Below are 860,178 nucleotides of genomic sequence, written 5' to 3'. Positions count from 1 at the left end.
GAAAGATCTTTCTTGGGAGGAAAGAAAATCATCCTCAAAACCCACACTGCATTTCATAGCTCTGTGGAGAGGAAGAAGAGAGCACATGGGCAGCCCTCCCCACCACCTGCATGAGACTAATGCTAAGTGATCCCACAGAAGACCCTGGTAAGGTAACAGCACCTCCCAGGCCATGAAAAAAGCTCTGGATTTTTCTTTCTGTTTGCTGCGTTTGCCTCCCAGAATGTGTCACTGGATTCACCTTTGTTGATGTGATTTTCCCCTCCAAAGGAAGGGGAGAGAAGCCCAGACCCCAACATCCTCACACCTGGCTCTGGTTCCTGGTTGGAGCCCTGGAATTGATGATGTGCCAAGTGACAAGGGTCTGACTTCAGTCTGGGTGTCAGATGGGGAGGGGTGGCTCCTGAAGGCAGGTCTGGGGCAGGGCTCAGCTGTCAGCATCATGAAGGGTAGGATGGGAAGCACAGACATGACCATGGGCAAACAGAGGTGTTGGACTCAGTGATGCTCAGGTGAAGGGATGGAGCAGATCCCTGAGAGCTAGGGAAGCATCTCAGCATGGCTCTCATGGCTTTTGTGGCTGTAGCATCTTATCTTCAAAGAGAAATATAAAGATTTTGGTATCTTGCATCGGTCCTGGGAGCTGTGCACGTGCTTCAGGAGCAGCAGCTCTCCGTCTCATTTCTATCCCTGCTTCTGATTTACTCTGTCACCTCAGGCAAATCATTTAACCCTGGCTTCAACCTATTTTACGGGGATGTTGCAAGGCTTAATTAGGGCTTGTAAAAGGTCTTGAGTTCCTGAGAGGTGCCTGCTGGATTAGAGTGATTAATCACATGTTGATGGGAGAGATATTGCGGGGGTAAATCCAAGCAGTCAACAATAGGGCAGATGATATTTTTCCCTGGGGGAATAAGACAAGGGGGTTGTGAAAGCGTGTACATATCAGGTTTATTAATTCTGGATATCAAGCTGTTGAAACTGTAGAGAGGCTCTGTGGTCAAAACCACAGAAATCTGACTGTATGGTTGAGATAAAGACATTCTGCATTTCCACAAAAATCAATCAAAGGCACATAAATTAGGGTGTTTCCCCCCCAGACTTCAAAGCCACAAAGGCGAACAAATTGCAAAACTTCAAGTTTTGGAAATAAATGTTTGGCACTCGCTCTGAACACCACCGGAAAACAGCTGGAATCACCTTGTTAGTATTCATTGCTGTGGTGCCAAAGGGGAGATTATTCAGAGAAGCAGAAGGAGGGGAAGAAAAACCCCCCACATTTGCTGAACTTCGTGCAGTTTTTCGCATGACTGCCCAATTGCCTCTCCATATAGGAGAGGAGGGGGAAAAATGCCAGGCTTTATACAGCGATTTTCAGGGTGACCCAGTTCTCTTTGCAGAAGAAACAGAGAGGGAACAGCCGCCTGCTGAACTCTGATTTTTGGTTGATTTTTTTGGCCCGGTTCTTTTCTGCTCCAGCTTCATCTCCCTCAATAGGCTGCTCCCTAATTTGCAGCAGCCCGATGAAAAGGAGCTGGGGCTTGGGAAGCAAAGCAGGCGAAGGCTGAGCAGCCTTTGGTGGGCTCAGAGTGCTGTGTGTGACAAAGGGGGGACCCCTGTGCTGGGTGTGCACAGATTTCACAGATTTGCCTTTGAATAGCGGCGAGAGCTCTCCAAGGAGCGGGGTGACTGCGAGGAATGCAGCGAGCCCTGGCTCCGGCAATCCGGGGTGATTTCATCCTCTTTTCAGAGACACAGCATAAATCAGAGCTGTTTTGTAGAGTGCTTGGCTTGCCACTTCTTTTATTTTTTATTTTTTTTTAATTTTTTTTTTTTCCTGGGGGAACATCCAGTATCCATGTGCTATGGGAAGGATGCTGCAGGGGACAGGGGCTGGCTGTGCCCTCTCGGTGTGCAGCTCAGTGAAAACTGGATTTTTATTCTTCCAGGGACCAAACAGAGCCAGCCAAAACCAGAGATTATCATCACTAAGGAATCCTGCCTGGGGAGCTCCCACCAACCAAGAGAGCAGTTAGTTTGGGATATTTTAAAGCTTTTTTTTTTTTATGGCAAGGCAGTTTTAGTTGAGCTAAATGAAGCTTATTGCAGTGGGGAATTCAGCGTGCACATGCTTAAAAAATCTTTAAAGATTGGATATTTAACTCCAGCAAATAATCAAGTCCCAGGAACAATTTAGATGAGTAATATATTAAAAACAGGCTTACACAGATCCAAGAAAAACGTTGGAGGATCCATAGGGGTCATTGTTATGCACCGCAGGCTTAAATATATTGACTTTTACAACTGCAAATGGATGGTTGCAGAGTGGTTTCCACCGAGAGCAGTTTCAGTTGTGATAACTCATACAAAAGTGAAATTCAGTCTTGTGCTCGGAGCCGCATGAGGTCTAGGAACTGAGTGAACTTAATCTTTATCTCTCTCCAAACATTACATCTCTTTAATCCTTGAGGCATGCCATTCCTGGAGGATCCTGCATAAAGGATGCAATAGAGCAGGGCAGGAATCAGGCTTGTTATTTATGGAAAAAATCTGAAATTAGAGAAAACACGTTCTGAAATTACAGGAAAAGAAAACATTTTCCAGAGGGGAAGAAAATCTCAAACCCAAAAATAAACTGATTTTTTTTTTTCACCAATAAAAGTTTTTTTTTTCCTTCTCTAAGATTACATCATTGTATTGCAAATGAGAGAGAAGGATGAAATCTGCCAGCCAGTGCTATGTCAACCCTTCCGTTGCAGGAAAATCAGAATGCATTTTGTGAAGGGGGCTTCTTTTTGATGTAAGTTTTGTGAAGCTAATAGATTTTTCTAGAATATTATCCTTTTTCTGGGGAAAAAACCACCAAAGCAGTAAAATAACAACCAAACAACTTTCTTTTGGAAAATGTGCCAACCACTCTGCTAAACCCAAAACATTTATGGAAGTCTGAGGTTTAAAAGTGCATAGATAAGAAATATTTAATGGACATGGGTAAGATGTGGCCATAAATACTCAGACTTCTCTGTGGCACTGTGAGTTGTTATTCTGGACTACTCAAAAAGATGTAACAGTGAAATCAGCTGTCCTGGCAATGCTTTGGGATCACTGGGGTTTCCTGGCTGGGATTGGTGCCTGAACCAAGACACACTGTTTGCATGCAGCATGTGCACAGAGCTATCCCATCCACTGAGAAGTGCTGGTTTGCACTTGTCAGAATTGTACAAAACTCTTGAATGCTACTGAGATGAGTTGAATTAATTTTTAATCAAATTTATGCTCTCGTGCCAATAAAAAAACAGTTGATGGAGCTGGGTTTCCATTGGCACCAAGACCTAAACACTCAGCAAATAAACCAGCATGGGGGCTGTAATCAGCCTGGGAGGAACAGTCCTGGCACAGCCAAATCCCCCAGGAGTGTTGAATAGCTGCATTTCTGTAATGCTTCCTCCTATGACGTGGTGTGACAGCAGATATTTCCTCCCTGAAGATGAATTTGTCACCAACAAAACCAGGAGAGGTGGCAGTGGCAGAAGCAGGGCTTGTAACCACCATCAGCAGCAAGGTATTTATCAGGAACCCAGGCATCTGAAGGGAAATATTTTGTTTTATTCCAAAAAGACTCGTTTCTGGTCCATTGGAGGAGCTATGCTATTTGTTAATTAGGGAATTGGGAGCTGGGGGTCCATGGGTTGTAATCCTTGGCTGAGTGAAGCAGTGTGTTCATTACAGCTGTCACTCATCTCCCTCCTCTCTCATTTTCCTGATCTGTAAATTGAGGTTAATACCCTCTGTACACCAAGGGTGCAAGGAGGATTAATCAGAGGGCATCCAGAGCACTGCAGCCTTTTCCTTGGGTGGTGGCTGGAGCTCCTGGAGAAACTGAAATGTCTCACTGCGAAATTCTGTTTTCCATTGAGAGCCTGAATGGGGGCACTTCAGTTCTGAATTGTTGAAGTGTTACTGTTTTCACCTCAAAATTACCAAAATATGGAGCAATTGTTTCTGGCACAAGGAGGATGGGAGGAAAAACTGACCTTTGAAAAGTGTTTAATAGATTTACCTGAGAAGGGGAGCGCGGGGATTTTTTTTGGTTGAAAAAAAATCCCAACTCAAACACCCTGAATACTTGGCAGCTGCATAATCATGACTTTAATAGAGCCCTCGGTTTTCCTGTTACAATAAACGAGGTCTGCTCTGCATTAGAAACAAAGCAAAGGGGAAGCAAACAAACCCAAACCCCAGCCCTCGTGGCAGTCCAGGGAAACGGGGTCACTATTGGGCACATCTCAAAACCTGTCCAGGAACTGAGTGTTCTCCAGCCGGCTGCATTTACCCACCAGCCTCTTGTTGGGCTACATTAGCAAACAAAACAAACTGGGCTGACAGTTTGTGCTGCACTGAAAGCACCACTCCCAATGGCTTTTCCAATCCCAGGGATGGAGCAGGCAGCTTAACTACTTATTTACTCGAGCCTGCTCACCCAGAAAAGACCCAACCTGATGGATGGCCCTGACCTCCCTGCTCTGCATGGCCACCAGCCAGACTGCCACTTGGGTGTCTCCAGCAAGCCTCCCATCTGGCAAGAGTCCAGCCTATATTTTGCTGCCTACCAGGGTAAGAAATACTACACCTCCCCGAATGGGTGAACCCGAAGTCACGCGCGGGTTAAAGACAAGCATAAGTTATCTGGACTTACAGCCATGAAACCATTCTCTGGAGGAAAGGGTAAATAAACAAATCATTTATTAGCAAGTTAAATTGTTTTTTCTTTGAAATGCAAAAATGTGCTCTCTGGTGAGTTATGTTTTTAGCTTCACCCTTCGATCTCACCAGGCGTGTCAGGAGCAAAGCTGCTTTCAAGTCGCCCATCCAGCTGGTTCTCTGCAGGGCAGAGTAGGGGTGGTTAATCACTCAGGACACCACTGGATTGGGGAAATTCAGCCATTGGCCAGCAGGATATGGCTGAAGTTATGGGGCAGCACCAGTAAAGACACCCCAGTGTCCTGCAGCTGGGGTTTTGCTGCAGGGAGGATGATCTTGGGTACCACCAAGGAGGGTGGGGAGGGTGCTCACACAGAGGTAATGAGGGAGCAAGGGAACAGCTCTGTGGCACCTGTGGGCATGAGATGTGTCTGGAGAAGCTGCTGGTTTTTCCTGTGGTGCCCATTCCCCTGGGAATAGGGGTCTGCCATGGGAAGTAGGCTCTGCTCCCTGCTCTGGTGCAGGCTCTGGAGAGGGGAAGGTGTCAGAGCTGGGATGTGATGTGACGCCCCTCCTGCACAAACCACACACCATGGGGACATCTCCCACACACAGCCTCATTCAGCTGTTTCTATTGGTGCTGTTTCATTTTCCCCACTTAGGAGAAGGGGCAAGGCCAATAGCCCACCCTGCAGAACCCCTGGCTTGGTGGGCAGCACATCCTTCCTCCAGAAAGGAGATGGAGCTCCCAGGGTCACCTTCTCTCACACTGCCATGCCCAGGGGACGTTAATTATTCCATCCATCCCCAGGAAGCTTCTGTGTCACAACTCAGCTCACAGTGAGCAGAGGTTCACATCCAGCAGTTCTTGGATTCACTCTGGATGTATTTTTTCAGGGCTGATCCCTGGGCTGGGGGAGCTCACACAGGTAGGAGATGCCTCTGCACCTCTGACCCTGGGTGCTGCCAGCTGGGAAATCGGGCTGAATTCCTGCAGTTTGTGCTCTGCCCTGGCTGTCAGTGATGCTGGAGAAGGACCCTGCTCGCTGCTGCCCCACGGGACTGTGCTGATGAGTCAGGGAGGAAAAGCAGCGATTTTGTGTGCTGAGGAGGAAAATTAAGTGGGGAGATGAAAGTGAGAAGGAAAGCCAGGGGAGAAATCATTACTGGGTCATGTCAGCTTAGCAGATGAAAACTCCTAATTCCTTCAGGAGGGTGCAGGTCAGGGACAAACCTCCCACTTTCCTCACCTTCAGAAATGACTTTCAAGCCCATAAAGTGTCTTAGAAAAGCCAGCTCAGCACAGGATCAAACTGCTGCTGCTGAGGACACAGGCAAGTCACAAATCACTCATATCACCACGAGCAGGTCATTTGTGATGGAAGTAAATATTTTTTCATGTTGCTGTAAATAAATTAGACTCGCTACCACAAAAATGTTATTTCCTCTCATTTCTGGTGCACCAGCCAAATGAACCCACGGACACACAAGCCCAGCACAAACACCTTCCTCCTGCTGGTTGGAAGAGTTAAGGTACTCATAAAACACTTGGGTTTTTGGAATAAACTTTCATGTAAGAGACACAAATCCAAGCAAACAGATAAGTGTAGAGCCCTTGCCATGGCTCTGGAGCTCCAAAGAAGCTGTTGGCTGGACTGAGCCAGCTGTGATTTATAGAAGTGTTTTCAGGATCTCATCATCAAGTATGTCCTAAAAACTGCCTTCTCCCCAAAGTCTGGTCTCTAGAAACCAGATTCCTGACATTCCTCATATTGTCCAGCTCAGACCTGTGGTACAAACAGCATTTTTGTAAGGCTGTTTGAAAAGTGAGCTGTGGTTGTTATTGGACTCTCTCGCTATCTTATTTAGACTTTTCTTCTTTCTCTACTGTTATTATTTATGAGCACGAAGCTGGGGCTGCTGTTTGGAGAGGGATTGTTCCTTGAGTAAAATTGTGGGTTTCAGTGGACTGCAGCTTCTGAGAGAACACTTTGAGTCAATAAATGTGCTACCACAATTCCATAACTATCCACATGAGGACTAAAATCAGCTGAGGAAAAAACCCAAACAAATTTGTTATTTTTGCTGTGACTACTTGAACCTGCAGGGTGAGATAAAAAACACACCTTGCTGTCTGATTTAAACACCACTGATTTATTTTTAGCCCTGTGGCCAGTGTGGGAGCCTGTGGCTGAAGCAGAAACAGGGATGCAGTGGCTGGATAAAGTCTCCTGGGCTGCTAAATTCTTTGTCTGCCAGTTTAAATACCAGTGCCAGGCAGCAGCTCAGAGCTCCAGCATGGGATAATGGGGAAAAATGGGAAAAGTGGGATTGGCATCAACAGATTCATGTTCAAATCCTAAATCTGAGAATCATGAAGTGCATGGAACTGGAAGCTTTTGCTTTGGGGGGAATGGGAAGGCAACCTTTCCCTTAGTGCTGGCATCTTCCTATTGTTGACCCAATTTCTCCTGACCTGACCCATGTGAGGCCACATTTCACCTTGTGGTGTTTGTCTTCCCTTTCCTGTGACCTGAGCAGGGCAAAAGCAGCCCCAGCAAGCACAGGACTTGCTCCTGAGAAGGACTGTGTGTGCTCAGAGCTGGCTCTGAGCAGGAGGGGTGATTGTCCTGCTTGGGGAACCTTGGTGTTTGCAGAGGGGGAGAGTGAACCAGCACTCGTGCCACTGAGGTCACAGCCTTGGGAAAAGGTTTCTTGCTGTTTCCAGGCTTAAAGACAATCCCTGCCATGAGCTCTGAGGGGATTTGCCTTGCCTCATGCCTGCTTTGGAAGGCAATGAGGGCCCAAAAGTGCAGAAACAGCTGAGGATCTTGTAAAGGGTGAGGTGCATGAAACTGCAAATCCTGGGAAAATAAGGGATTGTTTCAGATGAACACAGGCCATTTAATATTGATTAAAGTCTCTGATGGCACCCAAACCTTCCTCATGGGACTGAAGGGTGGAACTAGGAGGAAGGGAGTCCTGTACTGCACACAAGGTGGAGCACACCACGGTGGACTTTTCTATCCAATATTTGTCTCCAGCCTCTGCTGCTTCTTGGAAATTGTGTTCTATCATCTTGTTTTCTATCATCCAGGCTGATGCCCCACAGAATGCACAGTCCTGAGTCCCAGGCTTGCTGGGGTTTGGCTGAAGCCTGCACATGGCAGCATTTCTGCATCCCCAGCTGGAACGATGCAGAGGCCAAAATATCAGTGCTGGGGTTCCAAATGAACTGCTGAGGAATTTTCTGGATTTCAGGCACTCTAATCCATGGACCTCTACTTGAACCTCAGAGCCACTCTGAGCATGGGACTCTGAAGCTCTCCAGAAGAGCCAGCACTGCAGCCAGAGCAGTCTGGGCTGTGTCTCCATTTCTCAGCATCAACTGAAATGGAAAGGCCACAAAGACATTATCATTTATAAAAAGACAGAAACAAACACTTGCATTTGGGAAAGCAAATGTCACATCATTGATCTAAAACTGAGTTGTTTACAATGAAGAGGGGTTGATATTTAATGGAAGGTTAACTCTTTTTTTTTTTTTTTTTGGGTGCCTAAAATTACCAGACTTTGCATAAAATATGGTTCTGATTAAGAAACATCTGACTTAACAAAAGCAAAGTCAAAGTTAATATGTGCACAGTTTTGTATTAGCCTGCCTTTAATTTTGAAGTAAAACTCTAATGACTACAGTAAATTTGCTCATTTGTGAAACAGATAGGAAATGCAATACACTGAAGAGATTAAGGCAAGAAAAACAATCTTTTTTTCTACAATTCAGACGAGCCATGCTGCTGCCCAGTCCTCTGAACTGCTTCCTCTAGGCTCTCTCAGAAACAGGGACGTGGATTTTTCGAGGATACCTAAACTTCCACATCACAGAGGAAAAAATTCAGGATACAAAGAGAGATTTGAGCATTTTCCTGGGCAGAATAATGTTTTAGTGGAGACAGAATGTGTGAAATTGGGCCTTGCTGCAAAGGGAGAAGACAAGTGGGGGGGAAAGAAAAGAAACCTAAACTCTGCAGGTTTTTTGAGAGTGAGCCACCACGAGCCCAGAGAGGGCAGGGTTGACTCTGTGAGTCCTGTTTTGGGCATCCAGAGATGGATCACAGGGCAAGATCTCATCCTGCAGGAGCACAGAGCAGCAGCCAGAGCCCCCAAATGCAGGGTGAAGGAGGGGGGTGGGAAAGCTTTGCTGGAGGAATGTTAGGAAGGGAATGGGTGCTGTGAGCACTGAATCTCAGTGCCAGCAGGCAGCAGGGTCCCTTTTCTGTCCCTCCAGTGCCACCCTGCTCACACTGCTCTGCCATGTGCCACCCCAGCATCTGCTGCTGCCCAAACAGAGCTCACCCCAGGCCCACCAAAACCACAATCTGAAACAAAAACTTACTTTCTTCCAAAACAAATAATGCAAATGTCACTCTTTTTCTGACAGGACATCTTCCATGACCCATTCCATCCCTTCCAAACCAACATCCCAGTGGGATTGTCCCACGCTGGGGTGGCTGGGGATGGGACCTGAGCTCAGGACTCGAGGCAGGGGATGGCCACTTTGCTTTCCAGCCAGGTTTTTATTTCAGGCAGGAGGGAGTGCTGGATCTCAGTGATGGGAAGAGCTGCTGGGTCCCTCTGGAAGGCTCTGCTTTTGGCCCTGATGAGCCCTGTGGTGGCTCTGAAGGTGACAGGGAGGGTCTGAGGGGACTGGGGGTGTTTGGGGAGGGAGCACCCCCGGCAGACCCCAGCCCTGGCAAGGAGCTCAGGTTATCTAAAGAGCACATCAATCTCTCAGCCTGCACAAGGGATTCATAACATACAAACAGTGCTGCTTTGTGGGGCTGCAGTAAATTTTATTATAACTTCCTTCCACTTGATAAGCACTTCCATGGGGACAGAGGTGGGCAGAGCTGCTCCCCTCCCATCCCATAGGGCAGCCCCAGGGTCTGGGAGGGCTCCAGCACCCTGGGCCCTTCACCACCAGCTGCAAGCCATGAAAAAGAGTTTTTGTTTTGTTTTGGTTTGTTTTCTGTGACTGGATGGAGCCTCTCACCCCCACTGGCTGACCCGAGGTTGCATCTTGCACACCTGCTGTTTAAAAGTCCCATAAAATCTCATCATCCCAAACCCAACATCCCCACACCACAAGAACAAAGCAAGAAACAACCCTCCTTGCAGGAAAGCCATGGAGAAAACCCATAACTGCTCGAGTTTGGGGTTTGGAATGCAATGAGAACCATTGCTGCTCTCACTCTCCTGAAGATTCACATGTTCTCCAAATATTTACAGAGAAACCTGTGCTTGTGGATGTGGAATGCTGCTTTTCCCCTCTTCTGTTCTTCTGTTCTGTTTTTCCCTTAATGTTGTGCATGACAGTGTGTGGCAGCCCAGAGCAGGAATGGGATGAATGCAGCACTGCTGCTTGGTTTTTCTCCTAGCAGGAATGTAATTTTGTGTTGTTTTTCATCACTTTTATCAAGTGGTTTATCTCCTGATGGAAGGAGGGTGGGAATCCCTGCCCTGCTCCCCAGTTTCTGGTGCTGGGCTGCACAGGAAACTTGGTTTTTGGGGTGATTTACACATACACATGATTTAGAGTTTAACTCATAAAATCCTAGAATGGTTTTGGTCAGAAGGGACCTTAAAGATCTTGTTCCAAACCCCCTCCCAAGGTGCCAAAATAATCAACCAAACCATGGATAGGATGTGTCATCAAGCTCTTTGCTTTGGTTTGTTGTCTTTTCCCCAACATTATTTATAAATATTTATAAATAATTTAATAAAGCATTATTTATAAATAATTATTTCTAGGTTTTCATGTGCCACACGAGGGATGGGAGCAAGGTGAAAGTCAGACAACAGGAGAAGGTAGCTGCTAGGAAAAGAGACCCAAACCCAGAAATTTGGTTTTGCCACGGGAAAAGTCACTTGTGCACATAGTGGGGGATGTTCTTGCTTTTGGGGAGACCACAGGACAGATTTGAGCCAAGTCAGAGTTTGGAGATGACCCTGAGCAGGCACCCAGGACAGACACAGCCCTGCACCTCCCCTGAACACAGAGCAGCCCAGCAGGAACATTTCCCCCTTTTTTTGAGCAGGTTTCTCACTGAGCTGTGTGCAGATGTCCAGTCCTGGCTGGCACAGTGCCACGGGGGATGCACTGCAATAAACCTGGATTTTATGGAAGGGAAAACCTCTGGAGGAACCAAGCTTTGAACCATTCAGTCTGTGACTGTGCAAGGCTGGCAGGGAAAGCTGTGAATGAAAACTTGTGGGACCCAGGGTGAGCCAGTTAATCTAGATGGGTTTCCTTATTTTTCTTTCCTCATAGGCATTGAGTGTAGGTTGAATTTTATCCTGACAGCCAAATGCTGGGCTGCCTGTGTGTGCCCACACTTCTGAGCTCTGGGAAATCTGAGCTGGGAATGGAAAAACTGCAGAGCAGCAAAGCATTTTTGCTATTCCTAGAGCAAATCCACTGTCCACTCTCATATTTATCAGCAAAAGGGAGGATTTCAGGGTGCTGGGACTGATATTTTCCAAACTGAGCTTCCCAATAATTCTGTTTTATTTTATTTTATTTTATTTTATTTTATTTTATTTTATTTTATTTTATTTTATTTTATTTTATTTTATTTTCTCTTTCTTTTTTTTTTTCTTTTTATTATTCTTATTTTTTTCCTTTTTTTTTAACGGAGGTTGATTAAGTGTAAAAGAAATTTGGAATTTAAAAAAATCTTTCCATCCCAGCCTCCTCAGAGATCTTATATATCAAAGAAAAATGAGTGGAATAGGAAGAGAGGATGTTGTGAGGATGGTGACAAGGTCAGGAAAACGGCAAACAGACGTGTGGGATGCACACCTGGGATAAAGGACTTGAAATAAAAAGTAGGGGAGGATTAGGAGTTATCTGGAGATGTAAATTTAGGGTAGAATCCCCATGTTTACAACAAGAAGAAAATATAGGGGGTGATAATGGAATCACAGAATGGTTTGTGCTGGAAGGGACCTTAAAGATCCCTTGTTCCAACCTCCCTGCCCCAGGCAGCACCTTCCACCAGATCTGGGATTTCTTGCTTCCATATAAGAGGAGTTATGGATGCTCAGACTAAAAAATTTGGCAAAAGGAATTTTTATCACAGTCCAAGACACAAATACATTTCAGGGAAAAAGAGGAACATTGCTGATTTTTTTTAAAAAAGTAATAATTTCCCAGAAAATATGGGGAGTTTTCAGTAACTTTTCTAAATGCTTTTGTGAAAGCTTCAAAAATTTTTGTGGGTTTTTATCCTGCCATGCTAATCTTCACCCAGCTTAAGAGACACCAGCATTTTTGATGGAACTCCCACTCAAGCATGTTTGCAGGAAGTCAACCCATGAAAAACTATTACAAAGAAAAATTCCTTGGGCAGTTCTATGCATGGAATTACTCAAAACCCCACCGCAAAATATTGAAAAATCTGCTGAAATTTGGGGGAAAAAAAATAGAGTCTGAAGGATCATGGAGAAATGAAAGCATGAAGAAAGGACTGCCAGCCAAAAAGATTTGTATCATAATACATTCTGACACATAATAAAGAAAATAAATGAAAAAAAGTCACTGGATCCATTTTCTGCACATCCACATGGAAATTCATCTCTTCTTTTGGGATTTGTTTTTGTTCTCCATGTTCTGCTGGGGCTCTTGTCGACATGGCCAGGGGACAAAGTCTTCTCCAAGGAGAAGTGCAGGTCCCACGAGGCCATGGGGATGGGCAGGACAAGATCAGGGAGTTTTCCCAGCAGGGATGGGATGGAAAAGTCTCTGAGTGTGAGGAATGCACGACCTGCCCCCAGCTCTTAGCCAACACATCCCCCCACTCTGGGGTTTGAAATGAAACCTCTTCACCTTTGTGCTGGGTTTTCTGCACTCTTTTATATTGCACTGCATCGCTCAGATCAAAACCAGAGCAGAGAAAATTCTCCTTGGCCCATTCTCTTTTCTTCTCTTTTATGACTCTGTGTGAATTTCAAAGCGCTTCAGGATTAGGCAGAGGTAAAACCAAAAGGTGCTCACAGCCTTCATCTAAAACGGATTCATTTCTGTCACCAAAGTACGTTAAAAATATAAATAAATAAAACACAAACTAGATCCAGGCAGGACATATGGATGTGAGGGTTGAACCCTGGGTGATTGTGGTGTATCCTGAGTGTGTGAGACACACGCGATGCTGAACAAAATGTGATTTTTCACACAATGTTTGTATGCTTACATGGAACTTGTGAAACATTAAAGTTACTCTTCTAAGACAAAATACTCCAGGCAAATCTTCACACAGGCCTGTATTCACTGGACATCCTGATTATCTGCTCTGCAAAGCTGCCTTGTGCAGGACAAAAATAACAAATGGAAACCCTTGCAAGGGCTGCACATCTCTATTTTGTTGGATTAGCACTCCTACCTGGAAGCATCCAAGTTTGGTGTGTCTTTAGAACCAGGGGCTTTGGAATCATAGAATATTTTAAGTTTAAGGATTGCCAAGCCCAACTCCATCAAGCCTCAGCAGGAGCAACCATTGTCCTTGAGCCATTGGAAAACAACCAGGAATTCTGCTTTTAGCCAGTGTCACAGCCTGAGCTGCAGCCAGCAGTGTTTGTGCCAGAAAAGCCTGGAAAGCAATTCCAAATATACATTTTACCACTGAAATGCCAAAAAGATTGGGGAAAATTGAAAAGGGTGAAAAAAAAAATAATTTAATTATATTTTACCAAAATGTCTGAAATTTGAGTAGTGATTCAAAACCCCAGGTAGTGCCAACCATGCTAATGAGTTGTGACAATTAACCATGCCAAGTTATGTCTCTGCCAACACACTCACCTTTTTTATTCACCAGTAACTCCAGCTCAGGGCTCTTCCAAGGCTGGGTCTGCCTGGAACACAGAATTTCAGAATTTGCTCCTCCTCTTTTCTGACCCAGAGGCTGCTCATGTCTGCTCACAATATTCAGCAGAACATTTTTCTGGGATGTTCAGATGCTGGTTTTGTGCCTTTCTAAATTTTTGGGGTGTTATCTCCTGTGATTTTTTTTTTTTTAATTTTTTTTTTTATGATTGTGGCAGCGTGTTCTGCCAGGCATTCTGGAGCATGGACTCCTTTCTTCAGAGCCTTTGGAGGGATGTGTGGAGATGGGAACTGAGCCCCAAGTGCAGTGTGAGGCTCAGGTGTGAGGAGAGAACCTTGGTTTTGGAAAGCCCTGGCACAGCCTGGTCTCTTTGGACAGACCTGGTGGTTTGGACACTCCAGCAACATCCACATGCAAAGATTTTTCTTGATTCACAATGTTGAAACTAAAAACCACTTGGCTTTAAACTTTAAGCCTCTGCCTGCATTCCCCTGAGAACGAGCGTTTCTGGCAAACTCTAAGTTCTTAAATATCACTTCTCCAATTACATTCTCACAGGTTAGTATTTATGCAGGCCTGGCTTTTCCAATCCACGGAGCTGGTACTGGGCTGAGCCTTAATGCATTACAGGTGGCTGGTGGTGCTTTGGGCTCTCTGGCCAAACTGGTTCCAGATGGCCACACAGTATGAGTAATAACATCAGCTCATTAAGTTGCAAGGTTTCAACTACAATCACAGAATTATCAATGAAATAAAAGCTAACGGCGTATCAGCTGCACTCTAAGCCATAAATAGGATTTACAGCGAAACAAAAACCTTTTTTGAACCCAGATCTCTCATCGTTTCAAAGCTGGGTGTCCACAGAATGGGTTTATTCACTAGCAAAAAAGCAAAAACAAAAAAATCTGCCCCACCCTCTCCAAAATGTATTCCTGAAAGCTACTGCTCTGCTGCCCTGGGAGCTTCTGATTTTGGAAAAGCCTTGGATTGGGGTCACTGGGAATGTAAAGCAGCATTTATCTGTGATGCCTTAGAACACAAGTGGAATGAGCCTAATTCTCAGATCAGAGATAAGCATCAGGAAGCCTCATTACCTCGAGTTTTAATCACGGTTGCAAATGTTTTTCTTTGTGCAAATGGCAGTCTGTGTGTGTTGTGTGGCTCCTGCAGGGTGTACAGGTGGCTCCTGCTACTCCATAGCCTGTGGCAGCAGTGGGTTGTTGGTCTGGATGTCTTCCCTGCTCGGAATCACCATGGGAAAACATTTCCTGGAGCTGCCAGAGTGTCTGGGGTGCTCCAGGTCCCTGATCTTGGCTATCAAAGGAGGGGTTTTGCATCACAAAAATGTAAAAATAATAGAAAAATACACGTAAATTAAGTCATGCCTCTTTGAAATTTCCAGTCCCAGGGCTAAGCAGGAGGTGTCAGTACACAAATTCAGCAGCTGCAGTAATCCTTTTGTAAATTCTTAATCCTTTTGTAAATTCTCCTGGCTTCTCTGACTTTTGGTTCTCCTGTCACCCATTCCAGGCACTTCAGAGCCTGGTCAGCCTCACAGAGGGGAATCACAGGGAGGGCTCACACTCCCTCCTGCTCTTTCTTGCATTCTGCTAAATCTGACCCCACTGCCAGGAAATCGGGACTTCACTAATAGTAAAAACCTAAATGACTTAAAGAAGCAAAAAACCCCAACAAATAAACATTAGGTACGGTGTCATGTGGCTTGGAGAAAGGTATCTTGCATGTTGAGGTATAAGTGATGCCAGAATTCTAAACAGGGGATGTTTCCAGCAGAACCACAAGGTGTTCTGTGCTCCTCCACAGCAGCCACCACACAACCAGTGTTGGAAACAGGAGGGGATCTTCCCTGCAGCTTTTAGCAGGCTGCTTAAAGCCTTGTGAATTTTGTGTTCCACAGGTTTGTGGGAAGCCTGAAGAAGCTTTGTATGATCTTGGTTTGGTCCTAGAGGTCCTGGTTCTGTTTAAAGCATTGATTTAATCCCCTGAGTCATGCTGACAACAAGCAACAATCTGCTTTGCTATTCTCCATGTGGATAAGAGTCAAAATCACTCCCTTGGTAATTACAGATGTTTTCTTTAGATTTATCCTACCTGCTCAGCCTCCCCAGCTGTGTTACAAGTGGAAGTAAAAGTCCATCTCCTTCTCCTCCTGTTTCCAGCAGCAGGATCATGTATGAGTCAGTTCAAGCATTTTGGTGTTAGGGAAGGTGAGTACATCTAGTTTGGGATTTAATTATCAACATTTGGGATTTAATTATCAACAGACCTGATGCTGTAGGTAGTTCTCTGTCCATCCTGCAGTTCTGATGCAGATGTGCAGTGTCACTGCTTCCAGATGCTGACAGCCCTTTCAGAGCCCTGGGCACCAGCCCAAGCAGGGATTTGGTACTGAGGAATTCTGGCACCAGCTGCGTTTCCAGAGATGTGCACACTGAGGAAATTATTGTGTGTGAGTGTGATGCAGAGACACCACTGCAGGCTGAGCTTAAGCTCCTGGGCAGGCACAGTATTGATCAAAAGTCAGGACTGTGAGAAAGCATGGACAAAGCTACGTGGTGACACAGTGGGATGGGTTTTCTCTGTCTCAGGCCACTCTTTTCCTTTGTGTTTTTAGAATTATAGACCTCCAACCTCAATACCCCACAAGGAGCAGGTTTTCAGCAAGGTTCCTGGTGTTACTGTGAGTTTTGGGGGTGCTTTAAACACACATAGTTTGGGTGATGCAATGGTGATGTCTCAGCAGGGTCATCCTGCCTGGATTTAGACCTACAAACAGGATTGATGGAGAGAGCAGAAAGTCACTCAGGGGCCCTAAACTTGGGGCTTGGTGCTGGATGTGCTGAGCTGGGACTTGCCTGGCACCAGTGTTAAACAGGGCACAAACCCATGTCCAGGCAGGGCTTGGTAGCATGAATCTCCATCCTGTTTTTTGGGTTGTTTTTGGGGGTGTTGAGGGTAGGATGTGCCCTAACAGAGGAATAACAATGAATTTATATTCATATAAACATGAATTTATATTCAGCCACATCTGTGAGAGCAGGATCTCTCTGTGGCTTTTTGGGAGAGAGATTTCCACCCCACCCCTCCTACCAAAGCACACCACAGGGTCCTGCAAATCCTCAGGAGACGTGATTGCCTCTCCTGCAGGGTCAGCATCCCAGTTTGGGTCTTTGCTCTGCATAACCAAGGTCTGTGGGTCCAGGTGGGTGATGTCCAGCCTGTTCCTCTGGTGTCTGCTTGCTGTGAATGTGGGCACAGAGCTGGGTCCTGCTGTGGAGCTGGGGGCAGAGCTCACATGCCAAGCAGTGATGCTAAAGGGAGCCTTGTGTGCAACATGAGGAATGCCAGACCTACCCTCTGTCTCCAGGGCTGTCTCCCCAGCCAGGCTCTGGATCTTATTTGGATACAGAGAGATTTATAAGGCATTCTCTTAATTAGGGGCCCCTGTTTTGACTGAGAGAGGATGGGGAATGAGGAGACCTAACAGGGGCAAGGGTAAACAGTGGCCTGAAAGGGGAGGCTGGGGGACCTGTGGCGTGTGCTGTAAAGAAGTGGGGGCAATAAAACACACCAATAAAAATGATGTGTACGTCTGCAGCCTCATCTAGGAAGGGGGAACAACAGCTTGTCGCTTCTCAGGGCAAACAAAAGAAACCCCTCCATGTGAAAGCAATTATTGGAAACACATGGCAGAGGTGGACAGGGCAGGCAAATCCAAAAGCCATGTGATATTGCACAGAAGAGCAAGGCTCATGTGAAGCCTGGGAGCTCATATATTTCACAAGCCACAAAGCACAGAGAGTTTGGCCTCCTCCAAAAGCTGCAACTGGGAAGGCTCCTCTTATTTTGGCCTTGAGGTCTGTGGACAGATGGCTGAAGTTTGGGAAGAGGTGCTGGGATGAGCAGTTGGCATGCTGCTGGGGGGAGCTGGAGCTCTGCTTGGCTTTGCTGTGGCCTTTATTGAATTTGCAGCTGGTCAGTGGCACAGCAGCACTGCACTGGGGTGCAGGGAGAGGCACAGCTGTGTGCTGCTGAGCCAGCTCTGCTTTTGTTTGATTTCAAGCATGGACTTGTGATCATCACCTTTAAGTTTTCCACCAGTGTAGTGGCAGGATGATTTTCACCCAGAAATTTTGCAACCGTGCTTGCATGAAGAGCAAACAGCATCAGGGTTAACAGCTGGACATGATGGTCTTGGAGATCTTTGGCAGTCCTAATGATTCTGGGGTTCCACAAGGACTGTGGTGTGATCTAGGTGTTCCTGAGCTGCTTTTACATGCCCTGCTGCTCTGAAGGCCACAGCAGGCTGGAACCCAAGGTGTTATCCAGCTCCTGTGCAGAACTGGAATGCTTTCCACCATACAATGCCCTGAAGTTACAGAGGGATTCTCTTTGGTGAGACCCAGACCAGCTCAGCTGAGAACATTTGCTCTTGGCAACTTCTCTGAACCACTTTTATGAGCTGCTTCACATCCACTTGCAAAGAACGTGCTGTGAACTCCAGGCATGTTTCATTCAGTGTCTCCACTGCTCCAGTGCCAGGTCAGGCACTTTTCTGATATGTGCCAAAGCTCCAGTCTGCCCAACAGTGACCCCAGTCAGGCTAAATACACAAGCTGCTGCTTCCAATGCCTCATGTTTTCCCCAGGCTGTGTGGAGAAGCACCTTGTAGAAGATAAAATTATTCCCTTTGGCTTTCCCATTTTAGCCCAGGCTGCAATCCCTACAGATCGTTGCACTTTGTTTCCCCAGAAGTAACCAGACAACTTTCTTCTCTTTAGTCTTAATAGTAGGAGCAAAGATTGGGAGAAAGTGAGTTTTTAAATTGCAAATACCCTCCCTGTGCCAGTTTGTTGTCAAGCCTGGGACAGCTCTGGGCTGCTGTCGATGCTTGGCATCCACTGTAGAACAAGTGATTTGTTTGTAGCCTTGCAGTCTGAGGTTGGACTGGGAAAAAAGAGCTTCTAAAAGGGGCTTTAAGCCTTGTGTGAAGGCTGCTTCATTTCTGATGGACAACTTCAGGTTTCTTCAGGTTGGATGTGAAAGGAGCAGCTCTGGCTGTGAAATGCATCACTCCTGCGTGTGCTGTCAGCTACAGAAAGTGATCCTGCCTTGTAAGAAACAACAGAGAGGAAATGAAGTTCCCTTAACTCCTGAATATGCCACGCTCATGAATGTTAACATGATTGTGGGGTTGTTTTTCCACTGAGCAAGCAGATGTTTTAGTGCTCTGAGGATCACCTTTGCTGCAAAGGGTGGTGCTTACACCTCTGAGGGCAGTGGAGTGTTCAGGCTCAGTAAACATGTTCTGCTCCATCTCACTGAGCACTGAAAGCACAAACTGCTCTTGGGTTTCACTGCAGAAGGGGCAGCTTTGCCAGTATAAAGAAGAACTTGTTCAGGGGCTGCTTTCATCTCTGTGCATTATCAGAGCTACTAAAATAAGGAAAGAGCCCTTTAAGCCTCATTGGACAGTGACACTAAAAATACCCCACCAGCTCTCTCAATCCCAAGCCCCAAACAACTGAAAAACAAAAGCCAGCCCCAAACCCTAAGCCCTGGAAAACCCTGTGGTATCCATCACTGCCATGTATAATCACAGTTAGAAACCCAAATGAAGTCTGCAGCCTGTCAGCCCTGCAGACAGATTTGGTGGTGATATGAGCAAAGCCAACATTTAAAAATGACTGAATTCTCATTATAAAGATACATGATCCTCCTTCTCATTGAGAACAGTTGGGCTTTGCTTCCAGTGGAGAGCCAAGCCATTTATTTTATAGCTCCATTGTATGCTGCACTGGGAATTGTTCCTGCAGATAGAGGTTTCTAGCATGCTTTTCCTATGTACTTTGTTCCACATGCACTGTGCCCTTTGCACATGCTGAGGGCTCTCCCATGAATTACACTTTGCCTGATTTGGTTGGATGGCTTTCCTACATTTGTGTCCTATAAATTGGCATGGCAATGTATTTATTTTGGTAATCAACCAGTTCTTTGTAAATCTGTGAGCTTAATCCTCCAAGAGAGGGAAATAAAATGCTCAGCCTTTTTTTTTCCCTAACAATGAAGATAAATACCTTTATTTTCATAACTTTTGGACATCTTTTTTTTCGTGGCATCCACCCAAATCATGAGGTCCTCACTCAGGCAAGAACAAGCAGATGTCATTAAGTTCCTCACCAGGCTTGTTAGGGCATGGAAAAACTTAACATGGTCTCATGGTTTTGCCATCGAGCAAGAATTCAGTTCAACTGGGCTAAGCTTTTGCTTCTGCCTTATATTTCCAATGTGACCTCGTTTGACCCTGTCTCTGTACATCTGCTCCCCCAAAATCTCCTGCTGTTGAGCTTATAAATCTCCTTGGTTCAGAGGCGCTCTTGCTGTGGGTCGGTTCGTGCAGGAATTTCAGCCGTGAGGCGTCGCAGAGGCAGAGCAGACACTGGAGCAGCAACTTTAGGCTCTGCCTGAGGTCTAGGAATGACCCTGCCCTGCTCCAAGGTGATGGGATGTGAGCCAGGAGTCACCAGAGCTTTTTGATGCTCGGCTATACCCAAAATAATAGACATCAGCTCTCACCTTGTTAGCGCAGCAGTCAGATTTGGACGCGGTGGTTGTGGTGCTCCTTGCACTGAAGGTGACAGCCCAAGGAACAAGGATGGCTGTTGTGGGATTTGTCCTCCTTTTCTGGCAGCCCATCCCTTCCCAGGGAGTCCAACACCATCCTTCATCTGCTGATCATTAGTGCTTTGGTCACCTCGTGGTCAGGCTGTGCAAGCGTCCAGGTTTCATTGCCTGGAGGTGCTGGAAAGATCTCCCTGCAGGATTTTAAATAACACTGGGAACAGAAGCATTAGGGCTGAGTGGGTGAGACTGTGGCTGAGCAGGTGGTGGGGTAAGGACAGAGTGACACTCTGGGGGCAGCTGGCACAGGGAGGCACAGGTTGGCTCAGGGGGCTCATCTCAGGAGGGTGGCACAGCACATCACTCCTGACCAGCCTGGTGAGAATCTCCACCTGCTTCCTCCTCCTCATCTTCCCCCAGCTGGAGGGAAAGCTTCAGGGCCAGGGAGGGGGACAGCACAGCCCTGCTCTGGAGATGGAAATGTGCTGGATTGCAGCCTGGCACAGCTTCCCCAGCCCACGCACACAACCACGTTTGTGATTCTAACACTGCAAACTTTCACTTGGGAAGAGTCCTCGGGCCTGTCAAGGGTTTGTTGGACTGAAGGAAGGGGGAGTGTGCTCTGCAGGATGGGACCAGGAGGATAAAATCCAAAGTCTGGGTGCACAAGAGTCCTTGCCTTGGCCTTGGCTGTGCTGAGAGCTGTGGGATTATGGCAGGGCAAGTGGGCTGCAGCCTTTTCAGTCCTTCCTTCTCCCTGGCCTGGCTGAAGGTGTTCATCAGACCCAAATGCCTCCCTGACCTCCTAAGGTGTCATCAGATAAATGGAAAAAACCAAATCCTTGAAGACATGAACCATGGCCACCATCCCCTTGGCTGTAGCTCGTATTTTGGGGGGAAGCAAAATTCACATCCCAGTAAATCCCATCTATTTCTCTGTCTCTTTACAGTAACCACTTCTCCTAAAATGCCCTTTTGTGATTTTTTTTTTTAGATTAGAGCAAAATTTAAATGTTTATAGAAATGTTTATAGGAAACAGAAATTTCCTAAGTTACTCTGTTTCCATAGCCAAAAAATCCTTTTTACAATAAGCAATGATAATGATCCATTTTGGTTTTTTTCCCATACCAGCCTTTACAGTGAAAGCAATATGCTGACCATAAATCTTCAAGTTGGTTAATTCCTGTGAAATTCTGCCAGCAGAATCAAATCATTTTACCACCCCATGTCAAATTAATGGTTGGGTGTCAACCTGTGTCACTTCCTGCTTAAAAAATGACTGTGCCATTAAGAGAATTTTATTTATGCTTTCCTGCCTGATGATCAAAAATAGTAAAATGCAACAGTGAGGGTGGGGAGGAATCAATTTCATAGATAGCATTACCACCACATCCCTTTGGAGCAAGCCCTTGGTGATGCCCACACAGCAGGACTTGGGTGCCCTCCCTGCATGTTTGGCTCTGTTTTCCATTTTATGACTGGTTGCCATGGGAGGAGAATTGGGATTCAAGGCCCTAAAATCAGCTCTGGTCCTTCTTCAGTAGATTTCTTGAGTGGATGAGATGGGTGGGATGTGGCCCTTTTGTAATTAGTTGTCTAAAATTCTTCTTTCTAACCCATATTTAGATATGGCAAAGGCCAGAAAGAAAAGACCAGGATGTTTTCTGGATTAAATTCCCAAAGATTGAAGGAATAATTTCTGTAGTCTCGTGCCACTGGTCTTGTATGTGTTCATGTCTGAGAAATTGCTTGGTCTTGGAAGTTGGTGGCACCTTGATGGAATGCCAACTATAATCTATTAGTTTAATTGATTGTTAGTTGCTAATAACTTGGGTTTTTGTGGCTAATTGCTTTATGGTGACACCTGAAATGTACAGAGACCATGAAGGAGTGCATGGACAGTCTGGAAGCTGAGTCTTTGGTCCAAGTTTTGGAACAAAACACAAAGAAATCCTCTATCACTGTTTGGGTAGAACAGAAGGAGCAAACCAAACAAGAAACTGCTCTGTCCTGTGATTTTTGGTGTTGTAATGTCCTTGTGAGAAATGCTCCATCAATAACTGGTGACCTGTTCTGCAAAGGGACAAAGAACCAGGTGAGATTGTCCCACTGGGAGGTTTATTGTTTAGAAGGCAAAGATCCTCAACAGGGCAGCTCAGAGAGTGGATTCACCTCCCTGCTGCCCCCCTCCAGCCCCTGCAGGAGATAAAAGAGCAGCTGCCAAGCTCACCAAACCCCTGCAATGACCATCAGGGATCAGCTCACCCCTGGCCCTCCGTCAGTGCCCACATTCAAGGCAATCCTTTGGCTGGAATCCCCAGGGATTGCAGAGCATGGGTGAGGTGCAGCCCCAAAGGCCAGGTGAGGACATTGGGATGGGCAGCATGAAAGACAATTCTCCTTCTGAGTCAGCTCTCAGCTCCTCCTGCACTGCCAGGACTGTTTCTCTTGCTGCCCTGGCTGTAGCTGCTCTCTCTGAGCACAAATATTTCCACTGTATATTTTGGGAAGAACTGGAACGTTCCACTCAGTCTTCCAAAATCTGAGTATCATTTCTTATGGCCCTCCCTAACACCTAGAGTCGGTTCTGGACACACTGCAGATTATTTTTATCCATCCTAAGCTGTCACAGTACACCCAGTTTTGCAGTTGTGTCCACCCCAGTGAGATGTCCCAAGAGATGTAACAGGGATGGTCCTTACCCTTGAAGTCTCTCCTGTCCCAGGATCAGCTGGGCTTGAATCAAAAGGGAAACAATCAATGCACATCACATCATCCAGAAATTAAATAATAATAAAGAAATAATATTTAATTAATTAAATAATGGTGCCTCCTGTAGCTCTTCTTTTACCACTTCTGAATCTCTTTACAAAAAACCCAAACTCTGTGGAGGAATGGAACAGAGTCAGAACATAAACAGGGTTTTTATCTGGGGAGCAGGACTGGGACACCTTGCCTGCCCTCACAATCAGACTCATTTAATCTCATTTGGGTAGGACAGCACAACTTCTCTGTTGTTTTCTCCACTCCATCTCTTGTCTCCCAGGTCTGCAGTCCCCTGAGAATTCAAGATGTGATTTCATCACAGCTGTAGGCCACGAGTCCTGAGAGGTAACTGTGCTCTGCTTGCATGATCCCATCCACAGAGCTAGAAAGAGGAGAAATAAATAGGGAGGACGTGGTGCCTTATGGTGCAGAATGGTCTGATCCATACTCCAACATCCTCTGTGCTTTTTTTGTAAAGACCTAGGCTGATAACAGGAGAGATTTCTGATGTGCAAGACCCCAGCTGGCAACAAAACCCCACAGAGCTCCTGGCCCACTCCCCACAGTGATATGGGGGAGAGAAACAGAATGGTGAGAACTCATGGGCTAAAATAAAGGTGGTTTAATAGGCAAAGCAAAAGTCATGTGTGCAAGCAAACCAAATCAAGCAATTCATTCCTATGGGCAGGAAAGTGCTCAGGAATCCCCAGGAAAAAAGGGTTTCATTATGTGTAACAGTGACTTGGGATGACAAACAACAATCACTCCAAATATTCTGTCTTCTGTTTTCAGCACAAATCAAAAACACAGCCCCACACCAGCTACCATGAACAAAATTAACTCTACCCCAGCCAAAACCAGCACAACACTTCTTGCAAACTGTGAATCAATCATTCAGCCAGGGGACCTTTACCATGCCTAGAATTTCCTGTGGCTTGTTTTGATTTACTCCACGAACCTCTCCAGCCCAGCTGGTCCAAGATGCAGGAGCCTTTGAGCCAAGCAATTTCCAACCAGTGGCCATGAGGTGCTAATGTCCCTTTGCCACAGGGTCCAAGCTCACACAGGAGCCACAGCTGCAGGGTATGGGCACCTGAAAGCACTGGCAGGACAGAAAAAGAAAATAATTCAGATGCACGACCACAGGGATAAAATTTTGTTAAAGAATATTTATATATTAATACTAGTCCCTCTGATAAAGAAACTATTAAGCTGCTTAAAAAGAAGCTCCTCACCTATTGCTCTATCTTCCTACACAAGGGTTTATTTTGTCACCAGGATAAATAAAGTCATGTAGTGAGAACCCTTTGGCACCTGCTCGCACGTTTGCATCTGGGAAGAAAATGTTTCTGAGCACTCTCTTTCCCTGTGTGCAGTCAGTTCACAGAGCCAAGCAGAGTTTATAGGGCTCACTTCTCCTGCTTGCTCTTGGAGCAATCTCTTTCCAAGCCAGCAAGTGTCAGGATGGTTGGAGGGAGTGGAGCCTGACCAACCATTCCTGGCGGCATTCCCCAAAAATCAAAGTGCGACAAAGCATTCAGGAGGACTCCTAATTATGTTACAAGGTGTGAGGAACTTGGAACCATAATATTGAGACTGCTATAGAGAAGATTATGGTGCCTCAAATTTTCCAGTGTGGCGGGCTTATAAAAAGTAAGCTTTTTATTTTATAATGTTTTTATATTATAATTATATTTTAACTCTCACTTTCAGATACATAAAAAGCTGTAATGTTCTGTAACCTTGCTGAACTGGAAAATCTGATGCATGCCCATTTGGTGATGATGACAGTTTGATGCATGGATTTTTTGGGGTTGGTCAAATGCCCTTGTCAAAATTCCATAATTGCATCTCACCCTTATGTAGGTTTTTACACTCAGTCCCATCAAAGTCTTATTCAAGACCTTAAAATAGCATTTAACTTATTCACAGAGGTTGTGTCAGTCTTACTGAGTTGATTCACCCAAGCTCACAGTAATAATAACAGTAATAAATGATTCTTAACAGCATCATTGTGTTGTTTCTGATTGCTCCCCCTGGGATGTTACAAAGGAAGCTGGAATCACTCTGCTTTAGAGATAAAACACACCCAGCTACCTGGGGGGATGTTAATTAGACTTTGGGCATCCATATTTTAATCTTCTTGCTTTTATCGTTTTCCTACACGTGAAACGTTTAAAAAAACTGGAAGTAAATGAGATAAACATCTGCTCCACGTTGGAATCATCCATCCAGCCCATAATTCAGCATGTGGCTGGGTTTCAGTGGTGAATGTGGCTCTGAAAAGGGCAGACAAAAATAGCATCATCCTCCCAGGGAGTCAGGCCAGGCTGCTGGTGGGTGTTAATCAGTGTCTCCTCTCCAGCTCTGCCTGCTCAAGGTGTGGTTCATCTTCACCAAACCTTACTGGCCTGCTTTGAGATGTTCCAAGCTGATTTTCCAGCTCATTTCTCCCATCCAAGTAGGTCTCACTGTGGGGTTTCTCCCGAAGGAGCCAAACAATTCATGGATTAATTCTCATCTCTCTGATCCAAGCTTGGTGATGCATCAAGTGCAAGTGGGCACACACAGGGCAGCAAAACGAGGTGCTGAGCTGCAGGCTCAGAGTGCACCCCTGGATGGTGCCAGTGGAGGAGTTAATGTCCCCTTACTGTCCCTCCTGGGTGGTGAAGTGTTTTCTGTGCACCCTTTTCCTAAAATCAGCTTTGAAGGTACCCCTGAGCACAACGCTTCCCAGGGATGCCCCAGTGTGCCCAGTTTGTGGTACAGTGGTGCTGGTGACCATGAGCAGTGCTCAGGTGACATTTCACCAAAAAATGGGACTGCTTTTCCTGTATGAGAAGCTCACAGTGGTCCCTTCTGGGTTTGAAATCCGAGAGGTACCTGCATTTGGCAAGGGCTTGCAGGAATGGAAAAGCAGCCCCTCTGCCTGGAGCAGACTTCAGAAGCTCCAGCACTGGCTGGAGAATGGGGCCAGGTGGGATTTACCCCTTGCTCTTGCCAATGTGGAACCTGGCAGGGCTGATCCTCTTGGACACAAATTCCTCCCCCTCTCCTCTGGTGGGAGCAGGGAGCCAGAGAGCAGCAGCTCTCCAAGGCATCTGTTACCCCAGGGCCACTTGCACTGCCTGCTGTGAAAAGCTGTAAATTACACACCAATAACTGCATGGAAATGGCTGGGCAAATATTTTGAAAGACAGGAGAAACTTTGTAGAAACCACTGCTTTGTGAGTCACTTGTGGATGGAAAAAGGTGAACCCAAAAATCTCCCTGGCAGATTTGCTGGACATTATCCATCCTCACAGCACTGCTCCTCCTTCTCTTCCCCCCTTTCTTATCTCCTTTCCCTTTTGCACTTGCTATTCAAAACCTGATGAAACCATAGTTTCCAAATTGATTTTTTTTTCCCTTTCCAAATTTCTACTGTCAATAAACACTTCAAAGGTAGAGAGAACTTGCATGCCAACTTCTAGCCTTGAGCTGACTTTTACAGCTCTGTAATAAACCCCTTTAAAAAAATGTTTATAATGGCCATAGCACTTGAGTATTGCAGTGCTTTCTGTCACCCCCATAATGTTAAGTGCCAATAAATCACCTGCACTGTCGTGGTGCCCTGTATTTATTTACAAAGCTGTTAGAGCTGTTGGGTTTATTGGCCAAGTGAACAAAAGCTGAGATTCTTCATTCTGTGGATTTCTTGGGAATTTTGGGGGGTTTCCTTTGCTCAGGAGAGTAGATAAATGCCACCTAAACTTCCAGCTGGCCTCCTGTACCTGAGGTATGTAATGCTGCTATTTTTGGAGGTGCTTCACAGGGGATCAAGCCCAGCTCAGAGGCGAGGGGGTGCAGTGGTGGCTTGGCAGACAAAGCCTTGTGCATCGCCCAACCTGTGCTGGAGCTGAGCCTGCAGACAAAAATAGTTAGAGGGGAGGCACCAGCCTGCACTGAGATGTGGGACATGATGGAAAGGGCTTTTTTCTCTTTGCAGGAGCTGCTCAGAAGCCTCCCTGCCCCTGCTCATGGCAGAAGGGGATTTCTGGGCTCTGATTTCCTGGCCCGTGTTAGCCTGGGCAGGGCACAGAGTTCAATTACAGTAATTTCACTATTATAAGGTGCACCTGATTATAAGCTGCAGGTTACAATACAGGGTGTGATAAAAGGTATCTGTTCTATCACCATCTGTTGAGGGTGGGGGCAGTGATCCTTATCTCCACGGGAGATATTCTGCTAATGGGCCATCCATTGAAACCAGGCAGGGCATTGTTCTTTATCTTTTCACAACCCATCCTTCCTCCAGCCAGTCATTTTCTGCTCATGGCCATTGAGTCCCACTGTGGCACTGATAAAATTACTGCATCCCACTGGGAGTTGCTCCAGCCAGGGGGAAGAGCCCAACATTTCTTACCAAGATAAAAACAGAGGTTTTGGGACACTAAGGGAGCCCTTTCTCCACTGGACTCCAGAGGAAAACCGGATTTCTCCACATCCCCACTGGAGCTCCGGAGGGAAACTGCACCTTGTACAGGAGCACTGCTCCAGCTGAGCCACGTCTGTCACTGCAGGAGGATGCAGCCACCATGGGATGGGACTGCTGCCAACACCCTGCCTGACGGGTGTCAGGTTGTACTCTGACTGTGTCAGGGTTTGGGGTTTGTTCTTTGTAGTGCTGTATTTCTATTTTAATTTCCCTAGTAAAGAACTGTTATTCCTAATTCCCATATTTTTGCCTGAAAGTCCCTTGATTTCAAAATGATAATAATTTGGAGGGAGGGGGTTTACATTCTCCATTTCAAAGAGAAGTTCCTGCCTTTCTCAGCAGACACCTGTCCTCCAAACTAAAACAGCAACTTTTCATTCTTTGTCCATATATCAGCCACACCTGATTATAAGCTGCACTCTGGGTTCAGACCAAAATTTTAGTCAAAATGGTGGGGCTTATAATCGTGAAATTACTTTACCACTCAGTTCTGACCCAACTTTGGTCTCTCAGGGTGTTGTACTGGGGTTTACAGACTCCACCATCCCCCTTTTGCAAAGAACATTTTTTACTTTTTACTCTGTTGAGTCTTCCCCAAATTTCACTCACTGATAAGCAGAAGTATTAAAACCACAAACCCATAAAATAAAGCTTCTTTTTCACTCTTGTTTCCTGCATGTTTCCATCTCTGCACTACAGATTTCTGAAGACAACTCCTTACTAATGATGGAGGATGAAGAGGAGCAGAATTAGAGATTGCACTGTGAGCATGGACACATGCTCTTGATTTGAAATTAATGCATGAAAACTAAACTGTTTTCTCCAAAAGAGTAAACATAGTAAATTTTCCAACTGTGTCAATAACCCCAGGACAGAACAGATTTTGAGGCAGCAATGGATCATATACGAAAACAAGGTTTAGCTGTTGGAAATTAAAAGTTAATATTAGAAGTAGAAGGGCAATCAGCCCCAAAAGCCACCTGCCTCCTCTTAGAGTGTGTTTTGAAGATCCTTCCTGCATACTGTGTTAGGAGCTGCTGCCTTTGAGTGTATCACCTGGTTGGAATTTTTCACGGAGCTTGAATTTATTAGAAAACAGCCCCAGTCAAGCAGAACTGTGCAAATTAAATTGGATTTACATGACAAGGTGGAGCCCAAGCACGGCAGCTAGGAAATGCCTGAGAAGCAAAAGACAAACCAGAGGGGATCAGGGAGGAAGGCTGCTCTGTGTAAACAGTGTTTAAAAAAAAAATAAAGGAAAAAATGTTTGACAAATAGTGCAATAAAATTAAAATTCCCGCTTCGGCTGCCCTGGGGGTTTCAAAAGGAGACACTGAGAGAGACTTGGACACTAGAGGAAATAAACAGATTTGAGCATCTAATAAGTGGGAGGCTGGAATATTATTGTAGGATAAAGTGTTCTGAGCTGACCCAGAACATGTTCCTGTTGTGAGGAGGGTGAGCACTTGATCTTCAACCCCAGTGAAGCCTGGAGGACTCAGTCCACTGCCTTCAATAAGCTTTGGGAGAAGCCTGACTTCATTGTAGGCTTTAGAAACCTCATGTTTTCTTCCCTGTCGGCTCCCACTGCTGCCCATTATCTTATCAAAACATGGTTTCTTCATCAGTAATGCGTAGGTTTCATCTGAATCTGTAAAAACTGAATTGTTTCCATCTGCCAGATATTTCACTGGGGAGACCCTCCGCTTTGGGAATGTCATTACTGCCCAAAATAATCTTCTCCAAGTCATAATGTAAACTCAAAGTTATTGCAATTTATTAGCAATCACGATTTGCCAGGAAAATAGAATCAAGAGAGCATCAGGGAAAGTAACTCGATTGCAAAATGAACGTGCCCTCTGCTGCAGTCTGAGCCCATTAACATCGACTTTCCAAACCCAGAGAGTGATTTCCTCCTGTGCCTGTGCTGTAAGGCAGTGCAGCATGTTTTCTCCTGAAGGAAGCAACAGGATTTTGTTGAATATGTGGAAGGGAATTGTTTTTCTGGTTTGTTACTTAAAGCTGATCCTTACTGTCAACATTTGCGATGAGTAAACCTCATGAAATAACACGGCTAAAGGTTTCATCTGGTGCCACTGTGGTTTGCAGGGCTGAATTGGAGAGACATGGCTGTGGCCAGGGACCAACCTGGCTGCTCTGGACTGCATGGTGCTGCTCTTAAAAATGAAGGGATCTGCTCCCAGAGATAGTGAGCTGCCATGGGCAGAGCTTGGGAGGAAATGTGGTGGAAGGAAAGTCATGAAAGAAGTGCTCAAGGTGCCATTTCCTGCTGGAGCAGCTCAGCTTATGAGAAATCCTCCCTCTTGCATCCCACTGTTTGGAGTGTGGATTTGGGAGGGCGAGAAAAGGCTCTTTATTAGCAGCACAGTGATTCCCCTGATCCCGGTGGGCTCGTGGCTGGGATTTCCTCCAGCTGAGCGCTGATGTGAGCGGCTTCCCAGCCTGTTTGTGCAGAAATCTCAGCGTGCAGCAGGTGCAAGGGGGGGCTGTGGTGTGGGGCCACAGCTCACAGAGGGCAGTGCTGTGTCCCTTCAGGTGGAGGTGGCCTTTGGAGCTGCTGAGGTCCTTCAGCGCTGGCCAGGGGTGTCCCCAGGACTGTCCCATGCAATGGACAGGCTTGGCCTTGCTCTGGTGCTCATGAGCACTCAATCCCAGGTGATACCAAAGGAATTTTGGAGGGCCCAGTATGTGGGATCATGTCAGATATCTGGGAGTGGCTCTGTAGCCACACTGGGAGGTGTCAGCAGAGCTGTCAGCTTGGCTCTGTCTAAAATTCCCCTATCCACCCCCGTGCAAAGAACAACCCCTGGCTGATGTCAGCACCATAAACAGCCATAAACTGTTTGTCCCTTATGGCACTCATTTCTCTGTCAGGGACACCCTGTCTCGTGTGGCATTGGCATTTCTGAGTCACTTGCCTGGTGTGAAGCTGCAGTTGTGGGTGAGAGGATCAGAGGGGAAGGATGGAGCAGGCAGGTCTCAAACAGGGGGTTTGGGGTCCGGGAAGCACCAGAATCATCAGTCCCTGGGAGCCTGGGCTGTGCTCTGGGCTGGTGATGGTGGATGCAGACTGGGTGTGGGACACTGCATTCCCTGGCCATCATCACACCAGATGGAAACAGAGCACAGCCTCACCCTGCAAAGCCCACTCAGAGACGTCAGTGCCTCTATTTTGGTAGGAGAATAAAAATCTGAAAGCACCCCACCCCTTGTGAGTTTGCCTGGTGGGTTTTGTGCCCACCCTCCCTGAGCTTGCCTTAGCACCAAAACCTGTGACCATCACCGTGCCTTCCAACTCTGCAGCAGCAGTGCAGGAATCACAGGGCACTTTGGACATGGGAGGAGCAATTTGGGAGCCTTAGCCTGGAGCAGATTGCATCCTTACAGCTCTTACACTGTGGTGAGCAGCAGCTCACTCCTGGAGCATCCACATATCCTCAGGGAATATGAGAGCTGTCAAGATTTGCTTCAATGTGGATTAAAGCTGGGTTTCAACAGATCTTTTCCTTCCTTTTTTTATTTTTTTCTCTCTCTTTTTTTTTTTAACCTTCCTGGGGAAAAAAAAAACCCAAACAAACTGTAAATTTTTGTTCCGCTGTCTTTGAATTTAATGGCAGGTTTTTTCCCATTAATTTCAGTGAGGTTGCAGGTATTTGTATGTGTTTCCACCAGCCAGTGCCCAAATGTAACAGCTGAGCTAGCCTGAAAAAAAAAAGAAGTGTTTCTTACAGAGAAAAGGAAAATGGAGTTCTGCTGGAACAGCTTTTGTTTGGCAGTGGCTGGAAAAGGTTGTTCTGGGACTGATTTAAAGAGCACTGGGTAAACTTATGCACATGCCCTGAGGGCAGCCGTAAGTTTAGCGATGAAATCGTCTGCATGTTTTACACAGCTCTGCTCAGGGACTGGGGGAGAGGCAGCAGTGCTGGAGGAGCACAGAGATGTCATTGCTGAGGGGACAGGATGCTCCAGGGGCAGCAAACACAAGTCCTGTGGTACCTGAGGGGTGCAGGATGAAGCATCAGTGCAAGGCACAGTCCTGACCCCATCCCAGTGCCCTGGTGGGAGATGCATTCCCTCCCCAGCCAGTGCCAGGGACAGCAGCTCCCCCTCTGCACGTGCTTCTGATTTGCAAAATTTCTGTGCTGATTTTCGGTGCAGAAGGAAGCAGGGCTTGGAAGAGGTGGTGGCTGCTTTTTCGTGATGCTGTGCTTGATGTGGCTGCCTTCCTCGCTGGAGTTTTGCATGTGTGTGTGTGTGTGTGTGTGTGTGTGACATAAGTGGCCTTAAAAATACAGGGGATTGGATGGGTGGAAAAGGAGAATGGAAACCATCTTTTATTGAACTAGATACCATAATAATCCTGGCAGAGAACTAAGGGAGAGCTCCAGAGATGAATTTTTATTTTTTTTTTTTCTGCCATACATTTGTTTTCAGTATAACCAGGAGAGGAGAGACCTTCCCACTTGCTGAGCAGCAGCCATGCCCTGGGGGACTTGGTTATAACTAATTCCAGAACAGGGTGTCCCTTTTGGGGTCTCTGTGTGCTTTGCACATAAAACTTGCACCCCGCCTCTAGGACTGACATTAAAAAACGGAAAACGAACTCCAAAGGCCGGACTGGTGAATGGGGCTCTTTGTTCTGGGACATTGTCACCCAAGAGTGAGCCCTACAGGGAGATTTATAGCAAGATTCCAAGCTGCTAATGAGGGAAGGCTCCTCTCAGCAGTCAGGTGGCAAAGCACAGCAGCACAGCAGCCCATGCTCAGGGCAGAGGGAGATAAGGTTGGCTGTACAAACAAGCCCCTGGGTATGTGCATGAAAATTTGCGTATTGATGTGTCTGTTTGCTGCTTAGAGGGCTGCTGCAGATGAGGGAAGGTGCTTTGTCAAAGCCCCTGGGCTTGGCCATGGGCTCCTGGGGTTTGGCCATCTCTGGAGCAATCCTTGGGTTTCTGGATGTGGCTCTAGTTTGCAGTGGCTTGTTGAGGTCTCTGAAGAGCCCCTGTGTCACTGAGGGCTGTGTGACTGCAGCACTGTACAGCTCTGCTCTCTTTGCTGCCATGGTCACAATCCATGAAATCTCAGCTTCTTTCATCCCCAAACCATCTGGATATTTCACTCACAGCCAGAGCTGCCTGAATCAAAGAGGGAGCACCCCATGGTTCCAGCAGGGTGTTGGTGTGAGGAAGGACCCCTGACCCTGCAGAACCTCCTGGAAAGAGTCAAAGCCTGGCAGGACTCCAAGCAATGAAGGGCAGAGTTGAGGTGGAGATAAGGAGCCACACTGGCTGAGCTAAGGTGAGATATCAAGGTGAGATAAGGCCAAGGTCAGGCTTCTCTGTGCAACAGTTATCCTCTGCAAGCAGGTGAGGCTGGCACCTCAGCTTGCTCCTCTGCTCCATCTGTGAATAGCTACCCTGCAGTGAGAATGGTTGTTATCTCTGTTGGAGTGACTGGGATCAGCCATCCTGGCTGATTTCTCGATGGAGAGAAAACTTTGTCTTGCTTAAGATCAGGCAGGAAGGCTGTAAAGCTGCTGGGATGTGAGACCACGTTCTTGCTTCAGTCTAGTTCCAAACAGGCTTCACTCTCTGGAAGAGTTTTCTTACATTTTGTTAGTTCTCTAGCCTGCAGGAAGGCAGGTTTATGGCTTGTGCTCACCCTACAGTGCTTACAGTGCTAACGAATTTGAGTGGTTAATCAATTTAGTGCAAATTCTTCAAAGTTAAAAAGAACCAACCCAAACCATACATATATATAAAAAACCATCCAATTTCTGCTTACTCCTTGCAGAATGTTTTCTGTCCTGTCAGTCTAAACACTGGGAAGTATTCTAAACAGATGTAGACCATCAGTTTCTATAAACATGGTAATTGCTTGGCACCACCAGTGCTTACATGGAAAGATGCAGATTGCCAGGATCTGCACAGACAGCAGCCACACGCTTTCTGCTGCGCCCAGAAACACAGTTTACATCCCATCAGAGGCCTGGAACCTCCCTCCTGTAGAACTCACTTCAGCTTGGAGCCTGGCACCAGCCAAGGGCTGCTATCCCTGCAGCTTTATTTAGCTCCAGGCTGCAGCCTCAGCCACTTCAGCATCCTGGCAGGGTTTGGTAACAGGATTTTGATTCTGGCCCAAAAGTTCTTTGTTCTCATTACCCTGCTGCAGAATTGCACCTCGAGATGCTCAGGGTGAAAATATGTGAATATGTGCTCACATTCAGACATTCCCCAGCTTTCCAGGAACTCATCCTGGTGAAGCTGATGTCCATGGGGCTGTCCCTGGGAAGCAGAGGAGGTGTGGTCCTCAACTTGCCCTCTCGTAAAGATGATGAATTGAGCTGGAGGGGGCAGAGGGTGGAAGGAAGGGATGGATAATATCCCCTCTAATAAATCTAGTGCAGCAATTAAGATCGCCTTTAAAAATGTGTGTTATCAGCACAAAGAGAAATACAGACAGCGGCCAAGGGCTGCTCTGTGTCTGTAACAAACAGGATGGACTCATCATTTAGCCAGGGACTGCTGACCAAACCCATGGCTCTCCAGGACTGGGTGAACAGCTCTCCCCAGTCCATCTTTCATCCTGAAGTCATGTGCAGCCCAGTCCTTTTCATTCCATATTTGCCTGCAATAAGATGGGGGGTGGTTTGGCTGCATCCTGCAGTGTTTTTGTTGTTGATGATTCTTTCCATTAGGATTGGACTCCTCTGCACTGCAGACAGTGGCAGCAAGTTGCCTGAAGGTGTAAAGCCATCCAGGGCTTTGCCCTGCATCATTCCTGCCTCCAGACAGCCCCATGTGCATTCTCCTCCTGTTAAGAAATACTAAGTGGCAACAAAAAATGAGATTTTGCTGATAGCATATGTTCAAAACACAGGCTCATTTCTTAATATGCTTTGGCTCCAGCCTCTAGCTGAGAAGCCAGATTGCTAAAGCACCAGAAGTGTGGATAAATGTACAGTCGGGGCATTGCGTAATTTTGCCTCAGTGTGACACACAGAGAAAGCTGTGAATATCACCACAGACCAGGGAAAGCAACTGCTGCCCTCCTGGAACAAACCTTTCAGGTCACTCTTCTCTCTGCTATTAATTCTTGGTCAGTTTAGTGTTGGGACAGGTGTTGTCCAGGTTTTGAAGCACAAATGAGGAATTTCCCCCTCCATGGAGGGATAGAGGACAGAGTACCAGGAAAGTATTCATCTCCAGAAGGTGATGACACCTGCAGGTGTCTCTTTAAGCTGTCTAAGTCTTTAAGTCTCTAAGTCAGTTTAGCTGCCTGGCTAAACTGCTCAACAGCTCCTCTACACAAGGAAGAGACAAAGGTTACTCCTTAAGGCTCTTCCCTGCACAGGAGGTTAATTGCTGCTCTATACTCACTTAAATAAATATCTCTGCAGAGATTATAAAGAGATCAAAGGCAGACCAGCCACCTAATTCACTTGCTTATATGATTAAAGTTTTCTGGGGCAAATGTTCTTTTTCCTTTGCTCCCAGTGACAAAGGTTTCTAGGGCATCTGATGAGCACCTCCATGGTGCAAGGAACAGGTTTCTCCAGCAATAAAAAAGGGGCCCCTTTCCCCAAGAGCACTAAACTTTGCCCAGAAAGCTTCCAAGTCTCTGCAAGGAAACCTAAAGCTGGAGCAAAAGGTTGGAGTTTATGGAAGTGGTTTGTGGTTGTGGTTAAAAGAGTTTGCTCTTCCATCTGCGCACAAGGGTCTTTTTCTAGGAATTTTTGTTCATGTCACTAGGAATTCAGCCCAAAATAGACTCATTGGGACAGAGAAGAAGTGAGAGCATGGCTCAAGAGTCAGAAATGCACAGAACTTGGCCTGAAACAGAGTTTTGTACTCTCTGAGAAGGGCATAATCTGATGTCAAGCTTTCCCCAAGAGTCATGCTCCTAAATGGGAAGGAGCCCAAAATGATCACATGCTGAGTGCCTGTTCAGAGACAAGTGGCTCTCACTGCCAAACAAACTGGAGGAGAGGGCTGCTCTTGAAAAATTCACTGCTTGCCCACGTGCTGATCCTCCTCTGGAGAGCAGGCATTTCTCAATCCCAGCCAGGCTCTTCTCAAAACCAGCATTCCAGGAGTCACCATCTCCATCTGCACTGGGGTCAGGAGCTCAGCAGTCCCTTCCCTTTCAACCAAGGCGGGTGTCAGCAAATCTCTCTGGAATTTTCTCAAGGTGGCTCCTGGAAGGAGGTCAACAGGGAAAAAGAAACCTGTCCTGAGTTTGACTGCTTTGACTTTGGCCTGAGCATTCCACTGGGTTTGGGGTAACATAAGAACCAGGAACATGGGAAAAATGGTATCTCTCCTGTTCTTTTACTGCACTTGGTGGGTTTTAGAATATAAAGACTGTCCTCTCTCCAAATGAAGCATAACTGGAATTTCTTACTCCAGAAGTTAAACTGAATTCTTGGTCGAAAAAGTCCTCGGAAGAAAACGCTGTAAAGTTTCAAGTCCTTGCCTCTGTGTCTGAAGTTACATATTTCTAAAGAAATGCAGATTTTGTCCTTTAGGTAGCAGGCCAGGGTAAATTCTGTAAGCTGCAATTATTCAGCAAACACATCAACAGGCAGTGACCCCTCCAGGGCAGACCTGAATTTCTCAGATTAGCCATATTTGGCTATGAGACTCTTCCATGGTCCAGCAGGAGCCAGAGATCAGAGATCTTCTACTGGGATGTGAGAACCATCTGACCCAGTATCTCAACAGTTACATAACACTTCAAAATTAGGAAAACAAGATAATTCATCCCTTCCTGCCTCTTTTGAAGGAAGGATTAATGAGTTTATGAGGATGTGACCTGACTTTCTTCTAAACTAATTTGCCTATTCCCCTCAGTGAGAGTGGCCCACCAGCCAGAGCAGCAGGGATCCCTCATTTCAGCATCATCAGAACTTGAGACACTCCACATTATGACCCGAATCCCAAGACTGGCCTCTGCCACACTGTAGGCTGGGGTCCAAACATCAATAGCAACTACTTAGGAAAGGCTTATTCCAAAATATGGTTTAGGAATGCCTGCAGTGTTTTCACCCTGGGAGACAAGGACCAGAGCACATTCCCAGCTGCTGTTCTTCTGCACATTCCCAGCTCCTTGGAAGCCAGCTGCTGAGCCCTGTGCAGCCTACCTGGGAGCTGGCTGGGCTGGATTTGAAGCCTTTCTCGAATCAAACTCGCCACCCTTGTACAGCAAAACAACACCAAAAATTTCTCCAATGGTGATGCAGAAATCAAGTTCTGGCAACAATTCCCACTTAGTATTTCCACCTGAAGAAGAAAAGGAAAGTAAAACAAAGCAGCAGAAGTTGCTGTCTGTGGGGCTTTCAGGGTTACAAAGTCTCTTACCTGGTGCTGCAAGGCTCACACCTTGGGAAGAATGAGCTCTTTCAGGCACTGGCATTTTGTTGCAAGTGTTGGTGGCCGAGCCCTTCTGTTCAGTGAGGGCTCTTGATCCACGACTCCCTCACCATCCCCACTAGCCCACAGTGCAACAAGGGCTCCTTTGACATCATTTGGAACTCAGCTGGAGCAGGGCTGGGCAAAGTCTTTCCCTTCAGATGGGAGGAGGAAAGGTGTTTATGGGAACGCCTGGGTGCTCATGGGCATCTCCAGTCTGCTGGGAAGTCACCAAGCAGTCAAGTCAATTATTTTTAATGAACTGGGCCAAAGCTGATTGTGTTATTTTGTAACATATTAGTTTGGAAAGCAGTGAAATTATTTGGCATCTTTCCCTGGCCATCACAGGGACCCCTTTGTGCTTCCCTTTTCCCCACTTTTCTCTCATGTGTATAGCTGGCTCCCACATCTCCACTTGCTGACGCTGATTGATTGCATTAATATCACTGTAAATATTACATAATCTCCGCTTACAATGCTAGAAGGAACTGATGAGTTTTACTCTGCCAAGAATTTTCAGGCTGGAAAATAATAATGAAAAAAATAATCTCAAAAAATAAAATCTCTCTTGATCTTTCCCCCCCATTTTTTTTTTTTTTTTGCCATGTGCATTTGCTCTTGGCCTCATTGGTTGCACACCAAGACAAGGCTGTATGAGCTGTTTGTGGCCTTTGCTTCAAGGGGACGGTGAAAATGAAGTCACAGCATCACAGTAAACTGTGCCTGGCCTCAGGAGAGGTGATGGGGACAGGGGATCTTGGAAGATGACTTATGGAAAAAATAGCTTTCAGAAAATAGGATTCAGCTGAGGTAAGGAGGATGAGGATGCACAGGGAGATCTATATCCTGGTACTATAGGCCAGTGGAAATAGGGATTGTTGGAGTGTTTGTTGGAATCTTCTCTCCATTAGTGGGTGATTTAAGCAATTTGAGCTCACCCTCTTTAAGATTCTGAGACATTGCCTGGGGAGGCTGCACTGCTGCTAGCAGGGATGGAGGGGAGGCTCCTCTGCCTTCCAAGGAGCTGAGGATGGTCCTTCCCACCCTGCTCAGGTAGGAGGGAGAGCAGGTGTGACTCCTCCCTCTCCAGCCCCAGCCCAGGGTTGTTTGACCCCACATATAACACATCCTCCATCCCCACCCTGGTCCAGGCCAGCTCTGTTTCTTTTCTCTGTCTCCCAGCCGGAGACAATTGCATATCAAGTTGCGTTCTGAAGCAGGAGAGCTCTTCCCAGACTCGGCAGAAAATCCATTTATCATATCAGCCTTACACTAGCCAAAGTATCAGAGATAAAAATTATCTTGGAAATCTAAACACAGATTCTAATCTAAGGTACAGCAGCATCTGTTTCCCATTTCTTTTTACGACCCGCAAGGTTCGAGCGGCATCACTCCCGCGGTGAGATATTTGGGAAAGCAGAGGTCTGCGCTTCCCAGAACTCCAGCTCCCAGTGCTGCTGGCTGCTCATCTCCCAGGGCTCATCTGCATGGGAATAGCTGATTACTCAGCGTGTCCAGAGCACAGGCAGGCTCCCCGGGCAGCCTGAGCTCAGGGTTATGCTGACTCCAGCAGCACCAGCGCTGCGCTTGGACTCCTTTCAGGAGGCAGCTCAGGGGTGTTTGTCAGAGGTATTTGCATCACCAGCCTGCCAGACTCCACTGGTCCAAACTGGCTGGGGAGAAGCACTGATGTGGATACACAGAGCCATGGTTTCAGGCTCCTTTTCTAACAGAGCTTTTTTCTGAGCTGTGCTTTGGGGATGAGGAGCTCCACTTGTGTTGCTGCCAGAAGTGACTCAAACCTGCCACTGCTTCTCACCCCACAAGCCAAATCCTGCATTGTTGTGTGTGTAGGGCAGCTTTTGGTTTTAGCCATGGGCAGGCCACTTGAATCAGTGTGATTCAGCCAGGTTGTAATGCAAACTTTTACCTCAGGGAATTTTTTCAGGGCAGCCAAGCCTCAGGGACATCCATGACCCAACTGGGCACTATCAGACCTTGATGTTATCAATATCTATCAGTATCTGAAGGGAGGGTGCCAGGAGGAAGGACCAGGCTCTGCCCTGTGGTGCTCAGCAATAGGACAAGAGGAAATGGGCAGAAATGGATGCACAGGGACAGGAGGAAGAACTTTGTTGTGCACTGACTGAGCACTGGGACATATTGCCCAGGGAGGACGTGGAGTCCCCCTCACAGGACACATTCCAGAACCCCCTGGACACAATTCTGTGCTGTGTGCTCTGGGATGACCCTGCCTGAGCAGGGAGCTTGCACTGGGTGACCCCACTGTGGTCCTTCCCCACCTGACCCATTCCCTGACCAACCTCACCTTGGACTTCTCTTGGTCCCCACTTGAGCTCAGCCCATCCTGAGCTGCATCACAGGCTTGCCTGCCCTCTGCCCTGCTGCTGTGCTGCTGCTTGGTTTTCCTGGCTTTTCCTTTAGGGAGCAGCCCTGCTCTTGTGCTTCTCCCCGACGCCAGCACGCTTGCTGTGGTGTGCAGTGCCTTGGGCATGTGCTGTGAACTCAGCCTTGCCCCGCCACGCAGAGACAAGTATGCAGCTCTGCAAACTACTGTTTGCCTCTGGAGACAAATTATGGCATGCTGCAATAGCTGAGGAATAGCATAAGAGGAGTATGCAATGAATCATGATGCATATGCACACGAGGGGAAAAGTTCAACCTTCTGTTTGCCATTATCTGACTCTTGAAAGCTGAACTGCTCAATCCTTGCATTTTCTGTGTGGAGTTTATTTCTGTGGCATTTCCTAAGTCTTTCTGTCTGTCTCAAGGCAGGGGAAAGAGAGTGTGTCCCTCTGCAGAACATTGCATTTGTGCAGGCTTGCAAATAAAAATCAAATCAAAACTAAAATCGGATAAGAAACATGTAGTGTGTAACTCTAGATCTCTGTATTTGTGGAGTTGAACCCTTTTCCTCAGCTTGCCCAGCTGTGCTGTGCCTGAAGGCTCGTGTGCTGCTGCACATTCTGGCTGGGGTGGAAAAGGCTGCAGGCACAGGGAGTTTGGAAAACTATTGTGGTTGCAGGAGGACATGTGCCCTGATGTGCCAGTGGTGTTTAAAAAAAAAAAATGTTTTGATTAGAGTCAGAGATGTCATGTTTTCTCCCTATATCAGTTGAAATGGGTTTTCTCTGACAGGGACAGAGAAAGTGAAGAGAGGAGATAGTTCCTCTCCACCAATGTACTCAAAGCTGACTTCACATCTCAAGGCTCCTGTTTTTCCCTAACAGTGACAGCAAGAGGTCCCCAGTTGAGCTCAGCCCAGGCTGAGCTGCTGGATTGTCTGCCTTTTGCCCTGTTCCTGGGCTGCTGCTTGGTTTTCCTGGCTTTTCCATTAGGGAGCAGCCCTGCTCTCCCTGACCAATCTCCCAAACTTCTTCAGTCTCCCCCACTCCATGGGGTATTTGGCTCTGGGCTTTTCAGGGCAGCCTGAAATCCCCCAGATTTCTATGGCAATATAGGAAAACACGTCTTTAATTCATTTCATGACCACTATGCATAAGTAGTCCCAAAGAATTGTGGTACCCAGGATGAGATACAAATCAGGGATTTGTTAGTCTCTGCTCAATATGTCAGATTCTGTCAAACTTCCAAATTGCATAGTGGATATTTGTCCTTCCACAGGCAAATGTTTAATGCAAAGAGCAGGCCAAGAGGTTTCCAATCATCTCTTAATCATCTATGAGCACCCACATGGGAGAGGATTTTTTTGGGGGGAAAACAAAAGCATCTCCTTAATCTAGCGGAAAAACGAGATCCTAAAATAATGAGGAAACAGAAGCTAAACACATTTAGAGTGGTGACAAGACGTGGGTTTTCAAGAATGACACTAATTATGCATTGAAACCCATTAACTTGGTGACTGGAAGAGTCTGCATTCCTTCCTTCCTCCCCTTGGCTGCCAGAACTGCTCTGAAGTGCAGCTGAGCCATGCAGTGCTGCCACTCCTGCTGCCCCTGACCTGGGACAGGAAGTGTGGGAATGCCTTACAATGGTTGTAAACTCACCCTGCTCCACAACCTGGAGCCTTAACCCCGAAACCTTAACCCTGAAACCTTAACCCTGAAGTCTAAGGATGCCCTTTGCTACTTGAGAAGTAATTTAGGTTCAATTTCTTGGGCACCAACACATTGCTGGGATTAGGACCAGAGGAACCAGGCACCTCATTCCATCCCAGATCCCATTCCTGGCCCTCCTTGCTCTGCTCCACACAGCTTGGGTGAGTTGGTTTAGTCATAGCTCTGTGCATGTCCTAGAGAAGCACATGTGGCTCATGTGTCTAAAATACAACTTGGGTTACTTAGCAATGAGAGCAGTTAAATGAACAAATTCACTGGAACCCGACCTGCCAAATGAACCTCACCAAAATGCACTTGTGATGTTTGCATCAATCTGATTTTTTCTGGAGAGTCTCTCAGGGAAAAAAAAACCCAACAAAATGAAACCATCTCCCTCAGTGATATTAATTAATCACAGTGATATTTGCTTTCTTATTGTGTTCTCAAGCTGGCAGTGCAGTTACCAAACTTAGAATATTGTGCCATATCTTATATTTTTATTTAAAAAACCAGCTGTGACTGTCTGATCTGGCTGCACACAGCAGGGAAAGGTCATTCTGGAGAACTGGCTCTGGGACCAAGCACTGTTTGGATATTAACAGACCTCAAACAGTTTGGGATCAGAGATACTGGATAGGATTTTGCACAGTATCTGATACAACAGAGCCTAGACCTCAAAGTGTTCCCAAAACACAGGCATGAGGGTTGTCTGTATGGGTTAATCCTGCCTGTCCATGCACTGGAGGAAATACTGCAGCATTCCCCCTGTGTCCACCCCCTCAGGAGCTGGAGGAGAATTTAGGTCAAAGTACAGAGAACTGTATTACAGTATTAGCACTTATTATCCTGTTTGATTCTATTAAGGGAAACCTGCAGTGAGGAATGAGAATGGAGTTGGCCCTTTCCACAAGTGCTTTAACAGCTGGTGGCCCAAGAGCTGTTTTGATGAAATAAATCACCCTGGTGGAAAAATCTCAAAAGCCGCAGACTGTGGAAAGTTGACCAGATCTTTACTGGCAATATTTAGGGATGCTCTAAACAATGAGACAGTTGTTTTCCTATTGCTTTCAGTACAGTGCCTGGAAAAACATGATATCCCTGAAGCTTGCCTGCCCTGAAAGCTTTGGGATGCGTGGCACTGCTCAACCTGACTGCAGGATTCCTGGAGGGGCTCCTGTGCTTGTAAAGATTTTTAATGGATCCAATAATTAGCTGGATTGCCTTGACCTCAGTTGGAGACAGCAGGATAGGCAGGGTAGGAGGCTTTTTTTCCTGGAGCTTGGCTTATTCCTGCAAGCATCCTCCATGATCCTGCACCTGCTGTGAATTCCTAGGGAAAAAAAAGGGGAAAAAAAAGGGTTGTTGCAATGCACAGCCTCTGCCATAAAACCTGTGAAAAGTAAATATAGAGGGAGGGCTGAAAGAGCCCCTCAGATCCCAGTGGAGAGACTCCAGCTCCCTTTGTGCCTGTGGCAGGATCCCCCCTTGGAGCTGTCTGGCCTCTGGATGGCATCACAGGGAGGCAAATCCAGAGTTTCCATCTGCTAACGCTATTTTGGATTACAACTCGAAGGAGATGTGCTGGAAAAAGCATCTCCTGGGGCAGACAGAGGCTTTGCCTGCTCCAACTGGAGAGAAGAGCTGGGCAGAGTCTCCCCACACACAGGACAGGTCACCTTGTCAAAACCAGATCTGATGTTCACCTTCTGCTCCTGGGAAGGTCATCAGTGCAGCCTGCAGGGCTGGGTGTCCTGTCAGAGGCTGGGACTAAGGACAGGCAAAAAAAAAATAATCAGATCTAAGAAGCTGAGCTTAAAAATCCTCCTGCAGCAGCAAAAGGAGGTTAAGGTGTACAAGAAAGGAGACCTTTCCTGTCTGCTTGTTGCTGGTGGCTGCTTCTGATGAGGCTTGACCTTTTCACAAATTCCTGAGCGCTGCAGAGGAGCTTAGTGCTGGCCTAAGTGGTGAGGAGGTAGAATAGAAATAATCTGCCAAATGCAATCTGCCAGACTCTATCTAACAAAGCCTTTTCCTTTAATTGGAGTTTGTGGAAGTGGTAATGCTAGTTTAAATACAAGGTGCAGGGGTTGCTGGTTGGGTCCTCTCCTCCAGGCAGGGTCTCAGAGAGCTTTTTGGGTTTGGGTCACCCAGGTTTGGGTCACCCTGGTTTGGGGTCACCCTGGTTTGGGGTCACCCAGGTTTGGGGTCACCCAGGTTTGGGTCACCTTCCTGCTGCTGCTCCTATCAGTGCTTCCCATAAAGCTCTGATGGGTGAGAGCCACCAGTCTCCCTGCTCATTTTCCTAAAATGACCTCCCAAGACTTTGGGCTTTTCACAATCAGCCCAACACCGAACTCTCCTCACATTTTCCTTCCCTACCCCGTTGTTTCTCCTGTTTACACTCATGTCCCATTTACACCTTTTAATGACACAAAGGATCAATCTCATGTTTATACAGCAGCTTTTGGCCACAGTTCCTTTGTTGTGGGTAAAGCAGAGAGCCTTTACTGAGATTCATTCCACCTTATGGAAGAGAAGCACGAAAATAAGTTATTATAGTCAGAAAGTCCTGTTTACAGAGAAAAAATAGAGTAACCCTGGCATGTAATGCAGTAACTGTGGGCTGTGGGAGAAAAGATGCAATTGTTGTCTGTGCTAAACACAAATCTAAACATGATCACAAGTAATTAGCTATTTAATAGGTGACTAAAGTAAATACTGCAATTAAAAATCCTATTAGAAATAATATTTAAAAAAAGAAACCTCGCAAGAAATGCAGCTTTGTCCTGGTCTGCCAGTCAACAAAATCAACAAACCATTACGAAAAAAATAAAAAATGTCCGTGCATGCCCAAATCAGTGAAACACATAGTAATTACTTGGCACATTTTATCTTCAAAGCCCTCTGCTTGAGCTGAGTAATTAATCCTCCCAACACCTCGGTGCGGTATGTGCAGCAGGCAGCGGCAAAAAGCAAGTTTGTCTTGCAGCCAGGTACAAATACCTTGTTGTGGGGCTCATTCTTGATAGAGGAAATGCCACTGTAAAGTCAACAGCAGGGAGTGGAGGTGGTTATCTCCTCAATGGTTCTCACTGTGAGCCACTGCTGCTTTGTCTGGGGAGGGACTGGGGCTGTCCTTGGGTTCCCCAGAACATTCCAGCTCCTCCTTCACACCTGTGTCTGAACCCCCGGTGCTACCCTGCTCAGGGTGATCTGAAAACCCCTCCCAGCACAGGTTTGGGGCTGCTGAGCTGAACTTAATGATTTTTAGTTTAATTCGTTGTTTCAGGGCAGAGGGAAAAGGGAGCTCCCCCTTCCCTGCTCCAGCAGAATTTGGGGAGGGCAGGTGAGATGTGCATGATAAAACCTGTGGTGTTCTGAGCCCACTTTTGTGCTCTCTACCAAACAAAAGACAGTTTTCTGCTCTGATTCTTCTGCCTCTCACTCTGTGTATGCCATAAAGCCAAAAAGGTGGGGAAAAGATAAATACAAGCAGTAGATCAGAGTGGAATTATGTGGGGGAAGGAGAGGTGAGAATGCAGTGCCAGAGCAGGAAAAACTCCCATTAACATCAAGCTGTGCCATAAACACATCTGAGCTCTGGGAGTGCCAGCAGAAATAAAATACAGAGAGAAATCAAAGATGGTACCATCAGCTCCATCCATCTCCTGCAAAGTGCAGCAGAAAGCTGTGTGGAGCTTGGCAGGTGCCACATGGAGCAAACCTTCCCACCTGGGAATGACTAATCCCACCCTGGCTGCCATTGAGAGACCATTTGCAGCAGTGGCTATTTGGGCACTGAGCAAAATCAACTTTCCCACAAAGGGGGTTGAGCTACAAATGGAAAAATACCCGTGCAGGGATTAATTCTGGTGTGGGAAGGAAGGAGCTTCTGCCAAGTGAAAAAAGGAGCTGCTTTCCCTTTGATCAGAGGGGCACCTGGGCAGCAAGGAGGAAAATGGAGGTTTATGGATGGAGGAAAGCACAGGTTTCTGGATATGAAGCTGGCAGAGAAGAGCGTTTTCACCAAAACTGAGATTTTTGTAGTTGTAGTTGCAGGTGTGCTGGTGTGTACGTGGAAGGAGAGAAGGAGAACATTGTGTACATCAGGTACAGGTCAGGATGTGAACACTAAAATATGGCTCCTCCTCCCTTCAAGGAAGGTCCACTCCCTCCCTTTTTTTATTTTTATTTTTTTTAATTTTTTTTTTCCTTTTCTCTGGGCTCCTCTGCCTCTCAGCTCTCAGAGGAACCCCATACCTGTCTTTATCCCCCAGCCTGCTGCTGATCAGGGTAAATGATGTTCTCTAGGATGAATCCCCAAGAATAGGTACTCATCAGCATTGTTAGCCTGGCCATCTCCCTGTGGATTTTGCATTTTTCTAGGAATTTAAACGAAAACAAAGGAGGCAGAGTTCAGAATCATGAAGGGCTTTAGTAACACGTGGAACATTTCCCAAACCCTCACGTCGTGCAGGCATAAGTCATGCAGTGTTTTCCATGTGCTCACAAGTCCTATCTCAAACCCAGAGTAAACTGCCAAGTTATTTCCCTGCAGGACACGCTCTGTGGCTGCATCAGCTGGGTCATCAGGAGAGCCCAGCCCTGCAAAACAGCATCTAAACCCATGCTGGGGCTTAGACAAGGAGCTCCAGCACGTGCTTTAGGATTACGTGCTCTCCTGATTTATAAATAATTCCCACAGCTCTGATTAGAGGCATGGGATGAGGCTGGTCTCTGTGCTGAGATATATTGACTTGTCTCTTGGAGGTTTCCAGGGAATGTCACCTTTCCAGCTCTCTCCTTTTGTGCCTTTAGGATGTCAGGCTTGGCTGGAAGAGCTGTGTAGGTGACTCCTACTGTGTGGAAAAACTCCTACTAACAAACACCAAACTGTTTAACTGACATCAAATGCCTGCTTATTTCTGTTCTTCCCAAGTAATTTTATTTCTGCTCTTCCCAAGTAATTTTATTTCTGTTCTTCCCAAATAATTCACTGCTCATAGGGCATCTTGCTGTGTTATTTCTTCAGTGTCTCTTCTTCAAGAGAAAAATCTGCTTTGCCATACCAGTTGCTTCTGAAAGAACACAAAGAATGTGAAGAGCAGGGACTCTTAGGACCCATCCTTTCCAGAAGGTGATGGATTCCATGGCTCATCCAGGAGCTGCTGGATGCCCACTGGCAGCCCAGCCCCCAGGATGCCCAGGAGAAAAGGGGATCCAAACTGGATCAAAGACATCAGCAAATACCCTTGTGCTTCTCAGCATTTTTCAGAGCAAATGTCCCAAGCACATGACTTTCCTCTCTGCCTTCCAGGGAGTGGGAAGCAGCATTCCCAGACTGCACACATGACTTTCCCCTGTTTATCCCACAGTGTCTCTGGGATTAGACCCCTCTGCCATCCATCATCCATTCAGAGATACACATTTCACTAATGGCCACAGTGTAAATATTTACAGTAAACAGTTCTACCAGCTGACTTTTAGTAGCCACTGTGCATATGGAACTGCATAAACAGGAAGGACGATTATAGGGATGGAAAAATTGGCACAGGAAGGAAGAAAAGAAGAAACTACAATGCTGAAGTCCTACAGCATTAATTAATATAATAATTTATTAGAAATGACCCTTCTCTTCTGAAGACCTATAATGCAGGCAATACAATCACATAGAATTATTTGGCCCCACAAAATAATTTACAGCACTGAAATTATCTGATGTAATCTTTTTGACCCAAATTATTAGTCAGGATGTGGGGTCTCAAGGTTTTTTTTTTTCACTAGAAGTAGATATTAATGATGGCCTCAAGTATTTCTTTAACACAATCCTGTTTATTTCAAAGCCTGGGCAAAATCCTTGTTCCCTGAACTCATTAGGAATTAAATAGCAGGAGGCAGTTTCCTTGGGCAGTGGTCCAACTCCCCTTTTCCAGGCAGCACTCAACCCAAAAAACTCACTTCATCAGTCTCATTTCGAGGTCATGCTTCATGTGCTTCTTCAGTTATCCTTGACTCTTTCAGCTGCCTTCTCTCCTCGCTACTGTGATATTTCTCATGATGTTTTTACTACCTAGTTCTTCCCTTTTCTCCTGGTGCCTTTCCTTTCCCACCCTCCCCTTCCCTCCAGAAAAGACCCAAAAATCCTTTACTCCTTTAAAAAAAATTCAAATCCTCAGCACTAGCTAACTCATACTTCAGGCAGTGGATCCTAAAGTTTTGGGCACTAATTCTCCCCTCACCTCCCACAAAATAGCTATTGCTTCCATTTATTCTCATCAAAAAGTGACTATTTGGCATCTCTCTCCCACCTGAAAATGACTTTGTATCTTCAGTCATTGTTGCTTCCCAGATTCCTGTGATTTTATATTTTATTTTATTTTATTTTATTTTATTTTATTTTATTTTATTTTATTTTATTTTATTTTATTTATGTTTATTTTATTATATTTATGTTTATTTTATTTTATTTTATTTTATTCATGTTTGTTTTATTTTATTTTGTTAATGTTTATTTTATTATGTTTATTTTATTTTATTTTATTTTATTCATGTTTGTTTTATTTTATTTTAATTTATTTCATTTCATTTCATTTCATTTTATTAATTTTTATTTTATTTTATTTTATTTTATTTTATTATTCATGTTTCTTTTATTCATGTTTATTTTATTATGTTTATATTTATTTAATTATTTTATTTTATTTTATTTTATTTTATTTTATTTTATTTTATTTTATTTTATTTTATTTTATTTTATTTTATTTATCCTTGTTTTCTTTTTTTCCTTGTCTCCACAAGAATCTTCCTGAGGGAGAGACAGAATTTGTTCTGGTCTATTAGCCAGGCTTTCCCTCTGGGTGGGGTTTTGCTTTTACTTTCCCCTCGAGCTGGTAAATCCCTGTCACCATGTCACACACAAGAGTGACAAATTCCTGTGCAGCTTTGCCTGTGGGTTCACACACTTTGGACCTCAGTAGGAAGAAATATTGGCTCCCATTCCCCCCTCTGCCAGAATAACTCTTCCTTTCCCTGTGTTTGTTTAACTAATCTGTGCTAAGGCCACCTGCTCTTCGAAAGGCAGCAGCACCATGAGAAAATAACAAAATGCTTCAATATTTCAGTGGGGATCAAGGTTCCATGGCTTTTTTTGAGCATGGCAGCAGGGTATTTGCAAGGCTAATTTCAGCTACTCAAAGCATTCCAGCAGCTTTTTAAAGGGGGGGATCTGTGAACCCGAACTGAGCGAGGCTTAAACTCGGGTTTATCCATCCCAGGTGCCAGGAGCACTCAGAGCCACGCTCTGTGTCCCTGCCTTGGAGCTGCTCCATCCTGCAGCAGGAGGAGGATATTGTTTGACTTGGAGCCAGGCAGATGGCTGACAAAATAATGTGACCAAATTAAGATGGATGAAAAGTGGGGACATGGGAGGGGAGAAAAGTGAATTTCTTTTCCTCCTGTGGAAAATCCAAGCAGGCCAATACCTGCTGCAGTCCAGGTGGCACTCATTTCCCTCATTTACCTTCTTGGGAAGACTGGGATTTTAATTTTATTTCATTTATTTTCTTTTTACGATTTTCTTGAAGCTTTTTTTTTTCTTCATCTGTGTTTTGATTTTCTTTAGAACCACATGTCTTCCTGCTACATGGAAAAGAATGAGTAAGCCATCACCTCCACTTCCTAAAACACTTTTACCACTGATTTTTCCTTTTTTTTAAATTTAATGTATTTTTGAAAACCTGCTGTTGCCTTAAGAACAAAAAAAAAAAAAAAAGAAAGAAAAAAAAGAAAAAAAGAAAAAATAGCATAACCAAAAAGAAGTAGTAAAAGAATTAAGAATTGTAATAACTCTGTGTGAAAAATGTAGGAAAATCCTGCTAGCTCCCTGCAGGTGCTCCTTGGAGGAACATCACAGGTGAATCATGGCAGCAGAGGGAAATGAGTGTCATTTCCCAGTGAGTTCCTTCAGAAATTCTTCAGAATTTCCTCAGAAATTTGGACTCCTTATCCTAGGAAAGGATGGACTTCTCCAGCTCTGGTGGGTTCATATTCCATGGGACACCAAGTGCACACAACCACAAAATGTAATCAATTAATGATCAGATCATTAAATAATTTCAGTCCAAGGCCTGCTGCCAAGGCAAACACCGTGGAGATTGTGTTGTCATAAACTGCTGGACAAACTGTGAAAAGAAAGACTTTTCCTGACACAGAGGAAAGGTGGAAATATCTAAAGAGAGCAGGAGGGGCAATGTCATCATGAAGAATTTGAAGCTAAAACAAAAAAACAGGAATATACCCCCTGAGCCAGCACTGCTCTAAAATATATGTAATTTTAAACTCATGAAATGCAGCCATTAAATCACATATGCTAATTGTGTGCTTAAAATGAGGCCTATGTGTGAGTCCCTTGCTAGGCTGGAGGTTAGGTGGAGCACAGATATAAATGGTGTTGTACTCTTGGTGTGTCACATGGAGTGAAAAAGAAAAGAAATAAAAAAGGAAAGAGGTGAGAAGATGTGAATCAAGGAAGAAAATTCCTGTTTTGATAGCTAGCACAAGGATGAGGCCAGAAATATCACATCAGAAAGAGGGAGATGCTTGGAACAATTGGATCAGGTAACCTTGAAGGAACCACCAAAGATGAGGTTGCTGTCCTGGTGAAAGGAAACCTGATGTTCTTAAAAGACATGGCTGGAATTGAGACAGCTCCTTTTGTTTTCATAGCTTTCATTCACTTCTTCCTTTCCTAAAAAAAAAAACAAACACCCAAAAGAACAAAAAAACAGGAGATCTACCTTTGTTTAGGAGCTCCTGGAGTCCCAGCACTGCTGCTCTGTTACTGCAAAAGGAATCCCCCACCTCAAGTGGCAACTTCAAGGTCTCTGGAGAATGCACCACATTGTCTGGCTGGAAAACCCCTGCCCATTGAATGAGTGCTTTGGTTTCTTATAATCTTATCAATAATTCTGTTCACAAAGATTGCCAACCGAAAAATTCTTTTGTGGGTCTGATCCAAAGTTCAGGTAAAGTCAATGAAAGAATTCCTCAGGCACTCTCCATGTGGAGCCATATTTTGACCTGTCTTTCTAAAGCTTGCAGGGAAAGAGAACTGCTCAATTTGTCTAGTTGCTCTTTAACAAATGGTTTTAGTGTTTTTAAAATTCTGCCTTTGGGATGTTCATGCATCACTGAACACCGTTAAAATAGAATTTGACATTGGTATTCACAGCAATGCTAAGAAAACTGCCTTTCTTTATAGGAAGGAAAAAACCTAACCCTAAAAGGAACATTAAACACATAAATAACATGAAACATGCCTGTTTCCACAATAATTTCAATGATTCATTTATTTGTTTTTAGTCCAGGGCTTTTAAGATAAAGATTCATCATATGAATTATTTTTTTAGGTAATGCACACCATAAACATTTTATTTCCCCCCTCCCTCAAGATCCTTTCCTTTTTTTTTTTCCTGTGCAAAGCAAGATTTTTCCAAACTTTTGGTGAATAAGTGATGACGACGGGAAGTTCTCTAATCTTTTGCCATTTACAAGTGAGTCCACGTGGAGCTTTTGGATGGAAAGTTGCAGCAGAAGGTTCCAAGAGCTGCAGGGCTCTCTAGCTCCAAGCTGGGCTGAGTGTATGGAGATGTATCCCAGGCAGCAAAATCCAACTTTTCCAGAGCAAATTTTAAAGACGTGTGGATGTGGCACTTGGGGACATGGGTTAGTGGTGGACTTGGCAGTGCTGGGCTAGCAGTTGGACTCAATGATCTCAGAGATCTTTTCCAAACTAAATGATGCTCTGATTCTGTTCTTTTTTCTCATCCTTGCCCTCTAATGAGCCGTGGCAGCCTTTTCTTGCCTGCACATACCCGTGTAGCCAGAGTCCTCTGGGATAGGTAGGGAAGGATTTGGCTGCTGTAGGGCTGTCACAGGATCATTCTGCTCTGAGCCTGGGGACCATGCTCTGGTATTCCCTTTTCCCATACCCAGAGGTGTTTGTTTGGAGGGAGTGTAAAATTTGCATTTCTGCACCCCAGACTTTAGTCGCAGGATTAACTCTTCCTGCTCCTCCCTTACAGAGAAGTTGTGTCATCTGGACAGGGCTTAGGGGTGAGGAGTGAGTCTGTCCATGACTTCTGGTGATTTAACAGGGTGGTTTATTCCATTCCTACGTAATGTTTTGAGGCATGGCCCTTGGGAGTCAACAGGAATATTTCCAGCTGGTTTCCATTAACTAAATATAAAATGGAGTTGCAGCTTCAGAGGCATTTAACTATGGAAAAACTCCAATAATCACAAACCCCAGGACACCAAACCCTACAGATCACGGCCCTGGCTGGTGGGTGACTCTGACTTGTAGAGCACTCTCCTCTCTCAGGGTCAAGGCCAAGCCTTGGAAGGACCAACTTGATCTCAGTTTAGCAAGTACAGGGTCAAGAGCAAACCCCTTCACCTTTGCTAAAGCTCCCTCCCTAAACACACCAAGAAATTAAACATGGCATTTTTACCAAGGTTAAAACATTGCTCCGAAATATATATAAAACATGCTCTCAAATAAATATAACATGAGATGTAGTGAGAATAAACATATATATGTATATATATATGTGTGTGTATAAAAACATGAGATATATTAGGAATATTAGGGACATGTGCTTGTGGTGGTCTTCTCCAAATTCCACATGCTTCCTGCAAGGGGAAGTTGTTTCAGGTCTTGTGCTCCAAGTTTCCAGCTCTGTGGTGGTCACAGCTCTCCCTGTTTTTTTTTTTTTTTCATTTTGTAAACTTTTCAGTTTACTGCAGCTCCTTTATCCATATGGGAAATTTTAATTTTTTTTTTTTTTTTTTAGTAGTTGTTACACCACTGGGGAGATACAAAAAACATCAGCTGGATTCAGGTCTCAGATTTGCTGTAATAAAAATGATACAGGGGCAGAAGTAATTAATGAATATTGAATATCAAAAGTGGACTCAGTTCTAGAACATTTTGAGCATTTTTGCTTTGGAGCAAATACTCTGCTTGGGCTAAAATGTGAAAGGCTTGCAGGATTTTTTTTTTCCACAGAGAGGGTTGCTGCTATGTGGAAATACTGTCTCTTATGCCACATAGCAAAGTACATTTTTTTCCTCTTTTGCAAAAAAGTGGTGAGAAGCCAGCTTTCTTATTTATCCAACTTGCCATTCCACAGGGAGAGGACTGGAGATTTAGTAATATCTTAGAAAAAAAGGATTGCCAATACAAATGCGATTGTTTCTCACAAAGGCACATTAAGGAGACAACACTCAGTGCTTCCAAAAACACAAAACAAAGCTGGATGTAACATAATTTTGAGAGGAATTTGTGGTATGTAACCAGGAATGAGTGTGTGCCTGCTGAAAGGACAGATCATTTGAGTTCAACGGGATGTATTTCTCCACAAGTCGGATATTCCATGTAACATAACTCAGGAAGCCCCATGGGAGCAGCTGTAGGTGGGGAATGGGCTCTTGGGTGATGTATTTATTCACAGGCTCAACAGGAATCAAAGCTTTTCCAAATGCAGAGCTGTTTGCGTGCTTGAGACATCGCTCAAGTTGCCCAGCTGGGCTGGTGGGACACTCTATGTTCAGCCAAGAAAACATGGATTGAACACTGGGACATTAACCCATAAACAAAGCAGGGATCCAGGAGTCCTGTGCACAGGACTTGGCAACTTCAGCTCTTTGATGATAGCAGGAGAGGCACAACACATATCCCAGCTCAGCTACAAAATTTAACCACACCTCCACATTCCTGACCCTGCAAAGCTCTGGCTAAATTGCATTAATTTTAGTGTAAACAGGACATGTTTCATATTTATGCAGGACTCTGGCTGGGGTTGCTGTCCTGAACCCGAGCCACAGCAGATGAACATCTCTGCCTCAGCCTTGTTTTTGTTTTGCTGGTTCTGCTTACAGCAAACAACCGTGTCTGAGAAGCCTGGGGTCCGTGGGATCAACTGTTTAATCAGCTGTAGCAAGAATGTGATTGTCTTTGTTGTTAACCACTCAGCTATGAAAAGCGTGAACAGTATATGTACATTTGGAAGCACCACACGAGTGGTTTTGTCCCTGCTTTGCTCCCTCCTACTGGTCAAATGCTCAAAATAAGTTAAATATTTTGGAAGTCAAGCGTTTTGCTGTTTTTTTCTCCAAAGTCTGTGTTTTCAGTTCAAACAGATAATTGCATCTGTAATGGAGAGATGTTTTCCTCACTTGGCACTGTTAACATCATAAAACACCTGCTAGGGCTGAGCTGCTTTTACCTCAGAAATGTTTGTTTTTCACCACTTTTTCTGCAATATAATTGTACCACTGTAACTACAAAAGTTTTGCCTTAAATTTTTTAAAAAACTTTTCCCTTGGCATAGAAAAATGATGCTCACTTTTGTTAGTTTTTTTTTTTTTTATATTTTCCTTAGGCCATAAACATTTTTCAGGCTTGCAAAAGAAAGGAAAAACCCCAGCCAAATGAAACGTAGCTGTTGAAGTGTCAGAAATGCAAATCTCCTGTTGCTGCTGTTTTGGTGTACATGGGCTGGAGGATGAGGAGGTGGTTCCTCCTCCCAGGGCAGCAGTTTTGAATCCTTGCAAAGGGAAGATTGCAGTGCCTCTCTCTGCCCACACAGCAGCCAGAGAGGGCTCTTTGTGCATTTTAGGGGTGCCCACACCGAGCAGGTGGATGGGAGAGGTCACTGGTGGTCACTCATCATCCATAAACCACGGAGGAGCAAACTCTGCTCCTGGTTGCTCCTGGGCACTGTGAAATGAGCTGAAGACCAGCTCATGTGAGTGATTGCTTCACTCTGTTGAGTGGTTGGATGTTGCAAGCCCACTCAAGGTTTCAGCTGTTTTCCTGGACCCTGGAATGTGTCTCTGCTCCGAGTGTTGACTCATTTTTCCCAGGAACGAGTGGCTGCTGGCTCTGGACGTCCTGAGCAGCTCCAGGAGAGCAGGGTGCAGGGGCAGCCCGTGGGTGCACACCCTCTCTGGCACACAGAAATCAGGTGTTGCAACGCTTATGTGGGGATTGCCAGGTTTTTAATGGAAAATTAATGGATGGCTGACCTCAAAACGCTGGGAGCTACCTAAGGGGTTACATCACTCTACCACCCACAAGCGTTTCTTGTGAACTTTTCCCGACTTTCCTTCCCGAACCTCTCAGCTGTCATCTCCTCTGGATTTGGACAGGCAGCAGCATTTGGGTTTGGTTTTCAGCTCCTAGGAAAGGCATTTCTGAGGTGCTGCTGAGTGTGGAGACAGGAGAGGTTTCTGATGACGCCAAGTGTGGCACAGACTCTGCTCCTGAACCGAGCCCTGGCTCTGTTGGTGCTGGTATCAAGGAGCTGTTGGGAGGGAGAGGGTCTATCCCCTTTTCACTCACCCCTGGCTCATCTGAATCTTCCTTGAAAGGAGTCAAAGAAGAACCAACCAGAGGATCCTTTAAAATTTTCCCCAGTGTCATCACACTGTGTCATGCTTTTGAAATGTCAGCCCAAGAAGTGAAGTGTCCCTGTTTTCTCTCTCACCTCAGCAGCCCGATTTCTAACTCTCATCTTCAATTTCAGGAAAAATAAAAAGGGGGAAAAAAACCTCCCAGAGCTGATGAACATCTAACGCCTGCCCTCGGTGCATTTTCCAGAGCAGACAGGTTTTTCATTTTGACTTTATAGACATGTCTTGAGCTTTGGAGGGACACCTCTATCACAGAAAGCTCTATCACAGAAATCTCTATCTCTTGTTTTCTAAATCTGCAGCTGTTTATGTTTTTCCAGTTCCCAAATTGCTCTTGGTCCCTGGCCATGCTGAGGTGTCCCAAAGACACCAGCGGGAGAACAAGCGCTGGCTGTGCCGAGCTGGTGGGTGGTCTGAGGGGAGCTGTGCCTCAGCCCTCCACCTATGCTCGGGCAAAAAAACGTCCTGCAAGACCCAGAAATGTGTTTTCCTTTCTTGTGCAATCCCCAGGTAAAATTGGAACTCCCGGATTGGAGGCTGCTCCTTGCGCTGTGCCCGTCACAAACGCTCAGTTGTTCCCAAGAATCCAGGATTGACAGGCAAAACTCAGATATTCCGGCGCTTTCCCCCCTTCATTTCAGCACAGAGCAAACCTGAAAGGATCCATTTGCCTTTTCCATGGTGTGGAGGGTGGCACAGAGGACAGAACCCCATCCTTGCTGCCTTGAAGCCGGAGTTCGCCTCTCCCTGCCCGCAAAAAGTAATCCGAGCCTCCTCCATGGAACTCGCTCAATTTAAAGTTTACACAAATCATCTCGCTGCTTCCAGCTTTCCTTGGCTCTCGCAGGGCTTTGTTTGTTTTCCAGCCCTTTTCTCAGAGGTGGTTTCTCAGCACCCAGGGCAGAGGGAGCCTCCAGGGGTCAGGTTTCCCACCTGGATTATGCTCAGCAGAGCCCCAGGGAGAGGAAAGGCCAAGGGGTGTGAGGGAACTGGGAGATGCTGGCTTGGTTATCCAAGGAAAAGGGAGGTGCTGAGGATATTACAGCTCTGCAGCATCCTAAGGACACTGCCAGGAGCTCACCTAAAGTCCAGGTATAGCTTTACAGTAAGGAAATGCAGGAGACAAAGGACAGATTTCTGACAACGTTCTGAGCACTTAAGGAGGCAAAAAAACCCTTCAGTTTTGCAGTGATGTTAGGTGGGTCTCTGGAAAGTGCTCTGTGATGAGGGTAAGACTCAAGGATCAGCTCCCATCCAAAATGTCCCTCTGCCTGGGGGCCAGGCAGATTCACTTTTTCTGGGTTCTTTGCACTGCCAGGACCCCTTAAACCTTAATCCTCCCTCGGGGTACCTGATTTTATATAGGTGCACACCATAAAATAATCCTTGTCCTGCTTTTGTGGAGTTGCATTTCATGCTACTCCACTCACACACTGTAATTTAAACCAATTTCTATTGGCTTAATATATACTGAAGATGACTTAATTTGATTTCTTTTTTTTTCCCCTCAGCCCCCTGCTAATTCCTCCCCTCAATTTTCATCTCCCAAGGCCATAGCTAGAGCACATTTTGTCATGATTATCACTCATCATAATTGATCCAGCCTAACTCATGATGTCATAATAAGAAATCAACTCTCTTAAGCTATTTTGTAGACAACTCATCTCAATAATTCCCCTGCCTTTACCCCACAATAACCTTATATCTTTTTGGCCTGTTTTCTTTTCTTTTCTTTTTTTTTTTTTTAACTAGCATAATTGGTTTTGTCATGATGGTAGCAGTGCTTTGAGTGCCAAAAACATATTCCCAGAGTAGCTGTGATGAAAAACATAGCAGTGAATTTTGCAAGTCATTATTACTCATTTGCCAAGAATGGATGGCAGCTCAGGCTCAGTGTGTTACCCAGAGGATGCCCAGGGAGGAAATCTCTGTGATGCCAGGGGCTTTCTTCTTTCCACCCAGACACTGGGGGTGGTCAGATCGACTCATGTCCTGCCAGAAAAAAGCTGGGACCCATTTCTTGGAAGAAACGGGAATGGAAGCAAAGCTTGATTCACAATGTCTTAATATTTGTTGAAAAAGTGCTTTTGAAAGCTTGCCTTGCTGTCAGTTCAGGTTCAGCGAGCTGACAGTGCCTTAGCTGTCCTTTTCTCCTTGCTCCATTCCCTAAATGCAGTTCTTGCACCTTCAGGGGTTACAATTCCACTCTCCTGATGTGCAGTTTCTCAAACCCTTTTCAAACCCCAGCAGGGAGATTTCCCCATCCCTCTAGACTTCCCCATGTGATGCTGTGGGTGTGACTCCCTCTCAGCTCCATCCTTTCCTCCCTCATTTTCCAGCCCTTTGCTGAGCTCTGGGGAGGGGTGACAGGCTTGGAGCAACCCTCAGATTTCTGCTCCATTTTCACTGCACCACAACACTTTTTCCCTCTCCATGTTTGTGGCTGGAAAACATCTGAGACTGTTTTCCTCATCAAAACCTCCATCTAATTTTGACAGTTCTTATTCCACATCTCCTCTCTCCAGCCTCCAAGATGCTCCTCTTTTTCTTTCCCCCCCCTTTTTGCACACTTGATAAGACTCTGCCACATTAAGATATGCATGTGGGGCAGGGAGGAGACCTTTCCCTTTAGCAGGGTGGTAGATTTGACAGCATTTTTTTGGTGTTTCCTAATAGAAATTCCAACACCCTTGATCACAGCTCTCACTGAGCCCTGAAAACCCCGACTCCTCCAGCTCCACATCCTTTTTGATGTTGGAAGCCATGTGTTGCTTAGAGTGAGTCAGTGGTGATCACTCAGTTTAAAGCTCTTTGCCTTGAATTAGGAAGCAATTTTGCAATGCTTAACCAAAAGCAGGGCAGAAATAGCAACTCCTGAGGAAGCCCATGCAGGAACAACTGGGCTCCCACAGGTCAGCAGAATGATTTCTCCAATTTCCCCCCAGGAAATCTCCATCAAGAGCACAATTCCTGGCAGCTTCCCTCTCTCCAACAGCCTGCAGAGGTCATTGCCAAGGTCCAGTCTGGGTCAGCCAGTCATGGCTCAGCACAAATCTGTCCTGGACAGGTTCTGACTGGTCCCTGATGGATTTTTCTATGCCTCAGCAGCACAGCAGTGCCTTGTGATTTATCAGATCCCCACTCATGCTGCTCTGCAGAAGTCCTGCCAGAGAGTCTGAACCAACCCATGTGATAATTTTAAGGGCTTTTGTGGTCTTGATTGGGGAAATTTGTCTCTTCAGGTAATATTTCTTCCCTCCCTGAAGGCCCTGTGTGAATTTCTTGGACTTATTTGGCTCTTTAAGTCCTCCCTTGCTGGGGAGAAAGTTCCTGTGAGCTCATGGATGGCTGTGCTCTGTCTGCCCTTCCATAGGAGCCCTCTTGTTCAGGCCTCTCCAAAATCCACCTTTTATCCTCTGCCACTTTTGATTTGTTGGTGTTTCTTCTTCCACCAGTACTTTTTTCAAGCCTGGTTTTAAGTGCAAGGGAGGTTTACATATATTACATTGTTTATAGCAGACATTTCTACTCGAGTTCAGCTGGAAATGCTGCATGAGGGGTGGTCCTTGCCTCCCTTCAAATCACCTTTAATCTCCCACCAGCCAGGAATCACTGCCACTTTCCACTGAGTGCTGTGGAACAGCTTGAGCCTGGCTTTGCTTGATGGCCAAGGGCCCAGGTAACCTGTCCTTCTGCAAATTCTCCTTCTAAAGAGAGAAAAATCTCCATTTCCAAGGAATAAACAAAACACTTGCCCTCCCACACCAGAAAAAAACTAACAAAAAAACCCCAACTAACCAACCAAAACCCAAAACCAACAAAACAACAAACACCAAACAAAAAACAAAACAAAAAACAATAAAAAATCCAACAAAAATTCCCCAAACCAAGGAAAAAACTTCATGATCTCAGCAAGTCTGAGAAATTCCTCTGGGGCAGATATTTGGCACTCTGCTGCCAGCTGAAGCCACGGACAGCCTATTTTGATGAGCTCCAGGGAGACCTTGGATTTGGGCAATCTCCAGTGGATGACGAGCTGCTCACCAGAGCCCTTTCAAACCAGCTCAGCTCCAAAGGATTGTTTCACTTCCATCAGACGTGTCCTTACTCCCACCCCTGCTGTGTGGGATTTCTTCCTGCTGATCTTCTTTTTGCAGTGGACAGGGAGCTTAAAAAGATGGGAAAAATTGTCTTCCTGTGATGCTGTCATTAAATGTATACTCTGGGAACTGCCTTCTTGGCAGAAATGTGGACAAATCATATATTTCCTTTAGTTTTTCTTTGGAAATACATAAAGAAAATGACAGCAGTCACAAAGCTGCATTGTTACCAGTGAATGCTGTTTGGGGAAACCTTGTTTTGCTGTTTCTTTTCCATACATTTATTTGGGAGGTTTTTTGGCTGCTTTTCTCTTCCATAGGCAATAAACTTCAAATTATTGTAGGATTTGGAGCTTCACTTACTAAAAAAAAAAGTCAGAACTTGACAAAATGCCCACTAATGGAAGTGGAAAGTCTCCCACTGACTTTGAGAAAGATTTGCTTGTGTCAGAGAACATCCAAGAAATGTTTTATTTTATGATGCTTTCAGAGTTCAGGAAATGGTGACTCTTTAAATCAGAGTAGATGAATGCTGGCTCACACATTTGCAGAATTTTTATCCTGCTCCAGCACCACTATTTGACTTTGGAATGGACACTGCTGAGGACAAAGCACTAATATGGAAATATCCTATTTTTTGCCCCTGTTGTCATCATGGACTGCCCAATATTCTTAAATAGTTACTTTAAAATAGTATTTGGCCAGTCAATTGAAATGTGAAGAAAACTGATTTATAAATGGGATTTTCCTCTGCATATCAAAAGGAGATATAACAAGATACAACATCCAGTAAAATCTGGGCTGGAAACACAGTTAAACATTTTAATGGTGCAAGTAGATAACTATAAGATACCTCCTGAAGATTTGAGTTATGGATAGGATGTGTAGGATTCTCCACCACTAGAAGACAGAATTGTTTTTTTTTTTCTTCTGGGTCCATGACTCATAGGCACCAATGGGTAGGGAAAAATTCAGGACAAGGATCACCCTGGGTTGTGCAGGGAGTGACAAAAGACCATCATTGCAGCCCACCCCAAACTTATAATCACAAAATTGAATGCAGTAGGTAATTACTGACAACATGTTCAAATCTCAGTTCTCATGCAGGTGACAGAAGGTTTCATCTGCAGAGAAATGTTCAGAAATTCTGCTGGAGCCTCTGGAAAGCAGCATGATGTGGGAGGTGGAAAGGAGTTATAAAAAGTGGAATAAATGAGGTGTTTGGTGCAGGTAAAAATGAGGCTCTGCTGTCTGGTACTGCTCTGGTGGCAGCCAAACTGTGAGGATGCTTGGTGGCTCCAATCCCTCAAGAAGGGGCATTCCAACACCCTGATGAGGATATTTTGGGGTTTTAGGCTCTGTTAAACCCCAAGTTATTTTGAACTAACAAAAACTGTGAAGCTGACACCAAGAAAAAGGGAAAAGAAGAAAGAAAAGGGGCCCATGTTTTGTGGTTAACAATAAATGAGCGTCACATCTCTTTCCAAAGCAGAAACCTCTCAATTTTTGCTTCTGTCTCGTTCAATTATGCTCAAAGGGCCACACTTAAGAACTGCAGGAAAAAGGAGTCAGACCTTTACAATAAAAGACACGAAGCTGAGTGTGGCAGAGCCAGCCTTTGCTTCCTGCAGTTCACATTCTGGAGAACAGCCAGGACAGGCAGGGCTGGGCTGGTGCCAGGGCTGGCAGGTGACCCCTGACACCTGGGCATGTCCTGGGCTGTGCACCCACCCATCCTCACTGCAGCCCCTTCCAGAGCATCTCAATAAACACATTTCTGATGGCAGATAATTCAGATTGCCCGTTTCTCTGTCTCTGATAGAAAATTTGGAATAAATGCTTCAAAAGGATGAACCTTTTTCTGCACCAAGGCACAAACTCACAGAGAGTTTACTTCTGAGGTGTTTAAATCTCTGAGGCTGGACATGGTGGGTCCACATACCTTGTTCTGGATCAGTGTGAATCTCCCTTCTGGAAGGCTTAAAACCCCCAGATAACCCATACATAGAGTCTCTGGTTCATACCCTTCCTGGGGTTGCACTTGAAATTCTTTTCTCTCCCAAATTTATTAATTAATGTCCAGATTTTTTATTATTTCCATGCTGTGGCTTTGTTGTTGTAGATTGGAGCTGCTGTTTGGGATCTTAGGGCAGCAAGGCACAGGCTCTCACAAACATTCCCTTCCCTCCTGCGTGGCAGGCATGTCTCTAAGTCTATTCTCATGCTCTGATTTTTTCACCAGGATGGAAGAAAATCACACAGATGCCTCTGTTCCCACTTTTATTCCAGCTACATAAAATGCTGAGAGCCTCTCCCACTTTTGCTGATTTTTTTCATAATTTATTGAAAGCTGAAGAGAGGCAAATGGGATATAACAGGGATGGTGCTGAGCCCAGATGGGATACTGAACTGAAAAAGTTCTTGGATAGGGAGATAGGTAAGGAAATGTGCTAGAGCATTAATACAAAATAAATCTTCCTCTATTGTTTTTCTTTTCCAAGTAAAATTCTAACAGATACTCATTTACAGTTTGGATATCTGCCGTGAAATGTTTGACACACGGTGAACTTCACGCTGTTAATTATTGGAGCTTTCTGGAAGTCCCCTGAGGCATTTGGGGCAGAGCTGTGTGCCTCAGCAGCTCCTGGGCATCTTCTGCTGCCACCTCCTTGTTGTGGTGGCTGCTGCCAGGCTGTGTCCCCTTCCCAGCTGGGATGGGTGACAGCACCAGCCTGGAAAATTCATTCCCTTGGGTAAGTCAGCCCTTTGCAGCAGGCAGAGGATGTGCACCTCTTGGAGCAGGGCCAGCAGAAGGGACAGAGCTCAGGGAGCCACAGGAGGTTTGGCTCAGAGAGCCACAGGAGGTTTAGCTCAGAGCCTGTGGACACTGCAGAGGAGCAGCAGGGATCTGCCTTTCCCAAGGATCTGCCTGGAGACCCTCCCCAGCTCAAACCTTGTCATTCCTGACATCCAGGGGGTCAGTGCTGAGTGCAGCATGGCCCAGCTCTCTGGAGAACCTTTCTTTCACCAGGTTCAAGGCTGGAGCAAGCCACAGGCTGGTTTGTGTGTACACAAGAGCCAGGGAACCACAGCAGAGCTGAGAGCTTCAAGCTCTGCTTTGTTCCCCAAGAAGCCAGGGAACGTCAGATTCTCCTGCTTGCTGGGGAGGCAGGAAAGACAGGAATTTCAAAACTTCATTCCTCCAATTCGCCCTTCCCTCAAAAATGCTGCTCTTCCTTCAATTTCTTCTCTGGTCTCCAGCCTAAGCCAAGTTTTCATAACTCCTTTTTCCCCCACCCTCTGGTTTGAATTACTGCAGTGTCTATCAGTTTTAGCTGACGTTGTGCATAAACTCTCATAACACAGAGAACATCTTGCTTTCTAAATCACTTAAGTGATAATCAAATTTAGCAGGATGATTTAGGGCCCAGGAAGTTTGGAGGGTGTGTTTATTTTACCAGAATTTTTTTGTACACAGAAGTGACCATCCTGCTAACAGTCCATATGAAGAATTTTAATTCAGAACTTTCCTTCACTACCCATTTTCCACTTTTACTGTAATCCCATGTTTTGGAGGATGCTAAAATCACAGCTTTTGTTGCTGGAGATGGACTAATGCTGAAAACTCCCCAGGGAGAAATGAGCTTTCATCCAAATGTGGGCCAGACAGCCAATTATTTTTCCTTAATAAGAACAACTGCTTGATGCTGCATCATACTTGAAACTAATAGTAAGTTAAATAATAACAACAGCTGGTGGAAAGTGAAAGAATAGCAGGAAACAGCTCCTCAGGCATCCTATAGTTAGCTTGTGGCCTTCATTGGCACAGGAGATGGTGGTGATGACTGCTATTGTACGAACACCATGGCTCCTGCTCAAGAAAAACTAATCCTTATCTGCCTGAAAACTCTCTGTGGGAGGTTCCTGGAAAAGCAAGTTGCAATGGTAAGGTGGGAATGACAGGCAATGACTTAATGTGCAGGCAAGGTGACTGCTCACCAGGGCTAGGAAACCCAGCAGGGCTCCTTGGAGGCTTCCTGGGAAGCTGAGCTAGCCTGAAATAAACGACATGGGAATTTCTGTTCCTGGAATCATAATCTTCATTGGTCATAGAATCACAGAATATAGGACAGTTTGGGGTTAAAGATCATCTTATACCAACCTACCCTTGGATGCTTCCCAGGATGGAGCAGCCACAGCTTCTCTGGGCAACCTGAGCCAAGGCCTCACCACCCTCACAGGAGAGAATTTTTTCCTAATATCCCACCTAAATCTACCCTCTTTCAGTTTAAATCCATGCTTCATTTCTCCTAAGCTCCCTGAAATCAGTGCTCAGCTGAACAAATGGGGTTTTGTGTACAGCAGTGGTCGGATTTCCACTCCTCAGCTCTACCTGCCTCCAACCTGACTCTGCAGAAAAACTTTTCCAGCCTTCTTTTGGATGCTGATGCCTGTGAAGTAAATGCTGTAGAGCCATGGAAAAGCAGCCTGTGGGCTCCAAAGCACTGTGAGGGCAGCCTGTCCCCAGTTTGATATTTCCACCCCTGCACTGACAGATTTTGCCTCAGGCAACTCTAATTAGAGGTAAGATTGTGTGAGGATCTGAGCAAATTTATTCAGTTATTCTCCATTTCTTGACACCAGCAAGGATTTCTCCAGAGTCTGCACATTAATTTTGACATTAAATTTCCTTTATAGGTTTCTAAGTTCATACTTCTAATAAACTTGGCCTGCACTTTCCCCACTGATGCCCACAATATGCTTCATTTTAAGGCCGACGGAACAAGCTGAGATTTTTCCGGTTGTTTTATTTCCAGAACGCAGGCTGGAAATTACACAAGGAGCTCAAATGTGCTTGAAACTCTTATCAGCATCATCAGATATATATCACAGTGTTACATAGGAAGAGCTGTCTGCACAACAACTGGGAAAAGGTGTGAGTCATCTCTTCTTACTCCATCTCTGTGAGGGGAACATCACACCACAGCTCATAAGATGTGATTGAATGTGAAAGGGAAGATTTCAGCTATCACACTTATCGCTGAGATTTTGCAATAGAAATGACCCGTGATTCACTTCTAATTTTGGAAGGTTTGGCAGTTGTTGGGGTGGGTTTGTTTTTTTTTTAATTTTTATTTTATTTTTATTTTTGAGTGAATGAAAAGCAGCAAGGAATGCACCCTGTGAGATCCAGAGCACTCTGTTGTACAAAAGCATCAATGCTGCTTGGACACATAAAGGGCAAAGGACTTGCCAAACAATTGTGTCCTGACACTTCACTATTGGCTGAAAATTGACATCCACACAGGACTCCCCATCAGCTCAGCTGCCTCTTGTGCTCGTTGGGTTGGCTCAGGAGCTCCTTTTTCTGCAGCCATGAGTATGTGCATACCTCAAGTGTGCCATCCCAGCTGCCTTCCTGCCATCAGCCATGGAGGTCACGTACATCTGATGGCCAGAGGCACAAATGAGTCTGAGAAAATCAATAAAAGCTCCACAGAGCAGTCCAGGGACAATTCAAATGGGGATCTGCTGCAAACCCTACCTTTTCAAGCATTTGGTGCAAATCTCAGAAAGCTCAACCCCAGTGAGAACAACTTCTTTACTAAGTAAATGGAAGCATTTTGCATCTAGTGCCTCTGTTCTCTGGGCTGTTTCTTTCTGACTGGACAAATTTCATCCCAGTACTCCTGTGCAGTCTCTTTCCCAAGAAATTAACAGCCAAGCTCTGGCCAGTGTGTGTGTCACGGGAACACGAGCACGAAGGGACACTTAGAAGCAACTCAAAACCTTGATAATTAACTAGATTGGAGTGATTAATATTAACTACACAGGACAAAATGCAAAGTTTGGGAGGTTTGGGGTGAAAGCAAACAGTGCTGTTTCCCATAAACTCCTCTGCTCTTACCCAAAATGTTCACATTGTTTACTCCTTTCAAGACCTGGATAGTCGTGTTGACCAAATATTGGGTTTATAGTTATGATTAATCTTTTGTTCTTCTTGCCAAGGACAAACAAAACGTAATGATGGAGGAAGAAGGTCAGCTGAAGTCTTCAGGCACTTTGAATGAAGGGCAGATGTTGGTCTAGAGGACAGATGTTTGTCTAGAGGACATTGTGACTCAGCCATGCACATCTGCATTACCTTTGGAAATATCACAGGGATTTTGCAGAAGGGCAGCTGAAGTAAAAGCTCTTTCTGGCTTTTAGATCCATGATTCTATGTATCCTCTCATTTTAAAAAAAGCATTTTCCTGAGGATTTTAAGAAAGTGAACACAAACAGCTGATTCCTGGATGGAATAACTCCCTCCAACCATCATGAGCTGTGAAATGCCTCTTTTACCAACACCATTACAGCTCTTATTCAAAGTCCACTGGACTCTGCAGCACTTCACTGACCCTTGATGGCCTTAGACTTGAAAATTTTTTGAGGTTGGGTGTTGCTGCCACTTTACATATTGAACATGACTGAGGTTTGGGTAATTGTTCCAGCAGTGAAAATCAGCCGAAATTGAGCTCACCTCAACAATCACTCTTGTCTGATGATCTGGGATTGATTAGGGCCCTTTGTAGATGTCTGAAAATCACTTCATATCCTTTGCTTCATGGGCAATCTGCACAAAAACCCATTTAGTGTCCCAGTGAGCGCTGCTCACTCCGAGTGCCGTGCTTGTTTCAGTCCCAGGCTCGGTGGGAAGCCGCGCGAACAAAAACCGTGTACGCTCGCGGAGAGGCTGCCAAGCACACGCTGCCAATCTGGGTGAGCCTCGTGTAAACACCGAGTCTAGACAACACGATCCACAGACAGAAGCAGCTCTGATGTCAGAGGAGATCAAGTGTTGATAAAATTGCCCGAATTGGGGAGCCAGAGGGGTTTTGTGTTAAATTCGGATAGTGCTCAGCAGTGATGTTTTTGTTCAGGTTGAATTCATGGAGTTTTTGACTTAATGTATTGTTTCAGACCTCCTAACTCTGCATCCAGGATGTGAGTTAATAGGTCTGAAAAGCCTTTGCTTTGCTTAGGTGTCTGCAGAGTGCTGCATCCACCCCTGATGCCTCCAGGACGCTGCCTGCAGTGGACAGGTAATCCCAGGGACAGACAGCTCACCTGGACCCCAAATCCCCTTTCCATGCCTCCCATAAACACAGTGGATCATGCACTGCAGCAGCTGTTCCCAAAGTGGTGCCATCCCCTCCATTTCCATGGATCCTCTGCAGTGTGTGATGTGGGGATGGTGTGGGCAGTGGCTCAGACACTTCTGCATTTATTTGCATTTCCAGGAAGGGCCTTGACGTAAGGAGTAGCTGGGCAGCACTTGCCATCTGGAAGTACACTCCCAGCAAAACTGTTTGTGATGAAATAAAGCACAAGCTCCATCTGATCTGTGCCACACTTTTGCCATCAGAGCTGTGGGATGGCTTCTTGAGGCTCTGGTCACTCTGCTTATCATGTAAATCACAAAGAACCTGCTGGCCCTGCCCAGAGCACTCAAAAATGCTTAACCAGCCCCTTGCTGTGCTCCACTGCCCCTCTTAGGCTCGTGTGCCTTATCTGAGATCTGAATCACATAATCTGCTGTTCTATCTCTGCAATTCTATCAATTGTTCTGGAGTGGTTGATCAGATCCCAGTTTCTCTTGAGGCTGTCCTGCCAGCATCTGCACACACTCTGTTCTGGAAGGAAGCTTTTAGCCTGATTACTGGAACACAACGACAAAGTTTCCCCAAACCAGAATAACAAACAAACGAAAAAAATTTGTTCATGGGAAGTGATTTAGAGTGTAGAACAATCTGTCTCTCACTAATCAGGTTAGGGTCATAATAAACACCATGAAAGAGAAAGCCTGACGCGTGGTTCCTGTGGTGGGACTGATGTCCCACAGTCTGTGTCCTGCCTGTCTCTGCTCCCAAGGCTCTGTCCTGCTCTGCTCTGCTTCAGAACTGGCTCCAAGCTCTCCAGAGGATGATGTCCTTTGCTTCCAGCTGGGCAGATATTTGATCTGCTGGATTCTTCTCTCCTCTGTCCCCTTGGCCATGTGAATGAGCCCTGGGACTGAACCATGGCAGGGCTGGTCCTGGAGAGCTGCTCTGAGGGACATCAGGGGACATCAGGGAACATCAGGGGACATCAGGACACATCAGGGGACATCAGGGGACATCAGGGGACATCATAGCCCTGACATTGCCAGAGCAGGGACCACCATCAGCTGCCAGTGCCCCTGCCAGGGATGAGATGTGCAGAGATGAGGTGTGTCTGTGCCCCCTCCCCTCATTAGCAAAGGCTCTAGGGCAGATGCTCTTTCATATTTCCTCCAGCTGCCCCCAGAGGCACAGAAAAGCCCTGAAATGAGGGAAGTCATATAATCTGTGTTTTGGATTTGGTTTAAAAGCAACTTAACCCCCCTCCCTTTTTTCTTTCGGTGAAATTTTCTTTGTTTTACTGAACAGCTGCAGGCTGCAAGGTCCCAGAATTGTAATTTTGGCCACCATACACTGTCACAGTGTGTATTACATATCCAATAAAGCCTGACTATTGCGTCCTCTGGGCACACTTTAAAATAATTGCTTGTAAAAGCACATACTCATCTCAGCTGCACTCATCTGAGGGACCAGTGACAAAAAAGGTTCCCTGACTTCCCCAAATGCAAGTTCTCCTTATTCTCCCTATACGTCTCATTGTCCCCAGTCTCAAACCCAGGATTCTTCAAGGGAGTCACACAATATTTTTCTCTAGCACCTCAGCCTTGCTCAAGGCTGCATGGAGGTGGCCAAACATGGAGCAGAAAAAGCATCTTGGGGATGAGGAGGTGGCAGAGAAATGAGAGTGGGATTGTCCTGACTGTCCTGTAGGAGATGAAGGACCCAACCACAGCCAAAGATGTTGGCTTGTCTGCAAGGACATGATGTCACCCTGATGTCTGCCTTCACTCTGGTGCTGTTCAAACATCAAAACTCCTGCACATCACCAAGGAAAAACAACTTCTCCAGCCAGCACAGCCTACACACCCCAGAGACTTTCCATTTCCTCCATCCCCTCCATCCTCTGTGCAAGCAAGGAGCCTGTAGCCCTTTCTTGGCTCCTCCACCTGGTCTCAGAGTGACTATTAGAAATTAGTGACGAGTCAACATCCAGTGCTTTGCAGTTTGGGGTTGCTTGACTTTAAATAATCATCCAAATTTTTGCAGCAGAACCAGCCAAAGCTCATTTGTCTTGAAGTTTTCTCACGCCATTTCAGGCACAATTTCTTCTGGCCACAGCTGGGAGTATCAGGAGAATATTTGCTGTGTTTTGGCATGGTTGGGTCTTGTGTTAGCCAAAACTGGAAGTTGGAAGAAAAATTATCTATCTATCTATCTATCTATCTATCTATCTATCTATCTATCTATCTATCTATCTATCTATCTATCTATGTATCTAATGTATTTTATGTCTCTGTGTGTGTCCAAAAATTTTAAACCCTGAGAACCCCTAATGAAGCTTTATTCAAAAATTGGCCGAGTTGGACATAACATTTTGGAAAGTAGTTCCTCATTTCTAACCTAGCATATACAAATTTACTAGGAATCAGAATTTCAGTCCTTTTGAAATAAAAGATGTCAAGAGATCTGACTCTGTGTGTGTGTGTGTGTTCTCAGCTTTATCCATTTACAGAAAGTTATGGGTGAAAGTTTATCTGCTGGCAGCTCATTGTGAGAATTCCAGGTAGGACTTGCAATATTTACACAAGGTGTTTCATTGTGAGCTCTCACAATGGGAAAGCATTAAAACTCCAGAAATACACAGAACGAGTTAAATAAAATTAATTCTCTTGCTTTCATTTCAGTACTTGCAAGGAATCTTTGCCAGTCCTCTTTCCACTCCAGAGCACAGCAACGCCCATAAAAGAGCAGAAGAGTGTCTGCTCTGTGCAACACTTCTGCTTGTTTATAACAGGAGGCTGGGGGAGAAAAAGGGTTGAATTTATTGCAGCTGGTGGGGGAATCTGGTTTTGTCCATTTTACCTGATTGTCACTGAAACCATATGCACAATATAAGTGTAAAGGAACATACCTGTAAAGAATTTCTGCTGTGGAGCTTTCTGCAGGGTTTTCCTGAAGCCTGACCTTCAGCAATCATGGTTTTGCCTTGTTTTACAGAGATCTAATTGTTCCTAATTTCCTGTCCATAAATGGTACAAGGTGTGGAGTTGCACTTTTAATGTTAAATTTCAATCATTTGTCTGACTTAATAGACGTGAATGGCTCTTTCAAGCCTAAGTGCTTTCGGTTCATGTAGGACATATTTGTACTGGAAATCTATTTTGAGTGGGTAAAGCCATTTTTCAGGAGGTAGGAAAATATTTCCTACCTTCAGCTGCTGAGCTCTGGGGGAGCTGTGGGCACAGGGCTGAGATCTTCTGATCTCCAGAAATCAACTCTGTAGGATGATTTTTCTTTCCTCCCAGTGCAAATCACCACAGATTCCTATTTGCCACAGGTAGGTCACAGTCAAATTTAACTCTTCCTCCTCCTGGAACCCTGTTGGTCCTTTGGCAGCTTTCTCCTCTTCCCCAAGATTTCTAGTAAAGACAACTCTTGAATGGTTGGGTTTCTGTGGAAATCACAAACATTTCTTGCAGCAATCTGCTTTTTGCCACCAGTTTGTCTTGTTGCCACTGATAAGGGTTTCTTTAGCCACGGGTAGGCTGGAAGGAAATGGGTGCATCCACTTTAGGGATTAAATTTTCAGGGATTAGCTCTTCTACCTCCACCTCAGAGCCCCCATCCTTGTGTCTTCATCCCAAATCCCAGCAACATTCCTGCTGGACCTCGACCTTGCTAGGAATAGTGTCTCCACCAGTTAGTGCTCCAAAGAGGCAATAAAATCCCAGAGAAAACTGCTTTTGAACTGAGATTATGCAATTAAACATTGGCAAAACTGTTTCAACAGGATGCAGGAGAAATTATAGGATAATTATTAATGATTTCTGATAAACCAGCTCAGGCAAAGCAGTTTGTGTACAGACAGCGAGCATCAATTCTGTTGTAGACATGAGTAATGCTTCAATAAATTGCAATTCACTGAAATTTTTAAGTCAGCAGTCATTATCCTGTAGTGATTAATCTACAGATGAATTTAGGCCTATGTTGCTAAATACTATTTAGGAACAGATTAAAAAATAATATGACTCACCACATAATTTCCCAGCCAGTACGGATCCAGAGTAATTATTCCAGTTACAATGTCCTTGTGTTTGGTGTTCTTCATTCGGATTTGCACACTGTTGTGAAACAATGTTAAATTTTGTCTATCTTCTCCCTTTCTGGAGAACTTAATTGCACCCAAAAATCTATTTGTTTCTGAATATACAGAGCAACTCTTTGGTTTGAAGTGTATGACGCTGCTTTTTGAGTTCTGAATCTCTGAGCAGTGACTGCTTTTGCTATGGAAAAAGATGTGTATCAGAACTTTTCCTTAGCATGGAGTGTGCTTTAATATAATTCAACTCATAGCTAATCCCCTCCTGCACAGATAACATTTCATACTCAAATTTTGCTCTTTGAGCTTTCCAGCCTTTCAATTCCAGCTCTGGATCCAGATCAGGTTTCCTCACTTAAATAGCTCCCCTGTCTGTTTTGTATAACTCCCAATGGTTTACAGGGTATCTTTGTTTCAAAATCTGTTTCTCTGCTCTGCTGGGACCACATATGTCTCTGTTGTGTTTAACTATCCCCTGCAACCTGTTAATACAGCATAATGGGTTTGCAAAGATAAAAACCTCACCAACAAAATAATACTTCTTTCATTACAAAATGGAGGCTGGGGGAAAAAAAAAAGAAGTAGAGTCTTGAAACGAAAAATATTTGAAGAGAAGAAATATCTAGGTCACAGCTTTTCTCAATTTTTGTAATTTAATGCAGCCTGGAATAATTGCTGCATGCATTCTTTTGAAATCAAGTCCTATAATGCACTTATTGCCCAATCTCTATTTTCAGATGTTGCTGGTAAGATACAACATTCTGTTTTCCAAATGACTACACTGTAAAAATGCTAAAAAAGTCAGTTGAACGAGAGTTTATCCAAATATTGAAAAGAAGTGTAGTTATCCCTGTCAGTGTGATAGTTGCTGGGTTCTTGGTGGGAAATTGATTCCACTTCTGAAGATGCCACAGCCACCAAGTCCCAAAACCTGGAGAAATAAATACTTTAGTGAGGGAGAAGGAAAAAGGGGCAAGTGAAAGACTTGTGGCTCCAGTCTCAGGTAATCTCAGGGAAATCTGAGGAAATTAAACAGTGCATAAATGATACAAAGATTTTCTGTGTCCATTCCCTCCAGAGAAAACTGTAATCATGCAGGAATTCTTCTTCAAGATTGTGCCCTTTTGCTCTTGTATTTTAAAGTCACTCTAAAGCAATCTAAAAACATCAAGAGGAGGTAAAAAGGTTAAAGGTTTTGTGTACAGTCCCTAGGAGTTACCTGGCAGTCACAGCTTTGCATCACAAAAAAATAACTGGAAAACCAGTTGTGTGGGGTTTGTATTACTCAGGAATGCAGGGAGGGGGAGATTCAGGGCAGGCAACAGCAGAAAAGCAATTGCACCTTCAATTGTCAGTCTCAGAAAATAAAAGGTGGGAATACAATACCTTTGGGCTGAAACAAATTTTTAAATTTCCCTCTAGGGTCACATTTTTCTACACCTCACTTCATGTGCCACCAGGTCAGGGGTAAGATGGAAGATAAAGACTGAACAAAAGTATCTCCTTATCTGCTGAGAGAGAAAATGCTGGCATGTTTTCAGATCAGGCCTAAGTGTTTGAAAAGCCAGACTGTTACACTGGGATTGTGGATTGTTTTCCACTCTACAGCAAAAAATGAAGCACTTGAAAAATCTCAGCGTGTTTCATGAAAAATTGTTGACTGTAAGTATGAAGTGGAGCTGACAAGGTGGTGTTAGGCATTCATTGGAATTTCTGGCCACATGCCCTCTGAAATTAGTAGACTTAACCTTAACTTCTGTTGTGTCTGAGGAGAAGCAGTTTTCAGATAGGAAAAGGGGAAATCTCCAGTTTCCCTCTGAACAGTTCCTTGCCCTGCCTCTCCACCCTCCCTCCCCAGCTCTTCAGCACAGTCAGGACCTGGTTTTAGGTGGGGTTTGGAATTTAGATCTGGGCCATCTCTGCGTCTGATCAGCCTGATCTGCTGCCCACAGAGTTCAGCATCACCTGAAAACAAGTCAGGAGCATCCATCCCCTGTTACTCATTGCCACATTTCTTGTTTTCCCACTGGTGAACAGTTTTTCCTATGGATGATTCCCATCTGCCCAGCTAACTTGCTGTGGCATTTAAAACAGCAAAAAGTATTGGGGTTTTTTTTTTGTTTTTGTTTGGTTTTTTGTGTGGTTGTTTTTTTTGTTTGTTTGGGTTTTTTTGTTGTTTGGGGGTTTTTTTTGTTTGTTTCGTTTTGTTTTTTTGTTTTGTTTCTTTTCCTCATTTCCTATCATTGATATAATGAAGAAATCTGACTGGCCCTGCAAAAGTAAACTTAAATCAGAAAAACTTTAATTGAGATTTTTCCTATCAATTCAAGTATGTGCCTCTCTTTTTACTCTTGCAGGACTAGGGGTTAACCAGCTGAGCTCAGTAATTACTGATACAACAACCAAGCTGGTTTAAGTGGCTTTTTGGCCAGATTTTTAATTACATTGCATAGATGGAGCAGATTTTAAAATACTTTTGCCCTGTTCAAATTTAATTATACAGTTTGGGGTTTGTTTTGTTTTGTTTTGAGAAGTCATCACTGTGTCCATATTAACAAAATTGTCTGGATTGCCCTTTCCAAGGCTCTAAGTCTTAGTTTTTATTCTTTGTGCTGATGGTGGTAATTGGATTGAACTGAGGGCTTTTTTTTGGTTGGTCTTGTGGGATCTTTTTTCCTCTATTCACATGATTAGTCATAATGACCATAAACAGCCCTATTTCCATCTGAACCAGTGGAGACTCTCTGACTAACGCAGGAGTCCTTCTACAGCAGAAGCTGAAATCTGTTAATGTTTTCTGATGTTGAATGTTCATCTTTGAATTCACCATAACTGCTGTGGTAGTGTTCCAAATAGGCACAACACACTCTGCTCCTGCCCCCAAAAGTCTCTTCTGCAGATACAGACAGCACCAATCCAATCATTCATCCCCTGAATAATCTTTTTTTCTTTTTTTCCTTATCTGGAATAACCAAAAAACATTATCGTCCTTCTTAATCCATACAAAATTTTCCTCACAAATAATTGTCAACCTGCTCATTTTTCTTATCAATATTGAAATAACATCTGAGGTTTTATTTTTGTTTTTATTAGCCACTAGATTTACAGGAGAACATAATACAACTTCATTCCACGATCAAAGGAACGCGCCACTTAGTGCCAAGTTTCCAATAAAAATACCTGTGTTATAAAAATATCTTTCCGTTAATTTGTTGCTTCTATAATTGTTCTTGTCAGTAAATGTGTTCATTACTGGAAAGAGAAACTTTAAAAGAACGTAAGACCAGTTACAGTGCATTCAATGAGGCATTAAAATGAGTATTCCTGGGAACCTTTTCTGGAGTGTTTTCCCAGCAGTACGCCTTCCAATGGACAGCTCTACAGCAAGCTCAGGGAGAGAAGGAACCTGGGTCATTTTCCATGGAAATCCTTGTTCATTTAGCCCAGAGACTGCAAGACTGGACACTGTTTGGCAAGACATAATTCAATAACAACATCTTCCCTGCCTGGGAATATAACTCAGTTGCTTGGTTTATCTGAGAAAACTTGTCTGTGCTTGTAAGCAGGGAAATCAGCAGTGGGTTAAGAGGAGGATTGGAAGCAATTTTGTTTGAAAATGTGACCCTTTTCAAACAGCAAAGCTCAACTATCTGTATTCTTTCAGTAACCTGAGAGGAGTGATTATTTGAGAGAGCCTAAATGTACATCCATTCTTGGGGCAAGCCTTATATTTTCATATCCGTTCCTGGGATAAAAAAGAAACACGAGACAAATTGCAGAAGAAAGGCCTTTTCCCTCCCTGTTTGCAGAGGAAAGCCAACAGGGCAGGGAGAGCTCAGGTATTTTATTGGAGGTATCACAGCACAGCTGCTGGACCACAGTATCCTTTCACCTTTCACAGAAAAGTCCCTTCTGTCCTCTCATCACCACCTGCTGTCCATGAGTGTCTGATAGGAAATGCAATTTAACTTTGTTCCATGCTGAAACAAAGATTCTGGGATCAGGAAATCATCACCAGTTGGTCCTACAAGAAACAATTAAATAGAACCTTGCAGCTGGGTTAGAAGGCCATGGTTCCACCTTAAATTTCTCTGGTTTAGATCCATTTGGAGTGAAAGGCATTGAAGAACTGCAGGAGTAGAACAAAGGAACTTACAGCAGGTAAAATGACACCTGAGACAAAGAGAGGCTTCATCCTACTTTGGTGTCATAAATTTAAAGTTTGGTTACAGGTTCATGCATTACATCAGTTAAGCAGCCAGGGACCAATCCATCTTCTGTCACCTGTGTAATCACACACACAAATTACAGCTGCACACAAAAAAGAGCAGGACTTACTGCTCTGTTATATTTTATTTGTATTAAATCCCAGACTTTGTTCTTTTTGCTGTATTTTATGCTATCACCTCAGCCATCAGGAAGAGATGCCACTCTGCCCTAGTATCATTTTTTTGTGGTTTAAAACAGAGGAGGAACAATTTCTTCCAGCAAAATTGGTAGTGAAGAGGCAGAAAGCTCTCCCCAGGACACAGCCTGCCCCTCAACCTTAAACTCTGTGTCTCACCTGACCCAGTGTGTGCTGATGTCAAAAGCTGAGCTGACAATCTTTGGAGTCAGTAAAGTGAAACAGGAACCTAAAGGACCTCAACCATTTCCCCTGCAGTAGCCACCACACCTTAAATTCACCTGTTTCTCCCCATGGATTTAAGAGGGACACCATGAACTTCTCACCATATACAAGTCTTCCTTGTGCATTGTTAAGGAAAGTGGATCCATTGACAAAGATCTCATTCATCACATCTGCCAGTTTTGCCTGTGTTTCCTTCACATATTTATTTTTCTGGCTCATAGTGGGTTAAAGGGAAAGCCACACACTGCTAGAGCTGCAGGTTAGTGCGCTGAGATTTGGAAGGATTTTGCTTTCTTGTCAGGCCATTCTGTAGAAATAACATCATTGTTTGCTGGAAAACAAAGCAAAACATCTGCTTTCCTCCTCACACCAGTCCCTCCATTTGTCAAACCCTGCTAAGGCTACTGAAGCAGGAGACCATCAAAACACGAGAACCACTGTAATGTCAGAGGGGAATTCACAACCCTGCTGTACCTGGGAAGAACATGAGCCACAGAGAATTTGGCAAGTACAGAGATGCAGGGGAATGTGTCTTGCAAAAGGCAGCCCAGGGATGTCAAAGGGAGCAGATGGATTGTGTTGAGCTCTGCAGGCTGGAGGATGTTCTGCTGTCTCCAGGGCACAGCAGTTGCTCTGGAATATGTCTCACATCACACTTTGTGCTGATGGAGTGGTCACTGTGCAGGAAGCAGCTGAACCCTTTCCAGCTCTTTCCAGCAGCAAGGGTGAGCATCCTGATGGTGTCATCCTTGGAGATGGTGTGTCTGAGGACAGGCTGGGACAATTAAGGTGCTGCATGAGTGCACAAGGAAGTGTCAGATGAACAGCAGCAGTGAGGGGGAAATTCAGAGACAGAGATCCTGTGGAAGTGTAGGAGATCCGGAGATCCATCAATTTATTTTTTTTTTGGTGGTGGAATGACTATTTTTTCAATTGCACATTTCTGAGAGAGATAACCCTTTGAGAAGCAGAAGCCAGCTGCTCCAGGGGAGTAGCAAAGCAGCCTGTGGATGTGTTTTGGTTAAAACTTGGATGCAATGCATTGACTCTGGAATTCTTTGCCATCATTCCCAAGGTGGATGGGCTCAGTCCTTCCCAGCACTGCTGCTGGGCTCTCTGGGACATCACTCTGCTGCACACACAGAGGTCTTTAGATACTCACAACCTGCCAGAAAAATGTCACCTCATCCCCTTGCTTAACACAGAAATGCTGTGCCCCCAAAATCACATCACAACCAGATTTTCACTTTGCAGCGTGTTCTGTTTACAAATTGTGACCAAACTCTGCAGCCAGATCACAAGCCCTGATTAGAGGAGAAGGGCTGAGAGGATGAAGTGCAGTGTGGATGAGCTGGAACCACTCTGCTGTGCCTCAGCTAATTGGCACAGGACTCACGAACGTGGGTCGTTTCATACATAAAAGCTTGTAATTGTGTGAGTCTTTCCACTCACTCCCAGTTCGGCTGATGAAAACACACAGATGTGAGGGGAAAAGGTTGTGTGAGACTCAGGATGTCGCCAGCTCCTCTTAAATAGCCTCCCTGGGCTGCTCAAACGTCATTTCAATAAAAGTAGTAGCTGTATTAATTTATTGTAAATTGAGAAGGAGAGGTAAAGAGGAGGAAAGCTCTGCCAGGCTCCTCCAGGAAGACAAAAAGGGGGAAAAAAATCGAGGGGAGCCTCTTCTTCTTTTCCAGTCTGAAAATCCCCTCTGGGAGAGGTGAGGGCTGTGCATTTCTGCCACCCCACCCTGCCCACTCCATAACAATTTGCAGAGGGAGAATTTCCTCGAGCAGCTGGATGCACTGCATGGGCATTTGAACAACTACCCAACCATAAAATAAGCATAAATGTTTTCTCAGGGAGAAGATGAGGGCTGTGTTTTCAATCCATTCCAAGGTTTCCCTAAAATAAGACTCCGTGGACAATAATTGTATTAGCACACCAGGAAGTTAAAATAAAAAAAGGAGCTAAAAAGGGACTGTGTTGGTCACACGCTGCTGGGTTTGTCCCTTTCTGGACACACTTGATTGGACTTTTTACTGGTTTGTAGACAATCTGAACCTAACAGAGAAGGACTCAAGTACTGACATATGGTTAAGATGGTAAAACATCCAAAAACCTTTCCAAGCATTAGCTGAACGTAATCCAAAATTCCATTAAAATACTCGCTGAAATAATGTGGAAAAAGAGGAGGGATTTAAAAAAATTATTTTAGCCATTTATGTGGGGTTTTCGTGTGCCTTAGTGTCTTCGTGACTCTTGGTTCAAATTCCTCAAGTTCACACACCTCACACAAAGTGCTGCGTTTGACTTGGTGCCACAAACTGAGGTCCATCTAGGGGAGTTTAATCTCATGGACCCTAAAATCTAACACCTCCAAATTAACACCAATTGTGGTTAGCTTCTTCTTGTGCACTCTCTAGATATTCATTTCTGGCTGTGTGCAACTGCTGACAGGAAGAACGTGTTGGAAAGATTTAACTCGAGCCTCACGCGAGCAGATGATGTTCCAGAATCCTGGTGCCTTGACAGGGGTCTGGGTGCTGGAATGGAGACAATTTGGAGAAGTGTTTCTGCTGTTTTCATTCCTCAGATGCAGTCCCCTGGTGATGGGGCTCATAAAAGCCTGCCCTGCTTCCCCAAATCCTGCTCTAACAGCTTAAAAATGTCCAGAGGGCTCGTTCTTTCTCCTGAGCACCTTGATGGGGAGGCTGTAGAATATTCCAGTCTGGGTTGTGATGTCTTGAGGGAAAAGTAAGAGGCATCTGGGACATGCCTTGGGTCAGGGACCTCCAAGAAATCCTTCTCTGGTCAGCTGCAGCTCAGTGCACACCATTATTTCATTTCTATGAGGTTCTGTACCATTATTTCATTTCCATGAGGTTCTGTACCATTATTTCATTTCCATGAGGTTCTATACCATTTCCCCCTTATTTTTTCCAAAGTGCACAGCCTGGACAACAGCAGGAAGAGCAAAAAGAGAAGCAGATGAGTTGAACCTCAGGTGTTGGAGTTCTTTGCTGTCAAGGTGGGCTGTGAATGCCCGCTGCAGTCACACATGGCTCCACACCTGAAAGATGAGGAGACGTGGCTGCATCTGTGACTGATTTGTGAGTGCCCCAAAAAGGAAATTGAATTGCAGAAAGGTTTTGCACTCTGGCTGTGTTTTGGTTTCAAGCTGGTGAGATTTTGCTGGCGGTTCACTACCCACTCCTGAGTGTGTGGTTTCAATATTTTGACATCACTAGTTAAGGTAACAGTGAAAAATTCTTTTGTGTTATCCTACTTACCCTAAAATGGGACATTTGTCTGGAAAACAACACCACATCCATCTTCTCATTACTGGATATTTACTGGAGTTTTGTATGAGAAGAAAATTTGCTAAAATGTTCTTTTGACATGATAAATTAGGGAACTTCCAGATAGTTTTACCTGCAAATCAGGGAGGAAGGGGAACAACTTTCATATATTACATTTGCCTTGTTTAAATAGATTTTCCCCTGTTCTATTTAGAGATTTTTTCCCCCTGAACAAACAACACCAACTTTTTTTCCAAAGGCTAAGAAAATAACCATCCAAATGTGAAAATGAAACAAAATCATTAATTTGCAGTCATACAAAGCAGATTAGTCAATCTGAAATGAACTTTTTTTCTTATTTGTCTGGTTTGTCAGCCAAATTAAAAAAAAAAAAAAACACATTCTTTGCACAGCTCTAAATATTGTGTTTCAAAAATAGTCCAAAGGGATAAATTCACACAGAAACTGATTCTCTTTCATTTTTAAAGCCATCCAATAGAGCAGGGAAAGAAAGGGAACAGAAGCTCCTCCAAGTTTCCTTCTGCTGCTCCTCTTAAAACAAGGAAAACACATTTCTGACCACATTACATGTTTTAGTTGGACACCACGAAATACAAGGCTCCTGCTGAAATGCAGAACACCACTCGACCCAAGTTAAAAGCTGGGCAACCAGCCATGATTATTTGCAAAATAAAATTAATCTGAAAAGTTGTCATAAACAAAAATGCAGTGGTAAATGGGAGCATCCTCCTGGCTGTAAACACCCTCCCACGGTGGTCCCTGGCTCATTTATCCTAAGATTTACCCTCCCTTTGTGACACAGACAGAATTCAGGACATTTGGACAGAAATGGGGAATTTGGCTTGGGGTGCAGGGTTGTTCCTGCCTTTCCTTCCTTCATCTTTCCTGCTGTGTTTTGGTTTGGGCAGCACTTGAAGGCAACATCTTGGTTTTCATGGAGTGCACTGGGATCCATGTCTGGGTAGAAGGAGGACAAATGAAGCCCTGCTATTGGAAAGGAACAGTGATTTCTCTGAGGGTTTGCTGCAGTTCCTTCATCTTCCCAGTGTGGAATTCCATGTCAGCAAACCTGGCCTCCTTCCTCCACACATCCACTTAAAAATAAAGCTGTGGGGCAGAATGTGTCTCTCAATGCCTTTTTAAAGAACTTTTGCTAAATGTTGTGTTTTAATCCTTTAGTTTCGACTTTCTGGAGTTGTGTTCCAGTTCATTTGGATGTGTGAATTCAGGGTTTTCTGTATTCCTCTCTCTTTTATCTGCTGGGACCTTCCTACTGAGCCAGTGGTGGATTCTGAGTGCTGTGAAGCACCAAACTGCCTTCACACTCTCTGGTTAAAGCATGTGGCAGTGGGTGAACTTGCCAGATTCCCCAGATATCTACCAACAATTCAACTAACAGAAGAGCTGGGAGTGCACAAGGAGAGATTTTTCTGCTTCTCCCATCCCAAATCTCAAATCTCAGGGAACATGTCCATGTATATGGGAAAAAAAAAATAATAAAAAAAACCCCTAAGTTAAAAAAAAAGCAGTAAATATTTGTGTTTCTTTCCATGCCCAAGAACTGGGCATTGCTGAACTTCACCCCAATAAGAATAGTTTTGACAACATCAAGATCTTTGGGCCTGCTCAAATCAGCTTCTAAGATCGAGAGGATCCAGGAGGGTAAAGCAGCACCACACATGATTCCCTGGATTCTCCACACCAGCCACTGCGACTAAAACTGGCCCAGCTCCTCCCCAGGCACTGGTCCCTGAGGTGTGTGAGCTGCACCACCCCAAACCCCCTCAGAACTGCTCTTGCAAAACCTTCCCAGGTTTGAACTCGCCCACGGTTCCACGGTGGTTTTTGCTGTAACCAGAGATGCTTTCTAACATTTTATTTTTTTTTTTTGGCTGAAGTAGCTCGCCAAAATTCTGGGCTTAGCACTTCTTGTTTTCCCTCCTCACTCCTCCTTTCTGTCCCTGTTTGGGAAGAGGAATGCAGAGCTGGAGTGGGCAGCTCCCTCCACGCGAGGCCGAGCACCGCGAATCAAAGACCCTTCCCAGAGCCAAGGGCCGATCCCAACCAGCTCCTGGCCCCAGAAACTTCCCTTTGGAGCTCCTCAGTTCCTGTGCTTATTCTGGCCTCGTCCTCTGCCGCTGCTGCCGCTCTTTCCAAGCTGTGGGCACGCTCCAGGCGCTCTTCCCAGTGCCACGTCCACCAGGAGCTCATCCCCCATCCGTGATGGGATGGACCCTGCCAGAGAAGGTCACCTCAGAACAACCCACCCCCAGTGCTGAGGAAACCATTTTCCACCGCAGGGAAACCATTTCCCACTCCTTGGCAATGGATGTCAACGAGGAAAGCCATCCATGGAGTAGTGCTGGAGTCTGCAGGATTTCGGGATGAGTAGGAGCTGGTGCGTCCCGGTGCCAGCTCCTGGTATTTAACAGGATTGGTGTTTAGCACTCAGACATGGCAGGCAATGCACCCAAGAAGTTGCAGCACTGAGATTTATGTAGGACTGCTTTGTTGTGATATGAGTTTCACTTGGAGTTTCCTCTCTGAGGAAAACAGACCCAACATAATTCCATGTATATATGGCTGCTTTAATAGATACACTTATGTGTGCTGTAAAAATAGAATATTTTCCTGGCCCTCAGGATAGCCAGGCATTGCTGTGACACAAAATTTCAGAATCCTTTGCTGCAGTGGAAAACAGAAGATTTTAAGTATTTGATTTAAAAAGAAAAAAGAAAAACAGTCACTGGAGTTGTCTGCAGCACAAAACTTTGCAACTGTTATTATTCACATCATCAACAAACAGTCTAAAAGAAGTGGTGTGCAGGGGTGTGGGAAAAGAGCTTTGTGGTTTTCTGTTTCAGCTCTGCCTGTGAATCACTTTGCAGTCTTGGGCAAGTGGCTTAACCTTGGTGGGGGCTCCATGTGTGGAGCTCTGCAGTGGCTGAGCAGCATTCAGGGGACCTCAGACAAAGGGATGTTTGAAATAGCCCGGAGAAGATGCAGAGTCCCTGAAGAAAGATGGCATGTAAATGCAATTTAGCATTATCATGGCTTTATCCCCCCAGACATCCAGATGTCTTAGATGAAAAAGGTGGTTTTGCTACGTATTTATGGATTTGAGTTCCTTAGAGTCAAACAAAGCAGCATCTTCCAGACAGGGACCGAGATCCTGACATCCTCATCAGGTAGACTCCCACCTAAGCCAAGTATGGCTTTGCCTGAGCTAGAAATTGGCTCTTTGTGAATTATCCAACACAATCCATTGACTCTTTAACCCATAAATTGTCAAACTCAATTATTTCCAGCTAAGCAGATAGCTGAAAATAAATAATCTGTAAGATAAGGTACTCTGGCATTAGTTTTAAGTCAAATTCAAGTTTGCTCAACATGAACGTTATAGTTACATAAATAACAAGAGAAAAAATCACCCCCAAATCCAAAAATCATTTTTCTGCAAAAACATAGAGGATCAATTTCTCTAGTTTAGAATTACCAAACTTGGCAGTATTTCACATTTGAAATATAATGATGTCATGTGGTTGGCCTCTTCCCATTGCAAACAGTAAATCTTGAAATCTGGAGAGATCTTTTATTTGGTTATTCATATTGTACTGCATCAAGGGGTTACAACACATGTGCCTGGGCTTATTAAAATCATCTGGTAGAGAAGAAGTTATTATTTAAAGGCACAGTCCTTGAGCCTGTGCTGCTTTTCTTGGAGCTGCTGTGTTCTGATGTCAGCTGCACGTCCAGCTGTGACACGGAGAGGTCCCTTGGTTTGGAGTGTCCTCACTCTGGGGATGGAGATAGACACTTTATCCCACCCACCACCCCAGGCACGGGGAGGCACAATGCCCAGCTCCTTCAGGAAGGATTTCCACCATCATGGCCAATCTCCCAGTTTGCTTTCAAACACAAAGTTCCTGCTGCCTGGGGATGGAGTCCACACGAACCCTCCCATTCTGGCAGACAGGAGCATTGATGTGCCAGCCAAATATCTGGCTCCTGGGGAGCAGCTTCATTGCATTTCCTCTGGTGCAAGGAGCAAACAGCAGGCTGGACTTCAAGTGGTGCCTTCCACTGGGCTGCTCCTCTCCCTGCTTTCCCCAAATTTCCAAAGGTTTCTTTCTCCTGTTTTTATTTACGTTTCTGAGTCTACGTTGTTTGGCGCTTGGTTTGGGCTGCTGGCTGCTCTTCTTGGAAAAAAGTGTGGTGGAGCCAGTGCAGGATGTCCTCACAAAGCTGTTTCGTGGAAATTTCCCTCGCTGGAGATCACTCTGTGTTTCTCCAAGGCCTGGGGCCAGCCCAGCAGCACCAAGCAACCTGGATGTTTTACAGTCAGTGGATCCCTGGCCACAGATCTGTGCAGGACCTAATTATGCCTCTGCATAGTTTTTTTCCCTGTTTACTTAATATCCCTGCATGTCTGTTTGTGCCAGCAAATTCTGCCCTGGTTCCCCCTTAAATCCCTCTTTGTTGGCTTCCTCCTCCAACCTGTGTGGTTGAAGGTTTCACTGGTTTATTAAATTCTCCTCATAGTAGAGGGGAAAGGCCATTTTTGAGACTTAGGCAGGTAGGAAAGTTTCCTGCTCAAGTGAAACTTTGCTGAATTCCTCCTGCACGACCAAAGAAACAACCACATTTTTTTTCATCTATTTGGAGAAGGAAACATTGTCTAACACCTGAAAAATTAAGATAAATCTGTTTGGCAACATCCTTTTACTTTTTTTCTCTGCAAGATGTGGCAATAGGAAAAACCCAGGTGTAGCCTTGAAATGAGAGGATGGTTCCCCACATGGAATGCCACCACAAAAGCCACATTTCTGTGACAGGGACACCATGGTCATCACATCAGTGGACATGAACATCTTGGGGTGTCAGGGATGTGATTGCAAGATCTGCCAGCAAAATCTTATTCTGCCCATTTCCTCTCCCTCATCATAGCAACCTGATTTCCAGTGCAGCTCTTGCTGCCTGCAGTAATGTTTATCAAGTAATTCTCTGAATCCATTTTCACCATGGCAAAGCTTCTTACATCCTCCACATTCATGTATATAATTTTTGTCCATTTATCTTTATAAGTAGCAGAGTGATAAAAGGTAGATCCCTCTGCTTTCTTTAAAAAAATCTAGATTTTCAAGGCTTTAAAACTTGAAGGGCTGAGTATCCTTTCAGCACAGAGTTGTCACAATTTTCTACACTTACTGTGCCACCCCAAGGGTTGGTTTTGTGTGTCACTTTCCTGGCCATGAATGTTAATTATTTTTCTCCATAATGACTGTGACCACAGACTTGCTTTAGATAATATTAAACCCTGTCCCAAGAGACAGAATAGGCTCCTCAGTTTGCAGTCTCAGCCTCATTTGTGTGATTGTGCAGGATAATGCCATGCAGATGATGATGATGATGATGATGATGATGATGATGATGATGATGATGAAAAACAGTATTTTCAAGCTTTCAGCTGCTCTAGATTTGTAGCAGTAGCTGCCAAAACTTTGTTGTATCTCCATTTCTGCATCTCAATTGTCATTGGGCCACAGCACGAGTTAATGTGCAATGTGATTGCTACAGAACCCAGAAAAAAACATATATTAGAAATAGTCACAGATTTTCAGCAGGTTTACAATACAAATCATCCTTTTTCCTTTCTTTTCGATTTTTTATTTTTCAAAAAAATAAGACCTGCTTTCTGTGGAGGAAAGAACCTGACATTTCCTGAAATCAGCAGAAGTTTTCATCTGGCAATGAAAAATTTACTATTCCCAGTTGAAAGCTTTTTGATTTTTTTATGACAACATAACAGTCCTAGAAAAGAAAACTCTGCCTGGCTGGTCCTGGTTGATTGTTGCTTTACCCTGTGTCATACCTGATCACTTTTGTGTTGATTTTTTTCTTAGCTTAGAAAAAGTGCTTTGATTAAAACCGTTGCAGAAGCCTGTGAAATGGCAGTGAATATTTCAGAGTTCTTGTACCTGCTCAGTCAAACAGAACGTGCTTCCAATTAGCATTGGTCTGCGCTGTTTCAAAATAAATGTGTAACTCATTATCAGCTGGTATCACAGGTTGGGAACCAAAATACATCCCAAAGGAAATGTATAACAAATATTTTGTATCAGTTACATAAATCATGAGAAAATGTGCTTTGTTTTGGTTTTTTTTTCCCCTCTCTCTTTCTGGAGATGCTGTCACCCTTAAACATGTGTGCATGTCCCTCTTTAAATGCAGCAGTTGTCACCTCCAATCCTTTCCTTGGAATCCTGGAGAAGGCAACGGGCAAGTTCATAAAATCATGGAATCATTAAGGTTGGAAAAGACCTCCAAGATCACCAAGTCTAACCCTTGACCGAACACAAGTTACAACTTCATAGAGAATTAGGGTCAGATGGTATCAGCTGCAAATAACCCTGAGTAATCCCTGCCTGCACTGGGGGCTCTGGGAGCTGCTGGGTCTTCCACAGAAGAGGTGGGGGCAGTAAAAAACAGATATGAGAGGAAGGAGAGGCTTTAAAAAAATAGGAATGCAGTGTTTACATATTTGATGAGGCTGCACATGATCTGATTGGAGCAATGCTGCACAGACACTTTGTCCAAATTGGAGGGTGTTAAATGCTTGGATGATATTCAAACATGCACATTCACCATGTCACCCACTGGCTTCTAGCATCAGCCCAAATCCCAAAGGAGCCCTGTGATTAATTTATCCTTGATTCTTAGATAGGCACAGACTATTTTGATAAAGGGAGGAGAGCTATTGTGACTTTCCTTCCTTTATTGCTCCACCCAAGATAAAGTAGACAGGATATTTTACAGCATTGTACAGACAGACAATCTGTCATCTAGCAAAAGGTGCTGGACCTCAGAGACCAGGCTCCCTTCTGTTCTAGCCTCTTTAGCTCATATATAAAACTGGAGAAATCTGATTTTTCAGGATTTTCTCCTTGCCCCTAAATTGCTCAGCCCAAACTTTTTGCGTCAGATTGTACTGCAGAAGTGATGGAGACACATATTTGGTCTTTACTTATCTTTAAATATAATTCAAAGGATAAAGCCTCCATTTGGATGAGCATCATGCCAATTTTTTTGAATTTTTAAATTTTTTTTTTTAGCTTTCTATTGTGCAGTTTGCACTGCCTTGAGCCCTGCTGTTTTGCAGCAAGAGGTTTCTGCCACACCATTGATTCTGGGGCATGGCAGAGAAACACACCACGAAGCCTTCAGTCAAAATTCAGCCAGAATTCAGTCAAAATACAGCCTTGTCCCTTCAAGGGCTGTGCCCCAGAAGTGTGTGCAAATGTTGCTGTGGGCTCATTGTGACCCACACCTTTGGTAGCTGTCAGCGACCCTTGTTTCTGGTTTATCACTGGTGGCTCTCAGTGACCCTTGTTTCTGGTTTATCACTGTTGTGTCTCTGCACAGACCTTTGAGCTGCCTTTGCAAAACACCCTGGGAGATGTGCAGAGCTTTTGCTGCCCACCACATCTCTCAGAGCCCTGCTGGGGAGGGTGGCACCAGGCAGGAAGAAGAGACTTCCACTGATGAGGATGGCTATTGGCAAATGTCACTAAGAAATCTGATTTATTATATGTTTTCTTCCTATAAGACCAATTATTTTGCCCTCGTAGGTAGGGACTTTATGAAGGAAAGCAGAAAGGACTCTGTAGACCTGAAATACCCCTTTATATATAGAGATATATATAGGAAAAGATTGGACTGGTGGTGAGGCCCTGGGCAGGTTGCTCAGAGAAGCTCTGGCTGCCCCATCCCTGGAAGTGTCCAAGGCCAGGCTTGGAGCACCCTGGGATATTGAAAAATGTCCCTGTCCATGGCAAGGGGTGGAATGAGATGATCTTTAAGGCCCCTTTGAACCCAAACCATTCCAGGATTCTATGATTCTGTGACTGACATCATTATTTGTGACTGGTGACATCGCTCTGCACAGATGAGATGGGGGCTGGAGACTGGACCTGGGGCAGTGGTCAGGACCCTGCCTGGACCCTGACAACACAAGCCCATATTTATCCTTTTGGTGCCTCTTCAGTCCCACCCACACCAAAATATTGAGCCTCTTATGGGAAAAAAAACAAAAAAAAAGACAATACAGGGACATGAAACTGCTCCTGGGACAGTCCCTGTGCTGATTCAGAGCTAAGCCCAGACCCACATCGTGGAAGTGACGTGTTCCACGTCTTTTCCAGTAACACACAGATGTCAGAGAGACACAAGTCTGGTGCTGTGTTTACCCACCTTCCTCCATCAATACAAATGGCTCAGACAAAATAGATTCATGTCTAATAAAAGGAGCCATCTACTTTATTATCCTTTCATAGAAAAACAGCCTAAACATGAATGATTAAGCCACGTTGCTTTAATGAGACGTGGAAATTAGCTGTCACTGCCAAAACACAACTCCTTCTCTCAACCTCCTGTTCTGATTACAAGAATGGTAATTTGCCAGCTCCCAGCTTCCTGTTATTAAGCCAATTGTTACATTTTCATAAATATTTGAGACAGTAATTTAAATCCATGAGGTTGACATTCACCCAGCAAGGATGATTGTCACCTTTTCCTCCTCCTTCTCTTCCTCCTCCTTTCCTGGGTTTACAGACCCTCCAGTCTTTGAGCACTGTGGGAATTCCTGCCATGAGGAGCTGCAGGAGCCCCCTGGCACCAGAGGCAACCAGAAGAAGGAATCAGCCCCAATATTTCCTGGAGGAAATGATGCCACATCACAAGCCTTGTTCTTTCCTTAGAAAAAAACCCAACATTTATTCTCTGAAAGAGACAGTCTTTTTAAAGGAAAAACCTTGCAGAACAATGCAACAAGTTGGTTGATAAGAGCACCAAGGTGGTGGCTTTGATCCCTATATGGGGCATTTCTTTCAGACTTGGACTTGATGATTCTTGGGGGTCCCTTCCAACTCAGGATATTCCCTGATTCTGTAAATAAATACGATTCCTGCATGTTATGAAATCTATTGAAAGAGAGAACAACTACAATAAAAAAGGGCTTTGCATGCCTGGTTTATCTAGGGCAAAGTCACCCTTGCAAAGAGAAATATGGGGTTTTGGGGTGTTTTTATAAAAGCCTGTCACCATTCTGTCTAAATATTACAGGAGAAGTTTTCAAACACATAAATAGTTCAGCTTCCAACTCCCACCAGCTCTCCAAGGGAGATGACCATGAAATTGCCCTTTGTACAGTGAAAATCATTCCTGCCCATACTGTGCTATTAGGTTACCCACATGGGCTTCTTCTGTTGACCCCAAACCCCCAGGGAGCTCGTGTTCCCAGCTGCTGGCAGGGCTGGCACTTGGATAAGAGATAACATCACCAGTGCCTTTGCACCCTGCGTGTTTCACTGTTTCTTTTGTATGACATGCATTTTTTTCAGGGTCAGATGTCTGTATTTCTGTGGAGAGGGAGATATATATAGAGATAGACAGATATAGATATATTTGTCCAACATTCTTACAGCAACACCGCATTGGAAATGTGTGACAGGCAGGATCTATGTTTTAAACTCTCTCTTCTGTCACTGATGGCAAAGTTAATGTTTCCTAATGCATTTCATTAAGTTGTCCACATAAGAAATCTCACTGCTTCCTGCTTTGATTCCTCTTGCATTTAATTTCCTACCACAGTCCATATTCTGTCTCTTCATTTTAGGGAAATATGGATTATGTGAAATTTATTGTCCAAATGAAGCCTACTGAATATTTTCCTGCAAGTGAGGGAATTCCCTGTTGGTTTGTCTCTGTGAGGAAGCTACAGGCAGAGGTACACACAGTTCCTTTCACAGCTATAAAACATTGTTGTTTACAGAGGTATATTCCCCCAGACCTCTGCTGTATTAATCATTGCTCCCGACCCAGAATGTTTATTCTAAAAAACAACCACTACCGACCACATCTCCCCTCTGGGATGAGATATTAAAGGATGGATGTGATGGAGAGGGCCAGGACTCCATCCCAGGAGCTCCTCATCCTCTCAGCTGCCTTACAAGACACACCCAGCAGCCAGGCTGGGGCTGTGATCGAAGCCCATCGATCACCTCCTTCCCAAAACCCTGGCTTGGCTATAACTGACGTGGCAGGGCTGTTTGTTTATTCTCCTGAACAGATGTTTGAGCAGAGGCTCCCCAACCTCCAATAAAATATCGTAGACAACTGTGAAGTTTGCTAACCCCTCGTTAAAGCAATCTCCTTGAAGTCCTTAACTCACCAGAAGATAAACTGCACCAACGTGGAGCACTCCCACTCTCAAGGACAGAGAGCCATTCCCACCAGCAAACACAGACCATAAACTTCTGCACTGGAAATCATTCTGTCTCTGCTTTAGATCAATGCCATTAAAACAAAGGCAGATGGAATATTTTACTCTTATCTGGGGCAGTGCTTAATTGCCTTTCTGATTGCTCACATTGCCGGCTCCTCTCTTCCCTTCCTGCCTCATGGAGTGGCTGTCACAGGGTGGTGGCAGGGAGTCTTGGGACACCCATCTGTGCATCCACAGCCTGGGATTCAGCCTGTGCATGGCACACCAGCACTGCAGGGCCAGCACTCATAGCACAACCTGCAGAAGTGGCTCTCCTTGCAAAAGCAGCAAATTGATGCAGGGACAATGCTCCCATTCCCACCCCAGCAAGTTTGGCAGCATTTCCTTGTTCTCCACGTGCTCTCTGCCCACCATGGTTATGGTCAGCCTCAGCCCATCCAAGAGGAGAGGGCAGGAGCTGACAGACAGGGCTGAGATCCATGGGCACAGAGCTGGAACACCACAGGGGACAAGAAGTGGGGAAGAGAACAGGCTGACCATGGCAGCAGCACATGAACATCACCTGAGGACAGGGTGATCAGGTTGGACACTAGTAGTGGCTGACCAGCTCTTTCTTTTTCCCCAAGGCACAATATTTCTGTAAATGTGCATAGGTCAATGTACAGTTTACATTTAATTTTTGACACCATTCCCGCAGGTTTTCATCTCCTGGTCCATTCTCCCTCCAGCCGCACCCTTCCAGGAATTCACATTGCACACATTTCTGCAAAGGGAATTAATGGCTTCTCTTTAAAGCTATGGGAGAGGAATGCCCTTTCTATTAATGCTTATCGTTGTGTACTGCTTCTATAAAGATTTCTTGTAAACCCAGAAGAATGTCCTGAGCAGTGCTGGAGGCTGAATTGCCCAAGATGTTCAGTGGCCAGACGCCTGAACATGCACAATTTTAAAAACAAAGAGAACACTAAATATCAGATCAAATATTCAGTTGGCTCAGGGCAGTGTTTTTTCCATGCTACCCATTGTACAGCACTGGGGTTGTGATTTCTTTTTGTTTTCTTTGTAAATAAATCCTCATAACGACTTTCCCGTATCTGATTCCAGCAAAACTGATGTCACAGGCGACAGCAATGACTCAGCATGGTGAGGTCCCTAGCCCATGTCTGAAGCTTGTCTGTGCCAAGGGACCTCATGAAATGTCCCCTTCTTTCTCGAGGAAATGGGGGAGACAGGCCATGCTCAGGGCAGCTCCCAACAAGGAGCCAGGACATGGCCGAGCTGAGCATCCAGAGAGCAGAGGGTGAGCACACACAACAGTCAGAACCTTTCTCTTCCATCACATCATTTCCTGAAAGCCATCCCTTCTCCAGAGATGTCACCAGGCCAGCAGGAGCATCATAACAGTGCATGGGATCCACACATGCCAAGCAGATCTCTGTCACCAAAATGTGCGAGCTGTTGTCACCTGGGCTCTGGTAGCAGCTCCCTCAGCTGGTGTCGGATTGTCAGATGTTATATGGATTTTAATATTTTAATAAAGCTGTCCTCCACTTGCAAGAGCCCCTTGAGAGAGATACAAAGCCCAGTGCAGATGCTCCACAGTGTCTGGCTTGACTGGTGGAAGGTTTTTCTCTTTTGCAAAGTCAGTCTTCCATGCTTTCGGTTGTGTTAATAGTATTTGATAATATATAGTGTAGGAAAGATGGAGCTTCTATATCCCAGACAACAGACTCCATAAATGCATTTCTAAAATAATTCAGTGAGAGATCATCTGTTACACTTGTGCATGATGAGAGGGAAATTGTCCAAAATTTGTATTCTAATGGGGAAAAATAATCCTTGGAAGCAGAGAGAACGAATCTGCTGGCCAAGAGACCCCAGAAATCTTTGAGTGTTTCACAGGCTGTAACTGATACTGAGACTTTTGGGCAAATGGACAAAGAGATTCCTGAAGGCAGACCTCTCTCAAGCCCTTAAATGCACTTTTTTTATTTTGTGAAGAGACATCCATAATGTTTTGGTGGAGGAGGTTGCTGGCCTGTCAAAGCTTTGGGAGGTTATTTAACTTCTTCCAGTCTCAGTCCTGGACTTCACGGTCTTCTGTCTTTATTTCTAATGAATTTCTCTCTCAGCTCTAAAATGTCTGGTTCCCATTCCAAGGATGTCATTTGACTTCTCCTGCAGGAGGACTGACTATATCCATGATTTTTCTGCAGCCAGAACTTACAGGCACTTTAACTTCTATTCAAAGCAAACTCTGGGCTCTCTGTACATGTTGGGGTCAAACTCCAGCAAAGCCAAGTGCCTTCAAGGCCTGCATGAGGTCAGGCCCCTTGTCATTTTGATGCTTATACAACACTGAAAATGAAGTGTTCTTCCTCTTTTAAAAAATCAGAGCAGAAGGAGAGAAAGCTCTTACTGCTCAGAACACATTATATGGAAATTTAAGTGTGCTTGTGCCTGCAGTTTAGAGGTTGAAACCTCTGGGCTGGCTGAGTAAGAGGGGTGTGAAGGGATGCCCATTATCAGGATGGATGATAAGGTCCAGAGTTGGTTTTAAACCTTACAAATAAACCCCATTCATATCCCTTTTCTCTACTTGTTCTCCTAATAGGAGTGAAGAGAATAATTTTCATCATTTCTTTACCCCAGAAAGCTTCTCCCACAGCAATGCTCCCCTCCAACACCTCTACACCCCAACACTGTGACTGTGTCTCACCAGTGAAACATTTTGATGAATTCCCATCCCTAAATCCCTCTAGCTCTTGGATTTACTCTAGGTTTTCAAATGACTGCATTCCTCTGGATGAAGCTCTGAGCACTGCCAATCCTCATTTCCCTTGGTAGCCAGGGTTCATTCATGTTCCATGAACAAGCCTTATTAGACCAGAGCTGAGTTGCTGCTTAACAAAAAAGGAGAGGAAGAAGGGACGGGTCTAAATTTGTGTACTTAAGCAGCAGAGCTGGGCTGAGAGATAAATAAACCCTTGAATCACGGTGCTGTGCTGTTGCCAGAGTGATCCATCTCTCCTTTGAAAGTTGTGTCTGCGAGGAAATGACCAATAATTTTCCACAGGCAGACACACCGGAGTGAGTAACTTGGAGGACGTCAGGATTTTCGGTATTCCCATCCTTCCGGAAAGCTGCAGCCAAATCCTCACTGAGCACAAAGAAAGCATCTCCCTCCTGGAAACCTGACTGAGGACTGGAGAGCACTGTCAGTAAATCATGAGTAAAGGGCCCAAAACGATGTGCAGGGATCCAGCAGGGTTCCAGCAGGATTCCAGCAGGGATCCAGCAGGGTTCCAGCAGGGATTCAGCAGGATTACAGCAGGGATCCAGCAGGATTCCAGCAGGGTTCCAGAAGAGATCCAGCAGGGTTCCAGGAGGGTTCCAGGAGGGATCCAGAAGGATTCCAGCAGGGATTCCAGAAGAGTTCCAGCAGAGTTCTAGCAGGATTCCAGCAGGATTCCAGCAGGGTTCCAGCAGAGTTCCAGCAGGGTTCCAGCAGGGTTCCAGCAGGGATTCCAGCAGGGATCCAGGAGGGATCCAGGAGGGATCCAGGAGGATACCAGCAGCGATTCAGTAGGGTTCCAACAGGGATCCAGCATGGCTCCAGCAGGGATCCAGCAGGGTTCCAGCAGGGTTCCAGCAGGATTCCAGCAGGGATCCTGTAGGATTCCAGCAGGGTTTAGCAGGATTCCAGAAGGGTTCCACCAGGGTTCCAGCAGGATTCCAGCAGGATTCCAACAGGGTTCCAGCAGGATTCCAGCAGGATTCCAGCAGGATTCCAGCAGGGTTCCAGCAGAGTTCCAGCAGAGTTCCAACAGGGATCCAGCAGGGTTCCAGCAGAGTTCCAGCAGGGATCCAGCAGGATTCCAGCAGGGATCCAGCCAGATTTGGGCTCACCTGGCCTGCAGCCACATAGAGGTCACCGACAGTGGCCAGCGAGGTGTGCCACTGAGTTTGGCTGTGATTCCCACCCCAGGCTCATTGTAGTGGCTCCAGGAGCTGGGGCTCCATTCATCAGCACAACAGTGGAAATACAAAATGCAGATCCTTATAATGGGCACCATGAGAGGAAGCTCTCAGGAGAAACTCAGCAAAGGGAGTCATCAGCACTTTGCAGCTCCATGTAGGACAAAAAACATGGGGAAAAATAAACAAATACAGCCAAATCCTGCTTGAAGGTCTCAGATCAAATGAAGTCACTTCCAGAAAAACCTTGAGGAGCACTGTGCTCATGGAACTCATGGGTCTGTGCTGTGATTACAGCCTGCAGCAGACTCCTGAGGGACAGGAGAGCCTGGTGCCCTGCCCAGGGTGGGACAGGGCAATGGGGTGGCAGAGTCCCTGCATGGTATCTTCTCCGATGTCCCCAGGCTGAGCAGGGCCTGGGGTGCTTGCTGAGGGCAGGGCCCTGCACATCCCCACCTGGGAAACCTTTCCAACACAAGAGATCTCTGCATCTTGAAGGATGTGCTCATTACCTGTTGGACCAAGTTGATCATTAGTCACAATTTTTTCCCACTAAGCTTTCCCAAACCTCACTTCCCCCAGATTTATTTTACCTTCCTTTCACACCCTGGCTTTTTCAGGCTAATTTATTTTCACTGCTGCCATCACCCCAGTGGCTGTTGCCTGTGAAGCACTGCATTTGTATAAAACCTCGTTGGTGAAACACTCTTCAAGGCAAGGAAGCAGCATCCTGCAAAACAAGCAGCCTCTCCATGATGTGCTTAGTGCCTCCAAAAACTCCTGCATGGCAGATTGGGAGGTTTTATTGTGCAATTATTGCTGAATGCTAAACATAAGCTGTATTATGGGGCTTTGTGCTCATCCTGAGAGGTAAACCAGGAGAACTAGCTACAGATTTGGATTTTGAGATGCTCTAAGTAGAATAACCCTTTTTTATTCTTTTAAAGAGCAGAAGGGCTGAGATCTGGCCATGGCTCTGTCAGCTCCTTGGTGCCTGTGGGGTTGTTGAGCCTGGAGAAAAGGAGGCTCAGGAGAGACCTTTTCACTCTTCAAAACTCCATGGCAGGTGGGAGACAGGCTCTGTTCCCAGGGAACAAGGGACAGGACAAAAGGAAATGGCCTCAAGCTGTCCCAGGGGAGGCTCAGGTTGAACATCAGCGAGAATTTCTTCACTGAAAGGGTGGTCAGGCACTGGAAGAGGCTGCCCAGGTCGGTGGTGGAGTCCCCACCCCTGGAAGTGTTCAGTGAACTCCTGGACATGGCACTCCGTGCTCTGCTGTGGTTGGCAAGCTGGAGATCAGTCAAAGGTTGGACTCGATGATCCTGGAGGTCTTTTCCAGCCTGAAGGATTCTGTGATTCCAGGATTCTGTGGCCCAGGGAGCTGGCAGGAGCTGCCATCCCTTGCAGTCAGCTGCAGCCTGGGAAGGGCTCCCTGCACTGGCCCAGGCTGCGAAATAAAAGAACCACTTTCCTCAGGAATATTTCACAGGAAGGAGAGATGTTGGCTCAAAATCTATTATTTTCTTTGGTGAGAACTGTTGTAAATTTCTGCAGAGACTGTCAACATTGAGAATCCAATTTCCCTGAGATAAGCCCATTTTGGCAGGGGATTTTGTCTCTCTATTCTTAGCATCAACAGTCATTATTCAGATTTTTGAAAGACTTTGACCATTTTCTTCCTTCTTTAACTTCAGTTTTGCAGCTAGACCAGACTTCCCTCTTCCCACACCTAGCAAAATTCATGGGTGGGCTGAGAAGAACCATGTAGTTTATCATGTTACATCTTCCTTAAACCCTCTTTTCTAAAACTCCAGTGAACCATAAGCAGGTACCTCACACAGAGCTAAACTTTGCAGAAAGCGAATGAAAGCCAGGCAGGAGGAGGGAGCTGTCTCAGGGGGGTCAGTCCTACCAAAGCCTACTCTGGCTTGGCAAGGAGCACATCCTTATTAATGCTGGTTGTAATAACATCCTTCAGCTGGTTCATGCCTGCAGCAGGTGAAGTCTGCTGGATGAAGGCTTTGCCTTGGAAAGCTTCCTCTGTTGTTCCTTTATTTCAGTTCCCATTTTCAGGAAGGATGCAGAGCCTGTCCTCCTTCTCAAGCTCTCCTTTGGTGCTCCTGCTTCCTTCCCATGGCTTGCCTTGGGCTCCTGCTTGATAGCAAGATGTTAAGAATCATCATCAACAGAAAAACAGTGCTCTCTTTTATTTTATTTACACAGCTGCCATGAATTCTGTTATGCCTAAATCCTCTGTCTCTTCCTCTCTCAGTGGGCTGGAGAGAGAAGAATGGGCTTTCTAGTATTTGTGTTTACTTTTATTGCTCTTTAAAATATTTTATGGCCTTTTAACAGAGTGGCACAATAATATTAAAATAACTTAAAAAAAATAAATTTACAGAAAATGTATTAAAGCATCATAGAAATGGATTTAACACTTCAAATACCCTTTCAAAGTGGCACCATGTCCTTGCTTTGAAGCAAAGCAATAAATTTGCTTTGTAATTCTTTATTGGAGGTTTTATTGGAAATTAGAGTGCATGTACTAAACAAAATGTCAGCTTATCTACACCCAGTTATTTGCCTAAATTGGATATAAGACAACATATTGTCCATTACAATGTGATTTAGATTACAGTAGCCAACAAAGATTCAGTCACGGTCCAGCCCATGCTTAGTGTCTGTCAGTCTGGATTAAAAGTCAGTTTTACTCTCAAAAATATGTAGACAACTGGTGTCAAATGGAAAAATAGAGATTTGCTTTAGGTTGTGCAGCAAGGCTGTGGCTGATGAGCATCTCTTGGGTACACCCAGCTCTGTCCCCCTGGCGTGGCAGAGCATTCCTTTCACAAGAGCCCCAGCAGATTATCCCCAGCAAAAGTTGTGATATGCTGATAGCCTTATCTGGCTGGTGGCTGGAATTAAAACAATGCAGTGCACTCATGCAGGCTTTTATCAGGGAGCAGACAAAACAAGGGGGATGGAGGAGCAGGCAGAGGGCTGGTGAATGGGAGGCTTCCACCTCAGGGCAGGCACAGGAAGGCAGAAGGTGGATGCTGTGTTCTAAAAGTAGCCACAGATGCACTTTTTTACTGGTTTTGTGCTGAATGATGTCCTGAGGAGCAGTGGGAGCCATCAGCATCTCAGGGGACGAGGCCAGGCTGGGTACCTCAGCAACACAGTGGGTACTGCTGTGCAGGCTGCACAGAGACTCTCATTCCTCCTCATCAAGGAGCAGAACCCAGACAAACCCCTTGGCTTGCTCAGCACTGATCGTTTTCCTTCCCATTCCCTTTGCTTTTGCCAAACTCATTGAGAAACTGGTGAATTAAAAAGTGGGGAAGGATGACTATGCCAGCATGTGTTGTTTCCATGACATAAATAATTTCTGTTCCAAAGGTCACTGCCACAGAGGAGTCATGGGTGGGATGAGAACAAATGGTAATTATGGCACTTGACAAGCTCCCAGCAGCCCAGAGAGATAAATCTGCTGCCTGCTCCTACTTGAACTTGCGGCATCCTGGATTTCAGGAGCTTCCACTCTCCTGCATGATCCAACAAACATCCTCTCAGGATCTCCGGTGAATAAATAACTCTCTGAAATGTCTCTTCCCTGTCCCTGTGGTGGCACCCATCCCAAGGAGGGCCTGCCTGTCCCTTTGGCATCGTGTAAACACGCACAGCACAATCCAGAGCTGCTTTTTCCTCGACTAGCAGCGTAATCAGTTCTTCAAAGGGCCAACTCCCCATGCCTGAGTTCATCAAGCTGTCACTCAAGAAAGTCAAATCTCCGGGCAGCTCTCATGGGCTCTCCAGCTTCCCACAGCTTCTGGGCTCCAACAGGAGCTGTTTGACCCAGCTGGCTGCAGGAGGGCATGGTTTTGTGCCGATAAACAGCCCTGTGTGCAGGGTCAGCTCCTTCAGCCACCCTCAGCTCCCTTTGAAGCCTGGGGTGGAGCGAGCTCGGCATCGCGGCCGTGGGGCGAGGGAAAGGGGTTTGCTGTGCTCAAGGGCTTTTCTCCTGGGGCTTTTTCTTGTTTGCTGCAAAGCCTGGCTCTCAGGACAGAACAGGGGTTTGTTTAACTGGAACCAGGGGCAGGTTTTGCTTTGAAGGTGCCCTTTCCAGTAGAGATTAGAGCCAGGCTCCTCAGTGGTGTAAATCAACGGTGCTCCTACAAAGTCATGTGTTACCGGTCAAAATCTGCCTGGTTCACCTCCCCGAGCAGCTGTCCCTCTGGCCAGAATCAGAAACACTCAAAAAACACTGGCTTTGTCCTACCATGCTGGCAATACCCAGATTAAGTTATAAATTTGGTACTAAAAACCCATTGTCATGTCCCAGCCACGCAGGGTGAACACAACCTCGCACTACAAGGTAACAGAAGGAGATTAAATATTATAACCAAATCAGTTACAGATTTATTCCATAAACTTCTCGTGATTTCATTGTATTTTTCCCTCCTTTGATGAATGGATTTTCCCAAGTCTGACAGATTTATTTTTTGTGGCAGGTACTTTTTTTCTGTTGCCACGCTTTATACCGGTTTTCCATTAAATCCTAAGGAGCAAGATGAGGTGAGAAATAAATTTGCTTGTAACTGCAATTTGATTTAGGTCCATTTAGTTCTTATTTGAGAACTTCTTTTGAACAACACAAGGACTCTGTTTCCAAGGTCTTTGTATGCCTGTTTGGAAACACTGGTGTTCTTAGCAAAGGGAAAAAAATCAGAGAGAAATTATTGGATCTGCAAATGGCATTTAAAAAAATATTATTACAAAAAAAAAAAAAAAAGAACCTGTTTTAAGAATTACCTTTAAATGGGAGATTTTCTGAAAGATTGTGGAATATTTACATGTAGTTAAAAAGGTGTTCTTGTAAAGACCTGTGGAGTATTTATTCATTACCAAGAAGAATTTCACGCAATGTACTCAGGCAGCCTTTAGGTTTCCTCAGATTTCTTTGGAGATTTCCAAACCTATAAATGCTGTAAATATGATCAGACATTGCTCTGTCTGAATTCTGTTACACTGACACTTTCTTTTTCCTTAAAAAAAAAATACAATCCATGGTTTATTTCACTCGACCCATATTTGATATTTAAGGAAATTAAACAAATCTCACGTTTAGCCTCCCAAAATAATACAGGGTGTCCATTAACATGTGTTAAAATTAATGAAAGCTTGGTGGTGAACATATAAATAGCACAGCTGCCAGGCTGTTTTGTAAAACTAGAGTTGAGCTCTCCCTGCTGTAAAGTGTTCAGAGCAAATCCTCAGCAATGATTTCTGTTGCTATTTCTTTTGTTGTTCCTGCTTTTTGGGCTGCTTGTTTCACACTGCAGCAGTGCTGCATCAGTACCCTACAGCTCTGCAAAATTGTTTGCTGGGTTCTCAGTGTTTCTGCATTTATCCCTGTGGGGAAACACCAGGTCCTTGTGTCTCTGCACATTTGCACAACAATGTGCTGGTGATCCTCCTTGGGAGTCCCTTCCAACTCAGGATATTTTATAGTTCCATGAATATCTTGGTATAATTTCACTGTGTTGAGTAGGGAGAATTCCAGTAGACAGCCCAAAGAGTGAACTTAGGCATCAAGTTAAAAGGAAAAAAATAATAATCTAACACTTCTGAACATCCCTAACCAGGATTTTGGATCCTTGTTCCTTATCCTTCCTTTCCCCCTATTATTAGAGTTCCTAATTTCTTTTTCCCTAGGACAGCAGCTCTCTCCCATTCCCACCTCCACCAGTTTTTATGGGCCTGACCATAATTACATGGCACTGCTCTGTGGTTCCCCAGCAGCAGGTTTCTTACCCATTGGCTTATGACTGGCTTTTCTAGCAAAAATGACATTAGAATATGGCCCTCTGTGTTGTGTTGCTCTGTCCTTAAACAAAAAAACAGGGCACCACCAACATGAGCTTAACAAAACCATCATAAAGCAGCCTTACCCCAAATCAACCCCACGCCCTGGCTCCAGATAAAAACACCTTAAAGCAAATCTGTGATTAAAAAACTCCTGCAACCATGAGGTTCAGGACACCCGACTTCCCTCATCAATCTATGAAGTGAAAGCCAAAATTTTGAGGCATTATCCAGATAAAAGATCCTTCTTCCCATCAGGAAATTAAAATATTAAATAGGATCTTCCACGAGGGCAGGAAGTTAATACATCCCCCAACTGAAGAAATTACACCTTATAAACAAACAGCCAGCAGCAGTGAGTGTGAGTTTTGTGCAGAAAGCATCAGTGCAGCTCAAGCAAGGACATGCATCCCCCACAACAGAGGTGTTCATCTAGAAACATTTTCCTAACCCGTTCCCCCCCACTCCAATTAAGATTTTTTTTCCATCAGCCCTTACCAGAAAGCATCAAAACCTTATTCCAAAATCCACTGACATCATAGGAAGCCTTTCCAAAGGCTAATGGGCTTTGGGATCAGGCCCTCAGTTTTCATTCCAAGCCTTCACAACAGTGAGCTGAAATCAGCCCATGCGCTCCCAAGAAGATTTTCCAACATTACGTTGGTTTGGGACCAGCTCCTCCCCACGTGGTGGGCTTGATGTGAAGCCCATTTAAATCCCATCAGTCACTACAAAGAGGGTGGGAGAAGGGCCAGGCTGGCCTTACAGCCGGAATTCACCTTACAGCTGCTCCTACCAGCAGGGTTTAGGGGAGGCACACCCATGCCAGGAAGATGCCAAAGAAGCAGTGCCAGTGGCACCACGCTAGGATGGAAACAGTGGTGAGGCTGAGAAGTTGGCATGGAAAAGAGTGGGAAAAACCGTGGAAGAAACATCACAGAGGGTCTCTGCTCTGCACAGCAGCTTTGCCACTTTTCAGGTTGCGCAACCACAGCGTACCTAAATATTTCTCTGCCTGCCTTTTGGTTGTATTCATCTACCCAGTGTTGGACATTAATCTTTGCTTAATTGACCAGAAGACAGCAGATCCATGTGAATATGATCCTAATTAGCTCACTTCAGGTTGCACATTGATTTTCTGTGTGTTGCCTTTTGGAGCTGTGGAGCAGCTTGTTTTTTGAGGAGAACATAAAAGAGAGAGGGGCAGGGGGGGTGTTAGTTACAGCTATAAATTTTACAGTTCACTGGAAACCACATTAAATGGCAACATCAGTTTATAGATCAACTCTGCAACTGCTTGGTCGTTAAAGCGGTGGTGGCAGATTATTGTGTTGTAGCCCTGTAAAATATGGGCACCGTATTTGCTGGGAGAGGGCTTGAAAAGAACAATAAAAGTCTCCAGTGTCTTTGATTCCTCATTTTTCTTGCATTGCAGGGAACAACATGATCTGATCTGTGTGTGCTTTTCAGGGGAGAGATTTGCCAGGCTTTTCTTTTACACCCAAAGCTGGTGAGTCTTCCTGATTTAAGGTTACACCAGCTCTGCATCACTCTTGGACTGACCCAGATGTGGAGGATATGGACACACCACTCTGAACCTGCTTCCAGGGGCAGAATTTTCCAGATTCCCAGTGCCACTGAGCAGTGCTTCCAGCTCACAGCAGCGCCCGTGCTTGGCTGACCCTTCTGAGACACGGAGCACCACATGCCTCTCTTCCAGATCAGCCAGACCTGAGGACAAAATCCATGTGCAAAAATAAAACTTGGAAGTGATTAAAAAAAATGGAATCTCTTCCCAGACAGTGCCTAATCACTGCCTGTCTTCTGAAAATGTAGACATTTATTTTGGACTATGAAGAGCTTCTTTCAAGTGTTTGGCCACTGCTAAAGACACTGAGCTCGCTGGAAAATTCCAGCCACAATGTGCTGCCTGGTGACCAATAAATTTTGCATTGATATGTTCCTTCCTTGTTGGAATTGGAGTGCTGTTTGCAGGACTGGTGAGGTGTTTGGTAGAGGAATTAGGGTTAATGGTCACATTTTGATCCACATATGGCACAAAGTCTCTCCCCACCAAGACACAATAAATGCTGCTTCACCATAGGCCTGGTTGTTTAGAAAGCTTTTCTTTAGAACAGGGAGATTTCCAGCTTGAAAATGCAATATTGTCAGGGGAAATGAATTACTTACTGCACAGTAGACAAATGGGAATTCTCTCACATACTCACTAAGAAGTTAATTGTGTGAAATGAAACATTTTACAGAATGCTACTGCTACCACTCACCACTGTGCAGAATTTCTCTGGATGAAATCCCAGGGGCTTTGTGGAGGATAACCCAGGATGAGATGTGGCACATGGCTGTCATGAGCCGCTGTGGTAGGTCCAGTTGGAGATAGGAAACCAAACAGAACCCCCCCATGTTTGCTGCTGATACAGGATTTAAGCTGAGTGGGTGTAAGGCTTCTGGCTGTCTTTTTTTTTGCCTATAAAGACTGGGCCACTCAAGCCATGGGTAAAGAGGAAGAAGAAGAAGAAGTGCTCAAATGAATCGAGTCCAGGTTGGGGATGATGGCAGCAAACCCTTTTTTGTGGAGTCAGTCAATGGGATTGACCTTCCCAGACACTTTCTTGGGACCAGCCAATATTCTGGGCAGGTTTTTTGGTGATTTCCACGTGGCTGCATGTGAGACCTGAGTGCACTTTAGGCTCTAGAGCCACAAGAGCAGCAGAGAGCTTTCAAGGAGGTGTGAAGAATCTTTTCCGTCCCCTCCCTGTGAGCAACAAGAGCTTTTGTTGCCTTCATCTCAACAAGTGGTGCAGTCTTGTGAATGCTAAATCTACTTTAAAAATAACATAAACAGAATTTAGTAAAAGTGACAGAGTACACGGCGGTCCTGTCAAGTTTGTTTGGTTGCTTCCTAATGAACAGGGTTGGGAAGGCTGTTAGTAACTCAGCCAGTTTCACAGTTGTGATTTCCATCAGAAAGAAAGGAAAAAGGAAAGCTGTTGTTTATCTAATGCAAAGGGAAAGGGCAGTGTGTCTCTGTGTATACTAACATTACATAATCTGACTGCTCTGAACTAAAGAATTGGGAGTTTCCATTATTTTTAGGATTTTTTTTTTAATGTGAGGGAGCTTTCTTGGCCAAGGGGAGCATGAAGACTGAATATTTCCCTCTTCCACCAGGCTGCATCCTATTTACAGCACTCTGGCACATTCTGCTGCTCTAACCCAGCCCCAGATCCATTTTGCTGCCACAGAAAATGCTGGTTTCTGTAAGATGTCACAGTCGTGGTGCTGGGCAGGCTCACGGTGGGAGGATGTGTAGCATGCCATCAGTGCTTTGATATTCCATCAGGGGATCCCCAGGGACTTCTGTCAGTGGGACAAGGATGAAAGATCTGTCAGGAGCTCGTCTCAGGCAGGGTGGTGGCACAGGTCAAGGCGTGCTGTGCTGTCCTGCTGCAAAGAAAGTCACTCCAGGCCTCTGGAGACGAGCAGCTCAGCGTCTCTTTGATGACAAATGCTTAAGATCATCTGTGTACCTCAATCCTGTCATCATTTGGGTGTTGTTCTGTTTACTGCCCTGCTTTGAAAAATAAAGACCTCCTCAGGAAAAGGTTGCAACACGCCCCGAGAAAGACATTATTTTCAGCTTAAAATTTCCTATGTCCCCAGCTAAAAATGTGGATCAGAGATAAAGGCTGACATGTTCTCACCATTTGTCTCTTTGGCAGAAGGAAAAGAGGGGTCACCCAGCCCTGGCTCTGACGTACAGGATGCCACTTGAGCTGTCACACTTGATAACTTCAACTTGAACTCGTCCCCTTGTGCAAGTGGGGCTGATTTATAACCTTGCCACACAGACCTTGGGGGATCTTCTGTGTGGTAAGGAGCTGCCCTGCTGTCCCAGCATTAAACAAGGCTTTTCTTGCCATTGCTGAGCACCAGGGACCAGGGTGTTAAGGTTAGAGGGTCCCCAGGATGCACAAAGCGTGGCTCAAACAGGGTATCCCTGTGACAGAGGAGCTGGATGGGCTTTGGTGCTGATTTGTAATGAAATTCCTAATTCATTGTATGGATTAAATCCTTCCAAATCCCAAAAGAAAACTGTAAAGTCAGACACTCAATTCACCTCTGCCATTAAAGTCAACACAAAAATGTCTTTATTTAAAAATCAAAACAAAAAATCAACAAACTTTGCAAACGTGGCAGGATGGTTGGAACTAAATTGCATTTAAGCTCCCTTGCCCAAATCATTAAGGAAAAAAATTATTATATAAAACCCCACAATTGCTACTAAAATCTGAGGGAGTGCTGTCTAAACTCCAGTGTCTTGGGATCTTTGTGATCTGACAGGTTCAGCAAGAGTCAGGGGGTTATTTGTGTCTCTGTGCAGCTTAGAGAGAGCTGAAATGAACAGGATAATGGGATAAAAAAAAAAAGCCTTTTTGTATGAGTCAGAGGAGAAACGTGTTCTTCACCCAAACTGCTCCAAATTTTGTTTGTTTTGGTTTTTTTTGGTATTTTTACTTCATATATTACACGTGATTTTATGTTACATGGCAGCAAAACAAATCTCTTTCAACATTTATTTGCTAAAGATGTGATTGGCTGGATTTGAGAGGGCACGAGGGAAAACAGATGAGATAACTGGAAAAAGCAGAAATTAGCTCTCATTCTTCAGATGAATCCAGCAAAAACAACACATCCTATGGGTTCCTGACGTGTTTAAAGACTCAGGGTGAGTTCATGTCTTCACTACCATGCAGAGCCCATCCCACAGCACTATTTCCACAGGATAATGAAGATTGAGGCAGGGCTTTGAGCGACAGCAACATGAGCTGGACAGTGAGTAGAAAGCAGTGAGTTATTCTGTAGGATGTGTCCTCATGGGCTTTATCCTCCTCTGGCAGGATGTGCCACACACCAATTCACTCTGGCACTCAAAAAAAAATCCCGGAGTGCAGAGAAACATCCACTGAAAAAAAAAAAAAGAAAGCCACCAAACTTCCTGCCTCCCACAAGTTCCTTGACCATCCCACCCTGGCGAGTTCTGCTGCAGCTGCTAAATCTAAAAAGTGCCTGTGTTTGTGATTGTTTGGGTTTTTGGAAGAGGAACAAGTGGCTGCCCCAGCTCATGCACACAGATGGCTCTGGGCAGCCTGACAGGTTGTACATCTGTGTTTGCAGTGCCAAGAGCTTGGCACTTACATTTTTGGCACCTTGCTCGGTGGTTTGGAGCAGATGATGTTGTCCAGCACCCCATCCTTCCACCCCAGAGCTGCACATGCAGCTGAGATACTGTCAGAGGTACACTTGGACATTCTACCCTTTTACTTTATAGGGAAAATATGTTCTGAATTGTTTGAGTAAGGAGGGGGAAAAAGCCTCATCCGTGCTTTCCTGGCTGGATTCTGCCTCTCAGCTCCTTGTTTTGACTATATTTTCCCCCCATCTTTCATTTGCCCCTTTCAACTAAGAACACATGCAGAGGTTATTTGGAATTGTTATGTGTGTCTTATATCAGAGTGATTAATTATTCAGAAATGTTCTGTTTAAAATAAAACTCCCTTACAATGCTTGGGCTGTATGAAGACAGCTTAGAGCTGGCACAAATGAGAGTTATTCCCACTTTAAAAGGCTATTAATAGTGCCAAAGAAACACAAAGGAGACCCTTAGCACCTATGTACTTATTATTCATCACATCCATGCTTATTATATAGGTATGCATGAGATAAATAGACAGAAATTTGCTCAGCACAATGTTCAGGCTGTGCCAAAGAAATAAAAATTCCCTCTCTGGAGAGCCCAACTGTGAAGGCAAAGAGGGGCTAGCAATGAAATCACAGATTACAATCACTCTAAATGGCTTCTCTGAGCAGGGAGATGAGCTGGCCTGTTTTCCCTGATGTGCATGACCTTATAAATTAAAGAGGCATGAACCAGATGCCAAGGATGTGAGCCAAAGCTGATAAAAGCCAGTGGGAGTCCTGCAGTGTCCACAGGCTTGGGAGCAGGTCTGTGATACCACGAGCTGTGTGAAAGGAGCTGCTGCAGCCTGGCATCCCCAAACTCCTCTGGGCACAGCTGAGAACTCATCCCTGGATCTGCACTCTGTGCCCTTAGCATCCTTCTGCAAGGGAACAGAGTCATTTCTGTGATATCTGCACTCTGCATTGCCCTCAGCATCCTTCTGTAAGCAAGCAGAGTCATTTCTGTGTTACCAACAGGCAGCACAGGTTAACCAGGGTGGCTTCTCCTTGTCTGGGATGCAAAAGTAACCTGGGATTAGCAGGGACTGTGAATGCCTGATTTCAGCTTGCTCTTCCTTCTGGAAGGAACCACTGTGTTAAAATAACCTCTGTGTAGTGTAGCTGGAAGAGAGTCATGCAGTGATTTCATCTCATATTTGTGTTGTAACTCCTCATGGTACAACGTGAGTATCTGAGGATCTGTTCCCCTCCTAAGTGCAAACCAGACCACGCCTAGCAAAGGCAAAAATACTCTTTAGCATTTACCAGGTGGCAGTTTATATTAACCAGATCCCCCTGAAATTCAACAGCCTCCACCTCATCACTTCCCAGGAAGTTGGTGAGCTATTAGATAAAAGCTCATTTCAGATATATTAATTTTCAGTAGGGATTTTCTAATAAATTCCTTCCATAAGAAAGGTATAGCTCGTTACAGAGTGCAGCTCAAAACACTCCTTGTGGGAGTAGGTAGCATTCCTTTCCTACTCATCCATGGAGATTTCCAGCCAAAAAACAAGGACAAACTAGCCAAAGTAAGGAGCTCACCCAAATAAAGTAATGTTGTGTCACTGGAAAACAGTGGAAAATGTTCTGGAAATACTCATGTCGTGTTCTCCAGCAGCAGAGTTTTTTCACTGAGGATGCTCCCAGTGACAAAGAGCCCATGAACAAATCTCTACTGGTTCCACCTTTTCCCTTTCTGCTGTGACCCCCAGCTACCAAGGTGTGAGCTTCTGGAGGTGGAAAGATGAGTAGAAATATATCTTAAGTCCTGGAGGGCAAAGAAAGTAATAATAATTACGGTTATTGCAAGAAGAGTTTGCTCCTTCCAACACATTGGGGTAAACCATGACCATTAAACCTGGCTGATCACTTTTTAGTCAGAGGAGCTCCCTGAATGTTTATGTAATTATGGGCAGAGATTATATTCCATCCTCCTCGTGCCACATTTGGTCTTCGAATTAAATCAGCGTTTTCCTCCTTTCCGCCGCTCTCCTCCATGTATTTATAGACAGGTATTGTGTTCACAGAGGTCATTCAGCAGCCTAGAGGTAGCACAGGTTTTGAGTTTCATTTTGTGAGAAGGTCACATATTCCCTGGGTTCTGGTTGTCCTTCCCCTGCACTTTTTCTGGCTGGGATTTCCCTGCCCTGGACAGTGCCCAGCAGTGCTGGGCTCTTATCGAGAGCTCCTGCAAATCCTTCCCTGCTCATCCCCCTTCCCAGGACCAGATCTGCTCTTCCCAACAAAAGCTGGTGCTCTGGAGTCACCCTGTGATTAATTAGCACAGCTGTGTCTTTTCCTCCTTTTTCATTTCCTTCTGGTGACCAAACTCCACCAGGCTGCCTGGCTCCCTGCTGCAGAAGCACAGCTCCAATTTGGGCTCAGTTCTTGCCATCCTGGAGCCTCTGGGAACCTGGCAGGAAAATTTGGTTCCCACAGGACTGGTAGTAAAGCAGGGGCTCGTCCTGCCTTTCCCCAGAGCTCCCTGAAACAGATGCAGTTCTGGAAAACAGTTGAGCCTGACAGATCTCCAGGCTGAGACAAAAAGCCATTTGGTCAGAGTATGATCATCCAGCTGTATTCAGGACACAGCTTGCTGATTTTATGGATACACATATATCTTTTAGGACTAGAAATCAGCCTTGTTTTTCTCTTCGTGTGTAATGTTTGACATATGATGTAAATTTACTTTTACAACGTACAGACATAAAAGCTACTGTGGCTTGGACGTAGAATTTATTGATTGTAGAAAACTGACTACCAGGTTTGTTGATTAAGATTTTTTTTTTATACAATGGAAAAGGCAGAAAGAACCAAAGTACATGAGGGCAAATTTTTTATTAGAAGTTATTCAGTCTCTGAAAATTTCCCTGCTGTAACTAAACAATGGATTTGTTTTAGCACAGGTGTCTCCTGTAATTTTTATGGTGTGCTCAGTAACCATCTACCTATCTATAGGCTTTGTTCAATTAATAAAATTTCCTGACTAGATTTCTACTTGCACAAGTGGTAAGTTATGAATTTAAAATTATAGATCAAGGTTTGTCCTATCTCTAGGACAATAAGGCCATAAAATTTCTTCAAAAGAACCTGTGCAAAAATGCAATGGCAAACTCTAAAATCAATGACAGAACAGAGTGATTAGGAGCTACACCCTGGTGCTTTTAGATGGGTTTGTGCTCTCACAGACTGCAGGTCTGCTTTGCTGTGTGCCCATCACTTTTGCAGGTAATGGCACCCATTTTGTTCCCAGGAGACACTGGAACAACACAAAATCCCTCTGCTTTCTTTGTCCTTTTCTTGCTGCTCATCCTCAAACGTATCGATAATTCCAGCAGAATTTCCTAACTGTGTTCATAATTGTCCATAATCTTCTGTGTGCGAGATGTGCCATGGACAGAGCTTGTTATCACAGCCTGGTTCTATAAAACTTTCTAGCCTGGCTTTGTAATTGAAACCATTTTCATGCTGCAAACACACAAAGCTAGGGAGCGAGCCACGCATGCACGGAGAGAACGTGTTCTGCTCCACAGCATCATTAAAGCAATTTCCCATCATGTCTGGCAGGGAGCACGTTCCTTTTAATGATTTTATTAAAAAGTGAATTAGAGGCCAAAGGTTGCTTTCCTACAGCCCTTAATTTCCTGTTGCAGCCCCAAACTCTGCAGGCAGGAGCTGCTGGGAGAGGGGACAAGGGATCCATCCCCTGGGATCAGCCCCTGGAGTTTCACTGTGTGCAGCTCTGCTCCCACTGTGCCATCAGAAAACCTGAGCACACAGTGAGCAATTACTGACACAGGGGGAGAAAAAATTCCTTGCTGGCTCCAAACAGAGCTCAGGAGATCCACGGAATACTTGGAGTGCAGATTCCCACTGCTGGTGTTGTGACATCAGTGTAATTGCAGGAGGGTGACCCACAGGAGAAGTGGATCCTGGCTCCTGCCCTTTGCACGAGTCTGCATTTCCATGGCATGTTTATACAGCCTGGATCTTATTGCCAGTCTTATTTCAGATGGGTAGACTTGTGAAACTCTTCCACCTGTGGAGAAACAGGGTCCTCTGTGGCTAAGCAAACCAACCAATGCAATAAGAATAAACTTATAAAATAATAAGTGCACCAACAGACCCAAGCCTGCTCCTCCTTGGACCTTCTCAGTGCTTGGGAGAGAGAAAATGCATCACCCCAACACAGATAACGGGGGTTAAACACCAGAGGTTTGGAGTCTGATGAGGCTTGCTTCCAGTGGTATCCCATTATTTGGAAAATCAAACCTAAATTCCCTCTTGGCGTGCACAAAGACTCTGTGAGAGGCAGCTTGCACCTCGCAGCATTCGTGGGTTTGGCCAACTCTAGGAGCAAGATGTTGGTAAAACTCCAGTCTTTATAATACTTTAATAAAACAACTATAATTTACCCCACTGCAAGAGCTATAAACTGTAATTTAATAATGTGCTTGTCAGGGGACAGCTTTTTTAAATAATAAAAGAAAGAGTTTTAGTATTATTAAAGAAACATAGTATATAAAAAATGTCTAATTGCTGAGGAAACAGTATGATTATGATTTTCAGTTATTTAGAATGGGAAAATCATTCTAAGCAAGGGAGCTGTGTTTTTATGGTGGAGTCTTGCTGTACGAGTCTCATTAAGTTTTCAAGGAATACTGTTCCAAATCTTTACTGTGCTTCCAAATTATGTTAAACTGTTGGGCTTTCATCTTGCTCCAGCAGTGGATTCTGAAGAATAGATGACATTTCTTGCTTGGGATTTAAACATCTTTCAAATAAAATAAGTTTATTTCTTACAGGACAAAGATTCATGCTTTGGGCTCTTGGATTTGCAGGTTCAGTTCCCATAAAGAACCCCCAAAACATCAGTTTTAAGATCAGTACCTGGAGTTTTTGGACTCTCTGAGAGCTCATCTCTCTGAAAGTTTAGCCATGCAAAACCATGTAATTTCTGCTCCATCTTGGTTGCAGTCATCTGCTCTGACACAAAATAGGATTAAGAATCATATAACTGCTTCCAGCTAATAGATTTAGGCTGTGGTTCCAGGATTATTAATACCAGATCTGTGCACTGCCAGCTCACCCAGGACTATAAATCTAATGTGGATCAGGCATGGACACATGATTGTGTTTTGTCAAATTAGCCAAGGGACATGATATGGAATTTATACCAGCTTTATCCTCCTGTGCTAGCTGCACTCCTGCTGTGGAAAGGCAGGAGATTGCTGGTCCAACATGAAGTTAAAAAATACTGATACACCAAAAACCTGCTGCTATAAAGGGTTTTTTGGTTGTTATTGTTGTTTTGACAAATGTGAGCCATTGATTGGAGTTTTTTATGCTCTAGCAGTGTGTTGCTCATCTGGCACATGGCACTGGTGGTGTGACACCACAAATCTTACAGCTGGCTGCAAACCACAGCACTAAGAATTAGCATTGAGCTCCTGTCACGTAGCTGCCCTTGGAAATCTCCTTCCAGGGCAGCAACCATTGTTTCCTTATCACTTCTTATTGGGAGCAAGAGGTTTTTATGATAGCCACTTGTATGCCTGTGACAGGCCTTTTCTCTTGAAAAACCAACTTCCAGGGGACTGGCACGCACGTTCTGCAAGGCAGACAATGCTGGTTTCAATAGTGAGCTTTGAAATCCTGGGAGGAGGAGTCCACGTTCCCCTATTGCTCTGGAGATTGGTTAAACATTAACTCTTGGTGTTGTTGAGGGGCTGGGATTGAAAACTTTCATTTCCAAAAGCAAAAAGTGGAGCTCTCCTTAGTTCCAAGATCATTGAACAGCAGTTAAAGGACTAGAAATAATCTTATTTTTCCCTTTTACATGATTTTGTTTTGTTTTGTTTTTGTTTTTGTTTGTTTTATTGATTTTGGTGGGGGTTTTTGGTGGGTTTTTTGTGGATATTTTGTTGGTTTTGGTGGGTTTTTTGGGTTGTTTGGTTGTTTGGTTTGGTTTTTTTTTGGATTTTGGTGGGGGATGAAGCTCTCACATAACAGCTCAGATGGGGAGAGGACTTTAGGGGACATTAGGTAAAGTCAGGAGGTTGGGAACACAGGATGTCACCATTTATCCCACCCATGCTGACCAAGCTTGGCCTGCTCTATATCAATGGGAAAGAGTCTTCACTCTTCCCTTTCTGGGTAAATCTCTGCTTGTAAAATGGATCCTGCTGAAGGGAACAATTTATTTTGGGGACTGAGCAATGAAGATGGGAGGTGAGGTGTTCTGAAATAAATGATCAAGTTCAGCCTGGGATTTTTCTAAAGGACACAGCCCCACTCTACAAAACCCCTTTTCCAGGACAAACCTCTGCAGGAAGGTGCAGAGCAGGTGCAGATCAGCTGCAGGGGAACTGCAGCAATGTGCTTGAGCACCTCCATCATTCCCATGATGAGTTCACACTAACTCCTGTGCTCAGCCTCCTCTCACCTCCACAAAAAGAGTTCTGCATTGTCACTTGAGACCCACCAGCAGCACTTCTGAGCGCTGCTTTGGATGTTTGCTCATGCTGGAAACCAGGATGAAGTGAAATTTGGAGGGTCCCTACATGCAGGATTGACACTGTAGTGTAACCAAAGTCAGGCTCTGACCCTTCCCTTGGAAACACAAAGCTGAATTTTCCCCTCATCTTCCCCCTCCCGAATCCTCCCGGGTTCCCTACATGGCTGCTCTGTATTATGATCCCTTTAAATAAGCAGCCTGTCATTAGCTTTTATCCCAGTGCTTGCTCAGCCGGACTAAAGTCTAGATCTCTTTGTTTTTAAGACTTGCTTGGTGTGTAAGTGCCAGATGTTTCCCATCTCTTGGCTCTTGGTGAAATAAACACCAACTGCCATAACCTTCACCTTTCAACTCTTACATTACCTATTCCTAAAGCACAAAAAATGGATGTGTGTTTATGCTGCAAGGCTTTGAACTACCTTCCAGGTTTATGTCAGGAGTCCGACTCTCCAGGCAAAGATAACAGATGAGAAGGGATTGTGGTGCTGCTATAAAATCCACCTCCTGCACCAGTGGAGCAGTAGTTTTCATGGAGCAGGGGAATCTGTGGGGATTAGAGACCCTGTAAAACTGATCTGACTTTCAGGCTGAGTCACTCAGCTCTGGATTTGGCACTCCTGGACAGCAGAGTGGGTGACACTACAGATATTTTATATAAAAGCAGCATGAACAAGCACAGGGATTTTTCTGATGTGTCACAGCTTTTAGCACAAACTGTGGAGTTCTCCCCTCTGATATATTTTCTTACGGAATGATAGAAAAGTTTGGGTTGGAAGGATTCTTAAAGATCATCCACTTCCAAATCCCACTGCCATGGGCAGGAACACCTTTCACTATCTTTACAACTCTCCCCTTCCTGCCATAGCAGCAGCAAAGCTGGACAGGGGTTAATAAAGGAATTTTCATCATTAACAACAGCTCATCTAAACTCATCCTGCAGTTGTTTTTCTTCCTGCCCTTCTTTCGCCTCTCATTTTGTAAAATCTTCCTTGAGGGCACCTGGGTGATTTTTTTGGTGGGGCACAGAGGGCTTTTCCAAGTTAATATTCTCTTGTCCTAAGGAGGAAGAGTGGCTACATGGCCCCGGGAGGCTGGGACCAGCTGCCTGATGACACACACTCCAAACCTCCCAAGAACAGCTCAGCCAGGCTTAGGTGTCCCTAAGAAAGTCACACAGCAGCTTTTCCTTTTTAACTTTCGCAATAAGTGGGGAACAAGTGGTGTAATTGAGATTGCAAAAGCATTTCAATTAGAATTCCAAGTGAATTAGGCAAATAGAATTTTAATTTGTGCTAATTCCTCTCTTCCCAGGAAATGAAGTCTTCCTCTGAGGATGGCTTTTGTAGAGTCCCCTGAAAGGTGAATTAGCAAGAATAAGCAGTGAAATACTTTAGCCACAATTCACTCATGCATACTGAAAAGAATGTATTTTCCCCACTGTAAACACAGGAGTTGCTACATCTTTTCCCTCTGCAGACAGCCAAAAAACAGCTTTCCTGCAAAACAGGGCAATTCTTGCAGACAATAATTATCATCAAACATCCTTTTGTGTTTGGAGATGTTCTCCCTGAGTTTTGCTGCAGTTCTCAAGGCAAAGATTCCGAGCCATCTATTTTAGAGTAGGGTGACTGTGCTATCCATGGAGATGGGAGAGAAGGGGCAGGAAGGCAGAGCCCTGGGATGGCTTTTCACAGGCACTGAGGAGATTGCACTGAGTTACAGAGGGCCTGGCCTCTTTTATGACCTCTCAGTGCATATTTCCTTCAGCAAGCTGCCTCAGGATGCTGGGGTCACTGAAACACGAGTTGTTTCAAAGGCTGGACCGAAGTGTACATGCCATGATCTTCTATAAATCCAAATTAAACCACAGCCCTCAGATCAGGGGTGGTTGTGGTGGTCTCTGGGGGGTGATGAGAAAACAGCACACGGTGACAGGAGTGGATTTCTGGCCTCTCCATAACTTTTGCAGCTCAGCTCAAATTTATGCACACTCTGACACTGAGCATTTGCTCAGGCCATTCATCCTTTCAGGCACTTATTGATGATGCACTGAGGCAAACTCAGGGATTTCAGATTTCAGCCCAGGTGCCTTCATCATTTCCTTATCCTTCATGGTGCCCTTCTGCTGAAGCTCCAACCTAAAATTCTGTATGTGGGTTTAGAAACTGAGTTTTTTCTGTACATTAACCTTGACCACAGGCCAGGCATTTTGGTGATGTCTTAAAAAAACAAGAAAAAAAATTAACATTCAATTAAAATGAATGGAATGGAATGGAATGGAATGGAATCCCAAACTGCTCATTGTCAAGCATGAATCCTATTAGAAATTACTGCAATTTAGGAAATAATCTCTGTTTATATATTTATATTTATATTTAATTTATATTTATATTATATTTATATTTATATTTATATTTATATTTATATTTATATTTATATTTATATTTATATTTATATTTATATTTATATTTATATTTATATTTATATTTATATTTATATTTATATTTATATTTATATTTATATTTATAGATATTTATTTTTAGCTATTTATAAAAGATTAATTTTATTTTTATTTTTTATATATTTATCTTGATATTATATTTATCTCCACATATATGTGTTTAAGGTACCTATACAATAATTTATATGTGTCCTTAGATTTTGATGACTCCACACCTGTTAGACAGTGCTTCACTTGGCATGTGGTTTTTACTGAAGCTAAATATTTCTAAATATGTGAGTGTGAGTGTGTGTCTAAACATATATTTATTGAGTTTAAAGAGTCAGTGAGATAGTCTGGAAAATGCCTAGAGAAGAGTCCCCCCAAAACTTCTCTGGGCAACCTGGTCCAGTGTTTAACCACCCTCACTCTATAAAAAGCTTTTATTTTTTACACATAAATGGAATTTTCTGTATTTCTGCATTGCCTCTGGCTTTGTCACTGGGTGTCACTGAGAAGAGCCTGGCTCAGCCTCCTTCAGGCTGCCCACCAGGTGTGCATCCATGTTCAAAGGTAAAATGGGATTCAAACTCGTTCTTGGCATCTTCCTGTCACACTGCAAGAGCAATGCACATTAAAACACATTCTAGGTTGCTTTTTCTGTTACCTGAAGGCAGTAAATCCCAGGGTTACAGGGGTTACCTCAGTCAGAAATAAAGCCATCACCTTTAGCATTGGTTTCAGTAAAAACACAAACACTTCTGCAGCCAAATGGCAAAGTTTTATGGCTGTGGTTCTTTGAAACAACTAATAAATATTTGTTTGCCATTTCTCTCTGGGGCAACTGTCCACTTGCTAATTTACACATCACCAAGAGGCCACTGAACCTTTTCCTGCAGGCATTAACCCTATCCATTACTGTGCCACTGAAAATATGAACTGCCTGGAGGCTGAGAGATGTTTGGGATAAGAACAGGGCATCCCAAAGAGAGCCTGAGATCCCCCCAGAGCCTTCCTGGTGGGGCTCCATGGCAGGGTTTGTGTGCAGTCCTGTGCAGAGTTTTTCCCCACTGTCCTTTGGAGAGGATGGAGCTTCCACTTTTCCTTCAGCTTTTCTCTGCCCTTCTGATGCCCCTCACCAGCAGCAGTGACTTTGTCTGACTTCTCCAAATCTGTACATGCCCAAAATACCTCCCCAGCCATTTACAGATTTTACTTTTGAGGGCCAAATCTTCAGACTTTTCTTCCAGCTCACAACCCTGGGAATTGTGTGCCCAGCTCTGGGTTTATTTATAAACGCACATCTCAGGGTTTTATGTGTTTGTGTTCTTTGAAAACCTCATCTGTTTCCCTGAGGACTTCTGCTTCATCAGTTCCTGTCTGTGGGTCCCTGGTTGATAACCTGACTTCTAAAAGCCTGTGAATTCACTGACTGCAGTTGTTTATTTGTTTTCCTTCCTGTTTGGCTTGAAAAACCTGCTCTCTCCAACGTTTGCTATTAAAAACTTTTAAGAGAAACGCTCTTGCGTAATTTATTTTCGTTGTTGTTAATTACAGTTCTCCAGGTTTTTCCTCTCTGACCTGGTGCACCAGCACTGGCACAGCCCTGCACTGGAGTTCACAGCTATTTCTGCTCCTTTGCATGGGGACAGGATCAGTGCCACGCTCACCACAGAGCTCCTGGGCAGCTTGGACTGGGAATAGCCTGGGGATGTTTTGCTCTGCTTCACACCCTGGATTTCCCAAGCCTGTGGCTGCTACCTGGAGCAGGATCTGGAACAAGGCTGGAGAGTGCACGTTGGAGTGTCACACAGCTCAGAGCTGCAATGGAACTGCCACGGGGTTTTCCATTCTTTGTGAGAAGGTACCAAAGCCTGGAGAACAAGCACACCCAAGATGTCATCATAGAATCAGGGAATGGTTGGCTTGAAGGGGCATTAAAAACAATCTTGTTCCACCCCTGGCCATGGGCAGGGACACCTTCCACCATCCCAGGTTTCTCCAAGCCCCATCCAGCCTGGCCTTGGACACTCCAGGGATGGAGCAGCCTCTGGGCAACCTGTGGCAGGGCCTCAGCACCCTCACAGCAGAGAATTTCTTCCTAATCCCTAATCCAAATCATGTCCTTGTAAACAGTTTCTCTCCAGCTTTCCTGGAGAATCACTATTGAGACAGCACAAAACAAAATAAAACAACAACCAAACCCAACAAAACCTAAACAAACAAAAAATTGTGTAGGTTTTAGCAAAGTTGAAAGGTTTCATGAGTTCCCCTGGAAGAGAATAAAAATGAAAGGAAGCAGAAATCTAAAACACCTGCACGCTCTGGCTCTTGCTGCCAGGAGCGATTCTGTGGGAATCACAGGTCACAAAGGTCTCAGCAGCTCCCCTCACCTGAGGAGCTCCCTGAACTCTCCAGCAGTGCCAGCAGCAGTGACCAACACGTGGGATGGATCCCTGTCCCTGGGAATGACTGTCAGACCATGAGCAGAGCTGGAGATAAGCCTGGCTTAATAGCATCACAGCCTGACAAGTGTTTTTCCCACTTCTCTCAAGGACTGCTGGACTCTGGCCTCTTGTTCCTACTCAGACATTCCCTGCAGAACACTTGAAAGGTGACATTATTTATGGTTTGTCAGGCTGCCCCTTGTGCCAGTGAGTTATGCATGCACCTAGAAGGACACAGGATGTATTTTTTCTGAAGCACAAAGCCTATTTGCACATGAGGAGCCATCTCCTGAGCACCAGCACTTTGCAATGAGCCATCTCCATCCCACCATAACCCAACAACAGCCTGTGAGCTGCAGATTCAGCTTTTGTCAGAAAACACCCACACAGAGCTGACCCTAAAATAAAGAAACCTTCGTTGTGATGTTTTTCTTTTATAGCTCCCAACTACTGTAAACTGTGGAGGAGCAGAGCTGCAAAGCTGGCCATTAAACTGTCTGCTCTTTCCTGTTTGAACAGGACCTCTCCAGGGTTTTAGCTGCCTCAACCACCATGGGTCAACATCCAGGAAGGAAGACGTTTCTAAGGAAACCACAGAGGCTTTCCACCAAGGTGGTTGCATGAAAGCACTGAGAATGGTGAGAGTGACAAAAAGCAGTTCATTGGATATTGTAGAAAAAGGTAAAAAGTTATTGCATGCAGGCTGTTTTTATAATGAGGCCATTCAGGCATAAAATCACTTTAAATAGGTAGTTTGTTTCCACATTGCAGAATTATTTTCGTCCTACTCTTTCAAGGAGGAGTTTATCTAGGCACAGTGGTGTATAAATAATAAATAGCCCCGGGGGCAAGGCATTTTTACTCTTTTTCCCCCTGCTTCGTATCCTGTTGCAGTTGGTCTGGGGCTGCAAAATGAATTTTGTTTTCTGAAATAATATTATTTACTTTGAGCACAGTCCTCTGCGAGAGGCCACGAATTCTGTTCTGCAGTTGCAATGTCCCAAAGCAGACAGGAGCTTTACAGTCCAGCATGTGCATTAAATGACTTTTCTGTGGCTCACAGGGCAGTTTGCTCTGGGACAGGTTCACATTAGCTCAGGCACCTCCAGGAAAGCTCTGGGTGTGCATCCAGTGTTTGGATACACCCTGGAATGGGAATGGTTTGGGGATAACCCAGGGACAGAAGTGCAGGATCACCCTGAGGGTGGTCACTTAGAGAGGGAGGTGACAGCAACCACGCTGGGCAAGCACAGCTGTGACACTGGACAGGCATGGCAGGTGAACAGGGAGCACCTCTGGATGTATTTGGGATAATAAAGCAAGGCCAGGAGGCCAGAAAACACCAGCACTTCTCTCACAAGGTTTCATCCTGCCCTGCATGGGCATGAGCCTGCCCTCAGCACCTGCTGGGAGGAGCCAGTTTAGGGTTTGGAGTTTGGGATTTATCCCCCAGCCTGGGTGGGTGCAGGTGGTGACCCCACAGCTGCTGATGGGACAGCAGGGAGGCAGGAGCACTGTGGGGCTTGCCCTGCTCCCCACTGCTCCCATGGGAGTTTTGGAGGCAGTTTGGGCACATTGCCCACGATTTAATCCCAAGAGCTCTTGGTTTCAAAGTCAGTCTCTCTGACTTTTGCCATGGGTGTTGTTACCCTGCACTCCAGCCCCTTGCTCAGTAGAGCAGAACTGAGCAAACAACAAATATTTAGGAGCCTCAGGGTATTAAAATAAAGGAGTTTCCCTTCTCTGTTTTGTTCGTAGCTTCAGGCTTTCCCTATAGACGTGATGGGAGAGAAAGGAAACAGGAGAGTGCTGCTGCTTCTCACCTCTTCCTTGGATTGCCACCTGTGCAGCATCAAGGATGAATGTTGATGGTGAAACAGGCAAAAAAAACCCAGGATTTTTGGTATGAGAGACACAGGGTTCAGCAGGGGGTCCCAGAAAGATGGAAAACACATTGGGTGGCTCATGGAGGGGGATAACAGGGACCTGCAGCAGGGAAGGGCTGGGTTCAATGGGCTCCCCATCACACGTGCCAGAGAGGTTCAGAAGGTTGAACCTGGGGGAAATAAATGGAAAATGTTAAGGAAGGATCAGCCTGAAACGATCCAGACACACAATAAAGTCCCAGGTTGCTGGAGGGGGAGGGAGGGAAATTCCTGCTCTCCTCAAAGAGCCTGAGTGATTAGCTCTAAAAGCCATGTGCCATTGCTCCTCCTGCTCAGGATAAAATAACAGGTCATCTGTGGCAGCCCAGGCCTTGCAGGCTGGAGTCTCATTTGTGGTTCAGAGGTCACCTCACAACTGAGCAAGGACCAAGCTCATTTCCACTGCAGAGCCTCGGGGCAGGATCCTGCACTCAGTCCCTGACACCCCTTGGCAGGGAAGGAGAGGTTTGGAATCACCAGCCTGGAACTGGGGCTGCCAGAGCTCCATGGGGGTGTCACCGTGCTGAGATGGGGATTTATCTTCTCTCATGTAGCAGAAAAGGAAGGAAACCCCCATGGTCCAGTGCCTTGCACCAAAACGCTGCCTTCATGCAGGAGCTGCTTTATTCCCTCCCTAAACTGTGCCTTCACCTGCATGGTGGGTGATCTTTGTCCCAGCTAAATATACAGAATGTTTGTAGGCAAGTGTAGACTTCAATAGGCTCTTCATCAACACAGAAAAAAAAAAAAAGGAAAAAAAAAGAAAAAAAAAAGAAAGAAAGAAATGGCCTCTCTTTAAAATTGAAACATTCACATTTGTGGTTTGGAAGGACCTTTCATTTCAGTTGCTTGCCCCTGGTTTCCTGTTACTGGAGCAGCAATAGTTAATGGGTTGGGAAGGTGAAGCAGCACCTGAAGCCCAGCAAACACCCCCTGGGTGCTGGGCACAGGGATGTTCCCATCCTGTCCTTTCCCTTTCTGGGGCTGCCCTCAGCTGTACCTGGGCTGTGTTGCTGGAGAGATACACATGCTGTTAGCCTAGAAAGCAGATTTTCCTTTTATTTTTATTTTTTTTTCCTTTTCTCCAGGCAGCATCTAAAAGCACAGTGCAAAACACAGGTGAAATAAAATGAGAACCCCTTAATCAGAGAGGTGAAAGCATTGGGAGAACCTCTCTGTCCCACACTGTGCTTGTGTTAGAGGGGCATTAGATAAAAGGGCACTAGGAGATTCGGGAAAATAAACAAACCAGGATGTTTTACACAATATTTCAGTCCACATTCCACCTGAGCCATGAATTTCCATCCTATCCCCTTCACTTATACACGACTCTGTTTTTTCCTGTAGCAAATCCCGTATTTGCAGTCCTTTATTGCCCTCGGAAAAAACACTGCCCTTCCTCAGAAAGAAATAAACACAAACTCCAAGAACCAACTACATCACAACTGCAACACAAAAACTCTCGGGGGCTTGTTGAGGTGCCCTGCGAGCCATTCTGGGGTTTAATGTTTATTCATTATAAACGAGCAGCTTTTTTCCATTACAAAGTGATCTATTTCACAGCTTTCAGCCCAGAGTGTCAAGCAATCAAGCAGCAGTTATGCCTTAACAATTGCTAATATATTTCAGCACCTAATGAATCTATGCAAAAAAAAAAAAAAGCAGGTAAAGCTTGGAAACAGCCCACAGTTAACTCCTGCCCTCCCCCTGCAAGGATTTTTACCCCCTGGCTCCCAATCTTGTGTTTTTACTGCGTGGCAATTAATTAAAAAGATCAAGATAGAAGAAAGATGGAAACCTTATTACTGGTGTTGTATTTCCATACTAGTTTTGCCCAGGAAAAACGTTTCCCAGGAGATTAGCTAATAGTTAAGCTATTAAAATCTTTTAAACTGGAAAGGTTATTTGCAGGGTCAGGCAACTTTACTAAGCTGGTAGTTTCAAAATTATCCCGGGTTCCTTTACTAATTCATCGATCAAAATAGCACGTTTTAAATTACAGATGAAAATGGGACAGATTTAAGTTCCTGTCATGTAAGCCCTGCATGAAAACTGCACATTACAAGGCTCTGACCGTGGTAATTTTTAAGTGAGAATGAAACATTTGTTCTTATTATGAAGTGCTGATTTACTACAAATTCACAAAGAGCTGGACCAGCCTTCGCAGTGAAAACAGGTTCATCTGACCAGCTTCTCCCAGGGCTTTTAGCAGTTAACACACTTTGTTCCCCCACTGACACCAGCTATCCTCCCCATTCCCTGTTAGAAGCAGGGATGCTCTTCAGGAGGGAGAGCTCTTCTCATGGATTCACTAATTTAACCCCAAATTTCATGTGGGAATCCTGCAGCTGAGCTCCTGTGACACTCAGGACAACACTGAACCCCACAAGGCAGGTCATGAACATCCCATGTGTGAGAGCTGCTTCCACTGCTGTGCCAGGAGAAATCCTCTGCACCAGCAGGGTCAAAGGTTTGTTATCACCCTTCTGCTTTGAATTTTGAAGTCCTCCATCTACATCAGTGTTTGGATCATCCAGTTGCCACCTTACCAGGGTGGGAGTATGGGGTTTCCAGGCTAACCCTGTCAGTGCAGCTGTTCCCAGCACTAGGGCCCCTGTTTGTGGAGAATTTCAGGTTGGGCACTGCAGAAGTAGCATTTGAAAAATCTTGCTCTGGAGAGTTTGAGCATCTATTATATTTGAAATCAGGTGCAGAGAGGAACATTTGCTTCTTTTTTGAGAAAATAAAGTGGGGAAGGAGCTGAGGAGGGGTTAAATGAACCTGTAAAGCATTAGCAGGCAGACAGGTCCAATCATCCAAAATCAGCACAGAGGATTAAGATGTCCAAAGCTTTAAAAAAACTCAGATTCAATCCTCACAGGGAATGCTGGGGAGGCCCAGACTGGCAGACCTTGAGGCTTTTTCAGGGTGTGCACAGCACTGGTGCTCACAAGAGCCGTGTCCCCACCTGAGCCATGTTTTTAGGGATGGTTTTGTGCCTCCAGAAGCACAAGGGCTGTTCCACCACTCTCTGCCTCATCCATCCGTGTTTGAGGCAGCAGTGGCAGAACTGCTTCTCTCTCCATCTGGCCCCTCTGTGTCCTCCAGCAAAGGAATCAGCACTTGTGGCTACAGCTGCAGCAAACCCCATATGTGCAAGCTTGGATCATTTTCTCTCCCAGCCAAGGCATCTGGCTCTGTGGCTTGCTCAGCTAATAGCTCTGCTGGCAGTGCTGTGAGCAGCTCTGGAGTTAAATAGTCATGGAGAGGCTTGGGGAGGAGCTCACCTGTCCTGCAGGGCGCTTTTCATTCTTTGCTTTGAAAGGATGTGACTCACTGACATAAATTTTGTGGACTACAGAGAAAAACGCTACTGGATAATAATGACCGCCTTTCACAGTCCCTGCTATCGGATCTCCTGTTACCCCAAGAATTGCTCCTGTCAAGGTAATGTGTTTATAAGGTTTTTTTTCATCGTGAACCAGTTGCAAAGTATTCAGAGAGCAGGACATATGGAAATCATATGAGGTTTTAGTGCACCACACTTGAAAGTGATCTCTTCAGGAACGCGGGGGCTCGCGACTCGCCGGGCATTGTTTAATGCCAGACTGCTGAGGCATCTCCAGAGATACATGGCAGGAAGGGAATCTGAAACTCCTCAGTCTTTCATCCTTGGGGGGCTCACTAAGCTCTCTGGGTTGGTGTCTTTGGTGCTGGTCAAAAATCCCCCACTAAACTTTTTTCCAGGGAGAAGACGGGGTTTGGTTACGTCAACACCATCTGTGTTCTCAGAACACAGTTTGGTTTTTTCCTACTGGAAACTGAAACCCCCACTGGTGAGCAGCCCAGTTGTCCCATCCAACACCTGACAAGGCAGTTTGGAACAGTGATGAGCACAGCATCACCCACCCTGGTGATGTTTTCCTGAGCTGGCACCTCCCTGCTGCCACAGTGAATGTAATGCTGGGATAAGGGAGAATGGCTTTAAACTGGAACAGGGCAGGTTTGGGATGGATTTTAAGAATAAATTCTTCCCTGTGAGGGTGGGGATGCCCTGGCACAGAGAAGCTGTGGCAGCCCCATCCCTGGAAGTGTCCAAGGCCAGGTTGGATGGATCTTTGAGCAGCCAGGTCTAGTGGAAGTTGCCTCTGTGTGGAACTGGATGATCCTTAAGGTCTCTTCCAACCCAAATAATTCTCTGATTCTGTCAATGATGACATGAGAAGATTTCAGGAGTGGAACTTTCTGACTATGACCATTTCCACCTCTCATTTCTTGCCTGGCACATCCCTGGCTGCACAAATTACTTCTTATCCAGCTCCAACCATGCTCTTTGCCACTTTTTTTTTTCTAGATGGACTCTACCCTCAGTACCCTATGGGTTAACAGGCCATAATTTCCTCATGAAGCCCCAGCTGCAGAACCTGCCCATGGCTCCTGTTGCTTACATGTAGCTCCAAAGCAGTGTGCAAGCAGGCATTGCTCACATTTGCTGTTTTAACTCTGCTTTTGCTCTTCCAAGGTGAATGAACCCTTGCAGCCCTGCAGGATTCCAGGGATAAGAAACTGCAGCAGCTGGGCTGATAGAAAAGTGTCCAGATCTATGTGGCAGAAAATAAATTGCTTTGCAGAAGGCCTGGAGCAGTGGGTTGGCAATTACAGTGTGACCATCAGGCTTGTTTTGCCTTTTATATAAGTCACTGTATCATTAAACTTTTCCTATTTGCAATTCTTTTTATATTTTGACAGGATGCACTTTACACTGGCACCTCTCTTAATTTCATCTCTGGGACTGGCTGGTTCAGCTACTGGAACAAAAAATGTCTGAGCAGACCTATGTATTCTAGCTGAACATCATGAAGTCTGTAGTTTTCTTTAGGGGACAGCATGTGGGTTATTATTAAACCAGAAAACATATGTGAATAATTGAGGAAAGCAATCCAGCATTTAGGTTAGAAAATGTGAAGTCAGCTTGCTGTGAATAACATATCTCTGCATTTTGACCTGCTGCTGACAAAGAATATATTTCACTATTACCTGGATAGAAATGATTGGGGATTTTTTCTCCTCTAAATGAAAGCCAGTTGAGAGAAGCTGGCAACAGACAAATGATGCTCATTCCTCCCCTGCTTTTACTTAATGGCTGATATCGAGATGCTCAGCATTCATTGGTGACATTACTATTAAAAACATATTTCTTATCTGGCTCTTTTATTCCTACAAATCGAGCATGGAAATAAATCTGTGATGATGGAGCAGTGAGAAAACAGAAGAGAGAAGGGAAGGGAAGGGAAGGGAAGGGAAGGGAAGGGAAGGGAAGGGAAGAGAAGAGAAGAGAAGAGAAGAGAAGAGAAGAGAAGAGAAGAGAAGAGAAGAGAAGAGAAGAGAAGAGAAGAGAAGAGAAGAGAAGAGAAGAGAAGAGAAGAGAAGAGAAGAGAAGAGAAGAGAAGAGAAGAGAAGAGAAGAGAAGAGAAGAGAAGAGAAGAGAAGAGAAGAGAGAAAGAGAAGAGAAAGAGAAGAGAAAGAGAAGAGGAGCCAAAAATGTGCTGGGCTCAAGAGAGGGGAGGTACAACCCACAGGAGACCCCAGTGCAGCCCCTCAGCCCAGCAGGTGCTTGGTGGGGAGGGCTGGGACACCAGAATCTGTGTGGAATTCTTCCTGCAGCAATGCCAGGTGGAGGGACAGCAGCAGAACCTGCTGATCCACCATGCAGTGCTCTTGGCAGTTGTTCATCCTATTAATCCCATAAATAAGTACACTAATATGTCAATATGTGGATGGACCACATTGCCAAGTGCAAAATAATCCCTAGCAAGAGGGATGTGTGTGTGATACATGATATACAAACACCATCCTACCCAGATCAGGTTTCCAGGGTTAAAAATACACAATAAATTAAAATTTCATGTGAAATGCTAGCTTTGGTGAGTACTGGAAAACATTACTTTCCCCCTTCAACCCCATAAAGGCTTTTATTGGGGAAGATGAGTACATGTTTCACAGTCTTTTCCACAATGGAAGGGAGTATTTTAATCACAAGTGTTGCTGGGGAAGAAATGAAATTACCTTACCAGATTGCTTTGAGGTACTAAAAAAATCCCAGCAATGGTCCTTAATGCCATGGAGGCAAGGTGGGACAGCACATGGACTCAACAAATGTAATGACAGTAAAAAATGTCATCTTTATTTATGTTTACCAAACCTGAGTCTGAGGTGGTTTTACCTCCAGTTTATCTGAATTTCTCACTTTATTTTATTGTCTGTCCTTGGGGCGTGGATAAAACTTTACATGGTTATCTGAAGCCAGCAAAGACATAACTTCAGGCTTTTTTGGATCTACAGGTGGGCTCCTTTGGAGTGCTGGCAGTGTGAGCAGACACGATCAAGGATCTGCCCTGAGGGATCTGGTGTTCTGGTGATTGGGAAAAATCCCAATCTTTCCTTGTAATGGCATCCCCTGCTGCCCAAATGGAAAAAAAAAAACCAAAAAAACCCAAAAAAAAACAACAACAAAAAAAAACAAACCAAAAAAAACCAGAGGGCTGGAAAAAGGAGGACACTGGGTGCATCCATATTTCATTCCAGCTCAGATTTGGCCATATCTTGGTAATTTTTTTTGCTGCAAAGTCCTTTTAAGAACATGCTCTGTTTGTTTCCAAAGAGGAATTCCACCACTCCTCCTGTGAGAGGCCAAACCCCACTGAGGTGCCCTAGGGAGGCTCTGAGCTGCACTTCTCACTGCAGAATTTCAGTGTGAAGCACTAATCTTAAAGAAATTAGGACTTTAGTTAAATGTTAGAAGAAAATGGGCTTGAGATAGTTACCTGAAACTTAAATAATTGATTGCCTGTCAATTTATGTTTGCTTAGCTGTGCTTGCAATGGGAAAGGATGAAACTGCAGGTAGGTCCAAAGAACACAAACAATTGCAACCAGAAACTCATTCTTTGCAAAACTGGAGTTGTCCCCAAAGCCATTTGTATTGTCATTGATAGAAAAGGTCAGGGTGAGGAAGACTCTCCTTACTTCCTCCTTTTAGGACCCCTCCCCACAGAAACGACCCCAGACTTAATTCAAGAAGCAACCACGCTGCTTAATTGCCATTCCAGCTAATTACCATGGGAAGTGGGGATGGGAGGGGCTGGTATTATGAATATGCATTTGTTTGAACCTTTTGTCAATAAATAGACTCTGTGACCACCTGTAATTTTGCAGTGTGTATTTGAGGGTTACCCCACGCTGCTGCCCAGTGCTGAATAAACATTCACTTTGTAACTTTAAATTGTTAGAGAGTCTTTTGTCCGTCACAGTTGAGTGTCAGTGTTAGACCAATACTCATATCTTGGTAAATCAAGTGGAAAAGGGCAATGTTGGTGTGCCAGGAGCTGACTGATGAGTGCCCCAGCTGTGAGAGCCACACTCACTGCAGGACCCTCAAACACAAATCCTGAGATGTTGCTGCGCCCTGTGAGCAGCCAGGATCAGCAGGGAGTAACATCCTTCCCTCAGGAATAACCTGATATGGCAGCAAAATAAATCCCCTCTCTTGCTTCATTTTGCAGGATGAATTGATCAAACAAAGATTGATGAGGCCACCAGGCAAAGCTTGGGTGCAAACCAGTTCCACATTTAACACCAGCTCTGCTTTTTTATTCCCACTGAAATCACAATTTTACTGCATAAAGTAACTCAGGGAGGAACTTTGGAGCCAGGTTCTTGGTGAAGTTTCTATTTGTGATATTTTTCTGTTGTGTCTGAACATAGTTTTAATTTTGTGTCAAAATAAATCTGAGGTTGATAATTTCTATGATTGTTTTACTGAGAAAAGACAGTAAAGTACTTGCTTTGGCTGCATTCCTACCCTGCAGAAATTATTGGCAGCAAAGTGGGTGAGGGGAGGAATAAAAAAAGAAAAACACCTACCCACAAAATTCTTTAATCCTTTGCAAAAACTGGATTTAGAGTCAAGACATTGGGCAACAAGTGCTTGTCACGTTCCCTGTTTCAAAGGAAAGGTGTTAGCTCAGAGGTCAACGTGAAAAAGCTGCAAAGTTTGAGTAAAATCCCTCTGCCATGGTTTGTAGTGCCAGGTTGCAGAGAGGAGGAGTCAGCTCTCAAAGCTGCTCTGCCTTTACCTCAAAGGCATGAAAATCCCAAAGAACCAGCTGCTTCCTTAACTCCATGGAAATAAAGTGCTTGGGAAAATCTGGGTGAGCAGCAGCATCCATGGGGAGGATGGGAGGGGGAGCAGGGGGAAGAAAAAGCTGTTTATTCTGCAGTTTCTACCACAAACTCCTCTTTTCAGGTTTGGGAGAAGAGTAACATCTCCCTGCTCTGAAGTGATGGGGAGCTTTGCTGAGCCCTAGGACATGCTCAGGTAGGTCCCACACGAGAAAAATTGAGAATCCAAGCTGCAGAAAATGAGTGATCTAAGAAAATGGACTGATTCCTCCTCCAGAGTTGTCACTTGGGTGCAGCTGGGCAGACTGGAAAACATCCTGGTACAAAATGACATTTGCAGAGTCACCAGAGAAAGAAGAGGCCACACCATTTGTGAAAGCAATCTGAGCAGGGAAACACAGGCATGGCTGGCAGCTCAGCTCATCATTATTAACATTAATAAACCAGAAGTGCAGGAAAGGAGATAAACCCTGGCACAGCTGCTGGTGGGATGGGGGGTTCTTGTTCACTGTGGAATCCAGCCATCCCAAAAAAACAACTTATCTCTTCTTGCTTTAGGCAATTAACCCCCCAATCTTAGCTCCAATAAACTTCAGGTGATGCTGTACACTGTTATTTATTATTATTTATTGTATTTATTTTTTTTAATTTTATTTATTTGTGCCTTCTGGTGCTGCTGAGAGACCCTACAGGAGCACGAGCAAACAGCAAGACATTTCCACCTCTGGAAGTGACATCACCCTGGGGGAACCTCTGGACCAAGAAGATGAGGCAGATGGGATTTTCAGAAGGTCTGCTCTCACTGAGGTTAATTGGAGGAGCATCATTACTGGGGGCAATCCCAGCCAGGGCTGTGCAGCCTCAGCTGAAGGGATACCATGGGAAGTGTTGTCTCCTGGATCACAGCCCTCCCAGGGAATCTGGCCCTGATTAGCTGGAAAAGCAACTTCTCAGGAGTGACATTGCAGGTGACCTGCACAGGATGTCAGAGCAGACCTGTGAGCAGCACTGCAGTTCTCCTCACCCTCCAGGAAATGTCTCCAAGGACAAAACCTGCAAGTGGAAAAGCTGAAAAGTGCCTGAGAGGAACAAACCTCTGGACAGGAAAGCGAGTGACCTCTGGGATAAGAAGAACTGGTATTTTGCACAATAAAATCCCAGAATGACTCCAGATTCCCCTGATGGACACCAGGTTTGTTCTGTTATTTCCATGCAAGTCAGCTGTTAGGTTGCTTCTTTTCTTTGGTTTTTCCATGGCTACTGAACGGAGCCTTCCCACTAACTCTTGAAAATTAGGAATTTAGACAAGTTAGAATTAAAAAAATAAAAGCTGAGTGGATCTGGCTTCTCCTCTGATCAGACACCACAGACAGGCTGTTGGTTTCCAGACCAAGAGGTGATTAGAACCAGAGGTGAGACCCATGGGTTAACTGAAAAATATTATTGTGCTCATCCCACGTGACCTTTCCTCACCAAAACCTTCGGAAAGCAAGCTGTGCAGGATGGAGCAGCCTCAGATTGCTGGCAGATGTCAGGATGGAGAGGAGAAGAAGTTCATTTCCGTCAGTGGAGGCAGGGTCACCGAGGAGCACAGCTGATGGCAGTGTGGATGTGCCACTGAACAGGACAGCAGCTGCTGCCAGGGGCGTTTTCTGTGCAGGCAGCACATTCCACAGCTCCAGCTCCAGTTGGGGTGAGGTTAGGTGTAAATCCAGGCTCAGCCTCACACACCCACTGCTGTCCAAGCTGTTTTAAAAGTCGTTTTCACCCTGGTATTTGCAAAGAGCTCCTCGAGGTGGGATTTCCAAAGAGGCTGCTTGTAGCAGTGAGTGGTGGTGGATGGCTGGGCTGGGAAAGCCTGCAGCTGGAGGAGTGGTGGGGCAGGATATTTTGCAGTGTTTGGACTGTTTGTGAGCATGGCCTGACTCAGCTGTCTGCGTTTGCTCCCACACAAGGATGGATATTTCATGCAAACTTTGCCATCCTGTTCTTGTTTCCTGTGTATAAGAAATGACCCAAAGGCAGAGGAGGAGATAATGCAGAAAATCATGATGCATGAGGGGTAAGCCAGGAGCATTTTAAAAGGAAACTTTTCAGTATCTGAATTATTTAGCAGCAGAAGAGTTGGAGAAGAGGAGGGAATTGCTGGCTGATGGCAAAAACAGCAGTTGCACTGTGAGATGAAATTGCCACTTATACAGTGAGGAAGAGGAAGACAGAGGATTTCTGCCTGACAGGTTTTGGTGGAACCATTCCAGGGATGGGAGATGCTCTGGAGAAGGGTGAATAGCTGATGAGTAGCTTGACACATGTGAGGAGATGTTTCTGTCCCATCACCACAGCCCACACGTGTGCTGGGCACCTCTCCCATCGCCCCAGGCAGGACTCCCCATCCCTGCGAGTGTCCAAGGCCAGCCTGGAGGGAATTCTGACCAACCTGGGATGCTGGAAGGGGGTGGAACTGCTTTAAGGTGCCTTCCCACCCAAACCATTGCGTTATTCCATGATTTTATGATCTCTGTTTATAACACTGCTACTTCTGATATTGATCTTTTTACCCCTTCTCTTTCCAGTGCATATACGAATCCCTTAAGAACCCAATGATTTCAACCAAATACCAATCTTACTTTTTATTATTTTTTTAGTTTTATCTTTTAAACAAAAGCCCTTTAAAAAGCCTGTGTACAATATACATCACTGAATTAATTTCCATTGCTTGAAAATCAGCTCAGCTTTTTGGGGTCTGACTATTCACAAGCACAGCCTGAGCCTGAGCCAGTCAAAGCTCAACATCTCTGAAAAACCTCTGGGAGCCAGGAGCTGAACAGGCCACATGAGAGCCACCAGAGTCCTCTTTTGGAGGGGATGCCAAGCTGGGATCTGCCTCACACAAGGTCTGGACCATCCTGATGGAGGCTTGCAGAGCCTCACTGTCCCCACTGAGTTTCACCTGGGGATTTGTGTAGTGAAGACTTCTCTGCTGGCTCAGAGAATTCTCCCCATCAGTGACTCTCTCAGTGTTTTCTCCTTCCTGGTGTGTGTGCCTCTTTTAAGACTGCCATGGATTGGGAATTCATCTTCAGAGGAACTGCTGCTTGCTCAGAATCTGTCACTGCTCTGTGGTCACCAGCAGAAAAACTGCCTGAAAACATTCATCATCATTACAATAATTATGGCTGCTCAATAATTATTGCTGCTCATTCCCAGGAAAAAAACCAGAGTTTTCTCACACAGGAGTGCCTGATAAACCAGCAGCAAATCTTTTTAGTTTTAACTATTTCTAATAGGAAAAACTCTCACTTCTCTCTCCTTTAGGGCAACATCTGTGGGTACCAGCACCGGGCTCTGTGTAACCCAAGTGAAAACAGCAAAAGGTAAATGGGAAAGAGATGTCAGCAGTGCTTCCAATCATCTCAGGCCTCCTTTGACACATGTTTTTAATTGCTTAGAGGGAAAAAAAAAAAAAGGGAAAAAGAAGAAATAAACCCAGTTATGAATAATCTAATAAGCTTCCCTACCACCTGTGAAACGTGGCTCCCCAGCTGCAGAGAATCAAATGCAGGAATAGAAAACAGAGCATTCTCTGAGGCAACACACATCCACATTAGATTCCAAAGCCACAGAAGAAAAAAGCATTAATGCCATTTTTTGGGCTCGTGGCATTCATGCCACTCCATGGAAAAGTACCTCAGAGGAGTGTTTATTTAAGGAGCACCAAGAATCTGCTTTAAAGTCAAAAGGTAGAGGGGGAAGATGGGAGAGGGAGACCTGCTCCTTGGCATTCTTTCAAACAAAAAGAACAACATCATCAGGAAAATCCCACATAGCATTTATTTGAGGAATTGCAGTCCAGCAGGCAAAATTACTCAGGAATAATTAAGCATGTTTCCCTGATGTGAAGATATTCAGGAGTGAGCATTCAGGTAAAGTTAAAATGCAGAGCTGTATAGGCAGGGCTTTATTCCAGAAGCAATTTGTTTTCCTGGTATGAAAAGAGCGTTATTTTCACTGCATTTTGGAGCCACCCAGCAAATGTCCTCAAGAAGCTGTTTTTTCATGGGAAAGAGCTGCTACACGGAGGGGGAAAAGGTAACATCCTGCCATGGAGGAGGGAAAGAAGGGAGCTGTACTTTCAAGGCTGTTTTGACATGTTTTTCTTCTACACTGAAGCAGACTTCAAATACAGCTTCTTAACCACGACAGCTCCATGACCCACCCAGAGAACTCTTTTTCCACAAACAATATAGCGTCAGGAGAAGGAGCCTGAGAGGAAAAGCAAACACTCCTTAAAGCAACTGCTTTATTTTGATAGTTCTGAACCACTGGCATCGGGGGCAGGTTTTAAGTTGGTGGGCGTGAGGAGAGGAAAGCTCATGGTTTTGATTTGAAGTAGCCACATCAAAACCTGTTTTAGAGAAGGGAATGGCAGTATTTTGAAAAATACATCCTTCTTAAGGGGATGTTAGGGAAAACAATTCCGTGGCCTGTTGAATGATAAAAGCCAACACGCTGGCTGAGGAAAAAAAAGAATTTGGCTTTAAGTGCCTTGGATAAATGCTTGATATACCTTGCCTGGCTGCAGCAGTGCCTTTAGGTGAAGGAAATTGTCATTCACACATATTTCTTGTGGGCAGGGGAAGGTCAGCCAGCAGAGCTGGTGTCAGAATGTTGTCCTTTCTTCCCTGCCAACCTGCAATAATGCACACAGTGTCAGCAAGAAACTCAAAACTGCCTGTCCCACCCTGAAGAGACCCACATGGATGTACCCATCCATCCTACCAGCCAGGAGTCCCCAAGCCACTGCTGGTGCAGCACTGGTGACACTCAAACCTGCACACTGGCAGCTGTGGGATGGTGTTGGCTGGCATTGGAAATTGGGACATCCCTTCCAGACCTGTCCAGCCTTTACTTTGCCTTCCACCTGCACTCCTGATAGCTGTTATAAACCTACCCCATGCTTTTATTTGGTGACAGTGTCCCACATCTCCTGAAACTTCCTACTTTTTGTGAACCACATTGCACATTTCCACAGGTAGAGACAAGCAAGGCAGCTCTTCTGCATTTCCAGAGGCTTCAGGGCAGAAGCACAGACAGCAGCAGATGGGTGACATCCCCAGACAAGTCCCAGGGAGGGGTGGCCGTGGCATGGCTGGACTAACAAAGGACTTCTGTGCCTGCCCCTTTCCTGATGGGCCAAAAAATTTCTGGTTAAAGGATCTGCAGGGCACGTCCATAAAGGTCTTTGAGGCCTGGAAATGTGTTTTTGTTCCGGTGTGGAAAAAGAACCAAACTTTTCAAATGCTTCCCCAAAATGTTTTTTGTTGTTGTTGAAATTGTTGCCATTGAAACATCTGGTTTCAGACTGAGAAGATTGGGAGTTCTCATTTAGATTCTTCTCTGCTTATAAATTGACCCCAGAAAATCTGAACACTTTCCCATGGAAATGTTATTAATGGGACTATTTCACTGCAAGATGTTCTGGTTTGGATGAAGCAGCGTTTTCCAACAACAATGACAACAAATCTCGTTAAAATGTTTGAGTAGCTCCAGTCTCCAAAAGCAGCAAGTGGCTTTTTGAGCATCTTCAGATCCTGCAGCCTGAAACATGCAACAACAATGTGACATTATTGTCACCCATCAGATAGGCAATAATTTGGAATTCACTTTGCATATCTGTAATGGAGCCACATCAATGGAGCTTTGTTTGCAAGAAATCTCTTACAAAAAATGGAAAAAGGAAAATGCCACGAAATACCTCCAGCCTCTCAATGCCATTCAGCAAGGATGCATTTTGGTCATTAATCATCCACATTTAGGCAAGCAGTTAGAAAAGCCCAGCTGTTCCAGGCCACAAAGCTTTCCTTTATTGCATTAACGCCTCCTTACTAACAAGACAACTTCAACACACGATCCCCAAGAAGGGCCAGAATGCCTAATTCCCAACGTGGTCATTGTGGCATTGTTTCAGATTGAAAAGTTCATGGAGTTAATGCCTTTTTAAAAATTCCCAGTTGAGCCTAATTATCTTGTGAAGAGTTTTGTGCAGGAGATATCTGATTTCAAACCAGAGCTGTGTTTAACCAGCAGCTCCCAGGACAGCGTGGGGTTCTCGGGGGGCTCTGAACGTGAGCTCGTGTTTTCCTCTAAAAAAATTCACAGAAAGCACAGGCTGGGAGCAATTTTGGACACCAGCCCTGCAGGTGTGGGATGGGGCTGGGTATGAATTTGAATTTCCAACAGGTGGGAACTGCCTGCTGTATTTAACCTTAGGGCCACGTCCTGCTGACCAAATGTCACCTCAATCCTCCCCCTTCCAGAGATGTGCAGTGCAGAGCTGCAGCCTTTCCTCTGCTCCTCTCCATCCCAGGAGATTTCTTTTCTCTCCCATGAATCAGACATCCTGCTCCCAACCTTCCCTTCCCTGATACTCACACCCACTTCTCCTTTGTTTCCCACTGCTTGGTGTCCGAGCATCCCTGGAGCTCCCCAGCCTGGGCTGTCCCAGGGGATTCAGTGCTGGGAGGGATTCAGGCACTGCTGAGCACTTCCAGGTGCAGCTCAAGGTGTATTTCCCTGCATCCAGACATTGCACATCCTCCTGCACAGGACCTTCATTCCTCATTTCCACCCCAAGAATGGGACTGCTCACAGCCACCCCCTCTTTTGGCAGTGCCTCTCCCCATCCTTGCCTTCCAGGGACAGAATCCACCACTGTTCAAACCCACAGCTTTGGAGTGGGTTTAAAATTTCCCTGGGCAAATTCCTACAGCCTCTAGTTCCCAAACTCTTAGGAATTTGCCACACCAAATGTATTCCTTTCCTTTATTTGCTTCTTCCAAGTAATTAGAGGGGGGGTTGTTTGCTACCTGTCATACCTTGGTTTAAGTCATTTGGGAACAAAGTGAGAAAAGAAAAAAACAGAAAAAAGGAGAGACTTGCAGTGGATTAAGACTGCTGATTGTAGTAACAAGAGGAGGTATTTTAATGACAGGTTTAAGACTTGCTAAGTAACTGCCATGAGGATTATGAATACATTTTGTAACAGGGTAAGATTAAGAGATAATCCTTAAAAAAAAAAATTAATACGGCAAATGGATTTTTAGATGAAAAATAAACTACAAAAAACATCAAAAGCCTTTGGAAATTCCGCACAGGAAAAGTTTTCCCTAGGAATGTTGACTTTGTTGAACATTTTCAGGTCGGTGTCCTCAGCAGGATTAAGTTGGTGTGCCTTAATGTGAGTGGCACGGCGTTGATTTATACCTCGTTTAACTTGGGCATTTTTGAAATGAACTGACAAGCTCCTTGCCAAGCAGCAGCCTGGCATCCCCAGCCACAGGCAAGGAGCAAGCTGCCTTCCCCAGAAAACGAGCTCCTGCTCCTGAACAATGCTGTCATTGATACCTAAATGTCATATGGAAATTCTGAGGACACTTGGGGCCTTTCTCTTTCCTGACTCCACAAGACTTGATCTTAACCCTCGCCCAACTGAGCCTCTGAGCAGCCATTAGCTTTTGGATTTGACCCTTTCATTCTGTATTCATCACGAGGAGGACAGGAAAGGCTGTATTCCCCCTTTCTCAGCAGTGGGCATGTGCTGGATGTGGCACCTTTTTGGCTGTGGTTTTGTATCCACAAATCCATGCAGATCCCTGTGATAATGGAGCAGCTTCTGAGTAAGTTTTGGGGCCCTGCAAGACCAGCTGAAGACTTGAATTCTTGTGTTTGGTCAGGGACAAAATCTCCCAGCTGTAACACAAACCCAGCATTGACAGGAAGAACTCTGCCTTTCTGCTGGCCAGAACAAACTGGGACTCTTTTCCTCAGCATCTTTTTTTAAATGACACTTACTGCAGTACAAAGAGGAGTACAAATTTAGAAACGAGTTAAAAGTGTTTTCAGGAAGTGTTATGGGCTCTTTCAGTCAACTTGAAGCTGAGCTTCACCAGGTCTGTTTTCCAGCTGAAAAATCAGCTGCAGGCTTGGAGTCCATAGTGGGAATCTCTGGTCCAAAGCATATCTGAGCTTTGTCTTTGCACATAACACAATATCTTTTCCAAGAGGGATGCACTGATATTACCCACAAATGAGACATCTCAGGAGCCTTTCACTTAAAAGCAGTAGAGAAAAAACAGTCAGTGGAAATAAAAATAGAATTAATGGATAATTTTTGGTTGGAAGCATCCTATTAGCTTTCTACAGTCTCTTAGGAGAAAGAGGTGATGATCATTGCCTGTCACACTGTGGGACAAAGCCCAGCTGCCAAAGGCTGCACCCATGGATGGATCTTTGCCCCATTTCACACAAGGCAAGACTCAAACTAATTTGCTGCTGTGACATTCCATGGCATTTTGGGGCTGAAGAAGGGCTTTACGAGATCACAGGGAGAGAAATTACAGGAAACTGATGTCAGTGAGGGATAATGTAGCTCAAAAGGACAAAGCAGTTGGGACACAACCTTCCTCAAGACCCTCTGGAATCAGTGCAAGCCATTCCTGTACCAGGACAGGTTTCACAGCAAGCTTGTGGTTAAGGGTCCAGTTAAGGTCTTGGTTTGGTCCATGGCCAGAGAGAAGCAAAAACTGCTTTTTCTCCCAGAGAAAGAGCTTCTTGCCAAGAATCCCCACACAAGGAAAACAAACACAGGAGAAGGCACCATCACAGATACCTAGGGAGATAAGCTGCAAAAACATGTGCTCTGGGCAAAAGTGCAAGGTGCAGAATGTGAGTTCACGGTCTACATGTGTTCCTCACTCTGCCTTGTTTGTTTTTGCTCGGTTTTGATGTGTTAAATTAAGGGATAGTTCATGGCCATAAGTCATCCTCTTGCTGTTGGAAGCCAAATAGTGGGAAGCAGGTATCTTGCACATCAGAGACCAGCTGTTTCGTAGGGAGACTTCAAATGCCGGAGCGAGAACACGAGCGTTGCTCCGTGGCTTTACCATGTTGAAGTAACTCCAGAGTTTCAGGAACAAAAAAATCCCCCTAGGTCCCAACTGCAAATTAGAAAGGGATGAAAATAGCTGCTCCTCAAAGGGCTTCAGTTATTGAGATCATTAGGCTGAGTTTCTGTGATCCTGCGTGGTGCAGTTGCTGCTCCAAAGGCTTTGCTCGGAGCGGGACCAGCCTGTGCAGCACACAAGGTGGTAACTCTGGAAGGGTGAAGGAGGGGAAGATGATTCTCCCCCACCTGCCTCTTCCACAAGGCCAGCTGTGTCCCCTCAGATAGCTGTGGTGCTCCTCTCTCCTCTTGCCTCTTGACTCCAAATCCTTTTCCTTCCTCCTTTATTCTATGCTGGAATACTCCATATTTTTTCCCACTCTGCTTTCATCTGCTCCTTCATCAGCTATTTTTGTGATCAGACCAGACTGGATGAGGCCTGAGCAGCTTGAAGGTGTCCCTTCTCACAGTCACAGAGCTGTACTGGGTGATCTTTAAAGCCCCTTCCAATCCAAACCACTCTATGGCCGTATAATTTTCATCCAAGGTGGGGCCACATATTTCCTGCTAAATGTGGTCAGGCTGCTGAAGATCTGTGTGCAACACACAGAGGTGGAAAATCTTGTAGAGGCACAGGCAAAAAAAAATCACAAAATTTGGAGAAGAGATGAATGCTCTCAACAGGTACAGACAGCTAAGTGTTTTTCTTCCCATTGTCAGCGAATCACAGACTAATTTGGGTTGGGAGGGATCTTTAAGGGTCATCTAGCCCAACCCCCCTGCAATAACAGGGACATCTTTTACTAGATCAGGTTTCTCAGTCCAAACTGGCTCCATCCAAATTGGCCTTGAATGTTTCCAGGGCTGGGGCAGCCACTGCCTCTCTGGGCAGCCTGTGCCAGAGTTTGACCACCTTCATTGTAAAGACTTTCTTCTTTATATAGAGGGTCTCAATCGACTCTCTTTTAGTTTAAAATCACCACTCTTTGTCCTGGTCACAACAGGCCTTGCTGAAAAATTTGTTCTCTAAAAAATTTGTTCCCTTTAAGTACTGAAGGGCTGTAACAACATCGACCTGGAGTCTTCTCCAGGCTGAAAAACCCCAACTCCCTCAGCCCATCTCTGTGGAAGAGATGCTCCATCCCTCTGACAGGAGGAACTCGGGCAGCAAGACAAAGAAAAATCAAACATTCTACAGAAGATTCCCTTTCCAAAACCCCGACTTACAGCTGTTAACATTTAGAGAACATCATCCTAAAAGTGTAGCGCAGCAGTAAAATCCAGGGTTGTCACAACCTTGCTACTTGTGCATCTGGCAAGTGTGCTGTCAAGCACCAGGCTAAAAGCAGCAGCAATCAAAGCTGGAGGATGATCAAATATCTCTGGTTTGTGTTTCATTGTGATCACCATTTTTATCTTTTTGTTTCATAACGGAGCGTTTCAGGAGGCAGTGGGGAAACTGCTGGAAGCCAAAATCATGTCACGCTGCTGGGCTGCACAGACTGTGCCTGGGATCCCAAATATTATCCAATGTCTGTGAGACTGGGAGGGCTGGATCAAATAATAAAGAGAAATAGAATTATTTTTTCCCCACAAACAAGCAGTGAACAGTTTGTTATTCATGGGTTTCATAGCTTCAAACATCCTCTGGAAGCATTTCCACCGAAATTTTACCACGAAGATAGCTTTCCTCATAAAATTCCAGAATTGAGATATTCATTCCTGGTTGCTCAATATTCAGCTCCCCAAGCAGGAAACAGAGGATTTAAATCATCAGTGGCACACTGGGGCTTCAGAGAAATTAAACTAAGCAGTTTTTTAACACGCCTCAGTCGCCAGAAGAGTTTGCATAAAATGCATACCAATAAAGAAGGCTTTCATAGACTCATCCATCACTGCACGCAGGGATTGGATACATCTGTTCATTTATTTCCAATGTTCAGAGCTAAAGGAAGGTCTGAGCCATTGAGTATCTCCCTTTCATATCCATCACAACTCATTGGTACCTGTGATGCCAATGAAACCACCAACTAATGCACAGCTTGGCATCAAAGTTGTAGCTCTCCTGTATGTTTTCCTAAATCCAATTTGAAGTCATAATGTACTTTATTAGCTGCAGACAGAATATTTAAATTCAAAATATTTTTTTTTAAAGTTTCATCTTTTGAAATGCCAATTGGTGATATTTAAGCCACATGTTGGCCACTTGTTTTTAGGGTAGAGGGTGTACCTTAGTACAAACCTTTCTCTGTTTCTTGAAAAAACAACAATAAAACACCCTTTGCCTTTTATCCACATCTGGCTGCAGCGAAAACAGTGACCCATGGAATTCAAAATTTCATACTTCACTGCTGCAGGCAAAGTCCAGAGGTTACTCTTGCTGTGTTTGTGAAAGATGTAGCACTGTCAGAAGGAGAAGAGCTTATTGAAAAAACACGTGGGGGTTCTCTTCCCAAAAATTATGGAATTAGTTGGTGATAAGAGACTTTTTTAATGCTCTCTAGCCATTTGTGGGACTTAACAGGGCATGGTTCTGTTAATTGCAAGACAAGAGTAAAGAGTCCATGTGAGATCTTGAAGAGTGCCACCACCACCACCACAGCTCAGCTGCTCTGTGCTGCAGGAGTAATGTCTCTCCAAAGGCCTCCAATTCCAAGGAATTAGGCATAAATAATAAAATAAGAGTAACCTTGGATCTGACCTTGTCACAATGCCGTGATGACTCCAGCTTCCCACAAATTCAGGGAGGGAAGGCGTTATCGGGAAGAGGAGGAGGATGAATTTAAGTCATTCTCCCAATGCTGCCACTCATAAATCAGCCTTCTGCATTCCCAGGGACCAGCAAGTAGAACTAAAATTTTAATTTCCCTGACTAGAAAAACTGGGAGCTCTACTCCAATCCACATTCATCAAAGCAGCTGCCATTGATAGTACAGACCCTATGTGAGAGAGGTATGAGCCCAAAGACCACCACTATCATTTTATCACACCTTTAGCTCCTTGCTGGAGGTCTCAAACTCATCCCTCACGTTCTTGTCCTCTCATGAAAGGAGTTCCCATCTTGCTGGGTATTTTTGGGGGTGAGAAAGTGAACACAACTTGGGTGAACACAACCCAGTGGAAATAGAGATGTGAGAAGCCTCTGTCAGCCTCACCATTCCCAAATGAATTTTTCCTCATGAGGAGTGAAGGTGGATGATGGAGCAGTGAAGAGGGCAGCTGTCCAGGATCATGTCCTGTGGGAGGAGCAGGGAGCAGTGCTAGCACGTGGAAATCCTCCCACCTTTGTCAGCAGGGAGGATCCTCTGCTCAGGTATTCTGGAGCATCCTGGAGAAAGGTCACTGTGATGTGATCTGCAGGGAATCCTGTGCTGTGAGGAGCCCTCTGCGGAGCAGGAACATGCCAGGAAATGTTCTTCTACACAGTAAATGCAGAGTTTTGGAGACAGTTCCAACCAAACCCCTCTTCCATCGATTTTCCACCACTTGTGTGGGAAGAGGCAGCAAAGCAGCGGCCAGGAGTGGCCCTGTGTCCCAGGGGTCCCTGCACAGAGATGCCAGTGGGTGTTGGGGCACAGCAGCTCATAAAAAGCTGCCCAACACATCCAGGTCCTTGCTGTGCTTCCCCCACCATATCCACTGCAAGATCTGTGCGCTGCTCCTTCCAAGGGAAACGTCCAGATCCCAAATCTGGCTTTGTCTGGGATGCAAATCCCCTCATCTTTCATGTGTGTGTAGGGAGGGGTGTGGGGGTTGACTTTACAGCTCTAATGACTGCAGAAAGAAATTCATCTGCTGGTAGGACCTTTAGGAAGCACATTTCCTTCTGCCGTGCATGTGACTGGGAAAACATTTGGTTGACATCTTTCTTTGAAGCTCCCCAAGCATCCTACGTATCTACAAACCCTGAGCAGCAAACCATTGGCAGAACCAGAGTTTCACAATATTTTGATTAAGGAACAACTCGTCCTGTCTGCTTTGATGCTTCCTGGTCCATGTTTCCTGGGGCAGGATTTCAGCACTGTTAGGGACACTGGGCCCCATCAGGGAAGATGGTTCCCCTTTCGTGGTACAGAATTAAAGATGTTTAAGTCCTCTCCTGACTTATCAGCCTCAAGTTTCAGCACATGCCATAATAACTCCTCTGAACATGCCTGAAATAGATGCAGGATGAGGAGAGCTGCCTGCTTATGCTCATACATATGTGCTTACAAATCATCATGCACTGCAATAATTCAGACATTGACAAATGGAACAAAAAACCCAGCCTAGCAAGTAAAAAACCACTTTATATAGATAGTGCCGTTATCTATTCCTGCTAGGAGGAAGATCTAGGTAATAAACTCTCTATTGTTTCTTTTAAACCCCAAGCTGAGTAATTCACTCTCTTGTTTTAGCCATATGGGAGCTGTGGCAGAAATATTTCTTCCCGTTTGGATCACCTAAGAGTTAACCTAGGAGAAACACGGAGCATGCTAATGACACCAAGCCCGTGCAGATAAACATCATATGCTTTCCAACTCCATCACATGGTTTCTATCAACAGTGCTAAATTCCTCCATAATTCCCAAAATTGCATTCCAACTGGTTGACATCCACATTAGCTGGATGTTAATCCAGTTAAAAATAAATGCAAATTTTGAGAAGAAAATGAACTCATATGTGCTTGGAAAACAAACCATTCCCAGTTTGCTGTCTTTTGGGAGACATCAGCAGTCTTTCTGCCCTGATCCTTTCAAGACTATTTGAGAGGGTTGTTTGAAAAAGGGTATCTTAAAAGGCCAAAAGGAAAGGGGGGTGACTCCCCAGTTTCTCTGAAGGTGACCTTCATCCTCTAAGGTCCTATGGTTTGCCCAGCAAGCCAAAGGGAACGACCCTGACACCTATCCAGGTCTCCATCCCACCCCACATGGATTTCCTACAGTGTTGTCCCTGCTGCAGGGAGGTTTGATTAATGAGAACAGCTTTTCTGGTGTATTAGCACAGTTTTTAAAGAGAAATATGATCAAACTGGTATTCCTGTTTTCCTTTCCCCCCCAGACCTGCTCATCCATCCATCCCTCCATCCATCCATCCCTCCATCCATCCATCCATCCATCCATCCATCCATCCATCATCCATCCATCCATCCATCCATCCATCCATCCATCCATCATCCATCCATCCATCCATCCATCCATCCATCCATCATCCATCCATCCATCCATCCATCCATCATCCATCCATCATCCATCCATCCATCCATCCATCCATCATCCATCCATCCATCCATCCATCCTCCATTCATCCATCCATCCATCCATCCATCATCCATCCATCATCATCCATCCATCCATCATCCCTCCATCCATCCATCCATCCATCCATCCATCATCCATCCATCCATCCATCCATCCACCTATCCATCCATCCATCATCCATCCATCCATCCATCCATCCATCCACCTATCCATCCATCCATCCATCCATCCATCATCCCTCCATCCATCCATCCCTCCCTCCATCCATCCATCATCCCTCCATCCATCCATCATCCATCCATCCATCCATCCATCCATCATCCATCCATCCATCCATCCATCCATCCATCATCCATCCATCCATCCATCCATCCATCCATCCCGTTCCAGGGTTATCCATAGCAGCACCATCTGCTGAGTCCCAGTGTTACTACAGGCTCCTTAAGAAAAGGAGGAGCCTGTTACTACAGGCTCCTTGAACAGGGAGGAAGCCCCAGAGCCCCAGGGATATTCACTCCCACGTGGAGAAGCTCCTGGTCCATGCAGCTCTTGCCCCCAGCCCCATTTACCGGTTTTCTCCCCAGAGCTCCCAGGCTTCCCATGCAAAACACACAGCAGCATTCCCTAAGCCTGGGAGGGGGCTGGCCCATGCTGGGATGGAGTCTGTGTCCCTGATTACAAGTGCTTTAATGTCCATTTCCCCACTCCTTTGATCCTGCCCATGGCATGCAGAAGAAAGGAAAATCTGGCTTTTGTCTGAAGCACATTTAACCCCGCTGCCCAGAAATGGGACCTTGTCAGTCACTGGATTTCATGGGTGGATGAATGGGATCACAGCAGTCTTCAGTTCATTAAAAATAAAAGGCTGTCCTAGCTCTTACTTTAGATCTATTAGGAAATTAATGCATTTAATGTCAGACCTTAATGGCAGCAGAACATGGAATTATTACTTTTATAAGAGAAATACAAGCAGTAGCTAAATAGCTCATCAGCTCCCGAGCTGCAATGGATTTCAGACAAGCTCCTGCTGCCCAGCTGGTACAAAATCCCCAGTAATGGACCACAGATGGTACCACTGCAGCCAGGGGTCGAGCAGGCATGCTGCTAAATTGGTCTGCAAACAGTAGCCTGGACTTGGGATTGCATGTCCCTGTCTCCAGCCAGGATTTTCAGAGGAGTTTGATGTTGGGAGCCAAGCCTGGCCCCCCCCCTTTTTTTTTTTTCTCACTTTAGGCGCTCCAGCCTGATTTCAAACCTTCTGTAGACTCTTCTTCCTTAAAGAAATGAAGCATTTGCCAGAGAAATGCCCATTTCTGTATCTTTTTCATCTTTTTTTTTATAGCAGATGCTGATCAAATTGTGAGAGAGATTCCCAGTAAACCAGTGGTGGTGCTGAGCTGGTGCATTTAAATACAGTCCTCCAAAAAACCTTCTTTGGTGTTTGCTACTGGGGGAGTCTGCAGCACAGACTCTCCTGAGAGGAAATTGTGCCAGAAGTGGGATGGATGGGATAAAATTGAGTCCTCTGGACTTTTAGTGCCCAGATTCAGGAGAAAAAAGACTCCTGTGCACCTAGTTTGGAAGGATGGATAAGTCCAGTTGCCACTAAAATACACCCCTGGCATGTTGGGGTTCCACTCTCCTGAGTCTATATTGCTGTAAAACCTCGTTTATCCACTGCCACAGACATGAAAGATGATGTTGATTTCAAAACAAGGGCAAAACAGCAGCAGGGCCATTTTTGGGCTTAAGAATTTTTCCATTCAGGCCCCACCAAAGGCAGCACAGCCCCTCTCCCTGCCCTTGGTGGTGCACTGCCAGTTAACATTGCATCCAAACAGTCACCAAAATAAAATAAGTCCCTCAAGAGCAGTCAGAGCCAGATGTGATTCCTTTTCCCATGCCAGGACCATGCACAGCAAGGATGGGGTTTTTCCAGGCCACACTCAGTGCCAGTGGAGGGGTGTAATGAGCACAAAACTTGCTACCAGGAGGAAAATTGGGGAAAACTGGAAAGGCCTTCATGGTTTGCCTGTCATAAAGAGACTGGAATAATCTCTATATTATTATTATTATTATTATTTTTATATAGAATATTATTATTCCTCTCTGAAATTTCCTGGCTTGCTGTGTGGGGATTAGCATCTTCTTCCTGACCTGTTCACTGACACAGACAAGCAGAACCCCAGGTATACCCAGCAGACAGAGTTAAAGCTCTTCCAGCCACCAAATAGGCACATTTTGAGCTGTGAGTGTAATTCTCCACTGGGGCTGTCCCAAGGGATGTGGCTGACTCTCCCCAGAGGTTTCCAGCCAAGATGGGTGTCAGTCCCAGAGCAGGGCTCTGCTCCTGCACACTGCAGGGATCTGATCTCTGAGTTTAAGTGCTGATATGTCAGCACTGAGTTAAGCTGGAGTTCAACTCTTCCCAGCAAATCCAGCGAGTGTTTGCATTTATTGATGTTAATTAAGACACAAAGCCTGGCTGCAGGAAGGCTGTGGTTACACAAGCAGGGCTCAGTACAGCAGGATTAAAAGGTGATGCCTAATTCTTCCTGCAGCCTTACCTGGCATGTGTGCAGGTGAGAGGAAGGTGTCTGTCAGCATCTCCTTTCTGCTTGTAGATCTTTCAGTGACAGTCACATCTCTCCTATGGTGCTTTAATTGAAAATTGCTAAAACATCTGATTCATGCTTAGCCTAATTACATTAATCCTAAAACAAATAATCCCAGCTCTTAGCCTGCCAGGCTGTAATTTTGCTGTTATTTCAAAATCAGAGCAAATGGAGCTGGAAGGGAGTTTGGGAGTTTCCATGGGTGCCAAAAGCTCTCTGAGCCATGCCTGGGAGGTGGAGGTGCCCTGTGTGGATTTACAGCAGTGGCAAATGCACAGCCTGCCTGCAAAAACCATGCCAGAGCATCCCTAAGTCTCTTTTACAGATTTTACCTAAGTCTCTTTTGCTGCCTAAGATTAAGCCTATGATTTCTTTCCTCATTGCTCAGTGGACACAAAACTAGTCTATGAATTTCCTCTCAATCTAAATATTTGAGTTACAAACGTCTTCCCCCTCCAGCCTCCCTGCTCAGGACAGCATGAGCTTGGTTCTTGTCACCTTCCAGCAGAAATCACATTTTCTAGACCTCTCATCATTCCCTGTTCCTGCAGACTCCCAGCTTCTTTCCTGCTCTCCCCAGAGAAGTGCCAGGATCTACCTTTTCCCACAAAAAATCCCATTGTTTTTATTTCAGCTGGAACCTCCCTTTGCCCAGGTTGTGGCTCTGATTTTGCCCACAGAAAGGTTTACAGCACCTCTTGCCTTGTCACCACCTCAGCGTTGTTGTTTGAAATTGCTCTCGGCACGGGGGAGATTTATTTTGCTTTGCTGTTATTGTTGGATTTTATTAACAAACCAGCAAAGAGAAAACCCAAATAACCCCCTTCTGGCTTTCCAAACCACCTCCAGTGCTCAGTGTTGACGGTGACATGGGGAGATTTTCCCAAAAGTTACCCAGCACCTCCAGGCTTTGTCTTGCTCTGATCATTCCCTGAGTGATTAGTCCTGATGATAGGAAAAATGTGCTTTTATTTCAAGCCTGGGCTCACCCCGAGGAGCTGGGGCTGTTGCAACCTCTCTGGATGGGTGTGAGGATGAAGGAGGGCTTCCCACTGCTGGTTCAAAAGCAGTGTGCCCACACAGACAATAGTCCTTGGCTATCACAGCACAAACCACCCAGCCCCCTGAGAGCTTCCAGCCCTGATCAAACACCTCTGCCAAACCATCTGGAAAAATTCCCTTCAGCTCCTCTGCAGCCACGAGGGCACTGAGGTCCAGGGGAGCCTCACAGCAAGGAGAATCATTCCTGAAAACCTGCTTTTAAAATAAAATCAGGATTGTTTGTGAAAGGGGTCGTGTGCCAGCAGGCAGTGGGCATTTCAGCCTTGTGACCCAGCAGAAGCAGCATCTGGTAAGAGAAAAAAAAGTAAATAATGTAATACTACTCTTGTGAATCACTGCTACGCTGTGGGAGCAAATACACAGAGGGGTAAATATTACACAATATTTCATCTGGAATGAACTGTTCCAAAACAAAAGAACCTAGCCTGCCACTGGAGCTCCTCAGAGCTGGGTCCTCAGTGTCCACAGCACTGAGTGGCACAGAGGTGGCTCAGCATCTGTCATGTGTGTTTTTAACCTGAACTGGAGCATGTCCCAGCCAAATTCTCCTTCTTTCCTGGCTACACAAGCAGCAGCCAGAGCCTAGCCAGCCCTTACCATGGTTTTGATGTGTAGCCATAACCCAGGTTTGCCTGGTTTGCAAATCACAGTGAACTCCAGGCTGCACTTGGATGAGTCTCATGTTTCCCACCACCCAACAATAACACTAATCCACTTTAAAAGCTTCACTCTTTACCACACACACACACACAAATCATCCTCTTGATTCTGTTGGGTTTTTTTTATCCCTTTGTGCAATAGTAGTATATCCCAGAGCTAAAAGCCATGTTTGCTTCCAGGAAACAGCAACAACAAAAATTCTTAATTGAATTAATGAATTCCATGTGCCTATCTGGAAGGACACTCATCTCAGCAGCTGATTGATGTGCTGCTCAGTGAGACCTGCATGCTCCCTGTGCCTTAGGCACCACAAATGCTGCTGGGGCATGTCAGAGAGGAGATTCTGAGTCCTGGAAACATGGACAAGGCAGGGAAAACCCTGCTGAGGCACTCGAGGGCACAGCTGCTGGGTCCTCAGCCCTGCCTGGGCTCCTCTGCATGGCACAGCACAAGGAAATACCTGGAGGCTGAAGCTGAGTTTTGGGGCTCACCAAGGTGAGATGCTTTTAGGGGGATGGGAAAGACGTGCATGAAAATAAACATTACACCTGCACTTCCTCAGGTGGGAGGAGAATGCCAAAGAGCCAAGATCAGGACAAAAAGATCCTTCCCTGTGGTACAACATGTGCACTTAGGTCTGTGTGAGGGTAGCAGGTGAGGATCTTGCTGTGACACACAAAGAAACCCTAAAAGCCCAGTAAACCATTCCCATATGACAGCCCCCAAATTCCAAGGCACGACCCACGTTCTGCCTTCAAAGATACATCTGTGGTGTGCACGAGCCTTTCTTCCCCGTCACCATCCTGAGAAATCCGTGTCAAGCCAGCCACGATGCTCCCACCAGGAATGTGTTTGCATGCTGTGTTCTCACACAGCACAGAAGCATTTTTGGGAGGCCAGGGCAGAACATGGGATGAGAGCAGTCCAAGAGCAGAAGTCATGAACCCACATTGCTCCCCCACCAAATAATCTGTGCTGCTGGGAATTGGCTTTTCCACAACCACTCCCTAATTTATGCAGTGAGCCCTGCTCTGATTCCAGACCTGCATCTCAGCCCAGCCTAATCCTGCTCCATCACACATCACTGCAGGACCACAAAACCCACCTTCACCTGGCCTTCAGCAGGAGTTAAAGCTGCTCTGCCTCTGCTTCTGCTCTTTTCCTTCCCCTGCCAGGAGGCCAAAAAAATCACACCTGAAATGCCAGCAGGAACCACTGCACGTGCCATGCACGGCCCTCAGCATGAAAATGCATTTTAAGGGAGGTTTAATGAGAGTATAATGAGGGGTTTCCAGCATTAATGACACGGGGATGGAACCAGCAGCATGCTGCATGTTCCACAGAAAACCAGCCCGAGCCCAAGCTTTGCCTTCCTGGCTTTGATGTGGGTGATCAGTGTGCCCACAATTTCTCCTGCCATGGCCATCCAGCACTACCAGCAGCAGTCACAGATGTCCCCTTCACTTCTCCCAGTTCTGTGTTTTAAGGAATCTCTCTGGTTTCAGGTGGCTGCAATGGAATGGTTGGCACAAGGGATGGAGGTCCAAGCTCTGTCTGTGGTCTTCAGAGCTTTGACAAATCTCAATCCAAAGCACTTCTTCTTCTTTTCTCTTCTTTTCTCTTCTTTTCTCTTCTTTTCTCTTCTTTTCTCTTCTCTTCTCTTCTCTTCTCTTCTCTTCTCTTCTCTTCTCTTCTCTTCTCTTCTCTTCTCTTCTCTTCTCTTCTCTTCTCTTCTCTTCTCTTCTCTTCTCTTCTCTTCTCTTCTCTTCTCTTCTCTTCTCTTCTCTCTTCTCCTCTCCTCTCCTCTCCTCTCCTCTCCTCTCCTCTCCTCTCCTCTCCTCTCCTCTCCTCTCCTCTCCTCTCCTCTCCTCTCCTCTCCTCTCCTCTCCTCTCCTCTCCTCTCCTCTCCTCTCCTCTCCTCTCCTCTCCTCTCCTCTCCTCTCCTCTCCTCTCCTCTCCTCTCCTCTCCAAATATATTAATATTTGTAGAATTTGGTTTATTGAGCAAAACCATTCATTTTCCCACTTGTGGTCTCCTGAAGAGGACGTGAGGAGGGATGTCTGCACAGCTGCAGCCAGATCTGAATTGTCTTTCATTTCAAACCCCATCATGAAACAATAAAATGGGTTTGTTGAAAGAATAGAGTCCAATCTCCTCGAAGGGCCAACTTGCCTTCCTCAGAGGCACTGACACAGAGCAGCTTCAGCAAAGTCAAACTGGGCTGAATTGTTGGGCATTTCTGTTGGAAAAAATTGACTTGAAATGGGTGTTTTTTTTCTGCCTGCAAATGGCATTTTCCCTTCTCTTAAATCACTTTTGTTACAACCTCCCACTGAAACATGTGTGGTGTTTGTAGATATATTGAGTTTTTGAAAGGAGATGATTTGGTTAAATTAGTTCTATTGAGATTTAGCAAGTTTGTAACAAATATCTCAGGACTTTCTTGCTGAATTTAAATGAAGTGTGTCGTGTTCTCTGCCCTGTTATGATGGCAGGAAAAGGGAATAAACGCAGCCAGAATCAGGCCCTAAGGTTTCTTATATATTTCAGACACTTTCTGGCTAGATTTTCCTTCCATTTCACCTGGTTTTTGCATCTCAGAAGCCAGTAAAGAAAAGTCTTTATATGAGAGAGCAGATCAAACCTGGGCTAAAGAACCAGATGCCATTTATTCCCAGTCTGGCAAATGACCCCAGAGCCCATGGCAAAAAGTGTGAATAAAACGACACAGACCTCCTCACCAGAGACCAGCCAGTCTGTTTATTTATTCAGCTCATACAGTCCTTGTTTTATACTTGGATGCATATGAGTAACAACACAATTTTCAGCCTGTGCCAGCTGGTTTGTTTAATTCTGTAGCTGCTGCTGCAGCCAGGGCATGTTGAAAGGAGGGGAAACGCCTCCCCACGATGAAACCAACCCACCCACCAGAGCCTCTCCTCTCTCCCACCCTCCTTCTCAATGAACTCTCCTCACTCTTTCAGCCACTTTACAGATGATGTTAAGGTACTTGTAGAGCTTTACACCAATGAGCAAATGTATTTTAATAATTTCCTTGTGGTTTTTTAAACAATGCTTCCAATAGCTCTACCATGCTATGAACTGAAACATTTTTTCTCCATGGTTTTGCTCCTTCCTTGAACACTTTTTTCACACATTCAGCTGGACCCACCTCCTTGTCCTCTTCCTCCTGTTCTCTGTATCTGTTGCACCCAAACAGTAATTTCACGATTATAAGCCGCACCATTTTGACTTAAATTTTGGTCCGAACCCAAAGCGCAGCTTATAATCAGGTGTGGCTTACCATCGTGAAATTATTACTTTTTCAATGCCAAGCCTGGGATCCCAGCAATGATGCTAAGCAGGAAAAAAGAATTACTTTTCTATTTGGTCTTCAAGAAGTCTCAGGAGGTGTGCAGCTACAGGAAAGGTCCAATTATCAATAGCTTTTCATTTGTCAGCCCTTTTATGCATTCACCCATGGAAGCACACATCCTTTTCCACCTCAGCCTTTCATCCCTCTAAACAAGGCCTTGATGCCAGATTTTATTTCAATGTACCATACAGGCAACTTTGCCTTCCCAGCTTTCAGCAGTTTTGAGACACAGGGATTTGACCTGGCCCAACCATTTCCTTGCACAGGATGTGTTTTCCAGGCAATTTTTCCTGGTGATCCCAGCAGCAGCCCAAAGCCCCAGGCCTGTCTGCAGACATTCTCTGTTCTCCTGGTCCTTGGGGTGGCAAGCATCATCTGCACATCCCTCTGTGGCTTCTCTGCATCCTGGGATGGCACCAACAGCACAAGGGAGCAGATGAGCCCAGCTGGGCACGACCCACCCTGGTCTCCCATCCACACCATGGGAACTGACCCTGGCTCAACTTGCAAACTAAATTCTTGGATTGAGATTGTTCAGAGAGACATTAATAAAAAAATGCCCCTTTTCAGGAGGTTGCACCCAATCTGGTCAGGGTGAAACTGGGGAACAAACATCAGAGGAATTTGTATTCACCAACGCTGAGGAAAAAAGGCTGGATCAGAATTTTTTTGTTCCTGCTTATCCCTGACTTAGCAATGCAGGATTTCTGGGGTTTGTGCTGCTCTGTTGCACTGTTGCACATGAGACCAGGCTCATAATGAACGTGGTGTAAGATGTACAGCACATTCTGAGCAGCTCTGATTGACGCTGCCGTGCAGTGATGACAGCTCTGTGTTTTGCTTTCATTTTTGGAGACTAAGTGGCTTACATGTGGTCCCATTTAAAGGATGTCTGGGTGGCAGCTGCATTCTCCTCTGTGCTTATGAGAGGGAAATGAGCTTTTCAGTCCCAAAATACTGCAGAAAGGGGTTATGTAAAAAGGCGGCATGCAGCTATTGAAGGGGGGAAAATATCCTCTCCAGACAAAGTGACTTCCTGTTTACAAAGCACAAATGTTTTGGACATCACTCTGAAATGCCACGCAACATTTTTGATGTTTTCCAGAGCAGTGTCCAGCTTGGGATCAGGATGATTTTCTGAGAGCACTGTCCTTGAAGAATGAGGTTACTGTGGGGTTGTACATCTGGAATTGAAAACCTGTTTTCCAAATTTCAATCTCTCTCTCTAAACAACTCATGTTTAGGGATGCTGTGCCCAGTGATGGGCATCCCATTGTCCTTGTCTGACAGGCAGCCATGGACTTGTGATTTCTTTCTTTTCCATTTCCAGACACTTTGCACTTTGGAAACAATGCAGCACTGAAAAAGACCAAACCCATATTAAAGTTGGGATGGGAAAAAGCAATTCTAATTTTAAAGGCAGGAAAAAGGGATGAGATGGTTCCATTTCTGGACAAAAAGAGAGGAATGATGCTGGTCTGGGAAATTTTGTGAGCAGTTGTGGTTCAGGTTGTGCCAGGAGAGGATTAAATTGGATATTAGGAAAAATTTCTTCACTGAAAGGATGGTCAGGCATTGGAACAGGATGCCCAGAGAAGTGGGGGAGTTGCCATCCCTGGAAGTGTCAAAAATTGTGTGGATGTGACATGTGGGGACATGGTTTAGTGGTGGGCATGGGGAATGAACAGAATAGATGATTTGAGGAGTGTTTTCCAACTTTAATGGTCCTGTGCTCCATAAAATGTCTCTCTTCATCAGGTCCAAGGGATATTCACCCTAATTACTGTGTGAGGGTCTCTCAAACCCCCAATGGTGGGAGCCATAAACTCCTCCTTCACCTCTCCCTGAGGACCATATCTGAGCAGGACCTGGCAGCACAGAGCTCCTCCCTTCCCTTGCACTCTGCCAAGCAACATTTCAATCCCTTTTGCTTTTCCATGGCCTGGGCTGTGCCCACAGCTCAGCATTCCTCTGCAGAGGGGAAGCCAAGGGCAATTGAGGGGCTCTTGGTGTGCTGTGGCAGTGAAAAAGCAAACAAGTCCTGCCAAGACAGGATGGTCACTGTAAGTGGAGCTGTGGCCTGCAGTGACAAAGTCCAAGGAGGCTGCCAACAGAGGGCTGACCCAGCAGAATGTTGGTTTATTTATACATTTCAGCATATGCTGAAATGCACTGTGCTGTATTCCCCAGGAGGGCAGGAGGAGAGGGGGAAAACCATGTGATGAAAAATATCCCCAAAACACACATGCTAGGGCTGCACATCCGAGACATGGACACAGGATTCCAGGGAGAAAATCTCCCAGGGGATGCCCAGAGTCTCTCAGGAATCAGAGCCTGGCAGTTCTGAGCTGGGACAGAGTATTGATCCTGATCCATTCCAGGAGGAAAATGAGATCCTTGCTCCTTCCTCCTTGCATCCATCCCTGGATGTCAAAGGCCACATTCCATCCTGCCCCCACCACAGCAAATTCTCTTCCCTGCCACCCCAAAGCTGAGAAGTTCTGCTGAATCTCTGTCATTAGGGGATCCTCATGTTTGGGATGAATTTCCTTCTCCTTTCAGCCACCTCTGTCACAGAAAGGAGCTCTGAAAGGAGATTTTTGTGGCTATGAAACCCACACCAGTCTGGATCCTGCTTCTTGCAGGTCCAAAAGGATAAACCAGACATAACTGCTTTCCTTTGGGATTTTGGTCTGCAATGTTGCTTCTGCTTGTTGTTGGGTGCTCTGATAAGCTGTGTCTGTGAAGGAATTAAACATGAGAATTTGTCTTCAGCTGGCACAAGTTTGGGTCATTCCTGTTGTACACTTCAAATGTGGCTTAGATAGTCAGAAAACAATGTCACATTAATTAATTTTGGGGTTTTTTTGCCTGTGGGGATTTTTTTCAGCACTTGAAGGCAGGCATAGAGGGGAGGAGGTCTCTCTCAGGCTCCTTGCTTCTGTCTGCTCCCTAAATAACACATTAATCACCCAGACAATGTAACTGAACTCCAGGCTGCTGCCTTCTGCCTTGAAAAAAATGCACTTTCCTCTCTGAAATATCAGCATCTGAGAAGCAAGGCTGCTGTTGTTGTGTTTTTCTGAAATCTGACATAGCCAGGGAGTTTCTCCTCTTGGGAGCTCTGGCTGGGTCCAAGGGTTTGTCTGAGGAATGAATAAAATCTTCTCTGCTGATAAGCTGGGGAGGAGTGCAGTGCTCTGCTCTCCAGCACACCTAACCTGGATGAACCTTGTGTTATGATATAAACAAGCCCTGCTTTGGTTCAAAGCAGCTGTTTTTATTGTTTAAATTGACTTCTGACATTTCTCACCCCGACCCCCTCGCACTGCTGCCCACAGCACCATTGAAGGGTTATCTGATTCCACTCGTGTGGCGTTCTCAAAGTGCAGAAAATGTCAGGCAGAGATGGATCACAAATGGTCCAAACTGAGCATTCAGTTGTGTGTGAGGAAAACATCCTTCTGCTGACAAATCCCAGAGCCATTCCAGGGAGGTTATTGACAGAAAATCAACCCGAGGCACGGGCAGTGCTGCATGGGGATCTCAGAGGGTACAACAGGAGGGGAGGACAGGAATGGCCTCAGTGAAGGATGCTCAGGGAACCTGCCCTTCTTGCAAAAGAACCAAGAACAAAACTGAACATTGATTTTTAAAAAATGAGTTTTCATCCAGGTCTCAGAAAAAAAAATAAATTGCCTGCAAAAGCATTGCCCTGCTAAAGGTGTGCTGGGATGAAAAAAAGCACATCTGTGTGGTGTCAGGGTGCAATTCTGCTGAGGAAGGGAGATAAGGGCAGAAGGGAGAAGGAGGAGGCTCAGGGCAGATCTGGAGGCAGGCATGGGACTCTCAGAGCTCCTGGATGATGCAGAAAGGCACTCAGCTCCCACCTTCCATCTCCCAGCCCTGCAAGCCTTGATGCAAGGTTTAATTGATTTAATTGAAATTGCTTCCTCTGGACTGACAAACCCACTCAGCTCCAGGGATGGGGACTGGCAATTCTGCAGGGAATTGTCATTTACTGTGAGTGAGAGGCTGTTGGAATGAGACACAGCTGATTTAGCCTGGTGGCCTTCTGCAGAAGCAAAGAAGAAAAAATATCAGTAGCAACACGGTGTCTGTAATAAAGGAGGCAAATGGAAATCTGGAAGACACTGAGTGGTTTTCTTGGGAGAACTGCTTCCCCATGGATGCTCCTGCAGCAAAGCATCTTGCCAGGTGCCAGGTGAACCTTTAGAAGTGGCAGGGGATGTAAAGCAGAATTCCTTGAATCCTTGAATTCCTTGAAACCTGGTGACTCTGACACTTCCCTGGGGATGCTGAGGGGACAGCAGGGAGGTGTGCAAGGAAAGCCCAGAGCTCAGGTGCACAAACACACACTTGTCTGTTGTCACAAGCCATGAAAATCTGCTTCTCACCCCCACCAAACCTGCCCCAATCAGCCTTCATGTGGCTCTGAGCAGGGAAAGATGGCTCAGCAGGTTTTCCCTGTGGCAATGCCATCATTCTAATGATGTGCTGCTGGAAATCCCCCCTTCACCCTTCCCTCTTTGTGCTTGAATGGCTGGCTGGGCATTGCTGATTGCTGGGAAGGCTGACCAGAGATCAGCACCCTTGGAGGGAGCAGGGAACAGATTTTCCTCACCATTTCTTTCTTTTAGCACTAAAAATGTGGTAATTCCTCCAAGCTCTCTGCTTCCTGCAGCCAGGTCTGTGTTTGTGGTTAGTGCTGAAGTTCATCCTGCTGAGCAATTCCACTTTGTTATTTTTAATTTAAAACAAAAATTATTAGAGATGATTATGTAGAGCAGGGAATAAGCCAATACTTTCCACATTTGATGAAAATGAGACCCTTGCTCTGCCACAAGTTATGGGTGTGATGCTGATGCTGCTTAAAGCTGGATGATCCATGTAAAGCAGGTGGCTGCACTGCAGGGTCCTTCTGCCCCAAAAATGGATTCATAACCCTTCAAAAATATTATTTTTTCAAATGTGCAGTAGAAGAAGCTGAAATGAGCTGAAATGAACTCGGGGAGTGCCCAGGGAGCATTCACACCCTGTGGGGCTGTGCAGTATTAAACTGGGAGCATTTATTGCTTCAGAGCAATGTCTGTGGAGCTCCAGGTGCTGATGGCCACTTCTTCCCTGCTGTTTTCCCATCTGCTGCACCCAGACAAGCAGGAATTGTTCATTCCCTTGCTGCCAGCAAGGACCTGCTGGCATTGCCCTGGTGCAGAGGGGCTGCAGAGCCACTCGAGCCCCCTCTGCTGTGTCTGAGCATGGGCACCCTGCATTTAATTCAGCCACAAGATGCTGCAAGTGCAGCTTTTATAACAGACAAAAATGCAGAAATTAACAGTCTCCTCTTTTCTTAGACATTCTAATTTTTCACAAAACTGATGTGGCTCAAGGCAAATTTGCCAGTGGGGAAAAACCATCCAGCTCCCAGAGGTTGGAATGGCAATATTTCCCTGAGCTCTGAGTCAGAGCCCTTGATAACAGGGAATGATGCATTTGGAGCTGCACAATCCAGAGGCCAAGCAGCAGCTGGATTGCTCAGCTCCAAAGAAATCACTGGTTCCAAAGGGCAGCTCAGAGCTGCTGGGCAGACCACAGGCTGCCTGTGGAGCAAGTCTGGCTGAGTTGTTCAGGGGCAGATCAAATGGAAGCAGAAAGTTTCCAGGGCTCCTTCCAGATGCCTTCAGAAAAGCTGTGGCTGCCCCTGGATCCCTGGAAGTGTCCAAGGCCAGGCTGGGAGGGCTTGGAGGAACCTGGGATAGTGGAAGTTGGGGATGGAATGAGATAAGCCTTAAATTCTCTTCCAGCACTGTGATTTCATGATTGTATGATGCTCTTCAGGACATCTCAGCTGCATCCATGCCAATGAACAGGGCAGGACCAGAGCCCAGCACCCCACAGCTGCCTGTGCCAGCCTGTGCTTTTACTGTGCTCACATCCTGCTGCTCTGCACCACAGGGGCTGCCTGGGGCTTCTGCAGGGAGTTCAGCACAAGCAGAATGAAACACAAATCATGGAGAGTGTGGCTGTTGTCAGGTTCTACAGGGACAAGAGCTGGACCCTGCTCTTGGGTCACAACAACCCCCTGCATGGCACTTTTAACTTTCCATTTATGTAGTGGTGCCTTATTACACCCAAATTGCTCTGATATGCAGGGGAATCTATTAAATCCAGCCCAGAACCCAAAGAGATACCCCTAAATACAAGATGAAAGCTGCTTAGGCAGTCTCCAGGGGGTTGGTGGGATTTGCTATCCACACCCAGAGCAGTCACTGACAAATGCCTGCATGGCAAGGAAATGAAACCAGCCCCAGGTGCTGCCAGGGCTTTGCCAAGGCTCCTCTGTGCCCCTCCAGGAATTCTGCTCAGAGCCAGTCAGGAGCAGATCCAAGGGGCACCCTCGAGGCTGTCCCAGCTCTTGGTGTAACCCAGCACCTCCTCTTCAACCCACACATGCCCAGGGTGCTTTTCCTGTCCTTCTTTTATTTCCCTTTCTCTCCTGTTTCAGCGTGGATGACAAATAATGTTTTAAGCTCATCGAGGAAATGACCTCATATTTTAAGTTCTTTCCTGGGGCAGCCTTTAATATTTAAATATGTGTGCTTTTCTGCTTCTTTCTTCTCTCCTATACATCAGATAAACAGTTTCCCCTGCAGAAAGGAGCAGAGGGTGATATCATAGCTCACTGGATGCACTTGCTGCTCCAGCCCTCCTTGTGTTTCTGAGGGCTTGCTCAGATTTCACTGGACTTGGCTCTGTTTCAAAGCCCTGGATGATGGATCACTGGGCCAGGTTTCTCCTCTTGCTTTTGCCATTCCAGAGGTATATAAGGCAGGAAAATTAATAATGCTGTGATTTTACTGGGGAATGTTAAACATTAGCAATCACGAACTCTTGGATGTTGGTGTTAACCATGAACACCTTGGTGGGTCAGGGAATGGAAAGGGAAGGAAGGAAGGAAGGAAGGAAGGAAGGAAGGAAGGAAGGAAGGAAGGAAGGAAGGAAGGAAGGAAGGAAGGAAGGAAGGAAGGAAGGAAGGAAGGAAGGAAGGAAGGAAGGAAGGAAGGAAGGAAGGAAGGAAGGAAGGAAGGAAGGAAGGAAGGAAGGAAGGAAGGAAGGAAGGAAGGAAGGAAGGATATTTTTCAGAAGGAAGGAAGGAAGAATATTTTTCATAGGGATACAAGCTGTATTAGCTAGGTCCCACTTTAATCAGTGGAGAGACACTGGCACCTCCATGGTGCAGATTATAAATTTTCACAGCTTTTCTGGAGAATTAGAATCATCTCCCAGAATCATAGAATGGGGTGGGTTGGAAGGGACCTTAAAGATCATCTTGTTCCAACCTCTGCCATGGTCAGGGACACCTTTCACCAGCCCAGGTTGCTCAGAGCTCCATCCAGCCTGACCTTTAACACTTCCAGAGGTGGAGCATCCACAGCTTCTCAGGACAACCTGTGTCAGTGCCTCACCACCCTCATAATAAAGAAGTTTTCCTAATATCTAATCTAACCCTTCTTTCAGTTTGAAGCCATTCCCCTGTATCCTGTCACTACAAGCTCCTGTAAAAAATCCCTCTTCCTCTTTTCACTGATGTGGTTGGGGCACAGTGAGATGAAATCACAGCATTTCATGGGATAAAAAGGAATTAAACCATCCTCTCCCACACCTCTGAGCTTCATGGTCCCTGCCTCAGAGCTCCAGCCCCATCCAGAGCTCAGTGCAGAGCAGCTCCCTTGCCACCTACAGAGGAGCACTTGAGAGCAGAGATTGGGGAGTTGTGCATCCTGGGAGCAGAGCTCTCAGCATGTCACTGGGCAGGTAAAGGGCTTTCCAAGAAAAGGTAACTTCAAGCAGAAGATATTTCAGGGTTGGTTATTATCATGGCTGTACTGAGTCTCTTCTGCTGCATGAAGTAGGGAATATTATGCAGTTTTGCAGCCTTTCATTAGCAATATCCCTCCCAAGGTTTTATTAAAAGGCCAGTTATCACAAACCACTAGATTTCTCCTGATCCTGTCCAAAGTCCTTCTATAAAATTGAAGATTATTAAAAATTTCATTTAATAAAGCCTGTCACTTACAGTTTTTCTTTTTTGGGTTGAGGAGGAGGGAGATTTACATTCCATTATAGCTTCCCTATCATCCCATCACTGGAAATATTCAAGGCCAGGTTGGATGGGGTTGGAACTGGATGATCTTTAAGGTCTCTTCCAACCCAAACCATTCCAGGACTCTGTGATCTGCAACACCAAAGAACAAAGAGGGAGACCCACAGTGCTTGGTGATCTTTGTCTCAGGGATGCTGATTCAACCTGCATCTTATAAATTAACTTCATTTCTGTAAATTTCCAGAGCACAGAAAAAGTCAGAATAACTCTGTGTAAGAGAGATTCTGAAGGAGGTGAATCCACAGGAGCTCGAAGGAGGGTGAGGTATCAGGTTTGCATCCAAACCTCAGCCAGTGGAAAAAGGATGACATCTCTGTGATTATGTTTCTCCAGCCCTTTTATTAATTCCTTTGCCACCTGGATGTAAAGCACTACTTCCTCCTCCCTCCAGAGAATTCAGTCATCTGGTTTGTGCACCAGTGGTGATAAAAAAAAAATCTACATTCAAGCAAGGCTCAGGATGAAGATATTTAAAGACAGACAAAGGCAGTTGGTTCTGGGAGACTGCTAAAGGCCCACAGATGAGACAGGCTGGCCCCCTCGAGCTGTGTGAATAATGCTTCAGGGTTTGCTTGCTGGACATGATTTTTGAATGGCTCAAATGCATTTTTTACATGTCCAGGCACCTTCATGTTCCATCCCACTGGTGCACAAGCTGCACCCAGGAGGCAGCACCTTGGGGTTACTGGGATTTAAGAACTAATTTGTCATCCAAACCAAAACTGAAGAAGCTCCACAGCCAAATGACTGCAGCTGACTCCATTTGGCCATTGGGATCAGGATGAAATTCGGTCCAGGATGATGAGAGTGGATAAATGTGGAGACTCATAAAGAAATTTGTGCCTGAAGTGACACTGGGCTATGGCAAGTCTCACTTAGCACACACTTTCATTAAAGGAGAAAAGGAAGCAATATGCCTGAAAAAACTCCAAAAATGCAGTTTCCAGCTTGCATCCAGAGATGTTGGCTATTTCTGTACAATTTCAGCATGTTTAGTAGGGGATGAGTCCTACATCTGAATGCACACACCTGAGAATTTCCTTCAGCACAATATTAATGAACTGCTCGTGTCATCAAGGAAGAACCCAAGCAAGCAGAAAGGCCAGCAAAGGAACTCCCAGCCAGGGCAGAGCAGCAAGGCCACAACTCAATAAAAAAGGAGCAGCAGACATCAAAGTAAGGATGAGGTGATTTTTGACACACCTGGATGTCACTCCCCCCCATCTCCATCCATGTTTCATGTCAGCAGAAATATGTTGGACCCCTCAAGTGCAGCAGCAAGGGCTTGGGAACAGATCCAGAGTGCAGAGAGAGCTTTCAGTAACCTCAGTGATCATGAGCTCAGTGTGACAGACTATTGGTTTGCTCATTTGGGTTTTGTTTCTCAGGTAAAACTTTTCGCCTCCTCGTTCGGCGAGAACAAGTCATTAGGCATTTTCTTTAGGGTCTTGATTTGCTTGTGTGTGAGTTGACAGCCCAAGAGTATTTGCCAAAAGTTGGTAAAGTGCCAGGATTTCATTAAACCTCTTGTAAACCCCAAACTGCCGTCCTGCGAGGCTGCATCTGGCAGGGAAGCCATCTGTGATTCGTATAGTCCTGCTCCAACAAAACGACAACAGTGTGAAAAACTCTTTTCTCTGGTCGGCAGTGAACTGTAAAAGTAACATTAGTAATAGCTTCTGCAGGCTCAGTAATGACATAATTGACATTGGCTGAAAGCAAAAGCCCCAGCAGCAAGGTCTTGCCAAGGCTCTGGGTTGATTCATATCATCCCTCAGAAATACAGGTCAGAGTCAGGAGCCCTCCTGGACGCTGCTTCTCACGTGAGAGGTGAGGCTGCTCCTCCTGAGCAGACTCTGCAGCACAATCTCATTGAGCAGGAGATTCCTGACCCCAACCCTGACCAAAAACAAAAAAAAAACAACCCACCAAAAACTCAAAAAAGTGTTACTCTGCTTGACTGAAGCCATTGACTTGATCCATAAACAAGGTCTGTATTTGCAATTGTTTAAAAACCTGCAGCTTCACAGCGAAGTGCACATTGCACCCAGTAATCTCTTATATCTATAGCAACATGACCTGGTGCATTTTATTTAATGCAGAGCCCTAGTAAGGAGACTGGGCTCCAAGCCATCTGCACATATGTTTCTTGGATGCCTGATATTTTCATTTTGCTTCAGATGAGCTGCACTGTTAGGGGGCTCCCATTTATAGCATCCGGGATTTTTTCCAGTATATGTTGTGCTCACCCTGTCTGCAAACCTCTCTTTTGCCCTCAGCCTCCTTCACCCCCATGACTCAAAACATACAAACCCCAGCTGATGTCCATAAAAAAAAAAAACTAAAAAAAGAGAGAGACAAAAAGCACTGATTTGTTCAAATCTCTTACTAAAGAAACCATTCCCCAGCTCCCTTTGTATTTAAAAGCTTGAGGCCCTGCTTTAGAGAAATCCTAGAAATACAATTTAAAGACCTCAGTGGGACTGTGCAGCGCTGAGAGACTGTGTGCTTACTGATGGGGAATGTTTGCAAAAACAACACCTAATGCCACCAAGGTTTCCATTTGCACCTCTGCTGCTCTACCCCTTTCATGGAGAGCCTGGCTTGCAAAGCAGGAGCTTTCCCTGCATTATTTACACAAGTAAGTGACAAAACAACACTGGACCCCAGCCTGAACTCTTTGCTAAATCTTTAGACCTTCCTGATTCAGGCAGCAAGAAAATGAGGGTTTGAGCAGCTGAGGGAAAACCAAAAGAAGATGAAAAAGGAAGAAAGAGAACAAAGGACTCAAGGGTAGCACAAACTGAGTGCCTGATTCTGACCCTCCCCTGCAGCAGGAGGGAATCCACATTTGTGGAGATCAGACCTGTGCTGAGTGATGGGCTGCAGGAGAGGGGCAAAATAGCACTGATAATAGAATTTTGGGTTTGGAACATATCAGGGCCAAGGGGCCAAATCCAGAGCTGGTGTCAAGGGGTGCTCCTCTCTCAAACTGCCTCCTGCTCAGCATGCCTGGGAGTTGGATGTGGGAAAAGATGTAAAAATCAAAGCCCCCACCTGAGCTGAGGGGTGGTGGGCCAGCTGCTGTTGGAGGTGACGTTACTGAGGGCTGGAGACACATCTCACTGTGCTGCTTGCTGTCCTTGTGGGGTCACTTCTGCTCCCTCTCTGCATCCTTCTCTTTGTCCCTGTGCTTGTGAGACTGGAAATGGGATTTATTTCTCTGAGCTCCGTTTCTCCTGCAGTTCCCTCCTCCTGCCAGCCCTGGTGCCGGAGGCAGAGCCCACACAGACTGCCAGACCGAGTCGAGCCCAAGGTTGGGATGCTGGGAACAGACTCCAAATGTGCCCTTCTGTGGCTGCAGCATCCCCTGGCTCTTCCCTTTGGCATGGCTGGGAGTTCCCACGAGCTGTGGTCTCTTTTTTGTTCCACACTGACTCCTCCACAGGAGCCTTCAGGGTCTGTTCATGGCCAGCTCGTTGGGTGGGAGGCAGGGAATTCACAATCCTGTCTGCCAGAGCTCCCAGCTGGCAGGGCTGCTCCTCAAAGGGGAGGTCATGGTCCCTTGTCATCCCCAAGGAGGTTGTGCAAGCCCAGCATGGGGCAGGGAGGTGTCCCCAGCATGGATCTGTGACATGGATATGCCAGGACAATAGAGCCAAAATGATGCTTTCCAAAAATAAAGCCATCCTCTCCCCCTGCAAGGCTCCAGCAGCTCCTGTGCTGCTGGCTCTGTTGGGCATGTCACTGCTGCTGAGGAGGGACCAGAGGCACCAGGAGTGCCAGACATTCCCCATGTCACAGGGACAGCCCAGGGACAGCATTTCTTGGCGTGCCCAGCAGAGCCCAGGGTTTTGGGACTGGCCAGATTTCCTCAGGACTGGAGGCTGGCTATCCCAGAGCTGCCCTCCTGGTACAGAGCAGAGCTTTCTGAGCTGATGGCACCCTGCAAACCAGTCCCCAGGGCCCCTCCAGCAGCCATTCCCAACTCCTTGGCCTTGCTCAAGTGGGGTCACAGCTGATTGCAAAAGGGAAAATGTGTCATGCAGCAGGGAAACAGGCAGCATGAGCAGAAACCTGGTCAAGGGTGGTCACTTCCTCCGTTTGTGTGAGGATTCAGGAAGTCCATTACAGAGCACTCCATCACTGTCACTTGATTCAAGCTAGATTACAGGAGATTAATAGTTCTGCTCCTTCTCCCCCTGCCTGCATGTGCAGAGGGTGCTGCCAGCCCCTCTGTGCTCACTGTTAGGAACAAGTTCCTAAGCTGTTCAGTTTTCATATAATTGTTAATGTTAAAATTCAAGCTTTACCCTGTTCTGATTCCTAATTAATGTTAATTGTTAATGTTAAATTATTGGCCTCAGTCCCCGATTGTATCACCTCTGTGCCCTTTCCCTTCTGTCGGGTGTTGCTGCTGCTGCTCCCCTAATATGGTGTTTGGGAGGAGGGTGACATCATTGATCTGTATGCAAATGAAGGGGTGCAAAGGACACTGGGACACTCTTTGGAGTTAAAAACCCCTTAAGACAATGAGCTCAAATGACATCTGGAACTGTGGATAGTGTTCCCAGGTTGGGAAAACAGCACAGAACATGAATTTATCATCCTGAGTTGCTTTGATTCCATCACCATGACCTCAACAGCACCCTACCAACATGACACCCCTGGACTATGAACCAAAGTTGGTTTTTCTTGGGATTCTCATTGAAGACAGAAACCCCAGCTCTACCTGAGAAGACAAAGCTGCACTGCTCCTCCTCCTCTGGCTCGTACATCGGGAGCCGCGGTGGCATGCACAGCTCCTGATTTTCTAATAAATGCCTTAGAAAGGAGCTGCTCTCCTTTTCCAATTTATTTCACTCACCAGGTGGAGTTCCCCAGGACTTTGAGGAACTCTCTTTTACTTTCTAATTCCTCAATAATCTGAGCCAAATCACCCTGGGAGCCATCAGTGTCCAGAGGACACACGTGGTGGGACCAGCAGGTGAGCAGGGCCGTGTCTCTGGGCAGCAGAGATGAGATGTGCTGCCTTGGTGTGACCTGGCTGTGCTGCCTGGAGCACAGACCCTCCTTGGCTGTGCTGTCCCTCAAGCTGGTGATTCTGCCACTGCACACCATGAGGAGCTCTGGGATATAGCACTGAGGGGATGAGCAAACCCATTGAATGCTGCATTCCTGCGTTTGGCCCCAATCCTGTGATCCTGAGGAATCCAACCTGATCTCCAGATGATTTACAACTTCTTCTTGCACTTTTTGTAGAACCTTTTCCCATGTAACCTGACTTTAATGTGAACGAGCTCTGAGTAGGGAAGTTGTGTGAGCAGCCACAAGTAAAAATGAGTATTTGCCAGTGTCTTACACCTCCTCTACCTATTTTACACAGCTTGGACCCAAGCACCAGGTAGCCTGATGTAATTAGCTGAGCATGCTATTCACATGATCTCCATCATTTCAGCAACTCCTCCACTTCCCACTAGGAATATGATGCATGTGGCTACTCACCATGCAGAATTTGGGGGCTCTGTGTGGGGTGTTGGTCCATGACAGGGAGGCAGGGCTGGCCCAAAATGCCTCAGCACATCTGCTCCTAGGGAAGTTCTACCATAAATTCATCCCTCCAAACGAGACTTTGGGAAGAGAAAGACAGTGACTGCATTCAAAGCAGCTGGTGAATAGTTCCTGTGATAAGAGAGAGCCCTGGAAAGTATCTCCACTTTTCTATCAGTGTTTCTAAATGTTGGCCATGGAAATGCTGCAATGTTTCATTTTGTTGGTTTTTTTTCTGAGTGTTCACCTGTTTCAGATCTGCTTTTCATCATGCTTCAGTTACAAAAATTAACTTGAACCGAAGGAGAAGGTTATCCAAAAAGATTATATGGTCCCCAAATGAAGTTAAAAGTTTTATCTCACGTCTAGCCAAAAGTTTCATTTTGACCCACTAATGAAACTTTCTAGGATTGTTTCTTCCATTTCAGTGCTCAAACAAGTCAGGCATTATCATTGGGCTAGACACAAATAGTTCCTCTCCAGCAGGACTGTAAGACCTACAGGAAAAGAAACATAAGCCAAGGTGATTAATTATTGGTATAATTATCAATATTGCTGCTGTAATAATTTTTACATGGGCAAATCCTGGTGGTAAAGGCAGTAGGATGTCCCTGACCTGGGATGCAGGGGCATGGACCTATTTTCCTTCAGGGAATGTGGCTGGGCATGCCAAAATAGCTGGTTACTCTGTGCTCCATCTGCTTGGCTCCTTCACGGGATGGCGAGCAGACAGATAATGAAAAAAAGGGTCGGGGAGCTGGGAGAACAGAGTGTCAGAGCAAATATCTTGGACAGAAATGTGCAGGTTGTTCTGATCAACCCCTCTGAGAAATTGTCTGCTGAAAGACTTGGGCGCTTCTGTGCCTCATAGTTCACACATCATAATTTATGTGCCTTGTCCAGCATTTTTTCCTTGTTGTAATCGTATAAAGGGTCTTGGTTCACCGGTGGATCTGGATTCTGTGGTCGCAGAAAATGCAGGGATAAGCCCTGTGCCTTAACAGAAAAAAAGCACTGTCCAAGAGCCATTTTTCCCATCTGATCCTCCAGGCCTGGCCCTTGGTTCAGTGCTGGCCAAAAAAACCCCACAAAGGCTTGTTCCTTTCTCCTCCCAGAGTTTCTTATTCCACTAAGGACGTGTTATTATTTTAAACTTAACGGGAATTTAATCAGAGAGGAGTGACGCAGCGACTAGTCACCAGCTGAGCTCTGAGGGATGGGGCCAAGCCCCAGCCCAGCCTGCCAGGGCTCAGATTTGGGTTTGGAAATCATTACTGCTGCCTCCCGTGGTCGTGGCAGCTGATTGAAGTAACAGGGCAGTGAAAACCCTTCACCTGCTGTGGCTCTCAGCTTCCCTCCCTGCCAAGTCCTGTCCTTGCTGGTAGCAGCCTGGAAAGGTCCAAAGTGTCTAAAAAATGTGGCAGATGTTTTGTTTTAATAGGTGGGGAGGAGAGGGGGAGGGAAGGGAATCGGTGGAGAAGAAAGGTGGGAGGAAAAACAAAATGGAACCATCTCATCTGCCTTTATCCCTCCATTATCCATCCCTCCAGTAAGCAAGGGTGGTTCAGACTGGTTTATCTGGGAGGGATGCTGTGCTGCTGAATGGAAAACAAGCTGGAGGTGTTCACTGTTTCCCACCGAGTTAGAGCACTCAAACAAACAAAAAAAAAATCCAGAAATGCCAGGAAGGTCCCAAAATTTGACCCCAAACTAAACTCTGACCTGTTTTGTGCCTCATTAATATCATCTCAATTTTCTATCCTGTTCTCATGCCTCTGAGTTCAGCCCAAGATTTTGTTTTAAATGTCTCTGAAATGCTCAGTTGTTCAGGTCAAGGGTTTTGCTTTGGCACTCACTTAACTATTCCTGGCTGTTCCTGTGCTATGGGAGGTCTGAGAGTATTTCCAGGTTTATCAGCAGCTTTTATTCTGGTTATTCTAACCCTGCATTTTTGTGTGTGTTGCTGATAACCCACGTCTGAAATAATGGTGTGACTCTGTGCCTCGTTGGGATCCACCTGGGTGTGGAAAAAAGGATTTGCCAGAGGGGTGCAATTTGGGCATCTCCCTACTGAGGAGGCTTCTGAGTTCTTGAAGATCTTTAGATAATGAAGCAAATCCTCAGTGAGATTCAGACCCCAAATCCTGCAGTGGGGATTATTTTGTTCCTCCTCTTATATTGTGCATTTTTCTGGTGTCTTAAAAGCAAAACTCAAATTGCTTCTTCTCCCCCAACCCCAGCAAGTCTCTGAAGATGTCCCTTGCTTTTTCTTCAGCTGTGACACTGCCAGGCCAACAGCAGCAACATCAAAGAGTTCTGCAGAGCTTCCCGAGTTAGTAGCAGTGGAAAGGAAAGGTGGGGTGCCAAGGTTGCTGTGGTACAGTAGGAAAGCAGGAACGTTTTCTCCATCTGGTTAAAGGAACTTTAGAAAAATACAGCCAATACAGGCACCAAAAAGCACTTCTAAGAGATCCCCAGCTCACAGGACTCTTTTAGTAGCCACACTGCTTGTGGAATTTTTTAAACCAAAAACAGGGATGCAGCTTTCTTGTTCTGATGCAGAAGTAAGAAACTTGCTGTTGAGAAACCCCACCTGCTTTCCATTTTTAGGGCCTTTTTCCATTCTTGGGAAAGACTGTGGACAATTGTCTAACTATATAAAAGATGTTTTATTTCCCTTTGATTAGAAAAAAAAAATTATATGCAGGATTTGCAACTGTTCTGAGGACAAAATGTGTGACAAGAATGAATGGCTCTTTTTTTCATTAATATGTATGTCTTTGAGCTAAGCTTTTAGTGGAAAAACTGCTCTAGAGAAGCCTAAATGTGACTTGAAGTCTGATCCTCTGCTAACTTGGCAAATACCTGTGGATGAAGTATGGAGAAGAGCTAACCTATAAAGTATCCTGTATTTTAACAGCCTGTTTCTCCATTAACAATTTTTAGACATCAATAGAACGAATTGTCCTGTATTGTATGTAACATGTCTGTGTGCTGTAAAAACATTAAGGGTTTTGTCAGCTTTCTACCTTAACCCTTACAGATATTCCTGATGCCTGGTGCTCCAGCAAAGTCCTTGTCCTCAGGGGTTTTTTTGGGAGCTGTGTTGATTTTATGGCTGTGCAGCCACATCATGGTTTGTTTTCACCCTCGAGGAGACCCAGATGCTGCTGGTGGATTTATTACCATTCTGTGGGCCACAATACCCTCAGATGAAGGAATAAATAAATATCAAGCAAGGAGACACCAAAAGATTCTGTAATTCTCTGCAAGACAGGGACAGCCTGCGAGGGTGAGCTCCAGATGGGCATTGCTCAGCTTGTGCTCTGACCAGACTTTGAACCTTCTCTCCAGGCTTTTTGGCGCCATCCCCACTCCTTCCTGCTTTATTCTGGGATGGGGTGACTCCCTGTGTGTCCTGCCTGCCCTGGGAAGCTCTGATAGCCCCACCAGCAGCTCCCACCTACACAATGTCCACGCTGTCCTGGTGGTTTCCTGCACTGCTGACCTGGAGATAACCACTGTGCTCTCCTTCCATGGGTACAGCCTCTCCAGCAGGCTCCCACCAGGCAGGGACAGCACCCATTTGTGATGGATTAATTGTCCATGTCCTCACCTTGAGCCACAATAAATGCAAGGGAGCTCCAGGTTCATTGAGTCATGAGAACCCCCAGGTCCCATCACTGTTACCCTGCACTGACATTTGCAGGCTCAATCCTGCAAATAAATGTCTCTATTTCCCCTGAAATCCCTATTTTTGGTTATGGTTTCATGGTGGTCCTGTCTGCAAACATAACCAAAGTAAGAAACTCCTTCCTGCCCTTTCCTGGGGCTGAGGCCTTGCCAGTTCTCCCAACAGCATGTTAGGCTGTGGAGGAATTGCCCCCACTGAAATGAATTCTTTCTCCCTCTAAAATATTGTTTATAGCCCAGATCACCTCCAAGATCTGACTCACACCTTGGCTGTGCAGTTTGGGCAAGGGGGATGGTGGAGCAACACCATTGTGAAGATGCAGAAGGTGTTTCAGCTGCTCTTGTGTTACACAAATTACTCACTTTAATGATTCAATCAGTCACAACCTGCTGGGAGGAGCACTTGGCTGGTCTAAGCACCAACCCCACAGTCCTCAGGCTTCAGCTGGGGACCACCAGGGCTGTAAGATGTGGAGAGGAGGGCTGTGAAATGATTGACGACTTTCCTCCCTATGGTGGACAACCAAACACAAAATCCTCCCCAGGTATTAGCTCTCAAGAGAGCAGGGGAAAAAAAAAACAACAACCAACCAGTAAAAGAGTGCAACACATGAGCGTGCATCCTAGCTGTAATTTTTAAGTTTTCTTGAAAAAATATTTAAAACAAAACAAAACAAAAAAAAGAAACCAAGAAAAAGAACAGCAAAACCAAACAGGTGATGGCACACGGATGGCAGACTCAGGGTGCTCCCCAAAAAAAGGCTCTGTGGACTTCAGCTAAAAAAAATATATGTTGAGGCAAGCTGAAGGACTCTGATATTTATGCCAAGCTTTTAATAAGCCAGGGGCAGCAGCTGCAGGAGTAACCAGGAAATCACGGAGGAGCCAGGGCTTGGCCAGCTTGGGGAAGGTGTTGGTGAGGAGCTGGTGACTGAGCCCCTGATGTAGGTGGTCCCTTCCAGCCCTGGCAGAGACCCTGGCTCCCTCCCAAGCCATCAGCACGGATGGATTTACCCTCCCTGCCGTGGGGTGTGCTGGACACAGCAGGTTTTGTACCTGGAAGTCCCACAGGTGAGTCTGAAGGGTCCATCCAAGCGCTGAGATGATGGCAGAGCCAGCAAGGGCTGTGAACTTACCCAGCACCACAGCACCCCTACAACTCACATCCCCCTCTCCCCTGCCCCTTTTTTAGTGTTTTACTCTGGAACACGAGGAAATCTCGCTGTCTGCTAAGGGAGCACTGAGCAGAAGAATAAACAGGTCCTCCTTTTTCTCTCTTTGTGTTCCTGCATGGGAGTTCACATCCTCTGCCTCTTCCTCTCCTCTCCTGGCCCTCTGGAAGAGCAAAGCACACCCCAGGGACAGCACAACAAACAGTGCCGAGCAGAACAAAGAGCCCTTCAGCCCTGTGAAAGGCTGTCCTGGAAAAGGGAGTCCATCCCAAGGCAGTGCTGGTGCAGGGATTAAAAAAGCACCAGGAAAGTGGAACAAAAGCAAAGATAACGAGGCTGCAGTGGTCCTCCCGTGCATGTCTTGGGCTTCGTGCCTACGTGGGTTTCCATCATGTTTGGCCAGAAGGGAAACATGAGCCTTGTTTGTAGAAATTACAGGCTTGCATCCCAGTTTAACCCCTACCCTTTGAACAGCAGCCCAAGCTCAGGAATAGCTTTGTGCAGGGCTTGAAAGGGGTGAGAAATGGAAGATTTTCTCACTCAGCTGCTATCTGCTTTTGTCCCCCGGGGTTCCAGAGAGAGGTGTGAGCTTTGCAAAGAGCTGCAGGACTCTCTGATTGCATCATTCCCACCCCAAAACCTCCTTTTCCTGTGCCCATCATGCTCCCAGGGCCAAGAGCCTTGAACCCACTTCTGGTACTTACCCTTGTACCTCTCGTATTTCCCTTGTAACTCCCTCTTGTAGCTACTTTTTGTGATTGCTTTGAGTTGTCCTTGTACCTGCAGCTCTTGCTGGCTGCAGACAGATTATATGATGCCTATGATAAATATATTTATGTCTAAATGCCTAAATCATGCAGTGTAAATATATTTATATTTGTTATTTTTATATGAATAGATCCATTAATGGTGCTGTTCTTTTTTAAGCCTGTGATAGCCTTAATATATTTTATATTATGTATTGTGAGTGTGAATGTAAATATAAATACACACATATATATATAAATATATATATGTATAAGATAAATGCCTAACTCATCCATTCATTCACAATGAGTGTAGAAAATACACAATGCTAGACAGAAATTCAACCCAAAAAAAGAACTGTCTTTGCAATACCACGAATTTCACAGGAAAAACACAAATTGGAGATGGGAAGGTGCTGCCCATAGGAATATCCTTGTCATATCCTGGGCAAATGCAGATTTTTCAGACAGAAGAGAAGATGAAGGACCATGTGGACTACTGGCCTCTTGTCCTGAGGATAAACAGTGCCAAACTGGGTTATTTTTAATAGCTGAGATGTTGAGTGCAAGGTGTGAGCATTCAAATTCCTCGTTTGCATTTAATCTTTGGATATCACGAGGCAATGTAAATTAACACCACACTGTGCTGGGATGGGAGCCCTCACCAGGAACTTTGCTCTGGTACCCACCCACAGGAGTCCATCCCAGGCTTAAGGAGGTGCAAGACCATTACAATCCATTAAAACTGGATGACAGTTTTAATGTTTACAAAGTGCTGTAGTATTGATCATTACCCCTCTCCCAAGCAAAACTCTGCTGGGAGCATCCAGAGGTTTGCCCAATCTTGTATTGCTGCATCAGAGTGCCCAGGACAGAAAACTCACAGCAGACAGTTGCATAAATGTGAATTTTCTTGCCCTGGATCTGTTGTTCATGATTCATTGAGCGATTCCATCGGAGCTGTAAATAACTCCCCCCCCCCCGCCATTATTACCCTAATAATTCTCCTGAGATTGAAAATGTGTTTATTTTTACTCAGAGATTGTAAAACCACAGGAATAAAACAAGTTTAGGCTGCCAGCACTTTATTTAATTTCTTGTTCTTTTGCTGAAGCTCTGAGAATAACTTCTGTTTCCTGCCGAAGAAGGAAACTGTTCTTTCCTTGACTTATGTAAATACAACTTCCCCACTGATACATTTTCCCACTGCTGGAAATAGGGCAGGAATCTTCCCAGTGGCTCAAGTTTGCAGCCCATGTGGAAGATTTTGCTCTCCACCCTGTGCTGGTTTAGTGGGGGTTTGGAGTTTCCTGGGATGGAGGTTAAACCCTGATGGATTTTGACCTCAAGGCAACGCTCCTGCGTGTTCTTTTATTTTCATTTTTTTTTCCTTCTATGATTTAAGTTACTTAGCCAAACATATAATCAAGACTTCCCTTACCAAGAAGAGCTGCAGCAAGAACAGAGGGAGTAAAATACAGGCTTGGCATGAAATGGGAGCGTGTGAATGTGGGATGGGAAGTGCAAAGGGGAGGGCAGGGAGGCAGGGACACGGTGTAAGAGCTGCACGGACATGGGGAGCCATTCCTCTGGCATGTGTATAATCAGAGGATAATGTCCAGTTGGGAGAACGTGGGGCAGCATTTCCAGCCAGTGCCTGGAGCTCCTCTGCATGTTTATTACATCACCATAATGATATAGAGAAATAAAAGAGAGGCAGAGCTCCTGTGTGGAGCTGCTGGGAACGTGCTCAGCTGGACTTTGCAGAGGACATCAGTGAATTATTGAGGGTTTAGGAAAGCATGCCTGGAAAAAGATGGTTGAAAACCTGGCTGGGGTGAGCATCTCAGAGCCTCTGAGTGCCTGAGGAGGGCAAGAGTGTCTCACAGCTGGATCACACAGCTGGATGGTGCTTTTGCCATCACCAAGTTTTTGGCTGCTGGTGACAAACCATCCTTTCTCTGAGCCATCAGACATGGTGCCAGGGCTGGAAGCTGAACCCAGATAAAATCAGTGCGAATGGGAGGTGGAAATGTCAAATTCTGACTCATTCTAGTGTAAAGACTGCTCAGGGAGGCAAAATGCTTCTTGGGGCATTTAGGCTGGGGTTTTTTCTCCAAGACAGACTCTAATGCAATCAGGGAATTACAGGCTTGATGCAAAGATTATACAATTTAATTATCTAGCCTGTCTTATGCAAGAGGCCAGGGAAGATAACATTTCTGCCAGGCCTTTAATCAATGATGTGCCCACTGCAAAAGCACTCAATGATTTGGGGCTCCCTGGGTTTCAGGGGTCCTGCTGCAGGAAGTCTGAATTTCCCAGGGGAGGGAACAGCTTCTTTTGAGAAATTCAGCATCTTCCAACGTTTTTCCTTCTATCTGCCCAGATGTTAGACCACTGAAAATTGCTGCTCACTTCTGAAAATGGTGTTCCCATCATTGCACCAAAATATGAACTCCAGATCTAGAAAACGTAAGCCCCTAGGAACCCTTAAATCTCCACTTTTTTTATAAAGACAATGACTTTTCTATAGTTTGGCTCTTCCATCTGAAGATTTCCCAGAGTGCTCTGTTCATAAATGAATCTTTTCACCTGAGGAAGACATCTATCAGCTTCCCCACCAGGGCCATTTCTCTTCTCACTGTACTCCCAGCCATCTTGCTATTCTTTATCTACTTATCTTTTTTTTTTTTTAACCTTTCCTTTCTATTACTGCTGAGGTGATGGCAATTCCCTGTAACAATATAATCCCACGTAATTTATCACAGTAAGTCCGTGCAATGGAGTCCCTGTTAACTCTAAAGAAAAATTTACAGGCAGGAAAAATCAGTGTAAGCCACAGAGAACCTGCACAGCTAAAGGGCTGCTGGGGGAAAGCTTGCCTGCTGCTGATAATCAGGGCAATGTATCGCTGCTGTGGTCTACTCATAACCCTTGAAATGAGGTTTTAATTCCTGAAGTCTTGCACAAACAAAAGAGTTGCAGAGAAAGAGAGAGAGGCTGGGGAGGGGGAGAGGAGCAGTGACCTTTGCAAGTGAACTCGTAAGGAAACAACAACGTGCCTCAGCCTTAGCCTGATTTGTTTCTTTTTTTTTGTATTTTTTTTTTCCTCAGAATGAATTTGTCTGTTGGAAGCCCAGAAGCACTGGCTGTCAGACACCAGCCAGATCCTGCGTGCTTTGTTATTCCGGTGTTTGATCCCAGATGGGGCCAAGTCACACTCAGATTTTAGATACGACAGTTGGGTCTGGGTCCTGATTGCTCTGGACTGTGTTTCTGGCTGGCACCCCAGAAAAATAGAAGGAGGAGGCTGAGGTGATGAGTAGGTTTAATCACTGGAGTAAACCTCATCTCCTTTGAGCCTGACGTCCTTGTGCAGGCACCACTTTCTCTGCAGGATCAGCTTTGTCCAGAAGAGCACAGATGAAGTCACCCAGAAGGAATAACAGTGAGGAATGAGGCCAGCTATCCCATGGATTAGGTGCATGATATATGTCATGTACCATTCATGCACTGTCGTGATGACCACTTTTCTTTTTAATGAGCATGATTCACCAAAACATAATTTTACAACCCTGATGATTTCCCAACCTCTCTGCATCTTCTTCAGCTCCTTCCTGTGTTTTTCTCTTGCTCAGGAAAATGCGCAAAGCTGTGGCGGGCTGAGGCTCCAATCTGGGGGTTGTTTTCCCATCATTTTGCTGTTGCCATCTTCCAAAAAAGCCATTTATGTCTCCCTTGCTCCCTTTTGTCTGGGCTGCCTGTCACAAGAGCTGTTGCCCAACAATCCCCCCACCTCCTCAGCAGAAACCACCGTTTGCCACTATCATTTTGGTGTGAAATCCCACACTTCTGGGAGCAAACAACAAAAAACACCCAAGCTGCCTCCGTCTCTGGCTCCAAATTTTTTCCCCCCATCAGCTCCCTGACTCCACAGAGAGCACTCCCATTTCAGCCCTTGCTGGAGCTCCTCGGGGTGAGATTGCAAGAGCCAGGGAAAGACACATGTTTCCCATTACATGCCTAAGTCTTCTCAGAGTCCTGGTGACAAGAGATCTTACAAAACAGCGCTGGGTGGAAAGGGGCCACAGGTGGGGGAGGGACTCGCTGCTTGCAGGGGCAGATCCACAGGAGGGAACCCCATTATGGATAAAATAGAAGGGATGGAGAGAGGATAATAGGGAAGAAAAAAAAAAAAAAAGGCAGGGGATTATTTGATTATTTCAGCAGAAATAAGCAAAAAATAATTGACTTAATAAAATGCTCTCCCAAGGTGGTCAGGTCTGGGAATATGTTGTTCACAGCATTTATTTGTGCATTAATGCACAGCATTAAATGCATGCTATGTCATGGCAAGAAAGAAAACACCCAACACCTCTGTTTATATAAATTACTCGATTTAACCCCAAAGTCATCCTCAGCTCTGCTCTCACACACTGCTGTCCTGCTCCCCCACTCCTCCTGGAAGCCCTCCCTTGTTTCCAGGGTTGTGTTACAATCCCATTTGTTTCTCCCTGTAAAACCAGCTCGTTCCATGGCTCTTCCCATCCCTGCTGTTCTGATAGAGTACCCAATTTCACATTGCTTATGGCACACCATGATCTGAGCCATATAAATATCATGGCTGGTCTGGTGTTAATCATCTCAGTCCTGGCTGGTGGGACAGCAATAGAAACTGCACTGCAGGTTGTTCATAGCATCAGTTTCACTAATTTTTACCGAAATACATCCGTGATTGAATGACAAGTTTATTGGAACTTCTTATACTCTGCAATGCCAGACCCGGGCTGAGCTGGGTTTGAAAAGCCTATCTATAAAATCTCCTTCATGTGTCACCAGGACAGGCTGGCTAAAGAGTTTACCAGCTTGATATCCTAGCCCAATACATTAGCTCTCAGCCTAATATTAAAATAACAATAACTGCCAGAGGTACAAACGCCGCGGCCAAGCGGAGAGCGCTCGGAAAACGCAGCCCTGGAAGGGAGCAGGTCATCAGCCAAGAGAAATAAATTACCTTCAGCTCCCAGCACACCAGCTGTGTCTAAATCAGCCTAAACTGATGCTGGTGAACTCAGGCTGGTTTTATCTCCTTGGAGGAGGAGGAGGGTTGGCGGTGCTTGGCTGTTGGGGGCTTCTCTTTGCAGTCTCCTCCAGGGATGCTCTGCCAGCCCTGGCTCCTCTTCTCCCTTCTGCCTCCACATCAGGTTCTAGAGGAGCTGGTGGCTGCTTTGCATGACACTGTGCTCTCCTCCAGTTCTGGCACTGGTTCCCTCTGCTGATGCTCCTGAGGTGGAATATGGGGAATATTCATTAGGGAAGTGAAATCAATGCAGAGATCCTTCTCTTTGCTAGTTTATACAGCCTAAGCTCGGGCTGGCTTGGATGGAGAACTGGTATTTAGATGGGCTTCAGCGACCAAGGGGCTTTCCCACCGTGATGGTTTTATTTGGCACATTAGCACCTCCATGCCACATCCTCCTCCACCGGGGCTGCTCGCTCAGGATGGGGTTTGATTCCTCTCCCTGGCCTAGGAAAGGGAAATTGCCCATGGAAAGCAGAAAACAACGCACACTTCAGGTGTGCTGGGGACAGGAAACTTGGCGAGAGGGCTGCACAAAACTCGGTGGAGACACAAATCTGTGCTGGGAGCCGCCAGCGAGCACAGCCCCGGCGCCCCAAAAATCGCTACTGTGCCTCACCATAAAACACTCTGCTGCTCCTGCAGGGCTCAAGGGGGTTCCACCTCAGGCCAGGGGTTTGTTTGCACTTTGTGAGTCTGTTTGCTTTGCAGTGGGGTAGCTGCTTTTGGGGGGAAGAAGAAAAATCAAACCAATGCAAAGCACAGAGCTCCACAGAGCTGATTTGGGTTTTGTTGTGAACCTGCCTCTCCTCAAATGCCAAGCTGAAGGAATAGAAACCAACCTAGAAGAATTAAAGTTGCAAAGTGCACCTTTGTGTATAAAAGAAGTTGGGATGCCAGGCTTTGTCTTGTCCCCAGTTTCCTTCTTTGTCTCCTCATTTCTTAGGGAATTCCCTGTTCCAGTGGGGGAGGCCAGGACAACAATAGCAATAAAGCTTTCACAGAGCTGATTCACACAACTAAATGTAGACTTGCAAAATTATGAGAAATTACTTCTTTCCATCTTTGAGATCCCAGTCCCTTGCTGACACCAAAATGTGAATCTAAAACTGAAATAACTCTTGCTGGGGATATTTTTGTCAGAACTTTGTACAACTACAGGCAAAAGCCCAAAGACGGCTGCATGCAAAATTATAAACCACTCCAGATCAAGAACTGAAGAACTGCTCAGAAAGAATCAAGAGGAGTTTTTTTGGTGGTTGGGTGGGCTGCTTTTTCCCCAAGAACACAACATTTTCTTATTTTAAAAAATTGCTATTTTTCCCAGACCTCAAATTTGAAATGAGACTGGAGTTCTGATTAAAAGTGATGTGAAAGGAAAATGTTCAATTGGATAATGCACTATTAATGTTTTTCTTAAGAGTGTAATGCAGAGGACATTTGTACAGGCTTGTCTTTTTGGGTTTTACTCCCTTTTTTGCAAGTCTATTGTTAGAGGGAGTGACAGCAGAAAGAGGCTGTGCAAGGCTTAAATATGGACAGGAAATTTCCCACATGAGGACAGGCAGAAAAATTTGCTGAGGCATCAAAATGTAGCCTTGTTCTCCAGGAAGTGGATGTGAGACCAACACCTTTCAAAGCTGCCAGATAGGAAGACAGCTCGTGTCAGTCCCACAATCCAAACACTGGGGGATCAAATAATTATAAATACTTTTTTTTTTTTTTTAAGCAATAGTTAGAGCAGGAATGAAGTTGTTTTGGCTGGATGAACCATGACCAGAAGTTTCATCAGGGATGGGGAGATTTGGCCATGAATTCTGACACAGGTCTGGGGTTCCCACATCTCCATCAAAGCCCTTTGTGGCCAAATACAAACATTTTTGGACCACAGATCAGCTTGTGGTGCCAAGAAACCTTTCTTCAGGGGAGGTCAGTTAGAAAGAGCTGGTTGTCATGAGATTTTTTTTTTTTAAGAAAACAACAACAAATAAAGGATAAAGCTGAAGTAGTTGATCCAGGACTTCCAATTTGTCTTCTCACCATTACATTTAGAGCAGTCCATGCTAACTCCCTTGAAGGAGTGGGTCAGCACCTATGGCTTCTCCTTGATTAAGGTCCCACAGAGCTCCAAACTGCTGCCACCCCCTCACCTGACCCCAAGTTTGGGACAAACGTGGTGTTTACCTTCCCTGCACCTCATTTTCCCTGCTGCTAATAAAGGGAAGCAACGACTGCTGCCTGCTTTGATGAAGTCTCCTGTGATCTACAAGCGAAAAATACAGTGTAAATGCAAGGAATGTAATTATTATTATCACCAAAGAAGCTGCCTGCTGACCTCAGAGCTGATTTATAGATTCATAATTGGTTTAGATCAAAATGGTGATGAGGCAACAAGGCTGAACATGCCACAGCATTCTTGCAATGCCCAATCCAGTCCTGGGGGACAGTAAACACTGCTGTTAACCCTTGTCTCAGGACACTGGGACACCTCCACAGTCTCCTGAGTCCCAGCTGCCCCTGTGATGCTGGGATTTGGAAATTCCCAGTCGATACTCATGGTGTCACACAAGCCAGCTCAGGTCCCAGCCCGTGTTTTGTCACAAGGAATTGTGTGCAGACCTCAGGAATGAGAACCCAGTGCTATTTGACATTTACAGTGTCTGATTTCAGAGAGAGGCTGTGGATAAAAGCAGTGAAAAGCCCCTTCCAGCCTGAAAAACAGCTGCTGTTTAATATTATATAATGGCCTTTTTGCTGCCCTGGAAAATGGAGGGTGAGGATTCAAAGCCTGCATCCAGTTAAAATTACAGGAGAAGCCCCCATAGACCAAAAGCCAAATGGGGGTTTAGCTGTAATTATGGGTCAAACAACTCCTCTTAAGTAAAAAGTGTCCTTACTTAATGATGTGACACAGCATGGCTGTAGGGGATTTGCTTTTCAGCAGGTTTTTTTCCCCTACCTCTCATTTATTAAACTAATCTGGCCAGAAGGAGAACACAACACAACCATGGGGAGGGCTATAAATCTTCCTGCTCTGGAGCACAACTCAGGCCCTAAGTAAAGGGAGGTTGGGAAGCCACTTCCTCCATCAACAGGTTGTTCCATAATTATCCTCTCCTGGGCTTTCTCCACCTTCCCCTGCAGCCTGTACCAGAGTCAGAGCCAAGATGCTGGGCAGTGGACACAGCACCAGCCCCCTCTTTGCCAAGGTTGTGCAATGCAGTGTGTGTTATCAGTGTCCTCAGCATCTTCCCACAGCTCACACAAAAGCTCTGGGGTTGTTTGGAGATGTCTGTAATTTGCAGGGTCCTCCCTCAGTTTGATTTGCTCTTAAGTATAGGACTGGGAACTCCTGTGCAGAGCCGTCCCTCTCATTGCTGGATGTTTCCTGTGTTCTGAGCGTGCTGTCAAAACAAATATTCCCCTGCCCCTGTTTACCACCTTCGAGTCTGGCATCTCATACTTCAGGCCCGGCTTCCTCCCAGCTGCTCATAATCACGATTGCCTGAGCAGGAGCTATTAAAGGCTTTTAGCAGTTCTTTCCCCCACCCAGGAAAATGAACCCGATCATTCAGCTTCCTCTATTTCTTTTTCTTTTTTAAATTTTTTTTAATATGAAAACAGTGGTTAGAAATCCACTTAGATCAGGATCATCCATCCTTAGCTTCCAGCCCTCCCCTCTGTAGCCAAACTGGCTCCTGGCTGGTTTTCCTTCACAGATATTTAAAGACTATCTTAGTATTTATCTCTCTTTCCTTTGCTATTTATGTGCTAGATCCTTGAGCTTGTGTTCCAGTGAGTTTTCATCGATTTTCCCACATTTCCGAGGTTGTGGAAGCTGGGGGTGGCAGGACTGGCACTGTCACATCCAAAAACCTCTCCTGAGATCCCAGATGAGCTGGGGCTGGGGTTTCCCACCTTGCAGACTCACAGGGCAGAACCTCTGTGATGGAAACCCCTGGAGCTCAGGCTGAGCCTTTTCCCCTTTTAGGACCACAGGCTATTCTGGACAGGTGAGCTGCAAGGGGACAAACCTGATGATTTATCCACTAAGCCCCACAGGCCCTCCAAGAGCTCTTTAAGGGGACAAACCTGATGATTTATCCCCTAAGCCCCACAGGCCCTCAGAGAGCTCTTTAATGTGAAATATGTGCTGCTGTGAGTTCTCACTCACCCAGAGCCCTGGGACAAGGCAGGTTCTGGGGTAAGGAAAGCAGCATTTCTGGAAATCCCATTGCTGTAAGAACACACTCTTTCTGCTGGCACCTATTTTGTCTCCACCTGAGTTCTTTGCAGGAGGTGAAGGATGTTTTGTTTGAGTTTTATCAGATGGGTTTGTGCAGATTGAGCATCTCAGGTTCTTTATGGCAGCAGAGAGTGGGTGCAGCCTGCAGGGCTCATGCTCAGGACTTGGGGTCTGTACATAAAAGGTTGTTTAGAGCTCTTTTGCCCAGTTAGCCCAGCTCCTGTTAAAATCTGAAAGAGCAGAGTGCCTGAACCTCACAAAACACCACTGGGACTCGCTGAGATTTTGGGTGCTTGGCAGATGCTGCACAGCAAACTGCACATGAAACCAGAGCTGGGCCACTTGTGTTACTGGAGGAGTCATTCGAACCCCATCACTTCACTACCGTTGGAATGTTTGCTCCCACTTTACCTCCCTGCATTGCCCTAGGGAGAGGAAATGGGTCATTACACCCATTTCCACCCAAAAACACCTTCCCCGGAGGCTTTAGCAGGGATGCCTCACCACTGCTGAGCATCCCCTAAGCCCTGGGGCTCCATTCCACAGCTGCAGGGGAGAAGGAGGCAGGTAATCCCTGCTGAGGCTCCCAGAGGCTGTGCCAGGAGGACCAGGCTTCCCTGAGCTCAGGAGTGACACTCCAGGCAATGTCTCACAGGATGCTGGTAAGCAAATGCACTGCTGCTGTCAGTGAACACGAGCTCACCACACTTTAAAATAATTAATCTGCTTTTCCTGCTCGTACCATGTCTTGAAGCATTGAAGGAAAGAAAAAAAAAAGTGTTCCTTAACTGCTTTGAGGTTGTAAGTGATATTGAGTCAAGGGCACTTCTTCTGTTTTAAGTGTCTGGAGCTATGTGGGGCTGCACTAGATGGGCAAATGTATTTGCACAAAAAATTGTTAAACATTTAACATTTCCTAATGGGGATCGTTTGGAATTTCCCTTTCCATGGAAAAAAAAAAAAAAAAAAGTTAATATTTTGATTTTCTGACTTGATTCAGAAGGAAAGCACATCGTGAAACATTGGAATTTCTCATGGGAAAATCCCAAACTCACAACTGCCTTAATAACGTGAAGGATGGCGAGTTCAAACCCCAAGCATTTTTGGTAAGCAGAAATACCAGCAGATTGGCTTTCCCCCCACAGGGTTACCCACCTTGGCTGATAATGCAGATGGGGGAAATGCCACGGGGTGTCCCTTGAGGATCCACTTCCCCTCTGACTCCTCCAGCCGCCCCTGTTTCCTGGAGAACTCAAACCCACCCACCGAGGGTTTTCCATGGGTGGAGCAGGATGAGTGCTGTACAGCCAAACACCTCCAAGCCCCAGCCCCACTCCTGTTCACCTTGGCACCTTCATTTTGCCTCTCTTTGTTCTTAAGCTCATTTTCTGTTCAATAAACCCCTTGAATGCCTGGCTTTTATCTGTGAAAATGTATATATTTCCCCTCATAAAAAATAAAAATAAATAAAGCACAGCAGCTGATGAGTGGACCCACCACTGTGGGTGCAGGGGTGAGTGGAGCTGTGCCCGTGCCATTTCTGCACTTAGGCAAAAATAGCTGCTCATAAACACAACCAAAGCGGGAGAAAACGTCCTGAGGCGAGCTGGAAGCTGATTACAGGTGCTGTGCTGGCAGTGTTGGTGCCAGGCTCCCATGAAAGCACCGAGTGTATTTTGGGGAGTTGGCTGCAGGCTGCTCCCTCCCAGAGCCCCTGGCTGCCTGAGAGGTGCCAGCCTGTCCCGCTATGTGCTAACATCTTCTCCCAGCGAGCTCTGCAGCCTGCTTCATTAGTTTGAGCACTAATCCAAGCTGCCTTGGACTTATTTGTGCGGAGACCTGCTCTGCAAGAAAGCTGCTTTCCATGTCTTTCCCCTGAACAGTTAATCCACCTGCTCGGTGCTAACCCGGCTGCTTCTGCACAGCTTCATTGCAAGATAAGACATGCATGGCTTAGTGCCTCGGGAAACTTCTCCTCTTTATTCAAATCTTCCTCCAAGAGCTCAGCCAGGCAATTGTCTTCCCATTTCCATGCCAGTTCAGGCAGGGAGCAGGCACACAGTTATTTGAATGTCTTGTCCATGATAAATGGAAGTGAAGATGCAGCCCTGTGTTTAGCATCACTCTGCTCACCCCTGGCACCACGGGGTGGATGGAAATCCTGCAGCCTGGGGTGGGTGGAAATCCTGCAGCCTTTTGTTCAGCTCACATTCCCTGGGTGCACTTACTCACCCTCAGCCCAGGGTGCTGCTCTGTGCTCGCTGCAAGGTCACATCTGCATTTGTCTCCGCTGGAACATCAGCTGCAAGTGCAAGAATTTAGCACAGAGGTAAAATTCCAGTTCCTTTGTAGCTCCTTTGGAAAGCTGAGGGTTGCAGACAGTTGTGCTGTCTGAGTTTTAAGGTGCCTAATAAAAACCCAAATAGAACCTTCTTTCCATGACTTGACCCTGCAGCCTCACATCACCCCAGGAGTCACCTCCAAACCTCAAAGATTTTTGCTAAATACACCCAACCCTAATTCACAGTGGCCCAGCTCACCTGCCTAACAGTGTCATACCTAATTTATGCCGAGTACAAAGTGATTTATCCCACCCCACACTAGCTTGGAAACGCTGCCCACCCTCAACACTGCTTGGTGAAGCTCATCTTTACCCATTGTTCACTTTTAAAAGGGTTTTTTTTCTGCAGAAAACCCCATGGGGAAGGTTATTTGCTGTTCTGAGTTCAGAAGTACCCCCAGGTCTGGCAGATGAGGTGCCTGACCAAAGAAGACTGAAGAAAGGCAAATTCTAAATTCTGTCAAGGCTTTATTCTCCCAGGGCCTGGAGGGTGGAGGGGTTAAGACCTGATAAGGAATCTCTCCTCTAGAAGAGCATCAGATTAAATCTGACCTACAAGCAGAAGGTGTTCCTACTTAATTGCTCCTACAAAGGAAAATTGGTCCCCAGCTGGTCTCTCCCCCGCTGACTTTGTGTTAACTTGCAGCATTTCTTATGTTCTTGTAGGGGAAGGAAGAAACCTGAGCAAGTTTTAAAGTGAGAAGCATTGTTTGTGAGAAAACCCCATGAAAAGTTAACCAGGGGATTCAGCTTTGGGGAAAATAGCACAATTTAATAATAAAAAGCTTTTTTTTTTTTTTGATAAATAAAAGGGGAGGGATATGGGGCATGGGAGCACAGAAGCAGTCATTAATGAAAACCAAGGGAAGTATTAACATATTTTTAACAGTGAGGCCAAGGAGCTGGTGGGACAGCTGGCCAAGGGATGTGGTAAATCCCATTTAATCTGGCACCTTCACACTGAGCCTGGATTTCTTCCTAAAGGACTTGCTTGGCCATAGGCTACAAAGCTAAATCTAAGAGCTGCTGGATGATTCCTGAGAGGGCTGAGCATCATTAATTTGTTGATGGACAGTGTTGGTGATTCTTAGATGGGTGAGCTGGATCTGCTATGTCCAACAGACTCCCTCAGATCCATTCAAGGAGATGCTTAGGCTGGCCCTGCTGAAAAGAATTGCCTCTCCTGAATTAAGCAGTGTTTTTTCAGCTGCAATCGTCTCATCATTTACAAGCAAAACTTTCATAGACTTTTTCTGGGTTTTATTGTTTTCCCATGGAAAGAAATACCTTGTAAAGAAAAAAAATAAATCCCCACTTTTTTGTTTTAAATAAAAACTCCAACAGGCTTTTCACTCCCTCCCCTAAGCCTTGGTAGTTATTCTTCCTTTAATTTAAGCAAGGCTTGTATCAGTTGACATTATACTTGTGCTTACTTGACTTGAGGTAAACATGGCTAATCCTGCTTAAAAATGAACTAAGAATATCTACTCAGTTTAATGAAATGGATTAAAATTTTACCTCATATTAAACATTAACAACTTTTCTTGTTCAGACAAGCCCTGGGAGGCTGGAGCAGTGTTATTAATTTGCCTTCAACATCACTAAAATTTCTTTGAAAATAAGCAAATTACACACTTGTGTAGAAGGCAGATCCCTTTGAAAGGATGGTGCTCACAGGAGATCTGGCTCCCTTTCTTTGGATAAAAAGAGTGTTTCTTTTTTAGATTTTATTCCCTTTTTAACATTTTATTTTCTTCCTGAGTTCCTTATTGAAACAGCACCATTCTTTCTGTTCCATTCATGGTGTTTCTCCAGGGGAAAGATCAGCCTAGCAAGAATGAAATGCTCCTTTATTTAATTTATATCTCAGGCTGACCTCAGCTCACACTCACACCACACACCTGGAAATGGAGATGTCAAACGGGGTGGGAAAGCCCAGCTTTTCACACCAGCTCCTGTACCATGATGGCTTTGTTTCAATTTTTTCATTTTTCAGTTGGGAAAGAGAAGTGTTGGTATATTTTGAATAATTTCAAAGGCTTCAGGAGCGAGCTGAATCCGCCACAATTCCCGTTCATCCCATCCGTGGATGCGTGCGCAGTTTGGTGTTTTGGTGCTTCTGCTCCTCAGCTTTCTGCTGACACGTGGAAACGCTAAAAGGTGCTTTTCTTAAATAACAGCCCATTGTTCCTGCTGGTTATGAACCCTCTGCACCAAGGCAGAGCAAACCCTGCAGAGTTCATGCCTTCAGACACCGCGGTGCTGAATTACCGCGCAGCCTCGCACTCCCGAAACGCGGCTCTGAGAGATGCAAAACTGGGGGGGAAAATAAATAAATAAAGAAGCCAAGAGGGTTATTTCAGGGTTCAAGACAAGAATTAAGCTCTCCACGAGGCCACAGCACTATATATTAAAAGCAGCGCTGCCTGCGAGGTGCCGCCGCGGTGGAACTCGCAGAACGAGACTTTCTAAGGAAACTGGGAGATGTTCCCGGTGACTTCGCTCCCTTCTAGCTACAGATAGGATGAGGCGGGGATTCATCACAACCAGTGGGATCGTTATTACCCAAACACACACATAGGTGTAGTCTGTGCCCCGAGGAAATTGTAACTCGAGACAAGCTAACGCAGGCACTCCTGCGCCGGCTGGTGCCAGTGGGGGTGGCGTGCAAAGGTGATAATTGAAAGTTGTTGGGTTTTGGGGTTTGTTTGTGTGTCTTTTCCACCCCCCCTCCCTCCTGCTGAGTCAACAGGAGGTTGTTTTCTACCTTTCTGCTTCCTCCAGTGAAGGTGACAACTTCTGTTGGGTTTTGCTGGGTAATCCAAGCAGTCAGGGCTGTGCCCGGAGCATCACCTGGCACCCAGGGAACAAGGGTAGGAAGGTCTGCAGGGGATGGGCAGTAGCTCCTGTCTGTGGCAGGTGTATGGACCATGCTTACAGAAGCCAGAAGGCAAGTGACTCACTTCATTCCTAAAAATCTGATCTGGTGTGCAGAGGAAAAGGTAAACACAAGGGAGGAATTGCTTGCCTTTTGAGAGGAGAATGGTGGATGAAGGCAGGGGGTGTGCCAAATATAGGGGGGAAAATGCAGCTGAAGTGGGGTGCTGGCTCTAGAGTCAGCTGTGCTGCACCCCAGCCGTGGATGTGGGCTTGACACCATCCCTCCTGTGCAGCAGGACCTCAGCCCAACACATCCCCAGGCTCCACGGATGAACGCTGGTTTCGGCTTTACAGAGAGCTGGGTGAAACCTTCGGACACCCAAAACACGTCAGGCTTGGAGCATGAGAAAAACAGGTCTGTGCTTGTGGGGCGAACCTCCTCCCTCCCCCTCCCTCGATTGAGAGTTCATATCCGAAAATCATTGAGCAGAAGTGCAGCAGCTCCAGCCTGTGCAGGCTGCCAAGGCGTTCTTGCTGAGTGAAGCTGTTCAGGTGCACCGAGACTCTGCCGGACCCGGGGCTTGCGTAAACCTCCCTTCCCCTGAACAAAACCCTGCTCCCATGGCAGTCAGGTGCACACACCAATCCCTGCCTTTGAAAACGTGTTCAACCGGTCCCTGTGCAAAAAAAGACAGGTTTGACCAGAACGTCCCCTTGTGCAGAGAGGCTCTGCCAGCCAGGCCCCAGCATCAAAGGCAGACAGCTGGGTGCTCGAAGTCCCTGATTAGCATCAGCATGAGCAGAGCCCGGGGTTTGCAGCACTGAAGGCCACAAGCAGCACCCAGCCCCGGGCTCCAGCAGCACGTCCACGTCTGGTGCATCTGGGTTTGTGCTGTCTGCCTCCTCAGGAGCTGCAGAGAGCAGCAGCATGCTAACCCCAAATGTCCTGGCTGCTCAGCATCCCAGCAGCAAGGACCAAGCAGCACAGCACAGCTCCAGCTGCACCTGCAGACACTGCACAAAGTGGTGGCCTCAGGATCCCAGTGCTCCTATGGATTTGGGTTTTTTTCCATTTCACCTATTTATCTTCTCTTCCTTCCTGCCCCTCAGGAAGCAAGGGCAGTAGATGCATCCTGTCACCCTACTCATGGTTTGTGGTACCTACAACCCTGCTCTTTTGGTTTTGAATTGCATTGAAATTCATTGAAATGCACATTTAAAATCAGCCCTTATTCCTCCTGTAACACTGGAATATTCCTCCGTGGACATTGCCTTTTCCCACCCATGCTGCCAGAAATGATCACTTCTCCTCATCTCCAGGCAGGTGAGCCCCAGCAAAGTTCCACCCACCCAGATGTGGGGCAAATCTGCCCTGACCCTGCCAGGATGGGATGGGATGGAATGGGACAGCACGGGAGAGGCGGGCAGGAAGCAGAGGAGGAAACATCCACGGCTCAGCCACAAATAGGACTTGGCACTGCTGATGCTCAGCCCCACATTGCAGAGTTCAACCCTGTTGCCTTCCATAGGTTCATCCATGGCCTTTTCTCCCTCTCTCACACATCCTGAGTGAGATCCTGTGACTCTCCAGCCCTGCTGCCCTGCCTGGGCTCTTATCACCTCCTGTGCCACCTCCCCTCCGACCCTTCTCCAGGCTCTCCCCTTTCACCCAGACATCTGTATTCCTGTATTTTTTCCAAGTAGCTGGGGTTAAGATGCAAGCAGACACTTTCCTCATCCCAGTGCTTGTTGCACTGGGGCTGGCTCTGCACATGGAGGGCTCCACAGGCAGATGGGACAGCTTTTCCTTCTCCCATGGGGGTTTCTTAGACCCAGGCAATGCATTTTGGAGATGAACTGGGGATTAAGAACCTGTCCTCACAGCCACTGCCCTGAAGCTGAAGTCTCACCTCTGCAACACACTCAACCTCCAAACACTCAGGCTCAGATCACACGTGGCACCGTGAAAACTCCCTCTGCATTTGGGACAGGTGCGGGTTTACGAAGTTTTTCCACGCGTAATAAAATTTTACTCCTAATTAGGATAATAATAGCAAGTGCTAGCTCAGTTCTGCTGGCTTAATTTCCACCTGCTCTTTCTTTGCAGTTTGATGTGGTATTTGCTTCCTGTCATGCATTCTTGCATATTATTTCTGTGCCGTGTTATCTCGCTGATGTGGTTCGCTCAAGGAGTGGTCGAAACGCGGCTCTGACCGTGTGTCACCACCAACAAGTTCGTTTGCCTCTGTAGGAGGAGAAAAACAATAATAAAAAAAATAAAAATAATAATAAAAAAATCCAGGCCGCCTCATACCTGTGTGCTGTGCACTCGTGCCTCTCTGAGCACATGTTGTTGTGAGATTTTTTCTATTTTCTCCTTTCCCCTTCCACCTACATTTGCAACCCAGCAAGGTTTTGGTTCAGCTGCCAAGTGCCTGCTTTTCATGGGAAAGGCGTTTGTGCAGAGTGGAGCTGGGAGCCCTCCTAGGCTGTCCAGGACAACCAGCAGTTGGGCTGTTCAGACAGAACAGACCTTATTTTACTTCAATAATATTTCTTTACAGCTTATAAGACCGTTAAAGAAAAAGGGATGCCTCCAGTAAAATGGGATTTGCTTTAGGACATAGAAAAGAGAAGATCAATGTAAACCCTTAATTGCCCTCAGCCAGGAGCTGGTGGGAACTTCTCATCACTCCCACAGAAAATGGCATCTGGTCCTTTTTATCCAGCTGCCCTCCAGAACCATCACATCCCAAAATCCCCTCCAACATCCCCATCACACCTCCAATCATCCCACTGGGCAAGGATCCTCTTTTTCTGGCAAGGAAAGGGCAACCCAAAGACAAAATGCAGCTTGCACTGGGATGTTTAGTTGTGTTATGAGCTTTTATTTAAAAAGCACATTTATACAGCAATAATTTCGCAGATACAAACTTCAATTTTGTATTCTACAAAAGTCTTTGAATATTCTTCTCTTTACAAAATGGAACATTACAAAAATACAGACAATTTAATATGTTTTTTTTATACAAATGTCTCTAATTGTAGTTATTTTCATTAAAATATTACTACCACAGAACTACAATATTTTAGTCGACTATAAAAAAATTAATTCAATGCTTTTTTAAGCAGCAAAATGTAAATAACACAGGTCAGGACACAGTTTATAGTCATAGTGGATATATCTAAAATTGTTTCAGAAATAATATTTTACATAGTTAATTTTTAAGGTTTTATACATTATTTATATAATATTTATAATATAAAAAAAAAAAAATCATAGCTTGCTATAAGTTGAAATGATAGGACGGATTCTGTGAGAAGGATGTGCAAATGGCCGTTCTGCGTGTTCTGCGGGATCCCTTTGCTTCGTGGAAGGGCTGCAAACCGAGCACCTGTGGCTACTGGGCAAAGAAAGAAAATTCATCATCTCACCCCGGAGAGGCACGGCTGATTTCCCAGCGGAGTGACCCAGCGGAGCACAGGAGCCGGCGCTGCCATGGCGCACCCCGGGCTGCCCCAGGGAGGAGGAGGAGGAGGAGGAGGAGGAGGAGAGGAGGGGATGCACAAACCGACTGACAGCCAGGCCGGGACGTGCCGCCCAGCAGCCCGTCCCAAAACTGCAGAATAAAAGTTTCCCCAGGACTCAGCCCCGGGCTCGTAGTGCGTAGAGTTTTCGGCAGAGCCGCCGCTCCCCTCGCGCAAACAAAACCTGCTGGGTTTTTTTTTTTTTTTTTTGGGGGGGGAAAAAGGGATGGCTGGGAAGTGGAGGATGCTCTTTTCACTTTGGGGGCTCGGGTGGGATGAGCCCTCGGCAGGGAGCGAGCGGGGAGGAGGAAATGTGGCTGCTCTGCACGGAGGAAGGAGCGCTCCGGCCTCACTGCGCGTCTCGGGGCCGCTCGTTAAATCGTGTAGTGTGAGCAGAGAGAACAGAGACCCCTCGGAGATCCTGGACTGGGCAAGCTTCTTCTACATGAAGTCACAGTATGGAAGAGAGGAGGCAAAAATAAACTAGGATCAAAAAGAGGAAAAAGCAACTCTTACAAACCAGTCCCGGATCTTGACTCAGTGCTGTTGCTCATATGTAGTGCTTTACAATTTAGTCGTCAGTTGTTTTTTTGTTTTTTTTTCATTGGAAATCTTCGTAGTGTCAAAAAAATCTAGGATGGGCAGCTTCCCAAAAATCCCTTAGTGTTCATCGGGCTAGGAACAATTTGGTGTTCACTACAACATGAACACTCAAACCAATTGCACATCCAGAACTCCGGCACCTCTCTTTGTTTGTTCGGCTTTTAGTGTTGTGTGGGTTTGTTTTTTTTTTCCTTTCTCGTTGTCGCCTTTGCCTTAGTGGACCACCACCTCTTTCATCCAAATGTCGCAAGTTGAAAAGACCACAGAGTAAGACTTTACTGGTCGGGCAAGAAAGTCTCTCCCTACATTCTACTGTCTGATGAGATTTGAGAGCAGCAGGTAGTTGCTGTCAGCAGTCACTTTTTCTTCGCAAAAAAAAAAAAAAAAAAGTTTAAAATACAACACCCATCTGATTCCTCGAAGTTCTACACCATGTTGTGGTGATTATTCCTCTCAATGATGTCCACAGGTGAAAGGATCTCCTTGCGGATGGGAGGTGGAGGCAGGCAAGTCTTTGTCTTGGGCTTGAAGAGATCTGAGACGTAAAACACCTGCAGGAAGGAGTGGAAAAGGCAAACTCAGCCACAGTGGGCGATGCTTTGTTCAAAAAGTTGGTTTACAGAACATATACACATCTTTAAGCTGCAAAAATAGCACTTTTTGAATGCCTGCCTGCAACAGCTGTGAAATCCCAAGCGCCTGCTACCACCTTTCTGTACAGCAGAGAAAAAGGCTCAGACTCACAAAACTGTGAAAACATGAGGACAACTTAATTTCTCACTGCGTAATCAACGAGTGCAACACCCAGACCTCTGCTGAACTGGGTTGAAAAGCCAGGAAACAGATCCACAGCCTGCACTCCAATAAAATAACAAAGGTCTCCAAAGGGCTGGCCTGACTCATCCTGAGGGTTTCAGGGATGGAGTTGGTGTGAAACAGTTCATTCACCAGACATCAGGCAGGCAATTAAAAGCTTTCAAGTCAAAGCTGTGTTGGGAGCTATCAGCAGTGAGTCAATGGCCATGCTCCTCACACCCCACCCAGCACCAGCACAGGGCTGGGGTCTGCTGGAAGCCAAAGGCTAAGGAGAGGAGGAGCTATTCCTGACTCCTTCTTCCCAAATATCCCGTGATGTAACCCCTCTCCCGGATGTGAAAAAGCCAGTGCCTGGCAATTTCGGAAGGCAGTAACACAATAAGAAACAAAGTGCTGGGAGGAAACTTCCACATCCTCCTTTGGCAGCGGCAGCACGGAGCTTATCAGTCCTCCAGGGGCACTTTCACCCTTGCCAAACCTCAGCCCTGTGCCAGAAGGGAAAAGAGTCAGACAGCACAAATCCTCTGGATGGAGCAAGCAGTGGCAAGGATTCATCATTTTGTCACCTGGTGCCACAGCCCCAAACTTCCGTCCTGCCACCTACTGCCGCTGCCAGCCCAAATTTGACAGCTCAGCTCAGAAACCCTTCAACCCCAATACTGAACTAAAGCCATGGGTTTGCTGAGCTGAAATCCCAGGATGAGCAGCACATGGCTGTAGGAGTAAGCAGTACATTTGTTTATTCTCCCACACTACTCAAATGCAACATTTAAGCACTCAGATAAATCAGGGGGAAAAATAATTCCAAAGTGCTCAAAAAAATAAAATTAGATTACAACTTCCAGACTGGGTAACACAGGGAGAAGGCAAAGGTTTGTCCTACCTGCCTCTCCACATTTTCTAACTACCCAGAGCCTTGTGCAGCAGGTCAAGTTGTCCTTGGAAATAACTTTTGCAAGCCCCTATCAGCACAGCAGATAAGGCTCAGGCTGGACAGACAGCAAAGCTGCTGTAAGCAGCAATTTACTCCTACAACTGTAACCAGGGATGAAGGAAGCTGAGCTGGTGCTGCTTTGTGGAAAAGCAGAGAAGGAGCTGATGTACAAAACAATCATTTTCTTGATGCATGTGCTGGTGTCTGGCTGTTTGGTTGAATGACAGAGCTGATAAAGCTGTTTATAGGGCATCCAAATGGCAGCATTTGTATGTTTGGGTAAATAACAGGATCCAGCTGATGCTCCCAAGGATCACAAGCTGCAGTCTGGCCCCTTGCTGCAGCATCCCAGTGTAAAACCACACTGAACTGCTCTGGCACAGGTTTTCTTTTGGGTTGTTAATAACTGTAAACCCCCCATTTGTCTGGGTTGTTGCATTTCTGGTGCCATCTCACTCATTTGTCTACCTCTGAGAGCTGGATTCAATAAAAAAGGTGTCCAACTTCTGCACCAACAGAGCCATGACAAATCAATTTATGGGAGGAGATTGCTGAGTGCAAGAAGCATCTGGGGATTGCTTTGAGTCTGGTCCTTATTTTTGACAGGAATGAGTTATGGTGGAGTATCATCCTGGGTATTTTTGCTTTTACTGTGCTGCTTTTTAGGGTTTCATTCAGACTGGTTAAGAGGTTTCATTTCTCTTTAAACTGTATTTCACTTTAACATGGCTGGAGGTTATATAAACATTTATAGGAATCATGAAATGTGATCTTTGGGGGTTAAAAGTGTGTTAAATCCTCCTAATGCTTGAACTGTTTAACACAAAAAAGGACTAATAAACGTGCTAAGTTTTTCACTTGGATTAGCTCCATTTCCTGTAGAAGGTGCTCTCCACCCATAAAGAAAACTTGATGGGAGAAGACTGAGAGCATTTTTAGCCAATATCTCACATTCCCACTTAGCAATTCCTATTACTTTTCATCCTATTGAGGCAATTTTTAATCATGTACAGAGAGGTTAAAACAACTCCTCTGAGCTAACCAGAGCAGCTCTGGGAGCACGTCCTCCTGACATCTCCCCTTTTCCCTCTGCCTCAGATGAGACATAAACCACACAACACACAGCAAGCTGCCTACAAGGCTCATACAAACTATTTCTATTTGAGAAATCCTCGTTGTATTTCACCCTGGGTCCAAGTCTGAATGTTTCATCAGCTGGAAGTGCTTGACATGAATGTCTTCTGCTTGTTATTTCAGGCACTGAAAGACAAACGTGTCTGCTGCAGCACGACCTGGGTTTAAGCTCTGGCAGCTTTTGGAGATGAAATCCACAATTGGTTTCTACTGAAAGTTATGGCCTGATAACTGTGGTGTTTTTACAGCCCTTTACTATCACCAGGCTGGGGGAAGGGGTGGCTGGGAGCACCCAGGGCTGGAGCTGATGAGTCTCCAGGTCCCTCCCTCTGTTTCAAAACAGCCTGGGCAAGAACCCCCAGGACACACCAGGAATTTCAGCAAAAAGCTGCTAAACTGCTCCTTCAGTGCAAACTCAAACTTTTGGGATGATTCTTTGTGCTGTCACCTCCCAAAGTGGAGGAAAGTTGGCCAGGCCAAAGCCAGGCTCTAGAGAACAGCATCCTGCTGGTTCCCTGATGGAATGGGACTGGGCTGGGCTCAAAGCCTGTCCTAAATCCTCAACTGAAGCCTGAGATGTTCCAGGTTACTGAGCCATTCCTGCCAAGTTTGGACACAACTGGGAGAGCAGCTCAGCCTGCCCCAGGCTCCAGACCCCAGCCTGCCTGGAAAACTCCAGGCAGCTGCTTCCTATGACACAGGAGAACTGTCCCAGCCCTGCCACAGCCTCAGCAGGGAGGGGACAGCCAGCCCCAGCTCGTCCCAGCCAGGAAGCATTGGAGAGCCTTTGTCCTGCTGGGGTCAGGGATGCACTGCCTGCCCCCCACTCCCCTTCCATGGGCTCTTATCCCACATCCCAGCATACAGACACACACTTCTCCCACCTCCCCCTGGGATCTGCCAGCCCTGAGTGGGACATGGGCACCAGGCAATGGCAAAAGCCAGCAGCTACTGCCCACAGAGTTAATAATGCTCCAGAAAAGCTTCCCAACAATGACATTTCTGTTTGGGCTTTGGAATATTATCAATGAGTGGGAAGTACATAAATAACCTATTTTTCTCTCCCAGCAAAATATAATATTGGTGAGCTTAACTCCTTATTCCCAAGGCTGATTTACTTTTAGAAAGTTAAAGAAAAATAACCACCAAAAAAAAATTCAACAACACAACCCCCACAAAAAGTGGTGAGCTGTTAAAATCTTGCTTTCAGGAGTTCACACAGACAAACCACCACAGCCCCCAGCTCCCTTGTGTCTGTCTGAGGCAGCTGCCTGACCCTGACCTGATGCTCCCCATCCTGCCAACTTAAAACATCTTCATGTGTCACTTTGAGTTACAGGGCTGTGCAGTCAGGTCACCCTTTGGAGAGCAAGTGGCACAAGAACCAGCCCAGCAGCTTTTGTTGGCCACCTTCTCAGGAGCCCTTTTGTTCTGTGAAAATCCATCAGCCACCAGCCAGGATCAGGATAATTTGGATGGGTTGTGTGTGGAAGAGCCATAATCCCCTGCACCCTAGACTCTGCTCAGCTCCTGGTGGAACTGAGAAGAGCTGGAGAAGCCCAAAGCTTCTTGTGGAGAGGCAAACACCCTCCCTTGACTGAGTATTTCCCCAGTGCCCTGAGCTGGACCAAGCCTTTGGAGCACAGTGCCTCCCACCACATCCCCAGCTGGCCCAGGGCACCCCCTGAGCTGAGCTCTGCTGCCTTCCAAAGGCTCTGCTCTTCCCACAGGGGCTCCCCAGCGCTGCTCCTGCCCATTTGGCACACTCACCACGCAGTAAGCCACCAGGGCTCCCTGTGCAAAGCCTGCCAGCACGTCGGTGGGGTGGTGCTTGTGGTCGGAGACGCGCGACAGCCCGGTGTAAAATGCCATCATGATCAGGGTGAACTGCAGCAGGGGACGCAGCAGGCGGGCTCCCTTCCACGTGAATCTGGCCTGCAGATAGAACTGTGCCAAGAGAGGGAAGGGAACAAAAAAAACAAACAAAAAAAGTCGGGTTAGTTTGCCCAAATTTGCCCAAAAATGCAGCAGCAATTGTTCTGGGGGAGTGGTTGTAGCTCAAGGAGAGGGAGCTGACAAAAAGGAAGGATGTTCCTTGCACCTGTGTGGCCTCTGAAGGGATTTTTAATCCATGGAGGTGGATGGGCACAGCCCTTCCCAACCAGGGGACTGGGACCCCCTGCACCCCAGCTCTGCTTCAGCCTCCACACAACACTGCATCCCAGCAAAGAAATCCCTCCCACCATTATCAATGCATAAAGCAAATACAAGGTCCCAAATCTGGGGTATTCAGGACTCACACCATCTCTCAGAGGAAAAAGAAGAGTCACTGCAGCATGCTAAACCTTCAGAGCCATCCTGAGAGCTCGCAGACATGGCAATAACCACCAATGTGCTCAATGCCACCCTCCAACACGCCCATCACATTTCCCAGCCAGAAACCCTGGGGTTTGAGGGAAACAGAGAGCAGCTGCCCCACTGCACAGCCTGGGAATTCCCTCCCTGGTGGGAATGACAAGCAGAGCCCAGGCAGAGGAGGTTGGGGTGATGTCAGGCAGGCGCTGCCGTGGCTATCTGGGGCGCGCTTCCGCCGCACGGCCGGCTCCTGTGGGAAACGGGAAGCTGGGAGGGAAGAGAGGGCAGGAAAACAGCAACTCCTGCCCTGGATGACAGGGAGGAAGGCTGTGGGAAGGGAGGGACACCACAGCAGCCTGCAGGCTTGGGGAGCAGTGAGGATCAAGGGCTGCTCAGCCCAGCAGCTCTGCTCTGTTCTGCTCTGCCTGCTCCTAAACGGAGCCCTGGAGTCACACCCTGTGTCCTTCAAGGGGCTCTGCTACATCACAGGGCTGAAAAAGGGTTTACTCCCCGTTTATGATCCCTTTTACACACCCACAGCAGTTTGCACCACCTTGATATGAAAGGGAATGAAGCTCTCACTGGGTTCCCTGAAACCACAAATAACTTAATGGCAACATAAAAGCATAAAATGACCTATAAAAGCAGAACTAATTGGGAAGCTGATAAGGGGGAAGCATCATTTTGCCCAATTTAGTATGTTTGGCTGTTGCATAAACACTGTATTTCCCTTTTTGGAAAGAACATGCACTGGTCTCTCAGAAGGAATGAAACATTCCACGTCTGAATGGAGCAGATGCTCCAAATTACCCAGATTGTGCCAGTGAACATGAGGGGGAGCAGCACCAGAACAGCTCAGTGCTGGCTATTGCACGTGCTGATTCTGGGGATGGAGCCATGGCCCCATGGAGCACACCCCACACCACGTCCCTTCCATCCCAAACCATTCCAGGATTCTGTTTTCACGTTCAAGAGCCTCAACTCAGCCCAGTGACAGTGCAAAACTCAGGTTCCAGTGTGCTGCTGCAGTGCAAAAATAACTCCAAAAATAACTCCAAAATAACTCCAATTATGTATTATAAACCATCACTCTCAGCTCTACTAGAAGACTTGAAACTTGAGGTTTTATTTTAATCTTCTGTCTTTGTCCCATCAAATCCCTTAAGAAGGAAATTTGCTGCTGTATAATCTAACATTTGCCATTTTTGCACAGTTTGGACATTTTCTCAAATATTTCCATGGCACAAGCCTGGACTAAAAAAGACATCTAGAGGTGAGGGTGTAAAGTATCAGTTAAAAATTAGCAATAAAAAGCAAACAGTGAGTTTGAAGCCACAATAAAGCAGGCACTTCTGGGGCTGAGCTGTGTCCCTCGTGTGCATCTTCAGCCCTGGAAAAGGAGTAAAAAGCAATGTGGCACCAGAGGGGGTGTGCTGGGTGTCCCCCAAGTCCCCAGCACCCAACTCACCCCCACACCTGCATATCTTGGAGGACTAAAATCCACCTGAGCAGGTGTCCCTCAGACACTGCAACACCAGTGTGAGGAGCTCAGCTGAGTTCCTTTTACTCCCACAATAAAGGCCATGGAAAAATGGCTCTTTATTCTCCATTCATAAGGACAAAAAAAAAAAAAAAAAAAAAGAGGATAACAGCACTCCTCATATTCCAAAGGTATTTTATGAACATGCAGTGTTACAAAAATTGCTCTCAAACACCCAAAATACTTTCAAGGTAAGACTTGGGGTGCTCCAAACTTTACCTATGAAACAAAACCTCAGTTAATAAGACAAGGTCAAAAAGTGAATGTAGAATTTAGGGGCTGAAAGGATCAGAATTTCCCTAAAGCAGGAATTAGTGCTATTACCAAGAAATGGGAAGTTCCTGGAAATTTATCTGAAAATCTGCTTATGAAGGTGGTTTTGCTGTTTTTTGGTTTTGTATTTTTTTTTGTCCTGGGAGCGAATCTGAAATGCTTCCTGCTACAGACTGACAGATTTGGATGGGAATGTGGAGCTGGAATGGAGCCCTTCCCAGGAGGGGGTGGAAGAGCAAGACCACAACCAGGGGTTATTTCCACCACAGATCATCACAGGGCAGCAGAAAACAGGAGCAGCAACAGGAGTGAGGATGGGTGAAATGGGATCTCACAGAGTGGGAGTTATTTGGAGTTCCCATCCGCTGTCTCCTGGCAGAGGCTGAGTTACCACAAAGCAGATGGCTTGAGGGACATCACACCACTCCTCCTGTGCCAGGGGACTTCCACAGTGCTGGTGGGGACAGCCCAGAGCCACACACAGCCTCTGAGCAAGCCCAGGAGGAGCTGGCAGAGGCACAGGCTCAGAGCATCACCCCCAGGCTCCCGGGGCTTTCTGCTCTCCAGAAATCCCTTCACACCCTCCCTGCCATAGGATGGACTCCACCAACCACAGCCCTTAGTCACACCTAAAGTTTCCTTCTGGGAAACAGCTGGGCTTGCTCCTGGCTGCCTGACCCCAAGTGACCTCCTTCTCCAGCCCCATCTGTGAGCAGAGTGGTACCCAAAGTGCTGCAGGGACAAAACCTCTCCAGCCCAAACCCATCCCAGTGTAATGCGCTGCCCTGGCTGGACAAAGCCAGCTGGAGGCTGGGGAATGCTGAATTTGGCTTTTAGCACCAAGCTAGCCAGAAGGGAAGGACAGGAGATGGGCAAAGACATCTCAGCACGTGCTGTTTGCCTCTTCCCTGCCTTTGCTGAGTGCACAGCACCCTCTCACCCCATCAGAAACGTCCCCAGCAGCTCAGCAGCTCAGTCCACAGCTCAGCCCTGGCCTCTGATGAAATTCCATTTTATTATCTTCCTTAGGTCATCACTAAACTCAACTCTCAAGTCCACCAACCACCACAGGGGTTCCTTCACAAGGGCACGTCAATGCTCAGCTGTACCAGGGCACCTTCTCCACCCTCCAGCTCCAGGGAGAAGCCTCACACTCCCCCTGACACAGAAACCCAGCAGCATCTCTCATTTTCCACTTACATCAGTAGAACACACCACAACCCATTCTGAATCTTCTGCCTCACCCACTGACACATATTAAATACACAAGGTTTGCCTGCATTTTATCCAAAACCAACCAACGCTGCTGAGGGATATGAATTCAGCTTTTCTGATATTTAAATTTATCCTTTTTAGCCTCTGTGTGATTTCAGGAAACTTCATGCTGCAAACAGATCAGCACTATGGTCTCTCATGCTCGAGGGGAGTGGGAAGCATCCACTGCTCCCTGCAAAGACTCCCCCACATCCAGAGGAACAAAACAAAGAGGTGCAGCTCCAGAGGGCTGCATGGAATAAGCTGTTCCATACCTCCTCTTTCCTCAGCCTGCTATAAATACGTATTACAGCTCGCTCGGCCAAGGAGTAACAAAGCAAGGAAAATTAGGACAAAGAGGATTACCCAAGAGTTATTTCCCCTTTTAAATTTTTTATACAAAGGCCTGATGTTAATTGAGTATTCCTGGTGACAAGAAGGCTGCGAGAAACTTAGCCCTGAAGTCTCAGCACTCAGAACTAAATCTCAGGGGACTTTACTGTGTTGCAAGTGCCTTTCCCTGGGACTTTTCCCTCAGAGCCCTCCAGGGCTTGGCATCCACCAGTGTTTTCCAACTATGGACAGCACAGGGCTCTGCTGCTGTGCCAGGAAATGGGGAAGCTGTGGTCACTCATCCACTGCTCACCAGATATCTGGGCAGGCAGAGCCCTGCGGGACGCGTGGGAATCCACGGGTCTTTTAATAGACTGACTGGAATTCTCTGGCACCCGGCTCCACCAGGTGAAGCAAACTTGAAAACATTTTAATTCAGAATGGGCTCTGAGGGTGAAGCCAGGGAACGCCAGGAAGGAGGGGAAGTGACTTATCCCTGAAATATGAAGTATTGTTCAGTCAGGAACCCGCTCAGGACACGGCTGATCTGCCAGGCCCCTGCAGGACACGCTCAGCCCCACAGATATCCCCACCTCTGCAGAAGCTCCTGGCACACTCCTGGTATCCAAAGTGTAGGCAGCAACCTGCTGCAGCACAGCCCTCACTTCCCAGGAAGAGGGAACATCAGTTTTGTCCTGACTGAGATGATGCCCTGATTAAATCCATCAAACACACCTCCTGCAAGCTCTGGAATGCTGGATGCCACATTTCTAACCAGGCTTTCACAACCCCAACTCATTCACTGAGGTGGGCAAGACAGCAGGGTTTATCTTGGCTTACTACAATCTCTTTTTTCTTGTAATTATTTTTTGATGTGACCAACCTCTCCAATGTGTCAGATTTTCTGCCTCCCTTTTTCTATGAGGTTTCTCTGTCAGGCTCTGGCAGTGCCAGGGAGCTGGAGTGATGGAAAGCAGGGTGCTGCTAGACAAGCTGGAATCACAGAATCATTTAGGATTGTTGCCTCACCTGTCTTGTTTCAAGTTGCCTTTTCTCCCTTCAGTTTATCATCAAATACTTGATGTAATTCTTCCTGACTTCTTAAGGCATAAGGCAACTGGACAGCTGGTCAGACAGAGTCTGCTACCAGCCATATCACAGTTCTGGGACAAGGTAAAAATTAAAAATAAAGTAATTTCAAAGGGATTGCCTCCTCCATAGAGAGGAGCATGCTGTCCTGGGTCAGGGGTTGTGGGCAGTCGGGTGAGTGCTGACAGCTCAAGTGCTCCCATATGGGGACAGGGAAGGGCAGCAGAGAGAGACCAGAGGCATCTCTGTGCTCTGAAGCATCACACTGGAGCTAAACACCACTTCCAAAGCCTGCTGCAAAGTTAAAAAGAACATCAGGCAGCAGGCATTGGTGCAAAGCAGCAATGGAGAATGAGCCATGCAGGTTTTCTGTGCATCCTGTGGGAACTTGGAACACAGCCTGCAGTTTTGGGGTCTCTGCCACCAGCCCCCCAAGCTCTGTATTATTTCCTTTTGTTCCTCACCTGTTCCACAAGAGATGGATTTTCAGAAAAACACATGAAAAAAAAAAATTTGTCCAGCAACCTGCAGAAAATGGGTCAAGCTCTGGTAGAGAAACCATCACCATCTTGATAAGGACTGGCAGTCCTTCTGTTCCCAGATGCTGGGCCTGAAAATATCTCAGGGCTGACTTATCTGGCTGCCCACAGGCCTCCCCAGAAATAAATGAGTGCCTGTGTGAGCGATGGCTTCCAAACTCAGCTCAGAAAGTTTTATGATGGGCTGAGCCTCCTGTGAAGCATCACCAAGGCAGCTCTTCATTGTAATAGGGCTGGGAGGAAACAGCCAAAACGTTCACTGGAGAAATTCAAATGTTTTCCAAGAACAAAATAAGAGGGAAAACAAAGCAAGAATTTAATATGCTGCCCACAAGTGCCTGGAACGCTCAGTGATTCAGCTGTAGGAGTTGGTCACAGGGAGGGGAATCCAAGGCTGAAAAGGCAGGAGGGAGCAGTGGTCACTTATCTTTCCAGAGGGTAAGGGCTGGGGGGAGCACTGCTCACAGATAAAAGCTCATGTTTCATGTTTTTATCAGCACAGTGCTGTTCCTCTGCTTGCAAATCCGAGATTACCAGGGATGGAGGAGGAGCACAAATCTTAAAAGCAGCACGGAACTCGATTTTTTATCAAATAAGTAAGTTATAAAAAAGGAAAGCCAGACCCAAAGCCCTGTGAACCCCCCCAGAAGGGAGTGTGTGTGTGTCCAGCCCCTGTGGGCAGTGCTGCAGCCCTGGCAGGAAGCACCTTGGCAGCCACCCCGGCCCCAGCCCAGCGCAGGAAGGGCAGAGCCATTTCTCACTGACAAAGGAAAACAAGTCCCAGCCCTCCCCTCCGGACCCAGGAGGGCAGAGGCTGCTCCACCTGCTCCTCTGGCACATTTCAGAACCAGGCATCACCTCCTGACATGGCACATCCTCCCCTCCATCCATGGAACCTTCTGGCTCACCCCAAACTCTCCTCAGTGGAAACCACAACGTGGGGCAAACAAAATTGCACAGGTTGTCCACAAATTTAGCAGGATTTGGATTTAATTGCCACATTGGCCACATCCCAAAGCTCAGCTGTCATCCCAGGAGTCTCTATCCTAAATAACACCACGGCAGCTGAGGGTGGATCTTCCCACCTCACGCTCTTCTTTTTCAGAATTTCTTTCTGAAATTTTGAAATTTCAACCAACTTCCCACATCCAACGCTCACCCTGCCATTACTGCTATGGAATGTGGGACAGGGGGACAGGGGATCAGTCAGCTCAGGGAGGTCACTTACCACCAAATACAGCATGGTGTACAGGGAGAAGGATGCATGCCCAGAGAAGAAGGATTTCCTGCAAAACAAAGCAGGTGCTCAGAACCAGCCAGCACAACCCTCAGTATTACAATTCTCCCTGTGCTATGGTGACTTGCATGTGGCATCTGAGGCTGCCAGAGCAGAGGGACTCACAACCCCCAGCTCCAGGGTTGTAAAACCCCTGCTATCCGCCCTGCCTGCTGCTGAGGCAGAAAGGGAACGGATGGACAGGATGCTTGCATTGTTTGTCCCTTCCTGGCCTGCTCATGGGACAGCAGCTATTTCCAGGATAACCCAATAACTCATCATCTCGCCTCAAATAACCGGGAAACCCTCGAGAAATGAGCAGAGAATGACTTCTCCAGTTGCTTGATTGCAGCATGAGGAATGTACCCCTGGAAAAGTCAAAACTGGGCATCTGATGGATGTGACAGAGCTGCAAGGGGAGGCACTGGCAGCCCTGCCTGTGGTGGAGCCTTTGCTGAGGATCTCTGCTGTGACACACAGGACAGCTTCGGCTGCTCACCATGAGCTCAGCTCTGGGGGTGAATTCCCACACAGAGCAGCAGCTCAGGCAAACAATAGTGTAGGAGTGAAGAGAAAGGAAAAGAAATACTATTCAGCTGAGTGCCACACTTCCCAAGGGAAACTGCTGCTCACTGGAAAATGGATTTATGGCCTTTGCAGAAAAAGCAGATTTAATAGAATTCCAGAATGGTTTGTGCTGCAGGGACATCAAAGACCAACTCATTCCACCCCACTGCTATGGGCAGGGACAGCTTTCACTAGACCAGGTTAGATGGAGATGTAAACAACCCTGAACACTCCCAGGGATGGGACATCCACAGCTCCTCTGGGCAATCTGTCCCAGCGCCTCACCACCCCCAAAGGGAAGAATTTCATCCAAATATCCAAACTAACCCCACTCCCAGCTTCAGACTGGAATCTTCTGTTGCTGGCAGAGACACATCTATCTGCAGCAACTCTTGGCTTTGGTGCTCACCTGGCTTCCTGCACCCTGCTGTCACTTCCCCTGCAGGTGTAGTTCTGGATGTAAACTCCCTTGGTGCAGTTGATGGTGGAGAAATCCAAGTCACAAACCGCCAGGAAATGCGGCCGCAAGCGCCCGACGGACACTTTGGCAATGTCTGTGAAGGACTGGCTGATGGCACAGCCAAAAACAAAGCAGCCCACTTGCTTGTAGAGAGCTGCCACGTAGGGGTTCTGGATGAAGGAGCGGGATTTCTCCTTCAGGTAGTGGATGCGGTAGAGCTCTCCCGTTATAATCTGCGAGGGAAGCACAGCACAGAGGTCAGAGAGCAGGAAAAACTCAAAACCAGGGTGGGTGTGAATGCAGGGCTGAGACAGGGATCCCAAACCAGGAATTTGCTCCTGTAGAGAGGAAGGAGAAGCCATGGCACAGCATCTCTCCATCCTCCCCCCTCTTCCCTCCCAGTGCTCGGAATGTTGGTTATGGAAAAATCCAATAAACAAAACAAAAGAGTAAGTTTTGGGTTTGCACGTTGGCATATCTTTACAAAAGTGAAATTACACCCCAGCATAGTGGGAAAAGAAAATTGACATAAACCAGATAAAGAATTAGTGTGTGTTGGGAAGGAGAGGCCAGACCCACTACCCTCTTATCAAACTGATTTTGGAGGAAAATAAACCCACAGCCTGCTTATCTTCCTCTTTTAAAATCATTAACACAACAAGGGAAGAAACAGAAAGACCCAAATTTTTCAGATTCTGGTCCAAAACTTGCTGCCAGCAGGCCCAATTCAGACCTCTCAAGGTCTCCAAAAAAAGTCCAGCTATTCTGAGGCATTTCAAGGGGTCTTGCTATCACACGCCAGCAGATTATGTTTTTCTTGTGTCAGGGGTGCTGAGGTTTGATAAAATCGCCATAAATCACTGTCAGGGAGCAGAGGATCCAACTTCTCACACTCATGACTCTTAAAAGGCAGGTTAATGAAAATCAGGCTGTGAAATGAAGTCCAAATGTCTCACCTCTCCCAAAGAGCCAAAGATTTAAATTGTTCTCCGTCACGCTACACACCTAAATTTTAAGCTCCAGATTTACAGCTTTAGGATTTCATTCATTACTCTAAATGTTTTTATACCTGAGTAATAAATCGAGGCAGAGGTTTTGGTTTGATTTTTTTTTTTTTTTGGATGCCCCCTTGTCCCTGCCTCTCTGTAGTCACGGGGACTGTGATATGTAAAATTAACTGTCAGGAAAAATGCCTTCATGTTAATCCCCTTCTGGAGCAGCCAGCAATATTCCTCCCTGCATGGCAGCCTGCCAGCCATAAGCAGGAGACGAGGCTCCCCTGCCTACCTTTTTTAAAAGCTTGGCACAACGTTTGGAAACTAATAAACTGGAAAAGTATGGCAATTAGACTAAGAAGAGTTGAAGCTGTATCATTGTTTGAACTCACTCGTACCAGGGCTTAAAAAAACAAAGGTTGACCTAAGGCAGCTGAAATTGCAGCTAAGCAGGCTTTATCAAAGAGAGATACAACTGTAATAACACAAAATAAATGCCAAGCTAGAGCAGGCTCTGTTACACTGCACAGAAATTCTTTGAGTGGCTGCACCACCATTTGGGGTTTACACGTCACAGATGAGATTTCCTCTTGGAAATCTCGTAATGACCGAAGTTTGTTTAGGGAGCTGCATCATTTGAATCCTCACAGTCTCCAAAAACCATGGTTTATCCCCATTTTGAACCACTTTCCAGCACAAGCTGCCAGCCAGGAAATCTGCTGGTGTTGAGTCTGCAGAGGGAGGGTGTCCTGGATGGACACAAGGCTCCTGCACCAGGGCAGGTCCACTCCCAAAAACCTCAATTTACAAAAAGGGGAGCTCTGAGCCTCCAAACTCACAGCTTTCACAGAGAGAAGACCAGACAAATTAGGGATGATATCTGATACTGGGAGATGTGCCATTACTGCAAACTCACAAACAGATCCATGCAAACCTGAGGCTCTTGGCCTGGGGAAAGGCATGTGACCATTTTAAACAGGGACCAACAATAGTCTGGGGATTAATATTTTTCTCTCACCGTTGGTGGTCTGGGTAATTGCACACATGTAGCAGATTGTAAATTGGAGCCTTCTTTCCCTCACTAAAATGTTGCTGGGTACCCAGGAACCCTCCCCAGTTAGTGAAACCCATGGATCAACTTAATGAGAGGCTAAAATTTGGGTAAACTTGGTTATTTTGGCAGTGCTGTCCCAGATAAAGCAGGATGGTGAAAATCTAATGCAGCACAGATGTGCACAGACTGGAAGGACATCCTGGAAAGAAAATGAGTTTTAAAGACACCAAGCTCTTCTCATGCCTTGCACTCCTGGCCAGCCATCCACATGGGACATGTGCCATTCCCAGGTGATGGGCACAATTCCCTGGCACACATATTTTTAAAAACTGGTCACTAGAGAGAAGCCAACATCAAACTTTTCTGTCTGTGAATGCTTTCTGCAGACTTTCAGTTGTCAAGTCCATTTTATTGTTATTATAAGGCACCACCAGCAATCCAATTAGCCTGTAATTACTTTTAGAGCTTTTCTAGCCACTTGCTTTTGGTGTAACATTCTCTGTGCTAATCACATTGCAGCGTATGACCTTCAACTGTAAAACAGCCAGCAAATCCAGGTGTGTAACTCAGACCACCTAGCAAATTAATTTTATTAGGAATTTTTTCATAGCCCTTCAAGACCTATCAGGCATGGGGACATGGTACCCCTACAAGGCTCAGGAAGAGGAGTGTCACCTTCCCCTGGCCATCCAAGGGACCACCAACATCACATCAACCACCTCCTAGCACAAAGACCAGTCAGGAGAGAGGTGAGAGTGCACAGCCCAGGGGCACGAGCCTCTCCAGTGTCATCTGCAAGGAAATTTGCCTGAAGTCAGTAAATACACAGATATTAAAACCAAATGGATATCCTCTCCCATCCTGATGGAAGCAAAGGTCTCGCCTCTGCTGCTTATTTAACAAACTCTCTGGGTGTCCTCAGGCCACTTAAAACATGACCTGGACCTTTTTACCCCAGGCTAGACTGCCTGTGACGCCACAAAAAGTGAGGGTGTGAAATTTTGGCTGCTCCATCCCAAAAGCCAGCTCCCTGGAAGTCCTCACAGCCACTGCCCTGCCTTCCACAGGCAAAGGATGTGAGTGAAAGGAGCAGAGTCAGTGCTTTGTGGATTTGGAAGGAATTCCTATTATGCTACAGTAATTCTGGTATCTGGGTTACATCTGAAAAAGGAGGTCAGGCTGACTTGAATTTTCCATGCAGGCTGCCATAGCAAAGAAATCTGTTGCTTCAGTTCCTCGTTAGCCATTTGTGTCACTCAACAGCAAATAACTGAGCTTTTGAATTTACCTTATTAAGTTACATTTGTTGTGGGCACAGTGAAACCAGGGCAGAAACATCCAATTCTTTGGGGATTTTCTTTCTCTTTTAATTGACCTGCTATTTCATGGTAGAGAGTTGATGGATCACACAGGCAGCTGATTATGTTTCCAGTTTCTGTTCCAACTCCTGTATTTGCCACTGCCTCATTAGGGATCAGAAGCACACTCTGCATGGAGCTGGCGTGCCGATAGCTCCGGCAGTAATGCGAAAATGAGAGGCTTTTTCATTTCATTTTTATGGCTTTTCCACACTCAGGGGTCATTCACCTGCAGGCTGAAATTCTGTGTTTATAGAACTGGGGAGCTGGCACCTTTTGGGCTTGTCTTGTGGAGGGAGAGGGCAGAGGACAGGGCAGTTTTGGGAACCTGCTTTGCTGAGTGGGTGTATGTGGTCAGGGAATGGTGGAGAGATGAAGAAATGATGGAGATACATCACAAAGCAGCAAGGCTGAGGATGGGGTATCACCAAAGCAGGCACTCTGCCATCCTAAAATACCTATTGCCCATGACATTCCATCTGTGAGGAAAGCTGAAAGGGGAACAAGTGCTCCTGACCTCTCTGTCTCCATCCCTCCCAGCTGAAAGAGCAAGAGGAAGGTGGCACCTCTGGGAAAGCACCTGAGCTGTTCTGGCAGCAGGTGAGAAGGAAAATGTAGGTACTTTTCACAGGGGAATTTCATCTTAGCTGGAAGTGTTTCAGCAACAGCCAGGAGACAGCTCTTGTCTTCTGCCCCAGAACCAGCACACATGGACATCAGGAGGTTCAGCTCAAGGGCTGAGTTCAGCTTTTTTGGCTCACAAATAAAGCTCTTGCCATGGAATCACTGCCTAGCACAGCTCTAGAAAAAGTGCCAGAAGGAAAATGAAGAGGCATTGGGAAGGTGGGACATTAACTACATTTTACAGTGAGGACTCTGGGAATATGCTCCCCATGGAAGGTTTTAATTGTCTTTTAAAAACGGCTGTAATATGCAATCTCTTAAAAACCTAATACTAACCTGTTAAATTTTCCAGGCACTGGTTAGCTGAAAAGATGTATCCTTTCTTTGTTTTTTAAACCTTATAAAATAGGCAAATACCACGAGTTATTTGAATAGGGACAAACCATGCCAAGTCTTTACTGACACTCAAGTGTTTCTGCCTCTGCTCTGAACTCTTACTGGAGGGTGAAAAAGTTCTTGTGAAGCTCACAGACTTGCCCAAACAGCTTTGGGCCTGTTTACAGGCTTCAGGAGTAATCTCATTCCACTCATTACAACCTTTCATTTGTAAATGTTCGCAACTCCATGCTTACAAAAGCCAAACAATCGCCCCGCTAGGCAGTGTGGCAGCACCAGCAGGACAAAAAGGTGCCAGGAAAGCCCTGGTGGGCCAGAGGAGGAGGCTCTGGAGGTGGCACTCACCGCGAGGATGGCGATGAGGATGCCTGCAGCACACAGCACCGCGTCGTTGATGGTCTCCACGTTCTTCTGCGGGTACCTGATGCTGTCGTCGTCGCAGTAGAAGCCCCTCTGGTAGGGCTGGATTGTGCTTGTCTCGATGATGAGGAAGGGCAACCCGGCTACAAGGAAGGGGAGACAACAACCAAACCCATCAGCAATACGGGCAGAAACAAGCAGCTCACAAAAAAACCCCAAGATTCAAACAGAAAACCCCTTGCAAACCACACATCACCATTGCTGGTGCTTTTCTTTCCATATCACTGTCTTTCCAAGGGGAACAGCATTGGGATTTGTTTTTCCAAGCTGGTCTTGCAGGGAAAAAGCATCTCCTCTGTTATGGTTATCAGATGTCTGCTCAGCCTGGTTCCAGTTAAGCCCCGTGAGCTGCAAATATTAACTTACAGGAACAGACCCCTGGAGCAATCCCTCTGCAAAAGGCCATGAAAACCAATCTGGCACTTTTCTCCAGGGAGGGCCCAGTGCTCTTCCGAGCGCTCTGGGCAGAGCAGCCCCGAGCTGTGCAAACAAACACGGCAGGATCCAGTATCACAGATGTGAAGAGATATCTTCTCTCCTACCTGGCCAGCCCAGCTACTCTCCATCCCCATCACTTCCCTGCCTCTGAAGCCTTCCCTGGCTCACTCCTCTTTGTATTTACAGGGTGTATTGACATTTTCTGACAATTTGTACCAACCACGTGCTTTTGAGCAGCTGTGGGACACCCATCCATGCAAGGACCAGAGCATCCATGATGAAATCCCATCAGAGCCTGTTCACCTTCAATCACAATAAAGCCACAAGAAATCTGGGCTTTAAAAACTATCTCAGTGCAGGATTTCTGCATCTGTACAGCTTGGCTGGATCCCTGCACCAGGCAGGGAGCAGGTCTGCTCAAGAACATGGGTCAGGACACACAGAATGGAGAGGACACCCAGAAATTGTGGCATGGTCATAACTCCATGGTTTTTTTAAGTTTTTCAGACAAATACAGCACTGCCTCAAAGCTGAAAGGGTGTTTCCCAGCCACAGTGTCACCTTGGGCAGGGCACCCTCCTCCCCTTTGCCTCAGTTTCCCCATCCATCTTTTGCTGTTAAGCCCATCATCGAGAGGAGCACTACATCCCCACAAAACCAAGCCCCAAATTCCCTGAAACCCATGCTCAGAGTAAATCACAAGCCACAAGGTACAGGAAACCCTCCTCCCACTTGCAGAGTGAAACCCAGGTAAGGGGAAAAACAAATGCACAGTGGTTCCAGCTGTCCTTGGGCCAAGACAACAGGTCTCACACCCAGATCCTACAGAAGGCATTAGGGAATACTTGTCGACCACTAACTTGCTTAAGTATCTGTGGGTTTGTTTATACAGCTAGCAGTCAAAGACATCAGAGGGTTTTCCCTTCTAAAATGAACAAAAATAATAAATAAAAAATGAAGCGCTCTTGGGTCTGACCCAAAGTTGTCCACAGCACATTTGTAGTGAACACCACCTGCTAGATGTGATTGGCAAGGGCACCATCCATGTTGTTCAGAAGTGTCACCAAAATAATGTTCCCTGTGTTGTCCACATGAACCACTCTCTGGATTTCACTTTGCGCAATCCGCTCTGGTTTGTTTTCCTGTATGTTAATGGGTTTGCCTAAGCCAGGATTACTACAGGGTTTTGTTAGTCTTAAGAAAAAACTCCATCACCTACGAGCAGGGACAGCACATACTGAAGAAAATTTTTTAGGTACCAAATAGTAATCTAGTATCAGGATCCCTTTTCAGATCCTCTCAAAAACTCTGGAAATGGGTTAATTGCAAATTCTGGGCCCAGAGCTGCTTGGCAAGGCGGGGCAGTTTCCACCACATGTGTGAAGCAGCGAGGAACAGTTTCTGAACTGCAAGCCCAGCTCAGATTTGGTAAACAAAATCGGACATCTCGTGTGAATCCAGTCGATCTTCATTCCACCATTTAACCGTTTTTATGCCCAGCTTGGCCCCAGAAGCCAGCAATCCCGTTTTAATGGGCCACTTAAAAAAAAAATCCTTAGGTTTCCCCAGGAGGAAGGGCAGGGGGAGAAGCTCTGGGTTTTCCTGGGTTTTCCGAGTGCCCGGAGCGGCAGCACGGGGTTGAACTCAGGAGTAGACACACCACGGTTACGTGGCTCATTGTTATTCCTCCAGTTCCTCTTGCTAATGGTTTTCACATGACAGGTCTGTAAAACACATGTTCCCACAGACAATAAAATACATCTGAAAGCTAAAACCGGCCTTAAAAAAAAAAAAATCTTGAAAAAATAAATAAATTTTTAAAAAAAGAGACAATAGCGTTCCTATATATTCTGTGAACCCAGGAATAATAAAGATTTGTTTCCCCTTCATTCATTGAGCAGCATGGGGTAGTATTTCCATGTTTCAATTATATGTACACTTGCCACAGCTATAATAAGAGCATAAGTGACCTATATGGGACACATTTTCATAAAGCACATAGGCACAGTTTGGAAAATCCAATGGGTTTGTTTTCTCTCCTACAAACTTGTGGTTTAGTGGGATATTGCCAATCAAGTCTTGATATTTTTCCAGCAAAACACTAACCTCAGATTCCCTTTTTTTTTTTCCCTTCCCCTTTTTTAACATGAGAAACATAAACACACTCCCTACAACTGAATGAATACTACTGAGAAGACATAACATGCCTTGGATTTTGAGGGTTGGGTGAGAGGCTGCTCTTTCACCCAAGGAATGGAGGACCCCAGCCCATGGCAGACAATAAACTCAAGATGACTCTTCTTCCATGAGCTTATTTCTTGGAGGACAGGTTGTCTGAGGGACCAGGTCACCACCCACAATTATTTTGGCAAGGGGGTTCCAGCATGGACAAAGCTGTAGTGGTGCCAAAAGGCTGCCAGAGCATGGGCTTTGCAGAAAAAACACTACAGAGGGAAGTCTGGAAGAAGACAGAAAATTAAATGCAGAGAGAGATGCCTTTGGGATCCCTCAAACAAAACACCACAGAGATATTATTCACACTAGGAGATCTGCCCCAGGCAAAAGGATCCAGAAGTGGGGCTCACAGCCCACACACTTTGGAAATGGAAGGCAAGCAGAGCAGGGCTGTACTGTGAGGATGGAACATCTGGTCTCATCACCTGCCCTGCCCCAGTCTGCCCCTCTGAGTCAGCTTTTTAACAGGGAATTCAGAGTGCATCCCTGGCTGCACATCTACACATTCAACAGCTGAACCCTATAAAGGTGTTAAGTGTTCAACCTCCACCACTTCCCATCCCTACACACAGTATTAAACTACTGAGGATACAAGAGGTTCATTTCAGGAAACAGTGACTTGCACTGGAGTAAGGACAGATGTACAGAGAAGGCAAAAAATTCATTGATTTTGGGGTCGTTCTGTCTGTGGGTACAGCTCACCTACATGTGCAGACTGCAGAATCTGTAGGAATGCTGCACAAGGGCCTCACATCCTCCTTCCCCCTGGAATCTCCATGCTGGGGAATGGCACAGAAGCCTGTGGACCATGTCCTAAAGCATGGGCACCACACTGGAGCTGTGCAACCAGAGGAGGGCTGCTAGCCCCATCTCACAGGAAACCAAAGAATGAAACCAAGGGATTTGCTTCTTCCAATGCAATAAAGGTAAATCTTCTGCATCCTTCACAAGGTGATGCAAAGTTTCTTTTCCTTGTACAAGGGGGATTTTTTTGCTTTAATAACAGAAGAAGGAAATCCCAACCACAAGCTTTTATCCAGCTATGCTGCAGGAGATCAAACACAGCTCCAAACCATGAGCATAAAGGAATTCTCTCGGGGACTGATCTTGCCCCATCCACACGGGCTCAGCCCTGCTCCAAGCAGGTGTGGACACTGAGGAATTGTGTGAGGCACTGCGGGATGCTGTGGGGATGGACATTGAAAAATGATGTTGCTTTTGTTGGGAGGAAGTCCAAGTGACTTGGTGACCTCTAACTGCTGGTGTCCTGTGCTAAGGTATTTCAGAGCGGGGTTTAAATTTATTTGTCTTTCCATTTAATAAAGCCAATCGAGTTTGGAAATCTAGCACCAAGGAAAAAATATTCCTTTCTTTGGTCAGCACCTTTATTAAGAGGCAGTTAATAGGCAATAATCCTGGGAAGACTGGCAGCTTGAAAGCTAAAACCTCAGCACCAAGCCTAAACAAAACCCCCGTGTACTCTCTGACCAGCTTGAAATGTGCATAAAAATCAAAGGCAGGAGAAAAAAGGGCTCTGTGTTGGGTACAGCACTTTGAATCTCAGAGTCTTTGAAAAGTTAACACTTGTGCAGATTTAATGGGGGCGAAAAAAAAATTTAAAAAGGGGATAAGCTTTCATTGGCCACTCATCAAAAAGTGGAAGGAGTGGAAGGCAAGAGGCATTTGTGCAGTGACCCACCCAGGCCACTCTCATCTTCCCAGCCCAGCCTTCACCTTTGCACCAAATTAAACACCATCACCACCTTTTCCTTTTTAAACATCTTGTTTTGATGGAGTTCAGGGGTTTTTTTTCCATTAAATCTTTGTTATTTAACCCTGCAGATCAGTGGAATGTTGCTGGCTATCTCAACAAAGCAATGATAATTTCTAACAAGCATTCCATGATGTTTTTGCCTGCCACTGTCCAGACCCTGGGTGTTCTTAGGGTTTCACTAGATTAGACATCTACCTAAATAAGTGAAAAAGACCATTAATTAATTTGGCAGGGCTGAGTGGGGTATCTAATTCCCTACTCAAGTCACACTCTGTAAATATTTGGGTACCTACAAGAGACAGGCTTTCTGTTTGAAGTACTTAGTGGCTGATCTTGGGTACATGTAAACCTTATTTGGTTTACAATATTTGTACATATTTAAAAATGCATATAAACTAGATTAGCCTACGGTAGGCTGTTATTGAGGCTTTAAAAGTTGGCTTCCCAAAACTTTCAGAGAAGAATTGCAGCCTTGGCAACTGCTGCAAGAGCAAGCAAATCTTGAAGCCAACTTACACTGTGCATGTACAAATATATATATAAATACATAAATAAAACTTAATAGCCCAAAGAATTGAAGTATTTCCACATTTCTGCCATATCAGGCATGTGCTGTCAATCAAAACAGAACCCAGCTCTGTCCCAGCCCTCGGTGTATCTGAAGGAATGGTAGGAGCTTGGTCAGCTAAAAAAATAATCTCAAGGGACCAGATCTGCACTCCAGTATCAGCCAAAATAACATTCCTACTGCAGACTGGATCAAGCTATTAAATTCAGATTTTTAAAGGTCTTGAAAGCATCAGTGGTGTGCCTCCATCCCAATTTTGACCGAATCTGGATATTTGAGGACCACATACTCACTAGGACAAGCTCTGCTATTTTATTACCTGCAGAGTCTTAATTGTTCTTCACCTTGATTCCAGCAGTCCAGCAGAATGATCTGTACATCTGCCTGTATTTTGGAAACACATCTAATATCTTTGTTTGCAAAACAGATTCCCATTCAGCTCGATTACAGTTCCATTACTCTCAGCTGACACACGAGGAGAGAAAATTCTCCACACAAACAAACCCTAGACTTTACAGTAAAACAGCTACCTGCTTTTGAGTACTAAAGAACCTATAAACAAGGATCACTATATATTGCATTTCTCTGATTTGACCTCTTTGGAAAAGCTCTTGGGCACAATGGGTTGATTTCCACCAAAAAAAAGAAAAAAAAATACTAAAAATCAGGTAATTTTCAACTAGCTGTAGGTTCATTCATGTAACTCCCATGAACATTTGCCCCATCTATGTTAATTTGTCTGGCATCCTTCCTGTGAAGAGAGTGACATTTCTGTTGTCCATTTTATTATTTTTATTTTTCAGCTAAATCATAGGAACTTCAAAGCAAACCTCACCATTTTAGGTCCACCAGATGCTACAGATGCCAAAAAAATTCCTAGTGGCAGACACAGGTTCATTTTGACTTAGATGATATTTTCTGGGATCTTACTTTTTGGGGGTTTGTTTCTTTGTTTTTAGTAAGAACTAGTTAATCAGGAAAACTGGAAAAACATCTTCTCATGCCTGTTAGTGCAATATTAAACGAGAAGAAAGCAAAAAGGTATTTATTTTCTATATGGACAAGCCCATGACATTGATGACCCCAGGTTGCAAAGGTAAAAAAGTTCCTTTAAAAGGAACCAAAGGTGCTGCCAGAAGTGACAGATGTCTCTACCTGCTGCCCAAACCCATCCCTGGAACTGTTCCAGACCAGGCTGGATGGGACTTTGAGCAACCTGGTCTAGTGGGAAGTGTCCCTGTCCATGAAAAAGACAAATCCCAAATCATTCCATGATTCCATGACACTCATCCTTTGTGGTTAATACCCTCTGGAGCATATTTATCAACCCAGCCATCCTGGGAGAATACTACTACAAAAACCTTCTTGGTCACAGATACTTTAAGCCAAATGCCAAATTATCCTCTTGCACTGCAAATTCCTCTGGATTTGAAACCAAGAGTAGAAATATTTCCTCATGTGGCTGGAGCATAATGTGCCAGCCTCACGCTCCAAGAGTTCCAGAGGAACAGGAATGCTGCCACTGTTTTTTTCTGGGAGAAAAAGTGCTTTTGGTGAGTAGCTGTCACCTGAGGACCACATACAAAGGAAGAAAGAGAAGGGAATTCTATAAAGAGTGTTAAGTTGTTCCTCATGGGAATTTGGAGTAAGGTGATGCATTAAAAAACCTTCATATCAAAATGCACGTTTATTTTCAGTACCTCAGAATGCATTAATAAGAACAAAAGGTCTTGTCCAAGCCACAGTATGTAGGTCCATATAAAATTCTGCATTTGTGGGGTAAAACAGATTTAAACCAGACTGGCCAACCAGCAAATTTGGATAGGGTGAATATAAAAGACATTACCAACAGGAATTCAGACCCAGCTCCAGTCAAACTTGATGGGAACAGCAAATTTGGAGAGGGTGAATATAAAAGACATTACCAACAGGAATCCAGAGCCAGCTCCAGCCAAACTTGATGGAAACAAAGCCTTCATTTCACATTGTCTGCAGCAAGGGATAAATGCAACACCCATGAAAACCCCCAAGTGCCAACAGTTTTTGAGGCACCTCTGCACATTGGGAGTCTCACAGATATGACAAGCCTGACCTAGGATGACTCAGCTTAAAGAGAGGGGAAAAATTTTTAAAAAAATAAAGATGTGCCTGAGAACTCTGCACTGGTGAAGGCAAACAGCTCATGTGAAAAACACACTGTGGTGACTATTATGTTTTCAATTACAAACGGAGCGAGCAGGGTTTGCTCTGCTGGGCTGCAGGGTTTGGAATGAGCCTCTCACCACCACTGCTCTGGGCTCTGCCTTCGAGGAAGGGCTCAGGCCACTGCCAGCCCCAGCCACACTCTGCACCCCGTTTCTTTTGGGGGGAATCCAAGAGATTTCTGCCAAACAGGTGGGTGAGCAAAGCAGCAGCTCCCCTTCACCCCTGTCATCCCACTGGCTGGGTGAACCCTGATATTTCCTCATGTAACCACAACTCTGTTCTGCTCATATAGAATCTAAGAATGATAGAAAAGGTTGGGTTTGAAGGAACCTTAAAAATTATTTGCAACTCATGACATGGGATGTCACCCACTACATCAGATTGCTCAGAGCTCCATCCAACAAAAAATTCATCACCCTCTACTCAAAAGGAAAATTTTGTGAGCTGTAGGTGTTGTTTTAGTACATTAAATAGCAAGCAAGGATTCCTTATCTCAGCTTCTTGCCCCCACACACCCCGACACAAAAGCCCTGGCTCTTCCTCTTTGCATAGACACCCCCAAACCATTACAAGAACAGGTAAAAATATGAAAGTGTAGCCAGTGTAATGCAGCCAACAAAATTCTATTATTTTTAACTCAGTAAAGACAAAAAGCATACGAAGCAAAAATAAAGCCAGTTTTCCTAGTCAGCATTAGGTCTCTCACATAAAAATTCATCAAACTTCATCACTGAACTTCCCAAACATCTTCCTGAGCACCATGGCCAGGCAGTGCCACTGTAATTAAGCACGTTTTTGGGAGCAACTGCCCCTGTGCAGGAGGCAGCAGAGCCCCTGGCCATAGCCCTGAGCTTGCCACCAGTAGCTTTTTGACCCAGTTCTGTCAATGTACCTATTGTAAATGCAAAATCCTTCTTTGGATTTGAAGCAGCAGCCACCTGCACAAATAAGGCTGGGTTATAACTCTGTAACCCAATACAAGCACTGGAAGCTTAAAAAGTTTGTATTCCAAAAAGCACTTCTGACCTCTTCCTTAAAAGTTCACTAATCACTTTTAATTCATAATTTATTTCCTCTTAATATACTTGCTTTATGTAATGCCCCCCTTTCTCCCCCGCCTTCCTCTCCTCCTTTCTTTTTTCTGGAAGTTCCCCAGGAGAAAATGGTATTACACAACTGCCTTGATTAACTGGAAATGAAGCTTTTCCCCCTCGGTAGTCGCGATTTGGTAGAGTTTCCAGGACATAAAGCACGGCCCAGAGTGCTGAAAGGCAGAGAGACGTGGGTGGAAGTGATCCAAAGGCCCTTAAAGTGATGGGGGTTGATCTTGGTGGTCCCCAGAGCAGAGCTCTGTAAGGCTTTGCCTATTTATCAATGGGTTCAAAAAGTGTAATATCACCATTCTTCTCGTTCCTCTGTATTTTGACTGCACAGAGTGGCATCCTGATGTACAGCAGTACATGATATAACTGAGATGTGCTGGTAATATTAAAAAAATAAATAAAAATAATGTGTCTGATTGAAATAGCTTTGTATTACAGGGAAAGGAGACTTTGCAGGGGAAGGAAGAGTGTGACAACTGCTGCCTTGGCCTTGTTGACACCTTCCTGCACACAGAAGTTGGTTTGGTGGAAAGCAGCTGGGAATGGGGTATTTTGGAGGCAAGGCATCACCTGAAGTGACAGAGGTGTCCACCCCATACTGCACACAAGGACTTACCTACTCTGACCCATCTGCCCCTGGATGAGACCCTGTGAATTATCTGTGCTCCTGAAAACCAAACAGACTTTTTTGGGAGAGCATGGTTCTGTGCTGCCCAGCATCCCAGACTTCTGGGTGCTTTTATCTCTCTAAGAAACTGAAAATTCTGCAAATCCAGTGTAATAGTAACTCTGAAAACTTCACCACTGTGTTCTACAAGCAGGGTGGGCACAGGCACCTTGTCACCCCAGCCCCTTTCCCATGCACAGCCCAAACCTGTGCATTTTGCAGCCAGGTGCCATCCCATAACCCTGCTTCTTTAAGGGACAGGATGAATTGGGCCACATCTGAATGGCACAGGCAAGGGCCAAGGCTCTATTCACACCGACTCAGGGGACACAACATGTACCATGCCTTTTCAAACCAAAAACGGAGAACTCCCAATTTCCATTCCTGCCACAATGCTGTGCCCTGCTCTCAAGAAACATGTGAATAAGTTGAGGAAAGAAGGTTAAAGAAGCCCAAGGGAATAGGAGTCCCTTTTTCTTCATTGCAGTTTATTTTGACAAAGGTTCTTCTGTTTCCTCTTCTCCCCCCTCTTTTTCTTTTTTTGTAAGGGCTTGGTGCCAAGCTGCATTATTCCTCTTCACCATGGTACTGCCATGAAACCCGCCTGGTATGTTTGCCTGAAAACTGCAGGTTTTCATGGAAATTGTTTTTATCTCAACAACTACTCCCTTTGTCACCCCAGACATGAAAAGAGGAGGAGAAGGGCTCAGGCTCAAATCCCATCCCTGCAACAAAGCATCCATGAAAAAGCACCACGACCTTCCAAACCCAGCACCATGAAAACCTGCTGTCCTAACAGGGGAGAAACCCTCCAAAAACCCTTTTACCACCTCTCTCAGAACACCAGTGCAACTGCAATCCCATGAGAGATGCTGTGCACAGCCTCAGTCTGAAACACTGAGGCTTGGTGAAAAAAAAAAAAAAAGCATCCCATTGGTGGGATTGTTTGGAAGCATTTTTTAAGTGGAAATAGTTTCTTTTCTTGCAGCCCATCGTGGCAACCAGAGCCCTCTGGCTCCTGTCAGCCAGGCAGGAGCTCCTCAGGGGTGTCCTCTATTTCCAGCCTATTTACTGCTCTGCTCAGAAAGGAGCCTATAGATGCTCCAGTTCTCAGATTTGGGACTTTGGAGGGACTGGGTTATTCAACAAACCAACCCTTTCTAAACACTGTCAAAGGAGTGATTTGATGCCTTTCAGTGCTTACCATACAAAACGCTGAAAGACCAGCGGACTTCAAAAGCCGCAGGAGCGGAGCTGGAGTTTGGCAGGAGTTCATTAGCTGCCTGTGTCCTTCTGTGTGTGGCTTGTAATTACATGCAGACCCAGTGCCAAATCCTCATCTACTGAGGGGTACCAATTAACGTGCTGTTGGATGATTCACAGGTAGCTAATGTCGAGATTTATACACCCGGCGTGCCAAATAGCCTGTGCTTTTTTATTACTAATATTATTATTTGTATTATTTTAAGCTGGCCTTTTTTTCCACTCTTTTTAAGTTATCATATAAAAACAAGGTTTTGGCAGTAAAATTGGGATTGTCCAGCCTGCTCCCAGGCCTGATCCTGCTGACACTGTGTACCACATCTGCAGGGAAATGCACATCTCTAGGAGCATGGGCCAAGGGCTGGCAACTTAAACACCTACTGTTCTCCCCCTTTGTAAAAAGCAGAGGTTTCCTGCTCCAAGGAGAAAAATTATAAAATTGAGCTACCATTTGAGCTCTATACTTGGCTTTCCTGCTGCTTGCACCCTCTTATTCCTACAGGCAGCAAAACAATAACAGCAGAAGCTTTAAGAGCAGCTGGGGGAGCTGAGAAAGCAGGTAACTAAAAGTGATAATTTATTTTTTTGAAGGGGAAATGTACACAAGACTGCATGTCCTGTAGGAAAACATAACAGTTGTTAGTTTCTCTGACAAAAGATAAAAAAAAAAAAAAACACCACAAAAAAGAGCCTTTCTTCTTTTACTTGAAATCTGCATCCCTTTGCCTCTCTTACTGGGGATCTGCATCCCTTTGCAGCCAGCTGGCTCCCAATGCAGCCCTTGGCAATTAAAACCTTGGGAAGTCAAACACAACAGCATGGAAGTGAGCCTTTTCTTCTCCTGTTTTGTCATTCCTGTCTTGTGTTTGATCCCAAGATTTCTCAGGCTGGAGGGAACCCAGTGGAGCATCCTGGCACTGGCTGGGCACAGGTCTCCAAGATCACTGCTTTGCCACTGCTGAGGGTTTTCCCATGGGGAGCATGGAGACCCAGGCCTCATCTTCTTCTGCTTGACTTTCTCTTTTCCAAAAAACTCTGCTCCTCAGCACCAAGGGATAACAATTCCAGGAGGGCTGTAAGTACAACCCAACGCTCGCACCGCTTTATCCTTCTCTAATAAACCTTTCACTGCGTTTGACACGATACAGGTCCTGTCCAGCCACGAAAGCTTTCCTGCTTATCAGGAGAATTTTTAATCAACCAGCAGAGAAAACACGGCCTGACATTTTATTGCTTCCTTGTGCTTTGCTTTTGGATGTTTCTGTTTCTTCCAGCTTGTACTCTTGCTAATCTCTTTAGCCAGGGATCAGTGGAAAGCCTCAAGTTTTCCATGCCCAGCAGCTTCCCCTGGATCATTTGGAGTCAGGGCAGGCAGAGGAGTGTGGGGACAGTGGGGGGTTTATGGTGGGATGGAGAAGAAGGCACCAAGCTCTCCATTCACTGCAGGTTCTGGAGCAGGATTTTGTCCTGGCCACAATTACAAAACAACAAACAACGTCTGTGGGGAAGGGTCATAAGAAGTTCAGCTTTCCTCTATTAAAACCATCTGGTGCCTATAAAAAACCCCAACTGGTTGGTTGGGATGGTTGGTAGCACCTCCTCCCCGCTCAGCTCTTCCTGGCACCTCACGGAAGGCGGTGGCACCAGAGGTGTCACAGTGAGGGACAGGAATGCCACAGGAACGGGGGCCTGGCAGACACCCCTGCACTCTGCATCCCTCCTGCTGCAAAGGAGGAGCCCCAGCATCCACCTCATCTCACTTCTTATCTGAGCCAGAACTTCTTTACGAGGTGCCTGTCCCCTCAGGAACGCCAGCTCCTGCCAGAGCGCCCTGAGAGGGCTGAGCTTTCTGAGCAAAATAAAACATCCCTGTGTGGGACCCTGAAAAGGGTTTCTCCAGGTCACAGTCACTGACGGGACCCCCTCCAGCATCAACAGCGAGAGGCACCGCCAAACCTGCAGGGGATGGGAACCTTTATTAAAAAAAAACAAAACAAACAAAAAAAACCCTAAACCTCTCCTTTGTTTCCAACAGAAATAAAAGAAACGGGAGTGAAAAAAAAAAAAAAAAAAAAAAAAAAAAGAAAAGAAAGGAGAGGAGAGCTTAGAGCCAGTTCCCCAGCCTGTAACACAAAACCAGGCAGTGCTGGGAAACCTTACACCAGGCAGCATCCAGCTCATGTACTCCTGCTCCGCTCGCTGCCTCCCGGATGCTTCCCCAAGCCCAAACTGCCCTTGAGAGAAGCCAAGCCTCAGCCTCTGCTGAAAAGCCTCTTTGTTTGGATTCCCTTTCCAAATCAGCGTATCCTGAGATTGAACTCCCTTCCACCCCAGTGCAGGGCTTTTTCAAGTCGGGCTGCCTTTGGCAGAGCTGCCAGCAGGTTTGCGGTGCCGCGGGAGCGCCCGGCCTGCCGAGCCGGCCCTCAGCACGAGCAGCCTGCTCCACGATAGAGGAGAGAAAGGCAGGCAGCAGGGAAGTACTGCAGAATTACTTCAAAAGATCCTTTAATCATGAATTGTGAACAGAGGAGCTGAGCTCTTCTTAATTAAACAATGGCTTTAATCAGCCTTCAGTAGCTGGCGTTACTCAGAGGGTGGTGAGGCCCTGGCACAGGGTGCCCAGGGAAGCTGTGGCTGCTCCATCCCTGCAAGTGTCCAAGGATGGAAAGGGCTTGGAGCAACCTGGGATGGTGGAAGGTGTCCCTATCTATGGCAGGGAGTTGGAACAAGGTGAGTTTTAAGGTCCCTTCCCACCCAAACCATTCCATTGTGTGACACTGAGGCACACCACTCAACTGACCATTTTGTCTTTCTTCAACTGCTATAACTGAAAGGAAAGCAGAGAAGGCATCAAAGAAACCCAGGCATGAAGCCTGCACACATCACCAAGAGGGTCTGACTCCAAGTGCTGCTGTGAACTTTCCACTCACTGAGGCTTTCAAGACAGACCTCAAGTCCATCACTCACTGCACACAGAAATAAAATGCATTTTCTTGCTACTTTGTGTGCAAGCTCAGGACAAAACTGTGCCACATCCATACAGCCCCTGACAGGCAACAGGGATCTCCTATGTCCCTTGGGACTTGCAAACACCCCAAAATCCTGTATTCCCACAACAGGCAGGGGTATGGCACTCCCAGGGCAGGATCTCAGCTCTAGCATTACCCCAGCAGACACCCACAAACAGCACCAAGGCAATAATTTCACCCCTGTGAGAAAACACAGCAGATCTCACAGCAAGGGAGTGTTAATGAGAATATCAGCCTGACACTAAAAGGAAAATCCTCTTCTCCAAAACCAGCCTCAGGCCCAGGACTTAAAGCAATTTCACGGGGGAAGAAGATGTTTCTCACTTGCAGGCAGCTTTAATTTACCTCAGTGTTACATCTTTCCCTGTGAAAGCAAAACCCTGAGATTTAAGCAGGTGGATTTTCAGGCTGTGGACCCAATACCCACTTGTGGCAGAAAACTTCAGCAAGAGCAAAAGCAAAGTACCTGTTGTTATATCCACAATGCTGATGTATCCCAAACACTATCCCACTAGTCTGGCAATTCCAAACATGCTGCATGCCTAGATTCTGCAGTGGCTCTGAGAGTTTTACACACTGGAAAACTTCTTTGTGCCCATGGTGATTTATCAAAACATGCTTTCTCCAAAGTGCTACCCGGCTTTTCCATGGGCTTTGCATTTGACAAAGATTCATACCAGCTCAGTCAGAAAAACAAATGCCACAAAACTTCTCCTTTAAGAAAAAAAAACCCAAACCACCCAACCCTCACAGCCCAATGCTTTAGAAATGCTTCCACATGCTAATCAGCCTCCTATTCAGTTCCAGACTGAATAGGACTCCAACAATGACAAAGAAATACGCTGAACCTATCCCACATTTCATCCCCTTCACTCAAAATGTTGCTGTTACCTTGGTTTTCAGCTGCTTTGTGGGAGCTGCAGCAGAATGACAGCTGCATGCTGAAGCTGCAGGGATGGTCAAGAAACCAGGAGTGCTGGATGAAAAAAAATATCTGGCCCAGATTATGTGGGGGAAAAAAATGGGCTAATTTGAGGGGATAGTAACTGATGCTGCAAATTTTTGTACGAGTTAATAAGAAAAAAACAAACAAACAAAGAAACAAAAAAACCAAACCACAAAAAAACCCCTGAGTCCTCTACTAAAAGCACAGCCTCTTGTGGTCAGGCAGCAAAGGGAAGTTTCTCCCAGCCTGGCAAGTATGAGTAGGATAAAAGCTCCTCCAAGCCCTTCCCTTTGAGAATCATCCATTTTTGTTATGTATTATCAACTGGCAGATGCCTTAGTGCAGCTTTTCCTCCACATCCCTAACCTGAAAAACTCCAGCTCGTATTCTGGGAAAGGACAAGCCAGCTCCTGCTGCTGTGGGTGAATCCAAGGTTGTTTCCCCTTTTTCTGCAGAACCTGGGAGCAGCAGAACAGAGACACCTGGGTAAGTTTTCAAAGGAATTCAGGTGGGAAGCTCCAGGACAGGTGCACACATGTCCTAGGGACACACTTCAGCCCATTCCCTGGCAGTCACAGACTCCTCCACGGTCGCTGAGGATCTGATCTCAATATCCTTTGGGAGACTGGCATGAGCAGTGAAGTTTGCAGCTCCTTCAGGAAGGAACCAGAGGTTCCTCAGCAGCTCTGAAAGCCCCAGTGGGCACCTGGGTGCCTCTGTACTGCAAACACTGCCTTCAAAGTGTGCCCTCGGCGGGCTCCAGCGCTGCCCACGCACCCGGGTGATGCTGCTCCTTCTGCTCCTGTCTCCCCAGATTAGAAACTCCCAGAGGCACAAACGTGCCTGGGCAGGACCAAGGGCAGCACAGCCTGGCACAGGGATCCTCAGCCCAGCACTCGAATTCAGGGAGAAGCAGCTCCCCAAAAAGCAAGGGCCATCTGATCAGTGATCAAAGAAACCTGCTAACACCAAACTGATTCACAGCTATCGACTTCAAAGGAGTTTTGCAGCCTGCCATCAGCTCACCAGCCATCCAAATTATTCCCTGAGCATCACTCAGAACACAAATGCACCCAGTGGTTACTGACCAGACCTGCTTATCAGCATTTTACCACGCTGGTTGCGACTTTCCCTTTGGAAAATAGCACTTGAAAGGGTGGTGGGCCCTGCAGAAAGCCTTGGAAGCCCTCAGAATGCTTGGGATGTGGGACCGGTTGCCACGGCTGCCACGCTGCTACAGAGACCAGAGCAAAGACCTCGCTGTCAGCTGGGTGAGAACGATAACCAGGGCTGGGCTGGCTGCTCCTCCAGGCTTAAAGGAAAGCCCATGACACCACGTCCCAAAAAAAGTCATAAATAACCTGCTGAGTGTCAAGGAGACAGGAAGCCCAGACCCCATTTGGCACATTGGCTTCAAATTCAGCAGCTGGGTACTTGGAGGGTGTGATGAGGTCTCAGCTTCATAGGACCACATGCTGATTTAACCAAAATGTAATTAATACCTGAGTGCAGTGCCTGCATGGTCAAACTCAGGGGCAATGCTGGCTGGTCAAAAATGGCAGTCATTTTTTGTGATTTTACAGGTAGTAATTTCTTCTTTTTTTACAGGCAGCTGATTTCTTCTTTTGTGCAGCAGCAGACTGATGCTGCTGGGAGACAGAAGCTCTCTGAAGGAGTATCATTTCTTTCAGGAGGATGTCTGCCCAAAACATCTCACCATCAACTTTCACTTCTTCTCCTTAAAGCCATGGAAAGAAGAACCATGCTGTTCTCAGCTCCAGCAGCCAGCAAAGACGATGAGCTCCAAGAGGTGCAGTCTGACATCTGCAAGCTCCACAGCAGTGAGGGACAGCTCTGTCCCACAGCCACCTTTGGTGTTCAGGGCAAGCTGAGGGTGAACCCAACAATGACAATTGCTTCAGCCTCAATTTGCTGTGTTTTCACATCTTCACAGGCTGTGCCCACTGCTGTGCTCTATCAGAAAGCCTGGAGGCACCTCCCAAGCTTCTCAGCGCCACGATCAACACACTGTCACATCTTTCTGGGCAAGGGATGCAAAACTAAGGAAAGCAGTAGAGGATTATGAGCACTCTCCATTGACTCTGTGTCACCACCACTGTCAGACCACAGCAGCTCCATCTGGGCTCTGGCTGGCAGCCCCAGCCTGGCCCTGACAGGGGACACCATGTGCTCAGAGAAGACAAGGTCATGGATGGAGGCAATCCTGTTCCAGGGCTGGAACAGGAACACACGGCACGAAGAGCACAGGCATCCTCAGAGCATCACAAGCTCTGGAGTTAAATTACATGTTCTGCTTATCACTTGACTTGATGCAGAGTCTGTTTTCAACTCTCTGTCTCCAAAACATCCGACACATGTGAAAAACAAGCCCACTTACGTGACTGACTCCAAAGGATGGAGTTCCATTGGAATTTCTGATACTCCCAAACCTGCCTGGACAAAGCTGATTTTCAAACCCATTCATGCATTCTCTTGGTAACAAACTTATGCTTAAGGCTTGCTTTGAAAGGAAGACACTTCAAATTCCCTGGTTTTCGTGGCATTCTGCTTCCTCAGGTCGAACTGGAGGAGCAGCTTCTGCTGATCACGATCCCTCTGTTGCAACTGAGCCCTTGCGTGCAGCTAAGAGGCAAGAAGGGATTCTCCAATTTCCCAACAGCTGCTCCAACACATCCCTGGGCACAGAAACCCAATCCACACCAAGGAACTTTCCACCTGCTCTAAAATTGTGGAGCAGGTAGTGCCCCTCCAAGGTGGATGTCATGGGAGAGAGTGAAGAGAGTGAAACAGAGAAGGGGTGGCTTTGAAAGGGATGCAAATGCCCTTCTGAGAAAGGGGCCCACTGATCCATGAAGAGATGTGACACTCAGGGCACCCTCCTCCCTGCTTTTATAAAACCCACCCAGCTGGGGTATCTGGAAAGGCAGATGGAAGGTTGGCCACAGCCAGGCCTCCAGACACACTGGCAAGGGGGGAAGCACAGAAGTGCATTCAGCAAACTGATTTCAGACTTTTATAATTACAGGATGAGTGCTGGATTACTTTAATTCACCCCTTTCATTGAGGTTCTATCATTCTCATTTCTGAGCCTTTTAAAGTTTTGTTTGTTTGAAATTTGAAACCTGACCTATCAGAAGAGCCGAACAAGGCCCTAAGACAGAACAAAAAAGAAGAAATGTTTAAAAAAAAAAAAGTATATAATATATATGACAGCACTCGTACAAAACCCCAGCTGGCAGGGGGGAAAGCCACATCCTGGGAGGGGGTTTCCCTGCTTCCTTCCCCGCTGGGACACAGCCCCTTGGGGTGCCAGGGACGCTGCTGCTCCCAGCGCCGGCCGTGTGGACGCTGGGACAGGAGGGTTTGAAGGCTGCTGCCTTTCCCCACGCTGCCTTCAACAGGCAGGCCCTTGTTCCAGGCACAGGCAGGCTGTGAGACCACAACGGTCCCTTCTGGATTACTATGGATGAAGTGGGAGCATTGTATGGAGGGAACGGGGAGGATGGAGCGGAGCTGGGCCTCGGCCTCCCCCTCTCTGAAGGCATTTCAGGCAGGGATGGAGCCACACAAACACCCTGCCTATCTCAGATGCTGAAGAGGGGCCCTGGTTTGCCAGAGGTTCCCCAGCTGTGGTATGCAAACCATTTTTGGGTGGTACACGGAGCACACGCATCTGGAGAGACACCACCAGCCTGTATCCAGACAAACAGAGCCAGACCAAAGCAGCCTAGGAAAGGCATGCATATTAAATTGAGATTTAAAGGGTATAAAAATAATCCGTTTGATCTGGGAGTGATGTTTATATTATTTTCTGTGCTCACTACAAACAGACAATTAAAAAAATGTCATCTGCTGCAATTGTGATTCCCATCTCCTGCCTGTCTCAGCAGCAGGTACACAGGATTCAAAGCACTCCTGGCCATGAAGCAGTTGCACGTAATTCTGCTTTTCCTGGAGACACATCTTCAGGCTGGCCAAGTTCCACCAACTCAGGAAAGCCAACAGATTTATACCCCTGAGGACTCGGTCTGCCATAGGTACAGCATTTCCTTGTTCTGCAATTAACACCTCAAGTATAATTGTCACTAATAATCTCTTTTTGATAGGTTGGTTGTCTTTTTTTTTTTTTTCGTTTGTTTGTTTGTTTTCACAAAGCAAATGCAGAAAAAGCGGATTTCAAACACCTCCAAAATATTTCTCTCGCCTTTCCTTCCAGTCATCTTTCGCTCCTTTGGTCTTTCAAGGGAGGCACAACAGATGGGTATCACACCTTAGGTGCTGACTGTTGGTTCAATAAGAAGCTTTTCCAGACTCAAAAAATAAAAATTCCTTTACTCCTGAGTTATGGCAGAGTCCAACAGCACAAGGTGCCACTTCTGCCAACCTGCCTCTGCCAGAGCAGCCATCCCTGGCCAGGAGCTCGCTGCCACCAGGAGATCCTACAGTAAGGAGTCATACATAAACATCAATGAGCAAACCCCACCTAGGGATGCTCCAAACACGATGAGGACTCTCCACCCACACAGCTTCTCCTGTGCAGTGTGGGCTCAGTCCTCCCTGACACAGCCAACACCCCACAAAGGGCTGGGGCTGTCCAGCAGCTTTGGAACAGCCAGTATTGCTGTCCCTTGCTGAAAACAAGAAATGGTTGGTGCCAGCACCTTCTTCAGGTGCATGGAAAGGTGTCACCCATGTGACAAGTGAGTGCTGCACAGCGGGGTAGTCCTAAAAATAAAAACAACAGCCCCAACCCAAACAAAGCAAAGGTGCTTAGCTCATCACATCCACCTTTACACCATCCAAATAACTCCAACCTCACCCCTCATCTCCAATTCCTCCCACTCCTTACACTTAAATGACAATCCCAGGTCTGTTTGCAACAATTTTTGGGATGAAGCGACAGGGTCCCTGGCAGGGCTCAAATCCTTTTTTCTCCTGAGAGCTGGAGGACTACACAATTTTCTACACAGAAGAGGAAAGTCAAGAGTAATCTAAACTGTTAGCCCAAATTATAAGATTATATCCCCACTTACATAAACATGTCAAGGTCCAGCTAGCATAAATATTTACTTTCAAAGTTCATTTAGCATCAAGCTCGCTACAGGAGATGCCAAATTTGTGAGAAAGCTGCAGAGATATTAAAGTTGTAAGAGGTCTATCCATCTGTTGCTTCAAAAAACCTCCCCAAGGCAGTAAAACTTGTGTTGTACAGATTAACTGGGATTGACAGAAGAGAGAAAATTAAATTAGAGGCAGAAAAGAAGAAGGGCAGTAAATTATGTGCAGTTTACATCCCACCAGCCTGAAACATATGCTCCCATAAACCCAATTTCCACAAGCCTCAGAAGCAGGTATGCCAGATGAAATCCTTCTTATTTTATGGCACAAGCAGGACTTTTTGGAAGCTGTTTTACCTGCACAAGCTGCACAAATACAAGCTACTGAAGACCCTCATCTGCCCTATCACCCTTGCCGACAGAGCCTTCCCCTCTTCCGAGATTAAACGCTTGACTTAGCACCCGTCAGCAGAGCACAGGTGGCTGCTCAGGGCTTGCTGAACACCAGGAGCCCCTGCCAAGGGAAAACAGCACGTCTCAGAGGAGGAGATTTAACCCTAGATGGTATATCTGTGGGGCCAGGCTCCAGAACATCCCACCTCAAGGGTCAGGACAGGAGGCTTTCCCCCAGCTGGCCACATCTGCATCACAAAGAGGTTTGGAGGCTGCTGCAGGACAGCAAAACCCCGTGGCACCAGGAAAAGTTGGCCCCTGAGATGTGTCCCAGCCAGATTCCCCCAAATAGTAGCTCTAAGCTCCAGGCAGGAGGTGCAGGAGACTCCTGGCAGAGGGATGGGCTGAGGATGATCAGGTGAAGATGGAGTGAGGTCCACCCATCACACCTCTTGTTTTGCTGCTCAGAGTTCCCCACCACTCCACAAAGTGAAGACACCAACCAGCTCAGCAGGAGGAACTTCAGACCCCCTCAATCACATTTTCAGATTTTTGCAGTGATCAGGAGACAGGGACAGAGCAGCAGGGACTCTTCCACACCATCAAGCCTGTGGCCCTAACAATTTCAGGAAGCGTCTTCCAATGCTCTAAACAGAGCCCTCCGGAGAGGAGGAAGCAGATGGAGAAAGTTATTTTCCCCCCCTTGCATGACCTGCTTTAATAAATGCACACTCAGTTCTTTTCTGCCTTTTATACTGAGTTAAGCACGGGCATGGAATTTCTGGGAAGTTCACAGTGTCAGCCATCAAACCTCTTGCTCATGCAAGAGCCCAGGGATTTATGAGTGCCAAGTGCACTCATTAGAGCAGTGGGCTGGCCATTCAGAAACATCCAGCTTCCTGCCAACTCAACTCAAGTTGGAAATGCAGGAGAAACGGAGGGTCTGCTGCAGTGGATCTTCATCCAACCCACTCCACCAGAAACCCATGGTTCCATGACCCTATTCCCCAAGAAAAGAAGATACAAATCTTCCTCTTATGCATTTGCTATCAAGATAACCATTGTACTGCTCACGGATGAAAGACAAAAGTGGATCTTTCCATCTAACTACTCTCACCAAATTAAAGCTGAAGGGAGCTCCTGATAGCTGAGCTTTACTAATTCAGACTTTCTTAGATGTTTATGATAATTGTCTTCTGGGTAATTTGTTTAAATTTGTGTGTAAACAAAGGGTTTGTACACATCTACAGCCTCACAGAGAGTGTGTCATTTCTGAAAAACATTTCAGCTGTAGTTCACTCTTTTCATTTTCCCCTCAGAGGAAACCAGTTCAAGGCTGAATTATGGCATTACCTGCAGCAGGAGCCAGTGCAGCCTCACAGGCCTCTGCAAATCAAATGGCCAGTTTTAATATTTCCTCAAGTGGTCCTCAAATGAGAAAAAGCCTTCTGTTTCCCTGCCTGTCTGAATGTCTTTGGGCAGCTGCTCAAGAGGTGTAACTCAGTTTTACTGCACTGAGACTTTTATATAGGACTTTTTTTTTAAATTCCCACTGTATATGTAAATATCCATCACCTTGTACCTGTCCACCTTTCTCTTACAGAAGGATTCAGCTAGGGCACCTTTTTTCCACTTTCCAAGTGGTTTCTTGGGGATCTTTTCTGCAAGAAAATGGGAAATGGGCTCGGAAACTATAAACTCATCGTCTTCCCTAGTAAAAGGCAGAGGAAGAGCAAGCCAAGCCTCCTGTGAGTGGGGCAGCTTTCACAGCAACCTGTGCTCAGTCATCCACCAGCAGGTCTGATAGTCCTGGTCCTGGTCTGGGTGTATTTCCACAGCCCATCCCAAACACACACCATGAGCTCTGCATCCCCAAACACACACCATGAACCATCCATCCCAAACACACACCATGAGCTCTCCATCCCAAACACACACCATGAGCTCTCCATCCCAAACACACACCATGAGCTCTCCATCCCAAACACACACAGTGAGTTCTCCATCCCAAACACACACCAGGAGTTCTCCATCCCAAACACACACCGTGAGCTCTCCATCCCCAAACACACACCATGAGTTCTGTATCCCCAAACACACACCATGAGCCATCCATCCCAAACACACCATGAGCTCTCCATCCCAAACACACACCATGAGCCATCCATCCCAAACACACACCATGAGCTCTCCATCCCAAACATACACCGTGAGGTCTCCATCCCAAACACACACCATGAGCCATCCATCCCAAACACACACCATGAGCTCTCCATCCCAAACACACACCATGAGCTCTCCATCCCAAACACACACCATGAGCTCTCCATCCCAAACACACACCATGAGCTCTCCATCCCCAAACACACACCATGAGCTCTGCATCCCAAACACACACCATAGCCCTCCATCCTATAATCACCTCCCTCATCACGTCCCACCCATGCTCTTCACCTGCCAGTGGTCAGTCATATCTAAACTTTCTGTTGCAATCATGCTCTTGCTTTTAAATACTCCTCACTCTAAAAAAACCAACAAAACAACAACGAAGAACCCCAACAAAAACCCCTGAACAAGCCAACTCTGGTGTTTACTTCCCAATTTCCACCTGTAGCAACATGGAACAAAGCAACAATCACAGTTTTGCTGTATCACATTATTCATTGTAACAATACTTTCCAGTGATGCTTGATAAGTCCTGTTTCCCAAACTAACACAAGTAGAATAACACATGTCAACTAACTGCTTTTTCATTTGGACCTTTAGCCAAAGAAGGGGAAGCAAATAGCACCTACTCATGCCAGGAATGCCTCAAGTTAAGAAAACTTGGGTAAATAAAAGTTTAAAAGTTCTGACTCCTAGGAGCTGTTTTATTAGGAATTCGACTTTTCTGCTTAAATAAGTGAGGTAAGTCCAGCTAGTTATGTTTCTACTTATAATAGCTTCATATACGGGATATCAAGTATTTTTATTTTTTCCAGACTCGAGAAGATGAAGCTTTCTGCACTGGCCCCTATTCTTGTGGGAATATAAAGAGAAAACCATGCCTCTCTCCTCCTAGTGTATTAGTGCCCCCTAATATACACCAGATGATCAATAAACTGCATAAAAATTAAATCAAACTGACAGTCTTTAAAAAATGGGCTCTAAGCAGAAACAATTGTTTTAAAGACTGTGGTGTCTGGAGTATTAAACTCACGTGCTGTTGTGTTATTAATCTCTTTGTTGGAAGCCAGTTGATTTCCCCTGCCTGTGTCTGTCAATTAAATATTCAGCATCGCAGCCACAATGGAAGGGTTGATGTTTTGGAATGCAAAAAGTTTTTTGGGTTGGTTTTTTTTTGGGGTTTTTTTTTTTTGAGACGCGCTGTTGACAGTTCCCTTCCATACCACAGCATCTCCTAAATCCGAGCAGGGCAGGCTGCGACAGCGCTTTTAAAGGCATGAGTTTAGCGAGATGGGGAGAAAGAGAGGAGAGCTGGCACGGCAGGCAGGGCAGAGCGGCACAGCGGGCAGAGCAGAGCAGGCAGAGCAGAGCAGGCAGAGCAGGCAGAGCACGGCAGGCAGAGCAGAGAGGCACGGCAGGCAGAGCACAGCAGGCACAGCAGAGCGGCAGGAGCTGCTCCTTCCCGCGATGAACGCAAACCCCGAGCGTGGAGCGCTGCCTCCACCTGGAGCTCTGGGGCACCCCCGGGGCGCATCCCCGAGCCCACAGTGCCCCCTGCGCCCCGCCGGGCTGCTCCCCCACCCCGCAGCACAAACTGGGCCCATCTCCCTAAAGCGTTCCGAGTGCCGGGGTGCCGTGCCCCGCTCTCCCCGCAGCCGGGACCCCCGGCCGCCCCCCGCGCTCCCCGGCCCGGCCCGGCCCGGCCCGGCCGCTCTCCGCCCTGCCCGGCCCGGCTGTGCCGCCGGCCCCGCTCCGCTTTTGTTTGGGAAGCGGCGCGGCCGAGCTCTGCCCGCCCGCCGCCCAACTTTGGCACAAGTTTTTTCCCGGGTGCTGGAGGGGTGCGGGAGAGGGGAGAAGGGGCGCGGTGCTCACCCATGACGAGGCAGAGGCAGTCGAGGCAGATGAGCAGGGCTTTCTTGCTGCTGCTCTTGGCCGGGTTGTTGTTGAGCGCCGGGCTGCCCCCATTCTTGCTCTCCGGCGGGATCGCCTTGTCGTACTTGTAGCTCTGCATTATCGGGGGCGAGCGCCCGGGACGAGCCGTGCCGAGCCGAGCCGGGCCGTGCCGGGCCGCAGGGAGCCGCTCGGAGCCGAGCCGAGCCGAGCCGAGCCGAGCCGAGCCGCGCCGCGCCGCCGGGCTCGCTCGCACGCCGTGCGCCGGGGAGGTGCTGCCCGCGCCGCCGGAGCCGCTCCCGGCCTCTCGCCGGTGGGGCACGGGAGGCGAGAGAGGCAGGCGGGTCTTCCCAAGGAGAGAGGAGGAAAAAGAAACCACAAAAAAAAAAAAAAAAAAAAAAAAAAAAAAAAGTAGCAAAACAAAAACCAAAACAAGCTCTTCCCCCCAAAAAAAAACAACCACTGGGAAAGTAGCGAAGGGGCAGCGAGCGAGAAGTTTGCGGGTTGTCCCAAAGGCGGTGGAAAAGTCCTGGAGGAAAAGCCGGGGGGAAAGATTTAAAAAAACCCAAAAAACTGTGTATGTATATATATATATTTTTTTTTTTTTCTTTGTATATATGTGTGTATGTGAGTATGAAGGTCTCGGTCCGGAGTTGCTGCGGGCGATGCTGCCCCGGGGGCAGGTGGGCTCCGCTCCGCTGCGCTGCGCTGGGGGCTCCGCCGCGCCCGCCCCGGCCGCTCTGGGAGACACCAGCTCGGTTCTGCACTTTTATTTAGCTAGGCGCTTTCCAACCCTCAGGAAAAAAAAAAAAAAAAAAAAGAAAAAAAAGAAGAAGAGGAGGAGGAGGGGGGAAATCAGTCACTTCGCCTCGGATGGGATATCCAAGTACCAGCCCCTTTCCTGTGACATTTTACATACATAATCAACTGCACATTTTTCCTAAGGGAAGTTAAAAAAAAAAGAGTTGGGAACTGAAGTTCTCTTGCAGACCAGAGCCTCTAGCGTTCGTACAGGAGTGCAGGGGGGAAAGGAAAACAACCAGCCGATCCAAGGCTGGAGGACTCCCGAAAGCTGGGAACGGTGCGAGGGGCACAAAACTAACAACAAACAACTTTATAAACGTTTTTCTCGTGTTTTTTTCTTCCTGCCCTCCATCTCTGCTCCGTGTGCCGGGACAGGGGAGGGGACACGATGTGTGTGGCAGACCCCAGCGGGGCGACCCTGCGCTGAATTTTGGCTGTGCCACCCTGCCAGGTGCGGAACCGGGACAGCTTTGCCCTCCCGCAGCAGCAACGCCGCTTTCATCAAACGGGAGAGCCGGGTGAGGGATTGTTGTGCTGCTTAATCGCTCGTTTGGGCTAATTAAAAATCATCAAGGAAGTAAAGGAGAGGTTTCCCAGGAGCCCGGGCTGGCAGGAGGGCAGTGCTGTGCTCTGAGCAGGGATGCAGGAGGTGGGGAGAGAGCTGCTGTCCCAGGGACGGTGTTGAACCACTTCTCCTCTTATTTTTGGGTCGTGCGTTCGACCTGAGCCTCTCCCCTGTGTGTTGGAACATCCCTGGTGTTTCCCAGGCAGGGAGGGCAGGGAGAGCCCCCAGCAAGGGCACCCTTCCCTGGGCAGGGGTTCCAGGACTCTGCTCAGACACAAACACGGGTGTATGAGGCCAGCCTGGCAGGGAGGAGGAAAGTGAAACGGCTCTTTTCAAATTTTACACGTGCAGTGTGAAAAGAAAGGGGGAAACACACCCCAATTCTTTCTTCATGCCTCAGCGATGTGAAATCAGACGTGAAATCAGGTGCCACCTCCCACCTGGCTGGTGAGGGGACTCTGCCCATTATCACCCCATAGCACTGGATACCAAAGCATCCCTTTTGGACCAAACTGGTGCCAATCACCCACCCAGGGGAACAAGCTGCCCAGAAGGACACATCTCAAGGTCTCTCTGTCTCTCCCCTGAGCATGACAGTGGTGTGGATGCCTAATTTAGGCTCCTCGGATGCCTGAAGCGAGGGGAAAGAATCTTCACGTGGGAATTCTCCCCCAGCTGTGGGCACAGTGCCCAGCCCAGCTCATGTCCACTGTGGGGCCAAGCATCCACCTTCCCCTCGCCCTTCAGAGCCTGGCCCTGCCTAGAGGAGCCCACAGATTCCAGCAGCTGGCTCCATCCTCCCCACGTGCCTAAATCTGCTGATTCCCTGGGTTAAATTCCATTTTGCGTTCAAAGCAAGGAGAAGAAAAATAAACAAAAATTGAGACTTATCACTGTAACAGCAAATAAAAAAAAAAAAAGGAGAGGCTTTCTTGTACTTGAAATTATGGTTTTGTATTTGCATTTACAAGACCCCTCAGGCTACTTATGTTTGCATTTTCATAACAAAAAGATTGTGCTGTTAATTGATGCAAGCCAGGGCACACAAATCTGAATCTTGGACAATTTCTTAAGGGAGCAGCAGCCACCACAATTGCCCAGTTCACATCTGACAATGGGTAAGTCAGCAGCACCAAAAAGCAGCTTCTGTGCCTTTGTCAATAATGTGCAAGAGATTCAATAGTAATAATTAATTGTTTATTCATAAATAGAATTATCATATACACCATGCAACAGTATCTTTCAAGACCTCAGCTTTTCCTTTTAGTCAGACTCGAAATTCTCACTGTGGACTGAGATCTTTCTTTATATAAATTATTTGAACTAACTGAGTTTGTGTTACCAGTGAATTTTGCTCTGCACTTTTGGAGAAGGACTGATTTCCATCACCTTCCCACCCCAGCTGGACCAAACCTCTGGTAAACAAGGAAGATGCTGATATAATTTCTGGGAAAATAAAAAAATTGTTGTGCCACTTGTTCTTTCCCAGATTTATTTCATAACCCAACAATTTGAAAAGAGGAATTGAGTTATATTTATTCAGTCTTGTTGTTCTCAGAGAATCATCTCTTTCAGGCTATTCCTGGAATGGGCAAAGGGGCAGGACCTTTTTGGTGTCCCTTTTATCTTTGTAGCAATGGGACAGGACTATGTGGAAACCTGTTCATGACATGTCAAGGACTTAAAGAACTTAAAAATTGAGAGAAAGTTTTACTTGAGTCACTCATCACAACCAGTCAACATGATCCTGGCCAAACAGTATCTTCCAAAAAATCACCTCAAACCAAACTAAAAAATAACAGTAAAAATGTTCTTGTATTTCCTTTTTTTCTTTCTTCTCCATAGAAGAGGGTGCTCAAGTGGAACAAGGTCTGGTTTGGAGCAAGAGGAGCCCAAACCTCTTGCTTGAGAGTTTGTGAGAGCTTTGTGTTGCCACCAGGTGCACAGGGTTGGTGTGGGGAGAGACAAGGGAAAGGAGAGGGATCCAGCTTCTGCTCTGAGGCTCATGGAAGTAGTTTATCCCACACATTATTCCATGTAAAACAGCTATTTGTTGGAGCAGGGAGTGTTCCTGCTTACCCCATCCTGCTCCCCTTGGCCCAGCACAGCTCTAATGTGTCCCTACAGCGTTCATCAGTCCAGCTTTAGCTCTGGGTGCAGAGGCAGCTGGGCAGCAGCACTGCCCTTGGCATCACCATCCCTGTGCTCCTGGGGCTGCTCCTTGGCCAGGCAGAACATGGTCCTGGTGCTCTGGGCTGCTCCACTTACATGTGTAGAGTGTCCCAGGATCCTGGAATGGTTTGGGTTGGAATGGGCTGAAAAGATCATCTCATTCCCCATGGGCAGGGACACATTCCACCATCCCATGCTGCTCCAAGCCCTGTCCAACCTGGCCTTGAGCATTTCCAGGGATGGGGCAGCCACAGCTGCTCTGGGCAGCCTGTTCAGGGCCTGCCCACCCCCACAGGACAGAATCTCTTCCTCATACCTGGCCTCTGCCAGTTCAAAGCCATTTCCCCTTCTGTCATTCCACATCCTTGTCCAAAGTCCCTCTCCACTTCTCTTGCACCCCCTTTAGCTACTGGAAGGTGCTCTGAGGTCTCTCTGGAGCATTCTCTGCTCCAGGTTGCAACTCTTCTGCCCTTCCTGACGTGCTGCACACACAGCTGCTGTTTCAGAGCAGTTTGATGAACTGTGTGTGCCTGGTGGGATGCTCATTTTGCTGCATGCTCACTGCCAGCCACCCCTTCCCCTAGACCTGCAGCCAGATCCTCTTTGGGAACCTGCTTGGCTTTTCTGTCACAGGGAGGATTTTGGCAGCCACTCTTCTGGAGAGGGGACAGCAGTGTGGGAGGACCAGGCCCTGCCTATTGTATTTCTTGGAGCTGCTAATGACCATGGCTACAGCAATCCTAAAATAAGAAAGCGAGCTGATTGTTATCCGTTATCTGAGATTGTTCCCCACCGAAGGGGGAAATCAGAGCACACTTACGTGCTGCACATCAGGTGGCCTGAACTGGTGTCAGGAGGCTGAAATACCAGTAAACTTCTGGAAAGTCCAAAGCTCAACCACTCAACAACTACCCTGTTCAGGGGTATTTTTAGCATCACCAGCTGCTGCTGGAGAAAACACCCTCAGAGGGGCTGAGAGTGGGGGCACTGCCCTGCCCAGCCCATGGCAGGAGGAGGTGAGGGCAGGACACCTGCTGTGTCGCCTGCCCCTGTCCCCGTGCTGGACACTGTCCCTGGCGCCAGGTTGTCCAACCTGCACAGTCAACACTGCCTTGTTAAATTTTTACGAAGCCTGGAATTAGACCTGTCATTGCAGAGAAAGGCAAATAAAAGTGAAACCCAAAGGGGGGCCCAGTTCTGCCCTCCCTGGTGCGGCTGGGAAGGATCAAGGCTCATAAACCTTCAGGTCATTAAAAAGAATTGGCTGATAAATGTCATCCTGGTGCAGTGTTTGGTGCTGTGCAGGAAGCTGGGGATCCAGGCTGATGCAGGCCAGGAGGGTCACCCCCAGGCACGTGCCTCAGTGACCCCAGGGGTGGGACACTCTGTGGTCACAGACCCGTGCCTGGCATCACAAATCACTCAGGGTCAGCAACATTCAATTTGCCAACAACTTAAAGTCCAGTCTGTTTTGAAACCAGGATCTGTATTCCTGCCAAGTTTCACAACCCTGACATTTCTCCCTAGTTTAATTTAGTTCCCCTAAATCTTGCTGACTCTTGACGTGATTGGAGGATATCAATTCACGTTATTACAAAAATGAGAAAAAAAAAAAAGGAAATAAATTTCAAGTTACATGATCTCAACAAAAAGTTTGAAAATGTGAGCTCAAAATCTCATCTGAAAGATCAAAACACAGAAGCTGTAATAAAGGACGTTATTTGATTTAAGATTTTCTAAGGACCAAATCCCATGATTTGAAGGATCCTGATTTATAATTTAGGGACTCTGGGGACTGGTAACACCTTGTGTACAGTTGTGCCTTTCTTTCCTCTGCCATCCCTGTCCTCGAAAAAGAGAATAACAGCACCATCTACTGCCATTCCTCAGCATTCGCCTGGGATTGCCAAACTGCAGCTCCATCAAAGCACCTCAGCAGGTCATGGCCCAGTATTGACAGAGAAACGAGTAAAAATCAAAAATCAGCAGTCTAAATTACTATTGATGCGTGCTAATTATTAAAAAATTCAGGCCCTAATAATACACCTTCCCCCTGAAACTGATGGCATTGAAAAAAATAATTTCAACAGAGCATTTTCATGTATTTCCCCCAAATCCTTTCACATGTTTATTAGCACAGAATTCCCAATTTCTACTGCAGGCAGGCATTTTCACCATCAACAGCAGCTCATGAAAGAGCTGGAACATCCCCCTCATTTCCAACCTGGTAAAACCCGGGTCTGTGCTGGGGCTGGCCAGCTCCCAGCAGTTTGTTTGAAAATCAAGAATGTGCCGTGGTTTAATTACGCTGCTAGGTCGGGCCTAAATGAAAGCCCCGTTATAAAGAGCAGTCTCAGAGGAGAGGTCCAGCTCGGCTTTTTCTCCCCGAATTGATTACTGGTTAACTCGGGGTAGTTAACACATTTGTAATGTCTGGTCCTGGGCACTTCCCAGGTATTTGTTGCAGGATGCAAACATTTGTGGTTTATAAAGTAAACAGGCCCGCCGACGTTTTTTCGGCTCGGATTTATTTCTGGTCGCAAACTGTCTCAATGACCTGGTTGAAAATGCTCAGCATCCAAGTGAAACGTGAAAGAAAAATTAATATCTTTTTTTTTTCCACGTCTAGACCAAGCCATTTTTATGGGCCACCCCAAAGTGTGAAGAAGCCCTGGCGATGGACATGGGTGTTGTGGGGCAGGTGTGTGGTGGCAGGAAAAATGATGCTGAACATGAGGCTGTGCCTTCCCAAAGTAAACCAAAACTGTGCTTTGGTGGGATTCTACTGGAGGAACTGTGTGTGTAACTGGGGGAGCAGGGAGAGGCTTTGGAAAGACATCACAAGCAAAAATTTAAAAAAAAAGAAAAAAAAACGTGGAGGCAGATTGGGGCTCATCAAGAGATGAAGCAGCAGAAGAAAAAAGTGAAGCACGTGGCCCCCCCATGTGGGGACCCTCTGCCCATCCTTTCTTGCTTAATTATACAACAAAAAATGGAGTTTCACTAGGGCAGAGCTCCTCACGTGGGCTGTGAGGGCCAGGCCAGGTATTTGTATACAATGCACAAGTCCCTGGGCTTATCTGCTCCCAAGTCTCTCTATCTTGATAAGTCATTGTCCACCAGCCTCAAGAATTTCAATGTGTTTGCCAGGGCCAGGCTGGACCGTCCCCAAATATTTGCTCCAGCACGCAGATGGGTTTGTGTGACCCCGGTCACCCCTCCGTGCCATGCAGTGCCAGGGGGATGTAAAGGAGATGCACAGCCCAGTTCTGCCATGGAGGGACTTCCTGCCACCCAAACAGGGAGGAAAGAGGTTTTTCAGGCACAGCCCTGCCATGTGTGACAAAATTTAATGGTCCCACAGCAGCAGCTGCCTGAGCAGGAGGGGAGGGCAGGACCTCAGTGGGCTCTGAGTTCTGCACCAAGCCTTCAAGGGGCACAGCACACACACAGAATCTCACCAGCAGCCTTCAAAGCCTGCTCTTTGCTCCCATTTATCTTATCTAGTGCTCCACTGAAGCATGGATTTACATAATGCACACCTAATATATTAATATTGCTATTCATCGAGAGGATCTCGAACTGTTTTCTTTGAAAGTCTTGCCAGAAACGGTCAGGCTCCTTAAAACACAAGAGGGTTTTATAGCTCTGAGAAGGACTTGCTGCCCCATTTGTATTCTGAGTCCTTTCACAGAGGCTGTTTGCTTCTGTGATAAGAGCCAGGCCCAAAAGCTCTGCAGCGGTAGGATCCTCAGTTTGGGTTATTGGTGCATTACAAAACCAGAGCGCTCAAATTACTGACTCAGCATGAGCCAGTTGTTTCACACCCCCTTTCTAGCTGCAATTCTTTCCCCAAAAATTATCTTGCAACACAACCCTTTTAATAAACAACCCTTGTCACACTTGTCACACACATTTTCAGCAAACTTTTTCATTTTCTCCCTAAGTGCATGAACCTCCCTTCTTGCCTCAGTTTTCTCTGCCAGCTTAATTTAGCTTGGCACACTGGATTTCCAAAGGCTGAAGAAATGTGTGTAAAGAACAAGAAAATTCTGTTCAAGTTATGATACTGACCTTAATGCAGCTCAAATGACTTTACAAATGCACACAAAGTTGCCTTGCAGACCATGGCATCAAACCACTAGAAGGAGGCTATTTTCCCTGTAAAGCCAAGCAGATTCCTTGGGATATATATTCAGCCTATTTTTTTCCTTTGTTTCAAATGGGATGAAGAGATACTTGCTCTTACACTAATTATTGGGCATAATACCCTTCTACCCAAAGGTGGACTAAGAAAAATGAGAAGCACATTGCCCACTTTATTTTAAATAGTGACAATGCTCTCAAATCTTGGAACACATTTTTGAGTATTGGGTCAGTGGTTGATCTTTCTGCCTTCATGTCTTGCTTTGTGGTGCAGCTGAACATAAAGTATTGGGCTCAGGAGATGAAATTAGGTGGCTTCAGCTATCCAGAGACTCAGACTATGGCATTAATGGCCTCTTCTGATCTTCAAAATCTGCAAATTTGCTCTGAATCAGGGATTATGAAACAGCAAAGAGTAAATCCCTTTAAAATTGGCAGTAAATGTCAGGGACTACACTTTAAACACACAAAGACACAGGTTCACTGACAGTCATTGCCCAACAGCCCACAAATAACTCGAGTGCTCCATCACAGACCCTTTATCTCCTTTATCAGAATTGCCAACAACAAACACTGAATGTCAAAATCCTCCTGTTTCCAAACACGAGGCTGTTTTGAAATACTGGGATTCAAAAATGAAAGAAAAAGACACCTCCCCCCCTCAAAATGATGCATTTTGGGTTCTCCTTTTACCTGTCTTCACCTGCCCACCTTTTCCCAGGCGTGCTCCCACCTTTGCACCCTCCTGCCTTCAGCAAATCCCGACCACCAGCTGCTGGGAAAGTGGGGCAAAATGTTTTTGGGGTGACAAAGCCACCTGCAAGAGCACAAATCACACCAGTCTGAGAAGGTAGTGCTTTATTTGGGTTTGTTCTCATCTGCTCCTCAGGGGCCACCAGCCTGGCTGGCTCTGTGTCTGTGTGTGCTTCTGTGGGCACCTGACAAACATAAAATACTGGTAGGCCATGCTGGGCATTAAGAAACCTGGCCCTGATTTTACTCTTTCACTGTACTTGGATGAAAAGCTCCTAATAATGTCCCCCAAAGAGAAAACCTGAATCACAGGATGGTTTGGGTTGGAAGGGATTTTCAAGATCATCTCATTCTGTCTCCTGCCACAGGCAGGGACACCTTTCACTATTCCAGGCTGCTCCAAGCCCTGTCCAGCCTGGCCTTGGACACTTCCAGGGATGCAGGGGCAGCCACAGCTTCTCTCACCACCCTCACAGGAGAGAATTTCTTCTACTATCTAATCCACCCCTGCCCTCTATCAGTGTGGAGCCACTGCCCCTTGTCCTTGTCCAAAGTCCCTCTCCAGCTCTCTTGGAGGTCCTTTAGGCACTGGAAGGGGCTCTGGGGTCTGTCTGGAACCATCTCCAGGCTGAACACCCACAGGGCTCTGCAGCCCTCAGATGATCTTTGTGGCTGGACTCACTCCAGCAGCTCCATGTTCTTTTATGGGCACTCCACATGGTTTTTTCCTATTTCTTGGCCCAATTTTGCTCGTGTTTTCCACACTCAGGCAGCACTTGGTGGCTGGGAAGCTGCTGTTCCCTGTGTCACACACCCCACCTGAAGGCAAGAGGGAGAACAGACCGAAAAACAGAAAAAAGAGCAAAGGAGAACAGAACTTAAACTCACATGAAAAATAATTGCATAAAAGGGGAATCTTGCTTCCTAAAATAGGCTGGCACCAGGCTGTAACACGAGACCCTTCTGCTGATGCCAGATGAGGAGAGTGAGCTCAACATGACCGCCTGCCCTTACAAGAACTCAGCCTGGACAACACAGGGCTCTCTCTGCTGCGGCTCCGGGACCTTTGATTTCAGCAGAAAGCAATAAACAGCACCTTGCTTCAAAAGTTTCACGATCCATAGAAATTAAACTTGGCCAGTTCAAAAGGCTATTATTAATGTGCCTTCTTGTGCAGATATGATCTCAAGAAAAACACACATCTAGGACTAATAATAACAAATAATAGAGTTATTCATACAGCTGCTGCTTACACGATGGCAATTTCCCCATAATTGCAGGCACAGGGAATGGGCACACAAACAGCAGTCTGTAGTGCCTCTGCCTACTCAGGGCTTGGGTTGAAGCCATTCCTTGTAGGTACATATACTTTTGGGAAGAGAAGTATTTGAAACACCAGCAGAAGCTCGATAAAGCTCCCCTGCATCCCTGCCTGATGCTGTGTTCACAGCAGGAAAACACAAGGAAAAGTAAAACAAAAGGCATGAGCACAAAGGTGTCTCAGAGGGACAGTGCTTTCTGGGCAGTGCTGAGATATTCAGACCTGAGAAGCCTTTTCTGGCTGGAAACAGAGTAAAAAGGCTCAGGAGAGGTGGCTGTAAAGTCACCTCAGCAGGACCTGGATCTCAGGTAAAGAGGAGGAAAAATCTCCCAGGCAAGGGCTGTCTCTCATGGTGCTTTCTCCCAAATCCCATCAATGCCCCAGGGACAATTTGGCTTATTTAGCAAACAAGGTGGATGATGCAAAGGTAATTCCCTCATTGGGAAATGTTTCCCAGCTCAGAGCAGTGGCATTTCCAGCCACCCCAGGCTGCACACCAGGGGACACCACCCAAACAGCAACGTGTGCAGCTTGCTGTGCTGTGTGTCCAAGCACCCACCACTCAGAGCTACAAGAGGATGGGTGAGTGCATCCCTGCAGGCTTGAATGCACCTTGACTTGTGGGTGCTGCCTCTGCTCTTCCCTCTGTCACGTTATTTTCCTGTCCTGGTGGCCCAGCACTGCAGCACAATGAGATGGCAGCAGGAGATGGGAAAACTCCAAAAACTTCCCCTCCTCAGCCCTTGGACTTTCCCCCTCATCCAGATGGGATTCTCATTTTTTATCCAGCTACCATAATAATTTCAGAGCCCAGGACTGCATCTGGGAGCCCAAATTCCCACCTTGGATGCCATCTAGTGCTGAGTGCTGAGAGCAGAGGAAATTCCCAAGGTGCCTGGAGCTGCCGGGAGGAAAATCATCTCCACTCTGTTCCTGCTGGTTCATGCCAGATTTTATTTCCCAAGACCCCACTGAAAATCACCTGTGATTTAGGTTGATGACATTTATTTTGAGCACTTCTTTGTCTACTTTTTTTTTTCCCCCCTCTAATACAGAAGAATTTCAGGAATAAATATTTGCAGCACAAACTCAGGAGATGGGACACCTTTAAAAGGAAATATTTTCTGGAGTCATCCAAAATCTGTTGGGATGGTTTTGGTTTCCTGGAGATGAACCACCCAGCTGAAGGGCTGGGGTTTGTCCCATTGCCAGGCTGCAGGGGCTGAGGATCCTCAGTCAAACCCCAAGATCCAGGAGCTCTAAGGAAGGGGGCAGTGTATTCCTCCCAATTTCAGCACTACCAACCAATTTATCCATTTCCCAGTGCTGCTGGCTGGGAGGTTTACATTGGATATTAGGAAAAATTTCTTCTCCAAAATGTTTGTCAGGTGTTGGAACAGGCTGTGATGGAGTCACCATCTCTGGAGGGAATTAAAAGATGTGTCCATGTGGCACTTGGGGACATGGTTTGGTGCTGACCTTGGCAGTCCTGGGCGAGTAGTTGGACTCAATGACCTCAAAGGGCTTTTCCAACCTAAATGATTCCATAATTTTATGATTTTTTTCCCTGTGATCTCTACAGAATGTCCACCCCACTGATGAGCACAACACATGCCAGTCCATAAAGCCCTTCCACCACCCAGACTCAGTTCCCAGATGCATCATGAGGCTCTTTGAGGTGAAAATCCTCCCTCCTCCTGCACAGCCCAGAGCCCATGAGCACACCCCTGCCGTGCTCTGGGTGCTCCCAGGACCAGCCCAGGTGTGTCTGAGCCAGCCCAGGTCTCACCTCTGCACTGCAATGCAGACATAGCCTCAGGACATGTCTATCCTCCCTGCTCAGGCTGCTCTGGAGCTGGCAGGGAGCAAGTCAGGTCTGGTTTGGGAGCTGCTGAATGGCACTGGGGTGCAGAGCCAGCTGAATTTTGGGCACTGTGCCCACTGCAGAGGATCCACAGCTCGGGGCAGGGCAGGAGGCTGCACTGAGCTGCTCCTCCACAGCCTCCTGCTCCTCCAGTGCTCCCCAAGAGCTGTGGCACACTCCCACCCACCCCTCTCCTGCTTTCCTTGCCTCTGCTGGCATCCTGCCCTCCCAAAGCTGGCACATCCCAGCTCCGAGGCCATCAGGAGCATCCCGGCACCTCTGGGGTCGTGCTCCCTAATCCAGAGGCACAGGGACTGAGCATTTTGGAGGAGCTGAATTGATTCACTTGCAGGCTTGCCTGCTGCTTTATTAACTCTTTTTTTTTTTTCATCTGCAGTTTCAAGTGGTGCAATTTGGAGATCAAAGCCCTGCCCTGCTCTAATGGCTCTGTGAGAGCCCAGCCTTCACACGCACAGCAGGCTCTGCCTCCAGGAGAGATGTGAGACAGCCCCAGCCAGCATGAACCCATCCACACAGGAGGCAGAACTGGACTAAATGTTGCTCTCACTCATCCCCATCCAAAGTTAATTGGCTTTAATGTGGGGAGAACATACCTGCTCGGCTGATGGTGGTCAGGCCAGGCCCTGCAGTTGTTTAAGAAAACCTCTGGTGTTCTGGGAAATAGCTGCAGTTACCCCTGGCCTGAGGAGAGCAGGAGCAGCTGGAGAGTGTCCTGAATGGACAAACAGAGGCAGGGGCTGCTCCATCTCCCACCAGCTAGAGGGATGTTTGTGTTGCTCCTGGAGCAATACTCAGCTCCAGTTTATTTAAAGGTTTTGTGCACACTCTATCTCGTTTCTTCAACATTTTACCAACACTCCCATGTGTGCCCTTTCCTCCCCTGCTTCTGCAGGACAGGAAGATCTTAAATGGGGCCATGGCTGTCATAGAACCATAAAATTTTTTAGGTTGAACCTATAGACCATCTACTTCCAACCTTCCTGCAATAAACAGGGACACCTTCCACCAGCCCAGGCTGCTCCAAGCCCTGTCCAACCTGGCCTTGAACACTTCCAGGGATGGAGCAGCCACCACCTCTCTGGGTTTTACCACCATGCCAGTGTTTTACCACCCACATCATAAAAAGATTTCTTCCTTATATCAAGTCTGAATCATTCCTCTTTTAATTTGAAACCACTACCCTTTGTCCTGTCACAACAGGCCCTGCTAAAATGTCTTTCCTCTTCAATTTTTGAGGTCCCCATCTAAAGCAGAACAGACCTGCCAGGCAGCTGGAGGTGCTGGTAGATGTGTCCCAACATCATTCAGCACATCAGGAGCAGCAGAACCTGCACCTGGGCAAACTCTGAAGATCAACCTCAGGTGAAGCTACAGAAGGGTGGTGAGACTTCATTTTGGCTTAGACCTGCCAGAGTAAAGCTTGGCTTAAATTGTTTAGGATTTGTTCTATGAGAAAATGAAGCCAAAGCTGTCAGAGACAGGTGCATTTCTGCACAGCAATCCTGGGCAGGAAAACAACAGGCTATGGCAGAGCCAGTCTCAGCAGTTATATGGGAATGTAAGTGTGGTCTCTGCAGGGCATGGTTGGAATGCCCAGCCTGAGGGCACAGGGGAACATCCTGAGGCTGTCCCAGCTGGATCAGAGTCAGCCCCCCTGGAACAGGGTGCCCTGAGCTCTGCCCTCTCCCTTGGGTGCATTGAGGCATCTGATGTGTGACAGCTCAGGAATCACTGAATCAGGAGCAAACCTGCCACCCCCAGATCTGAAATGAGCCAAATCTTGTTCTCACAGACCTGTTCCACCATTCCTCATTTAGCAAAAAGCACTGGCTCTTTCTGTTCTCTCACACGAGCCAGCAAGCAGAAGCACCATGCTGAAAGGGTCTCCTTCCTGTTAGAAGCTGTATTTATTTATTTGTTGTGCTTTTGAAGTGTGTGCTGCTGATAAAACCCAGGCTGTGGTTTAACAAATCAGTGCAGCAGTCCTGATCACAGCCCCTCTGAGCAAAGGGCTGCTGGATGCTGGATGCTTCCTTATCTCATCTTTCACACTTCAGCATTTCTTCATGTAAAGCATTGATAATTAAAAATGCAGAAGGGGATGATCATGAGGAGAGATTAAAGAACTTGAACAAAACAGTTGAAACAATAATAGCATTACATTACAGGGAACAATGTCTTCTATTAACTGACTGCTGTGCAACAGTGCTGAGGGATCCCAAGCCATGGCTCCAAATCCCTCTGTGTTAGGTGACAAGAGCTGCTATAAAAAGCAGACAAACTCCCTACAGGATGCAAAAGGCAGCCCAGCAGCTGTTTACATCTCCAATTTTTCTGGCACAGATCCTTAATTTCCTCTTAGTTTTTTTTCTAAATTCCAAATGTTGATAAAAAGCTGCCTGAATCTAGATTTGAGGCACTGTGTTCTTCGAGCTACTCTGCATTTTAGAAAAAAAGAGATTAACATCAGATGATACATCAGTTAAAAATAGCTGGGAAATATCAAGTAATCATAAGTACATGTCCCACAGGTTTGCATATCTTGAATACTGAAGTGATTCTCACTAAGCAATGAGTCTCATTTCTCATTTTTGCCCTTGGAAATATCATACACAATTCCTCCTGTCTTGATGGGGGTTTTGTTTTGGAAAGCTGTCTTAATAGACACTGTTCAGTGCTTATGTCAAAGAAGGCAGACCAAAAACCTCTGCTTTGCAGCTGGAGTAGGATAGGATGTGATGTTAGTTTTTGTGGGTTTTTCCCTTAGGATTCTGTGCTGGCTTTGGCTGAGGTAGAGTTAATTTTCTTTGTAGGAGTTAGTATGGAGCTGTGTTTTGGATTGTGCTGAAAACTCTGTTGATAATACAGAGCCTCATCCTTCATAAAAACAGGAAAGCCTTGGACTCCAAATGAAGGATAAGCAGCAAGGAATCCAGACTTTCAGCTGAGTTCCACAAAAACAACCCCCCAGGCTTTCTTCATTGTGGCTCAAGAAGCACCAGCGCTGCCTTGAGAGTAAAAATTGCTCCTACTGCACATGGAGAAACAAGAGCATCCCTGTGCAAGAGCCCAAACCTGTCCTAAACTGCATTAGCAGCCATTAGCCAAAAATCCCATCTGCCATTCCCCATTAGAAAGGAGAAAGAAGCAGCAGACACCATTTATTTATAATTTATTATTGTGAACACAATTCCTCAACACAATTGCACTCCTGGTAAAGAAATATTTCCTCCTAAAGCTCCCCTGGTAGCTTTGAACCATTCCCATGTGTCCTATCACTGGATACCAGGGAGAAGAGCTCAGCATCTCCCTTTCCATGTCCCAGGAACTGATTCTAAATGAGACAAGCTCATTCCTCCTAGGATGTGCCTTCCAGCTTTGTTACCCTCCTCTGGATGCTTTCAAGGACCTTCAGAAGGAGCAGGATAGCTAAAAAAAGTAATAATGAAAGAAACAAGTCAGACTGGTCACTTTATAAACTGAGAATAAAGACTCACAGCAAATATGGCCAAGGGAATGTAGAGCATGAGACAATTGAGATGTAACACACAATGAGGAATTCAACAAATAACAAAGCCCTCAATGCTAGGATGCATTAATTTGTTCAGATAATCCCTCTATTCTACTCACCCTAATTTAATGCCTAAACCAGAATTTGAGGTGCAGGCAGGGCAAGGAAAAGGCACACACCAAAAGAGGTGAAAAGGATGAGAAGCAGCATTTTTTCCACTATAACCTCTCATATTTTACAGCTCTGCCTCACCAGAGCCCAGAGCCACACGTGGGATAACCTTCAGCAGCCGAGTTTGCAGGTTGTCCTACAAGACATGCTGTCAATCACTGTATCAATCACTGCCCTCTTTGTTTTTCTCAGGCTTGTGTTCCACATCAGACGTTCTCAGCAAAGCTGCTGTTCAGTCCCAAGGAGGGTTAAATGGTTTTCCAGCTGATCCTTGGCCCCAGTTTCTTTCCACTCTGCTCAAAGCAAGGGCCAAATCCGAGCCTGGCTCTGCTCCCTCTGCTTTCAGCATTACTTGATAAGTTCCTTTTGTCTGGAAAACCCTTCAGATTTATCTCCCACTCCTCCCATGCAGAGATAAGAGCCAAATCCCCACCTTCTCCGAACATGTGTGGCTCAGATGGTGGGGGAGCCCAGCAGGGCTCTGTTTCCATGTGCAGCTCCTCTGTGGTTCACTTGTTGCACACCCCAGCCTGGTGCAGATGCCACTGAGTGACTCCATGAGACCTCATTTTGTACCAATTAAGCCTTGTCACTGTAATTCCTGCACAGCAACACGTGCTGCTGTGGGGCTCCCTGTGGGGAAGCCCACAAGATTCCACCTACATCTTCCAGATTTTCCCTCCTGGCCCAGCACACTTGGCAAAAACATTTTGATTTCTCCTCAAGTGGGCTGTGAGAAATGAAGATTCTCATCTGAGAGCAGGTCTCCAAAGACTCCTGCAGAGGATGTGAGCACGGCTCCCACGGCCACGCCAGCCCCAAGGCTCCCATCCCAGAGGGCATCCTCAGGCTGGAAGCATCCCATGGCCTCAGGAGAGCAGGAGGGATTAAACCAGGATGGCTGACTGACAGAAATGATAAAACCAGATTAGGAGACCTAATCTCGAGGCAGCAGGAGCAACTGATGGGAAGGCCAGCTGTGAAAATCGCTTTCATTTACACAAGGCACGAGAATGGGCCAAAAATGCTACTGCAGGATGATGTCTGGTATCTCATGAGCTGGTTAGAAAATATTTGCAGGATTATTACAATATAGCATTTCTCCAATCAATCAGTAAATTCCTGACACAACATACACTGAAGTGCATGGGAAAAGCCAACTGCATTCAGCAGGCAGGAAAAAAAGGTGGAAAATTATCCTAATGCACAGGCTTGTAATGGGACACAAGTAAAATGATCTCCCTGCTTCTAAAAGCAGCCATAGCAAGACTGTAAAATTAAATTGATGCACAAACACACAATACAGCCTAAGGAAAATATGATACCCCTGACTATTTAGCACTGCTGCTGCACACATCTAGATAGGGTGTCATGAGGCTGCTGCTTAGGAACACAACACAGAGACAAAAGATTGTTATTTCTCACTGAGGAGGCTTTGGGTTGTTTGTTTTTAACATGGATGGTTACATTTATGTTTATTTTCCCAATACACTGCTGGGTTAGTCAAGAAAGCATGGGCTAGAGGGTAACTCAGAAGCCTGGGAAACAGAGGAGACACCCTTTAATATGTGTGGTTTGTGGTTAATGTCCTGGTTGGTAAAGCAAGAGTGACATCCTTCTGGTGATGATGCTTTGGCCCTTTGCCCTAACTCACTGTGATTTTCCCGGTAGGGTTTGAGAGGAATTTCCCTTTGGAATGCTGCAAGGTGGTGGTTGCACGCACATTTTAGAGGGTTTTGTGAAGTGTCCCCCCATTTTAGCTGATGGATGATCACTGCCCATGGAAGAGGTCTCCCCTCCCACAGGAGCACCAGGGAAAGCCTGGGTGCACAAAATTCCTGAGGAGCAGCCGAGGCACAGCAAATTCTTGGACAATGGCACCTTGTGCTAAAGCCTTTAGCAATTATCTCTATTCAGAGCTGCTGGATAATTAAGGCTCCTCTCCAAATGAGTGTGACAGCTCTCAGCTCCCCTCTGCAGCCATGCTGAGCTCAGTGACCCACAAAGTGCTGCTGCAGCCCTGGGTGAGCCTCCAGCTCACAGCCACCCTGAAATGCCACTCATGGAACCCAAATCTGCCTTGTGGCAGCCTCTGAAGACCATTACAGGACTTCTCATCCTCAAAGATGATCCTACCAGCATTGAGGGGAACACACACTTTTCTGAAAGTCAACAAAAATCTGAATTTCTGAATGTACATCCCAATGCAAAGGCTGATTTTCCATCTCTAGGAGGCTCTGCAATTTATCTCTGATCTGCTTGGGCTTCAGGCTGATGCAACAGAAGGGGGAAATCTCTACTTCTCTTGTAAATATACTTGCAAAATCGAGCCATCCTGTTGCCATGCCATCCTAATTCATAAGGTAAGAGCTGCTCTCAGTTCCACCTCTCCTTGCTGTGCACAGGTCCAGGAATATGAGAGACCATTCAATGAATGTCTGCAACTCACACCCACTCCATCTTCATGCCACTGCAACCTACACACAGCTAGATCCCACTCCCTGGACACATTTTCTTGATTCATGTTCAAAATCTGAGTGAGTGAGGTTTTATATTTGCCCAGACTTTTTTTCCCTGCTTTGCTGGCTGCCACGTGGCTGGAATACAGATGCACAAAATGTTTGGGAAGGTCCTGATGGGCTCGTGGCCACAGTGTGAGTCCCTTCCCTCCTGGAAGGTGATCCCTCTGTCAGTGGTTGTGGATGTCCAAAGTTATTCAGGCTGCTCTCTCAAAAGTATATTCAGGGGGTGAGGGGGAGAGGGGAAAAGTTCTGCTGTCAGAAATGGATTTTTAATTTGATTTTTAATCAGCCATTTTGCTAATGCTACCGTGGTTTCCCACATCTCCTACCAGAACTCATTCCCATGATGGAACCTAAAATGCTTTTCTTAAAACCTATAAGATATTCTTATGCATGGAATCTCTCAATCTTTTCCCCCAGTAGTTGATTTATTAAAAATATTTAATCTCGACTGGACTAGTTCCTAAAGAACTCACCCCAATGGCCTCTGGAGCAAGGGGAAGCCTCCATAAAATATCAGAGACAGAATTTCACAGCCATAACAGCAAGGGAAGCATCAAATCTAGGGACATAATCACATCGAGTTCCTGATGATCCTTAAATGTGGGAGATTATTTAAAGTCATACATCTTCCAGATTTTTTTTTCAATTTAATAATATTTGAAAGAAGCCACTCAAGCCTCTCCAACCAAGATTTCTGATGCAAGAACTCCCCACCGCAGACCAAAAATAGCAGAATTATGAGCGTTAAAAGTGTCTAGCAAGGCTTTTTATTTTAATTCATATTTGAGAAAGGTTTCTAGCAGCTGGGGAAAGTAAGAGCTGTATTCATAAAACCCTTGGCTATTTGCCACACAAATGGTGCTTTTATTGAGCGGGGGGCAGTGGTGGGGGGGAAGGGGGAATGTGCCTATTCCCCATCAGGAATGTGTTTCTCCGATTCATAAATCCTCCTCCTCTCCCCCAGCTGACTGAAGGAAACCTTTCTGAGTTTGCCACTGTGATGAGAGAGGGTGAGAGCGATTCCCTGAGAGTGCCAGGGCCAGGGAGAGAGAGGCATTTCAGTTAAAACAACACGGTTATTAAAAACACACACACAAACAGGACTATGTGCTACAGCCCGGCCCAGGGACAACAGCGGGGACAAATCTGTCAAAGGTACAGCCAACCCATCATACTCACAGCCTGCCACCGAGGGTAATGCCCTGCCATAAATACAGGCATTTTTCAGAACAGGTCTGAGAGTTTCCAGCCTAAAATGCCCTCTCAGACACAGGCGGGGAGGAGGAATGAGTTACGAGGATGGGGAACTGAAACACAGACAGATTGAGGGCTAAATAAAAATAATATAATACCTAGGTTTACTTTAAAAATGGTGATTGAAGGTGATATGTTGACACAACTGGAAATGGGAACTAGAACTCTTGATTTCCCCCAGGTAACGCTTTGTCCTGAACTGCAGGATCTACAAGGCACTAAAGATGTTCCTAAGATGCAGAGGAATATCAGCCCCATGGGTTGTTCTGGGTTTGGTGACTTCACAGCTCAGCCCTGTTAAAAGTGGAGCAGTTTGGGTTAATAAGAGAGGTCTGACTTTTGGCAGATTCCCAGGTGGGGAGCACGAAAGCAAAAATAAAATAAAATCCACTTAAACATTGGGGCTTGGCAGCAGCCAAGCAGAAGGTTTGGATGGGGATTTTTTAACTTCAGCTCAGCTCCATTTCTCCTACTTTGGGCACTCCAACCCTTAAATGCACATAACCCTTGAGAACTTGCCCAGCATCCCACAGGGGCTGAACCCAAATCCTGAGGTCCTGGCTGAGAGACAAACCAGGCACTGGACGTGCAGGGACTGAGCTCACAGCATCCCTCCAGCCCAGGCAGGAACATCTGCACTCCACAGCCCTGTCCAAATAACAGATTCTGACACTTCAGCAAGCCTCACTTCAAGTATTTCTCCATTTCATGCCATGTGTGTGGTTTAATTTTATCCCTATTCTTGTCCTGGCCATTGTGGACGTGGAGAACATGATGTTCCTCCCTGTTAGATACAGAAAATGCTTCAGACAGGGCAGGGAAATAGTGGATGAGGCTGCAAGGTCACAGATCTTTAAACAACATCTCATACCAAGGTTAAAAAAGGCTGGATCTACTGCACAGGCCTAAACTCTTCCTCAGTCTGTCCCTGGAATAGATAGATGCTCATGGGTGCAAAGTGAAGGGTGAGGATAAACTTCAAACTCCTCCTCAGCAGCAAGTGCTTTCCCAGTGGAGCTGGGATTATCTCACAGATTATGCCCTAAATGAAAACATACTTGGAAAGGACTGGAAAAAATGCTACTACAGGCAACTCACAGAGTCACTGATTTTGCCTTCACCCTCCTATCTTCAAATCTCAAGGATCTGCTGCTGAGGCCATGAAGTTCCTGCAGGAACTGTACTGCCCACAACTTGTAAAAAAAGGAGGGAAAGACCTCATGAAAATAAAAAAAATACACCCTGATCTTCTCGTATTGCTCACCTCACACCCATACTGGGCTTCATATTTGTGGACAAAGCCTAAAAGATTGATTGCATGATTGCACAAAAGGGATTAGTGCATAGAGAATCATAGAATTGTTAAGATTGGAAAAGACCTCTAGGATCATAGAGCCCAACCACAGCTATCTGCTTTAAAAGTAACCCCCCAACCAAACCACCACACTAATCACAGGGCATATTAAAAAATAGCAGGAATTCATTACTGTTACATTCTAATGGGTTGAGGAATCCAATTACTCATTTGTGCTCTTAATAAAATCTTATCCAGAAGTCTCATTCTCCTGTAGGAGTAATCCTCTCAGAAATAATGTCCTTCTCTTGCTGCTGGTTAGAGTGTTGTGCTTGCACAGGCAGGCAGTCTTTCCTCATGAAATGGGTGTTCATCGTGTGCATGCTTAAAATGTTCTATTTTTCAATGCAAGAAATGGAAATCCTTCTTCCCCACTCTCATACAGAGTTTTCAGCTCACATCCCCACCACACAGATTTTCACCCAATACCAACAAGAGGCCATAATAGGTTCTGGACCCACACCCATTACATTTTTTGAATAATGCTGCTTGCTGTTCCATTATATTGCACTCACAAGATTGTATTTGAATAACCAATAATTTTAATAACCCCCAGAAAAGTTAATTTCCAACACTGTAGCGCAAATGGTTCAACATCTGCTCCTGGCTGCTACACAGGGTTTGATAAATGACATCACTTACATAATATAAATGGGAATTGCTTGGTTACAAATCTAATGTGCTAAGCTGCCTCTGATGCATGCAGTTTCCCCAGCATTCAAAAAACCCCATTTCACGTGTCACAGTTTACCCACTGCTGCATTATCTCATTAACTATCTCCTCCCAAAACAGACTGGGAATGCAAATCCTACTGAAAATCCACAGATTGAGGGCACTTACAAGGGTTGGATAGCATGCCCCAGAAGTTGAGCTTTTGTGTTAACAGATGCACAGCATCCCTGGCATTTTTTTTGGTCACATTGAACTGGAAAAATACAGCGCCCAAGTGTGGTGGCAGGGGCAGGGTGCAGAGGTGGGAGGCTGGACACAGCTGGAGATGTTCAGCTACAAATCCTTCTGGAGGTTCACGATGGTGACTGAAGCCAAGAGTTGCAACAGGCACCACTCAGCTTTTCCTTGGTGCTTCCCCAGCCCCTCAGCACCCTGCATTCACAAAAATCCCCTTTGAATACCCAGTGAAAGCAGTTTGGTGTCTGAGAGGAGCACCAGCAAAACGTGAGCAGGAGCCAAAGCCTCTGTGGGAGCTGCAAGGGACCCGAGATTCTGCCCAGGACTCCTGGATCCCACAGTATGGTGCAAAAAAATTCCAAGTTTTAGCACTCAGACCTAATTCCTCCTGTAACTCCAGCCCTGGCAGCACACCAGGGAGAGTTCAGGGCAGGTATTCCATGGCAGCTCTCCCTGGGCCATCACACAGTCCCTGTCTGTGACGGGGTGGACGTGCAGCCAGCTGGGACTGGGGGGGCTCCTGGCTGGCACTGGGGTGTAACAAGAGGCACAGGCAGCAAAGCAAGAGAGAACAAGCCCTGGCAGGGTGTGTTTAATGATCCCAAACCCAGAAAACCCGACTGCTAACTCGCAGTGTCTGAAAAAACAAGAGACAACCGGCCACAAAGGAAGCAGAGGCGTGTGAGGATGCCCTCCCCTAAAAAGAGACATATATCCTGCTGCTCAGACAAGGGAATTCTCAATGAGCAGGGAAAAAGAAAACAGCAAAAGAAAAATTTCTTGGAGATTGCAAACACCCAGCCCCCAGCTGGACTGAACACCACACAGACATTTGATTTGTGTTTTAAATGAGCTGCAACGCTACTACACAAAACAGATCCTTCAGAGACGAATGTGAGCAGGGAGAAGAGATTTCTACCCTGCTTCACAGTCAAATACCACTCTGTGTGATCTGCACCAAAAATAAAAATGCCACTTTGCCAGACACTGGAGTCTCCATCTCCTAGCAACACGCCCCACCCAGCCTTTTCCTGGAGACCCTTCAGCTCCTGCCTGCCAGCACAGCTCCCTTCCCCCGTGTCTGCAAAGGAGATACCCATGGTACACACACACACACATATATTCTCAAAATTAGGTGAGCCTTCTCCAGCCTGAGCCCTGGCACTGCTTTCCAGGAGCATCCCAGGCTCTGCTCTCAGCTCCCACCAACAGTGAGAGGGTGGAAGGCACTGACCCACCTGGGGACATCCTTGCTGCCAAGCAAAAACATTTCTGGGAGTCTCCTGCAAACCTTAAGCCCCCCAAATATATCCTGTCAGTGAAAAACCTGATTAATATCAATTACTCGACAGCTTCTGTGTGTCAGCAGGTGGTGGAAGGACTCCTGAGAGCAGCTTGCTCTGAGATTTAGTGACCAGCTTTCAGGAAACGAGCAGGACAGCAGAACAGCGCATCTCCATGCAGCAGCTCTTGTTAAACATATTAGTTTAACCATTAAACAAACACCACTCGAGTTCACACCTCTTTGTGTGGTGTTTCATTCAGGCAGAGCCAGGGCTTGCCAGGACTGGAAGGGGAGATCAAAAAAACCCCAAAGACAGAGCAGAGCTGCCCAGAGCTTGCAGGGTAAGGGTTTGCATGGGTTTGATGATTACAGCTGCCTGAAGAAGGCAGAGCTTTCTCAGGCATTCCAGGTGATTGCAGCTTTGCTATCTTATCCAAAGTTTACTGATTAAAAGCTGTTTCTCTTGTGCCTTGACATACATCAATTGTTCTGGTTGAACAGAGATGGTTTCATTATACTACAAAAGGTTTTGTGTTACAGCAACCTTCCTGTTCTACCCCCAGCTTGTAATTTAAGTTATTTATGTTATTGGATTTCTTGAATTAAGTTGCTGTTTTATTATTTATGATAGCACAGTTGCATAGGCTGGTCATTATTTTATCAGGGACCTTGTGTTTACACACACTGTTCCAGCTTCCCAAACAGCTTTTTATTACCTTGGAGCACAGATTGCATTAGTGACTGCCTTCTGGTACTTCGTGCAGCTGAATGAAAAACAAAGAGCTACAAATTAACAGTACTAAAATGAGACAGGACCATTTCCCAGATATGCTAGGTGCTGATTTTGGTGTTCAATCATGCTACTTTTTTTGGGAGGAGCATCCATTCTTTTTTTTTTCCTTTTTTTTTTTTCTTTTTTTTTTTTTCTTTTGATGTAAACAATTCATATGGTCTAGTCAAAGTTTATGTTCTGCCTGGGAGATGAGGGGGAACATCCTGCTTTCACTATTGAATCTTTTGAAATCCTTGCTGAAAATGTCCTTTGAGTGCACCTTGTTTTCAGCCCGAGGTACAGATGGTGCCAGAGGGTTCATTTGGAGCTCTGCCCCTCACACCCAGCATCCCTCCTGTGGGGATTTGCTCTTTGGGCCAAAAGCAGCTCCCCTGGCCGGTGAACAGTGTCACCAAAACGGGTGGTGACATCCACCAAAAGGAGGGACCAACCCAAGGAAGCAGCTCCAAAGCAGGGGACAGTGCCACCCTCTGATGGGCAGGTGTGACATCGCTCACAGGCAGAGAAGGGTGCACCTCAAGGACCCTGTGTCACCCCAAGGAGTGACTCCAGCCCCTCTCTGACCTGTGCTACACCAAGCCAGACACACCACGAGGAGGGTGGCTCTAAGGGCCATGTCCCCACCTCAGCCAGGTGTTCCCCAAGGAGGGAGCAGCCTAAGGGTGGCACCACCCCGAGAAGGGTGTCACTGCAGGGAGGTGCACCCTGAGGACAGTGCCACCAAAGGAGGCTGTCACCCCAGGCAGGTGCGTGCCATTTGAAGGTGTACAGGGAGGACAGTGCCACCAGAGGACGATGTCCCCCGTGGCAGGTGCTGCTCCGAAGGGATGTCACCCTAGGCAAGTGCATGGTAACAGAGAATGTACCCCGAGTACGGTGTCACCCAGGGAGGGTGTCACCCCCAGCAGGTGCCTCTCTAAAGGGATGTCACCGCTGGCAGGTGGGTGGCAATAGAGAACAGTGTCACTGGAATAGGGCATCACCCCGGCCATGTAGGTGACAATAAAGAATGTACCCCGAGCACAGTGTCACCCGGGGAGTGCGTCTCCCCCAGCAGGTGCCTCTCTACAAGGGCATCACCCCGGCAATAGAGAACGCACCCCGAGTACGGTGTCACCCGGCAGGTGTCACCCGGCAGGTGTCACCCGGCAGGTGCCGCCCCAGAGCGTGCCCGGCAGTCCCCCTGCTCAGGGCTGTGTCCCCTCTCCGGCTGTGTCCCCTCACCGGCTGTCCCCTGTCCGGCTGTCCCCTCTCCGGCTGTCCCCGCTCCTCCTGTCCCTTCACCGGCTGTGTCTCCGCTCAGGCTGTGTCCCCTCTCCTCCTGTCCCCTCTCCTCTTGTCCCCGCTCAGGCTGTCCCCTCTCCGGCTGTGTCCCCGCTCAGGCTGTGTCCCCTCTCCTCCTGTCCCCTCTCCAGCTGTGTCCCCTCTCCGGGCTGTGTCCCCTCTCCTCCTGTCCCTCTCCGGGCTGTGTCCCCTCTCCTCCTGTCCCTCTCCGGGCTGTGTCCCCTCTCCTCCTATCCCTCTCCGGCTGTGTCCCCGCTCCGGGCTGTGTCCCCTCTCCGCTCCGGTCGCACCTGGCGCTGCGGGCGCTCCCCGCCCCCGGCCGGGCCCGCTCCGCTCCGCTCCCCGCCCCGCCGGCCCGGCCCTGTGCATTGTGGTCCGGCGGCGGGGGGCGAACATGGCCGAGAAGCAGAAGCACGATGGGCGGGTGAAGATCGGCCACTACGTGCTGGGGGACACGCTGGGGGTCGGCACCTTCGGCAAAGTCAAGAGCTGAGTACCGCGGGCGGGGCCGGGCCGGGCCGGGCCGGGCGCGCCCCTCGCCGCCGCCTCCCTCATTCCCTCCCGCGGCCTCCGCGCCGGCATCCCCTCCCTCCCTTCCCTCAGCTCCGGCTCCTCTCGGCATCCCCTCCTTTCCCTCAGCTCCCGGCTGGTCTCGGCATCCCCTCCTTTCCCTCAGATCCCGGCTCCTCTCGGCATCCCCTCCCTTCCCTCTGCTCCTCTCGGCATCCCCGAGCCGTGCCCGGCGCTCACGGGCGGGGATGCGGCCGGTGGGGGATGCAGCTCTCCGGGCTGTCAGAGCCCACCCGAACCGGGCTCTCCGGGCTGTCACAGCCCACCCGAGCCGGGCTCTCCGGGCTGTCACAGCCCACCCGAGCCGGGCTCTCCGGGCTGTCACAGCCCACCCGAACCGGGCTCTCCGGGCTGTCAGAGCCCACCCGAACCGGGCTCTCCGGGCTGTCAGAGCCCACCCGAACCGGGCTCTCCGGGCTGTCAGAGCCCACCCGAACCGGGCTGTCAGAGCCCACCCGAACCGGGCTCTCCGGGCTGTCACAGCCCCGCAGCACCCCTCAGAACTTGTCCCCGGCGCTCGCAGGAGGTGATGGGGAGGCTGCAGCGCACCCTCATCCTGCCCCTGGGTGCCGGGAATGCGCTCCGTCCCTTCCCGGCAGGTGCTCCCGGTGCTCCCGGTGCTCCGAGCATCGCCCGCGGAGCCCAGCGCAGCCCGAGCGGCTCCGGGGGATGCAGGGGCTGGGGCTGGGCAGGGTGAGCCGGCTGTGCCTTCAGCTGGAGCAGGGAAGGCTCCAGAGCCAGCTCGCAGTGCCCAGAGGGGCTGCAGGAGCAATGGAGAGGGGCTCTGGCACGGTACGGAGTGGTGTGGCCAGGGGGATGGCTGCGTGCTGGCAGAGGGCAGGGTGAGATGGAATATTGGGGAGAAATTGTGGGGATGCTGAGGCTCTGCTCAGAGCAGCTGTCCCATCCCTGGAAGTGTTCAAAGCCAGGTTAGAACAAGCTGAAGGTGTCCCTGCTCATGGCAGGGTGTGGGATGAGGTGAGCTTTAAGGTCTCTCCCATCCCAGACCATCCCAGGGTTGCAGGATGGAGGGATTGTGTCAGCTTGGAGCTCCACGCAGGGATTCCTTGGCCAGTCGTGCCAGAGCAGCCAACTCGCATCCTGAAGGCTTTGCTTTACCTGGCTGTGAGGTTTGCAAATATTTGTGTTTCTTTTTCCTGTGAATTCTGCCATTACGTGCAAATTTCGTTTTTTAAATGAGATACTAAAAAACCAGAAAGCCAACAAAAGTCAGTGTCTAAGCTGTGTTTCCCTGTAGGAGATGGGTTTAGCTGGAGCTGGGGGAGCAGCTGTCCCTCTCTGTGTCCCCCACCCCATTGGGATGGGCAAAGGGGTGCTGTGCCTGCCCTCAGTGCCTGGAGTTTTAAAATAAACCCAAATTGACAGCAGATGAAAGAAACCACCACAACCACTGCAGCTAAGTCCACCTGTGGCCATTAATCACGCCCCTAAAAATATATTGCTGTGTTTAATCCCAAACCACAAATTTACTGTCTAAAGAATTATCAGAATAAATACTTCTAACAGTGAGGACCATTTAAATCACTCTGTGTACTAGCAGACCTCAAAACTGCTCCAAAGGCAGGTTTTTTCCTTGCAGACCAATTTAAACCTGCCAACAATGGTCTTTTTTTCCTTAACTAGCACAAATACCTCCTACCCCACATATGACCCAAGTTTGGTAAAAATGGATATTTTCCAAATAAATATTTCAAATAACATAAAAGAGATTTCCTAGCTCAAAATCCTTAATAGGTGAGTAGTACCCTTTATATTTTTTCCCTTTAATATTGTGCCTACAATTGACAGGTGAAGTTTGTACTTGAGACTGGGAACTGAAATAAAGAAATGGAATCTCCCATTTATACAGAATTACAGTATTTTAACCAAATGAGCTTTTGAAAAAAACTTGTATTCACATGAGAAGAGCAGAGGTTTTTGTTGATTCAAGCATTGTGTGTTGGGTATAATAATTGCTTTTTCAGGGAGAGGTCAGGTGCCATCAGTGACATTTCTTGTTGCTGATGTGTTTTCTTCAAATTCTGCCTTGCACAAGGTTTTGGTTTTGGCACCTTTTCCTGCCTTACTCGTCAAAGTTAAGAAATCATAATTTACAGTTGTTCAGGATTACTGTTAATAAAGAAAGAAGAAATGGCAATGAAGGGGAGGATTTAGTGACCAGAGCTTGAACTCATGGCTGGAGCTGAGTGGTCATTTTGAGCCATCAGAAGCCAGACACACGATGGAAAAGGTCCCTGACTGCCTGGATCTTCAGGGAACTGATCCTCCTAAAAACTGGCTGAACACTGCAAGAAACTGTTCTGTTCTAAGCCCATTCTTGATCTCATTTACAGAAAATCCACACAAGGCGTGGAGGGGAGCAAATAGGTTTGAGGATGAGGGCAGGATTTTGGTGATGAGGCTGAAATTGCATCTGGAGATGGTGATGAGGATCTGTGAGAAGAGAGGAAGGTGGCAGGAGCTGATGGATAGGAGGTGTCATGTCAAGACTTGAAGTTACCACACAGCATTTTTACCAAATATATTTGTTTTCCCTGTCCTCCAGGCCAAAGATTAGAATAATTTTCAGAAATAGAACTGTGGAGAAGATCTTGGCTTTGGAGTTTAGCAAAGCCTTGGAGGAAGGAGGTGGCATCTCCTTCCCTGGGGGTTGGTAAGAACAGATGAGACAAATTGTGTTTGCTGTGGGCATTTCCCACCCTGTGGGCCCCCAAAAACTCTCCTGTGTCCCACAACGAGGTTGGAGAGCTTCTGTCAAAATCCAGCAGAGTAACCCTGATGGGGTGTTTTTTTTTTTTTTGGGTTTTTGTGTTTTGGTTTTTTGGTTTTTTTTTGGGTTTGGGTTTTTTTTTGGTTTTGTTTTTTGTTTGTTTTTTTTTTTTCCTGTGTGATGCCACCCACAGCATCCCTGGGGGCTTTGGTGGCTTCTTTCCCTCTCTTGTTTGCCACAAAAGTGACCAATTTGTGGTCCCTGGAGGACTGGCAGTGCTTGGGTTGTGTTTATGTCACCTCCATGGGCTCCAGTCAGGATCAGATCCCGTTTTTCCCAGGCTCTGTAGCATTGCACTGAAAGACAAACTTTGTGTCAGAGGGAAGATAAACTAAAGGAGGCTGAGCAGATGAAGGACAGGGAAAGAAGATACAACACACAAGTGGCACTGGGCAGAATTTATACAGCATTGCTAAATATACGCTTTGGGTGGATTTCATTTTTAACTTTGGGCTGAGATAAGGGCCAGCAGAACTGATAGGGAAGGAGTTTCCTCACCCCTCCATGAGCTTCTACACTGCCCTGAAGCCTTTGCAAAAATGTTAACTGCTTGTGCTGCCTGAGCTGGTGGGATAAAGAAATTGATGTGAAAACCCATGCTGCCAAGGGGTTTTAATTATTATCACTATTCCTCCTTTTGTTTTTTTTTTTTTCTTTTATAAAGATAAGTAAATGTCAATAGACTCCTTTCCACTTTTTAAATCCAGGGAGGCAGTGAGAGGGAAGGAGGTGTCCTCACCTCAGCCAAAGCCACCACTGGCCACCCTTGGGGTGAGGCTCCTCTTCCATGCCTGTGGGAGACCTGGGACCTGCTCCTGATTTCTGGGATGGTCCTGGGGTTCAGAGGCTCTGTGAGCAGAGGGAGGGCTGTCCTTTCTGCCCATGTCAAAATTCCTGCAGCTACAGACAGCCCTCAAAGGCTCAAAAGTCTCCCACCACATAGGAAATTGTGTTCCCTCTTTGTCTCTCTCTCACCGAGTTCAAGGAGGCTTAACAAGTCACTGGGGACAGAAACAATAATATCTCTGTATCTAATGCTTACTGTAAGCAAAAGATGGATTGCAAAATAGGCTGTTTATTTTTAATTATTAATGTGTTTGTGCTAGCAAACCTTTGCAGAGTTACACATTGTTTGTCACGGATGGGAAAGGGGATGAACTATTTGGCAATAGTATTAAAAACAATAATTATTCATTCTGGGCATGGCCATTTTTTTTTTCCCCCTAGTGTATAATAAAAATTTTTCAAAGCATATGCTGAGGCAAGGCCAGAAAATGTTATCCTGAAACAAAGGGTGGCAGAAATCAGGGTTTCTCTCCTAGTTCAGTGTAAAAACTTTGCTTTGCCTCCTGCAGCACTGCCCTGCTCTCCTCTCCCCAGGGATTCACCAGGGTAAATGCCTCCCTGGACTATTTACAGCACTCTCCTTGCACTGCACCAGAGGAATTATGTGCCTCCTCCAGCCCTCAGCTAATCCCTAAATTGCATCTCTGCTGCAAAGCTGAGTTTATTTTCATTCCATCATCTAGTAGTTTTAAGTATTACGAGGAATAAAATGGACATGCAAAGTGGTGCTTTAATTTTCAAGGGCAGTAAAGTGTTTTATTTTTAGGATGCTCTTATGGAGGAAAGAATCTCTGGCAGGTCTTATCTGGTGGCTAATAATAGTGACCTGGTGTGCCCTGAGTGCTGCTGCCCTGCCCTTCTCACGCCTCCTGCTTACCCTGGGTGCTTCTGATCAGCTCATTAGGGCTGCCAAAATTACAGGCTCTAATAATGTAATAACAAGGTTTACTGGTGGTAATTAACTCCTTGCACCGTGTGTTATTTTACTGGAAGGGTGACGTTGGTAATTAGAGAGCACAAATATTTACTGTAAGCAGTTTTCCTTCAGGAAACCATCCCTGTGTCAATGCTGTTGAATATCACATTAGAAAATGCTGAGGAGGGGCAGCTCATTCTGAGAATCTTTTTTTTCAAGCATTTTCTCTCTCAATTTCAATATAAATCTTGCTTCCTGGGAGCTTTTTATTTTTTTTGTGTGTGGTTTGTTTATTGATAACAAATGGATCCCACACTGAATTTGTTTCACATCATTGGGTACAATTCTCCCAGTGACAGTGGGGCTGCTCCTCCCAGTTTATGGTTATGGTTTTTCCCTGAACACAGGAGGTAAACATCAGCATATCAATGCACCAAGTGCCTTTAAAAAAAAAAAAATAAAATTGAAGTTTGCATCTTTCCTAAAAGCAGAGTTTGCTCCTGCAGTCCAGCAGTGTTCCTGCAGCTTGTCATCAAAGCAAGAAGCATGCTGGAGGAAGTATAAATAGAACTTCATTTTAGTAATGCAAATCCTACAGTCCTATTTTGGGCAGGGAAAATCCCCACACCGTTTTTTAAAAATAAGAAGTGTGATGGTCTAGTTTTAAGGCTGGGTTTATGAGGGATTTTGTCTACCAGTGTGTTATGGTGGAGATTCTCCTCTGCCATTTAAATGTATCTGTTTCTGATTAATCTAGCTTTTACATGCTATAAATCCTTGCAAATTAGCTTGGGGTATGACCTCCTCCAGCAATTCACTCTGTTGTATTTAGTGGAGTAGTTTTGGCAGATAACTCCTCTCTCTTCTGCCTTCTATGACTCCACTGGGAAAACAGTGAAGAGACAAAAACTTTAAATACTTCACACCCTCATCTTCTGCTTTTTTCCCTTCAGAAGTGGCTGTTTTGCTTACAGTGCCCTAAACTGCTCGTGTGAGCCCTGCTGCAGTGTTTAGTGACTTTGCAATGCTCTCTCTCTCTCCAATAGTTGGTGAACACCAGCTGACAGGGCACAAGGTAGCAGTGAAGATACTGAACAGGCAGAAAATCCGCAGCCTGGATGTGGTGGGGAAGATCAAACGAGAAATCCAGAACCTGAAACTCTTCAGACACCCTCACATTATCAAGCTGTGAGTACCCTCCCTGCTCAGCTGCACAAACACCTCTCATCCGCACTTAGCTGGCTTTCAGGAGATGGATTAGAGCTGTAAAAAATGTGTTTGGTCAAGTTTTTGTGTGTTGGATGATCCACTGGAACAGGTTTTCCAGAGAAGCTGTGCTTCCCCATCCTTGGAAGTGTTCCATCCTTGGATGGGTCTTTAAACAACCTGGGATGGTGGAAGGTGTGCCTGCCCATGGCAGGAATTGGAATTGGATGGTCTTTAATGTCCCTTCCAACCCAAACCATTCCATGATTCCATGAATTGCAGCATGGTCAGGCTCTGAGAGTGAAACCTTGGCCTCCAGTCCATAGGATTTATGTTTTAATGGACTGATTATCCAGAGCTTAAAAGAACATTTTTTTTTTAGAAAATTTATTATTCAGACATAAGTTTTGAAAGTCACCACTTTGATGAACCTGAGTTGGGGTCATAAATCAGCACCTGCACTGCAGCCTCTGGGATTCCTGCTCAATCCCCAGTTTGTGCAGCCAGCCCACATTAATGAGGCACTCGATAATATCTTTGGCATTCCTATAAAAGAAAGCTGTTGAATGGTAACTGCAAGGGTAAGTTGACATTTAGGTCAGCCTTAAAACTGGCATGAGATATAGCAAATACCTGGGACTTAGAGGCAAGGGAAAACAAATTCTCTCTGCAGTTAAATAACTAACCACGCAGCAACTGTTGACTTTAGAGTAACTTCACAGTTCCATGGATTTATTGGAGAACAGATTGGTATTATTTCATGAAAAAAGCGCCAGCAAGACTCCTCAGCTGTGTGCCCAGCATCCTGCAAGTCAAGTCCTGTTCACACATTTGTTAAAGCAATAAAAATTAAATCCAGTTTGACAATATCTGTGTCCTATGATACATGTTGCATTCATGAAATACTGTGATAAAGATGTGAGGAGACTGGGGCACACAAACCCCTTTCAATAAGTTTTTAAATGTATATAAAAGAAATATTGGGGCAATTAACACTAACTTAGATGTCTGGGTCCAAAGCTCCTCAGAAAAATGAGGTTGATGTTGTTGATTTTTATGGGAGTATCCCACATTCCCTAGCCAGCCTCTGGAAATTGCTGAAATCTCTTTGTTTCAAATTACAGCCCTGTAAAAATTCATGAAATTAATCTTAAATAAATCCCAAAAAACAAACAACAACAAAACAATGATTCTGAAATAAAAGAGAGGGAGGTCCCAGCTGGTGCTACTCAGAGTTCCTGGGGCTGCATTGACCTCAGCTGATCACTGGGAGTTTATTCCAGCTGGGACACTGAAATGCCTTTGCAGCACTCAGGGATCATTTTGAAGGAAAATGGAGAATAAATCTGCAAGTTGAAGGTGATACTCTGGGTTTTTCCCCCTTCTCTAGAAGGATTTTCCCCCCATTCTACAGAGATGAAAATAACTTCAGGGGGTCTACTTTTTGTTTCTGTACCTGTCCATAGGATGCTCCCTCTAGTGCCTAGAGCTCTTTATCTTCTTTTTTCTTGATATGAGGGAAACCAGATGGATCCTCTCCTTGCCCCCAGCTAACCAGGGCTTCATTTCTTGTTGTTGCAAATCTTACCCAAAATGGAGATTTGAAAGTCAGGGCAGTCCTAAGTGTGGTAAGATTGCCTGGCAGATATTTCAGAGGATTATTTAAAAGGCTGAAGGAAGATCATAGGTCTGGAAAAGAGGTCCTTTCACATACAAGTGAAAGATTATACTGGAAACAAGAGACAGCTTTCCAGAAGTGGAAAGCAGTTCCAAATGCAAGATCCAAACAAATTCTTACTGGAAGCATTGATTTGGAATTAATAATCTGTTTAAAAGCCTTTCCCTGTTGTTAATTGCATATTTCTTCTGAATCTGCTTGTGTTTTTGAAGGTACCAGGTCATCAGCACACCAACAGACTTCTTCATGGTGATGGAGTACGTGTCCGGCGGGGAATTGTTCGATTACATCTGTAAGCACGGACGTGTAAGTGCCAGTCCTGGTCAGCCCAGGCATTGAGTGGGAAGAGGATGGTGCTCAGGAGCAGAATGATTGCTCAAGGGAGCACAGTTAAGGTTAAGGCCCAAAATAGAAGTTGCTTCCCAGCAATCCCATCCGGGGTGTCTCGTACCGGCTCGCAAAAACTTCTGTGTGATTTTCTGCTGTGTTCTCTGGTGTGTTTTCCATCCTCAAACCAAAATATCCAAGGTAACGTGTTGCTTAGGGCAGATATTTGAAAACTGGCATATTCTTTGTGATTTTTAGCTATGGGTTGTCTGTCAAAACCCCCACTGATCAGCAGCAAATTTATGGCATGGGAGGGCAAGAGCACTTGGTGTGGTCTCTGCCCCAGTCATTCCCCTCTCCCAAACCCCCCTAGGCTCCATGCCAGGTTCTTTGAAGGCTTTTCAACGATGTGGCTTATCTGAACAACATTTTCAGATGCCAGCAGTCCCAGTGGGTATAAATCACCTGAGGAGTGGGCTGGGCCTGTGAAATGTGAGATTTTGGTTACAAGGAAAATCGCTGGTGTCTGCCCTGTGGAGGGCAAGGAGGTAAAAATGGGCCAAAGTGGACATCCAGAATAAGGGATCAGGTGCAGGATCAGCCCATCACACACTCCCTGTCTGTGCTACCAAATCATTTACAGCAAATTGGGTTAGATTAGTGCAGTGCTCAACGGAGCTGACTCAATTTTCTTTTCTATGAACAGTTCAGATTTCTCACACATTTTACCCATCTAGATCTTTCCAGTGACTGATTTGGATCTTTTTCTGAAATTCTGCATTCATAAACTCAGTCTTTCATGCAAGGAGGAATTCAGCATTAAAAATTATAATTGAAAATATAGTTTGTCTGATACAGCTCATACAACTTTATAGCTATACAGGTATAGCTATATTCCAGCTTCACCAGCTTCACTTCCAGAGGAAGTCCGTGAGGAATTGCTCCCAGCAGCATCCTCTGTGGTGTTTTGGCCAGCCTGGATCTGTACCAGTCTGATAGGTGCCACCTTTAAACTCTTGTTGACATCTCAGCTAAACTGAGGTCTCGCCTTTCATCTCTGGGCTGTATCATTTTCCAACACTAGCACATTGCAGGATGAGAAATCTGCTTTATTGGCTGCTTCTGGTTGCTGGGATTTTCTCTCTGCACCCTGGGAACTTTTGGCTCCTTGCTAAGCCAAGCCTTCCCCTGCCAACTGTGCGTGCACACCAACCTCCAGGGCTGTTCCCTCTGCAGGTCGAGGAGGCAGAAGCTCGACGCCTTTTCCAGCAGATCCTCTCTGCAGTGGATTACTGCCACAGGCACATGGTTGTGCACAGGGACCTGAAGCCAGAGAATGTGCTGCTGGATGCCCACATGAATGCAAAGATAGCTGATTTTGGTAGGTGACCCCAGCAGCATTCCACATGGCTGTGGAGCAGCCACACAAACCCCAGAGCCTGCCCCAGCTGCTCCACCTGGAAATCCCACCCTTATAAACACTGCCCTCCCTGCAGCACCAGCACTTGGTGCAGGCTGCTCCTGTACTGGCACTGAGAATGGAGCAGTGAAATAATTTGTAAATCTCTGCTGTGTTTTAGGGTAATCACCCGATGTAAAATTTACCTAATTCACGTTTGAGGCAGGCTTGGTGCAGCTCATTCAGGGTGAGCTGGCTGTGTGTGTTTATTTCTGTGCATGTTCTGCCTCTGTTTGGCCATGTGCTCTTGGCCTGGGTTCATTTTACAGTGAGCAGTAACAGGAGTCTCTAAGTGGCATTAGAGATTGAAATCCATTAAAATACCTGGGCTACCAACTCTGTCCTGGTGAGTCCTTTCTAGCAATGTAAATCCTTCTCAAGATTTACTCATTTCACAGCCCCATCCAATTGCCATATGAAATAAGTGCTCTGGGATGAATTATGTCTCTTCTCTGTGCTCTGGGGTTTGCAACTTAAAGGAGCAAAATTAGCCTGGAGTGAATATTTATTGGTTGGATGTGAAATCCCCCCCACAAAAAAAACCCAAACCAAACAAAAACAACAATAGTAACAAAAGCATTAATTTTCAAATCAGTTCAGAGAAGTCTATCTAAATTACATCAACAGTTCCAAATATTCCACTCCACTTCCCTGCCTTTCCTCTGTGTCCAGCCTGTCTGGACCTTCAGATCAAACATCAGTGTAGAATAAGCATTTTGTTTTTAGGACTGTCCAACATGATGTCAGATGGTGAATTTCTACGCACCAGCTGTGGTTCCCCGAATTATGCAGCCCCTGAAGTCATCTCTGGAAGGTAAGGCATTCATTTCTCATCAGAGTCTGTGTGAGCACATGGACTTTACATTTGTTCTTGGTATTAGAAACAGCTTTACACGTCTGGTAAAAGTAGCTGACTCCTTCCAGCCTGGATTTTGTGTTTGGGTGAATCTGTTGGCAAAGATCTGAAGGTTTTCTTGGTTGTTTGACTTCTCAGTAGCTGTAATAGCAAACCATGTTTTGCTACAGGTGTTTACTTTGGAGGAATTATTAATACCAGATGTTGACTGTTTATATTGCTAATTAAAGAGGGTGAAAATGACTCTTTGGATGCAAATACTGAGGTTCCAGGAGGAAAGGCTTTTCCAGGCCACCCCCTCCTCTCCTGCCCACCTGTAATAAAAAACACAGTGTTAATGAGGAAAACCATTCACTAACAAAAGAACCTGGAACATTTTTAATCACTTCCCAGCACTTGTCATGAATTGTCCTCTGGTTCCTTAAGCTTGGGGTTTTGGCTATGGCAGTAGGTTCAACCTTCAGAGCTTTGTTTTGAACTGATTCATTGAATTGACAAACCTCCTCTGTGGTTGCATCTCTCAGCATGAAACATCTGTACAGCACATGGAGTGTTGGACACACCCCACAAGGTTGAATTGGACTTCATGTGTGTTGATACAGAAGTGTTGCCTCCCATATTTTGCTTTCAGGAGCAGAAATTACATAGAATATACATTTTCCCCTAATTCTCTCTGTAATACCTTAGCAAAGATTGCAAATAATAGATTTTCAAATTTTCAGTCCTCTGAATGGTCCTTTAAACTGCCCATCTCATTATCTGCCCCTTTTTTTAAATCTCCCTTTGCCATGAGCTTTACTTTCCCTAATCCAATGTATTTTTGCCTGTATCTGTAGCTTTTAAATAGAACATTTTGTTCAGAATGTGTTTGGTCTGATTATGATTATTTTATCCCTGTTTGCACCAGAGCAAGTGTTGGCAGAGCATCCTAGGAATTAGACTAGCATCCAAAAACCCTGTTGTGACTACAGCTCTATGTGTGAAACGAAACCAAGTAAATCCTCATTGTCAAGAAGGGGACAAATCCAGAAACTACTGGGATTCCAAAGAAATCTTAATGGTATTTCCATGTCAGTGAAGGCCAGACACATTTTTCAATTGGTATAGGAGACAAGGCACATGGCAGATCAGCAAGGATTTAATCCCTGAGTGTTCCAAGGGTACAGGCAATGCAGCTTAGTGACAACCAAAGTGAGAAGGAAAACCACAACCAAGCCCACATGTTGCACTTTTTGGCTGGCTGCAGCTGCATCCCTCCCTCATCACTCCCACCTGCAGGCTCAGGGCTGCCTGGCTTTCATGCCCCTGCTCAGTGTGCCCAGCTGGGCTCTTCTCAGAGCTGCATTTGGGGGGGGTGTGTGGGGCAGGGGGGAGCTGACTCCTGGCTCCTGCTGCCTTTTGCAGCTTTCAGAGCCATACAAGTGCATCTCATTTGAGCTTGAAGGTCCAAAAGACTGTCCAGGCATCTCATTTGCTGTTGTCCCTGGCCTCAGCAGGGAAAGTCTCACCCTTGGACAAGCAGAGCAGGTGTTTTGGGGTGTTCAGAGAATGGCCACAGCATGATTTCTACACTGCTATGTCTGCAGTGATGCTTTTCAGGAGGAGCAAGTGCAGGACGCTGAGGATTCATGACAAGACCTCTGTAGCTGCATTTCAGCTTCTGTATTTCAGCTGGGCCTCACAGCCCAAGGCCAATGTGCTGCCTCCCAAAATCTCTGGGAAGCATCAGTTATAGCAAAATGAGACAGCAGCAAAACTGTTTATTTGGAGTGTCCTGAGTTGGTGATGGCAGAGAGAAGCTTGTCGGAAGCAGGAGCACTTAGATACCAGCACACCAAAAATAAACACTCAGAGATAGAATCCTCTGTTGCTGTTTGATCTCCCTCATTCAATGAACAGAAATTTCTGGCTGAGCCCTCAGGGCAAAAGAGCAAAGAGCCTGGAAGAGCTCTTGGAAATGTGGGGTTTGGCTTTTTGGAGAGTTTGGTGGAGGCAGGGTTGTACAAAAGAGTGTGGGCAGCCAGTGCCAGCCTTGCCATTCATCTCCCTGAGCAGTTGTGGCTGAGGCAGATTTGGTTTGGGGGGAGGCACATGAGCAGCCCTGGTGTGGGCTGGAGCTCTCTCCCTGGTGGAGCTGGCAGCTGGCACCCTGCCTGAGGAGGGATGGGGTGACACAGAACCTGCACCCTGACTGAGAGGATGGGGTGACACAGAACCTACACCCTGACTGAGGAGAGATGGGGTGACACAGAACTGCACCCTGCCTGAGGAGAGGATGGGGTGACACAGAACCTGCACCCTGACTGAGAGGATTGTAGTGACAACTTTCTCCTGCCCTTCTCCTCATGCAGGCTCTATGCTGGCCCAGAGGTGGACATCTGGAGCTGTGGTGTCATCCTCTACGCCCTCCTGTGTGGCACTCTGCCTTTTGATGACGAGCACGTGCCCACCCTGTTCAAGAAGATCCGTGGGGGAGTGTTTTACATCCCTGAGTACCTCAACCGCTCCGTGGCCACGCTGCTCATGCACATGCTGCAGGTGGACCCCCTCAAGAGAGCCACCATCAAGGACATCAGGTCAGCTCAGCTGGGCTGGGGTGGGCTGGCTGCCTCTGGGGTCTCTGCTGAATGTCCTGGCAGGTGGGCAGGGTGGTTTTCAGGAGTAGTCAGCTCATCCAGGTGGTTTTTGGCCCAAGTGATTCAAGGAACAGCCCTGCACCTCTTCTGTGCTGGCTGGAAGTGAGTGGTGATGAGCAGGATGAGGATTTTATGCATGTATTTTATATACAAATATTTAAAAATTCTATTTTATTGCATGATAAAATACCCTTAAAAATCTTATAACAGCACTTAGCAAAACCAGCTATATCATGCAATAATCCCAAGAAAAAAAAGAAAATCTATCTATCTATCTATCTATATAAACACACACACATACACATATATGTGTGTGTGTATATATAACAGCCATTTTTCATTACTTTATTTCAAGACCACATCCCTATGGGTACCAGATAAAGAGGACAATCATTGTATATTGTACAATTACTGTACCCAATAGAAAAGGAGGAGAAACCCAAGAATTACTAATTTAATATATAAATATTGGATGTATTGCATCTAGCTATGTCCTAAGTATAAGCATAAATGTTACTAGGGCTTCCAGGAATTCTCAGGTTTTTAATGGATTTTCAGTGGGTGGCCTTAATTTTACCCTTCAATTAAACCCATGAAAACTTCCTTTTTTATTTCTTAATTCCTTAGGATTAGAGGACTTAATTACATGTTAGAGGCAGCACACGTGGTGAGATTACTGTCAGTACATAGAACCTGTAGACAAGGCACTGTATGAGTTTTAGACACTTAATTATCATTCACCTCATTGGAAATTGGTGGGAATTGGGAAGGTTTGATGCTCTGTATCTCCATCAGGCCTGTGAGAATCCCAGAGTGGGAAAATCTTGGAAGTGCTGAGGTCTTACTTCAGTGTGCAGAGTGCCATTGCTGCCCCTGAACCAGGCTGGGTTTTGCTCCCAGCTCATCAGCTGGGGTTTATTCTTGCCTGGTCATGGTTTCCCCATCTTGCCTCTCACAGAGAGGTTCCCTGTTGCTTTTTATCTTCTGTTTTCTCTTCTGCCAGAGTCAGGATTAAATGCACAAGAGATGGTATTTTGTGTTCAGGCTCAGATGTTTATTAATTCTTGTCTATGTTACAGTGAGTGCTACAGCACTTCTAGCTAACAAGCTAAAAATGGCAAAATGGCAATCTATCTTTCTCATTACAAGGTCTTTTAAGGCCTAACAGTCCAATTAAAAACTAACACCTAAATTATTTTTACTTTTGACCCAATAACCAACCTCCCATGACCTGCAATGCGGCATTTTCTATCCAATCACAAAAGTACCACCCACACCCATGAAGAAGGTGAAGAAGAAAGAAACCTCTGCCCTAAAACTCCCATCTTGCTCTCTCTCTATATATTGCTCTATTCTAAAACTCCAAATTCTAAAACCTCCATCTTGCTCTCTATATATTGCTATTTCTAAATCACCAAATTCCAAAACCTCCATCTTGTTCTCTACTAAAACCCCAAATTCCAAAACCTCCATTTTGCTTTCTATATATTACTGTATTCTAAAACCCCAAATCCCAATAGCTACATCTTGCTCTGTACTAAAACCCCAAATTCCAAAATTCCATCTTGTTCTCCATATATTACTGTATTCTAAAACCCCAAATTCCAATACCTCCATCTTGCTCTCTATATATTGCTATATTCTAAAACCCCAAATTCCAAAATCTCCATCTTGCTGTCTATGTATTGCTTTATTCTAAAACCCCAAACTCCAAAACCTCCAGCTTGCTCTCTATATATTGCTGTATTCTAAAACCCCAAATTCCAATAGCTACATCTTGCTTTCTACTAAAACCCCAAATTCCAAAACTTCTATCTTGTTCTCCATATATTACTATATTCTAAAACCCCAAATTCCTTTACCTCCATCTTGCTCTCTATGTATTGCTGTATTCTAAACCCCAAATTCCAAAACCTCCATCTTGCTCTCTATATATTGCTTTATTCTAAAACCCCAAACTCCAAAACCTCCAGCTTGCTCTCTCTCCATATACTGCTATATTCTAAAACCCCAAATTCCAAATTTTCCACCATGTCATATTACACACTTCTATTCTACACCAGCAATTTTAGTTCCACCATTCAATTTTGGAAGCCTTCTCCACGGCCTCAGGTCAAAAGCTGAAAGAAACTCTAAAATTCTCAATGCCCAGTGTGTGGAGGAGCAATTGTCCCCTGTGCCTTCCCCCAGGGAGCACGAGTGGTTCAAGGAGGAGCTGCCCAGTTACCTGTTCCCAGAGGACCCTTCCTACGACGCCACGGTCATCGACGACGAGGCAGTGCGCGAGGTGTGCGAGAAATTCGAGTGCACGGAGTCGGAGGTGATGAACAGCCTGTACAGCGGCGACCCCCAGGACCAGCTGGCCGTGGCTTATCACCTGGTCATCGACAACCGCCGCATCATGAACCAGGCCAGCGAGTTCTACCTGGCCTCCAGCCCGCCCACCGGCTCCTTCATGGACGACAGCGCCCTGCACATCCCGCCGGGCGTGAAGCCGCACCCCGAGCGCATGCCGCCGCTCATCGCCGACAGCCCCAAAGCTCGCTGCCCCCTGGACGCCCTCAACACCACCAAGCCAAAGCCCCTGACTGTCAAAAAGGCCAAGTGGCACCTGGGCATCCGCAGCCAGAGCAAACCCTGTGATATTATGGCTGAGGTGTACCGGGCTATGAAGCAGCTGGACTTTGAGTGGAAGGTAAGGAGTGCACTGGGGTGGGTTTCCAGCACCCTTTATCCCATAAACTCAGGGATTTTATCACCTGTTTTGCCTCACCTGTTTCCAGATAAATTCCCCCCCTCATCTTGCCATCATCTCTGTTATTCCTTGTTAAGGCAAGCTCACTGAGTTAAGGCCCCAGCTGTGCTTCAGTGTCTGTGATGTTTATTTATGGTGTTAAATAAGGGGTTTCTTTCTGAGTGCTCCAGAGAGATGACTCTGCCTCCTTTAGCTGCAGGGATAAGAGGAGCTGTTCACATTTCTAATTTTAGTGGCTAATTCCTTGTGAGGTCACCTCGAGTGCTCCTGAGCAGAGGAACTCTCATTGTTTCTGCCTGGTCTTGTCTGACTAAAATGGCACAGTGTGAATTGTCCTAAAGGATTCACAGATGAGGGGCAGAGGGCCTTGGGTGCAGGATTTGTATATTTGATGTGTTGACCCTTTCCTTGATGGAGGTGCAGCAGTGCTCATGGACCAGATGTGCTTTCAGATGTATTGCCTCCTCAGTTTAGGACTCAGCTTCTTGATTGAAACCCAGATGTTTTAGTTGATGGTGCTCACTGCAGGTATTTATGGTCACTGCAACATTTAGCCACACTCCTTTTCAAAGCTGGAATAACAAACCCCTAAGCTAGCCCTGGATCTCTGCTGCTGTGCCTGACTCCCCAAATCCTGGTGCAGCCCCTGAGGTGAGCTCTCCTGGCTCGTGGTCTTTGGGAGCAGCATTGTGTGAGCATTGGGAGCCAGGTAAGGAGAATTTCAGCCCAGATCTCCATCCCCAGATCTCCTCTCTCCAGGTCCCAAGAGTTGTACTGTGTGAATCTCACTGTGCTGCTGCTTTAAAACCTCCTGACTCCTCCTTATTTTTGATATTATTACATCTTTAAAGCCAAATAGCTTCCAGAAATCACATTTCCCTGCACCAGGTAGGAGATGGACTGTGGCCAGGTGCATTTGCCCACACCAGCCAGACATTTGTTAGCTGCCTGGTTTTACAGGGAGTGAACAAACCTGCTGTATTTCTGGTACAGCCTCAAAAACCAACTCAGCCCAATGTCTCTGTGTAGGCAGTGGAGCTTATTTCATACGAGGAGGTTTCACAATAAGCCTTTCCCACCCTAAGAATAACTTCAGATGTGACTCTTCATCAGAATTAACTTTCCCATCCACGTAGTTGCTTCATAAAAATAGCGCAGAGAAAAGATCTCATTGTAAATGAGATGCAGCAGATTGTGAGGTGGGAAGCAGCGAGGGGAAATATTCAGCTTGAGGCTGATCCACAAGTTTGGGTTTGGTTTGATCCATGGGTTTGGCTGTGCTGATGGGAGAGGCTGCTCTGCCCAGCTTGATTTCATGGACACTGCCCATGTATGTGGGTCCACTGGTGGATTTTGGGTTTGTGTGGCCATGGCTGCTGGTGAGGGAGGAGCAAACATCAGGTTTGTGCCTGGCAGATGGGTCACTGCAGCTTCCTCAGCAGCTGCTGAATCACAGCCTTGAGAAGAATATTTAAAGACAGGAGGAAATGAAGCCATTTGCTTCACTTTATAGGCATTGCCCTTTTGAGAAACTGTTTTTCCCAGAAGATATCTTGCTGGTATGTAGAAAAAAAACAAGGAAAGAGGTGTTGGTGTTCTGCCTGGAGCCTCCCTGCTGAGGGCAGGTTTCCCATTGCAGGTGGTGAACGCGTACCACCTGCGGGTGCGCCGCAAGAACCCCGTCACCGGCAACTACGTGAAGATGAGCCTGCAGCTCTACCAGGTGGACAACCGCAGCTACCTGCTGGACTTCAAAAGCATCGATGGTGAGTGGGGCATGGAGAACACGCAGAAGGGCAAGTGTCCTGGTTTGGAGGACAGGTGTCTGCTGAGAAAGGCAGGAGCTTCTCTTTGAAATGGAGAATGTAAACCCCCTCCCTTCAAATTACTGTAATTTTAAAATCAAGGGGCTCTCAGGCAAAGATATGGGAATTAGGAATAACAGCTCTTTTCTAGGGAAATTAAAATAGAAATACAGCACTACAAAGAAACAAACCCCAAACCCTGACACAGTCAGAGTACAACCTGACACCCGTCAGGCAGGGTGTTGGCAGCAGTCCCATTCCATGGTGGCTGCATCCTCCTGCAGTGACAGATGTGGCTCAGCTGGAGCAGTGCTCCTGTACAAGGTGCAGTTTCCCTCCGGAGCTCCAGTGGTGATGTGGAGAAATCCGGTTTTCCTCTGGAGTCCAGTGGAGAAAGGGGCTCCCTTAGTGTCCCAAAACCTCTGTTTTTATCTTGGTAAGAAATGTTGGGCTCTTCCCCTGGCTGGAGCAACTCCCAATGGGATGCAGTAATTTTATCAGTGCCACAGTGGGACTCAATGGCCATGAGCAGAAAATGACTGGCTGGAGGAAGGATGGGTTGTGAAAAGATAAAGAACACTGCCCTGCCTGGTTTCAATGGATGGCCCATTAGCAGAATATCTCCCATGGAGATAAGGATCACTGCCCCCACCTGGTCTCAACAGGTGATGATAGAATAGATACCTTTAATCACATCCTGTACTGTAGCCCAAGACAGCAAGGCTTGAAGTTTAAGAACCATCCTCTGCGTTTTGTAGTGCTTATGCATGTGTCAGTTCAGCAAAAGCACTTTGGAGTGTGGCTGTTACAGGGAAAAACCTTGAGGATTTTTCCAGTCTAACGTTCTCAGGCTCAGCTAGGGTTTCTTCCCAAGCTAGAGACCTTTCTCTAATGTAAACATAAGAGAAATAATTATAACAAAAGATAAATACCTGCTGGATCTGTGAGAAAGCCTGGGACAAGGAGGTGTTGCTCTCTGGACCAATGAATCTTTTCTGCTTTGTTTTGCACAATGTCTTTTATTTAAAGCCATGGATTCCTTCCATAAATTGCTCTTTCCTGCTCCATGCAAGAGAGTGCCATCTTACTTTATATCCTTCACCACTCCACAACACCTTACAGTAACATTGGAGCTATTCATCTCTGCTGCTGTTCCCATTTCATTACTGCAGCTGCCAAACTTATCCTGGGAAAAGCGAGCCTCCTTCTCTTTCGCCTTTGTATGTGCGAGTTCTTCACTCTTCCCTGGTCCAGAGTTAGTCAGAGGAAGAGAGAAGAGAAGAGGAAGAGAAGAGAAGAGAGAAGAGCTCACAGCTGGCGCCCAACGTGGGGCAGAAGCTGTGGGGTTTTTTCTCTTCTCTCTGGTCCCTCTGGCTAGGTCTGGAGCAGGGGAGAGTGAAGAACTCACATGGACAAAGGCAAAAGACAAGGAGACTCCCTTTTCGCAGGATGTAATCCAGCAGTTTATTACCAAACAGATTCCAAAAGAAGAGAGAAAGGGAGTGAAGGCATGGCAGGGAATTTCAAACTTGGGCAGTTTAATCCAACCACAACCAGGGAGATCCTGCCAGCAGGGAGGGTCGAAGGGAGAGCTGAACCAACACCACAAACCCCGAGGACAATAGAGAACAAACCATTTCAGTGCAATACAAACCATAACTTAGCGCGATACAACAAAACCCATCCCAACCTTCTTCTCTTCTCTTCTTTCTGTTTATTTTTTGGCTTCTCCAGACGAGGTGATGGAGCAGAGGTCTGGCTCCTCCACGCCGCAGCGCTCCTGCTCGGCTGCGGGCTTGCACCGGCCGCGCCTGAGCATCGACGCGGCCGCGGCCACCGAGTGCCAGTCGCTGATGGGCTCCCTGAGCGGCTCCTTCGTGGGCAGCATCCCCTCGGTGCCCCCGCGCCTGGGCAGCCACACCATGGACTTCTTTGAGATGTGTGCCAGCCTCATCATGGCCCTGGCCCGCTGATGGCACCGCTCGCTGTGAGGATCTGCGCTGACTCGTCCGCCCCTTCTTTACTTTGCTTCCTTGTTCTTCCTCCTCCTCCTCCCCTCACCCGCCCCAAGGCACAGAGCCAAGTGCACACCCAAAATGTGCTCCCCTCCAGCAAGGCACTAAGGAAATTAATGTAATTTCTCTCCTTGTGCCTGGTGAAATGTATCCAATACCTTTTTTTTTTTTATTTACTTGTGAGCCCTATGGGAAATGTCAAGGCTGTAAAGTAACAAACATATCACTGAGATTTTGGGAAACACCTCCCCTCTGGTTCATCCTGAGGTGATGGAGGCATAGCCGAGCTTCCTGCAGGGAGTTTGGTGTTTCCCTGATGCTGTGCAGAGCAGGGGCAGGCTGGGCTGAGCCAGGGCAGAGGGCTTGACCAGGAGTTCTGTGAAATGGAGGGGAGGGTGATGAGGCAGCTCTGCAGTGCTCACAGCCAGGTACCAGCCTCTCTAACACTTTTCTCCCCAAAGCAGCAGCTGCTTAGATGCTTCTGCACTAGTGCAATATGACCTCCCTCCCCTCTTTTTCCCTCTGCTGAAGATGGGGAGGGAAGGTGGGATGTGCAAAGGTCCTGGTGCAAACCTGCCACACGTCCAGTCTTTGCAGAGGACTCTCCCTAAGGTGCTTTATTTCCTCCCAAGAGCTCTGACAGCACTGACCTGCTCACCACGCTCAGAGCTGAAGGCAGGTTGCCTTTTTGCCAGCCCTTAATCACCACCTCCCTGCAGCCTGCCCCCCCTGCCCTGCCTCACCACGGGCTCCAGGGGCTGACTCCCAAGCAGGGCTCAGTGAGCAGAGGACAGGATCTGGCTCACCCAGCTGAAATCCCAGCGCTTCCCCCGCGGGCTGGGACCATCCCTGGTGGGCAGGAGCCGTCAGCAGCACACAGCTCCGGAGCACTCACCTCTCACCTTTCCTCTAGGAAGCTCTGCCTGTTGTCACCTCCCCAAATATCACTGCCAAGTCTGCCTTTCCTGCTGCTGGACACTCCTGCTCCTGCCCAAGGGCTCTCCTGTCCTGCTGCTGCCCACTGGACCGTGACCTTCGCCACGCCGCTGACCAGGCAGGGATATCCCAACCCGGAATTTTACTGTTCCTTTGCCACTGGCTATCTGAAGGATGGGATTTTATTTTTTAAGATGAACTGCAGCAATTTTTAAGGTTAAATTCTTGTTACCCAAGGGTAAAAGCCTAATGCACACGTGATTTCTTTGTTTTTTTAAAAGAGTTATTATTTTTTATTACATGGGATTAATCTAATGGGGCAGCATTGGCATCTGCTTGGCTTTGACATGGTATTTAATTCCATTTACTTGATTATGAAGTAATAGTCTAATCAAAGAACAAATGCTTTATGAAAGCTTTGCCAAAAAAATCCTGGGTGAGGGGTTTGTTTTATTCTGTTCTTTTTTTTTTTTTTTTTTTTTCTTTTGTGTTCTGTTTTAAGAAACAAAGCAAAGAACTTTAGTCGGTCCCAGGTATGCAGTCATTCAATTTGAAAAAAAAATTAATCTGTCTTTTTGATAGCTTCTTATGACCCCTTGAGGTTTTTTCCTAGGTTTTTTTTCTGTACAGTTGCACTTTAGTTTATACTTTCTGCAAGTTTGTATGAGAAGCAAGGAAGAGAACAACACAGTAAGCCTTTTTTACTAATCATTTAAGGTAATCAAGACAAACACGGGATATTTTTGCCATCTACTGGCAGTTAAATGGACTTTTTCAGCTTGAAGTCCCTTTTTTTTAAACAGAACCACAAAATTGCCTTACTTTTGTTACAGATTGTGCTTAGATCCTCACAAACGTGACTTTACAGCTCCAGTTTTTCCAGAAGTCGCACAAAGTAGAAAGCTTCCAAAAAAAAAGAAAAAAAGAAAAAAAAAAGAAAAAAAAAGAAAAAACTCAGTTTTGCTGTTAAGCTCTTGAACACTAAATCCAACACAGCAGTGGTTGGTCTGTAAACCCACAGCAGAACAGCTCTGTTTTTAAAAGAAATACTGGAAATATTTGTAGTGCTCCTAGGTTTTGTATCGAGCCTTTTATTATATTATGATTATTAATAAATACTCTGGGGTGGAGGATGGCTTTGGTGCTGTGCCTGGTGGCTGCCAGGTGATTTGTGTCCCCAGTGCTGTGGTGTGAGTTTGGATGGAAAATCCAAACTCCTACATGCAAAAAAAAAAAAAAAAAAAACCAAACAAAAAAACCAAACCCCACCCCAGAGTGGGGATCAAGGCTGAGATGAGCAAAGAGCCCTGAATTGTTTTGGGGTCATGGAGATAAATCCCTCTGCAAAGGAGCAGGAGCAGTAGGGCCTGGCATTAATTTCCATCCAGGAAACAGCAATGAGTGAAATGCATTTGAAATGTTAAAGGCTTTTCAAATCTTCACTCCCAGCTGAGCATCTTGCCAAATGCTGGCAGCACCTGTAACCACCTTGATAAGGGGCTGGTGTGTTACAGTCTGGGGCTCAGGAGCAGATGTACTGATTGTCTTTTTTAAAATTGACTCTTGTCCTCTGGGATTTCCTACCCAGCAGATCTAATAGTATTAAGCAGCAGCAAATGCCCTTGGGAGGAAATATTTGCTTCCTGGAGGCGGGTGGGATTTTTAGGTTGTAGAATAAGCCCCTTGTGGCACTTGGCATCTTCTCAGACCCGTGCAAACATTAACTGCTGTGTGGATCTGCAAAACCAGTCCTGCCTGGAGGGCAGAGTTACTCAGCTTTCCATAAGGAGAGACTCAAAGAGATGCAGCTCTTCCCTGCTCAGGGTCAGCAGAGGCAGTGGAGGGAGCAGCACTGGTGGCAGCAGCTCCTCAGTGACCACACCAGGTCCGTCACAGCCTTACCCAAACCCATGCTGCACTTTGAAACTCTCTGAGGACTTTCACTTCTTTTTATTATTTATTTTACCTTCAGATAGGCTGTGTTCTGTTTCCCAGCTGCAGAGGAGCTGCTGACCTCCAGTTACATTTTCCAGAGGAAGAGTTTAACTTTCACACTGTTACACTGTGGTCAGCTCTTTTTGAGTTGTGCTGGTACATGCACAAGCGTCGGGAAAAGCAGGGTAGACAAAATTTCAACTACAGAAACTTGAATTACTCCAAGTGCAATTCTTCAGAAGCCACTGGACAGCTGTGCTTTGCAAGCCACAAACTCACCCAAATTTTGCTTCAGCCCGAGGGGGAGAGAGACAAAATGCAAAGGATAAAGAGTTCAGATAGGCTCCAGCAGAAACCTGCAGCTCCTGGATGAGTTAATTCAGAAATACCTTGTGATGTTTTTGTTGGGAGCTATATATATGTAAGTATTATACATGCATATATATAAAATGTAGGTGGCATCCCTGTCGTTGGCCTCTCAGTTCTGTTCTTCCAACAGGGCAGGTGTGTGCCCTGGACACTGCCACCACTCACTGACCCCAGCCTCTGAGAGGACCTGGACAAAGGGGATGCTGTTTTTACGCCCTCTTTTAGGTAAAGTCCACGAGGAGCTTAGCATGGCCTTGAGCAGGGATGGGAAATGGGATCAGGAGCTGTGAGAATCCTGCCCTTCCACCCGCCTGGCCAAAGCCCTGGTGCTGATGGGTTTGGGGCAGGTTTATTTTCAGGAGCTGGAGCTGAGCAGGTAAAGGCAGCAGGGTATTTTTTTTTTGCTTTTAACGGGTCAGAAACACATCTTCAGCTGTGTGTGCAGTTTAGCATTTCATGAGGTGTGTACAAGCACAGGGGAATCCATGGGCAGTGTTGTAAAAACGTGAACCAGCTGGTTAGTGTGCGTCGTGTGTACGTTCTCGTGTGTGGTTATAGTGGCATTCGTGTTGGAATTGATGAGGTTTGAACAAAATAACCCCTCTGTCTACTCCTTTTCATTTCACTGCTCTTTGCTGTCAGGGCAGCCCTGCAGGAGGAGGAGGGAGCTGTGTGCAGGACATGAACTCGTGCCTTCGCTGCGCGTTGGGGCTGCCGAAGTGGCAGCTTTGTTTCACGAGGTGCACAATTTCCCCAGCTTGTGCAGGATCCCCCCTCTGAGACATGCAGGTCGTGTTTCTTAAATACTTGAAGTACCATTTGTTGTGCAATTATTTGGCTTCACCCTTTTTATTAGCTGAGAGGAGAGAGGGAAGAAGAATCGCACATCTGGATGAGCCAAACCAACCCCTGCTGTTTCTTTCCTGGAAAGTTTTAGGATCTGGTTTTGTTCCAGGTATATGATGTACCTTACCAGAGTCACCTTTCTTAAGGTCTTACTTTGGTATGGCCTTTTCATTTAGTGCTTTTATTTGGCTTCCTTAGCCCTCCCTTATAGATCCTTTTTTTTATCATTCACTTATTAAAAAAAAAAAAAAAAAAAAAAAAAGCAACAGCTTCTTGCAATTCTGAATTCCCAGTCTGCCTCCTGGCCATGGAGTTAATGATTCAGCCAGAGGTACCTCACTCCCATGCCTGAGAGGTGAACTGGGTTTCAGAGTTCCCACATGACACCTACTGATGGAACACTGACTTTTGCAGAGAGCACACCTGGTATTTGATGCACAGATCTTTGCTCATTTTATTCATCAAAATTAGGAGAACCAGACTGTGAATCAGAGCTCTACCTGCAAGCACGAGTACACTTTTGGTGTTAGAAAAAGTCTGTTTTCAACTGAAGCCTTGAAGTTCCTGCTGAAGCTGCCTTAATTTAAAAATCAAAGTTTATTTGTAAGACTCATCTCTGATTATATTTTTTTTTTCAAGTTTGGAAATAGTTTATTTATCCTCATGTCACAAAGCTGTGAAGTAGATCCTGTAGCCATGGTAATATTTATTCTTGTTGCTGAAAGCATGTTCATGTGTTCTGTATCATGTTATATTCACGTGGTTTGTACCTCAAGGCATTTGTTTTGTTTTTTTCTTTTAGAGGACAAAGCAAAACTGAATCCCAGGATTTCTGTGGTTTCCATGGCCCAGCATCTTTGGGCAGACAAACCTCAGCTCTATGAGAGAGGTGAACTGGACTTGTCCACTGCAATTCTTAAATTCATACTCTAAAGAGTATTTATGATTTACAATATAAAGTATTTATGATTTTAAGAAAAAAAATACTGAACTTTAAAAAGTTCTGAGTAGAAGCATCCCTTCAAACATATCATTAACATGAAGCTCAGAAAAAAAAAATCCCCTGAGCTCTATAAACACTCCATCCTTCTCAATATTTTTTATTTTGTCAAGTGAGGGCCTGGAGAGGGTTTTGTTTTCCAGTTCATGGCTGCAGTAGTTTCTGTTATGGGAGGGCACAGAGCCCTGGTTCAGTTTTGTCCTTTGTGCATTAGATAATCACAACGAAGCCTTTTTCCTTCCATTTATGGTGTGGAAAGTGTTTCTCTGTGTACTGCACTGCATGTGATAGCTGTCTCCATGGTTGACATTTGCACTTTAATAAACTCAGAGATGAAAAGAGACAAAAGCAGCAAATCCTTTGGGTTTCCTTACTGCACAGTCCCTTTCTGCAGGCTGGTGGAGTTTCCCTCTGGAGATCCTTGCACATCCCAGCTGCAGGACCTCAGATGCCCCCAGGGCTTGGTGGGGAGCAAAGGGGCAGGGGGTGGAGTGAAAATTTCTGCATAGGTAATTTCAACAACTTCCCCAACCCAAAATCCATGTCAGGAGCCAGGCCCATGTGTTTGCCCTTGCTCCTTACAGCAAGGAGTCAAGAGAGAGAAGCATCTTAAAGACATCATGCAGAAATAACCTTCCACTGCAGAGAAAACTGGGCACCTGTTTCCTCTGTGCCCATGATGCAGGAGGATGTAACTCCAAGCACACAGCTGCAGGGAGTGCTCCAGATTTGTCCCTATCCTATAAATTTTACACAATTTCAGTTCTCCATCAGACTCATCAACTCACAGCTGTTATCATGATTATTTCCCCTTGGAGGAGAAATGTGGAGGAGCATGGCTTAACACTCACAAGAGAATTATTTGAAGTTTTGATGTGGTTAGGATGTACCAATGAGATTATAAAAGAGGAAAAAACAACAACAACAAAAAAAAGGATGAGTTTAATTTCCTGACCAATCTCTTGACCTAAATATAGCCAACCTGTGGTTTAATTGAGGAAATCTAAGTTGCTGTATCTGAAGCATTTTTGTATTATCTGGAGTCAGCCCATAGGGATTTGGGGCACAACCCCACAAGGACTGCACATCACCACATTGCGATCTGCATCAGCTCTGTCACAGGACATGGGGACATTCCTGAAAACACTTCCGTTTAAAATAAGGAAAACTTGCTAAAGGATTTCCTTGGGAGGCAAAAGGAGTGTGCACATGTGGCTCATGTAGGATTTGCCCATGGTGCTTACAGTGCTTTCTTCAAGGTTTCAATCCTAAACATCACCATGGGAAAAAAAAAAGAAGAAACCTGTGGAGAAATTGTCTCCAGCCCTTCCCTGGGGCTGATTCTCTGCAAAGAGATGGAGGTGAAGGGCACAGAGCACAGCCCAGCCTGTGCCAAAGCCAAACACGAACTCCAGCTCCCCAAACTCTCCCTCTCCACCAGAAAAATCCAAATATTTGGGCTGGCAGGGCTGCAAAGCTGCGCATGCTTACAGGGGAGTGCTTTATTTATTTTTTTTTTTTTTGCTGCAAGGATGGATGCAGGCCAATGCACTTAATAGTAACCACATGGTAAAATAAATAAGAATGCCTGTATAGACTTAAAAGTAAATGTTAAATATTTGCTCTGTTTTTTTTACTGATGTCTCCTGTGCCAGCTTTGAAATGGCCCTGTGGCAAACAACGCTTTTATTTTTCTTAAGCCTGGAACATTTAATAATTTCTAATTAAAACATCTTACATTTTTAGGATATTTATGAGCAAACTGATATGGGCTCCTAAAATGTGCCAGGAAGGGGTAAAAGCTGTACACTACAGTCATATTTAAGGGTTTATTTTCTTTCAAAGCCATGTAAAAACTTTATCCACGTTTTTTTCGCTTTTGAAAAGGTATCTACTGAATACATGGAGGAGAAGCCATTAGCAATTTATATTTCTCTTCCTACATTTAGGAGCATTTTTCTGGAAATAAGTAACCATCCTCCAGGCCCACAGTGGAGAGGGAACAGCCTGAACACAGGGGCAACTGTTGGGTAATTCCCTGTTGCTACGAGTCCTTGGGAGCCAGGAGTCAGCCTTTACATATCTGGGATGCCTAAGTTAGCTTAAAAAAATAAAGTAAATTTTGACTGAATGCTTTATTTACTTTTTTTTTCATATTTTCTTTTGCAAAGAAATGAGTCAACTTTTCCACGGTTTTATATATTTAACACAGCAAGAGTGGTGATACATGCTACTTCTCCCAATACTTTTAGGACCAAAACCAGTTCCAATTTATATGGTTTGCTTTTTAAAGAGCAAATCTATCTGGGAAACTTGCAATTCTGACAGCAATGAGATCAAGCAACTAAAGTGCACCATCCTTTTTCTTAAAATGTAGAAATAGAATGGCTATTTCAGAGCTGACCAACAAGGCACTCCAAAAAGTGAGAAATACTGAAAATATAATAATCAGTGAAGACATACTCTAAATAGCACAGGAGAAAAAAAAAAAAAGAAAGAAGGAAACATCTCTTGCACATTCAACAGTGTAAAAAAACCCAGCTTTATTTACATTCTCATCATCACCCCACAGCTGACCAACGTGGGCTGTCAGGGATGCAGGAAGCACAAAAAGAGACGTTCAGGGATGCTCCAGGGGAGAGCAGCTCTCAGGGCAGTTAGCACTGTCTCAAAGAAAAAAAAAAACAAAAAAGAAATTTTCCCAGCAAGGGCCACCTGGGCAGGAGGAGGCTCATTTGTATGAATTATGCATGAGCATGCAAGGAAATGCTGCAGCAGGGAATTTAAGGGCGTGTTTTGGCAAGGCAAGGCACACGGAGTGGCCCATGTTTGCAGCAGATGTGGATTAATTTGGCATATCTGAAGGCAAGTCAGGAATCTCCAATTCATACAAGTCATGACTGGATGGGGCTTTTTTTAGCTGCAGTTGGACTGGAAACTTGTCCAGCAGCAGAGCAAAACTGGAAATACTTATTGAATACTGGCTGTTTACATTAACTCCCCCTGCCTTCAGAAGTTTTAAGTACATTTCTCCAGATATCTGCACACAGGAAAGAGAGGAAAACATGCATCATCATAAATAAAAAGCTGAGCTTACCTGAAGCTCAAGTGCTCCACCAGAACGTACCCATCTGAAGAGGAAAAAGGAAGGGGATTAAAATCAGAGTGAACGTGGCTAAGCACGGAGGATGTGCTGTGGTTTGGGGGTGATTGGGAGAATGTGCTGGGGTTTGGGGGTGATTTGGAGGACTTTGGAGGGTGGTTTGGGGGTGATTTGGAGGATGTGCTGTGGTTTGGAGGATTTGCTGTGGTTTGGGGGTGGTTTGGAGGATGTGCCATGGTTTGGGGGTGATTTGGAGAACTTTGGGAGGTGATTTGGAGGACATGCCATAGTTTTGGGTGATTTGGAGGACATGCTGTGTTTTGAGGAGTGATTTGGAGGACTTTGGGGGATGGTTTGGGGGTGATTTGGAGGATGTGCCGTGTTTTAGGGGGTGAAATGGAGAACATGCCATGGTTTGGGGGTGATTTGGAGGATGTGCTGTGGTTTGGGGGTGAGGTGGAGAAGGTGCTGTAGTTTGGGGTTGATTTGGAGGATGTGCCATGGTTTGGGGGTGATTTGAAAGACTTTGGAGGGTGGTTTGGGGTGAGTTGGAGGATGTGCCATGGTTTGAGGGTGATTTGGAAAACTTTGGGAGGTGATTTGGAGGATGTGCCGTGGTTTGGGGGTGATTTGGAGGACATGCCATGGTTTGGGGGTGATTTGGAGAATGTGCCATGGTTTGGGGGTGATTTGGAAGATGTGCTGGGGTTTGGGGGTGATTTGGAGGACTTTGGGAGGTGATTTGAAGGATGTGCCATGGTTTTGGGTGATTTGGAGGACATGCTGTGTTTTGGGGGGTGATTTGGAGGACTTTGGAGGGTGGTTTGGGAGTGATTTGGATGTGCCGTGTTTTAGGGGGTGAAATGGAGGACGTGCCATGGTTTAAGGGGTGATTTGGAGGATGAGCTGTGTTTGGGGGGGTGATTTGTAGGACTTTGGGGGTGGTTTGGGGGTGACTTGGAGGACATGCTGAGCTTTGGGTGTGATTTGAAGGACGCGCCATGTTTTGGGGGTGATTTGGAGGACTTTGGGGGGTGATTTGGGAGTGATTTGGAGGACTGTGGCGGGGTGTGCCAGCAGGGCGGGTGCACACTCACATCTGCCCTGGCTGTTGCGGCAGATGACGGCGTGGCCGTGCGGCGCGGCGATGACATCCAGCTGTTCCCCAGCTGTGAGCGGCAGGTCAGCACGCCGCTGGCTGGGCACCGAGCGCTCCGCCCTGGCCCTGCTGAGCACACGGATCTCCTGGTGGTACTGCAGCACAACGAACAAACATTGGCATCAGCTCCACTCTAAGCATGGATCACAACACCTTAAGGCTGTGGGAAAACCCTTGAAGTAGTGATGAGTTAAAAACGAGCCCCAGAATCCTCCAGTTCCTGCATGTTGATCATTGCCAGAAAGTTCTCTGCCTCCCTTGTTGTCATTGGTTCCTTTTTGCTGCAACAATTTCAATATTCCTAATCGCCCTTCTTTATTGGACCCCTAAACTCCACCCTAATTCCTCTCCTCCTCCAGCTTTATAAATACCCCTGACATGCCCTAACACCTGCTTTTGTCCATTTGCCCTCATGGATGGAATTAGCCTCCCTGTGCCATCTTTCCCAGGTTGTTCAGTACAAACTGTTTGGCTTGTTGTTTGTTATTTTCTAGTATTAAAGTTTTTTATTTCCCAAACAATCGGGTCAGATTTTCTTTCTGCATAAAATCACCGAGTTCAGTGAAGCCTCCAGCCCTAATTAACTGGGCTAGGAGGGGTTGGAGGCTACAGATCCAGCAGCTTTCCTGGGATATTTTTTCTCTTATTTTATATTTATATGTATTTATATGTGGTGATTGAGTCAGCTGGGATTGGAGATGTCAACCCACTTTTATTCTCTTAAATTTGTCTAGCCTCTATTTTAGGTAGTTTAGGTTCAGTCCCTCACCTGTTGCCCTCTCCCCTAATCAGCCACAGAGCTGCTTTCCTCCCTGACACAGCCAGAAAGACACTCACCATAAACGTCTCTCGAAAGAACTTCTCTTCTTCATCCATCTTCTTGTTCTTTTCTTCACTGCTCTTCTTGAATTTGAAGATATTTCTGCAACAGGACACACACACACACACATATGGACTTCTGAGCTCCATTTAAATAACCCTTGGCCCATCTGAAATTGCAACCAGAGCCTAACTCCAGCCCTGTCTGCAAGGAACCCTTGGAATAGCAAAGCACGCTGTTCACATCCCTATTTCTCAGAAAAAGGTGAAGATACAACTCAAATTTGTTAGCGAAGCACAACTTGAGCCATTTTGTATCTTCAAATTGGGATATTTTTTTTTTTGGGTCTGTAAGCAGTGTGGGAACAAATAAACTCTCTGTTGAGTGTTTCAAATCAGCTCCATTTATATGGAAGTCAACAATTCACTTTTCCCCCAGCAGTTTGTCTCCTTCTGGCTTTATTTATACTCAGAAATAAAGGGTCCCCAGATAACTCTCATCCTGAGTCATTTATGGAAGTGGGGTTTGACATAGCTCTCCACATTTTCTTTGGGTTTTTTAGCACATGGAGGAGAAAGTCTCCCAAGCAGACATTGATATGGCACTGTAAAGTGGAAAGCAAGTTCTTATAACCCACTTAAAGGGAGTGGGGCATTCCCTGAACATGGGGATGCCACTCTTCTGGTACACGAAATTACAGCTGTAGTATTCATTTTCAAACTAAGACAGGAAACAAACACCAAACAAAAAATTCCTCACCCATTTGTAACAAATTATTCATCCTTGGCTCATTTTGATGCATTTAAAATTAAAGAGGAAAGGAAGGAAGAGCTGAAATTAGGGATTTTTAAGCTGTGAAGAGATTCTTCCTTGGGCAGGACCTGTGATCTCTAAGGGAAAGTTGAAATTGCATGGAATCCCTGATGGTCTGTGAAGCTGTGACTTTGCACAGCACTGCCAGGGGTGTTTGAGCAGCCCCATGCAGGAATTCTGTGCTGAGAACCTGAGAAATGGGCCTCTGATTTCCATTTGAAGTCCCAGGTATATGGTCATGGAGATGGTTGTTGTGATGCACATTTTTGAGATCTAAAAGGGAAAGGAAATCTCCCACTTCCATGTGAATTTTTGTGGCACTGGTAGCAAAACGATTTTTAAAAAATTAAAAATTGCTTTTATGCACAAATGGCACAGCAAAAGTCAGTGCAATCAGCCCAAACAATCAATACTTCAAAATACAAGGCTCTTGCCAAAATCATAGAATGGTTTCACCCCTGCCATGGGCAGGGACCCTTCCACTACCCCAGGGTGCTCCAAGCCCCATCCACCCTGGCTTTGGACACTTCCAGGGATCCAGGGGCAGCCACAGCTTCTCTGGACACCCTGATCCCTGCCCACCCTCACAGGGAGGAATTCCTTCCAAAAATCTAATCTGAACCTACTAAATAGCAAAAAGATCCAAATACATAGCAAGTAACAACTTTTGGCTCAGCTCAGTGGAAAGCCATGACAAGACTGCAGGATAAGACCTTTGGGTGCCCTCCTCACGCTCAGTTCAGATCCAAGAGTTTGTTTCACCCTTGGGGGATTTTTTGCAAAGATTCCTGGACTCTGGCTTCAAAGGGAAAGGGACATCAACCAAAACAAAATATCTGTGCACTCAGGGACATCCTGCTCCTGAAACCACTCAGGAGAAGAGTACAAAGTCAGACAAAATGGGAACACAATGGAAATCCAGACCTCTCCACATCATCGACGCTTCTCCTTTTGTCCTTGGACTCCTTCACCATCCGAAGTTTTGGCATCCAGACTTTGCCCTTCTCATCCTTCCCTCTGAGAGGAACAGACAGGCAGGGATTCAGGATTTCCCCAGCAGATCATGTCCCCTCCCTGTGATTTCTCTGTCTCCCCCCACAGCCTGCACTGAAACGCAAACACTTGCTGTGATTTACACCAGCACGCGCAGCCACCGCAGTCATCTGGCAGCAAGACACCAGGACATGCTGTTCCTATTAAAAGTAATTTTTCTGACAAGGAGCCTGCCAGGACAGGGCTGATAATCGGGTCTGGGAGACAGAGTTTTCCTTCCTTAGGAAAAAGATCTGATTTTTCACGTGTTTCAGGGAGCTGCTCTCTCCTTTTCACATCTCTGGCACTAACTGGGTAACAGCAAGGAAATATCCTGCCAAATTAAACACACACAGGGAGGGCACCTGGACTGTCTCCAGAGGGCTGAATCCCAACCAGCTCACGACCCTCAGTGGGTTTTGTGCCAGGAGGAAAAATCCCAGGACAGGGAACCCTCCTCACCTGGTCTCTCTCTGCCCCACCTCGACATCATCATACACGCTGTCCTCCTGGGAGACAGCTGCTGTCAAAGCAAAGGCAGGACAGAAAATGGTTAGGAGATGTCACTCTGAGCCTGGTACTCCAAATAATCTGTTGCAGAGGAAAATTTGGGCTGCTGCTCATCACTCAACCCAAAGGAAATGCAGAAGGAGCCTCAGGGCTCCCAGCAGCCAGCAAAGGTCCAGCACAAGGAATGATGCTTGGGCTGGTTGGCTGTGTTTATGGGCAGTTTTCTGCATGGCTTTGGTCATCCAGCTCCAGGGATGGAGCAGCAGCAGCAGCACAGCCCCAGCTTTGCACTGCAGGCAGCCCAGGCAGGGCTCCCAACACAAGGATTGGGTATGGTCACTCCAGACCCTCCTCAAGGCTGAGGCTGTACCCACCCCATTGATGGAAAGCATCACCTTGACCCTCCAAGAGTCAGGAATAGAGAGTTTTACAAAGAGCTGCTGGAGAGCCATGGGCTCACACAGTGCTTCTGCAGGGACTGTTTCACACATTACCTGCCTGGACAGATCCAGATCTGCAGGAGGAATGCTCTTCTCTAAGGCAAAACCACCCAAAAATGAGCAAAGCCCCCACTCTCAAATGAAACACTCATCTCTATCACGTTTTCAAAGCTGATTTTCAGACAGGCACAATGCACCCAGCTGAGAGGTACAAATATACAATATATTTTTCTCCTCAAACACACACAAATACACAAAACATTTATCTTCAAACACACACAAATCCCCAAGCATCAGGTACAGGTATGTGCTTACCTAAATTTGGTACTGAAATGGAAACCAGTCTGTGGATAGAAAAAAGGCTTTTAGAAACAAATCTGCACATCAGCAATGCCCATGAGGAGCCCCAAAAATCCATCAGTGCTGCTGCTGAAGTGACACAGACAGGTCAAGGTGCACCAATAGCATTTTCCAAAAAGACATCCCTTGCTAAATAAGCATTTCCATCCTGACAGCACTAAGAGCCATGTGTTCATCCAGCAGGAAAGATCTACTCTGCATCCAAAGAACAGTCCAAGCTCCTGCTGCCCTTCTCAACAGCAAGGGGGTTGCTGGACAGTTGGAGTTTTTAGTCAGTAGTAATTCCTTCCTGCAGGTCTGCCAACATCAGGGGTTGTCCAGGAATTCAAAGGTGAGCATGTCTGTTGGTATCTAAGATGATTTCAGGAGCTTTGAGGTTCTCTGAGACAGGAGAATGGCACAAAACCTGGTGCGTCCTTCCCTATAATGATATTTATATTTGAGGGAGCCACTGTGAAACTATTTGTAAGGAAAACAAACCTTCCTGACATAAAAGAGGAAAGGGGAAAGGTTTAACCTGGAATTTCCAAAGAAATAAGAAAAGGCAGCATTTTCCTGGAGTTCAGGCACTGTGCACAGGGTGAGGCACTTGCTGGCAGCAGTGGAGGACAGGTTCTGCAGGTTCTCAGCAAAAGGCAATTTCCCTGGAAACTTATTGACAGCTCTGAATATCAGAGCACCCAAAAAGGGCACTGTAGGAAGTTACACAATGTCCTCCACCCTGTTAGAATGAAAACTCACTGTCAAACTTCAGCAGATGCTCTTGGAAGCTTGGCCATGAATGGAACTTGGAATAAAACCCCACAGCAGCAAGGCTGTCCCCAGTGCTGGCTCACAGGTCAGGGCTGCAGGTATCACCTTTCTGCATTCCCTTGTGCACCTTGTGTCACGCTGAGGTGTCAGAAAGGTACCAAAGGCAGCAGAAAATCCACAAAACCCTGCTGTGGGAGCAGCTCCTGGAGATGCCTGATGCCAGAGATTCTGAAGAATCCCACAGAGGGACCATTGGCCACATTAGGAACTCCTAGTGAGTTGATAAAAGCATTTTTAGCCTAAGTTTCCCCCCAAAAAGCTGTATTCCTTACTCCTAGACCTCCTGCTCTCAGATAATTGCCAGGAGCAATGCTCAGGTTTGAAGAAGGAAAGGTGAGACCACCAACACTTTTTTACCTTAGGTTGTCCTTGAGCCTGAAATTGTTCAGCTTCAACTTTTCTATCTTGAACAGGTTTCCAAATCTCTTTTGTTTTTCTGTTCTGTCCGAAAGAGAAACAAGTTTTAAATTAGAAGAGACATGAGGTGCAGAAGTAGCCCCAGAGATCCTGAGGCAGGGAAAGGAAGGGCAGCAGAGCCTGCACCTCAGCTTAGAAGAAGAATTAAAGTGTTAACAGCATCATGTGGATGGCAGACTCGCCAGCACCAGCACAGCAAAAGGTGATTCATTGTTAAGTCCAAGCTCATATCTTTGCTTAGCTTTAAACTTTTCTGTGTTCCTTGAAGTTGTTCTCCTCTGACCCAACAACTAGAGGGTGATCCAGGTTTCTTTGGAGTGAAAATTCCTGAGGCAAGGGCAGCATCACCCAGTAGCATTGCAGTGACCACTGAAGGAGACATCAGGGGCACCTTCTGAGCCACCCTCCATCACACATTTCTATGATGTGTGGCCTTTAGGAGGATGGTCCCTGGCACACAGTTTACAAAGGGCTGCAAATCTACACAGCAATTTTCTTGTAAAGTATCTGCAGGCAACCAGGATCCTCTCCTGGGGGTCATTTCCCCTGCACAAGGACCATTAAAAACCCTTTATATGTCTCAGCACACTTAATCCTGCACGTGGGATCAATAGAGAGGTTTGGGGATTAAGACCCTGACCTCTGAATTTGGTCCCAAATGAAATTCCCTTGCAGCCCCAGCAAGATGCATTGTGTAAATCAGCAGCTAAAATTCTGCACCCATGTGCAGAGGGGCAAAGAAGAGGCAGGGATGTGCTTCCCAAGGGTGGGGATGGAGAGGCACCCCCACTATGCAATTTGCAGAGAAATGACACTTCCTTCTTTACAAAGCCATCCTGGCACCTCCAGGGGTTCAGCTTTCCCCTTTTTCCTCCCTCTCTGTCACACACAGGCTCTCCATCCACATGGAAGCTGGGCTGGGATGCAGATGCAAGCCTCCCATCCATAGGGAAAAGCAGATTTACAGCAACACCTTATAATTCCTCCCACACTGCTGCTCAGATGCAATTGTGTGCCACACATGCCTTTCCCAAAGTCTGCCTCCATTCCTTACAAAGACAACTTTTTACTGCAGGAGGGAGGGAACCACACAAAACACAACTGGACTTCACATTACACCTCTTAATCCATTTGGGAAGCTCAGGCAAAGCATAAAGCCCAGGCTGCAAAACTCATTGGTTTTATAACACACCCCCTGGAAGCAAATACTACATAAAAAAGAGCAGGTTGCAAGTCAGCTACAGCACATCAGGTTCTTCTCCAGCCTCCTGTGATCTCAAATTTTGTCCTGTTTTAGGGGGACAATTTGTCCCTTGAGCACACACAGAAAAAGCCAGTTCTCAGCTACAGCTCAGCAGCACTTTAATTCAAGAGAAGGCAAGTGAGACTGTCCTGTGTGCTTGATGCAGGAAGAGCATCAAAGGATGGAGGGTGTTACAGGAAGAAAAATCCCCCTCACTGCTTTGGGATTTAATTTTGGTAGTGACTTTTTGCTCCCTAAGTGTTAGCCAAAGGGGAAAGAGGGAGGAAGAAGGGAAGAAACCCACCCACACAACTTTTCTGCAGTTGAGTCAGGAAAAAAAAAAAATAATAAAGGCTTCCAGCCAGTACCTGGCATGTGAGATCAAGGCTGAATGGTCAGAATTTCAAAATAGAAGTTAAGAAACTGCAACTTACTCTGTTTTTGCTGGGTTGTCACCCCCAATCTCAACATCTTCATATGTCTCCTCGTAGCTGTTTCCTGAAACTTAAAACCAAGGCATGCCATTAAGACAAGCCCTGCTCAGTGGCATAAGGTGAGGTTTGCTGGACAAATTGCACCCAGACCTTTCACATTTTCCTCTCACAGAGGCTTCAGGGCTGCTCAGATGAATTCCATGTATGCTGCTCCCCACTGCTTTTAATGGGAATTCAGAGCAGCCCCACCAGAAAGAGAAACTGTAGATGCTGGAAGTGAAACAAAACCATTGCCAGCATCTCCCAGGGACCAGCCCAAATGAAAAGCAGCTTCTGTTGGAGCTTCCCCACTTACTGCTGTCTGAAGTGAAGGAACTTGAGGCATCTGAGCCGTGGCTGCAGGAAGACACAAGTGTGACATGGGGTTTGCTGCAGGACAGGGTTTAAATGGATTTCCCAGACACAGGCACTGCCAGAGCCCAGGTCCACACTCACAGTCTGCCCTGCAGCTCCTCAACATCGTCATAGATGACCTCTGGTGCCTGCCAAGGGCTTTGGTCCAAGGCTGCTCCTTCTGCCTTTGGAGCACCAACACCCAGGCTGGGCCCTGGAAATGAGGAAGGATCTTTAGGAGCTTTTCTGAGGAACTTCTCTCAGGGAAAGGACACAACAAATAAGAGCCTACAGATATATTTTCCATTCAGGAGTCCAGGAAATTCTCCACTCTGAGACACTTCAAGAAACACAAGTGAACAATTTAGCTTTAAAACTTTTCAAAGCCATAAAAATATCTTATGTTTAAAAAACTTAAAATGTCTGTCAATTTTTAAAATTGTGGCAGCTCTGACCCAAATATTCCTCACCTAAAAGCATCCAAGAGATTATTCTTGGATCTCCAGAGGAGTGATTGGAGGGAAAGCTTGGCATGGTTGGTGGAAATGTTAAGATCCAAATAATGAACCAGTCCATTGGAATACACCTGTAAATCAACATCTTGGAAAGGAGGATGAGCATCCCTGAGATGGATTTCACTGAGGGCTGGAATCGAGCCTGGGAGTTGCACCTCATGAGGTCAGAGACAGATTATTGCTGGAGAACTCTGAAGTGGCAAAGTTAAAACCTTAAAATTGACTGAAGAGAGTTGGAGCAATGCAGAAATCCAGGCACACAAACAAAAGCAGACAGTGTTTGTGAATGAACAAGGGGAATGTGCAAGGCCAGGCTGGGCAGGGTTGGGAGCAGCCTGAGCTAGTGGAAGGTGTCCAGGTTTGCCATGGTGGAGTGAGGGGATCTTTTAGGTCCCTCCAACCCAAACCTTTCTGATCCATGCAGTAGATCTTGCTCACCACCTCAGTATGGCCCAGCTAAAGACCAAAACTTATGCAAAACATCCAAACTCACAAAAACAGGCAGGGGTGGACCAAACAATTCTCAAAATCAGCCTCTCAGTTGAAGCAGGAGGCTCACCATGAGTACTTTGAAAAAAAATCCCAACAGAAATTACCTCCAGCTGCTCAAAGGTCAAGCAAACCAGCAAGATCTTTTACAGAAACAGACACCAACCAAACCAGAAAATTATTATGAGGTGATTTAAAATAATAATAATAAAAAAAAAGAAATACCTGAGAACCACACCAGTAAAAATAACCACAGTCACAGTCAATTTACACTTTCTCCTTCACTCTCCTGGTCTGTCCACAGAGCCCAACAGAGCTGCTTTTCTCTCTTTCATCTTTGAAATGCTGCCACATCACACCAGTGGCGTGCAGAGCCTTTGCAGAATAGGACCAGTGAACATTTACAGAGCAGTGCTTACAGAGGGGATGTGAGCTGGTTTAATTGTGCAGCTGAGGAGCCTCTCAGCACCTCTGGCCCCTCCTCAGAGGACCCTGAGAGAAGGACCCAAAGCCAGCCTGGCACCACGAGGAGATGGAGCAAGGAGCCACCAGACAGAGGGAGACTCCAGGCTCTCATCCTGCTTATTCCCACCCCAAGCCTTAGCCAGCCCCTCTCCTGGGACTCCATAAATCAGGAGGAGCAGAGGAGATGGATTTCAGCCCTCACGGATAAGGGCAATCTGCTAGAAAAACAAACACCTTGGCCAGAGTTATGCAGATGGTTAACCAACTTAGGATGCTATTTGCACAGCCAAAATAAATGATTCAGACCAGAATACAAATGCTCATGCAACCTTTTGCCCTGGTTTAACTAAATTGGTTCAAGAGTTGCATCCAAATTCAGCGTTATTTCCCATATGGAAGAGACATTTGGGCAGCAGATGGGGCTGGGGATGGAGGGAGCACTCAGAGGTGCAAGGAGATACTCACAGTGCCAAGGAGATACTCACAGTGCTCTGCTCTGCCTTTTGCCAGCCCTGCTGGGGTGGGATGGGTTGAACTTTGGGGACTGGTCACATCCTGCTTCCCTTGCAGAACCTTCATCCCACCTCTGCCCTCTGCCTGGGCATGGCTGGTGGGAGACCTGTGCTCCTCCCCACCTGTCTGGGGCCAGACATTTGGTTTGGTCAGTGCAGCCCTTGGGAACAGCTTTCTAATATGTATTTCTGTTGTACATCCATAATAATGTCAATTATCTGTGGGTTTAAAACAGCTTCACCCCCTTCTCCATCAACCTTTTGGGCTGGAGCAGCTCAGTGGTGAACAAGCAAAATCCCCCTGGGATTAAGGGTTCAAGTTTCAATTGTTTCCCAAAGAGAGGGAGGACAGAAGGAGAAGAGACATCCTGCAATAATTATTAAAATTAACCTCAAGGATACAATACCTTGAAAATTTTGTTCTCTTCCAGTTTTGTTCTTTCATGACTTGGTTTTGCCTCTTTTTCATCCTCTGTTTGAGCTCTTTCTGGACTGAAATGTTCGGAAATGAGTGAGCTCAGCACAGACACTTCAGCAGAGTCACAAACACACTGCCTTGTGACAGTGCCCAAACAAGCAGCTTATCTTCCCTCTGAATGAGGGGGATGCCCAAAGGACCACCACTAAAGTAAGGGCAAATCCAAATCTAAAGGTCACTCAGGGACACTACAAATCACTCTTGGGAGAGAGACAAATTAATATGATTGTTCAGGAAAGGACAAATGGATCCATGTGTGGTGGCACCTGGACCACATGTGCCTCTCACCACACTGTGTTGAGATTTGGGGAAGAAGAAAAAGCAACAGGGTGAGGAGTTGATACCTTTAATTCCCAGCATCACATTTCCCATGAAGGTGACCCCTTTCTATAACTCTTCCACCAGCACCAAAAAACCCAGCCTTGACAGGGGCCATAAATAACACCACAAGGAGCCTGAAGTGTGACATTTGTGGGGTGAAATTCAGAATGGACCTTGCCTTGTCTTGGACCCAGAACCAGGCTGAGAGCCTCATAACTCCCCCTGTTCTCACTGTTCAGGTTTCAGTAGGAACAGACAGTATCATTTTTTTACAATCTCCCCTCCACATAAGCTTTAGAATGAAAACAATCTTAGAAACTGTGAGTGCTGGCATAGAAAAGCATCATCTACGCTGTCTTGGTCATGAAATATATGAAATTTCTTTCTATTTACTGAGTGTCACAGTATTCAATTCCTAATCCAAATCAGTTGTGGGGTTAGAAGAAGTTTGAGAGGGAGGAAAGGAAATTACCTGGATTTGGCAAATGGAAAAATCTTCTGTTTCTAGAATAAAGAAGAGGAAAGCCTTCAGCCACTGTGCTTCTCTGAGCAGTCAAGCTTTCATACAAGGCCTCAGCTGTCAACCAGCATTTGAAGAAATATTTCTTTAGAAAGCCCAGAAGTATTTTATGTTTGGAATAGTCATCAGACAAGGATATTTCATCTACTTTGCAGGACAGGGAATACACATATTGACAAACTATACAGGGATAATAAAACAGTGCTAGGGCTGGACCAGTGAGGGGACTGGCCAGCAGGGAAGATATTACAGAAAGGAGAGCTTGAAGAGGAGGAGGAAGTTTTTAAAATGTAAATAAATATTTCCCAGCCTGCCATAAAATGAGACTGCAGCCAAGCCAGAGAATCTCTCTGCAAATCACACAGATAAATATATTTGGAGAGCTGTGCTATTTCCCAGGCAGTTTGATGGCTTTGCAAGCCAGGACTTGAGAGTGGAGTCTGACATTTTACAAAGAGTGGTTTCCCTGTTTCAGGGATGGCCAGGACATGGCCATGATCCCCTGGCACCAGGTGATGTGTGCTCTGAGCTGATCCTGCCTCCCCTGCAGGAATTTCTTATTTATTTGTTGAGAGTCTTCACAGACAGGAGAGAAATCCTTGGCAGGTAAGTAATACAGATATTAGAAATTTTCAAGACACTTACCTTGTGTTTTTGAGGCTCTGCCTTAGGTACTAGGAAAGACATTTATGAACAGATATTAATTTTTAGTCCATGTTAAAGTCACTGCAGTTTTAGGTGCAAAATTCAGCTTCAGTTGGGATGCTCAGCATGCAGGCACACATTCTCCATGGACATTCAGCATGTCCTCCAGCCCATTCCCTGTGCTGTTTGAGCATTCTGCAGCACATTTTTCAGCATCTATGAAAGCCCCTCCTTAGCTCCTTTCCCACAAAATCCATGCACTGGCAGGAATAACCTCCCCAAAAGAGGCAGAGCAGTGGCAACTCTGATAGAGAAACTTATATCAGGAAAAATTATTGATGGCCTGGAAAGGTCTGTGTGTGCCCTTCTGCTCCCAAGAAGAAGCTGAGGTTTGCCTAACTATCTTCTTTTGTTCTCCTCTACATGGGTATGGGTTATGATATTCCCCACTGAGTTTCACTATTTTACCCCCAAAATTTTAACTTTTTTTGTCATTGCACCAGAGCCCTCACAATGCACAGGGGACAGGGCAGCCAGACTTCTCCCAGACCACTGTGCAGCTGCTTTTCTCAACAAGAAACTGTATTATTTCCATTTTAAAGGCTTTTTTTTCCCCAGCTAGCACATAATTCACCTCACAGCCCTGCCTTTCAAAGTACCTTCAATGACACACAAGGTTGTGGTGTCCCCAGACTGGTTCAGGTACATCGGGGTTTCTTCATAATTATTCTGCTCTTCAAGCTGAGCACTAAGATGAAAAAGAGAGAAAAGATTTTTTTTTCTGTTCCTTTTAGTAGCGTGAAAAAAAAAATCCATCTTAAGGACAAGGAAATCAAGTGCTTTGATAGTGAGCCTACAAAAAAAGGCAAAGTGAAATCAGGAATTCCTCAGAGGAATTCCTGTGGCAGATGCAGGGAATCTTCCCCCAACTCCACACTCTCATTGCTTGTCCTGGCTGCATTGAGGGGGCTCAAAACACACCAGGAAACTTCCTACCTGGGTTAGAGTCTCCTGCCTACAGCAGCTCCTCAAGCAGAAACAGAACAAAAAAAAAACACCCAAAAAACAAAATAAAACAAAACTAAAAACAAACAAAAAAAAAAACCCCACAAAAAATAAAAAATAAAATACAATAAAATACAATAAAATAAAAACAAAAACAACAACAAAAAAAAAACCAGAAAACCCCAAGGAAATCAGAGTGCAGCATTTCTCTATTGCACTCAGGTACTTTGGAATTGATAACAATTCCCAGCTGCTCTGTTTGGCACGTGGCTTCTCATGGAAGGGAACAAGAGGGAAAGCAGAGATAGCAGAGGGGACATTGGGAGGTTCTGATCCTGAGATTATCAAGCCTCCCACTCCATGCCAATGCCATGAGAGGCAGGTGCCAGCCCCAGGAGCAGGGAAAGCAGCTCAGCACAGCTCAGCACCAAGGGATGGGGTGCCCAGTTCCCAGCTCCCCATTCTCACTTTTCCTTCCCTCCCAGAAATTCACCTTAGTGTCAGGGGAAAAACCCAGAATTCCTGAAATACCTGGGTGAATGCACCAGGTTTCCCCTCTGCCCACAGTGGTGTTTTTTGGCATTTTAGGAATGCACCAGGAAGCAGCAAGCAAGAACCAGCTTGTAACACACGTGGGGGACAGGTAAGGTGGGGAGAGAGCAGCAGGAAGAATTCTAGCAGGAACTTCCTTCTTCTGACTCAAAGTCTGTGAAAAAACCTCAGGGAGAGTCTGTGTGTCCTGGAATCACCCTGCTGTCACAGCTCAGCTTCAAAAGAGAAAGGACTAAGGGCAAAGCAGAGCACCGAGAAACTCCAGCTGCACTTTGACAGCGGTGAAATCAGAGAAAAAACAAGCCCTAGAGTGAAGCAGAGGGCTGTGCTGCTAGCAGGGGCTGTCCCAGCCCCTCAGTGTCCCCTGCAGCCCCCAGCCCTGGGGACACCTCCTTGCTGTGTCCATCCCCACACAAACCATCAGAGCTCAAGAAAAGTCAGCACAAGAAACTCCCTCTCTAAGAGACCAGACTTCATTCCAGGTGAGGCTTCGAGGAGGGGAATTCCTGTCCCCAAACTGCTGTTATTTTGCTTCTATGCCAGAGCTATTTAATTAATTTCCCCTGTTATCACACAGTTAATATTTAACCAGAGTGACTTACTGTAAAGAGCATATCACAAGTGTTGGAGCAGGACAGCTGATCCTGCTGCATTACTCTGCTAGAACAGCTTTGGAGGGGGTTATTTTTTGACCAGTTCTCTTCTGACAAGTACAGGTTAAAAGTTAACAGCAGCCCACGCTGGCAGGAGCACCTCATGATGTCAAGAACAACTTGCTGTCGATAGCTGGAGGAGTTGTTTGGGCACAGAAAGTATTTTAAGAATTCCCCTCTCTTTGCTTTGGTTCAGCTGTTCCATTTCCCCTTTTCATAGCTATAACAAAACGTGTATGAATATTTCCCTCCACTTTTGCTGCTCTTGTACAAACCCCAGGCTGCTGCACAGCCACTCATGACAAGTCAGAGATCAGAAAAAGCCAGGATCTCCCTGCACACAAAAGAATTGTGTCTGCAGGATTTTTGAGCTGTTTCAGAGAAACTCAAGTGATTTTGGACCACCACTCAATAAAAACCTCACTTCAGCATGAGGAGGCAGCTGAAGGAGGGCAGTGGCTCCTGTGCCCCCAGCTCCTGTGCTGGCTGCACAAACACAGGATCACAGAACCATGCAGGAAAAAATTCCTTTGCTGCTGGCAAAGAAACCCCCAACACCTGCTGGTTATGCCAGGGCTTTGTTTCAGCAACAGTTTTCAAAAGCATTTCTTTGCTAAAAACACAGCAAACAGGAAGCAAAAAACACACAGGAGGTGATGGCTGTGCAACTAAAGAAATAGCAATGTTCTACTTCCCACCAGCTAAACCTGACCTAAAGACACATGGATGTGGCTTTCCATGAGGTTTTAAGAGCTCACAAGAGAAAAGAGGGGTGAAGTTTCTCCATTAGGAGAGGGTCATCCCAGCTTGGAGCTTGCCATGCAGGTTCACACAATCACAGAATCTCAGAGTGGGTTGGGTTGGAAGGAACCTCAAAGATGATGCAGTTCCAAACCCTCCCTCTCCCACAAGCAGGGATACCTGGACCAGGCTGCTCAGGATCCCATCCAGCCTGGCCTTGCACCCTTCCCCTTCCTTGAACAACCCCTGGAGCGAGCTGCTGCCTCCAGGAGTGGGACATTCCCTGCAGGCTGAACGGGAAATGGGATGGGGATGTTCCCATCTCCTTGTCTCTCACCTTTCAGGGGTCAGGTAATCCTCTTCTCCAGCAGCTGCACACAAAGACACACACAGAGGGTTAGTGTTGAAGGCAAGCCCACAGAGACATGGGAGGTGTGACAGGGACAGCCCTTCCTCCCTGCACACAAAGGCAGCAGTGCACAGGACTGCCAGCACAAACAGCCCTGTTAGTCTCATTATTATTTCACATTTCCAGGCACCAACCTCAGGCTTTCTAGAGATAATATTGGGAGAGCGTGGAAATGATGCCAATAAATGTAACTAGCTCCCCCCATCAGATTAATATATTCAGAAAAGGCTAGAAAAGAGTTTGAATGAAAAACTCTCCCTCTCATTCTTATCAAAGCCAGGGCACCCAATGAGCACTGGCACTGTAAAGCCAAAGGGACTTTAGCAGAGCCCTTCTTACAAAAGCAGCTCCCTGTGAATTAATCAAAAGTTGTGCCTAAAGATCTGGCTATAATTAAGGCTGTATCTATAAAGAAACACCACTTAGCAGCTTAATAAGTGGTCCAGAATATTCTATTATACAACATCAATAGGGTTTTATTATGGGAAACTGAACTTTTGCATTTCTTGATGTAGAAACACTTAACGGCATTGCCCTCTGTTGTATTTAAAACAGAAGTGGGGGGGGATTAGCAGACTATTTTCTAACAATTTTATTGTGCCTTCCCACAGTTGTGTGCTCCAGAGTCGAGGCATTTCCCATTGAAGAGGAGTGATAAAGATCAGCCCAGCTCACAGGCAGCTGCTGCTGCTTTACAGCCAGCTGTAAACTGCTCCCAGCACGCTGCGCTTGGGAGGGAGGCAGGGCTCTGAGCATGGGATGGCATCCAGCCTGGAAAACCAGATCCCTTTTCCAGATTAAGAGCAAAAATCGGCCCCACTCAAACTGCTGGGCTCTTATTAATGTTTGAGGAAGAAGTTATAAACAAGTAACAATGTCTGATTTCTGCGCGCTGGAGATCGCGGCCGCACAGATGTCAATAAACCGCGCGTTTGAATTCATTTTCTATAGAGCAGATCCGGGGGGAAAAAAGACTAAATATCTCTTACTTGTTTCATTTCCTCTGTGGACCAAAGGCATGGTGCTGTGGAAAGCACTGAGATCAACCTTTGGGGGTCTTGGAGGCTTCCCAGGGGCTGGACCCAGGGATTCAGCTGAAGGGAGAGGTTTAATCCTCGGCCACTTGCTCCCAGGGCTGTAAGACCATTTTCCTGCTCCAGAGAAGCACAAGGACAGGCAGCAATTAGCCCTGATTTAAGCAAAAATCCACGTAGGATCATTAGTTATACTGACATTTTTAAGTGGCTCTGCCTCCTCCCAGTTTCAGTGTCCCCATCACACAGTGGGGCTCTCAGCAGGCTACCAGAACAGCAGAACAAGTGGAAATGACCATTTTTACAGATTTTTACCATGAGAGCCATGTTGGGGTCTCAGCTCTCGACAGCTCCCTTCCTCTGGATTATAAAATACCAGCCCAATTTTCTGTGCTGGTGACACTTAATCCACCAGGACCTCTGGATTATAAAATACCAGCCCAATTTTCTGTGCTGGTGACATTTAATCCACCAGGATTTGGGGCTGTGGCTGTCTGCAGTGCTCAGCCCAGGTGAGGTGGCTTTCCAGGGTAAACAAAGACTTAAGGTTTTCAGTGCCCCATCACCCAGTCACGTCAGCAAGGGGAACTTCACAGCCTCTGAGTTTCCCAGCACCAGTTTCTCTAAGAAATATCTTCTCAGATCTGAAATATGACCTTTGGGAAAGCTGGGAGGGTGCAGGGAGGGGGATTCAGGTCTAAGCTCTTTTAATTAGAATGAAATTGTCTTTGCAGACCAGCCAAGCCTTTCACATCTGTGTGAAATCACATTTACCTTGGGATTGCAGACAGCCAAAGCACACCAAAACTAAGACAGTCTCCTGTCCTCAGTTTTCATCTTACTCTCAGAGTGGGCAATTTCTTAGAGTTTTTTAAAAAAATTGTTGGATGTGGGGAATCCTCCCCTTCCCCAAGCAGAGCAGCAGTTTGAGACCCATTTCTCATCTCCAGACAAGAACAGAGCAATCCAACGAGCCAGTTTGGCCCCTTGTTTGAGGGTCCCAACCCTGAGGAGCTTTTCTCTCCTGCTCTTCCAGATCACCTGCACACCCCTCTATTTCTATATTCAGTGTTAAGAACACACCTCACCATACCTTTGTGGAGCTCTCTTGGTGCCACCACACCCTCTGCTCCATCAGAGCTCCTGTGTCCTCTGGGAGCCTGAGGAAGAGCAATCCCACTGCCCTGCAGAGCATCCTTCCTCTGGGAGCTTCCAGGGGCTGGGATCCTGTCCCTGCCAGCAGCAGCTGGGTTTGCTGCCCTCTGGGCTGGGATCCTTGGATTTGTTCTCTCCTTGCGGGATAAAGTCTCCTCCCAGATCTGCAGGACGTGCTGGAAAGAATCTGGGAGCTGAGGGTGCTCTGGAGATGTTTGGTTTGATCCTTGCAGGTCAGTGCCACAGGACAGCTTTTCTGAGCTGCTCTTGGGGGCACTCAGCCCTGTGTCCCTGGGGCTGTGCTGGGTGGGATGGGCAGGTTTGGGCGCTTTCACCTCTCTCTTGGCCAGGGGCAGAGGGCTGGACCTGGTGTTCCCTGCAGAGCCAGGCTTGGGGGGGATCTCCATGGCAGGTTTCTGCCCCAGCTTGTTGGCCAAGTCGGGGTCATTCTGAAATTTTGCTCGCAGGGCTTTGAAGTCAGTCCCACCTTCCTGTGTGAGGGGGAGAGGAGAGCACAGAACAGCTGCTTACAGGGGTGGCCACAGGCAGTTCAAACAATCGTGCTGTTTTCAGAGAGAAACAGGCTGCACACTCAACCTTGGTCACCAAGGATAAGCCAGTCCTGGTGAAAATTTAAAAGCAGTGGAGGAGAATTTGCTCTTTCCAAGGATCCTCCAAAGGCTCACAAATCACTTCTGGTGGAGACAAAAGAGCTGAAAACAGGGAGGAAATGCAGGAGCACAGCACAGACACCAAGCAGGAGCAGTGTGGCCAGGGGAAATGCCTCCCAGTGTCACCCAGTGAGGAGATTTCCCAAGGGGGGATCTGGCAAACAATGACTTGAATGTTGGAGCTTTCCTGGCAGAGGAGCTGCAGTGCTGTTTATGCACCTGCTGGGTATGAAAGCTGCACTTTATTTTCAGTAAACAGGGGAGAGGCCAGTCCTGCTCCAGAGATGCCCAGTCCATCCCCATCCTGCTTGAGAAAACTGCACCATGAGCAGGGAAGCACTAAATATCCTCCTTGGTGCTGCACTCCTAATGACCCCTGGGACAAAATGCTCTTCTTCCACCGTGCTGGTTCAGCTCAGGGTCCCCAGGGCTCTTTGGATGCTTCTGCCCTTGCCTTTAATGCCAGATGTGGCACACAGAGACACCAGGAGCACCTCCCAGTGCAGGTGATGGATACTGGCCATGACACTCAATTCCTCTCCCACACACTCACCAGACCCCAGGTTCTTGAACAAAAAGAGCAAAAAGTGACCTTTTAAAACTGCACTTAAAGAACATTTTGTCTCAGTCCCTGACTCCCCTGCATCCCACCATCCCACGCTGGAGAAAAGGGACCACAATCTTTGCCTGCAGTGCTTAAATTCAGCCCTGAACTGAACTAGGGAGAAAATATGAAGAAAAATTTATGAGCTACTTAAGTCCTTGAACTGCTCTATAACTTTTTATATGCCATGATTACATTAGGTGCTCTGCTCTGGCAGCTTAGTTCAGCACAAGGCTTCACGAGAACCTGTCTAATGAGGAAATTGGAAAAAATTATCTAGGACAGAACTTCGTTATTCTGAAAAAAGCCTCAGCCTTAAGTGTTAAGACAGAACAGATGAATAGCATACTGAGGTTTTATTGCATTTAATTGCACAATTTATTAAACACTGACAATTTCTCTTGAATAACCCCTTTCACTGACTTTATTACTTTCACAGGGTAGTACATGATGTAAAGAACCAGCCCTTGGGGGAGAGGTTTGAATTGCTCCAATTATATTTCATATTAGTGGTCAGCAGCCTGATGCTGTGTGAGCTGCCCAAGCTCATCTAGCAGTGAGCCACGGCAATGGGAGCTTCCAGAGGATAAATCAGATTCTGGGGGGAAAAAAAAAACCCCTAAATAAAAATCCCACATGCACCCAGTCCCTGCAGTGATGCCAGACAGGAAATAAAGCAGTGAGGTGCCCCAGTGCAGGGAGATGCTGCAGCAGTGGTTGAAAAGTTCAGCACTGTTTACCTGGCTGATTTTCTTTATTGGAGCAAACAGCTCCTCATCAGCACCCTCAGAGACAAAGAAAAGAGAAAGGAAGAAGTGCCTGCTTGTCTCAGTGTGCCCCAGGCGAGGCAGACACGGGGATTTTGGTCAGGCACTGGCTGTGACAGAAATGGGCTGTGACAGCCACCAGCTTGGCACTGACTTTAATTAAAGTGGGATGGATACGAGCTTTCCTTTCCCCCCCTCAAATTGTTATTCCTCTTGCTTTGAAACGACTGATTTGCCTGATTGAGAGGGAGATTATCTGTGCTCAAGGCACTCTGGGTGCCCCTCACTGGGCTCCCCAGAGTGCAGCCTGGTGGGATGCTCATGGGAAGGAGGGACAAGCACAGCCCCCAGCCAAACACAGAGAACTGCTGGGGTGGATGGGGTTAAATTGCACCCCACAGGCACCTCCTGCACACCCCTACCCAGCTGGGCCATCCCTCCCTCCCCAAAAAGCTCCTGCCAATGCTGTTTCCCTGCACAGGGCTGAGCTTAGCCAGACCCTCCAAGCTGCAGTGAGTTCTCCTGGTCTCTGCACGGATGATTCTCCATCACAGCTGGGGCTGTTTCAATCCACAAACCCATCCAAGCACCTTCAGCTGGCCCAGGGAGGTGCTCAGGCTGAACACAGAGCTGGGCAGGTCACAGGCAGGACACACTGGGGTCCCAGGGAGGGCTCAGGTGCCCTGAAGATCACACCAGCTGACAGGCAGGGAGAGCACACTCATACATTTAAAGGCTGCCAAAAGCTCACAATGTGTATTGCAGCTACATCTGGCCAAATAATTGACTGTGAATAACACTACATTTGGCACAAGCCCTTGCAAGATGAGAGGGGAAGAGAGGAAAAAGGAAGCAAACTTCCACTGGCCGGAAAGCTGTGAGCATTAAGGAGTCAGGGACAGAAGAGTGCAGAGCCAGGGGCAGCAAAACTTTCCATATTTTCTTCCTATAAATAAAATGTTCTTCTAACATCAAGATCAGCCTAGGAAGCAGAATGAAGCTCAGCTTAAGCCCATGATAAGGGAGCCTTTTAGAAGGAGCAGCAGCAGGAGGTTTGTGCTGATACCTCGGACTAACCAAAAGGAATCTGAATTACTGAATCCCAGAATGGTTTGGATTGCAACACTCTTTAGAGATCAGCTTGTTCCAACCCCTGCCACGAGCAGGGACACTGACCAGGAGCTCATAGCCCCATTTAACCTGGCTTTGGACACTTCCAGGGATGGGGAAGCCACAGCTTCTCTGGGGAACCTGTGCCACCCTCTAAATGAAGAAGTTCTTCCTAATACCTGATCTAACCCTGCCCTCTTTCAGTTTGAAGCCATTCCCCCTTGTCCTGTCATTCCAGGGCTCTCTTTCCAGCCCCTTCAGGTACTGAAATGCTGCAATAAGATCACCCCAAAGCCTTCTCTTCTCAATTAATTAACTACATCAACCTAATTCTCATTAGTTTCCTGAAGTTGCTTTTTTAAAATGAATCAACACAAGAAGATAAACCCCACTCAGGATATGGCACACCGGACAGCTGAGAGAAAGCACTGCCTGTTCCCCTCCTGGAATTCTTCTGCCTTACTCCATTCTTTATCTTGGTTCCCAAGGGAGCTGTGGTGGGTAAATGTTTAATCTGTGCTGCCCTCTGCCCTGGCGTGGGATGCTGGAGCCAAGCCCAGGCTGAGCAGAGCTGCAGATATCATCAACTCATTAACCCCCAGCTTCTCCCCAGAGAAAGGAAGAAAGAAAACAAATAAATAAACCCCAACTCCGCTTTTTGTTACATTTAGAGGCACAACAGCAGCTCGTGTCAGAGTGAGAGGGGAAGAAATCAGGTGCTGGGAGCCCCAGTTTGGGGCAGCAAAGAGAATCTGTGCACACAGAGCAGGAGTGAGAGCAGGACACAGGACAAACTGCTCCTGTTCCGTGGAGAGAACAGCCCCCAGCTCAGAAACCCGAGCAGAAATGCTTCCCCCAGGTGCAGAAGAGGCAGAGCCCCAGCAGTTACCAGCTCCATCCCTGGCTGCTCCATCCCTGGGGCTCCAGCGGCTCAGCCCAGCATGGTCCGGTGTTCCCTGCCCTGTGCTGCAGCCAGGTGAGGCGGGGCCAGCCCTGAACACACCTGGGCTGGGGCGGGGACAGCTCACCTGGGCAGGGCTCAGCCTGAGCCGGGCTCCCTGAGCCACCAGTGTCACCGGAACTGTGGCACCGGCCATGGGACAGGGGTGGCAGAGATCAGCAGTTTGATTTTTGAGGGATATGATGTCCGTGGAAGTTTATAGAATCCTGGAGTGGTTTGGGTAAGAAGGGGCTGTAAGGATCATCCACTTCCAACCCCCCCAGTGTGTTCTCAGGTTCCTTCTCACTCCTGGGGCAAGCAGAACCGAGGAGAGATGAGCCCCACAATGTCCAGCAGTAATTCTCACCCCAAATTTTGGGTCTCCCCGTAGCTGACACCCACCCTTCTGCACCATGCTGTTCCCCACAGCGATGCCAGCATCTCAGGGTGATTAAACCAGGCATTTTCCCAGAGGAACCAAGGGTTTCCTTGCTCTCAGTCATCCTTGCTGCAGCTCACACACACTCCCTACAGCTCCTCTCCATGGAGAGCTGCTCCTCAGGCCACTTAAATTAGGACAGACAAAACTTCTGTCACTGGGTATTTCTGCCCTGGAGAACAGACTGGAAGTGTCTGTCCAAACACTGAGCCCATGTTTTATACAAACATTTCTCCCAGGAAAAGCAAGGCTGGTTAGCTTGGCTAGAAGGGAGCTGGGAGCCCCAGGACTTCCTTCTTCCCTCTGTAAGTGGACAAATATTACCTCATGTCTCTCTTCAGGAGGGCTTGGTGTTTTCCTTGGAGCAGGGACAGCTGCTGCTGGGTGCTGGTGGTGTTCAGAGGTGGCTGCTGATGGGGTTTGGGAGCAACACTCATGAGCTGACCCCAATTACACACCAAGACTCAGCCCTTCTCCTATAGATCATTCCCAGTAAGATGCCTGGAAAAGAAATGAAGAGAGCTTAAAAATCATCCAATTCCACCCTCCTGCCATGGACAGGGATGTTTTACACCAGCCCAGGCTGCTCCAAGCCCTGTCCAACCTGGCCTGGAACACTTCCAGGGATGGGGCAAGCACAGCTTTCCTGGGCATCCTGTGCCAGGACCTCTCCACCCTCACAGGGAATTTTTTTCTCCCCCTAATATCTGCCCTAATAAACCTTCCCTCTTTCAGTTTGAAGCCATTCCCCTCTGTCCCAGCCCCCTCTGCACACTGGCATTGAGCAAATCCCTGCCCTGAGCATCCCCAATGCCTTCAGGAACTGACCCTGCTTCCCAGAGCAGTGAGGGGAGCTGAAAAATAACAGGAAGAGAAACTGAGGAAAAGAAAAAAAGGCTTTTTTGTCAGAGACATGACTGGAAGCGTGAGTCTGGTTCCTCACCACATGAAAAGCCCTGCTGCTGCGTGGAGGTCCTGGAGAAGAAAGGGGGATCCTGCTGAGCTGGAAGCTGGCAGGGAAGTCTCCCAAGGCAGTGCTGGAGTCTCAGTGTGATGGGAATCAATGCCAGCTTTGTCTACAGGTAGCTGGGGAGGATTTATGACCCGCCCAGTGGCGTGAACACAGACCGTGAATTAGAGCACTGTTGGAGAATCAGGAGGTTCTGACTTCAGAGCTGCAGTCCTGGGGAAAGGGACAGAGTACATTCCTCTACATGCACTCTAAAATGAAAGTCAAATGCCAGAAGTTTCTTTAAAACCTGCATTTTGTGAGTGCTAGCCCCGTGGGACCCCACCAGGGCTGCACAGGGAGCAGGGACAGGGATCATCACACACTGCTCAGGTGAAGCCAAATCTCTTTTTGATATCCCAGACAGTGCCCCCCTCCTTGGGCAGCAGCTTGGGGTTTGCTCTGGGGTTGCATCTCAAAGGCACCAACCCAGGATGGCAATTCCCAGTGGGAATAAACCCAAACTCCACTGCTGAGAGCAGCAGCCCCAAACTCCCTGCTCAGCCTCCCCAGAACCATTTCAGCCTGCTTAAAAGTTTTGTATTTCATTTCTTGGTTGTTTATTTTTTTTTCCCTGCAGTGAGGCACACAGTACATTATGTATTTGCATCAGTCTGAGGGCTGCAAGCACAGCATCCAGCTGACTTATTTTCCCTGAATTATTCTTTTCAGCTACTTAGTGGACTGCTGGAGTTTGTCTATAAGTCTGTTACAGAGATTTGGGATTTTTTTTTCCCAACTTTTTTTATCCTTTTTGAACTTTACAGAGGTGCTACTAGAAGCAAAGAACAACAGCAGATATTGGGAATATCCTTTATCCTTAATATTTCAGCTTTTTAGAAATGTAGGGCAGTGTGATTGGTGAAGATGAGACAAATTTTGTGGCAATCCAGTCTTTTTTGGAAGATAACAAGATTTAGGTGTTGCCCAGGACATAACTGGTGATAACATTAGCCCAGTGTCAAGATATTTTGGATAGGGGGTGGTCTGACAAGTTGTTTTCCTTTGTCACAGCTACAAAGGACAACACTGGAAAAAGGCAGTAGGATCCATATCTCTGAAAAAAACCCACCTCAAAACCCCCCAAAGTGGGGAAAAATGGAAAGCAGGGCCCAGCTTTGTGCTGGGGGAGGATTTATCTCAATTTTAATGTTTTATTCTGTTCCCAGGAGGGCCAGGACACTCCCCCAGCCTGGCTCCCTGCACATCTCATGGATGTTTTGGGTTGGAAGGGATGCTAAAGATCATCTAATTCCCACACCCCACCATGGACAGGGATGAGGATGGCTGGAATCTCATCCTTTTCCTGCCACAGGTCATTTCATGGTTTTCCAGCAGAGGGGGAAATAGGATCACTTGTTTCACTGCCTGCTCTGTCTCTCATCACCAGCAGAACGAGGGGTTTAGGAAAATGCAGCATTATTGATCCTTGCATTCCAAAAGCCAGCACTTGCTGTGGCTGGACAGGACAAGCATTGTTCAGGGCACAGCTCCATCAGAAGTTCTAAGATCAGCCCCATCAAAGCACTGTAGGACTCGAGAAAATGAATTTAAAAGCCTTGCAGGTGTCAGGTATTTTATCAGCCCAAGCCCCACGGTTGTCTCTGCAGTGTGGTCCTCATCCTACACTGAATGCACACCTTTTTTAGCAATAATCCCTTGTGTACAAAGCTGGGTGTTGTTCAGGTGGAAGGGACCTTATCAGAGCAGTTCTGGGCTCAGTGGCACCGAATGAGGACAGGCAGGTCCAGCACTGGGGCTGGGCAGCACAGTTTGCTGTCCCCTCTGACACTGGTGATGAGCAGGGTTGGGAACAGCCTTTTCCTGCTGGAATGAAACCTTCCAAGCTGCAGGAACATCCCCACAGCCTCTGCTCTGCTATGCCAAACATCCTGCCCATCCTCATCCTTCCACTCAGGTCTCTTCCTTGCTCTACAATAAAAAGTCATCTCTCAATCTAAATCCTTCTCTTGATGACATCTGCGCTGCCATTCTGATTTTTGAAGTTCAGAGATGAAGACCTCAGCAGCCAGCTCGGCTTCCTTGGCAAAACAGAACTTCTTTTACCAGGCTGCTGTGCAGGGAAAGAGGGTGAGCTGAGAAAAGCCCATGTGTGCTGCAAAAGCTCGTGTGAAACAGCAAACTTCCCCAGGGCAGAGCTCCAACTGCCAGGCTCAGCTTCTCATTTGTGCCACAGCTCTGCATAACCTCTGCACATGGCAATCATCTCTGTACTGTTAAAAAACCCCACCACCCCTGAATAAAAGGCTGTCTGCTCTGCCCTTCTCCCTGGTGAGCCACGAGGGAGCAAACAGCACGTGGCAGGTGTCAGTCACATCAAACCCTGTGCTCAGGATGGCTTGAATGGAATGAAAAAGGACAGGCCTCTCTGCCTTGGGATGTTCATGGGCTTCCAATAGAAACAAAATTTAAATTTAAAGTATTGCCTGAATAATATAAATAGAATATTGGCATAAAAAAAAGGATTAATTTTTTAACATAACTGTATCCCCTGCAGCAAAAGCCGTATGAATATACCAAAAATAAAAATCCAGATATGAAGAAGGAACAAATGCAAATTGCTGAATGACAATAACATTCTGTTATATCCATTATAACTTCACCCTGGGGCTAGGCTTGTGCAGCCAGCCACGTTGCCCACGGGCTGCTCAGGTGATACCTAAAAGATCAATGCACTCTTCAGGCAAAAATTAATTCCCTTTGTTGGGCCAAACACATTTGAAGTGGAGGCTTTTTAAAAGTGGAATAAAATCCTGTGTTGCTACCACGGAGTTTGTTTACACTGAGTTAATCTGCCCTGGTTTTAGATAAGTAAGAGTTGTGAGTGAGGAACTGTGTGTCTTGTAATTAAAGGGTTCTTCAGTGTCAGGGAAGAGCCCAGTGGTGGGAATAGCCACAAAGTGATGATGTGAGCTCACTGCCCACCCAGCCTGCTCACAGCCCCTTTCCATGCTCCTGGAGACTGCATGGCTCATCCTCCTGAAGGTGACTGCACCACCACGGCCAGCACAGCCAGCACTGCAAGTCAGAGGTGCTGAGCCTTCAGTCAGGTTTGGAGTGAAGGATCCAACACAAACATTATAGACACATTCAATCCAAAACATTCTAAATGGGACCACAGCTCTACATTTATATATCTATCTAAATCTAATCTATATCTATCTATACCTATATAATCTATATATATATCTATATCAATATCTATCTATATCTATATCTATATCTATATCTATATCTATATGTAGATCATATATATCATCTATCTATATCTATATCAATGTCAATATCAATATCAATATCTATATCTATATCTATATCATCTATTTCTATTTCTATTTCTATATCTATCTATACCTATATAATCTATATCTCTATATCTATATCTATATGTAGATCATCTATATCATCTATCTATCTATCTATATCTATATCTATATATCAATTTCTGTTTCTATATCTATATCTATCTATACCTATATAATCTATATATCTATATCTATCTATATCTATATCATCTATATCTATATCTAATCTGTATCTGTATCTATATCTATATCTATCTATATCATCTATATCTATATCATCTGTATCTTTCTATATCATCTATATTTATCTATATCTCACTTTTGGAACCTAACAGCTCTGAGGAAGGTTCTTTAATTTCACCTCTAAGGTGGAGTGCCTTGCTGGCTGCTTAAATCTCTCCTTCATGCCTGTCCCCCAGACAGCCTCACCCATCAGGGAGAAATTGGTGTTGTGCCTGATTGCACAAACCAGCCCAGCCTTTTACCTGGGAGATGTGCCACAAATAACTTCCATTATATATAGGGAGTGTTTCTGATGCTGCTATCAGGAAAAAAAGAAGAAGATATAATGCTTTGACAGCCTTGCTGAGATGCTGAGGAGGCACTTGGCTGTGCAAAACAGCCACTAGTATCACAGGACAGCCCAGGTTTGGATGGAAAGCAGTGGGGTGCATCCCCACCTGACCTCTGTAAGCATGGCCAGACCCTTTTAATGCCCTTCTGCCTCTGCAGCCACCTGCAGGGAGGATGTGATGTGTGACAGGGAGGATGTGATGTGTGACAGGGAGGTGATGTGGGGATCGCCTCGGGCCGGTTACATTCCCCTACTTTTTCTCCCAGGCGAAAGCAATTTAGGTTTAATAGTATATTAAAAAAGTATTAAAGCCCTTATTGGAGTTCTTGTTGCACAGGTGAAGAGGAGAAGGCCTTTCTGAGCCCATCTGCAGTGCATTAGCAGGTAAAGGATTGCATTAAGGTACTCCTGAAGGTCACAGAAGGGCACTGCTCATTTCATTCCAGTTCAGAGTTTACCCCTGTGCTGCACTTCTTAGTGTTTAGCAAAGACAAGCCCAGGGTCACTCTGAGCTTCAATTACATGAAAATAACTTGCTAAGGGGTCCTTTCATTTTGATAATTTACAATAGCAGCTATTGAAATGAGCTTTGCAATTGATTTGGGGAATACACAAAGTGACACTTCCAGCCCTGCCTTTTGTGGACACAGGACAGCTCACTGTCTGTTTAACAGCTGTAACAGCCCAAGACCAGACCTTCCTACAAAAATTACACTTTCTCTTGAATTTATTGAGGTTCAAATTTCCAGTTGTCTGCTGGGAACACTTCATTTATGCAGAAGAGGAAGCAGGGAGAAGCAGGCGCTTGTTTGAACACACAGGTCTCCATAGATCTCTTTTTTAACTGATACCTAATGAAGATACAGATTCCTTGTGCCTTTCTGTGCCTGCCCAGGGCCCTTAGGGGCATTTTGGAGGCTGTGGAAGTTTGAAGAAACAGCTATGAGGCAACGTGGGCTGTGACCAAATGCCTTTCCCATGGCCATTTTTATTTTCTTCTAACACAACAGAACTAAATATTGTCATCTTGTGACTATTCTCTTAAAAATAAATAACCTGTGGTGTTCTTGCTTTCTGTGCATTGCTTTCCTACACTTCTGCACATCCACTGAGATGCCACCCAGCTAAAAGCATTAGAGCCACCACGAGCACAAGGTTTGCACAAGGTATGGCCACTACAATTTCAGATGTAGGGACATCTTCCTCCCCCCAAATCACTTTAGAAAAGAAGGAATTAAATTTTCACGTTGTAGTGGCTGTGTAGGGGCATCCCAAAGCCAAGTGATAACTCACATCAGCTTCAGAGGTGGGAAACTGCCTCGTGGGGCTGGCAAGGGGAGGAAGCTGAGCTGACATTCCCTTCATGTACACAATCCTCATAACACAATTCTGTGCTAATCTTCAATTTGCTGTACTGGGAAGCTTTTCCCTGGTCAGCAACCAGGCACATCAAAATTACAGTGGAGTCACTGTAGGAAATAACTCGAGTTTCCTCCTCTTCAATTAAAAGGAGGGTGCAGGCTGGATAAGAAACACCCTGCTGCAACAGGACTTGATTGACTTTAATGTGGAAACAGTTGCACAGTTTAATATATTTCCTTGCCAGAAAACCAGGAATTTGTTTCCAAAAGGGCAAAGGCCCCTGGGATGTGTCCTGATTCTTTGTGATTCGATCTGTGCTGCTGTCAATGATTTACTGCAGCATTTCGGAGCCTGGTGGGCTCCGTGCTCCTTCCAGCAGTGCTGAAAACTCGAAAGCTTTGGTTTGCAGCTGATGTAGAGCAAACATCTACACGTGGCAGAGGGATGTGGAGGAGCCTGGCTCAGCTCTGTGCCTTGATGCTGTTTTCAGTGGCTCCAGCACCAGCCCAGCTCACGGCGTGCGGGGAGCTCCAGGCATTGCCTTCCCACAGGTAAGTCTGTTCCCTTCCAGATTTCCATAAGCACATCAATCAGCCCATCAAGTTTTGTCCTGACTCGAGGCATGTGCACAAAGCTACCAGGAAAAAAATAAAAAAAATTAAAATTGGCAGCTGTCCAAAGCCCAAGCCAGGCATGGTAATTCCTGCTTAGAGGAACTGTTTGCACAATGGTTTTCCTTTCACAGATGACAATTAAGCCTTCTTAAACTTCCTTACCAAAATTACCAGGCTGGGTTTGGGCTCTTGAAATGAATTCTCTATATGGATGATTTATGAGTTAATATTTTTCATATTCTTTTGCGTTATAATTATTTTACACTCGACAACACGAAGCTAACAAGTGCATGTGAATAACCCAGATTTCAGTCCAAGCCACATCCTCATACCTCAGGTTTTTTTCCCCCAAGAACAATTAACTTATATGAGTGTCACTTGGGCTTTGAAGGAAAGGAATAAACAAGTTACATTTTTTCTAAAGCTATAGTGTCATGATAGGGAAATGGGTGGATTTTTTTTTTTTCTACAGCTATTAATTTCAAGCTTGTTGTAAAGGCAAATATGATTTAGGAGGATCAAAAAAAGGTATCAGTGGTAATTGGAACATGGAGACAAGGAGAAGATGGGAAGGAAAAAAAAATCTGTGTAGTGATACACTTAATTATGAAGGCTTATTCCGATAATCCCTTTTGAAAATGAACAAAGACGAGATTTTTGATGTTTGATGAACTTATCAAACAAGGCAGAATAATGAAGAGGTAAATGTAAAATCCAATCGAAGGTGAGCCAATTAAGCACTTTGTGCAGAGCTGAAGGATGCAGCCCACAAATCCTCCTGTCAGAGCAAAAAGGCATCGATACCTGCCTGTCCTCCAGCTCTGGGCTCACCTGCAGGCTCCTGGGTCTTCATCTCACAGAGATCTGCACCCACAGGCTCCCTTCCTGAGCTGCTGTGCCTTTCATTTAGCAAATCTCTCCTCCCCAGCCTCTGATGAATCCCCCATGAGCTGCCCACCTCTGCTAATTATCAATATTTGTCTCTGGACTGCAGTCTTGTAAGTAAAAACAGACTGCTCATTAGTTAATCACCAAAATAATAATAAAAATAATGTTCTGACTCAGAATAAAATCTCAAAATGCTTGGAAGACTGTGGCAAATGCAGGGTTGTACTTGCATGCCACAGATTGCTCCTCAAGACAAAGACATGGCTCAAACAAATGAAGGTTTTAGGAGTAGAGACAGAACTAGAGATTGTAATGACTGGGCTTGGAGGCAGGAGAAATATTTTCTGTCTGTGTAGTGATACTCAGGGTATGTCAGAGTCTGATCCCAGAGCCACTACAACACCAAACCTTTGCCCTTTTCTCCTTTCATAATATTCCTTATTTTCTTCTTCTCGGAATTTGTGCATTTTGCTTTAGAAATACTCAACCAACAAATTCTTAGTCAAGGTCCTGTGTACCTTCTTCTCTCAGCACTGTTGGTGCAGCCATTCCCATCCTTCCACAAAGCCCAGGAAACCAGGATCTGATTTCACACTTGCTGGGAAAACTCCTGACCGTGAGTTCACACTGGTGTAAAGAAAGTGACATCAAAACAGGCTCAGTAGTGATAAACATGCTCCTGGAGATAGTCATGTGCTTCTGGAAAGAAAGGCAAAAAATTAGCTTTTCTTTAAAACCTGTCCCTTCACAGCATTCCTTCTGTTTACTCAGGATGGTTTAGTCATATATATATAAATATATGTATATTTAATTGCAATCTACCTATTGGAACGGGCAAAGTTGTCTTGGGAGAGCAGGAATCCTGAGACAAAATCCCCAGGTACTGCACCTGCAGGCCCTGCTCAATTCTGATGGTGAATACTTGGATGGGACATCTTGGGATGCTTCCCATTTCCTACAAACCAGCTTTCTGGTGGAAAAACACACACATAATTTTCCCCCTTCCAGCCTTCCTTTCAAAACACAGCTTCAAAGAGCTCAGACCACTCTTTCTTCCCCTCCCTAGAAGAAGCAGCAGAGATGTTAATTCTCCAGCTCCTGTTGACTGTCAGCTGAGCCAGTGGTCAGGATGGACTGATTGCTTCCCTTGCCAAGAGAAAAAAGTAAGGATCCACTGTAATGTATTCATTTATCTTCAGATGTGTCTGTGATGAGGATGTACACACATTAATTATATATATTATACATATTCATCATTCTGAAGCATCCAGTAAACTCATCCAAATATGATGGAAATGCTCCTCTGCTAGAGAGGCTCTTATTTACCCTGGTGTAAAGTGGGGAATAAATTCATGTGAGGCAGCACAACAGGAAAAGCAAAATCAAGGCAAATGGTGGAAGAATCAGGCCAGAATACTTTTCCAAGACTTTCTTCCTTTTCTGTCTCAGTTAATTAAGTATCCCCTGATTCTTAAGGCAAGTGAAATTAGAAGCAGCCTTCATGCATCAGCTCCTGTTCTCATATTTTTATATCATTTCACATATGTCTTCATAGTTTGAGAATTTATTTTCAAATACCTGACATAATTCTGCTTTCTACTGAGTTTATCTTATCCGTGCCTTTTTTGTTCCTGTGCTTATAGACAGTATATTATCAGTAGATAATATGGCTGTCTTTCCTTCTTTTTTTCCCCCCCTTTGTAGCTTAAAGAGCAGCAATTCTCATTAATAATCCATCAGAAATGTTGCAGGATCTATGTTGTAATTAGTGTCTGTGTCCATCTGAGCCTGCTGCATTGCAGGACACAGCATATGCAGCTGGAAAAATGCCATATTTTTCCAAGGTATAAAATAGAGATATTTTTAAAACAGCCATTCCAGCCCCCTCTAAGTTGACATAAAATGAACTCCAGGTAAGTCTGAGCTCCCAACTCTCTGCTCACTTCCCTGCATTAACATGTATGAAGTCTTCAAGCCACACACACACACATAAAAATAGGAATACACATTGAAATGGTAGTTTTGATGGCTGTATGGCCTGTGGAGGGGATGTCTGTGAGTGTCCTGGTTTTGGAGGACAGGTCTGCTAAGAATGGCAGGAACCTCTCTTTGAAATGGAGAATGTAAACCCTTTCCCTCCAAATTATTATCATTTTGAAATTAAGGGGCTTTCAGGCAAAGATATGGGAATAGGAATAACAGGTTTTTACAAAAATATGAAAATTTACTAAAAATTACTAAATTTCATTTATTAAAATTAACATAGAAATACAGCACTACAAAGAACAAATCCCAAACCCTGACAAAGTCAGAGTACAACCTGACACCCGTCAGGCAGGGTGTTGGCAGCAGTCCCATCCCATGGTGGCTGCATCCTCCTGCAGTGACAGATGTGGCTCAGTTGGAGCAGTGCTCCTGTACAAGGTGCAGTTTCCCAGTGATGATGTGGAAAGGTCCAGTTTTCCTCTGGGATCCAGTGGAAAAAAGGCTGCTCTGATGTTCCAAATCTCAGATTTTATCTTGGTAGGAAAGGCTTGGCTCCTCCCTCTGGCTGGAGCATCTCCCAATGGGATGAGGTAATTTTATCAGTCATGCAGTGGGACTCCATGGCCCATTAACAGGAGATATCCCCTGGAGGAAGGATGGGCTGTGAAAAGATAAAGAACAATGCTCTGCCTGGTTTCAATGGATGGCCCATTAGCAGAATATCTCCCACAGAGATAAGGATCACTGCCCACCTGGTCTCAACAGATGGTGACAGAATAGATACCTTTGGTCACATCCTGTGTTGCAATCCAAGACAGTTGGGACACAGGTGTTTGTGTCTCTGGCAGCACCGGTACCGGCGGCTGCTGCAGCCAGCAGAGTTCGGAGGGCATCGCTGCGCCGGGCACCTCTGGGATGAGCAAGCCTGTCAAGCTGGGACAACGTGCACAAGGCCACCAGGGTGTGGGCAGGACTTCCAGTGTGAGGAAACAGGTGAGTGAGCCAGGTACAAAGCCCTGCCAGAGAGGTTTTGGTCCTGGGGGTATCAATCCCCTGCCCCAGGCAGCAGGGGGGTGAACAAGTACAAGAGAAAGCAGAAATTTCCCCTCTTCAGCATTTCCCTCCCTACTTTTAGAGAAATTAATCCATGTTACACTTGGATTTGGGTAGAAAAGAAGGCTGTGTGACATGGAGAATGTGAATTTTTCAGTGGAACAAAGAGAGTGGGAATATTCTGCTCCAACTGCTGTGCTGTGCACTCACACAACGCTCCCACAACACGCTGCTTTCTCCCCTGCTAGAGACAGAGTTCAATCATCAATCCAACCAGCAATCTGTTGGGGTGATTTAGTTATTTTTAGCCACCTCCAGCTCTGAGGATTAGGATATAAAATGGCTGTTCTCTGAAACTTTGGCTAGCCTTGAACAGATTTTTTGTTTCTACACAAATGGCTCAAACTTCCTTCCTGAACATTTAATGAAAATTCTGTTGAAATTTGGAGCCACAGGTCAGCTCTGTGACCAGCTCATCAGCTGGAGCAGGTTATCATCACTCCACTGGGGAAAATTAAGTAGTGCCAGTTCCCTCCTCAAGGCTTTCTCCATGCTCCTTCCACTTCACCTTCCCTGCAAATATCCATTCTTACACTTAATTATTGCAGTATACTCCCCAAATGCCTCCTGCAATGGGAAGAGGAAAACTTGCATTTTAATAAGATTGAGTTGACTTTCTTAAGCCAAGGGGTGAAGCTATTCCTATAGCAACTTTCCAAGAGTGTGATTTTAGAAAATAAAGTCAGGACAGCGAGGTGACCTCTCCTTGATCCCCACCTGCTAGAAGCCCATGGGAGTGGCCAGCTTGGACTCTGTGCTGTGTTTAGGTCCCAGAAGCTTGGAAAAGCAAACTCCCCATGGAATAACGCCGTGTTTAACACCCAGCATGACTTCTTGTGGCCCTGAGATGTGGGTGAAAAACAGCACAATGAGTGCAAGCTGCCAGCCAGGATTTCTGGATAAGCCACCGCCTGCATCTGTGCACTTTAGGGCGCTGCATTAAACGGCATCTTGTGTGCAACGGAGACAGAGACTGCAGAGATGGGTCTGATGAGGATAACTGTGAGGATGAAGATATTGAAAGCCCTTGTGAACATCTGTTCCCAATCCCAGGGGTGGAAAAAGCAGTCCAAGGGTGAGTAATTAATCAATAGCTGCTCCTCTCGCAATCAAAACAGGATTATGTATCTAATATTGCTCTTCCTTAGTAATAGTGGTGATTCATGAATTGATAGGCGGCTGTACAAAACCCAAGGGAGGTGCTGTCCCATGGGACCATGGGTAGCAATGAGGGTTCTTTCCAGCTTTTATTTCAAGTTCTATCTCTGATCTATTACCTGACCACAGTGCTTGTGATGCCCTTTTTATACTCCTGAAAAAACAGATCCCAGTTATCTCACAGCTTTCTCCAGTTGTTAAAAGTCATAGACTAAAGCAAACAGACTTTGGAGATGCAGCACCGTGCTGGCATTCATCCTTCAGGAGATTTAACTCCAGGATTTAGGCCTTCAGAGCACAGATTCAAGGCAGAGATCCTGAGCTCCACAGGAGTGTAAGTAAATACTCCTATCCACAAAAAGTGTTTCCCTGTTCAGTCTCAAACTTTGATTAGGTAATACAGGCAAAAGAGAAATCCAGAATAAAATGAAAGTGAAAGGGGAATTGTGAGATAGTCTTTAAGGACCCTCCCAGCCTGAACCATTCTAGGATTTTATGAACATGGGCTACAGGATGAGCATGGAGCCAGCCACTGTGTAACTTCCCCATCAGCTCAATCCAACACTCTCCTGGAATCCGTAGACAAAGGTCTCTTTGGCCCAGGGCCAAATTAATTTTCACTGAGAACCCTGTTGAATTCTGCTGTCTGAACACACAAAAGCAATGGCATTTGCTATCTCAGTCCTGAAGATGGTTCCCTCTTGAGAAGAGCAGAGCTGCTGTCTACTTTGAATAACGTTTTCACTTTGGGCCATGGAATTACATGGAATACTAAGTAATAGGAGGGATTTCAGAGGGCAGCAGCTGTGAGGGCTGGGGAGCAGGAAGAAGGAGGAATAAGGAAATAATAAGTGACAGACTTGGCAAAGCACAGGCTTCATGTCTAGGGAGGGTGTTAACTACCCTGAGAAACGAGGCCATTATTAAAAAGAAAGAGATGAAATTAAGATAGAAAATAATTGCAGAGAATGCCAGGAAGCACTTTGTGACAATGAGATGCATTAGGCTCAAGAGGAACCTGGAGGAATTCCAGGACTTTGGGACTTTCAGAGCTGTACTTGCTGGGAGGAGCTGGGAAACTTCACTGATTTCTTCCATTTCTCACATGTCCAAATGAATGCCTTGGAAATAAAATGGCTGTTTGTCTCCTGGTAGCTTTGGGAAGGAGACACCAGTGAGATAAACCCAACCCAGCTTTAAGTTCTACTTCATTTCCTCAGCAGACCTGAGCACAGATAACCTGTCCTGTCAGGAGAGCCTGTGACAGAGAATGAGGAAATAAAACCAGAGCTATGGATATTTTCACTAATTTCCTGGATGCTGCTTCTTTCCAAGATACAACATCCTGACAGAGGAAGGGAGGCAGAACATTTACGACCCTGTGTACTTTGGGGGGCTCTGTGAGTACGTGTACAACGGCGAGTGGAGGGAGCTGCAGTACGACGCCGCCTGCGAGCGCCTGCACTACGGAGACGACCAGAAGTATTTCCGCAAGCCCTACAACTTCCACGTGTACCAGTTCCTGGTGAGTGAGTGCCCCAGGAGGCCACATTCAGCAGCAATTTCCCAGCAAAAAGCACAGTTCTCCCACAGAGGTGTCAGGCATGTTCTGTCTGTAGGTTGTCTTTAGGGAACCTCAACGCACGTTGAGGAACTCGCGTGTTTTATCAGCCAGGCATCCCCACTGCTCCTTCAGTCAGAGCCAACAAAAGGTGTTTTCTCTAAATTCTGCTATTAATGAGCTGTAGAGCTTGCACAAGCCTTCTGCCTCTCTAGGGATGGAGCTGGCCCTGTGTAAAATGGTAATAATGCTGCTGGTTCAGTCTTTGGAAGCATTGTAAGTCTATGGCGTTGGCTGCTAGGGGCATAAAGCTGAACTCTGAGTGAGACAGGGATCCTGAAACCCATCACTGTGGATCACAACACCTACAGAGGTCACATCTGATGCTGGACACTGATCCAAGCAGAGCAAGGATTCAGTTTGGGTTTCCCTCATAATAAGTAGATGCCTTGGCCCTACTGTTCAACATTCATCATGGTTTTTTTGACATAAATGAATGAAAACATGTTATTCCTGAAAAATATTACTCAATGCAAGTAGCTTTCTCCCAGCAGGAAGAGTCCCTGAGTTCCCAGTTTGAATGCTGAGGCTGGCTTTTTACAGAGCTGGAAAATGGCACAGCCCCAGCTCAGCAGAGCTGCTCGATTCCACGTGCCAGCAAAGTAGAGCTGTCAAGGAAAAGGTCACTTCTCTAAAACACAGGCAAAACAATGTTTGTTTTCCAGCCTTGCCATTGTAAATAGATGTTGAATTTTTCTTTTCCTAAATAAATTCATCCAGAAGCAGGTTGGAGAGAAAAAACCCAGTCCAAATAGTTAGGATTTGGCAGAGCTGTAAAGAACTGGAAGGAGGGTTTTATAATGGGAAGTGTCAGGGCTGTCTTAATAGGTACCATTACCAGCTCTGGCTTTGAGTGACTAAACACAAACCTCTCCCCTGCTTGGAGATGGATGAAGCAAAATGCTGGGCTTTATCCACATTTCTCACATATTTCCAAATGAAATGGCACGGGATTTAATTCCTTATTCCACATTCACTGAAGTCAGTGCTGGTGCTGTTAGGAGCATCATGGGCTTTAACAGAGGTATTCCTTCAAGAAATAGAGATTAAAAAGGAAGGGAAGCACCTGAAAAATTAATGTCTGCTCCTTTCATTTTAGGCTCATGCTGATTCTGGATTTGCTTTTGAGTTTTACGATGATTCAAAGGACCTGCTTGATGCCCTTAAAAGTGAAAAATCCAAAACAACAGGCTTCACCGTTGGAATTGGGCCTGGAGGTGGAGAGGTCATGTTAAACCTGGGCCTCACTTTATCAGGTGGCAAAGGATCCCTGAAGAATTTCACACAATATGATGGAAAGGTAAAAAAAAACCAAAACAAACAAGCAAATCAGTGATGCATCTGCTCCAGTCGCATCATCTGTGCATCGCGTGGTCTGGCTGTAACTTATGTCAGTTTATTCTCTCAATTGCATTTTTTAACACAGGGTAATTGTACCTTAATTTGTTCATGTAATTGCAAGTGTATGATCGTTAGTAATCCTGTTTGCTGTTCTTGGTGTGTTTCAGCAAACAGGGAGTGGGAATAAAATTGAATTACGGAGTGCCACGGCACATGTCATCTCACCCCATCCTGTTTCATGGCTACATTAAGCACATAAATAAAAAAATGCTTAAAAGTGACGATGAGAGAGGAGGGAATACCAAGATGCTGATCAAAACAATTATCCTCAAGGAATGATCTCTGCTAGCAAATATATCTTGCTCAAATTAATACAAGCTGCCTGGTGACGGGGAAATAGGCTCCTCTTTACAGGAGGCTAAAATACCAGACTGAAAAAACAGTACCTGATAATAGGGTGCACTTCTCACAGAGGGTTTACATCATGGACTGGCTGTGATGACCTCTTTCCAATCTAATAACATGAGTGCTGGTATTTCCCACATTTACTGTGCCTCATCTCCACTTCTCTCTGGGCTGCTGACAGAAAACAATAAAGAAGAATTACTTTGATGGTGTTTCGAGTTAAAATGCCCTTAAAAGCTGTTTGAAATGAGCACCATTATAGTATTTACTGTGCCCTTGTCCAGACTCACATGATGTTTGCAGCTAAATGATGATCAGTTATTGGAGGAATCATTTAAAGGGCTGCTCACGTTGCAGTGGAGACTTGTCCAAAGCAATGGCAAATCCAGAGGTGGAGCCTTGGAGCTGGTGGCATATTCAGGAAATTCTCCCTCATCAGCATCTTCCTGGCCAGGGAATGTCCCCTCTGCTGGGCTGGGCTTGACCCTTGTGCTTTATGACTCACTGAGGTTGTGAAAAAAGCAAAAGGGGAATAAACAGTAAAGGAAACCAGAAAAAGAAATTGCAGAAATGGAGAATGGAGTGGAATCATGTGGAGCCCAGCTCTGATCATACTCACACATCAATAAAACCCTGTAGTATCCAACCCCTCAAGGCTCTCCACCTCTACAGCACATCAGAAAGGGAATTAAAAAAACCCAAATAACATTATTTCATTTAAAATCAAGCTTGTTCTCATACATACACTGGCAGCCAGAAACTCAAGCTTTCCCTGCAAGCCTAAAGACTAGAAATTCATTTGTTTAAATTAATGTTGACTGCAGCTCCTCTTTTGTTTACCTGCAGGATGTTGGGTTCATTAGGGCTGTGACCAAGGTGCAGACAGCCCGCTTCAAGATGAGGAGGGACAACATTGTTTTGGATGAAGATGTGCTGCTGTCCCTGCAGGACCTCCCAGACACCTACAACTATGGCATGTATGCCAAATTCATCAACGACTATGGCACCCACTTCATGACATCTGGCACCATGGGGGGGGTCTTTGAGTACATCCTCGTCATCAATAAGGAGGAAATGCGAAGAAAAGGTCAGAAAAATCAAATTATGTCCTCTGTTCTCTGCTTTAAACCTGCCATTTCCAACCTGTTGGCCACATGGCTTGGGGTTAGCTTGAGTGTCACCAAATGTGCTCCCTGCTCTGATTTCAGAAGTGCCTGGGTGAGGGTTTGGTCGCTAAGGAAGGAACCTGAGCATTATTTTCTCCATGTTTTTTCAGTGTCACTTGTTAATCTTGTCCTATTTCTTGTCATCCTTGCTCACCATGAATGCTTGAAGGCTGCAAATCCACCCAGAGCTCAGCAAATCAGCCCTCTCACATTTCAGCCTGTTCAGAGCAAGGGCTGCAATTTTCTGTAAATAGAAATATCAACCTGCACTTGGCAATACCTCTGCCACTTTACTCTGCTTAGTGTCACATCTGGAGACTAACAGACCCCTGTTAGCTCCAGTCCCCAACAAATTGGAGTGTATGAGGCTGGAGAGCCCAACCTCTACATCCCAGTTAGATGAAACACCCACTGCAGACCTGAGAGCGTGAGAATTGCTACTGCCAGCAAGTCAAAAAGGAAACATTTTTCCTAATCAGAAACATGGGATGCAGAACAATAATGTGGGATTTTAGCTCAATAACCAGGTTGTCAGCTTTAGTAGAGGTGTCAACAATGCAATAAATCCCATTTCTTCCATCACTGTGCTGTGCTGAGGGTACCACTGCCTTGGTACTCCAGGTCAGACACTGATGCAGAAGGAAATTGTGATCTTGGACAACAGGTGCAAATTGCTGTAATCGCAGTAATTTCAATAATTTTCATGGTTCTGCCTCTGGTCTGAAATGGTTTGGTCCCATCAGCATTAGGATAACTATGCACTCCATATTGCACATTAACCATGCCAATTTTTCCACAACAAATTACTGATTGAGAGAATTTTCATCAAGTTCCTGAACCTCTAATGTTTGGAAACATGATGCCTCTTCAAATTACTTCTTCACTTTGAAGGGTGAGTGATATAGAAGTGAACAAGGTCTTGGCAAGCAAGTTTTCAGGAAGCAGACTGCCAATTTCAGAGGAAGAATTAATCAAGAGCATGTGGAGGGAGGCTATTATTTTGCTTTATCTTGTGCTTGCTGTGTATGTAAGGAGATTTACTGCTACGAGATGCTTATCTCAGGAAAGAAGGATGCTGAAGTCCAGCAAAAGACAAAAAATGTGCCACAGTAGAGATGTAATTTTCATACTAATGCAGCACCATTCTGTAATTTTAATCTAATCCAGAAAGTCCACCCTTACCAAGCCAGCAGTGCTCTGTGTCACACAGTGCTGACCCTGAAGGACCCACCTGCAGTGTCTGATATGCCACTGTCTGGAAGCATTTACCAAAAAAAACCCTGATTTCTCTAATGTTGATCACAGCCATGCTTGGAGGCTGTGTTTGCAAGAGGATTATCCTCCTTCCCTGAGGAATGGTTAGGATCAGGATATAAGTGCTCAAGTCTTAAAATTAGAGCTAAGATGAGTCTGAAGCTCTGCAGATGCATCACTGAGTCCCCACAGGGCTGAGCATGGCACTGCTTTAGATCAACCACTGCATCCTGAGAGCCCACACAGCCCACGAGGCTGTTTGCTAAATGCTCTGAAACAGAGAATATTCCTTTTTTTATAGACCAGTGACTGAAGCACAAACTCAGGGAAAAGATTCCTTGTCTGAGTCCTCCCTAAATGAGACACAGCTTAGGTGGTCACTGAGCATCTGGCTCAGCACAGAGCTGGACTTGGAGCATTTAGGAAACCTGGATTTTGAAAATGAAACCACTTTCTCTGTTTAGCTATCCACAGCTCACTGCAGAGCTTAGGGCTGCAGTTTTGCTGCCAGAACCGTTCCCAGCTTTCAGGCTGCAAGGGTTTATATGGATGTGGTCATGAGTGAAATAAATACATGTGTCAGAACGAGGTCCCTCATTGCTCTGCCATCAATATTTTTCATTACTTGTTTTTAAAATAGATTGTTATGGTTCTATTATTTAGCAGAAAACAGTATAATGTGTTCACACATTACAAGAACATTTATGGGAGGAACATTACGCGTGGAGTAAATTAGAAAGAGTCTTCATATATTCTGATTAATTCAAAATGCAGCAGTAAATCTTATCACTCGAGCACATTTAACTATCGCAAATTATATCATATATAAAAAAAAACCCCTATCAGGGCTCCCCCCTCAAGTGCCAATATTTACTGAGGCCACCCTTTTGCAGTGATAACCACTTTTCATTTATCAAGACCCGATCTTGGCGCGGCCAATAGCGAACGGTATCGACAGCCCCTCGCTGAACATAATTACTCAACAGGAACCATGGCAAATCAATTAATCAGGGTGTTCCTCAAGTTTAATTTTATGGCACTCCAGCACCAAGATGAGCAATCACTCATGTTGCTTTGGGTGAATGAACTTTACCCACTGTGTTTACAACTGTTGAGCAGTTTAGTGCGAGTAATTGAGTGCTGCAGGTTTAATCTTTCTCAAGGGCCCAGTTCTGCAGTGGGATGCAGATCCCACTCTAGTCTGGAGCACGTTTCAGCTCTCACCACTATGAAGGCAGGACTTGCACCCCTTTCTGAGGATGCTGAGTGCCTGAGCAGGGTTTGGATCCAGCCAAGGAGCAGATCTGTGTCCCTGGGAGGGAGCCTCTCCTGCAGGGAGTGCAGAAGGGAAGCAACTTGCAGGTGGCACCCCAGAGGGACCTGGATGAACCATGAGAACCTCATGAGTGCAAAAGGCCACTGTGCAGGTGAAGGAAGGAGGTTCTGCCCCTCTGTGAGACCCCATGGACAGTGCTGCATCCAGCTCTGGGGTCCCCAGCACAGGACAAAGATGGAATTATTGGGGAAAGTCCACAGGAAATCACAAAGCTGATTAGAGGAGTGGAGAACCTTTGCTGTGAGAAAAGGCTGAGGGAATTCAGGTTGTTCAGCCTGGACAAGAAAAGGCTCCTGAGAGAGCTCCTTGCAACCTTCCAGTACTTGAAAGGGGATGATCAGAAACAGGTTTTAATCAGGGGCTGGTGTGATAGGACAAGGGTCAATGTGGATTAAAGAAGTTTTTTACAGTGGGGTTGGTGAAACACTGGCCCAAGTTTCCTGGAGAGGTGGTGGATGCCCCATCCCTGGACACATTCAAGGCCTGAACAAATCTGTGTAGTTGAAGATATCCCTGCCCATGAGGGAGAGGGGCTGGGCCAGATGGCCCTTAAAGGTCCCTTTTAACCCAAACCATCCCATAATTCCACAGAACCAGAGCCATGAGTGTTTGAACAATATTTTAAACACAAGCAGGGCAAGGCTCTGCTCCCCTGGGCTGAGGTGAGGCTGTTCAGCAGATGATGCTCCAGGATGGGACTTGCACAGAGGTTTAACCTTCAGACCATTAAATTACACCACACAAACCTTTCAATAGCCTGGTATTGATCAACAGGCTCCTTTGGAAAACACTTTAAGGTCCTCTGACAAAAAAGAGCAATATAAAAGTTACCCATTACTTACAATACCCACATTTACTGAAATCAATGGAGTTTTTAACTGCTACAGAGGGCAGCCTTATATTTGCAGTACACTGAAGTGCTTACATAAAACCAGGCTGTATGAAATATGCACATTGCTTACCTTGGTGAAACCACCTCATTAGTTCCCTTCTCCCCTCTGCAGTCTCTTCATGGCTCTCCAGTTACATATTTTCATGATCTATGTGGTGGTGCTGGCAGCAGCAGGCAGGAAAGCTCTGCCAGCTCTCAGCACACAGATCTTTTCTAAGATACTCCTTAAGGTGCTGCTTAAGCCATTAACAGCTGGATCAGGATCCTGAATTTAGGAAAATTAGTGAGGATCTACTGATTTCAGCTGCTGTTCCTGGCTTTACTGTAGTTATGAGTTAGTCTGTAAAAAGACCAAAGGTTTGTTGTTAATTATATATAGATCAAACAGGGCCATTTGTGCCTGAAGCCTTAAGATTTTTACTTTCTTCTAATATTTTCTAAAGAAACTATTTTTACACCTATTAATGATAGGCCCAGTATAACCCCAATAAAAGATTGGGATTTTCCACTGTCCTCTGCCCAGAATAGCTTTGGACTTCAAAACACAAGCCATGAAAATAACTGAATCTTTTCTTCATGATAGAAAAAAAAAAGAAGTAGGAAAAGGAACATCACTGAATTTACCTGTGTACTTTCTGGTTTGCAGCCATCAGCACCGAGGAGATAAGTGCCTGTGTTGGGCTCTCCCTTGGCATCACAGTCAGCAAGGACACACTGAATCTGGGTGGAGCTGTGACACACTCTGACTGCAAAAAAAAAGGATTCCTGAAAACTGGTACAGCAGCAGGGCAGGGGTCTGCTGGGGCTCCTTGGGTCACTTGGAACAGAGATTTGTGCAGGGTCACGCAAGGTGTGAGCAGGGGAGCCCTGGTGCCACCCCCAGACAAGAGGGACCACAGAAACTTTGGGTCCATGTCTCCAGGAATGCTTTGAATCCCTCTTTAAAGAGCAGGAATTGATGTAGCAATACCTGGATTGGAAACAGAGGCTGTGGGGTGGCTGGGGGGCTGCAGTGCTCAGCAGTGCATGACAGCTAAAAAAAGTCAAAATTGACTCTAAAAAGTACTCAGAGAGGGTAGAACCCCCAGATTTGTACATTCCATCATGAGCTACTGCCAGTGTGATCCACTGCCCATGTCCTATGCACAAAGCAGGGCTGGAGGAGCGCAGGCTCTTCAGCTCTTGTCAGCTCAGAGGATTTGGGACGTTCACTTGTCACCTTGTGATAGAGTGGCAGGCTCACCCCACGAGCAGGGAGCACTGAGCTCACATCAGTCCCAACTCCCTGAGAGCCCCTGCAACACTGATCTCACCTCCTTTGAGCCTTTTCTGGAGCATGTGTGGAGACAGCAGTGGATAATACCTGTGCAATTCAACTTTGCAGATGCTGAGAGCCACAGTGCAGTGGTGGAAGATATTATTCCTCGGATTAGAGGGGGAGATACCTCTTACAGTGGAGGGCTCCTGAACAGTTGGGATGGCAAAATGTATCGTTACTGGGGCAGGTCATTAAAATATAATCCTGCTGTTATTGATTTCCAGGTAAGGCTTTTCTGCAGTTGAAGAAACTCTGCTGCTCTGAGGAATGAAAGTGTAGTCGAGCAGATCATTTCGTATTTTTATTGTGATCCCATCACAGAACAAGATTAAATGTAATGGGCCACTGATCTGGTAACCTCTTATTCATTTCACAATGGGGAGTACATCTCCCACTGACTGCATCCACAGGGAGATGGACAAGGAGCTTAATGCAGGATTAGTGCCAGGTTAAGTTTCTGATGTGTCCCCCAACAGCTTCACAATGAATTGCAGCTGTATTCATCCCTAGTATTGTCCCTGATGCTGTCTGCCCTCCTGTACGAGCAGGGGGCTCACAGGGGACTGGGGAAGGTGTTTTCTTACCCAGCAAAAGCTCTGCATAGACAGCTCCCCTCCAGGAGTGCTCTGAGCAGCGAGCTCCTGCCTACTTTGTCAGGGTCCTGTCTTTCTCCACTCTCCAAAAAGGTCTGTGGCTACAAAAATCAGCAAGGCTCTGGTCTCCCTTTTCACTGCATGCCCCATAAAATGGGAAGATCACTGAAGCATCTTGCAGGGCTTCTGGGGAGGTGAGGGGATGGGTGCAAGCAGAGGGGATGGAAAGGAACAGAGCAGAGCAACCCTACAAATAAATAATGCAGGGTAGAGCTGGCAGAGGCACGAGGGGGTGGCTACACCTCCTCAGCTGTGACCAGCAGGACCAAAAGCACCCCAAAATGCCAAGATCAGCACTCTGCTCCAGGAGAAGCTGTGGGGTGTGGGGGAAGGATCTCTGTCATCTCTATCCCTCCTGTCTTCACTTGAAAGCAGCTCTGAAAGCTCTGACAGGGAGTGGGAGAAGGGAAAATGGATTTGGGAATTATCTGTGTTATTGGCAGGGCAAGAGGACAGTGCAAGCCTTCCTGGGCAGCCCCTGCTGGCAGAAAGATCTGATAACACAGAAGTGCTTTCAGTTCCAGCTGCAGGTTATTCACCTTTTTGCACAAGTTCCCATCAACTCTGGGCAAAATTTCTTGCACTTTTCCAGTAAAGCATGCACTGACCTCTCTGTTGGCTGCTCCAGAGCTGAGCAGTCACCCTGCATCTGCATCCCCTCACTTTGTCAAACAGGCTTGTGCAAATTTGCCCAAAGCTCTTCCCCAAACCCAGCTGATCCTGATCCTCCCCACAGCCCCTGTCACAGTGCCTTGCACAGAGAGCTGACACCCAGCTCTTTGGAACAAATTCCTGGCCTAGACAGGGAGTGTTTGCACAGCTACATCAATGGATCAATGCCAATAACTCAGTCCCAAGTTTTGAGTTTTAGTACTCATTAAATATTAATATTCAGGTGGGCAAATTATAATTGCTGCCCAAACTGGACTGGCTTTGCTGACTGGGATATAGGAACTGTATTTTTTCTGCTGGAAAATATGATGAGTGAGTTACATTCCCCAAGCTGTAGATGACAGTATTATTTCACTGCATCAAAGGGCAGAAAATATATAGGCAAAATTCCTCATTCTCAGCATTTACTGGATATTTCATGATCTGGCCACTGCAAGTGATAGGATGGCAATAAATTTTGATGATACCCTCTGTCCAAAGCTCTTACCAAAACATTTTCTTCAAAAAGGCAAAAAGCCTGCAAGGATCTCAGGGATTGTGACAGCACTAAGAAATCAGTCAAAAAAGCCCAGGCTTACTGGGGTGTTTTAATTTATCATTTGAATCCATACTAAAACCCCAAAGCATGTCCAGAAAAGCCAATCCCACACAAACCTCCAAGATGAGGAAGGTTTTGGAACGCTGGTTCCTCACTGGGGCAGCAACACATTTGCATGATGTACATGCAGCTGTCGAGGATGACAAATGAGTTTTTCCGAAGTCCTGAATTCATCCAGCAATGTCACAGCATCCCAGCTGAAATTGTTTCCATCTCCATCCCCCTTGCAGCTGCAGCCCATCCACGAAATCCTGCGCAGGAGCAACCTGGGCGGCATGGAGAGCAAGAGGCAGCACCTGGAGAGGGCTCTGGATGAATTCCTGCTGGAGTTCAGCCCCTGCCGCTGTGGGCAGTGCCAGAACAACGGGGAGCCCGTGCTGCTGGGGGACACCTGCTCCTGCCACTGCCGCCCTGGCTACAGGGGCCCTGCCTGCGAGCAGGGACAGCGCCCAGGTGAGAGCCCAGCCTGGGGGGAAAGGCGCAAAGGGGATGGATTTCCCCTTCCATGGGCTGAACCAACAGCTCCTGGCATCCACACATCGATCCCACCTTCCCCTCTGAGAGACTGAGGTCAGCAGCTCAGGAGAGGGGGGACTTATTTATCTATATATTTATTCATTCATTTATTTATTTATTCATTCATTTATTTATTTATTTCAGAATCTCTGTGCTTAGTGTGTAACTCTGGAACTTCGTATTGGGTGTTAGTGAGGTCTATTCACAGGGTAATTAGACAAAACAATTCCTTTCTAGCCAGAGAATCAAGGACAACTGGTACCCAAAATGCAGAAACAACAGTGAGGGAAAGGGGGAAAGCCAGGGGGCTGAGACTTCACAGCCTGGGGCTGTGGTTGGATAATTGACCCCAATGTGTAGATGAACCAAAACTCATAAAAGTGTAAAAACTCATGACCAGGATCCACCTTGGATTTGATTTGGGTGTAGCCCTGGCCAGGTTCTTGCACTGCCCAAAGTGCATCCTTTCAGTAAATACCTGTTTTATTCCTTTTGCTCTGCCTAGTCTCTGTTCCAGCTCAGCCTTTCCAGGCAACGGTTAGATTAGGTATGATGATAAAAATCTTCCCTGGGAGGGTGGCACAGGTTGCCCCATCCCAGGCAGTGCCCAAGGCCAGGTTGGACAGGGCTTGGAGCAGCCTGGGATGGTGGAAGGGGTCCCTGCCCATGGCAAGGGGTTGGAATGAGATGTTCCCTTCCCACCCAAACCATTCTATAATTTATTATTACTATAAATAGAGTAGTGGAAATGAGGGTGTGTTTAATTGCTGAATTAAATCCAGGAAATCCTCTGGAGGGCTAAGGATGGTTGCTCCAAGGGGGAGAGCACAAACCTCAGCAGGCAGGGAGGGGAGGGAAGGGGAAAGGCTCAGGTGAAGCAACTGCTCACACAACGTGCCACCAAAAAAGCCATTTAGTAAAAAACTGCTACACTGCCAGATTTCCCACCCCCTCCCAGGATGCATTTTGACTAGAGTGTCTATTTTGGGGTGAAAAAATATGTTTTCCCAAAGTGACAGGCTTATATTTATGTTTTCTTTGTCACTTTCTATACTATCCTAAAAAGTTAAGTGGATAGCAAAAAAAGCCGAGGTCGGAAGAGGCTCTTTCATTTCCAAAATGTTGCAGTTCTCTCTGGATATTTTTGTCCAGATTCATGATGAGAAAAAAAAAAATAAAAAATCTAAATCTCAGCACATTAAGCTGGCAGAAAAATCCATCTTCGGAGCAGTTCCACCAGGCAGAGCTCCAGGCCCTCAACCGTGGGCTCAGCACTGGGGTCTCAGCAGTGGAAAATCAAAGCTGTGATGAGATAAGGAGTTGGAGCAGAGCTGGGGAGATGGTTTGTGAGGCTGAATGCCAAAGCTTTGCTTCAGTGAGTGCAGAGTGGGTTTCTTTAAAAAGCTCAGGTTCTTGGAGTTGTCTCCAAATGTCAGGAATTTGCTTGGGAAGCCCAGGACCTGCCACCAAAGCAGAGCACTGGACCAGCCAGCCCTGTGCTCCTTGGCTTTAGCAAAAGTGGGGGCAGACACACTTCTAACTCATGGGCAATTTTTAGTTTCAAATTTTCAATTCCAAAACTCATTTAAGACCAAACTAATATTTTGTTTTTTTAAAAAGCACAAAGTTCCAGCAGATTGAAAACGCAGCTTCCCAGCCAGCACTGAGAGAACACACATCCATTTGTGCTGTCTGGATTAATAAAGTGCCCAAGCCAGGCATGAAGGCCAGATGAGTAAATAAAAAACGACAGTAAATGACAGCCATCAAGCATTGCCATCATTCAGGAGCACAGCCATAATCCATAGTATCGACCACTCCTGACAACTCAGTCTGTACTGTAATGGAAAAGCTTTGGAATGACCCATCTCCAAAAGGGCTTTCCACAACAGCCCCACAACGTTAGGGGGCTGTTGTCCCTTGGTCAGAGGGGAGGAAGCTGCAGCAGAGAGAGCTGTGAGCTGTGACTGGGGAAGGAAAACCAAGGCAGAGAGTTTCAGATGAGTTGGACAAAAACCAGCAATCGATGTTTGGGTGATGCCAATTCATCCGCTCCGTGCCTTGATCTCAACATCTGGGCACAGAGCAGGGAGTCCACACCCAGAGGAGTTCCAGCCAGAGCTGAAATCCCTTTTTCTGTTTGTTCTTCCCTTTGTTTTGTGTGTGCCCAGGCGCTGAGGTGGACGGGCGCTGGAGCTGCTGGTCGGGCTGGTCCCCGTGCCAGGCTGGGACGTCGCGGCGCAGCCGGCACTGCTCCAACCCTGCCCCGCGGCACGGCGGGCAGCCCTGTGCTGGGAAAAACCTCCAGAGCAGAGCCTGCTGAAAGCCTGGGATGGGTGCTGTGAGCCTGGCCTGGGCTGGGAATACTCCAGGAGTGCCATGGAATCACTCAAGGGAGAAATAATCCAGCGATGCGTTTCTACGTGTGCTGCGTTCACTGTGTAGAACCTGAACAACTGCTCCCAAAACTCAGTGAGATTCCAGGGATTTCTGGGGGGAAAAACTGGGGAAAAAGTTGGCAAACTATGGGGAAAAAAATCCGGGGGGAATCCAACTCTAAATGGCCAAAAAAATCCCAAAAATCGCACTAAAAATGGCTTTGGGAGTCCTAAAATCTGCACTGGAACACCCAAAATCTGCACTAAAACATAAAAAAAAAAAATTGGCCCCAAACCTGGCAAGATTCCAAGGTGGGGAAAACCTGGAAAAAGGCTGGGAAAAAAATAGGGGGGAAATCTGGCTTAAAATGTCCCAAAATCCACCCTGAAATAGCACCAAAAATGGCCAAAAGAAGTCTTAAAATCTGCACTAAAAAACCCAAAAATGGTCCCAAAACCCAGCGAGATTCCAGGGATTTCTGAGGAATAAAACAGGAAAAAGGCTGGAAAAAATACAATAAAATGGCCCAAAATCTGCCCTAAAATAGCACTAAAAATGGCCCAAAAAGTCCTAAAATCTGCACTAAAAAACTCAAAAATGGTCCCAAAACCCAGCGAGATTCCAGGAATTTCTGAGGAATAAAACAGGAAAAAGGCTGGGAAAAAAAAATCTGGAGAAAATCACATTTAATGGCCAAAACCCCCCAAAAATATACTAAAAATGGCCAAAAAAAGTCCTGAAATCTGCACTAAAACACCCAAAATCGACCAAAATTCCAAGGACTACAACATGTCATAAAATAAATTCACTGTGAGCATTTCCATTACTCTCAGGGGGTTTCTATCTCTTCCTTTGGGAACCACAGGCAAAGCTCACGATCTGTGCAGTTGGGATTGACATATGCACCAGGAAACTTTTGTGAGTTGGCACTGTCACATTTGTAAGTCCAGCATATTGGCCAGGGCTGCCTTTGCAGCACAGCCATATGCTGCTCTGCATGGAGAAGGCCTCAGCATCCTTGCAAAATGTTAGCCCAAGCTGATGAAGAATTTAAAATAAATTAAAAAAGCGGTAAATAGAGAGGCTCGAACGCAACCGTTGGGCTGAGGATGTTCCCACACAAGCAAAGGCTTTTCCTCTGTAAGATCAGTGATGAATTGACTATTAGCACGCAGGCATTTTATCTCCCAGGCACACAGAGCCTGAGAAGATGCTAACAGGCTGCTTGATTTAAGGGGCTTTTTTGAATGTGGGACGTAAATCTCAGCACAAGAATGCTCACAGTATTGAACTGTGTCCAGAGACCACGGCCAGAGCCTGCAGCTCCCTCCTCTTAATGAACTGCCACAAAAACCTGGGATGGAAGGAAGGAGAATGGCACTTCATTTTGCTGAGCTTTTCATTGCAGGGGGAGAAGGGGGGAAAAAAAAGCCCTGAGAAGGAATCAGGCATTATGAACAACAACAGCACCAAAACCTCAAAGCACAAAGCAGCTCTTCTGTAGACATTTGAATGGAGAGGGGGAGCAGAAAGGAATGGTGGTTTAGTGAAAGAAATTGCTCAGGTGCTTGGAAATGCTTGTTTTTCAACTGTGTGTCAGTGGGGATTTACAGGCTGACACTCAGCTGATGTAAATCAGTGTTGCTCCTTCACTGCAGCTGATTTATGGCACCTGAAGACCTGGCCCCATATTTTCTTTTGTGGGCATGTTTGCCAAAGGCCAATTCTTTCAGCGCTTTTTTTGTTGTTTGTAAATGAAACTTCGGGCTGAAAACAACAAGCCATGATGTCAGAAACCCTGAGATGGATTGTTCTTTGAAAAATCCCTTTGCTGGGGGGCAAAGCTGTGGCCTTTTGGGCCAACCTTGCTATTCCAGGTGAAGGAGCTGTTCACCCAGAGAGCAGTTTGCTCCCAAGGGCTTGAATTTGATGTTTTGTGTGATAGGAAATGCAGCAGCATGAAGCAGCCATGGATCAGAGTGACTTAGACATCCAAAGGAATGGGAAATGTGGGATCACAACAGGTGATTTAATGAATGCTGCTTGGCATTGGGCTGCCAGGTTTTGGGGAAACATGGGACCAGTTACCAAGGACTCCAAGGACCAGTTTGGCTCACAAGAAGCAATTCTTACCTTTACATCCACTTCTTAGGAAAATGCCTGCAAGTAAATGAGTACAAAGTCACCTCAGTCAGAAAACCAAGTGTGCTTCTTTTTGACCAGAGGGGAGAAATTAATGAACAGAAAGATCTGATGCCTTGGGGGCTGGGAAAAGATGGGGCCTGCAGGAAAACAACCTCAGCTTTTAGAGGTGTTTCTAGAAAGGTGAATCACAGAAGAACCACCAAAAAAAAAAAAATAAAAATCCAAGTGATTAAATAAACTGCATGCAAAATCCCATAATGAAACATATAAATAAGAGCAGAAAAACTGTGTTTTACCTGCAGTGGTTCATTCTCATCACTCACCTCTCAACCCAAGGCACTGAGACACAAACCCAAGGGCTTTCTTCAAACACCAGGGGCAGGTGGGTCGTGCCCCTCTCCTCCCCCTCCACCCCAGGGCTCAAACATCCACATCTGAAACCCAGGAGCAGTGAAGCTGAAGTCAGAAAAAAAGGAAAAAGCTGCCTGTAAGGTCTAGGGAAAAAAAAAATAATGTTATGAGCAATTACACATTTACAATGACAGTGGAAGAAGCTAATATATCTCGTGCTGAAGTGGGCAGCAGGAGAGTTGTGCAAGATGAGATAAGCAGCAAAAATGTACGTTTCTTAGTTAAACTAAAAGCTTAGAGGGTACAATAAAACACTGCAGTTCCACCCAGGTTTTAATGGATGGATTTTCCCCTCTTGCACACTGACATACATTTGATATAGTTATTTATCCTATATATTTGTGGCAGTGTATTTCCCAGGAGACCTTGTTTATCTGGCTCACGAGCACATGATGGATGCAGGGCGCTTTGGATAAATGGTATCACAATCAGATATTTTTAAGGATATAGGCAAACTGGGTTATTAACAAAGGAAGGGCAGAGAGGAACCAGCACGCAGAAGAAAATAGGAAATGATTGATGACAATACACCTGAGGTTGCAAGGTGTAGGCTCCAGATAACCAGCTAACAGCAGAGGAGATAAGGGCAGTGCTTGAGACAGAGCTGTTTTCTACCTCAGGGTCAATGTCACATCAGCTGCCCCAATGCCTGAGTCCCTCTGAGCCTGGGAGTTTAGAGCAGGCAAAAATTCCCTAGCAGGAGCAGCTCAAAAGTTGTTGCCTTCCCTCCTCATAAAGGCACAGGCAGATACAAAACACTTAATCCCACCAGAAAAACCTGAAACAAAAGAAATTCCACGTTCTGGTGAGTTTGGGGGGACTGGTGATGGTGGTGGGACCTGTGGTGCTGCACTACAAATAAATACAAATATTTGTTTATAGTGGTAATCTTTACTGTATTCAACTCTAGCCTTTTGATTTACAGAAACAGGAGGGATTAAAATGGGCTGTAAAAGGAAGGTCAGTCTGCAGGAATGATTGGACCAGCAGTCTGGCAGTTGTGCTGGGTGCTCAGGGTAAAAGCAGGAGTTTGAAATCTGGGGACTGCTAACACCTCTGAATGGCCCTTCTGGGCTGCTTTCAACAAAACATCTCAATGTGGGAGAAAACCTGGGCAGGAACAGCTACATCCCTCTGAGAGGGAGAAACAGCAGCATGGTGAAGTAATTCAGCAATCCTGAGTGAGCCCAGCTGCACCTGGATGATGTTCCACCCTCACTGGTGAAGTGTCTGTGTGGAATGACAACAGGGAGCACATGAATCCAGCTGGTTTTGTCCTGGGAAATCTGGATGAGGCAATTACAACTCACCTGGGATCTCCTTCTGGGAGCTCCTGGAGATGCAATACCCCAGCAGCAACGTCCTCAAGCAGGGAGGTGCAAATAAATACACCCTCTATATATTTATCCACTTCTTTTCCTCAAGAAAGCTTGTGGAAATACAGCATGGGATGTGGGAGAGCACTGAGAGGTGTCTCTTATCCAGAGGAAAGGGCTGGAGCAGCAGCAGCAGTGCTGAACACGTGCACAGCCCTCACTCGTGGGTTATTAATCTCAACTTACACAGGGACTCAGAGTTAGGAACACCAGTAAAAGATGGTACCAAAATTTAATGCCAACCAAAATGAAACAATAAAAGCTTCAGCATAGTATTTTTTATTACCCTCCAGGTTATAATAAATCATTAGTTAGGCGAATCAAAGCACAAAATCACAAGGACAAGATAAAGTTATGTCCTTTATGGGAGGATTCTAAGCCTACAGGCTGAATATTCAGCCACTGCTGAACTCATACTCCAGTCAGACCATGCTGATGATCTTGATGACTGTCAAACCTCTCCTCTCTTCCTCCAAAAAAAAAAAAAAAACCCAACCCAAATATACAAACTCAGGTACTGTCACCACTTCAAAAATCTGTGTTTGTCTGGTTTGTAATGACAGTCCCAAGTCAGGTCACTACACTTGGCTGTCCTTGCCACAGCAGTGAAGGGAGGCACTGCTGTGTGTTTAACCAGCCTGATGACCAGGAAAGGTGTTAAATTTACAAAAGCCACTTGGCTCATCTGAGAAATGTCCTTAATCAGATTACAGATGATTCTGAAGAAGGGCAGACAATGACACTGCAGTTTGTGTCTGAGGTGAACCATGCTCAGGGTCCTTCCCTCCAGAGCCTCTACAGACCCCCTGCAAAAAACCTGGAGGAATATCCTACTTCACACAAGCAGTCACCTCTTTGACCATGACCCAGAAAAGAATCTGGAATTGGCAAATTTCCATCACACAAAAGGTATTGCAGCTACAGAGTGGGAAAGGGAAATGTTTTGGGTTGGCAGCTAAATGATGAAGCCCATAATGAGCAGAGAGCCCTCTTGTTTTACATATGCAATGTGCTCTGCCTTTCTCAGAGCTGTCACAGGAGCCCTGTCGATAAGTGTGGAGGCGGCATGAGGGCTACAACTAAATGCACGTTCCATTGTTCAGATGTCAGGGAGCCTGAGCTGCTCTCACAGGAATTACATTCAGACAACGTCAGTCTGAAGGGAGAGGAGCAGGCAATACCAGCCCACCATCACCAGCTCTGCTGAAACACCCTCAGAAGAAGAGTTTGACCTTGCAGATGTTGGAAGGCTCACAGCACTCTTGAACAACTTTCACTGGTGGAATTGCCTTGTGGAGCAAAGCTGGTGCTGGTTATTTTGCAGCAGGCCCAACCAAATGTGTTTGCAAAAATCCTTTACCACCACCAGAGCTGTAGGAGGCGAGTCCTGGAAGGATGCAGGTTCATAAATGGTGTTTGAAAGTTCCTCTGTCAGACCTGGGCTGTGATGCACAGCTCCAGGGATGGTAATGACAGGCAAACCAATTTGTCTCTTTTCACAGTGAACTCTCTCCAAGTCAGATGTCCCACCCTGGAATGTCCCACAATGGAATACTGGATTTCCTGAGATCAGATTTATTAACCAGAGCTTGTCTGGGACAAACACATCTACAGAGGGCAGAATACCTCAGGGGATGTGCAGACAGGTTTTCCCAAATGTTCCATTTGTTCCAGGGCTGCCCCATCCCTGGAAGTGCCCAAGGCCAGGCTGGACAGGGCATGGAGCACCCTGGGGTGGTGGAAGGTGTCCCTGCCCATGGCAGGGGTGGAAACAACACAATAAATTGGGAAAGCAGGGTAGTGAGGCACAGTGGCTCTAAATGTCACGTTAGATACTGTTGTGCTCATTGAGATTTAGGCTTTAATGTGCTGGATTTTGCTCCACATGACACAGCTGCCTTCACAGAAGCTGTGCATCAGTGCACACCCTGCTGCACGTAAGATCAAAGTGTCTCTTCTTATCTCAAAGGAACCTTCAACAACAAGACAGTACAATTTGAAATCACGCAGCTACCAAGCACAGACAGAGATAAAGCTTGTCTCATCCAGCCCACTGCAGTAAAAACAGGGAGGAGGCAAAATATTGAGGTCAGCAAGCACATTCAATCCCAGAGGACAGCTGCACATCCAAAGGGGTGGTTCCTAACACCCTCCCAGCTCCCAGGGTCTGCTGAAATGTTTCTGATTTGGATGAGACCCATGGGCAGAGCGAGGCCAACTCAGAAATCCAGTGAGGTGATGTCTTCCCAAGCAGGCTGCCAAGTGCCCATCAGTTTTGTGGGAGTTCCTACAGGTTCCCTCTAGCAGGAATCTGTCTCAGAGTCTGGCCCTGAGCATGAGGAGCCCCCATTCTGTGGGGCAGGGTTGTTGCACTGTCTCCTTCTTGTCCTCTGACCTCCTGAGCACGGGGACCAGCTGGCCCAGCACCCCCAGTTTCCATTAATAGCAGTATCTGGAAAAGGAAAAAACAAAACAACAAAGCTGGAAAGGACCATCAGAAACAAGCAGCTCTTTCCATGGGAAGAGCTGTCAGCTCCCAGGAATTGTATTTGAATACAAACAGCTCTGCCCCTGTCCCCATCACTAACAATATACTGGAGTCATTAACAATGAGTGATTGTTTCAGAGATGTTAATTCTCTGTTCAGCATTTCTGGGGTTTGTTCAAACTACACTTCAGGAAGACATGAAAGGAGGGGGGAAAAGGCAATTAGCTTTATATTTGCTTGAAGGATGTTGCTCTCTTTGTCTCAGTCCAAGCCTAGATAGGAAACACACCAACTAAACTTGTCTCAGCCACATCTCGAGGTGGTAGGGGCAGTGTTAGCACTTCAGTGAACAACAGCTTGACTATTCAGTTTTGCCTCCATTGCTTTTCCTATTACACTGATTCTTCTGGACCCTGAGCATGTGAGTGACATAAATTCAAAATGCTGAGAATCACGGAGGCAACACATAAAAGGAGGAAATGGGAGCGAGAAATGAAGTTACAGTGTTGACAAATGGATGGATGTGAGCTCTGGGAGGGTTGGATGTGACTAGGAGTGTGAAAACCAGACTGAAGTAAGGTGTCAGTGACTCCACCACTCAAGGCTCCATGCACTGCCTTAGAAATACCCAAAAATTGACCCCCTGTTCAGTGAAATCTTGGCTTAAAGTGCATTTCAGCCTGGCTCAGTTTGGACACAGCCATGCAGAATGAGTAGTGGGTAAGGTTGTAAACAAAGCCAGTGATAAATGCAGTGCATCAAATTGTGGGCTGGTGCCAGAGCTCCGGGTGCCTGGGATCTGGTATTATTTAGCATCTAAATTAATGATTTGGAAGAAGTAAACAAAATGATTAAATTCATAGATGATCCTAAACTGAAAGGAGTTAGGAACATCAGTCAGGAGACAGCAGATACATAAAGTGACCAGGAAGCATTAATAAATACTCCAAAACAACATAATAAGATTTTAAGATTAAAATGCATGGTAGCATATCTGGGGGAGAACAGTTTGCACCATGCTGGCTTTATCTAAGGGAAAAACTTAGGAAACAGAGCTGTTTCCTAAGGAGGAGACCTGAGGCTTTCCAGGGATTGTGAGCTAGGCAGGAATTCTTATTTTGACACAATTGAAAGGCATGTAGAGTAATTTCACAATTATAAGCCACACCTGATTATAAGACCCGTGTCTGGGTGTCTTGGGTTACAATACAGAGTGTGATAAAAGGTATCTGTTCTATCACCATCTGTTGAGGGTGGGGCAGTGATCCTGATCTCTGTGGGAGATATTCTGCTAATGGGCATCCATTGAAACCAGGCAGGGCAGTGTTCTTTATCTTTTCACAACCCATCCTTCCTCCAGCCAGTCATTTTCTGCTCATGGCCATTGAGTCCCACTGTGGGACTGATAAAATTACTGCATCCCATTGGGAGTTGCTCCAGCCAGGGGGAAGAGCCCAACATTTCTTACCAAGATAAAAACAGAGGTTTTGGGACACTATGGGAGCCCCTTTCTCCACTGGACTCCAGAGGAAAACCGGATTTCTCCACATCCCCACTGGAGCTCCGGAGGGAAACTGCACCTTGTACAGGAGCACTGCTCCAACTGAGCCACATCTGTCACTGCAGGAGGATGCAGCCACCATGGAATGGGACTGCTGCCAACACCCTGCCTGACGGGTGTCAGGTTGTACTCTGACTTTGTCAGGGTTTGGGGTTTGTTCTTTGTAGTGCTGTATTTCTATTTTAATTTCCCTAGTAAAGAACTGTTATTCCTAATTCCCATATTTTTGCCTGAAAGCCCCTTGATTTCAAAATGATAATAATTTGGAGGGAGGGGGTTTATATTCTCCATTTCAAAGAGAAGCTCCTGCCTTTCTCAGCAGACACCTGTCCTCCAAACTAAAACAGCAACTTTTAATTCTTTGTCCATATATAAGCCACACCTGATTATAAGCTGCACTCCAGGTTCAGACCAAAATTTTAGTCAAAATGGTGCAGCTTATAATCGTGAAATTACTGTACATACAAAAATAAACCCACCTCCTCAGGAGGGCACAGGAATTCAGAAGAGGGCAGGGAAAATAGATCTGTCCCCTTGGCTGGGCACAGCTGGGTGCACTGGGCTGGGCAGACTGGGCACAGCCAGGGCTGGCATCACTGCCCATCCATCAGCTGCCACCCCTGGCACTCCTAGCTCAGCCCCCTGGGAGCTGGGTCCTTCTCACCTTTTGTCCTGCTGATCTCGCAGGCGGGGCCGCTGGAGCCCAGGGGACATAGGCACTCACACTCTGTTCCTGAAAGCAAGCACAGAGGGTGGGAATTACAGACCTGGAGCCACATTTCCCTGCAGGCACCCACTTCTCTCCAGCACTTCATCTTCTGGGAGGAAGGACAGTGGGTGAAATGTCACCATTTTTCTCCCCTGCTGAAGGATCAATACCAATAAAGAGGGGAGCTGTGACTGCCCTGCACCCCCTCTCACCTCCCCAGACATTTGTTCCTGCCCTGCAGCTCATCCTCAGTCCCACTGGTGCAATTCCACAAGCCAGGGGACCACAGAGTCCTCCTGCTCTTCTCCACAAGAGATCACAGAATCCTGGAATGGTTTGGGTTGGGAGAGACCCTAAATCTCATCTCACCCCATTCCTTGCCATGGGCAGGGACATCTTGGCATCTTCCACTGTCCCAGGCTGCCCCAAGCCCTGTCCAGCCTGGCCTTGGACACTTCCAGGGATCCAGGGGCAGCCACAGCTTCTCTGGGCACCCTGTGCTAGGGCTCAGCACCCTCCCAGCCAGGAATTCCTTCCCAACATCTCATCTAACCCTGCCTTCCCTGTGGCCTCCTCTGGACTCACTCCAGCAGCTCTGTGTGCTTTTAATATTTGGGGTTTCAGACCCAGCACTGCAGCTGGGGTCTCTGGAGAGAGCTCTTGGAAAAGCTGATAAAGAACAAACTGCAGCATCAAGAAAGAGCAACCAGGACAGGAATACCCTAACTTGGCTTTGTGGCAGAAGAAAATCCCAATATCCCTGCTCTGGCTGCCCAGGAATGTGCATCCCACATCAGAAACCTGGAGGAGTTCCCACTTAGAAAAATACACGGTCATCTAAAACCTTTGCTGGGAAGATCCTAAAAGAAATACTAACCTGGACTCAGCTCCTACAAAGTTATTTAAACAAAGGTCACCATGAGAAAAATGCTTCAAGTGCTACAATCAGCTGGCTGGTACCTGAAGTGATCGTTTCTGCATTAGACACAATTTGATGATAACAATTCTCATCAGGACTTCTGCAGATGCAGATTGGAATTAGGCACTTGACAAAATGGTCCCTTTGTTAGAAGCGCTCATCACATCATATATCTCCTGTTTAGGCAGAGTGGTTTTCATTTAATTTGATTATTTTGCCCCTTCATTTTTTAAATCACAGCCTCCTTACAGAGGAGGACAGCTTCTGTCAGAAACAGGGGGAGGTGGTGATCACCGTGCTTGGCACTTATTTGGTGCTTTTCATCTTCAAAACCCTTTCACAAACACTAATTAATGCTGAGACAGTAGTCACTTCTCCAGGAGGATGGAAGCAATCTTAAAAGCAAAAGGAGACTTAAAGATGTCAAGGATTTTTCTTTTTTAAATGCATAATTGAGAAGCATCAAATTCTTCTGCAAAACTGATACAGATAATAGATACAGACACAGATATTGGTCACTCCCATGACAAAGCCACATCCCTTGAATTTATTGTCTTTACTGTCTTTACTTAGCAGGACTGTGGAGCAAATTAAAAAACACAGAGTAATTCCCTGATAAAGAAACGACAGGACAAACTAAAGAGCAGTTTGCTTGCCCCACAAATTCCCAGGTGACTTCAGGAGGGCAGAAAGGAGGATCCTGTACCTCTGAGGAAGGGGATGCCATTGCCATGGCACGGAGCACAGCGGCAGGAGCTGCTCTCCAGCTGGAACTCATCCAGAGCCCGGCGCAGGTTCTCCTTGATTTTCATGGAATCAGCCACGTCAGAGGGAGTCACCAGCTCATACAGTGGCTCTGCCTAAGGGGAAGGGAGAAGCTGCTTTAATTCCTGAGCTCAGAGCGCTGTGAGCATCCCAAGGCTCGGTGGTGGCACAGCTGCAGGGGGAATGGAGGTTGTGTGGCACAATTCCAGGTTTCCCATTGCTGTTTGTTAAAACCTTATGAACAACAAGGCCACCATGTCAGGAATACTCAGGAACACTCCCAGGGATGCTCCCCTTGGTTTCCAACACCAGAGAAATGGAAATGTGTAACAAAATCCAGCAGCCAATCTGTTGGGTAAGAAACAGGCTAAGTTGCACAGGAGTTTCATTAAATCATTTATCATCCATTTTTTTCTGGTACAGACTTTTACAGATCAGATTTGCTCAAACTTACATTTTCTGGGTGATCTCTTACTCTGATTTTAAAAATGTCCCCTAAAAACTATTCACAAAAATCTCTTCCCCCAGCAGAACCAGAGGCACCAGACACAGGGATCCACATCAGCACTTCCACCCTCACCATTCCTGCATTCCAAGGCTGGTTTTTATCCTTGGAGCCCAGCTGGGGGTTTCACTGCCTTCCAGAAGGGACAGGATTTGATCTCCCTCTGCAGATGGGGAGAGAAGACAAGGGTGTGCCCAGCACAGTGAACATGCAGGGACCAAGGAGCCTTTGTCTCATTCATTTATTTTCCTCCTGAGAACAAGGGAAAGTTAAAGTGGGGTGTCCACAGTGCCAGTCACCCACTGCTGCCATCAGAGATCCATCCCAAATTCCCATCCTCACTGCAGGGATGCAGGCCACACACAGGAAGCATGAATGATCACCCTCCTGCTTCCCAGGCTCAAACCACAGGAACTAAAAAATGTTCCAATACAAAAAAAAAAAATAAAAAAGCTCATTTCCTGCTGCTGTACATCCACTCTTCATCAATTATCTGTGATCCATACTTTGCTTTTTGAATTCAGACCATACAAATGAGGAAATACACTAAGAGTGACCTGCCAAGTCTCTCCAGCAGATGATTTATGAACTGATTTGCTTTAGTTTTCCCTAACTAAGCATTCTTGGGCTGACATTTAGTCACACTCCACTGGTACTTTTGATCTTCAAGCCCCACAGGGATATTGGTATGGAAATGAAGATACCAAATCCAAATTACATCCGCCTGAGGTTTTTCACTGGGCAGCCTGGTCAGTGATGCCAGGCAGGACAAAGAGCACCTCAGTTCCTCAAGGGAGGTTTTTCTGTGAGGGGGATTTGGTGCAGAGGGCTGCATTTCCCTTGTCTCCTGCTCTGACAACTCCCAGTGCATTTCTGGAAGGTCAATCCACAGCACACCAGGGGCTGCAGCAAGTGCCAGATGGGCACTGGCTGTATTTCCAAATTCCTGATTTTTGCTTGCTTCACCTTTTTAGAATTCATCACTTTCTTGAGAAGTAACCCCCTTTTACAAATATAAAGATTTTTACCTAAAATGAAATTTTACATTGAAAAACAAATATAAATCATCTTCCACTTCTACCAGTCCAATCTCTTGTTTAAAAGGATGTTCTCTTGCACCTTTGTACTGTTCACTCATTTTGACATTAAAGATGATGAGGCAGAATTGCTGCACACTTCTGCTTGCTTTTTTGCATTTCTAAAACTCTCCAGGATCAAAAATCTTTGACTCTTCAAAGCCCAACTCTTGTTTTTAAGGTTTAGCTAAGCTGCACAAACACCCAGTCATGCACAATGAACCACCTGACCTTCTGAACCAGAAAGAATGGTCACTGCTGCTCACAGAAATTGATAAACATCAAGGAAAATAGAATATTTTATAGAATCTTATAGGATATATGCTGCCAGATAGAATTTTTGGTTACCTTTATATTGGTAATCATCTGATCCGAAATGATATCTGCACAGCCAAGTTAAAGCTGTTCACTCTGTGTATGTCCAACCACAGCCCCTTTAAAGCACCACACTTTGCATTTCTGAATACTCACTTAGAGAAGCTACACTGCACAGTCTGTTATTTATGATTATTTTTATCTCCCCTAAATCCTGTTTATTCAAACACAGAGCTCTCCCAGGCTCTCAGCTGGGGCTGGAGGGAGGGGAGGGGGCAGTACCTTCAGCTTTATGATCTCAGGGTTGTACTGCACAGCATCTCCCCACTGCTGCAGGAGCTGGGCCGTGGGCAGGTCCTTGTGCGCCAGCCTGGTGATGCTCTCGCTCGCTCCACCGCGCACCAGCGCCACAAAATCCTCCACCAGCTCCTTCCTGGCGGTGCTGTCTGCAAAAATACACCCAGAAAAGCACCCAGGTGCTGTCTTTGTGGGGCTGCAGTTATCAGCTAACAGCAGAAACGCTCCCGTGTAGGACCCATCCCACTCGGAGGGCAAAGGAAAAGCACCAGGAGTGCTCGCCTGGTTTCCTGTGTCCCTCCTGCTCCCCTGCAAGAATTCCCCATCCTGCACCCTGCATCCCTTCCCCATGGTTTTAATCTCACAGCCCCATGCTCCTCCCCACCCTGTTCTCCCCATGTATTCCCAGGTGCACACCTGGGTATGTATTGTATTCCCTCCCGTGCACACCCCCAGGTCCCCACATCCCACAGCACCAGCACCTCCCTGTTCTCCCCATGTATTCCCAGGTGCACACCTGGAATTGTGTTGTATTCCCTCCCCTGCACACCCCCAGCTCCCCACATCCCACAACACCAGCACCTCCTTGTTCTCCCCATCAGGATACAAAGAGGGGCTGCTGGGCTGCCCTGCTCAGAGCTGGGGGTTGGTGTTTAACACAGCACTGGCCAGGTGGGTAATGGTTCATCTGTCCCTGCGTCTCCTTGGGATGCTGAGCAGATATTTACTCTCTTCAGAGAAAATCTTGGAAACACCCCAAGCTCTGAGACATTCCCCCTCTGTTAAGCCTGGCTGGGGTTAGCCAGCAGACTCAAAAGTGGCTGTGAGGGAGTGGGGGAATATTTCAGGCAGGCAAGATCACAAAACCTTCCTTTCACCATGACAAAGAAATAAAATGGCAGAAGTGTTTCATGCTTACCTCCAATCTCTTTCAAAAGGGCTTTACAGCCAGCTGAATTTACTCCAAGCCCCACAGAGACTTTAACAAGGTTCACACCAACGTTAAAGCCCTTCTGTGCACATTTCTGGACATCACTCAGAGAAAAACCTTAAACACACAAAAATTGTAAGGTTTTAATACAACTGTTTCATGTTTTATGTCCACATACACAGAAGATGAGAGTTGGTAAGTATTTTTGCTTTAGGAAAAGAAAAAAAGATATGATGATGAAGATTATTTTTTTGGGGTTTTTTTGATACTTAATAGAAATACATGAAATGAAATCTCTACGTTTTATAGACCTCTGAAGCCAAATGGAAATGCAAGGTGAATGCTGGAAGACAAAGATTTTAGTCACCCACCCAGCTGTACTGGTCCTGCAGAGCTGCAGTGGGTAGGAAATCAGTGGATATCTAATCACAGACTACCCACCACCCCTCCCCATCCTCAGGATCCAGGTTTTTAAAGAGAAATACATAAAATAGCTTTTCCTCCTTTTACCAGCTCACATCTCCAATTCTCTGCCTCCAGAAGAGCCTTAAGTGCTTCATGGAAATTTTGATTGAATATCAGGAATCATTTCTCCACCAAAAGAGTTATCATGCCCTGGAAGAAGTTTCCCAGGGCAAGGGTGGAGTCACAAACCCCAGAGGGATTCATAGGACGTGTGGATGTGGCACTTGGGGACATGGTTCAGGGTGGCCTTGGCAGTGCTGGGTTAACAGCATCAGAGAGCTTTTCCAACCTAAAGGATTCCATGATTGGATTCTGTGTGAGAGCAGAGCAAGTACCAACCATGTCACACAGTGTGTGACACCAGATCTGCAAAAGATTTCAGTTCCAGCACAGACAGTACAAATATAATGAGGGATTTGAAGGGAAAAACCTGAATTCTCAGACTGGACCTACAAAGCCCTACTGAGAACTTAGAGCCCAGCTCAGCATTTGTGTGAAAATGTTGTTATTGCTGCAGGATCCTGATCTGGGTCAGCAGACACTGAGCATTTTGGTGCAAACAATAATGCATTTTAGTTCAAACAAATGTGGCTTGTGAGGGACCCACAGCAACAGCTTGGGAAACTCTGTTAGAATCTGAATACCTGAAAAGGGAATCTACATTCTGTCCCTCTCTCTGACTCCAGGATAAGGAACTTCCCACACAGCAGCAGAACAAACAGAGTGTTACACAAAGCAGAGCCCAGTAAATGCCTCTGCAAACAGACAGCAGAGGCAGTTCCTCACTCCCCTGCCAATGAATAAATAATTGAGAGTGCAGCTATTGATTAATGTCACACTGCTCGCTCTGTCCTACACAACAATCATCATTTCTCACAACAAAGGGAGCCAGAGCCAAAGAGCAGGAGCAATGTCAGGCACAAGAGTCACCCAGCAAATTATTTACTGTTTCCTACAAGCTGGAAAAGCTCTCGAGGCTAAAGGTGTTTCAAAACTGCCATTTAGAAGGCAGTGGAAAAAGAACTTGGGTGAAGGTTTTGAAAGCTAACAGAAGTGCTAAGATCCATGATTCTCATTCATCTCAACATCTTGTCAGCCTCTAAAACGTGTTGTCCAAAATACCTGCCACAGGGCCTTTCTTTGTGAGCTAAATCCAGCCCAGGAGGTTCAGCATGCTTTGAAAACCTCTTTACTCACTGCCTCCACTCCCACATCTCCTGCAGGATTTCTCTGAGCTGCTGTTGACTCCTTCTCCCACCATCTCCCTCTCCTCACACCCGATCCATCCCTGTGTGCCTGCAGAGAGCTTTTCCCACCCCAAATCCAGCCCCAAAGCTCCTTCCCAACCATCAGCTGCACGCACCAGCCTTCTGGAGCTCTTCACTGTTGAGGACCAAAGTGTATTCATAGATGCCTCCAAGAGTGGCCTCAGTGATGAAGTGTGTCCCGAAATCCCTGTAGAGCTCCCGGTACTCCCCGTAGCTGTAATCCGCCGGGAGCTGCCGCAGCCGCTGCAGGAACTCGTGGTGCAGCATCAGGGCTCGGGGCTTCAGCTTGTAAACACCAACAGCCAGCTCAGAACGGGCGTGGATGAACTTGCTGGACTGCAGGGAGGGCAGGAGAATCCAGGAGGAGAGAGGGATGGCATTGTCATGAATCATGAACGTCTTGGGTTACAGTACAGAGTGTGATAAAAGGTATCTGTTCTATCACCATCTGTTGAGGGTGGGGGCAGTGATCCTGATCTCCATGGGAGATATTCTGCTAATGGGCATCCATTGAAACCAGGCAGGGCATTGTTCTTTATCTTTTCACAACCCACCCTTCCTCCAGCCAGTCATTTTCTGCTCATGGCCATTGAGTCCCACTGTGGCACTGATAAAATTACTGCATCCCATTGGGAGTTGCTCCAGCCAGGGGGAAGAGCCCAACATTTCTTACCAAGATAAAAACAGAGGTTTTGGGACACTAAGGGAGCCCCTTTCTCCACTGGACTCCAGAGGAAAACCGGATTTCTCCACATCCCCACTGGAGCTCCAGAGGGAAACTGCACCTTGTACAGGAGCACTGCTCCAGCTGAGCCACATCTGTCACTGCAGGAGGATGCAGCCACCATGGGATGGGACTGCTGCCAACACCCTGCCTGACGGGTGTCAGGTTGTACTCTGACTGTGTCAGGGTTTGGGGTTTGTTCTTTGTAGTACTGTATTTCTATTTTAATTTCCCTAGTAAAGAACTGTTATTCCTAATTCCCATATCTTTGCCTGAAAGCCCCTTGATTTCAAAATTATAATAATTTGGAGGGAGGGGGTTTACATTCTCCATTTCAAAGAGAAGCTCCTGCCTTTCTCAGCAGACACCTGTCCTCCAAACCAGGACAATGAATTTGTTATTTGCAGTTAAACAATCAGCGCTGGTTGGGATTTATTAATTTTGCAGTTTGCAACTGGAAATCTTGTAACTGGTAATCTCCTAACTTCTGCATAAGCAAAACCTTTATAGTAAAAGTTCCTGAGAGTCAGGCCATGACTGGGGCACAGGAAAAGGGAGGGTCCAGGTTCTGATGTGGCAAGGACACCTCAGTATTCTACAGGACTGCTTAACCCCTAATTACACTTTCACAAGCTCTCTCCTGAAAAGTTCTGACATCCAAAATCATGATTTGTATGGGAAATGGCCATTCTCTGGCTGAGCCAGATTCATATTTGTATTTCACAGAATACATCAAAACTGAAAGGCAAGAAGAAAACACATTCTCTCTCTCTCTCTCACACACACACACATATTTATATGTTTCTGTGCAGATATGTAAACATGGATAATTTTTTTCTCCCCTTTCTGGCATAAAAGTCTGGAACTGAAAATATCTTCCATTATGTTCAAAGGATTTAGTGTTCAGTTGTCTGGGCCAGCAGGACAAGCACATCAATATAGAACACAGCAGCTTAAATAATAAAATCAGGATTTAATATCTGGTTTGTTTATGGATATCTGTTGCAAATGCTTCTCATCAACCTCTGATCTTGTTGTGAGAAATTAAACTTTGCAGGAAGCAAATGCAAGGAGTACTTTGTCATTCCTGAGTACACTTTATACTGAGAGGAGACTCAGATTGGTGATACTATTACACCACTGACAGGAGCTACCTTTGCTTATGGCAATAGCAGATGAAAAATAAGAAAACAAATGATGACAGTCGTAGGAGTTATAGATTCAAATTGAACAGACTTCTTAGTTTCAATTTTTCACTACAAACATTCAAAAGTGGATGCCCAGCAGGGCAGTGGACAGACCACACTGACAATCAGAATATCCACAGCTGAAGGGACCCACAAGGGTCACTGAGTCCCCTCAGCAAGTTGTGGCTGATTTCAAAGCTCAGGCAGCCCAGATCCCAGCTGAGAGCTGAATGGGAAAGCTCCTGGATGCTGCAAACACAAAGGAAGGCATTGTGGGGGTAGTCAAATGGCAGAATCCAGCTGGGGGAAGGATTTGATTTACCCCAGTCCTGGCTGCAGACCTGAGGAGGAGCCTCAAACCAACACACACACTCCTACAGGGAACAGTTAGCAGGGAATTAAGTGGAGCAGTGCTTACACTGGAAGAAAATCTTTTCATCCTCTTCATGAACTTCTTGAACCTCATGTCATTTGAATTGTAACCAAGTTCAAACACTTTTGGTATTTTTATACCGACGCTGAAGCTTGACTGCGAAGCTTTTGCCTTCAGGACACTGCTTTCATAATTTGAGTAGGAGTCATATTCAGTCATTGTAAATTCATATTTGCCTTTGGTCTAAACAGAAAGGAAAAACAACACATCTCATTTCCTGCACAGTGATTGTACACCTGAAGCATGGGGAAGGAATGCAGACACAAATATACTTGTGAATTAATGCTTGCACTTTGAAGATGAAAAGCCTTGTATAATTGCAAAGCACTATTATTATTAACACAGGTACTTCAAGAATGCTTGATTTACAGCAGCAGGAAAGCTCCTATCTCCTCCATACTGCAAGGTCCTCAGGCTTTCACTTAGTATGTCAATCTTATGCAAAGAAGGTGAAATCTTAAACACAGGCATCAATTAAAGTACAAATTCTAAAATGAAAAGGTTTCCTAGTGGGCAGCACTCGAAAACATCATGTCACCAGAAGCACTAAGGTCAAATATATAATATTTGAAATACAGCTTTGATGCATGACAGGCACAAGTTTTCACACAAAGTATGTGTTGTGCTCAGCATTGTGGACTCTGTGGGGTGTGAGGATGTTCTAGAACAGGGTAAAAATCAGCCTGATCCTCTTGGTGTCAAGAATTCTGTGATTTTTTAACAAAATGCTGCAGCAATGAAGCTTTGGGCAGTAAATCCATTGGGATATGTGTGTGTGAGTTTATCTGCAGGCACACCTGGCACGTACCTCTGGGGTGTAGCTTTCTACGTTGTACGGCTTCCTGAACCTGGTGTCTGTGATGTAATGGGGAGAGCATCCCCCCCCATAGTACCTGTGGTCAAGGACCAGCCCTTCCAAGCTGTTGGTGAAGATATTCAACCTGCAGGTGAAGCAGAACAGCAAATATTTTATGGTTCCATCAACTCAGAGCTAAACACTAAATGCCTTGGATGAAAAAGACAAAAGGTTGTTTTATTTGGCCACAGGCTCTTTGTTTCACACTTCTTTATTTTGAAACCCCAAAAGAAAGCTCAGCCTCTTTCACTGCCCAACCAACCCAGGTGCTGCAGAAGAACCTGACTGATGAGAAAGCAAAGAGAGAGCTGAATTTTAACACTTGGTGAATATAAATGGCAATTTTCATTCCCCAGCTGTGAATAGCACCAGTGTTACTGCCACCAGCACTGGCAGCTTTGTGGCCTTTTCTGGAACTCTCCAGGAAGAGCAGAACAAACTGCACCAGCCAAACCCCCACCCCACCAGGCTGCTCACCCTGAGCATCCCCAAATATCCACAGCATCCATCAGAACCTTCCAAGACAGCTTTGCCAGTCCCTGCCATCAATCCAGGCTGATTTTTAATTCACACTTCTTCATTCTGGTTTATCAGCCAAAATCTTTGCCAGGTCAGTCAAGGGTCAACCAGAGGTCAGCAGATAACAGTAAAAATTGTTGGGGAACAAGAAAAGAGCAGCAGCTCAAGTAATCCTTGAAACCACAGGGAGTTTTCCTCTGATTTCAGTGGATGATGGACAGAAACCTTGACCTGCCTGCTCTAAGGAAGGATGCAGCACTGCAGTTTGTGGAGATGAGGAGATTAAACCCCATCACTTGCTTTTCCCATTGCTGTTTGTGGGTTGAAACTTCATCAAAAAACCCCACAAAAAACTATCAGAGCTCCAGGGCTCTGTTGGATCTGCCTCTCCTGATTTTGGGGAGAGAGGCTTGCATGATAATGACTCTGAAGTTGTAAAAAAATTAACTCTAATTTTAGAACAATCTGGAAAAAAAGGGGAAGTCCACTAAAAGCAAATTACTGAGCGATTGCAGCTTCAAAGAGATGAGAAGCATGTTCCTATAATTGTCCAACATTATTTTTAATTTTGATTAAACTCAGAAGTACAAAGCATTAGCAATGACATGTGCAGCAGCCACATCTCCAGAGAATAACGAGAAAATTATATTTTTTCCTTGCAATATGATTTTTCTTTTTCTTTTCTTTTCTTTTCTTTTTTCTTTTTTTTTTTTTTTAATGTAAAAAGCAATTTCCCCCCTGCAGAATAAGAAAAAAACCCTCTCTTTTCACACGGTCTGATCTTACAGCAAGTTGGCACAATCTTAGCCTGAAACAACAGAATCAATTCAGACTTAGATTTTAATCCTCAGACAGCTGCTAACATGCAGGTTTACCCTACCCCACTCACACAAAGCACAAAAATTCCACCACCTCCCATGTCATGGAAGAAATCAAAATAATTTGAACATCTTTTCCCCTCCCCACCAATCAATACAAGGTGTAAGGATACAAACCTAAGGAATCATGGAATGATTTGGGTTGGGAGGGACCTTTGAAGGTCATTTAGTCCCACCCACCTTCCACCATCCCAGGTTGTTCCAAGCCTTGTCCAACCAGCTTTGGACACTTATAGGGATCCAGGTGCAGCCTCTGGGCACTCTGTGCCAGGGCTCCCCAGCCTCACAGAAGAGAGTTTATTCCCAGTATCCCATCTAACCCTGTCCTCTGGCAATGGGAAGCCATTCCCCCTTGTCCTGGATGTGAATCATCCCTCTCCATCATTCTTGTTGACTCCTTCAGGTACTGAAAGGCTGCAATGAGGTCAGCCCAGAACCTTCTCTTCTGCATGCCAAACAACCCCAATTCTCCCAGCCCTTCCTGACAGCAGAGCTGCTCTATCCCTCTGATCAGCCTGGTGATCAATGTCCCCCAGGCTTGGGATCAGCTCCTGCATCCCAACTCACTCCTGGATCCAGCAGCTGCTCCAGCTTTTCTCTGCTCAGTGTTTGTCTGAAGTCACATAAATCATTCTCAGCCTTAAGTAAGACAGCATCTCACCAAAGTCACAGACCTACCCTTTCGCCAGATTCTCTATTCCCCAATACTCTTCCATCTTCTGGTCACATTTCCTGAACACTTTTTTGCAGTTTTTCTCATCTGACTGGTCCCCACAGTCGTCATCCCCATTGCAGAGCAGCCTCCGTGCAATGCATCTCCCTAGGATGGAAGGGGCAAGCACTCATGAAACAATCTGTGATCACACTCCCTGACCTGGAGTCTAGGAGCAAAACAGAAAATTCCTGGAATGAATGGTTCAAATCTGGTTGGAAAAAAATTAATTCTTCTCTATCTGCATCTCCAAAGTCCATCTGCTCAATTTCACTCAAAGCATCATAATCTTAAAATTCCTTGCTCATCTTAGGGAAAAAACCTACAATAATTAAAAGTATTAAAAAAGTATAGCATTTTTTTGGTAATTTTTTTTTCATTTTGAGAGAACCAACATGCTGTTTCAGCAGGCCTTGTACATGTAGTATTTTTTTTCTCTTTTCCCATGTCCACAATTACTGAGTGTTTTCAGTCTCCCCAAAACACAGAGAGATGGAGAGCACAGGTTTTTCTTTTGCCCTATCTCAGGTGCTGAGCTCCTGCTGCTGTCACTTGTGCCACAGATTTTGCTGATATAACTAGGTTATAATTTCCTATTTGGGGATTCTAAAGGTGGCCACTGGACTCACCCAAAGTCACTGAGACAAACACAAGCGTGGAAGGAGCCAGGTCAATTCCTGGCATCCCTCTGGCCCAGCAGACTCCTGCAGGAGCACAAAGCTCAGCACAGTGGCACCAGAAGTGACACCTGATTATCTGAGCAGCACCACTCCCCAGTCCCCAAATCCTCACTGCTGGAACCCTGGGTACTGAGAATTTTAGGCTTTTTCCCCCAGGAAAATACTGCTTTTAACCTGAGGCCATGGAGAAGATTTCCAAAATTGAATGGCAGAATTAAAATCACTGGTGTGTGGTTTGAATAAAAGTGTGTAATATCACATGGTGGAAAATTTAGAATTTGATGTTTTAGAATATAGTAATATATGGAGGGGAAGGTGGAGGTTTTGGGGTGGAGGTTTATTTCTTCTTCACCTTCTTCTTCATGGGTCCAGGTGATACTTTTGAAATTGGATAGAAAATGCCACACTGTGGGTCATGGGTGGTTGGTTATTGGGTTAAAAGTAAAAATAATTCAGGTGTTCATTCTTAATTGGACAATTTGGGCTTAAAAGACCTTGTAGAGAGAGAGGTACAGCTCCATTTTCAGCTTGTTAGCTAGAAGTGCTGTAGCACTCACTGTCACATAGATAAGAACTAATAAACATCCGAGTCCAAACACAAAAAACTGTCTCTCAAGCATTTAATCCCAACTCTGGCAAAGAAAAAAGAAAATAAACTCTGATACCTTACCTGTGACTGCACACACAAACCCATCACAGCGAACTCTGCTCCTGCAAGGACTGGCTGTGACACAGTCCTCAGCTTCTCTGTCAGAGCCATCACAGGGATCTCCTCTGAACTGAGAGGGCTGTTCCAGGCGGGCAAATCTGTACTGGGATGAAATAAAAATCATTGACTCGAGTGCACAGAAATGGTGAATTTTACGCTTCTCTGGTTGAAAAACAAACTTTGTGTCGCCGAGATCTGATCTAAGCGCACTCTGTCATATTAAAAGAGAAGAGTGGCAGCACACAAGTGTGATGTTGGTAATTTGCCTCGTTTCTGAGGTTTCTGATCTGCAACAGTTTTAATTTTACTGAGGGAGGGCTGGGGATTGGGAGGGATGAAGGAAAGTTTGCTTTTCTTTGACAGTTTGTTTAAACGAGCCTGACAGTGCAGTGCAGGACTTTGCAGGAGTAAGGAAGGATTCAGTTCCATCTCCTCTCTTTCAATTAGCGCTGGTAACGACACCCCTTGTTATTTCCTGTCAGTGTATTTACTTGCCCCTCTGTATCATTAGGGATTTTTTTCCGCCCACAACACTGCTGTGAAGCAGTCAATTACTCTGTCCAATATGTTAGCCCTCTTTTTCCCCCCCAGTTTCTGAGATTAACTCTTTGATACGAAGCTTCACTCTCCCCCCAGCTCCCATCACTGTTTATTTCTGCTTAAGCCTGGGAACAGCTTCTCCAACTTGTTAGCAGAGGTCTCTCTAGCAACGGGGATTTTGCTCTTCACGCTGTTGGGATCATTACTTTCATTTGATGAGGCTTCTCGGGTGGAAAATGCTGTCTGGCAGACAAGAAAAAGCATCTTAATCCTCAGAGGCACCGAGTGGCTCCAGGTCCCACAGGGGACCATTAGTGGGGAAGGTGCCTTGCAATGATGCTGGAAGGACAGGGCTGTGTTGGAAAGTCCCTGCAAAGCCTGGCCTTACACCTTCTCAGGACAGTGAGGCACCCTGGAAAGCTCTGCAATTATTTGGGGTGCTGAGCTGAAGAGCTGAAAGCCACCAGAAAGCAAAACCCCCCCGCACAGGGCTTTCCTTGGCAGCCCCCTCTGTTTGCCCAACCCATGAACAGAAAGGACATGGCTGGAAGGAGACCTCACCTCCTTCTCAGTGGTGCCCAGAGCAGACACTCACCCTTTTCTTGTGGCAGGGGTCACACTTGCTCCAGGAGGACCAGGAGGAGAGGGCGCAGTCACGGGGCTGCGGCGGCGCGCTGACGGAGCCACTGTGTCCAACAACACCACAGCTTCAGGCTGGCAGTCTGTGAGCCCTGGGCACCTGGCACCTCAGCCACACACCCAGCAGAACTAGCACTCACCACGCCTTGCATGCAACCTCTGCATTTCAGTGCTCATCCCGGTGGATTGGTGCCACTGGCACTGATTCTGTACGGAACCTCATCCACTCTCCAGTGCCAGCATGGAAACCAAACCCATGGGCCACCAATCTGGGCTTCCCCTCAAGCTGTGCAAGCAGTAAAACCTTCACCCCCAGCTGCTGCCTCTGCTCCAAGGTCAGATACCTCCACGACAAACACCAGTCCCAAAAAAAGGCCTGGCCTGCACTCAGCATTTTTGAAAACCAAGCTTTAGTGTCTCTCTTTGCCCAGCAGCCCATTTCCCCATGCTAGCCAAAGGCTCTAGTCTTAGATTCCACTCTCAGTTCACGAGTCATTATCCCATTAATCCCTTTGAGCCCAATAATGAACCTGAACCCCAAGTGTGAGCCTTTACTCTTTCCCCAGCCACCGCCTCACTCCCTCATGTGAGCTGTCTCCAAGGTTTCCACAATACCACAGCTAAAATGCTGCCTCCTCTTTTAGTGGATTCAGGATTTCTGATTAAATCCTTGTCCCAGACAAATGCTCCCTTGTTGCATCTCCTTCAAGTGGGGAGCTTTAGTAAAATGTTGACAATTAGTTTCTTTTCATACCCAGTTTGACAAGGAAACTACCACAGCAATGTTTCCAATTCTTCCAGCCTGACAAGCAACAGCATCAGCTGAAGCTTTAAGTATGATTTAGTGCCTGGCATGGGGTTCCTATTATAGCATATTAAAAATCACATGCAATAAAGAAATTACAAAACCTCATCGGCTTGCTGAGGCATGAAATCAAAGCTCGAAGTTCAGAGAACAGTGCAAAAATATAGTTAGATTGGAAAGATTACAAGATGTAGTTGTCTGAAACAGCAAAATCTATTACACCAGCAGAGAAAGGAACAGCTCCCAGCCACATTCTCACATTTCTGCACTAGAAGGAAACAGCCCTGAGTGCCCAGCACTCTGTGGGGCAGCCAGCATGTCCAAACAACCCCATGTCACAGCACGAGTGTGGCAATCCGTCAGCTCCAATTCATCACCAGCATTGCTGCTCTGAAAGTGGAAATGCTGGCTTCAAACCCACATCAGGAATCACTCAGAACAACCACAGCCTGTACAACACCAAAGCCTGAGCTGGTCCTGATGGTTTCTCGTGTCACCCTGTGTGTGTGGTCACTCACCCAAAGCCATGAGCAGTCTGGGAGCCCAGCACAGCACACAGCAGCAGCACTGGGACGGGGTGCAGAGCCCCCATCGCTCTGGTGAGCCCACACCAACACAAAAAGAGGAACTGCAGAGCTGCTCTGGCACCCTGCAGGCAGCAGTGACCCAGCACACCTGGCAGGCTCGCAAGGTAAACAGCACACAGCCCTCCTGAGCAGGCAGGGAGCAAAGCTCTGCCCAGGAGCAATTTGCACTTTCATTTGTAATGCTCCTTTCAAGGGACGGGGAAAATGAATATTTCAACAAACGAAACATATTTGAGTCCTGGCAAGGAGGGAGTGATAAGTAAACTCAAGTCGGCTTTCTAGGAATAGAGTGCAGAATCATTTATTTATTGCTGCTTTTCATGTCTGTCTTGCAGAGCAAGGTCACAAGCACTTGTTCTCATGCTTCAGGGAAAGCCTTATCCCTGAGAGGGCCCTTCCCTGTCTCTCCTGCTGCTGGGGAGGACAAGAACCCAGCCCTGGCAGGGCCATTCCACAGAGATTCTCTGCTCCACATTCCCAGAGTCGTAAGCCCATGAAAGCAGGACCTGTCAGGGGATCAAATGTCATCTCTCTGTTTTCTTGCTACTACACTGAGTCATTCTCTCTCTAAAATGGCCCTGACTGGGCTGAGAACCCACCAGGGGCTGGTTGCCATCAGTTCAGTTGGGCTTTCACAGGCACATCAGACTGAACCTGGAGTTTTTCTTTGGTTGCCTGCTGAGCCTTCACATCCTGATTCTTCCTCCTCCAGGTACAGCTTTTGGATTCCTGAGACACAGGAATCCTCTTTCCCTTCATTTTCCTATTTGTCTTAGCCTACAGCAAGCATCTTAGAGAGAGCAAAGTTCTCTGACCCTGTGTTTCCCTGCACAAAATGAGGAATATCATTGTGTTTGCCCACCCTTCCCCTTGCTGAATGTCTTTGAGAAGACAGAACCTGACTCTGTGCAACTCTGGCTTTTAGCAGCACAATCACCCTGGGACCATCTCTGAGTGCTCTGGTGATACAAAGAGTAAATACATTTTAATTTGCTCATTATGGCAGTGATGGATTCTATACATAGAATTAATCATATTCACTAATACCAAACAAACCAAACAAGCTCAGTGCCATTACCTGGCCAAGTGCTACACCTCACAGTTACCTTACAAATGACATTATTCTGCCTGTGGAGCCATGTCCCTGCTAAAGAAACAACTGGCTGAGACATCTTTCTGGTTTGCCAGCCTGATGATAACAATTTAACACAGAGAGGCACATCAACTGAGTCCTTGTAGGAATCTGTTCCAAATAAAAGATTGTATTTCAGGCAGCCCTTTTTTAACCCAGAGTTACTGAGCACAGTGATAAACTGCCCTCCAGACATGGAGGACAAACTGTTAGGGGAGATGATTCGGGCTGTGCAAAGCTTTCTGTTTGCCTTTTCTTGCCTGATTTTTTTTCTCCCAAATGACTTTGCCCCAGCCTGAACCTAAGATGAGCCTGTGTGATACAGCTTGCTCAACCTCTGGCACAATTGATTCAGCTGTTAATCATTTGTCCATGACAAAAAAGAAAACCAACAGAAAAGCTCCACTTACAGAAAGACCCCTCCATCCACAGGACCTTTGCTGGCTGGGAAATGCAGCACACATCCAATATTTCAACAGCAGTAAAAGATAAACCAAGATTATAAACACAGAGCACCCTCTAGATACAACTTCAAACCGTGACAGTGATCCCAGCACGTGGAATTTTCAAGTTTCTCTCTGCTGCTTGTCTTTGTTTTGCTGCCTCTCCCCACACACATCTCAGTGGTGAACATGCAGGAGCAGGGAATTACCAAAGTGAGGATAAAACAGGAGCAGGGACCCAAGAGACAGAATTTCCTACAGCTCAACACACTTTCCAGAGAGAACTAAAAAGCACCATCAGGTTTTACACATAATTTACAACCTGATTTAATTAGAGGTAACATAACATAAAATTTATGACAGCATCCACAGGTCATTTTCAGCTTCCTTGGGTGCATGGATCAGGGAATTTTGCCTTGCCTGTGTCCTCTTTTCATTGCTGCTCCTTCTCCACTGGTGGCTGTGGCTTTCTGATGAGCTGAAGTCCCAAACCAAGTCTCTACATTGCTGAATGAGGATTCATCACACTAGAAAATCAAATGCCCACCATGAAAACGGAGCCTGCAAGTGCAGCACATCCTTTGCAGAGTTCATATCCCAAAATTGTGAGCCTTTGCTCCCTGTAAATAAATCCTCTCCAGTTTCACCAAACATGATGGTTCTTTAAAGTGCAGTTGCCTGTTAAAAGAAAAACTGAAACACATCAGAGCTGAAAGTTCTTCCCTGGAAAGATCAGACTGGAGCCAGCAAGCTGTTTACAGAATTTTCAGTGCACTTTTTGAAAAGTTTCTTTTTCTCCTCTGAGAAAACTTTTATTCCCTGCTCAGAACACATTTCTTCCTGTGGAAAAACTCATTCAAAGGCAAAAGGAAGCTTCCCACCAATTTTAATTGTGAAGAACATAAAGTGGCAAATACATGGTAAAATTTACAACCAAAGAGTACTCCCAGATTTTTACAAACAACCCCACTGCATTGCCATTTCTGTTACTAACACTGTTATTTTCTGGTGTGAGGCTGGTCTCTGAAAGGCCCTGGACATAAAAAACTCACCTTGCTGAACTTAATTCTCTTCTTCTGGCTTTTGATCCACTAAAAGTAATGTCTCCTTGAGGCCAAATCTGGCACAGGTTCACCTACTCTGAAAGCTCCCAAGTCCTGTGAAGAGGGTAAGACAAAGAAAACTCCTCCATGTCCCATCCTTTGTCTCCATCTCATCTCCATCAGACCTCTAACAAACTTGTTTTCAAACTAGAAACACCATTTTTTAAAGAGAAAAAAAATTACTCATCGTCTGTGTGTCAAATAAACAATAAAAAATTCACCAAAAATGCAGCATCTCACAGCATTGTAACTCCTGCTCATTTCAAATACAGCTCACTTCTGACAGAGAGCTGTTCTTACACCTCTAATAACTGTTAGAGAAGACAAAGATGCTACAAAAGGGTTTTTTTTTGCAGCTAGTACCTGGCAGTAATTCGTCCTAATCCTTTATTTTCACAAATGTCTGAGGCTGAATGGGCAGAGATTGCTGCCTGTTAACCTGATTTTCCTTTAATCTATTGTGATTTCCTTTCTTTGCTGGTGAGCAGTATTTATAGAAGTGGTGCTACAGGAGCTGTGAAACAGGGTTGAAAAGCCAGCAAATAATATCAGATCTTAAAAAGACCTTCTTTAAAAAAAAGAAAAAACCCAACATTCTGTATCTAAAAGCCCCTTGAATGGGCAACATCTGAGGCTATTCTTCTCATTGAGATTTTTTCAGGTGCTGATAAAACATTTTAGGGTGATAGATGAGCCACAGGGCAAACACATCCATTGAGATAAGACTATTTAATGCTCTAAAAACTAATAGCTGGAGAGCTGTTCCACTAATAGACCTGATATTTCCTGCCTCCAGTAGGATAATTTCAGAGAGAGACAGGCCATGTTACAGTACTCAGGAAATCCTATCAGGATATCTCCCCATATTCCTCACTGTCATCAGCTGAAATGTGTAATTCAGTTTCACACCGCATTCAGACAGCAAGTAAAACCAGAAAAAAAACCCCAAAACACCAACACCTTTATTATTCCCCATGCCAGTCTTACCTCAGGTATTTAAAAACAACATAATTAAAGTTTTTAATGGGGCTGATCCTAAAAAGCAAATCAGTGTGAGATCAATTCGTGGAAGAGCTCAGCACAACAAACACAAATCATGAATTTTGCAGCAGTAACATCAAACCAGAGCCAGGAGCAGATGTTTGAGTCCCAGGATGGCACAAACAGGAGCAGGAGGAGAAGCCTCCACTTGTTGCTGCTCAGATGGACTTTCACTGTGCTCCCTCACCACTGTGTGCATCCCATGGCTCAGGGAGGGAACTGCAGAGAACAGACTCAAACCTCTGTGGAAAACTGCCCACAGATATCCCCTTCCATTTCTTTGACATGATATTCTTCTGACTGAGAACAGCATTTGCCAGGAAAGCAATAAATATAAACCTGACAGGACAGCAGTTCTTCAGAAAGCAAAGAAAGGAAAAAGGAAACAGTGCATGAAAATGTATTTCAGAACCTAAAAAACAGGCAGGAAGAGGTTACCTGCTCTGTTGAAGCAACTGTCACTGAGTAGTGATTAAAGCACAGAAAACATTGCCTTTAATCCAACGGGAGGCAGTGAAAATTGCATATTCCCAGTCTATACAAGCAGTTCTCCAGAAGCCACTGACATGGAAAGGAGAGATCTGTCAGTGTTCTCACTGCTGTAAAACCACAGGCTGATTCTGCAAACTGTTTGCTAATGAATTTCTCATTACTGCAGGAGATCATGGCCTTAATTAGCACTGGTTAAATTGGGACCATTTCTTGAAGTGGTCATGTCTGAGCTGAGCACTCTCACATGGAATAAAGAGACTCTGAGTTACAGCAGCATTAATGTGATACACACACAAACACAGCACAGTAAAAATCCATTCTTATCCCTTCTGCACACACAGAACAGGTCCTTCCCTCCCTCCTTGGGATTCCTCCTCCTCACCATTGCCAGATTACACCCCAAACCTGTTCATTCTGAATTTTTAAACTGAGTTTATACAACAGCTGTACAACATGAGCCAATTCTTCTGATTTTTCAACCAATTTCACCATGAATGTACCAGAAGAGGATCAAGACCAGATTTAGCCTTCACTGTAAAAACACATTTTAGTTTAAATCCATGCTTAGCTGTGGCTTATTTAAGTGGATGTTTTGTAGCTGTTGAAAACCAGATTCTGGTTTTCATTCTTCCTTCCAAGGACACCTGGGTACAGTAAGCTACACACAAATCAAAATGCCATTAACACTGGTGTGCTTTCACCACAGCAGAATAACCTTTATTCTCAGGTGGGATCCGAGTATTTCAACAAGTATTTCATTGACAAAGGCAAGGAATGTTTCACCATGACCTACTGGGCATTTTGAGGGAGGCATAAGACATCAAAATGTAGAAATACAGTAAAATATATGTGCACATATCCACACCTCTCCCTGTACATAAACCATGTATTTCTTACACTTAAATTTTACTGCATTACTCTTGGCAGAGAATGGGAAAATTCCTTCTCAGCTGAGCTTTAGTACCAGTTCTGTGCACGTTGCTGGAAATTTTGGAGGGGTTCTGTTTTCAAAACTGTCATGTTTAATTGCACATCATTAATTTCAAATCCCACTTGAATGAAAAAAAGCCAGCAAAATTAATTTCAGCTTCTCATGCCATGAAGATAAACCAGCTTTGGGAGCATCACACAGCATGGGCTGTCCCAGGAACGTGGGATTTTGCAAATGATACAAATACCTCCTGATTTGGGAAACTCATCCTAAAACACCCAAAAAGAGGCCAAAAAAGTGGAGGCAGCAATTAAAATCAGAAAGTTACACATTAGCAAGATAAGCAACACTTAGTGTTAAAGATTAATTATTCCCCAAATTGAGGATTTTCTCCTTTCCCAGGTATTTTTACTGTTAAAAATAAAGGCCATGCCAAACACCAACACTGCATTTTAAGTCTGGCAGAATTATCCCAGAGGAGCACAAGCTATGAAACAAACTTACTGAAATGACACCTTTTTTTTAACGTTTTTATTCATAACAGTAGTACATGGTGTGTTACAGAAATTAATGGAAAATTTCTAAAAATTTGTCGGTTCCTGTTGTTGTGGCTGAATGCGTTACACATAAAGTTAAAAATAATGTGTCCGTAGATGTTAACAAATGGTCGTTATCTGAGGTAAAGTTAAAGTAGGTTTAGAAATGTACTGCAACAGTCATTTTATCTTTCTCATCTTTATTAAAAAAATAAGTGTCAGAATGCAGAAATAAAAATGAATGAAAACCACGGAGTAAACATTTTTGCAAAGAAGGTGCCCAGTACGTTATTGAGATGAAAGGTTTCATCAGACACTTGGATGACTACGATCTATCAAAATATTTTTTCATGACAGGTAAAGATCAAGAACCTACGGGGGGGGATGGTAACAGGATGGCTGGTGGGGTTCCCTGGTTTGTAAATTTAAAGTGACGAATTTAGTGCTAGTGAAGGATGAGGGGATGAACAATTGCACAAGCTGGATATTTGAGTTATCTACAATACTGGTACAGTGCAGAGGCCCTCAGCCCTCTCAGCTCAGCATCCCAGCCACGACAAGGACGATCATGAGACGAGACAATCCAGAATCTGTTTTTATTCCTGGGTGTTGGCACAGCTCAGACAGCTCCGTGGTGATGGCCCAGCCGTGTCCTGGCAGGGACACCACAATTCCAGCCTCATTCCCTCAGCACCTATTCGTGAGTGATCTGCTTCCTACAAATGTCATCCTCTGACACAGCAATCGCTTCTCTTCTCTGTGTTTCACCCCAGAACTGGGAATGAACTGATGGCACTAAACCTCCAATGTCTGTGATGAACCAAAACTGGGTTTGTGGTTCCATGTGCAGGACAAAACCCAAAATAAAAAACAAACCAAAAACAGCTGAGGAAGAAAGTAGCACCACTGTGCAAATATCAGGGAAATATTCTGACAAACATGTCCTCCAGAAATGGTTTTACCTCTGCTTTTAATCCTGATCCACCAAGTTTTAAATTATCTCCTCCAGTTAGAAAACTTGATCTTCCAATGGGAAAATAAGATTTGCTACACAGCTGTTTGCACATGACTAAGGAACAAGCATCAAATGACCATGGATGGGGATAAAATTCTCCTCTCTGCAGATTCATTAGGTCTATTCACAGCTAATTTCTCCTTCACATACATTCTGCAATGCACATTTCTCTATTTTCTCTAACTCAAAATAAAAGAATGGGATTGTGTTGTGAGATTTGGCTGCACATACCAACAATCACCACCCCAGTTATTCTGCATTCTAAACCATTTTTAGCCTATAATAGAGATGAAAGAAAGTAAAACAATTATAACTCCAGGCCTATTTTAATCATGACAAAAATGTAAATCCTAATGTGTCAATTTAAAAACAAAATCTGCACAGTAACCCTAAAAACTGATTAATCCTTTGATTTCTTTAACCTTTTTTCCTTTTTCTATTTTTCTTTTTTTTTTCTTCCTTTTTTTCTCTTTTTAGTGTTAAACCACTAAATTCAATATACTGTAACTGCATAGGAACATCAGGAAAACACATTTGACCTGTATAACAATTCTCTGTAGGGCAAAAATATATAGATTCTTTATGAAAATCATGTGCTAAACATATGAACCCAAACACTGCACTTTTTGCTTCATAAATGTAAAAAAAGGAAGCTTTAAATTCTTTCTGTTCTGTGTGTAAACACTTGGATGATTTCTATGCAGAGGTTCAAAGGAATGTCAATGGAAAGTGATCTCTTGTAAGTGGAATTATGTCTGTGTGATAATGCTAGATCATAAAATCAAGTGTTCCCATTAATTTCACTAGTTGCTGACAAGCTGACTGCTTTTGGCAAATGCACTTGAGCTTCCGCCCATTATTGTTAAGCATGTGAAAAAACATATGTGAAGTGAGAACCACAAACTGGGTTTGCCACACCTCCCAAGCACTGCAACTTGCTACCTTCTCTACTGTGTAATGGCATTAGTAAAAGAATTTTCATAACATTTATATTTACAAAAAAAATGGCAATTTTCATTTGAACTCCTTAAAGCCATTTCCCCTTAAACATTTAAAGAGTTTAACAGTAAGATTTTTTTTTCAAGTTATAAAATAAAAATCCCATTTGATTTTTTTTTTCTGATGTACAAAAAGTGATAAAGATGAACAATTTTGATCACAGAGTCAGTTTGTTATTCCAAAATCCATGCCGTCCTTGTCCCATTTGTCAAGTCCGCTTCATCCAAACTCCTAAACCAGAAGCATACCAGCATTATTTGGCAAATGATTTTTTTTTTTCATCAAAAATGGCACACAGAGAAGAAAACACTTGTCTGCATAGCATTACAGCAGCAAGATATTGAAGAAATAAAAATATTCCTTTTCTGCACTTTGTTTAGAGTTTCCTAGGAAATACTGACTCTTTTGTCTTTCCTCAGTGGGGCTCGATGTCCTTTCTCTACCCACAACATGAGTATTCCAACAGAAAGCAGCATTTCTTCCTCATGATGTGCTAGAACTTAAAGGTCCATTTGGCAACATTTTCAGTCAAGGATGGATAAACAACCGAGTTCTGTTCTGTGGTTTCAAGTTGGGAATCTTTTCTGCAGGAGGTGTTTCGCTGTCACTCATACAAAACTACAGAGTAAGAAATAAAAATAAAAAAAGAAAAAAAAAGACACCAACAGTATTTTGTTGTTGTTTCTTAAATATGTCTACACAGGGGAAAAAAAAAGTGTCAGGATCAGCCTGATGTAAATGATGATGAAAAACATGTCACCGTGACATAAAAAGTGCCGACTTATGCCCCAAAGGCTGCTGAATGATAATGCCACTGCTACATACAGACTCTGCTTTTTGCTGAAAAGAAAAAAAAAAGGAATGTCTAACACCCAATAAATTTCAGATGCTTCTTATTTATAGGTGGCACACAGAAGGTGACAAATGTTTAAAAGAAGACCGAGGAGTAAGATTTCCTGGTCTGAACACCCACCACTTGTGGGGACGGGGCTGCATTCGTGGTACGACAAGCAGGGGAGTTTTTGTTTTGTGCTGCCATAGGAATCTGCCATTGGTTGCCAAAAAACACATCAGGAACACTCGTAGAGCCAGTCCAGGAGGGCAATCTCTCTCCTTTGCCAGACAAAATCAATCGGAAAAAAGCATGGAAGCCAAAGGCCCGCCAGGTCGTTGGGTTTCGTGTGAGTCTTGGAGCACCACAAGCCTGTAACAATGCTATTTCTTAGGTCTGTTAATCTGCGCGTAGAGAGGCTCTGCTTCCTGGGGATAACAAAAATAAAATGAGCAGAGATGTCTCCAGACAGCATTTCCAGAACATTTTTACAACATCTGCTTGAGAGCAGCGATACCTCGCGAGTCAAAACCCACAGGAAGTGTTCGCTTTCTGCGCTGCCCTGAGCGATCGCGGCACGCGGGTGGGTGGTGAAGAAAATGGGAATTATTTCAGAAAAGGAATGTTTGCTATCCACTCCTCCTCCAGCACTGGCCATGCACTGACCCTCACTGCTGGGCATGGACACATGAAGGAATTAAATGATAATTTACAGGGCTGGATGTTTGGAAGTTCCAAGGCAGGAATTGCAGCCCATGTACAAGGCTGAGATTCCCCCCAGCAGCACAACAGCAGAACATAACTGTGGGTTTTGCACAATTCAGGAGAAAACCACTTGCAAACAGAAACCCTCATGGAAAGCTGAGCTAAATGAAGCTATGATGGGATTTAAAACAATAACATGAGTGGCCCATGAAGAACGAGGAGCGCCAGCCCTGTGCAGTTTGATTAGGAGTCTGTAGAACATTAGTACAATAGTTACAGCTGGGAGAAAAGCATGTCAGCTTGTTAACAGATACTTTCTTGGGAATTTCCTGGATGTGGGAGAGGGGAAAAGCTGCTGTGTTCTTCAGTTGTTGCTCCACAGCTGACACACCCTGTGCTTTCTTAACACTGCGTTCATCTCGGCTGTGGTGGGAAGAAAACCATCCGTGGACCCTGGAATTCACTCTACTTCATCTCCAGAAATTAATTTGTTAAACTAAAAATGACATCTAAAAAAGGAACACGACAGGCAGAAAGGCTAATTAATGCCACACTGCATTAACTCTCCACAGCTTGATAAATATTCAAATACCACGCCACGTTGAATTTAACCAAGTTAGAATCAACTCGTGTTACAGCAGCATTGGGAGGAACTGACTTCTGAGAAAAAAAAAACCTTCAAAACCTTTGGAATTCACTGTGCACTGAGGAGCACAGACAGGCCTGCCAAGGCTGGCACAGGACTTCAATCATGTTTGTCAAAATGATGCTGGGGATGAGGAGAGCAGCCCAAAGGTGGATCTGTAGGGTGCTCCAGGCTCTGCCCCATCCCAGTGCCCTGTCCTGCCTCAGAGTGCAGGAACACACAATAAATCCAGAATGTGACCTGTTTCCTCCATGCCAAGCACAGCTGTCTCTTATTCCCCAAAACTGCTGCATTTCTGGAGCTTGCAGACACCCCCTGCCCACGTGGAGCCCAGAGTATGCAACAAGCCCAGTGAGAGAGAGAAACCCTCTGCAATGATTAAATAAATGCTGCTGGAAATATCCCCAGCAAGAAGCAAATACATTTTGTGACCTTGAAAAACTGAAGGTAATCAAAGGAGATGACTGAGAGTAAATAACTGCTTTTCACACACACTGTGAGTTAAGTCTACCTATGCCAATTTTCATGTGCAGGCTTGAAGCTGGCAGAATGATCTATCACAGCTAGTTCAGAGAAAATCTGCACTAATTAATGTGTGAACCTGACACACACCAGGCCATTCTTCAGGCAGTTGCTGAACCTAAGGTCATTGCAAAGGGAAGTGAAAAGGAAGGAGGAGAAGAAAAGGAGAGGGAGGGAGAACATCCCTTTGGAACAAAAGATGTCAGTTTTTAAAATGCCTTCAGGGAAAAAAAGAACTTTTCAAAATGTCAAGGCTGCTTGTTAGAGCTGTCCTCAAATATCCTTCAGATATGCAGATGTGCTGAGGTAACAGGTGTCCTAAGGTGCCACTGGACTCCACATCCTTGGAAGAGGAGGATGAGGAGCTGCTCATCAGCAGCAGCACTTCCAACAAGCATGAGACAGCCTTCACAATGAGAAACTTCTTTGATTCATGCCCAACATTTATCTGTACAAACACCTGAAATGCAAAGGCCTGCATTTCTCACTGATTTGAATAATTTCTCTTCCAGCAGACCAGAGCATTTTGCATTAAAAGTGTGCTCTTATTCTTTCTTTCAGTTGATTTCTCCCTTCAGATGCCTAAATGAGAAATTAATTGCAGTAATTGTGTGCAGTCTTCCCAGCCAAAGGTCTTTGGTCAATGCCTGAGATTTGTTTTCTAGTAGCATTTTGAATCAATTCAGGCATGCTTTTAGCCCAGCAATGCAAATGGTGTCTGTAAAATATTGATACTCAAGAGGGCAAAAGAGATCAGAAAGGGAGAGGAAAAAGGCAAAAGGAGAGTTTAGTGCTGCTGGCTTCATGGACAGCTCCTCTCCCAGTGCCAGGCACTAGTTTGGAAGGTCTTGAAAGCAGAAATAATCCCCCCCCTTTTTTATACATAATCCACACAAAAGTCACAGGGCATGTTATGAAAAGGCAGGTGAGCATTAGCTCTTCTCACAGCATCTCACCAGCATTTTGTGCCTTCTACAACTGCATTAGGAACAGATGCAGAGGGAAGGAAAGGAAAGGAAAGGAAAGAACTGGTCTTTGTCAGAACAAAAAGAGAGGAACAAATAAAATAGCAGACAAAGCTTCTAATTCACATAAACCCCTCAAATCTTGCAGTGTTTTCCTTGCTGAACTGGCCCAGAATCACTTCTGATGTGCTTTCATCAACCCACAGGGAGAAACCAAGACAAGAACTTTTTTTTGCTGCTGTATTCCAGAAACACTTCATGCTGCAAATCACTTTATCCATCCCATTTTAAGGGGGACAAGACAGCAGCAAACACCATTTCTGGAGGAGTCCACTCCTGTGTGAGGCAACAAGGGTGCTGAAGTTAGAGAAACATTATGCAAATGCTAGAAGTAAATTTGCATCCCATTTGAAAATATTAACTACTTCTCCCCAGCAGAAGTAATCACTGGAGAGCATCTCCTGAGCACTCAGCACCCACTGGGGCTTGCAGGGCTGAACTCACTCACCAAACACAACTGTGGGTTAGGAAGGAACTATTTTCACCCTGGCAGCCCTTGGATCACCTGCTCTGTGCAGAGCTGCAGGCAAGATGTTCTCAGTTGTGGAGGTGAGGCCCGCACAGATTTCCTTGCCCTTTACAGCCACTTCTACTCCTGGCTGACTGATCAGAAAGGGCAGGCTCAAATGATCAAGAGTTTCATGAAATAAGTGTGCTGGAGAGCCACACAAAATGAGCATCTTGTGCTGGGGATGCAGGTGAAGGGGTGGGAGTGCGAAGCGCCTTCTCTGGTTTTTGGCATGCTGACCCGTAGGCAAAATAGGACAGAGTAAAGTTGGCAAGCGGGGTTGAAATTAAATATCTTTGGTGAGAAGACAGGTCATTCCTATTGCCCCATTAACAGCCAGTTTTTATTTATTACTTATTAATATTTGGTTATTTTTTCTTACAGCCTCCATTAACAGCATCAATACAGCACTTTTCTAGTTCAGGATTATGCCTGGAGAGTGCCTCTGATCTTACTAGAAACATGCCTAGGAATATTTCCTAGTCCCAAATATCCAGTTTAATCATTAGCACTCTAAAAATTTCTGTCATTTTAGTAGCTGTACATCCATGAAGTGAAAAAGCACTGACAACTACTCAGAAAGATGAACCTGCTCCATATCTTGGTCCTGATATAAAAATGAACTGCAGCCAAGAAATACTGATTATTTCTGGGCCCCTCTCCCAAAACAGTAGCCACACAATTATATCTGTCTACAGATCTGTCATCCACATATCTTTCCATCTACATATCTGTCAATTCTCCTTCGTAACAATTGAACCTAATGTCCAATTTGAAACAAATTCTTCAGAAGTCTCAAAGATGCTGAATTTTCACAAGTAAGATTTTTAAATCAGTTGTTGTGCAGGAGACAGGGAAATTTTAAATGACCTCATCTCAAAGGAAGAGAGGAGAGCTTGTCCCTAAATTGAATTGTTGAGCTGTAAAGCAGCAAGAACACAGCTCTAGACAAGCTACAAAGAATGCTGTCTCTTGTTTAGAGGAAAAAGTTGGAGAAAGGGAAGGGTACAAGGTGACCTCAGGTGGGCTTGGTGACACTGGAGAGGTGAGAAGCCCTTGCATGAGCTGGCCACTGAAAATGGACAGCTTGAAGGAGGCTGCAGCAGCAGAGATTGTTCACAGAGCAGCCTGGATTTCCCTGCCTATGCCCCTCCATATTTCCTGGGAAACAGGAACATCCAACCGAGCAGGAGACCTGATTGTTAATTTTAGGATTTCTCTGGAGTGAACCAGGACTTCCCAACCTGTGATTCCCTTCCAAAGACACAACACTACTTCTCTCAGGTTCCCAGCCCTGCTCAGTGCTGTGTCCTCTGCATCAGAATGGCAGCTTTAGAATCTACAGCAAGAACAGGTCACCTGTAATCAGGAATTTCTCTCTGGACTTTATCCAGTTCCTACTGAGCCAGGTGAAAGCCTGGAACAGGTCCTGCAAATACAGCTTTTAGTTTTTTGAGCCTATTTGGAGTCCTGGTGCAACAGAAAAGGGGCAGAAGTAAGAGGAGGATGCAGAATCAGCTTGATTCCCTCCTGAGGCTCACTAAGCTCCCAGATAATCCAAGGCTTTGTCCATAAATTACTGTTTTCTCTCCACTTCCTAAAACCAGCCCAAATAAAAAGTTGTAGCAGCCCATCCTGGAGCTGACTAAGATTTTTAGGAGCATTTATCACCAAGCACAGCACTTGCTCCAAGATGGATGATGGCAGAGGGCCACCAAAGCACCACCAAAAGCTGATAGACAAATATCCTAACGAACTGCTGCTCTCCTGACAGTGCTGATGGCATCCTGAAGGGTGTGACACATTTTGAGGGCTCCTAATTGTCTGCACACATTTCTCAGAACAACTGAACAATTTTTTTTTTCAGGGAGATAGGCTCTAGCCACAAATGTTTTGAAGGTTTCTTGAGAATCTCTCATGAATGATTGCCAGTGCAAGTTCTGAGCTGGGCAGCAGCTCAATAGAGCTGTGTTTGTTCCTCTGTTCAAACTTTCTGCTTTAATGTAAAATGTCAACAATAAGAAATGATTAAGACATTTCACAGCTAAGAAACAGTTCTTTCCCTCTCTCTCCTTTCACCACAGTTACTTCCCACATAATCTGAAAACAGCAGTGGGGATTAAACATAAATAATCTGAAGATGACAGTCATTCTGTGTTCTCTGCATCTCTTCTGCAAAATCACTATCCATCCTCAATGCCATGCATGAACAAAGGGGAAACAACCAAATACAATTATCAGCTCTGCAAAGAGTTAATCTTCTTTCACCTGTGGAAGTTGGGCCTTTCTGCTTCTTATCTTCAACCATAAAGGGACAAAAATGTAATATATCCATAAAATGTCCCATTTACCTACTAAGAGCTCATAGCTGTTTCTGAAAGGGTGACTTCTAGAACAGCTGCTGGAAGGATGAGGATTTTGAGAGCTGAAGTTGAAAGTTGTAAAAGGAAGAGGAAAAATAGGAGAAAAGAAGATAATAACTAGATGATAGTTTAGAGTATCAGAAGAAATGAAGAAACCAGATTGCACCAAGTGGTGCTTTGAAAGACCAAGGTACAAACAACCAGGCAGGTGGATATTCTGAATACATCAAGATAAATAAAGATATGGTAGAGCTGATTTCAGAGATGCTGGGAACAGACAGATTTGACATTTCTGCACACAATGCTCTGCTCCTGAGAGGTCCATTCAGCTGAGCTGCTACTGAGCTGTTCTTGGGGTAAGAACCACGTTCTAAAGAGCAAAGTAATCTCCCATCTAAGCCACAAAAGTGGCTTTTGTGCAGACTGTGATTCTTTTGCACGACATGTTTCTCCCCATTAAGTTTGTCTCCAAATGCAGAGCTCAATACACAACTCCACAGTAAGTCCTGAATTGATAATTTTCCATGGAGATTAGACTTCCCGTTGCTCTGACGACACCAGGCTTCAGAATTAGATGGGCTGGCTTTGGGAAGTGATTTCCTACAGACTGCTGCTGAATGGCTCTGCACACAGGCAAAATGATATTAGTGGAACTTCACTGGAGAGAGGCTTTCTTTTTTGTTCAGCTTCCTGTTCCTGCCTACAGCTTTTAGGAATTACTGTAATACGATAATCAGGAACATTAGTTAACATTTCCCAGAATATATTTCTGAGAATTATACATATTTGATGCGAGGCTCTACAGGGATTAATGAAAAATGCAGCAAAACCATATGCAATCATTGGTAATACACTGTCCTGGTAGCTCTGAATTTCAGAGCCATCCTGACTGTGATAAACCATAATAAACAGATGTATGTGGGTTTCCAGAGTGTGGGACTCAGATAAAGGGCAAATCCTCTTTCATGATGTAGGGAAGAGCTCTTGGAGTGGTCTGGAGCTGGGATAGCTGAGGATGTCAGTGCTGGCCAAGGGCAGGCAAAGGCACAGCCAAATTATCATGTGGCACCATCCATCTGCAGCAGCAGCTCTCACTGGAGTAAATAATGAATGTTCTTGCTGGAGCAGTTGACTTTCTCCTCACACTGTCACTTCCAGACTCAAGGAGACACAAAGCTTAATGCCACTTTTGCTGCAGCCCCCAGGAGCTGAGCATGGGTGAAGCTGCAGAAGGGGGAGATGCCCTCTCACAGCACCACATATTATTGAGAGAGAACCTCATGTGGATCAAGTGGATCAAGTCTAAGTTACTGTAAGATTTTTTAAAAATCATATTTAATGCACAAAGTAAACTGACTCCTAACAAAATTATCAATTTTGAGTTCAAACTAATCTGAGAATGGGTAAGTCACTGGCAAACCCAGTGGAATTTCTGTACAAAAACGGGAAGGGTTCTCCCACTGCTCTGGATTTGCTCCAGGAGCTCTGTGCTGGAGCACAGAAGCCACATCAGATCATGTATTTGGGCAACACCAAACAGGAGTGGCAGACGGGGAGAAGATAATGAAACATATTCTTCAAACAGCAACACTAGAGAGTATTTGGATGGAATAACAACGCTCAGCACTCATGAAACTTCGTAGCTTCACTGTTTTTTTGGCAAAATATATTTACTGTATTGAAACAAATCACAGAGCATTCACAGGCAGCCACATTTTCTACGTGTTCTGTAACACAAAAGATGAAAAGATCATCTTTCCCGTCTGTCTGGGTTTAAATGACTTACATTGATGAATAATTTTTAAAACATCAGTATGCCAATGGTAATATGAATGATGATAATTTTCAGATGTTTTTAATTTGCAGTTAGAGATAAAAATACACAAACCCATTTCAATATTTTTTACATGCAGATAATAAACGTGCTTCTTCTACTGATTATCCCATTGATTTAGGGTAGAGACATTCACGTATCATTACATAATTTCATTTAATGATTGTTATGTCTATGGGTAAGATGTCTTATTCCATTTAATATGTTACGTCTGACTGAAGGCCAGGGTGGCTTTGATAAAAACAATGCTCTGCCTAATATATTGTTAGTAATGGCTCAGTTTCCCTATTTGCCCTCAGAGTTTGAACACAAAGTAAAATAAGTCTACATTTCTTTAAAGCATGCAGGCAGCTGAAACACACATATTTGCATAAGCTGCAACACTCAGTGAATGGCAAAAGCCATGCAGACCACCAAGCACGAGGAATATACTGTGGAGGATGGAGAGGTAAAACAGAAGAGATGAAAAGGGGAAAAAAATAAACCATGCATCCATGAAAGCAATGGCAGGCACTGGTGGAAGAGCAAGTGAACACCTCGAGGTGTAGAGAAAAAAAGGACAGATACCTACCCCAACCTGTGCTATCTAGCTACCGACCTGTGGACTTATAGTATCACCAGTTGGCTCACCAAAGGGATCACTGTTGGAGGAGGCCTGAGACCCATCAGGCTAGAATACAAGAACATAACACCTTTTTTTCTCAACAATAGAAAGTGAAAAGTCAACAGGAGGTTATTTTCATGCTGTGGGCATAACAAGTACATCCTATCTCATGAAAACCGGAGCGGGGCCTCGCCGCTGACCCGCAGCTCTCCAGAGCTGTAGAGGTTTCCTACAGCTGCTGCAGGCACCAAAGCACCTCACCAGCTCCTGCTGGAGCCCAGGCAGGAGCTGCCACAGACTTCAGAAGGTACTGGAGCAGGCCAACCACAACTGCAAAAGGCCCTGAAAGCCATGTGAAACAGAGAGAGTCCAAGCTTGGGTTATTTTGCACTTTTTGTTGTACCACCCCCTCTTGCCTTTGGCTCACTCGGGCTCCTACTTCCCTGAGACACCTGGTGATTTACAGTCATTGCTTGGATAACACTGCTTGCTTTGGTCCATAAAGGCACAGAAATCACATACTGAGGGCCACAACATTGAGGAACGTAGCTAGGCAAGGAACTGGGATGCAAGAATGTGCAAGACAACATCAACCATCATCTTTTAACACACAAACTCTCACATCTTTCTCTGCAGCCTCAGCGTGTTTGTTGTCTTACCCCAAACGTCCTTACCATGAGTAAAGTGACTGCTGGTGTGCTGAAGAGCACATTGGATACAGCTAACATGTACACCTTACATATGAACTCTGAGTTTGGGTCCTTGTATGCAGTGTTAGTGCACATCAGCAGAAATGTTGTGCCATCAGCTGTCAAACCCAAAGCAGGACGGGAATTCTGGCTGCAGCCCCCCCATAAGCACCACCCAGCCCGACTGGGAAAGATTTCTGACACTACAGAACAACATTTAACCAGCTTTTATCTTTTCTAGCTAAAAGGAGACAGTGAGGGTTTAGAAACCTTGTTGTTACTCACAGCCTCTGGCTCCTCACTTTTGCTTGGGCTTTCAAACCCCTCTTCAAAGAGGTCGTCTGCAGCAGGGTCACTCGTATGGGACGCTGATGATTTTGATGGAGAACTCTGTCTGGGTGCAGGGGTTGGAGCTAAACAAGGATTAAGGCAACAGCAACAATTATTCCATTGATTTCTTCAAAAGATACTTCAGCACAAAATTTGCTTGTGCTTTTACATCCTCCAACTTTCAGCACCCCTGAGCTGCAGGAGGTAAATTTGAGCACAGTTGTCATTATCAATCCCATGTGTTTGATTTCATTTGGCAGCTTACAAATTAACTTCGGCTGCATCTGGCCTATGTCTTTATGAACCTGGGAGACACCACTACACTGCACTAGGAATGTGTGAGTTACCTGCCCTGAGGCAAAGTGAAAAAGCATCTCTGACTGGCCCCTGGTGAACCTCTTGAATTCTTCTTTTCAGCAATCTGCAAATCCCCCACACCATGCCATGAACACCACAAACTTACTTTACAGCTCTTCAATTAATTTCCCCATGTGTCCAATATGTCAAGCTAATAAAATAAATGCCCATCCATCCCCTAATTTCTGCAAAGAATGTATGGTACATAAGTGAAATCAATTGTTAGGTAGAATGCTATGGGCTTCTGCCAACCAGCTTCCATATTCCCATCATAAAACAAATATTAATGATTTAGAAATTAAATTTCAGACTGCAGCTATCTGGACCCTTCATTTCTGTGACCTTTGAAATTCCTCTCTGATATTTTCCTTTATGGTTGGAACACATTTCTTAAGCCAGAGCATGCATGAAGGTTCTCAGTATCTGGGTGGGAATTTGAAAAGAGACAGAAGTGCTTTGAGGAAAGGGATGGCTGAAAGCACATAAATACTCACGTGAATTTGTAGATGGTGTCGTGGAAGTCACAGGAGTCAAATTTAACTGAGAGATGTCGAAGTCATCACAATCATCTGCTTCCTGTGCCATCCCAACTTTGTTAAAGTAACTTGAGAAGGCCTCTGAGGTACAACTGAGGGAAGGCTGATCTGGTTTTCTTGATGGCACTGGTGGAGGCTGAGCCATCTGGAAATCTTTGAACATTTCTTTTCCCATTTTCTGTCTGGGCCTGTCTGTCTGCGGGCTCGATCTGTTGGAATCGCTCGTGGGCGGGACGGCGGCTATGGGAGCAATGGTACCTTGAAACATGGCTGCTTGTAAAGGCAAAACAGTTTGTGTTGGCATGAAGGCAGTGGGCTGGAACTGGCCAGCCACGGATGGCCACGGCTGCTGGGTGGGAGGAAAGATGCCGGGCTGGCCCCACGCGATGGGCTGTCCTCCCTGCATCACCTGAGCGACTGGAGGCTGGGCACCCATGGCCAGCTGCTGCTGAACAAGTGGTTGCTGTCCCCAGAAGGAGGGCAGGACAGCTCCCATGGCAACATAACCTTCAGGGAATAAAGAGAGCAGGAGGAGGGGGGAACAAACGGGATGAAAGATTTTAATGGTGCTGAAAAGCGACACGATAAATCAGAAACGTGCAAAGCTGCGCCAGAGATCCCAGAGCTGCAGCACGCTGGGGAAGGAAACTGGAAACACTGAATTCACATCGCTGCACAAACACTCACAGGCAGAGCCATGGGCTGGTGGACTCTGCCAAGCAATCATCTCAAATTTGATCATAATGCTATTGCTAATAATAATAATAATAAAAAAATCCAACCCAGATGATTTCAGATTAAAACCCTCACACTTGGTTATTACCCAATTACTTGAGAACATCAAAAAGATCTTGAGTTTCTGCTGCACTAAATACCTATTAACAAAAACTGCTTCAGGTATTAGGCTAACATAACCTCCTCCAGTTGAAGAGGAAATTAAAGATTAAAACTAAAATGATAATTGCTTCCTGTCAGACCTGAAGCCTCTTTTATAGCTACCAAGAGTTTGACTGTGCAGGAATTATAGGATCAGGTGCTTTTTTATTTACACCAACAACAAAAATGCTCTGAAATGAAAACTGCTGTAAAACATTTTACAAATTAAACTACCTAACAGAATTATGTTCCACTGATAGAAACACTGTGCTTTACAGGTATGCTGTTTCATGTTTAAATTCAATACTTACCATTAATACTTTGCATAATGTAACTTCTCTCTCAATTTCAATACTGCTATAGCTTCAAAACTCTTGTTTCCAACCTGAGTGTTTCCTCAGCCCTCCTGTACCTTTCCCTCTTTGCTTTATGTCTAGGCTGTTTTGTAATCACAAACATAAGGGTGGCTACTATATTGTAAAGGGAAAAGTCCAGAACTCAATAAAATTAAAAAATAAGGAATTGAACTTTGAGACACCTAATTCCTGAGTGGTGGAAGCAGCTCAGATACATTTCTGTTCCAAGAGATGTCCAGGATGAATTCTCCAGACACTTTTTGATCTCTCCCCTGCTGTGACCTCATCCCAGCAGAGTTTTCCAGCTGACATTGTCCCCAAACACTTCCCTGCCACTGGAACCTGCCTGAGGTGCAGTGGCTAATCTGGTGCCATCAGAGGAGGTAACCAGTTAGAAAGTCACTGCTCAATCTTTTCCTAAGTGGGACTGAGAGCAGTGGGAGAGACCAGCAATCAAACCACAGTGTCTGTGCAGAATGCACCCAGCTTTTGAACTCTGAGCACTCTGAGGAGCACAGGGAAGTCTAGAGGACACTGCAGGACTTGAAAAAGTGGAATACCTTTGAAGTGCAATCAAATTCTCAGCCTCTGTTTACTGGAGATGAGAGGATATTCACTGCTAGCACAGAGCCCCCAAATCTAAACTAAATGCTGTTTCCTCTCTTGTTCCTGTACCTAGAAGTTCTGTCATCCAGGTGGTTGAACATGCTTGAACTCTCAGTGACTTTTTTGGCTTCTGCTTTAGAAAATGTAGACAAATTCAAACCAATGTACAAGCAGGAGCTTGTTAAAGACTTGCTTTGCCTTGCCCTGAAGCACTGACCTCAAAACCTTCCCCACTTCCACCCTGCTAAAATCAATGCCCCAAGTACTGAAATGCAAAGCAGAGCTGGGCACTGCTCCCCAGATCTGATTCCAGACGGTAATTCCAGCGCTTTTCTCACCTGAGGGTACGGCAGCAGTGCTGAAAGGTACAGAACCAAACATGTCTGTACTAGCAGGGAGTGACTGGGATGAAGATGGGATAAAGGCATCACCTGGAGTAGCAGGAGTCTGCAGGGAGACAGGGAGAAAACACAAGGGTGACAAATCAGCTGCAGCTCCTGCTGCACGTTGCTGTCACACCACCTGCAACTCTAAAAATCCAGGTTTGCAGTGAAGAACGAGGAAGAAGAAAGAATGGGAAGATGTAGCTATAGAAATATAAGTATTAGAATTTGCTGGGGATGGGAGGAAAAGAAAGAAATGAAGAAATTTTCTATCAGAGGAAAAAAATCAAGGTGAAATTTGCCTGGAATACATCACATGCAAAATACTGACATAATTTCTTTCTCTAGAACATACAGACTTGTGATTTTGTTTGTTAGGTGACAAAAGGGAAAGGCAGTGACAAAGGCATTAACTTTTAAGTTATAATTAACAATTAAGATAAATGAAATATCTACAGGAAAACAGAATAAATATTGCTTCTAATTAACCAACAGGACCAGAATCATAGGTCTGCATTAAAGGAGAAGCCAAATGCAGTTGAGTAAGCTGAGGGTGAGCAAAAAGGGCTTTGAACATCTATCCCAGAATGATCCAGAATATATTGGAGGTTTGAGGCTCCTGACCTCAAAAATACTGAATTTTCTCAGTATATTCACACTTCTCTACAGCTTAATGAAAGGTTCAAAATCTTTATATGATTTTTTTGGTCATCTTATAATGCTGAAAAACATATTGAGGCTTTTTTTTTCCCCTTAAAATACATCCAACCCTTTCTCTCTCTTTCTCTTTACTTCTCTCCTTTAACAGCAGTTTTGGTGGATCCAGAGATATGAAATATGAGGCTGTAACTGGATCTTCTGCAGTGCAGAGGGAGTGCAATGAAGCATTTCCCTCTGACAAACACCAGGGAAGCAGATCTGCAGCTCAGGTTGCACCCTATGTGACACTTAACACTAGAGCAGAAAAATAAAAATCGAAGGTATTTTTGCACATTGTCATGAAGCAGTGACTTCATTTCAATTTACTTCATTTTTATTTTCCTGCAACCTAAAAACTGCTTTGAAATCCTCCCCACTGGAATGGCTGAGGACACAAATTGTAAATGTGCTCACTAAATGTGCTGAAAATAGCATGCAGGGAAAACCACAGTGCAGTTTCCCTGGGTACTCACTGGGGGAGAGGTTACATCAGGAGGAGTGGACATGTCCCCAAAAAGCTCTAGTTGGGTAACAGCCTGTAAAGAGAAAAAAAAACAATTCCATTTATCTTTTGAGGAGAAGAAACTGTGAGTTAAGCAGTTACAACTTGTAAAGTTATCTGGTAACAGCAAACAAGATAAACCTTCCCAAAGTCCTGCAGGCTTCAGCTGTGAAGTCCCCCATGGAGGAAGCACACAGGCTCAAGCTGTGGGATTTTAATATTGCTAATGGACCCACACAGCCAACAACTCACTATAAAAACAATTCTGTAGGGAATTCTCCCAAACGAAAAAAAAATGAATAAAACATGAAACAACCATGCAGAACAGGCCTGGATGCATTACTGCTCTGCCTTTAACATCAGTGAGCTCCAAGCATGATTTATGGGCAGTCCTTTTCCCTGGCTCCTTTTCTAAACCCCCATTTCAAGGTCTTGGAGCATGGCAGCAGCACATGGAGTGCCACAAGGATACAGAAGGGCTTTTAAAGTGCTGCCTGATTTCCCCTAGCCCATGGGACAGGTGTGACCTGGATAAGTGGACTTGGAGGAGGATGCACAACTGGGTTACTGAGAGTTTGTGGCTCTGCATTTAATTCTTAGAAATATTTCCTTGGGATGCCCTTCACTGGCAGCTCAAAACAGGTCAGCCATGCAGGCCTGGCTAACTGGACCAGAAGAGAAAACACACTTTATTATAAGAAGCAACTTGAGTGGCTGCATAATCAAAGCTCCTTCAAAGGTTCTAGAGTAAATTTATTCCCTTCCACCCACCTGCAAATGAGTTCAGCTGGAGTTCAGGGATGTTAAAGCACAGATCCCTCAGAGCTCTGCAGGAAACCCAAACCCTTATCAGGGTGGTTACACTGGAAAGTTTTGTGAGACCCCAGAACTTCTCCTTCTCACTGCCTTGCTTCCTGGTTTTCCCATTATCACATCCAATCACACCCACAAAATGTGGGAAGGCACAATTCTCATTATGAACAAGATTTAATGCAAATCTCAGGTTAGCTCACTGAATATTCTCCCCATCTTAGGAACATAAACCTTGCATCCTCCAGGTTTGACATTCAGTTGAGTCCTGTCCTGCAAAAGCATCCCTGAATGCTTTGGACAGTCACCCAACTGGCAGGCCAGGCTTTACAGCCTTCCAAGAGACCAAAATCACCCCAAGATTTTTTTCCTGCCTTTAACCTTCCATTAAAAGTTATCCCTTAAAGAGTAAGACTAGACATATCAAAAATTTATACTTTTTTTTCAATCCATTCTCTATTCACATAAAAGCAATACCACAATCACTTAGAACTGGAATTTGTCTAAGAAGCTCTGTTGATTCTCAGCTTCACATCACGAAGCACCCAGGGATGAATTATCTCACATTTTCTCACATTATGTTTTATATTAAAAAGATCACATTGCTTTAGTGCTAATGACAGTGCATTTTCTTCTTATGGCCTTATATATCCCTCTAAGTATCTGCATGGAAATGCAGAAGGGAAAAAGAGGGAAAGCCACATTTTCTTCAGGGTAAACCAATTCTAATGCTCTGTACTAAAATACTGCCAGAAAAAAACCCCAAAAAACCCAAACAAGCAACCAACCCAGCCTAAGTCCCTTCTGCAGTGTGCACAAACACATCAGGCAAGGGTTGTTAAAATGCCCAGGAAAGTGGGAATAATGGCAGCAGCAGCACTCATTTGGAAATCACTTCAAGCCTCCTGCAGGCACTGCTGACTCAAGAGGTGCCAGGTGACACTGAAATACTCCAAGAGCCACTTTCTTCTCATCTCATCTCTCCAAGCTGCTTGTTTAGCAGCACCCCAAACCTGCCCTTCTCCTGCCCCCCTTGTGAACTGCTCACTGTGTGCTCCTAAGGAACACTTGTGTCCTCTCCATGAGCAAAAACTCCCCTGTGCCTCCAGCCCAGGTGAGGAGCAGAGGAGGGAGGATGGGAAAGGGCAGGGTACACACAGCTGTGTGCAAAGCTAGACATTTTTGGGTGGAAAAAATGGTATAGGTTTCACAGGAATGCTGGAAATTGATAGCCAGTATACTTTTGAACTCTGGATTATATGGCATGCATTTGAAAGGTGGTAACTCAGATCCCTGTGCCTCCACACTCCTGGATAATGGGAACAGTAATACTGCTCAGAGTGCTTCAAGGTGATGGATCCTTGGATACTCTTCACAGATATAATTCTGTTAAAGCTCTGCAGACACATTTCTAAACAGGCAGCTGGAGAGAGTGATAGGAAAGTCAACAGCACTTTGTTATAATAAACCCTCACTCACAATATTCCCCAGGAAAAAGAAATACATTTACAGGGGAATTTTATTTTTTTTTTTTAACAGAATAGCAACCTCATATGCAACAGGAGCTACAGAACCACATCAGAGCATGCAAACACAAATTTAGTGGGATCACAACACCTTCATTTACTGACTGGAGGCAGCTTTAAACAGCAACCCTTGGAGGTGGATTTTAAAGTCCCAAATGGTTCAGGAGTATTTTTTTTTCTACAGCCCAGCTCTCAGCCTGAATAATGAATGCATCTTCTCTGCCACAGAGCTGCCTTTATCTACTTGCAGCACATGAGATCCAGGACACCAAGCACTTATCTTTTATTTCTGTGATTTCACTGTCACTACAGAACTGATTTCACCCCTTATGCTTCATTAAGATTATTCACATCTGATATTAGCTACGTTCCAGTGAAGTTAATCCCAAGATGAACATTTTCCAATTGCACTATTCCTATAGAAGATGTCAGATATATTTCCTTAAAATATTTTTTAGTTCCACAACCTTACCTGAGTGACTGAAACAAGATTTTCATCAATGTCCAGCAATAAGTTTCCATTCTCCAGCTGTAAAGCATGATTTATGAAATGAGATGAATGATTTATGAAAATGACATGAATTTCTGAGCATGAAAATGATAACCTCCATAATTATTGACTTCAGCATTGAAATGAAAACCCTTTCCATCTTGCTGTGAGCACAGATATGAAATCAGGTAGTGAAAACAGTGAGTCTGAATGCTGCTGGGATGTGGGGCAAACATACACTTCATTTATGCTAAATCTCATCTTCTGGTGTATAAAGCAATTTTACCACTTGTGACACACCTATTTATTTCCCTAAATATTTATTAATTCAGCAATAAGCATAGCCAGTGAGCTCTGATCCTGCTTACATTAATGGAACTTTTCCCTGGCTTGGTAAAAGAAGGGATTTAACATCCTCAGGGGAAAAAAGAATGATTGAGTTTTGGATGACAAAAGCTCTAAAACCAAGTATGTTCAGAAAAAAACCCACACATTTCTCTAACTAGGGAAACTATAACCTCAATGTAAACATAATTAAATAATTTTTCCCCCATAGCAATTTTGGAAATTACATGAGTCAATTCAAGTTATATTTAAATCTATAGTTTGTGTGTATGTAAATATACATGGGAATGTATATTGCCCTCACATCTGTATATATCTGTATCCATCCACACTCAGCACACATTATCACTTCAGAATGCTGAATTTCAGGTAACATTTATTGCAGTGTTGAGACTTCATTTCTGCAGACACAAACAACAGCAGGCTGTTGAAAATCAAGTCTAAAGTGACTGAGAAGCTTCATACAATTTACCACTATTTCCATGTCACTTAAAAATCTCACACACAGCCCAGAATGCTCATCTCATCACAGAGCTGAAGAAAAGAGAAAAAAAAGAGTGGGGAAAGGTACAGCCAAAGTACCATAATGTCACTGTGCACAATCAGAACAGATTCAGTCCTAAACCTCCCTGGAGCTGACCCTGCATTCCCCCAGCCCCAGGTGAGGAAAGTGTGAAAAAGCTGTGTCCATTTACTGAAAGAACACCAGAGACTTTGAAAGTGCTCTTTAAATAAAGCAGAAGGCTTTCAGAGAGCCCAGTTTTGGCCAGCAGTCCATCACCCTGTGCTCTGACAAGCCCCCACCCTCCAGCACCAGAAACCTGGGGAGATTCTCCAGCTCTTGGTGTTCCTGCACCTGAGGATTCCTCCACAGAGTGATGTAAAATCTTGGTTTAACTAATCAGAAAGGCACAGTGTTGGATGTGAAACCCCCTCCAGCTCAGCCAGGCCCTCACCAGCAGCAGGGGTGGAGGAAGGAGAATTAATCCTTGTGACATGAAACCTGCCATGAGAGCTCCATCTTCCTCTACACTGAGACATCCTGGAAATCTTTCAAACACAAAATATGTAAATCTGCCTCCTCAAAGCAGCAGCACCAAGGCAGGAGCAGTTTTAAACCACTCCAAGCCAGCAGCAGAATTCCTCATGACACTTTTCACTGTTCACTAAAAAATAACTTATTGTCCAGGAGCTGGAGAAAACTCCAGAGTGCACAAGCAATGGCAATCACAGAATATCCTGAGCTGGAAGGATAAGAGACAAGAGAACTGCTGCTTTCATAAACCACATAAAACTGGTCCACTCCAGCACTCCCTCTGATCACCAAGTCCTCTGGAAAACATCTTTTCTAAGCAATGCAGAAGTTCAGAAATTAAAAGGGAAATCTAAACCAGGGCTCTTGTGCTCACATGAGTGTGAAGCACCTTCTTCTTTCACTCCCATACACAAATCAAGACAGAATATCCAACTTCTGCTACTCAGTCTGTTTTTCACCAGCAGCAAGGGATCTACACTGACATATGGCATGAGAAAACCTGCTTAATACTGCTGTACTTTTGCAAATGAGATGATAAAAGTAGCATCTCACAAAACGTGGTTTTGTCATCTCAGAGAATGGAGCAAAGATGGTGCTTAAAAGCACGAAAAAAACCCCACATGGTAATTAACTTGTACTCTGCTACACAGCTCAGCAAGAAAAAAAGAGTATGAAGGATACTAAATATAGCAAATAACCAGCAATTAGTAATTAACCTTTGAGCTGGGTATTAGCTATTCAACTCTTTTAAGGCAGCAGAGGGATTTAAACTTGGTTTCCTGCACTCAGGGTGAGTGTTACACCACAGAGCCCAGCAGACAAAAGAGGAGTCACCCAACCACAGCCTCTCTGCATCTCCAATTCCCTTTTCTGACATGGATTTTACATGGAAGTCAAAGGGTTGGTCAAACTAAAGATTTTCTATCTTATTTCAGTTGAACATGTAAATATTTTGGAGATGACAAATAACTTTTCTGATGGTTCAGATGGTTACTCCTGCTCAGCAAAGCCCCAGTTGTTTGCACCTTACACCACAACTTGATATTGCTACAAGCTCCATGAGCTGCAAGCTTGCTAATTAACCACAACTCATTCTAAAGAAAACAATTAGAACCACAATGAAAGAGCATGTTGGATGCTGACTAAACCCATCATCAGTCAAACCACGTCTGGTAGGTTGAGACACACCAAAAACATCCCACAGACATTGTTTCCCTGTAAAACTACTGCTGAATTAATGAAGTGGCATGGGAACTCAACAAAGAATTGCTCAATTACTTCCCAATTAAAGAGAATACACAGAAGAATGTGTGTCAAGAAAAAATTATCAATGCCTTTGCAATCTCCAGCTTCCTACAGATCCTAAAGATCCTTGAGTGCCATGAACTTTCCCAGTTACAGACTGCTGTAAATCCCAAATTTCCAGAGCTACAGCTGAGCACACCCTTTCATTTCAAGGTTGCTGTGAACATTTAATTGTGGAATCAAGAATGGTTTGGGGTGGAAGGGACCTTAAAGCTCATTCCTGGGACACCTTCCACCAGTCCAGGCTGCTCAGAGCCCCATCCAGCCTGGCCTAGTGAGGGAGGCAATTCCCAACCAGTACAGCAATATGAGCTGCCATGAAACCACTGATGGATTCTTTATCCAAAATACATTTTGGGCATTTTCAGCATCTGACACTGCACAGGGTAAAATCCAGCGTTCAGAATCCCATGGGACGTGGGAATTCTCCTGTTTAAAGTTCCTCTTTCGAGTTTCACAAGGTACAGTAATTTCACGATTATAAGCCGCATTGAGCATAAGCCGCACTTCCGAGTGCCAGCAACTTTTCATTCTTTGTCCATACATAAGCTGCACCTGATTATAAACCACACGTTACAATACAGGGTGTGATAAAAGGTATCTGTTCTAACACCACCTGTTGAGGGTGGGGGCAGTGATCCTGATCTCCCTGGGAGATATTCTGCTAATGGGCATCCACTGAAACCAGGCAGGGCATTGTTCTTTATCTTTTCACAACCCATCCTTCCTCCAACCAGTCATTTTCTGCTCATGGCCATTGAGTCCCACTGTGGCACTGATAAAATTACTGCATCCCATTGGGAGTTGCTCCAGCCAGGGGGAAGAGCCCAACATTTCTTACCAAGATAAAAACAGAGGTTTTGGGACACTAAGGGAGCCCCTTTCTCCACTGGACTCCAGAGGAAAACCGGATTTCTCCACATCACCACTGGAGCTCCGGAGGGAAACTGCACCTTGTACAGGAGCACTGCTCCAACTGAGCCACATCTGTCACTGCAGGAGGATGCAGCCACCATGGAATGGGACTGCTGCCAACACCCTGCCTGACGGGTGTCAGGTTGTACTCTGACTGTGTCAGGGTTTGGGGTTTGTTCTTTGTAGTACTGTATTTCTATTTTAATTTCCCTAGAAAAGAACTGTTATTCCTAATTCCCATATCTTTGCCTGAGAGCCCCTTGATTTCAAAATTATAATAATTCAGAGGGAGGGGGTTTACATTCTCCATTTCAAAGAGAAGTTCCTGCCTTTCTCAGCAGACACCTGTCCTCCAAACTAAAACAGCAACTTTTCATTCTTTGTCCATATATAAGCTGCACCTGATTATAAGCCGCACTTTGGGTTCGGACCAAAATTTTAGTCAAAATGGTGCAGCTTATAATCGTGAAATTACTGTACCTCTGAATTAGTGATCACGACCATTGTCCTTCAGGGTATTCTCCTGAAGCCTTAAACCCAAGTCCTGGGTGTGATGTACCCAACTACAGAGCAGCCTTGAGCTTCACTGCATTGCCCAGCTCCAGTTTCCTCTGGTGACTGGGAGCCCTGGAAGTGCTGGTTAAACATCCTGTTAGTTAGTCCTGCACAGCTGGAGGATTGGGACTGTTGGGTATAATTGACATCCCAGATTACCGAGGCGTGCTGAGGGAATTGAATCGCTCCACTGTTGCTCGATAGCTTCCTTTGAATTAAGGAACTCTTCATATGATCAAAACAGACGCTTACTCATTTGTTTATTTTCTCTTCATTTGCAGGGAACTTAATTCTGAATTCCCTGTGTACTTGGGGTATTTACTCTTATAGGAAATGTTATTTACAATGCTTCAATTACCACTTTTCTCCGACAGACTCTAATAAATCAAGAGTGCACCAGGGTGACTCCAGCTTGGAGCCAGGCCCACACTGCTCCCAGGTTACACATTCCCAAGATAAGGAAACCCCCCAGGCACAGAGGGTGCTGGTGCAAAGGTCCCAGACATGTGGCCAGGACAGGGAAAGAGGAGCCCTTTCCTGTCAGGATCACAGCCAGGGGACAAGGGATGGGTTCCTTTAACTGAGATGAGAGAACCCAGAGCCAAACTCCACTTCTGGACTGAGCAGGACAGGATGCTTGCAAGGAATAAATTAACAGTGGAAGGGAAGAAGGCACAACCTCATATTTATTATTTAAAATACGTGCAAGGCACCATTTGACAGGTGCATCTATCGCTTTTCAAAACAACAGGTGACTGGAACTCTAACCAAACTTCTACCATCATTACTAAATTCCTTGCCATCATGGTATTTTCCAAACTTTGAAATCACATGAGTTTCAGCAGGCAAAAAAAGCCAAGACCTGTGTACTTCTGTACCTAATAATGAAGGGTAGAACTGAATGAATCTGAAAAAATTAAACCTCTAATTGTGCAAATGATGTAATTCAAGGCATAAAGTGATGCAGATCAGGTAAAGCTGCAAACTTCACTGCTTAGAAAGCAGGTTGTAAATGAACATTTTAGCAAATTACTCTGAGCTGTAAGGCTCTGAACAAATCCAAAAGCAGTGAATCAACACAAGGCACAGCTGTCAGTTTAATGTATCAGCTTCTATCAAAAAAAAATCTGCATGGGTCATATTAAATAAAAGACAAAAATTCACTATGTGTGACAGAACTTTGTGCCCCAATCAATGAGATCCATCTATGGTTCAACTACACTCTTTTCTCCACTTTGGAGAACATCAAAAGGTGCAGAATATTACCCAAAAAAATGCCCAGGCAGCCAGGGATGTTTAGGAATGCAAATACACATGAAGCCTTTAGACAATGACCCAACAGGTTGCCTAACTGAGAGGGGCCACTGAAATGTTTACCACTAACTTTACATTGCCCAGATTCTGGATTAAAAACACAAATCTAAACTGCCACACACATGGCAGCCCCCATGTGCCTCATACCCACCAAAAAAACTGTGTCACTGAGGCAAAGCCTGCATCTTTGGGGTTTTTTTAATTTTGTTTTTTCTTCTTGAGAGAGAACAGTTACAAACTGATCAAGGGCAGCATTGCTGGATTACAGCTTCCCCACACTGTGTGATTATGTCCCAAAATCCTAAAGGATTGCACTAGGAATGAATTCAAAGTTTTGATAGCATGTAATCATTCTGCTGGTGGAGCAGGGCTTAGGATCACGTTGGGGGAATGGCATTATCCAGGCAGGATGGAAAAGCTGCTAGCAGGACAGCTCCTACAGATTAAAATCAGCTCAAGATGCGGCCCACCATATCCATATGGCATAAAAGAACAATTAAATTAGGACATTTTGTTCCTATCTGTGAATTCCTTCACTGTTAAAACCTCCTGTTTCACATGCCAAATATAAAATCAGGCATGGTCTGAAACATGAAGTTTGCAGATTTTGAATGCTCAGAAACTCTCCAGATTATTTTTATCTCTACTTGTCTATATAACAATAGATTAAGAATGGAGCAATTCTAACATCCAACCCCTCCTGATTGCTGAATTCAGGTTAGCAGCTTTCTGAATTGTCTTGCTCTACCTGGCAGTGCAAAACTAATTTTTCAAGATTTGGTTAAAATGCCTTTAACTTTGAGCTCAAGTGTGAAATTCCACATAAACCATGTCCTTAACACACATGGAGGAACTTCATCACTTTATGCTGATGATGTTATAAACTGGGAAGATTAGGGAGGAGGACCTGGCTTCTGCTTCCTGTGCCATTGAAATTTTATTAAGCAATAAACCAGAAAATATCCCAGAAAAGATAGCTCAAAAAAACCCCAGTTGGATGGGGCTTGGAGCAACCTGGTCTAGGGAAAGGTGTCCCTCCACATGGCAGGAGGCTGAAATAAAAGATCTTTAAGGTCCCTTCCAATCCAAATGATTTTATGATTTCCATTCTATGATTTTGCCTGAAAAACAAAGGCCCATAAAAACATCAACCCAGGCCACAAGGCATTGTCCCAACAAACTAATATATTTTCTAATTCTGCAACAAGTAGCTGTTAAAAATGCAGGTCCCACACTGCATTATTAAAATTCATACATGGGGTTTAATTGAGTGTGACTAAGTCAGGACATTTGAACACAGGTGTCTCATTCAGCAAATGTAAATAAAACTGGACAGTTTTCCCAGCACAGATGGCCAGGACTGTGCACTCCCTTTCTCCTCATGTCTGAGAATTTGATCCTGGAAGCCTGGCTGTGGAGGCTCAAGTCAACATCAGCAGCCTGCAAGTTGTTTCTGCAAAGCCACTGATGCAAACTTTGGGAGCAGCAATCCCAGGCAGAATGAAAGCTGAGCCTTCCCAAACACAGCAGGACCACCAGGCAGATCCTGTGGTGCCAAACCTGAGTGTGCTCAGGTCCAGCTCCCCCTGCTCCTTCCCCAGTGTGTCCTAAGATGGGAATTCCTCCCTACCTGCTCCAGCCTGGTTTGATATTCCCCTGCCTGCCTGCACTGTGAGGCACCAGCTCTGATGCTCTGGATCTTTACACAGCAGTGAGATGAGCTGCTTGAAAGCCTTCCTGAAATTGTTAAGCAGATAGTTTAGACATTTTGATGAGGGGAGAAGGTTTTATTGTGATGTGACTGACAGTCTCCAGGAAGGGTATTTACAGTCTGGCTCTTATTACTAAAAACACCGTGACAGGTAGAACTTGATGTGGATGTTTAATGGGGAGACAAAAGGAAATTATGACAAAAAGAACCCATTAAACATTTCCCTGTTTTTTAGAACAGTTAATTTTACACACAGAACTAGAATTTCTAAGTGGAGCATGCACCACTTAACAGAAGATTTTAGGGTAAGCCTGCTTTCTTTGTCTTGATGTGTACTCTCAGTGAATGGGGAACAGGAGAATTGGTCTAAGCACAGAGCAGACAGAAAATAAGAATGAATTCAAGAAGTGTGAGTTAATACAGAGGAAGGGAGAGGTACTGGGAGGGAACTGAATTCCAGGGCAAGTGTGTGTCTGGAGCTCAGCTGCACCCCAGCAGAGGAAAACCACAGGAGAGCAGGATTTTCTGGGAAGGGATGCAGCAGAGAGATGGGGAAATACAAGAATTACATGGAGTAAGCAATCTTTTCATCCCAATGTCAGAGAAGTGGCTTGGCAAGCAGCCACTGCTGATAATTGAGTTCAGTGGGTCTGTTCCAGCCCTGGGATGTGAGGCTCATTCCTTTCTGCCTCATTTGCTCCGTATTTACATTATTTGATATCAGAGATCATGAGGAGCCAGGCTATAAAGCACTTTGACACCTGCTGACAAACGGCCTCACACAATGGCCCAGCATTGCTAAGTATGTGAATACACAATTCTGAACTCTCCTGGCACCACCAGGGAGATGCTTCACACCTTCAGCCTCAGTGGGATCCCATACCCATGGAGAAATATTTGCCCAAAGCGTTCAGGTGCCTTAGGAAGCTGTATCTCACTGAAAATCAGTGTGAATTACACAAAGCAGCCTCTGAAATGGGGATTCTGCCCTCAAGCCTTTACACTGTGGTGGATCTCATCCCACCTAACTTGTAGAAGCCACCAGACATGCAGGTCATTTAAAATTCACCTGCAGAACAGGTGAATTCACACAAGAACCACGTGCAGATGTACATTTATTTCCATCTGAGAGGGACACGTTGTGCAGATGGGAGGAATTTCACAGAACCAAAGATTCACTGAATGGTTTGGGTAGGAAGGGGGCTTGAAGGTAATTTCATTCTAACCCCCTGCCATGGGCAGGGAATTCTCCCACTGGAGCAGGTTGTTCCAAGGCCAGTCCAACCTGAGAAGTGACCAATTCTCTCCACTGGCTACAGAGAGACAAGGCTGGAGGGCACCTGGATGAGCACTTCAATATCCCTCACTTTTCTACTTTTTTATTCTTTTTTCATGGACTAAACCTGCCTGGGAACACACCAGAGGAAAACAATCCCAAGATGGAAACTCCATCTCTGTCCAGGGACCATGGGTAATTCAGCCTGAATTCAACCAAAACTTGCTGCATCATTATTAAGAGCTGAATATATCGTCAGGAGAGAGAATTCATGGTGCCTGAAACCCGTCAGGAGCCACAAAAAAGTTTCTCACTTCATTCATCCATTATGAAATTACTGAAAGCAAGACCTCCTAATAAAGGAAGTGTCCTTACATGTTCAAACCAGGCACACGAGCTTGATTATTTGCCCTCAGATTGAATTTTAGAGGTTTATATAATAATGACAGCGATAAATTGAAAACAAAATTATGGCAAGTGTCTCAATGACAGAGAGTCTCACATGTGGAAGGGTGAGCAATAAATCAGATGGGCAGTGGAATATTAAATTGCTAATTTTAAGAGCTATTGCTCTTTTTTTTCTTCCTTTTAATACATACTAATATAAAAAGGTGAAACAGGATCTCAGTTACCTCTTCCTTCCTCTTCTCCTTTTCTCCATTAATTAATGTACAGAAGTTGATTAGGGAAAAAGCTTTAATCCCTTTAAATTTAACCATGAACTAGTGAAGAAAAAATAAAAAAAAGGTGCAACATCTTACATCTGCTATTTACAGGACAGAGCAGTACCAGAGTGTCTGCAGACATGATTGCAAGCACTGCACACCCATCACACTGCAAGAACCTAAATTACACACCCTGAGTGAAATTGAAGCATCACTGAAGGGATAATAAAAGAGTCACAGAAAAATTGTAACACTGAACTATATGAAAAGCTACATGAAAAGTTAAGTGAAAAATCAACAGCTACTCCATGCCCACAAATACCTCCATCAGTGGTGAAATGTGAGTTATTTCAGCAGATTTTTGCAGGCAACATGAAGATGCCTCCCTGCTCCTACTGGCTCATCATGAAATATTTCTGGCAGGGTTTGTTTGTTTATGCAAAGCCCAGAAGTGTCACAGTCCAGGTCCCCATCCAGCACCTCCACAGCATTTTTCTTTTTGTTATTTCATGTCTTGGTTGGCCCAAGCTGTGCAAGTCAAAACATCCTGGTGTAAAAAACTCTCATTGACTTGAACACAACACTACACTGAAATCCCTGACCTTTTCCTTGGTTTTTCTCCACTCTCACACAGATCCTCAGAAATAATAATTTTTTGTGCAATTCAACAATTTCTTGAGGCATTTATAGCACAAATTTATATTGAACAGCATAACCACCCTTCAGCAAATGCACACCTTGTTCTAAGGCATCTGTCACTGCTCTCAGTCACTTGTTACCATTCCTTACATATTTTGGGAATAAATGCTTCACCTTTTCAAAATGCCAATACACACAACGGAAATGGTGTTTTTTGTCTAACATTAATCCTATTTTTTAATATTTTCCTGCCCACACAATGCACAGGGTAGAAAAAATTCAGCTGAATGAAGCTTGGTTTCTTGTATGCTTAGAGCACTACAGAAACAATGAACATTTGGGTACCAGAGGGACCCTTCCAAACCAGGCACCACCTCAAGCATTAACAGGCAGAGGTTTACTGTCAATTCCCAACCATTAATAACACATTTTAAAATGGTGAGTTGCCTAAAAATGAGTTGAAAAGACAGAAAAGGAGATTCAAGCAATGAATGAGATGGATATAAGTGACATCACAATCCCAACCAACCCATAAAGTATCACTGACAAAAGTCACACCACAAGGAATCAAATCAAACCAAACCAAACCAAATCAAATGTTACAAACAATAATAAAACTCACAGAAGCTAAAACCCACACTGCCCTTAGTGTATATAAATAGGGGAGATACTTACACTTACAGGTTGACTTTTTGGCACATCATAAACACCTTCCTTCTTTTGGCTGGTAGGAACCTGCAACAGCAAAGGAAAACTGAGGTCACTACCAAATCAGCTTGGATGAAAAGCTGAAAAGAGCAATTGTATTTATGCACAGGGTGTACATAAATGAGTAGTTTATTTAATACTAATTTTTAATACTAATGGAATCAAGGATTCTTATCCAAGTAGGGCCATTAATGGAGAAAATACTGAAGAAATGAAAGACCTATCTGAATTTTTTACAGCCCAGCAGTGTTCAGAAAGGAGATTTCCATTCTCAGATCATTCTGGTTGCAGGTGTACTTGGAGCTCACTCCTACTGAAATGGTTGTTGTTTCCTTTAACTTGGGGTTAGAGATGTGCAATGAAGTTATGGTCAGGTGAGTTCATCATCTCCCCAGATGAAGAGACACAGAGTTACCAAGGTGAGGGTAAGAGATGTTGTGTCAGATTTCCTCCTCACAATTCATTTAATCATCTAAAAAGAGTCCTCATAGTGCAGTGGTGGGCTCTTGTGGCTGCTCTGTGAAATATTTGGTTGCAATACTGCAATTTTCCCAAGGAATTCAGGCTTTTTGGAGCCTGACATAGGAGAGATGGGCAGGGACAGACAATGCACTTAAATTTTGTGTCTTTAGTTGAGCCACCAGTCCTGATTTCTACCCAGGGGATTTATAACTGCTCATGTAGTCCCAGCTGCTCTGTAGTACTGGGCTGTGCTTGCCCAAGGACCACTTGTTTGCATATTTATAATTTGGGATTCTATTTCCTTTCCTCTTCAGAAGCACTGAGTGTCCACTGTAAATGACCAAAGCAAAAAGAACAGTGACCAGTTCTAATCAGTGGTGCTTTTCCACCACACAAGGCATCCAGAGTACAGAAGTTACATTTCAGACAACACTGAAACCTCCCAGGTCAATAGGATGATATTGCAAATATGACAAAATTATGACCTTTTCGTTTACTAAGAAAATAAGTGTCTTAAGGTTCTGATATTAAACTCAGAGTGGTCCAGGAGAAGCTGAAGAAACATTACTTATTCACTGCAATGTGCTATCATTTCTCATTCTGTACAATATTCTATATTAAAACCTCTCTGCACTGTTGTCCCTACTGTTCCCTCACCCCATCACAGCCTCCACAAGGAACTGTGTGTCTTTAACTTGGTGCACATTGAAGAATTTTGTCAAGAACTCACAAAGAAACTGAGTAAACTTTGTGGAAGAATTCTATTCCTATCCTTGGTTTTCTCTGGCCACTTCCACTAAAGCCAATATCACATTCTGTATGTGCAACTGGCAAAAATTCAGTGCCATGGCAGTGAAAGTCTGGAAAGAGAGAAAGTTACAGGTGACAGTGTGAGAGCAGGAACCAGGAGTGTTCAGTTTAGGATCACTGGAAAGCAGAGTCTTCACAAAAGGAGGGGAAATATGGAAAGATAAACTGTTTCTAAACTTTCATTAGAATGCATTTTTCTCTGTTTTATCTGAAATGTTTCCCTTTCAGCCATTCTCCTCTTCCTCCTTCCAACCTTCCTGGGGAGTCATCCCACTCTGCACCAACACCCAGAGCTGAGTGTGCAGTGAGCATTCCCTGCACTGCCAATCCCCCTTTTTCTACACTCAGAGAAGAGCTCCTTGCATCTCCTATGAAGACAGAGAAACTTTCCTGAAAGCCATTTCTCCCTCCCAACTCAGTGCTGCCTGACCTGCTGCTTTTTCTTGCCCTGCACCACCACATTTTTTGAATCTCTGCTTACACTGGGGGGCTGCAGGGAGTTGCTGGTTTTCCTTTGATTAGCAGCACCAGTAAGAGGTCCCAGCACTATTTCTGCTGTCAGCTCTGTCTCTGTGACAGGCTGGGAACCATCTGGATGTCTTTGCATCTTGCAGCAATAAAAGCACCACAATTCAGAACCCCCCCATCTCAGATTGCCAGCTCCTCACAGAGCAGAGCTTGCCTCTCCACAGAGACCAGAGCTGGCACACAAACACCAAACCACCTCCCAAAATCCCATCTCCACCTCACCAGGACAGCAGGCAGCAGAGGAGATGCTGTTAAGCAATCTGAGGGTTGGGATGTGCTCAGTGATTGAGTCCTTACCTAACAAATTACAGCAACTTACACAGATAATTTTAAAAGAGCAGACCCAGGCAGTCTTTAGGGTAATGTATCAAAGAAAGGTGACAGACAGAGAAAGAATACTTAAAAAGAAAGTTGTGACCTCTATTATGCTAAAAAGAAATAGAAATTGTCACTTTCTGCATATATCTGTCATCTGCAGTTCCCCACGGGCTGGGAATCTCTTCCACCAAGGGAGAAGTGAATTTGTTGCACGCCAGCAAATGAAAAGCCAGAGCAGCACCAGCAGAAAGGTTTGGTGAGGCTGAAGCAGGGCTGTGAGAGGTTATTGAGCAGATATATGTTTAGCAATGTCTGATATGGGGAAGGCTTCACAGGAAAGAATAGAAGCTGCCACAAATATGCATCAAATTAAAAACAAAAAACCAACAAAAAAAAAACAACCAAAAGCACAAAAAAAAAAAAAAAAAAAAAGAGGATATTTTCTGATTTTGTTTTTGATAGTAGCCTGACAGTTCTGAGATTACCAAGCTCTCGTAAGAGAAACAATTTAGTGAGTGATCTGAGTGTAAAATCTGAGCTGGGGAGACCCAGCCTTGTGGAACCAAGAGCTCAGAAGCCCATGGGAGTGGGAAGCTCGTGGGTACAGCTCTGCAGCTGGGACACCTCAGCACCCATCACACACAGAGCCCAATAAATGACTGCTAACTCCCAGCCCAGCATTTGCTGCACTCAGAGGACATTGCTAGGTGTGAATATCCAGAGTGTGGCACATTGATCCCAGGTGCTTCCTGTGACCACTGTGGGAGGAAACACTTCATGACATCCAGGTGCTGGCAAAAGAAGCCTTGAGCAATTCTCTGGTGCCTTAGAGGACAGCACCAGCAGTGCCTTGAGATGAGGCAAGGCTTCACTACCTGCTTTTCACCTTCTAGTTCCATTTTATGGAAAAGGAACTGCCCAAGGAATCCTCCAGTTCTCTGGGCCATTCCTCAGAACACAGTTCCAAATTCTTCCCTACCCAACTGGAAGGTCTGTGAACACTGGCAGCAAAATCCCCATTTTGCTTCCTTCCACCTTAATTCTTTGAAGTGTCACTAAAAGCTCCACACTTTGATGAACAGCAATCACTATTTTTTTCCTCGAATCTAGTTCTCATGGGATTTTTGTTTCTAGCACAAACCTGACAACTAGACTAGCAATTTTTTAACATTTGCTGAGAATAGTCAAACTTTCAACACTGGAAATGTTCAGCCTTAGGCAGACTCTCACCTTGAGAGCTTTGCATGTCTTGGTCCAGAGATGCAAAAAGCTGCATTTTTGAGTGTGTGTGATGGGGGTGCCAGGGGAGCAGCAGGGAGAGATTAAATGAATCTCATATTAATGATCCTCTGATGGCATCTATAAGATGTCATTTTCTAATGTTCAACTTGCATTTCCCTTTCCCACTCAGCTCCTTTTTATTTTTGCTTACAGCTACACTAGCATCTCATTTTTTTTATCATCTTCCTACGTTTTCTCATTACTTAATGCTTTTCCTTTTTTTTCTTTTTATTCTGTCCTTGTTCCTGCCTACCTTGGAATCTTTTCCTATAAGCAGATCAACCTCTAGTCCAGCTGGATGAAATGCTTAATCACTGCTTGAAACTCCTTCCCCTCCACTCTGAATGATTCCCTCGAATCACAATTTTCTCACAGCACACAAAGATCTCTGTCTACCCTCAGATTTGCCTCCAGTACGTGATACAAAATGAATTACATTATATTTTAATAAACCTCATACCGATCCCTTGAGGATAAATTGAACGACAAAAGATTATTTTATATTGCTTTCAATGCAGTTTTTTGTCACTGTGAAGGATGTGAGCTTGGGCTTTAACATAACATATGCACTCTGAAAATGCTTTCCCTGGTCTGGGGGGGATGCCCCTTGAGAGCCCTGAGGTTTTGCTCAGTCATTTCCTTGGTTAGACAGAAACAAGAGCAGCACCACTGAAATTTATAGGAATTGTTTGGACAGCCTGCCAACAAAACATCTTCAGCATGCTTCTCAGAATAGGTGCAAAAAGATTTCAAAAAAATTAGCAGAAAAAGAAGAGAACCTCCATTTATCACCTCATATGGTGTACTCAAAATTTTGTGAGTTGACAAAGTTAATATAAATTTGCAGAAGCCGATATGACAAACAACAGAAAAATCACATTGTGACTGGGCAGATAATGTCACCAGAATGAAATGCCAGGACATTTTTGGTGATGGATGAGAACTAGGAGCGAGCTATGTATGAAATGCGCTTGGGTCAAACGCTCGCGCTCGGTGCGACGGGACAGCGAGGGGAGGGTTCTATACCTGATAAATGTTTTCCTCCGTTTCAGGCTCACGGATGGGCTCGTGTCCAGCCTCAAACACAATGTACTATGGCACCAGCGCCAGAGAGGGACAGTCAGAGATGAAACAGAAGGGAAAAAGGCCATTTGGAATTGTCAAAACAAAGGCAGGCATTAAAGAAACAACTTCAAAGCACAGGCTGGCAGCAGGACAAGGTTTGTTGGGAAGCACCAGGAAAGGTTGTTTCATATTTCATAAACCAGCAATGAACAAGCCTAAATCTCCTCTTAATGATCATTAGAGCAACTCCCTAATTCTTCCTCGCCAGGGACACTGCCTGTGGCCCAATATTAATTTTCTGAAGGCAACATGAATTTTGCCTCTTTTACATAATGGCAATTATTTCCACATGTATTTATTATCTATGAATAGAAGTGCTAAATCCAAGCTGGTGTGCGTGGAACAGGCCACATGGCAAAAGGCTGTCACAACACTTTTTCATTTTCAGGTTCTTGCTTTATTGTGAAGAGTACAGAACAAAACTCCTGACATTATAATAGCTGAACAGTAATTTAGGGCATCCTGGCTCTTATCATCTTTCTTGCTGCACCTTAGGCACTGTTCAATATTCACTAATGGTTGAATTGGTTCCTTTCAGCGTGGCTCCCACTGATATGCCTAAGTGGAAGAACACAAAATCCCCAGGAAAAAAAAAGTAAACTATCACATATTTTGTTTCAGCACAAAAACACGAGAATGAAATTACATCTTTTTCTTCTTCACACTCAGCAGGGTATTGGACATGAATATATTGACACATTTCTGATAATCATCTTTGCTCCCAGACATTTTTCTTGGATGAAGCAAGACTTAAATTTCAGATCTATCATTAAATCATGGCTCAAACACCGACAAGGGAGTGTGTTACAACATCAATGCTACTGTTGTTTTGGTTTTTTTTTCAAATATTCACCCTCTGAATTAAATTCTGACTCCACAGAAAACAAAAAATGTCAACTTATTACTGTGACAACAGGATGTCACCTTTTCTAATTTTCAGAGTAGCTCCCTTTTCAGTTAAGATTTTGCAGTAAAAAAGGATGACAAATCGAATTTTGAAACTTAAAATCTGGATACACAAGCCACATTTTAAGTCGTACTTATGACATATTTCATCTAATATTTCTACACTCCATCTGAAATATTCCATTCTATACAGACATATTCTGCTGTTACCTGCAGCTTAATCTCTAAATATGCTACTTTCTGTGGAGGTCCTAAAGGTTTCTCACAAGACCTCTCTCAGTAAATTCCAAAACATCTTGTTCAAGGTTTTGGCTGTGTTTGCAGATAACATTTCTGAAACTCCAAGGCCATACAGCTTCAGAAATTACCTGGTATACAGGATCTTCTACATCTTCTTCCAAAATTGTCTACAGCAAAGTAAGAGGACAGGCAGTAAAAGCAAAGAACATAAACAGCAGAGATAAAAGAACTGTATTCAGAAATTAAAGGACAGCAAAGGAATAAGCAAAATGGGCAGGTAAGTTCATAGTTTTCTTTCTTTAGGATACAGGTAAAGTCACATTATGGTACAAAGTAACTTTATTCAAGTTCCATCCGAGTTGAACAATCTGCACCTCGTTTGACTTGATTCAAACACACACAGTCAGAAGTAGAGAGCATCTCCCTTACAGTGAGACAATTCAGTCCTGACTTACAACACTCCAAACCTGACTACAACACTTCAAACCTGACTTACAACACCGACCCTTCATTCAAGTTTCCCTTCTGAATGAGGAGAAGCACTAAGCAGGGAATGAGGGGCTCATTTCCAGCTGCTGACCAGGTTCACACGCCCCAGTGACAGCTTCCAGCTCAGTTTAATCCTAGGCTGGGCTCAGGATGCTGCTGGGCTCCTGCTGGTCCTTTGGAAGCCAGCACTGCTCAAACCCACTCTGTCAGAAGTGCTGAGGATGCTCAGAGCCTCTCTGGAGCAACTTGGGGGGGACAATCCAAACCCAAACTTTTGGTGGCAGTAGTCTAAGCTTATTGGTGTACCTGGTATACCGCCTGCTCACACTGTTTGTCCTTTTGTGCCTTTTTTTCCATTTCTTCCCTTTGTTTCAGTTCGTAGATGAGCTGAAACAGGTCTCTCAAATCCAGGATTACAGGTTCAGCCTATGGAAGCAAAAACAGGGTGGAGAATTTCTGTAGGGGAAAATAAACACCTCTTATCCCATCCTGCTGGCAGAACACTGAGAGCACTTCCACAATTAAACTTCACATAGAATTAATTTCTATCTCAGCATCCAGGCCTGGGTTAATTTCTACTGAACTAACTATGCTTGAAAATTAATGATAATTATAGTTATGAATATAAAAAGCATTATGAATATAAAAGGCACATGGATGAATGTAAAGGCATATTTATTAGTGGTTTCTCATCTCTGGAATTACAGTAGTTTCACGAATACAAGCCGCACGGATTATAAGCCGCACCCCCGGTGCCTCGACAATGTTGCTGTCTTTGTCAATAGATAAGCCGCACCCCGAATATTAGCCGCACTTTCGTTCGTCGCGAGAATCCGTGCGCAGCTTTCACAAATTGGCCAATTAGTAAGAGGATCGCGGCATAGCGGGCTTTACTGGCTCGGGGCGGGGCCAGGCAGGCTCGGCCCGCTCATGGTTGCCGACGGGGCCGGGTGGCCCAGCTCAGCGCCACGGCTCGGCGGGGCTGGCCGGGTGGTGCTGCTGCCGCCGCCGCCGGGCTCGCTGGCCCCCCTCTCCCGTCAGCACCGCCCCGCTGCCGCGTTCGCTCGCCCGGCTGGCAGGGCTGCCGCCGCCGGGCTCGCCGTCCGCCCCGCTGCCGCTTTCGCTCGCCCCGCGCCGCGCCTCGCGAGCGCCGCGCCCGCCCCGCGGCGCTTTCGCGGCTCGCGGCGGCGCTTTCGCGGCTCGCGGTTCGCGGCTCGCGGCGGCGCTTTCGCGGCTCGCGGCTCGCGGCTCGCGGCGGCGCTTTCGCGAGCGGCGCTTTCGCGGCTCGCGGTTCGCGGCGGCGCTTTCGCGGCTCGCGGTTCGCGGTTCGCGGTTCGCGGCTCGCGGTTCGCGGATCGCGGTTCGCGGTTCGCGGCTCGCGGTTCGCGGCTCGCGGCTTGCGGCTCGCGGCGGCGCTTTCGCGGCTCGCGGTTCGCGGCTCGCGGCGGCGCTTTCGCGGTTCGTGGCTCGCGGCGGCGCTTTCGCGGCTCGCGGTTCGCGGCGGCGCTTTCGCGGCTCGCGGCGCTTTCGCGGCTCGCGGTTCGCGGCGGCGCTTTTGCGGCTCGCGGTTCGCGGCTCGCGGCTCGCGGCTCGCGGCTCGCGGTTCGCGGTTCGCGGCTCGCGGTTCGCGGCGGCGCTTTCGCGGCTCGCGGTTCGCGGCTCGCGGTTCGCGGCGGCGCTTTCGCGGTTCGCGGCTCGCGGCTCGCGGCTCGCGGCTCGCGGTTCGCGGCTCGCGGCTCGCGGCTCGCGGCTCGCGGTTCGCGGCTCGCGGCGGCGCTTTCGCGAGCGGCGGCGCTTTCGCTCGCCAAGCGCCGCTTTCGCTCGCCCCGCCGGCAGGGCTGCCGCCGCCGCCACCACGCTCGCCGGCCGCCCCCTCCCGTCTGCACCGCCGCCGCGTTTCCTCGCCCTGGCCGGCACTGCAGGCCCCCGCACCGCCGGGCTCCCCCACGCTGCTGGCCCCGATTATGCTGGGCTTCCCCTGCTGCCAGGCAGCCCCACCCGCCGGCCTTCCTGCTTCTGCCATGCTCCCCTGCACTGCTAGCCCCAGTTCTCCCGGGCTCCCCCGCCATGCTGGCTCAGGCTCTGCTGCCCGCCCCCGACACTGCAGGCCCCGCCTCTGCCCGGCTTTCCCACCTCTGCCGGGGCCGGCCGGGCTCCAGCTTGGCTTGGGGCTGCCGCGGGCTCTCACTTCCGTGTTGGCAGCTTTTAGAATTTTGTTAATAGATTAGCCGCCCCGGAATATTAGCCGCACTTCCGGGTTTCCACCAAAATTTTGGTCAAATTGGTGCGGCTTGTATTCGTGAAATTACTGTACAGTAGACTACACACAATGTGGCCTTTCATGAGTATAGGAACATAAGCAAATTTATCTTCACCCAGTTAAGCTTAGCCAGAAAGGTAAACAATAACTAATTATAACAAAACACATCATAAAAAACTGGGAACAATGAAACACATTCCCTTCTGCCCAAGCTGCTCCCATTAATTTGCTATTTAAGATCTCCACAGACACTTGTGACCAGTTCAGCACAACCATAAACAACCCAAGATCAGCCTCTTGAACAGCATTTTACAAATGGCTTTTCAGCTGAGTGACATGCCTGAAAATGACAGTGATTTGATACTTACTGCCTGGGCTGTTTTTATTGCCACAAATCTATGATTTCCCTCCTTTCCACACACATATCCAAAGGCTCGGTGGTCTGTGATATCCTTTGCAATGTAGGAAATTTCATGAACTGCGTGGTGGTGCTGGAGTAGCTAAAAAAGAAAAACAAATAACAGTAGAGAATATCTGTCAGAATTTTTCATTAAAAAGCAGTATAAATTCTCCTTCACCACTTTATCTGGATCCCAACACATTCTGATATGAAAACCAATTAATATCTGAACCCTTTAAGCCTCTTTTTTTTCTAAAAATCTAGCCACATTTGACTTGCTTTAGTAGGGTGACTAAAAGCTTCCACTGAAGATTTTTCTTGGTATCTTTAAGTGAAATATAATTAAATAGAACATGTATTATCTAGCTACTACCTCTACAACATCCCAGGCACAGAATCAGTGTTTCTATGTACACAAATAAGCAGGGGCTGCAGAAAGCTCACACAGGGTGACTCCCAGGTCAGGCTGGTCTGCAGAGCTACAGCTGAGATCTGCAATACCTCTAGAATCAGTACCAGACCTGCCTTATCTCCCCAAAAATCTGCACCAGCCAGTGTGAGAGATTTCATTTCAAGCACTAACACAGCTCCAAATACTTATTTTCCTCAGAAAATGAATGTAAATGTAATTATTCAATTGGCAATCAATGCTGAATGCAAAAGTTCACATTTTACTTAAAATGCCACTTTGGTGAATTGTAATAATAAAAAGACTTAATTTAAACTGTGTGAGCAAAACTGCCCAGAGTCAGAATATGAATCTGAGGCTCTTGGAAGCATCTCTTGTTGTGCCAGAATCTTTCTCACTTTGGACTAAACAGCATTTTATTGTCAAAGTAATACAGAAGTATTTCCACTTAAAACAGTGTCCTTGGAAAGCTTATCTAAAACAATCTATTAGTTTCAATTTCTATCTTCTGATATATTGACCTGCTCTTGTATCATCTGGGGATAATGCTATTTCTGAGAGCAGGCAAAGCCTCACAGAGAATTCTTTGGAGGTCCAGATTCCTGCTGGCTTTGAGAAAAGCACATTTTAAAAACCAGCATGGTACCCAGGCAATCTCTAAACAACCAGCTATTTTTAGAGTTAAAAACAAAGTGAAAGTTTTAAAATTCAGGAGCAGGGAGGAGGTTTGTGTGTGGCAGGGAAGGCTGAGGGTGCAGGGTGAGCGCTGGGGATTCTGTAGGGCAGGGAGGGAAAGGAGAGGCAGCCTGTGGGAGATGGATGGCTCCATATCAAACAAAAGACTGGACATGTTTCATTTTCATTTCACAGTAAATGGCTCTTAATGTCCCCGTATCAGGACTGCTTGCTCGTGGCAGAGTGAAGTGTTGCCAGGGACTGCAGGCAGAGCGTGGCTCAGCTGAAGGTGCACTTCACACTCCCCTGATATGTTGAGCATTTAAAATTAATGATGGGATCTTACTTAGGTAATACAGGGATATTGATTTATTAGGTTTTTTTGAAAAGCAAGTTACATGCTATCTGTTAGGATGAAATGAAATGTTCCCATCTCTCTATTCTGCATATGACAGGGAACGTTATCTCTGGCTCCTATTAAATCAAAGTTCTCTGACATTGCTTTATTGATTGCCAGGCAGCTTCTTGCACTGAAATTAAACTGTGATCAGATGCCTTCCTCATGGAATTAAATTTGAAGATTGTTCCACCATGGAAGAGTACAAGGTAAGAGAGCAGATGGAGACACTCCAATTTATTTGGGAATCCACATTCACTGTTCAAAAACCATTACATTTCCAACGGTAATGATATTTTACACACTGTATCAATAGAAATAGAAATTAAGTAAAGGTGACTGCAATTATGCTTTTATGTATTTTACTGGATGGAGTGTTCAGGGAGAGCTTTTCATTTGTTTGAGGGACACTGAGTTGGAACACAAGAGAAAAGCAATGTTGCACACCTGTACTCAAATGTGGATATAAACACACCTGCATTTTCAGTTCACCTCATGTGTCCTTTCTACATATCCCAGTGCTCCATTCTAACACTATTTACTGGTTGTCTGACTTTTTTCTCCTGCACAGCAGAAATGGGGCTCCTGCTGCAGTCAGGAGAGATTCACCACTGCAAAATGCAAGATCAGAATCCTGTCTAGTGGCCACAAGCACACAAAAGAATTATTTCTCAACTCAGGGACATTTCTGACACCCCTGCATGCCAATGCTGATGGGTTCCATCACACACTATTTGAAGTTTTTACTCTGTCTCTGCTGAGAGCTGCTACAAACCATTTACCAATCCTTAAGTGAGGTACCAAATTGTTTTGGAGCACTGCAGCACGACAGAACAAATTATAGAGAAGACTTAATTTGTATTATGGTTCAACACAGTCAATTACATATTTCAGAGATTAGAAAGTAATTTAACATTTAAGTTTCAGTTGTTAACAAAATCCACAGCCTCCAAATTATTTTAGGTCTCCTGTGACTTTAGTCACTGTTTGCAAATGTTGGAGATTTTAAATGGGAGCACAGATAAAGTCTCAAACTGGGTAACAAGACATTCTTGTGATGCATGAGTTCTTTTTTTTAGGCCAAACATAATGGCATTATTATATTCTATTCATACACCAAGAAGTTTTTGCCTGGTGTTAAACTCAAAAGTCCAAAATAGTCCAAAATATCTGCACCAAGCCTGCTGCCTTTCCTCTGACCCTTAAGTTTTCTCTGGTCTCTCCCACCAGCCATTGTTTCCTCTCCTTTTCTCCATTCCATCCCCTGCTTCTCCTCTTCCCCCAGGTCACTCCCTGTACATCACACTGAATTGATTTAGCTGCCTCTGAGATCTGTAGCATTTCTAATTTCCCTCAGGCTGCTTGGCACCTATCATAAATTTTTTCACCCCTTATCCTCATCTTGCCCCTTTATTTCCATGCTGTAGCCTCCAGTGCCACTAAATCAATTAAGTCAATCAATTAAGTACTTGGAGGGTCCAGCAATCATGTCAAAAATGTGAGTTAGATGGCATGAGAAAGTCACTGCTTTACTATCGCTATTTCTCTTTTAATGAGGTTGTCTATTTAGTGGAGCCTGGGGCACAGTGTTAAGAGCCACAACAACAAAAAAATATCCTGCAAGCTGCAAATCCTCCTGGAAAAGCTGCCCCACCGAAAGCAGGAGGCTTGTTGCACACAGTGTTACACCAGCAGGACAAGCTCTCAGGGATTTGGCTGCACAGCTCTCACCTGGAGTCACTGCACACTGAGCCTGGTGTCAGAGAGTGGGATCAACTGGGAGCTCCAGTGTGGATGCTGGGATGGGGGATACAGATGGACCAAGCCTATTCCTGCCTATTCACACTGGAATAAGCAATACATGAACTGTATGAACTCCCTAAACATCACCAAACTGCATTCATAACGAAATAACTTCATTTACCACAGCTTCAGCCATGCTGCAAGTGCCCTGTATTCCAATGAGGAAATCAGGCCCTGTCTGTTTAGGAAGACCAAGGAGAAAAATAACAGAAATTGAACCTAACATGGAAAATGAATGGCAAACCCTTACCAAGAAGCTCAGCAAACCCAAAGTGCCACAGGACATCGACCATTACTTACTGCAACACATTCAGTGAAAACAGTGAATTGCAAAACACATGAGTGGCTCTGAGATTAATTTTATTTCTCTGCTGCAAGAAAACACTGGGTGGCACAGATGGTTCTCCTTCACTGCACCCAGGAGGCTGCTGTGTTCCTTAACAGGGCTCAACATGCAGCACCTGGTCCAATGCTCTTCACAGCCATTTCCTCACAATTCCTGTTTGTTTTAGCTGATATTTGCAGGGATCATGGGGACAACAACGTGCCACAAGCATTCCCTCAATTGCTGTGCTTGTGTTGCAATGCTTCTCTGCTGCTCTCTTAAAATGCTCTTAGCAAAGGTGGAGTGGAGCTGCTCATCATCATAAACATCCCCCAGTCCTGCAGGTGCCCACGACAGCAGGGCTGGAATTAGAAGATCTTTAAGGTCCCTTCCAACCCAAACCATTGCAGGACATGAAACACCTGAATGCTCTACTGCAGATTCAAATCCCACACCAATCTGGTTTTGTAACTTCTGAAAGTTTTAAGAGATGGACAGCAGTCCCTGTAGGTAGACAGCTAAAAAAACACTATCCAAACCCCCAAAACCTCTTTCTGACATAGACTTTTCCCTGGTACTCATTGAGGGGCATGGATACCTCTCAAGCAGTTGTAAACCCTTCCACTTCCTTTCCCTCCAGAGGAAAGTGCATTTCAGTGGGACTGTGTACAGACAATTCAGAGGAAAAGTCAACAGTCTCAAATGTCAGAGGGAAATGAAAAACACATCAATAAATTGCATTTGCATCACAAACTTTCTGGTGCTGTTTTCTGGAACTTGGTATTTGGATGGCAGATGGGGTGGCAAGACATCAGCCTCATGAGATAAGGCAGGGGATGAGCAGATGGGGAAATGAAACAACCACTGCAAAAATTCTCAGTTTCATGTGAAATAGCAGAGAGGAGACAGCTCAGTGTTATTTCAGAGCTACAGCTGCCAACAACTTCAAACTCCCTGCAAATTACTACTGGACACAGCACAGGGTGACAGAGAAACATCTTATTTCCAATCTGACAGCCCTTCCCTACTGTCATGAGCGCTTCTGTAACATGCCCATGGAGAGGGGACAGAATAAACAATACATGACAGATCACAGTAATCTGCCTTAAATGTGATAATGCTTAGTGTGAAGAAACACTTGATAGCCCAAAAAAATCTGTTATAGAAACATTTACTGCAACATGTGGAAAATTTTATCAGGTTTGATCTATGAAATGAAAAGAGTTGTAGAGTTTAAGCTTAGCAAATTATCAAAATACTGAATGCCTACAAGAAGAGCAAGGAGTTTTGGAACAAAGCATCATTCCAATTCTGCTTTCAAAAAGAAATGTCACTTAGGGAAAACCTGGAAAGCAAAACCCTCTGGAAACCTCATGCAGTTGTGGAGATTTCAGTATTGGGAGGCATTTCCCAGCACTGGCCAACATCATCAGATTTGGTCATAAAAGAGTATAAACTGAACATAGAACCATGGAGTGGGGGCTGAGCCCTTGCCCCTGAAGGAGACTGAAAATGAACAGTCCAGTCCTGAATCTGTTTGAGCCAGAGCCACTCATGGAATGTAGGCTGAACCACAGATTATGGACATCCCTTCTGCAAAAACACCCCACCCCAGGAACAGGAGCAGAAAAGGAAAATGCAACCTCTGGAGTGTTCTCCAAGCCTGAAGGGCTGTCTCAGATGGCAGCCTGCAAGCCTGGCTTCACAATGAGAAGAAAATAAATCTGTCTAATCCCCGTGCTTCCTCCACACACACTGATTCTGCAGACAATAACCTGAAGAAAGACTTTTCCAAGTGCCAGCTACTAAAAGGCGTCTCAGGCACAAGCTCTGCAATAAAAACACTTGGCACAAAAAGCTCACTTTGAGATTATATGCAGATCAAAGCTTGGTCTGTGTAGCACAAAGGGGCACATGAAATATGGTGCTGATAAAGAGAAGAATCAAAACAGATTTAGCCCCAGCTCTTGCAGACTCAGTCCCTCCGGGGGGCTGTGACACAGCACAGCACCCAGAGAAGTGTAAATTTAATTTCCTTTTAATAACAATAACAATAACTAACTCGTAAGAGCCATTCTCTTCCCGCAGCTGAGGAGACTGAAGCAAAAAAGCCCAGATTATGTGACTTCCTGAGCTTACATGGAAACATGCAGCTGAGTCAGGAGGGAGCAGAGCAAGATCCTGAGTGAGGATAAGAACCTGCTCAAGTCCAGGGCTACACTAAACTCTGCCTGTACACTCTATCCTAAATAAAGGCAATTACAGTAATTTCACGATTACAAGCCACACCATTTTCACTAAAATTTTGGTCCGAACCCAAAGTGCGGCTTATAATCAGGTGCGGCTTATATATGGACAAAGAATGAAAAGTTGCTGTTTTAGTTTGGAGGACAGGTGTCTGCTGAGAAAGGCAGGAACTTCTCTTTGAAATGGAGAATGTAAACCCTCTCCCTACAAATTATTATCATTTTGAAATCAAGGGGCTCTCAGGCAAAGATATGGGAATTAGGAATAACAGTTCTTTTCTAGGGAAATTAAAATAGAACTACAGCACTACAAAGAACAAACCCCAAACCCTGACACAGTCAGAGTACAGCCTGACACCCGTCAGGCAGGGTGTTGGCAGCAGTCCCATCCCATGGTGGCTGCATCCTCCTGCAGTGACAGATGTGGCTCAGCTGGAGCAGTGCTCCTGTACAAGGTGCAGTTTCCCTCTGGAGCTCCAGTGGGGATGTGGAGAAATCCGGTTTTCCTCTGGAGTCCAGTGGAGAAAGGGGCTCCCTTAGTGTCCCAAACCCTCTGTTTTTATCTTGGTAAGAAATGTTGGGCCCTTCCCCCTGGCTGGAGCAACTCCCAATGGGATGCAGTAATTTTATCAGTCCCCCAGTGGGACTCAATGGCCATGAGCAGAAAATGACTGGCTGGAGGAAGGATGGGTTGTGAAAAGATAAAGAACAATGCCCCACCTGGTTTCAATGGATGGCCCATTAGCAGAATATCTCCCATGAAGATCAGGATCACTGCCCCCACCCTCAACAGACGGTGATAGAACAGATGCCTTTTATCACACTCTGTATTGTAATGTGCGGTTTATAATCAGGTGTAGTTTATAATCGTGAAATTACTTCCCAGGAGTACCCCAGGTAAGAGCCTGTTTGGTTGGACTCAGGAAAAGAGTTTAAAATGGTACTTGGGCCGCAGCTATAATCCACATTAATCCTCACCATTCCCTCTCCTTGATGGAAAAAAGCATCTTGCTGCTGTCTGGGGAGCAAGAGTGGGAAATTCTTCAGAGAGCAAAGGAGAGTGCCCTTGTGGGTGCCTCTGTGAGACACACCCTGTGATGCTCTCAGCTGCTGGGGCTCTGTCCCCAACCCCAGAGTCAATTAAGGCAGCAGGACGTGGCTCTGCCAGCACAGCAGCCTAATTGTGATGAATGCATCTCTGATATTGAACTGGCTGGATGCTCCAAGAACCTAATTTGTGAAAGAGAACAGCACTAAGGTAATAAACTTCTGTCCAGCTCTCATAATTTGTAATAATGTCTGACAAAGACCAGATATGAATTTAGTTATTGGTCATTGTCTTCAGAAGCAAATGCTAAGTTGCTCATGCAGAAGATCCATTTATTAGATATATGAATTTGGAAAGGGGCAAAACAAAACTGGAACGCACATATGGCCAATTTCCCATCTTGACTTTGAAAGGCTTTTCGATTTTTTATTGCACCTGGAGTGAAAGTAGCTAGTTAAACCCAAAACCCTTGTCCAATTACTACCAAGGCCAAGTTACATTTTAAATATACATTTACAAATTTTGTTCCAGGACAAAGAAAATCCTAAAGGGCAAGGAAACATTTTCAGAGAGCTTTGGAAAGACAGATGTGCTACACTGAAGCTGAGATGCTGGGTTCCCATGAGTCTTGTACTATTTTCTTATTGTTCTGCATCTGACACAACCACAAGGATTTGCAGAGAAAATCAAGAAGCAGCAGACCTGATCCTTGGTACTGAAGTCAATGCCCCAACCAGCTCAGCAGTGCACCATGCCCCAAATTCCATCTGCAAGGAGCATCTCCAGGCTGCAGTACATAAAGCATTGTTTTATGTTGCCATTTCACTGTTTCAGTGTGCTGTACAAGGATCAGTTATTATTACAGCTGTTGGGATGGCTCATGGTCACTGTGGGATTCCCAGGGCTGTGGCACATCTGAGTGTATTCCACCTGAGCTCCCACCTCAGCATCCTCTGCAAAGTGGTCAGTGGGTCAAAGCAGCCATAAATACACCAGATTTACCAAAACTTCCATACAGCTCAAGTGCAGCACCTTCTACCACACCTTGTATTTTTTTCCTGGCAAGACTCACTGATTAGATCTTGAATTTCAGGGAGCACAATATTCAGTAATAAGACACTTTGCTGTAGCATCACTGAACCTCTCCATATTTTTGCTGTGTTCATCTTTACAGCTTGTGAATGTCCTTTGAGCAGCCCTTACTTTTTACAAGGTTCTTTTGTTCCTTTACACCAATATTCCTCACCCTCCTGAAATGCTTTTGATTTACATGAACAGCACAAGCAATTCTTTCATACAACTCCTAGGAGATTTGGAAGTAATTTTTTTGGCTTTAGTTGTCTCAGATCTTAACTGCTTCAGATTCAGCAAGCATTACCAGCCACCCTTTTCTTGTAGCCTGTGATTTGAAAAACTCCTCAGTGAGAGGCAGCTGCTGATTCTCTTGATTTCCCATGCAACCCCTATAAAGCAGAGCTCGAAAAGATCACAAAAACCATACTCAAATTTAAGTGGCACTGGATAATCATCAAACAGAAACTTCCTTGGGCCATACATCTACTTAGCACAATGTAAGAAACTTCACTGGAAAAGGGGAAAAAGGAAAAGAGGGATTTATTTTATATTTATCTATCAATATTCCAGATACTCTCCCGAATTTAGCAAGACTTTAAAGGGGACTCTGAGAAAGCACAGGTACAGGGAAGAACAAGAGCAGAAAAGATCCCATGAATTCACAATCTGTGTGTAACAAGCATGTTTTGTTCATGAGCCAGTTGAAAATGATGCAAAACACTTGAGAATTTCACATGACCCAATCTTGGTATTTTTCAAATACAGAATTGATTTCATAACCAGAAGTTAACCAAGGTACAGAAGCGAGAAGCCCTGTGTTCCACAATGGCAGGTTGGTTTCAGTGGCTGGTCATGGACTTGGGGTCATGTCAGCAAAAGTTGATCCTGCAGTGATGAGCTTTGCAATTCAGAAACTGCATCGTGAACGACCAATCCTGGTCATAAAGATCAAACCATTTGGTTTTCAGTTTTCCTACAGAAAAAAAAGAGAGGAACCTTTTCCTCTGAGTTACAATTGCACATATAAACAAGCTTCAGACAATCCCATAAATGGGATCATTCATCAATAAATCCTTCATTTGTTCAGGTCCCACAACAGACACTTCACCTTGGATATAAACCATCCATAGCAACATGACAAGTGTGTGTGCAGTACTTGAGCCCTAAGATAAGAATAAAATAAAATGTAAAAGGCAAACCTCAAAGAGACTCTAAAGCTATATAAAGAACTTGAAGGATTGTTTTTCTCTATTTTCTTTTTCTTTTCTATTTTATTTTCTTTTTCTTGCATTATCCCAAGGTAGGAATTCCTGAAGCTGCCCTTGGTAGGTGCTTGGCACATCGTGTTCCAAGAGTTCTGCATTTCAGCTCAGGCACTGGGGACTGTTTTTAAGCTCTGTCCTGGCACCTTCCAAAAGAGATCCCTACAGCTGCCATTTGCACATTTTAATGCCCAGAGTTGTTTCTTCCCTGCTCATTTTCATGTAAAGCAGGATGAATGTTTGGTTTTAGTCCTCTGCTGCTAATTGAAATCTCCAAAAGCAAACTTTGATTAAAGCTTCACGCGCAGACCTGGTCCAGCTGAGAGCACAGATCAACTCTGTTGGTTTTTCTCTCTCCCTGCCTTGCTTTTCTGTCCTGTCCTGGGTGTCACACACAGGGTGTGCCTTTCAGGAAAGCTCCCTGGCAGTGCTGCCCTCACCTTTTACTGAAATGCAGGCAGCAAAGCCTTTCAGAGCTGTGGATGCTGGCTTGTTTCTGACTTACTGCTTTCACTGTCCCCCCTCTGCAGCTCCTGCACACAGAATGTCTGCTCACCAAACCTGAACTTACCCAGCCCTGCTCAGGTTATACTCACACGTGCCTTACACTTTAAAATACTTCCCAATTCCTGTACCACTCACAGGAAAGCGTTTGGCCAATTAAAGATCGCAGAAGGCTGTGCATAAAACCTTTTACAAACCAACTCAGCCTTTCTAAAAGCAAGGACATAAGCAAAAAATTGGATTCAAATCCATATTTTGACTATCTAGAAAAAAAAAGAAAAAAAAAAAGTACTTTGAGTTATGCAGAGCCAGGGCTGGGAGCCACATGCAATATTTTTAGATACCCAGACTTCTTACTTGCTTTAAATGTCAGGGCACTCAAACTAATTAGTGTTCTGCCTCACCTATTCACAGTGCTGCCTTCAAAGCCAGCAGGAATGCTGCTGCCTGCTTCACTGGGAGTGGAATGACGTGGAATGAGGATGGGAACCACAAAGGATTAGGAAGCATTAACAGCAGAGAGAAGCAGGATGCTGCAATTAAAGCACTGCTGTAATTGCAGGATTGCCCCTGGTGCAGGGACACCACGGGAGAGGCTGCTCCAGCCCCTGGGCTCCCCTGCCACAGGCTGAGCACACAGAGCATCCACCAGAAAGGGCAGCAGTACAGGGATCTCATTTGGGAAGACAACTTTTACGAGCAGTTGTTTTTGTGCTAAGCAAAGATCTACTGGTATGTGAAATTTATGACTTATTCAAATGGAAGAGAGGGATGAAAGCAGGTATTTGTGTTTAGCATCCAGTGGCAGTGGCCTTCCCTCTTCTCCTTCCATGGGGAACTTATTACATCAACTAAGAGGGATGAAAGAGGTGTTTACTCATCCCCATGGACTATCAGAGTGAACAATGCTCTTGCTGACTTCCCTGTGTTCCTGGAGGCAGAACATCCCCCAACGACTTTACTTCCAATAAAAATCTATTACTATCATCCTGCAAGCTCCATGTACATCTAAAAGCAATCTTTTCCTGTAGTTTCCCTCTCTCATTACCCTTGACAGTGAAGGACATCTGCCCCCATCACCTGGCCCCCCAACAGGAGAGCCCAGGAGGCAGCACAGGAATTCAGGAGCAGTGACAGTGCTATTGCTGCCACCAGGGCAAACACAAAATTGCAGAACAGCCCACCAGATAAAAATGCTCTGAATAGGGAGGAAAATCACCAGCACTCCTGGGGTGTAATGCTTCCCAGCTATCTCCAAGAAAAAAAAGAGTGGATTTCAAAGGGGGATGGAACTTTCTGTTCCAGCACCTGCTGAATGTCCCCCACTGCTCTCCAGGGAGGTTTCAGAGCATCTCAGCTGCCTGTGCTATTATTATGTCAGCACTTCTCTTGCTTAAATCCTTTCCCAAGCAGTCTGAAATCCAGCCATTGTAATTCCAGGTGTGCTGAAAATGGGCCTGAAATTTTCTTCTACTGTGTGATGCATTAACCTGGCTTAAAAACACCAGGGCTTGCATGCAGCTCTGTACTTTGGGTGCTCTTCTTGTAAGACAAAATTGCAGCTGGAGAAAAGGGAATGTGGCTCTGCTGGAGATTTATTTATCTGGATCACAAAAGGGTAGTGAATACAGGCAAAAGAAATCCAGTACAACTGTATACTTTGGGTTTTCTGCCACGGGACAATAGGGGAGAGATGTTGTGCACTTCCACTATGTAAGGATCCATAACAAATGTATTGACTTTCAAAATTCACCTGAAATTCTGGTTAAGCAAACCAAACACTGAAATCAGTAAAAACCAGAAGTGTAGGCTTAATAATTTTTACTACAACAGCTCTGTAGACAGAGTACCCACCCCCATATGCAATGGAAGCCAAATGGAAACTGGGAATACATTAATATCCCTAATATTTACTGTTTGGAAGTGTTATTTATCTGTTATAACTATATAATAGTGAGATTCTTCATATCATAATGCAGAATGCATGTAAACAGCACTTCCTTTTCTTAACTCAATCATGGGCTTGGATTAAACAACAGGAGACCAAATGAGACTATCACTAAACTCATAAAATCTCATTTTTGCCTTTTTGAAAGCAATCAACTTTTTACCCTTTTCACACTGAAAGAAAAAATACAGCTACAACAAAATCACACAAATTATTATTATTTAGTTTGGATAATGTGTCTGGAATAGCTTTATTTTATCTTCATGCCCGTTAGGATCAGAATTCTGATCAAGGCAGTTTCTGCATATTCTGCAGGTTGGATTCAGCTCTAGATCAGAGCTTTTCTCTCTCCCAGGTGAAAGGAAGAGAAATTTCAGCCCTCAAATCAAACCTCTAGATCCCCAAGACTTCACAAGATGCACAATCACACACTCATTTTGCCTTTTAAGTTCTTTTTTTCCCCCAGTAACAGAACTGCCATGATACCTAAGGCTTTTAAAACCCTCACACAGCAAACTGGGCATCTGAAAAACAGAACTCCATGAGCTTGTGGCTATTAAAAATCCCTGTGGAGCACTGTGAACCATCCAAACTGCCCAGAGCCCAGTTTGGAAGACCAATAATGAATGAATTACAATAGTCAATAAGGGATGTAATTAAGGAAGTAGGTTCTTCTGACATTTACATTTTGCTAGCTGCCACATGTCCATGAAATGTGTTATTGTTTTCCTTCTGAAGCACCAGGGTCTATAAATACCTTATAAGCATCATACACAGATTTTTAAGTCCTCTCCTCTGCCATATTCTAATTAGACACATTTATTGCATGTAGAACAGTAAATGCCATGTTTTACTGGTCATATTTACAAGCAAGAAGATGGAAAGTGTCAAGGAGCAGGGCATGACTCCCAGCCAGCCCAGAGGGATCTCCTGCAGACAGAAGCTGTGGGCAATGCACAAAGAAGGGCTCCAAATGTCAACATTTTCAACTCTACATGCAAAAATTTTGGTTTTTTTACAGTTATTGCTCTTCATTGCTATTATGTAATATTTTTTACACAAGCAGCTCTTAGAATCCTCAGCATGGTCCAAGACCAAACATTTCCTACAAGATAAGTTCCTATAAATAAATAATACTGATTTTAGAGAGAGGAAGGAAGGAAGGAAGGAAGGAAGGAAGGAAGGAAGGAAGGAAGGAAGGAAGGGAGGGAGGGAGGGAGGGAGGGAGGGAGGGAGGAAGGGAGGAAGGAAGGAAGGAAGGAAGGAAGGGAGGAAGGAAGGAAGGAAGGAAGGAAGGAAGGAAGGAAGGAAGGAAGGAAGGAAGGAAGGAAGGAAGGAAGGAAGGAAGGAAGGAAGGAAGGAAGGAAGGAAGGAAGGAAGGAAGGAAGGAAGGAAGGAAGGAAGGAAGGAAGGAAGGAAGGAAGGAAGGAAGGAAGGAAGGAAGGAAGGAAGGAAGGAAGGAAGGGAGGGAGGGAGGGAGGGAGGGAGGGAAAGAAAGAAGTAATACCAGAGAGTTTATATTTAAATTCCAGCCTTTGAAAACTAAAGGCCAGATGCCCCCTGGGACATCTCTGGGATGCATGAATGCTGTAGCTCCTCAGCATCATCAGGTTTAAAACAAATTTGTAGCATGGGAGTATTTTAAAGAAAAAAATAAGGGAGTACTGCATGAATATGTGTAAAGAATTCCTCCAAAATATGATGGGTAGGGTAGGAAGGGATTAGGGAGTAATTTATTAAGAAAACTGAATAAATGAATGGTGAAAGTTGGTACTGTGGATTGACTCCTCAAAAGCTGATGAAGAGTAAAGGCAGCCATGAAGAGCCTGGAAAAAAACAATTCAGCAATGGGCTGATAAAAGAGAGAAGGCAGATTCAGCCCAGGAATGCAAAGGGAAGTGTGACATGATCAAAAGAATAAGCTGAGGCAGCAATCCTGGCAGTCACAATGGATTTCAAAAATAAAAGTCAAATTTGTCAAGGACAAAAAAAGGGATAACAATTGAGACACGAGATGAAGAGAGGCAGGACTGGGTTTTAACTCTCAGTGTGAGAGCAAATGCTGTATTTCAGAGCAGGTGAGAAGAATTCTGCAAGATCTGCAGTCACCCTGGGTGTGGCAATCAAAACATCACTAGGTCAAACAGGCTGCTGAATTTACAGGGCTGAATAATAAATAGATGATGCTGATATTTTGCTCAGCTCTCTGAAAAGGAGGTCAGAGAGAGACCTCTGGGAGTCAGGATTAAAAGGCCTGGTTTAGCCTCACTGAGCTTGAGCTGTTGGCTAAACATGCAAGGAGAGGGCTGGAGAGACAGATCAAGATTGGAGCAGAAGACAGAGCTGGCATCACTTGGTTTGACACAATAACCAAATTTATGTCTGCAAATAAAATAACTGGCAAAAAGCACAGCAGGGCAAAAAAAAAAACCCAAAAAGAAACCCAAAACAAACAAGGACAGAGAGCACACAGGAGAGGCTGTAGGAAAACAGGTAAAATCCAGAGACCAGAGCTGGTGTGGAATCAGCTGGTCAGGCAAGATGCTGACAGGGATCACACCTGGGATCAGCCAGGAAGGGGCCAGCAGGAACTTTGGGAAGTTTCAAAGACATGAAGGGGACAAAGCCCACCTGTGGAAACCCCAGGCAGGGAGCACCAGCATCCTCCTGGCCACTCCCACCCTCTGGCAAACACAAAACCCAGTGAACTCCTCACCCCATCTCTCCAGCTCACTGCAGAGCAAGCAAAAGAAATTAATTCCTTCTTTTATTTCTATTTTTAAAGACTCAGAGACGCTCAGTGATAGAGACTGTGACAGTTTGACATTTCATCTGCTCCAGCACATGTGCTTCAAGGAATAACTGCAGATCCACGATCGTACCTCGATTTCTGGTCAGGGATGCCAGAACCACCAGATTTCCAGCAAAGTCAAGAAGTACCTTTGGTACATTTTAAACGAGGCTTCTTTTGCCAACAGTGAGAATTTTAATCTTGCTAAAATTTTCTTTCAGCCAAGTTTAGCTGTCCTGTTAGCAATCTATCAGCATAATTAACACCATCACTCACATGAATAGGGAAGAGCAGCAAATCCAGGGGTTATCAGCAGAAAACTGATAAAGCCTCAGAACAGGCTGGAAAATGCTTTTATAGAAACAAGTTGAGAAATCTGCACTTTAAGGTCAAGAGAGCTTACAAGTTCAGGAAGATGGGCGAGATGTTGGCATCCAAAACATTGGCTGGAACACTTCAGAGCCATAACACAATCTCAGTTAAAGAGAACAACCTGAGGACAACAGGATTATAGCCACCCACCACGTGTATTATTTATTTGGATGTCAGTGAGATTTAAAGCAGAATCACCAGTTCTGTGGTCAGCATGAGGAGACAAATTAATTTTTTTCTAAAATAGAATTCTTCAGGCAAGGTTTGGTCCCCCTTACATGAAGGAACACCATTTCAGGCAGGTAAAACCTCAAAGATAATAAAATAAAATAAAATAAAATAAAATAAAATAAAATAAAATAAAATCCTCAGCAAAGATAATGAAGGTTGGAGGAACTGATAGATAACAAGAACAGATAGTCAACATGAAATATATGTATTTATACACAGGGTTTTCCTTTTTGGGTTTCACACTGCCTGAAGAAAATGGTTACAGATCAAATTCATGAAATATGAGCAACACACTGGAATACTTATCTGCAAAAAATACTGAAACCCCACCAGAGTATTCTTAGAAATGTTACTATCCCACAGACTGCACCCAAGAGCTTTATTTCAATAAGGATAGGGGTCAACATCTCTGAAAGAGAATAGACAGTGCAAATAAAACTCACTTTCAGGGTGCTACAAAATAGAAGAAAATTGGTGAGATGACTGTCATCTTCATCAGCTGGGTTACAATCCATCTGTTTAGGGTATTTCCCATAAATAACCAAGATACTGCCACTGATTTACCCTGCTTTTGGGCCAGTGGGGGAATGCAGATAAATAATTTAGCTGTACAATACCTCACAGAGAGCTGTATTTTACAACATAATCTGGAAATTTGCACATACACGAGCTGATACAAAATTTTACTTTAGCAGAAATAATTTCTTGCTTAGAGCCAAATAGTAATTTCTTGCTTTTATCTCATTTCTTTTTGACAGTTTAGGGGCTTGCCATTGAAGTCGACAGCATTTTGCAATTAGAGACAACAAGAGTTTAAAAGCACACCTCACTGCGTGGAGGTGGAAGGAAATCTTTTCCCAAGCATTTCAGAGGATTTAATTATTAGTTTCAAATACATTTTTGGAAAGGAACCTGCAAGTAAACAGAGATTTATGGCCACATAAATAAACAATGAGACAATTACAGGCTCTTTACAGAGCCCAGATTAGTCGTGCATGTCTAATGAAGCATCACTGAGCTATCTCAGGGAGATGGCCTGATGTGTGTGATTAACAAAACAACACTCAGGAACAGCTAACCAACAATGATGGACCTCCACACAGTCTGCATTTCCTTCCACATGCATAGTTATGGCTTTTGTAGCTTTCTTAGCAAATTACCAATCACTGCCTTGCACCCTGAAAGGGAGAATATTAAATAACACAATGCAATTATTTGTATTTTTGCTGTATGAAGATCATGCTTTTGAAAATATAAAAGAATTCCCGTAAAATAATTTAAGAATATATTGCAGCATTGAGATCTAACCAGATGGATATGACAGAATAAATGGTAAACAATTATTTTCATATAATACACAGCAAGGAAATCTCTCAAGTGGTATTGAGTAGAGAAAGTCTGATTTCAGCAATAATTATGGTAGGGTTTTTTTTACAGTAAAAACCAAAAGAAAATGTATCTCCTTCAGATAAGATACAGTAATTTCACGATTATAAGCCGCACCTGATTATAAAATGGTGTTGGCAACTGTCTTGGGTTACAATACAGAGTGTGATAAAAGGTATCTGTTCTATCACCATCTGTTGAGGGTGGGGCAGTGATCCTGATCTCAACGGCAGATATTCTGCTAAGGGGCCATCCATTGAAACCAGGCAGGGCATTGTTCTTTATCTTTTCACAACCCATCCTTCCTCCAGCCAGTCATTTTCTGCTCATGGCCATTGAGTCCCACTGTGGCACTGATAAAATTACTGCATCCCATTGGGAGTTGCTCCAGCCAGGGGGAAGAGCCCAACATTTCTTACCAAGATAAAAACAGAGGTTTTGGGACACTAAGGGAGCCCCTTTCTCCACTGGACTCCAGAGGAAAACTGGATTTCTCCACATCACCACTGGAGCTCCGGAGGGAAACTGCACCTTGTACAGGAGCACTGCTCCAACTGAGCCACATCTGTCACTGCAGGAGGATGCAGCCACCATGGAATGGGACTGCTGCCAACACCCTGCCTGATGGGTGTCAGGTTGTACTCTGACTGTGTCAGGGTTTGGGGTTTGTTCTTTGTAGTACTGTATTTCTATTTTGATTTCCCTAGAAAAGAACTGTTATTCCTAATTCCCATATCTTTGCCTGAGAGCCCCTTGATTTCAAAATTATAACAATTTGGAGGGAGGGGGTTTACATTCTCCATTTCAAAGAGAAGCTCCTGCCTTTCTCAGCAGACACCTGTCCTCCCAACTAAAACAGCAACTTTTCCTTCTTTGTCCATATATCAGCCACACCTGATTATAAGCCGCACTTTGGGTTCGGAGCAAAATTTTAGTCAGAATGGTGCAGCTTATAATGGTGAAATTACTGTACATATTCAGCAAACATAATCTGGAGAAAACAAATGGAATGGATGGAAAACATCTGACAGCAGAAAATAAAAGGTGCATTTACAAGATTAATAGGGTCAAACCCCATGTGTAATGACAATTTTTGGCATACATGCAACAGGAGAACATCCTGTTAGTCATATTAAATACAATTTTTTGCTATCATGCTCTAAATACACTGACAAGGACTTGGAAAGTGGTATGAAGGGACCTCTTTAGTTTAATCCTTGGCATGGAATGATGGAATATAAGAAAGGATGTTATTATTTCTATTGCAGTGCTGTAGATGAACCATATTGTACTGCATCTACACTGCAAACTTGCACCAAAATCCTTCTTGTATTTCTCTTGGTCAGATATATTATTTCCAAATTATATTCCACCTCCAATTCAATCTCCTTCATGGATAAATTTACTCAAAGGGCAGAATTCCTGATGGCTGGAATAATACCATTATTAAAATCAATACTTTTTGATGAATATTATGTCTGGAACATATTAAGGAGAGCCATAAAGTAGAGGAAGAAAAAAAACCTGCTTATCATTTTCAGTAGTAACCCAACCAGAGCCCTTCATCTGTAACGAATTATGGAGCAATTCTCCTAAATCATCTGTATGAAGTCAGCTATGACACTGCCAATTTTTAAAAAAAAATTCACTGGTTTTGAGCTACAAATTGATTTTTTATTGTGATAAATTAAAATCCAATGGCAGCCTACAAGGTATTCAACATGAAGCAGCTCAGTTTCTTTTTCTGAATATTTTTATTATTTTCTATCACACTGGACTGGCACTGGGGCAGACATGACAAGAATGGACAATGGTGGAAGTTAAGAAAGGACATTCTAGAGAGGTAAATAATCTTTCCAAAATACTTTTTTGGGAATTCCAAAATAATGGAAATACAACCAAGGGAAAAAGCATTGTGGGGGACAGGGAGGGTTGTTAAAGGAGGAGAAAGCAAATGCAAGATTATCCAGGCTCTTCCCTATGCTGAATAAAAGCAACCACCAGGCTCCAAACTTTAGAAACTCTCAAGTTGAACATGGATAGCAGAAGATCAATGTGAGTGAAATATAATCTTTTCCCATCCCTTTACAGTTTCTTCCCATCCAAAAACCTGGGCTGAGCAAACACACAACCCCTAGTTCTGCCAGGTTTTGGGATTTTCCAGCAGGGATGGCAACGAGATGACAACTGCAGGCTGGCAAAGCAGAGACAGGCTGGATGAGAAACACTAAGAATGAACAGGACAAGGGTGTGAAACTGGCACAAGGAGAGACCCAAGCTGGGAAAAAAGCCCAGGGGATGGTGGCTGTGAAGACCTGGCAGAGGATTTCAGCTCTGCTCCTCTGCTCCAAACCCTTGGCATGGGAAGCACGACTCCCCTGTTTTGACAACACCACGTAAAAACTGCGGTGGAAAGCTCCCCACATGGCTCTGTCACAGCCCTGCTGCAAGAAGGACAACTCAATAGTCCTGTCCATCACTTGGGCAGCTCAGGGGCAGACATCTGCAGGGTGGATTTAAGGGTTTCATTCTGAGCCTCAGTGGGTGAGTGACAGGTTTACTATAAGGATGATATAGTTCTGTCAGATTTAGAGTATGGGATGTCAGAGCTGTGAAATGAAGGAGACTTGTTCCCATGTCCCCACCTCGCTTTCTGCAGACAGGAGATGCTGCAGGATGCTGCAGGAGAGGCAGCTGGAATAAAGCACACCTTTGTTTCTGAAACATGTCCCCTTCTCCCTCTTTATTCTAGGCAAAAAATTCCAGTCTGAGACAAGTGCAAAAGGAACAGACCTTCTCTTTCCCCTTTTTATTTCCCCAATAAAAGGCTTTAATCTCAAGAAAGCAACTGTGGCTGGGGTGCAATTTGCACTGACAGCCCTAATTCTGACATTTTCTATTTTCTCTAACCCCAGCAATGCCCTCTGAAACACAGCTTTTGCATGGATACTTTACACAACACATCCCAAATGAGCTTTTCATTACTAACTACTCGTATTATGTATCAGTGAGCTCAATGACATTGATTTTCTAATAATATAAATTAACTGGCAAAGATAATTTCATCTATCATCAGTAGGGTTTTATTTCTGGCACCATGTTAAATAGTTAATCTTCCAAAAGATTAAATCAAGAGCTTTTTAAAATTCAAGGCAGAGCTTAAACTGCTGTAAAAATCTTCTTAATTATGATTAAAACAGTTTGTGTGTTGTTGCTTTATATCTAAGTAGTGTAATGTTTTGCTTAGGTTTCTTCTTTTAGAGCAATTTAAAAAATCAAACATGGTATTGCTGTGGCAGAAACTGTGTAAGGCATGAAAGTCCCTGCAACTTCCCCCACCAGATGCTCCTGGGGAAGCTGCTGCTTCACACAGACAACCTCAAATTTTCCAGTATTTTACTTTTCTTTTTGTAAAAAGTATAATTTTTTTACCACTGACAATACACAAGCTACAAGTGATGTAAAGGATGATAGTCCTTTAATAATCAAACCTCTGAGATGTTTCATGTGTGTTTGCACAGTAAGATTCCACTGGAATTTTTTTTCCAGGCAGGAAATGCTTCTAAAGGAACCAGGGAAAGATGTAACTGTCCCACCACACGATAACTTCACTTACCCCTGTCTTTTCATCAAAGATTTTGATTCCCCCAAAGGAAACTGTTAAGAAGACTTTTTGTTTATGTTCCCCTTTCGATCGAGCCGCAGCAACAATTCCCTGTGGAAATAAAAAAGCAGTTTTGCTTGGTTTCATGACTCTCTCAGGTGCCACACATTTGCTTGAGGACAATTCACCATTTTTCTAGGAAAACTTAAAGATTTTCCAGGAACAGCCCCCTCCTTACTTCTGGCTTCCTCCCTTTCTTCAAGGTACATCTCTTTATGCTACCCAGAGAGCATTTCAAATGTGCTCCCACTTCCAACCTCTGCACTAGCTAATCCTCCATGAAATTTGTTTTCATGGAAGCTGAAGGTCATTTCTAGCACACTTTTCCCAGCTATAAGCTGTTCTGTTTTATTTATTCTTTTTTTAAATAGGAAAAAAAACCCAACAAGCAGCACAGGAGACAAAATGCCAATGAATTTAGCTTACTTCACACTCATGTAGTATAAGCAAATTAAGCTTTTTATAGAAGAAAAATATTCTTCTGAAAATCAAACTACACCTGTGCTGTGAAAAACTGGTATTGAGGGTTATTTTTTCTTCAGTATCTCAGACTTTTACTTTGCAAGAGAACTTGCTGATACCATCTCATGCATTATTCTCCCACAGCAGAATTAGAACAGCAACTTGAGTTTCCACCTTCTCAGGAGCTTCCCCTGACCAACTGAGATCAAATATAGTCAGTTGTACTCCTAAATGAAATGAAACAACTAATTTAGGTTTTAAGACCTTCATTGCTGCCACTACAAGGATCTGATCTCAAAAACCCAAAACTTTATGGGGGGGCCTCAAAATTCATGTTATGGAAGACAGGGTTTCCAGAGCCTATAAATTAATGCTCTGCTCTCAAAAATGAATTTCTAGCACTCCCTTTCTTTAACAGTTTTAGCAATTTCCCAGTACTGTTTAATCTTGCCACCTACAGGTATTAGGCACCTGGGAAATGTGGAAATATTAATTCATGGAGGAGAGAGACAAAAAGGTTTGTGCAGCAGAACAGTGACAACTCTCCCCACAGTGCCAGGAACTATGAAATGAAGAAAACACCCACACACATTTAAATCAGGCAGGAATATTGTGGCAGACGTGACACACCAACAGAGCAACTTTTGGAGCGGATTAATTTTTGCCTGCCATAAAAGTGTAAATTATCTCCCAGATCTTGCTTTCAGGTTGTTGAACCTCAAGCTGAGTGCCACCCCATGCTGTTTCCCCCATGAGTAACTCATTCCTCCTGGATGGACTGGAACCCTGCGGGCTGGCAGTGCACCAGACACCATTTAGTGATTTCTCCTCCTGAAAAAAAAACAGCAATGGAAAATCCATCACCTCTCTAGGCTGGGAGGGAAATAAAAGGGAAAAAGCAGCAGAGGGTTTGCTGCTAACCTGGTTTGTAACCCTGCAGTGCAGAGATGGGAAGTGAACAGCCAAGAGCACTCCAGGAAAACACAACCCAGTGAGTGAAGCTTTTCCACAGGTCCCAGGGTGAGGGACAGAAAGATTCCTACAGCAACTCTCATGTTCTGAGACAGACTGGGCCATAGAGGGAGGTCTGCCCACCCATGACACCACAACCTTACACCCAAATCTGCCTTTGTCACAGCTGCATTTCATCCCCAAAATTCCAGGGACCCCTCTTTATGCTCTCATGGCCCATCCTCTGAGTGCACTGCCTGGTTTTGGAACACATCAGCCCTGCCACTGCTGGTGCAAGACATTCTCCTCCCAGTGAGGACACCAGTTTCTCCTAAATCTGGCTGCCTACACCCGTCACTCACAGCCAGAGGCAGTGCTGTAGTTGATTAGAAATGTCATAGAAAATGCTCTGATATCCCATTTTCCTCCACAGTCGTTTACTTCCCTTTTGCATAATAAAATTATTCAATTTGCAGCGCGTTGTTTGTAATTTGTGGACAAATTGCAGTGGTGTCAATCACGGAGTAACTACAGAACTCGGAGATAATGTATTAAAATTAAACCAGGATAAGCAATACCAGGCAGGAGTTCATGCAAAATTGACTGATTTCAATACATAATTAACCAGACTAAGGCTCGGTGTCATGAAAGGAGAATGAGCGCAAGTTCAAGCTGAAATTTGACTGTAATATTGAAAAGTTCCACCGCACCTTGAGCTTCATCATGGAGTCCTGGCATAACTTGTCCCCTCGGGCAGCAGAAACCTCGTCTATCCCAATGAGCTTGGCCTTGTACCGCACGCCGTCGCCTTTGAACCTCCTGATCAGAGTGGCTTCGCTGCGATCCTGACCTGCAGAGACAGCATGGACACCAGGACAATTACAGCAGGGCACAGGGAAACCAGCAAGGAACACCAGCAAGGGGTAAATCAGACCCAGCTCCCAACATTTCGGTGGGATTAGAGGGAAATGCCTCAGCACCGCCAAGGGATGCGCAGCGGAAGCGGCGCCGCGCAAAATCTGCGGCGCACAAATGGGGTTTGCAGAGGTGAGAGATAAACCTGAATCGCGGCTCGTGAAGCTGAAAACTTGTGCTCTGTACGAGTTGTTTTAATCCCCACACACAGGAGAATTCCACGTTCTGCAGGCAAAACTCCAACAGAACCATGCTACTATTTCCTTACAAAATCATTCATCTCAGCAATATTTACACTATTAACATTTGAAAGCTGGAAAACCAAATTTAAAAATTGTATTTTTTGTCTATAGAATACTGATGCTTTAAAACTCCTGGTTCTACTCTTTTTGCACATAAACATACACAGAAACAACCTAACTGGCAAAGGAGGCTCACCTTGAAAAGCTTAAATTTATTAATAAAAGTACTCTGGTTTTAGTTCTTTTTTTTTTTTTTCTGCTATTTTATTTTCATTACAATTGTCGTAGTAGTAGCAGTAGTAGCATTTAAACTATTAAACGATTTTTTTCTCAACCCACAAGTTCTCTCACTTTTACCCTCCCAGTTCTCCTCCCCTCATCCTGCTGGGAGGGGAGTGGGTGCCTGTGAGTGCTTTGTTGTCAGCTGAGGTTAAACCACGACACCAATGTACCTAAATTACCTGAACCACATGTCTGTGACACCACAACAACCCACAAAAAAGACATCTTTGCCAGGAAAACCTTGCCCCCCTTCCCTGAGTATCTGCAGAACTGTTTTTACTGTGTCCCAGCTGAAGGAAATATGTTAGTTAGGGAATCAGTCTTCCTAAAATTGATTAAACATATATTTTGCAGCTGCCTGTGGAATTTCTTGGTAGGATCTCAAAAAAACCCAGCAGTGAGCTGTAAATAACTGCAACCAAACAAACAACAGCCAAGGCACAAAGAAACAGGCAAAACGGTGAAATATTACACAATTTTCAGTTTCTTGGACCCAACAGATTTCTCAAAAAAAACCCCTTCCCTAAACATGGACAGACATTGCTAAAATTTACACTATTGCCACCTAAGGGCTCTGGTCACTGATTCTTCCAGCTGATGTAAGACAAAGAACCAAAAAACACAGCTTGATATAAAAGAATCACAGGTCAGAATCTAGTCTTAGTCTACATTTGAGAATTTTGGCTCAAACCTTCTCCAGAGCTCATTCCTATTGGAAAAGTCAGATTTAAGCACTAAAAAATAATAGAATTAATATAATAAATTTTATTAGTATATTAAGATTAATATAATGTGATACTGCTGTTTATTAATAAGAAGTACAGAAGCTTTGGGGAAAAAATGCTATTTTGTTTTGCATTTCTATTAAGAGCACCTTCATTAGCAGTCAGCACTTAGGCCAGCTTTGCTAATTTACACACTTATCAAGTTGATCAACAAGTTAGGTCTAAACTATGGAATTAAGTCTTTATAATACCATTATGAGAATATATGACCAGCAAAGAGCACTTTTAAATGAAGATATTCACTTGGTTCCCTTCCCCTCAGAGTAAAGCACCGTGAACTAATGATGGATTAAATGCACATTAAGAAAACAGAGCTATTTTAAGCATTTTGAGACCTTCAAGTATGTTTGAGCCCACAAATACTACTTCTTTCAATGAAAAACATCAGCTCAGAGCAATGTTTTAATGCCTCATTTGTAGCTCTTTAAAAATAAGACAGCTCCTAAATGCTGCTGTGATAGTTCAGCACCCACCCAAGTGTTTCCCTTGATTTCTTCACACTCCTCAAAATAACTGAGCAGGGCTGAAACTTCATGCTCTTACACTGTCTTGTATTTTAAAAAAAAGAAAAAGAAAAAAAGAAAAGGCAAATGAGACACAAGCAATGAATCAGAAACTCTCAGCAGTGCTAATATCATTCCCCAGGGAAACGTCAAGGCAGATGTTGGCACCATCAGCTGGAAACAATGAAAAACCATTTCCCACTTTCAGCATCCAGAGGGGGGCAGGAGGGAAAACATCTGGAGACACAACAAAGTACAACAATAACAGTGGACTTTTCCATATGTCTTTTATACTTGTGAAGACATCCTGTTGATTTGCAATAAATACGATCCAATTCCAACAGCTTCCTTAGCCGAAATTTCCAACTTCACACCTTCATTGGAGCCAAAGGCAGCTGTGAGCTGCCAGCAGCAGCATGTCAAGTGTTCAAGAGTCTTTTCTGGGTCCAAGTCGTGACTGTGACCCTGCATTCATCTGTTATTTTAGCATTTATACTTATTTCAACCTCTGCTGTGTTTCACTGCACTAAATCCCTGCCATCAACAGCCCACTCAAACACAACTCATGGCCGTGCCTGCTTTAGCACAGTCCCATGTCAATTGTGACCCAGATTAAGCAGGATGAAGTGCTTTTGGGATAAATGACTGGGAAAAACCATCAGCCTGGAAATGATGTAGATATTTGAAGCTGTGGTGGAAGCTGCAAACCGCTGGAGACTGGGAATTGATCGGTGAAAGCGCAGAGCGTATGTCCCGTGCCCTGCATTGTGCATCAGCCATCTCCAGCACTCCTCAGCACACATCCACATCTCCTCTGACCTGTGTTCACCCACATCCCCAAATTTTGGTGCTGAGAGCTCCCTACCTGCTTGGGAAATTACAGCGGGATGCTGTCGGTGCGGCTGATTTTACAGCTCCCGTCAGGTGTGTGAGATATGTGGGACAGTGATATTTCATTTAACCCTGAACACTGTGGAAAGTAGATAGTCCAGAATGTCATAAACATCTCATCACTGAAACAAAAAAGGGTGGGTTTTTTAATGACAGCTCTCCAACAAGGCTCTTTCTGAATTTGAAACTGCATAAATAAGAGATGCCTGAACTACAAGGCTGTAATTCTTCCTTGGTTTCAGAGGAGGGTGAGTGATAACATTAAACCACTACACCAGAGAGCTGTGCCCGTGCCAGGAACACACCCAGAGAAGTGAATCTTTCCTTCCATGTAACAAGCAGAGTCAACTTTGCTCCTTTGCAGCTTCTGCTTTTACCAGTGGAGCTCTGCCACCAAGCCTGGCTCTCCAGCCATCCCTGGAGCCATTCCAAACAGGAAAATTGTTCTGGATATAGGGATGCCCTTACTGCCAGAACTGAGTTTTATTTCAATACTGTGAAGCCACATCTTGGGGTTAGGTAACATCTCAGTGGTTCAAGGGGGGGCACTCACCTGTGAAGGTTTTATGGAACACTGAGGCTTGAGATCAGAAATCATTATTAGGATATAATCTGCAGCTAAATTAGAAGTCCATGTTTAATGACAACCACTCCTCTCTCCACAACACATTTCCTGAAATCTTGTTTTAGCAATTAATGATTAGAGAACAGCACAGATGCCAAACCATTCTGGGTGAGCAGCTGATGTCCACTGTAGCTGTTCACCTGCCCCCTGCACACGGAGGAATCTCCCCAGAGTTCTTCTTCAAAGGACCAGCACCTTTACACCATTCTGAAATGATCCTAAATTTAATGTCTGAATCACAACTATTCCAGATCAATGGGTGCTTTCCAATGGTTTGCTCTAAAATGCTTCCATAGTGTGTTTTTCATAAGCAGAAGGATTTTCATAAGAAATAACCCAGGCATTTGTTCCCACCTCAACACAAGCAGTTTACAATCTCGAATGGAACAAGATTATCAAAAACAAAATCTTTTTGATTCTCATGCCACAAACAGAGAAAAAATGCAGAAGTTAAAAACCCACTAAGAAATCAGTTTAAAAAGGTGATCGCTTTTAATCAGAAAATGTGCTGATCTTGATCCAGGGAAAGTTTTGTTTGTAGTGTATAGATTTATAATCCTCAGAGGCCTTTAAAATGTAAATGTAAGAGTTACTATTTTATTTTTATCTACTTTTGTCGATGTCACCACACGCCCTAGAGCCACAAGTGTTCCAGCTGGACCCCTGCTCCTTTGTGAGAAGGAAAACACGACCTTTGCTGCAAAGCCCTGACATTGCACTTGGACTTTCACAGTCTTTTAAGAGCTCAATAAATCCCCAGAGCTGGGTGATGCAATGTGCTCCCAGGCTCCCATCTGAAGTGGAGAGAAGCTGAGCAGCATGACCAGCATTAAAGTACTTTATCCATCTCTCTAAAGCTACTGTAGAAGTCATAAACAAGGTTTGTAATGCCGTCAATCATTTTTATTCCAGGCACTATACTTTAATTAAACTGAGATTCCCCCAAGCAAGCTGGAGACAGCCCCAAACCCAAACCCCAAATGCCTCAAGTCCAGTCAGTCCCAAGGGGTGCCTGGCAAAGCAGTCCAAGAGGGAGAGGAGCTGTTGTGGAAGATGCAGGATCCAGGAGCAGCCCCAGCTGAATTCCAGAGGTTCTGTACCCAGCAGCAGGCACTGAGCTCCTTGGGAAGCTGCACCCAAGGCAGCACCATCCCTGCCTTTGGCACTGAGAGAGAGATGTGTTTGTGTCAGGTTATCTGGCTCTGACACTGCTCTGAATGCTGCAGCTCACCCCAGGTTGTGTATTTTAGTGTTTCCTCGTTTATCCTCACTCCTGGTACAAGGCAAGGATTACACTTGATTTCAGCTCCCAGCCCCACAGAACACAAGCTAACACTGTATTAATATGCTAAAGTTTGGAGCAAACGCTGCTCATCCTCCCAGGGGATCTGTAAGTGAGTGTATTTCATAAATAGAAAAATAAAATAAAGCAAAGCCCCACTGCTGCTCGTTCTGTCCTGCTCACAACACTCAGCATTCCTCGTAGCATCCGCTAATCTAAACCAATAACTCTGGAAATGGCTATATCCTTTATTTAAATGTGTGAAGCCCTCAGGGCATAATCTGAATTTCTTGATTTTACGACTGTAAAATATATAATGATATTATCAGCAAAGTCAATAACATGCTCCTGGCAATCAATCCGCTGAAGAACGACGCAGCACTGTCTTTTTTTTCCTCTTCTTTTCTAACTAATAAACTGTCAAACTTGTATCCATTCAAATTATGCACACATTCAAATTATAAACCTGAAATAACACCTCCTTCTGTATCACAGGGCTGAAAAACAATCCCATACACATTTATAAACAGCCTACATCTTCCTGGGGCAATTAGCATTTTTATGGGTTTTTATGGCATCAACGCAGCGGAAAATACAAAACACTGTGGTGCAGAATGACCTCTAAGATGCCACACAGACTGAAGACTCCTAAATTAATTGCTAAGTGAAAGGTATTTCCCATTAGCTGTGCATATACAGGCACCTAAACACACATATATACATGCATAATCTTATCTATTTGCACATATACACATACATGATGCACAGGTTCATTTGGTGTCAATCATCCCAAGAAAACTCACAGCAATTTTAATCAACTACAGATTTCCCTAGGAAACAAAAAACCCAAGTACATAAGCAGGTGTAAAAGAGAAAATACTCATATGCAATTAAATGTACATTTCAGTACAGCAGGAGCTAAAAGGAATCATGAAGATAATTCTGATTGCTCCCCTTGATGGAACATTTTCCTCAGCGCCTTCACAGAAAGACCAACAGGGAGGGCTCAAAATGATCCATCACACAAAGGGATGGTTTGTGTATGGGATATCACAAACCCAGCAATTCTTTCCTCATAACCATAACAAAGTTCAGTGCAGAAGGCTTATTTAGGGTTATAAAACTGAGAACTTCCCCCCAAGTTCTCAGATTGTCCTGGCATCTGTTAATCTCATTTTCAAAATTTTCTCCTAGAACTAGGAAACTTAGAGTAGCTGGGTCATTTGTCACTGTCTTTAGGAGCACGACTGCCCAACCCTCTGGTGGGAGTCCGCAGACCTGCCACAGAAAATCTTTTTCCTCTTTTAACATAACATTTTAGAAGAGAAACCACATTACACCTAGCAGTCTGTGTGCTCAAAATTTAACTTCTGATCTTGTCACTAGCATTCTCTTCCTCTACCAATACTCCTCAAATGAGATTCCTGCAATTAGCCATTTTAAACTTTTTTTCTTTAAAAAGGACAGCTACTTGAGGGTTTAATTTCAAGATCAATACTTCATCTCAAGTGACCAGAGCACAGTCAGAGCACGGTTTGCTCGTGACATCAAGCACTGCTCTCTTTGAAATGAAGACATACTAGGGACTCCACACTTTATTTCTGTGATAAAGGCTAATCCCTAGCAGCTGAAAAAATCTACTGATGGAGTGAAATACAACCTGTTTATGGGGACACCACCCTAAAAAGCACTTTAAAATTGAAGCACTTCTTTCTATGGAAGTGCCTGTACAAAAGCTTGCTTGCAGCATATGAGCACAACTTGAGTGCAAACTTCTTTCATCAACTGATAGGAAATCTCCTGGAAAAGTCTGCAAGGTGTTGTTCTGGGGTGCTTTTTTTTGACAGCAACACAATTTGCCCTGAACAAAAAGATTGAGAACACTTCCACAGAAAATGATAAGGCACGTAAAGAGGGGACACAGAAATAACTCCAAAGGCTCAATGAACTTCTATTATGGTTTAATTTAAAAACATTACCTCCAATTTTAAAGCACAGATAAAGGCTCTCCAGGAAAACTCAATCATCATTCAGACTATCATCTCAGCAGTACTCCTCAGTTGTTTAGTGCTGCTGTTCACAAAACCTCTAACTGAGAGATTTTATGGCTTCTGGCATTATTAGCCTGAGAATTACTGTACTTGAAGGCACCTACACAGCCCCACTCCTAGAACCAAGTCTCCTCTGAAAGGAAATAAGATGTTCCCATATTGTTTGCTGTCCTTGATCAGTTTTATAAGCAGAGATGTTGTTCATCAGGTGACAGCAGTTACCAAGTTTTTATCTTAACTCTTAATGCAAGATGAACACGATGTATGTTTTACCGTCTCCAAAGCAAAATTATTTCTTTATACTACAGTGAAGTCCATGTGAATATGTCAAGGGGAGGCTTCTGCTCTTTACAGAGGAGCCTCAGTATAAAATAATGTTTGATTAAAACTTGGGACAAATCTCAGTGATGGAGAGTCTGGGCTGAGCAGCCGGGAGAAGGCAGTGATTGAGCACCCGGGCTCCACGGGCAGATGACAAAGCACTCATTTTCCTTTTAGCCAGAAGGCTCACTGATCAATTTTATTTTCTTAGATGGTTTCTCAGATGACAGAATATGGGCACATCTTCAGACACAGAAATGACCAAAAGCTGAATGTAATTAAACTTCCTTTCAGCCTCTGTACCATGCAAGTCTTCATAAATCTTTGAAAGTCATTTTGTAAAGGAGCCTTTTGAAGGCTGTGTGCAGAAGCAGCTGAAATTCCAAATTCTACATTGATTTAAAGTGAAATGAGACCCTGCAATAAAACTTCATTTTGGGCTACTAACCTTGTTCAGCAAGCCCCAGGGGATGACCAGATGTGAAACTAGGGAAACTTGGCAGTCCATTTTCTGCTGTTAGAGAATTAAAATGATGTTTTCTGGACAACCAGAGGGGAAGAGCAAAGTCAGGTATTTGTGGACTCTCCTCTTTGAAGACAGGAGATAGTTCAGTAATCTCTGTTCACCTAATGTTACAAAGCTTGGGTAAATGTTTAAATCAAACAGACCTCAAAATGTCAAGTACATAAAGCCCTTGGGAAAACAGGGCCATCAGCTGTTTCATTCCTTACCTGCTTGCCTGGGTGTCAGTATGAAATCAGTTGTTTCTGAGCTAAAAACAGCTAAGAAAAGGCAACTGATGTTACAGTGATCCTTAATTTGCATTAATATGTGAAGTGCATTTGTCATAAAAGCCCAAGCACTCTGAAAACCAAAGGACCTGTTACAGCTGTACTCACATGCCTGAGCAAAACAGTCCCAGTGGGGCACTCAGCTGATACCATCTGCTGCCAAAAATCTCTGCAAATGACTTCCAAAGCAGCAAGGAGAGCCCAGTCCAAAGGGGCTGCTAAATAACCCCAGAATGTGCCATTTCCCAACCAAATCTGAACTTATTGGGGCAGGGGAAAGTCAGACAGAACTGCCTTTTGTTCCAAGCTTCACCACAGCATGGAGAAACACCTTAAAGCAGATGAAAAATCAACCAACACAAGGAATACTGGTCATTTACAGATAAGCATCTAATGAAATATTTTGGTATGTGAACATGCAACAAGATCTGCAGAATTGCTGGATCTCCCTGATTCCTCTTTAATCCTACAAGAACTATGAGAGCTCAGAACTCATGAAAAAAAAAATAATCAAGCTGCTTTTATGTGTCTCCCTACATCTGGCTTTAAGTATGCAGTTTTCAGGAACAATTTTAATTAGACTTTCACTAATCCAGGACACAGACACACAGAGGTTTACACACAGCACTCCAAAGTCGAGACACACAGATTCACAATTTACAATTCAAAGCCTACAAAATATTTTCTGTTGATGAGCCTACCAAAGAGTTTAGTTTTTGTTATGTATAAAGAAAGAGTAAGGGTGGAGAATCAGTTCACTTCATACAAATACCAGATTGCTGTGCTGCCCTAAGATAAATGGTAATTCCCCAGGACTATAAAAACAGCAAGTTAAGAAAAGGTTATGCTCTGCTGATTAACATTCCCAAATTTCTCACATGTCCAATAAGAGAAAGAAATCTTTCCACTCAAGATAACTAATTACAGCCACTAAAGTCCCCAAAGACAAGAGCAATAGCCTGTAACAGCTCAAGCAGGAGGACAAAGCCATTCATTGATTTACACTTCACCCACTCCTGTCACCACTGTGAGCAGGCACAGAAATGGGGCTTTGCACCACACTGAATGGTGCCAGGGCCACCTCTGCCCTCCCAGCCATCCCTTCTGTCAGTGCAGAACCTCATTCTGCTGAAGGTTGATGTCAGAATGTGCATCACACCAGGCTGGGCACATCTGCAATCTGCACAGTCTGGGGGCTGTGCTTGTGCTCCTTCACTGATTTCCTTCCCCAGTGCAAATAAAGTCTCACCTGGACAGCAGAACTTGGTTTTCTGGCAGAGAAGTGAAGGTCACTCTTGAAGCATTAAAGCTCTCCAGCCCCACTTCCCACATCAAATAAACTCCAGAACCACTTCAGACCCCACTGACCAAAGCAGAAAATGTCAATGCACTGCAGAACAACCCTCATCTTTCTTCCTATGGAATTAGTGGCCTGACAATTACATCTGGGTTATTAGTAGTTCTGATAATATTGGTGTAAAACACACCTCTGGAATGTGCAGACCTCTAAGTTTCTGCCTTAAAAAGCTGCTCCAAGGTCATGGCATTAAAGGCAGCAGAAGTGAACTACACATCCACCTTACAACACCTGCTCTCGTGCAGAAAAAGAGAAGAATGAAAGAGTCATGCTAATAAAAAACTCACAGTGAATAGGTGTTTGGAAATTATCCTAAGATGACATTAACTCAATAAGAAAAGCAGCTGCTATTTATTTTCTGTAGTCAAATGGAAATACCAGTATTCACCACATGGCAGTCAACAAAAAAAAAAACAAAACCCAAGCCACTCTTTCCCTGCTGAAATTGTTCACATTTTGTTATTCAATGTTTCAGGAAGAAAATTATTTTCATTTTGGCTTCCCACTGCCTCTGCAACATCAGAGAATGTCTCTCCCTGCTGGAAAAACAATAGGAGGCAAAGAGGAAAGCAGCTTTTTTCCTGAGACTTTGGGCTAAAAAACGCCATCAATTTCAAAATTACAACAGTGGCAAAGTGCTTCTTTCAATCTGGTCCTTTCATTTTTGCCTCCTGCTGCCGTTCCTATTGTCAAAGTGGCAGCAGGAGGCAGGAATGAAAAGACTACTGCTGGCACTCACCCTTGGGCAAACTGCTGACAAGAAGGAAAACACCCCTGTGCCAGAGAGAATTCCAGAGGTAAGAAATTGGGGTTTGCACATCTCTGGTGTGTGCAAAGCCGTGGAGGATCAGCACACCAGGAGAACTCCTGTACTCCTGGAACTGATCAGGCATCAAGGAGCCAAAGTGTTGGGGCAGGAGCTCTGGAAACGGAGAGTGAATGGTTGGGAAAGTAATGAAATTCAACAAACACAAAGCAGCAAACCCCACCAGCTAACTCTGCAGCAAGTAAGAGGAAAGGAAACCTTCCCCAGCTATTTTTCAGCTATTGAGTCGATGGTTTGAGTGGTACAGGCACAAGAACCCAAGTTTGAATCCGAAAAGCCTACTGGTGTGTGAGAAGGAGCAGGACAAAACACCAAAATTTTTACAAATTTTAACTCATTTGCAGCACCACCTGCAGAGCAGCCCAGTGTTTCAGAGCTGTTCACTTACAGAAATCACTAATCCCTCCTCCAAACACTGCAAGCCAGACAGAAGCTCCTAAAGCAGTGACTGTGACTAACCCACGTAATCATTTCTGTCTCCTGCCCTTTGGGGAAGCTTCCAAAGAATCCAAATTCAGTGCAAATCAGTGTTTTGCAAACCTGAGTCTCTTTTAAAAGGAAACTTTCATTCCCATCCCCAGCTGGGCAGCTCCTGAAGGTGTCTCTGCTGCAGCCCACAGTGCTGTGTCTGGCAGCTGGGCACTGCAAGGATGACTGCACTGCATCCTTTCTGGGAGAAACATGGGTGCTAAAGGGACAGTTTAACCTAATTCTAGGAAGTTTTAAGCAGCTGGAGCAAATCCAGATAGAGGGTAGGAGCTGTGTCTCAGCCTGGCCCTGCTTCAGGCTTGGGAGAGAACAGATTTGACAATATTATACACGTGGTTTTACTACCTTTGTGCTAACAAGGGTTCATTACAAGAGAGCAAAACATTCCCCTGAAGACCTTGATGAAAAAAGACTGAACAAAGCCAATTTCAACTGCAGAGATTCTTTGAAAACAGAGAAAACAACTGGGAAGAGAATAAAGGGGCTACTAAAATGGAATATGCTATTTTTCATTGCATGGATTAAATAAAAGGAGGGTTATCTTTGCTGAAACTGAGCCATGAAAAAGGTACTTTTCCCCCACTAAAAATAAAAAGCATGATACTTTACAAATAAAATCACTATTATTACTTGTGCTGGAACTGAAAAACAAAAATTTATGAAGCTTGAAAACTGTTCTGTGCAATAAGCACCTAACATGTTTCATCACCTGTGTTTGTTAAAATAATAAAGGAAGATTATTTTCTTAAGAATCCATATAAACCTAAACTGAGAAGACTCTTTTCCCAAGGTCAGAGTTCTCTGTTGACTTAACCTGTAGAAAATCCTTGTCATATTAACCGAAAGGACACGCAGATAAAATCAGCCTGCTGAAATCAACACTGGCACAAGGAGCAGCTGCAGGGGGAAAAGTAGATTCTATTTACACCATCAAAATATTGCCAGATTTTTAAAACATTATTATTCCTCTTGCAGTTGTGCTTATCTTCTGAAAAGACCTGTCTATTTGGTGTAATACTCTCATTATTTGGCTGCTGATACCATCAAGCTTTGCTGGCTATTTCTACCTCTAACAGGTTTTTTGAGACCATGCTGAAAACACTGATTAAATGATGCAGGAATCCTCCTCTGGACTGCACCCCAATGCCTCCTCAATAACTTGCCTATAACTTATTCATTTACAAACAAAATTGACTGTGTCTAATCTCCGTGCAAAAAACCCAACAATCTAATAATTTAATGTCTGTATGCAGCTTAGAATATTATAAGATGGGGCATTGCTATGCCAGGTTAGTCTGCTATTAGCTGGGGGATTCTCAAGCATCTGTCATGCAAAGTAGGTCAATTTCTAGCCATATAATTCTGATTATGTCAAAATATTTATTCATGAGTTTTCTAATTCGACGTACTTCAAATAAGTCGTATTTATGTGAAGAAAAAAAAACCCCACATCTAAATTATGGTTGTTAACAACTGGGTTATCTCAGCTTCAAACATTCTGCTAATCCAGAGACGTGGAGAATGTTTTTTTCCTTGCAATGTGCTGTGTAGTAACAGAATTGTTTTCATTTCCTATTTGCTGTTATTTTTAGTCTGGTTTCTCAAGGCAAGGAGAGGAACACAGCCAGACACTCCTGGGTGTAAATGTGGGAATGTGCAGAGCAATGGAAACCCCCATCCTCCCTTCTAGTGCCTGCTCTTCCCTGGATTAACAAGTGACCCTTCAGGGCAATTTCAGTCAAGTCTCATCTATATTATGAACTTTTCACTCTACCAGGCAGGGGAAAGCAGCTGGTTCAAAGAGAACCATCCCATGGATGGATGTGCTGAGAAGAGGCCACACTTGGGCTGAGAGCTTCCCTTAGAGCTTAGATCAACATGAAAACCAAAGAAGCCAGGTTCCCTGGTCCCTCAGTGCACAAGAGTCTTTCCATCAAAACTGAGATTACCAGAAGGAAGGGGGGGTGGATTTACCATGGATGTCATTATCCACATGCTCCACAAGATCTAACCCCTCCCAGGGAGAGATCAGCAATGACCCCAAGCTGCAGGCAATGCTCCTGCAGTACCAGGGAGATGGAAAAACTCATGGATTCGTGGAATCTGCCCTCTTCCACTACCCCAGGCTGCTCCAAGCCCTGTCCAACCTGGCCCTGAATATTTCTAGGGATGGGACAGCCACAGCTTCTCTGGGAATCACCTCATTACCCAGCCAAGGCCACCTCTGACCAGTTGGTCACCTAAATTCAAGGGCAAATAACAACTCCAAGATCTCAAATTTCCTTCATTACACTGATCTTGCTGCAGCATTCAGATCACCTGTAGATTTCTCTTGCTTTTACCAGTCCTTGCTTTTATCACCACCCACATGTCAGATTCCGTATTTTACCCACCATATCCCTATTAAATACTCTAAAAACTTACAGCTTGGAAGAAGTAAAATGTTTTCTCTTTCCTCCCCGTCTAAATGCTGCCTAAGCCTACACTTCATCTTCGAATATACTGCCAGGAGGTACAACTGAAATTGTACAGTACCATCATTCCTGAGGCAAAAACAATGAGCCTAATCCTTGTTTTTACTGTGTTTTCTTTCATGCCATTCCAGCACCACACTGGAAAGTGAAAATGAAGAGACAGCACAAAGCAATTCCTACAGTGAGATGCAAAAGGCACAAGGCCATGGGCCAGGCTCTCCTCCTCAGACACCTGCAGCAGCTTAAGTGTGTCTGTCTCTAAGATTCTTTACTTCCAGGACACAATGGAAGGAATGGCTTGGCATTTCATCAGTTTGGAAGTTTTCCCTGAAAAACAGAGAGGGTTTAAACCCTTTGGTGGTCACCTCTGTGCACGACCAAACCATCAGGTTGCCTTGATACACCCGAGCTAGAAAAAATCACCTGAAAAAATGATGAGAGGATGACATTCACCAACCATGCAGCTCCTTTTATCAACTTTTAAATGAAAATCTCTATTTCTGGGGACTGTTTTAAGAAGCTATAAACCATTCATGAGCCCTCAGTCCTCTGACACCTGCAGGAGCTGCACAAAATCACTGCACAAAATCACTGCAGCCATCCCTCCCATGCATGCACAGAGCTAAGTTCTGTCAGTGACCTTTTTAATCAAAAGGAAGAAAAGGGGGGCCATTAACACTTTTAAATGCTTTCAATTTCCAGTGTTCTAATATTAATTTTCTAAACATTCTTCCACCAGGGTAATTAAACCATGATCTGTGTTTCCCTTGTGTGGCTGCTTCTCATGCAGGGATTTAAATGCTATGTTTTGTTTCATCTGTAATTGTTTTCCCTTAGACCTTTGTGGTGGAGTCCATGGGCATTCAGTGTAATCTGATTGTTGATTACATCCATGGCATTTATTTCAAGGCCTGTTGGGCTGGTTTGAAAGAACCACAATGGTGGCTAACAAGTCTAAATTCAGAACCTCCATTTAAGAAAAATTCTTTCAAGGTTTAAATGTCAATTCTTTCTTCATTCACCCTCCTACATGATGCCCCCCACAAGAACTCTATTTGATAATAAAAGCATCAACACTGAGCCTGAAGTGGCCAATCAAAATATAAATTTAGGTGTTGAAATATATTTCTGCTGTGTAGATTTTATTTACTGGTATGTCAAGAACCCTTCACATTTTAGAAAAATTAACAATGTACGACAAGGCAGGTTACAGCAGATGTTGTAAGATGCAGAAGACTTCATCTTTGGGATCATATTCTGGCAAGCAGAAGTTTAAAAATCATGCAGAACTTGGAACTCTGACACTGCCTTTGGTGGAGTGTGCTGCCCATCCTTCACTTGCACAAATTTCAAGCTCCTTGCCTACAACCTGGATACTTTCCTTAGGAAAACATGTGGGTTTGATTCCAACTCTGGGGCCCTCAACACAAGGACTTGGAGCCAGTCCAGAGGAGGTCACAGGATGCTCTGAGGGCTGGAGGATGCACAAAAGGAGCTGTTTCAGCTCAGCTCACAGCAAAACCCACACGTGCAGGACTGGCCTTGGTCAGGACTGACTAAACATCAATAAATGAATCATGCCACTGCTCAGCAAAGGAGTTAATAACAGCAGACAAGACAGGGTTCATTCCACCAGCCATGCATGTCTCTGATTGCCACAAACAAAGAAATAGGATTGTATGACAATTTGGAGGGCTTGGTAAACTTCAGCAGCGCCTTGTAATGAAGCCTTGGCAAAGAAGTAAGCGATACACAAAGATTTTTCACACTGAAGCGGTGTAAACACGGTTTCCACTTTTAGAAATGTATCCTAGCAACTCATAGGAATGGTTTGAAAAGACAGCTGGACAAAACCATACTTTGGAAGAAAACCAGATGTAATTGCTAAACCAGCAAGTCTGGTGGTCCCAAGCTGGTGTTGCAGCACCAGCTCAACTGTGCTTCAAGATGTTGAGGAAAGGAACACCAGGAGAAACAGATGTTTTAAAGCTAACATCTGCAGGATCCACTAGAAAAGAGGCATCAGAACTGGTGGAAAGGATTCTGAATTTTGTATTCCTCTGTTATTGATGTAGCAAATCTCTTTGGCTTCCAGTAGCAAGGCCTGCTGGACATGGACCTCCTGTTTCACATCTGCATGACATCAGACAGAGGTGCAGGGGGCACAGCTGGATTTTATATATCAGAAGTGTACTCAATTCCATTGCAAATAAAAAGAAAATGTAGTCAGTTTTTCAGGACAAAGCTGAATGAAGGGACTTGTGTAATAATGTACAGCCCTTGATTAAATAACTACAATTCAGTAGAGACATTCTGCTGACATCACCAGCAAGGAAAAATCAGCCATGAATACAAAAAGAGCCTAAACTGTATTCCAGTTTAGCACTGAGACTACATTGCATAAGCATTATTGGCAATGGAGATAAAACATGTTTAGATACAGCAGGTCATGTTTTAAAACCCTCCAAGAAGCTGAAACACAAGAGCAGAGCATCCCACTCCTGAGAAGGACACAGAACAGCCCTCAGGACATGTCCAGTTCTGTTGTGGAGGATTATTTTGCTTTCCCACCACTGTTTACATGTGAACAGCAGCACATGGCACACAGAGAATAATTAACTATCAGGCTGTAAATTCAGATACTGTGGGTTACTACCTTAGTCATAAATCTTTGCAACTGCAGCCAAAGGTGGCTGTGAAGGGCAGCAGATCCCACAGGTGAGCCCAGACTGGATCCTGCTCTGGTGCTCAAGGACTGAGGAAGGGATTCTTGGGGGAGGAGGAAGAGTTGGGGAATTTTTAGGGGTTAAGGTTGTTTTTCAGCCCATACTCACCATACATCTCCCTGGACAGATTAGTTATCAAGGAGAAGGTGTCTTGTACTGGACATCTAATGGGTAAGATTATTTTTAACCAACATATATACACATAACTTCCTCAAAATTTACATTTAACAGTTTGCTAGAGGCTACTTTTCACAAGCAACATTAGCTAATTTTCAGTCTCACATGGCCTCCTGAATATTCAGAGAGGTTCAGTTCTTTGATTTTTCATTTCTCCAAAGGTCGAGTTTTAACAATTCAGTTATAAAGTTTGTCAATGGATAAATTACCAAACCAAGCACACACAGACTGCAACATAATGCACATTTCGATTTGTTTCAATTGATAACATTGATAAATATGATCTGTTCCTCCAGACTGCATACAAGGGGTCAAATCCAGCAATGTGGTTTTGGTTCACTGAAAGGGAATCATGTATTACTCTTTGTCCTCCATATGGATTGTTTTATGTTATCAACATTGAACTGGATCTGCTTTAGTTGCTCAGTTATTCAGTATCATCTTACCTTTCACAGCTCCACTGTTACCTTTCAGTTCTACTGCTCTGGATCTTTATTTACTCTCAGTGGAATTCCTGGCCCTCCTTCTGGCTTATGGTACTGGCTCAGGGTTACTGACTTCATCATTTTATTATCTCTTCCCCTCTTTCCCAATTCACGTATTTCTTCTGAACTCTTAACACTTTTTCACTTCTCAAGGAAAGGGGAATAAAATAAGATGAAGATTAAACTGAAATTCAAATGGAGAGCAGCCTAGCCAACACTACATTTGGATTTATTTCAGAAAAAAACCCTTAAAATCTTTTGTTCTAAATAGAGTTACTGACCTAGAAACATATATTCATTTCTGGAAATAAATCAAAATTCCTCCTATGGTAATCTAATTGCACCAGTGGAAGCTAAGTAGTCCCTCAAGTAATTTAAGTTTCCTTATTTGAGGGGGAAAAAAATTAAATAAAAAAAAATGAGACCTTTCCCATCGCTGAGAGTGTGTTTTGTAGAACAAGCCAGTTATGATTAATTTCTCTGTTTGCAGTAGCATTTTCCCTTAAAACTGTGTGAGCAGATAGTCTGATTTTTAGGGAGCACTGTATTAGCAAGTAAATAACACCAAAGTATATAAAACAGTCTAGGTTTGATTGCTTGCTTTTGTTTTACTGTCACTGTCATAAAAGTTGCCCACAAAATCTGCTGATTTCTGAAATACAGAAAGCTCAGAAATTGGAGCCTTTTTCTGCAGGCAGCAGCATTGAAAAAAAAAAGTGGAAACCTTAAGGAATTAATGATCCTGCTGAGTTTCCAACCTCGTGCAATCATGAAGCTGTTCTACGAAAGAGCAGCAGTGCCAATCATCCAAATCATCCAAATCATCCCCTTTTCCTGCAGAGCTGGAAAACCAGGAGCAACACTTGCCCAGGAAAGGGGCACAGCCCAGGGGGGCTCAGGGGGCTGTGCCTGGAGCCAGGCACTGGAAATGGCACTGGAGCAGGAACTCCTGTCTCAGAGCACCACAGAATTTATTCAGGACTGTTGTACCCCTTGCCCTCACTCAAAATGTTCTCTACAAATATCTCTTGGCCTACAGTAATTACCTGGGGATTAGGAACAGCTAATAAAACCCCCTCTTGAAAGGCTGCATGAATTTGAGATGATAACAAGGTTGTGATGTGCCTAAGGGAGCCAGGGGCATCTTTCTGATTGTAATTTAATCAACCTTGATTAAAAGAAAGAAACATTTACCTGTATCCTGTTCAATAAATTTTGATAAAAGTCTCTTCTCCAGCAGGCAGCCAATCAATCTCTCCCACCTCCCATGAACTCAGATCTCACCTACTTCTGCCCCAAGAACACCAAAGGAAGGCACATGGGGCAGTGCATGGCTAAAACCCCTGAAGAATACTCCTAAAAACCAAAACCCACAGCAGCAGTGCTCTTGAGAGACACAGCCCTGACTTCCTCATTTAACACATTCCAAATCCTAACATTTAATACATTCCAAACTGTGCTGCTGTTTGGGGTAACTGCTTCCTTAGAGTGGGGATTTTTAGCCAGCAGAGCAGTACTGATGCATCTGCAGCACATTCAGCCCTCAGCACCACTGCAGGGATGTAAAATTAGATCTGTGACTCCAAGGATTCTCCTTCTCTGACCCTGCAGCAGCAGGACCACCAAAAAGTTTCTGGCTTCCCACAGCACTTGGATAAAGTCTTCTGCAGCAGCAAACTCCCCTTGATGAAATGCTCCCCCAGAAACCATCTCTAAAGAAAGAGTAATTGAAATTAGCTTTTTCTTGGTATGCTGCAGCTGAGGAGACAACAGTAAACAGTAATTATCTGTACTCTTCCCAAAATACCGAGCCTCTGAAGTTCCAATTATTTGTTCTCATATACACCAGAGCTCACCACCAGTGTAAAAAAAAAAATCTTCCAAACAGTTCTTTCAGTCTTTGAAAGAAAAGGGTAGGCAGTGAAAAATCTAAAGATGCAAAGGATTGAATATGATGATTATTCCTTATTATTGAACATGATTAGCTTATTACTTCCGCAGAGCATCTTAATTATTGTAGGTGTTACTAATTCAGACAACCAGCGCTTGATTAGGTTAAAGTTATTTTTCCTACTTTAGTCTAATAGTTCTTCTTATTTACATCAAGAGCCCTAAGCTGCAAACACTTTAAAAGAACCCAAAATAGTAAAAAAAAACCCACCCACCTTCCAAGTGACTGAGTAGGGAAATAATGAGTCAGTGCTGTTTAATCAGAATAAATCCTAGCAGTGGACTGAATGTTCCATTCTCTTCACACAAGCTCAAACAAGACAATACCTGTAAGGTTTTAGGCCCCAAGTTCAAATAGGTCAAAAAATAAGAGCACCAAAATTAAACAGGCTCTACACACAATAAAAATTAACATATTGCAATATCACCTTCACTAAATGCAAATGGGAGATGAGATTCTGAGATGCTTACTCCAGTATTAATTTGAGTGTGAGTGCTGATGAACTGAGGTGCTAATTAACTTGTAAAGCTATCAGTATTTGGCTTTAACTGATTGGCTGTATTACAGAAATCTTAGGATGCTGAGAACATGTCAAAAAAATGAAAAATTAAGCTAAAAATATTTAAGTTCTCACTGTTTTGAGACATTGCTAGTTTTAAAAGCAACAGAAGGGAAATCCAACAGATAAGAGCTGCTTTGCAAAATAATGAAGTGAATTAAATTAAACTATAGCTTGATGAAAATTGGTGAAGAAAACAGCACTAATGATGCTAAGAATGGAATGTAACATCTCTCTGCCTGCACCACACATTCCAAAAGCACACTGTGCACATAAAGCAATGCAGTGAGTGCAATAAACATAAACCACAGTGAAGAGGAGAATGTGCACTTTGTATTAGGCAGTATACAGAAACTCAAACCAATTATGTACATAAAATATTGGTATGTGCTTCACACAGAGGCAAGTGGGAAAAAAACCCACGAGGAAAGAGCAGGGCAGCAGGTGACATTTTCAAGATGAAGGAAGCCCAAACCAGAACAACAGGAACTAATTAAAGAGCACATGGCATAGCAGGCTATTCCCTCTCTCCTACCTTGTTCCAAAACCCCTTCAAAATATATCAGGCAGCATCAAATGAGGCAGGAGATCACCCATTTCTACTCTCTCCTTTCTTAAATACCACCACAAACTGATTGCCCTGAAGCTCTTGTCTTAAACACTTTTCCTCTTTCCTCTCTTATCTCCTCAGCTGGATGGATGCAGAAAATTCCCAAAGAGGCACTTCCACATCTGGCACATAATAAAGTTTAGCATCTGAGAGGCACCTGCTGAAAAGTCTGGGGTGATGATTTTGGGTAGGAACAGTGGCCCCATAAGCTGGGATCTGTCTTAGAGCCTGGTAACTTCCCTGAAAATGCAGCACTCTGCAATTAGAACACAGCTAAAGGAAGGAACCCACCTGTTTCTTGATCATTTATGCACCATTTTGTGTTAATTAAGGATCATCTATACCAAATTTTAAGCCTGAATGTCACACAGTTAATAATGAACAGAAAACCATCACTAGCTCAGGAAAGAAATATATAGGGAAGCCAATTAGCAGGGGAAGAAACCTCTCAAAATTGTTAAATACAGATCCTTAAGTGTCTTATTACATAAATAGTTAATTAAGAATAATTTACAGAAACAATTATCATTACCACATTAACACTAATTGTTCTACCCAGGAAGACAGCATTGTATAAAGCAAGATTGCCTGCCTTTTACTTCAGCACATAAAAATGTCAAGGGACTTTCTTTGGTCTCCTTAATTCCCTTCCAGTCTTTTACCATCTCAAGACAGAAGGGCTGTAAAACAAATCCACAGAACGGGGGTTAACATATTAAACACACCACCTGCCTACTTTTATTGAAATAAGTCAAGTTATTCTATTCAAAATACTACTCCTTTTTTTTTCCCCCTTTTTCCATATGAAAATATGTCACTTCCAACCCTGCCCAGGAAAAAGTGTCACTGCTAATATTGTATGGATAACAAGCAGCAAGATTAAGTAAATAGGAAGAGACATAATTATGTCTACATACTGTTTAAATCTTGAGATTTTAAATTCAACTGAAGAGTCTTCAAAGAGGGGGAAAACAAACAACAGTGGATATAAAAGAGAGGGGGAAAAAAAACTGTCAAAAATTACAGGCAGGAGGGATGAAAAGGCGGCTTTCTCTCACATCTCTGATGCCAACATTGTTTTCTCCAAAGTTACAGATGGAAACAGGAGCTCAGTGCATGTACCAGGCACAGGATCTGGCCCTTCAGCCAGGGCTGCTGTGCCTGGTTGGGTTTAATTTAAGCCTGCTCCAAACTGCCTCTCTGCCAGCAGCTTTCCCCACGGGGCAGGGAAGGGGGGCAGCTCCTGCTGCAGCTTGGGCAGAGCAGGGATTTCATCCCCACAGCTGCCCCCTCCCAAAAACCAGCCACCTTCTGACCCATGAGCACCCCAAAATCCCTTCCTGCCACTGTAAAACAGCTGGAGATGTGAACATCTCCTCCTGGATCTCGAGTATCAGCAGCTCCAACTCCAACGCTTTTTCATAGGACAAGCAGACCTCTGAGATTGGAGCATTTAACCATGTGTCCCACCAAACCAACCCCAAACCCCCATGTACAGCATCACTACAACCATCCAGCCACCTCCTGCTCGCTCATTTGAAAGGCAACCAGACCAATGTCCCTGGGCATTTCAAATAACACCCTACAAACCAGCTGGGCTTTCCTCAATTTCCAGGACAAAGATGCCAGTCCCCTCCTGCCTGCCTCTTCCAGGAAGAGACAAAAATTAGAAACAGAACATTTATTTTCATCTAGACTCACTTTTCCTCGATTGCCATGCAAATTAGAGGCAGGTGTGGAAGGGAAACAGAGATCTTTTAAGATGTTAACTTCTCACCTTCCACTCAGTTCAACACAGGCAGCACTGAGAGCTGAGTACACCTGCAGCAACCTGGAGAAACAGACTGTGATAAACACTACATTTATCATGCATAATTGTCAGTGTGAGAGGCTGGACTCAAAAGTTCTTCCCAATCCAATGATCTTGAGAAAGTTTTAAGCTGCTGATGCAGAAAGACAAATCAGCCTCATTTAGTAAGTGCAGCAGATCCTGATCCCTCTGTAAATTCAAGTGTCAATCACTGAAGTGATGATTTCCAAGTCTAACTACGACAGCCCCAAACTCAGCTCTAGATGCATTGTCCAAGCTCGGTCTGCAAAACAGCATTAACCCAGTTTTTCCTAATTATGGTTCAGAGAAATTCCAGGGTGGCAGCAACCTCTGCAGGCTGGCCTGTCACATGAGAATTACCCAGTTTGGGGCTTTTGCTAGAACAGCTTGTAGGGATTAAACTTTTTTACCTTGAAGCCGAGTTGAATAAATGTACCACCTCATCAGAAGAACAAAGCCCACTTTAACACTGTTTGTGTGAGTGCTGTCATTCCAAAATTCCTCAGCCTTAAGAAAGGCTGCAGAAACATGAGCACATTTATAGCAGGACACTTGCTCTCAGCAAGGCCAGGCAGGACATTATTATGCTCTAGAAGTTCATATTTTGAATAATACAGCAACATTGGAGACTGAACACTACAGAAGGACAATTTTACTTTTTCTGATGCCTCAAAGCTTTCATGTGAATGCTGAACCCAGACTTGTCCAGCTGCCCCAGGAGGGAACCTGCAGGAACCTCACAGTTTACCTGTGCTGACAAACAGGATTTTCACCTTGTTACTGATGGTTCTGTGTGGGGCAGAATAACTGAATTAGTGACTAATGAGGACAACTGCTGCTTTAGTTCCTCGCATGGGGCACCATTTGTTGCTTTGTGTGCCTGAGTTCCCCAAGAGAGAGAGACACAGGTACCATGATTCTTTTGACCAAGAGCTCTTTATTGTCCTAAACAGTTCTTTTTATAACCTCCTAAATGTATCTCTCTAAGCTCCTGTGATTGGTTTAAAGTCTGGCTGTCCAGCCTCCTTTGACCACTATCCTCTCCAGCCCAGGCAGGAACCACAGGTCCAAATCCTTGTCTGGTTCCGATTCTGTTTTATCCCTGTTCCCTGGAGGAGTGTCTGTCCCAGCAGACTGCTTTTCCTGTATTTGGCCAATTCAGGTGCCCAGTACAAACCAGTTTGTACTGTCACAGACAGCTCCTGGCAGTCCTGCATGGCTCTGGTGCTGGTGCCAGGCTCCACACAGGCTCCCTGTGCCGCTCTCCCCGTGTCCTGCCGGGCGTGCTGAAATCACAGCTCAGCCTCTGAGAGCTCCCTCCAACAATGCTGCCTAATGACAATCATGGCACAGGAGAAGAGAGCAGTAATGAGAATCTCAAAGAAGTCACACATGCTCGCTGGAAGGTGCGGGAGAGCTAAGGTGAACTCCTCTGGATTTTCAAATAGGTGGGATAATGACTTCCCTAACAACTGCAGAAGCTCCTACCCTGGAACTGGCACCTTTGGGTTTAGAGCAAGTTGTAACAGGGAAGTAGCACTTGGAAAACACAATCCCTGCACTGCTGCTGCTGCTCCCCTCTCACACTGAGGCTCAGCATGCACAGGACAAGGATGGGATCCCACCCACAGCCCAAGCATCCCACTGAACCTCTGCTGCTTCTTTTTACCCTGTGCTCCTCCCAGTCCAGCACAGCCAGCTTATGCAGTGTGGGAATCTTTAATATTCAAATATTTTTAATATTTAACATTCAAACAAGGCCCAGCATGTAAACCCTGACAGCTGCCCCATCTCTGACTCCCTGCCTCACTGGCTGACACGCCTTTTGCCTTTCAATACAGAGGGCTCCTCTGCACAGGATTTTGTACCTTGAAGAAAACCAAACCACAATAATAAGGCTATTCAGGTATTCAGAGTAAGTGCCCATTATTAATAAGGAATTTTTCAGCACTTTTAGTTTGCAGCAGTGAGTTCCATGAGGCAGGTATCTCTTTTTGTTGTAACATAAATTTACTGCTCTTCAGGTTTCACTTCTCTTTTCATCTATTGGCAGGAAGCATCTAGCACCTACACCATGATATGGGCATTGTTTCATTTTTCTCAATCAAAGGCGCTTTAATTTAATTAGCCATTCTATTTTTTCCTCTATTCTTTTTTAGAATTACAGCATTCCCCTTGCAGAGCAGCAGAGGGAAGGAGGCTGTGCTTCCATCACTCCCCATCTCCCACAGGCTGTCAGTGACATCCTGATCTCCCACAGCCTGAGCCTTTTCCCTCTGCAGTGGTACTCACTGCTCAGTGCCACTGGCACCTCTTTCTCCATCAAGAAGAAAGATGAACAGCCCAGGTAGTCAGGTTCAATTTCACTCCATAGATCAGCTAACTAAGAGAGCTGCAGCAGAGAATAATTTACATCCCCCGTCAGAAGTCTGAGCGTAGCTGACAGCCAACTTCACACAGCTTTGTCTGATCTTAATCCATCCCTGCACTCTGAGTTCCAGCAGCAACCAGCTCGGCCCAAATGAAACCTTTTAATGCCTACCCTGCTTCACTGCTACAGAAAAGCCTGTTCTTTATAGGAAAAAAAAAAAAAAAAAAAGCCAATCAAACCAACACAGCACAGAAAAATACAGACAAACTGAAATCTAGGTGAATATCCCCCAGGTGAGCGTTTGCTAAAAAAGAGGCACATCTTTCTTAATTCTGAGCAGTTCAATATAATTTCTGAGAAGCAAAAGTTCATCTTTTTAATTAGCTACAAGTGACTTCAGCTTTGAGCAAAGCACTCCCAACTTTGCAGGCAGCACTGTACAACAACACTTAAGTGGGCTGAGCCTTTCCACCAGCAGTGTCTAATGGCTCACCTAAAACCAGCTTTGCAATAAAATTGCATTAATTACAGCTCATACTCTCATACCTGATGAAGAAAACTGCAGTTTTCCCCCGTGCCTGTTCAGTGACAGAACCCAATGTGGCAGTGCCCAGAGCTGCAGCATCCTGCTGGAACTGTCACCCCACATCCAGCTCAGGATCCTTCACAGAACTGAAGCTGAGTGACAGGGAGGTAAAATTCAGCTTTTAACTCATGCTGGAGATTGGAAAGTCAATGAAAACCTTGTTTCTTTCAGAGCCATTAATGCTGAGTGCTTCTGTAAGAACAGGTAGAGCTGCTTGAAATGCTTGGAACTGGCAGCTCACAAACACCTGGGAGAGGAGAGAGCTGAGGAGAAAAGGCTTTACAGGCAGGAGTGTGGCTGGTATCTTTTCATACAGAAAAACAGCACTTCCTTTTGTAAAATCAGTGTAGTTTATCTGCCCTTCACTGATTTACAGGACAAACCACAGAACTTTTTATCAGATCATCAGAGACACCACCATGTGGAAAGACTCTGCTCAGACAGAACAATACTTGCTCCTTTAACTGATGTAATTTAGTAGCTAAGAAGCACAAAAGCCTGGCTCTGGGTGTCGAGTCCATAATTTTACATCCCTGGATTTCCAAGATTTACATCTGTCATAAATATCAGAAACATGAATCTTGGAAATCAAATATTAAAATGAGGGATGATACTGTGATGTGCTGCAGCACAGGCAAATTGCTGTCATTTCCTGAGAGGTGGCAGCATTTCAGTGGTGGCTGATTGCTTTATTATTTTTGCATTCTTTGCCCATCACTGATGTATGCAGGTTCATTTTCATTTTTAAAAAGCAGCTCTAAAATAAAATTCCAAAATGCACCTTTCACAATAGGCAGAGAGCACATGTGATTTTTGTGAGTTCCTCAGCTTTCTTTAGTTTCAAACTTTGTACAGTACTTTGAGGTGTGGGATAAAAAAGACACACATCCACCTCCATAAGGCAGTATTTAGAGAGGTGTACAGCCTGTCTACTAATTTTGTGTTTCAATATGTCCAAAATATATCCAGCAATGGAAACTTCAAAAAGTACATTTGCATTACCAGCTTCTTGTATAGCAGCTTCTCAAAAATACTTCTTAAATATACCTACTCATCTGCCCTTTCCATTCCAGAGAAAGGGAAGAAAGACAGCAATATTTTCATTTTTTGGTGAAATAAACTAATGGAAAAATACCTGCCTATATGCTGCAAGTGAACTGTTGACACACACTTTGTCACCATCAACCTGAATGTTCTTTGCTTATCAATATATTATCAGAGTGTGTTGTTTTTCACAAATGTGAATCCCCCTGTGTTTATTTGTTTACTGTTTGCTATGTTTTCCTCCACAAAAAGTTTGCTGGAAACTTCCTGAAGCTCCTTACTTGGATCAAGCTTTCTGTACAAAAAGGCTATTTCTGTGCCCATCCCCATATTTTCCTCTGAATTTTATTTACTGCAAGAAGGGGAAATAAATCAAAAGAACAGTTCCATAAATACTACCCACACTGAGTGGGAAAACACCAACAGCACAAGTCATGGCTTTTAAATTGTGCCTTTAAGACAGCTCAAAGTCCTCTGACCTTGTTTTAAAAAGCAGGTGAGATTCCCCATATATGCAATTTGCTTTGATATCCTTGTTATTTGCTCCAAATCTCCACTTCTTCTGCAACTGTGATCTCATTGTTCTGTATTGGATTTCTCTAAGTGCACAGGGAAGCAGCAGAGGTGGTTTTCTATTCAGTGTCAACACATCTGATGACAGAATCAACTCAGCATTGTGTGAGTAACAGGAGCACTGGTACAGACAGTCCTGAACCCTCATCACACCTTTGCAATCACTAATTGTCCTTTCTATATTGGATCCAGACCATCTATGTTTGTGGATGCACTGAACTCCATACCCACACAAACACAGAGCCACTGACAGAGCCCAGCATTATCAAACATCTCCCAACCTTCCTCTGCTTTCCTAGACAATGTGCAAAGGTGAGGGAGGACTAAAGCCACTCCTCAAGCTGCCATAAACCCTCTTTGTTAAGCAAACAATGCCTGAAAATTATCCTCAATCCAAATTCAGTGAAGAGAAACCACTGTGAGGAACTTTCTCTCAGGTTATTTCCACTTCCATGGTAACAAAAGGATGCTTATTCCCATATCAGGTTAATTCTAGAAACCTTCTTGGAAGAATATGCACAAAGAAACTTTTTCTCAGACTACTGTTAGCAAGGATGGAAGTGTGAATGAGATTGAGAGGGATATGATAAAGAAATAACTGAGGCCATGGAGGGCAAGCCAGGTTTTAGAAGGCCTCTTGGATGGAGTCAGGGAAAGAGTCCTTGCACTTTTCTAGCAAAACATCCCTAAACCAATTAGGGAGAAAATCCCAGCAACAGGAAGCCCAAAAAAAAAAAAAAAGATAAGGCAAATCAAAATAGATGCTGCAGCTCAGTGAGGCTCCTGACACTGCAGGAAAACAATATATTTCCATCCTTGAAACAAATACACTGACCAGTGTTTACACTGTGACTTCAATAATCATATGGAGCTTTGTTTCAAGATTACAAAATGCTTCTTCCTGTAATTTATAAAAGTTAAGCTCTGATCTGTCTCTCTTCCTTGTGGCACTGCTTATGCACCATCACCTTTCTACTCTGCATTGCTGGTGTTGCTCTTCACCTGCAGCCTCTGGAAAAGCATTGCAGAAACATTATATTTAGACAAAAATGGGAAAAAAAAGCACTGTAATGATGCCAAAGAGCAGTAACTAAAGTGAGGCAAATTAAATTGGGAAGACACTGAAAGACAATTTATTTAAGTAACGTATTTCAGCCCACCTAAGGAAAAGAAAATCTAAACAGTTTTTCATTTAGGGCTATGGTTAATTATTTATGAAGGGAAATCCATAAAGCCTAACAGCTGTATTAGAGAAATCTTCTGCCTGTGTATTTGCAAACTCTGCAATTCCCACACTCCCAAAGTTACTTCTGGGCTGTAAGTGAGGAAGAACAGAGATTTTTCAGGAGTATCCCACTAAATCCAATTTGAAAAGAAAAAAATTTGATTTAGATTGAGACTATAAAAGGAGTTGAAGAAAACCAAAGCGTGGTGTGATTAGAGCTCCAATACTGGTGAAAAAATTCCCATTTGGGTGTATTTAGGCTATAAAGGATTCTCAATATGCACTATAAAGGATTCTCAATATGCACTATAAAGGATTCTCAATATGCAGGGGATGTTCAGTATAAAGTGATAAATTTAAGCAGATGTTTTCAAGGCAATCACTGTTTAGGAAAAATGCACCTCTAAAAGTGCTTGATTTGCTGTAAGAATACTTGTAAATCGTTTAAGGAAATACCTGAAATTACAGACCAGTTATTATGGCTAATTTAATTCAGCATCCCAGCATACCTCAAAGGGAGATAAGCCAGAAATAGGAAACTGTCAGAACTTCCTCAAAACTCAAGCATGATATAGCCTAAATCTGCCACACAGCTGAAAAAAAAAAAAAAAAAAAGTGGAAGAAAAATTAAAAAGAAACCTCAGAAAACAAGGCTGACATGATTTCTGTGTGCGCCTTTTGGGACTCAAAGGCAAAAAAAAAAAAAAAAAAAAAAAAAAAGGCATTTTCTGCCAAAGTTATTTGACGGAAGTTGTTCAATCCCAAATTTCCTTTTTATCTGCCTTGGGCAGAATTCTCAATTTCCTACAAGCAGAGTCCAAAGTGGGTTTGGAGGCTCTCTGTGCAGATCCAACACCTGCCCCTGAAGCCGCCTGTCACTCTCCCCGATGCCACTGACACACTTTCCCTACTTTTCACTCTTTGTTAACTCATAAAGGGAAAACTGGGAAAAGAGCAGCTTCTGCTGCAGGCTGGATTCATTAGGAATGTCCTGACAATGTGCTGCCAAATGAAGGGAGGCAAAACTGCTTAAGAAATATTCTTGTATTTTAATTGTGTCACGCTGCATATTTTACCTGCGGGAGATGGAAATACTTAGAGCCTTCCATGTTGTTTATAGCAAGATGTACATCTTTATCACAGAATGAAGGGGGGAAAAATGGGTCCAAAAAGAGAGAAAAAAAGGTTTCTTTTTGTGAATATAGCCATGTAACAGGACAGTGAAGAATCTGCACCAGCTCAGAGTAAGAAGTGTTTACACAGCTCCAAGTCCTACAGCAGCTGGATTTCTGATTTCCCTTCTCCTCAGTAGCAGCTTCCTTCTATTTCTATGAAATGTTAGAGAAATTCCCCATTTCCTCACATTCCACAGCCACTCTGCCTTTTTCACTAACAAAGAAAATCAAGTGCCTGTGTGCTTAGCAGCTGCTTGGGTGTTAAATCCTTACCTGCTCCTCTTCCAACAAGGGGTTTGCCACATCTGTCTGACTGCCAGAAGATTTTCACAGCATTAAACTGCCACGTCTACAAACCACATTGTGTTGACCATTCTGAAAACTAGAGACACCTCACACTGAAAGGTGCATTTATTCACATTTAAAAGATAACCAGAGGAATCACTGACATTAATTTATTTCCCTCCAAGAATTCTTCCTGACCTTGTAAGCAGCAGACCTGGAGTCTCATATGTTTATTCTTACAGACCGGGGACCAAAATCCCTTCACAATGACAAGATATTTAAAATCTCTCCTTCTTAGGGAGCCAGCTTTATTTCAGGCATCTTAAAGAGAAAATCACATTCCCTCCACAGAGTGCTCTGTTAAGAGCCTGGATGTGGCTGATGCACTGCTTAGACCCTGGAAGTAACTGGAATTTAAAGCTTTTAGCCAATCTGCAGCTTTGTCTACACTGCAATATTTTGTGCGTTTGTTGACTAGCTGAGTGGGGGAAAACCCTCAAACCTTCCTCTTCAGGATAGGTCTATTCTTTTTCTAATTTTCTTTATCGAAATGTTGTGCCATGGACAGGCACAATTTCCTGAAATCATTGCCACGTCCTCTGCCCTCAGCTACGTCACCAGACCACTCACACACTAATGAAAGTGTGTGAACACATCATTTCAAAGTGTAAATTCTAGTAAAAGACATTTCCATACTGGTTTCAGCTAACAAAAACTGCAATTTAAAAGATTGTCTTGGTTTGGTAACTTCCAGGAAATCTGTCTGCACTGAATTCAGCAGATTTATTTTGACACAGCTGAGAGCTGAGCCCACCTTGGAGCACTAGCTCCAAAGCAGAGTCCCCAGAAAATTTGGTTTAAGTGGGCAGTTCTAGCAAACTAAAAACTACATTAATTTCACGATTACAAGCCAGACCATTTTGACTAAAATTTTGGTCCGAACCCAAAGTGCGGCTTATAATCAGGTGCGGCTTATATATGGACAAAGAACAAGAAGTTGCTGTTTTAGTTTGGAGGACAGGTGTGTGCTGAGAAAGGCAGGAACTTCTCTTTGGAATAGAGAATGTAAACACCCTCCCTCCAAATTATTATAATTTTGAAATCAAGGGGCTTTCAGGCAAAGATATGGGAATTAGGAATAACAGTTCTTTACTAGGGAAATTAAAATAGAAATACAGCACTACAAAGAACAAACCCCAAACCCTGACACAGTCAGAGTACAGCCTGACACCCATCAGGCAGGGTGTTGGCAGCAGTCCCATTCCATGGTGGCTGCATCCTCCTGCAGTGACAGATGTGGCTCAGTTGGAGCAGTGCTCCTGTACAAGGTGCAGTTTCCCTCCGGAGCTCCAGTGGTGATGTGGAGAAATCCGGTTTTCCTCTGGAGTCCAGTGGAGAAAGGGGCTCCCTTAGTGTCCCAAAACCTCTGTTTTTATCTTGGTAAGAAATGTTGGGCTCTTCCCCCTGGCTGGAGCAACTCCCAATGGGATGCAGTAATTTTATCAGTGCCACAGTGGGAGTCAATGGCCATGAGCAGAAAATGACTGGCTGGAGGAAGGATGGGTTGTGAAAAGATAAAGAGCAATGCCCTGCCTGGTTTCAATGGATGGCCCATTAGCAGAATATCTCCCATGGAGATCAGGATCACTGCCCCCACCCTCAACAGATGGTGATAGAACAGAAACCTTTGATCACACTCTGTATTGTAACCCAAGACAGTTGCCGACACCTGGACATGCAGCTTATAATCATGAAATTACTGTAATCCTCTCCTCCTAATTTCCCACAAGAGTGGGAACATTTTGTGGTAGGTTTCTTGATTACATGAAACCTCCTTGAAGAATCTTTATCCTGGAGCTTATTGAGTGACACCACACATCAGACAGGAACCAGACAGAACACATCCTGAAAACTGTCCTCTGATGAATCCACTACCTCAAAAGTCAAATTAGAGATGTGATTTTACAGGAAGATGTTTATTCCCCACATCTTTACTGGAAACAGCTTCTTCCTTTAAGTCAAAATCCTTAATCATGAAGTGAGCCCATGTTTGTGTGCCTAATTCCATAAAATCTCTAAGCTCAGAGAAAGCCCAAGTGCAGGTTGGTTTGACTTTTCCTGCCAACATCTGGGATGCAGCAGTTCAGCATCTGAGAAAGTAAAAAGCATCCACTGGGGCCAGAGGTGACCCTGGCCAGTAAAAAGAGCAACCTGGATAGCAATAAACCAAGGCCCACAGCCAAGACAACTTCAAGTTGTTCGATATTGATTCAATATTAAAATCCTCTTTGTTCTACTAAAGTCAAAATGAAATATTTTTATGTGTTTTGAGCCTTATTAAAACCTATTCTTCCTTTTTAAAACAAAACTTAATTGAAACCAGCTAGAGGAAGAAAGCTTCATTTATCACAAAGTGACATTTTGTAATTAAAATACAGTTCAGAACAAAATGTTTAGCTGCAAAGGCGTGAATTTTCCCTTCTTCACCGTTGCTGCCAACTTGCTATTATTATGAGTGCAGTCAGAACCAGAAAAATGGCTGTTGCTTCTTTCCACTGAAAATTAACTGGAAGGAAAGCAGGGATTGTTTGTCTAGAGACAAGATGCCAACTTTTTCTCTTTTCAAAGCAGGGTGGGGATGCAGTGTTGTGACCACACACTGAGTTTTGTGGGGCTGGTCCAGGCATGATAGCTAGTGAAAAGTAATTAAAAATAACAACAATTCCTTCTCCTTTCTTACTCTTGCTTCCTTGAAGGTTCCATTTTCAGGTCAACTTATCCTTCATAGGCACAAGTTGCTCCATGTGACTTCCTCTAAACATACTCACAAGTTCACAAGGTTTTTCACAGACAGAAGTATCTCCAAAATTGTTCTAGGAAATCTGGAAGTTTCAGTTGCACGACGTTAAGGGCAGGATAGAAACATCAGGTCATGGACAGTTGGCTACTGACCATTCTTAAATTTCTGTATGTGACTCTAATGAAAGAATCAGGTTGGGTTTAGAATGGAATCTTTAGAATTTCATTTTAGAATGGAAAAGATGAAAGATTCCATTCCAAAATGAAAACTGTACACAGTGCACATGAGCACTGTCTTTTACACTCTCTTCTTGTGCCTAAAATGCTGAAAGGGCTCTGCTTGTAGCAACTATAAACTGTGGCAAGCTGGAAACCCAAAGCTGATTGGAAAATTACTTTGGGATATATCAAGTCATTCATTCCTTCTCCTAAAACAACATTCCATTTGCTAGGAAAATCTCTGTGTCTATGCACAGCAGAAATAAATACAAACCTTCTCACAGAGGCACAGAAAAGGTACAAGAAACTCATTCCTCTAAGCAGAATGGAAGACAGAACAATCATTTCCGCTGCACCTTCCACTTTGTGACACAAATAAAAGGAGCAGAATTTGGTTTTAAAACCTGCCAGCAAACTCAGAGTGATGAAAACATTCTTGCTCCCCTGACAAAGTGAGCGTGCTCCCGGGGCTCTGAAGTAGGTTAATACCATGATTACAGCATTTGCAGAGGTTGGCAATGCTGCTCCAATCTCCTGCTGTACTTAGACAGCAAATGAATAAAAATGCCTCTGGTACAAAGGTTAAGCACATTAAAGAAGAGTCATATGAAGCTTTAGCCACACCTCTGTCTGACACACGAAATAAAAACCTGCAGGATCCAATGGCTCGAGATACTCAGAGGGATTCAACGCTTTTTGCACAATCTTCCCACCTCTAACACCACTTAGGAGGTTTTTGAAAAGGGGGGCACAAAGATCCATCTCCAATCACACAATGAATCCAGTGCTTCAATCCAGTGAGTGTTGGGATTCACTGCCCTGCTCCCTTTGTAAGCTGGTGTGTGAAACACCACCATCATTTGGAGGAACTCCACCAGTGCCAAAGCAAGCACTGGCACAAGGCTGCACTCCTGACTCTCACATCTAATGGCTGAATTCCAGACTCAAAGCTGAAATTTCCACAAAAGAAAAGTGTTTCCCTCAACAATTCTGATTTACCACTCACTTAATACTGCTCACTGTTAGGCTTGAGATGAGTCAATGTGTGCATTAGCATATCTAAGTAGATGAAATTCTGATGAATAGGAACATATTGATTATGAAATCTCAGACCTCAAAGCCCATCACACACAGCAGATCAAATGAAGACCCTGCTCCAAATGCTGGCAAAGGAACTTTCAGAGGTGATGCACTTGCAATATTTTGCCTTGGTCACAACAACATAAGCATATTAATGTTTTCTAGACATGAATCTGGCTGACTAAATACCCATATTCCAGGGATGTTTAGTCTATATAAACAGCACTGGCAAGAGGGAACTGCTTGTGCTATACATTACTAATTAAGATAATTCACTTTTGTAAAAATACGAAAAAATGTAAATACTAAAAGTGTAAAAATACTGATTTTTTTTTTTCAGGAGACAACACCCAGTACCTTCATTCAAGTCTGTTGTTTTTTTCCTCCTCACAGACCCCCATTTTCAAATCTTTCTGCTTGTCAGTTCTGAATAACTTGATTTTTTAAAAAAGGTATCTAAAGGGTTTTGAGTTTAATGCAGGCCAATAACCTTGAATATTTTAAAGCAGCTAGAAAGAAGCTTAACCACACATTTCAGCAAGTCTAAAGAGACATAATTTGAAAGGTATTTATAGCTAGTGCCTCTTTATTTTCACGTCTCAGGCATTTAGAACCTTTGCTCTAAACCTAAAGGGGAAATTTTCCCCCTTTGAACTGGGTTACTTCAAATGGAAACTTCATTACTAACCTCAGAGAATTCAGTCTCCTCCAAACATCATCTGCTTTGAGAGAAAAAAGTAAATCAGCTTGTGTTTGGATATAATTAGTGTGAAATGACAGAAATGACAAAATCTGACCTGCAGAGGTTAGGAAGCATTAACAAAAGATGATGTAACAGTTTAGATTTATCTGCTGAGATAGTCTGTGTAGAACAGAGCAAGAAGAAAGCACAGAGTGAGTGAGGCTGCCTTCAGAGAGCTCCTCTGATGGGCAGGGAACTCACAGGAGCTCCAGGTTACACTGCTGCAGGTAACTCCACATTCCTGAAAAAACACATTAAGGGATGCACCTTTGGTGTCTTTTCCCCCATCCCTCTCTCTAACCAGTGGAAAGCAGTGTCTCATATTCACCACACAAATTTAATAGAACATAAAAGTCCTCTTTGATAACTTCACTCAAAGGTGTAGCTCTGACTTTAAACTCTTGTGTTGGCCAACAGCTCCAAATGAACTTCCTCATTATGAAATATTGAAAACCAGATTAAATGTCCCTAGAACCTCCCTGGAAGCTGAGCTGTGAGTAATTGGTGAAAAACAACTTAATTTTCACATCTTCAAGGCTTCCTATTTCCTCTGTTGTGAACATTTACTACAAATAGCAGGTTACTTATAACAAGTGACATCTTTATTTGTCAATCTTAACAGGCAACAAAAATGCATTTTCCATAGTGTGTTTACAGAAGTGCTGACTGTACCTTTAAATTTGCATCCATTGCTTCATTACCAAAAGGACAAAAATCTCCCCTCAAAATCCCATTTTTTATGTAATTATATTTTGTCTTAAAAACAGGAATTTAATACCAAGACACAAAGTATTTTGTATCAACACACAATAATTTCATATACTAAAATCCAATATCTGACTGCTCTATGGACATTTAACCCCAAATAATTGGTTCCACCACAAGATTAAAAAAACCCAAACCCAAACCTCCTCCTTATCTTTATAATCTTTTCAGTACACCAGCAGTTTATGCATTGAATAGAATATGAGGAATTATGAATTAAGAAATTACTGGAGGGAGGTTTACTAGGTTTTTAAATACATGAAATATATATTTACTTTATCTTTATTTGCTTAAATGACCATGTCCCTGAAAATGGTTGTGAGATAATTTAAAATGAATGAACAGTGACATTAAGATCAAATCCTAAAGGTTTTTAAACACAATAAAGGTTCATTGCTTCCATGAGATCTGACCCCAGGATCCTTGTTGCTCCCCTTAAATATGTCTGCATAAAAAAACCCGAGACATGAACATAAAGATTAGCATTAAAATGAGCTCTTGGGTTGGTAGGACTCCTTTCAAGCTATTTTTGAATACCCAAGATCTATTTGTTTCATCTAGCACTGAGTGGGACCACCTACACTTGTCTTGTAGGGAATGACTTAGCCTAAAAAGAATTATTATTAATTAGTATTATCCTGGACCTCATTAACATATGCAGATGAGCTACAAAGTATGAGCCTTTCCATCATTTTAGAGTTAGATAATCTCTAATAAACCTCAGTGTTATTAAAGATTGTTCACCCCCCTCTGCTCTAACCTGGGATCACGTTAAGCATCCCTACCTTAACCAACTCTCAGTCTCTTCTCATTTGTTCCTCTGCCAAAATAATCCCTCCCAAACCCTGCTCTGAGAGCCTGCACTGATGTCCAGTCATTCACTCTATCCAGTTTAAATTTTTTTCAGTGGTATATATGAAAAGAATTTTTCTAAGACGTAAGGAATTCAGATTTAGATTCCATCAGTACCCACATATTCACAGCCAGGCTGGGGTGCCTGCAGACAAAGCAGCAGCTCCATCCTGAGTGCCAGCACAGAAAGCAGCCCCAAATGGAGCACATTCCCTGACCACTGTCCTTCCATTCACTGAGCAGGACAAAGGTCTCCAGGAAACAGCAAGATGAGCTGAGCTCATTAAAAACTGTATGAAAATGTGTATCCTGAAGGGATGTTAAATGAGGCTTACACAGGCAACTTTGAGGCTCTGCTTCCTTAGAATTTTAGTGCTTAACCTTAGAGCCCCAGCATTACTTTAATGCAATTAAACAGAGGCACAGATATCATGCTTTAGTTATAGTCCAGCACTGGGAAAGAAAATAGGCAAGAGAGAGAAAGGATTCTGTAGGTAGCTTTCATTTTGATCTCCAGTGTCTCTCCAGCACTGCCATCCTTCTGACACACTCACCACAGCAGAGCTGTGCTCTTCCACATCCAATTTCACTGGGAAAGGCTGGTAATGTGGTTTTTAAAGAGACATTTCAGATAGGTGCATTTTTTAAAAAGAACTATAGACCATAAACATCCCACACTAGTAAATATAGCACTGAACACACTAGGTAACCATGTCAATATTAAACTTAAGCCATGCCTGAGTTCAGAGTACACACAATTTCCCTGGTGCGTTTAATTCACTTTATGTGACTTTGGACATTTGAATTCAATTTAAAACTTACACAGGCAACACAAGGTTGAAAAAAAACCAAAAGACTGGTATATCGAACTACTACTGGTGTTTTTGCCTTCTACCTAGTTATCAGCACATTATTGTGATGTGTGGATATTACCCTCTTACTACTTTCAAGGTAATTTTATATTTAAAATGAAATTAATAGTTAACCTCGAAAGACTGCACTTAATTTCATTTCACTCCCTGAATCATCCTTTTCTCTACACAATTCTCCCTCTAACTAAACTAAGAGCATAAGAGGTGTAATTATAGATCACAGATTAGCTGTTCAGCATTTGCTGGTGGTTAAAGCAGGGTAGACACTAAAGTTGGCTCCAGAGGAAGCTGCTGCTCCTGTCACTTGTAGAAGAATCTGCTGTGAAATGTTAATATTTAGAAGTCAAGGGTGGAGCTGTCCGTGCTTTTGGACAACTCTGCAGGATATCCTGTGGCCGCTGAAAGCACTGCCAGGAGGATCTGGGAGAGGAAAAATCCCCCAAACCAGATTCAGTCACCTCCAATGGAAGATGCTGCAGACACCATCATGACAATTCCTTTGGTTCCACTCCCAAGGACTTTTGTGTTGCTGTGTTTGCTCCACCACAAAGAGAGAGCACACATCATTCCCACCTCCACTTCAAACTTGATCTACTTGGAGCAAGGACAGGCAGTGTGGGGACTCAGCAGCCAAATGACAATTCACCCTCCTTCTCCTGTTTTTAGTGCTGTTTTGCAGCAATGAGTAATGCTGTCTCTGGGAAATGGAAGTGAAAGCTACTCTGTTCTTGTCAGAATAATAATGGATATTGTGTTGGCAACTATTCTCCTGCGCTGCACAACTGCATAAATAAAAGGAATTGGGAAAAGCCAATACTGGAGTAAGTAAAGGGGGTAAAGTTGCCTGCTTGCATATAAGTGATAACTGGGTTTGGTGTTGCAGCCTGGGCAGTGAGAACAGGACAAACACAGTGCCTGAATCACAAATTATTCCAACCCCAGTGATCCTCATCTGTGGGGAGAGGCTCTGGCTGTCCAGGAGGCTCAAAGCAGAAAGTTTTTAAGAGGTTGGGTGTCTCCACAGGAGGTTTTACAGCCAGAACTGGACTGAAAATGGCCTTTGGCAGCTCTCAGGTTTAGTTCAATACTGGATATCTGCTCTGCCCCCACTGCTGTTGCAAGTAGAAGGAAAGAAGTCAATGAGCATTAAAGTGCATCCCTCTCTTTTTCCTACAAAAGACGCCCACAAACACATTACTTAGTTAAGCAAACTAAATATTGTCACATATGCAAAACAAAGCAAATGTAAAAGCACAGAAATGCTCTTTTTCCTGTCCTTCTGCCAACAGCTAGCTATAATACATTAAAATGTTTAGATAAAAATAATACAAATAGGATTTCTGAGGACATTTATCTCTAATTCACTTTCAAGAGAAATGTTAAACTTCAGCACATTCACAGAATCACAGAATAAGCTCAGTTGGAAGGGACTCACAAGGAACATCCACTCCACCACTGGACAACCCAAATACGTTTTATGGATGTATAATAAATTACCCTTATTGTGGAGGACCAATAAATCCATATTGATCCTATACATAGACTCATGCATGAGGATCACAGCCACATCTTTTCTTTACTCCTGAGGAGGACAGTTGATGTCTGGCCTGACATATTTATCACAGGAAGTCTGAGCCTATTACTCAGCCAAATTCCCTACATATTTCTTCCACCCCTTAAAGAGGAATATACCACAAGGCATGAATGAAGGGCTTACAACTTTTGTATCAGTATTTCAAAATGCCACCAGTTCTGTGGCTGAGTTTTTCTTAACCAGAAGTGGTCAGTGTTCTGTGACATTAAATATTGACAAGACAATTACTTTTCAACTAAAGTTTTTGTGACCAACATATATATATATATGTATATATCTAAATAAACGTTTCTAATTCAGGCTGCTTAAACACACAAAGTAAACCCTACATGTGTCTTGCACATTCCTCCAGAGTTTTTTCTTCACAAGCTAATTAGTGAAATCACTGTGATGTCAACACTGAGAGAGTGAAAAGTGCTGGTTAAAGCACAAATAAGACACAGGATCCTCAGATTACACACCAAGCTCTGCCCTGATTTGTGCTGTAATCTTTGGAAAGTAATTGAGAGATCAGCACTGGCTTTTGATGCAAGGAGCTAACTACCTTTGAAATCAATTTACATTTCCCCCATATGTACATAGGTCAAGAAAGCTCAAGATTTTCCATAAATTACATAAAATTATATAAGATTGGAGGATTTTTCCCTGGTAATATGAAAAAGTATACACTGCAATAATGCACACCAATACTAAGTGCTATCTATTCATTTCAGGGAAAATTAGTGAGCAATTTAATACTGGGATCAAGCTAATATTCCAAATTTACCAGTCTTTGATATCCCTTCAGCAAAATAGGAGCAGTTATCAACACAGCTGATACCTCTAATCTGTAATATACAGAGAGCAACACTTTATTGCATTTTATGGGAAATTCTGCAAGTAATAATAATGCTGATGGAAAAAGCAAAATGTTTCAGAAAATTACAAATGCTCAAATGCAAGTAGTGCAACATGCTGACAGAAATGTTATTCATTAATATTTATTAGGCAAGAAAATATCTTTGGATGAAGAATGCTACAAAAACATTATCATCACTAACATACTTGTCCCTGTAGAATATTTCTCTGTGAGCCATATTAGGAAACTTCTACTAATCCAAACCTCTGGAGGTTTTTTAGCTACTAATCTGGATGAATTAGGTCACTCCTGCTCAGTTCTTCATTACATGACAGAATTTTCATCCCTGAACTCTCTAAACAAAACTTTCAATTTACTAAAGTTTTAATATGAATTTTGCAATTTTGCTGAGAGTCTTTTCAATGACCGCAAGCAGAGAAAAAGTTTTGCTGAAAATGAATTGATTTGCTTGTTTAGAAGTTCTAGTTCATTATCAGCTCCAGCCCCACTTTCCCTGTATTTCAATCCAATCCCAGAGGTAGTTTTAGAGCAGAAGAGGATGAAGTCAGCAAGGAGGTACAGCACAGGCTGAACTGGATGCACAGGTGATGCTCACAGGGCTCCCAGTGAGAACCAGCAATACCCACCTGCCTTTATGGACCCTCATGACTCAAATCCTCTCTGGAATAAGCACTGCATTGAATTCCTGACTTCTACTTCAAACTGAAATGCTTTGATGACTGTTAAAACACTGAGAAATTGTAACAGAAGCTCTCAAGAAATGTTGCTCTTAACATTCAACAGATTATTGATTCCTCTGCTGAGGAGCAGCAAAGTAACACCAGCCCCAACCTCAGTTTAGGCAGATTTCCCTCAATTAAAAACAACAGTAAACATCATATCTGCTACAAGACACAACATCCATCACCCCCAAAGAATCCTTCAATTAACAGGCACAGCCCCCCTTTGGTATGTGGTATTTAAAACAGAATTCATGAGCTCTCTAATTGATGATAGGTTATTGGATAACCCTTGTTAATTATAGCTACACAATGTCAAAATTAATGATTTTCCCACCCCCTTTCAACTTGAGAATGAATTCATAACTTATATCAACTCACAAAAGACGTGCAATTAATATTGTCAGTAATCATTTCACGGAAGAGATTTGTTAAAGGCAGGCATGTGGACACAATTAGTGTATCAATTAATGTTGCTGTTACTTGATCTATAAATTATTGAAAAACTCATAGCTACTGCAAGGAAACAAAGCAAATCCACTCCCAGTCAATGAAAGCAGCTCCTCTGTTCATTACTATTTAGATCAAACTTAGATTTTGCTGGATTCCATGAATCTTAGTTACATAGAAAAATAAATCAACCTATACCAATGTGGCACCTTGAAATGCCTCATTACAGTGATGATGCTTTAATTGTTGGTAGTTGATCACAAAGTTTAAAAAAAAAAGTTAATTAATTCAAAAAGTAATCCACCAACAGTGCTCATAGCACTTATTAATCTAAACTGAAGTTCCAACCTGGAAACATAGCTGCAAAAACTGCACCAACATTTCTGTGTGTCAGCAAAATTGTAACTTTTACATCCATCAGAAACTTCCATTGCACTCTCGAGTTTAGCAATGATTAGAGCAAAGACTGGATTCAAATGAGGTCTAAGAAGCCCAAAACAGGACTGGGGTAGATTAGGCACCTATGATGAAAACTGACAGTGACAAAACATAACCTCGTTTAAAGGCTTCCCATCCCCAAAGGCTTTTAAACTAACTAGGTAGCTCCTGTTTGATCTCAGTCTGACTAGAGTTTTGCTCCTGGGGATGCAAAGGTTTTCTTTTAGACAGTTAGACAGACCCCAGCCTCTCATTAGTGCTTAAAAGAGCCAGGAAATAGATGTGACTCTGCCACAGGGCCAATGCACATGAATGGTCCTGCAGCCACTGCCTTCCTTTTAATCAGCAGTCAGCAGAGAGAAAATGGCACAATTAAGCTCTTTGCCATGGTGATCCCAAGAGGATCAGACTCAGCTCTCCCACCTCCAAGCCAAGCAGACTGCCCTGGTGTAAACTCCTCACCTGGCATGAACCAGCTGCCCCTCCTGGAGCAGGGCTTGGGCACCTGGGTGTCCATCCAGCCTGGACACAGCTCCCAGCTCTGGTCAGAACAGCTCCAGCTCCAGCACAGCACATCCAACCTGGCCACAGTGCCCAGCTCCAGTCAGGAGAACAGCTCCAGCCCCAGCACAGCACGTCCAGCCTGGCCACAGCGCCCAGCTCTGCTCAGGAGAACAGCTCCAGCCCCAGCACAGCACATCCAGCCCCAGCACAGCACATCCAGCCTGGCCACAGCTTCCAGCTCTGCTCAGGAGAACAGCTCCAGCCCAGCAGAGCACATCCAGCCTGGACACAGTGCCCAGCTCCAGTCAGGAGAACAGCCCCAGCACCCAGCTCTGCTCAGGAGAACAGCTCCAGCCCAGCAGAGCACATCCAGCCTGGACACAGTGCCCAGCTCCAGTCAGGAGAACAGCTCCAGCCCCAGCACCCAGCTCTGCTCAGGAGAACAGCTCCAGCCCCAGCACAGCACGTCCAGCCTGGACACAGCTCCCAGCTCTGGTCAGAACAGCTCCAGCCCCAGCACAGCACGTCCAGCTCTGCTCAGGAGAACAGCTCCAGCTCCAGCTCCAGCAGGGCACATCCAGCCTGGACACAGCGCCCAGCTCTGGTCAGGAGAACAGCTCCCAGCCCCAGCGCCCAGCTCCGGTCAGGAGAACACCTCCAGCTCCAGCAGAGCACGTCCCAGCCTCTGCAAAGTTCCCTCTGTGCCTGGCTGGGTGCAGCAATCCCTGCTGGGCACCCTGCCTGCTCTGGGAGCTGCTGCCACGTGCTACCCACAGCTCTGCAAACCCAAGGAACAAGGGAATCTCACCCAAGGAACAAGGGAATCTCACCCAAGGAACAAGGGAATCTCGCCCTCCTGAGTATCAGCCATCATCATGCTCGGTGTCAATGTGCCCAAGCTCCTCTCTGGATTTGCTTCCATTTTTTACAGGTCCCTGTCACTCTGAGAACTGACTCAGGAGTCTTATGATGGGGGATACGATGAGAGATGGAGCTGCAGAACAAGCCCTAAGCTTCAAATGGAAAAAATACAGAATTTAAGTGCAAGAGGAAGAGATTAAATCTCTAGAAAAGTTCCCTTAGGCCTATCCTAAGCAGACACATCTGCACTGAAATTTGATAGCCTGGCTCATTTCTTTACTGACCTTCCATTTCAATTTTTCTGTTCAGCTAATTTTGCAGGAAGGAATTTTCCCAGGCAGTTATCAGTGTGAATTCAACATCAATGCAACACATTTCCCCCAGAGAGGTTTCTAAATCAATTTTAATTCTGATAGGCTCAAGTAAATGTTTTCAATTTGATTCAATAATCTATACACACTTATAACAAGGCTTTTCCCCCATGTACTACAAGACAAACATGGTTTATGTTTCTAACAACTCTGGCTAATAAAAAATTCTAATTTCCTATCCTGGGTGATACAAACACACCATTTTTATTCACTTCTTAATGAACCAGATGACATAAACAAACGAAATAAAATCAGCATTTAAGAGCATTAGTTATATCATTAATTCTCTAAATGCTTCTTAAAGAACACATTACTTTTGGCAAACTCACCAAAAAAAAAGATATTGTATCACCAAAAGAAGTCCTCAAATTGAGCTTTCTAACTCTCCTGAGAATTTTTCACTTAGAGAGCAACATGAAACCTCTCCAGGATATCTTTTAAAATGTGAGCAAGTTCTCAAAAAAGATAATTACAATGAAGTTACCAGCAGATAGCAGCAAGAGTGGCATGAAGATTAGGGCTGGAGGTGGGGATGGCAGAAATATAATCTCCTCTAATAATACCTAGTGCACTGTAAGCCTGTAAAATGGAATAAAGGGTGGGAAGGAGGGCTCTGGTGAAACACTGGTCCTCAAGGGACAAGGAGCTTCACAGCACAGGGAGGAAAAAGTGACAGTCTGGAGATGAAGGGAGGTGCCTGGCTCACCTCTGTTCCCAAAACTGTATTTCCAGGTCAGTTAAAATCCCAACAGCTCTGCCAGGAGTAGGACCAGGAAGAATTTCTAGAGCCCGCCCACCCCTGGATCCATCAGATCAATATGGACTGAATAAAAGGCAAAATTTGTACCTGATTTTAATAGCCTGCTTTTAAGGTTATCCAGGGTGATAATGTTAACACAGCAAATTACAGGCTGATATGATCATGTACACATTGAACTTACCCAGCTGTGATTCTGTGCAAACAGCAGCCTCTGAGAGGGTTTTGTATTTCAGTTCTTGCCCTAACTGCAGGGACAGCCCTGCAGTGCTGGGACACACTGCCTCACAAAGCAGCTCAGTGACAGGGCAGACCCTGCAGAGCTGGGAGCAGAAAGCTCATGGCTGTGTGAGCACCATGCCTAAGGAGAAGTGTTTCAAAGGGAACTGCTCTGCAAGTGACCACAGAAAGAGTTTTCTGTGTGCTCCCAGCACATCAAAGAAATATTTGGTGAAATCTTTGCAAGAGCATTGTCATTTGTCCCATCTGCAGCACAAATCAAATGATTTCCCTGTCAACCAGAAGTCAGCAGTCTATGCAACACAGCCTAAAAGCAGCAATATTAAATCCTGAAGGAACTTCAGCCACACATTCCACCCTTCTGGCAGGGAGTCAGCCCAGCCCAGCAGCAAGGCCTTGCATTCACACTCAATAAATAGCATTAGACTCCTCCTGGACTTTTTTCCTAACCTTATCCAGGTTATCAAATTGTGAACTAATGACATCACAGTGGCTTTAACTCAAGGAAGGTGCTGTTGCCACAAAAGTACAAGTCATTGCTTTCCTTTTGGCCACTGTACATCAGTGAGAAGAGCTGCTCACATTTATCTGACACTTTATACTGTTTTACACCCATACACCTCACAAATCCCTAATAATTCAGCTTTGTTTTATTTCAACACAGCAAACAAGAAACACTGCCTTACTGGATGTTTATGCAGATGAAGAGAACTAAAGATTTAGTTGATTCTACACAGAAGATTTAGGTTGAGATCAGGAAGGAACCCAGTCTCATTCTCCAACTCCACCCTAATCTTCATCCCCTCTCAGTCACCCAGACCTCCAGAGTGGGACACAAATGTGGGACAGACATTCCATGCAGTGCTGTGAGCTGCAGAAGGCAAGTGAACCACCAAACCAGTGGATAATACAGCAAAAGAAGCCTGTCCCTGCTCTGCATGGAGAAGCATGCACAGCTCTCCCAGAAGTGCAACAAAACACTGGAAAAACACTAGAGCTGAAATTTCTGTTTATACAGCAAAGACTTATTTCTTGGGAATACTCAGTTCCATTGCATAATCAAACTCATTGATTAGCAACATTAAAAACTTCATGTTAGCATTTGCTACCTGCCACTGCTCACAGTTAATGAACTTGGGAAAAAAAAGGAAAACAAAATCCCTGTTTTTCACGTGTCCATCACTCCCACCATACAGAGGAGAGCTCCTTTGTTGGAACACAGGCAAGTGCATACAACTCAATGACAAGTAAATGAGCACACCAAGTTTCTTTTGACTCTGGTTCTGTGGGATTTGAATAGCAAACAGTGTGTGCATTGTGTACCTTGTCTGTGTGAAGCATTCAGTGCTGCAGCCCTGGGATGGCTGATGGCACTGCACACACAACACTGAATTATCCTGGGGATGTGCCACTGCCACTCCCTGTCCCTTCCAGCTCTCCAGACACATCACTGCCACACAACTCCCCTCAGCACTGAAAGTCATTCTCAGAATTTCCATTTAGGGGATTGAATTAGATTTTGGGCAGAGAAAAGTGTTCAGTTATTGTGATTTATGGAAATGTTTTTACAAATTGGATGCTGAATATTTTACTGACATAAATGCCACATTCCTAAAAGAGTTGTTTGCTGGTTTTAAAAGTTTCAGCCTCCAGCAGAAGAAATAACATAGGAGAGACACATCAAAAAGATGTTATCCATATTGCAAAGAAATGACATTTTTTAATTTCCTGCCTGCCCCCAAAAACCGAATGATCATACAACCAAACCACTTTAACTTGATTTGCCTTAAACATCTTAGATCACATTCTCATTTACATCAAAGTTCCCCTTTCCTTGCCTTTCCAAACTGCAGCTTTTTAATCTTAAATAAATCTTTTTTGATTTGTGAGTGCAGGCCTAGAGCACTCATAAGGTTTTAAACCATCTCCCTGAACAAACACTTGAAATTTTTTAATTGCTGTATCTTCTACAAACTCTAAAATAAAGATTTCTGATACAAAAGCCAAAGGGAACACAAGGCCTTAGTAAATGTTTTGGTAGAAGTGCTGCAGTAAATGGCATTGCTGCCCAATTTGAGTAAAATTTGCATTATACCTATATAAGCAGAGATAATCTTTGTCTTAGAAAAATGTCTCAAAAGTAAATGGCTAAATTACACATCCACAGAAAGAAACAGAATGACAAACTTCAGAGCTCACATGAAAGTTCAAATCTTGCTGTATTAAAACTATTAAGTATGGTTATTTTCTTTTTGTTTTACTTTTTAATTTGAGTAATTAATATGAAATCTGATTTCAATCACAATTTCATGTGTAGGTTTAAAAAATAACCAAAAATGGCTACACAGAACAACAAGAACTACCACTAGAAATTCAAGGTCTTGGGCTCCAAGTTCATCTGTATTTAAAACCATGAGCAATAAAAATACTAATAAAATGTAAGGAGAAAAATCCCTACTAAAAATCTTTAAGTAAGCATAAGTACCAAATTCATATGGTCCCATTTCTCACACTCATCATTCCAAAGAACTGCTCTACAGTCTGAGACAATATTGTAAATACAAATATGAACTAATCCAAGCAAGCAGTTCTCCACAGCTTCTCCTTAATTTTGAGTTTTCTTCCTCCTCTTTTTTATTTCCATACACCAGATTACAATTAATCTCTCCACAGATTGCTACTGAGTTCTCTAACTTCACCAAGTGCCAGTAAAATTCAGACTCTGAGAACAGAAAGTGCATTTGAGCTCTGGTTAGTTCAGAACAAAGCAGAAAAAAAGCCATTCGAAGAAAACGTTTTTATCAGCAGAGAAAAAGAGAAGTCATCTTCTGTTGAGTAATTTTAAAAACTGTATTTCTCTTCATGAACCATAAATAATATGCAATTTTTTCTCATATTTCACACATTTCAAAAGGATATATTTTTTTTTATGTCAGAGATTCCAACCCCATATTTCTGTACCAGACTTCCACTGAGCTTAACAAATCCCACTTTGAGCACACAGATAACAGAAGAGCCACAGATGTGCCAAAGGTGGCTGATGTAGGAACTGATTAAAGTAAAAAACACACACAAATAAAGAGAAATGAGTCACTACCTTTCTTTTTGGAGTCTTTCTTTGTGCTGGTTTTAACAGCCACTTGAAGTTCTGTCTCAGTTGACATCCTATATCCTTAGTCCTCTTCACACAGATCCAGGATCTCGGTCAGGCTCATTTAGAACGTCTCTCCAAGAGAATAATTTAGCCTTTCAGATACTACAACCCAAACAGTTCATCTCATTCACTCCTTTCGAGTGCTGTTAAGGAAGGAAACAAAAAGGAACAGTCATTTTCTGGGTTTAAAACACAAAAGGAAAATAAAAAAGCCAAACCTTTGCAAGGGAGAAACATAGAAAGTTTTCCATCCTCTGAGCCAATTGTCCATTATTTTAGATGTTTAAGCACAGTTATCTGTGACTACCTCAAACATCTATATTTGAGGTGTTTTGGCATATCTGAGATGCCTTCACAGCCTGGAGACAGTGCTCAGAGTGCACAGAAGACCAGCACCTCTGGACCAGCAGCTGGAGCACAAAGACCACAATGCAGGAAGTAGCTGGAAATACCAAAAATACACCAAAAGCAAAAAAGGATGCAGTTCTTAAATGCACCAATTCCATACTGCCAGACAGTAAGTACAGATCTTTACTCCTCCAATTCTCTTTCAGTGCTTTCATTCTCTTACTTGAACAAAGACAAATGAAAAATGTATTCATTACTCATGATGAGAACATCATACTTTGCCACTCCTCTTGCTTATAATGTTTCCAGTATAAAAGACTCTGTCTCCACGCAAACAAAGCTGTAATTTTAACACCCATCTAGTAATATTTCTTGCAAGGATCTCTGAAAATAGTTAATTGAACCCATGAAATATAAACAGGATAGGTGCAAAAAGATAACATTTAGGGAGAAAGGTACAGCTTTACATAATGTGGATTTATTGGGGACAAAAATGCACCAGCTGTGAGCCCACAGCAGGAATGTGCTGGAGCAGGATGAGGGAGGCAGGACTGGGGATGTTGGGGCTCTGGAGGTAAAGAATACACAAAGAATAAACATCTAAGCAGAAAAGAACCCATTGCTCCAATTGTCACTGCTGGTCCCTCCTGCTTTGAGGGATGAAGCACTCACTTGAGCCAGTCTGTCGAGGGCAGAGGACCCGACTGTCCTGAAGCCATTTGTCAGGATGTTCCCTCACCAAATGCATCTTCTTACTGCCCTTTCTTTTTGTGAGAAAGTTCTCATTATTAGCACAATTACAGAGAAGTCCATCTGGCCTGTCAGAACAGCTGCCCACTTATTAAATAAGCATTTAATAAAGATATTAACCCAGCACATCAGCTGGTTAGATGGCCAGAGATTAACTGCAGTTAGAGTTGTTTACTAATGTCCCTTCTTTGTCATTTAAGAAAGTAACAGACTGCAAACACTGGAATAATTTTGACACTTTAAATCACTTTTCACAGTAAAGGCTGTGAAGCCACCAGTACTTTCAAATCCAGGCTCTTTTAACATTTTAAAATGCTTCAGTAACATTACACTGCCATGCACCGTCTGAAGTGATTTAATATTGCTGAAGTGTGTCAGGGGCTTTCTTTAATAAGCTCTTCAAATCTGTCTGTGTATTATAGAATATTCAAAGATAGCTTTTCAAAATCTGCTGAACTGATTTTGAAATACAAAATTCGCTGTTCCCCCCTCTGTGGAATCTGAATAAGTGCAGCATGGCAAAAAAAAAAAGTAGGATAAAAATTAAGCAAGGCACAAATTGAAGTTGCAGTGCTTGCTGAATGCACCTGCTTGGTGTAACAGAACAAACCAACAGCATCCTGATGCTGAGAGAGGAGTAGGAAAGGACAAAGCAAATAAGGCTGGTCAGAGAGAGGAGTAACAGCTCCCAAGGTGAGGCTGCCAGGATGCAGGAGCTCTGTGGCCAGGCCCAAGGACAGGGAGATGCCTCTCCCCAGGCACAGCAGCTCAGAGCAGTGCTGGGGGGAACCCCCTCTCCCTCCTCACTCACGCTTCAAATCCCCCCACGAGCAGGGAGAGGAGCTCTGTGCACAACAGATGTCCCTCACAACCCCCATCTCCTTCCCCTCCCCCTGCATGCAACCCAATTTAATAATATTTAGTTTTACAGCACAGTAGGGATGCATCAGCCTTTACAGCTCAATGGCACTTACTTAAAGCATCTCTCGAGTCACAGCTGGATTGACAGTTTATTTTTCGACAATTTGGATTTATATTTACCTAAAGGTTAACTACATAACTCTACAAGGAGCACTAACATCAGCCACTTCACAAAAGGGAAATATTTATAATAGGTCCACTTATTAAAAAATAAATTAAAAATAAATACCAAATACCCCTGGGGTCCGTAGTTAAGCAAGTTTTAATGTCTTAGAAGACCATTGTGGCTACAAAACATCAGGAATGTCATCTCCTGTTGTCAGCTATTTCCAACAGGACAGCTGAAATAGTAGCATCAGAATAGCACTGAATATTTTAGAGTAACAACATATGACTGCTATCTCATTTGAAACTCTCCAGAAAAGCTATATCCCCTCGAGGCTATCCCACTGAGTAATATTTTTTAAAATAAATGCATGTCTGTTTTTGGACAGGTTCACATATTGATTTACTTTCAAACCTAATCAGGTCACACTCTCGCAGGCTCATAGATCCTTGAATAAAGTAATAGGTATCTTTGTAAAGGAGCACATAAACATCTGTCAGACACCAGCTATAGTTCAAACTGAATTTGCTACAGAGACAATTCCTCCAGAAGTATAGGTCTTTATGTAAGCCACATTAGTAAACTTTCATGCACTGTCCATATTTCAGCCGTTTATTACCCAGATGAGAATGGCAGTCAATCTGCTCCTCACCGCAACAGCTTTCATTGTCTCCTCCAATCTAGGTCACCGTTGTTAAATACCACAGCCTCCCAACTGTGGCAAGTACTGCAGCATGTTTTACCAATGAGATGCTATTTGCTTTGATCACTTCTGCCACATTTCTCTCCCTGCTCTAAAGACAAAATTTTGTTAGCTGCGTTACCCCAAAAATAAAATTCCATCGTCTTAGACGTATCCATCCACTCTAACAATCTCCTTGTGTGCCTTGGTACTCCTCCAGCTATTGCAATGCTATGTGCATGCCTCAGCTTTTCCTAAAGAGGATTCTGAGCTCTTCATTTTAACAAAATAGTGACATTTTCTGTGGCCTTATTAAGTGGCTACAGCAGGAACACAATCAGCGCATTCTGGAATTAACTGGCTCTTAATTCCAGGAGAAGTTCTTAAGCCTGCGTTCTCTATTACTCCTACGCCAGCACAAAACCTAAAGCCTTAGCAAAGAAATAGTTTTGTGAATTCATTTTGCAGTGAGGATTAACACAGGTTGGACCCTTTATGCATGGGGAAATGAGTCCCAAGCTCCACTCACCTCCCTCACGTCTGTGAAACAAATATTTCTGTCAAATCATTTGTCTTTTCAACCACACTTCAGTGAGCTCATGCAGGGGTTATTAGGAGACTTCCCCCGGCCCAAGTTATGAAGGAGGTCAGACAACATGATCATAATACTTCCCCTCTGGCTTTCAAATGCATGAATTAATTAATTTTCTTCAGGACTTCAAAACTTAAGAAGTTCCCTCCCCTGAAACCAGTTTCCATCTGCTTATATAAAAGAAAAGCAGTCTTAGGAAGGATTTGTAACTAAGCCCTGGCATTCCCTAGGTATTTAAGTTCTCCACAGCCCCAAAGTGGGATTTGACAAGAGGATGGTACCTCCCAAACATTGGTTTGACAGAACAAAAGCCATGCTCCCATCCTTAACTCTTGCTTTTATGCTTCTGGAGTCCTGCAATTAATTTTTCTCCTCCAAAGCACCCAACATAATCACGTTGATGCCTGTGGTTTTACAAGTGTTAAACAAAGCCCAAACATACTAAAAGGGTAAAATAGAAGTGAAAATAGAAGTGAAAAGTGCTGTGATCCTGGAAAATTAAAACCAGTTCAAGTGTAAGGGTCTGCAGTCTATGGAGAAAATGTTACTGATCCACTTCCCACCTGCCCTTGAAGCCTAACACAGAGAACAGCAGTGAGACCACACACAGACACACGATGGAAAACCCATCCTTGCCACCAGTGCTCTTTGTACCCTCCAGGGAGAGGGGCCAGGAAATCCTCTGGTGCTGCTCACACTGTTTTGTACTCATCAGCTCATTTCCCCAATGGTCAGGGCAGGCGAACATCAGAGGATTCATCTGTCACAGCAGGCACTGCATTAATTCCGAACGGAAACCCAAGGGACTGATCCAAAACCCACTGATACACTGCAGTTAACAAGGGCTGCAAGGAACAGCCAGAAAAGGAGGGAGCAGAGGTAAAAGAGAGCTTAAGACACTGACAGAGAGGAGAAAATGAGGAGGAAACAAAAGCAAAACAGGAGAGCTGTCGGTGACACTTCATTACAGCAAATTCTGTAAAGTGTTTAAGAGGAAAATCTAAGCCAGACCATGCACTGAAATTCTGGCTGCCCTGCCACAGAAACATGCCCTGTTGGAATATTCACAGGTCTATCCCTCTCCTGCAGTTTTGCCATTTGCCCCCAGAAGAGCAGAATGCACTGTTTCCAGTGACAAAGGACTCTTTATGGCACTCCATGCCAAGCTCTGCCTTTTCCTGCCATGTCTTTATTGGTATTTCTCTAGTCTGTAAAGGTGAAAGGAATTTTACTGTTCATATGCACCTACTACACATTTATTCCCCTTCAAACCCTCCCCTGGAACCCAGCACCCTTCATGTCCCACTCATTCCCTAAATCACACAGCTTGTCAAGACTCACAACTTCCTCCAGATCACAAACTTTGGTTTGTTTGCTCTAAAATGAGCATGTGCTTCCCTCCACTCCTGATTTTCTATATATTACCATAAAGGAAGGAGTTTTATGTCCTTTATTCAGCTTTCTGTAGTGTCTTCCAGAAGACCACTTCCCAAATAACCTCTTTTTAATTCTTCCAATATCAGAAAACAACTCAGTACTCAAACCACAGCATTTAATTTCCTTTTGTATTTAGTTGCTGTAGTTGACTGTATTCATAAAATACTTCTTGTATCTCCTGAAAACAAGAATCTCTTTTTTAAACAAATTCCTACATGTAACTTAGGTTAATAAAACATTTTGTTAAGTTTATTGTGGTTTAAATTATGCTTCATTTTTCTGTCTCTAGGCCATCTTTCAGGCATGTTACCCAGTTCCTCAGATGAGGTAAATAGCACCACTGAAGCACCACTGGAAGAGCATCTTGGCAAAAAAACTGACCTATACAATATTTCTAAAGTAAGATTTTTATTAGTATTCCAATGGTGGCAGGAATAATTACTGAAATTCCTCCTGGAAATCACTCCATGTCGTGGTGAATACTGCACTCCACTCCACCAATTATTCACCAGAAGTGCTGTGAATTTTCTACTCACAGAAAATGCTGACCGGATTAAAAAGAAGCTTTTCAAAGGAATGAATTGATTTCATCAACATTTTTAATGGCAAATTACTAACATTTCATTTTAATATTCCAGTTTCTATTTTATATTATGCAGGGCAGCATTCATGCCACAAAGGCAAAATAGAAGACATGGACTTGCTTTAAAGGATTTTTGAAATACTAAAGGAATGGCATTTGAATTCAGGGAAAACTACATCTCCTCTGCCCATGGAGCAGGGAATGCAACTCCAGCCCAGTGAGCTGAAAACCAGGAGCAATCCCAGAGTGCTGGGGGTACTGATACAGCACTCATCGTTCCTTTAAGTGCCCCTTCTGACTCAAAACTCCACTCAAAATGCTTCTGTAAGCTTTAGCAGGGTATCACATCAAAAAGGAGCAGGCTTAAAAACTCCACATCATTCCTTTGATACCACATTAGCAGATAACAGAGGAAATCATTCAGATGGGACTAGAGATTGCTCAGTGAAATTACCTAATGCTTTTACTCCCAGACTTCACTACTCCCACATTCCCACACTGCTGACCCTGGAGCAGAACAGAGAAGGAATTTCTGATAAGAACAAACAAGAAACCGAAGTCACAGGTACTCCAAGCCTGGCTGTGACCCCAGCAGCAGGAACTGCCTCACCTCCAGTGCAGTCAATGAAGTCAATCGATAGCGTTGCGTTTGACTCCTATTGGCGTAACTCCATTGATTTTAATGGAGTTGCAGTTACACCAATTTTATGCTGGTGTCAGAGAAGTCACACCAGCGTGACTGAGGTAAACAACAGCAGAAGAACCAACCCCTCTATGGCTAAAATTCAGCATTGTTAACTCCAAAGCCATGAAAAAATGCGGATCTGTACATTACCACAGCAGGGCCTTTGGAGTTTATTTTTGCAAAGCGGAAGAACTGCTCTTTCCTGATCCTCTCGACACCAAAGAAACAGAGACTAAGAAGGCAAAGAGGACAAAGTACACAGTTGGGATCACAGTATTCTGTAATTAGAGCTGTTAAATGATTACTAAAGTGCAGTGGTGCAATCATCACACTGAAGGAAAGGGAGAAATGTGCAGTCGGGAGCATCACCAGGGAGAAGGTAAAAGCAATGTCAGACACCACGTTTCATATTGAAATGCAAATTCCTCACAATCACAACCTGTGTCTTCTAATTGGAAGAAAAGGTTATGGAATTAAACATTTTGCATCCTGGACAGCTCAGCATATTTTGAAGTGGCACAGTAAGTTGAAGGAGTCGTGTTCATCTCCTGTCCTTCGTAGAAATAACTTGATTCAGCTCTTTTTTTTTCTTGTTTAATTTTAGGATAATTTCCTTAATATTTCAAGTGACACTGAACTGGAACTCACCTTCTTGTTCATTTTAAATAAAACAACAGCACTATACCTAACTTAAGCTATACTTTGAAATCTGAAGTAGAGTTTGGAGTGATGCCTTACATCGATCTTCTTAAAGGATGTGAATTTTGCACCAACTTTCCAGGTCCCTTTGAGATTTGTTCAGCCACAAGGGCTGACCTGTACATTGTGCCCTTCCATTCTCTGAAGCTTCCTGACACTACAGCAAAGCAAAGCCTCTAATGCCAACAACAACAAAAAGCCCCTTTGCCAGGATCTTTACTCACTGCTATTTTTCAACACTAAGCCCTTGTTCTCTTGACTGTTGAGCATTAGGAAAACTGATCAAAGGAATTCACTTTGCTGGAAATGGACTTTTGGTTTATTACACCAAACTCAACCACCTGACTCCTACCAAAGTTCATTGTCTAGCAGAGCAAAGGGAAAAAGTAAAAAGCTTCTGGGACTGTAAGTATGAATTCCCACAAACAGGCAATAATAACTTCTACATTTGTGTTCACAACTGACAAATATCAGTATTTTAAATTGTCAAGTGACTGAAGTGTGGACTGGGAGCAGCCTGGGACAGTGGGAGGTGTCCTTGCCCATGGCAGAGGGGTTGAAACTCAAAAAGTTTTAAGGTCCCTTCCAAACCAGACCATTCTGTGATTCTCTGATGAGTTTTAGCTGCAACATTACTCTTGACCATTCAATCTGAATAGTTCAGTCTTCAAACCACTCCTGAAGGCAATCCCACAGGACTGCTGGGATGAACAGCAGGCAGGCTCCTGCATGATACCAAACAGAAGTATTTGAGGACAGCTGCTAGATTTTACTGGAGAAATTTCAAATAAATAATTTTCTTGGATTCACTTATCTGTTCTCATCTCATTTGTATCTGATTAGGTTATACACTGCTCCACAAATGCCTCTGCTTTCTATCAGCAGGAGCATTAACCAGTTTCAAAGGGAGGAAGCATCTTCCCCAAGAAGTTTCCATGCATTTTCTGTCTGAGGTAAGATTCAGCAGTGAATAATAACAAACAGTGCTGCTCCCACAACTGGAAAGTACAGTAAAAGAAAACCCAAAGCCACACGACTGTCTAACCCTTGGAACTGTGGGCCAGGTGTTGTTTGCTGTATCATATTTCCACACAGGGTCTACACTGTGACATAACCAGGTGAGCATGACCACCTCACACCCCAACAGGATCAAAGCCCAGGTGGTCAGGTTAGGGACTCTGCAAAAGGAATCACTTCCAGGGAAAGAAAAATCAAACCACTGCCAGGCTAACATGTCAGGGGGAGAAAATGTTTGATTATTCAGATGGGGAACTCTTCAGCAGTTAAATGAGTGCAAGGATCTGCATGAGTGGTAACACATCAGAAAATAATGCTTCTTTTCAAAGGATTTTTTAAAATCACCAAGCAGCATGCAGTGAGGAACCATTCACCTTCTACTGTCATGCTACAGTTTATTCTCTCTTGGAAGCAATTACAGGACAAATGCCAAGCTACAGAAGGTATTTTTCCAGCAGCAGCATCTGGCTTCTTGGCAGACTCCTCAGGCAATTTTATTGGAAGCTTTAGAAATGCTGTTGGGTCAGTCCTGGTTATATTGCTTCGGAACTGTCTGGCAGATTCTTCTTCCTAGATGTCATAATCCTCCTGATTTACCTTGAAGGAATTAGCACACTTTTATCCATTTCAAAAACAGTTGACCTGCAGGGCATTTTGGGGCTGCCTAGACACAGTAAAAGTCACTGGTGTAAATCTGTGTGCCTTTGAACCAGCAGAATTTCAGCACCCAGTGCCTGATGCATCATCAAGCAAACAAGGAAGCCATGCAAACAATCTGTGTGTTACCAGCAAATTGACTTCATTCTTTATGATTAAAGGAAAAAAAAACACAAGGTGCATGAAAGATTAACTATTTAAAAAAAAAAAAAAGTAGGAATCAGCTCCTCCACAAAGGGCTGCAGGAAGGGAAGGCAGAGATGTCCTTTGCTCTCCCCTCATCCATCCCTTCCCCCTGCCGGCCCCAGCTAAGATCTGCATTATTCTGCAGCTGTGATCATGATTAATCCTCATCCACAAGGATGAAAGACACGATGCTGGTTTTGCCCGCCCTCTCTGCCTACCAACAAAATCAAGTCCACAACAGAAAGGCTTTCTGTCAGTTTGGGGCTGTCCTCTGGAATTCATACAGAGAAAAGGGACAGACTGCAATACAAAGTGAATTTATAGTCCGTAACACAGGTGGGACCCTCCTACTTTTAAAGACTTTTGTGCAATCATTTACATGAAATACACTTCTTAATTTAAAAAGAAAAAAACCCAGATGTGTTCATTACTACTACTTGTTTGTTTTTCTTTTTTTATGCATTCCCAGATATGCTTGGATTTTTTTTTTTTTCACAGAGGTTTCAGAAACTCCCACAAAACCCTGTACTGGGTTATTTTCTACGAAAAAGAGTCCTAATGCCCAAAGGTAAATACTAAAGGAGCAAGTAATGTACTCTATAATTTAATAAAGGGCTACAGATCTTGGATTTTCAGTAACAGCAGCATTCACTGAGCAGCATAAGAGCAGACTGACAGCACTAAGATACACATATCCAGGTCAAACAAAAAGCCAAACAGAGCTCTGTCATCAGCCCAGTGCAAATAAATCCAACCAGACACAGACTTCAGACTTGGCTAATGTGAATTGACTAATATAATTCCATTTTATGCAGGGAAAAACATATTCTGATAGTGAGCCAGCGGTGCTCACAAGGTCTAAATTTAGGTATCACTAGGGCCAGGTGAACCATTAAGTGAACTCATCTGAATATTATCCATATTAAAGATTTGCCCCATCCAGAAATCACCTTCCCAGATTTAAACCAAGTATCCACTCTCATTACTGCCTGCACCTTTTGGACATCCCTATTCATTAATTAAAATTTCTGCAGGATCACAGTACTCATCGACAAGGCAGCTTGGGCTTTAAAATGCTGTGCTGTGGCACACACTGAAAAAAATCAATTATTTAGGCTCCAGTACATGAACAGAAGTTCCTGGCACAGTAGAAACCAAGCCATATTTTAGGGGAGATGTAGCACAGATTCCCTTGTTTACCAGCTGGTTGCTGTGAAGTGCTGAGCAGTCTCCACGATCAGGTGAACATTTGGATACACACTGAAAACTGAATTTCCAGTGATGCCCTAGATTTCACTGACTATACAAAAGAGATGAAAGCTGCACACAGAGGCAAACAGAAGGTTTCCTGGATGCAGCAAAGATCTAAAATATTTTCATGAATTGCCTTTGATTCTGCACTCTCAACAAAGCCTGTAAACTGAGAGAGTGAACAGGAATAACCATCAAATGGGTGCACTTCAGTACAGCAAAGAAAATCAATTAAAAACAGAAGTAAAATGTTTCTCTGCCTTGTACACTGCTCTCCTGAAACACCTGGCACACTTAAGGCAAGGTACATTCCATTCCAGGGTAATACACCCTGATCTGAAATAAAGCCCTTGCTGTAATGAGAAGCAGTTGTTTCACCAGGCCAGTTTAAAGCCAAAAGGTGAAGAATTCCAAATCCAATTAAAACGAGAAGGAATTCAGGAATGCAGAATTTAATTACTACACTTGGAAGGTAGCCAGGACCATTGGGTTAAGCCTGGTGAAAGGGCCAGGGGAACTCAAAAGAATTCCAGTGGTCAGGCCCTGGCTCCTTTCCCCTTTCAGCAAGGCACCCTTGGAGCCACTGCCCTGTATTTGAGCCCCAGTGAAGAACAGCTCCTGGATTCCAGCCTTTCCAGCAGCTCCTGCCTCCCAAAGCCCAGCACCAGGCAGGCCTGGCCTTGCCCAGCTTGTGCAACCAGGCAGGCTCTCAGTACATGGTGAGCTGCAGATGATGCCCAGTTAAAATAATTTGGATAAAAAGATATTCAATGAAGTTGTCGCCTATGCACCACTTCAACATTTTGGTTTGGTTTGGGCTTTTTTTCAGATCAACAGACTAAATAGCAGACAGTAATAATATTAGTTTTGGAATGCGTGTGATGTTTGTGTTACCCACTCAAGTTAATTAATGGAAATAATGACAGAGTTACAAAATCAGGGATGATTAAGAACTTGAAGACCATCCGACCCGTTTCTCTGCCAGGGAGGATTTGTTCTTAGCAGTGCATTAATTCTGTTCTTCAGCAAACCTTTCCAAATCACAGGAGCAGCAAGAGTCCCATCAGAGGTGTTCACACTTTCAGGCAGATTCAGAGGAAGAAGTAAAACCCGGGAATAGAAGTCCCACCAATACCCTGTCATTATTCTGAGTTAACTGCTCTGAGATGATCTTGAGCAATTACTCTCATCCCTTACTGCACACACATTCCAAATTCCTGTAATCCTCACTCTGCCAGTGCTAAACCAATCCATCCCCTTCAGGTAAGATCTAATGGTAAAACCACATTCCACATTATTACACTCTCCATTATTAAATATTGCTTATTAGTTTGTACTTACAAAGTCAGGGAGATGTGATTTTACTGCTTGCAAATCATCCTTACGTGGGTCTCATGCTGTACTTACACTTCACTCTGCTCTTCCAGATAAGCTTTTTGCTTTCTGCATATTTAAATAGTAACTCTAATTATCCCTACTTGATTGCCCTCCTCTTGCAAAGCCTTTCCACAGGATCATCTGCAGCGAATTCTTCATCCTACTTAGATTTTAAGAAGCCTAAGATACATTATATTCCTTAATTTTAATAAGAGCATAGAAATGTTTCTTTCTTAAAAAAAAAAAAGATGCATAGCTGGTTTCTTCTTCAGATACATTTTTATCAAAAACACAGCAATAAGGGCAGAATAATGATTATTATTACACTGGGAATAGTAACATGACAGAGCAGTGCCTAGCATTAAAGTAAATTAAAAATTTAGAAAAAAAAAACCCAACCAATCAACCAAAAAAAGATTACTGACATGGTATCACATTGGCAAAGAAAAGTTCACCTAATTTTCTGAATATATTACTTCCTTTGCAAACAATGCTTAGAAGAGTTTTCTAGATTTATTTCACAGCACAGTCACACAAAACACTTCATACTTACAACTCACAGGTACACAGAAGCTACAGGCATGTACACAGGAGCTGAAATTAATGGTATTTAATGCATTAGCTCAGGTAGTCCAACCAAAGAAATGCACATTGCAGTAGACCAAAACATGCCAAGAAAATTTGAGTCAAAACTAATGTTTCTTTCCAAGAAATTTATTAGTCTTGCTGACCATTTTTAAAGAGATTTGGTTACTGATGATTGGTTTGATTATAGTGGTGTCTGGTAACACCATGAGTTAAAGTTGTGTGATATTTCTCTTTATAAGTTCTGGTTTTAGCTCCTTATAACTTCACCAAAATGAAGTTCCAAGGGCTGGCATCTTGCATGGGCAAGGGCACACAGAGTTCAACCTCCAAGAGCTTGTCCTGCTGCCCCAAGGCATGAGATCATCCCCTCCTCCTCCTCCTCCCCTGCTCAGCAAGCAGTGATCACAGACAGTGACTGCTTTTAGCACACAACCCTGACTTTGATCCTCCAGCAAGGACTGCCTGTACCTAAAGAAGTCACAGGAAAAGAGAAGTCACTCTGTGACTGCACACACAACTTTTCATTCCACCTGGGCAATGATTAACTCAGCATCTCTTTACTGGTGTGCTTGGCTCTGGAACAGTAATTTCCTTTTTGTGTGTGTGTGTGAGTGGAATTCCATGCAGGATAAAGCAGCAGCATGGGTGTACAAGAACCTTCCAGAATTGAGCTCCTGCAAGAGTTCCATCAGGAATTGGGGTTTGGGTCTGGCAGCAGTGACTCTTCCAAACATGACTTGGGAAAAACAAGATGTTCAATTCTAGCTGTGATTTTCAGGTCTCTGTGTCAAAGGGGGTCAGAAAGACAAAACACAGTGCTGAGCTGTGAATGCTCAGAGCATTCACTTCTTTATTAAATATTACATTATTGAGCACTATTTTAGTAAATAAAACCGACCAACCACACAGAGATTTCGTGGTGCATCTTTAAACCAAAGACTTCCTTTGGGAAATGTGACATTCAACAAGAAAATAAGTCTTTCTCTCATCTCCTCTGCTCCTCCCCATGAATTACATCCCTCTGGAGATGTGACACCACCTCTGGAACACAACAAAGCACCAGGGCCAGCCCTGAGCCAGCTGATTTCAGGTGCAACACTGAGAAAAACAGCACTGACCATCAAGAGGCTCAGCTCAAGGTCTTGTGCTGTCCAAGATGATGACAGAGAGGTTGAAAACAAAGTTACACCGATAATAAATGCTGAACACCTCAAAGCAAATACTTCACATTATAATAGCCATTAAAACATTGGGTTTTTTTCACCAAGCAGGTATTCCTATCACAACTGAAGTCAGGAAGGACAACCAGATTATCACAGCAATCACAGGTGAGAAGGCCAGCCTTCAGCAGCACAGTAACCTTCTAGCACTCTACTCAAGAATATTCAGAATATTATTGGAAGAATAATTCTGCCTGAAGCTCAGTAAGCCAGTCCCAGATTTTTTTATATGAAGTAATTTGATTCTATTTTTAGCCATTAAAGAACATTTGGATTAACAGATTGAAAAAAGTTCATTCACAGCTTTAAATATACATATATATGGCTGTTACAAACTTTCCCCCCTGCTGCCCATAAAACTTAACAAAATCAAGGCAGAAATTACATTTACATAGTCCTGAAAATATTTTAAAATCATTATTAACGTGTGTGATTTCATCTTGTTTTAGTTATGAGCCCAAAGTTGTATCCTGAATGCCATTTCTATAGAAATTGAGTGCCAAGTATTACCAAGTTGCAATTTTACTGTCTATGTAAAAATACCCTGGCAGCATTCAGGCAAATTAAATTTAAAATTAAACTTCAAGCCTTTGCATGCCACCATAGTATTTCAGGCAACAATTTCAAGAAGGGGAAAGCAGAAAACAGACTGTGCATATACAATAGTTCGAAATAGATTTCTCATGTCAAATGGCACAGTTTTTCCTTTTTTTTTCCATTAAAGAGTTATTTCAAATCTTCTGCTGAATACATTTACATGCCTAATGAAACCTCCTTGGTGATTCTTCTTGAATTACTCTATATGCTTTAACACTGCATACACTAATAGTGTACACATACATACAAATGGACACATAAATGCATGCATTCATGCACACAATACTCATGCAAAAAGAATTAATGGAATTTTTTGACTGGATGCTACCCCCTGTAAATATGTTAAACGTGAGCAGTGCTCATGGCTGGGTTCATTAACTAAAAATGCTGCTGTTGTCTGCACAATTCATGTTGCTCATGTGAGAAGGGATGACATGTAAAATGCTAATTTACAGACTCAGTTCTTTCCAATTTACCATCAGGGCTCTCTCTCCATGGGGGAAATCAGGGGTCACTCACTACAATTCTCAGGGAATAACTTGGGCTGAGACCTCACTCAGCACCTGGAGATAAAACTCTGCAGGGAGTCTACTCCAAGAAAAAGTGGAGAGAAAAGAAAAAAGGAATGTTCTGAATGAGCTGCAAACACATTTTCTGATGTGTTCTCATGGAAAAATAATATCCCAAAAGCCACAGCCCACTGACTGGCAAACATCCCATCTTCCAAGGGAAGAGGTAGTACATTTTAGATCAGCAGCTGATGTTAAAGATAACTCTTCTCACACTTCAGCTGTTCATCACCTATTTCTCCTCCAGTCTTTCTCCTCATCTCCCTGTCTCTTGAGCACCTGCAGCCTGGGAGACCTGCTCACATCTCACATCCCATCTGGAAATTATTCTGAACACACAGAACCAAGCATGGAACTTCACTTTACCAGTTCAGTTTGGACCCATGTCCCCATTATAGGTCGATGCAGCATTTGATGAACAGATGGAATTAAGAACTTGAAACCCCCATTATCTCCCCAACTAGAACAGCAATGCCACCATTCCCTGAAACATTCCAAGATTTCCCTCCACCACAGCTGTACCAGCTGCCTCTTCTACAAATGCCTTTGACACCCAGCAACTTCAGAGACTACAAATGGCAACTTGCTGCTTAACAATTTAAAAATACTTAAATAATTGATGTATTTCCAATTTCTGAGCAGGTTCATCAGTGGTTTTGTTTCCTGGATGCACCTCTGTGCTGTGTTTAACTTTCCACCCCTGCTCCTGGGTGTACAAACTATTTTGGTTTCAAAGATCTCTTCTACACAGGGCAAGTTTTCAGCAGGACTTTAAATTCTCTCCTGTAGCCTCTGTGTTAGTTTATCAGATCAGTCATTAAGGCTGAGCACTCTGAGGCTGATGGGTTTATCTAGGCTAGCCCAACTCCAGCTAATTGCATTCAATTTGACATTCTCCAAGCACTGACAGTCCTCATTCAAGCCGAGTGTGAAAGTTTTTAAATTAGCTTTCACAGTTTGATTCACAGACAGCAAATGCAAAATGGCACAGGATTAATTTTTTTCCCCCAACAACACAGTGTAACAAAATAGCCCAAAGGCTATTTTACTTCATTTGCTTTAACTATTAGGGAAGATTCACAGCACAATGTTCCAACAGAGACAAAAGCTCCAGAGGACTTTCAAAGCTCAGTATTGCCCCCATTAATTAAAGTACCATACATTTGTACAGCCTTTCCACTTTGTCACTGGATGTTAAAATGAAGTCTAGGCCATTTCAGACAAGCCACAGCCATTACTGCTTAAAACATGAACATACCAATACATTCTTCTCAATTTTATTACAGATCACATTTTTAATACCTAATAAAGTATGGCACTGGACTTAAGACAGGCTGTAGGAAACTCGTATGTTCGTGGGGAAGTACAAATCCTGACTTCATGTCATCTGACAATGTGCCTTTTGATCAGTCTGCCTTCATTTGCCAGACACAAGGTTAAAAGAAAATCAGAATATTGAATTATCTACTGCAAAAGTCATTTGGTCACTCCCAGCAAAGAGTGGCAGATCAGGATGGAAATTCAGCTTTGTTGGCACTCTGTTATTGGGTGTGTTCAAGCAGCTCCATCAACAAACTTAAAGATTTGTTATAGGCAAACAATCATAAAATATTCTACACTCAGTATTTAGGAGAAAAATATTTCTCCAGTTTCAGAGGAAAGCTAAAATCTGCACTAACAGTTTAGTTTATCTCGCCAAAGTACGTATCAAATTTATTTTACATAAAATCCAAAACTCATAAACAATCTTTAATTCAAATTAGTTCTAATACTCTAATAAATAATGATTCCAGTATAATCCAATAACTGTATCAATAGTGAAACTCACAGATGGAGAACTATTTTAAGGTATGAAAATTATTTCTAGTGAAATTTAAAAGCAAAAATTTGCATGCGCAGATAGATTCCAGCTTCATCCTCCACATTCCAGGTATTTACAGCCGAGGATACATAGGTCACATCTGACAAAGTGTAAAGTCAAAGGCCCATCTGTAAATGTCAAAATGTTAGTCACTGTGGTGGATGTAATTTAGGTACCTCTTGCCAGGAGGAGTAATCTCAAATATCAACCCAGCTTTATGAGTATTTTCTATTAAAAAGTTTCATACTTGCATTACAGTGATTGTAAATATTTTGTAAGTAACAACCCTTTATTTCACAAGCAAAGGACATGAGGAAATACAAAAATTTTACAAAACTTTCTGTTTAGGAAAAATTACACCTATACGTAGGAAACAGGAATTCTGTTGTGTGGATAGAACTAAGTCAGAGCCCAAACCAGGCAGGAGCAGGCTGTGAAAAGTGAGCCCTGACAGTGCTGGGCAGGCTTGGACAGTGGCCTTGGAAGCAGAGCTGTCCCACTCCTGCTGCCTGCATTAAAGTGCATTTGGGTACAGCTACAAAGGCCACAACTGCAGCTCTCCATGGTAATAGAGAGCAATTTGGATGTGCCTTTATAGCAATTTCATGAAATCTTTTCTGATGTAATGAAATTAAAGATGAAATTCACTGGATTAAACAGATCAGAAAATCTAACTTAACACTAATAAAATACAGAACTGAAAAATACATTATTTAAAAAAATGAAACTACAGTAATTTCACGATTATAAGCTGCATGTTACAATACAGAGTGTGATAAAAGGTATCTGTTTTATCACCATTTGTTGAGGGTGGGGGCAGTGATCCTGATCTCCATGGGAGATATTCTGCTAATGGGCCATCCATTGAAACCAGGTAGGGCAGTAACTAAAGACAATACATATCCTTGCACAACAATGAAGTTTTACACCCTTTTAAATAGAATACAGCCCACCATAAATGGAACTGGCAAATACAACCCAAATGTTCCTTGAATTAATCTCCTAAATTTATGGAGCTTCCCCAACTCAGATGGTAAATAACCACAGGTGGAGAGCTAAACTTGTCAGACAGTGCAAAAGAGAGACAATTCAATTGTCACTGGAAGCAATGCATACATTCCTCAGGTCACTTCATGCCAGGTGCTAACAGAGCTCAGAATCACTGAACACCACACTGATGTGACACACCAATGTTTGTCAATGTTTGTGCCTAAGAAACTTTGAAATCCATCCAGCTATAAATGCCACAGTGCAACTGATCAGTGCTGACCATGAAAGTCTCCCAGAGTATTCTCGTTTCTAAAACTAAGTAAGATTGAGGAAATTCTGGTTTTGGTAGAAGCGAATTTTCAATGGATTACTGGTGATTCCAGAGCAGGGACAGAGCATTACAAGCATCTGCTAAATGAAGTTTTCCTTTCCAGCACAGACACTGGCAATAGCTGGAGGTAAAGACACTAAGTTTCAAGATGATCTTGGCTATTCTTTGAAGATATCAATGGATAAAAACAATTCCTGATAATAAAGTCTAAGGGCCAAAGCAACTTGTATGAAAGCCATTACGATGTGAACTAAAGGCAGCAAGCACAATACACTGCACATTTCCAGAAACACCTCATCTGCTTTGACATTTTTATACTTATTATACTAATTTTATGTTTGGATCCTTAAGCTCTTCAGACATTTTGCTTTTTTATTTCCTCTGGGCACAGCAAGACAGAGACCTGATAGGGACCAGCAGAGACCTTGTTTTGACAAGTATTTCTGCACAAAAAAAAAAATGCACACATGCATTCAGATCTATCTTCAGACAGCCAAAATGTCTTCTAGAATTTTTTACTTTCTATTAAATGAACTTTAACTGCAATCCACAGATAAAATACTGCCTTTGAGTTACACAATCACTGTCCCAAATAATTATAATCATTATAATTTCCCTCAAATAATAGGGGAAAATTTTAGAACCATCAAGTGTGCTTAAGAGAGAAGAGGGAGCACTGCTGAAGATGAGGAAGGTCAGAAACAAGGAGATGCTACAAGACCAGCTGTTCTCAGAGTGCCTGCAATTAACAGCTGGCAGACAGTTGTTGGGGGCTCCCACAAAACTTGTTAACCTAAAAACATTCCCATGTAAAAGTTTATAGTGCCAATGGCAAACAAAACATCTCCTTTCAAACATCTTTTGTTTGTTTCAAAATAACATGACACTGACACTGAGGATTTTTTTTCCCCTGCTGAACTCATTTCTGAAAAAAGTACAACCCACATGTTTTCTGAGGCTGTTTTTCTCCATTTCCAATGGAAAGCTCAGTTTTAGCCTCACTGGGACACAATTCCTTGAAATAATGGAGTTCACTGCTGGGGATGGGCACTATTTTATTTTCTTGCCTTTGGCAGGAGTTGATTTCACTAAAGGCTATCAAGGGCTGTTTTTAGCCTGAAATTACCTAACAATGCTTAACTAAATCAGTTTATTACCAAACAATACCCTTTACACTTAACTGTCCTAATGCAAAGTAAAGTCAATGTTCAAGAGGCAAATCCTCAAAATGAACAAACATGCTGAGTTTCAGAAATGTTTGGTTTTCTTTCAAGGCAGTATCAAGCTACTTCTGTTGTCTCTCTAAGTTCAGTGCTGTTTTATTTTGATGGCTCTGAAAGAATCACCAGGTAGAAACTTTTCAGCTCTGCTTTACGTTACTCCTACTTCCAAGACAACCAGCATGAAACAGCAGCACAAATCCAAGAAGTGCAATTTCCATGAGATGTTACACTTGCCTGAGTAGCTGTTAACACCAGCTGCAGCAGCCAGAATATGAATTTTCCCATTGCTAAAATTGTAAAAAGCAAAACATAAAAGTGAAGGCAGCTTTATCATTACCTGCCTGTTCTCATTTCAGAAAGCTGGTTCCCCTTACCTTCTTTAAGTATCTACTAACAATTTTTTTCATTGCAGTTCATCTTGAAAATTAATCATCATAAATTTAAAAGCATTTTCTTGCACATCTGTCAGGTTGGTAGTGCTGTTTCATTTATTACAAGACCACATGACGCATCAGAGCTCAGTATTTGAACATGACATATTTTCACTTTGTTGTGATACCACATTCGAAAATTGTTCCTATCAATCTTTCACTGGAGCCAAAACTTAACTGTCTTGTTCACTGAAACATTAAATGCCAAGTCACACAGATGAATAAAAGCATTTGCAAGATGCAAACATTTGCAAAACTTTCCTGTTGAAAAGGTCTGTGGAAGGGAATCCACCAAAGTGAACCGAGCCCACAGTCAGTACCAAAAGCCATTGTTTGTAATCATCTTGGCCATCAGATCTCACTGAAAGTTAAATTATTTCATTAACAGGCTGAACTCCAAGTAGAATTTTGGAAGTGTTTACAGCCCTGATTTCCAAAAAGTATTAAAACTGCTGTGCAGTGCCAGACTCAGCTCATGCACTGCTCCACATCTGTGATTTTCTGCATTGCTCCCAGCGAGGAGCCCAACCCCAAACAAACAGGCCAGGTACTTACAGTCCCCAGAATGCATCATTTTCCCTCTAAACAGTGGCAGCAAACAGGCACCTCCAATACTGTATTACTTTCTTCTCTCATTCATGACGATGTCACACACAGGTTCTTTGATTCTGAAAGAGAAGCATTTCCCAGGTTCTGAGGACTGAGGTACCCCAGCCAATCCATCATGCTTTGTGTGCTAATGATAGACTCATGCAGACGAGGCATCAGGAGCAGGCAGAGGCAGCAGGCATGAAAAGGAGTGAATCAACTGTCAGGGGTTGTGATCTGAAGGACTGCAGGGCTGTGATTAGAATTTTCAATCAGGACTTCCACAATCCATCACGCTACAAGGGAAAGGGGGGGACACACATATTTCTTCATCAGCCCTTCCTGCTACGGGCAAAGTGAGTTCTGAGGCATTAAAAAAAGGGAATTTGAACATCTTATGCTCATAAGCAGGTGCTCTTCAGGGAGTGGAGAGTAAAGGATTTTCTGGGACTGCACAGCTACTATTTGTTGTCTGCACACTCAAGATTACGTGCAGCACAGCCTTTGAGATGATGAGAAACACAGCTCTTCCTCTCTCTCCTCTTACAGGTGCACTCGCAGCCACCTGAGCAAAAATAACCCTGGAAACCTTTGTGTGTTGTCTTTAGGGATGCAAAAAGGAATATAACTTCCAGGAATCCTTCATCAGAATTTGCTAACACGCTCAGTGAAACTTAAGAAAACAGAAAGGCAGAAAGGATTCTCACAACCTGTACAGAATCACCTGCAGCACTTGCTAGGAGGCATTCACTCACATCCTCCAAATGTAAAAAGGACCAGCAAGTTTGCTGAGTGTACAAGATCAGCTACCAAACACGTGGGCTAACCTTGTTTTCCTTGTGCTATTTGTTTGCCTTGGTGCTGCTGCCTCTGACTCAGAGAAAAATTCGATTCCACAACTCAGCAGGACTTGGAGCTGGGCTGGTTCTGAATCCTTGGGAAAGGCACAAAAGCTCTGCTGCTCTTCGTGCTTCTTTCCTCTCCTTCCTCACCCATGAAATGCAGCAACTCTGTCTGTCCAGACAGGAATTTTGCAAGAACTCATTCCCAAAGGGGATTTGCTGCCTCAGAGAGCCCATCCCCATGAAAATGCCAGCCCAGCAATCAGAACTGGGTGTTGGTGGCTGAAAGAAGAGTCCCAAGGTCTGTACTGATGTCACTACAGTTGTTTGACTCAAAATCCAGATCCAAGTGAAAAGCTAGGCAGACTAGACATTTATTGAAATATGTGAATGAAGCATTATTTTAAAAGGCAATTTTCGTGTTAAATGATGAATAATGAACAGTAAAGGCAGATCTTATTTACATAATTAATGTTTCAGTTATTGATATTCCTTCAGAGGGTCACTAGACATTTTTCTCCAAGTTAATTAATTAATAAAGCAACTCCTTTTATGTAGGTAATTGTAATCACTTCAATACTCAAAGGCATGTAAAATATCTGGCTTTTTTTCTTTAATGTTGCAACCCCAGTGACACAATGATAATTTGCATAAATATAAACACTAAATGGGTCCATTTAACTCCTGACTAGAAATAAATCCTTTGACTGTAACAGGAAAGGAATACATTAATTATGGACAAACATGGGAATCTGGGCAAGACCACCTTTTGTCTTTGCATCACATCATATTTTCCCTAACACAAATCTCAGCTTCAAGACACTGAACTGCTCATGGTGCAAATCTGTCCTCACTTTTAGCTGAAGATTGCTCAGAGGAGACAGAATAATTTGGGAAAAAAACAGACTTTATGGAGAAACCAAGGGAAACTAGAAAGCTGTTAGAGAACAGAAAGCTTTGAAGGCTCAACATCTCACAGGTAACAGAACTTTTCATTTTCCACTAAGAAATGCATTAGCAAATCCTGCAAACAGAAACCTGATCCTGCAAAAAATCTGTTACAGAAAGTCTAAGTGTCCATGTAAGTGCCACTCAAGCCAGGTCAGAGAGTTACTTTGCTCAGTAGCCGAAGTTTATTTGCTCTTGCATCAGATCAGGAAAAACAACCTGGAAAGGATTACTGGATGCACTGCGTGAGGAAGGTGGGACACCTGAGATATAATTATTTAATTATACAATTTATAATTATTTATAATAATTATTTAAATTATTTGTTGTTAAAATTTCACCTTGCATATGCAATCTGTTGTGTGATTTAATGAATAAGAGAGAAAGGGAAGAAGACGTCGATACTTGACAGTGACACCACTGACTAGCTCATAACCAGTCACTTCATTCTGCTATTTCCTCATCAGAAAACTCAAGTGGCTCCACTGTCAAGGATTCTGAAACACAATTTGGGATTTTTTTTTCCTGTTTGATACAGTGCCTAGGACCAAGGGGGAAAATGAAGGCAAGGAGGGCTCCAATCCACCTCCACAGTTCTGGGGAATGGGATAGCAGTAGAGATAATAAATGTTATTATTTGTATTATCCACTCATCTCCACCATATCAGCTGCTAAAACCTTGCAAATATTCCTGACACCATCACGAACCATTTCAACCTGTTTTCAGACTATAAATCTCGTATCTGATCTCCATCCAAGAGATTATAACAAAATGTGAAATAACCTAAATATTGAAAGCCATTTCACAGAAAATGGAAATAGATACTCTAGGGGAAAACACATTCCAGGCTTGCAAATTCCCTCTCTCATGTAATCCTTCTCCATATCCTTCCAGGGGACTATTTGATACCTCTCTCTCTCAGTGCTTTTTAACCACTGCAGATCTTTTCAGCCAGCAGCTGGTGGTATTTTCAACTGGTGGCTCCCATTCCAACCATGCAGGAGGCAGGAATGCAGCCACTAAGCAGGTTATGAATAAACCACTCAGGTTTTCTTTTCTGTGTTTCTCAGTAATTACAGTAATTTCAAGATTATAAGCCACACATTACAATACAGGGTGTGATAAAAGGTATCTATTCTATCACCATCTGTTGAGGGTGGGGGCAGTGATCCTGATCTCCATGGGAGATATTCTGCTAATGGGCCATCCATTGAAACCAGGCAGGGCAGTGTTCTTTATCTTTTCACAACCCATCCTTCCTCCAGCCAGTCATTTTCTGCTCATGGCCATTGAGTCCCACTGTGGCACTGATAAAATTACTGCATCCCATTGGGAGTTGCTCCAGCCAGGGGGAAGAGCCCAACATTTCTTACCAAGATAAAAACAGAGGTTTTGGGACACTAAGGGAGCCCCTTTCTCCACTGGACTCCAGAGGAAAACCGGATTTCTCCACATCCCCACTGGAGCTCCGGAGGGAAACTGCACCTTGTACAGGAGCACTGCTCCAGCTGAGCCACATCTGTCACTGCAGGAGGATGCAGCCACCATGGGATGGGACTGCTGCCAACACCCTGCCTGACTGATGGGGTGTCAGGCTGTACTCTGACTGTGTCAGGGTTTGGGGTTTGTTCTTTGTAGTACTGTATTTCTGTTTTAATTTCCCTAGTAAAGAACTGTTATTCCTAATTCCCATATCTTTGCCTGAAAGCCCCTTGATTTCAAAATTATAATAATTTGGAGGGAGGGGGTTTACATTCTCCATTTCAAAGAGAAGCTCCTGCCTTTCTCAGCAGACATCTGTCCTCCAAACTAAAACAGCAACTTTTTGTTCTTTGTCCATATATCAGCCACACCTGATTATAAGCCGCACTTTGGGTTCCACTTCCAAAGGATCAATGTGCTTCAAACAGAGGCACTACAGGACTTAACAGCAAGTTTTAAGTGTTTCTCACAAGACAAGAGTCTCCTTGCAGGTATCCAGGAGCTCAAGAGCTGCTCTGAGTGTAAATCTGTGCCTTTTGGCCAAAATCCTCAACACAAAGACGCAACAATGGACACATCCAAAACAAGATATAAATGAAATTCCAGATCAACAAAGCTCCGTTAAATCAACTTAGCAATTCCATCTCCATGGATAACAATTTGGCTTGCAGTGGTGGGCTAAATAATGCAGTTGAACACATTAAGAATAGATCTGTATTCAGGCTGAATGGACTGTTAGCTCAGGAAAAAAAGACAGGAGGGAAAAGAAATGCTGAAGTAGCTGTTTCCTGCCCACAGCACATTTTGTCTTCTCCTTCATCTTCCAAAACTATCATGATCATACATCTATCAACATATCATACACTTGCCCTGTGAAAGAGACAAAATAGCCTGAAAATCTGTGTCTGCACCATCAAAAGAAGAATCAATTCATCTAGATGCATAAACCACCCAGAAATCAGTGTAATCAAAGTGGGGCTTCTCCTCTGCCATCCAGTCTCTGCAACAGCAAGTGCTGCTTTTATATTTTATTATTTTATACTGCAGACATCTTCACTTCCCCTGAGTGCATTTAGCAGCAAACCAAGAGATTTCTCCTCTGACCAAGAGGCAAGTCTCCCTTTCTCTCCCCACAGTCAGAGTTTCAGTTTTTCCTGAGACAGTAAAAACTTTCTCTATTGTCAGCAATAAAAGCTTCTCCTAAAGTAGTTCTTTCTCTATGTAGCCACATTTTCATCAAATTTTAGTGCATACATTTTATGAAAGTGTTTGATAACCCCAGGATTTGGGTTAGAAAAGAAGATGAAATGTAGGCTAGGCTACAGGGGGCTTTCTAGGGAATACCCCACTAAAGCACTCTCCTGATAGCTAAGGTATCTTCCTTGCTATTAAAGCAGTGATTGTTGAGCACAGATTTTCAGTGGGCTCTGGAGGTTTAAAATCTTAGAAAGACCTAATTTCATTCAAAACTATCTGCTGGCCTCCTCTGGATTTTATATCTGTCTGAGTTCAGATGGAATACAGAAGGAATGATACACCATTAGCAAAAAACTTTAGTTTAATTTTCTATCTCCTATAAACATCATCTAATGCTGTCAGATTTGCTATAGAACATTTATTGTTTTGACTATCAAAAAAGAATTATTTTTTTAGATTAAAACCAGCACTTCAAGGAGGACATAAAATTACATGATTTCTATTGCCTCAAAGTAGGCAATGAAAACTTTAATGTATCTGTTCCTATCTCAGGCATATCTATGAATATCCTTAAAGCACAGGTATAATATTCCACCAATGTTTTTATTCCTAGTTTTGCTCGAGTTAAATTATATTTTTAACTCCAAAAGGGATCCATTTGCATAGATATTTACACCACCTGCCCTATTCCAATACTTTGGGTCCAGTTTAAACACTCTGCAATGCCAGAATCCTCAATACAGCTAAAATCTTCACAGGTGTTTATAGGAAGTAGACAACACAGAATTCCCAACTCTGTGCCTTTTAATGCTTCTTTTGTGAGGAAAATCCTGGAAGTGAAAGAATTCCAGACTCATCCTTTGTGCTGCCCTTTCAGGACATGCTGAGCATCACACACATCCCCAAGCCTGTGTGCAGTGAGGGTGACAAGACACTCCTGAGGGTTTTTTTTTTCCCCTTTCTCAAGATTTCAGTGCTTATGTGTGACCTCCAGTGTTTAAATGATGACTGTTCAGTGCATCACTTACAAAAACCAGCCATTCTCATTTCCTTTACACTCCTCCTCACAGAAATAAATCAGCATCCTGACTGATTGAAACACTTAGCTGCCAGTCACTCTGCCTGGTCCCTTCACTGCCAGCCCCTGAGAACTCCAGAGATGCAGGGAAGTGATTAAATTGTAACACGGAGCCCTGAGAGCAATAACTAAGTGAGCGGTTATAAACAAATAACACAGTTCTTCATAATTCAGTAAAATGCATTATCTGATTTTGTGTGTGGTTCTGAAAGCCAGTCAGAGCAGCAGTGCTTTTTTACTAATGCAATAATGTTTCTGCTTAATGGTGGAAAGCACAGGAGAGCAATACATGGCCTACAAATAAGAGTAAAATGTGCAAGCTTAACAATACAAGTTTATCTTCCTTATGAATTACCTAGGCAGAGCTTTTATTATATGAGATCCATTGTTTCCTGATCTGCAAATTACTTCCTGAATCTATTAACTGTAATGGGAGAAATGTATTTTTCAGTCTTGTCCTCTGAAAAAAAAAAACTTACAATAAATCAGTGTAAGCAGGTGAGACTGAACTGGCAACAAGGCCAAGGTATCTCAAGTGTGCAATCCCTGGCTCGCCATAACACTAAAGGATTTTTTTTTTTTGAGGTGGGAGCACAGAGATGAAAGGATTTACGTGCAAATTATCCAATGATAGTACAATTCTGGAGTATTACCATGGGTGTGAAGGATTATTAAAGATCAAGTTGGATTTTTCCAGCCTTACTTCAGTCACCTCCAGGGAAACGAATTCTGCAACGCTCCATAGGAAATAAAGAACAACCTGAGTATATTAAAAGACTCATGATATAATTCCATGAACTACAAGCTTTCTTTGTAACTCAGATACCTCAAAGTGCACAACACTTCTATCACAGTCCTTGCATTCCATGTGTCTTTGAGGGATGACATCTCCACTCCCTGACTTAGCATTTGCATGTCTTGAATTCTCTAAGAGCCCAAGAAGAGTAATACTGGTTGTGTTTATACATCTTCCTCCCCCTAAATTCCAAAACCCCATCCCAAACTCATTTACCAAAACAAAATGCTTCAGACATGTACAGTCATTAAACACACCATAATTATCCTGAGGAAGATAAGAAGCCAAACACCAGTGGAGTTCAAATTCTTCTCTCCCCCATCAACAGGAGTCGGAAACTCTTGGTATCAATGACCCTCATGCTGTCACACAGGAGTCATCAGATACAGCTCAAAAATTTTGGATTGATTAACCAACCAGTCCCAGAGCACCTCAGTGAGTACAAAATCTGCACAAAATCCACTCTTCCACTCACCTTTGGTCTCAAGGTCTAAAATTTAACCAAAATTCTGGGCAGTTTATTTATGATGCAGCTATCAACAGTAACATTGCTAAATAATCCCCTTTTCATAAATGACCCATTTAAATTTACTCAAAGCTAGGGTAAGAAGCACAACCTATGGATAAAGTTGGCTGACACTTCTCACCCCCTTTATCTTTGCAGCTTTGCCACATTTTTAACCGGTCAGGCTACAGTTCTACACATCAAGTGTATCTGCTTTGGGGTGATTTTCAGGATGTGAGGGATGAATGGGCTGAATCACTTCCAAAATTTAGGCTGTAAGGAAATACTGTGTTTTGACCATGTTAAATAATCATCACAAACTTATACCTGGAAAGTTTGCTGAGTTTTGAAACTGGGAGTAGGATTTGGTCTTCTTATCACAGGTCTGGTTTTCTTGCTAACACTAAAATAACTAACAACAACACCCCTGTTCAAAAAAAACAAACCAAAAGCCAACGAACAGACCAAAAAAGAAGCCACAAACCAAAAATCCCAAGCCCAAAGTACTTAAAATAGAAAATGAGATTTTACATTTGCCCAGGATGACTCCTTTATATGAAAATCCCTCTATACTATCATCCCTCCTGCAGCTTCCAGAAGGAACTAAAACGTGCATTCACATTGCTCTAAACATTGTCCTGGAAAATGGACTATTTCTTTAATTACTGCTTTGAACTGAAATTACACAGAACAGTGAAAGTAACAGCAAGAGGTTCATCTTTCCATCAAGGCACCCAGCAAGTTGCTGAGTGTGAATGCATAAAACAGAACAGTCAGAGCAGAGAAAAAAGGGATTGACTCTGACACAAAAGTCTTGTATCACAAGGAGCAGAAGAGAAGAATTTGTGAGAGCTGTTTAATAATGGAGGATGTGGGAGGTTCAGCCTGGGAGTCAAAAATGTAAAAACAGTTCCATGGGAGGGGGAGCTTGAGAGTGGATGGAGACAATCATTTATGAGAGGAGCTGCATCCAGATAAGGAGCCATGAGGACAGGAGAGGGACCAGGAAACTGGAATTAAGAACTCACACAAAGAGCTGGCATCTCATTTGCCTCTAAGGTCACAAAGAACACAGCAGAGCTGCTGTCACAGCTCCTCAATGAAACAGAATAGTGCAGGTCCACAGGAAAGGAAAACCTGGACTTGATGATGCACATGGATCTCAAGACAAGAGGATTTCCCCAGAAAAGGAGTTGTACCTTCCTCACTATAATAAAAGCAAGATCATCCTACCATTACTGCTGTAATTCTTGCTGAATATCATACGCTGAATTATTCCAAATACTTAATTTCATTAGATGAATTTTCTAAGAAGATATAAATTAGGGCACACGGTTCATAATATTTTCACTTCCTTTCCCTGTAACCCATTTCACCAGTTTTACACTTCATCAATTTAAGCATTATGGTTAATAGGTAACATTTAATTCTGTCAAAGGAGGAAAAAAATCCAAGTGTCTCATTAGACAGCTCTGATGGCCATTTCAGAAAGTAGTGTTACATTTTCTATCTACATCCAATAGAGATGAAGACACTGAAGGTGGAAGCACATGTAGAACTTACAGGTTTCTGTGGAGGGCAAAAACTTTTTTACTGCTCGCTTGGGCACGAGGAAAAGTGGATCCTTGGGGGACAGAATTCCTGTGAGATTTAGCTGCACAACAGCAGTGAAAAGCACTAAACCAGAGCTCAAAAACACCTGGTCTACCACAGCTAAAAACTAAAGGCAAGCAACACTTTATTTATGTTAAGCACAACGCATTCCTACACACATATCAACAATAATATATGAAGATTATCTAATGGCAGGAATATTCCCTGACTAACTCCATGGAAAACACCAGTAAAGCCATTTTCTACCCAGTACTGCACACTGAAACAAGGCAATAATCTTTCAAACATCAACAGGTGCCAGAATATCACACAAGAACAAAAAACACATGAAAAAGCTTTCACAAAATATAAAGAAGGCTGAATTCTCCATTCACACAGTCTGACTTACAGTCATTGTAAAAATTTACATGGAGCTGTTTTACAAATCTTTGTGAACATGTGTGAACTCCACTTCTCCAAAATAAGCAAGGCACACTCTGTCACATGCTAAGAATTCTTCTCCAGGTGGTATTAGTGCCTTAAAAGCCTCAGTGATCAATCAGAATTATCACAGGAGGGGATTCAGAGTCATGTCAGGCTTTTGAATGACAGAAGCATGCGAGGCTTTGTACTACAAAAAGAGTGTTCAAAAATAGAATACATAACCTAATCATCTACTCACACTCCTGAAGAAGTAGGCCAGCAGACAAAAATCCTTTGAAAAAACCAACAATTAAAACGTATCCCACTCCAGTTTATTAACACATCATTAGACTGCTTCACAAGTTGCTGTTAAATATAAAATTATTCAGTGGATAAAAGGGAGGCCATGGGTAGTAACACACTGTACCTGTAACAGCAGCTCTTTTTTTTCTGCACCCTGACTCCTACCTGAGCTGCTTTTCCCATTGTATTTTTGAAATTTTGGGCAGACTGTAGCACAGCTCCTAAGGCTGTAACCAGGAAATGTAACAGGCTACTTTAAAAAGACAACCTTTGGCAGGTGAGATTTGAGATGGGAGGGTTGTAAAATTCTTTTACAGGTGTCAGAACTCAGGATTTCTCTTCCCAAGTGTGACACTCAGCACAGGAAGGTGATGTAGGAGTCCAGAGCAGGCACCAGGGTGATGGGAGGGATGGAGGAGCTGTGCTGGGAGGAAAGGCTGAGACAGCTGGGATTGTTCATCTCAAGAAGAGAATCCTGGTTCAGAAGTTTCCCTCTCACATTACTGCACAGAGATGCATTTAGAAACTTTACCATTTATTGCCACTACCTCACCTCACCAAAAGGTTACGCCAGCATTTTTCATTTAAAGGACATTTCCTTTAAAAAAGCACTTTGTGAACTCTACTAGAAGTTGCAAGGCTTTTCAGTTCTCCCTTGTCTACTCCTCAACCTTTTATTACAACAATAAATAATATATGCAGTAGATTAATATTTAGAAGAACTTTACTCTCCTACTTGCATCATCCTTATAAATTATTCTCCTATTAATGACTTATTTGATCTCAACATATTAGCACAAAAATTACATTGTTCTCTGCACTACTCTGTAACCTATGTGCTTGCCTTCTGCTAAAAGCTTCTCTTCAAAGTGCTATTATTAATTGTCAGGCATTGGAACTGTTCCTCCAGACATTATCCCCTTCACTTGCACGACAGGCAGACAAGATTTTCTCCACTTTTTGCAAGTACAAGCTAAAGTACATCTGAATACACAATTCATTCTATTCAGCACTGTGCTCTCCCTAATGTACCCAGTGTGGCCAAGTTCTTACAGGAAGCAATTGCTGGAACAATTAGGACTTAGTAAGATTAATACACAAGATGTTGTCATGTCTGCATTTTATCTCATGCAGTGACACTGGAATGATAAAGATGCAGCCCAACAGAAGTGTGCCAGCAGTGACCAAACCTCTTCAACATCTTCTGGAACTCCAGGCTGAACTTTTTCATGTTGTATTAATGTTAAAACTATTGATCTATCATGAAATACTTCTATTCCTGCTGATTATAACTTTGTATTAAATTGAAAATTTTCACCTAAGAGCTGCAATGTTCATGCCCCAAGTGGGAAGGAATCCTCCAGACATCTTTGTTTCAGTCCTTTTAGTTTTTTCCAGTATTGTTTGAATACACAACAGTGAACCTACACCAATCTCCAGAATGGTTTTTTGGAGAAGAAACCAGACATACACTAAATCAGCACAAGTCCTGCTGGTTTCTAGATGTCTGTTTCTTGTAGCAAATCAAGTTTTAGATTGTCTTGGAAAAACCCAGTGTCAGTCTTTCTCATGAAAATATATGGGCACCTATAAAAACAAGATATATTCACTATCATTCAACCTCAAAATACATCTCCTTAATAAATTAATTAATAAATAATCATTGTGAAGCAGCCAAGGATAATCCTAGTCCACCAGAATAAATCTTAGAGGTAATCCAACAGACATTAAAATTGGTGTTATACCTGCTTTACTCATTGGCTGCATTGCAAATTATGTACACACTTTCAGCCACAAAGAAGAAAATCAACACTCTATTCATCAGGAAAATTTATTCTTGTGTTCCCAGATCCACAAGGCAAATGACTCCCTCTGTGCTAATTCCCTTCTCAGCACTGTCCTTCTTCCATCTCCACCAAAAAGCTCCATCTAAAAACACTGATTAGCAGAATCAGCCACCCACAATGTGCACGGGTCACTTGCAGTCTGTTCTTTGAACTGGAGATGATCTTTGCAATAAAGAACAGAGTTAGTTCTCTACACAGCCTGAGCAGGAGTTTGAAGCTTGATGTGCATGATCTGCTCCCCTGGATTTCTGCTCCATGGAAAAAAGGCAGCTTGAGCCCAGTGACTGAGAACAGGAATCTCACCTGAATTTCAGCTCTCAGGACTGGGCATCGTGTCTGAGTTAAACTCAGCTGCTTCTATAAAGACTGGTGAGACCCAGAAGCATCTCTTGGGGAGTCCTCCCTCTGCCTCACCTCACCCAGAATCCAACAGAACAAATCATGCAAGAATGAAACATGAGAAACCCTACATTGAAAAGGGACAACCACATACAGGTAATTTGTTGGACCCACATCCTGCCATGAAGAAAATAAAGAACTGCAACCAGAACTCCCTTATGAAAATCACTTGCTGTTCTTTTTCCAGCCCAAACTCAGCAGTGCTCAAGTCTCAGACCTGTTTTGAGCTGCAGCAGAGTTATTTTTCTGGTGTTGTTTGACAGCATAAAGAAGATTTCGTGTTTTCTCTGGGAGCATCCTGCACTGAAATCCAGAAACTGAAGCCTGGCACAGTGGGATTCACTCAGTAACAATTCTCACTTTTCTCTGAGGATCTGTATGCACCAAATTCAATTAGCATTTGCTACAAATGTAACATAGCAACAGGGGACAAGCCTCATGTGATGTAAATCAGTGTAGTGGCTCTGATTTGAAAGGACTTTACCAAATTTCATCAGCTGCAACTCTCACGCGGTGCTGGTGAATAGCTCACTCCATCACTAGGGAGGTAAGGACCATAAAATTTGAGTGCCAGGAACAGTAAGTGGTCAATTCAATTTGTTATCCTCTTTAGGACTTCTCAAACATTTTATTTCTCTTGTTTTCAGGAAGAAGAAAAATGGGTCAGAATATATAAAAACTATCACACAGGAATGGTGGGTGGAAAACTGTCCTGAAGCCATAATGTGAGATTTGATTACTTCAGCAGCCAGAAAGAAAAACTCCATTCATAAAATAATCTTTATTAAACTCACTGATGGGTTTTTTTTTTTTTACTGTTTTTAAACTTGAGCTAACTGCCAACACGCTGTGTGAAGTAGCACTTCCTGTTGATTTGTTTTGTATTAATTACAGTGCAATTAAAAAGGGGAGTCTTTATTGCAAGCAACTACCGGGTGTTTTAAAACCACAAACAGAGGCCACAACATTTTCAAGTGACATTGTCAGTGTTACTGCAGCACAACAAACATGTTGTGTGCACATTCACAGAAATTAAAATCCTAGAATGGGAAAACCTTCATTATGATTAAAAAGCAGGGGGGGAATCCACCTGCTGGGAAGAGCCCTGATATTTGTGGAATAGCTGCTAAAAGTTAAGACATGAACACCTAGCAGGTCATCTATTATTGCCATTAAAAGGTCTGAATTGGCTATTCAGCCTCAGAACTAGAAGAAAACTGACATAAGAGGCAGTAACAATAAAACTAAATTAAGTGTGTATTTTTTACATAAAGGAATGAAAGGGAAAATTGAAGTATTAATAAAATATTTGCTGCATTGACTGTTGATGAACTAAAGAGCAGTACAATTTCCTGAATATCAGCTGTGCTACATTAAAGTTTAGAAGTATTTTGCTTTTTTTCCTAATTACTTTCATGCTTGGCTTAACTATGTAGCTACTTGGAAATTCCTAAGCCTGGAATCCTCTACAGCACCAAGTTATCACTAACCTCCAAATCAAGGAAGCAGAGTCTCCTACCCCACCACAGCCACAAGCAAAACATAGGAGGTTAAAGAAGTATTTCATTTGTAAAGGTTACACAAGGAAATCAAAAAAGGTAAAACAAACTCTTCATGGTAACTATTTGTTAAAAATATCCCAAATACAGGAAAAGCTTTTCTTTTCCCCCATCAATTGTGGCAGATACAATGAGAGAGGATTAAAGGAAAGGTAGGGACCCAGTGAGGGGAGAATTCAAGTGACCTAATCCATGTTAATCTGGCAAAAAGCACATGTCAATAGAAGTGTTCTGGCCAGTCCCAGGCAGAGACTGACAGGTCCTGGAAAGGTTAAACAAGTTGAAGTGCTCTTTTTCTTTGCTGTTTTAGTATAGTTTATTGAGCTGCATCTCAAGTAACCAGGAACAGAAATTCAGCTTTTTTTTTTTAATGGCGTAAAAAAAGACCACTCACAATTTTCCCCTCAGTTACTTCAATTATTGGAAAAAAAATTATAAACCTTTAGGTTAAAAAACAACCAATATTGATTCCTGCTGTTCTCTAAGTAACTGCTCTGCCAGTAGGGTGGAAGATATTTCTGTAAAGGGAAACTATGGAATGGGTATTGCATCAACAGGATTCCCAGTAATCCAAGTTCTTCAAGAAATCCAAAAGCAAAGAACTGTTTTCAGGTAACTGTTGGTATGATCTTGAAATTCTGCAGACTCAAAACTTTCCTAAGCTTCCCAAGAAGCTGTGCAGTTTTAGACAGTTCTTCTCCAAAACATGAACACAGACAGATGGATTGATAAACTTTGGAGTATATCTTGGGACAGACAGACTGATGAGTGCTACTCTCTAGAGGATAACACCAAAATGGGTTTTGCACACCTGGAATTGCTTTAAGAGGTCACAACTGCAGTGTCTGGATGATGATCAGCTTCCAAGGAGCTTCAACACCTGCTGGCCCCAGCAAACCCCATCAGCAACCCTATAATCACCCACACCAAACCAGAATCCCCATCACAGGGATATGTGATGACAGAGTTATTTATACTGCATTTTGCTACAGAAAGCATTTTGGGGAGATTCCAGCTCCACCTTCAGTAACAACAATAAAGAGACTTTGTATTAGAGGACTCTTGATTATCCTCAGTACTAAACAACAGTACATTCACATTCAGGTATGAATAATTCTAGCAGTCTTGACTGTTCTCCTCTTCACAAGTGTCCTTTAAATGTAATTTTCCAGTAAGTACTCACTGAGGAAAAGCACCTCCCAAAACCACAGGGACATTGCCTAACATCTAAACCTGAAGTTTCTGCAAGACAGCAATATGCCTGCTGAAAGAAAACAAAACAGCAAGCACACATGCATGATAGGATTATTTGATCCAATACAATATAAATTAGGTCAGACTCCTCTTTGGAGAATTTTGAGTCAAGAACTAGGTAGTCCTCTAAATTTCTATTCATTTGCCTTCAGGCTCAGGGAATTGCAAAGACTCTCAAGAAACTGATGCTCCTCTACCCACCAGAGCAATCATTATTTGGGGGAGGGAGGGGTGGGGAATCTCTCAGTGTAACTGCTTAGCAATACCTGGAGACTTGAGAAATCTTTATGTAGTAAAAAGGGGGCAGCTAATGAATTTTTGCATACATACATACATACATATATATATGTATATATACACTATATATATGTATATATACACACACAGAGACTTAAATTTTTTTCTGTATTTTTCAATACAGAAAAAAAACAGTAACTGCCCTATTTTTTTAATGTGGTACATATAATAAAATTGCAGAATGGTTTGAGTTGAGAGGGATCTTAAAGCTCATCCAGTTTTGCCCCCTGCCATGGGTAGGAACACCTTCCACCACCCCAGGCTGCTCCAAGCCCTGTCCAGCCTGGCCTTGGACATTTCCAGGGATGGGGTAGCCACAGCTTCTCTTTTTCCCTGTGCCAGGGCCTCAGCACCTCACAGGGAGGAATTTCTTCTGCATATCTAAAACCTAGGAAAATACTCTTATCCTTAAGACAAGAATATAAAACATAAGATAGAAAATAAATATTAAAGAGAAGATAAAATACCCTGAAGAAAAGTAACCTCTGCATCCTCATTAAACCAAGAGTAGCAGGATGACTCTGTAGAAAGCACAACAGGACCACGGGCTGGGGAGTGCCTGGAGCCTGCTCCCCCAGCAGCTTCTGCTCAGGAACACTGCATTTCCAAAAGATCACCCACAGCCATCCTCCCCCTGACTCCATAAGGAAATCTTCACACCTCCAAGGGCCATAAGTTCATGTCAGCAGTTTCACACATCTCAGGAGAGGACGGAGCCAGAGCAGGATGTGACAAGCAGCCCTTGAGCACCGCTGCTGCTCTGCTGTGGATGGAGCTGGCCAGCACAGGCAGCTCTCTGAAGGGCTGGGGCTTGGGCAGCTGCTTCCAACACAGGGGTCATCCCGGGGAATCAATTCATTCCACAAAAAGCAATATATTGATTAAAGGACAAAAGCTGGCAGGTTTTGCTCTGCTCTGGTTCTTCAACATGGCACCACCTTGAGAGAGATCCACCAGACCCCAGCAAGGCTCACACTGGTGGGTTCTGGCTGAGGACTTGTGCACATGGCTGAACCACTTAAATAAACAAAGGTAAGAATTTGAAGCACTGCTCATACCTGGTGCACTTAAAAATGTGTTTGACAGTGGTGTAAGGCTTAACATACAGATGCAGGTCCCTTTCCTGAAGCTCACAGTATTGGGTTTACTCACCTCCTCTAAGTTGTGACAATTCTGAAACAGAAATGGAAGACTGATTCATGGATGAAATTCTAAACCACCACCATGAAATGTCATTTGGCTGCAGTTAGACTGGGCAAAAACTAGTGTCAAGAGAAAAATATAGAGCTGCAGGCTCTCTTTGTGACAAATCAAAGTATGAGAATGAAAATGTTTCAATCTGATTAATTACTTGGTATAGAACATATACTTTTCATTCTACTGTATCAAAATATTCATAATAAAACAGTGCAGCTGATGAAGTCAAGCACTGCTTTACAAAGGCTGGCAAATTTGCAGAACAGCACTTGAGGTTCAGATTAGTAAAATCCTAATGAATATCTACTCTAATACCCATGTAATTGCAGGGAATGCATTTGCAAGTGATACAATTTAAAAAAAAAAAAAAAAAAAAAAAAAAAAAAAAGAGAGAGAAAGAAAGAAAGGAACAAAAAACACTGGTACAATGGAAGTCCAGACTGTGATTTTAGTGTCAGTTTAAGAGACTAAAGTGCCATCCTGGAAGAATGAAGATCCCATTTAAAGGGATGCCAAGAAATGAAGAATCACAATAAAGATTTCCAGTTCTTTCCCAGATCACAACAAGCTTCCATCTTTCACTGTAAGTACCAATGCCAACAATTCTCAATTTCATCACTTTTGTCCCAGACAACAAAATGGTTTTCATATATTGTTAATGATTGCTTTATCCCAAGTGCTCATCTCTTCCTGAGCACTGCACAAGGAGCTGCTCAGCACAGGCTCCTGAAGACTCCTTGGATATAAATAAAAGTTGTTTCTTGGACGTAAATAAAAGTTGTTTTTGCACTACATGTTGCACTTCCTTCTGGGAGCCAGCACCAGGCATCTCCCCACCTCACCTTCTTACCCACAAAACCAGGTATTTCCCTTTACTTCCCAAAACCACCAGGCAAATAAATGCCTTAAAGACAGAGCTGGTGCTGTAGGAATGAAGCCACAGAAGGGCTGAAAGCAAGCAGTGCTGAAATAACACCAAACAGAACAGGACATATGAGAGACCGAGTAATAACATAGCTTTATTCCTAAGTAATTGGCTGAGCAAGCAACTCTGATTAATTCTGCAAGAATGCTTGGGTAGTGTTTAGAAAAACCAAGTCATTACCTTGACTAAACATTGACTTGGACAGTTAACTTTAACCATCAAGACCTTGACTAAATATTGACTGGGAAAGTTAATTTGAACTATAACATCTAGAAAATCGTGTTCCTCTTTGCTAGTATTTGCTATCAGTTTAAAATGCAAACAGGGTTGTAAAAATAGAGGTTCTCCCACCTCACTGATATTTAGTTGCTGAGCTTGGCTGCTGCTAAATTCAACACAAACACCTTGTAAAATTTTGAAATATAAAACACTTTAGAGGCAAAGGCCTGGTATGGATGAGAGGGAATGAATGGTCAATGTTCCCTTGCTTGAGCAAGGACCCATCAAAAGTAGCAAAAAAAAGTATCATAATGCTCATGCTTTACATTTATTTTGATACATATATGCAACAGTTTTACAAATGTTGCAAATTTTTAAAATTGTGTCTTTCCCGAAGAATCACACAGGCTGATCACCAGGACAAGGGGCTCATTCTGATACCTCTACTTTTTAGTAGCAGCTACTTCAAGTCTGCATCCTCCACTATTGGTTTCACTTCATCATGTGAGGCCATGGGTCAAAGGACATACACAGGGTCTTTCACTGGCTGAGATTAAAAAAAAAAAGGAAAAAAAAAAAAAAAAAGAAAAGAAGAAAATCAATTTCAATCCTCCTAAGATGAAACCACTGATGTGTGCAGTCACTAAGGTCCCAAAGGTAATCCTACAAGAAAACATGATGGTGTCCTCCATCATTGTGTTGAGATACTCTCAAAGTGCAGCAAAATCACCTATGAAGTACAGTCCAAGATCAAAACACTCCAAACAATAAATGTGTATTTCTAGACCAGTGTGAACAGTGCATTTTAGCTGTGTAATGACATAAAATAGTAATGACAAAGGGGCAAGGAATCTCATGCTGCAGGAAGGTGTTATGTATGTGGATAAATAAGTAAGTGATGCTGTGGATCCAGCACTAATTCCATGCACAGTTTCAGCTCAGCAGTTTGAAAGTCCCTTTTAGCTTTATGCCTTGATTCCTTTTTTAATACATCAGCTGCCTTTAGCACACTGAATGAAAAACAGCTTAAGAGCAAATATAAAAGACATCAATCTCAGCCACGAGTGAAAATACTCAACTGGTGAAAACTTGCTCCTCCATTATTTTTGAGTATAGCAGTAAGGAACAGATTGATACTGGTGTAACGGGGGGTGAGGGTGGGGAATGAAAGAACAATAAACAATACAGTCATCAGTAGTTTAACACAGCGCTGTGTCTTGCAATGGAAACATACTGTGAAACAGCTTGCGAGATAAGCTTCGTCAACGATAAGTAATTTTTATTCCGTCTGAGTGGCTGAAAACAATAAACATGATTAAATGCTTCAGACATGCATTCAGAATTTAGACAAATGGCAAAGAGTTCCAAGGACTTTGCTTTTAAAACCACTTCGGGGACAGACCTGGAAATGGGCTGAAGCGGTTTGAAAAGCACAATGAAACAGAAGTTCGTCGGGAAATGAAAAACTTCCCATTCGTCTGCGAGCTCCAGGACTCTCCAGCACAGAACAGCTTTGTTATCTACTGTTCTTTACTATGATTACTGCTCCCAGCATCCCACTTCACCATTCATAGAGGCATTTCAAATGTGCTGGTCATGAAGCTGAGCTCCCAGCGGGTGAAACACGCTGGAAAACACCAAAGGAAGAGGTGGCTCTGGGGAGCTCGCAGTGCCCTGCTTGTCCTGCCGGTCCCTGTGGGCTCTGTCACCGCTGTCCTGCTCCAGCCTGGCAGCAGCTCCTGCGCCCACCTTCCTCCCACCGCAGCGCTCTGAACTTTCACTCCCGGCTGCCTGCTCCTGGCGGCCGTGCACAGCCCCGAGCAGAAAGCACTACAAGCACTCAGGTCCTGGGGGGCTGTCGGGCTCTCCCCTGAAGGAGGGGCGCACGAACCCGCAGTGAGCGGTCACTCAGCCCCCGCTCCCCCGGACCGCGCACCGCTGTGACGGGAGCTGTGACGGGAGATTCTGGCCAGGGACCAGCGGGCGGTCCCCAGAGGGTCCCCGGCAGGGGAGGGCGAGCTCGCTGAGCTGCCAGCGGCCCCTCCGCCCGCTCCGGGCGCCATTTCCCCGCCGCTCCTCAGCGCGGCGTCCCCGGCCCTGCCGCACCTTCCCGGGCAGGGCAGCGCCGGCGCAGCCGAGCAGCATCGCAGCGCTCAGCCAGATCCCAGCGCTCTGCCGGCTCCCAGCGCTCTGCCGGCTCCCAGCGCTCAGCCGGCTCCCAGCACTCTGCCAGCACCCAGCCCTCGGCCGGCTCCCAGCGCTCTGCCGGTTCCCAGCCCCCGGTCGGCTCCCAGCCCCCGGCCGGCTCCCAGCCCGGCAGCGGGGGGCGCTGCCCGGGGATGCGGGCGCTACCGCGACCGATGGGCGCTTCCAGCTGCGGGGCGGCAGCGGCCGAGGCTCCCGGAGCGGCGCATCCCAGGGACCCCGGCACGGCGGGGGCAATCCCGCAGCAGCATCGCGTCCCTGGCTCGCTCCTATTTTTTTTTTTTTTTTTTACTTGCCCCGCTGCCGGTTGCCCCAGAGCTCACTGGGTGTGCGGCAGCATCCCCCCCGCAGCCGGCAACTTCCCGAGACTCGCAGGGGATTCCAGCCCTTTCCCCGCCTCGGAGGGGTACGGGAGCGAGCGGGAGGGGGGAAGGACGGGCACAAATAAACTTATTTGGGAGAAAAGCTGCCCTTCCATGCTGCTGTGGGGAGGGGTCCCCGCTCGCAGGAGCCCCCACACCCCACACCCCGCACCTGCCGCTCGCAGCGGAGCCGGGACCGGCGCTCTCACCTGCCCCAGCGAGCCCTCTCCTCCGCGCACTCCTCTGCTCCCCATCGTGGGCGCAGCAGCTGCTGTTATTCCTTAGGATACACATGGCCCGTCCATGCTGGAGAGCCGCCTTCCCGCGCCGCCTGCCCTCTCCGGCCCCGCCAGCGCGGCGCTGAGGCCAGAGGGAGGGGAAAAGGGAGGTGTGCGGTGGAGGAACGCTGCTGATGAGGGGTCGGTCTCCTCCTCCTCCTCCTCCTTCTCCTCCTCTCCCAGGGCTGGGGGTCTCAGCGCCGCTGTGCAGCTGGGCAGGGAGAGGGGGACGGGCGAGGGGCTGGCGGAGCTGTCCCCGCTCGGGGAGGGGAGCGGGGGGCTCGGCGCGTCGGCTCATCCCGAGCTTGGCATCGCCTCCGGGGCAGCCCCCGTGTGCCAGCGGAGCGGAGCGGAGCCGAGCGGCTGGAGACACCCCCGGGCCGCCCGCAGCACCGCGCTCAGGCACGGCCGGGGAGGGATCGGGACCGGGCTCCAGGGGCTGCCCCGAGCGCACGGAGGGCGGTGGGGCAGAAGGGGCCGTCAGTGGGGCGGTCAGTGGGAGAGGCAGGGCGGTCAGTGGGGTGGTCAGTGGGGCAATTAGAGCGTCAGTGGGGCAATCAGTGGGGCAGTCACTGTGGCAATCTGAGCGGTCACTGGGGCAGATAGAGCGGTCACTGGGAAAGTCAGAGCGGTCAGTGGGGCAGATAGAGAGGTCAGTGGGGCAATCAGAGCGGTCACTGGGGCAGTCAGTGGGACAATCAGAGCGGTCACTGGGGCAGTCACTGTGGCAGTCAGAGCGGTCACTGGGGCAGTCACTGGGGCAGTCAGAGCGGTCACTGGGGCAGTCAGAGCAGTCACTGGGGCAGTCACTGTGGCAATCAGAGCGGTCACTGGGGAGGCAGGGCGGTCACTGGGGCAGTCATTGGGGCAATCAGAGCGGTCACTGGGGCAGATTGGTCAGTGGGACAGTCAGAGTGGTCACTGGGGCAGTCACTTGGGCAGTCAGAGTGGTCACTGGGGCAATAAGAGCGGTCACTGGGGCAGTCAGAGCGGTCAGTGGGGCAGTCAGAGCGGTCACTGGGGCACTCAGAGCGGTCACTGGGGCAGTCAGAGCGGTCACCGGGGCAATCAGAGCGGTCACTGGGGCAGTCAGAGCGGTCAGTGAGGCACCCAGGGCAGTCACCGGGGCAGTCAGAGCGGTCAGTGGGGCAGTCACTGGGGCAGTCAGAGCGGTCACTGGGGCAGTCAGAGCGGTCACTGGGGCAGTCAGAGCAGGGGCAGCCGCTGCCCACCCGTGCAGCCCGGACCGGCCCCTCCATCGCCGCTCCCTCTCACGGCCGCGGGGCTCCGGCCGGGCCGGGGGCCCCATCGCCACCAGTGTGCTGCTTTTCTCATGGCTTCTCGCAGTCACCCATGAAAATTTAATGAGGCATTTAGGGCTGTTACCTTCAGAGTCAATGGAGGAAGCATATTTAGCCTAATGCACTCGCTGCCGAGCCAATAGGTCTGTTGCAGGCGGATCAGAAGTCATGGAGAGACTCTCCTTTCAACACAAAATTCACGACCCATTAAACTTATTCTGTGATAACAGCTTCTTTACAAACGGAGACTCATAGAAAACAGAGGCTGTCATGCACTTCCCGAAAGGATTTACATACAGAGAGAAGTACATTTGCCAGGTTATTGCCATTTCGCCAGTATTATCTCCAATCAATGCATAAAAGCAGCGCTGCTCTCGTTAACCGAGGTGAATTACTGAGAGAAGAGCTTTTTGCAGCCTCTGGATAGATCTGATTCACCCCCGGGGCTGCGTGGCCACGGCTGACAGGGCAGAGGGCTCAGACCAGGGCAGAAGATTGGATCTGCTCAGGAATTGGGAGCGGGATGTTCTGCAGGACACCCAGATGTTGCTCCCCGGGATGACAGCCAGCCGGGGACCACAGGATGCTCACGAGGTAGAAAGATGTCTACAGGTTATTTTAGCTCCCCCTGACAGGCAGGAGAGCTGAAGCAATGTGGCAACGCACTTAACAGGGCAGGGAGCAGAGGGAAAGGCTGAGTGAACAGATTGATTGAAAGTACATGCACAGATCTCGTAACATTCTCAAATATTATCGGTTTCATCTCCCTCAATTATTCTTTCTGCAGCACATTAGGTATTAAGCATAAAAGATAACGTCATGTAATAACCTTTACAACATAAAAAATTCAAAATTCAAGCCACATTTATAAAAGTAGTTGATGCAATGGAGCTTTTCGCTATAGACCTGTTTGCTTCATTTCAATTTATTACAGAAATGAAAGGTCAGATTCTCAATTGAACCCACTTATTCTAATGTGAATTAAAAGAAGTAAGTAGTCAACTTCATTGCAGCAAAATTTTCCTATTGGTGAGAATTTCACCATCTAGGAAGACAAAGAACTAAAGGAGAAATAGAGTAATTTTTTTATTAGGAAATAATAGCATCCTTGAGGAGACATGCTTGTCTATACATATTAGGTCCAACAAAATATTGGTGATCCTTAGTTCCCAAAAGGCAAATTTTTTTTTGTTGGGAAAACAACAATTGAGCTGCTGTTACCCTTTTACCAGTGCACAATAAAGTGAAGTTGCATTTATTGTGTTGCTGGCCTCAGTGAGGTCCTGGAGCTTACAGGAGGGGTGCTGGCAGCTGACTAAGTAGAGAGGGAACTTTGATTAGTATAAAACTTCATTCCCATTCATTTCTGAAATGTATGGATGCAAGTCACACTTGCTAATAATACTTTTTAAATATAAAAGACTACTAGCTCACAGCTTGTAATATGAATGCAAATGAACTTGTAATTATACTATGCAATTTTCTACTTAAAAAAAAAAAAAAAAAAAACCTATGAAAATAGAACAGACCTGAAGAGCAATATGCACTGCAGTTCTTCATTGTGTTCCTTCATTATGCAGGAGTTGCCATAAGCAATCTGCTCTGGTTCAATGTAAAATATTTTTTAGGCCATAACTTTGCAACACAAACTGTCACATGAGAACATACATGTGGCTGCAGTTCCTTCTCTCTACTGAAAAAGATTATTAAGAGGCAAAGGAACAAGAAATTTGGTATGAAGACTGACAGCTTTCATTTGTGTTGATCTGTAAAGCTTAAACTAATCATTCCTGTATTCTCCTTTCTGATGATGCACTACGCCATCACCAATTATGTGATAAACCATTAAGAATTAAATATTAAGATCTTATTAAGTTATATATATTAAGGCAAAAATGTCATTTCCACTGAACAGCTGGAGGAGCTGAAGATCAAAACCTAAAGTGTAGTTCTCAACTATTTTTGCAGTAGTCACTTGTGCAGCTCTCAGTCACTTATTACTTGCTAAAACAACTAAAGGGAAAGTAGGGTCAGCTGAGCTCCTGAATAGATTTGTACTAACAGGACAATGATCAGAATCTGTTTAAGTGTTCCTGTACACATCAGTTGAAAGAAGGATGGATTCAATCTTATGTCCAAGAGTACTCTACAAATTTTTTAGAATTGCCTCAAAACAACATTAAATTATCCACCACTGATACTTGTACACCAGGTTTCTAAGTAATTTGTTATACTACCCAATTTCAATAAGCACTGCAGTTGCTGGTAAACCACTGCACCCTGCAGAGCAGAAATGTTTACCTGCAAATAAAAGATAATTTGCAGGATAACTGTTGACAGTGAATTCACTGATAATTCACAGTCAAGTTTTCTGACTCCCTAGGAAAAGAGTAATCAAAAAACTTCCCAGAAGCAAGTTAATCAGCATCAGTGCTGTCCAGCTGCCATCCTGTGTGTTTCTCACATGAAATGCTAAGGCAGAATGCACACCAAAAACCAGCATTATCCTGGAAAAATGGCAAACCACTGGCCAGAAACCCTGTAGGGTTGTTGCCAGTGCACACATGTGACAGCCACTGGCACTAATGAGAGCTGGACATTCCCTGAGGTGGAATATAGGCCTTGCCTTCATTAAACTAATTAGTGTATCTCAACCTGTGCTGATTGCAAAGGGCTACCAAATAATGGTACAGAGAAATTTTTGTTGTTTCTGTTGGTGCTTTGAAAGAATTTGAAGTGAAAGATACACAATGTTACACTTTGCTGGATTCAAGTGGGATTTTTGGAGGGGACATTCAGTATCTGAAAAGAGAATTATTTCTGCTATTAACATCTTACTGAAATACAGCACAAAGTGCAGACCCATCCCTTGCCAAGTGAGCTCTCCAGATGTCAGCCTTCTCACAAAACCCCTCTTCACATTTACTGATCTATATTGTAGCCCACAGCAGGATCATCTTGATCACTCTGGAGATCCTCTACGTGAATAGTTCCTCACACAATAGTGATTTCACTTTAATAAGTTCCTCTAAGGCAATTAGGCACTGACTGAAAATAGTATCTGCTGCATTATCAGTAACTATGGTAGCCCATCTCTTGCTGCTGTAGCCACACAGTGAGCTCCTTCAGCCATTCAGCAGGAGAATTAATCATCATTTGGTTTCATCCTCAGTTTTCTCAAATTCAAAGAAATCCAGCTCTCCTATTCCACTAAAGATCTCTTGGGATACTTTCCTCAGAGATACCTCAGGTGACTGAGCAGAATATGTTGCTGAACACTGTTCTTGCCCACCAAAAAAGATCTGTCTAGAAAAAAATTGGTAGCTCTTCATGAATAATGGGAAGCCACTCTATTTTCTAGCACTGGCATATCAGGAAGAGATTATGATAATTCTTGCCCCCACAGTGCAAGCAGGTGGAAAATGCATTATCCCCCCAAAAAATCACTCTGTTAAAGGTCAGCACATGGAAATACTAAAAATGGAATTAAGTCTTGAATGTTCCAGAATTCATCACTGGTTTCTGAAGGTAGATCCTCTACTGAAGGTAGATCCTTGGTCACAGGGGGAACCTTCCTTTTATGCATCTCCACAAAGATTGCAAAATCTTGTAGTTACACGTGCAAAAAGGGATTCAGGAGCTTGGTTCAGATCTCAGCTATGTCACTGACTGGTTTGTGATCTTGGATAAATCAACATATAGTTATTTTATGTCCATCTCTACCACATGTATGTCAGAAATCTCCTGTCAGAATTCCTCCAGAAATGCTTGGGAAGACCCCAGAGACAGGCAAGGACATATATAAACACTGATTATTGTTATCAACATGGCCATTCATTCAAATTTGAGTTCTGGGAGGAAAAATAGAAACAAGATCTTGTCATTCTGTGTGGTAGCCTATTATTCTTCTTCACATATTCAAAATATTACCAAACTAACCCTGCTGCAAACACTTTCCTCAGCTGTAAATGAGCAGCTCCAACAATCCAGGACTGCCCCTCCAAAATCAATTTATCTTCTAGTAGATGGCAGCAAGTAGATGCCTGTCCTGCCAAATAATGGAATTTGTGAAAGCACTGAAGATTATGAACCACATTATTTCCCAGATGCCCATGAAAAAGTCTGTGATTCTCCAAGAACAGCGATCAGCTCCTGCACAAATCCAAACTGCTTCATATTTCAAATCCTTTTTGGCAAGGTGCGTTTCCTTTCACAGCCAATTAACTGCAAACTAATTTAGAGAGGGTTTGCTTTTGCAAACATAAGTGTCAGGTTCCAACAGAGAACATGTTGCTAAGAGCATGATATATGCACACATTCTGAGTTCTGTTGTTCTCTCATTCCCCCCAGACACCACTGATGAGCCACACAGAGACACCTCAGAATTTAATAAACTCCTTTCCAGGAGAACTTCATGGTTGAAGGAAATCTCCAGCATCCCTTACATCCTGAAAGCCCACATGGTTCTGCACTGCCTTGCAGAGTGCTCACACTAGTTTAAATACACATAAACTGTCAGCAAAGGGTACCCACTGAGGAAAATGTATTTCTACTATGAAAATACAGATTATCTGCTTCACAGAGCATTCCAAAATTTAGCTGGATTAGAGAATAAAAGGGGGGTTGAAAACTTTAAACTCTCCACATCTCCAGTAAAAAAACTTATTGTAGCTTGTTCTTAAGATTTTGTCTACTTCAACAAGCAGCCAACACATGTAAGCTCTCGGATTTGGACAAAACTGCTGCTTCTTTTTACTAAGTACACATTTATCTTCATTATTTATTAATTTTTAGATGTAGTTTTACAATTGAAAACTTCAGTCTCAGAGGTTCCTAAAGATCTTGCCTGTTGTCATGTTCCATGATTTTGACAGCAAAAGATCCACTTGCCATTGTAAAAATCATTTTTTTGTTAAGAAGAGACAGATGAACACCATATTTAGAGCTGCATTCCCCTCATTGCTGCCAAAATAACAGGTATTCAGCAGACAGCAATTGTGTGCAGTGAATGTCCTCAACAAGTAAGGTTGTTTTTCATTTCCTCTTATGTCACATTACATTTTCCTCTTTATATTTCCTTTTAAATATTTAGACGGAGCGGAGAGTTTTAAACGTGTCATTGACACAAATAAATGTTTAGGCAGTCAGTCTACCTTGGGTTCAGCTCTTGTCAGATCTGATAAGTTAAATATCACTGGATCTGGCCAGTAATTGGATGGAAGACCTCTGAGGAAAACTCAAATGCTGAAGAAGTGCCACTGGTTACTCAGTAGGTGTTTTTGTTTAACCTCAGACTCATCCTGAAATATGCCCTCAGCATGGTATTATAAGCACTAGCTGAAAAAGGCATTTTCAAGTAAGATTTAATGTGTTATTTCTGTTAGGTACCAGAAAGGATTCCTGACACCTTCCTTTGAAAGTTGCTTAGCCCACTTTCGAGTTAGTTGAGCCCACTGCTGCATAAAGCTGCATCTGAAAGTATGAAATCAATTTTTCATCATTTTCCTTTTAATAATAATGCATTTTTAAAACCTCTTGTTTAAATGGTAACTTGTACATTTCTCAGCCTTTAACGCTTCATTGCTGACCTTTTCCTTTACCCTCTCACTTTGAGTCCAGCTCATGGACATCCCTGCCCATGGCAGGGAGTTGGAATGAGGTGATCTTTAAGGTCCCTTCCAACCCAAACCATTCTCTGGATACCACAGCATATATGTTTCCTTTTGCCATTTCAGATCCATCAACATCCAAGGGTGGATATAATTCCTCTTTAACAGCTGCTGATATTGACTCTTTTGCCACTGCTTGATGATTTTATGAGAGCACATGGTGACAGGGTAAGCAGGGATGGCTTCAAACTGCCAGAGGGCAGAGTTAGATGGGATATTAGGGAAAAATCCTTTACTGTGGGGGTGGTGAGGGCCTGGCACAGGGTACCCCCAGAAGCTGTGGCTGCCCCATCCCTGGGAGTGTCCCAGGCCAGGCTGGACTGGGCTTGGAGGAACCTGGGACAGTGAAAGGTGTCCCTGCCCATGGCAGGGGGTTTGGAACTGGGAATAATCTTGAAAATCCCTCCCAGCCCAAACAATTCCGTGGTTCTGTGACAAGGTGGACCTGACACTGACAGGACCACTCCACCCTTCAGGCTCTGGGATGCATTCGGCCCAAGGGCTGAGGAATTCTGTGGGGCTGCTTCACTTGCTGATGAACTCAGGACCTGCACACATGTGGCCCAACAGCAACAAGTGCCATTTTCAATACAAGATCTCAGCTCTTCTGGGACCCCTGAGAAGCACCATGAAATTAAATCCAGGTAAAACCACTCCTGGGATGTCCATTTTGCCCTTGTCCAGCACAGAGGCTGGACCCTGGAGCTCCCAGTCCCCAGGCACTGCACACACAGGCTCTGCACAAGTCTGGAACCTCAGCTCCAGGCAGCATGCCAGAGTTCAGCCAAACATATTTGCCTAAGTTGATATTTCTGTAATACATTTCAAAACATGACAAATCATTACTTTCTGACGTTTGCTATTCATTTTTTTTTTCTCTTTACACTTTCCAGGCAGGAATGGAAATTGCAAGTGCCACCATAGCAACTCAATGCAATAATATAAATCTTCAAATAACAATTTAAATGAAGGATGTTTGAAGTATTTTTATTTTGTAATAAATTTATAGGTGTCAACTACATCAGGGCTTCCTTTCTAAAGGGGTTTTGCTGTTTATCTAAAAAGACAATCCTTCACTTGGAAGAGTTTATAATGTTAGCCTGAGACAAAACACTGAGGTTTAAAAGAATATCTCAAATGCATTCTATTTATTTATATTAGAAAACTACTTACTGGCACTCACTGGAGTTTAGGTTCCTAAATGTCTATGTCTTTTTTCATTCCTGGCATTCTTATTCACATTTAATAAGAAATTATGACAGAACCAAGACAGAATCTATACAACCTGGTTATAGAGTCCTCATCCACTGCCACAAAACCTGGATAATTTCAAAGAACATTGACAAATGGGATTTTTAAAAGTTTAGCAGTTGTCATATGCTTAAAGTCCAGCTTGAGACTACACAGCACATACAGAGAAGAGATGATAGTTTTTCAGATTTGTGGTTCCTGGGGCTAAGGAGGTATTTCTCCAGATCAGGATAACACTCAACAAATTGGGGAATGCAGCAGCACCCCGTCAACCCAGCATGAAGGCCAAATTCCACTTCTGGATGCTAAACATCATGGCAACTTTTGGAAGGCTTTCACATGTATTTTGCATGAAAGACTGAATCTCTGTGCCAAGCTCTAACAAAACTGCCCAAAACAGCAGCATCAGGATCCAGAGAAGTTACATGGAATCAAGGTTACACACAGAATAAAAAGAAATCTGAGGTATTGTTAAACCACATAACTCCTTCCCTTTGGATTCCTTCATTTCTCATCAACATCTGCCTAAGCATATCTCCTTTACTATGAGCTTGTGTCCTCAACAGAAAAATAAATTTGAAGAAGAGCACCAAGATGTTTGTCAGCTTTCAGAGCAGGGAAAATCTGCATTGATGAAAAAACAAAGCTTTTGATATTAAATATTTTCACTCTGGACTTAAATATATCATCTTTAGCAAGGAAAAAAAAAGTCAAAATTTGATTTACTAGCTAATGAATTACAAAAGACCTAAAGCAGCCAACTGAATACTTGCCTTCTGCTGAAATCCAAGTCCTTGGGAGTGACAAATGTCAATAGCACAGCTCAGGAGTGGGTGGCAGGCAAGACTAGATCCATCTGGCCTGTTGATGAGCAAGGAGGAGAGCTGCAAAACGCACAGCTCCGGAATGTGACCAGGAGCACACGTGCCAGGATGAGAAAATGGGAGTGTGCAGCAGCTCTCCCAGCCTGGTGGCCCCATGGCAAGCCTAAATCTGTAGTAACATATGCTCCAGCCTTGCCTGGTCCATATCTGTGCTTGGGACATGATCCCCCTGCATCCAACTGGGATGGAACCATGTGCAGCTCCTGGGCAAAGCTGCTGGAATTCCACAGAAGATGCTGACATTTGTAGCCAGGTAGCCATAAATCCACCCTCCCACTTTTGCTGCTCTGGGAATATCCTCCTGCCTGCCACAACTACATCCTCCTGTTGTAGAGCACTGATTTGCTACACCTCCCAAAGCTCAGCTCAGGAAGCATGGCTTTCAGATGTGTTTTGATGAGCCATCAACTATTTCAGATACTATTCATGCTCACCAACAGACTCTGAAATGAAACAAAATCTGCCTCTCATCACATGCACAACAGGATATAACAGATGTCACAGAGAAACCAAGTAATAGCTGTTTTCATGGTTGGATCCAACAATTACTTCTGCGCTCCACTCTGTGGCCTTTGCCATAAAGCCCAATAAAAACGAGACACCTGCCCCCAGGAGTCCAGTGTAAACTTATATAAACAAAGTCTGGCAAGGCCCAAGCCAGAAAAGCGTCCTGATATACATTTTTCACACTAAAACCCACCCAGGAGTTAGGTTAAACCTATCATTGATTGCACTGTGTCCCATTGGAGCAAAGAAGGACGTGCACGGTTGGAGAAAGGACAGAACTGGGGACAACTAAGAATATTATGCTCATGTTTCCACTACAATATCACTCTTCTCAGTAATATTTACTGGCAGGAGTGGTATCCTCTTGGGAATTCCACCAGTGACCACTTGCACCCCCACCTTTTACAAAACAGCAGCATTTGGCAGCTCCTTGCCAAGCCCCCTCTAGATGAAAAGCCCAATGAAGATCCTTTTCTTCGGCTCATTGCACAGGAGTTGTACATGGCTTTTCTGTCCCTGTGTAATTTTCTCCTGCAATGTGTACTCAAGGTTAAAATGCTGTCCTTTCTCCTTGGTGAGATGTGTCACTGAACTATCAACGTGTGCATGTTAGAGAGCCTGCCGAGTGTAGGGCTGAGTGATGCAAAGACAGACCTTTGATGCACGTTGTGACCTTAGTGCATTCCCTTTAAACTGTAAAAAAGGGGAAAAAAAAGGAAAAGAGCCTCTTCTCTTTCCCATTTGGGGGCAGGAGGACATTAAGGAGCACTTTGGGTGCAGTAGTCCTCACATTTATTGCAATTATTACAGCACTGAGAGGCTCTAGCTGAGACCACAATCCCTTTATGATGAGAGGTGTAAGACATAAAGCAAAGGAAAAGCCTTATCTCAGAAATGCATAAACTAAACACAGCTAAAAAGGCTGCTAAGAAAAAAAGAATCCTCACTTGTTTCTATCATAAGGAATAGGCATAAATGAGCTTTTCCAAAATCCCAGTGAGATCTGTGACAGAGTCAGGGGGAAGGACCCAGCTCTCTGCTAGGCTGGCACCCCATTTCCCAAAGACACACCTATGACAATTCCTCATCTCCCAGCTTCTGCAGCCCTTTCACATCCTGCATGGCCTTTCAGGACACTTTTAAAGCAGTAAATCAACATTTACAAAGCTAAGTGCACACACAGGCCTTCCTGGGATAATGGCATTGTGTTAGTTTGTATTTGCCACAAAACAAGGGCAGAGAAGAAAACCACAGCTTTTGGACAGCACCACTATTACCTGCAGGAAATGTCCAGGCCATGCATCTGGCACCATTTCCAACCCCTCTTTGCTCCCCATTTTGCATATCCAGCTGGGAATGTCCATTTTACTATCTGTTCACCTGGCCCAGTGTTTGAATACACACTGTGATTTAACAATTGCCACAAAAAAGAGCATTAAAGCTCAGACATTACTTAGAGCATGGATTAACAACAATCATATGGGAACAATCTCATTTTAGCTAAAAGAGAGTAGGATTAAATGCAATTAAGAGCTCCCAATGATGTAATAAAGACAACTAAAAAAAAATATCAAGGCAAGTGGGCAAGAAGCAATCACTTTTCTGTCTAGAAATAGTAAAATAATGACAGTCTGATTGTTCATGGGGTCGCCAAGGCCAAAATGTGCAGAATGACCTTCATTAAGTCACACTTTGTACTTCTGCTGGGGGACTGTTGCATCTGCTCCTTTCGATTTGGCTTGTCTGAGTAACAAAGCTCCCAGCGATCATCTAAACCTCATTTGGAGCACCTGTGAACAATTCATTATATTAATATAACAGCAGGGGAGGAGTGCAGATACTAATAAATAGGTTGTTGAGCAGCTTTTGCTGCCAACTTGCTTTACCCAGCGAGGAAATGTCCCCTCCACCCCAAAGCTGTGGAACCACAGTGAGACGCTGGGCTCGGTTGTACCACGACACATCAGAACACACATCTGGTGCTAGAGAAGCATGTACATTAATTTTGCCTTTCAAAACAGTTGATAAATGTGTGTCTAATACTTCTGAGGGACTGCAGCATGATTTGAAACAGTTTGTTCTCAGTTAACGTAGAACAAATGTTCCCTGGCTAAAGGTGGCTACGAAAGGCATTTGGTAACGATTTGTACCAGCTGGGCTTCTCATTACTTTGAATAGATTTGTGTAAATCAGCACATAAAAATAAGCAAGTGGTCAATGCCTTTAATTGCATTTGGATGTGCTGTAGTAATGGCAAACATCAGAACTTTTGCATTTGTCCTCGCATTCCGCAGTTCTAGAAAATAGATTTTTTTTTTCAAATAGAAAGAGCAGCAAAAAGATTTTGCTGTTAACATCTATTTAGTCTGGTTTCAACTTAGTCACATTTTGCAAATGTCAGTGAAAAGCAAAGGTCAAATGGGAAAAAAACAGTATGCTATGGATCAGTACAATTACAGAGAGCAGAGTAGCACAGGGTTATGGAATCAGCTTGGGAGGAAAACATATCTGCAGTGTTGGATAGACACAGGGCAAAATCCTGCCCATGGACCAGCACAGCTATCATCTTAAAGCAATAGAAAAATATATTTTTTATGTTTGTGTGCTTTAAGATATTTTCCCAGAGAAATAGAGAATGTCAGGTTTTCAACTCATTGCCTCTTTTTTTTTTTTTTATTTATTCTTTTTTAAATATTTGGGCAGCTTTGGAGCAGCCTTGGTTGGACCAGTTTGCAGGCCTGAGCATCCTCATTGAGACACCCCTGGAAGTGCAAGCTGTCTAACTCAGTACACATCAAGTACCTAAAAATCTTTGTATCTCTGTCTTGCATTGTCTTTTGTCACTGTTACACTGCTGGGTATGGGAGCCGCCCAGAGCAGCTGTGGCTGTCCCTGCATCCCTGGAACTGCCCAGGGCCAGGCTGGACAGGGCTTGGAGCACCCTGGGAGAGTGGAAGATGTCCCTGCCATGGCAGGAGCCTGGAACTGGGTGAGCTTTAAAATCCCTCCCAGCTCAGACCAGTCTGGGATTTTGTGATGATTCTAAAGCACACTCGAATCACTTGAAAGGAATATGAGGTGAATGATTATAAAGTATTTTGCCATTTTTCATTTGGTAGATTGTTTGTAGCTGTTGTTGTGGAAGGCACACAAAATCCACACTGTGGTGTCTCCAGACCAGTTGAACTGACATAGACACCACCCTATTTTCATTCCTTTAAATAAAGAAGTGAAAATTAGAAAAGGGAGGATGCTACACATATCAACAGCCAGGAGGGAGAACACTTTAAACACAGAATTTAATACAATCAATAAACTTTCTATCAGTATAACAGAGTTAACACCATAACTCTCATAACATCACCACCTCACATTTTCTATGTCACTGTTGACATGCATTAAAGACTATTTCTTTCAGCCAATTTTCTCTTCATAGCACAATCTTTTCATCCCGTAAATACATTTATTGGTTTCTCAACATCCAATTAAACATGTAAAGAAAAGTCATAAATATATCCACTTTATATATTTTAATTTCAAGGAATTATTTTAAACTTAGCAGCCGTAAAGTATCTACTATTACCTCTTTGCTGGTATTGATTTAGCAAAAATTGGTAATTGCTGCTTGTGGGGTATCAAGTATAAACATTTTCACATTTACTATGAAATTCTCTCCAGCAACATGAAATTGAAGGATAGACAAAACTGCTTTTATAGAAAACCAAGCTAATTTTTATCATTTTTTTCTGTAAGGGATGATAATTTGAAACCTTTGAGCTGAAAGGATTCACAGGGCACAAGCAAGCTGAGGGATTTTCAGTAATTGTATCTTTCACATTTATCTTCTGCATAGATAGCTATGAAATAAATACTGCATGTGAGCAAGTGTGAAAATGTACTTGAGGTACTTCTGTTAGATGGAATCTCATCCTCCTGAAATTGCCTTTCCCATGAAAGATGCCCAGTGACAACCAGCAGTTTAACCAGCTGGGGATATATACAGTCAGCTACCCCTCAGCCTTAAACTGTTATCTGATTTGTCCCATAAAGCAAAATATATGAGGTACATGATGCAGCGTGGGGATAATGTACAATAAACATAACTTACACTGCAGGAAAATGAGTTCCTGTTGGACCATCTCACAACAGAATCAGCTGTGGAAGAATCCACCCAATCTGTCCAAAATGTTTTCTTGGTTTTATTCCTTTTTCCCATAAGCATAATTAAACCCAGTGGTTTTGGTCAGATAGCTCTGTGATAGCTTTTAAATTACTTATTCTAGTGGAGCCTGCCAAAACTTCTGTTTTCTCCCCCTTTGAAGTACAATGTGCATTATTTGCTGCAGTGGCAAGGCAGTACAATCACGCTGCTCTTTTCCCAGCCCTTCCCTCTCAATTTTTACAGAGCAGTCATTCACCACTGTCTTTTTAGGTTTCTTCTCAGAACAAGAGAAGCTGTGATTGATGGAGAGTGCAATGTATTCAAATGACTTTCAAAAATCATGAAGTTAAAAGCCATCAGGACTTCTGAATAATACTTCCTCAATATGTTTACATTTTAATAGGGATTATTAACTTACATCTCGATTAGAAGATAAAAGGAAAAAATATTTCTTTATAGGGTTTTTTATAGTTATTTATTTTCTCAGTGAACACAGACACTGTCAAGTCTTAGCCATATTCTGGAGTTATGTAATTTTGTACATATTAATCATCACTTGAGATGCTCTGCATCCCTTTAAAGCTACGAGTATTTGGAAAGAACATCTTCATGTTGCTTGTATTCTCAAATAATGGCTATAAATAAAAAAAACCCAAAAAACCAGAGGCTCTGGGGTGACTTTCTTCACCTAAACTTGTGCTTGCATTGAGGAATTTTGGATATGTAACCCCACACTTGAAAAAGTACAGAAATTGTGGCTTTGAGACTCAGAGTCTCACTCTGAGTTTTTCCCAATAAATACTGAATAAAACAGGTGGAGACCTGTGCCCTGAGGAATTATCATCCAAATAGTTGGTGGTCTTTGGCTGGAAGGGAGCCTGGAACATGCAACAAGTGTATTTTTCTAATCTCTGACTTCTGAATGAAGAAAAAGAGCATTATGAGGTGATGAGATGAGAAGAAAAGGAGATGAGGGAGGGAAGTCTGGCAGGGAACAGCAGAGAGAGGAAAACACTTGAGTGGAAAAGCTGAAATGGGGATACAGGGCTGGAGGGACAGAGTCAGAGCCAGGACAGGACCCAGCAGCTGCTGTGGGTGGGCAAACATCACCAAAACTCCAGCAGAATCTGCACAGGTACAAACAGCACACAACAGATGCACAACAAATTAATTATTGTTCAAAAAACCAAGCATATCAAACCCAGCTTTTGATTCTGATCATTGTCCTGATTTGCACTGTTCTTGGGTCTCTAAGCTCCATGGTTTGTTACCATTATGTAGGCTTTATTGAAGAGCACGAGAAAAAAAAAAAAAAATCATCATAGAAATGCAAGAATTTGGCCATAAATGGGTTTGTAGGAAAAGTAACTCCCCCAAGGTTTCCCAAGCTTCCCCTTATTGTCAGAAGTTCACTGCAAACACTCTGAAATTTCATCTATTCTCATTGACCATTTCCCTCTGGCTCTCTTGTGTTGTGTTTATTTTTATTATTTCTTAATTAGATTACAAACACTTTCTACAGAAACAGTAAAACACTGCCTCTGGTTCCTGGTAACAGTACATTTTAAATGTATATTAACTCAATATTTTAATTTCGAGCTGAATGCAAATGAAATTAATCTTTCAACACCAACAGTAACTTGTTTTCCTCAGTGCTTTGTCTCATGCAGAATTTGTTCAATGTTTAAAAAGCCATTTTTAAAAAAAATTGGTGACTGACTTTAGAACAAGCCTTGTTGTCTTGTGTTATTCCAGTCCTTTAGTTGGTGGAGGAACATCATCAAGACAGTTTTATCATTTTCCAGTCACTGCTCTTGCTACAACCTCACATAAAGTCTTGCAAGCAGTTGAAAAGAACATTTCTGGTGTCACACTGTCTTGCTGCTGGCTGGGATCACTGCCTTGTCATCAAGGTGCTGACAAATATATTCACTGATTTCCCTTCATTGAAAAGGTTTAACCACAACAATTTGTTTCCTAACAAAGAGCTGAGGGGGTGATTCACGATTATAAGCCGCACCATTTTGACTAAAATTTCGGTCCGAACCCGAAGTGCGGCTTATAATCAGGTGCGGCTTATATATGGACAAAGAACGGAAAGTTGCTGTTTTAGTTTGGAGGACAGGTGTCTGCTGAGAAAGGCAGGAACTTCTCTTTGAAATGGAGAATTTAAACCCCCTCCCTCCAAATTATTATAATTTTGAAATCAAGGGGCTCTCAGGCAAAGATATGGGAATTAGGAATAACAGTTCTTTACTAGGGAAATTAAAATAGAAATACAGCACTACAAAGAACAAACCCCAAACCCTGACACAGTCAGAGTACAACCTGACACCCGTCAGGCAGGGTGTTGGCAGCAGTCCCATTCCATGGTGGCTGCATCCTCCTGCAGTGACAGATGTGGCTCAGTTGGAGCAGTGCTCCTGTACAAGGTGCAGTTTCCCTCTGGAGCTCCAGTGGGGATGTGGAGAAATCCGGTTTTCCTCTGGAGTCCAGTGGAGAAAGGGGCTCCCTTAGTGTCCCAAAACCTCTGTTTTTATCTTGGTAAGAAATGTTGGGCTCTTCCCCCTGGCTGGAGCAACTCCCAATGGGATGCAGTAATTTTATCAGTGCCACAGTGGGACTCAATGGCCATGAGCAGAAAATGACTCCCTGGAGGAAGGATGGGCTGTGAAAAGATAAAGAACAATGCCCTGCCTGGTTTCAATGGATGCCCATTAGCAGAATATCTCCTGTGGAGATAAGGATCACTGCCCCCACCCTCAACAGATGGTGATAGAACAGATACCTTTTATCACACTCTGTATTGTAACCCAAGACAGTTGCCGACACCCGGACGTGCAGTTTATAATCGGGTGCGGTTTACAATCATGAAATGACTGTAATTCTTTCTCACACTGCAGAAAAAAGTGGTGGAGGAGGGAGGGAGCCCTGCTGGCAAGCACAGGGACTCTGATCTCCTGCTGTTTGGCCAGTGATCTCTGTGTGCCCAGGGAGGGCCCTGATGCCCCTGGACTCTGCACTTCACAGGGCAATCAGTGCCAAGTGCTCATTAACCTTCCCTACTGCTGGAAATCCACTGGCAGTGAAAACATCTCTGTGAGAGCAGAGCCAGGGAAATGGAGGTGGCAGGGAGTGGTGGGAAGAGTCACACATCTTCATCACCAAGAAATTAAATTAAAGGAAGGGTGGAGGTTCCAGGACTTTAGCTTTCAATAGCATCACAAAAATAACGTATTCAGCACAAAAATAACACATTTTCCACAGGAACTCTTTACCCTTAAGATCAGAGTCTTTCTCCTTTCTCCTGACAGTTAAATTATAGAGAATTTTCTCTTTCTTATCTTTTATTTTAAGCCATTTGTTGTTTGCTTTTCAGGACAGCTCTGAACAATTTCAGCCAGTGCTGCCTGGAAAGGTTTGCTGTGACATCTGATATTCAGTGTCAGCTCTGTGGGGAGAGCAACCAGTTTTTCTCAGAGGTTTCCTATGTCCTGAGTCCTTAAAAGTAATGTTAACTGTGAAGCTTAGATCAGCACTGTCGGGGGCTCCCAATGTTCCTCCTAACAGAGCAGCCCAAGGCTGCCAGAGGTATTACACTGCTCTATTGAAGCCTGCTGTGAGGTGGAAATACTGCCCTGGAGTTCATGACTTTGTAGCTGTAAAAAAAAAAGATATGACTATCAGATCTTATTATACCACCTCATGCACAGCTCAGTGGAAAGGGAAAATCCAATACAGGGCTCTGTGCACCAAGAAATCCTAGGAAAGGTATTTGTGGAGGGGAAAACAGAATCCTAAAAGCAAAACCCAAGCAAGGTGGGAAGAGCAGGTTTAACTTTCCATCTGCACAGTACAGACACCTCCAGTGAAAACTGAAGAGTTTACATCCTTATGATCCTTTGTGACTGACACAATAACTCATTTCCCTCAGGCTTGCCCTCCCTACAAGTTTTAACTGTGCATGTTAACCTGCACAACGTGGATCATTAAAAACGCTGCACTTGTTGGAGGCTGTGGAGTAATCAGTTTGCCTACAACATTTTTTGCAAAGATTTCATAGATCCAGGATGAAAATTTTGTGATCAAAATCTGTGAAAGGGACTGAGATAAGAGAACCCCAGGTTTAAGCTCATGCCCTCAGTAATTCAAGTATTCCACCTCTCATTCCCTTGCCCTTCAGCTCAATGGATATTTATTGTTACCAAGTGGGAGGGCTTTGAACAGGAGAGATCCAAAGTGACAGAACAAACCCCCAGCCCCGTGGCTGAGGACTCTTGCACAGGAGGACAGATCAAAACCCCTCTCCCAGTTCTGTACCACCCACCTTCCCCAGGGCTGCTGTTCCCTGCTGCCTTTAGAGAGCTGGGAATGGGAAAGAGCTTCTGATTCATGGTCATTACACCTGCTATTACTCAATTTTTGTGCTGTGATTAACCAACATTTCCATTTTTAGAGCTGCACACCTGCCCTTAATGCTCACCTCCCCATGCCACCAGTATTGGTAGGAACATTTCAAGGATTCCCTCTCCTTTCCCTTGATGGTGTTTCCCATCGAAGAGGATGTTCAGAGGTGCTCACTGTACACAGGACATCAGTGTAAATATTATCTCAGGTTATTTTTATGATTGCTCTGAGTGTAATATTGGCAGGAAAGCCATCAAGCAGGATTTCACACATAATTACAGTTTGATGACTTGCAGAAAATATCAGGAGATTGATCTGCTACTGAAGAAATAAGGTCTGGTTCTAACAACTGTTAGAAATGAAACTAAGCATTCACTTTCCAGACACATTTGGTTTAATTTTAACACAGACCTATGAGTGACACTATAAACACTACATTTGTTAAAATATTAATACAAGTATCTACACATAAGGTAGAAATAATTGGGTGGTGGCTTTACCTTCTGACAGAAGAAAAAAAGCTCATTTAGAATAATTCTATTACTTCCCCCAGACAGGCCTTGTAGGTTAGTTACAAGGAACTCACAGGTCACACAAAAGTGCAATGATAAAAAATGCAGGTACTGTGAAACATTTATAAAGAGAAAGTATGAGGGAGTATGTAGTTTAGAATTTGAAATGACATTTTGGCATGGAACAGATCTCCCACAGGGCAGTTTTGAAACTTGCAGAAATTCTTAAAATGACATCTTTCAAAATGAGCAAACATCAAACGCGCTGAAGTCGTTACCTCAAAGTGCTTCACTGATAAGTCAGGCTGGGAAGATGCTAAAAATAAAGTTGCCCAGTTGCACAGCTGGCAGGAGCTGTGACCCTGGTGAGTCCTGCCCAGGCTGTCCCTGCTCCAGCTGGGATTAACTCAGGTTTATTTGGACAGACAGGAGCAGCACAATGGGGAAATGCATCCAGAGAGGAGAGGGAAAAGCAGGGACACTCCCTGGATACACCACAGGGAGGGACAGGCACTGACACGAGCCAGCAAAAACCACCCACAGGTGAGCCCTGACCCAAACTCCCAGAATGGGGCAAGAGAAGCATCTCTGCCCTGTGACTGCCAGGACACCACACACTTGTTTTATGTGCTTAGTGACCCAGAAAACTCTCTCAAAATGCCAAATTTATATTACTGAGCCTCTTTTGTTTAAAGAGCAAACAAGAAGGCACAAAGTGAATGGTACAATGCAGGCATTTATCCATTTATTTAGTAAGTTCTGTGGAATTAGGAAAAAACCTAACTGTTGAAAGGGAATTCCTTTTTTGTGCAGTGCATAATTAACCCATGGACCCCTCTTCCCCAGCCCTTGTTGTACATTAAAGCATGGCAGGACTATGGATCTGCTCCTGTTCTTAGGTTTGCTGTGGTTCTTTTCTTCCCTCAAAATGGCAAACCTGGGGTGCCAACCATAATGTGACAGAAGTCTGCCACTTACAGGTACAGTACCTCACAGTGAGCTCCTCCAGCTGAATGAGAGTTCCTAGCCATTGACCAAAACACAACAAAAGAATAAATGTCCCTTTGCTTTCACCCACCACTGATCTCCCTTTAAATGCATGGATGCTTTTGCATTAATTTCCTTAACTACTGAAGATACAAGCAGAATTCTTGTATCTGCCCCCAACTGGAAAGTTTACTGAAAATAAAACCTCCAAACTCCAGCAGACTGGAGTAATGCTTTGCATGAAATTCACTATTAGAAACCTGTAGAAAGACTTCTGCCGTTTTTGCCCCCGATTCTGAGAAAAGCTGAATTATATTGCTGCATCCACATCAATCCCTTCTCCATCACCAGGGGTGAGATCCATGCTGATCTGTTGGCACTGTGATCATTTTACTGTTCAATTTGATTCTGCCACATGAATTTGGGTTGATTTAAACATGTGTAAGTAGCAGTTGAGGATATTTTTCCCTCCTCTGTGCACTTCCATAAATCCATGTTAGTCAACAACTTTGCATTCATCCTCTTGTGCTTGGCTCTTCCACATAGTGAAGGAAACAAAACCTCACACAAAAACCTGAAACAGCCTCTTGGCCACAGAGGAGCCTGAAGACAAAAGGGAAGAGAGGTCCAGACCTTTGGAAACATTTTTCCCCACAGTTCCCATCCAGCCCACCTGGCAGGGATTTTCATGCAGACAGAGTCCACGAGGGCTGTTCCTGAGCAAGCAGCTTTGCAGGAATATTTCCCCTTCAATCCCTGCTTTCACTGCAGGCCCTCCAAGCCTGTCTCTGAAGGAAGAGATTCCTCATTCCTCACAGACTGTTCCAGGCACTCAGCATTATGGAATACAAGCTTTCCACAAGAGTTTATTAACCTCCACACAAGAGAACACATTATTCCCATTTTCAGACAAGAAGCCAATAAAAAGGCTGATACAGGCATTCAAAATCAGTGCCCAGCTCTTAAGTGTGCAATCCAAAGCACAAAGGGCTAAAGTCTACAAAGAAAAGGTCAGAAACATTTTAGGGGACGTCTTACTACAAAAACAAACAAACAATTTTCCTCGCTTCACCTCATTTTCAAAAGCCAAACTGTGCTGCAGGGAAATTTTTCCCACTCCCCAAAGTCAGCTGGAGGCAGACACTCACTACAGACAGACCAGTCTAGCAGGTAAAAGACAGGATGTATAAAGATTTTGCTTTCAGTTGCTTGTATCATTGGAGATATAGAGGAAAAATCAACATTTTGCACAACAGCAGGACTGGGGCACTCATGTCCCAGTGAGTAAATGGTTGTTTTTTGCAATGACTTAATCCATCTCTCTCATTTTAATAGAATGGAAGAGAACCAGTGCCCATGCAATACCTGAATTCAGAGGGACAAATGATCACCACATCAGGTGTTACTTTAGGTATTTGTGGGCTTTTAGCACACCCCAATGTGTAATTTTTCAGCTGGAGAAACAGTGGTGTAACTTCACAGGAGTCAGTGAAGCTGTAACAGTCCAGCTAAAGATGATGGAGGGAGCTGAACAGGTATTTTCCTCTTTTTCTTACTTACTTGCTTTCATAATTTCATCATTAATTTAGGTTTCAGAATTTGGGCCCTTGAACAAGGGACTGCAAAAAAAGACAGCAACTAGCAGGCCCTTTTTGCTTATCAACCTGTCCCCCTACTAATTGCCTGATTTTGTCTTTCACGTTTTCTCTGCGCTGTTAACCACAGATGGAAAACATTTGTAGTACACTGCATATAAGAAATGAGCTCCCAGTCCACTGTGGATCTTGGGCAGCTCCACAGGATTTGCTGTGATGTGAGACTGAGCAGAAGTGATTCCACAGCTGAAATGCTGCTGTCTCCACAACACAACAAAGTGCAGATGAAAGGCTTTGAGCTATTCCAGCCCAGACAGTGCTACACACAAATCACACATAACTAGGTTGACTTAACTTTGCTCTAAATTCAATGATGGTAATGAATTTTTACATCTTCTCTCCTATTAGTGACTTGCATGTAATAATCCCAATAACATTATCACAAATTCCTATGATACTACAATATTAATGGAAATGTAAAACTAAACTGCTAAAACTTAAAACCGATTAATAAAATATCCCGTCAAATAGATTCATTTCACTTCCTAAAGCAAAGAACTTCACTTGATCTCAGAGCATTAGCTATTTGAAATGCTAAAACATTTTTCTTTCAGTTGTAAAAGATTTTTCCACAGGCAACAACTTGTTTGTCACTACTCACAGCCTGCCCACAAAAAACAAGAATCTTGCTCTGTTTCCTTGCTTAGGCACTGGAGTGTCTAACAAGAAGAGTTAGAGATTATTCCAGCGAGTTAATTGGGTTTCAGAAATGGTTTGGAAAGAGCTGCTCTCTCTGGTTTTCTCCTCTGTTTGGGGAAATCTGACTTGCCAGTCAAAATTAGGATCTCTGTTAGTAAGAGCAGCACAAAGCAGACCTTCACTCTCTTCTGCTTAGTCTGGAGACAAGAGCAAAAAAACCAAATTGAAAAGAGTTCTACAGTGAAGTCCCAGATGTGAAATTTTCCAGATTTGAATATCTGAGTTCAATCTAAATTTGTACTCATTTACAAATTGGCCTCATTGCAGGTGACTTGCTATGGAGACTCAAATCTGAGTTTAGCAGAAAAGCCAGTCTGAAGCAGGGAAACACCCAGCACATCCTTGTGAATGCCAGAGAAAAATACAAACAATACTTTTCCTGCTTCTTCTTGGGTTTCAAACAAATTGAGCACTTGGCATCTTCCCTGGGAACACCTAAAAGACTGGGAATTGTGATCCTGGTTCAGACATCTCTCAGCCAGAAGTGTGATTCCCAAATGGGAGAGCAGCAGAGAGGGGCTTAGGTGAAGATGCTGTGAGTGCACCCAAAAATTCCCTCATTCTGTTCATCCCGCTGGAATCATGGCTCTGTGCTCATGGCAACACTCAGAAAATACCAACCTTTGTTTGTGGAAGTGGAGAGAACTGAGAAACCTCCAACTCTGACACAGCACTGCCACCCCCAGAACAGGTGGAGATGCACTCAGGCCACCCAGACTCAAATAATCCTTCAGATAATAATCCTCAGCACCCTCAGCAGAGACACCTCACTCCTCTGCCACCCTGCAAATCTTTGTGAGCACTTTGGGCTTTGTCAGGGTCACTTCAGGCAGTGGAACCCACCTGGCCATTTTGGTCACTGAGATGGATTTTGATCTCCTGGGTTTTACAACAGAGAGGAGAAAGAGCTGCTCACAGCTCCATAAAGCACAGCTTGCATTTAAAGATGTCCAACGTAAAATTACCCACAGGGGTTTTTCTGCTTTCACCAGAAGCTTCTTTGTTTTATAAGCTCCATTATTACGGTGCTATTAAAAGGTTTAATGATTTAAACAGCACTCTTGAGTTAAGCCAGATGCTTTCACTCTCCAAGTATCAGCTCTATAGGTTACCAACACAAATATGAGAAATCTTCTTTGAAATCTTCTAAGGCTGATAGTACTCAATTTAGTATTTTTATTGTAGCCAGAAAATCCTCTGGAAACATTCTGACTTTCACAATATTAAAAAATAACCCACTTAGTGAGTTCTAAATAATATTTATTTTAGCTAACGGCAATATTTTAAAAATCCTTGGCTCTCTAAGCCTATTAACTTCTAATACTACCAAGTTGAGCTACAGAAAAAAAAAAAAAAGCTTCCTCTTGCTGCCTATTGACACTGGGTGTCATCTAAATGGCTAAACTGCAATTCTGATCCCAGAATTAATACTGCAGGAGAGAAAGATGATAAAAGGGACTCTGAGAAGGAGCCACACTCACAGCCCAGGCAGCACAAAGCTGAGCCACGTGGGCAAACACCTCCTCTAATTTCATTGTGTTTATAGGTCAGCTGGTTTTATTCTGAAGCACAAGAGATTTACTAGGAAAATTCATTACCACCACTTGCTCTGATTTTCTTTCTCAATATAATTAAGCTTTGCTAATTGTCTATCATGATTAAAATCATGCCAATAACAACCTTGTTTCCCCATTTGGCTGCGCTCCAGGCTCTTCAGAGCTCTTGTCTAAGGGCAGTTCTTCCTGTAGCAGCTATGGAAAGGTCTCTCACCAAACACGTGAGGTCAGCCCTTGGCCTGTTGGCCAATAAATTCATACAAGTCAGGATCCTGCCCATGGGTTTTCTGAGGCAAAGAAGGTAGTCAGAAAGGAGAGACTCAACAAAGACACAACAACTGCATTTTAAGCAAGGAGTGAGATTCAGTAAAGAATCCATTCTTGCAGGTTGGAAAATGACTTCAAACTCGAGACACAGATAGGAAGGTGTTGAAATGAGTGATTACTTCAGGGCAGTATTATCCCCCCAGCAATACAAAAGCTGATAAAAGACATGGAAATTCAGCCAGGACACAGAAAGGGGAGAGAAAGGGGAGAGAAAAGGGGTTGGGTGTGAGTGGGAAAGAAAAAAAAAAAAACCAACAGAAAGCATCAGTGCTGTTGTTTTATCACACATTGCTATTTTTTAGCTTCATCCCCTCAGTGGAAGGCAGATCAGGGGTGCAGAGGGCAGGACCAGGAGCTGAAGGCAGCTCTGCTTTGCTTTGGGACCCCAGACAGGGCCCTGGCAAGCGGGACAGGACACAGAGAGGATACTGAAGCCATCCTTGCCTTCTTCCCACCTTCCCTTTGCTGCTTGCCTGCTGGGAACTTCCCTTGATAACACCCAGAGCTTGGTTTGTAACAATGCCCATCAACAAATTTCTGAAAAAACAGATTTTCAGGGAAAAATATTGATCATTGACACCAAGATGTTTTAACCTCTCATGCTCTTGTTTCCCAACAGCTCATTGCCTTGGGAATCAGGATTCCCACTGTGCTCTGCCATGGGCAGTGCCAAGTGACACAAAATTCTCTCAGCAGTGCAGGGGAACCTAGCCCAGGACCACAGGCCTTGAGGTTCTGGGGCTTTGTGCTCCCCAGTAAGGAGACAGAGACAGAAGAGCAGTGCAAGTCTGTTTGAATCTGTTTAAATGTTTTTCAAATGCTGCAGCCACACAGAAACCCAAGCAACTTCCAATGAGGGTATATATACATCCACATCATTAAATATCCCCCAGTCCCAACTCCAGAAGTAAAATAACCAGACCACTGTGTGCATCACCTTGGCAGTGTAAGACATATCTGGGCTTGGGTAGCTCCTTCTCAGTTAACTCTGGGCACTTCTGCAGTGCAACACACTCTGTGCCTCGTTTCCCCATAGGAAATGAATGAAAGGCACTGCCTTTCTCTCCACTTCTGTCTAATTCACACTGTAACCTCTTTGGGCCAGGACCTATTTCTTGTTACTTGTTCATACAGTGCCTAACACAAAAGCAACCTAATCTCAGACCCTTTTTTAATGCAAATGTAATAGAGAACTGGGCTGTTTTAACAGAAAGGGTAATTTTGGTTCCCCCTCGGTAATGGACTCTGGGAACAGATAATTGGGCTGTTTTGTCATTATTCTTTTTAAGTGAGGTTAAGGTCCTATTGGTGGCAAAGTGAAATATGTATTGCAGGCTAATCAGCAGTCCAAATCCAAATGTGCCAGGGCAGAGCTCACCCTGCATTTAGTGCACTCAATAGATGGGTTGTACTAACACAATTAAAGGAAGAATTTGGCTGTGTACACATGTAGATCATTATACTCACGCATCTTCTTTTACTGCAGATCATGCAGAGAAGGATTTGAAGACTAGAACATAACAATTATGGGTCTAGACAGAGCCTGCCTAAAGGCATGAGCTGCAGCTAGAGCAGTTCAAGTGACTGCCTCCTCCAGAGGAAGCAATCAGAGAGGCAGTGGCACTTACACTCCTCATCTAGCACAAAACCAGACTTAGCCCCGTGGCAGGGTGAGCTGGGCTGCTGCACCGGGCTTTGCAGAGGACTGGGAGGACACACAACCACAGCCAGTGCTCCTCAGCTTGGGCAGGAGCTTTGGAAGCCACAGAAGGGAACTGCTGGCAGCTGGTTGTGTCCTCTCGCTCCAGAGTCGACGAGGTCAGCGAAGATGGAACTCGGTAAATCCAGCCCAAAGGACAGAAGATTTGATTCTGTGTCCTTACATGCCACTAGTTATCCAGTAGCTGCTTCTCCTCACACAGGGAAACATGTTTTTCATGGTGCCAGGGTATAGAACTGAAAAAAAAAGTCATCACTTCTCCATCAGCTTAGTTTCCAAATGCAGCAACTTTTATCTTGGTGCTATTTGTTTCAGTCTAAGAGAAAGCAAAGCACTGCCAGCCTTCCATCATTTCTGAGCATGAAGGGCAGCTTATCAGAAAATAACATCAGTGGCAGACACTTAAAATACCTTTATCTCAAGGTTTCTCCCCCTGCTTTCCCATGGATAGCACATTTAAACCACTGCTAGATAGCCCAGACCAATAATGGGTTGTTCTGGTCTGTCTTTAAATAAATCCATCTTTTCTTACAGTGAACCCCAATTGCTTTTGAGTGCAAGTCAGGGTGTTGACACAAATCACAAAGCCATGTATGAAATACATTTTGAATCTATTAGAAACTTTCTTCCCCTGCAACATAACCATGACTTAAATCAAACAGGTCTTCTCCACTGGCACGGAGCAAGAAAAATCCTTAGCCCCAGGATTTATACCTTTAGGCAGATGGATCCTATTTCTGACAAAGTCCTACAGACATTGCAAAGAAAACCTGCTCATTCCACCTGTTACCTGAGTCTCAGAATTCTTTTTACACTTAGATTGTAATCCCCTAATTACATGACTGGTAAGGCACTGAATTCTCTGTTCATGAGAAATTGTCTAGGATATCTTGCAGCAAGAAAACAGTGTACGTTTCTGTTATACTTAATTCTCACCTAATGAAGAAATATTGGACCAAACCTACAGAAACCAATCTGAGGGAGAAAATAATCAGCATACTCTCATTTCTTTAAATGGCACGGAAAAATCATCCAATATATTTGAAATTTCAATGCCTTTTTCCCCCAACACCTTAGGCATTAATGGCTTTTTAACAGGACACAGTCTGTAATTTTCTTGAGGCAATTTTCCATGTTTTTCACCTTCAGAAAAAATCCGTACTGGGTTAATCTTTCCCTGCTGACATCATAAGGATGATTTCTGCAGTTAAAAAGGTCTTCAAAACAAAAGGAATAAAAACAAAGGAGCTCATTTACAGTTCCTGTGCTGAGCAGACAAACCATACTGGAGGGTGGTTCAATGACAGCCAGTGGGACAATTGTCCATTCTAACAATTATCATATTGCAATGTGCATCCCAGCAGCCCCTGCATAAATCCTTGCATTAGAGCCCAGACTCTGCTGTGTGCAGACTTTAACCACATCTCATTTGTGACTCAGGAGACCTGGCTTATGCTGATGGATTTGCCATTGCCCTCTGGTATGCTCCCCTGCAAAAATCTCTGCCTCTGTTTCTCCACCTCTGAGGTGGGGATCAGTGGGAATTATGAAGTTTCACCCTTTTGAATGGCTCTCTTGGAAAGCAGAGAATTTCAGTCTTCATTTAAAGCACAAAAGCTGGTGTGCCTGTGGTGTTTTGAAAGGCACTTTCACGTCGAGCTCTGAGAATGCATAAATGAAAACACCTCCGAAACAAATTCTGTTTGTTTTTCATCCATTGTCTGTACACACTGACATGCAGTTCATCTTCTCTTCACGGGGAAAAAAAAAAAAAAAAAGTTACCACTTTAGCACTTATTTCTGCTGCAAAACCATTCATATAAATAAAAGAGAGACAGAGAGAGACAAAGTGCTCTGCATGGATACTTGAGGCTGACAGAGAAAATGCTCCTTCCACAACAAACTGGAGCACGCGCCAGGAGGACGGCGCTGCTCCTGATTTTCATCTCTGAGAGAAAATGAAGAAGGATGAATAGCCATGCCTCACTTACTCTTGAAGCAAATCAAAAGGAATATTCTGGTATCTATTTTTTATCCTCCTGTTCTGGTTAATGAAAACAAAAGACCTAAATATTTGATTACTTCCCCTCTGTGTCAAAAATAATAGTTCACGTCCTCTCTAGTTTGACAGAATGGAGACTTTTTAGTTCTCAGTCCTTTCATCTGAAACAGCATCACACAGGTGTGCACCAGCCTGACCTATTAAAATAAAGTTGAACTCTGAAAAGCTGTCTTTTTTTTTTTTTTTTTTTTACCTTTTTCCCTCCTTTTGGAACTGCACTGCAAGCAATGATTAGATTGCATTTACCAATAAATCTATAGAGATAAGTGAACCAAAATAGCTACTCCCTCTCCAAACTATCAGTTAACAGGCTTCCTTTGTAAAAGATGTTAGCATTTCATGATTTGCCTTAAAACTTACTCAGCTCTGTCCTGTGGCCTTCAGAGTAAACATGACTCATGCTAAAGGCTGTGCAAAATGCACTCAGGAAATCCATATCTGGGAATTAATATTTCAGTGATTTCAGCAGCGTTCACAAGTTTAACTATGTGGAATCTAACACATGCAGGATCCTTCCACAATCTGCAGTTCAGCAAAAACATCCTGTGTTAGAACAGAAAAAAACTGAAGTGATCAGAAACTGCTTTGAGCTAATGGAGACATGAAATGGTAAGGGAGGATGATTTTAAGACCTGTGTATGTTGTGGTAAGGAGTTGTATTGCAGAAAATCACATGTAGCATAGAAAGAATCATGGAAGTCATGGGAAGAGTGACCTTATTCCACCAGGGTCATTCAAATTCTTCTAATAGCAGCTCCTGCTTGTCAGGATTAGCCAGAAATATGGGTGGTTTGACTTGTTAGTGGTATGGTTTTTCCCTGATGAACTGAATAGTACATTTTGCTACAACACAAATTCCATTTCATTCCCACAATTTTCCCTCCAACTGCATTTCCAGTTCAGTTGTTCAGACTCCAAGAACTCAGTTTCTGCAACAGCTGTACCCTAGTCCTGCCCCCTCTGCCCCCTCATTTCTCCATTTACAATGGATTTGCTTCACATGTTGAAAATGAATGCTTAGTATGATACATGAGTTTAAATTGAACTTTTATTTCCAGCAATCACTGGTGCAACAGTATTTTTCTGGCTGATGTCTTAAGTAATCTGAAGAGAAAGAGAAAGAGAAAAGCAGATAAAAGAGCAGTTTAAGGGACTCCAACCTTTCAGCAGAGTTGTGCCAGTCTGAAGCTGAACAGATCATTTGGGGTGCTCTTTCCAAATGGTTGTGTAACCAAACAAAGGGGAGTAAATCAGGGCATGATTGGTTTCTGTAGCAGGAACTAGGTAAGAGAACAAATCAAATTTAACACTAGGAAAGCAATAATGGAAAGTGCCTGTCTCCCCAAGAGTTCCCTTGAGACAATCTGACAGTGCTGAGCTGAGTCAGGCTGGGCTTCTCACAGAAACCACAAGAGCTCCTTGTCCATGCTGAGAACTTGGTAGAGCAAAATTCCAGCTGTAGCCTGTCCCTTGTTAGCATAATGCATCTCTTTGTTTGGCAAAGATAAGCAATTTAACAACTTCTAGTGGTCCAGAAACTTATTGGTCACCCTCTGAGATACTCAATTAACATTTTTCCAAGTAAAGGAGAAAATCTCTCAAGTACCTTTGAAAGGTTCACACTTACATAAAGACCACAGTATTTTTTCCCCCTCACTATTTTCCTTTCTAACCTCATTATGTAACTCACTAATATTTCCAGGCCCCCACTCTGATCATCCCTACATTAAACATTTCCTACCACACACTGAAAAAAAAAAAAAAAAAAAAAAAAAAAAAGAAAAAAAAGAAAAAAAAGAAAAAGTACTCACAGGGCACGTGTAGCCCTGAATGTAGACAGAACTGGTGATGCAAGACATCAGATATGGAAACCACAAAAGCTTCTGTTCCCTGTGATCAAAGGCAGCACCAGTGTGGATTGCAGCACTCCAGGAGCAGCTAATGGAGCCCTCACACATCTCAATTTGCCCATTCTGCTCTCAGAATTCATCTCCTATTAATTTTGGAAGAGTAGCAGGACCCTGCTCCAGGCACTGCCATGCACTGCAGATAACCCAGCCAGACCCTGCTCTGCTCACAGATTATCAGTGCAATCAGAATGGAAGATGCAGCAAAGTGACCACTGAACCTCATCTTGCATTCAGCAAGCCAAGCTCCCTTGAATGAGCATTCCCTGGAATCCTGCTTTCCCACTCCCAGCCTCTCTGGCTCAGCCTCAAAAAACCAGGCTTGTGAGCTCCCAAAATAAGAGGGAAATTGGGGAATTGGGAAATCCCCACCAGGCTAGCTGACACAAATTACATATTCCTGACTCAGAGCTGGAGGGGCAGATGCAGCCCTGTGCTGTGGGCTGGGAGTGCAGCCCTCCACATCACCTTACCACCCTTCAGAATGGCATTTAATCCCTGACTCCCACCAGCCAGGGAAAATGAGATGGTGAGAAATTTATTAGGCTTTATAATCATGCATAACAATCTGCTGTACATCACGACTTAAACTGGAAAATATGCCTGACAGTAGAATTTCACCCTTGTTAGATAAAATGAGGAAAGGTGATTGTGTGTGATCCTTGCCCCTTGCCTCCACTGGGAGAGAGAGGAGGCAACAGCATTTCTTAATAATTACACATTATCTCTTTGAAAAGACAGGGGTATAGAGACCCTGTTTTCTTCTCACTCTCTTCACTGGTGCAATGTAAAGAAACACTTTGATTAATTGGGTAACAGTCCTTTGGGCTGTGAGGTGCTTAAACTCCTAAACCCCACAGACAAATCCAGAGATAAGAATGAGGAATTTCACTTCTCCATACAGATCAAGGCAAACCGAAATGAATTCTAACATAACTGAAATTATTAAGGGAGAAAAACCCGCTCAACACAAGCAAGGAGACACTTGTGCCTCATGTCTGAGCTCTGTCCTGCACAAGAGGCTCAGATGTGCCCTGCCCTGAGCCCCCTGCCCACACCACTCCTATTAAAAATGGATAAATAGGTGACTGTTTGGTTTCAACCAGCTACAGAAAGTACCCTCTCTGTGTTGCTTGGCAGCCAAAGCATTTTGGGTGTCAAAAACACAAATTATACCCAGGGGTAGAATTCTTCCTTCCCCATCTTGTGCAGGAGATGCTGCCTACCACAAATTCCAGATGAACTGAACACAAACATCCTCTGCTCCATTCCCCCACCCTGACAAGGTTCCAGTCACTCCTGGAGACACCCAGCAGTTTCCAAACCAGCCATGTCCCTGAGACAAGGGCTCTCCATGGTTCATCCAACCTTGTCTCAGAACGAGCAAAGATCATGGAGTTAAAAAAAAATGCATTGGGTGTTTATATTTAAACTTCCATTTTGCAGTCAGGGCTTTGAGTATCTCAAGTCCACATTTTGAAAGTTTCTCTCCAACAACTCTAAGCACTAGAAACTTAAAAGCAGAACAAGGTGAGAGAGCAAGACCTGCTGCCCAGAGAGAAAGCCCAGACACCTGAGAGCTGACAAAACTCATTTAAACATCGACATGATGCTGCACTGAACACATCCAGGAGTGACTGGGGTTGTTTAAGTACTTACACTGTGCTATCACAGGGTTTCAGAAACCTAAAGCACTAGAGATTAGCGCTTTAAAGCCTAACCTGACCTGAAGGCAGAGGGATGGGTGCCAAGGAGTAGCAGTTAATCGTTTGTCAGGGATGTGGTTTTGCCTCACTCCTGCCCTGCTCTGGCTCTGATGGGTGATGCCAGGGCAGCTCCCAGTGTGGGTCAGTCAGGGAGCTCTGCACATCAATTCCCTGCACTCATTTGGAATGTTTTCCTTCCTCTGTTGCACTGCTTCTTGATTAATTAGGGCCATTAAAGAACCTGCCCAGTGTACACACCACAACTTGCCTTGCTTTAACTGTGGGGAGAGAGAGCAACTCCTTCTGAATTCAGGGGAAAGTCTCTGAAGTGTAAATAGACAAAGATAATCAAATTCAGACAAAATTAAAATTAACAGACTATCAACCAAGTGACACTATTAATAAATGTCCACAACAAGTCGGGACAGAAAGGACTCTGGAAAGACCAAATGTAATTTAATTAAACAAATGAGACATACAAAAGAAACCATAGCAGATAACTGCGTGGAAAGACAGATAAAGATTTCAGCAATAACTGCTGTTATATTATTCACTGTATAAAATGAACATACTGGTGTTCCTCTCTATTTACATAGCAAGGTGAAAACCTTGCAACATTGTGCACTGCAGAATCTTGTCCTTCACATGAATAAATGAAGTTTTGCTCTCACATTATTAGGCCATGCAGTGCAGAATATACATATGTACTTACAGCAATCCTGTGATGCAAGGGAATACTATTATTCTGATTTTATGGATAAAGTTTTACAACCTCATTAGTCTTGAGGCAACAAAGCTTTCTTGGTAGGGTTTGCCTTGATATTACAGAGCGTGAAAAATCACATCCCATAATCTACACGACTGAAATAGGCAAAGTTTCTGCTGTAAATGCAATAAGGTTGACAAGACCCTGCCCATCAGCTGTGCTTGTTTATGATTTATGAAATCTCTTGTTTCCACATTAACACTCAAAGGAAGAGTTACCCAAAACTCAAGAACCACCCACCTGCACGTGCTGAACTTCCCCTGAGCTTCCTGTCCTGCTTTAATTCCTGATTAATAGAATGCTCAGGAACCTGCATTTCTAGCAAGGTGCCTCCCCATCCTCAGGCACCACACTTAAAGGACAGCACAAACTTCTACAGGGACAGGAGGCACCATGTCAGAATGCCCCAGCTCTTTGAGGAGCCCTCCCATTGCTGGCACAGCTCTGCCCATGAGGGGGAATCCTTATTCCCTGCAGGGAAAAACAAGGCCAAAAAGAAAAGAAACTGCAAGGAACCACAACCTTTAAAAATCACAGCACTGTCAATACTGAGGCTTCTTCCAATATAAAAACTCTGCCTTAAAAAGTGACTGCCCAGAACAATGGAATAACCCAGAGGTTATTTTCTCTCTTTGAGTTTGTAAAAATTCTTTTAAAAAACAATGCACTGCATGGTTCAGCATTGAATTCTACCAGCACAGCAGTGTTTAATGTGGCAGTTCCCTAATTGTCACTGTTTCCTATACCACTTCACTAATCAATTCATTTGATTTTACTGTGTTTCAGTCACTCCACAGAGGAATCACAGAGTGGTGGGTGTTTCTAATGAGATCCTGCAAGGACCCTGGGTAATTGACCCTCAGCTATACAACATTTTTATCAACAAGCTGGAAGAAAATACGAAAACATTATTTGATAAAAATGTCAAATGACTGACAAAGATTAGGAGAATGGTAAATAATGAAGTGGAGAAGGTATTGATTCAAAGCAACCTGATAAGATCAACACAAGCAAGCATTATGTGCTCCACTGCTACTGAATGAGTCCTAAATCCTAATTGGGAAATAGGATAAACTGAATCCTAGGAACAAAGCAAGTACAGCACTTTTACAGGTTGGAAGGGGAAGAAAGGGGCTAAAATACAGAAAAAACTTGGAAATCAAGACCAGGCATTGCCATGGTAGTGAAGGGTCTATTGCATTCCCTGACAGTGTCAGCAGAATAAATCCACATGGGAATAGAGAGATTATATCACAGTGTTAATGGGAATTGGTACAACCACAACAGCAACCAGCAGTGCTGTCCCCAGTTTGGTTTTGCACCAAACAGCCACAAGAATGATTAAAGGAATAGTAAATACATGGCCAGTGCAAAATTAAGGAGCTCAATCTGTTCAGATTATCAGAAGAAAGGAGAGGGCACAAGTTGGTGACAGCTGATTAATACCCACACAGGACACTGAAATTCCATAATTGCAGCCTCTTTATGAAATAAATGGAGCTATGATACAATCCAGGAGCTGGGAATTCAGCTTTGACTCGAAATGAGATGCTGCATTTTAATAGCCAGAGTAAATAACAGCTGGAAATGATTTATTGGGAGTTGAAGTACGTTCCTCAACGTTGGAAAGCTGCATTTCACAAGTGGATGTTTCCTGAGATCTGCCCAGCTCAGCTGGATTAATTCAGGGTGGCCTTCAGGAGGTTCCTGCACTGCTCCCTTCTGGCTCTGCAAACCTCAGGTCTCCAGATCAATCCCCACTCCTGCACCTTGAGTGTTTCCTTCAGGTCATTAAGTTTAACATCCACTCTCCCTTCATTTGGAATGTGCAATTTGAAGCTACAACTGCTGCCTTAATTTAATGGTAATTAAACCTGAGCTGGCCCCAGTGTTTTCTGTAACCAGCTCAGTGCTGCAAAGGCAGAGCTGGGCAGAATCTTCTGGAGCCACCATCAGCCCAGGCTGCCAGGAGGGGACAGGGACAGGAGCACAGCTCAGCCACAGCCTGGAATTTAATTAAAGAATTGTGTCCTTAGGAAGCCTTTTTGGCATGCAGGACCACAGGAACAGGGTGTCAGCTAAGGAGCAAAGATACAGGACAGAGGACAAAGATGATTCTGCCACTGAGATCAGCTTCCCTCAGCCTGGTTCCTGTGGTGATGCAGGAATTGCCCTTCTCTCCATCCATTTTTCCATCAGTGACACCATTTGGACAACATTCCTCTTCCTGAAAACCTTTTTCCCAGTGCTCCTCCTCCTGTCCCTCAGCCCAAGCCTCACAAGGCTCCAGTCAAGCACCACACAAAAATAAACCAGTCCCTAAATTCAGCCCACACCGTATCTGGAAGCAGCTCTCACTCACACTCTATGGAAGGAGACAGGCTCTTTTTAAAAATTGATTTTGAAATGTTTTAGCTGGTAGCTCGTTCAGTTGGTCAAGAAATTGTGCAAATTTGTGAGTATTATTTCCATCCAGAGTGCAGGACACAACATCTCCTGCTGAATAACTCACTCCAAGTGCCCATCAGTGGTGCTGATTATGCACCAGAGCACCTCATTAAGCCTCTGACTCTCTGGTATCCATCTAATCAGGACACCTGTGAGCCACTGTCACGTTTGTCAACTATGACACGACTTGCCAGGCTTGAAAAAGGGCAAATTCTGGGACTGCAAGCCAGCAACACAGTGAAGAATGGGAAAAAATGCAGCTTGGAGGAGGAATGTTTAAAAACAAACTCTAATTACACCAGTCCTGAAGTGCTGATGCTTCCTCTGACCCAAACCAAAGGAGACATAACTGAAAAACTTCAAGCCAAAAAGTTGGTGTTTTATACAACACAGACTGGCTCTGGGCTCCTTCCCTCCTGCTGCCTCCTGCAGAATTTGATTTTGAAGTATTAATTTAAAGTAGTGATCACTGAGCAGGTATTTTGTACTTTTTGATTTGCAAAGCACTTTCCCTGCTAAGTTATCTAGCAACTGCTCAACAAAAAAACACTCCCAAAACACAGCAAACAGAAACTGGTGTGCACATGGTGATGGGGGACATCAAATCTTACAGGTGTGATCTAAAATCCCTTCTAGCTAGTGCAGAAGGTAAAAAGGAATTTGCTTATAGTAAATCATCATGCATATTGCTAGTAAAGAATTTGAGAAATTATCAGGAGAATGGGATTTATTTAACTCCCTTGTTTAGCAGATGACACAATCTATATTAACACTGAAATAAGTAAGGAAGCCTTAAAGCAATATATGGATTGCTGGCACCACCACCATGTGCCACTTCAGATGGCAACAGGGATAAGCAAAGCATTTGTAGATCATCTCAGATGAAGAATATTGCATTACCATCTTTGAATTTTGGTCTGTTCTTAAAATACAGCTTGATTTTTATATAAATGTAACTGTGCTTAAAAATAGAAACTAATGCTTGTGTACCAATCTATTTGCAGTGCTGTGGATCTAAGCACAAGCCCCAGACACTCTGGGATTTGGTTTCACTCCTGTTTTTAGTGGAGGTAATTTATTCAGGGTTGTGAACAAATGGAGCTCTTGGAAACTCTCGGAGTGGGGAGGACTTTGGTGAAGGCAGCTTTGCTTTTACTGAGCTGTCAGCAGGGAGGTCAGCACTAAAAACCTTAATGTCATCTCAAGTGGAATGCTCCAAACCTTCCAAAATGAATTCCAGTCTCCTGGTGCCCACATGGGAATTTGCATGGAGACACAGAGCAGAAGAGCAGAGATGCTGAGCAGGTTTTAGCTGCAGAGTGAGAACCTCCTCGTGGCTTCTCCAGCATCTCTCCTGCTGATCCACAGAAGAGATGCTGGGATCATGGAGGTTTCTCGCCTGAGATGAGGCTGATGGCACAGCAGGGCTGTCTCAGAAGTTTCAGTAACACAATAAAAGCCTCTGTGCTCTGAAATAGGAATTAGGAGACTAATGGGACTCGGGGTTTCTCAACAGACCGGAGCCTTGTTGGTTTATTGCACACAATTTAGTGATAGTCATACCTTTCACAGGGTGCAAAAGTGCCTTTTTTTTTTAATAACAGCTACAGAAAATCAATAGATTTCATGAGTTCAATTAATCCCTGCAGCTGTTGTGCCAGTCAGAAGGAAACAAAGAAATTTTCCATTTCTAAGCTGTTGTCTGTAGAGGAGGATGGTCCCTGAGTACCTTAAAATTTGGTTCCCATTAAAGCAGGTTTTCTTGTAATTTGTGATTTTTTTAGGGCAAGCCTTTGTAATTAAAAAGACAAGCCAGTGCTAGACTATGTTCTGAACTACTAGTCATGCAGTTATTTGCATTTAAATGTGTTGAACCTCCCTTAGATACAAAGGCACCAGGATTTAGATTTGGGTAATGGGTCAAGGTCCTCAGGCCAGCCCGTTCTTGCTGTATTTTGTGGAGGCTCATGCTAGAAGACTTCTTCCCTACTGCTGGTACTGATTCTGAAGTAATTAGAGGAACATTGACTACTTGAAAATCCGTTTTTAGATCTTTTTCCCTGAGGTGGTGTCTTTTGTGGCATGGATACTTAGCAGGGCTTGGAGAACCTTTGCAGTTGCAGGTGTCTTCTGCAGGGAAAACTGTCTGTGGTGTGATCCCAGATTATCCCCTGTCACCTGCATGACTGACACCTGCAAGGTACCTCTTGTTTCTGGGGTATTTCCATGCCCAAACTCTGACCCAGCTTGGACAGCCAGCTGTTTAACTGGGGCTGGGCACCTCTGGCACTGACCTGTGCACACCAGGACCTCACTAAAATGTGTGACACTCTACCTGCATCCTCCCCAAGAAAAAGGTTAATGTCCCATTTCCCCTTCTAAATAGCCAGTTTGGGTCCTGCAAGGGGCCCATAAAGCAGGGCTTGGCTAATTGCTTTGTGGTGAAAGCAGTGACCTCAGGTAGCTCATTGCCCTTTATTGCTGCCAGATTTTATTCCAGGACAGTTATCCTGGTGTAAATAGACACCTTTTCACATCACAGGCAAAGTAATATCCTCTGCATTTCCCACTCTCATGTGGGATTTTTTTTTTTTTTTGCCAGTGGCACATCTGAGCTAAATTTGGAATGTTTATTGAGTTATTCACCTTCTGCACAGCCCAGAGCAGCTGTCTTGTGACAATGTCACTTCCCAAATAAAGCAATTTCTACAAAGGCACGACTCAGTGACAAAGTGAGGACAAGGGATGCCAGAGGGACAGTGCTGAGCCTCAGTTCAGTGCTGAACAGGTGACTTGGAGCCCTCAAGGCAGAGGGAGCATCCTTTCAGCAAACTCAGGTGAGGGGTTTTCAGCCACAGAATCACAGAATGATTTGAGTTGGAAGGGACCCTAAAGATCATCTTGTTCCACCTCCCTGCCATGGGCACGGACACCTTCCACTATCCCAGATTAATCCAAGCCCCATCCAACATAACCTGGAACATTTCCAGGGATGGGGCAGCCACAGCTTCTCTGGGCCAGAGCCTCACCACCTTCATACATCTATTACATATCTAGCATATATCTAACCTAAATTTCCTCTCTTTTAGTTTGCTCCCATTACTCCTTGTCTTGTCAGTCCAGCTCCTGATGCCAGGTCCCTCTCCAACATCCCTGTATCCCCTTCAGATCCTGGAAGGTGCTGCCAGGTCTCCACGCAACTTTCTCTTCTCCAGCCTGACCAGCCCCAAACATTCCCAGCCTGGAGGAAAACCACTCCACTCTTCTCCAGCGATCAAAACAGGGCAGGAAAGGGCAGCATAGGGATCTGTCCTAGTTTGGAGGACAGGTGTCTGCTGAGAAAGGCAGAAGCTTCTCTTTGAAATGGAGAATGGAAACCCCCTCTCTCCAAATTATTGTAATTTTGAAATCAAGGGGATCTCAGGCAAAGATATGGGAATAGGAATAACAGTTCTTTACTAGGGAAATTAAAATAGAAATACAGCACTACAAAGAACAAACCCCAAACCCTGACACAGTCAGAGTACAACCTGACACCCGTCAGGCAGGGTGTTGGCAGCAGTCCCATTCCATGGTGGCTGCATCCTCCTGCAGTGACAGATGTGGCTCAGTTGGAGCAGTGCTCCTGTACAAGGTGCAGTTTCCCTCCGCAGCTCCAGTGGGGATGTGGAGAAATCCGGTTTTCCTCTGGAGTCCAGTAGAGAAAGGGGCTCCCTTAGTGTCCCAAAACCTCTGTTTTTATCTTGGTAAGAAATGTTGGGCTCTTCTCCCTGGCTGGAGCAACTCCCAATGGGATGCAGTAATTTTATCAGTCCCACAGTGGGACTCAATGGCCATGAGCAGAAAATGACTGGCTGGAGGAAGGATGGGTTGTGAAAAGATAAAGAACAATGCCCTGCCTGGTTTCAATGGATGCCCATTAGCAGAATATCTCCCACAGAGATCAGGATCACTGCCCCACCCTCAACAGATGGTGATAGAACAGATACCTTTTATCACACCCTGTGTTTTAAGACAGGATCTCTGGGCTCCTGGCATGTGAGCAGCTGGTTCCCTGCCCTGTGTTATCAGTGGGCTCAAGGCACAGCCTCACAGCCCTGGGAGCTGTTGGTTCCTCCTTGTTGGGAGCACAGATCAGTTTGTAATTTTTAACAGGAGGATTGTGGCTGCCAAACCTGATAATGAAAAATTGGAAGTCAAATAACCCCTGTTAGTCTGTCAAAGGTTGATGGAGCTGGTATTCTATTTTCCCATTGTGAACAACTCCCATTGTTAGGAGCTGACAGGCGAATCTCCACAGAAATATGGACTCTTTGTGAGAGCTTTTTATAGCAACATATGACAATGCAGGGCTGGAATATGCATGCTGAGGCATTGCAAGAGCCCCCTGGTACAATTCCTGGGTTGCAAGGAAAAATTCCATTAAGATAAGAACATCTGAGGGACCTAGAGACAGATGAGGTATGGAGAAGAGGGGAGGAATGATTTGGGGGTTGTTATGGCGTGGCACAACAGCCTTTGAGGGATGAGGAGAGAGCACATTTATCAACAGCATATGAGCAAGAAATGACAAGTTTGTGTTTATTTTGCTCTGCTTTTTTTTTTTGTGTGTGTGTGTGTGGTTTTTTTTCTGTTTGTTTGTGATCACTTAAAAAGCAAACCAGGTCTGTGTGTGGATGCCAGAAGAAGAGGATGATCGATAGGAACAGCAGGATGGATGGCTGCAGGAGGGAGTCAGAGGCTCTCTGACAAATATTGAATATTAGCTGGGACTGGGTGCCCAGTACACTCCATGTACACAGAGACAGATCCAGAATTCGCAGCACAGTCAATAAGGTCAGGACAAAGCCCAAAGATGAGGATCAAAGGAATGATTTCAGCAAGTTCTGGAGGACTGGTGACACATTGGGAAGACAGAGTGCAAAGGCAGGATGAAAGAGCCAGCTCAGCTGAGCATACACTGATACAATCAAACCTCTTGCAGACAGCCTTTCCTCTCCTCCTTGGATGCCAGAATTAATTTGGGAGAGTGGAGTCCTCAGTGTCCCCTCCACAGCACACCTTTCTCTGTGGTCCTCTCCAAAACCAAAGAGCAGCTCCTGCTGCTTTTACCAGATGTGTTCTGATCCACATGGCTTTGAAAAGAGGGGGAAAGGAAGGGGAAAAGATGGGATAGGGAAGGGGAAGGATAAGAAAAAGCAGTACCAGGATGGTGCTTTTTATGGTAGGGTTTGCTCCACATATGTGAAGCTCTTGCATATTGAATCCTCTGCTCTGTCCTGTCTGCAGCTCTCTGGCACTTGGGTAACCAGATTTCTGAATTTTCACTCTTCCTTCTCATTTTCAACTGTGAGACACTTCAGGAGCAGTGAACAGCAGCATGTTGAACTGCTGGCAGGAGGTACAAGCACGACACTGTGCTTTGCACATCACCCCTCTGCAGGTCGGGGCTCGCTGCTGCTCTGGTGGCTCTGGAGGATTCTCACTCCTGCCTGAGGCGCTGCCATGGAGCCTCGATGCTTTTGAACCCTTTGGTGAATCAATTAAAAGAGTAAAAATCAGAGTTCACAGGACAAGAACTCTTCAGGGATGACTCAGTGTGTGGGAGCAGCGTAGGCAGTGGAAATGCAGCCAAGTTCCTTCTTCCCCCAACCCAGCATCAATTCTACAAAGCTCCTGCAATTTCCATTCACCCACCTGATAAAAACTTCTGAGCATACAGATAACACATTTATAGGCATCAAATAGTTACCTAGCCTGCTAGATACTGTTATTGTACACAGATAAGGTACAACAGACACCCATGTAAAGGAGAGAGGCTAAGACTGATAAAACTCCCCCAGCACAAAGAGCAGCCTCACACTCACCAACCCCTTAGGCTCTCATTACCAACTCTTTTAACTTAAAAAGAAACACCAGAAATCTTTAAAATCCTTAAACAGTTACAGCAAGGTCACCAAATTGCACCCAAACACCTCCCTCACTTCTTGCAGTCAGACACACAAGTTTGGGTTTCCTCTCATCTCACCAGTTTGGTATTTTCTTCCTTTTCTTGCCTGATTTTCCAGTTACCAGAAGAGAAGTGTGCATAGGAAGCAGTCTGTATGTACAACTATTTATATATATGATTTAAAATAATTAAAGCCTTAAATAGTGTGATTTTAGGGGCAAAGCCATTTTTAGAGCAAGGATTTCAGTTCTAACCCTGGGTGAACAATTAGCTGATTCAGAGATGGATTTATGGGGACAGTAGAGTTCCACTGGGCAGAAAGACACCAACATCATGACAGGTGAATGGAAGTGTGTCCTCCTTGACATCCCAAATGTTGTGGGGTGTCCCCCAGCTCTCCACAGGCCCAGGAGAGCCCCCAGAGCAGTAACCCCTCTGGGAAGTGCAGCTGCAGTGACACTGCCCAGAGAAAAACAGTCAACATTTGGTTCTAAAACCATTTCTCAAAGGTTCAGAAAACACAAGCACAGTAAAATTCTGGTTGATTCAGGTGCAGACCTGACAAACTTGCAAGCCACAAGGAGGAGAGCATGCTTACAAGTCTCTGTGGGGAATAAGAATTACTGGTTTTGTTCCTTAAGTACATTAAATAAGAGAGTTTTGACTTGGAATCAATAGGAAAGCTCAGAAAGTTAAACACAGAATACAACAGATTATGCAGAAAATGATCCTTGAAAATTTTTGCACTTATACAATAAAGGAAGATTTTATCTTCCCTATGACTGGACCCCTTAGTTCATTAAATGCCAATATTTTGGTCTATTACTGCATTTTATGCAGCAGTGCTGAGCCCATAAATGTGCCAGGGGGGCTGTGAGTAGCAGCACTGGGGGTGGCAATAAAACACATACAGCAGGGCACTGTGTCTTCAGTAAGGAGGAAAGTTGTTGTTCTTTACACAAATCTCAGGAGATTAAGCAATGGGAAAGTGTGTCAGACAGCAGGATTTCACGGTCCAGAAACTCAAAAATAAGATAAAACTCCAAAATCGAATTACCACTCCTGCCAATAAGCTATTACTGTGCAGTTATTAAATACACACAGACATTCCCATGACCAGGCTGCACTGTAAATCACACTTGCAGACAGTTCATTTAATGAACAGTGTTTGAGTAGACAATCTGTTTGGGATTCTATTAAATATATAACTCCACTTGCTAAGGAATGCATTCATACCTGAACTTTCCTGCAATCCTCCCTTTAAAAGAGGAGGAGAGAAGAACAAATCATTGCCAAGTGGCCATTTTCAGTTTCAAAAAGCAGCAAGTGAGAACCAAAACTTGATTTAATTTATTAATAACAATTTACCTTTAAAGAATTTATCCTGTAAAGCTGGATAATAGCCTAGAAGAAAAACACACACAATTTTGCCTGAAGTTTTTAGTAATTAAAATATTACGCTGTGTATTTAATTTGCTTGTGTTGCAGGAAATGCTCTTGCCTTGACATGCACTTTGAGGATGTAAACATGACATAGGTGTCCTTCTAAGCTGCTCCTGTGTCCCAGACATTCCCAGTGCCTGGAGCTGGCACTCAGATGGCTCCTGCCTCATCCCCAAGCATCCTTCTGGTTTTTCCCAGGGAGCCAGAACCTTCCTGGGGGATTTCCCTTCCCTTCTGCAAGGCTTTGGGGTTGCATTTCACCTTGTGCCCAATTGGTGATGATGCCTGAAATCCCAAATCCCAGTTTTATGGGAGAGCTTGGATCCCTGTTGCTGGATTGGTGCAAAACCAGGAGCAGCAGGTGGGGAAAAACCTTCCTGAGGGACTGAGCTGTGCCAGAGGGGGTACAGGGATATCCCAGTGGAAACGTGGATCCTGGGGCTGCAGTGTGTGTGCTACAAGCAGAGGAGATTTAAAGGCAGTGCACAACCTCACACTGCAGGATTTAGCCAGGCTCCATCAGGATCTAGGGGCAGATTCTGCTGGAGAAAAGGAAGGTGTCTTATCAGGGATCTGCTGCCTGGGGCTGCTTTGCATTGTCCTTGGAAGCACCTCAGTGTGGAATCAGGCTTTCCTGGCACAGAGGTGTGATGGCACCAGCCCTGCTCCTGCCAGCAGCTGAAGGTCACCAGCCCTGTCCCTGCAGGGTGGGCACATGGACTGTCCCACACTGGCCCAGAGGCTTCAAGGACACCCCTTCTGGGCCAGATAAATCAAGTTAAGGAGCATCTCTGAATGCTCAGCCAGATGGATCACTTGAATGACTAAACACCCTAATGCATCTTTTTGAGAAAAGATATTGGCTTGTGCAATGAAACAGATAATTGACTATTCCATGGAAACTGTTAGGGCTTTACCTCTGGGATCTGCAGGAACCCATCTCTCTTGCTACAGAGGAAAGCCAGCTAGTGTTTGGGGTTGATTTTATCCTCCTTTTTTTTATTCCAAAGGAAGATTTGGAACAGAAACCAAACCCAGGGTGCTCTTGCCATATCAATCCCCACCAAGGTACCACAATAATCTGGGACTGAGTGTGAGCAGCAGCCCCCTCAGGCAATGCAAATAATATAAACTTCCAAAAAGAACATGGGTACAGGGCAACCTGTCCTCCATCCAGGCAAACTTCAAACTCCCCCATCAATCTCACCCCATCAACAACCTGATTCCAGTGTTTTCTCTCTCTGATCAACTGTTACACTCATGGAAATGGAAAATATCTGGTTTTTTCTGGGCTGTGGTAGAAGGAGGTGAAAGGAAATCATCCACCCCCACCCTTCTCTGGCTCTTCCCTTTTCCAAATACATCAGCTCTGTAATTTATAAAATAGTATTTTGGGGGTTTTTTGCTAATAATACAAAAAGTGAATGAAATCCAGGTTATGGAGCTGTAATTCCAGGCAGAGCTCCGCCAAACCCATGGGCCTCTTAAGGGTTTATTCCTGTGCTTTCTCAGGACATGAGCTCCTTGATGGAATTACAGTGCTGTCATTCAAGTTGCTTGTTATTTGTTCTGTATGTAAATAAAGGGAATGCATTTAAAGGGCTGCACTAATGTATTCAAATATTTGTAGATAATCCACTGTAAATCTCCAGACTGGAGGATTTTGCATAAATGCTTGAATCTGTAACAGCTAGGAGGGAATTCCAACTCCCTGATCGAGTAAATTACACAAAAAAAGAGCAGGATGATTAGACCAAGCACATTAATATTCACAATAAGTTTTGTCTGTCAGCATTCAGGACTGAATTCAAGGGTTGCATCCCTCTCAATATTTGTGTGGCAGGAGGAGAATTCATCCATAATCAGGGTGTAACAATGCCCCAATACACATTTCATTGTTACAGAGCACCCCAAACCAGAAGGAACTGAGCTGCTCATCGTGTTTACAAATATTTTTCATACAAGTTTTAATAGCAGATCATCTGAGAGTTTTTACTGTCCAAATATCCCTTCTCTTCACATTTTGGAAAGTTAGAGAGAGGTTCTGACAGCCCTGAGCCACTCAGATCTCCCACAAATTGCTCCTACATTTATCTACCAGGAAAAGGCCTCTCTCCATCAGTAAAGGTGTTAATAATATATACACGTATTATTAACTGCACTTATTTTCATTTCTTGCCCTGGAGTCATCATTAGCAAAGATTAAACATGCATAAATCAGTCTCTCCTAAATTAGTGAACATCAGCAAATGTCACCTTGTTGAAACGAAAAGTTATTTATTTATTTGCCTATTTATTTATTTATTTTCCCAAAAAATGGATGGTGTTGGAAGACATCCATTGCATCCCACCACTATTTTTAGCCAGGCCCTGGGCTGCATCCCATTAATCTCTCATTCCAAAACAGGGGAAATCAAGCTCTGGAATTTTTTGGCCACGTGTCTTACACACCCTAATTTTCCTAAAAAATCCTGTGTGGTTTGGAAATCTTATGTGGAGAGGATCAAATTAAATTATATCTTCAGCTACTTCTGTATTGTACTGTGCCAATCACTGGAAGTTGTACAGGTATAATAGGGAAAAGAGACTAGCTGTCAATATTGCAAATAAAAACTAATTAAGAGCAAATGGTTTAATGATAGAGGCTCATATTTCAACATTGCCAGTTCTGCTGTTTTATCACGAGTCTCTTGGAGTTTATTTGAAAGTCTTTCTTCTGAAATAAGGTGATTACATGAGTATCTCACCATCATTAACCAGGAGTAATTTCCCAGCCTTTCAGTTGCAGAGCTAAGTATACCTGCAAGGCTCAGAAATGAAAACATTCAACGTTTATTAATCTCACTAATTTTTGAGGGCCTGCTCATGTTATTAAATGTTCAGGGTTGGCTACACTGAGATAGCAAAAGTACCAGAGACATCCCAAATACCAGGAGGCTCTTTGTCCTTTCAAGGAGGGGAATGTTGGTGCTGTTTATTCATCACTGCTAAGTTTAGCACAGCTCCAGGCATGAAGTATTAAGAAATGTTCTTGTGTTGATTTGCATTTCTGATAATTATTTCCACGGAGCTGTCACCTCCAACACTGCCAGACAGAATCAGCTCCCCCAAATGGCACTGGACAGACAGGCAGGGAGGGGTCAGGTCTGAAATCAGGCAGAGTGGTGGTTCTGAACACCCTGCCTTGGGAAAGCAACTTGGGAATTCAACATCATTCCAGGTTACAGCTGCCCAAGTGAGTCATGCACGTGTTGGGATAATCCAGGGATAGAAGTGCACACATCTGGTCCCTGTACTGCATCTGCAGCATCTTGCCTTGCCTTGTCTGCATCTTCTTGCTGTGCAGCTTTTTCCTGCACACAGACAATTCATCAGGGCTGGGATCTGAAAGCCCTTCAGCTGCTGGACAGCCCCAGCTCTGGAAAAACCCATTTTTGAGGGAATATTTCCCCACCTGCAGCCACCCTGTAATTCCAGCTTTCTTTGCTGAGATGCTTTGGCCATCAGCAGCACACCTTTCCCTTTAAGGACCTTGGGTGGTTTTTTTTAATGGGAATGCCACGAACAACCCCAGAGTGACCCTGTTCCCTCCCAGCACGAGAGGGTGGCAGAGCAAGGAAGGTCTGGGGTGGTTTTGGCTCAAGAAGCCCCGTGTCACCAAGAACCTGGGCTTGCTGCTGTCCTTTGCTATAATTTGGGGCTATCCATGGAATGGAAGGAGCTCTAAAATCTCTGGATCCCCTCCCTGCACACTGGTGACAAAATTCAGCACGTTCAGTGCTGTGCTGCCACAGAGCATTACTCTTGACACCCTCACTGCCTTTCTGGTGTTGATGCAGAACAGCAGGAACATTGCAAAATTCACCAACAGCAAAATCAAAATATTATCCTTTAAATAATGGTTTAAAAGTTAATTTGAAATACTTCTATCAGTTTGAGAGAAGCACCTTTGGAATCACCCCAGAGCCAGAGCTAAAAGCAGTTTTGTTTTTGAACACATCAATCCTCTCTCCCAGTTAGCACTGCCACAAACATTTGCTGTGGACCTAGGAAATACTGTTCCCATTAACAGCCTGACAATATCCTGTGAATATGTGCACATGAGCAGATTTTTTTGTGTGCTATTACCCTTGAGCATCAGCTGGGAGAGCACACCTACATACAGAGGCTCAGGTAAACAAACACAGGGTGGAATACAGAATATAAATCATGGGAGGAGTTTAGTTCATGTTGTTTCCCCATTCCATGCTGGGATTTAGGGCTGGGATAAGGCAGTCCCTTCCACCAGAGCCCTTTTATCCATAGAAATGATTAAAAATTAACTAGGCAAGGAAGACAGATTGACTTTATCGGGCACTGCTGAGATCAGATTAACATTCCACTGACACAGGAGAGTTCAAAGTTCAGGTTCCTGTGTTACTGGAAGTTTAATTTTTAATCTTTCTTTAATAGTTAAGGTCTCGAGGAGTGCCCTAGGTAGGTCCTGCCCTGACATGAAGGAACCTCAGGCCATAAACTTGAGGAGTGGGACAGTAGAAGGTGTCCCTGCACATGGTAGGGGATAGAACTGGATGAGCTTTAAGGTTCCTTCCAATCCAAACCATTCCATGACAAAGTCAGCAAATATTTGTGACCTACACTCACTGTGTCCAGCCCCTCACTTCACACAGACAATCCCAACCACCAGAAGAGACTGTCTTAAAAACTTGGGATGCTCCACATTTCTGCCACTATTTTATTGTCTGCCTTTACTGTACTCCCAACAGTTGCTGAGAATTACTTAACATCAGCAAATACTAAGCAACAAATGTTTTACACATGACAAATCCTTTGCCTCTGGCATTTTCAGAAGTTCACATTTTTTCTCACAGCAGAGCCTGGGTTAGACTCTCACTTCAGCTGCTGCAAAGGTTACAGGAGAAATAAGGGACCCTGCCTCCCACCCAGCCTCACTCTCCTTTCAAAATCAAATTGATTGCTCTTGGATGGGGATGGGGGGGACATTCCATGCCTTCCCATCTGGGGAGCAGATTCTATGTGTTGAACATGCCTGTGAGGTAATATTTCAGCTGAATCTACTGTCTGTCACATCTGGTATTTTGAATAATCGGTTAAGTGAACTGTAAATTAAATTAAGCCAAGCCAGTGTCATAAACCTAAAGTGCATTTCCAAAGGTTCTCCCATATGAAGAGGGAGCTGGCTTTAGAAGGCTTTAAGATCCTGACTCTGAGAGCCTTAACTGCAAATAAATCAACAGCCTGTGTGCCTGTACCCGTACAACAGCCCCCCAGAGTGGATTAAAATTAAATACTGTCTACAACATGGATGGGTTTTCCTTCATAGACACCTGCCACGAGTGAAGGGCTCCTGATGGTGACAACCAGAGTAAGAGACCAAAGAGGAGATATCAGGGGGGACAGGATGCTGGAGGTGCTGCCCTGGGCGTGCCAGGCTGGCTCTGAAGGAGCAGGAGACACTGGCAAAGGGTCTGCAGGAAAGGTGAGGTTGTTTCACCTGCCTGACACTGGGATGAGGGACTGCTATCCAGAGCTGCTCCCAGAGGGATTTTGGATGTGCCCCAAACTTCCTTCCTATCTCCTGGAACAGAAAAAAACAAAAAACAAAACAAAAAAAACCAAAACCCACAAAAAACCCCAAACAAACAAAAAAAAAACAAAACAAAAAAAACCAACCACAAAACCCAAAAAAAAAACCCAACCAAAAAACCAAAAAAAACCCCCAAAAAAAACCCAAACCCCAAAAGCAACCCCACAATCAGGGAATTTGTGAGCTTGTCCTTGGGAATGCTCTCCACAGCCTCATGAATGATTCCAGCCAAAGGATTGTCTTTCCCTGCACCTCTCACAGCCCTGAGCACCACGTTTCACCAATAAAGGGCTAATGAACCACAACAGTTGTTCATATGTTTTCTTACTCCTTCTCTGAAATGTCACAATAAATCTATATTGCTGGGTAACAGCAAGCAGATGGATATGTAGCTCGTAATTTGGCATAGGTGTTCTCAATCAAGGCAGAGATTAATTCTCCCCAATGATAACCAGCTCTCCTGTTTGTTGGGAGCCCATTATCATTTTCTGAAAGGTTTTTCTCGGGACAAGGGTAAAAAGCAGCTCTCTTTGTCCTATTGCTTTATCCATTACAGAGAGAATGAGAGATGGATTTCTGGAGACATGGCAAGTTAACCACAGAAAATGACATCTCAAATAAGCATAAAACAATAGCAAAAAAATTCTGAGAAACACTCTCTGATGGAGCACATGGAATGTATCTCCTGTTGTTTTGTGAGCAGCTCAGGAATACTTTTGTTAGGATTGTTATTTCCTCAATGCAACTGAAAAATATATTTTAAAAAAACAGATCAAAACAAATGAAAAAGCTATTTTCTGAGATATGTCTTGCATAGCAAAATGAATGTGTCCTTCTTCCAAAGCCTTCAAACTAAATAACAGAATAGAAAAACAATATGGATTTTACTAGCTGGGAAAAATCAAATGGGGACACAGTGCCATTTCTCATGACATAGAAAAGAACTAAAATTTGTAAGTGAATGTAAAATCTGACAAATAAAGTGAGCTTTAGTCCTGACTTCCAGACCCTGCCTTGTTCCTGGTCCTGCAGGAGGTGTTTAGCATCTCTGAGAATTTACATTTCCTTACTGATCTTCTCCTGATCTCATTATTTCATTAAATACTCCTAAAAACATCCCCTTAAGGTATTTGTTACCCTCGAATTTAGTTTGTTAATGAGCTCCTAATTGTGGCATAGCAAGTTCATCAACTATTGCACTTCCATAAAACAAAGAGGTTCTGCAGCTAATTATTTGTTAAACTCATTATCAGAGCTCTGCTACTGCAAAATTTCGTAGGTGTTGAATTTTCCAGCTGACATCCTGCAGCAGGACAGGGGTGAGGACGTGAGCAGAGGTTTTGTGATAAAACAGCAGTGAGAGGGGTTTTAGATTCCCTGTTTTTCCTGCATCTCCCACCACCTCCAATGGACATTTCAGACACCCCCTGAAATCCAGGAAATCTCTGCACTGACCCTCGTGGCATTGGGCAGGATGAGCACAGGTAATGGACGAGTTTTCACTCCCTGCACACTAAAGAAGAATGTATTAGTAGAAAATGAATAGCTCTGTTGGTTATTGATTAACAGAAATGCTACAGTGCTCTTACGATTTCAAATTGCTCCTGATTAATGAGAGGGAAGGGAATTTAAAGAGTGATCTGGGAGCATCACAGAGCAGGGGCTGCAGCTCTGACTGCAGCATCCTACACCTTGCCCTGGAAATGGGGATCACCCAAGCCTGCCTCAACAGGGAATCCTCAACTGCAAAATACATTTCTGTATCAATCCTGGGGCTAAGGCACTGCCCCAACAGATCATTGTAATTCTTTACTCTGTTGGGTGAATGCTTCATTCCCTTTCCTGCCTCACTGTCATTGCAGGAGCTCTGGTGTGAGCCTGAGGATCCATCCCAAAACCATCATTTTATGCACTGTGGTGGATAAAAGTCACTCCTGTCCATTCCCACCTTTTTCTTTCTGCTCCCTGCTCCAGTGCACCAAGGTTAAGGAATAATGAATAATCAATAAGGCCACGTCTCCACCAGAGAAAAATGTTTCGGCCTGAACAGGAGAGCTGCAGAAGATTTAAATACAGTTTTGTGCCATCCACTCCAGCTTTGCTAATATGAGCTGTGAGTCAGCATCCTCTTCTAAATCACTGCAATTGCCATGTCCTCCAAGAAGGAGCCCTGCAGTGCTTCCCACAGCCCCTGGGATCTCAGCTTCTGGGAAGCCAGGACTGAAGGAAAAGAATTACTGGCGCTGCTCAAACACTCACCCAGCAATGGCACCCCTTAAAATTGTGCAGAATGAATCAGCAAGTCCCTTCCAAGGAATGCCTGCGTGCAGAGAAGCCAAGCAGAGCACCTTCCAACACTGGCATTAGTGTTATTTATTCTATATTTATTCTATATGTATATTTATTCTATATAGAGCTGACAAACCACTAGAACTGGCTTCTTGGAAAAAGGCAGAATTAGCTTTCCAAACCTGCACGTTGTGCTTTAGACAAAAATATTTTGGAAAGAGGGACTGTGTTTTGGTGCTGCCACTGACCAGCTCTGCAGGGTCTTTGCTCACTGAGCAATGTGTAACAAATCTGCCCTGCAGTGAGGCAAAGAGACTGGAAAAAAAACTTGTGAATCTCCAAGGTAAAACTATTCTATTACAAAATCACATTGCTATGCAGCACTCATTCCTCTGCCTCTTTAAGCTGAATGTGAATGCAGGCTGCTATAATCTTGTATTATAAAGAAAACACTAAAAAACCCCCCCAAAAGACATACCAACCTCTACTACAGATACAATCAAAACAGGTTTTAATTATTTGCAGGCAGTACTTTGCCATGTATCACAGTTATTCATTTATACTTAAAAAAATAATAACCCTACTCTATTTGATAGTTGGTGATACTGAATTAATAATTTGAGCAAGTCAGGAGGAAGTTAATGTAATCCTCAATTTGCTTTACATCTTCAGAGTCACCTAGGGCACTTTACAAGGCAGGTAATATTATCACAGCTGGACACCTTGGTAATCTTCTGAGCTCTTTTTCCTTTTCAAAATAAATGTTACAGATTTACCGTGATACTGCTAAAATAGCTGTTAATTTGCTTCAAAAGATGAAAGAAAACAGGTGAATTAACAGAACTCCATCACACTGAACAGAAATTCCAGCAGGGCACAACACAGAGGGGAGGTCCAAGGCTGCAGATGGACCAGCCACACCTCCCTTTTTAAGGGGAGGTTTGCATCCAACTCCTCCATCCTGGCTTTTTTTGGGGGCTTTTTTTTCCCCCTGTGATCCAAAGCTGTGGGATTTGCAGAAGGTGGCAGATGCTCCATAAGAGCAGATTTGCTATTTGGAAACCTCAGCTTGGCTCTTTGAGGCTGAAGCTGAAAAGAGAGGTGACAAGGACCCCAACATTTAACTATTCCTCTCTTCAGTCTGGTGTCCACACTCTGGAAACTCGGGAAGCTCAATGGATCCAAAATACCAGGACTAGGATGGACTGCAGGAAACCACTGCCAGCTTTCTGTGTCCAGGGACCAAATGCTTCATAACAACCAGTGTAAATGATGTGTTTTTCACAGAGGACAGATGTGAGCTGTGCTGTCAGCTGGAGGAATCCTGCAGTGCCTGAGCAGCACCCGCTGCACCTGCCCAGGTGGGGCTGCTCAAAGCCCCAAGTGCTGCTCATCACCTGCAGCATCTTCAGCTCTCCTTGACCCCAGCAGTGCTTTCTTGTGAGCACCAGGTAAGAAATTCCTCAGGTATCCCACAGAAAAACACTACTGAAATAAATCTCAAGTTATTAGGTGATCCTTTTTACCCCATGTTGCCTCCCAGCACCATTCAGGACACCTCAAAGTCCTGAACATGAACATTCCTCACAGACTGGCTCTGTAATTTCTATGGGATACCATTGCCTGCTCTTTAAATAGAACTTTAAAAACAATTTAAAATATATATAAAACTCATTTACACTCATTTGCATATCAGAAAAGCCTAATCAAAACCTCCCTGATTTCCACGTCAACTGTCATAGATGTTTTAGCAATCAGCAAGCTTATATAAAAAATAAAACCAAACCATATTTGTCTTCTTACATAAACTGTCATAGCAATAGAATGTAAAAAGTTAGATACCTAAATGACAGTGTAAAAGCTGGAATGATTGATTTCACAATGTTTCCAGGAATTATAAATAACCTCTAAGTGTCTCCACTGCTTTGATTTGCATAAGCAATTGAGAGTTCATTAAGTAGGAATTAAAACAAAGCTGAGGCAGTGCTGGGGACTTGGTCTGAGCAAGGACCTGGGTCAGTCAGTGCTGCTCCAACCTCAGCTCTCCCAAAAAGCTGCTGCAGATCCTGTTGGGTTTGGGAGGTTTTTGGTAGGGGGGAGCCAGTGCCAGCCTGGATCAACCCAGATTCCCCAGGGTCAGCTCTGGGGTTACACTGAGCTGTGGAAAAGCTGTGAAAATTATGTATACAGCAGGGTGTGTCAGCTTGGAACAGTGTGGGACCTCCACAGGAACCTCCAATGGAACGTGGAATCATGGAATATAATCACAGCCTCACTGAAGCTGGAAAAGACCTCCAGGACCACTGGGTCTGACCTCCAAAATCATCGAGTCCAACTGCTAAAACTTCAAAGGACCTTCACAGGAGATTCACAGGCCTCCCATAGAGAACCCCCCCAACATTCCAAGCATTTCCCACCACTGCCAAGGCTGGAATTTCCCCTCAGTGAACACTCACACAGCACCACAAACACACACACAGGTGAGATTTTTCCTGCCTGTGTAAGAAATGAGAGGCTTTTGCTCCTTTGGCTCTGAGCTGCAGCACCATGGACGTGGTTATGGGGCATGAAAAGGGAGGATGGGAGCACAGGGGAAGGAATGAAGACAAGGGAAGATAATTGAAAGTACCAGTGCACTAGTTATGTTGCATATATCTAATGTAATTAGTATTAATAAGCTGTCAGTCAGAAGATGTAGTTGTTAAAAGGCAGTTTCAATGGGGGAAAATTATAATTGAACTCCTCCATGTATTTGTCTGTATTATTTATTCTCTTGTTTTTTCAGTTCACTGCCACAGGTTCGTGTTTGGCAGAAGTGAAATTGAAGAAGTAAACAGAGTTTTTTTGTTGATTAACTAGGAAAAAAAAAAACTTCTGTTGTTCTGAGCAGGGCCAGCCATAGGAGGGAGGCTCAGGGATGGTCAGGGGGTCAGTTCTGCACCTGGTTCTCACTCAAACCACAATGTTTGCAAGCTACAACTTTGCATTAATTCTATTTTGATATATACACTTGTTCCTGTGGTACCTGGCATGGTGCTGCTGCTCCTTCATTCCCTACTAATTCTCTACTCACTCCAGATGCTCTGTCTCATGATTTAACACTGCAGTTCCTAAAGCTGGTCAAACCACGTGCACTGAATAACATTCAATAATTCCCTTCTTTTTTTTTTAATTTTTCAATTGTCTGCAAGCAGTTTACAGTGTTTCCCAAAGCATCTGTAATGAGAAATTAGTCACTAAATATTTTATACAAATAGTTATTTAGGCTGTATCTTGATCACAAGCACTTTGCTGTGGATTCAGCTGGGACAGAAGGATTTGGATTGGATTTGTACTTCTGGCTGTAAATTGGCCACGTGGATACATCTCTCTTTCTCATTACAACATTGGGGTATTCCAGGCTCCAACATTCCCAGTAAAAGTTAGATTAGCTCTGATTGCTCTGGAATATCCCCAGTACATCACCTGCACTGGAAAAGCTACATAAAAATATCCCATCCCTGTTTTACAGAGTCTGATGTGACTCTGGCTGCATGGAGGGAGAAATCCTCAATTTTATCCCCAATGCCAATAAACCTGGACAGAGAGCCTCACTCAGGTCAGTTTAGACAGGAGGAAGTTCTGTGACACTGGCACAGGTTGCCCAGAGAGGTGAAGCCTCATCCCTAGAAACATCCAGGGTCTGGATGAGGCTCTCAGTGACCTGATCCAGCTGAAGATGTCCCTGCTCATGGCAAGGGGTTGGATTAGAATGTTCTCTCCATCCTTTAGATGTTCTCTCCAGCCCATTCTGTGATTCCACGTGCCTGGCTCCTCCAGGAGCTGCTCCAGCTCAGCCCCCTGCCTCCCACCACTCCTCACATCCCAGTGGAGCACTGGGAGTTAACATTAACACCAGGAATTTCTCTTCTGTGTTTCCCATAAATAAGAAATGCTGCCTTTTTTTTCTTTTTTTTTTTTTTTTGTTCACCTGCTGAATTTAAGGAATCTGTAAGTCATAACTGTAAGTCATAAACCCTTGGCAGCTTGGCACACTGCAACCCATTTTCCATTCTGATTTTGTACAATCCCAGAGGGAGTAACTGAGGGGCTGGAATAGCTCCCATCAGCTCCTGGTATCAAAGTGAAAAATTCCTGGACTGGTACCACCAAATGAGGGACAGGAGACATTTTCTGACTCAGGCTACTAAGGGAAAAAAATCGATCTTAGAAGACATGAGGAAGAAAAACAGGAGCTGGGACATTACCAGAGCCCTGTTCCGGTGTCCAACACCCTGCCCTGTGTGGTAGCCAAGGTGGGGCTGCAGAGAGGCCAAACTGGCCTGGGCAGAGCCCATCTCTCTAGTTTGGAGTGCTGTGGCTGGAGGTTTTTTTGGGAAATGCAGTTTGTGCTGTAACTGTGATTGATTGTGACTGTTTGCTGCAGTGGCTCCACGGTGTGGATTGAGAGAGGCTCCATCCATCTGCACCTTCCTGGGATGCCTCAAACCCCATCAGACCCAAAGCCACACACTACAAATGAACTGCTGGAGCTATTTGGGACCTCCCTCTGGTGGCTCCTTCCTTTCCTCCTCCTCCAGCCAGGCTCCAAGGATAAAATACAGGATTCTGGTGTTTTTAAGGACAAGGAGGACAGAAGGGGAATCAATGTCCTTTCAAAGCTTCCCTCCTTTTCAGGATGGAATATTTGCAAGGAGCTTTGGACAGGGAGAGTTTGTGGTCATTAAATGGCTTGTCCCAAAATTTCAAAAAGAGGATCCAGCTGAGGCACAGCTTGGCTCATTTTTGGGATGCTTGGCTGCTCCTCATCCTCCCCATCCCTGGGGGAACCCCTGATAGAACAAGAGACTCCCAGAGACTCCCCAAAAACTGCTGGGGCTCCTCTCAAACCATTGCTGATACAGGAGCTGACCCCACCCCTGGAGCCACAAATCCAACCCATTTTCCAAGCTGCTTATTTACATGGGGACAAAAATGTTTTTCTCCCAGCCAGGTTTTCTTGTGTCAGTTGTTCAACATGTTCCTGTGGTTTTTTCCCTCCCTTTCTTATTACCTTTTCTGAGAGTAAAGACATTGCAGATGGGCATCAAACTGTGCAAAATGTAAATTATGATTGGGTAGAGTCAGAACATAAAAAAATAAGTTATTTGGATGCCTTTTTTTTTTTTTTTCCTAAGGACCACAGCACATATGGCATGCTAAAAAAATGTCTCGTGTTCATTAAGGCTAAATGAGACAGGTTAGAGAATCATGGGCACCAAATGGAAAACTTGGGGAAAAAAATGCTGGCTGGCAACTCATTCTGCTGATAATATTTTTTGGATGTTTCCCTCCTGCCCTCTCTCCCTCATTTTTTTTCAAACTGCAAGGACATTTTTGCAAATATTTCACAAATATCTGATGGCTGTTGCTTAGGAATCTCTCCTCCCCGCTGTGCCTTCCTCATTTGAAGGTCATAATCCTCAGTTTGTGAAATCATAATTATCTCGCTAGCCAGCAACTCTGATGTCACAAATGGAGGATTATGATGACTTCAATGAAAAAAGCAGCAGCAGGAGAAAATGAACTCAGCCACCAAAAGCTTGTTTTCCTCCCCACCCCTCCAAAAAAAATAAAAAAAAGGATACAGCTGAGAAAAATATCAGCAGAATGATCTCCAAATAGACTATTTTCTGCATGGCATCAGTGCCTCTTTCAGAATATGAGGTTAATTTCTACCTTGTGCCACTTTAATGCAGACTTCCACTTTATTTTAACACATAGAAGATCTTACATTTAATGTAATAGCAGAATCTTGCTACTTCTTGTGGAGCTCATACAGACACCTCAGAGTTCTTCCATAAAAATGAAACAAGCCTCCCTGTAGCTCTCAGGAAAATAAAATGGCCAAGATTCACCACAAGGTCACCTAAACCCAGGGCTTTACTACTGCCAGAAAATTTGCTGCTATATCAAAAAATATGACAAATAAACACTGTCAGATTAATAAAGTATTTAGTGGCCAACTCTCCTTATTGCTTTTTATTAAGCATCCCACTCACTGACTTATTCAGTGACAACTTCTCTCCCCAAATATCACAGAATCCAAAATGGGTTGGGTTGGAGGGGACCTTAAGGGCCTTTTAGTTCTGACCCCCCTGCCATGTGCAAGGAAACTTCCACCAGAAAGGGACTGAATCTTCCACTAAAAATGGGAGAGACAGACCATGGCAGAGCTGGGACCTGCCTGATGCATTTCCCAGACCAGAAGACACATAAATCCCAGACATTATTCAGTTGTTGGAAACAACTGGGATGGCAGCACTGATTTTCCTCCAGGACAGATGCTCTGGGAACGTGATTCAGCAATTCTGAGTGTCATTATTTTGAATAAAGCTATCAATGTTCCTCCTGAGGAGTTTGGAATACAAGAAGATTTCTACTGTCACTATAAACGCTAGTGAGTGTCTCCTGGGCTTCACATAATGTACATTTCAATGTTCCTGCCTGCTTGAATGAGACGTTAAAAGAGCTATACTCTGAATTACTGATGTTTTATAAAAATATGAACTAATAGTGCAATGATATGATTCTTCCCATTGCTGCTCTCCACGTGCAAAAGCAGCAGTGCACTGAGACCAACCACAAATCTGGGAAATGCAGAGGGATGAGAGCAAAAGCCCTGAATGCTGGAGGTTTGGGGGTAAAAAAAATGCAATTCCCTGCTCATAACCGTGTTCCTTGGCACTGGCACTGGGCTGTGTAACTTGGAGGGGAGTAAGTGGCAGCAATTTCATCCTCACAGAGGAGGTGCCTTCCAAGGGCATCTCACAGCAACAGCATCCTCAACTTCCTGGCTGCAGAATGTGCTGGTGGAGGGGAGAGCACTGGGGGAAATAAAAGCACAACAGCTGTAGTGCCACAGGCCCCTGGCCCACGGAATGTGTCAGGAGAGAGCTGTGCACACCCACCCTTCTCAATCATTAGGAACAACATATGGTGGGTTGGTGCTCGTGCTGCCTTTCCCTGCCTGCCCTGTTCCTGCTCAAGGTGTAAGTAAATTAGGAGAGAGGAATGCTGCACACGTGAGCAGAGAACTGCAGGGAACGACCAGATGGGGTCAGGAGGATGTGTAAATTCTGTGCTGCCACATCTTCATCAATTCTAAAAGCTCCAAAGGCACTGAAAAATTATTCAGTTTTGTGTTCATGTGGTCAAAACCTTCCTGTGCTTTTTGTCTGTTCTCACATCACTGCCATCATTGGTCATAAACTCCCAAATCACAGAGCACAAGACCACAATGTTTACAAACTGGGATGGCTCATCCAACCCTGAGAGCATCCCACAACCTCCCTCTGTGCATTCACAACACAGAGCTTTGTGAAATCAGCCAAAATCCAAATTGCTGCCTTTGAGACAGCCAAACCAGAGTCAGACAAACAGCCTGGACTGTGCAGGGTGGCTCACAGGTGTCCAGGAGTGGGAGATGGGTCCTGAAAACACCTGGGGAGCTCAGCAGGAGCCGAGCCACTGAGGATGGCATCAGGAAAAAACACAGGGATGGCATGGGGCAGGAGTCCAGACAGAGGCACGGGCTCAGAGCACTGCACAGACATCAGCTGAGGCAGGGGTGGTGCCAGGATCTGGGGACAGCAGCACCAGGATCCGTGGGGCGCTGGGAACGCTGCGGCTCGCATGGGACGTGCACGGGAAAAAAGAGCAAAGTTTTCCATGCACCTCTGTCAAAAGCAGGATGGTGAATTTCTCCTGACATTTAGACTGCTTTTGATGCTGTGAAAGGTGGCACTAGAAATGCCAGTGCTGCCAGAGGAGCTGGGGATGGTGACAGGAGCTGCTGCACAAGCGACTCAGCGCGAGAGCTCGGAAGTGGCTCAGGATTTGGTGTCACAAGTGTGGAGTTAACCTTTGTCACCTCCATGTTCAGCTGATTTCCCCCTTTAATGAAGCAGCTTGATTTATGTATGAGTCATTTGCCTTCATAAGAAATTTATTAAATTATCATCTCTTTTCCCCCCCTCCAGATCTGTCACTTGGAAGGTGTTAATTGGCGTTTGAACCTGCGTGTCACCAAAGGAGCTCAAACAACCCCACGTGTTCCCTGCTCCAGGGACAGGAAACATTTCCCTCTTTCCAGGACAAGGAAAAATCCTGGTGCTGCCTCTGGATACTGGAGGTTATTTTCAGTCCCTGGATGACACAAGGCTTGACAAGAACTGGGGAGCAGCACAACCTCGGTGACTGCAATGGGATCTGGCTCCAGAGCTCCATCTCGGTTCAGCAAACAAGAAATCCCAGGAATTCAGTGAGGACCAACTCCATGGCTGATGTCAGACATGTTTCAGTACACTGCTGAATCAGATCCTAATCCCCCACTCCCTTGGCATCCCAAAACATGAAAACAATACAACCATGCCAAGAATATGCTATCAAAATAATTGCTTTTAGTTTAAAAAACTAAGTTGTAAAACACCCACAGAGTTGCAATTGGTCTTAATCTCTCTGCAAATGTCATTTTACATTAGACCCGTGTTCTTCATTCACAATTTGAATCAAAAAAGTACTTCTGTTTTAATTAGTTTTATAAATTTGCTGAGCTAAATGAATACAGCAGTAAAATCAAAACTGCAGAAAATGTGTGTAATCTCAGCAAACGGCGTTACTTCTGGAACAAATTGTAAACCTAAAAATTAATTAATTAAATTTATTAATTAAAATAATTTGAATTAAATTATTTGATTAAAACTATTTGAATTGCCAAGACATGAAAACTGTGAATTAAGCTGCCACAGAAAAGCTACAGCTCATTTTAATAAACTGCAATAGCCCCAGCTACAAAATTCTCTGCTGCAGAGAAATCAGCTCTGTGTGGAGACAAGCAGTTCCCACATGGCCAAAGAGAGTGGATGAGTTTTAAATTCATTCTGTGACATCAACTGGAGACTTTTGTTCTAGATGATAATCTCAGTTTTCTCAAAACCCATTACAGTCAAAGTACAACTTAAACTACACTTTTCTTCCTTGTGATGGCTCAGTGTCAAAGCACTGTGAGTGATGGATTAGCAATATTTGATTTCAGCTTCCAGGGCATTAATAATCATGGGAAATAGCTCTTATAAGCAGGGTTTCCTTGCCCACTGGCTGCTCTGCAGATTGCTAGGACAAAACCAACCTATAAATGCAGAAATTGTGTTTCAGTACAGCTCTGCCAGCTGGCCACACCATTATGCACATAATTCCTTCTGCTTGGGCTTCTCAGTAGGAAAAAAACCCAAAATCCTAAATTGAATGCATCTTAGGAATATCAATTTAATTAAGAGGATGACAAGAGGAGATAAAGGCAGGAGGGTGTTTATTACCAGAATAAATTTCTACCTGCACTGCACTGATACACCTGTGCCCATGTATTGGTGTGTTCTAGTGGAAAAAACCTGTGCTGTGTCGTGGAGCACAACCACAGGTACCTGTGAGAGCTGAGCAAAGGAGACAGAAATCTCACTCTGAGCTGCAGGAAAGGGAACAGATGGTGCAAACATTCACACACACACACATATTCACACTTTTTCATGACACAAGGTTATTTCCATGCTTAAAAGGGTTATGGCTGGGGTTAGTCATCCTGGATTCTCCACTAAAGTTGCCTGGGAAAGGACTGCAGCAGGTGAGGAGCTGTGGTGGAGCAGGGGATGAGCCCTGCACAAACTCAGACACACCAGTGCTTCTCTGCAGCTCACTGAGCACTTCCTTGCACATCTCCAGAGCCCCACAGACCCCATGGAGCTGGTGGCACCAGCATGGCCCCACACACACAAACAGCAGCCCAGCACCCACAGATGCTTTATTTAAGAACATGTATGCAGACAGTTCTCTAGAAAGCACACTCTATAAATAAAACATGCTTAATAACCCAAGAAAACCAAACAAAATAAATAAACCATGCTACTGACTGGCAACCTCCTCTGCAGAAGAATCTGTAAAACACTTTCCAGGGTTTGCAAAGTGCCTGCCTGCAAAATATTTTGCATGATACAGTGCTATTCCTTAAGCAGCTGTGATGGTCCCCATGGTGCAGCAGCTGACAAACTCTCTGCTGGACAGCTCTCCTGCTCTGCAGCCAAGCCAGCTCAAACATCAGCTGGAGTCAGTGCTCCATTTCATAACTGCAAGGCATGATTTATTAGAAGAAAATCACTGTGACTGTGTTTTCCCAGTGCTGGGAGTCAGTTGTGAGGTCAGGAATGCCAGCCCAGCCTGTGCCAGCTCACTGCCCAGCCTGGCAGATTCCCTACAGACCATTAAGGGAAGCAGGGAAGCATGGAGGGCTGAGTGATGTTCTCACAGCTTTATATTTCACTTCTGGATGCTCCTCTCACCTGCAGAAAGGGGTGACATGAGTCACACTGAGGTCTGAGCTTATTCTGGGTTTATTTCCAGCTTTGAAGCCATCCCAACCTGTGCTGATGCTGGGAGTTATCAGGTAGCACTCCTGCTCCTTCCTACTGTGAGGAAAAGGGTGGGAGGTGGGGAAGGGGGTAAATGTGTGGTCCCAGGCAGGAGGAGGATGTCCCCCTGGGATGCAGGACAAGTGAAGTTTGCTGAAACCCCTCTGAAACTGCTCTAATAAGGCTCTGCAGCTGCCTCTGGAACGGGGCTTCAACTGCCCTGTGTGGGTGGGAGGCTCATTCCTATAGGAAGGGCTGGCAGGATTGAAGCCAAGTTTGTAGGAGGTGATTTCCAGAGTCAATTTGTTCTTCTCTGCCCCTTTTTATTCTCTGTGTAAAGCTGAGCAGGCAGGAGAAGAACCAAATCCAATTCAACATCACCTAATTTTTCTCAGGACAGAAACTCCCTTTCATAAAAAAAAAAGAAATCCCTTGTAATTCCATCCCTGCTGCAATCTGGTGAATTAGCAGAATGGATTCTGGATGGAAAACTCCTGCTCTGGAGTGAGCCCTCACTGCTGGCTCCTTGCTGTGCACTGCTCACAGCTTGCCTTGTCTCACAGCCAGAACTGCTGCCGGATCTTTTTGTCCGGCTCTCCCCAGAACTCAGCCACTCTGGAGCTGGATCTGTAAGTGCCAACAGGTGGGAAGGGGTGTGGGGAGGGAGAGGCTGCCAGGGTGCTCCAAAGGACCATCTGTGTGGGCAGGGAATGCACAGTCCCAGCCAAGGACACGGGAACATCTGTCTGCCTGCAGCTCTTCACCTACCGCAAAGGTCACGCACGGCCGCCGTGCCAGCTGTGCCAGGCACGATTTAACACTGAACACCCCAGAAGCAGCCTGTGGGGACAGATTGGTGTTGTCTTTAGCCATTTTAAAGACAGAAAATCCTGCCTAATTGGAAGCTGGAGTGCCCTCCCACTTCCCCCCACACAGGAGGTGTTACTGGGGTCAATCAGGTGTTTATTTGATGAGAATTTCCCTTGTTGGGTGCAGGACGCCACTCCACACAGCAGTGGTTCATACTATGTGCTCTTTATAATCTTGAGATTATAAATTTTGGGATTATACAAGCAGCCAGATTTCCCAACAACAATATTAAAGCAGGGAGTTTAATACTATTAACACACTACCAACCACACTTACAAATCCAGAGTAACCCAGAGACAACAATTTCCCCCACGCTCCTCATGGATTTTGCTATGAATAAACAAAAGTTTTCCACTCTGCACTTTCCCTTTCCAAGACTGCTGCCACCTCTGACATTTTTTATATTCCTCTGAGGAACTAGTGACAACATTTTTCCTGTCTTTACCAGCAACCAAAGCAGCAGCTACAGGGGACTCCTGCAATCCTCAGCCATGTGAGCACAGAGGTGTTTCCCAGGTGGGAAGCTGTTCAGTTACCTCTCTGGTCTAACAGAACCTGGAAGGTTTGGGTCCTTTTTTATGTTTGAACATCATGCTCTGTAAACGTGTTTTGTTAACGCTTTATGGCCTTTCTAGGGAACATTTGCAGGAGGTACCACCTAAGGAACAGCACCTTCATCTCAGAGTCAGGCTCTTCATGTGACATTTTTTAATTCCCAAAAGCAGCACTTTTACACTCACTTCTATGAGGCTTTTTGATGTCTGTTTGTAACTCTCTGCCTTCCAGGTTCCCTCCTATCCCTCATCCCCAACGCGCTGCCACCGCGGCTGGCACGGCCCCACCAGGCTCTGCTTTCCAGGGTTTGTTTTTTGCACCAGCCATGGTAAATGAGGCTGGTGTGACAGGCCAGTGGCTGGATAATGAGTTCATCCTCCAGCCCCACCGAGAGCAGGGTACTTCCCTCCCCATCTGTTCTCGCGGCTCTGGGAGCGCCTTTGCAAAGAGAGCCCGGCGGAGCTGCTGATGTGCTCTAGAGCCTGGGTTGATGGTCCCTGCAAAGCTTCCTCAGCCAAAAAATGGGAAGAGACAGAGCTCTGGGATTACTTCAGAGCCGTTGCTGGAAATGATTAAACTGGAGAAAAAAAATATTTTAAAAATCAGGAGGAATAACGCCTCCAGAGGGCTGAAGCAAATCTTGAGCACACACATTGCACAGGCACAGAGCTGTCCCTTGGCCACCTCTATTTCCTGCAGGTTTTCTGAGAGAAATAAAAGCTCCAGGAAAAGTCACAGGTCTGTAAACAGAAGTGGTCAAAAGTCAAAGCAAAGATCTAGAAAAACTAGAAGAAGAAATGACGCTTTAAAAAACCAAGGCAGGAAGTTTATCCAACCTTGACTGAAACTGGCACACCTGACCTCAAAAAGGGAAAAAAACCAGCTAAAAAGCCTAGGTGCCATCTGTAAATATTTTTAGATCTTCATTTTGGATAAGGGATAAATAAAAAGTGATGGGGTGTTGTTCTATTTGAATAATGAGTAATTTAATGAAGATAATGTGGGCTCTGTAATTTCCCACCTCCTCAGTACAAAAGTGTGGCAGTAAATGACTGACAACACCATATTTCAAATTGCCTTTAAAAAAAATTCCCTTTGTTTTTAAACACATTGTCCCACAGAAGGTGCTGCTGGTTGACATGAACAAGGGGCAGATGTGAGTGATTCATGAATGCCTTGAGGCTGAAGGTCAGGAGAACATCCTCCCTCACATCCAACAGGACATTGTACCAATGAACTCTCAGGGTTAGCTGGGATATGAGCCAGCTATTAGCACAGAGCTTGCTCCAGGTAAATCCTTCCACAGCTGCCTATTATCCCCATCACATTATTCCTCCTGGCAGAGGCAGCACTGTCCATATAGATCACAGGTGCAATCCTGTATGGAAATCCTATTTAGCTGTGCAATACATTACTGTCTTCTCCCTGGCTGTGCTAATGTCTGAATTAAACTGCAATATCTCATGGCTGGAACCTTTCTTTAATTCATACTGAAGACCCCTCACACAATCTATGTGCTGGACAAAGTAGTAAATTCACCTTAACATCTTTATGCTTTCCCATAGTCTTTAAATCATTCATATCCAGACTTTCTGTGTGTTCTGGATCGGGTGGAAATGCTTCTAGCACATAACTTTTCCATTAATGGTTTTGGGGAATGAACTCTTTGCAGGGGAAGCTCTGTCCTTTAATCACTGGGAGAAGGAGCAATGCAGGATGAGTCTGGAGAAGGCCCTGGGCTCTGAGCCATCCTGGGGTGAGGTCCCTCTGAAGAGTGGCCCTGAATGCATCCCTAGGGGACAGCACACACTGCAGATGGCTGCTGGGGCTGGCATCTCACCAGTGTGCTTCCCCTGTGTGGGCAAAGACTGGGAAACTCCCCTTTCTGTCCCAAGATGGGCTTCTCTCTAGCACCAAATGCAATTATTCACCAAGACTTAATAAAACCTTGAAAGCAAGCTCAAGAACAGGCTCCCCTGCATCATCTGCAGCACAACAGAGCTCCAGGAAACCAAAGGCTCACTGCACTGTACCTAATTTGTGAGGCATCTTCCAAAATCTTCATTGAGACACAGCAGGTGAAAAGCACTTTTAGGTACAGCAAAACACATTAAAGGATTTAGCAGAGCTCTCTAAAATTCAGAGAAAGATTTTCCTGTGCAAGGACTCTGCATAGCAAGACACTGCAGCTTTAGGGTGGTGATGACACTGACTGTCTCTTTTTCTGCCCTTTTCTCCATGAGTTCCTTTTTTTTCCACCTATCCAACCCAGAGCAAGGTTCCATAATCACTGCCACAGAAGGTGAAGGAGAGAGGAGGTTGTTGTACTGTGAAGTCCTCAAGCTGAATTTAATCAATGTATTTATCCAGGACATAAAACCCCCACTGTGGGCAAAAGCCTCTCTGCTTTTTTGGGAGTTTACATGGACACTTCTGGAGCCACCTGCCACCACAGACCTGGAACTGCCACACCAAGAGCTGGCAGAGGCAAACTTCTCCTTTAGAGACTCCAGCTCCCTGCATGCCTGGGAGAAGGGACTGTACCAGCAGCTATATCCAAAATTCTCATGGCTTCTTTCAGCCAAATATTATTTCCAGTCTTGTAGTGCCAAGGAACATTTTGTTGAAATTACAGAAAGTTGCTTTTGAAATAGGAAAACACTGCAGGCAAATGTAAGCAAGGTGCAACAGCACAGTGCCACTCTGAGTATTGCATCCTTAGGTATTCCAAATTTCTGGCCTGAGTCCAGCCTCTCAAAGACAATGAGTTCTCCCCAGTGCCCTGTGTTACCCCAGGTGTCTCCCTGATTCTGAGCCTGCTCTGAGAGGGTTTGTCCTCCTGCAGTGCTCTCCAGCTGCTCCCAGCTTCTGCCTCCAGCCTCTGACCTTTTGAAAGCTACCTGGGAAATCCCACATTTGGTAAGAGACTTTTTAAAGCAAACAGTTTACATATGATTAATTCTTCCTGTAGACCTCAAAAAAACCTCCTTCCTGATTAACAAAGGTCACTGAATCTCAAAAGTTAATGGCAGACACTTCAAATATATTACAACACTCCTCTAAAAAAATTTAGTAGAGCAAAACTGGGTTTGTCTAGAGAAAAAAGAAGGCAAGAAACTGGGTAGGTACAAACTGGAAAACTGATAGAGGAGCAGCTGTGGGTTAATCTCAAGAGCTGGAGAGGAATAAGGCAGGACCTCTTGCCAGAGCAACCCCAGATAGAGATAAATAAATGTATAAATAAATAAATGTACATCCTAACTGAGCACTGCTGGAGCTCCTGCTGGGGTCACTGGGCACTGGGATATTCTCTGAGTGCTTTGAGGCTGCACTTTCCCTATGAAAGACCCTATGAAAACACAAAGAGGGAATCCTCAATCATCTTCCTGCACATTCCCATCATACCATTCTCTATAAGGCAGCCATGACTTTGCTACCCTGACTGATCCATAATTCATAACTATTATCCATGCTCAATAATTACAGTGTTAATATTTGGGTAATTAGAAGTACCTTTCTCCAGCAGAGCTCAGCCTGTGCCACTGAATAATGCACAATTTAAGTGTTTATGAATAAAACTGTTCTCTCCTCTTTCTTTTCCTTCCCCATTCATACCTCCAAAATGTTTTCAAAATGTTAGTGAAAAGAGGAATTTGAAGAGGGAATCTCATTACTTCAAGGCAGAATTAAAAAATTATGAGATGCATAATGCCCAATTTATCAATCAAAGCAAACTCTGCAGTACAGACACACTGAAAGCCCTTCACTCTCTAATCACTAATAGGTAACACTATCAAATTCAGCCCTACACTCTATTAGAATTGCAGTAGAAAAGCACTTAGTGTAATGCCCAAAGACAGCTCACCAAATACTGCTCACTTGGCTCACAGACAAGGCTGAAGTGTTAATTATTTGAAAGCCTCCTTAACCAGTGTGCTTTATCAATATGCCCAGAAAATGAAATAAAGTACCTGCACACAATTTCTGTAGATTAAAAATAAAAAGATCTAACTTGTATTCAGCACAAAACCTGTGACTTTTCCCCCCAGATTTGTGAATTACCCGCGGATGTGTCGCTGTCCCAGCTGCAGAGTCCATCATCTCCCTGTTGCAAACAGCAGCAATCATTTCCATTCCTTCTTTCTGACCACATTAATTTCAGGCTTGCTTGTAGCAGAATTTTTTTTATGTCCTCATTTCCTAATTCCTCATTCTCCCATCAGTCTTCCAAGCACCACCAATGTACAGTGCTGGCAGGGCAGTGATGAACTTCATCCAATCTTCTCTCTCAGTTTTGCCTTCTTGCCTTGACCCCCTCCGAGGACAGGACAGGCAAAGACACCAAACCTTCATGACCACATCCAGTGCTCATGTCCTCTCTTTTCATGTTGTTTTCACCCTCAAACTTCAGATTTCCTAAGGTTTTCTCACTGTCCAGAGTAAATATCACCAAGAGAGCATTGCTGTAAAGCACCCAGAGCTGGAGCTGCACCCAGCTGCAGGCAGCAGCACAGTTGTGACAGGGGATGTAGCAAACACCGAGTTTACACACAGACAGAGACACTGTGAGCTGGTGACAAGTAGTACAAAGACTTATTTGATGCAAAGACAGAATGACTGCATTGCTTATGTCAAAAAAAGATCAGTGGAAGCATAACAACAGAGCATTCTGCATGCTACACACACCGCATAAAGCACAAAAAATACTCTTTATGTTTCCTGCGCTTTTCTAGCCTGCTTTCTCAGGAAAAAAACAAGAGTTGTGCAATTGTTCTGTCACTCATTGCTTCCCCAAATAACTTTTGAACCTGTTGGCTGATCTCAGGTTTGACAGATAGGCTGAGGTCGCAATGGGATCACATTCCTGTCAGATGCGTGAAAATAATAGAGACACAAACCGGTGCCTTTGCTGAGCTGCCCCCCGTGCCGTGCCTGCCTCTGCCCTGAACCTCAGGGGTACCAATTAGCCCACGAGCTGGAGCAGCTCTGTGGAGCAGGGAACAGCTGGGGGAATGCTTGCTTACATCCTCACACAATGCTCCCAGCAAAAACATCGGTGCGCCACGAGAGGAAGGCTCAGAGCTCCAACCACAGCACACAGCGGGGTGAGAGCTCAGACCCATCTTCCTCCAAGCTCAGAAATGCACAGCAGAACCCCAGAATGCCCGTGCTCCCAGCCCAAGCTGGCCTTGATGTGTTTGGTGCTTACTTTGTCCTCAAACCCCAAGTCACTGATGGTGTGTGAGCTCCCACGTTGATGCCAATGCCCCAAGAACTGCCCTGTCCTCCCAAAGCTCACCAATAAATGGCATTTCCTTCCTCACCCTCCCCTCAGAGCTGCAAACAGCAATTCAACCTCTGAGCTCCTAAAGCACATGTGCATTTTCTTGTTGGCATCACCAAAAAAATGAGAGAAGCGTTGCCTGGCAAAGAGTAAGAGTTCTGTTCAGTTTTAAGGGGATGTGTATGACAGGGAAGCTACAGGACTCTCATTCTAATAGCCAATGCTGCTAATTAAAACTGTTTTGGAAGATCAGCAGCCAGCATATAAATCACCCCTCTATATGCTATAAATAAGAGGCAGATACGGAATTGAATAGCTCCCATTTGTCAAGGGAATGAAGAGATTTGATTGTGTCTTTTTGAATAATAAATCCAGACATACCTAGCAGGGCACGGAGAGTTGCTCCAAGTGTCTCTTTTATCAAACAACAATGATTATATTATAGGGTTTGCATTATGGACCATCATCCATTTCTCTTGTTTTCTCATTTATTGCTGACATCCTCCCTCCCAGATGAAACGTGTTGCTCTGCACAGAATGTGTTCATGCAAAGATCTCAGGAGCCAGGCAGCAGCAAACACTTCTGAGTCTTCTGATGCAGTGTGCACCTACCAGGATGTATCACAGGGCAGAGGGAGTTTTGTAGGGAAACTGAGCTGTGGGAGCCTAAATACACAGGTTTTTCAACCTAAATACACAGGTTTTTCACCCCAAATACACAGGTTTTTCAACCTAAATACACAGGTTTTTCACCCTACCCTTTTTTACACAGTGCTTCTAAAGGACACTCAAAATGCACTGGGTATCAGACACAGGAGAGTCAAATCATTCTTATTGGCAATTTATGCAAAACAATGCAGAGAACCAGAAAAAAAGTCCTGAACATCATCTTATCACTTCACTGAACAATGGAAACTCCAAAGGCATCCACATACAAGAAGCAGATTCTTAAAAATAATAATAATAATAATGATAATACCTTGCTCCTGTGTGGAAATCTCTTTTCAACCATGAACACTACATTCCACTCACAGCCATGTCTTTCTCACTGGAAAAGAAAACAAACAAATGGCACCAATTAGAAAAGGGTATTTATTAATGCTAAGTTCAGAGTAGCTTCAAATTTTGCACACGCACTCATAAAATAGAAGATTTAGGATTCCCTGTCACACGGAAGGCTGCAGAAGGTTAATTGAGTTCACTGCAGAAGTATCATTACCTCTATAACACACCCAAGGAAAAAAGCACAGCAGCCAGGTTACAAAGATAGATTTATTTTAAGCCTTTGAAACTATTTGTCAAAGTTTTGCCCTCTAACAGGGTGAGGATTCCTCTCGCTTTGTCCCGAAATTCCAGTGCAGCTGAACAGCAACTTCCACAGCATTTCCTCCACTGTGCATTTCACACCTTCCCACGAAGAGATGCCCTTGTCCCACCCACTGACAGAGACAGAGAGCATCTATTCCCATTTTCCCAAAGGAAAAACATTCTCTGGGATGGACCCCAGGATTTCCTCTGCCCTGCTGAAGGAGCAGCTGCTGGCTGGAAGAGTGAAACCAGAAATTCCCATGGGCTGTGCCTTTATCTTTGCTTCTGCTGGGGCTTAAAGTGGGGAGAAACAAGGGGAAAACTTTGGGAATATCAGTGGGATAAACAGCATCCCTGTGGCCTGCTCCTCATCTGCTCAGGCTGGCAAAGCTCTGACCTGTGCTTGTTTTACCACCAGTAACTGCACACCGGGATGGTTCCATTATTTTGAGGTTATGTTTGCCAATAAAAAGGAGAAGACAGCTGAAAGAATTTGATGGCTACACAATTATTTTGAAATCCCAGCCTTGTGCTGACCTGGCTGTGGAGTTTCTGAGTCCAAAAATTGTCCCAGGCCATGGCTCCCATGTCACCAACTCTGCCAAGACTTTGCAGTCACTGCTGGGTGCCTGGTGATGCCACAGAGCTGCTGCAGAGCAATTCATGCAGGCACAGAGCACAGAAAAACAGATGGGACTCGGAGCACAAAGAGGATAAAACATCATTTTAACAAAATCCATTTGTTCGGATGACCCGAACTTGAAATTAAGGTGTTAAAACGCAAGACAAAGAGGATTTCTGATTGGCAGCCGGTGATGTCAGCGCTGTGCCAATTACAGAGGGAATTCATGTGGCTGCCTTTAAAAAGAAATAATTCCCTCTCTGATACAGCAGTAAGACACTGCAGACAGCCCATTTGCAGGGGATTACACGGCACTTCTCAGGTAGTTAAAGTCACTGAGCCTTTTGACCTTGTGCCTCCTAACACTACCGGAGGCACAATCACCCAGGGACACGCTGCTTGTCATGTGTGTCTTATTGCTCAAACAAAACCCAGCCACCCAGCAACCTGAGCCTGCCACCCCAGGCTCTTTGGCGATGAATTATTACGCCGAAACAACGCGAACATAATAAACAGCACTATTTATTAGCTTATCCTGCGATTTCAGAGATGACTAAACAGACTGAAAAAGCAGAGGAAGGCTGTGCCAGGGTGGAGTGAAAGCATTTCTCAGGTCACTGCCTTAAACACAGATATTTTGTGCTACCACGATGCTGGAGCAAGGTGAGTAAATCTTTGCACGCTGCAATCTTGAAGGGGCTGGAATTAATCGTCCCTCCAGATGGGATCCGAGCTCACTCACTGCCACAACGTTCAGCATGTAATGAACACCAGGCAAGGTGAAAATTGATATCAAGAGCACTTCTAAGAGCTAAAAAGTTAACACCTAAATTGGAAATCAATATATGCTGTAAGTATTGATCAGCAGAACAGAAATCCTCAGGTTTTCTGCCTCTGCTGAGTGGCTGCTGTTGGAGGTTGAGCTGGAATTTCGCTGAAACACCTCACTTTAACAGCTATTTATAAAAAAAATCACAAAACAACCCAACCTTATGCCGTATGGAGTGATTGTCTAACCCTTCCACAAGTGCATCCATGCAGAACAACCAGGAATGTGCCCAGCCAGATGCCAGCAGTGACTTTTTTACCATCCCTTAATTTTTGAAGTCACTCTTTTGTCCTCAAGACACACAGAAGCAGCCAGGGCTGAGGAGGGAGCAGCACCTTTGAGGAGGATGGATGGCCTTTGGAGCAGGATGGGAAGGGCACATCTGTACCTGGTGATGGAGCAGATTTTGAGCTTGCTGAGGGCAGGTCTCACCTCTGCAGTGCAGCTCACAGCTCTTCCTGCTGTGCTGCACAAAGGCAGCTCTGCTGCTCCGGGCTGGGCACTCTGCACAGAGCCCTGCTCTGGAGGGACACAGCTCCCTGGGTCGGGTGAAGAGCATCCCATGCTGTGGGTCTGCTCAAAGCAAGCTTCTCAGACACGCTGATGAGTCAAAGAGCTGTGAAAAACAAATGTCTCATTGTTCCAGTCCTCCAGCCTGCGAGGAAGCAGGAATTTCTGTGCTCTACATCAAAGAAACACTTGACCCTATGTGATCAATTCCTCCTCCTAATTATTGCGAGCTGAAAGACCTGAACTTCTGCGAAGTCTCCCAGGTGAAAAGGGGCAAGAATATCTCAGGAAAGGTTAGAAAATCCGTGCATTTCTATAAATATTTGTTGGTCTGCATTCCTTTAACTTTGCATGATTAAATACAGCCTGCTTCTGTTCTTCCACTTTATCCTCCGGGGAAATTTATCATCAAAATTATTGTACAGCATTCATTACTCTAGCCTCATTTAAAACCTTGCCCTACTTATTATTTAGGCTGAAAAAAAAAATGTTGCTTTGTATAGTATTTCCTATAATAGTCTCAATCATTACATTTAAAAGATTGCTGTAAGGCAGCTTAGCCTGCATTAGAGGAAAATAAAGTGGGATGCCATAGTTAAGTGTTACAGTTCTAATTCAGCTTTTGTCTCCCAAATCATAACAATGCAATGTTTCAGTTCATTAAAAGGCTCTCGCTGCTCATTAGCATCCAGGACTTCACCCTTGGATTTCAAAGGGACGTCCAGTGGGTCTTCTCCAGCTCAAAAAGTGGAAGGGAAAGGCAGAGGGATGGGAAGGGATGAAAGGGATGCAGGAGGCTCCATCAGTTCAGAGATGGGGCTGTCTTTTAAATCAGTGGTGCAGGGAACACACTCAGCTGTGACAGGGCAACAGGGAATGCAAACAAATTATGTTTGTTTAACCCTTACTCAAAATTTCTGTTTGGGACAGAGAGACAGACATGGCTCTTGAAAAGAAACAAATGCAGTGTTTAAATGGAAGGCAAAAAATTCACTTAAATCCCAGTAAGTGCTACATGAAGCCTCTTAATTTGTGCTCCTTCAATGAGACTGCTCTGATGCTGAGTGCCACTGCTGGCCTTTTAGATAACACTGAATACGTGTTTGTCTAACCCTACAGTGCTTCTGGAAAAGCACAGCTGGTCCTGCACTGCAGACCCTGCTGGGGAGGTGATCAGGGAAAAAACATCTCCTCCCCATCAGCAGCCCCACCAAGATTCCTCCTGCATGGGCTGCAGAACCAAAGACTTGTTTGGCCACATCAAAATCAAACTGAACCACAGGGTGAGCCAAAGTGATTAATTTACACAGAACATTTTTTGCTGGTTAAGTCATGTATTTACTGTTTAGGTTGTTCTGTCTTTCCTCACTGCCTTCCCTGGACCTGACTGACCTCAATGGCTTTTTGCTACCCCAGACCTGGCTACCCTCCCCTCTCTTCTCCATCCCAAATCAAAAACCTGATACAGGATTTAGGAACACACAAGGAACCCCTGGTTTAACCCCCTGTGACAGTGAAAATTCCCCAGTTATTCCTAATCTTCATTTCAGGTTTTGATTCCTGGCTCTACTTTTCCCTTTCACCCACCCACCTTGTCTTTCTGACTGTTTTCTACAAGGGGCCTTGCAAAGACCTTTCAGCATCGTAAATAAATGAGATAAGCCAGTTCCTCTCTCTTCCTTTCCTATTGACAAGTTCAAAGACTTCTAAGAGATTAAGAGAAAAAACTGCAAGTGACCTGCTGGGTCATCAAGCCTAGGCTTTCCCTATCACTTCCAGCCATATCCTACACTACCTTTCTACTGGATAAGCCTGATCTTATCAGCATCTCCCAAATGTTTTCTTTTTTTTTTTTTTCCTTATCATTTGAACCAGTTTACGAGGTACAAATGAAAGGCTTAGTGGTCTGTAACTCCCTGGATCATTTTCTTCCTGGTGTCACCAGAAGGCATCTTGTCCTTTCTATCCATGGAGAACACACATTCCTCATCACCCATGGGAAGGGAAAAAGAGGTGAGTTTTGGTGGAAGGAAGGGAAGGTGGAGTTAATGCTCATACAAGGTGTACTGCCATCTCTGGTGCATGCAAACTGGTGGAAAAATGAAAATTCCTATTTTATCATAGAATCACAGAATGGTTTAGGTTGGAAGGAACCTCAAAAGTCATTCAGTTCCAACCCCCCTGTCACAGGCAGGGACACCTTCCACTGGAGAGAGTGGTCAAGGGAGGGATCAATACTTTCCTTGGCTATTATTTCATCATTAGACTTCACAGATAAATAAATATTATTTTCTTTTCTACCACTAATTGTATGGATTCAGAGCTAACAATGAAAAATCTGCAACATCCTGCTGTTTTTCATGCACCAAGCACATCTTTCCCATAATTCTGGTCAGCAGAGGCTTTTCCTGATCCATTCTGATGAGTGTCCATGTGCTGCTGATGCTGGAGGGACTGTGCTGTGTAAATGGGATAAATCACACCCCCCAACCACACAGTGACCCAACACTCAGCTCTGGGTGCCAGCAGCTGCTCAGCACACCCAGATGCACATTGGCAATCCTGCTGGCTTTCAACAAAATCCATTTGGAAAATCCATAATGCTAAAACACCTCCATTGCTGTACAAGGGGCTTCCCCAGGAGAGAAGTATTTTGTGCAGCCTGTCCCCAGTCATTTAGATGCATGAAAAGCTTTAGGTCTGTAGCTGGCTGCAAAGAGCTGCAGAGACCTCACCCAAGGGGACAGCCTTTGGTTCAGGACCAGGAGAGGTCAAACATCACCACAATTCTCCTGGCATGGTGATTTCTTCTTCCTAACGCAGCAAAAAATGAGGATTGGGGTGAAGCTGAACAGATCCTCAACACTTTGAGAGGAAGGGTAGGAAGAAATTTGGATTTTTATGTCTTTTTAGTGATTCTGTAACTTGCCATACAACCTTCTTTTCTTCAGAAAAAAATAAGCATACTGTTTGTTTTCTGTAATGAATTGGCATTGTGCTCTCTTTTATGAAACAAATCTACTGTGCTTGGACATTCTGAAAAACAGCAAAATCCTTACATAAGCATTTAGACAAAAAACAATTAACCAAAACACTTGCAACCTAACATGACTCCCCATGGAGAGCCCGTCTGTTATGGCCTGACCATAATCCCCCATTCCCAAACATCCTGAATTGCTGGGCAGGGAGGGGATGGAGGAGTTGGGCATGAAAAACTGGACTTGGGATCGAGAAAAAGTGGAAGGAGGTGTATTCGTTTTTGTCTTTGTTTCTCACCATTCTACTCTGTTTTTAAGTGGAAATAAATCAAAATAATTTTCCCCAAGTCCAGTCTGATTGTATCCCACCACTTCCATGCCAGAGCCTTAACAACAGCATCCACTTCCTGACCCCCAGGTGACTTTCCACCAGCAAAAAGGAAAACCACCAGGACTGGGGGGATGGTTGGGGGATTATCAGCTGCTTGTCAGAAGATGACTCACAGAAATCACACACCTCCTCCTCCATCTCAAACCTGTCAGGTTGGCAAGAGTCTTTTCTGTCCCAGACCTTCCAAAAGAACTGATTTTAAACATTTTAAGCAGAAAGGTCCAAGTCTCTAACTTGAAGGGAAACATCTTTACCTGTGGTCCTTTTTGCAGATTTTACAAGAGGTCAGCCAGTACAACAAGGTGGTCAGAGCATCAAGTGCTGGCTGTGCCAGAGGTGGCTGATTTTGACTTCTGAGTAGCTGGATCCAATTCTCTGTCAGTTCACTGCCACCTTCCCCTCCCCAGCCCTGAGTCTCTTATCTGTTAAAAATGAAAGGTTTTGAACAGGAGCGAAGGTCATCCCTGCCTGTGCTTCTGTTCACAGCCAGTGTTGTAGAACAAATACTGATGAGGATCATGATGATAATGAGGAAAATAATAATGAGCATTGATCTCGATGGAGATGCTCCTCTGTTCTACCCAGGCCACTGAGATGAGACTCAGGAATCCCCAGACATAAAGGATGTGTCACACTAAACTTTAATTAACAGCAAATCACAACCCAAATGACACATTCCCCCCCTCACACTCTCAATTTTCATAACTGACTTTTCACAATGAAACTCCAGGGGACACTTGAAACTAGAGAAGAAAGCAAAAAAAAACTTCAGCTGGTTACACCAAGGGAGTCAGCCAGCCATGATTCCTCTCTGATTCACAGCACAAACCACGAGCAGCTCATGGCCCATGGAGAGACATCAGCAGAGATGAGATGAGGTCTGGGGTGCTCCAGGGAGACTCACTTGGCACTGAGCTGTTTCACAGCTTCCCCTGCTAATGGTGCCCCTGGTGCCACCAAACAAACCCACAGCTCCACTGGGGACACTTCCACTTCTCCAGCATGCTCCCCACACAAACAAATTACCCTGGGTCACTTGCTCAGGTCACTTGGTGGCCAAGTCCCCTTGTTCTCAGCAGGGAGCACTGGGGGCAGTTGTGGCACCACAAACAGCTCTACAGATTTCCAAGGTTGCTCCTAACTCCTATCAGGATCAGAAGAAATCAATGCTCAAATCAAGGGAAAGTCAGGTAGCTGTAAATAATCAAAAAGTAATGCTCAGGACTCAATTATTTACTTTTCACATATTATTTTTTGCTGGTGGTGTTTCTGTAATATAAATACTTTAATCTTGTTTTCAAGTGCCAGACTTTTCAGTTTTTTCCCAATAAATATGAAATATTTTTTGATTTGACACACTTCTCTATAACTGCTCACAGAAGGTACCAGGCAGGCAAACATGGGTTCCCTTTCTGTCAAAGCCTAAGGGAGATGTTGTTTATGAAAAAGTGCAACATGTAGAATTCTTTAAAAGAATTTTTTTTTAAGTAACTGCCATGAAGTCGTCAACTCATTTTATGGACTAAATAGGAGGAAGTAAGGAATATCTCAGGCAATTCCATGCATTTATATCCATTACATATTAACTCATTTCATATTGATCATGGAAAGAATAAATTGTTCAGATTAAATCAATCTCCAGCGGGATAAGGTCACAGACTTGAGCTATTAACTACAATTGGCCACTTAAGGAGGAGATACCAGCAGAATAGTTAAAAAACCCAGGTACATCTTCCAATGATAACATATCCCATAAATATTCCCCATGGAAAAGTTCACATAATGCCACAATTAAATTCAGAGTACAAGAGGAAATAGAGAACAGGAGTTTTAGGGTTCCATGCTGTTGTTCAGCCATCTCTCCTCCCTGCAAGCAGCTTTTACCCAATAAAGAACAACTCTTCCTGATGAAGCAAATACTCAAAAACCAGAAGGAAATGAAGCTGCACAGCCCCATCCCTCCTACATGCCTCTGCATGGGCAGAATCAACATTTACAGCACTGGGCAGACGAGCAGCAAGGGATTCCTGATCCTACCTTTGGGAGAAATAAATAATCATGCTTTAAAAAAAAAAAGAAGTGAGAAATAAAAGGTCAAGTTTGGATAAAATTCAAGCAAAGCCAGGCCTGCAAATCCTAACTTAGGCAGCTCAGAGTGCTGTAGGACAGGGATCTGTAACCTAATTGAAGTGAATAGCTTCAAGTGCTCTGCTATTAGGGAATCAAAGCTCTGGCATATCTGCTGCAGTGTCTGTGAAACAGCAATAACAGTGTTTGCCCACCTTCCAGAGATAATGGAAGTGGTTACGTTTGTGCAGAAATGTGATCATGTAAAAAGCACTGTGGTATAAAAGTGCTAAATATTATTATTAGGTGTATGTTTTGGTACTCCAAAAAATACAATTTATTCAAGCTCTTCTATTTCTTTGACACTTGTAACAGGCTTCCAATGTGGCTTAAAACCCCTGCTCAAAAATAAACATCAGAATAATGAGCTTTCCTTATTTAATTCACCAAATAGGCACAATAAGCTCATGTTTAAACAAAAAATGAAAAGGAAACTTGCTGCTGTGCCAGAACAGCAGCACAATCAATTTTAATTAGCATTGCTCATTGTGGGAAATGATAAGGTATCAGTCATAGTAATTGGTGGTGTTGACAATTAGTCAAAGTTATTAACATCTCAAGACCCAGGACAGAAAAAGCTTGCTGAATTTTAAATATCTGGAGAAGGCTTGCCTCAAAATCCTTAATTTTCACACAGGCTGAAAACATTGCTCAGATTTAATATTTGTTAGCTTCCCATCAGAGCACAAGCAGTGGGATAACACCACCAACCCAACATCACTGGCTCTTGATCAATCCCAATTTTCCACTGCTGGCAGTGGGGCTCCCTCCTCTCCTGCTGCTGCTTCCCACCTCTGTCCCTTTGTTCCCCTTTGCCTGCTCCCAGTGCTCATCCCAGAGCTTCTCCCAGACTGAGTGGATCAGGAAATGCTCCCAGGCAAGGGAAAGACTTTGGAGCAGCTCCATGCAGGAGCACAAACCTTTGGGTGCCCTGGGCTAAGGTGGGCTCTGCCCCACGAGCAGCAGCAGCTGCTCCTGCAGGTGTTTCATGGCCAACAGGAGCAATGCCTCAGAAAGGCAAAGTCTTCCCAAGACACAATATAGGGCACTTCAGGGTTTTGTCCTGGTCTCTGTTACCCCTGGGCAGCCCCAAAAGTGTCCTGCCTGTGTTTGCTCTCTGACTTCTGAGAGAGAATCTGGCGAAGGAGCTGAGTGATTACATGAGCCGGGTGAGCCAACCAGAGAGCAAATACAGGCAGGACACTTTTGGGGCTCACTTGTGTGGTTCACACCAGAACTGACACTAGGATTGCTGATCTTTCAGTAAAGTTTAGAGGCTAACATGAGAAAAGTAATATATTATTTTTCTGGTCACCAAGACCATAAATTCTCTGAGGTCTAGCTACTTGTGCCTTCATGTTTTAGTGGGAAATTCCTGAGATACCCAGTAAGTAGGTGCTGAGAGCAGCAAATGACCCCCCTCAACGAGTTGCATAAGGATCACTTATGGACACAGCTGATGTACACAAAAAAGGCAGGAAAACACTGTCCAAAAAGCATTTGGTTAACCTGACAGACCCCTGACCACCTGCTCTAGAAGACAAAGATCATGGAAATACTCTGTTAATTGTTTTCTGCTAGAGTTTCAGTGAAAATTCAATATATTCCCCCTCCCACATGCTGCTGTCCCTCCAGTGTAAATAAGATGTGTGTAATGCTGCCATAGCCATCCTTCTGGTGCAAGTAGGTGTTACAGTTTAAAATAGCAGAGGTGCCATGCATTACTCACTTGTCCTTTTGCTCGCTTTAATGAGTTTATTTGTATGGAAATTAAAAGCCAGGTAAAAATACCATCTCTGGCCTAACATGTGTATCTGTTACACAACCAGTGATTCTCCTGACCCTTCTCTTACAACTACCACCCCCAAACTGCTGCAGCCTTCCAAGCAGAACTGGCACAAAGGAACAAATCCTGCCTGCCAGATGCTGCTGAGCTGCACCACTGGCACAACTGTCAGGAAGCACAGTCCTGAAAGAAACTGCCCCAAAACCCAACTGAGATTCAAAGCAAAGAAAGTCTGATTTAAATTCCCTCTCAGGCTCTGGCCCACAGCAGCAGCAGCAGCAGGGCTCTGCCACTGCAGCCACCAGATAAACACCATTTTCAAGGTCCATTTCCTATGACCAGTTGCTTCATTTCTCATCATTTTCTGTCCAACTTCATAGATTACCACTTAAAATTGATTTATTCTTTCCCTTCCCAGCATTACTTTGCACTTCATTTAAAAGGGAGGTGGGGGGGATTTTTCTCTCTGTTCACACACACCATCACAGGACGATGGGCTCAGCTGGGTTTCAATTGACTGAAACGACTGCTCGGTAAAGCAGCATGCTGAAAAAGCCAAACCAAACCAAGAGGCACCTTCCAACCACCTCCCCCTCTGCTAGAAATATTGTTTTTGAGAGACAGTGACTCGGTTTTCACATATGGAGCTCAGTTGTAAAGCAATGTGTTCATAACCCCCAACAGAAAACCCAAGTTGTGTTGAGGTCTGGTTTGAGGTTCCTCCTGCAGGTCGGTAGCAGTGGCACTCGAGATCAGATTAAAGCTGACAGAGATGAAACTGTGCTGGCCCACATCCTTGGGCTTGCTCCAGGGCCTCTCATCTGCATTTCATCGTGATGTGAGCACATGTTCCCATCATTGGTACACTCATCTGCATCACTCTGAATGTTAATCACAGGCTAACCCAATTTCTTCAGCAAATTTATTACTCACTGTTCATTAAAGTTCATAAAACCTCATGTGAGGCTGAAAGAGGCAGAACCCCCCGACTGAGGATTCCTCAGCAATTCAGAGGTGCCCACACCAGCCCAAGGAGCTCCTCCTTCCAAGGTGGGTGCCAGAATCTTTCATCCATTCTCCAGGGGAGGAGAGGGGAGGGGAAGGAGGCAGTGAGGTACCAAGAGCTGTCACAGCCCTTTGGAAAGCCCTAAAACTGCAGTCCCTGTCAGAACTCACTCAACAAAACAAACCTGGATTTCTTTCCAGAGCCATTTAATTTTTTTTTTTTTCAGTGAACAAGGAGAAAGAATGAAGGCTTCCCAGGAATGTGAGGATGTGAGAGGAAGAGAACTGAGCTAAGAGGAGGGGATCACAGGGCAGCACTCACAGGGAGAATCTCAGCAGCACACACTGCAAACATTACAGGTTTCCCTGGTGTTGGGAACTGTGGGCTGTCCTCATGATGTCCCCAGCAGCTGGAGCTAAGTGACACTTTACTACCCTTTGGATTTACTGGTAATGCATGGCAGGAATGTCCTTGGACAACACTCACGTGCTTAAACCTTTGCTGACCAGGGCTCAGAAAAGCCACGCTGGTGTTTGTTTGGATTTACTGTATTCCAGTCAACAGGCAAACATTACCATCCACCTCCCCAATGAACTCTGTGCATCTGAAATGCTCTCAATTTCCCACCAGCTCCTCCAAACCTCGGGAACACTCACAAATCCAAGCCTCTGACTTCCCGAGTGCAAACTGCTGAAATCCTCCAAAGGACATTATGATTGAAATATTCAATCAGATGATGCTACCATCAGAATAATGAAGCCTTTGGAGGATTTGCTTCACTGAGTATAAAATAATTCTGAGAGACACTTAAAAGGAAGAAACCATGTCTGTGGGAAGGAACAGCACCGATTTTTTGCCAGAAGGAGGATTATTCTGCAAGCCAGAAAATGACACCTCTTGGTAACCCAACATCAGATCTGCTCCTAGGCTAAAATTAGATGTCACAAAATATATAAATATAATTTTTGCACAGCTGTGTAAATGAAAACACATCTGTCGAGAAAAGAAAAATTACAGATGCTTACTCTGTCCTTTCCTCAAAATTTCTATATTCATAGAACGATCCAGCCTGAAATTAGAAATTTGCTCTCTCCTTTAATTAAATCAATTTGCATTTTCCTTTTCCTCAGCTGATTAAATAAAGCACAAAGGTGAAGGAGGGTTTTATGATGAAAGCATTGGATTCTCAGAGGAGGGGATTCAGTTTCTGCTCTGTCACAGGACTTCCTCCGTGACCTCGTGCTCCTTCTCTTTGCACTTCTTTTCCCCACGTGCAAAGCTGGTTATTTCTACACTCTCCCTCACAGTCTGCATTTTTCTGTTGGATCATGAGCTCAGCAGGGACAGGGCAGTCTGTTAAAGCTTTTAGGGACAAGATCCCTGCAGCAGGGAGGGCATTGCAGGGATGCTCTGCTGTCCTGTCCTCCCTGCAGACCCACAGTGACAGCAGCAGGGCCATGACCCCTCACTGCCATCCCCATGTGGGACAAGCCTGGGGACAAGGAGCACAAGAGAGGTTCAAGGGAACTTGCAGGGCTTCTCAGTGACTCTTGTGCCCGTTTTTCCATGAGATAACTCCAAAGCCTGTGAGCTGCAGGGAGCAGTGCAGGGTGGAACAGAGCTCAGCAGAGTGAGGTTTGCACTGAAGCACAAAGCCAGGCAGGGCCAAATATTATACATAATTCTTTTTTCCTTGTCCTAATGCCATTTCACAGAGCATGGCAGCATACAGCACTGCATTTTTTGCAAGCAAGGCTGAGGTATCTCCTGAGGAGGGTGTAAAATGGGGTTCTGGATGAGCCTTGCAGCTGAGTGATCACAAACACTGCCAAGAGAAAACAGGAATTCATCTCAGGGAAGAGACTAGATCCTGACAGAATTATTTTAGAGCACAATAACACACCAAGCTGTCTTCATCAGCTCTATTACTCTTGCCTGGCTTGACTGTGAGCACATTGTGTCAAATTGGTGGCAGGAAAATTAATATCTTCAAAAGGAAACAGTTCACCACACCACACACAGTCCAGCTCCCATAATGATAAGTTCCCTGATAGAGATCATCTTCAAAACCCCAGTGGTTATAAGACACTCTATGGAATTCATCATTTTTGATGGTTGGTTTGTTGGGGATTTTTTTTTAATTGAACCAAAATACAGTTTTGAAGGAATATTCCTAGCCATGCTGCTTTAAGGGATTAACAAGCCATTATGTACTAGAGCATACATACATAATGGAATCAGCAAACAGGAATCAGCAAGTAATCTTCTGCCTCCACAAAGACTGATGTGTAATTGCCAGAAGCACCAGGGGAATTTCTGCCTTTTGTTACAGCTTCAGGAGGTGACTGTCGTCAAATTTAACAAAAATACAGAATGCAACAATCACTTATGGACGTGAAAGTTACTGTTCCACACAATAACAAACTTCCATTGCAGTAGGGAGAGAGAGTTTTGCATTGATTAGCAGGTACAAGTGCTAGCTGTTATTATTTAGTAGATTGTGGGAATGGAGCAGTGAGCTTCTGAGCACTCTGCACAAAGAGAGGCATGATATGCAAGATGAATTTTATGAAGCAAATCTTGTTCATGGAGCCTTTACAGTGATAGAGCCTCAGTTAAATGCCATAAACAGGGAGCTGTGATCAGCCAGGTGATGGGCACCACATTTCCCTGAGCAATTGCTCTCGCATTAAGAACTTGCATCAAACCAAAACATGGGGGAGAGCAGGGCACTGAGAACAAATATCAGAGCAAAACCCAGAAATGTGGCAATGTTACAGAGCTACAGCAAAGCCTGTGGCTTCACAGGACAAACACATTCACTGCATGACAGTGAGAGAGCAGCCAAAGTGAGGAGCCACAAAAATCCTTCCTCTGTGGCCATCTGCAAGTTCAAGCCATGGGGATCTTCAGAGTTCCTTCCTGGGCTGGTGGTTCTGCAGAAATGTTCTAATTTCTCTTAGAAATACTGAAGGCAAACAATGTGTACTAGGATTCTCACTATAGATTAAGAGATTTCTTTTAATTTCTTTATTAGAAGGGCAGAAATGTCCTAACATGGGACATGGGACATGGGACATGGGAGACCCCTCTGAGAACATTCCTGGGGAATTGAAAGAGTGACAGTAAGAAATGTGTCTGCTCAAATCATTGTGACAGAACTAAGTTGTATGCATTTCTTAGAAAAAGTGAATATTCTCTGCTGTTACCTCTCTGTACTTTTATTCTTTGAAGCTTTTCACTCCAAAGTAGCCATTAAAGTTTTTGGTGCTGGTACCAAACCCTACTGAACAGCACAGGTGACAGCAGACCCTTCCTTGAAGCTCATGCAGGGGAGGGATGCCAAGAAGATGCCATCCAAATAACTCCTAAGATTGCTACAACCCCATTCCATAACACACAATTTCTGTGTGCAAACAGTAGCTCCAGGCTCTTATCTGGTATCTGTCCACAGAAAGATACACAATGAGAAATAGATTGTTTATAGCTTTGAAAGCTGAGCAGATGGCTGTGTCCAAGGCAGTGGAGGAGCCCATGTACACATCAAACACCTCAGGTGAGAAGCTGATCCAGCAGCAGAGCTCTGAATGGAGCTGCAGGATCATGAAGCAGGAAACGAGGTCTGTTAGCTTCTTATTTTTACCCATTGACTCTATGAGCTGCTGTAATCAATCATAACCTCTCCAGGAGCAGCTTCAGAGTGCTGCAGTGGGGACAGTCTGTGCAGGGACTGCTCATTCCTTGCTGCTCCAGATGAAAAGATTCTCCTTAAAGAGCTGTGGCAGAGTTTTGTGTCCCACTGCTGAGCCCAATGCCACTGCACCAGGTTTTAACCCTGTTATTCCTTTGCATGAATCCCTCACAGGGTAACTGCATAACTTTCATCCTCTATTTTCTGAGCAAATCACACACAAACATCTGCTGGCCAAGCCAGAAAAACTGCATGCAGGTGTTTAAAAGCAATTATAAAAATAAAGAACCATTAACAGACCTGTTAAAATACACAGAATTCCTTTCACATTTCCATCAGGGCTGAGGAGTCAGGTGCAGGAGAGTGCAATGCCATGGGTAACACACACACACACTCCCTCAAAACCTCATTATGCTGGAGCACATCAGTATTCCAGCAACATCCTGGGTGGGAAGTTGTAGCAATATCGATAAATTATATTCTGTCCACATCACTTGGGTGCCAGTAACATTTCAAAAAGCCTGGAGGATCAGTGGGTGACTCTTACAATGTATATATAAAGAGAAATCTTGTTTTGTCTCCCTAGAGACAGCTTCTCTTCTAATGGAGTGTGGTCAGAGGGGTTCTGCTTAATTCATGCATTTAACTCTAGATCTCCATCACTTCACAGTGGTTTTGTGCTAACTACAACATATAGAGGCCATTAGGAAGCACGGCTAAGATTGACTTTTCTTCCTTCATGGATTATACAGAAGGAATGGGAGCGAGCTGGGCTCATTAGCATACGTTTAAAGAGTTCACGGGGTTGGCAGGAGTAGAAAGTACCCAGCAACCAGCAGTGATGTTTAATTCTAAACCTTACACATCAACAATAAAAGGAATATCTCTCCTTCTCACTGTTACATCATTAAACGAACCAGAAGGAGCTAAACCAGGACCTCTGGAGGTGCTGACAACAGAGAGTTGTCTGAGCTTGGCGGAGGATAACATGAATTTTAATTATCGCAGCGAACTGCTGGAGTGCTTATTCCCTTTCAGTGGAAGGAATTAGTGCTGAGATGTGTGCCTGGAGCCCTGTGGTGCAGCCAGGCACTCGAGGAACAGGGCTGTGTGTCTCTGGGAGCCTATGGAGCCTGGGGAGCAGTGGTCCAGCCCAGCCTCTTGCTGGACACACCACGGTGATTTCTGCTCACCTAAGCTGGGTTTAGGTGGGTTTGCTGCCACACTCCACTCAGGGCAGCACCTGGGAACCCCCAGGAGATGCAGCATCCTCAGCCACCTCACCCAGAGACATCAAGCAGTGCTGCCTGGCAAGCAGGTGGTTCAAGCTGGATGAGTCAAGGCTGTTTTTCCATGGGGGAGCATCCCTGCAGTGAGGAACAGAACATCATCCACTCCTCCTCCCTCCCAGCTCCCAGCTGGGCCCATCAGGGCTGATGTGAAAACATCACCTTGCTCAGCACCAGCCTTGCAGGAACTCCAGGGACACCTCAGGACACTCAGGGGGAGCTGCAGGAGTCTCAGCTGCTTCTGCCTGTCCTGCTCCCAGACCAGTGACCTGTGACACTGCACAAGGGCAGACTGGGGAGTCTCACCACCAGCAGTAGGGAGCACGTGGAGGTCAGGAAAATGTGGGGTTTGGTGTGAAAAAGGGCAGCAGAAGGCTCTCCTGTGCCCTTCCTGCTCCCCAGCCCCTGTCCCAGGGCTGAGAGCAGCATCCAGGCTGTCCCCTCTGCATCACCAGCCCAGGGAGAACCAGGTTCTGCAGAGACAATTTACAGCACAGAGACAAGTGATGCAATTTTCACCCAAACCTCCTGGATAAGAGACTTTGCTGTAACTGAGTTTTGTGCTGCTTAACTCACAGACACTCTGCATTCTGCTTGTGCCCCATCCCAAAAGAAGCCCTTTCCCTCAGGGATGTGGAGCTGCTCCCATGCAGGACCAGCAGCACAACAGGACACACGAGCCCAAGCTGCAAACAGCCTCCCCTGCTTGGAATTCTGAGAAATGTCAGATATCAAGGAGCATATGTTCCAAGTGCCCCTGAGCAGTCACAGAACACTACATTTACAAACAGAGAAAACCAATTTGAATCACTCAGTGCATTTGCATGCAGCGTCTGCAGGATGGTTTAGAATCAAGATTAATGTGCAGATTGGAGCAGGGGGCTGTGCTGACAGGCAGGGAGAGCTGGCAAAGGATGCTCAGGGATGCAGGAGCCCCTCACAGAACCTCCCCAGGGACAGCAGCAGCTTGTGGGTGCAAATACCAATGCAAAGGCTGATTATTGGTTTTGCAAGTTACTGCTGCTCACACTGGGGTAGGTAAAGGCCACCTGAAATTAGATCTTAATCTCATGTCCCAGAGATCACACCTGGGCTCAGCAGCTCACAGGGATGGGTTTTGCACTCTCCAATACTCCCAAAACCACAGAACCCTCACCTTTCAGCTTCTCCTTCACTCACAAAGAAATCAGATTCAAAGGGCAGAACAAGGGAAGCAAAACCCCCCTGCACATCACGCAGTTCCTGCTTTTAATGACACTGAGAATTTGCAGGGGTGTTTTGAAGTGCAGATTGCAGCACAAGGCCTTGGTGAGCTCCTGCTTGCCAGCACCATCAGAGTGGGCTCATCCTCACTAAGAGGTGGCTAGCACACTGGGATTGAGCAGCTGGGCCTTTTGAAGCATAAAGCTCTGGTTTATCAGGTAAATAAGCCAGGGAGGTGATAAGCCACTCTCTGAAAACCCTTCAATAATCACACTGATATATGCCTTGAACTCGCTCTCCTTTCAGACTTCCCCGGCTTTTTAATGACAGAAAAGAAGATCTTGGTTTCAGAAATATTCAGTGTTCTCCATTGTCAGTCTCTAGCTTAAAAAATAATTAAGTTTACTCTCCTGCTAGCCTGTTATCAGGTCAGTGCAAGATGCTAAGAGATCAGTATGCCACAGAAAGAAATATTTCTGTCTATTTAACCCACTAATTCAATCTCAGTAAAGAATGAAACCCATGAAGTATCTATTCATAGAGTAAATACAGCAAGCAGAAATCAAATATTGGTCCTGTTTCAGGCCATTAGCTGAGAGGATGCTGGGAAGGTAATAGCCACGATTTTTATAGTGCTAAAAAGAAGTGGTTTGTTCTAACCAGCCTTTATTTTGTTGGGTTTTTTTCATGCAGATAAGTGTCAACCTGAAATGTTGTGGGGAGAACTGGACAAGAAGCACCTCAGCTGTAATCTGAGAAAACATTCCCAGGATGCTTTGTCCTCTTTACCACATCCAAAGGGGGATGCATACAGCCTTCAGGAAATTATTGCCCACTCTCCACAGCTCATTTCAAATTTCCTTCTGTAAATGCAGCTTTGTGGAGTGCCAGTTCCATAAAGTTATTCATTGTTCTTGGAATCTTCCAAGAATTTGCAACAGCCAGTGCCTCATAATAAAAGAGTTTCCACTCAGCCATCCTCCCTTGGTGCCTCAGAGGAGTTAATTGGATTACTTCATGGAGATTATTTTCCAGTACAGTCTAGACAGAAATATATTGGGATGTAGCATCTCTCATCCCCCTGATGGGGGACTCCAGAACCCGTGGGAGAACAGTTTTGGGACATGGAATGAAGGTAACATGGACTCTGTGGTGCTCACAAAGCATCACCAAGGCATCAACCAACATTTTCAGGGAGGAGAATTTAAAAATATCCAGCTTTCATAATTTAGCCTTTATTTATTATTTATTATTTCCATAATTTTGAGGTAAAGCAGCTCATTATGTCCCCTCTTCATCCCCTAACACACTGTTGAACTGATTTCAGCCTCCCTCTCCCATTCTGCAAATCCAGTAGAAAATGTCTATCCTGTATTCTCCACACCCATTCATCACACAAATTAATGCAGAAGTTTCAAGTATCAAATTAGTACCACTGTAGAGTGCAATTAAAAATGCATTTAATTCCACTAATATTTCACAAAAAACATTTTCACAAATAGCAACTCCTTTCAAAAGAAAAAATAAAATTACACAGTAAACGTCACTAGAGCCTTAAATAAAGGGAATTGCTATTGATCTCTGGGTATCCTAAATCCAGTAAAATACTGTGGCAAAATTGTGTTCTAATGAAATAGTAATTTAAATGTCATTAATTTCATATTTGCCATTCCCTTTCTACTACACTGATCCCTAAATTAAGGGTGTTAATGTTTCCTGTGTCATTTAGGGATTTAATGATTTTGATCCAGATTTAGAGGTTTAGAAGTGTTTTGTTTGGAATTTCCTATATACTCTCCTAGGAACCATTCAGAACCAGGACAGGAGCTAATGGCAGTTTCCAAATAAATGTGTATTTTTAAATTTGGGAAGAAACCTCAGGGTTTTCCATTTCAAAGCAAGCAGCTCCCATTTCTCCCTTTTCATGGCAGAGCTGTGCAGCTGGGGAAGCTTCTCACGAGATGATTTCTGACCCCAAACACCTTCCAACACAGAATTCTTGCTACTTTATAAAACCAGGCATGAAAAATAGAGTATGTTAAACATCACAAAATCCTGGCTGTAAAGTTTGTGTCACAATCCAAAACCTTCTCACTCTTCACAAGCCCCTGACAGGAGGGGGTGCCCAGTGGGGGTTTGTCTCTTTTCCCAGTAATAAGTGACAGGTTGAGAGGAAACAACCTTAACTCTCACTAGGGGAGGTTTATATTGGATATTATGGGAAATTATTCACTGAAAAGGTGGCCAGGCATTGGAACAGGGAAGCAGCCACCATCTCTGGAAGTGTTCAAAAAAGTGGCATTTGGGGACATGGTTTAGTGGAGAATGTGACACTGCTGGGTTATGGTTGGACTTTTTTAAATTAAATGGTTCTCTGATAACTTCAATGTACTGAAGTTACAGTTGCTTCCCCACACACTAGGATCTTCCCTTAACTGTCCACACAGAGAATTAAATAGTTCAACGTGGAGCTGAATTCTTTATTTAAGTGGTTTGTGTCTTTACTGGATAATCTCGTACATGTGCTTCATTATATCAATAACAGTAGGAAATTATTGATTTTTCTGTAGCCATTAAGTTCAATTAACTTTTCAATTCAAATGGAAAAATGGTAAATTACCTTCATTTGATGGCAAAAACAGTAAGGGGGGGAGAAGAAAGGATAACACCCTAATTTGTGAAGTATGTGAGCAAAGTGGTTAAGGTAAAGCAAACAAATGAATATTGGTGTAATAGCTCTAATCAGCACTGCTCAGCATTTAAAACTGGCATCATTATGCTCACTGGACTGTGCAGCTAGAAGTAGTTGTGATGTTGTTTACCCACTTAATCTTGTGAATAAATTATAGCACAATAAATAATAAACAATAGGAAAAAGGGTGGAAAATCATTGGAACAAATTAAGCTTCTGCTCATCCTCAGCCTAGGGCACACCCAGCACACCCCAAAAGTTGTTGAATATTGAGGTGTAGAGAAGGTGGAATCAGGGACCCAAAACTCACCAGGGTCTTGGGAGACAAAGCTGGGCAAGAGGTGGGGAAGGTCCTGGATGTGTGAGCCCTGCCAATAAAACTCAGGGATATGCAGATACACAAATGATCAACTAAAAACCTGATTTTAAAACCCATTCAATCATATGCTAGTGATCAATGGATATAAGTTAAGTCACCTGATTTAGACTGGGTTTTACTTATTAATATTAAATGAATATTACATCCAGGTAGCAATAAGACCAATGAAATACTAAAATAAAACCAAGTAGTTATTGAAATAACCTTTTAAAATATTTAGATCCAAATCTGTACTTTAAAAGTTTACTGGGAAACCACAGCAAAAATGGTATGATTTCATTTCAGTTAGTGCTCTGAGAACAGATTCAAAGCTTTTAGCTGCCTTTCCCCCCAGCAGAAGTAATACCTGGTTCTTTCTGTTTCCTACAGCACCAGGAGGAACTTTACAGCAAACTTGAAGATTCTCCAAGGAGAGCTTCCCTCCACCCAGCTGGATTTGCATGCACTTCACACCAAGCCCAGGGAGGGATTCCAGTGCTGAAGATTTTGGGATTCTAACATGAGAATATACAAAGCAATAAACTGCACTGAGAGCTTTAGAGCTTCTGTATTCAGTCCCTGCAGAAGATCCTGTGCACCTGGGAAGGCTGGGGCTGGAATTTGGGAAGCCTCCAAAAAAAGTTCTTGTGCTTCTGCCTCTGCCTCCCCGTATTTCAGTGCCCAGCCATGGCCAGACTATTGATTTCTGCAGTGACTGCAATCAGTCATAACGAGGAAACAAGAAAGAAACCATCCATCCTGACACAAGCCCACCACCAGATGTGTCTGGGGCTCGCTGCTGATTTAATTTCTACTGACCCAGTCGTTTGGGTTGGCTGGAGCTTTTGTGCCTGGCTAAGAGTTCACTTTGTGCCCAACAATAATCTGAATGTTATTACTGTGTTCATCATCTTCAAGGCAGTCTAGAAAAGGCAAGAAAACATTTTTTAAAACTTATTTATCTTATTTTCACATATTGAAGTTTGTTTTTTTAATTTTACCTTTATGGAATGATTTTATTAATAATAGGAAAATGTCTAGTCATTTCCTGATCAAGTATCATGCTAACTAACTGGGGTTTTTGCTGAATAATTCACATTTAATGTTCTTTTGCCCCTTGTGAATTCCTCCTCTCCACTTCATATCCAGCTGCAATGAACTTTACTGCTTAATCTTATAAAACCCAGATACATTCATTTTTCTCGATGAGCAGCATAAACTTTGAAATTACGTATTCCCAAGGCTTTCCACCACTGGCAGCCCTCTTATGAACCAAAGAGGATGTGTTTAGATCCTCCTCCACCTTTCCTTTCTTTCTGTCCTCTGCCCTTTCCAGTTTTTATGCCTGGATACCCCTCCAGTTGTTTCCTTTTAGCTCCACAACACTTCAATTTTTTTGTGATGTTGTTTGCTTTGACCGTGGCTCCATAGCACAGAAAGAGCTACACAGTGAAAGACCAACAGTGGTATATATCTATATAAAAATGAAATTTTAGACAGATAAACAGAGGTATGGAGAGTGTGTAGCTGGATCCAGACCAAGCTCTGGAGAATGGATCACCACAGAGGAATAAATCAGCTATTTCCACACCCAGTGGTCAGTGGCTGTTCCTGACACAAAATCTCAGGAGCTTGGTCTCTTGTGGCCATGGGCTCTGACATCTCTGGGAAAAGCTTCCCTCCAGCTGCTCTTTGGGACACTAATGTGAGATGATGACCAGACCAAAGATATTAATGGTTTTGTCATCTTTTGACAGTTTTGTCCCTGCCCATCGCAGCAGGCCATGAGCTTGGCCCAGGGTATTTAAAGGGCTGCCCTGAAGTCTGGGATGAAGGCAAAATGCTGGGCTGGTGGCTGCCTACCAAAATCCATCTGTGAGTCAGTGTCTCCCTGGAAAAGCTTTTCTGTGAGCTCTCCAGGATGACTGAGCAGACTGCATGTGCCACGGGCCATCCTTTGGGAGCTCTCTGCACCACGAGGTGAAGCTCACCCAAGCAGAAGGGAGATGTTCTCCAAGGCAAGCATGAGGCTGTGGAATCAACTGCAAAGCTTGGGAGAAAATTCACACCCACCCACTCCAGATCCAGCAGGATCCAAGCCTCGATTCTCCCAGCCTTAACCTCAGGATGCAGCGTTAAAAAACAAAAATCAATTCGTTCTGCCTCAGAAAAAACTTCCACAATGGCAAAACCAAGCAAACAAAAATGCTATTAAAATAAAACACCCCACTGCTCACACTCCTCTTCCTGGGGAGAGATGACAGGATGAACTCCACGTGATGGATGCCAGCCCTGCTGCTCAGTGCACTCCAGGATGGAGCTCTCAGGTGAGAGGGATGAAAACAAACTAGGGCAGCAAGCAAGAAGCATCCCAGCCTGAAGTTTTCTGGCCCAGGGCTGCTGCTCATTAAAACTATGCAAAAATTGTCACTTCAACATAAAGCTAAATGCAATTCAGCACTATTGAGTCAATCTGGGAGCTTTTTTTTGCTAAGCCTGACACTGGAGGGGAACCTTCAAGTGCTCCCATGGACAAGCTGAGCTAGGGCTGCAGAAAGCCCCCAGCTGGGGAATTCTGCAGTGTCATCATGCAAATACTTTGCTTCTTGTGCACAGGATCTTTGCAGGCTCTTGTACTGTGAAGTTTTTTACCAGTCAGTCATTTTATTCCACTTCCCCAGCATGGCCACCAGATCGATTTCTTTCTTTTCTAATGCAATCATTAGTAACAGAAGAATAACAAAGCATCTGTCCCAGATCTCAAACCTGCAAACAGACCTGTGCTCTAGACTTCACCACTAATTTAATTCCTAGTGAACATTTGCAATCTTTACTGCTGAAAGTGTGGCTCTCATAGATGTCAGGAAAATATTTTCCATTTAGCTTTTGAAAGAGGTCGTGTATAAGAATTGATTTTCAGGTGTTAAGTTGTAGCATTTAAACCAAATGTTTCTCTCCACCAAGCCCAAAGTGGAATTCTAATATCCAGTGAGAAAAATAGCCCAACAGTATAGATATTTGCCTATCAATGTACTTATTTCTCATTGTACTGATATCTGCATTCATGATTGATTCCTGGCTATGCCCTCTTCCTCTTTGACACCTTCAATCACATTTTCAAACACATTCTTTTTTTCATAAGTATTCAACATTCATATGAATTTTGTTATTTGCCATACAATTACTATAGTTCTACACACACTAGGAAGTAAGGGAGAAATTGTGGTTAAATCACTGAATCAAGATTTAATGTTTTTGGGGACCTTTTCCCCATACAAAGGACTCATCCTCTTAGAGCATCACCTGCAACTGGAATTCTACAGATGCTTTTTGTTTGGAGTTTCTATGATTTTTGACCAGAGAACAAGAAAAGTTTTAAAAAAAAATAAAGTCACCCTTTCGCTGAAAAACTGAAATAGCCTGAAGAAGAGATACCTACTCTGTAGCCACTATTAATTAACTACCTAAAAACATGGTGTAAGTGTTCAACTACTTTGTAAGTATGCACAGGGGGGCTGAACTTTTAAGAACATGGTTCTGTGAAAGCAGAGGGTGATTGGAGCAGAAACATCAAGAACAGAGAAGTATCACACAAACAGGAGTTCTCTGCTTAGCAGGTCCTGAGGGAGCCAGGAGAGAAAAAGAATTAACAAGCAGAGGTATCAAAATGTGAGCAGATTCTTAAGCAGCTGTGATGAGATATCCTGTGAAATACCTCAGCAGCTAAAAGCAAGTGAGGACTGGTCTCTGCACAGGGAGCATGCTCTGAATCTCACTGATATGGATCCCTTTCAATATCACATTTTCTGATCAGATCTCACAATCACAGAATGGTTTGGACTGGAAGGACCTTATCTAGTTCCAACCCACCCACCATGGGCAGGAACACCACCCACGAGATCAGGCATCACAGTAGGAGCTCCCAACTGGGACAAAAAGCAAGTTTTATCCTGATTTTTATTTCTGATAGGCAGGACCAGCTGGATTGCCCATCATTTCACAAAATCCTGGGTGCATTTCTGCAAGGACTGCTCTGGTCCAAGCACAAAGCATTGAGCCTGATGAAAAGGCTGCTGACTGACATCCTCTGGCCCAGGCTGTGCAGGAGGCAGGGCTTGATGCTGATCATGGCATAACCTCAGCTGGCTTTTGCCATCTGGGGAGCTGTGAAGCAGAGCCTGAAAGCACCAGAGGTCCTGAACATTCCTAAGGTCTAATTGGATCTGTATCCAAGCTTGCCTGGCAGCTGCACATTTTGGAAAGGAATAGCCAGATCTAAAATAAAATGTGCTTCTCATGGCACTCTCCCAAAGGCCGTTATTTGAAGGGCAGTGCCCCTGTAAATACACAGGGACTTGTGGCTTGGTTTCAACCTCAGCCCACGCCAGCCTGTTTTATATGAACAGAGGCCACAGGATCCTAAGGTGGCACTGCCATTGAATCCAGCACAATCCCAGGCAGCCAAATACCATTTAACATCACAGATGATGCAATTCCACTGGGATGCACTTAAAACGAGTCCCAACTCACTTTCCCTAGAGGAATGCAATTTATCTGGGCTTACAGCTGTTGCATTCATGGGATAAGATTATGAAATAATCCTTTCAGGAGCATTAGGAGATATGGGTGGGCAGAGCAATAGAGCCATGCTGATGTCCCGGGAAATGCTCTGGCTGCGGAGGGGATTTGGGGAAATGAGAGTGTGTCCTGCAGGACCTCTGTGCTTGAAAGGCTTGGCTTCTCCAGACTCTGGGAACTGGGAAGGGAGCCCACTGCATGACCCAGCATTTCATGGGAATCAACAGGAAAACAAGCAGAGGAAGAATTTAAGGGGATGGTAACACGGACTCAGTAGGGTGGAATTAGATCCCCACGATGCTCCTCTGTAAATACAACACTTCCACAGAGCTGGTGCAGACCCCTGCACCTATAGAGCCCATGAGCACACTGAGGATTCCCAGCAGGTATGGAATTACTGCCTATTATTCATTCCTCCTTAGTAATAATATCAATTTAGCTGTTAGTTTTTGTTTTGACTCAGTGCTTAGGAATCAGCGGGGCGATAAAGCTATTTAAATGGAAATACTATTCAAATACACAATCACCTGATTGGAACACGAGCAGCTCCTGCTCCTGAACATTTCTCATATAATAGCTGCTTTTTCCCTCATTAAATGCAGAAATCTGATTAACATTTAGATCACACGTGCTTTACTTACAGCAATTAGGACTAGATACCAGAGTTTTGTTAAACTATGTAGGATTTTTGTGCTTTATCACCAAGAGGAGAACAAAGAAGCTCCATAGCACTACATCTGGTCCTTTCTACTGCTTCTGTTCTATGCAATCTCTCAAGGACAAGTGTTAAATTTAAAGAGAAGTCTGTAGGGACAAACTTAGTGAAGAAAAAATTGGACACTCTGATGAACTCAGCTTTATAACATAGTACAGTGATTGGTAACACTATAATTCCATGCACTCCCTGGCAGCACCCAATTAAACAGTCCAAGAGGTTACAACAGCTAGAGATTAGGAAATAGCTGCTAAAAACCCACGTACGAGGTCTGAAAATGAAAACCTTTTCTGTTCTGATCAAAAAATAATAGTAATCTGCAATTCATAAGGTTCAACTCAAGTTAGAAAGGATCAAATCTCAGTTGTTTAAAAAGCTTCAGAAATATAACTGAAGAGGTAATTTAGGATGTCCACCGCGTTATTTTGCTCAAGCTATGCTGTCACATACTTCACAAGCTGTCATGTTGTTCAGCAAATGCAAAATGTGGAGCTCAGCCCTTTCAAGTAAGGAGCACAACCAGAATTAAACAGTAAAACAAAACAAATGAAACTCTGAAGAAGCCCCAAGTATATTAACATTTCCTGCAACACTCTGCTCTGGCTGCTCCCAGAAGAGACTCTAATCTTGGAAAATGCTTCATTAAAACTGTTAAACTCCACACAAATGAATAGGATGGAAATGAGTTTCCCAAGCAGACAGGCACAGCCCTGCTGGTTTCCCAGGACAGCCCATGGTTTTGGGGCTATTTCCTTTCTTTTTGAGGTGTTCCACCCCCAACATCAACAAACCTGACCTAATGATTTGGCTCTTTTGGATCACCCAAAACACAGTTTGTGTCAAGCTCTTGCTGCTGCACAGCCCAGGCTGAGATTTTCTCTCATCCCACTTCCATTTGATGCGCTGCCCAAACCCCCACATCATCAGGAACCACAAAATGCCATTTTCCACATTCCTAAGGGATGGAGCTGGCATATGTGTGCAGCAGAAAAAAAAAATCTCCTCTCCACAACACACAAACCCAAGTTTAAAACAATGCAAATCCAGTTTCTCTCTTTATGGGTCACCTTTAATCTTTTATACAAGCGCTAACTCAGGTCAAGGTTGAACCGACTTAAGGAAAGGACTCGGAGTCCTTTGAAAGAGCCTGCAAGTACAATCTTGTGTTTGCATTTAATTAATCAGCTGAAGCTTTCAAATCTGTGCTATCATCTCTTTAATAGAGCAGCCCCCTGAAGGCTTTAGCAGCGAGCCCACAGCTCCTGGGGCACTCTGATGGAAACCACCGCCAGCCGCAACTCCGCGAACAAAAGAGCTCCAAATTTGGGAGACTAAATATTAATTGATGGCAAACAGAGTGAGAGTTAGTGGCAGTGATCAGCTTCCCCAGTTGCTTTCTGGGTAATGTTGTTGGTGGTTAATGAACTGTGTCTTTGCTTTTCTCTTTTATTATTTTTTTTTAATCCTGCAGATGTCCGGCGTGCAGGAGCTGCTCCTCAGCCGGCTCCCAGATGAACAGCCTGGTGAATGTCTAACTTCCCACGCAGTCTGTATTCCTCAGACACTAATTAGTGATATTTCAGGAGCTGTAAATGATGGAAGAGTCTCCTTCCTTTTTTTTTTTTTTTCCCTTTTGTTCAAGACATGTTAATAATCCAAACCAGGCTGCTCCTGCCGTCGTTTCCCACCCCACTAACCTGACGGCCACCAAAGTGTCTCGAGGGTCAGAAGGGCAGACAGGAGGGGCCTCACAAAGTGAAGAAAACCAGGAAATGTTCAGAAAGACTTCAGCAAGGTGCAGCCTCGTTGATTTGTGCTCCTTATCACCCACATCCCAAAGGAAGTAGCAGCTCCTGGCCCTGGTGACAACTACCAGTGCTTTCCACCCTTACAGGTTCAGGCTGGCAAGGGAACCACAGCATTGCCATCAGCATCTCTTTCACTATGACAGCTGACACTGCCTAACAAGAGCAGAGATTACATTTTTTGGGTTTGTTTTTTTGGGTTTTTTTAATAACTCCACTAACTCTAGGAGAAATTCTGGGTTGGGAAGACAATAAATATTTCCTCTGCCACACCTGAAATTGTGTAGGTGATAAAACCTGAGCTAGAACACCTCTCCTGATCTGCACCAGGACACTGGACTTGCCAACAGTCACTGACAGAGAATGCCACCCCCTGAGGTAGGTGGAGGTGCTAATTTCCATAATCATTCCTATTCAAAATGCATGTCTTGTTCCTAGTTTGCAAGAGGCTCGTGTTTTCTTGGGACCAGTGGCAAGACCAAGGTTCATTTCCCATGGATGAGTGGATACCCTTAGGAACAGGCCAGTCTTGACAAGGACAAAGGGCTTCTGCTCCTCCTGCTGTTTCCAGTTCTGACTCCCCATCTGTCCTGCCCACAGACACTGAGTGCTTCCCACAGCCTAAAGAAGAATTAAATGTCACCAATTTGTAGCAGAGGGGAAGGAGCAAGACAACATTAATTGAGTTAAATTAGTTCACAGGCACTTTCCTAGCAAGGCACGTAGAGCCTTTGGACATCTTCATTTCAGAAAATGCTGCTCATTATTTGGGGGCTGCCACACCAAGCATCCTCTGGCTTTGGGAATTGTCATCAGCACTCTCTCAGAGCCATTCCTGCATCCAAGGCTTTGGGCAGCCTTGTGGGAGGGGTTTTTTCCCCCATTTGCCCCACTCAACAACCGAGCCACTTAAGGAGGAAAAGGCCAAAGAAGATTCTCTGCAGTTCTGTCATTCCCCATACTGGAAGGCACCACATAAACACCTACAAAATGTGTTTTTCTGAGCCTGTTTTACTTTACATTGCCCAATGAAGGTCCCTTCCTTTCCCCTCAAGAACCAAGGGATGACATGATTAGCAAATTGTTAAACACAAGGGATAAAACTACCCCAAAACAGCCTCTGAGAGCTGATCCCAAGTCTTATTTTAAGAACCAAGGGGTGAAATAGTGTCACACAGCTGGCTAAATTCGGGATCCAGCTTCCCAAAGCACTGCAGCACATCTGGGGGGTACCATGAATCCTCTGCCAACCCCAGAAGCTGAGGGGAACCCAAGCTCCTCCAGAATAAGTCCTTGCATACAACTGAGTGAAATCAATATGCCCTTTGATTAATTTTCTGTAACAACAGCACATCACATGATAAACAAATCAGTTCAGAGGAAGAAATTACTTTTTTATTGCTAGTATCTAATTTATCATTTAATCTTTCCATGGAATGGATTAAAAATAAGAGCATGTGCATTTATTTGGAGGTTTCTAAGAGAAACAGCAGCAGTTAAAAGATGGAAAAATTCATGGTGGAGCTTTCTCACCCTGATATTCCCCTCTTCCATTTTGCCTGTCAGGAACCAAATGGTTTGACTAATCCCCAAAGAGAAGGACAAAAAGGCACCTTCCTCGCCTGAAAAAGATCCAGACTTGAGGTCAATTATCAGCAAAGACAAATCCTTCTGTCATTTTCATGAGTTAGAAAAATCAAAGCAACTTTGATACCTGGCTTGTCTCCACAGCCTTCTAACTCCTGGGAATGCTATCAGCTAATCTGCCTGAGCTTTGTAGTTTCCCCTTCATTAGCACTACAGATTAAGGACACAGGCAGCACACCTTCAGGAGAAAAGCCTGGAGCCTTCACCATGTGCCCACCATGTGCAGAAAATGTGGCTTCACTTCATTGCTCTTCCCAAGAGACCTCAATCATTCATTCCTCAACCACAGCAGCTCCTGCAGTGGCTCCAGCTCTGCCTCTTCCAGCCAGGCTTTGGCAGGGGATAAAAAGTGAAACTGCCTCCACCTCTCAAGGAATAAAGGTAAATAAGGAGCTCAGAGCAGGGATCAGGGCTGGGAATTCTGTAAGATGGGACAACAGAGAATCAGCCTCAGGAGGGCTTTCTGGATATAACACTTATCTCCACATCTGTAAGGCATCAGTTCTCCCCAGACTAACACCTCATTTTGGGCCCTAAATTCCTCTAAAACTTCTAAGAGCAAACATTAAAGAAGGGCAATTTTTTTTTTTTTTTAAGCTTTTACTGCACAGGGCATCTTTGTTTGCTCTTTTTCTCCTTTAAAAGCAAAAGCTTTCAGCAAAACACAGCTTCCAGGGCTCACTGCATTACAGAGCAAGGTCAGAGGTCTCCCCTTCAAAGCAAGCCTTTTACATTGGAAACACTGGGAATGTGCTCTGTGCCAGCAAGGAGGGAAAATAAGGTTGGCTGGAGGACCACTCATCCTAGATTTGTTTTCCCCTACAAAGGCTCCTGCAATGCTGAGGCAATTTACTCCCAGCCCTGTAAATGTCAACACAGATATTTGGGGTCGCTGGACACGGCTCTTTCACCTGAGATCAGATCCCTGATGCTTGGGAATAAAGCAGCCCCTTCAGCCAGCAGCAGGACACAAAGCTGTGTGCACCAGGCTGTGCTGTCCACATCACAGCAATTCTGTGCTGGAGATGGAGCAAGAGTGGCCCCCATGCAGAAACCAGGACCACAGGCACATGTTTGCCCTTTTTGGCAGAGGTGTCCATGCTAACAGGGAGTGACACGTGTGTGACCTGCCTTAGGGACATACAGACACAGGATCATTATGGATGCCCTGCTGGAACTTCCTATCTCTGCAGGAAAACTCTGTATTGCTTAGCAGAGAGCCTTGGGCACAAGGGTGACCAGAAAAACACAACATGGATTAATCTCCAATGTCCAGGAGTTGCATCCACATGTTACTCACAGTTTCTTCAAAAGAGATCTATAAAACTTTACTGACACACCAAACATCTACCACTCCCTCTTCCACTGATGAGTCACTTTTCAATGGGGGGGGAAATAAAATAATAACTTTAAAAAATAGGTAAGTCAACCCCAAAGTAATTCTGTCAACACATTAGCCCGTCACTTAAAGAAAAAGACACTGCTGCACTTTCCTGCAGGTGACAGCAAGCTAAGCAAGCACTGCCAGCAGTGAATATATTGTCCAGACACGCAGCCAAGTGGGAGATGGGAGGAGGTAGGGCTTGTCTTTGGGTGGCAGAGCAGTAACAAAGCCTTGCCAGCAAAGTGCTGTAATGGGAATTTCTGTTTCCCTTGGGAAAGGCCTAATCATTTGATTGCCAAAAAAATATTTAAGGATTACTACCCAAAATAATTTCTTCTGCTACTGTAGCATATGTTCGTGGCTCTAACCAGGCTAAAAAAAAAATAATTACATACTCATTACTGTAAGTATGGCCAGTTGCAACTGAAATATTAAGTTGTCAGACACAATTCCCATTACAGCAGAGCCTTGCAATCCCCTGTTGGAGATGCTGTATCTCATCACAGCTCATGCATGGTGTGAGGCAGCTCCAGGACCACGTCTTGCTCTTGCCCAGGTGAATTATGAAACACATCAGACCCAAGTACCAGGCTCACACTCACTCAGGAAATTCGATTTAGGTTTAGGGGTACATGTATTCCTTTTGCTTTAGTTCTCCACCAAAAAACAAGAAAAGCAAATTAAAAGTGCAGAAAGCCTCAGGCTGCTCCTGAGAGCCAGTTCTGTGGTCCCCATGGCAGCTGCTCCTCACCCTCTGGGGCCAGTGAGTGCAGACAGGTTCTGCACACCCCAAACCCACTGCCAAAAACAGGCACCACAAACAGCTCTAGGATTGATCCAACAGCTGTAAGGAAAACAAAACCCTCATTCACTGCCTTGATTCTGTGCTAAAACCCTGCAAAAGGAGAGAAAACAATTATTTATATATTTTGCCACCATTTATTATTTTGCTTTTGAAACTTCAGCACACCTTAAAAACTTAAGAAAACTGCAGGCACTGGCCCCAGGTCTAATGGCAGCTGACTTGCAGAACAGCTGAAGAGTTCACCCCAATAGACCTGGGTACCTTGGCTTTATTTTTTTTCCCTCCTTCTCTGTTTTTTATGGGCTAATCCAAGAGCAAAACCTTTATTTTCCTGCCCATTTGTGCGTGGTGCTGCTCTAACACAGAACAAAATCCTTGCTCCTGACACTGCTGCTCAGGGGGGACACAAGAGCTGGTGGAGTGAGATTCCACAGCAGGCAGCACAACAAAGGAACACCACACACGTCATTTCCAATCCTGCAGAAAGGTTTGGGCTTTTTGTTGATTGGTTTATTTTTCCTTAAGAAAGCACTCAGAAATGATGATGTTATCTTTGCATAGAGAAACACAAAGATCTTGCATTTTGTTTCCAGCTGGATAATCTTCCAGGCTATCAATACCTACTAAAACATTTAAAACAATTTATATACTCTTTATACTCTCTAAAAAGGAAACAGCCTTTAAAAGCTGAGTTACACTCTATAATTACTCTAATTCTCTGCATCTGGCATTCAGAAGAACCCAAATTAAACACCACAGAGCACCTCAAGTGCATCCATGAAGCAATGAAGGTGGAATTAACTCCAAATTAAATGGAACATCTTTGGAGACTGTCATGCCACTATCCAAAGTGCATACATTACAGTTATTTATATTATTGGATGGATAATTCCTCTAAGGGCAAGGTAAGTATTGTAAGAGTTTGCTTCAACACTTAACTTTGCTTAGACAACAGAAATGCTAACATTAGAAAATCCTGGAGCTGAACACCATAAATATTGGAGAAGTTCTAGGCTGGATCAGCTCCAAACTCTGCAAATTGGAATTTAATCATTGATCTTCTGGTGAGTAAAGACTTTTCTTCCCTGCTGATAGAGCAAATGCAACCAGGAGAACACACACTGCCACTGCTGCTCTGACCCACTGAACATCTCCAGCACGGTGAGATTAGGAGCTGTTGTTAAATTCAAAGTCTGTGACTAAGGGAAACTACAGAGAAATTCTTCTGGGGTTACTTTAGATGTGCTCCATCACTCTGTAAAGGATTTAGGAAAGAGCTGCTGTGCTCTTTATCCTCAGTGCAATACAGCCAGAGACCCAAACATCCCACAAGCAGCAGATTTAAGATCTGAAGGCAGCACATCCAAGGTGGGTCACACTGACCCACCCACTGCCTCTGGTCAATTGATCTGTGGGGATGCAGCAGCCTTTTCCCAATAATCCAGTGTCAGACACCCAGAAATGAGGAGGATTTCTGCCTACAGAAGTCAGATTTACAGGCCTAATAATTTAACCCCACAAGCTTAAAACTGAACTGGGCTGCTCTCAGTTCAAAGATGTGAACAGCACTCACTGTGCAGCTGTATCATAACACCTGGGAAAGCACAGCTGCACCTCAGGAAGCAGGACAGTGTTTGAAGGATGCACCTGATGTCTGTGAGCTGGCAAGAAAGGATGCAGAGAAGATTGCACCTGCTGCCCATCACTAATCTACAAAAGAATTTGGGTGTTCAGGATCTGAGGAAAGCACAAACCACACAGATGTTTGGCAAAGGGCAATCCACTACCACCTCCATGGCATGCCCAGGGCTCTGCCTCCTTGTCTGGTGTCAGAAGGGGACAGAGGTGAGGAACTGAGGGTGGGAATTCACCCTGCTCCAGCTTGGAGTTGTGCCACACTTGGCAGCTGCTTCACCAGAAAGGAAAGGAATAATCTATCACTGAGAGGACAAAATCTCACCTGTGCACCTGGGAGAAGGCTGTGGGTCGGGTGAGTTGTGCTGAAGCCACAGAGCAGCCTGGTCACAGCAACCTGCAGCACAGTAGTTCATCAGATTTGCAAATGTTATTGATTTATCTGCGCGGTGCTTTATAAACAGCCATCCCACTCCCCCCACAGAAACAGCAGCAGCTAATATATTCTCAGAGGATAAATAGCTGAGAGAAACGATCTGGGGGATGAATTTACATTCAGCCAGTACAGAAACCTCATTCTACGAGTCTGGAGTGCAATTATAGCATTCCTTCTTGATTCCCTCTCCCTTTGCTAGACCGTGGCAATTGTGTGTGGGTGACCAAAGCCATTACAACAAACCGGTTAATTCTAATGGATATCTAACAGCAGCACACATAAGTGTGAGGGCAGGGCACTGAGAGGGCTCCTAGAGCTCAGGAGAAGAAGTGGCTGCCCTCTGCCTGGGCCTATAGCCAAAAACAACACAAGCCAAAATGTGACTGCAGAGGTCTCCTGGTCCTTAGCTGGGTGTCAGATTATTTCAGCTGATTTAAATGTCACTCTGCTACATGTGCTTTAATAAATTGTTTGCTGTAATGCTCTGATGGTGACATTTGTAGTGGACACAACATCATCCAACTCCCTTGCTCATCTGCTCCTTTTCCAGTGTACAGCCATGGATTTTATTTCCCTGCATCTTTTTACATTTCATTCTTTGTCTGTCCATAGGCCTATCTTACTTTACCATAAATTGTGCAGCCTGCTTATGTGTCTGGGCTCTTAAACTATGGGATGGATCCCAAAGTATTATAAGTTGCTTACCTCCTCAGCTCCAACCCTTTGTTTCCCAGTTCTGTATCACTGTATTTACACGTTCTTTTATCCTGCTGTAAATTCCCCTTTCCAGGTTATTAACATAGGAGGCTTTTGCAATTCCTTCTGCTGTCTCTATGCCAATAATTCTAAATTGTTTCCAAGGGAAATCCAATCTCTGAAGTACAGGCTAAAGACACCTGCCCTCCTCAGCTGCCCACAGAGGACCAGACTCTAAATGCTGCTGGGTCTAAAGATGTTTCAGCAAACTCCCAACACATTTTGACTCCCTTCTAGGTACTGACATAGATTCCTAGAAAGAATTCATTCAATACTGCATGTGATTATGTAATTCTGAATGAATATTCAATTATCCCAACTCAAACCAGTTTCCCATATTACAGCTTATTGAGGTTCTTAGGGGTTTTCTCTAAGTTTCCCATTCCAAAGTCAGATTTAAAAGCAATTTTTTTTTCTAGAGCCTGTTTATAAGTGTTATTCCCTAAGGGTCTCTGAAAATTTATCAATGCCTTCCCACACCTAAAACAATGCAATTCTACAGTCTCCTCAATCCAAGTCATTTACATGAATTCTGTCTCTTAAGTGTTCCAGTATAGATTCCAATACTTCAGGACTGTAATTTCTGGTGTGATTTCTCCCACTCCACCCTGCTTGCTTTCTTTTAAAAGCTCATAAATTTACATCTGTTTCTTATGACATACATCTCCCTTTTCACTGGCAACAAAGAGCCAAAGAATTATTGTTTTTTTTTTATTTTAAGCAATCAAACCAGTCCTACTCTGCAAAGAGTACATGCACATGTCTGTGTTGCCTCAATGTAGTTACACAGTATTTCACTCTGGCCTTAGTTAGTAAATAACCTTTACAAGTTCTTGAAGCCCTGACATTTTACATTCAAGGATTTGACAAATGTCTTAATATTTCCATCTATCTTTTATTCACTTTCCCTTCAGCCTCCACATCTGCTTTCCACCTCATATTTATTCCTCCTCTTTGCTTCATAATCTTCCTTATCAGTGTCTTTTATTCTTGATACATGCTTTATCTGTACAGTGATTATTCTTATTTTTCCCTTCTTCATTTGCATAGAAGATATTTTAAATGGCTTTAAGCTACCTGGTGGAACAAACTCAAAGCAGTTCAACATGAGACACTTTATGTCCAACATCTCAGTCCTGTTCATCCATACTTCCAGACTCTCTTTTAATGAATTTAGAACCAAAAGGAAGACAAATAAGGATGTGCATCCTGTATTCACCCACCCAAAGCATTTACAGCCACTCATCACCACACATCTAAATGTCAATTGATTAAATTACAGCCATACCCTCTCACCTCATCCAACTGAATCCAGGCACTACAGAAAGTGAAAGGTCAGATGTGACCCTGATTTGTTTGCACAGGTCCCTGGGGCAGCCCATTGTCACAGCAGGGCTCCCAGCCTGTCCCCAGGGTGATTTACAGCAGACAAAGTGAGCAGAATTGGGTCCCACACTCTCTGGGGGCCCCTGGACCTGTGCAGGACCTGCTGACCCAAACTGGAGGTGCAGGGTGTGCCACAGGTGCCTCCATCCTGCAGGAGCCAGCTGGCACTGAGACATCACAAACAAAAAACCTCTTGCAGAGGGAGCCTTCAAACTGCAGGTGCTGAAAACCAGGCAAACCTGAGATGGAAGAACGATAAAGGGGCCAAACGTGCATCTCAGCACATAAAATTCCAGTTATGGCCCATCATCTAGAGAGACAGCACACCTCACATTTGAGGGGTTTACATAATTATTTTTTGACTTTCCACCAAGCTCCATCCTCTAAAACACCAGGTGTGAGCACACAGCTCAGCAAGTGCCAGCATTTGTGCTGTCCCTGCGAGCTCCAGGTCAGCTCCCACCATAAACCTTGTCCCCACTGTGGATGGTACAATTCCTCCAAAGCCATCTTCCCCTGGCCCCTGGAACTTGCTATGATAGATAAGGTATCCTAGATACCAAGGTTGAGCCAAATTCCTTAAGAATTTGGTCACTCTCTAACACTTCAGAAGATAATTGGTTAGAAATTACGATGTGTAATTGGTCAGTTCACCTTTAGAACTTCTCACTTGGATTGGATGCTGTTCTTTGTATAAACTTTTATTGGTTGTAGTTTGAATCCTCCCTGAACCTAAAAATGTAGCTGTCTGCCCTTTGTTCTGGGAGAATCCTGCTTGACCACCCTTGGCATGAAATAAAGACTCTAGTGGAATTCATCAAGTAGGTCTCCGATCTTTCTCTGTTGGCTAAATGTGAGTTTTCTGAGAGACTGCTACATGTTAGCACTCTCTGGTCCTGGCAAACACCACCAGGGACCAAAAAAGAAAACCACACCTCACCTGCAGCTTCCTTCTCAAGAGGCTTTTAGCCAAAGCTGGGGCCACTGGCCTGTGAGTGCCACCAAGCTGATCACCCACCTGCAGCACTTTGGCAGATGAGGAGGAAAATATATCAGAAATTACGGCTGTTTTGGGGGGTTGGGGGTCACCAACATCATTTTCCAGTTAACAGGTGCAGTGATGTACTTGCTACCCCAATAGATGCTGTGCACATAAATTAATTCATCAGGTTTAGAGGAGGTTTTCATCACCATCTACCCACACAAAACACATTGACTGGAAGATAGTCCTGCAAAGATGGAGCCAGGGAGCATCTTGCTGCTGGATCTAGCCCAGCTAATGTGGATTACACTCACCAGCCATCCAAACTAAATTTACAGATACTTGTACACCTAAGGACCCTGAAAACAAGGTAATAAGTGGACTAGTTTCATTGAAGCTATGACTAATTTTCCAACCTGTAAAACCCAGTGGGTTTTAGAGCCCATGGAGGCAGGCCTGTCAAAATGTTTCCATGCTGCCTGAAAAAAAAAAAAGTAATTGCCAAACAGTTTTTTTTCTGGGCTTGAAATTCAGTATTAAAACCACGTATTACCCAAACACAGTTTCCAAAGGAACTGGGGGATTCTAATAGTCTAATGACTGTCTCCTAGAGTTCATTTTTCACTTTTCAATAATTGGTTTTTCAGTTGCATTTGCATAGAGTAAAATTCCATAGCCCATTAAGTTAATCACAAGATGAAGCTAATAAGCATGGACACACAAAGACATACCTAAGCCCAGATCAATTTTGGAAGCAGTGATTTGAAGTTGCAGCAGAATAACTGTTCCTCCAGCCTGCCAATTTGGTAGGTAAAGGATGTGCTTTAAGGAATTGAAATTTTACACGGCTGAGAATAGCCCATAGTTATTCAATGTAACATCTTCTGAAGGAAAAAAAAAAAAGCCCAGAAGGAAAAAATACAAGAAAAACACAACACAGTTTGAGATGGGGATTTCAGTGCTAGTTCAAGTGGTTTAACCTGCAGTTTTTCCCCCTCCATCCTCCAGCCATCAGCCTCCCTGGTGCAGCAGGCCAAGTGCATTAAGGAATGATGCTCCACATCCTCCAGCTCCACACAAGTAGCACTCTTCAAGTGCTCTTACCCACCACATTTCTGATTGCCCAGCCCATGGAACTCTCCAGATCAGCAGCACCTCTCTCCCAGCAGGCTCCTTCAGTCCTGCCTTGGATTCCCATTTCCCAGCCCACACACAGCATCGCTTTGCCTCCAAAAGCTGCCTGCAGAGCACAGGCAGGTTGTCCAGGGAGCTGGAGCCACATCCCCACCAGGCTCAGGAGGCACAGCCTCCCCTGCCCTGGGAAATCAGGATCTTGACGTGGAAAGTTTCCACTTTGCAGAGCGGTTCTGTGCCGCCGGCTCCCCATCTGCCTGCCTGGAAGGCTTCACTCCATCCTGTTCCTAGAAAACAGGCTTTTTGTTCTGCAAAGCCATGCCTGGGAAAAAATAACAGCACCCTTTTCCTTCTCTCCTTTTCTTTTTTTCTTTTTTTTTTTTTTTTAATACTAATGAAAATGGGAATTCGTTTGTTTTGTCTTTTTTTTTTTTTTAAACACGCCCTTTCTCCCACATGGAAAAGAGATTTCCGTTTTCTGGCAAGGTCTATATGGAAGGACTCAAACAGAATAGATGATGTCAGAGCTTAAGAGCTTTGGGGATGATAGTTTTGTGGTGGCAGAGCCGCTCTCTTTTGAAGCTTAAGGATTTGAACAAAATTATGGGAACGCAGCCAGAGGCCGTTTGTTCAGTGCTGGCTTTGGAGGGGTGGGGTCTTGGCAAACAAAAGAGAAATCATGGCTTTTTTCAACAATAATATATATACACATATATATAGGAAGATATTTTCTCTTTATTTGGTGTTTTTGTTGTTTCTCTGTTGATCTGCAGAGTGATGTGTTATTTAAAATATACAAAATATCTGAGGAATTGAGTGCTGGGTGTGGAAGGTGCATCCCCTCTGCTGGGAGGAGCACCAACACTGATTGAAGCTCCCTGGCTTTTCCTGGACCTTCAGTGGGATTTGGCACAGGTTCCCCATAAATGCCATGGCTACTCTTTATTTCACCACAATTATTCTGATATGAAGCCTTAATTTTGTTGTTGTTTTTGTTAATCATGACATCACGGGTGGAAACAGGGCAAAGCAAGCAGCCCTGGAGGGAAATGAAAATCAATCCAAGCTGCTCATTAAAAGGTAAACCGTCAATAATCTTTGTCAGGCCTTTTTATCTGGGGTTTTAGCACAGTGTGATCCCTAAGGCAGCATGTGGTATTGAGATTTAAGATGGCTCTGACTTTTCACATCTCCATCAGGAAGATTAACTCCTTCAACACAGGCTGAAATTACCCTGATTCTAATCAGCACATAAAAATGGCACAGGATTAAAAGGGATCATTTTGTAGCAGGTTTTTTTCCCCCTGTATCTGTGCTGACAGAAAGGGGAAAATCAGCTTCTTGAACTTGATTGAAATGGTGCCAGTCAGAAATAGCTCCACAGACAGGGCCTCCACAGTGAAAACACTGACCAAAATCTAATAATTTTATTCTTCAAGCATTTATATTTATAAATTAAAAGAAGAAATATTGAAGTCAACATGTGTGGGGTTTTCCTAACACTTCGATTTTTTTATATTAACAACTTTCTCTCTAATTTAGGCAAACACCAATGAAGTTTATTTATCTAAATCCTTGGTAACAAGTCTTAAATTTTTTTCCATCAATTTTCTGGGAACTGAGCCTCCAAAACATGACCTTTTTTTCAAAATTAGGATGAACTCTTGCCTAATGATTAACATTGGGCTAATTACAGAACAAATGACAGCTCATTTCAGAAGGAAGTGTTATTCCTTCCTTTTTCCACACAAAATAAACTTCCCAAAAAGCAATTATTGTGCCCTGGATCTCAGTGCTTTCAGCAGACTGCCATCTACCTTTGCCTACATCATCTTCTCCTTGGATTTATTGCATTGTATAAACACCACTAAAAAACCATGAGGTTTTGGGGGTTTTTACCTCTACAAAAGTTTTGCTTTGGGAATATAACACGCAGGTTATGCTGCTTCAACCAGGCATTTCCACACACAAATAGAGCAATAGCTACACCTGGATTCCACCTGCTCAGGACTTCTTGGAATAAGCCATGGAAAAAACACCTTTATTAGCTGAACAGCTCATCTGAAGAGTGAAAATTCTGGTTCAACAGGTGCAACTATATCCTGCAAACTGGTTTGCTAATGGGATGACCCCAGGGTGTTGGTGAAGCCATCCAGGATCATAGGAAAGGGTTTTTTTCCCCAAATCCCTCTAATTTAAGGCAGCACAACCACATTCAGACATCTGACAGGTGCTGTGTGCCCTGAGAACACATTTATGGCTTTTGTGCAAGTACAGAACCAGTTACCAAAAATTCCCCCATAAAGCAAGAGCAGATGGGTTCAGACAGAAAGGACAGAGTTTGATGGGATTTTGGGAAAAAATTCTCCCCTGTGAGGATGGGGAGGCCCTGGCAAAGGTTGCCCAGGGAAGTTGTGGATGGATTTCCCATCCCTGGAAGTGCCCAAGGCCAAGTGGGAGGTGTCCCTGCCATGGCAGGGGGTGGAACTGGATGAGTTTTAAGGTCCCTTCCAACCCAAACCATTTTGGCATTCTTTGAGAGCCATGCCACCTTTCACAAGCTCTCCACGGGGACAGTGGGCCTGTTAAATACAGATGTGTCACTCAAGTGTGATGATAACACTGCATTTTCTGGGAACCTTTGACAGGGGAAGTAGCAGAGGGAAAGTAAAAACATTTCATTCTCAATTACAAAATACTTTTAGAAAAACACAAGGAGCTGCTGCCTGTGCTTTATCATCGTCCTGCAGCCAGGTTTGCTTTATGTGATGCTTGAACTCCAGCAGCAAGGTAGGATTTAAAATAAAACCCATCATGAGCACACAGGCTCGTGATAGAAAACCCCAGCTTTGCAATGTGGGTTTAAAGTGATCATACTAAAATGACAAAAAAAAAAGCAACAACCCAACACAAAAGAAATGCAGCTTACAAGAACAGTGGTGTATTTATAGATATCAGAGGCCTCCCCATTTTTAAAAAGCCAAACCAAACAAAACAGCAAAATCAATCAACACTGAGGTATGCACTTGCCTTAATCAACACTTTTTATTTTAGCTCATCAGTTTGAATAGAGACCTAAAATTGTGCTGAATTATTTAGCTTGTAACTGCTGGATAACATATTAGGGAAATAATCTGCTGTATTTACAACACTGAATAGGTTCTGATTTTCCTCGTTACTTTTCTTGGGATGCAAACGTTGAAAAAGAAATGCAAGGCTTGATAATGTTTTATTTGGAAATGGCAGGGCCTAATTTAGAAAGGTGGGAAACCTGTTTGGGCCAGGGCATGGGCACAGAACACCTGCCTGGAGCTCTGGGTGAACGCAGAGCGTCAGAATTTCTCTGGGTGAACAAGAGGAAAGTGAGTGGTTTAGAACCAAGACTCTCCACAAGAGCATGTGCCATGCTAGGCAAGTGAAAATGCCCAAAATTCCACCTCTCTTGGACCCTGAAAAACTGTGTTTTAAAAAAAAAGTGACAGAAAAGTGGCTTTCCCTGTGGTAACTGATTTTTCCCTGATCTCCAATCTAAACCTCCTCTGGCACAAACTGGGGTTGTTTCCTCTTGCTCTCTCTCCTTTGTCCATCACCCAATCCTCCCACAAAAGCAGGTATCCACCTCCAAAGAACAAGAGAGAGGAGGAGGAAGAGAAACCTGAAGTTGTGTTTCTGTTGAAAAATGTCATATTCAGGCACAGCTTTAATTCAGATCCTTATGTACAATAAATTGATATAAATACATAGTGCCAGGCTACTGAATCAAACTCTGCTGCAGTGACATCACCTGAATCCTGGCCCCATGTACCAGGGTAGCTATGAAAAAGACCTCAGAGGAAACACAAAAAAAAAAAAATTAAAAAAAAAAAATCATTGTGCCACCCATTTCTATAGGCTATGAAAACCTCAAATTTAGGAAAACAAATGCCCAGAGCATTTGACACAGTTCAGAAGTACCAGGAAGAATCAGTTCCCTTTGTGGTGGCAAGCACTGAATATATTTGATAGAGAGAAGTGCTGTACAGTGTGGAGGCAGGAACTGGAATCTCAGGCTGGATGGAATCTCAGTGGGATAGACAATCCCACTGTTGCTTGCTCCTGATGCTGTGGAATTCATCTGTTAATCAGATATAGTAATTTCTCATGTAATGCAGGCCCTGAAAGCAATTGCATTTCAAGCAACCAGCTCATAAGGACAGAGATTTCTATCTGTGAATTTAACCCACAATTTATCTCAGTCTGAGCTCTCGTTATGAAATGCAACAATACCAGTGAGCAAATGAATATCTTAACTTTGGCATTTCAGATGAATGCTATGCTGAAAATTGGGCATCTTTACCTGAGAGATTTCTGGAACAGTCAAAGTACTCCCAGCAAGTTATTCCATAAACTATCTACCAGACCATATGTTTGCTGCCTACAAGTCTGGGCAGGAAATGTCCAGTAAGAGCCACATCTGAAAGGAGGAAGAAGCAGCAGCCAACAGCGCTCCTGTCACTAATCTGCATTTGCAAATGCCACATTGGAGCTGGCAAATGAAGCATTTCAAGTGCAAATAGCTGTGAAGACATTTGTATGTAGCACTGAGTGATGGGGAGATGCTGGGATTGTTCCTGCTTCATTTTCCTGAAGTTACCTGGGTGCTGGTGGAACAAAACCACTTTTCCCAGGATTTTTTAATGTGTATAAAGATGATGCTTACATGGAAAAAGCCCATTTCTCTCCTAAATGCTCATTTTGAAGCACAGCTACTTACAATAATTATAATTGCTGTGATTTTTGAGCACAAACACTTATCCTGTGAACAATTACAGGCAAATGTCTCGCAGCAATATGGTCCTACAAGTTTAAAGCACACACTTTGAACATGGTTCTAAAGTTTATAAAAACATATGTATATGTTGTACATATAAGAATATATACAATATGTTTCCTTTACAAAGTAATTTTATATCAAAACTGATTTTAGAATCCAGTTATGTTTCAAACACCCTTATTTTTTATATATTATACATTATACAGTGCATAATGTCTGCATTCTATGTGTGCAATTAGACCACATACAAGATGATCTTAATGGTTGGACTTGATGATTTTAAAGGCTTTTCCAACCTAAACTATTCATATATTTTCCAGTAGCAAATTGAATAGTCTAAGACTGGGACAAATCAACACAGAGATGAAATATGATGGTCCAGGTTTGCATTTACAGGATGCAATTCCCAACTGATGAAGCAGAGTTTCAGAAACGCCTCTGTCACTTATCATTAACACTGACCACACATAACCCCAAGATTATGCTAATAGAAGACAACATTCAATTAGCACACAGAGTGCTCCCTAATTAAAGCCCACACAGTATTAGAGAAGTTTGAGATCATGTTTTTTCCCTCTCCTGTTCTGTGCTTTTCTACTGCAAAGAGATTTGAGGAGCCTGGGATAGTGGGAGGGGTCCCAGCCTGTGGGATGAGACCTTCCAACCCAAACCATTCTGGGATTCCAGGATTCCATTAAAGAAAGTGTTCCACTTCCACAAACTCTCCTTTTAAAAACCAGCCTGTACCCTTCAGCTGATCAGCAGTCGATAACACATCCACAGAGGAAATTGCCAGACCATATTGATGCAGTAAATTTCTCTCTTCACCTACATGTTCACCTTCATCCTACCCAATAGGCTCATCAATTAATTAATCTGCTGTGGTGTTTTAAACATGAAATGCACTCAGACCACGGGATGTTTTCTTTGTTGCACCAAAATATTTCTTTTTATGCCACTCAAGGGCCTGTTGCAATAGGAAAGGGGGTTGGGGTTTTAAACTGAAGGAGGGCTGATTTAGGTTTGATATAAAGAAGAGTTTTTCACAGGTGGTGGAACACTGGCCCAAGTTACCAGAGAGGTTCTGGATGCCCCATGCCTGGAAGTCTTTAAGGTCAGGCTGGGCAGGGATCTTGAGGAAGATGCTCCTTGCTCATTGGAAAGGAGTTGGACCAGAGGGCCTTTAAAGGTCCCTTCCAACCCAAACCACTCCATGATTTTGGGATTCCAAAGGCCTCACTGACAGGTTTTGTTTTCCTTAATTCCCCAAATGGTTTCCAACATGGGACCCCCACAATGGAGAAGACAGATGAGGTCCAGGACTCCCAGAGAGAAGCAGGAGCTGACAGTGCAGGTACAGAGCTCAGCAAAAGCAAACAGTGCAGCAAACCCTGACCCCAAATAAGGATTTATCTCCAGAGGGATATTTTTACAAACACTTCAGTTCCTAAAATAACCCATCTACTCTCCCAGGACTCCACTTCTGTGATGCAGCTGTGCCTCACCCCAGGAAGGAGCCCAAGTTATGAAGCTCTTTGCAAAAATTCACCCAAATGCTTGCCAGAGCATCTCAAACTGATCTCAAAACAACCCCAGACCTCCAAAGCCACCTTGCAAGTGCAGCCAGGCAGTTCCTCAGCAACATTTCCCCCATTTTATCCAGACACAGCCCATAGCAGTGCTGAAAATAATCTCTAATGACTCCATGGATTAGGTGGCTGTGGCTTGGCTCAAAAGCAACACCCGTTTGTCCCTTGTTTCACAGAGCAGATTGGAAGAGAGCAGTCAGGAGGACTAACACACACTGGATTTCAGTGCTTGGGATTTTAAAGTCCACTAAACACAGAAGTAATTAAAAACTACTGTTTCCAGTACCTGATCCAACACGTAACTGAGTCACAGCACAAAAGTTGCCTTTTTATCTGTGTTTCAAAGTAAACACTTGTGTCTGATCCCTGTTTTATCCTCGCCTCCCACATTGCCATATGGCTACGGATGTTTCAAACAGACATTACTCCAATAGCTCATTACTCACCATATTGCGCCGGGGAAGAGAAGCTACAGACAGTTTTGACAAAAACAGCAATTGCCTAAAAATGTGAAGTATCACAGTCTTGCGTGGTCTTAGACATTTTTAGTCTGGTGAGGAGGATGGGCGCTAGCGGCGCGCGGGGACGGGTGAGTCAGCACGTCTGCTCCAACTGGGCTGTGTCCCCCAGAGCCTGCACGCTGGAGGCTCCAATCCTGCCCAAATTCCCGTGTGGATTCACACACCTCCAGCCTAATTAAAGGCAGAGTTGCCTCGCTTCAGTGTGTTTCAGTAGTTCCTTAAGTAGCACACAAAGGTAAGGCATTGATCGGGGTGAATCTCCCGCTGTGCTGAACCTCCAGTGTTCACCCATCCCTGGAATCTGCTGACTGCCAAGGGGCACTTCAACAGCACATCTGAGGCAGGTTTTGTGATCATTAAATGCTGTATCTCGTGCACTGGTGAAAGATCAGGAGTTTTGGAGAAATTATTGACTGGTCACAGCCAACTTGCTTTTCTTTAGCAGAAGGAAATTCAACAGGGAGCGTATTACGGAGTGACATGTGGCAGCTCTGAATTTAATGGCTTTCCCTGCTGATCAGACCTTTCTGGTAGTGAGGAAAAGACAGGTTTTGTTCCTCCAAAGAGGCACAGGCTGCTGCAAGCCATCCCATTGCTGTGATTCAACTCCCTGTTGGCCAGCACACACAAAGAATCTGTGTGCACAAGGCCCTCACAGCTGTGCCTGCCTGGGTTAGAAAAACACCTTTGTCAACCTCCTGAGTAAATACACTTCACCCCCTGCAACTGAGCTGGTCTGAGAGCCTGAGCAAGGGCAACTGCAACAGGCATTCAGTTGTTAAATTATAGCAATCCCATAATAAACACATTGAAACATCCTCACTGCAAGCTCAGGACACCCCAAAAAGAGTCCAGGTCTGCAGCCTGACACAGCAGGTCACTGCTGACACAGCAATTCCTTCATGCTGATTTTTAAAGGTGGGTAGATGTGAGGAAGGGAAGAAAAAGATGTGAGGTGGAAGGGAGAACATGAACAGCATCATTCTGTCATCCTCCCATGAGGTTTTACTTTTTTACCACATGGTTTATAAGCAGATGAAGAACCAAGATCAGTTATGGGCAGGAGAGGCCCATCAGCTCACAATTAAGTGGTTCTGATAATATTGCATTTGCACCTCTAAAAAACAGCTTCCACCCATCTCGTTTAGGAGTCTCAAATAAAGCACTCAATTAGCAGCACACTTGCTAATGAACATCAGGCCAGCTCTTTGCTGCTCTGCACCATCCCACACCACCCTCCCCTTCTGGCCTGTGCTGCTGTGACAGGACCCTGCACACAGGGATCATTTTGCTGTGGGGAGGCAACACCTCCTGGAGGCCCAGCTTCCAACACACACCAAAACCTGCCCAGAGCCAGCAATGGGATTTCCAGACCTTTGGCAGACTCTGTTGAAGAGCTCCTCCAGCAACATCTGGTTCATTAGACATGCATCTGCCAGGTCATTGATGAAGAATGTCTGGATTTGAAACAATACTTGATACTCAAGTACACCATTACAAGATAATATGTATTTTATGCAGCTATAGTATTACATTATCTACATAAATAAATTTTATATACATACATGTATGTGTATATGTATATAAATATCCCTAAAAAAAAATTAAAACTGTTTTTTATCTCCTTGAAGGGCAGAAGCAAGGCAGACAAGGAATCCCAAGTGCACCAATGCAGAGCCAGTCCAACCTTGGCAACTCAAGAAATGGAAACAGAGTTTTACCTACCAGATCAGAGTTATGGTTATTGAATAAAAGAGTTAACAAGGGTCTTTATTTTTAAAAACACTAAAGGAAGTATCCCAAAAAATGCCTTCAAAATTGTACAGGAAGGACTGAAATCAAGATATATCTGCTTTTGCACCACAGTTATTTCCCTTGCAAATACTTAGAGCACAAAACATGTTTTGATCACTATAGGACCAGCCAGGCATTTGACTTCAAAGTACAGTGAGCTGGAGCCTGCCCTCAGGTTAGATGCTCAGTGAAATTAACTTTTGATTAAGTCCTGTATTTAATGTCTGTGACTCCTCAAAAGGTCAGCCTTTGTGAGTGTGTGAGTTTTCCAGCTCAGTGGCTTCAGAAGGAAGGATTGCATCCTTCCCACCACAGTCTCTGGGATTTCCACCTGAGTTAAGAGATGTTCATGTTTGTGACATCATCTGTGTCAGTGCTGCTTAAGAACAAAACCAGAAGAAATTCTACTTCCATACCTTCACCCCTCTCATTGGAGACTTCACCTTCTTTGAAGGAGGAGGTCTGCTGCTGCTGTAACAATTAATCCAGGATTAAGAACAGACTTCATTTATTTTAGTCATTTAGGAGGTTTGAAGTGTTGGTCTCTAGATCACAGGGAATAATGCCATGTTTATCCTAAAAAGCAGATGAGTGATTCCTGGGGGCAGGACACTGCCCAAGCTGTGGGAGCCCTGAGTTCAGCTGGGGGTTCAGTGAGGAGGTGCAAAGGAAAAGTCTCCAGCAGAAGAGATGGGCAGAGTTGAAACCATTTAAGAAAGTAAAAAACTCAAGGCACTCCTCCTTCACAGCTACCAGGACTAGAAAAACCTTCCAGCTACACAGCTTGTTGAAGTTATCCACAGGAAAAGAAAGCAAAATGATCAATACCATCTCAGAAAAAGTTCCTGTGCAGGTGAAACAGCTCTGGGGCTCAGGAGGGAGTGGAGTTTTCCACTGAGCTGCTCCATCCTCACCTGCCCTGGCTGAGGACAAGACAAAGCTATTTCAAGCTCTCAAGTTCAGCCTAAGACACATCTGCTTCATTTTCTGTAATATCAAGTGACATCACCTCCCTTCCCCTACTGCTGAATCAAAAAGACACAAAAAAAGCTGCCCAGAACATTGGAAAATCCCCATGGGAGCAGCAGGCACAACTTTGTAAACTGATGATAATAAGTATGTAGATTTCTAATCCCAAACCACCCAACTTTCAGTGCACCAGACACATTATCACTGCTTATCTTTTTAACTTCACAAAAGCTGGAAGCATCACACATTTGTGCAATTTTGACACAAAACCTGCTTAACAAAGCCAGTGGACACAGGGGTGTGAGAGGCAGAGCTAGAGGTTGTAGGAATGGGATTTTACAGAAACATGGGATAAATTTGACAATTTATGGTCCTTTCAGAGAGCTCTTCTGGATCTGAGGAAGTTCAAAAGTTCACATGAACTCTGTTTCCAGGAGCTATATTGTGGTTAAAATTCTGACAGTTTTTCTATTAGGGAATGGGTTGGTTTTTTTCTTTTTTAATCAGAAATACATTAATACATATTGTAGTCTCTTCAGTGCATTACAAGCTTTAAAAGAAATGGGCAAAAATATTGATGGCTTTTTTTTTTTTAACTAACTAAAAAATAAAAATCCAGCCAGCAGCCAGCTAATAATCTTATAATAAATTCAGCTCTGCATTTTCCAGCTCTTCTTTTTCTCACACACCAAGCACTTTTATATGGCACTTTTTGTACTATGAATTTTAATAAAACCAGCAAAAGAATTGGGAAAGAAGCTAATTTTTCTATATGCCTCTGGCAAACAGGAAGAATTCAAGAATAAGTTAAAAGATATCTTTCTACTACTGAAAATTCATTTTCCATAACAAGACACTGTCATCTTCCCGAGGAGCCTGTAATTCCAAGATAAAGATGAAAAGATGTTGTTTTATCATAATGACTAGTATCTGCATCCATATTTATTTTGTGCTCCAACATCACCGTACAGTTTGTATTGTCATGGTACATTGGAAAGTGGGAAAACATTTAGCTCTTTCAATAACAAGAGAATAAAGGATAAAGTACCCAGCAGAAATAGCATAGCACAAGCATTTCTGAGTGTCCCTAGGAAAATATCTGACCCACATAGAGGGAATACAGAATGTGCTTTGCCTCCTTGCAACTGCTTTTTTCATTTTCCAGTGGCCAGACCATGCATTTTAACCACTGAGCAACTCAGCCTTCACTGTGCTCTGTGTGGATAAAAGCAGGGTAGGAGGTTTTTGGGAATACCCCAAACCAGGCAGCCAGGTTAGGATGTCCCAGATGCCAGATCTCATCTCATCCCCATTGGAGGGTTTAGGGATACCTGGCCACAGGATCCACAGCACAGGGATGAACACAGAGCACCAGCTGGGGCATGGCCCTGGAGAGGAGGATGAAATTTTGTCAAATATCAGACAACAGTTGGAAACTCCTCTCAATAAATGGCTTAATCACTTTTCTGACAAAATTCTGAGTGGTTACCTTGGAATGGCTCCCCTGCCTGTTACTCTCCTTCCATCCATGTCAGGTGGCATTATGGCACTGGCTTAACTTCCCCCTTGTTTATAACTGTGCTGGGGTTATCTTTTCACCTTCTTGTTTAAATAAATTCCCAATGTGTCAGTATCAGTGCCTCTACCACGGATTAATAGAATCAGCCAAAAGGATAGCTGACATTTTTGTTGCCATAGAAACTGGTCATGATGTTACACAGCTTGTCTCGTTCCCATTTGCCATATATCCAGCCAGCTTCTGAACATGGTCCCCTTTTGTTTCACGAGGAATTACATTAAAATATAATTCCATCTTAGTTCAGTCCCCATTCTGTAGCAAAGAGGATTATAGAATATTAAGATACTTCCTAAGGAAAGTGCAAAGTGATGATAATATTGCTGTGTGGCTTATGTGCATTCCAGATTATAGCAAAAAGAAAATACAAGTGGAGTAATTTATCCCAGAGCCCTGGATCCCAGTTATCCTCCATTCAAATATCTCCATCAGCTTCAAATAAACAGGCATTTCCTCACTGAACCTCAAAGTGGATGTACTTCAAATGATTGTACAAGACAACAAAAATAAAAAGACATTAGTGGAGATATTTTTTAATACACCATCAACATTTCCCTGCATAATGTGTAACCTTCTCAGTGCTGCTATCAGGCTCCTGCTCCACAGAGGCATCACAGCCTCGAGAGAAAACCACTCACATAGAATTAAGATGTGAAGTTTCAGCACTTAGCAATGCAGTGGGGATGGATATTGTGCCACAGGGCACTGTACACTTGGAGAAAACACAAAGCAGCTCAAGCAAGAACAATATCTGTGGACTCTGAACTGTCATGGTCTGGTTGTATCTCTCCCAGACACAAATTCCTGGATTTTTAGAGGAGCCCATTTGCTGTTACAGAGTTTAAGGTGAGAAATGGGTTTCAGGCACTTCATTTCCCCCTTTTTTTGTTATTATATATGAAAATTAAAGGGACAGGCAAAGGTGCTGAACTCTGCCAGGGTGCTACACAAACAGCTCCTGCTCCAAAGGGATTTATTCCTGCCAGAACAGCAGCCCCTGGACATGTCTGCCCACCCACACCCCCATCCTGGCTATTTCCATTTGCAGGTATTTTATCATGGTCACCACCTAAGACCAAACCACACCACTGCAATAACCCCACACCACGGCTGCTCCTTCTTTTTGTGACCAAGCACAATCTTGGTTTGATTGTCACTGTTCAGCTCAGCAAATGCCACTTGGCACCATGGCCAGGGGCTTCCCTGAGCTGCTCTGAGGTGCTGTGACCACGAGCACAAGCAGAAGGGTGAAGTTGCACAGAAAATCCCCCTATTTTCCATCCTTTTAAGTGTGGTCATCATGAGCAGTCTCTCAGGGCTTCCCATTGTTGCAGCCATGCGAGAAATGCCTGAAGAATCTGTTTTACTTCACCCAGGAACACACGAGGAGCCACTGACAGATGTCAGATATTAAGCAAAAATTTTGCCCCAAGCAAAGCACTGGATGCTTAGGCTTACACGTGGCATGTCACATCCTGGGACTGGAGAAATTCATGCCCAGCATCAGCCTTTTCTTCTCCCTGAAGTTCATGATTATGCTTCACTCAGGCACAGAAATGAAGCATCTGATGCTGGCAACTCCCAGGGTGGCTGCAGAGGGTCCTACAAAGCAGCCCCACATCTGCCAAGCAATATTCCTGTTTTTCTCCCTGGATGGGAACAGATGAGATGATCTGAGTGCCTCACAGGATGAGAACTGCAGCAATGTCCCCTCTGTGTCACTCCACTAAAGAATTTATCCACAAAGGCCAGTTGGCAGGTGGTGCTCATACAGGATGCAGTGGGGCAGCTGAGAAAGGGGAATTCATACGAGGTTTATTGAACCCACAGCCTCTCTGCAGGGCTGGAGGAGTCCTAAGAGCTGGTCAATGAAGTGCAAGGAGCTGTGGAAAACCTGAGTTTCCACTGCAGCCTCTTCCCACAGGGCTTGGCACAGCCCTGGAAGCACCAGTCAGCCACTCTCCTTCCCAAGGAAACCCAAAAGCCACAGAACCCTTCTCTTTAGAGCAGCCCAAACCAGAGAAACTGCATCAGTTCAACCCCAACCCAGCCTGGAGTTATTCACATTCCATTACCCAAACATCTCTTTCAAAGCGCTCCATTCTCATCATTTGCACAGAAGAAGAATAGGAGGGACAACGGGGAATAATGAGGTTTGTCGAACAAGGCAAGCTGCAGAGGAGGATCTTGTTGTCTTAAATTCCCTGGGTTTGAGGATCAGGTTAATTTTGCATGCCTGGTTGCATCAGCATGTTGAGTTATGCAATGTAGCAAGCTGTCGCACTGTACAAAGCATGACGTATCATCTCATTGGTGCATGAAATTAAAAAGATGTGGTTTGCTGGGTCACCCACAGATTGACTGGAAAATCAAGTTTCGTTTATCTCCTTTTAATTATGTTTAAAATTGCAAAAAGGCAGAAAGGAGGGGGGGGGAAAGAAAAAGGCAAGATTGTTCAAATACCTGCTCACCCATTAATGGTAAATAATTACAGCCAGTCAACACTAGAAATAGGTGCAGCAGTGTGGGGATTTTCTTGTTGGATTTGGCAGAACACTGGGGAAGAAATCATGATGTTTTTTCAGCCATCCCAGCAAGGAATGGAGCAGCCTTTATAGGGTTAGAAGAATAGTGCAAAATGTTCCTGTCCACAGCAAGGGGGTTGGAATGAGATGATCTTTAAGGTCACTTCCAACCCAAATCACTCTAAGATTAAAAAGACATCATCTTTTAAACCCAAATTTGCGTTCTTGAAGGATCAGAGATGGCAGCAGGTCAGCAATCAGCAGAATAAAGTACCTAGATGTGGACTGTGGCTCTCTGCAGCAAGAATCTAAATATTCAGGAAAAGAACCCAGTAAGACAGAGCATAGCCTGGAAATTCAGCAGTAGAAGGAGAAGTGACTGCAAGAGGTTATAAACAATTACTGTAGCTTTTGGAATAAGCCTGGTCACATCTCTGGTGAGGAGAGATGAAGGAGATTTCCCATGAAACAAGGATCCAGCAGGATGGAAAGCATCTCCAGAAGAGATGTTACCTGTGCCTCGCCCTGGCACCCTGCAAACGCAAGAACTCAACTTTACAAACAGCAGCATTGGCTCAAGAGGAGTAGAAACAGGTTGAAGATTTCAAGAATTGTTTAGTAAGGGTGCAACTGCAGGAAGAGATGAGGCTGGTTGGGTGTTCCTAAAGAAAGCAGGAAGGAAGGAGGAGGCAAAGCACCAAAGAGAACAAAAATGAAGATTTTCCAGCTCATTTTGTGGGGAGAGCTGGGCTTTGCTCCATGCAGGCACATTGGCAGAAGATGCAGCAGATTCATGCATTACCTTCCTGGAACATAAATTATCCCTCCCATAGGAAAGGAGACAAGAAGTAAAAATTAACTTTAAAAATTTATTACTGTAATAATTTCAAAGGACTTGCAGAATGTGCTGGGCTTCACTTTGGGATGAGGGTGGGATGCCACTAGTGCCCAATGCTGATATTGCCATGGCAACAACTTGTTGCTGGACATAGAAATAAAAATGCTCTGTCACAGACTATAGCATCACTCATTGCCAGGGTAAAACAAGAGTTTGTTTTCCCATCTCATATCATGTAATTTACTCATCAAACCCAAGGTTTTCCCTTGGAGCTGGGATAGCACATGAACTGTGCATCACTTAAATCCCATTTTAAGCTGGTGTGGGGAGTTCAGTGATCCAGGGCCCACATACTTGCTTCTGCATAGTATAAATACATTTTTGCCATCCATGGGTAAAATGGTGTTTTTATTTATACATCACTGTCCTGTTTTGATAGGAGCTAAAGCCATTGAGGAAGGAATGAAAACACAGAAGAAGAAACATTAATGAAGTAGCATTGTCAAAAATACAGTTTACAATGTTATGGTAGTTTCTCACTCATGCAAAGCACTGTTTAGATCAGGGCAGACTCTGATCCTTACTAAAACCACATTTCTAGCACAAAGAGCAAAACTGCCTCTTATGTGCCTGTGAACCACACAGAACCCTGTGAAACTCCAAGCTTTTCCCAAAAACCTAATTTAAAAATCAGGTAATTTAAATATCTAGCCTAAATGACTCCATCTAACACTGCAAATAGAAATTTCAACCTTTTTTCCCCATCTATTGTCCCACTCCTTCAGCAAACAAACCAATTCCATCTAAGGAGGAGATGAGAAAATATAAAGTTGAAGCACTGCCTGGAGTCCAAACTGCACACACGAGGTGAGCCCAGCTCAGAAAAGCTCTCCTGGCTTAGAGCAGGATCTGCTCCCCAAACCTGCCCAGGACACAAGGACAGCTTGAAGCCACTTGCTCCCTCAGTTTGTTATTTTGGCTTTAACCCCCCTAGAGAAGTGACAAATCACCTTTTTCTCCCCGTGCCCTCTGCTAATCATCCAAGATTTCCATATCTCAAGTGGAGAGCTGGGAGGTTAATGAGATGCAGGAGTCACATCTGCAGCCTAAACACAGCAGAGTCATTCCTACGAGTCTTGTATTTATAGCAAGGAGCTGCTATTAATAGAAACATAATTAAGAGCCTGAGATTCATATGCACAACTCTAAATCTACTTGAATGGAAGAACATGCAAGTACCCCAAAGCAGAATTTATCCTCCTGCACTCAGATAAAAATATGCTGTGTCTTTGGCTGGAGAGTTTTTACAGCAAAAAGGAAGGAGAAAAGAATGAGGGTGAGTCCAACAGGTAGCTAGAGAAATTAGTTTTCAAAGCCTTGAACTTGGCAGCCATGAAACTCAGAGAAAAATTGTAATGTTTTTGTCATAACCAATAATCAAGAAAAATAGATTAGTGGCTTTTAGAAAAGTACAAAACAATAAAATATGCAGAAACTCATTAATTTATCTATTATGCAAGAGGCTGTGAATCATAACCTTTTGTATTGTTGGAAAAGAAACATTAAGCAAGAGGTTTGGATTCCAATAAAGCACATAAGTAGCATCTAATATGATGCAAGAGCTATAATATGATAAAACATATCCCTGTCTTCCAAGAAATTCCATTATAATGGGACATTTCTCATTTTGATTACTTTATCTTGAGACAAAAATATAACTTTTCACATTGAGCATCTGCTTTAAGGAAGCTCCAAAAAATGTTTCAAACAATGTCCATTTAGCTGCCTGCTAAAATAAAGGTATCACTTACTGCCTGTTACAGTGTTCATTTCCCTTCCTTTTTAACCAGGAATGACAGTAAATTTTGCTAATTTTGAACACGGACCTCAAGTGTGGTCACTTCACTTCTGCCATTTCCACACTAATAAATGCATTATGAGAGTTTAGAATGAATTACCAGGCAGAGTTTGACTTCTGACTGGGAATCTTATTAAAGCACAGCTTCAGGGAAAGGTTTTTAATGCTGCTTAAATTATTATGGCAGCTTTTACAGATGGTGTGGCAGCTTCCCCCCTCCTTATTTTTTTTCCTGTCCAGTTTCAGATTAAACATGGGGTTTGAGCAGTTCATGCAAAGTGAAGGAACCCACGCCCTTCCCCTGCTATCCTCCATCTCTGACATGCAGCTCAGGGTTTTCACCTTGGCTTTTCAAGACTTTTCCAGTGTTGAACTCTGTAATTACATATAAATATATATAATTATCCATAAATTGAGAAACAGTGTGATTTTATAGACACTATTTTATATTTCTATAATGTATATAAAAACAAATGAATTTGTTTCCACCAGGACAATGTGTTAATTCATTCCCAACTGTTCCCAGAGTATCAAAGTGCTTTGCCAAGCCCAAGAGCCAACCAAGAAGTTCACTTGTGCTGTCTCACCAATCTCCACACATGGACAGAAAAGCATTTGGGAGAAGGACTCATAGCTCATCTCAAAACTGGTACAGCCAAATCCTGTCTGAGCTGCAAACTGCAGCAGCTTTCCTGCTAATTGGTGACATTTCCTGGGGGACATCACCGTTGGCTGTACATTAGTGTCTGCCTTGTTTTTATCCCCATCTCTCTGCCAGCAATAACCAAGGTGGGAATTGCCAGGGATGTCACTGGAGCTGCTTTTTTTGTTTTCTCTACAAGTGGTTATCAAACCCACCTTTTCCATGGCACTCCCAGCACCTCTGCTTGTAAATTTGTTAATTGTCCCTAAAACAGCCACAGCAAAATTAAACCTAACCACTGAGGAGCAGAGGAACAGTTTAGTGACATCCATATCTGTGGTCTGGGGGGGTGAGGAAAGGCAAAAGCAGCAGCAAAAAACCCAAAAGAATTCAGCAGTCCAGAGAGAAACTCCCCACACTGATCCCCAAAGCAATGGCATGATGAACACACACTCTCCTTCAGAAAATACACACTGCAAGACCCCATGCACATAAAACGTGCAGAATAACCTGGAACAGGGAAAAAATCAGAGCTACACAGACTGCAAGAACACAGAGCAACTTGAATCCTGCTCTCAGAACTCTGAGCTTCAACTCTCAGTTCTTCCACCACTTAGCATATCCAAGCACACCCCTACACTTTTGTTACTTCAAATTACTCTCAACTGAGCCTCAGCCCTGGCCCTACCCACAGAGGGGAGGAAACCAGTTAAGCTTCAGAGATTCAAATCTTAAAACTCAAAAAGTAGCTGAACTGCTGCTTACAGATGCTTTTGTCACAGAGCTGACTCATATAAATCTATATGTAAATATTCCACAATGCCTCCAAACCAACAGAACTGCACACCTGCTCTTGTTTTATACAGCACAGCATTTCTATACCACTGTGCTCCAAGACAGCAGATAATTTAAATACAAAGAAGTACCTTTTCACACTGCAGAATTCCTCCCACTTACAGCATCCAAGTTGTTCAGCAACTCAGTCAGAGATGGGAAAAAATATCCATTTTGAGTGAAAATGTTTACAAACCAATAGTTTAGCTCAATGTCAGAGATCTCAGAGGGGCTCAGAAAACCACTGCACATAAACTGTGCACAATGGCTTGAGAAAACAACCTGGTTACATCTTCTATAATTTAAACAGGCCTGAATAATTTCAATTATAATAATTTATTCAACGACTTCAGCCCCTTCACTCTCCATAAATTGTCGTTTAATGAGTTACAAATGTTCATAGATTTACTGTTTCTTTTTCTTCACTTGTTTTGTTTTGGTTGGAAATTCTCTAGCAATGGAGGGCAGTGGAGCTACACTAATGAGCTTTGTAGAAAACAAATCCACGTCCCTGGTTTGGTTCTCTGAAGGCTAAATTGTAACACTAATAAATTAACAAAAAAAAAAAAAAAAAAAAAAAAGACAACAAAACAACAAACCTGTGTTTCTCCTGTGGTCACTGAAAAATTAACTTTCTACAACTCTGTGTTGCTGGCTGCCAGCCTCCAGCTCCATCTGGCTCCTGCCCTGCTTCCCATGGGGACTGGGATGAGCCAGAGGGCTCTGCCCTGCACAATCCTCTCAGGTACACGAGGGGACACTGGAAACACCTTCCAGACAGACTCCCACCATCACCTCACAAAATCTCCTGCCTTAAATTGTGTTGAAAGCTACTTCTGCACCTGTCCTCACTTGATTACAACTTCTAAAGGTTGTCCAACCTCCTTTTAAAATAGGTGAGGTTTCAACACTTTATAGGCACAAAGGCAAAAGTAACCCAGACTGGTGATTGCTAAGAAATAAAAAAGTTATATCAAAATACAATCCATAGGAAGCATAAATAAAAATTATCCCTTCCAAGCATGTCTTGCTTGGAAAATGTGTTTGTTTTTTTTTTCTTCTGAAGGATTTCTGATGTAGATATTGAAGGCAAGGACACAAAATTTATATGCAAGTTTCTCAGTACCTAATCAGTTTTTCAAGGGAGCTCATCACTGTCAGCTCCCTGTAACACCAAGAGCTTTTCCCTACAGGTGGATGTGTCTTCCCTGGCTGCTGAACAGGGAGAAGCTGCACAGGAGGAGCCACTCAGTGACCTGCCAAGACACTTGGACTGTGATTATCCATCCCCATCATCTCCTGGAGGGCACCAACCATCAAGGTGCTGCCTTGTCCTCAGGCTGGTACCTGGCACCTCTATGTAAAACTTGGCTTTGGCAGGTCCTTGAGGGACACAAGTCATTAATGGGAACCTGAGAGCAAATTAATGGGCATATATATTTTATACATTCATCAAGGAAGGGAAATATGCCTGTGCAGCCATGTATACAGCTTTGCTGCAAGCCAAATGTTCCTAGTGGAGACTCAGGTCCAGAAATGCCTCCACATTTTTCACCCTGTCAGACACAGGGCCCTGCAAGTGCCACAGAGAATCCAGCAGGGATTTCAGGTGCTGCTGAGCCAGCACTGCCTTCAACAAGGAGCAGCACTGGGAAAGTTTGATCTGTCTCCTTTTAACATCACCTGAAATCATGGTGAGACTTCCTGCCCCAAAGCCACAGAACTACAGCCACTGCTGGCACTTACATGGAAATATCCTCACACAGATTTAGGGAGAGGCAGGATTTTCTCAAACTCAGGGCCAGCAAACTTATTTCATGCAGAACCCTGAATCAGCTGCTCTCTGTGGTCAGGCTGGGGCTGGGCAGGTGGCACAGGGACACAGATGATGACTTTTGGCTTAGAGGTGGCCTGAGAAAAGCTTCTGCCCTTGAACACGTGGGTGGTGATCAGGGCTTATCCTCAGCATCTTCATCAGTTCCTGGCTCACAGACCTTGAAGTCACTTCCTGACCTGCAAAACTCAAATTGCACTTCAGTACTGAGGGGTAGGTTCAGACTAAGATTTTGTGTGAAATGTTTATTGTACGAGCAGCAGTGCAGGCTCTGTGGGAGTCAGCTCTCAGCTCCAGAATGTTCTGCAGGGACTCTGCTGAGAAGCCTCTCCTGTATTTCTGTGCACCAGCTTGCAGTTACACTGGATTCACACTGGATTCATACCCAGAGATTTTCTGTCAGCAAAGGGATTTCCTACAGCACCTCCTGATTCTGTGGGGTCTACACCCTGGTAAGCTCCAACCAGACACCTTTTGGTGAGAAAAGCACAAAATAACTCAGCATTGAGGCTTTCAGGAACCTCCTCCTCTTGTCATCTATTGAGATCCTCTCCACCAGACCTGTCCTTTGAAAAGGACATTCAAGAAGAGAGGAAACCCTGATAGTGCTGCTGTGCTTTGAAGGATGGCAGCCACAAGAACTGCAGCTCCTAGAGAAGAGAAGAGGATAAAGTTACTGGGATGGAAGAGTATCAGCCTTCAAAAGTGGGGAAAGGAAACCTCCAGTGCTCCAGTACTTATTGTGGATTGCAGATTATTTAATTCTGACTGAGATGCCAGAAATGACAAAATGTGGGACTCACACCTGGGCACTGAGAACAGAAAATTCTCCCCTCATGCAACAGCTTTGTCCTGAGTAATCAGCACAACTTGTTTTGGGTTCCCTTATGAGGTTTTTTTAAGGTTTCATGTTTTTTTTCAAGGTGCTTGCTGTTCTGCTCCACGCCTTATTGTCTCTGCCTTAGAGACTTTATGCCATGCTTTTAATCTACACTCCCCAATGAATATATGATTAGCAATTGCATTTATAATTAGTAGTTTTGTCATTTAAAGTTCACCAGTTTTGCAGCCAATTATTGAAAAAAAAAAGACTGTTTATTATTTTCAATATATTATTACTTTATTATGGCTCATTGCTTTAAAATACTTAGCTTAATCCTTTGCAGGTCCTTAAACACAAATATGGCAGCTATTAGCAACCTCTTCAGTCAGGCATAAAATTGTACCCACAGGCCTCATAAACAACAGAGTGTTTTGGAGAGATTAAATCAGTGTATACAGCTTCGAGGGAGGCCATTAGCAAATACATTCTCATTCTGCCTCAGTGTTATTTTGTTTTGCCACTGTGCTCTTGTCAAATCTATCAACTACCTGTGCTCTCCATTCCATAAATAAGAGATGTCACCTCACCAGGTCCATCCATCAGAAACATTTCAGTCAACATACAATTACATCCTGCACTCCCCTGCTAATATCCTAATTCCTGTAATTTGTATTTCAAAGGGGACAAGCTGGATGGCAAAGAGTGGAGCCAGGCACAGGCCAGAGTGATTGATCTCTGCAGCCAGGACAAGTGCTCAGCTCAACCAGCTTCGTGTGGTATAGACATGGGGCACCTTCTCAGGGCTGAACTTGGGGAAAATCTCGTTCAGGTCAAGTTGGGAGTGCTCCCCTTTATCCTGGCAATTCCCCCTAAAGCCTGGAGCAAGATGGACTTGGGATGTGAAAAGTGCTGAGAGCACAGGTGACACCTCAGCTTGTCTGTGCACCTTCAGACCAGGTGCATCCCAAACTTCCCTCCAGCCTCATTCCCTCTCAGGTAATCCCAAATGTCCCTCTAGCCTCCTTCCCTCCCAGGCAATCCCAAACTTCCCTCCAGCCTCCTTCCTTCTCAGACAATCCCAAACTTCCCTCCAGCCTCCTTCCTTCTCAGACAATCCCAAATGTTCCTCCAGCCTCCTTCCCTCTCAGGCAATCCCAAACATCTCTCCAGCCTCCTTCCCTCTGACCCTCTGCAGCTCTGTGAAAAACAGAAGTGCTGGAAGACAGGCAAAACAACGATGCCAGAGTTCAATTCTTGTTCTGCTCCAGCCATGCCTGGTGGAATTCTCCTCCCTTTCCCATCCACCAGATTATTTTCCCTAAATCTGTAATCCCCTTGAAATCATCAGGTGAGCCATTTTTCCATTATATTTCTGACTCAAGACTGCCAAGAGCTCCCTGCAGAGCCAACAGTAAGTGCACTATTTGCTAAAGGACAGAACAATCTCAAATGAGGAGGAACTTGCATGGGAAGTAAAAAAATATGACACAATTATCATGTAAATTATAGTGGCTGTTTTAAATCCCCTGCCAGTGAGACATGAGGTTATACCACGTTTCTGAGGCAAAGAGAGAATTGCTTTCTTGCCTGGAGACAAGACAGCAATATTAGAAGAACAACCACACACACAAAAAATCCAACAAAGCAAATCTGTATCTTTGGTGCAATAAATATTGGCACTCCTTTACTATTTCCCAAGTAGCACTTTCTGTATTGATGTGCACAATGTTCATTGTGAAAAATTAAGGTGGAAAAAGCAAAGGAAAACTGTGAAAGACAACAAGAAAATAAATTCTGTTTCAAGCCCAATTAGGCCACCTTACCTAGTTTGTTTTCTCCTGTCTGCTCTGAAGCAATGCTCTAAGTAAGAGAGGAAGAGAATATGTGTGTGTGTATATATATATATATATATGTGTATAATGTGATGCATTCTCTGTCTCCTCCCCTTCAGAAGAGCCTGAAGAGAATCAGACCTGTAGCCATCAACTCCCAAGGCTCAGCATCTTTCCTTAAATCTTTCCTTAGGTAGTTTGGGAGCTGCAGGGAAGATCCCAATTCTAATTTCTTACATTCAAACCCACATTTAAAGTCTGGAGTCTGTACAGGACAAGGAGCCCATAAAATGCTGTTTTCAGATCTTTTGGCCTGGAATTTGAACTTGTAAATCCAAAAATCTCTGCTGAGGAATCTTTGCTGAGGTAACCCAGGTTACTGTCCCAGAGTTGCCATACCATGGTTCCTACACTTGCACACATAAATAAAATTGGATAAACTATAGGAGAATGCACTATTGCTTCAGATCAGCCTCTCCCAAAACAGCTCCTTCCCCTTCTTAAAATGCCATCACTCTGCTTAGAAAGTTTATCTGCAGGAACTGAAAATCTATTCATCAGTACCATCAAAAGAGGACATTGCACAGTGACAGGGGAAGGGTGAAATCCCACTCCACAACAAAGAGCCAATCAACTTCATGCAATTTAAATGAACTTGGCATCAACAGTGTTTGGGCAGAGCCTGCCATGCTTCCCACCACAAACAGCCAGGATTGTGTGCTGGGAAATGCTGCACCCCAGCAAGGAACTCCCAAGAAAACAGAATCATCTGGAAGGGAAAGACCTGGGACCATGTTTGTTTGAAACAGCAACAGCTCAGCTCCTCTGAAATAAATGCAAAATTGCAAATAAAAGGGGATTTAGGTATATTCTACTAATGGTTCTGCTTATATGAACTCATGCTGCAATGGGCAGAAACAAGTACCTGCTCTAATACTGCATTTCCTGATAATGCACTAGCAGGTCACTTTCTCCTTTTTTTTTTTTTAATTATTTTTCCACAAGCTATTAATATTAAATATATTTATTTTAGAAAGCTTGGGCAATAGGTTGCACCTGAGACTTAGAATCAGTCTTTAAATCTACATGCTGGTCAGGTCTCCTCTGGCCATGATATACAGGTTGGGCTGCAGGACAGAGGGGAAAATGAAGGAAAAACACTTCCCCAGAAGAGACACACACAAAAAACCCTACTGATTTATGAATGCAACACTTGGAAAGTGTTGAGCATGCAAATCAAAGCTGCCTTGGAGCAGGTTCATTTTGTAGCACCCACTTTTGTATGGCAGGTTAATCACACTGATGCTGACAAAGCAATGCCAGGGTAACTTTAATAAAGGTTTGGGGCTGCCTTTCTTTCTTTTTAAAGGTGTAGTTCCAGCTCATTTGGGTCACAAATTCAGATTTCTGAGTGTGAAGTTTAAAAGGTAAAGGAATGGTCATAAATAAATGGTCAAAACAATACAAAAAAGGCTTTAGCTGCAGTATTTCTTTGCATTCATTGCAGCAGGGCATTACTAGATGAGAAATCAGAGAATTAAGTAATCAAACAGGAAACAGCACAAGGGTAAAAAACCATCTTGTAATGTCCTCTGGCATTAGTAATGCAAGATGGTGCAGAAAGAATTAAGGATGTTTTCTACACTGCTGCTTCACATCTTGTTATGTAACTTACAGTGGTTTTGGAACAAGACAGGTTTTGGTCAGGGTCTCTTTGGTAAAATGCAATAACAGGTCTAGACCAGTAGCACACATTTTCTCTGCTTTCTCTCCACCTTCCACACAACTGGGGCAAAATTGTGGCATCTTTGGTAAGACTTCAAGAAAAGAAATGAGATAGAGGGACACAGCACAAATGATTCAGCAGTTCAGTCCAATATACAACTGCAGATGTGGAGGGAAACTTCAGGTGTCAACAGATGAGTTACTACACCCACAGCCACCAACTAAACAACTTCTTCACTGTAGTCTCACTGCTACATCTACATGACCAAGTAAATTCACACAGCAGAAGTAAATAATTAGATCCAGTCTGGTACTGAGGTTTCTATGCTACACTATATATATATATATATATATATATACACACACATATATATACATATATATTTATACACTTTATACACTTCAGGCATTCACTGGGGATTAGATTTAATCTGCTCCCCTCAACCAAACATGCCCACCATGCCTGTGGTTCAGGACTTATCACTGTCCCAGGCCTTTTATCTCCATTAGATGTTGGGATGTGTGGCCTGGGGCTGTTGGTGCACAGGAAAACAGAGCTGGGAATTGAATCAGCACACATTCAGGGGGGACAATGAGGGCACTGCCTTCCCAGCCACACCACTGCTGGAATCACAGCACAAATAGACATCCTTGTATTACCCACACTTCAACTGGCAAATGGATGGTGAATAAATTTGCTGGCTTTCCCAGAGTCGCTGGGATGGATGTTCTGTTTCATTAATGCAGCCACCCCAGCCATCCCTTCACGCTGGAGATACACAAAGTGTATAAACAAAAAGTGAAGCCCCTGCAAACTGCTAGAAACATGCCCTACGGATGGCATTATGTAACTTTGTATTGTACACAGAACTTATGCTTTAAACGAGGGGAAAATTAAACTATTCAAGACATTCCTTGCTATTTGCTGTAAAGCCACAGGTTAGCCAAACACAGCAAGATCTCTGTTGTAGCAGCAATTTTTGCTCCAGTTGCTTTGTATCACACATAAGGGGTTTTCATTTCTCATCACATTCTATAGAACATTCTTATTATATAGGCTACAGGCCTCGCTAGATTTCTTTTTAATAAAACCTATCTCTTTCAATTAACTTGATTGGATGTGTTAATGTTTTGGGACTTGATTAATAATCCTGGGAGATAATTCTGCAAAGGTCCAGAGGCACTAAAATGTCCATGCAAATGGGGAATGATGGAGGAATCGTGAATGCAATCTATAACACTCAGCACAGCAGCAAGCCCAGAGCTGCCACGCTGCTCAGCTGCAAAAAACAAACAACCCATATGCCACAAGTATAAACTATCTGCTAGCTCAATCTATCATCTCTCTCATGCAACTGAGCAAGGAACAGAATTAACAGTGTAATACCTTCCTGGAGGAGTGCTTTCATCCTTGGGCTTTAATTAGAGATTTATCTGAGCTAGAGCTCCGGCTGTAAGCATGCTGAAATCCAGATACATAATCCTCAGCTTTTATCCAACTCCCTAAATAACACTGGAGTTACCCAGCAGAGAATTTGCACCCCAAGGACAGCACAGGCTTTGGATTCCTCTCCTGTGCCATGAGACAGACTGAAACCACCTGCAGCTCTGGTGCCTTGTGTGAGCCCAGGGCTGGACAATCTCTGCATCTGCTCCTTGCCTCATTTGCAGAGTAGGGAAATTTTCAGGAGAATGACTTTCAAAGGGTTATTTCCTCATCATTGTTCACTCAGATGTGTTCCTGACAGCACACACAGGGGATCCTCTGCTGACAGATGAGGGTTGGCTGCCCTCTGCTCATTCAACTCCCCAAAACCATTGCAACCTCCCTGTGCTCTGCAAACCAAGGCATCGCCTCCAACTCCTCTAGGAAAGGGAGAGAAAGGAAAAATCCATGCCAGGACCAGTGCTGGGTCTTTCCAGAGAGAATCTTCTTCCCTTATGCAGTGATCTGTCACAAGTTCATTGCCCAGGTTTGGTGAATGTAAATGCACCCAGTGGCCAGATGTGCTCACCACTGCACTCACCAGGCTCTCATCTTCAGCCCCATCCCCATTCCCTTTTGCAATCATGGGCATCCTCTCACACATAAAGTGATAAAATATTTACAGCTAGAAGGCTGCTAAATTTATTCCCCTGTGCCCACATGCACGATTTGCACAGCAATTCCTTTCTGGCTTAAATTCTGCACGCTAAACCTTAATTACTGCAGCCTGACAAAGTGAGAAATTGGACAGGAAATACGAATTTGAAAAGCATCGACGTGACAGAGGTGACTAACAACCATTTTCAAAAGCAATGTCAGACAATATCTTAAATAAAACAGTTCATGAATTGTTTTTTCTTGAGCTGGAACTCATGTTGCTAGTGGAAGTACAAAGGGAGGCCAGGAGGATGTCCCTCAGGTCTGGTGTGTGACAGCAAGCAGTGCCAGCAGGAGGACACCACCTCTTGACAAATGCATCTCAGAATAATTGCTTATCTGATGCACAAGCTCCTCACCAAGCCAGTAAATGGAATATTTAGAAATGCAGAATGCAGTTTTGTGAAACTAGAAAATCAAGAGATTTGTTAGAACAGCACTTCAAAAGGAAAAGTAGCTTTCGATTAATTTATGAACCAGGTTTGCAAATAACCATCATCACCTCTTACACTGACTCTGTAAACTCCTTATCTCTGATTTCACTTTACTTATTATTTAGACATACATACAAATTCTTATCAAACTTGCTTGAAGAAAAGCCTTTCCCTCAGCTGACTTCTTTCTTTCTAAAAATTTACTTTCCTTTTCAGTTAATGAAAATATTCCAGGCTTCAGCTTTTTGATCATCTGGTAACATTTTCAAAACTCCTACTATTTTTTTTCTGTGGTTGGGAAAAAAATATTTCTTTTCCCACAAAGAACTTCCAGTTTTCTAATTTTAAAGCTTCAAAATGCAGATTTTCAGATAATTCACAGCTACAGAAAGCCAGAGATTATGGTCACAGCTTTACAACCACATTGATGCCAACTGTGGTGCCAAGGCCACCACTAAACCATGTCCCTCAGTGCCACATCCACACTTTTTTAAAAAAAAATCCAGACCCTGTGAAGAGCATAGAATTAAAAACTTCTTCATGGATTTGGCCATCAGAAAATGATGCCACACACTCACAGGAAGTACTAATGCAAACATATGCTTTTTTTTAAATTAAGAGTTTGGTTATTACAGAAATATTAAAATTTCAGCCCAGGCCCAGCTAAATGGCTTAAGATAATACATCATATTTTAATCTAACAAAGGCTTCATCTGTTATCCTGAAATTCAGAATTAGCTAGATGTGTTTCATCCAACTCACTTGTCCAGGATTGTAAAATAATGATGTAATTTGTAATAAATTACTGAGTTTCAGCAGTGACAAATTGTTTACTTAATTCAATAAAATAGTGTCACTTTTGTAAAGTGTATAATCTCAGAGAACTCAGCTGGTTGTGAATTGCAGGTTATGAAGAAAAACATTCATGTCAATCCAAGATACAGGAGAAATAAGATCTGAAGCAAACTAACTGCATTCCCTCAGATCACTCTTTTGCACTTTAGTGTCGCTCTCAATTTAAGTTTTTCCAGGAAATCAGCCAGCCTGGAACAGGCAGGATCACTCTTGCTCCCTGAGCCTAATCTGACATGACTAACAAAAGCAGACATGATATGTCATAGCAATGAATGACTCATCAGGCTGGGAAATTAAAAAAAAATCCCATTTTCCAAGGTACAATTTTTGACCTTTACACTCAACCCCAACCTGTTGCACACAGGCCTTGGAGAAGCAGCCCTGAGAGCAAGGTGCAATAAAACTTGACAAAAGAAGGGAAAGTCTGGGGGGAAGGAATGGTATTTACCCACCTCTGGAAGTATTTTGTACAAGAGACAGCACAAAATCTCAGCCTTTCTGTGCTTTTAGCCAGAAATTCCTTCTTTACAAATCCTTCCCTTCTGTCAGCTGTTTGGGGGCCCAGGAAAAGTGATTTATCCTCGTTTCCCTCTTTTTCCATCTCTGTAACAAGGACCAAGACACAGCATTGCTGTGATAATTCATTAATGTCTGTGGAGTGCTCTGGAGATGTGAGGGATTATTGCTGCTACCTTTTGCACTAATTTTTATGTACCCAGTCAACCACTGTCCCCAAATCCCTGTGCTCTGCAGGGCCTAATTGGGCTAAAAGGAAAGAGTTATTGCAGCTTGTCCTGGTGTAGCCTGGAAAAGAAAGGGAGACAATTAATTGATTTCTACTTTTTCACACTGATTTGGATTCTAGTGGTGATTAAAGCACCAATTTTGCTATATATGTGTGTTTCCACATTAAATTGCTCTGAAACCAATGAGGTTCTTGATCTGTTTACCCAAATATTATAGGAGGAAAAATTAGGACCTAAGTCATCTTCCAGATTCCCTGTTGTCATAATTTACATTTTAATTTTCCTTCCACAGCTCATATCTAGAAAATCAACTTTTAAAATTACATTGAGAAAAATCTGGTAGGAATAAGAGGCAGAAAACTGAATTAGAATATTAGAATAACAGGCATCAAGTAGCCTACACATGACATATTTTAATTTAAATTCACAGAATGGTACTTTTCAGATGATTACAGCATTTCTTTGATTATGTGTATTTTCAAACAATGAAATCCATTTTCATTTAAGCCACTGTTTGAAACCCAAAAAACTCAGGCAATGTCTTGTAGATAAATCTGCTCTGCCTTCCCCCACTGGACCATGCAGCACATGTTGTACTATGAGGTAGTTGGGAGAAGAAGCTGCCAGACAGCTTGGAAGTCATATCTGAAGAGATGAGAGAAGACTGCTAAAAGATAGAAAGGAAATGAGGAAGGATCTGAATGCCAGAACGAATCCAGGATCTGTGTGTGTCAGGGAAAACAAAGATGAACAGATCAGGGCAAGCAGCGTTGAGCTCATCAAGAAAAGCAAGGCAGGAAACCAGAGCCTGAAACAGGGAGATGAAAAAGGAGCAGTGACAGATCTGTGCTAAGTAAAAAAAACAGGAAGGAAAGAGGTAACAGTGCAAAGATTATTAGGAAACCTGAGGAAATAGATGATGAATTTTCTTCCATCATTTGCTTCTCAAACCTGTCTGAAACATCCAAGAAATTAGATTTGCCCATCACAGGAAAAGGAGGCACTGAAGAGAAGGAAGGTGAGTAGCAGGAGTGTGGAGTGCAGGTACCTCTGGAACATGGATGCTCACTCCAAGGGTCCCTTGTTGTAACTGCACCACGGATTTACAGTAATTTCACGATTACAAGCTGCACTGAGTATAAGCCGCACTTCTGGGTGCCAGCAACTTTTCATTCTTTGTCCATACATAAGCCGCACCTGATTATAAGCCACAAGTTATAATACAGAGTGTGATAAAAGGTATCTGTTCTATCACCATCTGTTGAGGGTGGGGCAGTGATCCTGATCTCCATGGGAGATATTCTGCTAAGGGGCCATCCATTGAAACCAGGCAGGGCATTGTTCTTTATCTTTTCACAACCCATCCTTCCTCCAGAGAGTCATTGTCTGCTCATGGCCATTGAGTCCCACTGTGGGACTGATAAAATAAAACATTACTCTTTGTATTTAAAAAGCAGTGAGTGCTCATCTCAACTTTTATTCAAATACTTTACTCATTAGGTCCATTCCTACATCTGTCTGCACACAGGTAATTTTCAGGCTTATCAGTTCTAAGTTAGCAAAAATCGCGAGAAGAAATTCTAATTCTGTCCCTACATATTAAATCAGATTCCAATCTTTCCTTCAACAATTCGATTTTTAGGAAATGATAAGAAAAGCATTTACAGTAAGAGTGCTTTTCAATAAATCATCATTAATTATACATGCACACTAAGTGCATCAAACAAGTTTGGGCACACAATTAAGGAACTAATTACAGTGACTCTGCAATTCCAGACTGAGATGGACTCACCTGCCCTCAGATTCACCTGATCATTTCCAGGGGGGGCTGTTCAGCTGCACAGTGCTTTCTTTGCTATTAAGCGCCAACTGTTGAAAATTTTTAAGCAACTGCACTTCCATGCCTAATTAATCATGTAATTGCCATCATTATTGGGACACCTTTTAGATAAGTTAGCCTTTGCAATGCTTCAGTTGTGAGGAAGGCAGATGGGAGAGTGGAGGAGCAAGTGTTGTGGCCACGCACAACCAGGTGGGTGCTCAGCTTGCATGGAACAGCTCTGGCTGCAGCCATAAGGCAGGAAATGCTCCAGCAGCAATCCAGGGATGCCAAAAATCCCTCAGCATCCTCCCCCTCACAACCCACCACACTGAAAATCATAAAAAAGGACATCCAAGTATGGTCTGTTGCTGAGTGTTGGTGCACACACTTTGCCATTTCTATCAGTGCCACCATAATTCTATAGAATCATTTCATATTCAATTCTCATAAATCATTTTTATACGACCACAATTCCCTCCTGGAGGTTTGGAAAAACTTGGTATGGCCCCAACACCAGTTTTTCTTAGTCAGATTCTGCCTGTGCCTTCCCAAAAAGCCTTAAATTGAGCAGAACAAAGCCCATTGTTCCAGCAGGAGCAGGTCTGGGCAGGGATCAGTGTATCTGGTAAGGGCCATCCAGATCCATATGTGATCTCAGCATGGTTATTCCCTGGACAGATAATCAATGCCTGTGGATAAGCAGCATTTTCCTTGTATCCTACTGAGTGTTACACATTTCTAAGCATGGACATGCACATGTATGTGTGAAAAGGAATATACACAAGAAAAACTAAATTTACCCAGACTTCCTCCACACTCAAACTTGTTCCAAGATGAACAGAAGCCATTAATTTTTATTTCTTCCCCACCATTTCTCAGAGATTTTTCAACTCTCCAACAAAGCTAAAAGTGCAGAATTCAGGGGAAAGCAATATCTGTCTTGGTGGCACTGCCAATTGAACTTTGAAGCCTTGAGAATTTCAAATTAGGTTTGGAAACCATCACTGCTGGTTGAGGGTTTGTGATTACCCAAATAAAATTTGAAAACCCTGACAAAATTTTTCTACTTCTGGGTTAAAATCTGAGAGAATCTGAAAAGGCTGGAAATGTGGCTACTCCAGAAAAAAAAAAAAATTAAAATAAAATTACAAACTTCTGCATTGTGCTGGGTCGGCCAGAAGCTACAAACACCAGACAAAGTCAGGAGCTCTCAAGATGAATGTCCTGTAGTGGCAAAGTCAACAATGGGATTTCTTGAGAAATGAGGTATTTACCAGCAGAGGAAAGGCCACTCTACCCTTTTTATTGCTTATTTAGAGCAACCTATTCATGTTTTCACCAGGCTCCATGTGCAAATTCCACTGAATATGCTGTGATTTGCATATGTGTGTATGGGAGGGGAAATATTTGTGTAAGATTCAAAGAGCAGCATCTCTCTAATATCTAAAGGGTTTTTTTTCCTAACTGGCTGGCATTTGGGGCTCAGCTCTGCCTACAACAACTAAAACTATTTCCTACTGATACAGCAGTTTAACAGTTTGTTCTCCCTGATGCATGCGATAAATAGAGCAGCCTTCAAACCTTTTAAAAATATTAAAGGTTTTATGGCTGGATGTGTGACAGCCTTGATTAATCCTGTGCTGACAGCACAAGTCAACATGTGCAGATATCTGCATTCAGGACCTTCAAAGTTGGAAGAGTTTTCTTTGATAAAGGTAAAGAAGCTTTGTAAAATATGGCTTGTGACATGCAGCACTGGGAGAGAATTTTAATGCTGCAGTAGACACTATAGTTCAGTAGAAAATTAAAAAAAAAAAAAAAAAGTTCTTCTGTGACTGAAAATACTGGGGTTTTGTCCTTTTTTTCTTTTTTTTTGTCTGGAAAAGGACATGGACTTGCTGGAAGGCCATGAAAATGGTCAGTGCTGGAGCCCCTCTGCTCTGGAGCCAGGCTGGGAGAGTTGGGAATTTTCAGACTGGAAAAGAGAAGGTTCTGGGGAGACCTCAGAGCCCCTTCCAGTGCCTAAAGAAACTCCAAGAGAACGGGGCAGGGACTTTGGACAAGGACTTGGAGTGACAAGAAAAGGGGGAATGGCTTCAGGCTGCCAGAGGGCAGGGTTAGATGGGATATTGGGAAGGAATTCTTCCCTGTGAGAGTGGCAAGACCCTGGTACAGGGTGCCCAGAGAAGCTGTGGCTGCCCCTGGATCCCTGGAAATATCCAAGGCCAGGTTGGACAGGGCTTGGAGCACCCTGGGATAGTGGAAGGTGTCCCTGGATGGCCTTTAAGGTCCCTCCAACCCTGGGATTCTACGATTCCATGCAAAAGAAACTAGAAGATGAGACAGAATGATCCAAAACAGAACTACCCACACATAGCTTAATGGGTATCTATGTAATTTTTCACCTAAAATTGAATTATTTTGCAATGAAAAGAAATATCTACAATTAAATCAGTCTCTAGGGCTCTCAGAAGTCTCTGAGTTAAACCCATACCTGTTGGCAGGTAAAGCTGGAACATTCCCTTTTGGAGCAAAGCAGTGACTTTTAACTTCCTTGGACTAATACAAACCCTGAGGGTAGGAGGATGCTTAGGATTTATTTCACACCTTATTTACCTCAAAAGTATTTCACCTTTATTTTTGTATCTGTGCTGTGTATTTGTGCTGGATTGCTTGAACACCAACAAACTGGTCTATGGGTTTAAAATCAGAATTAAAAAATATCAATATCATGTGGGAGACAGCTGCCTCAGAGAGACCATGGGGCAGGCTGCTCTACTCCAGGTCCAGCTTGATTATGATGACAATTGGCAGAGGAAACCTTCTTGTTCACCCAAACAAAGATCAGCCACTATGGTTTTTAAGTTTCCATAGCAATGTGATAGTCCAGTATAAGCAGAGCTCCAGGGAACATGGAGAAACAATACAATTCAATTATCTCCATCATTTCAAATGGCTGATTGGGGTGGGGGGAGCCTTAGGAAGCCAGCCCACTTCCAAGAGAAGGAAAATAATCTCTTTATCTTTGGCTTTTTAATTCTGTCAGGGATGGCCTAAATTAGGGAGTGACAACTTGCAAAGCAGGGACATATTCTCTTCTTAAATCAGGTCTGGAAATGCCGTGAGATGAACTCTGATAATGCAGCCTGCAAGCCCTGGGAGCCAAAGCTGTGCAAAATTGTTTAATATGGTCAAATCCTTTAATCCTCATATCTGCTGATGCAGAAAACAGAATATTTCTACCATTTATTACCAGAAACATTATTTTCAAACTCCATAAATGTTGCCTGAAGATCTTATGCAGTGGAGAGAGCAGAGGCCTGCGTTTTCCTCACTGGACAATTTTGATTCTAATTTATTTAGGCACAAAGCGAGACACATAAAGGAATAACCGTTGATTTTTCTTCATCCCCCTTCAATGATTTATTTCAAGAACTTTATGCCTTTTCACCTTATTCTTTACTATCTGTAAAGTTCAGGAACTTGAATGCCCTGAAAAACTTAGGAATTGATCAGACTTGTAATGAAAAAAGATCTCTTTCTCTCTCCAGTAATACAGGAAAATAAAATATCGTTAACTCTGCAGGGCAATGTACTGAAGATGGATCAATCCCTCTCTTCTCCTACCATCCCCTAACGCAGGAGCAAAGGGGTCAGTCAATAATTGCCAGTAAATTTGGAATGAATAAAAGGAAATACTTGTTCACAAAGCCAGCCTGAGGAATTTCCTATCACGAAAGGCCATCAAGTCAAACACTCCAGCTGGATTCTAAAGCGGCAAGAGGAATTTTGTAAGCAGTGATTCCCCAGCCAAGAGGCTGGGGTGGAAGGCACAGCACCCAGGGGAGATAAGAGAGCAATAAGGTAATGATGATTACATTTCATGCTCCACAGCACGAGGAGAGGAGTCAGGCTGGATGGCCACAGCCCACGCCGCGCCCCTTGCCAGATGAGTTAGCGCTGGCTGCAGGTTCCTCTGCTCAGACAGAGCTCAGAGAGAGCTCAGCTTGGGCCCAGAAATCACTGCTGGAAAGGACATGCCTTACTCAGGGGAGGATCTTCACAGGAATGGGATGAAACACCCCATTTTCCCAGCACAGAATGCGGTGGGATGCTCTGGCGATTACGGCACCGTGACGCCTTTGGGGAGAGGGAATGGAGAATTCCTGCCTCAAACCCAAACCCCAGGGCAGCCAGGCTGTCTGCCCTCCCTGGGCTGCTCCACATCCTGCACTCCTGCTGCTCCTGAGTGTCTGCCAGCACTGGGTACAGGTCATCAAGAGCATTGGTGGGCACAGGTAACAAACCAGACTCGGTGGAACTTGTCGTGGTGATGCCTTCAGCTTTAGTTTTCATATTTTCCCGATGGTACTGCATTAGTACTGCATTAGTACTGCATTAGTATATAACTCTGAACTTCATCTAAAGTGTCAGCAAGTTCTCCTCCCAGCTCAGGCACACAAAACAATCCTTTCCCAGCCCCAGAACCAAGGACATGCTGCAGCTTCAGCCCCAAAAAGTGCAACCAGGGAATTGAGGAGAGAATCTGGGAGGGTGGGACTGCAGAACCTGGAGCAGAAATTGGACAATTGAACAATTCCAACAACATGGAAATGGACCAAAACTTAGAGAAATGTGAAAGCTCATGACCCAGGGTCCATCTTGGGTCAATCTTGGGTGTAGCCATGGCCAGGTTCTTGTGCTGCCCAAGGTGAATCCTTTGAAGGCCTTTCAATAAATACCTACTTTATTCACTTTACACTGTTCTTGGTAGCCCCTTCAGGCATCAATGGGCTGCTGCTCCAATTGTTTGAGCAAGAGGTACCCAAGAGTCTTACCTGAGCCTTGCAGGGATGTGGCTCCAGGGCTGGCCCATGGTTGCCATCTCCACTTTGCCAACATCAGCATTTAATCCATCCTGGAACATTTTTTTGCTTGGGAAAACTCCTCTCTCTAGTGGAAGGCAACAAGCCCCTCTGTCAGAGATGTCTGGGGTGATCCATGCAGGTGATCAGACAAAGTCCCCACAATAACAGTTTATTTGCTGTCGGTATCAGAGGCAGCCTGGCCCATTCACGAGGCAGTCAGCATCATTTGCTTCAGAGAGCAGAGCTGAGATATCGGCGTGCAGGAAGAGGGACATAATTTGTCCAGATGCAGTGAGGAGCCCAATGACTAATTCATGAAAGTGCGATTGATTTTGATGAATCAATGCATTACAGGATCCAGGGGAGGAGGGGGAGGCACTGGGCATTTTACAGGCTCAACGACAGGATCACACTTTGATCTGAGAAACAAAGACAACCTTCTTCTGTATCAGAAGGAAAACCCTGAGGTTTTTTTTTTTCAGCCAAAAAATGTGGCTTCCCTCTTTTAAGAGACAAACATCCCCTGTCCGTACATTTTCCAAGGTGCAGATGCTGTGAATTAAACTATCTTGGATAACTTCATTCAAATCAGCTAAAACACCCAAATTACAAGAATTACTACCCCCAACTGGGATCAAAACCAGTTTGAATGGGAAAAAAAATACATAAAAATCAGAAAAAATAATGTTAGCTGTTAACATATTCCCATCCCTGAATTGTTAGGTTTTAAAACAACCTCTTTCAGAAGGAAGCATCTGTAAAAAAATATTGATTTATATTTTAATGGGGAAAAGAAAAACCCAAACAATTTTTTACAGCAAGAGGAGATAAATGAGAAATGCCCCCATTTATGTTAAAAGGAACAAGAAAATCTTTGCTTTCCCTGTACTTTTATTACAGGTAAGTGGAAAAGCAAATCCATTACTACCCTCACATTTCAATCGCTCATTGTCTATCAAATTTTGCAATATCCACTTCCCTGAGAGCTGTTCTCTCTCTCTTTTTGCAGATCATGAGCAAAACTGAGGCACTGCCTGGTTAAGGCTAATTCAAAACCCATTCTCTACTGGGATACAAATGCATCTCTGTGTATATTAAGACAGGGAAGGTTTATGGTGGGTGACTGACTCTGAGGCTGATTTAACATTTGCCATCAAGCAGAAATGCACATTCACAAATACACCAAGACTAGCAAATTACTCCCTGATTTCTATTCCCCAGGTGCCAGCCTGCAAGGAAACCTATTTAGGTTTATTCCCCATATTGATATACAAAGTAGTAGTAACCAAACTCTGATTGTCTGCACTTTACTTCCCATTGAGCCAACCATAGGGGAAATCATTAGCTTTGACCTTTTGGAGGAAAAGAGAGGAGAGGTGGATTTATCAAAAAGGAGATTTTACTCCAAGCCTTGGCTCTTTATGCCTCTGAATGCATTTTCCTGACCCAACAAGGATCTGTGGTACATAAAAAGAGCCAACTTCCAGTGAAGGTGGGAGTAAGAGTTCACTAAAGCTCGTGAGCATCTTCTCTTCTGCCCAAAGACAACGCGGTCAAGGAAGAAAATCAATCTCTGCTCTAAAGCATAATCATGGTTTCAGCTAAGACCCATGGCTGAACAATTGAGTGCATGCATTTCCAAACCTGCCCTTTGATAGCTCCTGGTTATTTAACTGGAAATTTGAAGAGAAGAAGTCAGAGAGAACCTGCATGCAATAAAAAGAAATAATTATATTCTTATTCCTAACCACATTGAAACCTTGCAGAAGGGTAAGGGACACACATGGGTCAGAAACCAAATTGGGAAATTCCTGTTTCTGAAGAACAGTGCTCCAGGAGAGGCTCAGAAATTAATACCCTATGTGTTACTCCCGCCCTTTCAGGGTCATCTCTTATTTCTTTTTTAATAAAATAAACATTACCAGGATTAAAGATGCTCCTCAGGCTCCCAGATAAGTTGGTCCCCCTGAGGAGGTGGTCTGAATGGCTCTGAAAATGAAACTTCAAATTAAATGCTGAGCTCATTCCTCTCCTAGCAGTGCTCCACACATGCTGATGGGTTCAGTGGTGTCTCTTTTTCTCTTTTCCTCCCCACCTTCCCAGTGAGGAGCACCCAAAAAGTCTTTGGAGGTACAGCCTGTCCCTGTGACCAGCACTTGCCCTTCTCTTGCGTGCCAGCAGCACCCAGGATTTGAGGACACCCTGGAGGCTGGGAGCTCTCTGATGTTTCAGGCTCCTACTTGACCTTTTACAATTCTCACACATCCTGGGAACTGACAGACGACTTGTGGCTGCAGCCACTGATTTACAAAGCAAGGTGTCCAAAGGATTTTGCTCTAATTAAAAATTTAAGCCTAAAATCCATGAATAAACCTCCTGAAAATGGAGCAGATAGAGCAAGGTTCTGCCCTGCCTGGCAGCCAAGGCACCTGAATCCAGGGGGGAAGTGGGAAACAGAGTGTTGGAGGGGATAACTAACAACTAAATAATATTAATAATAATAATATTAATAACTAATTCTGCCCCATGTCAGGATTGAAGGTCTGGGTGAACAGCCCCACCAGTGTGAGCACCCAGAGCTGCAGCAGGAATAGCAGTGGGAGAAAACAGAAGGATGCTGAAAGGAGAAGAGGAAGAGCCTGTGGGAGGAAGCAAGAGAAGTGAAGTAGAAAATGAAGAACAAAATCAGCAGAATGAGCATTATCAATGGCTTCAGTGGGAATGGTGCCATGGAAATGGTGTGACCCAGCAGAGCTCCCAGGGGAGCCACTCACTGCCACTGCTGTCACCCTGCCTCCTGGAGATGCCTGTCTGGTACCTTCCATTCCCACTCTCATTTATTAATCCAGCTAAATCCAGCTCCCACCTCTGCCCAGGACCAACCTGCTCTGCTTTCCCTGCCATCCCTCTCTCCTGCACTCCCTGCCCTGCCTTCCCTGCAGCACTCTTGCAGGATCTGGAAGGAAGGAATTGTCACCCCCCCACATGGGAAGAGCAGGAACAGGCACCAAGTGACAGACAAGATGCACAAACATAACTCACTGCTGTGAAAGCAATTAATGGCACTCCTGAAACATTTTTCTCAGTAAGAGACATTCAAATTCAGCCAATCTGTCACAACCCTCCATTCGTCATTGTCATTTTTACCATTGTCATGTTATTTGCCATTGCAGACAAGAGCGAGTCGTAGGAACAACTGAAATAAGCAGAAGTTGATAAAATAAATTAGCTCAGAAATTTGTATACACAGATATTAAGTAAAAAGCAAAATGATGTCAAGGTTGGAAGAATTAGGAAACGAATTTTAACCAGCCCACATGTTTATGGCTGATTTCCTGATGAATATTTTATTTTTAATAACCTTCCTATCACATTCACTAAAAGGTCTTACCAAGGATGGATCAGTAAACAAATCTGAGGGGGGAAAAAAGGCTGCTCTGAAACATAAAACACTTTCAAAGCTCCAAGTCCCTTGAGAGTAAGAGTCAAAAGGAATAAAGACAACTCTTAGCATGAAAAGGGAAGACATGGTGTGACTAAATAAAAGGGCCATATTTGATAGGTACAAATTGGATATGTTTCCTGCTTCATTCCTGCTGCTTAAAAATGTCAAGCCCATATGCAAATTTGTCAGAATAAACACCTTTTACTCATGGGCAGAGGCTCAGACTTGGGCCTAACGCTGCAATCAAAACCTTGTCAGGTTTTCCTTTCAGTTCTTTGAAGCTGAGCTAACAGACCCCAGAGTTTGGGACACACCATGGAGCACACTCATCCAAACACCATTCCCACACCCACAGGATGCAGTGCTCTGCTCCTTAGGAAGTCTCCCCACATACATTTATTTCATCAAAAGATAATCTCCATTTTCACCTTCAAAAAGGGTAGGTAATTATAAATGCATTCTTTTTACTCAAATATTTTAAGCAAGTAATTGTTGCCCATGGGAGAGAGTTTAATTATTTCTGATGAACAGCCAAGACACGGAATCAGGAGAACATGACAGGAAGAGTGTGGAAAATGTGTTCCAGTGCTTAATTGTGCAGCTATCTCGCCTTTTCATCCTGAAAAACCAGGCATTGATTTTTTTTTTTCCCCCTGCCAATTGATTTCACACAATCTTCAGTTTAGTAGCACAAAGCTTATCCAACTGCAAAGGATCCCAGCTCCCTGGGCCAAGGCATCTCTGATTCCATCAGGAACAGGCTGATCTTGGGCAGCTCAGCCCTGGGACAGTTTGGGATGACCTGTGTGACACTGGCTGGAACACAGGAGCCAATTCTTGTCCCCCACCACAGTGTGCTCAGCTGAATGGCAAATGTGATAAAAACAGTCACAGAATAATGGAATAGAAACACAGAATGGCCTGGGTGGGGATGACATTAAAGATCACCTTGTTCTGCCCCCTGCCATGGGCAGGGACACCTTCCACTATCCCAGGGTGCTCCAAGCCCTGTCCAGCCTGGCCTTGGACACTTCCAGGGATCCAGGGGCAGCCACAGCTTCTCTGGGCACCCTGTGCCAGGACCTCACCACCCCCAGAGGGAAAAACTTCTTCCTAAACCCCAACCCAAACCTACCCTTGTTCAGTCTGAAGCCACTCCCCCTTGTCCTGTCACTCCAAGCCCTCACAGAACATCTCTCCACCTTTTTTGCCTGCTCTTTTCAGACACTGGAAGGCTGCAATTAGGTCACCCCAAAGCCATAAATTCCAACACTTCATGGCCTTCACTAAGTAGGAATAATGAGACAACTACACATTCAGGAGACAGGAGCTGCTTTGCCATACCAAGCCCATCCACAAGCAGACAGGTTCAGACATTCTGGAGGATGCACAAACTCCCCATCTCATATGGAATATCTTTTCCATAATAGACTGATCCTTCTGATTTTATGTCAGCTGAGGTTTGCCATGTGACCTGGAGCATGTGGGTTTATAGTGCTTTTAAAAGAATTAACTATTACTGCCACTCATAAATATTTCCTTTGGTTTCCTGCTCAGTAGCACACATGTACAAACCCATTTTATTTATGGAGAAAGGCACTGGAAAAACTTCCATTCATGTTCTTTAATTTAAAAACTATTTTGCATCAGTTGCTCAGGTAATTGATTCATATGCAACAAAGGATTCCCTAATGCATCTGCTGGATAAGGGTTTATCACACAGTGAACACTTGAACTTAATCATGATGCATCCTGTAAGGGCTGTGTCTGCATTCACACACTAATGTGCCTACAGAGAGGGCTGCAGGTCTGTACATGGCACACAAAACCAGCCCCTGTGAATGGCTACACAAGACTGGATTATGGCAAGGGAATGCAGTAGCAGGTTGGACTTGAAAAGAAAAAAAGATCAAACAAGGAGCTACAGAAAATGCATCTCAGCACTCTGCATTCCAGGGCTGGGAAACTGCGCCTGCCTGGTGCAAATTCCCCCCAGCAGCCACGGAAATAAAGCTGAGGAAGCAAATATCACACATCCTCCCAAGAGCTCCCACTGCCCTCTTCCCAAGAGGTATTCCCAAATGTTATCTCTCACTAGTGCCCTCGCAGCTCCCTTCCATTGTGTTTTGAAAAGGTTTTTCCTGCTCTGTAAGGAAAGAGTGAAAATGAGAAAATGGCAGAGCTGATGAGGAATGCACCCTGTGAGGGATGCTGCTCCTTAGGGATAGCCTGGGGTGCAGGTCCAGAGGAGCACGATGGGTGTGTGAGCTGTGAGAGGCAGCAGTGCTTTCCTGCTGTCCCCCAGCAAAGAGGGGCAGCAGCAGAATGAGGCAGCAGATCCTGCAAGGGGAAATGTGGGACCAGCCTCAGCCCTGCCTGCCACCAGCATCAACTCTTCCTGTGAATACAACACGAGTTCAGGGCTTTCCTTGGTGGAGACCAGCACAGAAAAACAGCAAATAAAACCTGTACAGCACAGTTGTGACAAGCCTGGATCACGGAGAAATGCCTCAAATTGCTTGGAAATTACTGCATGCTACTTGTCCTGCCTTAAAAAGCCACTCAAATTCAAGGAAAACTCCAAGGAAGGGATAGGAGCAATGCTAGGAGACCTAAGGAGCAACTTGCACATCATAAATTATGAAGAGTGAACAATTCACCAGCACTTACAGACTAAAGCAGACCTGTGCTGTTTGCCAAATCGAGGGAAATTCTCAATGCAATTTTAAAAAGTCTAAATTCTCATAAAGTCTAAGTTGCAGGTGTTAGACTGAAACCAGTAGGGAGAGTTTTTATATTAATTTGATTGGAATCACAGAATCCCAGAATGGCCTGGGTTGGAAGGAACCTCAAAGTTCATCCAGTTCCACCCCCTGCTAAGGGCAGGGACCCCTTCCACCATCCCAGGTTGCTCCAAGCCCCATCCAGCCTGGCCTTGGACACTTCCAGGAATCCAAGGGCAGCCACAGCTTCTCTAGGTAGGGCTTCCCACCCACACAGGGAAGAATTTTTTCTGAATATTTATTCCAAACCTACTCTCTTTTAGTCTGAAGCCATTCCCCCTTGTCCTGTTACTCCAGACTCTGGTAAAAAAGTCCCTCTCCATCTTTCTTGTAGGCTCCCTTCAGGTATGAGTAGAGTAACTTACCCTTAAGGAAAATATTGTTATTATTTTGCAGCAACTCTCCAAGGATAATTATCTACTTCACAGAGAAAGTATGGGTTGAATTTTTTAATCTTCACTCCTGTGGTTAAAAAGCCTACAGTGGGATCCACTTCTGCTGGTTTGTTGGTGCTCTTGTCAGAAATGACAGCTGAATTGCTCTGTCCCTGCTCACAGATCATTCCACTCAGTGAAGTACCTGGATAAACAGAATTTGCTGATGAGCAGAGCAGGGCGAGGGTGAGCTGGTGTCTCTCCATCCCTTGTGCTCCACTCATTTCTCTCTCACCAGCCATCTGCAACTAAAAATAACATTCTGGGGGCTTTGATGGTCGCTCTGAACTAACAATTGCCCAGGACTGTTATATCCATTCATCTCTACTGCTTCCAAAAAGAATCTCTCTCAAGCCTTCCCGAACATAAGCCTAATTTAATGAGGCACCTGTTTCACAGGAATCTCTGCACCCTCTGCAATCACACAAAGAGGGCTTGCAAGCTGACTGAAATAACCCCAGAATATTGTTACTCTGCATTTGATCTATCTCCTTTTTTAAAAATTTAAGTAGTTATTTCCTATTGTTGTTTGTAGGGTTTTTTCTCTTATTCCCAAATCCTTCAGATGTCACATCACAGTGCTCATCAGCTGGGAAGCCCCTCAGAAAGTGCAGATCATGTATGAATAAACTCTCCATGAAGAGAAAAATTCACTCACAAGAGCTGGAAACTGCATGTACCAAGCATCAGGCTTTGCACTTGTTCCTCTTGCTTTTCATCCCTTTTGTCATCTCTGTGATTTACCTCCCAGTCTGCAATTTGTGTGGCTTTATGGCATAACAAATCCAGGCTAAAACTACTTGTTTCTTGACTTTAGAGAAGTGCAGGATACAGGTAAAACACCTGTATATCACTTCAACCATCCACCTGCCAATATAAGAATATTTTTCACAGTGTGTATTTTAATACTTCCTCCCATCTCACTATCCAATGTCCTGAGAGATGTGAGTCACGCTGCCACGTCCTCTCACTATGATGGAATGCTGTCAAATACACACCAAATTTATATTTATTTTTCATATTTTCATACTTCAATGCCAGCTTACATCTAAATTGTCCCTTCTACTGCTCTCTCAGTCTGTTCTTCCAGCAGCAGCTGTGCTCCCACACAGCTCTGCTGAGCTCCAGGAACACCTGCATTTGTGTTTTCAAGGTGAAGGCAGTTTGTTATCTTTTTGCCCACATTCTTTATTTCCCTCTCCTTTATTATCTGCAGATCTTCTCGAGCCGAGATCATTAATTTGCACACTTACACTCTCTCTCCCAGCCCATTAATGAAGAGGTTAACTAAAACTGGACCTAACACCTTTCCCAGAAAACCCCATTAGGTGCCTCTCCCGCCTGCAATCCTTGGCTATCCATCATTCAGCTTCTGCTGCGCGGTCTCCTGGCTGTGCCTCACACTGCAACCCTCACTAAACCAATTTGTCAAATAGATTTCTTGAAATGCGATACCAAATGCTTTGGAAAAATCCAAATTTATGACATTAATTACGTTACCTGCTGCTAAAAGAGGCAGTGATTCTGTTTGAAGGCACAGAACTCTTTCTTAGTGGGATTTACTCTCTGTAAACTTGCATTCCTTGCTGCACTCGGTTTCATTAGCCCTCTAACACCACTGATTTTAGCTCCATTTATTTCACTAATGATAGAAGATACTTTTCAAATGGAACTGCCAGAATCACTTTACATACTGTTTTCAAACTGATAGTCTATTAGCTTTCCACCAGGTGACCCATGATTCCTCCAATTTTATCAGCTCCCCTTTACTGTAATTTGCCCATTTTGTTTATCCAGAGACTGCTAATTAAATCCCTGCAGGTGAAGTTCATTCCTCTGCAGAAGACCAACATCAGTGTGTCTGTCTTTAAAGTTTTCCTTCAAATGGCAGAAAAGGATTTCTTTCTACATTAAAGAAGAAAAAACAAGAGTGAGGGGAAAAAGAGTCAGTGGAAGGTGTGTGGCTGCCACAGGGTGCTGTCTCACATCCTTCTGCTGAAAATCCCACTTAATGCCAACTTGGACATACTGTCACATTTTGGCACCCTCCTAGACACTCTCCATCGCTTCAGCCACGCAGACATCCCATGGCTTGCCCCGTTCCTGCTTCAGAAGGTGCTAATTAGATCAAGGCTTGTAACATTTGCACCTCTAAATGTTAGACAAGCCCATCAGCTCTTCCACTGCTGAGCCACCAGTTTAACTCCTTGGGCCCTGGAGCTCCACAGCATCTGGCCTTTCTCAGCTGCAAAGATCCAAGGATCCAAAGATCTCTCCCTGTGCTCCTCCCTTCAGCACTTACATCCACATTTATTACCTCCAGGCTTCCTGGGATATTTTTGGATGCCAGAGGCAGCACACATAACACCCCTTCACAACTACTGGGCAAAATATGGCCCCATCAAAACCAAATGACGATCAATACTAATTCCCTGGAGCCAGAAACTAATCTTTCTTTTCACTATAGAAATGTTCAGAAAGTTTTTTAGCACCGTAGCCATTTGAATTCCTATTAAAGAGACCCTCCTCATAATTTGTTATAGGCCTGCTCTCCACCTTGAACTTCCTTCTCCTTTATAGATTATTTCTAAGGAAGTTTCTTTTTCTTCTTTTTTTGCTGACTCCAACTCCAGCTTATCTTTGTTCTTTTGCATTTAACTCAGCTCTTTCTCTACTCTGGACTTTCAACATAAACTTTTAGCCTCAGCTTCTGAGAAGCCCCTCTTTGAGGCACAGCATCGCTGATTGTTCATCAATCCCTTCCAGCCATCCCACTTTGCCTCCTAAAACTTTCACAATTCTCCAAAATGCCGTCTCCTGGAACCTTTGTGTTGCAGCTGTCTGTGAACTAATAGATTGCTTCTTTGATCCTGGGTTTTCATCTTCAGTTCCATTGTGCTGGCTGTGTTTGTGGCTGAGCAAACCCGTCTTGTATTTCCCAGATGGAGCCACAAAGGCTCTGAGTAGGACAGAGACACAGCTTGGTGTCATTATTAACCCATTACCTTCCAGCCTGTCCACCTTCTCCTTCCTCTGAGTCTTGGCCCAGCCCACTTTTAGATGGAAAACTGGGATGAAGCACATGGCACCTACCTCTATTTCATGCAGTGTGAAAAACCCCAATAAACTCCTTAAAAACCTGTAATGAAACTAAATGTAAACACATCTAATACAGATTAAAAAGAATTGAGTGTGATTGTGAAATTATGGGCAAAGCAGGAGCATAAAGCACAGAATTACAGAAGTACCTGGTGGAGGCATCAAGGGTTTGTATTAGCAGCTTTCCTAAGCAGCAAACAAAATGATAGATTTTCTTTTATTCTTAGTAGCAATTTTTGTTTGGCCTAAACCAGCATGTAATTTGACATCTTTTGTGTTGTGCAATGAAGAAAATGAATGAAGAAAAGGCCTCGAAATGAAAGGATGGTTATGTACATCATAACAACTAATGACTTGCACATACTTCAGGGATATGGAAGCTGTGAGGAGATTACATTATTTTCTGAGTGTAAGAGATGATGGTCATTTAAAGCCATGTATATTCTCCAGCTGTTCATTGTCTTGTTAGCTGTCATTCCAACATAGAGGAATAATTACTGTATGCTTTCACTGGGCAGCTTAGATTTGCATTTGTGGAGCCTCAATGAAAATTTCAGCAATATTTGGAAAAAACCTCACAGCCCATCTCACCATTCCCTGCAGTGCTTTACATCCCTGGAAAGCCTTGTTCCTCCTGCCCTCCCTGCACAAGGATGCAATCCCAGATTCTCAGTGCTGTGGTACCCACAACATCTGCTTGGGCAGGGTCGCCCCTCTCTGTGATGATGCGCTAACACAGACTTAACTTCACACAAATTCACAGGCACGGATTTTGATTTCCACAAACACTTAACAAAGGCAGTTTAACCAATATGGATTTATTGCTCTGGAAGGGTAAACTACAGCCCTGTGAGTCCTGGGCACCCTCCTGCCCTCCAGCAATCCCTGCTGCTAATTAGCACCGAGGCTCCCTGGGATGCTGAGGATGCAATCAATGCTCCTCCAGCCAGCACCGCTGAGCCAAGCTGGGCTTCAGCACAGGGGCTCCTGTCCTCTGGGCCAGGAACAGCCCAGCAGGTGACAGCTGAGTCCCACATGGATCTTCCCCCAGGCTGTCACCTGGGCCAGGATCTCCAGGTACTTTGACAGAAGGAAGTGCTCTGCTGGTCTGACCACATTTATCGTTAGGGCTGGAAAACACTTCCAGCCTCCTTGATTCCAACTGTTCCCCCAGCACTGCAAGGTCACCACCAAGGCACGTCCCCAAGTGCCATATCTACTGTCTTTTAAATCCCTCCAGGGATGGGGACTGTTGCAATGCTTGACAATCCCTTTGCTGAAGAAATTTCCCCAAATATCCAATCCAAACCGTCCCGGCTCAACTTGAAGCGTTTTCCTCTTGTCCTGTCACTTGTTAACTGGGATAAGAGCCTGAGCCCCACCATTTACCTACCTGACAGCTAAATGTAAGGACTAAACTGTGAGAAAAAGCAAATTTTGGGTGCAGACACCATCTGCAGATTAATTCCTGCAAGGGACCAGGAGCTGGAGCTATTTCCCAGCCCAGGGGAAGCAGGGGCTACCTGGCAGAGTGATTTAAGCACTCACTTTCATGGCATACAGAAAGGCTGGCATGGTTTCAACACTCCTCACAGTTATGCAGAGAATTAACTCCAGCAGTTCAGAAAAATCAGTATTTTCACGAGTGAGTTGTTCTCCTGGGCTGTAAACCCTGACACACGGGGGGAGCAGGTGGGACCCCTCTCACCTCGTGTGCTGGATCCCTGGGGCTTTCTCAGCCTGGGCTGCTTCCTAGCTAAAAACTGAATTACTAATAATATTCAAAATAAAGAGGATTTAGCTGGAAAATAAATAACCTTTTACCCTTAATTTGTTCTTCAATTTCACACTCCTCCTGTGCTCATCTGGACGTCCCTCAATAAATAATAAACTCACAGCACCACAATGATCTGCATATTCCCTCCCCTACTAGAGGCTGAGTGCTCTGAAGAATCTCATTTTTTTCCCAGCAATCACTCTGAAAAGTGATTTTATCCTTCTCTTCCTCCTTAACCCCTCCCAACACGACCAGAATGGCAGCAGTTTTCTTCCTTTTGTTTTGACATATTTTAACAACGTTTTGTCTCTTGAAAATCTGTTGAGATTATTGAGAGCTGTGGGGTTTTGCTGTTCATCAATAATTTCAGTTTGGTTTTAGAGCTTTCTAGCCTCATCCTAAGAATCCACAACAGAAAGATATAAAGCACAACCAAGTTTTTTCAGTAAATTCTTTTTATGTACCTTTAAAAAAAAAAGAACATCCAAGAACTATGAATTCTTCTGGCTCACCATCTACACCAAGGACATTTTTTCACATCTATTCTCTCATTTCTCTTTCACGAGGCTGATAACATCTCTGGAAGGAGCATATAATACCTCTAAATATGTAAAACATATTGTCTTAAGAGTCTGGCTCCTTCTGAAGGACAAAAGAGAAATACATCTGTGATGATTCACTGATTTACATTGTTTTGTGGGGTGTTCAGATGATACAGAGATGAATTCATTCAGATGTGCATATTAAAACAAATTAATAGAAGACTGATATTTAATTATCTTAGGAATAAGGACTTTAATACCTTCTGTACTTTGTTTTTATTCTATGATTGCTCAAACACATTTATGAAAAAAACCCACTAGTTAACAAGGCACCAAAACAAAAAGGTTAAAAACAGATTTTAAAAAAGCAGTGGGAGAAATTGCTCTTTCTTGTAGTAGTTATCTGCTGGGTAATAAATGCTGCAGAATTTATGCCATTTTGGAAAAAAAATACTGCAGAAAACAAAATATTGCAGGTTTAAGTATCTTAATTACAAAAATTTCATATTCAATGAACTCTTGCCAAAATAAACTGTGCACATTATCTGAAAAGCAAATGTTAATTAAAACTGTATCTTGATAGCCTTCCTGGCTCACAAGGCATCCTGCACATGGGAGATTAAAGAAGGTGCCTCAGCTGCAATCAGTCCTCCAGCAAAGGGTTTCACTTCATTTTTTTGATGTATGTGGGGCCAAAAGAAGTCAATGTGCACTGATGGCCCTTAGCAGCACTCATCTTTTTGTCTCTAACATTTGGGATCTACAGTACATATTTCACAAACACTATTACAGCTGAGAGGAGTTTCCTGCAAACCCCTACAATAAACAGAAGACTAAGTTCCAAACATTAATTAGCTGCTTAACACAAAGATACCCACTCATCACCGTGCCCAGCACACACAGTAATTAAAGCCATAAAGAAAAGGGGATGCATTCACACTTCTGCAGAGTGCAGCCTCTGAGGAGGGGTGGCCCTGGGGTACAGAACAGGCCAGCAAGTCCTTACTCAGCTCCTGGTGGCAACCAGAGAAGTCACTGATCTTCTCTGCATCATTAGCATCAACCCAGGAGGAGCATGAATACAAGAACCCCTGGCAGTCAGGAGAAGGGGGGTTCATGCCTTGCTTCTCCAGGTTTTTGGGGGACAGGGTCAGTGCTGTGCTTTGGCCACCCCTCTGCAGGTTTGTCTCTTCAGAGACACGAGCAGGTGTAAAGGGTGCTCCATAAAAGCACAAGTATAGCCCTGCTCCAGCAGCAGAATCCTGCAGCAATAAAAACTCAGGTACAGGGCTGATTAAGGTACATAAAAATGCATCCAGGGATGCTGGGAATCCTTTACAGCCTGCAGTAAAGCCTGATGTACCATGCCCTCAGTGCTACAGCACTCAGAGAAGGCAATTAGGGAAGCACAGGCAAATTTTGTTGAAGTCAAAAATGACCATTCCCTCCAAATCCACAGCCTCAGTTCCTGCCTCCCAACCTAAAGAACTTGAAGGAGGCCTGGAGGGTGGGAGCTCAGTTGATCCACTCAGAGGAGAAAGAACAATGATCCATCCTTTGAATGCCTGGGGAGTCTGTTCCTCTCCAGAACCTGCAGGTGAAGTTTGGCCAATTGCACTCCCACCTTCCATGCCTCGAGCAGGTGAGGTGTTCATGGATGAGTTCAATCCATCTCCTCTCTCCCCAGGAAGACAACTGTGCTGTCTTCCTCCAGATGTTTTAGGAGAAGGAACTCAAGCAAGACTTGGAGATATAAACCATGAAGCCATAGAGTAAGACCTTCAAGATCATCTCATTCCAACCCCCTGCCATGGGCAGGGACACCTTCCACTGTCCAGGGTGCTCCAAGCCCCATCCAACCTGGCCTTGGACACTTCCAGGAATGGAACACAGCTTCTGTGCTGCCACAGCTTCTCTGGGCAGCATATTCCAAATAAAGACCAGATTATTGCCTACAGTCACTAACCAGCAAGGTATTAAGAGTTTAATAAAACACAGATGCCAAAAAAAGCCTCCTATATACCCTCCTAAAGAAGCTGAAGGCAAACCCACCACATCATGAATGAACAGGTTCATGCTGGTAAAAGATGAGCACATTTCCTCAGCACATATACAGATATATACATATATATACATATACAGTACATATATTAGTAGTAGTAGCATCATGATGAAGCCATAAAGCTCCAGAGCATCCTTGATACCATCTCAGTTGTGCCTGATCCAGAAGAATCCTCCTGTAAATGCACACAAACAGACATAATTTCAAATGCTTCACAGCCAACCTCTCAACCAGCTGGTTGGGAAGGAAGATGCAATCCCAGTTTTGGGAGTTCAGCTGGGGAGGTGATGACACACATCAGCCCTTCACACCTGGCCAGGTTCTCTGCTCTGGGGCACACAGATTTTCTTCTAATGTGAATTAAAACAGACTGTATACAACAAACTAAATATTTCAGGACTGAGGTGATTCAAAGGTCGGGCCAGAGATTTTGTATATCAAATTTCCTGCAGTCTGTGGTGAACTTGTCAGTATTTAGACTCCTAAGCAGGGCTCCTCAGAGCAGTATTTCCATATGGATTTGCATGAAGAATACTCGTAATCTGCAGCAGGGGTCTAACCATGCTTTGCAGCTATTTCCCAAACCTTACTTTTCCCATGGCAGCTGAAGAGCCTTAAAATCCACCTCTGAAAATCATGCCATGAAGTGAAAATCTCTCCAGGCCCATTTATCTGTGCCTATCAGCCAATACTGGCTGACAAAACCCCGAGCAAAGCCAACAAGTTGGGCACCTGACTGACTTTAAATTGTTAACTGAATCATCAGGCATCTAAACACCTTTTAAACTCTGGAGTGTCTATAATGCTCAGAAAACACACTGAGACACAGCAGTGCTTTTATTTCTGCTTTACTGAAGCACCTTAGCCAAAATCTCAGAGGCAGCTGTAGTTTGAGGGATTGGAACTGAGGTGTTCCATGTCCAAGGGACAATTTCTAACCACTGGGCTCCCCATGCAGCTGGCCCAGAGCCTTTTTTGAGGGCTGTGATTACAATGCCAGCCCTGCAGGCCTCGCTGGGAATGTCAGCTTGTAAGGGAAACACTGAGCTCAGAGCCTGCACTCATCACTCCCATGTGCCAAGGAATCCCACAGCCACAAAGCTGACCCTGTTTTATTTGATCTTCGGATGTTCCTAAATCTTGCCTCTTTCTATGGTCAAGGGATGGAATTTAGTTGCTAGTAAGCAGTTCTGATTTCATACTTTAGGACATCAAAGTATGAATGATGTTTTTCAATTTTCTCCACTTAAGCTTATTATAAGAAATATTTTAAGGAGCATTATTTCCTGAAGATACTGGACACAAAAATCTGCAAAACCTTTCTCTCTGCTTGCTTTGGGTCAATGCTGAACACAGGCACACTATTTTTTTTTTAAGGACACATCACAGAATTAAACATCCATCACTTAAACAGAAAACACTGCCTAAGACAAAGGGAACCTCACAGCCCATTTGGTTAAGGGATGCTTTAGGGAAAATACATCCAAATGCAGGAGGATTTACATCCCACTGAATCTTTTTTCTGTCTTTTCACAAGCTATCCTTTCCCACAGTGCAAATTGCAGCAGCATGATGACAGCCTCCCCCTACAGCCAGTTTTGAGTTCCTTTCACTGCCAGTCCTGCTGCTCCCATGGAAGGATCTGCTCCAAGTCCCCAGGTCAGCACCACCCCTGTGAGGCTGGCAGTCAGTTTTCCAATCCCACAGCACAGCTCTGCTCCTGAAGGCAGCTGGGAACAAACCATATCATTCCCATTAGGATAAAAAGCACCAGTATCTTGTGAAGTTGCAGCAATATTGTCGGTGGATTTAAACAAGCAACATAAAAGCTCAGGGCTGGCGCGGCGCTGTGTATCACTCTTTATTATGCTGTTGATAACAATTTATATCAGGATGTGGAGCACCAGCCCCACAGGCTCACAGCAGCAACACAATGCAGAAAAGCACCACAGTGTGTGGAGCTTAGGGGAGAGACAGGCAGGGAGCTTTGGGTTTGTTTGCTCCAGGGATGTTGGGATGGGGTTGGAAAGACCAGGGCTGTCAGAGCATTTGGGTTTCTACAAGATCAGTCTTTCCTTTCTTCTTTCGTCCTGCTCAGCTCATTTTTGCATGTTTGGACAAGTCAGTGTGAGTGACCAGGGTGCTGCTGCGGCCAAGAGAGCCAACAGAGGGGTCACACCAACCAGGGCATCCCCAGCAGAGGTAAAAGGTCATTATCCCACTGCTTGTGGCCCTTGTTAGGACACCCCAGGAATACTGTGCTCAGTTTTGGTTCCCACTATGAAAAAAAAAAAAAATTGCTGGGCTGGGGAGGTCCAGACAAATCCTCCAAGGACTGGAAAGTTGTCATATGAGGAAAGACTGAGAGACCTGGGTTTGTTCAGCCATGAGAAAAGAAGGCTGAGGGGAGACCTTATCACCATGTTCCAGTATTTAAAGGATGGAGAGAGAAGAGGAAGAGGAAGAGGAAGAGGAAGAGGAAGAGGAAGAGGAAGAGGAAGAGGAAGAGGAAGAGGAAGAGGAAGAGGAAGAGGAAGACTCCCTTTTCACAAGGGGGAGATGGACACTAGAGGAAATTTTTTCCCAATGGGAATAATCATTATGTATCATTGGAATAACCATTGGAATAATATCCCCAGTGAAGTGACAGATTCCCCAAAATTGGACACTAAGATCCAGCTGGACAGGGTGCTGAGCTTGAAGAAGGAGAGTTGGATCAGGTGATTCTTGAGGTCCCTTCCAACCTGGCATTCTGTGACTCTGATATTTTTGCTTCTGGAAGATGTGGCCTGGCCATGAAGTACCCAACAGCAATGTGTGGAAAGCTAACACACCAATCCACATCCCAAAAGCATCCCAGAAGTTGAGGCTTATCCAGAAGTGCCCCTGGATGGCTCCTCCACTCTGCTGCTCTCAGGACCATGCTCCATCATGTTCTAATGAATCCTGCTTGAAGATGGCAGAGGTTATTGCTTGCTGAAAAAGCAACTCCTCTTCCCAAACCCTGAAAACCCACAGAAAACCCCTCCTCAGAGATTTCTTCCTCTCACACAGGTGGAAGTTTGCACACCTCAGGAACAGCCTGGATGACTTCAGGAGGCAGCCAAGGTTTGGAATTGGAATTTTACATTCCAATTTAAATGGATTTCTACATTCCCACAGCAGCATTCATCCAAGGCAGCTCTTGCAAGGCTGAGGTTACCCACACTGCTGAGCAAACAGCACACAGCTCATTTATCTGGAGGGGCTTTGTTCAGCCTGGTTTCACACTCCCAGCTAAGACACGATGCTTAGCTCCTCCAAGATACTCTACTATACACTTAGCAATCACACAAGCCATCATTTCAGATGCCAAAAAAGTACAATTAAATACCAAGGGGATTGTATCAGATACCAGGTTTAGCTAGTGTTTCAGCTCTGGGTCATTATTTCACAGGTATATATCAAAGGAATGTGAATATGGAATAGGCTGAGAAGCAGACTGCAGATGCAAATGCCAAAATACTAGAAGACTAATAGATTATTTTTAAGGGGAGGGAATAGACTGAAAATATAGGAGAAAGTTGCTGAAATAAATCAAAGGTGAGCAGATGCACTTGGCCAAATGGCTTTTTCCTTCGTAGAACAGCGATTTGTTTTATCCTTATGCTTCCCGAATCCAGTCAATAAGACTGCATTAAAAATGCATGGGCCAATTTGATGGCTACAACACAGGGGTTTTCAGGAAAGCTGGGGCGTTTGGAAGGGCACAAGCACTATATTTATGTACAGAGAAGGAGAACAGAGCTTGGGAGAAGGAAATACTTGTCAGATGTCAGGTTCCCCATGTAGCAAAAATAGTAAATTCCTCTTCTTTTGAGAGAAACAACATTCTTTATCTAGAGGAGCTGCCACACTCACACCAGGCACCCACAGGGGGGGCAGGGAGAGTTATAGCCCCTACAAAAAGAAAGCAGTCCCTATTTTACCTCTTCTCTTTGCCATTTTAGGACTCCCATAGATGCAGACTGGGGCCAGGCATTACCAATGGCTTTCAGGAAAGCTGGCAGACAATGAATTTTCATCAGAAAACACAGCTGACATTTTCCAATTTTCTGTTTGGACAAAGAGCAGAGAACATTTCATTTGGAGGGAGCCCCTGCTGAGCTGGGGCTGAGGCTGCTCCGTGTTGGCTTCATTTGGTGACAGCACTTTGTACCAAGAGTTTCTTTGGGAGCATCCCCCCTGCACACCCCTCTCACCTGCAGCCTCTCTAGATCCATGGAACCACACCACCCATCCCACAGACATCCCACAGAGTGGCAAGGTCAGCAACCCCTCTGCAGTAAAGCCACAGGGTTACAGGGGCTCAGCAAGTTGCCAGCAGATAAAGAGGAATCCCTTTCTCTGGAGCACACCTGAGTCACCCTGACACAGTTCCAAAAGGCTGGATCTGCCCAGGAAAGGCTGAGTGAAGGCTGACTGGACCACTGGGGAGGAATTCACAGGGGTTTGCCACGTTCTTTGGTTGGGTATTTTGGATTTTTTAAGAACTTGGCCACGTGGGCCTTTAGGCTTAGAGATAAATCAAGGGAAAGCATCTCTGTTTGGAAAATGCATTGTCCAAGGCGAGGGGAAGGAGAAAGAGGGGAGATGGAGGGAATGAGGCTTGTGCTGTCTTCATAAAATCTGTCAGAGGATACACGGCTGGTATGCAGCTCTGCCTTCCCCTGGGACCAGCCAGAGCTGCACGGGAAGGTCTTCCCCAGCAGGAAGGCAGAGAACACATTCTGTGACACAGGAAAACATCGAAATTAAATTTAACAACAGAGGAAAACAACTTCTGAGAGCTTCTCCGGCAGCACCAAGAGGTTTGTGCCACTATAGGAACATCTAAATTTGCATGAAGCGTAAACACACTCACACACATACACACACCCCGCTCCTGTTTGCACCCAGAGTGTTCAGAAAATAGCAAATGTTCCTTCCCTCACTTCCACCTCGCTGCAGTCGTGGCAGCCAAAGCCCTGGGAATGGCTGGGAGGAAGCAGGGCTGTCATCCAGCCGCGCCATCCGCTGGGACGAGCCTGCTCCAAACTGTTGTTGGGGACCACTCGAGCGGCAAAACATTAAATGTTTCTATTATTTAGTGCATGCAGCTGGTTAAACTGAACAGCCCTAGCAGGCTGATGGGAGCACAGGAATAACCAGGTCAGCCAAAGGAGGTGTAAGAGAGTGTGTGTGTGGATGAGGATGTATATTGCTCGATGTATATTGCTGGCTGCTGCTCATATTGGGTGGAGATTTAGGAACAAATAGCCTGTGTTGTAGCACTTTCTACCACTGAGAGCTGTACAAGGTACTGATTAACTTTTTAAAACCTACTGGGGAATGAAAGGATCTCTGAGAAGGTCGTACAGGGGAAAAGATGCCCTTTAAGGGAAAAAAAATACAAGAGGCTTTGTGTTGCTTTAGGTAAAGCGGGACTGCCAAGCAAAGGCCTCCTGGATTTGGGGCTCAAAGGCTTCACAGAAGGAATGTACAAAGCACAGCTGAGGATGGAACAAAATTACTCACGCACTGTCTGGATCAGAAATCATTCCCTGTAAAAATCCAATATTTCCATACTATTTTCCAACCCTTTGGAAGCTATTTCCACCATCTGGAGCTACACCATCCATCACAGCTCCCCTCCTAAGCATCTTCTCTCTAAGCAAAACCACGAGGTTCATCACACCAATTAAAAAATTACCATCTTTGTTTCTCTGTTTTGAAACCAGCCTGTAAGCCATCCTAATATTTAGGGTGACATGAAGGAAAATGAAAGCAAGCAAGCAGAGGCATTTCCATAACACCAGGACTAATTGCTCCGTTGTGGAGGCATTTGGTTTAGAAACAGTCTAAAAAAAACATCAAGAGGAAGTCCTCAAGGTTTAGGCATTTCAAGAGTGGGTGGACAGAGCAGGGGTATGTGAGCAGACACTACAAGCACACCCAGACTGAAATTATCAGCGCAGGAAAATTCTGCATGAAAGAGTGTGTTGTGCAATTGGCAAAATGCTTCCTATCTGAGTCATTCACTTGCATAAAATTAGAAAACTATTCTAATGAAAGTAAATGAATTCTAAATGAATGTACAACTGCACATGAAAGTCAAGAGCTTCTGTTCTAAAAACTCTGAGATGAGCTATTTAGACATCATAGCATCTTTCCCTAGATTTTTCTTACACCAAATAATGGCAAGTTCAACAAATTTCACAAAATATTTCCGTTCTAATGCAAATAAAGGTCTCAACAGGATATGGTTTGCCAATTTTCATTTGGCAAAAATAAAATGAAAAGGAGTTAAATGGCCTAGAAGATTTGAGCCAGCACACCAACACCAAATTTCTCAGCTTTCCATTTCTAAACATTAAACTCACGCAGGGGAATCACAAAATCATAGAATGGTTGGGTTGGAAGGGACCTTAAAGATCTTCTACTTCCATCTCCCATGGGCAGGGAACATTCCACCAGACATATTCTGGTATACCAGTATACCCCAGTATCCAAGGTCAGAAAAAAGGGGAATGTCATTCCCATCCTACCTATCCACTCCCCTCAGTGGAGTATTGTTTTTAGCTCATTATTTTTGCAGTGTATTTTTGGCTCACACCTGTCTGCCAAGGTAAGCAAACAAAACTTGAAAGACCTATTTCTGCTAGATCAAACTTGTTCTTTTCATCTCTTCTTTTGTTCCCCACTCCTTCAACATTCAACTTCTCACTACAACAGATTTAATGGCTTTGAAATCTGCTTTGGGAAGAAATGTGACTTGGACCCCTGTTGATAATTAACCCCAAGTTTGACAGCACTGGAGAAGGAGAAGGTTAATGCTCCCCATCAGCAAACTACAAAACCACGTAGGCACTCTCCATCCCAGCTGGAAAACCTGCAGCTCTGACATGCAAGAAACACAACTAGAAATTGGTGCCTACATTTTTTAAATGGAGTAAGAGTTCCAAAGAAACCTTGATAGGACTCAAATTATTTTATGATGTCCTAATGGGACATCCAGATCTCTCTCCTGAATGCTCAGGGAAGTATTAATGTGCACTAAAATCTCTTTCTCTTTTTCCCAAGGGGAATTACCTAGCCCAGGGGTGGCAGTGCCAAATGGAGAAAGTACATTTCATAGAATCATAGAATCATGGAATCATTTGGGTTGGAAGTGACCTTAAAGATCATCTCATTCCAACTCCACTGCCATGGGCAGGGACTCCTTCCACTCTCCAGGTTGCCCCAAGCCCTGTCCAATCTGACCTTGGACACTTCCAGGGATCCCTGGGCAGCCACAGCTTCTCTGGGCACCCTGTGCCAGGGCCTCAGCATCCTCACAGAAGGCAAATCCAGAGGTGGGATCTGCCTCCTGGTCTCCCTGATTTATAGGGAGGGGAAAACAGCAGGAGAGAAACATTTCTGGAAGGCTTAATCCATAGAGGTAATCCATAGGTAACGCAATGGGAACAGAATGGAGTAACTAATTACATTTGGAGTGTGTGTGCAGAGCACTTTATTGACCAGACCTCTTAAATTGGTATTTATGTTATTGCTGTCTGGAACCCCCAGGCTTTCTTTGAGTGATATTAGTAGATGAGATAAATAGGAATTATTTTACAGTTCCTGATCAGGTTACTGGCACTTATGTTTCTTGTTTGTAAATGTCAATTCATTAGCATATGAAGGATAAACTATACTCACTTCAATAACTGCATTTCCAGATAAAACCATTAAAAGAACAAAGTGAAAAACCAACCCAATAGCACCTTTCCACAACCTCTGAGTCTTTGTGAGGCTGCTTTGGAAGATACATAAACCAAAGCTGACACTGTACTTGATCTCAGCCAAAAAGCCTCATAGCAATATTATAGCCCAAATGTTTTACATCTGACAAGCATAAAGATCCTGTTTGTGCATCTTTCCATAATTTATCAGCTTGGTAAAAACTCCTACCTCACTCCCAGCCCTGCACCAGCCATGCATGTGGTGGGGAGGGTGGAATTGCCACCTGGGATGGCAAAAAAAGAAACTACTCAGGATATTTTCAAATATCACTTTCATCACTTTGGCTGATGTGCAGTTGAACTACCATGTCAGCTTGCAGAAATCTCTAATAAGAGAGGGTTGAAGAGTCAACCAAAGAAACCATCTCTTGTCCCCCCTCTCAGGGGCTGTAGCACAGCTCAAGGTTACCTGATCTTCCCTATATTGCCAATTTTATAAACCATACCCTTCTCTGAGTGGGTGGATAATGGCTGTACACAGCAGATATTGGCAAGAAGAAAAGTTATTCAGGTCTCTACACCACAGACATTTCCTGCAGCTCTCACATGCCTCAGCATTCCCATGTGGCTCTTTCCATGCAGGATGGACAGATTAGAGTTGTTCCCTGCAGTGAACTGTTTTTTCTGGCAAACATTCCTATTCCTTCCAGCCTTCCCTGAGCTATGTGAAAGGAGCAGGTTCCTGTACCATGATCTGTGTCCTGGCCTGGATCAGTGGGTCCAAAGAGCAAAACCAATGACAAAAGCACACATGCTTTCCCCAAAGGTTATTTAGATGAAAAATATTAATAATGCCATTTTCAACAACTTTTCCTCTGGATATTGCAGAAATTATGATACTTTTTCACAACCTCTGGATGTTGCTGACAGAAGAGCAGCACACAGGAAGATTGTCTGCATCCTGGACCCTTTTCTCTCCATGATGCCTGGGCTCCACAAGTAGAAAATAAAACAGCAGCCATGGAATAAAGGTGTAACCCATGCAGAAATGCATTTTAAAATAAATACATATTTTTACCAGAATAGATCAAAAAGTACTTTCTGAAGGTGAAAGAATATTGACTTATCAACAGTCAGTGTGGGTGGAATCACTTGCATTGCATCTGCCTTCCATCTGCCTAAACCCAACAAATACTGAAGTCCTGCAAATGCTCCACAGCTGCCGTGAAGGGGAGCCCTGTCCATCTCCTACTGATTTAAAGATTAAAACCCTGCTTGGAAGAAGCCACATGCCAAGATGTTCCAAGCTCTTAGAGCCCTGATTCAACCACTGCTGAAAGCAGTGGGAGTCTTGCCACTGATCCCAACAGTGCTCAGATCACATTTCCCACTGAGAGTTATTCAGGAACAATAACACAGACATTTTGTCAGAAAAAAAGAATACAACTGCAGAAAGATAGATAAAACACCCTAATAGTTTTTTTTTTTCCTTCTCTGGTTTCTATTATTCATGGGACTCTAATGATCCCTTCCTGCATGCAAGACAAAAGTAAACCAGAGCCTGGCACTCTGTCATTAATGTGATGTGGATATATTAATGCAGCAGTAATTGCCTACCCTACTGCACTCAAATCACCTTGTTCTGAAAGTGTAGCACTGTTAGAGTTTCATTGTCATTAAGATGATTGTCTGGTTTTGTGTTGTACTCATGAAAGTGAGTGTTAACAGAATTGGGAAGGAAATGAGAAGTAAAACCAAGAAGTAGCTAAAATGATGCCCTACCATTGTAAATAAATCAATGTGGTAACCTGGCATGTCTCTTTCTGGACTGGCCACAAAGAAGCTGATGGCAGATAACTCAAGAGGCACTCAGCACATGAGCATTGGCTCAAACTAAAACTTTCAAGACATACTAGCTGCAGTGAAATCTAATCAAGTGAATTTCACACCAATGCAGCCTCTAAACAATCAAAAATCAGGAAAAAAATCACAATTTCAAGGCAACATCAACAGCCAGAGAAAGCATGATCCGTATTTGCATTGGGTCCTCATGCATCTTGTCACGTATCTGCACTGAGATCTTCTCCCCATTTGGCACCAAACTTTCTTACTTTGCAAACAGCTACTGAAGAAAGTCCGTAACTGATTTATCAAAAGAGCTCCGAGCCAAAACGCTGAACCCTGTGGGCCACGGCAACAAATTCCCGACTCCGGGAAGAAAAGTTTGAGACAGCTAGGATTAACTTTCCATGCTGGAAGCGTGGCTGCCCTGAAAGGGCAGGGAGTGTTGGGAACTGCAGATGGCATCCCGGAGCTCGGCGATGAATCCGGAGCATCTTACGTCCCCTGGGGCGACGTTCGCACCGTGTCTGCGGCTAGACCTGGGAGACGCCATGGGAATGGCAGGAGCCATCATCGGCTTCTGAGCCGTACGTGCTGCAACTCAGAAACTGCACGGGCTGCAAGGAGGGGAGCAGGAATGGGAAATAACGAGTGGGAAGCAATAATTAAAGCACCGGCGTGGAGGGTTTCTATCTCCAACACCGCTCGGTTTTGCTGAGGTTATCTGTAAGGACGCTCCTGGCCCGCGAGGATCCAGCCGGAGTTGAAACACGATTTTATTTTACTTTTAGGCTACAAGGGAATAGTGCAGGCGAGGAGGGATGTTGCTGCAATCCAGCTCCGTAATGGAAACCTGGATGAAACGGTGGCTGCATCCTTATCACCTCCCTGCAATTCAACTCAAACGCCAGCAGCCCAACCACACGCCCGAGACAGTCGACGGAGTTTATGTTGGTTCAGCCATGTGTTGCTATTCTGATAAAGGACAAATTGACTCGCCATTAAAAGCCAACAACAGCCTTGGAAAATGTACTGTTAAGCATGGGGTTTTTTGGTTAAAAAAAAAAAAATACATTTGATGGATTTTGAAATGAAAAAAATGCCTGAATGTTCAGCTGTGCTTTGAATTGCAGAGCGCACACTCCACCTGAAAATAATCTATGCTCTGCTGAAGTCATTCATGGCCAGGCTTAAATTATTTTTATTCTTTGTCAGTGGCAAAATGATACTTAATATTTTATCTCTTTTGTTCGCAGCAAGGTTTTTTCCTTGTTTTGGAAAACAAACGTCTTTCCCTGGGGAGTACAGCATCAAACAGCTTCTGCAGCAAGTAATATTTTCTGCAGCTGTTGAGAGCAGGGTTCATCTGTAGTTTGACTCAGAAGCAACTCGTGCATCACTGAGGTCAGAGATCATATGAGTGGAGAGAATGTCACATACGAAAGCACCAACAAGGACAAAGGGAAAAAAAATATGGGAATGGTTTCCCATGTGCTGGGAATGAACTGATGGTAACTAAAGGGCAGTTACACTCCTGGAGTAAAGCTTCTTCTAAATCAAAGTGGCACAGCACAGTTTATTGTTACAGGCGCACGGCACGAGCAAAAAGAGCAACACAATAAATAAAACCAAAATTCCATACCCTGTCTGCTTGCTCTCCAAAGTGAAGCATCTCAAATATTACAGCAATATTTCCTGTATTTCATTACAGAGTCTGCATTTGCCACTTACATACTTTAGTGGGGAGGATTTGAGAGAGCACAGTGAGTCATTGGGAGAGAACTGGGTGCATGCAAAACCTCGGCACAGACACATCAAAGCATCACTAATCAAAATGTGGAAGCAAACACCGGAAGAGAAACCTGAGCCCATTAAAAACTGACAATTCTTACACACCTATGCCACTGGTGAAAGCAGGATGCTGGGGAAAATACAAAAGATAGAAATATTATCACCTTTTAGAGAGTCTTAAGGAAGCAAACAGACAGATCAAAGCACAGCTGATTTATGAGCAAATCCCACCTTTTCTTTTAAGTGCTTTCCAAAATTACCACTGTATATCAAGGCTTTAAAAACAATGGATGAATAAGCAGAGGTGCAAGGGATTTCATACTCCATATAAAATAATCTCTGTGTGGAGCATATTAATGTTCCTTTGAGGGGCTCTATAAAAGCCTCTACATTAGAGAGATAAGGAAATACATTGAAATGGGCCAAACTAATCCACAGAGCTAAAAACCACAACAAAATGTTCCAATACCTGCTCTGCAACTTCTTCTGACCTCCATCATAAAACCTAGGTCCTTTATAATCAGACATAAAGAACAATGAGGAGAGGGCACTTTGTCCTTTTGCAGTGTCTCTGTAATTCCCTGGTTTGTAAGGAGCAGGTCCTGCTCTGCTCAGACAAACAAGATGCCAGTGTCCCAAGAGATGGAAGAGGAAAAAATCCACAGGAAGAACGTCCACTCTTATGTCCAGCACTGTCATAATTAATGACAGGAAAAAAACCCTGAAGGGACAAAACCCCCTGTGCTTCAGGGGTGAGGTCAGCCTCTAAGTATTATAGATCCAAGGATGCAGGAATCACATTATTCCATATCTCCCTCCTGCATGGCTCTTACACTTTACCCCAAAAAGAGACAGTAATGAAAATTGTCAGAGACAAGATCCTGGAATAGATGGACCTTAGGTCTCACTCGATTCCTGTGCCTATATTGTTATTAGAAGACAAGCTGTCACAGGCATCTAAATGATGATGGAGCCCCTAAAAATGAAAGGGCAGGAAAAAAGGAATGATGCAGCAGGCATTTCAGCCAGCATCTGCTCCTCTTCCTCCTTTTCCAAGCACAGTTCTAAAACTTTGCAGTTTCATAGTTCTTTAGGCTAGGACTCCAGAAAAACAAACAAACAAACAAAAGAAATCAACGGGTTTGTGTACAATGTATTTCACTTTTTATAACTATTTTCTCTAGAAGTTCAAGAGAAAGCTCTGCAAACAGAACTTAATGCTGCCTCCCAAATGCCTTGTTCATCTCAGCCACCTTCCAGGAGAGACCACCTGGCCCACCATGTGGAAATGGGAAAAGAAACCAGAGTCAACCCTCTGGTTGGTAACAGAAGATATTTATTACATGTGTCCACACTCTTCAAGGATTTGGTGTGTTTGTGCATAATTCAGTAGGCAGTTGCAGGAGTTCATTGTTAGAGGCTGATCATCTGCTTTAATGGTTTATAGATACACTCTGGGTTTTCAATCTGCTCCTCTATTTCCAAAGGGGAAAACAATGTAAATAGCTACAGGGAAACCAGGATATAAATAATAGGAAATGGGGTGGGATTTGGAGTTTGTTCCCACTATGAGTTCCCACCTTCTACCCCCAGTCCTTGCCTTGTGTGCTGTCCCATTCCTGCCTCAAGCAGGTGAGGGGGATGTGCTGCCTGCCCTGGCCACTGCTGCAGCTCCAGCACAATCCAGGTTTCCCAGAGACCCCACTGCAGCCAGAGCCCCACACAAACCCCAAAAAACCCTCTTCTGTCTCTTCACCATTGACAGGATTGCATGGGGCCAAGCTGGATGGAGGCATGAGCAACCTGGTCTAGAGTGTGGGAATTAGGTGATCTTCAAGGTGCCTTCCAACCCAAACCTTTCTGAGATTTCCATGGCAAAACAAACCCATTTGAAAAGCACGAGGTGAATACGACAGCCAATACTTGACACTGTGTCAAAGTAGCATCCCCTCTCCTCCTGTGTCTCCCGTGCTCCCCTCCCAAAATCCCAAGCCTGAAAAGTCACCATGTGATGTTAAGATGATGAAGGCTGTGGCTGGGAAGTGTCAGAGGTTGAAGGATAGGAGTGAGAGGAATTTAGCCACTGAGGGATGCTGGAGCGAGGAGCACTTCAGTTCATCGAGGCAATATTCCCAGTTCCATTTTCCTAAAAGTCCAAGTTTAACAACACCTCAGCCTCTTGCAGGAAGTGCTCATTAACTCACTGCCTCTGTTTGGTAAACCCTCCAATTGCTACCTTTAAAAACCTGCAGAAAACTTCAAAGACAGCGAGGCTGAAGAGCAAATATTCACTGGTGTCTGAAAATGAAATCTAAGGTAGGGCAATGAGCAGAGGAACAGTTGGTGAACAGTTGGTGAATGGATATTTTTATGCAAGGAATGCCTGAAGGAAAGAGAAGGAAAAAAACTGTGTAGGAAGAAGAAGCAATTAATATGCTCCCTTTTCCCCCCCCTTACGCTTATTTTGATTTAAAAGTCTATTCTTTCAGTATCACAGATTAAGGTCGCTCTACAATTTACCATGGAAAAGAAAGTGGTCATAGGGGTGGAATTGAGAAATGAAAGAGTGTCTATGACAGAGTTTTTAATTATTCGAAAATGATCACAAAGATACTCTGAATTAATTTTCACATTTTTGCATTTGTACATTTCAAATGGGAACGAGCATGGATGTCACTCAGTTCACTGGGAAATGGCACTCGTCCTTAAGACCAGCTCCCTCGTTAATGTCACTCTTGATTGGGAAGGCCACCAGCTGTAACAACGTCTTGCTAAAAACATGAAACACTTCAACATGAGCTGCTCTCACCAAAAAGCCCCAACTTCCCCTGGAATCTATGCAATGGCAAGGCTTTGATGCCAAAAATCTATTGAAATAAATAGAAAATTAAATTCTATAGAAAAGCACTCAGGATCCAGATTCCCTCTTGCTCATTCCAGGGAATGGGCTGTTAGGTGTGCATCTCTTTTGGCTTAATGGGAGCTGTGAGGCAGAAACTACATCCCAGTTGTTTCCCCCTCACTCTTGTTCTACAGCTAAAAAAAAATTAACTACAATTAGGCAATTATTCATGTCCTGGTTTTTGCTTCTCCAGGTAACACTGCATAGAAAATTTGAGTTAATTTAGAGAGAACCAGTAAAACATTAGTGCACAGAAGCCAAGGTGAGCACAGCAGTTCCCACAGTGAAAGAGGGGATGAGCTGGACTGGACCCTCCCAGCAGAATTTATTGTGGGGGTGATGTGTCGGCTTCCAGCAGAGATGAGGAGAGAAATCTTGACAATCTCAATGTTTTTATCAACAGAGAATGAATAAAACTTTAAGGAACTTGGAGATGTGTGTGGGACATGGGCAGTTTTTGGGGGTAATTATCCAGAATTTGGCTTGCCTGACAAGTATCCAAATCACATGCACAAGGTGGTAGAGGGCAGATGCAGAGCTTAACAGTTTCTATTAAAAGCACATTCCTACAACCAGCCTACAGATTCTTAATTACCTTTTTTTAAAATTATCACTATTTTTAAAGGAAGCTCCACTTTTGAGAGGCACATTTCCACATCTGGAACAGAGATGAGCAGATGGAGAGAAGAAAGGAGAACAGAATAGTTAGGAAAAGATCACAGAGGAAAAACTCTTTAAGAGTCTCTGCAAGAGCAGGACAAATACTGGCATCAAATATTCATGGGCAGTCATTCAATCAAGGTCCACAAGCTTCCTTTAAAGTATTCATTCCTTTTTTATTCACTCCTTGAAAAAATTCACTTCATGAGCATGGTTTATCATGATTAGATCTTCGTGTAAAATATGTTCAGCGGTAAGTTTTAATATTTGGGAAGAATCAGACATTTGTGAAGGCAATGGCAACGGGAATGCTGCTGTGGGTTTCAGAAATACTGAGACTTTCCCCCAGATGTCTTCTAGCTGATTTCAAAGCAGAACAATCAATTCTACTGGCATCAGGAATAGCAAACCATTCATAATCTTTCATTGAATGAGACAGCTTTTGAAACAAAATCCATTTTCCAAGTTACACTGAATAACATGGGCACTTAAAAGCTACTCCAGGCTAAGGAGAAATTCTATGCAGTGGCAATTTTTTTGGACAAACTTAATGGAATACTGCAAAAAACCAGGGGAAGGCTCTTCCTGGACCTATTCTACACAGACACACACATGAATACGCTGATTTTTTTTTTTTTTTAATTTGACTTTTTCCCTGTTCAGACTTATGATTTAGGACATTACTCCCTATATCTGAACTTAAAATTCCAGCAGATTGCAGAGCAGTAATTCAGGGAACTGTCTGTGGCTTCTGTCTGAAGACATGAGCCAGGGATTCTCAATTCTCCCATCTTTTACAGACCCAAGCCCTCAGTCACTAAGTCCATACACACTCTCAACTCCATCAAACACTGCAGATGCATATCCAGGATTTGAAATTAAATTTTTTGTGGATTTCAGGCATGGATTTCAGCCCCACATGTATCACTGCACACAGGCAGTGATCACTGGGTGCACTTCCCTCCTACCCTGTCATTAAGAGCTCTATTGACAGCAAACAAGTTACAGATATTTTTCTTTTTTTTTTTTTTAACAACATGTAATTTTGCTGTTGTTTGCACGTTTTCTCCAAGACATATTGGATACCATTTGCTTTTCATTACAAAAAATGTGCTGACAACAAAATCACATATTCCTGACACACAAAGGAGAGAAGACATAGCCACCCTTTTTTGGGCCAGGGGAGCTGTTCCATGGGAAACTCGATGCATCATTCCCCAGGGAAGCAAAGCTCACCCAACATGGAGCACATGCATCTATCACTGCACAGCAGATGGGTTTGAGGCTTCCAAAACTCCTGTCCTTTTTTATTCATATTGCAGCATATTGATATATTATTTTCAATTATCTGAAGATAATTAGATCTGGATATCCAAGGGTAGCCAGATGCAAACACGTCTGAAGATTTATGCAGTTGGCTGCCACATTTATAAGTGTGTTTATACCCATAAAGGCTGTGAGACAGCATTGCAGTGGAGCTACATTAGCCAGGTTAATTCATCACACAAACACCCAGCAGCAGCAGCAGCACCACATCCAACTCAGTGCCAGAGCTAATTTCTGATTCTTCACATTCAAGATACACCTAAAGCAAAGATCTGCATATAGACCTAAATCCAAGAAGGGTGTAAGTGCCTTTGGAAAAGCCAGTGTTCCTGGAAAAGGGTGTAGATCTTCAGCTGAAGAGAGATTTACAGCTCAGGGGGTAATTTTATATCAGTTGGGCTCCCTCTCTCTGGAATTCAGTTTGTACACACACAGTCAATGCCCATGTACTTCTCTGCTTGCACAAATCAATGGCTCCCAGCTGGATTGGGAGCTGGGCTGCTGGTTGATCAGGGAAAGAAGCTGAGGAAAGGAGTCCATGTCTAGGCAGCTGGCAAGTGGTATTTGGGAGGATACCCCAGAACCTCATTATAAACTCCCAGCACATACTGAAAGGCAGGTCCAGAACATGGCTCAGGAGTCTGTGACTTTACATCCATTTTTTGGTGAATATTTTAACTCCAACTCCCATAGATCTGCCTCATATTCATGCCTTAGCCTTACACTGCTCCATGCAAAAAGAGCAAATCCCAGTAATTCAGGACATGACTCTCAGTCCAAACCCTCACTGGGATGCCCTGCACAGAAGACAACAGATTGTTTTGTCCAGTCTTGTCCTTCCATAGTTTCCAGGCAGAATGATTTTTAAAAAATCATAAAGAACTACAGAAGGAAAATATGGTGAATTTGGCCAAAAAGTTTGAACAGCAGAAGAAATTCCCTAATGAGCAGCAGGTCCCCCAGGCTGTGGCTTTTCCAGCTCTCCCACAGCCCAGGACACCCCAGAGCTTTATGGAACCTATTGCACACATCAACATGCAGCAGCTTTTCATATTGCAAAGCAGATTGAGAGAGAGCAGAAGAGTAGAAGAAAAGTAGCAAGAGGACAAATTTCTTCCTCTGGCCATTTTTAATTGCCATTTTTATAAAAAGCCCTCAAAAAGAGTGTGTTAAAGCCAAATGGAGTCACTGGAATTTATTGATAAATGAAAGCAAAAAAAAAATACAGCTTCTCTTTCCTCCATGAGCTGTATTTCTTTATTATTCCTTAAAAGCTGCACTTCTCTCTGGAGCTGGACTGCACTTGGGTCTAAAATACCTTTTTTTTCCCTGGTGTGGTCTCTGTCCCTCTCCCAGCTCCCTTTCCCCATCCTTTGCCAGCTGGTTGGCAGTTAGTGCAGCTGGCAGTGGTGCCAAGTGCTCGCTGCAGTGGAGCCCTGGGCATTAAGCAGGGAAATAATCAGTGATCAGGGAAGCATGGACTGAGAGCTGGGCCCACTGCTCCACCCAGCAGGATGCAAATGGAGCTGGGCAGCAGGAAAAGCCCTGCTTAAGCACCAGAAAGATGTTAATGGCAGTGGTGACCCGTGGGCTGTGCAGGGTAAATCAGCCACCACCAAGGACAGCACTGGAGAAAGAAGGGGCTGAGTGTGACCATCCCAGACCCCAGGGTCACATCACTGAGCCCCCAGCCCCACTGCCCAGTGTGGGTGCCTGATGGGGAACCACTCTTTGCACAGCTCAGCCTTCTCTTTATCCCAGAGCCAGGTGCCATCCTGGATTTTGCCCCAGAGGATGTGCTGGAGCAGAAATTTTGGGCATCACCCCCTTCTCCTTTACACCTCTGCTCAGCAGGACTGCACCATTGGTGCTGGGATTTCAGTGCAGTTGAGTTTGCTGCAGTTCTGGGGATTTCAACACCTACTTTCCCCAACAAAGGCATATTTGTACTGTCAGTGGATTCCAGGTGAATGTTTACTGCAGCACAAACCACTCATCCTGACCAAATGGATGAGCAGCATCCCTAATGGAGGAGCCAGGAACAGGCTGGCTCATGTGTTTAAAAGGCTGGCTGAGAATTCAGCCATCATTTGAGAATAATGATATTATTATTTTTTTTTTTCTTTCTGTGAAATTCAAAGTCATTAAACTGATTTCCTTTTAATGTCTCTTGACTCTTGGGCTTTGCTGAAATGAGTATTTCCCTTCTGTGCATTCTGCATCCTCTCAAAACCAGCTGCACACCCACTGCCTCAGAGAAGGTCTGAGGGTTCAGGGACTTAGAAATCCCTGGGAATGTGGTTTTAACAAAGTAGGAATCACACAAACTACCAGCAGCAGGTTTGTAGAGCACAAGGCAACACATGAGTACAGCTGCAATTTAATGGCATGATTTCCAAAAAGGAGAGGCCAACTAACAAAGCAGAAATGGAGTAACCTTTCACCACAGAGCTCCCATAGCAATTGGCAGCCAAGAGCAGAAGCCTGAGACCTCCTCCAAGGGTACCCACACAAAGCTGGTTAATTAAAATGGCACAGTTGCCCAAAAACTAGGAGACAGCAGAAAAGGCTCATTCTGCAGGACACAACAATCTCTTACTGGCCTGGGATAAAGTGTAGTTTTTATTCAGGTGAAGCCCTCATTAAAACCTGGGAGAGTATTGAGTAAGTGAAAATGAGACCCTCAGGGTCCAGCCAGCCTATCCCATCTTGCTAAAGAACTCTCAGATTGAGAGAACAACATTTTGCCCATGGAGCATCTTCCCTGCTCTACTCCCTGATCTCCTGTGAGCTCCCAGGAAAGTTCTTGATGGTTCATGATGTTTAAATCAAGGCTAGGTTGATTTATTGTAGCAGAACGACACCACCTGTGTATGTCTGCTTCAGGATTCTTTCTTGCTGCAGTTATCTTTTTACATCTCTTCAGAGCACAGGAAACATATGACACAATCTGAATATTTATGGCACTCTGTGTACAAGCAGAGCCCCTCTCTTGTACCCATCTCATTACAGGAGTTTAAATTTTGGAAAGGCCTCCTGTCTGGGACCAGCCTGAACGTGGTGTTTTTACTCCACTGCTAAACCAGACTAATACAGTGGTGTAAATCACAGAGCATTTAAAATCTTCCAGCAGCCTTTTCCAAACCAGAGCCCATGCAAAAAAGTTCAGCTAGCCACTCTCCTTCATCTGAGGGGAAAGCTTGCCTTAGGCACAAACAAAGCTTCAAATTGATTTAATTTAAAATTTCAAACTTCTGTATGCTGCTCAGCTTCCGACTGCCATCTGCTTTTTCAGCTTGCCATGACAGAGAGCACATTTTTTAGTATGTTTGTTCAAGCAGGTCCATCAGTACAATATTAATTTTCAGAGTTTGGGAGTTCTATATGCTTTTAAAAGCTGCTAGTTATAAATCAATATATAAAATACCACAGTTCTTTCAGTCAGATTTCAAAATTGCATCTTCTCAGCCTGAAGCCCCCAGATTCTGTTATGTTCTCAAACTGTCCCTTCTATTTTTTTGTGCTGCACCAAACACAAAAGTCCCTTGTGATCTTAAATTGGAAATTTTTCTATTATCCATGAGTCCCCAACAAGCAGAACCCAAATGTATTTCAGCCACATCAGGTGAAGACACCCCTGCTCAGATATTCCAAGAGCAGAGCAGTGAAACGACCTTTCCAGTAGGAATTTGGTTTATCTCAAACCACACCTGTCTTGACATCCTGTTCCAGCCATTCCAGGGCCTTTCCCCCCACCCATTTTCTTTTATTTTAAAGCTTTCTTTATAAAATTGATTTTGCAAAGAACAAAGGTTGTCACTTGGGACCTCTCCACTAAGTTAATCTACTTTTCCAAACTGCTTAACTGATGTGTTGCATTGTGCCAAGGCAGGAATGAGCAGAGCTCTTCTTCCACTTGCAAATGCACTAAAATTAAGTTCTTCACTAGGCTTTGCACTTAAAATATGAATCTTTTGCATCCTTCCAGAACACCCTCCTTCCAACAAACACGTTCCTGGAGACAGGCATATGTTACAAACATTCTGATGAAATGAACTTTGGAGGAAACTGCAGCTTGTGCCTGTCCCTGCTGAGAAGCCAGAATTGTGCCAAGTCATGGCTAAAACTGGAAAACTCCATTAATAGATGGGATGTGAGGCAGCCCAGCCGTGGGTGGCTGTGATTTACTCGTGGGTGCACCCCTGAATTCACCCCAGGTCCAGCCCTCCCCTCTGCCCACACTGGACCTAAAATCCCAGTTTGCTTTGCACAAGGAACTGTCCAGCAGTTAATAACTCTTTCAGATGAAAAATAAAAACTGTCCACAGTATCAGCCCAGTGCTCTTTACAGCTTCTTCAGCCTTACTGAAATTCCAATTTAAACTGTTATCTTCCACCTAAACTCTGCTCACAGCCTCAGCAGTGAGACCCCAGTGGGGGATTCAGTCCCTGCTCCCCCTCTGACCCATCCCATTTCTATTCAGCAGTGAACCAACCAGCCCAGCTCTGTCCTGACACTCACACAGCCCTTCAAGGTCTCCCTGAGAGCCAACACATAAATGTAAATTCTCTAATTATTTGAAAGCAGAGTCTCTTCCAACCTGAGTGAGATCTGATAGCATCTCTGCCTTATAAATAATGTAATGTGCTGGCAGGGTTTGCTTCTCTGTACAAGGCACAGAAGGCCCAGCTGGAGCACAAACAAGAACACAAGAAAAACACAGTTGACAAAAAATGTACTGGGAGACCCAAAAAGATGTTATCTACAGATCTCAGCATAGATGGACATTGGGGCTTTCTTCTGATTTGGGGCAACATCTGTGATTGGTGAAAACAGAGCAATTTGGGAAAGATGAGAGAGCAGAGCTGAGCTGCACTGGAGATGTGAGTGTTACAAATACCCCAAATATTTCAGTCTTTTTTTTTTTTTGTAGCTCTTCAAAGTCACTGATCATAAAATAATAAAACGCTGTTGTCAAGAGCCTGAAAACAAACAATCAAGGGAGAAAAAAATAATTAAAAATTCAGAGGTGTCTTCCCAACACCCCTCCACCAGAATTGGCTTTTTCACTCATAGGTTTGTAAAAGAACTTGGACACCTTACAGAGCTCCCAGAAATCCCTCACCTCTTGCTAACTGCCTGCATTTTCTGAGATAAAAGGCTGAGGGGAAGGATCTGGTTTACTGTAAATAAACCACAAACTACTGGACCATCTGGAGCTTTTCTGTGCTTTCTGCTGGCTCGGCAATTTTAAGGAGGCTTGTTTCCAAATGATGACACAGTTTGGGGGATTTAAACCATAATCTTTAAAACACATATTTAAAAGGTATTAGCTAATTATTTAGGCTGTAACTGTTGCAAAACCAGCAAAATAAACCAAAGTTCTTTGAACTGGAGGTTTTGTAGTTAGTGGGTGTTTGAAATGAGTTATAGGTAAGACCATTTGATTGACTTGTGTGGAGATGGACTGTAAATGAGAGGGGAAAGGTGCCTGGTCTTTGTGAAGGGAAAAAATCGATATGGAACCAGTTAAAGAGAGTTCACCCTGGAGGGAACAGCCCTGGGGGCACACGAGCAGCCAAATTTCACCCACCGTGGCAGGAAAGAACTGCTGTGCAGCTTATAAACCACTTACAACACATTTCAACTTTTCCATAGGCTGCCTGAATAGGAATACATTTTTCCCAGAGAAATTATGACTTATCACAAATTTAATGCTTATGTACTACAAAAATTTCTCCCTTCCTTCTGTGCCTGCAGCTTTATTCACTTTGGTTATCTGCTGTGGGACTGTCAGCCATGCCTGCTCCTTTTTCATTAGCAGACCCATTTTTCCTCTGATATGTTTCCCAACATCTTAAAGACAATTTAAAAAAGAAAAAAAAGGATCTCAAGCTGAGTATTATTAATTTGGGGTCAGCACAGGAGGCTCAAATCAGTTTTATCCAAGCACATTCCCACTCACCCTGAATCCTGTGTGAAGCTCCACAAGTCAGTGGGTTTATCTCTATTTTGCCTCATTCCTGTAAATAATGTGGGTGATTCATTTTCCAAATGTCCAGCACCCAAATCTGAACCAGACAGCCCTGAGCTTGCCTGTAAGGTGATGATTCTGGGAGTGTTTGGGGTACAGAGGGACCCAAGTGGGGCAGGGTGAGAAATCCCCCTTCCAGAAGATGTTCAGCTATGACACAGATTGACAGGGGATAAAAACCTGATAGGTATCCATTTGTTACAATTAATGTTTAATTAAGAGCAGATGTTATTAGTTTTTGAGTCAGAAAACCAACATGTCTTCTATGCATGGATGGAAATTATGAGTTTGGTGATAAATAAACAATTCATAAATGAATGCAGCAGAGAGGTTCTAACAGGGAATGCTGTCTGGGAACCATGCTGTTCCTAAGGCCTGGAGAAAACAACATGGGTCTGATTTCCCTTTCTTCTTCATCATCCTCTAATGCTCATGCTGGGAGAGATAGACATAGGGATGCATCTGGTTTTGGCTTTTATACAAATCTCTAACCATACATTTATATATATATAAATACAACTCTCCCTTTTTCTTTCCTAAAAAGCCATCAGATTCTGCAGCATTTACTGGATCTCCAGACTGCTCACAAATATAAATAATTCCAGCCCAAATCTTCACCTCCATTTTTTATTATTCCACTATTTTTGTGAAAATAGCATTAACCTGTTCCATCTAACTCCTTATTTTCAGCATTCCATTTCTTTTGGTCAAATAGACACTGGAATGAACTTTGCATTTAAGCCATGTACTTCAGAAAGAGGATATCACGCAGCCAGCAAACCCATCATGTGTCCATTGTGCTTTGGAAAAGGGTTAGAACTGGGTAAAGCTCTTGTGAGAGGGATGAAAACATTCCTGAATGCATATAAAGGACTTTCAGAAAGCCAATAAATACAGGGATATTGTGGCCCCCTACAACAAAATGACACGGCTGGAAAATGATCTCAAGAAACAATTTTCATGCCAGTGTAAGTCTTATTAATGATGAAGAGTTCACTGTTAAAGGCAGAGAAGGGAAAGGAATGCACTGGCATTACATTTCAGTAACCAGGGACCCTCTGGAACTGGAACTTCAAAATAGGATTTCTTAAAAGCTTTTTCTTTCCTAAATTCCCGTTGCAGAAGCTTGCTTATTCTTTCATAATCACTTCAAAGCAATCCCCAGCCTTGCAATAAAGTAAATTCAAAGCAATTAGAGAGTAGATCTACACAGCAAGACCAAACAGTGCTTATAGAGGGTTTCTGTAAAGTGGTTCTGCATACATTTTCCTTGGAATGACATTATTTGTATAAAGAAGTAGGGGGATATTTTATGAAGGGAAAGAAAATACGAAATAAATTGATGACAGCAAATAGAAACACTGCATCTCTGGAGTGTGATATTATACTGCAGTTTGCAAGCACAACCAACACAGCATCACCCTGCCACGTTCATGCATTTTAGTGAACAATAACAGAGAAGGGAAAAAAAAAAAAAAAGAAAGGAAGGCATCTCTGCAGCGTGCCACAATAAAAGCCACCACGTCCTACAGTAACAAGCTACATATGTTCAGGAATAAACAGACCAAGTTTGCATTTTGCTGCCCCAGCTCCCAGTGGCTCTGCCTTGCTGCTTTGCCAATTGAGGTTTTCTCAAGGCAACCCTGTGAAATGCAGAACTGCCTCTTGCCTTTCACCAGTGTGCTGGTGCTGGGAGAGAAGCTGAGCTGTGCTCAGCTGAGGTGTGGGTATTTTCATTGTGATGCAAATAAATGTAACAATTAAGAATATAATTTTGGGAGATGTCAGTGGCGTAATTACTCACATGGCTTCCAGCCAATTAAACAGTAGGTGAATTAGCCCATTTAATTGGGTTTGGAATTTCAGTGCAAGGTGGTTTATGCTTTGTATTCTGTCAACATTTTGCTGAACTATACGTTAATAATTCTGATTGCTCTCGGAATAACATCTGGGTAAATTCGGTCTGGAGAACAAGAACCACTGCTTGAAAGGTTGCACACACCTGTGATCCCAGTTGTGCAAGCAGATTGACTCCAACAAAAGCTCCATTCAAGGAAGATGGAAGCCTTGATTGCTTGTAAGCCCATTAAACACTCTGAATGGCCATGAAGACGAAACAAGGAAGCGCTTTAGGACTCTGAAGCTGGAAGTCTTGGAGGAGGAATGGCAATAAAAGAACAACACAAAGTGATTATTGCCAGTATAAAAAGACAAGCATATAACAGTAACCGAAAAGGAAAAAGGAGGGGAAAAAAGGGTGGTATCTCCTCTTGGAGACTGCTGTGATTCAGCTAATCTCCTCTATTAGCAGATGATCACAATGCACTAAAGTCCTCAGTAAAATGTGGAAACAGGCACTCACGGGTTAGTGGAGAAGTACTTCACAGCCACCCTAAGGAAGCACAGAACAGGCACAGAACACTGGAGATTAGAGCTAATGACAATAACAGCATACAAATGAACCCTCCACAGAGATTAGCTGGAGAACTAAAATACCCCTTTGAAAAAGGGGCTGACGAGAGCCCAACTAATACAGCAGTGAAAGTCTATTAACCACAGAAATGAGAGAGTGCAAGGTCCAGAGGAGATGCTCTTTTTATGCCAGGAGCTGGTTCATTTTACTCTCCCATGTCAATGCCCAAAAAGAAGAGGGTCCTTGGGTGTGCTTAGCATCTCTCATTGAAATTCAGTCACTGCTGCTCAGCCCTGAGTGAGTCACTTCATCTACAGACTCAATTTTTGAGAATTCTAGGAATAAGTACCAGGCTCTGAGCTGGGAAACCTCCAAGAGATCAGCCCAGTACCTCTCCAGGCTGAAACAATGCAGTGGCAAGGAGGAGAAACGCTGAATGGTTTTATTTGAGGTGTACAGCAGGACTGGAACCCCAGGGATGGTTTCAGAGGAATTGCTGCATCAGAGCTGGATCACTCTGTCCATCCTATACAGCTTCAGAATCCTTCCAGGACTCTGAACATTAGAGAAGATAAATCAGATGTGCAGCTACAGATCTCCTCAGTTCATGGGCAATATTGTGCACAGTCAGAACCCCTGTGCAGCTGAGGAGCAGGCAGAGTTTGGACTGTGCTGTCCAGTGTTGCTCAGCCCAGAACAGCCCTCAGGAGTTACACCTGTAAAAACCAAGTCTGGGATATGAATTGCAGCCTTGGGCTCCTCTACTTATGTATTCAAGACTTTAATCAAACAAGTTGTTCTATGCCTCCCATGCCTCATTCCTCCCATTTCAAATATCAGAATAAATCAGTGATTCATATTTCAAAAGCATTGTGAGATCTTTGCATGTAGCGTGCTCCATAGCATTATTGTTATTTATAATTAACAGCAGGGTTGCTCCACTATTAATAACACTTAGCAGCAGTGCTTTTCATCTTCAAACCACTTTCTGAGCACTAATTAACTTCAGACTTCTGTTGTTCAGAGCATCTTACTTGTTGTTCTGCTTCCCTCAGTTCCCTGTGTTACAGGGGCAACAGGGAAAACACTGTGAGCTCCAGGCAACTTGATACTGAATATTTAACTTTAGAGGGTCAATTAACAACTCCCTCAGCAAGAATTGGTTCTACCTTGACAAATTTTCTCTAAGGTGTCTTTGTCAGACGCTGGAGTGGACCCACACTGCCCTTTTTAATGGGAGCTGTGCAGAGTAAGCAGGGCACAAACAGATATTTCCATGAGTTTCCTTGATTTTCTCCCCAGCCTGAGCACTGCCCCTGTCTCCTTGCTGTGATGTGGAATTACCAGAGACTGCTGAGGGGTGCTTGGGAACCCCCAAAACAGCTCAGCACTCGGTGCAATGGGAACAGAGAAGAAAAATGCTTTTTCTTCACTCTGCACTTTATCTCACCCAGAATTTCATTCCAGCAGCAACATCTCAGGGCAGCTGTTGCCATTTTTTTTCTTCATTAGCCATTTCTCAGGTACACAGAATGTGGCACTTCGACCATTTTTAGTGAAGGATTTCTTACTCAGTAATGTGTTTTCTACCTTGGCATCTGCAGGACAAGGCAGCACAAGATCCTTCAAGCACCCCTTGATCCTGCCTTAGCTCCTCTCCTGCCAGCTGGGTCAGAGCATCCCATCCAATTTAGCTGCTTTGGGTGTAATCAACATTTACCAGTGTCCTCAGAGCAAAGGATGCTCCCAACATTGGAAGAGAAACTGAGAGAAAAATGGTTGGAGAGGGAAAATTAATCTATAGGAATGTAATGAGGAAAAAATAAGAATGAATCAACAATAGCAAAGAAATGTGGATTCTTACCAAATCATTCCTTTGGCTCATAGTGATTTGGGCCAGTTATTTATTGAAGGGATGCTGATTCATTTTAATTTACTTGGCTAATCAATCAATCTATCAAACATAGATCAATATAAACCCTATTTATTAGGCCCAACTTTAAAAACTGCCACCTCCCTACAAGTTCCTTTTGCATCCCTCTCCTCCTTATTTTGCATGTCCCTACTAAGAGTGCAGGAAAAACAATGGACAATCACCAGCAGGAAGGAGAACTCTGGACACTGGGCATGCTGCCTTTCTGCACATTTTCACCACTGAACAGGGACTGGCATCACCAAGTTTGCACATATTTGTGAAGGGATTGCATTAGCTCACTGTGAGGTATGGCTTCTGTTCATGGAATTTTATCTCACCCATCACACTAAAAGCACGGTTATTTATTCCAGGGCTTCCATTTATTTTTTTTTTTTAGTGAAAAATCTATAATAGCAAAAACCCCCAATCAGTGACACTATCCACACTTTTACATGTTCATATGAGGGCACTGCAAGGGGTACACTAATTATGCCTCCTCAGCATATATTTGGCCCTGGAGGTACCAATAACATAAATTCTTCATTGTGCTCTAATTTAGCATCCAAAGATTAGCATATTCCACCCCTTTTATAAATTACAGCATTTCCAGCACACCCTGCATTTAAAATCCAGAAGTGAAATGTATATATTGTTGATTTGAAACAAGAAAATGGTGTTTGCAAACTGACAAGTCTCTCACCCAGAGCACTGGATTAATGTCCAGTGGAATGAATGTCCATTGTGGGCCTTTCCAACCTTTCCCATTCTTGATTCTGTGAAACAAATCACGTAACCAACTGCTGGAGTAACAGCCAAACACCCAGACTAGTGCACCATATAATTCAATTGATTGCCCTGAGAAACAATAATATAGTTATAATACTTCTACTGGCTTGATCCCCAGGGGAGCAAATTTACTCTGGTCTCCCTAACTGGTTGATAACATATTTAAATGCCAGTCAGTCACTAATCTGTTGCTGCTCCATCCTCTGAGAGCTGCTTTATTGAACACTGTAATTGCCTGGATGTTGTTTTTCATTTCTGTAGCTGTTGCTGTTAATTAAATATTTCATAGAAAGCACTCTCTGACATTTCTTACTGCATTCTTGAATATCTGATAAGATATACAGGCTGAATATTTGTACCTGCTGCTCTCTGCTGATACTCTTGTCCTAGATTCGAACCCCCAAAACACTGAAGAAATGACACACTTTTAGTGAAATTAGGACTCACACTGTTAAAGGGCTGAGGGAGCAGAATGAAATAGAGGCATATGCCCTGTCTGTTGGATCACAGATGTCAGCTCAAGCAGGATGTACATCTGGACTGCAGGATTTACCTTCCTTCTCCCTGTAAATGTGGAGGATGTGGGCACTGCATCAGGGGCAGGATTGATTTTCTGCAGTCAAACCTTAGCAGCAAATGTCAGACTGGGCATTCTTAAAACAAAAAGAAATCTTGGAGGAAGGTGAGGCTCAGAATTAGCTGACTTTGTGTGCCATGGTAGAAGAGAAAGGCAGCATGAAGAGGCATTTTGGCAGCTCCTGGGGATGGCAGTGGGGTTCCCTATTAAAGAGGGGGCAGATCCAGTGTGGACTAAGTTTGTCAGCAAGGGGACCAGGGAAACAGGTGATGCTTCCCACAGTGTTTCATCCTAGGTTCTATCAGGATGGCATTTTATCTCTTTGCCTTAGTGATACCATCTTCTATGAAATTTAATATAAAAAATAGGTTTTTCTTTTGTCCCAACTTTGCAAACTCTTCAACTCCCAGTTATTTATTATTTTAATTTATGCACTGCTTTCTGCCTGTACTCTGCTCTGATTTACACCACATGCTCTCTGCTGTGTAATTCTGTTAGCTGGAGATTCCTGCAAAGGAAATAATCCATATGAAATAAAGCTACTTTGCATGGCCTGAAGAGTTCTTGCCTCACCTGCCCTAAGCAGGCAGCACCCACTCCCCAGCAGAGACCACAGGACCAAAATTCAGTTTGGTACTGAGAGTCTTAAAGTCTTCTTTCATTTGCAAGGAAAAACCCACTCCTGAAAACACGTAGGGAAACTCCCCATGGGGAAGTTTGTTTCTCTAAGAGGATCCATGGGGACAAACATCAGAGCACCAATTAGGGACCTGCCTTCCTTCCTTGGCACTTTCTGTGCTTCTTTGAGCTTTGTCTCAGATCAGGAGTGCCTTTAGGAGGGGCTGTGACTTTAGATTAAGAAGGGATTCAATGGAGCATTCTCTCAAAAAAGAAATGTTCTCCTTTCCTGCACCACAGGTGACAATGTCCTGGTGTCTCCCAGCTCTGCATGAGATGACTTGGAGGCTTTTCAAGAGTCAGGAATCCTCCTGGAGAGCCCCTTTTGAGTTTCCCTGCCTGAGTTTAACCTGCCATGCTCCTAATGTGATTCAGACTCTCAGTTCCCTGCCAGAGTGACAGCATGAGACAAGTGGGACTTGGCAATGATGTAGGAGGATGCAGGGTGGCAAAATCAGGGAGTGTATGACCCAAGTATCAGGGTCCTTTTTATTCAAAGCAGCAGCATTTCCATCCCCCAGTGACCACTGCAGAGCATTCTGACAGCTCCAAACTGCCAGGTTACAACAGATTTCTTACAGACCTCTGGGCCAAGAATTAAGGGGAGATATATTCTGTTCTTCCTATTTAAAAAGTTAATGATCACACAGACAAGCAAGCAGAAAATTCAGTGGAAAGAACACATGCAGTCATGTATCAAGGAAGAAGGTATTTACAAGCTCACAAGAGTAATAGGCAAAGATCCTTAAACTACAGATTTCTTTGTGCAAAATTTAAAAAAAAATAATTAAGACAAAGAATTTAACCATATTTTGAGGCTGGCAAGTATTTTTAAGCCTTATGAAAGCTTTCTGGGCTGAATCTGCAAGCTTAAATGATATGGTGATTTTAAAGCCACATTACTTCAAGCAGTCTTCCTCCCCACCCCCAAAATCTGAAATGCAACTGGAGATGGACCAGAATATTTACAAATTTGTATTAAACACATGAATCTGTTTCAACCCTCCAAACAGCTTGTGATCTAAACTAGTAAAGATTCTTACATTAATATTTCAAACTTTTAAACATGAAATGAATTTCCAAGGTTCCTTTGAGTAAATACTAAAAATCTTTCCTCTAGCATTTTCATTTCGGTAAGAAATAAGAATATGTTTCCTTTAGAATTAAATAAAAATTATTTCAAAATAAATAACTGAACAATTTAACAATTATTGATTGAGGTATTGAACGTGGATGAACAAATTCATCACCAACCAGGCTAAAAGTGGTTTTTTCTCAATTCTTCCAACAACTGGAATATTTCAGAAAGGGAACAGAGGCTCTCCCTCTCCTGTCCAACCTGAACACAGGTGTCCAGGAGCCAGGAGTGGCACGTGGTTGTGCATTAACCTCAGTGGCTGAGTGGCCAGTTTTCTATAAATACTCAAATCTGGTAATTACCATCATAACGACTCAGTATTGTCCTTGATTTGTGTTTTAATCTCCGTAATTAAAGTGTCTAGCTGCCACAGCAACAGACGCTATAGAAGCATGTCTGCTGTGTAATCATAAAATTAATTAAAACCACAAAGTGGCTGCACAACAAGGAAAACACTAGATGGGATAGGAGACCAGGGGCTTGAAAAAACTCCTTTGGAGAACCTTTCAGTGCAGAGTGTCTTGCCAAGGAGTAGATGCTGTCCTGTGAGGCCATCCCAGAGTTTGGAGGGGCTGATTCCAGCTCCCTGTGCATGGGTTTGCATCCCAAATAATCGGCAGACTGGCCCCTTGTGGACGCTTTCAGCAAAGGAAGGAAAACCCAAACAATACCTAAAATGAGTAAATCCTCTCACCCTGAGAGAGGGAGCCCTTTCAGAGATTAAGGCATTTCTGTTGCCTGTGATAAATGTTGTGTGGCAGCAGGCACCTCCTCTAGGACACAGCACCTTCCCCAAAGATCCTACAAAACTGGAATTAGCCTGATTATTCCCAAAGCAAACAAGGAGCAAGATGCTTTTCTCACTTCAGCTCTCTAGCACAGCAACATCCCCTATTCCTTTCAGGGTCTCCAGCACCCTGAGGGACAGATTCTCTCTGCCAAAATAAGGGGACATTCCCTTGCCCAGCCCAACTGTGGGGTGCATGGTGTGCACTGAGGGTGTGTGCACACACATTGGGCTGCAATCCCAAGGGTGTCTCTTCCCCGCTGTTTTTTGGGCATGAAATGACCCAAACCTATTAGAAGAGAAATCAAGGCTGAGACCTCTCCAAGAGAAATGCTGAGAATGCTGTGATAGCAGGGAAGCAGGTGAGTACAGGGGGGAAGGTTCAATAAAACCCCTTTTATTTTCTAATCAGTAGCAACTACAGGGGAGAAACAAGCTGTGAACTTGTCAGATGTGCTGATGATACACAGGGATGGGGGACAGTCAATACAGGGCCAAGCAGCAAGGGAACTTCAAAGGGAAACCACACTGGCTGTGTAATTGGAGTGAAACATGGCAAAGGAAAGGAAAAAGGGAAGGATGCCTGCTGGGGAGACCTGGGGCTGCAGGGAGGGGGATTTTGGTTTTGCTTCAAGTAGTAAAAGGGAAGGTATCAAGTGTTGGCATGTTAATTCCTGGCTTGATCAGATCTGGTGTGCAAGGCTGCCTCTGACCCTGTGGTTCATCCCTCTGTGGCACAATTTACTGCAAAGATTCAGCCTGGACATATGTAACCTATAGGATCTTTGTCAGAATATGTAGTTTGTAACACAGTTGGATGCTGGTGTTGATTTTTGTTTTCCACAATCCTCAGAGGCAGAGGTAAATGATGCTGAATCTTTGTATGACTTGGAAAGAGCAAATACAAAGGAAGGGTGGAAATGACAACAGCTTTCATCAAACTTATTGAGCTTGTTCATCATTAAAATAAAGCTGATACTGCCCAGAGGTGGACACCTGCATTTCAGCTCAATACCTACACCCCTGGGAGAAAGGGGGCTGGCAGGGTCACTGGGAATCTGCTCTCCAAGGCTGCAAAAGCAGAAGACTTGAGGCAAGGCCCTGGAACTCGAGATGGATCCATGGCACTGTGGTAAAGCAGCTCATGGACATTTGTCAGAGCTTGCAGAATGAGAAATGAGGGCTGCTGGGACAGATCAGCTGGCACAAGAGGAGCTTGCACTTGTTTGCTTGTTATCCTTTTGGAATCAAATCATCTCAGAAGGAATTCCAGCGAGGAAGTTGATCTCATGAGGAGCTCTTTACACATCCTATTTATTTTCAAACCCAATTTCTATGGCATAGAAATAGTGAGACTCAAGGCACCACCTGATTGCTCTTCTGCTAGCCAGTAGGTAACTCAGAGTTTTCTCTTGGCTCTTTTCTTACCTCAACCCCCTGGATTTTTTTTCTTCTGGTTGACCCCAAACCACAGTCCCAGATCATCAGTGCTGCAATTCTTTAATTTGGTGCATCATTCCCTTGGAAATGCCCACTTTGCACAGCCTGTTTCTGCTGATGCTGGGCACCTCTAAGTTTTGGGAAGGGGTCTACTGTTATTTCAGCTTTTAATTAAAAAAATGGCAATGGTGGTGGCTGGCACCTCGTCTTACAGGTGTAGGAATGTTCAGTGTCTCCCCTGGCCCTTCCCATGGATAAGCAACACTCCATAGCAGAGCAGGAGGAGGTTGGCACACATCCTGAGCAAGACAAACTCCAGAAATACCATTTGCTCACAAGGAGGAACCAGAATAAATCCTCAACTGGATCCAGACTTGCCTATGACAGCGCAATCAAAACCAAAGCAGGCTTTAAATGAAATCTCCAGCTCACAGTTTTCCCCTCCACACACATAAATTACATTTATCACTCTACCATACACGTGCACAAAAAGCAACACCACTCACTCTCCTTTCTCTTTCCTCTCCTTTGACCTTTCTCTTCTCAGCAACCATTTTCCAGGCAAGGAGATGTAAGCAGCATTGCTAAAAGTGGTTTTATTTGTCAGCAGATAAAAAATACCTCTTTTTCTGATGGCTGTTTGGAGTAGTCTGTTACCCTTTGAGTGACCTGGGCTTCCCACAGAAAGCAGAAGACCTAAGAGATCAACAGGAAGAGGAGACAAGGAACTCTGTTGTTAGTAGCTAAGGAGAAAATATGAAGGGTCCTGAAGGGAAACTGGATTTGACACTGGAAACTGTGAACAAGCCAGGTGTGGTCCAGCAAAAACAGCATGACATCTGTAACCTGGAAGTGCAGTAGCTCTTTGGTCCTGAGAGGAAAGACTTTGGGGAAAGAGAACCACAATTATGGCCATTGTCACCTCCTAGAAGCCAAAAAAAAAACCCACCAAGGCTGCATTCAGCACTGCACATCACGGATGCATCTGTCAAGCTGGGTTGTCTCCACCCATTTTCCATCTGGATTCAGGTTGGTGATTATTCAGTGAGGCTACCTGGAAAACACAGACCATGGCCAAAGCTTCCAGCACTGCCCAGCAGCGTGTCCTGCTGGTGGCCCAGGCAGGGGCTCTGTCCCTCCCCCAGGACAGGTTTCTCTCAGTGCACTGCTCAAAGCTCAGGTACAGGCTCAACAAGGACAAGCTGCTCCCTGAAAGTAACTGTGCTGCAGCAGGAGAGCATGAATATGAAATAATGAAAATTATTGGCATGAAGCAGATCTGGATTTACTCTGGAGTAGAAATTAAAGATGTCACTGTGACTGAGCGTGGGCTGCTGTTGCTGCTCTCTGTCATTCAAGTTTCACATACAGTTTTATCAACAAGCCATCCACTCATCTCTGAGTGGTTTACTTCCCTTTCCACACATTTGTTTCTGGAAGCACAGGCAAGGTTTCAGTGTTCCTGCCAGGCTGCAATCCCGTCCATTTGCACTGACAATTTAATCACCTTGCACTGATTTGTCATAAGTGATCACTGACTGCTGCTAACGATGCTCTCATTGATTGCTCTGAATGGAACAATTGACAGTGACTGAAGGTCAGGCTGACACGGCCAAGATGAAACATCATGTTCCATACATGTACTATAAATTATTTTGAAGGTGATTCATATGAGCTTACAATGGAGTCTAAGAGCATAATTCTCTTTCATTACTATGCAAATTATGCAAAAAAATCATCTAAGATCAAGTCCTATTGATGATATACTGCTTTATCTTCTTTCTCCTCTGACAATTCACATCTGCAGCCTACAGAAGTCAGATTATTATCTATACCACTATTAACTTCATTTACTTTTCAAGGTGGTAGTTGCAGCTTTTTCTTAAAGCAGCTATTTTGACACACAATACTTAGAAACTGTGGAATTCAAAGCCAAAAGACAACAATTACTTCAACTGTCTTCACACACTTCCAAGGCAGTGTTTAAACTTTCCAAGTCTGATGGATAACTAATATAATTACACTAAACTTGGAAAGAAAGCAGATGGCATAAACCAGGCAAATGAGATATGTACCAGAAATAGTTATCAGCTGAAAGAATAATGCAGCAGGGTGGTTTTATAGAGATGCTTTCTGAAATAGATTCACTATCATATATTATTTTCTACTTTAGAGCTCTCAACTGAGTGTGTTCAGCACCTACCCAAGAAGAAATCTTGCATTTTACAGCTCTCCTCACACCTACAGTAATGATTATTTTCTTAAGGAAACATACAGACATTTTAAGAATCAATATTTCACATTACTTACCCAGCAGCAAATCACAGCGTGCCCTTTGCATAAGTCACTTGTGAAAATAAAGTTGTCACAACTGTCCATTAGAGCAGACAATGCTCCACGTTAATCTTTCCTGGGGTAACATCCTCTGACCACGTGCAGCTGCAGGACTCACACAATGTGATTTAATAAAGACCACACTCAATAAAGGCTCTGGGGAGTAGACCAAAAATCAAAAGGAGGTGCAAAATCAAAACCCTCTTCATCTAAGTAGGCTCCCTCCTCTTCATACAAAGACAGGAGTTAGAATCTAAGATGAAATTTAAGTCTCATATATGTTCAGAAAAAAATGCATTACGAGAGCGCAGCTGAAATGCCAAAAGGGAATTCATCCTGTAAGGACTTATTGTGACATGTCAAAACAAGCAATTCCAGACTCACTTCCAAGGCAGAGCTCCCTGCTCTCATCCCCTCAGTCTTGCTGCACAAAGAGTATCGTGGGACTGAGGAACTGCTGACCCTGGATGAGCACCGAGTGAGCAGCGAAATGCCTGAAGGGAAAATCCCATCTGTGAGAGCAAGCAGTGAGTCAGAGCTCTGAGAGCTGAGTCCCCAGCCCAGCACAGCCAGGGCACAGCAGGTGACACTGCTGCAGCAGCTCCATCACCCATGTCCCCACACTGTGTGGGACCCCAGCACATCCCTCTGGCTTCCCTGGATGGTTCCAGACCCAGGCAGGGGCTCAGGAGCCTTGGCACTGTGCCCAAAGCCCCTGTGCCTTTGATTTCTCTCCCTGGGAAAAACTACCACCCTTACATGGAGAATTACAAGTCACAAAAAATAAGTAAAGTATAAGTTAGATTATTATAAGGTGAAAAAGTAGGTTTTTAAGTTTGTTTATAATAAGGGTCTAGAGTCATGATGGAGGAATCTGGGCGTATTTTTTCTTTTCTCCTTCTTCCTAGTGCCCATCTTTTGGGTGATGTTGGCACATTTAGATTGGTTTAGAGTAGAACCAGACTGTACAATATAAGTGATAGGTATTGGAAGATAATTGTAAATAATGTTTATGTAGTTTATAGTATAAAAAGATAATACCATCCAGGGGCAGGCAGTGTGCCTGGGGCTGACCTGCTGAACAGACCTGGGCTGGGCAGGGAAAGAACTTTTAGATTAGATAAAATAAACAACTTTGGAAACAACAGAAGAGTCTCCTGACTCTTTCTCCAGTGCTGGGGCTGGAACACAGAGACTCTAAAACAACACAGGTGGTGGGCTCAGGCTCCAGAGACACAACCAACCACACACTGGCACACAGGACATAAAAACACTGAGTAATAATTAGTGAGTAATAATAAGTAATAGTTATATATTATAGTAAAATATAATAATAATGTAATAATAATATATAGTAATAGTAATATATTATAAGTAATGATATTAGTAAGTAATAGATACTCCTATTTGGGGAATAGCTGACAATCAGACTCTGTCAGGTATTCCCCAAACAGCAAAGTCCTCAATTCAGTTCACTGTAAGCAGCTGTGGGAGATTCCCAGCACTGCTGGTTGGATTCCACTGCCTCACTCAGTAAAAACCCTTAAATATTATTGCAGCAGGAACCTGATTTTGGCAAAATCCAACACAACATCTATGCCTTCTGCTCATCTTCAGAACACACTGGACATTTGAAGGAACAGACACATCCAAATGCTACATGGGCTCTGTGATTTTGCCCTTCCTGGAAAGACATTTGTTTCTTTATTAATAGTTAATAGTGGTATCTTAGCTGTTGGGTGTTTTCAAAAAGTTTCTTTCCTATCAAGTATTCTAAGTTTTATTTCACTCAAGTCTGACATGCTGAAGCAAAAAAATCTTCTTCAATTAAGAGCTTTGCTATGGGAAGGACCACTGGTTTCAGTGCTGAATTATTTAAAGCTGAGAAACTGCAGTTCAGGCATGTTTTAGAGAGCTTTGGAAATTAAAAAAGGTAGAAAACACACCTTGCCCAAAACACTGCTCTTAAAGTATTTTGCTAACACCAAAAGCCACCAGTTCAAGTGAACCATTGTGCCATGAGCCTAAGACAACCTTTTCCACTAAAATATCACCCAGCACCCACAAATTTTCTCGTTAACAGCTTTTTTTCTGTGATATTTTAATGTGCTCATGCATGGCTGTCGATTGTCTCAGCCTTGCTGGGATTGCTGGAGGGGGAGCTGCTGACATCTGATACCAAGGACAATTTCTGGAGCAAGGAAGATTGTTTTTTTCCCCCCTGAGGATCTATATTACTTCCAGGAACGAGTTGGGTCTGCAGGCTGCAAAGGCAGCCAATTCTGCTGATTTGGGGCAGCACATGAGGGTAACTCATGTACTCTCAGCTCCCCAGGGCTCCTTCCCTGCTCAGCAACACACACACACGTGATTTGCCCTTGTTCAGTGACTCCTCTGACTCCAGGACACTGTTGTAATATTATTTATGCTTCTTAGTCATCAAAGCTTTTTTTAATCCAGCTTAGGTGTGACATCTTGGGGCCAGGTGAGTAGTGGGGTGGAAAAAAACCAGCCATGGATGCACTCTGCAGCAGGGCTTATCTTCTGCAAGTCAGGCCTGATTGGAGTGTGCAGTGGGATGGAATGAGCTCCCTCAGTATCTCAGAGATCAAGGGCTGGGTAAATCCCAAATGTGGATGTGACCCCTGTGAACTGGGCTGGCTGCCTCCCTGCACACTGAGCACAGCCACGTCTTCATCTGAACCCTGCTCACGTCATCTCCACCCAGATTTAGCTCTAATTTGCTTTTTTGCCACAGGTAGAAAGTTGGCTCTTGCATGCATTTGCTGAGGAAGTCACAGACATTAAAAAAAGGTCCTGATTTCAACTCTGTCCATTATGCAAATGCAATTAAGGTATGTTATCTTAATTTGGTTTAAAACCTTTAAAACACCTTGAGCAAAGAGCCTAATTATGCTTTCTTTGTCATGTCTTGAGTTCCAAACACTCCTTGCTTTAGTGTAAAAAAACAAAAAAACCCACAAAAAAGCAGAAAACCCTCTCATAAATATTTCTCAGATAAACAGTAATAATTTTTATGCTTATTTTGCCCATTTATTCCAAGGAAATGCTCTACAATTTGTGAAGCCAAGATCATTTTACCTACCTCTGGGATGGAATGTCACAACAGTTTAATCACACAGCAACACCATGCAACATTTGGGGATCAGGCACCAAGAACAATACTAACTCTAATTGAAATTACTGAGGGAATTAAGGCATGCAGAACATAATTACTCACACTGGATTTTGGCCAGTGCAAACTGGAGCACGAGCCAGGACACAAAGTCCAGCCACCTCCATCCTACCAGAAGTGCCATGAACACAAGTGGCAAGATCCCAGAGTGCAGCATCCTATAAAATATGGCCTTTCTAGAGAGAAAATAGCCACTGAACCAGCTCCAATTTTAATGTGGGTGTAATGCTGAAAAAAAAAAAAGAAAAATCTTGCATCGTCTGCTAACACAAATATTCCCCAAAATCACAAGCTAAGTAGTGATTTGGCAAACTTCAGTGTGTTTAAGCACTGTGCACCAAGCATTACACCAAACTCTGGACAGAGTCTAATGAACCTCCTCAATCAAACTTCCCTGGGCCTCAACAACATCAACATTGCTCTTTATTGTGGGAATAAATTTCCTAGTGAGCTCCAGTGCCTCTCCAGCCTTGCAGAGAGAGGTGCAATAGGGAAAGCAGAGTAAAACCCCAGTTTTAAAGTGATACCATTTTTATGGCCCTTGTTCAGAAGCAGAGCCAGTTTCTCTTCCCTCTCTTTGTCTGGACAGGTAGCACCACCTCTGTCACAAGTCCTCACTGTGTGTACATGGAAAGTCCCATCTTTGGCTCTTCCAGCACAATTTATTGTGATCCTTGCACCAGCACCAGCCTGCTGTGGTTTTATGTGGCCAGCTCTAAAGTAGGAATGTGATTTTATCACAGAGATAATGTTTGTCTACTTTTGTAGATGTCCTTGGGATCTAAATCTAAAAGGAGTGCTAAGCATTATTGTTATTAAAGCAACAAAACACGTCCTAGGAGCGGATACAAAGGAGGAATTCTCAAAGCACAGAAAAGCATTAAAATAAGGTCACATTCCTTAAAGTCCCACAGGACCTGAAATACAGATGCTGTGAGTAGCTAGCAACTAATTAGTTCCAAGCAACACGGTGCAGTGCTAACACACAGATACACAAACATGGCACCGTGTACACAGGCAGGGTTTGATTGTGTTTTTAAATATTTCATCTTGCAGGCCAATTATCATAAGGGAACTGATACGTAAAATTGCCAAATTCTCAATTATGTTCTCCTTTCTTCAACTGATTTCCATTTTGGCCATGAAACTCCGTGCCACCCTAAAACAGTTCATCAGTTACAGTAAAATGAAATTCTGCGATGGCGAGGGGATTTAATGGGAGAATAAAATCCCTGGCTGAATTGTTTACTCTAAAGGATTAAAAAAGTATATATATAAAGTACTTTTTATAAAATAACAAAAGAGCAGGCAATTTCTGCCAATTTATCTGTATCTTCACAGGACCACAGTGGGGTTATCTGGTCCCACCTCCCTCCTCAAGCAGCATCATCCTGGAACACACAGCACAGGATTGTGTGCAGACAGATCTGGAATATCTCCAGTGAGAGGGACTCCCCACCCTTTCTGGGCAGCCTGTTCCAGTGCTCACCCTGCACAACAAAGAAGTTTTTCCTCATGTTCATGTGGAGTTTCCTGTGCATCCATCTCTGCCTGTTGTCTCCTGTCCTATTGCTCAGCACCACGGGGCAGAGCCTGGCCCTTCCTCCTGCCACCCTCCCTTCAGATACTGATAGACACTGATATCCCTGATTCCACCTTCCTCCATGGGGGAATATAACCTGAATACAGGTGGGAGAAATCCCAGCCAAGCCTGGGAAGTGCTGCACAGCCTTTGCTGATGATCCTTTGGCTCAGCCACGAGATGACCCGTGCACCACAACAGCTCTTCCCAGAAGGATTCGCTGGGCTGGCTTCCATTTGCAAGGAAAACTCTCCCAGTTCAGACAAGACACCTTTGGAAACTGCAGAAACACTAAAATCTTGCTGTTTCAAAAGAGGTGAAGCACCAGGGTGTGAGCAGAACCACTGAGGTCACTCCTGCCCTGCTGGTGGCCAAGGGCACCTGGGCTTCTCTCCCCAGCCAGCACTGCCAGCTCTTCCTTCCCCCCAAGCCCTCTCCTCCCCTCTCCCCCTCCTCTGTGCCTACCCTTCTCACATCTGCTCTTTCATGCCTCTTTGCCCACCACTCTGCAATGCCTGAGACCATTTCCACTGCCTTGTGTCCTTCCCCAGTGGCCTTGTTATCTTCCTCCCATCCTCCTCCTCCAGCCTTGCTATGTTCAGCTGGCCTTCCTCTGGGAATCTGCTCTTTGCACCCAGAACAGGTGGATAACATTTACAAAAGGATATAAATAACTCCTGTGCTAAAGCTTTATTGATTTTCAATGGGATTTTGGAACCTTGTTGGTTTGTCTCCTTTTAATTTTTTTTTTTTTTGGTCTCCCTTTCTTTTAATCCCTACATCACCAGTTTTTAATGCCACTGGTTTAGTTAAAGAGGAGCAACATCCCCAGCATGGGATCAGCTATACATGCACTTACACTGACACAGTGGATTTCCAGAGAGCTTTTTTCCAGAGATTTTTTGTAGAGGGGAAGACACAGGCTGTGAGTATAAATCCCATCTAGGCCAAGCTATGGATCTGATCTGTAGTGGAAACTACACAGAGGGTGAAAGGAACCTGAGCAATAAAGGACCAGCACATTATTACAAAATCTGCATTTACAGGAAATCCCATTACTGCAGCACTGCATGCTATCACTGGATAGAAGGAAAAACTGGGGGTTTTCATTCCAAAACTGTGCAAAACACTGCTTCATCAGGGTTGGAAATGGATATATTATCTACTGTTAACTGTATATGTTTATGGAAAAAATTGGTTAACTTTTTTTCTTAAAAACTGTATGTGCCAATCATAATTTTCTATTTTTGTATTATTCTACACCAAAAAAATATTAAATCCCTCAGGAAAGCTACTGACAAGACACTCACGTGTGTTTCTTTAAAAACACACAAAAAATCTTTACTTGTAACACAAGCAGAGCTCCTGCTTTCTCCTCCCTTAAACATTTCCTCAGAGCTCTCAACAATCCTCAGCCCTTGAAAAAGGGGGTCACTCCCTCAACATTAAGAAGTTTTGCCTGATTTTTCTTTTATCCTCACTCTGCTCTTCATCTTCCCTTCCCCAAGTAACTTTGACCACCTCAGGTGTCCAAGACAAACCCCACAGTGTACCTGAAGAAGAAAAAATGTAAATTCTGTACAGCTTCACCTGAAATTGAAACCTGCCCCTGCATTTCCCAGCCCTCAGCTCCTGCAGCACTGATAACACAAAAGCTAACCTGGGTGGAAAGAACAGAAGGAAGAGAAGAAAAAAATCTTTTTGCAATTTAGAAAATTACAGGATCTTTTTTCTTTTTTTTTCCATGTGTTTTTTTTTTAACAGAACTGGAATTATTCAAGCATAATGGAAAGTGACCTCTTTCAGGTGTATAATTTTCTGGAAACTCCTTAAAACAATAGGCTTTTCTCTTCCTCACAAAAGGTACTTATCCCATAATTGGCATGCAGACATGGAATCAGTATTTGCCAGCAGTAGAAGTTTTCTCAAATAAATTCAGTATGTCAGGTGCAACCACGAATCTGTGGGATGATTATTATTTATCTGTTTAGTCCTGACAGAGTCTGGGCCCAGTATCTGTACAGAAACAGCCTTAAAAAGGAAAAATTCTCATTTAGAGGAGGGCCAAAACTGGCAATTGAAATTTGCCACACTCCCTCCTCCTAGGACTGCCTTAGACATTCATTCTCCTCTTTAAATATGCAACTCTCTGCTTCAGTTTCTTATTTATTTATAATAAGAAACTGGTAATATTTAACACACATGTAAGAGCAGAGAGGTTTGAGCTGTAATGCATCATTGTGACCTTCAGCTGCAAGGAACTGTAGAAAAACAACAAATTAACATTCTTTGCTGTACTCTCCTGCTTTCTGCCCCTGTTTAGTCTGTGCCCATGTGCTTTACAGAGAATTAAAGTTTATTCATACAAAAGAGCCCATAATGGAGAAAATCAAAGCTTCACTTAATAAAACTTCCTTTGATGTCACTACAGTTTTCTTTCCATTAACCTTTCAGCTGCCACAGATGTCCTGGCTACATGCATTCATTTGTCCAGCAAAGTGGAAAATTGCTGGCAGGAGAACATCAAAAAAGAAACCATCAGATGAAATAAAAAGAGAAGATTTATGAGAACCTGCTTCATAGCTCCATGCACTAGAGTACTATAAACTGAAAACTTTGCAAATTACAGTGTTAAGTTATGGCCTTCAAATTCCACATCAGCAAAAGCCATCATACCCATAGAGTTAAAATTCTTGGAAACAGGAGTTGGCAGATCATGCCCAGGACCAGAGGTGACCACGTGGAGCACAGCACACTTCAAACAGAGCTGATATAGAGCTGGCTTTTGGTTCTGATGCCTGATATGGAGCCAAGGGTGGGAAAAATAAAAATCACAGACACAAAATGATGGTGAGACTATAATGCTCTTCTTGGGATTTAGAGCAGGATCCAGCTTTGCCAATGGAATTTGCTTTACTCCTCAGGTCCTGCCCAAGCTCTGCAGCCCTCATTCCTGGCTGTGCTGTGCCCTGTGGGACATCTCAGCTCCACCTTGGTGAATGGATGGAATTTCAGTGTCAGCTCCGTGCCAGCCAGGCAGCCACAACCAGATGCACTCATTTACCAACACAACCCAACCAATCAAAGTTCTACCTGCACCCTCAGCTCTGCCTCAGTGAATCAGAGTGATGCAATTGCAAACACTGGCTGCAGCTCTGTTTTTTCCTAGGGGAGATGTGGCGTGCTTGGCTTTTCAGGCTTGTTGCCCGCCCTGCTCAGCGGGCTGCCCTTTAACATGCTCCATCTGGCAGATTGGTGCTGACACCCTTCCCCCTCCGTGCTGGTAGGCTTGTGATGGCAGGCTTTGGGATGCCCTTCCTCCCCTCGCTTGCCTCGAGCCAGCAGAAGAGCAGCCTGCTACTCCCTATTAATTTTCCAGTAGGGAAAAACATCTTGGGGCTCCCTTCCGAGCGCATTTGGCTGCTCAGAGCTGCTCCTGCCTCACACGGAAATTAATTGTGCCTCTGTAAGGCTTTTCAAACAAGCTTCAGCACAGGTTTTTCTCTGGGTGCCTCAGAAATGCTCACACTCCAATCTACCTTCCCAATTCTTTCCAGGTACTGCAGAGGGGACAGCCTATAATGGGTGAGGATGGGGACAGTAAATTTACCCATTTAATCTGCTATGTCTGCATCCCTACCACTCCATCCTCTGCTTGGAAAGGAATTTTTTCTCCTTTCTAACTATTCTCTGGATTTAAAATAGGTTTCCTTGCTGAATAAGCCACATCCATCTCCTGTTGTTCCTTCCTAGTGTCTCTCCAGGGTTTTCATGTTAGAGCTCACTGGCTCCATGTGCTTGTTTCCCATTGAGCAGGCAGTGCTGCATCATTCACCATTTGAACATTCTGTGATCCTTCTATTACAGGAATTATTTTCCTTCCCATTTTAGCAAAGAGACACCAAATCAAACCAGGTCTTATTGGACAAAAGCACAATGAAGGACTGAATGAGGAGTTCACACATTGCAAGCCAAACCCTCCTGAGCAAGTCTTGCATTCACCAGAACAAAGTGAAGGTGGGTAAGAGAAGACATCAAAACAGGCAACAAAAAGTCAACACAAATCTCTGAGACACAAAATGGAGTGAAGAGCAACAACCACAGTGTGAGTTTCAGTCTTCTTATCAGGCAATTTCTCAAAATTACAAGGGGGGAATAATTGGAGGTTTGCTTCAATTCTTTCTTCAGCCATAATAAAAAGCCTTGGGAAACAGTCAAGAGCTGTGACAGAGTAGAAATAAAAGATGGTGTAAGGCCAACGTTCACCTTGGAGTGAATGAAAGTGCAGCAGCCCCACAAAATCTCTGTGCTCACTATAACCAAGTCATCATTGGTAATTTATAAGGGTGACATGTTTGCCACTGAAAGCAGGGAAGATTTGAAGAAGTGAATGTTCGATATTTGGGTTCAGCTGTTTCTGATATGAACTGCTCTGGTGGTAACTAATGAAATAAAAATAAAGCCTTTGCCTTCAGCCTGACAGAGGCAGCCCTGACCTTAATTTGCCACAGAGATCTTTGATGAGTATGAAAGTGTTTCCCTCCAATATCTTAGAAGGACAGCACGCTGCCTAATGAGCTGGAGGTCTCAAGCCCACAGGCACCACGGTAATTACAAAGGGGTATTTAATTATCTAACCCTGGCATCTAAAGGATTAACAAACCTTGATAATGAAAGGAAAGCAGAGAGGGAAGAAGAAATCATTGTCTAATCCACAAAATGCAGGGAAAATCACTATAGAGACAGATTTCAATAGATTCATATCTGGTATTTCTAAAAGCTTACTGTGTACTAAAATGCCAGATGTTCACACATTATGGTTGTTATTACTGTTAACAGCATTAATTGGGAGAGAGGGGAAGTTAATCCAATTTAATTCTGAAAACTAAGTAGAGAAATATGAGAAAACAAATGGAAGTCTGTAACAAAGACAAATACCCAACACTTTGGCAACCTGCACATTTCCTACACTGCTGGCACAGTCACCCCAGAAGTGGTCAAACAAGAGAAATGTCCCTCTCTAAGAACTATTCCATTTACATTTGTTTGCCAGACAGAACAGCAAAATAGATAAAATAAAACAATTCTTGATGTTCAGGGCCCTGCCTGGCCCTTCTCTGGAAAGGACAGAGCTCTGTGCATACCTCAGCCCTGCTTTACTGGTGTTATTTATTTCCTTTGCAGAGAAACTTTTGCCTTCTCCATGGCAGAAAACCACTGGTTATTTGAATTTCAGCGCTCTGTCAAAAATAAAAGGCACCATTACATGTAGACCGTGTCTCCTTGCAAATGTATGCAAATGCATGTGTATAACAAAGCAATTTACATCTGCCCAAAGCCTCAAAGTGAGTGTATTTGCTTTGATCAAAGCTTAAAATGGGATTTATCTGTAGGGCATAAAAACAATGTTTGCCTTAAAGAAAACAGCAGTGGCTTTAGATGCTGCAATGAGGCTGTTCTGTTCATTGTGCCATTGCTGTTTGTAATGCTGCTAAGGTTGTGTGAGCATTTCCCTATAATCCTCTGCATCCAGAAGCTTACAGCTTGCCAGTGAAATGTCTCTCCAACTTACACTTAGCGTGTAAGACATTAATCTATCTGCTAGCCTTTTATTTCTTCACCAAAATTATTTTTTTTAAAGCCCCAAACCCATGTATTTCTTCATAAATTGTATTTTATTATTAATATTCACTGTGATATTTGCAAGAAGAAAGCTGAATTATCTCGAGATGTTTTAAAACAAGGCCAAAAATGCTGGTTTATCTTGAAAACATTTGTCTAAAAACAAATCCATAAATGTATGTTATACAAAGAAGGTGCCTATGATGTATTACTTGGTTCACCAAATAGCTGCCCTCAAAAAAAAAGAGAAAAGCAACAGTACAAGTATTAGGTAGCTCATGGAATTCTTCCTTCAAATTCTGTCAATAGAAAGAGATACAGTTAATGGCAAGTGCATATTTCAAAGGAATACAGAACTTGGTGACAATTTAATAACTGGCATGGAGATTCTCAAAGAAATTTACTCATCTCACAATAAATAATCCTTCTGCAATGTCCAAATAATTGAGGAAAATATGCAATATCCATGAGTTCATCTGCAGCTCTCAGAGTAGGTGTTTCAGCTGACAGATACTTTGAAAATCATGGACTATTCTGCTCCAGGGAGTTCTGCAAGTCAGCTGCGAGGAGAGTTCAGTTTTAAGACAAAGTTGTGCAAGTAAGTGCATTAAAGAACTTTCCAGGTTCTTACTGCAAGCAAAGGAAAGGATGTTTCCAGGTGAAAGCTGTTATCTGAACTTGCTGAGAGCAGCTCTAAAGCCAAGTAGGGGGAAAAAACCTCACATTTATTAATTTTTGCTATCTATTATCCAGCTGCAGAGAGGAACAGAAGACTCTTAGGATAAGAGGCATTCAGTGTTAGCTGTTCCTTTTTGTCTCCAGCACTGGAAGTTGATTTCACTCCCTGTAAGCATCACAGCACAAGGGGTGATGCTCCTCACAGGGATGGCACCCAGGTAAACCTCCTGCCCATCAGCCTTTAGAGCCCAAGGGCAGAATTTTATCCCATAAACATGAATCTGTTCATTAGCATTTCCAGCATCATCTGCATTCTGCATGCTAAGGATGTCACTCTGAATGAGGAGTTTCAACTATTGCTTACTTTACCCATGCAAGTGTTTCCCAGGCAGACAGGAGAACACTGCTCCCAGGCAGGAAACAGGCATTGCACACCCATAAGTATCTCAACACACAATTAACTGGTGAGTGATGAAAAAGCAGCAATGAATAGAATGGATTTCTGCTCTAACTCTGAACAAAATCCATACAAAGTGCACTCAGTGTGTGTTACATCACCAAGTGTCCTTGGCTTCACACCTGCCACAGGCTCATCACTGCATCACAAAGCCAAAAGCTTCAGTTGCTTAATAAAAAACACAGACAGCACGTCCTTCCTCATTTACAACTACCACAATCACTCTAGATCTTGAAGTAACTCATAATAAGCAGAGATAAGTGTTGGAGTTTCTTCTTTTGATGCTGCCTCAAAGCAGAGGCAAAGTGCACAGTAATGGGCTGCAACATTATCCCATTGCTTCCCACTCTGGCCCTCAAGTCACAGCTCTAACCCAGCAAAGATGAGCCTGCTGATGGCTTTGACAATTCCATTTTCACTTTCTCAGTTTTGAAGCTTCTCATCATTAAATTAAGTGTACTCAGTAATTGTTGCAAAATGACTGCCAGCCACAGGGCCAGGGAAAAGCACTCCAGTTTTGTGTGGAACTTATAAAGCCATTTAATTGGCACCTGATTAGGCCAAATGATTTTCTGTTGGATTAAAAACTACACCCCAATATGGGAAACCACAGCACCTTTCTTTCCAATAATATCTGGTCTTCCTACCAGCTTCTTCAATCTTCCATAGTCAGATTTCCTGTAAAATTTAACACAAATACCCTGCCCAGTGACACTTTCTTGATGTTCAGTTTCCAGATGTCCAAATCCTTTGTTATACTTAGGATCCAGATTTAATCATATAGCTAGAAAATATATTTGTATTGAATTTATATTGCCCTAAATTGATGCATACAAGGAAAGATGTTAGCATCAAGATTTAGTACTTTTTAACCTTGAAGGTATGCCATATAATAGGTATTGATTTTATCTTTTTTTATTACACAGAAAAAATAATAAAATATGTCTGCTGGTGAACTGTTATATGACAGAATAAATGGTTAGCAGTGTATGTTATAAAACAGCATGGTGACACCACGTATGTTTGCTTTAAAAGCTTATTATAAAAATCAATGGTGATATACATCTTGGTTAGGCTCATTTTTTCTAATTAAAGAGACCATGTAAAAAAAAGAGGATTTCAGTGGTTCAAGCTCCAATTCTTATTTCTCTTCATCATCTGTAATATTTTCTCTTACTGAGGAGGCCTTGAAAATACTCTATAAAATTTTGCTCATTTTCACTCAAAAATAATTCTGCGTGTGGCACCGAGGTTAATGTTGTTCTTTTATGTATGATCCTCATAACGTGTGATGCTTCAGATTAAATCATCTGGTTTCCCTAAGAGGCCTCTAAGGAGGAAATTCTGATCGCCTTTAAGTCAAAGAAAAATTTCCATCCACCCCAGCAGAGCCAGATTTTACACCCTGAAGGTACAAAAGCTGCTTCTCTCTCCTCCAAGAATGCAAGGAGAAACCAAGGGGAATAACTCAGTGGAAAGGAACATAAAAGAAAACTGGCAGGATCTCCTCTCCAAAGGGAACCCTCCCAGCAAAAGAGAAAAGAGAAATGCATTTGGGAGAAATGCATTTCCACCTCCTCTGGAAGTGCATGGAGCCACAGTACAGATTTATTTTTTACCTTCAGTGATTAAGGTCCTATTCAGGGCTTTAGAAGCAGCTCTGGCACTCAAACATGGTTCAGCTCAGACTCATAAATACCCCTGTGGTGCAGCTGTATCTGTGGCTACTTTACTTGGTGTTCACAGCCTTTCTAGGATCCAGCTTTTCCAGACAGAATTCATTTATATCCTTGTCAGTACTTTACACACACATAACTTTTCAAAAAGCCCTTCCTGTACCTTAAATATCCTTGAAACATTTTTGTTGGTAGTTGCCCCTTTTAAGCTGATTGGTCTTCCATCAAAATGAAATATATCAAAACTATTTTGTTATTCACCCAGAAAATTCCCTTTCAGACACAATCATCTTTCTTTCCTGAATTCCACCTAATTTGTTAACCTGTTTCTATTATTGAACTACCTGTAGATAAATGCTATATTCCAGGGCAGAAAAGGGCTCTTTGTAGAGGGAGTATTACATCTCTGACTCTCAGACAAAGCATCACTGCCATTCCTTGAATCTATATAAATTGTATGCTTGAACATTCATAACACCCCACTCATTAAAGATCTGCATAAAACTGATTATGGGTCACGCACCCTCAGCTGACAAGGGGGTGCTGCTCAAATTTTTCTTTTCCTTTTAAATTTGTTGCCATTCAAGCCGCAAAATGCAAAGAGCAGAACCCTCTCTTACAAGTGAATCCATCAGTCCATCAGGGCAGGGATGTTTTGTGGTCAGACCCCTCTCTGGCTCTGTAGTTCCTTTAGATTCCTCTCAGCTTCTGAGCAGGAAAGTGTCTGATCAAGGGAAGCAGAGAGCAAAGCCCAGTGCAGCTCTCAGTCACCTCAGACTGCCTTTGCCCTCCTGGCACCTCAGCACCAGCAAAAGAGGCTGAGCTTAAGAAACCTTCCTTTTTCATCTACTTTCCATTTTCCTGTCTCCCTATATTCTTCAGGCAGCAGCCTGACAACACAGATAACCAGAGTGACCCGTGCAGCCCTCCCAGATATATCTGGATCTTTGGGGAGATGCAAATGTGGGAAAAGGAAGCGTGTCCTCACTTGTCTTCTGATACCTTTTCTGAGAACTTGAACCACAGACCAGGTGGCATTTTGTGTTCCTACCATTTAACTACTCTCAGGTTACCATATGGGCTGCACTCAGGAAGCTTTCCTGCTAAATCATATTACACACCCCTATTAATACCCTTTTGAGAGTATAATAATGACTTTATGAAGGCAGTAAGTTACCAGACAATTTTAAAATATGATGTCTGATTATAACAGTATTTTACCTTTTTTTTGAATGGAAGTCTGTGGTGGGCTACACAAAAACATCTTCCAAAAAACATAAAGACGCTTTCAAATCTGTCTTTTTTATCCTTGCCTGAGCCTTACCTACTTGATTTAACCCTTGCTACCACCACTGTGTCAGTCCATAGCCCATTTCCCCTTACTCCATCTCCTAATTCTGGATGTTCTTTGAGGCAAAATTCACAAATGCCAAGGGTTTGGAGAGTCCTGGGAATGGGAAGTGCTGCCATTAGGGTTCCAAGCCATGTTTCAGTGCATGTTTGGAGAGCTTACTTCCTTCTCTCACTCTTAAATCTTAGTTGAGAAAAGATTGTGACTGGGAATGATAAAGTGTGTGAACTGAGGGGGTTGTAGTGTCCTTAAAAGAAGAAAGAGGAAAAAAAATGGCACAGCATTCTTTGCAGTGGTTATCATCAACAGCCAACCTTTGTGCTCCAGCACTTGCAAAAGCATGAAGTAACTGCAATACATCCCCTCTCTATTGATTCAGAAAAGAAAGGTAATTGATTCACCCTCAGGATTTCCTTTAAAAGACACTGGGTAAGAATTATCTCTCCTATATCATATCACAAAACACACTAAGGAAAGCTACTTGAGATTTGTATACTCTCATCCATCACTGCAATCCCTGAGCTCTTTTCAAGCATAACTGAGAGCAGACAACTGTATTTCTGGGGTCGTTGCAGGGTCCTTCTCCATCTTTCAGGGTAAAACCCTCCACTTGTAGCATTTGGGAAATGGTTGGCTTGAAGTGAGGGAGGGTTTGTTATTTTGCTGATTGAATTGAATTTGAGGCTTGAAAAGATGCAGCAAACTGATCAAAGTAGAGACTGAACACTAAAAAACAACTTCCCCCATCGTGGTTTCTGTTTGCATTCTTCATTTCAGGACATTAAAACTTGCCCAGGGACTGAGGTATGTGCTGCATAGGTATGGAGCCCTGGTCACAAAAATACTGTCACTCAGCAAACACAGATCTGATGCTGCCCTGAGAATTTATACATTTTTCAACCTCCTGAATTCTTCTTTTCTATGGATTTGCTTATTTTTAGCACATCTTGGAATATAAACCATAAATGTTGGCCTAATTTCTGAAATGCTGTCATTTCTCCCCTGTTATATATTACAAAACATCAGCCCCACAACAGGGGTGCCTCACTTCCAGCCACTGGCACTTGGAGTTACTTCCACAACCTACCAGATATTTGGACACAAAACTCTCTGAGAACATTTGAAAATTTGACCTGATGGAGTGAAACTTTATCTGATGGTCAAAGAATTGGATATATGGACAGAGAATATGGAGAAAAGCGTGGTTCCAGTCTATATGGACAAAGAATATGGAGAAAACTGGGGTTCCAGTCTGCAACCTCAAAAAAATCAGTTAGGGATTTCACTGAATTCAGCAGCAGTAACAAACAGCAAGAAGCAGAGCCAGTAGCTCCAGATTTTAATGTCTCCCCACAGTACAAATGTACATCTCCAAGCTATTCTGTGCAGGACAGCAACTGATAGCCAAGAAAATGCCTCCTGTAATTAACATGCTGCTTTTCTAGATGAGCCTCTTCGCTGCAATATTTTTACTCTGAATTCCTGACAAGTTAAAAAAAGGAGAATGGGCTGAGTGCTCAGACTGGCAGATTGCCTGAACGTACTTACAATCATTAAGTGATCTCATGTTGTCTCCTGCTGCCACCTTCCCACAGGGGAGCAGATGTCCCAAAACAAATGGTGCTGCTGGAGGGGGAACGTGACAGTCAGGTGAGATGCAAAGGGCACTCAGAGTCATTTCTCAGGGGATTTAATCCTGACCAAGCGCCTCTTTTGGGAGATATGATGGTGCCCAGCTTGAGAGAGGAGCTGTAAAGGTGTGCATGCCACAGTTCATTAGATGTGGATGCATAAACAAAGGGAAATACACTGAAAAATCCACATTTTCTATGGTGCAAGATAGGACAAGAGGCAACAGGCAGAAACTGATGCACAGGAAGCTCCACATGAACATTAGGAAGAACTTTGTTGTGCAGGAGCACACAATGGAACAGGCTGTCCAGAAAGGGAGTGGAATATCCCTGACTGGAGATATTCCAGAAGTGTCTGGATGCAATTCTGTGCTCTGGGATGACCCTGCTTGAGGAGGGAGGTGGGACCAGATGAGCCCACACTGTGGTCCCAAAGCTGCCCCATTCTGTGATAAGTGTCCAGATGTAGCTCCATCCAAGTGATGGGTGAGGAATATCTAAAGCACATCAGCGCTTTTCTTTCTGAAAAATGTTTGAGAACAATTCATGAGTGTCCTGACTTTATTCAGCAGACACTGAATATTACCTGCAATCAGTCATTAAATACATTCTGTGCATATTCCCTCAGTCTGTGAAGTTTCCAAGTGTTTGATTGTGTTAGATCCCAAAGTGGATCTGGGAAGACATAAATCACTGGGTGTATTTGTTCCTTGACTGGAAAAGACAAGCCCAGAGTCAGGTTTCCAGGGTGAACAATCACAATTACCCATCCCAAATGCTCCTTCTGGGAACATTTTTCAATCCTCCTATCTCAGTGCTAACTGCAGCCAGAAAACCTACTGGCTAGTACATTTATAGATAATAAATGTAAAGGAAAATAAACAACTAAAGCTGATTTACTGTCATATCTAAAAGAACATTTGTGCAAGCTTACACAGTCCTGGGAACCAAACCAAGCCCAGGCAGAGTGGCTGCCTTTGGAAAACACACCTATGGTTAATTCCAGCTGCTAAGCAGGGACACAGGGACTTTAACCTGTGCCAGGCACCAGCACAGGAATGGTGCACAGCTAAAGAGCTTACCCAGCTCCAGGTTTGGGTGTGTGTGAGAAACCAGTGAAAACAAACCTGATTATCCTAAATCTGTTCTCCTCAAAACACACACACAGCAAATTCCTCCTGTCCCTTTGGACCCTGCAAGAAAGGAGGAGAAAAATCCAATATTTTCTGTAGAGCACCAGAACTCCTGCAAACCCTCATTAAAGGCCACAGAGAAACCATACATTTTAATGCCTGCAATGTGCTGATGCATTCCTCTTTATTACCTGGGAATAAGAAAGCTATTGTGTACATTACCTGCATGCAGGCCATCCCTGGCACACTCCAAGCACTCCTCTTGGTAGGTGGGGATGAAATATCCAGGGGAAAATAAGAATTTTAAATCCACATGGAAATGCTGGCTGAAGATTGCCTGCAGTTTATATAATTCATCCTCCTGCCTTACAGATGATGCATATCATTAATGAGCAACTCCCAAAACTCCTCCTGATGTCTACAAAAGGCATGGGAACAAGCCCTAAATCTGCTAGAACAAATACAAATCTGTCTTTGGTGGAGCTCAACTACACATCAGCTAGGGCACAGCCTAAAGCTTGGCTCTCAGACAACATTTTCAAGTTAATCAAGAAGACAGGAGAGTCCAGGCACTGATAGCTCCTCACTACAGAGAGCACCACAAGGCTTCACAACTCACCTAAATCCATGCAGGTGAGAGTGGTGAGGGGGATACTGAGCCTGGTCCATTCCTACTGGAAACAACATTCTGCTTGGATGAGCCATAATTTCATCAAAATTAAAAAAAGGTCCACGTGATTCTGTCTTTTTGGCGTGTACAAATGAAAAACACTCATGGAGAAGGGTGTAAGGAGAGGTGGAATTCCCTGCATGCACCCAATTCCATGTGCTCCAATTACCCTGTGGGGACAAAACAGTTTTATGGGCAAATTTGCACCTCTAAACAAAACCTAGTGACCAGGATAAACACCATCACATCTGAAAGAGAACACTTTGTACATCTCATTACTAAAAAGATGAACAAAACATTGTATGGGGGGTTTTTTTGTTTGAAAATAAAGCATCTTTATAGAATTGCTATGCCATACTCTTGTTTTTGCACAGCCATTTTTAAATCTTCCCTCTGAAACTTAAACTCTAACAGACAAACTATTAATTGCTTGTCTTAAGCACCTCAAAGGGCTTCATGGTCCTGCCCTGTGCAAGGCACAAGGCTGTGGGAGTGCCCATCCCAAGTCCTTCCAAACATCAGAGATCCCCATATTTCCAGCTGCAATGCAAAAAAAGTGCACAGTCCACAGTAATTTTTAAGAGAATGCATTTTGAATTCCATAAATAATGCATAGCAAACACACACTTGGCTTGCTACCTTCTGGGAGAGCTGTGTTTGATGCACACACACATTAGGGCTGCAGGGTCTAAGGCTGTCCCCAAGGCAGCAGCCTGGGATGGATAATCAGCTCCATGGACAGAGATGAAACTCCCAGCTACTTTTCTCCTAGCATTAATGAGAGTTATACAGCAAAGGTCTCACTCCAAACCAGCCTCCTGAAGATGGTTGGACCTCATCAAATTGGAGCAGACAAGTGCCAGTGCACTGCAAACACAGCCAGCAGGGACAAAAGACAAGAAAAACTTTAAAGAAAGAATCTTGTAGAAAAATGGCTAATCTCAGAATTATTTCACCTCCCAATGGAGCTGATGAAGGAAAGCAGAATTTGAATGTTTTGGAAGGTTTTCTGCTGCCAAATGGAATGTAAAATCAGTGACTTTGGGGTAATTTTGTCAGGTTTGAGATGCCATGGCCAGGAGCTCTCCAACTGTTCGACAAAACAGAGATTAGTTCTCAGAGCTTTTCACCTCATTTTTTTCCTTTCTTTGCAATATTACACTGCATGTTGGGACATCTGGTCCCACTGTGGGAAGGTGATGGAGTCTCCTCGCATGAGGTGAGGTGGATCAGGAAAGCTGCCAGCAACAAGGTCTGCTCTGCACCGTGGCTGTGTCAGGGACGTGCAGGATGTGCAGCTCCACCAGTCCCCCCTTCCAGAATGCATCAGGTATGAAAAATGTCTGTGTGCCACCTACTGCTCTGTGCAATTAATCACTGGCTGAAAAAAACAGGGCCCTGGTTACTGTCCAAAGGACACAAATGTGTGGTTGTTTAACTCCTCTGGACAAACAGGTCCCTTGGTTGAGAGTGGCCTTCCTGTGTGGAGCCAGGTACAAATAAACACACAAAGTACACAGGTGATCTGTCACCTGAAAGTCACATGGAGTTTAAATGACAACCACTCATCTTAAGGACACAACATCTCTGCTCAGGGACTTCAGTCCTGATGCCCTGGTTGATTCTTGTTTAAATAAACAAAGGAGACCAGAGTCAGATCCAAAATTTCAGACCGACATCCTCTGATTCTCGAGTATGACATCTTGAACTGTCCAACATGAACTGTTGAAATGGCACTTCAGAACTAACCATGATTATTTTGAGTCCAGAATGCAGAAACTTTCACCATAGATGGCGAATTTCCCACTCCAAGTCACATCCTCACCCAACCACACTCAAAGTTCATTATTTGGTCCCAGAGCTCTGGATTTGATCCAACTCTTACATTACCACCAGCCTGATCACAAAAACAAATGCTGTCTATTTGGCTACTAATTAGTCAACAACGATGAAAGAAAAAGAAAATAGAGGAAAACTTCTCTTCCCTGACAAGCTGTCATAAGGATATGAAGAGCACAAATAACAAGTAGAGCCTCCAGAGCACAAGACAACACGACAGCTCGCTCCGAGCGTGATTCATCCCGTCTCGCAAAGGAGCAACCTATGAGGAGACAAGGAGTACTCTGCCAAAGGAAAAAGAGGCATGGGAGAGTCCAAAAATATTCATAGTCACAGCAGATCAGTTCATGAGAGATGGTGAGAGAAGATGGAAAAAAAAAATTAGTTTGCAGCAACAGTTGCTGTCCAACACTGCAGCCGTCACCAGCAGGACAGGGGGATTAACAGACAGTGTTTAAAGCTGGGAGAGAATGCTGGGATTTAAGGAGTCATTTTGGGAACTGGAACAGAAAAAGTAAAAGGAATGACATTCCCCACTAAGTCCACTGTGGGTGAGTCGAGTTCATAAATTCCCTAAACCTCCTCAGCGCACACTGCTGCGACATCTCCACTCCACGCACAATGGCACACTGCACATTTGGCTCATTAAAACCAGTTCCCTGCAGCAGAGGCTGGAAGAAGCCATTCTTCTGCCTGCACAGCTCTGCAGGTGAGCAGGAAGAGAAGGAACCCTGCTGGCATCTCTTCTCTCCATCCTGAGGTACCGTGTCCCATCACAGCTCACAGCGAGCAGGACACGTCACTTCATGTGGCACAGAGGAGGATGGAGCTGAGAAAAAGCACAAAAATCAATGTGCACATGGCAGCAACCAGGAGAGCAGGTAAAGGAAGCCCAAAGATTCAGAGTGTCCCAGGAAGCACAGATTACAGTGTTCTGTTCGTGTCAAACATTCCTGAACTCCTCAGGAAGGCGCAAAATGCAACATCAACCCAGGCTGCATCTGCCCCAGCTCTCATCTGTGAAACAACCAGTCTGACAAAACACTGAAGGATACACCAAAAAAACACAATTCCAGGGCAGTGAATTCCAGGCACATTGCAAGGAGGTGTTTGGGGACTTGGCAGCAGAACAAGGTCCTGTGATAAAAGTGAAACGAGCTCACATCTCATCACTGTACATGCAGTTTACGAGCTGACATATTATTTTACATGGTACACTCACTCCATCCCGGATGAACACAGAGCAAATAAACCCTTGAAGGATTCCTGTGAACTGTACAAATACTGGAATCAGACATTAGCAAGATATCAGCCTTCAGAAATGCAGATTGGGACTCACACAGATCTACATCAACTAAAACCCACAGCATTTAAACAAAGCCACCATGTACATACCTGCCACAGGCTGGTGTGCCACAGTATTTCCACCAAATTATTTCACTGGTTTGGGATCCAGCAGTTTGGGGATCAAATTCAGATTTTCCAGCTCCCTTGGCAAACTCCCATGCTGCTTAACAGGAGGTGACCTAGGGCTGGAGGGAAGCCCCTGAAGCTTTTAGCAAAAATTGACTCTATTTTATGTGATAGGAAGCAGTTTCATCTATTACCATACTGTAAAATACATTTAGTTTAAAAAGCTCAAATCCTTTTTTATCTTCTGTAAATGGAAGACAAAGGCCTTTGTTAATCCAGGTGTTAAAACACTCTATAGATGCCAATTAGGCAGCAGCAGAAGAATACAGATGAAACAATCTATATGCCAGGTAATGATCTTCCACTGAGGTCAGGAAGGAAAACAAACACCTTCTGGGAAGTCATCTGTTGACAGACATCCAGAAGTTATTGCTGACATTCAATTTGAGACATATTCAAGGAATTTCCAATAGGAATCATTGAGCCCTGCTCCTTATCTGGCCACCTTATGTCAATATTATTTTAATTTATATGACATACTTTGTAGTAAACTCCATTCTGAAAGCAAACCTGATGTAACCCAGAACTGCTGCCTTTGGGAGAACAGAGGGAATGATCTCTTACCAAAACATCATTTTTATATGACATTTCATAAGCAGCCAAATGCACAGCTAGAAAACTCTGAATTTCCATCATTTTGGAGAACTTCAGTAGAGACTAGCTTGAAGTTAATATAATATTGACTTTCCAGCACTGATGATTGAACTGCTGGGATATAGTAAATGATCCACTGGTAATATTTCACCTCTCTTCTGTACACTTAATTTTTAAAGATACCCACAGTGAAAGGATATATGGCTGCAGAAGCAGGGACTGGGACTCAAGGCTTTTGTTACATTTCTGATTGCAGCTTTTAATCTTTGGGCCAAGCATTGCAATAGGAACTTTTTCCTGTTCATACCAAAACTAAAGCATGTATGTCATTATACTTCACAGCAGCTTGATTTCTTAACATGGGTATTCCCCATTTGACTTACTTTGAGCTGGATATATTTTATTTTTATAAATCAAAACCTGTTTCACACCTGTCACTGATCTCAGGTGTGTGGGCCCAGCTGCATTAGTAATCAGTGCAGATCCTTATGTTTGGTGAATAATGAGTATTTTACATTCCTGCACTATCCTGAGGAGGCTCTTTATTGTGAGATGCTGTTTTTGGCAAATTAATAATTCAGGAATGTTTTTGTGGCGGTTCTTTCACCTTTATTTATTGCCCTGACTGGAAGAGACAAAATTTCCCTTTGGAGAATGAAGACTAAGAACATTTCCTTTAGAACAGCTGCCTCAAAAAAAAAAAATTTAAAAAAGGGGGGGATTTTCAAGTTCCACTGTAAATTTTCTGTCTTCAATTACCTTTAGCTCTGCTGGTAATCTGTCTGCACTATTCAGAGTTTATATTTTAAAAAGTAATAATAGAACAAAATTTCAGGATCACAGGTAAATAAGGTTTTACAAAATATCACACAAGTGCAATAAAGACCTACTTCTTCTTATTTCATATTTACTTTTATTTATGTGCTTTCAAAGGGGCAAGGAGTTGCTTCATAGCAGCTTTGGGGAAGTTCAGGATACTGGCAGCAAAAGTACCTCCTTATGCCTCCCAAGCTCTGTTCATGATCAGCAGAGTCACTAAATTAAATTGGTTTAATAAAGTGAACTTTCACCCCAAAAGAAGTGCAAGGGTTCTGTGAAGACTTCCAGGGACATCCCTGGAATTTAAGGTTGTATCCTGAAGTTACCTTGAATAACTTGTGCCAAGAGCCAGTATAAAACTTTAAGGAGCATAAAAAACCCCCATCATAGTACTAAAGAAACTCCACAGACATGAAGGTGGAAACACTGGGATGGGTGATCTGCAGCATTTTTATACCAGTGTTTGTCACCACACCCTACTTAAAATATCTCATTCTGGCAATACTGCAGCTACCACAGATCTGTTGAGTTCTTAGTCTCAACAGTGATTCCAGGTTTTATTTTTTTTAATGTTTTAATGTATAATGAAATATGTGAGTGAGATGTATGAAGGTGGCTGGACAGCAAACACCACCCTGAGCAGCAGCACAGGTTTGTAAGGTTCAGTGCAGGGCCCTGCTAAGCTGCTATGACCCGAAATGGCCCATGACAATGGAATAGAAATTGTGTCACTCCACTGGGCCACTTCTGTTTTTAGGCCTCTTCTGAGACTGCTGATGAGCACAGCATCATTAATGACCTCTTTTTGGGAATATCTGAGGAGAGGAGCAGCCTTGCACGGGGAGCAGGAGGGAGCCCAGCACCCCCCACCTCCAGCTCTGAGCAGCCCCAGGCTGGAGGCTGAGTCTGACCTGGATTCACAGAACATGAATGTTCCTCTCACACATGAACACCTTCACCTAATGCTTGCTCCCATCTCTTCTTTCCAAGGCCCTTTTCCAGTGGGTCACGTGCTGATACACAATCCAGGGAGGAAGTGTGGTTATTCCCACTGCACCCCTCCCTATCAGACTCTGCAGGCAGCTTGAAGAAGCAAACAGAAACCTCCCAATGTCCTCATAAATAAAGTGCCCACCAGAGCTTTCAATGGTGTTGATAGCTAACTCATTTTTTTTTAAAGCATATTCCATAAATATATTTACTCTCTAAAATCAAGTCCCGTGTAACTACATTACCTAAAATACGCAGGACTTCACTGCCCAGCACCAGAGTTTCCTCCCTGCCACATTTTGGCTTTTGGAATCAACAAAACACCCCTGGAAAAACACATCACTGTGGTTTTCAGTGAGCTATCTGTGTCTGCAGCAAGGTCACCCACCAACTTAGCATATCCCAGTATGAAATATTCAAAACCAGGCAGCACTACCTTATCCTACTGACTCCTGAGTCCCCTGGGGTCATTCTCTTCAGTAAGCTTTATTGCACATAAAGGTGCAGTTCAGAGAGGAGTCTCTTCATAAGTACAACAAATAAATTATTCTCCTCTTCCAGAGAGATGCAGGACTGTAAACACCAGGCTGTCATAACTGATTTCCACAGCCCAAGTTTTCAGGCCAGGTAGCTTATAATGGATGTGCTTTTGTGACACCTGATTAAGGCTGGTGTCGTCGTGGTTTTATGGGCTACTTAAATGTGGCAATTTCCATTAAGTGTTTTTAAAAAAGCAATTAACAGTTTTAACAAGAGTTCACTAGTTCAAATCATTTCAGCAGTGACTGGTAGATTGTCCTCATGGGTCCCACGCTTGACATTTTCAATCTCTCATCCTCTTACAAGTGGCGTTTTGGCAGAGTAGGGGGGAAATTATGAACATCACTCAGCACAGCAAATACACCTCTTTTTTTAGGGGAAACAACAGAATAACAGCAAACCAAAGCACCATCAATGAGCAATTAATAAAACTTCCAAGTAGTGCTACTGGGGCAGTTTCTGCTGAAGGTTTGATCTCCCACCTAGCATAGAAGCAAATCCATCTGCAACAACCCACTGAGAGAGGACAGGGAGGCAGCTCTGTGTGAAGCAGAGCTGGAGAAAGACAGATCACACCTAAGCTGTTTAGTGTGATTTGCAAGAAAACCCAAAAATCAGTAAAAATTAGAGCCTGCAGTATTGAAGGAATTGAAAGAGGAAGACCAGGGCTGTAAACTGAGTGGAAAGCAAAGGGTCAGCTGTGAAGGTGTCACCCTGATCATTCAGGAGACAAACCAGAAATCACTATGAAAACAAAGACTCCTTAGTAATTTTTTTTTAACAATCCTTTTGCTAACATTTCTGTTGTGGTGTCTCAGTGCAGGGCTCAGGGGTTTTCAGTCACAATTTAACTCCAGATCTGAGTCTCCCACACTTTCCTGTGATGCACCACTGTGTTCCACTGGCACACCAACAGCAGGTCAATACTAAGTACAGAAAATCTGAGAATGTGAAAAAAATCCAAGTGATACCTCAGAACACATTTGTCCAAACTACAAATGTGCCTTCTGTTGGGAAATCAAAACTCTGCAGCTACAAGACATAGAAGGGAAAGAGGGGCAGGCCAATACCTTTGTGGCAGGACTACATTTACACAGGGAGCTTTGGGTTGTTTCTCACTAGCTGGATCCATAACTCTGAATTCTTGCCCAGCTGGCTGCTGAGCTGTCCATGATCCCCCAAAAGCCAATCCATGCCCAAGGCCAGGCCAGACCACAGAGCATTTCCCAAAGAGCAAAAAACTTCTTCACCCAAGCCAGCGACCCTCCTTCAATACTTCACTACTTCAATATTTTCTTTTTTAAAAAGATCCCTTTTGAATGTTCTAATGTGTTTCAGTGCAATTTATTCACTGATTTCTCAGCATATCAGGAGAGAGACCCACAAAGGAAACAGTACAAAACCAATCTGCTTTCCTGTCCCCTCCTCCTCAGGTATCACAGCCAGCAAGTCCCTGCAAGGGAACTCTTATCTTTATGCTTCTCCCAAGGGCACAGCAATTTCAGACAAATGTGAAGAAACAGTTGCTTTTTTACAATACTCACTTTGGCAGTTTTCTCTCAAACCAACATTTCTTCCTTTAATTAGCATCTTATAAGGAAACTACAAAGAGAGAGTGATGTTTCACTGTGGCAAACGAGGAGCAGGAAGAACAGGAGTGGGAATTGCCAGTGGTGTGGAGCAGGGATGTTCTCCCACACCTGGATGTTTCCTGCACTGGGACAGCAGGGACAAACCTGAGGTGACAAACCTGCTCTGGCCGTGCTCATCCAGCTCCTTGTGCACTAAACCCCTCCTGCAGCACATTACATTATTGCTGCATTTTGGCTGAGTGGTGTTGCTGCTCATCACACAGGCAGCTTTAATTAGTGCTGCCTGTTCCCAAAAAATATCTGGGTCTAAACAGTTCACAAGGCTCAGCCACCTGTAGTTTCTGCCCCAGAAAATTCACCCACAAAGCATGCTAAGTCAGTTCTCCAGTCTGCTCCATCACATTAACACACAACTAAAAGCTTACAAGGACGTGGCTGTCACTCTGGTCTCTCAGGGAAAGCTGTTAAACTGTTAAGGCAAATATATTTGACTGGAATACAGCAGAAGTTCAGAATTAAGAACAGTTTTCACTATATAATATTAAAGCAACATATTATCTATTTAGCTTCTTAATTGAGACTTCTTCATATAAATTAAACCAGAGCCTTTCCTAAGCTATCATGTATGCTCACAGAAGTACTGGGAGCACTTTTAATTAAGCCATGAAAAGGAATTTGTTTTCAAGGATGAGGTGGTTTCATCATACTCATTATGGCCTATTCTTAACAGGGGATCTTACAAGAAGCTCTCATTAAACAGCTGTTTAAAATGAGAGTAGGTTGATTCATGCCAGCTCCTCCCGCAATTGCAACTTTGTGCTTACAGCTTCAAACTATCACAGCTCTACAGTGACCATGGAACTTCTTTATGTTCTTCTTCAAGATAAAATTTACCCACAAAATCTGAGACTGCTACTGAAAGGGACAATGCAGTTAACTGAGAGTCCTGGGTGTTTTTTCCATCCCAAATCTTTAGAATCCCAATTTTTTACTGTGAGGGTGGTGAGCTCTGTCCATGGAACAAAAGAAAAAAAAAAAGAAAGAAAAGGAGCAGCTGAGTGGTTACAGGGGGAGTTCCCAGCTCTGGTGGGGTAGCTGACATACAGCACTGGACACTTTAAACACAGTTAAAGTCAATAATACTGGTGGAAATTTGGTAAAAGTAAGACACAGGGAAAAAAAATTGTTCAAAGTCACTGTGCTGAAAAATGAAGCCTAAACCTGAAAAGAACAACAACAAAAAACAACATAACTCTAAATTGTCTTCCAAATTTCCTCAAAAACTCTTTGACCTCATTAAAAAAAATTCAGTCAGTGAAACCTCTTAAAATCCTGGATTCCATCCTAAAAGGCAGTTAAAAGGAAAAGCCACCATGGGCACAAGAAGTTTAATTGCAGAGATGAATGAGGGAAGTTCTCTTCTCCCAGCAGTAAACCTTTTAGTATTTATGACATTGAAATTACACTGCATAAACAAAGGAAAAGTTAGAAAAGGACTGGCTTCATAAATAACATTTTTGTGCCAGCCTGATTAGCTCATGTCTGCTTCCACACGGGAGCTGGTGTGTGGCAGAGCAGCCTGCAGTGCCCTCCAGCCCCCAGGCCAGGGCAAGGGCAGAAGTCTCCTTTGCCAAAAACAGAATGACCAGATGAAAATACCACCTTGAGTAGGAAACAATTCTAAAATGTATGTGAAATTCTGAGGAGCAGTTAGGACAGGTTGAAGAGCATCCATGTGGTTGTGTGAGGTCAGAATGTCTGTGGATTAAACACATGGCAAAGGTGAAGTGAAGGAAGAGATTCTGACACAGGAATTGATTCCTACATCTGGCATTTTTGCTTCTTGACCCACTGATGCTGAGTTCTAACCTCCAACTGCTGTGCCTGTGAGATCTCTTCTTCTGCACCTCAGTTCTAAAATCCCAAAGGTTACAGCCAGCTATCCATGGAAGAGACATCACAGGAATATTCAGTACCAAGTGTGCTTCTGCACAAATCACTCTCCAGATAAAGAGATTCACTTACAAGTGTGCATTTGTTATAGAATTAATTGCACCGTTTTTAAGGGTGATAAATAAGCAGGCAGGGAAGGGGCAGGGAAGGGAGAACTGGAGCTCCTAAGGAGCACACAGCTTCCAAATGGATCAGGATACCTTCTGTCAGCACAAAGCCTGCAGCAATTGTTCCCAAAGAACCTTTGGGCATTGCTGAGGTAAAATCCTTGCAGAGGTAATGGTTATTCCAGCATGGGCCTGGGAGAGGGAGCACAGCATCCTGCAAGTGTGCAAGGGCTAAATGAGGGGATAGATGGGCTCCCAGAACCCACTTCCAGCCACTCAACAGAAAGGGAGGAAAGCCTTATTCCAAATAAATTAGTGGAACTAATTAGGCAGCAAGCAGGAATCCCACTTAACTACCACGTTACACAGTAAATAAACTCTGCCTTAAGTGCCCCCAGAGAAACTCAGTGGAGGTGTTGTGTTTCCTCTTGCAAGAGCAGAGGAGGGCACCACAGCCTCCAGTCACCAGCTGGGTTTTAGGCTCTTTCCTTGGGATTTTAAAGGGGGAGTTGAAGGCAGATCCACGGTGTGACCTGGGGCTCAGTTTCACAGCTCTTTGGGGAAAGAAAGTACAGCTCCAACAGCCTGACCAGACACCCTCCTCTCAGACAACATCTGGGACTGTTTTCTCCAGCATCAAGCAGGAAGGGTGCAGTAGATTTCCCTGCAAGGGATTAACCAAACCTCAGTACTCAAGGGCTGTGACAGCTCATCCAGAGGCAGGAGGGGAGTGGGACCTTGCAGCTGCAGCCCTGCTGCAAATGTGCCAGCCTGATGCAGTCCAAAAAATGGGCACAGTCCTACACACAGCAGAGGCATTTTAACTGATCTATAGCTTAAAATGCTCCCAGTTTTTATCTGACCTGTCATTGCATCACAAGATTTGCAAAATCTTTCCACATGCAGCCCTCCTCCAACACATCACAGCCAAGGTACCCCCATACCTCATTGTCACCTTGTTAATCTGAATTTTAAAGCCAGCTGTAGGTTACCCAATTCATAGTTTTAGCTGTCTTCGAGTCTTCCACCTATGCAGAGTTAAACTGCACAGCTTCTGATGCTAAAACACATCAGACACTGGTGCTGTGCCCTTGCTGGAAGGTGAGGAAATTCTGAACGACATTTAATTGCATGGCCCTTCAGATTTTGACTTGCCAACAGCCAAGCCAAGTGTCCTATAATGAGCAGCAGGACAGAAGAGGAGAATTTCTTTAAGCACAGTGCAGAAATCATGGGAGAAATTACTTTGCTGGTTGTTTGATGACCCATAGCTGTAGAGCTAATAGCCATATTGATGCCCATGGGAGAAAAAAAAAACCCCTCAAAAATCCTATCCTCAACTAAATTCTAACTTTCAACTTGCACCATTTTCCTTAGGATTATGAAGTGTTTATTATCAAAATGCTGATCTACAAGTGGAAAACATTCAGTCTAATGAGTACGTGTGTATTTGCTGGAGTCCCCAGGAGGTTTCTCCAAATGAGGTGCTCACTTTAATGAGCCCAACATGGTAATTAATAAACTCACTAAACAGACTCAGCTGCTGAAGATGAACAGGATTGAAGGAAGCCCTGTCACGATGGAAGAGTTTTTTTCAAAATACTGTGAAGAGTACACAGAAGGAAAGACATTTTGAAAAGGGAACTGAAGGCAGCTCAAGTGAAAGGTGAAAAGTGAAACAGTGGTCAACAAACCAGAGCTTTTTTTTGGGTTCAAATCAGGCTTTGAACCAAGGCATCCAAGCCTTCACACCATCTCATGCTGTACTCTGGACAGGCTGGGAGGTTTTGTCTTAATCCCTATTTTACAAGGTTATATTAGTGCTTATTGTATTTTGCCTGCTGTGAAGTTACAATGTCTCCCCATGAATTGCATTAAACTGATTTTTGTGTCTATTTAATGTGGTGATTTCTTCCTGGTTTTGTCAATAAATTGGATTCCTAAATTAGACATAGCATTATTAAGCATCCCAGTCAATTATTAAAAAAATACATCAGCAATAACTCTCGAAATTTTATTTGGTACTAAAAAGACATTAACCCATCATTGCTGGAGGAGTAATTTTTATTTGCTATTTTTCCATTACGAGGCACTGACCACAATACTGCTCACAGTATGACTTAATTCATTTTCACTTAAGAAGGGGAAACAATTTTGCAAAATTACTGCAGATCTTAACATTAGAGGTTTTGCCTTTGTAGACAGGCCTGCAAAAATGGGAATAAGTGTCTGTTTGATGGCTTTTCCCTGCTAAGTCTCATGTCTACCTGATCCAAGCCCTGCCTCCCCATGACAGACATTAATGCATCAATTACTGCTGCTGGGTGACAGCTCTTGTTCCCCACCCTGAAAGGCTGCTCTGATTTCCCCACTCCCAAATGCTGTCATTGATCCTGATTCCAAACCCAGGAACTTTTACAAAAAGTCTGTAAAACTCACAACTGAAGAAATATTTCTCACCCAGCTATGAAGATCAGTTGATGATGCTGCATTTTCACCTTTTGCTCTTTCAGAGAGCCATGTGTGAAAGCAAACAGAATGTGCAAGGGGACAGCAGCTCCTGGCTGCCTGTGCTGTGTGTGACACATGCAGTGTGTCACAGCGTGAGAAATCCTGACACCAGCCACACTCTGACTTCTCAAACACCCACTGAGGGTTTGGACAAGCCTGGAAGACATCAAGCCATGCAGGATGGCTCCAGACCGTTGAAAGGCTCCTAAATGCTGTGTAATGCTGCAGCATGGGATGCTGGTGGCACACAGAGCCTGTCCCCAGTCCTGACAGGCACAGGGGAGAGCAGACACCACGGCAGGTGTGGCTCTGGTTTAGCTGTCCATGAGGCTGGTGAAGACACAATGCTGCCTAACAGGGCTGCTGGGAAGGGATGCCAAAGCTGACAATTCCAAAACTTTGCCCTCACAAAAAAAATGAAAAGGGAAAAAAACCCAACAACCAAATGTTGTTGTTGTTATCAAATGCTTCAAGATAGAATAGTCCCAAAATGGGGGAAATTAAATTGAAAATAAAGCCTGGTTTGGGGGAAATTAAATTGAAAATAAAGCCTGGTTTGGAATACTACAGGCTGACCTTCTTAAGAAACAGAGGAAACTTCTCTCCCCCAGGATTTGCACAGAGAGCCCTGTGCCCATTCATGTTTGAGCTGCCTGGTCAGCAGCCAAGTGTCCATCCTGAATCCTCCATCAGCACAGGCTGGGAATGACTGATGGAGCAGACAGCACACAGCTTGATTTCTTGGAGAGCAGCTTGCTGCAGCAAAGCTGGCAGTTGAGACAGATCTCTGTGAATCTTTAAATGGACCACATTTGATGAGGAGGTCACTGAAGGAGCAGGAATGAATATGAGGCACTAAGATGGAATAGAGAGGAGTTTCCCATTTCACAAGTGCCCTTTGCAGAGCCCTGGCATGGGTGTGCTCAGGAACGGTCTCAGAGCACCTCCCCAGCTGTGCAGGGGTCAGTGAACCCACAATGTGAAACCAGCGCAGCCCCAAACCTGAGGAAGGAGCTCTCCCTACTTGGGCTCTCTGTGGATGAAATCCAGATTAAATACTCCCTGCCAAGCACATTCAACCACTTTGCAGGGGATCTCTGCTACCCTCCTCCCTAAAGTCTATTTTCAAACAAGCCCACAGGTCACTTCTGTTCCATATAACCTGGGACAGAGGATAAGGGAAGGCCAGGAATGAAACATTTTTAATCCTAAATCAGACAAAAGGCAGCAGCACTTCAGAAGATGCCAAACAGAGGGCTAAGGAGACGTGGCCAAGAGGAGTTTCAGAAGCACAGCCTTGCCAGAAGCTGGTTTTAATCCTCAAACCAGAGCAGGTTTATGGGTCAGTCTGTGGCAGGAGCTCTGCCATTCCTGACTCATCCTCGACTGAGGACGTGCTGCACAGCACACGGGCACTCTGGCGCTCATTAGTGAACACGGGGATGAGAAGAACAAAAAAAAGACAGAATGGACTTTCTAAAAAAAAAAAACACAAAAAGGTCAAAACTGAGTCACCAAGTTGAGTACACAGTGTACCTGGCTGCAGCTGCCCACAGCATGGGCAGTGTCCATTCCCAGCTCCCACGAGCTGCAGGTGCTGCTGCTGAACTCAACCTCAGAAAATAGCTCTCTTGAAGCTTTGGAATAAACATTATTCTTTGCACAGGTGGAGTCTACTGCTCAGCAGGATGCTGGGGAACATCTTTGCTTTCCTGACACTCTTCTCCATTGGAAAAACACTTCTCTTTGCTGCAATGTGCTGAAAATCTAATCATGCTTGAGCCCCAGTCTCCACAATCAGATCTCATCCCTGAAATCCCCAGGGAGGGAAGGAGAAGCTGCATGGACAGAAACCTCTGGTTTTCTTCAGGGCTTTTTCTGTGCATCCATGCAAAGAAGACAGGTTTGGATCCATCCCTATTATTCACTGAAGCAACGCAACTGGGGCCAAAGCATCAACTTTATGCAATTACTGAGGGAGCTGGCAAACACGAATTTGGAGAAATTGTAGCATTCCAAAGAGCCTGGCAGTCTGATCCCTGATGTGTTACTGGTGCTCATGCCCTGACTGCATCCCAGTCCTCTTCATCCCAAATTCCTCTGACTATCCTGACCTCTAACCTCTCTCCTCTATACACCTTTTCAGCTGTTCCCTTAACCACACACACACAATCCCCCTGACAGATATAATAAAAATTCACCTCATAAAAACAGGGAAATAAAATTGAATGCTGAACTCTTGACATTTGCTATCCATTACTGTATTTGTAGGCACTGTCTTTTCCTGCTGCTTATTACCATTTGTCTCCATATCGGCCCTCGTGGTTTTTTAATCCAATTCTCACAGTATTTGATACTTTATATAATCACATACTTTGAAAAGCTGGACAATCTCAGCTTTTAATGTGAGAATCTCAGCTTTAGTCAAAGTGATTTTCTACCTGCTGGGTTTTAAAAGGGGAATGCATAGAAGGAAGAGAAAATCCTGAATATGTTGGGGCTGAAATGACACAATGAGAAAAGTAGACTGAAAACTAAAGAGAAAACATTTCATTTTAATGAAGTCAGCTTTCTAAGCCAATAAAACAGGCACTAAGAGTGTGACCCACATGGCCCCTGTAGCTACAAAGAGACTGGTCTAGATGAACACTAATGTCAGGATTAGCCAAAATCCTGCTTCAGGAGAGGCTGCAACAGGGCATTAAAACCTTCAGAGGGTCCTGGCTCCCCACCTGGACAGATGTGGACAGAACTGTCTTTAAGCAAAACAGTTTTCAAAGCTTTCCACGAGGTACTGAAGTGAATCTTTGTTTAACTGTAATTGGATTTTTAGTGGTAAGAGGTTCTGCAGCTAAAGGAAGAGCAAGGTACACAGAGGAGAAAGTCCCCAGCCAGTTCCCAGTTCCTGGGCAGTGCATTTCTTGTGAGCACATCAGGGCACTGGTGTCTGCTGAAACCTCATCTCCAGAGCTCAACAAGCTGAATTTTTCTCGAGTTGACATTTTTCTGGGGATTGGGAAGTTTTAAAATTCTCCATCAAATCTCTGCTAATGCCACAAGATGTGGTTTGTGCTAAAATAATCTCATTGCAAGGTTTCCAAGGGTTCACAGTGTGCCCCAGAGTTTACAGATGTCTCCAGTTACCCCCAAACATCCCTTTTGAAGTCTGCACGTTAATAAGGTGTGATGTATGAAATTTTCTTTATAACTTCTGTTCTGAGATCATTTCATATTTCCTTTCTGCTCAGGAAGCCATTGAGGGACTCATTTTAGCTACAAAGCTCTGTCTTATAATCCTGATGTGCTCAGGGAAATATTGGAATGGTTTTGATATGATAAATATTTATTTTTTACTTTTGCACAAAAAAAAAAGCTATTCCATCCATTTGAAGCAGGAGTTATGAATCTGATTAGAAATTTGGAAGCAAGCAGGCAGCTTCTAATTACCCACTTTTTGCATGTTATTTAGTTTTTCACTTCAGCTCTAAATAGCAGCCTATGAGGATAGCTGCAATATCTTCTGAGACACACAACTCAGATACAGCTAATTTTAAATAAAATATTTTTACATATCTGACAGTCTAACTGAAAAAAAGAGATTAATGAAAGGTTTACTTATCCATTAATGAACAACTTGAGAACCTGCCACATATGTTAAACTCAGTGAAATACTTTAGAACCTACCATGCCATGGCTGATTTATAATAATTTATTTTTCCTTCCATATTAAACTCTAAAAAGTCATTATGAACAGTTTCCCTGACCCTTTCAGCTGTGTTTGCCTAATCACAGCTTTAAAAAATCATCAATGTGATTTCTGCATCCAAAATTAAAGCAATGTATGTGTTACCAGTGCCAAAATATATTCACAGAGAAGTGCATCTGCATCTACAGCCCTTCTCATCAAAATCAAATATCGGATATACGTATTGCATAAAATCAACTCAAGGATGCTGCTAGGCTAGGAATGTAAAATATGTTCAGTGCATCATGTTTTGATGCTTTCCCCTGACTATATCATAGCTGATAGGTCATTTCAGATTGGACTTGAATTTTGAATACATGCATTAAAATGTAACCAGTCCTAGGGAAGGAAAAATATCCTCGTGCTTCAAACGTGACAGCAAATGAAACAAACTCAATTTTTCATTAATAGAGAATCATTACTCAGTGCAGTGTGGGAAGTCTAGAGGAAACTTGGGGCATCTCTTCTGCAGGGTTAATCTGTTCCAAGGACTCACAATTTGACAGGTGGTGTATAAAAACCACCCTTAAAGAACATAGAAGAGCAATAAATCTACTGACTCAGCAATGCCAAGAGGGTCACAGGTGTTTTGTTATCCTGTGATGGCAACTGCTTCACTGACAGGATTCTGGAAGCTGTGGCAGTGTCCAAAGCAAGGGGGGACAGAGCTTGGAGCAGCTGGGACAGTGGAAGGTGTCCTTGCCCATGGCAGGGACAAATAAAATAAATGTGGAATAAAAAAATGTGGAATAAAACAGGCTTTAAAGTCCCTGCCTGCCCAAAGCATTCCATGGTTCTGTGGTACTTTTTCCTCTTCATGATACCCAGAGCAACTTCTCACATTGTGCTGCTGGCAGCAAACTCACAGGAGAGATTAAGAGTAAACCCAACAAATTAAGGGATGGATTTTCCTCCAGTAGAACAGGTAGGACTGAAAATTATACTCTTGATCACCAAATGTTTTGTCACAGTTTCATCAGCTTCCCCCTCAGCACCTCCCAGCCCCAGCAGGGAGATTGACACCAGGTAGGATTTCCCAGTACAATAAAACCAATCTGCATAAGCCTTGAGCAGACAAAGGGAAATCAAATAGCAAGAGAAAAAGTGGAGATAGTGATTTTCTTTAGGCATTCATTAATATCTATTCAAATATAAATACTGAACAAAAATCTCCATTTCATATTGCAGGAGAGCACACTTTTGCCAAATCCTTTGGAGATTTGGTTCAAGAACAGTTCATCCCCATCTGAAGATTTGCCTGAAATACTGCCAAAAACCACTAAGGCTTTGTGTTAGCTGAAATAAAAGCCACTGTTGCAGGAGAGAGAAAAGCAGAGGAGCTTCACAGGACTGTGTTCCCCCTCCTGTCTGTATATTCATGTCCCTGATCAAATCCTCTTTGGTCTTTGCCTTCCTGCTACAACTTCAACTGTGCCCATTTTGAAAAGCAGTGCAATACACCAATGACACATTTCTTCCAAGTCACCTACATCACAGTCATCAGAGGAGACACCTCTGAGTCTTCCATTCCTTTTCCAGGTTATATTGGTGCTTTTCATGTTATCCACAGGAATTAAATAGTGAACAGTTCAGGAAAATTTTCCTGTGATCCCTGTTCTCTGCTGCTTCTCTCCCACTCACCAACTCAGGGACTCAGATATACACATGCATGATGAACATCAAAAGCTGAAATGTTAGCAGTCATTTTCCCATAGTTTGTTCTGGTATCCTGTAAACAAAATTTATTGGAGCAAACAGGACACACGTGGATTCGTTTCCCAGCATATCAAATTTATCAAAGCAATAAAAAATTAACCAAGGAAGATGCACAGACCTGCACGACTCCAATCCTGTCTCCTTCACTGGTCAAATTAGGGATCTACACTCTCCAACATCCTCTTGAAAGCAGGGGGAGGAGGTTTGCTCATATCAATTTATCCAGGGTAATGAGGACAAAGGCTGACTGTGAGGAACTGCAGAAGGACCTTATGAAATGATATGACATATGAGATGGCAGATGAAATTCAATAGAGATAAATGTCAAATATGCATGTGGGAAAAACAGTCCTAACCTCACATATGAAATTATGGACTCTGAGCCAACCACAACTGCAGGGGAGTGAAATCCTGGATTTACAGTGGACGGTACCATGGAAATGTCAGCCCAGTGCTACCAACAGGCAAAGGAAAAAAGGACAGCAGATCAAATGCTAAAAATTATTGGGGGGAAAGGAAGCAGGGAGCATGGATGGGGACACTTTCTTGGTGGAATTTTCCACTACTGACACAAAGACCCCTTAAACCAAACTGGAGCCATGTCTAACACAAACAAACAAAGGTGATTTTTGTACCTAACAAGAGAAGCTGTGGATGTCACAAGCCTGCACTGGCTTAAGGCTAGAGAAGATTAAGTTCACAGAAGAAAAATCTATTCATGCTTACTATCTACACAGAAATCACTCCTGGCACAAAGTCCCTGAGCAGAAAGCAGCTGGAGCCTGGGAAGCATCAGAGGAGAGGCACCACATGTGCCTGCCCTGCTCATATTCCCCCAGCCCATGGCCATGGCTGGAGAGGGGATGCTGGGCTGGACCTCGTGTCAGTTCCTGTTTACAATTTATCTGAAGCTCAGCTTTGTATCCCTTAGCAGGAATTTGATTTTTGTTCTATTTTTAACCCAGCATATGTTGATTTGGTAATTTTACATTTCTGGTTGGAGTGCTGTAGAAATTTGCGAAATGAATAACAGGAAAGGAGGTTGGGGGGCGAGCAGCAGAGTAAAAATATTGCTCATTTTAGGAAACATACTGGCCTGAGAGAAAGCTTACCAAGACTTTTGCAAAATCACCAGCTAAGGGTATTTTCAGAAATGAAGCAATGCTGCTTGCACAGCCAGTCCAGGCATCACAACCCAAAATACAGCCACAGCCACAACACCCCAGCATGAGGGGATCTGTGTGTGGTCCAGAGTGCCCATCCCAAGGGGACCTTCTGGAGAAGGAGCCATGAGAAAAGGAGAAGAGTTTGGGATAGCAGTGACCAAAGCCATGGAACAGCTCAGAGCAGGGATGGTGATGTGGTAGTGGAATCTCACGGTGAGTTTGTGCTTCTGCTATCAGCGCTCTTTGTGAGAAATTCTGCTCCACAGCACACTCCCTCTGATATTAATTTTGAATGCAAGACAGCTTTGTAGTACCTAATCCTATTAGCATGCTCCTGAAATCTGTAAGAGCAGAAATGTAGGACTGGCCCAGAGATGCAGCTCTCCAGCTCTGCTCCCCATGAAACAAATTCAGGTTCAATTCCACAGCCCCTGGGCCCTTAGGGATGATTATGTAGAATTTACCAATGCTGAACGGGAGTTATGCACCACAGTAAAGCCAATAAAAATATTTAAATGAAAATACTCTGGACAAAACATACTTTCTTAATTTGGAAAAGTCCATGGATGTTTCCTTAAATACATTTTCACCCAACCTGGAAAAAAAAAATCCCAGCTGACTACATTTTTTCCCATTTTCAATTTTCACTAAGGTCTTCCCCTGTCTCTTTACCATCTCTCCTTTGTGTATGAGGCTTTTTCGAAGGGAGGAGTTGAAAAATATAAAGAAAAAAAAAAAAGCCAGAGAAAACAGGCAGAATAAAGAGAAAAATTAGATGACAATAAAGGAGATGAGGTGGAATGCATTTGCTTTGGAAAGAAGAGCCATCCCAGAGCCTGGCTTGCTCCCTGTGCAGCCAGGATGGGTGTCTGCATCCCATATTAGATGATCCCTAATGGCTCTGGCAACCACTGCTCCCAGAGAACTCCATAAATCACCCAGGGCAGCTGTTGGGAGCACGTTCAATTCAAGGGATTTCTGTCCAAATTCCTGCTGCACCGCAGCCAAAACGTTCCAGCAGTTTTGTAGATGTGATTTTGTGCAGGAGAATGAAGCAGATGTTTTCTAACACAGGCTCCAGGCTGGGGCTTAGGTCTGGGGCATGGCTGAGCATCAGTCAGTGGGAGGCAGGATGAAGAATTCCACTGGAAATCCAGCAGGGCCTCTGCCAGTCGCGCCCTTTCCACATGATTCAGCTGCAGACGTGGGAACAATTCAATTTTAGCTAAAATGATTTGGGTTTTATTGAATTCAGGAATGAAAACATGGTTTATATCTTTGAGAAATGCCATGAAATAGAATAAGCAGCTTGTACTCCACATCCCCTCAGACATCCAGTATCTTCATGCAGAGACAAGAGGTTGGCAGCTGGGAATCTGAAAAGGCTCCAGAAACATGCAGTACCTCTTCATGCACATTTGTGCTTTAAGGACAGATCATTTAAAAGAAAAAAAAACTCAACCCACCATTCATTAAGAATAATTATAGAATAGTTTAATAAAATTCAGTGCTTTTTTTCTCTACCCTTTTGAAGCACTAGAATTTCATTTCCCCAATATGAAACATATCCCCAATGATAAGTCTATCAGCTGTGTATCACAAGGACTGGGTGAAGCACAACTTCTCAAGAATTTAATTACACAGCAAATCTTAATGAAATACAATACTGGAATCCTAATGAAATACAACCCTGGATGTGATGGAGTAACTATTGCAAAGGAAACAATGCAATTCCCTAATTCCAATATTACCTGGGATTTCACTGCTCTGGCAGCACTCCTGCACTGGGGGGTCCCACCAAGGTCTTTGGTCCACACCCAGTTTTCCATAGCACTTCATAATTGCTAAAGATTCTACTTCTCTTTTTAAAAATGTGTTTTCTTGCTTTTTCAGTGCTTTTTTTTTTTGGGATTTCTGTTCAATTTTGCCTCTCTTTCTCCTCCCCCTCACAAAATTCCATGAAATATTGCTCATCCAAAAACATAAATCCAAGATGGGAATTATATGAATCACTATTCCTCACCTCTGCTATACCTGGGAGCTGTTATCTTTCATTTATTCATTTCTTATTCCAGGGCATAAGCAATGAGAATCACCACAACCCATAACACAAGCACTATTTGAGTCTAACTTGCCTGACACTTGTATTTCACAAGTCACATAGAATTCAAAAGTGATTTATCTGAGCTTTGAAAAGCTAAAAGGGGTTAAAACTGACTATTCCTACCATGAAATTTCATGCTGACATAACATGTTTTGAAAGGATGATTTAAAGATATAGGGATCCCTCATGAATCAGTCAATATTTTCTTTGTATGGAGATTTTAATGTTGCTTTTACCTCTACAAAGTTGTCTCTGGGGGCAAGACTCCATCTCACTCAGATTTGGAAAGCCCTAGAGTGCATTCAGAAATTTTTTTTTTAAAAATTAAATATTAAAAAAAAAAAAAAGGACAGACATCCTCAGTTAAAACTCAGTCACAGGACATGACATTTTCTTAGTGAGTCAGACTATGAAATCAGCCAAAAATATTCTGGAGTAAGTTGTTTCAGGCAGTTCACCTGCTCCTCAGATTTTAGGTTTCTCAGTTGTGTGTCATTTTATAATCATATTTGCCTAATTTCCAAATTTGTTTTTCCAACGACCTAAAAGACAGCAAAACAGAATGTACTGAAACAGCTGTGAAATAAACATAATAAATAAAAAAGCAAAGGTTTATTTACTTTCTCTTCCTTTCCAGCTTTTTTAACCTACAGTAGTTCTGGGCTTTGCCTGCAAAAAATAGATAAAACAATACAGACGACAAGAAAAAAAAAAAAAAAAAAAAAATCCCAACCCAAAACTTGAGGCAGTTTGGAATGGGTGGCACTCCTTTCCAAGCACAAATCCTGCTGTCTGGCACAGGGGTTCTAGAGCAGCAAACCTCCAGAAGACATTAAGAGACACATCACAATATTCAGCTCTTATTCAAAGCATGCTTGTGGCTTTTTGTTTTTTAAGGAATTTGATAGAGTTTCATTCAATTACAAATGTTTTTGAAGCATTCAAATTCTTGCAGTGCTACAGGGTAATGGCTTATATCCAGAAGAAAAAAAAAAAAGCAATACTTCCCCTGGCTAACATTTCTTTTCCATTTTGTGATATAATTCACTTTACCTAGCTAGCTTCCTTTAAAGCCAGAGAGGAAACACTATGGAAAATAAGAAAATAATGAAAATTAAATGAAAACAAAGGGGAAAATCACTTGTATGAAAATATGAAGACAATATGTTTAAAAGAACTGGAGCATCACACACCAAATTAAAGGCATTTGTAAGGAATGGAAGAAAATGCTCTGACAGAGATAAGCAGTTTGACACTCCCTGTCACCACATGAAACTGAGTTAAGGATATAAACCCAGGTAGCTTCTGATAAAATGGTGTCAATCTTATTTTGCTTTCCCTGCAGTAAAGAGAGGTGGCTGCCTCCCCCCTGGGCTGCCAGCACCTCTGAAATTCCTGGTGTGTCTTAGGAACAAACTGAATTCACTCACAAACCCAATGGCAAAGGACCTGCTCATCATCTCCAGATAATGAATTTTGACTAATAGCCACATTTTCTGATAGCAAAGCTTCTGTGGTCTCTCTTCCCAAAATGGATCATGTTGCTGTTACAAACTGAATTTCTGGTTGGTGGCACTGATTTTAAATTTCAGAAGCTATTTTATTTCACACTTTGAGTCCATGCCTGCTCAAGCCAATACATTTCCATGTCACAGAGCTGACTGGAGCAGTTTTCCACCAACATGTGCAGCAGCTTAGCTCAGTGAGTTTAGGGAGATGAGAAGAAGCAAGAAATAGGGAAAAGTTTGATGTGTGCTGGAGAAGCTGGCAGGGTTGGTCTAAATCACCATTTACCACTAATCTGTGCTTCTTTGGCAGGATTTTGCTGATAAATATCAGCTTAATCCCAAAACTGGATGCTTCAATTAAGGGATTAATGTCAATTGACACACAGAATAGCAGAAAGCAGATCTGCTCTCCTTGCAGAGGTATAAACCAGAATCTCATGGCTGGTTCCACACCCTGGAGAGCACCCCAGGTTTCCTGGGCTGGAAGCAAACAGTGGCTATTTAAGCAATACAGGCATGGGATTCATAGCAAAACCTTGGGTGGCTTGGTGTGAAATGCAAGGGGGGTAAAGAATCCACTGCTCCTTCAAAGAGCCACACATGAAAAAAGATAACCTGGGGCAGGGATTGCCAGCACTGGAGCTCAGTACCCTGAAGCAGCCAGGTTTTCAAATATTCTCTTTCTGTTCTTAAAACAAAGAACCTCCTTACAGCTGAGTACTCTAAAGACACCACTTAGGAAAATGCTAAATTAGTCAAGAAATGCAGAGAAACTGCAGCAAGGCCATGGAGAAACTCTCTCCAGAAAGTGATTCCCTTCTCTCCAGGGCAGTGGATTCATTCATTGACAAAAAACTGAAAGTAAACTAGAAAAGCAGAAGAAACACCCCCAATAAAGGGATCCTTTTAATTAAGGAAGTGAGCAGTGTTTTCCATATCAGCCATCTTTATACATTTTTCCTTCTTTTTTTAATCCATCTGTTGTAAAGGGAAGCTATTTCCAACCAATGCATTGGACATATTTGTTGGCTGAATCCTGTGATCCTCACCCAAAACAACACAGCAATGCTGCACACTGTCCAAGTGTTTTGCTTAGGAATATAGCAAATGCCATAGACACAGAATAGACCAGAGTAATAAAGGGCAAAGCACAATTTAGATTATATCCTGAGGAAAGTTAATAACCCAGAATTAGAAAAACCCAATTCATTTGACAGCACTTCTTTAAAAAGAGATATTGTGAGCTCAGGAAGTGGGCACATGCTGCAAGGATTTAAGGCTCTTACAAAGATGAACCCACACAAGAATTTCCATGTCAGCTGTGAAAGGTGAGTACACAGGGGCCACCAGAATTCTGGAAAATGGCAGGTGGGATCTCCTGGCTACTTTATCAAGCCCAACACAACCCAGGCAGCTGTGGTTCAGTCTCATACTTCAAAAAGCAGTTTTTCAGAAGGAAAACCATCACCAGGATGCCCAGGGCTCTGTGTCAAGTGCCAGGCTGTAGAGCAGAGTGTGAGGTTTGTCCCCAAATCCATGGATGAACTCCCAGTGCTGGAGTGGGAATGGACAATCCCAGACAGGAACCTCAATGCCCTGAATATGTATGGGATGTTTCCTGAAGAGCACAACAATAATGAGTTTGCAAAATCTATGGTAAATTAATTCAGTAGTGAAATAAATTTACCATCCTACAGAGATCCTGGAGCTGTGAAAATGGTTAAGCAATGTTGCTTATGATATTTTTACCCAAAATAAAAAAATCAGTCAGAGGGGAAAGGAACATGTTGGAGAAGACAGATTTTCACAAATATTTGTATTTGAATTGCTGATGAACTCTTCCTGCTGTTATTTTTATTAATGTTTTAATTATATATGCAATACACTTCATGAATAGCAGAAAATATATAGGAGCAACAACATTTTACAAGTAAGAGAGCTCTGTACCAACTTCAAATGTACTTCCTTTCTGCCAGGGGAACAAGATGCACTGGGGCCATAACCTTTCATGCCACATTTCAAACAAGAGTGTGATGGAGCAGTTCTCCTGGGCTCATGCTAAAACTGCTGCTGCCAGCCCTAGATGGGTATTTCACTCCATGCCTCCTTTATAAGATGTACTGGTCAACACAATGGGTGGGGAATGAGGCAGAGAGTTTTTATTGGGGCATTTTAGATTTTGGGGTATGCTTAAGATCTTGTGTCCTAGGACAAGTTCATCATTCCCCAAAACACCTCTAAAATGAGCAAAATGTTATATTTCAGCTCTTCACCAGGGATGGGGTGAGGCAAGTCTTCCTGCAGTGAGCAAAACCAGAAACCCCAACCATAAATCTCCAAATTCACACCAAAGGGTATTTTGGGAACCAGCTCAACATGAAGGTGACTTATGGACTTCCCACACTCAGCAAAACATTCAAGTACTTTCTCTTGTGTCCTTAGTGAGGCCAAAGCATTTTGTTGGCTTTGGAATTCCCATCAGTTGGATGGTGCAATAATCCCAGAGCACTGAATTAGAGCCCATGAGCCCTCCCCACCTCATTTTAACACCCAGGATATTGCTGTGTCCAGGTACTTGACCCCATCTGTGTCCCAGGCTCGAGGTCTGCTGCAGACTGACTGCATTGACCCTTCTGAATAGCATGTAATGAAATCTTTATTATAATTTGTTTTGAACCCACTCTGCTAAAAAAAAAAAAAAAAAAGTGTCAGCTGCTTTAAAATGGTCTCTGTTTTGCTGGCCCTGCTTCTGGCAATCTAAGTAGCTGTCATCACTGTAGGAGCAGCCTGCTTGATAAGATTATAATTTTGTTTACATTGTGCTATAGGATGCCACGCTGAGTACAGCACAAGGAAAATGGCAATCGACAGCACGCAATGTGCATTTTCAGTAAAATGGGGGTTATCTGCCTTTATTCCTGCCTCAGAACTACAGGATTTTGGCTGATGTTCTTAAAGGTAAAGAAAAAAAAAAAGGGTTTAATGTATTTCTTTGCTAGAATGTATTGCAGTAAAACCTATAATGGCCTTTTTTGGCACCACACCAATACATAGCATTCAGAAAACAGCAATTTATTGAAGCAAGAAATGCAATACCAAGACTACAAATCACTTCTTACGTACAGAAAACTGGAAGTAAATCTGGCTAATGCCTACCTCTCTACCAAAGGTAGAGTTCCCAGCCTCAAACTAGGAGCAGCCAATTCTCATCTGCTGTGTGGTTGCAAGTTAAAGACCTTACTGCACCTCATTTTCATCCTCTGTAAAACAGAGATATGGCCGTGTATTTTAAGAGAGGGTCTCAAGCTCTCTCAGTACATGAGACTGTAAATCTACCAGGGAAGTGTACCAATATTTTTACAGCAGTCAGTTGGGTTAGTTTTAATTTGTGTTTGATTAGCAAAGAGCTCTGGGCCAGACTCACAATCTTCACAGAATTCCCGGTGCAGCGAGGCAAAATGTAACAATTATAATGGTAGCAATATGTATTCAGCCCTAGCCATTAGCTGTTGGGAAAATGGGTCAACAATAACATAAGTTTAAAGTATAAGGATTTCTTCACAACACATTTATAGGCTGCAGTAAAGGACAGTGAGGAATGTGAACAAGATTCCTGTTACCTTTAGCATGATCACTGCTATTTTTCCCTTCTGGGGAAGCAAAATATTTTTTACACGTTTTCCCAACTCTCTCTAGAAATTAATGTTTTAGCTGTGTTCTCTCTCCTTCCCATGAAAGATCAGCCAGGGCTGGAATACACAAAGTTGAATCTAGGACTTTGCATTGTGAGGAAAAGCACTGGGCAGCTCTGTCAGGCCAACCAAAAACCAACAAAATGAATCCTTGAGCAGTGCAAGCGCATTAATAATGGATGATTTCCCAAGCAGAGATTGTCCATCCCAGGGCAGCCCTGCTGGTGGGCAGCAAGAGAGACACAAGGAGCTCCTGAGGTGCATTTTTAGGCTGGTGTGTGGGAGGGGAGCACCCAAACCCCAGCAGGACACGAGAGGTCTCCGTGCTCGGCCGCCCACGCGCGCGGATTGAGCTGCTCTGCGGAACGGCAAACTCCATCTCACAGCCTGACAGGACAAATTGTGAAATTTATCTTTCTCAGGCTGGATTGTCCTCCACGTAATGGGAACAAAAGGCAATACCAACAAAAGAAAGAGCAGTGTTAAAGCCCTTCCTGAGGATGGAAAAGGAAGTGGTCGTACATCAATATCTAAGTCGGTGCCCAACACATCACTTTGGGCTGCAGGCTCAGCCCAAGCCTTATTGACCCACACCACAGTCACTGCACAAGACCTTGAAGCACAGCTGAGGGCTCAGACTGCAGGACCTGCAGCCACCAAAGAAAGGGAATAAAAGGACAAACAAGAAATGCTTTTCCTTTCCAAACACAAAGCACCCAACTTTGTACAGTTCATCAAAATCATTAAAGAGAAAGTTATTGCAGATGACAATGGTATTTTGGTACTCAAGGGTAATTGCAAGTGTCAGAATTTATGAAGGTATGAAAGTCAAAACATTATTTCTTCATTAATGGTATCAAAGCCAGGGCTTGATTTAATGGTCACAGTTTTAAGGATTCAATGTCATTCACTTGGAGTCTGCCAAAGTACCCACGTAATTTAGTCTGCTTGTTTAGGAATACATTTCATCTAACTCCTGTTGTTTAAGAATAGAGTCAGGCAATTTTTGGCTCATTCTGCTTTTCCTAACAACTGGAAACAATAGAACATTAATTATACCTTGCTTCACCCATTCAAATGCAGAATGACTCAAACATGTTGATGAGCAAGAAATTGCTGAGACACAAGCACCAAATTTCACATTTGAGAAGTCTGAACCTCCCATTTGGAAGTACCACTGCATTTATATGCAGCAGCAAATACAAAGTAATGAAATATTTCCAGCTTCACTTTATCAAGTGAGGTAAGGAGAAGCTAAAATCAGCCTTTATCATGTGTCAGCAGACAGCATGGCAAACATCATGACTAAGAATCTGGTCAGTCAAAATGCCACCTTGTTCCCAGGAGAAAAAGTGCAGAAACCTATGGACTTGGGCTCAGCACACACCAGCCCCTGCACAGACACAACCAACACTCTAGGGGAGGCCATATTAAATTGATTGAGCATTTTCAAGCTGATGGTTGCACAATTAGGGCTATGTTCTGGCCTTGCTCCCGATGGAGTAGCCAAGAGGCAAGAGAGAAATGTGTAAGAATGTGTTTTCAAACACAGCATCAGTCTGTCTTCACCCATCACCAACAGCAACACTGGCAGAAAGGCACTGACAGCAGTGCCAGCACTTCTCCAGGTGTACAGGGACACACACACAAGGATCCAAGGTTCTGCACATGCAAAGCACACCAGGGAAACCCAGATCTACTGAGTGCTTGTGCTGGAAACCACAGGCAATGGTCCCAGCCTCAAAGGAGACCAGAAAAACAAAGGTGAGTAGGGGTAGTGAAAAGGCAGCTGGACACTGGGACAGGGTGTCACACACACCACACACAGGTCAGAAGTTACTGACCATGGTCCAGCAGGAAGGGGCAGGTGCAGTGACCATCGCACGCCACACTGTGCCACAGCCTGCACAGATGGTTCACACAGATGAACAGATCACTCTCCTGACCAAAACCACCAGGCCAAATTACCCTCTAAAGCAATGGCAACTGGAGGACACACGAAATGACAGCTCCAAAGCCAGCTGGCACATGCCATGCCAGGCCTGGATGGCAGCAGTGGCACGGTGGGCACAGGGCTCTGCTCCCATCTGGTGTGGCTGGCAGCAGCAGAGGGGGACACACACAGGCTTGAGGGATGAAGCAGTTGAGTGATGACAAGAGAGAATTGAATGCAGAGGGGGAAAAATGACCTGCAACAAATCAAGTGTGCCTGGGTAGATGTGTGTCCCTTCAGCAGATTCAATCACCAGCAGGAGGGTGACAGAGATGCTGAAATGGTTAAACAAATAGCTTCACATCAGCCTGCCTGGGCTCACCATGAGATGGATAGATGGAACTGAGAGCCACTGACCTTAACAACTCAGAAAGGAGGGAGTGCTCTGGAAAATACACAGATAAGCCAAACACACAACACAAAGATAAATATCAGCATGGGCTATGATTTGCAAGCTAATCCATAAAGCCCAAGGTAAATGAACAGACAAATGAGGAGTCCAAATGAGAGAAATGTCAGTACTGCAAATTGTGTCATGCATTGGTGAGTGGTGAACAGGCAAACCCCCAAAACCTCACCAAAGTCCTCAATCTCTGCCTTGTCAATGTGACTTATCTCCAGGTTTAAACAACCCTTCACCAGATCTTTTTTCTACCTTACCTCTCATCTCTCAATCACTACACGGAGAACTGATCCTCTCTTTGGTCAATAAATACTCCTTACAGGTCTCAGTTTCAAACAGCCACCTTCAGATTTTATCTGCACCTGATCTGGGCCTTTCACAGGAGCTTCCACCAACTTCTACAAAATCTCCTTATCTTTTTTTTAGTTCTGCACTGCAATGCCTTACAAAAGACTCTGTGGAAGGGGCAAGCTGAGATTACCCCTTCTCAGAGTGGTTCATTTCGACCCTTTTTTTTTAACATGTGCCTGTAGAAATGCATCAAATCTCTCTCACATTCCCAGGCTCTCAGTGGGGGGAAATCTCCTTTTCTTTTCTTTCAATATTTAATTCCAGGTACAACAGAGTCCTGTTCCACAGTGAAGGTTCCTATGCATGACAGCCAGACAAACAAGCTGTAGGACTGCAAGGTACAAACCCCAGTGTGCTGACAATTCCTCCAACCCCACAGTGATTCCCTTTTCTCACACAGGGAGCTCAGCACAAAGCCTGGAATGGCAAGATGCCAAAATTGAGCTGCTCAGCAGGAAGGCATGTTTGCTGCACACCGTGAGCAGCAGCGATAGCTGTGAAAAATCAGAAGTCAAAAGGCCCAGTCCAGCTGTAAAATGTTTAATGAAGAAAAAGGAGGAGGGCAGGACTCACCAGTTGAGGTTATCACCCAACATTAACAAAAATAGGAGCACATCTCTCTCCTGCACTGCTGGACCCTCACAACTCTCTTCAGCTGATCTCACCAATCTGACTGAAAATCCTGCCTTGAAACAACAACGTTTTTAAAAGCTGCTAATCACTGTAATGTCTGCTAACAGATCAGTACTGCCCACAGTGCTAATGCCATTTGGGTGTCTAAACTTGAGTCCCACAAAAGCAGACAGCTCATCTGAGAGGTGTTCAGGTGACAAAGGGAACACTGAAAAGCCACACGTTCTCCCAGGGCAGCTCTTCTGCCCACTGACATTTTAAAACAAGCAAAAGTTTCCTTTTGTCAGGCATAAGCTGCTTACTGAAGGCAAATGTGCTTGTTTACTGCTAACCATTCAAGTGTCCCTTTCTGTTTGGGGGAAAGGAAGGAGAGAGGATTATCCAGCCAAGGGTGGATAATCACAAATCTGAGAGAGGGTGAGGCTTTGTGAGAAGGGAGGAAAATGTAAATTGGTCTGATAGAAACGTATTTATCATTTTAAATTATTTCCCCACGGAGCTTCAGACAGGACAAGATTAAAGTGTCAACACATGAAACCTATGCTCAAGAGTCTTTCTCAAGGTCTCAGATATAAACAAGTCTGGAGATCTCAATTCAGTGTCTCCTAAGTGTGTTTAGGTCTTAAAACCAGCCAAGAAGACACAACAGATTCTGGGAAGAAACATGCACAGAACTTAGAAATGAGATTCCTACAGGTCTTGCACCAGTGTAAAAAAGCCATTAACAGATGTAGATAAAACCCAGCACACACTTTCATAATGATTTATCTTTCATTTTTTTAAAAGATGCATTTTGGCATAATGCATTAGGAGCAATGTTTAGATTTCAAGTAAGAAGTAGGTGAATTTTCATTTCTATACCAAATTGTAATTTATTTTTTTATTAGATTTTCATCAAAATGAAAAGAGCAAACAAAATGTGCCATACACAAATAAATTCTTTCATCCCTTTTTAAAACCAGTTTTCCTCCTGATCTTTCCACTCATCAAGGGTTTACTGCTCTGAGAGAGTCCCTGCTCAACTGAAGAAGAAAGCAAAAAGAGCCAGTTGTAAAATATTAACTTATTCCATTTTTCACCTTTGGGAATCAAACACACATTAATTATCAAAACTCTCTGCCTCTCCCTCCATCATGCCATTAGTGCAACCCACAGGGAAGAACACCCTGCACTGCCCAACCCCAGCTACAATCACCTCTGTATTTATCAACAGCCAATTCTAATTTCATCTGCTACTCCGTGTCAAGTGAGTGAAAAGCCAATAATATCCTGCAGGGTGGTTCCCTGTGGTATCTCCATTTACACCTCGGACACAGCTCCCCTCCAGGGAAAAAAACCCTTCACACTGTGGCTCCTGGATGTCACTGGACAGAAAACACTGACCTGAACAACAGCACAGCAAGGCAGGACTTAATTCCCAAAATGTCATCTCTCTCCTCCTGAACTGGGTTTGTTTGCTGTATTTATTGCAGCAATGTCTTTTCATTGTACAGTAACTGCCCTCGCCAGCACACTGCTTTCCCTCAGGCTACTTTAAATCTCTCTAAAAAACCAAACAAGGATCCTTATCTTCATATAAAGTATCAGTGAACAGTAGAGAGCAATACAGAAGAGCTTTAAATTGAGAGAGAGAGGGGTCAATGATGCAATAAGAGCACTTTGTCCCTTTCTATCAAGCAGACCAGAATTCAGTTTTGTTCAAAGGCACCAGCTCTTGGTGCTGTGGCTCTCCCGTGTGCCAAAAGCACAAGTCCAGGGTGGAGCCCTGTGGATCTGGCACATCCCCACCAGGATTTGGCACAGCAGCCCATGGATATTCCCCTTGCTCAGGGCAGGGCTCTGCAGGCTCTTCTGCCCATCCCAGCCTCCACCTCCACCCCAACTGTGAATGGTCAGCCAGAGGCAAAACAGAGCCCTAAACCCTCTTGCTGCCGAGCTGTTCATCCTCCCTAACCTTTTTCCCAGTGCTCAGAACAAAGCCCCTGCACCCTGACCCCTGTCCTGCCTGTCATCCCTGGATTGATTTGTAGCACAGAGCCTGTTTCACTGTCCTGCTCGTCCTATTTTCTTGGTCACAGTTGGTCACACACCACTCCTGGCTGCTGGCCACTGCCAGAGAGTCTTGATTTTTTTTTTTTTAATAACCTCCAATAAGCTCTGATAAAAAAAAACCTGATAGTGATCTTTTCTCTCCTTGTTGAAAAAAATACTGTATTAAATAAATAAAAACCAAGCAGCAGCTGCTTGGGGAAGATGTGAAGTGCACCCACAACCACTCCCCCGTTATTGCTGTTACCCAGGCCAGTGTCATATCCTGAGAGGAGAGAAACTGCAACCTCCAGCAAGTGTCTGAGCACACTGAAAGCAGCACATCGACCCAGGCTGGGAGAACAAAAGAAAATACACTCAGTGGCATTAGCTCACTGACCACACCGTTTTTATTCCCAGTCTTTTGCACTATGCAGCTGTTGAGGAGGATGGATTCTAGCAACAAACAGCAGCAAACCTTGTGGGGATTTAGTGCCTGCTTGGTGGCACTACTGCAGGTTAAGCCTTTCCTAGTAGAAGTGAATTTTTTTTTGTTGTTCAAATTCCATTTCATGGCACTTCTTTAAGACTGGAAGAAAGGAAAAAAAATTATATTGACATTTAACTTGCAGCCTGGAGCCAGCTAATCAGACAGAGCACAGCAGTGTTAGGAAAAACAAGGGGGAAGGGGGAAGGAGGGGCAGCAGAGGGAAAGCAGCACTGCAGCTGAAACCTGGCTGGGGATGGGGTGACACAGGGTGCAGGGGACAGGACAGGGGTGTTCAGAGTGAGCAGTGAAGGGATGTGGTCAGAGAATAACCCAGAGCAGGGAAAAGGAGAAACTGAAGCACAAAAGGGAATACATTTTGCTACCTGGGGTAGGAAATATTCTATCAAACACAGCATTAACCAAGAGCTGTTGCATTATATGGCACCCAGTAAATATTTTCAAAGTGATGTGTGAAAAATTATCACAGAGTGCATCAAGGAAAACATCCCTGTAAGCACCCATGTGAGGGTGCATCATAAATGCACTTCCTCAAAATTTTCCTCATCAGTTCCCTCTCAAATAACATGAGGCCTTTTAGATTCTCATATTTCAGAATATGGGAGAGGTGTTATTTGTTTCACAAGTAATTTTAAATAATAGCGACACCTCCAAACATTTCTTAAAGTCCTCTCCTTATTTTCTTATTTCAGTTCAGGTGTAAAATTAACTCTGAAATACCAACAGCTTAAACAAATGCATTGGCATCACCTTGTGACTGAAACCATGGAGTAACAATACTCAGACTCAAGAGTCTCACAGTGCTTTGTAACTACACTGTAATTACATATTGCAAATACATTCATCTTGATGGGATTTGAACTTTTCTGTTAAGTCCTTCCTGAAAATCACCTGAACCACCTGACAACTCTGGTAGCTTTTTTCAAGAATGAATGGATCTTTCAATCTTTTCTTTCTCTTCAGTGGAGGGTCATGGAGTATTACTAGATCCAAATATTATCATATGAATATCAATACCTAGACAAGACATGGTTCTGATATAATACTATAAAAATAATACACAAAATCTTCTTTTTCCTCTTCCAAATTTTGCAGTGATTACCAGCCCTAAATCTGGAAATTGTTTCTAATCTTTAGTACACAAGGGCTGGAATCCAGTGGCTCATGCAGAGCTCTGCCAAGAGCAGAACCAGAGTCCCTGGCTCAAGGCCTGAAGTCACCAAGTCTTTCTTGATAAATGATCTCAGAAATAGCCACCTTCAGCAGCAATATCAGATGTCATTGCTCTTACAGGACTAAACAGCAACAACAGAACAGCTGTAGGTGACAGAGCTAAGGAATGTGAGCAGAATCAGCAGAGAAGGAATAAATCAACAAGTTGGAGACCTGAGAGCTGAAACCTGATGGAGTGCAGCACTTCCTACTTGATTTTCTATTTTAGTCTTCCTTTTAAAATTCATGTGGTGAAAGTGTGAGGTGATAAAAGGCCAAGTATCTGCACTTCAGCCACTTGCAATGAATACAAGTGAAAAATAAAGTATTATTGGAAAACCAGAAACATCAAAGTGTGACAGAAGCATGAAATGCTGACACCAAGGAGCTTGTTCTTCTTTTCCCATTGCACTATGAAGACATTTGCTGTCTCAATAGACATCCAATTTTTAGTGCCACTCCTTAAAATGGAAAGGTCAATTGGAGGGAAAAAAAACAACAGATCACCAAAAACACCCCCACCACAAACAATTCTGTGATTTCAGAAGCACTGTCAGCAAAAAAAGAACCAAGATCTCTTTTCTTTCCTTCTTCTTCCTGCAAAGCAAAGTTGAGATTAATTTAAGGAGGTGCTAAGCATCATCCACAAGTGTCCAACAAGGCAGGAGCAGAAGAGGGCATCCATCAGTTCTTCTCATGCAACTGACAGCAGGACAAGTGGGAGAAGAATTAGGTATTAGAAAAATGAAAGTCTTGTTAACAGTAAGAGTGGTGAAGACCCAGAGCAGGCTGTCTAGGGAAGATGAGAAATCAATATCCAAGGTTTAAAAAGAGGTTAGACAGACTGTCAGCTTGTGGAGGTGAGACAGGTACACTTGATCTCACCTAAGAGCCTGGCAACACACTAAGTTATCTCCCAAGGTCTTTCCCACATCAGCATTTTTGGGATTTTTTAATGATTCAAGCAATTTGTCTCACTTATGGGATAATTTCATATATGAAAGAACATATTCAATACCAGTGCTGGCATATGTTAACTGATTCTTACCCTCCTCCATCTCTTTTCTGAATGGAAAACACTGAATTCAGCGAGAAATTAAATGAAGTTTATTCATTTTTACCCCCCTTACTTGTTTGGCTTTCCTGTCCAAGGCCTCCATGTTCTGGGTGTTCATATCCTTCAGCTTCTTTTCCCTCAAAGACTTTTAGGAAGAACAAAATACTCTGTGATTTTGCTCTAAGGTTACTACACAACTCACCATTTTTGTACATCACAAGGTGATGTTTTGATCTTGTCCTTCCTTTATTTAAGTGCACAGGGTGCCCTCAGGTCTGTGCTAATTGATACCAAGCATCTGTTTGCTGCAGAGGAGAAAAATCCACCTGCACCACGAGTCTCTGGTGCTCTGAACTAACAGGAGTCTCTTCTGACTTTCAGAAATTGGACTGGATGATGTTAAAAGGTCTTTTCCAACCTTAATGGTTCTAAATTAATCTAGTAAAACTCCCCAACCTGCTCTCTAAAATATCTCCTACTGCAGGACAATCCTCCTGACTTCTAAATAACAGGACACTTGACCATACTGCTCTCCCAAAAGATGAAGTTCTGTCCTTTACTTGTAATCTGGGAAATGATTTTTGGATTACCGAAGGACTTTGCATTGCAAAACAAATTAGAGTGTCAGCATTTGCCAAAAAAATACTGACTCTGGGACCTGCAAGCAGAAGAAACACCAAACATCTTTTGTGTTGCAAATATCAGCAGATCTTGGCTCAAACAGCTGAGCAGAAAAATTCTGATAAAAGTTTGGCCAAATGACCCCAGTTTGGTGACCTTACAGCACCTTTGGGAAGCTCTGCAGGGCAGGCTGGCTCAGGGCAATCTCCCCATCATTGCAAAGTGGGCCAGATTCCCTCAAACCAGAAATTTCAACTTCAAATCCAGTGCTGGTGGAAAAGATTGGAGTTTACTGGTGCTTCAGAAATAGAAAGCAAACTCCTATTTTTCCCAAAACCAGCCAAACACACACACTTCAGGCAAGGAACATTACCAGGACCATTTCTGCTGTGATGGGGTGTACTGAGGAAAAAACTGATCTACTTTCCCCAGAACTGCCCATTTCTCACAGATTGAAATCACTAGGTGACATTTTTAATCAGTATTTCTAGATGGTATTGCTAAAATGAGAACATTAGCAAGCTCATTTAAATTTGCAAACTAAACCCATTTGAACATTACTTGAGCACGAGAAAGTGGCAAAGGCACACGAAGTTAAAAGACTGTGAAGAACAAAAAGCTCCTGGGCACTTCACTACCCTCCCTAAGCTCCACTTTCTCCCATCTCATTAGAGAACACCAAGGAACAACTCTTTCTATCCAAATCAAATAAAAATTCAGATTTAAATCTCTCCTGAGCAGAGCAAGTAATCTTGGTGCAAAATTAAAGAGAAGTTTGCTTTTGGGATTGGAAAGTCCCACATTTGGAGGGCACTAAGGGTCATTGTCTGCACACACACACACAAAAAAATCACACATTATTTCCAGATAAGCTGGTTAATTTACAAAGAAAAACCACACAGCCTTCCCTGTTGTTTGTAAAGCTTTGTGAAATTGCAAGTGCATTTTATTCCAGTCAAAGTACACAAGGATGAGCTGAGGGTGACAGTCCAAACTCATCTCACTGCAGATGATCTTGAACTCTGAACAGAACACCTGTACCCTCTAGAAATGTTGCATTCTCAGCCTTTTAAGAAAGGAAAAAAGAAAACAGGACAGATGTGGGAAATCTGCTACAAGAGTTTTAATTGCAACCATTTGTAGCCTGCATTTCCCCCAGACACATATCTTATTTTTAAGCAGATATTCCTAATTAAGCAGAGCACTTGGTTATCACCAGGTGAGCGGCTTGCAGAGTCAGGTTATCAACACCATCAAATAACAAAAGCAACTCAGGATATTGATCCAGAATTAGAAAGCCATCACAAACTGCAAGATCCCAGGAGCAATTAGGGCAGAGGAGGAAGGATGGAACACACCAGGAGCACAGCTCCTGCATCTGAATGAGGACTCAGTGTGACCCCCATGGATGTTTGCCTGGGGAGGTGGCAGGGTCTGAGATGGGTTATTTACACCTCCCAAGCACACAGTGAGACCCACTGTGTTCTGCAGGTGTGTTCTCATGGCCCTTCCACAAACAATTCACCTGGAGTGGTGTGGAAGGGGAATTAAACACAAGTCCTGAGCATTGCAGGTCAACTTGCTGTGCTACCAGGTCATCATTCCATTGTGGAAATCTCATTCCAGGCTAATAAGATACTGCATAAATTGCCCAGGTTTTAAGGAAGCCTTAAAATATGCAAAAAAAATCATATTTTTGGGTTCATTGTGTCTGTCAATCATAAAAATAAAGCTTTAAGGGGGTCCTGAACTATTTGTGGGTTTGCATTAACATCTGTTAGCTTATGGGGCACAGTGCAGCAAGTGGTTAAAAATCTGGGTACCTCTGGGGAAAAAAGCAGGCTAAAGCAGCACTGCCACATCCCCATGGCACTGTCAGGGATAAGCCCCTCAGGGACAGCACCATGGTGCTCTAACACTGCTCTGTGTTTTGGAAGAGGATCAGGGATCCTGCACCTGTTTGACAGCACAGACAAACCCATAACTCAGCCTGCACTCTCAGTCCACCCATCAAATAAAATAATATTTTCCATATCTTCAATAACTTTCTTTCCACAGTCTCAGGGTGACACACAGACAGGTGAGAGCTTGGCAATAAATCGAAGAGGCAGGTAAATATTAGCAATTATTTGCAAACATTGAGACTGAAGCATGAGGAGTTTCTGGTCAGAAAATCAAGCTCCTCTGTCCTTCAGCCCTTTCCTTTTATACATCAAAGAGTTTCAATGAAAACACAGTGCCAGAGAGCAGGCTCTGAAGCTCAGCTAAATGCTCCTTGAAACTTAAAATGAAAAGCTCACCAGTCTTACGTTGTTTCTGTTAAGCAATGCATGCTGTGGTGCTGGCTCACGGGTGAAACAAATTGCTGTTCTAAGTCTATTAAAAAGGGAAAAAAAAGGCCACCATATGGTGCTGACTGCAGTAGCTCTTAGCAGGTGAAACACATCCAGAGCTGTAGCTACCATACTTAATTATTGTGACAAATTCAGTCATTCGAGGTGGGGATTTCTTTGTTTGGGTTTATTTTTTTGTGGTTGTTATTTTTAAATAGGTTAATGTGCTATTCCCACCCTGAAAATAATACTGGGGAGAAGAAGCTAAAGGAGGGGAGGAGAAACCCCACATCCCACACAGATATTTGTGTCACCCAGAAGCACAGTTTGGGATGCTGAAGGCATCACACTGAAGGAGAAGGATGCAGAGTAGAAGGGAGTTTCCAACAGAGCATCCTTGAACTCTCTCATGAGAATCTAATGAAGAAACAGCAGCACTGACACTCCACCCAACACATCTGCACTGATGGACATGGTGAAGCCACACAGACCTGTCCAGACCCCTGACACTCTGCTTACAACCCATGAGAACAATGTAAAAAATATATATATTTACAGAAGTACTTAGAGAAGATGGTCTTGGGTTTAATACACCTCAGATTATGCAAGAAGCACGGGCACAATATCTGTCCTTTGATGTGAAAGTGTGCCAAAAAATTCCTGGAATGGCTTCAGCATGGCTGTTGTCCGACCTGAAGTCCCTGATGTCTGGTATGCACAAAGGAATAGTCCAGAGAGAGGGATTCCAAAGAGTACCTTAAATACAAACAAGCCTGCAGACCAAGAGGCTCAGAAATCAATTAGCCCCATGCATAGACAAGGCACATTTCCAAGTTATTTGGTATTTAGTGTAAAGTTTCCCAGGATACTGCTGGGATCCTCCACAGCAGCACCTGCTCTTCTCTTCCCCTCGCTGCAGTTCAGCATTGCACACTCCACGTGAGGCTCACATTCACAACAATTAGATTAAGTTATTCCAACCATCTGACTTCTTCCTTTAATAACCTGTGTTATTAAGAGTCGAAGACATCATTTTGCTCAACAGAAGTCCATGTGCAGCTTCCCCAGTTCTCCATGCTCTGGATCATATACATGTATGCTCACAAAACATTTATCTAATTCAAGCAGCAAGAAATGCCCCTCTCAATCCAAATAATTAAAAAGTCCCAATGAAAGACCCAAAGGTTTGATTCACTTCTTTTTTTTCTCCCCAGGATAAGAACTTCAGGTGAATTCAGCTGTTTATATTCAACATGAGCTGAGCCCCTGAGGTTCCCACAGCTCTGCAGAGTAGTTGCCTTGATCATTTCATTCCTACAAATTGTACATTAATTTATTAATATCATCCAAAATCCAAACTCTTTAACATCTTGCAGAGGGGATACACACACGCCCCCACATATAGACACACATTTGGAGCAGTGATTAAGTAATTTCCTTTCCCTTCTAAAAGCATTAATTTAAAATAATGCAGGAACAGCTGAGAACTTACCCACATCCAAACCTAGAGTTTGCATAATTTTATTACATTATTTTAAAAATTCTTTCATTACTGGGGGATGGGTTTTTTGCATCCCTTCATAAGATCCTACTTAAAATCTTGAGGGAAAAAAACCTTTCTGTGGTCCTTCCACGCTCTCACTAATTTTCTCAAAAAGCCTACAGTAATTTCCCTGAATATCTTCTGAAATGAATGCAATAAAACAGCTTCTCTCACTGGAACTGTCTTATCTGTGGGTGAGTCAAAGGATCAACTTGTCACAGGGTTTATTTGGGAAAAAAAAATCCAAAAATAAAACGCCCAAGCGGAAAAAAAAAAGTTTGTCATTTTAAATTCATGAATATACATTTTAAATTCATAAATATACATTTTAAATTCATAAATACACAGTACCTGAAAACAGGGGACAGTTTTGGTAAAGGTTGTTCTGCTACGTTAATTCTATTGCAGAATAATCCAGATTATGAGCTCCTTTGCTTGTACATCTCTGTTGGAGCCCTGAAGCCTGGGAGTTTTGTGCTTTCTGACAGTGACTCCCAGGGGAACACTGCTTTGGACTTGAGGCTTTGGAGAAAGCTTCTAAATTTGAGTGATAAAGTTAGAATCACTGGTGTGCAGTTAAATAGAAGTGTGTAATATCACATGGTGAAGGGTTTGGAATTTGGGGTTTTTAGAGTATAGTAATATATATTGGACATGATGGAGGGTTTTGGGAGTTATATCTTTTTCCTTTTTGTTTCTTCTTCCTAGTTTCAGGTAGTAATTTTGATTGGATAGTTAGTGCTGCACTGTGGGTCACAGGGGTTTGGTTATTGGGTCGAAAGTATAAATAATATAGGTGTTAGCTCTTTATTGTGCTGTTGAGCTTTAAAAGACCTTGTAACTAGCTGGATTCAGTTCCATTTTGCTCACTTTTAGCTGGTAGCTAGAGGTGTTGCAGAACTCTCTCTGTACTTTAGATAAGATTTAATAAACAACCAAACCCGAACGAGAAATTCATCTCCTTCATGGTTTAATCCTGACTCTGAGTGAAGGCAGAAGAAAATGAAGGCAAGGCACTAATAAAGTGGTGCAACTAACCCATTGCACATCTCAACAAATTAAATTCCAGTATTGGCCAAACTATTTAGCATAGCTGTGTTTGGTATGGTAGCCAAATGGTTCGAATCAAATCTGAATTCCCAACCAGCTTAGCTATTTAATGTATTGTGGGCACACCTTTTAAATCATGAATTCCACTGAACACAAAACAAGGTTCTAGAAGAACTGCTCATTCTTAGGTGCACAGGCTGATAAATTGTCATGAACTTGTGAAAGGCAGCTGAAGTTCTGTGATAAATCAGTGTCATCACCTGGTCACAGACACCCAGAGGGGACAGTAGCAGAACCAAGGTGTCATCTGCACCCCTCTGCAGTGTGATGATGTGTGACATGCTTTGCTCCTCAGAGCTCTCTCACCACAACCTTTCCCATAACCTTCCCTCAGCACAGAGCACTGGGGACAAAACCAGCGCTGGTGTTTACCCTGTGCTGCACAAGAGAACAGAGGCCAAGCCTCAAAACAACAGAAATAAAACAAATGTGTTACCCAAGCCAGTAAAAACAACACCTAAAGTGGTTGCAGGATCAGACTGAATCCTACACACCTCATTTACAGCCAGCTGGTCTCCCCACACCTCATAGCTGGGAAACAAGACTGAGAACTTCATCCTAAATTAAAATGGAAAGTTATTTAACACCACTCCTTATTTACTATAAAGGACAGAACCTTGGACTCTTTGACCACAAACAACTCAGCCTCTAAGAATTTACTACAGGAAATGCATTCTTGAATCAGATCCGAGCATGGCTCAGAATCTCAGCTCTTTGTTCCTGGATGCTGCAGGGATGAGTCTGGGCAGGGGGTGGAGGGAGGGTGTTATGAGCAAGCTGGCTCTACTGATTTCTTGTAAATACCATAAAAATGAACACTTGACCATAATCTATGAATTGGATATAAAGAGAGAAAATAACTCTTACAGAAATGAGTGCTTTTAAAGTGCTTCTTGAGCATCAAATGGGAGAAAACATTTATGAATTTTTCCATCATGGTGTGAAGCATCGTGTCAGGCAGGATCAAGCCCATAAAATTATTTTGTGACAATACATGTAAATGGTTTTAACATTCTCAGTCCCTCCAAAGCGAGAGCAAAGACTGCCCAAGCCATCTGAGAGTTCAGAATTGGAATAGGGTCTTTGAAGAGATTATTTGCAGACTAATCATATATTTTCTCATGGAAGCATTCAACAATTTGAAGTGCATATTCACATAGCACATTTTGCCTTCCACAATTACCTCTGAAAGAGCCCCTGAAAAATTATACACTGCGTACACAAGAATATATCTAAATTATATGCATGTCTAACAGAAATAGATTATTTTCAAGGGGTCCTAAACCCAGCTTTTCCATTTGTTCATGCAACTGCATGCAATAATAATTTGTGTATAAGAATGCATGCCTTTCAATCACACACACAAGTGGTAGGCCTTTCTGTTTGCTCACTTTTGCATCTTTATATTAAAAAATTAAAATAAATAGATTTTTAAAGGTATTACTTTGGGCTTTTTTTAAAATCACACACACATGCATGTGTGCACAAACCACCACCCCTGTTCAGAACTCAAAGAATCAGTCCTGCAAATCCTGCTGAAAGTGATAAAAAGAAACCAAAAAACTAAGTACAATAACACTGGTTTGATACTTAGATCCACCCAAAAGAAAAACCTAGTTGCGATCACAGGAAATTTTCCTGATTGCATGTTTAAAAAAATCATCCTGCTCCAACCAAAAGGATTTCAATTCACTGCAGCCCTACTTGGTACAAGGATCCTCAGAGAGAGCTGCACCAAACCAACCCCAGGAACCAGAGGTGACCCCAGGACAGGCTGAGGGAGAGGCAAGACAGACTTTGATTTCATGGATTTATTAACTTCCAGTCTTATTCAAGACAAAACAGCTAAAAAGAAAATATACATGGAGATGAAGCAAAGTCTGGTGAATTTATACACAGATTATAAATCCTAAAACTACAGCAGTGCTGTGGGATGGGTTGGAGAAACCACCTACAATTCCTCATCCAAGTTTTCTTTCCACACTTTTGCTTCCAGTCCTATTCATAGTGGCCAGCTGTACAGAACCAAGCAGGAAAATTGTGACTTTCTCTACATTTCAGTGCCCCAATGTCCCAGGAGGGAGCAGTGTCACCTCCTGTCCCCCACAGAGACCCTGTCTGCTCCCCAGCTCTACAGACACCACTGACCCAGTCCTGAATACACAGAATACAGCCACCTTTACTGCTTTTCCTAACACACAGAAATTAGATTAATCCCACAATCCAAGTCCATGTTCAAAAAACCAAAGCTTTTCTCCAATAATAAGCTGGTATCTGTAAAACCACGTGGCACAATAATGCAAGGTTTAATTTTCTTATGTTCTTTATCATGGAGAGGGGGGAAAAAATCTCCCTTCAATGCCTCATTCAGGGAGAATCCTTGATCCTTGGGTTCTCACTGAAGTAACTGACTTTTGGATGCACTCTCCAAATTGGCTTTCAGTAACTCATTAAAAAAATAAAAAATTACAAAAATTTACAAACCCGCACACAAACAGAAATCCCTCAAACTCACAGCATCTTCAAAATTTTCTTTGTGTGAGGAGTGCATTAGATCAGATAAGGGATATTAAATGGCCTTTAAGGCTGACAGCAAAGAGCAGCTCTAATGGGAGTCCCAAATTGCGCTGCCAGCAATCCAGTGTACTTACAAAACAGCAACATCAAGATGCCAGAACACTGCCATGACCTATATTTCCTGCAAACCAATTTTCTTCTTTGTAGGGTGGATGGAAAGAATCCAAGGGCTATGTAAGTTCCTTTTCTTTCTGCTGGAACTATGCCTTATCATGCACGTTTTTCCTACACATAACTTTTCTGTGCCCTACAGCTTTTAAAGCAGGAATTATCTACAGTCTATTTATTTATTATAAACAGTAAATGCTGCAAAATCGTGTTTGGGCCACAATTATCAGGTGAGACCAGAATTCTTTGTGTCTCATTTCCACACTTTTTAAAGAAGCCAAACCCCTTAAAGGGGAATCTTAACAGAAGAAGAGGGTTACAGAAGGATACAGGTCACACATTCCAAGGAATTTCTGTGGATTCATTATTGATCATGCCAAAATTTCCAGCATGCATATTTATCAAAGTGAGGGATTTATTCTTTTGCTTATTCCCATGCTATGGGGGAAATTGCATTCTTTAAGGAGAACATTAAAATCAAGACATTTTTAGAAGAAAGGATGTGTCTGTCCAATCTCTTTGACCCCCACTGCCTTGAGATACCCCAATAAATTCCATTTTTGCCTCCAATGGAAGAACTTTGCTCATTTGCTATACACACTCTGCTTAGAGTAGTCAACAAAACACCTGAAAGGATTCATGATAAGCCAGTTCTCACCACCCTACCCCCCTACAGCTCTCCTTGCCAAATGAAAACTCTCCCTCAGGCAGGGAAATTTGGAAAGAGAACACCTGATACAGCTTTTATTCCAGAATTGTCTCACGTGTGTTGAGTGTCAGAAAGAGCCATGTTGTGCCACAGCACCCACTTGTCTCAGGAAAATTGAAATCACTCGATGTCTAACACTTTGAATGATTTCCCAACTTCTCACTTGCCCCATCTGCTCCTCTCAGCTCAGTTTGATTTGTTTGAGCCTTTGTGTCTGCAGTGGCACCAACAAAACTGCAGCATCACTGCAAGCTCCTCTGCTATGGAGCAGTGCCAAGGCTCTCAGATTCAGCCTCCTCCAAGAGAAAAGCACCAAAAAAATAAAAGATTTCTGCCTCGTTCTGTTGTCTCTCCCATCCTCCAACAGAATTTCAAGCAGCTCTCCTGCTCCAATGCTGAGCTCTGAAATAATATCCCACCTACAAGATAACCAACATTACAATTACAAATCAGGTGTCCACAGAATACAGCAAAGCACATGAATGCCACGTCTCAGCCACAATTTTACTTTATTAGTTGTTCCAATTAGCTAAGGAATTAAGGAAAAACTACTTGACTTTATGTAGGATTTTGTTTCTGTGCTGTTAGTATGGTACTTACAGACCTTCAAAGCAAAAACACCACCTATCTTCCAGCATTTAAGAAATTGAGATTCTGAAATCAGATGTAGAACTTTGATTGGTTAAAATAAAATAGGAGAAATACAACATGAAAGGGGATTTTTGGTTAGGATAGTGCACAAGGTGGGCAATACAGAGCTGTCCCTGAACTGCAATGGAATCTGGATACACCCACAAAAGGTTTTCTAAGAAAGGCCTTAAATGTGATGGAAGAAAGATCTTAGAAACAACCACATGGGAAAAAAAAGCCACAATCAGTCCATACAAAGTGTCCATTAAAAAAGACTCAACTCAGACTGAGCAGAATCTTAACAAAAGAAAGTAAAAAATCCAAGACTCACACTTGTTCATCTTCCCATAGACTTAACCAGCACACAGACCAGTGAGAGCCCACAAAGATGCAGATGTGTCTGTGAGAAGGGAATCACTCCCTTGGGAGCTGCCAAGGACTGAATACATCATTTAGTTCAGAGAAAATAACTTCTGGAGAACAGCACTCACAGCTCACACCGTGACCTGTGTTTGTCACTGTGAGCACCAAGCTGACCAGAACTCCAAGACAGTGACCCAAGTTGCCTTAGGTTTACTCAAAAGAAGGTCTCTTCTCAGTTAAAAAAATATTTAAACCTCTCCAAAACCTTGGCATTCACTTCTTCAAGTGCAAAGAACCAACACCACAAGTGGCTTAGCCTGGTATTTGTTAGAGATGTTCAGGATGGATCAGGTAACCAGGAATTTCTGCTTTTCTTAGGAAAGAACATTGAGGTATCAACACACACAACCCCTGGCAGCAGCTCCACCCTGCTGGACCACTTAGCTGGAATTCCTCACAGTGCTCTCAGTGGGATATTTTTTCCCCCAGTGTTCATTCCCTTCTTCTAAACCCCAGCTCCACAATTCCAAAGATGTATGGCTGTAGCATTTTCAAAGAGAAGTCGCTGAACATGCTGCCACTGCAGCAAACTGAGCAGCCAGTCACAAAGGTGGGCTGGTCCTGGATTTGGGAACGGTGTTCAGCAGGCATTGGGAAGGAAATGAAGCAGAAAGTGAGTTAGCCAGGCAACTGCAGGGCTGGGAGCACAATCAGGTGTGGGAGCTGCAGGGAAGCAAAAGGGAGCAGGACCAGAGAGCCAGCATTGACATCTGCAAGGTAAAATATTATGTTTGCAACTGGAAGAGAAATGTCCCTGGCAGAAGAGGCTGCTGGTGCATGAGCTGCTCCTGTGAAGGTCTTTGGTACAGCAGTGACTCTGTCCATACTGCTTCTTCAGTAAACAGGGAAAATAAATCAGGATACATATCAAATCAACTACAATGGAACATTTTCCTTCACAGATCACAATTTCTCCCATCTCTGTTCCTGTATGCTGACAGATAAAAAATGCTATTCCATTCCCTAGTTTGTATTTTTGAAATCAGGGCTCTGTGATCTCCTTGCCACTCTCAGCAGCCATGAGGTACAGCCTGACCCCAGTGAGGAAACCTTGCTGGGTTACTGCTTTGTTCCACAACACTCTGGAAGAAAAACTGCCAGCCAAATGTCTCCAGCCAAATGCAAAATAAATTATTAATGAAATTAGAGCTATCAACCTTTTCGTGTGCTTCTTTTATTAAATAATTACAAGCGACTCTGTTGCACAATTACAGCATCTGAACTTTGCTTTTTAAATGTTGCCATGTGTAATCTCTACTGTGTATTAGCACTTGAAATGGTAATCTGAAGGCAACAGAGTCTGTAGTAAGTGGAATTATTAATAAACTCTATCCCAGGTCCTAGCACTAGGAAACATACCCTAGGGCCCTGCATAAGGTGACATTCTTACTTTAATATTAAGATTAATATCACATTTCTCCAAGACTTGTTTACAAAACATTACCAAAACAGACAAGCACCTCCACAGAAAAACAACCTGTTTCAAAGACAACCATTTAGAATTAAAACTACTTCTTCAACCTCCAGAATTAGAAAGAATTGGGCAAACCATAACCTACAGAAACAGCAGTGATGTTCAGCCCAGATCATTTCTCCAGAGGGGAGGAATTCCCTGAGCTCCTGCAAAGTAACCTGAGAAGGACAGAGGCAGAAATGCAAAGGAAATAAAGAAAATGCCTGGTCAGCCCAAATCACCATCACCAAGGAAGGGCTCTGAGCTGCTCATGGGATTGGTAATGGGGCACGTGGCTCCCATGTCTCAGCAACCTGTGCAAACCTGGCTCAAGCTGATAATGATCAAACCTAATTACAATCTGACAGCCCTCAGTGGCTTATACAGTGCTTAAGATTTTATCACAACTCTCATGATATTTAGTGTTCTTCTTAAGCCCTAATTCCTCATGTCAAGCAATTACCCAAGGTTCTCCACTTCCAATAAAAATGGAGTTTTCATGCAGTGAGCTTGGAACAAAGCTTCAAGCATGACCTAAATGGTTTCTAAACTCTTTTTTTTTAATATATACATTTAAAATTCTGCTGGGTCCCTTTACAAGCTTTAGAGCCAGGTGCAGATGGATACAGACATATCCAACACAAGTATTGGGTAAGAACAAGCAGCTCCAGCAGAGAGATGATTACCCTGTCAAACACCAAGGGTAGAGCACCTATCACTGAGTAAGGGAAATAACAGGCCTTAAACCAAAGTCACTGCTTAAAACTACAGCAAAATAAATCACCTGCACAATAATTCAGTTTTCTACACCTTTGTAACACTGGGAGCCTTGCTAGAAGATAACACCTCTCCTCCAACATTGCTGCCTGTCTCTTAGAAGCAATTTCTGCAGTGTGCCACACTCAAGGAGCTTTGACTCCAGAGAAACCTGGGTGGCAGCAGGGGAGAGATGAACTGCTCCACACTGGCTTGTGGCTGAGTTCTTCACATCTGTGTAAGAAATCCCTTCTGGCTGGGAGCAGAGGGCCAGCTGGCCCTGTGTGCAGCAGCCTTGGCTCCCTGGCTGGCACCAAGAGCACACACATCCTGAGATAATTCACATCTGTGAGCCTGGCACCTCTATGCCAGAAGCAGTGTTGCCCCCAGTCTGGGTCCTCAGTTCCACCACAAACTCTTCCAGGAGATTGTTTGGTCAGATTTTAGCACCCTCAACATCCTTTCCTACACAACATCACCTGTGTGAGGTGTCCTGCCTGTGTCTGCTGCCTGCTCACACTGTGACACCTTTCATTAAATGGAAAAGACATTCCTTACTCAGCTCTCCAGAGGGGTTTAATAAATCTCTCTCTCCTTCCTGGTCTAACCTTCTCCTGTTCCTCTCTTATGCTGGGCTGACATGAAAGCTTTGCCTAGCTCAATTACACCCAGAAAACAGACATTCAGCTAAAAATCTCTCCTTTTTGTTTCTGTAAAAACAGTTTGTGCCTTCATAACTTACCTGTGCAACCCAAACCCAGCAGAGTAGCCCAGAAACTTTAACAGTCCAGAAAATTTACCTACCTACTCCATTTTTCTTCCAGATTATACTTTGAAGACACAACTGTAGACAATTCAAATGACATAGCTCAGAAGGGAAATTAGATACACATGACTTATAAATTGAGATGTCTCTGGCCTTGGACCAGGGAAACCTCTAAGTCCATCACATCAAACCAGCAGGCAAGAATTTTGATAATGCAATGAGAAAGCTGGTAAAGCTGCAATCCCTGATCTGCTACCACAGCCAAAGGGTGAATATTCACTGTCATTCTTCTGTCTTCATTCTACCCATTTGAGAGTTGATTCCTAAAGGAACCTCGAATCTGCATAATAAAAACTGAAACACTTCAGACACTGTGGACAGCTGACCTTTACAAAAAAATTATTTTATTTCAGTAATGTGTAAGAAATTATGCACTGGTACCCCACACATGTTAGGTTTTGTAAGCACAGCAGGGATGCTCCAAGGCTTCCCTTTTTCTCCTGGATTTCCATGGCTCTGAGAAAAGTGATGTACTTGCTATACTGAAGTGGGATTATGTTTTGAGAAGGTCATGTCCTAATCCCATTTTTCCAAGCTCTCAGTGAAAATTCAAAATTACACATCCACTAACTGCAGGGCAGCTGTTGGGAGGTCTTTTGTATGGAAAACCTCTATGGAGCCCCTGTGATTTAAGTGAGCCCAGCACTGGCCATGGAGAGCCTGCTCTCAACCCTAACTATGGCTTTACTCCACCTCCACACAGACCTCCAGTGGGCCAAAGCCTTTTCCACATGAAAAATACTGAACTAATATAATTTGAAGCATGAATATAAGCTCATTTGAAGGGTTGCAAAGCCAAGTGAAGGCATGGTTATTTTAATAGTAAAGTTGCAAATCTCAGTTTAGCCTCAGCTTACTGAAGGCTTTTAAAAATTAAATCTATATAAACCAGTCCTAATCTCAAAGATGTTTCTGATAAGGGCCTGTACCAGCTTAAGAGAGTAGGGAAAAATAAATCAATTTAAAGTGAGACCTGTTCAGTGATAATGCACATCTCAAAACTGTGACTGGAGGGACTTTGGTCTATTGACAGTAATCACACACTTTAACACAAGCCCAACATCATCTCTTCATTCACAAGACAAATAAAATTTCATGTTGGAAAACAGTAATGACAACAGTTAATATTTTCAGTAATAAGTTATCCTCACAGAGAGCACTTGACCTTCATTGTAATTTCCACACAGCTTGTAGTGAACCACCTGAGTGTGTATAAAACGTAATGAATAAAGAAATATTAAAAACTATAGAATGTTATTAAAGTAGGTCACAACTCAAACAGCACAATTACTGGAAAAACAACGTTTGAAATGACATCACTCCCAATCCTTCTCACACTGGATGAGCTACTCTATAATTTATTTTGCCTAACAACAGCTTCTGTCCATATTGTCTCTCTTTATCCCCAAAGACTCTATTAATGCAGCCCACTGTGCCACATGACAGCACAATGCCCACATGAGGCATGAAATGTCACAGATCACAGCTTTACACCTGGCCAGCATAATATATTCATCACATTCTTTCATGCAGTGGAAACATTTGTTGTGATTTTGTGGGTCAAGCTCCAAGAGGCAGATGGAATGGGTACTTTATTTACATGGGGGTCCCTAAGCACATTCATTTGGTTTATGGGGGACAAAACCCAGCCTCACACAGCTGTCTAAGAAGCCTTGGACCATTGTCCAAGACATTGTTATTTTAAAACATGAGGAAAATTGGCTTCCTCTGAGGCTTTTGGACAATGATCATGATTCCTTCTACCCTCAACGTTATAATCCAAATATTCTGAACATTCTTGAACAGCTCAGAGTTGATTCACACATAGGAGATGAGAATAATTAAGATCCATCTGTAAATTAAAGCAAGTCTGACAGTAGTAGAGTGGTGAGACTCACTCCAGCACTCACTCCATGAAATCCCACTAATTCTGCAGGAAATGCACCACAGAGGGTCAGAGTGGTCAGCTCTTCAATTTTAACCAGAAATTCAGGGCAAGTGGATGTAGATATTGGTTTTACCCATCATTCCATAGACCACAAAACAACCTAAACTGTCCACAAAGAACAAAAATGTAGAAAGAAAAATCCTGGGATACAAAATGCATCACTGAATACATTATGAATATTTTGAAATAGCATTTTAGTTTATTGACATTGATGCTACCATGAAGAGTTCTGGGGAAAATTCCTATATAAACAGCAAAAATCTTTGCTACAAGAAGAGTATTAACCCTGTTATATCTTAATTATTTGTGTTGCACATGAGTATCAGTGGCACGTGTGGGTTAGAAGCACAGCCTACCTATATTGGATCTTGCAGGAAAATAAATCTCAGGACAGGTTTTCCAGGGGGGAAGTTCCTACTACTACATTGCTCTTTTTGTTAACAAAATTATACAGTAAAGTCTGGATGCATATCTAATTTTATCTCCCAGCATCTGCCACTGCTTCATGACCTCTAAGATAGTCTGCAAGCATGTTGCTAAACTGATTAAAAGGTAACTCAATGAATACAGAGCAATCCTCCAAGTTCCCAGAATGATGTTTGACTGAATCACACCAAACACATCAGCCCTGAACCTCCAAAAGAAGAGGAAGCCCCTTCTCTCCCCGAGAAGCAAACTGCCATCCTACTGTTTTCCTTGCCTGAATACCAAAAAGCACTAATAGAAAAACACATTTGTAACCAGACACTGATTTTTCACAGAGAAGAAGTGCCTGTTTGCTTGTTTGCTTCGGAAAAGATTCAAGTTTAGATAGCTAAATGGAAAATCGTGATTATAGAGAAGAAAATATTTTATGCATCAACTCCTTTCTCCTGGAACGCCAGTTTCAATAAGATTTATCACATTTGCTATTGACAGATGATTCTTCCATCCTGTAGTCCTCATAAAACAGGGAAGAAACCCAGCAGCCTGTGCTTAGGGAAGGAGGGAAATACACCCATGGCAGGGGGTTGGATTTGCTGATCTTTAAGCTCCCTCCCAACCCAAACCATTCTGTGATTCTGTGCCATGGCCAGTTGAACTGTAGGGAATCTTCTCCACATGAAGACCTTTTAAATTGGAATTGGGCTTTGATATGCAATGCTGATTATTGGGATTTCCTTCTGACTTAGCAGCTCAGGGTGAAGAAAACCCGTGGCCAGGTGGGATTGCCAGGCAGGGGTACCCAGAGAGCCCTGACCTTGTAGAAGGAAAGCAGATTGACTAAAGCTACTCCTCTTGAAGGAAGCAAAGCATTCACTTCATCCTCATGAAGAAGTGAAAGCTCAGGCTTTCAAATGAGATGTAAAATAGAGCCCTGACCATTCATCGTCATTAAAGATCCCATGAAAATTCCCACAAGAGCAAAAATGTTAACTAACATGTCCTGGCCAATATCCAACTTGGATAATTGCATTCTGCTTCCTAAATTCCCCTTGCAGTTTCAATTGGATTAGTTTTTCTTCATTTCTCTTCCCTAAACCCCTCCTGCATAATGTTTCCAGCCTGGAATGGCTGCTGTATTCCACTCCAGAGGTGTGTGAATTATCAGTGCTGGGCAATCCCAACATACATTTTGGATATATTAGTCAGGGAAAACACTCTCTGAGCTGGAGTAATCCCCTCACCTCTCACTAAGGAGCATTTAACTTTACAAATGAGAAATCCCTCTGATGTTAGTAGGATTTTTTCTTCCTTTTTTTTTCCTAAAATATTGCCCTGCAATGAATGGTACCAAACCAGCCTCCTGCCAATTAGGAAAGTCCTTTGCTGGGCCATATCCTCAGCTTGAGGGACCAGTTGCACCTTGCTTTGACTTCAGTAGGGCTCTGCTACATTAAAACAGGAGTAAATATTCATGCAGTGTTTTTTTCACTACGTCACTCATGTTTAAATGTTGGAAGAATCAAAGGAGTTGGCTGTTGAATGCATCAATCTGTGGTTATAAAACAGGAATATCAGAATGTATTCTCATTCCTTTTAACTGGCTTGCAAATCTTCAAGCTATTTTAAAGGGAAGCTGGAGGTTCTTTAACTTGGCATACTGATGAAAAATGGAAGTGCTGTGAAATATGAATCTCCTGTTGTGTGTTATGTGTATTCTACTGTAAATACTCACAATAGTGTAGAGGCAAACTGAAAAGACCTGACCCAGTGCATTTTATGAAACAGGAGGAGCAAAGGTGATTTATGTGCATAAAAGCAAAAACTGACAAGCCTTTGATTTTCTTGCAGAACAATCCCAAAATGATTGTCAAGACTGCTTAGGTTTTTTGCCCTCTGCACTTCCTATAATAGGACCATTTTATCCAACATGCTGTTTTATAGACACTGTGTATAGGGTCATTTCCACCTGCTCTCCAGGTTACTCAAAAGAATACCTCTCATTGCCCCTTCCAAGAGCTCTTAGCAGCAGTTGAGATTGGTTTGTTTTCACTTCCAGCCTGCTCTGGCATCTCTGGTTAATAAACCCACAAATACACCACTTACTCCTTCTTCAGAGCTCTGAAAGCAGAGGGACACCCTTAAAAATCCAAGAGAGCAATTGTAGACAGGCTGCAGTCAGGAAAATGGGGAATACAGGGAATACATCCATTCTGGGACTTTCTCCTGAATATCTGTGAGATCCTAACCCTCCTCCTTTTTCCCTTGTAGGAGGTGTCACTGTAAAGGGATCCCTATTTGTCAGCTCCATGCTGGGCTGGCTGCAACATCATGCTTAATTCTCTTGAAAAAATGTGGATGGAACAGGGGGATGGGAAACCTCCAACAGCATCCTGCTTCTGCAGCAAACATGCCTAGTGAAGGGTGTGGAATTGAGTGAGGAAATTAAAGGTACCAGAGGGTGAATACCAGGCACCAGCATGGCTGAGGCTCACCTGATGAGCACAGATGGATCTGCAAAGGATTTCAGGTCAGCATCAGATGGTTGAAGAAGCACAGACTGTATTCCTGATCTGCAGCACACACATGAGTTTGATAAGGGGAGACCTGAGCACCAGAAATCACTGACACATTTCTTCCTTGACTCCAGCTCAGCTCCTTTGCTCACATCCACATGGGAAATGACACCCATCCTCCACCACAGGCTCCTCTGTTCCCATGGTTTTGCTCCAGTGGAGAAATGGGCTTGAGCTGGAGAACTTTGAGGTTTGCATCCTTATGATAAGTGGTGTTAAGATTATATGGCATTTACAGCAAAGACAGGATGGAGAGTTTAGTCCTCCCACTGAAACTGAACTTCAGAAGTGTACAACTGTTCATCCATTGCCTTGGTTTCATCAGCAACCTGCAGAAAAGACTGGAGTAAAAGGTCTCTTTCAGCCACTCCTTCCTTCCCACTTTGATTTCTTTTTAAAAGAAAAAGGCACTCCACTGTGTGGAGTGGAAACGTTTGCACTCCTGGGCTCTGAAACAGCCACTGCCATGACAATCAATAAAAATTAGCATGACTACAGAGCTACAGAAGCTTGGGATTAGCGAGAGCTAAAAATGGATGGACTTCCCAACCCTCCTCTCTGCATCTGGAGGAACCCATCCAAAAACCTGACTGTAAACATTTTAATTCTCTGACAGCTCTCTGGAGAAAATCATTGCAGAGGCAAAATTACAGAGCAGTGGGTGCCACTCTGCAATAAGTGTCTGTCAGTCAAGCAGGCATCACCCCACAGTCACCCCAGCACTCCCATCCTTCCCACCCAGAAAAAAGGGTGCAGGGCATGGAGAGCTTGCTTGGAGCACTGCTTGAGTGATCAGGCCAAAGCTGTAATCAGCCAGTCAGTGGCATGATAGCTTAATTCTTTATTTATTAGTCTGTCTCCCCTCTCTGGTTCAAGCAGTTTATACACTTAATTCAATTTTAAGAGCTATGTGTTTGTTTACTAGAGCAAACAAAAACCAGTCATGAAGAGCTGTAGTTAAAGGGAAGTAACCAACCTGCTTGTCTTCTGCTCAAAATTAAATTTTTAACACCAAATATTGACATTAAAAGCGTAGTTCCATGTCTTCTTTTCACACCTGCCAAGAACACACCAGAGAATTTGGTGTGAAATCACTGAAGGATAGGTGCTGACCTGTGCTTTCACCATGGCATCCCAAAAAAACCATCTAAAACCTAGTGGGGTTCCTCAGAGCAAACCTTAATCAATCAGTTTGCCAACACCATCAACCTCAGGAATCTTCTTTCCCTTTTATCTCTTGTCTTCCTTGCCTTCATGCCTTGCAGCATCAGAGAGAGCAAACCATGCACAGAGAATGATGGTATCATCTACCACTGCACTCTGCTTGGTCCAGGAAAGGTGTTTAAGCTGGAGACCTCTCTGACAATTGAAGGGAGAAGGAAGAAAGGAATAGGGGGGGAAAAAGCCAGAAAAACCTGTTGCAAAAAAAAAATCATCAAAAATAAAACCATGAGTTTGGAGCTTTGCTTCTTTTTGGGTTTAGATTTACTACTCACATGGATGTCCACAAGCAGTTTAACACCACAATTACAAAAGCACAATCAATTCAGCCCAGATTCCTTAAATTCAACATAATCACTTCCCACAGAACTACCCAAGTCTACTGAAAACGTAGCTGCAGCATTAGAGGGTTATTTGCTCCAAGGACCTTTTTAATATGGCTGTATTGTAATACTGCAGTGCAAGAGCCTCTCCAGCCATAAAAAGAAATTTAGCTCAGAACCACAACTTGTGGGCAATGAAAAACACATTTGCTTCAATTTGCCATCATTTAATAACAGCATTATTTAACAAGATGAGTTAAAACAACCAGCCTCAGAAGACACAGCAGTGCACTTCTTCTCACGAGACTCCGAGGGCACTGAAATGAAATTCATTCTGCAAACCAAACATTCAAAGCAACCAGCACCACTAGAAAGACCGTGTTTAAAAGGGAGAAGAACATTTAGTGACTGACCAGGAAAAGAGAACCCCTCTCTATATCCCCAGACATGCACATTTTACTTTGAGGCTGCCGTATATTTCACTGGCAAGGAAAATAACAGTCTTCCCCTGGAAGTAACAGATTTGTCATTACACTTTCATTTCCATTCAAAATCAAGAACACACTGAATTTGCACACATGGGGAAGCAGCTACCAAGATCTGGGTGTATTCTGTATCACATCACTAGTCAAACCCCATATATCCTCACATAATTATTTTCCTACAAGGTTATGCCTAATTGGCCACTAACCTCCCCTGATTAATCATCGACACTACGAGAAGGCGTCGAGAAAAAGGCAGAAGGGCAACAAAATATTTATTCGGGCTGTAAATATTAAACCAAGAGGGGACAGCTGGTTCCAGTTGCCCCTTCCCGGCTGGCACGGAGAGGTGGATGGCGAGAAAAACCACACACACACACACAGAGAGAGAAATAAGAAAGGAAGCGGTGTCTCACGTTCATTCCCAGCACGGCTCGCAGATGCTCACTGGGGCTCTAAGTTGCCTCTGGAAGTGTTAAATCCCCGGAGCGCGGCTCCTCCGCCGCTCGCATCCCCGCTCGCCCGTCCCAGCCGCGCAGTGCTGGCCGCCAGGCGAGGCGGCACGGCGCTGCCCGAGCATCCCTCCCCGCCTCCTCTCCGGTTCCGCCGCGCCAGCGCCTCCCTCCCGGCGGAAAAACTTTGCGCTCAACTCGGCCGAGCTCCGCGGGGCGCCGGGAGCCGCTCCGCGCACGGCTGCGGGAACGGGAACGGGAGCGGGGCGGCTCCCCCCGCACAGCCCCGCGTCCCCGCCGCCTCCTCCTACCTGCAGCCGGCGCCGCTCCCCGCAGCGCCCCGCTCATCCTCCTCCTCATCATCATCATCATCCTCCTCCTTCTCCTGCTCTGCGCGCCGGTGGCCGCAGCGCTGCTGCGCGGAGCCTGCGCGGGCGGAGGCGGCTCCGGGCCCGGGCGGCAGCGCCGGTCCCCCCGCAGCCCCCGCGCTACCGCATCCCCCCAATAGCGGCGAGCGGAGCCCCCGCCCCGCCCGGGCCGCGGGCAGGGGGCGGCGCCCGGCGGGGACCCCCCTCCGGAGCTGCTGCTCCCTCCTCCCGCACTCGCCCCCAGCGAAGGGACGCGGCTTCCAGCCCGCTGCCCTCCCGCAACCCCCCCGGCAGCACCTGTCACCACGGCCCGGCTGCCGGCTCTCCCCGTGCCCGTCCCTGCTGCAGGCGGTGAGGAATCGCTTCCAGCGCTGGGCTGTGGCCGTGGCTGTGCCATCGCTCCCGGCTTCACGGCCGGGGGGGCTGCAGGCACCTGCTGCCCGTGGGAAATGGGACAGCTGAGCCCTGGGCAGCGCTGGGCAGCAGCATCCCTGTCCAGCCGTGATGCGGCAACAGGCGGCACCTGGGGACAGTCGCGTGCGGGGACAGCGGAGCCTGGTCACTCACATCAGCGGAGGCACCGAGAGGCGTTCTGGGCCCGGCCAGATGTGGCATCTCCCTTCCTTCCCACGCTGCCTTCTCTTTCTCGGGATTCTGCCTGGCTATCCCACAAGAGGTTCGTTCCTGGCTGTGCAGGAAGGTGTCTGCTCCTGATGCTTGAACGCGGACTTTGAAGGCAGAAATACTTTTGAGTGACAGCTTACAGCCACGGTAGATCCAACTTGCCTTGCTGCTCGCAGATGGATGTTAAGTGTTTCTCTGGCAAGCTCTGACCTAAGCCAGCTCTGTCAATAGGAGCCTGGCCTGCTGGGCAGTGCTCAGGAAGGAGAATTACAGTCGGTGCACGGATATATTTCTTTCTCTTCCTTGTCCACTCTTTCAATGGGATGTCAGCAAACAGCAAAATTAATCCCTGGCAAGGAAGAAATTCACACGTGAGCTCGCAAACCACAGCAGTGAGACAGCGATTAAAGTTTCTGTCTAATTCTAGGGGATCAAGCTTGTAATAGCTAGAGAATGAGGCTTAAGCTGCTTTACATATTCCTTCATATGTAAGATCATTAAGGCATCTGTGGTTATTGTACCTCATGGTAGAGGGAGCTTTGTTGGAGATGTTAATAACTGCAAAACTTGGTGGCTGTGGGCATGTGCTGTTAACCTTTTGTCACTGTGACCTGACACATTTGACTAAACCACTTTTTCTGGCCCCAATCTCCTACCTGCTCTCCCGTGTCACATATTTATTGCAGGAATAACAGCTCTTCCTGCTAAATGGGCTTCTTCATGCAAACCCTGAGCTGTTTGGTAATGGCTGCCTCAGACATTTTGTTACCCTTAATTTGTGGGTGATAAAAGATGAATAAAGCTGTCAAATATCCTATTGATTATGTGATGGAGATATACCCTTCTAGCGCTGAGTTTCTTCCATTCACTTTCTTTCCTGGGGTTTGGGTGAGGATGGCAAGAGGAACCAGACCTCTAAACCAGCACTGAACCTGCAGTCTGTCAGCCCAGCCTGTTCCTACCCACCACATCTGTGTGAGGAATACAAAAATGTGTATCAAATCTTAGGCCCTGCATCTTTCTGGTGTTAAGTTATGGTTCCTCTGATTTCTAGACCTCAATAGTTTCCTTCCTGATGTTTCTTGCCTGACTTTGGAGAGCAGAGTTTGATGGAACATCTGCCAGGTTCACATAACAATGAATAAAGCCACAGTTGTGGGCTTGTGATCACGATGCCAAGTGGGACATGAGAGATTGGGGTTTAGCTCCAACTCCAGTACAGAATCCTCCCTGCTTTTAGCAAAAATACTTGCCAAAGATTAGACAAGACAATCAGTTGGGTTGAAGAGCTTGCTGTTAGTGTGAATGACTCCCTGGGCTTTGGGAATGCTCTCAGCTCTCATAGAAAGGACATGAATGGTGCACCAAGAGCATGGATGCACAAATCCTTCCCAAACAAAGAGATACAGTACGGGGGATGCTCGCAAAAGATCACTGAAAGAAATCTCTATGTAAGTACCATTAATTTCCATTCCCTAAGCGCAGATGTGTGAGCAGAAAAGGCACATCAGTGCCCAGGAATGGGAGCGCTGGAGAGCTCCCCCAGAGCCGCGGAGCCGGGATGCAGAGAGCCTCGCACTCAGCTGGGATGCAGAGAGCCTCGCACTCAGCCGGGATGCAGAGAGCCTCGCACTCAGCTGGGATGCAGAGAGCCTCGCACTCAGCTGGGATGCAGAGAGCCTCGCAGTTAGCTGGGATGCAGAGAGCCTCGCAGCCAGCCGGGATGCAGAGAGCCTCGCACTCAGCTGGGATGCAGAGAGCCTCGCAGTTAACTGGGATGCAGAGAGCCTCGCAGTTAGCTGGGATGCAGAGAGCCTCGCACTCAGCTGGGATGCAGAGAGCCTCGCACTCAGCCGGGATGCAGAGAGCCTCGCACTCAGCTGGGATGCAGAGAGCCTCGTAGCCAGCCGGGATGCAGAGAGCCTCGCACTCAGCCGGGATGCAGAGAGCCTCGCAGCCAGCCGGGATGCAGAGAGCCTCGCAGTTAGCTGGGATGCAGAGAGCCTCGCAGCCAGCCGGGATGCAGAGAGCCTCGCACTCAGCTGGGATGCAGAGAGCCTCGCACTCAGCCGGGATGCAGAGAGCCTCGCACTCAGCCGGGATGCAGAGAGCCTCGCATTCAGCCGGGATGCAGAGAGCCTCGCAGTTAGCTGGGATGCAGAGAGCCTCGCACTCAGCTGGGATGCAGAGAGCCTCGCACTCAGCTGGGATGCAGAGAGCCTCGCAGCCAGCTGGGATGCAGAGAGCCTCGCAGTTAGCTGGGATGCAGAGAGCCTCGCAGTTAGCTGGGATGCAGAGAGCCTCGCACTCAGCCGGGATGCAGAGAGCCTCGCACTCAGCCGGGATGCAGAGAGCCTCGCAGTTAGCCGGGATGCAGAGAGCCTCGCACTCAGCTGGGATGCAGAGAGCCTCGCAGTTAGCTGGGATGCACAGAGCCTCGCACTCAGCCGGGATGCAGAGAGCCTCGCAGTTAGCTGGGATGCAGAGAGCCTCGCACTCAGCTGGGATGCAGAGAGCCTCGCAGTTAGCTGGGATGCACAGAGCCTCGCACTCAGCCGGGATGCAGAGAGCCTCGCAGCCGGCTGGGATGCAGAGCCACAAACAGCTGGGCCAGCAAAGGAGCGAGCCCCGGGAGAGGGAGCAGGAGGCGAGGATGCTGCAGTGCACAACTGCAGTGAGGGACTGATTATCCTCATCTCAGAGCAGGCAGAGTTTGAAATGGAAATGAGGAGGAGATTTCCCTGCCACAGTACCCAGCAGCTACAGCAGACGCTGCTCTAAGACAACAGGGGAGCAGCAACACGCTTTGTTTCACCATTATTCAGCTCATCTCAGCGCCCTCCTTTAATTGTTACTCAAAAAGTTTCATACAGGAACGGAGCACGAACAAAAAACTCCGTCTTCCTGCGCATCTTGACGTTGATATTGAGGTGTCTGTGCGTGTGGAGGCTTCAGCTTGTGTACTCACAGCAGAGCAAATTAGCAGCTCTTTACACAAGTCTCACCCTTCTGGGCTTGGAAACAAAACGCTGCCTGCGAAGCCATGTGAGGGGAGCCAGGAATTCCAAAGGCATCGGAGCTGCAGGAAGTACACAGCTCAACAATCACAGAGCCCCAGAATGGTTTGGGTTGGAAGGGACCTTAGAGATGTCCTCATTCCACCCCTGCCATGGGCAGCACGTCCCACGCTCAGATGTGTCTGAGAACAGCTCAGTAACATCTACTCTACCCAAAATTCCTATGAGGAAACCAAACTCACCTTCAAAACTTCCAAACACAGAACTTCCAGGTGAGGATCAATGCAAACATCTCACAAACTCCTGTCTCTGCCCAAAAGAAAGGTTTGATTTGTCTTGTCATCATCCTTCATTGCTGCTTGAGGATTAATTTTCTTGTTTTTTATGACTTTAGGAAACTCCTGGCTTTCTCAGGTATGATATGCATCTTCTGGTGGCACCTAAAAAAAACCAAAGAAAAACAAAACACATGTTCTGAATTTTATACTGGAATGTTTTTGCTTCAGCACTTCCCATCCATGGATTTCATGGAGCTTCATTCAGGTGTTGTTACCCCATTTTGTCAGACAGTTGAAGTGAAGCAGCTGCTGGTTGGCCAGTGGCACTGTCTGGAGCTAGATCAGGGTTTGTGAATCTTTCAGATTCACACATACAGAGATACCTACAGTAAGTGAAAAGGGATTTCTGAGATGCTTCCCACTAAAATGCAACACATCACTGAACATCCACTACATGCACTAAATTCCAATCTTTGGATTAATATTCAGGGATAAACATTAGTCTGGATCTACAGCCACAATATACATGCTCACAGCCTTCATCCACTGAAAGAATAATTTCATATTTTTATGCAGCAGTCACCTCCAAAAAAAAATGCTCTCCAAGGTAGAAGTCAACCAAATAATATTAATAGTAATTGCACTATTTCTTCCTTAAAATATATTCCTCCAAATGATTTCTCTAGAGGAAAACATAGAAGATGTCTTTTGATTGCCTTGTGTTCCCTTTTTAAGGCATTTGAGAAATCAAACTTGAGTAGTTTAAATATGAATTTAAAAAATGAACTTAAAAATTGAGAATCACATTGCCAAATATTATGTTGGGACATATTTGTACCAGTAGCAATACCGTAGCCATCCATGCAGGAAACAAAAGCAATACACATTTCTCCAGTCACAAATAAGCTCATTTCTAAACCCAGCTATTTCCAGAGTAGAGTTTATATGCTATTCATAAAAACAGAAGGATTGATGGTGGTTTGAGGGGGAATTCATGCTTAAAACTGATTTAACAATAAATTAGTACAAAACTACAGAATGTGTGTAGGGCAATTTTTACAGAAATAAAGATGTTAAATTCATCTCAAAAATTGTTTCCTGAGAATCATTCACTTAGCCCTGTCAGTTCCTGAACCTTTGTGAAGGTTCTGTGGAAAGCAAGAAAAAAAAAAAAAATCAAGCATATGCAAAGCAAAACAGCATCAAAAGTCAGAGAAGTCTCCAAGGGAGATGAACTTCAATGCCATAGTAGGGTAAACAAATGGAATTATTTACAATATAACATTATCATTTGCAATGCTATTTTATACATTATTTAATCACACACTGAGTCTCCCTTACAGAGCCATTTTGTTCTGTCTTTCACCTCCCATGTCTGTGTGGAAATGAGAGAGTTTATCTAACATTGGGATACATCACACGAGTTACTGCCTCCTGCCTGTTCAAAACACACTCCTGTCCCTCCAGCTGCTCAGGGACACAGGGATCTCAAGGTTACAGCATCTCAGCAGCTGAAAACAGGCTCAAGATCATGAATTTCCTGTAAGTGCTGCTGGGTTTTGTTATGCTCTCACGTTGAAGACATCTCCAGTATTCCAGCCAGATTGCAGGAATCTCACGGTTTCCTTCACAATTTGCATAACCACGTGTCAATCAAGGGCTAATCTTAAGCACCTCTTCTCTTAATCCCCTAATTCACAGGGGTGCAGGGGGGGGACGGTGGGGGAGGCTCCTTTCAGCAGTGGAAATCAGCCAGAGGAGGATACTGCCAGGATTAACCTAATCCAACTGCTACAACTATTCAATTTGGAGACTAAGGATGATAAAACCTCTTTTCCTAGTCAATCAATCATTGTGATCGACTTGCAACAAAAAAAAAAAAAAAAAAGATTAAAAAAATCAGTGAAAGTTAATGAAATCAGCAGAATTATGTCAAATGAAGTGCTGAGAAGGCCTCGTGGTAGAAACATCCCACTATTGCTGGGAAGGGAAGTCAACAAATTATAAGAATCCTTATAATTAAGAGCTTATCAAAGCACTTTATCCCATCAAGCACTCCCTTACAGATACCAGGTATTACTTTCCTTAACACTTAAGGAAATTAAGAGCATTGAGGGTGCTTGAAGCATCACAAGGAGCCAGCCAGGAGCGGAAGGTGACATACCACAGTGCATCCTAACTGATTGAGGAGGTTACCCAGGGAAACAGCAGGAAAAGAGTCATTGCTGGCTGAGGCTGGTCCCAGGCTCTGCTGTCACTGCCAGTTCCATCTGTGAGCAAATCCCAACCACAAGACTTCTGAGCTTCCTTCCTGACTGCTTGTGCAGTGAACAGCATCCCACCACCAGCCCTAAGAGAACAATTACATGCTCTGTCTCCTTTCCTTCCTTTTGGATTGTCTCAAATAATAAAGGTGTTTGCAAATATTGTCTCACTGAAAACAAGGACCTTCAGCTGGTGATTGCTGAAAATGAGGGTTTTGCACTGGAAGAGTGAGCAAACCTCTCTAACAAATGCAAAGCTGCAGGCTGTGAAGAGCCCTCTGTCGTGTTGGGGGCATGTCATACTCAGTGTGACTTCCCTTGCCAAACTCATTTGATCCTGGTTTCTGTGCAGCCTAATGAAAACAGGATTGGCTTCATTTACTGTGGGTGATTTCTTAATAGCTGCTTCACGTTCCTCTAATAACCCATTGCCACCTTCCTCATCCAGGGTGTGCACAGAGCCAACTGAGACTTTACACTGGCTCTGACACTGACAAATGCCTGGTTTTGATCACCTGAGGTTGTGTGAATCTATCACACACACATCAAAATCAAACGCAACATAAGGGAAGCATTAATTAAACCATATCAAACACAGACTTGACAAGACTATGATTTAAGTATAAAACTGCCTGAAGAATTGTGATTCAATATTTTAGTTCATAACCCACTTTTTATATCATTGTAGAGAACTGAAAAAAAAAAAAACTGGAACACTTTCCCCCCTCCACCCCCTTCATCTGTTTTATTTTATCTTTCAACTCGAGCTGGCAAGGCTGTCTCAGCATCTCCCATGAAAAAAGGTGACATAAATTGCTCAGAGAGTTGAAAGAGAAGAAAACCTTGTAAACAAGTTACCTATTCTCATTCCCTGTCCCCTAACTCCAAAGAGAGAAACATGAGCATGCCTTGCAGAGTTTCTTCTCATTCAGATCCAAGTCTGAGGATTGCTCTGTGCAACAGTTCCTGAGGTTCCTCTGAAATACTTTATATTAGCCTAAATCACCAGAATATTCCAGAAAGCTAGCAGACATGGTTGGACCCTAAGGGAACAAACAGAGCTGAATTACCAAAGGTTTATGTGGATGTTAATGTGGTCCAAACACAAATGCTTTGGACTGGTTGTCTTGAGACCCTTGAGAGATTTCTGATACTCCCTGCTCCAAGTTCAGCTGGAAGCTGGGAATGTATGGGGTCACAAAATTGATAAAGAATAAAAATTGAACAAATCTTCAAATCTGACTACATTTATCTGTTAAAAATCACACAAGCACTCCTGCAGCCATCAAGGAGGAGGCAGTTGGGGACAGGAGCTCAGAGATGTGTGGTGCATGGGGATGTTGGAACAGTGCCCCAGACGATGCACAGGGCCAGCACTCTGTGAGCAAACGGCGCCTCCTGTGTCAATCCAAGTCCTTTCCAGCCTATCTGCCATCCTTTAATGTCACAAAGGCTTATGAGAATATTGAAAAGGCCACTCTGGCCTGACATTTGATTCTAGTGGAGGTCAGGGACTCAACCCCCAAGTCAGAGCCTGTTGGGAGGGCAGCTCCAACTTTCCTCTAATACCTTGCAATTTCCTGTTTGTTCTTGGCTCTGGGTATACTCTCTTTCTCCCTCTTAACTTCAGACTTGCTTTTTGGGGGAATTTTTTTTTACACTTCTGTGTACATAACCCTCCTCTGTTTAACAATGGTTTTTTATTAGTGGGAAATCACCACTTCCACTTTCTGATAAATGTAGCTACTCTATCTCATATTTCCACTCAAAAACCACCTATCAGCAGAGCCTGGCACGGTGAAAAGATGATCTTAAACAAGAATAAGACACAAAGTTTTCCCCTAGAGTGGTAAGAACCTTCCCTGGATACTCCAGTGCTTGCTACAAGCATGAAGCAAGTTTGCTGTTTGCTCACTGCAGTAGCCACAGCCTGAGGCCTTTGCAATTCCTCAATTTATGATGAATTTACTACCAAGTGATCTTCAATGTACTTGGATGAAATGGGAGGGAATTTAATTCCCAGCATGGCTATTATTATTATTATTATTATTATTATTATTATTATTATTACTGAGCTGGATAGATCTGAAGGAGCACAAATGTCACACTGTTGCTCCCATACATCCCTTCCCCTTCTTTGCCATCTGTTTCTGGAGTTGTCACTCACAGCAGTTCCTGCATTCTCCTTTATTGCCTTTAAGTTGCTTCTGCAGATCCAGTTTAATTTCATATTTGCAGCCTCATGTTACCCAGCATGCAAGTTAATGAAGTTGGTGTGTGTCATTTATCTTACTCCTCCCTGCCTCCAAAATGTGTACTTTTAGAAATCTGATATATTCATTATTCTTTTTGACAGATCTTGGTTCAGCCTGAAAATGTTCCACCAGACTTATCTGCACTGGCCACACTGATTTATCAGATTAATTTAACTTCTTTGAGGAGGCTTTCAGTAATAATCAGCTCTATTGTATTCACAAAAGTAACTTGAAATGTAGAAATGTTAATTAAGATCTTGAGTTCTGATTTGGCTTATTGTTAAGATAAGGACAGCTCTGAAATTCAGTTCTGTTTGGCTTCCAGGGGCCTGAAGAAGTTCAGAGGTCCCAGAAGCAGCAGAACATCTCAAATTCTCCTCTTTTCAAAATGTGCAGCTTGTTCAGAGCTCTGCCCTCAGTCTTTCCTGCATCATTGTAAGGACAGAGCAACATGGCAGTGACAGCATTAATAAGATAAAACTCCTTATTTCTTGGCACAGAATGGAGATGAAGGCTTCCAATCAGCAGAAAAATGCACAGATAGAAGAAACAAGAGCATACAGATAAAGGAGACTAAAACTAAACTAGAAGATACTAGAAATTATGCAACTGTTCCATGAAAACTACACAAATTGCATTAAAACCCAAATAACATTTAATTTTTCAAAGTTTCCCTGCTATTCTGTTAGTGCTGCCATCTCTAGATGCTTGATGTGTCTCTGATTTCCAGGTTAAAATTGGGATTGCTCTCCCAGGGATTGTCCCAGTGCAAGTTGTGTTTGAAAAACTCACTTGAAATGTCTGTAGATCATGTCCTTTCCAGGAATTTCCAGCCCCCAGTGGAGAGCAAGGGCTTGGATACTCTACTTGTTGCTATGGCAGCTACTAAAACTGCTGCTCACAAGAATTTTTGAATTGCTCTCTGTATTCAAACCTGCTTTGAAATAAGGTAAAAAATGAACAGTTTCAGTTCTATTAAAGAGCCAATTACTGATTTCTTTAAGTTTCAAAAAAAAAAAAAGTATTAACGTCCCCTTTGTATTAAAACTAGATTACATGCAGTCTGTAAAAATTTTTTTAGTTAGAGATTTGAAGCAGCCCTTATAAAAAATTTAAATTATTTATATAATTAAAATAGAATGCACTCTTTTTCTTTATAGTTTTAGAAATGAGCAGCTGTTATAAGTATGAACCCTAGCTGGAGACAAGCTGCATATCAAACAATACATTCCAAAAAATGGCACCAAAATGGGTTTTTAGGCATTGTATTTGTGGGTTGGAAGAGCAGTCATGCTGCTCCCATGGGATGGTGTGCTGGACCACCAGGTGCATTTGTCACAGCCAGGGGTGACAATGGCTCTGGACAAGGCTTTGGGTACACAGAGACATCTCTCCTTTTGCTGAAGCATCTCTGAAACAATTTCATGCCCACATTATTGTATTCATTTCATTATTATGGCTGATAATTTAAAAAGAAACACTGAAATTGGTGTATTAGCCCAGATGGAGGGGCTGTCTGTGCAGGATCCTGCCCACTTCAGCCAAGACCAGCCCTGCAGTTTGGAGATCCAGATGGAAAGGGAATGGTTGATGCTCAAATAAAACCTGGGTAGAGTGAGATGAACATGCACTAAAGAGATTTCCCCTACAGCTGCAGAGGAGATAAAGCAGAGGGCATGGAACAAAGGCTGTGGTGTTCAAGGAGCAGCTTTGCTTTGCTTATTCTCAGAGGTTTTTGTCTGAATTAATAAACAGTGCCCAAAGGGAAGAGGTTGGAAGAGACTTTGGCAGGATGTTAGCCCTTCCTGAGCTGGGGAGACAAGCCAGCAGCCATCCAGCACTTATGGAATAATCTGCCCACAGGGAAGCTTCTTCTTAGCTCTCATTAGTCAGAGGTGGGGCTTTACCCTCAAGCATGAAGCACAAATCTAGGAACTTTAAAAGCATTAGTAATAAGAAATCCACTATTAGCATTGTTTCAGCTCCTTTTAATTGACCATAATGCAAATATATTTAAAATGTTTAAAGGATACTTGAGTGGAATTCCAGAAAACACTGCTCTGTGCTGCTATCATGTTTTGATCTATTACAATTCCCGAAGAAAATTAGCTCACATCTTAAATAATTCATGCATTTATTGGGTCAGAGGCTCTTTCAGATCTGATGCTCTGCCAATAGAAATGGCAGAGATACAAATGGCAGATCAGACAAGAGCATTACCCATAAAGTTTGAAAGCTGGATCTAATCCCAGCCTACTTGAAGGAAAATGTGTTCTGAGGAGAAGCTGTTTTTCTGGCTTTCTCCTTGTGAAACAATGAAGGTTTTCCCAGCAGGTGCATTGCCTTCAGGTCATATTATCTGTAAGCAGAGACAGAGCTTAGGATAGCAATAACAAAGAGATCATTTAAGTTACCAGAATGCAAGCAAGAGTTTAACCCAGGCACAGCCATACCAAGTTTTTCTGCAGCACCAGTAACTGCTGCTGGAAATGCTGACCTGGAACAGAGACTAGGCAGAGCAAAAGGAATAAAATAGGTATTTATTGAAAGGATGCACTTTGGGCAGTGCAAGAGCCCAGCTGGGGCTACACCCAAATCAAATCCAAGGTGGATCCTGGGCACGAGTTTTTACACTTTTATAAGTTTTGGTTCATCCACACATTGGGGTCAATTATCCAAGCACAGCCCCAGCCCATGAAGTCTCAGCCCCCTGGCTTTCCCCCTTTCCCTCACTTTGTTTCTGCTTTTTGGGTACAAGTTGTCCTTGATTCTCTGGCTAGAAAGGAATTGTCTTATCTAATTACCCTGTGAAGAGACCTCACTAACACCTAATATGAAGTTTCAGAGTTACACATCAAGCACAGAGATTCTGAAAAATATAAAAGCTAAAACCCAAGGCATCATAATCAGCCAGCTCGGCTTCTAGAGCCATGGACAGGTGACAGCGACAGTTTGAGGGTGGGAATGCTGCTCCACCTTTACAAAACCAGCCCAGACACTGAACTCATCCAGAGCTGGATGCAACAGTCCAAGTGGGGTCCCACCAGAGCAGAGTGGAGGGCAGGGCTCCCTTCCTCCTCCACCTTTCCACACTCTTTGGGTGCCACCATGACCCCAGAATGAGCACAACATGCCAGTTAAAATCCTGAGTTAAAATCCTGGAAGGGAAAATTTTACTTAGCTGTTACCAGGGAATTGTCTCTGCTGAAAGCACTCCAGGGACAGTTGAATTAATTGAGCCAGGGTGCTGCTAAAGGCATGGTCAGCAATCCATTTGGGAGAGGGGGTAATGTGGCACTGTGCTGTTCAGAGATAATCAAATGTCAGCCTGGCAACTCTGCTGATAGGGTCATTAAAAGATGGGCTCAATTCCACCAGCACTCCCAGCATCTTCATCCTTTGAGGGGGAAACAGCTTTGCCCCACTTAGAAGAAAAGTGAATATTTGCATGTATAAAAATGAGTATTAGTATGTACAAAGCTCTTTTATCCCCAGGAATTTCACACAATATGGAGTGGATTTATTAACAGACCATCCAATGTCTCTGCACTTGTGATCAATTATTGATTCTCTGACCCTACATGTACAGTGAAACCTGTCTGTAGATGATCTCAGTATGATCATGAACACACAAAGGACAAAGGGATTGGGGTCCCTTTTCTTGTCATGAGCAGGTGCTGGGGAAGCAAGAGATGTTCTTAAAGAGTTACATAGACTGATGTAAGACAGATCTTCATGGGGTGTTCAATTCTGCAATCACTGACTTCTCTGCCACTGCAAAAAGAAGACATGTTCAAGTAATATCTGAGGTCCAAATACAAGGTGACACAAATCTGATGCTCCTAATAAGATTTCAGAAATTATCTTGGTTAGAGTTGTGCAAAGTGCAGCTTTTTCAAACAAGAAACAAGAGCTCAATTAGATGAATAATTGGTCCAAAGAGAAGCATGAAGCTGACCAGAGAACTCCAGATGTGGGATCTGGCCTTGCCATCACATGTGGAACACTCCCTTCCATTCAGTTAATATTTCCCATTAGCAGTCAGTACACCTGGCTCCTGTTTTAATATTCCTGTGGACTTGCTGAAGCTGAAGCTGTGTCACTTGTGGCTCTGTAAGAGGGCATCAGCACCACATCAGAAGGTTGCAAGAGCACTTAGAGAATGCCTGAAATACCTAAGTTATTTTTTTAAAAGCCCAAAAGACTCAACCCTGGGATTGAAGCCATTAAAAACAGAAGCAGAAGCTAATTATGTGCCTAGTAGGGTTATTTCTTCTTACAAAAAGGTTTCTTTAACCCAACCACTCAAACTAATCCACCTGCACACTGAATGGATTATTACTCTGAAGGGGTAAGGACAGCTTGTTTCTCACTCCTGAGAGCAAATGTGAGTTGTTTTGCAGTGCAGCAGGAAAGGCACAGATCTGTTTGGCATGCACTGCAGCAGCTAACTGAGAGCACATTGGACAGCAGCTACATCCCCATTAACCAGCATTTCCAAATGGAGCTTTGTCAGAGGAGTAATAAATGCCACTTGCATTTCTTTTAATATATCCTCCCATTATACAGCTATCCCAGTAACCTCCCAGGAAAATGAGGAGTCAAAGTTGACAATGCTGAATCTCAAAACCACTATTATTAAACATGGCAATTTGGAAACTGAGAATTGCTGATACAATGACCATGTGCCAGCTAGACCAAAGGTGACCATAAGGCCACAGAATACCTGAGCCAGACCATCAGCAGGGCAAACACTTTACAAAAGCCACACATGCAATTTGTCAGTGGAAAGAGGTGACTTTTTTCAAGGAAGGTCTCTGCTGCAAGAATTTTCCAGAAGCTCATGGCCACACAAGCCTCACAAGCACACAAATGGTTCTGGAAACTTCCCTGCACTGCAGTGTCTGTGATGGTACCTCTGGAAGGTGGCATTCATCTGTGGCAACTTACCATGACAATTTTATGTAAGAACAAACAAGTAAAATGCTCCTTCAGCAGCCTGGAGTCCAGTCCACAACCCATCCACTTCCCCTTCCCTTTGCAAAAATCCTCAGAGCAACAGGAAAAGCAAATAGGATTTATTGAAGCAGGTCCAGAAGCCCCAGATGGCAGGAGATTGCAACAGTCATAAGAACAAAATAACATAGCTAAGTAAAAATAAAGCTTACACAGCTACTGCTAAACTTACCAACAAGCCTCTCTCCCAGGCCTGAACCAAAAAAAGGAAGGACTATTAGCAGCAATCCAACTGGAATGCAAACCCTAAAGACAAACTCAGAGCAAGGGCCTTCACATAAAACACAGCCTTTGTGTCTATTCAAGGGGAGCAGGGTAATGTGAACTCAGTGTCCTCTGAAATTCAGCATCTTTTCAGAAATCCAAGTGATCTGTAAAGGCAGAATGGAGGTTCAGATGTTCTGCACATCACACCTAGAATAATGATAAATGAGGAAATCCTGAATATTGCAAGCAAGGCTGGATTTTCAGGTTGTAGCACAGAAATTTTGTTCCTACAGAATCAGTAGTTTCTAATGTCCACACCTGCAGAAGCAAAATTGTCAGGGAGGGGGAAGGGGCTCCCAGGCAGGGTCACCAAGTGATTCTGGTTTTTTTTTTTAAATTGGGATTTAGGATAGTTCATATTGGAAGGAACCTTCAAAGGTTCTGTAGGACCAATTCCTGACCAGGAGCATTTGATGTTTCAGAGAGCAATGGAGTGACAGTTTCTCTATTTTAGATTCTTCAGAAAATTCACTCCTTGGCTGTCTTTAAAAAAGAAGGGCAAGATTCACCACTGACCATGTCCATACTTCCATAACAGCAGGGAGACCATTGGTACACACATCCTAAAATACAACCCTGTCAGTTCCAGTGCTTTCCATTAAAAGGCACTGGGGTTTTACAGCATGGCATGATGGACTGCTTTAAAAAATGCTGATTTCTCTAATCTTCAGAGGAAAAGCAGTTCCCCTTTCTCAGTGTTTCCTAGACCCTTTAGTACAAGTGAAAAAACAAAAAAACTTCCCAAATAAAATTTCATGTGTTTCTCCCCACAGCCTGTATCTTCAGGCCCACATTTAAAGCACTGAAACATTTAATGGGGGAAAGCAGTTCCTGTTCTGAGGCATGGATCTGTATTTTGAGTGGTACAATCTTTTCACATTAGTAATCCTGTCTAGATAAATTTTGTTATCCCAACAGTTCTGGGACAAAAACGGAAGGAACTCCAAGTCTCTGGGATTTTGGATGATTTTTTTCCTACCTTTCACACACAACAAAAAAATTCTAAATCCTTCAGTGCCAATGGTGCATCAGCACTGGAAGACTGAAATTCTGAAGTCTTCAAGGATACAAAAGCTGTTGTGCTCCCAGTCCTGTTCTGGAGATCTGATATCAGGATATGATAGCAGAAAACCTGCTTGGGTATTATTCAGATCTTCCAGAGTTTTCCCATATTCATGCACCTGGCACCACTGAATAAGCACTGAAGTACTTACACAGCATATCTGAGCTTACATCTGTTCCTTATCCAGCCTATTATTGGCTTTAACTAAGTGAAAGGCAGAAATGAGATCACTTAGCATGGATTCCCCTACACTTATTCCCTTGTAGCATTATCAGGGATTCACACGTATTCAAAGCCAGAAGATATGTGCTTGCTCTAGTAGATCTGACATCCTGATAAGAGATGAAACATTTAACACATCAGCCAGAATGTTCTACTATCCTTAGTCTGAGGCAATATCCACGAGCTAATTCCTTCTGCAGATTTAGAAATCTCAAAACAATAGATCCTAATATCTCCCATTGTTGTCAATCCTAACACCTCTCATCATTGTCATTTGAGGATGGTAAAACCAAAACACAAATCCCACAGCCAAATCTAAAAGTGCTGGGCACAAACCCAACCCACACAGGTGTTCTTTCCCTTGAACCCTTCCTGACCTCCAAGGACCAACTCGAGCAGCTTTGTTTAAGACCACTGTACCTCACTGCCCTTCTCCCACAGAGCATCTCTGGTTATTCCATTTTTCTACAGAGGAGGAGGTCACTATTTCAAACATTCATCTCCTTATCCTAACACACTATCAGAGCCAATCAACATTCAAACTCTGGGTGAACAAACCTGATAAATGCAAGTGGATTTTCATTTTGTGTCATGTGTTTCTAGCTTAGTTGACACACCAGGTCTCTCTTTCCCAGCCTGGTGCTCACCAGCAAACCAACAGCAGTAACAGAACTATAAACTGTGGGCCCTGAATTTTGGGGCAGCTATTTCAGCCTGGCCCAGGCTGGGTTTAAGTGGGCTAAGTGTCCATTAGCAGACAGATTAGGTGAGCTCCTGGAGTGTCTCTTCTGACTTCATTTCATGCTATAGAAATCCACTTTGTGCACTCCAAGAACCCCAGTGCAGTGAATGAGAGATTACCTTAAAAGCTTACCACTGACCTGAATTAAAGCATCAGGGTAAATACCCACCTGACAAGCAGAATTTCTTTTATGTATCCAAGTAGTGTTTTGACCTGATTTACAGCACTACGTAATCCAACCCCAGCAGTTCCAGTTCCCCAGCATTAGTCACTATTCACTAATGAAAGAAATATTACATTAAAGAGTTGATGAAATGAGGTTGACAGGTAAGCAAGAAGAAAAGGATGAAATCAACTTAGGGAATCAAAATCCTGAGGGCCATAAGTTACTTTTATTAAAATGCATATTACTAAGATAGAAAGTCAACATTTAAAACAAGATTTCAAAGTAATAAACTACCATTCTTTTTTAAACTTTATGCTGGCTTTTAAGTCAGCTTTTAAGAAATTAGTGCTTCAGTGACAGCTGTGATCAAAGCTTCTCCCTCTGCAGTCAGGAAACAAGGCTGCTACAGCTCCCCTGATGACAGATGTGTCTCCAGCACTTCCACACTCTGCTCCAACCTATTGCCTGCAACTGATTTATAGCCTTTCCAGAATGGCTTTAATATCTGTCTTTGGGCTTTGTTTAGTTACTTAGCATCCAAAATTTCATTTTATTTCTATGCATTAATAATCCCTGTAGGGGAGCTTCTTTAGCACCTTTCAGATGTGGTTTGCAAGGTAATCTACAGATACAGTCTCATTTCTGCCAGAACATCCTACCTTCTCCATTTGGTTGGATTGCATGGAGCAGTTATTCATTCCAGCTGATTCTGGATGAACCTGGGATCACCAGTGGGCCCTCAACCCCAAAAAGGCTTGTGCACACCAAGAAACACAAAGAGATTATTGGAAACAAGGAAGATAAAAGCCCCAACATTTATTTGGGTGAATCCTGGCATAGGTAAGAACATTTCTATGAAGGAGTTAAGAATATACTCTAATCATAAAATCATCCCTGAGCTGGAAGGGACCCACTGGATGATGAAGTCCAACTCCTGGCCCTGGACAGGACACCCCCAAGAGAACCAGCATGTGCCTGAGAGCATTGCCCAAACATTCCCTGAGCTTGTTGTGCAAGCAAAAAGCAGAGGGAGCTGTCCAAGGACAACCCAAGGTCTGTCCAAGGCTCTGTGAGGTTGTGTGGATGAGGAGATGCAGCCTGGGAAGGGCACAACCCCAGCATGGAAAGACACACAGCATGCACTGAACACAGAGCATGCAATAGAAATGAAGCCCACATGCAAGCTTTGCAAACAAAATATTCAACCACTGAGTGAGATAAGAAATAGGTGGATGCATAAGAGGATTATGCTGTATAAAGAAGAACTCTAGCTGGAAACGTTTTGGGGTTAAACTCCTTTCCATCTGCTTGATCCCAATTCCCTGGGGTTATGTTTGCTGTCACAGATGAATAAAGGTTTGTCAAGTCAGTCCTGAGCTGAGCTGAATTTCTGCAGTCTGAGCAAGTTTGCTCCCCACTGTTAGTCCTGGGACAAACAGGAGCCCCCAGAAGAGCCAGGGGTGAGCAGCAGGACCCAGCAGCTGAGGGAGGCACCCCTGGAAGAGCTGTCACACCAGGCACACTCCCCACTTCCACTTAGGAGTGACAGCACAAGTGCCAGCAGAGTCACAGCGTTTTAGCCATTCAATAAATTCAGGTTTTAGAAGCAAAATTAAATCTGGAGTTAGATTCTACTTGCTGTAAGTATATTAAAAAAAAAAAAAAAAGTTTCCATAAATCTATAAGGTTCCATTCAAACTACATGTTTTTTTAATAAATCAAAACTATGGCACTGACATAACTGAGTAGCTGCAATTTTAGCTGGAGATGTGAAAAATAAAAACCACCAAAATAAACAGCTCCTGTTTCCACTAACCAGACAGAAATAATGAAAACATCTACAGAAGTCTTGACTATCAAAGGTACTGCTAGTGAAATGCCAGGTTTTGCTTGGGTATGGAAATAGGCAGTTATAAATCTATTTTAAATGTGCATGTAATTTCAATAAGCAAAAAGAAAGCAATCCTGACAATAGTGGTGTTATTGGATTGCATTTACAACACAAATATATGCATTTCATAAACAGCAAGCAATTTGGTTTTGTGTTGAGATCTAAATTTGTCTATTGAGATTTATACTGGGGAGGTCACAGATTAAAAACCCCTGAAATACAGAGGACTGTTTATATACTTGGTACAGCATATAAGAAATCAGGAATTTAAACAGGTTTTGGTGGGCTGGGTTTTGGGTTTGCTTTGTTGTTTTATTATTTTTTTTTTTTCAAAAGTTTCAACAATATAAGGAAAACTCTGTCAAAACCATAATAAAATATCTGAAAATTACAAATACTGCATAGACTAATAACCAAGGGCTACTGAGATGCACGATTGTAATATGACTGCTTGGATAAAGCAAATGTCACTCCAAAAGGCAAAGCAGAGAGGAAAATACCCAGCCTGCATGCATGGCTGTTCAGACAGCTGTAATTCTTCCCAAGGAACAGCCTGAGCTCAATTTATCACTCTCTCCAGCTTCAAGGTGTGCTGAAGCAGGGATGTATGAGGAAGGAAAGGTCTTATTTTATAGAGCACAGACAGCTGGGCTAGGGATTGGCAGGGCAGCCTTACAGCCAGGGCTGGATCCATGGGGATGGAGGGAGAACCAAGATCACAATCCTGCCCACACCTGCCTGTTCCAGACATTCACACTGGTCCTGCTGCCAGAGCCTGTCCTGGAGATGTCCCATTGCTGCCACATCCCACAGGGCTTGGTAGAAAATGAGGATCAAACTCCCATCAGCTCCAGCTTTCTGTCTCACTTCTCATCACCACTTATCCCTGCTCCCTGTGCATTCTCTTGATTCTCTGAGTGGCAGAGCCAGAGATCCATCCTCCTTCCCCACCCAGATTTTCATGGGGAGCCATGTTTGTTGGCACCTGTTAATTAATTTCCACCTCATCCAAAATCAGCTCAATCAGTCTCAGAACACTCAGTGAAAGGCAGTACAATGTGTGTGACAAATCACAGGGCTCTCTTTCTCATCTGGAATTACTATCCAGATGTGAATGCAGAACACAGACAACCTTCTCATATAACTCCTGTTGCTTATCCACTCATCTAACACTTCATGAAATGAAAGCCAAAAACATTAAAATCAAGGCACACTTTAACACTTGGTGCTGATTCCCTCCCATGAATACATGTTTTAACTGGGTTTCCCCTGAATTTAAAATGATACCTTGCAATCAATTTAAGTTAAGCAGAGGGATGCTCAATGCTCACATACCTCCTATAGCCAATTTAGACTCTATTATTGATGCATCTGATTTTACAGCTGTTTTATCACTGTTGTCAAGCATGTAACTCACAGGTGGCTGGTTTTCAGACTAAGAAAACCACTCCAAGCTCTCACACACACAAAAATGTTGGACTGTCTCTGATAGCAATGTGCTCTGGGGCCATGGCAGGGTTAATGAGGCTGGTGCTGGGCTATGGCTCCATGAACAAATTGCTGCAGGCTGAGGCAGTGCAGCAGGACAGGGAATGAGCTGCTCCACAGCCAGCTCTTCCCTTGGGGTGCAGCTCTGCTCCATCTCTCCGTGTAGCAGCTCATTCTTACGGCCATAATCCCAGGAATGTGCTGGCATGTTAGCAACAGGCATGCTTATGGAAAGGGGGGATGGTAAGGATAGTTTGAAAGGTTAAGGATGCCAGCATGCCCTGAAAGGGAAGGGAAATACAGGTCAGGCTTTGAGAGGTGAATGCCTGGGCCCCTCTGAAGGTCCAGCATTGTCACTGGTCCTTGTGTGAGCCAAGGCTGCAGCTGGGAGGCTCCAGGGCAGAGGAGTGAGGTAGTGATAGGAGAAAACAAATTATTGGGCTCTTGAGGCAACCCTTGACAGAGTGACAAGAGTAGGATCAGATCCTCTGAGATCTGGGTCTCAGCAGGAGCTGTTGAAGGCAGGTGGAGGGTACAAGAGAAGTCTACTCTTACAGCTGTACTGACACCTTCCTTGGAGAAAAGATAACAAATCACACAGAAATATTGCTCAGGCTGGAGCTGGCCCACAAACATAATGCCAGATTTGCTACACAAAGTATGCTTGCACATTTATATATATATATACACTATACAGCTATACCTGATAGTACAGCTGCTCTCAGGAGCAAGACACTGCAAGTGCAGCAAAGCACAGGAACTTGTCCTCGAGGAAAACAGCACAAAGGTCTCTGAACAGGAACCAAGTGGGAGACAACACCTCAATTCCTGCCCTGTTACCCTGTGATGTGGCTCAGCAAGGCCAGGGAGGAGCTGGAATGGAGCCCTGGGCTCCAGATGCCTGCAGGGAGACCCCTGGTCAGGGCAGTCAGGACCTGCTGGTGCCTGGCATGCTGGCCATGGCCATCATTTTCTCCACTGCCTTTCTGTGGGGATGAGTTCAGCACCATCTCACTGCAGCACTGGGAGAAGCTCAAGTTTTTAAGAATTCTAAAACTTTTTCAAGAACGATGGTGACATACAAGTGTAATTAGCATAACTCCACTCATCTAAATACACGCTTTAATTAAAATCATTTAAAAACCCCTTCAAAATAATCTTTTCCTGAGGTCAATCAACATAACAGCTCTTGATCCTGACCCTACCGAGACTGGCATATTCTCTACGCTCTGTTTGCAGTCCCATTGACTTTAACACCACTGCTAGGAGGAATTCTTATTAAGGCAATGAATCCCTGTCACTTTGCAGTGCTGCAAAAGACACCAGGTGCATCTTCCTCACCGCACACTGAATAATAAAACGAGCTCTGTGCAGTTAAGCAGCCACCAGCAATATGGCAAACCTGATGTCCATCCCTCTGTGCTCATTCCAGCCTCTAGCCCAACTCCCCTGTTGTTCCAGATCCCCCTCCCATTTTGTTTTTCACCTGGGCTGTGCAAACACCAAGAGGGGTGAGATCAAATGGAAAGGTTAAGCTGCTTAGCCCTCACCTGGTACTGAGGGAAAGCTCCCTGGAGCTTGCTGATAGGTTTGATAGGTTGGCCTCACTCCTTCATGCTACCAAAGTCCAAAATGGTCTTTAAACAAAAAATGCAAAAGCCCACCTTCAGCCATAGATGTCCACTCCCAACTTGATTTTATAATGTTAACCTGATAGTTGAACTGGGTAGTTAAATTTTCTTAGGCAATGTATCCTGTAGGTTTTACTCTATTACTGCCTATATTTACATGATGTTACAGTGGGGCTTCTTGGGACGTGTCACTGTGGAGCCAAGTGCTAGCAGGGCAATTGCTCTTTATTTTCCAAAGAGAGAAAAAGAGCCTAACACAAAAATAATACTCTTTCTTTGAAGAGTAGCTTCACTAATGAAATTAGGACTCCTAACACAGAGCTATAAAGAGTGACAAATCTCTCTTGCAATTCTTAATTTGCGTTAACCCCTTGACTCGAGCAGGTCTGGAGCTCCTGACATTAAGTGCTAATGCATTTAGCATTAAACACACACGCTAAATGCATTAGAATGATGCCATGCTAATGGAAGCGTTCAGGGCCTGTCACACAGGTCGAGGATTTGCTTTAGTTGGTGTTTGCTACGAGCAAGGCAGCGCTTCAGCATCAAAGCCTTGTCAGAAACTTTAATGATCTTTATTTGAAGAAATGGCACGGCACTATCGTGCATTTCATTGGTGTTTTTTCTCTCATTTTTACCAGCTGAAGCCTGGAGTTTGAAAGGATGCTCTAATTAACTTTTTACCACTGGCTTGTTGATATGGAATTTATGAGGAACAAAAACTTGTTTTCTTACATCTCTGAAGAGGCACCTTTTGGATTTATAATACAAGGAGCTTCCTGAATATTGAATACAACCTTAAGCACATTAAGGGAAGAGAGTCCTGTGGGGAATGCACTCCTTTTGGTACTTGAGCTCTTGATAAAATATTACTCCTATAATACATTATGAAATGTGCTGTCAAACAAAATATCCAGTTTAATGCCCAGTGATACAAGTGTGATTTTCAGCATGTATCACACTTGTATAAACCTCTAAATACTGTTCTTTCAGTTAATAGATATCTATATTCTCACATACATCACTATATCAAACACACATCCAAAACATTCAGGCTGAGTAACTTCAGATTATAGACAAACCTACATACCCAAATAGAGTAACACGAGTTTGGACCCCTGCTCACAGACTCTGCTGGAAATGAGTGTGTGACTGGAAAAAGGACAGGTTATCCCTTGTACATGGGGTGGGGAGGTCACTCCCAAGCTCTGCCTGGCTGCTGCAGGTCTCATTCTCTCCACTGTTGGGTTATCTATCAGCATCACTATGCAAAAACATAATGCTCTGGAGAGTTTGTGTTTGCTTTCTGACTTCATCAATTAGTCACCTAAGTTGTTAAGAATTAAGCACAAATCATCCCCAGGACATGTTCAGTATTGTCCTCTGGACTCCGGGTTGCAGGGGCAATAGAGATTGCAGTTCAGACAGAAGTTGACACCTGATTTAGAGCTGCCACACAGACAGATTAGGCAAATGTCTGTGGGAGCAAAATCCAGGGCACAGCAAATATTGTGCCTGTGACATATTCCGAGGTTTGCCCAGAGCAGCAGCAGCTGAGAGCTGACAGTGGATGGCATCTGGATTTCCAGAACAACCCCCCGAATGTTTCTTGTTATTCACAGCTGACGAAGCATCACTAAGACATGCTGCTTTTGATTTCTACCTGTCAGCCTACATTCCAGCCCCTGTGATGCATCCACCTGGAAAACTCAGAGAGACAATTTTATGATGGGAGAAACAAGACAGCAACTGAATCTTTGCAAATGAGAAAGCACACGGGCTCGTCTGCAGTTTCCACCCAACAGCTTTCCCCATAAGCCATCCAAAGGCAATGCCTTGAGTATCCTGACTCTTTGCTTCCTTCTTTAAAATGCTCTTTATGGTGAGATGCATTTCCGTGCTCAATAATTCAGCATTAAAGGTCCGTGACAAAACTGAAGGGGAAAACACAGAGCTGGACTTGCACAGTGCTTGCACTCACTGCCTCAGCATCCCTCACCCCACAATCCTGTGGCATCCCAGGGAAGTCCATGGGGAGCAAACAAAGCTGCAGCCAGCAGGAGCAGATACAGCCAGGCATTAAAATGTTTGGTGGGAGGAGATGTAGTTCCCCACACAACACAAACCCAGAGCAAGGCAGGGGACAGATGCTGTCCTTTCCTCAGACAAACCAGAGTACCAGGAGGAAGAAGATGTCAGTCTTTCTTACATTCTTTGGCAAAAAAGTGTCTGCTGTGTGTAATCCCCATTTGGATGCTTTATCCTCAACCCCACCCAAAATACATGGTTTTAGACAGACACTGACTGGAGCAGGAAGCATCTCACATACAGAGCTTGGCACAATGGGCTCCCCTCTTGTGGGGCTCTGAAGAACAGCCCTAAACACCAACCAGCAATAATAATCCCCACTTAAGTTACTGGAGGTATTTTTAGGCTAATGCCCAGCTTAAAAGCATAATTCATTCACAACAATGAATAGAGCCAGCAGAGCATCAGTAATAATCCTCTCACATTACAGGAAGCACACTGGGATGTGAGAATAGCACGGTGCTGATCACTCCTCCTCATTCCCAACTGCGAGCTGCAATCTGTGAGATATCTTTTTCAGCATTCAAAAGCTCCCTGTTCAGAGCAGGCAGGGGCAAAAGATGGAGATGGATGCCTTACACCACTGAATTTAAAACCAGAGTGTTTACTGCAAGCAGAGAAAGCCGAACTTTGGATATGGTTGGTTAAAAAAGAAAAGGAAGAACCCCCCACACCTGCTCATTTCATACCATGGAAAAAAGTAACTGCAAATTCCATGAGTCAGCGTAGCAGCAAATAGTCTGAATAGAGAAGCGGGAGCTCTGTAAAAGGTGTGAAAGCTTCAGTAATAATCCCCCTTCACACTCCCTCATCACTGTTTTCCCTTTCATTAGCAGGCAGAGTAGGCAATTTCTTCTATACCTGCTTTGGTTTCCTCCTGGAATTTCAGTGTCTGCCTATGGAGCAGCTCCACTGCTTCCCAGTTTCGTGGCTCTTGCTGCATTTCTGCACCAGTAACTACTGGGTGTGCACGAAAAGGAGGCTCCATGGCCAAAGAACTGCTAAGATTTACTGCAAAAAGGTATAACCATAACATGGAATACTCCTGCTCCCCTCCTGAGGCATCTCCACACACACCCCTCAGCTCGGGTCTCACCTCGAAATGACTTGTGCCACAGTGCAACCAATGATCCACATGTGCTGCAGAAATCCAAACCACCAGGGAATGTCTGCAGCTGGACAAGGCTGCTCTGTTCTCCCCACCGTGGGTGCATTCTACCTGCTCCATTTTGAAATACTATTTCTAAATAATTCATATTTTCTTATGGCAAACTCTTCACTCAGCCAGAAAAATCCAGAAATTTATAGATTAATGGCTAAATTCAGCCTCAAATAAGTGGGTTACAGGAATGGGGTGGCACAGTGAGATAAATTAGAGCCGATGATGAGGTCTGAGGAAGGGGATGTGCTAACAGAGCACCAGGTTACCACTGGGAACACCCTGCAAGCAGTGTAGCCCATGGCTCTGCAAAAACAGGGGAAAAAGCAAAAACAAATTGCCCTCCCTGTTTGTAATGCCTGAAAATTCACACTGCATTATTCCACCACATACATTAGCAGTTTCTATTTTTTTTTTTTTAATGATTTTCATCTGCATTAATTTCTCTTTGTCCTCACTTTACCATGGGACCAAAAAGGAGGACAGAAGTAGGAGTCATTAGAAAGTGCAGAGCTCTGAGGATGCTGTGAGGGAAGGGACCAGGAAGAATAATGGGATGCAGGTCTGGTCACCAGTCTGGCAAATGAGGTGGCAACTCCAGCAGCATTTAGACAGAAGCAGAAAATGCCCTGCAGCACTGAGAAATTCTGCAGACACCACACAGGAGAGGCAGGAGGGATATGCAGCTACAGCAGCCCGTTCTACTTCTCCAGGGGTGGGAGGGAGCCTTTGCCCTACCCTGACAAACTTTCACCCCAAAGTGAGGCAAATCCCAGCAATCCAGAGTACCCAATTTATAACTCTGGGCAAGAAACATTTTTCTGCTAGGAAGAAAATTGAGGAAAAAAAACAAATGGCAATGCTGCTCTGTGTAAGGGGGCTCTGTGGCTGGTTGTGGCAGGTCACCTGTGCCAGAGAATGATTGGAAAATCACTGGAAAACTCTTTTTAATTGATTTGTATCATCAGTCATTTTCATATTGGCAACAAAACTACCAAATGTGGGACTTCTGTTAATGGCACCTTCTTGGACATGACACATCAATGGTGCTGCCTGCAAAGCAGCAAGCATGGGCAGCACAGCCAGCCTGTCACAGAATCAGGCAGCTCCTCAGAGTAATGAAGGGCTTTTGAAACATGTCATGTAAGCGAGTGACTGATTAAACTTCATGAGGAAAAGGAACACGGGCTGCTTTGGCTAATCACTGTTGCCTCTCTCTGTCCAAACCCCAGCCCTTCCTCGGGCCAATGAAGATATAGCTGAATGTATACCTGAAATTAAAGTGATCTAATGCATAGCAGTAATTGCTTCCCCTCACTTGCAGCAAGAAGCTATAGATTAACTTGTTAATTCAAAAAGTAGCTCATTGAACAGTCTTCCCTCTGCAAGGATGGTTTCAGAAAGCTCAGGAATAAACCTGTACAACATCTGTTATTAAACCTATAAGATTTTCTGAAGTAAACAAGAATCTGTGCAGATGCTCCACGACTTTCTGTTTTAAGTTCCTAAAGGCTGTGGGCTGAATTTGATGAGGTCAATTCAACAATACAGACATCCCCAGCTGGTTTTTTTCTCAAGGAACAAAGAGATGTGCATCAGGAAGGGAAAATTTATGAAACCATGTGGATTCACAGATACACAATAAAAAAGCAAGTGCAAGAAGGTAACAGACTTTGATGCTATCAGAACTTAATCCTGGTTTCTCTGTGTCTGCATCCTCCCCCAATCCATTACTGACCACCCTCATGATTTTATTTCTTCAAGATCTAAGAAACAGAATGGGAAGAGGGTCATTTCCATCCCTGCACCTGGAGGTTCCTACAGAGGTGTCTCAGAGAATAAGGAGCATCCCTGTGCTAGAAAGTTATGTTAGCTGGAAAAGAAACAGAATTCTAGAGCATCATTTCCACAGGTAACAGCTGTCTGCAGCTGAGTTGTGCCACTGGACAGAGCCAGAGCCTGGCTCCTGAAGGTGCTTTTGAAGGTAGAGCTGAAGGGAAGAGACTTCCCTCCCACACTGCTGCAGTTTATCATTCCTGTTCATCAACTCTTCAGGGAGATATCCACCCATCTCCATAGCTATGCTTATCATTTGGGGGAATGTACAGTTTCCAGAGCAGAATAAGAGAGAGAATTTCTTTCTGCTAATAAACCCAACTGAGCTGGTGACTTAAGGCACGTCAGTAATGTGAGAATTAACAAACCCCTGCATTTCAAACTGGGTAATGACTGCTTCCCTCTCCACTGCTCAGGGGATTTATTCCTCTGCCTGCACACCTGTGCTGAGAATTCTCTAGGCAGAAATTTAGCTCGTTGTTGTCCTTTGTGTTGGAAAAGGCAAGCAGGAAGGAACAGCCTGGACTTTTTCCATGCATAATCAAGAAAAAAAAAAAGAGCACTGGCATTTTCTGGGTTTGTGTCTAAACTTGCAACTGTTATATAAAGCAGATAGGACTGAAATCAGCATTTACAGAAGAAAATTAAAAAGGCAGGGCTCTCACTGGGTTTTGAGCTGTCTGCTGTTTGCAAAGGAAAGAGGGTTATCTGTCTGCTGCTACCACTGTAAATTTAATCCAGACACAATATAGCCAGGCTTTGGTTGCTCAATTAGGAGCCTATTTTGCATGTAAAGAATATCCACTGTTTGCTCTACAAATTTGTCCTTTCTCAGAGCCTATATAACATTTATGAGACATAAACAAAGGCTCATGAGGGTGTTGTGTGAAGGTTTGGTTTTTCTCATAACTGATTCAAATCAACATCCTGTTATTTTTCTCCTCCTACCTTCATATTTCAAGTAAAAACACATCAAAGAACATCAGTGAAATCCTCTCCTTCTCTGATCACCTCTTCTTCTGCCCTTAAATACAGAAATTCCTTCTAAGTATTGGTTTCTTGATTATCTTCTTGGTTTTCATGGAATTTATATGCAGACAATTGATATTTAAGCCCAGCAGCATTCACTGATCCTTCCCACCAAGGACACAGGGAACAGATGATTTTTTTTCTTTCTGCAGCAATGACTTACCATGGCCCCCCTTAAAATTAGTGTTTCATAAACCTCATTCTGGACCCCATGGGTCTCCAGAGCTTTAGGGAGTTTCCAGAGATCTCCACAACAAGGCACATCTGTTTAGAAGAGGATTTAAGTATAAATGTCTATTATTACACCTTCTCTGAGCTGGATGGTTTAGAATGTCACCATCTTGGGCTGGGTTTTTGTGTGTGTGTGTTTGGGTTTTTCTGTTTCTATGGGTTTGGTTTTGTGTGTAGTTTTTTCCCCCATAAAGATTGAAAAGCTTGTTTGGAGCAAAACTAAATTAAGGTTAATAGAAAGATGGTGTTCAGCTAAAGACAGTGGTAGTTAAACAATTAGTTCAATTAACCTGCGGAATTTGAGTCTGTGGGATGCTGAGAGCAGGGCAGTCAGAAAGGAGCAGCAAGAAGTTTAGTGTTGATTCCATGCACAAATACATGAGCTAAACCAGCAGAACAATAGTGTCTGATTAGTGTTTGTATTTTAGGAGCAGAAGACAAAGACTGGCTGGAAACAATCTCATCTCTAGTTTTAAGCTGTTAAATGCATCATCAAGGATTTCTGCATTTCCCCCCAGCATTAGGCAATGATGGAGACTAAATGGATCATTGATCTGTTTCAATATTGAGAATTGGCCTAGGATATGAGGGAAACATCTCACCACCTTGTCTGCACAAGAAAATAAGTGAATTTCAAGCCCTGCTTGGTAACCACATACACTGAGACAAAACCTAATTTTCCACCCTTCTTTTTCATATATCTTGATTTTCTCCCCCATTTGTCTCTGGAAATTTCTGAATTCATCTCTTCAGCATTATGAATCCGACCTTAGAGGGCAAGGAGATGAAACCTTGATGATCTAAATTAACCCCTTTGATAATGCAGCTCCTGCTAGAAATTAGAACAGACCTTACCTCTAGTGTTGCTCTGATCTTGTAATATTTCCCTAAAATTTTTTTAAAAGATACTCCTAACAACAGTAGAATCCAATTAATAATTCATTTATCAATTCACTACAAACAGGGAAATGCCTAAGCAGATTGGTGCTGGCCACACAAGCTGAAACGTTCTTGCAATTTCTCCCCAAATATTTAAAAATCAACATTTTCTCTGCACCTTCTCACTGGAATATGTCCTGAGGGTTCCTAATTGGTTGATGAGCCTGTGCCACCTTTCTTCCCAAAGAAGCAAGATCACTCACCTCGAAATGTGAGAAGTATAAAATCATGAGCAGCATGATTATGAATATATTTGCCTTTCCTTGCTTTAATACCTCACTTCTCCTGTCCTCATCTCTTGCTTTTCTTCAGGGTAATATCAATGAGATTTCCAAAAAACTGTTCCAAACCCTCTCCTTTGTCTTGTGCATCCCCCTCCTCCCATTCACAGTTTAACACTCTGCACTTGGAGCAGAATTTCCCAGCTACAAATTCTAATATGCCCTGATCTTTCCATTTCTGCATCTGATCCCAACTGAAAACAAAAGCAATTTTACAAATAATAGGAAATCCTGAGGTTTGGTGTGGAAAAGCTGAAATAGGTAAGGGGAAGATGTGATCCCTCTGTGATGCAAATAATGTTCTGCATTAAGTGTGCAACCAAAAAAAAAGCTCCCTGAGGTAAATTTGCTACTTCAGACAAGAAGAAACATTTTTAGCATATAAACACAGAGTGCAGATTGAAATATTCCTCTGTCTCAAAATAACCAGGGATATAATTGTTGTGGTTCTCGGGCTCAATTGTGTTTTTCTAAACAATCCAACTTTCTGCTGCTTGCATTGAAAATATGGGCATGTTTGGATGTAGCACTGAGTACAGTCAATCCGAAAATGCAACTGGGAAAAATATTAAGCCCTTTAAAGGCCTGAAATATATAAATATAAGAAAGTCATGGTAAAACCTGCAAAATTCTCTCGTGCAGTTTGCATCTAATAATGCAGATTTTCAGAAGTAACATGACTGCTTGTAAAAGGTGGGCTGAGATTCACAACATTTCATTAAATTTTAATGGAGATAATTCACTGAGTGATTTAGGGGAAGGACAAGTTTAATAAATAAATATCTTGGAGCGTTTATCTTACCATAAGGCAAATTACTAGATTTGGTGGGTGAATCATGTAAAGGATTTTTTTGATTGAAGAGCAGAAGAGAATGAGTTGGCTGTGCTGTCACAACTACTTTGATTCTTCAGGGAACTCAATCTCACAGGCAAGACCCAAGGAAAGGTAATATCCTGACACAGGACTTTCAGCACCTCTGAGATGAGTCAGTCAGGACCTTTGGAATCTCGGTCTATAACTATTTCTCTGGGCTGAGAATCAATTTAGCCTGTTACCTGTGTGAGGTCTGAGGGAACTTAATGGCCTGTCAGATTTGGCTGAAATTAGCTGAGGCCTTCAAAAGAATGACCAAGAGGTTAAGTGTACAGAGAGATCTAAAATTCCTCACTTTCCTGGAACACCAGGCTGAAAATTTAAGTCTCCAGCCTTTCCAATTCCAGCTCTAGGCAGGAAGCAGACCCCATTAAATACAGCCTCCAAAGAGAGCCAAAACAACAGCTTGGGAGGATGACATGTCACAGTCAGCTCATCCAGAGTCAAACCCAGAGAGCTGAACATGACCTTTTAAATTCCAACACATCTGAGTTTCAATTCTTCAGTTGATAAAGGAGGGTGTGAATCACGGCTCTGTGCAAAGTCTGAGTCAGTCTGGTGCAAGAATAACCTGTCTGTCCAAAAGGGCAAACACCCAAAACAGCCTCTGAGAGCCCCACACTCATCCCCATCGAGGCAAGGCCAGGAGGAGGAGACCAGTGAATTCCAGCACAACAATCAGTCATAGTTAGATTCCTGTGAGCAGCTCAGCAGAAGTTCTCACCTGGATAAAAGTTTTCTTTGCTCATTGATTCAGAGATCCTATAGGGAACTATGTGCACATACTTGACTTCAGTTGTGCAAAACCACCTATAGATTATATGTTGGGGTTTTTTTTCAAACAGGGTTACAAACTGTAGTCATAAGTGATGCTGTGTTGTTGTCCCATATATTTACATTAGATGGGTGCAGTGTTCCCCCTGTCAAGGCAGATTGTGTATTCTGCACTGCGGTAAGAAGGAGGCTTTTATCTTAACCATATTACTTACACAAAACCAGAGTCATCAAAGATCAAAGAGGACATAAATATCATTAAAACTGTTTTTAAAGCAAACTAGAGTGTGGGTAATAGTATGTAAATTAAAGTGCTTGTTGCTGAGTAAATATAGGTAAATGTAGAGGAGACTTCCATCAGTTTTTCCTTAGGAGAGACAGCCATTACAAAATTCCTGACACCATCTCTGGCTGGCTCTAACAGGGAGAGGATTCTGGTGAAAATGAACACTGAGCTGAGCAAGTACTGACAGTTCATGTACTCCAGCAGTCAGACTTCAGAGTTTAAAAAAAATCTCCTTAAACCACTCTGTTTTCTTTGATGCATATTTCCCACTCAGAATACCTCTCTCATCCCCAAAGGACATCCTGCCATTCCCTCATTAAAATATAGTAGAAATGGGAATGACTAAGCTCAGTTAATTTATTTTCAGCCTGTTTTTTCACTAAGACCCCTAAATTCTGATATTGCCCATGGGTCCATGCATGGGACTTGGCTGTGGGTCTGTATTTAATTCAGATGTAGTGAGCACCCTTGGCTGAAAGAAACTCCTTTTGCAACATGTCAGCAGGAGACAATGTATTCAGCTCCATAATTATGTACTTTGGTACAATCACATAGCATTATATACAAAATCACCACACTGCTGAAAAAAACCCCAAGCCTGAAATGCTAATTAGTTCACAAATTAACATTGATTTGATTTAATGTTGAATAAGGGTTTGCAGCTTATACTTATGAGAGAACTTCACTTTCAGGCATGCTCAGACTCTCCTCTTTTAAATAACACTGCTCAGCCTGTGCCAGGTGCACAGTGGGCTCATTATCTATGTATAAAGAGGTATGACTTACTCAAAATAAAATCAGGCACAGACACTGCAGCACAATGTCACCCAGCCATACAACATCCTTTGGGACTGAGCTACCAAGTAAAAGCAGAATGTAACAATCACCTGTCTTTGTGCTGCATCATGTTGGGGAAAGGTGAACAAATCATATTTCCAGTGTAGTGCCCTTTCCTGTCACTGATGTCAGTACTGACAGGCGAAATTCAAAATAATAATGCATATTCTAATAACATTTTGCACTCCTAAGGCACCCTCATGGAAATAACTCAGCTTTCAAAGAGCAATGATGATTTCAGTCCCAAACTACTATGCAGGCAGAGAAATCATTCCTCCCCATTCTGTCCTAATTCTGTTCACTCAAGGGGTGTTTTGACATTGACTGAAACCCAGAGAAAATAAAGCAGAGGGGAGTTCAAAGGAGGATTTTTAATGGGAGCTGTTTGAGCTGGGACAGAGAACCCGACCATTGAAAGAAGCTGTTCCAGCCCTGCATCAGAACTGATGCTGCTCCTCTGCAGTTCAGATTCCAGCCAGGCACAGGGCTCAGCCCAGCTCAGAACGGGCTCTGAGAGGAATTAATGGGGCTGGGAGCTGCAGCCCTTCAGTGCTGCCTGTCCCCAAGGCAGGGATCCCTTTGGGTGCAGCACTGCCAGGGAGGTTCATTAGGGAGGTGACACCGCGTGACAAGGGCAGCACACTGACCCAGGAAGGGACAAAGCATCACAAGTGCCACTCTGTCACTGCACAGTGTCACTGTGTGCTCCTTACTGCAACTGCTCTGGCTGCTGGCAAGGAAAATACAAGCTGCAGTTGGATATAAACTCTCTCATCCTTTGGACAGGCTGCCAAAGGGAGCTGCTTTCTTACAGCTGGTGGCCTGGGGAGGCCAAGACAACAAGATGTGGAGATAAAAGCACACCAGGCCATTGAATCCTTCATTCTGGGAAGGGAATGACAGGAGTAAAAAATGCCATGGCTCAAAGGGAAGCAGAAGATGGAGATGGACTGACAGAGCTGGGCAAAAAAACATCAACTGGTGTGAAAAGTTCCACTTTCCAATACAAATTAGAGTAATGCTCCTTTAGGAAAGGTGGTGGGAATTTAATGTCTTTATCTTCCAGATCAAGGAATGTGAGATTGTGCTGACAAATGAAAGAAAAGCAGTATCAGATGTATAAGGATATGTAATGAAATTATTTGGTTTACACCTGGAGTAAGCCAAACATGAGTACTGTGGTTTTTAAATTCCAATTGAAAACATATTGTTTCCTTATTTTTTTATGCTAACTCAACACTCACTATGAAAACATGGACTGGGTAAAGGACTATATTCAATACAACAGAGCAAATGTTAAAATCAGGACAAAAGAACCCAGGGATAAATTTATATTTGCTGGGATGGAAATCTAGATGCAAAATAAATCTGATATTTTTCCTATTCACAGCTGAGGATTAATTTTATTTAATAATTTCACAGTTTTCTGGTTCACTGAGTGCATATTTTCTGGTAACTCCCCAAGAAGGAAAGTATTTTGTATCCAGCAACTTTCACTGAGCATTGCTGCATTCAAGCAGCACTTGACCTGCAATTCACTTATTCTGTTAGAGTTCATTTTTTCACCCTGTTTGGTTTGATCTCTTCTGCTTTTGCTTGACCCAGTAAACTGTTCAGCTCACATTCACCACACTGCACAGAATGTAATTGTTGGGTGTCACAAATTAATACCTGTAAGTGACCAGCCCCACAAAATACATAAAAGAGGGGAAGTCATTATTAGAAAGGTTAATCTTCTCAACTGCTGCTATCAGTTTGATTAGATAAACTCAGGACCTCTTTTTGTTTCTTTAGCAAAATGTCAGCTCCTGTAAACTGCTGCCCTCTCTGCCCCACACTAAACATGCTACAATTGCATTATCATAAAGCATTATGTAAAATGAAGCGAGATTAACTTTCAATTATTTGGGTCAAAATTTATTCCAAATTGAAACCCATTCCCCTGCAGTGAGTCAGGTCAAAGAATAAAAGCTCTCAACAGCAGGATTGAAAGCCTTGCTCTAACCCACGGTGGCTTCACAATTAGTGGCCAGCACCCATGGCTGCCACCTTAATGCATTCATAACCTCCTACCCTGGGATAATTTTATATATCCCTCCCATTTCAACAAAAAGCAGCTCCATGCCAATGGCAGGAACTGGAAGGCATCTGATTTTTTCAGTCACTACCCACTAAATAGAATTGCTAATGCAGTAGTAGCTGTTGCATTAATAAACCCAATCAACCAACTGCAGAACTCTCTTCCCTCTCTTCCCTGCTAACCTCACTGCAATGAGTCATTGCTTTTGGAGAGATCTACAGTTACATTTTCTGCTAATAGACTCAGGATTTCAAGAGCTGTTATTTACTGGATGGTCACTGGAGATTTAGAAGTGAAGTAACCTTGGCTCTGATTCAGTACATGCAGTACATGGGTAGATTTACACCCAAAAAAACAATATTTGTACCAGCCACAGAGAAGGGTTTCAAATCCAGAACAGCAAATTTGACATTAAAATATACACAGATGTGGCAGAGAGCAAAGATGCCTGATCCCAGTCATTGAACCGGTGTGGGAAACCAGAGGTGTGTCACCATCAAGCTGTCCTCCCAAAGAGAAAGGAGTGACAACGAGCAGGCAATCCTGCAGGAGGGAAAAGCCCTGGCACACACAGCCTCTGGTCTGAATTTACTGTGATCCTGGAATAAGGGCACATATCAGCAGTTCCATGTGGATTACTGGTGGACAGCAGCCTGTATCAGAGTGCTCTGCTTCTGAGGAAGGGCAGCAGCACATCTCTGTGCTGGCAGGCACACAGAACCCGAAATTCCTGCACAAGGGGCTCTTCTTGAGGCAGAAGGAGGTCAGGCATGGGACAGCCCAAACACCTGCAGCTCTCAACAGCTGCCTTAACCTTCACAGGTGTGTTCCCCAGTTAGTCACAAGTTCCATGATAAACACAATTTTAAAGGACTGCAGTATTTCTGTAAAGAGTTTAGTTCTGCATCACCCTCCTGCCCTCCAACTGGAGCACAGAAACCCCTGAGAAACACTTCTGGAACTGAAGAATTAATAAGATTGCTGGCATTTTTAAATGTCAGTCAGATTTTACTCAAGCTCGCTGCCTGTGGAAAAACGTGAGAGAGTCACAACCCATAAGTGTCCAGCAGGAGTGTCTCTAATGAAAATGTTGAGGATTCATTTAGAGGATGCTCTGGAATGGACATGTTGTGCACTGCTGTCTGGGGATACTCCCAGAGCTCCTCTCCAGCCTAGCAGGGATGGCAGCTGGGACAGATGATGAGATTAAATGCTCTCCTTCCCCCAGGGCAGGCAGCAGCATCCCCCCCTCCCCAGGGAGACTCAGCAATCAGAGGGCAGGGATCTCCAGGGCTAAGGAACAAGGAGGGCAGGACTGCTCCTGACAAATCTCTGCCTTGGAGACAGCACTGCGGGGATGCACTGCTGCCCCTTGTTCCAGGGCAGGTGCTGAGGGGTTGCAAGGGTTCCTGAAGCAAATGTGCTTTGTTGTGGGAATAGTAAAGAACAAAAAAAAAAAAAAAATTTGTCTGGTCTCTAAGTTTCAACTTACAAAATTCCAGATAGGATGGTAGGGGGTCAGATGCTCAGCTCCTCTAAACTGTAAGCAAATTCATGCCTTAAAAACACCAAGTATTTTATAAAACTTCAGTTATGTTTTTAAAAATCAGATAATTGCAGATGCTTACTGTTAGTTTTCTTAGAGAATATTTCCCAAAGTCATGCCATCAGCAAACTCTCAAAGCAGCCTGTCAGCTTATGCTCACTCCTGCAGGGAGACACGTTATCAAAACAATCTAACCTTTTAATTCCTCCTGTTTTCATTTCTCAAAAAACCCAGCAAGGATGAAACCCAGACAAACAACAAGAAACAGCAAGCACTGTCCATGTTCATAGAAATAGGGACACAGATTAATGAATGAAAAACATCTCTAACACAGTCAGGACATTGAAAAGCAAATGTGTATTCCAAGTCAGCCCAGACTCAGCAGCTAATCCTGCAGCCACGGGGGTCCCTACCTGAGGAGGGAAATGCTGATCTTGATTGCTCGTGTGACCTTTCCTGCCTGTGCTCCAGAGCCACATGGTGAGCAGAACAAGCTGCTTCTGCACGGCATGAAAGCTGCAGGGTTAACCCTGGAGGCAATCAACACATTTCATCCTTGGCATGGCTGCATGGAGTACATCTCATGCTACTGCTGGTGATCAGCAAAGCCTCTCCACCTCCTGATTTACATACCCACAAATTAATGGTCCTTAGAATTTTTATTCCAATAAATGGGCATGCTTTTGTAATACATGAGAATTGAAAATTTTTCACACTCATTTTAGGTTTAAATCCTACCCAAATGGGCAGTGATGCAGTTTGCAGGCATGGGAGACACCACAGCCTCCATCCCCGACCCTCTGAGAAACCAGGGATGGAAACCAAATGGCTTCCCTTTGAGAGACAGAGAAATTTTAGCCAAATTTGTGTTTATCAATAAAGTAAACTGCTCTCAACACAAATACTCAATAGAAAATAGAAATTTGAGCAGTGGTTTCTGCAGTCACCTGGGAATGTAACACCACACATCCTTATTCCACAGAATTCCCTCCTGGGGGTTGGCAAATCACTTAGGTTGCATTCTCACACTATAAATGAGTTGCTTGTTTAACACAAACTAGTCCTTTAGTTGTAACCTTTAGGACAACCACATTTCTGTAGAGCTAGAACTAGATAAAGTCTGCACTAGGACAGCTTTGCTTAGCTTAGGAATGATAAATCTGCAGCACTTTGTATCCAGCAGGATTTTACACCATAAAAACTGTGGCTGTCTTCATATGGTGAAAACAATTATTGTCTTCTCCATTGGCAGGCAGCATAGAAACTGTGTCTCATTTAATAAAACTAGTATTTGTTTGCTGTGCACATCTATAGGAAAAGGCTGTCCAGGGTTGCTGTAAGAGCAGTGACATTAGAGTTTGTGTTTTCCTATTTATTCTCATTTGAGCTTTTTCAATATTCTCAGCAGCATCTCCCCATCTGACAGCCAGCTACAGCATCTAGGGAAAAAGATAAAACACAAAAAGCCCCAGAAGAGGCTGGCCACAGACAAGCCTAGGCAAGAATATTTTATGGAAAAATAGAAAACATTGCTGGGTTTGAATTTAGGAATATTCTTGTCCCCATTTATAGCCTGAGACCACAGCAATGATTGCTAATAGACCTCTGTGAAGAGTAAAAAATTATGTTGATTAGTTTCCAGCAGGGCCATTTGCCTTTGCAAAAGAGCCTGAAGTAAAATGAGTGTGAGAGCTTGTCCATGCTGTGTGGAGGGGAGAATTCAAATTCCACAGCACACTGGGGAACCAGATACAAACCCAGTACCTGTGCCCAGGGCACCCAGCTGAGTATGCACTGGGCAGCCTGATTCCTCTGTGCAAACTCTTACCTATATTTATTGTCCATTTTAAACCTGGCAGGGTTTTTTTAACCATGTTCACCTCTTTTTCAATGATGGCAGAAAAATCTGCTGGTCAAATGGTCAAATGCCTAATGTGAAACCAATTCTTGCCAACAGTGAAATGCCAAATGTAAATAAACCTACTGCTCAGGCAACCCTGCCTAAAGAGACAAATTTATATATATTTTTTTTTAAGATACAGGGGAAATTGATAGAACTGTTATATTTTTATTGTGTTGTATATATATGTATGTATATATATAAATTTTCAGAAATGCTTTATCCGCTGCATTTAAAGGATGTGAAAGGCTTTTTAAAGGCTTTTTATTTGCTTTGTCCATCTCTAAAAGAAAAGCTTCTTAGAAAGATGCATCCACCATTCCCCACAGGAAACCAAAAGCACCAAAAGTCCAAGAACTGCCCTAAGTGAGAACTGTGTGAAGAATTAAATCTGCTGTGGAACAACTGGAACTACCAAAGTCCAGCCTGAGCTGTGTGCCAGACACAGGGAGGAACCTCTGCAATAGTGCACAGCTGAGGAGTGATGTTCATTCCCATCCTAGAGTTCTCATCCACTGGGGGATGGTAATTCAACCCATCTCTGTTATACATAATTTTGTGATAAAATGTTTTATTTCTCAGCCTGTCCATGGAACTCAGGGATACACAATCCTGGATCAGCTGAGGATCACACACACACATCAGCAAAGCCACCACAGCATCACCTCCCATCCAAGAGCTTGTGCTTCCTGGTCAATCTTCCCATGATGTGGGTGCTGTTGTCCTTGTCACCCTGCTCAAGGGGAGCATTAGTTTGACATGAAAGAGAAGTGACATTCATGAGCATCAGGGAAAAGCAAGTGGTCTTTGTCCAGCAGCTGTTACAGCTGGAGGATTCCCCTTTCCTCTCTCTCTTTTGTCCTTCAGCAATGTGAAAGTGGATGGGAAATCCACACACAGCATCTGCTCTAGTTCTCCTCTCTCTTGCTGTTACTTTAATTTTCTTTTACTTTCAGCTGCCCTGCACCAAGAGCAGAGAGTGCAGCAAGGAATCAAGCACGGATTGATGGACATTCCCCTCCATGAGTAACTAAGGCAGTCCCCTGGAAAGGCCCCAACAGAGCTGAGAATGGGAGGAACAAATCTCAGCTCTGGGTTAAAAAGGGATAACTCTCTCTTTCCCCTTTGTACTGCCCTGTGTAGGGTTATCTAAGCCTTGTATATTTAACTTTGGACACAAGGAAATATATTTTTGTAAAAAAAGAATCACTGCCTTCAGACATACACACAAAAAGAACCTAAATACTGGTCTATTTTCCATCCTCCTGGTCCTGCCTAACAAGGGAGTCTGGCAGGCAGACTGACAATAAAAGTAATGCAGGGCTTTTCCTTCATGCCTGCCTACACACCAGTCACTTCCATGCCCTGGAAAAAGGCATTTGCTACCTGCTGTGCTGGTCTGTCTCCTTCCACAGGTACTGCCTTGGAGACAGAGGATGCATCTGGTTCTGCTCTCACCTTGCCCTTCACCTGCATGATTTTTGTGTATTTCTGAGTTATTCCACCACAGGACACACATGCACATAAAAGCTTTAACAGAGATATTTATGTGCTGTTGTTGAGATTAATTTTCCTTATTATTTCAGGATGAGTCTGGTTTTCAACAGCAGCCTGTCTTTAAGCACACATTTACACTCACAAGCACAACAGAAGGGTGTTCATGCTCACAGCCACTTCACCGCCTCAGACATAATGCTTTGGCAGGGAATTGGGTCCGGCCCATAACTCACTCTGGAAAATCCAATGAAGTAGCATTACAGGGAAAGTCAGCTAATAGGAAATAGAGACTGAACATGCAGCACATGCTCAATCTAAACTGCACAGATGAAGACAACTTTCAGAAATCTTTAAGGAAAGAAAACAACAAAATTATTTTCTGAGGCATTTACAGTTTGATGTTTGTCCTTTTTAGAAAAGAAATTTTTTAAAATTATCTTGTCTGTGTAGGGAACACATATCAAAATGATAGGGAATAATGTGGAGGGAGAAAGCTGAGAAACCTGTGAGAGGAGAAAGGAGAACAAGAGCTCCTTGTTCTGCCTGGAGCTGGTGATTCTGTTGTGGTTGTGGATATGTTTGTGCAGCACACTAGCAGCCAGCTGAAGTTCCTTTACAGAAACCAGCCTGGTTTTGCTGTAATTTTATACTTAAATGTGACTGGCCTCCCTTTAGGACACCAGCAGCACTGAGCAAGAGAGACATCCAGTGTGTCAGGAGGTGAAACCCATCCAGCTCACAGAGTCAAACACATTTGTGACTTCCACAGCCTGGGCTGGAGCTCTGCCACTGAACAAGGTTAGGAGTTGTTTATTTGCAGATGGATGTTTAGGGGAAAGGCCTCTGCCACTGTGGGACTGTCACCAGTTGTTGGGCAGTCCCAAGAACTCCAATAAGCAGTAGCAAATAACCTCTTCAGCAACACCCACAGTGGCACAGACTGACTCCAGGACACTGCACTCTAAACCCATGTGCTACACTTGACCCTTCTCATGGCCTCATTCTAGTTTAAATTTTGGCTCTTTTAAATAATCTCTGATATTACTAAAATCAAGGCTTTACCTTAGAGGTGGCTTTTGCAAATGTTTGCTCCTCTGGATCACTTTTCCTGACTGTGAGGTGGGAACAGCACTTATTTCACAGAGGGAGGATGCATGCAGTGCTTGAGGATGAACTCTGCAGTTGCCTCACGTAGGAGGCCACGTTGAGGGTGAAAAATGTCTGAGTGTAAACACCACTTTCTGAAAACATTCATTAGCAATATTTAGGCTAAGGGAATCTCCATGGCCATATGGGCTGCAGTAGCCTTATTAATCTGCTTCATTAGTGCCAGGCAGAAAGTTGCATTTATTTGACTACTACTCCTCTTTCAGAGCAGCAGGGGCTCCCCCTTTCCAGTGTGTGCTTGTGCTTGCAGGGCTCTCTTTCTCACACTGCTTGTGGACAGACACCTCACTTCTTTCACCTCTCCTTTTCCTATGAATGTTGCCATTTTAAATTTTTTTTTCCCTTTCAGCAAGGCTTAGTGTTAAAATCCTCTGGAACTTTTTACAGTGCTGTTGTCCCTATATCCCAATCAGCAAAGTCTCCATCTCCCAGCCCAGGAGAATGATCAAGGTGCAGCTTACAGAATCCCTCTGCTTGCCAGGCTTAGGAATCCTCAGAACTCCCTCAGTCCCTCTCTGAGCTTGATTTCTCCTATCAGGACTCAAATCTGGCCTTTAGCCTTGTTCACCCTCTCTCCCAGCCCTGGCCAGTATCACAGCCTGGCCTCCCCAGATCAATGCCATGCATTTGCTGTGGCCAGGTGTTCCTTTCTATTCCCCTGTGATAACTCTGGTTGCTACAAGGATAATATTGGATTTCTCAACTCATGGGTGAAGCACTGGAAAGAAATGACAATTTTAACAACTCCTGCTCACTGATGTTAAAGTGATGATTTCATTTTACCACCATTCAGGTTTCTCTTGGATCTTGGCATTTGCTAAGCTAAAAAAACCCACTTTAATAATTTCTAATGAGAGGATAAATACCTATATACCCCAGTGATTGCTGAAATGCTGTCCAGTTTAATCTTTTTCTGATAGGAATAATTTCTGTCCCTAACAGAAACTTTGTCTGATTCTGGATCAGGAGCAAATGTTTGATTTTCTGTACTTTCAGCCAGCATTTAGCATTAAAGTTATGGCATTTGAAACACAATTGAAGCAGTCATTTCTGGCCTTGAGTTTCATAACTATTGAGTTCTGATGACAAGATCTGAGCAGAGATCTGAATTTTCACAAGTCCTCTGCCTTCACAGTGATGACCTAAGGCTCATCTCCAGCACTACCTCATGTAAAGGCCAGTCCCTGATTTCTACAGCACAGAAAACTGGCAGGGTGAAAGTTCCTGCTGTTTTGGGCTTCCTTGCAGAATATCCCCAGGGTGCTGAGCACTGCCCTGGTGGCTTTTCTGAGTGTAGCAGCTAAAGCCACCAAGGGTTACTCATTGTAAACCTCCTGCATTCCCAGGATCCCCAGAATAACACCATACATGAAGCTACTTGCACATCTATGTTCCATTAATAGATCAGGGATTTAATAAGGGAACATAGTCCAGCAGTCAAGCTGTGGATTTGAGATTCTTCAGTTCCTGTTTTCCCTCCAGTCAAGATATCTATCAGTGGCAATGTGGGATTCCCATGGCCTAACTCTGGGTGTCTAAAAGTTAAAGTTGCTACAGACTCTGAAAAAAAAAATTCTCTGGCACTGATTCACCCTCTGGAGAAACCAGTTCTTTCTCATAACTCTGAAGCATAGCTACAGCTAACTCTAGATGATCCTTTGGGCTCCAATCTCCTACAAAACAGTAATTTTATCCTACTACCAGCACCCTGCACAGGATGTGGAGCTGAGTGAAAAACTTGGGTTTAGACATTTCTTTGTTACAGATATTTGCTTCACCCAGGCTCTCATCCACAAATGAAATTAATTTTCAGAAATAGACCTGCAGAAAGGACCATGCACTGTAAGCATTAATGCAAATATTCCTTTTCTGCTGGAGGAAAAACCTTTGCTGACAAGAAAGGCCCTTTCTCCCCTGGGTGAGTGTGGTCTTGTCTCTGTCTGTGGAGACTGACACAGAGATTATTGCTTGAGATGCTGCTCTTTGTGCTGGGCACATCTGGGACAGGGATTAAAGCCACTGAGCTCATCTGACATATAAGAGACCACTAACACCTTGGAAAAGGGTAACAGACACCATCTGATGCTTTCAAGCCTTAAGGGTGAGAGTCAAGGTAACCAGCTTATGGTTATTTAATAAACATGATCATTTAACAGGCAGATTTGTGATTTCACTAGGACTCAATAGGTACATACAAGTTTCCTGTATACAAAATGAAGCTTTTGAAAAGCTATGATTTTACACCAGAAATGTTAAAATTGAAACAGATCCACCTTAATACACAATTTCCCTTGTGGATGTTGAAAATAGGTTTTGCTTTTAATATATTATTGTAAGATTTTGAAGGTGACTTCCAGAGTAGCTGTCCTAGATAATTTCTTCTATTTCCCTGATTTCTGAGAAATGAACCAGATGCCATTTTAAGCATTGTTAAACAATAGTTGTAAACAGCAACTGACCACACAAAAGAGCACAAACTCTGGAAATACTAACACTAGACAAGGCACAGGCCCTAAAAAATGTAAATTACCCAAAACCAGATCAGAAAACCCACTGACACCTGACTGCAAGAGCAGTGATCCCCTTCCTCTTCTAGGACAAGGATTCCCATCTCCAGCCTTCTCAAGAGACAAATTCATGTGAAAATGACTACTTGGGGTTTGTAAGATGGAAACATTAGGTTAGCACCATATTTTTAAGTATTTCTTTGTGTAGATTCAATCCCAGCAATTGACAACTTTAACTGGTGTATAAAAGCTAATAGACCTCAGTAGGCATCCAGGTGAAATAATAACCATCCCTTGAATATAGAAAAGCAGGAGCACAGAGAACCTCTAAAAAGGGATTTACCTAGAAAATTTGGATCCATGTAATTAGCATGTTTTTCTCCCCCACAGACCAACATCTCTAAACACATTGGGCCCAATTCTGCCTTCACTTACTGACCCTGTCAAGCTCAGGGGATTTATTCAGGTGGAGGCATGAGGAGAGTCATACTTGCTGTGCTTAGCTTTAATTTTAAAATAAATGAATTTTCCAGAACAGTGACAGTATTGACCTTACATATTATCCAAATAGAAATTTTAATGAAACAAGTATAACACTGAGTATAGCCATAATAGATATGCAAATATTGGTCTTTTCTTAAAGGTCTCCCTATCTGGTCACATGGATTTTTCTTGCCTATGTGGGGGTGAAGGCAGAGAGCATTTATTAGAAGCAGAGAAAGGAAGGGTGGCTGCACAGCCATGGAGAATCAGGCCATCAATTAGATTTTCATTCTCATTTCATGAAAATTCTCCTTTATACAATGATCACAGGAGAGCTGTAAAATTTGCTCCCTTCTTAATTTCTTCTTTTTTATGTGACAGCATCCAGCTTTGCTTTGCAGACAAAAGTCCTGCAATTGTGCACAGCTAAACAAGGTAGAGGTGTAGGGAACAATCCACATGGCTGGTGGCTCATCCAATGTAGAAAAGTCAATTTAAAAAATTAACAAAAGAAACTCATCTTGGTGTCTTCCAAGGTTCCCAGCCTCAGCAGCCCCAAACTGCATTTTGCTTACTTTAAAGCTCAAAGACACTGGAAAGTGAACAGAAGGAGGGAACTTGGCCTGGATTCATGCATAAGAGTACAAAGGTTGGAAAATAGAAGGTTTGAAAAGCAATCAGAGTCACCAGCTGAGAGAAGTTTAAAATAACAGCCTAAAATCAGGAGCTTCAAAATAAAAGTCAAATAAAAAAGATCAGCTGAAAATAGCTGAAAAATGCATGATCTGAATTCAGATTTTCTGTGATTTCTGACACTAACTGAAATAAAATTACCTACCTACTACATCTGCCTAATATTTCATTGGACCATATTACCACCAGCCAGATGGTTAAAGGTATTTAAGGTACCTAAAGGCATGAAGAGCTGCCCCAGGGATTTGTGTCTCTTCCCAGACATCCAGTCCCCACTTACACCCTTTCCATGCACTGCTCTGACACCATGGACAGCAGCTGCATCACTCAGCACCTCTTAAAATCAGGATTTGTCAATGAGATTCCCCAAAAGCTGCTTTCCCCAGCTTTCACTTTCCAAAAAAACACAAAAAACCAGGTATACCTTCCCTGTGGAACCTGTGAAGGATAAGATGCTCCTGAAATCTTGCCTTTTAACTCCCTGAGTTCTCTTGAAAACTGTCTTCTCTCAGTCGTGCAAGTGGGGCACTTAAAATCTTTCTCTTCAAAAGATGGGTGTAGGGAACAATCTACTGCCACACGTTTGTGTGCAGCAGGTGCAGGGAGGGTATCAGAGCTGTGACATTATCTGGTATTCACAAATTACTATTGTCATTTGCAAATGATCCTCAGGGTGCAGATCTGAACATTTTATGACTGTGCTGTGGAACAATGTTTGAGTTTGCACAGGATTCCATTAGCAGGATGACTTCCTCCTAGACTGAGCTCAGCAAAAGACAAATAAATCAGGGTAAGCCCTGTGCCTGGGAGTGGAGATGACTTTGCCTTCTCCTGGGTTTTATTCACTCCCTCTCTGCCCTCCCTCCCTTGTGGTCTCTCTGGCTCAAGGCACAGATTTCCTCAGGGATGCTCCAGCCCAGACACCACTCCATGAATTCCAACTCCTACCCAAACCCATTCCATATCAAACCAATTAGCAATAACTACAACACTGCATTCCCCCAAATTCACTTCCAGATGTCGTGCTCCCTCCATGCACCAAGCTCCTCTTGCTGTTTGTTTCCTGGTGAACCCCCTGCTCTCTGGTGACTCTTCTGGTGATGTTGCTCCTTGCTCCTCTTTGGACAGCTCCCAGGGCTCGGGCTGAGCTCCTTTCTCTTTCCTTTGTCTCACAGCTCCCTCTGTGCTGACTCACAAATCTTCCTTCCCCAGCCTACCCCACACACATAAATCTCTCTGCACATCATGCAGCATAACCCCCCTGCCAGCTCAAGGGCAACTTGGACAAAAACGAGCACTTTATTTCTTACATCCTCCACCCTCCCCCTTCCTGCTTTTCTCCATTATTTTCTTAATTTCTCCTCCCTCCCTGCTCCCTCCCTTTCTCTCAGGCCAGCACTGTCAGCACTACCTTTTATTCTTCTGCCACTTCCTTCTCACATAAAAGCTGAAAAGATTTAGTGAACTCTCTTCTCCATAATATTTGACCCTTTATTTCAGTCCAACCAACCCAGCTGGGGCAGTCCTGGCACCCCTAACTCATGTTGAACAGAGCACACCCTCTGTCCTTTACAGATTCCAAATGTGCCTTTGTCTGTCCAAAATAGGAAACCCACAACAAAAGAAGTTTTGTTTTATTTTTGAAGTGATGGGTTGGATGGAGTTATTTGCAATCTCCAGAAACACTTTCCTGAGGTATGAGAGCCCATGTTGTTTGGAAGAAAATGCAATGCTGGGAGGTGAGTTTTACTGGAAGAATTGTTCTTCATTCCTGCAAAATGAAGGTGATGATGCACTGAGACTCTTCCAGCTGTAGAGCTGGTCAGTGTAATTCCATGTACATTTGAATCAGTGTTTAAAAATGATTGTTTGGTCATGGCATTCTTGAATGGGAGAGGGGAAAGGAAATATTTAGGGTGCACCTGAGTCAAAAGAAGGGCTCCAAAATCACTCCTAAAATGCCAGCATCAACAAGGACCATGCTAGGCAGTCCTTCCAAGAGCAGATTGCAGGAGGTAAGGTATGCAGAGTGAGATTTGTTCCTGGGAGCAGGAAGAGACTGGGTCTCAGAAATGTAGGATAAAAGGCAGATGGCACATTGGTCAATCAAACCTTTCATTTCCCTGGATACTTTTACAAGACCTTGATCAGAAAACATTTCATCCCAAGGTCAGAGATAATGTTTTGTATTGGATTAAGTGACTTCCCAGTTTTAATTTCAGGGTGAAAAACATAAAATCTATTTTGGTTTGATCTACACCAAATTAGTTTCCTCCAGATTTTGGTTAGGAAATTGAACAGCAAATCCTCAACCATTAGCTGAAAGCTGATGTGTTTTGCTCCCATTCCTCACTGACAGCAGTTTCAGTTGGGCCTTTTCATCTCAGTGATACAAAAAAGACTTTTTTTCTCAGTTCTGTCTGTATCTCTTCCAAGTGTGTCTCATTTTTCAGTCTTTCTCTGAAAAATGAAAAAAGGAAACTCTGCAGAAAACTATTTTATAACCTCTCCTTTGAGTCCCTTCCCAACACAGTCAGTTCACTGGATGCTCTGAGCTCTTTGTATTTCCCAACAGGAGATGGTTTGGGGTTTCATGTTCTCCTCAAGTGCCCTATGAATTCCTTCTCCTTATTCAGGGCACTGAGCTGAGTCCTGTGCAAACCACCCTGATCTGGATCCTGGAAAACAGCCTGGTTTGGCTCTAATGGTTCCTGAAGAATTTTCCAAAATAAAACAAGAGGGAAAAAACATCTGTTACATTTGCTCAGAAATGAAAACCCATCACAGTCACAGTTCTGCACATCCTATAAGGCTATAATTCCTATATAGGAATAATATAGGAATAAGGCATTCCTATGATAAGGAATTCCAGACCTAGGAGGTTTCCTGGTGTTTTTAGTGGCTTTCAAAAGATAAAGACATTTTGTCTGTATCCAGGGGAAATGCTGTGAACACTCCCATCAATGGCCCTGGGGCTGATGGGAATCCATTGCTGTGCAAGGCATGGTGTGTAAAAATCAGATATTAGTTAATACAACCAGGTTTTAGCCCTGTTTGACTCTTGAGAAAAGCTTCCAACATCTCTATAAGCATCAGCAAAAGAAGAAGCTGCTATTCCCAAAAAGAGAAGAAATTCCTTGTGGCCAGGGCAGGAGCAGAGCTGACAGCAGAGAAGCAAACCAAGCTGGGTGTTCCCCAGCCACAGCTACACTCATCCCCAGATCCTGCACGGGTCACAAAGCAGAAATGAAGATGTTTTGCACAGACAGGTGCAGGCACTGCTGTGATTAATCAAACCATAATTAGGGACCTGTCGGCAGGCACTAAATATATGTTCTAGGGCTTCAACCCTCTTAGAAATCTGGGGATGGAAAACTTGCCAGGCAGGAAATTTATAAAAACAGCGAGTCTTTGGATGATGAATGCATACAAGAAAGGAAACTTTCACCAGACTATGATAATGACAATCTCTCTATTGCTTCTCATCTATAATTTTTTTCTTTCTATTTCTCTGAGTTTATTCAAGTATTTTAGTATCAATTAATGGCATGGTTTAACAGATAAATCCTACTCTCTCTGCAGTGAAACAGGCTCAGTTTCAGCTCCTACAGAGGAGTTCTGGTTTTACTGTTTCACCCTGAACCCCCTGTGAGTCTGTGGAGCACCAGATACACTCCAAGAATAAAACAGGTCTCACCTGCCATAGGTGTTTGCACCCAGGTAAAGGTAAAACACCTCAATTTGATAGTGGGCAGAGGGTAAAATGTGGAATTTCATAATCTACACCTGAATTAGTGCAAAGTCAAGGCTTGAGATATTGTACTTATTTCTATGGAAATGTAATGTGGGACCTCCCTTCACAGAGCACTACATCACCCTGGGGCTGAACTGCTCAGAATCCCACTGAGGAAACTCATGGGGTTTGGGGGAAGAAAGGAGAGTAAATCTTGCTCAGACTTGAGAAGGACAGGAGCAGGGGAAGCCCACAAATGAAACAAGGTGATCTGAGGAGTCTTAGCCAGCTGATGCTGCCCTATTCAAGATACAGCAGCTGAGGGGCTGATGTCACTGGTTTGCAGGCAACCCTCTCACAGATTTTAAGTTTTCCCATGGATATTCTCCTTGCTCTGATCAATAAAACACATGTCTGTCTCTCTGTAAAGGAACCAGCTCCTTTACATTATGAGACAATTCCTGTGGGCTGCTCTGAGGTGCAGACACATCTCAGTCACAGCAGCTCATGGAGGAAGTCAATAGCACAAAGGTGCATGATGAGGAATATCAGTGCTTAACAAAGTGTCCAACCATTCAGCTTCTCAGGGGTTTGAAGCAGGTGCTGAATTTACAGCATTTTATTTTCTGGATATTGGTTAAAATATTTTGAGGAAGACAGAGTGTTGGGTGTCTGATCGAGCTCAGCGTTATTAAATGCGAGGGGAAGTCATCTAATGTCTGTTTAATTGTGGCTGTCTTTGGTGAGTAATATTGATGATTAATCAATTGACCAGAAGGGACAAGCTGAGAGGGGGAACTGGGCTGAATCGATGTGCAGGAGAGGATGGGAAGTGAGCTGGACTCTGAATCAATGGTGGTGCCACTTGCTCAGTTAGGCTGGAGATTGGGATGTGCCCTCTGCACGAGCTCACCAGCAGTGCAGAGGGGCTGCTTCACAACAAAGACATTTCACTGCTTTTTATTTATATTGATTTCCCAGTGAAGTGTGTCTTGGCATTAGGGATTCCCACTGAGCAAGGGAGAAAGATCAGCTTCTTTCCTCGGAGGGTCAAGAAATCCTGAGTGATGAATCTTGTCTTCTCAGAAAAAGAGACAGGAGCAGAGGTTTGGCTGTATATTGCCTACTAGAAAGAAAGAACTGAAAGTGTGTCATTAAAAGGGAGGAAAATATAAAAGTACCTGAAACTGAAAAGCTGTGATTAGGAGGGGCAATGTGTAAAAAAAAAATTTGAGCAAAAGACAGATTGATGAGGTCAGTGCTGTCAAAGGGATTATTATCTGAGAGAGTGAAATTTGATTTTACATTTATTCAGGGCTGCTGTACTTCAGACAGGTGCTTCAGACACCAAAACATGACAGGCATAACAGCTTTCTTTTCAGCCTGCTCCAACCTAAGCAGCAAACGCTGAGCAGAGCTGGAAGAAGTGCTGGCCTCTGCTGGGAGGAATTCCTGTGGCTCAGCTGGGTCAGAGTCCCTGAGTCAATGCAGGAAATCCTGTACCTGCTGCCCAAACAGGAGGGGAGGGAGCTGCACTGGGCTGCATTGCAATTCTGGAATATTGGGCAGTAGCTCTAAAGCACTGCATGGCTGTGGATTTGTTTCAAGACCTTCCCCCCCTTTCTTACTGATGGAGAAATTGGATTAAATACAGAATTAATGGCAAAACAAAGACTAGCCCAGGCATCCAAGCTCCTATGAAGTACCCAAACAGCCAATCCCTGCAGCACCAGACTGGAAAGAGCCTGAGTAATTCTGATAAATCATTCAGATAATGTTACAAATGAAGACACTGTTAATATTGAACTCTGTACTTGCTGTAAGCCTTGGCTGGTTTAAAGGAGAAAATGTTACACTGCAGGTAAAACAGGCTGTGAGTAACTGCTTCCCTGAGGAGCTCAGAAGAATAAACAGAATGGGTTTGGGACTTTTCCCAGTCTCTCTTGCCAGGTGATTTTCAACCTCTGGATAATCCTGAGGTCTCACAAGTAACTTAAATCTCGCAGTTTGTGTATTCATGCCCTGTGGAATATTTCCCCTGTGGTAATAGATCCTAAACTTCTCCCTTTCAGCTTCTCCTGAATGTCATTCCACAGTCACCTATCCTACCCACCAGAACAAATGAATATGGATATTTCTCTCCCTTTTTTGTTTCCCATCTGCATGAAACATATGCCATGTGCACTGATTCCAAAAGATCAGAACAGGGTCTATAGTCCACATGCTAAAATTCGTAATAAAATATGCATGACAAAACCTTGCAGAGGAAATCACATTTCTGCCCAGGAAAAGAGCCCTCTGTTTTAATGAGGGTTTAATTAATGTCAGATGGGCTCAGTTGGTAACATTCTTGCCTCTGGTGTAGAAGGTCATGGTTTTGAGCCCTACATTAGGCCCTGGGCTCATAACCAATGCTGACACTGCAATGTTTTCCTGCTACACTGTTAGAGGTTCTGACCTTCAAATGAGGTGTTTAAACTGAGATTCCTCCTGCTACTCTCTGGTGGTTCTTCCAGCTGGAAGCTAAAGATGTCCTGGCACTTTTTAAGCAGCCCAGGGAATAGCCCTTGCATCCTAACTCACCCTTGCTTAATAAAGTAGGTTATTATATACAAAGCTGCAACTCTCAGCCATTACTGACACTTGACAGCCCCCACTAATGAGCCTGTTGTGTTTATTTATGTGCTGACTCCACTCAGCACCCAGGGAAAGCTCACTGCCTCGTCACAAAACAGTGAAGGACTTTTGCTCTGTGCTTGAAGAGGAGAAATATAGGGAAGACATTAAAATAACATTAAAGGGGATGATTTCCAAAATGACAATGCCCTGTGTATTTTCCAAGAAAAATGGTACCACTTAGAAAAGGTGAATATTTTTGGCAAGGAGAGACAGAGGAGATAAAGGGGGAAAAAATGTGAAGCTTAGGAAGTAGGTAACAGCTGTTTCAAGATTTCTTGCAAAGTTACATTAAAACCAAAACTGACCTTCAGCAGAATTAGGGTTAAAACCCTCAGGAAAATTATTCATGAAGCAGCAGTTAGATTGGTGTCAATCTGAGGGATCCTGCTAATCAGCTGTCATCACAAAAGGCATCCTACAAACCCATCTGGAAATTAAGATCTTTAGGATCTGTCCATTCTGACCATCACACATGATTTAGAATTGAATACCAGAACTGCATTTCCAGTTTTGTTATCCTCATCACCCCTGCCCTCCACCCCTCCTCCCATCACAAAAAATGTTCTGATTTCAGCTCTAATGTGAATATCTTACCTAAAGCAAGTCTATTACTGCAAAGTATTAAACCAGAAAGGAAAAAAAGCAACAGCAAAGCCCAGAACTTCACCTTGGTGTTCCTCCTGAGAATATTTGCTAAATCTTTTTTAAAATATTAGATATTAAAACTACTGATTATTGAAACCAGATAAAGGCTTCCTAACATGGACCTTACTGTTTGTGGTACCCTGGTGTCCCTGAACAGCAGGCACACAGTGCTGCAGGACAGATTGTCTTACCAAAACACCTTTCAGAAAGACCAGACCTTTCCTATTCGCTCCAGCTTGGCTTGGGAGGAAAGCAAAATGGATTACAAAATCAGCTGGTGTACACTGTGCCTCCCACGAAACAACTTGTTGGGAATAATCGAATATAGTGCAACAAGCCAAAGCTTTGATTATCTAGAATCTGGTTTATGTCTGGGTAAATAAAATACAATCAATCCACACACAGAAATTTAATTGGATTTATTTCTAAGACATCCTGCCTCCTGCCTTTTGTTCACTCTGCTGGGTTGCTGCCATTTGAGCAGAGAAAAGTTGAAATGATGCCATCTACCTTTATGGAATTGCATCTAAGATATTTACAGAGGCTCATGTCATGGAGATGGACTTCTTTTTATTCTTCAGTAAATCATTCCTGGTCTTCAGGTAACAATTTTAATGTTACAAAGGCCTGAAAGTAATTTATGACTCTGAAAACCAGAGAAATTTGAAAAGAACATATATTTTTAAAGCAGGTAAGCTATAATCCTGCCCATCCCAGCTGAGCTCCCAGGCAGCCTCCCATGGGGATTCAGTCCCAAAGCCTTTGTCTGGCTGTGTTATTCAGGACTCTGAGCAGTGATCATATTCCAATGCTGATAGCATCTGTATAATTCTAGGTATAGTTGGTCTTGGTGCAGGTAAAACATTGCTCCCAACTATATTTCCTGTGATGTTATACACAATGTTGTGTTGTATCAGCTTCTAAAAAGGCACAAGGTTCAAGCATGGAACTTTACTGCATGAACAAAGAATTTAAATGTGAAATTAGAGAAGAAAAATTAATCCTTGGGTATTTAAGCTACATGGGTGGAGTGCAAATGGCACTACTGCTGTCAGAGACACTGGAAAGCAGCTTCTTGCAGCCACAGTGATCCTGTGAGCAAGGCACAAACCCAACAGCCTGGGGCAGGATTTGGTCCCTGCTGATGAACTGTGGGCTGGCAGCTGGCAAGGCCACCTCAGGGGGATGGATCTCACCTCACATTTTAGGGCAGCAAGTCTAAATGAGCTGGCAAGAGAGAATAGGGGCTTCCCCAAAACTCTTCAGAGTCTTAAAATGAGTGGGTGAATTGTTCTATGTAGCTGCCTGTTTCCATCCACCAACTCCCAAGGGAATCCAAAAAGGTGGGAGAAGATTTTAATGACAAGTCTGAAGAGAGCACATCCTTGGTCCCAGGCTAAAGAGAAGCTTGGCCAGGTTGGATGGGGTTTGGAGCAAGGTGGTTTAGTGGAAGGTGTCCCTGCCCATGGCAGGGGGGTGGAACTAGGTTATCTTTAATTCCCTGCCAACAATCATGCTGTGATTCCATTATAAGGCAGGAGATTTTCAGGAGAAAATGTTGCCTTTTCCTTGTGCTCTTTCCTGCAGAATGAATTCAGAGCAGAAATGAAAATGCAGTACAGGAAACTCCAGGATTGTCAGCTTTGGACACCTGCCCCTTTCAGCAGTGCCTCTTGGGCTGATGGAATCACTGGGGGCTCACAGATCTACTTTCATCCTTACAATGAAGTCTCTTTTAAGCAATGGCACATCCTGCTAAACTCCAGCCAGGGTTTCCCATGGCTTTTTTTTTCCTTTAGACACGGTAACTACAGCAACAGGAACCCAAACAAGTCTGTTCCCTGCGTGATATGGCTTTGTTGGGTGTTTCTTACAGCTGGAATTCAGCTGTGATCAAATGTCCAGGTGCAGCTCTGCTGGGGAGGTCTAACACACACCCAGCAGGACCTAATCAAGCTGCAAGGAAACCTGAGGAGATCAGAGCAGTGGGAACTGTGGGCAGCACAGATGGATTCCAGAGCACTGCCAGCCCCACACAGCACAGGGAGGGATCAATCACTGTGGCACTAAATAAAGATTAGAAATACAAGTTTCTTCATCAAAGTGTGTAATATTAATCCTTTTTAGTGTGTTCCTTTTTTTGAAATGTGCTCTGGCTTTCAGTGAGAGTGGCTGCTGTGCTTGTAAGCAGGGCCATGGGGGAGTGCAAAGGGATATTTCTTGGTGAAAATGTGGAAATGGTTCAAGATTCTCTGCCTTGCTGGCTTTTTCTGAAGGCCACTGTCCTCACCCTGCTGTCATGGCTCACTGGCACTGCCTCCAGCAGTGAGCAGGGCAGTGCCTTGTGTTCATCTCTTGGGAACAGATATTTATACAGGTATTGATTGAGCAGGCTGAAGGGCAGGCAGACTGATAGCAGCAAACTGCTTTTATAGTGTGGCTCACAAGCATGACAGTGAAATCTTCTTTATCCTTGATCATCACTTCTGTCAGTGCATTTTAAAGCAAAGTTACAAGATTTAGCTTGATCACCAAAGTGTGTTTAACATCCAAACACTAAAATTAAAACACATTCTAAAGCATATAGAATAAACAAACAAATAATTAATTATTTAACAATTCACTGGTATCCTCTAACAAACCTACAGGGCCTTTTGCTTGGAAATTCTCCTTAAAAAGAAATTCTGTAGCTGAGCTGTTCTTCCCAGGCTGTGGGAACATGGCTGAAGAGATTCCCCTCTGGAAGATGCAGCCACCTCTGGGTAGAATATGGAACAAACACATCTTTCTTTGGAGCTGAATGGCCATACACTCAGACACTCAGGCCTGGAGCCTGGTGTCAGAAGAGAGACACCCAAAATTTCAGAAGATTGAGTAAAATGATCATATTTTTAAGCTCCTTTTTAGAAATGTAAATCCTGAAGAGTAGGTAAAAAAGGGCTGCAGAACAGGCCAGCTGATTGACTACAGAACATTCCTGAATACTTCCAGCCCTTCCCAAGATACAAATAAAGATATATCTGTGTCTGACACTGCTACTGCATAAAAAACTGCCCAAATCTCAGTGCACCCCATCCCACACCTTCAGCCTGGTGCCTCCCTGTAGACTCCACAACACAGGGACATGAACCCACTCATTAAGCACAAGCACTACCCAGCCTCAATCTAATGCAGCAAATAATACCAAACTGGTCATAATTGACACATAAAACTCCTGTTATGGTGTGATTAATTTATTCTGCATTCATACTTGTAGCTAATAAAAATAACTTCCACTGATAAATAACTCCTCCCAAGTTGACTCCAGTGAGAACAGGTGTAGCTCATGTCCCCATTACCTAAATTGTCCTGGGGATGAGTTTTAATTTGCCATAAATACTTTATGCTGCATCCTTTACTACTGTATTATTAATTTTCTAGCAAAATGTGAGGCGGGTAATTGCACATAGGAAAAGACAGCAGACAGATATTAGCTGGGATTTTTTAACTTTTCCAGTCAGCCTTCAGGGTTTTCTGGAAAGCAGGAAAGACTGCTGCTACTGAGAGAAAGTGGCAACATCTCCAAAAAATATGCAGGAAAGTTGGGAAATACTCCAAGGATCTTCAGTTCTGCTAATCCAGATAACAAAAGAAAGTCAAGATGTGAATTATATAAGAGAATAAACTCCCTCAGCCCTGGGAAACATTTCATTTAGATTTCAAATATTCTTGCTTCAATAAAAACTCCAAAAGGAGCCATCATTTCACACTAAAAAAAAACCCTAAAACTATTCATTTTCAAAAGTACATAACAGTTTTGTGCTTCTCCTCAAAACTTTACCCCAAACCCAGCTAAGCTCTAATGAACTACCAACTCAAAAACTTTCCATCATCCTAAATTGTTGTCATGTTTTGAAAATACTTGATGTGATTTGTTGATGCAAATCATTCCTTTAAGAACCCCTAAACTCAACAATTTGAACCTCTTGCTCTATTCTTCTTCAAAGAATTTAACCCTAATAATCTAAAGAATTTTAGGCAGCTCACAGTGGAATACAACTTGCCAGTGAACACACCCCTGGGCAGGAAGAGTGATCTGCTTTTCCAGGAGGAAGTTCGTGATTTAATATTAATTTTTCCTGACAAAAATCGCATTAGACATAGCTCAAAGAACACTGAAGTTGTTTAGATTGGTTTTTATCTGATTATGAGGACTTAAATGGATTTCCTGAAAATAAAGTAAAATAAAATAAACCCTTGGTGTTTCCTAACAAACAAGGAACCTTCAGTGATGGGGCTCAGAAGATGTATTAAAGTTGAGACCTTACAAAACACTCTCAAATCTCCTGCTCTTTCCCCTCTCCTCCTCAGATCCCTTTCCTTCCCCCCCCATTCTGGAAAAATTGTGAAAAGAGCCTCCCCTCCCCTCAGCAGTGTCACAGAATCCACCCTTGTCACAGTCCACAAATCTGCACATCTCAGCTGGGCAGGCTTTGGCAGCAGGCAGGAAATAAAAGGATAATAAAAACAACAAGAGAAAGAAGGGGCTCCAGGATCCTGCTCCAGTGCTGCTGAAATTTGTTCTGTTTGAGCTAAAGGTACAGGTCCTGTAAGATCTTTTCAGAAAAACTGACAAGAACAAAGCCCACGATTATTAACCTTTCCACTTGTTCCCATAGTTTATTGTGACAAGACAATGCAATAAGCTTGAAGGTAATCAAAAAGCAATTTTGTAGTACTGAGCTTAAAATGACAAACCTTTCCTTTTCTAAATAAATCACCATTATTCCCACATGGTCCATACTTGACAAGTTTGTTTCCTTAGTAACAGAGTACTTAAACAGGGTTTGTGTGCAAAGATTATACCTTTAGCCACAGAAGTGAAAGAGGAGACAATGGGACAAAAATTGGTCCACCTACCTGAGTGTGTGATTTCAGTGTTTAAGGACAGAATCCAAGGCTGTGCAGAAACCCAGGGATGCCCCTTCCCTCTGTGCATTTTGTGGACTTTCTGAAGTGTGTGGACTCAGAGGGATTTTCAACCTCCAGTACCTAAACTGAATTTAACACTCCCTGATGTTTGTTCAATAGCTCACCTAATGTTGAGGTCAGCTGTCTTATAAATTATTGAGCACATTAACAGTGTTAGGACTACAAAATAAATAAAGGGTATGTGCCAGGCAGAGAAGACATCCAGGGTGTCTGGCTCAAAGACAAAAGAGGGAACAGACAGAAGAAAAGACTAATGTGCCCTGGATATGTTCGAGAGCTTTCTGTTTGCTTTCATCAGTAATTAAATAACTGATTGCTTTGTAATAGTAGTGAATGTGTTTGACTGGGTACACAAAACCTGATGTCATGTACTGAGCCCAGTCCAATGCTGCAGAAAATCCTTCAGCCCACTCTATTTGTCAGTGCCTAATTCCTAACTTTTTGCCATCAAAAGTGGTGAGATCAAGAAACACTAAATGGCCAGGCCTTAGAATAATTGAGCTTGCTCTGTAATTAAAGGAGGCCACCTTTTCTAGCCACAAGTTAAATTAGTGCAAAACAGATTGATTTTAAGTCTTTCAGCAATTTTTAATACATTTTCCCCATTGTCAGCTGATGAGTTTCAAATTCCCCTTGATGAGATCTAAAAGTCTTTACACAGCCAGCATGTTGATAACCCTACATCAGATAATATGGGGTCTGTCATTGCTACAGTCCTACATTCAGCCACCAGCCAATGAAAAACATCTACCAAAAGTCCCCTGCAAATCCAAAATACAATTCCCTTTTCCCTCCTCACCCAACCATGTCAACAGCTGTCCCAAAGAGCCAGGTCACAGCAGTTTGGCAAGTTCCAAGTAATTTGATATCAAAAGAATAAGAAAGGGACTATTTCTATTTCCTGCATCAACACCAACACTGGAAAGGCAGGGTTGCTAACTTTAAGTAACAAAGATTGTTTCTGCAGAGAAATTGACTGCTTGAGTTTAAGCTCAGATTCAGAACTTATTTTCAGATAAAGCTGGTGAGACTGTAATGATGATGAATTTTCTCTATTGTTTACAAGTAAATTTTCTCAGTGTATGTAGATGGGTGTGTATAAATGAATATTAAACTTTGATTTATGCAAAAGCAAGGCAGTAGATATTCTTGCAAACACAGCTAATTTTAAATTTCAATCAAAAGCAACAGACTCCAGCACTTATTATGGCTTGAATTGATGTTCATCAACACTCCAAAATGACCAGGATGAACAGAATTCCCCCACTTTTTTACCCTTCCCAGAGCTGTACAGATTCCAGGCTTGAACAGGCTCCTCAGATTATAAAATGTGCTGCCACTTTTGGAAATAGTTTCAATTCTACTGGCCAAGAGGCAACCAGGTGGGTGGGGTTGAAGGTCACCTGATGGTTTCACTTCAGGAGAGGGTTCTTCCCTTCATTAAAGTCATCTGAGGTGTAGAGATGAGAAGGATTTAGGCAATTCACTTGTATTCAATCAAGAATTTTCCCAAAATTCAATCCCAAGGGTCACTGCTGGAGATATCAGGAGTGTAGGGATGTTAATCCAATAATCAAAAACTGCATTCACTACTAAGATACAGGATGAAAATCAACCCTGAGTTTTGCTAGCTAAACAATTTACCTCTGTTCATGGGGAATAATGAGCCCAATTCCTTTATCTCTAGAAATTACACTGGCTTTTTTTTTTTTAATTTACTGAAACATGAAACTTGCTAAAACTAAATTACCAGCTTGGTAATATATTTAGCCAAACATTCTTGGATGAAATATCAGTTTGGAAGAGGCACCAGATTAGATTCATCAGAAAACATGTTGCAGAGGAATTTATAAAATATAAAAATATCAGCTTCTCTCCAATCCTTCCTCTGAAATGCAGGAGAGGATTTGCTCAGTAATTCTATAGCTTTGTTTCCTTTTTCCTCTGCCCACATTATGTTCTTTTCTAATTGTCTCCTATTACAAGAGAGGAGAAAACTGTTCCATTATTCAATGTTTTGCTGAGTTTTTCATCTTTACCCTGTCTGATCAGGAGTCAAACTTTCCCTTCAAGTACAACTTCCATATATTCAAACCACCTACTGAGATTAAATTCTGTTGTTCTACACACTTAGAAAGAACCTAACAAAATCCATGGTTTTTGAGAAATAAAATGTTGATATTCCATCTGTGACAACCTGAGATTTGGGAAGTCTTTCAGCAAGAAGGCAGCTCTGCATTACAGGGTTGAAATTTATAGATATATTTGCAAAAAAAAAATTGCTGTGTGCACAAACTTCAAGCACTGCAGTGCAGATTTATGCATTTACTACTGGTAATTTGCATTAGCAATAATCAGATGGAAAAGCAGAGGCTGCAAGAATGACATTTCCTTCTGCATGTAAGAAATCAAGTGTGCAAAGCTATTTCCTAGCATTTTTAAAATATTATTTTAATCCCATCTATGATAGTCAAAGGCACCCTCAAACTTCATATCTAACCTGTGGTTTAGAATGTTTTTTCATTAACCTTGGTTTACTTATTTGTACTATTTTATAGAACAGGTAAAACTGAGTCTTGCTGCCAAGCAAAGACTCCAGGTTACCATTTCTCACTTGTTCCACAGTTGTCCTGTGTGATCTTTGGTAGATTACTTCCCTTATCTTTAAACATGAATATTTACACCAAGTAACTGTGCAGAGTATTCAGTCCAGTAAGGGGAACCTTTAATCACAGGAAGGATAACCCACATCCTGATGGTCATCAGGAAGCCTATGAGTTCTACTGATAGGATATAACCTCTGATATGGAAATCCTGACACAGTTGGGAAAATAATAAACTATTTAAATAGCAGGCCTGAATCTTTGACCCTTTGACAATAAACTGTTGATGCCAGTAACAGTGTCAGGAGAGATCTCTCATGCAAATATTTAAACTGACAGAGGGCAGGGTTAGGATGGGTATTAGGAAGCAATTCTTGGGTGTACAGGTGGTGAGACCCTGGCACAGGATGCCCAGAGAAGCTGTGGCTGCTCCATCACTGGAAGTGTCCAAAGCCAGGCTGAACAGGGATTGGAGCAACCTGGGATGGTGGAAGATGCTTGAAACTGCTTGCATAGAAGGAAGATTCTTCATTTGTGTCTGGGTCTTTGAACACTCAGTGCCAATCAGGAACTTCAGCATCCCATGGTTGTTTTTGTAGGCCCCTGTGGTAGGAACCTGCCCCTCTCCAGACAGTGGGAAATAAACTGCTTATAGCAGGCATCACTCAAACACTAAACTACTAAGGGACAGTCCCTTGGCTTTCTGTCCAGAGAGAGGACAATCACTTGCAGCTTGAGTGCTCTGTTTCACCTCTTGTAAGACCAAAGTGAAAATCCTCTATTTACACATAGAGACATCTGAGATCTGCAAAGTGGTGCCTTAATCTCAGCCGCCGTAACTGCACTTCACAGGAACTAAGGTGTGTGACAGGAACTGAAGTTTACAGACAGATCAGGGGCACCAGGTTATTAATTACCTCCTGTCTGTGAGTCTCTTTGAAATGCAATGTGTAAGCTCTAAGATTTATTAATAAATTCCCAGTTACCTCGCTGATGTGCAGTTCAAATGGTTAGAATAAACTGTTAACTCTGCTTATTATTCAAATCACTAGGATAAACTGTAAAACCCTGGAATAGCATTACTGAGTGGCTGGCTGGAATCTAATGTGTTTTACAACTTGAAGTCCTGATAATCTGTTCTAAATGCAACTGATACAGTGGTGTCCATCTGAATCTGCAGATCCTTGAGACGCCAGTTCTGAGAGATGTGAGCATCCCCAGCTTCAAGGTTTGCTCCTTGGCAGGTTCACCAGGGGGATTGGCACACACAAGCAGAGCACAGACACATCAGCACTGCCAGCCCAATCCAAAGGGACAGTTTTCAGCCAGTGGGGCAATTCCTGGGTCTCCCTGAGGCTCAGGAGGATGCTGGAACCCTGCCTCTGTTAGGGAGCACTGCAGCAGGGAAAGATCAAACAGATGTACAAGGGCTGAATCACTGCAGAGATCTCCAGCCTGTAGAGTGAGTCCCTGAAACCCTGAATTGCTTTAGTAATCACTTTAGACCCAACTGCTTTTAGTGAGCTCTTCAGCCTCCTGTGCCAGCATTTCTTACGCAGATACACAGTTTTAGATTAATTTCTTGATTAGAAGCTCATAGTTATCCAAGTCCTTTGCTCATCAGTAGTGTGACATTCACAATCTGCCAACACACCACTCTGGGAGATTAAGTAGAATAGATTTTAAATAGTATGTTATTGACATTTCAATTATTTAAGTTTCAGTAGGAAGTGACCAGATGAGGTTTAGATTGCATGATTTGTCTCACAGAAAAGTTCTGCTGGAAAGGAGCAGATAAAAAACAAGGGCAAGAGGTAGCTCAGGTACCTATAGATCATGGCTGAGGAGAAGAGGGAGACAAGTTGGAGAGATTCACCAAGGGGATGGATCCAAAAGTGCTTTATTAAATACTCAAAGGGGCAGAAATGCTTTTCCTAAATACCTCAGTGAGACAAAATACCTCAAAGAGGTATGAAGCAAAAGAGCATTAGCAGTAAGAATGCAATGAAAGAGCGTTATTTATCTCCAAAAGTATTGGTATAAATCAGCCACCAGCAAAATGAGGATGTTTGATTCTGTTCTTCATGAGAAGACCAAGATTCTGGAATAACTCCAGTGGAGGCAAGACAACCTAACTATTTGTGAATGGGATTGTAGCTCCTGCTTTCCAAAGGCAGCAACAGGTAGGGCTCAGGAACTCAGGAAATCTTTCCTATCCCATTTTCCCAAGCACTCCATTAACACCAATCATCATATTACTGTTAGGAAAGTGTGAGATGTAAAAGTACAAGTGATGCAAAGGCCTGAGATTCCTGCTCGTAAAAATGAACAGGGGATATCTCAGGGTTGCACAGTGTTCTGTGTGACAGCACCTGCATGCTGGCTGGAAGACCCCAACCACGAAATGTCAGAACACTGAAAATCTGTCATGACACGAACTTCCCATGTTGGTGGAAATGTTCTGTGTTGTAAAAGGTCAAAACACCTGGCCAGCAATATTTTATTCTTCTTGCTAATTATATGCTTACAATAGAACCAGGTGTACTCTCTAAACAGGAATAAAATGTGTGAGGTTTTTGATTTTCATCTACTAGAGAACCTTTCCATTTCCAAAGAAGCACAGAAACACTGAACCTCTTGATGACAACCGCAGGGTGGGAAGAAGCAGGGAAGTATTTGGGGGTATTGTAGTAATAATTATAATAATTAAGACTGTCGCTGGTAAGCACATGATGGCCAAAGTGTTCAGCCATTAATGTCTTCATGCAGATATGTAATTCCAAATCCAGCCATATGAGCAGGGGACTCTTTTGTTTAGCTGAGCATCTCTGGTTTCTCTGGGGCTGATCAAATGAATCCCACTGATCATCCCATTTCTGAATAACTGTAAAATCACTTGTCTTTTCAGGAAAACACTTCAGTACATGCTTAAGTGCTGATGTAAATTGGGACATTATTTGGGAAATTAACCAGAGTTTGGTGCCTAATTTAAACACACAAGTTAAAACACTCTGGCATAAATTGTGCATTTCTGCAAAGACACTCTTGCTCACACAAACAACAAATCAGGCATTTTCTTATGCTGTAAAACCTCTTGCCAAAGTGTGAAGATGAGGATGTTCTTTTCAATTTTTAGAGAATATCTGTGGCACATTTACTGCCAGGCTAGGAAGAACACTCTGGCAAGAAAAAGGCAAAGATTTTCCAAATGTTATTCCTGGGGAAAAGGTTTATCATGCTACCTGAAGCCATGAAAATAAAACAGTAAATATAATCCAGCATTAACACCCATCAGGCAGCATGTTTATAGGCAATTGTCTGCTTCACACACCTTGAGTTGTATAATGAGACACAGTGAGTTTTACTACCTCTGAAGTAGAGCAATCATCCTCAAATGAGCTGCCTGGAAAGTATTATTGTGGTTATGAAATTGAATTTATATGTAAAAATAACAAAACAGATTCAAGTACTAGGCAGGTCCTTGTTGACATGACTGAAAACAATGAAGCCAGGCAAAAATAGCCTGTGATTTATCACAAAGGAGAGTGAGATCAGGGAAACCACTTTTCACTCTTCTACAGACCCTGAAACATTTATTTTTTATCTTGAACCTTCATTTATCCATCACCCCTAGGGCATCATGAAGTTTCCATTAGTAGCTAATTGCAAACTTGTCCCTACCTCAAAATTAGTAAATTCCTCTTTGGTCTTAGCTCAAACTGAATTTTTAGAAGCCTTAAAACAGGTTCACGAAGCAGCCAGTGAAGTGACTGCCAGTGTGAGAGGCTCAGTCTCCAAGAGATGCAGAAAGGTCCCCTCATATCCCCAGCTGGAGAGCCTGGAGCAGGTAATGGACAGCAGCTCAGCACAAATTCCAAACTGGCAGCATCACAGGCATGGGTATAAGACAGATTCAGGGACCAGACATCACTTTTAGAGTTTTCTCCAGAAGGAGGAGTGAGATTCAGGGGTGAATAAATGAAGGGGTCTGGGTGTGATGAACCAGCAGCTCAGACACTGAAACCACTCTTCCCCTTTCCCCCCAGAGTTTCTCTCCTGTTACTCTCCTGTAACAGAAAGCTCAGACACAGACAACCATCAAATGTTTAACCACTGGTTATTCAGGGTGTAAAGACGGCAAAGTATTTTCCTGTAAAATCTTCCCTTTGTAAGCGCAGAGAAATAAAATCTGGGATTGGACAGCAGAACAGATGTCTGGTTCCATCTCCTCTGTGGTGAGTGCACTTCAGAGAGAATAACTAAGAAGGGCATCTCGACATGGAGAGCAGCAGGCCAGTAAATATGAAAAAATGTATAAGTGATGACATTTTGCCCCACATGTGGCACTCTGCACAATTACAGATTTTCTTTATAGGAACAGAAAAGGAACCTGAGTGTTCTGTGAGCTGGGCCAGCTGTCATGGGATCTCATACATACAGCCCAGAGGATTTGTTTTCCTAAACAAACTTGCAATCATCTGTCTTTTTAAATATAACTTCTGTGACACATAGAAGAAAATCAGAAAGCGATGCTGAAAGCTTTCTATGCTCTATTAATTTTATTATGTAAATCCACTCCCCAATTGATATTTGCCTTCCAAACCAGCACAGGATCCGTCATTATTCCTGATGTAAAGGGAAGCAAAACAAGTAGTATTCAAGCAAGTACTCTCATTTGGATTATTATTTTAATACAGCAGTATTGTCTGTAGGTAATTTTTAAAGCATGTTTGCACAGCAATTCAAGGCTGCTTCTTCCCAGAGACTATTTAGCTCTGTCAATATTTATTAATATTGCTTTTGTAAATATGATAGAAAGCAGAAATGTTTGATTTAAACCTAATAAGCAGATTTTGAGAAATGGACAACATTGTTTTAGAGTTATCTGTTTCCATTCCTAACAAAGCAGCAACAAAGGGAAAGCAAAAGTCACAAAGACTGAAACCCCATGGAAACATGAGCAAGGCATCTTCAATGTTTGAACATCTGGTCTGCTGCCAGAGATGAACATTAAATAATTGGTTAAAAACTGCTTTTGAGGTAGTTAATATAACACACTCACCCAGTCTGTGGATATACAGACAAGTGTATGCATTTCCTTTAAGCACCACATTCCTTAAATACTTGTAAGAAGTGTTCCACTCTGTCCTGGCCTATGATTGTACTTGCTTTAAAGGCCAAACACCGAGTTTGACTCTGCTGTGGATATTGGAGCTCAGTTTCTCAAACCAACACAAACATAAAGAAGTTAATTGGAATTGCCAGCAAATCAAAGCAAAAAGAAACTCTTTTCCCCTGAAGAAACATATTAGCTAGGTTTTCTCCAAAATACCATCCAATTGTATTCATAGTACAGAAGCATTTTTCAGGTACAGTTTTTGACTGAGTGTTCCAAATACAAAGCAGGAATTAATCCCCAAAGCAAAGAACTTCAAAACAAAAAAAGACAGCAACAGTGGGAAATCAAAGCAACACAAAGGCAGTGTGATGTGCTCCAGCCAGGAACAGACCCAACACCAGTTTGGTGTGCTGTTTGTGACAACCTGGGGAATCAAAGTACAGCTTGTGTATCACATTTGATAGTTCCAAACCCTTACAGATTTATTGAAGCCCAGTCTACCACAAGGGACAAGTTTATAATTTCCTGAGGAGATTTAGCAGCACCTGGCAGTGGCCATACCATGGCTCCTTCAGGTACTGGGAGGCTGCAGTTAAATCATTCTGAAACTTCTCTTCTTCACTGACATGTCTCCATTTGGCCCTGGGAACTCAACACTATCATATTCTCCATGGTTTTGTTTTCAGCTAGTTTTGAATAGAGCTTGGTTGCTTATAGTTGTATTTTGCTTATTCTTAAATGCTATGAGCATGTTGTGGGTATCTGGATTATATGGCTCAGTTATTTTCCTATGGAACTACAACAATAGATCCATGTTTTACCAAAGGGAAAAGGCAAGTAAATTTTCCAATTTTCAAGGCAATGTAGCACTCCTGTATATCATCACGAAGCTGTTAACAAAAATGCTACATTTTCATTAGCTAAAAAGCTATTTATTCCTAATGAGTTCTTAAAGACTAAGGGCAAAACCCTGCTTTCAGTTACACCAGCATAAATCTGTAATCCATCTATATGCCTCTGGGTTTATATTGGTGTCAGTGAAAGAAGAATTTGTCCTGAATGTTCTAAATATTTCTATTTAAGAAAGTTATTATTCACCACTAAGGACCAATCAATAACAGTAACCAAAGGAACTTCTTCCCCCCACTATTAGATTTAATGGGTCAAAGTATTAAAGAGAAGCTGCAGTGGCCAAGATTTTAAGAATCTGTAAAAAGATCAAAGTTCTGATGGTGTGAGCACTCTGTTCACAATATTTGTTGGGAAGTCTGTTGGATCTAGAGAAGCCTTAAGCCAAGGATATTTCGGCACCCAAGCATTCCAGATTGCATTTTTGACCTTTGCAGAGGCCTAAGCAGCCTTTGGTCTCTCAGTCTGACCTCATGGCAGCCAACCTTACATGTCTGCTCTGTGCAGAAAGTTTTGGAGGCAAAGATAAGATCTGTTTGCTGTCCTGAATTCTTGCACAGTGACAGTAGTCAGAGTAACCAGGAAGTATCACATTCTTGCTTGCCCCAGTTTTTAAAAGCCAGCAGACTGTTGCTAATACATGTTCTTTCTTCTGTGATTGATTCATCTATTCATCTATTGATTCATCTATTCCTTTTATCTATTTTCATCTGTGAAGCATTTGCCATCAGTAAACAAATAATAGAAATATAATTAAATACAAAAGGGAAGGGAGATGCCTTGCATTGTATGAATTATCACCCAGGAATACATTATAATAAGCATGAATAAAACAATGTTTACTGTGAAGGAAGTAGAAACATGCAGCTGTATAAACATTTCTCAGTAGTAGTAAAAGTATGATTTCTCACTGTCCTTTTTTTTTACTTAGTTGAGTTTAACTCTATAATCCCATAAGCCACTAAGCCCTGGAGAGCATAAATACAAGTAGAGTCACAGAGGGCCAGCATTAATTCACATTACATGGCATGGTAAAATATTAATTTACAATGAATAGGAATCAGAGAGTCCAGCCTGAATATCTGCATGGAGCAGATGGGGAAAAAAAGCCTTTTCAAGTATGAGTTAAGGGAGGAGGTTCCTATGACAATGAGTATTTCAAGATGAAATGTCCCAGCACGTTCCTCCCAAAATATTTTTACCTTCTCTTGTTTTGATTGACAAGAACACCAAGTTGCAAGCAAATAGGGACTAATACCATGATAGCACCAAGCACCCTGTGGTCCTTGTCCACAGTGATCAGCTCTAAAATATGTTTTCCTACCCTTCAGAGGTAAGGAAGCAATGACATCACTTACTGTTGCTGGACTGGAGCACAGCTACAGGAGCTCGATGGTCTGGATTTGTCAGAAGGAAACCTGTGACAAAGCAATAAAATTAACCCAGAACTCTTGGGTATAATCCTGGGGCTGCTTCCACTCTCTGGGAAGAAAGGGTGGGAAAGCAAATCTATTTCTTTGGTAGTCTCTAAGGAAGCAAAAGGGAACCCAGTACATAAGATCATGAGGTTTTGGTCATTTGTGTTACTGGAGGGTTTGCCTACTGCAACATGTTCATCTGTCACACGTTTTCAGTCTCTGCTGAAATTCACCTTTCTTTGGTTTCCACTTGCTCATTTATCTTTTTTTTTTTTAACCCTCACTCCCTCTGCCATCTGGGGTGCAGCCTTTTTTCTTCCCTTTATTCACTGCTCTCTCTTTTAGCATGTTTATCACATCAAACCGAAGGAGGAACTGTGCACCTGCTGCTGATGTGTGGTGCACATGGAAGGTAAAATAATCCCACTCAGTGTCCTGGATATCTGAGTCAGGGATAAATAAGGAATTGAGCAATTCCTGGCTCTCATAGCTAAATAACTTATATATTATATTTCAGAGTCCTGGGAGAATTTACTCTCTAATTCAAAGAGGAAAAAAGCAGATTCAGTATTTCCTTATTAAGGAGAATGATGTTTTTAAAGCCACAGGGCATAAAGCTCAAGCCTTTACTGTTTCCAGGTTGTGATGAATAAAAATGAGAGAGAATTAGCAGATACTCTTTGGAAAGCATGAGGGAAAAGTCAGCCTTGAAAGACAGTCCATGTAAGTGTTACTGAGGACCTTATAAGTGAGTAAAAGTACTTTAAAATCAATATAAAATGTCAGTCATAACAAACAGATTTCAGAACTGCACTTGGGCCTGATGTGAAAAGTGAAGTCTGGAATCAAACCCCCAAACTAATTGTAATTTAAGACTTAGAAGAAGATTTGACCCTGGGCCTCTCAAGTCAAAGACTAGTGTAGCAAATCATCAGTCCCTTATATTGTTTGTCTTCCTTCCCCATTTGCTTTAACTTCCAAGTCTCCTGTGACCTTTCAAAAACATCATTTCTTCATCTCTAATCTTAAAGCACTTACATGGGCTTTGAATGCCCTCAGTGCTTCATCAGCCAGCCAGGCTTGTTCCAAAGCATCATCCCAATCCCTTTTATTTTGTGTCACTCTACACTTACTTTCCCACTAGTCCATGGGCCAGAATGAAAAGCAGGCTCCACTGAAAATACTCCTTACACAAGTCCATGAAATGTAGCCTATTTCCCACTAGGATCTTAGCACATTTACTTTAAAAGCTGAATCCTATTATTGATATGCCACTGATTTATATCAGGAAGGCTCAACATCCAGATATAATTTATCTTAGCCCAGTGTTTGGAAAATGAAGCATTCAATATTGTGTCCTTTGACAAATACATATAGGCACTGGATCCCAGAGGTAGCTCTAACAAATGGTCTTATTCTTGCATCATTCTAGAAATGCCTAAACCCAGCAGCTTCTCTGAATTGCTTTTGTAGGTTAACACCAAGTAGTCTCACTGCTTTTAGAATTAAAATCAAGCCTCCAACCCTCAAGCTCAAAAGCTGCAGAACTCATTTATTTTTAAACAAAATAATTAGAAGAAAAACACTAACCACAAAGACGTCACCTTTAGAGTCAAAGAACTTGATTGACTTTTTCCCTGGAAATCTTATAGCAGTAGGGAAAAAAACACATTAAAGCCAGGGCTTCCTTTCAGAGGGAATGTTCCATCAAGAAGTGAAAATCTCTCTTTGCCTTCGAAGCAGTCATGTATCTAATCTCACCATAAATACTGCATGACTGTGTTAGACTGATTTAATAGCAGCTCTATAAATAAAAAAACCCCTTGACCTAGAGTACAGGCTCTGCTGCTGCCATGAAGAGGTTTGTTGGAGCTGAAGGTGTGGGATAGAGTCACAGAGCTGTGTCCTGACCTTGGAGTCAGGCCATGGACAGTGGAAACTTGGATCCCTCCTTCCCCAGTGGCTCAGGCTGAACTGGGAGAGGGTGATCTAGCACAAATTTCCATTTGTGAGCTGTTTGTGAAATGCTGAGTGCAGACAGATGTACAGGGATTGCCACTGGGATGTTGACATTTACAGCTGGCAGTGCTCTGTGCTGCTGAGGTATTCAGGGCACACAGGGCACTGCAGGAACTCTCTGTGTGTTTCTCAGAGGGCTCAGGGCATCTGCTCACTCATGTCTGGTTGTTCTTGGCTCCAGAACAGCCAGGTGGGAGGACAGAGACACCCACATTCCACGACATCAAGGGGTTGGATTCATGCTTCCCTGCAAAACACAGATAGCTTTGACCATGACAAGACACAGCAGCAAATTCTCCACTGGTTCCAGCCATGGAGCAAGAGTGACATGAGAACCTGCCCTGCCTGTGTCCTGTCCCAGCTACTGCTGACCTGCACCACCACCTTTCCCAGAAGCTGTATTTCCCACACACATATGCTTTCTGCCAGTGGCAGGGGGAACTGGGTTCCAAGGATATAAAAATCCATTTTGTGATCAGTTCAGAGAAGAGGCTGGGCTGGGAAATGGAAGCTGAGCTTGCTCTGCAGCACAGCCATGTGTCAGCTGATGGCCCTGCCTGGGCATTAGCTCTGAATTCTCCAGGCAGCCTCCAAACACCTCTGTGGAGGTGACATCATGATATCAAAATGAAATGAGACTATTTAAATGCAAGACTATCGTGGTGCTGGTACAATGTGAAAATGAAACTGAGTCAATGTAACCCCACAGGGAGCAAGTTACAGTTTGAGAGAGAAATAAAACAATGTAAATGGATGTTACACTGGACTTAAAGAGCCCGCTGAGGCCAGGGTCTGTTGCTGAATTTGTTTGGGCATTCAGCTTAATTTGTGCCATATATCTTGAGCTGGATGCATTGTTTTACTGAATAGCTATTAACTAAAATTAACATGCAGCCAAGTCTGTTAGTGTGCAGGCAGGGTTTGACCTAAACTGTGAAAAGCAAAGACACCATGGAAGTCTGGATTCCCCTCCTAAGTGGGAAATGTCACTGAAACAACTCAATGATACAGAATCGACACAATCATGAGTATCCTGACACTGTCACAGAAAGAAGTTTACAAAATCACTGGAAACTAAAATGTGAAAGCATAAATGATATGGGTGTGCTGGGATTCAGTGTGAACCAAGGCTGGATTCAGGGCAGGCAGGGGAAAGGGAAAACGCAGTGTCATCATCAAGTATCTGAAGAGCTACTGGGGGTAATGGCACAAAATCGAGGATAAGAACCATCAGTCTGATTACAGAACAGTCCTGTGTTAGTGGGATCTGCTGGGCTGTGACAGGATCTCCCTTGGAAACAGCAGATTTCAGCTGGATGTCTGCAAGGAGTGTGGGATTCCCAATGCAGCCCTGCCTGTCCGTGTGCTGCTGAGAGTAACAGCACTGATGCCCTCGTGAAGCACACCCTGCAGCTCCCTAAGCAAGGGCTAAGAAACATAAAAAACCCTTGACTTTTTGGCAGCCATGTTTCAGGAGATGCTCTGGACAGCCCTCCAGACATCTGAAGGTGTTAAGGTCTGCCAAGGCAAAATCTCCAGCTGGAAAAAGAACATAAACAGGTAGATCCAGAGGCATGGACATCCTCCCACTGCAGTGCACCCATTGCTCACTGTTTTTAAGTGTGTGATAGCAACAGAAATGCAAGATATCAATTCCCCAGATGATCACAAACCTTAAATGAATTACAGTAAATTCACGAATACAAGCCGCACTGAGTATAAGCCGCATCTCTGGGTGTTGGCAAACATTTCGTTCTTTGTCCATAAATAAGCCGCACCTGAGTATAAGCCGCTCTGTGTTCGCAGCGAGGACCCGCGTGCAACAAAGTTGCCAAATAGTAACAGAACCGCGGCAGGGCGGGGTTTACTGGCTCGGCCCGCTCGGGGCTGCCCATGGAGCCAGGTGGCCCAGCCCGGCGCTGCCGCTCGGCGGGGCCGCTGGGGGCCGGCCGCCGCCTCTGGACTCGCTCGCCCTGGCCCAGCGCTGCCCCGTGGTGGCAGACAGGGACGGAGCACCCCCTGCACCCACAGGCGGGGACGGAGCCCCCCGCCTTCTCCCCGAGCCGCGGCCATGGCGCCACGCCACCGCCACGCCACCGCCACGCGACGTCCCCCGACGCCAGCGCCCCCCCCCCCCCCCACGCGAGCCCCCCTTCCCCCCCCCCCCCCACGGGAGCCCCCCCCACGCTAACCCCCCCCAAGCGAGACTGCCCCACGTGACCTTCCCCCCCCACCCAACCCCCCCACACGCAACCCCCCCTCCACGCGAGGCCTCCCCACGCGATCGCCACGTGAGCTCCCCCCCCCAACGCGAGCCGCCCCCCCACACACGACCACCACGCGAGCCACCTCCCCTTCACGGGAGGCCCCCCCCCCCACGCTAACCCCCCCCAAGCGAGACTACCCCACGTGAGCTTCCCCCCCCCCCACAAGCAACCCCCCCCTCCACGCGAGGCCGCCCCACGGGAGCGCAACGCGAGTCCCCACCACGCGAGCCCCCGTGCGTGTTTTTTTCCTCGCGAGTTTTACCATGCAAGTTTTTTCCACGCGAGATTTTTTCCACGCGAGTTTTTCCCACGCGAGTTTTTTCCACGCGAGATTTTCCCACGCGAGATTTTCCCACGCGAGTTTTTTCCACGCGTGTTTTTTCCACGCGTGTTTTTTTCACGCGAGTTTTTTCCACGCGAGTTTTTTCCACGCGTGTTTTTTCCACGCGAGTTTTTTCCACGCGTTTTTCCCGCAATGCATTATGGGTAGGCGGGGGCCGCAATGCATTATGGGTAGGCGGCCGCCGCAATGCATTATGGGTAGGCGGGGGGCCGCAATGCATTATGGGTAGGCGGGTGCCCGCAATGCATTATGGGTAGGCGGGGGGCCGCAATGCATTATGGGTAGGCGGGGGGCCGCAATGCATTATGGGTAGGCGGGGCCGCAATGCATTATGGGTAGGCGTGGGGCCGCAACGCATTATGGGATTGGGACCGCCATTTGTGGGGAATAAACTGGGGGTCCCAGTGGGGGCTCTGGGCCGCCCCCATTCAAAATTTGAGCAGTTTTGAGCAGGGGGGACGTTTCAAGGGGCGACCTCAAAACTGCCCTGCTGAAGAGGGGCAGGGTCCCGTTTTTGGGGAGGGGGGTGTCCTGTTTTTGGGAGTAGTCTCTATTTTGGAAGGTTCCATTTTTGGGAGGGGGCCTGTTTTTGGAAGGTCCCATTTTTTGGGAGGAGACCTCATTTTGAGGAGGGGTCGCATTTTTTGGAAAGTCCCGTTTTTTGGAAGGAGCCCCCATTTTTTGGAAGGTCCCATTTCTGGGAGGAGCCCCCATTTTTGGGGAGGGGGGTCCCGGCCATGTCCGAGCCCTTCAGCCCTGGTGCGGGCGCTGCCCCCTGTGGGTTCTGGGAGAGATCGTGCCTGTTGTCCCCCCACCCTGTGACCCGCCCTGTCCACACCCCAAGCTCAGGCGGCTCTGTGGGTCCGCGGGGTCTCTGTGGATCCTGTGGGAGGGTTGTGCCCGCTGTTCCCCCCCCACCATGACCCCTTTGTCCCCCTCCCCAGCTCCCGGGGCTCTGGAGGATCACTGCGGGTTCCGGAGAAGTTGTGCCCGCTGTCCCACCCGCCCCGCCGGGATCCCCCTGCCCCCCTCCTCAGCTCGTGGGGCTCTCGGTGGATCTGCGGGGAGGGGGCTCTAACCCGGTGTCCTCTCCCCGCCCCCGACCCCCTGCCCCCCCCCAGCTCGGGGGGCTCCGGGAGGTGCTGGAGCAGCTCCAGCTCTGCGTGCTGTCGGTGACGGACGAGGGGGCGGCGCTGGACGGGGGTGATGTTCTGTTCACCGGTGAGTCTGGGGGGCACCAGGACCCCCAGGACCCTCCTGGGACCCCTTCCCAGACCCTCCGGGGGTCCCAACCGCCCCCTGCCCCCCAGAGGCCGGGAATTCTTTGTGGGAATCTCGCCCTGGACCAACCTGCGAGGGGCCGAGGCCGCGGCCGACGCCTTCAGGGTGAGACCCCCGGGGGGCTTGGGGGACTCAGATCCCCTGGGGGGGTTTGGGGGGCTCTGGGTGGGATTTGGAGGGAATATCGGAGGGAATTTGGGGGTTCAGACCTGCAGAGGGTTTGGGGGGATCTTGGGGGAAATTCGGGGGGCTTTGGAGGTTTTTGGGGGGAATTTGGGGGCAATTTGCGGGGGCTTTGGGGGGTTAAGGGGGCTCTGGGTGGTTCAGACCCTTGAAAATTTTGGGGTTCGAACACCTGAGGGGTTTGGGAGAAATTTGGAGGGGCTTTGGGGCGATCTTAGGGGAAGTTGGGGGGGCTTTGTGGGGAAATCTGGGGGAATTTGGAAGGTTTTGGGGAACTTTGAGGGAGCTCTGGGTGGGTCAGACCCCCAAGAAATTCTGGGGTTCAGAGCCTAGGGGGGTTTGGGGGAATTTGGGGGCAATTTTGGGGGGCTTTGGGGGAAAAATTTGGGGCACTTTGTGGGGACTCTTTTTTGAGGGTTTTTTGGGGGGGGTTTCTCGGTGTTTGCAGCGGTTCCAGGGAAGTTTCTGGGGGTCCTGAACCCACCCCATGCCCCCTCCCCAAGACTTCACGGTGTCCATGCTGCAGCCACGGCGCGCCCGCCGGGCCCTCAGGGTGGGGAGGGGGCTTCAGGGGGAAAAATCCCAATTTGGGGTGGGGGCTTAAGGGGGGGAGGAAATCTCAATTTGGGGAGGGGGGAGGGGAGGGGGAGACCCCCCAAGGGGGCCCCAAAAAACTCAATGAGGCCTCAAAAACTCAATGAGATCCCTAAAGGGATCCCAAAATTCGGTGAGAGCCCGAAAACCTCTGAGACCCCAAAATCCCAGTGGGACCCCAGAACGGCCCCCTAAAAACCGGGTGAGAGCCCCAAAAAACCAAGTGAGACCCCCAAACTGCTCCCAAAACCCCCCTGAGACCCACAAAGGGCCCCCAAAAACTCAATGAGACCCTTGAAGGGACCCCCAAAATTCAGTGAGGCCCGGAAAAACCTAGTGAGACCCCAGAAGGGCCCCCCAAAAACCCCCCAGAGACCCTCAAAAACCTCCTGAGGCCCCCAAAATTCCCCTGAGATTGCCCCAAGGGGTCCCCCAAAAACTCAATGAGATCCCCGAGCAGGCCCTGAAAAGTCAATGAGAGCCCAAAAACCTCTGAGACCCCAGAAGGGCCCCAAAAACTCAGACACCCCCAAGCAGCCCCCCAAAAACCTGGTGAGACCCCAAAAATCCTGGTGAGAGCATCAAAAAACCTGGTGAGAACCCCAAAAAATCCACTGAGACCCCTGAAAATCTGCTGCAATATCCAAAAACACACTGAGACCCCTGAGCAGACCCCAAAAACTCAATGAGGCCCTCAAAAACCTCCTGAGACCCCCAAAATTCCCCTGAGACCCCCCAAGGGGACCCCAAAAACTCAATGAGACCCCCGAGCAGGCCCCAAAAGTGAGTGAGAGCCCAAAAACTTCTGAGACCCCAGAAGGGCCCCAAAAACTCAGTGAGACCCCAGAAAACCCGGTGAGACCCCCAAAAAAACGCTGCAATACCCAAAAACTCACTGAGACCCCCTGAGACCCCCCAAAACCCCCCTGAGCCCCCCACCCCTCACCATGTGCGGGTGCTTCTCGGGGTCCGTGATGCTGATGTTTGTCAGTTTGATGTTCAGGTATTGGGGAGGGGGCAAGGGAGAGGTCAGAGGGGTCTGAAAACCCCCCAGGACCCCCCCAGACCACCCTGGGACGCCCCCACTCACCTGATCCACTGAGTGCAGCGTCCCACAGATGCTGGGGAGAGACACAGGGGGATTTGGGGAGGAGTCTCAGGGGGTTCCGGGGGGTCCCAGGGGGTTTTGGGGGGGTGGTCATGGGTGGGGCTTGGGGGAGGGTTCTGGGGGGTCCCTTTGAATTTGGGGAGGGGTCCCTGTGAATTTGGGGAGAGGGAACACAGGGGGTCAGAGACCCCCAGAGACCCCCCCCCCCCCCCCCAGACCCAAAAAACTTCCACAGGGACCCTCAAAAACCCCCCTGAAATCCCCAGACCCCATAGAGCTCCCCAGAGACCCCAGACCCCTCTGGAGCTCCTGCAGGGCCCTGGGCCAGACCTGGTGGGGCAGGCAGGGTCAGAGACCCGTCCTGAAACCCCCCAAGCCCCCATTACCACCCCAAATCCCCTCTGTCCCCCCCAAAACCCCTCTCTACCCCTCCATAACCCCCAGAAACCATTCTTTCCCCTCCAAAACCCCCCTCTGTACCCCCCATAACCTCCCCAAATCCCCCGTAATTCCCCCACAACCCCTCTCTCCCCCCAAATCCCCCATAACCCCCCTGTACCCCCCCTAACAACCCCCCCAAACCCCTCAGGGACCCCCAAATCCCCCCCAAACCCCCTCTCCGGGCGGGGGTCCCAGGCCAGGAGGTGTGGGGTGGTCCGGGGAGAAACGGGCGGCGATCAGGACACGGGCAGGGATGTCGGCGGAGTGGGGGGAGGCAGCAGCAGCACCGGGGGGTGGTCATGGCTGGGGGGGAGATGGGGGTCATTGGGAGGGTCCTGGGGTGGGATTTGGGGGTCCTGGGTGGTCACAGCTTCAGCCAGAGCCTGAGGTTGTGGCTGTTCCGATGGGCACCTGGGTTAGGAAGAGACAAAGTTACACGGCGTGTCTGTGAGCGAGGTGGGTGTGCCCATGTGCTGTGAGATGTGCAAATCCATCTGCTGCACTTGTGAAAAGTCTCAAAGGCTCACAAATGGACATTTTACACCATACTGCCTTCGATCCACCCCCACCCACTCTAAGGTAACGCCTAACTGGATAGCCTGCTCACCCTCCCTCTCCCACTCGCCTGAAGCTTCAACCTCAGACATATTTAACACAGGTCAGATGCCTTTTGTCATACAACAAAGGTGCTGAAAAAATCTCAGGTGTCATACTTTACTCAACCTAAAATTTCAGGAACCAGTATTCCACCAAAAAAAAAAAAAAACCCCAAAAAAAAAAACCCCAAGAACAACTAAAAATTACAAAAGCATCTTATCACCTATGAACACACAACCCAAAACTATGAACTTAAATGTTCACTGTATTTAATGCCATTTTGTTCACACAATTGTCAAAGTCTCTGCTTTAGATGCCCAAAAGCATCTACTGAAAAACAAACTGAGATAAGGTGAAACACCCTCTTCATTGAAATGAGAGGAGAACCCTTATCCCAGCTGATTCCCAGAGAGGGAAGGGAGGCCCTTAGCAAAGGCTGTGGTTAATTATACCCCTATATATATAAATATATATATATATGGGACCGCCTCTCGTTTGCACGAGGTATAAAAGGCCTCAGAATAGCTGCAGCTGTTTGGCTCCTCAGACTTGAATTCGAGGTGAGGAAATTCAACAAGAGAAAGGTGAGTCATTTTTCAATGCAAACAATTTTATAGGAAATGCACACGCTTTCCTTTTTGCAACAAGTGCGTTCAGAAAAAGGGGTAAAAATTGCATCAGAAATAAAACTTTGTGTTTCGGCAGCGTAGCTAGATAATGTAGAGCATTTGTTAGGTGGCAAAATTAGTCCTTAGTGAATGCAAAAACTTACTACACATGTAACTAACTAGGATGGACAAGAACAGGAACGAGAAGAATGGTGTAAGTGTCACAGAGACCTCTATTCAGGGCTATCTATGTTTAAAAAAAAAAAAAACCACGAAAAAGAGTAAATTCTCTGTGGAGTAATTCTCACCCACCCACACATGTCCATCCTGGGCAGCACCTGAAAACAATGTGGGAAAATGAGAGTGTTTTCTGTCAGAAAATTAGTAACTATAATAATAATAATAATCAGAACTTCTGGAGAAATTTAGTAGCATCACTTTCATATGATAAGCACAGGCCCTGCCCATCCTTCCGGCCCAGGTGAAAACAGGAGGGAGAACTACAGGAAAACCAGAGTCCCCGATTTGGATGTATTTCCTAAAGACTCTACTGCATTGGATGCTCTTTGTGTTCTTTTAAAAAATTGATTGCTGCTGAAAACGTCCCAGGCCCAATTTTATCAGCCACAGCCAGGACCGGGTGAGCTCCAGCTGCAGAGCCAGGGAGATGCAGGAACTCAGCACCCCAAAGGTAAGAGCAGGGGAAGCGGGGTTTTTCTGCTTAACCTGTATTTCAGTTCTGCTTCCCTTCACGGCTGCTATTCTGCCAAGGTCAGTTTTATTTTCAGAAGCCTGTGTCCCCTGTAGCCAAGGCTGGAAATCCTCGCTTAGGATTTCCCCATCACATCTGGATTTGGCAGGAAGCGTGCACACGCCGATGCGCATTTCTGTGATAGGTCACGCAGAAATCAAGCCAGAAAAAAACCAAACCAAACAACAGCCCACAAAACAGAGAGCTTAGTGCAGCTTCATCTTCATGTTCTGCCCAGGGATGGAGAGAAAGGGGGAAAACTGTTCTTCCAGTTCTGCACCGAGCAGTTTGGAAGAGCCAGCAGTGCCCTGAGCTGCAGCTGTGCAGTCTCTCCCTCCTCCCCGCAGCCCTGCCCCGTGTCCTGCTTTGGAGGACAAGTTAAGCGGGTCTCAGGCAAAGATAGGCGTTAAGCAATAACAGTTCTTCACTAAGATATCTACAGGACATCCAAACCACCACCAGCTATGACAATTAGCGACAGAACAGAGCAGCAGAACGAGTTCCAGCCCCCCTCGGCCCCAGGCGCCGTCTCCGCGCTCTCGGTCCCGGCGGAGGGCAGGACAATGGCCCAGGTGGGAGAGGGATGGAGGAGGGACCCCCTGCTTACTTGTGGCTCCAAGGGGTGTCCGGAGGTGGCAGGCTGCTCGGGGCACAGCGGCAGGGCGGCGGCGAACGTGGCTCCCCGCTCGGGGATGGCCGGGGATCAGAGAGAGCCCCGCGCACCTTCCTGCCCGAGCACCCAGCGAGAGAGAGACAGAGAGCGTGTCCCGGACCACACAGAGCTTCCCCGTCCTGCCCCCAGCCCGCCCCTGCTCTCAGGTGTCCTCCCCGCCTCTCCTTGTGTCATTAAGCACCGTCCTAGGGTGTAGCCAACGACTTTCTTAACATTACAATGGGGACAATGGCACAGAGAATGGCAGAGGACACCCAGCCCAGGAGCCTGAGTGCTGAGGGCTGGAGGCGCTCCAAAAGAATCACACCCAGCACCCCTGACTGCTGAGGGCTGGAGGCGCTCCAAAAGAATCACACCCAGCACCCAACCCCTGCCATGCCAAAGCTCGCAGGTAAAGGAGCAGAGGAGTGGCACAGAGGGGTCCAAAAGTGCCTAAGAGAGGTTCAAGTTCACTGTGTTTGGGCAGGATTATTTGAAACTGTGATATATGTTGTTATAATTCGTGTTTATATATAAGAATGTTGTATAAAATAAAGAAATAAAGTAAGAGAATGTTTCAGCCGCTGCCAGCACCCGGAGCCATAGACAAAGGTCTTAATTAGCATATCAACAAACCTAGCTCAACGATCGATCCTGAAACCACTCCAAACCGATCAGGAACCATCATCGCTAAAGAACTATCAAGTACCAGAGATCAGGCAGCCGGGAGTTCCCCCCATACCAATGCCAGCTCCCGTAAATTCTTTCCACTGGGAAAAATTACATTCCAAAGCTTCGGTTCCCCGTAAGCGAGAATCAGCCCTCCCAAGGAAAATTACACATCATCAGGAAGGACCTTTGTCCAGGTTTAATCTGAATATGAGAAACCCCAGCAGAAAAGTGCTGTAATTACCCTACCATCGTGGGTGGAAAATTTCCAATCCTTATCAATTCTGACCTGAATGGGCCTTTAGAGCAACAATCAATGCCACGTTTACTAAACGAGCAGGAACATCCCCCTGATGCTACATTAAGCATTTATAAAATACAACCATCACTGAAATGATTAAGTTATGATTCCATAGCTTTTTCTGCATTGTCTCGGTGTAATAGACATAATTGCAGGATATTGTATGTGATAATTTACCATTATTAAAAAAATATATATATATATATTTTTATTACCAAGCTGGCCAACTGAAGAATTAAAAAAATCTTCTCCAATTCTTCTCCAAACCCTGGGATCTTATTAAGAAATGTTATGCTAAATATTTTTAATTCTTTTGGTATGCTAGCGTACTTTGATTTCTGTTGTTTTTTTACTAAATTGCTGGGGATGTATTTGAGTCACACTTTTAAGCTTGTTTCTGCACTCTTAAAGCATAGATCTTATTTTTTTGTGGCTTCTGGGATTCTCCAAAAATTCACATTACCCAAGGAGCTGGAGTTTCTTTTAGGAAGCCCTAAATTCAGTAATAATCATAATAAAATGCTAAGTAGTGGGGACTCGGGAGTATTTCACATGCTGTTGTAGCGCTTTTTACCCTAACCCTGCTAACAGCTCTGTCTATGAGCACTGCAACTCCAGTGAGAGCTTCAAATATAAATTCAGGCCCCAGATTGGGCATTAACTCTAATTTAGACTCTGAGTATAATTTACAGACATCACTCTCCACCAGCTTTTTCTGCAGGGCTGTAGTGAAAACACTGAGAATTTTGGGTGAAGATTTTTTTGAGATAAGTGACTTTTGTTAAGTTCCACATCACCATCAGAACGTTTACTAAATGCTTTAAGGTATAATTAATTTTGAGGGGTTTAAATTCAACTTGCTAGAAAACACATTTCATCTATAACTATGGATATTTATTATCACAAAAAGCTTTGAAGAGTCATTAATCTCACACTTGAATCCCTCCCAGCACAAGTTGTGCTCCCAAACTCAGACTGGGAACACTGGAAGTTGTTTCCTAGAGGGGCTTCATCCCCAAATTCATCTCCTGTGGGTGATTGGGAATAATTGCACAGTTGTTCTTGGTGTAGTTTGGAATCAGAGGATGTTAAATCACCTCTCCAGCAGAAAATGAAACAAAGGGACAGGAATGTAAAGCATATTAAAATGTAGCCTGTTCCCCGATTACTGGTGCAGTCCTCAACACAAGGAGTTTGCAAAAACCAGCACCAGCCTCCTCTTGATCAGTCATTCACTGAACAGATCGTTGCTCTACCAAAAATACAACCCCAAAATATGCCATTTGGCCAGTTTCTTATTTAACTTTTCTTCCCATTTTCCTACTGCTGCATCCCCTTCCTGACTGTCCTCAGGGGGAAAGCCAAAATCTTCCCTGTGTGAAATTCCAAAGCTCCTTTCCATCCCTCAGCTCCCTTCTCTCTCCACACTGGTTGAGAAAAGAAGTTGTCAATGCCTAAGCAGCCAATGCACTCCCTCATCCCCACCTACATCCTCGAATGAAGTGGAAAATCCAAATTTTCCCGATATTGCAGGGAGAAGAGGCACTGGATGGTGCTGTAACATCCCCTTCTGCAGGTTTTCTCTGGCAGAATTATTCAGCTGGCTTCGGTGAGCTTCTGTTTTTAGAGGATTCACTGCAAACAGTGGAAAAGTTTGATCTACAATGCTGTCCTTTTAAATGAGGAGTTTTGTGTCTCTGCTGCTTTGACCAGGCTGTTTAAAAAGGAGTGTGGGTAGTTTAATTAAACTGGTAAAAGTTCTGTGTACTTCTGCCGTTGATTTCTGCCCTACCAGTACATTGGCTTATTATCCACCCAAACCTGCTATTCCAGGCACAACCAAACAATTTCTCCAAGTATTCTGAAAGAAAAAGTGACTCCCCACCTTTAGACAATTTACTAAACAATGACAGTAGAAAGCAGCTATAGGACAAAAAGAAAATCTATACTCTAGATGTGAAAAAAAAAAAAATAAATAAAGTTACAAAAAATCCATGGAGCCACTTCCTCACCAACAGCCCCAGCACTGAAGACACTTGTCATGTCCACATGGCCATGGCAATTCCTGGCTTTCCCAGGGACCAGTTGGACTTACTGCTCCCTTTGTCAGCACTTTGTTGCACAAATCTGGGAGATGAGTTACCTGCCAGTCCCCAGCACACAGGGAGAAATTCCTTCTCCAGCTGCACGAGCAGCCCAGCTGAGCTGCCAGCTCTGCACACCCCCGTTACCAGCTGTGCCATCCCAAAACACATCAGCAGAGCTGGCCATGTCCACACCAAATGTACCCTAAGAGGACACAAACCACGGAGCAAGGTGACTCCAAAAGCATCTCTTCCAGATTTAAATTCTGGGTCCATGGGCATAGCAGCTATTTGCATGACCTGCGCCACTGAGTGTATTAATTTGATGAAACAAGGTATCAAGCATGGTAGGAAGATGACTCCAGCTACTGAGCACAGGATAAAGAATACAATTTTTTTCCACTATGCTCCCGAGTATAACTGTTCTCACCAAGATGCCTGGAGAATGGAATTTCACTTTTGAACTGGGACATGTGCCACCCTTTTTATTTCTGTAGCAAGATCCCTTATAGTTTTTCTATAATCAATTTCAACACAACTTTCTGTTCTAAGGCTATTTGTTCTATTTCGCTTTCAGGATCCATGCCTTCCTTGTTTCTGGAGAAACAAAAAGTGTTATTGAATTGGGCACAAACCCGTTTGTCATTTTCTTCAAGTAGGTCGATGATGATTGGTTTACCGTCCGAGATTAATCCATTCTCAAACTTAAGATTTTTGCCCGCCCAATATATTTTTCCTTCTATGACACACATATTTAATCGGGTATTGTCATAGCATAACTCATTCACCTGAAAATAAGCTACATATACCGACTTTTGTTTTCCCCCTACCCACACCGAGCGATTGGCATTTCTCTTCTGGATATTGTGAGCAAATGTCTCTGACTGCCCTTTCTCATGTCTTGCCTTGAGATCATAGCATATCATTTTCTTTCCCCATTTACACCTCACATACTGAGTGCCGTTAAATGTTCAGCATTCCTCCTTTCCATTACGGGTGCAGTTGGCCAGGACAGAGCGAGTCGGGGTGCTGATTAGTGGGCATCCCCCACACTCATTGTTACGGCTTTGTGCCGCAGGGCTCGTAGAATTCCTTGGGTATGGGTTAATCGGTTAATGCATACCTCTCTGCCTCTGCCTACACCCACTAGGTTGCTGCTAGCGGCGAGGCAAACCATCTTCTTGGCAGCAGAGGTGTTCTTTAGGGGACCAACACAAAGTCCGAGCTGCATATCGTCTCTTAAAGACATCCCACCTCGATAATTTTATCGTGTCCGTCCAACAAGGCACTTTATTTGTTCTCTGGCATTCTACTCTTAAAATTTCAGCCCTGCAATTTAGTTTCCCACTAACCCCGTGTTGATAAAAGAGAACCCACTCTACAGAATCTAATTCAGCAATATTCAACTCAGCGCCAAGTACTAGAATTCGCTCGCTCAAAGACAGCTCTTTTCAAAACACTCAGTACAGAGCCCTTTAGGTCAGATCTCCCGTACACAATGTGTAACCTAAACTTCACAACAGATTTGGCACTTGAAACGAACAAAAGGAAAACATCTGCATCCAGAAGCTATTCACCTTATCTGATCTAGGTTGATCACCGGCTTGTTTGGGGCAATTTTATCTTGATGTCTCCAGGGGAGGAAGCCACTTTGCACTTGGGTGTTTCTGGTTTTCACTCTGGAGGCGTGTGTCCAGCCTTTCTCTGCTGTCCGGACTGCTGTGTCTGTGGTTAAAAGGACAAGAAAAGGACTTTCCCAGTGAGGAGAGAGAGAAACCTCTTTCCAGGTTTTAATGAAGACCCGATCTCCCGGCTGTATTTTGTGTATGGCGAACCCCAAAGGAGCATTTTGTGTGACAATTTCTTGTTTTCGCAATTTTTGTAAATTTTTATTTATTGTTATCAAGTAGGGTTGTATTTGTCCATCTTCTATTTTTGGATGTCCCACTGGCATCCCATGGTCATTAGGCATCTCGTGTAACATTTTAAAAGGAGATAGCCCTGTCTCAGAGTGAGGCATCGTCCCAATATTTGATAATGCTAAGGGGAGATATTTTGGCCAGGACATTTTTGTTTATATCATTAATTTTGATAGTTGAGCTTTTAAGGTCTGGTTCATTTTCTTAACTTGTCCAGAACTCTGGGGATGCCATGGTGTATGATATTCCCACCGAATTCCTAGGGCTTCAGCCAGTTGTTTAATAACCTTTGAGGTGAAATGTGTTCCTTGGTCTGAGTCTATATAGTTGATTATACCATGCCGGGGGATGGTTTCCTCCAGAAGGAATTTAGATACTGTCTGGGCTGTAGCCCTCGAGCTTGGGTAAGCTTCTACCCAATAAGTTAGCTTGTCTACTAGTACCAGCAAGAATTTATACCTCCCAACCTTTGGTAACTTAGTGAAATCCACTTGGATTCTTTCAAATGGACAATAGGCCATAGGGCAACTACCCCAAATTACCTGTCGTGTCCTGGCTTTGTGAACCTTTTAGCATATCAGGCACCCCTGCACTTCCTGTTTAGCTAATTCATAAATCCCCTTACACCCGAAGAATTTCAGAAATTGTTCTGTCAGAGCCTGTGATCCCCAATGTGTTTGCAAATGTAGTCTCTAGAATTTTTCTGGTGCAATCCTTAGATATTAATTCCCTCTCATCTGGTAATTTCTACTTACCTCTTTCCAATGTACTTCCTATCTTTTTTTTTTTTTCCCCTTCAATCTCTTTTTGGGAGGGACAAGGGGGATATCCCTGAGTCTCGCCTTCTCCGAGTTCTGGGGTACTTACTGTTAGTAGTGCTGCATTTTTTGTTTCTTTATCTGCTGAATTGTTCCTTCTAATCCGAAATTGTATTCCTGTTTGATGTCTCTTCACATGCATGACCGAGATTGCTAAAGGTTCTGGGGGGTCCTGAGGGGGTTTAGAGGGTCCTGAGGGGGTCGGGGGGGTCCTGAGGGGGTCTGGAGGTGTCCTGAGGGGGTTCAGGGGGGGTCTGGGGGTTCCTGAGGGGGTCTAGGGGGCTCAGAGGGATCCTGGGGGGGTCCTGAGGGGGTTCAGAAGGATTTGGGGGGGCCCTGAGGGGTCCTGAGTAGGTTCAGAGGGGTCTGGGGGGGGGGGGGCCTCTCCTCATTTACACAAGTGAGGGTTTCTCTCTGGCTGAGCTAAATTTTGGCTCCAAGCATGGCATTTACACTGCTGGGAATAATATCCAAGAAGTCACGACTGACAGGAAACTTCTAATTGACTGTGATGTGATTCATTGGGAGGCTCACACTCTCTGAGTTAAAACAGCATCACTAAAAAAAAAGAAATCACTGAAACTCCCAGGCTGTCCGGCAATCCATTGCCCCAGGAGCCTTGATGTGCTGCCGTGATAACCATGGAAATACCTTGTGTCATCTCATTTTGTCACAGAAGGGAATAAATTCCCGAGCTCCACCGCAGCCTGCAGGGATGGTATGGGGGAATCCCACTTTTCCATCTCCCTCTCCAGCAGGGCAGGGTGAAGATGTGACTCAACACCACACTGTGCACCCCTGGGAGCATCCTGGGAGTGGGGTCAGGGACCACAGAGCCCCTGCTCTACTCTTCTTCCCAGGGGATGAACCTGAGGCAAAACAGGTGCTTGACCCACAGCAACATCAGGGCGACAAAGCTTGCTCTGCTATTTCCCAGTGTATTGTTTTTGGGTTTTTAATACCCCTTTGAAAGCGGTGCAGCCAGCTCAGCTCTGCCCCTTGGATGCTGGCAGGCTGCCAGGCTCTAATTAAGCCTGCTGTTATGTCTAATGCTGGTGGCAGTGTTTCAGGGCACCAGCACAGAGGCTGTGGGAGTGGGAGCAGGAGATGAGGTGGCTGCAGAGCTGTGTGGTGACTTGGATGTTCTGGCTAACACACCAAAGAGTGTTGATTTTATCCTCCTCACTGGTCAGATCAGCTTGTGAGCACAGATCCAGCCAGGCTGTATAAAAACTCCTTTTCCTGCAGGGAAGAGGACAGCTGAGAGCAGAGAGCATTGGTTTGAAACCCTGCTCCTCACTTTGTGGCACAAAAGTGCTGCCAGAGAGCTCTGAAATTCCTTGGTACCCAGGTGAGTGCCCACAGCACAGAGCCAGATCTGCAGGCTCACACTGCACTCACCCACAGCCTGTGCCAGGGGCAGCCTGCACCTGGGAATGGGCCTGAGCTGGGCTCCAGCCAGGGGACAGGAGCAGGGACTGAGGAGGGGACAGCTTCAGCATCTCTCCCTGTGCTCAGGTCACACTGCAGGTCAAGTCTGGATAATTGTTCTTCCGCTTCTGAATTTGAGCAGCTCAAATTCACATCATTCCCCATCATGTGCATCCACAGAGTTGTGGCCAGGTACATCTCACTGCTTCAGAGCCTCTTTTGCTGCAAGTCATGTCTTGATTTCAGTGCATTCTTCAGCCTCACTCCTCCTCACACAACTCCCAAGAGCACAGCTCTGTTCCTCTCCTCTCCACGCAGCTGCTGCCGCCTGTGCAACCCCAGGACTGAATTGCAGTGCCACTGTGCAATGCCCATGCACAGGACAGGGTAACGAGGCACAGCCAGGAAATCCAATCCCAAATCCAGGTTCCTGCAGCTCCCTGTCCCCCCAGCCAGCTGTGGATGCTTTGGAAAATCAGCCTCACAGTGCAGAACATGTTGGGATGCCAGCTGGGATGTGGGACTTCACCACCACCAAGTGATCAGTGGAAAAAAGAGAGAACAGCACTTGTTTAATCCCAGACTGGTGCCCTGTGATTTGTATTCTGCCTCTTGATCCAGCAGCTGTGCCCTGCTGCCCCTCCTGATCTCCATCAGAACAGTTCATCTCTCCCTCAGCCCCACAAGGCTGAGCTGCTCTGCTCTGCTTGCAGATAATGCCATGGACAGAGCCACGTTGCAATTAAATACTCTCCTGGTTCTATGCTACTGAGAAGCAGGAACAGGATGCACAATGGCAGATAATTACAGGTGAGCAATTACAGACACAATCTTCCCTCTTTCTTGTCCTTGTTTGTTTTTTTTTTCCCACCATTCCACACTTGCTGAGAGCCTGACACAGTGCCCAGAGCTCTGAAGATGATGAGCAGAGTAATAAAAAAGCCCTTTGAAGCACATCCCTGAAGCTCCCTGAGCCCTGATCATCCTTCATGCCATGTTTCTGCAGCCCTGCTGGCCAGGGTAGTGAGCAGGAGGTCCACTTCAGGTGGTATGAGCTGCTAAAAGCCGTGTCATTAAAAAACCCCAACTTAATAATGACAATTGAATTGAAGGAATATTGTGGAATATTTCCTGCTTGTTTTCAAGAGGGTTTGTAACTTGCTAAAACTTTTTGAAATCCAGTTGCTGTAAATAGCAACTCATGTGCTTTCCCAATCACTTACCTTTCTTGCTCAATACCGAGTATCTATTTAGGAACTGGTTTTCAAAACATTGTGCACTTTGCACAATTAATTTGGGGAAGTCTGTGGTGTGTCCCAATGCTCAAAAAACGTGCTCTGAAAAGCTGAGGAGATCACATGTGCAAAGTCAACCTATAGAAACAAATAAGCACATTTTCATACATGCAATCTCTGGCAGGATTCCTTAGAAATCATGAAGTGTTTTAAAACAATGCCATAACATTCTTAAATGTCAAATGTCACATGAAATATTATTCAGAATCACTTCTCTCTCCTTCCCAACCTGCCTGCAAACAAGTGGGATCTGCACAGCTTGGCTGTGGGTGCTGGGAACAGCATCAGCTGTGAGTGGAGCATTATTAACAACTGGAATTATTAACTCTGTTTCAGAAAGCTGTTCTGTGCCTCTACACACGGTCATTTGGAAGATCTTTTGGAAAATTCATCTTGCACCTGATCCCTCCCTTTTTTAATGAACCACATCATGCTGTCAGACAATGCTGATGGACAGCATAAAGCAAGGAGAAAGGGAAATAAGCACCTGAAATGACAGGCAGGGCCAAAACTTTTAGCCACCAGGAAGATTCTGATGGTACCTGGCTCCAGTTTGGTCCCCTCCACTATTGCCAACCTTCATCAGATAATACTCCCTGCAAAATTTTAATACTGCAAAATTTAAATGCCTGCAAAATTTTAAGCCAGGGATTTTTGTGTGGTTGACATTCATTTTCAAGCTTCACAGTGTCTTGTAGGTCCTGTGAAAGAAAGAGAAGAGAGATGTGGGAGTGATTTCATGCTTCCCCTGCCCTGCTGGGGTGATGCTTCTCAGTCTCCACAGGGAGGAGATGTGTCTGAAGCAAAAGGGTAAGAGGAGTTAATTATAATAATTTGGAGGGAGGGGGTTTACATTCTCCATTTCAAAGAGAAGTTCCTGCCTTTCTCAGCAGACACCTGTCCTCCAAACTAAAACAGCAACTTTTCCTTCTTTGTCCACATATAAGCCGCACCTGATTATAAGCCACACCTTGGCTTCGGACCAAAATTTTAGTCAAAATGGTGCGGCTTATAATGGTGAAATTACTGTAATCATCAGAAGGTGTATAAGACACAAAAATGTTATAATTTTTTTGAAGAAGAACCTAAGATTTAGCAGCAGTCTCCCAGGAGCACGAAGGGGCACTAAAATTTCCTCTCTGTTTGCTGTAGTAGAAAAAGTGAGGAATGGAGAGATACATGAGTGAAATGTCCTAGGTCACCCTAATTCTTTTATTGACACTCATTACTGCAGTGACAGAATACAAATGCTTCCAAAGAAGTATTATATTCTACCAAGCCTATAATGTCAATAATCTTCAGGGAATCTGTAATCCAAATAACCAGGCTTATTTTAGCAGGTCCTAAAAAGCACTTAAGTCTATAGCAACTGGCCTTCCCACAAAATCCTTGGGAAATTTTGGCTCAGAACTGCATGCAGCCACTACACAATTCCTGCTCTGTTGAAGTTAAATGTATCAGCTATTCATTTAATAAAAACCATAAAGACATGAAAAAGAACTCAGTCTAGGTCAGGGATCAAAGATATGATCCATGTTACAGCAGTTTTTAGGATACAGGAGACTAAAAGAATGTTGACACTCTGCTTTTCTGTCCAGCATCATCATTATGAAAGTCCTCGACTTCCCTGCAAAGAACTAAGAAGAAAAGCACAAGGAAACACAGCTGGAGCTGAAAGCACTGAACTGTGGGGGGGAAAAAAAGAACAAATCCTTTCAGATCCAAACCAGTTATGGTTGGATTATCATTCTGACTGTATTTAAGGAACTTACTAAGGTGTAGAAAAGAATGCAGATGAAGACATAAAACAGTCTCAGGAGAGAATGCAAAGTCTTGGCTTTCTAGAAGGCAGAAATACGGAAGAAAATAATGAGCCACAAAAAAACTGCACCTTGTAACTCACATGGTTGTTTGGCATCTAAAAGAGCTTGACAAAAACTCTGGCATTGGGGCAGGGGATTCACTCCAGGTAGTGCAGCTTTCTTAGCACTTGTGCCTGGGTTTGCCTAGACATCAGCCCAAGTTTGAAACGTGATTTCTATGCCTTTCCTGCAGCTCTCCAAAAAAACACAGTACACTACTACTTTAGAGAGAGTCTTCCATAATCAGTTGGTTGAAGTGCCAGTATTCTTGGATATTGATGGAAAAATAAGGCAAAAACCAGATCTGCAGGCTGGTGCCTACCATCCAACTTGGAGAAAACCAGATTTTCCAATGGTACCTCTTGCACCAGGCCCAGCATCCTCGCTCAAAGCAGCAAAGCTGCTCCCAAGCCTGTTCCCAAGGCCTGGCTGGATCAAGCTCTGGGAAGATTCTGATCTGGGGGGATGTGACAGTAACAAATGGGCTGTGCAGGGGCTGTGACAGGCTGCTCACTGGGTAACTGATGAGCTGGTGTCCCGCCGAGCAGAGCCCATGTATTTAGCGAATGACAGAAGTGCGATGTTGATCGAATCTATGTGAATAGCAAAGAAAAGCAAATACAGGCTCTACACTAAATGCCCATGATGGATAGATTCGTCTTGCTGTGTGCTACTCTGATTCCAATGTATTCATTCAAACTACACATGTAATTCAAAATTTTCCTTGAATTTATTCTTGTTTACAGGAACTCTGAAGCACTGTGCTTCTGAGTGTTTGCAAATGACAAAGTACTCCACTCTGCTCCAGGGAAGGATTTGAGTCCATATCCTGAATTAAGTCTCTAGCACACTCTTGCTAGCTGCAATAAATAAAGGGTAGGCTTTGATTTGTCTGCATGACAGTGTAAATCAAAGGAAGTAGAAGGAACAAAGCCCCAGCCACATGGCATCTATGAAATGAGGAGTGGTGGAGAACTTGGTTCTGCTTCTACCACAAAGCGTTGGCCAAAATCTAATTGGTTTTGAAAGAGCAAAAAGCTCAAACCTCCTGCTTGGAGAGACCTCAGATCCTTCACCTTTGTGTTCCACACACACAGTACAAATCCACACATTTTACTGAAATAATTAATCACAATGCTGAGTTTTTTTAAAAAAAATGTTTATACTAAAAGAGAGAATTCTGGAAGATTTTAAGTTTCCTAGGTGACTAGTTTTGAAGACCACCTGTGAGGATGACAGTTACCAATATATACTCTTTTTTTTTAAATATATTTTACTATTTCTTTCTATAAATCACACACAGCTTCATGATGTAACTTTGCACCAGTATGTCTGAATCATCAGGAAGCCTGTGGAAGCTGTTTTTTGCCAAGGATTTGAGGAGTTGATTTTTATTTTTGTATTCTCAGTGTAGGCAATTCTTGTAGAAGCAAAATACTGTAATTAAATTGTCTCAGTATTGACAGTTTCTTTGTTGCATTTTTTCTATTCCCTTTTCACTAGGCCACCCTGATGGACTGGAGCAGATTGAAAACATGATCCCATTGAATTCAAGGAAGTATTGCAATCCAAACCTACCAGCACTAACCTGAGAATGTTCTATTCCATATTATTCTATTCAATTATTCAATTATTCCATATTGAATAATATTCCATATTATTCAATACAATTTTAAAAGATGCAGGATTTCCTAGGTTAGGAAACTAGCAAAGATACAGAATACCTTTTTCCCACTGAAAGTATGAAATCACTCCTCTGCTTCCAAGACTGGTTTCAGAACTGGGATTTTCACAGGCCAAGCTGCCCATCAGTGCCTGTGACCTGGCAAAGGTTGTTCTCTTGGTGGAGGAGTTTTCTGACCTCCTAAAGATGGGGGAATCACTAAGCAGCTCCAAGACAAGCCTTTCATCCCTGACCTCCAGGCTGGATTCCTGCAACTCATTAGACAGTTAGAGTGAAACATGCTAATGATTGCACATTCAGAGTCACTGATGCCTCAGCACCTGGGGTGAAAGTCTCTGCAGCCACAGTTCAAGATGACACTACTTGCAGCCACTGCCACATGCCATGGGTTCAGTCACCTCATCTCACCTGGCCTCTCAGCTCTCAAAGCACTTCTTGTTATTTAGAAACAGAGGCAGAACAGAGGATCAGATAGACTAATAATCTGGATCTACCTTTACAGTTTCACAAGCAGCCAAGTTTAAAGTGCAAAAGCAGGGTATAAGAAAAAAGGTTAGGAGGAAGAAGCCTCAGAGGAAGGCAGAGATCACAAAGCAGCTCTGCCTAGAGGTAGAGAGGAAGAGCTGTGCCTACAACTCCTGCTGTAGAATTAAATGTGTGTTTTATTCCAGGAGGCAGAACTGTGTACACACTCTACAAAAATGACACCAAGTCCAAAGGACTGTAAGGAACATTTTTCTTGACATATGAAAATTTCTAAGCCATTAGAGCAGAGTTTTTCTACACAAAGTTATACATGGCAAAAATGTTTTATTAGTAGAATAAAATAAGCAAAATATATAAATATTGTGCTGGGGTTTTTTTTTCCCTCTAAAAATAATGATGCTTTTATTATGGTATATTGGTGTGACCAGCCTGCTTATCAGCACCCACATCCCTTCACAGCCATCCCTGACTGCTGCTGGCAATGAGTTACAGCCTGACTCCACCTCAGTGGCAATAAAAGGGAAAGTTTAAGGACATCCAAATCTGTTATTGTTCAGGATATGATCAGTGTTATCAGGTATCAATGCATGAGAACCTTCTGAATGTTTCCTTCTTCTAATGCTGTGCTCATTTTATTGGCTGTCTTTTTTATCCCTATTAAATTCAAGGTCCTCCTTCCAAAGTCCTAGATGGATCAGTTCATGAGGGCCATTCAGAAACATCCTTCAAGATGTGATGTCTCTTGACATAAATGTCCCACAGGCACTATGAAACATTAAAGTGATAAAACTGGAAGTACAAAGTTAAGAGATGGAGATTTCTTCAGGGACAGCCTGATAGACTGGGACCTGCTCTCAGAGAAAATCAAGGGGTCTGCAGGTGTCAGTGGCTTCCACAGCCACATGGAAAAGTTATTTCAGTGGATCCTCACTCCCACAATGCTGACAACAAAGAAAGAGAGGTCAGTACATCAGAAGTTCCTAAAGAAACAGTCTGCCAGAACAAGAGAGACCAAACAGCCATGAGGAATTGAAGCTGCAGCACATTTAGCCCAAGACAGCCATGAGAAGTTTTCTAATTCCATACAGGGACTTGTGTGATGTGTGTGATGTTTGCTGTGCCCACAAACACCTCTGGTCACCAAGGCTGCAGCTGAGGCAGAACAGAGCTGTAACAGGTGCGGGAGTGATGATTCAGGACCATTCCTGCCAGCAGTCACTGCTGAAGATGGGCAGCACTCTCAGCATAGCCCCAGGACACACTTCAGCTGCAGCAGAATGAGACTTTTCATGACAGAGATCACAACCCACTACAGCACCCAAAACTGTGTCCATCAGTTATTCACAATAATAAAGTTTTCAGAGACAGCATTAAAGCCTTGCACTTTTTCAAACTCTGGCTTAAGGGCTGTGTGTGACCACATTGTGCCATCATGAATCACATCCTGAAGGAACATGGGGTGAAAAGTCCACATGAGGAATACCTGATATCTGTGACTCTGACACACATCACCAACAGCGTGCAGTTACTTCATCTGGGTTCAAAAAAAATACACATCATTTGAGGACATGCTAGTTTACTTGTCAGCAAATCTACATAATTAATTTAACCACTATCATTACAGCTGAACTTTCCAGCCCAGTCAAATGAAATAAGTCAATTCCTTCTGTGTACTTTTTTTGGATGTTTTCCTTCCTCTGTGGCTAATTATTGAAGATTTTCTTCTAAGCCCTAATTCATGCCTCCTTCCTGCTGAGTGCAGATAAAATGTCATCTGTGCAGGAGCTCATAATCAGCTGATTCTGACAAGCAGAGGATAAAGCACAAAAGGAAGAATATTGTTTTAAGGAGGGAGGAATCCAGATCTAACTACTGGGACTTTTGCCAGGGATTTCAGTGTGAACAGAATAGAGACCTCATTGAGACAGTGGAAATTAGACCCTGTTGCTTCTCAAGGGTTTTGTTTCCTTCTAGTTTTTTGGATGAAAAGATGATGAAACAGAGCAGTGCAGCCTCATCTGCATGATCAAAGCAAAAGGAAGGTGATAAAGCTGAGGATGCAGCAAAGGAGAGGGTAAACCCCCACCAGACAGGGTGCTAGCTGAGGTCCTGAGCACTTTGAGGATCATCTGCTATTTTGTTCAAGTGCTTAAACAAAACATAGAAACCTTCTCCAGGCTCAGAATTTGAAGATGCTCTTTGTACATCTGGCAGTCTCTGAAATCTAAGAGATACATGTTCAACTCCTTGAAACAAAAGACAAATTAGTGCCCTTCAGCTTCTTAGCTCAAGAAATGCCTCACATGGAATGGGGGGGAGGGAGGAGAGAGAGAACACCGAGCTTTGAGACCAGAGAACAAAATCAGAGTCCTCCCATTTCACCATTCCTGAACAAGTAGGTCTGATCTCATTCTCTCCATAGCCTTCATCTCTAAAAAGAGAATTCCAGAGAAGAAAATAAGAACATTCTTGCCTGATATGTTCATTTTCTCCTCCTGATGTTTCGAGCTCACTCTAGGGAGGAGTCACTGCCGTTACCACCGAGGGAAAATCGCCAGGATAATTTACTGAATCCGGACTGAACCCTGGTGCTGCATCCACCGGCCTGAGCCCGGCTCGGGCAGCCCAGCCGCCACCTGGTGACTGAAAACTCACACTGCGTTATTCCCTCAGCTTTCACTCCTTCATTACTTAATTCCAGACATGCATGGAATAAATCTGACTATGTATCCCAGGTAGGAGTAAAGAGCTCAAATATACAATATAGATCGGTGTTAGAAGGGAAAAAAAGAAATTTAATTAACTCAAGTTTTGGATTGCAGAGAGTGGTCGGAGGGGGAGTTGAATCTAAATTCAGGTACTAAAGAGCTTCCTCACATCTGTGCCTCCACGGACATTCCACAGGAAGGAAGCAGCAAAATAACCAGATTCCAAACATCCATTACCCTCCCCTCTGCTTGTCCCCTGGAGTCCCAAGTGGCACCACTGTCCCAAACTGTCACACAGGCTTGCTCTGAAACAGGTGATTACAGTAAAAAGATTTGCAAGCTGAATGCTACAAAATAGATTTCTAAGGTATGGATTTTGGTGACATGACCAAAAAGTGCTCTCAGTCAATATTTTAATAAACTGTAACAAAATGTCTAGGACCATCATTTTTAGAAGGCAATAGATACCAACAAACAGAACACTGCTTGAAAAATATTTATACTTAAAATATAATGACTACTGCATATATTCTTTCCAACTTTCATGCTCTAGTCAATGTATTATAAGTGAGCTCTACTGAATTACTTTTCTAGTGGATAAATACTGTACACGTTGTACTGTGAAGAGACATCATGTAATGTATACTAATTAAGCCATTATATCTGTGGAGAAGATTGTATCTGAAATATCAAATTAGCAGGAATTAACCATCTCAGAGGATTAATGAAATGTTATGGAGCCATTCACTTCCAGGTCAACAGGTTCAATTTCAGCTTAGTTTAATAGTTATAATGAATTTATGTGCTGGAGATAACAATTCTCTGCACACGTCCATAAATCAGGGTAAGAGCAGCAGGCTTGAGCCAGCACAGCCAGAAAAAGGGAGCCAGGAATATTCTGCTAGGCCTGGGTTTGGCACACAGCCTGGGGCTTCAGGAGATCAAAGAGCACATTTACTGCATGGCTGCAATGTGTGCAGGCAGCAGCGACACCAGAGACGCTCAGTCAGTTCTCTTTACAGAGCTGCCAACAATTGTCAGCCCCAGCAATAAAGTTATCACAGGCACAACATCCAGCCCCATCTCCTCTCCGACTCAGTGAGGAGCTCCTTCTGCTTGTCCTGATTTCTCTCTCAGCAGCCCTTGCTGTTTCCAGCAGAGACACCTGCAGCTCTAGGAAAAGGTGGGGCTGAGGAATGGAAAAGGAAGAATTGTAATCAGCTTTTACGTGGCTTTATCTGACAGCTAATGTGACAATAAATATACAAAACAATGCCTGGTTTTGTTGTGGAAACACAAATTTGAGACCAAACTTTTTTTTTGAGATTAAATAATCAGCATGTCAAGAGATGTAAGCATCAGTTCCTCAGTGATGATGGGCAGTGAGCAAACAACAACCAGTTTATGGATAAGAGAAAGTAGCTAAGAAATAATCCCATCAAGAACAAATAACTCGGACCTAGTGGAGTATGCACAAAGAGGCACCTCCAAACTCTGCAGGCAGACATTGAAAGGAGACAAACTTATAAATGCTGAGATCACCCAAAGCCCTTCACTTCAATTTGCTGTGAGGACTCTGCTTTGGTCACACACAAACATTGTAAGCTAAGGAATGGCTCAGAATGCCAAAGTTCCTGCTCCAGATTTTTTTCTGAGTTTCTGTGGAGCTTGGCTAAAATCTCCATCTTACTGAGCTCCAATACCTTCAGTAGAACCGCTAGAAGGATCACCTATGCAGGTATCATGGAAAAACTGTATTTATGAGGTGCTTCAGGTGATTTAGAAATGCAAGTTGTTAACATAGTGTATAACCCACACTGCAGTATGGACAGGAAACCTAAAGAAAACACCCTGCACTGCCGACAGGAAAGTCATCCTGTCACCTCCACCATCACACCCTGTGATCATCCCTTTCAAAGGCTCCTAAGACATGGAAAAACAAAGATCTTCACCACAGAGAATCTGGATGGCTGTAAAACAGCTTACATAAACTATTACAAAAGAAAAAGAGAAAGTAGTTTTTCAACTGTATTGAGATACAAACATCACACCAGAAAATAAAAGCTCTGGCAGCCTACACAATATATGGAAAAAGCATCAAGCTTGCAGGATTGTTCTTTTAGAGACTACAAACAGAACTGGAGAACAAAGAGCATTCTAACAGCTGTTTGCTTTGCTTTCCTGGCATTTCTGTATTTCAAGTTTAAAGAAAAAAAATGAAAAAAAACAAACCTAACCAAAGCAAAAGAGTAAATCTGATAAACCAAAAGGTAAAAGGAGCCATTTTTATTTCAGGACTGCCTTGAATGCACCTCCCCTGCTCACAAAACCTCTCAACATTTCCACTACAGTAAATGCATTAAGAGTGAAATTTGTACCATGCAGGAAGCTGTGAAGTGCAGCACAAAGTACTGGAGGTGGAAATCCATATGAATTTTTACTGGTCTATCTCAGCTTTTTTCACTTTAGCCACTATTCTCCCTCTTATACGCTGTGTTTGCCAAACACTGAATTCCTTCAACAGCACTTCTAGATCTGCCTTTCCTGTGCCATAGTGAGTTACAACTGCAATAGAAGTTTCTACAGATAATCAGAAGCTTGCAACCACAGTATTTTCCTAAGGGATATAGATTGAAATTATGTTAATGATTAATAATATAATATATTATAGTTTCTACATTAACATATTTTGTATATTATTATATACGCCCCCACAAAATTATTACATGTTCTTTGACTTTTAAAGTGAAATGCTTACTATGGAAGGCAACATTTTTGTAGTTTCTCTGATCAAGAAAGAAAAAAAGAAAATGTTTTAGCAATATAGGCAAATCCACTATAGAGTATTCAGTAAGAATTTAAGAAAAAAGTGCCCTCCAAGAGGCAGATGAACATAAGGTCTTTTCTGTGTTGGACATAAGCAAAGTAGAAAGGAGAAAGCCTTTCCAAAGCACTTGAGAAAAGTATGAGGAATGAATTAAAGTGTAAATTAAAACCTGGAATTTTCAGCATCTCACCTTATATGTAAAACTATACATTTGAAACAATTTAAACAGTATTTAAATACACAGTGTTCTAGTGTAGAGGCCTAACTCTTGTGTGTATGTTTGTAAAAAGAGGGATGTGTTTTATTAGATGAGTATAGCTGGAAAAAATACATAATCCCCTTGTCAGTCTAATATAAGCAATTACCCCTCCCTTGAAACCTCTTCTCTCACATCACCATGATCATAGTCACAAGACTATTTACTTACAAACTCTGAAAAATTCCCCTTGGTGAACTTGAAAATTGCAATCTCTTGCCTTCAACTGCAATGTTTCAGTCACTTAAAACAGACAGCAGAAATATGAAATTTGTGCAGCTTCATACTTGATCCTGAATGCTCTAAGAAC

At 44.1% G+C, this 860,178-nt stretch overlaps 7 protein-coding genes across 24 annotated transcripts; 2 read left to right on the top strand and 5 right to left on the bottom strand.

Annotated features, from left to right (window-relative positions):
- Positions 1-183,304: 183,304 nt before the first annotated feature.
- On the bottom strand, positions 183,305-225,924 carry PLPP3 (phospholipid phosphatase 3). Its single transcript, XM_033067836.2, has 6 exons — positions 225,723-225,924; positions 201,911-202,068; positions 197,088-197,371; positions 196,064-196,121; positions 189,223-189,399; positions 183,305-185,119 (listed from the first exon to the last, which is right to left on the bottom strand). Exons 1-6 carry the CDS (start codon positions 225,859-225,861, stop codon positions 184,994-184,996), a joined length of 942 nt encoding a protein of 313 aa, XP_032923727.1. The 5' UTR covers positions 225,862-225,924; the 3' UTR covers positions 183,305-184,993.
- A 24,916-nt stretch (positions 225,925-250,840) lies between these two features.
- On the top strand, positions 250,841-275,775 carry PRKAA2 (protein kinase AMP-activated catalytic subunit alpha 2). Of its 3 annotated transcripts, XM_033067485.2 has the most exons (10): positions 250,855-250,961; positions 256,643-256,784; positions 258,693-258,786; positions 260,044-260,188; positions 260,993-261,080; positions 263,474-263,698; positions 265,949-266,453; positions 268,153-268,279; positions 270,053-270,305; positions 271,247-275,775. In XM_033067485.2, the coding sequence occupies exons 1-9, from the start codon at positions 250,868-250,870 to the stop codon at positions 270,289-270,291; spliced, it is 1,659 nt and encodes a 552-aa protein (XP_032923376.1). In that variant the 5' UTR covers positions 250,855-250,867; the 3' UTR covers positions 270,292-270,305; positions 271,247-275,775. The 3 variants fall into 3 exon arrangements, with proteins under 3 accessions (XP_032923375.1, XP_032923376.1, XP_042635499.1); XM_033067484.1 differs by having other exon boundaries at positions 250,841-250,961; positions 270,053-275,775; XM_042779565.1 differs by having other exon boundaries at positions 250,855-250,936; positions 270,053-275,775.
- A 2,417-nt stretch (positions 275,776-278,192) lies between these two features.
- FYB2 (FYN binding protein 2) lies at positions 278,193-300,070 on the bottom strand. Its single transcript, XM_042779572.1, is given in 19 exon segments — positions 278,193-278,550; positions 279,620-279,776; positions 280,519-280,603; positions 282,239-282,331; positions 282,809-282,869; positions 283,612-283,640; positions 284,827-284,910; positions 286,564-286,633; positions 286,919-286,959; positions 287,059-287,170; positions 288,911-289,064; positions 289,345-289,429; positions 290,209-290,240; positions 290,902-290,930; positions 291,561-291,649; positions 294,190-294,223; positions 295,251-295,489; positions 296,379-296,941; positions 299,990-300,070. Coding segments are annotated over 19 exon segments (2,076 nt in total). The 3' UTR covers positions 278,193-278,512.
- Positions 300,071-307,635: 7,565 nt separating this feature from the next.
- C8A (complement C8 alpha chain) lies at positions 307,636-327,106 on the top strand. The gene is made up of 11 exons (XM_033066937.1): positions 307,636-307,803; positions 309,821-309,917; positions 311,589-311,733; positions 312,784-312,928; positions 314,347-314,536; positions 315,732-315,932; positions 317,225-317,465; positions 321,673-321,801; positions 322,411-322,568; positions 324,498-324,720; positions 326,955-327,106. The coding sequence occupies exons 1-11, from the start codon at positions 307,697-307,699 to the stop codon at positions 327,104-327,106; spliced, it is 1,788 nt and encodes a 595-aa protein (XP_032922828.1). The 5' UTR covers positions 307,636-307,696.
- Positions 327,107-331,386: 4,280 nt separating this feature from the next.
- C8B (complement C8 beta chain) lies at positions 331,387-356,471 on the bottom strand. The gene is made up of 10 exons (XM_033068100.2): positions 349,053-356,471; positions 347,669-347,810; positions 345,546-345,678; positions 344,723-344,920; positions 342,489-342,729; positions 340,649-340,777; positions 339,715-339,878; positions 337,478-337,631; positions 335,808-335,876; positions 331,387-333,546 (listed from the first exon to the last, which is right to left on the bottom strand). The coding sequence occupies exons 1-10, from the start codon at positions 349,213-349,215 to the stop codon at positions 333,395-333,397; spliced, it is 1,545 nt and encodes a 514-aa protein (XP_032923991.1). The 5' UTR covers positions 349,216-356,471; the 3' UTR covers positions 331,387-333,394.
- Positions 356,472-356,565: 94 nt separating this feature from the next.
- DAB1 (DAB adaptor protein 1) lies at positions 356,566-765,478 on the bottom strand. Of its 16 annotated transcripts, none has more exons than XM_033068085.2 (18): positions 765,420-765,478; positions 571,441-571,509; positions 483,755-483,867; positions 464,042-464,241; positions 418,100-418,239; positions 415,929-416,027; positions 395,810-395,941; positions 393,488-393,607; positions 392,821-392,859; positions 391,448-391,513; positions 386,990-387,049; positions 376,536-376,592; positions 373,699-373,761; positions 372,482-372,590; positions 370,264-370,812; positions 369,368-369,495; positions 368,361-368,459; positions 356,566-360,614 (listed from the first exon to the last, which is right to left on the bottom strand). In XM_033068085.2, exons 4-17 carry the CDS (start codon positions 464,106-464,108, stop codon positions 368,376-368,378), a joined length of 1,713 nt encoding a protein of 570 aa, XP_032923976.1. In that variant the 5' UTR covers positions 464,109-464,241; positions 483,755-483,867; positions 571,441-571,509; positions 765,420-765,478; the 3' UTR covers positions 356,566-360,614; positions 368,361-368,375. The 16 variants fall into 16 exon arrangements, with proteins under 16 accessions (XP_032923976.1, XP_032923974.1, XP_032923981.1 ...); XM_033068083.2 differs by lacking the exon at positions 765,420-765,478 and adding an exon at positions 765,073-765,195; XM_033068090.2 differs by lacking the exon at positions 765,420-765,478 and having other exon boundaries at positions 386,996-387,049.
- Positions 765,112-769,012, bottom strand: LOC117000149 (keratin-associated protein 10-11-like). The gene is made up of 3 exons (XM_033067561.1): positions 768,972-769,012; positions 767,680-768,705; positions 765,112-765,349 (listed from the first exon to the last, which is right to left on the bottom strand). The coding sequence occupies exons 1-3, from the start codon at positions 769,010-769,012 to the stop codon at positions 765,112-765,114; spliced, it is 1,305 nt and encodes a 434-aa protein (XP_032923452.1).
- Between the last annotated feature and the right edge of the window lie 91,166 nt (positions 769,013-860,178).

The sequence above is a fragment of the Catharus ustulatus genome, chromosome 9 (genome assembly GCF_009819885.2).
Source record: "Catharus ustulatus isolate bCatUst1 chromosome 9, bCatUst1.pri.v2, whole genome shotgun sequence".
Lineage (NCBI taxonomy): Eukaryota > Metazoa > Chordata > Aves > Passeriformes > Turdidae > Catharus > Catharus ustulatus.
This window is presented reverse-complemented; position numbering and strand designations above follow the sequence as displayed.

Bases quoted from the DNA above. Each gene is read 5' to 3' on its own strand.
- LOC117000149 (XM_033067561.1), bottom strand. From the start codon at position 769,012: ATGCGCAGGAAGACGGAGTTTTTTGTTCGTGCTCCGTTCCT. The intron at 768,706-768,971 runs GTATGAAACTTT...TTGCTGGCCCAG, and splicing joins TTTGTTCGTGCTCCGTTCCT to CTGTTTGTGGCTCTGCATCC. The intron at 765,350-767,679 runs GTGCGAGGCTCT...CCGTTCCCGCAG, and splicing joins GCTCTCTGCATCCCAGCTGA to CCGTGCGCGGAGCGGCTCCC.
- C8A (XM_033066937.1), top strand. From the start codon at position 307,697: ATGTGGAGGAGCCTGGCTCAGCTCTGTGCCTTGATGCTGTTTTCAGTG. The intron at 307,804-309,820 runs GTAAGTCTGTTC...TCCCCTCCCTAG, and splicing joins CAGGCATTGCCTTCCCACAG to AAGAAGCAGCAGAGATGTTA. The intron at 317,466-321,672 runs GTCAGAAAAATC...TCTGGTTTGCAG, and splicing joins GGAGGAAATGCGAAGAAAAG to CCATCAGCACCGAGGAGATA.
- PLPP3 (XM_033067836.2), bottom strand. From the start codon at position 225,861: ATGCAGAGCTACAAGTACGACAAGGCGATCCCGCCGGAGAGCAAGAAT. The intron at 202,069-225,722 runs GTGAGCACCGCG...CCTTCCTTGTAG, and splicing joins CTGCCTCTGCCTCGTCATGG to CCGGGTTGCCCTTCCTCATC. The intron at 189,400-196,063 runs GTAAGTGACCTC...CTCTTGGCACAG, and splicing joins ACACCATGCTGTATTTGGTG to TTCTATCTGCAGGCCAGATT.
- DAB1 (XM_033068085.2), bottom strand. From the start codon at position 464,108: ATGTCAACTGAGACAGAACTTCAAGTGGCTGTTAAAACCAGCACAAAG. The intron at 418,240-464,041 runs GTAGTGACTCAT...CTGTCTCTGCAG, and splicing joins GAAAGACTCCAAAAAGAAAG to GTCAGGATCGCAGCGAAGCC. The intron at 368,460-369,367 runs GTGAGTAACAAC...CTTGTATTCTAG, and splicing joins AAAGTGAGGAGCCAGAGGCT to CCTGATGGGTCTCAGGCCTC.
- C8B (XM_033068100.2), bottom strand. From the start codon at position 349,215: ATGATTTTTATTTCATCCCAGTACAGATTTGCCCGCCTGGAACAGCCC. The intron at 345,679-347,668 runs GTAGGTCTGTGA...CTTCACCTGCAG, and splicing joins ATAGAGAATCTGGCGAAAGG to GTTGAATATCTTCACCAACA. The intron at 339,879-340,648 runs GTAAGCATGAAA...GTATTTTTGCAG, and splicing joins CCTTTTGAAAGAGATTGGAG to ACAGCACCGCCAGGAAGGAG.
- PRKAA2 (XM_033067484.1), top strand. From the start codon at position 250,868: ATGGCCGAGAAGCAGAAGCACGATGGGCGGGTGAAGATCGGCCACTAC. The intron at 260,189-260,992 runs GTAGGTGACCCC...TTTTGTTTTTAG, and splicing joins TGCAAAGATAGCTGATTTTG to GACTGTCCAACATGATGTCA. The intron at 263,699-265,948 runs GTCAGCTCAGCT...GCCTTCCCCCAG, and splicing joins GCCACCATCAAGGACATCAG to GGAGCACGAGTGGTTCAAGG.